At 43.2% G+C, this 1,153,433-nt stretch overlaps 2 protein-coding genes, 1 non-coding gene and 2 pseudogenes across 5 annotated transcripts in view; 1 reads left to right on the forward strand and 4 right to left on the reverse strand.

The window, feature by feature from the left end:
- Window positions 1–63,836: 63,836 nt before the first annotated feature.
- Window positions 63,837–63,954, reverse strand: LOC126093010 (5S ribosomal RNA; annotated as a pseudogene).
- A 52,506-nt stretch (window positions 63,955–116,460) lies between these two features.
- On the forward strand, window positions 116,461–669,921 carry LOC126092091 (uncharacterized). Its single transcript, XM_049907514.1, has 4 exons — window positions 116,461–116,637; window positions 524,768–524,819; window positions 656,726–656,888; window positions 668,576–669,921. Exons 1-4 carry the CDS (start codon window positions 116,583–116,585, stop codon window positions 668,705–668,707), a joined length of 402 nt encoding a protein of 133 aa, XP_049763471.1. The 5' UTR covers window positions 116,461–116,582; the 3' UTR covers window positions 668,708–669,921.
- On the reverse strand, window positions 203,783–203,900 carry LOC126093037 (5S ribosomal RNA; annotated as a pseudogene).
- A 131,120-nt stretch (window positions 669,922–801,041) lies between the features above and the next one.
- LOC126092243 (rhophilin-2) overlaps window positions 801,042–1,153,433 on the reverse strand; it is a 740,337-nt gene continuing 387,945 nt past the window's right edge. The window contains exons 2-14 of one of the 3 annotated variants that reach the window (XM_049907750.1): window positions 1,130,151–1,130,275; window positions 957,752–957,867; window positions 888,004–888,132; window positions 872,849–872,924; window positions 817,394–817,471; window positions 817,149–817,273; window positions 815,734–815,992; window positions 814,466–814,564; window positions 812,977–813,250; window positions 811,811–812,005; window positions 811,444–811,670; window positions 803,730–803,882; window positions 801,042–802,334 (exon numbers count right to left, since the gene is read on the reverse strand). In XM_049907750.1, coding sequence (XP_049763707.1) covers window positions 802,140–802,334; window positions 803,730–803,882; window positions 811,444–811,670; window positions 811,811–812,005; window positions 812,977–813,250; window positions 814,466–814,564; window positions 815,734–815,992; window positions 817,149–817,273; window positions 817,394–817,471; window positions 872,849–872,924; window positions 888,004–888,132; window positions 957,752–957,867; window positions 1,130,151–1,130,228 — 2,004 coding nt within the window. In that variant the 5' untranslated portion in view covers window positions 1,130,229–1,130,275 and the 3' untranslated portion in view covers window positions 801,042–802,139. Of the gene's footprint in view, window positions 802,335–803,729; window positions 803,883–811,443; window positions 811,671–811,810; window positions 812,006–812,976; window positions 813,251–814,465; window positions 814,565–815,733; window positions 815,993–817,148; window positions 817,274–817,393; window positions 817,472–872,848; window positions 872,925–888,003; window positions 888,133–957,751; window positions 957,868–1,085,248; window positions 1,085,471–1,130,150; window positions 1,130,276–1,153,433 lie in introns of those variants that run through there. The other 2 variants (XM_049907751.1, XM_049907752.1) reach the window with 2 other exon arrangements.
- Trnat-agu (transfer RNA threonine (anticodon AGU)) lies at window positions 901,763–901,835 on the reverse strand. Its single transcript has one exon. It is a non-coding gene; the product is annotated as a tRNA-Thr (tRNA).

A 1,153,433-nucleotide genomic window follows, 5' to 3' on the forward strand; every position in this document is an offset into this window, starting at 1 on the left:
TAGATTGTAATTGGTGAGCGGTTCGCTCACTTAGGAGCAAGGTAGTGAGTCAATCGCTCAAGAACAATCTTGCAAACTGACTCCACATGCTGCACTCTATAAAAAAAATCACTGCAACTGAAAAATGCAGCTCATAGAGGGAGGATTATTTATGATGTAGCCAACTTCACCTACTTAATATGGAACTCTAACAGTCACATCACACATCCATACCCAGGGAGCCCCTTCCAAACACCGATTCACACAGACATTCACACTAAATATGGCCCGGGCATGTGAGCCAAATATGGAGCAGTTTATTCTTTACAATCAGAGTTGGAGTGCTCCGCAATTAAATGCCCAAGTTGTTACAACAATTTCAATCATTAAACTAACCTGAACTGAATCACACGTTACTATTTAAGTTAACAATCTCTTTGTGAGCTTTCAGAATCTAATTGCAACCCCCAATTCATTCTGTCTCCCAGCAGCAAGAATAACCTTTACAAAATGTTCCCTGAACTGATGGTCCATTCACAATGACAGTGGTGTTATCTGCTTCAGTTTATGGGGACTTCAGGCACACTGTTTGCATACACACAAAAATAAATACAGAATACAAAAAAACATGGTGTGGAGAACAATACAGTAATTTGTGCGCCCCACTCTATTACTTACATAAGAATTACAATGCAAAACACAAACACATACAAGGTATAACATACATTACAAAAACAGCACTAGAGAAAGAAATTTGAGAAAAAAAGCAAGGTTCATGGGGTGTCAATTTGTGCTTGCACATTGCACAATGCTCATGACTGTGCTGAGAATGAGGTACTAAATCACATTGTTAGAAATATTCGAAGCACTTCACAAATTTGTTAGTTTCTCTGAGGGGGTTGGTATGTTGAGTCATATGCATTGATGCACGTGGTTTCATGTCTTGAGCATCGGAGGGGGGGCTTTTGGGATGGGGCCACAGTACTGACATCACACAGGGCTAAACGTTGGGTGTTGTTGCTACGTTGTTGCAACAGCAATAGGGTGTGCTGGAGCATTTGCAGTACGCTGTTGAGATTGCAGCAAGACCCAAGCATATGATCACAGCAGTACGGTAGGAAGACATAGTGATAGGCTCTCTTCATGTCGATTAAATGTCTCTGAGGTCTACTAGTTGGGATGCATCACTAGTCCAGATCTCTTCTCTCCCTGGACAGTATCTTACGTTTCCCAATATTGAAGTTGGACGAGGGATGATGGCATGTAGAGTGACTCCACAAGTGTGTGAGGTCGCCCATACAGGATCGAACTAGGAGCGACGATTGCTACAACTGCTCTCTAATAGGGAGGAGAAGTTAGAAATGAGACAATTCATTTGTTAGAGTTTGTGGCAAGATACTGCTTTGTGTATGCAGATCGGCCATTGCTAGTGAGTTGTAAAAACCCAAACAGGTGAGTATATAGCGTCCCTTTCTGTCCTGAGGCACATGAGGCAGAGGTTCTGACACCATACGTGATCTTCTTCGTGTACTCACGACAACGTGGTCTGCCGCAGGGAATCCCTCCAAACGGCTGCCGCGTCCGGAGAGCTAGCTGGCTGTTGCGTGTGGGTCGCGTGTCAGTGTCAACGGCCAGCCTCACTTTCGCTTGTGGCCCAGCGAGGATCCCGCCTAATCCCTCAGGTATACGGCCCGGTGACCGTCAGCTTGGAGGACCGGACGCTCCCGCGCCCTTCTCGTTAGGTGGCGCGCTGACGCTCCCCTTCCTGCAGGTAGCCGAAGACCTCTTGTTTTTTCTCTGGCTGGCGTCTGCATTGCCACGATACACGTCATCTGCACAATTCTGACAAAAATCTTATGCCTAACTTTTTCCCATGACCTTCTATGTTATAATAAGTTAACATAATGATACATTGATGGTCTGTCATTTCAGACACTCTTATTTTAATTTTATAGTTATTAATCTATGGCTATCATTATAACAAAGTCTTGGTGTACCTAATCTAGACATGGAAATAATTTATCTTGATATTTGTGTAAAGAACGATCTCACTACTGTACATGATGTGTGACAACTGATGCTATGTATTGGATGAACAACACAATGTGCGGGCCTGCACTAATATTATTATTATTTATATAGATCGACAGTAGACATGCTCAAGAATTAACTACCATTTGCCAACGATCTACATTCTATGTTTTTTGAATAAATTATATTATTTTGCAGGTTGAAGTTTTACTGAGCTATAAAGAACATGCAGCTATTCTACTTTTGCTCACCTGTCGTCCCTCCATCTCGGGTCTGTGGTTTGGTGACCTGAAAAATAGCATCCCAACAGTCGTGCGCCAAACACTTGTGGTAGAAAACCCCCACAATATTAAGGATCTAGGTATTGTTAAATCCTAAAGTTTAACTTTTCCTAGTATATGGTATACTTTTTTTTACCTTATATAATACTCTTACATAATTCCTGTTACGCTGAGATGTCTCGCTGCTCGCCGCTATTGACGACGACAGTGATGTGCGCGCCTACGACACGGCCTCCGAGTTCTCACTACGCCTCACTGAAACTCCAGAGACTGGGTTAGCCATGGCTATACAAGACAAAAATTTATAGTTGCAACTTCGTTTTCTATGTGATGCTATTTTAGCGATCAAGAGGGCATCTTTCCAGAGGCAATGTAATATGACCAAGCCAGGACTGGTTCCTGTTGAGGATTCCGTCGCCCACCGCTCGCCAGCTACACAGTATGTCACGAATATCCAAGTATAAGTCCCTGGTTATTCATCTGTGACAGTCACGAGCAGCACACTAAATCCCCAACCAGCATATTGGCATGGTGGGCATTATGCCGGCATTTCTACCGTCTAGGGCACCATTGGAGTCAAACGCTCACAGGTTCACCCAGGCTTGCAAGGCAACGATGCTGGCGCATCTTTGTAAAAACAATATTGCCCATATTCATCCTCGAAATCACACGATATACCACAATATTGCAGTGCACTGACGCGTGCTTGCAAGCATTGTTATGAACGTCTCGCGAACTGGTTGTGGCCGCTATGGAGCGTATCACGACTTCCCAGAAACGCTTCTAGGAGCACGTTCTTGTATGCGCCCGTTTGTGCGATGTCTCCTCTCTCATCATTATCCCTCAACATGGACAGACAGACAGGAAAGGACAAAAACATTGCTCATGGAATGGTAGTGCCTCCTACTTCATCTACATTGTAAGTCGCGAACATAAACCAAAAAGGATAGCAGCAGTAAATTCTTATGCGAGACAACGCAGCGTGTTAATACTTTAAGAATCTTAATCTATTAAAGCAACGATTGTTGTTCGCCGAAGAAAGGTTCATATATTTGCCTATTCTACTATGTACACCACTTAAACTACTATTATTCCACGAACTTCTTTGTGTGAGAGATATGATGGAGTCCTATGGACTAGCGCCAATCCCTTGTCAGACTCGCCCTCCTCTGACGTGCATTAGGATTTGCAGGTCTAATTTCAGTCTCCTGGTTCTCCTGTTGTCCTTGGTTTCGCTCTCTCCAATTACGGTCGTTTTTCGTTATTCCTCCTGTCCCAGATTCCTTGTCTAGATTGACCCTGTTCCCTGACGTTCTGGTTTCCGTGTCTCTGGTTTCCATAACCTTGAATAGCGTAACCTTGATTTCCGTAAGCCTGGTTTCCTAACTGACCAGTGCGATTATGCAATCTGTTGTCGTCTTCCCTTGCTGGCCCGTGGTATTTGTTATTTTGCGCCTTCTTCCTGTACTTTGCGTCTTGTTTATCAAAGACTACTTCGAGTTCGCGCAAAAGATTCTTGAATGCTTCTATGTCAGATCCACACTTCCCGACAAGTGTCTGCTGATGCCTAACTGGCAATTTGGAAAAGCAAAATTTAATGATTTCTCCGTTGCTATATGGACTATCTAAAAACTGATTCTTCTTGAGTAAATCATCAAGAAATTTGGTGGCGCTCCTATGCCCGGACACTTCCCGTTCAGGACAAAATATTATTTCCTCTTTAATCCTGTCTTGCGTTTACTTTGACCAGTAGGTCCGCAGGAATGCACCAACAAATTCCTGGTAAGTCCGACACGTCGCTGCCACACCCCGCATCTTTTCTGCGGCTTGGCCTTCGATGTGTCCACACATGAATTCTAATTTTGCCTGGGTTGGCCATGACGACGGTTATGAATTTGTAAACTGCATCACCCAGCTCTTCGGATGCATCGACCCCCCATTATCTTTGAACTTCTGGAATTTTAGTATCGACAGGAAGTGATTCTGATCAAAATCCTGTCCGACTTGCACGTGTGTTGTCACTCGTTTCCGATACTTGCACGTCTACTGAGTGTCCTGATCTATCTTGCTGATAACTGTGATGTGCTACCTCTGTATCACAGTGGAAGTTGCACTCCGAATTGACTCTCCTAAGTGGGCTACAATAATTGGAGCTATTACTCGCTGTTTCTGCGTGTGCATTGTTAGTTCTGCACTCTGTCACTGGGCTAGAGCACGGCGAGCTTTTCCTTGGAGTCACAATTCTGTGTACTCCATCATTGGTATCCGAACGCGCAGTGCTCGTGTGCCCGTTTTGCTGTAGTTATGCTATCCGACTCTCTACTTCTTCCATTCGTTTCGTGATGTTCGTAACCGCGATATTACCTTGAGTTTTTAAGAACGCTAGGGATTTTGAGTGGTCTTGTGTCGCGCGTCGCAAGCGCCCAGCGAGTTGAGAAGTTACTTTTGCGATTTTCATTGCCCCTGTTGCTGCCGTTTTGGCTAGGCCTGCTACTTTTTGTGCTACAATTGACATTTGTTTTGCTTCTCCACATTCTTTCTTTATTGTTAGTAATTCCCCACGAATTTCCCCTATATGCGAAATTACTGCCTCAGTGTCCTTCTTACGCTGTTCGTCAGCTTCTTCCTTCTCCTTCTCATTCTGTTTCTCAGCTTCTTCCTTCTCCTTCTGACGTTCTTTCTCATCTTCTTCCTTCTCTTTCTTATGCTGTTTCTCATCTTCTTCTTGTGTTGTTCGTCAGCTTCTTCTTTCATTGATCGTAGGAAGCTCAGTATTGGGTTTATGTCACCTTTTTGATCCTCGTCACACATGGGAGATGTAATTCTGGACACCTGGGCGTTAGAGCTCTGACGTGACCGAGCTGGCCCCTGTCTGCTCTCGTTCTTTTGATTATAAACTTCTGCTACCGTCTCGACCTGTATTCCTGTCTCTGTTTCATCCTCTACCTCACTATGATAATCACGGCCGCGACGTTGCTCTAAGATCGCGTCCAAATCACCTTCCTCATCAATGACCCTGTCGTCCTGTCCTGCTAAAAATGTGCCCATCACATCTCCGAACCTATCCCCGTCAGTAAACTGCCCCTTATCCATTATGCTATCCTCTTTTGTTTTAGCTTCGCTCGATAATAGTCATGCCTTACTTCTCGTGATCATTCATGAAAAATAAATTTATCTAAAATGCACAATAAAAATAATCTACTCCATATATTTTTCCACATAGACATAAAATTTCAACAACGCCGTTCCAGCCCTGTAATTACATGCACAATTTGTTGTGGTACAGAAACCGCACACAAACCCGACTAAGTGTGATGTGCTATGGACACCACATCAAAGAAACACGTAAAACAATGAACAAACAAAAAATATATACGCTGAAGACAAAAACTGTAATCATGCGCCGCTACTTAAAAACTAATCGCGGAACTACAAGAAAAAGAACTTGGGTATTAATTATTAAAAAAAATAGAGAAAAAAATTTGAATGTTCCTACTAAGAATACTGTTTGCTTATCAGTGATTCACAGGAAAGATCCGAGGCTAAGGGTCGCCATTTTATGCGAGGTGCCAGGGCTAGCAGTGTATTTAAATTCTTCTAGAATGTTCATATGTAAATGATGCTCTAAGCCCCCCCCCCCCTATTCTAACTCCGACTTTTGCTGTTGCACATGGATTAAAAAGAAACGCGAACTGACTGTAATCGACCATGCAAGTGGAGTAGAAAAGAGTTTGGCACCTGCAATAATTTCATTTGATAAATAAGTTAAATAAAGGAAAGTTTCATTAACGTTGTGAGAAATGATAGGGGTGCTCTACCGATTAACAGAATGAAAGTTCTGTCCAAAATAACAATATGATTTATTATGACTAAACTCAAAACAGTAAACAAAACACATGAAACATTTACAATACATCAAATTGGCTCAAATTGGATACTCAAGCAAATGCTGTGAAGGTGAAGTTCTCCATAAACTTGATTGTGACATTTATGACGAAGTGGTATGTAGAGCCAATTCCTTGCAACTCAAATCTAAAGAAAAACACACAGCCAACCCAACATTAATTGCTGCTACAGTAGTGAGAACTCAGACAATGAACACCCAAGACAGAACAAAGTTAGATAAGACGAACAGGCGCACTCTCCTGAGCTCTGATTATCACCTAGCAAAAATGCCTGCTTTGCCGGTGCTGCGGACGTACATTACCAAGCTGTCTTCATAACTGCAAGGACACGATCTGGCGTGCCGGAGGCGATGCCTGCTTGCTTCGACGTCCCGTCGTGGTGATGATAATGTCGCGAGTATAGCCCGAAACAAATTATCCTGGGCTGGTTGTTCCAGACTAAAGACTTCCTAGCAATACTAATGAGCCTCTGAGGGAGACAAAGAAGGCTCGCCACACAATCACTGATGGTACAGTGATTGATTTTAACAAGTGAAGTCACACAGTAACTCCAATACAGTCAACTTTAGCCAAAACTGCTCAAGACAGACAACATAGGCCGCTTGTACGCAGAACGTTCAATTGCCAACTGTACTTGGAAAGTTACGTTGAAGACGAAACTTCAGCAACTCCGTCAAACAGTTACAATTAAATAAAAGTATATTAGACAGCCAACAGAATGCAGGCTGTCCAGAGCAGCGAGAGCTCGGTCTTGTAACCTACTCCGACTGAAAGGCGAGGGCTGACTCTCTCAAGAGCATCCGTACAAGCCAAACATAGAACGTTTCTGCCCCCACGACAGTGGCCGTGGTTAAACGTTCCAATCAGCAACTCGAAAACCGGCGGAAAATTCCACTCTATTGCTGAAGCACCACCATTCCACCAATGGAGATTCTTGGCGCCAATTTCTGCACCGATTTTGCTACGTCACGGAGCTATCCCCTGAGCAAGCCAATCACAGTTACGATTTTGCAGAAAACGCGGGAATTTGCCCGCCAAGACTGCCTGGGAACACAAGTCATTCCCACGCCTCACTGGTAGCCCCACCAGAAAAGGTTTTCGCTACGTTTCTGCAAAGTAACCGAATCTCTAGCCCAGCCACTCCTTCAGGCCCCTGCGGGCGTGTCTCCGCAGCTCTTATGACAATATCGGTGTCTGGAAAGCATTCACTCAACTCCCTCACACCTGTCGGCTTAACCCTTTCAGGATTAACAGAGCCCGCCTGTCACTGGACCACCTGGGTGATGAAAGACGCTGCGTGGGAAGTCCGCGTGTGAAGGAATAGCGACTTTTCACTGCATGCAATTAGAGAGGAAGATCGAATTACTCAGACTAAGATAGAAATCTGGGAGGGGGCTCATGCCACGTCTCATATTTCTTTTCTTTTTTAAAGGCCTTCAGCCGTGTGTATTCTTTAAAGCAATTTCTAATAACTTCTGTTCAGGCCTTCAGCCATTCTTGTTTTTGGTGTGGTTTTGGGCCTTCAACCCAGGAGGTACCGCAAGTTTTCTTAACCTATCCTTCAGCTGTATTGTTTTAATTTGATCCTTTTAAAGCAATGTGTAATGAAGTCGTTCTTAGGAAAATAAAAGATTGTGTGTTTGTGTAACTAACAGTAACTCATTACGGCCGCTTTCCACAACCATAACCTAATCCGCTCTATCCTGTAGAAACAGATTACAATGTTCAATGGGATTGCAGTTCCACAGTGTCCTTAGAGAAAGGGGTGAATCGTCTAGGCGACTTCAGCAGTGTTGAATGTTGTCAGGAAGGTCAATCTGTTTCCAAACGCACTTTAACTGTCGTTTTAGACCACGAAATGTATGTAAATAAACGCCGCAAGGCATGAGGTGGTTTCATTGGCACCCTTTATACTACCTCCTGAGGCCTTTTCGTATCGACCCCGTTGTGTGACAAATCCACAGTAGTGTTGGGAGGAATTGTGGTGAAATTTGGTGCCAACGTGCCATCATTAACGCACTTTACATCTGACATGAAAGTCTGAGCTCGGACATTTATTTCCCATTTGTCGACACCCTGCTGTTTGAATGGTTGCGAGCTCGAGGCTGACGTCACACCGTTACAGAAGAAGGTTGTAGGTTCCTTTCAGCCAACTTTCATACTTCTGCGTCGTAACAGGGGAAAATGATAGGCTTCCAGAAAAAGTTATTTAGTTCAAGAGCTCCAGGCGTTTGGATTGGCGTACTCGGGCTGAGCTTTTCAGTGGACCGTGCAATGCCATGACTAATAACAAGATATAATTTTTTTCCCCTTTCTGTTACTACCTTGGACTTCATAGACATATTTCTGATATAAAATATTATTCATTTGGTTATATAGTGTAGAACATGAAGCGTGACTATGTTCACTTTGCTACACTCCTGGAAATGGAAAAAAGAACACATTGACACCGGTGTGTCAGACCCACCATACTTGCTCCGGACACTGCGAGAGGGCTGTACAAGCAACGATCACACGCACGGCACAGCGGACACACCAGGAACCGCGGTGTTGGCCGTCGAATGGCGCTAGCTGCGCAGCATTTGTGCACCGCCGCCGTCAGTGTCAGCCAGTTTGCCGTGGCATACGGAGCTCCATCGCAGTCTTTAACACTGGTAGCATGCCGCGACAGCGTGGACGTGAACCGTATGTGCAGTTGACGGACTTTGAGCGAGGGCGTATAGTGGGCATGCGGGAGGCCGGGTGGACGTACCGCCGAATTGCTCAACACGTGGGGCGTGAGGTCTCCACAGTACATCGATGTTGTCGCCAGTGGTCGGCGGAAGGTGCACGTGCCCGTCGACCTGGGACCGGACCGCAGCGACGCACGGATGCACGCCAAGACCGTAGGATCCTACGCAGTGCCGTAGGGGACCGCACCGCCACTTCCCAGCAAATTAGGGACACTGTTGCTCCTGGGGTATCGGCGAGGACCATTCGCAACCGTCTCCATGAAGCTGGGCTACGGTCCCGCACACCGTTAGGCCGTCTTCCGCTCACGCCCCAACATCGTGCAGCCCGCCTCCAGTGGTGTCGCGACAGGCGTGAATGGAGGGACGAATGGAGACGTGTCGTCTTCAGCGATGAGAGTCGCTTCTGCCTTGGTGCCAATGATGGTCGTATGCGTGTTTGGCGCCGTGCAGGTGAGCGCCACAATCAGGACTGCATACGACCGAGGCACACAGGGTCAACACCCGGCATCATGGTGTGGGGAGCGATCTCCTACACTGGCCGTACACCACTGGTGATCGTCGAGGGGACACTGAATAGTGCACGGTACATCCAAACCGTCATCGAACCCATCGTTCTACCATTCCTAGACCGGCAAGGGAACTTGCTGTTCCAACAGGACAATGCACGTCCGCATGTATCCCGTGCCACCCAACGTGCTCTAGAAGGTGTAAGTCAACTACCCTGGCCAGCAAGATCTCCGGATCTGTCCCCCATTGAGCATGTTTGGGACTGGATGAAGCGTCGTCTCACGCGGTCTGCACGTCCAGCACGAACGCTGGTCCAACTGAGGCGCCAGGTGGAAATGGCATGGCAAGCCGTTCCACAGGATTACATCCAGCATCTCTACGATCGTCTCCATGGGAGAATAGCAGCCTGCATTGCTGCGAAAGGTGGATCTACACTGTACTAGTGCCGACATTGTGCATGCTCTGTTGCCTGTGTCTATGTGCCTGTGGTTCTGTCAGTGTGATCATGTGATGTATCTGACCCCAGGAATGTGTCAATAAAGTTTCCCCTTCCTGGGACAATGAATTCACGGTGTTCTTATTTCAATTTCCAGGAGTGTATTTTCTGTATGAGTTCCTTATGTAAAACATAGATTTTTTCTGATGATCTTTCAAATAGTTTTATTAAATGAAATTGTGTGAAATGGAATGCAATAGGCAGAAGTATTGTAAGAACTGTGGAGCAAGAGAGGTAATCGATAGCTGTCGCGTCGAACAGTGTGGTAGTCAGTCACAGATGGCACGTGAACGTGGAGGTACGAAAGCAAGTAGTGTGTTTAGTAATGGTGTTTGAAATTTGACTTTTTTATGGACATTCTAAACAGACGTTGTATTATGCGAGCGATGTTGGTTTTTGCATAAAGATGCTTGTGGCAGTGATAATGCACTCGTAAACAGACAATGTTGTCGTCGGTTTAGAACTGAACTGCGTTACATGGACTGTGAATTTAATATTCATCATTTTCTTGACTACGATATATGAGGTATGCTAAAACACTAACAGCCAATGTGGAAACTGTGAACTGTGTTGCTACGTAAGTGACTGTTTTCGCGGGAATATTAACAGCAGATGGACTGTCTAATTTTGCAATTGACAAATTATAGGAAATGGAATGTTAATTTAAACACGACATGTGGACTGTGCCAAAATACCGTATGTGAAAGGTGCAGCTGAACTAATACGACCTCAGGTGCTGTATAAACAGTTACGGTATTTTTTTCCAGCCTTCGACAAATGGATGCTATGCAACTTGTTACCGCCGCCACGGAAGCAATATGTAAGGAAAAGAGGATATATTAACGTCAAGGACACGAGAAGCAATATGTAAGGAAAAGAGGATACATTAACGTCAAGGACACGACTGGATCAACTTACAGGATTCATATCAGCAACTTCAAACTGCTTCTATCGCCGTCGCCACATCACACCAACCCAGAACAGGTAAGACTCAAAACCATCCTTCTCTTCGAGAAACTCACAATTGTAACCAATTTAATTTATTTTTGCTTTGTAATAGACTATTTCTTAATGTTTCTTTCCGTAAATAGAACTAGTGTATTGTAAAGATTGTTCTCCTTCAGTGATTGTTGAGCCCACCACTAACAGTAATTATTGCCATCATTTATTTGTTTTTGCTTTTCAGTGTATTTGTTCTAGCCGTTGCATGCGTTGTATGTCTTTTGGAAGGGTGTGCTTCGATGTGTATATACAGTATTTTAGAGAGGAGAATTTGTGTATTGTACTGTGAAAGGTGGCCAGACGTGTAAGTTGAGGCACCAGCCACTGAAGTTATTTTCACCGACGAACTACAAAGAAGTAGCTTACTCGCCATTAGTTCAAGTTAACGTATTAGGAGGAGCTTTGAATCTGACAGCTGTCAAAGTACGCTGTCTTTGTTTACACGTCACTCAACGTCATATTTCCTTTAATTAATGTTTAGATGTAAATTTACCTGGGTTTAACTGTTACTGGTAAGTAAAATTACAGTATACTGTGTCATTATTTATCTAATTAGTTTCTGAATGTTTTACTGGTTTCCACTATCAAAGGATTTTATTATTAGAATTTTAACAGGATTGGGAAACTTCTCATACATAGGCTTGCTTTTCAAGGAGTTTAAGCAATATTAATTTACCTCATCCAGTTTTTCTTTAAACATTTTCTGATTGCAAATTCACCATCATAGTAAATCTCCAGGAACCGTTTTTTTCACAACCGCTGACGTGAATAAGTCAGCATTTACCTCTCGAACCTGCGCTTCCTCTCTTCAGATTCCCCTTGTCAGGTGCATAAGCGCTTGCCACGTCAATTGACAAATCATTAACACTAAAAAAGTGGTTCAAGGAATTTTGCGTGTTTTAAATCCATCCAAACAGTGACCTATAAGAAGTTAAAGGTGTTTTTTTAATATCGAGAGAGCTCTAAGAATACACCTGTTAGTTATGAATACGAGTACAAGTGGAAGAAAGCCACCTCACGGTGTGTAGAGGAGGGTATTTACGGCACCATTCTCTTTTTTTCCAGTTTCCTGTTTCATTCTCGAATGGCAAGTGGGTAGAATGATTGTCGGCAGTGCTCCGAATGACATCTATTTTTTTTTCCGATTTTCCCGATGTGGTTATTTCGCAAGACATATATGGCAGTAAGTAACATGTCCGACGCTTCTCGCAATGTACTCTATCGAAATTTCGACAGTAAACGTGTCCATGATGCACGACGCCTCTGTTATAACATCTGTCACTAGAGATTATCTCCGTAACGCTCCCGCTCCTAGTAAATGATCCTGTGACGAGACGTGCCGCTCTTCGTTGAGTCTTCTTTACCTCTTCTATTAATCCTACATTATGAGGATCTCAAACTGATGAACAATTATTCAGAATCGGTCCAACGAGGGTATTGTAATCCACTTCCTTCGTAGATGAACTATATTGTCTCGAGATTTTCCCAATGAGTCTCAGCCTGGCATCTACTTTCCCAAATATTTGTTTTATGGGTTCATGTCGTTTTCTACGTTTACATCAATGCTCTGCCAACCACCTGATGGTGTGTGGAGGGGAGCACTTCTGGTACCACTAAATGATCCCCCCCTCCCCTGTTCCACTCGCGAGTGGCAGATGGTAAGAAAGACTGTAAGTAACCCTCCGTGTTAGCTCTAATCTCGAATTTTTTTAGAATGGTCTTTCCGCGAGATGTATGTGGGAGGAAGTAATATACTGTCTTAGTCTTCCCAGACGGTCTCGGAATTTCAATAGTAAATCTGTCTGCGATTCCGAACGCCTCTCTTGTAGAGTTTGCCACTGGATTTTGTTGAGAATGTCTGTAACACTCTCGCGCCGAATAAACGACACCGGGACGAAACGCACCTCTCTACGTTAGATCTTCTCTGTCTCTTGAATCCTGCCTGGCAAGAGTCACAGAAAGATGGACATTAGTCAAGCATTCGTCGAATAAGCGCCTTGGTAGCCATTTCTTTCATGGACGAGTTACATTTCCTTAAAATTCTTCCTATGGATCTCGGTCTGTCTTCCGCTTTTCATACTATTTGTTTTATGTGATCATTCCATTTAAGGTCGTTCTCCACTTCTGTATATTTTATGGTATACACTGCTTCCAACAATTTGTCATCAATAGGGAGGCAGTGTATGTCCTGAACTACTTTCATATTATTATTATTATTTTGTGCTAATGATGTACCCCTTCCCTTCCCCTCTCCATCGCCACCTGCACCACTGCCCATCTTTCCTCACCACAGAGCTGAGCCTTGTAATACTCTCAGTGTGAGGTCAGGAGCAGTATCATACTCGCCATTACTTAAATACAGGCTAATAATTACCAATGATTTTCTAATTATTATTGTTAATTCTCAATTACAGGTAATAATTACAAATTTTTCTATGTCAGTACCATTCTATATTGTTGACTGTGGTATGATGATTCTAAAATGCTCTTCTATAATGGTTAAATGTACATGAAATATCGCAGCCGCCAGTTGCTTCCTATTTAAATAAATGTCCTCTAAAATTGGCCATCTGTAATGTGCAGACTAAGTAAATACAACAGACATGGTTTAACTACTCCAAAATGATTAGTAATTTTAAATCAAAATGCATCATATTTCATATCATAATAACTGACAAACTCACTGACAGGATAGAAAAATGTTTCCCCAAAAACTGCATAATATTTTGCATGGATAATAACACAGTCACTCATCCCCATTACGGTCGGAGGAAGGCGATGGCAAACCACCTCCGCTAGGACCTTGCATAGTAGGCGGTGCTGGTCTCCCACATCGTCCCCTACGCTCCTCGGAGTATGGGACCTCATCATCAACATCAATAACGCAGAAAACACTTTGTTAGCTATGTTGTGAGTAAAACACCCAAGAGACACACACACTGCTGGAAAAAAGCGTCATAATAACAGTCTGTTACTAAAATTTTGTAGTAAAACACGTCTGACACACTCTGATATACGGTAGAGAATGTAGGGACGTAGGACAATGAAAATCACTGAATGTATTTCATGGACTGTGCGGCTGATCCCGGCGGAGGTTCGAGTCCTCCCTCGGGCATGTGTGTTTGTCCTTAGGATAATTTAGGTTAAGTAGTGTGTAAGCTTAGGGATTGATGACCTTAGCAGTTAAGTCCCATAAGATTTCACACATTTGAACATTTGAACAGAATGTATTCCAAAGGTTAAAATATGCGTCCCCCAAAAACCGATTTCACATAAATAACAACACAGAACACACTCCTGTTCCCCTTGTTACGAGGTGTGTTTTTTAAGTAACTACCGTTTTGAAATTAAAAAAGACGTGCTAAGATATCTCAATAATTGTATTTTTACATGAAAACCTGTACCTTAGTCTACGCACTGACGCCATTACAGTCTGATTCTTCTTTGTTTACGTTGTGCACTGAGTGTTTAAGATGCCTCCGATAATCGTGAGTCCCGCCGACTGTCAAGTACGGGCTGTTATAAGATTTCTTTGTGCTAAAGGCCTAAAAGCGATCGATATTCATCATGAGATCTGTGCAGTTTTCGGAGAAAACATTATGAGTGATAGAATGGTAAGAAAGTGGGTGAATGCATTTAAAGATGGCCGCACAAACGTGCATGATGAATAACGGAGTGGGCGTCCTTCGGTCATTAATGAAAGTTTGGTGCAGGAAGTGGACAATAAGGTGAGAGAAATCAGACGCTTTACGAATTCTTCCTTTCGGGATGACTTTCCTAATGTTTCTCGTAGTGTTTTGTATGGCATTGTGACCGAGCACTTGAATTAACGAAAATTGTGCGCACGTTGGGTACCGAAAATGTTGACGGACGTGCACAAAACCAAACGTTTGACAGTGCATTGACTCTCCTTGAGCGGTACCACAACGACGGTGATGATTTCTTAAGACAAAGTGTTATGGAAGATGAAACATGGGCGGCCTACGTCACACCAGAATCAAAGCAACAGTCCACGGAAGTTGAGCAAGGGCATCGTTTTGTTGCAAGACCATAACCGTCCGCATGTGGCGAATCAGACCAAAGATCTCATCACATCTTTTCGATGGGAAACTCTAGATCATCCTCCGTACAGCCTCAATTTTGCGCCCAGTGACTACCATCTGTTCCTGCCCTTGAAGAAACACCTGGGCGGTCAGTGTCTTCAAGATGATGACAAAGTCAAAACAATGGTGATGCAGTGGTTAACAAGTCAGGCGGCAGACTTCTATGAGGAGGGTATTAAAAAACTGGTACAACGTTATGACAAGTGCCTCAATATTGAAGGAAGTTATGTAGAAAAGTAGATTAAGGTACAGGCTTTCATGTAAAAATAAAATTATTGAGATATCTTAGCACGTCTTTTTTTAATTTCAGAACGGTGCTTACTTAAAAAACACGCCTCGTATGTTAACCCGACACACACTTTTTGAGAGGAACGTATTTATTTGAGGGTTGGGACTTCCGACACCGCCCACTGTGTTACAGCGCAGTCGCGAGTCAGTGGCATTACAGCTCCTAACATGCGGCCCGTTTGAAGGCTTGCTTCAACGAGTCAGTTTGCAGCTGGCAATGTTTTACTCCGGAGCCGCTCGGCTCCCTACTGCAAAATGATCGCTACCCCATCTACAGTTGTAATTATCTGCAGTAATCCATTACAGGAAATACCACGCAAACGGGCCACTACTACCAACTCCAAGTAGCAAAAACTTAAGAGATTTCATATAAGGTGGTCGACGGAGAATTCAGTCCCTCTCTAAACGTGTTCCGCTCCTATATGCCATCTATTAGTAACTTTTAACCGCCACTCACTGTACTGCTAATCTGTTGTCACAGTGGCCCCTCACTCGGCATACTGCTAGATGGAGAAATTTTAAAAAAATGAACTGCTCTTGCACATTCCTGAGGTGTCTGCTATACCGGTGTTACAAGCCATCCCATTACAGTATACTGTCATTAATAGGTGTGAGGTGTAGTGATTCTGCAAGGATCACTATCTCTAATCGAGTTTTGGCGTTCTGGACGGTTTCCAGATGCCACCTGCCTGTTACTTTCAACTGCTTGTCATTGAGCTACCTATTTTCGTAGTGGTCCACTGTTTGGGGGCATGGTCGTGTGGCAGTGGCTGATCGAACACTGATCAAGATGTTCAAATGTGTGTGAATTCCTAAGGGACCAAGCAGCTGAAGTCATAGGTTCCTAGATTTACACATTACTTAAACTATCTTAAGCTAACTTATGCTAAGAACAACACACACACCCATGCCCGAGGGAGGACTCGAACCTCCGGCAGAAGGGCCACGCAATCCGTGACATGGCGCCCTAGCCGCGCGGCCACTCCGCGCGGCTATCTGATCGTGTCCTGCTTTTGATTCGAAGTTGATTTGCCTATGGACGTTATTCGTTTATAATGGCAGCCATGTTGAAATTGAGCCTTGTGCGCTATGTATGTGATCACACCTTGGTCTCGTGTCTTTCCCAATGATTGCGAACCTATTGCACCTAACTGAGTGGCGCTGCAACAGCACGTAGAAAATGAATTGCATATTACTATTACTGGCCATTATGTCCTGTTTAGGCACCGCGACAGTGTATCAAAAAATTATAAATAACATCAGCTACCAGTCACTTTTTAATGATATTTTATTGACAATGCATACCTTTCTGTTGTCAATAAAATATTATTGAAAAGAGAAACTGGGAGAGAAAATTATTTATGAGAGCTGGGTATTGTTTGACCTCGAGCTGTCTCTGACTAAAAGAATTTCATTTCATGTTCTCTCCTACAGATGAGTAGCACATTTGAACATGGTCGTCATTGTTCATGAAGCCTTGATACTTCTGAGCGTCAATTCCGCTGCAGTTTAGTGATCCAGCTGATTCAGGTCATAAGCTTACAGCAAGGTTAACGGAACTCGAAAATTCTACATCTACATCTACATCCATACTCCGCAAGCCACCTGACGGTGTGTGGCGGAGGGTACCTTCAGTACCTCTATCGGTTCTCCCTTCTATTCCAGTCTCGTATTGTTCGTGGAAAGAAGGATTGTCGGTATGCCTCTGTGTGGGCTCTAATCTCTCTGATTCTATCCTCATGGTCTGTTCGCGAGATATACGTAGGAGGGAGCAATATACTGCTTGACTCTTCGGTGAAGGTATGTTCTCGAAACTTTGACAAAAGCCCGTACCGAGCTGCTGAGCGTCTCTCCTGCAGAGTCTTCCACTGGAGTTTATCTATCATCTCCGTAACGCTTTCACGATTACTAAATGATCCTGTAACGAAGCATGCTGCTCTCTGTTGGATCTTCTCTATATCTTCTATCAACCCTATCTGGTACAGAGCCCACACAGCTGAGCAGTATTCAAGCAGTGGGCGAACAAGCGTACTGTAACCTACTTCCTTTGTTTTCGGATTGCATTTCCTTAGGATTCTTCCAATGACTCTGTCTGACATCAGCTTTACCGACGATCAACATTATATGATCATTCCATTTTAAATCACTCCTAATGCCTACTCCCAGATAATTTATGGTATTAACTGCTTCCAGTTGCTGACCTGCTGTATTGTAGCTAAATGATAAAGGATCTATCTTTCTGTGTATTCGCAGCACATTACACTTGTCTACATTGAGATTCAATTGCCATTCCCTGCACCATGCGTCAATTCGCTGCAGATCCTCCTGCATTTCAGTACAATTTTCCATTGTTACAACCTCTCGATACACCACAGCATCATCTTCAAAAAGCCTCAGTGAACTTCCGATGTCTTCCACCGGGTCATTTATGTATATTGTGAATAGCAACGGTCCTATGACACTCCCCTGCGGCACACCTGAAATCACTCTTACTTCGGAAGACTTCTCTCCATTGAGAATGACATGCTGCGTCCTGTTATCTATGAACTCCTCAATCCAATCACACAATTGGTCTGATAGTCCATATGCTCTTACTTTGTTCATTAAACGACTGTGGGGAACTGTATCGAACGCCTTGCGGAAGTCAAGAAACACAGCATCTATCTCGGAACCCGTGTCTGTCGTTGGCAGCACTGTTAATACGAATGGAATAAGTATAGACCTAGAACGTTAACTCCTACTCATTAATCTAAATATGAGTCTGGCTAAACGTCTGTGACGTGACTCGATACCGCGCTCTCGTTTATACGACAGAAACACTAAGTGGTTGATCCTGATTAGCATCGACGTTAGGAAGGCCTCCATCCTGACAGACACTGACAGTAAAGAGCTTTGCGGCCAAACAAATGGAACTTAACGCACTCACTGTTGAAGATTCCCTATCTGCCGAGCCATGGAGAGCATATTAATGAATTCAGTGCTGTGAAGAGCAACTCCGCAGCGGTGATTTTCTCACTGCCGCCGGCGGTATTTCAGACGAAATGCGTTGCGCAGCTGACAATTCTGATTACACAGAGGACGTGAAACAGCGTCCATGAACTAGGGTCGAAACTACCTCCATACGCTGCCGGAAGTCTGATAGTTCATAAGCCAGGGTCAGAGCTTGATTCAACTGTGCAGACGTCCACAGGTTCGTGTCTCTGATCACACAGAGATCCCATTTCTAGTGACGAACTCAGCACTTGCAAATCTGATTGTGAGACTGTTCACTGACTCCTTCCCAGCAACGTCTCAAAACGCTACCCAGCAAAGTGTGTCATACTGACACCTACCAGAGTGTCCCCTACGCCGCGAAGACCCCAGTTTAGACCAAGCCTCGCCTCGTTAGGTGAAGTCTTCTAGTGGAGAATCACTGATCCCATAACAAATGGAATACGTCCGACTCTGTATGTCATGAAGCTGTCACCCAAATGACTTCAGCTCATACTTTTTGTGGTAGAAACATACAGAACAAATTGTGACCCCCTGCTCCATCTACACTTCAGTTAACCAGATTCGTTTCTGTGTCTTGTGGCAGAAATACGCCTTGAAATCTGGCATGAGGACTTCTGCAGCCATTAATCCGCATCTGCGGCAGGAATTCCTCGTGCTAACAAAGGCTGACCGCACTGCTTATAAGATGCTGTATCTAGAATCCTATGCTTTCAGCATCATTTCGCCACCACCTCCTTAATGAACACAGGCCCTTCGCGAGAAGCCCCTTTCCACTGGCCTGACGACAGGGTGGCGGTCTTAGGCAGTAAACACCGAGACACCTCTTTTCGTCAGTAAAATTGCCCTTCCTGCAACCCTTGTTTCGTGTCGACCATGGCACTACAAAACCCTTCGTTCGCCCTGCTGCCAGAAATTACATTCAAAGCATTCACCTCTACATTAATATTAGTTTGAGGCTACCCGATATCAAGCAATAAATGATAAGTAATTCGCTAATCCCACCTAGAAGCAGCGCGGGATTAGCCGAGCGGTCTTAGGCGCTGCAGTCACGGACTGTGCGGCTGATCCCAACGGAGGTTCGAATCCTCCCTCGGGCATGGGTGTGTGTGTCTGTCCTTAGGATAATTTAGGTTAAGTAGTGTGTAAGCTTACGGACTGATGACCTTAGCAGTTAAGTCCCATAATATTTCACACACATTTTTGAACCCACCTGAAAATGCGATCCATACTACGTGAATGAAGTACGAATCGTTAAAATTATCCATATATGGTGACAAAATCTTGCCACCTTATAAGTGAGTTCACACATTCATTTCCTCATGTCTTTAAGCTAGTCATGTCGTAAATGTATGTTTCCATACTTACCACAGTCTCTGTATCGTTCTTTTCGCTATCGTTGCTGCCTCTTGTTCACGAGGTCCCGGGTTCGATTCCCGGCCGGGTTGGGGGTTTTCTCTCTCCGGGGACAGGGTGCTTGTGTTGTCCTCACCATTTCATCATCGTCATCGTCATCGTCATCGTCATCGTCATCGTCATCATCATCATCATCATCATCATCATCATCATCATCATCATCACTATCATTTGTGACTTTGGCTAGATTGGACTGTGGAAAAAAATTTGGATTGTGTAAAAAGAGTGACTTTGTGCGGGTGCTGATGACCGTGCAGTTGAGCGCCCCACAAACCAAACATCACCATCATGGTACAGCGTAATGCGCAGCGTACTAGTGTGCAACATAGATAGGTGAGCCAGACCCGGATCTGTTTCTCGCGCCGGATGAACGACCGTCAGATTGTGCAGCAGCCGACCTGTGCGTCGCTTTTAGGCGGTTTCCCGCGCTCGTTTAGGCAAATGCTGCGCTATTTATAGCTGACCTCTGTTGATATTTGACTTCACCTTCCAACAAGAAGGTAATGAACTTTATATTTGGTTGCCGTAATATTTCGTGAGGATCAATTATAAACTCGTCGCAACTGAGAAAATGGTTATCTGAATTAAATGTCTCTCACTTAAGCACTGAATTACTAGCAAAGGCTGCACGTAAGAAACACTTTTGCACTCCTACACTGATTCGCTTCCTCTCTTTCTTAAAACACACTGATTTTGTGCTTGTGCCAGAGTTGCTGAGTAGCTTCGGCTTGTCTGGCTGCGTTTGAAACACATATTTCCTGAAAATTAATTTCGACTGCGTAACCTAATAAAAGTATCGTACTTCAGAACAATAAAACTATGTGCAGATTTTGGAAACGGTAGAAACCATGAACTGCTATTAAAGATGAAAATAATTTAACTGTAACACGCGAATCCACACTAGCTTATACTAGTACAATTACAGCGGCCATATTTAACTTTAATTCTTTAGGATAGTGAAAGACTGGAAATTTACGTAAGAAAGTTTAAATAACTCTCTTTTGATTATTATTGTTATTACAATGAGAACAAGAAACTTAAATTCATTAGTATTGAAGTGGTTTATGCGTAATCTCGATCAGAAAAAAGTGCCAATGAACGAACGATTCATTGTCGTAACTAGTTATATATAACATGAAAAATGAAACAAACCAAGACCTCTAGTTGCTCACTGTTTTGTTACTCTTAGCCGAACATTGAACTGTACATAGATCATTTCACTGTAGGCTATATTCATGTTCGTGATATACACGCAGAATTACTTTAAAAAAAAAACGGAACTCTCTCTTGGGACGCTAAGTGGTTCATAAAGAGGCGCAGCGTTGTCCACAATTTCCACCCCAGAAAATACGAAACAGAAACAGTTAAAACACTATGACACACAGAAAAAAATTTATACAATTCACAGACAGGAGCACACTAGATTTCATTCCCTTAGGTCACTGGCGGCTATGTTGAGAGGAATCTTACAGCAAAGATAAAGGAAATAAAGTTGCTAAATCTTGAGTAAGGCGAAATCCGTACTTGGCGAGTTTGACGCTACGAGAAAGAAAAACCAGAAGAATAAAAATTATCTCAAATTGTCCTCTGGCAGGGTTCGTACTTCAGTTTCATCATACTGATCTATAGATCCTGCCTCCGTAGTATCAAAAATAACTTTCAAGTACACTATTTGCTCCACAATGGATAAATATGTAATCAGCCTCAACATCGACAATGCTGGAAGTTGACCCACAAGCCTCTTGAGGCGTGCATACGAACAGGCGCGTTTCCACGGCGGATATTCGATGGGGTGGACGCGCTTAGCGGTTTTAAATTGGGATTCGTTTTATTCCTCCCGCGCCGAATTAACTCAGGTCAGCGAGGCAGTTAATGACTTCACGTTCCCGCATTCTGCTAGCCTGTTGCCGCAGCATCTGGTACTGAACTAGAGCGTACCATGCCGGCAGTGTATCAGAAGACTCCCTTCCCTTAATTAACTATTCCCAGTTTATCAGACACGTGAAATAGAGGTATGCATTCAAAATAAGGGTCAAATTGACCATCGAGATCTGTAGTCTACATCAAGAGTTGACGTAGCTCTTGTATAGTGGGAATATTTTATCAAGCATTGCTATGCGTAGCACTCCACGATACCATTGAGTGTTTAGCATCCCACAGCCTATATCGAAGATACGCTCGATGATGCACGAACAAGCTTTGAGGGATACAAATCGACTGTGAATTATATATTTACTCTGTGAATTCTGCTGGGAAAGAAATATAAATACGATAGTGAAGTACAGTCACCGTTGGTTGGCTTTAAAAATGATGGATTGCAAAACCATGCATTTTTTTACATTTAATGCAGCACAATTTCGTACACCACTGTTCACTGTTATTTGTGTACTTCTGTGTATTGTGTTTTTTAGTGTTGGCAACGTTGCCATTAGTTTTTCTTCGATCTACATTTTCTTTTCTCTCTCTGTAGGTATTTATATGTGTTAGTCTATTGAACTATGTTATTGTATTTATATACTGTGTAAAACTAATGAAGGAATACTAAGGAGTTTTAATTTTTTGTGGCGAGTAGGTGGAGGGATGAGGAGTTCTGCAAAGCTGGTAAAATTAGACCACAATTATCAGTACCTAGCAAAGAAAGAATGCAATGGCGTGCTAGTAGTCAGCATGTTCCGATGTAGGCGAAAACCAAGAAGAAATTACCGTACGTAAAAACCAATAATTTGCTAAAGAACTGTTTTTCTATCTGGAAACAAATAAAATTGTAAATGTTTTTAACAACAGGCCACCGATGATACTTTCTTCAATACAGCGAAACGAGTCTGGTGAGGAACAGCACGCATATTTCTTATTGTTATACGGACGGAACAAAAATGCCCTTTGAACCGTAAAGCAACTATGGGAAATATGTCCACAAAAACGAAGAATTTAGTTATTTTGTTTACATAGTTCTTTTAATAAGACAATAAATGAGAAATTGTACGTCTAACTTAATGGTTCATAGAATCTGTGAGGGAAATTGCTTTGCAAATAGAAACCAGTGAAACAAAATGTTTTGTGCTCATTCATACACCCAACGGTGAAAGGCCAAATTGAAACATTTGAGCAAGTAAACATATTTAAATATCTGCGTTATTTCAGTACAACATATAATGTAAGTAATCAGTTAAAACTGTAATTCAGAACAAATAAAACGTAGCATAAAGTGTAAAATATCTGAAAGATGAAAAACATTTCTAGTAAAATGAAATACGCACCTACAAGCAACATACCCATCCAACTGTAGCATATGTGTGTCAGACTTGGTGTGTGACAAAAGATAATATCCTGAGGATATTTGAGAGGAAACTGATAGAAGAGCAGAGGAGCAGTGACAGAATGACGAATTCGAAAAAAAACGCAAAAGTATTTAAACACACTCTATTTTTGCAATAATGAGATCACAAGAAGGCACATTCATCAAGACTGTCTAGGAACAGCCCCAGAACGAAGACCACCACGACAGCCGACAATGCAATCTTTCAATAATTTGGAAAATGACTTTTTCAAAATTTATAACTGTATAGAATGTTATGAAAACAGGAAAGTCTGAGAAAATACTAACCAGGAAAGAGCTTAAATGATAATCACAAATGTGCTGCTATAAGATCTTCCCAATTCGAATCCCAACAAATGCTATGGTAACAACGAAAATATGAGATGTAGAAACTTTTGAAGTAATTTCCAAGAGCAACGATACTCTCTCTCCAATTTTCGATATTTCTACAGACATCCAAAAGCCAATAATTACAGTAACGCAGAGATAGTTCAGTCAGTCATACTTTCCTGAAGTGACTTGCCAACTTACGATTGTCTGTGAGCGAGAAGATTAGTAATCCAAGCTGCAAGTGACAACAAGTGTGACTGTTTCATTTTTGCATCGGAATGGAATCAAATAACAGCGTCTCACTTAAACGGAACAAATATGAGCTTAATGTTTTCTGGGTAGAATTTAACACTACTCCAGTTTATAGATCCTCGTTGCATAGTTGTCTGTTTTCCATCCAGACGTTCCAACAGCCGCAAATGAAGATTTCAGCTGATCACCTATTCAACTGGGAACACTTCGCAATGCACTGAAGAATTCATTAAACATATTGAGCAATGTTGATTACGATTACAACGAACTCACGCCGATATTACCCTGCATTAAACTAAATAACTCAGTGTGATGGCAACATGTGATGTTCTTTTACGCTCTTCCATCCAAATTTTGGTCTCTTCAAAAAAATTGTGTTTTCTGACTTTCAAATATCCCAACTACACAAGATATTAATTTCATTACACTTTTTAAACATTCAGATAAAATGATGTAGTAAGTCCACATGGACCTACCGACAAATTTCCAAAATCATAGTACATGAGTAACAAATCTTTAATATTAAAAAGGGCAACATTTACTAACATTCTGCAAAATTATATTTATTTGGTCAGGAATCGTCTTTCAGCTTCTCACGTCTTCTTCAGATGTCAACTAAATGTCGCAGACACAGATAAATACGATTTGAGACTTACACAGAGAATATTTGCACAGAAGATACAAAAATGACATGGAGTTTTTACGTTCAAAAACATCTAGGAAAACATATTTTTGCCACATAAAAATAATTAAACAAACTAAAAAAGGGGAAACATACCTGTGTACGTCACACATCATGATTATATGTGTTTGCGACATTCAGTTGTCACCTGAAATTGGCCTGAGAAGCCGAAAGCCGGTTCATGACCAAATAAATATGATTTTGCAGATCATTAGGAAGTAGTTTAGTTTTTAATATTATCATCATGTTCTGTCAATCGTCAACGGAAAGTTCAATTAATATTGGTAACACATTATTTAACTAAACTGCATTGGTGTTCTTTCTTCAGCTCGTCCTGACGAAATGACATTTCCTTTTCTATAAAGTACAGACACATCAAGATCATTGCTTCACCATTTCACTACGACAGGCTTTCTCTTTATCTCTATCACACCAAGCCTTTGCACTAATCGGATATTACCTAAAACGGCAACACAGACATTATAAGTATATGAAGTACTCGGATAATGGATGACAGATGGATCAGTAACGGGTCCAAGTTTGGGTTCTTCTTTGTCACTGCGAAATCCTCTGTTATATGGTGCAGATTTCCTGTAAAAATATTAGTTTTTGAGTCTTAATGAAGTCCGAAAACAGTTCATTAGGTACAAGGCACAAGGCTTACAGTATATACTCCACAATTTCTCTATCTGATCATTTGGACATCTGCAAGTAAAGTAATTGACGTAGTCTCATTTAATATACACTGACCCCCAGTGGGTCTGCATGGAACCCAGTAAAGAAAACCCCACCACAAAAGCTAATATGGTACATTGTTTCACGTACTTTTTCTCTTAAAAGAGACTTGTCACATTTGTCTTTACCACTCCAAATAACGTTTTCCCAGAAGCAAAATAAAAGATGCATTAAAAGTTTTTACATGGATGGAGTAACAACCGTAGAGTGGAATTTTCTTGTAGAAATAGTAAACAGCCAATAAGTTGCAAATTTCAAGGTTTATTAAAACCTCTTTACCATGGTTTCAACGTTTATAAGGCTTGAAATTGCGTTGTGTTTGAGAGTTATACATGTTTTACCGTTTTCTCCCCTCACCACCACCATCTCTCTTCATCCCCTCTTTCCTTTCCTCTCTCTATCCCCATTCCTCTCTCCTTTCAAAACAAATTTTCACAGTTTACTTGTTTAGGTTGTCTCTATTGAATCCATGATAAAGGGGTCTTAATAAACCTACAGATTTGCAACTGATTGGCTGTTTACTATTTCTATAAAAATGTTTCAAGCCAATGTTATCTAGCTATCAGAGGGACACTGACCAGTTGAAGGTTTATGTAAATACAATGTACACCAATTATCTATGGAGAATATAAGCTAGCAGAACAGTAAATGCGATAAAGTTTTATTATGTAGAATAAAGGTACCTGTAGTACTCTTAAAAGATTTGTTTTATATAATAAAGTCAGTCCTTGATTAAAAACTACATCGACTTCACTACTTTTATTGTGGCTGCAGTCAGGTGTAGTGCTACTCAGACATAAGAACCCTCTAGTTAGGTATTTCGTGACAATAAACGACCTGAAACATCATGGCAGATTAAAATCGTGTGCTGGACTGACAATCGAACTCGGAGCTTGGAAGGTAGGAAATGAGGTACTGGCGGAGGTAAAGTTGTGAGGAAGGATCGTGAGTCGTTCTTGGGTAGCTCAGTCGGTGGAGCAATTGCTTTTGAAAGGCAGAGGTCCCGAGTTCGACTCTCGGTTCGACACGCAGTTTTAATCTGCCAGGAAATTTCACTTTAACGCACACTCCGCTACAGAGTCAAAAACTCATTGTGGAAGAATCCGCCTTCCCAACTAATGTTTTTCGCCTTGTTGTGTCGCTTCAGCAAAGGAGAAGTTTCAACCCAACTCAACACAATTGTCGTAGAACTCGCACAGATAAGGCCGCGGAACTTACTTTTCTCGCATAAGCACATAGCAGGAGACTGGCAGTCCTAAAGCCAGTGTAATTCACTTTCTAGCACATCACCAGCTATATTCTTATCATGCACATTTACTGTAAGAACTGCCTGGGAATGATATACACAGTTCTGTCAGCAGGTACAGCAGCAAATCCTCCCCCACCCCCCACCCCTCTCAGACCCTCTTCTGCGATGTTATTTTTACCGATGAATATACCTTCTCTGACAAAGGACAGGTAGTTGGAAAGATCATTTATTATTGGCCCAGCAAAAACTCACGATGGCTTTGATAAGTGGAACATCAGTGTCAAAGGAGCGTTAATGTCTGGAGTAAGATGCTTGATTCTACAATTATTGGCCCTTACTTCATCAATAGTAATCTAAACAGTAAGGCATACACCAACTTTCTCACACGAATGCTTCCCCAAATTATGGATAAAGTATTGTTAGGAAGTAGCTTACGTTGTATCAGCATTGCAGAGGTCCCAAATACACACCGCTAAATTGTCTGGAGAGTGTTGTGGAACCTGTAGAGCGTCTTTAAGCACTAATAAAACATGAGGAGCAACTTAACATTTATTCATATCGATTTTCAGTTCTGTGTCTTCTCACCAGCTTGGGTGACACACCATGCCAGTGACTTGGTGGAAGTCTGCTGACTCCTGTTGTCAGCTCGGCTGACATGTGAGCTCACGTTGTTTTAAATCGTCCTTGGTCACATTCCAGAAGACGACAATGACCCATGAAAACCCATTGGGATGTACTGTGCTGCCAGAAGTTGTGTAGTCAGCTGCTCATGACCCCACTGGACATGTAGGCTCTTGGCACCTCGAAGACCTGCAGTGATGATCAGGTACACAGGCACCGTATGGCCCTCTCACCAGCAGTGATGGTGATGCTAGTGCAGTAAGCACTGCGAGATGTACTGATGCTGGAAGACTCTCAATCTCTCCATCAGCGATCTGGCAGGCAGCTGTCAGTGCAAAGTCCCATGAGTGTCAGGTTGTGGTTACTTGGATACTTCCATCTTGGGAACAGCAAGCAGCATATTCACGAGAAGTTCAGGAACATATGATACGTGGATGTCACCGTAATGATTGAATGTCTCCGTACAAACACACGAACACCTTCGACGCTAAAACCGACTGAATTCAGAGCTGGATAACTGTGATACTTATGGAGGCAGGTGGGAGTCAATAATCATTCCAATGGATTTTTTCCTGTGTGGATGCATAAAAGATGTCTATCGTGTTACCACAACAACGCCATAGAACATGGAGGAACATATCATTCTTGCTTGTAATTCAATTCAGCATGCGACCGAGAAGCTTGGATGAATTATTTTATCCAATGCTTGGACCAGTCCATGGCCATTGCTTTGAATGTTCTACACCTTTTTGTGCCCACAATGGAATACGGTACTACGAAATAGTATTAACCATTGACATTTCTATTTCTCATTGCAGTGAGTGTTGTGTTTACATTGATGGCACTGATGTGAGGAAATCAATTGCCAAATAAAAACACAGTGTGGTATCTAAGGAAGATATACTGCTGTTCATTTCTTTGTAACATTCGAATCCACAAGTAAGATAACCATGCTGGTTAATGTTTCGCTAGTAGCTAAGCAACAGTTGCTTGATACTTTCTTTTTTAATTTTGCTTCTGGACAAAAAGTGACTTGATGTGGTACGGGTAAATGGGATACCCTCTGCCCTAATATGCAACAGCATTACCTACCGTCTTCATACTGTCATTTATCGAAACCCACGTTTAAATTTCTTGAAACGTTCACGAAATAAAACACAGGGATCTAAGTCTTCGGTAACTGACCCTGTACCTTTCCAGGTGGGAGGTGGGTTGTCTGGTAGGGGAACTCTTCGCTGTGTCAAGATAAATGAAAGCTAAAAAAGGGGCCAGTGATGCAGAGCATTTATTATCGGCTATTACTGTGTGAGTTATTTACCGATAGTATTAATGCTCTTATAGGAACACAAGTTTTGACTGTGATCGTGCAATAATGTAAAGGATACTGGGCTAAGTTTCGTTGCCCAAACGATAGGGAGCAGTAGCTGAAATAACAGGAATCGAATAAATGTTATGGCAGTTTTAAAGTAAACTATAATTACGTAAATAAAAATACTAATTCCAGAATAATTAGGAAAAGTGGTACCATGTTATTATAATGTTTATTAAGACGATTAAGTACTGTTTACGACTTGACTTGGTTCCAAAAGATGTTTTGCAGATAGGACACGAAACAGTAGCACAATCTAGCAAATAATCGAAACGTATTTTGACCTGAGCAGTACAGATAAAAGCTTAAATGGTTCTGGCAACAAACTGTCTCTCACTGATATACACTCTCTATCTAAAACATGAAAGCCATAACAAAATTACTTAATAATGGAGTAGCACAACTAATTTGAGTATGAGGAGATTTTACCACTTTGCTACTGAAAAATACTGATGTAGGAATGGTCTATAAACTGTGGTATTAGCTGATATGAGTACTAAATACTTTCGTTCGGAGTGCGTACTGCTTGGCATACGTGAAACATGGGGGCCCTGAATCGATAATGATCTGAAGAAGTTGTAGCCAGTTAATCATTAAAGAATGCAAAGCTATTAAAATGGACATTGCATTTCAAGAACACTTTCACTGTAATAGTGGTCTTATTACTGGCTCAGCATGTAGCATGGGGACCCAGAAACTGTTCCATCTATTGATAGGGGTGAGAATTCAAAAATTCGAGCGTGATACAATACGAATAAAATTTTAAATACAATTACATGAACATTAAAAACTTTACGCATATGTGAAACAGGTATTCATCGTGAAGAATGAAAAGTGGCGTTCTACGGATCGGAGCGTGGAATGTCAGATCCTTTAATCGGGCAGGTAGGTTATAAAATTTAAAAAGGGAAATGGATAGGTTAAAGTTAGATATAGTGCGAATTAGTGACGTTCGGTGGCAGGAGGAACAAGACTTCTGGTCAGATGAATACAGGGTTATAAACACAAAATAAAATAGGGGTAATGCAGCAGTAGGTTTAATAATGAATAGGAAAATAAGAATGCGGGTAAGCTACTACAAACAGCATAGTGAACGTATTATTGTGGCCAAGATAGACACGAAGCCCACGCCTACCACAGTAATACAAGTTTACATGCCAACTAGCTCCGCAGATGACGAAGAGATTGATGAAATGTATGATGAGATAAAAGAAATTATTCAGATAGTGAAGGGTGACGAAAATTTAACAGTCATGGGTGACTGGAACTCTACAGCAGGAAAAGGAAGAGAAGAAAACATAGTAGGTTAATATGGAGTGGGAGTAAGGAATGAAAGAGGAAGCCGCCTGGTAGAATTTTGCACAAAGCATAACTTAATCATAGCTAACACTTGGTTCAAGAATCATAAAAGAAGGTTGTATACATGGAAAAAAACCTGGAGATACAGGAAGGTCTCAGATTATATAATGGTAAGCCAGAGATTCAGGAACCAGGTTTTAAATTGTAAGACATTTTCAGGGGCAGATGTGGACTCTGACCACAATTTATTGGTTATGAACAGTAGCCTAAAACAGAAGGAACTGCAAAAAGGTGGGAATTTGAGGAGATGCGACCTGGACAAACTGAAAGAACCAGAGTTTCTAGAGAGCTTCACGGAGAGCATTAGGGAAATATTGACAAGAATGGGGGAAAGAAATACAGTATAAGAAGGATGGGTAGCTTTGAGAGATGAAATAGTGAAAACAGCAGAGGATCAAGTAGGTAAAAAGACGAATAATAGAAATCCTTGGGTATCGGAAGAGATATTGAATTTAACTGATAAAAGGAGACAATATAAAAATGCAGTAAATGAAGCAAGCAGAAAGGAATACAAACGTTTCAAAAATGAGATCGACAGGAAGTGCAAAATGGCTAAGCAAGGATGGCTAGAGGACAAATGTAACGATGTAGAGAAGCATACCATTAGGGGTAAGATAGATACTGCCTACAGGAAAAGTAAAGAGACCTTTGGAGAAAAGAGAACGACTTCTATGAATATCAAGAGCTCGGATGGAAATTCAGTAATAAGCAAAGAAGGGAAAGCAGAAAGGTAAAAGGAGTACATAGAGGGTCTATACAAGGGCGATGTTCTTGAGGACAGTATTATGAGGCAGGCGAAATACCCTCAGACTTCAAGAAGAATATAATAATTCCAATCCCAAAGAAAGCAGGTGTTGACAGATGTGAAAATTACCGAACTACCAGTTTAATAAGCCACGGCTGCAAAATACTAACACGAATTCTGGGAGAAGCCGACCTCGGGCAAGATCCGTATGGATTCCGCAGAAATGTTGGATCACGTGGGGCAATACTGACTCTACAACGTGTCTTAGAAAATATATTAAGGAAAGGCAAACCTACGTTCCTAACAGTTGTAGACTTTGAGAAAGCTTTTGAAAATGTTGATTGGAATACTCTCTTTCAAATTCTGAATGTGGCAGGGGTAAAATACAGGGAGCGAAAGGCTATTTACAATTTTTACAGAAACCAGATGGCAGTTATAAGAGTCGAGGGGCATGAAAGGGAAGCAGTGGTTGGGAAGGGAGTGAGACAGGGTTGTAGCCTATCCCCGATGTTATTCAATCTGTATATTGAGCAAGCAGTAAAGGAAACAAAAGAAAAATTCGAAGTAGGACTTAAAATTCATGGAGAAGAAATAAAAACTTTCAGGTTCTCCGATGACATTGTAATTCTATCATAGACAGCAAAGGACCTGGAGATCAGCTGAACGGAATGGACAGTGTCTTGAAAGGTGGATATAAGATGAACATCAACAAAAGCAAAACGAGGATAATGGAATGTAGTCAAATTAAGTCGGGTGATGCTGGAGAAATTAGATTAGGAAATGAGACGCTTAAAGTAGTAAATGAGCTTTTGCTATTTGGGGAGCAAAATAACTGATGATGGTCGAAGTGGAGAGGATATAAAATGTAGACTGGCAATGGCAAGGAAAGCGTTTCTGAAGAAGAGAAATTTGTTAACATCCAGTATTGATTTAAGTGTCAGGAAGTACGTAATTTCTGGAAGTATTTGTACGGAGTGTAGCCATGTATGGAAGTGAAACGTGGAAATAGCTTAGACAACAATAGAATAGAAGCTTTCGAAATGTGGTGCTACAGAAGAATGCTGAAGATTAGATGGGTAGACCACATAACTAATGAGGAGGTATTGAACAGAATTGGAGTGAAGAGAAATTTGTGGCAAAACTTGACTAGAAGAAGGGATCGGTTGGTAGGACATATTCTGAGACATCAAGGGTTCACCAGTTTAGTACTGGAGGGCAGCGTGGAGGGTAAAAATCGTAGAGGGAGACCAAGAGATGAATACACTAAGCAGATTCACAAGGATGTAGGTTGCAGTAGGTACTGGGAGAAGAAGAAGCTTGCATAGGATAGAGTAGCATGGAGAGTTGCATCAAACCAGTCTCTGGACTAAAGACCACAACATTCAGTTACGTTTAATACCGAACTAAGATTCAGGCAAGAGTGAAACATAACCAGCGTTCTTTTCTTTGCATTCACACTTTTCAAAACCTTTAACTGCTCATCTTAGCAAATCACGTGGAGTATTTCAGACACAAGACTAATCAAACGTTTAAGAAATTTTCTACTCCACGAAAGTTAACGAGCACTGTTAAAGCAGTAAAGAATCTGCAGCTCAATAATTTAGGACACTCTGATATGATGCATCACTAGGAAAAGGATTCTGTCTAGGTAAAATGACTAAGGAACAAATAAAATGACTAAGGAACAAACCAATGTTATCAACACAAAGTTGAAAACAAAATCCTCTTTGTTTGCATCTGCAGCAAATTACAGGTCTACGTAAATAAATACACAGTAGTTCTGAACTTGTACTTGAGCTGAGGGTGGTAGCTGTCGCGATCGTCTGTGGCTGAAGTAAATGGCATACGCAATAATCGCTCTTGAAGTATAAGTGCTTTGAAAGTTACCTTCTTGGCGCCGGATTCTTATGATTCAGAGTCAACCAACAAATGCCTTAATTACTATCCAATAAACATCCACATCTGAGGCATTATTGCTCATTCTTGCTGCTGTCCATGCCTCCTTTAGCACACGAGATGTGAACAGTGTGAATGCTAACCACTGACTTTCCAAACCACAAAGACTCCTTGTAGTTCTACCACAAAATCCGCCTTTCTTAATCACGCCTATAGTTTTTTTTTTAGTGGAGGGAATTCCATCCACTATTTACATTCGTGGAAACCTACATGCCCTGAGCATGAACCAGTTCTACACATACTATTTTGGCACATAAGTATTTTAACACAACAAAGTTTTGAAAAATACATGCAAAAATCAATGCTTGTTAGTTAACTTGACAGAAAATAAGAGCAATTATTCACATAGAGGTTGAACCAAAGAACATAATGACACAGGTATCACATTAAGCATAAGAAAACGTAGAAGACTGGAAGTGTCGGGTACATTAAAAAAAACTATTTCTTTAATGGGTACTGTTATGTGTCTATCTGTCGTTGGAAAAAGAATGAAGAGAGTATTTTGTTATGTCTTAGTCGGTGTTTCTGATCATAGTGAACACACATGAAAATTAAACCGATATGTATATTAGCTCTCGTAATTGTGGATAGGAACATACTCTCATTAACAGCAGCGTCAGAACCAGCGTCATGAATAATGATTATTAAATCCTAATCTTAATTCAGTTAGAGAATCTTGCAGTAAATCAGCTTTAATTTGTTCTGGCTTGCGGGTTCTTTATTACTGGTTGCTTCCTTATGATTCTGGACATTGAAAATTCACTTCGTATTAAATACTGCCGAAGATAACATTTATAATGAGTACTGCGATGGCTCAATTTTGAGTAAATGCAGACGCTCGACGATCTCTTCTTACCTTAAGGAAGAACTTTGAACTGTCTCAACTGAAAAATGTAATAATACAGAAATAGGATTACGAATTAATCAACGGAGTGATGGTCAGAAATACATTCATTATTACACAAATGACTTTCCTGATAACAAATGGTATATTTGCCAAAACAAGTAATTGGAGTATATAATGTCGATTCAACTTTAGTTAGATTGGCATTAAGCCAAATAAATTGGTCTAAGAAAGGGTAGAAGAAAACGAACTTAAAGCTATACTCGAAAATGATCATATATAGTAACAGACAAGAAGACATGAAAAATTACTGCTTGATTATTCGCCTCACTAAAATTGGATGATCGAACCGTGGACCCGATTCAGCAGCTATTACAATTCCCAACAATTATTCGCAGACCTGAGGAATTCCTCTGAATTTAGACCAGCTTTGGTAAATGCGACAAATCAAGAGACTTGTACTCGTCAAAGCTCTACAGATCTACGATTCTGAAAACATCAGCTTGTGATGTAGGTGATAGTATTTCCCACAAATCTTTCAGTGCCTTTTACGTTGGGTGTTTCTTAACTTCAGATCACGCTTACAAGAAAACGCAACGAAGTTAATGAGAACGACACGTACTACGATGACAGATACACAATTACTCTTAGAACCACGAGAATTCCCTTATTATAAACCACAAATGACAGACCGTTGCCGTATTTATGTTTTTTATATCATCATTTGAACTGCTGTAAAATATATTTATGAGAAATGATTGGCGGCATACGACATTCAAAATGAACATCGCAAGGTACATGAAATAAGTACAGTCGATATCGAAACTCACATTCTGTAAAACCGAACTGGTATTCCATCAGAGTCTGGCGCCTTACACGTTCTCAACCGGTTCACTTGCGTCTCCCATAAATATTTTACCCAGTCCCACTATCTACGGAGGTTTCGATATTCATAAACCATGACCTACTCCGCTTTGTAAAAATAAATGTGTGATACAGTAGCTGAAAGTGAACGGCGAAGCAAATTCGGATGACATTTGATGGCTTCTGACTGGCCGAAACAAACTTGAAAAGAAATTCTTCTGTCGTACTGTGCGCATTTTACGTTGCCAACGAGCGTGGAGTCTTTTGTCAGTCAGGACGAAGCCGTAGACCGTGAGCGGTGAATGCCGCCCGCCCCCACTCCCTGGCGTTTTGTCGTCGGGCAGCAGACGCTATTCATTGGCAGTTTTTGTTCGGCAGAAGCGCAGATACCGCTGAAAAGTCGCAGGAGCCTTTCTGTTCGCGGACCAGTCCCCAATACGTTAGGCACCGACCAAGAACAACAACCACTCCACCCATGTTCCAGTCACGGCCGTCTGGCGTAAATCTCTCCAGCAGATGTCACTGCGACGTCCGATGAGACTCTGAAGTTATGGAAGGTATCCCATTTGCCCTTTTTAAAGAGCAGTGGCTTTTTTACCCGCTTCCTCCCCTGCATACGCATTTGCCACATATATTTCCCGAATATATTTCTAATTTTTCGCCGTTTTACACCATGCGACTTCATACAGGGCGCTATGTCTACCTCCGATATTCAGTCATGTGCGATTATCTTTAGCTCCTAAGCACGCTGAAAACACTATAGGCACGGTGCAGTGTTAATTCTCGCGACCTGGTTGACGCATGACCAACAGAAGTAAGACTACAACTGTGTTCATACTTTTAAAGTATTTCAGATCAGCTAAATACAGAAAAGAAATACCAAGAGGATGTTTTATAACACTTTTACATGCCGACTACTTTCCTCTCAACCCCCACTGCGAAGGACTGCAGTGGTATAAGTGCAACAGCATTCTTAGGTAAATAATGTGCCACGTGCCGGGTGATCAAAAATTCAATATACATTTGAAAACTTAATAAACCACGGAATAATGTAGATAGAGAGGTAAAAATTGACACACATGCTTGGATTGACATAGGGTTTTACTAGAACAAAAAAATCCCATATTGCTAGACACGTGAAAGATCTCTTGCGCGCGTCGTTTGGTGATGATCGTGTGCTCAGCCGTCACTTTCGTCATGCTTGGCCTCCCAGGTCCCCAGACCTCAGTCCGTGCGATTATTGGCTTTGGGGTTACCTGAAGTCGCAAGTGTATCGTGATCGACCGACATCTCTAGGGATGCTGAAAGACAACATCCGACGCCAATGCCCCACCATAGCTCCGGACATGCTTTACAGTGCTGTTCACAACATTATTCCCCGACTACAGCTATTGTTGAGGAATGATGGTGGACATATTGAGCATTTCCTGTAAAGAACATCATCTTTGCTTTCTCTTGCTTTGTTATGCTAATTATTGCTATTCTGATCAGATGAAGCGCCATCTGCTGGACATTTTTTGAACTTTTGCATTTTTTTGGTTCTAATAAAACGCCATGTTATACCAAGCGTGTGTGTCAATTTGTACCTCTCTATCTATATTATTCCGTGATTTATTCAGTTTTCAAATTTATACTGACTTTTTGATCACCCGGTATATACCAAATGTAGCTGAAATTGTTCCAGGCGTTCCTGAGTTTTGCACCTACGTCACCCACAATTCAAGGTAGGTGGTTCTTATCCCCACACTGCTTCTTTCCAGATATCAAGTAATATGTGTCCTAAGTATGGAGGAGTTATAGAACATACGAGGGTCGTTCCGAGGGTAAGTTTCGTCATTGTTTTTCACACGGAAACTTTGTTGCCAAAAAAAAAAAAAACATGGAATCAGGAAGTACACACCTTGCACTATTTTTTGAGATAGTCACCACCGAGATCGAGACATTTGTCATAACGTCAAATCTGGAGCTCTGCGATGCAAGGAACTGTAGCACAGCCTGCTCCACTTCGTCATTTCTATGTAAGTGACGTCCCTAGAGTGTGGCTTTCAATGCTGGGAACAGGTGAAAGTTTGATGGGGTTAGATCGGGGCTGTAGGGCGAGTGACCCAACGTTTCCCATCCGAAGAGGCATCCTGTGTGAGCCTTGCAGTGTGTGACTTTTCGCTGTCGTCCAAGGGCACAACACCATCACTCTAGAGCTCCGGTCCCTTTCATCGAATGACCGACCAGAGTTTGGTGAGAGTGCCACAGCACTGTGCTGCGTTGACGATCCCTTACTGAAGGAAATGACGGAGAATCACACCTTTCACGTTCCAGAACACTGAGCCGTGACACTTTTGTGGAGGTTAACATTTTAAATTTTTACCTCGCTAGTGGAATGGGATGCATCACCATCACAGAGGCAGCCTTGGATTCTGGGGTAAACTGGTGCACCCATGTCTCATCGCACATGATGATTCTAAACAGGAACTCATTTCCCTCCCACACACATCATATCAGGTGATTGAGGCTGATTGCTATTCTTGTGATGTTGTGATCCTATGTCAGGTTTCTCGGCACCCGTCTTACATACACTTTTTGGTAACCCTACACATCATGCAGAATGTAATGGGCCGCGGCATGGCCAATATGCAGAGTGGACGCCACATCTGACAGCACTATGCACCTGTCCTCTAACGCCATATTCTGTACTCTAGCAGTGTTTTCATTTGACGATGTGGAGGGACGCCCACTTCGACCTTCATTCTTCACACTTTACCTTCCTTCTCCGAACATACATCATCAGTGCCCATCATGTGATGAGACATGACATCTTCACTACACAGAGACAACTGACACGCTAGTACCAATCGCCCATTCATGCCAGAAAAGAGCATGCACTTTCATTGGCGACTATATTGTCAGTCCACGTTCCTCTGCCATCTTGATGTGTCCTCGAATAACCCCGGGCTCGCCAGTCTCCTGCTACTCCCTCTTCTTCAGCTCTCAGTGCAAGTGTCATTCCTCCTCCGCTGACGCCCCTTCCATCGTTGAACCATCAACGATTGTGGATTCATATGGCGTTCGTTTGTGTTATCTACTATATCACCTACTCTTTCAACAACAGTGACGAAACTTATTTTCGGAACGTCCGTTGTACATAGAATGATTTTTATGAGTATATATGTAGGTAATATAGTTACAGTTTCAATACGTCTAGACTGTGAATAATGCGCAATTTGGCTTCAAGATATTGTGAGACAGAATGCATAGGAATATCGTACACTTATCCCCAGGCAGCATCCGACCAGGTGCTTGAATAAATAAGCAGTGACCTTGACAGCCAAACACCATAGAGATTTCAAATATAGGTGTCCCACTCAAACCTCCCTGATTTTGAAGACCCAGGGGAAAAAAAGCACAGTAAATACGACAGTGAAAAATGCACCACATTGTAGAGCATCTCAAAGAATTTATTTATTGATCATCAGTACGCCTCTACATGTGAACCATTTGTAGCACGAAGAATATCGAAGCTATATTCAATTTCTTGCCAAGTTCTTTGTAGCATTTCCTCTATTGTTGCAATCGCATTAGTGATACGATGTCGCAACATAGGAATATCGTCTGGTCGTATACACGCAGTCCTTCACGAATCCCCACATGAAGAAATCAAGCGGCGTAATGTCGCGTGAACGTGGTGGCCAGGCAATCGGTCCTCCGCGTCCGATCCAACGATTGGGAAATTTCCAATCCAGAAACTTGCGAACAGCTGTTGACCAATGTGGCGGAGCTCCATCTTGATAAAAAAATGATGTTGGTGGCAAGTCTTGTATCTGAGGGTACACAAACTGCTCCAACATGTCCAGATACACTGGCCCATTCACTGTTTATTCCGCAAAGAAGAATGGTTCAACAATCCTGTCGTGCATTAGCCTGCACCAGACGCTTAGTTTAGGGCTATCACTAACATGTTCAATGACAACGTGCGGATTTTGTGAACCCTAAACCGGACATTGTGCCTATTAACCCTTCCTCATAGATGAAAGGTTGCCTCATCAGAGAATAAACATCTTTCCAGGAAGCTGGCATCCATATCAATACGCTGCAGCATATCCACTGCAAATTGTTATCGGCGTAGTTTGTCGTTTGGCGTCAGATGTTGCAGAACTTGCACTTTGTAAGCACACATACGAAGACGCTGGTGAACTACACAATGCAATGTCGATCGAGGTACATCAAGTTGCCTAGATTATTGACGAATTGACTTACGTGGGCTTCTGATAAACGTTTGTCTGAAGTCCACTGTCTCCGTAACGTGCACCACCAGAATGTTTCAGGACACTTCATGTTGCCAGAAAATTCCTATACCATTTCTTAATTGTTTTCACATCAGGTGGATCACATTCATACACACGACGATAATTTCTTTGCACAGTAATCGGCGATTTTGTTTCTGCAAACCACACTACTGCTTGCGCGCAATGCTATGGAGTCACCATTTCCGCTTCGCACTTCTGACACGGGAATATAAATTCTTTGAGGTGCTCTACAATGTGGTGCATTTTTCATTGTCACATCTACTGTGGTTTTCGCTCCAGGGTCCTAGAAATCAGAGAGGTTTGAGTGGGGCACGCTGTACAAATGCTTCGAAAATGCGGGTCACATGGAATATTTTTTGCTGTCATGTTCCTTACGCTAACATCATGACGCTCATGTACAACTGAATGTTGTGTGTATTGCTTACTAAACTGTACGACCAATATGTAGGGGGTTCCATAACATTAGAGCATAACAGTGGCAGCTTGTGCAAAATTTTGCCAACGTGATACAACGTGCTTTCGGCAGACAAAAATAGTAATTTTAACTTAATTGAATATATTAGTTTTATGCATATAAACGGAACTGTTTCAATTTATTTAGATTTTATATTGATGGTTTAACATTGCGAGGTATAAATAAATTGAAAAAAGAAACTGCATTGGCAGTTGCAGGAAACAAACTCAGGTCCACAAATTCCAGTTTAAACTTTAGACCGTTGACCCACTGTGCAATAATGTCAACATTGTTTTAAAAACTCTTCATACTCTACCTGGCACAAAACGCTACACGCAATTTGAAAGAAAAATACTTTTTCAGGGTTCAGTAATTAGTGGCAAATGATTGACTTCAGATTAAATATTTGTTCAGAACGTGATCTACCCTTCCTAAAACCGCCTTGCCTTGATATCCACATACTTTACTCTCCAGTGTTGTTTATCCTCTGTTTAGTACCATATTGGAAAATATGTTACATACAACTTGGTGCAAAAGATTCCTCTGTTGTTTTCAACATTTTGTTTATTGCCTTTCTTATGTAGTGATTCTATGAAAGTCACCTTCCACTCTCCTGGGAGTTTTTCTGTTTTCCAAGTTCTCTCAAAGATTAATTTTAGCCGATTTTTGGTAAAGACTAATTCAAAAGTTTTGCTGTAATCGAACCTTCTTCACTTTTCTCTTACCTTGTTCAGAATAAACATTTTAATTCCGAGAAGTTCGTAGACAGTGACTTTGTTTTGAAGCTTCTGTACCTTAGTAACATCTTTAAAAAACAATTCATTAACGCATTCCTTCTAGGTAATTAGAGCAACATTCTGTAACTCTCAGACAAAATTTTAATGTTCTGGAACTACTATTACGGAACAATCGTTCGATTACAAAAATATACATTACGTTTTCCCTACTATTCACACTGTTTTAGAAGACAAAATTAGAGTCTGTGTTTATGGATCATGTAACTGAACTTAGTGAGTACTTTCTGAAGTACTTTCCAGAAGATTAACGCTACAAGATTAAATATCCTCTCAGTACAGAACCTCCATCAACGCTAAACGTTGAACAAGGGCAATTTATCGATATTTCTTTAGACTCCACATTGAAATCGAAGTTCGTTTCCTCATCATTATTTCAGTTTTGGAGCTTAGTGAAGAACGAGTACCCGAAACTAGGTAACGAAGCCCTGCGAGCCTTCATACCATTTGCAACACCCTAACGACATGAGGTTGGTTTTTGAGCACTGGCCGTCATCAGCACGAAATACAGGTCACGAATTAGGTGGAGAAGGAGAATGCGAGTCGCAATTTCCAATCTTTTTCCGAGATTTGAAGGATTAATGATGAAGGAACAAGCTCAGCCTTTCAATCGATTTCGTTGCAAGAATAACACATAACAACATTACATGTTGGTTAACATATGTTACAGCAACAGTTAATTAAGAAATAACTACTCTTATTCCTTTCTTTTCGAAATTTAAGTTTATTTACATGACGCTTCAAGTCGGACGTCATGTGCAAAAAGAACCACGGGAGCTTATGTTCAGGTCACATGAGCCGTGGAATCAAAAAGTTTGAAAACCACCTCTCCAGATGCTTCACGTAATACAGGATCTCGAAAATTTGCAAGCACGCTATCAGGGGATAACTACCATCTATCTTGAAGAGACTGCTAAATTATGTTTTCCAAGATTCCCATGACGGTCTGTCGTAAGTCAAACATGCTGCTCTTCTTTGTATACGATCAATATCTCCTGGCATTGATATTTGGCATGAGTGTTATGCCGGACGAAGAAACACTCGTTGGCACTGTGCTGGGTTATTACATTTACTTATAGAGATGGCCGAATGGATAGTACAAAATGCACAAACTATTAGATCATTTTATCGTAACCTGAACAAGATGAAACACTTAACTTTGCAAGAAGCATGTCAACAGGACTGTATATCTTTATTTTTTATTGTCACTGCCCTCTAAGGCATCACTTGATAAAACAGACAATAACAGTGCCTTCTCTCAGTGTACAATTCTCTATAAACTTTGCTTCATAGTTTTGTCTAATACAACTCTCGCTTTGCTGGCTGTAGTGAGATGATGCTGTCGTCTTTGGCGATGATTACTGACTGGGGCTGAGCAGCACTCCGGTCTCACGTAAGTCAGTCTTCAGCAGTAGCAGCGAATGGAAATTCTTGGAGGTGTGTACGCCGACGTCTCTCATCCGTCGATGCATCTAGCAGCTGCTACGCTTACTTTTGGTTCCGTCGTGGGGTACCAACTTCATCATGGTTCCCCGTCCTTCGAATGACAACACAGTGAATCCCGCGCCCTTGACCAGCACTCTGAGATGGGAGGCACAAGTGATTCGTAAGCTGTCGTCTTTGTAGACAGATTGCATTTTCCTGCCAATGAATCGGTGTGTGTAATCTGTCTTACTTACGACTGATTCACAGGACCCGTCTAACGACTTTCCTCATTCTTGACCTCTCCAAGCTTGCCCTCCGACTCTTATGATTTCATCGACTATGGGAAGATAAACCATCTACTTTTTCAAAGAGGCGTGGCGATAACTTGCAAAGCGGTTGCAACGTCCTCGAAAAGATAATCGTCGGGAGTCGGGATACACCACCGCGACCACAGTAAGAGTACAAAAAACAAATCAGTGGAAAAAATCTCGTATCGGAGCACAAAAAAAATGTTAATATATTCCTGTTTCAAAAGGCTCTGCCTCGTTCTACATTACCCAGCATCTTGCAAATGTTACCAAATATTTTACAATTCAACCATATTCGTGCTCTTTTTAATATGCATCTCACCTCTGTCTTACAAGCTCCCCTAGCTGTAACTCGCTCACACCCACTAGGCCACTGCTGTAAGTCATTCGTACCCATCCAGTTTCATTTGGCCATACTCTCTCACTCATTCACTCCAACTCATTGTCACCACCTCTTTGTGTATCTCTAAATATCACTGTCTCCTGTCTCACAGCGACTGCCTCCTTCGTTCTGTCGTACTACTACCGTCTCCTCTGAGTCTCACTGTCTCCCTCTCGCTCTCTCTTACTGTTACGATCTCATTCATTCCTTTCCATTCCAACGATACTGTCTCTTTTCAAGGTCACTACCTCGTTGCCATTGTCACAGACTCTGCCTCTCGTTATCACTGGCTCTCATCCACATGCACTTCCTCCTTCTCCTTATTCCTCTCCCACTGGTATTGTCTCCTTCACCCTTTTCCTAACACAGTCCTGCCACTATCGACTATGTTCCACTGCCACTGCATCCCTCTCTTTCCTTCACACTGCCTTTGTAACTTCGCTCTTTCCATATCACAACCAGTGTCTACTTGTAAGGTTATGTTTAGGTGGTTTCTTATTCTATGACTGAACACAACTGTGTAAGCTGTAATGACATTGTTTAATATGGCAATCTTGTCACGGAAATACACGTTTTTACACACTTTACAATGTGACAATGTTAAGACAGTTGTCAAAATGGCGCGTCTCGGCCTCTGAAAGTGAACTAATACTACACACAACAGTATTAAATTGTAACTCTCAGAAAGTTAAATAACCCTAAACACAACAACATTAAATTTTAACTAGAAGTTTCTTTCCAAAATTCTTCTTATGATTACATTATGATGTTGGCCAGTACTACGATAAATCATCTAATTCCGGTTCAAAGTTCGGTGCTAGTTTTAGGATGACAATCAAGTCTATGGAGGATGGTTAGTTGTGTGACAAGTCGAGCGAAAGATTACCCAAGGTCGCTCGAGTTTACAGTGGACACAAGCTGGTGAACCAACAAGTTTACGCCTCTGCATACGGTATTTAGCTTAGCTGCCATGAGTTGTCACCTGCATGGCTGCTCTTGCCCACCGAAATTCCTATAAAATCTAATTAGACTTTTGCTGAATTTTCCAGCAGAAACTCTGTTTCTCGATATGCGAGAAAACATGAACTCATTCCTAGTCTCAGGCTATGGCGATATACACACGCATGGCTGGAGCAGCGTGCATTTTACAATGCCCTTTCAGTTCTCGCAAGAACAATTAACTAACTGGCTGGTTCGTTTCTCTACAGTTGGAGCTCAACGAAGCTACAGCTAATTTCTAGCTGGAGGTCAGCCACTGTGAATGCAGTGTTCACGTAAATTTCTCCTCTGCGTCGTACAGAACATTATTCTCTCCGTTCTGCACTTGACGCCAGTTCAGAGAAGAGTCCCCAAACATTTCGTTCTCGTCATTCTCGTAGCCGAACTCGCTCCCCACCTGGGTTGTTTCGTTCTACATGCCACGGTTTTTTTCGACCAATCGGAGCATTCCTCTTATTTTATGGAAACACTCTCTACCAATTGCAAGGGTCCTACCATTAAACTGCGTAGAAATATCGGCACTTTACTCCTTCCCAGTGCGTTTCCACCAGTCGGACGTTTTGTGCCTGCTCCAGACGCCTAAAAAGTTACATGTGTCTATCATGTGCGTACCACTTACAGTTCACATGATCGAATGCGTCACTGGTTTTGTTCATATGCCTTTGGCATTCTGAAACACAGTTTTCTAAAGCTTCTGTCTGTCCTCCTTCTGGTGGCCAGTTATTCGCCCTGCAGTATGCGTCACCTGTCCGGTCGCTGACCCTCGCTAGGGGACGCGCCCCCTTAAGGGCTTTCTGTAGTGCCTTCCGGGGTGCGGCCCCTGTGTCTGCCCATGCTGGCTTCCACGCAAACGTTTCCTCTCGCTGCTTGTTTCACCTTCTGCTCATTGTCATTCATTATATAGGAGTGGTGTGTTAATATCATTGTCATCCATTCTGCATTACATACTTACAGGCAAATCTGCTCATTACCGCCGAAGTAAATTAGGTGCCATATTCGCCTTCCAATTCTGATGTATGAACTCTTATGTAAGGTGCGAAATTGACCATTTATTCTGCCACCTTACATACTATCTTCCATTATTTAGAGCTTTACCATCTATTTCTCTCTGTCTCTCTCTTTCTCGGAATAAAAATGAGCGAATATGTTCGCATGCCATAAATTTCTGGTAACATTTTAAATGTGCTGCGGAAGGTAGAATGAGGCACCTGGTACCCCAGTTGACAATTAGTCGTTTAAAACAGGACCATATTTGACTTTTTTGTGCTCTGCTAGTATTTTCCACTGGTTCTATGGGTCAGAAAAATTTTAATAGCGTACTTACGTGGAACTGAAATAACGAAAAACTTATTTCATACTTAGATAGGATTTTACGAGCACAATAATTCTGCGTGTGCTTCATTACTAGAACATGGAATTACCAGTACCCTTGAGATAACGGAGACACATTACAGCATATTTCTTCCTGCTACGTTACTTCGCATCTCACCAGATATTAAGTGCGTGTTCAAGTAGAATAACTCTGAACGGATAAAGATATTTAGAAATTTTTCTAGGTTATTCGAGATCTGGGTCTTAGAAGTATTTCAGCCATTTGCTGTGCATAATCGTCTTGGAATCCGCGGCTCCGTTTTGGTACAAAAAAAACCGTATTTTTCGATTTTTCTCAGGAACCGCCCATGAACTAAATGATGCCTCCAAAGCCCCTTGAGGCGCGGGTAGACCACACATAATGCGAAATGAACCAATCGATTTACTGCATTTACCTAAGTTAGAGGAAGTGTGTAATATTCAAACTTAGACCCTGAAAGCCTACTCCAGGTTAGTTACAGTAAGGCGTTCCTTGTGTTGGATATACAGATGGTTCCTAGCCCAAGGTGTACGCCCCAGAAAAATCCTAGTTTTATGCAAGCAGTAATCGGAGATCGTGATCAGAAATTTAGATTGCAAGGTTGGACTTATGAAGAATGCAAATATGCACATAATGGTGCGCGCATGGCGCGTAATCAACACATCACCAAACCAATCGCTGAAATGCTGTACATACACACAGGCTTTAAATATTATTAATAGACGATATTTGTACCTTTTGTAAGAAATAAAATTTATCCCAGCTTAATTAATGTTAACATTATACCAACATTACGAGCAAGAAAGAGGACTTTCTAACATGATGCAAGACGAAAAAACCACGAGACGTTTCGTACCTAAGTCATTTTGAAAAACTGACCATGCGTGAATAGGACTAGTGCACTGAGGGTTCCGTACAAATTTAATTATGTATATAGACAGTTCATCCATTCGGAGAGAATATTATAATAGTCAGTACTTCTCCAGTCAGGCTGACTGGGTCGCAATGGTAAATCTCAGACACCAGACAAGGAATGACTTTATTACTCATAACACGTTTCGGGATTTATCCATCATCAGATATGCAGGAGTGACTATAGCATTTACATATGACGTTTCGAGTTGTATGTGACGCAGACTAATCTGTGAATGTTTGTTTCACATACATATTGAAACGCAAGATCTAGGTTCAATAATCTCTCCAGGTTATCTGATGATGGATAAATTCCGAAATGCGTCATACGAGCAATATTCATTCTTTGGCTGATATTTGACTTTTCAGGGGAGTGTCGTAGGACCGTTGCTATTTACAATATATATATAAATTACCTTGTGGATAACATCAGAAGTTCACTGAGGCTTTTTGCGGATGATGCTGTAGTATTTTGTAACAATGGAAAATTGTACTGAAATGCAGGAGGATCTGCAACGAATTGACGCATGCTGCAGGGAATGGCAATTGAATCTCAATGTAGACAAGTGTAATGTGCTGCGAATACATGGAAAGAAAGATCCTTTATCATTTAGCTACAATACAGCAGGTCAGCAACTGGAAGCAGTTAATTCCATAAATTATCTGGCAGTACGCATTAGGGGTGATCTTAAATGGAATGACCATATAAAATTAGTTGTCGGTAAAGCAGATGCCAGACTGAGATTCATTGGAAGAATCCTAAGGAATTGCAGTCCGAAAACAAAGGAAGTAGATTACAGTACACTTGTTCGCCCATTGCTTGAATACTGGTCACCGGTGTGGGATCCGTACCAGATAGGGTTGATAGAAGAGATTGAGAAGATCCAACGGAGAGCAGTGCGCTTCGTTACAGGATCATTTAGTAATGGGGAAAGCGTCACGGAGATGATTGATAGACTCCAGTGGAAGACTCTGCAAGAGAGACGCTCAGTAGCCCGGTACGGGCTTTTGTCAAAGTTTCGAGAACATACCTTCACCGAAGAGTCAAGCAGTATATTGCTCCCTCCTACGTATATCTCGCGAAGAGACCATGAGGATAAAATAAGAGAGAGTAGAGCTCACACGGAGGCATACCGACAGTCTTTCTTTCCACGAACAATAAGAGACTGGAATAGAAGGGAGAACCGATAGAGGTACTCAAGGTACGCTCCGCCACACACCGTCAGGTGGCTTGCGGAGTATAGATGAAGATGTAGATCATTGTGACACAGTCAGCCTGAATGCGGAATCGCTGTTTTAATTTCAAATTTGATGTCGGATAATAAATGACAAACTAAATCCAGAATGAGATTTTCACTCTGCAACGGAGTCTGCGCTGATATGAAACTTCCTGGCATATTAAAATTGTGTGCCGGACCGAGACTCGAACTCGGGAGCTTTACAGTTTGACAAAACAATAATTTTTTTCTTGTGATATAGTTACGGATTAATAATTTCAGGATTTTTTTCCTTTACTTTTACTTTCAAACCTTGTGTATAGCTAAATTTCATTACTCTAGGTGAACGGAAAGTTAACTGTAGGTTTTGATGAGTTAGTTTGGGAGTATCAAAATATCTTTTGACTGCATTGTCTTAGAAGCTTCAATGTTTTAGGCCAAGGAACTTCAGTATGCGACATAAATTCCAACTTTATACGTCTGAGTGTTCGTGAGAAAAAGCGTTTTTAACAGTCTGACTGACAGACACAACAGGCAGAAGGACATCTAAATGATCCTATAACGGTTACGTTTTTATCGATTGAGGTACGGAACCTTAAAAATGAAAAACGAAATAACTTAAACGATAACATGCGTTATTAGTAAGGTTACAATTTGGTATCTGATTTCGAGACAGAGAGAATGTACCTGGTCTTGCGTAACATTTGTGGTGATTTATACTCGAATCGACAGACGATAAGTGGGCTGTCTAGCACGTTTGTTCTCGTCTATCCGCTCCGATCGCTGCAGGAAATCAGGCAAAAGGGAAAATGTACGTCACGTGCTTCCCGTACTGACCGAAACCGCACAAAGCACTGCGTGGGACGCTGACGCACCAGCGACCTTGTCAACGGGGATGTACGGCCGGGAGGTGTAGCATGAGTTTGGCCAGCTCTGAGGTATTCTGCAATTCTAGGAAATTGAGAGCGCCTAGCTTTCCTCTTTGCGTACAGCTTATAGCAGTAGCCGAGTTTCCTGCAAGAAAAACACACTGCGGTGTCGCTCTAACACAGTAAAATTCCTGCAGTATTTAGGCGTTCAAAGCAAACTTGCCCTCATGACGTACACTACCACAGGGCAGAGCTCACATAAGACAGCGCAGAAAATTAAAAATTGTTGAATATCATGACGTGATGTCTTGTAACAATACCTTCAGCACCAGTTTAGTTAATAAAGAACTTGCGGAAAAAGATACTAACCTTCAATGAAAATTGTACTTGGGATAATATATCGAAAATAACGGTTGTACTGGAGTAAAATTGTGTAAATATAATGAATATATAAATATATTATATTTATATATTAATATGTATTTCTTTATTATAATATATATTATATATATGTCTATTATATATATATATATATATATATATATATATATATATATATATATATATATATATATATATATATATATATATATATTATAATATATAAATATATTCTGTAAATATAATGAATATTAGTTACTAGTAGAAGTTGTGTGGGCAGACAAAATCATAAACAAATAGAAAGTCATCACCGTGTTCTGCCCACAAAGTTCTGCATCACTGTGTAAAATCCGGTGCAGTTTAGTCGTATTTTCGTACTATTTGTGTGTATGCTCAGTTCTTAATGGCAGGTTTCGTTTCGAAGGATCAAATGCACAAAATATGAACAGAGTTTTGAAAGTACAGGAAAGGCTGTAATAACAATAAGCGAACATAGTAATCAAGCTCATTGTAAGGATCTGTCCACAACATTGGGCATTTTAAGTACACCAAGCAATTATGAACAAAAAAATCTTGATTATTAGTGCACAAATAATGCTGAAACAAGATGAAGGCTAACTTTCAATTTCCAAGAAAGATGGATGTAGGTGATTATACAGAATGCTTATATACGTGCCACCTGTCAGAGTCGTATCTAGACTTATCAGGGGTCCCATATCACGCCAACATCACACACCCCTCACCATTACAGAGCCTATACCAGCTTGAACGATCCCCTGTTGACATGCAGTATCCATGGATTCGAGAGGTTGTCTCCTTACCCGTACACGTCCATCCGCTCGATACAATTTGTAATGAGACTCGTCAGACCAGGTGAGAGAGAACAAGTTACTCTCTCAGCTATTTTTCCCATACGGAAAATTGTTAAAGATCTTGCCAGAGCAGACGTTGATGGAGCCTGGTAGGGCGCTAAAAGCATGAGAGATATTTATGACTCTTAGCTTGTAGAAACGGCTTGTTGGGAGTTGAAAGCAATTGTCGGCAAGCTCATCCCTTAGTAAATCTAACCGGACAAGGGCAGTCAGGGCAGCCGCTCGTAGAGACAGGGCTCCAACAAACAATGCCGTGACACCTGCCGCAGCACCAGCAGAAGCCTTTGCAGGGGCGACGGTCTAAAGGAACGCGTCTACCCAGTGAAGTAATAAACTGGGCATTGTGTGCAGAGCCACGCGTAATACAAATTCACATGTTTTCGTGTTCGCCGATAGCGCAAGTAAGCTAGTGAACCATTTCCCTCGGCCACCTCTGTTGTCTAAGAAAACTCCGTCATCTGAGACACTTTTAAAGATAGAATCTTTATTACACCTCATAGCTGCCTGCCGGAGTGGCCGTGTGGTTCTAGGCGCTACAGTCTGGAACCTAGCGACCGCTACGGTGGTCGCAGGTTCGAATCCTGCCTCGGGCATGGATGTGTGTGATGTCCTTAGGTTAGTTAGGTTTAATTAGTTCTAAGTTCTAGGCGACTGATGACCTGAGAAGTTAAGTCGCATAGTGCTCAGGGCCACTTGAGCCACACCTCATAGCTAGGACTAATAAGCTCCAAGGCACAGGTGATTTAGATGAAGATCTTTGAGATTGTATCTGTTCACTTGTTGCCGTGGGAAACGACATGACTTCAGAGAAAATCATCTCTTCCCCCTCTGCAAAAACTAAAAAAAGCCAGTAATTGGCGGTTTCTCTTTGTCAGAGATGCAGATTTCTTAACTCTTGCTCTGGTTCGACATGAGTTGGTGCTGTCGTGTGGGAGGGGAGATTTAGCGGCTCTAGAGTCTTGTGATTGGCTCAAGATGGGGTGAATGCAGTATAGTTCGTACACTTTGCGGGAAAACGGAATTTTTTTTCCGGAGAGGTGCGAGGCACTGGCGTGCAAGACTGATCTGGTAAAGGATTTCTGTGTTTGATACTTGGGACCTGTCTTGAGACTGACTTCACTTGCGAGTAGTTTGGACTGGGGAGCCTGTGGCGATGTTCTTACTGTACCAACAGTTTGACTTCAAACGTTTTGGACTACCCATTTGCCGAGGGCACACTTATTCGTTTTTAGTTTACCAGTCTTGACGTTTTGTATCCTTGAGCACTCTGTCGTATAAGTGAGCCAAATTGGTTCTTGGCACAACCAGTGAACAGGTGTGTCACACACTGAAATCTACTGTGATTTCAGGGCCCTGGCAGAGAGTAAATTGCGATCAAAGAAATGGTTCAAATGGCTCTGAGCACTATGGGACTTAACTTCTGAGGTCGTCAGTCCCCTATAACTTAGAACTACTTAAACCTAACTAACCTAAGGACATCACACGCATCCATGCCAGAGGCAGGATTCGAACCTGCGACCGTAGCGGTCCGGCGGTTCCAGACTGTAGCGCCTAGAACCGCGCGGCCACCCCGGCCGGCAAATTGCGATCCGTCTGACTGATCGCTAGACTGTGAGATTTTTGCATTTCTGTCGTGGCCGCAATCGATTCACAGGTGCCGCCTCCACGCCTCACCTCCTCCGCAGCACACATTTCGCCAGCTGCAAGTCTCGTTGCCACACGAAGTGAACAGCGTAACGTACTGCCGCTCCGGCATTGTCAAGGCATACAGATCTCAATCGCCACTTGCTCTCAGCTGCACCTATGTAGAGAAACTTCAGTATATTTGATCAATCAAAGTCTGCTCAGCGTCAGATCAATTCAGCTTGCGTTATCTACATTTTAGGGCCAGAGTACTTGACTCACTGATTACCTAGTTAAACTGTATTTTCCAACCAGGATCCACGGAGTGGAGTATTAAATCGTGTGTTAGTTGTTTAGGGTGTTCATTCTACAACTTGTTTAGTATAATTTGTCTTGTTTGGGGAAATAAATGTTGTTAGTATACTAAATTTTGCCAACATGCTCAATCAATTAAATTGTCCAAACAACTTACCTTTCACAGGCAACAAGTTTCCAATCATCAACAGTCCTATGTCGGTGTTGACGAGTGCAGGCGAGGCATAAAGCTTCGTGTCGTGCAGTCATCATGGGTACATGAGTGAGCCTTTGGCTCCGAAAGCCCATAATGATGATGTTTCGTTGAATGGTTCGCATGCTGACACTTTTTGATGGCCCAGCACTGAAACCTGCAGCAATTTGCGGAAGGGTTGCACTTCTATCACACTGAACGATTCTCTTCAGTCGATGTTGGTCCCGTTCTTGCAGGATCTTTTTCCGGCCGCAGCGCTGTCGGAGATTTGATGTTTTACTGGATTCCTGATATTCACGGTACATTAGTGAAATGGTCGTACGGGAAAATCCCACTTCATCGCTACCTCGGAGATGGTACATCCCATCGCTCGTGCGCCGACTATAATACCAAGTTCATACGCACTTAAATCTTAATGCGCAGCACCGATTTTGCCTATTTAAATATGTCCGTATTTGAATACACATACCTATACCAGTTTCTTTGGCGGTTCAGTGTACTTCAATAATTGTCACCCTGTATACGACGTTCAAATGGTTCAAATGGCTCTGAGCACTATGGGACCGAGGACATCAGTCCAATAGAACTTAGAACTACTTAAACCTAACTAACCTAAGAATATCACACACATCCAGGCCCAAGGCAGGATTCGAACCTGCGACCGTAGCAGTCACGCGGTTCTGGACTGAAGTGCGTAGAACCGCTCGTCCACAGCGGCCGTCTGTATATGACGTAACAAGTGTAGTGAGGTGCAGACAATGGATGGTAGAAATATTACACTTTCCGAGAACAATTACACCATCTTAGTAGTTGTACAGTGTGAGGTGTTTTTCTTGTTGTGGGTTGATGTTCAGTGATCGATATATTGCGGGATACCAAGTCTTTACCCGTTCACTGTAATAACAGTTACCTTCTTTTCCGAATTTCCCGGTCGCCGTCTTGTTTCATCTTGATGTTGTGGCCCTGCTATGTAGTCCCACTTATATGACCTCTGACTTCTTTTTCAATTGCAGAGGGCGATTGCTATAAGATAACTTCTACATTTAAACAAGTACTATGAAGTCACAAAACACGGGTTCCGTAATTCTTCTATATTCAAATAAGTTCTCAACTCATAACAACTGATAACTAACAGACATGTTCATACATGATGTTTCATTGCTTGGCCAAAACCATAAATTCGTAACTAACTCGAGATAGCATAGCACAGAATGTATATAGAAACATTCATTACTCTGTAGTGCTCGACCATTGTCGTCAGACCCGTTTCTTCCTTGGAGTCCACAGCGCCACAAAGCATGACTGCAAAGTGCAATTGACCCCTCTCATTTGCACACTTGATTAGCCATAGTATGCAGACGTGTCATCATTACCTTGGTGGTAACAATGGTGAGTGCACACTTCGATTTTATATCTTGTAAATGAAAGTTGTGAAAGTTTGTCGCTATTAACGGGATGGCGCCAGGAAGGACATCCGGTCACGCCATAAATTAACCACGCCTGATCCGTTCATAACCACGCTAACCCTGCTCCCATCCAGGACACATCCGTCGTCGCTTTCTGCGTTACGCCCTCATTTTTCTTTCATGTATCAACACATAAATTCCAACAAACCCGGGTACAGTAGATGCTCTTTACGCTACTACTAATGAAAGTCTCGTTTCTCACTCGCACATCTTCATCGGTCTAATAAACGGAAAGTGAGATGTGTTGCTATGCTTTATAGCCACATGTACCATTACAAGTCTGATTAGTTGCCATGACAGGAGATGAAGGAATTACCCTCAGGCCAGTGCGGCAAATCTCCAATTTTCATTTATTACTCTTTGTTAAAATATAATCCGGATTTCAATGATAATCATAGAACACACCCTTTCAATAGCAAGCAATCATCGACTCAATTCTGATATCATTCTAATAGTCACTTTTAATAACATTAGGATAACGGTATACAGACGAATCTGTTCGTGCACCTTCGGCTCTCCCCAAAAAGCATGCAAAGCGAAGTGATTCTGGTGCCCCGTTCATTTCTGCTCATGAGGGTGTACGCTAAAATTCAACTCGACGTGCTAAACGATACACCCTACGGTAAATACGTAAGTCGCACACCATATGTAACGCTCTTAATAAATTGCGCCTCTGCAAAGAATGCAGACAGAGAGAGTTTAGGGTGTATAATTTGGCCTGTCACTGCATTTTCTACGTATGTAATGCACCAGGATTGTACACTGCCCAGTCACATTGATGTGGCCACCTGTCAAAAACCTGAATAACTACTTTTAGCAGCATGCACCGCCAGAGACGCGCTGAAAGAGGGTCAGGCAGTTATTATGGCCAAGGGAGTACGACGGAGTCATCCTGGTGCTCCATGAACCACACTCGTACAGTGCAAGCAGTGTCACACGTTGGATTGCCCTACTGGTATTTGCCATCATGCTGAAGAAAAACAAACTGCATATAAGGGTGGATGTGATCCTCACGGATAGACGCATACTTGTGAGGTGGAGTAGTTGTTGTAGTAGTGCATACCCCTGAAATGCAAAACTAAGGTCCCCATGGTAGGAAAAAGGAGTGAAAGTTCCTTTTCAATCATGCAAATTCACTAATAAAAGGCTCTGGGCACTATGGGACTTAACATCTGAGGTCATCAGTCCCCTACAACTTGGAACTATTTAAACCTAAGGACATCACACACATCCACGCCCGAGGCAGGATTCGAACCTGCGACCGTAGCGGTTCCAGACTGAAGCGCCTAGAACCGCTCGGCCACACCGGCCGGCTACTAATAAAAAGAAGTGAAACAAGTCGCACAACGGGTAACGTCTTATTAAATCTGAATTGACAGGGAAAGACCCACCTTTAAAAGGTAATAGTCCTGCAAGAAATATACAGGTCAGTTACGACATGACTACATTTTTAATTAATTTAGGTATCTAACAATTGAATGAAAATGCTCGCTTATAAAAGATGCTATTTATTTCCCGTAACGTGGATTCAGCTAGGAAAACCTTCAACAAGATAGTAATGGATGCAAACTATTGTTACGTTTAATTCCGATCTTGACACCAGTTTTAGGAGCACGTGAGGAGCATAACAGATGGTGCTAATGAAAAGTCAACTTGATAAAACAAATACCGTCCACAGATGCAGAGTACATCCTGCAAATCAAACAAAGTGCTGTGATCAATTACCGAAATGACTAACTGTGCCCCCTGAACTATTCCACGGAAAAACATTGCTGGCCAAATCACACCAAATACGAGGGTCGGAACTTAAATAGTGGCAACTATTTATTCATAACCGATACAAAAGAGTTACGTGTTTGAACCTGTTACTGTCCTTCAAAGTAGTCACCAGCGATGTGGGAGGCGTAGTATACCGTTAGCAGAGCCTGTTGTGTTGATGGTGCGAATGGAGCGGTAACTGCCTGTCGGATCTCTGGGACAGTACTGAAGCGAATGCCACGAAGTAGTTCCTTCATCTTCGGAATCAAATCAATGTCACACGGACCTAATTTCGGGGAGTATGGTGGATGGTACAGTACTTCCCAGTCCCATCAAACGAACACAGCAACCACAGCTTGCGCTGTTTGCGCCCGCTTATTGTCGTGCAAAATGATGGGTGGGTTGCGCAGAAAGTGTCGCCGCTTCTTTCGCAAAGTAGGTCGCAGGTGATGCTCCAAAAACGAACAGTAAAGGCCGGTTCCCACTAGGGCTGCCGTGCGTCAAAACCACGCGTCAGTGGCGTGGTTGCCATGGAAACGGCGTCAGCGGCACGGCGCGGCGGGCTCTGCGTCGCGGTTCGACCATGTCGAACCGCTTCCGCTGCCGCGTGACGCGCCCCAGGTGCGCGCCGCCAATCACAGAACGCGCTGAGCGTGACGTCAGGTACGGAACCCCGGGCCACACGAACTTTCGCCAAACCGCTGGCGCGGACGCGGCGGCAGCTATGAAATATTTATCATCCAATTCCAAGGAAACTATTCGGCAGAAAAATTTGATTCTTGGGCATGTTACAGCCTGATATCTTCTCTCGATAAAGGACCGAATTTCTTTTCGTTATTCGTCGTGGTTACTTGCTGTATCGCATTTACGTAAACCATTACACGAAATTTTAATGAGTGTGCAGAGGTAAAAACGCATTGCGTGGACTTTGCGTACAGTTCATTTTAGGTAATACATTATTTCGTATGAAATTTAGTCAACATACCGAAATTGTTTTTAAAGCTGAGAGCAGATCGATAGCTATAACCGTTCTCGAGATATTGAATGACACGTCGGCGGACGGGCTGTGCCGTGAGCGGGCGCGGGTTGCTCGCGACGCGACCGCTACTTCGTCCTGCTCGTCGTAAATCATGTGGTTGTATCAACCGCAAATTTCGTAAACGGTTCAAGAAATCGAAACGTGTTTTTTTGCAAACGATAACTTGTGAAAAGTCATGTATTTCGTCGCATGATAAATATCCTAAATCTGTTTATCTACCGAGATATGAAAGTAACTACAGTTTTTCAGAAGGGATAGATGAATTTTTTTAAACAGCAATTAATAGCATGTGGAATGATAAGTTAAACCGAAACTAATTTCCTGGTATGTCATAAGATGTAATTTACTAAATATCTACAGCTATTGATTATTTCCTTTGGTAAGTAACAAACTTTTTTTTCTTTATGCAGTGTACTTTACTGATTCAAGACGCGTTTCGCCTTTCTCTTTAAGGCATCTTCGGTGGAATCTAGAATGATTCAGTTTTGTTTTGATCTGTGATACTTGCAGATTATAAAACAGTTCAGACCTTTTTTTACGTGAATGACTGATTACTTACAGTGAATCGAGTTTTTGGTGGACATATACGTTTCCCCTCACCTGGTCACATGCTGTAGGTTGAACTAAAACTTAGATTATGGAACATAAGCACATTTTCATGTTCGCTCTTTTTTCTTCTGTCACTAGCAGAAGACGTTTTACCGAAAATTGTGATTTGAAGTCGTAACTACAGTGTGTTCACCTCATGTCCCTTCCTGTCTGATTTGTTTATGTACATGTTGCCAACCTGCAGAATTATATGCTGAAAACTAATGTTTGTTTATTTCTGTTCTCCTTATATCTGTATGTGTGTGGCTAGCCAGTGATAGTTATAGAAAGTTGAAAGTGAATCCAGTAGTTGTCAGGCAGTGGTTGAAAGATTTGGTAATCAGCTGATTTCAGTTTTGGTTTAAATATTTTGTGGAGGAGTGCATGGAAGAGTAAATCCACTGCTTACATTAATAGATAAAATAGTAGAATAGTATTTCAACAGATGATTATTATCAGAATAGTATCACCCAACCCCTTTGTCCTCACTCTTTGACGCCCCATAATACGTCCTGTCAACTAACCCCTACTGTTGTCAAAGTTGTGCCGTAATTTCCTCTTGCTCCTCTATTTAATTCCGTACCTCTTCTTTAGTCACACGATCCTCGTATCTAATGTTCAGCATTCTTATGAATCACCACGTTTTGAAAGCGTCCATTGTCTTCTTGACAGAACTGTTCATCGTCCACGTTTCACTTACATACAAGGCTGCACTCCACACAAATACCTTTGTAAAATAGTATCCAACCATTAGCATTTATATTCGGTGTGAACAAATTTTCTTTTTCAGAACGCTTTTCTTGCTATTGACAGTCTTCAGTAAGGTTTGCGTCTGCACCAGGAAATGCCTTACAATTTAAAATCTGGTTTCGAAAACTGTTCCAAAAAACTGTTTCATGATTCTTAAGCAAGGTGCTGGCGATGATTACATTATGCTCTGTGGGAAATTCTATCAGGTGGCTTCCACTTTCATCCCTTCCACCTAGCCTTTGTGTTCTTACTGTTTTCGTGTACCTGCTACCGTACCACATTTTAAATTTTTGTCTCGCTTAACTATCTGAATAATCTCTCTTGTTGTACATTGATTCAATGTGTTAGGAGATAGTGAACAATCGTGAACGGTAGTCATGAAATCTGTTTATGGTGAAATGAGAAAACATGAATAATGAAATATGTGAAAGAGTACATTGCACAGAAAATGAAAAATTGGTATGTCTTCACCCAACTTCGTCTTTCCTTCATGTAGATGTAAGATATAGTTAATCAAACGCACCGCGCGTTTCAGTGGGTCCTGCCCCGTACCTCAGTGGCTGTCCGTCATTGGCTACCGCTAACGTCTGCCGCTTCCAGATGGGAACGCCAATTCCGCGAGCCGCCGCGTCAACGCGGAAAACGCTTGCCGCTGCCGTTTCCGCACGCCGCGCTGCCGCGCTCTAGTGGGAACCGGCCTTAATACTGTGCATTGACAGTCTGCCCTGGAGGAACATAGTGCGTTAGGATAACACCATTACAGACGTACACGAGAATCCATAACTTTAGACCGCTCCACTCACACCATCAACAGAACAGGCTCTGCTAACGGTATACTGCACCTTCCCCATCGCTGGCAACGGGTTCTACCCAACGCTGGTGACTACTTTGAAGGACAGTAACAGGTGCAAACATGTAACTCTTTTGTATCGGTTGTGAATAAATAGTTGCCACTATTTAAGTTCCAAGCCTCTTAAACTTCCAGTACTCGGCCGCATGCGTGCCGGCTGTGAGCGGCACTTAATTGCGCACGGACGCCATCTTCGCGTGTGCGGCCCGCGTGGCTGACAGCAACACCGTCGTTCGTGGATGCAAGAAGCGGAGCGTCCAAATCCTAACTTCTCTCTAAAGTTTGGGAAATGTTCCAAGTCGTAGACCAATGACGGTAATGATTCAAAGGGCCGTCCAGCATGCACCCACGTTTTGCCAAGATTGCAACCATTGCCCCAATGAAATTTGAAGGTTTCGACAGAGCCTTAACAAGACTGAGACTTTTGTTTATTTTGTGGATCGGGGCACGGACAGAAGCTAACCATCTTCCTAGCCACGTTCCAGAGCAGCCGTTGAAACGCTCTGTCTCGCGGTACCCATGAAAAGTTTCCAGTCACCGCTTTCTTTAAGTAAAGCAGATATTCCTCCATGTAGGCATGCCATCTTCGCACGAGCACTTTCAAGCCACCCGGCGTGCAATTCCCATCACGTTCACGTGGACAGCCCCGAAATGGAGGACAGAGAGATGGTGGGGGCTGCATCGGCCCTGAAGACCACTTATAACCACACATTTATGGTTCAAATGACTCCAAGCACTTAACATCTGCAGTCATCAGTCCCCTAGACTTAGAACTACTTAAACCTAAGGCCATCACACACATCCATGCCCGAGGCAAAATTAGAACCTGCGAACGTGGCAGCAGCGCGGTTCCGGACTGAAGCGCCTAAAACCGCTCGGCCACAGCGGCTGGCTCCACACATTTATGGCTCTGGCGAATTCTTGCGACCCTCCGCCTTATCTTTCTGCTGGCTGTTGTGCCGAATAAACAGAGAAATACAGATTCTCATAAACGGAAGTGAACAGCTGATTCACTTCTTAGCTTGGCCGCAGGCGACACGTGGAATTACAGTATATATGCATTTTGCAAGTAGTAGAACGAATTATGAAAAGAACATCTCAGTTACCCAGTCATTGTGTTAATAGGCCTGGGCAGTAGTATTAGAGCATAAAAATATGAATAAAATATGGAGGGTGGTGGCACATGAATAATTAAGCCATCTTACATTGTGCTGATCTATTCTGCCTTCCAGAAAGACGTTGTCACCTAGAGAATGCCATGAAAACATTCGCCAGACCGTAACGCTCCGCCGGCCGGTGTGGCCGAGCGGTTCTAGGCGCTTCAGTCTGGAACCGCGCGACCGCTACGGTCGCAGGTTCGAATCCTGCCTCGGGCATGGATATGTGTGATGTCCTTAGTTACGTTTAAGTAGTTCTAAGTTCTAGGGGACTCATGACCTCAGATGTTATGTCCCATAGTGCTCGGAGCCATTCCATTCGTAACGCTCCGTCCTCTTGCCTGGACCCTTCCGACTGTTGTTGCAGCGTGGTTACTTTCAGACGTTTCACGCCGTACACACCAACGGCCATCTGTCCAATGGAGCATAAAACGTGATTCATCTAAAAAGTCCACCTGTTGCCACTCAGTGGATGTCTTGCTGCGGTATTCGTCACCAGTGAACGGTTGTCAGCATGAACACATGAACGAGGCGCCTTCTGAAGTCACTCGTTTGCAGTAACGTTCAGTGAATGGTCGTTGAGGAGACGCTGTTGGTGGTGACGCCACCTGCCGTCTGTGAGTGGTTATTGCACGTTGATGACGAACATAGGCTGTGGTCACAATAATGTCACTGGACCTCGTATAACGGCATATCTGAACTGCTTCATGTGTGACTTCGTAGGCGTATGTTTTTCAGTCCCTTATTAACGGTTATGGCTTTATATGCTGAAAGTGTTTTGAAAAGCCATTGGCATAGTAGTCATGTTCGGGTTTTTATTTAAAAGTGCAAGATTTACCCAACTTACTTGAAAATTTCAGTTAGCCTCGACTCAAGAACAATGATACTGTGTCCTGACTGCTATTTTTATGCAGGTATTAGAACATCATTAAAAGACGCCAGATAGGAGCACAGTTTGAGTTTCAGTTGTCTGCACTGATGCTGCACCTCCACTGCAATTGGGGATAGTTATGTGCAATCTTATGTGCAATGTGTGGTAACATAACGGACGGAACCGGCGAACCGCAAGTTGCACTGGACACTGACGTCACGTTCAGTTGTAATTGTTTTGTGTGTTCGGTTAGGCTCGTATCGCTGTACAAACTTGTTCTTCATTTTCTTGTGCCTCTGTTCTGGATCGGCGCAGGGCCAGCGTGGTTATGAACGGACCTGGTGTGGTTAATTTATGGTGTGGCCGAATGTCCTTCCTGGCGCCAATCCGTTAATAGCAACAAACTTTCACAACTTCGACAGTGTCTTCATATACAAGATATAAAACCGAAGTGTGCACTCACCATTGTTAGCACCAAGGTTATGATGACACGTCTGCATACTATGGCTAAACAATACTCTTTGTCGAAATAAAGTGGCACGAAAAATTCTTACTCGAACGACCACATGGGCCACCCTCAAGTGGGGCCACCCCACCGGCCAGCTCCGTCACCCACACGCTCACCAACTGCCGAACGACTGACCCCCCGGCCAAGATGGCCGCTCGCTTACGTAGGCTCATACGTCTATCCCCCCTGGCCATGCAAGTACCAATCTCAACATTTAAGGTTACAAATTTTGATACATACATCCCTCAACAAAAATAACTACACCATCGGAACTGCGCTAAAAAGTACATCTTATTTGCTATGTTACATTAATTTCTAGGATTATTCTATCGCCCGTAAATCAAGTTTTAGTTTTTTCCAAAATTTCATCACTTAGCGCAAATTTGTTTGTTTACATCTGTGATGCAAAGTTTTAACATAGAACTGCATATAGCACTGTTTTTAGATGTAATCTATAGCGATCTACACATTGTGCTGCTCAAAATCTTCATATCTATAATAATTAATTAATTATGGGCGATAAATGTTAATAATAATTTGCAAACAATGAAAAATATTGCAAGTTAAGTATATAGTATAACTTAACTATTTTAAAATATGTGTGATGCCACCTAAAATATTATGTAGTGCCGTTCTTTACGTCATGAACTTTCTATTGAATTTTACAAACAATTTCCCCTATAAACTCTGTTTATACCTCTTTATGAGTTAATTATTTACGAATCTTAACATATGACTACGGCACTCGAACCGCTATGACGAGACGTTTTTAATGAGCGCTCACTCATCTCTGTAAGTTGTTATTTACTATTTTTATTAATTTTTCAGTATTCGTGATATTAAACAATTTTCAGGTTACTGTAACTTTTGCGTCTCGTGACTTAAAGATCGATCTTTCAGAAGGTGCATATTGCTGACCACAATCCACTGACGCATCGCCCTTCACCGTAAGTTACATAGTATTCCGACAATGCGCGAAAAATCAAACAATGCCCAAGCTGCGGGCCACGTGGCCACCCAGCGACGGAGGCCTCCCACCGACACCTTGCAAATATCTCGCGGGCGCGCCACGCGCTTCCGTGGATGGCGCACCATGTCGCTCTCCACAAAGCAATCCTTGCGTACTAGACCTATTCATCTAGTAACGCGGGTTTGTACCGTCACAAGGTAAAAACTGTACACGGGCGGAAATGGTACGAAAATGTCTTATCCGACTTGGTGTCGAAGCAGTGTGTCACAAAAGCGTCCGAAGAACAGATATGAGACTCAGAGCACTTCGGAAGGTGTCAGTAACTATGCTAAGAAATTGATAGACAGTGGCCAAGATCTCGATGCGAACTGCGGACTGAACTATAGGATTATAAATTTTCTTGCCATTTCCTCTGTTATTTCTCAATGCATGAAATGTAAACTGTGCAATGCAGGCATCACGTTGCAAGAACGAAGTCCTCGAAGCTTAGGCTGCAAAACAATTATTGATTGTCCATGCTGCGCAGAAATTGTTATACCAAGTAGTACGTTTATACGCAGCGCATATGAAATCAGCCTTCTAATCGTCCTAGTAATGCGCCTCCTTGGAGTCAAGCTAACACAACTGTAAAGTTTTGTGCGTTCATGGAATTGCAACGACCGATATTTCAACCGTTTTATGATAAACTAGTGGATATGATTTCGATCGAAGCGGCATTAGTGTGGCAGGCCAGTACTGAGATAGCTGAGTAATTGTAAGAGTTTTCCATTTCTTCCCGTCTATAACACATTTCAAAATTTCAAACGCTTTTCCTCGCAATATTATTTTTCAAAACGGCGCACAGCATAACTCCAACAATTTTCAGTTTTTTTATTTGAAAATTTAACCACAAGTTTGATATAAAGCTTCGAAGTGAATCACCTGTGGGATTTCCCATTAGTTAATCGAAACCATATTTATGAACAAATGACTGTCTTTTAGTGGTGGAAATTGGACGTCCTTATTCAAACACCTGACAAGTACACAAGAATCAGTATTTCTAAAATTCCCTGGCTGGTTCACTAGCTACACTCTTGTACAGTACATCATTTTTTTTTCCTTTCTTTCATATTCAAATTAGCACTGGTCATAGTGCGTGCCGCAGAACGCCTAATATTCATCATGCCTCGAGAGAATTGGCAGTGTCGCCATTTTGTAATTTTTTCCTATAAAAATTGTTCGCAATGTTCTTAAATATATGCTCCATAATCAGCCCAAGTGTTATTTCCCTATCACTTTTCCTTCCATCCAAAAAAATTTGTCAAGGAAACGCTGTTTTAGGGCGCTAGAGTGATGTTATCCCTTAAGGTATACTGCATGTGGCAAAATGGCACTAGCCAAAGCCGGCGCTGAGGCAATTGTGGTACACCACGGGCCACAGATGACAGGGGTGAACGACGGCTGCGGAGATGTGTACGGACGAGCAGACAGGCAACTGTTGAGCAACTGACCGCCCACATGAACCAAGTAGCTACGAGCATGACTATTCAGGGAACGCTGCTACGTATAGGTCTCTGCAGCACCCACCCCTGCTGACTGCTGTTCACCGCCGACAAAGGCTGGTGTTAGAACGTCCATACCACAACTGGACGTCCACTAGACTCTTCAGATGAATCACGTTTTATATTGCACCAGACTGATGGCCATTCGCGTGCTCGGCGTGAAGCGTCTGAAGGCAAAGACCCTGCAACAATCGCCGGAAGGATCCAATGCGGAAGAAGGTTCAAATGGTTCAAATGGCTCTGAGCACTATGGGACTTAACATTTGAGGTCATCAGTCCCCTAGAACTTAGAACTACTTAAACCTAACTAACCTAAGGACATCACACACATCCATGCCCGAGGCAGGATTCGAAACTGCGACCATAGCAGTCGCGTGGTACCGAACTGAAGCGCCTAGAACCGCTCGGCCACAGAGGCCGGCACGGAAGGAGGAGTATTATGGTCTGGGGAATGTGTTCATGACATTCCCTGGATGATCTCGTCATTCTGGAAGGCACAATGGATGAAGACGAATATTCATCTATCCTATATGCACGTTTTTCCTCAGTACGATGGCGTCTACCAGCTGAACAACGCAACGTGTCACACAGCTCGCAACATACATGCGTGGTTCCAAGAACACCAGTATGAGTCTACCGTAGTCCCTGGCCACTAAACTCGCAGCGTTTAAACCCAATCGAGAATGTGTGGGAGCACTTCGATCGGGCTGTTCGTGCCATTCGTTCTGAACCGAGAAACTTAGTGCAGCTGGGCACGGCACAGGGGCGTTGTGGCTTCACATCCTTGTCGGTGCCTTCGAGAACGTCACTGACTCTCTTCCTGCACGTCTCGAAGTGGTCAATACTGCAGAAGGTCGTTATTTAGGCGACTGAAAGGTAGTCACATTGATGTGGCTGGACGGTGTAGATGTGGACTCACCAATCGTGTGGGATTTCCTCTGCTTCCACTCCAGCGATTCATAAACCTGTCACACGCAAAGCACTGACGCTGCGATCCGCTTGCATCGTCTGCATATTCCCTGTGTGATGAAAATTTGAAGGGCAGTACCGGCGTTATGATTGTCTTCTGTTTTCTTGCGTTTCAAGCGAGAGATAACAGTGGTTATTACTGTGTAAATCGTTACTATTTATCATTCGGGGCGGAATGCCGCTATGTTGGCTTGAATGCCAAATATCTTTCTACTTTCATACTCTGCAAAACACTGTGAAATGCATGGCGGAGAGTACTTCCAGGTGTACAAGTTACCAGGACTTCCTCCCAAGAATGGCCGTACTGCAATTAGTCTACTTTTGCACAAGATTTGGTACGCAGGACACCAGCAAATGAGAGGCATCATAATTAATTTGGAGAGCTCATCTTCAGTCGTACTAATATTTATTCAGACCAGGACCAGTTTCGAGATATTAAAATTCCATCTTCAGTGGTATGAAACTGTAACAAACAAAGGAGAGGGGGGAAAAAATATAACACAAAATATCTGAAAAAGCCAAAAGAACAGATTGCCGAAAAAAGGCGACTTACTTATTCTATTTGGTAACACCCAACATTTGGTCAGGCTAGTAAGTAGAAGGGCTCTAATCACTGCATGTGGACGGAACTAGAAAAAAAAAGAAAAAAAGGGGAGGTCCCGAGCAGTACATTTTTAGGTCAGTTTGATTATTGGGCTCTTACCTTTTTTCTTAAACTCCTCCCGAACAGGCCATGAAGGCCCAAAGGTACCGACTGGTCGCCGTGTCATCCTCAGCCCACAGGCGTCACTGGATGCGGATATGGAGGAGCATGTGGTCAGCACACCGCTCTCCCGGCCGTATGTCAGATTACGAGACCGGAGCCGCTACTTCTCAAGTAGCTCCTCAGTTTGCCTCACAAGGGCTGAGTGCACCCCGCTTGCGAACAGCGCTCGGCAGACTGGATGGTCACCCATCCAAGTCCTAGCCCAGCCCAGCAGCGCTTAACTTCGGTGATCTGACGGGAACCGGTGTTACCACTGTGGTAAAGCCGTCGGCCACCTTTCTTCTTGAGTGGTTACAAAGTATGCTTTCGTGATTTGAAGCTTAGTGAGAAATATTCTTGGGAGCAGTTTGTGCGATTCACAGTTTACTTGCTTGGTGGCAGTATGATTACTTTTTGACTCGTGAATTTTTCGCGTGCTGATATAGTTGCCAATTTTTTACCTCGACTTCTTCTGATAAGACAGATTTCGTAATGCAGGAAATATACTCGCAATTGCGAATATGGACAACTATCAGCTGTATAATGGAATGAAGACTATGAAAGTTTGCATCGGACCGGGACTCTAGCCCCGAGTTTTGGCTTATGGCAAGCGGTCGCCTTACCAATAGGCTATACATGCAGCACTCATGGTGAGACCCAACTTTCCATATGTCGTCAACCATGAGTCTCCAACCTGTACTCGTACATCCGTTGTGTATATTCCCGTACAGGAAATTTTAATTGGAAGTCGCGTGCCTGGTGTCGGCGGATAAATACGATATTGCAGTGCCTGTGAGCAATGCACTATTTCTTCAGTAAAACACACATTTACGAAGAAGGAATATTGCATAGTTCTTCGAAACAACACAGGCACTACAATATCGTACATTTCAGTAAGGTAAGGATCGTAAAACAGTTATTGTTAGGGAATTTCTAGCTCCGTTTTGTATGGTTTCTTCCTGAGTCGATGGCTACATCTCAAAGTACTCAATTTTCCTAGGGCCAGTCGGGTGGTCGAACACCTGTACCCGAGGAACACAAGATCCTGTAGGATAGGGGAACCTCCATGCAAAATACAAATGGAATAAACTATGAGAAAAAGAAAATTACAACAAGACAACAGAGTAAGGTAAAAATAATGAAATGAGAGTGTGGCACTGGTGGCCGGTAGGCCCCATCCAGGGAAGTTCGGCAGCCGAGTGCAAGCCTTATTTCAGTCGACGCCACATTGGGTGACTTGCGCACCGGTGATGAGGATGAAATGATGAGGAAAACACAAAACCCAGTCCACGAGCGGAGAAAATCTCAACCGAGCGGTCTAAGGCGCTACAGTCATGGACTGTGCGGCTGGTCCCGGCGGAGGTTCGAGTCCTCCCTCGGGCATGGGTGTGTGTGTTTGTCCTTACGATAATTTAGGTTAAGTAGTACGTAAGCTTAGGGACTGATGACCTTAGCACTTAAGTCCCATAAGATTTCACATACATTTGAACTTTTTTTTGGGGGGGGGGGGGGGGGAATCTCCAACCCGGCCGGGAATCGAATCCGGGGCCGCTGCATGGGAGGCAAGCACGTTACCACATTTTTTTTCCATCTCCTTTTGTTCTGTATTGTACGTTGAATTTGTTCGGGGCGGACGTCCGATGACACCCGTTCTGGCTCTTCGTTGATCCACTCACTCAGATTTTTTATACAGGGGGTAGCTAACCCTCTGACGGAACACGCTTAGCTACCGTGCCGTGCGTACTCAGCTAAGCAGGCGGACAGAGTAAAGTAAATAAAGTTGTGCAATAACTCATCCAAAATTTATTGAGTATGCAGCCAACAAATATAGCAATTAACCCGCACAAAGTTTAAAAATTTATGCTGTACTCTTGTATGGTAATGGTTCATATTTGGTCAGGGCATAGTTCCGCGGGTTTAATCTTAGAATTGTTTTCAAGACCTCTAACACAATCAGGCACTTGTTAATAATATCAAAATTAACAACAAATTTGCAACTACTGGCAATTTTATATATAAAATTTGCTGTACTGATTGCAAAATTGCTATCGTCAAACAGGCAGAAATTTCCAAACGTGGTACAAGAGACACATAGTAACGGACAGTAAGTTTGCTTCCGGAATATTAGACGTAGATAAGTAAAACTTAGTCGTTGATGGATGAGCAAGTGTTATATGGGTAATTGTTATACGTTCTGTCCCTCAAAGACTGTGATGACAATTCGTAACCATTGGCGCGGCAGCCGGAAGTTTGTCAGGGACAGGAGAAGCCTCTGAAGCGTGCCGATGGGAGATACTCGCCGTCATGTACTAGGAGAAATGGGATTGCGACCCCGTCCCAGTATGGGTTGTCCTTCACGCAGACACCGGAAGAGTGATATCATCGACTACCGCACGCAAAAGGCTTCATGAAGGCGGTATGTATGCGAGGCGCCAGCAACGTGTCTGCAGCTTACCGCTCGTAGTGGGAAAGGGTTTCCCAGTGGGCAGATAAAGGTCGGAAGTCCAATGAGGATGGATCCACTCGTGCTTTAGTCCCGGTTCTATCTGCTTAGTAGTCTTACATTTTGTTTGACCAGTAAACGCGACCCCGTTTCTTTAAAGAATCGAATTCCCATGTATGAAACAGCTAGTTTCTCACGCATCTGAAAGTTTATGACGCCCTATCTCCCGAACTATGTGTTTAGAACGATAAATTTATGCAGATACATTCACTGGTGTACGTGGGTACTCTGCTCTCAGCGAGAAAAAAATTCATAAAAGTTTGAAATTGTGAGTAAGGTTTGTTGCAAATCACTAAGTACTCTCATTCTCATATTACTGGATGAATAAAGAACGGATATTTTCCCGTTAGGGGCTAGACTGCTTTTTCACCTCTACCCCCCTCCTGTGACAGGTGGGTGGTTGATAGTTAGTTGGCTCTTATCCCACAGTGATTCTTTCGAGACAGTAAGTGATATTGTCCCAAGTTTGGTTGAATCGATCCAATAGTTTAGGAAACATCCGAAAATTTGTGGTAAGGTCTTACGGGACCAAACTGCTGATGTCATCGGTCCCTAAGATTACGCACTACTTAATCTAAACTAACTTACGCTAAGGACAACACACACACACCCATGACCCATGCCCGAGGCAAGACTCGAACATCCGACGGGGGAGTGGATTCGCAATAGACATATATATATATATATATATATATATATATATATATATATATATATATATATATATATATATATATATAATATGTAGGCCATTCGCCCAATTACTCAATAGCCACATGCAGGTAGCTTCATTGGCCATTCGCTGCTGATGCTACAGTGCTTCTGTAAGGTGCCCCTTCCTGCGAAGGCCTTTAGAAGTGTCCGTAAACAACAGCCTGTATGGCAAAAATACTCTCCCTTGAAATCATGCTTGTTGGCTCCGACCACCACCCATTTAAAAGGATTAGGGAAACAACAGCTATCATTTTCAGGCTGACAAGAACAACCTTCCCCCTGCAAGTGGAAACCGGGCATTTCGTCCAGAGCCCAGGACTACCAACCAGGTGAGCCCCAGAAATCATCTGTTACATCAGTGAGTCCATACTGGAGGTGCATAACGGCTAGCTCTTTGTCAGTAAATGTATCCATACTGCTGTATACCGCTGTCAACCTTCAACTTCACACTGCCGAGGGAAAAACGGAGACAGATTTACTGTTGTCAACAACAATCCCGCCGGCCGCGGTGGACGAGCGGTTCTAGGCACTTCAGTCCGGAACCGCGCGACTGCTACTATCCCAGGTTCGAATCCTGCCTGGGGCATGGATGTGGGCTATGTCCTTAGGTTAGTTAGGTTTAAGTAGTTTCTAAGTATAGGGCACTGATGACCTCAGATGTTAAGTCCCATAGTGCTCAGAGCCATTTCAACCATTTTGAACAACAACAAAATAAGACACATAGCGCACACTGTTGACATTTGCGTTATTATGCCGATATTTTCATTGAAATAAAGACAGCTAGATAAATTTTGGTAAAAAATCAAACGAATGCAAGTACCCGGTAACCAAAGTATATAGCTGGAGGATCCTGAGAAAAACCGTGACAGTCCATGTCTTGTGACAAATTCATTTTATCCAGGAGATCTGTGAGATTACCTGCCTGCCTCTGCTTCTTGGGTTTAGATATTTGCCTTGAAGTGACTGTTCTTTAGCACCACCCAGAGAACACGTGTGACTCGTGGTACGTCACGGACGCGAACAGTCTTTGATGTGCAGACACTTTCTATAAATGGGGAAAATCTTCGTCACTGTCATGCGACTGTGGTGGAGAACGACAGACAGTTGTCCATGTTGTATAGAAGTGCCCACAGGGGTCCTAGCGATGATTTCCTCACAGCGACGAGTGATGATGTAAAATACATAGAAGACCTTGATATCCGTATACAGTTGTTGTCATTTGTGTTATTTTATGCTGGAGAGCTGTGCTTAACTGTTGACGTGTAACATTTTTGTAATCTTTGTGTATATATATTGCCGTACGATAAATAAATAAATAAATAGTATCGAGCCACCAGAACCCAGTCCCTTGTACCAAAATACTCGGAAGAATCATTAAAACATCACTGACATTAGTCGGTGGAGTTCTGGTTCCTCCTGTGTAGGATTCTCCACAACAACCGGAGATACGAGGGTCATTCCATAATTCATGGCACCTATGGCACATCGTGTGAACGTGTGGCATCACTGTAACCGCAGAACTGCATTCGAAAGCCAGCGTCAAACATTATCAAACTCAGTCGACAGATTCTGACTGCATTCGACGATGGCTTGGTACCAGTGCCTGAAACATTCAATGTGAGGTTGGCCGTGCTATAACATGGATCTTCCTCCACCCACCCTACTCACCAGATCTCAGTCCATGCAGCTTTGACCTTATTCCACAACTGTAGAAACCGATGCGTGGGAGCCGAACGCATGGCATTTCAGTGACAGGTAGCTTACATTGATGGCAACACCAGTGACATTCAACACCTTCCCTATCGATGACAAAGCTACGTGTATGCAGTGGGGGAATATTTTGAAGCACAGTAGTTGATTTTGATTAATTTTTGTTCCAGTTGTACCCGCGCACAATAAATTTACACAGAGTTCCAATGCGTGTGTTCCATTTCAATCTTTCCCGTAACCTCCTGTACTGGAATTTTGTTTTATGTTGGCATTCAGATACAAACTGCCGTACCAGTTCAATGCACATCGTAGAATTCTCATGTTTGTGTATTATCGCAAGATATATTGCAGTTGCCACGTCTTATGGAATGACCCTCATAGCTGTCTGCACACATCTAGACGACGTCATGTAAAAGAGTCGTCGGTGGAATATTACGTATCAGGCTGAGTACTTTCCACTGATTGACTGTACACCTCGAATCTCAAGGTGTTGCTGACGGTAATCTGATCTGATGAGATGCTATCATATCAAGGAGTTCTCACACTTGGCACGTCGTCGAATTAGATAAGAATAATCTTCATAATGACCCCTCCAGATAATCGTCAGCAGCTCACAATAACAAAATTGTTCTATTTTTTTCATGATATAGTAATGAGTCAGTGAGAGGACTTTCAGTATTAACAGGTAATATAGAACCCCATTCGAGTAATGCTTGCAAAGATGTTTACAGCAAAAAATTTTCAATTAATTCATTTCAATTTTCAGCTTAATTCATTTTAATTACTTTGTTTGGCAAATCAGCACCTTTTCTGTTCAAAACATTCTCGTTATGTAACTTTAAGATTCTACACTACTGACTATTAAAATCGTAACTTCGGAAAGGATAACAAAGAATGAAATTACGAGGGTTATTCGGAAAATAAGGAACGATCGGTCGCGAAATGGAAACCACAGTGAAAATCCGATGAAGTTTTGCACAGGTGTGTTGGGCAATGTGTCTAGTATGCCCGTCGATCGCATTACATCGCTCTTTTTAGTTCTGAGTACACAGGAAGCACATAAAGATACCTGGAACAATAGTGCCTCCCGCCGAGTACGAGGGCCTGGTGAGAAATTTCGCCTGAAGCTATGCAGCCAACAATACATAACTGTCGTGCGTTTTCTTCTTCAAGACAATTCTCAGCCGCATTCTGCAGCCCGTAATTGTCTCCCTCCGATTTTCATCTCTGCTCACATGAACCACTGGCTATGAAGACAACACTTTGGCACAGACACAGAGCTGTAGGCCAGCATAGAGAATTGACGGAAAGCACTGGCGACTACCTTGTATATCGAGGGTATTGCAAAGTTGGTACAACGCTACGACAAACGTCTAATTTCGATCGACGACTATTGAATTAAGTAGCTGGAAGTTGTAGCTAACTGTTGCAAATAAAACAGTTTTGATTTTCATTGTGGTTTCCATTTCGCGACCTACCATTCCTTACTTTCCGAATAGCCTTCGTATGCTTATTGTGCGAATACATTCTACTAGATAGGACACACTGCCCATCAAAAATTTTCGATCCCGTACCGCAACTATGGATTTGTGGTCAAAAAAGGGTTTTCGTTTTGAATTGTCTATCACATGACCGTCTGATAGTAAAGACTAAGAGCTTCTGTGGTGTATTTTACTGATTGTTCGTGCAGAAGGGCGCTAATGAGCATTCACAACAATATTGACGTGTCTATCTAAGACGGTTCCATTCGAACAGGCCTCATTCCTGTGTAGCTATCAGTACGCATTAGTTTACAGAACACTGTGTGCGTCTAGTAACGTGTTTGTTTACCTGATCTGGTTCGTACCATTTTACCTCATAATGGGACAGAAGAAAGAAACTGGAATTCAAAACGTACTGTAATTGTAGTTGCGCACCAGAAAGGCTATTCTAGTTGGACAATAACAGTAGAAGTTGGCGTAGCCTGATCTACAGTGGTGTATACGTTGCAGCGGATCACGAAAACTGGGCACAATCCAAGAATATTGGGATCAGGAAGACCCCTAGTAACATCACAAAAGGAAGATCTGTTCATATGATTATAGATTTAACGTCAGAGGACTCGTACTGCACCTGAAGTTAGCGAGGAAGTAAACAGCATGTGAGAGCTCCAGTCTTTATCTCAACAGAGAAATGAAATGATCGTTCTGCTTTGAACACTGGGTGTATCGACCTAGGGAGTTCCGGCTGCCGAGTTGGTAGTCTTTTCAGTTGACGCCACAATGGGCGACTTGCTTGTCAATGATGATGTTGAAACGATGAGCACACCACAACTCCCAGTCCCCGAGCGCAGAAAATATCCTACCCATTGCGGAAGGGAACGTGGGTCCGCAGCATTGCAGTCAGACGCAGTTCTTCACCGAAGAGTCAAGCAGTATATTGCTCCCTCTTACGTATATCTCGCGAAGAGACCATGAGGATAAAATCAGAGAGATTAGAGCCCACACAGAAGCATACCGACAATCCTTCTTTCCACGAACAATACGAGACTGGAATAGAAGGGAGAACCGATAGAGGTACTCAAGGTACCCTCCGCCACACACCGTCAGGTGGCTTGCGGAGTATCGATGTAGATGTACGAGGGTCAGTCAAAAAGTAATGCCTCCTATTTTTTTTCTACGTTTAATTGTCAGGAAATTTAAATGCAATTACGTAGGTTGAAAACCACAACATTGAGGATCATTTTGTCATTTTTCAATGTAATCTCCGCCCATCTCTACAGTTTTGGTCCATCTTTGAACAAGGGCATGTATCCCAGCACGGTAAAAATCACAGCTCTGCTTCCTAAGCCATTGAGGCACGGATGTTTTGACGGCCTCCTCATCTTCAAAATGAATCCCACGATGAGCTTCTTTTAGTGGCCCGAACAGATGGAAGTCTGATGGTGCCAGGTCAGGGCTGTATGGGGGATGAGGCAAAACTTCCCATCCAATTTTGACAATCTCGTCAGAGGTGTGACGACTGGTGTGTGGTCTTGCATTGTCATGCAAAAGAAGAACATCTGCCATTGATTTTGTTGGGCGAACTCGCTGAAGACGTGCTTTAAGTTTGTTGAGGGTTGTGACGTATTGAACAGAATTTATTGTGCATCCCTGCTCCAAAAAATCAACCAGAATCACACCCTCTGTATCCCAGAAAACTGTTGCCATAACTTTCCCTGCCGATCGCACAGTTTTGAATTTTTTCTTCCTCGGCGAGCTTGTGTGACGCCACTCCATTGACTGCCTCTTTGATTCGGGTTCAAAAAAATGCACCCATGTTTCGTCCCCGGTCACAATTTTTTTCAGAAACTCATCTCCCTCCAAACGGAAGCGCTGCAAGTGTTGGGAGGCTATTGTTTTCCTTGCCTCTTTATTCTGATCGGTTAACATTCTTGGAACCTACCGTGCACAAACTTTTGAGTACCCCAATTGTTTAATAATCGTGATCACACTGCCTTTACTAAGAGAAATAATGCGACACACTTCATCTGCAGTCACCCGACGGTCACCACGAATGATGTCATCAACTTGCTGAATGTTGTGTGGAGTCACTGCACTCACCGGCCTGCCGCTCCGCTTTTCGTCAGTCAACGGTGTTTGCCCTTCAGCTTCCTTACAACGACGAACCCATCGTCTAACAGTGCTGACATCCACTGTCACAACACCATACACCTTCTTCAGTCTTTCATGAATGCGTATGGGCGTTTCACCTTCTGCATTCAAGAATTCAATCACACAACGCTGTCTCAAACGAACATCGATGTCGGCCATCTTACAAACTTCTGCTGTGCTGCCACCTGTTGACACAGAAAGTTACTACTGCAGTGGATTGCAGAAGAAGGTTTGAGGAATGGCGCCAAATTCAAATTTTTCACTTAACTTAATTTCTTTAAGTAGAAAAAAAATGGGAGGCATTACTTTTTGACCGACCCTCGTAGATGTAGATTGGATTGGCCACTCAGCTAACGGGGCGCACGGTCTCGACACTGCAGCGCTTCCTTCGTGCTGGGGGTTTAGAGGGACGCATAGCGACCGAGAAACCTTTATTAGGCAAACAAAATAAGGTGATGCGACTGCGGTGGGCACAGCAACATAAGAACTGCAGCGTGCAGCAATGGCTCACGGTGTTATTCACGGATCAATCTAAGTTTGAAGTATTTGGAAGCTATAGCGGAAATTAGAGGCATATATCACTAGGGGTAAGATAGATACAGCCTACAGGAAAATTTAAAAAAAAAACTTTGGCGAAAAGAGTTCCACTTGCATAAATATCAAGTACTCAGACAGAAACCCAGTTTTAAGCAAAGAAGAGAAAGCAGAAAGATGGAAGGAGTTTATAGAGGGCCAATACAAGGACGATGTACTTGAGGACAATATTATGCAAGTGGGACTAGATGAAGATGAAATGGGAGATACACTGCGTGAAGAGTTGACAGAGCACTGAAAGACCTAAGTCGAAACAAAGCCCCGGGAGCTGACAACATTCCATTAGAACTACTGATAGCCTTGGGAGATCCAGCCCTGACAAAACGCGACCATCTGATGAGCAAGATGTATCAGACAGGCGAAATACCCTCAGACTTCAAGAAGAATATAATAATTCCAATCCCAAAGAAAGGAGATGTTGACAGATGTGAAAAATTACCGAACTATCAGCTTAATAACTCACGCCTGCAAAATACTAACACGAATTCTTTACAGACGAATGTAAAAACTGGTAGAAGCCGACCTCGGGCAAGATCAGTTTAGATTCCGTAGAAATGTTGGAATACGTGAGGCAATACTGACCCTACGACTTATCTTAGATTAAGGAAAGGCAAACATACATTTCTAGCATTTGTAGACTTAGAGAAAGCTTTTGACAATGTTGACTGGAATACTCTCTTTCAAATTCTGAAGGTGGCAGGGGTCAAATACAGGGAGCGAATGACTATTTACAATTTGAGCAGAAACCAGTTGGCAGTTAAGAGTCGAGGGGTATGAAAGGGAAGCAATTTTTGGGTAGGGAGTGAGACCGGGTTGCTGTCTATCCCCGACTGTGTATGGAGCAAGCAGTAAAGGAAACAAAAGAAAAATACGGAGTAGGAATTAAAATCCATGGAGAAGAAATAAAAACTTTGAGGTTTCCCAATGACACTGTAATTCTGTCAGAGACAGCAAAGGACCTGGAAGAGAGCAGTTGAACGCAATGGACAGTGTCTTGAAAGGAAGATATAAGATGAACATCAACAAAAGCAAAACGACGATAATGGAATGTAGTCGAATTAAATCGAGTGATACTGAGGGAATTAGACTAGGAAATGAAACACTTAAAGTAGTAGGTGAGTTTTGCTATTTGGGGAGCAAAGTAACTGATGATGGTCGAAGTAGAGAGGATATAAAATGGAGACTGGCTATGGCAAGGAAAGCGTTTCTGAAGAAGAGAAATTTGTTAACATCGAGTATAGGTTTAAGTGTCAGGAAGTCGTTTATGAAAGTATTTGTATGGAGTGTAGCCATGTATGAAAATGAAACGTGGACGATAAATAGTTTAGACAAAAAGAGAATAGAAGCTTTCCAAATGTGGTGCTGCAGAAGAATGCTGAAGATTAGATGGGTAGATTACGTAAGTAATGAGGTGGTACTGAATAGAAACGCGAAGAAGAGAAATTTGTAGCACAACTTGACTAGAAGAAGGTATCGGTTGGTAGGACGTGTGCTGAGGCGTCAAGGGATCACCAATTTAGGATGGTTGGTTGGTTGGTTTGGGGAAGGAGACCAGACAGCGTGGTCATCGGTCTCATCGGATTAGGAAAGGATTGGGAAGGAAGTCGGCCGTGCCCTTTCAGGGGAACCATCCCGGCATTTGCCTGGAGTGATTTAGGGAAATCACGGAAAACCTAAATCAGGATGGCCGGACGCGGGATTGAACCGTCGTCCTCCCGAATGCGAGTCCAGTGTCTAACCACTGCGCCACCCCGCTCGGTACCCAATTTAGGATTGGAGGGCAGCGTAGAGGGTAAAACTCGTACAGGAAGACATGAATACACTAAGCAGATTCAGATGGATGTAGGTTGCAGTAGGTACTGGGATATGAAGAAGCTTGCACAGAATAGAGTAGCGTGGAGAGCTGCATCAAACCAGTCTCTGGACTGAAGACCACAACAACAAACAACAAGTGAAATGTTCGCTCGTCGACTTTATGGAGAACGTGTGAAGAGTCAATGTGTGACGCCAACGGTTAACGTGATGGAGGGACGGTAATGGTGTGGGGATGTTCTGTGGAAGGTAAAGTCGGTAACCTAGTGAGAATTAATGGAACATTAAAGAAGGAAGAATGTCGTTGTATATTGATCAACAATGTAGTTTCATCTGTCAAGAGGCTTACTGGTCTTTGGTTTGTTCTGCAGCAGGACAGTGCTCCCAAACATGATTCTGTCTTGTGCAGACGGCATGCTAATGGAAAGAAGAATTTTGCTGAACTGAAGAATATCATTTGCCCAAGTCATTCACCGCAAATGGACGTCCACTGAGTGACAATCAGCCTTTTCGGATGAATGATTTATGCTCAACTGAGTAGATGGCCAATGGCGTGTACGGGCGTGAAACGTCTGGAAGCAAATATCCTGCGACAATCGTCGGTCTAGGTCGAAGATCATTCTCTGGATTATCTGATCTTTCTGGAAAGTCCAATGGCTCAACACAAGTATGCATCTATGCTTGTGAAAAGTCAACCCCTACGTGAGGTTTGCTTTTCCTCGGCACTGCGACATTTTCCAGTGGCACAACGCAAAATATCACACAGCTCGCAATGTACGTACATGGTTCCACGAGCACCGAGAATGATTTTACTGTAATTCCCTGGTCACCAAACTCTTCTCGTACAAACCCAATCGAGAATTTGTCGGACCACCTCGTCGGACTGTTCGCGCCTTGAGTCCTGAACCGAGAAACTAGGCGCAGCTGACCACGAGACAGGAGTCGACGTGGCTCCACATCCCTGCCGGTACCTTCCAGAACCTCTCAGACTCTCTTCCTGCAAGTCTAGCGGTTGTCAGTACTGCAGAAGGTGTCGCGGTGGTCAGTACTGCAGTAGGTGGTTGTTTCCGACTTCTGACAAGTAGTCATATTAAGGGGAGGTTTACTATCTTTGGCCCGAAAAAAGCATGTTCTTTGAGGATTATTTTCTCGGGATGTTTTATAGATATCAATGTCAAATTTGGTCAAAATGTTTATTAATATTTCCTCTACAAACTGAAATTTTTTCGACCGGATATGTCTAAGAGCAAAGGCGGAAGTGCCGTCGGAACGAAACAAAATTTCAATGTAGACCTCCACACGCAGTATGTCACAGGTCAGCCGGCTCGTCTGATATCAAAATTGAGTTGACGTTAGCGAAGTATATAAGATTCTTTAGGAGTTATACCTCGCTTAAGTTATTCGGACCATAGGAAACAAAATGGCGGCCATTTGAAAAAAAAATAGTTTTTTCATCGATTTTTCGTCCTCGTCGTCCAAGTAAAAATATTTATAGTTGCTGAATCGGAATAAAAGCGTTACAACTCCTAGACAATTTAGTTAGCTTCGTCGGAAACAAAGAATTATGCCAATCGGTTCAGTAGATTTGAAGTTACCATACCACGCGATAAAAAAAAGTCATTTCGAGAAAAACGCGTTTGAAGTTTTGACTACATATAAATGCAATATTATGCAACGTACGTTCAATCTGCTATTCCGGGTCGATAAACTAGTCCTTCCTCATAGAGGGCGTTCTGGTCGATCTGGGCCAACCTGTGCTGCTCCAGAGCCACTCGTACGGCCGGTGACAAGCGGTTTTCGGCCCGTTGAACCCGGTGGTCGTCCGAATGCTTGGCGAACTGCGTCGAATAGAGTCCAGGGTGAAGTTCATCGTTGTCACGTTCTTCAGAATTGCTGAATACCCTTCGTTGAAGCTGCTCACTGCCAGGAAAGTCGCAATCTCCACAGTCTTCGCGCACCAGAATGCAAATGCTTGGGGACTAACTTCCAAACATGCACATTCAAACTTTCATTTGAATTTTGTGTGTTTCTCCCAAGCACCGATATAATAACTCGTCCTCCGAAAGAAAAAAAACTGGTGCGTGAAAAAGGCCGATTTCAGGCAGGTGCATTTTTTGTTCCACCGCGAATAACAAACATTTCCGTTCCGTATTCGGAAAAACCGTTTCAGGGGTGGATTCTAATCACTTTTATGCATCCAAAAATGCAATTTTTTAAAAAATCTATTTTTTGAAACAAAAGATAGTAAACCTCCCATTAATGTGACTGCACATTGTAAATACAGTACTCACAAGACGTTTTCGACTACAGCATTTCAGATTTGAATAGAATATCTGTACCTAGTTATATGACCATTTTCTACTTTGGAGCAGTTTTCCACATTCCAAACAACGTAACCTTCATATTCCAGCGTAAATTTTGTAATTTCAGAAAAACACTTCAGCACATTCGAAGTGATTCCAAACATTTCAATATGGAATAAGAAAATGTATTAGAAATCTAGTACAGAGCTGTCTAGAGGCGAAAGCCTGGAAATTGTTCCGAGTTACAACACTCTCCCACACTTCCTTACGTCTTAATGAAGGATAATCTTCTACTCGACTTTCGATACAATAAATTCCCAATTCTCTTGACGCAAGTAGAGTGTCTATACTATCAGCATTATCTAACAGAATGGTAGGCGCATACCCTTCCCTCATGAACAACGAGACACTGATTTTCTTCCATGAGTTTCCTGTGTGCCCTGAGCAGTAGCGGCCGGTTTTCTTGTGAAATTACGCTACTGGACACTGTAAATGTCTCACTAAAATTACGCCAATTCCCTTCAAATGAGACCTGGTATGCAGATAAAACGGACTGAAACATGTTTTATAAGATTCTTTCTACCATAACTAGAAAACAATGTCGAGTGCTGAAATGATGGTCAGCTGCGCTGCAGTCAACTTGAAACGACCTCTTAGAAAAAATTATGAATGACTGTGCTGGTAAACTTCTACGTTGGTTGATACAAAGACAGCTGAGTAAAACTGAACGTACTCAGACAGTTCTCTCTTTACTTAGTCTGATCATCACTGAACTGACATACAATATTTTTAGCGCAACGCAATCTGACTTCCAATAATCCCTACAAAAGAATGGCCCTGACTAACATTAACCTATACCTTTCACAAATCACTTACCTCACAAAAATCTTCGTTTCTCGAACTACTGCAATACAGGGAGCGCCAATACTGCCAGCTAAATAAAATATTCTAACTACTGAAGGCACTAACTACTGATAGGCATAGTTAGCAAATGAAAGATTTTGGTAGAGAACAAACAATGTATTTACCTTAATAGTGTTCAAAAGTCATATATATATATATATATATATATATATATATATATATATATATATATATATATATAATCAGTTCATGACATCCAGTCTTACAAATTTCCTTTTTCTGACGGACGCACGTCCAGATCGTCCGCTTATAGTGACCTCCCAAAACTCTAGCATCTCTCTCTCTCCACATCCACCACTGCTGGCGGCTCACCTCCAACTGCCCAACGCTACGCGCTGTACGCATCCAACTGCCCAACACTACAATAGCGAATATTTCAACAATGAGTCCAACCAGCCACAGACTGCACACAGAACAGTCAGTGATTTTCATACAGAACGCTACGTGGCGTTACCAACATAAAAACCTAAACAGCCTACTTACAACCTCAGAGATGAGACGCAGCTGTCTGCTTTCGACTACACACGCTCTGATGTGACGTCGTTGCTTCCGGCGTTACTAGTGTTACATTGCTCACAGCACAAAAAAAAAGAAGAAATAAGTGGTCTAACACACAGACTGGCATTTACCATTTTTATTTTCACAATGTTAAACAATTAATTATAAAATTTAAATATTGTTAAATAGTGCCACATATGTACATAATATCAAAATATTCGATTTACACTGTCCAATCAACTGTGAAATGCCTGCATAATCACCGTTTGCAGTGCACACCGCTACGAGACGTGCAGGAAGGGAGTCGTTGGGGTTCTGGAAGGGACCGACAGCGATGTGAAGCCATGCTGACAGAGTGCCGTGGTCAGGTGCGCTGTTTCTCGGTTGAGGATCTATTGCGCGAACAGCATGATGAAGGGGTCCCACAGACTCTACACTTCGGATGTAGTCTGGGGAGTCTGGCCGTCACGGGAGTACGGTGAATTAATCCTGTGCGATCCACGACCATATACTGCGAGCTGTGTGACGGGCTGCATTGTCCTTTTGGTAGCTGCCTACTGTGCCACAGAAAAAAAGCTGCATGCTGGGTTGCACATGGTCCCCAAGAGTACATTCACACTTACGTTGGCATATTTTGCCTTCTGGAATGAGAAGATCACCGACGGAATGCCACGAAAACATTCCCCATACCTTAATGCTCCCTCTTCCATCCTGGAGCCTCCTACCGATTATTGCGGTGCGTTTGCTTTCAGACGTTTCACTCGTGAGGAGCATAACACGTGATTGTTCCGCAAAGTCCACCTGTGGCCACTCAGGTGACGTCCAGTTGCAGCATTGGTGTTCAAATTCCAGCCCTCGTCGCCGATGAACAACAGTCAGATGGGTGCATGATCGAGGCGTCTGCTGTGGAGGCCCAACGCAGCAACGTTTGCTGAGCAGTCACCATGAGACACTGTTCGCAGCCGTTTAGTTCATTTGGACGGGCCCTTGCTCAACGGCTGCATGTCAGTTCGCCCATACAAATTGTTCACCCGTCATCTGTAGCCCGTTGTGCACCACAGCGGTCCGCAGTTCGTGGTCGTGCGGTAGCGTTCTCGCTTCCCACGCCCGGGTTCCCGGGTTCGATTCCCGGCGGGGTCAGGGATTTTCTCTGCCTCGTGATGGCTGGGTGTTGTGTGATCTCCTTAGGTTAGTTAGGTTTAAGTAGTTCTAAGTTCTAGGGGACTGATGACCATAGATGTTAAGTCCCATAGTGCTCAGAGCCAGAGAGAGCACCACAGCTGTCTCCGCGCCAGTTACGGAAAGCGACATTTTGCCATGCACGCTATACTTTAACCATGGCGTCACGCGAACTGTTTACAGAATTAGGCATTTCGAAAATGTTTACACCCTAGGCCCAAAAGCCACTAATCATCCCCTTTTGGCCTTCAGGTAATCACTCCGTTTCCGCATTATGACAATGACGGCACTGTTTTCGCACACCCCGTCACGCTTCATGTACCCTAATTCGTTGCCATTAATAAATGCCGTAGCAATCCGATTTATTTCAGAAATACTGCGAGGTACAGCCACTACACTGGAAAAGGCGCACTGCTGACACTTAACATACCACCTCCAGGTGACTCTTAGCGACTCCTGGCGATCATGTCAACTAAGCAGAAAAGGAATACATGAAATAACACACGTCTAGATTCCATGCAGAGAAACGTAATTTATTGGCTCCAACTACACAGCACCTAGTCCAGCTCATTTATTAAACACCAACCATCAGACAGTTAATGCGTCCAAATTCTGGTATGTGTCCTCTTCCTACCGATCCCGTGTATGCTCAACAAAGCACAACACTCGCCTACGAAATAGCAAAGTGCCAAATAGAATTCCTTGTCCGCAAACGGGAAAGCGCTTTCGAGTTCTTGTAGGCTTTCCGTACTGGAAAAGTAACTTTATGGAGCACAATGGGTTACAGACTCAGAACTTTGGAGCCGTTTACCACTTTAAAATAACCTACAGCCCAGAGAGGACAGTTGCCTCTTACACTAGCAAAGGTAGCCAGCAAAGTACACGATTATATTAGCTCGAAGCAGTTCAGCAAAATTATTTCAGTATTCAGGTCCTAAAAAAGATGTAGCGTCTTTCATCGCCATTTGTCAGCCGCTTCTGGTCTCCCGGTAGCGTTCTTGCTTCCCGAGCACTGGGTCCCGGGTTCGATTCGCTGTGGGGTCAGGGATTTTCGCCTACCTCGAGATGACTGGGTGTTGTTGTGTCGTCTTCATCATCATCATTCGTCCACATTGCGGTCGAAGGAAGGCAATGGCAAACCACCTCCACTAGGACCTTGCCTAGTACGGCAGTGCGTGTCTCCCGCATCGCTCTCTACGCTCTGTGAAGGAGTATGGGACTTCATCATCATCATCATCATCATCATCATTTGCTGTTCCCAGTAATAGCTCTCACCTGCATAGTTCTGATGAATGGCAAGAGTTGTCAAAAGCTTATTTCCAACAGGCGCTGGAAAAAATAAATACTATTAGGGAAAACTCAGTATCCCGTAAGTCAGCCTATTGGGTCACAAGAATTTGCACTTAGCATTACGGGCTATTCGATTCATCATCACCAGTGCGGACGGAGCCTCCTTCCCCTGTATTCCAGAAACTGCCTCTGGCGTCCGAGGACGAGTCCATGGAGCGGCCAGAAATAATGTATTCAGAGTTTTATGATCTACAGACAAGCCTTTTATATAAGAGCATACCACATGAGTCACGTTGCAGAATAGGCATAAAATGAGGTGACAAAGTCATGGAACAGCGACAAGCACATACACGCATGACGGTAGTATAGTGTACACAAGTTATAAAAGAGCAGTGCATTGGCGGGGCTGTCGTTTGTACTCGGGCGATTCATGTGAAAATGATCCGACGTGATTATGGCCGCACGACGGGAATTAACAGAACGCGAAATGGTAGTCGGAGCTAGACGCATGGAACATCCAATTTCGGCAATCGTAAGGGAATTCAGTATTCCGAGATCAACAGTGTCAAGAGTGTGCCGAGATTACTAAGTTTCAGGCATTACTTCTCACCGTGGACAACGGCCGAGAGCAGAGGCATTTGCGTAGCGTTGTCGGTGCTAAAGGGACAAGCAACACTGCGTGAAGTAACCGCAGAAATTAATGTGGAACGTACAACGAAAGTATCTGTTAGGACAGTGCGGCGAAATTTGGCGTCAATGGGCTATCGCAGCAGACGAACGACGCGAGTGCCTTTGTTAACAGCGGGACATCGCCTGCAGCGACTCTCCTGGCTCGTGACCATAGCGCTTTGACCCTAGACGCCTCCGTAGTCTCGACAGATGAGTCCCGATTTCAGGTGGTGAGAACTGATCACAGTGTTCGAATGTGGCACAAGCTCCACGAAACTATGGACCCAAGTTTTCAACAAGGCACTGTACAAGCTCATAGAGGTTTCATAATGATGAATACTGTGTTTACGTCATTAAGTGGACACCATCTGCAGCCATTCTGGACTTCATGTTCCCAAACAACGATGGAATTTTTTGGCTGACGATGCGCCATATCACAGTCTACAATTGTTGGCGATTGTTTTGAAGAACATTCTGGATAATTCGAAGAATGATCTGGCCACCCAGATCGACAGACACGAATCCCATAGAACATTTGTGGTGTGAGATTGTCCACACTTTGTATCTGCACAGTGAGTGGACTAATGTGTGCAAACATAGCTTACCACTTAGCGAGCAAATGGACAAAACATCTGAACTGTCTTCTCGAGCCCAGGGTATTAAGCAGACATTCTATATAAATATGAACCTGGCCCTGTAAGTCAGCTAATATCATGTGTGGATCATAACAAAAATCATTAGAAATGCTGCTGTCACCTAACTAGAATGCATGAATTATTAAAAGTGAAAGTTTGCGGTCTATTCTAGAAATGTAAAACAGATATTCCCTTTTTTATTCTACATAGAGTTTATCACTGTGCTTTCAGCGGTCAAGTGATACACAACACTCATGTTCAATTACTTTAAGCAATCAACAACAAAATATTTAACTCTTGGGCATATTGAGTTGACTATTATTAAACTCGTTATCTCTACATATGAAAAACATTTTATCACAGGGAATAATTATTAAAAATCTTCATCAGCTCATTTACATCTACGTTGTCATAGCTGGTCAATGCACTGAGTTGGTGGAGAATAAATTTACTTTTTTAACCAATGAAAAAACTCTCATCTACTCAATGTGAGGGTAGGTTAGTATCCTAGCTTTTGATATTCAATGGTCAAAGGGCACTCAAGTTGGAGTGAGCAAAATCTCGACTCAACATTTACTGTTGCCTAATGCGTGATGGTACTTTATCAAGTGGCATCTGCAATGGCATTGTCCCCGTGCTGGATCTGGAATGCTAATTCCCTATTCTGGTCTTAACTGAATTCACTCAGTCTCAACTTTCCTGTGTTCCGTAGAACGTTAATTCTTCCCTTGTCGAAATAATGGCTATTGCACACTCGCTAAGGGATGGAGCGATGTGCCCAATTTCTTTGCCCGCAAAAATTCATGTAGGAAAAATTAACTACCTCTTTGCTATCTGTCACCATGATACATTAAATGTATCGTTCACACTTTACAGGAAGCAAAGCTCTCAACGCCCTTGCTATTTTCCACACACTTTTGGGGTCCACTGCGAGAAGAGAGAGATATCTAGAAATTTTAGTTCTCAAAATGCTTTCATATAATGGGGATCTCTCCACCAAGTTGCGTCTGTGTTGCCCAGTATGGCTTCAGCCAATCGCCATCTCGTTAGAGGTGATTTTTATTTTTACTTCTGGGTTGCAGCCTAGCCCTGTTGAAGTCATCCAGCCATTTACCCTCGGTCTTGGCCGTATTTACGTTAAAAGGAGTAATGTAGTGTTCTGGCCTTATCTCTTTCTGTGCTGAAGCTCACTGTCCTCTTGTTAAGTGGGGTTTTCCGATGCCATTAACCACCTGCTTGGTATGTCTCCAAAATGTGTTTCACTTTAACTTATTTATTCATGCCCCTGTCCATATTGGTAGATATTGCTCAGCTAGTTTTTGGTACATGAGATTATTGAAATTGCCTTTTGTTGATATAATACAATGATTATTTTCTGAAGATCTCATACTGTATCATACTGTCGTTGTGTGTCAGGCTCATGTAAGGTCCATAAAACCTGGACACCGTACAATGGGACATAATCAAGAGGTCAGTTCGTGCACAAACTCCTGCACCGCCAACATTTTCGCAATTATGGATGGCTATAGAGGCAGCATGTCTCAATATTTCTGCAGGGGACTTCCAATGACTTGTTGAGTCCATGCCACGACGATTTGCTGCACTACACCGGGCAAAAGGCAGTCCAACATGATATTAGCAGGTAGTACCCCATGACTTGTCACCTCAGTGTATACCGACCATCCCCCTCCCCCCCCCAAAAATCCGTCAGGGATATTTTCTCTGATGTTTCGGCAGCTATTTGGAATTTCATTATTGCCGCCTGTAGCTGAAGTCAGCCCCAACAAATACTGCTCATCATGTCATTTGTGCATCGCGCAGTGTTGAAGGGAAGAGTCGGTTTGCTTTCCATTTCAAACAAAGTGAGTTTTAAAGCGGAATTTTACATGCTCATTCAATGCAATAGCCATAGATTCCTCTATTGCGATGCTGGTTTATTCCATGTCTATTAGCTGTGATAGTAAAACACGAAGAATAACGAGTACACCAATAGTGACTGAGCAGCGCTGCTTCATGCAGGTAGCAGCCAGCACGTAACAGGATAGTGCTATCGCTGCTGGAGTACAGATTATTCTTCGTGTTTTATTGTCTCTCTTAATCCATATCGACAATAATTAACAGCGCATTAGAGTAATTTGGCATATCACTATCGAATCGGCATGTAAAATTCCGATTCAAAAATCATTTTGTTTCTAAAGGGAAACAAACTGACGCTTTCCTTCTACACTGGGAGATGCATTAAAGACGTGATGAGCAGTATTTGTCTGTGCTGACTCCAGCTACAGATTGCATAAACGAAACTGCAAATATCTATCAAAACGCCAGAGTAAATGCGCCTGACGGTTCATTTTTGTTTAATTTATTGGCTTCGGTACGAGCCCGTACAGCCATCGCAACAGTGGAATGTCAATTATGGCAATACGAACGTAAGGACAGCACAATAACCACTCTCCAATACGAAAAATCTCCGACCCACCCGGGAATCGAATCAGGGTCCTTTCGGTCGGCAATCTGTCTGGTGAACCGCTTTTTTTAAATCCCATTTTGTTTGTTATTGTTCGTTGCAGACGTCCCCTGACACCCGTTGAAGTTCATTGTTGATCCATTCACTCAGTTCTTTTTTATTACAGAGGGCAGCTGATCCTCTGAACGAACACGCTGAGCTACCGTACCAGCTAACGTCTCGGCTACTTACGAGGGACATCCTGTTTGTCACAGACTAGTGTCTTCTCTTGTCTGATGCTTTTCATCTCTCACATTATTACCAGCAGAGTAAGCAACACCATGGGCAATGAGGTAATTATGTGGACTACCAGTACACGCATATTACATGGAAGCACTTGACATGCTGCTGCAAAACGTCACCAATGCATGACACTGAAAACAGCTATGTTAAAGTTGCCTTGCAACTGATGATTATGATGTAACCGCCGAAGTGCGTAATGGACCGAGCGAGGTGGCGCAGTAGTTAGCTCACTGGACTCGCATTCGGGAGGACGACGGTTCAATCCCGTCTCCGGCCATCCTGATTTAGGTTTTCCGTGATTTCCCTAAATCGCTTCAGGCAAATGCCGGGATGGTTCCTTTGAAAGGGCACGGCCGATTTCCTTCCCCATCCTTCCCTCACCCTAGCTTGCGCTCCGTCTCTAATGACCTCGTTGTCGACGGGACGTTAAACACTAATCTCCTCCTCTCCTCCTCCTGCGTAATGGATGAAAAAAACTCTATGACTGAACCTGAGTTACATGGTGGCCTTTCCTATCATATAAAGAGTGGCACAAACTACCTGAAAATCCTCTAGTGTTTATGTGAACTAATTTTTGGACTCATGTAGGCCCTTGTGAAAGATGAGAAACAAATAAATGTTGGTAATGAGTCGGTATTTATTAATATATAATTGCGTTTCGCAATTTTAACTCTCGTCAGAAGGTAGTTATGATGTGCCTTTCATCCACAGCATCAGCATCAGGGTCCATCTGATATCACTGTGGTTGTGGCAAGACCGAATGTTTTTCATAATTAGATTTGGACAGACACACAAAAAATGGTTCAAATGGCTCTGAGCACTATGGGACTCAACTGCTGTGGTCATAAGTCCCCTAGAACTTAGAACTACTTAAACCTGACTAACCTAAGGACATCACACACATCCATGCCCGAGGCAGGATTCGAACCTGCGACCGTAGCGGTCGTGCGGTTCCAGACTGTAGCGCCTTTAACCGCTCGGCCACTCCAGCCGGCCAACAGACACACAACAGCAGTACTTCGGACTTCACTCTTTACGACACTACTAAGCAAGTATTGCATTGTAAAAACATGATCTACCACATGTCATTATTGTATTGCGCTTGTTGTTGAAAATGAGAGTAATCGTCCATAATCCGTGATTTGTCGCTAGCAAAAAGACTTTCTGGGTCGCAGGAATCTCACATTGTTTTCTACGAGAGTAATGTTTTTTGTTCATATTGCTGGAGACACTCGTCTTACTGCGCAGTGGTAATTACGTAAAATTTAGCAAACTAGTAACAACAGATAGCATCTTCTATCAAGCTCGACACCCAACTCAGTATAACAATGCCGTCTACAAACTGACCAACTTACTGGCGCCCAGATCTGCACAATGTGTCTCGACCCTGACCTTTTCTTACATGACCATAAGAAAATACCGAGCAACAATTAATCTCTCATTCGCAATTATTTCCAAGTACCAAATCTGACAACTTATAATCCAGGCAACACCAATAAAACCTGATTCGGAGTTGCTTGATGAAGAATTTGATATACATCATTAATGGGAGCAAATATGAACCTAGAACGCTTCACCAAGAGAGCCGAAGACACACATTAAACCAGCAGACTTTGATTTGCTGCAGTGCTGGTGGAAGACAGCTAAAATGATCCACGTAAACCATGGATACGCTAAGCCTTCCTTTTCAGCTGAAAAAAGCGCACAGTCCATCTTACAGTTGAGGGGACATACCCACGACGATTCAGCACAACGTGCACAAGTGTACCTTCGCGTCACGACGAGAGGGTCAAAGGCCTTCTGGCGCTGAGATCGTCACCGGATGCTGATGATCACGTTGAGACGTTAAATTTAATATTAGAACTGCTCCTCGTTTAAAATATTGTGCAATATGCGTATAATATTTGTGTGCTGTTTCGTATGTTTTTAATAGTAGCATTGTTTAAGACCACATGTTGCGCCGTTTTGTAATTATATAATATTTGAAGTGCATCGGTGAGGCGTACAATATAAAAGCAGTACTGTAAAAAATGAAAAATGAGGCAGAGAGAAAGAGTACCGCACTATTGTTTTGATTTGTGTATAAAAACATAACGGTAAGTTGTTATGCAGTAAATACATAATAAACTTAACGTAATTACTTTTCACTTTGCATTACCATTTGCGTCAGCTGATGGATATCTGTAGATAATACGCAGTTCTTCCGATAAGAAAATGCTTATTGCTAATAAATGTTCTCCCCTCGAAAGGCCCACCTAAGCTCCTCTTGAAAGAGATTTGACTTGCGATTAAACTAGCAAAAAATTTAATGACTCAGCTAGATATAATCTTCGCTAAAAACGCATAAACCCGTTACTAGCAGATTCCATGAGAACATTCACAGTATTTTATTCTGCAGCTGAATAATTTGTTCACACAAGAGACAACCTCATATCGTATTTCATTCGCTGCATTTAGTTGTTGTAAGCGAGTGTTATTTGCAATGCAACGAAAGTCCTGGAAACAACTCAGCAGAAGAAAGGTTGCAATTTGTGAGGCTCCTCTTCGTTGCTCACTTCACTCATAATTACGCCTCTCCTTGTCAATGATGGTTTGTTTCACTATTACGATTCTTTGATGATCAATTAGGTGAAGCTCATTAAGCAAAATAGATAGATGTGTCTGTTAGTTTATTACACCCTTTTGTCGGAAAGGATTATGGAATGATAATAACAAAATCATGCCCCGAGATTCGAATCAACCTACAACTTCGATGAAAGAGTCAGTCTAGGAAAACGCAAGACGCCATTTGTTGCTTTATCATCGCCATATCGACTCGACGCATATTGGGTAATGAATTCGCGAATTACCTAGCTGTGCCAGAGAGAACGCTACTGACAACCTCATCGACTGGCCATTTAGAATTGGTGCCTAGGTAAGCTTTTAAATTGGCGTTTACTATTACGCCAAGAGAATATTTCCCTTTTCAATTCACTATTCACTATTCACTATTAAGTTACTATGATTTAAAAAAAAAAGAAAACCACACGCTACTGGCCAAATTTGGAAAGTGAGCTAGTACTAAATCTGTGATGCAACTACTGTGAGTCAAGTAATACACATACGACAATGCAAACGTGTTGTGACACGAAAGATAAATCAGTGCTGGAATATTGCATGCCAAGCCACAACAAGGTCAGTTCAGTCAAAACAATGACAAAAGGGACTATTTAGAAAACATGAAAAAGTCCTTCCAGATTAATTTCCCGGCGGTTAATTAACTCGCTATTTTTTAATTATATTGATTTCTTCTTAAATTAAAGACTGCAGGTCTTATTTTATATCTCGTTCAATGATCAAAAAACTTACTATTGCAAATAACATTAGTGACCTATTCGTAAACAGTACACCTCTCTCTCCATAACGCACTGGCGTGAAAAACTTGATGAAAGTAACTTTCGCATGACGACACACTGCCAGTCCTCACGTGAAGTTTATCCCGTGGTCGGACAGAAATACGTATAAATGAAAATTTTTGAATTTGTTTCAAACATTTCTTCATTAGAGTAATGTGCAAAATTTCTGGTATTAACGTTTCCCCTTTATATATTACATATTTGTGTGGACAACTGGAATTCGATAGCAGGAAAACGAAGAGAAGGAAAAATTGTAAATGTCTGTGGATTGGGGGAAAGGAATGCCTGGTACAATTATGCACAAAGTGTAGTTTTAAACATCGTCAACACTTGCTTTAAGAATGTCGAAAGAACGTTGTACAGATGGAAGAGACCTGGAGGCACCATAAGATTTCAGATTGATTATACAATGGTAAGAAAGAGGTTTCGGAAACAGATTTTAAATTGTAAGGCATTTCCAGAGGCATATTTGGACTCTGACCACAATTTATTTGTTGTGAACTATAGACTGAAACCAAAGAAATTCCAAAAAGTTAGGAAATTAAGGAGATGTGACCTAGATAAGTTGAAAGAACCAAGTTGTTGCAAGTTTCAGAGGGAACATTGGGCAATAATTGATTAGAACAGGGGATAGGATTACAGTAGAAGACGAATAGTTACTATTGATCGATGAAATAGTGAAGGCAGCTAAGGATCAAGACCTGGCAGAAATCCTTGGTTAATACATGAGATATTGAATTTAATTAATGAAAATAGAAAATATAAAAATGCAGCAAATGAGGCAGGCGAAAGGGAATACAAATGTCTGAAAATGAGATTGACAGGAAGTGCAAAATGGCTAAGTAGGAATGGCTGGAGGACATGTATCACTAAGGGAAAGATAGATATCGCCTACAAGAAAATTAAATAGGCCTCTGGAGAAAAGAGAAGTAGCGGTACCAGTTTCAAGAGCTCAGTTGGCAGCCCAGTCCTAAGTAAATAAGAGAATGATGGAAGATGGAAGGAGTATGTAGAGGGTCTGTACAAGGCAGATGAATTTGCCGGCAATGTTATAGAAATAGAAGAGGATTTAGATGAAAAAGAGCTGGGAGACATGTTACTACGAGAAGAATTTGACAGAGCACCGAAAGACCTGACTCGAAACAAGACGCCGGGAGTAACGACATGCCGTCAGACCTACTGATAGCCTTGTAAGAGCCAGCCATGACAAAAGTCTTCCATCTGATGGGCAAGATGTTAGCAACAGGCGAAATAGCCTCAGAAATCAAGAAGAATACAGTAATTCCAATTCTAAAGAAAGCAGGTGCTTATGGGCGTAAGTATATCTGAACTATCAGTTTAATAAGTCACGGCTGCAAAATACTGACATGAATTCTCAATAGCAAGATTGAAAAACTGGTAGAAGCCGACCTCGAGGGAAATCAGTTTGTATTCCCAAAGAAAGCAGGTGCTTACAGGTATGAATACAATCAAACTATAAGTTTAATAGGTCATAGTTGCAGAACACCGACAGTAATTCTTTACAGAAGAATGGAAAAATCTAGAAGCCGACCTTGGGCAAGACCAGCTTGGATTCTGAAGAAATGTGGGCACACGCGAAGGAATAGTAACTCTACAGCTTGTCTTTGAAAACAGATTAAGGAAAGGCAAAACTACGTTTCTAGCATTTGTAGACTTAGTCAGCATTGGGCAATGTTGACTGGAATACTCTCTTTCAAAATCTGAAGGGGCAGGGGTCAAATACAGGGAGCGACAGCCTATTTACAATTTGTACAAAAACCAGACGACAGTAACAAGGGTGGTGATTCTTCACAAGGAAGCAGTGATTGAGAGGCGAATAAGAACGGGTTGCAGCCTATCCCCAGTGTTATCCAGTCTGTGCATTAATCAAGCAGTAAAGAAAGCCAAAGGAAACATTTGGAAAAGGAATTAAAGTTCAGAGAGAAGATATAAAAATTCTGAGGTTCTGCGATGACATTGTAATTCTGTCAGAGACAGCAAAGGATCTGGAAGAGCAGGATATAAGATGAACATGAACAAAAACAAAACGAGAGTAATGGAATGTAGTCGAATTAAATCAGGTGATGCTGAGGAAAGTAGATTAGAAAATGACACACTTAAAGTAGCATACGAGTTATGCAGTTTGGGCAGAACGATGTGCGAAGTAGACAGGATATAAAATGTACGCTGGAAATGGCAAAATAAACCGTTTCTGAAAGAGAAAAATTTGTTAACATTGAGTATAGATGTAAATGTTAGGAAGTCTTTTGTGGAACTATTTCAGTTGAGCGTAGCCATGTATGAAAGTGAAACATGGACGACAAACAGGTTAGAGAAGAGAAGAATAGAAGCTTTGGAAATATGTTGGTACCGAAGAATGTTGAAGATAAGATGGATATGTTGTTACTGTGGTCTTCTGTCCAGAGATTGGTTTGATGCAGCTCTCCATTCTACTATATCCTGTGCAAGCTTCTTCATCTCTGAGTAATTACTGCAACCTACATCCTTCAGAACCTGCTTTGTCTATTCATCTCTTGGTCTACCTCAACTATTTTTACGCTCCACGATACCCTCCAATACTAAATTGTTGATCCCTTGATGCCTCAGAACGTGTCCTACCAGCTGGTCCCTTCTTTTAATCATATTGTGCTACAATTTCCTCTTATCCCCAATTCTATTCAGTACCTCCTCATTAGTTATGTGTTCTACCCATCTAATCTTCAGCATTCTTCTGTAGCACCACATTTCGAAAGCTTCTATTGCCTTCTAGTCTAAACTATTTATCGTACACCTTTCACTTCCACAAATGGCTACACTCCTTACAAATACTTTCAGAAACTACTTCCTCACACTTAAATATATACTGGATGTTACCAAATTTCTGTTCTTTAGAAACGCTTTCCTTGTCATAGCCAGTCTATATTTTATATCCAATCTACTTCGACCATCACCAGTTATTTTTCTCTCCAAATGGCCAAAGTCATCTTCTACTTTAAGTGTCTCATTTCCTAATATAATCCCCTCAGCATTACCTGACTTCATTCGCCGCGCGGGATTAGCCGAGCGGTCTAGGGCGCTGCAGTCATGGACTGTGCGGCTGGTCCCGGTGGAGGTTCGAGTCCTCCCTCGGGCATGGGTGTGTGTGTTTGTCCTTAGGTAATTTAGGTTAAGTAGTGTGTAAGCTTAGGGACTGATGACCTTAGCAGTTAAGTCCCATAAGATTTCACACACATTTTAACATTTTTGTCTTCATTCGACCATATTCCATTATCCTCGTTTTACTTTTGTTGATGTTCATCTTATACCCTTTCCGTTCAACTGCTCTTCCAGGTCCTTTGCTGTCTCTATCAGAATTACAATGTCATCGGCAAACCTAAAAGTTTTTATTTCTTCTCCATGGATTTTAATTCGTGCTCCATTTTTTTTTCCTTTACTGCTTGCTCAATATACAGATTGAATAACATTGGGGATAGGCTACAACCCTGTCTCACTCCCTTCTCAACCACTGCTTCCCTTTCATGCCCCTTCATTCTTATAACTGTATAAATTGTAAATAGCCTTTTGCTCCCTGTATTTTGTCCCTGCCGCTTTCAGAATTTTAAATAGTGTATTCCAGTCAACATTGTCAAAAGCTTTCTCCAAGTCTACAAATGCTAGAAAAGTAAGTTCGCCTTTCCTTAATCTATCTTCGAAGATAAGTGCTAGGGTCAGTATTGCCTCACGTGTTCCAACATCTATACGGAATCCAAACTGATCTTCCCGAGTTCGGCTTCTACCAGTTTTTCCTTTCGTCTGTAAAGAATTCGTGTTAGTATTTTGCAGCATGACTTATTAAACTGATAGTTCGGTAGTTTTCACATCTGTCAGCACCTGTTTTCTTTGGGATTGGAATTGTTATATTCTTCTTGAAGTCTGAGGGTATTTCGCCTGTCTCATAGATCTTGCTCACCAGATGGTAGAGTTTTGACATGGCTGGTTCCCTCAAGGCTATCAGTAGCTCTAATGGAATGTTGTCTATTCCTGAGGTATTTTTTTTTACTTATATATTTCAGTGTTCTGTCAAATTCTTCACACAGTATCACATCTCCCATTTCATCTTCATCTACGTCCTCTTCCATTTCTATATTTCTCTCAAGTACTTCGCCCTTGTATAGACCCTCTATATACTCCTTTCCATCTTTCAGCTTTCCCATCCTTCCTTAGGACTGGTTTTGCATCTGACCTCTTGATATTCATACAGGTGGTTCGCTTTATTCCAAGGGTCTCTTTAATTTTCCTGTAGGCAGAATCTGTCTTACCCCTAGTAATATAAGCCTCTACCTCATTACATTTGTCCTCTAGCCATTGTTGCTTAGCCATTTTGCACTTCCTGTCACTCTCATTTTTAAGACGTTTGTATTCCTTTTCGCCTGCTTCATTTACTGAAGTTTTATATTTCCTCCTTTATCTATTAAATTCAATATCTCTTCTGTTACTGTAGAATTTCTACTAGCCCTCGTTTTTTTACTTACTTAGTCCTCTGCGACCTTCACTATTTCATTTCTCAAAGCTACCCCTATTCTTCTTCTTTTGTATTTCTTTCCCCTGTTCTTGTCAATCGTTCCCTAATGCTGTCTCTGAAACTCTCTACAACCTCTGGTTCTATCAGTTTATCCAAGTCCCATCTCTCTTAATTCCTACCTTTTTGCAGTTTCTTCAGTGTTAAGCTACTGTTCATAACCAATAAATTTTGGTCAGAGTCCACATCTGCCCCTCGAAATGTCTTACAATTTAAAACCTGGTTCCTAAATCTCTGTCTTACCATTACATAATCTATCTCTCATGTATACAACCCTCTTTCATGATTCTTAAACCAAGTGTTAGCAATTATTAAGTTACGCTCTGCGCAGAATTCTACCAGGCGGCTTCCTCTTTCATTCCTTACCCCCAGTCCATATTCACCTACTACTGTTCCTTCTCTTCCTTTTCCTACTAAGGAATTCCAGTCCCGCATGAATTAAATTTTCGTCTCCCTTTACTACCTGTGTAATTTCCTTTTATCTCATCATACATTTCTTCAATCTCTTTGTCATCTGCGGAGCTAGTTGGCACATAAACTTGTACTATTGTAGTAGACGTAAGCTTCGTGTCTATCTTGGCTACAATAATGCGTTCACTATGCTGTTCGTAGTAACGTACCCGCGTTCCTATTTTTTTATTCATTATTAAACCTACTCCTGTATTACCCCTATTTTATTTTGAATTGTTACTCTGTATTCAACTGGTCAGAAGTCTTGTTCCTCCTGCCACCGAACTCCACAAATTCCCACTATACCTAGCTTGAACTATCCATTTCCCTTTTTAAATTTTCTAACCAACTACCCGATTAAGGGATCTGACATTGCATGCTCTGATATGTAGAACGCCATTTTTCTTTCTCTTGATAACGATGTCCTCCTGAGTAGTCCCCGACCGGAGATCCGAATGGGGGACTATTTTACCTCCGGAATATTTTACCCAAGAGGACGCCATCATCATTTAACCATAGAGTAAAGCTACATGCAAGATGGATATATCACATAACTAACGAGGAAGTACTGAATAGAACTTGGGAGAAAAGAACTTTGTGGCACAACCTGATTAAAAGAAGGGATCGGCTGATAGGATGCAATCTGAGACATCAAAAGATAACTTAAGCAGATTCAGAAGGATTTAAGTTGTAGTAGTTAATCGAAGACGAAGGGGCTTGCACAGGGTAGAGTAGCATAGAGAGCTGCATCGAACCAGTCTTCACACTGAAGACTACAGGAAAAACATTAATATATTATATATATTTAAAAAACTGCGAGTATTCAAATGCAACGGTGTGTCAGAATTTGAAAGCAGTGGTTGAAGAACTTTCGGAGAGTTCTGATTCTGTGCTCACGAATTATTTTATTTATATAGATATATTAAATGTCACGGAACATTTATTTACTTTGCAGATGAAGGACGACATTGTTTGTACTTTTCTTTGAACAGTATGAATGCATAGCTTTCCAGTGTTTTTAACTTATATGATCACTAAGGGAACTCGTGTCGGTGAACTCTAGCATGGTTTCCTTCAACAAGTGATGACGTTCTCGATCGCACATAGTCTTCTACTTGTCAGTATGCCGCTTAGGACACGCATTGTAAATTTTTTGATACAAATGCATGTTGAAGAAAATAAGATCGGCTATATATCAGCTGCAGAATGTTGCGACTGAGTCCCTGACTGAAGTGCAGTGGTTTCGACCGGCGCGACCAAAAACTCTGCGAATGTAATCTGACAGTTGTGTGGCACTTGATTCAAATCAGGGAATCAGAGACGCTCACACACGTAAAGCGTTCAGTTCAGTTTAGAGAGGCTATAAACACTGCGTGCACGTTAACATTGTGTAAAACAAAATGTTATCCATTGTAATAACCATGTTGATGTGAGATTTTCATTATCCTTCATAGAAGGTTTGCTGAGGTTTTCACACCAGGACTCCTGCCCCTCTGCATTTTGAGATCACGTAATTAATGGACGTCACCCAAGTAACGCAGCTCGGTGATGCTTGAACGAGACAGAGAAACAACTGCTACAGTATAATACAGAACGCAACTGAAAAGAATACGCAATAAGACGAACAGAAATTACACTTTTGCTCAAAGACATTAATTACAATGAAGTCATCGAGAGTCATGATAGCCCCCTGCACATGGTTGCCAAAGAGAGAAAGAAAGCCAATGTGTACTCCGTGTGCATGCCGAGTGGAGTCATTCCAGACGTGGAACGGGTCCTTCCGGATGCCATGAAGAGCACAGGCTGTAGACAACTGCAGGCGATGCCTCACGGTGGTACCAATGATGTGTGTCGCTTTGGTTCGGAAGAAATTCTTTGTGGTTTCAAGCGGTTATCTGAAGAGGTGAAGACTATCAGTCATGCTTGCGAGATGAAAGCAGAGCTCACCATTTGCACCGTAGTCGACATAACCGATTGCGGACCTCTGGTGCAGAGCCGAGAGTGGAGTGTCTGAATCAGAACCTCAGACAGCTCTGCGACCGTGTAGGCTGCAGATTCCTCGATTTGTTGCATATGGTGATGGGGTTTCGGGTTCCACTAAATACGCCAAGAGTTCATTACATCCAGGAGGCGACTACAAGGGTAGCAGGGGCTTTGCGGCGTTGACTGGGTGTTTCTTTAGCTCGGGGAAACACGAAAAGGGCTTCAGTCTCAAAGGGTGAAGGTCGAACACATGAAGCAAGTAGATCTAGGAACCGTTGGCATAAAAGTTCTTAACTATCGATGCTCTGTTGGGAAGTTACCAGAGCTCGAAGCTCTAATGGAAAGCACTGATGCCCAAATCGTTATAGGCACTGAAAGCTGTCTGAAGCCAGAGATAAGTTCAGCCGAAATTTTTGAGAATGACCTAGCGATGTTGAGAAAAGATAGCGTAATTACAGTTGGCGGTGACGTATTTGTTGTTGTTAGAAGTAGTTCATCTTACAGTTAGATTGAGGTAGATAGTTCCGATGAGTTAGTATGTGTAGAGGTCATTCCTAGCAGCCGGAATAAAATAATAATTGGATCCTTTTACCGACGTCTCTAGTCAGATGATACAATTGCTGAAAGATTCAAAGAAAACTTGAGACTAATTTCAGACACTTACCCGACTCTATAATTCTAGTTGGTGGTGACTTCAATTTACCCTCAATACGTTGGCGAATATACATGTTTATAATCAGAAGGTACTCGTAAACATCTTCCGACATTATGTTAAACGCTTTCTCTGAAAATTATTTCGATCAATTAGTCCGTGAGCCCACCCGAATAGTAACCGGTTGTGAAAGCACACTTAACCTCTTAGCAACAAATAATCCTTATGTAATAACGAGCATCAGAACGAATACAGTGATTAGTGAACACAGGGTTGTCATAGCGACACTGAATACCGAAACGCCAAAATCTGACAAAAATAAACGAAAAATCTATCCGTTCAAAGAAGCAGAAAAAAATTCGCTTGAAGCCTTTCTGAGGGAAATCTCCACCCCTCCCAAATCGACAACGTAATTGAAGACAAGATTTGGCTTGCTTCAATTCAAAGAAATAGTATCGACAGCAAATGAAAGTTTTATACCAAATAAATTAACAAAAGACGGAGCTGGTGCTCCGTGATACACAAAAATGATCAGAACATTGTTGTAGAAACAACGAAGCAAGCATGTCAAATTTAAACGGAAGCAAAATCCCCAAAATTGGCGATCTTTTGCAGAAGCTCGAAATTTAGTGCAGACTTCAATACGAGACGCTTATAACAGTTTTGACCACGAAACGTTATCTCGAAATCTGGTAGAAAATCCAAAGACGTTCCGGTTGTATGTAAAGCACGCTAGCAACAAGACCCAATCAATGCCCTCTGTGCGTGATTGCAATGGAAATGCTATCGATGACAGTGCTGCTAAAGCAGAGTTACTAAACACATCCTTCCGAAATTCGTTCACCAAAGAAGACGAAATAAATATTCCAGAGTTCTAATCAAGAACAGCTGCTAACATGAATAACTTGGAAGTAGATATCCTGGCAGTAGTGTAGCAACTTGAATAAAAGCATGTCTTCCGATCCGGACTGCATATTAATTAGATTCTTTCCAGAGTATGCTGATGCAATAGTTCAATACTTCACAACCGCTCTCTCGACGAAAGATCCGTGCCTAAAAACTGGAAAGTCACACCAATATTCAAGAAAGACCATAGGAGTAATCCTCTAAATTACAGCTCCATAAGATTAACATTGATATGCAGCAGGACTTTGGAGTATGTATTGTTTTACAACATTATCAGTTACCTCGAAGTGAACGGTCTATTGACACAACTCAACACGGATATAGAAAACATCTTTCTTGAGAAAGACAGCAAGCTCTTTATTGACACGAAGTGCTGAATGCTATCTGCAAAGGGTTTCAAATGTATTCCGTATTTCTACATTTCCAAAAGGCTTTCGACGTGGTACCTCACAAGCGGCTTGTAATCATATTGCGTGCTTGTGGAATATTGTCTCAGTTACGTGACTAGATTCGTGATTTACTATCAGAGAGGTGACAGTTCATAGTAATTCACGGAAAGCGGTCGAGTAAAACAAAAGTATGAGTATTTCTGACGTTCCCCAATGTAGTATTACAGGCCCTCTGCTGGCGCTTATCTATATAATCGATTTAGAGACAACCTGAGCAGCCGCCTTAGGTGTTTGAAGGTGATGTTGTCGTTTATCGTCTAGTAAAGTCGTCAAAAGATCAAAACCAACTGCAGAACGATTAAGATAAGATATCTACATGGCGCGAAAGTTGGCAATTGACCCTGAATAATGAAAAGTGTGATGTCTGCTACATATGTGCTAAAAGAAATCCGTTATACTTCGGTTACACGACAAATCAGTCAAATCTACAGGCCGTAAATTCAAGCAAATACCTAGGAGTTACAATTACAAACAACTTAAATTGGAAAGAACACATAGGAAATATTGTGAGGAAGGCGAACCAACGACTGCGTTTTATTAGCAGAACACTTAAAACATGCAACAGGTCTACTAAAGAGACTGCGTAAACTACGCTTTTTCGTCCTCTTTTCGAGTTCTGCTGCGCGGTGTGGGATTCTTACCATGTAGGATTAAGAGAGTTCATCGAGAAATTTCAAAGAAGGGCAGCACGTCTTGTATTATCAAGAAATAGAGCAGAGAGTATCTCGGACATGTTACAGGATCTGAGATGACATTAAAACAAAGGCGTTTTATGTTGCCGCGTTATCTTCTACGAAATTTGAATCACCAGTTTCTCCTCCAAATGCGAAAATATTTTGTTGACGTCGACCTACATATGGAGAAACGATCATCATCATAAATTAAAGTACGCACAGGGTAGCCGCGCGGTCTGGGGCGCCTTGTCACAGTCCGTCAGGCTCCCTCCGTCGGAGGTTCGAGTCCTTCGCGCTTGGGTGTGTGTTGTCCATAGCGTAAGTGAGATTAAGTAGTAGTATGTAGGTTTAGGGACCGATGACCTAAATAGTTTGGTCCCATAAAACCTAACCACCAATAAATTACGGGAAATCAGTGCTCGCACGGAAAGAAACAGGAGGTTGTTTTTTTCCAAGCGCTGTTCGAGAGTGGAATAATAGAGAATAAATGAGGAGATGGTTCGATGAACCTTCTTCGAGGCACTTACGTGCGATTTACACAGTAGCTATGTACACTACTTGCCATTAAAATTGCTACACCACGAAGATGACGTGCTACAGACGCGAAATTTAACCGACAGGAAGAAGATGCTGTGATATGCATATGATTTGCTTTTCAAAGCATTCACACAAGGTTGGCGCCGGTGGCGACAACTACAACTTGCTAACATCAGGAAAGTTTCCAACAAATTTCTCATACACAAACAGCAGTTGACTGGCGTTGCCTGGTGAAAAGTTGTTGTGATGCCTCGTGTAAGGAGGAAAAATGCGTACCATCACGTTTAAGACTTTGATAAAGGTTGGATTGTAGCCTATCGCGATTGCGGTTTATCGTATCGCGACATTGCTGCTCGCATCGGTCGAGATCCAATGACTGTTAGCAGAATATGGAATCTGTGGGTTCAGGAGTGTAATACGGAACGCCGTGCTGGATCCCAACGGCCTCGTATCACTAGCAGTCGAGATGACAGGCATCTTATCCGCATGGCTGTAACGGATTGTGCAGCCACATCTCGATCCCTCGTCAACAGATGGGGACGTTTGCAAGACAACAACCATCTGCACGAACAGTTCGACGACGTTTGCAGCAGCATGAACTACCACCTCGGAGACCATGGCCGCGGTTACCCTTGACGCTGAATCACAGACAGGAGCGCCTGCGATGGTGTTCTCAGCGACGAACCTGGGTGCATGAATGGCAAAACGCCATTTTTTCGGATGAATCCAGGTTCTGTTTACAGTATCACGATGGTCGCATCCGTGTTTGGCGACATCGTGGTGAACGCACATTGGAAGTGTGTATTCGTCATCGCTGTATTGGCGTATCACCCAGCGTGATAGTATGGGGTGCCATCGGTTACACCTCTCGGTCACCTCTTGTTCGCACCTCGGCACTTTGATCAATGGACGTTACATTTCAGATGTGTTACGTCCCGTGGCTCTGCCCTTCATTTGGTCCCTGCGATTTCAGCAGGATAATGCACGACCGCGTGTTGCAGGTCCTGTACGGGCCTTTCTGGATACAGAAAATGTTCGACTGCTGCCCTGGCCAGCACATTCTCCAGATCTCTCAGCAACTGAAAACGTCTGGTCAATTATGGCTGAGCAACTGGCTCGTCACAATACGCCAGTCACTACTCTTGATGAACTCTGGTGTGTGGTGAAGCTGCATGGGCAGCTGTACCTGTACACGCCATCCAAGCTCTGTTTGACTCAATGCCCAGGCGTATCAAGGCCGTTATTACGGCCAGAGGTGGAGTTGTTCTGGGTACTGATTTCTCAGGATCTATGCACCCAAACTGCGTGAAAATATAATCACATGTTAGTTGTAGTATAATATATTTGTCCAATGAATACCCGTTTGTCATCTGTATTTCTTCTTGGTGTAGCAATTTTAATGGCCAGTAGTGTAGATGCAGAAGTATATTACAAAAGGACGAACAGCGACGGATGCTCTACAACGCGGTCCCATGTTGGCCACAAGTTTGATAGGGACTTCTTGTGGTAGGGCGTTCCATTCCATCACCAGCGCGATTAACACGTGCTGAATGGCCATTGGTGCGTGTGGACAGACATGCTTCAATACGTCTCCCCGGTGCATCGCATAGTTGCTCTACAGGATTTAAGTAGAGGGAACAATGGGCAGGCCAAACAATTCGCCGAATACCCTCTAGTTCCAAGATCTCCTCCACCTGCGCTGTTCGATGCGGTCGCACATTGTCATCCTGAAAATTAATTTAGGGGCCAGAAGTACAACTTAAAAGACGCACAATGGGAAGGAGCATAATGTCACAACAATACTGACAGGTGAATGCGAATGGACCCACATACGAGGTGCGACAATAAGTAATGAGACTTATGTGAAAAAAAATGTGCCTTACCGGTTTAGTCATTTTCAGTGTTGTCTCCTTCAAAGTAGTTCCCTTCTGATTGCACACACTTTTTGCAGCGCTTCTGTCATTGATGGTAACATTTCTGGAACTCATCTTCTGTAATATCCTCCAAGACCCTCGTCACAGCTTTTTGGACATCTTGTGTTGTTTGAAATGGCGTTCCTTGACCGCCGTTCTGACTCTTGCAAATAGGAAAAAGTCGCACCGAGCGATATCTGGTGAATAAGGTGACTGTGGTAGTACTGTGCTTAAAAACTGCTGTACTGACAGAGCAGTATGGGATGGCGCATTTGCACAAATCTTTCTCATCCCAAGATCTTCAGTTATTACTAGACGAACTGTTTCTCGATTGATGTTCAGTTATTCTGCAATCATTTTCACGGACAATCTTCCATCAGATCGTACGAGTTCACGCACCCTGGCCAAGTTGACATCCGTCCGTGAGGTTGATGGTCGTCCACTGCAGTCTTCATCTTCAACATTCGTTCTGCCTTCAATAAACATTTCATGACGACAAAAAACTTGAGCTCTTGACATAGCCTCCTCTCCAAAATACTTCTGAAGCTTATGGTAAGTTATCGTCGCGTTTTCACCCAATTTAACGCAAAAAGAAATGGCATACAGTTGCGCAATATTATGCAGTTCCATTTCCGTGAGGAGAGACACAAACACGTGTTAACTTATTACAGCATAACTCGCGACTGAGCAGATGCATCGATGTGCCGCTTGGACTAGAAGCAGGTAGACTAAGGTCAAAGATATTGTGCCTACAGAAGCTTGCAGGGTTGCCACATCTTGCAAAGAAAAAGAGTCTCATTCCTTTATTGTCGCACCTCATATGCCGAGAGATGGGGACACGAAATACGCCCAGGATCAATGTCCAGGTAGAGATGGGTAACGTTTTATGTGTATAGCTCACTACAACACTTTCATTACGTCACTCAGCGGTTAACGTTGTTGTGGGTCTATTCATGGGCGTATTCGGGTGTGCTTTCATTTTTTATGCGCGAATAGCGCAGGTGAAGAAGCTCTAGGGAGGAGAGGGTATTCTGTGAATGGACTGGACTGTCCATTTTCCCGACTTAAATCCCATCGAGCACTTGTGGGACTCGTTTTGGAGACGTATTGCACCCACTGCCATTCAGCTGTCGCCAGCCACGCAGCTGGGGGAATGCTACACCCTACCACAAGAACTCCTTACCAGTCTTTGGCCAATATGGGTGCGCGTTGCAGAGCATATATCGCCGTCCGTGGTGATCACACATCCTATTAAGATCGACGTCCCTCCTTTTGTAACGTCCAGGTGACCATTAAGGATCTCAATGTCTTCAGTGTAATTACTGTCTTTGAATAAAAGTGTCATTTCTGTTTGTCTCATTGGGTAATTCTTTCAGATACCTTCCATACTATGTTGTAGCAGTTCTTTCCATGTATGGTCCAAGTCTTAATCGAGCTATGTTACTCGGCAGCGTTACATCACGCGAAAGTTGCTTTCATCCTCAAATTTTGCACACCAGTGTAACTGCAGGGTTTCTCATTGACCCAATGACATTTGGTAATGAAAGGCACTAACTAGAAAATTACGAATCCAGTAACATAATTATGTTGTTATTATTTCGATACAAAACTACGAACTGGCCTGCCCTTTCCATGCTTACAAGCTAGTCGAACTCTTGATTTCTGTGGAATCGGATTGTCATCGTCTTCAACAATCCACGGTAATTCTACTAGCCTCTGCCAGACAGCTTCAAATGGCTCTAAGAACTATGGGACTTAACATCTAAGGTCATTAGTCCCCTAGACTTAGAACTACTTAAACCGAACTAACCTAAGGACATCACACCCATCCATGCCCGAGGCAGGATTCGAACCTGCGATCGTAGCAGCTGCGTGGTTCCGGACTGAAGCGCCTAGAACCGCTCGGCCGCAGCTGCCAGACAGCACTTGGCCCATTGCTGCCCAGTGAAATCTAATGCGAAAACAGTCACATTCGACAGTACCCCAGCGCGCCTCATGACCAGCGCTGTGCACTGAGTGTCAGCAGTCCACTTCTTCGAAATCGTCATCGGAAGAGCGTCGGAGTCAATCTTGTCCCGCCTTCTTCTTCCGTTTCCAAAGAGATTTTGAAGACAACCTATTAACAATTTTACGTTACCATTGTATGCCCTGAAAAGTGCTCTAAGATAAATGAAACGAAGCGTCACCAAGGAATTATCGGAATGGGATGGAAATCTGTGGCTGTGATGTGCATGTACAGGCAAATAAATGAGTACAACTTCAAGAAAATTTGAAGATTTATTCAAGAGAAAGTGCTTCATAAATTGAGTAAGTCAATAACGCTTCGGTTCACCCGTGACCCTTACGTAACCAGTTAGTCGGCTTGACATTGACTGACAGAGTTGTTGCATATCTTGCTGAGGGATATCGTACCAAATTCTGTCCAACTGGCTGGTTAGCAGTAAAAATCTCGAGATGGTTGGAGGGCCTTGGCCACAATGCTCCAAATGTTCTCAATTTGGGAGAGATCCTGTGAAATTGCTAGCTAAGGTAGACTGGCAGCCACGAAGAAAAACAGCAGAAACTATCGCCTGCACAGGCAGGCATTAGCTTACTGAAATGTAAGTCCTGGACGGCTTGACAGAACAACAAAACGGGGCGTAGAATATCGTTTCGTATGAGTGCCGCGGATGATTAGGAAAGGGGTCCTGCTAAGAAAGGAAATAGCACCTCGGATCATCACTTCTGGTTGTCAGGCCGTATGGCTGGTGACACTCAAGTTGGTATTCCGGCGCTGTTCAGGTCGTCTCCAGACATGTCTTCGCTGGTCTTCCGGGTTCACTTCGAAGCGGGACCCATCACTGAAGACAATTATACTCCAATGAGATTCCAGGCCGAAAACCTCTCTGGAAACTCCCTGAACCGCTGTGAGATACCAGCCTGACTGTCGCCCATTATACAACCAGGAGTGATGGTCTGCGGTGCCTCTTTTTTTTTTTTTTTTTTTCATAGCAGGACACTTTCGGTTGTCAGCCGCAGCACCCTTAACAGCACAATGGTACTTCTAAGAGATTTCTTTTGTTATTCCTCATGGCAAGCCATCCTACGCTTACATTTCAGAAAGATAATGCCCTCCCACACAGGGCGAGAGTTTCCATTGCCTGTCTTCGTACTTTCCAAGCCCTCCTGTGGCCAGCAAGGTCAACGGATCTCTCCCCAATTTGGATCATTATGGCCAGGGTCCTCCAACCACCTCAAGATTTGAAAATCTAACCCACCAGTTGGACAAAATTTGGCACGGTATCGCTTAGAAGGACATCCAACAGTTCTGTCAATCGATCCCAAGCCGAATAACTGCTTGCATGGTTGGCAAAGGTGTATCGATGTGTCGCTGACTTTCTCCCGAAGCACTTTCTCTTGAAAATCCTGTGGCCATCTGGACGCACTTTCAATAACTTTACTTTTGTCTTGACTACGCTTTTATTTTTCGTCAACCTTACACGTTTCGACTTTCCGTCATTTTCAAAGGCATTGCTATGTTAGTTGTATAAAAACTCTAGATACATTGTATCACATGAACATTCTCGAGACAAGTCTGCCTTTCCCAGCTTTCCTATAAGACTAAAATAAACCTATTTCTTGTATGTTTTAATACCCCTGTACTTCATTCAGTTCTGTCAAAGGGAAGTACACAGTGGACCAAAGAGCACGTCACCGTCAAAAAAAAGAGCCTTATATTCCAGGTCATGCGTCATCCTACCCACTACAAAACAGCAAAAAATCTCAACTTTATATGCATTTCTGGAAATTAACAACCATATAGCTACGATGTCTACCTGACAAACTCGTCATCTGAACACTGCTGCGACTGCTCCTCTTAATTACGACAGAATAACTTTTTTCATTCATTACTTCGTCTCCGTAACTGTGTCACTTGAATAAGCGTTTAGAAAAGAAGAATCAGAAGGCTTTAAAAAAGGTTTTCATTCATCCTAAAGTTATGGACAACATAAATAAATTTAACTGCTTTTGTCAAATCTGTGGAGGAACTGTGTTTTATGGGACTCAAGAGCGGAGTTCGGAATGTAATATATCTAAGAGCTTACGTAAAACTTATGCCACCTCCTTTCAATACCCACATTTTTTTCCTTCGGTTTATAGAGCTCGACTGAATTATATTACAATTCCACGAACAGCGAGCACTGCTGAAAGTTCATGCCCTCCCACACAGGGCGAGAGTTTCCATTGCAGGCAGTTGAAAATATGGTTGTAGAGCACAATTAATAAAGAGCGCCTTTCGTGTTTCTGTTCATTACGTCCTCGTAGAGAGAGGAAGAATAAAGGAGATGAATTTTCTAGACGTAGCCATAGACAAGGTTTTTTAATTACAAGGCAAACCTTAAGGTTACATTCTGAGACGAGTATTAGATATTTTGGAGTAATTTCCGTTCCGTTTCATAAAGTTCTCCAAAACTTGAACACAACTTTGACTCTATATGCCGACTGACCAAAAACGTGAAGCACGGTGAAGGAGAGGAGGAAACGAAATGAAATTTTACGGCCTCAGATGGTATGTGCTGTGATTGCAGTGATTACGAAACCGAGTCAAATTTACAAAACAATTGCCAGTAAGAACCTAGTCATCAGTATACTTTGCCCTCCCTTTATGCTGGGTGTATACACTGACTACGTTGAGAAGGGTGCCATAAAGCCATTTTATCCTCCCCAGATGGCAGCTGACGCACAACTGTTGTAGCTGATAGTTGATACCCTGTATGCTGACACTAGGAAGGAGATAATGTCCGAACTGATCCCAAACTTTTTTTTTATCGGGAAAAGAAAGTATCGATATGCAGAATGACCTTGACGACGCGTATGCCTGCCATTAAGTTCCCATACGGTCGAACATCGGACCACTGTCGCCGCCCAGTGTCCTAAAAATCTGCATACTGCACGATTCGACCAGGCGGCCAATTTGGGCCCACAATGACGCACCTTTCACACTCTGTCAGGTACTAATAACTCTGTCTCACTCCAGAACTAACTGTGATCACTCAACGTCTGGCACTGTTCACGCCCCTTGTATACCCTACCAGGCCTCGTTACACGAACAACGCCAGTGCACACTTTCGGCAATTATACCTATCACAGAGGATTCCAACTCCAAACATTTATATGTCTACTGATTGAGAGTACGTGTGCGCTTTTACATTGACATGTGATAGTGTCTTCTTGCAATCTTTTAGAGTCATAAATCTTTATACATGGATAATATAAATTGTGTATCATTAATTATATTATTCGAATAATAAATTATGATAGGTCATTAATAAAAGTGATAAGGCCAAGTGGAGGACACGTAGAGAACAATAGATGCCTTGTCTCAGGGAAGACATAAACCAGTGGCATTAAAGGACAACTGACCCAGGACTTTGACACAGAAGGACACTGATCCCTGACCTTGCAGAAAATGACAACTTCCAGAGCATCTTGAGATTATATCTTGACCCTTGATTGTGCCTATATGTCCACTGTACATCTACTCATCTACATCTGCATAACCTACATCTCTATTCAACGTTACGCCTGGTGCGAGGGAGGGTACTTTATAAAGCAATTTCACCCAGCTTTCTCCCATATATATATATATGGTGTTACAAAAAGGTACGGCCAAACTTTCAGGAAACATTCCTCACACACAAATAAAGAAAAGATGTTATGTGGACATGTGTCCGGAAACGCTTAATTTCCATGTTAGAGCTCATTTTAGTTTCTTCCACCTACGCTCAATGGAGCACGTTATCATGATTTCATACGGGATACTATACCTGTGCTGCTAGAACATGTGCCTTTACAAGTACGACACAACATGTGGTTCATGCACGATGGAGCTCCTGCACATTTCAGTCGAAGTGTTCGTACGCTTCTCAACAACAGATTCGGTGACCGATGGATTGGTAGAGGCGGACCAATTCCATGGCCTCCACGCTCTCCTCAAACCTCCTGAGTTTCATTTATGGGGGCATTTGAAAGCTCTTGTCTACGCAACCCCGGTACCAAATGTAGAGACTCTTCGTGCTCGTATTGTGGACGGCTGTGGTACAATACGCCATTCTCCAGGGCTGCATCAGCGCGTCAGGGATTCCATGCGACGGAGGGTGGATGCATGTATCCTCGCTAACGGAGGACATTTTGAACATTTCCTGTAACAAAGTGTTTGAAGTCACGCTGGTACGTTCTGTTCCTGTGTGTTTCCATTCCACGATTAATGTGATTTGAAGAGAAGTAATAAAATGAGCTCTAACATGGAAAATAATCGTTTCCGGACACATGTCCACATGACATATTTTCTTTCTTTGTGTGTTAGGAATGTTTCCTGAAAGTTTGCCTGTACCTTTTTGTAACACACGTCAGAGACAGTTTGACTACGACAGCAGAGCATGCTGTCGTAGTTAAAACTGCCTGCGATAAAGGAAACAATACTGCATATTTTTACAGCTTATCGGTCAGAACATTTTCTTTCTCACAGTCAGTTTTAAAGGAAAATCTGTACTTTGTTGTTGAAAAAAATATTTAATATATGTCTATCTGAATGTTTAACAAAGTATCGTTTAATAGTCGAAATAAATCGGTCAAGAGCTTTATAATATTATGGGTAACTACGTTTCAATTTTAAATGTTTCATACATACAGTTGTATACTATGTATATTAAAGAAATATACATCCTATATTCATCCAATCGTTTGTTAAAGTAACGTGTAACAATCTGAAGTAAATCGGTGAAGTACTTTTTGAGATTTTTTATGACAACTTTTCCCCTTTACGTATTACATATGTATATTATAAATATTAAAAACATGTAGCCTTTGTCAGTCTCAATGCTCATTACAGTATCGTGTAAAAACTTGAAGTAAATCGGTTAAGAACTTTTTGAGATTTTAGGTTACAACGTTTTGTCCTTTATACATTACATTTTTTTTAAAAATCGAGTTAAGCCTCTATGGGCTGCGTGGTAACAACCAACGTTACTCTAGTGTCTTGGTCTTGTTCTTGTTCCAGTTTTGACTTCCTGCCAGTATCTTCTGAGCCCACCTAGAAGTGCCTGTTTATTCTCGTCAAACAAGGGCCCTCTCCGTCTTTTGGACGTTGACGCCATTTTAAAACCTTGGTAGTTGTTCACCAATCTTCTAAATTTGTTCCTTTCAGGAATTTCTCTCTCTGAGGTACCAAACTGCCTAAGATCTTTTCACATTCTTCGAACCATCTTGGCCTTGTTTTATTAGATTACTTATTTATTTATATACGCTCTAAGACAAAAAACGACGCACCACGAACGAATTATCCGAATGAGACGGAAATTGGTATATGTGTTGTACATGTACGGACACACAAATGATTACAATTTCAAAAAAATTTAATGATTTATTCAACAGAAAGAGCTTCACAAATTCAGCAAGTCAATAACGCATTCGTCGACCTCTGGCCCTTATGCAGCCAGTTATTCGGCTTGGCAGTGATTGATACAGTTGTTGGATATCCTCCTGGAACATGTCGTGACAGGTTCTGTCCAATTGGCGCGTTTGATCTTCGAAATCCCGAGATGGTTGGAGGGCCCTGTCCTTAATGTTCCAAACGTTCTCAACTGGGGAGAGATCTAGAGCAACCTTGCTGGGCAAGGTACGGTTTGGCAAGCACGAAGACAAGCAGTGGAAACTCTCACCGTGTGCAGGCGTGCATTATCTTGCTGAAATGTAAGCCCAGGATGGCTTACCATGAAGGGAAACAAAACGGAGCGTAGAATATCGTCAAAGACGTGCTGCCACGCAAGGGTTCCGTTGATGATAACCAAACGGGTCCTGCAGTGAAAAGAAATGGCACCTCAGTCCAACACTCCCATTTGTCGTGCCGTATGGGTGGCGACAGTAAGGTTGGTATTCCCCCCATTTCCGGTGCGACTCCAGACATGTGTTTATTGGTGTTCGGGGCTCTTTTCGAAGCGGGTCTCATCATTGAAGACAATTCTACTACAAGGTGTACAACTTTGCTTCCGCCGTCTGCCGATAGGTGGCAACAACGGTAAGTAACGGTCGAAAGAAACAGACGTCAGGCAGTTAAGTTGGACCTCGGTCAACATAACATCATTCAAACATTAGTCAAGTTGTGTCTGCAAAATAAATTGTTCTTGATTGGAAATGTCAGTTTACGAGCCTAATTCTCGTCATTTGCGGGAGGTGTTACAGTTTTGTTTCAATATGAAGAAAACAGCGGCTGAGTCTCATCGAATGCTCTCAAGTGCGTATGGTAAGGACGCTATTAGTGAAAGAACGTGTCGTGGATGGTTTCAACGCTTCAAGAACGGTGATTTTAACGTCGTAGCCCGGCATAGTGGGGGAAGAATGTTCTCGAAGATGCAGTATTGGAGACATTGCTGAGTGAAGACTCGCATCAAACTCAAGAAGAATTGGCATGAATAGTGGGAGTGACACAGCAAGCCATTTCAAAACGTCTCAAGGTTATGGGCATGATTCAGAAAGAAGAAACTTGGGTCCCGTGTGAGCTGAAACCAAGAGACGTTGAATGGTGCTTGTATATTTGTGAACAGTTGCTTCAGAGGCAAAAACGGAAGGAATTTCTGCATCGTATTGTGACCGGGAACGAAAAATTAGTTCATTACGATAACGCTAAACGCAAAAAATCATGGGGATATCCCGGCCATGCTTCCACGTCGCCGGCCAAACCGAATATTCACGGCTTCAAGACTATGCTCTGCATTTGATGGGAGTAGCTCGGTGTTAAAACCAAGTGAAACAATCACGGGTACTTGTTATCGAACGCAATTAATGCGTTTGAGCAGAGCTTTAAAAGACAAACGGCCGCAGTACAGCGAGAGGCACGATAAAGTGATTTTGCACCACGACAACCCTCGACCCCCACGTTGCAAAAGAGGTCAAAACGTACTTGGAAACGTTAAAATGGGAAGTTCTACTCCACCCGCCGTATTCTCCAGACATTGCTCCCTCCGTCTATCACCTGTTTAGATCAATGGTGCATAGCCTGGCTGGCCAACACTTCCGATCTCATGAAGAAGTCACAAATTGGATCGATTCGTGGATCGCTTCAATAGATGAACAATTTTTTCGACGCGGGATTCGTACACTGCCCGAAAGATGGGAGAAAGTAATGGCCAGCGATTGAAAATACTTTGAATGATAAATGTTTAACCAGTTTGTTTCATTAAAGCCTCAAATGTTGGGTGGGGGGGGGGGGGGGGGGAAGACGGAAGCAAAGTTGTACACCGTGTACATTCAGTGTGATTCCAGGCCCATGACGTGTCTCGAGACGTACCAGTCATCTGTGCTGTACCAACCTGACTGTTTGTCTTCACGCTTGTCAAACCCTACCTAGGTAAGCAATGTCGCCGGATCTCTCCCCAACTGAGAACGTTTGGAGCAGTATGGGCAGTGCCCTCCAACCAGATAGGGATTTTGTTGATCTAACGCGCCAATTGGTTAGAATACAGCATAATGTCTTTCATGAGGACATCCAACAACTCTGTCAAACCGCATAACTGCTTGCATAAGGGCCGGATCTGGACAAACACGTTATTGACTTGCTCAGCTTGTGAAGCTCTTTCCCTTGAACAAATCATCCAGTTTTTTCTGAATTCTAATAATTTGTTTGTGTGTACATGTACATAACATCTACCAATTTCCGTCCCATTCGGATTTCAAGGAAACCTTGTGTGAGGTCGCAAAAGGCTAATGATATTCACGGCATTCGACACCCCACATATTATCTACCAATACCAATATTAGCTGCTAATGGCAAGGGGGGGGGGGGGACAGGAGGTATCCAGTGGTGAGGACAGTATGAGGTGTTGCTTAGTCGACGAATAACTCACAACAGTGCTACAGCGCTAGTGGTGTTGATACAAAGCAGAGCAATGGCAGCGGAGCAAAAATTGCATTGTATCTACAACAAGAGTTCCTGAATTTGACGTTTCGTGAGAAAGGAACCTAAGGAATTTTACAAGAGAAAGAAGTGGCAGATGAAATACTCGTATTAGCGTTTCTGCAAGGTGAGTCAGTGGAATGTGTGGTGTCGTATACGCTCGACTGTGCGGATAGTTCCTTTAAAGCCTGTACCGCAAGTAGACTTGTTTATTTACTGTGTTAAATTTACACTTATACAATCACGATTTCGGCTTCAAAGTGCTATTATCAAGTATTTTCTGAAAGCAGGTTAGAAAACAACAGTGAAATACATAACAAGTGATATAACCATATAAGAATCCATATTTGTAATGCTTACTTACAAGTGTTATAAACTGACTAAGATGGCATACTGTCGTATTAAAATACACTATTAGACACATTGTCTAAGAGTCGATATTTCTGGCAGAGCCTACTGGTTTGTTTCATTACTCAGCACAACATCTTGACTGAATGACAGTTGGCTGAGTGTGAAATTGTCTTGGTCAAAGAAATCCCTGTTACAAGCAGGTGACTTTTTTTAGTATTTGGACTCAGTGTCCGATAGGAGCAATTTATTTTCTTTGGTAGTTGTTACATCTTAGCAGTACCTGTTTATCTTAGTATACAATGAAGTTGCCTGCTCATAAACATAAGCGGTAACAAACCTCTGGATAATTTCGCTTCATCCATAAATACAGTAGTCCAGGTAGTCATTGACGTTGTTTCAAGTACATTTTAGTAGGTAAATATACAGTTTTGTACGCGAAATTAACACATGGCCAACTCTAAGTTGTGTAATTTTGCCTCAATTCAGAATTAATACAATACAGTGCAATTACTTATTCTGCTCATTCATTGTGAGGTTTGAAACGATATTTATGATGTATGTATCATCAGGCATGTAAATCCTGTTATATGTGGAAGAACATTACTTAGGAATAAGTGCAAATAACACAGGTATGTGAAACATGTCTTGTACATAAAAGCATTTAAGCAAATAAAAGAAACAAAAGATTTCATGTTAAACAGTACATTTAAATTTAACATAATTTTAATTTAATTATCCTAATATTTGTTAATGGCTGATGAGATACAATTACAAACTTAAGTACACCGTGATATTGATACATGTGGCTGCAATCTTGGTGCTATCAATCTTATTTACATGTTATGGTAGTGACATCTATTTATATGATGTAAAGATGACATAGTAATGTTAACAACTTAATCAGCTACAACATATGAAAACTCGAAGTGGGTTGATTCCTATTTCTTAACAACAACGATAAATGTAACATTATTGATCATAGTTACTTCTTAGAGAGGTAAAAAACAATTGAGAAGGAACACAAGGTCAAGAATACAATGAATCATTCATTGAAGACTGTAGGCATATGGAGTGTAAGTGCAAGGGGGGGGGGGGTGTAGAAGGATGGATGGAGGGGTTATAAAATTACAAATAAAAAAAAGAAGCAGCTATTATAGTGGGGAGGGGACAAAAGGGTAACTAATAAAGGAATAAGAATAAAAATGTGAAGTGAATGACTTTTTCTTTTAATTAAGGTACACCTATGGTAAATGGGCACTTTTAAATGTTAAAGCTAGGACCAAATATAGCATATATGTTAGGGCATTGTATGGGAATGATGTGTCCAAAGTGAAGGTATGGCTTAAGTGTGTATCAGTATATTCTCTGTGTGGATTCATATATCCTAGTATTTTATGTATTAAATAGCTGTGATACTAAAATTCATTCGATAAATTTAATTAAATAAAAGGCTTTATTGAGACTTACTCAGTTTGTCCTTTGGTTAATGGTAGGAGTTCGGGGTGAGGTATGAAGAGGGATATTGGTTCCTCATGAAAGTAGTATGTCTCAGAGGGAGGAAATGGCTACTGAATCAGTAGTTAGCAACAATCCCTGAAGGGGGTGATGGGCATGTTAACAATACATCCAGGGAAGTGCGGGGAGGGGAGGGGGATGCTGAAGAATAGAGGAATTATGCAAAAAATTATTAAATATGATGATAGTGTACATGAGAAGTAGAATGATGACGATACGCGCTTGTCAGGTGAAAGTGATACTGAAACATGTGTCGTGTCATTTTGTTTTTCAACCTTGTCAGACAGGGAGCCACAATTCCTGTCTTCAGTGAAAGGTAGTAAAGGACAATCTTTGTCCAAGGAGCGAGAACTTAACGTAATTATGTACATAGAAGATCATCAACAGCACAGTGCAAAAGCAGTTATGAACAGCTTTCGGATAATTCCGCAGCAATATGACCGTGTAGTGCGTGAGAAAAACTACGGATATTCAAGGGAGGAGAAACCGCACTTCTGAAAACACTGGTGTTTGCGCGTTTCAAGTTTGCTCGATACAATTTACGAGATGTGACCTTCTATGTTATGCACACTAAACTGCACGCAACATAGATTACAGTGATTTCAAGGGAAGCAGTGGATCATTCCATAACTTCAAACAGTGCTACAGAACTGGAAGGTGTAAGATAACGAAATTTCAAACAAAACGTCAACGTGACGATGCACAGCTAACTGTGGAATCGGTCGGAAAATTTGTAAATGAGATAAACAAACTTTTCCCATTGCTCAGTAAGAAATTTGTTTTCAACTCCGACCAGTCGGGATTTATAGAGGAAATGCAAATGAAATGAACCCTGTAAATTAGAGATACTGATGGAGCTGTACTAAGATCAGCTAACATTAATGCCTTAACGCATTCGTATACAATTATGCTGACTATTAATCTGAAAGGTAAATTGGGTTGTACTGCGAGAAGTTGGAGGTACTCTGCCCCCCTACGATTCCTTCTCGTGTGTGGGATCCTGCAAGGACTGTGGGTAATGTTTACGTCAGAGTAAGCAAGCGTGGGCATAAGAGAAGAACAATTGTGGTATGAACACTGTTTTTGGCCAGTAGCTGGTCAAAACAACTTACTTTTGCTTGATTCCTGGTCTGCGTATAAAAATCATACTCCTTTAGAGCAATCTATACTTCCTGGAATGCGCACCACTTGGAAACACTGAACATATTCACCCTCTTGTTTTTTTCCGTGCCTATAAAACATATTACCGCACTATCTGCAGCCAGACACGCCTTAAAGGATAGCCAGTTTCACGATAAGCTCCAAGACAGACTGTTTCGCATTCAGTTGCGTGCCATCACATTGCATCAGTTCTCACATGCAATCTTTAAGGTTGGATACATAGCAGAAAGTCCTGCACATTCTGTAATTCCCAAGGAATTCGCCTTCGGTCTTGAGAATGCGAAACTTTGTGAGCACTGTGGCGCGCCATTTTTCATTCGGTGTTCATTGTGCAAGTTAATGGTTTGTTTTGAAGATTTCTTGGATCTCGACGATGTCCATTTTGTGGAGTGTAATACATACATCCCACACAAGGCTGATCTCTGCGCCTTCCGGACAGTCATTTTCTGTCACCCTGCTAATGCACGTGGTGAGTCACTAGCAACTAATATTTTTCCTGTTATAACTGTTAACATAACACTTTCAGATGAGCCTTGTGAAAGACTGAACTTGTGGCTTCGCACTCAAAGGGTTGCTTGTTAGAGCGTACATTCAAAAATAGGTGTATAAAAACACGCGAGATCAGAATGTAAGGTCGTGTCAAAATGTCAAGTCAGGCGACCAAATGCTTTGAGTTTTGCGAACTCAAAGATACGCAAGGTGAATTATGTAAAGACCAGCGACCCGGCCCGGTTTCGTACAGGTAGCATTAAGTATCTAGGCCAGACGACGTGACTGGCGTAGCGTATTTTATTTGTAGGTCACGAGTAAAATTATTCAGTGAATAACGTTAAGTAAGTGAATGTCATGACTTTCATGTAACTGAGCAACGTAAGCGGGACGCAGCAGGAAAATTGCCTGGAGGTGTAAATATTGTGTGTTCCATATAGAATTAGCGTTTGGAGTGACATCTCAGGGCAATGACGGAAGCACATAGTGATGCAAGTAATATGTTTAAAACCAATGTAAATACTGTATGCGAATCATGAGTGTGTGTGTGGGTGTGGGTGATTCAATATACCGGGAGGTCCATTGATATTGACCGGGCCAAATGTCTCACGGAATAAGCGTCAAACGAAAAAACTACAAAGAACGAAACTTGTCTAACTTAAAGGGGGAAACCAAATGGCGCTATGGTTGGCCCCCAAATGGCGCTGCCATAGGTCAGACGGATACCAACTGCGTTTTTTATAAATAGCATCCCACATTTTTATTACATATTCGTGTAGTACGTAAAGAAATATGAATGTTTTAGTTGGACCACTTTTTTCGCTTTGTGATAGATGGCGCTGTAATAGTCACAAACGTATAAGTACGTTTGTATCACGTAACATTCCCCCAGTGCGGACGGTATTTGCTTCGTGATACATTACCCGTGTTAAAATGGACCGTTTACCAATTGCGGAAAAGGTCGACATCATGTTGATGTATGGCTATTGTGATCAAAATGCCCAACGGGCGTGTGCTATATCTGCTGCTCGGTATCCTGGACGACATCATCCACGTGTCCGGACCGTTCGCCGGTTAGTAACGTTATTTAAGGAAGCAGGAAATGTTCAGCCACATGTGAAAAGTCAATCACGACCTGAACAAATGATGATGCCAAAGTAGGTGTTTCAGCTGCTGTCGCGGCTAATCCGCACATCAGTAGCAGACAAATTGCGCGAGAATCGGGAATCTCAAAAACGTCGGTGTTGAGAATGCTACATCAACTTCGATTGCACCCGTACCATATTTCAATGCACCAGGAATTGCATACCGACGACTTTGAACGTCGTGTACAGTTCTGCCACTGGGCATAAGAGAAATTACGGGACGATGACAGATTTTTTGCACGCGTTCTATTTAGCGACGAAGCGTCATTCAGCAACAACGGTAACGTAAACCGGCGTAATATACATTATTGGGCAACGCAAAATCCACGATGGCTGCGACAAGTGGAACATCAGCGACCTTGGCGGGTTAATGTGTGGTGCGGCATTATGCGAGGAAGGATAATTGGCCCCAATTTTATCGATGGCAATCTAAATGGTGCAAAGTATGCTGATTTCCTACGTAATGTTCTACCGATGTTACTACAAGATGGTTGACTGCATGACCTAGTCTCTTTGCCACTATACCACCACACCAAACACTAATTCCAACGCTTTCCACTGTCTCAGGTAATTGCTCTTCTCTCGAATTATAGCACCTTCTCGCTATGTGGCAACTGCGTCACTGCTTTCGCAATTAAACTCTACTTCATGATAATTCAGACAATTTGTTAAAAATATGTATAAATTATATACAAAAACCTTCCTATATAAGTGAAACCGAATCAAAATCCCTACAGCAGTTCCTGAGATTAGCCTGCACATCCTGAATGACACGAAACTGCGACTTCAGTTTCTATATATTTTGGAGTTCATATAGAGCGTCATCAACAATTATTCTCCAACGCGCCATTCGCAAATGGAAAAAGGGGTGGGGGGGGGGGTGGAGGAAGAGACTAGTATACCAGATGTACCCTCCACCACCACCGTAAAGTGGTTTATGGTGTGTACATGTAGATGTAGTATCAGCTGACAAGGTAGCTAATGAGAAATGGGTTCGATCACTGCACAACCTAGTTCAGAATTACAATTAAACACGCATCTCGGTAATTTCGTAACTATATTTGACCTCAGATAACCCAACATTGCGTTTTGAACGAATTGTTTGTCAACAGCTTAAAGTTCTCGATGCGTCAAGTCCGTAGGCTGTCGGAAATTTTTAGCGTCGAAACACATAGCAGGTATTTCGTCATAGCCAATTTAGCTAATTTGTCCGGAGAATTAATTAATTGGGCGCATCCGCCGCACGCTTTGCGTGTTCTTGAAGATCGTTTATCTCCGTCTAGTTATCCTCCCACACGCTTCACACAGGTGCAATCGCATTCCGTCTCCGAGAACCGTCGGAGACTCTTTCGGCGCACGGTAGCTTCCGCGCGGCGGCCGTACTGCGCATGCGCTGCTGCCGATGACGCGTGAACCCCCCACCACCGCCGCCGACCTGTCGCGACTGACAACGGCCGGGACGCTGTCGCCTCGTCAGTACACGCCCGCCGCTCGTGCAAATCAGACGCCGTGCTGTTCCTTTCCTCAGAAGCTAGCCGCCCGTAGCGACATCGCAACCGTCAGGTCACTCCCGCGCGTCCACACTCAAAGACCCACATCACCCATGGAGCTGGTAGAGTCCTCACAGGGAAACACCGCAGTTACCTCCAGGCTTGTTGGTGAGTACCAACACCTGTCACCTGCACCTTAATCGCCGGTCTTTGACAAGATTGCAGAGTGGATAACAGCTCATTATTCTCGACCCACGTTGATCTCCCATGCATCATTTACTCAGCCTTTCGATCACGTGTTTACTTTACGTTGTCGGCTTGATGGTTGAAAGTGAGACCGGTACAAAAACACAAATAATGTGCATTTTCTTTAATTCAGTGAATGTCTATCTGTGTCTAGATCTGTACAAAGCTCAGAACACAGCAAAAATGTAAATTCACCCAGACATTAACCAGTCTGATATAGAAACAGTCAAAGTTGCAAGATTTACTTTTTTATTTAATTGATGACTATTTTCGGATTGCCTGAACCCCCTTTCAACTCATTCTTCAAGGCGGAAAGTTAAAATTGCAGTTTATCCAATAAACTTTTACAGAAATTACTGAGTGGATGTAAGAAGATAGAGAACGTATAGTACCTGGATATACGTACCAGACAGACATAGCAAAATTTTCGGAAATGGTATGTAACCCTGTCAAGATTATACATACATGTACAACAAAGTCAAGTTTAAATATGAACAGGGACAGAACAAACACATAACTGATAGTCTACTTCCATCGCTGCCAAAAGGAAGCCTCACGCAGGGAGCGCCCTATCTAGAGGTAGGGAATGTCTTCATTACAGAGTTGGAAGAGCTTAACTATTGCAGTTGACTTGTATTTTTATCGTACTGATTGTTTCATCCTTGATGATTGGAAGTTGCAATAAAAACATTCCTTACAACTTGATAGGGCGACCCCTAGGTGAGGTTTCCTTGTGGCAGAGTAGAAAGTAGACTTAGTTATAATATGTTTGTTCTGTCAATGTACACGATTAAACTTGACTTTTTTGTACATGCAAGTATAATCTTGATATGGTTTATATATTTCGGAAAATACTGGTCTGTCTGGCAGGTACGTATATCCTGGCACGATATGTTCTGTATCTTCTTATTGCATCCAGCAATTTTTGTAATAGTTTATTGGATGAATTAGTATTTTAACTTTCCATCTTGCAGGATGATTTGAAAATGTTCAGTTAAATAAAGAAATGAATCTTTCAAGTTTTGCTGTTCTATATTGAACTGGTTAACACAATTTGCTGTTCTGCAATTAAATCACCTTGCCGGAAATCCATGGACATTAACCAATATTTTGTACACCTGAAGCGTCGGAAATTGTTTTATTTATTTATGCATTTATTTCACCTTGCAAGAGCAGGGGCTAAGGCACTCTCTTGCAGCTGACTACACGTCCTTGTGAGTCAACATTACAATTGTGTAGTACGTGAGCATGTTATAACAATAAAAATAAAAATTATATAGTTATAAATGCAAGAAATTTAAGAAATATTGGTCTTACATTGAGCAATTTCCTCACTACGTTCTTGTCGAATGTTATTTGAAATTTGACTGGTAGGACGGTAGTAGGGAAGGTGATTGGTCGACTTCGGTTTACTGGGAGGTTTCTAGGTAAGTGTAGCTCATCTTTACAGGAGACGGCAAATAGTGCACTAGTGTGACCCAACTTCGAGTAGTGATCGAGTGTTTGGAATGTCCACCAGGTCGGATCAAATGAAGTCATCGAAACAATTCAGAGGCAAGCCGCAAGATTTCTTACCGATAGGCTCGATCGGCACTTCAGCATTACGGAGATGCTCCGTAAACCCAAATGGGAACCCTGGAGGAAAGGCGACGTTGTTTTCATGAGTGGAGCAGGAACGGGAATGACTAATAGTGGTACAAGATACCCTCCACCATGCACCACACGGTGGTTAGCGGAGTATGTACGTAGACGTAGAACAGAAAAATGTGCCAGCAGTACAGAAGGAATCAGTGAGGGTAAGTTTACTGATCAAAGGAAGAGTGAGAAACGAATGAGATGGAAGGAAAAAGTACAGGAATTAGATACGTACGAAAGGTGGTAGTTTACAATGTGGCAGAGATATTAATCCGCAGTTGGATGGATAGAAAACAGGTGGGCTATTTTCAGAGGGAAGATAAGCTAATGAGAACAAAGCTTTGTCATCGTAAATGCGGAGTGGTTTTCGATACAACGCAGGTTAGATAGTAATTTGCTCCATAGTCGCATGGATGAAATGGAGAACGAGATGACAAAAGGTTTAGATATGTGAGGACACCAGTAACTAAGAAGTAAAAAGATTGTGTGAAAATCACGTAGCCATCTGTTCGCAACCAGCCTAACTGGGCAGAGGAAGGACTGATGTAATTAGACAACCCAATAATGCACACATTCTTATGCAACCATTACTAGCTAGCTCAAATCGTTTAGCGTTTTCACTGTTTGTTGTTGTTCTTGGGCTACGTGACAGTAGTAAATATTTGGCAGGTCTAAAGATGACTGATTTTTCTTTAATTTGAGACGGAAATATTTTCTAAATTTCTGGATTGCACGCGGGCGAGAGAGAGGTTTCCTGTGCGCTGAAACCTGCTTACAGTTTCCTACTAGGTCTACAACTTTGCTTCCGCCGTTTTTTCTCGAAGTTCGCGGCCTTATTGCGAAAAACTTACAAAAAAATTATGATTCATAGTATTGCGCATCGCTGGCCACAACATTCTCCCATCTTTCGGATAGCATACGAATCTCGTAGTGGAAGAACTGGGCGTCTTTTGTGGGGATCCATGAATCGATTCAACTTTTCACTTGTTCATATGATCGTAAGTGCTGGTCAGCCAGACTCTATGCCACTGACCGAAAAAGGTGGTAGTCAGAGAGAACAACGTATGGAAAATACGGCGGGAGGGATAGGACTTCTCATTTCAACGTTTCCACGTATATTTCGACGGGATTTGCGACATGGGGTCGAGCACTGACCTGCTGCAAAATTACCTTTACGTGTCTACAGGTGTATTGTGGCCGTTTGTGTTTCAGTGCTGGGCTCGAACGCACCAATTTGCTTTCGATAATGATGTCCTGTAACTGTCTTTTTCTGTTTCAATAGCTACGAAAACGTTCTGTCTTCTACCGCCATGCCGGTCTTCGATATCAAAATCACCGTTCTTTAGGCGTTGAAAACATTCTCTGCACGTTCTTCCATTGATAATTCCCTCGCCATTGGTCTTACCCAGCATTTTAAGAGCCACAGCCGCAGATTATTTCACGTTAAAGCAGAAAATTAGAACTTCCCGCAAATGGCGAGGAATGGTTACGTAAGTTGACAAATTTAATCGAGAACAGCCTTATGATGCAATCACCAATCGACTAATATTTTTATGGCACTATGTTTACAGATGCCTAAGCTTATTGTATTACACCTATGACCAACCACCTGAACCGCACTTGCCGCTACTGCCGTTTATTGCAAAGCGGCGGAAGCAAAGTTGTAAACCTAATAAATTTTTAATTTTATTACTAGTTCGCAATCTTTAGGATTGGTAGAGCCAGAAGCTTGTAGCCCAAATACCAGGCGAGCTTAGTGGAGCGTAGTGAGTCTCTATTGGGATATTTGAAAGGTAATTTCCATTCCTGCAAAACAATCTTGCAGCCAATGGAAACTTCCCGAAAACCTTGTTCCGAACCGAGGGATGGTGGCCATTATTGGGTTAATTCCGGGAGAGTACACTGCTCAAAAGTACCCGGACTCCCCTATGCAATGCGGAATTCGCCACTAGGTCTCACGAGAGGCGGACCCGCCAGTGTGAAGGGATTCAGGAGAGAAGCAGTAACGAAAAAATGGTTCAAATGGTTCTGAGCACTATGCGACTTAACTTCTGAGGTCATCAGTCGCCTAGAACTTAGAACTAATTAAACCTAACTAACCTAAGGACATCACACACATCCATGCCCGAGGCAGGATTCGAACCTGCGACCGTAGCGGTCACGCGGTTCCAGACTGAAGCGTCGAAACCGCACGGCCGCACCGGCCGGCGAAGCAGTAACAACGACAGGATGGGTCACTCAGGAGAAATCAGTGACATCGAACGTAAATCTGTCACCGGATGTTACCAGAGCAACAAACCGACCCAGGGGCATTTCCAGCCTTCTTAAGGAGCCCAAGTCTACTGTTGTGACTGTGAGGTGGAAATACGAAGCGACAACCACATCTAAACCAACGCGAGGAAAATCTCGTGCACAGAGGACAGGGCTGGTGAGCACTGTGGAGGATTGATGGAAAAAATTCGCATGAAATCGGCAGTAGGAATAACTCCTCGGTTCAAAAGTCCTGTCAAAAAAATGGCTCTGAGGACTATGGGACTTAACATCTATGGTCATCAGTCCCCTAGAACTTAGAACTACTTAAACCTAACTAACCTAAGGACATCACACAACACCCAGTCATCACGAGGCTCCTGTCAAAAGTTCAGCTAGCATGATGACAGTTGCAATGTATCCCTCAGACTGCATAACAATAAAGGATTCGAGACTGCGCTGTGCATCCGAAAACTAATCGTTCTTGAGGTGAGATACATCGTATAGGCCACGGCGAGAGTGGAATACTGTCATGTAAAAACTTAAATTTATGTCATATTTAAGTAAAACTCCACACTGGACCAGCATATGCTCTTTTACCTTTAATATTGTGTTTTGTGGTTACATTAGGCGCAGATATAGTCGTGGGAGAGAAGACAACTCTGGCGCCGCAGGACCTTGATAATAAGTAGTAAGATGTATTTGACCAAGAACAAACGAACTTCGTATTTAAAGCAATTTTGCCTCCAGGTTCGACTCGAAAAGGTGAAAATACACTGAAACGACAAAAGTCATGGCATAGCGATATGTGCATATGCAGATGGCTAATATCGCGTACCCATGGTATAAGAGGGCCGTACATTGGCGGAGCTCGTAGGTGAAGTTAAGCGCATGGGACATTTCATTTCAGAAATCCTTAGGGAATTCAATACTCTGTGATCCACAGTGTCAAGAGAATACCAAATTTCAGGCATTACCTCTCACCACGGACAACGCTGTGGCCGACGGCCTTCACTTTGAAACCGAGAACAGTGTCGTTTTCGTAGAGTTGTCAGTGCTAAGATACAAGCAACACTGCGTGAAATAACTGGAGAAATCAGTGTGGGACGTACGGTTAACGTATCCGTTAGGACAATGCGGCGAAACCTAGCGTTAGTAGACTGTGGCAGCTGACGATCGACGCGAGTGCCTTTCCTAACAGCGCAACATCGCCTGCACCGCCTTTTCTGGACCCGTGACCGTATCGCTTGGACCCTAGACTAGTGGGAAACACTGTACAGCTCAGCTGAAACCCGATTTCAGTTAGTAAGAGCTGATGGAAGCTTTCGAGTATGGCGGAGACCCAATCAAGTCATGGACCTACAATATAGCAGGTCAGCAACTGGAAGCAGTTAATTCCATAAATTTTCTGGGAGTACGCATTCGGAGTGATTTAAAATTGAACGATCATATAAAGTAGATCGTCGGTAAAACAGATGCCAGACTGAGATTCATTGGAAGAATCCTAAAGAATTGCAGTCCGAAAACAAAGGAAGTAGGTTACAGTACACTTGTTCGCCCATTGCTTGAATACTGGTCACCGGTGTGGGATCCGTACCAGATAGGGTTGATAGAAGAGATAGAGAAGATCCAACGGAGAGCAGCGCGCTTCGTTACAGGATCATTTAGTAATCGCGAAAGCGTTACGGAGATTACAGATAAACTCCAGTGGAAGACTCTGCAGGAGAGACGCTCAGTAGCTCGGTACGAGCTTTTGTTGAAGTTTGGAGAACATACCTTCACCGAGGAGTCAAGCAGTATATTGCTCCCTCCTACGTATATCTCGTGAAGAGACCATGAGGATAAAATCAGAGAGATTAGAGCCCTCACAGAGGTATACCGACAATCCTTCTTTTCATGAACAATACGAGACTGGAATAGAAGGGAGAACCGATAGAGGTACTCAAGGTACCCTCCGCCACATACCGTCAGGTGGCTTGTGAAATATGGATGTAGATGTAGACCTAAGATGTCGACAAGGCACTGTGCAAGCTGGTGGTGGTTTAATAATGGTGTGGACTGCGCTTATATGGCATAAATTCCTCTGGTTCAACTGAACCGATCATTGGCCGTAAATGGTTATGTTCGGCTACTTGGAGACTATTTCCAGCCAAACATGGACTTCATGACAATGCGCCATTTCATCGGGCCACAACTATCCGCAGTTAGTTCGAAAAATATTTTGGACAGTTAGAGCTCACGATTTAGCCGTCCAGAACGCGAGACATAAATGACGCCGAACATTCATCAGACATAATCGAGGGGTCAGTTCGTGCACAAAATCCCGTACCGGTAGCACTTTTCCAGTTATGGACAGCTATGCAGACAGCGTGGGTCAATCTTTCTACAAGGGACTTTCGACGACTCGTTGATTCCGCGCCACGTCGAGTTGCTCCCCTACACTGGGGAAAAGGAGGTCCGACGCGATATCGGGAGCTAACTCGTAACTTTTGCCACCTCAGTGTATGCATATAATGCCGCGCAGATGGCGCGTGACCGACACATCGTCAAACTGATCGCTTCTACCGCACTTAGGTTTCTGAAACATAAAACACATTTTTATCAATGATTAGTAACGATTACGGTATTTTCACAATGAAACAACAAGAAATTCAGACTTAATTATGATCATTATTATTCTAAAATTACATAGTGACAAAAGGCGATCTTACATGTCTCTGCATAAGAGAACAAATGGGTACAGAGAAGGAAACCAAGTGTGTCTCGTTTGTTTCATAATAAATTACTACTTACTTTACGCGATCAGACCCAATGGACCGCGCGCTGCTTTGAGAGATTGCCTCCACTTCAGCCTGTCTTCAGCTCCTTTCTGCCATCCTTCCAGCAGTCCCACTCTCTGAAGCTCTTTGGATACGCAGTCACTCCATCGAGTTCTGGGTCTTCCTACGGGCCTTCTGCCGGTTGGCTTGGTGCTGAGAACACTTTTCGGCCATCGGTTGTCATGCATTCGAGCAACGTGCCCTGCCCACTGAAGTCGTCGTCTCTTCATTATAGCCACGATGTTCGGCTCTTTGTAAATATCATACAACTCTATTGTGACGAATCCTCCAGTTTTCACTCTCATTATCGTAAGCACTCCGTTTTCAGGCCACGAGTGGCCTACCAGGACCATCCGACCGCCGTGTCATCCTCAAGGAGGATGCGGGTAGGAGGGGCGTGGGATCAGCAAACCGCTCTCCCGGTCGTTATGATGGCATTCTTGACCGAAGCCGTTACCATTCGGTCGAGTACCTCATTGGCATCACGAGACTGAGTGCACCCCGAAAAATGGCAACAGCGCATGGCGGCTGGATGGTCACCCATCCAAGCGCCGGCCACGCCCAACGGCGCTTAACTTCAGTAATCTCACGGGAACCGGTGCATCCAGTGCGGCAAGGCCGTTGCCCTCACTATCGTAAACTGGTCCAAAAATCTTCCGAACGACTTTCCTTTCAAATATCATCTGCCTGTTCAGATCTTGCTTGGTTGTACTGCAGGTGCCACATCCATATAGTACTACTGGATGTAGGAAAGTTTTGAAGACGTTTATTTTGAAATGTCTTGACAAACTTCTGGTTTTGAGGAGAGCATTAAGATGATTACCTTCCTGTAGTCTTGCCTGTATTTCCATTTTACTGGATGGTTCATCTCTGAATACTGCGCCCAGATATTTGAACTCCCTGATTTAACCTTCAGGTGTCTGAAGGGTGGAAGTGGTTCTTGAGTTTCAGCATGTCTACGGTGTAAACCATGTATTCCGTCCTGTCACGATTGATTTGAAGTCCAATTTTCCTCGCTGTTGTTTCCAGAATGTCAGCCATTTCCCCTAATTCTCCTTGCGACCCAGATGGTAGCATTATATCATCGGCATATCCTAGGTACTTGATGTTCACATCCCCGGCCTGGACTCCTGTGAGTTCGTCAGATGACATCTCCCGCATTACCCTCCCTAATGCGAGATTCAAAAGATCAGGTGACAGTCCATCGCCCTGCCGTAGCCCAGTTTTTATTTTGAATGCTTCACTCACCTTATTTCCAAGTTTTACCTTTGCTGTAGTATCCATCAGGCAGGCCTTCGTAAGGCTTACTAGTTTCTTGTCGAAACCACGCCTCAGCATACTTTCCAGATGAATGCAGTCATATGCTTTTCTGAAGTCGACAAACAGCACGTGCAGTTCTTGGCCAAACTACCAACTTTATTCTACGATCTGATAGTGGGACAAAGATTTGGTTGATATTAGATCTCCCGTGACGAATTCCTCCTTCATATTCTCCAATAATGGTGTCTGCCAACGGTTGGATTCGATCTATAAGACAGCTTGAGAAGATCTTATAACAAATATTGAGCAGAGCGATACCGCGTAGTTTTCACATGTCATTTATAATAATTGATGTTCGACATTGTTCAATCGTTTTTAACATACATAGGTCAAAGATATACATACTCTCCATCGTTTTTCTTCACTTACTGACAAGATTAGTTTACTATATTTGGCGTAGGAAGTTAAAAATAACGGAATAAAGTGGTCGAACAACTCCTCAAGCCACACATTTCTGTAAGACAATGCTAAGTGGCGCTTGATAGTGGAAGACTGGAAATGAGTGATTAGAACTGATGAGTCACGCAATTCCCTGTGACAAACCTGTGAAAGAGTTTGGGTTTGGCGAATGTCTGGAAACGTTACGTGCACCGTGAGCAGTGCCGACAGTAAAGTATGGTTAGATGATGTTACGGTACGGGCATGTTTTTCGTGTTTACGGTATGGTCCCCTTATTTCGCGTAATAAGACGCTAAATGCAGAAGGACTGGATACAATGTACAACGTTGCGTACGAGGAACAGTTCAGAGACTACAGTTGTTTGTATCAACATGACTATTGACGCTGTCATAAAACAGGATCTGTGGTATACGTACAGTAAAAATTCTTGAAATGGACTGGCCTGCCCAGATTCACAACCTGAACCCAATGGAACACCTTGGGATGAGTTAGAACGTCGACTTCGTTTCAGCCCTCAGCCTCCGACATCACCACCCTCTCTCGTTTTGGCTCTTACGCCATTTGTCCACAAACGTTCAGTCACTTAGCTGAAAGTGTCCCCAGCACACTTCAAACCGTCATAAAGCCGAAGGTTGGACACGGCACATATTAATGTACACAATAGGTGTCCAGCTATATTTAGTCACATAACGTATGTCCCAGACAAAAAATATCCGAACCTAAATATGTGAAAGTATATTTGTTTACTTCTATACAGAGTCAAGTCCATGATTTGCTTGTCACTGTGAGTCGTGCGCAGCTTGGTATTTGTTTTACGCTATGTAATTTCTTTCTTTCTCTTCAGGAGCCAGCAATACAGATGGATTCGTTAGTTTTTGCATATAAAATTTTCTTTCGAAGCTGGAAGACTAACTTATCAACAATTCGTACATTAAACTTCCTGGCAAATTAAAACTGTGTGCCCGACCGACACTCGAACTCGGGACCTTTGCCTTTCGCAGGCGAGTGCTCTACCATCTCAGCTACCGAAGCACGACTCACGCCCGGTACTCACAGCTTTACTTCTGCAGGTACCTCGTCTCCTACCTTCCAAACTTTACAGAAGAAGGAGAGCTTCTGTAAAGTTTGGACGGTAGGAGACGAGGTACTGGCAGAAGTAAAGCTGTGAGTAACGGGCGTGAGTCGTGCTTCGGTAGCTCAGATGGTAGAGCACTTGCCCGCGAAAGGCAAAGGTCCCGAGTTCAAGTCTCGGTCGGGCACACAGTTTTAATCTGCCAGGAAATTTCATATCAGCGCACACTCCGCTGCAGAGTGAAATCTCATTCTGGAAACATCCCCCAGGCTGTGGCTAAGCCATGTCTCCGCAATATCCTTTCTTTCAGGAGTGCTAGTTCTGCAAGGTTCGCAGGAGAGCTTCTGTAAAGTTTGGAAGGTAGGAGACGAGGTACTGGCAGAAATAAAGCTGTGAGTACCGGGCGTGAGTCGTGCTTCGGTAGCTCAGATGGTAGAGCACTTGCCCGCGAAAGGCAAAGGTCCCGAGTTAGAGTCTCGGTCGGGCACACAGTTTTAATCTGCCAGGAAGTTTCATATCAGCGCACACTCCGCTGCAGAGTGAAAATCTCATTCTAATTCGTACATTAATGCGCCGAACCCTTAGGATTTAGCCATAAGACTTGTATACTAACTAAACGAATTGAGGACGCTGGACGCAGGTGCAGTTGTAACGAGGGGAAATTATAGTGGTCAGCATCAAACCAGGAAACTAGTTTGTGTGCACATATGTTTATGGCTGTATGTAGTCCTTCTCAGACGCCCACATCCACCCCCAATCCTAGAAAAGCATCGGCTATACACTCCATACAGAACACTGCCTTCCAGTACCATTGGTTTACATATCGGAAGTTTGTGTAGCACTGCTGCGGAAACATCATACTGAAATTTAGTTTTCTGTTTTCTCAGTTTACTACTGTTGCCGTGCTCTTTCTTCATTTACGAGAACCAGCATAGTGACTTACTTAATAATTTCGTTAGCGAAGTATCGTAAGAATTGTAAGCAATAAGACAAATGGTAACAAAAAAAAGGGCTTTCTCTTCCTGCCGTCTGTGGACCGATTCCCCCAGCTTAACAGGTTATAGGGAGTGCAAACAATGATCTAAATTTTAGATGCGAGGAGTAAAGCGAGAGAGCGGTGGCGTCAAGTGAAGGTGAGTAGAGCCCTAGCGATGCGGACGAAGCTGGCGGACTACTTAAAGGCACTGGTCTCGTATTAGCCAGAAACAGGCGTGGTTCCAGAGGGTTTGGTTTATTCGTGGGGTGCGGCGGCTGGGGAGGGCTTCACTGTTTGTTGCGGGCACTAACTAGCCCAATATTAGAACCTGCCGTCAACCTTCACTTTTAATTTATACAAATGCCTATCATTTTAATAACACAGTGACAAAATATACAAAATGTTGGAGCATAATGATGCCTCGTTCAGGTCCGTGCCTAGGACATTTCTTTAACGTAATGTACAAGAAATAACAGTACACAGAAATATATCATTTGAAACCATTTGAGTGAAAAATTGAAATTTACATCTCGTACAGTCGAATTAACAACTATAGTAGAAACACGCTCTGAGAACTTTGGCAAAGTTGTAATTCAGGCGGTGTAAAATCGAAGTGTGCGCTCACCATTATCAGCATTTCAAGTACCACTACGATTGTGAAAACGTGTCTGCGGAGTTTGGATATGTGAGTGTGTGAGGAACGCTATTTCAGTCGTTTCCGCCTATATTTGTGAATGTCAGACCGTTATTTTTCCTTCCTAGAGAACCTTTCCCATCGTGTTTCTTATTCAACGTTCTGTTTCTAATCTTATAGAGTTCCTCGTCGTTTTCGGGGCCCACAGTGTTCATGCTATCTCCGATCTTTCTTCTTTTGCTACTGCCTTTATCCCGCATTGGCCGCAGGGTCAGAATGGTTAAGTACAGAGTTGGCATGGTTAATTTTTAAGGGTGGCCAGATGCCGTTCCTGCCACCACCCCATACCCCCCAGGACGGAATTAGTGTACCCCAGCTGTCTGCGTCTAGTCTAAATCGTGAAATAGTGTGAATATGCGTCAGATGTCTGCGAGTCTTGTAACTGAGGCGGGACGTGGGGACCAGCCCGATATTCACCTAGTTGAATGTGGAAAACCGCCTAAAAACCACATCCCGGCTGGCCGGCACACCGGCGCGCCTTCCCGAGTCCAGGAAGCAGCGCGTTAGCGCTCTCGGCTCTCGGCTATCCCGGCGGATTGTTCACGCTATCTCCGATAACTGGTTCAAAAAGTTGGAGATTGGTAGAGGAGTGTGTTGTACTTAGTTGTTGTGTTCTTAGGAACACACCACGTTTTTTGGTCGGTGCTTCAAAGTGGCCGATTTTAGGATCATATGAAGGAATGCGCGCTAGTGACCGCCATCAGCATTTTCCGCCACTTTTTACAGGTTTTGTTGTTGTTGTTGTTAGACATGAGGTTGTTTTTCTCGTAGCATCTGTAAATATTTCGTGTTCTACACACTTAAGTGCTGTATAATATGTTAAAGTTGGAAGAAGCAGGTACCGACAAAACCACCAGACAATTAGTCAAACACACCCTCACAGACACAACTTCAATAGTTAAATTTCTAGAAGTTTCTGACCCCTTCAGAATCAACACACGTGTTCGGCAGGGCAATGGGCTCTCACAGATACTTTTCAACCTGGTCTTAGACAAGGTTATGAGAGAGTGGGATAAAGAACTACAAGACAAAAACATCGAAGGAATCCATCTAAGACAAGGAGGGAGAAGATCTGAGGTGACGATACTGCAGTAATTTCTAAGGACAAAACAGATCCAAAGATAATGCTAGAAGCACTTCACGAAATTGCAGCTAAAAGCGGATTAGTATTATCATATGAGAGAACAGAATACATTGAACATGAATACAACAGAAAAAATATCTACTAACACAACATGGACACATCGAAAGAGCTGATAATTTTAAGTATTTGGGATTTTTTTTTAGGTAACACTACAAGTAAGAAAAGATAGAAGAAAATGGAATTAGCATACAAACCCACACAAAACCGATATAATAAAAGATCAGTATCATTCCAAATAAAAATTAAACATTGTGCAACAGCAATTAACCCGAAAGCACTTTACGGATCTGAATGTCTAACACTTAGTACGAGAAGTGAACAAGATCTACACTGAAACAGGGAAACAATAATAAAAAGAAGATTAAAGTTTTACTTTCATATTTACCGAACGAATTACAATAGGCTAACGAAGAAAATTTTTGATTTCATTTCCAAATTAAAAACACTACAGCGTGGCTGGAAGAAACGAAGCCGGCCCCTGTGGTCGAACGGTTCTAGGCGCTTCAGTCCGGAACCACGCGGCTGCTGCAGTCCCAGGTTCGAATCCTGCCTCGGGCATGGATGTGTGTGATGTCCTTAGGTTAGTTAGGTTTAAGTAAGTTCTAGGGGACTGGTGACCTCAGATATTAGGTCCCATAGTGCTTAGAGCCATTTGCGCCATTTTGAAGAAACAACAAACGACTTAAAACTTATCCTCGTAGAAGACACTATACAGTACAAAGGAAGTTTCAGGGTACCGATCAGTATTGCAAACTTTTCTGTACAACAACGGAAATCACGACCTAGGGGGATGGTCTCAAATGAACAGAGGTAGGCCATCAGCCAACGCATGAGTAAGTATTGGAAAGAAAAAGAATGTACCTTTTTGTTAGGTTCTAAGCGGTCTACAGTTAGCCAAATTCTGTAATAAAGAAAAGCTTTCGGAATATATTGTTAGTTCTTTAGGTACGGAAATTTAAGCTAAGTAAAATGCTGCATATATTTGGAAGCATTTGTTTAGCATGTGGACAGTTAAGCCATACGTCTTCAGTGCAGCATCTAGAAAAAGTTTTTTTTATCGTGGAACATGCGATACTTCCAAATTCAAATGGTTCAGATGGCGCTAAGCACTGTGGGACTAAACATCTGAGGTCATCAGTCCCCTAGACTTAGAACTACTTAAACCTAACTAACCTAAGGACATCACACACATCCATGCCCGAGGCAGGATTCGATCCTGCGACCGTAACAGCAGCGTGGTTCCGGATTGAAGGGCCTAGAACCGCTCGGTCACAGCTGCCGGTGATACTTCCAAATGAACTGAGTTCCTTTAATGTCTTAACAATGTTACCTGTCCTGAAAATGGAAATTTGTGTTAGTTGCCAGTAGTTTCTGCTTGAAAATTTACAAGGGCCGTTCAAAAAGTTACCGTTCGAAAGAGATACAGTCTAGAATCTGTATACCTATCAGGCAAAATAAACGTGAACATGGAGGCAATTACGCCACCGACCCACCAGGGTGGAAGATAACCGTTTGCTAACCCACCGTGTCCTGCCACGTGAAGAAGTCTTTAATTGCCTGCTGTACATTATCGTCCGACAAGAATTGTCGGCCCTTTGAAGCCTTTCTTAAGGGATCACACGGAGAGAGATCAGGACTGTATGGTGGGTGCTGGAGTGCCTCCCACTTGAGTTGGCCTAACTTCTGCACTGCGAAATTTGCGATACTGGGATGTGTGTTTTCACGAAGCAGCAGAACCCCTTCTCCACTCTACGATGGATGTCTACCGGTATTTGTCCTTCGGCAGCCAATAAAAGAATAACCGCACGTTGGTCCTGTTTGGACGTGTTTGGTAATTACGTCGCTACAGATCACGTTTCCACATTAACGGAACGCGCCTCGAAAATACACGAATGCCACACTAGTCCCTTGCGTACGTGTCGGTGTCGCGCTATGTTGCGTATTTGCTAGATCGAAGCGTATATGCTAGATAGAAGCCTTGAAACGAAAACTTTTTGATCACCTCTGGTATTTAATCTTTAGCTGGTTTTTACAATAAATCTTCTTAATCTGTTTTCACTTATTGATTGTTGGTGTGTTGTAGAGTATTAACGTAACAGACAGACAACTGAATATAATAATGTCAAGATTTTTCTCGATTGTAACGTTTTTAAATTTCAATCCAATTTTTGTTCCTAGGTACATGACATATCTTCGAACCTGTTTTCACGTTTGGAGAAACCTTAATATTATGGAGCAATTTTTGTAATTTCAGGAAGAGACTGCAATACTTAAAAATTGAAAGCTATCATTTAAAAAAGGAGTGAGAAAATATTTAGACTTCTGTTTCGGGACTGGCTAAAGGCGGAAGTCTGAAAAATGTATAAACACCTATAATACATTTCCACATATGTAAAAATATAGTTAGCACGTCTTGACCTTGAGATACCCCTCGCCTCCTCACCTTCCTTCACCCCCACGCACGCGCGCACATACACACACACACACACACACACACACACACACACATGCGCGCCGACACACACACCTCTGGATCAGCGCGAAGCGAATGAAATCTCGCTTTTCGCTTTCCTGATTTAGTCTTTCCTTGGGTTTTGCAAATATTTCGTCTCCCATTCTTGTTCACCTAGGTTCGGAGGTAGCCTTCACATGTAGCTCTGTAGCTCTGGCAATATTCTGGATCATGTCGAATCACAGATCATAAATTGGTTCGTTATCATGTGGTTACATGCATAGTTACAAGCGGGAGGAATATAAGTTAAGTAGTGTGGTACTCAGCCCAAGTTCCGGATTCATGGCCGTCTCGCTGTACTAACGGAAATGCTGACAATTGAAAAACTTATTAAACTATTGTTAATACGTGCCTAGTTTTGTATTGTATGTTGTATTGTATCGTATGTTCACCAGGGGCCTAGGAACGACGAAGAGGCTCCGTCCCAGCTGCAGCTGCAGTGGTCCACAACCCCAAGACTTCCGCAGTCAACTTCATCCCCCCCTCCCCTGCCGCCACACGCCGAACCACTCTTTCAGGGTTATTGTGCGGTTCGGCCTCCGGCGGAGCCCCTTCCCCACCCCTCCACCCCCACCCCACCTAGGGAACGTCTCACACCAGACGAGTGTAACCCCTATATTTACGTGGTAGAGTAATGGTGGTGTACTCGTACGTGGAGAACTTGTTTGCGAGCAATCGCCGACATAATGTAGCTGAGGTGGAATAAGGGTAACCAGCCTGCATTTGCTGAGGCAGATGGAAAACCGCCTAAAAACTATCCACGGACTGGCCGGCTCACCGGATCTCGACACAAATCCGCCGGGCGGATTCGTGCCGGGCACCAGGCGCTCCTTCCCAATCCGGAAAGCCGTGCGTTAGACCACACGGCTAACCGGGCGCGCAGTGCTTAGTTTAGACGAACCTCCTTTTAGTGAATAAAAAGTATAGTAAAAATTTCCTATTAGTGATGATACATGCTTGTCAGAACAAAACTACAGGTTTCGCAATCTGATGCGTCAGCGCCATTCAGTAACGGAAACCTCGTCATTAAAGCTACAGACAAAGGCCGTCAAAATAGTTAAAGATAAACTTCTGCCGTAGTTGGATGTGCTGCGAAGCAGTCGATCATAACACAGGCTGATACAGTTGCGACAATGAAAGACATCAGGTAACAGAGCTGAAGATATATTCATTTCATGCTGTTCAAGACTCACGAAGTTGTAGCGGTGATCATAGTGAATAAATTCTTTTTGAAAAGAGTCTGCGTTAAACATCATGTTTTGCATACACATATGAGCGAAGTTTCATGATCAGCTTTCGGACATGTCCAAAAGAGCACACACCATTTTTATCTAAGCCACTATGAATCGAGACACAAGGGAATTAAAGACATTAGTTGCTACAGGGCATTGATTTAAATCAGGAAAGTAGAATATTTGTGCCAGGCTGGGATTCGAACCTTGATCTCCTGCTTACCAGGCAGATGCGTTGACCACTATGCTATACGGACACAGTGGTCATCGCAACTGGGCGGACTACCATAGGACGCCCCCCCCCTCCCCCCACTACCACCAGACCCAAATCCTCAACTTATCCACATCTCGCCGATTTCGTTAACATTTCGTGTACATTGGCACTCAAGGGATCATGGGCTGTCCTCACCTGAATTATATATCTGGCATCTGTTCTTTCGGCCAGTAAACAGCTTAATGATCCAAAAACAACACTTATGAGGTTGTGAAGCATGAAGTACAGTACAAATGAGGGCGCAGCAAAAACCAAAAGACGCAGACCTACTGTTTTGGGTAAAGATCTCGTGGAAGAGCTAGTTTTGTACTGCATTGCTATGGAAGCTTCTGTCTTCAAGCTTGTTCGTAATGACTTGCGAAAAACATCCGTGCAACTAGCGCAGAGAAATATAATTGAATACCCTTTCAAAGGCGAAGCTGCCGCGAAAAAGTGAGTTAGCCTTTTTCTTAAACGCCACAAAACCAAACTGTCAGAAGGAAAATGTATAGGAACATTCTGTAGTAGGGCTCTTGGTTCAGCAAGGAAAACACAGAGAAATTCTGTAACCTTACGGAAGAAGTTGTATTATACTTACTTTGAAAGTACAATATGTTTTCCCTACTTTAATGCCTTTTCCAGTTTTGTTCAGTGCTGTTTTGCTTACTTTTAGAAGTCGTCTGGTTTCTGGCAATTATTTTTCAAACACTCTGTGTGTAAGATTTTTTTCATAATTACTTTTAATTATACATTCTAATAGTGAAATGTCAAGTCTGGAACCGGGCGACCGCTGCGGTCGCAGGTTCGAATCGGGCATGGATGTGTGTGATGTCCTTAGGTTCGTTAGGTTTAATTAGTTCTAAGTTCTAGGCGACTGATGACCTCAGAAGTTAAGTCGCATAGTGCTCAGAGCCATTTGAACCATTTGTAAATGGTGCGTAACATTATGAAGTGAACTTTACATGCTTTTAAAGAACAATTTTTTATTTTATTATTTGTTTTTATTTTTTAAAATCACCAACAAAGTTGTGGTCCAGTTTATTTGTAATTTAAGTATGTATGCACAGAAATCACTTTCACCTGTACGTAAAAAGACTAGTCCATTGTCTTATACGTAAGCTGCTTCTGTGGACAACAGAACTAATAAAAATACAACACAACACAATGTAGTAGGTTTTTGTAAAAATTTAAAGGCGAATCACGTAAACGCCGAGCTTGTTACTGGAGGCACAACACGGTCCGCAGTGGACGGGTTCTCGACAGCATGTTTTTACGTCCGGTACACAACTGGCCGGCGTGAGTTATTATCCCGGGCTGCAAATAAACGGACGGAACAGCTAAACGTCCGAGAGCGGTGTAGTGCGTGACGCATTCCACCGTGACTCAGCGGAGTGCAGCGTACCCGTGGCGAAATAAAGCCTGCCGTAGCGGACGGACAGCCGGCGACCTTGTGGTGCGCTGCTTGCGTTGTCTGTGTCCGCTGCCGCGGGTCGTCGCCTCGCCTTCGTGTCGCTCGTGGCCAGGGAAGTCCGCTGCCCAATGCCGAGTACCCAGCGCTCTTCAACTCTCTCACTGAGCCGTTTCTCTTGTCGGGGTTTTTCCATCTTGTCGTTGCCACTGTCCTCTCAGCTGCTGTCTTCTTTACAGACACCTCTACTACAGAGTAATCGCAAAACACCGTCACCTTGCCCACATATTCATAGATGGTCGCATTGTATTAATGCGGGATCGTGGCAGTGGACAACTTTGAGGTACTGTGGCTTTATTATTAACTAGCCGCTTCCCCACAGATTCGCTCACATATGTGTTCGACATATTTATTGAACTCATATCCTCCTGCCCCTTCTCTGTGCCGACCTGTTCCTCTCTAGGTCTGTCCACCTCATCCTCCCACCTCTACTCCTCCTCACTCTCTCTGACTTTTCATCTCCTTCTACCTCTCTTTTTGTCCATTTTGTCCACCATCTATCTGACTGCACCTTTCTCCCTTGTCCATTTTTCCAACTCTGTCTCTCCCTCTTTTGCCTGCCCACTACCTGCCCTCTGTCCATTTCCTCCTCCCCCCTCACTCTGTTCATCCCCTTGTTTATCCACCTCGACTGGTCCCCAGCTGTGCTCATCAACACATATAGCTCCTGTAATACAGTTGAATAGTGCAGATCGATACTACTCTCAAAACACATTCGTCTTGCAGGACAGGCTGCACATCAGGGGCTTGAAAATCTTTTGTTTGCCCCTGACATACAGGCTGTCATGCAAAGCAGACCGATACTGCTACAACACAACATACCTTTTGTGCTGGGCAGCCTACATGCCATGGCCAAGACTGCTGTTTCTTACTGCTGACATGTGGGCTGCCCTGCAAAGCAGGTTGATTTGGCAGCTTGTTATTGTTCCCAAATACCGTTCCTGCTACACAGGGCAGCCTACATATACCAGGTGCTGGAAAACACGTTTCTGCCTGCATCTTCAGTCTTATTGGAGCTAGAAGGTACCCCAAAGTACTGATAGTCTGCTGTTTTTGTGCCATATTTGGTTGAAGTCGATCCAGTGGTTTGGGCAGAGATCCCAGACATACACACATACATATTTATGATTATAGTCTATGTACAATGTGAGATTTTCCTCAACATTACTGGCTTGATGGCAGAAAAAGCACTTTGAACAGCATCCTTTCATTTTTCAACTGTAAAGTGTGGCAGCAACTTTCTGTTTAATGAAACACTATAAGGCATTGTTTAAGATAACAGTTCAGGACTTTGGGATGGCCACTCCACGGGTGCAGGCAAATAGACAGAACCATGTCCAACTCATTTCTCAGGAAATACCTGAATGAGACATTCTTTAAAGTCAATAGCATAATGGATTGCTGCTCCACTCGATGGAACCATACACAGCCAAGCATTCTGTGCTCTTGGAGATGTGAAATAAGCCAGTCATGTAACATGGGAAAATATGTAATGTGATTCACAGCACTGTCAAAGAAATATGGACCTTCCATTCTGCCATGTGGGTTGCAGATATTGCAGCCCATATTTTTTTTCTTATAATGAAAAGATCGTTAGGAATATGGTGTACACCTGTGGACGGTTACAGGCGAGCAGGAGCAATTTCACTCGGCAAGTGGGCCGTCAAGCTGTCTGGCGACTTTTCCCACTGCTTGTGAGTTCGACACACGTATAACGCTCGTAACTTGTAATTGACATCGATGAGGTTAAATCCTCCATTCGTTGTGAGGAGTGGCGTGTCGAACTTCACTTAGAAAATATAGCTTTGGCTTACAAAGTCTCCTATCGGCGACATAACACTTTTTGCTGGTTCTGAGGGCTTCGTCAAGGCTTGTGCAACATAGTTAAATTTAGATATTATACATACGTATACCAGGGTAGTTTTCTGTATCTGGTCGAGTTGCCTCAAACTTGCTTGTACAGACGCTCGTATGCTTGTAAGTAGCATTTCGTAATTAACAGCAATGTTGTGTCGGATGTTGCTTGTAAATTCAATACGTAAACATTTCAGTTTGGGTACTTCCGTTAAATGCCTCTGATTTTGCATGCGTATCCCTTTGCTTACTTCCATGACGCCTGACTTCCTTTTATTTGGCTTGGCACCAGATGCAAGTTCGTGTGTGTGTACAATCTGAAAAGATTGCGCCACTTTATCTTCATCTGTGACCAGGACACCCACATTGTCTGCGTAACAGTTGCGTACTGTTTTCTTGCCATTTATATGCAGTCCTTGCAGTTGAAGCGTGAATGTCGAGATGGGAGTTTCTGTGGCAACTAACTCGCCTTCCTTAGCTGTCCTTTAATCATTATTCTTAATATTTGTTGAGAAATCCGCATGATTAGTGGTAGGAATCCCACCACTTCCATGATTTTGAGAAGATACCGATGGCCTGCTCCATCAAACGCCTTCTCGAAGTGTAATGACACTAATGCACATTTTATGGGGCAGACTTCTGCGGTTGATATCGGGTCCCTATATTCGCATATATACTGGTCGATCTTTCTGTCTTTTCCTACACATGTTTAGTAAGGACCGGTGATGGAGTTCATTACCATTTTCATTTTTTGCTACAACGCTGGCCATGGTCTTGTAATCGATGCTGAGCAATGTGATGTGGCGCAAGTTTTCTGTGTCTTTGTCTACTGGACTGTTATTCTTCAGGAAATTCCGTTTATGAGCACGATGAACATGCAAAGCAACTTACTTTTCATTTGAGGCCATAAAACCTGGTAGAATTCTAACGGGGTGCCATCAGGCCCTGGAGATTCATTTTTAGGACTCCGTGCTATTGCTTCTTTAAGCGCGTCTTCTCTAACTCATCTGTGAGATTTTCCGTTTCCTCTGCACTAATTCTGCCTTGTATGTTCCTACAGAGATCTTGTCACGCGTTGTCGATAGGCATGTCAGACATTAGTTCTGAGATTTATTAATAAACCACGTCCTTTATTTCACTCTGTTTCGTAAAGTTGTTCCATCATTTAACTTAATTTCTCTCAATGTTTTTCTGCACTCTCGCCTGGATTTTAAAACCTGCCGCCTGCAGCTGTTTCAGAGCTAAAATCTTTCCTTCCATTTTATGAACCCATGTATTACTCGTGTGTCCAATGTGTACAAACCTCCGACACAGTTAAAATAAAACTCAATCTTTTCTTCTTTTTGTACCAAAAACTTTTGTGCCGTGAGTATTAAACCAGCGTTTTTCTTACCTTTGGTTTCGCACACTGCAGCTACAAATCTATGGTAGAGTTGTATATCAAAATTCTGTATATTGATAAATGCCGCGCGACATACCTCATCTTGTAGATTTGAGATATTTAGTTTCCAAAAGCCCCTAGCGCTGTTAAGCCTCCTGTTTCCTCAAGTCAATTGTAGCGTTCTGCACAGCATGATCTGAGAAACTAGTGTACCACACTTCAGACTGGAGGGCGTGGTTCTTTGAATCAGCTGGTACATGGATCCTGTCTAGCCTGCTTGCTGAATGACGACACAGTGGGTGCAGTCAGGCTCTGCATCGTGGGCATGTTCCCACGTATTGGTTAACTGCGACATATGGACTATATGCTCCAATTCTACAGATTTATTGAAATTCGGTGTTTGATCTTTTGGAGAGAGAATGTAATTAAAGTCGCTGGATAAGATTGTGTGGTCTTGATAATTATTGAGGAGGGAAACAATCTTTTTTTAAAAAAATTCCGCTCTAGAGCGCCTGCTGTTATTGCCAGACGTTGCGTAAACGTTGATGATCCTAGTGTTGTCAATAGTTGCTGCAATTCCCCTGCTATTTGTCAGTTTTGTTTGTGTGACATTGATTCCTTCTTTCGTGAAAACGACCGTTCCCACTTCTGAATACCGATACCAAGGTAGGTTATGGTGTTCTGCTCATTTATCTTCTCTAATATAATGTCTGTTACTTCGTGTAAGAGCAGTATATCAGCGTTGGCTGTAAGTAGAAGTCTCGCAAGTGTTGTAGATGCTAAGAGAAGCGTAGCTTATTAAGGTTCAGCGTGACTATTTTGAATGCTTGTGCTGCGTTCATCGGACCCTATTCATTATCACTATTAATATTCGCCATACGAAATATTGTCGGGAACACATCCTTTTGCAGATGTCTGTTCTAGCAAAATGGTGTCTATCGTGTTCGGTTGACCTTGATCGTGTTGGTCAGGAATCTGCCGCGTTCCTGCAATTTCAGCCATTTCTTCATATCCGTCCGACCCATCTGCCCCGATTTTGTGTTGGTTGAATTTTTATGTCTCGTTGTCTGCACGTCTAATCTCAAGAAGTACTTTGCCTGTGTCGTAATTGGTTCTCGGCTGCGATCTTTCGTGTGGCAAATGGTCTACTGACGTTGGGCATGATTTACTTCTTTCGGTTTTCATTGAGTCAGATGCTTGCATACTCAAAAGCGAATTTCCGGGTGGCTCCTCATGTAGGCACCCACATGCCTTGCTCATACTGTGGCATCAAGTAGTCAGGCCTGCAAGATGAGTGGTCTGCCAAGCGAGTGGACTCATTCTTATTTATCAAGTAACATGGACTCTAGTACTCACAATTAAGTTACAAGTTGTTCTCCTGTTTAAATATTACGCAACGGGTACGGAAACGCACATCTGACTATTAGTAATTTACACAACTCTGACTGTTCACTATGCACTGGCAATACCACATTTTCTTTCTTATTTAACGGCTTTGATCAACACGTGGCCATCGCACTGAATATGAATGGCGCACACATTATAAATTCTGGGTATCGTGACAACATACTATTCGAAGGAAAAGGCCAACAATCTTTTTCTTTTCACTATCTTATTTATTCCGATAAATTCTATAACCTAAACACACAAATTCTATAACCTACAACAATAACACATGAGAAATTCCGCCCAGTGGGCATGGCTTTACATTGGTGATTCACTATCTTATGGTCTCGTAATTATTTAACGCTACAGTGCACTTTCTGGATAGGATGGTGGATCTTTTTCTATATCTCACACTTCGACTCTCACACCCATCATTACGAAAATTTCCTCCAAACCGAGCGGTACAAAAAGGAACATGCATAACCCACTGCCTCTGAAACTATCTTGTTACTCTCCCATGCCAACCACACATACTTAAATTTCATGAAATACATCACACTGGCAACATACAATACAAAGAATAGTCACAACGTTATAATCACATCACTTTCAGCTTTCCCACTTCAATTAGCATCTATCCCAGTTTCACACGACACTGCCCCACTTCGTAATTTTTCTTTCCTACTATGAACTCTGGAGGATATATGCACGTCTTCCTGTGCAATGCAAGCCAAGTGGCGTTGCTGGATAGACGGCTGACTCACCTTGCTTCTCTCTCAGAGTATTATAGTTTGAATCAAGCGTCACACGGAAACATAACACGCAAAGTAATATTAAGAACATATTCATCACACATGCGAGTCCTCAACTGATACCATGGACGAGTACTTCTCTTTATCCTTTGTCTCATACACAGATTGAGACTCACACAGTACTCACCACGCGGAAGTACTCGTCTCTAATTTCAAGTCCTGCACACGCCATTTCTTAAATATTTCCAACTTATAGTACGCACGCTAGTAATTCAGCTTAACTTAAGCACTCTGAAGTATTTCAAATTATTGCTACACGTGGTTTCATTGTGACCGTTGGTCACTTCCGAAGATTACTACGTCCCCTTAATATTACCTACCTGACATTTAATTCTCCCCACAAAAGTTCCTGAAATAGAGAAATTATTATTCCAAACTACTCTTAAGTATTTCACATGCATACCATGTCTCCACTCTTTTGTCTTTACGGAGCACACCTAAGACAGGTCTTACCAACACTAGATCCAGCGGCAGAGTGCTGAAACATGGCCATTCTTCAGGTCATCTCGCACCTCCGTCGAGGTGGGGGAAGACCATGCTACCCATTGGTCAGCCACATTTCAGGCGCTCAAAGCTCCGGTAAATTTCATCTCTTTGGTTCCACCAAAGGTGGCCAAAGGATCGTCTCAAAGATGATCATATATTCACATTCACTATCTGCGGTTAGCAGACGACCATACATTCATTCATTTCACAGATCTCACCAAACTGGATGTACGGATTTATTTTGTGGGAGTGCACATGTGATGAATTAAATAAATAAATTGTCATTCTTTCCCACACTGGTATCCGGCTTCGCTGTATTAATTGAAATTGAGTTATTTTTACAAGAAATATGTTGTTCTGACAAGAATAATGAAGTATGTCGTACCTATTTTCAATGTCGGGCGGTACTCTACCCTTTCAAGATTGTTGCTAATTTGGTTTGCTTTTTCTTGCAAAGGCGTTGCTGATTCAGAGGCCTTGTGAGCCAGTCTGCCCTTTCTTTCTTGAGGGCTGCCTCTTGAGGAGGTTTCAGCATTTTTCGCTGCCACACTTGATTTTTGTGAACGGTCCTTTCGATTGCGATGTGGAGACTTGGTTTCCTCGTTTTCTGGAGTGTGCCTCGCCTGAAGAACTCTAGTAGATTCTGGGGTTTGTTCCGTCTGATCAGTTATATTAGGTTCTCGTTCTTGGCGCTTCCGACGTATTGTCACTGTCGAGTCGCTGACGCCCGTTATTAATTCAGTGTCGCGCGCATTGTCATGCTGGGTGAATTCAAAAGCATGAGGCGTATGGCTCTGTACAGTGGCTATTGTTGCATAAGTTAAAGGCAGCATTCACATGGTGTGGGTGTCACAGCTTCGCCTGCCGGTAGCTGGGCCACGGTGATGTACACAATGCGAGCGGACATGGTCTGAAGCTGAATGAAATCTTCTCGGTTTTTAAGCCGAGTCATTTCGCATAAAATGCTCAAGTTTTCGAAGGCCATCACCGCCAGGAGTAAAATCAGTGACTGGTTTTACTCCAGGCGACAATGGCGGAGATGGCCTTCGAAAACTCGAACATTTATTCGAATTGCTGCGGCTTGAAAACCGGCCGGCATGGATGTGTGTGATGTCCTTAGGTTAGTTAGGTTTCAGTAGTTCTAAGTTCTAGGGGACTGATGACCTCAGATGTTAAGTCCCATACTGCTCAGGGCCATTTTAATTTCGGATTATTCCTAACCTGTGTGTCTTTCTTTATCTTAGAGTGAAAAACCACTGATTCTCTTAATCTGTGAAGTTTCATTTCGTTTTCTCTTCCCTCTTTGGGTTTTTTCTCAGGCAGTGTAAATAACTCTGCATTTCGTCGTATGAATTTCATTAATGTTACGCATAAGGTACAAGATGTTTGCGTTTATTCCTTCAGTGCTCGTCTCTATTCATGGTCGTAGTTTAGATCATCATTCGGTCGTCACAGAGGCCTCTGTAATGCCACGGAGGCACACGTGCGCGGTGTGTACAGTAAGGAATGCGTTGCGCGCACTGTGCTGCCGGTCTGTTTGTCCACATAAGGATGCCTGCTGTATCATCACGCGCCATCTGGGGGCGCATATGGACGCTGTGCTCCAAACATTCGAGCGCGGATCTCCTTTGATGCAGCAGACGGACGTAAACACTCGCCCTCAGGGCATTCAGCATTGCTCCGTCATGGTCTCCAGTTGATTGTGGAATGGCTTGCAGTGCTCCCTATGACGTAATGGTAACTGCAGAATATGCGTTGTTCACGCATCGATGTAATGGGCGTTTTTTCAAAAAACTGTATCAGATTTTCAAAGACTATATCTTCTACAGCAGTGTTTCCCAACCTTTCTGAGGCCATTACCCCAGAGTACAATCAGATATTATTCCTTCATGAGGGTATTTTTGATCCGTCATTGCAACTACAAAAATGCGTGATTTTTTACCAAACGCGGCTCGCTTTATTGAGGTAAAGCCTCATCAGTGGTCTGTAATTAAGTTATTTACATTTATATTTGCTTTTTAGATCGAAAAACAGTTCGTTAACAAGAGGTTGATTTGTACTTACAGTGATTTTTCGGCTGATTTCTCGCTTACATCGGGAAATGCCGTCTGCTAGCACACGGTTATTTTCCTGTGTTAGAAACTGATAATTTTGGTCTAATTTTTAGATGTTCTGCAGCACTATGCATTTCTCACAATACACGTTTATGTACACCAGTGTATTTTGTTGTTTTTGTACTTCAAGTATGTGTTGCTGTTTGTGTTTTGTAATGTTCCCAACATAACCTTACCATTACTTTGTCTTTGACCTACAACATTTTTTTAAAAATCAGATTATTGTATGTGTGTGTGTTTCTGTGTATTTATGTACTGTGTAAGAGTAGAGAAGGAATAGCGATGGAGAGAATTTTTTTTTATTGGAGGGGGAAACCATGACGAGGGGACATAAATATATAGCAGTGTGAGTTAGAGAAGAAGGTGAGGAGCGAGAAGTGAAAGGGAGGAGGTGTCTATCTTTACTGATTTTTTGATATTCACATCGTTTTCAGTATTGCTTGGTCTATAGTGTTCTTCTTTTAGGTGATCCGCAAATGTTGAATGATTTGTACCGTAGATATTATTTCTTACGCCCTCACCGCCCCGCCATCATCAACATTAGCGCCTAACTGAAGTTTACATTGAGAAAGAATTTTTTTTGAAAACTTCCATTTCTAATGTGACGAAATGTAAATGATATTCAGGTTTTGTAGGTGTTTTACTGATTATGGAGCCGTGAAATAACATGTCAGTGAAACAACTGTTGCTGTGCTTATCTCTAACAACCTTTTTCTTATAGAATGATGAATTAATTCTCAAAGTATCACGAGTGCTACTTACAACTCCTCCTCAGAAATGAACGCTAACTATCTACGTTCAAGTTTGCCTTTTGCAAGACGTGATTCCTCTGCAGCACTAATGTTCCTAGCGTCACTTGCATCTCCCACACCTTGCACCCCATGTAAAATCAATCAAATGAAAATCTCTGCAGTCTGAATTGTTGTTGTGATCTTCAGTCGGAAGACTGGTTTGATGCAGCTCACCATGCTACTCTAACCTGTGCAAGCCTCTTCATCTCCGAATAACTGTTGCAACCTGCATCCTTCTGAATCTGCTTTCTGTATTCATCTCATGGTCTTCATCTACGATATTTACCCCTCCCCCGCCCCCCCCCCCACCCCCCACACACGCATACTTTCCCCGAGTACTAAATTGGTGAACCCTTGATGTCTCAGAATGTGTCCTATTAACTGATCCCTTCTTCTACTTCAGCACTCTAACAAACTCTTCTCGCAGTATCATAACACCCATCTCATTTTCATCTACGTCCTCTTCCAAAGACTATATCTCAGACCTCGCGTTTGTATATGATTCCGTCGGTGGACTGCTTACCTCTGAACTAGTGGAAACTGGAATACATCAGGCTGGCAATGCTTTCTCTCTGACCACAGCCGCTAATGATAATAATAACACAGTGTGGGCCCCACTCTAGTGCAGGAGCCGTTACATAGTTACAGTTATGTTTTGATGTGAATGAGTTCATTTATTTTTGCCAAGATGGGTAGATCACATAACTAATGAGGAAGTATTGAATAGGATTGGGGAGAAGAGAATTTTGTGGCACAACTTGACCAGAAGAAGGGATCGGTTGATAGGACATGTTCTGAGCCATCAAGGGATCACCAATTTAGTATTGGAGGGCAGCGTGGAGGGTAAAAATCGTAGGGGGAGACCAAGAGATGAATACACTAAGCAGATTCAGAAGGATGTAGGTTGCAGTAGGTACTGGGAGATGAAGAAGCTTGCACAGGATAGAGTAGCATGGAGAGCTGCATCAAACCAGTCTCAGGACTGAAGACCACAACAACAACAATTTTTGCCAAGCAATGTCTGGCCTGCTGCGGGAACTACCTGCAACTCCAGGAAGGCACTGACAAGAGATATTTAAGCATATGTGGTCTACAAAGTGGTTATAATTAAATTTTCGCTACTTGGGAGGGCCTCCATGAAAAACAAGTAGTCGTAAATCAATGTAGCTTTGTAGAAACATTCGTAAGGACATGCGGAAAAGAAATAGGGAATAAACCATTAAAAAAACACATTTTAATTTCCACATGAGAAGATAACATTTGTTATTTGCGTACCATGTTCAAGTTCAGGATACAAACGTTACTCAATATGACGACCATCTGCACCACGACAACCTCAAAGCGCACTAGAGACACCATTTCATAATTGCTCGCAGCATTTTTCTAACGGTGGACCATGAAATGTTCAGCTGTCGTAACACAGTTCGAGCACTGCTTGAAGATCGCGCATTGCGTCCAGCATATCAACCATAGCAACAATAACTTCTTCAATAATTTGTGGCGCAATTCCCAAATCACTAGTTAATTAGAACTTACGAACCATGTTCCTCATCCCAAGTGCGAAAAGAGGACCTCTCCGTGGTGCTTTAATGCGTCAACATTCGCGAAGAGCAGCAGCATTGTTGCTGTTGTTTTGATAAAACTACTTAACGAGTAAACCCCTGCTGACCTTGTCCAGACGCGTGCTAACCACCTGCAACTGCAATGCACGCTGATGCTTGTGTTTCAGCACTACGTCGCCGTACCAGCGCCGGCCCCTAAAAGCAAATCATGACACTGACGCTACTCACAATGCAAATCACGCAGCGTACAGTCTGATCATTATTCCTACAAAGCTGGGTGGCCATACGATGAATGTTTTCTTTCTACACTGGCTCAAGTTAGATATGGGAAAGAAACGACCAGTTAAAACCGATACCGGTATTTTAATTCTGAATAACCGGTATTCTTCGGTATGTGTTTGGTCTGTGTTATAAAAAGTACTTTTTATTTTTTACTAATAGCGGAGTGAAAAAACGAAATATCAATTGTCCATAGCAGCAGTGCTAAAATTTTTCGTTTTTAAGTGAACCTTTTTTTTTTAAACAGGAATAATTTTTATTCGTAAAATTTGGTTTGTAATATTGTATTATTATAGAAAATGAGAAAAACAATAAATGATATTTTAACAACAATGCCAACAGAAACGAGCAACAAACATATGGCATAAGAATTGGTACATCTCTGCTGAGACAAACATGTCCCTTTTGCCGTGTGTCATGATAAGGTACACATGTGCGTGCATTGTGCAGGACAAGGCGTTGCTGTCGTCGCCGGGCAATCGTTGTTTTTGCAGAAGAGCACCAAACCTAATATGTAAATTTTCTTTACGAAGTGATTCAACATAGAAGTACAATGCTTCCTTTGCTTTAAAACATTAAAGATTTGTTTCCCATTTCTTCGAATTAATAAAAGTAGAAGGAAATTATAGTAACAGTAATAAATTATAAAACTTAGCAACACAATACCCAATAAAAATAGGAAGTTGGTGATCTGCTGCATGTGCGTACATAATACGGCTTTATCTGCTTGTAGCCCTTGAAAACGGACGAATTAACACGAAAGTCTGAGTTCTTCAATATCAGTTTTCACCCATTACCACTGACTATTCGGAACACCCAAACGGTGGTATGATCCCCGATTACATCATGATTTTTGGGCAGAGTTTCAAAAAGTTTGAATTAGTAGGAAAATTCTGGTGATTTTTTGTAGTATTCGACTACTTTCAATTTTCAGAAAAAAACAGTGAAAGGTGGACAGACTAAGTTCTCTTGTATTTGCCTATTTATTTTAATATTTTGAGTCTATGTGTCTTTAAACTGATAAAAGCAAAATTTATAAATGATAGAACACAGCAATCAGTCGTCCTTTTTTGCAGGTTTTATTTGGCAAATCCAGATTTAGGCTAGTGCCAAGAAATTATCAATGCACTATTTTCTAGTCTCAATGCATGTCAGTTCCCTTCTGTCCGGGCGTCATTCACAGTTCTTTGAATATTCAAAAAACTGTGACTGATGCCAGAATAACAAGGAAATGACATGCACTGTGACTAGAAAATAGTGCATTGATAATTTCTAGGCACTAGCCCAAATGTGGATTTGCCAAATAGGACCTGCAAAAAAGGACGACTGATTGCTGTGTTCTATCACTTATAAATTAAATTACAGTCACTGATTGAATCCACGTACGTAATGGAAGGTAACCTGAGAACCAAGATTTTTCAATCTTCGTTCGGTTTCTTCGTTTGTTACAGAGAACAATAAGAATAAAAAATCGAAAATCGGTTATTTCAGAAACTAGTTATGTTGAGCGGTTTCAACAGTTAAACTAGTGAGGAAAAAACCTATATAACCGAAAACCGGTTGTTTGAGTGATAACTGCCATCCTAGCTCAAGTAGCAAAATTTTGTATATGTCACACTTTTACTATCACAGATGCATGGTATGAAGTATGAAGAATATCTTCCTCACATAGTCAACCCACCACAAGCATACCCTCGTTTCACAAACTGTAACGTCCACCACATCGTGACACACGTTAATGCTGATATTTGAGAAACGTAATAACTGGTAACTTATGTAGTCACTAATCAGTATTATGGCCTAACAAAACAGTGACAACAATGATGATCTTTTGAAAATAATTTAGTCTTGTGACCGAAATACGATTGAACACTTTTGTCTTTCCCCCTCAGAAAATCACATTTTACGTTTCAGCGGGTAATTACATATCCATCTGCATTTACATACATACTCCGCAAGCTACCGTACGGTCCATGGTGGGGAATACGACGTACCACTACGAGTTATACCCTTTCCTGTTCCACACGTAAACAGAGCGAGTGGATAACGACTGTCTAGAAGTCTCCGTACCAGCCCTTATGTTTCTTATCCTTTTTTTGTGGCCGTTATGCGAAATCTACGTTAGCGGCGGTACAGCTATCTTTAGTCGGCGCCTGCCGGGTGGCTGAGCGGTTCTAGGCGCTACAGTCTGGAACCGCGCGACCGCTACGGTCCTGCCTCGAGCATGGATGTGTGTGATGTCCTTAGGTTAGGTTTAAGTAGTTCTAAGTTCTAGGGGACTGATGACCTCAGAAGTTAAGTCCCATAGTTCTCAGAGCCATTTGAACCATTTTTTTTAGGCGGCCTCATATCCCGGTTCTCGAAATTTCCGCAGTAGTGCCTGGCGAAAAGTGAGTCGTCTTCCCCCGAGAGAATCTCATTTGAGTTCACGAAACAGGTCCGCAAAACTCGCGTGCCGATCGAACCTACCGGTAGTAAACCCAGGGGTCCGACTCGAAACTGGTTCGATGTTTTCCTTTAATCGCCGGCCGAAGTGGCCGTGCGGTTAAAGGCGCTGCAGTCTGGAACCGTAAGACCGCTACGGTCGCAGGTTCGAATCCTGCCTTGGGCATGGATGTTTGTGATGTCCTTAGGTTAGTTAGGTTTAACTAGTTCTAAGTTCTAGGGGACTAATGACCTCAGAAGTTGAGTCCCATAGTGCTCAGAGCCATTTGAACCATTTTTTCCTTTAATCCGACGTGGTGCGGATTCCGAACACTCGACAGTACTCAAGAATTAACCGCACTGGCATTCTATGAGCGTTATGTTTTACAGATGAGCTACATCCCCTATAAGACGAAGCCGAGCATTCGCCTTCCCAACAACCCATCTGATGTGCTCATTCCATTCCATATGTTACTCCTATATGCTTAAACGATGCGACTGTGTCAAGCAGCATTATGCTAATATTTTCTACTCATTAGCATTAACCTAAATTTTTGTACGTTTAGAGCGAGCTGGCATTCATCACAGCAACTACGAGGGTCACTCCAAAAGAAATGCATTCTATTTTTTTTAATCCATCTTTTATTCTAAATGTTTGAAAGTTGTACAGTGTGTAGATACATCCTTTAGGAGCAATATTTTCATTTCTCCGCATAATTTCCATCCCTCTCAACTGCCTTACGTGTTGGAGCCACTGTTTGGCTGCGTGCACAAGGGAGTCACCATCTTTCAACCTTGTTCCACGAAGAGAGTCTTTAAGTTTCCCAAAGAGATGATAGTCACATGGAGCCAGGTCAGGACTGTAAGGCGGAGTTTCATTGTTGTCCATCCGAGTTTTGTGATCGTTTCCATGGTTTTTTGACTGCCATGCGGCCGTGCATTGTAGTGCAACAGCAAAACATCCTGTTTCTGCCGATGTGGTCGAACACGACTCAGTAGAGCTTGGAGTTTCTTCAGTGTCGTCACATATGCATCAGAATTTATGGTGGTTCCACTTGGCGTGATGTCCACAAGCAAGAGTCCTTCGGAATCGAAAACATCGTAGTCATAACTTTTCCAGCAGAAGGCGTGGTTTTGAATACTTTTTTCTTGGGTGAATTTGCATGATGCCATTCCATTGATTGCCTCTTCGTCTCTAGCGAAAAATGATGGAGCCTTGTTTCATCACCTGTCACAATTCTTCCAAGAAATTCATCTCCACCATTCTCGTACTGTTCCAAAAGTTCGCTGCATACCGTTTTTCTTGTTTCTTTGTGAGCCACCGTCAACATCCTGGGAACCCACCTGGCACAAACCTTTTTTAACGCCAACACTTTCAGTATTCTGCAAACACTTCCTTGCCCTATCCCAACGTAGCGTGACAATTCGTTCACTGTGATGCGTCCGTCAGCAGTCACCAATTCGTTAACTCTCTGCACATTGTCTGGAGTGTGTGCAGTACGAGGCCTGCCGCTGCGAGGACAACCCTCAATATTGCCGTGCCCGCTTTCATCACGTAACCTGCATGCCCACCGACTAACTGTACTGCGATCGAAAGCAGCATCTCCATACACCTTTTTTAACCTCTTGTGGATGTTTCCCACGGTCTCGTTTTCACAGCACAGGAATTCTATGACAGCACGTTTCGTCTGACAAACGTCAGGTGTAGCAGCCATCTTGAAGACATGCTGTGACGGCGCGACTCACGGAAACAGGTTGAACTAAGTTTGAAAACAAGCGGGAAGGATGTATCTACACACTGTACAACTTTCACACATGCAGAATGAAAACTGTATTTTTACAAAAATAGTGTGCATTTCTTTTGGAGTGACCCTCGTAGAAATTCTGTCTAAGTCACTTTGTATCCCCGTACAGTCACTCAACAACGAAACCTTAATGTACACCACTCATTAGCTAACAGGCGTAACTTGCTGTTCACCCTGTCCGTCAGATCATTTACGTATACAGAGAATAAGAGTACCGCTGACATCCTTTTCTGGTTCGCTACTGACGGCATCTTGGCTGATGATCACTCGCAGTCGAGCACAAGTACTGGGTTCTATTACTTAAAAAGTCTTCGTGCCACTCACATATGTGGGAACGTAATTCGTATGCAAGTACCTTCGTAACCAGTCTGCAGTGGCGCACCGTGTCAAATGCCTTCCGGAAGCCTAGGAATATGGAATCTGCCTGTTGTTATCCATCCTTGATTTGTAGGATACCATCTGAGAAAAAGTCAAGCTGAGTTTCCCACGAGCGATGCTGATTTGCGGGGAGAAGCTTTGCTGACTCAAGGGGATTTATTATATCCGAACTCAGAATGTGTTCAAGAATTCTGCAGCAAATTGATGTTAAGGTTACTGGTCTGTAATTATGCTGGTCCGTTCTGTTATCTTTCTTATACATAGGAGTCTCCTGCGCTTTTCTACAGCATCCAGTCGCTTCGCACTTTGCGTTCTGCGAGAGAATCGCTATCAATGCAAGCTAAATTTGGAAGTTTGTGGTAAGACCTTATGGGACCAAACTGCTGAGGTCATCGGTCCCTAACCTTACACACTGAAACTTCTCTACTTAAAGGTGTGAATCTGTACTTAAATTGCCGAATGACTGATAAGATGAAACTTCTACGTTATTTGATTCTGAAACAGCTGAGTAAAACCAAACGTACTGAGCCTACTTTCTCTTTACTTCTTCTTATCATGTGAACACAGACCCACAATATTCTAGCGCAACACAATCTGACTGCCCAAAAAAAATTACAACCTTACTTCAAATAATTAATACAAAAGAATGGCCCTGAATAAGAAGCAATCCTGACAATAACCTATACATTTCATTAAGCTCTTACCTCACAAAAATCTTCATTACACGAACTGCTGCAATACAGTGAGCGTCAATACTGTCAGCTAAATAAAAGATTCTAACTACTAAAGCCACTAACTACTGATAGGCATGTGGTTAGTAAAGGAAAGAAAGCAAAGGAAGAAATAATGTATTTTTTACCTTAATAATGTGACATCCAGTTCAAACACGAATATAAATCGTCATTGACATCGAGTACAAAGATATATTATCATGAATAATTTTAAGTCTCCAAGTCGAATACTTCCAGATCGTTAGCCTACGGTAACACTTCAGACCTTTACCCTCCATCAATGCTAACTTCTCACATTTAACATCCATCACTGCTGGCTGTTCACTTCCAGCTGCCCAACAGTACTTCCATCACTGCTGGCGACTAACTTCCAACAACGAGTCCAACCAGCCACAGAGTCTCTTACAAAGAAATCGCAGTCAGAGATGCAATGCAAAGCGCTACACAGCGCTGCCAACACAGAAGCAGCCCACTTACAACACTAATCTAAATTAAACTAACTTACGCTAAGTACAATGCAGACACCCATGCCCGAGGGAGGACTCGAACCTCCGACGGGGGGGAGGGGGGCCGCGAGCACCGTGACAAGACGCCTAAGACCGTGCGGCTACTCCGCGCGGCATGCAACCTAAGTGATGGGCCACTACCACAGGCTGCTCTCTGTAAAACCAAACTGGGATTCCACCAACACCTGACGACTTACTCGTTTTCAGCTATTACAATTGCTTCTCTACGCAAGGAACGCCTATTTCTACACTATAAGAATGGCAGCACGAATTGTCACAGATTTGTTTGCCCTCTCCCCCTCTTCCTTTCCCTTCTCCCTCCCCTCCCCCCAAGGAGGACATTACGGAGACGATGAAAAATCTGAACTGCCTGGCTCTTGATGTCAGACGCAAACCATCCCGAGAAATTCTACTTACAAAGTTGTAAGAACCAGCTTTAGGTCAAGACGCTAGGATAAAAACTAATAAACCACAAACCCCCACGTATCGCGCCCCGTATGGAGTACAAGGATAAAAACTAATAAACCACAAACCCCCACGTATCGCGCCCCGTATGGAGTATAGGGAGTTTGTCTCAAAATAATAAAAAAAAAAAATAAAGGCTAACATTCTACCCGCGCCCGATGTATGAATGCTATGGAAAGGAATCCTAATGCGTGGTAGAACGGTAAGCACCCTCTGCCACGCGTTTCATAGTAGTAGTATGCAGAGTGTAGATGTACATGCTGGTGAAGCAGGAGGCCAAAACTTGAATCCTGTTTGTAATCTACATTGGTGTCCAAAACTTAAGAATGGAAGTAGCTTTGCATGATGTGTCACTGGCAAGTCACATGGCTCGATGAAACGTGGACCATTCATAGATATAACTGCTGTAGTGTAGCACGGAAGGTAACTGGACCAAATACCAAATGAGGAGAAGAGAAACGACACACTTACTCAAAGGCAGTAATTACACTGAAGTCAGCATGATGGCACCCTGGACACTACAAAAGGAGGAACATGGTTCCTAATAGGGTGTGTGGCTACCATGGACGAGAGTGCATGGTCTTCAACATGCTCCCATGCTGGCCAGGAGGTTGGTAAAGGCGTTTCATTCCTGAAGCAAAGCCGTTTTCAGTGGCTGGATGGTCGTTAGTGCATGTGACGTCTCCCCAAACCATACAGCACGTACTCGGTGGGAAGTCCGTGGAATTGGGAGGCCAGTGGATCAGCCGAATATACTCTCTTTGCAAAAACTTCTGTATCTGCACTGTTCGATGCGGTCGCGCTTTGTCATCCACAGAAATCAGATTGTGGCCGAATAAACCGCTCAAAATACTTACTTGGGGAACGAGTACAGTTAGCCAATGACGCTGTACTGTGTTCAATGATTTTAGGCCAATATGACCATGCACTATTATACCTCCATACACCACAACACTTGGACCACGAAAACGATCACTTTCGACAATGTTTCTAGGTGCATTACATCTTCCCTGCTTTCGGTATATGAGGGTACATCCAGTATTGTCGAAAGCGAGGGTTTTGGTGGTCCAGGTGTTATGGCGTGGGGAGGCATAATCTTGCACGGACGTACAGACCCCAAAATCTTTGAACACGTTATGCTCACTGGTCAATGTTATTGTCACTCTACTGCTAGCTATGCTACTTGGCAATAAGGCATAATGCGAAAGCTACTTTCGTTCTTAAGTTTAGCACACGAAGATATATCAGAATGAACAAGGCCCTCTGATAAACGGAATTCAGCTCAGTCCAATTACTTTAACACAAAGCTACAATTTTTGATAAGATTCCCACCGTAAAAATAGGGCAAAATTGCTCTAAGGGGCTATGGCCTACGGCACGTTGCAGCTTGTGACCAGATATTCGACGGCGTGGTCCGATTTCAGACGCATCACACATTCTCCCCGTGATCAGTCGTTATATAACGAAAGAGAAATACGACTTTTGCAGTAACATATGATACAGCTTGTAAAACGGTTTTTATACACGTAGGCGCCGGCCGCGGTGGCCGAGCGGTTCTAGGCGCTACAGTCTGGAACCGCGCGACCGCTACGGTCGCAGGTTCGAATCCTGCCTCGGGCATGGATGTGTGTGATGTCCTTAGGTTCGTTAGGTTTAAGTAGTTCTAGGTTCTAGGGGACTGATGGCCTCAGATGTTAAGTCCCATAGTTCTCAGAGCCATTTGAACGATGCACGTGGGACTGCTGAAAAGTAGTGTCTCCTAATTTCGTATCTGAAAACTTTTTAAATAAAACAAGCGTTATTAAAATTCCACGTTTTTATCGTCTATGGCTACATATTTATCACCATAGTCACCCTGATGACTAAAACATGTGAGCTAACGAGAGAAGAGTTTGTTGATACCGTCACGGTAGATTGTTTGATTTTGTTGACGGAACCACAACCTCACCTCTGGCTCCACCGCTTCATCATCAAAGCGAGGTCCTCGAAGGTTGTTTTATGTTTTGGCAACAGATGAAAATCGGATCGAGCCAAGCCGGGACGGTATGGAGGACGATCGGCGACAGTAAACTCAAGGCGTCGGACTGTTGCAGATGTCGCGGCACTCGAGTGAGGTCTGGCATTGTCATCCTCAAATCAAAATGTGTGTGAAATCTTATGGGACTTAACTGCTAAGGTCATCAGTCCCTAAACTTACACACTACTTAACCTAAATTATCCTAATGACAGACACACACACACACACACCCATGTCCGAGGGAGGACTCGAACCTCCGCCGGGACCAGCCGCACAGTCCATGACAGCAGCGCCTTAGACCGATTGTCATCCTGACTAAGTGTGTGCTCCGTGCGTGAACGCTCTCTTCGAATTCGAAACTCGATAACAGCATGCTATTTTCACGCACCGACATATTTGCGTTACACACCGCCATGTTACGAGCTACAATTCGGAGCCCTCTTGCGATAGACGATTGCAAATATATAGACATGAAGTGAAAAGGTGTAGTATGTTAATAATGTTTGTTTTATTTAAAAAGTTTAAAGATTTTTCGCATAAAAAATTAGGACGCATTATTTTTTGGCACGCCCTCGTACATTGGGTCGGCGATTACAGGTTGCGAGTGTTGTGGGTTGGCAAGAGAGCCAACCCGGTACTACTAGAGGAAGCCGAAAGGCACGCGTTTTAGCTCCAGCAGGCTGGCGTGAGGTCTGGAACAGGACAAGGAAATTAGACTTAGAAAAATCTGACGTAGCTGGTGGGATACTTAACTTTAATCCATAAATGGTGAACGTCGCTCGTGACGGTACATGTTTATAATCTCAATAGTAACTGGTAATGGCGCCTTGCTAGGTCGTAGCAAATGACGTAGCTGAAGGCTATGCTAACTATCGTCTCGGCAAATGAGAGCGTATTTTGTGTCAGTGAACCATTGCTAGCAAAGTCGGTTGAACAACTGGGGCGATTGCTAGGAAGTCTCTCTAGACCTGCCGTGTGGCGGCGCTCGGTCTGCAATCACTGATAGCGGCGACACACGGGTCCGACGTATGCTAACGGACCGCGGCCGATTTAAAGGCTACCACCTAGCAAGTGTGGTGTCTGGCGGTGACACCACAGCGAGTGTCGCCGAAAATTGGATGACGCTACATCGTGCAGAGCAAGATGTAGGTAAGACATAACAATTTGAATCAGAACACTACTTCCCATTAATTAAAATTGCTACACTAAGAAGAAATGCAGATGATAAATGGGTATTCATTAGATTATCGTATACTAGAACTAACATGTGATCACATTTTCACGCAATTTGGGTGCATAGATCCTCAGAAATCAGTACCCAGAACAAACACCTCTGGCTGTAATAACGGCCTTGATACGCCTGGACATTGAATCAAACAGAGCTTGGTGAGTACACGTACAGCTGCCCATGCAGCTTCAACACGATACCACAGTTCATCAAGAGTAGTGACTGGCGTATTGTGACGAGCCAGTTGCTCGGCCACCATTGACCAAACGTTTTCAATAGGTTAGAGATCTGGAGAATGTGCTGGCCAGGACAGCAGTCGAACATTTTCTGTATCCATAAAGGCCCGTACAGGACCTGCAACATGCATTATCCTGCTGAAATGTAGGGTTTCGCAGGGATCGAATGAAGGGTAGAGCCACGGGTCGTAACACATCAGAAATGTAACGTCTGCTGTTCAAAGTGCCGTCAATGCGAACAAGAGGTGACCGAGACGTGTAACCAATGGCACTCCATACCATCATGCCGGGTGATACACCAGTACGGCGATGACGAATACACGCTTCCAATGTGCGTTCACCGCGACGTCGCCAAACACGGATTTGACCATTATGATGCTGTAAACGGAACCTGGATTCATCCGAAAAAATGACGTTTTGCCATTCGTGCACCCAGTACGCCATCGCAGGCGCAACTGTCTGTGATGCAGCGTCAAGGGTAACCGCAGCCATGGTCTCCGAGCTGATAGTCCATGCTGCTGCAAACGTCGTCGAACTGTTCGTGCAGATGGTTATTGTCTTGTAAACGTCCCCATCTCTTGACTCAGGGATCGAGACGTGGTTGCACGATCCGTTACAGCAATGCGGATAAGATGCCTGTCATCTCTACTGCTAGTGATACGAGGCCGTTGGGATCCAGCACGGCGTTCCGTATTACACTCCTGAACCCACAGATTCCATATTCTGCTAACAGTCATTGGATCTCGACCGACGCGAGCAGCAATGTCGCGATACGATAAACCGCAATCGCGATAGGGTACAATCCGACCTTTATCAAAGTCGGAAACGTGATGGTACGCATTTCTCCTCCTTACACGAGGCATCACAACAACGTTTCACCAGGCAACGCCGGTAAACTGCTGTTTGTGTATGAGAAATCGGTTGGAAACTTTCCTCGTGTCAGCATGTTGTAGGTGTCGCCTCCGGCGCCAATCTTGTGTGAATGCTCTGAAAAGCTAATCATTTGCATATCACAGCATCTTCTTCCTGTAGGTTAAATTTCGCGTCTGTAGCAACTCATCTTCGTGGTGAAGCAATTTTAATGGCCAGTAGTGTATATTTCTGGATCTATTGGGTGCTCCATCGGAGTTACGTGGGGTCGCGCAGTACGTAAGAGGATTGGGACGCAGAAATAACGTGACCGCTCATGGGGCTCTCGGAACAGGAAACCAGGGTCAGCGGACAGCTGGAGGGCGACCGCCCTGTACCGCGTGACTTCCTTACGTAAGTAAGAGCTGGAAATACCCGGCATCCAGCGCCGACGGTGCAGCCACTAAATTATGCATCCACACTCGGTCCGCACATTTTTCCCTCTGCGGCGGTCGACGTCCTGCCCCGCCGGAAATAAGCCCAGACGTACTGCGGAAGGCGAGTTTCGTAACGCGTCGTCGCCGACAAAAATATAGCCGCTTGGAGCAGAGTCTTCAGGCGGCCAACGATTCCAAGGTCGGATTTGCTGTAGCCATTTCCGTCCCCAACTGTCACTCTACTGGTGAATCGGAAATTGTCATCACGCGATACTCTCTAAGATGCAGGGTGTCCGCATAAAACCAGTCTGGTTTCCGAATGCATTTAAAAACGAAACTAAAATACATTGACACTTCAGTTTGCGGTATCGCGTAAAGCAATCCCGTACAAAAAAATAATACGCCTTTACATGGTCTCCTTTCATAACCTGTAAAAAGTCTAGATGACACTCCATTCCAGTTCATGTGTGCACAAGCATCTCCCGGGTGATGCAGCCTATTGAACCCACATTTCTTCTGTGGAGATTGTCAGTGTCATGTACAGGCGAGATATACACAGTGTCTATCGCACACACCCATAGGAATAAATCCAGAGGTGTTATGTCCAGATATCACGGTGGCCAACTTCCCTATTCCATCACGTCCGACCCATCGCTTTGGTGCTGTTCAGTCTAGGCAGTCACGAGAACTCCAGAGAAGTGGCGCACCATCCCGCTGGAAGGTCATATTTGGCTATAGGGGAAGGAACGAAAGGACAACAAATTACTCAAGCACTTCCAGATACACAGCTCCTCTTTGCTTGAAGAAGAAAAATGATACAACTGTGCCGTATTTCATCATCGCACGCCACACATTCACCTTTCACTGTCTGTGACATGTTCCCGAAAACTGTGGGTGTTTTTCGAACCCTGAACGTACTACGAATGCTGTGCCCATTAACGTTCCTACATGTGTGGAAGCTTTTCGTGATGGATGGGGGTCTACTGTATAAAGGTGTGGTATCAGTTTTGTCGATATTGTCCGACACAACAGACATCACACTGTTGATCGATACAGCGGCCGTAATTAACAACTTTCGGATAAGAAACCGACTCCAGCCGCAATTGGGCATCGAAATAATTCGATGCTGAAAGTTGAAAATTTGTGCCGGACCGAGACTCGAACCCGGATCTCCTGCTTAATGTGAGCAGTTGCTTGAACCTCCGCTGCCATCTGCACACGCTTCCCGTCCGACCCAAATTCTCAGATTGCCACACGCTAATAGCGTCCACTGTCCATTCTCCTACTTGCTCACAGAGAGTCCTGTATTCCCGAAAGTTAAGAATACGGGTCATACGGGAGGCCTGTCCAGGGTCTCTCCTTCGAAAATTGGTGTTTTGCCTCATTCGGTCCAATAATACCAAAATCGTGGCGAAGCAACAAGTCGTATTGCTTCAGCGCTTGCATAATTTTAACTTTGTAAGCGTGCAAGCTAAGTAATTTATGCAGCGTCTTCTGAGCTGTACTGCGAGGGATGTTTATCTCTCGGGATGCTCGCCGAACTGACTCTGGGGATGACCGCCTCACCTGTGGTCGAGTGGGAGGTTGTCACAAGGCTTGGCGCGCAGCGAAAGACTTTCTGGGGGACCGGTCGAAGTGCCTCCCCAGTTCATTTGACTAACAGGCTTTAGGATCGATTGAAGTGTCTCCCCGGTTCGTCTGACAAACACGTTCCGTGACCAATCAAAGTGCCTCCCCAGTTCGTCTGACGAACAGGTTCCGAGTGATATCTGCGAATGGTCGAAATTCTGATCGAGATGCAGTCCCTCTTGCTCTTCCAGAAGAAGCCCTCTCAGATCGCAAGATCCTGGCAGTACGAGGGGGTGGGCTTACTGGTAGTTGGGACATTCAATGTCAGACGCGTAATGGGACCGCTCAAGGAATATGGCTGACAAGGAGAGAGAGAAATCCAGTGTGTACTGTGTGTGCACACCAGGAAGAGTCATTCCAGATGTAGAAGGAGTGATTCTGGGTACCATGAAGATCACAGGGTGCAGACAACTGCAGATGGTGGCTCATGTCGCTACTAACATTGTGTGTCGCTTTGCATCAGAAGAGAATCTCTCTCTGGTTTTGGGCTGCTAGCTGAAGTGGTAATGCCAGTCTTGCTTGTGAGATGTAGTCAGACCTCACCATCTGTAGGATTGTAGGATCGCCGACAGAAACTAAGGGTATGAATCAGAGACTCAGATGGTTCTGCGACCGTGTAGGTTACAGATTTCACGGCTTGCGCAGTAGGGTGGAGGGGTTTTGAGTTCCAGTTAAAAAGTCGGGTATCCACTATAGGAGACAGCTACATGGGTAGTGGGGGATGTTTGGAATTGGCTGTGCGGTTTTTTAGGTTCGACAGTCTCGGGAAAGTGCAGAAAAGACTTGAGTCTCAAAGGGTGCAGGACGAATGGAGGAAGAGGGTAGGAATAGTAGCTACCATTACTGTAAATGCAAGTTGTCGTAGCTGCTTTGGGAAAGAACCAGAGCTTCAACTGCCAATAGCAGGCACTCAAGCACAAATCGTTATCGGTTCTGAAAGCCAGCTAAAGCCGGAGGTAAGTTCAGCCGAAACTTTTACAAAGGACCTAATGGTTTTCAGAAAGGGCAGATTGAATACAATTGGTGGCAGGGTGTTTGTTGCTGTTGGAAGTAATTTATCCTGTAGCGAAATGACGTAGATAGCTTCTGTGAATTACTATACGTAGAGGCTATACTTGACAACCAGAATAATTAATAATTGGTTCCTTTTAGTGACCCTCCGATTCGGATGATTTAGTTGCTGAACAGTTTAAAGAAAACTTGAGTACTATCTCAAACAGATACCCTACTCCTTTAATTATAGTTGGTAGTGACTTCAATCTACCCACGATATGTTGGCTAAAATAGGTATTCAATGCCGGCGGTAGGTATAAAACATCATCGTAAATTGTACTAAATGCTTTCTCCGAAAATTATTTTGACCGTTTATTTCGGGAGCCCACTCGATGTGTAAATGATTGCGAAAACATACTTTACCTCTTAGCAACAAATAATCCTGAGGAAATAGTATCATGGCGGATACAGGAATTAGTGAGCCAGACAACCGCCACGTCTAAATCCACCAAAAGTAAATTTAAAATGTACCTATTTTTAAAAAAGTAGAAAAGAATCCGCTTGACGTCATGCGATGAGACAGCCTCCATTCCTTCAGAACTAAATATGAAAGTTTAGACCAGAGGTGGCTTAAATTCAAAGAAGTACGAGGAATATTCAGAAAATAAGGTCCGATTGGTCATGAAATGGAAACCACTGTGAAAATCATTACGGTTTTATGTGCAACAGGTAGTTACATCTTCCAGATACTTCTCCACATAGTTGTACCAACTTTCTAATACCCTCGTCAGAGAAAGCAGCCGCCTGTGTTTTCCACCAATTCTCTACGTTGGTCTACAGCTCGTTGTCTGTGCCAAAGTGCCAAATTGTTGATTTCATAACCAGCGGTTCATGGGAGCAGAGATGAAACTCAGGACGAGCCAATTATGGGATGTACTATGGGTTACCCACCGAAAACACTGCAAGAGCATACTAATTCGGCAGAGAATTGTCATGAAGAATGAAACGCAAGACAGTTATGTTATGTGAATTCCACGACAACAGTCTAAATCTCTCACCAGGCCCTCATATAGGGCGGGAGGCACTATTTTCTAGGCTTCTTTACGCCCTCGCTGTTCGCTCGGAACTGTAAAGACCGGCGTGGTGCGATAGATTAGCATATTACAGACCCTGCCCAACACAACAGTACAAAACTTCATCAGTTTTTCACTGTCGTTTCCGTTTCTTCCGCAATCGGATGTTGCTTTCCAAATAGAAAAAAAGTGTGTGAAATCTTATGGGACTTAACTGCTAAGGTCATCAGTCCCTAAGCTTACACACTACGTAACCTAAATTACCCTAAGGACAAACACACACACCCATGCCCGCCGAGGGAGGACTCGAACCTCCGCTGGGACCAGCCGCTTTCCAAATAGCCCTCAAATGTATGCTGCATGTTTAATCCTTATTTATTCTGGTATCATTCGAGTTATTGAAGAAAGTACTGTTTCTTTAAAGGAACAATACACTTTTTAGGGATCTGCACCTCAGTCCGTAAAAATGTAAGTTCCGTTGTAATTTGGCAAGAAAATAGTTTCATAACATAAGCAAAAGAAAAATTCTAAAATTACATCACAGGAAAAAATATTTTTGTAATTTTTTTATCCGTCTGTCTGTCCGTCTGTTAAGACCTTTTTTCTCGGGAACGCGTAGTAAATTGAAATTTATGTCACATACTAAGGTCTACGGTCCCTTGGCAGTTTAAAACATTTAAGCTTCTAAGTCTCAGTCAATAAAGTCAAAATATATGGCCATTTATGTCACATATCTTTATAGTCGTAAACTGACTCATTACAGGCGACAGAAGATGATCTATCTACAAACGTCGTGTCTGGTGATCTAGAGGAAAATAAAGCGCCGTCGACCCAGAGGTCGTTGAATCGAATTTTTACCGGCCCACAGATTTTTCATCTTCGTTTTAACCTAGCCTTCACTTCTCAAAGACGTGATGAGTCTCAGAAAAATACGTTTGGCGGATTCCATGTTAAACTGTAGGACCCTTGTAACCAGCTGGACAATTGGACACGCAGGTCACCGACGTAGCGTAGAGAATAGAAAGACTTGCACCAGGCCACTGAGACCCACGAAATAATAATAATAATAATAATGTCTCCATGCTCATCGTCAAATATGTGAAGTCTAGGAATCCTACATACTCGGTTCGCTAGACAAACAGTTCGAACAAATCGTTCAAAATGGTTCAAATGGCTCTGAGCACTATGCGACTTAACATCTGAGGTCATCAGTCCCCTAGAACTTAGAACTACTTAAACCTAACTAACCTAAGGACATCACACAACACCCAGTCATCACGAGGCAGAGAAAATCCCTGACCCCGCTGGGAATCGAATCCGGGAACCAGGGCGCGGGAAGCGAGAACGCTACCGCACGACCACGAGCTGCGGACAAACAAATAGTATTAATGAGTTTTAGTAAATAGTTCAAATGGCTCTAAGCACTAGGGGACTTAACACCTGAGGTCATCAGTCCCTTAGGCTTAGAACTATTTAAACCTAACTAACCTAAGGACATCACACACATCCACGCCCAAGGCAGGATTCGAACCTGCGACCATAGCAGCAGCGCGGTTCCAGACTAAAGCGCCTAGAACCACTCGACTACAGCGGCCGGTGAGTTTTATTACAAAAAAGTGTGTCACAAGCAATTTGTGACACACAAAATAAGCAATCTTCTTCAGTATAAAGAATCTCAAGTCTGTGCTACAGAGAGTGTACAAGTAAAGTAACAAGAGTTGACGCTTCTATCCAAGCTGCTACTCAACTGAGGCGTCGCCAGTCGGTCGCAGCGCATACGTCCTCTTCACGTAGGGGCCGCTGCTGTAGCGTTGTCGTCCTGGAGAGGGGTCGGTCAGCGTGCGATTGGCTGACGTCTTACCACCGCCATATCTTCTCTATCGTTCCCGACTGGCGAGCCGGCGCTTGACTGTACGCCGTGACAATTATTATCTATATACAAAATAAGTTTGTGTGTAACCTCAGAGCGCGAGTCCTACTTCCACTTTTCGATGTTTTTAAGTTGAGGTGCTCTTTGGAGCAGGCGTGTATGTTTACTCAGTGCGCTCGTAAATATAGGGGCTTTCTAGTGGGAAAACTATTTATTAAGGCAATATTGTAGCTTAAATAAGTAAATTCGAATCTATTGTGATCTATATATTGAAGGTGTCGCTTTTACTTGCGTAGTTCTTGTGAAAAGTTAACTGTTCTAATGTGCAAGCGTTGGCGTGTGTGTTTACCCAGTGCGCTCGTAAGTATAGGTGTTTACTCGTGGTAAAACAATTTACTAAGGCAATATTGTAGATTAAATAAGTAAATTAGTATCTATATGATCTATATATTGAAGGTTTCGCTTTTACTTGTGTAGTTTTCGTGAAAAGATGACTGTTCTAAAGTGCAAGCCTTTGGCGTGGGTTTGTTTTCGTTATTGACCGCAGTAAGTTATGTGATTATTCAATAACTTCCGGGTAGTGTCTGTGTAGCTTTATTCTGAAGAGTATCGTACGTGTATAGCTTGCATTCGGTTCGTGTTTTCTGTGTTTCTATACTTCCGAACAGTTAATTTTCCATATTGTACAGTAAAGTCGTTAAGTGGTGTTTCTGTTTCCATTAGAGTATTTATACATAATTCAGTGATAGCGCACTGTTCAAATTTGCCGTTAGAAAATATCAAGCCTCTTCAGTTTCTTACTCGTTTCGTGATTTCCGCCACTATAACCTACGCCAGCAATTAACTTCGCGCTGTTTACATTCTCCTGCTGCTACATTCGCCTGACGTCCAGAAGCTCTCTGCTCATCTCACCGCAAGCTAAGTTACTTTCTGGTAATTATTAATTGGTGTAGAGGAATTGTTTGTAGTGTAATTTGTATTGTTTGTATTTGTGCTGTTTGTTTGTAGTGTAATTTGTATTGTTTAATCTGCCGTCACGTGTCACAAACGTGGATGTTGACGTAGATTAATGAGCACGGGAGTGAAATACCAGGATTGTGGGTTGGTGTTTCTCTGGGGAGATGTAGCGGGGAAGCTGTTATAGTGCCAGATGAGGCTCGCCAATGGGGTTGTAGATTATGTAGCAGTGACAAGAAAATCGTAGAACAGGGAAAAAAGATTTGTGCCCTTCAGGCTGATCTAGAAATGGTGTACTTTGAATTAGACAGGTTGAAGGGGGAAAGAGACAATGGGAGCTGAGAACAGGTAACAAGTCGTAGTCAGTAGGAGAAAACCTTAGAAATCACTTTTCAGATTCCAGTGAACAATCAGTTTAATTTGTTTCCTGAAGTAGAAGAGCCTCAAACAGTTTTTGATCAAAGCAGGGCGCAGCAGACTCGTAGTAACAATTGAAATTCTAGGTCGGGAGTAAAGTCAAGCAGAAAGGAAAGAGTCCTGCTGTAAGGTAGCAGTCACGGAAGAGGTGTAGGTCAGTTGCTACAGGATAGGCTAGGAGTCGAGTTCCAGGTCACAAGCATTGTGAAACCTAGTGCTAAGCTTAGCCAGGTTAGAGAAAACCTAGGGGCCTTGTGCAAAGATTTTGATGGCGAGAACCATGTTCTTATAGTAGGAGGAGCAGGAAACAGCCTGGCTAGCAGTTCAGACTATAGCATTAGGTGTGACCTGGATGTAACAGGTGCGGCAACAGCTCACTCGTGTGGGGTTTGTGGATGTTTTGCAGTTCCATGACCAGCCCTGGGTTAATACGGCTGTCAACCATGTTAACAGAGAGCTGGGAGGGTTACTGTTGGCAGAAACTGAATCTCATATCTGTGCTGTGACTGTTGATGCAATTGGGAGGTGGGGTTACACTAGTCATGGCCTGCACCTGAATAGGAGGGGAAGGATAGATTTTGATCTCCTCGCAGAAAATGCGAGGGGGGCCACATGCACACAAGACAAAATACCTGTGATTACTGGAGTCAGGGGGACACATTTTTTTAGGTTAGAGTCAGGTTACAGGCAGAGAGTATTGAAAGAGATTAAAACAAAAAAATGGTTCAAATGGCTCTGAGCGCTATGGGACTCAACTGCTGTGGTCATAAGTCCCCTAGAACTTAGATCTACTTAAACCTAACTAACCTAAGGACAGCACACAACACCCAGCCATCACGAGGCAGAGAAAATCCCTGACACCGCCGGGAGATTAAAACAGAACAGTGCCATAATGTCTGTGGCAGTATCCAAAGAAATAAAATTTGTGTGTTTCATCAGAAAAATAAGATAGATGAGCTTCTTGTATGCCTAGAAAATGGGGTAAATTCTGAAGGTATAGACGTTTTGTGTCTCTCTGAACACCATGTAACCGCAGGGATGGAGAAGTTAAATTTACGGGATTACAAATTAGCATCTTATTCATGTAGAGTCAACATGGAAAAAGGAGGAGTTGCTACTTATATAAAAACTGGACACAAAGTCAAAAATATTGAAACAAATCGTTTCTGTGTAGATCAGATCCTTGAAGCATGTGCTTGTGAGATGCTACTCCAATATACTTCTATAATAATTGTAAAAATCTACAGATCCCCTCAAGGTAACTTTCAGCTATTTATGAAAAATCTTGAGGCATTATTGAGCTACCTTTCAGACAAAAAGAAGCGGTTAGTGGTTTATGGTAATTTTAATGTAGATTTCGTAAAAGATACGGATAGGAAAAATGAGCTAGAATCTTTGTTTGGTTGTTTCAATCTAGTATCTGTTGTAAATTTTCCAACTCGTGTGCAGCAGGGTAGTAGGTCACTTATTGATAACATTTTCATAGACAGTGCTCAGGCAGAAACAATTAATGTGTACCCAGTTGTTAATGGGCTATCTGATCATGATGCACAGTTAATGGAAATAACACATATTGCACCTTACAGGATTCAGGCAGGTTCATACAAGACAGGGAGGTGTATTAATGCGAAAAGGATACAGAGCTTTAAGAGCAGTCTAGAAGAAGTAGAATGGGATGAAGTATACACAGAAAATGATGCCGAAGCCAAATTCAATTTATTCCACCGTAAATTTGTCTCAGTATTTGAGAGTTGCTTTCCTGAAACGTTATCCATAAAAGCCATTACAAAGTCAAGTAAGACATCGATTACTAAGGGAATTAAGATATCGTGTAAGAGGAAGAGGGAAATATATGGACAGACCAGAATAATTCAGGATCCGACGTTACTTGCTTACTATGAAAGGTACTGTAATATTTTAAGGAAAGTCATTAAGAAGTCGAGATGATTATGTGTTCTGACAGACATTAATAATGCGGATAATAAGATTAAAACTATTTGGAATAATGTCAAACGGGAGACGGGGCAGCCTGACAGTGCACAGCATACCAAAGCAATAAAGCTAAATGATGATGTTGTGAGTGATAATTCACAAGTTTCAAGTATTTTTAACAATCACTTTCTGAATGTAACAGCAAAAATAGGGTTAAAGGGTTCAGCTGAAGAAGTCAAAAAATATGATAAAAGTGTCATTCCCCAGGTCTTTAGGCCTTTAGAAACAGCACCAACATCCTCCACTGAAATGAAGGGAATTATAAATATACTGAAAACAAGAGCTCATGTGGTGTTGATGGAGTCTCTAACAGAATTCTGAAGTGTTGTTCTAATTTAATAAGTGGAATCCTTAGCGATATATGTAACGCTTCGCTGGCACAGGGAATTTTTCCAGACAGATTGAAATACGCAATTGTCAAACCTCTTCATAAGAAAGGGGACAAGAGTGACTGAAATAATTATAGACCAATCTCATTGCTGACTTCATTTTCTAAAATATTCCAAAAAGTTATATATTCAAGAGCAGTCTCACATTTAAGTGAAAATAATTTACTTAGCATGTCACAGTTCGGATTCCGGAAGGGTTACTCGACTAAGAATGCTATCTACACATTTATCCATCAAAAAGTACTAGCTCTAAATAGCAAATTGTCGGCAGTTTGTATTTTTTGTGATTTCTCCAAGGCATTTGACTGTGTGGATCATGTCACACTCTTGGAAAAACTGAGGTTTTATGGAACTGAAGGCTATACTCGTGGTTTGAATCATACTTAATAAACATAAAGTAAAAAGTTGTGCTGAATAGCACAAATAATGTTGGGAGGGTGGTAAATTCTAGTGAATGGGGAGTTATCACAAAGGAAATCCGACAGGGTTCAATTTTAGGTCCTCTGGTGTTTCTTATTCATGTGAATGACCTCCCACTTGACGTTCACCAAGCGGAACTAGTATTTTTTGCAGATGACATGAGTGTTATAATAAACCCCATTACAGAAAAAGCAGCTAAAGATAAGGTTTAAGGATGCCTTTCAAAGAATTATTAAGTCGTTCTCAGAAAGTAGAATCTCCCTTAATTTTGAAAAAACTCACTATATCCAGTTCTGTACACCACATAGAGTCACATCGACAATTGATGTAGCATATGAACAAGGCTCAGTTAACAGGGTCGATTTCTCCAAATTTTTGGGTGTTAACATTGATGACAACTTGAATTGGAAGATGCATATTACTGAGCGTATGAAACAACTAAGTTCAGCTTCTTTCGCTCGTCGTATAATCGCTAGACTTGCTAATAAACAGATCAGCCTCCTAACGTACTTTGCATATTTCCACGCAATAATGTCTTATGAAATAGTTTTCTGGGGTAACTCACCCCTTAGAAGTAAAGTATTGATTGCACAAAAGAGAGCAGTGAGAATAATTAGTGGTGTTCACCCAAGGACGTCACTTAGGCACCTTTTCAGGGATTTAGATATTTTAACTGCGCCATCAGAGTACATATATTCTCTAACGCAATTCGTTACAAATAATCCAACTCAATTCGCGAAGAACAGTGATGTTCATACGTACAACACTATAGGAAAAGAAATGACCTTTCCTGTACGTTACTGAAACTGTCACTTGCTCTAAAAGGAGTACATTATTCAGCAACAAAAATCTTTGATCATTTGCCCAACAACATAGTGTCTGACAGGTACCAGATCAAGTTTTAAATCTAACTTAAAATCATTTCCTTTGGACAACTCCTTCTACTCCCTGGACGAGTTTCTGTTTCAGAAATTGTAAGAAAAATGTATCTCTAAATGTAGTTGCACGTGTAGAACCAAAAATTTCAGTAATATTATAATAAATTCAGTAATATTATTATATATACACTACTGGCCATTAAAATTGCTACACCACGAAGTTGACGTGCTACAGACGCGAAATTTAACCTACAGGTAGAAGATGCTGTGATATGCAAATGATTAGCTTTTCAGAGCATTCACACAAGGTTGGCGCCGGTGGCAACACCTACAACGTGCTGACATGAGGAAAGTTTCCAACCGATTTCTCATACACAAACAGCAGTTGACCGGAGTTACCTGGTGAAACGTTGTTGTGATGCCTCGTGTAAGGAGGAGAAATGCGTACCATCACATTTTCGACTTTGATAAAGATCGGATTGTAGCCTATCGCGATTGCGGTTTATCGTATCGCGACATTGCTGCTCGCGTTGGTCGAGATCCAATGACTGTTAGCAGAATATGGAATCGGTGGGTTCAGGAGGGTAATACGGAACGCCGTGCTGGATCCCAACGGCCTCGTATCACTAGCAGTCCAGATGACAGGCATCTTATCCGCATGGCTGCAGCCACGTCTCGATCCCTGAGTCAAGAGATGGGGACGTTTGCAAGACGACAACCATCTGCACGAACAGTTCGACGACGTTTGCAGAAGCATGGACTATCAGCTCGGAGACCATGGCTGCCGTTACCCTTGACGCTGCATCACAGGAGCGCCTGCGATGGTGTACTCAACGAAGAACCTGGGTGCACGAATGGCAAAAAGTCATTTTTTCGGATGAATCCAGGTTCTGTTTACAGCATCATGATGGTCGGATCCGTGTTTGGCGACATCGCGGTGAACGCACATTGGAAGCGTGTATTCGTCATCGCCATACTGGTGTATCATCTGGCGTGATGGTATGGGGTGCCATTGGTTACACGTCTCGGTCACCCCTTGTTCGCATTGACGGCACTTTGAACAGTGGACGTTACATTTCAGATGTGTTACGACCCGTGGCTGTACCCTTCATTCGATCCCTGCGAAACCCTACATTTCAGCAGGATGATGCACGACCGCATGTTGCTGGCTCTATACGGGCCTTTCTGGATACAGAAAATGCTCGACTGCTGCCCTGGCCAGCACATTATCCAGATCTCTCACCAAATGAAAATGTCTGCTCAATGGTGACCGAGCAACTGGCTCGTCAAAATACGCCTGTCACTACTCTTGATGAACTGTAGTATCGTGTTGAAGCTGCATGGGCAGCTGTACCTGTACATGCCATCCAAGCTCTGTTTGACTCAATGCCCAGGTGTGTCAAGGCCGTTATTACGGCCAGAGGTGGTTGTTCTGGGTACTGATTTCTCAGGATCTATGCAGCCAAATTGCGTGAAAATGTAATCACATTTCAGTTCTAGTATAATATATTTGTCCAATGAATACCCGTTTATCATCTGCATTTCTTCTTGGTGTAGCAGTTTTAATGGCCAGTAGTGTATCTTGTAATCTGACTTATTCCACATCATATCGGTAAAATAATCGTGGAAATGATCTACGGACATAATTAAAACTAAACTAAACCAACTAAAAGTCATAGGACACCTCGTAATATCGTGTCGGACCTCCTTTTGCCTGGCATAGGGCAGGAACTCGACGTGGCATGGACTCAACAAGTTGTTGGGAGTCCCCTGCACAAATACTGAGCCATGTTGCCTCTATTGTCGTCCGTAACTGCGGAAGTGTTGCCGGTGTAGGTTTCACTGCGCGCTCAGAACTGAAGAGAGCGACGTGACGTCATCGGTTGGCAGCCAGAGACACTGCCCATCACATCTGTACAAATCTTTATCGGATTTTCACTGCGGTTTCCCTGGCGCCCCCGATCGGACCTTACTTTCAGAATAGCCCTCGTAGTACCTGACGCTACTGAGAGATTTATAAGGAATAAATTAATAAAACAGTATCGATCACCCATAGTACACCAAAAAAATCAAAAAACTGTTGCAGAAGCAACAAAAACTCATGCCAAATTTAAAACAATATAAAATCTCCAAGCTTGGCGATCGATCTTTTACCGAAGCTCGAAAAAGTGCAGACTTCATTGCGAGATGCTTCTAACAGCTTCCACAACGAAACTGTGTCTCCATACATGACAGTAAATCCAAAGAGATTCTGGTCATATGCAAAATACACCAGCAGCAAAGCATACGCAATAACTCCACTGCGCGATACCAGTGGTAATATTACCAGTGAAGGTGGCAGGGGTAAAATACAGGGCGCGAAAGGCTATTAACAATTTGTACAGAAACCAAATGGCAGTTATAAGAGTCGAGGGCCATGGAAGGGAAGCGGTGATTGGGAAGGGAGTGAGACAGTGTTGTAGCCTATCACCGATGTTATTCAATCTGTATATTGAGCAAGCAGTAACGGAAACAAAAGAAAAATTCGGAGTAGGGATTAAAATCAATGGAGAAGAAATAAAAACTTCGCCGATGACATTGTAATTCTGTCAGAGACAGCAGAGGACTTGGAAGAGCAGTTGAACGGAATGGACAGTGTCATGAAAGGAGGGTATAACATGAACGTCAACAAAAGAAAAACGAGGATAATGGAATGTAGTCGAATTAAGTCGGATGACGCTGCGGGAATTAGATTAGGAAATGAGACACTTAAAGTAGTAAAGGAGTTTTGCTATTTGGGGAGCAAAATAACTGATGATTGTCGAAGTAGAGAGGATATAAAATGTAGACTGGCAATGGCAAGGGAAGCGTTTCTGAAGAAGAGAAATTTGTTAACATCGAGTATAGATTTAAGTGTCAGGAAGTCGTTTCTGAAAGTATTTGTATGGACTGTAGCCATGTATGGAAGTGAAACGTGGACGATAAATAGGTTAGACAAGAAGAGAACAGAAGCTTTCGAAATGTGGTGCTACAGAAGAATGCTGAAGATTGGTGAGAAGAGAAATTTGTGGCACAACTTGACTTGAAGAAGGGATAAGTTGGTAGGGCATATTCTGAGGCATCGAGGGATCACCAATTTAGTATTGGAGGGCAGCGTGAAGGGTAAAAATCGTAGAGGGAGACCAAGAGATGAATACACTAAACAAATTCAGAAGGATGTAGGTAGAAGTAGGTACTGGGAGATGAAGAAGCTTGCAAAGGATAGAGTAGCATGGAGAGCTGCATCAAACCCGTCTCTGGACTGAAGACCACAACAACAACAAGAAGTCACTAAAGCGGAGTTACTAAGTTTTCCGAAATTCATTCACCAAAGAAGACGAAGTAAATACTCCATAGTTGAGAACAAGAGCAACTGTCAAAGTGAGTAACTTACAAACAGATATTCTTGGTGCAGAGAAGCACCTTAAAGCACTCAATACAGGCAAGTCTTCCGGTCCCGGTACCAGATCAATTAGGTGCCTTTCAGCGTATGCTGAAACATTAGCCCCAATCACATACAATCACTCGATTGACGAAAGATCCATACCAAAAGACTGGGAAGTTGTATCGGTCACATCAAGACTCAAGGAATAATCCGACAAATTGCAGACCTATATCACTGACTTCGATTTGCAGTAGGATTTTGGAACATTTGTTTTGTTCGAAAATAATGAATAACAGGAAGATAAAAGTCTATTGACACACAATCAGCACGGATTCAGAAAATATCATTCTCGTGAAACACGACTAGCTCTTAACTCGCACGAAGTAAGGAGATCTCAAATTGACTTCATATTTCCTGGTTTCCAGACGGCTTTTGATTGCGTTCCTCACAAGAGACTTCTATTCAAATTGCGTGCCTATCGCTCCAGTTGTGCGACTTGATTTGTCATTTCCTGTCAGAAAGGTCCCAATACGTAGTAATCAATGGAAAATCATCAAGTAAAACAGAAGTGATATCCGGCGTTACCCGGTCAAGTGTTGTAAACCCTCTGCTGTTCACTACACTTGATCGTTCTCTGCTAGAGCATTGCTGTTAGTTCGCCATGTGTTGTGCATGTGAAAAGTGTCATGAAACAAAACTGTAAACTTAGTGAAATACTGAATTTGAAATAACAAATACGAATCTAATAAAATGACAAATGTAACTATTTAACTGAAACAACGGTGAAGTATGTTATGATTGTTGTGGGACGTGAAGTGCAATTTCTGACTTGAAATGTCGTCAGAAACAAAATACTGTTCTACTCAAAATAAAAATGACTGTTTGAGAATACCTACACCGTTCTCTGTAAATTAATCTGCTGGTTTAGTACAATTCCTGATAATTCTGACTATGAACTATTTCCTGATAAGAATACAAAGGGAGATCTGCTCATAAACAAAAGTAACTTACCTCATGCTCAGCATGTCGTTTTGTGCCTTGTGTTATGATTTTCTCGAAGACAAATAGAAATCAGCAGGTGCAGCAGTTAAAAAATAAATAAACTACTCACTACAAATTTTATTTTATTTATTTATTTATTTATTTTTGTTTGCTTGTCATAAACAGTCTGTGGGTTTACTTGGCATAAGGAGAGGGGTTTTACTTTTAAGAAATTAGTTCTTGAAAAACTGAATTCTGATTATTGTCAAAAAGACTGTACAAAGTAATAAGACCCTAACAATTACAAAATTCTCTGAATACAAAAATTAAAGACATTCCAAACAGTTACGTTATTTGTGACATAATGAAAACAAAGACATTAAATTAACACTAATTCTTATTGTTATTAGTTATCTGAGGAACAAAGATTTTGCCGCGCAGGATTCGCCGAGCGGTCTAGGGCGCTACAGTCATGAACTGTGCGGCTGGTCCCGGCGGAGGTTCGAGTCCTCCCTCCGGCATGGGTGTATATGTTTGTCCTTAGGATAATTTAGGTTAAGTAGTGTGTAAGCTTAGGGACTGATGACCTTAGAAGTCCCGTAAGATTTCACACACATTTGAACATTTGACAAAGATTTTCTTCAGTTAATCTTTCTGACAAACAAACATTTCATTTTTGCGCATGCATTGGTTACTTTTAAGCATTCGCCCAAAAAACCTTCTCCATTAATAGAATCAATAACATAAGTTTACAAACAAGTTTTCACCTCCATAATAAAGTGTTCCAGATAATTTCTCTCAGATTCACAAACATCAAATATTCTCAAAAAATCTCAACTGCTCGCTACTTTCCCTCAAATAAGAATGCCCCAGCAGTGCACAAATGAATGGCGACGAAGTGCACCAGAGAGCACATTCAACACAAAGTCAAGGATCTTATTCACTACTCGCACATTGCGCTCATTCATCTTTGTCCCAGTACAGTACAGGTGAATTATTGACAGTGGCAGAAAACATATGAAAACGTTACACAGTCGTCAACATAAAATAAAAATGCTTTACTCCTCCTCACTTTCTAGTAAAACCCAAAGGCAGTTCTTACCAGGTAAAACACTAAGGTCTTTCCTACTAGATTACTATTTAAGAGCAGAGGCTTTAGACACAAGACAGTGTAAAATCTCTGACTGCAAGTAAGGACGCTCTCTTGAAGTTAAAGGAGTTGCGACCGAGTCAGCCTGTGACGTAGACAGCAGTCTTGTAACCAGCTGGTCCATCTTCCCTGGCAGGTTCACAGAGTCGAATAAAAACACTTACCGAACGGAGAGGTGTCTTATCATACAGGGTATTTCAAAACTCGACTTCAGTCTACTAAACGTGGGCTAGAGAACGCGTACCTGAAGAACTACGAGCACCTCTTCATCTTCGATACTGCAAGGTCTCTGCTTTCCATATTTGAGAAGGAGGTAATACGGACCAAAACAACATAAACATTTCTGGTTAACATGGGCTCTAAAATGCGTACTTTAGGAGCTATGAGCACTTGTTCAAGAGCAGATGTAGGGCAAAATTTTTTTATTGCGTAATTTGTTAAAGTTTCAAATCGAATTCTGGCTGGAAATATGTTTTTAAAAACTTTGTTTGGCCGTCAGAGCCTGCTAGCCCCCATCTTTCTATGCTGTGATCCACACCTTCTCTACGCTAAAAATTTTTTGTGCGTTAATTTTTCGCTCATACAATTGAAGCTAACTGCAGATGAGTCTAGAAGGCTATGAGAAAGATTATATTTGCTTGTTCATTCGTTTACAAAGTGGTTTTTTAATAGTACATGCTAAAAAAATGGTTCAAATGGCTCTGAGCACTATGGGACTTAGCTACTGAGGTCATCAGTCCCCTAGAACTTAGAACTACTTAAACCTAACTAACCTAAGGACATCACACACATCCATGCCCGAGGCAGGATTCGAACCTGCGACCGTAGCGGTCACGCGGTTCCAAACGGACGCGCTTAGAACCGCACGGTCACACCGGCCGGCAGTACATGCTAAAATCTTTTTTCGGATTTTAGTGTTGCATATATCAACCTGTTTTGCTCGAAATGGGTGGGGCCGTAGCAGTGGACGCTTGTTCAAAAAAGTGAAGAAATGTCCAATTTGACGTATAAATGTACAGGAAATTTACATAACAGTGTTACAGATGCTGCTCCTAAGTGTGAACAACAATTTCGAAAAAAGTCACTGAGCTCATCGAAGAATAAAATTAGTGAAGGAATTAATGATGCCGTGTATAGTGCCAAAGACGAGTTTTCCAGTGGATTTAGGTTAACTGACTTAGAAATACTTGTCCATGTAATTAATCTTGCATGTGCATGTGGTAATTGTGGGTCAGAGAGCCTTAGGCTTATACGGACATGTCCTCAATTGTTGTAGAGAATAGGCCTCCATTCAGGTACATTCACGCTGAAGATACTCAAAAACATAGATGAAGCACACCTAGACAAAGCTCAGGCAGCATAAGAAATGGTTCAAATGTCTCTGAGCACTATGGGACTTAACATCTGAGGTCATCAGTCCCCTAGAACTTAGAACTACTTAAACCTAACTAACCTAAGGACATCACACACATCCATGCCCGATGCAGGTTTCGACCCTGCGACCGTAGCGGTAGCGCGGTTCCAGACTGAAGCGCCTAGAACCGCTCGGCCAGAACGGCAGCACAAGAAAAACGCAGAAGTTGGCTAGGGAGAGGAGACAGGGAAAGAGATTACTGCAGGAAGACGAGGAAGAGAATAAAAATTATGGATATGGACAACATTAGTCACGAGAGGTATAGTAATATTGCCAGAAACCGAAATAAAAGTTTTAAATGAGAATTGCCGTAAACTGACTTTTTTCGGCTATATCGAACCTTTTCTGAGGAACTATAAAACCTAATATCCAGCAGTTTGGTACAGTTCTTAAAAACTACTTACTGAATAATCGTGAGCAGCGCTTTTCCGTTATCTTTTCTCTGAGAAAAGTTTTCCTTTAAAATCTGAGAAAAATAGAGCTGTCCCGGACAACATAAAACTGAAAAATTAATTTCCTAGCAACTGTGGACATAAACAAAAATCTGTTTCACAAGTTCTATTAGCCTTTTATGCAGAAATAAACTGTGAAAGTTTGCTTGATTAGCTTATGAGAAAAGATACGTTATAGAAATAATGGTAATTAAAAATTCAAATGTTTGTAAATTATATGTCGATGGGCATTTTCAAATAAAAATTCACTGAATATCAACCATTAAGTTGTACATAATAGTTTTACTATTTTAGGTGTAATATTTTTGGAGATATATAGGTCTGAGTACAAAACTGAATTTTGTCCTATATCTGTCCTTGAATAGAAGAGATGAGTTTCACAATAGCGAAGATATATACGTGCTCATAACTCTTGAGATATCCGTTTTAGAGCCCATGTTTATTCGACATTTTTTTTCTTGTTTTGGACCATTCTACGTCCTCCCAAAATATGGAAAGCCAAGAGCTTTTAGAAAAGAGATTTGTTTCACACTATCGAAGATGTAGTTTTCATGACTCTTACGGTACGCATTTTGGGGCCCATGTTTACTAGATATTTTTTCTTTCCTGTTTTATCAGGAATCCATTCTTGAAGACTTGCCGTCTAGTTTTCAAACATCCCGTATATAATATCGAATGGCACAGAAGATACCATTGTTAAATAATAAAGAAGTCCCAAAATCTTTTAGAAAACATGAAGTTGAATTTAAAAAATATATGCAGAAACCATGCGGTGGACTGGTTACGATTCCAATCACAGTGCACGTTACCATCTACTGCTGCAGAACTGGGTGTATGCCTTTGGTCTTATCGTTCCCTGGAGGTTTCAGTCACCAATATGTCATTAACTGACATTCAATCATAACACACCATGCAAAACGACGCGATTTTTTTTATATATAAATGTTCAGTGCACTAGTAACGAGTACCGAAAAATTTTCATACAATACAAATTGTAATTAGAAAAGCATCAGATCAACAATTGTCGATGGGATCAATCCAAAAATATAAGCAAAGTTCTTGAATAATTATAAGTCGATTGAAACGTATTCGTTATTTTCGAGTAATTCTAGTTACTTCCGCCCTGAATTTTAATGCCACAATTGAACGTTTCCCTTATTTCTTTCATTACTTCTTCGCTGTACAGGCTAAATCGTAGAGGAGAAAGACTGCATTTCTGACTTCCATTCTTTTTAATTCGAGCTCTCCTCTCACGCTCTTCTGTTATTATTGTTCTATCTTGGTACTTGTATACACTACATATTAACCATCTTTACGGATAGCGCGTATCTATTTTTTGCACATTGTGGTTGAGAACTGGAAAGAACGGTAATAGCTGTGGGTTAACTCCTCTCGCCGCATGCGGTATGGCTGTATCTTCCTGCAGTTCGACCGAGCTCGATGAAGCCAACTCCAGTGAGGTCAAATGATAATTGTACCATCTGGTCTATATCGGATTGTGGTTTGATTCTGCATCTGCATTTATACTCGGCAATTTTCGTCCACTGCCCCCAACGAGTTAATGGACTGATCTCGTTTAAGCGGAGGGGTAATGATGGATTATCCGTTTTCGCTTAGAGGACACATTTCCGATATGGGTGCAGCCACAGTGGGCAAAGCAGCTAACAGTGAGATATCGAGTATTGGTTGAGAAACACCGATTTCATTTCCTGCTACATCGTTCTTGTTTCATTACATGTCCTGATTTTCCTAATCTGTTGTCTAGGAATGACATTTTCCGTAGTCTCCTCCTCATGCATTGTTTTTCAGTGAAATATCCCTGTAGTTAGTTAATTAGCCAAGTGTTCCGTAGGTAAAATTCACAATAAACTTTGATGTGGAACGTGTCAGACAAAAAAAATAGAATACGTATTTTTTTTAAAAAAAAGAACGAAGAAAATATTTCTACGGCTGTAATCTGGTTATTTACTGGTTCTTATTTGCATCAGGGACTAATTATTTATAAATTTTCTTTAATTCACGTTTATGGCAACAAATTTTTATGTCATCAGACTACCGGTTTCAGTGTATAATGACCACCTTCAGATCTGCAGCAAAATATGGGAAAAACACAAATAAAACTAACAGACTGACTACGGCTGTTTTAAACTGTAGACAATCTGCTAGTTGTATTGGTGTTTTTCCCACATTTTTTTGCTGCAGATCTGAAGACGGTCATTATAGACCGAAACGGGTAGTCTGATCACATAGAAATACGTGACCGTAGACGTGACGTAAAAGAAATTTATTCTATTTTCGGGTCACTGTTCAATACGCGACCATGTCGCATCTTATGAAACTAATTATTTATATTCAAGAAATGCTCTATGTTACAGCAGTTGTTAGCGAGAAATGTCATTAATCTAAATTTGAAATCACTTCTGCTGCCTCACCGAGCGGGGTGGCGCAGTGGTTAGACACTGGACTCGCATTCGTGAGGACGACGGTTCAATCCCGCGTCCGGCCATCCTGATTTAGGTTTTCCGTGATTTCCCTAAATCGCTCCAGGCAAATGCCGGGATGGTTCCTCTGAAAGGGCACGGCCGACTTCCTTCCCAATCCTTTCCTAATCCGATGAGACTGATGACCACGTAGTCTGGTCTCCTTCCCCAAACCAATCAAATCAAATTTCTGCTGCCTCAGAGATTTTATTTCAAGGAGCTGATGTAAAAGAGTTGTATAGGTGCGTATTTCACCCCCTTTCTGTGCTAAAATACGATCCGTTAGAGGGTAATGCATACCATTTTTCCTTCTACTGCTGTACTCGTAAATATCTCTGTTAGTCTCAAACTCAGATTTGTTGTTGTTAACAAATTTCATGAGTTAATAATTAAATAGATGCCTGCAAGGTACATGTGTGAAGCCCTCAAATAATTCTAATTACTTTCTTTTGTGCAATGAACACTTTTTCTTAAGTGAAGAGTTACCGCAGGATATTATCCCATAAGACATCAGTGAAAGAAAAATAATCAAAATAAATTAACTTACTGACTTCTTCATCCCCAAAGATGACAATTATTCGTATGGCAAAAAATGCCAAATCTAATGGTTTTAGCAGGTCTATTTTTCCATTTTAAGTTTTTTTATCAACATGCATACCTAAAACCTTTACCCTGAAGGCAGAGTCCGCCGCTCGTGGTCTCGCGGTAGCGTTCTCGCTTCCCGAGCACGGGGTCCCGGGTTCGATTCCCGGCGGGGTCAGGGATTTTCACCTGCCTCGAGATGACTGGGTGTTTGTGTTGTCCTCATCATTTCATCATCATCCAGGAAACTGGCGAAATTGGACTGAGCAAAGGTTGGGAAATTGTACGGGCGCTGATAACCACGCAGTTGAGCGCCCCACAAACCAAACATCATCCTCATCATCATCCTGAAGGCAGAAGTTAAAGTGCTGTGCGACTAATTAACCCAACAGCTTGACGTTTACGTAGTTATTGTAAAGATGAACGTTGTCGTGGTAGTACCTGTTAGGTGTTAGCAAATTTTGTGCAAAAATGTTACATGGTGGTTCATCACTTCATCTAAGTCACTGATCAGAAAGATTAGTCATTAGGTTCTCCTTTCGAACTGCCTATTAGTGGAAATGGTTTCCTGTGCCTTCCTTCGATCTTCCAATGACAAATCGAGTGCGTAAATAGTACAATATGATGAGCAGTGTTTGTAACTGCTTTTCCTCATTTCACGGCTAATGCCCGTCAATTAAACAATAGACACCTTGACAGGTGGGTAGAGGAAGTAGATCGTCTCGCCGCAGTCAACGTTATGTAGAGCTAAATCCACTAGACTTTTATTGGTCGGGACACTTGAAGTTCTTGTGTATCTAACCCTCGTAAAAATTTTCTTTCTTTCTATGGGCCTTGTCCAGCGCCAATGTGGGGTGGGCCTTGTTATTACGGATTTGGCAGTGTTAGTTGCAGAGGGTGGCTGGATGCCGTTCCTGCCGCCACCCCAAACCCTGCGGGACGTAAGTAGTGTACCCCAGCTGTCTGCGTGTAGTTCAAAAATGGTTCGAATGGCTCTGAGCACTATGGGACTCAACATCTTAGGTCATAAGTCCCCTAGAACTTAGAACTACTTAAACCTAACTAACCTAAGGACATCACACACACGCATGCCTGAGGCAGGATTCGAACCTGCGACCGTAGCAGTCCTGCGGTTCCGGACTGCAGCGCCAGAACCGCTAGACCACCGCGGCCGGCTCTGCGTGCAGTGTAAGCCATGAAATAGTACGAACGTGTTCAGATGTCTGTGATTCGTGTAACTGAGATATTCACCTAGCGGGAAGTGGAAAACCGCCTATAAACCACTTCCAGGCTGGCCGACATACCGGCTCTCGTCGTTAATCCGCCGGGCGGGATCGATCCGCGTCCGACGCTCCTACCCGAGTCCAGGAAGCAGCGCGTTAGCGCTCTTGGCTACCCTAGCGGGTATCTATCCCTCGTAAAATATGCAGAAAAGCTGCATTACCGCATTGTGGAATACTGCGAAAGCATATGCAATACTCTGTAGATACATCAGCGAGAACGGGATTCAATGCGACGGCAGGTTGATGGGTCTATCAGTGCTCACGGAAGGCATTCTGAACATTTAATGTAAGGAACAGTCTTATGTGACGTGTTGGTTCGTTCTGTTCCTTTGTGTTTCCCATGATAATTGCTCTATAAGAGCTGTAGAAAATGTGGACTTACTGGGAAAGAAGGCATTTCTGGTCCCCTATCCATTTAACACATTTCCTTCTTCTATAGTGTGCTATTCAACATATCCGGAAATTTTAATATTGTGGCCAAACAATTAGCAGCACATACCTCGGTCGCTAGACGCCTCTACTTTTGCCTTTCAACTGTAAATCTGCGACGTGGCGACATTATGTGTGTAACGGTATAAAAGTTGTTGCTTATTTCTTTACGCGGTGTTCCCTGTGTCAGCGAATTTCGAAATGGCTGACTTGAAGGAAAGGTTTATGCTCTTTAAAACTGCATCTGAAACCCGCAGCACGCTAAGGAGGCTTTTGGTGCGCAAGCTTTGAGCCAACCAGGAACACGTGAGTGGTTTAAATGATGTAAAAATGGCCGGGAAGCTATGGAGGACGACAATCATCCGGGACGACCACCATCGTGCACAACTCTGGAAGCTATTGCGGAAGTGTGTGATGTGATTCGCAGCGACAGAAGTCAGGCAATCCACAACGTCTGTGAAACCTACTGATCTGATGGGACTACATTTTCCTGGAGAGATACTGAGTCTCAACCGTATTTCAGATAAGGATAGAAGCTGAAGAAATGAATTAAAAGTAATGCCAAGGCCTTGACGTGAAGCCAGATCTCTTGCTTACTAGGCAGACTTGCTGTTCACTACACAGCTACAAGAGTTACACTAGATCAATACCCTCCATATCTGAAACATCTGTTGACTCCTCAGCCAATTTTTCCCCCTTCTTAACTCATCAATATGGCCGAGGTTCAAATGGCTCTAAGCACTATGGGACTTAACATCTGAGGTCATCAGTCCCCTAGAACTTAGAACTACACTCCTTGAAATTGAAATAAGAACACCGTGAATTCATTGTCCCAGGAAGGGGAAACTTTATTGACACATTCCTGGGGTCAGATACATCACATGATCACACTGACAGAACCACAGGCACATACACACAGGCAACAGGGCATGCACAATGTCGGCACTAGTACAGTGTATATCCACCTTTCGCAGCAATGCAGGCTGCTGTTCTCCCATGGAGACGATCGTAGAGATGCTGGATGTAGTCCTGTGGAACGGCTTGCCATGCCATTTCCACCTGGCGCCTCAGTTGGACCAGCGTTCGTGCTGGACGTGCAGACCGCGTGAGACGACGCTTCATCCAGTCCCAAACATGCTCAATGGGCGACAGATCCGGAGATCTTGCTGGCCAGGGTAGTTGACTTACACCTTCTAGAGCACGTTGGGTGTCACGGGATACATGCGGACGTGCATTGTCCTGTTGGAACAGCATGTTCCCTTGCCGGTCTAGGAATGGTAGAACGATGGGTTCGATGACGGTTTGGATGTACCGTGCACTATTCAGTGTCCCCTCGACGATCACCAGTGGTGTACGGCCAGTGTAGGAGATCGCTCCCCACACCATGATGCCGGGTGTTGGCCCTGTGTGCCTCGGTCGTATGCAGTCCTGATTGTGGCGCTCACCTGCACGGCGCCAAACACGCATACGACCATCATTGGCACCAAGGCAGAAGTGACTCTCATCGCTGAAGACGACACGTCGCCATTCGTCCCTCCATTCATGCCTGTCGCGACACGACTGGAGGCGGGCTGCACGATGTTGGGGCGTGAGCGGAAGACGGCCTAACGGTGTGCGGGACCGCAGCCCAGCTTCATGGAGACGGTTGTGAATGGTCCTCGCCGATACCCCAGGAGCAACAGTGTCCCTAATTTGCTGGGAAGTGGCGGTGCGGTCCCCTACGGCACTGCGTAGGATCCTACGGTCTTGGCGTGCATCCGTGCGTCGCTGCGGTCCGGTCCCAGGTCGACGGGCACGTGCACCTTCCGCCGACCACTGGCGACAACATCGATGTACTGTGGAGACCTCACGCCCCACGTGTTGAGCAATTCGGCGGTACGTCCACCCGGCCTCCCGCATGCCCACTACACGCCCTCGCTCAAAGTCCGTCAACTGCACATACGGTTCACGTCCACGCTGTCGCGGCATGCTACCAGTGTTAAAGACTGCGATGGAGCTCCGTATGCCACGGCAAACTGGCTGACACTGACGGCGGCGGTGCACAAATGCTGCGCAGCTAGCGCCATTCGACGGCCAACACCGCGGTTCCTGGTGTGTCCGCTGTGCCGTGCGTGTGATCATTGCTTGTACAGCCCTCTCGCAGTGTCCGGAGCAAGTATGGTGGGTCTGACACACCGGTGTCAATGTGTTCTTTTTTCCATTTCCAGGAGTGTACTTAAGCCTAACTAACCTAAGGACATTACACACATCCATGCCCGTGGCAGGATTCGAACCTGCGACTGTAGCAGCAGCGCGGTTCCGGACTGAAGCGCCTAGAACCGCTCGGCCACAGCGGCCGACTACTGTGGCCGAGGTTCCCCGATATTAGACTATCACTCCCAAATTTTGTTGCGTTATGGAGGGCACTGGACTAGGACAAAGTGTGCAGTTGTCTGAGCCAGAATGCCAGGGAGATGTAGTGGATAGCGCATCTGTCTAGCAGGCAGGAAACCTGGTTTTAAGTCTCGCCCTTGAATAAAAATTTTAATTCAGTTCTCCAGCTTCTGTTCTTATCGAAGTCCGTGAAATCGTTGAAATTTCAAAAGTCAGCGCATACTACCTGGGATGAATTTAACGTGAGACAACTTGCAACGAAGTTCAGCCTTCGTCTTTTTAACGCCGACCAATGAGACAATGAGGCTCAGTTGTGCGCTGAGCTGCAGATAATAGTCAAAGACGCTCCAGATTTATTGTCCATGGTACAATACTGCCTATCAGTCATGGGTGTACTGTTATCGCCCTGAAACAAAACAACGATCATGGCAGTGACCAACTGCGTTCCAAAAAATCTCATCAAGTTCGCAGCAACATCAAATCACTGCTAATTTTCCGTAAGGAATTCCTGCCACAAGCTCAGACTGTCACGGGCAAGCTGCACTGCGATGTGACTGATGGAAGATGTCGGACACTGCGGCCTGACTGGTGGGTTAGCAGGGATTGTTTGCTGCACGACAGTGCACCTGCTTCCACATCGGTCATTGTGATGGAGTCCCCGACAAAATACAAAATGACAATTACCTCGCACCCGCCCTACTTGCCTGATGTGGTCCCTTGTGATTTCTTCCTCTTTCCGAAAATGAACCCGGACTTCGAAAATGGTTCAAATGGCTCTGAGCACTATGGGACTTAACATCTATGGTCATCAGTCCCCTAGAACTTAGAACTACTTAAACCTAACTAACCTAAGGACAGCACACAACACCCAGCCATCACGAGGCAGAGAAAATCCCTGACCCCGCCGGGAATCGAACCCGGGAACCCGGGCGTGGGAAGCGAGAACGCTATCGCACGACCACGAGATGCGGGCGAACCCGGACTTCAAAGGACGGCGTTTTGACTCCACAGAAGAGATTCGAGCGGAATCGCAACTAATATTGAGTCCGATTCAGCCAGCATACTTCTAGTAGCCTGCCAAAATGGTAAAATCGCTGGAAGCTTTTCATACAAGCCCGAGAGGACTCCGAATCTGACGGTGTACATTAAGATATAAGGTAAGTTTACTGATTTTCACGAGAATATTCTCGGAAATTTTGGGTAGCAGCTCGTATGTGCGAGGAATATGGTCGCCTCCATAGCTAAATGGTCAGCGCATATGTTTGCCATGTGCAGGCCCCATGTTCAATTTCCTGTACTGCCAGATGTTCTTCGTTTGTGGGAGGACTGAAACAGATTACAATATCCTCTTGAGGCGAACAGAGGAGCTACTGGAACGAGAAGTAGCTGCTCCTAGGTCTGTGAAATTGATAACGGTCTGCAGAGCGGTCTACTGACAAACGTCCCTCCACACGGCATCCAGATGCCACCATAGGAAGACACGGCGGTTGGTCGATATCGTGTAGTCTTCTGCGTCATTCCAGGAAATGGTTTCGCCATACACAGAGCGTATCATAATTAATAGAGGTAACGCATATAGTTGCGAGTACACGTTACTATAAGCAAAAAAGTCTGAGTAAACATGGGTTCTAAAGCGCATACCATTGTCAAAATGAGAGCGAGAGGTAGATGAAGGTTTCAGAATTCAGTTGTTCAGCAGTCTAGACGGTTTCAAGTTACCATGTCTGAGTCCACAATATTGTTTTAATTATTCTTTCATTTGGGTCTACTTACAGCCCCTGCTGGACGTTCCTCACTATTACTATCACAACATTTAATTTTAGGGGCGTCTGGCGCTCTCCAAACGTAAATTATCAGCAACAGCTGGCTTCATAAAGCGACTACCGGTGTCGATTGCGTCAGTTAGTACTCCTTATAGCACCTTGGGACATCTATAAAGCCATTTAGATAATATGGGAAATTAGATCGTGTAAGTAATTTTCTGAATACGGTTCACGTTTTTTGTTATTAATTCGCGTGCTAAGATTTTAATTTTTAGGGTTCCGCTCCTCAGTCAGTAGAAAATATACAGAACTTTTTGAGTTTTGTATCTGTGTATCTATAACATCGCTTTGTTGTCTGTCTGTTTGTCTGTCTGTTTGTTCAGAACCCTTTTTCACAAAAACGATTAGACGTGTCACGTTCAAATTTATGTCACATATATGGTTTATAGTCGCTTGGCGATGTAAATATTCTAAGCTTCTGAGTCAATGCAATCATAAGATACAACCATTTATGTCACATATTTTGATACTCGAAAACTCTCATCAAAAAATATCGGGTACTTCTTGTTGATCTAGGATCGTGAAATTTGGCAAGAAGGAAGGTTTTGCACTACAAGCAAAGCGAAAAATCCGAAATAGTTTATTTGTAATTATATCATACGAAACAAATATTTCTTTGGTGATTTGTTATCCGACTTCAGGCTTGAAACTGAAACATCCCTGAAAGTCTTGGAACCCCTGGGACTAATATCTTGCCAGTATCAATGCCAATAAAAGGCAGAAATCATCAATATCCTATATTCCCGGTATGGATAAACTGTCTACATACGTAACAAAGTTTGTGCGGTGACTCATTGCGCGATCCCTACCTGCAGCTGGCCAATTTTTTAGTACTAAGAATTCTAAACTTAGTAGGTCAACAGCACGGCTCTTATAAAAATCTCCTTAACAATTTTTATGCAGAAATACACTGAGTAATTCGTCTGCATGGTACGACTCCAGTTGTACCAGTCTCTCTCTACAATAAAAAGCTAACGGGGGGAAACTGGACTCTTAGTCAGCTTTACCAGCATTTCAACATACCAATACATTTCAATTTGTTTGAATGTTCCTTACAGAATGGATACGTTAAGAGCTATGAACATTTCTACACCTTCAATACTGTTAAACAAATACATTCTACCGCAAGCTCTTTGCTTTCCAAATTTTGGGAGGCGCTGGTACGAACAAAAACAAGAAAAACATGTCCACTATACATGGGCTCTAAAGGGCATACCTTAAGAGCTATGAACACTTGATCAGTAGAAGAGATGTGTTTGACAGTGACAGAGATGAACAGGTGCTCATAGTTCGTAGTAATTGACGGAAAGTCATCGAGTAAAACAGAAGTGATTTCTGGCGTTCCCCAAGGAGGTGTTATAGGCCCTTTGCTGTTCGTTATTTATATAAACGATTTTGGAGACAATCTGAGCAGCCGTCTTCGGTTTTTTTGCAGATGACGCTGTCGTCATCGACTAATAGTCATCAGACGACCAAAACAAACTGCAAAACGATGTAGAAAAGATATCTGAATGGCACGAAAAGTGGCAGTTGACCCTAAATAACGAAAAGTGTGAGGTCATTCACATGAGTGCTGAAAGGAACTCGTTAAACTTCGGTTACATGATAAATCAGTCTAATCTAAAAGCCATAAATTCAACTAAATACCTAGGTATTTCAATTATGAACAACTTAAATTTGAAGGAACACATAGAAAATGTTGTGGGGGAGGCTAACCAAAGACTGCGTTTTATTGGCAGGACACTAAGAAGATGTATCAGACCTACTAAGGAGACTGCCTACGCTACGCTTGTCCGTCCTCTTTTACACTCCTGGAAATGGAAAAAAGAACACATTGACACCGGTGTGTCAGACCCACCATACTTGCTCCGGACACTGCGAGAGGGCTGTACAAGCAATGATCACACGCACGGCACAGCGGACACACCAGGAACCGCGGTGTTGGCCGTCGAATGGCGCTAGCTGCGCAGCATTTGTGCACCGCCGCCGTCAGTGTCAGCCAGTTTGCCGTGGCATACGGAGCTCCATCGCAGTCTTTAACACTGGTAGCATGCCGCGACAGCGTGGACGTGAACCGTATGTGCAGTTGACGGACTTTGAGCGAGGGCGTATAGTGGGAATGCGGGAGGCCGGGTGGACGTACCGCCGAATTGCTCAACACGTGGGGCGTGAGGTCTCCACAGTACATCGATGTTGTCGCCAGTGGTCGGCGGAAGATGCACGTGCCCGTCGACCTGGGACCGGACCGCAGCGACGCACGGATGCACGCCAAGACCGTAGGATCCTACGCAGTGCCGTAGGGGACCGTACCGCCACTTCCCAGCAAATTAGGGACACTGTTGCTCCTGGGGTATCAGCGAGGACCATTCGCAACCGTCTCCATGAAGCTGGGCTACGGTCCCGCACACCGTTAGGCCGTCTTCCGCTCACGCCCCAACATCGTGCAGCCCGCCTCCAGTGGTGTCGCGACAGGCGTGAATGGAGGGACGAATGGAGACGTGTCGTCTTCAGCGATGAGAGTCGCTTCTGCCTTGGTGCCAATGATGGTCATATGCGTGTTTGGCGCCGTGCAGGTGAGCGCCACAATCAGGACTGCATACGACCGAGGCACACAGGGCCAACACCCGGCATCATGGTGTGGGGAGCGATCTCCTACACTGGCCGTACACCACTGGTGATCGTCGAGGGGACACTGAATAGTGCACGGTACATCCAAACCGTCATCGAACCCATCGTTCTACCATTCCTAGACCGGCAAGGGAACTTGCTGTTCCAACAGGACAATGCACGTCCGCATGTATCCCGTGCCACCCAACGTGCTCTAGAAGGTGTAAGTCAACTACCCTGGCCAGCAAGATCTCCGGATCTGTCCCCCATTGAGCATGTTTGGGACTGGATGAAGCGTCGTCTCACGCGGTCTGCACGTCCAGCACGAACGCTGGTCCAACTGAGGCGCCAGGTGGAAATGGCATGGCAAGCCGTTCCACAGGACTACATCCAGCATCTCTACGATCGTCTCCATGGGAGAATAGCAGCCTGCATTGCTGCGAAAGGTGGATATACACTGTACTAGTACCGACATTGTGCATGCTCTGTTGCCTGTGTCTATGTGCCTGTGGTTCTGTCAGTGCGATCATGTGATGTATCTGACCCCAGGAATGTGTCAATAAAGTTTCCCCTTCCTGGGACAATGAATTCACGGTGTTCTTATTTCAATTTCCAGGAGTGTAGAATACTGCTCCGCGGTGTGGGATCCTTACGAGATAGGACTGACGGAATACATCGAAAAAGTTCAAAGAAAGGCAGCACGTTTTTTATTATCGCGAAATATGGGAGATAGTCTCACAGAAATGATACAGGATTTGGGCTGGACATCATTAAAACAAAGGCGTTTCTCGTTGCGACGGAATCTTCTCACGAAATTCCAATCACCAACTTTCTCCTCCGAATGCGAAAATATTTTGTTGACACCGACCTACATAGGGAGAAAGGATCACCAAGATAACATAAGGGAAATCAGGGCTCGTACGGAGAGGATACAGGTGTTCATTCTTTCCGCGCGCTATACGAGATTTGAATAATAGAGAATTGTGATGGCGGTTCAATGAACCCTCTGCCAGCCACTTTAATGTGATTTGCAGAGCTTCCATTTGGATGTAGATGTAGAAGTTACATGTTTTAGAGCCCGTGTTTACTGCGACAGTTTTGCTTCTAGAATCGTTTACTTTCAACTGCGGACTTTACGCTTTGAGTTATGATTTACCCTGTATTTTCGATACCAAGGATTCAGTTCACGGTGGGGTAGCACACACACATAATAATGTAACACCCCTCTTTATTAAACTGTGTCTCAACGTGTTCAGCGTGTAAACACTACAAGCAGATGCTGCTTGTTCAACACAATATTTCTTCCCATCACTGACAACGAATACATCGTCATCTAGTTGTACGTCTGTCACCGTAATGCGACATTTACACTCAACCGTCACCACCGCCTTTGAAACCGTTCATTGTTGTGCTCGGCACGTGTTGGTTCCCGTACAACGCGTTGCGTCTTCGCAGCCTGGTCTTGCTTCACACCAGGCTATTTCGCGACTTCGTAGATTTCGCCACGCGTCTGTCGTCGCTAAAATATGCCTAAGTTTACGTGACAACCCTTCGCCTACATTCGTCTTGTTTACGGTGCTGCGACTTCATATTTAGGTGCTGGAATGAACATTTACCTGTGTAAAAGAAAATCTTCTAAAATATATTCTTCATTTATCATGTCCCAAATTTAACTTGGAAGTATACTGCGTGTCCCTCCTAAGATTCGTCAGGCTCGTTTTCTCTGGCGTTTGGGCAGTTATTTGAAATTTATTTTTTGCTGTGTGCGGCTGGAGTCAGCGCAAACAAATATTGCTCATCGTGTTTTTCATGCGACGCAAATTTTCGACGGAATGATTTTTAAAGCGCAGTTACGTGCCCTCTCGGTAGAGTGCTCCCAAATTAGTCTAGTACGACATTCGTTTCACAGGGACGTTACAACACGAAGTATAGTCAGCACTCCAACAGCGACTGAGAAGCACCCTGGCCTGCGCTGATAACAGCCGTCATGCGTCAGCGCTGCTCAGACGCGGCTGGAGTACACATTATTCTTCTGGTTGTAATGACCGCTCTATCGAGCGTGTACTTAAAATTCCGCTTTAAAAGTCAGTTCCTTAGTAACATCAAACAAGTCGCCACTTTCCGTCGCCACTGGGCTTTGCATGAAAGGTGTAATCAGAAGTATTTTTTGGGGGGGAACTCCAGCCACACATAGCGGAACGAAATTGCAAATATCTTGTGCGTGAAATTCGTTGAAATTTTACATTTTCTGTTGTCTACTCCATAATGTACCGTGGACTTTCCTGAACATTTTGGTATATAATACATTAAAATCAGACAATTGGGAGACCTTCAAATAATATTTTGAGTGTTGATGTGTGACTGTCAAATTTCGCGGCTACACATATACTGCCACAGTCGGGCAGTCATATCTTGGGAAGTACACAGTCTAGAAGGTTGTGAATTGCTATGTTTTGTGCCTACTGCTGCGTCTCAGAAGTTGGCATTACGAATAAACAAATCAGTCCTAGTGTTCATTTCTGTCTGATGACAAGACAATTAAATTTGCTGGAAGACTAACGGGTAAAGTAGTTTATGATGAATTACAGGAATATTATGGAAAGGCAGTTAGAGATAACTGTGACAATTTAGAGAAGGTGAAAAGAGCTATGTGGTGCCCCTTCTTTCATCGAATATCAACCGATGAAACGCCATGTCATGCTTTGTGTTCACCTCCACCAAACGCTTGGTGTAAATATAGGCAAGCTGAATTTTCTGGCACCCTTCATGAATTTTCACATAAACATTCTCTTTCTTTGGCAGTAACGGAGGCAGTTAAACCTATTTACAGAGATTTGGCATATCCGAAGCCACTAAAGAAGTGTTGACATGGGAAGACCCAGAATAATGTGTGGTGCCATGTGCCTAAAAATGCATGCCGTATGACTCCAAAGTTAGAAGTGTATGATGCTGTAATAACTTTTAATGGTGGGAACTATGAAAGAATTAAGGTTTTGGAGAAGTTAGGGGTAAGAATTGGACAGAATACAGCTAAAACACTGCGGGAACTGGATGAGCTTCGTGTACGTGAAGCAGAGTTAGCTGCTCAGCAAATGACAAAAGAAGCAAGAAATAAAAGGAGGAGGCAAGAACTGGGCTGTTGTGACAATGAAGAAGACTCAAACTATAGGCCAGGGCAATTCCAGTCCATAAAAGACGCAGAAATGTAAGTCTGTATAAGAATTTGTAATAAAAAAAGTTTTAAACCTCAATATCTCTTAACTACATTACTTTTTTGCAATATATGACCCGTTTTCTAAAAAGGTACTGATGGTAGAGACATAACATTCAACACATATGGAACTAGAATAATTAAAATATCCGGAGTTGTTTTGTTTTTATGTTAATATATTTACAAAATTTTGTCAAAAATTTTATTATTTGAAAAAAAAGATAACATGCCCCACAATACAAGTTTAGTAATAATTCTAGTTCAGTGTATCTAGAAAGGTGCATTCAATAATTGTGGAAAATTGTAAGTTGGTGTCTTAAAAAGTTTCCAAGATAATGGGTCACAATAGTCGATAATTTAACATTGGCGGCATAGGACACACAATATCCCCTTAAACAATACAAAAATGCGACTGATGGCTCCAATTGAAAAATTACGATAAGAAATCAAATCTCTCTCGTTGTAGCTCTCAAGTCCTGCAAGTGGTGAATCACTTCCTCTTACTATAGCAATTGTTAACCACGAATTACCACTAACAACCTGGTTTGTAGGAAGGACACCCCGTATATACCAAATATGAGAAGTATTTCTGAACGTATTTTCATGAAGTATGTTTAAACCAAATTTCTAAGCACACTGGAATAAAAATTTATCGTCCACAGAAGCCAACGCGCTAAAACTTGTAATATAAGCTCTTGCCTTGATAAGACTTCAGTTCGGCAAGGCATATCTCTTCAGGTATTCAACTCAACTCATTCACTGACGATCAGATCCTGTGGAACTACGAAGCGGTTGCTTCAACCACTGTTACAAATAGTCGCACACATATCCTGTGGTATTAAAATTGCGTGGTTTAGCGGGCCATTCCAGGTCTACATCTAAATCTACATGATTACTCTGCTATTCACAGTAAAGTACCTGGCAGAGGGTTCAATGAACCACCTTCATGCTGTCTCTATACCGTTCCACTCTCGAACGGCACGCGGGAAAAACGAGCACACAAATTTTTCTGTGCGAGCCCTGATTTCTCTTATTTTATCGTGATGATCATTCCTCCCTATGTAGATGTGATACTCCGAGTGCAGTGGACAGTGCACTGGCTTTAAGAGGTTCAAATCCGGGTCCAACCATCTTGATTTCGGTTTTCCGTGTTTTCCCTGAATCGCTGCGGGCTTATGCCGGAATGGTTTCTCTGAAAATGGTACAGCCGATTTCCCTCCCCACCCGTCTCTTATACGAGCTTGTGCTCCGTCTTTCATCACCTAACTGTCGATGTGGCGTTAAAGTCTATTCTTCCTAACTTCCCTCCTCCAGGTGTGATAGAATGCCCGAGTGTTCGGCTAGCAAGGAACGTATATGTGCCGCCCTGTAAACAATGGTGTTGTAGTCCTTTAAGTCGGGACTGTCAGTGGCATACTCTCATGAATATATAGAAAAAAGTCATCACTTTGTCATCGATAATGTTGTATGAACAACTTGGTTCATTTTCACAGAATATGAAAGAGTGCACACAAATCGGGGTGAGAGAAACTTACTGTAAGCCACTGCGTAATATTTCGTCAATCTCAAGTACGCAGTATACACTTTCCCCATAGAAAACATGAAAATAGACTAATAAAAATAACGTAAATTGAAGGAAAAGGTGGTGAAAGGGAAATAATTAATTGTATCAGCTGCGTAGGGACTTTATGTGGAATTAGCGCGACGAGTGAAAGTGCGTGCCACAAAGGGAATCGAACACGGGATCTCTTGCTTCTTGGGCAGTAGCGTTAACCAATGCGCTACGCGGATACAGTGTTTATCTGAAATGTGCAGATTACCTCTGCACGCTCTCTGGCCGACTCACATTCTCTTTTAGCGCCACCTATACACAGCCCCTGTTCATGTCTTCCATGCTCGTTAATTTTAGATTCCCACTAAGGGTCGAATGTAGACGTGCATCCACACTGAAGGTTACGGATTCATTTGCCGGCCGGTGTGGCCGAGCAGTTCTAGGCGCCTCAGTCTGGACCCGCGTGACCGCTACGGTCGCAGGTTCAAATTCAGCTTCGGGCATGGATGTGTGTGATGTCCTTAGGATAGTTAGGTTTAAGTAGTTCTAAGTTCTAGGGGACTGATGACCTTAGATCTTGAGTCCCATAGTGTTCAGAGCCATTTGGCCCACTTGACTGATTCATTGCCATCGAGGCGAATCAATTATATGAATGCATGGTGTCTTTTTTTTTTCAGATATGTCCGAAAGAATGGACACGACGCATTCTTATAAATAAAAAGAAATTATAGTTCTAAATTGATTTCAATGCTTGACAAACCCATTAGTGCAATACGAGTTTACGTCTCCAACGAACTGACACTACACGCCATGACGGAAATATCTTCAGTGGAGGTGCACTCTTACATGAATCAGGTATAGCTGCGAGCAACAAGGTAATAGACGGTGGACTCTAGTGTATGACAAGTTCAGAATCTGGGATGGAACGAAGCGTGCTTGGATACCCTAAACGTTTAAGGCGACTGCTCGTGTAAAGCAGGAAATTCGGATTCGAGTCCTGATCTGGCACAAATTTTTTCTTTTCTAAATTGAATCGAACTCTACAAGATCCTTCCTGTAGAGGAAAATCCGCTGCTGATAATCCTAGCGCTCGTTACGGGTGATAGGGATAGTAGTGGTTGTTATGCAGAATACACATCATCGTACTCTGGCTTACACTGTGTTTATAGGCCACTTGCCTGGAGCTTGAACTGGATTCTTGTCAATATCCTGTAGAACCCAGTCCTCCAGATTTGGTGTACGCACAGTCCGCCACCTCCCTGCACGTTCGCCTATCTGAAAAGACCGATGATTACAGTAACGCACAAAAAGGGCTTCAAATGTTGTGTGATGCGGTTGATGTCTGTGAGGATACTTTTTTCGGTATAGCCGTGCTGCCTCTCTACCGTTTCCAGCTGCTTGGCCGTACAGAAACACCATCTCAGTTTGTTCCTAACATGAATACCGGACCATTCAGCCACTTACAGTACGCTGCGTCAATAACACAGCCTGCAACGCCCAAGGACCACGCGGCACGCGACCAAAAGAACTGTTGTTCGTCAGCGCCATCTACCGTGGCAACAATGCATTTCCGGGCACGTACCCACAGGACCTTTTTTCCTCAATTTCCAGTCACGAATCCGTCCCTGCAGTTTGTCGGTTTTATTAATGTTCTCCCTGTATATGTGGCCACTTTATCGAAAATGGTGCCTCGGCTGGTCCTGGCGGGGGTTCGGAGTCGTCCCTCGGGCATGGGTGTGTGTGTTTGTCCTTAGGATAATTTAGGTTAAGTAGTGTGTAAGCTTAGGGACTGATGACCTTAGCAGTTAAGTCCCATAAGATTTCACACACATCTGAACATTTGAAAAATGGTGTCTATTCACTTCGATGGAACATACACCAAAGAGATACGTAATAATTCCATATAGTACTTATATCAAAATGCCGCATAGCATTGAGGTTCAATTATTTAGTTGGTACGCTGGAGGCTGTATGTTCGAATCCTGTCAGACACACTCTTTTTACCTCTTTATTGAAAAGACTGTGATCATTATTTGTATCCGGTTAATTGATATAAATTTAGACATGTTGAATAATCAGGTCCTCTGAACAACCGGCAGAAGATCTGCTTATACAAATTGTCAACATATCGCCGGAAAAGCCTGAACAATTACACAGTATAAATGTAATTTTGTTTTCGTTTCTAATCCCTTTCCACATCGCTTTAATCATCATATTAACTTTCCTGTTTTCTCATCTTTTTTTATTTGACATTTGTGCTCATGTGATTTTAATTATTTTTGCGTATTTACTTCGATATAATTACTTCTGTTTTGTCATTATATATTTTTGCTCATGTAATTGCAACTGTTATTTCCGTTACTCAATTTTCCAGAATTTCGTTTAATTTATAAAGCCTTCTTTCGTTTAAAGTTTCATTTGTATTATTTTGTCAATGGTACGAGAAAAATTTATGTTTCGGACTTTTATTTGACGTCCAAAGGGTATTATCATTGGATTTTGGGCCAAGGATGAAAGAATTTCCGAAACAGCTAAGTCTGTAAAGTGTTCTAGTGCCGTAGTGGTTAAAGTATGCACTGCAAAGTCAAAAATGAATACACATTTCATGTTTCGTTTTTATCCGATAGATCGGTGTTCTGAAACTTTTAAATATTAAGGCCGATCAATAAAAGCAGTTAAAACCACATGGATATATATTCCAAACGAAAAAGAACAAAATAAAGAAATACAAATTTAGTTAAAAAGTTAATACAAAGCGACATAGGATTAGAAATGGAAAAAGAGTTACATTTAAAGCAATTAACTGATTAAAAACAGAGATCACAGTCGTTTCGATGAAGATATAAAAAATTAGGTAGTATGTAACAGAATTCTAACCAACCACCTTCAGCACAACACTGAAATAATTAATGCCAGAGCGCCGTTTGGAAATTGTTGTTTTCAAGACTGTGGCCCCCAGGTTGAATACACATGCACAGTCCAGTAACCTTAATGTAACCACCGCCTATGTTCAACGTCGAAGTGCCATAACAACCCACAGATGGCAGGTTGGAGCACTAGCACTGGAGGGTGTATAATGCATGCGAGAGGGGGGGGGGGGGTCTGGGACACGGACAACAGTGCTTTCTTGTCGCAATGTCATAATGTGGAAATGGAACGATTTATCTGACGTCCATAAGGGCATTATTACTGGATTTTGGGCCACGGATGAAAGCATTTCCGAAACGGCTAAGTCTGTGAAGTGTTCGAGTGCCGTAGTGGTTATGCACGGCAAAATGGTGCTAGCCAAAACCGGCGCCGAGGCTACTGTGGTGCACCAAGGGGCATAGGTCAGAGGGATTAACGACGGCTGCGGAAATGTTGAGCAACTAACCACATAGATGAACCACGGGGCTACCAACCTCATCTTCTCAACAGCCGCTCAGCGACTGTTGCTGCATATGGGTCTCAGCTGCAGGCACCTGGCTCATACATCCCTGCTGAATTCTAATCATCGGCGATGAAGGCTGGAATTTGCACACCAATACCGCAACTGACCTCCCACTGAGTGGCAATTGGATGAATCACGTTTTATGGTCCAGCAGAGTTATGTCTTGGGAAATGTTTTCATCATTCCATGGGTGACCTCATCATTCTCGAAAGCACAGGTGATCAACAGAAGTAAGTATTGGGACAACGTTCGTATCATTCCACTCTGCATTGTTGCAAGCTGTATCCAACGTGTGACATCGGGTGATGACGCAAGTACTGTTATTCAAGATTGGGGCACACATTTTGTTCGCCATGTGCTCTAGGACACAGCCACTTCACCATACCATTACGTAATCCAAGATCTTCTGCTCTCTCTCTCACACGTTTATAATGGGATGGTGCAGTGGCTGTGTCCTAGAGCACATGCTGAACAAAATGTACGCACCAATCTTGAATAACAATACTTGCGACAGCACCTGACGTCATGGTAGCGGCCTCTGGCGGCGACAAAAGGTACTAAATCAGTTGGGGTCTGGCGAACACACTGGGTACCGCCATCTTGGATTACAATACGTACGTCAGCACCTGACATCATGGGAGCACCCTCTGGTGGTGGTGATGTGTACTAAGCCAGTTGGAGTCCAGACCTCATGGCGAACACATCTGCATGAAATTGTTTAAATAATAGAGACAAATCCTTTTTTCCCATGAATCCTTAGGAGGAGGAAGTTGCGGTCGGGCAACTGATGTTAGCACAAGTGTCTTTTTCTTCCCATAATTTTCTTATATTGATAGCAAAAACCTGAGTGACCTATCTTCCCACCAAAATTGAAACTTGGCACCAGTTCGTAGGAGGAAGTAGTGATCGGGTGACTTAGGTTCATGGAGGTAGCCCAAGTGACCTATCTTCCCGCGATTTTCTTAGGTTAGTAGAGATAACCGTGGTGTGATGCATTATCCTGTTGGAATTTTTAACTTCCCGCCATTTCTCTGGAGGAGGGGGGCGTGGCACTTTCCCGCTAAAATTCAAAATTCCCACCATCTTCAATGACGTCATCGCCGCCATCTTGGATGACGTCGTGTGCTGTTGCCAAGTCTTCACGCCGCCATCTTGGATGGCGTCATCGTCGCCATCTTGCATACATTTGTCAACAATGCAGAGTGGAATGATACTAACATTGTCCCAATTCTGAAGTATGCATCTATCCCTGAAACCACGTCCGTCCCTATATGAAGTTTGGTTTTTTAGGCACGATACCATCTACCAGCAGGGCAATGCAACGTGTCACTCTGATCACAGTGCACGTGTTTGGTTTGAAGAACACCACGATCAGTTTACTGCACTCTCCTAGCCACCAGACTTCAACCCAATTGACGATATGCAGGACCACCTCCATCGGGCTATTCGCGCCGTGGATCCTCAACCGAGAAATCTAGCGCAGCTGGCCAGAGCACTGGAGTCGGCATGGCTGTAAGTTCCAGAGCCTAACTGACGTCTCGCAGTAGCCCGTGCTCCGAAATCTGGTTGTTCAGGCTTTTGACAAGTGGCCACATTAATGTGACCGGACTGTGTTTATTAAGTACTGTCGCAAAACACCACAGCGACTGTTTATAGATTTGAAGGACACTGAATGACAATCAATTATCACTATACATTTAACCATTAACTTTGGTACATAGTTCTGACTAATGATACTAGCTTCCTCCTGGATCTGACCTACGGTGATGCTGCTATCAGACTCGGCTGTCAAACTGCGGGGAGAGCAGCGCTGCGCTGTGACTTATGTACACTTCTATCAGGGGCGGAGTACAGAAGCTCTTGAGGGCGTTCCTTCGTCGATGTCTCTCATTCGTGGCTGCGTCTGCCAGCGACTGTCCTTAGCTTGTGGTTCCGTCGCGAGGTATCGACTTTACTATGGGACCTCACTCTTTGGGCGATGCCAAACTAGCCTTAACCACTGTGTAGGTGGTTTCAAGAAGTCGATTCGCCCTCTCTGGAGACTTCCCCTTGTCAGCAGAGGTTGCTACATCGTGCCACGTATCGTTGTGTCGTCTCTGCCGAGACAAACAAGATTTAATCCGTTTTTATTAACCTCTGTCTTGACTTTCCGATTGACCCTCATGCTTCAAGGTGCAGGGTGACGGAGTACTCGTGGTTAATCGCTTCAAGGCCGTCACGTGATGAGGTTTGGACCGCAGGTGTCGTTGCGAAACCCACCCGGCTGTCGTCGAGGGAATTAAAGCTTGTGGCTTGTAGCGACTGTCAGTTTATACGGTCTGCACACTCGAAGTCTTACGCCGCCCTCTGTCATTTCCAAGCTCTGTGGCTTCCGTTCACGAAACAAGCTGACAGACACCGCTGAATTCACTGTCGTGTTTGGCATACATTGCAATACTCTTATCCGAATGAACCCAGATCCATGATGAACGTTCGCTTGACGTATTCCAGCACGAAGAAGTATTTTCTTACCGTGTTCCAGTTGACAAAATCATGATTACTTTTGCTGAACTAAAGGCTTCTTCGGGGGCGCCAGTATCTATTCCGAAAACAGTGATCATTTGAAGAATGATTTACATCTACTCTTTTTTATATCCTAAATCGAAATCGACGCTCCACGTGGATGTCACTATACCTGTTTTCGGGAAAGAAAGAAGATTTAGTTGATCACCGATGACAATGGTAGCAGGCACGTACATTTGGAACGCCGATGCATGTGAGAATTTGTTGGCGGGGGAGACTATAACGCTATTTCATCCATGGCAATAGTAGTTGAGACAGTCACTTTGTGCTAAATAACTTAGGAAAGTACAGCAGTTCGCTATAGGTTTGCAATTTATTTATGCTTTGACTAGTGTAGAGTTTTGAGTACCGTCTGCTGCGATCTGAATGGTGAAAATGTCCAGAAGCAAACAATTTCTTTCGTCGTCACGTTTTCAGAATCGAATATTAACCTGTAGTTTACAATTAAGTTGTGCTTTCAGAGTAATTATCATAAAAAAGAGAAAAAAAACAACTATCAGCCACTGAGTAATAATGCTTTTATGAAACTTCCAGGAAAATTAAAACTGTGTATCGGACCAAGACTCGAAATCGGGACCTTTGCCTTTCGCGGGCAAGTGCACACAGTTTTCATCTGCCAGGAAGTTTCATATCAGTGCACACTCCACTGCAGAGTGAAAGTTTCATTCTGGAAATAATGCTTTTTATTAAGAACAAATAGCGCCATTACCGGTTTTACGTTCTCTTGAAATGGCTGATCACATTTGTAGCCACACCAGTAATCCCCTCCCCGCGCCTCACATCTTTTAAAAAATCGAAATCCCATGCATAAAAAAGCTTCGAAAGTGCGATTTCTTTAAAAATGAGTTAATATGTTTATGCCAGTTCTTCCCGCATCTCAGTGTTTACGACATCAGATTTCTCATCTATGATATAATTTTACAGGTACATTCATTGGTATATGTGGGTACTGTCTGCAAAATGTGTCCTGAATAGAGTTAATAATGAAGATGTAATACATTAAACCTTCATGGCTGATGATGAAGTTTCTCTGTATGAACAGCGAAAACGTCATTAGCGATAACCATTCCTTCCTTTCATTATTTTGTAGAGTATCAGCGAGAAAAAGTTTGGAAACAGTTAAGATAGTTTCTTGGAAGTCGCTTTCAAATACTGGATGAACAAACTCTTTGTAATTCGTTCGCCGTGAGTTATGCTGAATCAAGATGAACGGTATACACAATTTCTAATTTTAGTGCTTCTCAAACTGTGTTAAAGCCTTAACGTAGTATTATACATTTTAATGAGTAGACTGTGACAGCATTTAAAATTTGTGAATTCGGTCAATAACTCTATGAATTACTCAAATACTCTTTTTTAAAGAAGTTGGTCAAATGTTTTGTGAAATGATTTGTCTAAAAGAAATAAACAGAACAACTGCACGTAACTTTGAGCATCATTCAGAAGAACTTCAAATACTTCTGTAATCTGTTTTACTTCATACTTTTAGACGAATCATTTCACAAAATATTTGACCGATTTTTGTTTAAAATTATTATTTTTTTATTTTCAAATTTTGTTCAGAAAGTGATTTATAGACAACTCATTTGCTTTCCTAGCGTCTTCTCGAAATATTCTGAATTTAGTACTTCATTTTGACAGTTAAATATCACACCAATCTGCCCGCATCTCGTGGTCGTGCGGTAGCGTTCTCGCTTCCCACGCCCGGGTTCCCGGGTTCGATTCCCGGCGGGGTCAGGGATTTTCTCTGCCTCGTGCTGGCTCGGTGTTGTGTGCTGTCCTTAGGTTAGTTAGGTTTAAGTAGTTCTAAGTTCTAGGGGACTGATGACCATAGAAGTTAAGTCCCATAGTGCTCAGAGCCATTTGAGCCATCACACCAATCTAAATTTTTATGTGCATGTAGATTTGTCTTCATAACATCTGCTTTTCTCGAAATTATCTAAATTCGGTACCTGAACCGAAGAAAGTCATTTTAAAAGTCAAATATCACACCAGCGCAATTTTTTCTTCAAAAAATAGCTACGTATTGAAGAGATGAACTTTTTGACGCCTCAACTGCCTTCCTAGCGTCTCCTGTTTCCGAAATACTCTAAATTTCGTTCTTGATTCGAATGAAGCCTTTTTTTGGTTTAAATATGACGTCAATGTTACTTTTTATGCACAAAATAGATAGAACTTAAAGAGATGAACCTTTGAACACTTCAGTTACCTATTCGTTTCCCCAAACTCACTAATTAATTTTCTTAAGCTAAACTAGACCTAAAGCTGGTCAACACTCTTTATTCGGCTATGAAAATTCGGAGCAAAATCCACTCTGTATTTTATAGGAAGTATTGTTGTAGCTCCGTTCAGGCAGTTGTCCAATTGTTTCCTCTCTGTCCAAACACTTGACAAAACAATCAATTATGTGTTGCCCCTGGAAGACATTAGATAAGCCAACCTACAGTTGTGACTGGGTGATATTTCAGCTGTTCAGTAATATAGATTCTCCTACATTCTTATATTACAGAGCGTAAGTTACGGGCTCAGTTCGTAGGGAGTGAGATATCAGGTACCAAATTTCTTCGCGCCAAAATGCCTTAAAGTTGACAAACAAAAAAAATAGCTATGTGCCACTGACGCCGAAACTGCTTCAGATGCTGCTTCGCACACTACTGGTGTCTCGAAGTCGGCGATCATGTACACTGTTAACGTTATCATATGTCAGTTATTCCAATTATAGCAAACAAGTCCTTCTTTGTGTTACAGTTTGAGCAAACTTTTATATATAATAGTAAACTCATTAAATACTGCTCCAACTTTTGTCACTGAGATAGCTGTTAACATACATAAACATAAGTGAAATCGACAGTCGTATTAGCATGGCTTTTTCATTCATTGTATGGCTTTTTTTGTTTCAGGTAAGTCCCAGATGCGTCATGAACTTCACGGTCATACAGTAACACTGGTGCCTTTGGTGAGTCTGCATTTTAATCGACATCAGTGTAATCATTTCACTAAAGGTATTAAAAACTTCGTTTTTAATTATCGTATTAATGGCAACATTCGTATGAATTATAATGACATGTAAAATAATTCTTTGTCTTTTATGTATTCCAAACATACATTTTATAAGATATCTACGAATGTATTGGGTGATATGCAGTGTTATTTTCAGCTGCTACAGTTTTCAGGCAGCAACAGTTTTTCAGGAAACAACAGGTTTATTAGTAAACCTAAGTTAAGAGACCTTATATTCCTAATTTAAGATTATTTGGACCCAGAGGCACGTGTTTAGTTTAACTCATGTCGGGCATTCAAGAAAAACACGAGAATGCACAAAAACAAAGAATTGAAATTTTTAACGAAATTGTGTTGAAATCACACGACAAATGATAATATCTCCATTTACATGTATAATCCGCAAGGCACTGTTCACTCCACAATCTGATCCCCTCCTTCCCTGTTCCATTCGAGAATGGCGCGTAGGAAGAATGATTTTCCCTAAATCTCCGTATTACCTTTTATTTCTCGAATTTATCTCTGTGGTCATTTCGTCAACGTATGTGGGCGGAAGTCATACAATGGCCGCCTCTTTGCAGAACGTACTCTCTCGGAATTTCAGTGATAAACCTCTTCACGATGCACTACGACTCTCTTGCAGCGGCCGGCCGGAGTGGCCGAGCGGTTCTAGGCGCTACAGTCGGAAACCGCGCGACCGCTACAGTCGTAGGTTCGAATCCTGCCTCGGGCATGGATGTGTGTGATGTCCGTAGGTTAGTTAGGTTTCAGTAGTTCTAAGTTCTAGGGGACTGATGACCTCAGAAGCTAAGTCCCATAGTGCTCAGAGCCATTTGAACCATTTCTCTTGCAGCTTCTGCCACTGGAGTTCGTTGAGCAACTCCGTAGCGTTCTCGAGCCGGCCAGACCAGTATCCCTACCCTGAGGGTAATTACCCCCTGAGGGGTAAAATGAAATTTTATGAGGGTAAAAACAAAGGCTTTTGATTGTAATTCAGACATGAAATTAAATTATTTTTAAAAAATCTTTACTGCTATAACAATTTTGTAAGATTTATATAGACTGTCAGTTATCAATAATTTTTTTTTTCATTTACTAGCGTTATGGATATTACACTTTTCTCACGTGTTCCACGACTACAAACATACTTTGTGCTTTATACAGGGTGGTCCATTGATCGTGACCGGGCCAAATATCTCTCGAAATAACCGTCATACGAACAAACTGCAAAGGACGAAACTCCGAAACTCGTCCAGCTTGACGGGAGAAACTAGATGGCGCTATGGTTGGCCCGCTAGATGGCGCTGCCGTAGATCAAACGGATATCAACTGCGTTTTTTAAAATAAGAACCCCCCTTTTTTTATTACATATTCGTGTAGTACGTAAAGAAATATGAATGTTTTAGTTGGAGAACTTTTTTCTCTTTGTCATAGATGGCGCTGTAATAGTCACAAACATATGGCTCACAATTTTAGACGAGCAGTTGATAACAGGTAGGTTTTTTAAATTAAAATACAGAACGTAGGTACGTTTGAACATTTTATTTCGGTTGTTCCAATGTGATACATGTACCTTTGTGAACTTATCATTTCTGTGAACGCATGCTGTTACAGCGTGATTACCTGTAAATACCACATTAATGCAATAAATGCTCAAAATGATGTCCGTCAACCTCAATGCATTTGGCAATACGTGTAACGACATTCCTCTCAACAGCAAGTAGTTCGCCTTCCGTAATGTTCGCACATGCATTGACAATGCGCTGACGCATGTTGTCAGGCGTTGTCGGTGGATCACGATAGCAAATAGATCCGGTGAACGTGCGGGCTATGGTATGGTGTTTCGTCGACCAATCCACCTGTCATGAAATATGCTATTCAATACCGCTTCAACCGCACGCGAGCTATGTGCCGGACATCCATCATGTTGGAAGTACATTGCCATTCTGTCATGCAGTGAAACATCTTGCAGTAACATCGGTAGAACATTACGTAGGAAATCAGCATACATTGCACCATTTAGATTGCCATCGATAAAATGGAGTTCAATTATCCTTCCTCCCATAATGCCGCACCATACATTAACCCGCCAAGGTCGATGATGTTCCACTTGTCGCAGCCATCGTGGATTTTCCGTTGCCCAATAGTGCATATTATGCCGGTTTATGTTACCGCTGCTGGTGAATGACGCTTCGTCGCTACATAGAAGGCGTGAAAAAAAATCTGTCATCGTCCCGTAATTACTCTTGTGCCCAGTGGCAGAACTGTACACGACGTTCAAAGTCGTCGCCATAGAAATATGGTACGGGTGCAATCGATGTTGATGTAGCATTCTCAACACCGACGTTTTTGAGATTTCCGATTCTCGCGCAATTTGTCTGCTACTGATGTGCGGATTAGCCGCGGCAGCAGTTAAAACGCCTACTTGGGCATCATCATTTGTTCATGTCGTGGTTGACGTTTCACATGTGGCACAACACTTCCTGTTCCCTTAAAAAAAATGGCTCTGAGCACTATGGGACTTAACATCTGTGGTCATCAGTCACCTAGAACTTAGAACTACTTAAACCTAACTAACCTAAGGACATCACAGACATCCATGCCCGAGGCAGGATTCGAACCTGCGACCGTAGCGGTCACGCGGTTCCAGACTGAAGCACCTAGAACCGCACGGCCACTCCGGCCGGCCTGTTCCCTTAAATAACGTAACTATCTGGCGAACGGTCCGGACACTTGGATGATGTCGTCCAGGATACCGAGCAGCATACACAGCACACGCCCGTTGGGCATTTTGAACACGATAGCCATACATCAACACCTTTAGACCCTTTCCGCAATTGGTAAATGGTCCATTTTAACACGGGTAAAGTATCACGAAGCAAATACCGTCCGCATTGGCAGAATGTTACGTGATACCACGTACTTGTACGTTTGTGACTATTACAGCGCCATTTATCAAAAAGCGAAAAAAGTGGTCGAACTAAAACATTCATATTTCTTTACGTACTACACGAATATCTAATAAAAATGGGGGTTCCTATTTAAAAAAAAACGCAGTTGATATCCGTTTGACCTATGGCAGCGCCATCTAGAGGGCCAACCATAGCGCTATCTGGTTTCCCCCTTCAAGCTAGACGAGTTTCGTTCTTTGTAGTTTTTTCGTTTGATGGTTATTTCGTGAGATATTTGGCCTGGTCACTATCAATGGACCACCCTGTATAATGTATTGGTCATGGTAAAAGTGAGACATATATTTAACAAATTCTAAAGATCTCATGAAAATATGTTCTCCAAGTTGCAGATAGTCTCTTCCACTCACCAGGAATTGCTTCATTGCTACTGCAAGCTCTTTGCTTTTCACATTTTGAGAGATGGTAGTATGGACCAAAATGTGAAAAACAGTCCAGTAAACGCGGACTGTAAAGCATGTACCTTATGAGCAATGAGCACTGGTTCGTATTTGCTGAAAAAAATGTCTCCTACTGAACAAGCGTCTTTAGTGCTTACGTTATATATTATAGAGGCCACGCGTACTAAACAATTTTTTCTTCTTTTGTTCCATACTGTCTCCTTCCAAAACATGGAAAGCTAGGAACTTGTAGTAGAAGGGTTTTGTTACACAGCATCGAAGATGAAGAAATGCTCATAACTCTTAAGGTACTCATTTCCCCATGTTTAGCAGACGTTTCTGCTTCGAATGATCATTCCTCCTGGGACAACCTGTATAGGGGCTAGTATAATACTATAAACATAGTTATATCACTATTAATTATTAGGAGAGTGGTCAGACACGAAGCATTGGCAGCCTGAAGTCTTCTAATATCTGCCAGTTCACGATTAAGGAATCTAGCAGTCTCCTCAGATGATTTACAAACGATAATAATAGCGCACAAATTTTTAACTTGGTTCATTTTAAAAAGGGGTACAGGAGAAGCAAGTGCCACTAGGAAAAGTAGTAGTCAGGGGAAGTATGTTTGTAACAAATGCCTACCCTCTCTGTTATTAGTTAGCTTTCTTATCTGAGAAGCACACACATTCCGTTATCAGGCCACAAGTGGGCCATCGGGACCATCCGACCGCCGTTTCATCCTCAGTTGAGGATACGGAGAGGAGGGGCATGTGGTCAGCACACCGCTCTCCCGGTGTTTATGATAGTTTTCTTTGAGCGGAGCCATTACTAACCGGTCGACTAGCTCCTCAATTGGCAACAACGCATGGCGGCTTGGATGGTCACCCATCCAAGTGCCGCCCACGCCCGACAGCGCTTAACTTCGGTGATCTTACGGGAACCGGTGTATCCACTGCGGCAAGGTCGTTGCCTTATCTGAGAAGGAAGAGACAATAATAATAGCAATGCAAGAGGAATTGCTTCATCATTCATTGATTCATTCATTCTCTCTCTCTCTCTCTCTCTCTCTCTCTCTCTCTCTCTCTCTCTCGTTCTCTTTCTCCTTCTCTGTACCCAAACACAACACATGACACGTGCAAAATGAATGTGGGTTTCAAGATTTATAGAAGTGGAAGTAGATTGTTGACTATGGTGGCAATGAAAACAAAAACAATTAATTCCAAAGTCCAGGAATGAATAACAAGATCGTTGTTGAAACAAGTAACTGAATGGATTTGGAGCATGATTTGTGATGTGCGCTTGCTGAAAACAACTCAAATATCAAAATGCCTGTTAGACATAAGCATTACCAATTGTCTCATTGACTCATTACTTTGTGACTTAATAAAACACCTACAAAACTAATTATCATTCATCTTTCACTACTTTTAAAATAAAAGTCTTCAAAAAAAGTTCTTTTTCTTCCTGATGAGCCAAACTTAGTGAAGCTGCGGGGAGTGGTGGTAGGGGGAAGGTGGGGAGGGGGGGGCACTAACATCTGGCTGGACTGAGGGGGTAATGATCTAAGAAAGATTGGGAACCACTGGACTAGACGATGCCGAGACGAAACGCGCAGCTCTTCGAGGGATTTTGTCCAATACTTCTATTAATCTAAGCTGGTGAAGTTCCTAGACTAATTAGCAACGCTCTAGAGTCGATCGAGCAAGTGTTTTGTAGGCCACTTCCCTCGCGGATAAATTATATGTGTGTGAAATTTTATGGGACGTAACTGCTAAGGTCATCAGCCCCTAAGCTTACACACTACTTAACCTAAATTGTCCTAAGGACAAACACGCACACCCAAGCCCGAGGGAGGACACGAACCCCCGCCGGGACCAGCCGCACAGCCCATGACTGCAGCGCCTCAGACCGCTCGGCTAATCCCGCGCGACGGATAAATTACATTTCCTCATTTTCACGGTCAACTGCCAGTGCCTGCAGCATTTATCAATCCTCTGCACGTCTTCCTACAGTTCGCCGCCGTCTTCTGGTGTTTCTATCTTCGTTTAATAACTGCACCAAATTCGATGCCCCGCGCGGAGTGGCCGCGCGGATTGAGTCGTGCTGTCACGGACTGCGCGGCCTCTCCCGCCGGAGGTTCGAGTCCTCCCTCGGGCATGGGTGTGTGTGAGTTTTTCTTAGCATAAGTTAGTTTAAGTAGTGTGTAAGTCTAGGGACCGATGACCTAAGCAGTTTGGTCCCTTAGGAATTCACACAAACACAAAAAAAAATTCGATGCTTTGCCCCGTTTCTGAGTTAATTAGCATTGAAATTAGCCAGTCGGCGTGCGCTAATTCAGGCGGCCCGTGAGATACAATTGGTATCTGCTGCTCTTGTAGCGTAGACTATAGTGTACGGGACTGCTCAGCCTTTGCCGGCCGGAGTGGCCGAGCGGTTCTAGGCGCTACAGTCTGGAACCGCGCGACCGCTACGGTCGCAGGTTCGAATCCTGCCTCGGGCATGGATGTGTGTGATGTCATTAGGTTAGTTAGGTTTAAGTAGTTCTAAGTTCTAAGGGACTGATGACCTCAGAAGTTAAGTCCCATAGTGCTCAGAGCCATTTGATTTGAACCAAATTGCACACGAATGGCGGAAGCCTCAATCAAATGTCGCGCCTCGTCGGATGCTTCGAGCAGACTCTTGATACCACTGTGGAAGCGTCTGTTAGGACAGTCATTTACAATGTGGCTCAGTGTCTGAATCTTACTACAGTCACACGTACTGTCAGCGCAAACGCCCAACTTTTGCATGTATTGTGTTTGCACAAAGCTTCTCCCGCACGGCCTCTCTTAGCCTGTACACACCTCCCTACGATTATGAAAGCCTCGGACATTAATACTTGAGTTGTCAATAATTTCATGGTTTCGGGTTTTCGTGCTTTGCCACTAATGTCTTCATTCAGCGTCTCGGTTGAACCTAGTGGTATTCTAGTTCACTTGCTGGTCTTCAGAATTTGAGGTGTTTCCTTGGCAGTGAGAATAAATCGTCGTGAAGAAGGATTGATTCGGTTTTACAAACTCTCTGGCAAACGTTGTAGGAAGCCGTCTTTCGACAGGGATACACTTGCAGATAGACGACGCGCTAAAGGGAAGGAGCTGCTCACTAAATTCCGAAATCCGGTCTTCGCCGAGAATGTAGAGCATATATTATTACTACCAACTTTCAAATCGCGCAATGGGCACCAATCAAGGATAAGGGAAATTAGAGCTCGTACTGAGGCGTTCAGACAGTCGTTTTTCCCTCGTGCGATCCGCGAGTGGAACAGAGTGGGGAAATATGACTTTGGTGCGAATTGTGCCCTCCGCCACACACCGCTTGGTGGCTAGCGGAGTATATATGTAGATTCAGATGTAGATTTAGAGTTGAGGTAGACAGATGTTCGATGATACTGGTAGACATGATATGGGTGTAGACCAAACTATGCCACTAACGATCCTCATAGCTGCATTCAAATTAACGTTTTCTTCATACGAGAGCTGAGGAGCCGAACTCGAGCGCAATATTCTACTCGAAGCGCCCCACGGAGAACTGACGAACACTGACTGAAAAAAATCCAAACGGTCTGTAATAATTAATATCGAGTAATGAAATTTTTCGGAATACGTTTGCCTAGGTAAGATATTAAGAGGTTAACGTTGGAAGATCACAGGCTAATGTAAGCACTAGAAAAGCCATTGCAAATGTGAAACGCTGGTACGTTAATAACCAGTGTAACCGACAGAATGTTGGATGAGGGAATTCAAATTGCGTGCATTAAGCCGTACAGGTGCCGAATGTCAGTTTGGGGGACGGAGTTCCATGCCTGCTGTACTTGGTGGGTCAATACAGAGATGGTTAATGCTGCTTCTCGTCCGATGTTGTCCCATACTTGTTGGATTGGAGGTAGGTGTGCTGATACAGCAGGCCAAGGCAGAATGTCGATAATCTGTAGAGCATGTTGGGTTATAACAGCGGTTGTGGGCGAGCGTTGTCCTGTTGCAAAACACCCCCGGGAACGCTGTTGATTAATAGTAGTTGAACAGGTCGAATCATCAGACTGACGAACAAATTTACAATAAATAAGCGTGCGATATGCACCAGTGTTCTCCTGCTCTCATACGAAATAGCACGCGAGACCATAACTCCAGATGTAGGTCCAGTGTGTCTAAGCCGCAGTGAGGTCGGTTGCAGGTGCTCACATGGCCTCCCTCTAACCAACACATTGTCATCACTGGTATCGAGACGGAACCGGCTTTCATCAGAAAACATAACAGACCTCCACTCCGCCATCCAATGAGCTCTCGCTTGACATAACTGAAGTCGCCAACGGTGGTGGTTTGGGATCAGTGGAATGCATGCTGGAGGCCGTTTGGCTCGGAGCTGTCCCTGAAGTAACCAATTGGGAAAGCTCGTTGTGTCAGTGTGGTGCCAACTGCTGGTCGAATTGCTGCTGCAGACGCAGTACGGTGATCCACATCCATACGCCGAACACGAAATCTTCCATCTCAGTAGCGTCAGTGGCCGTTCGAGTCCGGTCCTTTTGGAACGGTACACTGTCGTGACCACCGTTGATGGCCGTCATATACAGTGACTACATCCCTCCAACGCTTTCTGCAATATCTGAGAAGGAATATTTAGCTTCTCGTAGCCCTATTACACGACCCCGTTCAAACTCAGTTAGCTGTTGATAATGGAGACCGTAGTCTTAAAGGCATTCTTAACCATCACCAACTCACTATGTCCAGTCTCAAATGTAACCGGTGCTCGCGACCGTTACAGCGCGTATTTAAAGAATATCTGATTTTCAGCTTGATAGTGGCACTACTCGCGCCACTCTCGCGTGTCTGGCGCGAACCCTGAGTAGACGTAATCTTTCAGATATAGAAACTCGCCTACCAACATTCGTTTGTCTCACACAGCTTCTTCTTAGTACGTTTTATTCCGTCCATGTACGTATTTGATGCGCATGCACTAGTTATAAGCTTCGTCACCGGGTTCATGCTCCCTGTGCATGTTGTTGTAGTGGTCTTCAGTCCTGAGACTGGTTTGATGCAGCTCTCCATGTTACTCTATACTGTGCTAGCTTCTTCATCTCCCAGTACCTACTGCAGCCTACATCCTTCTGAATCTGCTTAGTGTATTCATCTCTTGGTCTCCCTCTACGATTTTTACCCTCCACGCTGCCTTCCAGTACTAAATTGGTGATCGCTTGATGCCTCGGAACATGTCCTACCAACCGATCCCTTCTTCTAGTCAAGTTGTGCCACAAACTCCTCTCCTCCCCAATTCTGTTCAATACCTCCTCATTAGTTATGTGATCTACCCATCTAATCTTCAGCATCCTTTTGTAGCACCACATTTCAAAAGCTTCTATTCTCTTCTTGTCTAAACTATTTATCGTCCATGTTTCACTTCCATACATGGCTACACTTCAAACAAATACTTTCAGAAACGATTTCCTGACACTTAAATCAATACTCGATGTTAACAAATTTTTCTTCCTCAGAAACGCTTTCCTTGCCATTGCCAGTCTACATTTTATATCCTCTCTACTTCGATCATCATCAGTTATTTTGCTTCCCAAATAGCAAAACTCCTTTACTACTTTAAGTGTCTCATTTCCTAATATTCGTAGAAAAATTATATTGCTCTTAAGCAGCTGCTTAGGGGTGCATGGTGTGGCATTGCGTGACGAAAAAGTACTAATAAGGACGGCAAGTCAAGTTTTATCGCGGTAGCGTGTGTTATTAATTAACATCAGAATTCAGGTGACGGACTTAGAAATCATCTTGCTGTGACATCCTTTACGTACACGGATTGCCCAGAAAGTAATGCACCGCATTTTTTTTTTCTCAGCCGAAAACAATGGTACGAACGCGAAACGTTACGTATGTATTATTTGAAGTCTCCTGTATGAGCGCGCCAAGTTTCCGTCACTTCCGACATATAGCGTAGCTGCAGGACAGTTTCAAAATGGCGTCTGTAGGTGATCTACGTTACAAGCAACGTGCCGTCATTGAATTTCTCACGGCGGAGAAAGAAACTGTAGGGAATATTCACAAACGCTTGTGCAAAGTCTATGGAACATTCCACTGTCGACGGATGTCTGTCTATGTACTGACTTGCAGAAAATCCTAAGAAATTTTGGTCTTATGTCAAAGCGGTAGGCCGGCCGCGGTGGTCTAGCGGTTCTGGCGCTGCAGTCCGGAACCGCGGGACTGCTACGGTCGCAGGTTCGAATCCTGCCTCGGGCATGGGTGTGTGTGATGTCCTTAGGTTAGTTAGGTTTAAGTAGTTCTAAGTTCTAGGGGACTTATGACCTAAGATGTTGAGTCCCATAGTGCTCAGAGCCATTTGAACCATCAAAGCGGTAGGTGGATCAAAACAAAATGTCCAGACACTCTGTGACCAAAATGGTACTGAAACAGAGGATGATAGACTAAAGACCGAAAAACTAAATGTCTTTTTCCATAGCTATTTCACAGAGGAAGACTGCACTGTAGTTCCTTCTATAGATTATCGCACAGGTGACAAAATGGTAGACATAGAAATAGATGACAGAGGGATAGATAAAATCGCTCAAAAGAGGAAAGGCCGCTGGACATGATGGGATACCAGTTCGATTTTACACATCGAAGGAACTTGCTCCCCTTCTTGCAGCGGTGTACCGTAGGTCACTAGAAGAGCGTAGCGTTCCAAAAAATTGGAAAAGGGCACAGGTCATCCCCGTTTCCAAGAAGGGACGTCGAAGATGTGCAGAACTATAGACCTACATCTCTAACGTCGATCAGTTGTAAAATTTTGCAACACGTATTATGTTCGAGTATAATGACTTTTCTGGAGACTAGAAATCTACTCTGCAGGAGTCAACATGGGTTTCGAAAAAGACGATCGTGTGAAACCCAGCTCGGACGATTCGTCCACGAGACTCAGAGGACCATAGACACGGGTTCCCAGGTAGATGCCGTGCTTCTTGACTTCCCCAAGGCGTTTCATACAGTTCCCCACAGTCGTTTAATGAACAAAGTAAGAGCATATGGACTATCAGACCAATTGTGTGATTGAATTGAAGAGCTCCTAGATAACAGAACGCAGCATGTCATTCTCAATGGAGAGAAGTCTTCCGAAGTAAGAGTGACCTCAGGTGTGCCGCAGGGGAGTGTCGTAGGACTGTTCCTATTCACAATATATACAAATGACCTTGTGGATGACATCGGAAGTTCACTGAGGCTATTTGCGGATGATGCTGTAGTATATCGAGAGGTTGTAACAATGGAAAATTGTACTGAAATGCAGGAGGATCTGCAACGAATTGACTCATGGTGCAGGAAATGGCAATTGAATCTCAATGTAGACAAGTGTAATATTTGCGAATACATAGAAAGAAAGATCCTTTATCATTTAGCTACAATATAGCAGGTCAGCAACTGGAAGGAGTTACTTCCATAAATTATACTGGAGTAGGCACTAGGAGTAATTTAAAATGGAATGACCATATAAAATTAATCGTCCGTAAAGCGGATGCCAGACTGAGATTCATTGGAAGAATCCTAAGTAAATGCAGTCTGACAACAAAGGAAGTAGGCTGAATACTGCTCACCGGTGTGCGATCCGTACCAGATAGGGTTGATAGAAGAGAGAGAGAAGATCCAACGGAGAGCAGCGCGCTTCGTTACAGGATCATGTAGTAATCGCGAAAGCGTTACGGAGATGGTAGATAAACTCCAATGGAAGACTCTGCAGGAGAGACGCTCAGTAGCTCGGTACGGGCTTTTGTTGAAGTTTCGAGAACATACCTTCACCGAGGAGTCAAGCAGTATATTGCTCCCTCCTACGTATATCTCGCGAAGAGACCATGAGGATAAAATCAGAGAGATTAGAGCCCACACAGAGACATACCGAAAATCTTTTTTTCCACGAACAATACGAGACTGGAATAGAAGGGAGAACCGATAGAGGTACTCGAGGTACCCTCCGCCACACACCGTCAGGTGGCTTGCAGAGTATGGATGTAGGTGTAGTCGCTGGACACGGAGGGTGAGGTCATCAGAAGGTGGTTCGGCGGAGCTCCACGATTTGGAGCGATCGGGGAGAACATTGACGGCTGTCACACCTGAAATGTTGCAGCGAGATGATGCTGTCATTGGCAAGGACAGATACATTACGACTCGCCAGTTGCCGTTGCATCTTATAACGATATGTTTACGTAATGTGTACACTTAAACATACAGTTATAAATGTCCCCGTTCGTAGTCACTAATTATAACAATATGTTTACTTTTGTGCTGTAACATATAGCTATAATCAGCGGTGGAAACATATTTGCGAACGCCGACCGTGTGCGGCTGTTTCTTGTTTGATCGTCTGATCAGTCGGAAGTTGCATTGCAGAGGAGAGAAAATGCCTATTCAAAATATATATATATATTTTTTTTATAGCTCAACATGAATTTCCGAGGGGACCGTAGTTTATCATGCATTTACCAGTAGAATATGGCGCGGAGAAAATATTTCGCCGCATGCAACTTCCGTCCGAACTCGACGAAAGAATTCGTGACTGTGAACCCTCTATTTGGCAGAAACATAAAGAAAATTAAATAACTTCATGAAGGAGTGAGACATAGATTCTATATTAAATAAATAGTTCATATACCAGTTCCATTTAACTCTGAATTAATGGCAATTAATAGACGAACTTACACTGCAATGAAGGATTTAACATGGATGCCGTTTTGACTGGCACTTCTCGTAATGAGAACAATTCCTTTGACGTTTTCACATACACGTCGCACAATAAATCTACTGCTAGGCACTTTTAGTATTACAGATTTACTTTACACTAAAACAATATTATTTTTAACGATAATAATACGGCGGCAAGACATGCGTGTCCGACACAAGTTACAAGAGACAAGAGAAAAATGAGTAACTGTTCATCGAGAATATCTCGTACATAAACAAAAAAAAGTGTATAAGTGTTCTTCTTCTGTCCGTTTTTCGCGCCGCGGTTTTCAAAGTCAATAACTCACTGCATCTCTGACGGCGCTTCGACAATAAACAAATTACGTCACAGGTCGTTCACCTTTTACATTCTCGCAACATTATTTGCTAACTGTAGCTGTTGCCGAGCGACTGCTCGATAAGTGAATGATTTACAATGATAAGGCAATAACATAATGTTACAATCCGTCAATCAGCAAAGGAAGTGTGGATGCAGCTAACCGTACTCTTGGATATTCAAAAGTGTGTGCACTAACATGGTATACAAGCCCTCGTTTCGCGCTGGGGGAAGGCCATAGAACGGGATGGCGACTACGTGGAAAAATAGGGTGGTCAGATAAAGCACCATTCTTTCGTGTGTGCAATTCTCATGATGTTCAATAAAGAATTGTTGAAGAACAAAAATGCGGTGCATTACTTTCTGGGCAACCCTCGTATCTGGAAGTGTAAGGGAGGTGTTACAACCTGTTGGCTGTCGCGTGAAAAAGTGGCGAGCTTCCCGTGCTTTTCTTGCCTCTGTCACTATTGTATAAACAGTTCTTTGAAAAAGGCTCTTGCCTGGGAGCGTGTGAATCATTTATGCAGCAGCCTTGTATAATGCGCGTTTGGTGTCAGGCGTCCGGAGCAGAATCGATAGCGGGTGGCGGGCTTCCTTCGGCAGCTTTCTGGCGCTCAGGTTGTCCGGGCGCACGTCACACTGTCTGACAGTTCCATTTCCTTTCGTTTCTTCACGTCAACTCCGGTTCCCTCAGACGGAGCTCTAACTGCATCGCAGCCAGAGACAATCGCGAGGCGCTGGCGGTGCCCTGCGCCAGCCACTTCCACTGCACGAGAGCTGTCTTCCTGAACAATAAATACACTACATACTCTGAGGTCAAGTTTGAGGACGTAAGTAAATTTTGCATGACGTCACTGTCAAGTAACATAGCGCGATGAAACGTGGACCACAAATACAGGTTGTTTCCTTAAGAGCGTGCAAAAAAATTTAACAGGACATAGAGGATGCTCCACTGAACAGTTTGAAGTAGGGAACCTGGGCCGGCCGGAGTGGCCGTGCGGTTCTAGGCGCTACAGTCTGAGGCCGCGTGACCGCTACGGTCGCAGGTTCGAATCCTGCCTCGGGCATGGATGTGTGTGATGTCCTTAGGTTAGTTAGGTTTAAGTAGTTCTAAGTTCTAGGGGACTGATGACCACAGCAGTTAAGTCCCATAGTGCTCAGAGCCACTTGAACCATTTTTTTTAGGGAACCTGGGATCGGAAAAGCCAGCATAAGGAGACAATGGGAATAAAACCACGTTACTGTGTAATTTGTTATTTACATCAGTTAATTCTAAATACCATCATTGACACAAAGAATGTACCATTTGTATTGAACCTTTCAAAATGTGCTGAAACTGACGGCCATCAACCTCATCGCAAGTATGATATGGGCGAACCAGGTTCTGACACACCCTGACAGGTACCGCTGGTGTGTTTCGAATCACATCAGAGGCAGTTGCAATTCTGACAACTAATTCCAGCTCCGTATCAACTCGGCTCTCATACACAAGTGACTTTAGATATCCCCATAGGAAATAACCAAGGGCATTCAGGTCAGGTGATCTCGCAAGCCAAACCTTTCTTTCCAATCCAGAATACTGTACTGGCGCTGATCCATCGTATTGTGCTGCACGTCTATGAATAGCACTGAGTAATGAATGTGCCTGTCGTAGATTCACAGCACGTTCTCTCATGGGACAATGTAAGTACGATACAATAGAGCCACCTTATGGACAAGTAAAGCAAACAAAACCTACAAAATGGTTCAAATTGCTCTGAGCACTATGCTACTTAACTTCTCAGGTCATCAGTCGCCTAAAACTTACAAATAATTAACCCTAACTAACCAAAGGACATCACACACATCCATGCCCGAGGCAGGATTCGAACCTGCGACCGTAGCGGTCGCTCGGCTCCAGACTGTAGCGCCTAGAACCGCACGGCCACTCCGGCCGGCAAACAAAACCTGCATCATGACTTCCTGGTAATCAGGCTTGTCCTCCTTGTTTCCTTGCAGGAAATAAAGAAAGCACATTTAAACAAACAACACAGTAAACTTGTACTAATGTTAGTTGTAAATAAGCTGGAAAACAGTATTCTACGCAAAGCGGTAGACAAGTTTACTTTCTACGAAATGAATATCCCTAGCTGCATACAAGCGTTGATATAAGTCAACGGGGACAGTTGAAAATGTGTACCCCGACCGGGACTCGAACTCGGGATCTCCTGCTTACATGGTAGATGCTCTATCTATTTTTTTTCTCTTTTTGTTCGTTATAGTTCGTTGCGTTTGCTCTGGGCGGACGTCACAAGACATCCGTTCAAGCTGATCGTTGATTCCTTGACTCAGTGTTTTTATTACAGAAAGCACGCAGCCCTCTGACCGAACACGCAGAGCTATCGTGCCCGCAGTACATCTTAGCCACCGAGGACACGGATGATAGTGCGACTGCAGGGACTTATCTCTGGCACGCCTTCCGTCAGACCCACATCCACATTCGCAACGTATTGTCCCGCACTACATTCATAGTTCCCCTGCCCATTATACTCATTACTCGCGGCTTTACTGCCGATTCCCGTAAGAGCTCGGGCACTGTTTGTGCTTCCGCACAGAATAAGATGGTCAAATGGCCGGTGAGCCTTTACCATATATATATATATATATATATATATATATATATATATATATATATATATATGAGTCACCTAACGTTACCGCTGGGTATATTTCGTAAACCACATCAAATACTGACGAATCGATTCCACAGACCGAACGTGAGGAGAGGGGCTAGTGTAATTGTTAATACAAACCATAAAAAAATGCACGGAAGTATGTTATTTAACACAAACCTACGTTTTTTTTTAAATGGAACCCCGTTAGTTTTGTTAGCACATCTGAACATATAAACAAATACGTAATCAGTGCCGTTTGTTGCATTCTAAAACGTTAATTACATCTGGAGATATTGTAACCTAAAGTTGACGCTTGAGTACCACTCCTCCGCTGTTCGATCGTGTGTATCGGAGAGCACCGAATTATGTAGGGATCCAAAGGGAACGGTGAGGGACCTTAGGTACAGAAGAGACTGGAACAGCACATTACGTCCACATGCTAACACCTTTTTATTGGTCTTTTTCACTGACGCACATGTACATTACAATGAGGGGTGAGGTTCATGTTCGACGGGCGTTTCATAGGACGTGGAGGACGCATAAATTGGCCAGCCCGTTCTCCTGATCTTACACCTCTGGACTTCTTTCTGTGGGGTACGTTAAAGGAGAATGTGTACCGTGATGTGCCTACAACCCCAGAGGATATGAAACAACGTATTGTGGCAGCCTGCGGCGACATTACACCAGATGTACTACGGCGTGTACGACATTCATTACGCCAGAGATTGCAATTGTGTGCAGCGAATGATGGCCACCACATTGAACATCTATTGCCCTGACATGTCGGGACACACTCTATTCCACTCCGTAATTGAAAACGGAAACCACGTGTGTACGTGTACCTCAAATGGTTCAAATGGCTCTGAGCACTATGGGACTTAACATCTATGGTCATCAGTCCCCTAGAACTTAGAACTACTTAAACCTAACTAACCTAAGGACATCATACACATCCATGCCCGAGGCAGGATTCGAACCTGCGACCGTAGCAGTCGCGCGGCTCCGGACTGAGCGCCTAGAACCGCTAGACCACCGCGGCCGGCTACGTGTACCTCACCCCTCATGGTAATGTACATGTGCGTCAGTGAAAAAGACCAATAAAAAGGTGTTAGCATGTGGACGTAATGTGCTGTTCCAGTCTCTTCTGTACCTAAGGTCCATCACCGTTCCCTTTGGATCCCTACGTAATTCGGTGCTCTCCGATACACACGATCGAACAGCGGAGGAGTGGTACTCAAGCGTCAACTTTAGGTTACAATATCTCCGGTTGTAATTAACGTTTTAGAATGCAACAAACGGCACTGATTACGTATTTGTTTATATGTTCAGATGTGCTAACAAAACTAACGGGGTTCCATTTAAGAAAACGTAGGTTTGTGTTAAAAAACATACTTCCGTGCATTTTTTTATGGTTTGCATTAACCAATTACACTAGCCCCTCTCCTCACGTTCGGTCTGTGGAATCGATTCGTCAGTATTTGATGTGGTTTACGAAATATATCCAGCGGTAACGTTAGGTGACTCACCCTGTATATATATACACCTGGGGTCGGAGAAGGCAGCTTAAAGGAGCTACGAAAGTAAAATTATATATATATATATATATATATATATATATATATATATATATATATATATATATATAAAGATGGTATCTGTTCTTTCGGACTTGTCAGAAAGAACAGATACCATCTTCATATATATAATTTTACTTTCGTAGCTCCTTTAAGCTGTCTTCTCCGACCCCAGGTTCCCTGCCTCAAATTGTTCATTGGAGCATTTTCTATGTCCTGTTGCATTTTTTCACACTCCTATAGAAACACTCTCTAGAAAGAACTGCTACATTATAGTGCAGGATTGAAGTCATCACCATTCATGATGGTCCCCTGGACATTACAGAAGACAGGACATAGTTCTTAATATATTGTGCGATGACCACGAACGGCAGTGCATGCTCTGCAAAGTGCTCCCATACTGGCCACAGGTTTGGTAAGTTCTCTTGGTACGGTATTCTATTCCTCCACTAGCGATTGTGACAACTGTTGGATGCTCTTTGGTGCATATTGACGTGTTGCAACCATCTCCTCAAGACATTCCACGCCTGCTCGATGAGATTTAAGTCTGGGGAACGGGTACGGCAGTCCATTCGCCTAATATCCTCTCGTTCCAAGAGATCGTCCACCCTCGCTGTTCGATGCGGTCACGCGTTGTCATCCATAAGAATGAAGTCATGGCCGAATCCACCCCCGAAAAAACGGAAAAGGCGTACAGTGTCACAATATGTTGACCGGCGAGAGTGCTGTGCTCAAAGATTTAGAGAACTATGTCCTGTTTGTAATGTTCAGGGGACCAACACACCACCTCTGTGTAATTATTGTCTTCCCATAAAAGTATCGTTTCTGTTCGGCTCATTGTGTATTTCTTCCAGTTACCTTCCGTACTATGCTGTAGATATTCTTTCTGTGTACGGTCCAAGTTTCATCAAGCTATATTACTTGGCAGTGACACGTCATGCGAACGTTACTTTTATCCTTCAATTTTGCACACATGTGTAGCTACTTTGATATCCGATAAGGATTTTGATAATGTTAATTGGAATACGAAGCCTACAGCTAATCATAGCTTGGAGACCGGCCATCAAAAGGTTGAAGCGGACGCGGAAGTTGCGTAACGAAAATATTACCACATATGGCGCTGGAGCAAGCACGAGGCCCACGAGAAAGACAGGCCGCGGCGCGTACGTCACGAAGGTAGTGCTGAACTCGCTCGCTCAGCTCAGCAGACAAAATGCGTTTCTAAACCTGTTAGCTCGCAGCTGGGCGTGTACGTACTAACGAGAATTGCATCTCCCACTGGAATCTGCTATCATGAAGTCTTACTGATTAACAGTACTACGCCGGCCGCGGTGGCCGAGCGGTTCTAGGCGCTTCAGTCCGGAAACGCGCGACTAATACGGTCGCAGGTTCGAATCCTGCCTCAGGCATGGATGTGTGTGATGTCCTTTGGTTATTTAGGATTCAGTAGTTCTAAGTTCTAGGGGACTGATGAGCTCAGATGTTAAGTCCCATAGTGCTCAGTCATTTGAACCATTTGAACAGTACTACAGCAGAATTTAATTTAAGATCAATACTCGATATAAATGGTATAACGGCATCTTTACAGTATTTAGTCTCTTATGCTTAAAAGTACTTATTACATGCTGGAAGTGGTGCCTTATGCAGTTGATAATAATTTTAGCATGATTTTATTTTATTGTCCGCCAGTACAGCTGTAACAAATTATAAGTAGGCCCAGGAACTTCCCATCATTGTAGGACTAATAACAGTAAGATTCCGTAATAGCGAATTCCAGTAGAAGATTCAGTTTTCGTTTGTACGGACACGCCTAGTTACGAGTTAACAGGTGTAGAAACGTAGTTTGTCTGCTGATTTGAGCGAGCGAGCGCAGGACCAGTGACGTCGCTAAAGGCAGCGCGAGGCCCACGAGAAAAGACAGCCGTGGCGCGTACGTCACAGCACGTGACACCGCAGATCTGACGAGTGCCAGCAGCCGTCTCTAAACGGGAGCGAGTAACTATTTCAGACGGGTTTAATAGTTCTTGACTGCGTGATTAAATGCATGTAGTTGTGGGCGCACTATGTTGGAGCTGAGAGACTTCAAAAGTAGGCAAATTGTTGGTGCATTTATCATGGGTTCCTCCATAACCAGGAAAGCCATGAAACCTCGATTATGGAGCAATGGAAGAAAGTTAGTTGGTCGGATGACTCTCGGTTACACTGTTTCCAAATTCTGAATGAGTGTATACCTCAATATACCTCAAGAAGCAGGGGTTCAGTGATGATTTGGTCAGCCATATCATGGTATTCCATTGGTCCCATGGCTACTCTGAAAGATCGCTTTAGATAGTAGACGAAAAAGTTAAGACCTTTATGGGAATCTTTTCAATTAAATACTGATTTCCTTTTGTCACTGCACGGAGCCGAGAGATCGCGAAGTGCGGCGGACAAGACAACTATTGTGATGTCACACGTTCTTACAGGGCCCGTATACAGGGTAACAATTTAACAATTATTGAAATATGTGAAATAAAATCGTCATAGCTTCTCAACGGTTTGCATTAGACCGTTCAAACTGCACGGTTGGCCGCAGGACATGATGAGAATTAGTATGCTCGTGCGCACGCGCCTTGTTGCAGTCAGCCGCTTTCATTTGGATGGCCTCGTCAATAAGCAAAATTTCCGCATCTCGAAGACTCAGAATCCGCATTTCGAGGTCGAGAAGTCGCTTCACCCTCAATAGGTGACTGTGTGGTGTGCAATGTCCAGTCACGGAATAATCGGTGCGATATGACTTGATGAGCCGGCCGCGGTGGCGAAGCGTTTCTAGGTGCTTCAGACCGAGCGAGGTGGCGCAGTGGTTAGCACACTGGACTCGCATTCGGGAGGACGACGGTTCAATCCCGCGTCCGGCCATCCTGATTTAGGTTTTCCGTGATTTCCCTAGATCACTTCAGGCAAATGCTGGGATGGTTCCTTTGAAAGGGCACGGCCGATTTCCTTCCCCATCCTTCCCTAACCCGAGCTTGTGCTCCGTCTCTAATGACCTCGTTGTCGACGGGACGTTAAACACTAATCTCCTCCTCCTCCTCCTCCTCTAGGTGCTTCAGTCCGGAACCGCGCGACTGTTATGGTCACAGGTTCGAATGCTGCGTCGGGCATGGATGTGTGTGATGCCCGTAGGTTAGTAAGGTTTAAGTAGTTCTAAGTTCTAGGGGACTGATGACCTCAGATGTCAATTCCCATAGTGCTCAGAGCCATTTGAACCATTCTGAGAATGCACCGATTCTGCGAGCGGCCGCCACTGATTCTCGGAGGCAAGGAATAAATGCACGTTTCAGTGCCGATTCGGCGTTTTTTAATGTGCTGCCTCCACGGTACTGTAACTTTAATGGCTAGCCGAATAATTATTTTCGTTTTAATGACGTCTGCATCGACTAGACGGTATATGCCAGTTGAAAGAGCCGTCAGCTTTATGGGGAGGGCGCGTAGGATTTTGACAATGCGCGACTCATTCGGTTTGTCGGGCGCGATTGTAGGCTGTTTCCGCGGTAACGACCAACCATTCGAAGGAGCCCTGTAGGAGGCGGACGGTGGTCGTAAAGGCGGCGACCGCGCCGGCCGTTGCCTAATTCATAGCGGCGCGTGCGGCCGCCCTTTAGCGGCTCTGCCGAGGCACGAGGCACGAGGTCGCTCGGCGGGTTTGCCGGTCGCGTCGCGCCGCTGCCTTCCATTCCGGGAGAGACGGCTGCGCGGTCGCTTCGCCGTGTCAAGGGGGACTCCTCTGGACGGAGCCGCGCCGAGGTCCCCGGGAGGGACGAGTTCACCACTGGCTGCGACTGCCGAGGTAAGCGAATGCCGGACATTTGCCACGCCGGACATTTGCACCTTCGCCAGGTAGCGATCCCTCAGGTAAGGGACGCCCTTCCCCGTACTACCTCTGTCCGGTTTCAAACCGCCGTCTCCACATCTTACTCGATACAACCAGTATGTAAGGGACCTTCTTCTTCGACATCTTGGCCAAATACAGAGCTTCTTTTCCGAAATCGAAATATTGGTAATTTCCAAGAATGATTGCCTATCGAAGCCGCGGAATCCAAACGATACATATCGAACGTGCGATCGTCAATCGATCATGCGACTCTGGTGGCGGGCGTTGTGATCAATTATTTGTGATCGTCATTTTTATGTGTTTCCCGTCATTCCCTTAGTTTTGCAAAAACAGACATAATGTCTGATGGGATAACAGCAATCAGTGATTTTATAATGTTACTTATAATCCGTCTTGATTGCAAATTTTTTATTCATATGACCGGTTTTTAAAATTTTATGTGTTGCAGCATGTGAAAGTTGCTGGATTTGGACGGGTTACTCCTGTAACTGAAATATCAGATCTGAAGATGGTTCTGAATGAACCGAAACCGGTCATATGAATAAAAAATTTGCAATCAAGACGGATTATAAGTAACATTATTCCCTTAGTTGCTCTAAATCACATACCTCTGTAATTATTTGGGAGTTGCTAGGGAATCCCAGACGATTTGTGTCGTTAGTGAGTGTTCTTGCCATTTCTTGGGCGGATTCTATCACATGGAAAAATCTAATTCCATGTTTATGCAGTATAGAAAATTGTTCGACTTTTTGTCGCAAATATGAAGTACTACCAGAAAAGGAAAGAAGGGACTATGTAGACTGTGGTGGTGCGAAGCGTGTAAAATTTCCTAAGAACAGTTTCTGTGCTGAAATACCGTTTACAATTTCATTGCGGATAGTACTGAAAACGAACGAGTATCAGGAAGAATACATGGTTCGATTCTTCCAAATTATCCATTCAGACCACAGTAATGCAATTTCACATGATGACAACATCGACGACGAGTAAGGTAAGTCGTCTCGTTTGCAATTACAAGTATTTTTGTAACGCACTTCTTTTGTTGATGCTGTAGCGACCACTTTAAACTTACTCATAACGCCCGCCACCAGGGTCGCATGATCGATTTACGGTCGCACGTTCGATATGTATCGTTTGGTCCGCGCGACTTCGATAGGCAATCATTCTTAGAAATTACCGAAATATTTATACCTTTTGGGAAACGAAAGTAATACCGACGATCATGTCAGTATGTAATTAGTTCTGCCAAGTGTAAATTTAGGTCCATCTGTCTGTACGGTAGCTTCCTTTCACGCTTACTGATTGCTACAGAAACAATCTGTCGCCTTGAGAGCAACAAGAAAGGAACGATGTAAAGACAATGCGAATGCACGCTAATCATTTCTTTTTAACACTGCATTTGTGCCTACTTTAATTACTACAACTGCATGCCCAAAAGACAATAAGGAAAGAAGAAATGTCTATGTGAATGTTTGAAAAGAAGAACGACATACTCCATACTAATTTACACTCTAAAAAGCGATATCCCTTGCGGCGAAACATTAGTTATTAAAGTGTAGCGGGACAATGTTTAAAACATGACTGAAAATACGTTCACTAAATAGTGATAAGAACATCTATGATTGACATGTCATCTAGTGTCGACGTACAATTTTAAAATGTTAGAAATAAGGAAATGAAGTAAAACAGAATGCTATGCTTGTAACGTACGTTGTTGTTCTACATTGTTTAGCTCTGGTATTTACAGGGTCACAGAGAAAGCATCCTAGGTTTTGGAGGGAAAAGCCGTAATTGTAATGATCTGCACTACAACAGAAACAAGAAACACAACTTAAGGAAAAATAATGTAATGTGTGTTCCAGCTCACAAGTGACATTGAAGCAGATAGTTCCTGTGACGTAGTATCGGCAGAGGTTATATTGGACAGCCGGAATAAATTAATAACTGCCTCCTTTTACCGTCCCCCGGTCTCAGATGAAACAGTTGCTGAACAGTTCAAAGAAAACTTGAGTCTCATCACAAACAGGTACCCTACTCATACAGTTATAGTTGGCAGTGACTTCAATCTACATTCCGTATGTTGACAAAAATACATTTTCAGACCCTATTGTAGATAGAAAACATCTTCCGTAATTGTTCTAAACGCTTTTTTAAAAATTATTTTGAACAATTAGTTCACGAGGCCATTCAAACTGTAAATGGTTACGAAAACAAAAAATGGTTCAAATGGCTCTGAGCACTATGTGACTTAACGTCTGAGGTCATCAGTCCCCTAGAACTTAGAACTACTTAAACCTAACTAACCTAAGGACGTCACACACATCCATGCCCGAGGCAGGATTCGAACCTGCGACGTAGCGGTCGCGCGGTTCCAGACTGAAGCGCCTAGAACCGCTCGGCCACTTTGGCCGGCTTACGAAAACACACTTGACCTCTTAACCACAAATAATCCTGAGCATCACGACGGATACAGTGATTAGTGAACACACAGTCATATCGAGGCTCAATTCCGTAACAAAGAAATTCACCAAAACTAAACGCGAAATATATCTATTTATAAAAGCAGCTAAAAATTCGGTTGACGTCTTTGTAATAGACAGTCTCCAATCCTTCCAAACTATGAAAGTGAAGACCATATCCGGCATAAGTTCGAAGAAATAGTATCAATAGCACTCAAGAGATTCATACCAAAAATAAATTAATAAGAGACGGAACTGATCCCCCATGGTACACAAAAGACGACAGAAAGCTGCTGGCGGAGCACCGAAAAAGGCAAGTATAATTTAGACGAACGCAAAATCAGCAAGATTGGCCAAGTTTTACTGAGGCTCGAAATTTGGTGCGGATTTCAATGCGAGATGCATTTAATAGCTTCCACAACGAAACTCCCTCTAGAAATGTGGCCGAGAATCCAAAGAGATTCTGGTTCTATGTTAAGTGAACCAGCTGAAAGGCTCAGTAAGCGATGAGGAGGATGAGGGGGAGGGGGAGACAAGGGACCCAACCCTTCGGAGCAGGTAAAAGCGTGGCAAATTTCCTGCGTGGCAAATGTCCGCACACGGAGGTAAGCAGCTGCTCGTGAGCCGCCCTGAGCACGGTGCGGTAACAATACAGGGGTTGCATTCACGGAGTAGGCAGAATATAAGTAACAGTCAAATAAAAACGAGACAACTGGAAAAAAGTAAGTAAAATGATAATTACGAGGGTGAGCCAAATGAAAACCTTAAATATTTTTTAAATATTGTTTATTGTGCAGAAGTGGCACAAAGCTGTATCACTTTTCAACATAATCTCCCCCACGCTCAATACAACTTCTCCAGCTCTTACTGGACCTGACGGGATACCAATTCGATTCTACACAGAGTACGCGAAAGAACTTGCCCCGCTTCTAACAGCCGTGTACCGCAAGTCTCTAGAGGAATGGAAGGTTCCAAGTGATTGGAAAACAGCAGAGGTACTTCCAGTTTTCAGGAAGGGTACTCGAGCAGATGTGCAAAACTATAGACCTATATCTCTGACATCGATCTGTTGTAGGATTTTAGAACATGTTTTTTGCTCGCGTATCATGTCATTTCTGGAAACCCAAAATCTACTCTGTACGAATCAACATGGATTCCGGAAACAGCGATCGTGTGAGACCCAACTCGCTTTATTTGTTCATGAGACCCAGAAAATATTAGATACAGGCTCCCAGGTAGATGCCATTTTCCTTGACTTCCGGAAGGCGTTCGATACAGTTCCGCACTGTCGCCTGATAAGCAAAGTAAGAGCCTACGGAATATCAGACCAGCAGTGTGGCTGGATTGAAGAGTTATTAGCAAACAGAACACAGTATGCTGTTCTCAATGGAGAGACGTCTACAGACGTTATAGTAACCTATGGCGTGCCATAGGGGAGTGTTACAGGACCACTGTTTTCACAATATATATAAATGACCTAGTAGATAGTATCGGAAGTTCCATGCGGTTTTTCGCGGATGATGCTTTAGTATACAGAGAAGTTGCAGCATTAGAAAATTGCAGCGAAATGCAGGAAGATCTGCAGCAGATAGGCACTTGGTGTAGGGAGTGGCAACTGACCCTTAACATAGACAAATGTAGTGTATTGCGAATACATAGAAAGCAGGATCCTTTATTGTATGACTATACGATAGCGGAACAAACACTGGTAGCAGTTACTTCTGTAAAATATCTGGGAGTGTGCGTGCGGAACGATTTGAAGTGGAATGATCATATAAAATTAATTGTTGGTAAGGCGGGTACCAGGTTGAGATTCATTGGGAGAGTCCTTAGAAAATGTAGTCCATCAACAAAGGAGGTGGCTTACAAAACACTCGTTCGACCTATACTTGAGTATTGCTCATCAGTGTGGGATCCGTACCAGGTCAGGTTGACGGAGGAGATAGAAAAGATCCAAAGAAGAGCGGCGCGTTTCGTCACAGGGTTATTTGGTAAGCGTGATAGCGTTACGGAGATGTTTAGCAGACTCAAGTGGCAGACTCAGCAAGAGAGGCGCTCTGCATCGCGGTGTAGCTTGCTCGCCAGGTTTCGAGAGGGTGCGTTTCTGGATGAGGTATCGAATATATTGCTTCCCCCTACTTATACCTCCCGAGGAGATCACGAATGTAAAATTAGAGAGATTCGAGCGCGCACGGAGGCTTTCCGGCAGTCGTTCTTCCCGCGAACCATACGCGCCTGGAACAGGAAAGGGAGGTAATGACAGTGGCACGTAAAGTGCCCTCCGCCACACACCGTTGGATGGCTTTCGGAGTATAAATGCAGATGTAGATGTAATAGTGCATAAATTTCTTTAGAAAAAATTCTTTTGGTAGTCCGCGCAACCACTCATGCACCCGTTGCGTACCTCTTCATCAGAACGGAACTTCTTTCCTCCCATTGCGTCTTTGAGTCGTCCAAACATATGGAAATCACTTGGGGCAAGGTCTGGTGAGCATGGTGGATGAGGAAGACGCTCAAAATGCAAGTCTGTGATTGTTGCAACTGTCGTACGGGCAGTGTGTGGCCTTGCATGTTGCAAAAGGACACCTGCTGGCAGCAATCAACGTCGCTTTGATTTGATTGCAGGCCGCAGATGATTTTTGAGGAGATCTATGTATGATGCACTGGTGACAGTGGTCCCTCTAGGCATGTAATGCTCCAAAATGACGCCTTTTTCGTCCCAAAAGAGAGTCATCATAACATTTCCTGCTGATGGTTCTGTTCTTAACTTGTTTGGTTTTGGTGACGAGGAATGGCGCCATTCCTTCCTCGCTCTCTTTGTTTCCGGTTGGTGGAAGTGAACCCAGGTTTCGTCCCCAGTAACGATTCTTGCAAGGAAGCCATCACCTTCTCGTTCAAAGCACCGAAGCAGTTCTTCACAAGAATCAACACGTCGTTCTTTCATTTCAGGAGTCAGCTGCCGTGGCACCCATCTTGCAGACACTTCGTGAAACTGGAGCACATCATGCACAATTTGGTGCGCTGACCCATGACTAATCTGTAAACATGCTGTAATGTCATTCATTGTCACTCGGCGGTTTTCCTGCACTATGGCTTCAACTACTGCAATGTCCTGCGGAGTCACAACTCGTTGTGCCTGACCTGGACGAGGAGCATCTTCCACCGAAGTCACACCAATTGCGAACTTCCTACTCCATTCGTAGACTTGCTGCTGTGACAAACATGCGTCACCGTGCGGAAACTCCATTCGTCGATGAATTTCAATAGGTTTCACACCTTCACAACGCAAAAACCGAATAACAGGACGCTCTTCTTCCCTGGTGCAAGTCGCAAGTGGGACAGCCATCTTTATATTGATACTGCGACCGTATGTGTGCATCTGCACTCTGCTGCCACCTACAGGCCATTCTGCACGCTGTTTGTAGCACGCTTACCAACTTACAGGATAACGGCCCGAAATTTCTATTTGTTATTACAAATTTAAGGTTTTCATTTGACTCACCCTCCTATTACAAAAGTAGTCGCCGTAAGTGTTGCTCCGGACACTGCGAGAGGGCTGTACAAGCAATGATCACACGCACGGCACAGCGGACACACCAGGAACCGCGGTGTTGGCCGTCGAATGGCGCTAGCTGCGCAGCATTTGTGCACCGCCGCCGTCAGTGTCAGCCAGTTTGCCGTGGCATACGGAGCTCCATCGCAGTCTTTAACACTGCTAGCATGCCGCGACAGCGTGGACGTGAACCGTATGTGCAGTTGACGGACTTTGAGCGAGGGCGTATAGTGGGCATGCGGGAGGCCGGGTGGACGTACCGCCGAATTGCTCAACACGTGGGGCGTGAGGTCTCCACAGTACATCGATGTTGTCGCCAGTGGTCGGCGGAAGGTGCACGTGCCCGTCGACCTGGGACCGGACCGCAGCGACGCACGGATGCACGCCAAGACCGTAGGATCCTACGCAGTGCCGTAGGGGACCGCACCGCCACTTCCCAGCAAATTAGGGACACTGTTGCTCCTGGGGTATCGGCGAGGACCATTCGCAACCGTCTCCATGAAGCTGGGCTACGGTCCCGCACACCGTTAGGCCGTCTTCCGCTCACGCCCCAACATCGTGCAGCCCGCCTCCAGTGGTGTCGCGACAGGCGTGAATGGAGGGACGAATGGAGACGTGTCGTCTTCAGCGATGAGAGTCGCTTCTGCCTTGGTGCCAATGATGGTCGTATGCGTGTTTGGCGCCGTGCAGGTGAGCGCCACAATCAGGACTGCATACGACCGAGGCACACAGGGCCAACACCCGGCATCATGGTGTGGGGAGCGATCTCCTACACTGGCCGTACACCACTGGTGATCGTCGAGGGGACACTGAATAGTGCACGGTACATCCAAACCGTCATCGAACCCATCGTTCTACCATTCCTAGACCGGCAAGGGAACTTGCTGTTCCAACAGGACAATGCACGTCCGCATGTATCCCGTGCCACCCAACGTGCTCTAGAAGGTGTAAGTCAACTACCCTGGCCAGCAAGATCTCCGGATCTGTCCCCCATTGAGCATGTTTGGGACTGGATGAAGCGTCGTCTCACGCGGTCTGCACGTCCAGCACGAACGCTGGTCCAACTGAGGCGCCAGGTGGAAATGGCATGGCAAGCCGTTCCACAGGACTACATCCAGCATCTCTACGATCGTCTCCATGGGAGAATAGCAGCCTGCATTGCTGCGAAAGGTGGATATACACTGTACTAGTGCCGACATTGTGCATGCTCTGTTGCCTGTGGCTATGTCAGTGTGATCATGTGATGTATCTGACCCCAGGAATGTGTCAGTAAAGTTTCCCCTTCCTGGGACAATGAATTCACGGTGTTCTTATTTCAATTTCCAGGAGTGTATATACATACTCAGCGAGCGACCGCATGGTGGTGTGTGGCCCAGGGCACGTTGTACGGCTAATCAGTTCCACTCGCAAATAGAGCGAAAAAAAAATGGCTCTGAGCACTATGGGACTCAACTGCTGTGGTCATAAGTCCCCTAGAACTTAGAACTACTTAAACCTAACTAACCTAAGGACATCACACACATCCATGCCCGAGGCAGGATTCGAACCTGCGATCGTAGCGGTCGTGCGGTTCCAGACTGTAGCGCCTTTAACCGCTTTTTTTTTTTTTTTTTTTTGCATTTTGTTCGTTATTGATCGTTGTGGTTGGTCGTTGCGGACGTCGCAAGACATGCTGTTCAATTTCGGTGGTTGATCCTTCCACTTCGGCTCTCTGACCGAACACGCTGAGCTACCGTGCCGGCGACCGCTCGGCCACTCCGGCCGGCAATAGAGAGGAAGAAAAACGACTATCTATATTCCTCTGTACGAGTTCTAATTTCTGTTACCTTGTGTTAGTGGTCCGTACGCGAAATGTACGTTTGGAGACATTAGGATTGGATTCTTTTTTCCCTGGAAAAGTTTGGCGTATCTATTTCAAATTTGTGTCACATACTAACAGGAGAAAGTCCCCATCGCACTCCCCTCAGATTTAGTGGTAAGAGGGTCCAGTGGACAGCCGGTCAAAACCTAAACACAGATGAAGCACGGTAACAGGAAGAAGGTGTACCGAAATGAGAAAAAAAAGCCCAACCCCACATCGTCTGGATGTGGTTTCACCTTCGTTTCGCCACGTATCGAACACCCCACAAGTCGTGCGCATTCTTCCGTCTGTCAAACTCACACAGACCGCGCGCCTTTCCCATTCTACTCACGGACAGTATGCTCACTGATACTACATATGTCGTGCGTGTGTCTGACTAGCAGTCAATCCCGGTCAGGTGACAATGCTGTCGCCTGGACGGTTTTATATCGATAATAGGTCGGTGGTCATAATGTTCTGGCTGATCCCTATATACCTTCGTACGAAACCCTCAGTGCCGAGTCCGACTCGCATTTGAGGAATTTTTTGGTCTTCAATACGAGAGTGATAGGCGTCATGAAAGGATATAGGTCCTGCTCTGGTAGAGTGAACTGCAGTACACCATTTGGAAAAGTGAAGAAAATAATAGAAGACTGGAGCAATTTTTTGGTCTTTAATACTATGGTTATAAGCGTCATGGAAGGATATAGATCGTGCTCTGGTATAGTGAACTGCAATACACCATTTGGAAAAATGAACAAAATAGTAGTAGACTGGAGAAATAAGGGATTGACTCTCAAATCAATGTAAAAGACAGAGTACATAAATAGAAATCAATGGTAGGAAGAAAGAGGCCAGAACAATACAAGAAGGCTTTTCATATTTATTTAATTTATTTACAGGAAGCGTAATACAAACAATGAAAAGCGGAATGAAAGGAATCAAAATTAATGTGTAAACAAATATATTGGATTCAATTTTCCGATCATGTAGCAGTCTTAGTAGATTCTGAAAAGGACATGAACCATTTGTAGAAAATTTTTTGTGATGCCTTGGACAATCGAAAATTGAAAATGAACGAGAATGAGACCAAAATATCGGTAGCAGATGAATGGAACAGACAAGTAATGGCAAACATAAGGTAGGCCATAAAATGGTAATGCAAGTAAATGAATTTTGTCACTTGGATAGCACAATAAAAGATGGCAACGGAAGTACAATCGATATTAAAAGAAGAATTGCAATCACTAAACAAGCCTTCAAATATGAGAGTAGTTTGTTAGCAAATGCCCGCATCTCGTGGTCGTGCGGTAGCGTTCTCGCTTCCCACGCCCGGGTTCCCGGGTTCGATTCCCGGCGGGGTCAGGGATTTTCTCTGCCTCGTGATGGCTGGGTGTTGTGTGCTGTCCTTAGGTTAGTTAGGTTTAAATAGTTCTAAGTTCTAGGGGACTGATGACCATAGATGTTAAGTCCCATAGTGCTCAGAGCCATTTGAACCACTTTTTTTTGTTAGCAAACAACCTCATTAACATAGAAACCATAAAGAACTTCATCAACAAAATAATGTGGGCATTTTAAGCTACTGTTATGGAGGAAGGACCCTGAGGTAACAGGAAAAGAATCTGAATCAGTGGGAGTGGGGAAGAGTCAGAAAATCATCCTAGACTGAAATAAAATCGAATGAACAAATAGTAAAAGAAATTTAAGATAAAATGATATAGAAAAGAAAAATTAAATTAATTGGTCAGCTAATCCGTCATATCAGCCTCTTTATAAAACATCTTACACGGAAAAATGCTGGGGAAAAAATCGAGAGGCAGTCCCAGAATACCCATATCAGTGTACTGAAGTGCAGTAAGTGCAACCAAATGGTACAGATGGCGAACATCAGAGGTGGCTGGCTAGATCAACAAATGTCTGACGACGATGATGATGACGATGATACGTTCCAGCCATCTTCAAAAGGACATACAATAGGGTGCTACCAAGCTGTCAGTACAAATCGTAAGTGCAAAAAAGCTGGGCTTATGTATGCTATAAAAACATTTAACAAGTCGCGGTTAATGTGTGCTACAAAAACAACTACAACCACCAATTCAAAGACTTCTTGTTTAACGCAGTTATTGTCCCTTGCCATTACCGGCATAGAATTTTTATCGTTAGATGAATGCATTACAGGAAGAATTACTAATCACATGGCGCCTTATCGTGAAATTACGTTAACTAATAAATATTCATAAATGAAATGAAGATAAATATAAATTGGAAATTGTGTAATAGCGCCGGCCGGGGTGGCCGAGCGGTGACCCGTGGAACCGCTACGGTCGCAGGTTCGAATCCTGCCTCGGGCATGGATGTGTGTGATGTCCTTCGGTTAGTTAGGTTTAAGTAGTTCTAAGTTCTAGGGGACTGATGACCTTAGAAGTTAAGTCCCATAGTGCACAGAGCCATTTGAACCATTTTTCTTGTGTAATACCTGTTTAGCACAAGTACTTATAATGAACGTCTCTTGATAGCTCTGAAAGCTAGCATTTTTATTGTTTTCCGCGTAACAGGCTGCAATATTGTTGTGAACGTATCCCAGTTTTATAAACACTATCTCGAAAACACAGGGTGAACGGTGGATCACCATTATCACTTTTACACAAACAATCTCATTTCACATACGCTTCACGTTTTCTTACGTAAGGCGCTACAAAGCAAAAATACGCTTCCTTTACATTAGGCGACGGAGGTAAGTTGAAAGATATGACATTAACATCAGTATTTTAGGCAATAATAGAGCAATAATCGATGAGCAGCAGAAAATAATCAAATTAACGGGAGCTGCAAATTTTGCTCCGGTACACAGGGTGGGACCACTAGAGACCGCTGCCAACTATTTTGCGAAATCTGAACGTGATCGAAGCACAAATATGTGTTTATGCTTTTTCATCCCTCCTTTTTCACGCCCTGCTATGGCGTGATCACCGGACTGTGCAACATTATGATAAGCGTGAATAAAACAGTAACGCGTCCGTCTGGGACCCCAAGTTCGGCAACACCGTAGGTGCCACGCAGGTACTTTAGTTGAGCACGTCACAAATGCACCTGTCCGAAAGTACGACAGATGTTTAGCTCCTTGGCTGCTGTAGCGCATGAGGATTAGACAACCCTTCCGGCAACCGTCAGTTGGTGTCTCCCTGCCTTAAGGCGCTACAGCAGACGTTTCTGACGGGTGCGTATCTAACGTGCTCAACTAAGGTGCGTGCGCTGCAGGGTGCGATTTGCGCTTTTACCAGTGGGGGGGATGTCTTAGGGGGTTAGTAGAATTATATATGTTACTAGCTTGGACTGTGGCGTTACGCATGGTTAAACAGCTATTTATAAATAGATGTTAATGCCGAAACTCACTATTCACGCGTATGGACTATCAGAAAAGCCATCCCTTGTTATATCTTTAAAAGTACCTTATAGGTAAAGCTTATTTACAAAATCATCTACATACAGGTATACAAGGGGAATTCAAAAAGTAGAGGCACATTTGTGAAAAGCTGTACTTATTCTGATGATAGAAAACTGAAGCATATTAATAGTATTAATAGTAAGACCTATTAAAAACTTTCAGTGTTCGGCTCCACAAATTGAAATATTATGTAAAGTTTTACTACAGTGCGTGGGAAATAAACATCCCAGGTTGGGATGCATAAACTAAAACCAGAGGAGGGGATGGTCTGATGCAGAGGGGGGGGGGGGGGGGGGGGGAAATCCCCCCCATCCCCCCCACCCCTGCAAATCGCACACTGGTGCTCTGTACCGAGAGTGTTGCCGAACTAGAGGTCCTAGATGGACTTTTTGCCGCTTTATTAACACACATCATAACGTTGTGCTGCCCCGTGATCACGCCATAGTAGGGCGTGAAAAAGGAGGGTTGAAAGAGCAGAAAAATGTATTTACGCTTTGGATCGCTTTCATATTTCGTAGAATGGTCTTCAACAGTATGTAGTGGTTCCACCTTGTATACCGGAGCAAAAGCTGCAGTCCCAATACTTTACAAAGCGCTCGGATCACTGTCAATGGGGGTTGCAGACCCCTGTTCTTAGAGTAGAATTGAACACCCAGGGGGTGGCAGCAGTGTCAAACGTTGTAAAACAACATGTTCCTGTTGCTTGTAGGATTGCAAACTTTCATTTTCAACGGTGAAAGGTCTGGTAATCAACGGCCTAGTCGAAGGTGTGGTATCACTGACGTCCTTTATGCCATCCCATCAGAAGAGTGGTGGCGTATCTCAAATGTTTTCCTCGGCCACCCATAAGAAAAGGCGTGATTTCAACGCTGGGTGTCGAGGTTATGACCTCTATCGCAGATACGTAAAGAGAAGGGGTGAAATGTGGGAGCTAGCGGTGTGGCCGAGCGGTTCTAGGCGCTTTTGTCTGGAATCGCCCGCACGACCGCTACGGTCGCAGGTTCGAATCCTGCCCCGGACATGGATGTGTGTGATCTCATTAGGTTAGTTAGGTTTAAGTAGTCTAGTGGACTGATGAGCACAGATGTTAAGTCCCATAATGCTCAGAGCCATTTGAACCATTTTTTTTTTTTTTTTTTTTTTTGAAATGTGGGAAAGAGCCGGCGTTCGACCATCCCATCGTGTGACACATGCATGGCGTGGTTGGGCAAAATTGTGGCGAAATGTGGTGCCAATGTGACATCATTAAGCCACCTTATAGCTCACGTGAGCTTCTGAGTTGTGACCATTTTTTTCATATGTCAACACATTGTTGTTTGAAGCGCCGCCGAGCCCGACGGTGACGTCACAGGGCGACACGATTAGCACCATCAAAAGGAAGGTTATACGCATCTTTGAGCCAAATTTCTAACTATGTGTCGGAATGGGAACACGTACAGTGTTTCGAAAAAGTGATTCTTTAATTCTGTTGCGCAGTGTAAATACAAGGGCATGCTTGAAAGCGATACCTACAAATCTTTTACGTGAAAGCTCTTACAGATTTTTAAATAATACAAACTTTTTAATATTCTACATCTTTATCTTCTTGTCTGCATATCTGATGCCCTCTGCCTCTGGAGGGCTCCGAATTGTTGCGTGTACGATAGCGGCGTGTAGCGTAGCCATGTCGACCATGTGAAACAGCGGGCTGTAGTGGCGTTTCGAATTCGAAGAGTTTGTCCAAACATGCACCAACCTCTCCGTTCAGCATGACAGTACTACACCACACACGATCCCTGCGACATCTGCAGCAGTCCGACGCCTTGGGTTCACTGTCATCGATCATCGTCCAAACAGCCCCGACTTGGTCCAATCCGATTTCCATTCACTTCCTTAACTTATAGAGCGCCTTCGATGACCTCATTTCGACAGCGATGAAGCAGTGCAAGCAGAGGTGAGTCTGTGGCTCCGTCAACAAAATCAAACATTGTCCAGTGAAGGTATTAACAAGCGGGTATATCGTTGGGAGAAATGTGCTCGTCACCAGGGTGACTATGTTGAGAAATAAACATTTAGAGTTTAGGAATAAAGAAGTAGAATGTTAATAACGTTTATTTCATTTAAAAAGTTTTGAGTTTTCATATAAAAATTCGGAGACATTACTTTTTTTATCTTCGCAAACAATTATTTTCCATTCTAATGTTCAGCTAGGCACTAATGGTAGTGGGAGGGAGGGGGGTACTAGCTTTCACCTGACTGCATCCACGGTAATGCTCTCAGAAAGGATGAAAACCGCCTTACTACAGAGTGCCAAGCACTACCGACGAAGCACCCTCGGTACCACAATAACTGGTCTCAGGTTTTAAACACATATGGAGCTATAGCTGTTTAACTGTAGTATATAAAATGAAAAGTTAAGTCAGCGATGAAAATGATACAAATTTAATTCAAATACAGGGTGAGTCACCTAACGTTACCGCTGGATATATTTTGTAAACCACATCAAATACTGACGAACCGATTCCACAGACCGAACGTGAGGATAGGGGCTAGTGTAATTGTTTAATACAAACCATACAAAAATGCACGGAAGTATGTTTTTTAACACAAACCTACATTTTTTTAATGGAACCGCGTTAGTTTTGTTAGCACATCTGAACATATAAACAAATTGTAAAATGTTAATTACATCCGGAGATACTGTAACCTAAAGTTGACGCTTGAAACTTCTGACGTTCAGTTGCGTGTTGTAACAAACAGCTGCGCCGGCCGAAGTGGCCGTGCGGTTCTAGGCGCTACAGCCTGGAACCGAGCGACCGCTACGGTCGCAGGTTCGAATCCTGCCTCGGGCATGGATGTGTGTGATGTCCTTAGGTTAGTTAGGTTTAATTAGTTCTAAGTTCTAGGCGACTAATGACCTCAGAAGTTAAGTCGCATAGTGCTCAGAGCCATTTGAACCATTTTTGAACAAACAGCTGCAACATCGCGTTTCTACAGAATGATCTGCCAACGTTGCTCGGAAATGTCCCACTGGAAACGCGTCGACGTATGTGGTATCAGCATGATGGTTCACCTGCACATTCCGCAATTAACACTAGGCTGACCCTTGACAGGATGTTCGACGGGCGTTTCATAGGACGTGGAGGACGCATAAATTGGCCAGCCCGTTCTCCTGAGTTCCTGGACTTCTTTCTGTGGGGTACGTTAAAGGAGAGTGTGTCCCGTGATATGCCTACAACCCCAGAGGATATGAAACAACGTATTGTGGCAGCCTGCGGCGACATTACACCAGATGTACTGCGGCGTGTACGAAATTCACTACGCCAGAGATTGCAATTGTGTGCAGGAAATGATGGCCACCACATTGAACATCTATTGGCCTGACATGCCGGGATACACTCTGTTCCACTCCGTAATTGAAAACGGAAACCACGTGTGTACGTGTACCTCACCCCTCATGGTAATGTACATGTGCGTCAGTGAAAAAGACCAATAAAAAGGTGTTAGCATGTGGACGTAATGTGCTGTTCCAGTCTCTTCTGTACCTAAGGTCCATCACCGTTCCCTTTGGATCCCTACGTAATTCGGTGCTCTCCGATACACACGATCGAACAGCGGAGGAGTGGTACTCAAGCGTCAACTTTAGGTTACAATATCTCCCGATGTAATTAATATTTTACAATGCAACAAACGGCACTGATTACGTGTTTGTTTATATGTTCAGATGTGCTAACAAAACTAACGTGGTTCCATTTTAAAAAAACGTAGGTTTGTGTTAAAAACATACTTCCGTGCATTCTTTTATGGTTTGTATTAACCAGTTACACTAACCCCTCTCCTCACGTTCGGTCTGTGGAATCGATTCGTCAGTATTTGATGTGGTTTACGAAATATATCCAGCGGTAATGTTAGGTGACTCACCCTGTATATGCATCAGAAAGTTTCAGAACATCTACATCTATATCTACATCTACATGGATACTCTTCAAATCACATTTAAGTGCCTGGCAGAGGGTTCATCGAACCACCTTCACAATTCTCTATTATTACAATCTCATATGTGATCGTTTCCCCCTATGTAGGTCGGTGTCAACAAAATATTTTCACATTCCGAGGAGAAAGCTGGTTATTGGAATTTCGTGAGAAGATTCCGTCGCAACGAAAAACGCCTTTGTTTTAATTATGTCCAGCCCAAATCCTGTGTACTCTCCCTCCCTTATTTCACGATAATACAAAACGTGCTGCCCTTCTTTGAACTTTTTTGATGTACTCCGTCAATTCTATCTGGTAATGATCCCACGCCACGCAACAGTAGTCTAAAATAGGACGGACAAGAGTAGTGTAGGCAATCTCCTTAGTAGATCTGTCCTGCCAATAAAACGCAGACTTTGGTTAGCCTTCCCCACAACATTTTCTATGTCGTCCTTCCAATTTAAGTTGTTCGTAATTGTAATACCTTGGTATTTAGTTAAATTTACGGCTTCTAGATAAGACTTATTTATCGTGTAACCGAAGTTAAACGAATTCCTTTTAGCGCTCATGTGGATGAACTCACGATTTTCGTTACTTAGGATCAACTATCAATTTTAACACCATTCGACATTGGGTACTCCGCTGAAGTGCGAAGATATAAATGACGTATAGTGAGTGTAATGATTACGAAACGTCGAATAAATTCCAGTTTTTCACAGCTACAGCGATATGGCCTTTCGGAATCCGTTCGGTGTCATTACTGTCAATAACAACATGCCCGTCATCTCCAGTAACTCTGATGAAGCCTGTGGTCTTCATTCTCCAAATTTCACAAAAGAATCGGAATGCCATACAAAATTCTGTGATTGTAACGCGTGCTAACACACTAGTGATGCATTTTTTTCACTAGAGCTAGTGGCTACTTAAAGCAAACACTCTAAGCCGTGAAGTAATGGCGTGATTCAGATATATTGATAGAAACGTATTTATGACGTCAAACAACTTCAATGACTGATGTGAAATGAAAGGAATATTATGAATGGTAGCTGGTCTTTAGGTCGTTCGTGTTCTTCCTGGCATTATTTGGGTTGCGACCGGTGAGTATTAACGATTTATTCTACTTTTGTTTCGAGACTGAATGGGCACTCTGATTTCACAACGAAATGTTAATACTAGTGAATTTGCTTAGCCTGGTAATCCAGTATTTATTCAATATTTTCATTCTCTACCATGAAGGATGGAGTTCACTGTTAAAAGAGCTGATCCGCCTGAGAGTCAAATGAGTTTCAGCATTTTCCTTATATTAGCCAGGAAGGTGGATAGAAACTACTTTTAATTTAGTCTGAGACAATACATCCCATACAAAAATATGAACGTCTAGTGTATGTGAAAGAGTATTTGTTTATGTGTATGCTCAAAAAAGCCGTTGACGAGTTCGACATGTGGAGTGCCCCTCTGTTGCTGCCGATTGACCTGTTAATGCAGTCCTTTTTTCCCTTTATTGTTCTTTCGCCCTCCTCACACTTATGGGCGTGAGTTGGGCTATGTAGTGGTACAACGAACCCACTCTGCAGCCAAAAGATTTGCGTATACACAAGACGAACATAATAAAACTTTTTTAAATAATAAAAAACTTGATTTTCTTCGCTTTTTAAAAAACAAAACACGAAAAAAGTGACAGGTAAAATAGAAACAATAGAATAATTTAAATCACGCTGTGGAAACAGCGGGCTTAAAGTAAAGAAGCGCTGTAATTTCATTAAAAGTTGGACCTGCTATAAAATTGTACATTGTCGTGTTGGAAGTCAGATCTCGAAGCTGGAGAGATCTACGGAGATTGGGTAAGAGTCCCTAACCGTTCTTTGCACCAACCTGTCGTCTTCTGAAGTTGTGTCCCCAGCGCAGAAGACAGTCGTCAGTCGTGGTATGTTCTTCGGCGGAGGCTGCTGCGCGGTCATCTCAAGCCTGAACCTGTGTTTGTGCTTTTTTTGTGAGATGCCGCTTGCCCAGGTTAGTCTCTGTATATATAGAGGGCAAGATCTGTAATGCTGACAATGATGGTAGGTGACACCTCTCATTAATGTATCCAGTTTGTTTATATTTTAAAATATCACTTTTTACACTGTCTTCTATAGCACTCGACCTAGCTTTCTCAATAGTACGGTAACTTTTGTGACAATTTGCGATACAGAGTACGACATGTCCATCCGAAACAGGATACACGTCCGCCTCTGAAGAACACCCGAAACAGAGTGACTAGTGCAGCTGAAGTATTTCGTCTCCCAGGCGCGCCAAAGCGACCCGAAGGTGTCCGAAGCACTTCGATTGTAATATCATTACTCTTATGTTTCCCAAAACTAGTGAAATTTAATAAACAAAAACGGTAGATTCGTAGGGTATCCATTAGCGACTGTCGTACTGAAAACTGGGGTAAATACAATGAAAAATATATAAATAATTAATAAGAGAAGTTAGGCGTTTGGACACCTAACACCCGAATGTGCCGACCTATCAGAAGTAAGTTCAGTCCAATTGGCGGACTCTCCTACGGGAAAAGTACATACTGTACCATCTGTCGCTTGTACCTCACTCCACCTTTGTACCATAAGCTACTTCGCCTGTATCAAGCTGCATCAAGGCGAGCTTCTAGCAAAATAAAATACTGGCGGCCACAGCCAGTAATATCACACTGCACTTGAAAAAACTTGTAACACACTGGAAGGGTGGACAAGCTGTTTTTAGTATGATAGTAGCGTGTCGGTATAGCTACAGAGGTCTGATGGAGTGTATCAACTGAGAAGTTGTTCGAGTGGATATTGGGGAGACTGGAAGAGGGGAGTGGTAATTTGTAATTTGTGGTAAGTTCCTATGGGAACAAACTGCTGAGGTCATCGGTTCCTGGGTTTACACACTACTTAATCTAACTTAGACTAACTAACGCTAAGGACAACACACACACCCATGACCGAGGGACGACTCGAACCTCCGGTGGGAGGGGCCACGCAATCCGTGACATAGCGCCTCAAACCGCGCGCCCACTCCGCGTGGCAGCTACACTATAAACAAACCCTTACGTTAGTTGATGTTTTTAGACCCAGCTGTTAAATGCTACATGTACATTATTAATCAGGGTCTTTCAGAAGGAGTATACCGGTTTTAAGGCTTTGTAGCATTTGTTACATTAACCTTATAGTTGTTAATAATACTTATACATCGAATGAAAGAGAACTCAAACGGTTTTTCTTATAGCTTTTCAGTGTGAGCACCATTAGACACACGGCACACATCAAGTCGATAGGTCAGTTCTTTCCAAACCTTGATCAGTGCGTCTGGAGTAATTGTAGCACAAACTGCTTCGGATTGACAGAGTACATCGAAAAAGTTCAAAGCACGTTTTGTATTATCGCCAAATAGGGGAGAGAGCGTCACTGAAATGATATAGGATTTGGGGTGGACATCATTAAAACAAAGGCATTTTTCATTACGGCAGAAACTTCTCACGAAATTCTAATCACCAAATTTCTCCTCCGAACGCGAAAATTTTTGTTGACACCGACCTACACAGGGGGAAACGATCACATGTGAGATTTGATTAATAGAGATTTGTGAAAGTAGTTCGATGAATTCTCTGTCAGGCACTTACATTTGATTTGCGGAGTATCCGTGTAGAGGAGATGTAGATGGGCTTCCAACAGTTATCCCTTAAGTTACATTACAAAGAAAACTGTCAAATTTTTGAAGATTTCCTCTTGTGTTCAGGTATCAGCCCTTTAGTAGGTCACGCGATAAACAGCTGATGCATACAGTGGAAAAATAGCTGCCAGGCGAGATACAGCATTCAGGTGAAGGCATTGGGTGTGTCCCCATACTTAATGACACACTATTCGGCGGGGCGAATAACATTCGGCGAGCCATCTGCCGTCCGTCTGAGATACTGCGATAATTAAACCGGCCGCTGGAGCACTCCTGCCCGTGACGTCACCACGGTGGCGGAAGTTTCCAAGCGTTCGGCCCTTAATCAGGCGCACGCCTCGGAGTATCTTATCGGGCGGCACATCTGCGCATGCGCGGAACGCGCGGTGGCAGAGCGTTTTATGAACGGCGCGTCGATAAACGTTCGGATTAAAATACCGCCGGCTGCGATACGCGCGCCAGCCGGTTTGTGTCAACATTCCGCGTCTGACTCATCCCAGCGCGCCCACGCCACGGAAGCGTCCGCTTTCAAAGCAGCCCAAACAGAGAGGCACGCACTGGCCAAAAGGAAAACAACGCCGCCTCATTAAGTTCCCACCTCACGCCTTGCTCTCTTTTTTTTGGGAGACGCCCCAGTGTACAATTAGCACACTTCTTGGAAAGAGTCCTTCCTTCTTTTTTTTTTTTTAATAGGGACGTACAACCAAGTACCTTCCTTTAATTTGGTACAATTAGTGTTTCCCCTCTGTTCTGTCCGATATGTTATGACTAAATAAACATGACAACGAGCAGAAAGACTACTTGCTGTGATGCTATTCCATAGTAACGCCCGCTCGAATTCCGCTAGACTGACAAAAAACGCTACACAGAAGTTCCACTGGGAAGTCATTCTGTTCCCACCTTATTCACATAGTCTTGCGCCCTCAGATTTTCGCCTTCTCCTCTCTTCAGGCAACATTCTTTCCGAATGAATATGCGCTACGGGCATCGGTCAATGTGTTCTTCGCCTCATAACCACGTGATTTCATAAGTTGCGGAATCTGTAATTTTCGCCACCGTTGGCAGACTGTTGTAAATAGTGAAGGAAAGTATGTTATTGTCCACTAAAGTCTCTGGCACGTGTATCTGTCATGTTTATTAAACTTATGGATAAACGCTACGAACATATGCACCAATTAATGGGTTTCCCGAATGTTATTTAGTCTGTACATTAAGCAAAAAGTAAAGGAAACCAAAGAAAAATTTGGATTCGGAATTAAAGTTCAGGCAGCATGAATAAAAACTTTTAATTTTAACTATGACATAATAATTCTGTCGAAGACAGCAAGGACTCGGAACAGCATTTCCAAGGAATGAACAGCGTCTTCAAAGGAGGATGTAAGATGAACATCAACAAAAGCGAAATAAGGATAATGGAGTGTAGTCGAAGTAAATCAGGTGAGGCGGAGGGAACTAAATAAGAAAACGACACGTTTGTGAAGAAGAGAAAATTGTTAACATCGAATGTATATCTAAGTGTTAGGAAGTCTTCAGTGAAGTTATTTGCGTGGAGTATAGCCATACATGGAAATGAAACATAGTTTAGACAAGAAGAGAACAGAAGCTTTTGAAGTGTGATGCTACAGAAGAATACAGAAGATTAGATAAACTACTGAGGAGGTACTCAACAGAACTGAGGAGACAAGAAATTTCTGGCAAGACTTTACTAAAAGAAGGGATCAGTTGATACAACAAATTCTGAGACATCAAAGGATCACCAATTTACTACTGGGGAAGTAAAAATCGTAGACGGAGACCAAGAGATGAATACAGTAAGCAGGTTCATAAGAATGTAGGTTGCAGTAGTTATTTGGAGATAAAGAGGCTTGCACAATGTAGAGTAGCATGGAGAGCCGCATTAACCAGTCCTCGAACAGAAGAACATAATAACAACAATGTATTTACAATCAAGTATGTGTCAAATTAACATATGTACAATCATTTTCATAAAAAGTGTTTTCACTCTTGTGCGTGCAGCCATGCTCACTGCTGTCCAGTGTCGACGAAGGCTGGAATTTCCATGCCAATACCGCGAATGGACGTCCACTGAGTGTCAAGGCCTTTGCAGATGAATCAAGCTTTATGATCCATCTGGCAGACGGCCATTGGTGTATACGGCGTGAATCATCTGAAAGCACACACCCTGCAAATGATATAGTCTGGGGAATGTTTTCATGGCATTCACGGGGTGATTTCCTTATAGTGGGAGGCACAATGAATCAACACAAGTACGCATCTACGCTTTACATGCAGTTTATTGTTCCTCGGCGCAATGGCATCTTCCAGCAGGGCAACAGAATGTGTCACAGAGCTCGCATTGTACCATCGTGGTTCGTAGAGCACCAGGATCAGTGTACCGGCACTCCCCTGGCCACCAGACTCCCCGGATTTAAACTCCATCGAGAATCTATGGGACGACTTCGATAGGGCTTTTTGCGCCATAGATCCCCAACAGAGGGACCTAGCGCAGCTGGTCACGGCATTGGAGTCGGTATCGCTCCGCATCCCTGTCTGTACGTTGTAGAGCATGGGTCTCCAACCTTCTGGTTTACCTAGGCCGCATTAAAAGCAGACTAGTATTTTTGGGCCACAAAAGAAAGAAGGAAAACAAAAAAGAAAAAGAAAGAAAGGGGACGGTCAACGGTATGTAGTTCACATATTTAACTCATTTAAAATTTATGATTCTTTAATCTAAAAAAGCGTAGGCCCCTGGAGTAGACAACATTCCATTAGAACTACTGGTAGTCTTGGGAGAGACAGCCCTGACAAAAACTCTGTCATCTGGTGAGCAAGATCTATGAGACAGGTGAAATACCCTCAGACTTCAAGAAGAATATAATAATTCCAATCCCAAAGAAAGCAGGTGTTGACATATGTGAAAACTACCGAACTATCAGTCTGATAAGTCACTGCTGCAAAATACTAACACGAATTCTTTACAGACGAATGGAAAAAACTGGTAGAAGCCGCACTCGCGGAAGATCAGTTTGGATTCCGTAGAAATGTTGGAGCACGTGAGGCAATACTGACCCAACGACTTGTCTTAGAAGATAGATCAAGCAAAGGCAAACCTACGTTTGTAGCATTTGTAGACTTAGAGAAAGCTTTTGAAAATGTTGACTGGAATACTCTCTCCAAAATTCTGAAGGTGGGAGGGGTCAAATACAAGGAGCGAAAGGCTATTTACAATTTGTACATAAAGCAGATGGCAGTTATAAGAGTCGAGGGACATGAAAGGGAAGCAGTGGTTGGGAAGGGAGTGAGACAGGGTTGTAGTCTATCCCCGATGTTATTCAGTCTGTATACTGAGCAAGCAGTAAAGGAAACAAAAGAAAAATTCGGAGTAGGGATTAAAATTCCATGGAGAAGAAAAAATGGTTCAAATGGCTCTCAGCACTATGGGACTCAACTTATGAGGGCATCAGTCCCCTAGAACAAAACTACTTAAACCTAACTAACCTAAGGACATCACACACATCCATCCCCGAGGCAGGATTCGAACCTGCGACCGTAGCGGTCGCGCGGTTCCAGACTGAAGCGCCTAGAACCGCTCAGCCACCACCGACCGGGGAGTAGAAATAAAAACTTAGAGGTTCGCCAATGACATTGTAATTCTGTCAGAGACAGCAAAGGACCCGGAAGAGCAGTTGAACGGAATGGACAGTGTCTTGAAAGGAGGATAGAAGGTGAACATCAACAAAACCGAAACAGCTATAATGGAATGTAGTCGAATTAAATCGGGTGATGGTGAGGGAATTAGATTAGGAAATGAGATGCTTAAAGTAGTAAATGAGTTTTGCTATTTTGGAACCAAAATAACTGGTGATGGTCGAAGTAGGGAGGATATAAAATGTAGACTGGCTATGGCAAGGAAAGCGTTTCTGAAGAAGAGAACTTTGTTAACATCGAGTATAGATTTAAGTGTCAGAAAGTCTTTTCTGAAAGTATTTGTACGGAGTGTAGCCATGTATGGAAGTGAAACATGGACGATCAATAGTTTAGACAAGAAGAGAATAGAAGCTATCGAAATATGGTGCTACAGAATAATGCTGAAGATTAGATGTGTAGATCACGTAACTAATGAGGAGGTACTGAATAGAATTAGGAAGAAGAGAAATTTGTGGCACAATTTGAGTAGAAGAAGGGATCGGTTGACAGAACATGTTCTGAGGCATCAAGGGATCACCAATTTTGTATTGGAGGGCAGCGTGGAGGATAAAAATCGTAGAGGGAGACCAAGAGATGAATACATTAAGCGGATTCAGAAGGATGTAGGTTGCAGAAGGAACTGGGAGATGATGAAGCTTGCACAGGATAGAGTAGCATGGAGAGCTACATCAAACCATCCTCTGGAATGAAGAGCAGAACAACAACAAGAAGATTCTAAAAAATACAAGATGGAATTAATTTAATATTTTATATATGTTATTGCGTTAACCATTTTATGTATAATTAATTACAAATCATAGAATTAATGTGACGTTTTCTTTGAATTTGGGAAACTGATGTATCAGTATTAGGTTCGTTCGAAATGGTTGCACTTCTCAAGGTGTTCATCTGCGATTTTGGTTCTAGTTTTACTCTTTCTGTGCTTTATTCTTATTCACAAACAAACGTTCTTCCAAACAAAGGTGTCATATATAATGCATGACTATGCAGCTAGGCATATTTGTCTCTGGGCAGGCATGATTTATGAAAAACTCCAACAAAGATACATGATTAAAATTTTCGATGTCAAAGTACAACTGTACGCATTCCATCACAAAACCTTCTGGCAACTCTGTTTCAGTTAACCTTAAGTACTTTACGTAAACAAAGTTTTAGGAGTTTTTTTATTGACTGATTGTGTGATATGTGCTCACTTCTTGAGCTGGGGCTGCACTGATATTTGTTCTGTGCCGCAAGCGGCCCGCAGGTTGAACACCCCTGTCCTAGAGCCTCTCTGACTCTTTCTGTACGTCTCGGAGCGCTCCGCATTGCGAAAGGTAGTAATTCAGCCCTTTGCAGGTGATCGTATTAACATACCAGACACAGAATCGTTCATGTCCCTTCTGTAATCAGTTTAAACGGCTCTCGTGCTTAGGAAAGCACAAGAGAATAGCTAATGTGGCACAGTGCGGCTGGCAGCCATTGCTTAAACCGCTCCGGGGCAGATTCGGGGATGCCCCGCTTTGCAGAGTGGAGCAGGGCAGCCAATTTGCGGGGCGCACGGAGCGCGCGCGCGCAACTGGCCACCTGGGAGTTGCGGCCTTAATTGCCGGCGAACGCAGCCCGGCGTACGAACCTAGGTCCCAGGGCGGCGGCGGCGGCGCACCACAAACAAGCCGATCTGCGTCCGCAGCGCTCAGCACCTCATAACGCATTATAAATGTCATGCTGTTGGTAGCAGGGGAGGCCAGTCTCCGAAGTCCACTGTGTCTGGCGAGATAAACAGAGCGAGGCACCTCGAACTTGCCTCCCTGTTACGAGGCGTGTTTTTTATTTAATTTTATTTTTACATGAAAGCCTGTACTTTAATCGACTTTTCTACATAATTTCCGTCAATATTGAGGCACTTGTCATAACGTTGTACCAGTTTTTGAATACACTCCTCATAGACGTCTGCCGCCTGACTTGTTAACCACTGCATCACCACTGTTTTGACTTCGTCATCGTCTTGAAGACGCTGACCGCCCAGGTGTTTCTTCAAGGGCAGGAACAGATGGTAGTCACTGGGCGCAAGATTGGGGCTGTACGGAGGATGATCTAGAGTTTCCCATCGAAAAGATGTGATGAGATCTTTGGTCTGATTCGCCACATGCGGAATCTTGTCTTGCAGCAAAACGATGCCCCCTTGCTCAACTTCCATGGATTGTTGCTTTGATTCTGGTGTGACGTAAGCCACCCATGTTTCATCGCCCGTAATAACTTGGCTTAAGAAATCATCACCGTCGTTATGGTACCGCTCAAGGAAAGTCAACGCACTGTCTAAACGTTTGGTTTTGTCCACATCCGTCAACATTTTCAGTACCCAACGTGCGCACAATTTTCGGTAATTCAAGTGCTCGGTCACAATGCCATACGAAACACTACGAGAAACATTAGGAACATCATGCAAGTAGGAAATCGTAAAGCGTCTTTTTTGTCTCACCTTATTGTCTACTTTCTGCACCAAACTTTCATTAACGACCGAAGGATGCCCACTCCGTTGTTCATCATGCGCATTTGTGCGGCCTTCTTTAAATGCTCTCACCCACTTTCTTACCTTTCCATCACTCATAAAGTTTTCTGCGTAAACTGCACAGATCTCATGAAGAATAGCGATCGCTTTTAGGCCTTTAGCACGAAGAAATCTTATAACAGCCCATACTTGACAGTTGGCGGGACTCACGATTATCGGAGGCATCTTAAACACTCAGTACACAACGTAAACAAGGAAGAGTCAGACTGTAATGGCGTCAGTGCGTAGATTCCATGTGAAAATAAAATTATTGAGATATCTTACCACGTCTTTTTTTTAAATTTCAAAACAGTACTTACTTAAAATCGCGCCTCGCATTTCGTGAACAGTTCAAGTCACCGAGAAAAGGTTTTTGGCAAATGATTGTTCGCAGATGGGCAAGTTTGTTGAACTATTTTAATCATCTTGCGGTTCTTGATAATCTTTCTTTCTGTGTTTTATGAGGATCATTGTATAGATATTCCGCCTTATGTAAGCCACTCTTTGTTTAGTTTTTCTTTGCCCAAAAACGTTTCAGCGCATTTTGTTGTTCAGTCTGGAAATTATTATGATGTGATAACATTTGACTTAAAACTGAACTATGCTAGCATATAAAGACAAGACGTTGTCCAATACTTTTATCAAATATTCCTTAAAAGGCATCATAGTCGCCGTTGACTGTATAAAATATTTATTGTTACTATTGCAATTCCGGCCTTATGACCATTTTCAAGTAACACTGCAAAAGTTACCTTTTTAGCTAGCTGTGCTGCTGCAGATGTCGTCTTAATTTTGACATTGATATAATTAGGAATTACATCGTTTGTTTTACATTTCTTATTAAATTTTATACACTCTGTAGTCTTCAGTAGTTACATCGTTTGTTTTCTATTTATTATTAAATTTTATACACTCTGTATTCTTCAGCAGTTTAAGACTACAGAGTGTATAAAATTTAATAACAAATGTAAAACAAACGATTTAATTCCTAATTATATCAATGTCAAAATTAAGACGACATCTGCAGCAGCACAGCTAGCTAAAAAGGTAACTTTTGCAGTGTTACTTGAAAATGGCCAAAAGGCCGAAATTGCAATAGTAACAATAAATATTTTATACAGTCAGCGGCGACTATGATGTCTTTTAAGAAATATTACATGACTGTGAATCCCAACCATGAGAAGTTAATCAAATTTATCAAATATCTCGGAAAATTCTTGACTGATTCACTTAAATTTTGTACACGACCCTCTTGTGAACATTCAGATGGACATCTGGTATATATTCTTCAATATAAGGACTGTTTTAACTTGAGACAACTAAATATCTCGAAAACAATGCATCACATGAAAAAAATGTTCTAGGCGAATAGTTAATATTAAAAAAGGAGCATCTATCTGTGCTACAATTGGCCAACTCTTAATTATCCCTCCTAAGTGGGCGTGGTTAACTATGTATTTTAAAATGGGAAACACCTATTTGTATTGCTCATTCGGAACCCACGCCAAAAACTACATACAGCTTACTCAAACCAATGTTTTCCATTTGTGGCTGTCATCGAAAAATATCAAATGTGCCTCTTTTTGCAATTAAGGAGCAACGGATTTGATTCTACATTTCATTTAATATGTGAATGTAAACCTTTTTGTTCTAACGGTTGATATTTATGTTCGAAATTTACTTCAGTGTTGAAAATGTGATTATACAGTACAATATCTTAGCCGTTTCAGTGACTGATTAGAAACTTCGAAAGAGGAAGAACGATGTGAGTGTAATAGTTTTCTGTTTCCACTGGGGTGCTTGATTTCGTTTGTGTCTCTTGGGTCTCACCACTGGCGTGCTTGATCTCTCAGAGTATCCTGGGCAGTTGCGCCTGTCACTATCATTTCACGAGCATTTTACTTTATTATTAGAGATCGGATAATGTGCATCATAAAAACCTTAACATATGCATCCAAATATACATGAATAATGCTTAAAAATGCATGAAAAGTGTCGAAATGTGCGAGATCAAACATTAATAAAACGTAGTAGTTGCTGCGTGCGTTATATCTCGAAGTCGAACCTGTGTACATCGATTACGAGGAAGAGCGCCTGCCAATCGGTACATTTAGAACGCTGATATCATTTTCTGAATACTTTCTGGTAGAGTTTAGTAAGAGGGCCTTTCTGGGGTTATTTTCTAAAAATTTGCAAAATAGGGACGCATACTGTGTTTCAAGAGTAGCTCCTTCTTTGCTACTGTTGTCAGTAACAAGCGGATACGATGCGAGTGAGTCGCAGCAAAACAATCGATATGTACAAGACCAACTTCGAGATATATCGCACGCAGAGGAGCACGCTCAAACACTCCGTAATATTTTATTTAAAGAACAACATACAATCATGAACTTTAATTAATTCTATTGGACCAAAGCATCATTTACAATTTATTTTACGTTTATCTACTATTTTAGACATAAACGACCAAGTACTGTTCCAAAATTTCGGTAGTAAGATTGCGTCTTCCATCACGCAAAACATTTTTGTAAGCAGAAAGGACTGTTCTACATCAACTGAGGAAACCGGGCAGTATTTGAATTTGGGTGCTATGTTGGCACTTATTGTTTCTGGTAAAAGTTCACCTGTCCCATTAATAAAACTATCAATTTGGGACAACGGTTCAAAGACTGGCTTATTGTTTAAAATGTTTTCAAACATTATTTTAAGTTTTCCTAGGAATACCTCCGGCAATGACGAGTTCACTTGAATGACTTTGTTGATTAACTGAATGGATTCATTCAACGCCAAACCTTGAGCTTCAAGCTTTTTAATGCTTCCAGGTATATGGGAAAAACGAGTGTTAATCACGGCAATGTCTTTTTTTAATACCTGAATCATTAAAAGCTTCCTTGCACTGGCAAACTGCCAAAGCCTCTGCACTATCGAAGTCGTTGACTACCCCTCTAATAGCCTCTAAATGTTCATAGTAAAACAACGCAGCTTCGACCCACGTACCCCAACGAGGTACCACTGGTTCGGGAGGTAAAGGCACATTTGATAACTTTTCTTTGTAGATCCTGATGCGAGCAGTAGCCTTCAGAAACACTTTCATTGTGGATGAAATCAGTTTATTTACTTTCACAAATGTGGAACGTACTTCTTCAACAAGGCGGTGTACTCCAAGAGCAAAGCACGTCACATGAATCATATTGGGATAAAATACTCGGAGGGCTTTTCCTGCTTTAATCACATAGGGAGCAGCATCTGAAATAAACACGAACACCTTTTCATCAGCAAAAGATTCTGGACATATTTTTCTAATACTCTCATTCACAAATCTGGCGGCTGTAGAATGATTTACTTTTTCAAGTCTTTGAAGGCCACTAAATAGGAAGATGAAGACTGTTCTTTTAAAATACCAACAATTAAATTTGCAGTGTAACGGCCACAAGTGTCTGTAGTTTCGTCAACTGAAATTCAGACAATGCTGTCTTTGAGTTCACTGCGTATTTCTTGCAGAACATTTATGAAGATTGTTGGTATGTAATTTTTACGCAATGTTGATTCATCTGATGTATTTTGATTGAAGCAATATTTGCGCGGGAGTTGTAATTTTGTGGAGAGGAATATTGGTTGCAATGAATGCTTAACATAGATCCATGTTAAACCGATTTTTTTGCTACCTTTGGACAAATCCCTGCTTCTGCAACTTGCTGTTGTCAGAAGTTGACGTCGTGGTCATTTCTTCTGCATTCTTGCTATATGAAAACTTGTCTTGACATGCTGGTCTACTTGAAACCTTTTTTGCACGAAACGTTTTTCTCACAAACTCGGCAATATAAAACAATTCCGTCATATGTAAATGTTCCAGGATGGTCTGCTATCAACGAAACGAGGTTTTTTTTTCGTGCGGCATGGCGCACATCACGTTACACACTACACGTCGTAAGCACGTTCAACTGTGTACAAGTAAAGCTAAACTGAAGCAATGGACTTGCGACTAAAAGCTTGCGTAGTTTAATTGTATTGTTGCCGACGCGTACGGTATGACAGGGATTGGCTCTGAGCACTATGGGACTTAACTGCTGAGGTGATCAGTCCCCTAGAACTTAGAAGTACTTCAACCTAACTAACCTAAGGACATCACACACATCCATGCCCGAGGCAGGATTCGAACCTGCGACCGTAGCGGTCGCGCAGTTCCAGACTGTAGCGGCTAGAACCGCTCGGCCACCCTGGCCGTCTATGACAGGGATTAACCGAGAGCGGGGCGCAGGAGCATTGGCTCTGTCTGCCTGTTCCTGTTCCTGTTTCTCTTCTGTAATGATTTCGCTAGGCAGTGGCCTCTCGGTTAGTGATTGCACGAAGCTCCACGTCGCGATCAATCTGTGAGACATCAAAACTAGAGCGATCTAGAGACCGCCCGTCAAAATTTTTAAAATATTGTTAACATATAGCGAAAATATGCATAGTCAATAGTTTTTAGCTTAAATATGCAATAACCAGTGAAAAGGAGCCAAATATGCAAACGCATATGCATATAATCCGGTCTCTAGTTATTACAATGGTTGTGGTTTGTAGCCGCGTAGGGCAGGCACGAGAGTTACGGTGATTGGATGGAAACACACAGTCACCCTGAGGTTCGAGGGCGACCACCGAAATCAAGCGTTCCAATCGTTAGGGGACTCACCGTAATCAACTTCGTATGGAACAGAAAACTACGTTAGCATACAAGTAGCTTATTTGCCAGAAATATCAATGTCTAGCCATATCTTTTGCACTGTACAGTCACATTTGCAACACTCAAGCATCATCAGAACATCAGTATCATTAGAACACAAAGATTTACATTTACATCGTTAGTGAAATGTACAGTCAATTCTTAATTACAGAACACTGCACACTTGATATTTGTCGATTACTGAGCCATCTGTCACAAATAGGGAACTGTGGTTGAGTAAACCTTACGTATTTTTTGGCGTAGCAGCCCAATATGCAATAAAGATGGGGTTACCACTTGAATATACGAAGTTGACCCTGGCCACGCAGGTGGTGGTGGTAAGTTCCTATGGGACCAAACTGCTGAGGTCATCGGCCCCCAGGCTTACACACTACTTGACCTATCTTACGCTAAGGACAACACACACACACACACACACACCAATGCCCGAGGGAGGACTCGAACCTCCGATGAGGGGAGCCGCGCGAACCGTGACCAGGCGTCATAGACCGCTCGGGAACACGGTTGTGTTGGGTTGATTTGGGGGGAAGAGACCAAACAGCGAGGTCATCGGTCCCATCGGATTAGGGAAGGATGAGGAAGGAAGTCGGCCGTGCCCTGTCAAAGGAACCATCCCAGCACTTACCTGAAGCAATTTAGGGGAATCACGGAAAACCTAAATCGAGATGGCCGGACGCGGGTTTGAACCGTCGTCCTCCCGAATGCGACTTCAGTGTGCTAATCATTGCGCCACTCGATCGGTCGCTCGGCTACACCGCGCGGCCACGCGGAAGGGGTTGGTTAGGAGGTGCCCAGTTGTGGCACAGACATATGACCTCTTTACTGACATTAACTTTTCATCTAGATCGTTTTCTCGTGCGATGTATCGTTTCCGAGATACTTAGTTGTCAGAAGTTAAAACGAACACATAGTACATAAATATACGGGGTGTTAGGGTTATCTGTACAGGTATTGTGCTAATTGATACCTTAATATATACCGACTTCAGTGTGTCGCTTGTTTTTTGTCTGCGTCTATTAGTCTTCCTAGAAATACATCACTTAACCACTTAATGCCGAATGTCGTGAATTCGCATCATACCGATGTTGTGCTAATAATTGGAAGGGTAACTGAGCGCCAACGCCGATAGGTGCTGATTCTGCATGAAGCTACCAGCTTGTGACAAGCGCTGCATTCTGCTGAGTGTTTCAGGCGCCTCTAAAGCGCCACGAGTTTTGATTTTTATCTTCCATCTAGAAATTTATTCAGGCCTTAAGGGGATAATTTCTGTACGGTCGAAATTGCCCCAGGAAGTGGACCCCTGCCAATATAAACTATCCGTTTTGCAACCATGCGCCAACACTTCAATAAACGGTAATGGCCTGTTTGTGGCACTCGTCCTTGGAGGTAGTAACCAACCTAAAACATACAGGTACTTCACGCAATAGCTACAATTCTTAGCCTGCAAATGAAGTGCGAATAAATACTGATGTGATGTTCTTCAGTACTCCTCACTCATCAACAGAAATATCCGTACTTACACCTCCAACATCCTGTTATGTTAGCAAAAATCTCAGAAAGCTCTTGACCAATTTATTTGAAAATTTTACGCAGTACTCTAATAATCATTCAGAGAGACATCGTCTATATTAAAAAAAAAAACAGTGTGAACGTTATCTGTTAAAATACTGCGAGATAGAAAATGCGGTGCTGTGTAAATGTATAGTTTCGTTTTCTTTCTTGCAGTTCGTTTGAACTACGGTAGCAATGTATTTACACCATTAGACAAATTGTTTCTCCCGTATCTATTACTTCTCTACACGTATGATTTTAAACAAAAATTGTATACACAAAAAGAGGGAAGTTGTATTTATGGCTGATCATCTTATGATTAGAATATTACTATAGAACCAGAATCGTCCAAAACTTTGTAATCCTAACCGTTCACACCTTAAAATTATGTCAAATACTGTAAAGAAGCTAGTGTCCCCAAAAGGTCCAGCATCTGGAGAGGTCTCTGTCATATCTGGTATACCAGTGTTTTCCAAACTTTCTGACACCGTATCCCCTGAGTGTAATAAGATATTACTTAGTACCACGCATTGGCTCCCACGACCGTCAACATTAGCACGTGACTGAACTTCAGAATGGAAAAGAATTTTCTGCGCACATTTTTATTTTTAAAATATCGATAGATAAATGATATTTATTTTTCTGTAGGTCTTTTATTTAACAAAATAGAAATGAGTTATTGAAACGATTTGTACTGCTTATTTCCAACAACCTTTTCTTAAGGAATGTGAAGTAGTTCTCAGTGAACTGCGAATGCTACCTGCCTTCTCAGGAAAGAGCGCTAACTTCGCACATTGAGGTAGACACTTCTTACAAAACATGTTCTCTCTGCACCATTCCTCTCCCTAGCAATACTTGTTTCACCCATACCGTGCAGTCGCATTTAAAATCAACTAGTTTAAAATGTGTGCAATATACTGTTTGCAAACCTCCTCTCAACTGACACATATTGAATGATTTCAGACTGCCAAAGTATTGTGTCTGACTACAACCACTAATAAAGATAATAGTAATACTGCGTGGGCCCTGCAGCAATTTAGTAGCCGTTGTATAGTTACTATTGTGTTGTTCTATCAATTAGTCCGTTTAACTGTTACGAAGTGAATAATGAAGCAATTTTTGTCCTATGCAGAAACTACCTATGAGTTAGAGAATGCATTTTCATGAGTTATTTAATCATTTGTAACGTGTATCTCTAAATGTTACTGTCGTTAATGTATAATACAAAATAAAACTGATTCTCGAAACATTTCATACACCTTAAGAAAGGCACCACAACTTACATCATCCACCCTACATATGGATCATATTAAGTTGAGATGCCATTCTTAATATTTTTACCACCCTGTATATTTGTAGTGGGTGGACTGGATCAAGAATATGTTGTTCATATATTCGTTTCACAAGGTGTAATCTTCATCACATTGTATCATGTGTTTATGCCAGTATTTGAAAACAATTGAAATTATTGGTAACTGTTGTATTCAGGTCTTGCAAAATAGTTATAATAGTAATGATATTTTAAAGATAATTTTGTTTACTGACCAAAACTCAATCTAAATGTCTTGTTTTTACTCCTCATAAAAATTCATTTTACCTGTCAGTGGGAATTTACCGTTATATTTGGAACCGCTGCCATAAACCAACCATCCCAACCGATTTACCCATTCATTTTAAGCGACTTCAACTTCCAGTCAATGTTTCGTTGCAATAACAAGCCGAAGGTACGTGAATGGGGAGATGATGAGGTGGACAGAGAGGCGGAGGGGTGAGGGGGGGGGGGGGAGTGCAGGAAATAGCACAGAGAGGGATAAGAATGAGATGGACAGGAAAGAGGGGGACGGGGAGAAGGTGGAGAAAGAGGGGAGAGGAGGACATGGAGAGAGAGGGGGGAGGATAGGAGATGATGGACAGAGAGAGTTTTGCACAGTTACGTAACTACGACATTCAGATATTTTAAGTTTAAGCTGTGGCGAAAATTGGGCCTAGAACATTAGTTTGGAAAATATATGTTTACACGAGATGGTCAGAAACATTCTGAAAACGCTAGTAAGGCTGTTGCAAGATAGGTTGTGCCGGGCACAATTACTGTCAGTTGTTCTCGTAGTGTAGACGATAGCCCACGACACAATTCAGCCTTTGGCTCGGATTCGATCCTTACAACCGTCGCATGTTCGACTTCTGTATCGCTGTCTTGTTCGGTTTCAGGAATCCAAACGAAGCAAACGTTTGGCGACACCGTCTCTGGTGAGCCGCCTGAATTTGCGCGCTCAACGCTCTGATTGGCTAACTTCAGTAGTAATTAATTCATAAATGGCGCAACGCATTAGGTTTTTTTTCTTCTTCTTCTTCTTCTTCTTAACAGTTACTTCTCGACGCAACCTACCCTGCAACACCCTTACAAGCTTTTCAGACTGTTTCTGACCACCCTGTATAGTATTACACATATCTTGCATGAGGCTGACATGTTATTTTGTGCTGCTAGCTTTATGACTACCACATATTTCTACAGCCCGTCAGTACGAAATAACAAAACGGTTTCTAGTCTTCTGTTTTGTGTTCATTTCAGATCTAAAATCACGCTATTTAGCATATCACTTAAGATTTGTGATTCTGTAGTCTTCTTTCACAGTAAGGTGTAGAAAAATTTCCGCTACCAGTCACAATAAAAGGTTTTTTATTTGTCACACGACCGGTTTCGGGCTTGCGCCCATCCTCAGCTGTTTATACGTTCATATACATGTTTATATTGCTGGAGATCACTGTATAGATACGAAAAAAATTATTTGCTGGTGACTAAACAGATACAAGTGGGACAGTTGTAAGTGGCAAGGCAGCATTTGTCAAAAATATATCTGTAATTATAAAAAGATGAATGCTAAGGATGGGCACAAGCCAGAAACCGGTCGTGTGACAAATAAATAACCTTTTATTGTGACTCGTAGCGGAAATTTTTCTACACCCTATAAAGGAACAGTCACGGAGTTCAACAGCATTCACTATGGATAAAATTCATTCTTTCACAGTATTTTCAGTGTGTTAAGAAAATTTCTCCGTTAACATAAGTTTTGATTGTTACCTACTCATTTTTATTTATTTTGTCACAAATGATGAAGTGTTTGTTATTACCTAGCGTGTTACTGCGGCTGAATGGTGTTCATTTGTTTCGTTGAGTGCCTGTTGAAAGGGTGCCGCGAGAATTTTTTCTACTGGCATTCAGGACATTTTTTGCAGGTTAACAAAGGAAATAACTGTCTTAACGTACCAAAAATAACGGGAAACAAGACTACTGAACCAACCACGTTAAATTACATGCTAAATAAAGCGAATTTAGATCTAAATTGGATGAAAACAGAGAAACAGAAATCGTTTCGTTGTTTGGAATGACGGGCTTTAAAATTCTCAGACTGAACAGTAAAAATAATTCCGCCGATGACGACACAAAAAGGGCTTTAACATGTTTGGGTAAAGGATAATAAACCAACAGTGTTTTGCATATGGTGAAATATCTCTCGAATTTAAATGATTTTATTTGAAGAGGGATGCACAGTTGCCACGAAATTCACAAATGACTCCACGCCACCTTTTACTGTTATTTACACAGTGATGAAACTGTTTTCCAGTTTAGTCTCTACACCGACTGTAACTACGTATTTCAGCGTTACGCGTGATTTAAACGTAGTGAAGTGCTAACATACCACAATAATGCTAGCTGGAACGTTTTAATCATACATACGAGTTTTGCAAGTTAAATACTCGTAGCACGTTTCACGGGCAAAATATACAACGCACCACTATTGCAATATTTGGCATGTCAGAACTGAGATGAGCAAATAGCCTATGAAACTTACCCGAAAATGGCCTAAGCCCGAAATTGTGCTGTAGTGCATAAATAACCTAAAATTGAGGTACAGGCTGCATTGTGTGATTTAAGTTCAAAAAATGGCTCTGAGCACTATGGGACTTAACTTCTGAGGTCATCAGTCCCCTAGAACTTAGATCTACTTAAACCTAACTAATATCACACACATCCATGCCCGTCGCAGGTTTCGAACCTGCGACCGCAGCGGTCGCGCAGTTCCAGACTGTAGCGCCTAGAACCGCTCGGCCATCCTGGCCGGCAAAGTGATTTAAGTATGGGGGCTACTTGAAAAGTAAGATCCCATCAGTCGCGATGTGCAAACCAATGTGAAAATCAAAAACGTTTTATTTGCAACAGTTATCTACACGTTCCAGCTACCTCTCTACATAGCCGCCGCTACGACTTAGCCATCCATCGTAGCGTTGAACGAACTTTTCAACACTTTCGTCATATACGCGGCGCTGGTCTACAGCTCGTTGTCTGTGCCAAAACATTGTCTTCATAGCCAGCGGTTCGTATGAGCAGAGATGAAACTCAGGGAGAGCTCACTGTGTGATCAAACACTTCCCATCGAAAATGCTGCAGGGGCGTCCTCGTTGCCCCTGCAGAGTGCAGCCAAGAATTCTCGTGAAGGAGGAAATGCATGACAGTCATGTAATATGGGTTGCATGACATCAGGGGAAATCTCTCATACTTGGCAGGGGACACTATTTTCTAGGCATCTTTTCGCGCTCACTGTGCGTTCACAAGTGAAAAGAGCAGTGTGGTGCGATCGGCCGGCACTGCTCAACACAACTGTGCAAAGTTTCATCAGGTTTTTACTATGGCTTCCATTTCATGTCCAATCAGACCTTAATTTCCAAATAGCCCTCGTACGTTTCTTGCATGTTTCACCATCTTTATTCTTGTATCGTTCGAATTATGGAAGAAAGTATCGTTTTTAAAAGGAACAGTATGATTTTTAAGGTTCTGTATCTCAGTCCATAAAAATGGAACTTCATGTTGACCTATAATCATGAAATTTGGCAAAAAAAGGGTTTCATAATACAAGCAAAGGTAAAATTCTTAATTTGTAATTATATCACAAGAAAAAAATTGGTCGTTTTTTTATCCATCTGTCTGCCCGTCCATTAAGACCTCTTTTTTTCTCAGGAACAGTAAGGAGTAGTAAGTTGAAATTTATGTCACACACTAAGGTCTGCGGTCCCTTGGCAGCTTAAAACATTTAAGCTTCTAAGTCAATACAGTCAAAAGATACGGCCATTTATGTCACATATTTTGATACTCTCAAACTGTATCATTACACGGTACAGATTATCTCACTACAAATGTCATGTACGATGCTCTAGTGGCAAAGAACGTGCCTGCAGACCAGAGGTGGCTGTATCGGATCTCTGTCCATCCACAGATTTTTCATCTTCGTTTTTAACCTAGCCTGGACCTATCAAAGACCTGATGAGTCGCCAGAAAAAAACATGTGTGGGTGATTCCACATTAAACTGTAGGTCCCCTTTCCCCAGTTGAACAGCTGTGGTAGGTTAATGACACACAAGTCGTCAAAGTAGCGTCCAATAGAAAGGCACCAGGCCATTGAGACCCACAAAATAATAATAATAATTATTATTATTATTATCTACATACAAAAATAAGTTTGTATGGAATCCTTGGAGCGCCTATCCTACTCCCTCTTGTCCAGTGTTTTTACACTGAGGTGACAAAAGCCATGGGATACCTCCTAACATAGTGTCAGACCTGCTTTTGTTCGGCATAGTGCAGAGACTGGACGTGGCATGAAGTCAAAACGTCGCTGAAAGTCCCCTCGATAAATACTGAGCTATGCTGCCTCCGTAGCCGTCCATAATTGTGAAAGTTTGGCCAGTGCGGGATTCTGTGCACTAACTCACTCTCGATTACGTCCAGAAAATGTTCGATGGGATTCTCATGGCCAAATCGTTCGCTCGAATTGTCCAGAATGTTCTTCAAAAACTTCTATCGTTGTCTACAAACTTGAAGTCCAAGAATGGCTGCAAATGCTCTCCAAGTAGCCGAACATAACCACTTCCAGTCAATGATCGGTTGAGCTGGGCCAGAGGACCCAGTCCGTTCCGTGCAAGCACAGCCCCCACCATGATGAAGCCACCACTATCAGCATGGACAGTGCCACGTTGACAACTTGGATCCATAGCTTCGTATGGTCTGTAGCGTCCAACTCGAACCGTACCATCATTTCTTACCAACTGAATTTGGGACTCATCGGACCAGTCCACAGTTATCCCGTCGTCTAGGGTCCAACCAGTAGGGTCACGAGCCCAAGAGAGGCACTATGGGCGATGGTGTGCTGTTGGCAAAGGAACTTGCGTCGTTCGTCCATATTTCTTTGCGCTGTCCTAACAGACACGTTCGTCGTATGTCCCAGCATTGCTTGTCTGTTAGTACTGATAGCTCTATGCGAACGGCGCTGCTCTCTACCGATGGCCCCTTGTGAGAGATAATGCCTGAAATTTGGTATTCTCGGCATACTCTTGACACTGCGGATCTCGGAATACTGCGTTCCTTAACGATTTCCGAAATAGAATGTGCCAGGTGTCTAGCTTCAACTACTGTTACGAGTTTAAAGTCTGTCAATTCCCGTCACGTGACCATAATCACGTTGGAAACCTTTTACACGAATCACCTGAGTACTAACGTGAGCTCCACCAATGTACTGTTCTTTTATACCTTGTCGTATACGATACTACCGCTATCTGTAAATGTGCTTATCACTACCACATGGCTTTTGTCACCTTGATGTGTATACAGGGTGAAAAGTATTTAAACCGACCAACTCTGGGAGGTTGTAGGGGAAATCAAAACAAATATTTTTCCCTAATGTCATTTTTTCCTATGAGGAGTATTTAAACCGGTAGAGGAAGATTTCTCTGGTCGCAAATTAATTAAACCAACAAACACTTTTCGATTTTTTTATGACCAAGAGACAACACATTAACACAACCCAATTTTAGTTCCTCTTCTGATGCAACAGGAGTTGCGTAAACAGGATTGCGCATCTGGCCCCACACAAAAAAGTCCAGAGGGGACATATCTGGGGATCGAGCAGGCCATGGTACAGGACCACCTCTGCCAATCCACGTTTCTGGGAACCGTCGGTCCAGGAATCGACGCACACGACGACCGAAATGTGCCGACGCCCTGTCATGTTGGAACCACATCCGTTGTCTTGTAGGGAGCGGGACGTCTTCCAGCAATTCTGGCAATGCTCTGGCGAGAAAATTGTAATAGTACCTGCCATTTAATGGCCTAGGTAGCAGATACGGCCCAATTAAACAGTCCCCAACAACACCGACCCACACATTAACGAAGAACGGCACTGATTGAAGGATCCCGCTCCACATGCTGCAAGACAACTTCCTCAAATTGCACCGTTCTTACGGTGCGACGGCGTCCCTGTCCAGGTAATCTGCTAAATGTCCCGGTCTCACGCAGACGTTGGTACACAGCAGCAAAGGTTGTATGATGCAGGATATGGCAATTATGATATTGTTGTTGATAAACCCGCTGTGCAGCTCGTCCGTTGTGGTGCGCTATGTAGTACGCACCAACCATATCAGTGTACTCACTCCAGGTGTATCGCTACCTTAGTAAACAGAGACAATGCACTACTACACTGCTGGACAGCAGTTGCCTACAATTGAAGAGCGTAATACACCCTCTAACAACTGAAGATCGTAATACGGCGTCTAACAACTGGAGAGCGTTATAAGGCCTCCACCGGTTTAAATAATCCTCACAGGAAAAAATGACATTAGGGAAAAATATTTGTTTTGATGCCCCCCTACAACCTCCCAGAGTTTGTCGGTTTAAATACTTTTTAACCCTGTATTGTACAGAGTAAAGAAGATGAACTGCTCGACATGTGAAGTGGTCCTAAGATATGAGTGGGACAGTTGAAACTGTTGATTTATATCGTAACTTGCAAGGAAACCAGCATGTGAGGGTACTTCAAGAGTTTCGAGAACTTCGTTATTGCGCGCAAACTTTTGCGGGTGAGTGCGGGAGGTCTCGCAGTGGAAACTTACGCCGCGTATATTTCCGAGGACGCGGCTGGGGCCAGGCGAGGCATCACGTTGAGCGCAGCGTCAGCACACGAGGGCTGACCGCGAGCACTTCTGGCTCATTTCCCGCGGGGAGAAGCGTCGCGTGCGCGCTGGCGGAAGCCTACCTGCGCCCTGGGGCCCGCGGGCCTGCGATTTGGAGCACGCGCAGGTTGGCACCACTGGGAGCGGGAAGTCACCCGGTGCGTCTGCGTCATGCGGGGAATGGAACGGATTTGGGGCGAGCTTCGCGGAGAGTCGTATTTCGCTTTGCGACCCTGCCGTCGTACGCTCTATTCCACGCGTACAAGCAATAACCTCAGGGTGGCGAAAGCAGTTCCTTCATGTATTCCGGAGATGGTCTATCTAGTCCGTGTTTTGATGAAGTCTACGTGGAAGCATGAAGTCTACGCGGAAGCTGATTTTCGCAGTAGTATTCACGCGCCGTGCGGATACAAGTGCGTATCGAATATCGGGCCAGCTTTGTTGCCGAACATAGCAGGTAATTCTTCACGGAGAGAAATATTTAAATGTGAAGGTAACCGCGGACGTACCCAAGGAGGTGTTTTAAGATCATTACTTGTTATAATAAAATTAGAATTAAGTACAAACGAAAGGGACAAGTACAGGGAGATGAAGCAACCAAATAATCCTAATGAATATAGCTCTGAAAAGAGGATTGCCAGGTCTAAAAATAGAAAGTCGAACTCAGCGTAATATTTAGCCGGATATTTTCCCCTAAAACCTGAACTACCCATTTTAAACATAAATAGAGCCAGTTGGGTAGATTCAGTCGTTTATTAATAATACATTATAGTCAGGTTTTTTTCGAGACCACTCTTAAACAGGTTTAAACTAAAAAAATCAATAAACAGCTTTATAATTTGGCAATTATGATAGCAACAAAGTTGCAGTTTTCTTAATTGCTTAGTCTTCTTCCTAAGGTAGGGCTAATGTTATGTTAACATAATTAAAAAGTTCTTCTTTACTTAAAATAAACAATTATCTATTATACTGGGACGGAAAAACAAAAATGTATTCAATAACTTTGCCATTTTCAGTTAGGCTTCTTTAAAACATACGATATAGACGTAAGACGAAGATTGATTAGTATGTATATAGTGTTCTCGAAAACAGTCTGAAAAGCTGGTAAGGGTGTGGATCACTTTTGAAAATCCACGAATGTATACAGAAGTTTCCCAGAATTAGGACTTTGAACACAGAAGCTATTCAGAAATAAGACAGATAAAGCTAGAGAGAAGTGGGGGTCAGCGACACATCAATCGAATGACTGAGAATTACTGTACTGACCTTTTCGGTTTACAACTTGAAGTACAATTGTTAAAGCATGCTGTCTCGCCTCTTATGGACGTCTAATTTACAAGACATTCAGAATTACCTGAAGTACTGAAAGAGACCTTTAGAAGTCGTTTAACAGATTGAAATACCTTGTTATCTTCGTAACAAGGCATTTAGTACTATGCTCTTTATCATATACCGTAGATAAGAATAACTATTACTTGATTTTTGCAAGTGAGTTCAAATGGTTCAAATGGCTCTGAGCACTATGGGACTCAACTGCTGTGGTCATAAGTCCCCTAGAACTTAGAACTACTTAAACCTAACTAACCTAAGGACAGCACACAACACCCAGCCATCACGAGGCAGAGAAAATCCCTGACCCCGCCGGGAATCGAACCCGGGAACCCGGGCGTGGGAAGCGAGAACGCTACCGCACGACCACGAGATGCGGGCAAGTGAGTTCTGTATATTGAGTATATACTGTACTTCATAGGCACACGTTTAGAATAACACACTGGATGTTTCAGTCATTAGCAGACGATGCAGACTAAGCACTTACCTTTACGTCTCATACGGTTTGTGAAAGTCCAATGGCTTTTTTGTAATTATTTATATACAAATTTGCACTGAACTGTATTTCAGATAGCACTGCTGTTCCTCAGCTCGACTTTAGTGCTCTGTCACCTGAGAAACCATGAAAAGTTATCAACTGCAGAGAGTGGTAGTGGAGTAAGTGTATTTGTCTGGGTACTTGCTGAAGTAGGAGCACATTTTTGATGTTTGCTTGTGTGTGTGTGTGTGTGTGAGAGAGAGAGAGAGAGAGAGAGAAATAGAGGGAGAGAGTGAGTGAGTGGCGAATGGCTCTGAGCACTATGGGACTCAACTGCTGAGGTCATTAGTCCCCTAGAACTTAGAACTAGTTAAACCTAACTAACCTAAGGACATCACAAACATCCATGCCCGAGGCAGGATTCGAACCTGCGACCGTAGCGGCCTTGCGGTTCCAGACTGCAGCGCCTTTAACCGCACGGCCACTTCGGCCGGCCAAGAGTGAGTGAGTGTTTATCATTAAGTGTATTTTCGTTTTTTCTTTATGGCCCTCTGTATGATGCGTTTTTTATGGATAGTAAGCATGTTCCATATTCCGTTCTCGGTGCAAAGAATTACCATCTCTATTTTTAATCCAGTGTAGTGGTGGTTTTCCTTTATTTAGATGTTTTGCATATCTCGAATGGGTGCACTCAGTCTGCAGTGCTCTTGTATGCTCTTTGTGCCTAACACTTAAATTACTGAGTCATTCTAATATATTTAGAGTTTCAGCTATTACACTTTATTTCATGTATCGCTGCACTGTTATAGTTATAACTTTTTCTCTTTTTGTTGTAGTTTTTTTTGGATTGTGATGTTCATTTTAAGCCGGCCGCTGTGGCCGAGCGGTTCTAGGCGCTTCAGTCCGGAACCGCGCTGCTGCTACGGTCGCAGGTTCGAATCCTGCCTCGGGCATGGATGCCTGTGTTGTCCTTAGGTTAGTTAGGTTTAAGTAGTTCCAAGTCTAGGGGACTGATGACCTCAGATGTAAAGTCCCATATGCTCAAAGCCATATGAACCATATGTTCATTTTAAAGTTACTCATTTTACTAAGGTTGGAAGCTCCTCTTCTCGTTCTTCCGTGTTTGCGATTTAAAAACTGGGTTGTTGTGGAAATCAGCCTTATGCAAACACAATTACTTTATTTTTATATTTCCCCAGACATGTTTCGACACCAATGTGTCATCTTCACTGGGTTAAATTTTTATTTTCTTAAAATTACATCGCTAATTGAACTGTATTATTATACATCGATTTTAGTGCTCGTTTTCGTCGTTTTATTGACAGCATGTCATCCGCAAAATTTTCCGTCCTGTTTCGTGTCCCTTGGTTGGTGTCTCAATCAGCTACTATTTAGTGCATTGCTTTCACTCATTTCTTCATGTAACATGACACATCTCACTGAGTGTATTGTCAAAAGTGTCTGCTCAAATCACATTTCGCCACATTTTGTGGAAGTGCATGTGAGGTGAAGTAGTGGGCGGAAATTTATGAATAACTGAGTGAAAGCAATACAGTGCACTAAATAGTAGCTGATTGAGACACCAAACAGGCACACGAAACAGGACGGAAAATTTTGCAGATGACATGCTGTCAAAAAAAACGACGAAAACGAGCTCTAAAATCGATGTATAATAATACAGTTCAATTAGCGAAGTAATTTTAAGAAAATAAAAATTTAGCCCAGTGGTGTCGAAACATGTCTGGGGAAATATAAAAATAAACTAATTGTGTTTGCATCAGGCTGATTTCCACAACAACCCAGTTTTTCATTTTAAAGGCTTTTTTAATTCCATGGTTTTTTTATGTTACTGATTTTATGTGTAAGTTAGGTGAAACGTATTTCGTTTAACAAAATAAAATTCAGAAAAAGAGTATTAGTTATTCATATCAACAAGATAAAAACAAGTAACAAAGTGAGGATGGGTGACTGCAAATATTAGCACTATCTTGATCTTTTACTTTCGAGTCCAATTCCTGAGACTTGCCTTCGGTTTGATTGCTTCACGCGTGGTGTCAGGGGACTAGAAACGCACTCGCGAAACGAAGGCGATCTGTTTGTGTTGCAGAAGCGGACAGCTTCGGTTCTTCATTCAGTGGAACGATATCCGAGGAGAGCGTATTTATTGTGCCAGCTCCGTCAGACCTTGAGCCACGGCGGTGCTCCTCATCATGTGTGGCTGGAAATAAACACCGCGAGACAGATGGCGGCGGCCGGAGAAAAGTGATCTGTCAGGGAGACGAGGACCTTCTAGCCTGAGCGTGTAGCAAACACGTCGGTGTCGACAGGCCGGCAAATAATCTTTCACTATAGGCTTGCTGATGAAATATACCAGACACCAACAAACAGTAAACGTCACCGTTTTTTCCCCTATTCGTTAAAAAGTCGAACTCCCACATATAAAACAGCTTCAAACGTCTGATTACAAATGATTTAATGTGTTGAACATTTGAAGTTAAATATGTAAAAACTTTTAAAACTTGAAAAGCTCTAGAAAAGGTTTGAAATTATGTTTAAAGTTTGTCTCGAAGTCGCGAACTGCTCTCTTCATCAAACGCTGTAAAAGTGTACACTGGGCAGTTTGCGCTCCATTTTAAGAATAGCGGGTTTTTCACGATTCTCAATTTTTATGACGTCGTGTCTCCTGTTCTATTCGCTCTACGATGATTTAATCTTGCAGGTATTCTCTACGACAGCAAAAAAGAAAAAAGATGCACCATGAAGGACTTATCGCCGGCCGGTGTGGCCGAGTGGTTCTAGGCGCTTAGTCTGGAACCGCGCGACCGCTACGGTTGCAGGTTCGAATCCTGCCTTGGGCATGGATGTGTGTGATGTCCTTAGGTTAGTTAGGTTTAAGTACTTCTAAATTCTAGGGGACTTGATGACCTCAGATGTTAAGTCCCATAATGCTCAGAGCCATTTGAACCATTCTGAACTCATCCTGACGGGATCGAAAACGGTAGATGTGACGTACGTGTACAGACAAAAAAATTATCACAATTTCAGACAAATTGGATGATTTATTCAAGAGAAAGAACTTCACGAAATGGGCAAGTCCATATCGCGTTGGTCCACCTGTGCCCCTTGCACAAGCAGTTATTGGGATTGGCATTGATTGATAGAAGGGAGAAGGAAGGAAGATTGGGTTTAATGTTCTGTGGACATCGAAGTCAATAGAGACGGAGCACAGACTCGGATTGTGACAAGGACGGGGAAGGAAATCTTCCGTTCCCTTTCAAAGGAACCATCCCGGAATTTGCCTCGAGCGACTTTTTTTTCTCCTAGAGGTTTCATTCTGTGCGATTCGTGGATGCTGTCTGTAAAATGTGTTGGGCATAGAGTTAGTAAAGACCTGATAAATTAAAACATCGTGCTTGATGCTGAATTTTGCTGCATGAACAAAGAAAATGTAGTAAGCGATAAATGTTGGCAGTCGCAAAGTGTTCTCATTTTGAAATACTGTATCAATATACTGTATTGCGAGCTTGTGTGCCGCGAGTTACGATCCCTCAAGTCATATACACAGTTTCCAACTCTAATACTTGGCTTGTTTTGTGAAACCCACAATCTTAACACATACAGTCACGACACTCCTTTTCATCTTTGTAATGCTCTACGACATCAGAGCTCCAAGTGGACAGAAAGCGACACCGATATAGCCGGCCGCTGTGGCCGAGCGATTCTAGGCGCTTCAGTCCGGAACCGCGTTGCTGCTACGGTCGCAGGTTCGAATCCAGCCTCGGGCATGAATGTGTGTGATGTCTTTAGGTTAATTACGTTTAAGTAGTTCAAGGTCTAGGGGACTGATGACCTCTGATGTTAAGTTCCATAGTACTTAGAGCCATTTGAACCATTTGAAGAATACGATATCGGATGAGTGAGAATGTTATCGTTCATATTGTTTTGTAACATAGTTTTTACAATAGCGAGCGTATGTAGTGTCAGAAAAATGGGACAAATTACTCCACGTTTGCCTCTCTTTGGTTTCCTAAGAACCGTGAGAGGTATGAAACGGAGTATCACAGGGAAGTTTATTTACGATGCTCTTCTAGCATACAGATATTTGTCGAGGAATGTCGTTTCCTATTAGAACCAAAAAATGATTGCTGAACAGCAGAAGACATTATCTTTTGTGGAAAGACGTAGTATATCCACTCAACAGCGTGAAGTTTACTTCACTACACTTCCAATCAAATCAGTGAATATAGATAGTAGGGAATTTGCGTGGAATGCAATAGCTACATTACTTAACGTATCAAATAAACCACCACCACTGTAGCTGAAGGGAAAAGCTCACATACGTGATAATAAAACGTCAAAATCAATAAAACAGTTTTTCAACAAAGAGAAACTAATTGCACAACTGGCGCTATATCCTAACCAAAAACGACAAGAATTTTAAACACATTCGCTTTTGAAGCAAAAGTTATTACATTTACGAAAATATTTGTGTATTATATTAAGTCGTGAAAAGGAACCTGTGCCAAGTTTTAGGTTCTACGTACTGATGCGATAAACATAAGAATTTTTTGAGGGTCTCGTAGAAGTTGTAAAAACAAAATTTCGTCAGTTAAAAAAGTTTTGTGGGTGCAGTTTTATATGCAGGAAGGGACGTTTTTCACTGAGGAGAAAGCGAGTGATCTCCGTTCTAGGAAAAACAGGAAAAATTAGTGAGTCGGCAACTGTCCTGTGCGGGTAGCAGGAAGCAGTTTAATACTTGACTTATGAATGGTTCAAATGGCTCTGAGCACTATGGGAGTCAACGTCTGAGGTCATCAGTCGCCTAGAACTTAGAACTACTTAAACCTAACTAACCTAAGGACATCACACACTTCCATGCCCGAGGCAGGATTCCAACCTGCGACCATAGCGGTCGCGCAGCTCCAGACTGAAGCACCTAGAACCGCTCGGCCACAACGGCCGGCTGACTTGTGAATGCTTGACCATTACTAGCATCCTGTATGTGATGCAACCCTGTTATATGTATACATGCCGTGAGATCCAGAGCAGGAGCCCGATCATTCATCTGCAAAACACACACACACAAAACACGTAACATACAGGGTGTTTCAAAAATGACCGGTATATTTGAAACGGCAATAAAAACTAAACGAGCAGCGATAGAAATACACCGTTTGTTGCAATATGCTTGGGACGACAGTACATTTTCAGGCAGACAAACTTTCGAAATTACAGTAGTTACAATTTTCAACAACAGATGGCGCTGCGGTCTGGGAAACTCTATAGTACGATATTTTCCACATATCCACCATGCGTAGCAATAATATGGCGTAGTCTCGGAATGAAATTACCCGAAACCTTTGACAATGTGTCTGGCGGAATGGCTTCACATGCAGATGAGATGTACTGCTTCAGCTGTTCAATTGTTTCTGGATTCTGGCGGTACACCTGGTCTTTCAAGTGTCCCCACAGAAAGAAGTCACAGGGGTTCATGTCTGGCGAATAGGGAGGCCAATCCACGCCGCCTCCTGTATGTTTCGGATAGCCCAAAGCAATCACACGATCATCGAAATATGCATTCACGAAATTAAAGACGTCGGCCGTGCGATGTGGCCGGGCACCATCTTGCATAAACCACGAGGTGTTCGCAGTGTCGTCTAAGGCAGTTTGTACCGCCACAAATTCACGAAGAATGTCCAGATAGCGTGATGCAGTAATCGTTTCGGATCTGAAAAATGGGCCAATGATTCCTTTGGAAGACTGCAACATGGGACTTTTCGGTTCCCCATATGCGCCAGTTCTGTTTACTGACGAAGCCGTCCAGGTAAAAATAAGCTTCGTCAGTAAACCAAATGCTGCCCACATGCATATCGCCGTCATCAATCCTGTGCACTATATCGTTAGCGCATGTCTCTCGTGCAGCAATGGTAGCGGCGCTGAGGGGTTGTCGCGTTTGAATTTTGTATGGATAGAGGTGTAAACTCTGGCGCATGAGACGATACGTGGACGTTGGCGTCATTTGGACCGCAGCTGCAACACGGCGAACGGAAACCCGAGGCCGCTGTAGGATCACCTGCTGCACTAGCTGCGCGTTGCCCTCTGTGGTTGCCGTACGCGGTCGCCCTACCTTTCCAGCACGTTCATCCGTCACGTTCCCAGTCCGTTGAAATTTTTCAACCAGATCCTTTATTGTATCGCTTTTCGGTCCTTTGGTTACATTAAACCTTCGTTGAAAACTTCGTCTTGTTGCAACAACACTGTGTTCTAGGCGGTGCAATTCCAACACCAGAAAAATCCTCTGTTCTAAGGAATAAACCATGTTGTCTACAGCACACTTGCACGTTGCGAACAGCACACGCTTACAGCAGAAAGACGATGTACAGAATGGCGCACCCACAGACTGCGTTGTCTTCTATATCGTTCACATCACTTGCAGCGCCATCTGTTGTTGAAAATTGTAACTACTGTAATTTCGAAAGTTTGTCTGCCTGAAAATGTACTGTTGTCCCAAGCATATTGCAACAAACGGTGTATTTCTATCGCTGCTCGTTTAGTTTTTATTGCCGTTTCAAATATACCGGTCATTTTTGAAACACCCTGTACATACATAACACACATGAATTTTAGCTGGGTCAATGAAAGACATCGTCTCAGAAACCATTTGAAATGGTTCCAATCCCCTGGTTCTGGCCAACCGATTCAGGAGGTTATCGTTCGTTATCAATTAAACGCAGGAATTAGTAAGTCCATCACACATATTCCCTCTGTCCCACACTAGCTCGCCTGGTAGCAGGCTGAAAATAACCGCGACCCTATAATAGGCCGGATCGAAAACAGCCCACCCTACCTCTTGCCGGAAAAGGAGAAGCAAAGGTGCAAGAAAAAAAAGATCAGGTAGTTCGTCTGCAGTAAAACCACGGCATTGACACTTACCTCGATTTTCTGATCCGTGCAAAGTTACAAAGTTGTGGCCTTAGAGTATTTTCGGCCAAACAGCGACGTGTGCGTAAGTACATGAAAAATTTTACAAGGCATTTCGGACATTGTTTTCGGGGAACTGTACAGTGAAGAAGTGTAAATGACTGCAAAAAAATATTTGACATCTTAACAATAAATGAACGTAAAGCAGACATCATGACAGACACACGAATCAGTGACCATAAGGTCGTTGCTGGAAGACTGAGTAACATAACATCCAAATACATTAAAACTAAACCAAAAACACGTCGGTTTAGGAAAGCAGATAAAAATTCGCTTGTCACTTTTCTCAAAGGCAGTGTTCACTCTTTCCTGACCAAATATGTAAGCGTACACCAGGTGTGGTTTAAATTCGAAGACATGGCATTGACGACGTACACCAAATAAATTCAGAAGAGATGGTACTTATCGCCCATGGCACACAAAACACGTCAGAACACTGTTGCAAAGGCAACGAAAAATGCATGCAAAATTTATAAGAATGAAAAATCCTAAAGACTGACGAAGTTCCACAGAAACTCGAAATTTAGCGCCGTCTTCAGTGCGATAAGCTTTTAATTGTTCCCATAAGGAGTCTCTGTCTCGAAATGTGACAGAAAATCCAATGATATTCTGGTCGTATGTAAAGTACACTAGCGCAATCAAAACCATTACTGCGCGATAGCAATGAGAATGTTTCTGATGACATCGCCACTAAAGCACAGTTACTAAATACGCTTTTCCGAAATTCATTCACCAAGGAAGAGGAAGTAAATATTCCAGGATTCGAATCAAGAACTGCCAATATGAGTAACTAGTAACTCGGCATAGCGGAGTAGCTTAAATCAGTTAATAATGATCAGGGCTTCGGTCCAGAATTTATGCCAGTTAGTTCGTTAGTATTCTGACATGATAGCTCCATACTCAGCGATCATAAACAACCGCATGCGCAATGAAAGATCCACACCTAAAGACAGGAAAGTTGCACAAGTGACACCAGTACTCAAGAAAGGAGATAAAAGTAACGCACTGAAATACAGATCTATATCAGTAACGTCGATTTGCGGCAGGATTATGGAAAGTATATTGTGTTCGAACATTGTGAATAACGTCGAAGGTAACGGTCTATTGACACTCAGTCAGCACGAATTCAGAAAATACCAATCCTGTGAGACACAACAGGCTCTTCATTCGCAAGAAGTAATGAGTGCTTTCAACAGAAAATATCAAATTGATTCCATATTTCTAAATTTCCAGATGGCTTCTGATATCTTTCTACACAAGAGACTTCTAATCAAATTAGGTGCCTATGGAGTATCGTCTTAATTGTGCTAGTGGATTCGTGATTTCCTTTCAGAAAGTTCATGGTTCATAATAATTGACTGAAAGTCAACGAGTAAAACAGAATTTATATCGGGCGTTCCCCAAGGACGTGTTATAGGCCTCTGCTGATAGTGACCTACGTAAAAGATTTAGAAGACAGTCTGAGCAGGCGTCTTAGATTGTTTGCAGGTGATGTTGTCATTTACCGTCTTGTAAAGTCATCACATGATTAAAACCAACTGCAAAATTATTTAGACAAGATATCTATATGGTGCGACAAATGGTAAGTGACTTTAAATAGTGAAGAGTGAGAAGTAATCCACATGAGTGCTAAAAGGAACCCGGCAAATTTCGATTTCACAATAAGTGAATCAAATGTAAATGCTATCAATTTAACTATGTTCTTATGGATTACAATTACGAATAACTTAATTTAGCACAGTCACATAGATAGTGTTGTCGGGATAGCGAAACAAAGACTGTGATTTATTGGCAGAACGTTTAGAATATGCAACAGGTCTACTAAAGAAACTGTCTACACTGTGCTTGTCCGTTCTCTTTTGGAGCATTGTTGCGCTCTGTGGGATCGGCATCAGGTAAGCGCTTACGGAGGACGTCTCAAAAGTTCAAAGGAGGACAGCTCGTTGTGCACTGTCGCTGAACAGGGGAGAAAGTATGACGGATATTATACGCGAGTTCAGGTAGCAATCATTAAAATAAAGCCATTTCTTTTTCCGGCAGTATCTTTTCACTAAATTACAATCACCAGCTTCATCCACTGAGTGTCAAAATATCGGGTGGTTAGAATTAAAATGGAGCTCCAACAGAGGTCCAGAGTGGGCCGTAATTGTTGTACGGCAGCGAAACTCGATTTATGCTGGAAAAAAACTTAGTTCCAATTTTGGCCACCAGGTGCAAATCCGGCGCTGCATAACATCTCGTCGACATCTCCGGCTCTCATATTGAAGAAACTGTGTGAATGACAATTAATAGTATCAAAATTACTCCTTTCACATCTGTTTCCCGCCGGAGGTTCGAGTCCTCTCTCGGGCATGGGTGTATGTGTTTGTCCTTAGCATAATTTAGGTTAAGTAGTGTGTAAGCTTAGGGACTGATGACCTTAGCAATTATGTGTGGTGTCACAGCCAGACACCACACTTGCTAGGTGGTAGCTTTTAAATCGGCCGCGGTCCGCTAGTATACGACGGACCCGCGTGTCGCCACTGTCAGGATTGCAGACCGAGCGCCGCCACATGGCAGGTCTAGAGACACGTCCTAGCACTCGCCCCAGTTGTACAGCCGACTTTGCTAGCGAAGCTACACTGACAAATACGCTCTCATTTGCCGAGACGATAGTTAGCATAGCCTTCAGCTACGTCATTTGCTACGACCTAGCAAGGCGCCATTTATCCTTTGCTATGTATCTAATGAAGCATGTACAGTAACGAGAGATGTACAACAATAATGGATTAAAGTTAAGTATTCCAACAACTACGTTCTTTTCTTACTAGACTCAACTACTTTACTGTTCCAGACCTCACGCCAGTCTGCGTGAGCTTAACGCGTGCTTTTCGGCACCCTCGCATAGTGACTTGGCTGTCTTGCCAAGTCACAACATATGTCCCATAAGGTTTCACACACAATTGAACATTTTCATCCGTTTCACCTTTTCTGCCCACATCCCATTCCCAATCCATTCATGTGATAACATTTCTGTACTTTTTTCCTGCATTCACAGCGCCAGATTTGCACCTGGAGGCCAAATAGGAAACAATTTTTTTCCCAGCGTAAATCGGTTCCGCATTAACGGAATTGTGTGGTACGGTCTTATGGGTCCAAACTGCTGAGGTCATCGGTCCTTAAGCTTACACACTACATAACCTAACTGAAACTAACTTACGCTAAGGACGACACACACACACACGCACACATGCCCGAGGGAGGACTCGAACCTCCGACGGGAGTAGCCGCGCGGACCGTGACACGACGCCTAAAACCGCGCGGCTACCCCGCGCGGCCCGCATTAACGCATTAGAATTTCCACCAAGTTTCGCGGCCGTATTTTTAATTATTAGTTCACACTGGACCGATGTGCGTAGCTGCACTTCATCACCATCCGGTCTATTGTTGGCTTCCATCTGTGAGAAATGATCATCGTAATAAAATAAGAGAAATCAGAGCTCGCACGGAAAGATTTCATGTGTATGCTGGACTTCGATTATTCCACAATTACCTCGAGTCGAAACTTTGGAAGGTGAAAATTTGAAAACGAATAAAAGTCTATGTTATCGTTTTTGTAAAAACTTAACAGGCGGCCATTGTACCAAAAGATGAACAGGATGCGCAGAAGTAAGATTTCGGCGCTAGGGCCAGCAGGATGGGGAATGGTAAGTGGTAGGGGCGGTCGCTGACGTCACTGTATCCGCACGCTAGCTCTCTACGCCCCACGTTTGTTTTCATTTCCTCGCGGTTTAGCAGCACCGACCTTCCGCCCAAACCGAAATACATCACAGGTGTAACCGATATTAATAGCTCCCCAATGAGGAAACCAGGGACCGAGAGCTACGACGCATTATGAAGAAAAGGGGGAGGGTGGTTCAAAGGAAGGCTGCTAACTTTGTCCTTGGCGTTAATAATAAATAATGTCGTGTGGCTCTGTGGCCTGGTTCAAGTCTTTCAGTTGGACGCCACTTCGACACATTGCGTGTCTCTAACTCCTAGGCTGATGTTATTGTATTCATCAGTCTAGCAGCTCCAGTCTGTCTTGTGTGCAAGTATCATCTTATTTGCGTGACTACTGCTCTCCACATCCTTTTGATCTTGTTTACTGTATTCAAACCATGCTCTACGTCTACAGTTTTTACCAACCCACACATCCCTCCAATAGGAAAATCACTATTCATTATTGCGACTCAATATGTCCTATAGACCTATCATCATTTTTAACTACACTCCTGGAAATTGAAATAAGAACACCGTGAATTCATTGTCCCAGAAAGGGGAAACTTTATTGACACATTCCTGGGGTCAGATACATCACATGATCACACTGACAGAACCACAGGCACATAGACACAGGCAACAGAGCATGCACAATGTCGGCACTAGTACAGTGCATATCCACCTTTTGCAGCAATGCAGGCTGCTATTCTCCCATGGAGACGATCGTAGAGATGCTGGATGTAGTCCTGTGGAACGGCTTGCCATGCCATTTCCACCTGGCGCCTCAGTTGGACCAGCGTTCGTGCTGGACGTGCAGACCGCGTGAGACGACGCTTCATCCAGTCCCAAACATGCTCAATGGGGGACAGATCCGGAGATCTTGCTGGCCAGGGTAGTTGACTTACACCTTCTAGAGCACGTTGGGTGGCACGGGATGCATGCGGACGTCCATTGTCCTGTTGGAACAGCAAGTTCCCTTGCCGGTCTAGGAATGGTAGAACGATGGGTTCGATGACGGTTTGGATGTACCGTGCACTATTCAGTGTCCCCTCGACGATCACCAGTGGTGTACGGCCAGTGTAGGAGATCGCTCCCCACACCATGATGCCGGGTGTTGGCCCTGTGTGCCTCGGTCGTATGCAGTCCTGATTGTGGCGCTCACCTGCACGGCGCCAAACACGCATACGACCATCATTGGCACCAAGGCAGAAGCGACTCTCATCGCTGAAGACGACACGTCTCCATTCGTCCCTCCATTCACGCCTGTCGCGACACCACTGGAGGCGGGCTGCACGATGTTGGGGCGTGAGCGGAAGACGGCCTAACGGTGTGCGGGACCGTAGCCCAGCTTCATGGAGACGGTTGTGAATGGTCCTCGCCGATACCCCAGGAGCAACAGTGTCCCTAATTTGCTGGGAAGTGGCGGTGCGGTCCCCTACGGCACTGCGTAGGATCCTACGGTCTTGGCGTGCATCCGTGCGTCGCTGCGGTCCGGTCCCAGGTCGACGGGCACGTGCACCTTCCGCCGACCACTGGCGACAACATCGATGTACTGTGGAGACCTCACGCCCCACGTGTTGAGCAATTCGGCGGTACGTCCACCCGGCCTCCCGCATGCCCACTATACGCCCTCGCTCAAAGTCCGTCAACTGCACATACGGTTCACGTCCACGCTGTCGCGGCATGTTACCAGTGTTAAAGACTGCGATGGAGCTCCGTATGCCACGGCAAACTGGCTGACACTGACGGCGGCGGTGCACAAATGCTGCGCAGCTAGCGCCATTCGACGGCCAACACCGCGGTTCCTGGTGTGTCCGCTGTGCCGTGCGTGTGATCATTGCTTGTACAGCCCTCTCGCAGTGTCCGGAGCAAGTATGGTGGGTCTGACACACCGGTGTCAATGTGTACTTTTTCCATTTCCAGGAGTGTATATCGCCCCATAAAGTTCGCCAGTTCGATTCAGAACATCTTCACTAGTTAGTCCACCTCCCCCTTCTGGTATTCAGTACTACTTTAAAAACTGAATTTCCGAATGAAGATTCTTTTGATTGAATCCTGAACTGTTGGTTGTTCAAAATGACAAGACCGGGAGATGCAATGCAAAAATGGAATCAGGCGAGGGCTACGGAAAGTAGCCTTAAGACGTCCTCACACGGGACAAGGCAGCTGACGTTGACGTGGATGGCCGGCCGCTGGTGGCCGAGCGTTTCTAGGCGCTACAGTCCGGAGCCGCGCGACCGCTACGATCGCAGGTTCGAATCCTGCCTCGGGCATGGATGTGTGTGTTGTCCTTAGGTTAGTTAGGTTTAAGTAGTTCTAAGTTCTAGGGGACTTATGACCTTAGCAGTTGAGTCCCATAGTGCTCAGAGCCATTTGACGTGGATGCGGATAGGATATCCGACCAGACTAAACATGACCATCGACACACGGGACAAGATTGTTAACGTGATTTGCTGTCTCGGCGCTCTCGGCTTTATTTGGCTCGCGAACGACACAGTTTATTTACGAAAACGGACGCGAGTAAGATACACTATGTGATCAAAAGTATCCGGACACCCGCAAAAACATACGTTTTCATAATAGGTGCATTGAGCTGCTACCTACTGCCAGGTACTCCATATCAGCGACCTCAGTGGTAATTAGACATCGTGAGAGAGCACAATGGGGCGCCCCGCGGAACTCACGGACTTCGAACGTAATCAGGTGATTGGGCGTCACTTGTGTCATACGTCTGTGCGCGAGATTTCCGCACTCCTAAACATCCCTAGGTCCCATGGTTCCGATGTAATAGTGAAGTGGAAACGTGAAGGGACACGTACAGCATAAAAGCGTACAGGCCGACCTCGTCTATTGACTGACAGCGACCGCCGACAGTTGAAGAGGGTCGTAATGTGTAATAGGCAGACAACTATACAGACCATCACACAGGAAATCCAGACTGCATCAGGATCCACTGCAAGTACTATGACAGTTAAGCGGTATGTGAGAAAACTTGGATTTCATGGTGGAGCGGCTTCTCATAAGCGACACATCACGCTGGTAAATGCCAAACGACGCCTCGCTTGGTGTAAGGACCGTAAACATTCGACGATTGAACAGTGGAAAAACGTTGTGTGGAGTGGCGAATCACGATACAAAATACGGCGATCCGATGGCAGAGTGTGGGAATGGCGAATGCTCGGTGAACGTCATCTACCAGCGAGTGTAGTGTCAACAGTATAATTCTGAGGCGGTGGTGTTAGCGTGTGGTCGTGTTTTTCATAGAGGGTGCTTGTACCCGTTGTTGTTTTGCGTGGCACTGTAACAGCTCAGGCCTACATTGATGTTTTAAGCACCTTCTTGCTTCCCACTGTTGAAGAGCAATTCGCGGATGGCGATTGCATCTTTCAACACGATCGAGCACATGTTCATAATGCACGGCCTGTGGCGGAGTGGTTACACGACTGTAACATCCCTGTAATGGACTGGTCTGCACTGAGTCCTGACCTGAATCCTATAGAACACCTTTGAGATGTTTTGGAACGCCGACTTCGTGCCAGGCCTCACCGACCGACATCGATATCTCTCCTCAGTGCAGCACTCGGTGAAGAATGGGCTGCCATTACCCTTGAAACCTACCATCACCTGATTGAACATATGTCTGCGAGAATGGAAGCTGTCATCAAGGCTAAGTGTGGGCCAACACAAGAGCGGAGAAAATCGCGAAGAAAATTCTGGACTTGTCGATGGCTACATAGTGCTGTGAAGCGATGTGAGATACATACTAGTAGAAGTTATTCGTTAACTCAACTGAATTTTCATGCAGTTTTAGGTTTTAAACTGACTAAGCGAGTAGTTAAGGTGTAGTGCCTAATGTCAGTTTGGGCATGCACAATATCCATATTCTCGATATTGCATTGGCTGCCATCACTCTAAAATAACGTTTCTCATCACATTTAGTAGATGTGAAGATCGAGATTCGTTTTGTAATTTCATTCGATGGGAGAGGAGATTTTTTCGAAGCTGGTCACCATCACTGAAAAACATATTTACCGAAAAGATATGAACTTGGGCCAGTCTATGAAGCCAGAGGTAAGTGTATATGTCTTACAGAAAATGTCATAACAGCAAAAACTTCCACTGTGTAAGTATTGTTTACTCCGACATAAACTGGCAGTCACCTTAAGATTTCTGGAAACATACCAGTCGCTCACCTTTCCAACAACAGTTACAGCAAATGCATTATTTATAATAAATAACGACTTTTGCAGATGATACTTCGATTAAATGAATAAGAAAGAGATAGAATTTTTTAGAAATCAAAAATGTGAAAAAAATAATTTGGAAGGAGGTGGATGCAAACCTACCACCTTTCCCTTCACAACACAAGAGCTCACGACGCTATCAAGTGCGCTTTAGCTTCAGCATAGCATTCTGATCCCCGTGTACAGTACAACCTGTCTAAAGACTGTACCTACAAATATTATTTGATATTTAATATGCAAATTGTACCAAAAAGAGGCGCTTTCGATAGTTCGTCATTTTATCGTAGCACTGAAACGGTATAATTTCGTAGTACACAAGTTATAACACAAAAGACGTTAGTTACAGGAAGGCTTTACCTACCAATATGTAGTTTCCTGTAATTTTATCGTAACAGACCGTAGCTAAAGCGACGCGCTTTCGAGAGAACCCTCATATTTGCTGAAGCACTGATACAGCTTATATCCGTACAACGCACCAACGCACGAAATACGATGTTTAACGCGATACAATATGGCGTCTTCTATGTTCTGCTTGTAGCGTACACTGACGTCGCATTTCATTGGCCACTTTCGTTTCCACGAGGCAAGAATCTGATATACCAGATTCCTTACTTCACGCTCTGAAGTGTAGTGGAAAGTGGAATTCCACGCTGTGACGTCACCAGCTTCTGACCTACGTGCGTTTCCACGTCCCTTGATTGGAGGCCTTTACAGTCACAAATGATGGGATGCGAAGAACCTTTCCAACTGTCCCCTTTCCTCCTGACACCGTATCCTTCAGCTGAAAAATGGCTCGCTACGTCCTTTTGGTCTTCTTCCAGATCACGATACGTTTCGAAAACATGTTTTTATTAATATCTGCACGAGCTCACAAGGATTTCTTTGCGTTATTGGTATATAAGTAATCTTTGAAGGAGAGTCATCGACAGATGTGGAAGTAACTTCGGGTGTGCTCCAGGGATGTCTGTTGGGACCATTACTGTTCACGTTGTGTATTAATGATGTTGCGGACAATATTAATAATAACCTCAGACTTTTTACAGATGATGCAGTTTGTGTGATATAAAGTACTCTCTGAAAGAAGCTGCATAAATGTTGAGTCAGATCTTGATAAGATTTCGCAGTGGTTCAACACTGGCAACTTATTACGAATGTTTTGCAATGTAAAACTGTGCAGTTCACAAAACGAAAAATGTTGTATCCTGTGACTGCAGTATCAGTGAGTCATAGGTGGAGTCGGCCAACTTATAGAAATACCTGGGGGTAAGAATATGCCGGCCGGGGTGGCCGAGCGGTTCTAGGCGCTACAGTCTGGTACCGCGCGACCGCTATGGTCGCAGGTTCGAATCCTGCCTCGGGCATGGATGTGTGTGATGTCCTTAGGTTAGTTAGGTGTAAGTAGTTCTAAGTTCTAGGGGACTGATGACCTTAGAAGTTAAGTCCCATAGTGCTCAGAGCCATTTGAACCATTTTTTTGGTAACACTATGCAGAGTTATGGGATGTAATGGCTACTTGGAGTCAGTTGTGGGTAAAGGAGGTATTGGGCTTCGGTTTATTGGTTGAATACTGAGTAAATGCTATCAATATACAAACGAGATGCTCACAAATCTTTTCTGCGACCCATCCTAGAATACTGAACACTGCCAGATAGGACTAACAGGGGATACTTAATATATACAGAGAAGGGCAGCACAAATGGTCACAGGTTTTTTTGATCGGTGGGTGAGTGTCACAGAGATGCTGAAGGAAATGAACTGGCACACTGTTGAGGATGTAAACTATCCCGAGAAAGACTACTTATGAAGTTTTAAGAACCTGTTTTAACTGATAATCCTAGGAATGTACTACAATTCCCTACATATTGCTCCATTGCTCCCTAGGACGAGATTAGATTAGTTATAGCACTCACGGAGGCATTTAAATAATCATTCTTCCCGCACTCCATACATGAATGGAACAGGGAAAAACCCTAATAACTTGTACAGTAGGACGTACAGTCTGTCATGCACTTCCCAGTGGTTTGTAGAGTATGGATGTAGATGTACTAGATGTAGATAAAGCATCAAACACACTCAAAATTCCTTCAGTATCGGACATGCTAAATTCCAGTACAGTCAGGGGCAACAGATGCGAGAACTTCCACAATGTGGTTTCGGAAAGCTCACCAATCAGAGCGGTGTTTGTTGAGGAGAAAACAAGGTAACAGCAATGGGGTAACATTAATAATTTTATCAGTAGAGAGACAATTTTGTATACAATTTGGTATACGATTAGAGAACGTAGGTGATAAGTTGACACCGAAAGTACGCAACTGCTCTATCCGCATTCTGAGACTAATGTGTAATCAAAAAAAATGTTTGAATGGTGTGACGACTACTATAATTGGGAGAACAAGAGGACAAGCAAGTGGTGGGAAGATACTTGCTACAAGGCTCCAGCAGAACTATAGAATTTCTGCCTTATACAAACCACGATTAATTTTTCTTTTACCCATAAATGTTTCCACACATTATGCACTATCTTCAGTTGTTTTGTTTTCATTATACTGCCTAAAAATTTATTGTGAATTAAAATCCGCTAGAGGTTTCTACTGATTCAACTTAATATCTATTTGAAAACAAACAGATAAATAGCAGTGAAAATTTGACGCTAACTCGATAAGGCAAAACTGATAGAAGCCGACTTCGGGAAAGATCAGTTTGGGTTCCGGAGAGTTGTAGGAAAGCGCGAAGTACACTCCTGGAAATTGAAATAAGAACACCGTGAATTCATTGTCCCAGGAAGGGGAAACTTTATTGACACATTCCTGGGGTCAGATACATCACATGATCACACTGACAGAACCACAGGCACATAGACACAGGCAACAGAGCATGCACAATGTCGGCACTAGTACAGTGTATATCCACCTTTCGCAGCAATGCAGGCTGCTATTCTCCCATGGAGACGATCGTAGAGATGCTGGATGTAGTCCTGTGGAACGGCTTGCCATGCCATTTCCACCTGGCGCCTCAGTTGGACCAGCGTTCGTGCTGGACGTGCAGACCGCGTGAGACGACGCTTCATCCAGTCCCAAACATGCTCAATGGGGGACAGATCCGGAGATCTTGCTGGCCAGGGTAGTTGACTTACACCTTCTAGAGCACGTTGGGTGGCACGGGATACATGTGGACGTGCATTGTCCTGTTGGAACAGCAAGTTCCCTTGCCGGTCTAGGAATGGTAGAACGATGGGTTCGATGACGGTTTGGATGTACCGTGCACTATTCAGTGTCCCCTCGACGATCACCAGTGGTGTACGGCCAGTGTAGGAGATCGCTCCCCACACCATGATGCCGGGTGTTGGCCCTGTGTGCCTCGGTCGTATGCAGTCCTGATTGTGGCGCTCACCTGCACGGCGCCAAACACGCATACGACCATCATTGGCACCAAGGCAGAAGCGACTCTCATCGCTGAAGACGACACGTCTCCATTCGTCCTTCCATTCACGCCTGTCGCGACACCACTGGAGGCGGGCTGCACGATGTTGGGGCGTGAGCGGAAGACGGCCTAACGGTGTGCGGGGCCGTAGCCCAGCTTCATGGAGACGGTTGCGAATGGTCCTCGCCGATACCCCAGGAGCAACAGTGTCCCTAATTTGCTGGGAAGTGGCGGTGCGGTCCCCTACGGCACTGCGGAGGATCCTACGGTCTTGGCGTGCATCCGTGCGTCGCTGCGGTCCGGTCCCAGGTCGACGGGCACGTGCACCTTCCGCCGACCACTGGCGACAACATCGATGTACTGTGGAGACCTCACGCCCCACGTGTTGAGCAATTCGGCGGTACGTCCACCCGGCCTCCCGCATGCCCACTATACGCCCTCCCTCAAAGTCCGTCAACTGCACATACGGTTCACGTCCACGCTGTCGCGGCATGCTACCAGTGTTAAAGACTGCGATGGAGCTCCGTATGCCACGGCAAACTGGCTGACACTGACGGCGGCGGTGCACAAATGCTGCGCAGCTAGCAACATTCGACGGCCAACACCGCGGTTCCTGGTGTGTCCGCTGTGCCGTGCGTGTGATCATTGCTTGTACAGCCCTCTCGCAGTGTCCGGAGCAAGTATGGTGGGTCTGACACACCGGTGTCAATGTGTTCTTTTTTCCATTTCCAGGAGTGTAGTTCTGTCCACACGACTTGACTTAGGTCAAAGTAAGTGAAAACCTACGTTTATAGCATTCGAAGGTTTAAAAAACGTTTTTGACAGTGTTAACTGGAAGACACTTTTTGAAATTCTGAAGATAGCAAGGATAAAATACAGGGAGCGAGATGTTGTTTGGACGTGTTTGGAAACCAAAACTCCGATTACAAGAATCGAAGGACATGAAAAGGACGCAGTGGTTGAGGAGGAAGTGAGACAGGATTGTAAGATCCTCCATTTATTCAATAGATATAATGAAAAGCAATAAAGGAAATCAAGGAGTAATTTGGAAAGGAAATAAAGTCTCAGGCTTCGGCAACTACTGGGTAATTCTCGCAGAGACAGCAAAGGACTTGAATGAGCAGTTGAATGGAATGGATAGTGTCATGAAAAGATACGATAAACACAAAAAAGTGAAGGTAACTTAATTTAGGCAGTTTAAGTCAGACGATGCTGAGGAGATTAGATAAGGGTATGAGACACTAAAAAAGGAAGATTAATCTCTCTATTTGGGCAGGAAATAATTGATGATGGCAATGCCAAGAAAAGCATTTCTCATAAAAAGGATGTTAACATCTAACACAAATTTAAGTGTTCGGAAGTTTTTTCTGAAGGTATTTGTCTGGAGAGCAGTGTTGTAAGGAAGCGTAATGTTGAGGACAAGCAGATCAGAGGAAAAAAAAAAAAACAGCAGCTACGGAAGAATTCTGAAGGTTAGATGCGAAGATAGTTACTAATGAGAAGGCATTGAGCTGAATAGGAGAAAAAAGAAATTAGTGGTACAACGTGACTTAAAGGAAGGGATCTTGTGACAGTACACTTGCTGAGGCATCAAGGAATCGTCAGTTTGCTAAGGGAGGAAATTTTGGCGGTAAAAGTTGAAGAGGGTGACCAAGAGATGAATGCATCAAGAGGTACAAAGGGATGTAGGCTGAAGAGACTTTCACAGGATAGAATAGCGTAGATAGCTCCATCAAAGCAGTCTTTGAACTGAAGACCACAACAACAACATAATATTTTCAGAAACTAATGTGCTATCTTCTCTATATATCACAATTTCCTAAATAATCAGCACGCGTTATTTTCGGTTATGCAGGGTCTTTCAAAGTATGTCGGTGTAATTCTGAAACCCTTGTATGTGTTGTGTCTCACAGTTACTTATGTCGTACTTAAAATTTGCAGTACAAACCGTTTTTTAAAACCAGGATGATTATGGTGTTTTATTACCTGATACGTCCGCCGCTCGTGGTCTCGCGGTAGCGTTCTCGCTTCCCGAGCACGGGGTCCCGGGTTCGATTCGCGGCGCACTCAGGGATTTTCACCTGCCCCAAGATGACTGGGTGTTGTTGTGTCGTCTTCATAATCATCATTCATCCCCATTACGGTCGGAGGAAGGCAATGGCAAACCACCTCCATTATGACCTTGCCTAGTACGGCGGTGCGGGTCTCTCGCATCATATCCCTACGCTTTATCAAGCAGCATGGGACTTCATTTCCATTTCCATTACTTTATACAACGCTTGCAGTTATTTCGTGCTGATAGTGTCACATGAAGCATTCTTTTTATACTTTTGTCATTTGCAGACAACGAAAATTATTGAATTTTTTTCTTTACTTTCGGATTGAAGAATCGTTACTTCGTTAGGCGATTTCGGCGTGGTTCTCAGTTTTAAGTGTTTTTTGTGTTGAAATGGCTTTAAGCCCAATTCATAGAACATCCACAAGTTATGATGTCGCAATAAAGTTTCCGTCAGAATAAAAGACAATTTCGAAAACAGCCTATTAAATACTCAAGTAAAGCAATGTGCGCCTTTACATATGTACTGGCTATTTAGTCAATGTGAAGCTTGAAGCTTGTGAGACGTAAGTAACTTTGTTTATGAAATAGATGTGTACACGAGATATTTAATGCAGACAGACAGTGTAAAAACCAGTTACCACTTTGTAGATGTATTTCAGATGCCTGAAAATGACCCAGTAATCGACATTAGCTGACAGCACGGACAATAAATGTACAGGGTTATTACAAATGATTGAAGCGATTTCACAGCTCTACAATAACTTTATTATTTGAGATATTTTCACAATGCTTTGCACACACATACAAAAACTCAAAAAAGTTTTTTTAGGCATTCACAAATGTTCGATATGTGCCCCTTTAGTGATTCGGCAGACATCAAGCTGATAATCAAGTTCCTCCCACACTCGGCGCAACATGTCCCCATCAATGAGTTCGAAAGCATCATTGATGCGAGCTTGCAGTTCTGGCACGTTTCTTGGTAGAGGAGGTTTAAACACTGAATCTTTCACATAACCCCACAGAAAGAAATCGCATGGGGTTAAGTCGGGAGAGCGTGGAGGCCATGACATGAATTGCTGATCATGATCTCCACCACGACCGATCCATCGGTTTTCCAATCTCCTGTTTAAGAAATGCCAAACATCATGATGGAAGTGCGGTGGAGCACCATTCTGTTGAAAGATGAAGTCGGTGCTGTCGGTCTCCAGTTGTGGCATGAGCCAATTTTCCAGCATTCCAGATACACGTGTCCTGTAACGTTTTTTTCGCAGAAGAAAAAGGGGCCGTAAACTTTAAACCGTGAGATTGCACAAAACACGTTACCTTTTCGTGAATTGCGAATTTGCTGCACGAATGCGTGAGGATTCTGTACCGCCCAGATTCGCACATTGTGTCTGCTCACTTCACCATTAAGAAAAAATGTTGCTTCATCATTGAAAACAAGTTTCGCACTGAACGCATCCTCTTCCATGAGTTGTTGCAACCGCGCCGAAAATTCAAAGCGTTTGACTTTGTCATCGGGTGTCAGGGCTTGTAGCAATTGTAAACGGTAAGGCTTCTGCTTTAGTCTTTTCCGTAAGATTTTCCAAACCGTCGGCTGTGGTACGTTTAGCTCCCTGCTTGCTTTATTCTTCGACTTCCGCGGACTACGCCTGAAACTTGCCCGCACGCGTTCAACCGTTTCTTCGCTCACTGCAGGCCGACCCGATGATTTCCCCTTACAGAGGCATCCAGAAGCTTTAAACTGCGCATACCATCGCCGAATGGAGTTAGCAGTTGGTGGATCTTTGTTGAACTTCGTCCTGAAGTATCGTTGCACTGTTATGACTGACTGATGTGGGTGCATTTCAAGCACGACATACGCTTTCTCGGCTCCTGTCGCCATTTTGTCTCACTGCGCTCTCGAGCGCTCTGGCGGCAGGAACCTGAAGTGCGGCTTCAGCCGAACAAAACTTTGAGTTTTTCTACGTATCTGTAGTGTGTCGTGACCATATGTCAATGAATGGAGCTACAGTGAATTTATGAAATCGCTTCAATCATTTGTAATAGCCCTGTATTTCAGCCTGCTTGGAACATGTTTTCTTTCTTAAAGCATATTGAGGCTGTGGACACCCTCAAGAACAAAACTGTAGAAATGAAACGCATTGTATCTTGGATATGACCGAAATTTTACCCAGTTCTTCTTTGAAAGCACGGAAATTAAGAAGAGCTACAATATCCAAAAGATGTCTCTCTCCAGCAGACATGTTTCTTTTTAGCGAGAGGTCGTGAAGTGCTAAGGATACAGGTTTTATTTTCTTCAGGCGGTAAACGCGACAAGGTTACTACTAGTTCACTATATGACACAAGAGATAGGTGTCCTCTTGCCATCTAATTTAGGAGAGTTCTTTATTGCGTTTTTAATTTTGCTCTAGAGCTGAACGCTACAATAGTTGCTCTGACAATAGAAGTTAAAGCAACAAAGCGTCGAAACAGATGTGCCCCACGAGGGAGGGACGTGATGAAGGGACAGGCGAAGTACACAGAAGCGCTGAGCGAAATTAATCTCAGCAGTCTCCGGTCCCGCGGGAACTCTTTGGCGCCTCTCTGTGGGAAGGAAATGAGAAGCGGAGGTGGCGAGTAGGGACGACTTGCGAAGGCGTCGGCGCTGGCGGCGAGCTGAAATATCAGCGACGGACGCCCACGCTGTGACAACCGCAGACACTTCATTCTACCCTATCTTCCCGTCCCACTCTCTCTGTCTCTCTCTCTCTCAATCTCACTCTATCTCCCTCTCACTCTCTCACTATCTCTCTCTCTCTCTCTCTCTCTCTCTCTCTTTCTGTCACACACACACACACACACATTCTACCCTATCTCACCGTCCCACTCGGTCTCTCTCTCTCTCTCTCTCTCTCTCTCTCTCTCTCTCTCTCTCTCTCACACACACACACACACACACACACACACACACTCTTTCTCTCTCTCTCTCTAACTCATTCTCTCTCTCACTTTCTGTCTCATACATACATACATACACACACACGCACGCACACGCACATACTGTCCAGTCACATTAATGTGAGCACCTGTCAAAATCCTGTGGACCTTTGTGGACCGCTGCCAGACGTGCAGGAAGAGAATCAATGTGGTTCTGGAAGGTACCGACAGGGATGTAAAGCCACAGCCCCACTCTAGGTTTCTCGGTAGAGGATCCACTGCGCTAATAGCCCGATCGATGTGGTACCACATATTCTAGATTGGGTTTATATCAGACTAGTTTTATGGCGAGGAGAGTACGGTAAACTTATCCTGGTGCTCTTCTAACCACGCACGTACACTGCTAGTCATGTAACACATTGCATTGTCCTGTTAGTAAATACAACAATGCCGAGGAGAAAACAAACTGTCTGTGGACATAGTTCCCAAGGATAGATGCATACATCTGTCGATCCTGGTAAAATTAAAATATACACCGCTGGCCATTAAAATTGCTACACAAAGGAGAAATGCAGATGATAAACGGGTATTCATTGGACAAATATATTATACTAGAACTGACATGTGATTACATTTTCACGCAGTTTGGGTGCATAGATCCTGAGAAATCAGTACCCAGAACAACCACCTCTGGCCGTAATAACGGCCTTGATACGTCTTGGCATTGAGTCGAACAGAGCTTGGATGGCGCGTACAAGTACAGCTGCCCATGCAACTTCAACACGATACCACAGTTCATCAAGAGTAGTGACTGGCGTATTGTGACGAGCCAGTTGCTCGGCCACCATTGACCAGACGTTTTCAATTGGTGAGAGATCTGGAGAATGTGCCGGCCAGGGCAGCAATCGAACATTTTCTCTATCCAGAAAGGCCCGTACAGGACCTGCAACATGCGGCGTGCATTATCCTGCTGAAATGTAGGGTTTCGCAGGGATCGAATGAAGGGTAGAGCCACGGGTCGTAACACGTCTGAAATGTAACGTCCACTGTTCAAAGTGCCGTCAATACGAACAAGAGGTGACCGAGACGTGTAACCAGTGGCACCCTATACCATCACGCCGGGTGATACGCCAGTATGACGATGACGAATACACGCTTCCAAAGTGCGTTCACCGCGATGTCGCCAAACACGAATGCTACTATCATGATGCTGTAAACAGAACCTGGATTCATCCGAAAAAATGACGTTTCGCCATTCGTGCAACCAGGTTCGTCGTTGAGTACATCATCGCAGGCGCTCCTGTCTGTGATGCAGCGTCAAGAGTAACCGCAGCCATGGTCTCCGAGCTGATAGTCCATGCTGCTGCAAACCTCGTCGAACTGTTCGTGGAGATGGTGGTTGTCTTGGAAAAGTCCCCATCTGTTGACTCAGGGATCGAGACGTGGCTGCACGATCCGTTACAGCCATGCGGATAAGATGCCTGTCATGTCGACTGCTAGTGATACGAGGCCATTGGGATCCAGCACGGCGTTCCGTATTACCCTCCTGAACCCACCGATTCCATATCCTGCTAACAGTCATTGAATCTCGACCAACGCGAGCAGCAATGTCGCGATACGATAAACCGCAATCGCGATAGTCTACAATCCGAACTTTATCAAAGTGGGAAACGTGATGGTACGCTTTTCTCCTCCTTACACGAGGCATCACTTCACCAGGCAACGCCGGTCGACTGCTGTTTGTGTATGAGAAATCGGTTGGAAACTTTGCTCGTGTCAGCACGTTGTAGGTGTCGCCACCGGCGTCTCACAACAACGTTTCACCAGGCAACGCCGGTCAACTGCTGTCTGTGTATGAGAAATCGGTTGGAAACATTCAAAAAATGGCTCTAAGCACTATGCGACTTAACTTCTGAGGTCATCAGTAGCCTAGAACTTAAAACTAATTAAACCTAACTAAGCTAAGGACATCACACACATCCATGCCCGAGGCAGGATTCGAACCTGCGACCGTAGCAGTCCCGCGGTTCCGGACTGCGCGTCTAGAACCACTAGACCACCGCGGCCGGCGAAACATTCCTGGTGTCAGCACGTTGTAGGTGTCGCCACCGGCGCCAATCTTGAGTGAATGCTCTGAAAAGCTAGTCATTTGCATATCACAGCATCTTCTTCCTGTCCGTTAAATTTCGCGTCTGTAGCACGTCATCTTCGTGGTGCAGCAATTTTAATGGCCAGTAGTGTAGATTTCTGGATGTCCAAACAATCAGAGCAAGTGTTGATATTGAATATACATGTGTTGATCCATTGCGCGTTCCAGTTTGGCGAGATGGCCGAGGGAATGCCATCCGGTCTGAACCCTTATGACGATTGTTGCAGGGTGTTTACGTTCAGACGTTTCACGCGGTACACGCCAAAGGTCATCTGTATGACGGAGCATAAAACGAGATTCGTCTGAAAAGGTCACCTGTCGCCACTCAGTGGACATCCAGTTGCAGTACTAGAGCGCAAATTCCTGCCTTCGTTGACGATGAACAGCAGTATGCAGCAAATTTCGGTGAACGATCGTTGTGGAGACACCGTTGGTAGCCCACTTGGCGGTCAGTTATTCCAAAGTTGCACGTCTGTTCATCCGTCCACAAACATCATTCACCCGTGTCACTTAAGGCCAGCCAGAGTGGCCGAGCGGTTCTAGGCGCTACAGTCTGGAACCGCGCGACCGCTATGGTCGCAGGTTCGAATCCTGCCTCGGGCGTGGATGTGTGTGATGTCCTTAGGTTAGTTAGGTTTAAGTAGTTCTAAGTTCTAGGGGACTGATGACCTCAGCAGTAAAGTCCCATAGTGCTCAGAGCCATTTGAACCATTTTTTGTCACCTAAGGCCCGCGGTGCACCACAGTTGCCTCAGCGCCTGTTTTGGACAGCGCCATTTTGCCATGTACGGTATAATTAAACCATGGCGGCACGCGAAAGGAACAAAACCACCCGAACAGGTCATAGGCCCAACGGTACTGACCGGCCGCCGTGTCATCCTCAGATCATAGACGTCACTGGATGCGGATGTGGAGGGGCGTGTGGTCAGCACACTGCTCTCCCGGCCGTAAGTCAGTTTCCGCGAACGGAGCCGCTCCTTCTCAATCAAGTTTGTCTCACAAGGGATGAGTGCACCCCAGTCTACATACTTAACCGTTTCGGAAATGTTTCCATCCTTGGTCCGAAAGGCCCTTTGGACGTCAGATAAATCGCTCCGTTTCGGCCTTCTGACAATGACTGCACTGTTTTCGGCGTCCACCCGACACATTTTGTATGCCCTCCTCTGCTAGTGCTACCACCTGCCGTTTATGAGTGGTAGTTCCACGTGACGTCGAACGCAGGCGTTGGTCAAATTAATGTGACTGGGCCGTGTATCTACCAGCAGCTTGGGATGGACGATGTTTATCGTTACTAATGTAATACCGTTACTGAATTGTACTTATTAATCAAATAATACTTCTACACTGGATTCTCTGAAATTTGTATAGCAATGAGAAAAATATTCAGTTTTCTTACAATGCTGTTGTCCTTACTGTTAAATTTTCTGTAATTTTAAACAAATGAATACCATTCAATCTATGCTCGGGAACTGAAGTGGGAAACAGTGTGTAAACCGCATTTTTTTTATTTCCACGGGTTAGTTTTTAAATGTTTGTTTGCCCAACGGGTTTTTGTTCAAAAATGGCTCTGAGCACTATCGGACTTAACATCTGTGGTCATCAGTCCCTTAGAACTTAGAACTACTTAAACCTAACTAACCTAATGACATCACACACATCCATGCCCGAGGCAGGATTCGAACCCGCGACCGTATCGGTCACGCGGTTCCAAACTGAAGCGCTTAGAACCGCACGGCCACACCGGCCGGCCGGGTTTTTGTATCTGTTCAAAGGAAAGTGAAAGAATCGGCTATAGGCAAACTTCAATCTGGATCTTTGATATTTCCGAGTCTTTTATGTTGAATCAAGTCCATATAATCTGCTCATTGCATACTGTTCTACAGATTCTTTTTTTAATGTTGTTGGTAATGAGTAAAGTAAGTAAACTGAGAAACGGCTGACTCAGTTGAATGACTGAGAGGGCGGAAAAATTGGCGTAACTGGAGGTTATCGGTCCTTCGTTAATAAGGTAACACGTGACCGTGGGAAGACAATTAAGAATTTTAGTGCCTTGTAGAAAATGAGTCTTCAAAATAATGTCGGACGGCGAAGTGAAAATCTAAACTCAAGGCAGGTTCTATGATCTTGCGATATGCAATTAAAGCTGCTGCAATGACTACTTATCAATGGTATCACCGTATTAAGACGAGCGACTTTATTCATGCTCGCCGGCCGCGGTGGCCGAACGGTTCTAGGAGCTTCAGTCCGGAACCGCGCGACTGCTACGGTCGCAGGTTCGAATCCTGCCTCGGGCATGGATGTGTGAGATGTCCTTCGGTTAGTTAGGTTTAAGTAGTTCTAAGTCTAGGGGACTGATGACCTAAGATGTTAGGTCTCATAGTGCTCAGAGGCAATTGAACCATTTGATTCACGCTCTCCAACAATGTTTGGTGTGAAAACATATAGAAAAACAAATTAGGACAAGGAAATGTTTAAAGTAATAAGTAATTGTCATCTGCATCTCATTAAGTTTAAAATTATCATAAAATACAGGGTGATCAAAAAGTCAGTATAAATTTGAAAACAATCACGGAATAATGTAGATAGAGAGGTCCAAATTGACACACATGCTTGGAATGACATGGGGTTTTATTAGAACCAAAAAGATACAAAAATTAAAAAAATGTCCGACAGATGGCGCTTCATGTGATCAGAATAGTAGTAATTAGCATAACAAAGTAAGACAAAGCAAAGATGATGTCCTGTACAGGAAATGCTCAATATGTCCACCATCATTCCTCAACAATAGCTGTAGTCGAGGAATAATGTTGTGAACAGCACTGCAAAGCTTGTCCGGAGTTACGGTGAGGCATTGGCGTCGGATGTCGTCTTTCAGCATCCCTAGAGATGTCGGTCGATCACGATACACTTGCGACTTCAGGTAACCCCAAAGCCAATAATCACACGGACTGAGGTCTGGGGACCTGGGAGGCCAAGCATGATGAAAGTGGCGGCTGAGCACACGACCATCACCAAACAGCGCGCGCAAGAGATCTTTCACGCGTCTAGCAATATGCGGTGGAGCGCCATCATGCATAAACATCGTACGTTCCAGCTGGTGCTTATCAGCTAGGCTGGGGATGATGCGATTCTGTAACATATCGGCGTACCTCTCACCCGTCACGGTAGCAGTTTTGCTGTCCAGCGCCATCTGTCGGATATTTTTTGAACTTTGTTTTTCTTTTTTTTTTTTTGCTCTAATAAAACCCCACGTCATTCCAAGCATGTGTGTCAATTTTTACCTCTCTATCTACATTATTCCGTGGTTTATTAATATTTCAGATTTATACCTAATTTTTGATCACCCGGTATACAACAAAGAATGATATCACTTTCTCATAACATCTCTCGTTGCGAGCTCCAGAGTGACTGTTTTGAGAAATAAATATGCAGACATGAAGAATAAAGATGCAGAATAACACTTGTTTTATTTAAAAAGCTGTTTTCACATAAAAGTTTCGGACGCATTACTTTTCTGCACACCCTCGTATTTTCTTCACTGACTCTTCGATGTCTGAAGCGAACACATCCTCTCTCACATCTTTTTCAATTCGAGCACCTCGTTCTTGGACTTCAAATCCTATTGTTCCCTCTTGGTTCTTGTACATCCTGCGTATTTGCTTTCTGATGTTAAAGGATAGTTAAAGGCTCTGAGCACTATGGGACTTAACATCTATGGTCATCAGTCCTCTAGAACTTAGAACTACTTAAACCTAACTAACCTAAGGACGGCACACAACACCCAGTCATCACGAGGCAGAGAAAATCCCTGACCGCGCCGGGAATCGAACCCGGGAATCCGGGCGTGGGAAGCGAGAACGCCACCGCACAACCACGATCTGCGGACGCTTTCTGATGATGAGATATTATTACAGCCACTCCCCATGAGTCTGGTACTACCTCTGTCTTGCAGCAATCTCTTGTTTCTGGAAAAACGGAAGTGAGTCTGGGATGGTTTGAGGCAGCGCAGGCGTGCCGCCGCTTGGCCGGTTTCCAGGAAGCCAGCCAGCCCCCCTCTGCCCCCGGCCGCTGATCCGGACTCGACGGCTCGAGGTGAGCCTGCGGGCGCCGGCTGATGGACAGAGCCGGGCAGTTTGTTTACCCGCGCTATCGCCAGCCCTCTCCTCTTGAGTGCGGAGCGTCGGAAACAAGGCGGGCGGGACCGGTTCGTGGCAGCTCGGCGGCCACTCTCGGTGAAGGCCGAGGGGCTTGCATCCGCGGCCGCTATAATTACCTGCTACCCGCTACTCTTGCCAGCGTTAGCCTCTACGATGTGCCAGAGGTTACCACCAGCCATTATACCAAGGCGTGGATCCAAGAGGGAGAGGGGGGATATCGTGCTACCGAAGTCCCTCCCCCCCCCCCCCTTTGAATAAAAAGAAACAAAACTTTGTAAAAGTGTTTACACTCATAAGTCTGAACATTATGACCACTGCCCACCGCGACGCTGGATGATGCGTGGTGGCGTTGCGGACACGTGACAATAACACAAGTATGTAAGGGCAGCAGCCAAGACCAGGGGATCATTCTAGCGTAGATATGGGTTGAAAATGGGGAAATCCATTCAGATAAGCGACTTTAACAAAGGGTACATTATTACACTACTGGCCATTAAAATTGCTACACCAAGAAAAAATGCAGATGATAAACGGGTATTCATTGGACAAATATATTATACTAGAACGGACATGTCATTACATTTTCACGCAATTTGGGTGCATAGATCCTAAGAAATCAGTACCCAGAACAACCACCTCTGGCCGTAATAACGACCTTGATACACCTCGGCATTGAGTCAAACAGAGCTTGGTTGGCGTGTGCAGGTACAGCTGCCCATGCACCTTCAAAACGATACCACAGTTCATCAAGAGTAGTGACTGGCGTATTGAGCCATTTGCTCGGCCACCATTGACCAGACGTTTCCAGTTGGTGAGAGATCTGGAGAATGTGCTGGCCGGGGAAGCAGTCGAACATTTTCTGTATGTAGAAAGGCCCGTACAGGACCTGCAACATGCGGTCGTGCATTATCCTGCTGAAATGTAGGGTTTCGCAGGGATCGAATGAAGGGTAGAGGCACGGGTCGTAACCCATCTGAAATGTAACGTCCACTTTTCAAAGTGCCGTCAGTGCTAACAAGACGTAACTGAGACGTGTAACCAATGACACCCCATACCATCACGCCGGGTGATACGCCAGTATGGCGATGATGAATACACGCTTGCAATGTGCGTTCACCGAGATGACTCCGAATACGGATGCGACCATCATGATACTGTAAACAGAACCTGGATTCATCCGAAAAAATGACGTTTTGCCATTTGTGCACCCAGGTTCGTCGTTGAGTACACTATCGCAGGCGCTCCTGTCTGTGATACAGCGTCAAGGGTAACCGCAGCCATGATCTCCGAGCTGATAGTCCATGCTGCTGCAAACGTCGACGAACTGTTCGTGCAGATGGTTGTTGTCTTGCAAACGTCCCCATCTGTTGATTCAGGGATCGAGACGTAGCTGCACGATCCGTTATAGCCATGCGGGTAAGATGCCTGTCATCTCGACTGCTAGTGATACGACGCCGTCGGGATCCAGAACGGCGTTCAGTATTACCCTCCTGAAGCCACCGATTTCATATTCTGCTAACAGCCATTGGATCTCGACCAACGCGAACAGCAATGTCGCGATACGATAAACCGCAATCGCGATAGGCTACAATCCGACCTTTATCAAAGTCGGAAACGTGATGGTACGCATTTCTACTCCTTACACGAGGCATCACAATAAAGTTTCACCAGGCAACGGTGGTCAACTGCTGTTTGTTTATGAGAAATCGTTTGGAAACTTTCCTCATGTCAGCACGTTGTAGGTGTCGCCACCGGCGCCAACCTTGTGTGAAGCGCTGAAAAGCTAATCATTTGCATATCACAGCATCTTCTTCTTGTCGGTTAGTCCGCAGCTCGTGGTCGTGCGGTAGCGTTCTCGCTTTCCGCGTCCGAGTTCCCGGGTTCGATTCCCGGCGGGGTGAGGGATTTTCTCTGCCTCGTGATGACTGGGTGTTGTGTGCTGTCCTTAGGTTAGTTAGGTTTAAGTAATTCTAAGTTCTAGGGGACTGATGACCATAGATGTTAAGTCCCATAGTGCTCAGAGCCATTTGAACCATTTTTTCCTGTCAGTTAAATTTCGCGTCTATAGCACATCTTAGTGGTGAAGCAATTTTAGTAGCCAGTAGTGTATTACGCAGAGCCTGTGAAGAGTATCTCGAGAACGCCAAAGCTGGTCGAATGTTCACATGCTACTGTCGTGAGCATCTACAGATATAGGTAGAAAGACAGTGAAAGTAGCACTAGGCGCTAAATGGTTGGACGTCCACGACGCATCACACAACTGCTCTGTAAAGTAATATAGATGATACGTGGCATCTCGGCCCAAACAGCACATACTGGTGCACGCACGAGTGTTTCGGAGCACACTGTTCATCGTACGTTGTTCAATACGGAGCTCCGCAGCAGACCACCACCACGTGTTCACATTTTGACCCAACGACATCCTCATTTACGATGGCAGTGGGGACGGGGCATCGGGATTCACCCGACGATCAATAGAAACTGCAGGCTCTTCGGATGAATCACATTTTTGCTACACTAGATAGATGGTCGTCTCTGCAAACGCCATCATCGATGTAAATGGCGGCTCGAAACGTGCAGCGTGCCACGGACGCATGCTGGTGGGAACAGTATTATGTTACGGGAGACATCCTCCTCCGCTTGCATGGGACCTGTGGTAGTAATCAAAGACACTCTGATACATACAAAGCACCTGCATCGCTTCATGCTTGATGTTTTCCCCGACGGCGATGTCATCTTTCAGCAGTATAATTATCTGTGTCTCGGAGCTACAATGGTTTGAGGATCATTTTGGTAAACTCGCTTGATATCTCGGCAACCAAATTCGCCTGATAAAAATCCTATGGAATCTATGTGGGTCGCTATCGGGCATATGCAAATCAGAGGATCGTTATTTATGCGAGTTACATGACCTTTGCGTAAACATCTAATGTCACATGACCCCCACAAACGTACCAACAAACTGGCGGATCCCAGATACCTAGAATCAGTGATGTATTTCGTTCCAAAGACGGACAAACAAGCTATTAAGCAGGTGGTCATAATGTTTTGTCTCATCAGTGTATATTTTCACATACAGGGTGAGTCAAAAAGGACTTTACAGCTTTGGAATGGCATAGATATTTATTGAAATAACTTACAGAATCGGTAAATGTTTCATTTTGTAACAAACAGCCTCCAGTTTGATTCACGTAGTGCATCAGTATCACATTCTGCCACCAGGAGCGCCAGTGTAGTGCACAGTCAAAATGGTTACTTTCACAGGTGTGGAGAATGCTCTCTGTGTGTTCATGAAAACTTTTTAATTCCACTGATCGATGAAAATGACAGCGATGGGATTGTTTACTACCAGCAAGACGGTGCATCACGTCATTTCCTCACGGAAGTTCGAGATTTCCTCAATGCTCGCTTCCCAGGTCGGTTGATTGGCCATGAAGGACCACTCACATGGCCACCCCGCTCCCAGATTTGACACCCCTGGATTTCTTTCTCTGGGGCTTAATTAAAGACCGTGTGAACTTTCCTCCCTTACCAAACAATGTAGCCGATCTGAAAAACTGAATCTACGCTGCCGTTGCTCAACCTACGCCCAATTTGCTGCAACGAGTGTGCGACGAAATTGATTACTGGTGGGGTGTTCGCCGCATCACAAATGGTAGTTATACGGAACCAAAATGACACTTTTCTGTAAAACTAGAGGCCGTTTTCAACAAAATGACACATTTACCGATTCTGTAACGTATCTCAATAAATTTCAATATAATTCCAAAGTTGTAAATTACTTTTTGAATCATCCTCTTTAACAATTTCCACATTTCACACTTAACTTTCGTGGAACAGACTAGCCTTAAATGCTATACCATCATATGATGTATAACGCAACAAAATAATGTGCATACACAAAGAAAAACAGTAATCGAACTTCCTGACAATGCTGCTTGGATGGAGCTCAATCGACCCATGACCAAACCAATTGCTTCCCAACGTCACTAGAAACTGAAACATCAAAAAGGGCTTTACATATTATTAGTAAGGGATAGTGGTGTATTTTCTAATATATAAAAAATAACTCAAGTTAATTACTTCTATAATGAATGATAAAACTACGGAGCGCAAGAAAATGGCCTGCTTACATTGTGCGAGACGTGAGACAAGAGAGTGACAAGAAGGAGGCCAGACTCCATACTTACATCTACAACTATCCTGCGTTTGAAACCAAACACAGACACGTTCAGTACAACGATATGAGTTAGGTGTTGTTGCGGTCATCAGTGTGAAGATTGGTTTCATGTTGCTCTCCATGTTACTATATACTGTACAAGCTTCATCATTTCCAAATAACTACTACAGCTTACATCCTTGTGAATGTGCTTGCCGTATACGTAACCTGGTAAATGACGAACATTTAGAAGGTTTTCTTTAAAAAAAGTACAGATGTGAGTCAGTAATTCTTACCCATAACCTTTTACACATTAAAATCATAGAAACTCTTCTACGGAGTAGAAAGTGTTGTCAAGGAGAAACTTTTTCAGTTTGTTTTCAAATTTTATTTTGATGGCTGTCAGACATCTTATATCCCCGTGTAACAAGCCAAAAATTTTAGTTTCAACATTGTGCAACCTATTTTGCGGAAAGGACAACCTTAATGTGGAGCAATGAATGTCATTTTTTCTTCTGGTATTGTAATTATGTACATCATTGTTCCTTTTGAACTACAGTGGGTTATTTACGACAAACTTCAGCAGGGAATAAATATACCGTGGAGCAGTTGTCAGAAGGACCAATTCCTTAAACGGATCTCTACATGATGATTGTGGGTAAGCACCGCGTAGTATTCTTAATCTACATCTACATCTACATCTATACTCCGCGAGCCACCTTACGGTGTGTGGCGGAGGGTACTTATTGTACCACTATCTGATCCCCCCTTCCCTGTTCCATTCACGAATTGTGCGTGGGAAGAACGACTGCTTGTAAGTCTCTGTATTTGCTCTAATTTCTCGGATCTTTTCGTTGTGATCATTACGCGAGATATATGTGGGCGGTAGTAATATGTTGCCCATCTCTTCCCGGAATGTGCTCTCTCGTAATTTCGATAATAAACCTCTCCGTATTGCGTAACGCCTTTCTTGAAGTGTCTGCCACTGGAGCTTGTTCAGCATCTCCGTAACGCTCTCGCGCTGACTAAATGTCCCCATGACGAATCGCGCTGCATTTCGCTGGATCATGTCTATCTCTTCTATTAATCCAACCTGGTAAGGGTCCCATACTGATGAGCAATACTCAAGAATCGGACGAACAAGCGTTTTGTAAGCTACTTCTTTCGTCGATGAGTCACATTTTCTTAGAATTCTTCCTATGAATCTCAACCTGGCGCCTGCTTTTCCCACTATTTGTTTTATGTGATCATTCCACTTCAGATCGCTCCGGATAGTAACTCCTAAGTATTTTACGGTCGTTACCGCTTCCAATGATTTACCACCTATGGCATAATCGTACTGGAATGGATTTCTGCCCCTATGTATGCGCATTATATTACATTTATCTACGTTTAGGGAAAGCTGCCAGCTGTCGCACCATGCATTAATCCTCTGCAGGTCTTCCTGGAGTACGTACGAGTCTTCTGATGTTGCTACTTTCTTGTAGACAACCGTGTCATCTGCAAATAGCCTCACGGAGCTACCGATGTTGTCAACTAAGTCATTTATGTATATTGTAAACAATAAAGGTCCTATCACGCTTCCTTGCGGTACTCCCGAAATTACCTTTACATCTGCAGATTTTGAACCGTTAAGAATGACATGTTGTGTTCTTTCTTCTAGGAAATCCTGAATCCAATCACAAACCTGGTCCGATATTCCGTAAGCTCGTATTTTTTTCACTAAACGTAAGTGCGGAACCGTATCAAATGCCTTCCTGAAGTCCAGGAATACGGCATCAATCTGCTCGCCAGTGTCTACGGCACTGTGAATTTCTTGGGCAAATAGGGCGAGCTGAGTTTCACATGGTCTCTGTTTGCGGAATCCATGTTGGTTATGATGAAGGAGATTTGTATTATCTAAGAACGTCATAATACGAGAACACAAAACATGTTCCATTATTCTACAACAGATTGACGTAAGCGAAATAGGCCTATAATTATTCGCATCTGATTTATGACCCTTCTTGAAAATGGGAACGACCTGCGCTTTCTTCCAGTCGCTAGGTACTTTACGTTCTTCCAGCGATCTACGATAAATTGCTGATAGAAAGGGGGCATGTTCTTTAGCATAATCACTGTAGAATCTTAAGGGTATCTCGTCTGGTCCGGATGCTTTTCCGCTACTAAGTGATAGCAGTTGTTTTTCAATTCCGATATCGTTTATTTCAATATTTTCCATTTTGGCGTCCGTGCGACGGCTGAAGTCAGGGACCGTGTTACGATTTTCCGCAGTGAAACAGTTTCGGAACACTGAATTCAGTATTTCTGCCTTTCTTCGGTCGTCCTCTGTTTCGGTGCCATCGTGGTCAACGAGTGACTGAATAGGGGATTTAGATCCGCTTACCGATTTTACATATGACCAAAACTTTTTAGGGTTCTTGTTTAGATTGTTTGCCAATGTTTTATGTTCGAATTCGTTGAATGCTTCTCTCATTGCTCTCTTTACGCTCTTTTTCGCTTCGTTCAGCTTTTCCTTATCAGCTATGATTCGACTACTCTTGAACCTATGATGAAGCTTTCTTTGTTTCCGTAGTACCTTTCGTACATGATTGTTATACCACGGTGGATCTTTCCCCTCGCTTTGGACCTTAGTCGGTACGAACTTATCTAAGGCGTACTGGACGATGTTTCTGAATTTTTTCCATTTTTGTTCCACATCCTCTTCCTCAGAAATGAAAGTTTGATGGTGGTCACTCAGATATTCTGCGATTTGTGCCCTATCACTCTTGTTAAGCAAATATATTTTCCTTCCTTTCTTGGCATTTCTTATTACACTTGTAGTCATTGATGCAACCACTGACTTATGATCACTGATACCCTCTTCTACATTCACGGAGTCGAAAAGTTCCGGTCTATTTGTTGCTATGAGGTCTAAAACGTTAGCTTCACGAGTTGGTTCTCTATCTGCTCGAAGTAATTCTCGGACAAGGCAGTCAGGATAATGTCACAAGAGTCTCTGTCCCTGGCTCCAGTTCTGATTGTGTGACTGTCCCATTCTATACCTGGTAGATTGAAGTCTCCCCCTATTACAATAGTATGATCACGTTTTTGAGCAGTGGAGACTTTATTCCTTAAAGATGAGTTTCCCCATTGCATTATTGTATATGATGTAATTGAATGAAAACATGCAAAATATTTTGTCTCTCATCAGCGCTGCCATTGACTCTGATTGCAAATGTGGCTGAACTAAGTTGTTTCAGGTCTACCAAAATGTGCTTCTTGCAGTTTAAATTGCCATCGATATGGAAACCCACAAATTTTGTAGTTTCCACCCTATTTATTATTTCGTCATCACGTGTTATATTTGTCATTGATATAGTACCCATAGACGTGCAGATCTAGATATGTTGCGTCTTTTTAAAACTGAGAGTGAGACTATTCGTAGAAAACTAGTTAATGATACTTTTAAGAACACTGTTTACCATTTCTTCTGTTTTTGTATGTACGCTTGGACTGATTAAAATACTAACATCATCTGGAAAAAGAACTAATTCTGCTTGTTGTATATTAGAAGGAATATAGTTTACATATATGAAGATCAATAGTGTACTCAAGATTGAGCCTCGAGAACTTCATACATGATTTCTCCCTAGTCAGAAAAACGTCCCCGGACTTCAAATGGTTCAAATGGCTCTAAGCATTATGGGACGTAACATCTGAGGTCATCTGTCCCCTAGACTTAGAACTACTTAAATCTAACTAACCTAAGGACATCACACACATAGATGCCCGAGGCAGGATTCGAACCTGCGACCGTAGCAGCAGCGCGGTTCCGGACTGAAGCGCCTAGAACCGCTCGTCCTTGGCGGCCGCGTCCCCGGACTATATTGACTGAGTTACTTAGTACGACTTTCTGCATTATTTTGGTTAGATACGACGTTTTCCATAGGTTGGCTATACCATTAACCCCAAAAATTTCAGTTTATCTAGAAGAATACTGTGATTCGCAGAGTCAAATGCCTTAGATGTGTAGCAGAAAATGTGAACCAGCGCTAATTTGCTGTTTATCCCCTGTCGTCTTGCACAAAACTGACATCATAAAGTACACTACCGTATTGAATAAAATAGCAAGTGGAACAAGAGAAAAAATGGTTCAAATGGCTCTGAGCACTATGGGACTTAACTTCTGAAGTCATCAGTCCCCTAGAACTTAGAACTACTTAAACCTAACTAACCTCAGGACATCACACACATCCATGCCCGAGGCAGGATTCGAACCTGCGACCGTAGCGGTCGCGCAGTTCCAGACTGTAGCGCCTAGAACCGCCCGGCCACTCCGTCAGGCCAACAAGAGAAAGAGGTAAGCCGAACGTATGTGGTACGTCTTTTCAGGTACAGCGGCCAGCATCACAGGAACAACATCCCGCACGTCCTCGATGGGATTTAAGTCGAGAGAACGTCATCCAAAGAAACAGCTCGGGCAGAATGTAACCCCCAGGCGTGCGGGGTAGCCGAGCGGTCTAGGGCACCTTGCCGCTGTCGGCGCGGCTCCCCCCGTCGGAGGTTCAAGTCCTCCCTCGGGCATGGGTGTGTGTGTGTTGTCCTTAGCGTAAGTTAGTTTAAGTTAGATTAAGTAGTGAGTAGGCCGGCCGCTGTGGCCAAGCGGTTCTAGGCGCATCTGTCGGGAACCGCGCTAATGCTACGGTCCCAGGTTCGAATCCTGCCTCGGGCATTGATGTGTGCCATGTCCTTAGGTTAGGTAGGTTTAAGTAGTTCTAAGTTCTAGGGGACTGATGACCACATATGTTAAGTCCCATAGTGCTCAGAGCCATTTGAACCATTTTTTAACCAGATATGCTCAGTAATGTTCATGTCTGGAGAGTTTGGTGGCCAGTGGATGTGTTTAAACTGAGAAGACTGTTTTGGAGTCATTCTGTAGCAATTCAGGACCTGTGGGGTGTCACGTTGTCCTGTCGGAATTGCCCAAGTCCGTCGGAAATCACAATGGACATGAATAGATGGAGTTGAACCGACACGATGCTTACGTACGTGTCACCTGCCAGAGTCGTATCTAGACGTGTCACGGGTCCCATATCACTCCAACTGCACACGCCGCACACCATTACAGAGCCTCCACCAGCTTCAACAGTCCCCTGCTGACACGCAGGGTACATGGATTCATGAGGTTGTCCCCATACCGGTACACGTCCATCCGCTCGATAAAATGTGAAACGAGACTCGTCCTACCAGGTAACGTGTTTCCGGTCATCAACAGTCCAATGTCGGTGTTGACGGGCCCAGGCGAGGCATAATGCTTTGCGTCGTGCAGTCATCAAGGGTACACGAGTAGGCCTTCCGGCTCCGAAAGTCAATATCGATTATGTTTCGTTGTTGATGGCCCTGCATTGAAATCTGTGGAAGGGTTGCACTTCTGTCACACTGAACGATTCTCTTCAGTCGTCGTTGGTCCCGTTCTTGCAGTATCTTTTTCCGGCCGTAACGGTGTCGGAGATTTGATGTTTTACCAGATTCCTGATATTCACGGAACACTCGTGAAATGATCGTACGGGAAAATCGGCACTTCATCTCTACCTTGGAGATGCTGTGTCCTATCGCTCGTGCGCCGACTATGACATCACGTTGAAACTCACTTAAATCTTGATAAGCCGCCATTGTGCCAGCAGTAACCGATCTAAGAACTGCGTCAGACACTTATTGTCTTATACAGGCGATCCAGACCGCAGTGCCGTATTGTGTATTTGAATACGCATACCTTTACCAGTTTCTTTTGCGCTTCAGTGTATATTGCAGCATTTCTGGTCCCGCTTTGTTTCTTGGCAGTTACATATAATGCGAAAGATACTTTCGTCCTACAGTTTTGCACAACAGTGTGTAGTGCATCATAAAGAAGCTGCTGTTACTAAGGATGGAGGGTATCGTTTTCATTGCATAATTTTAGTTCATTCATGTAATTTTTAAGCTACCAATAGGGGATAGCAGCTCTTTGATATAGGTAATTGTGGAGGCAACAGCTTTTTCTAAAGGAGGTGATTTCCTGCTAATTTAGTAGTTTACATTTAGCTCGCGTAGTATGAATTGTATGAAGCAATATATTAACAGTTTATCGTTTGCAGATCAAATTTATGAGAGCTGCATTTCTGTTGTTAACGTATGGCTTAACTCGTTTCACAACCGTGATGGCAGTGCTCCTCCTTGACGGGATACAAAAAACGCGACGAATGAGTAAATATTGCAAAACAGACGTTTTTCCTTACAAGTTATTCTTTTCCTGTCGTAAAATTTATGTTCATCGGGAAGCTTTGATATGAGTCAATACTACGTAGCAGACAAACAGGAATGTTCAGACTCGAAATAAACAGTCGCCTACGATTGGTGACTCACGGAGCTGTGTTGCAACGTCGAACGTAATCACAGATATGCTGTTTACGGTGTACACACGTCAAGTCGCCCGTATTTTCCGTTGAAGATAACAAACGTCTTCAGCTGTTTGCTGGTACCAATCTAAACTGATAGCGCGATGTGTTGGTAAACTAAATTTTAATTGCATGCCATAACCACGGTATAATTGATAATATAGCACCGTGTGTCTCAAAATAGCGATCATAAAGGGAGTATAATGATACAGGAACTGTTGCTATGGAACAGACTGGACGTTTTAAGCAAATAGACTGGCGCTTGTGTGCACACACGATCCAATGATGATGTTCATCTTAAAGTAAATTGTTTTTTCGGATAACTATGATCGAGAGCACAGTACCTTCACTGAGTGACCCCTTGCCGATTAATAAGGACGCTATGGAGGGCTGCTGTAAAATTACATCTACATCTACATGGATATTATGCAAATCACATTTAAGTGACTGGCAGAGGGTTCGTCCAAGCACCTGCACTATTGTCTATTACTCCAGCCTCGTATAGCGTGCGGAAAAAAAAACACCCACATTTTTCCGTGCGAGCTCTGATTTCTCTTATTTTGCAATGGTGATCGTTTCTCCTTATGTAATTCGGCGACAACAAAATATTTTCGCATTCGGAGGAGAAAGTTGGTGATTGAAATTTCGGGAGAAGAATGCGCCGCGACGAAAAACGCCTTTGTTTTAATGATGTCCACCCAAATCCTGTATCGTTTCAATGACACTCTCTCTCGTAATTCGCGATAATACAAAACATGCTACCCTTCTTTGAACTTTTTCGATGTACTCCGTCAGTTCTTTCTCGTAGGGATCACACAGCGCGCAGCAGTATTGTAAAAAGTGGACAGACAAGCGTAGTGTAGGCAGTCTCCTTTGTAGATCTGTTACATTTTCTAAGTGTCCTACCAATAAAACACATTTTCCATGTGTTCTTTCCTATATAAGTTGTTCGTAATAGTAATTCCTATGTATTTAGCTGAATATACGACCTTTAGATTAGACTGATTTATCGTGTAACCGAAGTTTAACGGATTCGTTTTAGCACTCGCGTGGATGACCTCACAATTTTCATTATTTAGGTTCAGTTGCCAATTTTCGCACCATACAGATATCTTTTATAAATCGTTTGGAACTTTTTTTTTTTTTAGCTTCTGATGACTACTAGTCGATAAACGACAGCGTCATCTGCTAACAATCTAAAACGGCTGCTCAGATTGTCTCCCAAATCGTGTTTATAGATAAGGAACAGTAAAGGGCCTATAACACTACCTTGTGGAACGCCAGAAATCACTTCCGTTTTACTCGATGACTTTCTGTCAATCACTACGAACTGTGACCTCTCTGACAGGAAATCACGAATCCAGTCACATAACTGAGACAATATTCCATAAGCACGCTATTTCACTACAAGCCGCTTGTGTGGTACAGTGTCAAAAGCCTTCCGGAAATCCAAAAATACGGAATGAATTTGAAATCCCTTGTCAATACCACCCTATACTTCGTGCGAGTAAAGCGCTAGTTGTGTTTGACAAGAACGATGATTTCTAAATCCGTGTTGACTGTGTGTCAATAGACCGTTTTCTTCGAGGTAATTCAAATTATTCGAAAACAATATATGTTCCAAAATCCTGTTGCATATCGACGTTAATGATATGGGTCTGTAATTTAATCGATTACTCCAATTACCTTTCTTGAATATTAGTGTGACCTGTGCAATTTTCCAGTCTTTGGATACAGATCTTTCGTCGAGCGAACGGTTGTACATGATTGATAAGTATGGAACTATTATGTCAGCATACTCTGAAAGGAACCTAACTGGAATATAATCTGGACCGGAAGACCCAGAGACAGTAATGTCGTACTTTGCACCTAGGCAAGTAGTATATCTGGACAAGACACTACCGCATTTCTGTGGAAACCTTTACTTGATACGTTCTAAGTGGCGCAGTGGTTAGCACGCTGGACTGGCATTCAGGAAGATGACGGTTGAAACAGTCGTCCGGCCATACAGATTTTCGTTTTCCGTGACTGCCGTAAATCTCTCCAGGCAAATTATCATTGCCGATTTCCTTCCCCATCTTTGGCAAAATCCGAGCTTGTGCTCCATCTCTAATAATCTCGATGTCGACGGGAAGTTAAACCGAATCTCCCTACCTTCCTTCCTTTACTTGATTATGATGTTGGCTATTCTTACTGAAATGTCTCATATGATACTTAACAAGAGATGTGTAACATCCGTAATTCTTTAAATAATTCAGTGATATCATTAAACCATCATTTATTTCTAATGTAGCGTTTAACTAAGTATCTGTAATATTCACTTGATGTCTCCCTTTTTTTCCAGGTAAGTCAGTGAAGTGCTCTGGCAGAGTTTCATCGTGACCCTGAACCTGATGCCATCAGTTTCGGTTTCTGCACAACAAAATCACTGCGTCCCTTCTATTCTGCCTTGCGTCCGCAGTACGGTACTGAATTCCTGTTTGAGCCACAGGTAAGAAGTGTTGAATCCTGTTCTACCCATTCCTCTCAGCCAAATTTAAACATACATTTGGAAGAGGCATTGATGACAACTTGTTCTGCTGATGCGATATGGTTATGTTTCCAACAAGAAATAAGCATTGCACGCTGCAATTCGTCATTTCTCTGGATGTTGTTTGTTATAGCTCACTAAGCAGGTAATCTTAAGCCATCCTCCTTCTCGTATCCTGCTACATAGAAAACACAATGAAACGAGGTGCAGTACTTGGAGCTTCAGATGATCTCCTTGAAAATCATTCGAGACGAACTATTTCATTGTCGACTGTATCTCTCAAAGTCATTTTTTAAAAGTTTTTTTTAAATAACTTCTTTTTCGGAATAGAGTCTTATTGAATTCTTTAAATGACGTTATTGTGTGCACCGACTGCGCTATACTTTCCTAAGTACCATTTCCGCCATAAAGCCTTTTCGAAGTGTCACTCAAATACATCAGCAAATGTAAAAAATAAAATGCCTCTATGCGACTGTAAACATTCTGAGACCTTGTCAACACTACCACAAACTGTGGACATCATTAATATTTTCCATTTAACCCAGAAAGCCTATAAAGCAAGCTTCACTTTGTGCATCCGCAATTGTACCAGAAAGAGAATCGATCAAACCGGTAATATATACTGTTCAGCAATCATGACGTTCAAACCTACCACTACTGCAGAAGGCGAGGCACATTCAAAGATAACTCTATGGAGAAATTATCGAACTGAAAATTTGTTCCTGTTCGGACTAAAACTAAATTTTGCTGCTCCATTCAGATGTAAAACCCTGTTTTATGAAAAATAGTTTCAGCTGAGTCACGTCATCGCCAGTGGGTTTCCAAATTCTAAATATCATAAAAAATACACAGTGAAAAAATTGATGTATGACGTTTTTCTTTATTATAAGAGAAATGACACGCATAAGAAAGAAAGGTATTGAAATATCCAAGCATTTAAATTCTACTATTTTAAGAAACATAGCCAACATCTAATTTTTTATGTAGTTTTATTTAAGGTAATGCGCTTTTCGGGTATTCGTCCATCTTCAGTTAGCGTAATACATATTATTATCTCCAATCAGTACATCGTTAAAACATCGACAAAAAACTGGATGCTGCAGCTGCCTTTCTACTTTGCTTGTTACTGTTATGATTTGCGCGGTTACAGATGTGGCAAAACACTTTTCTGCTTCTGTTTTGCACAACATAGGGGATACTGGGCTATTTTTGGCAATACAGGAGTGGAAAAGTGTTTGTGGCACATCTACAAAGGCGAAAATCGGAATAAGAACAAGCAGGGCAGAAAGGCGGGTGCTGCATCCAATTTGCTGTCGACATTTTAATGCTAACTGAAGATGGGTGAAATTCCCAAACGCGTATTGCCTTAAGTACAAAAAATTGGCCATGTGCGAGTGAATCTCGCGCACTGAAGGCTTCGTACAAACTTAATTACGTATACGGACATTTCATCCATCGCAGGAATCGAGAACGACGCCAATCTTTTCCTGTTATCGACGATCTCATGAATTCCAAGACTTTTGAGAATGTGTTAACATTAATTTTGAAGTAGGACAACACATCACGAAAGAAATACTTTTTTCATGTGTATGTAATTTCAAATTAACAAGTTTCTTATTTTTTTCCTTTAGTTGCACTGTGAAACCTTGCTTCTTTCCAAATTTTAGGATTCTAGACCAACAGGAAGTACCTTGTGCTTTTGATTAGTGAGTCAGCTCGTATCAACGTATGACATAAATGATCGTATCTTTTGATTGCATTGACTTAGTATGTGACATAAATTTTGATAAGGGGATACACTGGTGTCTCATAAAACGCTCGTCAAGGACTAAATAGAAGGACTGGACCTTGGGAGAGGCGGAACTTTATTCACCTTTTATTGCATGCGAGGTTTTATTCGAGTAAACGATTAATTCAAATAACAATAATAATGAAAATTTTTGCCAAATAAGTGATTACCAGATATCTAAATAGGCACAAGTTTGCCCTTGAGACAATTCTGATACAGATACCATCAGTAAAAGCAACAAAGTAGGATTAAATAACAATTCTCTGAACAGTTTGTCTTTACAGTAATTACCAGTTACACACCAGATGACAGCAGCCGATTAACGATAATGCAACTTTCATAGGATTATTGTACCATGATTAACAGTAATATGATATGAGTCAATCGTTACAGATCAAACCGCAACATTAATGCAAATTTCGGGGGATTAAAGTAATACGATTACAATAAAATGTTTTCAGTGTTAAGGATTCGAGGATTAGACTGAAGACAAACTTAACATTGACAAAGTTGTCTGACAGACAATTAATGACAGGCTTGGCAAATGCATACATAACTAAGTAAATAAAATAAGCACCTTTAAACATTCAAGTCCTTCATCTGAAACACAACTTAGCTAATGCCTGAAAAGGACAGGCAATAATTACATACACAGAAATTATTTTTACATTTGTGAACCTTGGACCAATACACGACACTTATATTATAAATACACACATCAAAAAAAGTTTTGCATCACCTCAGTTCCGAGAGTTCCGGAACCTGTACAGAAAATTTGAATAGAGATCAACATAAACATCATTTCCGCCCTTCATGAAAACAACACATTACACGTTGTACCACCATACATCGAGACCATCAGAAGTGATGGTCCAGATTGCTGTACACACTGGTACCTCTAATACCCAGTAGCACGTCCTCTTGCATTGATGCATGCCTGTATTCGTCGTGGCATACTGTCTACAAGTTCATCAAGGCCCTGTTGGTATAGATTGCCCTACTCATCAATGGCGATTCGGCGTAGATCGCTCAGAGTTGCTGGTGGGTCACGTTGTCCATAAACAGCCCTTTTCAAGCTATCCCAGGCATGTTAGATAGTTTCACGTCTGAAGAACATGCTGACCACTCCAGTCGAGCGATGTCGTTATCCTGAAGGAAGTCATTCACAAGATGAGCATGATGGGCGCGCGTATTCTCGTCCATTAAGACGAATGCCTCGCCAATATGCTGCCGATATGGTTGCACTATCGGTCGGAGGATGCCAATCACGTATCGTACAGCCGTTACGGCGCCTTTCATGACCACCAGCGGTGTACGCCAGCCCCACATAATGACACCCCAAAACAGCAGGGAACCTCCACCTTGCTGCACTCGCTGGACAGTGGGTCTAAGGCGTTCAGCCTGACCGGGTTGCGTCCAAACACGTCTCCGACGATTGCTTGGATGAAGGCATATGCGACACTCATCGGTGAACGGGATGGCAAACCTGAGCGATCCATTCGGCATGTTGTTGGGCCCATCTGCACCACGCTGCATGCTGTCGTGGTTGCAAAGATGGGCCTCGCCATGGACGTCAGGAGTGAAGTTGCCCATCATGCAGCCTATTGCGCACAGTCTGAGTCGTAACACGGCGTCCTGTGGCTGCACGAAAAGCATTATTCAACATGGTGGCGTTGCTGTCAGGTTTCCTCCGAGCCATAATCCGTAGATAGTGGTCATCCACTGCAGTAGCAGCCTTTGGGCGTTCTAAGCAAGGCATGTCATCGACAGTCCCAGTCTCTCTGTATCCCCTCCGCGTCCGAACAACATCGCTTTGGTTCACTCCGAGACGCCTGGACACTTCCCTTGTTGAGAGCCCTTCCTGGCACAAAGTAACGATGCGGACGCGATCAAACCGCAGTATTGACCACCTAGTCATGTTTGAACTAGAGACAACACGAGCCGTGTGCCTCCTTCCTGGTGGAATAACTGGTACTGATCGGCTGTCGGACCCCCTCCGTCTAATAGGCGCTGCTCATGCATGGTTGTTTACATCTTTGGGCGGGTTTATTGACATCTCTAAACAGTCAAATGGACTGTGTCTGTGATACAATATCCACAGTCAACATCTATCTTCAGGAGTTCTGGGAACCAGAGTGATGCAAAACTTCTTTTGATGTGTCTATATCTGAGCTACAGGCGCCAACCAGGTAGAAACACCAACGCCGTACACAACAGGCAGGATGGACAAGGCCATTTGTCCTACTCGACCACATGTTGTTTGCCCGACCAATAGTGGGAGGTATACAAGTATAAGGCCGATTTTGTCTCACATATACTCCCTCAAACAATATTAACTTCAGAACAGGGACTGTCACACGATGTACCTCGAGCATTAACAGAACGTTGGGCTCTATTAAATAAGAAAGACACACAAGGGCCAGAAGGCGGCCGTCAAACCCACGACCCAGGCTCAGAGGTTCAACGAATCGTAAGAAATTATGATAACGAACATGCTGCAACTTAAACTCCTTAAACAAATAATCCCACCCTAACGAACCTATGGCAATACAACTAGAACAATATTAGATAAAACAAAATCAAAATAGCACCAAAACACGTTAAACAAATTGTCACTGCATCCAAGTAGTAACCGAATCACACTCAAACCCTAGGTATTTAAAAACAAGCAATTCAAATCACTCTAACATAAAACTATTTGAAGGAAGGGCGTAAAATGATAAGGTAGCCTTACAATAATTACACGTCCTTGATTGACACAAACATTCAAGACTCCGCAGCAAGATGTGGCGGAATGACCGTGCATTGGTGCATTGATGTGTTCAGTGGTACACAGTGCTTTGTGAAACAGGCTGAACACTAAGATTAAGAGATAATACACAGTATTCTTCGAGGTTTAAATGGTAAACCACAATATCGAAGCCATCAGACGCCAACACGAATTACAACAATCAGAAAGGCACAACAAGTTGTTGTGTTGGCAGAAGAGTCAACACCGTGTTACTAGTGGGGGCCGATATGCACGCGTTTTAGCTCACGCAGGCTGGCGTGAGGAGGGAAGGTCTCTGCTGACGTGAGGTCTGGAAGATGACAAGGAATTAGAATTCAGAAAGCGGACGTAATTAGTTTGATACTTAACTTTAATCCATTAATGATGAACGTCGCTCTTGACGGTACATGAGTCACAATATTATCTGTTCAGAAGACATAGTAACTGAATATGGCGCCTTGCTAGGTCGTAGCAAATGACGTAGCTGAAGACTACGCTAAACTTTCGTCTCTGCAAATGAGAGCTTATGTAGGCAGTGAACCATTGCTAGCAAAGTCGGCTGTGCAACTGGGGCGAGTGCTAGGGAGTCTCTCGACTAGACCTGCCGTGTGGCGGCGCTCGTTCTGCAATCACTGATAGTGGCGACACGCGGGTCCGCCGTATATTAACGGACCGCGGCCGATTTAAAGGCTACCACCTAGCAAGTGTGGTGTCTGGCGGTGACACCACACAAGTTTCATAGGGGTGAACCACAATATAAATTGGGCACAAATTTTCGTGATTGAATATCAGCCAGAACTCTGTCTCGGGTTCATTACACTTGCAACATGGACTAATGACGCAAATACAACGGTATCACGAAGGTAGTTCACGAGTCAGGACTGCAACATCATGTATCGGGTAAATGACCACCAAACTTGATCGCTATGCATTCCATCCCAAAAAGCGCCCAGTATAGCCAGCACCAACCTGAATGGACGATTCCATCGCGACAGTATTCGCCGCCAAGGTTGCCTCTCTCGTGCGGGCCACCTCGCGACCGCATCACGAGCGCCGAAAGGAGGAGAATCAATAGGACGAAAGCCGGCACGGCTCAAATTTCAACTTGATTCTTGTACCCATGCCTGAGAAATTGGGTTTTTAACAATCGGACAGACCGACAGACATCAAAGTGATCCTATAAGGGCTTTGCCTTTACCAACGGAATTACGGATTCCTAAAAATTACATAAAAATGTGGCCAGTTGCTGTATTTTTTAAAATAATATAATCTACAACCATGAAACTCATCAACAGTAAAAAAGTTAAATTATTATTTACATTGTAAATAGGTTTATTTTCAATTAACATGTACATCTTCAATTTATTGAAATACCAGAACATACTTACGAGGCATAACTTCAGCGAAACCATTTTGGGGAGACAATGTTTTGCACCAGGGTACAGTGTCGGAAGTTCCATGCGGCTTTTCGCGGATGATGCTGTAGTATACAGAGAAGTTGCAGCATTAGAAAATTGTAGCGAAATGCAGGAAGATCTGTAGCGGATAGGCACTTGGTGCAGGGAGTGCCAACTGACCCTTAACATAGACAAATGTAATGTATTGCGAATACATAGAAAGAAGGATCCTTTATTGTATGACTATATGATAGCGAAACAAACATTGGTAGCAGTTACTTCTGTAAAATATCTGGGAGTACGCGTGCGGAAGGATTTGAAGTGGAGTGATCATATAAAATTAATTGTTGGTAAGGCGGGTACCAGGTTGAGATTCATTGGGAGAGTCCTTAGAAAATGTAGTCCATCAACAAAGGAGGTGGCCTACAAAACACTCGTTCGACCTATACTTGAGTATTGCTCATCGGTGTGGGATCCGTACCAGAGCGGGTTGACAGAGGATATAGAGAAGATCCAAAGAACAGCGGCGCGTTTCGTCACAGGGTTATTTAGTAACCGTGATAGCGTTATGGAGATGTTTAGCAAACTCAAGTGGCAGACTCTGCAAGAGAGGCGCTCTGCATCGCGGTGTAGCTTGCTCGCCAGGTTTCGAGAGGGTGCGTTTCTGGATGAGGTATCGAATATATTGCTTCCCCCTACTTATACCTCCAGAGGAGATCACGAATGTAAAATTAGAGATATTTGAGCGCGCACAGAGGCTTTCCGGCAGTCGTTCTTCCCGCGAACCGTACGCGCCTGGATCAGGAAAGGGAGGTAATGACAGTGGCACGTAAAGTGCCCTCCGCCACACACCGTTGGGTGGCTTGCGGAGTATAAACATAGATGTAGATGTAGGTTAAAAACACTCCTTCACTCTTTCTTCACGCACAGACCAGTCGAGATAACAACTGAAGAAACGTACAACGAGTTTCAAATTTTCAAAGCTAGATTGTGATCACCAGCGACACGAAATAAACGTCCAATGAGAAGAAAAGGAAACGAGACAATTCCGAAGTACTCTCGGCCATCTTGTTCACTGTGCATCAACTTATTCTTTGCACCAACTTGCAGGCGATCGGTGTAGCGGATAATTTATTTCTCGGAAAAACTTGGATGACGCAAGTAAAATCTTTAGACAAGAAAACAATTGCAAAACAGATTACAGGAAGTTATTCACGGGTTTTTGAGTGGACCACTGTGCAAAGATTGCGGAGAGGGGAAACGAGTTGAGGTCGGACAGCGAAACACGGGCGCGCTCACTCTCTCTCTCTCTCTCTCTCTCTCTCTGTCTCTGTCTCTGTCTCTATGAACAAGCGTATCTCAGACGTGACACGTGACTCAGACGGTGCCACCATTGTTTCTATTTCCACCGCGGCGGCAGAGAGTCCCTGTGTGGACGAAAACGGGCTCAAGGTGCACAGAGGTTTTTTAATTAAAAAGAAAGACCGGCCCTCGCGACTGGCGAAGCGGTCGCTGCTTGGCGAAACACCGCGCGTCTTCCCAAGTGTGTTTCTTATACCTGCTACTCGGCGCTGCTCGTGCTGTTGGTGAGACGTTAAATACTGCTTCTGGCTGGCGCGCGCCCAGGCTACTGCGGCGTCACGCGGCACAATTAGACAGCACGATCTTCCCTTCTCCGCCCCATCACCCTCCCCTACCCCCCCCCCCCAACCGCCACACTCAAGCCACCGGTGTCCGATGATCTGCCAAATGTCGTCCCAATTAGACGGACGACTTGCCGTTGCGCAACAGCAAGAGTAAACAATGTGTTCTTCCGAGGGGGTGAGGGCAGACCAGCTACCACTCTGACCACACTTTTCCCACGTATGCCTTTTAACCTTTAACCATTCTCTACTGCAATTAACTAATGTAACGTTTTGTTGTGGAGTGTTTGTGTATCCCCGTTTTTAATTTCATATTGGCAAATTAAAAAACAATACTTTTTGTTCCAAATATTGGTGAAAACATTATTATTGAAGCTAGACAACATACATCAAGTACGGAAAGTTTCGATTTCTTCATAGTAGTTTATTTTCTTAAAGTTCTGAAAAGTTATGTAATTTTCAGTCATAATGATCACATTGTCGCAAATAAGGCAAATAATAAGTACACTTATATTGTCCAAACTTCAGTTGTAATGTATAGTTACCTTACATTTTATATGTGGAGAACACAGTGCTAAATTAACGTCTTCTTCTTTCCTGATATCCTTTCACCCATCTGAATAATGTCCTCTGGGCACAAAAGTTTACTGCTTGTACGACAACGATGTTTACTTTTCCTGTCGGTGGATCTAGGATATTGCATGCAACTCCTTAGTGATGATATTTTCCTAGGAGCAGTTTCGCTGAAATCGTTGTTACATTTCCTTTTCAGCGTCAGTCGAAAATTTATATGAAAATTCCTACATCACAATTCTTCTCAAATGTTGAAAAGTATTTACTGAACATATGCTTGTGAATCATAACTAATCAACTCATAGACAGTATATAACACAAGTTATATTACATTCAACTTACCATACTTGAGAAAACATTGAGACGCCTTTACTGTGTTGGGGAGATAGGTCGATAAATTCTGGTAGACATCCATCAGAGAACGAAGAATATGTGTGAGGCAGCAGGCAGCAAGTCTGTCGAAAACCACTGTTGTGGAATGGTGCCCCAAGTTACGTGCTGGTCGCTGCTGCATCATGATAACACACCTCTCTGTATCGCAAGTATCATAATGCAGAAGTTTCGTCAACTCAAGTGGGAGACATTCGAGCACCCAGTTACGGATTTTTCACACAGAATGACACAGTGTTTTACCAAATGGATATCTTCAACTTTGTGCATCGGTGGGATCTTCTCCTTCTTATTATTATTATTATTGCTCTTCTTCCTTTCTTCCTAGGTGGAAGCCTGTTTCTTCCTGGCTACCCTGAGTGCGGTTGTCAATCCAGCTTTTCCTTGGATGGCCAATATTTCTTTTGCCATCATGTAATTTATCTTTTATACTTTTCACTATCTTCTGTTCATCCATCCTGTCTGTGTGTTCGTTCCATTCATGCTTCCTCTTATATACCAGTCCACTTTACATCCTTTTTTAATGCTTTCAATTTTCTCTCTGTCTTGCAGTGTCTTCCCTGTAATCCTTCACAGAATTTTCATTACCTGTTGAATAATTTTTCCATCCATCTCCAGTTTGCATGTAATTGGTTTCACAGATGCAGCCACACATTTGATTTTTTGAGTGGATATGACCGTATTTACGTTTTTGGCTACCACTTTAAATATACATAAAAACTTCTGCAGATTATCTTCACTGACTGCCAGCAGCCTCAATGCTCGCATCAATTTTTCCTTGTTGGCAAACCTGTTCTGGACCGTACAGCATTCAAACAAAAACTTTTTGACTGCCCCTTATACTTCCCTTACCACGTGAAGGGTGCACAATGCTAGCAGGAGACATTCAGTATCAGTGGACAAGGGTCACAATTTTTGCCTCATGTCCAGCGAGTGCTCCCCGGTCATTGTCAAGTGCTAACTGATTGCTGTGTGGTCCCTGAGCTCATTCTTACATAGCGATGGTGTTGCTAAGGCGTCGCTGTTGCTTAGTACACCGCTGTATCAGGAAATGTTTTGATCCCTCGTCTGCTTTACTCCTTTTAAACCTCGTGATGGCCGTTTCATTGCCATACTGAATTGCAAACAGTCGTCTTCATTCATAGTGACAGTTGACAGTCCACTGTCGACCTTATAGCAGCAACATACAATATTCCTGTCTTTACCATGTCCCTTGGACTGTCAAATATCCAAGTGATGTTAAATAGAAGTTTGTTCAAAAAGTAATAGCACATTTGTATATTCATTTGGTGCATTAGTCCAATGTGTGCGATTTTTTCTGTTGGTAAACATGTCTGGAAAATACTTGTACAGTATTAGTTATATCAGTTATATTGTCTGCTCCCATATGTCAAAAAGATTAAATGTGTTTTAACAGTATCAGAGGATATAGTGGCCGATGTGCAGTGATTAGTTTTCGTCCAAAGCACTGGGCGAGTTCACTCGTTTCTTCGGACATGGAGGACAACATCGCTTGCCTACTGTTGACTGGTCAGTGGCGCACTGGGATGACAGAGTCGAGGTGAACGCCAAGCAGTCTTTCTCAAACCTTTTTACAGAAACTATCTTGCCAAAAGCTTCATTTTTGCGTTACTTGTAGCTTAATATGTCAGCTTCATCATGACGTGCCCATCATTTCGTTAATGGTCATAGTTATTGCAAGACTTTCATTTAGTAAGACACTGGGCGAAATCCGAAAACGTTTGCAGTGAAAAATAGTTTTCGGTATGATTTTGCATTTGATATATATTACATAATATACTGCTGCATATGAAATAAGTAAACACACTGAAGTTTTCCTTAGACTAGGGATGAGGTCTCTGTCTGTCACCAATCTCGAGAAAATTGATCTCATGTAGCACACTCAATGGCAGCTGAATGCACCAGAGATAAAACCAAAATGAAGTATCCACAATATTCCTCATATTTCATAAACAGTTTGAGATATCGAAACGCTGGTACAGGTGTACAACATTTAATGGGGAATATTTTGAAGCGGATAATATTTATGTAGACGAATAAACAAAATTCTTTCCGAAAAAAAAATTTCAATTTTTTAACAGACTTCGTATGAGTGATTTTGTACAGAAGAGGACAAAAAGAAATTCTAAACGCACTATAACAACACAGTAGCTCACACATCGCTGAAAATTCGACAATTATGAAAAACGCACCTGGTAACAGGAACTATTTTCCGAAACGCGTCGCGCAGAAAACAGAGAAAAAATATCGTGATTGGCAGCAGCAACACTTATTTTATAAGAAAAACAAACCATTGTTCTTACAGTCACTGGTTTTCAAAAATCATTGCATAATTGATCGCATCATCTCCTCACACCTGAGCTACGTTTATATGAATGAAAAGCTTACACTGTCTGTGGCCAGTGCATTATTCTGGGACAAAATAAACCATAAGAACTGACGTGACTGAACAAAAATTTAGGTCATGTTCAAAGTAATATTATTTGTGTTTGAAAATAATTAATATATGTGCATTACTCAGAAAATTGAGTACTAAATACGTAAAAAATATGAAAGCATTCCTACGGAAATGTTGAGGTATAGGTTGCTGCCAAATGTAGTCCCAGTGCTACATGGAAAAAATTGTATCGCTGCAATGTTGTGATGAAACAAACAATTACTTACTCGAGAGCGCAAGTTATTGAAGCATATTACAGCGTATTCTAAGCACATTAAGAGTCCAAAATTACTGTAAACAAACAGACATTACCTTTATTTCACGAAGACATGCTGACACATCTTCAAGCAGATGCTGCCATCTGCAACATACAGAAACAAAAGCAAGTGACGCACTGAAAGCACAGCCACGCAGACTTCAGTTTATCCCCAGAGCCAGAAAAAAATGCAAGTCGGATATAGCATATACGCTAGATAAGGGCTGAGGAGGAGAAAATAACCGTAACTCCTCTAGCAGTGCGCTGTTGCGGGCGTGCTCCTTCTTCCCGAGAGCTTACTGTCGGAATGCTCTTTCGCAATCCGCACAGCTCAAGACCAGCCTCATCTCTCTCTCTCTCTCTCTCTCTCTCTCTCTCTTCGTCGTCTCCGCCAGTCCGGCAGAATTCTGTGATTTGTCAGTCCGAGATGAGAAACGCGATGTGCCGGATTCTTGGCTGTGCTGTCCAGACGCGGATCTTCCACGTGCGCCGTTGCAGTACTCTGCGATGATATACCGCCGACCTCTTCAGCGCAGGCTGCGTCGACGTCGCCGTCGTCTCGGCTACGTCAGAGCCGAAGCCCGGACGATGCTCCGAGAGCTACCCACATTCTCAGCCAAAGTATCTGGCATGGAAAAATTCTACGTGTTCTCCCGTCCATATTATCTGGAGCCTGACAGATTTCTGATTTAATAACGTGGTATAGCTCGAGAACCGCGCTGCTTTAAACGAACTTCTTTGGAAACAGATAGTCAGATGTTTTCCTTGCATGAAATAGTTCACGATGTACGTATGTGATAAAAATGGAATGGTGTAAGGGAAATACTAGGACTGGGCAAATGATACTCGCGTTCGAACGGGCTCGAGATTTCCCGATGCGTTGCAGCGTTCCATACGTTATCGAGTTTGTTCGAACAGTCACGTGATATTTCACTTGCGCGCCGCGAGTGCAAAGGATACGCAAGAAACCACGAACTAGTCACAACAATAAGCTATAGCTCTACATAAAATTTGACAATTTCGTGAAAACTGGAGGAAATAGCATTAAATCGTACCCCTGCACAAAATCCTGTTTTTTTAATATAAATTTACTATGTGAGGTCACATACAGTACCGATATGAGAGGATAAGAAAATATTTATGCTGTTTTTTTAAGCAAAAGTAACATACAAATACGAAAATGTCCTCCGAAAAATAATACTTTACTGATCCGAGTATATCATTTTATTTGTTTATGAGACGCGGTAACGATTTATCAAGCTGGTAGCAATAAGCAATTCAGTCCCCATTCGCATATTAGATGAACAGATAGAAACCTTACCAGATTGTAATCAATTTGAAAACAAGACGGCAGCATTCTGATGAAACAATCAAGATATTTAATCAAGAATTAGATGCCGAACAAACAAAATGTATCGTAATAAAGTGACTGTAATTTTTCTCACGAGGATGTATTGCAGCGGTAAGACCCTTCTTTGAGGTATTACCGTCAGACCTCACTAGATCACAGAAAGAGCGAAAGCTGGAGACTTGTACAGAATCATGGTTGCAATTTTTAATTTATTGCTAGCCGTTCTTATGCATGACCTACACCTTATAATAAGTTCCAGTTCATGTTTCACACTTACTTATGTTGTTAAAATCTACAGCACGTTAAAAACGCTGTCACGTCGTTGTGTCAGAATCAACAGAGACTATTCGAGTGCAGAGCGGCCAAAAGATCTAACAGAACCCGACATTTCCCAGAATGGGTCGTAAACGGTTCGAACAGTTAGTCATGTTCAAACACAGCACTAGGAAATACAGTGTGGGCCTAAAGTTGAAACGTCCCTTTAGAAAAATTAGTGAATTACTGTGCTGATAAAACACTTACATGATTTGATTTTCAAACAACTGAGCAGAACTGAACGTACTCACACATTTATCTCTTTACTTATTCTGATCAACACTAAACTCACTGCGAATCAGAAGATTCCAGGTCCGTATCTTGGCAGGGTCGCAATATGAAACGTCCCCTCAGAAAAATTAGTGAATTACTGTGCTGATAAACCTCTTACGTTATTTGATTTTCAAGCAGCTGAGCAGAACTGAACGTACTCAGACATTTCTCTCTTTACTTACTCTGATCAACACTAAACTGACACACAATATTTTTAGCGCAATGCAATCTGACTTTCAATAATCCCTACAAAAGAATGGCCCTGATTAACAATAACCTATACCTTTCATGAATCACTTACCTCACAAAAATCTTCGTTACTCGAACTACTCCAATACAGCGAGCGCCAGTACTGCCAGCTAAATAAAAGATTCTAACTACCACAAGGTATTTACCTTAATAATATTCAAAAGTTATATATATATATATATATATATATATATATATATATATATATATATATATGTGTGTGTGTGTGTGTGTGTGTGTGTGTGTGTGTGTGTGCATGTGTATATATCAGTTCATGATATACAGTATTACAAATTTACTCTTTCTCGTGGACACATGTCCAGATTGTCCGCTCTCAAAATTCTGCCATCTCTCTCCCCACATCCACCACTGCTGGCGGCTCACCTCCAACTGTGCAACGCTACGCACTGTTCACATCCAAGTGCCCAACACTAGAATAGCAAATATTCCAACAATGCAAACCAGCCACAGACTGCACACAGCACAGTCAGTGATTTTCATACAGAGTGCAGCGTGGCGTTACCAACATAAAAACCTAAACAGCCTACTTATGTAAGAGCTCTATGTGGCGTTACCAACATAAAAACCAAAACAGCCTACTTCCAAAGTTTTTGTATAATTATCAATATTTGTTTTACAAAAACTATAGACAAATTTGTGGTTTGTTACAAATGAAAGAATAAATCATGAAGTTTGTTTGTGCAGGTAGAAGCTGAGTAGAGAGCACTACAATTGCTGTTGTAAAATGGCGTAATGCTAGGAGGAGGCGCAGTGTGTTCTGTGGCATAACGAGACAAAGCGACCAGTCACTGTGCAGCGAAATTTTCGAAATACGAAAGAGCAGGAGTATTCGCGCGTGGTACATAAAGTGTATTTGATCTTCCGCGAATAGGGCGACCTTCGGCCGGTGAACAAAGTGTCGGTGGTTGTAAGGTGTCCGGCAAATCCAACACCTTCCATGAAAACCCTGACATGATAAGCAAATCCGGTAGTATGTCACATAGCTCCGAATAAATCGTGACATTAAATTAACCAAAGTAATACGAGTAACGAGTGAGCAAATGGAATACCACAGACTAACACAAGAATGCCTAAATGCATGTCATACCTTCCCACCGTGAGACAGACGCAGTTCCGAGGGGAGAAACGAGAACAGAAGCCGAGAGCAGAACCGTGTTAAGCTGGAAGGCCCTGCGATAAGGGACGGACACCCACGTCGCCAGCTAACCGCTAGGACCACCCCCCAGCCTATGTTAAAAGCTAGAGCACTCCAGAAGAACAGTATAGACCTTACGATAACACAAAAAGGGCCACACCAGCCGCAAGCTTTAGCGTGAGACTTTTTCGCGTCTCTGTTACGTTGCAAACGTTAAAAACATTGCCCCACCACGAAAAGTATAACGTTTCTCATTGGATAGACAGAATTTTTGTTGGCGGAGCTTAAGGTTAACATTGAGACCCTGATTGGTCAGATGAAAACACAGCCAGATAGTTTTTTTTAAACCAACTTCGGTAAATTGTAGTAAGGAGAAGTTAGAACAGGGTTAGTTCCGAGACGGCGAGCTGTATGGAGCTGCGCCGGACGTCGCCCCCTGACGAACACCAACAAGGTAATAAACGCACGCGATGCCGCATTTTTGAGCGCGTAAGGCTTCACTCAGAACTCCAGAAGTCTCATCTGTTACATCCCTTTTTTACGTAATACTAGTGTCGATCGTCAATTGAAGCTCATGGTATTCACATTTGCTACGTAAGTTAAAATCTGAAACGCGATGATTTTTCTGTTATATAATTATTGAGAAGCCACATCAACCACTGTAATTTACGACAAGTTAGATAAGTAATTAAAGATAATTGAGGGTCACTGTAGACCATTTTGATAGTTTTCTCTTTTGTGAAACTTAATTTAAACCTAGATTATAGATGTGATATGGCATAGGTCATCCTTCGATCCATTGTAGAACCTGGAAACCCATTCAGGGAATATTCGTTCACATTTTTGTTGAACACAGTTGGTTTCTATCATCCCGTATTACAACATTTTCTTTTATCAATAGCGCAATTTATAAACAATGTTTTGTGAGTATAATAAAATTTCCAAAGGTAAACTTAACTGCTTTTTCGACGTTATTTTACCAGTTAACTAAAAATAGGAAAGCCTTGAACCCCTTCCACTAAATTTAGTTAGTATTAAGATTCTTTTACAGGGAGCGCAGTGGAGCTGACGCTGAAATCATTAAGTATTTGGTTATATCATCGCTAGTCTCACTGAACTCTTCTGAACTCTACATGTCATGTGTGGTCTGGCGTCTCCTTACCAGCAACAGGTCCCAGGTTCAAACTAGTCAATTCCCTAAAAAACACGCTCAGAGCGTCGTAGCGCGAAAGTGGTAGGGAGACACGGCTTAGAACAACAGACACCACACAGAATGTTAGAAGGTGTGTAACAGGTGTTCTTACGAAGTCCTTTCGAATCCACTCGACACGCACCTCGTGAATCAGGGATTCTTAGGAACACAGTGTGAAGAATCCTACACGAAAGATTGCACCTACCTGCATATAAGATTCAGATAAGATACGTTTTACAACCAGATGGCAGAACCAGTCGAGTAGCTTTTGCGACTGACATATTGAAACGAATGGACACCATCAATGAGCATCTTGAACGAATTTCTTTTTCAGACGCGGCTGCTTTCCATGTATCAACGAAAGTTAATAGGCACAGGATGAGGACAGGGGGTTCGTAAAGTCCATATGTTGCCTCAGATCAGATTCCATTAAAATTAACGTGTGATCCGGTTTAATGCACGATAAAGTCATAGGCCCTTTCATTTTTGTCTAAAAATCAATAAGAGCTAAAATCTATCTGGATATTCTAGAACAGTTTGAGGAACCGCAACTGACAGACTTGCAGCCTGATGTGATTTTCCAACAAGATGGTTTACCACCGCATTGGAGATTGCGTATTAGAAATTTTCTTAATGAAACCTTTCCTGACAGGTGGATTGCCTGGCCTGAAAATCACCAGATACAGTACCTTTAAATTTGTTTTTGTGATGTTATGTAAAGGACAAGGATTACGCTGGACAAGTACCTGATCTGTATCCATCAAGAACAAGGATAACAGATGCTGTTACGGTCTTACTTAAGGATTGTTGTCTAACCTATAGCCTGAAGTCTAATATCGATTCGACGATCTTAGAACAACAAACGGCGGACTTCTTGAAGTTAACTGACCTCGTAAAAAGAAATTGGTGATTTATTTTTTTCATTTCTCAGAAACCTCAGATCCGTAAGTTGTATAGTTTTGTAAAATAAATATTGATAATTGTACATAGACTTTAGGTTCGCGCCGTACATTTTAAATAGCAGTAAAACGTATTTCCCCAGGACTGAACACTTCTAGTAAATCCTAGGCCGCGACTTTTTAAGAGAATCGAACTCCCATGTATAAAGTAGCTTCAAATGTCTGACTACTTGAGAAAAGAGTTAATCTGTTAAATATTTGACGTTAAGCATGTAATACCTTTTAGCAAGGGTTTGAAGTTATATTTAAAGTTTGGTGGAAGTCACTAAGTGCTCTCATTCTCAAATACTGAATAACCTGCACGCAGTGAGTCGTTATGCCTCAGAACATATGCACTGTTCTAACTTTAATACTCGACTTATTGCGTTAAACCCTTAAAGTAAGAATGTAGCTCTGAATGAGTAGATTTTGATAGCATGTTAAATTCGGTCAGTAGTTATGTGAAATAGTGAAACCGAAATTTTTGTTGCCCCTAGGAGCCACTGGAGAGGCTACCTGCAAGTGAAACCTGTTGTCCATGTGACCTTTTTAGCCATTTAGTAATACAGCTGTATAAACATGGCTTTGTATTTAATAGGATTTAAGCAGATTTTGTTTTCTAAGAGGATGAAACTGCTTTGTAGAGAAATGGGAAGGTTTTGTGAGGTCACATTCTCCAACAGTGGCAACAAAACATGCAGCAGAATTGGGGTAATTAGAGATTAACAAACCTTTGTGGCTAGCAACGATATTCGTATGTGGAATAATTAGTTTTGACTATCATATGATTACTGATTCTATGCATGTTATGAAGGCGATCGAGAGGCACTAAATGCTAAATAATGCTGACCCCTCCCCCCCCCTCGTCACCCCCCCCCCTCCCACGGTATTGAGGTCCTGTCCATAATTTTATAATCTGCCTGCGGACCACATGGCTCCACACTCAGCGTGCCATATTGAAGCAGTGTTCATGAGTGTCGAAGCCTCAGGCGTTTAGGGAAGGCTGAACCTTGTACTCAAGTGTATAGCCGCTCAAGTGACACTGAAAATTCTGCTGACATCCTAGCGTCGTTTGACGGAAACTGTCTCTGCCAGCCGGCCGCTGTGACCGAGCGGTTCAAGGCGTTACAGCCTGGAACTGCGCGACCGCTACGGTCGCAGGTTCGAATCCTGCCTCGGGCATGGATGTGTGTTCTGTCCTTAGGTTAGTTAGGTTTAATTAGTTCTAAGTTCTAAGGGACCAATGACCTCAGCAGTTAAGTCCCATAGTGCTCAGAGCCATTTGAACCATTTGTCTATGCCAACCCTCATTTCCTCGTTTATTTCAGCTTTTATTGTGTATAATTTTCCGCTGCTGACCGAATGAATATTGCCACTCTAATAATCCGTTCGACTTGAACAGCTCAAGCACTCTTCACCACCCATTTCAGAGATACAACACTAGTTAAGTGAGCTACTTATATCTGTATGTTTCTACAATTATCATATACGTGGCTTTGTAACCTCCTCACCTGCCCTTAATTTCTGTCATAATTAGAATGGGAAGACGAATGGTAGACTTCGTTTTATGCGGTATCGGTCGCTATCCGGTCGGCCGCACTTTAAAACACGCGCTCCGCCAGTCACATCGCCGTGTTTCCCACATCCGCCACCGCGGCATGCTGGCGCTGCCACGAACGCTTACACCGCTGTGAACGCTATACAAACATCTCCTCGCCGGAGCTCCAGCGGTGGGTGTACGTAACTTCAAACATCGATGCACACAGCCCATTTTGTGCGTTCTGATCTCATTCTCTGAACGATCTGCGAAACTGGATCACTGCTACCGTGCACTCATTTGCAGACTTTCATAGCGATCAGGACCCGTCATCCACAGTATAATCACTGTATTGAAGACCGACCGAATTGTCAAAGTTTGTATCTGCATATATTTCAACATTCAAATCAGGCGTTAACAACTAGCGCTGCAACTGCAGTAGTAAGTGGGTATGTTGAGCGCAGTTGCAGATGCTTTAATGATTTTCTTCCTTTTCTTATAAACAGTTATTTCTTATAAACAGCTAGGCTGCACCCACAAGTCACTTAATTACTAAAACTTTTTATAAACGGATGCAAGCAATAAAAAATAAATTTGTTTTAAAATTTTCAACTAAAATTCTATGCTGTGAATCATATGTCAAATTCCTTTTACTATACATTACCACATACATAAGTGTATCTTTCGGAATTTTATCATTAAAATTTGCACACAACTTCATTGTAGTTTTCTGTGTAGCTAACACATTCATTCTTCTACACATATTTATAACATAGACAGGATAATTTTCAATAAATCTGAATGGACTCGCATTAACATCACCATTCAATTGTGTAGTTCTCTTAAAATCTAAGAAAGCATCATAAGCTTTTAAATAAATATTTGGCCGATCTGTATTCCACATTTCTTGAGGAAAAAATCTCGTTTCTGCCGTTTTTAATATAGAGATTCCGTAATTTAACATGATCGAATAAGGAAGAGTCAACTAACTGATTATTTTTCCTTTTTGTCTGGAAAATAACAAAGATGAAATAAGGCATATCAAATTCTGCAGAGTTATAGAAATTTGTAATATCTAACTCAAAATTTCTTTTTTCGTCTAATCCAGCAATCTCTACAGTCTGTGACTCAAAGAAAGATATGGGGATTTTTGGATTTTTAAGTCTATCTTGTTCTAATTCAAGAGAATATTCCGGTTCAAATTTAACAACAGGAACACGAATTTCCATTGATTCTACCTCAATTTTTCCCTCTTTTGGAAGTGTAGTTACATCTTCAACTCCAGCTAGGTTACGATCTGATCAACGAAAAATAGAATCTCCAGCACTCGATGACCATGTAAAAATAACTGTTAAATATCCTTCTCACATTGTTTCTTTATAATCTTTAAAAAGTCCACCAAATAATTCTAATGGATAAAGTACTTCATTTTTCTTACTTTTTGTCTCTCCATTATTAAGAATATGACCTTCCATGGTTAACTCATTGGCTATAGTCGAAGTCAGTCAAATAAGAGCTGATGAAGAAATAAATGGAAATTCCATTCTAGACAAAATATTGTTACCTTTCTTTATGGTGATAACATTGAACAGTTTTTCTACATAATTATCGATTAATTTTTTATTGGATTTTCCATCATACGTTGGATCATCTGTACCATCAGTTCCAATATTACTGAAATTCATGTACAATAGAGCGTAATTTGGATGAACCCAATCATCTTCAATATTTATATTAATCTCCGTGTTCTTGTTGGGGAGATTCAAATTATTTTTAGTCTTTTCATTCACAGCGAATGAATAAAACTGATAACTTTCGACTTTGTTCCTGATTCATTTAAGAATAAAAAATATTAAGAAATTTCTAAAATGACTGTTACACAAGCACAATTAAAGTCAATTAAAGTATCATTTTCATCCGTACAGTAATTCCTAAGTCTTGAATTGGAATATTTACAGGATAATTCAGTTCATGAATTATTCGGCTACCAAATTCTGCATTAGACTTGAATGAGGCAATAATATTAGTTTCTCTATGAAAATTATCAGTATGCTTCACAAACACTCCATCAGCAAGATTGAAATTTATATTGATTAATTCAAAAGGAATTATTTTAGGAACACCTTTAGCTGCAACTTTCTCTTTAGCTTGAACAACTTGATTACTAAAACCAAGTAAACTTCCAATACTATCTTCTATATCCATATACAATTTTACATCACTTTCAATAACAATTCTGTTTAAAATTTCATCTGCTTTAATGTGAATTCTTGGTTTCTTCGAATGAATAAATTTTTCTAAATTTTTCAAACTGTGCTGACCTACAGGAATTTATGTTGTTTCTCCATGACAATCAAGTTTATTATTTTCGATGTAATATTTGGAGTTAGGGAAGTTGAAAAAAAAGTAATGAAACACTACTAAAACTGTCCTGTATTGGAACAGTTAACAGTTTTCTCAAAACAGATGATTTATCACTTAATTGAAGTAATCTACTCATTTACTATTAAAATTTTTTGTTAATAAATGAGCAAAACTGATTGGGAACGAAAAGTATGAAATCCAGAAAAGAAGTCGAAAAACAAACTTGGGAATCTTTTACCAAATTCTATAAGATGTGCAATAATTGGACCAAGTGGATGTGGAAAAACAACATTAATGATTGATAATTATATTTTACCTCCAGAATGGCTGAACTGGAACAAAATTAATCATTTGTGTGTTTATTCAAAATGTTTAGATCAGCCAAAATATCAAGAATTTATAAAAAGATATGAAAAAACTGAAGCCAAGCATAATGAAAAAATAGCTACATTCATTGGAAATAATGAAGAAATTGTCCTATTAGGTCAATGCCTAGATAATTCAGTTGTTGTATTTGATGACTTCATACTAGAAAATCAACATGTTGTTGGAGATTAAGTTACTAGAGGCAGACACAAAAGTATAGATTGTTTTTACTTAGCTCAAACTTATTCAAAAATACTAAAACAGTTAATTAGAGACATTTTAAATTTTTAAAATATATTTACACAAGATGATACAAATTTAAATCATATTTACCTTGAGTTTGTTGGTGGAGATTTAAAGTTTGATAATTTTAAAGAATTGTGTAGTAAATGTTGGAATGATGACTGGATTTTTCACAATAGATATGTCTAGAAAACCAAATGAAGGTAAGTTTAGAAGTAAAATACAACATTTCATAACAACATAGATACTTTTATTAATGTTTTTTATTCTTAAAGAAATGTTTACAAAATACGATACAGAAATCGTAAAAAAAAGCTAGACAGAACAGGAGAGTAAAAGAACAGTTAAAAGAAGAATTTAAAAAATGGAAAAAACAACCAAGAACAGAGTATGAAAAATTTAAAAAAGGAGATCAACCAGTTATCGATGCCATTGAACAAGTGAAACAGGGAATTGAAGGATTAGGTGACAATGTTCTGAAAGCTATTGAAGAAAATAGAGAATTTAACGATGGTCCAGCAATCAAAATAGATTACACATTAAGCGAATCAGAAATAACAAAGTTGTTAGAAAATTATGATGAAGAAAGAAAACTGTTAAAAGACAAACCATCATCAGAAAATGTTAAAAAATAAACATAAGTGAAAGAATGTTAGAATACATCAATCATAGTCAAGATAAAGTTTTTGGATTAAAGCCCGATGGCATATTTAAATTTTTTGGTAGATTACCTGTAAAATTTGAAGGTGATAAACTAACAATTGGTAATAGAACATATGAAGAAACTGATGGATTAATGAATCTTTTAACTAAAACACAATTAACTATGGATGATATGAACACACAATTCACAAGTTCTGATCTGTAAAATTATGCAGATATATTGATTGAATCAGGAGCATTATATTCTGACAATAATCCAAATAAAATAAAATCAAGTAGAGGTAATAAATATAAATATTTGATAAAAGAGATTGTTGAACTTTATCTTTCCAAAAAAATTACATCAGATTTAGATACAAGTTTAGACAAAAAAACTGGCGAAGGCTTAGTTAAAGAATATATAGAAAAACCAATTGAATATGTGTGGATGAATGATGTTAGACAATTAATTGATAGATTAGCAGTAATTCATAGTGAAGAAGTAGCTGCAAATAAAAAATATCACAATGAAAAAATTGGAATAATGCAAATGTTGAGACAAATAAATTTAGTGATTTTGTTGTCAACAATCCAAAAGGAATTCCATACTTAATTAGAATTTTGAATATTCTTCCTCATACATTTTGGAAGAGCGAAAAATATGGTAAAGGATTAGTCAATTGGGTTTTAAATAATGTCCCAATGCCTGAGATTCACCTATCAGGATTTAATCACTGTGGACCATTCACTTAAGTTGAAGAACGACTAGCAAGAGGAGATAAAGGTATAAATCCATTAGATGAAGCTTGTAAACAACATGACATTGCTTATCGTGATCATAGAGATTTAGAAAAAAGACATGAAGCTGATAAAGGATTTCAGTTAGTTGCAAAAGAAAGAATGCATGCAAGTGATGCTTCTTTAGGTGAATAAGTTGCAGCAACAGCAGTTAGAGAAATAATGTGTGGAACACGAAAATTAGGAATGGGTTTAGGAATGGATGACAATGGATGGGGAGTATAAAAATATTAATCTTTATTAAATTTTTTAATCTATATAATTGAACAGATTTACAATTGATTATACTTTGCTACCCACCCAGGGAACGTCTCACACCAGACGAGTGTAACCCCTATGTTTGTGTGATAGAGTAATGGTGGTGTTCGTGTACGTGGAGAACTTGTTTGCCCAGCAATCGCCGACATAGTGTTGCTGAGATGGAAAAAGGGAAACCAGCCCACATTCACCGAGGCAGATGGAAAACCACCTAACAACCATCCACAGACTGGCCTGCTCACCGGACCTCGACACAAGTCCTCCGGGCGGATTCATGCCGGGGACCAGGCGCTCCTTCCCACACCGGAAGGCCGTGCGTTAGATCACTCGGCTATCCGGGCGTGCTTCTATACATTAGGTTTATATTGAATTGCAGCCTTTAAAAATTCGGCTTCATGCAATGTCGTGTGAAATTTATTTAGTGCAAGCCGAGCTCTGTGACTAAGATAACTATTTGATGCTTAATCGCACCTTGTGCAGCATTGGCAGTAGTCTTTGGTTAGTGCTGCGTATAAAGAGAGTGTATTTCATTAGCATCATTGTGTGTGTGTGTGTGTGTGTGTGTGTGTGTGTGTGTGTGTGTGTGTGTTGTTTGTGGCCGCCCGGGATTAGCCGAGCGGTCTAGGGCGCTGCAGTCATGGACTGTGCGGCTGGTCCCGGCGGAGGTTCGAGTCCTTCCTTGGGCATGGGTGTGTGTCTTTGTCGTTAGGATAATTTAGGTTAAGTAGTGTGTAAGCTTAGGGACTGACGACCGTAGCAGTTAAGTCCCATAAGATTTCACACACATTTGAACTTTTTTTTGTTATTGTTTCTGGTGTGGTTGTCATGTGTGATAAATCATGAAATAAGAGTGCCAGGCCCATGATACGCGATCCAAACACATCAAGAAAGAATGGTGAACAAGGAACTGAAAGTGGACTGACCAGCTGTTGTGTCAGTTTGGCAACAGTGAACGGTTCGAATGAGACGTTGAGCGCTCTGATTGAAAGACACCAGCTCCAGCGCCTTAAGTGTCTACTATCAAGTAGTTTCAATCGGACTATAGTCATGTATAGCGGCAGGTCATAGGCAAAGTTCCGCTCTATCGCTCCTCTGGAGATTTGCCCGCTTCAGCCGCCTTCTGTTGCGTCTGTTGACCTTGGGCTCCCGGAAACCCACATCCGGCAAGCGCTAACTTCTACCTGCTACCGCGTCAGCTGTTTTCGACCGGCCCTCTCTGACGCCCCATTTGACCTCCGCCGTCGACGCGAGCCACGAGCGCAGTCCACTTCCGCGCGGCCATCGCCGCTGTTTACAGCAGACCTGACGCGCGGCCTCCGCGCAGATGGATCTGTTGTGTTGCGCGCTGCGCAGTAATTAAGAGGTGCGCCTTGCCCGCCCTGCGGCATCCCCCACTCGTGCGCCGTTATGGAAACAATGGACGCGCGGTTCCCGGAATAGCGTGTGGGCAAGGTTACCGGCAGCTTCTGCTAAACACCTGTCCCGGCGGCCACGAGTTCGTACTTAGCAGTCAGGTCGGGGCGGCGACTGACGAAGGCGGTGCGGGTCCGTGTGGAATGCGCACAAAGTAACTCGGCCTCTAACTGCGCAGTAGCGTGACAGGGGAGGGGAAAACACTAGTAGTGGGGGCTCCTCTCAGTGGAAACAATAACACTTTTCCACACAGTAAAACCATGTCAGTACTATTACGCACCACTTATTTAAAGTATTCCAACGTAGTTAAAACGTGTTATCTGTCTTCGTTTCTGCAGAGCTGCACCGAGTCACAAGGTGCAATTCAAGGATTTCCATTTTCAGAGATCTACGGTTGTCGCTGAGGCTGGTTTTGTACCTGGAAAAGCACCTCTCCACATCACAGGACGTCACAGGAGCGTTCTGAAGGTGCTGGGGTCATTGCAGGTCGGCTTTGGTTCACTGTCCTCAGATACTGTGCCGTTCTCAGAAGGAATGTCGCTAATTTTGCACACTGTAGAATATTCAGGATTCAAGGATTGGAGAACATTTTCCAGTTTGCAATTTGTTGTCCACTTTGTCAGCCACATTACTACGAGCTAGACTCAATTCACTGTGTACATGTTGCACAACATCCGCGGCGTCACACAGTTGACTGCCAGCAGCTTCCTGTCTTTTCGATACCATTGAAGAGGTGGCGATACCAACTGTCTAGACAAGGTATCCATAAAGACCTCTTTTATAGTTTTGATACCATTTCATTCATCGTTATGAAGCTCACAAAAGACTGTTTATTTTGGTGTAGTTGGTGCAGTAATATTCAGCAGCATTGAGCCAAATATTCCATCAGGTACGAGGACGCTGAGCTGGGAGAGGCAGTTCCTTGAATTGTTCCTTGAATTTACTTATTAGCCTTTACATAGATTTTCTTGCCACAGGAAACTAATTTGTCCACATCAGAATAATATGATCGCACCTCTTCTGCAACTCAGTGTAACGCATGTGCAAGACAAATGACGTACACCATACTAGGGTAGTGAACCTGAAGTTCCTTGGCTGCTTTAGCCATGTATGAAGCACCATCTGTTACAGGCAGCAAAACGTTATATCTGTTCACACCATGCAGCCACAGTAGCTTCAGAGAGTTGTCAAACAAAATCACAATTGTCGAGTTGTTTACTCTCTCGAGAGCTTCACGCTGTAAGAGGAACATTTCTCCAGAACACCAGAACTTTTAGAACAACAACATTTTCTCACCCACATCGGTAGTTTCATCTATGGACACCCAGACACTTTAGTCAGAAACAGTAATTCGTATTTTGCTGAGCACCTTCTCGTAGCATACAGATAAACAATTCTTTCTCAATGTAGACTCACCTGTAACTGGATGTCTTATACTTCTGCAAGAACTGTCTGAAACGTGAATTATTTGCTCCTCCAATGAGATGTTGCAAGACACCATGATCTGAAACAAGTCCATGGAAAGTGATCGCACATTTGACGATAGTCCTGTCTGCTCAAATAACAGCGTTTTTCTCCATCTCCTCAGGCAGCTGCTGTATTTTGCGGTATTACAGTGTTGTTACACATTAAAGCGCCTTTCTGCACTATTTTAACTTCACGTAGTTTACAAAATAATGTTTGCCCGTCAGTGCTGGAGAACTTCTCTCCAAAATTGCGAAAAAAAACCTTGCAGCTCCAAGCTTTGGAGCACTTCAAAAAAAAAAATGGCTCTGAGCACTATGGGACTTAACATCTATGGTCATCAGTCCCCTAGAACTTAGAACTACTTAAACCTAACTAACCTAAGGACAGCACACAACACCCAGCCATCACGAGGCAGAGAAAATCCCTGACCCCGCCGGGAATCGAACCCGGGAACCCGGGCGTGGGAAGCGAGAACGCTACCGCACGACCACGAGATGCGGGCTGGAGCACTTCACTTTTGACATGTTGAACTAGAACTTCGTATTCGAACTGAATAGTGTGATCACGTGAGCGATGTTTGTTACTTGGGAAGACGCCTTTGTTGGCTTTCAGAGCCTTTCGTAGATCCCATATAACAATGCCTCACGTCAGTGAGTAGACTAATGTGTTACGCCGCTTGTCTACTATAGTGCTGATAAAAAAAGCTTCGTAGAAATTGTTGTGTTTGTTCGTGACAATATCACCTAAAACATTGCCATACGAGCAACATTTTCAGGTTTTTGTAGTTGTGTCCTTACACATGTGACAAATATATGCATTTTTGACAAACGTTTGCCGAAATATGACCTATTATGGCAAAAGTGGACGAAATATGACCTAAGGTGTTGATATGACTTTTTATCCTCAATAAAAATACATTTTTAACAGTACAATACCTGGATTCGTGCATAAAGTATTGTAAAACTTTCACTAAAGTTAAGGAAATAAACATGACTCACTATTAAAATCCGGGTTTTACTGATAGCCTATCGTGGGGCACTTACGTCTCAGTAGAAATGTGCGCACTGCCAAAACCATGGTTCGATAACCTGGTTTACTACATCAGTGACGTAGTAAATAGTACGATTACCGGTAGTACTCGTAGCATTGGTAGGAAAAAGAAACATAAATGAGAACTGGAAACAACAATTTCTCTTTGTTTTTCGGTTTCTTTTTTTCACATTATTGGAATCACACATAATTCAGTGTTAGTCCATTGTGAATTTCATATCCTTACGGAATACAAATTTCATTTTCTAAATAATAAAACTATTGCGCTTTTATGTATTTTTAAGTAACAGACAGGAAATTAACAATGTCGAACAAAAATGTCCCATAGGTTACACGGCCCTTTATATATCTTCACTCGGTTTCTAGACAGTTTCCCGCTTCGAGTTTTTAAGGGAACTTAGTAAGACACTGCCTGCATACGTAAAGAAAGCGATCGTTATGAGGTAACGCCCGATAGGCAGCAAAAGAAAAAACAATAGACGCATAAAGCGGATATGATCCTAACTGACAAAAGCTACTAGGAAAACTGCAACATTTGGGCGTTGAACACGAGACATCTCCGAATGGGACAGCTCTTCCAGTGACACAAAGTTTACAATAATTCAATAAAGCTATAGCATTAAGAATCAGAGCCCGATAAGAATACATTCTACCAAGTTTGCTTTTTAATCTTCATCCGTCAGACAGGTCGCGAAATTTAAAAAAACTCGCGTGCACGATTCAGCTATCCCTTGCACAGCATTGTATGAACATCGTCTTTGAGCAGACTAACACCAGTAATTTGCAATCATGGAAGAGTCTCTCAATGAAAGGAACAGGAGTATCTAGAAGTCTACTATTTTCATTCGAGCAGCAGAATGATAAAATTAAACTGGGGTATAATTTATTTTTAGAAAATACGCAAGATCATTGTGTCTCAATAAGTATTAATTTCAGAGCGAGAGAAGTTGTAGAAACATAAATCAAAATAACAGAGCCACAATTTCAACCAACTTCCTGCCGTCCCTGCCATTAATTTAACATATAGCCAGCGTTGGCAATCTCAGTTATTATACCCTGACGTCTGTTGGCGATTTATAACTATCGCTCGAAGCAAAGTCATTTATCACTTCATCGTTGCTAGAGCATCACGTTAAAACGTTTTTAACTTCCTATGTAATTCACGATCTTCATTAATCATCGTATTGGAACTTCTCATATTGTTCGAGTTTGTTAGTGTAATATTACGAACCCCATGTCGCAGATGCGTTTAAAGGGAATGTACAACTTCCAAAATTTTGTCATCACGTTCATCTGCGAACAAACTTTCTCCCATTTGTCTGATAGTTTTTGAAGTAATTGGTACTAGATGCAAGCTCGGTGCTGTAAATGCATGACACAAATTTGAATGGAACAAATCACCTCCACTGACGAATTAACTTAGCGGGACTGGATGACGTTTTCAAATGCTCTATAATTCAGCAAATGGGATATATCGATAGGGTATCCTGCTAGATTGATGCATACAGATAATAGGTATCTGTATCCACTGAAAATGTTCATTGTACATTTTTTACATCTTCCGAAATGCCGTTTTCCACTACGTTATGATTATTTGAAAATGTTATCTGCCCGTAATTAGTCATCGAATTAATAAAACGTGAAAATTTGTAACTTTGTACTGGTTTTTCGTTATACTGATTAACAGAAGTTGCTGACCCAAGCTACTCCAGCGTGCTGGCAGTTCGTAAGCACGTAAAGGGTTTCTACACACAGCAATGTAATTAGTATCAGCTATGCGCAGCCTCTTTCCTGATGTAGTTGCAGGGAGACGACTGAAATTTTGCCGTTGGCTAGTTACATAATACTGTTTGCTGATGAAGTCATATTCACTAGAGACAGTATAAGTAACACTCACAATGGTTATCTGACGAAAACAACATGACTTTTGGAATATTCATTTTCAGGAGGACTTCTCTGTAAATTCGTGGTGTGGCATGATAGATAATCAATTGAGTGGCCATGTTGTGTTACTATCTTGTCTCACATTCCTAGACTTTCTTGAAAACGAGCTTCAGGCATTATTGGAAGAAATTCCTTTAGCAAGTTAATTCAAAGACGGATATGTTCTTCACAATCACGAGACCCCTGCACATTCCAGTCGTCAGATGATGCATCTGAACCTAACATGCTGTGTAGGATGAATCTGTAGAAATGATCACTTTTATTGACGACCAACGTCCCTTACTCTTTTCGATTAGTGCCTCTGTCGATGGTTGAAGTGTACAAAGACAAAGTGAAGACAAGGGATGAACTTCTCGTTTGGATTATGAATAGCGCTTAACATGGAGGTTTTATGCAACCTACAGTACCTTCAAATACTGTACACTTGCTATGCGAAGACTATTAGTCCTACATAAAAAAGAACAGTACCTTTATATAGGAAATTCAATGTAGTTAAATTTTGTACTGGGATACGTTTTCGCTAGAGGCTATAGATTTCGAATTATTCAAGAAAATCATACAAAACTTACCTTCAAACGCTTTTTTCTTGAAGAACTCGAAAATGGCGAATATGTACCCCATTACAAAATCTAACTACTGAAGCTATTTGGTTCCCAAGACCTTTTGAAGTTTCAGACATCTATGATGTATATATGCAGACCAAAGTGATGAATGAAAATTTGTACCAAGGCTGGGATTCGAACCTGCGTCCCTGCTCACTAGACAGATGTACTAAACACTACGCCACCCTGGCACAATGGCGTAGCATAACTCCACGTCCTATCTTAGCATTCCTCCCTCCTCAGTCCAAATTCCCTTTCATGCCTCAGCCCACTTGGTGTTACCCCTAAACTGCAACAGCATAACAGAGGCTCTCCAGCTGAATTGGAACAGCACCTCAGCATCAAACATGTGGGATCTTACATGAAACCAAGGCATAGGTGCTGTAACCGAAACTATTTGGTTTCAGAGATCTTTTCAAGTCTCATATGTCTATGTTGAATATATGCAGCCTGAAGCGATGAATGAAAATTTGTACCAAGGCCAGGATTCAAGCTTGGATCAGCTGCTCACTAGACAGGTGTGTTAACTACTACACCACTTCGTCACAGTGGTTTAGCACAATTGCACAGGCTACCCCAGCATGCCACTGTGCCAGAGTGACATAATGGGTAGTGCATCTGCCAAGGGCGCACGAGACCTGGGTTTGAATCTTAGCCTTGGTAGAAATTTTCACTCGTCACTTCTGCTGGGTGTATACAATTTAACTGCATAAAATTTACTGCAAAAAGGTACTGTGAATTTTTATTTCTTTCTGTAGGGCTGATACATTGCATGTAGCGAGTGAGAGAATAACAAAATCTCGTACTGGCTTTTGAAGGCGTCGCAGGTTGCATAAAACACGTTGGTATGGGAAGCTGAATCATCGTGTATAACAACGCCAAGACGACCTCAAAGCGCTACTCGTGCTGTGGCAAGAGAATTCAAAAACGCATTGAAATCAGAGGCTGAACTTTTATCTTAATCACTTGCTTTTGTTTAAACCGTGTTTGAGTATATGTTTCCCTGCCTTACATTCTGGCAGCTGTATTCTGTAACGAACAAAAATTGGACCCATGTTATAAGGCCGTTTTGTTCGAATTAGTTTGTGCTGCCACTTCCCAATTTATATACCATTCCTCCTGACACGTTCAATATATTCACATTCTGAGAATTGTAATATACGAGGCGTGTTTTTTAAGTAAGTACCGTTTTGAGATTTAAAAAAAGACTTGCTAAGATATTTCAATAATCTACTTTTCTACATAATTTCCGTCAATACTGAGCACTTGTCATAACGTTGTGCCAGTTTTTTAATACCCTCCTAATAGAAGTCTGCCGCCTGACTTGGTAACCTCTGCATCACCACTGTTTTGACTTCGTCATCGTTTTGAAGTCGCTGACCGCCCAGATGTTTCTTCAAGTGCAAGGAACAAATGGTAGTCACTGGGCACAAGATCGGGGCTGTACGGAGGATGATCTAGAGTTTCCCATCGAAAAGATGTGATGAGATATTTGGTCTGATTCGCCACATGCCGACGGCCACTGTCTTGCAGCAAAACGATGCCCTTTCTCAAATTCCATGGACTGTTGCTTTGATTCTGGTGTGACGTAGGCCACCCATGTTTCATCGCCCGTAACAATTTGGCTTAAGAAATCATCACCGTCTTTGCGGTTCCGCTCAAGGAAAGTCAATGCACTGTCTAAACGTTTGGTTTTGTACACATCCGTCAACGTTTTCGGTACCCAACGTGCGCACATTTTTCGGTAATTCAAGTGCTCGGTCACAGTCCCATAAAAAAACACTATGGGAAACATTAAGAAAGTCATCACGCAAGGAGGCAATCGTAAAGTGTCTGTTTTCTCTCACCTTATTGTCCACTTCCTGCACCAAACTTTCATTAACGACCGAAGGACGCTCACACCGTTGTTCATCATGCACATTTGTGCGGCCATCTTCAAATGCTCTCACGCACTTTCTTACCATTCCATTAGTCATAATGTTTTCTCCGTAAACTGCACAGATCGCACGATGAATATCGGTCGCTTTTAGGTCTTTATCACTAAGAAATCTTGTAACAGCCCGTAATTCACAATCGACAGGACTCAGGATTATAGGAGGCATCTTAAACACACGATACACAATGTAAACAAGGAAGACAGATTGTAATGGCGTCAGTAAGTGGATTCAGGTACAGGCTTTCATGAAAAATAAAATTATTTAGATATCTTAGCACGTCTTTTTTTAATTTTAAAACGGTGCTTACCTAAAAAAAAAAACACGCCTCGTAAATGAGAAATGAAGTTTCTGGAATCTATTACCGGCTTGGAATTGAAGTTTATTACCTGCAATTAATAGTTTGGTCCACTAATAGTGCATAGTACGAAGAATTTAACGCGCGACGGAGTAAGTGGCTAGTGGCTGGCCTGTTGCTTTCCATGCTTTGCTTTCTCAGAGCCACTCAGCCTGCTGGTGTTTCTCTCCGGCCCAAACTGTGTACTGTGGGCGCGTCTAACCATAAATCAGGGAACGAGGGCCTCTTCAGACGAGGAGGCCAGACCGGCAAACACTCGCCTGGCCGCTTCGCTCCTCCCGCCCCACAAGGGCCCGCAGATACGTCGCTGTGCGGCGCTTCAATATTGGGAGCACCATAACGCCGAATGTTTACAGTTATATCCTCTACTCGTTTGGCGCGTTCATACAAAACACATAATGTGCGCTACTGCGATCGGGTAAGAACGGCGAAATTTCGCTCATCTATGGGATTTTTTTGTAAATCTTCGTACTGACCGGCTTGGACTGCATAACTACTCCAATCCCTCTTCTTGCCTTGTAGTCGTTTCCTTCTTTTCCAGTACTTCCCTATCTTCTACCCATGTTGTCTTATCCTTTTTTTCTGTCCATGTTGTTCCCGATTACTTGTTTCTTCTGCTTTGAAATACTTCCAAATTTATATTTTCATCTTAAAATAGTCTCTATCGGTTGTTTTCGATTCGTTGATGTTGTTTCATTCTAATTATTCCCTTATTTCTGTAATCCATGCTATTGTCGATTTCTTCGCCCAGAAACACAGGAATATTTGACTGTTCTCATTCTTTCAGTAGAGATGTCAAAAAAAGATTATTCTTCTAGCCATTACTTCTGATACTTTCTCTATATTTTTACAAATCTCCTCATTACTTCTCGTTTCTCTGTAATCTGTAGTTTGTATTGCAGGCACTATTTTTCTAGTAATGCATATTTCAGATACCTCTATTCTGTCCAGCTCATAGTTTACTGTCAGGTATTCACATCCATATAAACATTCTGGTAATACCACAGTGGTACATGTTCTTCTTTTGTTTTTCTAGATATGCATTTCTTCTTGTAAATATTCTTTGTCGAGCCATATGTTCCCTCCATTTTCTTAAATCTTACATCTACTGCAAATTTACCTAGTCCATTCTGTTGTATAGTTTCTCCAAGATATTGTAAATTTACTTCCTCCCTCTATTTTACCTATCTGTGTTTGTATGAATTTTGATGCGTTTTTCTATATTTGTTATGAATTTTGTTTTTGACTGCAATTTTGAGACTAGTTCTAATCTGTTATTTATTCCAGAAGATTTATTTCAATAACTGTGTTGTCCAGATTTCTTGAAAGTGTTGTAAAATCGTCTGCAAAAACCAGGCAGTTAAAATTAATTCAGTTTGTCTTCCTTGCTACAATTATTGGTTCAATTTTGCGATTGTTTAGCTCCAAATTCAAGATACTTACTATTTTTTCTAAAACACACGTAAAGAGCAAAACAGTAAAACACCCACTTGGATAAGACTACTTTTTATTTCAAAAGGCTGAGATACTTATCCCACAAATTAACTTTAGATATTGTATTTGTTACAGTTTCGTGGATTATGTTTCTAACTTTGCTTTAACGCCAAATTCTCTATTGATGTGCTCTATCATTTCTCTGTCTACCAAATCAAATGCTTTCTTGAAATCAATAAATGATACTATTATGGGTTTGTTAAGATAATTTTATCATTACTCATAAAATTTTATTCTTAAAATTATAGAATATCTTTCCAAACTTCCATCCATGTATTGACAAATGAGCACTCTGGTAATATATGACTCGTATGATTAATTTTTATGACACCACATATATTCTAATTTTTGCATTCTGTTATTTTACCTGAAATGGCAGGAAAATATTGCTGCTGGTGTGGTTAAATAACGCAAAATTTTCTGCTTTTCCAATTTCTTTTACAATTCAATATTGTTTCAGAGTGGTAAGTGATTCACATTAGGCTTAATCCAAAGGTAGAACATAGAAATAACGCATTAAGTATAGTGTTGAACAACCTCAAGGAAATCTTCAGCAGTTTGTGTAAATATATATCATGTAGATATTATGTGGGCTGTTCCATTCATATAATTCTGAATAGACCCTATAGACTTCATGCAATATTTGCAACTGTACCACCCCTCTCTATCTTTTACAAACTCATCACACACAAAAAGAACTTCTTGTTTCAAATCATCATCCATATCATCTGGTTCATTCAAGTTTCCACATTTAAGTTATATGTTTTCTCTTCCTTCTTTGAAGCTTCTCATTTCTTTCTGCTCTTTACATTTTATTTGGTCTTCAGTTTCTCTCCTTTAATTTTCAACACCTCTTCATATGTTGGCAAACATGCTGTAATTTACATAATTATCTACTCACAAGGGAACATTCCCTGATGCAAATAAACCATCTTGATTATACTTGCAGGGATGTGTAAGGACCAGAATAAATCAAAATGCTTTTTTCGTTTTCGGCTGATTTCACTTTTAAGTGGTAAAAGATACCCTGAAAGGTAATTTTGATTTTTTGGTTTAGATGGAACGTCTTCAGATTCATGAAATATAAAAATAAGTTTCACATAGAAACTGAAAAGAGATTAACTTCCTCAAAAACTGTATAATCAACTTTTGCGATATTTTGAAAGTTTGTAAAATAGCCTACCGCCATTAATTATTTTGCAAATGGAAAACTTTTGTTACAATGTAACTTAAAGAAGCTTTTATGCCACATCCATCTGTGTGTAACAAAGTTGGTTTCTTTCTGAGATCATTTTTGGAAAATAAGGTGTGCGTAATCTGCTGTCAGAGTGTTTTCAACATAACTAATATTTAAATGTTCATTATTATTCGAATTATATGTTTTACTTATTTTTGCAATATATTTTAAAGTGTGATTTTGCATTTTAAATTCATATTTTGCTATTTTTGGTTACCATTTCACATATGTGTATTTTGTTAATGAAAATAATAAGTAATTCATTATTATGTTACAACATCATTACAGTAATGAAATCTGTAAAGAAATATTTTTAACATAAAATGAATGAAATATCTTCACATAACTCATAACAGACAGCACAATATACAACAAAATTCAGAACAATCTCAGATAGTGATGGGTGATCCTCTAAACAGCTCAAGTCATATTTCAGTACACTGGAAATCCTCAGTGAAGAGAATTGATTATATATCCATAATTATGAACTAGTGATTGCAGATTGATTAGAGTGTTTCTAAAAGGCAAACTGACATCATAGTCATTCAGCAGAAATAGATCTAAAAATTTTCTCATAAAGTTTTCCTAACATGCAAGCTGTCTATCTACATGTGCATGATGTAAAACAAATATTATATATTAAGCATTTGTTTACAAATTGTTACTATGTAATGATTTTGTATCGTAATAAAGAGTTACTTATTATTTCCAATTAATAAAATATATGTATATGAAATGGTAAACTAAAAAAAACAACAAAGAAAACATGAATTTAACACATGAAATAATAATTTAAAACATGATGCAAAAATATATTAAATAAATAATGAGAATAATTATGACAATATAGATATTTTAATTAGACATGCTGAAAATACACCAAAAGCACACTTTGCACAACTTATTTTCCGAAAATGACATTTCAGACACTGGTTTTATGACACATGAATGGATGTGGTGCGAAAACTTCTGTAATATATGTAGTAACAAACGTTTTCCATTTGCAAAATGAGTTAATGGTGCTAAGGTATTTTTCAAAATTTCAGATTGTTACAAAAGTTGATTACACAGTGTTCAAGAACGTTAGTTCTTCTGATTTTATATAAAACACATTTTTTATATTTCATGTTTTGGGTGACGATACGCCCTCTAAACCTAATATGCGATATTACCTTTCAGGTTGTGTTTCAGCACTTAGTAGTGAAACTTGAAAAAAGGGAAAATTACAAGTTGCTTTATTTTGCTCGCTGTAGATATCCACCAAGTTTCATCAAGACTGATTATTTACACCTGAGAATGTTCCCTTGTCAGACATGTTTTCTGATAAACACTTTGTGCAATACTTTTTCTCGCCAAATTTTGTGAGATGGAAAGTCTTACCGCAGTAAGGCTGAGCGCTTTCCCCACAGAGACCCTTACCGAGTAGAAGAGCAGGAATGGCTGAAAAAAAGAAAGTAGGGAAGACATTACGCAAACGGCACAAAGAGCGGAGCGGCCCGGACCCACGGCGCACGCGGCAGCGGCTATGTGGACACAGAGGGCCCGCTTTGTCCGCCAGCCGGTGGCACTTTTTGTTCTGCCCGTAAGACAAACGGCAGAGAGCACCTGTTGCTGCCGCCCTGTGCCAAGCCGGGCCGCCACAGGAATGCTGACCCTTCGCATCCGATTAAACTGTGCCCCTGCGACCGCTTACCCTGAAGTATCGTAGCAAAATGGCACGGCTGGGCATTAAAACTGAAACACCAGAAAGGATAGCAAACGAGGTGAATGCAATTACTGGAATAATACCCAACTGGCCATTAAAATCGCTACACTACGAAGATGTGCTACAGACGCGAAATTTAACCGACAGGGAGGAGATGCTGTGATATGTATGTAAATGATTAGCTTTTCAAAGCATTCACACAAGGTTGGCGCCTGTGGCGACACCTACAACATGCTGACATGAGGAAAGTTTCCAACCGATTTCTCATAGACAAGCAGCAGTTGACTGGCGTTGCCTGGTGAAACGTTGTTGTGATGCCTCGTGTAAGGAGGAGAAATGCGTACCATCACATTTTCGACTTTGATAAAGATCGGATTGTAGCCTATCGTAATTGCGGTTTATCGTATCGCGACATTGCTGCTCGCGTTAGTCGAGATCCAATGTTAGCAGAATATGGAATCTGTGGGTTCAGGAGGGTAATTGGGAACGCCGTGCTGGATCCCAACGGCCTCGTATCACTAGCAGTCCAGATGACAGGCATCTTATCCGCATGGCTGCAGCCACGTCTCGATCCATGAGTCAACAGATGGGGACGTTTGCAAGACGACAACCATCTGCACGAACAGTTCGAAGACGTTTGCAGCAGCATGGAATATCAGCTCGGAGACCATGGCTGCGGTTACCCTTGACGCTGCATCACAGACGGGAACGCCTGCGGTGGTGTACTCAACGACGAACTTGGGTGCACGAATGGCCAAACATTTTTTCGGATGAATCCAGGTTCTGTTTACAGCATCATGATGGTCGCATCCGTGTTAGGCGACATCGCGGTGAACGCACATTGGAAGCGTGTATTCGTCATCGCCATACTGGCGTATCACCAGGCGTGATGGTATGGGGTGGCATTGGTTACACGTCTCGATCACCTCTTGTTCGCATCGACGGCACTTTGAACAGTGGACGTTACATTTCAGATGTGTTACAACCAGTGGCTCTACCCTCCATTCGATCTCTAAAAAACCCTACATTTTAGCAGGATAATGCACGACGGCATGTTGCAGGTCCTGTACGGGCCTTTCTGGATACAGAAAATGTTCGACTGCTGCCCTGGCCAGCACATTCTCCAGATCTCTCACGCCGTCCAAGCGCTGTTTGACTCAATGTCCAGGCGTATCAAGGCCGTTATTATGGTCAGAGGTGGTTGTTCTGGGTACTGATTTCTCAGGATCTATGCACCCAAATTGCGTGAAAATGTAATCACATTTCAGTTCTAGTATAATATATTTTTCCAATGAATACCCTTTTATCATCCGCATTTCACCTTGGTGTAGCAATTTTAATGGCCAGTAGCGTACAAAACAAACTCCGTCCAACAGGCTTCTGAAGGCCCAAACGTAGCGACCGACCGCCGTGTCACCCTGAACGATAGGCTTTACTGGATGCAGATATGGAGGGACATGTGGTCCGCACATCGATTTCCCCACCACTGCCAGTTTTCGTGGCCGCACCCACTACTTCTCAATCACGTAGCTCCTCAATCGGCCTCACCAGTGCTGAGTGCACGCTGTTTCCCGGCAGATCTCGGTAGACTGGACAGTCACTTACCCAAGTGCTAATCTATCTCGACAGCGCTTAACTTCGGTTATATTATGTAAACCAGCATTACCACTGCGGCGAGCCTGTTGGCACTGGAACAGTACATGATTAAATTTGTAAGACCAGCACGAATTGTGACACTGATAGTGGCAGTTGTTGTTGAGAATGTTCCACGTGGTAGTCTGGATTACCCTGTGCTGGTGGGCCACTTGCCAAGTGCTGATACCGGTGTCAGGGCCAAAGATCTTTTATCTCCACCTTAAAGTGGGTACATCTTTTTAGGCATTTGTCCATATTGTTTCATAACTTCCCAGGGATCAATCCTATAGTTTATCCTCTTTTAGCAAAGCCACCCTACATACATAATGTAGATGGTATTACTCTACCTCCAATATGCAGTTACACTGACAGTAATCATCTCCTTATTAAAGCACATACAACACTTCATGTCAATTTGAAGTCTGTTACATGTTGGCATCACTTTAATGGTGCAGCCTATAAAACAGTTTCACTTCTGTCCAGAATCTATTCACTCTCATCCCGTAACAGCGAGAGTCGTCAACTGAGGTACGCAGACTATGCACACATAGGCTCCGATATCGTTCAGCTCATTACTTCTCTCTTAAAAAAATCAAATGGCTCTGAGCCCCATGGGACTTAACATCTGAGGTCATCAGTCCTCTAGAACTTAGAACTACTTAAACCTAACTAACCTAAGGACATCACACACATCCATGCCCGAGTCAGGATTCGAACCTGCGACTGTAGCGGTCGCGCGGTTCCAGACTGAAGCGCCTAGAACCGCTCGACCACACCGGCCTGCACTTCTCTCTTCATCGACCATTTATCTTAACACTCGTACATTAGATTCCATATAAGTGTGTGTCTCAGTGGGAATATAATTTCAAAACTTAATTACATGGCTCCTGTTCTGCCCCTGTCCCTAGAAATGCCTTTCAAAGCATTTGTATTGTAGGAGGAATGCTGACCCTTTGCATTTGATTAAACTGTGTCCCTGGTGAGCGCTTAGCTTGCAGTATCTTAGTGCAATTATTGGAATTATCCAAACAGGCCTCAGAAGGCCCAAGGCACCAACCAATCACTGACATCTTTAGCCGATAGTTGTCACTGGATGCAGATATGGAGGTGCACGTGGTCAGTACACTGCCCTCCTGGCTGTTGTCAGCTTTTGTGACCAGAGCCACAACTTCTTAATCAAGTAGCTCCTCAGCTGTCCTCACAGTAGCTGAGTGCACTCTGCTGGCCAACAGTGCTCAGCAGAGTTGGACAGTTACTCGTCCAAGTACTAGCCAAGACTGACAGCGCTTGACTTTGCCGAACTGATGGGAACCAGTGTCACCAATGCAGCAACGCCTTTGCTATTGGAATATGATTGAATTTGGGTGAATGCAAGTTGCGAAATTTAGTACACCTATGGCAGCAACAACGCCTCTAACGGGGCTGGGCATTGAGCCGAACTGAGTTAGGATGACAGGTATACATACGTCATTCCGTGTTACGCCAGAGTTCGTCGACTGTGCTAGCTGGCGAGTAGTAGCAATGCTAATGCTGTTCCAATCTCTCAGCAACCCAAGGCCTGATGTTTCCATTGGGTGTTGAATTTGGAGAGTTCACTGCCCAGGGAAACTCTCGAACACACTCTGTATCGATGTATTCCAGGACACTGGGGGCAACATGCAGTCTTATGAGGTGCATTCAAGTTCTAAGGCCTCCGATTTTTTTTCTCCGGACTGGAAAGAGAGAGAAACATGCGCATTGTTTTAAAATGAGGCCGCGTTCATTGTCAATACGTCCCAGAAATGGCAGCACCGTACGGCACATGGAATTTTACCGCCAGCGGCGAGAATGAGAACTGTTTTAAATACTTAAAATGGCGACGTTTTCCTTACTTGAACAGCGTGCAATCATTCGTTTTCTGAATTTGCGTGGTGTGAAACCAATTGAAATTCATCTACAGTTGAAGGAGTGGTGATGGAGTTATGGATGTGTCGAAAGTGCGTTCGTGGATGCGACAGTTTAATGAAGGCAGAACGTCGTGTGACAACAAACCGAAACAACCTCGGGCTCACACAAGCCGGTCTGACGACATGATCGAGAAAGTGGAGAGAATTGTTTTGGGGGATCGCCGAACGACTGTTGAACAGATCGCCTCCAGAGTTGGCATTTCTGTGGGTTCTGTGCACACAATCCTGTATGTCGACCTGAAAATGTGAAAAGTGTCATCCAGGTGGTGCCACGAATGCTGACAGACGACCACATGGCTGCCCGTGTGGCATGTTGCCAAGCAATGTTGACGTGCTACGACAGCATGAATGGGACTTTCTTTTCGTCGGTTGTGAGAATGGATGAGACGTGGATGCCATTTTTCAATCCAGAAACAAAGCGCCAGTCAGCTCAATGGAAGCACACAGATTCACCGCCACGAAAAAAATTTCGGGTAACCGCCAGTGCTGAAAAAATGATGGTGTCCATGTTCTGGGATAGCGAGGGCGTAATCCTTACCCATTGCGTTGCAAAGGGCACTACGGTAACAGGTGCATCCTACGAAAATGTTTTGAAGAACAAATTCCTTCCTGCACTGCAACAAAAACGTCCGGGAAGGGCTGTGCGTGTGCTGTTTCACCAAGACAACGCACCCGCACATCGAGCTAACGTTACGCAACAGTTTCTTCATGATAACAACTTTGAAGTGATTCCTCATGCTCCCTACTCACCTGACCTGGCTCCTAGGGACTTTTTGCTTTTTCCAACAATGAAAGACACTCTCCGTGGCCGCACATTCACCAGCCGTGCTGTTATTGCCTCAGCGATTTTCCAGTGGTCAAAACAGACTCCTAAAGAAGCCTTCGCCGCTGCCATGGAATCATGGCGTCAGCGTTGTGAAAAATGTGTACGTCTGCAGGGCGATTACGTCGAGAAGTAACGCCAGTTTCATCGATTTCGGGTGAGTAGTTAATTAGACAAAGAATCGGAGGCCTTAGAACTTGAATGCACCTCGTACATTATGTTGTTGAAAGATAATACCACAAAAACCTCAGACATAGGGGTTGGCTAAAGACTAAAACACTGGATGTGTGAACCATTGGTGACACTGTTGTACAACCAGTGAAACTTCACACCGTCATGCCAAATGCAGGGACCGCATGCTGATGGCGAATGCAATCTGCCAATGTTCTTCCCTCCCCCGTCCCCCAAAGCCTCCACACATGGATATGTCCATTGTGATGCTGTACACACAACTAGGACTAGTTTGGAAATACGACATGTTACCACTCCTATTTCGATTGTTGTCGTTGGCCACATCACTCTTGGCGCACCTGTTTCTGCTGTCGCATCAAGGGAAGCCACACCAATGGTCAGTGTGCTGCTCATCCGTGGTGCTCCAGAAATTGTTACACAGTCCCTGTGCATACTAGTCTTTCTGCAAACAAGCCGTGCGGTTCTAGGCGCTACAGTCTACAGCCGAGCGACCGCTACGGTCGCAGGTTCGAATCCTGCCTCGGGTGTGGATGTCTGTGATGTGCTTAGGTTAGTTAGGTTTAATTAGTTCTTAGTTCTAGGCGACTGATGACCTCAGAAGTTAAGTCGCATAGTGCTCAGAGCCATTTGAACCAGCCATTTTTGCAAACAAGCCCACTGCTTGACTCAAGGTACATAACTTGTAAACACATCACATAATTTATTGAATGTTTTCAACATGATCATAACTGCACTATGAAGTGGCCTACACCTTTCATAGACTCTCTTTTCGGCGTCCATACATCCACACTTCGATACCTGATCTGGTGCCCAGGGCAAAATAAACTTGAATAGCTCGCTTTGCCACACATACTAAGCTATTTCAAACCATACTATTCATAGTAGCTATAATTATTAGTCCGAAAATGAAGTAAATACTGACGTACTCTTGTTCAGTATACTGGCGTCAGTCATCAGTAGAAATACACTCCTGGAAATGGAAAAAAGAACACATTGACACCGGTGTGTCAGACCCACCATACTTGCTCCGGACACTGCGAGAGGGCTGTACAAGCAATGATCACACGCACGGCACAGCGGACACACCAGGAACCGCGGTGTTGGCCGTCGAATGGCGCTAGCTTCGCAGCATTTGTGCACCGCCGCCGTCAGTGTCAGCCAGTTTGCCGTGGCATACGGAGCTACATCGCAGTCTTTAACACTGGTAGCATGCCGCGACAGCGTGGACGTGAACCGTATTTGCAGTTGACGGACTTTGAGCGAGGGCGTATAGTGGGCATGCGGGAGGCCGGGTGGACGTACTGCCGAATTGCTCAACACGTGGGGCGTGAGGTCTCCACAGTACATCGATGTTGTCGCCAGTGGTCGGCGGAAGGTGCACGTGCCCGTCGACCTGGGACCGGACCACAGCGACGCACGGATGCACGCCAAGACCGTAGGATCCTACGCAGTGCCGTAGGGTACCGCACCGCCACTTCCCAGCAAATTAGGGACACTGTTGCTCCTGGGGTATCGGCGAGGACCATTCGCAACCGTCTCCATGAAGCTGGGCTACGGTCCCGCACACCGTTAGGCCGTCTTCCGCTCACGCCCCAACATCGTGCAGCCCGCCTCCAGTGGTGTCGCGACAGGCGTGAATGGAGGGACGAATGGAGACGTGTCGTCTTCAGCGATGAGAGTCGCTTCTGCCTTGGTGCCAATGATGGTCGTATGCGTGTTTGGCGCCGTGCAGGTGAGCGCCACAATCAGGACTGCATACGACCGAGGCACACAGGGCCAACACCCGTCTCCGTGAAGCTGGGCTACGGTCCCGCACACCGTTAGGCCGTCTTCCGCTCACGCCCCAACATCGTGCAGCCCGCCTCCAGTGGTGTCGCGACAGGCGTGAATGGAGGGACGAATGGAGACGTGTCGTCTTCAGCGATGAGAGTCGCTTCTGCCTTGGTGCCAATGATGGTCGTATGCGTGTTTGGCGCCGTTCAGGTGAGCGCCACAATCAGGACTGCATACGACCGAGGCACACAGGGCCAACACCCGGCATCATGGTGTGGGGAGCGATCTCCTACACTGGCCGTACACCACTGGTGATCGTCGAGGGGACACTGAATAGTGCACGGTACATCCAAACCGTCATCGAACCCATCGTTCTACCATTCCTAGACCGGCAAGGGAACTTGCTGTTCCAACAGGACAATGCACGTCCGCATGTATCCCGTGCCACCCAACGTGCTCTAGAACGTGTAAGTCAACTACCCTGGCCAGCAAGATCTCCGGATCTGTCCCCCATTGAGCATGTTTGGAACTGGATGAAGCATCGTCTCACGCGGTCTGCACGTCCAGCACGAACGCTGGTCCAACTGAGGCGCCAGGTGGAAATGGCATGGCAAGCCGTTCCACAGGACTACATCCAGCATCTCTACGATCGTCTCCATGGGAGAATAGCAGCCTGCATTGCTGCGAAAGGTGGATATACACTGTACTAGTGCCGACATTGTACATGCTCTGTTGCCTGTGTCTATGTGCCTGTGGTTCTGTCAGTGTGATCATGTGATGTATCTGACCCCAGGAATGTGTCAATAAAGTTTCCCCTTCCCGGGACAATGAATTCACGGTGTTCTTATTTCAATTTCCAGGAGTGTATCTACACTTACACACCCAACACCCGGTGTATCCTCCTCAGTGCAAATCAGGTGAGACAGTTGAAGTCCTGCACTCCATTGATAATGTCGTTCCTGATTCCATATTTGCATGACATAAGTAGCAATATCGTGGAATGATAAATCATAGTCTTGATGGGCCATGAGCCTGCTGCTATCGACAAGCACTAGTAGACGTTGCTGCTTCTTACATGAACCATCACTCAAATACAAATTAAAATGAGGAGCCCAATGCATGAGCGTTCATTATGCAAGAGGCTTTTGGTAAATGGAGAAAAACAGCAGAAAACGATCCCTACCTGATAAGGAACAAAAAAAGATCATATGCACATACAGCTGGAAATGCTTTCCAAACGAGTTACAAGCGAGCTGAAGGTGTAGGTAAAAGATCTTACAGACAGTACATGGTTTAATTATTGAAAGCACTCGTGCAAACACATCAGGCAAGTACGAATGTTCTGTCCATACTAGTGTTGCACCACTGGACTCAAGAGGGCACTAAGCTGGGGCACCGCAATACTATTCATACTACCAAAGCAATTTTTTTCAGCAGGGGAAGGTAGGATCACCTGGCAGAAATGCAAATATGCCTTGTCTGTGAAGCATTGTGGAAACGTCACTGAGGTGGTCTCCAATTATCCCCACCCACACACGGATGCTGACCTGATGCTGATGGATCGCTGTCACAATATCGAGGGGATTCTTCAAAGAGCACTGGTGTGTGTGTTGTGAAGGTTGAGGACAGAGAACCCTTCTAAATGTAGACTGATCTGTGATCAGGATGGATTACAGAAATCCCAGTACTGTGGAGGTCTCTTCAACGAATCAACGGCTAAACCATCACTGTGGAGGCAGGTTGTAGGTAATAAGGCCTGAATGCATTCTGAATGATATGGATAGGAGCAGCCGTCATGGAGAATGTTTCACGTCGAATTCTGGCTTACCTCATGCTGCCACACCAAGGTCACAGTCAAAGATCTTTTATCTCCAGCTTCAAGGGCGTGTGCCTCCCTTGCATCGCATTTCCGGCCATATGATCTTTTTTATCCTCTCAAAGATTCTTCCCTACTATTGGCCCCAGTTAGTAAAATCACCCTATATACAAAGTGTAGATGATGTTGCCACTGCCTAAATGTGTGATTGCACTGACATGGTAATCATTTGCCTCTCGAAGTACATGTCAGTCTGAAGTTTGTTGCATGCTGCCTTCGTGGTGTTACATTTTAAAGGTTCAGCCTATAAATCAGCTTCACTTCTGCCCAGATTTTACTCACTTTTCGTCCCATAACTGCGAGAGATGCTGACTAATATATGTAGACTACACATACATAGGCTGTGATATTCCGTTCTTTATTGCAGTATCTGTCCCGCCGCAACGCGGGGTCGGCCGGGTTCCTATTGATTTGGCAGTGTTAGTTGCGGAGGATGGCTGGATGCCCTTCCTGGCGCCACCCCGAACGCCCTGGGATGGAATTAGTGCACCCCATTCTCTGCGTCTAATGCAAGCCATGGAATAGTGCGAACGTCTTCAAATGTCCACGAGTCGTGAAACTGAGGCGGAACGTGGGGACCAGCTATGTATTCACCTAGCGGGATGTGGAAAACCGCCTAAAAACCACATCGAGGACGGCCAGCATACAGGTCCTCCTCGTCCGGCGCCCCTACCCAAGTCCAGGAAGCAGCGCATTAATGCTCTCGGCTAGCCTGGCGGGTACATAGTCTCTGATATCGTTCAGCACATTATTTCTCTCTTCATCCTCCATTTCTTTTTACATTCGTATTTTTATTTCTATATACTGTATGTCTGTGGTTCAATGGGAATAGAATTTCTAAAATTAATTTAATGACGTAAGTTTTGCACCTATACCCAACAATGACGATAGCATGGGCGTGCTGGAAAGCAATGCCTCCAAATTTTTTATTCTGTATCGGCTGAGGTATTACACGTTATGCATGTAACCCGGTCGACTTTTGTGTTTCGCTGACACAAGTTGCAACCGTCTGCCGCTAGAGGGCTCCGAATTGTAGCGTGTAACAGGGTAGTGTGTAAGGTAACTATGTTACAGCGCGAGAAACAACGTGCTGTAATCCAGTTTGTAACAGCAGAAAACGTGCCGCCCATTGAAATCCATAGAAGAATAAAAGCTATGTACGGTGACGATTGTGTCGACATCAGTAATGTGCGACATCTTCAGCAATCCGACGCCTTGTGTTCATTGTCATCGAGCGTCCTTCATACAGTCCCTACTTGGCCCCATCCGAGTTTCATCTGTCTCCAGGACTTAAAGAACACCTACGAGGATTTCTCTTTAATAGTAATGAAGTGTTACAGACAGAGAGGAGATTGCAGCTCCTTCAACAAGGTCAAACATTCTCCAGTAACAGTATCAACAAACTGGTCTTTCGTTAGGAGGGTGACTATGTTAACAAATAAATATGTGGACATGAAACTAAGGATGCAAAATTTTGATAAAATTTGTTTTATTTAAAAAGCTTTAAGAGCTTTAAGATACAAAATTCAGAGACTTTACTTTTCAGTATGCCCTTGTACGATGCTTCGAGAGAAAAGAACAAACATTCACACTCAAATATGGTACACCAACGCTTGCAACGGCCAGTAAGGACCGATGACCAATACTCAAGACATCTACATCTACACCTCTCCTCCGCAAGCCACCTTACGGTGCGTGGCGGAGGGTATTTCTAGTACGACTGACTTCTATCCCGTTCCCTTTTCCATGTCCACAGCTAGTGTTGCTGCCTCTGGATCACGGGGTCCCGGGTTCGATTCTCGGCCGGGTTGGGGATTTTCCCTGCCCGGGGACTGTGTGTTTATGTTTTCCTCATCATTTCATCATAATTCGTGATTGTAGCTAGATTGGACTGCCTAAAAAATTGGAGTGTGAAAGAAATTGAGCCTTTGTACGGGCGCTATGACCGTGTAGTTGAGCGCCCCACCAACCAAGCATCATCGCCCCTTTTCCATTCGCAAATGGTGCCATACAAATTTTCAGTAAACGACCGTTTTAGTTTATCTCATTTTCTCGTTGTGTCCATTTCTAGGGACAATTGTGGGAGGCTGAATTTGTTACCTGATTCTACTCGGAATGTACTTTTTCACTATTTGAACCGAAAACCTCACCGTGTTGCACAACACCGCTCTTGTAACGTGTGTCAGTGGTGTTTGTTGAGCGTCTCGGCAATGCTCCGCACGTACTAAGCGATAACATGAGTCGCTTTTCGTTGGACCTACTCAATCTTTTCCACTACACCAACCTGGTAAGTCTCCCAGACAGAAGAGCAGTACACAAGAATTACTAAAATATGTGTTATGTAAGTCACCTCGTTTTTGAATTAATTACATTTCCCTAAATCTACACTTCCTACCAATTCTTTTATATGCCATTTCACCCTCAGGCGCTTCGGATATCTAACCCCGGTATTTTACAGTAGTTGATTCTTCCAGTGATCACCTGCCATTTATTTACCTTGAATGTTAACTGCACCTGCACCACTCATCCGGCCGGCCAGTGTGGCCGAGCGGCTCTAGGCGCTTCAGTCTGGAACCGCACGACCGCTACGGTCGTAGGTTCGAATCCTGCCTCGGGCATGGATGTGTGTGATGTCCTTAGGTTAGTTAGGTTTAAGTAGTTCTAAGTTCTAAGGGACTGATGACCTCAGCTGTTAAGTCCCATAGTGCTCAGAGCCATTTCAACTTTTTGAACCAATCACCCATCCTCTGCACGTCCCCCTGAATTTCGCTACAGGCTTCTAGAGTTGTAATTTTCGTATAGAGAACAGCATCGTCTGCGAACAGAGGCGTGGCGTTGTCGGCGCTGTTTCGAGCCACCTCCATGTTAACAAATGAAACAATATGCGCAGAGATGGCGTGGCGGCGACACGTCCATTCGTCGTCCACACCACGTCCGTTTGAAGTCACAAGTGGCGCTCCGAAGAGACTCATGGAGGAGACGTCCAAGAGACGTGCTGTTGTTTTCATTCAGTGGTCCAGTGCTGCGTAGCACGATGTGAGGGATCAATATACACTCCTGGAAATTGAAATAAGAACACCGTGAATTCATTGTCCCAGGAAGAGGAAACTTTATTTTCACATTCCTGGGGTCAGATACATCACATGATCACACTGACAGAACCACAGGCACATAGACACAGGCAACAGAGCATGTACAATGTCGGCACTAGTACAGTGTATATCCACCTTTCGCAGCAATGCAGGCTGCTATTCTCCCATGGAGACGATCGTAGAGATGCTGGATGTAGTCCTGTGGAACGGCTTGCCATGCCATTTCCACCTGGCGCCTCAGTTGGACCAGCGTTCGTGCTGGACGTGCAGACCGCGTGAGACGACGCTTCATCCAGTCCCAAACATGCTCAATGGGGGACAGATCCGGAGATCTTGCTGGCCACGGTAGTTGACTTACACCTTCTAGAGCACGTTGGGTGGCACGGGATACATGCGGACGTGCATTGTCCTGTTGGAACAGCAAGTTCCCTTGCCGGTCTAGGAATGGTAGAACGATGGGTTCGATGACGGTTTGGATGTACCGTGCACTATTCAGTGTCCCCTCGACGAACACCAGTGGTGTACAGCCAGTGTAGGAGATCGCTCCCCACACCATGATGCCGGGTGTTGGCCCTGTGTGCCTCGGTCGTATGCAGTCCTGATTGTGGCGCTCACCTGCACGGCGCCAAACACGCATACGACCATCATTGGCACCAAGGCAGAAGCGACTCTCATCGCTGAAGACGACACGTCTCCATTCGTCCCTCCATTCACGCCTGTCGCGACACCACTGGAGGCGGGCTGCACGATGTTGGGGCGTGAGCGGAAGACGGCCTAACGGTGTGCGGGACCGTAGCCCAGCTTCATGGAGACGGTTGCGAATGGTCCTCGCCGATACCCCAGGAGCAACAGTGTCCCTAATTTGCTGGGAAGTGGCGGTGCGGTCCCCTACGGCACTGCGTAGGATCCTACGGTCTTGGCGTGCATCCGTGCGTCGCTGTGGTCCGGTCCCAAGTCGACGGGCACGTGCACCTTCCGCCGACCACTGGCGACAACATCGATGTACTGTGGAGACCTCACGCCCCACGTGTTGAGCAATTCGGCGGTACGTCCACCCTGCCTCCCGCGTACCCGCTATATGCCCTCGCTCAGAGTCCGTCAACTGCACATACGGTTCACGTCCACGCTGTCGCGGCATGCTACCAGTGTTAAAGACTGCGATGGAGCTCCGTATGCCACGGCAAACTGGCTGACACTGACGGCGGCGGTGCACAAATGCTGCGCAGCTAGCGCCATTCGACGGCCAACACCGCGGTTCCTGGTGTGTCCGCTGTGCCGTGCGTGTGATCATTGCTTGTACAGCCCTCTCGCAGTGTCAGGAGCAAGTATGGTGGGTCTGACACACCGGTGTCAATGTGTTCTTTTTTCCATTTCCAGGAGTGTATATTTCTACACCGGGTGATTATAATGAAACTGTGGCTGTTGCGAGTGTTGCAGCGCGGGATGTAAACATCGCACTGAACCATCATAGGTATGTTCATAAATCTGTGTACTCGTGGAATGTTCTGAAAAAAGTGGTTGTTCCGCTTTCTGCCACCAGGCGAAAATATGTCGCTGTAAGCAGTCAGAATGTCAAATGTTTCCTGATTTTGCGTCAGTATGCTGCTTGTCACTTGGCGACGCGTAGTTATTTCATTTTTGAAGTGACTGTTGGTGTAAAGGGCTAAGAAGGTTGAAGTTTTCCGCACGAAACGCAGTGGCTATTGAGAATGAAGACCGTACACTAGTGATAAAGTTGTTTTATCAGAAAGGCATCAATAGCAGCGCTGCCTTGCGGGAATATCGCCGACAGAATGGGCCAGGTTTCAACAAACGGGCTGAAGAATATGGTCAATAAATTCAAAGAAACCAGTCAGCTGTAGCAGGGAGAGAGAAGCGGCACATTCGTATGGCAGTTGTTGATGGGGTTGCTGTAGCTATAGCCGACCGTACAGCACATGCCTCAAATTGTGCGCATTAGCTGGAACTGTGTGACGGGAATTGTCTCTCCCCTGGGCAACATTTCAAAAGATTTGGCGGCGCATTTTACGGTGGTATTCTTACAAGATACACAATGTGCACTAAATGAAGCCCCAAGATAGGATACAATGCCGTGACTTTGCCCTTCATCTTTTGGGTCCGCATGTAAATGGATGGTTGACCGGGGAATCTTCTTTGGACAGACGAGACACATTTTACTCTGCACGATGCCGTGAATGCACATAACTACTCCGACGCATGTTGTGCAGGAACATCCATTTCAGCTTATGTAACTGTGTGGTGTGATTTCGCAAGCTCCTTAATATTCAGTCCGTTTTTCTTCGAAGAGGTGACACCTGAGCGAGCTTGTTAGGTGGACAGTAATATCTGCACTTTATAAGGACCTCCTTGTGCAACACGATTCCAGTTTTGGAAGAACGTAACTGTGCCAACATCACCATCACCATTTCCATGAAAGATGGCGATACACTACATGTCGCTTGCCAGGTGAAAAATTTGCTTCGAGGAATCTTCGCTAACGACAGCATCATCTCTAGGCAATTTTAACATCTGTGGCCTTCCAGATACCCCAGTCTAAATCCATGTGACTTCTGGTTGTGGGGATATGTGAAAGATCGTCTCTATCAGGGATGTATCTGGGCTTCCTCTGATCTGAAGGATGGTATAGGAGCACATATCACTCTGATTACACCAGATAAGCGGCGAGCTACTGTCGACCATGCTGTGTTATCGATACAGTATGTCGCTGAGTCAGGAGACCATACTGGACATACATTGTAACTTGAGACCATGTCCTAATAAACATACCAGAACCACCGTTATCACGTGTTTGATCGTTCCTCCCCTTTCCCAGCACCCACACCACGTTCTGACTGTTTGTAGCGCAGAATTTTCATCTCGTGGCAGAAAGTGGAACTATTAATTTTTTCAGCATATTCTATGAGCACACCAATTAATGATCAACCATGTTTCAGTGTCCTGCGATGTACACAGCTCGCATTGCAACACTTGTAACACAGTCAATTTAATTATAACCATCCAACATATAAACTATTAAGATATACTAACCAGGAGTGGTAAAAGAGATTTGCTATTTGGGGAGCAAAATAACTGATGATGGTCGAAGTAGAGAGGATATAAAATGTAGACTGGCAATGGCAAGGAAAGCGTTTCTAAAGAAGAGAAATTTGTTATCATCGAGTATAGATTTAAGTGTCAGGAAGTCGTCTCTGAAAGTATTTGTTTAGAGTGTAGCCATGCATGGAAGTGAAACGTGGACGATAATTAGTTTGGACAAGAAGAGAATAGACGCTTTCGAAATGTGGTGCTACACAAGAATGCTGAAGATTAAATGGGTAGATCACATAACTAATGAGGAGGTATTGAATAGAATTGGGGTGAAGAGGAGTTTGTGGCATAACTTGGCTAGAAGAAGGAATCGGTTGGTAGGACATGTTCTGAGGCATCAAGCGATCACTAATGTAGTATTGGAGGGCAGCGTGGAGGGTAAAAATCGTAGAGGGAGACCAAGACATGAATACACTCAACAGATTCAGAAGGATGTAGGTTGCAGCAGGTACTGGGAGATGAAGAAGCTTGCGCAGCATAAAGTAGCATGGAGAGCTGCATCAAACCAGTCTCAGGACTGAAGACCACACAACAAAACCAGGAGTGCTTACTACTACCTACATCACTGAATTATTAGCCTGATTTTCAGGAAGAAAAAAAGTAATTAGTGTCTCTAAGTGGAGAAAGGTGTTTTAGAAGGATATCAGTAAGTTTAATTTTGCTGAATGTGCCCCAAACTGACAAATGACTGGATCATAGGCAACATATATAAAATATGCGTGCCGGAGAGTTCATAGATCCTACTGCCTCTCAGGCACATAACCAATACAGAAGGAAACTAAGCGTTGACAGGGAGTGTAAGCGAGGCTAAAGTTTTTCCCCATGACGTGACCTAAACATCCCTAACATTTGATGCAATGACTTTTAATCAGTAATATATACTGCCGAAGAAAATGTTAGTATACCTGGCAAAACAACGTCGATTTTGATCCAATGACGACTTATGCCACTTGGGGAAGAGTGGATATACTGATAATGGTTTCAACGTCGTCTACCAACAGACAGCGTAGTGGCATAGCTACCAGAGCGCCATCTGTTTCTATCCTTTAATAGGGGATTCTCAGAGCCAGGAGGCTCAGTGTATTGCAAACGCGTGAAGCCAGCAGGCAACCATGCCACAGAGACATACTCGAACTTCCTACAACCAACTGAGCGAGTTTGAAAGGGGTCACATTGTCACATTGTGACCTTCCCACTGACTGGATGGCCCTTTCGGAGAATTGCCATACAAGTTGGACGTGCTGCGTCAGCTATGCTACGTTGCTGCTATTAGTGGTCATGTGAACATTCTCATACCCGTAGCCGAAGTTCTGGATGTCAACGCAGCACAGACGCACACCAGGATCGTCGTATTGTAAGATCAGCAGTGGCAGATCGTACAGCTACCACGGCACCTGTAAAAGGATTTGTGATCCTAGATGTTTCAACGTGAACTGTTGCGAAATGGTTATTAGCACACACCTCTAGCCCGTATTCCACTCACCCCCAGCACCAACGTGCACGGTTCGACTGGTGCCGTCAGTGGATCAGTTAGATGATGGAATGGACGCCACGGTCTTCAGCGATGAAAGCTGATTCTGTCTGCACGCAAGTAATGGTCGATTGCATGTACGGTGTAGACCCAGTAAGTGCTGGCTCATGGAGTGCCTTCTTCTAAGACACACTGTTCCCAACTCAGACTTTGTGGTCTGGCGTGTGTGATAGGCTTCAACTTTCGTTCGCCTTTGGTGTTTCTAGAGGGAACACTAACCAGCGCTCAGTACGTGCAGAATACTGTTAGACCTATTTTTTTGCCGTTCTCGCAACAGGAAAAGTAATTTGTTGTTCGAACAGGACAGTGCCCCCAAACACACAATGCCCACGAAACTCAAGGTATTCTTCAAGATGTGCAGCAGCTTTCCTGGACAGTATAATCTCCAAACTTGTCTCCAATGTAGCACATGTGAGATATGGTGGGATGAGAAAAGACTAGTATGACCAGTCAAACAATAGCTCATACAAAACTAAGGGAGCAGGTCGAGCAGGCATGGTGTAACATATCCCAGCACAGTATTCGCCATCTATAAGCTCGACTTGATGCCAGAATCAGCGCCTATATTGCTGCCCATGGGATCTACACCATGTACTTATATGGGTGTTTCAGCATGTATCGACACATGGTACCTCAGAACCGTTTATTCTTTTTATCTGCAAATGTAATTATTTCATGTACTCGATATGTACTGTTGCAACAATAAATCTTGAGTGAATTGGAAACCTTTAAAAGGGTGTAGTAATTTTTTTCTGGTAGTATATCAGTCTGCCTCTTATGTTCAAAAAATGTGTGTGAAATCTTATGGGACTTAACTGCTAAGGTCATCAGTCCCTAAGCTTACACACTACTTAACCTAAATTATCCTAAGAACAAACATACACACCCATGCCCGAGGGAGGACTCGAACCTCCGCCGGGACCAGCCGCACAGTCCATGACTGCAGCGTGCCTCTTATGGATCAACTTCACAATTGTACGCACTGCAGTACTTAATTTTCACCTTACAACCTCCGGTGTCCCACAAAACATAGCTTTCTTAAGAGCCATCTGATCCTGGGAGTTGGTAATTTTTTCAGTGGCATCAGTACAGCAAGATAGTGCCCTCAACTTTAGCGGTACGATCACTGCTCTTGAATGCTTCAGTCACAAGTCAAGGAGTAGGAAGTGACCTCAGCGCCATCGCTTTCGTATTCGTCACAGTCGTGTAACTACTACGGGGACGAAGGCAGCAAGCCAGTGTAGCAGTGACGTAAGAGCTGCGCATTGACTCCTGTTGTATGCAACCCTCAACACTTGACTCGCACTCGTTCCCTGTCCGACAGCTAGCAAGCGAGCGGCGGGCAGACAACTGCGACGCCTGCCTTGTGGCAGGTCTCGGTGGGAGCGGCTGCGTGGCTGGAGACGAGCAGCGACTGATCGATAGCTCCCCTTGTCCCGGCCTCTCAGCCCCTCAGCCGCCACAATCCTATCGCGGGGAGCTTGTCACAGCCCTGCCAGCGGCGTCGCAAATTACCGCCGCCTCGGCGAAGCCGGGTTTTATCAGCGTGCCGGAGGGGGCCGAGTTGGCCGCGTAAAGACCACAAGTCCAGATATCTACGCAAGATGTAATGGTCCAGATATGTACGATTTTTTAATTCCCCATTGCAATACTGATTTCAAATACAAGCTAGGAAAATATTAATTTCATATTGATTCTGAGTGATGTCAGAAGGGCTACAAGGGGGAAGATGTCTTTTATTAATAATTTTTCGAAAAATTCGTTTCATGTAATTGACAAAGAATGTTCTGAGCCACCACCCAGATCTGAGTTCCAGGGAATGCTGTACACTGAGCCGGCCAGTGTGGTCGTGCGGTTCTACGCACTTCAGTCTGGAACTGCGTGACCGCTACGGTCGCAGGTTCGAATCCTGCCTCGGGCATGGATGTGTGTGATGTCCTTAGGTTAGTTAGGTTTAAGTAGTTCTAAGTTCTAGGAGACTTTTGTCCTCACATGTTAAGTCCCATAGTGCTCAGAGCCATTTGAACCAATGCTGTACACTGAGAACTGTACGTCTCCAGTGGAGGCATGGAACAGTGTACTGAGTCCATCATCCGCCATTCTATGGCAGGAACCAGAAAGTAATGAAATGATTTAGTCAGTCTTTGCGTGGTATCAATTTTGGACTGATGTTTTTAAAGTTAGGCTGAGATGGGTATATTGCAGTTAACTTACACATTTTAAAGGACCTTAGGAAATGTAGCTCTGTGAGGTGCAATCCTTATAATATATGAGGGAGGTTCTGTATTGATTAACTTTTTTTTCCCCGCCATTCATGGTGCAACATTTAACTCGTCACTGCAACTGCAAGTATGCAGTACGTTGGGCTAACTGTAGATAGCAAGACAGTCACTAGAGTTGGGGTTGGGTTGGCTTATTTTGGTGGAGGAGACCAAACTGCGAGGTCATTAGTCTCATCGAATTAGGGAAAGCTGGGAAAGGAATTCGGCCGTGCCCTTTTCAAAGGAACCATCCCGGCATTTGCCTGAAGAGATGTAGGGAAATCACGGAAAACCTAAATCAGGATGGCTGGACACGGGATTGAACATCCCGAATGCGAGTCCAGTATGCTAACCACTGCGCCACCTCGCTCGGTACCGTTACTAGAAGTGAAATCCCTACACACTACAGCCCATATTCCCAACAACTGTCAATACATGGAGTGTGACCATCAAGGACGGCGCTGGACGATGTGGTATAAACAATGTACATTCTAACAGGGGATTAATGGCAGTGTGCTGAGTGTGTGCATTGTCACGAAAAATGCTCCTGCAACACAACAACGCTTGTCCCAATACGAGCCGGACACCATCGCTGAAATGGGCTTCCAGTTACTGCCACAGCAACTCTATCCTCCTGACCTGGCACTATCTGATTATCATCTTTTCCGGGATATACACAAATCTCCGCGTATACACCATTTCAGAGACTTGCGGGAACTGCGTGCAGCTATCATACAGTGGCTGCGACAGACTCTAGAAACGTGGTTCGAGTGGACACTACAGAAGTTGAAGAGGCCACGTCAGGAGAATCCGGTGCTTGTGACAATAGCTGGAACCGCTTTTCAGCGATGGCAACCGTAGTTTTCGAACTCGTATGGGGACGAGCGTTGTTTTGCAAGATGGTTCAAATGGCTCTGATCACTATGGGACTTAACTGCTGAGGTCATTAGTCCCCCAGAACTTAGAACTACTTAAACCTAACTAACCTAATGACAACACACACATCCATACCCGAGGCAGGATTCGAACCTGCGACCGTAGCGGTCGCGCGGCTCCAGACTGTAGCGCCTAGAACCGCTCGGCCACTTCGGCCGGCGTTTTGCCAGAGTACTTTCCTTGACGATGAACACTCTCCACACACTGCCACCAATCGTCTGAGGATATCCGCAGTGTTTACACCCTCCCTCCACAGAAACCTCGTAGTCCAGCGCTGTCCCCGATGCTCACACTCATGTGCTCACGCAGCGGCAGCTGTCGGGAAAATCGCCTGTACTGTGCAGGGATTACGCTTCCATTTTATTCTCAGCAGTCCGTCGCTTCGTTTACGAAGTGAACGCAACTGAAAATATTCTAATTTTGTTTCCAGTAATTTAGTGCAGCGTGCAGTTTGTTTATTAACTGCTGCTTGAAGCTGATACAAACTTTCGCTCATAGTTCTCTCATTTAGTACTCTGTGGTTGTTGTCGGCGCACAGAGCGGCGGAACATTTTTGAAAGCTGACATGTGCAAATTCTGACATCCCAGTTATGATTTCTGTACTGATAAATCGATTTTCAGGAAAGGTATCACTCCACCGGGCTGTGTTTTAAAACCTTACTACTAAGCAGCTGTGTGTAGATGTGTTTTGTAGCTATGCATCACAAGATTTGCCTTCTTCTTGCTACTGATTAGACGCGGCGCTTTAATAGCGTGTTAGTACTACAATTCTCGCAACTGCTATCATTACGAACACTTTACATTTTAGATCGTGGACATTTACGGCTGTGTTATGCATAATTATACATGGTACGCAATTTTTGAATAACAAGACGAGGACCATGTATGCACATCTGTTGTAGGTAATTACCATGTTTGCGTAAACAGTACGTCCAGTGTAGCTATATGGCTTTTATATTGTAAGTTTCTTTTCATCATGAGGTGCTGTTATGTTTTTAGGTGCACTTGAAAGTGGGCCATGCACAAAACTAGTAGCGCGCACATTTTTAAAACTCATCCCGAAACGATTTCTTTCTTCAAAATTATCGAGGCTGTGGTGCCTACCCGGAAGAAAATAAATTATTTTTTCCAGAGTATTTTTATTTTAAGCCCCTTGCAAACTACAGTAAATCAAATTGCATGATCTTTAGAGATAGCTATTCCATCTTCAGTCTTTTTTAGAAAGGGAGGGGCTACAAAGGTTGTGCCACTACTATAACAGAACATAGATGGAATTTTTGTTCGCGTCTAATAATGGCAAAGAACTCAAAGAACTCAATACGTCGTTCTTAATAGAAAACAATCGATAGATGTAAGGGTAATTTCAGAATTAGCCTACTCCAAGGGAGAGCGTGAGGGCCATTGCTGTCTACAACACACTGATCTATTACAAAGAGTAAAGGCCCTGTCAAACTCCACTGTGGAACCCCTGAGGCCCGCATCTCGTGGTCGTGCGGTAGCGTTCTCGCTTCCCACGCCCGGGTTCCCGGGTTCGATTCCCGGCGGGGTTAGGGATTTTCTCTGCCTCGTGATGGCTGGGTGTTGTGTGCTGTCCTTAGGTTAGTTAGGTTTAAGTAGTTCTAAGTTCTAGGGGACTGATGACCATAGATGTTAAGTCCCATAGTGCTCAGAGCCATTTTTTTTGAACCCCTGAAATTACCATTACACCCGTCGATTTTTTGAATTAACAACGACGTGTTCGGTTCTTCACCATTGATAGCCATCCGTAACTCTGCAGGAGACACCAAATGTCTTGGAAGAGCAGCCGAATGAGGTGGATAGCGTCTTCAAATACGATTATAAGATGAACTTCAATAAAAATAAAACAATAGTAATGGTAAGGGACTGTATGGAGGATGCGCAAGGCCCGAAACAACCTTGGCAACATGTAGGTCCGCCCACATGTTGCCAAGCTTGTTTCACTCCTTGCCCATTCTCCATACAGTCCCCATCTCTCTCCATGCGATTTCCATATTTTTGGATCCCTAAAGGAAGACATTCGAGGCAGTCTATTTGCTTCGCACGAATAAGTGCTCACCTAGATACAGTAATGGTCCTCTAGGCAACCGCAAATATTTCTCCATGGAGGTATTGATGATCTTGTCTCACAGTGGAGTAAATTATTAAAAGGTATGGCGATTACCTTCGAAATAACAAACATTTAACTTACTTTTTAGGGTTCCGTACGTCAATCGGTAAAAACGGAATCCTTTTAGGATCACTTTGTTGTTCATCTGTCTATCCGACTGTTAGATCCCTTTTTCTCACCAAAGGGCAGAAGTATCGAATTGAAACTTATGTCACGTAGTTGTGTCAACGGTCCCCTGGTGGTGAAAAAAATTTAAGATTCTACATCAAGGCAATCAGAAGGTACGGCCATCTGTTAAGATTCCTTTTTCTCAAGATTAGCTAGAGATATCAAGTTGAAATCTATATCAAATATTATGGTCTACGGTTCCTTGGCGGTGTCAATAATTTAAGCTTTTAAGTCAAAGCAATCAAAAGATAAGGCCACTTATGTAAAATATTTTGATACTCGTAAACTCACTTGTCAAAACCTATAGGGTACTTTCCGTTGACGTAGAATCAAGAACTTTGGCAAGAAGCAAGATTTCCTAGTACGAGCACAGGGAAAAGTCCTAAAATTGTTGAATTGTAATAATGTCACCAAAAAATCTATTACAGATTTACACTGCATTCGTAAATGTCAAAAAAATCTCAGGATTTTGGTTTAGTTGTCAGTAACAGGTAGAGTGATTCAGGCGAAGTGTTTGTGTATGAAAAAATAAACGAAGTCCCGTGCTTCTTGACAGAGCGGGAGACCCGCACCGGCCGTACTAGGCAAGGTCCTAATGGGGGTGATTTGCCGTTGACTTCCTACGACCGTAATGGGGATGTATGATGATAATGAAGACAACACAACAACACCCAGTCATCTCGGGGCTGGTGAAAGTCCCTGACCCCGGCGGGAATCGAACCCGGTGCTCGGAAAGCGAGAACGCTACCGCGAGACCACCAGTGGCGGACGTGTTAGTGTATGTAATTTACAAATCTTCCATGCTGAATAGCTGAGTTACGATGAAACGAAGTCTCCTGCAGCTGTGAAAATGATGTCTTTGCCGGCTAGCGGTGTCAGGGGTAAGGAAATTGACGCAGGATTGCACATCCATTGCTTGGGATGGGTTTCTAGTACCCATAAAATATACACTGAAGCGTTCCAAAGAACAATTCGACTTTTCCTTAACGGCAGTAGGCCTATGGGCAGCTGTACCGTTTCCATCTCTGAAAACTTCCGTCAAATCTTTCAAGTAATCTCAACAGAGACAATATTTGACGGAGTCAGCGCATTTCCAATTAACAGTGATGATGATGAGGTCCCATACTCCGAGGAGCGTAGGGGACAATGCAGGAGACCCGCACTGCCGTACTAGGCAAGCGGAGGTGGTTTGCCATTGCCTTCCTCCGACCGTAATGGGGATGAATAATGATGACACAGACGACACAGCAACACCCAGTCATCTCGAGGCAGGAAAAATCCCTGACCCCGCCGCGAATCGAACCCGGGACCCCGTGCGCGGGAAGCGAGAACGCTACCGCAAGACCACGAGCTGCGGACCAATTAACAGCAAGCGTAGGATATTAGTCCAACTCCAGAATTAATAAAGTAAATGAAGAACTACAATAGCAAATGTGAAATAATACCAAGGATTTTAACTCTTAACTTAAAATTAACACGTTCTCCAAAGTGTGAGAATTCCCAGGGCCAGTATCGTGTCAGTATCGATATCGATAACAAGCAAAAATCGTCCAGATTCTCGAAATGGCTCTGAGCACCATGGGACTTAACATCTGTGGTATCAGTCCCCTAGAACTTAGAAGTACTTAAACCTAACTAACCTAAGGACATCACACACATCCATGCCCGAGGCAGGATCCGAACCTGCGACCGTGGCGGTCACGCGGTTCCAGACTGAAGCGTCTAGAACCGCACGGCCACGTCGGCCGGCTGTAATTATTGGTAACTTTTGGAACCAGCATTACAGTTTTATGAAATAGTGTTAATTATTATCATCTAATAAATATAATCCACGATTTTGCGGGCCTCTGTTGTTAAGAAGTTCGATGCTTTCCCGAAGGAACAAAGCATCGAACTTCTTAACAACACAGCAACCGAAACAAAGTATTTATACTCTGATACCAGGCAGCGATTTTGAATTAAAATGTCCCACCCGCCTGTACAGGAATTACATAATGTGCACGGTGCATGAACGATGACATACGGCTCTGCCTGTGGATCGTAAACGGACAGCCAATGTGGTTAAGACGACAGCTCGCTTAAAACGGGAAATCTGGGTTCTATTGCCGGTCCGGCATAGATTTTCACTGTCGTCATTCCATTATACAGCTGATGGTTGTCCGTATTCGCAACTGCGAATAAATTTCGTGTATAAAAATATTTTATTTTCATGATTGAAATAGCTGAACCCTTATCTCACAAAATTACATTTTTACCACTTAGGCTTAGGGGGTAATTACACCTAGCTTGACAACAGCTATTGGTGCCGAATGCTTTCCTTGCCTTGTCGGCATTATGAAGATTAAGGGCTAGATGCTACGTTACTCGGTGTAGACGACTGACCTGTAGGATTCATAAGTTGAAATGAGGCGAGCAGGAAAGACAAACACAGAAGTTAGTTGCGCGGGCACCTCAGTTTGCCAGGAATTTTTCTCCGAGTGGCAATCTTTTCACAAAGCTTCACTTCTTTTCGTTTTCTTTTTTATGGAAATACACTCAGGCCAACGCCCGCTTATTTGCAAGTCATCGCTGAGGCCAAGTCACTTTGCATTTGAAGGAGGATTCTGCGAAAGGCCTGGTGCACCACAAGATGTTTTCTTTCGATTTAGTTCGCGTCTCTCACCTCGGCAACTAATTGTCGCCGGTTAGTAACTGTTCTTCCTGTGTCGTAGCAACGCGCTGAACGTGTGGAGTTAAATCTTTTGTTTGCGATGATTGCCTATAAGTAGGGACTGATGATCTCAGAAGTTAAGTCCCATAGTGCTCACAGCCATTGTCTAAAAGTTGAAATTAGTGGCAGACAGTGATGCACTCTCTCCACTACCTTCGGTCCACCCCCATAGCTGAATGTGCAGCGTGACGGACTGGCGTCATAAGGGGCCCGGGTTCGATTCCCGGGTGGGTCGGGATTGTTTTTCTCTGCTCAGGGATTGGGTGTTCTGTTGTCTTCACCATCATTTCATCCCCATCCAGCGCGCAGGTCGCCCAATGTGGCGTCGAATGTAATAAGACCTACTCCAAGACGGCCGAACCTGACCCGTAAAGGGACCTCCCGGCCAATGACGCCAAACTCTCATTTACATTTCCACAATTTTCAATTGTGACAAACTAAAATCAGAGCTTAAAGCGGACGAGCCAATGAAATTAGGAAGAACCAACATTCCGTCGTTTGACCATTGCACATACACTCATTTGCAGGACATAATAACAGGCATCCCTGGCCTGCTTCCATTTATCGCGAATCTCTCATCCAGCGCAAAGTCCCAAGCGACTGGAAAAAAGTGCAGGTAAAAATGGTTCAAATGGCTCTAAGCACTATGGGACTTAACATCTGAGGTCATCAGTCCCTAGACTTAGAATTGCTTAAACCTAACTGACCTAAGGTCGAGCGGTTCTAGGCGCTTCAGTCTGGAACCGCGCGACCGCGACTGTCGCAGGTTCGAATCCTGCCTCGGGCATGAATGTGTGTGCTGTCCTTAGGTTAGTTAGGTCTAAGAAGTTCTAGGGGACTGATGACCTCATATGTTAAGTCCCACAGTGCTCAGGGCCATTTGAACTAACCTAAGGACATCACACACATCCATGCCGAAGCAGGATTCGAACCTGCGACCTTAGCAGCACCGCGGTTCCGGACTGAAGAGCCTAGAACCGCTCTGTCACAGCGGCTGGCAAAGTGCAGGTAACTCCTGCACATAAGAACGATAATAGAACGGACCCGAAAAATTAGAGACCAATGTCCTTGACATCGGTTTGCTGTGGACTTCTCGAATATAACCAGTTTCCTTGAGACGAAAAAGCTTCTGACCACGAATCAGCACAGTTTTAGAAAATATTACTAGTGCGAACCAAGCTTGCAGTTTGCTCATATCATATCCTGCAAACTATGCATGAAGGGCAGCAAGCACATTCAGTATTCCTCGATTTCCAGAAGGCATTTTGCAAGGTTTGGGTCTGAGCACTATGGGACTTTGGAAGGTAGGAGACGAGGTACTGGCAGAAGTAAACCTGTGAGGACGGGATGTCAGTCGTGCTTATGTAGCTCTGTTGGTAGAGCGCTTGCCCGCGAAAGGCAAAGGTCCCGATTTCGAGTCTCGGTCCGGCACACTGTTTTAATCTGCCAGGAAGTTTCATAGGTAAAGTTTGCGATGGACTTGTTCATCTAAATGTGTAACAATGTACTGTAAGAGAACAGTTTGTTAATCTGTGCGTCAAGTGGTAGTTTTTTAGTCAATGACAGTTGTAATTTATCCAGCAAAAAAGTGGTTCAAATGACTCTGAGCACTATGGGACTTAACATCTGAGGTAATCAGTCCCCTAGAACTTAGAACTACTTAAACCTAACTAACCTAAGGCCATCACACACATCCATGCCCGAGACAGGATTCGAACCTGCGACCGTAGCAGTCGCACGGTTCCAGACTGAAGCGCCTAGAACCGCTCGGCCACTGTGGCCGGCTATTTCGCAAGGTGCCCCACTGCACGCTGTTAACGTAGGTATGAGCGTGCAGAATAAGTTCCCAAATTTGTGTGTGACTCGAGGATATCTTAAGTAACAGAACCCAGTGTGTTGTCCTCGACGGCGAGTGTTCATCAGAGATAAGGGTACCGGTAGGAATGACCCAGGGAAGTGCGATGGGGTCTGCTTTTATTCTCTGTACACATAAATGATCTGGCGGACAAGGTGAACAGATGTCAGCTGCTGTTTGCCGATGATTCCGTGGTGTACGGGTTGGTATCGTCGTTGAGTGACTGTAGGAGGGTACAAGTTGACTTAAACACAATTTTTAGTTGGTATGATGAATGGCAGCTAGCTCTAAATGTAGAAAAATGTAAATTAACGCAGATGAGTAGGAAAAACCAATCCATAATGTTCAAATACAGCATTAAAAGTGTGTTGTTTGAGCCAGTCACGTTGCAAAGCGATGTGAAGTGGAACGAGCATATGGGGATTGTGATAGGGAAGGCGATTGGTCGAATTCAGTTTATTGGAAGAATTTTAGAAAAGTGTGGTTCATCCGTAAAGGGGAACGCGTATAGGAGACTAGTGTGTCCCATTCTTGAGTACTGTTTGAGCGTTTGGGATCCGCACCAGGTCGGGTTACAGGAAGACATCGAAGCAATTCAAAGGCTGAGTGCTAGATTTGTTACCGGTACGTTCGAACGACACGAAAGTATTGCGGAAATGCTTTGAGAATTCAAATGGGAATCCCTTGACCAAAGGCGACGTTGTCTTCGAAGACCACTGCTGAGAAACTTTAGAGAACCGGCATTTGAAGCTTACTGCAGAGCGATTCTACTGCCATTTTGCGTAAGGACCACGAAGATAAGACAAATTAGGGCTCGTACAGACGCATATACACTACTGGCCATTAAAACTGCTACACCAAGTAGAAATGCAGATCATAAACGGGTATTCATTGGACAAATATATCATACTAGAACTGACATGTGATTACATTTTCACTCAATTTGGATGCATAGATCCTGAGAAATCAGTACCCAGAACAACCATGTCTGGCAGTAATAACGACCTTGATACACCTGGGAATTGAGTCAAACAGAGCTTGGATGGCGTGTACAGGTACAGCTGCCCATGCAGCTTCAACACGATACCACAGTTCATCAAGAGTAGTGACTGGCGTATTGTGACGAGCCAGTTGCTGGGCCGCCATAGACCAGACGTTTGCTGAGAGATCTGGAGAATGTGCTGGTCAGGGCAGCAGTCGAACATCTTCTGTATCCAGAAAGGCCCATACAGGACCTGCAACATGCGGTCGTGCATTATCCTGCTGAAATGTAGGGTTTCGCAGAGATCGAATGGAGGGTAGAGCCACGGGTCGTAACACATCTGAAATGTAACATCCACTGTTCAAAGTGCCGTCAATGAGAACAAGAGGTGACCGAGACGTGTAACCAATGGCACCCCCTACCATCACGCCAGGTGATACGCCAGTATGGCGATGACGAATACACGCTTCCAATGTGCGTTCACCGCGATGTCGCCTAACACGGATGCGACCATAATGATGCTGTAAACAGAATCTGGATTCATCCGAAAAAATAACGTTTTGCCATTCGTGCACCCAGGTTCGTCATTGAGTACACCATCGCAGGCGCTCCTGTCTGTGATGCAGTGTCAAGAGTAACCGCAGCCATGGTCTCCGAGCTGATAGTCCATGCTGCTGCAAACGTCGTCGAACTGTTCGTGCACATGGTTGTTGACTTGCAAACGTCCCCATCTGTTGACTCAGGGATCGAGACGTGGCTGCACGATCCGTTACAGCCATGCGGATAAGATGCCTGTCATCTCGACTGTTAGTGATACGAGGCCGTTGGTATCCAGCACGGTGTTCCGTATTACCCTCCTGAACCCACCGATTCCATATTCTGCTAACAGTCATTGGATTTCACCAACGCGAGCAGCAATGTCGCGATACGATAAACCGCAATCGCGATAGGCTACAATCCGACCTTTATCAAAGTCTGAAACGTGATGGTACGCATTTGTCCTCGTTGCATGAGGCATCACAACAACGTTTCACCAAGCAACGCCGGTCAACTGCTATTTGTGTATGAGAAATCGTTTGGAAACTTTCCTCATGTCAGCACGTTGTAGGTGTCGCCACCGGCGCCAACATTTTGTGACTGCTCTGAAAAGCTCATCATTTGGGTATCACAGCATCTTCTTCCTGTCGGTTAAATTTCGCGTCTGTAGCACGTCGTCGTTTTTCCCATACTCTGTTTGCTAGTGGAATAGTAAAGGGAATGACTGGTAATAGTAGAGGGTACCCTCCGCCAAACACTGTGAGGTGGTTTGTGGAGTATGTATGGTGATGCAGATGTAGAATCATTAATAGAATAGACTGCTTAGTTTTTGCAGACGACCTGGCGACTCTGTTTCAGGATATTGAAACAGCACAAAAACAAATAGTTCTTAAAGGAACAGCAGAAAGAGTAGGTTTCCAGTATCATTTGAACAAAAATCCTTCTAGAAAAATCCTGGAACTCTAAAAACAAATTACGGGAAAACCGTGAGGGTTTTTATTTTCAAGTATTAAAGCGAAACTATTCAGGAAACTAATCTGGGAAATATTGGTTACGAAATTCTTTGTCACAAAATGTCCAAAAGACATCTCTAACAAATAAAAGACATCTCAGAATATGTCAGACTGAGATACTACAACATAGTCATCAAACCAGAGTTTCTTTGTTGGCCCAGATACTCATTTTAAACAGAAAGGTGTTAATGAAATACAGAAGAGAATATGGAAAGGAGCCAGGAAAATTTTAGATCCTGCTGGAGCAGGAGCATACAGGCTAAGGGCAGATTAGGGAAGTAAAATGTATACTAACATTTACTCGAATGTGAAGGAAAAGCGGGGTAAAACTCTATGTATGCATTAAAATAATGGAGCCAACTAGGTCAACAAGACAGGTTGTGGAATTCTATGAAACCTGTAGTGAAGCTGATATTGAAACAATAAAATGGATTATTGCAGTAAAAGGAGTCCTGAAAGAATCAGGTATAACACAAATTGGTGTGCCAGACACTAAAAAATTGAAGCAGGAAGTTCACGACTGGGCAAAAAAAGCCAAGAAGCTTGCAACAATTTTGTCTGGCGATCGTAACAGAACCCATTCTTAGAGAATGAAAGTGATGTGGGCACAAAGAAAATCTCTGAAAACGTTTCTTGTTGTACATCATGGGGTCCAGTAGATCCCAAACATTAATAATAATAACAAAAATGTTATTTTCAACCGCCCTTCACTGGAGAGCATCATCCCTGTGTTTTAAATCAGACAGCAGGTAAATATTTTGCTTTTAAATTATATGCAAAAGTATGAAGATGAATCGAAATTCTTGTGTTTTAGCGGGGAGAAAAGAAAATTACAGTAGCAGCAAACGATTTTATACGAACAGTGTGCATTAGGCTTAATAGTAGCAAACTGAAGTTTGTAGCCTAAATTCCCTAACCGTCCAACACTAAAACCTGAATGCTTACCACTGGGTAACAAACAACAAGAAATTAAGCCGTATTACTTGGGTCCCACAAAGAGATACGAAAGTTTCGATATGTACATCTACATCTGCACGATTACTCTGCAATTCACAATTAAGTGACTGGCAGAGGGTTCATAGAATTAGCTTCAAGCTATTTCTCTACCGCTGCCCTGTCGAACAGTGAGCGGGAAAAGCCAACACTTAAATCAGTCTGTGCGAGCACCGGTTTCTCTTACTTCATTATGATGATCATTTCTCCCTATGAAGGTGGGCGCCAACAAAAATTTTCACATTCGGAAGAGATATTTGGCGATTGAAATTTCTTGAGAAGATCCTGCTGCAACGAAAAACGCCTTTGTATTAATGACTGCCATTCCAATTCGCGTATCACATCCGTGGCACTCGCTACCCTATTTCGCGATAATACAAAACGAGCTGCTCTTATTCGAACTTTTTGGATGTCCTCCGTCAGTCCTATATGATATGGGTCTAACACGGAGCAACAACACTCCAGAAGAGGAAGGCAAAGGGTAGTGGATCTGTTGCCTTTTCCAACTGTACTGCTAATAAATCGCAGTCTCTCGTTCGCTTTCCCCACAACATTATCTATGTGATCATTCCAATTTCAGTTGTTCGCAGCTGTAGTCCCCAAGTAAGTGAATTCACAGCCTTTAGATTTGTATGATTTATTTGTAATATTATTCTTTTTCCCTTTTTCTCACTTACGCATGTACCTGAATGTCATTCGTGCTCTGCAGCAAAGCACACGACCTAACTCCAGTTTAGTCTAGTCCTCGTCACCTTTCCACACCTTCAACAACCTCACCACATCGCACGAGATACTGTCCATTTCTTCTACCAACTCATTCTCTGATATCAGAATTCTGTTGCTTTCGATTCCCATAAAAAAGGATTGGAAGTGGTTGGATTATTTGAAACAGATGGCTACAGATATCTTAAAATTATATACCTTACACTTGATATAATTTTGCATTGGACGGTTAATCTGTCCCTTTACTCATACAGCTTGCTACATATTTTTAGTAAGTGATTCCCGTTTGAGTTCTACTGAAACACGCAATATACAATAAAGAGAATTTCGAAATTTTCTTATAGCGTTTCCTGGTGCCTACATTATTTTCATTTTTTCAGAGTGGGTTATTTTCCTATCCCCGGACCAAATGGTTCCAGTATTTCTGGTTTTTTTTGGCCTGCCTAATTGTCCAGCTGTAAATTTTCTACCTACAGTACTTTCTCTTTTTTATTTCGTATCTATTATCACTGCTTCTTTCAGGTCTTTTTTTGCTGCCGTCCATTTTAATGTCTCAGTTTTAGTTTTACTCGGAATTTTTATAGAAATCATCATTGTGTCTAGTTGATCCACCTGGGTTCCATTTTTTAATGTACCAATAAAATTTTGGCTTACTTTATTTCGTATCCGAATAGATGGTGATGTACTTTTGGATTCCCTTATTTGCTCTTAGACTTTTGCTGTTATTATTATTATTTTACCATTATTACTGCTGCGAAAATGACAACTCATTTAGACAAGATTTTTTGCTTGCTGTATGACTTACACTGCACCACGCTTGCCTGTATGTTTAATTATGACAATTTGCAAACGTTTATACTCTAAGACGAATTCGAATGATGCACTACGAAGGAATTATCCGAATGTGATGGATCTCGGTAGATGTGATGTGCAAGTGGCGTTTGAAAAGTCCGTGCAAAAATAAAAACTACTTACATGTTTGTGGTAAAGCTTTTTTATTTTTCGACGTAGTCTCCTTTTAGACTTATACACTTCGTCCAACGCTATTCTAATTTGTTGATTCCGTCCGAATAATAGGAATTGTCCAAGACTGCAAAAAAGCTATTAGTTGCTGCAATCACCTCCTCGTTTGAATAAAATCTTTGTCCCGCCAGCCATTTCATCAAATTGGGGGACAAATAGTAGTTCGAGGGAGCCAAGTCTGGAGAACAGGGGGGATGTGAAACGAGTTGGAATCCAATTTCCATTAATTTTGCGATCACAACCGCTGAGGTGTGTGCTGGTGCATTGTCGTGATGGAAAAGGACTTTTTTTTCGGTCAAATCGCCGGCGTTTTTCTTTCAGCTCGGTTTTCAAACTGTCCAATAACGATGAATAATATGCACCTGTAATAGTTTTACCCTTTTCCAGATAGTCGATGAGGATTATCCCTTGCGAATCGCAAAAGACAGTCGTCATAACCTTTCTGGCCGAAGAAATGGTCTTCGCCTTTTTTGATGCAGATTCTCCCTTGGTAACCCATTGTTTAGATTCTTCTTTGGCCTCAGGAATATAGCAATGTATCTATGTTTCATCCACAGTGACGAAACGACGTTTAAAGTCCTGCAGATTCTTACTGAACAGCTGCAAACCATCCTTGCAACACTTCACAGGATTCCGTCTCTGGTCAAGCGTAAGCAATCGCGGAACCCATCTTGCGGATAGCTTTCTCATGTCCAAATGCTTATGCGAAACATTATGTACCTGTTCGTTCGAGATGCCCACAACACCAGCAATGTCACGCACCTTAACTCCTCTGTCATCCATCACCATATCCTGGATTTTATCAATAATCTAGAGTCGTAGCCTCCACAGGGCGTCCAGAACGTTCAGCATCACTTGTGTCCATAAGACCACTCCGAAAATTTTGAAACCACTTATAAACTGTTCTAATCGAAGGTGCAGAGGCTCAGTAATGTTTATCAAGCTTCTCTATAGTCCCTTGAGGCGTTTTGCCTTTCATAAAGTAATGTTTAATCACCACACGAAATTCTTTTTCGTCCATTTTTTGACAATCACTCTACTTCCTTGATTCACACGAATGCCAAACACAAATACACTCCTGGAAATTGAAATAAGAACACCGTGAATTCATTGTCCCAGGAAGGGGAAACTTCATTGACACATTCCTGGGGTCAGATACATCACATGATCACACTGACAGAACCACAGGCACATAGACACAGGCAACAGAGCATGCACAATGTCGGCACTAGTACAGTGTATATCCACCTTTCGCAGCAATGCAGGCTGCTGTTCTCCCATGGAGACGATCGTAGAGATGCTGGATGTAGTCCTGTGGAACGGCTTGCCATGCCATTTCCACCTGGCGCCTCAGTTGGACCAGCGTTCGTGCTGGACGTGCAGACCGCGTGAGACGACGCTTCATCCAGTCCCAAACATGCTCAATGGGGGACAGATCCGGAGATCTTGCTGGCCAGGGTAGTTGACTTACACCTTCTAGAGCACGTTGGGTGACACGGGATACATGCGGACGTGCATTGTCCTGTTGGAACAGCAAGTTCCCTTGCCGGTCTAGGAATGGTAGAACGATGGGTTTGATGACGGTTTGGATGTACCGTGCACTATTCAGTGTCCCCTCGACGATCACCAGTGGTGTACGGCCAGTGTAGGAGATCGCTCTCCACACCATGATGCCGGGTGTTGGCCCTGTGTGCCTCGGTCGTATGCAGTCCTGATTGTGGCGCTCACCTGCACGGCGCCAAACACGCATACGACCATCATTGGCACCAAGGCAGAAGCGACTCTCATCACTGAAGACGACACGTCTCCATTCGTCCCTCCATTCACGCCTGTCGCGACACCACTGGAGGCGGGCTGCACGATGTTGGGGCGTGAGCGGAAGACGGCCTAACGGTGTGCGGGACCGTAGCCCAGCTTCATGCAGACGGTTGCGAATGGTCCTCGTCGATACCCCAGGAGCAACAGTGTCCCTAATTCGCTGGGAAGTGGCGGTGCGGTCCCCTACGGTACTGCGTAAGATCCTACGGTCTTGGCGTGCATCCGTGCGTCGCTGCGGTCCGGTCCCAGGTCGACGGGCACGTGCACCTTCCGCCGACCACTGGCGACAACATCGATGTACTGTGGAGACCTCACGCCCCACGTGTTGAGCAATTCGGCGGTACGTCCACCCGGCCTCCCGCATGCCCACTATACGCCCTCGCTCAAAGTCCGTCAACTGCACATACGGTTCACGTCCACGCTGTCGCGGCATGCTACCAGTGTTAAAGACTGCGATGGAGCTCCGTATGCCACGGCAAACTGGCTGACACTGACGGCGGCGGTGCACAAATGCTGCGCAGCTAGCGCCATTCGACGGCCAACACCGCGGTTCCTGGTGTGTCCGCTGTGCCGTGCGTGTGATCATTGCTTGTACAGCCCTCTCGCAGTGTCCGGAGCAAGTATGGTGGGTCTGACACACCGGTGTCGATGTGTTCTTTTTTCCATTTCCAGGAGTGTAGATAGACCAATATGGCTGAAACTTGGTTGCGTTCTTTCCAAAGATGCTATCAACTAAACATGACCTTGATACGAGCCGGTGGTACCATGTCTCGGACTTTGCACTGACCTTTCAAACGCCCCTCGTACATGTACAGACGAAGAAATGATTACAATTTCAGAAAAAGCGTATGAGTCAAGAGAAAGAGCTCGACGAAGTCAATAACGCATTGGTCCCCATCTAGCCCTTATGTAAGCAGTTATTCGGCTTGGTATCGATGTATAGAGTTGCTGGGTGTCCTCCGTAGGGATATCGTGCCACATGCTGTCCAGCTGGAGGGTTAGATCGTCAAAATCCTGAGATGGTTGGAGGGCCCTGCCCACAACGCTCCAGACTTTATCTTTTGGGTAGAGATCCGACGACATCGGTATGCTGTAAGGGTACTGCGGATGACAACGAAAGGGGTCTGTACTATATCACTCCTGGTTGCCGGGCTGTGTCGTGGGCGGTAGGTTGGTATCCCACCGCTGTCTGCGGCGTCTCAAGACACGCCTTCGGCCTGGAATCTCATTCACTGGAGTAGAACAGTCTTCGGTGATGAGTCCCGCTTCGAATTTAGCCGCTATGAGCAGTGAAGAGCTGTCTGGAAACGCCCCAGACAGAGGAGGGATACCATTCTGACTGTCGCCTGCCATTCGGCAAGACAACCAAGAGTGATGGTCAGGAGTACCATTTCATTTCATAGCAGGATCCCTTTGGTTGTCATCCGCGGCACTCTTACCATACAGCGATACGTCGACGATATACTACGCCCCATTTAGTTGCCTTTCATAGCAAGCCATCCTGGGCTTACATTTCAGCAAGATAATTCCCGCACGGACACGACGACAGTTTGTGCTTCTTGTCCTCGTGCTTGCCAAACCCTACCTTGGCCAGCGAGGTCGTCGAATCTCTCCCCAATTGAGAACGTTTGGGGCATTCTCGCCAGGGCTCTCGAACTAGCTCGGGATTTTGAATGTTTAACTCGCTGTTTGGATAGTATGTGGCACGATATCCCTCAGGAGGACATCCAGAAACTCTATGCATCATTGCCAAGCGAATAACTGCTTGCATAAGAGCTAGATGTGGACCAACATCGTCAAGCTCTTTCTCGTGACTAAATCATCCACTTTTTCTGAAATTGTAATCATTTCTTCGTCTATGCATGTACGTCACGTCTACCGATTTCCGTCCTATTCGGATAACTCCTTCCCCTCCCGCCCCCCCCCCCCCCTTACAGCGTATTTCTAAATAGTGACAGCGAGATTCACAGCATAATGATCAAGCGTATATAGCTACACTCTTGTCGTTATGGTTTTAGCCCACTGAAGTTTGTTTCAACATTGTATTCCCCCTTCTTCAACACATTGAAGGTGAGTACCCTGTGGGACTCCCATCTTCCAAGGTGACGACAGCTGTGTCAGTCCTGGTCTAACAAACACACTAGGACCCTATCGCACCTAGAGTGACCCGCTAAATTACCCGACCTTAATTCAACTTCAGCTGAATATGGCGTATCTGAAGTACCTTTACTGTTCGCCGAGACTATAGACTAGCAGGCAATTTATGTTCACACATTCTTTTCCCTCATGGCTGACACTAGAACACTGCACGCTTAATGTGTGTGTGTGTGTGTGTGTGTGTGTGTGTGTGTGTGTGTGTGTGTTGTTTGTCTGTGTAGGTGGGTGCGAGGGAGAGGGTGGGTAGTGGGGCGATGTTGGTTAGTGAGGAGAGGGTGGAAGGGGAGGTTAAGGAGCGTTGTTTGTCTGACCCCTGATCGATCGGCTTGCGAATGCATTAGGATCTGTTACTACGCTCAGGCATTGTGTAACGAGGCAACATGGTTTCTGAGTGGACGTTAAGTTGTAATAAGCACTTGTACACAGATCAGAGAATCCGTTCACAAGATGTTCAGCCTGCGATTGGCAGTTACATCCGTACAACGCACGTACCGTGAGGGGCATCATGTTTATTCTGTCTACACATAAACAAATACACTCCCGCTAGACTTCCAATGTTTTTTGCCTGGGACATATTGTCCCAAAATTAAATTACAACAAGTTTTCATACCTCGTTACTGACCAAGGTTTGCTGGAGTTTTCCTTGTGTGTAAGAAAAGTAACAAAACCACATGTCCTTTCTTAAACATTCCCAATTGGGACTCACTCAGGCCAGCCAACATCTCGTTGGGCCTGGTGGTCTGACCGACGGCCGTGCCTGGGAGCCGAGAGGTCGTGGTATCCAGTCCTGCTCGAAACACAGAACTTTTCCATTTGCCTTCGGTTTAGCCTTGATCTCACAACGACGTAAGCAGTCTTCAGGAACGACACGTGGTTTGGATTCCAAGTTAAATTGTAGGACCCGTTTTGCAACTTGGATAACTGGAGTGGTTTATGGATACGAAAGTCGCCGTAGTGGAGTCCAGTTGAAAGACTTGCACCTGGCGAATGACCCGCACGAAATTATTATTATTACTATTATTATAAACGCTCCAGGCAAAGCTTCGCAATTCCTAAATGTGTATGGGAATTGGATACAGTCCTAATCTCCTTCTGCTGCTACGGTCGCAGGTTCGAATCCTGCCTCTGGCATTGATGTGTGTGATGTCCTTAGGTTAGTTAGGTTTAAGTAGTTCTAAGTTCTAGGGGACTGATGACCTCAGAAGTTTAGTCCCATAGTGCTCAGAGCCATTTGAACCTAATCTCCTTCTCCCCCTCTCTCTCTGTTCGTCACCCCCTCTACCCCCCCCCCCTCTCCCTCTGTCCATCTTGTCCTTTCCCTCTATATATCCATTTTTCCCCCCTCTCTGTCCAGTTCCTCTTCCCCCTCTCCCTGACCTTGAGCCCTATGTATTACTATCGAAAATTCAAATTCCTTAGTAGTATCTTACTCATAAGCCGATAACTTTTAAATACAAATTTCCTCTTTTCTGTGAAAACCGACTGCGAAGAAGAAAACAATATAGTTCATTGTTGTGCGCACATTTCCGCAGCAGAGCACAGTACAGCATTTTCTCTCTCGCAATCTCTTTAACGACTATACATATTCAGTCCAAAGACTGGTTTGATGCAGTTCTCCATGCAGCTTCTTTATCTCTGAGTAACTGCTGCAACTTACATCCCTCTGAATCTACTTACTATATTCATCTCTTGGTCTCCCTCTATCATACCTACCCCCATACCTCCCTCAAGTGGTAAATTGGTGATCCCTTGATGGCTCATAATGTGTCGTACCAACCGATCCCTTCTTTTAGTTAGGTTGTACCACAAGGTTTTCTTCTCCCCAATTTTATTCAGTACCTCGTCGTTAGTTACGTGATCTACCCATCTAATCTTCGGCATTCTTCTGTGGGACCACATTTCAAAAGCTTATATTCTCTTCTTGCCTAAACTGTTTATTGTCTATGTTTCACTTCCACACATGGCTACACTCCATACAAATACTTTCAGAAGGAACTTCCTGATACTAAATCTATACTCCATGTTAACAAATTTCTCTTCTTCAGTAACGCTTTTCTTGCCATTGCCAGTCTACATTTTATATCCTCCCTACTTCGACCATCACCAGTTATTTTGCTTCCAAAAAAGCAAAATCCATCTTCTACTTTAAATCTCTCATTTCCTAATCTTAATTCCCTCAGCATCACCTCATTTAATTCGACTACATTCCATTAACCTCGTTTTGCTTTTGTTGACGTTCATCTTACACCCTCCTTTCAAGACATTGTCCACTCCGTTCAACTGCTCTTCCAAGTCCTTTGCAATCTCAGACAGAATTACAATGTCATTGACAAACTTCAAAGTTTTTTATTTCTTCTCTCTGGACTTTAATTCCTGCTTCAAATTTTTCTTTTGTTTCCTTTACTCCTTGCTCAATATACAGATTGAATAACATCGGGGAGAGGCTACCATACTGTCTCACTCCCTTCTCAACCACTGCTACCCTTTCGTGATCCTCAACTCTTATAACTGCCATCTAGTTTCTGTACAAATTGTAAATAGCCTTTCACTCACACTATTTTCCCCTGCCACCCTTAGAATTTCAAAGAGAGTATTCCAGTCAACATCATCAAAAGCTTTCTCTAAGTCTACAATTGCTGTAAACGTAGGTTTGCCATTCCTTAATCTATCTTCTATGAGAAGTCGTCGAGTCAGTATTGCCTCGGGTGTACCTAAATTTCTCCAGAATCCAAACTGATCATCTCTAAGGTCCCTTCTACCAGTTTTTCCACTCTTCTGTAAAGGATTCGCCTTAGTATCTTGCAGCGTGACTTATTAAAGCTGATAGTTTGGTAATTTTCACATCTGTCTGCAACTGCTTTCTTTGGAGAATATATACAGGGTGGTCCATTGATCGCGACCGGGCCAAATATCCCACGAAATAAGCGTCAAAAGAAAAAACTACGAAGAACGAAACTTGTCTAACTTGAAGGGGGAAACCATATGGCGCTATGGTTGGCCAGCTAGATGGCGCTGCCATAGGTCAAACGGACATCAACTGCGTTTTTTAAAATAGGAACCCCCATTTTTATTAGATATTCGTGTAATACGTAAAAAAATATGAATGTGTTAGTTGGACCACTTTTTTCGCTTTGTGTAGATGGCGCTGTAATAGTCACAAACATATGGCTCACAATTTTAGACGAACAGTTGGTAACAGGTAGGTTTTTTAAATTAAAATACAGAACGTAGGTACGTTTGAGCATTTTATTTCGCTTGTTCCAATGTGATACATGTACCTTTGTGAACTTATCATTTCTGAGAACGCATGCTGTTATAGCGTGATTACCTGTAAATACCACATTAATGCAATAAATGCTCAATGCATTTGGCAATACGTGTAACGACATTCCTCTCAACAGCGAGTAGTTCGCCTTCCGTAATGTTCGCACATGCATTGACAACGCGCTGACGCATGTTGTCAGGCGTTGTCGTGTGATCACGATAGCAAATATCCTTCAACTTTCCTCACAGAAAGGAATCCGGGGACGTCAGATCCGGTGAACGTGCGGGCCATGGTATGGTGCTTCGACGACCAATCCACCTGCTATTCAGTACCGCTTCAACCGCACGCGTGCTATGTAACGGACATCCATCATGTAGGAACTACATCACCATTCTGTCATGCAGTGAAACATCTTGTAGTAACATCGGTACAACATTACGTAGGAAATCAGCATACATTGCACCATTTAGATTGCCATCGATAAAAGGGGGCCAATTTCGTTCCTCCCATAATGCCGCACCATACCTTAACCCGCCAAGGTTCCACTTGTCGCAGCCATCGTGGATTTTCCGTTGCCCAATAGTGCATATTATTCCGGTTTACGTTACCGCTGTTGGTGAATGTATGGAAGGGTATGGAAGGGCACGTAGTCAGCACACCGCTGTCCAAGCCTTTGTCAGTTTCCGTGACCAGATCCACTGCTTCACTGTCAAGTAGCTCCACAGTTGGCCTTACAAGGCCTCGTGCAGCCCGCTTGGCAACAGCGTTTGGCATACCGGGATGGTCACCTATCCAAGTGCTAGCCAAGCCCAACAGCGCTTAACTTCGGTGATTTGACGGCAACCGGTGTTAGCACTGCGCCAAGGCCGTTGGCAATTACCGATAACAGAGCCTCAAAATATATTTTGCGCTGTCCGTTTCAACAGATGCAATTTAGTTACAATTGCATGTAAGAACATTTCTTCCACGAGAGGACACATTGAAAATATTTGAAAGGAAATGCAAACTTTGATCCTAAACGTAATTCTGAAAAGTACACAAGGTTGAACGTGGATGTATATAAAAGATGTAGTAATAACTTCTATGTAAGTAAATATTTACCCCAAATTTCTATCTTCAGTCACGTAGACGACATAGTCTTCTTAAAACGACTGAATCTTTATGAAACACCCTTTGGTTTGTTTTTCTACCTAGGTGAAACATATATTTCTTCCTCTTCTTTTTCTTTTACTTTTCCTACACTTCATGGATTAGGCATTGAGCCTGTTTCCATCTTCACAAACAGTATGTCCATCTCTTCTTAGATCTTCCGATATTTTCTTCTTTCTGCCGGTTTATAAGCTGAGACTAGTTTGGGAGTACTGTCTATCCTTCATTCATGTTAGTACCATGTACTGTGGTATTTGGTTTTTCTGCTTTCAGTAGCTCCACTTTAAGTTCTTGCCGCACTGCTTCGTTTTCTTTATGTGGTCTGTTCTTGGATAGGCTTTTGTACTTCCTAGAAATTTCATATATGCACAACGTATTTTACATAATATTCTGTTTCTAGGTGCCCAGCATTCACTGCCATCAAGGATTGATGGGAGAACCATAATTTCATGAAATACTCCTCTCGTTTCTTGTCTGGTCTTATTTTTAAATACATTATGAATGGCGCCACATTCATTCGGTGTATAAAAAAGCACTTTACGACTTTGAGAATTCGTACAAACTTATTCATACGACCTACAGAGAGTCTTCAAGTCATCTTGAAGGAAAATAGGTCATGTTTTGACTGTTTGACAAGGCGTCCGAGATTTCCTAAATGTCCGCTTACCACTTAAGGCTACGGATCGTGGTGTGCCAAGTGCACGGTCCCACGATCATTGAACCTGACATCTCTTGACTTTTTCTTTTGGGGAATCAGCAAAGATATCTTGTTTGTTCCACCCTTCTATCAGAGCTCAAAGCTAGAAGCTGCCTCACAATTGAAGAAGTCACGCCAGACATACCACAGCGTGCTCGGCAAGAAATCGACTTCAAACGGAATGTGTACCATACAACCAGTGGAAGTCGCTTTCAATCTATTTAGTTATCTGGTAAGAATACTTGATTTATTTCGCTACAAAATGACACAAACGCCATGCCTCTACGTTAAATGAATAAATAAATACGAGTTTTCAAAGTTGTAAAGTTGTTTTTTATACACCCTGTATTTCCATATCTAGCCAATCATATATTGCAGTCTAAGCCAATTTCACATCTCAAATAAGAGAAGGTCGACTCTTTTTTTCAAAATGACATTACATCCACAATGATTCTCGATCGGACCGGATCTTTGAACCGGAAAACTTTTACTTTACTCTCGGTTTTAGAAATCTCAACATCGTAATGTTTACGAGGATAATTCGGGTAGTTCATTGCACGTTGTAAGCTGACTTCCTTCTCTCGGAGTAATGAAACATTGTCTTAATAAAAAAGATTAAACATGATGTCTTTTAATATTTTGATACGTTTGTGTATGTGTTACTTCTCATTTTGGGTAATACCATTAATATAAAGGGCAGTCAAATGAAAACTAGACAATTGGAAAAAAGTAAGTAAAGTATCGATTATTTCAAAAGTAATCGTCTTACCCGGTAATACATTTACCCCACTGTGAGGTAAGACGGCTATGCCTTCATAGTAAAATGTTTGCGATTACCCAAGGAACCATAAAAAATTGTACCCAGGTGTGCATCTCTTCGTCCCACGGAAATCGACGACCACGAATGTCGTTATTCAGGGTTCCAAAAATATGGAAATTGCATGGAGAGAGCTGGGGACTTTATGGAGAATGTGTAAAGGATTCCCAGCCCACGTGTTGCCAAACTTGTTTCGACTAAACTGCAAAACTTTCGCTGGGGAACCCTTACATATCCTTCTTACAGTCGCGAACTCTCCCCAAGCGATTTCCAAGTTTTTGGAGCCGTAAAGAACATCAGTGGCCGTCAGTTTGCTTCGGAAGAAGAAGTGCACGTCTGGATACAATCGTCATCCTGTAGGCATCGGCGAACATCTTTCCATGAAGGCATTGACCGTATTATCTCACAGTGAGATAAATTCATTAACGATTATGGCGATTATTTTTGAAATAATAAACAATTTTCTCACTTTTACAATATGTCTCGTTTTCATTTGACTGCCCCTTAAATAAATATTAAAAAGAGTGGGTGATATTGGGCACTGTTCTGGTGCTCCATTATTTAATACAATTTCTTCAATTTTCGTTTTACGTGTATGGCAATTTTTTATATTCTTTGTATAGGCTTCTTAGGGCCTTTGTTAATTTTCTCTCAATTATCCATTGATTTCCATTATACAGTAGTACAAATTTTATTTGTATTCACATTGTCAAATGCTGTCTAAACGCTTTGTGTGTTTGTAGGTTATGTTGTTGTTGTTGTGGTCTTCAATCCAGAGACTGGTTTGATGCAGCTCTCCATGCTACTCTATCCTGTGCAAGCTTCTTCATCTCCCAGTACCTATTGCAACCTACATCCTTCTGAATCGGTTTAGTGTATTCATCTCTTGGTCTCCCTCTACGATTTTTACCCTCCACGCTGCCCTCCAATACTAAATTGGTGATCCCTTGATGCCTCAGAATATGCCCTATCAACCAATCCCTTCTGATAGTCAAGTTGTGCCACAAATTTCTCTTCTCTCCAATTCTATTCAATACCTCCTCATTAGTTATGTGATCTACTCATCTAATCTTCAGCATTCTTCTGTAGCACCACATTTCGAAAGCTTCTATTATCTTCTTGTCTAAACTATTTATCGTCCACGTTCCACTTCCATACAAATACTTTCAGAAACGACTTCCTGACACTTAAATCTATACTCGATGTTAACAAATTTCTCTTCTTCAGAAACGCTTTCCTTGCCATTGCCAGTCTACATTTTATGTCCTCTCTACTTCGACCATCAACAGTTATTTTGCTCCCCAAATAGCAAAACTCATTTACCACTTTAAGCGTCTCATTTCCTAATCTAATTCCCGCGGCATCACCCTATTTAATTCGACTACATTCCATTATCCTCGTTTTGCTTTTGTTGATGGTCATCTTATATCCTCCTTTGAACACACCGTCCATTCCATTCAGCTGCTCTTCCAGGTCCTTTGCTGTCTCTGACAGAATTAGAATGTCAATCTCACAGTGGGATAAATGCATTAACAGTTATGGCAATTATTTTCGAAATAATAAACAATTTACTCACTTTTACCATATGTCTCGTTTTCAGTTGACTAGGTTATATTCTCGTCTTTTTTCTTTTACTGCAGAGTAAATACACTGCCTGTGAGTGATCTTCTTGAGTAAGAGCCCCTTTCTCTCTCTCTCTCTCTCTCTCTGTCTCTCTCTCTCTCTCTCTCTCTCTCTCTCTCTCCCTCGTTCTCTGTCTCTCCTCTCTCTCTCTCCCTCTCCCTCCCTCTCTCTCTCTCTCTCTCTCTCTCTCTCTCTCTTTCTGTCTGTCTGTCTGTCTCTCTCGGTGTGTGTGTGTGTGTGTGTGTGTGTATACCTCTCCCTCTCTCTCTCTCTCTTGGTGTGTGTGTGTGTGTGTGTGTGTGTGTGTGTGTGTGTGTGAGGGGGTGTTTTCGCTATTTTAATCAGTGGGTGCAGCCGATCCGGTAGATCTATTCACGAAACGTGCTGTGAAGTTACCAAGTTCGTCGCAACTACTTTTCCATTAGCACTATGTTAACGAAGCGGCCGCTCTTGGATGCCAAACATTTCGGAACGTCACGGCACTCCATAGCGACAGGTGCCAACTACCTAATACCTTCCCACAGCGGGCATGGGCATCAGTGGTGGTACGGAGAAAGCGACAGCCCAATGAACTCTGAAAAAAGAACCACATGCGTTAAACACTCAACACGGCAGTTAGCAAAAAACTGAAAACTTTCAATGGTTCACGATGCTTCAGGTTACAGAGGAATAGAAAATGAGGATAGCGATTACAAACGTCTATAATTATTCAGCGCATAGCGATACATTGATAAGAGTGTTATAAGCACAGTGAAATAAAGTTCAGAATTTTGGATCGTTGTGCAAGTGCAGTGAGTCGGACACAGGTACATGCGCGGTGACGCGTAACTGAGAAATTTCATGTTTTAAGTAAAAATGACGGGTCCCCAACAGAAGGCATTCTGCTTGTTAGTGTTTAACTGTTGTCTGTTGTCGTTGTGTCATCACAGTAGAGAGAAAATTTCTAGAGATACATTTAAGCACCTCCATATGCCAACAACACTCGCAGAAGGCATTGGCAGTTTGAGGAAACAGGAGGTTAGTTAGAATGAAAAGGTACCGATCGGACACGCATATCTGCAAAAAAAAAAGAAAAATAAATAAATAAAAATAAAAATAAAAATAAACATTGAAGAAATTCGCCTTTCGTTCGAATGTGGTGCACGGAATTCGACGTACATAGCCAAAAGGGAGCTCAAATACCACAAACGTTTGTCGTATTCTCAAAATGAAGTTGAACATTAAATCGAACGTAATGTCAGTTTTTTTTCCAGATATGCGTGTCCGATCGGTACCTTTTCATTCTAACTATCCTGTTTCCGCAAACTGCCAATGTCTTCTGCGACTGTTGTTGACATATGTAGGTGTTTGAATGTATCTCTAGAAATTTTCTCTCTACTGTGATGACACAACGACAACTAACAAACAGAATGCCTTCTGTTCGGAAAGCCAAAGAGGAAGAAATATTCGTTGTATGTCTCATTCTCAGTGATGAGGCAGCCTTCCATTTAAGTGGTAATGTTATCCGCCCCAACAGTCGAACGTGGTGTTTAGACGAATTTGGTTTTAACTGAACATCGGCGTGACTCACCTGAACTTAATGTATTCTGTGCTATTATAATTAAATTTGGGATGCAGTTCATGATTTTATAACTTAAAAATAATAAAAAAAATAAATTTGGTGTATTATCCAACCAGCAGAAGGAATAAATAGGAACAGTAGTGTTAATCTTATCATTATTTTCTGTTTATTAGTTTTTGGGGTAAATATGGAATGTGAATATCTGTTTTGGCTCCAGGCGAATAAGAACCACAATTTTTATCTGGTTGAAAACAATTTTATTCAATAAGAACACTAAAAATATTGCATGAATTGTGGTCTTTTACTCTGTTTTTGTTTTAAAAAAAAAGATTATTATATCTCGAATAATATTATTGTAACATTAAATTAATGAACTTGGTTTATTTGTTAATACATTAAGTCACTGAGGTCATGTTTAAAAGTTTAGTATTTGAATCTACAAGTCGTACCCCAGCGGTAACGAAGGACTTTCAAACAACGTCTCCGTGACAAAACAATGTCTCTTTGCCTGTTAAAATAAACGGGTTTAAACGGCCTTATTTTTTAAACAATACATCAACGTAACTTTTGCTTTCTAAATAACAAATTTTACATGCATATAATACAAATGACTGCTTTTTTTCATATACTTTAATTATTGTATAATCTCCCGTGTTGAAATCAGTGACGGGTGGTTCTTCATTTTCGTCAAATTCTTCTTCTTCTTGTGAAGAAACACTGATGATTACTGTTTCTACTCGTATTCACCCAATAATTTCCGGAAACACAACCCTAATTTTCAGATAGCAGAAAAATAAGTCAGACTGAAGTAAGTATACTGAACTTTTGGTTAATGACACGCGGATTGCAAATTTGCTTACCATATACTTAAACTGGGATAACATAATTTAGACTAGTCCTTACAAAGACAGTTCGAAGCGAGCAAATTCAACACCAGATCCGATGTTTGTCATAGAGTGTACAAAACATCAACTAACGGTGTCGCCCACTTTGAAACTCACAAGTTCCCTGTTAGACTGTCTCACTACCGACCTCGACAAGCAAACCTTTGATTAACATTCCAATTTGTCTTCAGTCACAACAGCATAGAACTTTTCTGGAAGTTTTGTTCTATTTTCCCTCATTGTTTCCATTCACCTTTTTTTATGGTGCTACTGAATAACCAAGGAATATCATATAAGCACACAATTTAATATATTCTATGAAATAAATATACTTGTATAAAAAGACTATTTTCGTTGTTTATACTGTTTCGTCAAGTAAAATAAGTTTATCTTAGCAATAAGAATTTGGAATGCAAACACCTGTATGTGGAAGTGTTAACTGATGATTGTGCTGTGGCTATTTCTGTGCTCTATGTGCCAGACAAATAAATCACCAACACCAACGAAATTACACTACTGGCCAATAAAATTGCTACACCAAGACGAAATGCAGATGATAAACGGGTATTCATTGGATAAATATATTATACTAGAACTGACATGTGATTACATTTTCACGTGATTTGGGTGCATAGATCCTGAGAAATCAGGACCCAGAACAACCAATTCTGGCCGTAATAACGGCCTTGATATGCCTGGGCATTGAGTCAAACAGAGCTTGGATGGCGTGTACACGTACAGCTGCCCATGCAGCTTCAACACGATGCCACAGTTCATCAAGAGTAGTGACTGGCGTATTGTGATGAGCCAGTTGCTCGGCCATCATTGACCAGACGTTTTCAATTGGTGAGAGGTCTGAAGAATGTGCTGCCAAGGGCGGCAGTCGAATATTTTCTGTATCCAAAACGGCCCGTACAGGACCTGCAACATGCGGTCGTGCATTATCCTGCTGAAATGTAGGGTTTCGCAGAGGTCGAATGAAAGATAGAGCCACGGGTCGTAACACATCTGAATTGTAACGTCCACTGTTCAAAGTGCAGATAATGCGAACAAGAGGTGACCGAGACGTGTAGCCAATGGCACCCCATACCATCACGTCGGGTGATACGCCAGTATGGCGATGACGAATACACGCTTCCAATGTGCGTTTACCTCGATGTCACCAAACACGGATGCGACCACCATGATGCTGTAAACAGAACCTGGATTCATCTGAAAAAATGACGTTTTGCCATTCGTGCGCCCAGGTTCGTCGTTGAGTACACCATCGCAGGCGCTCCTGTCTGTGATGCAGCGTCAACGGTAACCGCAGCCATGGTCTCCGAGCTGATAGTCCATGCTGCTGCAAACGTCGTCGAACTGTTCGTGCAGATGGTTGTTGTCTTGCAAACGTCCCCATCTGTTGACTCAGGGATCGAGACGTGGTTGCACGATCCGTTCCATCCATGCGGATAAGATGCCTGTCATCTCGACTGCTAGTGATACGAGGCCGTTGGGATCCAGCACGGTGTTCCGTATTACCCTCCTGAACCCACCGATTCCATATTCTGCTAACAGTCATTGGATCTCGACCAACGCGAGCAGCAATGTCGCGATACGATAAACCGCAATCGCGATAGGCTACAATCCGACCTTTATCAAAGTCGGAAACGTAATGGTACGTATTTCTCCTCCTTATACGAGGCATCACAACAACGTTTCACCAGGCAACGCCGGTCAACTGCTGTTTGTGTGTGAGAAACGGGTTGGAAACTTTCCTCATGTCAGCACGTTGCAGGTGTCGCCACCGGTGCCAACCTTGTGTGAATGCTCTGAAAAGCTAATCATTTGCATATCACAGCATCTTCTTCCTGTCGGTTAAATTTCACGTCTGTAGCACGTCATCTTCGTGGTGTAGCAATTTTAATGGCCAGTAGTGTATATAAATACACAACTTACTTCAGCCGTGCTCTCGCGGGATGTGAAAATGCTCTTGGGCGTGGAGATGCTGGCGTAACAGCGTGGAATTTCACGTTCCACTACGTCGCGGAGCGTGAACTGAAGGACCTGGCTTGTTAAAATTTTGTCTCGTGGAGAGAAACGGGGCCAATCAGATGCGATATCGTTTTACGTCACAAGCAGAAAGTAGCAGCCGCCATATCGTGTGGCGTTAAACATGGTATTTGGTCGGTTTTCTTTCTCATAGAGTACATGGTACGGATATAAGCTGTTTCAAAGCACCAACAAATGGAGGATATCTCGAAAACGCGTCGTTTTAGCTGCGATTTGTTGTAATAAAATGACAGGAAACAACATATCGCAGCGTAACGGCTTCCTTTTAGTGTTATAACTTGTGTGCTACGGAAGTGTACATTTTCAGTGCTATGGCACAATGATGATGTATCAAAAGGTCTTCTTTTTTCTACCATTTGCATATTAAATATCAAATAATGATATTTGTAGACACAGTTTGTAGACAATGATTATCATACAAGGGGACCTTCAGCTATGTCGAAACTGTTTTATTTTATTTTATTTTTCACGCCTAGTTCCACAGGACCAAATTGAGGAGCAAATCTACAAGGTCATGGAACGCGTCAGTACATGAAATTACAACATGAAAGTAATAATAGATAAAATAAAATGTTTATGAAAACAAAAAAAGGCAAACCATAAGTTTATGTAAAGGCAATCAACAATATAACACAGGTATCAGCTTAATTTTTAAAGGAACTCCTAGACAGGATAGAAGGAGTGACCTATGAGGAAACTTTTCAGTTTCGATTTGAGAGGACGTGGATTACTGCTAAGATCTCTGAAATCTTTTGGTAGATTATTGACAATGGATGCTGCAATATACTGCACAGCTTTCTGCACAAGAGTCAAGGAAGTGCGATCCAGAAGCAGATTAGATTTCTGCCTAGTATTAAGTGAGTGAAAGCTGCTAATTCTTGGGAATAATCTGATACTGTTAACAAGAAACGACAGTAAAGAATATATGTAATGGGAGGCCAATGTCAGAATATCCAGAGTAATGAACAGGGGTCGACAAAAGGTTCGCGAACTTACACCACTTATTGTCCGAACCGTCTGTTTCTGAGCGAAAAATATCCTTTGAGAATGGGAAGAGTTACCCCAAAACATAATAGCATACGTCATAATCGAATGAAAATAAGCAAAATAGACTACTTTTCGTGTCGAGCTCACTTACTTCAGATACCGTTCGAATAGTAAAAACGGCGGCATTAAGTCAAGTCATTGAACATGATCCTGGACGTGGGTTTCGCACGACAGTTTACTATCTACCTGAAAATTTGGAAATTTGAACTATTCAATTTCAGTAATCATACGCTCATTCTGTGGAATTAAAACGTCCGGTTTTGTTGAATTGTGTGTTAGAAACTGTAATAACAGAGTCTTAGTATGATTTAGCGTTAGTTTATTTTCTTCAAGCCATGAACTAACGTCATGAACTGAACTATTTGAAACAGTGCCAATGCTACACACCATCTATACAGGGTGAGTCACCTAACATTACCGCTGGATATATTTCGTAGCCGGCCGAAGTGGCCCTGCGGTTAAAGGCGCTACAGCCTGGAACCGCAAGACCGCTACTGTCGCAGGTTCGAATCCTGCCTCGGGCATGGATGTTTGTGATGTCCTTAGGTTAGTTAGGTTTAACTAGTTCTAAGTTCTAGGGGACTAATGACCTTAGCAGTTGAGTCCCATAGTGCTCAGAACCATTTGAACCATTTATATTTCGTAAGCTACATCAAATATTGACGAATCGATTCCACAGACCGAACGTGAGGAGAGGGGCTAGTCTAATTGGTTAATACAAACCGTAAAAAAATGCACGGAAGTATGTTTTTTAACACAAACCTACGTTTTTTTAAATGGAACCCCGTTAGTTTTGTCAGCACATCTGAACATATAAAAAAATACGTAATCAGTGCCGTTTGTTGCACTGTAAAATGTTAACTACATCCGGAGATATTGCAACCTAAAGTTGACGCTTGAGTACCACTCCTCCGCTGTTCGATTGTGTGTACCGGAGAGCACCGAATTACGTAGGGATCCAAAGGGAACGGTGATGGACCTTAAGTACAGACTGGAACAGCACATTACGTCCACATGCTAACACCTTTTTATTGGTCTTTTTCACTGACGCACATGTACATTACAATGAGGGGTGAGGTACACGTACACACATGGTTTCCGTTTTCAATTACGGAGTGGAATAGAGTGTGTCCCGACATGTCAGGCCAATAGATGTTCAGTGTGGTGGCACATAATTGCAATCTCTGGCGTTATGAATGTCGTACACGCCGCAGTACATGTAGTGTAATGTCGCCGCAGACTGCCACAATACGTTGTTTCATATCCTCTGGGGTTGTAGGCACATCACGGTACACATTCTCCTTTAACGTACCCCACAGAAAGAAGTCCAGAGGTGTAAGATCGGGAGAACGGGCTGGCCAATTTATGCGTCCTCCATGTCCTATGAAACGCCCGTCGAACATCCTGTCAAGGGTCAGCCTAGTGTTAATTGCGGTATGTGCAGCTGCACCATCATGTTGATACCACATACGTCGACGCGTTTCCAGTGGGACATTTTCGAGCAACGTTGGCAGATCATTCTGTAGAAACGCGATGTATGTTGCAGCTGTTTGGGCCCCTGCAATGAAGTAAGGACCAGTGAGGTGGTCGCCAATGATTCCGCACCATACATTTACAGTCCACGGTCGCTGTCGCTCTACCTGTCTGAGCCAGCAAGGATTGTCCACGGACCAGTAATGCATGTTCCGTAGATTCACTGGCCCGTGGTTGTGAAACCCGCTTCATCGGTAAACAGGTAGAACTGCAACGCTTTCTCTGTTAATGCCCATTGACAGAATTGCACTCGATGATTAAAGTCATCACCGTGTAATTGCTGATGTAGCGACACATGAAACGGGTGAAAGCGGTGACGATGCAGTATGCGCATGACACTACTTTGACTCAGTCCACCGGCTCTCGCAATGTCCCGTGTACTCATGTGTGGGTTCATGGCAACAGCAGCTAACACACCAACTGCACCCGCTTCTCCTGTGACGGCCTGTTACGGACCCGTTTGCGTGCTACGACCATACCTGTTGCATACAGTTGGCGGTAGATGTTTTGCAATGTGCAGCACGTTGGATGCTCTCTGTCCGGGTACCGTTCTGCATACACCCTGCAGGCTTCAGCTGCGTGTCGTCGACACTCGCCATAGATGAGTATCATCTCCGCCTTTTCAGAGTTCGAATACACCATGATCACAGTTCCTACAACACTACACTGTCACAGACGTCTGGTAACACGGTGTACTACAGTTGGTCTGCGTGCGGAGACGAATGCAGAATAACAATAGCAGCAAGCGCTACATGCGGACACCGCGACAGCTAGACCAAACCACAACACTGCACTACAGCCACACTCGTAAACACGGTCGTCATCGTAAACATGTCCCTGCAGATGCTGCTCGCCGACCGTGGCCCGTGTTTGTTACAACAAAAAAATTGTTCAAATGGCTCTGAGCACTATGGGACTTAACAGCTATGGTCATCAGTCGCCTAGAACTTAGAACTACTTAAACCTAACTAACCTAAGGACATCACACAACACCCAGTTGGTACAACACGCAACTGAACGTCGGAGGTTTCGAGCGTCAACTTTAGGTTACAATATCTCCGGGTGTAATTAACATTTTGCAATGCAACAAACGGCACTGATTACTTATTTGTTTATATGTTCACATGTGCTAACAAAACTAACGTGGTTCCATTTAAAAAAACGTAGGTTTGTGTTAAAAAACATACTTCCGTGCATTTTTGTATGGTTGTATTAAACAATTACACTAGCCCCTCTCCTCACGTTCGGTCTGTGGAATCGGTTCGTCAGTATTTGATGTGGTTTACGAAATATATCCAGCGGTAACGTTAGGTGACTCACCCTGTATAAATAAGGAGTGGCCCCAGCACTCATCCCTGAGCACCCACATTTTACCGAGTCCCGCTCAGACCCCACATAACAGGCAGTCTCAACACTGTGAATAATGATCTTACGCTGTCTGTTGTTAAAGTAAGACGTGAACCAACTGTGAGCTACTCCCCGTAGAGCAATTGATAGCAGGTTCACATCTGCTTCCTTCCATATAATTATTTTCACAGTTTGTTTTCTGGAAGATTCTGGGTGTTTCTTACTTATTTAATGGAAGTATTATTCTAAAATTCGATGTTATTTATTATAAATGATGTATTTGCTGCAATTCTTATTCCAAAGGCCAACGTCTGAAATGTGTCTCCAGTGGCCTCAAATCGTAATGTGGTTGCCAGTCTGTCAGAAAGCAAACACAAGTTACACACACTACATTTTGTTTTCATGCTGCATTGTGACTACTAGGGCCTCTCATCCTAGTTATTTATGCAAGCCGTAGTGCTACACACAGACCTCTTAGCCAGTACCCATGGCCACCACCACGCAGCAAAATGCTGCTACGCAGTTGAGGCCACGGGCACTGTTCCTCATACAGCTCCACGTGGAGGAGGCGCTGCGTGGAGTTCTTTTGTCTGCACTATGGTGTTATCTTTTATTTACTTACACCAAATACTTATTCTCTAAAAAAACTACAGGAATTTGGAAGTAGGAAATTATAAACTTACGGTATAATTTGAGAATAGAATAAAAGGAAACAGGAAAGAGTAGACATCCAAACCCCTTCACCAACACCACCTGGAGAAGGGGACTTGATATTGAAGGTCAAGTCCAGCGTGCACATAAGGTGCTACCTACGAGGCGTGTTTTTTTTAAGTAAGTACCGTTTTGAAATTAAAAAAAAGATGTGCTAAGATATCTCAATTATTTTGTTTTTACATGAAAGCCTGTACCTCAATCTACGCACTGACGCCATTACAGTCTGATTCTTCCTTGTTTACGTTGTGTGCTGAGTGTTTAAGATGCCTCCGATAATCGTGATCCCGCCGACTGTCAAGTACAGGCTCTTATAGGATTTCTTAGTGCTTAAGGCCTAAAAATGATCGATATTCATCGTGAGATCGGTGCAGTTTGCGGAGAAAACATTGAGTGATGGAATGGTAAGAAAGTGGGAGACAGCATTTGCAGATGGCTGCACAAACGTGCAAGATCAACAACGGAGTGGGCGTCCTTCGGTCGTTAATGAAAGTTTGGTGCAGGAAGTGGACAATAAGGTGAGAGAAAACAGACGCTTTACGATTTCCTCCATGCGGGATGACTTTCCTAATGTTTCTCGTAGTGTTTTGTATGGCATTGTGACCGAGCACTTGAATTACCGAAAATTGTGCGCACGTTTGGTACCGAAAATGTTGACGCATGTGCACAAAACCAAACTTTCAGACAGTGCATTGACTTTCCTTGAGCGGCACCACAACGACGGTGATGATTTCTTAAGCCAAACTGTTACAGGCGATAAAACATGGGTGGCCTACGTCACACCAGAATCAATGCAACAGTCCATGGAAGTTGAGCAAGGGCATCGTTTTGCTGCAAGATAATGCCCGTCCGCATGTGGCGAATCGGACCAAAGATCTCATCACATCTTTTCGATGGGAAACTCTAGATCATCCTCCGTACAGCCCGATCTTGCGCCCAGTGACTACCATCTGTTCCTGCACTTGAAGAAACACCTGGGCGGTCAGCGTCTACAAGACGATGCAATGGTTAACAAGTCAGGCGGCAGACTTCTATGAGGAAGGTATTCAAAAACTGCTACAACGTTATGACAAGTGCCTCAATTTTTTTAATTTCAAAACGGTACTTATTTAAAAAAACAGGCCTCGTATTTTAGTATTATCCAGATGAACTTCCTTCTTCAGGAAAACTCGATTTTTTAAGTCCATTTAGATCTAATCTATGTCGGTGTTGTTTGTTAGAGTGCTGTGTGAGTTGATGTTTGTTAGGTTACATAATAACTACTACCACTAGATGAGTCTGTAAACAAATTATACACGGCTTTAGAATAATATTCTGCCTCAATGTAATCTAATTAAGTTATACAGTGTTCCTGCATAGCTAAAGGAGAAATAACAAGCCCACACTAACCTGTTATTAATCTTGTAAAGATATTTTTGTAGACTAAAAGTAGATTTTTTTTAGTAGTGGACCCATTTATTTTGTATAATTGCCTAATATGCATAATCTGTTTCTGTTGTGTATTTAAACTGTTTGATTTTGCTTGTTTACTTTATATTAAATTTATGTTGTTCTTATCGTTGTGGTCTTCAGTCCAGAGACTGATTCATTGCAGCTCTCCATGCTACTCTATCCTGTGCGAGCTTCATCTCCCAGAACATACTGCAACCTACATCCTTCTGAATCTGCTTAGTGTATTCACCTGTTGGTCTCCCTCTAAGATTTTTACCCTCCAAGCAGCCCTCCAATACTAAATTGGTGATACTCCGATGCTAGAGAACGAGTCCTCCCAACCGATCGTTTCTTCTAGTCAAGTTGTGACACAAATTTCTCTTCTCACCAATTCATTAGTTATGTGGCCTACCCATCTAATCTTCAGTATTCTTCTGTAGCACTAGCACCACATTTCGAAAGCTTCTATTCTCTTCTTGCCTAAACTATTTCTCGTTCTATGTTTATTTTCCATACATGGGTACACTCCACAGAAATACTTTCAAAAACGATTTCCTGACATTTAAATCTATACTCGATGTTAACAAATTTCTCTTCTTCAGAAACGCTTTCCTCGCTATTGCCAGTCTGCATTTTATATCTCTCTACTTCGACCATCATCAGTTACTTTGCTCCCCAAATAGCAAAACTCATCTACTACTTTAAGTGTCTTATTTCCTCATCTAATTCCCCCAACATCACCCGATTTAATTCGGATACATTGTATTATCCTCGTTTTGCTTTTGTTGATGTTCATGTTATATCCTCATGTAGCATCTTATATATATGAGTGTAATAATTAAATTTATATTGCACTCATATTATTACACTTACAATGATGTGTTCGTTTATGTAACTACTTAATAATGTTGGGCATAGGTTTAATGTGGATTCTAGAACAATATCTCTCCATGGACTGTTTTAAATACTACTTTTAATTAGATTGATTCATAATAAGATATAAATTGCTATCTTTGATTAATGTTCACGCGAGTAGTTGTGCACGTTTCACGTGTTTTATGTTTTATATATATATATATTGTGTGTGTAGGTTATGTCAGCGTTGTCACTGTCATTCGTACGATACCTCAGCACTGAAGCTACTCGAGATATCTATGTCATCCTGTCTTCATCTTCTGCGCCTTCTGTATTGATGAGTCTCTTTGTGTATGCTACGTTCTGCTTTCGAGATGTTGTTGGCGATTGCGGTCAACTATGTTCCTGTATCTGGATTTCTCAGTGCGTCGTATAGTGTTCTTTCCATTACGTGTTCTACGTTATTACGTGAGTGCCTGTATCTAAAACACTTCAAAAGGAAGTGTTCTGGGGAACCCATTTCCCTGCATGTGCCGCGATTGCTTTTTGGAAGCTACATGCGCTCCAAGTACTTGGGATAAGGGCCAAGTTACACAGTGGAAGTCGTTGCTTCTATAAAACTTTCTGTAAAATATGTATATCTATCTCTGGACTTATGGAGTGGCTCATGTTTATATATTGCCGACAAATTTTCTGTGATGGTGAGCAGCTTCGAGAAAAATCTCCTCTTCCATTCGAATGAAATTACGAAACGAATCTCGATCTTGAAACGTATTTGATGAAATATGTTATTTCAGATAGACTATGCGACACCGAGAATATGGATATTATAAAGCACAAACTGACATTAGAGACTCTATCTTAATAACTACCATCAATTTAAAATCGAAAATGGAATGCAATTGCAATTGAGTTAACGAATAACTTCTACTGATGTGCATCTCAGATCGTTGTACAGTATTATGCACTGTTCTTCTACCAGCAGTTCGCTTTTCAAGTCACTGACGAGTCGAGAATCATCTTCACAATAATTTTCTCCGCTCTTCGTCGACAATCGCTAGCAGAGTTAACACAATTATTTTATGCTTGTGCATTTTCGTGAAGAAACTGAGAATTTTGTGAACCAAACAAAACCTGACAACGGCCGCTGGAAAGCGCTGAGAGCGCAAATCACGTTAATCAGCTGGTTCCGTGTGCCGACGGTGCTATCTTTCGTGAGTTCGAATATCCTCTCCGCGTCCACGCCAGTGTTAGCTGCGTCGTCTCGTGGGAGGACGGCTTTAAGGCCACATTGAAATAAAGTAATCTTTCTGTAGAGGACTTAATTTAGGTGCGTAGCCTCACTGGTACACCCAGCAAATGAACCTCGCCATATTTTAGATTAATGCAATAGTAATGCACCTGATGATGTCAGTATGTCGCCGAAACGCGCCCAGCTAATAAATATCAGTGAAAAGTACGAATCAGTATACATTATTCCATGAATTTATAGAACAGTCGCTGAGTCAACCAGTTCCATAGAGCATGGACAAGTTTTCTCGGGATTTTATTTCTCGCTATTCGAGGAAGGGCAACTGAGCTGTCTCGGCAGCTGGTGACGCAAGGTGAGCAGCAGCCGAGCGCTCGGCTGCCTCGCCGCTGGCACACTTCTGGCTGGGCCGGTCCCAGTGGACACGCGATGAGCGCCCCATTTCGCCGCAAATTACCCGAAGCGGCTAAGCCACTGACGCTAGCGCAGCTGCCGGGTCCGTGCCCGCACACTTCTTTCGCTCTGGCTTCCGTCCATCCCCGTCCGACTCGTACTGAGATCTAAGACAAAGATCGCTATGTAGCAGAGGTAGGCTAAAAAGTTTCCGATATCAATTACCGTCGTTAATTCATTTGTCGCTAACGGTTATTTTTAATGGTTATAAACATATGCCATAATACCAGAGTGAGATTTTCACTCTGCAGCGGAGTGTGCGCTGATCTGAAACTTCCTGGCAGATTAAAACTGTGTGCCGGACCGAGACTCGAACTCAGGACCTTCCCCCAGGCTGTGGCTAAGCCATGTCTCCGCAATATCCTTTCTTTCAGGAGTGCTAGTTCTGCAAGGTTCGCAGGAGAGCTTCTGTAAAGTTTGGAACGTAGGAGATGAGATACTGGCAGAAGTAAAGCTGTGAGGACGGGACGTGAGTCGTGCTTGGGTAGCTCAGTTGATAGAGCACTTGCCCGCGAAAGGCAAAGGTCCCGAGTTCGAGTTTTCATCTGCCAGGAAGTTTCAGCTGCCATAATAAGTTACTTATACCATAAAGTGCACCAACAGTGTCTCTTTGCAACTGGTATGAGTTATTGCGGATGTAGTGTACTAGTACAGTTGTTAGTAACTGGCAGCAATGTCTCCTGAACTGGACTATACTGTCCAGCTGAGCTAACTATATACCCGATTTTGTATCCCGCCTGGAAGGCGGCGCGTAGGTCTGCTCCTGTAAACTGGAGGGTAGGCCGAATGTAGGAAGCGAGTAGGAGGATGATCATCATCAGTTATCTGCTATATTAGCAGGTCCTTTGCCTCTCCATTTTCTGCGATCCATTGCTTCCTTCTTAGGCTGCTGTATGTTGTACCGTCCATCATGTCATCCAGTATCTGGAATCTCTTCCTTCCTCGCTTCCTTTTCCCTTCTACTTAACCTTCTAAAACTGTTTTTATCAGTCCGTCATTCTTTCTTAATATATGCCCAATCCAATTTCTTTTTCTTCTCTTATTACATCTAGTAACTGTCTTTTCTCTCCCACTCTTCTCAGTGCCTCTTCATTTTTTACTCTGTCCAACCAACTTATTCTTTCCATCTTCCGCCATGTCCAGATCTCAAAAGCCTCCAGCCTTTCTCTGTCTTTTTTCCTCATAGTCCATGTTTCAGCGCCATATAGAAGAACACTCCATACAAGACATTTTATGAGTCTCTTTCTGAGTTCTCTGTCCAGACCGCTGCAGAAAATTCTCCTTTTCTTATAAAACGCCTCTTTTGCCATTGCTATCCTTGTTTTAATTTCTGTGGTGCACTTCCAGTCGGTGTCTATCCTGCTTCCAAGATACTTAAAATTTTGCACCTGTTCTAGTGTTTCTCCATTCAGCACAATTTTTATTTCCTTATTTCCTTCTATTGCCAATACTTTTGTTTTATTTGTGATAATTTTCATTCCATATTTTTTTCCGTTAGTTGCAATGGTGTCCACCAAATTCTTTTTCCACTGTGGCTAGAAGGACCATGTCATCAACAAATCTCAAGCATCCTACTCTTCTTCCTCCAATTTTTACTCCTTTGTCATCTAAAGAGCATTGGTCAATCATATTTTCCAAGTATAGGTTGAAAAGAGTAGGTGATAAACAGCATCCTTGTTTTACTCCTTTCCCTAGTCTGATCCAGTTTGTACTTTCTCCTCTCACTTTAACTAAAACTTTTTGATTAAGGTATAATGAGTTTATAAGTCTTCTGGTTTTCCAGTCCACTCTCTTTTCCCTCACAATAGTCGCCAGCTTGTCCAAAACCACATTGTCAAATGACTTTTCTAAATCGATGAAGCACATATATAGGTCTCTTCCTTTTTCAATAAACCTTTCTCCCAAGATTCGTAGGAGCCCTATTGCATCTCTGGTGCCCGTATTCCGTCTAAAGCCAAACTGCCCCTCGCCGATATTCTCCTCTATTACTTTTTCAAGTCTTTTATTAATTATTCTTAACATCACTTTGGCTGCATGTGAAATGAGGCTGATTGTCCTGTGCTCGCTGCATTTCTTGTTTTTTCGGTAATGGAATCATTACTGTTGTCAAAAAGTCCTCAGGCCATACACCACTCTCATATATTTTATTACATAACCTCAATATTTCTCTTATTCCATTGTGGTTCAAGCATTTTAGTATTTCTCCCGGTATTGTATCTGTACCTACTGCTTTGCCATTTCTCATTGCGGCAATGGCAGACTTTACTTCTTCCATTATGATGGTCGGTCCTTTCTCTTCATCACTTACACTGTTGTGTGATTCAAGTTCCAGAGTTTCTGGTTGCTATTTGTGTCATATAGCGCTTTTATATATTCTTCCCATCTCTGGAGGACATCGTCACGATCTTTGTACACTACCTCTTCGTCTTTACTCAAAATTTCCATAGTAGCACTTCCTGCTCTGTTTTGTTCCCATGTCATAGTCTTTACTCTGTTGTATAGTAAGTCGTATCTTCCCTTCCTCTCCAGTTCTTCAATTTCATCACAAGGAGTAGGAGTAGGAGCAGTTGACGTAAAATTCTGGGTACTGCAATTAAAGTAAAAGTGGTTTTACTATATCTCAACATACTAATATATAGGGGAATACATAAGTTTGTACTGAGGAGCACGTAGGTGCGAAGCCGGATGTATCAAAGCTACACTCCTCGCCATTAAAATTGCTACACCACGAAGATGACGTGCTACAGACGCGAAATTTAGCCGACAGCAAGAAGATGCTGTGATATGCAAATGATTAGCTTTTCAGAGCAGTCACACAAGGTTGGCGCCGTTGGCGACACCTACAACGTGCTGACATGAGGAAAGTTTCCAACCGATTTCTCATACAAAAACAGCAGTTGACCGGCGTTGCATGGTGAAACGTTGTTGTGATGCCTCGTGTAAGGAGGAGAAATGCGTACCATCACGTTTAAGACTTTGAGATTGCAGTCTATCGTATCGCGACATTGCTGCTCGCGTTGGTCGAGATCCCATGACTGTTAGCAGAATATGGAATTGGTGGGTTCAGGGGGGTAATACGGAACGCCGTGCTGGATCCCAACGGCATCGTATCACTAGCAGTCGAGATGACAGGCATCTTATCCGCACGGCTGTAACGGATCGTGCAGCCACGTCTCGATCCCTGAGTCAACAGATGGGGACGTTTGCAAGACAACAACCATCTGCACGAACAGTTCGACGATGTTTGCAACAGCATGGACTATCAGCTCGGAGACAATGGCTGCGGTTACCCTTGACGCTGCATCACAGACAGGAGCGCCTGCGATGGTGTACTCAACGACGAACCTGGGTGCACGAATGGCAAAACGTCATTTTTTCGGATGAATCCAGGTTCTGTTTACAGCATTACGATGGTCGCAACCGTGTTTGACGACATCGCGGTGAACGCACATCGGAAGCGTGTATTCGTCATCCCCATACTGGCGTATCACTGGCGTGATGGTATGGGGTGCCATTGGTTACACGTGTCCGCCGCTCGTGGTCTCGCGGTAGCGTTCTCGCTTCCCGAGCACGGGGTCCCGGGTTCTATTCCCGGCGGGGTCAGGGATTTTCACCTGCCTCGAGATGACTGGGTGTTTGTGTTGTCCTCATCATTTCATCATCATCCAGGAAAGTGGCGAAATTGGACTGAGCAAAGATTGGGTAATTGTCCGGGCGCTGATAACCACGCAGTTGAGCGCCCCACAAACCAAACATCATCATCATTGGTTACACGTCTGTCACCTCTTGTTCGCATTGACGGCACTTTGAACAGTGGACGTTACATTTTAGATGTGTTACGACCCGTGGCCCTACCCTCCATTCGATACCTACGAAACCCTACATTTCAGCAGGATAATGCACGACCGCATGTTGCAAGTCCTATACGGGTCTTTCTGGATTCAGAAAATGTTCGACTACTGCCCTCGCCAGCACATTCTCCAGGTCTCTCACCAAATGAAAACGTCTGGTCAATTGTGGCCGAGCAACTGTATCGTCACAATACGCCAGTCACCACTCTCGATGAATTGTGGTATCGTGTTGAAGCTGCATGGGCAGCTGTACCTGTACACGCCATCCAAGCTCTGTTTGACCCAGGCATATCAAGGCCGTTATTACGGCCAGAGGTGGTGGTTGTGGGTGATGATTACTCAGGATCTATGCACCCAAATCGCGTGAAAATGTAATCACATGTCAGTTCTAGTATAATATATTTGCCCAATGAACATCCGTTTATCATCTGCATTTCTTCCTGGTGTAGCAATTTTTAATGGCCAGTAGTGTAACACAGGAAAAATCTGTATTGGCTCGCCAACTATGAAACTGAAACAATGTTAGTTGGTCGTCTGCTCGTGAACAAATGGGCGGAATCCGGAGCGGCGCACATAAAGCACGCTGTGGTCGGCGTTGATCGTTCTCTCTCGTAGTGCCTACCTACGAGAGCGCACCTACGTTGTGGCATCGTAGCTATCGATACCACACCCGATCCAGTCACGTTAATGTGGTCACCGCCTATGTTCGACGTCAACGTGCAATAACCACTCACAGATGGCAGGTGGTAGCACTAGCAGCGGAGGGTACATAAAGCGTGGCTGGGGGACACGAATAAATGGTGCAGTCGTTGTCATAATGCGGAAACGGAGCGATTTATTTGACGTTCAAAAGGGTGTGATCATTTCCTTTCGGGCCAAGTATGAGCCAGTTCCAAAACGGCCAAGTTTCTACACTGTTCGCGTGCCTCTGTGGTTAAAGGTCACAGTGTATGACAAAATGACGCTATCCAAATCCGGCGCCGAGGCAACTATGATTCAAATGGCTCTGAGCACTATGGGACTTAACATCTGAGGTCATCAGTCCCCTGGAATTTAGAACTACTTAAACCTAACTAACCTAAGGACATCACACACATCCACGCCCGAGGCAGGATTCCTACCTGCGACCGTAGCTGTCGCGCGGTTCTAGACTGAAGCGTCTAGAACCGCTTGGCCACACCAACCGGCAACTACGGGCCATGGATGACAGGAGTGAACTACGGATGTGGAGATTTGTACAGGTGAACAGACGTACAACTGTTGAGCAAATGTGCACTCAGATGAACCAATGGGCTACGAACAGTGTCTCCTCAACGACCGTTAAGCATATGTGCCTCCGCAGCAGCCGCCTAGTCCATTCATCCATGCGAGAGAAGGCTCGAATTTGCACGCCGACATCGCAACTGGACGTCCACTGAGTGGGGCCAGATGGCCTTTTCAGATGAATCACGTTTTATGCCTCATTAGACAGATGACCATTTACGGATCCGGCTTGCAACGTCTGAAAGCAAGCAATCTGCATGTCCGCACCCGGTAGCTGAGTGGTCAGCGCGACAGAATGTCAATTCTAAGGATTTTTAACATGTTGCAGCCCTGTCAGCAACTGTGATAAATTAATAAGTCAAAAATCCGCCTCAGTTGAGAAATGTTACTGGTCTTTACCCAGGTTTCAGCAAGAGCAATCTAGCCTTCTTCAGAAGCATAAAATAAACTAATACATGCCAGAATAAGGCACGGTCGACATAAAAAGCTAAGTATCGTGATAATACGTAAGTAACGTAGCTTGACATGGTACCATGGTACTTTAGCTTTCTATGTTGACCGGGCCTTATTCTGGCATGTATTAGTTTATTTTATGCTTCTGAAGAAGGCTAGATTACTCTAGCTGAAACCTGGGTAAAGACCAGTAACATTTCGCAACTGAGGCCGATTTTTGTCATATCGATCCTAAGAGCCCGGGTTCGATTCCCGGCTGTGTCGAAGATTTTCTCCGTTCAGGGACTGAGTGTCGTGTTGTTCTAATCATAATCATTTCATCCCCACCGACGCGCAAGCCGCCGAAGTGCCGTCAAATTGAAAGACTTGCACCCGGCGGACGGTCTACCCGACGGGAGGCCCTAGTCACACGACATTTTACCTGCAATAATCGTCGGAAGGGTACAGTTAATAGGAGGGAGCATTATTGTATGGGGAAGGTTTTCATGGCATTCCCTGGGTGATCTTGTCATTCTGAGAGGCACAGTGGATCAACACAAGTATGCTTCTGTCCTTGGCGACCATTTCATGCATGCAATTTGTTTTTTCTTCGGCGCGATGGCCTCTACCAGCAGGTCAATGCAACGTGTCACGCAGCTTCCGATGTACGTGCATCAGGATGAGTTTACCATACTCCCCTGCCAGCCAAATTCCCCGTCTTTAAACCCAGTCGAGAATCAGTGAGACCACCTCGATCGGGCCGTTCACGCCATGGGTCCCCTTCCTAGAAACTTATCTCTTCTAGACGCACCACTGAAGTCGGCATGGTTCGACATTCCTATCGGTACGCTGGAGAACCTCACTGCACGTCTCGCAGTAGTCTGTGCTGAAAAAGGTGGTTATTCAGGCTTTTGACAGATGGTCACATTAATGTGACGATCGCGTAGTTCTACATTTGGCTGATGCTGGGTTTCTTAATCTCGGTACATCGTTCGCAGGAAAAGTGAACGACATGTATCTTTGAAGCGTCTTCGATGAACAAAACGGGAATGTATTTCAGTTATCTAGTATTCGTCACCAGTACCCCCTAGTATTTCTGTATCTATGGAGTTAACCAGTTATTCCATCACTTACTTCGATGGAAGTACGAATATTATAAGGTCACTGTGATTTATCAATGATAGAGCGAGACCAAATTAGAAGTACATCCATCGGCAAATAAATGGCTCGCAATATTAGTAGTTTCTCACCAGTTATTTACACGGTAGTACAAGCGTCATATGGTCGATGTGTTCATTATTCTTGGTAAGACAGACCGAGACCATAAGGCAGGTAGTGAAGTGCGACAAAGGAATATGACCACAGACATAATAAAGTATGTCTGTATGCCATACGCACATTGCCAAAAGGATGACGTTCAGTACTGGCAGTTGTTGAAATAACTGTCTCACACTGATAACCGGTTAATTCTTTAAGTGCAAACACTCAATAATCGGTTGTTTATTCCAGTTAACTTATTTTTTGCCGCCTCTGCTACATAGGCCAAAACGAACGAGACTCGCTGTCGAACGGGTCCGAGAATGGGCACAGAGTGCTGCTCAAACAATCACGTCATTTTTGATTCGTGACTGCAAGCGATGAGAGATAAAATTTCGAGTTAACCACAACAGCAAATTTTACCTCTGCTCGTAATTTCGCAGTTTCATGAAGTACAGAAAAATATAGCATTAAATCCCACTATTGCACAAACTCCTGTTGTATTTGAATAAATATGCAATACGAGTTCTCATACGGTATGTATATTGATGTGCCATGACATTAAGACCATCTGCTCGATCACACTTCGAAATCAATACAGTACCGATACTGTGTGGCCTGGGTGCGACAACTCTCTGGAGAGTTTCCTGACATTTGTGACACCAGATGGCTACTCACAGGTACGCAATTCCCATAAGCCGACCGCGGTGGCAGAGCGGTTCTAGCCGCTTCAGGCCGGAACCGCGCGACTGCTACGGTAGCAGGTTCGAATCCTGCCTCGAGCATGGATGTGTTTTATGTCCTTAGGTTAGTTAGGTTTAAGTCGTTCTAAGTTCTAGAGGACTGATGACCTCAGATGTTAAGTCCCATAGTGCTCAGAGCCAGTTCCCGTAAATTACGATACGGTGGTTTCTTGGGCCCGGAGATGGTGCCCAATACAGGCCTAGATGCTGATGTGGCCGTTTATGCTAATGTGCTACAACACACTGTAAATATCGCACTAAAATTGTCATTTCGCTAGAAATCGCACTAAAATTATGCCATATTTCTTCGAATGTGAGCCTGAAATCGCACTAAAATTACGCCTTTCTGTTCGAACACATGCTGGTATGCAAATAAAACGGAGGGAAACATATTTTGTAGCGCTCTCTCCGCGATACCTAGGAATCCATGTCGAGTGCTGAAACAATGGTCAGCCACACAAAGATCAACCCAGAGAAGGGACACTACTGTTTGTTGTCGACTGTGCATGCTCTGATCCAGCGTCGTCCCTTCCGACACTAAGAGTGCTACGTTGCTACAGCACCAGTCTATATTTTTATTTGAAACTGTATGTAGGGTACTGAGCAAGCTTCAGGTATGAGGCGTTTTTGAGGATTTGTTGTCGTAACGATATCATGACTGAGTGGTCTAAAGCATAAACTGGCAGTTCATTGAGTCTGACTCGACGGCCGCTGTTACCAACTCTTTTTTCGTTTTATGTTATTCCTACTAATGTTAAACTATTAATTATAAAACCAAAATGTATTTAAACAGTTTAATTTATACATGTAAAATTAATATATTCAGTTTAGTTATGATTATTACCAGTGTAAGTCAAAAGGCTATAGAGCACCACATTGTAGCACCTTGGTATAATTCTGCACGAGCCGACACTGCCCAGATTTGTACCACTGGATTCATATCAGGCGAATTTGGTGGCCAAGACAAAAAACGTGAATTATCTATTATACTCCTCAAACCACTGGGCAGTTATGTCATTGCTGTCATGGTTCAAAAATGGTTCAAATGGCTCTGAGCACTATGGGACTCAACTGCGGTGGTCATAAGTCCCCTAGAACTTAGAACTACTTAAACCTAACTAACCTAAGGACATCACACACATCCATGCCTGAGGCAGGATCCGAACCTGCGACAGTAGCGGTCGTGCGATTCCAGACTGTAACGCCTTTAACCGCTCGGCCACTCCGGCCGCCTGCTGTCATGGAAGACATCAAGCATGATGTGTGAAGGTGTTCTGCAATAATGTTCACATTTCCACAGCTGTCATGGTGCATTACTATCCAATGTCTGATCAAAGCCCAAGTGAATGTCCCTCGTGGCAAAGCACTGGCCCCACCACCCTGCGTCTGTGGCAGCCTTTAGCCTGGACGACGGCGCATCTGGACATGATCGTCGACATCATGTAAGAAGTGTAGGGGTCGCCCACTTCCAGGCTCGAAACCCCTATTTTTTCGTCAGGACAGAGGCTAAGGAACCTCTGTGGCGTTGTCAAACGTTGGCTAGTCTGCTACGCATGAGGACGTAACTGCGTTGTGTGTGTGTGTGTGTGTGTTAGGGTCACACACTGTCCTGAGAGTACTGAGTCCCCCCCAGGTCACTGTCTGTGTTGTCCCCTGAAATGGACGATGACGTCGGATGTTGTGATGTCGTGTTCAATGCTGATCCTGGCCCGTTGGTTCGGTAGGCTACCTGAACTGAACGATGTTGAAATTTGAAAGCAATTGGTGCCCTGAACTGGAACGGTGTTGGTAGACTCACGGATTAACCTATGAATGGCTGCTTCAGCACTGGATGCTGGTTCATAGTCATCCATGGTTATGAATCATTAACTGCTTCATCAAACCCCTGATAGGTTTCGTTGTGTCCTGTCTGGTGCTTCTTACATAATGTTATAAGAATAACGGAGGCAAGTTGGTCTGCACTTGTGTTACACTTTTCCGCAGAGCTCACTGGCACTCAAGCACAGGAGTATTGATGTCGCAATCTTCATGACCGACTAACCACGACGAAATGTTTACGCCTAGCAGCTGGCTCATGTTGGTGCTTCCCTGTGCATTCCTGTGTGCACCCAAAAAAGTGCTCTTTCACAAGATAATTAACCATTCCGCACATCAGCTATAAGAGTGGCGAAAGTGCATGAACTGGGCTCTGTATTGATTCCTCAGCCATCCCATTCACCAGAGTTAGCCCCAAGTGACTTTCTCGTGTTCCGTAACTAGAAACATTGGTTTGCTGGGTAGAAATTCTCATCAAATGAGGAGCTGATAGTCCAAGTCAGCGAGTATTTTGCAGAGTTTGACAGAATCTATGTCTCCAGTGGGATGAAAAAGCTGGAGGATCGCTGGACCAAGTTATATCTCTGAAATGAGAGTATGTCGAGAAGTAAGGTGAGTTGTTTATTAAACAAACGTTTTTTTTACCATACATTCGAGTGCTATTGTCGTGAGCATCTATGGAGACTTGATGATCGATAAGTGAATGCACAAGTATTTGAGAGAAGTATGTCGAGAAGCCAGGGACTTGGAAAAATTCTCCCTCTCTCGGCCCTTACCGTGTTGATATGTGTAAGAGAAGAAACGTGATCTATCCGACTAGCCACACATTTACGTTGACCCGCTGTCCAATCTCGATAACACCACGCCCACTGCATCCATAATTGACGTTATCATTTGATCAACATGGGAACACTTCGAGATCATCTGCTGCGTTCTCCGAACGGTATGCACCTGAACACGTGTGGCTGCACCAGCACTGTGCCCTGTTGTCATATCTGCCACAGATCACTTTCTATCCCGCTTTACTGAGTGGGCAAGCATCCTACGTACACTTTCTCTGACGAGGCGTCGACGTCCAACACTTTGTCACATACTTGTGGTATCCATCAACAACTTTCCAGACATGCTCACGATAGCAGCACTCGAATGTCTGGTAAAAAAAAAAAAACGTTTGTTTAATAAACAACTCACCTTACTTCTCGACATACTCTCCTTTCAGAGATATAACTAGGTCCAGCGATTCTCCAGCTTTTTCATCCCACTGGAGACACAGATTCTGTCAAACTCTGCAAAATACTCGCTGACTTGGACTATCAGCTCCTCATTTGATGAGAATTTCTACCCAGCAAACCAATGTTTCTAGTTACGGAACAGGAGAAAGTCACTTGGGGCTAACTCTTGTGAATGGGATGGCTGAGGAATCAATACAGAGCCCAGTTCATGCAGTTTCGCCACTCTTATAGCTGATGTGCGGAATGGTGTATTATCTTGTGAAAAAGCACTTTTTGGATGCCAACCTTGGTCTTCTTTAGCCAATGCATGTTTTAAAAGATCCAACAATGAAGATTAATAAGATCCAGTTATGTTTCTGCCTTTTTCCAAGTAATCTACGGGGGTTATTCCCTGGGAATCCCAAAAAAGCACTGGCCATCACCTTTTCAGCTGACAAAATGTTCTTTGCCTTCTTCAGGTGCATTTCTATGGGCCTTTGCCCACTGTTTTGACTGTCGTTTCGACTCTGGTGTGTAATGATGGACCCAGGTTTCAACAATAGTCACAAATCGGTGCAAATGTCTTGCAGAATGCGCTTAAACATCGCCAGACATTGTGGTGAAATGTCGTGCCTGATTCGCTTTTGGTCGACTGTGTGCAATCGCGGCAGCCACGTCGCACACTGCTTGTTCATAGCCAGTTCACTGTGCAGGGTATTATGCACTAGCTCAGTAGAGAGGCCTACTGTCTCAGTAATCTCACGAACTTTTGTTCGGCGGTCTTGCATTACCGTATCATGGATTTTGACAATGGGTTCCTTTATGGTAACCTTAACTGGACGGGCGGAGTTCATTATTTCAAAAGTAAATGGTCTTCAGTGAGGCTGCAGAGTCCAGTTCTGTTTTGATTTGTGAGTCCAACCGTTCAAGTGAAAATGTTCCATAACTGCACAAAATTCGGTTTTCTCCATTTTCAGTCGCAGTCGACACACTGACCAATTTACACGGCTGTCAACAATGAACTGTACACTATAAATTGTTGAGAATCTTTATACGACCCTTGGACTAATTAAGCTTACCAACCATGGAGGCGCACCAAAAGTATTCCATTCTTTACCAGACTTTTCAAACCACCTTCGTAGCACACGAACAATCGACCAGCTTCCTTCCCTTGTGCCGGGCTATAACAATCCGCCCTTTGTCGTACTCGCTTGTGGCAGTGGATTTTACGACTTATGGCCCGTATCATCTCTATATAGATTCTCCATTCTTCTCTGCTCGCCTTATTTAAGAGTGCCCGCAATGCTATCAGGAGGCATTCAACTCGTGGATGGCAGTGGTAACATTTTTTTTTATCATCAGCCTTTTCGTGTTCGTGTACAGTGACGTTTGCTCTTGTTAAACAGATATGAAATGACGAAAAGTTTCGAAAACTTGCGTTTAAAATTCAAATATTCGTGGCGTTGAGTTAGTTGGACCATGTCAAGGAGGCGACGTCCAGAGACAGGAACTGAGCAAAGGTAACAAGCACAGAATGAAGAATTCTCCGCTGCGAAGCAGCAGACAAAGCACAGACGTCAAAGGATGGACGCCTGTGTAAAGAGAAACGCTTATCGAGAAATATGGGAGAGAGTGTCACAGAAATGATACAGGATTTGAGCTGGAAATCATTAAAGAAAGGCGTTTTTCGTTGCGACGGAATCTTCTCACGAAACTCCAATCACCAAGTTTCTCCTCCGAATGCCAAAATATTTTGTCGACACCGACCTACATAGGGAGGAACGTTCACCACGATAAAATAATGGAAATCAGAGCTCGTACGGAAAGATATAGGTGTTCATTCTTTCCGCGCGCTATACGAGATTTGAATAACAGAAAATTGTGAAGGTGGTTCGATGAACCAAATGATTCAAATGGCTCTGAGCACTATGGGACTTAACATCTATGGTCATCAGTCCCCTAGAACTTAGAACTACTTAAACCTAACTAACCTAAGGACATCACACAACACCCAGTCATCACGAGGCAGAGAAAATCCCTGACCCCGCCGGGAATCGAACCCGGGAACCCGGGCGTGGGAAGCGAGAACGCTACCGCACGATGAACCCTCTGCCACGCACTTGAATGTGACTTGCACAGTATCCATGTAGATGTAGATGTAGAACGTTTCTGATCTCGCATCAGCACGCGTATGCTTTCTAACTTCAATGCTTGCTCCCCAGTAGAGATATACAACGGATAACATAGTCGAGCCATTCTTATGTGAGTTTGCTATTCTGCAGCAAACATCGATGAATATTGAAAGCAATCCGTAATTAGCAGAGAGTTGTTCTTTAAGCTTTCGGCCAATAAACGCCACGTATTTTGGTTACGTATTACACAAGTGTTAAAAATCTTAAGGCTGAGTAGATACTTTTCTTGCAAATCACTTGAGATTTCTGTCACAATGGAGAGCAAACACTATTTTGGTACTGGAGATAAACGCTCATCCAGGTTTTTTTTATGTCTGTGACGCGCTTTGGGTAGTGGGTAGTGAATCCGTTTAATTCTACATCTACAGCGACGTTTATATGATCACTCTACAGTTCACAGTTAAATGTTTGGCAGAGCGTTCATAGAACCATTCCTCGACCACAAATTTACTGAGGCTTTGGTGACCAGTTGTTGACCTATTGCCTGCTAGCTTCTGCCTCGGGTTCTTCGCCCTCCGTTTGTTTGACCATAAGAATCTATAAATATTTTTGATCGTTCCGTCCTCGATAAGCACGTGGGGTAACGAACACTTAAATCTTTCATTAAGCGCTCAGATTCTGGTTATTTTATTACGATGGACATTTCTTCGTCAACAAAATGATTTATCATTCGAAGGAGAAAACTGGTGATTGAATTTTCGTGAAATGATTTTCACGCAATGAAAAACGCCTCTGTCCTAATGACTGTCACTCCAACTCTTGTATCATATCCATGATACTCCCTCCCCCTTCCGCGATAATACACTCCTGGAAATGGAAAAAAGAACACATTGACACCGGTGTGTCAGACCCACCATACTTGCTCCGGACACTGTGAGAGGGCTGTACAAGCAATGATCACACGCACGGCACAGCGGACACACCAGGAACCGCGTTGTTGGCCGTCGAATGGCGCTAGCTGCACAGCATTTGTGCACCGCCGCCGTCAGTGTCAGCCAGTTTGCCGTGGCATACGGAGCTCCATCGCAGTCTTTAACACTGGTAGCATGCCGCGACAGCGTGGACGTGAACCATATGTGCAGTTGACGGACTTTGAGCGAGGGCGTATAGTGGGCATGCGGGAGGCCGGGTGGACGTACCGCCGAATTGCTCAACACGTGGGGCGTGAGGTCTCCACAGTACATCGATGTTGTCGCCAGTGGTCGGCGGAAGGTGCACGTGCCCGTCGACCTGGGACCGGACCGCAGCGACGCACGGATGTACGCCAAGACCGTAGGATCCTACGCAGTGCCGTAGGGGACCGCACCGCCGCTTCCCAGCAAATTAGGGACACTGTTGCTCCTGGGGTATCGGCGAGGACCATTCGCAACCGTCTCCATGAAGCTGGGCTACGGTCCCGCACACCGTTAGGCCGTCTTCCGCTCACGCCCCAACATCGTGCAGCCCGCCTCCAGTGGTGTCGCGACAGGCGTGAATGGAGGGACGAATGGAGACGTGTCGTCTTCAGCGATAAGAGTCGCTTCTGCCTTGGTGCCAATGATGGTCGTATGCGTGTTTGGCGCCGTGCAGGTGAGCGCCACAATCAGGACTGCATACGACCGAGGCACACAGGGCCAACACCCGGCATCATGGTGTGGGGAGCGATCTCCTACACTGGCCGTACACCACTGGTGATCGTCGAGGGGACACTGAATAGTGCTCTGTTGCCTGTGTCTATGTGCCTGTGGTTCTGTCAGTGTGATCATGTGATGTATCTGACCCCAGGAATGTGTCAATAAAGTTTCCCCTTCCTGGGACAATGAATTCACGGTGTTCTTATTTCAATTTCCAGGAGTGTACAAAACAAGCTGCCCTTCCTCCGTCAATCCCATCTGGTAAGGAGTCCAAACTGAACACAATACTTCACAAGACTAAGGAACAGCATTTGGTAGTGTAGGCAGACTCGCTAGTAGATTTATTGCATCTTATAAATCAGTAAGTCAATAAAATTAAGTCTTTTGTTCGCATCCCACACAATATTTTCTGTTTGATGGGTCCAATTTAAGTTGTTTATAGCTTTAATCCTTAGATATTTAGTTGAGTTTACAACCTATAAATTTTTGTTATCCGTCGTGTAACAGAAATTCAACGGAACTTTTTTTAGTACTCATGTGGAGGACTCAAACTCTTTATCGTTTTGGCTCAATTACCATTTTCGTGCCATGCAAATGCCTTGCCTAAATCATTCTGCATCTCGTTTTGATCTTCTGATGACTTTACTACACGGTAACAACAACATTATCCGCAAATAATCTATGACAGATTGCCTCCTAAGAACAGCAGCGGGACTACAATCCCAAATATCGTTTTCACTAGATGGCCTGCTGTCAATTAATATAAACTGTCACCTTTTTTGAGGAAATGACGAACCCAGTTCAGAAATGAGTCGATACCCTATGAACATGCAATTTGATTAGAAGGCGCTTATGAGGAACAGAGCCAAAAGCCTTCAGGAAATCTAGAACTATGAAATCATCTTGAGATCTACTGTTGCTCTCACTTATTACTGCGGGTGTATAAATAGAATTAACGACGATCGTAAGAATACGTGCCGACATCGTGATTTGCAATATTTTAGTTGTTCCATGTTTCATTTGTAAACAATCCTAAGACATAAAACTACTGCAGGCTCAAAAAGTAGTGTCCCATCATGGAAGGCATTAAACTCGATTGGATACTGAATGCAGGGAGAGTAATTCTTTGTCATAACTGCTGAACAACGATACAACAATTAAACAATCATTTGATTTTCCTGAAAATGTTCGCAACGTACGCGAATAAACGTTAAGGATATACGTGAAATACCACGAAGTAAGATTAACTTCATATTACTGTTCACACTCTAAGCAAATTCTACTTACACATTCATAAACTCACTCATTCACTCAATAAAAAATTTTTCTCTGTCAGTTCCGTACACAGCCACAGATATTTACACATTGTTTGCGAATAAAATTAATTTTATAACTATGGTTTGTTTTACCGTGTTTAAATGATAAAATCAGTCGCATAAGCTGAAAGTAATGGATTCTGAAATGCCTAATGGTGAAGTACCAGTTTTACTATACAGAAGTAGCCGTTTAAGCATGAAACACATTTATTGTTTCTAGTTTGGACGTTAATTGCAGGACTCTGAAGATTACTATTAGCTTAAATATTTTACTGTATTTTCGTATGCTATTAAATCTCCTAGCGGTTGTCAATGCTTTTCACGACATGTTGGATATGACCATAAACCTTTATACTCGCCGTGTTTGCTTACTGCATATTTTTAGGTGGCATCGGCGATTATTTTATGATCTTGAAACAGATAACACTATTTTATGGCAATTCAGTTCTGTCTATTATGCAAACAACTGTTCCTTTCAATGCAGGAATGTATTTCACCTGCAGCGAAACTAAGATATCTAACGAGTGTAAGGAAGCTCCTACTTTACGTTTACGTCCCAAATGTGCTATATTAACTCCTTGTACTTCATTATTCAGAATATCGATATGTAGCTGAATATTTTTAAATACGACATGCATTACGATTCAATATTAGTGCACTTCTGGTTTGCTGAACAACGACTATTTCATAATATTGTTGTCATTGGGAAGCAGTACTTACAAACTGCATCAGAGTTGCTTAATTTTTTTTCTCATGGTCTATAAGAATAATTGTAGATGACCATTGGCATCAGTGTCTTTGCCAGGTCGGTTTCCATATTTCAAATCGAAACACGTTTTGCACATTTTTTTGGCATTTATTTTCTTCCATAATGACGTCTTGACAGTCACGTCTTTAGAATAAACTTTGTAATCAACAATTGTTTTACAAGAACCCTTAACCTCTAAAATACTGAATTCACGTTTACAATTCATAACAGGTGACAAACTGTTTCAACCTCTGAAATGCAAGATAACATTTGACGACCAGTTGCCGCACTCTGCGTCTTTATACAGTTTACTACGAGCGCCAGAAACTTCTCGAAAGGTGTGCGTTCCTAATTACAATACTTTTCAATTAAGACCTCAGTTGTAAACAAAAACATCAGTTTCTAAATGTCTTTCTTTAATTATGTAAGTATCAAATTCAACAACTATAAAATCTGAATATTCATAACTTGAATATCGTTGTCGTCCAACTGGATTCTATAATTGTAATGTTTCAATACAAATGTTATTGTTATTTAAATAAATTAGATGTCTGAGATAGAATTTTTTAAATTTCGTTTGTGTATATTATGATTTTTCCAAAGTTTTTCAGCTAACAATATCTTTTTCACAGGAAGCAATTTTCGTATTTTATTCAGGTAATAAATATTTACTTTTTAAATTTAAATGTTTACACCTACTCAATTAGCCCGCCGCATATATAACAGATCGTTTAAGAGAGAATTAGAGTATAAAACAGTTAAACAAAGTTTTCTCTTTGGCTTTAAAAAGCAATTCAGTTTTAAATTTACGATGAGACAATGAATCTTTTATTGGAAAGTGTTACATATTATGCAAAACAGAATTCCCAAAGTAAATGCTTCTGCTAAATTCGAAGCATAAAAGTTCAAATGATAAACATATCGGATACTGAACTTAACGCCTAGTGTCGAACACCTTCAAAAATGGTTCAAATGGCTCTGAGCACTATGCGACTTAACTTCTGAGGTCATCAGTCGCCTAGAACTTAGAACTAATTAAAACTAACTAACCTAAGGACATCACACACATCCATGCCCGAGACAGGATTCTAACCTGTGACCGTAGCGATCTCTCGGCTCCAGACTGCAGCGCCTAGAATCGCACGGCCACTCCGGCCGGCTCGAATACCTTCATTAAGAGCGTTTTGCCTACTTTCCCGGTGCATTACACCACGGAACCTAACAGTCTGAAAATTGATAATCACAACTGATTTACCTATTCTTCATTCCAATAATTGCCACATGAAACTTCGTTTCCATTTTATAGTGGGTAGCGTGCTGCCTCTGGATCACAGGGTCCTGGCTCGATTCCCGGCCGGGTTGGAGATTTTCTCGGGATTGGATGTTTGTGTTGTCCTCATCATTTCTTCATCACCATCCTCATCATCATTCGTCACAGTGGCTAGATTGGATGGTGTAAAAATTGGACTGTGTCAAAACTGGGACTTTGTACGGGCGCTGATGACCGCGCAGTTTTAGACCGAACCAAACATCATCCATTTTATAGAAGTGAATAAAAGTATGGCACAAAGGTGTTGAAACGTGTTTAGACATTAAAAAGAACAGTTATTTTATAATAGGCGGACCTATGATCTGTAAACATGGCTGCAGCTAAACCTTCATAGCCAAACGTTGATATTGGCTAAGACTACGCAGGTTTCCGTGGCAGTTCCTCCCGTAACGTCTGATTTGCGAATAGCACCCCACTCTTTCCCATCAGGATGTAATTTCTCGGCTCGTTCTGTTGAGAAATTCTAGGAAACAGAGTTTGCTTTACGAGCCTAACGGCAGTGGCAGGTGCAAAAACAGAAACTCAGAACGCCAGAAGTAGCGCTGCAGACAGCGAGAAACGAAAGCGGCCTCGCTGGGGAACGGGGAACGGGACGTGGAGGAAGGAAATGTCACCGGTAGGGGGAACCGCGCTAAATCTTGTGATGACAGCTGCTGCGGTGAGTGGCGGCCGGGTGCTTTGCCGGCGCGTGTGCGGTGCTGATAGCGCGAGCTCGGTGTGTCTGCGCCGGCTCGTGTGAAGAGCTAATTTGTAGCAGTTCCGCCGCAGTTCGTGGAAGGTGACAGGCACTCCCCAGCGCGGGGGACGAACAGCTGTCGCATGTACCTCTCTAACTTCTGAAATACGAGTTGCATTTATAGGAACAAAGTGGGGAAGTCGGAGAGGTAATAAGTACGCTAAGAGTTGTGGATAGGTGTTCAACTTTGTAGGTGAGAAAATCGAACGAACATTTTCTTAGATTTGTAAAACGGTAAGTATTTTGTTTCATATGTTCACATTCACACTCACATTCCTTCTTTTTGACAGCTTTTTATTGGGTTGCTTTCTTGTCTTAGTCTGTTTGTTCAGTACAAATTTTGCTATTGATTTTAAACTAAATCTCCGATGAGTTCGAGAGTTGAAACTTTCATCACAGCTCAGAACTGGATGACAATGCAATATTAACTAACTTTCGTGTCTGGTGTATGGCGGAGGATACTTTGTGTACTACTGCTATTTCCCACTTTTCCTGTTTCTCTTGCAAATGTTTCGTGGTAAGAACGGTTGCTACTAAGTCCCCGTCCGAGCTCGATTCTTTCTAATTTTTACCTTCGAGGTCTTTTTGTGCGACAATCATAGGAGGACACGATGTATTTGTTGACTCAGGCATGACAAATAATCCTGAAATTTGGAACTTTCTGGCAGATTAAAACTGCGTTCCGGACCGAGACTCGAAGTCGAGACCTTTGCCTTTCGCGAGCAAGTGCTCTACCACTGGCAGAAGTAAAGGTGTGAGGAGAGGGCGTGAGTCGTGATTGGGTAGCTCAGTGGTAGATCACTTGCTAGCGAAAGGCAAAGGTCCCGACTTCGAGTCTCGGTCCGGCACAGTGTTTTAATCTGCCAGGAAATTTCATATCAGCGCACACTCCGCTGCAGAGTGAAAATCTCATTCTGGAATCCTGAAATGTCCCTGCTGTAATGTCATCGAAATGTTTGAAACCGACTGAAATATTTGACACACACGAGACTTAAATCCAGAGATCAATTATTCAAATAAAATCTTTTTAAAGTATAAGGTTTTTAAAACGTACTAATAATAAAAAATAATTTTTCGTAGCCCCAGACAGATTCCTAACCCTAAACAAACAGTTCTGAAAATTGGTGCTTGTGAATTTGTAATAGCTATGAAAATATTTATAAAATTTGAAACGAAAACGTGGGCGCATGCAGTGCATAATTGATGCATGGATAGTTCATCTCCTTATTATTATCCGTTGCATGCATTCCATGTTTCTCGTTTTAAATTCTACAAATATTGTCATAGCTAATAAGAATTCACAAGCATAAATTTTCTGGAGTACCTGTATGGAGTTAGAAATTTGTATGGGGCTAGGATAAATTATTTTATACGTTTTGTTCGTTTGAAACACGTGATGTATTAAAAAGATTTTTATTCATGTAATTATTTTTCATCCTGTTTATCGCAAAGGTCTGCGTTTCAGTGAAACAGGTTTGTTTCGAAAGCAACATTTATTTCAACTTACAAATGACGTCGTTTGAAATCTGATTCACTATTTCGCAATAGTTCCGATTTTTCGTACCGTTGCATCTGACCCATAAGTTTCTGTTTCTTGTGAGGCATATTGACAACATCAACTGCTGACCGTTTCGGAAAAAAGGACTGTCGCTATCAAATGTGCGATGCTCCACTGTTTTGTACCATGTGACTCCAGAGAGCACGTTGAATGTGTATGTGGTGCTCAGTCGTGCGATGCTGACAAGAGTTAATGTCTAGCCGCATTCCTCGTTCTCGCGACCTGTTTGACGCACTGAACAACACAAGTAATAAACATTGCGCTTCGTCATTTAAAAATATACACAAGAAATAAATATGAACGGGTGACTTTTGAACATTTTTATGGTCATCCATTCTTATTATCACTCCCATCCCAAGCGACAATAGGGGTATCTTACCGCACAGTTTTTTACAATAAGTAAAGAGACATGTATACACCGAATTTGGGTGAAATTGCTCCGGGCGTTCCTGAGTAGTTATGATTTTATGTCGCTTCTTTCCACCAACTCTCTCATCCGCCTCGACAGCTGTGTGGTCAGCGTGACGGAATGTCCCGCTAAGGGGCCCGGGTTCAATTCCCGGATGAGTCGGAGATTTTCTCCTCTCAGGGCCTGGGTGTTGTGTTGTCACCATCATCTCATCCCTATCGCCGCGCAAGTCACCCAAGTGGCGCCAACTCAAAAGATTTGCACTAGGCGACCGATCTACCCGACGGGAGGCCCTAGCCACACGACCTTTCATTTCACCCCCTCTTTCAGCCATAATCTTTTTTTTTTAGGTAGAAAGTGATACGTCTGCCAAGTATGCGTTGACAAGTCACTGTCGTTATACCCAAATTCCTCCTCCCGCTTCCCACCTCTGACAGTGAAACCCTAAATCTAGACACACCGAAAACCATGGAGTTGGTGCTAATAGTGACCGTTATCGAATATTTTTGCATGTCACTTATTCACGATCCTGCTGCTGCCAACATACATTTCGCGTGGGGACCACGAAGATAAGATTCGAGAAATTAGGGTTCATACTGTGGTGTCACCGCCAGACACCACACTTGCTAGGTGGTAGCTTTAAATCGACCGCGGTCCATTAGTACATGTTGGACCCGCGTGTCGCCACTGTCAGTAATCGCAGACCTAGCGCCACCACATGGCAGGTCTAGAAAGGCGGACTAGCACTCGCCCCAGTTGTACGACGACTTTGCTAGCGACTACACTGACGAAGCCTTTCTCTCATTTGCCGAGAGACAGTTAGAATAGCCTTCAGCTAAGTCCATGGCTACGACCTAGGAAGACGCCATTAGCCTTACAGTGCTTGTAATTAAAGTCTTATTTGTATAGTCACGAGCGATGTACCACAAGGATGAATTAAAGTTAAGTATAAAAGAAGCTACGTACTTTTCTTTAGTGCATTCATAACTTATCCTGTTCCAGACTTCACGCCAGTCGGCGTGTGTGTACGCGTGCTTTCGGTTACCCGTCACTGTGGACTGGCTGTCTTGTCAGGCCACTACACATACGGAGGCATCTATATAGTCGTTCTTCCCTCGCTCTATCTGCGAGTGGACCAGGAAAGGAAACGACCAGTAGTGGTACAGCGTACCCTCTGGGAAACGACCAGTGGTAGTACAGCGTACCCTCTGGGAAACGACCAGTGGTAGTACAGCGTACCCTCTGCCACCCACCGTGCGGTGGCTAGCAAGTATGTACGTAGATGTAGATGCAGAACAGTGGTAGGGCTATATTAACCCCACACTATATTTACACAAGATGTTAATACAAAGAATGAGTCATGTTTACAGGGTAGTCCATTGATCGTGACCGGGCCAAATATCTCACGAAATAACCGTCAAACGAAAAAACTACAAAGCTACGAAACTTGTCTAGCTTGAAGAGGGAAACCAGATGGCGCTATGGTTGTCCCGCTAGATGGCGCTATCATAGGTCAAACGGATGTCAACTGCGTTTTTTAAAAAATAGGAACACCCGTTTTTTATTACGTATTCATGTAGTACGTAAAGAAATGTGTGTTTAGGTGGACCACTTTTTTCGCTTTGTGATAGATGGCGCTGTAATAGTCACAATCATATGGCTCCCAATTTTAGACGAACAGTTGGTAACAGGTAGGTTTTTTAAATTAAAATACAGAACGTAGGTAAGTTTGAACATTTTATTTCGGTTGTTCCAATGTGATACATGTGCCTTTGTGAACTTATCATTTCTGAGAACGCATGCTGTTACAGCGTGATTACCTGTAAATACCACATTAATGCAATAAATGCTCAAAATGATGTCTGTCAACCTCAATGCATTTGGCAATACGTGTAACGACATTCCTCTTAAAAGTGAGTAGTTCACCTTCCGTAATGTTCGCACATGCATTGACAATGCGCTGACGCATGTTGTCAGGCGTTGTCGGTGGATCACGATGGCAAATATCCTTCAACTTTCCCCACAGAAAGAAATCCGGTGAACGTGCGGCCCATGGTATGGTGCTTCGACGACCAATCCACCTGTCATGAAATATGCTATTCAATACCGCTTCAACCGCACGCGAGCTATGTGCCGGACATCCATCACGTTGGAAGCACATCGCCATTCTGTCATGCAGTGAAACATCTTGTAGTAACATCGGTACAACATTACGCAGGAAATCAGCATACATTGCACCATTTAGATTGCCATCGATAAAATGAGAGCCAATTATTCTTCCTCCCATAATGTCGCACCATACATTACCCCGCCAAGGTCGCTGATGTTCCACTTGTCGCAGCCATCGTGGATTTTCCGTTGCCCAATAGTGTATATTATGCCGGCTTACGTTACCGCTGTTGGTGAATGACGTTTCGTCGCTAAATAGAACGCGTGCTAAAAATCAGTCGTCGTCCCGTTACTTCTCTTGTGCCCAGTGGCAGAACTGTACACGGCGTTCGAAGTCGTCGCCATGCAATTCCTGGTGCATAGAAATATGGTACGGGTGCAATCGATGTCGATGTAGCATTCTCAACACCGACGTTTCTGAGATTCCGGATTCTCGCGCAATTTGTCTGCTACTGATGTGCGGATTAGCCGCGACAGCAGCTAAAACACCTACTTGGGCACCATCATTTGTTGCAGATCGTGGTTGACGTTTCACATGTGGCTGAACTCTTTCTGTTTCCTTAAATAACGTAACTATCCGGCGGACGGTCCGGACACTTGGATGATGTCGTCCAGGATACCGAGCGGCATACAAAGCATACGCCCGTTGGGAATTTTGAGCACAATAGCCATACATCAACACTATATCGACCTTTTCCGCAATTGGTATACGGTCCACTTTAACACGGGTAATGTATCACGAGGCAAATACCGTCCGCACCAGCGGAATGTTACGTGATGCCACGTACTTATACGTTTGTGACTATTACAGCGCCATCTATCACAAAGCGAAAAAAGTGGTCCAACTAAAACATTCGCATTTCTTTACGTACTGCACGAATATGTAATAAAAATGGGGGTTCCTATTTAAGAAAACGCAGTTGATATCCGTTTGACCTATGGCAGCGCCATCTAGCGGGCCAACCATAGCACCATCTGGTTTACACCTTCAAGCTAGACGAGTTTCGTTCTTTTGTAGTTTTTTCGTTTGACGCTTATTTCGTGAGATATTTAGCCCGACCACGATCAATGGACCACCCTGTATACAAGTTTGATTGGAATTCCTACAGACGTTCTTGAATTTGTGTGTTCCCCATTTTCACCACATAGTGCTTCTTTACAGACAGTTAGTGACATGTGTACGACGTTTGTTTGACATCGATCCAATGTTTGAGGAGGATATGTGGAAGGATGGTACGTACATGGTCTCCACAGTGTCTCATGAAGTGAGGGCACGCCACACTGTCGATAGCACTCCTTCTGCCGAATGGGGCCCCCTTGGTGCTATTTGAGAGGAGCAGATTATGTGCCGGCACCGGGTTTCACCAACACCGACTCAAAGGAAGGCCTCGGCGCTTGTTGCTGACGTCACGTCACCTAGGCACCGCGAACGCCAGGTCTGTTGCAGGCAGAAACGCCTGGGCGTGTTTATAACTATAAATCTCTTATTTTTGGACAAAATGTTTGGTATTGTTTTGGATTCTGCAGTTTTATTTAGATGAAATACACTCCTGGAAATTGAAATAAGAACACCGTGAATTCATTGTCCCAGGAAGGGGAAACTTTATTGACACATTCCTGGGGTCAGATACATCACATGATCACACTGACAGAACCACAGGCACATAGACACAGGCAACAGAGCATGCACAATGTCGGCACTAGTACAGTGTATATCCACCTTTCGCAGCAATGCAGGCTGCTATTCTCCCATGGAGACGATCGTAGAGATGCTGGATGTAGTCCTGTGGAACGGCTTGCCATGCCATTTCCACATGGCGCCTCAGTTGGACCAGCGTTCGTGCTGGACGTGCAAACCGCGTGAGACGACGCTTCATCCAGTCCCAAACATGCTCAATGGGGGACAGATCCGGAGATCGTGCTGGCCAGGGTAGTTGACTTACACCTTCTAGAGCACGTTGGGTGGCACGGGATACATGCGGACGTGCATTGTCCTGTTGGAACAGCAAGTTCCCTTGCCGGTCTAGGAATGGTAGAACGATGGGTTCGATGACGGTTTGGATGTACCGTGCACTATTCAGTGTCCCCTCGACGATCACCAGTGGTGTACGGCCAGTGTAGGAGATCGCTCGCCACACCATGATGCCGGGTGTTGGCCCTGTGTGCCTCGGTCGTATGCAGTCCTGATTGTGGCGCTCACCTGCACGGCGCCAAACACGCATACGACCATCATTGGCACCAAGGCAGAAGCGACTCTCATCGCTGAAGACGACACGTCTCCATTCGTCCCTCCATTCACGCCTGTCGCGACACCACTGGAGGCGGGCTGCACGATGTTGGGGCGTGAGCGGAAGACGGCCTAACGGTGTGCGGGACCGTAGCCCAGCTTCATGGAGACGGTTGCGAATGGTCCTCGCCGATATCCCAGGAGCAACAGTGTCCCTAATTTGCTGGGAAGTGGCGGTGCGGTCCCCTACGGCACTGCGTAGGATCCTACGGTCTTGGCGTGCATCCGTGCGTCGCTGCGGTCCGGTCCCAGGTCGACGGGCACGTGCACCTTCCGCCGACCACTGGCGACAACAGCGATGTACTGTGGAGACCTCACGCCCCACGTGTTGAGCAATTCGGCGGTACGTCCACCCGGCCTTCCGCATGCCCACTATACGCCCTCGCTCAAAGTCCGTCAACTGCACATACGGTTCACGTCCACGCTGTCGCGGCATGCTACCAGTGTTAAAGACTGCGATGGAGCTCCGTATGTCACGGCAAACTGGCTGACACTGACGGCGGCGGTGCACAAATGCTGCGCAGCTAGCGCCATTCGACGGCCAACACCGCGGTTCCTGGTGTGTCCGCTGTGCCGTGCGTGTGATCATTGCTTGTACAGCCCTCTCGCAATGTCCGGAGCAAGTATGGTGGGTCTGACACACCGGTGTCAATGTGTTCTTTTTTCCATTTCCAGGAGTGTATTTTCTTACTATCGTAAAGCTACAAATGAAGATCATAGTTCTGTATTACTGAATCCTGTCGTAACAAACGTAGATCAATATGAGAAGATGCTTTGCCCCATTTCAAGCTTCGGAAATTTTACATTCAATTAACTATATTTACTTGATCCATTTTGTCATCGAAACTTACCCCAACCCCCTTACAATTAACTCGTTTCTTTTATTTATTTATTTATTTATTTATTTTCGTTTGACATCGTCACTGGAAATGTGAACCAATTTACATGTGTAAATGTCCAACTTTGCCAGTCATTAGATTACAGTCATTTTCAGCGAAAGGAATTCTAAACAGGAAACAAAATAGCTTCATACATCGAAAATACTGCTGAGCTTGAACTTTTTTAAACATGCACATTAGAAAAGATAAATATTCCCCTCTTGCAACTGAAAGGAGAAATTTTATAAGATAAAAAAATTTTATTTGATAAAACAAGTATCTCTGTTTTGCCTCTTCTTCTGTCCCCCACCCCTCCCCCAACGTGTACAATCGCAAGATATTTCATTAACATTCAGTGCTCCACACCCCATAGTCAACCAAGATACCTAAAGAAGAGCACCAATATGTTCACAGTTTCTTGTAAAAGCAACCCAGTACAAACGTAACTTCCTCAGATATACAAATAAGGTAAAGAAGCACGAATTCTGTTCCTGCTGGACCATGAAGTTGTTTTTGTATGTCAGTCCTTAAAAAGGTGGAAATTTAAGTTCAGGAGTACACTATTTGTTAAGAAGTGTAATGAATTGCACAATTAATTGTTTGCAGAAATCTCTCAGAACAATGTGTGTTGGTCAACTACCGCCAATAGTTTCACATTTTCCTGTGCCAGAGAGGGAGACACCACCATTATGAGTATGCCTGCAACAGACTTGGCGTTCGCCGTGTCTAGGTGACGTGACGTCACCAACAAGCGCCGAGGCCTTCCTTTGAGTCGGTGTTGGTTTCACCCTCTCCCTTCTCTCATTAACTGCGACAAGAACACGGCGCTACACTGCACACAGTACAAAGTAACCTACACTTAACAGCTACACTTACACACACGGCTCTCATACTTCCCTATGGAAAGCTTCCTGCTGGCACGAAAGATAGGAAAATCTTTCCAATTAGACGGTTCAACCTGTCACTCGGTATCTCCCAGCCATTCATTCCATATGACTTTACGTTACTGACTTTTGTAAATATGTAGATTGAGACATTTTGGATAGAGACCCATTTTCAAGTGCGCTTGAGATCAAAAGCATCGTGTGCGATTGATGGCTGGGAAACCTTGATGGATTGTTCTGTACGATAATACTTGAGAGAGAGGGGGAACCTGACTCCGGCGCATAGCCTGCTCCTTTCGAATACTGCCGATCAGCAGCAGAGCTTGACCTCCCCAGCCGACGGATGGATTACCATCAGCAATGTCAAACGTCCGAGACACAACACAACGTTTGGAATTTAACCCAGATCATAGGCACAAAATCCAGTATGTATCAAGATATATAGAGTTAAGGCTCACCGGCCATTTGACCACCTTCTTATATGTGGATGCACAAACAATACTCGAACTCTTGGCCGGTGAGCCTTAACTATATACAGGGTGGTCCATTGATCGTGACCGGGCCAAATATCTCAGGAAATAAGCGGCAAACAAAAACACTACAAAGAACGAAACTTGTCTAGCTTGAAGGAGGAAACTAGATGGCGCTATGGTTGGCCCGCTAGATGGCACTGCCATAAGTCAAACGGATATCAACTGCGTTTTTTTAAATAGGAACCTCCATTTTTTATTACATATTCGTGTAGTACGTAAAGAAATATGGATGTTTTAGTTGGGGCCCGCATCTCGTGGTCGTGCGGTAGCGTTCTCGCTTCCCACGCCCGGGTCCCCGGGTTCGATTCCCGGCGGGGTCAGGGATTTTCTCTGCCTCGTGATGGCTGGGTGTTGTGTGCTATCCTTAGGTTAGTTAGGTTTAAGTAGTTCTAAGTTCTAGGGGACTGATGACCATAGATGTTAAGTCCCATAGTGCTCAGAGCCATTTGAACCATTTTTTTTAGTTGGGCCTCTTTTTTCGCTTTGTGGTAGATGGCGCTGTAATAATCACAAACATATGACTCACAATTTTAGACAAACAGTTGCTAACAGGTAGGTTTTTTAAATTGAAATACAGAACGTAGGTACGTTTGAACATTTTATTTCGCTTGTCCCAATGTGATAATGTTATTCAATACCGCTTCAACCGCACGCGAGCTATGTGCCGGACATCCATCATGTTGGAAATACATCGCTATTCTGTCATGCAGTGAAACATCTTGTAGTAACATCGGTACAACATTACGTAGGAAATCAGCATACGTTGCACCATTTAGATTGCCATCGATAAAATGGGGGACAATTATCCTTCCTTCCATAAAGCCGCACCATACATGAACTCACCAAGGTCGCTGATGTTCCACTTGTCGCAGCCATCGTGGATTTTCCGTTGCCCAATAGTGCATATTATGCCGGCTTACGTTACCGCTGTTGGTGAATGACGCTTCGTCGCTAAATAGAACGAGTGCTAAAAGTCATCGTCCCGTTATTCCTCTTGTGCCCAGCGTCAGAACTGTACACGACGTTCAAAATCGTCGCCATGCAATTCCTGGTGCATAGAAATATGGTACGGGTGCAATCGATGTTGATGTAGCATTCTCAACACCGACGTTTCTGAGATTCCCAATTCTCGCGCAATTTGTCTGCTACTGATGTGCGGATTACCCGCGACAGCAGCAAAACACCTACTTGGGCATCATCATTTATTGCAGGTCGTGGTTTCACATGGGGCTGAACATTTCCTGCTTCCTTAAATAACGTAACTACGCGGCGAACGTTGTATATATAAGGCTCACCGGCCATTTGACCACTTCTTCTATGAGGATGCACAAACAATGCCCGAACTCTTGATAAGTACACTCCTGGAAATTGAAATAAGAACACCGTGAATTCATTGTCCCAGGAAGGGGAAACTTTATTGACACATTCCTGGGGTCAGATACATCACATGATCACACTGACAGAACCACAGGCACATAGACACAGGCAACAGAGCATGCACAATGTCGGCACTAGTACAGTGTATATCCACCTTTCGCAGCAATGCAGGCTGCTATTCTCCCATGGAGACGATCGTAGAGATGCTGGATGTAGTCCTGTGGAACGGCTTGCCATGCCATTTCCACCTGGCGCCTCAGTTGGACCAGCGTTCGTGCTGGACGTGCAGACCGCATGAGACGACGCTTCATCCAGTCCCAAACATGCTCAATGGGGGACAGATCCGGAGATCTTGCTGGCCAGGGTAGTTGACTTACACCTTCTAGAGCACGTTGGGTGGCACGGGATACATGCGGACGTGCATTGTCCTGCTGGAACAGCAAGTTCCCTTGCCGGTCTAGGAATGGTAGAATGATGGGTTCGATGACGGTTTGGATGTACCGTGCACTATTCAGTGTCCCCTCGACGATCACCAGTGGTGTACGGCCAGTGTAGGAGATCGCTCCCCACACCATGATGCCGGGTGTTGGCCCTGTGTGCCTCGGTCGTATGCAGTCCTGATTGTGGCGCTCACCTGCACGGCGCCAAACACGCATACGACCATCATTGGCACCAAGGCAGAAGCGACTCTCATCGCTGAAGACGACACGTCTCCATTCGTCCCTCCATTCACGCCTGTCGCGACACCACTGGAGGCGGGCTGCACGATGTTGGAGCGTGAGCGGAAGACGGCCTAACGGTGTGCGGGACCGTAGCCCAGCTTCATGGAGACGGTTGCGAATGGTCCTCGCCGATACCCCAGGAGCAACAGTGTCCCTAATTTGCTGGGAAGTGGCGGTGCGGTCCCCTACGGCACTGCGTAGGATCCTACGGTCTTGGCGTGCATCCGTGCGTCGCTGCGGTCCGGTCCCAGGTCGACGGGCACGTGCACCTTCCGCCGACCACTGGCGACAACATCGATGTACTGTGGAGACCTCACGCCCCACGTGTTGAGCAATTCGGCGGTACGTCCACCCGGCCTCCCGCATGCCAACTATACGCCCTCGCTCAAAGTCCGTCAACTGCACATACGGTTCACGTCCACGCTGTCGCGGCATGCTACCAGTGTTAAAGACTGCGATGGAGCTCCGTATGCCACGGCAAACTGGCTGACACTGACGGCGGCGGTGCACAAATGCTGCGCAGCTAGCGCCATTCGACGGCCAACATCGCGGTTCCTGGTGTGTCCGCTGTGCCGTGCGTGTGATCATTGCTTGTACAGCCCTCTCGCAGTGTCCGGAGCAAGTATGGTGGGTCTGACACACCGGTGTCAATGTGTTCTTTTTTCCATTTCCAGGAGTGTATAATGGGCAGGGGCACTATGAATGTAGTGTGGGACGATAAGTTGGGAATGTGGCTCTCTCACGGGAGGCGTGCCAGAGATAAGACCCTGCAGTCGCACTATCCTCTGTGTCCTCGGCGGCTCAGATGGACAGAGCGTCTGCCATGTAAGCAGGAGATCCTGAGTTAGAGTCCCGGTTGGGGCACACATTTTCAACTGTCCCCGTTGACTTATATCAACGCCTGTATGCAGCTAGGGGTATTAATTTCATTGTAACAAAATCCAGTGATTACGAACTTTACACCAACACCTCTCCTCTCTTATCAGACCAAGATTGGCAGTGAAACCGTCTTCCAGTGTCAGGAGAGCAATCGGCCACCTTGTAATAAAGCGCCAGCACATAGACGCGTGTTAACGATCTCGGCTGCGTGGGCGGGTTTACTTGAGTGTTGTAAACTACGAATACATCTCGTATGACATCTACACGTGACACCTACATCTACATCAGTTCTCCGGAAGCCTTCTCACGGAGGGAACTTCTGGTACCACTAACTGTTCCCCCTCCCCTGTTCCACTGTAGAATGGCGCATGGGAATAACGATTCTCTGTAAGTCTCTGTATTAGTTCTAAATTCTCGAATTTTCTCGTCGTCGTCATTTCGCGACATGTTTGTGGTAGGAAGTAATATATTTTCTGTCTCTTCCCGAAAAATACTCCCTCGAAATTTCAAAAGTGAACTTCTCCATGATCCAAAACCCGTCTCTGTAGCGTCTATCACAGGAGTTTGTCGAGCATCTCCGCAACGCTCTCGTGCCAGCTAAACGATCCTGTGACGAAATACGCTGCTCTGCGTTAGACTTTCTCTACCTCTTCTATCAGCCCTACCTGATAAGGATCCCAGATTGATGAACAGTACTCAAGAATCGGTCGACAAGCGCCTTGCAGACTACTTCTATCGGGGATGTGTTACGTTTTCTTAAGAAGACTTACGGTCATTGTGGATAGTTACCCAAGATATTTTACGGTGGATTCTGTTCCCAGCAATTTGTCATCAATAGTGCACTTGTGCAGTAATGAATTTCTTTTCCTATGTATGTAAAATATGTTGTATTTAGTGACGTTCTTGGTTAGCTGTCACAGCGTTTTCCATTTATCACCCCTCTATAGGTCATTCTCGAAATCTTTACGTCGTTCTTACAGAAAACCGCAGTTAATCGAGGCAATTAACACTATTAATTAGTCAATACCGTTCCATGTTGCTAACCTCATTGTCTAATATTCGATTCTGTGGTTCACTGGATAAACATGGGGCATCTATAAGAGCAAAAGACTAGAACAATCATACAGTTCCAGTTAGGTTTGCCTATCTTGTGGCTTTTACAAACAAGAAAAATTTCATCTCACTATTTCATATAATTATTGACGGAATTTAAAAATTCATTTTAAAGGTTTCATGCAATAATTGAAGTATTACACATGGAAACTTTGTTTGTATCTCTCGAGACAGAATAGCTCACAGCGCGCAAATTACCCAGAGTATATTCATCCAGTTCAAATGCGTGTGAATTCCTAAGGGACCAAACTGCTGAGGTCATCAGTCCCTAGACTTACACACTACTTAAACTAACTTACGCTAAGAACAACACGCACACCCATGCTCGAGGGAGGACTCGAACCTCCGGCGGGAGGGGCCGCGCAGTTCGTGACATGGCGCCTCTAACCGTGCGGCCACTTCGCGCGGCATATAGAGAATGAGAACATTTGGCGACTTCCAACATACTTCAAACATAATTTCGAAACTTTTCCTTGATGACACCCCGACAGAATAACGAAAGGGAATGTGTTTACCGCTTTCTATGTTTTCGATGTTCACGTAAGAAAACTTTCGCATTAGGCTTGAGATTTATTACTCTTCACTAGTAATTGTATTCACAAAATATTTTGCATACGGTATCCACGTATACCAGTGAATGTACCTGCAAAATTAAAACGTTGTACGACACTTAGTTCGGAGAATAAGACATCTTAAACACTGAGATCCATGAAAAACCATTTTTTCTTGAGATGGAGTGCAAATGTTCGGTTCTTTAAAGATTCGGGAATTGATGGATCAGTTGCTACCGCAATAAACATTGCACAGTCGAGGCACTTTCCCGAGTTAGTCCAGACTTAATGACTCCAAAAGAACGTCAGTTTTTTTTTTAATTTGCCCAACAATTCGTTGTTCACTACATCTATGTATACACAACCGTTTGGCGATTTTCTCCCATTACCTTCGATGACCTATTACTCTATTACAGAACTAACGTACCTGTTTTAAACACCTCTGTTTTCCTAAACAAAGTGTCTGGTTTGTCGCTGTTTTGTCGAAAATTGACATTTTGAAGAGTGCGGATGCAGTACTATAAAGTTTATAATTGATACAGCAATGAGCCAATGGTATGATTGCAGAAGCTTTTTTTTTTTGAAACCATGACCAGTATCGAATTTCTTACAAATCCATCATCATTGGTTGTTACATGCTTGGCTGATTTGTTGCTGAGGCCTCGTTTTGTATTCGTTATTGCATTGCTGTATTCCGGTAGATATAACATTTTTTTTCACTATTTGGTAAAATTTACTAGAGATTTACTTCTTTTAACGTCTGTCGAAACATTTATGAAATGATTTTAAATTTATTAAAACGTGAAGCGATTCGTAGGATTTGTCGACGTGGAGAAAGCGTTCGACAACGTGAAATGGTGCAAGATGTTCGAAATCCTGAGAAAAACAGAGGAAGCAGTAGAGAAATTGGGCTGATGTACAATATGTACAAGAACCAAGAGGGAAAAGTAACAGTGCCAAACCATGAACGAAATCCTCGAATTAAAAAGAGTCTAAGATAGGGATATAACCCTCCTGCCCTATTGTCCAATCTACACATCGAAGAAGCAATGACGAAGACAAAAGAAAGGTTCAAGAGTGGGATTGAAATTCGTGGTGAAAGGATATCAATGATAGGACTGGCTGATGATATTACTATTCATTGAAATGAGGAAGAATTACAGGAGCTGTGGAATGAAATGAACAGTCTAATGAGTACACAGTATGGGCTGAGAGTAAATCGAAGAAAGATGAAAGTAAATGAGAAGTACCAGAAACGAGGACAGAGAGACTCTAAACTTGGTGATCACGAAGTAGATGAAGTTAAGGAATCTTGCTACCTAGGCAGCAAAATAATCCATGACGGACGGAGCAAGAAGGAAATAATAAGCAGAATAGCATTGGCGAAAAGGGCATCCCTGGCCAAGAGAAGTCTGCTAGTATCAAACATAGGCCTTAATTTGAGGAAGAAATTACTGAGAATGGACGTTTGGGGCACAGCATTGTATAGTAGTGAAACTTGGACTGTGAGAAAACCAGAACCAAAACATCTGACATGAGGTGGTACAGAAGAGTGTCGAAAATTAGGTGGACTGAAAAGGTAAGGAACAAGGAAGTATACTACAGAATCGGCGAGGATAGTGATATGTGGACAATAATGACAAAAAGAAGGGACAGAATGATAGGACATGCGTTAAGGCATCGGAGAATGACCTCAATGATAGTAGTGGGAGCTGTAGGTAGAAAGTGTAGAGGAAGACAGAGACTGGAATGCGTCCTGCAAAATAATTGAGGATGCAGATTGCAAGTGCTACTCTGAGATGAAACTATTGGCACAGGAGAGGAATTCGTGGCGGGCCGTGTCAAACTAAAAAAAAAAAGAAAATAGAAGTGAAATACGCGCAGCTCTGAGTAGCGCTTTCCGTGTGGTGTACCAGCTCGTTTCTGGGCGTGCGACAACCACGTTTGGCATGCTTCGCCGTGAAAAGCTAGTCGAGTGTGAGAACGCCACTTAGAGTCTCTCTTCGCCTGAATGAAACGACCCGGCCCGTGCTTTTGTTTTCTAAACACGCTAGAGAACGTCAAGCCTCGTCGGCGCGTAACGTCTGCAGCAGATGTTTCCGCCGACTGTCCACTCTGCTAGACACGCCAGGGCGCTCGTGTAACGTAAGATCTCCGGCGACTACGCTTTACCACGGAGCGCCTCGGCGCTGTCGGCAGTCGCATTCCAGCGGCGCGTGTATAAATACACGGAACGCGTCCAGCGGTCTCTAGTGGCGGGCGCATTCCGCTATGGGGGGCGCTCCACGCAGCAGCCAGCGGAGCAGTCTTGCCCCACCCGCACTACACCGACATACGCCCCCACCGCTGCGCTGCTCAGGGGCCGGATTCCTGACGAGAGGGAGCTGAGAGTGAGCGTGGCTAAAGAGAGATGGAGCCCCTCCAGGCCCGCACCAACGTGGTGACCAAACCAAAAGTTCTGCTGTCACCTCCGTCAACATGTTAGTTGTAACACCCCACCCGTCACTTATCTGGTTTTGGTGTGTGTTCACCCCAGGTAATTGACTAACAGATCAACAGAGAGTGCAAAACTGCCGCAATGTCGGATAACGCAAAGAAAGTAATAAGGCTCTGTGACTCCTGATTGAACTGCGGTGGCAGTGTTGACATTAATTGGTTCAGAATTGATCCCTTTTAATTAAAAAGGGATGCACATTGATGTTATATTCAGCTATTGAATACCAGATGCAAATGTTGAACATAAAATTAATTAAGAAAGTGACTTAGGATTTCAACTACTTGATTGAAAACAGATGCAGTTGATTAGCACAGATTTATTTTTAACTCACAACCTTCAATCATCACATTACATGACTCTCCTAATAGGCAGTGGTAATAAATTGCGTTTGCGTGGAGTAAAGCGCGATAAATCAAAAGTAGTTCCTATCGACTGACCCAGGCGTAATGCGAAGTGCGAGAAGAATTCTACAATACACGTCCCATGAAACCCTCGTGGAAACTTTGCCGACGTGATCCAACAAATTAATCAGTGGCCGGAGCGGGCGCAATATCACCGAATACTGCGTGGCGGAGCGGCGTCGTTGTGCGGACGTCGGCCGACCTCGTGGTGCTGCAAGGCTGTACTCGCCTATTCACTCCTAGCTATCTTGCTCAGTGCATAGCTGAACCAAAACTTCCTATCTCCAAGCTCAATTATTCCATTTGCTAGGTCCTAAACTGCAGAGATGCTCACTCTTTCCCAGGCAAGCTGATTAAAGAACGCCACGTCCGCACTCTAGGCAAGTTGGGAACAGAAGGCCTTACAGAGACTTCTCACAGTCCGCTCTTCGCCTCAGTTTCCCCTCCAGCAAAATCACTTACGCCAATTGCAGCGCAAGTAGCGTTAATTATGCTTCGCTTCCCAGTGCCAACCAATGCCTGCTCTGGGAAGTGAACAAATTCCCACAAAATTTCCCTTCCTCTCAACTTCTGCTATTTAGCTCCTCCCAGGCCACCCATCAAGGTTAGCGTCTGCACAAACACCAAGTTTTCCGGAATTCTGACTCCCAGGAGAGTACTTCAAATCCCTTGGTCCTACGTTCCTATCGGAGGCCGGCGTATTTTATTCTGTTGCTCTTCACCTGATTTACTTCAGACTCTGCGGACCGTGAATTCAGCGTGAAGTTGCTATAGTCACGAACACGCATATTTTGACCTCTGTTGACCGCTCCACAGCAGCTTTGCGCGGCTTTGTCGCATGTTTCACAGAAAACGGGACGACGGACATTTATCAACAGGCGTACAAGTTCTCCGTCTGCTTCCTGGTACCCCAGCATGGGGTCAACCACCCCTCGTCATCGTCACTCATCTTAAGGCAGCTGGAGGCCGCGCCCCGTTACCGCTTTCTCAAGAGTTTGAGCCGCCCTAAGCTGCCTATTGTCACTTCCCTTTGCCGCTCCCCCGCCGGCCACGGTCACTCGAATACTTCCCTGCGATAAACTAGCCTCCAGTAAATCGACACATTTCCACAGAGTTTTCATGTCATGTGAATTACTTTAAAACCATCACCCAACATTAATTATTCCAATACGTCCATACTATACCCTCTACAAGATGCATTGTGCCTTGTCAGTCATTTTTGTTCAGCCCTACTGTTTGCTTAGCGTGAGTTACGTGAGCTTTAATAACTTCATGTAAGGGGCATAGTTCTTGCCATCTTACATAGTTATCTAATAGGTAGGTGGATTACAGGATGCTGGGCTGTGATGTTATCCGTGCGTCTGGGTAAGACTACGCATTAACACGGTCCATCAGCTGATAGGTTGTGGACGAAACGAGAATGAGGGTAGCAATTTGAAGAGCAGAGGGAAAAAAGTGCCGAGGCTCGTGCCGTGGGAAAAAAACCTCTGCGACAGTGGGATGGGTAGTAAGAGCAGTAGTGGCTTACTAGCTGCGATAGTTCATGCAAGGTTGGGTTTGTTAGTATGAGTACCATGCATCATTACCGTGGCAGGCGATGGTGATGTATCCGAGTTTGCTGCATCCGCTGCATTCGTGGAACAATCAGGATCGTAATAGATTAGTGGGGTGTGTGGAGCTTGTCTCCATGTAGTGTATGGTGCGGCTTCCCTGCGTGGTGCCAGTTATTCGGCAAGTGTGTTCCAACTGGATGTCCAGTAATGGTGGCTGTTTAACAGGGCCTCACCTGTACCGTTGTGTTTGCGTGAACTTGGCCACAGATGTTAGGTCCTTACACGTATGTCTTTTGGTCTTTTGTGTTTCCATCTGTGGTTGTGGTCGTAGTTCCCCAGATTCAGAATAAACGGGTTCTGCGAATGTCTGGAGTTTCTGTACAGTCTTGTGGTGAGTTTGTGGATTACCTCCATGAGAGTCTCAAAGACCACACGCTCTCCCTCCCGTCCACTCCCCCCACCCCCCTTACGAGCTCCGTACCAGCTTGGCAGTGCAGCGAGGACTGTGTGTCAAAAGCCAGACTAACAGTACAACATTTATTAAAAGTTAACTTTAATTACACGTCTCTGAATTTTAAATGCAAGAGGACAAATTAAGAAAAAAGAAAAAAACAGGAACTTAAAATCTTTCGCAAGAATCATTAATCCGAATTTATAAAACATAACAGTAAAAATCGTTCACAAGAACAAATTTACACGACAATAAGTCCTTGTGAAATTTCTAAATTCTTACGACACTGTGGCAAGGGCACATTTTTCTCCATTGAATCTTAGGCTAACCATTTCAACAGTAATGCATAAATATTAAACAATAAATTTTTAAGAGACCATTTACACACCTTGAATGCAAGTAAGTATTCAAAACTTATGATACAATCAGATGCAGTTACAATGTTTTAAACTATTATAAAACATAAGTTGAGCCCAACTAAGGTACAAATGAAATGTCACAGTTTCAGAAATTTTACTGGTCCCATACAGAAATGCCGTGTGGCTAGGGCCTCCCGTCGGGTAGACCGTTCGCCTGGGGCAAGTCTTCCCAGTTGACGTCACGTTGGCGACTTGCGTGTCGATGGGGATGAAATGATGATGATAAGGACACTTTTTTTCCTTTCTTTCACTTGCCGCCCTGATTTTACAACCCACCACCTAATTGCTTAAGGTGGGTCTTTATTGACCACCTAGCCTCTGCGATCGGTATGTGGGCGCTGATATGGCTGAACCTCCCCACCAGTTCCCGCATCCGATCGTACCGTTGCCCGTGTCCCGCCACGTGGAGGCGGGTCATAGTTGATCGTGTTTTGTTTTTGTCTCTTTTATTTTGTTTTCTTTTACTTGGTTATCTTTGTTTGCTATTTATCTTTCTTTTCTTTTCTTTATGGCAGCTTTCCCAAACCGTCTAACAAAAATTTACATCAAGTTTAAATTTTGAAAAAGAAATACAAAAATATAGTTTAGAATGCAGAAGAGGAAAGAAGATAGTAGAGGAAGAAGTTCATAGTCCCTCCACCCTGGGGAACTGAGGATGAAAGCCTTGGAATTAGTCTTCAAGCCATTGATCCTCAGTCTCCAATACTTTGCTTACCTTTAACTAAGAAGATCTATGCTAATCTATAATTTCTATGCTAATTACTAAAGCTGTTACTAAGATAAGGACAACACAACACCCAGTCCCTGAGCGGAGAAAATCTCCGATACAGCCGGGGAATCGAACCCCGGCCGTTAGGTATGACATTCTGTCGCACTGACCACTCAGCTACCAGGGGTGGACTTGAGTTTGTGTACATAGACCAAAGTGGAGAGTTAAAATCTGTACCAAGGCCGAGAATAGAACCCTGGTCTCCTGCTTACTAGGTATAAAATACAAGTTCCGACCAAGTAAGGTACAAATGAAATGCCACAGTTTCAGAGACTTTACTTTAGAAATATGATTTTATGTATGTAGACTGAAGTGGCCAGTGAAAATTTGTACCAAGGCCAGGAATCTAACCCAGGTTTCCTGCTTACTAGGCAGGTACGTTAGCCACTAAGTAACCTTGGCACAGCAGTTCACACACCTGCGCGGATTACCTTGGTGCGTCTCCCTCCTCGATCCAAATTCTCACTGTCGCCACCCTTACACACCCTTACATACGAACAGAATTGCCAAGGTTCTCCATGTTCTGGAATAGCACCTCAGCCTCGGACGTAAATGGGAGATCTAGCCTTCTAGATCTCCCATTACCTGCAACCCAGGAGCGGGTAATTATACAAATGTCACAGTTTCAGAGACTTTGCTGGTCTCATATACACTCCTGGAAATTGAAATAAGAACACCGTGAATTCATTGTCCCAGGAAGGGGAAACTTTATTGACACATTCCTGGGGTCAGATACATCACATGATCACACTGACAGAACCACAGGCACATAGACACAGGCAACAGAGCATGCACAATGTCGGCACTAGTACAGTGTATATCCACCTTTCGCAGCAATGCAGGCTGCTATTCTCCCATGGAGACGATCGTAGAGATGCTGGATGTAGTCCTGTGGAACGGCTTGCCATGCCATTTCCACCTGGCGCCTCAGTTGGACCAGCGTTCGTGCTGGACGTGCAGACCGCGTGAGACGACGCTTCATCCAGTCCCAAACATGCTCAATGGGGGACAGATCCGGAGATCTTGCTGGCCAGGGTAGTTGACTTACACCTTCTAGAGCACGTTGGGTGGCACGGGATACATGCGGACGTGCATTGTCCTGTTGGAACAGCAAGTTCCCTTGCCGGTCTAGGAATGGTAGAACGATGGGTTCGATGACGGTTTGGATGTATCGTACACTATTCAGTGTCCCCTCGACGATCACCAGTGGTGTACGGCCAGTGTAGGAAATCGCTCCCCACACCATGATGCCGGGTGTTGGCCCTGTGTGCCTCGGTCGTATGCAGTCCTGATTGTGGCGCTCACCTGCACGGCGCCAAACACGCATACGACCATCATTGGCACCAAGGCAGAGGCGACTCTCATCGCTGAAGACGACACGTCTCCATTCGTCCCTCCATTCACGCCTGTCGCGACACCACTGGAGGCGGGCTGCACGATGTTGGGGCGTGAGCGGAAGACGGCCTAACGGTGTGCGGGACCGTAGCCCAGCTTCATGGAGACGGTTGCGAATGGTCCTCGCCGATACCCCAGGAGCAACAGTGTCTCTAATTTGCTGGGAAGTGGCGGTGCGGTCCCCTACGGCACTGCGTAGGATCCTACGGTCTTGGCTTTCATCCGTGCGTCGCTGCGGTCCGGTCCCAGGTCGACGGGCACGTGCACCTTCCGCCGACCACTGGCGACAACATCGATGTACTGTGGAGACCTCACGCCCCACGTGTTGAGCAATTCGGCGGTACGTCCACCCGGCCTCCCGCATGCCCACTATACGCCCTCGCTCAAAGTCCGTCAACTGCACATACGGTTCACGTCCACGCTGTCGCGGCATGCTACCAGTGTTAAAGACTGCGATGGAGCTCCGTATGCCACGGCAAACTGGCTGACACTGACGGCGGCGGTGCACAAATGCTGCGCAGCTAGCGCCATTCGACGGCCAACACCGCGGTTCCTGGTGTGTCCGCTGTGCCGTGCGTGTGATCATTGCTTGTACAGCCCTCTCGCAGTGTCCGGAGCAAGTATGGTGGGTCTGACACACCGGTGTCAATGTGTTCTTTTTTCCATTTCCAGGAGTGTAGATGTAATTTTTTTATATGGGCTCAAGCACCGAGATTACAAGAGCTGCCTAGGAAGCACGAGACCCGAGTTCGACTCCCGACCTTAGTACAAATTTTCACTCGCCGCTTCAGTCTGTATTCATAAGACCAAGTAACATAGTTTCCAACAACCGAATCTCGGTCAATACAATCAAGCGGCTCAAGTCCACTGCGTCCGCAGCTCGTGGTCTCGCGGTCGCGTTCTCGCTTCCCGAGCACGGGGTCCCGGGTTCGATTCCCGGCGGGGTCAGGGATATCCGGGGTCAGGGATATTCACCTGCCTCCAGATGACTGGGTGTTTGTGGTGTCCTTATCATTTCATCTTCATTCATGAATGTGGCGAGATTGGACTGAGCAAAGGTTGGGAATTTGTACGCCCCACAAAGCAAATATCATCATCATCATCTAGTCAACTGCGGGCCCAGTATTGCTAACAGCCGTGCCTCCCTAGTCGGTGCGAGCTGACATCGGAGAGATCATTTCAAAGCCAAACATTTACTGCACCTCGAATGCCCATCCAACACCTTATAAGACAGATATTTCTTTACACAGTCTGGAAAGAACAGTAATTAACACTTGGAAATCAAAAGGCTTTCACACTTAGAGTCAATAGTTTGTGCGTTTCTAATACACCAGTAACTTAAGCTTTATTGACACAGCAGAATTACTGGATGTAGAAGTGTTAATGTTGACGTACCATCCTTACATCGCTGGCTATTGCTCCTGTAAAGAAGCTGAATTCACAACTAAAGACATCGCGACATGCACATTAAGCCACCAATGCAGGTAAGCACTGACACACTCCCAAGCTTGAACTAATGTTATTCGCTGCCCTCACCAGCCAGCACTTCTCGTATACTGTGAGATCACTTTGTTGCCTTACCGGCCTCCACGACTCGACTTCACACTGCCTGTGCACGCCCTCCCGATGGTGCCACCATCGCGTGCCAAGGAGAGGATAATTCACAGATATATACGATATTACAATACCTGTGTTATCCCAAATTACGATGCAATACTCTGATGGGCTGGAGCCAGGACTCCCGTTGTGCCGCGGGAAACTGTTCTTCCCGCCTTGCGCGCCTAGAATACTCAGGTCTGCCAGAAATCGTAGGCAACGAGTCACAGCCCTACATTTAAATGGTGTATGTCCCATTTGCGACAAATTATTATTGAAATATTCGAAACAGGCAACGCGAGTAGGCCGTTATATGGACAGGTAGTTCTTCGAGTCGCAGCTATAGATACAAATATGGCATTACATTTACGTATCTATGCGAATCTACACAACCATTTGTAAAAAGGAAAACACCAAGTCCGAGAGATGTGATCATAATGAAATTTATTTCATGGACTAGGGACATGATTACGCAAATGACTAGCAATACAGACGTGTACATGTACAGTGACTGCGGATATTTTGTACAGAGTAGCACCACCACGTGCTGCAGTCAGAGTCTCTAGACGTCTTGGCATGGAATCAAAGAGTGCCTGCATATGCTGGTGGGGAATTCTGCCCCAAGCGGTTTGTAGGCGCTTACGCAAAGCATCAACGGCGGTTGCAGGAGGACCTGAACGAACAAGTTACTGACCCACCATACCCCAGACATATTCGACGGGTGACATGTCAGGCGAACCGATAGTTGAATATTGCTATAAATGGTTCAAATGGCTCTGAGCACTGTGGGACTGACCATCTGAGGTCATCAGTCCCCTAGAACTTAGAACTACTTAAACCGAACTAACCTAAGGACATCACACACATCCATGCCCGAGGCAGGATTCGAACCTGCGACCGTAGCGGTTGCGTGGTTCCGGTCTGTAGCTCCTAGAACCGCTCAGCTACTCCGGCCGGCAATATTGCTATAACTTTGACTTTTGTGTGTCAACATTTTTATATTTCCAATGTTGGAAACGATATGTTCTACAACAATATGTTCTGTAACCAAGTATCTTCTCTAAAAATGAACACACAAATAATAAAAAATATAATTATGTTGGCGAAAGGGAGGAGAGATTGATTCCTCGTAACATTGTTCCCAAGGATCTTACAGTCCACAACGTATTTCAAAAAGGGACTATACCTTTCGCTCCTGGGCAAGTAGAACGACTGAAAAAAAACTTAGGCAAGTCTGTGAAAACTTTTATTAGATGATGATGATGATGATGATGATGATGATGATGATGATGATGATGATCGCTTTGTCACAGTGGCTGTTTCTGAAAACTTTTTCTTTGCTTAGTACGGCATTCAGTACCAGATGGACAACAGCTGTAGATTCTTCAGATAATTCTGACATATCGTTTCTTACGTAGCGCTCAAATAACTTGGCGTGATGTTCACTTTATGTTTTTCTCTTTTTTCCAGGTAAGTCATTGAAGTGCACTGGGAAACTTTCATCGTGACCTAGAATTTGATGGCATCAGTTCCGGTTTCTGCACAGCAAAACCACTGCGATTATTCCTGATGATTCTGTCTGGTGTCGGAAGTGACGTAGTAATTCTTGGTTGAGCCACAGGTAAGAAGACCTGAATACTACTCTACTCATTCGTTTCAGCCAATTTCAGACGTATCTTTGGAAGTGACACTGACGAGAGTTTTTACTGCTAAGACTACCAGAAATATGCACTTGCTTATTACGGTTGGTCATTCCTTTATATCAGACAAATTTTTCAATTTTGCCGACCGCTGTTTCTGGGCGTCCACTTCCACTGAGGTGACGAAAGCCATGGGAAATCGATATGCACATATACAGATGGCGGTAGCACCGCATATACGAGATATAACGAGGCATTGGACTGGTGGAGCTGTCATTTGAACTCAGGTGATTCATGTGAAAAGGTTTCCAACGGGATTATATCCGCACGACATGAATTAACAGACTCTGAAAGCGGAATGGTAGTTGGAGATTCATAGGACATTCCATTACGGTAATCATTAGGGAATTCAATATTCCGACACCCACAGTGTCAAGATTGTGCCGAGAACACCACATTTTAGACATTACCTCTCACCGCGACCTCAAGAAGAATATGATAATTCCAATCCCAAAGAAAGCAGTGGTGACAGATGTGAAAATTACCGAACTATCAGTTTAATAAGCCACGGCGGCAAAATACTAACACGAATTTTTTACAGAGGAATGGAAAAACTGGTAGAAACCGACCTCGGGGAAGATCAGTTTGGATTCCGTAGAAATGTTAGAACACGTGAGGCAATACGGACCCTACGAACTTATCTTAGAAAATAGATTAAGGAGAGGTAAACCTACGTTTCTAGCATTTGTAGACTTAGAGAAAGCTTTTGACAATGTTGACTGGAATACTCTCTTTCAAAGTCTGAAGGTGGCAGGGGTAAAATACAGGGAGCGAAAGGCTATTTACAATTTGTACAGAAACCAGATGGCAGTTATAAGAGTCGAGGGGCACGAAAGGACAGCAGTTGTTGGGAAGGGAGTGGGACAGGGTTGTAGCCTGTCCCCGATGTTATTCAATCTGTATATTGAGCAAGCAGTAAAGGAAACAAATGAAAAATTCGGAGTAGGAATTAAAATCCATGGACAAGAAATTAAAACTTTGAGGTTCGCCGATGACATTGTAATTGTGTCAGAGACAGCAAAGCAGCTGGAAGAGCAGCTGAACGGAATGGACAGTGTCTTGAAAGGAGGATGTAAGATGAACACCGACAAAAGCAAAACGAGGATAATGGAATGTAGTCGAATTAAATCGGGTGACGCTGAAGGTATTATATTAGGAAATGAGACGCTTAAAGTAGTAAAGGAGTTTTGCTATTTGGGGAGCAAAATAACTGATGATGGTCGAAGTAGAGAGGATATAAAATGTAGACTGGCAATGGCAAGGAAAGCGTTTGTGAAGAAGAGAAATTTGTTAACATCGAGTATAGATTTAAGTGTCAGAAAGTCGTTTCTGAAAGTATTTGTATGGAGTGTAGCCATGTATGGAAGTGAAACGTGGACGATAAATAGTTTAGACAAAAAGAGAATAGAAGCTTTCGAAATGTGGTGCTACAGAAGGATGCTGAAGATTAGATGCGTAGATCACTTAACTAATGAGGAGGTATTGAATAGAAATGGGGAGAAGTGAAATTTGTGGCACAACTTGACTAGAAGAAGGGAACAGTTGGTAGGACATATTCTGAGACATCAATGGATCACCAATTTAGTATTGGAGGCCAGTGCGGAGAGTAAAAATCGTAGAGGGAGACCAAGAAATGAATACACTCAACAGATTCAGATGGATGTAGGTTCTGGGAGATGAAGAAGCTTGCACAGGATATAGTAGCATGGAGAGCTGCATCAAACCAGTCTCTGGAGTGAAGACCACGACAACAACAACCTCTCACTGCAGACAACGCAGTGGCCGAAGGCCTTCACATAACGACCGAGAGCAGCGGCGTTTGCGTAGAATTGTCAGTACTATCAGACAGCCGACAATGGGTGAAATAACCGAAGAAATTAATATGGGACGTACTACGAACGTATCCGCTAGGACAGCAGGGCCAAATTTGGCATTACTGGGCTATGGCAGCTGACGGCCTTTGCTAACAGTACGACATCGAATGCAGCGCCCCGCCTGGGCTCGTGATCATATCGGTTGAACCCTGACCGTGACCTGGTCAGATGAGTCCCAATTTCAGTTGGTAAGAGCTGATGATAGGGTTCGAGTGTGGCTCAGACCACTGAATTCATTGACTCAGGTTGTCTACTAAGCAGTGTGCAAGTTGGTGGTGACTCCATAACGGTGTGGGCTGTGTTTACTTGGAATGGTCCTGGTCCTCTGGTCCAACTGAACCGATCATTGGCGGGAAATAGTCATGTTCGGCTGCATGGCGACCATTTGCAGCGATTCATGGACTTCATGTTCCCAAACTACGATGGCATTTTTATGTATGACAATGCGCCATGTCACCGGACCACAATTGTTCGCGATGGGTTTGACGAACATTCCCGACAGTTCGTGCTGATGATCTGGCCATCCAGATCGCCCAATATGAATCCCATCGAACATTTATGCGACATAATCGAGAGGTCAGTTGGTGCACAACCTCCTGCACCGGCAGCACTTTCGCAATTATGGACGGCTATAGAGGCAGTACGGCTCCGTATTTATGCAGGGGTCTTCCAACTACTTGTTGAGTCGATGCCACGTCGAGCTGCTGCAGTACGCCAGGATAAAGGAGGTCCGCCACGATCTCAGGAGGTATCCCATGACTTTTGTCGCCTCTGTGTACAATTCGCCAACCCGGTAAGCTGGACAAATTTCGCAGTTTCGCCAACCGCTGTTTCTGCGGGTACACTTCGCATGTAATCTTAAATCCATCTCTTGATCTTCTCGTACTACGTTGATGTTGTCTTCAGATCGAGAAGTGATTGATGCAACTTTCTTTATGCTAGTGGAATCTTTGCAAGCCTCTTTCCTTCTTCATTCCCGCTGCATCCTACATGCATTCGAAACAGCTAACCATAGCCAAACCTTGGTCTTCTTCAACAATTTTTACCTCTAGCATTTCCATCAATCACCAAACTATTCGCTGATGTCTCATAATGTGTCCTGCCAACCGATCCCTTTTTTATTCGAGTTGTGCCATAATTTTTTTTTCCTCAAATATCTTCAGTACCTCCATATTAGTTACTCGATCAATCCATTTAATCTTCAGTATTCTTCTATAGCACCACCTTTCTAAATATTGTATGTCTGAATCACTTATCTTCCATTTTTCACATCTGCACGAGGCTACGCCTCGGACCAACACCTTCAGAAAAGACGTCCCAACATTCAAAATTATGTTAGGCTCGCGAACCAGGCCATGCTTCTGAATTGCTACATATGTATGGGAATTCGATATACGTCCTAATCTGAGGGATCCCTGGAAATTGTGTCGGGACCCAAATTTCGTCATCTCGTTGTAGCTTCGCCCACTTTGAAGGTACGGGATTCGGAAATATAATAAATCATACAGAGTGTATGACAAATGTACAGCACAAATAGCAGGACATATTCCTCACACGTAGACAAAGAAATTATGTTATATGAACATGGGTAGGGAAACGCTTTATTTCCATGTTACAACTCATTTTATCCAACTCATTATTCATGGGAAACAACACACGAACGGAACGCACCAGCATACCCCATGCAACTCCTTCTCACAACAGATGTTTAATATGCCCTCCGTGGTCATTGATACAGGCATCAAACTTGCCTCGCAGTGAACCTTGGATGCGCGGATGTATCCTTGGAATACTGCATATGGTTTCGCAGCCTTCCATACTACGGACACGGAGACCGTACATAAGAGCTTTCAAGTGCCCCTACAAATAAAAGTCCAATGGACTTGGGTCTGGAGAATGTGGAGGTCAGGCATTTCGTCTATCTCTACTTATCCATATGTTACCGAAATTGTTATTTAGAATCCGACAGCCGGCCGCAGTGGCCGGCGGTTAAAGGCGCTGCAGTCTGGAACCGCAAGACCGCTACGGTCGCAGGTTCGAATCCTGCCTCGGGCATGGATGTTTGTGATGTCCTTAGGTTTAAGTATTTCTAAGTTCTAGGGGACTAATGACCTCAGCAGTTGAGTCCCATAGTGCTCAGAGCCATTTGAAAGAATCCGACAGACATCAGCTCTAAAATGAGGAGGTGCTCCATCGTGCAAGATGCACATGTTTTGTCGCACAGCGAAAGGCACATCTGCTAACAGATAAGGTACAAAATTCTCTATGAAATTAGAATAACTTCGTAGGTCGAGCCTGGATGGAAGAAAGTGAAGCCTTACCGAACGGTCACCAACAATGCCGCCCCAAACACTGACAGAAAATCTTAGATGATGACTTGTTCAACAGTCGCGCGAGGATTGACGTCTGCCCATACATAACGAGTGTGAAAATTTACAATCTGATCTCGTTGAAACGACGCATCATCTTGTGACCAGCATCTTTACACTAAAATTAGGGTTGGCACTTTGTTGAATAAACTATTCGCAGAAGAGTACCCGTGCAGGAAAATCAGCTGCTGTTAGTGCATGCATGCACACGCTGTAAGTGGTACGTACACAACTGGTCCTCGGGTAACATTCGCCAGACAGTCATGTGGTCAACATTCAGTGCTGCAGCCGCTTGTCTTGTACTGACACAAGGGTCATCGCCAGTGCACGAAAAATTGAAATGACTCGTGTTTCGTAAGACGACGATCAATGGTTTCAAACACTTTCCTGTAGGGACACCTTCGTCCTGGAAATCTCTCCCGGTACAGCCATTGTCGTCAGCTAATACGTACATCAAATAAGCATTTATCGTATCTGCAACTCACGCACGAGCCAAGTCTGTGATTAACTCCACGTAGTAACCTGCATACTTGCTGATGTGTTGGCAAATGTGCCAACACCTTGTAGATAGAGGAGGCCGAAATGCACGCTATCTAACGCAGACGGGCGTGAAGTCTGGAACAGGATACTTTATGAAGGCACTAAAGAAAAGTACGTAGCTTCTTTAATACTTAACTTTACTTCATCCTTGTGATATATCGTTCTTGATCATACAAGTGAAATTCTCAGATATGGTTAATGGCGCCTTGCTAGGTCGTAGTCATGGACTTAGCTGAAGGCTATTCTAACTGTCTCTCGGCAAATGAGAGAAAGGCTTCGTCAGTGTAGTCGCTAGCAAAGTCGTCGTACAACTGGGGCGAGTGCTAGTCCGCCTCTCTAGACCTGCCGTGTGGTGGCGCTCGGTCTGCGATTACTGACAGTGGCGACACGGGGGTCCGACATGTACTAATGGACCGCGGCCGATTTAAAGCTACCACCTAGCAAGTGTGGTTTCTGGCGGTGACACCACACTTGCAACGGCTGTACTCATCGCTGGAACAGTGGATGTATGGCGCATGACAGCAGGGACACGTAAAACAAATCAATGACGGTGCACAACGTAACCTGACGTCACCAAGAGTGCATGGCTCTAACGTTCTGTTCTTGCTTGTTTCCTAGGCTCAATGAGTTGGAGAAAATGAGTTGTAACATAAAAACAAAGTGTTTCCAGACTCATGTTCATAAAACATCTTCGTCTACATGTGAGGATTCTGTTCTACAATTTGTGCCGTACTTTTTTGTTCAAAATGGTTCAAATGGGTCTGAGCACTATGGGACTTAACATCTGAGGTCATTAGTCCCCTAGAACTTAGAACTACTTAAACCTAACTAACCTAAGGACATCACACACATCCATGCCCGAGGCAGGATTCGAACCTGCGACCGTAGCAGTCGCGCGGTTCCGGGCTGAAGCGCCTAGAACCGCTCGGCCACCTCGGCCGGCACTTTTTTGTTACACCTTGTATAGAATATAATGAAAAAGACTCCTTTTGTTTTTGTTCTTGGTTTTTATTGTTTTAAGGGTTTTCTTAAATCTTCTGCAGAAAATAAAATTAAAGACTTTCAGAATATACAAAAATTTTATTTTTTTACACATTGTGTGGTAAGAATATCAACTACCAGTTCGTGAAAGGTCAGCCCACATACAACTGACCATGCGAAAAAATTTTCTTTGTGTTTAAATGGCCTCAAAAAATGGTTCAAATGAGTCTGAGAACTATGGGACATAACTTCTGAGGTCATCAGTCCCCTAGAACTTGTAACTTCTTGAACCTAACTAACCTTAGGACATCACACACATCCATGCCCGAGGCAGGATTCGAACCTGCGACCGTACCTTAAATGACCTCTATAGTAGTTGAAACCACCTATAAGGAAATGTGCGTATGTGGTCAGAAACAGTCTGAAAAGCTGGGAAGGGTCTTTCAGGCTAAGATGTGTAGAGACAAACTCGATACGTTGCGCCGTTTCCGAGTTAATTAGTTTTGAAGCGGCGTCTGCAAATTCAAGCCAGAGACGGTCTAGACAAACATGTTGTTCGTTTGGTTTCCTAAAACCGAACAAGAGAGCGATACAAAAATCGGGCATGCGACGATAGTAAGGATCGAATCCGAGCCAAAGTTGGAGCTGTCCCTTGCGCTATCATGTACGCTACAAGAACAACTGACAATAATTGTATCTGGCCGCTTGAGTTTCCGCTCGCTAAGGCGTGGTAGGCTAATTTCAGTGCCAAGTTCGCCTGCTTAGCTGAGTGGTAACGTGTTTGTCTCACATGCAGCGGGCCCGTTTTCGATTCCCGGCTGAGTTGGATATTTTCTCCGCTCGTGTGGACTAGGTGTTGTGTTGTCCTCATCCTCATTGCATCCTATCACCGGCGCGCAATTCGCCAAGTGTGGCGTCGACGGAAATAAGACTTGCACTCGGCGACCGAACTTACGCGGATGGGGCCTACTATGCCAAATCCTAATTCATTTTTTTTCAATTCCACTTAACTCGGAAACGACGCAACGTATCGAACGATGTGTACAATTATTGTTTAAAACTATAGTCTATTCCAAACATAGTTTTAGTTTTTGGGATACTTCGTGATAAGAGTTAGTGAAAGTGTTCATACAACTGACCATGATAAAAACACTCAAACACTCTGGTGGTATATCAATTCCGGCGTATTTGTATGTCCGACAGCGAGTCATCCTTGTTGGTACTGCAAACTGAACCTTGACTCGCTTAAACCGTGTGGTGATTCAGTTGCGACCATTGGAATACGGAATATGAGAGAGACCTCACCAGCTGCTGGATATGTGAGGATAGTAGCTTCAGTGATATTAATTGCTGCAGTTATAATGTGGAAATTGGTAGCGTTCTAAAGATGTGGACGGTTCAAATTGCGTAGCACTCTAATCATTTGTCGATAAGCCGGCACTACAACTTTCATAATATACAGGTTTTCGGTTAAAACTGACTGCGAGGAAGAAAACAAATCAGCACATTGTTGCGTATACAATCTTTGTTTAAAGCTGTATATACGGAGAAGCGAAGATTAGATGGATAGATCACATAACTAATGAGGAGGTATTGAATAGAATTGAGGAGAAGAGGAGTTTGTGCCAAAACTTGACAAGAAGAAGGGACCGGTTGGTAGGACATGTTCTGAGGCATCAAGGGATCGCAAATTTAGCATTGGAGGGCAGCGTGGAGGGTACAAATCGTAGAGGGAGACCAAGAGATGAATACATTAAGCAGATTGAGAAGGATGTAGGTTGCGGTAAGTACTGGGAGATGAAGAAGCTTGCACAGGATAGAGTAGCATGGAGAGGTGCATCAAACCAGTCTCAGTACTGAAGATCACAAACACAACATACGGAGAAGCAAGATATGGGGGAGAAACAATTTCTCTAATGATTTTAATGCCTTGCTGTCGTAGTTAAAACCGACTGCAAGGAAGAAAACGAAACATCACATGTCCACAGCACAGCATTTTTTCTCGCCATTCATTGTTTATTTTGCTACCCAAACAAAACTGATAAACTGTCTTGAGTGTCTCATTTCCTAATCTAATTTTCTCTGTATCCAGTTCGTTCCATTGCCGTGATATACTTTTGTTAGCATTCGTTTTACAACCTCTATCCAAGACTGCATTCATCAACATCTACGTGGATACCCTGCATATCACATTTAAGTGCCTGGTACAGGGTTCATCGAACCTCTAATATTGTAATCTCGTATAGTTCTCGGAATAAATGAACACTTATATCTTTCTTCGGGAGCTCTAATTTCCTTTCTTTTATTTTGTTGATCGTTTCTCCCGATGTAGGTCGGCTCAAGAAAATATTTTCGCATTCGGAGGATAGAGTTGGTGTTTGAAATTTCGCGAGAAGATTCCGCGGCAGCGAAAATCGTCTTTGTTTTAATGATGTCCATCCAAAATCCTGTATTATTTCAGTGACTCTCTCTCCCCTATTTCAAGATGATACAAAACGTGCTGCCCTTCTTTGAACTTTTTCGATGTACTCCGTCAGTCCTATCTCTAAGGATCCCACGCCGCGCAGCAGTATTCTAAAAGAGGACGAACAAGCGACATGATAAAGAGCAGCGTTTCCGCCACACAAAAACACGCACACACTGATTTCTTCCTCTCCAAGAACACCATCTTCCAAAATACACTACTGACCATTAAAATTGCTACGCCACGAAGATGACGTGGTACAGACGCGAAATTTAACCTACAGGAAGGAGATGCTGTGACGCAAATGATTAGCTTTTCAGAGCATTCACACAAGCTTGGCGCCGGTGGCGACACCTACAACGTGCTGACATGAGGAAAGTTTGTGTCTTTAGTAGATCTGATACGTTTTCCAAGTGTCCTGCCAAAAAAAAAAACGCAGCCTTTAGTTAGCCTTCCCCTCATCATTTTCTATGTGTTCTTGCCAGTTTAAGTTGTTCTTAATTGTAATTCCTAGGTATTTAGTTGAACATACAGCCTTTAGATTTGATTGATTTATCGTGTAACCGAAGTTCAACGGATTTGTTTTAGCACTCATATTTATTCCATTATACTGATGTTCGAAGTTCTATGGCCTTTCTGGCAGAGTTGCAATATCGTTGACAAACCTTAAAGTTTTTATTTCTTCTCGCTGAACTTTAATTCGCTTTCAAAATTTGTTCTTGGCTTCCTTTACCGCTTGTTTACTGCAAAGACTGGGTAACATCTGCGATACACTACAGCCACTTCTCACTTCCTACTCAACCATTGCTTCCCTTGCATGTCCTTCGACTCTTACAACTGTAGTTTGGTGTCTGTACAAGTAGTTGTTGTTGTTGTCGTGGTCTTCAGTCCTGAGACTGGTTTGATGCAGCTCTCCATGCTGCTCTACCCTGTGCAAGCTTCTTCATCTCCCAGTACTTACTGCAATCTACATCCCTCTGAATCTGGTTAGTGTATTCATCTCTTGGTCTCCCTCTACGATTTTTACCCTCCACGCTGCCCTCCAATGCTAAATTTGTGATCCCCTGATGCCTCAGAACATGTCCTACCAACCGATCCCTTCTTCTAGTCAAGTTATGCCACAAACTCCTCTTCTCCCCAATTCTATTCAATACCTCCTCATTAGTTATGTGATCTACCCATCTAATCTTCAGCATTCTTCTGCAACACCACATTTCGAAAGCTTCTATTCTCTTCTTGTTCAAACTATTTATCGTCCATGTTTCACTTCCATACATGGCTACACTCCATACAAATACTTTCAGAAACGACTTCCTAACACTTAAATCCCTACTCGATGTTAACAAATTTCTCTTCTTCAGAAACGCTTTCCTTGCCATTGCCAGTCTACATTTTATATCCTCTCTACTTCGACACATCATCACTTATTTTGCTCCCCAAATAGCAAAACTCATTTAAGTTACGAACTATCTATCTATCTATCTATCTATATCCGAATCCCGCTCCAGCTACTGCCGGGTCTGGGTGCTGACGAGTCCTCTCCATTTGGCTCGGTCCTCCCACCACTTTTCTTCCTCCACTTGCTGCCAGGTCACACCTCTCCTTTCAACAGATATTCTCACTCCCATTTTCCACCGTGTTCTTGGGCGCCCTCTAGGTCGTTTCCCATCCATCTTTAGTTCTTCCATAATTTTGGGGAGTCTCTGCCCATGCATCCTCTTAACATGCCCATACCATCTTAATCTCTTTCTTTCAATTTCTTCTCTCATACTTTCTTGTTTGAGGTCCTTTCTAATCTCTACATTCCTTACTCTGTCCATTCTTGTTTTTCCCTTTACTGCTCTGAGAAATTTCATTTCCCCTGCTTGCAGTCTGCTCCAGTCCCTTTCTTTCATTGTCCATGTTTCTCCACCATAGGTGACAATAGGGAAGTAATAATTCTTATACATCAGGAGTTTTGCTCTTTCTGGAACTTCATTATTCCAAATCAGATGTTTTATTGTTTGGTAGAAATTGCCTCCCTTCTGTAACCTCCTATTAATTTCGTTAGTTATTCTTCCATCCCTAGATATTTCACTCCCTAAATAAGTGAAACTTTCTACCACTTTGAGGGGTTCTCCATTCAAGGTAATATTTCCATTGATTCCTTTCTCTCTTCCAAATACCATTACTTGACTCTTATCTTTATTTATTCTTAATCCATACCTTTTCATTATTTCCTTCCACGCATCAAGCTGTAACTGTACATCTACCTCTTTATCACCCCATATTACCATATCATCTGCAAAAATCATCTTTTTGTCTTTTTCTTTTACTATATCTTTAACTGCCCTATTCATTCCCTCCATCACAACATTGAAAAGCGCAGGAGATAGAATACTTCCTTGCTTAAGTCCTTGTCTTATTTCGAAGTATTCAGAGTTCCCCAGTGGTGTCCTAATTCTACAATTGTGGCCTCTGTACATTGTCTTTATAACATTAATGTATCCATCTTCTATATCTATCTTCTTCAGTTCTTCCCAGAGTCTTTCCCTGTCAACTGAGTCATATGCCTTTTCTATGTCAATAAAAACCATTATCACCCTTTTGTTATACTCCCAACTTTTTTCCATCAGTTGACGGATAGAAAAGTTACGAACTAGATAATTCAAAACGGCCGGATGAGGTTTCGAACCGCTTACCATCTGTGCTAGAGGCCAGTGTCTTAACCAGTGCGCCACCTCGCAGGAAGTGGTGAAGCAAACGTGGTGTGTGGAAAAGCCGCCGTTGTTCTTCCACAGATCGATTATCGATGACGTCACTGGAGGTCAGACTGGAGCGCCCGCGGCGTGTGCCAGCTGTTTGTCAACGCCCCCACCGATGCCCCCTTCTCTCACTAATCCGCCCCCCCTCTCCGTCCAATCCCTTCGCTCCCCCCCTCCTCCTCCCGCCCACGCCGGCTATGCTACGCCTCCGGGCGTCTGGATTCCTCGCTGGCCTATTATTACAGCGCAAGAGTGGACTCGGCGCACGCAGGGTCGAGAACGATAGCGGACGAGTGGAGGCAGACGTAACACGGCATCTATTTCAGAAGCGGCGCCGAGGGAGCGCCTCGGACAGATTTCGATCTTTTCCCTGAGAGTTCAAACGGCGGTGTCAGTGATGCGCGCCCATAAACCTGTAGCTGGAGAGAGATACGGTGACGGTCTGCGATAATTCGCCCTCGTAGCTTGGGACTCGGGCCAACTGGTAAGTTCAGCACATCGTAAAGAATACGCCCAGTGTTTAACGAGACAGAAACACACTACTGCTGTCGACGGCAGAGGGGATCTCTGAACAGGTCGTACAGGAGTTGCTTATTTACACAGGGTGTCCGCATTAAACATTTGATAACATAAAATGTAATAACTTGAGACGTAATTGAGAGAGTTATTGGCGGTTTGCTTCTACACCTATGATAACTCAAAATGTTTTCTGTTTCCTTGCGGCAGTTGGTACCGCGCGCGCTTGCGCATAACGGCTTTGTTCATGTAAATGCACGTCAGAAGCCATATGCACTCCACGGCAGAAGGTGTTCCGCGTGCACTCTCTCGCAGAGCTAAAGTCGCTGGTACGACGTCGAATTCGGAGTGAGTATTGACAGCGACCAACTGACGCTGACCCCACTTAGGCAACAATCGAGAAAAATGAGAAACGGCTTTGGAAAACTGAGAGTTTACATTCCATGTCGGGCAGTTCCAGAGACTACGGTTGAAAGTACGTCTTTCCTGTGGAGCCCTCGTAAGTCAATCCGACAAACAAGTTGGCGGTTACAGCTACCTACACTACTGGCCATTAAAATCGCTACACCAAGAAGAAATGCAGATGATTCATTGGACAAATATATTATACTAGAACTGGCATGTGATTACATTTTCAAGCAATTTGGGTGCATAGAACCTGAGAAATAAGTACCCAGAACAACCACCTCTGGCCGTAATAACGGCCTCGATATGCCTGGGCATTGAGTCAAACAGAGCTTGGATAGCGTGTACAGGTACAACTGCCCATGCAGCTTCAACACGATACCACAGTTCATCAAGAGTAGTGCTGGCCTATTGTGACGAGCCAGTTGCTCGGCCACCATTGACCAGACGTTTTCAGTTGGTGAGAGAGCTGGAGAATGTGCTGGCCAGTGCAGCAGTCGAACATTTTCTGTATCCAGAAAGGTCCGTACAGGACCAGCAACATGCGGTCGTGCATTATCCTGCTGAAATGAAGGGTTTCGCAGGGATGGAATGAAGGGTAGAGCCACAGGTCGTAACACATCTGAAATGTAACGTCCACTGTTCAAAGTGCCGTCATGCGAACAAGACCAAGAGGTGACTAGACGTGTAACCAATGGCACACCATACCATCACGCCGGGTGATACGCCAGTATGGCGATGACGAATACACGCTTCCAATGTGCGTTCACCGCGATGTCGCCAAACACGGATGCGACCATCATGATGCTGTAAACAGAACCTGGATTCATCCGAAAAAATTATGTTTTGCCATTCGTGCACCCAGGTTCGTCGTTGAGTACACCATCCCGTCTGTGATGCAGCGTATAGGGTAACCGCAGCCATGGTCTCAGAGCTGATAGTCCATGATGCTGCAAACGTCGTCGAACTGTTCGTGCAGATGGTTGTTGTCTTGCAAATGTCCCCATCTGTTGACTCAGGGATCGAGACGTGGCTGCACGATCCGTTACAGCCATGCGGATAAGATGCCTGTCATCCCGACTGCTAGTGATACGAGGCCGTTGGGATCCAGCACGGCGTTCCATATTACCCTCCTGAACCAACCGATTCCATATTTTGCTAACAGTCATTGGATCTCGACCAACGCGAGCACCAATATAGCGATACGACTAACCGCAATCGCGATAGGTTACAATCCGACCTTTATCAAAGTCGGAAACGTGATGGTACGTATTTCTCCACCATACACGAGGCATCACAACAACGTTTCACCAGGCAACGCCGGTCAACTGCGGTTTGTGTATGCGAAATCGGTTGGAAACTTTCTTCATGTCAGCACGTTGTCAGTGTCGCCACCGGCGCCAACCTTATGTGAATGCTCTGAAAAACTAATCATTTGCATATCACAGCATCTTCTTCCTGTCGGTTAAATTTGGCGCCTGTAGCACGTCATCTTCGTGGTGTAGAAATTTTAATGGTTAGTAGTGTAGTTCGAGAGCACATGATATCGTCCATGAAGATGGCACCTGCAATGTGCAGCTCAGTCATAAGATCAAGTCTGAGGACAGGCTGCGACGGAAGACGTTCGCAGAGACAATTCTGGCAAAAATGGATGAAAACGAGGCATTCCTCGATGTCGTCTGTTTCTCGGACGAGGCTACGTTCCAGGATAACGGCACGGTAAAACCGCACAGCTGCCGCATATGGGGAGTCACACCCGTCCCAGCACGTAGTGACAAAGTTTGAACGTGACTCCCCGAAAGTGTAATTGTGGTTTGGACTGTTGACGTACAGGGTTATAGGCCCATTCTTCTTTGCAGAGACTACGGTTAATGCAACAAGGGACGCAGATATGTTGGAGCTGTATGCTGTGCCACAACTCCATCATGATGTGATCTTTATCAAGATATTGCAACATGTCATTTTGCGAACATTTTGAGGGATTTCTAGGATCATCGGTTCCCAGATTGCTGAATAGTGAGAGGAAGTCCATTGGTTGCTTGGCCCCCTAGAAGCCCAGGCATTAGGCCGCATTCTTTTTCTTTTAGATTCATCAAAATCAAGTACATCAGACACCAGTTCGCGGTCGACCATGCCTGCGCCACTGCACTCCGGCAGCTATCGCAAATGTTACGCCTGCAATACTGGAAATCATTTGGAAAGAAGTGGAATGCGGATTAGATATCTGTCATGTCACTATTGGTGCGCATGTCGATGTGTATTATGCGTTTTGAGTTACGAAAATGGTTCAAATGGCTCTAATCATTATGGGACTTAACATCTGAGGTCATCAATCCCCTAGACTTAGATCTACTCAAACCTAACTAACTTAAGGACATCACACACATCCATGTCAGGGGCAGGATTCGAACCTGCGACCGTAGCAGCAGCGCGATTCTGGACTGAAGCGCCTAAACCCGCTCGGCCACAGCGGCCGGCTGTTTTACGAAACTTGTTAAAGCATACCATTAATAAATGTTATCAGGTTTTACATTATTATATGTTTAACCCAAAAACCCTGTGTTCGAGCCTTCAAAAAGCTCTTTCATTGCACAACATAGGAAAATTTTTAGCGTCACTCACATTTTCGGAATGGATTACATTTTATTCGGGTTACAACAGTCCAAATTCTAAACATTATCTAGAAATACGGTTGAGAGAGTGGAAAGGGACAGGGATTAGCACCTCGTCGACGACGGCGACATTACATCAACAAGTGCAATCGAAATGATGCGGCGAATACAGAGAAATGAAACATGAGATAGGCCATGAGGTATCATGTCAGCAAATACATTCTCAGGAGCTCTACAGGAAGTTTTCACATCGCTGGACCAGAGAAAGGAACGCCTCCATCCTGATCCAGGTTCAACTCCCGGTGCTGCTAGCGACCTTTCTTTGGTAGGAGGACTGGGACGGACTGCATGTAGCCTAGTGATGCCAACTGAGGAGAACTTGAGAGAGAAGTAGCGGTTTCAAGGTGTGGAAAACTGACAGTGGCCAGAGCTGGCACCATGCCCCCCCCCCAACCGTACAGCATCCAAATGACGCAGTTTGGCAAAGGATGACACGGCGGCCCCTCGGCATCTCGCAGTCCTCTAGGCCTAATCGCGGAATAAATAGCGAAAAGGAAAGAATACGTATTAATGCAACATACACTAACTATATTCATTTTCCTGCCGATTTGGTACTCTTTTTCACTGGTGTAGACGAAGTTCAACAATAAATGGGGCAACTCCGCGGAATAAAGTAGGGAAATGGACCTAAAAATCAGTTACAGTAAAACTAATAAAGTGTATAAATGACATATAGGGAGTAAATAGTACCAGTTAACAATGAGGTCGTAGAAACTATGGATGCATTGTAGTATTAAAGGCAGTCGAAGGTAATGACTGGAAGGGCAAGAAAAGAAACAGACAAAAGAAAGGAAAAATGACATGGAGTCTTTAACCAACTAAGCTCGCGATGTGTCTCAAGTGGAAGATTTACACTCAGTAAGTACTACCAGCCAGTTTTGACCAACATGAGTCAGAGTTTCGACGCAAAAGCCATTCATTAACTCAGCGAGGAATGAGGAGATTCGTATTGGGAATTACTGAAAGAGCCACAAGAACAAAATGTTTGTGATGGAATATGCTGGGATAGAAGTCGTTGTAAACTACATCTACACTATATAATCAAAAGTATCCGGACACCTGCTATTAGACGTCAATGTAGGGTGTGTCCACTACTCGTCTTTATGACGGCATTGCCGGTCGCTGTAACCCGAGCGGTTCTAGGCGCTTCAGTCCGGAACCGCGCTGCTGCTGCTACGGTCGCAGGTTAGAATCCTGCCTCGGGAATGGATGTGTGTGATGTCCTTAGGTTAGTTACGTTTAAGTAGTTCTAAGTCTAGGGGACTGATGACCGTAGATGTTAAGTCCCATAGTACTCAGAGCCATTTGAACCATTTTTCATGACTGCATTAACTCGGCTCTGGACATTTTCAAGTAAGTGTCGGAAAGTTTGAGGACGAATGTCAGCCCATTATTTCCCAAGAGCCGGAACCAGAGAATATATTGATGTTGGAGGAAGTCGATATTCTGATTCATCCCAAATGTGTTCAGTTGGTTCATTGTAATTTTGATGCAATCGTTGTTTATGAACTTTTCGCAATACAAGTAAATAGTTATGTAAAATGATTCATACTCATCTGCATTTAGCGTTTTCTTAAACACTCTAAGGGGACCTCACACTAATACCGAAAAATACCCTCGTACCATAACAACACCTCCACTGTACTTCATGTTGAGACAACACATGATGACAGTTAACGTTCTACATTTACAGCTACATCTACATCAATACTCCGCAAGTGACTTGACGGTGTGTGGCGGAGAGTACTTCTGGCACCACTAATTGATCCTCCCTTCCCTGTTCCACTCGCGAATGGCACGTGGGAAGAATGATTGTTGGTAAGCCTCTGTATCAGTTCTAGTTTCTCGAATTTTCTCGTCATGTTCATTTCGCGAGATGTACACGTATGTGGGAGGAAGTAACGTGTTGTCCGACTCTTCTCGGAAAACAGTCTCTCGAAATTTCGGTAGTAAATCTCTCTGTGATGTACAACTCTCTTGTAATGTCTACCAATGAAGTCTCGCGCCGGCCAAACGATCCCGTGACGAAACGCGCCGCTTTTCTTTGGATCTTATCTGTCTCTCCTATCAGTACTACCTAGCAAGGGTCCCACATTGATGAACAATAGTCAAGAATAGGTCGAACAAGCGCCTTGTGAGCAACTTCTTTCATGGATGAGATACATTTCCTTAGTATTCTTCCCACGAATCTGTCTGGCAACTGCTTTTCCTACTATTCGTTTTAAGTGGTCATTCCACTAACGTCGCTGTGGATATTTACCCCTAGAAATTTTACGGCAGATACTGTTTCCAGCAATTTGTAATCAACATTACAGTTGCGCAGCAATGGATGTCATTTCCTAGGTATACGTAATATGTTATATTTAATGAGGTTCCGTGACATCTGCCAGAGTTTGCACCATTCACCAACCATGTGTAGATAATTCTGTAAATCTATACCATTTTCTGGTATGGCTACTTCCTTATAGACGACTGCATTATCTGTGAACAATCAAAGAACTTGCGACAGTTCCCGTTAGACCATTTATGTATCTAAGGAGCAACGGTCTCGTTACACTTCCTTGGAGTACTTCACATCTGTCTATTTTGTTCCATTAAAAGCGACGTGCTGAGTTCTGTCTGCAAGGAAGTCTCGAATCTAGTCGAAAGTCTAGTTCAGTACTCGGTGAACTTGGCTTTTTTTTTCACTAAACGGCGGTGCCCGAAGGTGTCAATTGCCTTCCTGAAGGAACACAGCATCAACCTGAAGACTGTTGTCTACAGTGCTACGCATGTCATAGAGGAACACAGCGAGGTGAGATTCGCAGTATCTCTGTTTGCGGAGTCGATGTTATACCTACAGGGTAGATTTTCGTCTTCCAAAAGTGTCATAATTCTTGAGCATAAGATATGTTCCGTAATTCTACATCAGCTGACGTCAGTCCATTTGTCCTAGCACACTTCATGTAAACTGGAATGACCTGCACTTTTCTCCACTCGCTAGGTATCCTTCATTCTTCCCACAAGCTAACGTTCTTCAGGTATTCGCCAAAACAAACTTGTCGCCCGATTTTCGCATGGCATAGAGTGCTTTAGAAGGGCTGAAGCGGGCCTGATGGATTTGTTACTAGGGCGACATCGAGCAAGTAGGCTACGTTCGAAGTCACTGACCGACACATTTCTGCTATTACTGCTTCTATACTGACAACACAGACTTTTTTTTCATGCCTTGTCGCTTCTTTAGCGATCTCCAGTTCTCAGTGACATGGTATAGTTTACTTTTCACCACTTTATCTCACCTGGGAAGGACTTGTAAAGGCCACAGATCCAGGCCCGTGAGTCTTTCCTCCAAGGGTTGTTTCTTTATGTGTAGTGTCTCATTTCTAATTTCCTATTCAACTAATGCCCTGGGGCCTCTGTACCGATGCCAGGATTCTGCTCTGGTGGTATCTACTTCTCGGATGTGACGTATGATATGTCGTCGTTGGTGCAGTTTCTCACGAAATTTTTTGAACCTGAGTTTGGTTATTCCTGCGACAGGTTTCATATTGAGCTCTTCATGCACCGTCTGGATTCGCGTTTGTCGTGAGGCTCTAAGTATCCACCGAAGGACAAAATTTTTTAATACGTGGATGCGTTGTATTTGTATCTTGCTATGTCCTCCCATAAAGGATGTTTGATAGTAAATTTGCGTTGTAGAGCCTAACTTTTGTTAAGATGTTGAGCTCGCTGCAGTGGAGTAGTGGTATCAATTCCCCAGCGCCGCGCGGGATTAGCCGAGCGGTCTCAGGCGCTGCAGTCATGGACGGTGCGGCTGATCCCGGCGGAGGTTCGAGTCCTCCCTCGGGCATGGGTCTGTGTGTTTGTCCTTAGGATAATTTCGGTTAAGTAGTGGGTAAGCTTAGGGACTGATGACGTTAGCAGTTAAGTCCCATAAGATTTCACACACATTTGAACATTTTCTGAATTCCCCAGCCATGTCAGGGGCCGATCCATTGTGACTCCCAAATACTTGACAGTTGAGCTCCATGTTGCCTCCTGGCCCTGGACAGTACGGTTTCTGTCTAATTGTGTACGCTTTCTGCTGAAGTATATTGTCGTTGTTTTGGCCGGGTTAGTTTTAATCTTGTTAAGTCTGCAAGGCTCTGTGATGACGTTTGACAATGCAGTACTTCCTGCCTCTTTTTATGGTGGCAGGTCCCCCCGTCGTGACATCTAGCGATCAGTTCCGCATTACGTGAGGTTATCTAATCACTTTTAGTCAGATAGTGTATGTATTGTGAATAGTAATGGTTCAATAATACTTCCTTGAGGCAACAAGCAGGGCATCCGGCTGTCCTCTACCAGTAACATTTTCAAATCCGTAAATTAACGTTTCGATCCCATGAAAATACGAGCTAAAGACCAGGAAAAAAGAGAAAGATGTATATATAATTGAAGCATTTGTATGTCATACTGGGTGCAATTAAAATACAATTAATCATTTGACGCCAGGGAACCTGAATGAAATCTAAGGCAGCATTAATCTATGACTTATAGATGGTCGGCTGACCGATACTGTTTGTTTGGAAATGTGTATTCATGACACAGGATTTCGACTGAATGCGTAATCGAATGATATCTCGCGGTCAATGAAAAGTTTCCGACAAGACGTAGACTGCGCAACATTGCTCCCGCTGACTCTACTTTCCCCAATCAAAGACACTTGCGATGAACTGGATCAAAGGACTTTGATTTCCGCCCCCCCCCCTCCAACATCTGCAGCTGGGTAGTATCCGGTAAGAGAATCTGAGTCTGGTGGACACTGATCTGAATCTCGAAGTGAGCAATTGAACAAGACTGTATTCCGGGAAGACGTACCCGCGTCCCCACTGTGGAGAGTTGGGTCCGGACGGCGTTATTTTCTGATGTCTTCGAGTGGTCGCCGTTCTTATACTGTATTACCGAAAGGGTATCCTCCGTTTGGTTGTATTCGGTTTTAAATTATTTACTAATAAAATACAGCGCTGTCACACTGTAAAAAATGCTTTGCGTCATTCCGGTGCGGAAGGTCCTGGATTCGATTCGTGGTACCTCCTCAGATTTACTTTGTACGGTGTTGAATAAAGAAGCAGCAGCAGCAATAACGGCTGGAGAGATTGTCAACAAGCCGAGCACCTGTCCCACGTCCGTAGTTCAATCTTCGTAGTGGCTTGTAGGCAGCGCTCAGCGATTCTGAATAGGCATAAGACCTAATCCGTCACTGATTTTACAACGAAAAGTTTTTGATGAATCTACAAAACAGTTTTTGATGAAGACGACGATGATGATGATGATGATGATGAGGAGGAGGAGGAGGAGGAGGAGGAGGAGGAGGTACAGGAGGAGGAGATTATTTCACTTCTCATAATTTCCCATTATTGAACAGAGCTACACTGACGGGAACAAAATCGCAGCACCAAAAAACTGTTAATGTGGCCCTAATGAGTTTCGGGAATAAATTTTTCTAAGTAACATGTCTAAATGATTAATATTGCAAATCACAAGTTAATGTAAGCGCCATTGCAAATGTGAAATGCTGATACTTTAATAACTGGTGTAACCGCCAGAATATTGAATGCAATTATGAAAACGTGCATGCATTGTGTTGTACAGGGCTAGGATTTCAGTCCGTGGGATGGAGTTCCACAGCCGTTGCACTTGATCAGTCAATACGTGGACAGTTTGTGCTGTGCGTGGATGACGCTGGAGTTGTCATCCGATGATGTCCCATACGTGCTCGATTAGAGACAGATCTGGTGATCAAGAAGGTCAAGGCAACATGTCGACACTATGTAGAGCATGTTGGGTTACAAAAACGGTATGTGGGCGAGCATTATCCTGTTGGAAAAAACCTCCTAGAATGCTGTTCACGAATGGCAGCACAACAGGTCGAATCACTAGACTGACGTAGATACGAGGGCAGTTCAATAAGTAATGCAACACATTTTTTTTTCTGAAACAGGGGTTGTTTTATTCAGCATTGAAATACACCAGGTTATTCCCCAATCTTTTAGCTACACAATACTATTTTTCAACGTAATCTCCATTCAATGCTACGGCCTTACGCCACCTTGAAATGAGGACCTGTATGCCTGCACCGTACCATTCCACTGGTCGATGTCGGAGCCAACGTCGTACTGCATCAATAACTTCATCATCCGCGTAGTGCCTCCCACGGATTGCGTCCTTCATTGGGCCAAACATATGGAAATCCGACGGTGCGAGATCGGGGCTGTAGGGTGCATGAGGAAGAACAGTCCACTGAAGTTTTGTGAGCTCCTCTCGGGTGCGAAGACTTGTGTGAGGTCTTGCGTTGTCATGAAGAAGGAGAAGTTCGTTCAGATTTTTGTGCCTACGAACACGCTGAAGTCGTTTCTTCAATTTCTGAAGAGTAGCACAATACACTTCAGAGTTGATCGTTTGACCATGGGGAAGGACATCGAACAGAATAACCCCTTCAGCGTCCCAGAAGACTGTAACCGTGACTTTACCGGCTGAGGGTATGGCTTTAAACTTTTTCTTGGTAGGGGAGTGGGTGTGGCGCCACTCCATTGATTGCCGTTTTGTTTCAGGTTCGAAGTGATGAACCCATGTTTCATCGCCTGTAACAATCTTTGACAAGAAATTGTCACCCTCAGCCACATGACGAGCAAGCAATTCCGCACAGATGGTTCTCCTTTGCTCTTTATGGTGTTCGGTTAGACAACGAGAGACCCAGCGGGAACAAACCTTTGAATATTCCAACTGGTGAACAATTGTGACAGCACTACCAACGGAGATGTCGAGTTGAGCACTGAGTTGTTTGACGGTGATCCGTCGATCATCTTGAACGAGTGTGTTCGCACGCTCCGCCATTGCAGGAGTCACAGCTGTGCACGGCCGGCCCGCACGCGGGAGATCAGACAGTCTTGCTTGACCTTGCGGCGATGATGACACACGCTTTGCCCAACGACTCACCGTGCTTTTGTCCACTGCCACATCACCGTAGACATTCTGCAAGCGCCTATGAATATCTGAGATGCCCTGGTTTTCCGCCAAAAGAAACTCGATCACTGCCCGTTGTTTGCAACGCACATCCGTTACAGACGCCATTTTAACAGCTCCGTACAGCGCTGCCACCTGTCGGAAGTCAATGAAACTATACGAGACGAAGCGGGAATGTTTGAAAATATTCCACAAGAAATTTACGGTATTTTCAACCATAATTGGCCGGGAAAAAAAAGTGTTGCATTACTTATTGAACTGCCCTCGTATTTGCAGTTAGGGTGCGTGGAATAACCACGAGGGTGCTCCTGCTATGGTACGAAATCGCGCTTCAGACCATAACTTCTGGTGTATGTCCAGTGTGTCTGGCACGCAGACAAGTTGGTTACAGGCCGTCAGTTTGCCTCTTTCTAGCCACACACGGCCAGCACTGACGCCGAGGCAGGACGCCCTTTGATCAGAAAACACTGCAGACCTCCACGTTGCTCTCCATTGAGCTCCCGCTTGACACCACTGAAGTCGCAAATGGCGGTGGATTCGGGTCATTGGAATGCAGGACGTGTGGCTTTGTTTGAAACCGTTGGTTGTGTCACTGTGGTGCCAACTCCTGCTCAAATTGCTGCTGCAGTTGCAGCATGATGCGCCAGAGCCATATGCCGAACACCACGGTGGTCCCTGTCGGCAGTGCCACGTGGCCGTCTGGAGCCCGGTCTTCTTGCAACCGTACGTTCTCGTGACCGCCGCTGCCAGCAATCGTGTGCAGTGGCTTCATTTCTGCCGAGTTTTTCTGCATTACGGCAGAAGGAACATACAGTTTCTCAAGGCCTCGTTCAAACTCAGTGAGGTGTTGATAATTACGTCTTTGTCGCCTTGAGGGGGGTAGGACGTCAAACTGGCCGACTTGGAGCGGGAGAGGCACCACAGGAGATTTTAATTTCCAGTGCCTATACTTTTACAAATAAATTCATAAAACTTTGTCAGCATGACCAGGAAGGATTCAGGATTCATACTCATAGCAGTGGAAGTTCAAAAACGTAACAAAATAATTTTTTTTACGTGTGAAATTTCATCATTTTTTCACTTACTATTGGCTGCATTTGTTGCTATAGGTACATTTTTCTTCACAAGTAAGAGAGATTCTTTGATGAATTTTGCACACCATACAAACCATACTTGCAGGTGTATGAAACTCTTGAATTTTCCAAATCTGTTAAAAACTATGGTAAAAATACAGATAATTAACTACAAAATTTGATTTCTTTCTAAACGTAAAGCATAAAACGTAACAGCTCATTCATTTTTTCATAAGTGAAATAGATACTAGAGTTTCAGACACCTGTAAGTATGGTTTGTATGCTATGCAAAATTTATCGAACAATCTCTCTTACTTATGAAGAAAAGTGTACCTATAGCAACAAATGCAGCCAATAGTAAGTGAAAAAATGATGAAATTTCACATGTAAAAAAAATTATTTTGTTATGTTTTTGAACTTCCACTGCTATGAGTGTGAATCCTGAATCCTTCCTGGTCATACTGACAAAGTTTTATGAATTTATTTGTAAAAGTATAGGCACTGGAAATTAAAATGTCCTGTGGTGGTTCTCCTGCTCCAAGTCGGCCCGTTTGACGTCCTACCCCCCTTAAAGGCATTCTTGTCTAACATCAGCTCACGATGTCCAACCTGATTTCAATTCTTATAGTAGCGGCACTAGCGCCGCTCGTATGGGAATGGCGCGAAATTTCAATAGGCATTATCTTCCAGACGTAGAAACATGGCTATCAACTGTCGTTTATTTCGCACAAGTCCTTCTTGGTGTTGTGATTTTTTTCCCAACAGTGTATATCGAACTTGTACATCCACCCTCATGGCGGAGAAGGAGCTAAAAATGTCGATTGCCCGAGATGGTCCTCTCTTTTGGCAGCCTGTAAAGGGGAGCTGTAGAAAGCTTGAACAGCTGCGAGACGCCACGCGCCGCGGAGTCAAGAGGGCGCTGGAGTGCGGCGGCTGGATTCCAGCGTCGCCTGGAGACCAGAATAGGCGCCACGGATTCTCGGCGGCGCCGGCCTGGCGGCAGAGGTGGGCCACGCCGCTTATGAGGAACGTCGAAGCACGCACGTCGCGGGCACCGCCTCTTCTGGGACTCCCACTGTCGCCTGAAGCATTCCACTGAAAGCCCTTTACAGAATACAGTCAACAATGTTTTCGTCAATCGCGCAGGTTCCATAAACTCTCTCGGTACGCATCGAGAGTTAACGTAAAAATTGATGAAAACAATTATTCCTTTCAGTCACTTTTATTTTCGTTCACCATGCGTTTGCAAGCCTTACACCCTCTTCTCAGGTGGATTAATGCGTTGCGTTACAAGTTCATTTGCTGTATATTGCCAGTTGTCAGTTTGCTACAAATAAGGTATGATTCCTACATCTACATCTACGTGATTACTCTACTATTCACAATAAGGTGCCTGACAGAGGGTTCAACGAACTACCTTCAAGCTGTCTCTCTACCGTTCCACTCTCGAACGGCACGCGGGAAAAACGAGCACTTAAATTTTTCTGTGCGAGCCCTGATATCTCTTGTTGCTACATATATTTACTGCATATGAAGATGACGATCCCTATAATGCGCATTCACAAATTCATACTACTTCCGTTCGAAATTTATACCACAGCAACTGATCGGTGCGAGTCGCACGCACCCGTGGGGTCTCACTACTGTAAGACAAAAAATAAAACATTCCCCCGCTCATATCCTCTGACTCCGCAGTCACAGCCCAACTTACTCCCCTGCCCCTGTGGTAAGTGGCCAAATTTACTTAGTACACAGCAGAATTCATAAATGTCAGTTAAAATTAAGCACGTCTCAAAATTTTACTGTCTATATTTTTGTTTGTGAATATGCAGGAAACCTATATTCTTAACAAGCTCTTAACGTTTACTCACGTTGTTTTATTAGCTGTTACTTGCCAGATGCATATTATTATAAGGCACAATCAAATGGAAACGAGACAGATGAAAAAAAGTAAGTAAACTCAAAAGTAACCGCCATAACTACGAGACAGTGGCCACAAAATATGTGGTACAAAGTTTTGGTCTACTGCAACATAACATGGGGTAATACAGTCTTGCTGTGGATCGCGAGTGGAAATGACAGGCAGTGGTACAAAGAACACTTCGGCATGCACCAAACGGTGGTTTGCGAAGTATGTATGTGGATGCAGACGTAGATGTAGATTCTGAGGCCGTTCCTAACTCGTCTAGTTGCGCTAAAAACGATACTCCAACACCCCCCTCCCCTGCCCCCTCCCTCCACCAGCCGAGTCCGCGGAACGAGCCGCAGCTTATGCGACGAGAGGATCTTGTCTGCCTCCACGCCACTGGTTACCGAGCAGCGCCGGACACAGCACTGTGTCGTGAAACACACTATATTTTGGAAAGAAGATTTATAACTCCGTGCTAAAGCTAGACTACGAGTTCTTTGGTCATGTTAATGAGTAACGCGATTGATTTAGTAGTTCCGTCGAAGCCCGCTTGTACTGTTGGCAGTGTAGCTCCCTCTGAGGAGCTGTCTAGCGGCAGACACGTCAGAGTCCAGCTGGTGTCAGAGCCCGCTGCCAGAGGGGCTGCAGGCGGGGGGGCTCGCATGTGCGACCAGGGCGGGGGCCGCCGTGACCAGATTGCCGTAGCTAAAAGCTCCGCCCGTAAAGAGAACGACGGCCGCTCGTAACGGCGCGGGGCGGAGGGTGCTTCTGGGGCGATGACCGCAGGCCCGGCGCCACGCCGCCGGGATCGCTTAAGTCCTGCTCCACATTACGCCGGCGCGAGCGAAGAGCGAATACGGACCGATTTTCAGGAGCGTCTCCCATGCGTCGTTTACATTTCAGAGAGGAAGCACTGACATTGCAACAGAGTTTATTGATCCTAAAGACATATTAACTTTCCTCACGTCTTTGCCACAGGATTGCTGGATAAATTGCCGGCCGGGGTGGCCGAGCGGTTCTAGGCGCTACAGTCTGGAACCGGGCGACCGCTACGGTCGCAGGTTCGAATCTTGCCTCGGGCATCGATGTGTGTGATGTCCTTAGGTTAGTTAGGTTTAAGTAGTTATAAGTTCAAGGGGAGTGATGACCTCAGATGTTAAGTCCCATAGTGTTCAGAGTCATTTGAACCATTTTTTTGCTGGATAAATTACAACTGTCATTGACTAACAAACTACCACTTGACGCACAGATTAACAAACTGTTCTCTTGCAGTACATTGTTACACATTTAGATGAACAAGTCCATCACAAACTTTACCTATGAAACTTCCTGGCAGATTAAAACAGCGTGCCGGACCGAGACTCGAAATCGGGACCTTTGCCTTTCGCGGGCAAGCGCTCTACCAACTGAGCTACCCAAGCACGACTCACACCCCGTCCTCACAGGTTTACTTCTGCCAGTACCACGTCTCCTACGTTCCAAACTTTACAGAAGCTCTCCTGCGAACCTTGCAGAACTAGCATTCCTGAAAGAAAGGATACTGCGGACACATGGCTTAGCCACAGCCTAGGGGATGTTTCCAGAACGAGATTTTCACTCTGCAGCGGAGTGTGCGCTGATATGAAACTTTCTGGCAGATTAAAACTGTGTGCCGAACTGAGACTCGAAAACAGGACCTTTGCCTTTCGCGGGCAAGTGCTCTACCAACTGAGCTACCCAAGCACGACTCACACCCCGTCCTCACAGCTTTACTTCTGCCAGTACCTCGTCTCCCACGTTCCAAACTTTACAGAAGCTCTCCTGCGAACCTTGCAGAATTAGCACTCCTGAAAGAAAGGATATTGCAGAGACATGGCCGAGTTCGAGTCGCGGTCTGGCACACAGTTTTAATCTGCCATATCAGCGCACACTCCGCTGCAGAGTGAAAATCTCATCCTGGAAACATCCCCTAGGCTGTGACTAAGCCATGTTTCCCGCAATATCCTTTCTTTCAGGAGTGCTAGTTCTGCAAGGTTCGCAGGAGAGCTTCTGTAAAGTTAGGAATGTAGGAGATGAGGTAGTGGCAGAAGTAAAGCTGTTAGGACGGGACGTGAGTCATGCTTGGGTAGCTCAGTCGGTAGAAGACTTGCCCGCGAAAGGCAAAGGTCCCGAGTTCGAGTCTCGGTCCGGCACACAGTTTTAATCTGCCAGGAAGTTTCATATCAGCGCACACTCCGCTGCAGAGTGAAAATCTCATTCTGGAAACTTTACCTATCACGCTGGTCCTATACTATGATGGGGACCTATTCAGGCGAGGTCTCGAACTTTGCACAGCTCTTGCTGGATCGACACCATATTGACGTCAGCGTGACAGCACTACTATGCTGAGAGGGAAAGCGTGGTGTTCAGGGGCGCCTCACATTTACTGTAGCGGATTGCGGCGAGCCCTCTGCAGTATTTGTGGTATCGATTCGCTTTAACAACATTGATATGGCAAACCAATCTCTATACGATACCACAGGGACCACCGTGAAGAGCGCGACTTCAGTTCAATTATCGTCTGTAAGAGTCATTCCTATTTATCTGAATGCGAATTTCTTTCAGTTACATTCTATACTACGCTGTAGTAGTTCACAGTGTATGATCCAAGCTTCATCGAACTCTGTTACTTGGTTGTTGGTTGTTTTGGGGGAAGGAGACCAGACAGCGAGGTCATCGGTCTCATCGGATTAGGGAAGGGCGGGGAAGGAAGTCGGTCGTGCCCTTTGAAAGGAATCATCCCGGCATTTGCCTGGAGCGATTTAGAGAAATCACGGAAAACCTAAATCAGGATGGCCGGACGCGGGATTGAACCGTCGTCCTCCCGAATGCGAGTCCAGTGTCTAACCTGTTACTTGGTAATGACACATCATGCGAAAATTTCTCTCGTCCTTAAGTTTTGTACACCAGTGTATAAGCAAAAAATGATCCAGATCATTAAGAGCCGGTCACTGTGACCGAGCGGTTCTAGGCGTTTCAGTCCGGAACCGCGCTGCTGCTACGGTCGCAGGTTCGAATCCTGCCTCGGGCATGGATGTGTGTGATGTCATTAGGTTACTTAGGTTTAATTAGTTCTATGTCTAGGGGACTGATGGCCTCAGATATTAAGTGCCACAGTGCTTAGAGCCAGATCATTAAGAAAACTACCCTGTGTAAGAAACACTAGTGCGCCATAATCTTTGGGCAATCCATTGCTTTATCTCTGTTGGCTATAATATGTCAAAATACCTTCGTAACTGCTTCGTTTTTGTTCGTTTGCTGTTTTCAGCGTGAACTGCGCATCGTGTGGCTGTTGTTTCAAGTGTGTGATTTTTTGCATAAGTGGGCTACAAGAAAAACTTAAGTAGAAGTTATTTTCCAAATTCACTATTAACTCTAATAAATATCGTTCATTAATTACACAACTGCGCGCTTTTATATATCAGAATAAAGGCAACCGAACAAAACTGGAAATTTGTGGTAAGGTCTTATGGCACCAAACTGCTAATGTCATCGGTCCCTAGGCTTACGCACTACTTTATCTAACTTAAACTAACTTGCGCTATGGACAACACAAACACCCATGCCCGAGGGAGAGCTAGAACCTCCGACGAGGGGAGCCACCCGGACCGTGACAAGACGTCTCAAACCGCTCGGCACAACGGAACAACTCAGCATCTCACATATCTAAACTATCACGAACAAATGACACAATACGCGAAAAACACACCTGAAAATGGCAATCATTTCCCGAAACGCATATAGCAAAAAATAAATAAAATTAAAATCGATACAGCTACAAGATAAAATTCAACTTTTAAAGAAACCCATTGATCAACTTTTAATATTTTTAAATCGCTTTTATATAATTTTAAATCTCCCTGACTGAAGAGCGAATATGTTACTGCTGACAGCTTATTCCCCGCCTTCCTAACTGGAGCGGGATGAAGCAACAGAAAACAAAAACAAAAAAAAATCCATTTGTCACCTCTTAGCAGTTACCTGAAGAGGTCACTAACTCTCCCTGTCAAACACTCGTCCAGAATACCGGAGAAGAATTTAAAGTACACAAATTGTTTTCTATGTTTTGTGATGGAGTTACGATAAGTTTTGTTCTGTAGAAATATGTATCAAAAACCAACGAATGAGAATTACGAACTAAGACCGAGCAGATGCGAACCTCAGACCTGTGCCCAGAGTGTCTCGAGCGCATTATGACTTTGTGCGTTCGCACTGTTTCCGCGCCACGACAGGCTGTTGTTCGACCCGAACCGGAGCTGACAGAGAGTCGACCTATTCTCTTTACGATCCCATAAACGTTTGTGGGTCAGTAACCTCTATGAAGAGCAGCCAACACAGTGACACCGAATCCTTCAGAGGCAAACTCCACAGTAATGGGATAAGTTCACGGGAATTCGCCACATACCGTTAGCGAAGAGGCGTGTCAACAAATGCTGCGGAAAACTACAAGCGTCTCGTTAAAACCCAAACAGCTCACATTCTCTTCGCGGGTACCGAGTCTCGGTCTAGAGAACTCACAGGAAACAACACGCTGCACTGTAAAAGCACATCCTTTCAGTACATTGCCGGCCGCTGTGGCCGAGTGGTTCTAGGACCTTCAGTCCGAAACCCCGCTGCTCCTGCTACGGTCACAGGTTCGAATCCTGCCTCGGGCATGGATGTGTGTGATGTCCGTAGGTTAGTTAGGCTTAAGTAGTTCTAAGTCTAGGGGACTGATGACCTCAACTTAGTGTATTCATCTATTCAATACCTCCTCATTACTTGTGTGATCTACTCATCTAATCTTCAGCATTCTTCTGTAGCACCACGTTTCGAAAGCTTCTACTCTCTTCTTCCCTAAACTATTTATCGCCTACGTTTCACTTCCATACATGGCTACACTCCATACAAATACTTTCAGAAACGACTTCCTGACACTGAAATCTATACTCGATGTAAACAAATTTCTCTTCTTCAGAAACGCTTTCCTTGCCATCGTCAGTCTACATTTTATATCCTCTCTACTTCGAACATCATCAGTTACTTTGCTCCCCAAATAGCAAAACTCCTTTACTATTTTAAGCGTCTCATTTCCTAATCTAATGCCCGCAGCATCACCCGATTTAATTCGACTACATTCCATTATCCTCGTTTTGCTTTTGTTGATGTTCATCTTATATCCTCCTTTCAGGACACTGTCCATTCCGTTCACCTGCTCTTCCAGGTCCTTTGCTGTCTATGACAGAATTACAATGTCATCGGTGAACCTCAAAGTTTTTATTTCTTCTCCATGGATTTTAATTCCTACTCCAAATTTTTCTTTTGTTTCCTTTACTGCTTGCTAAATATACAGATTGAATAACATCGGGGATAGGCTACAACCCTGTCTCACTCTCTTCCCAAACACTGTTTCCCCTTCATGCCCCTCGACTCTTATATCTGCCATCTGGTTTCTGTACAAATTGTAAACAGCCTTTCGCTCCCTGTATTTTACCCCTGCCACCTTCAGAATTTGAAAGAGAGTATTCCAGTCAACATTGTCAAAAGCTTTCTCCAAGTCTACAAATGCTAGAAACGTAGGTTTGCCTTTCCTTAATCTATTTTCTAAGATAAGTTCAAAATGATTCAAATGGCTCTGAGCACTATGGGACTCAACATCTTAGGTCATAAGTCCCCTAGAACTTAGAACTATTTAAACCTAACTAACCTAAGGACATCACACACACCAATGCCCAAGGCAGGATTCGAACCTGCGACCGTAGCAGTCCCGCGGTTCCGGACTGCAGCGCCAGTACCGCTACACCACCGCGGCCGGCTAAGATAAGTCGTAGGGTCCATATTGCCTCACGTGTTCCAACATTTCTACGGGATCCAAACTGATCTTCCCCGAGGTCGGTTTCTACCAGTTTTTCCATTCGTCTGTAAAGAATTCGTCTTAGTATTTTGCAGTCGTGGCTTATTAAACTGATAGTTCGGTAATTTTCACATCTGTCAATACCTGCTTTCTTTGGGATTGGAATTATTATATTTTTCTTGAAGTCTGAGGGTATTTCGCCTGTCTCATACATCTTGCTCACTAGATGGTAGAGTTTTGTTAGGCCTGGCTCTCCCAAGGTTGTCAGTAGTTCTAATGGAATGTTGTCTACTCCCTGGGCCTTGTTTCGACTTACGTCTTTCAGTGCTCTGTAAACTCTTCACGCAGTATCGTATCTTCTATTTCATCTTCATCTACATTCTCTTCCATTTCTATAATATTGTCCTGAAGAACATCGCCCTTGTATAGACCCTCTATATACTCTTTCCATCTTTCTGCTTTCCCTTCTTTGCTTATAGCTGGGTTTCCATCTGAGCTCTTGATATTCATACAAGTAGTTCTCTTTTTTCCAAAGGTCTGTTTAATTTTTCTGGAGGCAGTATCTATCTTACCCCTAGTGATATACGCCTCTACATCCTTAAATTTGTCCTCTAGCCATCCATGCTTAGCCATTTTGCACTTTCTGTCGATCTCATATTTGAGACGTTAGTATTCCTTTTTGCCTGCTTCATTTACTGCATTTATATATTTTATCCTATTTGTGACAACTAAAGATTTCGAAAAGGACGCAACATACGAACCAAATGTCTACGTGAGAAGTTAACATTAGTAAAGGGGACATTTATCCGTGTTGCAGCTGTCCACCTCCTGACCACCCCTCCTGCTTGCGTGGAGTCAACTTTGTATTTTGAAATGCCCCCCCCCCCTAATTTTTATTGCGTTATCGGATTCTACGCCAAAAACTGGGCACGTTTTACTCTAACCATTGTTTTCCATTCTTGCCAAATGGCGCTGTAACTACTATCAAAGGTGGCAATGGTGCCTTTTATGTCTTTATGCTCGTCGTCGAATATGAGGAATCCTACGTACTCGGTTCGTTAGACAAACAATTCAACCAAATCGTATTAATAAGTTTTATTACAAAATGAAAAGAGACAATACTTAACTTTGCGTTTACGCAGATGTGTCGCAAGCAAATGGCGACATATGAAAGAATCAAGTTTCTTCAGTATAGACAATCCTAACGCCGTCGGCACACGGACCGTGCTGTCGAACGTTAACGTCGAGCGTGCCAAGTTCAACGTGCTGCTGAACGCTCAGGAACGATGCAACTTGTGCATACGGTACGCGGGACCCAATGTGGTATAGGCGATCGCAACGCACTCGAGCGGCAGTTGAGGGATGTTTCTAGTTCGTAAATCACACTGTTTACTCGACGGGCCCGCGTAAAATTCCCACGTTAAATCTATTAAAACGCTCATTTCCTCCATCGTCCACGAAAAGGAAAGTACCATGTCCAGTCAATATGGGCGCTAATGACCTCAGCAGTTGAGTGCCCTTAAACCGAACAAAAAAAAAAAAGGCTTCTAAAAGTTCCATTACAAACAGCGATACAAATGTGGAATACTTCTCCGCATAACATAAACATTATTTAATCATTCCCACATTTTACTAAATCCCCAAGGTCAGTCTTACTTGATCACTGTTCCTAACCAGTAGAAGAATCTTTGCAACATGTGAATTACGAAGCGTAAAAGAAATAGGAGCAAAATATCTTTATACAAGTAGCGCAAGCTTTGTAGTAGATTAAGACAATCGAACAAAGTCACCGCCCAAAAAAAAAAGGTGAACTTATATTTACATAACATCAAATAGTATATCATATACTTATATTAACCTAATAATAAAGTAATAAAGTATCAGAACCTAATAAAAACGCGAATGTTAGGAAAAAAATCAGAAGTGTCAAGACGCAAACCATCGCCCCGATATACAACTCGTTACAAGACGGTGATTCTATTCATTACGCTTTTTTCCCTTTTTTTCATTTTGTTCGTTGTGTTTGATCGTTGCGGACGTCACATGTCATCCGTTCAAGTTCCTTTTGTTGGTCCTTCCACTTAGTTTTTTATTACAGAGGCCAACCGGCTCTCTGACCGAACACGCTGAGCTACCATGCCGGCTTTACGCTAAGCCACCAACACACCCCTTTCTTCTAATGATAGTATGTACTCCTTGCTGGGAACCTTAATCGTAGATATGTTTTTAATTGAAATTTAATTATAACAAATTGTACCAAGAACAATGCGTTTTGGGTGGATCTTCAGTGTGCCGCTGCCTTAAAATAGACTACTCTCACAATACGCAAGTTACAATAATTCTTTTGACACGAATATGATGTTTCTCATTATTTTATTGGAACGAATCACACAGTTAACAACGGGTTTTCCAGTGATTCTCAATTTGCTGGTGCTCAGAAACGACATATATACATATAGGCTTGAAATGAATGCCAATATGGCACCTCACAATTCTGTACTGAAGAGAGACGGCGTGCGCGTGACGTAGGTGGCGTTGTGCCATCTCATTGGTCAACGCTCAGACGCACGCTCAGAATACCTGACATGCCAGATATTGCTCTGCACGTTCGGAAAGACTCCCGAATGTGCTATTCCACGCTATGACGCCAGAAACTCGACACGCTCAACGCTCAACGTTCGGATGCACGGTCCGTGTGCCGACGGCTTAAGTCGCTGCTATACAAGTGGCTAATCTTGAAGCTACTATTCAACTGGGCCGCGAATAGTCGGACGCGGCCGCGATGTCCTCTTCACATATGGGGCGCTGATGTGGCGTTGTCGTCCTGGAGAGGGGACGGTCAGCGTGCGATTGGCTGACGTCTTACCACAACCATCTCTTCTTTATCGTTCCCGACTGGCATGCCGACGCTTGACTTTACGCCGTAACAGTGCCTGTTTTTTAAATTGAGACCGACGTATTTATTTGTATATATCATTTACAAATGTAAATGTAAATTTGTGTGTACTAACGGTCGACACTGATGTTTAAACTTTACTTAAGTGCTTCAAATTTTATTGTATAGTACAATGTGGTTAGCCGTTTCAGTGCCTGGTTAGAAACTACGTTTATCGTGATTCAGGAACAACGACGTGGATGTAAGAGTTTTCTGTTCCAATCGGAATACTTGATTTCGGTGAGTCCCCTTGCCTCTCGCCGATAGGGTGCTTGATTTCGGTGAGTATCCATGGCAGAGCCCCTATCGCTGTCACTTGACGGACGTCTTACCTTATTACAATAGTTGTCCGCCCCCGGTAGCTGAGTGGTCAAGGCTGCACTTCACGTAGCAAGAGGAGAATATTCAACAGGAAGTAATCAGAGAAGATCATAAATATAAACCAGTTAAGCCTATATGTATATATCACTTTGTTTCGAGGGAAGCATACGACACAGTGATGAAACTGATATCTACCCTTTATTTTGTTTCTTTCTTTCATTCCTTCTTTTCACAGGGAGACACATTTATGTTATTTATGTGTAAAATCAAGCAGCAGAAGCCTACTTTCATTCATTACCTTTCTGAAGAAGAGAATTTTACTTATCAGCAATAATGAGTTTGCTTCTTTCCATTTTTCCAAGCACGGCGAAAGAAAGTTGTAGATGCAGTTACGTTTCCATAACAATTATGTGAATGCCTTCTCAATAGCATAATGGAATTTACATTTATTTTTATTCAAGCCATGCTGCAAACAAAGGCAGCAGAAGGGGCATACTTAGATTGTCGGTCAGAAGAAGCGCGTTTCCACATCATCAAGTTACATTCTGTCTTTAAAGGCGGAGAAGCCGGGCCGAGAAGGCAAAAATTGGTTAGCGGGTTGAAGGGGAGGAAGGAGACCCAAAAAAAAAATTGAAAAAAAAAATGTGGTAACCTGCTGACCTGTGAAAAAGCGTCTGATATGGTTCGTAGTTCCAGTGTCACTGAGTGTAGCGTTTTTTTTTTTCAGAAAGAAAAGTGGTCAGCGTGACAGAATGTCAATCCTAAGGGCCCGGGTTCGATTCCCGGCTGGGTCGTAGATTTTTCTCCGCTCAGGGACTGGGTGTTGTGTTGTCCTAATCATCATCATTTCATCCCCATCGACGAGCAAGTCGCCGCAGTGGCGTCAAATCGAAAGACTTGCACCAGGCGAACGGTCTACCCGACGGGAGGCCCTAGTCACACGGCATTTTTATTTATTACAATAGTTGTGGTTTGTATTCCGTCGGTAGCAGCATAGCTGCCTGCGCGAGGGGTCTGGCAGTTGGATGGGAACAAACACCGAAATCAGTCGCAGTGATGGCGTGATTCGAGGGCAGCCACCGAAACCAAGTATTCCGATGGTTTGGAGGCTCACTACAGTCATCGCCGTAGGGAACAGAAAACTATGTTACCGTACAAGTAGCTCACTTCACAGAAATGTCACACTACAGTCGCATTTGAAACACTCAAGCAACGTTTGAACATCAGTATGAATCATCAGAAAGCATAGGTTTGGATTCGGATCTTAAATGAAAAATAGAGTAAAATGGGTCGGTTCTTAATTTCAAAAACAGGCACACTTGCTATTTGTCGATTACAGCGCAATCTACCACGAATAGAAAACAGTAGTACGGGTAAAGTGTACGTATTTTTTGGCGTGGAGTCCGAATATGCAATAACAATGTGAGGTTCTCGTTTGAAAATACGAAGTTGACACCGCCCTCACAGGAGGGGTGGTTAGGAGGGGGCCAGTTGTAACACAGACAGATGTCAGGTTACCTTGCACTGCTGTTGCTGTTGCACTCAGCGACTGTTATATTGACTTATAAATTATAGATTGCAGCGATCAGTCGTCCTTTTTAAATTTTATTGTGCAGATCTAGATTTCGGCTAGAAGTTAGCTACTCTCAATCCACTATTATTTTCGCTCAATGCGTCTTATTTCCTGTTGGTCAGGCTTCATCCACTGTTCCTATGGTACTCAAAGAACTGTGGATGAAGCCCGACCAACAGGGAATTACATTCATTGAACTAAAATAATAGTGCATTGAGAATGGCTAGCTTCTAGCCGAAATCTAGATCTTCTCAACAAAATTTAAAAAGGACGACTGATCGCTGCAATCTGTAATTTACAGACAGATGTGCCCTTTCCTAATATTAACTTCTCACGGAGAACAGGTTTTTCCTACGATACGGCGTTTTCGAGATATTCAGATGTCTCAATTTAAATACAAATGTAATGTATTGCGAATACATAGAAAGAAGGATCCTTTATTGTATGATTATATGATAGCGGAACAAACACTGGTAGCAGTTACTTGTGTAAAATATCTGGGAGTATGCGTGCGGAACGATTTGAAGTGGAATGAGCATATAAAATTAATTGTTGGTAAGGCGGGTACCAGGTTGAGATACATTGGGAGAGTCCTTAGAAAATGTAGCCCATCAACAAAGGACGTGGCTTACAAAACACTCGTTCGACCTATACTTGAGTATTGCTCATCAGTGTGGGATCCGTACCAGATCGGGTTGACGGAAGAGATAGAGAAGATCCAAAGAAGAGCGGCGCGTTTCGTCACAGGGTTATTTGGTAACCGTGATAGCGTTACGGAGATGTTTAGCAAACTCAAGTGGCAGACTCAGCAAGAGAGGCGCTCTGCATCGCGGTGTAGCTTGCTCGCCAGGTTTCGAGAGTGTGCGTTTCTGGATGAGGTATCGAATATATTGCTTCCCCCTACTTATACCTCCCGAGGAGACCACGAATGTAAAATTAGAGAGATTCGAGCGCGCACGGAGGCTTTCAGACAGTCGTTCTTCCCGCGAACCATACGCGACTGGAACAGAAAAGGGAGGTAATGACAGTGGCACGTAAAGTGCCCTCCGTCACACACCGTTGGGTGGCTTGCGGAGTATAAATGTAGATGTAGATGTAAAACAAAGACTCTGAATATGGTCAATATTTCAGCGTGTAATGCAGCAGTTATGCAACTGGCTCGTTACGCTGTGTTCTACAGGGCACGAGTGTGGCGGGAATTTCGCAGTAGCGTTGCCACCTCTCGGAGAGGGCGGCTATTTCGGAAGCGCCGGCCACTTCTGGTAGCTGCAGTGGGCGCGATTCCAGCGCACAGCACGGATCGTATTAACAGGGGCAGAACGTGACGTGTGACGCGTGACGCTCTTTGTGCGCTGCGTCTGAGCGCGGCCGATTAATTTCCGACCGTGAGGACCAGTCGCCCGCCGGCTGCGGGCTGCCCTGGCGCCAGCTTTGCCAGTAACCCCCCCCCCCCCCACCTCCCACATTACTACCACGTACGTGGTTTATGTGCCCACAAACAGACGCCAGCTATAACGTGTCGGCGGCTGCTACCAGACGTCCCGTTTGCGGTGACGGCGCGTTAAGCGGTACTCTTGTAACGTTACCAACTGTGCACACGTCAGCGGAGAGTTTCATAGCCTATAAAATGCATTCCCGTGGCGAATCTAAAGGAATTTGTATGGTCTAGGGATTTCTAAAGAGACAGACTCTCCGGGTCTTTATACACGATGAGACTAAGACAAACCAACACAGATATACACGGTCTAGTTACACTAATGTGATCGCCGCCTGTGTTCCACGTAAAAGTGCAGTAACCGCTCGCAGACGGCAGATGGCAGCACTGGCAATGCAGGGTATATAACCTGTTCAAAAAAAAAAGTGTCGAATACTTTGAGAGGTGGTAGCACCAACCGAAACAGAAAAATAACTCCAATAAACATGGGTCCGAACATGGCGACCATTCATGGCAATGCACCCCTCTGCCTTCCGGCGTAAGGAATAACGTGCCCTTCGAAGTATACCCGGTTGCTGTTGTACCTGCTGGCACGCATTGAAGAAGCGACCCTGTAGTGTCTGCACATCGTTGATTGACATGGCGTAGGCCAATTTCTTCAAGTGTCCCCATAACCAAAACTCTAGGGCAGGGGCGGGTAGGAATCCTGCACATGTGCGGTGCACTTGCACGCGTGCAGTTAACAGGTGTTCCGCGTGCACACAGGGGCAAGCTGGCCACCCGCTTATCTCCCATCCCCACCATACCTTCTGTCCGCTCCTTCCTCTGTAATGCGTTTTGTTTCCTAGCTTGCTTTATTGAGTGAATGAATAAGGTTAGTAAGAGTGCTTGAAAGAAATCATGGTTTGAAAGAGTACCTATTTCCTACGATACGTTTTATTTAGTTATCACAGGTGGAGTTTACAATACGTTTAATATCTGGAACAAAATTTCTACATACAGACAAACACAAACAGTTACGTAAATTTTCATCACTGATGTTTGCTCTTAACCGAGACTTATTAATTCAGCAAATGGTTTTCCAGCTCTCGCTATATTAAGCGCAGTCTTATAACTTGCATGTACCATTGGGCTATTATTGTTGTCGTCCTGAAAACTTGAAAACAGTGCTCCATAAAATGTTAAATCAGTTAGATGAGAGACATGACGAGAGAAAGTCGCAGATATCTCGTGACAACAGCAACTACGACAAATTCAAATGGCTCTGAGCACTATGGGACTTAACTGCTGTGGTCATCAGTCCCCTAGAACTTAGAACTACTTAAACCTAACTAACCTAAGGACATCACACACATCCATGCCCGAGGCAGGATTCGAACCTGCGACCATAGCGGTCGCGCGGTTCCAGACTGTAGTGCCTAGAACCGCTCGGCCACTCCGGCCGGCCATCTACGACAGATTCATCTGGTATCGTCAGATCGCTCTTCTTAAGCTCAGTCAATTCCCCATCCGCTCAGAATCCGACAATAAACTGTACTCGTCCTTGTGAATTTATTACAATGGCCTTCAATACTAAACTTCCGTTGACCAGCGAGAATACTGTCACATATTAAACATTTCGAATTTTCCCGTTTTTGCACAAAGAAAAAATGATTCTCCCATTACATTTTAAAAGATAGCAAATCTCCACTTCTCCGTTTCTTGAAATACAACGTTCACTACATAGTGCTCGCTTCGCATCAACGTCCGCAGCTTAGCCTGGCACTACACTACCTCAACCTGCCGGCTGTCGCCACAGCCCCGGTCGACGCCTGCAAGCGAGCAGCACACGTGCAGCGCTGTGCGCTCATGAGCCGCGTGCAACGATTGCCCGCCCCTGCTCTAGGGTATTGAGGTCTGAAATACGAGCAATCCAAGATGGCCGCGCGGGATTAGCCGAGCGGTCTCAGGAGCTGCAGTGATGGACTGTGCGGCTTATCCCGGCGGAGGTTCGAGTTCTCCCTCGAGTATGGGTGTGTGTGTGTGTTTGTCCTTAGGATAATCTAGGTTAAGTAGTGTGTAAGCTTACGGATTGATGATCTGAGAAGTTAAGACCCATAAGATTTTTAAAAAATCCAATATGTGCCCCACCCCACTCTCCGACTAATCCAGCGGCCCTGAAATGTCAGGGTCAGATGTTCGCGCACATTGTAACGAAAGTGTGCTGGTGCACCATCAGGCATGGACCACATCTGTATTCGTTGCTAAAATGGCACAGCCTCCAGATAGGTAGGAAATACGTTAATGAGAAAGTCCATATAGTGCGCCTCAGTTAGAGTGTGGTAGCAGGTATGGTCCTATTAATCTATCGCCAAGTACGCCTGCCCATATGTTGATCGAGAATCGGTGTATCGGTGTTGATGCCCTCTTTCCTGAATTGCTTGGGAATTTACATCTGCCCATGCGCGCTGGTTATGCAAATTCACAACACCATCTCTTGTAAATCCTGCCTCATCGGTAAATAAAATCTTAGATTTGAACAGTGCATATGAAGAAATTTTGGAAAACATGTTCAGTAACTCTGCTGTAGCGGCGTTGTCATCATTAACATTACCATTGCTATCGCACATTGAAGGTATAGATTGAGTCTAGCCGCTGGTGTGCTTCACATACGACCAGAATTTATTTGGTTTTTCTGGCACATTTCAAGACAGAGTTTCATTGTGGAAACTATTGAAAGCTTTTCGAACTCAAGATCCCGATAAATTTCGATCTTCTGTAAAACTTCCTCAGTGTTGGGTTCTTTTAAATTTTGCATACTTTTTTCTTTGGGTCTGAATCAGTCTTCTGACCTGTTTTATGTACCAATGGGGACAAGAACCATCCGTCATTTAAGTACATCCAGTAGTAGTAGGAGGAATATACGATTAAATCTGTCTTTGATTTGGGGCTATACAGGGTGTGAAATGTAGCACAGAGCTGCTACCTCTGGCAATAACAGAGGCTCTAACGCTGTTGAGCATCCAGTCGAATTGAGCTTGGACGACAGTTATAGCTATCTCAATCCATTCTATTTCAACTTTGGGCCAGAGCTCATTTACCTTACTGGCTTGGTGATAGAGCTAGAGAACGTGATGGCCAGGGCAACACTCGAAAGCCCTCTCTATCAAGTCAAATCAGGACAGCATGAACGACATGCAGTCGTGCGCTATTTTGTTGAAATACAGCGCCACGGATACCTCGAGGATAGGACTGAACCATGGGCCTTAACACGTCAGGAAAGTAATGCCCACTGTGCAAATTACCGGCTATCCTTCCAGTGGTAATCGTGTTTCGTAAGGAATGACACCTCACGCCGTCACACCACGTGCTGTTCCCATATAACAATAATGAACGCAATCTGGAGAAGTTCATTCTCCTCGGACCTCCACACACGGATTCGTCCATCGTGAGTCTGCAGGCAGGACTAGGACTTACTTGAAAAGTCGGCGTGGTACAGTCGTATGCAAATTAATTGGGACAAGTTTATATTTTATTAGCAATTGAAGTTGGTTAGCTGTAACCAATTTCATCCACTCAGCTGTTGGACTCTTGGTAGAATATTGTTGCGTTGACTATGAACAACAATTGTATGTCCTCTCCAGTTCAGCTGAGTGCTTGTATGTTTAACAACAGCCAGTGCTATTTCCGACAGAAGAACTTTGTGTTTGTATTAAAATGGACATTTTACCTAAGAAGCGGGCATAAATAGTTCCTCTTCATGAACATGCATGTATAACTATAATAGACATTGCCTTTGTTGTTGGTATGTGAAAATCTAGTGTTTCAAAACTTATTAGGGAATATAGTAATACTGCCTCATTGTCTCCAAAGAGAAAAAGCAGATGTGGGTGAAAACGAAAAATCGCCTCTAGAACTGACAAAACTCTTCTCAGAAAAAGTAGAATTCATCCTCACAAGACAAGTAAGGACCTTCAGAGAGGTTGAAACTGACTATTCAACGGTACGGCGTAGGCTTCTTGATTGTGCGAAGAAGGCACGAAAGTCAATAAATATGCAGCCGTTGACGCATTTCCTGAAGAAAACAACAGTAATATTTGAACTAGGAGAACTGTAGTCACGCAGGTTCGAATCCTGCCTCGGGCATGGATGTGTGTGATGTCCTTAGCTTAGTTAGGTTTAAGTAGTTCTAAGTTCTAGGAGACTGATGACATCCGAAGTTAAGTCACATAGTGCTCAGAGCCATTTGAACCATTTTTGAGAACTGTAGTCAACAAAACTCATTTTCTTTAAACTGTTTACAAAAACAAAATAAAAAAGGTATCTCTCGGCATTGACTATCGTTTCGTACGCAACACCATTGCCGGGATTACTTGTTGCAAAGTTAACTGTAACACGTTCTGTGCAGTAGAGGAAGAAATGACAACATCGTCAACTGGCCTTTCTATTTTGAAACTGATAAACACGGCTAGTCTTCCACATGAAGAATGGCGTGGAATACATCTGCCATGTTCTTTCCTCTTTTGAATGCATTGATATTTTTTCCAGTCCTCTGTTTCAGAAATAGAATTTTTAACTCCTATTTGAGATGGATGAGTATGAGACACTACTGTGTTTAAAATCTTACACGCCTGCTTTCACAACAACGTTGCGGCAGCATTTTAAAATCAAAGAACTCAGTTGTAGACATTGTAATTGCATGGAATGGGTTCATAACTTTAGCTGATTCAACAATCTTTTGTAATCTTGCGGAGCCAGGGTCTTACATTTCTTCGTTTATCTCTCCCTCTTTCTAGTCTCTTAGTCGATTCCGAATCTCAGTGATCCCATGAACCAAAGGAAGCCAACTTTTCTGTCCTGCACTTTCTTCCGTAGGCTTTCCAGGTTGGAACACATTACGTCTGTGACGCCAACGGTCCATCTCATCTCTTGATGTCACCATCTTCTACTTCCTTCGATCTTCCACAGCATTAGTGGTTTTTTTTTCTTTTTTCAGTGAAACATGTCTCCTCGTGAGTGCAAAGTATGTCAGCTTTTGTTTTAGTATCAAACCTTCCAGGCAGCACTCTGGTTTTATTCGCTGTAATATTGACCTGTTCGTTCTTTTTGCAGTCCATGGGACTACAAGAACTTCCGTCCAACACCACAGTTCAAAGTTTTCGCCTTTCTAATGGATCATGTCCCACGTCCATACACCACAACTGGAAACACCATAGCCCTTACAATACGGATCTTCGTTGCTTAAGTTACATCTCTACTCCTTAAAACCTTGTCAAGGTTTGACATTGCGTTTCCTGATTTCGTGGCTGCAGTCACTATCAGCAGAAAACTGGGAACCGAGATAACTGAGCGTAGACACTATCTCCATTTTTTTCCTCCTATATGCCATGAAATGGTAGGTCTAGTTGCCATAATTTTCGTTTTCTTAACATTCAGCCTAAGACAACCTTTTTCACTTTCTTCTTGACCTTCAGCAAGAGAGTCTTTAACTCTTCTTCATTTTCTGCCAACAGTGTAGTATCACCAACGTATCTAAGGTTGTTTATGTTTATCCCAGTTATTTTAATTCCGGTTTCTTCGTCATATAGCCCGGCATTCCTCATAACGTGCTCTGCATACAATTTGAATAAATAAGGTGACAATATGCAGACTTTCCGTACTCCTTTCTGAATCTTGATTCATTCTGTTGTTCCATACATAGTCCTCACCGTGGTTTCTTGGTCAGAGTATCAACTCCGTACGAGATGAATGTGGTGATCTGATACTCCCATATTTTTGAGTACCTCCCATAATTTATTGTGATCGACACAGTCAAAGGCTTTGGCATAATCAATAAAGCAGAGATACACGTCTTTCTGGAAGTCTCTTGCCAAATCCAACGAATGTTGGCAATTTGATCTCTGGTTCCTCTTTCTTTATTAAAACCAGCTTTTTCTTCCCGTAGTTCTCGCTCTAGATACTGGCGAGGTCTACGTTTGTAAGATTTTTAGCATGACTTTGCTAGCATATGAATAAGTGCTACTTTTCGGTGATCTGAGCATTCTTTAGAAATTCCCTTCTATGGGATCGGTATCAATACTGATCTTTCCCAGTGTTCTGGCCACTGTAGCGTGCTCCATATTTTCTGACATATCAAATGCAGCATTTTCAATGCATTCCTTCCAATGATTTTGAACAGTTCTCTTGGAATTCCATCACGTCCATTGTTTTGTTTTTAGCCAGGTTTTTGATAGTCCATTTGACTTCTCTCCAAAATATCTGGCTCTAGTTCTAAAATAACATTAACTTCATCTTCGTAAGCATCGTCAGTATGCAGTTCTTTCTTATATAGATCTCCTACGTATTTTGTCCACCTTTCCTTAACGTCCTCTGCTTCTGTTAGATCTTTCCGGTTTCTGTCTTTTATCATTCCAATTTTCGCCTGGAATTTTCCTATGATCTCTCTAATGTTCTTGTAAAGATCCCTTGTCTTCCCCATTCTGTTATTATTATCCTCAACTTATTTGCACTGTTCGTTTTAGAATACATGTTTATTTCTTCTAGCTAATTTCTGGAGCTCTGTATTTAATTTAAACATTAATGATCAATCCCCTTTGATTTTTGCTTTCCTTCGTTCTTCTGCAACTTCGTTTATCTACAACTGCAGAACACCTGTCGGAACTCCACAAATTGTGCCCACTCACCAAAAACTTGTGTGCTATGTCTTCAAACCATCTGTGGCTAAATGAAGGAGACACTGACGCATGACACTTGGAACGCCACTGGAAAGCACTGCTCGGCACAAAGACCACGCGCCATCTAGTAACGAGTGCTTGAAACACTATCTCCACGACAGGACTCTAGGAACAAGTCTAGGGACATGGAACAGAGTACAGAGAATACAACATCACTGAAAACGCGATTTTTATTAGATCTACAACTTTGCTTCCGCCGTTTTCTCTCGAAGTTCGAAGCTTTATTATGAAAAATTTACAAAACATCTACGATTCAGAGTATTAGTCATCGTTGGCCACTACCTTCCTTCATCTGTCGGGCGACATACGAATCCCGCGCCGGAAGAAGTGGGCGTCTTTTGAGGAGATCTGTGAATCGATCCAATTTTGCAGTTGTTCGTATGGCCGGAAGTGCTGGTCAGCCAGGCCGTGTGCCATTGATCGAAAAAGGTGGAAGTCACAGGGAGCAATTTCTGGAGAATACGGCGGGTCGGGCAGGACTTCCCATTTCAAAGTTTCCAAGTACGGTTTGACGGATTTTGCGACATAGGGTCGAGCATTGTCATGCTGGAAAATCGCCTTTTCATGTCTGTCGCTGTATTGTGGCCCTTTGTCTTTCAGTAGTTATCTCAAACGCATCAAATGCTTTCGGATAACGACGTCCTGTGGTTGTCTCCATCGGTTTCAGTAGCTTCGAAAACCTTCTCAAAAAATGGTTCAAACGGCTCTGAGCACCATGGGACTTAACTGCTGTGGTCATCAGTCCCCTAGAACTTAGAACTACTTAAACCTAACTAACCTAAGGACATCACACACACCCATGCCCGAGGCAGGATTCGAACCTGCGACCGTAGCCGTCGCGCGGTTCCAGACTGTAACGCCTAGAACCGCTCGGGCACTGCGGCTGGCGAAAACCTTCTCTCTTCCACCGTTATGCCGGTCTTCGACGTCAATGTCACCGCTCTTGAGCGTTGAAACCATTCTCTGCACGTTCTTTCGCAATAGGTGCCTCACCATAGCCGCAGATTTCTTCATGCTAAGGCAGAAAATTAAAACTTCCCGCAAATGACGAGAATTGGGCTCATAAGTTGGCATATTCAATCTAGAATAGCTTTATGATGCAATCACAAATCGACTAATGTTTTGACGGCGTTACGTTTACAAATGGCTAAGCTTACTGTATGACATTTAACGACCAGCCACCTACATACACCACCTGAAGCCGCTCCTGTCATCTGTTGCAAACGGCGGAGGCAAAGTTGTAGACCCAATGAAAAAAAATTCGTTTATATCGTTTTCCATTTCCTTTCTTCGACTGATTACACGTGACTTTGTGGTACACGTGGCGGCGGCAGTGACAGCTAAACTTCCGTAATGCATTGGGCCTTTTAGTGTCAGCTTCGTCCCGCAGGCGTCAAGACGCTTGCTGTGAGAAACCGCAGACAGCAGGTCTTTGCGCTGCCGGCAGCCTGTCAGCGGGCCTCGTCCACCTGACGAAACACGGCCTCAGGACCTCAAGCGATACAAGCCCAGTTACGATTAAAAGTGGCCGGCAGAACCGGTTTGTGTCCCCGAACGGGGATACCGGGTCAGTTGCCAACTGCCTGGCTGTATGGCGGTGAAAGTCGTACCCACGCATTCTCATTGTCTGGTGCTTTGTGCAGCGCGTAAAATGGTTCACCGCTCTTCGTGACTCAGTTGCACCGCCGTAAAATTCCGGCACTCTGATGGTTAAGCGCCAGGTAGTTACTGTTATGTACGATGTGGAGAGAGAATGGATGGAGTCGACCTTGGCCCTACACCGTGAGGGTAATACGATGCCAGCAGAAAGCGAAAGTTACAACAGCTGCTCACGTTGCGGTGAGAATGTAAATGCGTTTGCCACTACCTGAGAAGTCGTGACAGAAATATCCTTTCCCTGCTGTGAAGTGTTGCCTGTATGCTTCACTACCATTATTGTTAAACTGGGCATCTTATATTCCTAAACGGCGGTGGTCAGCTGGTCACAGCCGCAGGCTGCATATTTAATGGCTTGTAGGGCCAACAAAAATTTGATTTCCAGTACTTCATGCAATTACTGAACGAATTTAAAAATTTAAAGTGCTGTCATAAACTACTCAGGAAGAGGTATAGTCTTTCGTTAAAGGTTTAACACACCAAGTCAAGTATTAAAGTTAGAAACTGTGTATATGGCTTGAGGCGTAATTATCCAGACTGTACTGATCCGGTATTTGAAAATCTGTGGTGCTCACCCACGATCATTTAACAGTGATCTGTTAAGGAGTTGGTCAATCTGACTACTGCTTCACAGTATACAGGGTGTTTCAGAAATTACGTTTCAAAAATTTGCAGACAGGTTCCTTACACCAAAACAAGAAAAAAAGTCCCATAAACATGGGCTCTAAAATGCGTACCTTAAGAGCCGTGAGCACTTGTTCATCCTCGATACTGTGAACCACATCTCTTCTACCACAAGCTCTTTGGTCTCCATATTTTACGTGGAGGTAGTATGGACCAAAACAAGAAAAAAAGACCAGTAAACACAGACTCTCACATGTTTACGTTAAGACTTATGAGCACTTGTTCATCTTCGCTACACTGAAACACATCTCTTATACAGAACTCATAGCTCCTAACGCATGCGTTTTAAAGCCCATTTTTATTGGACATTTCTTCTGCTTTTGGCCCATAGTACCTCGTCCAAAAATATGGAAAGCAAAGAGGTTGCGGTAGAAGAGATGATGCTCACAATATCGAGGATGAACAAGTGTTCATGGCTCTTAAGGAATGCATTTTAGGACCCATGTTTACTGGACATTTTTATCTTGTTAAGGTGTGAAGAACCTGTACTCAAATTTTTTGACGACACTCTCATATACTCTCTATTTATACCCTTATGCAATCTTTTGTAAATAGTGTACTGCAGATCGAAAGAAACAATGATGTACTTAACTACAATACCAGAAGGAAAAATAACATTCATTATTCCTCATTAAGGTTTCCATTAGCACAAAAAGAGGTGCACAATGCTGCAACTAAAATTTTTTTATCACCTAAGCAGTGGCATAAAATGTCTGACAGACAGCAGAGTAAAATTTAAAAACAAACTAAAAAAAATTCTCCTTGACAACTTGTTCTGTTCCATAGAAGAACTTCAATTATTGTAATGTGTGAAAAGTGGTGGGTGGGAATTACTAATTCACGTATTACACCCTTACGTTCTAAATAATAAGAATGATAAATAATAATAGTAGTAGTACTAGTTGTTGTAGTAATAAAAACAAAATGACATAAAGGTTCAGCATGTAGCCATATTTGTCAATTAATTTACGATGTGAATATAACATAACCCGTCCCACATCATTAAAATTATTGTGCATATGATCCATGGAACATGAAAACAACTGCCGGCCGTTGTGGTCGAGGGGTTCTAGGCGCTTCAGTCCGGAACCGCGCTGCTGCTACGGTCGCAGGTTCGAATCCTGCCTCGGGCATGGATGTGTGTGATGTCCTTAGGTTAGTTAGGTTTAAGTAGCTCTAAGTCTAGGGGACTGATGACCTCAGATGTTAAGTCCCATAGTGCTCACAGCCATTTGAACCATTTTTTGAAAACAACTGAGAGCATTTAGCGACTTCCAACAAACTTGATACGTGCTTTCAAATTGTTTCGATGCTTTTTCTCAAACAAAATAATGAAAGGAGAAAAGTTTATCAGTTATTACATCATCATGCATGACTTTTTCATTTATTTCGTCTTTACTACTAACCCTATCCGCAACACATCATGCAGAAGGTATCCACATCTACGACTTTATGTACTTGAAAAATTATATCGTTGTGCAACATATATTTCATGAGATATGTTCTCTTGAAGTTTTTCTCGCTGTTTATACATGGAAGTTCGATTTTTTAAAGAAACGTACTGGTTGGTAGCCACTGTAGATTAGAACACAAAAATATTTAACAACCCATCACCCTCTGCTGTAAGTACGGAAAAATGTGGAAAATAATGATAGTAATCAAACAAACGACGGATCGACAGGATATATAATTTTGAGTGGAAATGTCTACTGCCTCTACAAGTCAGATGATTAAAATCTTGATCATGCTAACTTCGATAAACTGTACATTTGTAACATTTAGTTTTCTGGCCGTACCTGTGTGCTGGTCCTGTGTACTATTGTGGTCGCAAAGATCAGCTTTCGACTGAAGTTGGAATGAGATTTTTATTCATTCTCAAGCTGATGATAAGGTAGTCCCTTCCCAATCCTCCTAAATGGAGGGTGGTCAGACCGACTGGGCTGATTTCAAGGGCGAGTAATTTTCCGGTGACGTTCGGTTTTTTCCAACTCTCACTGCAGAGAAACTTCTAAAAGTTGTCGCGGGAGTCTGCACTTTACAGAAGCGGGAACGGGAAATGGCCAATGAAAACGCTAACATTTTGCTCCTAATTCTGACTGTCTCTAAGACCTAGAAGTTAAATAATGTAGCGAAACGGTTGGGAGCTTTAGAAATCGAGTAGACGGCAGGCAGACCTCGTGGGGTGGTGGAAGTCGAGTGCCCTCCAGGGTAGAGGCATTGTTTTTATATTGTATTTCAGAAGTCAGGACGGGTTCATAGTGTATTTCAAAAGTCGAGAGAGTACCGTAGTGTATTTCAAAGTCAAGAGAGTGCTGCAGTGTATTTCAGAAAGCGGGAAGTGTCTTACTGTATTTCAGAAAGCGGGAGATGTTTATCGTGTATTTTAGAAGGTGGGAGAGGGTCGTAGTGTATTTTAGAAGTCGGGAGAGTGTCGCAGTGTGTTTAAAAAGTCGATCGAGGATTGCTGTACATTTTACAAATTGGGAGAGGGTCATAGTGTATTTCGGAAGGTGGAAGAGGACGATCCTTCGTGATCATCTGAGTTATTTCTTGGAGTGCGGAAAACTGAGAGATTCTGGGAGTTGGTGACTTACAGAGGCGTGGATTTAGGGATTCCAGTTTTCTATGGGGGTGTTGCATTTAAATGAGTGTTCTTTAAGAAATCAGGCTGGCGAGGAGGGGTTGGGGGGAGGTACTTGTTTAGCTCGCTTCAGCGGTCAAAAGGTCATCAGACAAATTAGTTATTCACTTAAAGGAGAACACTGGCCGGCCGCTGTGACAGAGCAGTTCTAGGCGCTTCACTCCGCAACCAAGTGATTGCTACGGTCACAGGTTCGAATCCTGCCTCGGGCATGAATGTGTGTGATGTCCTTAGGTTAGTTAGGTTTAAGTAGTTCTAAGTTCTAGGGGACTGATGGCCTCAGATGTTAAGTCCCGTAGTGCTCAGAGCCCTTTGATTTGGAGAACATTGATCCGTTTGGAACCTTGTAGCTAGTGTAGAACTGGTACGAGTTGAATCTTCACTTGATGATGTAAGTCATAACAGTACAGTAGTGTGTGTGTGTGTGTGTGTGTGTGTGTGTGTGTGTGTGTGTGTGTGTGAGTGAGCACAGCAGTAAGATGGTTCAACGTGTAGACACGAGACACTATCGGAAAGGAGCTATTGCGCTTTGACGTATCTGTGACTACATCGAAAATGACGCTGCTAGATTTGTTCGTATATCAGTGCAGACTGTCCATCATGTCTGGAAGGAACAGTGAATGGCTCGCAGTCATGTAAGCGTGAAGGTAGTGGCCATAGACAACTGCTCACTGACAGGGACCGTAGGCCAGTGCCACGACTAGTCAATGACTGCGGTCAGTGTGAAAGTCGGCAGGAACTGCAGCTGTCAGTGGATGCAGTTCCATCTCAAAAAGTTCCCGAGCAAACACCTTCATCTACATCTATACTCCGCTAGTCACGTTTCAGTGAGTGGCGGAGGGTACTTTGTGTACCACTGTCACTTACCCCCTTTCCTGTTACAGTCGCCGACCGGTATGGCCGTGCGGTTCGAGGCGCTTCAGTCTGAAACCGCGTGACCGCTACGGTCGCAAGTTCGAATCCTGTCTCGGGCATGGATGTGTGTGATGTCCTTAGGTTAGTTAGGTTTAATTAGTTCTAAGTTTTAGGGGACTGATGACCACAGGTGTTAAGTCCCATAGTGCTCAGAGCCATTTGAACCATTTTGAACCTGTTACAGTCATGTATAGTTCGCGGAAGAACAACTGCCAATAAGACTACATGTGGGTTAGAATCTCTCCATGATGCTTACCGTCAAGGTCTGTTCAAGAGAGCAAGCAACATATTTGTTGACTCTTTTTTAGAAATGTACGCTCTCGGAACTTTAATAATAAACCATACCGTGACGCAGAACGCCTCTCTTGCAGCGTCTGCCACTTGAATTCGTTGATCATCTCTGTGACGTTGCGTGGTTACTAAATGAACCTCTAACGAAACGCTCCTCTCCTCTTTGGCTATCACTATTTCCTCTATCAGTCCTATTTGGTACGGATCCCATACTGACGAGCAGTATTCAAATACTGGTCGAACAAATGTTTTGTAAGCTACTTCCTTTATTGATGGGCTAGATTTTCTGAGGATTTTTTCAATGAATCTCAGCCTGGCATCTGCCTTACCCGCAATTAATTTTATGTGAGCATTCTTCTTCAAATCGCTCCGTATGCATACTCCAAGATTTTTATGGAAGTAGCTGCTTCCAGTGAGTGTTCTGCTATTTAGTATTCATATAATTATGGGTCTTTCAGCTTATGTATTCACAATACGTTACATTTGTTTATGTTGCGGGTCAATTGCTCCCTGCACCAAGCGTCAATCCTTTGCACCTCTTCCTGCATTCCGCTACAATTTTCTAGTTTTGCGACTTCCCTGTATACAAGAGCATCATCAGCGTAAGCCTGATCGAGATTCCGACGTCGCGCGAGAAGTCCTCGTACCTCTCTAATCCTTCTTGAGTATCAAATATTGTTACGCAGGTCGGTAGCTATGTCACTTATTATCAGTAGTTGGAATCAGGTTTACATGTGTTCGAAATCGCAGTCGCGTTTTAAATTGTTGCCGTGGCAGATGTGAGCGTTCATAGTTACTCTACTGAGGAGCGCTTAGTTACAAGTGCGTGGGAGTACGAACAACAACACACAGGATAGTCAAGGAGACAGGTCATGGGAGCATTCCCAGAAAAGCAACGCTTCTGGACTGGGAAAGTCGTGCTTTTCCTATTGGCAGTGCCAAAGAAAACCCGCGGAATGGAGGGAGGAAGTCACGAGAAGAGACACCTGCCGGAGTCTCCGCATCGAGTGAATAATCTCCTGTTAAGTGGACACTTAAACACGCTTTGAAACACTGTATGCCGAGGACACCAATGCGAGATCACATAAAAGAATACCTTAAACTCAGACCTTTTCGACCGTCGTTGAGTTACCGGATGCAGACCGGAATGAGCATGTTTTAGCACGCATTACTTTAACTCAATTTCCAAAAGCAGTAAACCGTGCCAAGGTTGTGTTTTCAGATGAATGTGCCATTTATCTTCTGCCAGGCACAGGGCTTACTCTTACGTTATAAATAAGAGAAGAGAGTCAATTACAAGAATGAGAAATGTTCATTAGGTCAGCTCTATTAAAAATCAGGAGAGACAGTCAGAAACGAATATGTAAGAAGAGACCTGCTGGTGACCTTGATTATAGAGGTAAGAATGAGTGCTGCGAGATTGAAGTGGTTAGGTCATGTGAAGCGAATGCACTCGACTCGAACTCCTCGTCTGTATTTGGAGATGGATATACCAGGAAAAAGACCGATTGTGCAGCCTAGGAATAGATGGTCTGACCAGGCTAAGGAAGACCTCAAGAGGGGAGGAGTAACGTGGGATGCTGTGGAGAGCGAAAAGCTATACCAGGACAGGAATCAGTAGAGGCATGTTGTTCACAAAGTTAGTGCCCGGCTGGATGGAAGGAAATCCTGATGATGATGATTTTCTGTGAGTTACTGTTTATTTGGCTCAACTAAAGTTACATCCTTCCCGCCCAGCGATGTAAGATTCATCTCCGTTATTTGATGAACAAGAAGAGAGGAATTGGCGGTGTGAAGTTTAAGATCACTGGACTGAAGTACAGTGTCCTCGGATTTTGCGAATCCTAAGTGTCATCAACGGAGTGCTTCTGCCACTATTGACAGTAAAATGGCCTTAAACTCAGCGACCACTTTGTAGCTACTGGAGCGATGTAAGCCGTGTCGGTTTCGAGATTGCCGGTGGAATAGAAACTAGTTTGTCCCTCCTAGAGGCGCGTGTGAGGACGAAGTGAATGAGTAGCCAACCTTTAAAATACGTCTAATTTGGCTGTAAAGTTTAACTGAACAGATATCACAAAAGCTCAAGCATGTCGAGACAGTCTGAAACACGTAGACGCAGAGAACGATAATTTGTATCGAAGTAAACAGTAAGAGTGCCTGCTGAAAAGTGCTTTCTATGTGAAAACTCTAAAAGACTTTTTAACTAAAACAAAAATTATCAATCTTCTACATCTCTATTTTTCGCATCTACATTTTTATTTCTCAGTGTAGTCACCCTGGTGACGAACACATATCTCCCAAACAGATAACACGGCACAACGCGACTGTAATTTGTAAAGCGAATTTCAGTTCCCGTTGACAGTTTCTCTGACACAGTTGCTCGAACTTACTATTGACTTGAATGTGCAACTCATTTCATAGCTATAAGAATTAGCAGTTGCCTTTGCAGTATCGCTAAGAGTTAACATTACCGATAAAACTGATCTAATTTTGTGTTTTCTTCATATATGCTAGATAATAGCATTCATCTTTGCACGTGTTCCAGCGTGTCACAGTAATGTATAATCAAAGTAATGTTATCAACCTTGCAAAGATGAAATATGATGAATGTGGTATGCAGATGAAACCATGTACTTCCCCTGAACATCTACATATGTGTTATTTATTAGTTAATTTCCAGGAAATTCATTCTCATGATGGCGACATTTTGTTAGAAATTAATGGAAAATTTAGAAGAAACAGGAACTGCAGGTGATTCCGTGAATTGTGGTCTGAACGGTGATCGTTGTGCTAATTAAACTCCAGAACTATAACACAATATTTCCCTAGGCCGAAGAAAACATGTACAATAATACTTTTCGGTGTCAAAAAGCAGACTATAAATTTTTGATTAGACAAAGGAGGGAGAAAACTCCAATTAAGCAGTGTACAATGCCAATTCTGTTTCGTAAAATCTGAACGTGAATTGTATAAATGGAACAAAGATTTACATGAAGGCCGAAATACACGCTAAAATTAAAAGCGCAAGATAGTGAAAAAAACTGCTCGTAAGTTTTAGAACTGCTCGTGAGAGTCAACGCATTGTTACCGAGGGAGAGCTGATTGACTGGGCCCTCTGAACTGCAAGTGAGATCAACATTGCTGATTTCCAGGTTTCTTCAACCTAGTTAAACAGATTCAGGAACTTATACGGAAAAGGAAGGTGCAAAATTACGGATTTTACTTCAATTAAAGAAGTAGTAATACAGAAAAATTCGTAGCTGACGTAAAGACAAAGTTTCTTGTTAACCCCTAAAATTCTGTGTATAAAGCCAGCTACTCACATTTCGTGCAAGAACTGTGTGTAAATCGTGCTGTATCATTTCGAGCGAAAGAAAGACAAAGTCGCTTGTGCATTTGATGAATGCTATGACATTCGTATATAACAATGCCAGTGGTAGGTATCAGTGGATTACTGTTTCTACAGCTTTACACAAGTCTTTCAGCAACCTCAAAGCAAATTAGGACCAAAATTTAAAAAAAGATTTGTTTGGTTGGAAAAATATTGTAATCGATGTAGCAAAAACTGAAGAAATGGAAGACAATAATTTTCAGCATTACAGCAAAAAAATCTTCTTACCAATTATTTTCTTGTTGTATGGGTCAACAAGTTCTATAATTTTTTAAAGGATTTCATCTCGCTTTCAAAATCTTATGCTTGAAAATGCTAGATTCTGAAATTGTGGTCAATAAAATTCTAACAGCTGAAAGCAAGATGAAATCCTTTAAAAAAATCTCCTTTCCAGTTGCAGCAAATAATTCATTGCTTTGGTTCGACTCTTCGCCTGGACATAACTTCTGCCTTTAGGAGAACGACGAAAAAATTCAGCATCTCAATAAAGACATTTTTCAACACTAAAGTGCATTTTTCAGAAAATTGTCAGACAACACAATTTCTGATAATTTTTTTTTTCGTCACAGATTTATCAGTGGAATGGTTTTATTAAGTTTCAGTCGCTTGTGCATTGTCAGCTTGCACCACCAGGTTTTAAGAATTAGACCTCGTGTGACTGGTATGCACAACAACGGCCACAACCATTTGTTTCTCCATCTCTCTAAATAAAACTAGTAATTACTGTAACGTGCCTAAATGCATAATTTTTTTCTTTGTGAGATGTGCCAAGTGTAAAGAATATGTATGTTTTCGTCATCAAAAGACGACTACTGGAAATAATCATGGAACTGTTTCATTTTTAGTAAAATATACCTTACTCAAACATTATCATAAGAGCTGTGCTACAGAAATTATTATAAAGTATTTTATGTCAACATATTAAAGTTCCAATCCATGGAATTCCTCTGTAACGTAAAATCATACACTAACTTGATTTCCTCTACTTAGTAGTCACTTGTGTAACAGTTATATCTGCAGAAGTTTAGCTAGCGTTATGAACTGCATATTATTCAAAAAATTATTGCTTTTACTTTGTCGTGGTTGGATCTTCTCATTCGTCGATTTTCATGTCAAACATGAAGGGTTGTACAAACCGCTGTTACAAGCGGTTCTTCGTGCGGCAAAAATGGATAACTTCAACATTTTTTAAAATACTTGTAGAGGACCATAGCAGTTAAAATTTTGACAGTGCATTTCTTTCGGCGTATTCTTCCTGTATGAAAAATTTCAGGTTTGGACTTGTTCCTTACAAATAAGACAAGACGAAAAACAAAATAGATTCTCAGGAATATGTGGCTGGTTCATCACTTATAAGAAACCACAAATATGCCAGCCACCCTGATTACGGGTTAAAAACATCACTCCAAAATTTTTGGGGAACAAGTCGAACAGTGCAAAAAACTTAAAACAGACCTGCCACGTTCGTTTCATTATCATTTAAGGTATGTCAAATCGGGTGACAAATGAGCTGCTAACCTTTCGTCGGAATACAATGTCGCGCACTGTGATGTTCACGCCACAAGCAGCACACATGGGACGAACCTCTCGTCTGAGCAACAAGCCACCGTCATAGGGCTGTGTCCCATGCAAAGACGGGTCTGCGTGGATGGAAGATGGTACACCACGGCCGCGTTGTGGATTTCACTAGACGCAGTTTATTGTCTGTCACTTCCAGCCGTTCTTCTTAATATCGACGCATGACCCTGTACCTCAACTGCGAGTCGATCAAGTGCAAAGTTAGTATACACTGGACACAAACGTTTATGAATGTTCACCACGGTTTCTTTTTCGCAAACAAGAAATCAGTTACAGAACGTTGCTTCTAACTAGTGCTTTGCGTAGACGCAATGTTTATGGTTCACTAAGGCTTTGTTATCTGTCTAAATTCTTCGAAACTTAGCGACGTGCAGAAGAAATATCAAACATGAACCCACTAAAAGGACTTTTCCTATATATGTTAACGTTCCTACAAAATTTGGGCTATTGTTTTGGAATGATCTTTGTATGATTCTTGTCGTAACGCTTGGTTTGGTAAGAACCTCTCATGGAATCTATCCATGTTAACTGTTTTCCCTCTGACCTGTTGGGCTCGAAATACCCCGCTAGTTGATGATTCGGCTTGAAGCCGATGACGCTGCAAACGATTCGACCCTTCTTTTTGCTCAAATATCTTCTGAACGTTGATAGTACAATGTTTTGATTGTGTAATGATAGCGCAGGATTAAGAGATTCTCCCATATTATTATAAACACAGTCTGAATAATAATAGTTATTATTAAGAAATGAAAATATGACTTTTTGCGCCCAGACCAGATTGCAGTCCCTCCGTACTTTATAATAGTAGCCAATGAAGAAACAAGTCAAGTCATCTGGCGCAGTTTCACACGATAGCCAAACTGTATAGTAGCATCTGTTGTTCCCTCACTCCTGCTTGTGACGTCCTGCATCAGCTACAGTATCTTCGCTCAACGGAGATGTGATACTCGAGAATAAAGAGCCAGAAGTGCTACAGTCTACGTGTATCAAGACTGTATTGTTCCATGACACCAAAAATTCATCACTGATGGAAGTGCAACAACTATGGCATTGTCCAATCCAATTGTAAACAACCCTTTCTAAAGCTGATTTATTACCAAAAAGCTGAACGAAGCGTTTCGTAGAATCTTTTACGGATTAGGCCATTACGAATATCACAAAAAATCATCCTACTCTCACTATAAACAAACCACTTGGCAAATATTTGAGATGTCATTGCTTTAACAGTAATATATGCGAAATTTCAGAACAATAGGGATGTCACGTTTCAGTAGAGGCATCTAACGGACAGTTGTCCTCCCACGGGACATGAAAACGCAGGTGGACAAGGAGGTGGTGTCGTCACAGCGACGTATTCCACGTTCCAGTACAATGCGGAGCGTGAAATGAAGAATCTGCCATGTCAGATATTTGCCTCGTGGAGAGGTAAGTGGCCAGTAAGATGCGACATCGTTTTACGTACAAGCACAATTTAAATGAACCGCCATGTTGAATAGAGTTAAACAGTACACTTGGAGGTTTTTTTTTTTGTCATAGAGCACCTTATGTGAACATAAACTGTTTCAAACCATCAGCAAACTGAGGATCTTTCAAAAACGCGTCATTTTAGCTACGATTTGTTATAATAAAATGACAAGAAACTACTTATCGCTAGATAAAGACTTCCTGTATTTGATGTTATTACTGTTATAACTCGTGTGCTATGAAAGTATACAGTCTCGGCTTCAGCACAATAGTGTTTTATCAATAACGCGCCATTTTGATAAAATTTCTCATAGATGAAAATCAAATAATGACATTTATAGATACAGTGCATACTGTATACGGAGGCCTGACCGCCATGTAGAAGTCGCAGTTAAGCTGATGTGAAGCCAAAGGTAGCAACTTCGCACCCGCCTCCTTCCCACTTTTTATAACCTTTTGTTTTCTAAAATGTTCTAGGTCTTTCTTATTACTTTTACAGAAGTATTAACTACAGTACTCAATACTGTTCATTATAAATAATGTCTTTCTTGCAATTGTTATTGCAAAGACCAATGACTGGCATATTACCGCAGTGCCCATAAATCGAAACGTAACTGCCAGTCTATGTCAAAAAGTAAACGCAAGTTACACACTACGCTTTTAGTATTATGGAACTGTGTGTGAAATACATATACATATACATATCACTTAGTTTTATGTACTGTCTCATGTTTGTATCTTGTCATAAAAGATCTTTTTAAGCGATGGTAATAAACTTTCATTGAAATGAAATTGCAAGAAGAATCCTTATCTTGAAATCTATGTGATGAAGTACTTTACTTCAGACTTATCTTGAAATTTACGTGATGAAGTACTTTACTTCAGACTTACAACAGTCAATTCAACATAGAAAATATGGATACTATGCTTTTTTTCGCTTTATTGTTATTTCATCCCCCTTCGCCCCATGTGAAAGGATGTGGGAGGGGGGGTTGGATGATAGCGGTACAATCAACCAGCTCTTCACCCAGTAGACCTTATTCTCTAACTTATATGCTAAACACAAAACGAGGAGAAATATTTATCATGAATTTAAAATTGTATTAAAAGGTGATGTTGATGGGAGAATGTAAGAAATAATGCTATCTTCATGACCAGTTTTAAAATAGTGATAAAATGTGGACAGGCAGCTCAGTTAAAAACACTCGTGTTTGAAAAACACTGAATACGACAGAAGAGACACAACATTAAAAACGGAGTACAGTACACTTTCACTAAAACTGGAAAAGGATCTGCCATGGGATAGCAGACTCTTGATGGAAAGAGAGGTAGCTATGTAGGGAGGTAGGAGAATGGTGGTGACGAGGAGTGAGATCTGATAACAGGAGGTGATGAGACAGGGGTGTCTGAGGGGGATAAAGAGAAAGGGAGAGCTGGTATTAGATCTATATGTGAAAGGAAAAGCAAGGGGCGACAGGAAAGGGGAAAAGGAGGAGGTGTGGAATGGGGAGCGGACGAAGAGTGTGCCCTTGGAGAAGGGGTTGGATAGGGTGAGGTGGATTAAGAGTTGGTAGGAATGGTATATATCGGGTCAGAGTTCGTAGTCAGGGGGAGTGAGCCGGTTGAAATTTCTTTGGGAGAGGACATGGAGGGTGTGCAGGTGGAGGTTTGGTGGGATGTGTAGGTAGAGGCGCGGTAGCGCACGAGGACTGGAAAGGAGAGGGGGGACAATAGGATTATTGAAGTCGAGTTTGCGGATAGTGCGGGTTACTCGGAGATGTGCAGTGTGAGTGGGGAGAGGTGGGTATTTGATGAGTTGGTAAAGGATCCTTGTGAGGGAAGGTAAGCAGATGCGGAAAGCGAGGCAGATAGTATGGCATTCAACGATCTGGAGAAACTTACAGAACTTGGGTAGACCATGCATGCGCAAGACACTATACCTGTATTTAATTTAAAGCGGAAAATGAGATGGAGGTTCAGTTGAGTTAACGGATAACTTCTGTTGGTATGTATGTCAGGTCGATGTACAGCATCATTGGTTTTTCAAGCCATCGACGAGTCAAGACTGCTCTTGGCAAATTCCTACACTTTTCTACGACTGTCGCTACCAAAGTTAAGGCAACTACACTGGTGTCCAAAATTAAAGTAAGAAACTGCTATTTCCTCGTCCCGTGTTCCACTCAGGGTATTATCATACAAGCGTCAACAGATGTCCGTACGATCGTGTTCTGTACAGAAGATGGCACTCGGGAAACGGACAAAGACGCCAACGACGACATCAGGGCACCTATCAAACGGGGTGGTGCTTGCGGGTTTCTCCCATGTCCACAATCACTGTGTACACAGTCACAGATGGTGCAGCAAGACACAGAGAAGATGCCTGCCAGACTCTCTGTGGTTCAAATGGCTCTAAGCACTATGGGACTTAACATCTGAGGTCATCAGTCCCCTAGACTTAGAACTACTTAAACCAAACTAACCTAAGGAAATCACACACATCCATGCCCGAGACAAGATTCGAACCTGCGACCGTAGCAGCAGTACGGTTCCGGGCTGAAGCGCCTGCGGTCGGCAGACTCTCTGTGGTGGAGGGCCTAGGGGGAATGGAAGCAGGACAGTCTAAAACTCATGTGGCCCGATGGCTTAATGTGAATCGTTGTGTTGTTTCTCGGGTGTCGCGACAGTTTGTAGAGACCCAGACTGTATCCCAAAGATCAGGGCAGGGCCGATCACGTGTGACACAGAAAGAGGGGACTGTTATTTGGCTGTAAAGGCAGGACAGTACCCCCCTTAGTGCTGCACAGCAACTGGCATCTGACTGCTGCACAGCAACTGGCATCTGACCTCGCGCCATTCACTGGAGGCGTTGTAGCGAGGCAAACGTTGTACAGAAGGCTTCAGCAGACTGGGTTTCATTGTCGGAGACCTGCTGTATGTCTACCTCTGACGCGTCTTCACAGAATGAAACGTCTACAGTGGAGAAAAGACAGTTACTAGATGTAATAAAGAGAAGAAAAAGAAATTGGATTGGGCATATATTAAGAAAGAATGACGGACTGATAAAAACAGTTTTAGAAGGTTATGTAGAAGGGAAAAGGAAGCGAGGAAGGAAGAGATTCCAGATACTGGATGACATGATGGACAGTACAACATACAGCAGCCTTAAGAAGGAAGCAATGGATCGCAGAAAATGGAGAGGCAAAGGACCTGCTAATATAGCAGATAACTGATGATGATGACAGTGGAGTCGTCAACATGCCACCTGGACAGTCGAACAGTGGGCCAATGTTCTTTCGCGGATGAGTCCCGATTTCGTCTGGGGAGTAATTCTCGAGCGATTCGCATCTGGAGGGAACGTGGAACACGATTTCAGGATCCAAACGTTATGGAAAGAAACCAGTATCAAGGAGGATGTTTAATGGTGTAGGCAGGGATTGTGCTGGCCACTCGAACACCTCTTCTTGAAATTGTATAGGTGAATTGGCAAGGTTTAACTGCTGTCAGGTATGTGACGAGATCTTGGGACATCATGTGCAGTTGCAGTGAGGTGCTGTGGCCCGCAGCCGGCCTGGGTGGCCGAGCGGTTCTGGGCGCTACAGTCTGAAACCGCGCGACCGCTACGGTCGCAGGTTCCAATCCTGCCTCGGGCATGGATGTGTGTGATGTTCTTAGGTTAGTTAGGTTTAAGTAGTTCTAAGCCCTAGGGGACTGACGACCACAGATGTTAAGTCCCATAGTGCTCAGAGCCATTTGAACCATTTTTTGCTGTGGCACAGACTTTGTATTGATGGACGATAATGCTCTACCTCATAGACCTGTCACGGTCGCCAATATAAGCTCCTGTCTCCTTGGAGATTATATGGGTTAATTATTTATTTTTATGTTACAATCCTCTTGTTGTAGTTGACCGTGTATATCGAGACTTCGTTCGTTGTTAAATGCAATGGCGTGGTACTAACTGATGGAGACACATTAAGAACTGGTAAAATTTAATTTATTTCCTTTATCTCACTGCACAAACATAAACACACTATTATTCAGACTGTGTGCCACTACTATTGAACACAGCGATAAATCCTTCGCTACGCAACCGCCTTTGGCTCACGCAGCCTTCACCTTCCACAGCGTCTCAACAACTGCCTCTGCTTGCGACTCTCTGCGCCACTGGGCATTGTCGCCCTCCAAAGAACAACCACTTACAGATACTACACACCAGTACCCTCACAAGCATAGGTGGTCGATGTTTTCTTGCGGAGAGAAGATACTGCACAGATGACGTGGCGTGCACGCTCTTCCGATCTGAATGCCGTAGAACGAGTTGGGCTGCACTAGGGGGACAGTTTACAACCACAAACGTCTCTCTCAGACTTGCGAGCAGCTCTGCAGGAAGAATGGGCGTTACTGAGTCAGCACGAGATAGATTACATCATTCACAGCATACCCCGTTGTTGTCAGACCTGTGTTGCTGCCATAGCTGGTTACACCCTATAGTGAGGACATTAACCAGTTGTCCGAATGTGTTTACGTTATGTATTCTTTACAGTGTTTCTACTTTATTATCGCCTGTTTATACTGTTTTGTGGTAAAATACGAGCAACCTTAAAAAAATTACCGTTTGTTGCTTTAATTTTGGACACCATTGTATTCGACGCGCGTTTATCTCCGTAAAGGAACTGTGCGATTTATGAGCCAGATGCCGCAGTCTGCCGATGGAGAGCGCTGATGTTGCAAATTACGATGCGGGGCACATTCCGTGAAATGAAATAGGTCGTTTCAGAGTCTGCAGCAACCACAACAGACGCCACGCCTGGCGTGCTTCGGTATGAGAAACACGTCCTGTGTGCGGACGGATATACACTCCTGGAAATTGAAATAAGAACACCGTGAATTCATTGTCCCAGGAAGGGGAAACTTTATTGACACATTCCTGGGGTCAGATACATCACATGATCACACTGACAGAACCACAGGCACATAGACACAGGCAACAGAGCATGCACAATGTCGGCACTAGTACAGTGTATATCCACCTTTCGCAGCAATGCAGGCTGCTATTCTCCCATGGAGACGATCGTAGAGATGCTGGATGTAGTCCTGTGGAACGGCTTGCCATGCCATTTCCACCTGGCGCCTCAGTTGGACCAGCGTTCGTGCTGGACGTGCAGACCGCGTGAGACGACGCTTCATCCAGTCCCAAACATGCTCAATGGGGGACAGATCCGGAGATCTTGCTGACCAGGGTAGTTGACTTACACCTTCTAGAGCACGTTGGGTGGCACGGGATACATGCGGACGTGCATTGTCCTGTTGGAACAGCAAGTTCCCTTGCCGGTCTAGGAATGGTAGAACGATGGGTTCGATGACGGTTTGGATGTACCGTGCACTATTCAGTGTCCCCTCGACGATCACCAGTGGTGTACGGCCAGTGTAGGAGATCGCTCCCCACACCATTATGCCGGGTGTTGGCCCTGTGTGCCTCGGTCGTATGCAGTCCTGATTGTGGCGCTCACCTGCACGGCGCCAAACACGCATACGACCATCATTGGCACCAAGGCAGAAGCGACTCTCATCGCTGAAGACGACACGTCTCCATTCGTCCCTCCATTCACGCCTGTCGCGACACCACTGGAGGCGGGCTGCACGATGTTGGGGCGTGAGCGGAAGACGGCCTAACGGTGTGCGGGACCGTAGCCCAGCTTCATGGAGACGGTTGCGAATGGTCCTCGCCGATACCCCAGGAGCAACAGTGTCCCTAATTTGCTGGGAAGTGGCGGTGCGGTCCCCTACGGCACTGCGTAGGATCCTACGGTCTTGGCGTGCATCGGTGCGTCGCTGCGGTCCGGTCCCAGGTCGACGGGCACGTGCACCTTCCGCCGACCACTGGCGACAACATCGATGTACTGTGGAGACCTCACGCCCCACGTGTTGAGCAATTCGGCGGTACGTCCACCCGGCCTCCCGCATGCCCACTATACGCCCTCGCTCAAAGTCCGTCAACTGCACATACGGTTCACGTCCACGCTGTCGCGGCATGCTACCAGTGTTAAAGACTGCGATGGAGCTCCGTATGCCACGCCAAACTGGCTGACACTGACGGCGGCGGTGCACAAATGCTGCGCAGCTAGCGCCATTCGACGGCCAACACCGCGGTTCCTGGTGTGTCCGCTGTGCCGTGCGTGTGAGCATTGCTTGTACAGCCCTCTCGCAGTGTCCGGAGCAAGTATGGTGGGTCTGACACACCGGTGTCAATGTGTTCTTTTTTCCATTTCCAGGAGTGTAGATTGTAAAATCGTAAAGGGCGGACGTCGTACCGGCGAGCTGCGGCCCTAGCCGCCCGAGGTTAGGAATCGTCGTCGTCGAGCGACGCCATTAAGGACGGTGCTCTGACGGCGCCCCGCTGCGATTTCTGCCGAGTCGTTTCCCTGGCTGCGGAAGCGGCCGGGAATCGGATTTTACGCGGCGGAGATTGCGTCACCGGCCGCGGTGCCGGCGCCGGCGTAAAATTAGACGCGCAGGCAACCCGACGCCGTGGAGCGTGGGCGGCGGGCGCCCCGTCTGCTGGGCACTGCCTGTCCGCGCTGACTCAGCCGGCGGCGCCACCACAACAAGGCCGGCACGGCGCTCTGCCCCGTGCGGCGAGCCCCGATCCGATACGGCAGAAGCCACGCGCATCGGTGGAGATTAAAATTCTGACAACCACGCTGATAAGTAGGAACGGGAAAGAATCGTTTCATTCTATCGTCAAATTCAGTGTTATTTTGCCACATTCGTTGTTACTTTTGCCAATATCGGCGTTAATTTTTTCCAAAATTGGTGTTAGTTTTGGGCAGCGCGGGATTAGCCGAGCGGTCTGAGGCGTTGCAGTCATGGACTGTGAGGCTGGTCCCGGTGGAGGTTCGGGTCCTCCCTCGAGCATGGGTGTGTGTGTTTGTCCTTAGGATAATTTAGGTTAAGTAGTGTGTAAGCTTAGGGACTGATGACCTTGGAAGTTACGTCCCATACGATTTCGCACACATTTGAACATTTTTTTCCAAAGATCCTCAATTTGCTGATGGTTTGAAACAGTTTATATTCACATTACGTGCTCTGTGAGAAAGAAAACCCTCCAGATGCACTGTTTAACTCAATTCAACATGGCGGCTCACGTAAGTTCTGCTTGTACGTAAAACGATGTCATATCATATTGGCCACTTTCCTCTCCACGAGGCAAATATCTGACATGGCAGATTCTTCATTTCACGCTCCGTATTGTACTGGAACGTGGAATACGTCGCTGTGACGTCACCACCTCCTTGTCCACCTGCGTTTTCATGTCGCGTGGGAGGACAATTGTCCGTTAGATGCCTCTACTGAAACGTGACATTCCTATTGTTCTGAAATTTCGCATATTACTGTTAAAGCAAAGACGTCTCAAATATTAGCCAAGCGGTTTGTTTATAGTGAGAGTACGATGATTTTTTGTAATATTCGTAATGGCCTAATCCGTAAACGATTCTACGAATCGCTTCGTTCAGCTTTTTGGTAATAAATCAGCTTTAGAAAGGGCTGTTTACAATTGGATTGGACAGTGCCATAGTTGTTGCACTTCCATCAGTGGTGAATTTATGGTGTCATGGAACAATACAATCTTGATACACAGAGACTGTAGCACTTCTGGCTCTTCATTCTCGGGTATCACATCTCCGTTGAGCGAAGATACTGTAGCTGATGCAGGACGTCACAAGCAGGAGTGAGGGAACAACAGATGCCAGCATACAGTTTGGCTATCGTGTGAAACCGCGCCAGACGACTTGACTTGTTTCTTCATTGGCTACTATTATAAAGTACGGAGGGACTGCCATCTGGTCTGGGCGCAAAAAGTCATATTTTCATTTCTTAATAATAACTATTATTATTCAGACTGTGTTTATAATAATATGGGAGAATCTCTTAATCCTGCGCTATCATTACACAATCAAAACATTGTACTATCAGCGTCCAAAAAATATTTTAGTAAAAAGAAGTGCCAAATCGTTTGCAGCGCCATCGGCTTCAAACCGAATGATCAATTAGCGGAATCTTTCTAGCCCAACAGGTCAGCTGTTAGTGGAGAGGGCAAACAGCCAACAAGGATAGATTTCTTGAGAGGTTCCCCGCAAGTCGAACGCTTCTTACCAAACCAGGCGTTACGACAAGAATCATTCGAAGTTCGTACCATAAACAATATCCCAAATTTTGTAGGAACGTTAATACATATCGGAAAAGCCCTTTTTTGTTAGTTCTTGCCATATTCTTTGATATTTTTTATAAATTAGTTAATTCTTTTGCCGAATTCGATCTTATTTATTTGCCTAATTCGGTGTATTTTCCTGCCAAATTCGGTATCTCTTTTGTCAGATTTGGTATAATTTTCTACTGAAGTCGGCGCTGTTTTTTGGCATATACAGTGTAATATTTTTTGCCAATTTTGGTGTTTTTTTTAATATCCACTGTCACTTCTCGCTAAATTTGGTGTTATTTACTGCTAGATTCGGTGTTATTTTTTGCCAGACTGTTATATTTTACGAAATTCAGTTTTATTCCTTTGCCAAATACTGAGTTATTCCTTCGCCAAATTTGCTGTTACCTTTTGGATAAATTCGCTGTTTCTTGCCCAATTTAGTGTTATTTTTTCACTTTTCTGCTAAATTTGTTAGTATTTTTTTCAATCTCGGTAGTATTTTTTTCCCATGCTGAGTTTTTTTCGTGCCAAATTCGTTGCTATTTTTTGTGCTAACTTCGGAATTATTTTTGTGCCAAATTCGGTATCATTTCATTAACCAAATTCTGTGTTACTTTTTGCTAAACTCTGTGTTCCTTTATTACGAAATTCAGAGTTACTTTTTGCCAAGTTAGGTGTTTTTTTCCCAAATTCAATGTTGTTTGTTTTCCTTATTCAGTGTATTTTTTTCTATTTTCGGTACTACGTTTGTCGTCACGTGAAAGTTCATTACGCGGAAAATGAGCAGTCAGTTTAAGATTATACGGAAACTTCACCCTTGATGAGATTTGAAGTCAAAAGAGAAATTTTTTTCACATTTAAGAACTGTCAGTTACGAATATTACCAAATAGCTGTCCTAATATTTGTAAACAGCCGTCCTAAGATTTATAATATTTTTATATTTAATAATTACAAATTTCGCGATATTTCGTAAAAATTAGCCGTGCGGGGTAGCCGCATGGTCTAAGGGGGTGATGTAATGGTCCGCGCGGTTGCCCCCATCGGAGGTTCGAGTCCTCCCTCGGGGATGGGTGTGGGTGTTGTCCATAGTTAGTTTAAGTTATATTAAGTAGTGTGTAAAGTTAGAGACCGATGACCTAAGAAGATTGATCCCATAAGATCTTACCACAAATTTACAAAATTCTCGTAAAAATGACCAATATCGCGTTTTTTCGCTAAGTAGTTGAGAGGATTCTTCCGGTCTCAGTCTGGCACCTGCCTTTCTTGCGCTTTATTTTATGTGGACGTTCCACTTTATATCGTTCCGTACATTTATGCCTGTATATTTTATGGAAGTAACTACTTACAATGATTGTTCTGCAATAGTGTAATCAATCAGTTATGGATCTTTCTGTCTATGTGTACGCAATATTTTACATTTGTTTACGCTGAGAGTCAATTGCCACTCCCTGTCCACACTTGTGGTGTTCCGAATGGCAGAATGGTCCTTTCGGAAAACTGCCACACAAGTTGGACGTGCTGCGTCAACTGCGCAACGATGCTGGTATCAGTGGTCACGTGAAAATTCGCACATCCGTTGACGAGATCCACGCAACACAGACGCCCTCCCCAATGGTTCAAATGGCTCTTAGCACTATGGGACTATGGCCGAGAGGTTCTAGGCGCTTCAGTCCAGAACCGCGCGCCTGGTACGGCAGCAGGTCCGAATCCTGCCTCGGGCATGGATGTGTGTGATGTCCTTAGGTTAGTTAGGTTTAAGTAGTTCTAAGTCTAGGGGACTGATGACCTCAGATGTTAAGTCCCATAGTGCTTAGAGCCATTTGAACCATTTTTTTGTAATAATTTCATAAACTCCACATGCAATGCTGAAACAATAAATCTTAAGTGAATTGGAAACTTCTAAAAGGGTGTACTAATATTTTTCCGGCAGTGTATAATGATTGCCGTGCCGCCTCGGTTGTTTTGTGGTAACTGTTTAAGTTCTTCGCTCGTCGTGACTTGGTGTTTACTTTCGCGACACCGGGAAGCCACGAAATCAGAAGCATCATCTCAACTGAAAATGTAATCATTCGAAAAACTGTAATCAGTGGATATATCAAAGAATTAGTACGATTTCAATAGATGTGACGACTACCGCTTCTGTCTTCGTGGCTTCTCGCTATCGCGGAAATAAACGCCAAGTCACGACAAGCGAGGAACATAAACAGCTACTAATAAACAACTGAGACGGCACAACAACAACAATATTTTGGTTTCTCCTCTTCGTCAGTACCTATTTTCAGTATTTACCCAATGACGACGGTCTACCAACGACTGCTGGAAGATTTTCACCCAGTAAAAGACAAAAAAATAAATACAGTAAAGCGCCTTCGCGTGCGGTACTTGCGGGCACTGTCCTATATCCTCCCACGTCTCAAATATTATTTATCTTTAGGTATCTTTCACTCATTCAATTTTAACCTGTGGCTACACGTATAGTTAAGTATCGACAGTCATGCAGGGCAGCTAATTAAGCTAGCCTCAAAATACTATACTTGCCTCGGACAACTTTTCGTTGCTGTATCATTATTGTTCGCGCTATGGGCAAAGGTTGACGAAATACCGACAAAAATGGATATCCCATCTGTTACGAAAACACAAATCAAGATTAGCACTATATTTTTCGCAATATACTCCGCAAGGTAAAAGTTGCATTGGAAGTCCTGCAAAACGACGGACGGACCAGGTATAGCTGCAACAGGCTGAGGGAAAGCCTAATGCATGACGGAAGAAGAGGAAGAATAGGTATTCAGTTGAATTTACGGCCTTTAGATTTGACTGATTTATCGTGTAACCGAAGATTAACGTATTCCTTTTAACACTCATGTGGATGACCTCACACTTTTCGTTATTCAGGGTCAATTGCCAATTTTCGCACCAATCAGATATTTTTTCTAAATCGTTTTGCAATTTGTTTCGATCTTCTGATGAGTTTATTAGTCGATAAACGACAACATCATTTGCAAACAACCTTCGACGGCTGCTGATATTGCCTCCCAAATCATTTACTTAGATAAGGAACAGCAAAGGGCCTATAACAACACTACCTTGGGGAACGCCAGGAATACCTTCCGTTTTACTCGACGACTTTTCGTCAATTACTACGAACTGTGACGTATCCGACAGCAAATCATTAATCCAGTCACATAACCGAGACGATATTCCATCAACACGCAATTTCATTACAACCAGTTTGTGTGGTACAGAGTCAAAAGCCTTCCGGAAATCCAGAAATACGGAATCAATCTGAAAGCCCTTGTCAACAGCACAGGCTGTTTCCGACCACGCTGTATACCCGCCATTGACATCCAACCGTGGCTTCTGGGTGCATCGTGTTTTGCCGGCCGCAGTGGCCGAGCGGTTCTAGGCGCTACAGTCTGGAACCGCGCGACCGCTACGGTCGCAGGTTCGGATCCTGCCTCGGGCATGGATGTGTGTGATGTCCTTAGGTTAGTTAGGTTTAAGTAGTTCCAAGTTCTAGGGGAGTGATGACCTCAGCAGTTAAGTCCCACAGTGCTCAGAGCCTTTTATTTTATTTATTTATTTATTTTATTTTATTTTATTTTATTTTATTTTTTTTTTTTTTGCATCGTGTTTTTGCTCAGGCAATGTATTTGCTCACAGCTTAGTGAGGAGAAAACCTATAAGGCTTCGACATAAAGATGATGACAAGGGTGGTGAACCAACAAGTCTTTCGCAAATTATCACGTCCTGTTTTTCATCCATCCTTAATCACTAATAGGGTCAAGTCATACACCATAATGAATAATAATGCCAAACACCGGCTGAAGGTACCAGTTTTTTTATGTACTCGTGAAAAAAGTGCCTTTTATCTTTTAAGATACATCCACAGGAATTCATCAGTGTTGTAATATACACACCATATCTAACTTAACACCTTCTAAATGTTTTCATAATTTCTTTTATGTGTTTTAAGCCTCACCAGCTGAAGAGCGAAAGTAAGTATTACCGCTGACGACCAGCTCCGCCTGTGTGGAAGCGAACTGAACGAAGAAACAACCAAGAAAGAAAAGTTCTATAATGAAATTACCTTCTCGCTCTGAAACTGAGTTTTCACTGAAGTAGGTCCAACGTCTTTAAAGTATATAGCTCAAACTGCCGCTCCTTTCGCGTCTGGAGTATGCACCACCAAGTTCATGGTATCCGGCTTGACGGCGGCATCGCGTGTATGCACCGTAGCCCCGTGTTTCTGGCACGTCTCTTCGGCGCCCATCGCTCCACCGGATATTCGCAGCGCAGTAATGCACTCGTTGCAACTTCCATAACTTTGGCCCTTCGTTCTTTGTTCCGTCAAACTACGTGACACCTCCCCCCACCCCCACCCCCACCTTACTCAGGCAACAGACTCAAGCCGTCTACTTCAAGGAACTATCGGTGGATCCTGTCGGTTCACATTCTTTTTTCTGTTATTCCGCTTCACAATTCTCATGCGCTCCTTAACGTGCATTCTTTGACAGACCTTATATTTTTTCGTATATGTCAGATAATGATTTCATCGGCAAAAATATTACCAGAATTTTTTATTGTGTTTTTACAATCTCGGGTCACACTAATGGTGTCATGACCATTGTCGACTTGTAGAAAATTATCATATTTAAAAAGAAACAGTGCTAATAAAACAAAGCGAAATTGAATTAAAAATGTTAATCGCTGCCGATCTTGTGGGATGTTAGGGCAGATAAGTACAAAGACCAAAATATTATGAGTTTCTGCTCACAAAATGCAGCCACGTTCCAATTAATGCAAAGTTATGAATATAAATACACACTACGATGACAAAAATCGTGGGATACCTCCGAGTATCACGTCGGACCTCGCTCTGCCCGGCGAAATTAGCAACTCGACGTGGCATGGTCTCAACAAGTCGTTGTAATTCCCTTGCAGGAATATGCAGCCGTGCTGCCTGTCTAGCATCCATAATTGTGAAAGAGCTTCCAATGCAGGATTTTGTCCACGAACTGACCTCTAGATTACGTCCCATAAATGTTCGATGGAATTCATCTGGAGCAAACTGCGTGAGCGGTTCATTCTTTCGTATTCTCCAGAATGTTGTCCAAGCCAGTCTCGAACAGCTGTGTCTCGGCGACGTGAAATCGTTGTTTGGGAAATAAAGTGCATGAATGACTGCAAATTGCCTCCAAGTAGCCGAACATAATCATTTCCTTTCAATGATCGGTTCAGTTGGTCAAGAGGACCTAGCCCACTCTATGTAAACACAGCCCACACCACTATGGAGCCACCACCAGGTTCCTCACTGTCTTGTCGACAACCTGGGTCCAAGGCTTCGTGGATCTCCGCCACACTCGAACCCTACCATCAACTCTTACCACCTGAAATCGGGACTTGGCCACGGTTTTCCAGTCGTCTAGGGTCCAACCGATACGGTCACGAGCCCAGGAGAGGCGCCGCAAGCTACGTGATGCTGTTAGCAAGGGCACTCGCGTCGGTCGTCTGCTGACATAGCCCATGAACGCCAGATTTCGCCGCACTGTCTAAACAGATCCGTTCGTCGTACATCTCACATTGCTGTCTGCGGTCATTCCACGCAGTGCTGCTTGTCTGTTAGCACTGACAGCTCAGCGCACACGGCGCTGCTGTCGGTCGTTCAGTGAAGGTCGTCGGCCACTGCGTTGTTCTTGGTCAGAGGCAGTGCCTGAAATTTGGTGTTCTCGGCACACTCTTGACTCTATGGATCACGAAATATTGAGTTTCTTAACGATTTCCGAAATGGAATGTCCCCTGCGTCTAGCTCCAAATACCATACCACGTTGAATTTTGTTAATTCCCGTCGTGCGACCACAAACACGTCGGAAACATTTTGACATAAATCACGTAAGTACAAATGACAGCTCCGCGAATGCACTGCCCTTTTATTCCTGTATATGTGAGTATCTTTATCGCATGTCTTCCGTCACCTCAGTGTCTACAGGGTGATGAGGAAGAGTGTGAAAAGCGTTAAGCGTGCTTCAGGGTAGGCTGCTTGGAGAAAAAATCCTTAAGGAAAAAATTCGATTCGTTTTGCAGTTTCCGAGTTAATAGCATTAAACAAATCAGGCGGTTGCGCGCGCAATTTCAATCGGCCCTCCAGAGGCGATGTCGCCATTCGTGTCCTCCGTTTGGTTTCCTAAAACCGAAGAAGAGAGCGACACAAAAATTGCACGTGAGGTGGCAATGCGGCTCGAAATCTCGCCAAAGTCAGAATAATCTCCTCCATAATCATCTACGCCATGAGAGCATGTATCTGGCGAGGCACTTGAATTTCAGCGGGCAACGGCCTGATTGGCTTAGTTCAGTGCTAATTAACTCAGAAACGGCGCTACGTATCGAATTTTATTCTCAACAATTATTTCTCAACGCATCCTACCCTGCATTATCCTTAAAAGCTTTGCATACTGTTTCTCAGCACCCTACATACCTCTGCGACGTTTTCGTCATGTAATTCTGTCATACGTTTCAAAATTTCAACCTTTTGTGGCGTTTACTATTTCAGTGCGCTTCATTCTTGGAAAACTCATTGAATACACACCGCCCTATGTTTTATAGCGGTGAACGTGCTCAAAATTTATAAGGGATAGACAAATGAAAATGGGGCAGTTGGAAAAAAAATAAGTAAACTATTTATTGCTTCAAAATTCTTGCTAAAATGAATACACTGCAGTCCTACGTATGCCCACGGTAAGTGTCACACGGTTGGTCTTCTGTCGATGGTCTTCAGTCATGTTACACACAGATTTGATGTTTCTTGCGACAAAAAGTGGTTTTGACCAACCTTCGTGAAATTCATATCTGATGGAGGCACGGCCAAGACGTCATTCAGCAAACCTCTTGCAAACAGTCTTCCCTTGAGATGAACTATTGCCAAAAGCTGAGCGAAGAGATTCGAAGTATTGTTGTTGATGCAGGCAATAACGAAGGTCGTAAAAATTCAGCTAACGGAAACATTCATAAGACGCTCGCACTTTGCCACAACACTGTTTGTGTTTTGGTCATTTTGCAATTCGTTTTGCTCATCTGATGACTTTACAAGACGGTAAATGACAGCATCATCTGCAAACAATCTAAGACGGCTACTGCTATTGTCTCCTATGTCGTTAATATAGATCAGGAACACTTCCTTGGGGAACGCCGGATATTATTTCTGTTTTACTGGATGACTTTCCTTCTATTACTACGAACTGTGACCTTTCTGACAGGAAATCACGAATCCAGTCTCACAACTGAGGCGATACTCCATAGGCACGCAGTTTGGTTAGAAGACGCTTGTGAGGAACAGTATCGAAAGCCTTCTGGGAAGCTAAAAATATGGAATCAATTTGACATCCCCTGTCGATAGCACTTATTACTTCATGAATATAAAGAGCTAGTTGTGTTTCACCAGAACGATATTTTCTGAAATCGCGCTGACTGTGTGTCAATAAATCGTTTTCTTCGAGGTACTTCATAATGTTCGAATACTCCATGTGTTCCAGAACCCTACTACAAATCGACGTTAGTGATATAGGCCTGTAATTCAGCGGATTACTCCTACTTCCCTTTTTGGGTATTGGTGTGACTTGAGCAATTTTCCAGTCTTTAGGTACGGATCCTTCTGTGAGCGAGTGGTTGTATATAATTGCTAAATATGGAGCTATTTTATCAGCGTACTCTGAGAGGAACCTCACTGGTATACAGTCTGGACCGGAGGCCTTGCCTTTATTAAGTGATTTAAGCTGCTTCGTTACTCCGAGGATATCTACTTCTATGTTTCTCATCCAAGCAGTTGTTCTTGATTGGAATTCAGGAATATTTACTTCGTCTTCTTTGGTGAAGGAGTTTCGGAAAACAGTGTTTAATAACTCTGCTTTATTGGCACAGTGACACTGTGACTTCACCGTTGTTATCGCACAATGAAGGTATTGATGGCGTGTTGCCACTGATGTGCTTTATGTATGACCAGAATCTCTTTGGGTTTTCTGCCAGATTTCGAGACAGAATTTCGTTGTGGAAATTATTAAAATCATCTCGCATTGAAGTACGCGCCATATTTCGAACTTCTGTAAAACTATGCCAATCTTGGGGATTTTCCGTTCTTTTAAATTTGGCGTGCTTTTTTCGTTGCTTCTGCAACAATGATCTGACCCGTTTTTTTGTATCATGGGGGATCAGTACCATCACTTATTAATTTATGTGGTATATATCTGTCAATTGCTGTCGATACTGTCTCAACTTTTCTACACTTACATGATCAGATCGGAAGGAGTAAAGACTGTCTCTTAAAAAGGCGTTAAGAGCATTTTATCAGCTTTTTAAACAGATATACTTCGCGTTTCTTTTTGATGGTTGTAGGTGTTCAGCCTAGAAGCAACTACCTTGTGTTCGCTAATCCCTGTATTTGTCACAATACTCACTATTTGTACAGGATTATTTGTTGCTAAAAGGTCAAGTATGCTTTCGCGACCATTTACGCTTCGAGTGGGCTCATGAACTAACTGTGCAAAATAATTTTCTGAGAAAGCATTCATTACAATTTCGGACGACGTTTTATGCCTTCCGCCGGCTTTAAGTGTATAACTTTTCCAGCATATCGAGGTTAGATTGAAGTCACCACCAACTATAATTGTATGAGCGGGGTACTTGTTTGAAATGAGACCCAAATTTTCTTTGAACTGTTCAGCAACTATATCTTCTGAGTCGACGGGGGGGTGGGGGGTCGATAAAACTATCCAATTAATAGTTTAGTCCGATTGCCAGGCATAACATCTACCCATACTATTTCACACGATGGCAAGCTATGATGTCCGTTGCATGGCAACAGGTACATGTAAAACAAAACAAAACCCGTCACGAAGAGTGCGTTTTCTCCATGATTCCAACGTTCTGTTCTCGTATGTTTTCCAAGAGTAATGAGTTGGAAAGAATGAATTGTAACATGGAAACAAGTGTTTTGCAGACCCATGTTCATGTAATTTCTTCGTCTAGGTGTGAGGAATGTGTACTGCAGTTCGTGCAGTAAATTTTTGTTACAACCTGTATAAAGCGTAATTTTTGTTCGATATAGTTACTTAAAATAAACAACATTTATAGCAAAATTGAAATTTTCAGTGCTTAATTCAAGTTTTCTTCGAAAACTGTTGATTTGTAACGTGAAACAGAGGAACGTTTTACTAAAAATGAAAAAGTAAAGACGTCAGATTTATCGTACAGCGCTAGAAAAGCAATTTCCTCAAAAACAGGACAAATTTTAAAAAAATCGGAGTCAAATATAGCTTCAATACTTCGTCGAGCTTATATAAAACGTATTTCTGTTATTGATAAACAGCTCTCCTACTGATCAATAATAACAGAAATCTCTTGCCTCTGTTCATAATAAAAAATGCTCTATTGCGTACAAAATAAAACCGATATAAATGTTAGTCCATTATACTTCAAATGGTTCTGAGCACTATGGGGCTTAACATCTGAGGTCATCAATCCCCTAGACTTAGAACTACTTAAACCTAACTAACCTAAGGACATCACACATATCCATGCCCGAGGCAGGATTCGAACCTGCGACCGAAGCAGCAGCACGATTCGGGACTGAAGCGCCTAGAACCGCTCGGCCACCTCGGTCGGCTGATGTGCGGTTCTAATTATGTGCAAAAACAAACAACCAAACAAATAAAAAATAAAGAGTAGTCGTCGGCTCCCAGTTCCTATCTCGTACGTACATTTATGTTTTGTTTCCCTACCAATGCTACCAGTACTACCGGTAATCCTAACATTTACTACGTCATTTATTTTGTGTACCAAAAACACTGAACCGTAGTTTTAGTAGACCGAAACTGTAGTGTCACCGCCAGACACCACACTTGCTAGGTGGTAGCCTTTAAATCGGCCGCGGTCCGCTAGTATACGTCGGACCCGCGTGTCGCCACTGTCAGTGATTGCAGACCGAGCGCCGCCACACGGCAGGTCTAAAGAGACGTCCTAGCACTCGCCCCAGTTGTACAGCCGACTTTGCTAGCGAAGCTACACTGACAAATACGCTCTCATTTGCCGAGACGATAGTTAGCATAGCCTTCAGCTACGTCATTTGCTACGACCTAGCAAGGCGCCGTGACCAGTTTATATTGAGATTATATAATGTATCAACAAGAGCGATGTTCTCCAATTATGGATTAAAGTTAAGTATTACATCAACTCCGTACTTTATTTATTAGACTCAACTCCTTTAATCTGTTCCAGACCTCACGCCAGTCTGCGTGAGCTTAAACGCGTGCTATTCGGCTACAAGTCATAGTGGATTGGCTGTCGGGTCAATCCACTACAAAAACTCTAATTACTAGTTATGTTTTACTATTGAAGCAATCACAGAATAAAACCAGTTTTTCACATTTTAAAAATTTTATTAACATTCAAAATAAACAGGGTTTTCCATCAAACTATCGCGATTCTGAAAGTGTTCCGTCAGAGTAAAAGTGTGGGGATCCCTGGCGCAGGCTTGACCACAGGCAGCCTTTGTCGGCGCGTTCCTCCGGGGTCTAGGCCGGGTGCAGGCAGAGCGCAGCATTGCGACCTCCGGTGACGACAGCGGGGACGGCAGTGAGTCAGAGAGAAAGCCCGCCCTTGGCCCAGCTGCGACCTGTCCAGGCGGCGGGAAGACAGCCGTAGCCGCGGGCCGTGGTTGCTGGCATGCAGGCGGGAACACGATCCACCGGCATCAAAGCGCTGCGCCGCCATTAACCAGCAGAGTAACGATGTCGTAAAAAGTGATGGCCGGCATTATTTTACGGAGACTGCGCTTGTTATATAAGCGCGGATCTCTCTGCTCTCGGTAAGAAGGATGATAAAACATTTCTAGATTTCACGTTTATCCCAGTAGATTTCCGAATTCAGCTTCTGAAAACCATACATACCTAATGATCAAAAAGTCAGTATAAATTTGAAAACTTAATAAACCACGGAATAATGGAGATAAACAGCTAAAAACTGACACACATGCTTGGAATGACATGGGGTTTTATTAGAACAAAAAAAACTAAGTTCACAAAATGTCCGCCAGATGGCTCTGGACAGCAAAACGTCAGTTACTGCGAAAGACAATCGTGTATAAAAGGAGCTGTAATGAGAGAGAGAATCAGATGCGCCAGCAGTCGCAGCATGTTGACGTTACCTGAAAAGGCGCTTTTAGTGAAGCTGTATTATAAGAGTGGGGAATGTGCTAGTTCAGTGTACGATCCTATCGCCATAGGAAGGGGATTCGAACGGGTAAAGGTCCGTTGGCAAATGCAGCTGTGGCGACAATGATTTCGAAGTTCGAAGCCACGGGTTGTTTAGACGATAGACGCCATAGTGGCCGACCGAGCACAATGCGTAATGCTGCTGAGACAGTTCAGGAAGAAATGGAGACTGTAGCGGGTTTGTCTATGCACGGGGAAATCAGGGCTCGCGCAGTCGCACGTCGCACCGGCATTCCATACACTACTGTTTGGTTGGCAGTTAGGCGTACCCTCCGATGCTATACGTACAAAATCCATCGGCATCGTGAACTGTTACCTGGCGATTTAGTGAAGCGGAGGGCATATGCGGCGTGGGCGTTTCAAAAGATGGTGGAAGATGACGACTGGTTGAGTAACGTGTTGTGGACCAACGAAGCTCATTTCACGCTCCTAGGGTCTGTCAACGCCCACAACTGCAGAATTTGGGCTACCGAAAATCCTAGAACTGTCGTGGAAACTCCATTGCACGACGAGAAAGTCACGGTATGGGTTCGATTTACCGCATCTACCGTTATCGGGCCTTTTTTCTTCGAGGAAATGCGTGATTCTGGTTTCGTAACTGCTACTGTGACGGGTGAGAGGTACGCCGATATGTTACAGAATCGCATCATCCCCAGCCTAGCTGATAAACACCTGCTGGAACGTACGATGTTTATGTAGGATGGCGCTCCACCCCATATTGCTAGACGCGTGAAAGATCTCTTGCGCGCGTCGTTTGGTGATGATCGTGTGCTCAGCCGCCACTTTCGTCATGCTTGGCCTCCCAGGTCACCAGACCTCAGTCAGTGCGATTATTGGCTTTGGGGTTACCTGAAGTCGCAAGTGTATCGTGACCGACCGACATCTCTAGGGATGCTGAAAGACAACATTCGACGCCAATGCCTCACCATAACTCCGGACATGCTTTACAGTGCTGTTCACAACATTATTCCTCGACTACAGCTATTGTTGAGGAATGATGGTGGACATATTGAGCATTTCCTGTAAAGAACATCATCCTTCCAGAATGAGATTTTCACTCTGCAGTGGAGTGTGCGCTGATATGAAATTTCCTGGCAGATCAAAACTGTGTGCCCGACCGAGACTCGAACTCGGGACCTTTGCCTTTCGCGGGCAAGTCCTCTACCATTTGAGGTATCGAAGCACGACTCACGCCCGGTCCTCACAGCTTTACTTCTGCCAGTATCTCGTCTCCAACCTTCCAAACTTTACAGAAGCTCTCCTGCGAACCTTACAGAACTAGCACTCCTGAAAGAAAGGATACTGCGGAGACATGGCTTAGCCACAGCCTGGGGGATGTCCCGAGTTCGAGTCTCGGTCGGGCACACAGTTTTGATCTGCCAGGAAGTTTCATATCAGCGCACACTCCGCTGCAGAGTGAAAATCTCATTCTGGAAACATCCCCCAGGCTGTGGCTATGCCATTTCTCCGCAGTATCCTTTCTTTCAGGAGTGCTAGTTCTTTAAGGTTCGCAGGAGAGCTTCTGTAAAGTTTGGAAGGTAGGAGACGAGATACTGGCAGAAGTAAAGCTGTGAGGACCGGGCGTGAGTCGTGCTTCAGTAGCTCAGATGGTAGAGCACTTGCCCGCGAAAGGCAAAGGTCCCGAGTTCGAGTCTCGGTCGGCATACAGTTTTGATCTGCCAGGAAGTTTCTTTAACATCATCTTTGCTTTGTCTTACTTTGTTATGCTAATTATTGCTATTCTGATCAGATGAAGCGCCATCTGTCAGACATTTTTTGAACTTTTGTATTTTTTTGGTTCTAATAAAACCCCATGTCATTCCAAGCATGTGTGTCAATTTGTACCTCTCTATCTACATTATTCCGTGATTTATTCAGTTTTCAAATTTATACTGACTTTTTGATCACCCGGTATTATAAAAACAGATGTATGTATCTATATATGAATATATGTTCCACATCTTCTCCTACAAAACTAGACCGATCTCACCCAAACTTGATACATTACTGTGTGGAAAGAATCGCTGTGAGGATAAGAACCACCTACCTAAAACAGGGTGTCGGGGGTGAAAAAACAGTGTAAGCCATAACGCGCGACTCCCCATACTTTATTCATCCATTATTTGTGAATGAGAGCACTTAGTGACTTGCCACAAACTTTACTCGTACCTTCAAAGCCTCAGAAAACTTATTATTGCTGACAACTCCAAAAAATGATGAGTGGAACAAAGTTGATCGAATACTACTTTTCCTTCGTTCATGTAGTAAAACTGCCGCGTGAAGCATGAGGTTTCAGTTTCATACTCCTTTGTTACTAACTGTACTCGCAACATATTTTCCATAAAGTATTCTCATATACCACTGAATGCACTAGCAAAGTTATATCATTGTACGACTCATAATTCAGGAGATACGACGTCATCAACACTGAGATCCGTGAAAAACTGACGCATAATGCAAGATGTTTAAATCTTTTACTCCTTTGGTACTAACTTCATTGCTACTAACACATTTAGCATACAGCAGCCATGTACACGTACCTGCAAAATTATATATTACGACACATATTTTAGGACATATGACGTGAACTACTAAGATGCGTGAAAAACTGCCGCATCATCCATGACGTTATAATTTGTTACTTCTTTACTACTAAATCTATTCACAACAAATTTCGCAGACAGTAGCCACGTACACCACTGAATGTGCCTGTAAAATTATATAGTTGTATGAAACGTACATACATCAAAAAATGTTTTGCATCACCCTTGTTCCCAGAACTCCTGAAGATAGACTTTGACTGTGGATATTGTATCACAGACACAGTCCCTTTGACTGTTCACAGATGTCACTAAACCCGCCCAAAGATGTAAACAGTTACACATGAGCAGCGCCTATTAAGACGGAGGGGGTCCGACAGCCGATCAGTTCCAGTCATTCCACCAGGAAGGAGGTACAGGGCTCTTGTTGTCCGTAGTTAAACCATGCCTAACGGTCAATACCGCGGTTAGATCGCGCCCGCAATGTTACTTTGTGCCAGGAAGGGCTCTCAACAAGGGGTGTCCAGGCGTCTCGGAGTGAACCAGAGCGACATTGTTCGGACATGGAGGAGATACAGAGAGACAGGAACTGTCGATGACATGCCTCGCTCAGGCCGCCCAAGGGCTACTACTACAGTGGATGACCACGACTTACGGATTATGTCTCGGAGGGACCTTGACAGCAAAGCCACCATGTTGAATAATGCTTTTCGTGCAGCCACAGGAAGTCGTGTTAAGACTCAAACTGTGCGCAATAGGCTGCATGATGGGCAACTTCACTCCCGACGTCCATGGCGACTTCCATCTTCGCAACCACGACACCGTGCAGCGCGATACGGAAGGGACCAACAGCATGCCGAATGGACAGCTCAGGATTAGCATCACGTTCTCTTCACCGATCAGTGTCGCATATGCCTTCAACCAAGCAATCGTCGGAGGCGTGTTTGGACGCAAACCTGTCAGGCTGAATGCCCTAGACACGCTGTCCAACGAGTGCAGCAAGGTGAGGTTCCCTGCTGTATCGCGGTGGCATTGTGTGGGGCCGACGTACGCCGCTGGTGGTCATGGAATGCACCGTAACGTCTGTGCGATACGTGAACGCTATCCTTCGACCGATAGTGCAACCTTATCGGCAGCATATTGGCGAGGCATTCGTCTTCATGGACGACGATTTGCGCCCCCATCGTGCACATCTTGTGAATGACTTCCTTCAGGATAACGACAGCTGGACTAGTGTCCAGCATGTTCTCCAGACATGAACCCCATCGAACGTGCCTGGGATAGAGAGAAAACGGCTGTTTAAGGACGACGTGACCCACCAACCACTCTGAGGGATCTACGCCGAATCGACGTTGAGGAGTGGGACAATCTTGACCAACAGTGCTTTGATGAACTTGTGGATAGTATGCATCAATGCAAGAAGACGTGCTACAGGGTATTAGAGGTACCAGTATGCACAGCAATGTGGACCACTACATTGTGGTCTCGCTGTATGATGGTACAACATGGAATGTGTGGATTTCATGAGCAATAAAAGGGGCGGAAATGATGTTTATGTTGAACTCTGTTCCAATTTTCTGTACAGCTTCCGGAGCTCTTGAAACCGAGATGTGTGTAGTTCATGAGATAAGACGTTATAAACATGAGATTCGTGAAAACAAAACTGCAGGGCGAAATTCACTAGAATTACCCGCGAAATAAGTATACAAACACGCGAGAAATAAATTAAATATATGTAAATACATTTGGCATGTGCGCATGCGGCGAAAGCCACGGGTAAAACGCTCATCCCAAACCCCTGGAACGATTTTAACCGAATTTTACTATAGATATTAATTACGATCTGAAAAGAAATTATGTGGGGGTAAGAAACACTAACTTCCTATTGGGATGACGGGTGATATCGTGGAAAGAGAAGGGGGGGGGAGGAAATGGACAGACAAAGTAGGGGAAGGAGGGATGGACAGGGAGAGGGGAAGGAGGAGCGTACAGAGTGAGGGGAGGAGCAAACGGACGGACAGAGGGGAGAGGAGGACATGAACAGAGAAAGGTGGAGGAAGAGAGGGGGAAGAAGAGATGGACAGGGAGAGGAGAAGGTGGAAATGGACACAGAAAGGGAAGAGGAAGAGATGTCCAGCGAGAGGTGGAAGGAGGAGAAGGATAATAGAAGACTGGAATAAATACATAACCGGGTAAGCGTGGTATTCAGCTAGTGCGAAGAATAAAATGTGATTTTCTCTCAAAGAATTTTCAACTGGTAAAGCCCAGTGATTCCGCCAGAGACGGCAAAGAATTGTGGAAATCATATGGGAGGAATGTGTATTGTGTTAAAAAGTTGTTATAGGATGAGAATCAACAAATGTAAAACAAGGGTAATGGAGTGTAGTCGAAATAACTCAGATGGTACTGGAGGAAACTAAATTAGGGAATCAAACGCTGAAGTAGTAGATGGTTTTTGATATTGCGGGGCAAAATAAGTGATGGCCACAGAAGTAAAGAGGATATAAAATTTCGACTGGTAAAGTAAGAAAATGTGTAAAGTTTTCGTTTCTAAAGGTACGAAGGAACTTCAAAAAGTAAATTTCTAAGTTAACCAAGTATTGACCTATTTGAGAAATATACAGGGGACGCCATTACACATTTTCCCGTTATTTCTGGACTGATTATATGAGATTTCTTTTTATGACCCTGTGTATTTCCACTGTGAAAAAATAGCATTTCAGCCAATATGTATTCGAGGTGGAAGTTTTGAAGTGTAACCTACTTGCGTCACTAGAGAATGAAAATGATTGTGTGTGAAGGCAAATTCCATGCAGCTTTTGCACGCAGCGCTGATGTAATCTACGTGCAGACCGGGGGTACATGGGCAGCACACAGGATGCTGTTTCCGTGTGACGTCATTGACCGGAAAGCCGACCGATGCGCCGCCTAATGATGCGACGTGTCCCGTAACGAGCACTGCTGCCTGCTCCTGATGTTGCAGCTGACGTTGGGGCCGAAACGCTCCGGGCCGTTCGTTTGTTGTCGGACGGATGGTGTGCCTCCAGGCCTGCGCACGGAAATGCGGCAGTACGTCCAGACCGGCTTCCTACTAGCTGGAATCAAACGGCTGGAATTTTGTCGTTCTGCCTCACAGCAAAGCAGTGCAGATACACCTTCCTTTCTCTTATACGTAGCAAGGTACATAGACTCACTGCCGTCAAGTTAACGTTTTCCGTTCTCTTTCGCCTGAATTTTTTTCTTTACTTTGTTTTTGAAGTATTACGTCATTAGTTATAAGTTAAAGACGGGTTAATATATAGTTTTATAGTAAAAAAAAATTCAAATGGCTCTGAGAACTATGGGACTTAACTTCTGAGGTCATCAGTCCCCTAGAACTTAGAACTACTTAAACCTAACTAACCTAAGGACACCACACACATCCATGCCCGAGGCAGGATTCGAACCTGCGACCGCAGCGGTCGCGCAGTTCCAGACTGTAGCGCCTAGAACCACTCGGCCACTCCGGCCGGCTATAGTAAAAAATCGAAATGAATTTTTTCACATTTTTCGATAAAGATGGCGGGAAAATTTGTTACAAACAAATATTCATACATATTATAAAAATGAGTGTGTGTGTGTGTGTGTGTGTGTGTGTGTGTGTGTGTGTGTGTGTGTGTTCCTCATGTCCTCCTAAGCCACTGGACCGATTTGAACCAAATTTGGTACACACATACCATACTGTCAGGCAACAACCACTGTCGGCGTAATAACTACTTAGCCGGCCTCTGTGACCGAGCGGTTCTAGACGCTTCAGTGAGGAACCGCGTTGCTACTACGGTCGCAGGTACGAATCCTGCATCGGGCATGGATTTTTGTGATGTCCTTAGGTTAGTTAGGTTTAACTAGTTCTAAGTCTAGGGGACTGATGATCTCAGATGTTAAGTCCAATAGTGCTTAGAGCCATTTGAACCACTTTTTAATAACCACTTACTTGTCATAGTTCAGGATACATGACGTCAGAAACAATGAAATGCGTGAAACACTGCCACATCATGCATGACGTTTAAATTTATTATTTCTGTGCTACTACTAAAGCACAAACGGCTTTAGGCGAAAACGAAACCCGTCTAAAGACCTATGAAGAGACGATCCCATAGAGACGATTACAAAGTTACTTTGGACACACGCGAAAAAGCTGTACTTACACATTCCTACATTATGGACTGTGAAACTGTTCATAATTTCAAAGATGTTTTCACGAATACATGGAAGTGAAATTGTTTCAATATTACAGTAGAAACACAGTTCACTTTCTTCGTTTCTCATAGAAAATAGGCAGAATGAGTACTCGGGCAAGCTGGGTTTCTTAGCTAGTACCTTATATACACTCCTGGAAATGGAAAAAAGAACACATTGACACCGGTGTGTCAGACCCACCATACTTGCTCCGGACACTGCGAGAGAGCTGTGCAAGCAATGATCACACGCACGGCACAGCGGACACACCAGGAACCGCGGTGTTGGCCGTCGAATGGCGCTAGCTGCGCAGCATTTGTGCACCGCCGCCGTCAGTGTCAGCCAGTTTGCCGTGGCATACGGAGCTCCATCGCAGTCTTTAACACTGGTAGCATGCCGCGACAGCGTGGACGTGAACCGTATGTGCAGTTGACGGACTTTGAGCGAGGGCGTATAGTGGGCATGCGGGAGGCCGGGTGGACGTACCGCCGAATTGCTCAACACGTGGGGCGTGAGGTCTCCACAGTACATCGATGTTGTCGCCAGTGGTCGGCGGAAGGTGTACGTGCCCGTCGACCTGGGACCGGACCGCAGCGACGCACGGATGCACGCCAAGACCGTAGGATCCTACGCAGTGCCGTAGGGGACCGCACCGCCACTTCCCAGCAAATTAGGGACACTGTTGCTCCTGGGGTATCGGCGAGGACCATTCGCAACCGTCTCCATGAAGCTGGGCTACGGTCCCGCACACCGTTAGGCCGTCTTCCGCTCACGCCCCAACATCGTGCAGCCCGCCTCCAGTGGTGTCGCGACAGGCGTGAATGGAGGGACGAATGGAGACGTGTCGTCTTCAGCGATGAGAGTCGCTTCTGCCTTGGTGCCAATGATGGTCGTATGCGTGTTTGGCGCCGTGCAGGTGAGCGCCACAATCAGGACTGCATACGACCGAGGCACACAGGGCCAACACCCGGCATCATGGTGTGGGGAGCGATCTCCTACACTGGCCGTACACCACTGGTGATCGTCGAGGGGACACTGAATAGTGCACGGTACATCCAAACCGTCATCGAACCCATCGTTCTACCATTCCTAGACCGGCAAGGGAACTTGCTGTTCCAACAGAACAATGCACGTCCGCATGTATCCCGTGCCACCCAACGTGCTCTAGAAGGTGTAAGTCAACTACCCTGGCCAGCAAGATCTCCGGATCTGTCCCCCATTGAGCATGTTTGGGTCTGGATGAAGCGTCGTCTCACGCAGTCTGCACGTCCAGCACGAACGCTGGTCCAACTGAGGCGCCAGGTGGAAATGGCATGGCAAGCCGTTCCACAGGACTACATCCAGCATCTCTACGATCGTCTCCATGGGAGAATAGCAGCCTGCATTGCTGCGAAAGGTGGATATACACTGTACTAGTGCTGACATTGTGCATGCTCTGTTGCCTGTGTCTATGTGCCTGTGGTTCTGTCAGTATGATCATGTGATGTATCTGACCCCAGGAATGTGTCAATAAAGTTTCCCCTTCCTGGGACAATGAATTCACGGTGTTCTTATTTCAATTTCCAGGAGTGTAGTTTGAAATATATCATATTCAATTTTGACGTTGAAATAACAGTGGGCCCAACATATTCTCAACATTCTTCTCTGGATGTACGAAGTAAATAACGTTTAGTTTCCAGATTGAATATTTTATCTTTGATTCTCTGCATACTTCTCTGGATTCACAATGTGAAATGCTTTCAGTTGAGCGTGCAAACAAATCACTCAATGTAGTTTTATCGGAAAGGTGCCCTAAAACAAGATTGTGTATATATTATTGTGTTGGATGCAGTTTCCGCTTTCAGTGCTGGTCATATACCTTGCAAATTAGTGTGGAAGCAGAATTTTATATTATGTTATTTTACGCTATGAGTGTCGTGACCAGACGAAACTACAGTCGCCATTCATAACTGAGAGTTCTTTGACTTCTCAGGGAGAATGTTCTCAAACTAGAACACATGAAATATTAGCTCACTTTATTACATAAATGAATAAAAGGTTTACTGACCTTTGGCACAGTTCTTTGCCAATTGACTGCTTGATAATTTAGAACTGTCATTGATTATGAAAGCACCACTTAATGCAGAAATCAACAAGCTTTTCTCGTTCGAAAAAACTTATGATGCAACATTTACGAAAGTACATTTAATCAGAAACTTAAGCAGTCACTGTCCTACACGATGATGCTGACTGCTTCAGCTGAGGTAAAAAAAAATAAATAAATAAAAAGAAAACTGGGCAGAGCTCTTGCATGCTCGAAACTTAGTTGACCTCAGCGCGAGGGCGCCGCTACGCTGAGAGTGCCCCCCATTGGTTGCTGCGGATTGCAGCGAGCTGTCGTTAATGTCTGTGGCGTGGTTTCACGTTGCCGACTTTGGTTTGGCAGCGCGACCTCTGGACGATGCCACAATGAGAATAAAGGAAATTGTGAATATAACTGTGTGGAGAGCAGGGAAAGAAGTAGAAGGGACGAGAAAAAGGATAAGCAGTAAAGAACTGTGTATATGGCACGTTTCAGAATTTATGATAAAAAATGTGAATTTTGTCTGCTCTTCTTTAAATGTTTTTACCCACAACTTACGTTTACTCTTATGTATCGTAACTTTCCTAAATCACACTCATCGGGATTGAATGAAACTTTGAGATTAACTTCTTATCACTCCTGGAATCATTCAACAAACCAGTTTTTCAATATTTTATACCACTAATGAAACAAAAAAATTTAAAACTGAAATTTACAATTTTTAAAATTGTTTCTAAAATCATAAATAAATTCCATTAGAGTTTGTCCTAGGTATTTTTCCAAATCACAAGTTTCACCCTTCTTCTATTAATACTTTGTCGTATAATACTTTGTCGTAAACGGTACCTTCAGTAATACAACTACAGCAGTGAGACCGGTAAACTTGTAGGGACTGTAAGTAGGTAACTTTGCAATATTTTCCACTGAAGTATTATTATTGCGGGTAGTATTACGTTTATAATACTTCACCAAATGTTAAAGGAAATGGTAAGAAAGCTTACGGGAAATTGAATTTTAAGTATTCCGAATAATTACATTCATAATTAGGTTAACGTCACTTAAATGAAAAAGAAAACTATAAAATTCCAACTGCCTTAAATACCGTTTACAAAACATATAAAAAATAATAAATGAGAAGCTTTAATATATTTCAGACAAATGAACTTGATCGTTGGGATGGTTTGGTACGAGTATATGCTATTCGAGATTGAGCGGTGTCTCTAATAACCTCATCGTCGACAAGACTTGACCTTAATCTTCCTTCCTTCTCTACTTAGTGGCCTCCTTCTTGATTGAATGTTAAACTCTAATTTTCGGTCCTTTTTAGCTGTAAAGTTCGGTCGTATACTTAAAATGTTCTTTTGGTATAAAATCGAGGTTACAAAAAGAGCATAAGTTCAGTTTGGACTTCGTAACAGCATTCCATTATGTGCGTATATTGAGAAACCGTAAGAGGTCTGTTGCAAAATGTGAAACGCCACTGCAGGAGAAAACGGAATATACCGTAGACAATAACATATTTAATACTGTTCGTCATGTCTCTCTACATGTATTTCCAATACAAGACTTCCCTAATTCTTAAATTGTCTTTGTTTTTGTTTCAGGAGGAGAAACAAATGAGCCAGTCTTTAGGCTGAATCTTCCAGCAGGATTCAGGTAAGAGACAAAAAGTTCACTTCTCTGCACTTTCTTAGCCTGATCATATCCAGTTCCAAAGAACAAAACGGAAATAACCTGCAGTCATGAGTTATTTCTTTCTTGAGAAACGAAAGATCGGCTATTCACGGCAGCGATTGCAATGATGTTTGAGCAGATTTGACAAGTTCACAGAGCGAACCGAAACTTGGTACTGCGTCCGCACAACAACGTGGACATGGTACTTTTATTCACATTTCATGAATGTAGAAGGAGAGAGTATTTTCATTTTACGGATACTCTCTTCTTGCCTTGTAAAATATCATGAACCTACTGACAACGTGTGGCAAGATCTGAAATCACATGGGAGCAAACGTGCGCACTGCATTTTTTGATACGCACTATGAATAACATTCCCTTGTCCTTACTGTTCATTCGCATATCTATCATTAATAATTAGAGAGTGATTAACGTAGTAGTAGCAAAGAGTAAGGCATTAATGCATTATTAAACTCTGTGGGGCAATGTTGGCGCAACATTGTTTTAGTAGGTCACTAGCCAGTTCACTGGAAAATATAAGAATTATGATATGGAGCAAGAACCTCTACCTGTTGCCTTGTAAACATATATACGAGGCTTTCCGGCGAGTCTTTGTATACAAAACGGGTGCACGTGATGATATGATGGAGTTATGTCACTTTGCTTACCATTGTTCTCAGCGTCATTGCATAATAGAAAGATAAGCAGATGAAGTCACATCGTACAGTATAAACGGTGTGTAAATCAAATGAGAATGTATAACAGCAAGTACGCGTTAAGTTCAAACGAAAGTACAGGGAACGGTTGTTTTTGTCTACGTATCAACCTAAAGGTCCAAGCACAGATTTGAATCTTCCTCGAACCTACTCCATGACTGCAGACGATGAAGACGGATTTCATTTTATCCAAAAGCGAGATATTTTACCGCTGACAGCCGACACCTTCCCCTTGTGCGATGGGATGAAACTGCAATGAATAAAAAGTGATTTTTGTCTCAAACTGAGACGTCTACCTCAGGATTTTCATAGACACTCCGGAAGCCAGCTTACGCTGCGTGCCGGAGAGTACCCTGTACCACTAGTAGTCGTTTCCCTCTCGTGCTCCACTCGCAAACAGAGCCAGGAAGAAATGTCTCTCTATATGCCTCCGTATGAGCCCTGTTTTCTCGTATATTACACTCCTGGAAATGGAAAAAAGAACACATTGACACCGGTGTGTCAGACCCACCATACTTGCTCCGGACACTGCGAGAGGGCTGTACAAGCAATGATCACACGCACGGCACAGCGGACACACCAGGAACCGCGGTGTTGGCCGTCAAATGGCGCTAGCTGCGCAGCATTTGTGCACCGCCGCCGTCAGTGTCAGCCAGTTTGCCGTGGCATACGGAGCTCCATCGCAGTCTTTAACACTGGTAGCATGCCGCGACAGCGTGGACGTGAACCGTATGTGCAGTTGACGGACTTTGAGCGAGGGCGTATAGTGGGCATGCGGCCGTCTTCCGCTCACGCCCCAACATCGTGCAGCCCGCCTCCAGTGGTGTCGCGACAGGCGTGAATAGAGGGACGAATGGAGACGTGTCGTCTTCAGCGATGAGAGTCGCTTCTGCCTTGGTGCCAATGATGGTCGTATGCGTGTTTGGCGCCGTGCAGGTGAGCGCCACAGTCAGGACTGCATACGACCGAGGCACACAGGGCCAACACCCGGCATCATGGTGTGGGGAGCGATCTCCTACACTGGCCGTACACCACTGGTGATCGTCGAGGGGACACTGAATAGTGCACGGTACATCCAAACCGTCATCGAACCCATCGTTCTACCATTCCTAGACCGGCAAGGGAACTTGCTGTTCCAACAGGACAATGCACGTCCGCATGTGTCCCGTGCCACCCAACGTGCTCTAGAAGGTGTAAGTCAACTACCCTGGCCAGCAAGATCTCCGGATCTGTCCCCCATTGAGCATGTTTGGGACTGGATGAAGCGTCGTCTCACGCGGTCTGCACGTCCAGCACGAACGCTAGTCCAACTGAGGCGCCAGGTGGAAATGGCATGGCAAGCCGTTCTACAGGACTACATCCAGCATCTCTACGATCGTCTCCATGGGAGAATAGCAGCCTGCATTGCTGCGAAAGGTGGATATACACTGTACTAGTGCCGACATTGTGCATGCTCTGTTGCCTGTGTCTATGTGCCTGTGGTTCTGTCAGTGTGATCATGTGATGTATCTGACCCCAGGAATGTGTCAATAAAGTTTCCCCTTCCTGGGACAATGAATTCACGGTGTTCTTATTTAAATTTCCAGGAGTGTATCTCCATCGTCCTTACGCGTGATCTATGCTTGCGGCAGTAGAATCGTTCGGCAGTCAGCTTCAAATTCCGGTTTTCTAAATTACCTCTACAGCGTTTCTCGAAAAGAACGTCGCTTTCTCTCCAGCGATTCTCATTTGATTTCCCGAAGCATATACGTAACACTTACGTTTTGTTCGAATCTACCGGTAACAAATCTAGCAGCCCGCCTCTGAGTTGCTTCGATGTCTTCCTTTAATCCCACCAGGTACGGATCGCAAACGCTCGAGCAGTACGGAAGAATAGATCGCACCGGCGTCCTATATGTGGTCTCCTTTACAGGTGAACCACTCCGTCCTAAAATTCTCGCAATAAAGTGAAGGCGACCAATCTCCTTCCCTACCGCAGTTCTCATACGCTCGTTCCGTTTCAGATCGCTTTGCAGCATTACGCCCAGACATTTAAACGACCTGACTGTGTCATGCAAGACGCTGGTAATACTGTAACCGAATATTACAGCTTTTTTCCTTCTACTTATCCACATCAACTTACATTTTTCCAGATTAATAGCTAGCTGCCATTCAGCACACGAGCTAGAAATTTTGCCCTTCTCCTTTGTCTCTGAATGATACTGTTGAGATCACGGAAGAAACAGTGTATATGCCACGAAATCATTCAGTACTGTTTATTCACGCTTTAACACTTCTTATAATGATATCTGGCATCTTACATGATCCCATTCTTGTTCTGACTAGTCTAATCTACAACCGTCACACCACTTGTGGCACATCTTGTCTGTTGTTAGTCTGTGAAGTGCCACTCACTGAGACACAGGGACAACGGTGATCAAGTTATAACAAGTTCATTGAAAACGGAATGCGTCTGCTTAGACGGTAAGAACAAAAGACACCAAATACAGAATCCACTAGCTACTGGTACAGAGTCTTGACAGAGCTGCTATCTGAAGCCGCTTGACTGTTTCTAGTGTGTAGTAAGACCACTAGGAGTTTCGTAGGAAAATACACTTGGAAGGAAATAATCCATGTCCCGAGAATGCCGTCTTGATTAGCCCCAACACAGGCACGGAAAAGTCTATCATTAACAGTGTGTACTTCCACAGAGGAAACAACGATGAAAGCTGAAGGCAGTGGCGTCGGTCCTTACGATGGGCTTCGGGAGCGTTCTGAGATGATGATATGAGTAGCACCCGCGTGGAGGCCAGGAGAGGCTTTGAAAACCGGAAGAACCGGCTGCTGTAGTCCCTGCACCGGACTTTATAGCTGCCGGCGGCAAAATACCCGTTAAACCATTTTTTGTCACGCGCTGTGTGGACGCGAATGGATGCCTCGGAAGTAGCGACCTCTGCCAGCACTCGTACCGCCGGCTTTTGTCCAGTCGAGAAAGCGACGCGGAGAGCTAGCGATCCTCAGGCGTGCAGGGGCAATGTAGACTGCCCGCGTGCCGGGAGTGCACGAGGGGTTGCAGCTACCCTTTGCGTAAATCCCCGATACAACAATCTGGAGTTAATTTTTCAATATTTTCATTTCCACGCAATTACTACACCAAACACATTCTGTAATTCACTAAATTTAAAGTATTTCTCTGCATTCAACGTTTTATATTTAATGTAAAACACATTTTCAATTTAATATAACTGTAACACGTTCCTACTTGTCCTGAAATGACATACGTTTCTACACCACTGGCCATTAAAATTGCTACACCACGAAGATGACGTACTACAGACGCGAAATTTAACCGACGGGAAGAAGATGTTGCGATATGCAAATGATTAGCTTTTCAGAACATTCACAGAAGGTTGGCGCCGGTGACGACACCTACAACGTGCTGACATGAGAAAAGTTTCCAACCGATTTCTCATACACAAACAGCAGTTGACCTACGTTGCCTGGTGAAACGTTGTTGTGATGCCTCGTTTAAGGACGAGAAATGCGTACCATCACGTTTCCGACTTTGATAAAGGTCGATTTCTAGCCTATCGCGATTCCGGTTTATCGTACCGCGACATTGCTGCTTGCGTTGGTCGCGATCCAATGACTGTTAGCAGAATATGGAATCGGTGGGTTCAGGAGGATAATACGGAACGCCGTGCTGGATCCCAACGGCCTCGTATCACTAGCAGTCGAAATGACAGGCATCTTATCCGCGTGGCTGTAACGGATCGTGCAGCCACTTCTCGATCCCTGAGTCAACAGATGGAGACGTTTTCAAGACAACAACCGTCTGCACGAATAGTTCGACGACGTTTGCAGCAGTATGGACTATCAGCTCGGAGACCGTGGCTGCGGTTACCCTTGACGCTGTATCACAGATAGGAGCGCCTTCGATGGTGTACTTAACGACCAACCTGGGTCCACGAATGGCAAAACGTCATTTATTGCTGATGAATCCAGGTTCTGTTTACAGCACCATGATGGTCGCATCCGTGTTTGGCGACATAGCGGTTAACGCACATTGGAAGTGTGTGTTCGTCATCGCCATACTGGCGTATCACCCAGCGTGATGGTATGGGGTGCCATTGGTTACACGTCTCGGTCACCTCTTGTTCGCATTGACGGTACTTTGAACAGCGGACATTACATTTCAGATGTGTTACGACCCGTGGCTCTACCCTTCATTCGATCCCTGCGAAACCCTACATTTCAGCAGGATAATGCACGACCGCATGTTGCAGGTCCTGTACGGCCCTTTCTGGATACAGGAAATGTTCGACTGCTGCCCTTGCCAGCACATTCTCCAGATCTCTGACCAATTGAAAACGTCTGGTCAATGGTGACCGAGCAACTGGCTCGTCACAATACGCCAGTCACTACTCTTGATGAACTGTGGTATTGTGTTGAAACTGCGTGGGAGACTGTACCTGTACACGCCATCCAAGCTCTGTTTGACTCAATGCCCAGGCGTATCAAGGCCGTTATTACGGCCAGAGGTGGTTGTTCTGCATACTGATTTCTCAGGATCTATGCACTCAAATTCCGTGAAAATGTAATCACATGTCAGTTCTAGTATACCATATTTGTCCAATGATTACCCGTTTATCATCTGCATTCCTTCTTGGTGTACTAATTTTAATGGCCAGTAGTGTAATATATCACTATATCGCATAAGCTCTTACACTAATGTAATTGTTAACCACTCTTATATCTGCTTTCATACGCTAGAAGCAAGTAAAAACCTACTTCCTCTGCTAATTTGTTCCATTGCCCAAAGAAAATCTATAACAATGAAAACCAACGTGTGTGTTTGACTGTTGTGTGAATGTGTGTGTGTGTGTGTGTGTGTGTGTGTGTGTGTGTGTGTGTGTGTGCGTGCGTGTGTGTGTAGTTAAAACAAATGTTCCAAGCAGACATTCTGCAAGTTTCAAAATGGCTCTGAGCACTATGGGACTTAACATCTGTGGTCATCAGTCCCCTAGAACTTAGAACTACTTAAACCTAACTAACGTAAGGACATCACACACATCCATGCCCGAGGCAGGATTCGAACCTGCGACCGTAGCGGTCGCGCGGTTCCAGACTGTAGCGCCTAGAACCGCTCGGCCGCTCCGGCCGGCCTGCAAGTTTCATTCTAACATACATCTGCAGCGCACCATCTTTATTCACATTTTTCTAAGAGTGAATTGTTGTTTATCCTAAAGCAACTCACCTACAAACCAATAGAACTTGTGTTTTGATGAATTGCATGAATTCGTAACTCGTAATAGTACCTTGTGGCTGTACACCATCAAAAGCTTCAGTAATTTGGTTTACATAGCCTGTGTTTTCCGCCATCTGTACCCTTTCGGAGCCAAATTCGTTATTCTTGAATGCTATAGCAGATGTTTTACGAACCTGACACTTATTCTAGTAACGCGAGGACTGGGATGTTTCCTCTAAAGAATAGGCCACCTTCCCCACAATTTTAGCTTTTCTCCGTCTCTAAAGGTTTCGTCGACGACGGAATGGTAACTCTAACATTCCTTCTTCTGGTGAAGGTCTCCCATAAACTTCTTTCGGCACATTATCGTTCTGGAGCTAAGAGCAACGATTAAACCTCGAGAGAGTGATCCATGTTGCTGTTCTTGGTGTTGTTGTTGTTGTAGTGTTCAGTTCGATGATTCGTTTGATGGAACTGTCCACGCTAGCCTGTCATGTGCAAGTCTCTTCGTCTCTACATAACGACTGCAACCTACAGCCCTGAAAGACGCACGCTTCGCAGTTGTTACGCGTGACTGCGGTGCTTCGAGCGATTTCGCAAGAAGTGTTTGCCGACAGTTTCCAACAATTCTAAAATCCGATATCAGAAGCGTGTTGTAGCCAATGATGGTTACTTTGAAGGCCAGTGAAAGTATTTTATTTGTAACTCTTGTTTACTTTATTTTCTGAGACCATGTTACCACCTTTTTGTCGGTGTCTTTTAAACAGGCATATATTCGTCTTATTTGTGTTCCGGCAGCAACATTTTTCGGCTGGTACAATACCTCTTGAACAGTTAAGATGGGAAATGTCTGATTTTTACATATTGTCAACACAAATTGCGTCTGTGTCACCATCCTGGTCTTCACTCATTTCATGTAGTTTTGAATAAAACTTCTTAGCCCTGCACCTGTGTACCGTTAGTTCTGCTGTGACACTACGATTGACGTTGTCGGTTAAACGAGGGTCTCTTAATTTTCCGCTTAAATCATTTACATTGGTTGCAAACGTCAACTTGTGGGCGTCCAAAAGAAAAACTAAAATTGTCTTTTAAATATACATAGCAAAAATTAAGCTTTGCTTTACCTTTCATGTCAGGGTGTTTGGTTAAAAGCATATTATACATTTTTGAATTGTTTAACATAGCTGTCAGATATTTTTTTTTTTTTGGATTGCCCGCGTGATGTCTTTCGTTTACTTCAAAATGAGATATATGTTCATGTACAAGAACACGCATTTGCAATAGCATTCCCATTGCAGTCCTTGTTTCTAATGTCGACAGGTGTTTTAACTGCTTTATTAACCAGCCTTCCAATCCGATCCTGAGGTGCTCCATGGATTTGTTAAAAACAGTTTTGTAAACTGTAGTAAGGACTGCACTGATTTCACTATTGGACTGACATGACTTATTGCTTTTATCTGAGAGTGAAGTTTCGTTTGCAACAGGATCAATATGACTTTCGCCTTTGTTTCCTCTAATTTTACGCTGTACTTCCTCTACTTCTATTGAAGTCTACAAATATGTATCTTGTCCGTTTTTAGTAATTAACCATAAAAATGATTCCAAGTCTTATTTATTGTTTCGTCATGAATAGATAAACTGCATTTACGTGGACATTGGCCCATAATTTCATCAGGAAGAGATCTCGTTGCCAGTATTTTACTTTAGTGCTTCTTGTATCTTTGACCGTCGACTCTTGCATTTCGTATAACATTTCGTTTGTAATTGTCTTCGTTAATAATACTATGCTTCCTTTTTGTTTGAGGCTCATCTTCACAGCTAGTAATAGACACTGTAAACAAACTGTGAAATGGTGCAAATTTAGAACTACACTAGCTATTCAGACAGCATTGGTGAAACGTGCACTCAACAACTCAATTTTCATTTCTGAGAAATGTCGATAAAAGACACAGCTAGTGCAACTGGGGAAACAAGAACAAAGAATGTCGTCAACAGTGCAGTGTTAATAGCAGGCGTCAAACTTTACTGCAAAAAAATACGCTGTATGGCAGGGATGCTCAACCCGTCGATCGCGATCGACATGACTCTAAGGGGCGACCTTCCAAAACGTTTGTCCGAAATCTGTTCAAATTAGCTGTTTCTGTACAGTATCAGTTTGTTGACAGTAAGTGTTTCGCACGTTATTTGTAGTCTGTCAACACTGTCTTCGGCTCTTTCGTCTCCATCTTCATTTCATCCCCTTTAACGCTTGCGTCAAGCAACATCCTTACCCCACCCATGAAGAAAGTACTACTAGCGAACTGAAACTCGGCACGTTGTGAGTGGGGGTTACGGTGAGCGGGAATAGCGCTCAGGATTTGCTGCGAGATGAGGTGTGACGTGCGGTGCAGGAGGGAGAAAGCTCAGCCTCCAGTAGGCAACACAAACCTCTGTTTTCGAGCTTCCGTAAAACAACAATGTGCATGACGACGTGGTCAGTTAAATACTTCGTGTTATCGGAACTCAGATTGCTGTTCGTTTCGACAAGTCAAACAACCGCCTCATCACTCGTTTTGGAAATAATTGCGATCAAAATACCGCAATAATACACACAACAGACGCAGATAAACTAAGACTCTCGTCAAACTTTCTTCAACAGTTATGATAGTGTATATCTTAATTTTTTCCACATGTGAATATCTTGAAAACTCAGTTGTATTTTGTATTCATTTTCTGTAATTAAAATGGTTAGTTTTGGCTGTGGTGGTGTTTTGTGTTTAAACCTGCATGAATTCTTATGTCAGTAGATACCTAAATGGACTACATTGCGTGTAATAGATCTAAAGCCTCAGAAGATTTCGCACTTCATCTATAAAGCATGTTTGCAGTATGAGTTCTCGATTTCATAAGAACACCATTATGTGAAAAAATGTAATTTGACGCGTTTCTGAAAGAAACGATTCAAATTCAATAAACGTAGCCTTTCTCAGGGCCGTTTCCACCACAAGGCAAGACTAGTCGGCCGCCTAGGGCCCCAAAATTTTAGAGGCGGTGCAAAAAATTATTTTCAAAAAACGCCGAATTGACTTCAAAAACATACAGAACATTTGTAGAATGAAGGCTTTCACGACCGGGTGACATGGCTTCCTCAGAGGAAGTCCAGCGCAGTCCTGGACGAAACATAAGGAGCAGAAAAGTTGTTGGACCACGACCTCACATCCCGGAAAGTATATCAACAGCCATACAGAACATTTATTTAATAAGTCTTATTTTGACTATAGTGGATGCTGAAAAAGATGAGATTTATTCCTCACTCTAAAAAGTATTTCAGTTAGAGTAGAAAAGAAATAATACCACCATTATCCAAATGACCTAGTTTGATGCTTCGGCATGTCTCCCATCAGTATAGCATAAATTCTACATTCAAGGAAAAAAATTTATTCACGCCAGAAACTAGTTCGACGCCTTTACTAGGCCATTCTCATGTAATTAAATTAAAGTAATTGATGCCAATTTTGGTTGCACTGATATATCCAGTTGAGTTATAGTTTAGAGTGTTCAGCACATTTTTCCTACTTCAATTTTTTGAGAAATTTCAAAAATCGAGGTCAAGAAAAACGAAGTGGAGGATATTTGTTGTCCTCAATCAATTTGAAAGGAATTGAGGGCAAATCATGAGAATTGAGGACTGTCGCCAGAAAATTTGGACGTCTGGTCACCTTAATTTAATGATTAAAAGTATAATAGTGAACCTTTATTGTTGTGCCTTTCGTGGTGGTGGAGGACCGAGAAGGGGAATATCAAGGAGACCGATGGTAGTAAGAAAGATGGAGCGTCATTTTTCAAATCTCGCCTGGGGCGGCAAAACACCCAGCAACGGCCCTGGCCAGTCGTTACTCTGTCTTCCGAAATAAGTCGTAGGATCAGCATTGTCTCGTGCGTTCGTACATTTCTCCGGGATCGCGTCCCTGTTCTAGGACAGAGGGCAGAGACACAGTCGTGTCTGAGACGCTGTAACGCGATCTCTAGAGTTCGCAACTGCAGTGTAAGTGGCGCCGGACCGCCGCCTGAGAGTTTCCGACGCCGGTGCCCTAGTTTGCGCCCGGAAACTGAGCACCTGTCGCACCTTTCCCCTACTGTCTGTCTGGACCCCATGCCACCCCCCCTCCCCCTCCCCCAAGCTCAGGGCAACGCCCCTCGGCGTTCAGCCGCCACAGCCTGACGCGGAATTTCAATTAGGGTCGACCTCTGCCGGCGCATATTCACGAGCCGGGCCGGCAGGGTTACAAATGCCGGCAAAAATTTTACCGCCGGCGACTCTGTGATTAGCCGGAGAGTTGGCTACACACTAAAACTGTCGTTAAAACCGGGACAGCGACGAGTCATGTTTATGCAGGAAGCGCGCTAGTGTCAACAAGTGCAAGAAGGCAGTGTTTCCAGCAACAAAGACGTTTAACATATTATATTGTGAATCCTAGAGGTGGTCTGCCAGCTGGCTAACCGCTGAGTAATTCGGCGTTTCGAGTTGTTACTGCAAACTATAATTTGCAACACAAGCATTTTTTATTAACGCTATATTATTGCCCTACTGGAATAGTGACACGGTAATTTAATTTTGTGACTAGGTGAGATACGTATGTACTGCAAGTCAAAATTACCGTATGTTCTGCTATTTATTATTAATCCCCACATAACACGAGGGCAGTAGTTGCACTGAAGTGCAACACGAACATGTTTAATAATAACCTATTTACTGACAAATTATCATAAGAACATAAAACAGTTAAAAGTAACTGAGGTCGGACACTACTTCTAGTCTTGAATGAACTGTGACAGAAGCCCGAACAACAGGGAACTAACGTACTAGCCGCCCGCTGTGGCCGAGCGATTCTAGGTGCTTCAGTCCGGAACCGCGCGACCGCTAGGTCGCAGGTTCGAATCCTGCCTCGGGCATGGATGTGTGTGAGGTCCTTAGGTTAGTTAGGTTTAAGTAGTTCCACGTTCTAGGGGACTGATGACCTCAGATCCCATAGTGCTCAAAGCCATTTGAACTATTTTGACCTAGCGTACTAGGACATATACTGAAGCTATGAAATGTGCGTTGATAATGGCTAGGCACTAGCCGAAATCTATATTTGCTTTAATAAAGCCTGAAAGGAAAGGACGACTGATTGCTGTCCTCCATCATTTTGAAAACACTATTTAAAATTGTTATTTTATGAACACAATAACGAGATGGTGTGGATATGCTGATTAAAATTAATCGTTATGTGATCTTAAAAAGAAAAGCAGCCATCAGTCCGAAGATTATTTTGAACACTACAGTGCTGTTATAGGCATGGTCCTGTTGGAAGTGGTATGCCTTTGCCTTCCTCCGACTTTCGAACTGACTTACCCAGCCAGTTTTAGAGGGACCTACTGTTTCACGTGGAGCCGGTGCTTATTTTCATTATTTTTCAGTACAGAAATAATCCATTCCTACAGAGATATAGCGGTATGAGTGCGTGATAGCTTCTGGGTAAGTCTAACTTACTGGAATCTTTCAGCTGGAAATCGCAACACAGCTCGCCCGGAGAAAGTGCACGAACGTCTTATTGCCGTCTTTCGGACTGTGAGAAGGATCGAATCATCGGCTTGAGGGAGAGGGGATCATCATACCGACAAATCCCACAGAAGGTTGACATCAGTGCAGTGAATGCAGAACATCTGGTGACGAGATGGACTCGAGACAACTGTATGGCAAGAACAGTGAGCGGACAAGGTCATGGGACTTTTCAGCTGGTGGGACAACAATATGATGGGCTTGTTCGAATGGCTTTGACGCACAGACGGATGTCACTGCTAAAATCGAAGCAGGGGTTACAGTTAGAGTGTCACCACTAATCGTTGGAGACAGATGACTGGAACCTAGCTGAGGATCGGGAGTTGCCATTTGTCGTTTACTGCTGACTCTATCACACACAACAAAGACTTGTTTGGTGTGGAGCCAGAGTTAAGTAGGACATTGAGTGGCGTTCTATGGTGTTCACCGATCTGTCCCGCTTTTATCTGTGGAGGTCAGATCGACACCAACGTAACAGCAGGCGATCTCTTGGATGGTAACAGGATACAGCGATTTTTATAACGGGTAATTCTGCAACTCCTGGAATCTTGGTGTGGGAGCTATTAAATGTGCCAAGGGTCCTGATTGAGTAATTTTTGCAGGGATGCTGAATGCTTACTAGTATGCGGCAAGAATGGTAAGCACTGTTGCCATACCGTACACGAAAAGTAGACGTGGGTTATTTCAGCAGGATAATGCAAGATCCCACATTGCCGCTCTCTCCACAAACACCACGAGGAATGTACGGGTCGCTGACTCGTCTATTAAATCCTCTGATTTGTTGCCAATAGGACATACCTGAGATGCTATTTGAAGATGGCTATCATACCAATTTCCAGCTGACAATCTTCAGGGACTGATACAGCTTGTATGTCAGGCATGATAAGAAAGCACTCAGAATGATACTGGAAGCTGTTTGCTTGCCAGGACCAATCCAATAGTGCATCAGTACCTGTGGGGGTTGAACACACAAATGTTGATCATGGATATTAGTTCAGAATGGAACGAAAGTTTAATCATTTAATACTCACTATCTGATGAACATCTTCACAAAATTCCGTAAATATCAGACCGGTGCTTCATGATGTAACAGATTCCACTGCCGTCAATGTCATTTTTGGTCAAATATTTTAGCGCAGCAAAGAATAATAGATATTTCACCGAATTCTCGTAGCCAAATGAAGACTGTGAAATGGACGAATGGAGTAAAAATTGACCAACGTGAGCTCTAGTTTATCGAAAGAAATTTAATTGCTTAATAGTAATCAGGTCAATTAAAAGAAACTTAATTAGTGATCTGTTTCACGAAATATGAAATATTTCACGGACAGCTGCTGTTGCTTTAAATAAAGTGTGATAAAGTTCTCCTCTTCAAGGCCTAGCTATATTGCGCATAAAAAGTTGCATTTGTGTAAAGATTATGCAATTCCTTCTTTCATGTTTGAAAAATCACATAAATATCAAACTGAGACATATATTGAAATTACTGTGTTTTCTCTTGATCTACTGTATACAGGGTGAGTCACCTAACATTACCGCTGGATATATTTCGTAAACCACATCAAATACTGACGAATCGATTCCACAGACCGAACGTGAGGAGAGGGGCTAGTCTAATTGGTTAATACAAACCATAAAAAAATGCACGGAAGTATGTTTTTTAACACAAACCTACGTTTTTTTAAATGGAACCCCGTTAGTTTTGTTAGCACATCTGAACATATAAACAAATACGTAATCAGTGCCGTTTGTTGCGTTGTAAAATGTTAATTACATCCGGAGATATTGTAACCTAAAGTTGACGCTTGAGTACCACTCCTCCGCTGTTCGATCTTGTGTATCGGAGAGCACCGAATTACGTAGGGATCCAAAGGGAACGGTGATGGACCTTAGGTACAGAAGAGACTGGAACAGCACATTCCGTCCACATGCTAACACCTTTTTATTGGTCTGTTTCACTGACGCACATGTACATTACCATGAGGGGTGAGGTACAGGTACACACGTGATTTAAGTTTTCAATTACGGAGTGGAATAGAGTGTGTCCCGACATGTCAGGCCAATAGATGTTCAATGTGGTGGCCATCATTTGCTGCACACAATTGCAATCTCTGGCGTAATGAATGTCGTACACGCCGCAGTACATCTGGAGTAATGTCGCCGCAGGCTGCCACAATACGTTGTTTCATATCCTCTGGGGTTGTAGGCACATCACGGTACACATTCTCCTTTAACGTACCCCACAGAAAGAAGTCCAGAGGTGTAAGATCAGGAGAACGGGTTGGCCAATTTATGCGTCCTCCACGTCCTCTGAAACGCCCGTCGAACATCCTGTCAAGGGTCAGCCTAGTGTTAATTGCGGAATGTGCAGGTGCACCATCATGCTGATACCGTATACGTCGACGCGTTTCCAGTGGGACATTTTCGAGCAACGTTGGCAGATCATTCTGTAGAAACGCGATGTATGTTGCAGCTCCAGAATGAGATTTTCACTCTGCAGCGGAGTGTGCGCTGATATGAAACTTCCTGGCAGATTAAAACTGTGTGCCCGACCGAGACTCGAACTCGGGACCTTCGCCTTTCGCGGGCAAGTGCTCTACCAACTGAGCTACCGAATCACGACTCACGCCCGGTACTCACAGCTTTACTTCTGCCAGTACCTCGTCTCCTACCTTCCAAACTTTACAGAAGCTCTCCTGCAGCTGTGAGTACCGGAAGTTTCATATCAGCGCACACTCCGCTGCAGAGTGAAAATCTCATTCTGGAAACATCCCCCAGGCTGTGGCTAAGCCATGTCTCCGCAATATCCTTTCTTTCAGGAGTGCTAGTTCTGCAAGGTTCGCAGGAGAGCTTCTGTAAAGTCTGGAAGGTAGGAGACGAGGTACTGGCAGAAGTAAAGCTGTGAGTACCGGGCGTGAGTCGTGCTTCGGTAGCTCAGTTATGTTGCAGCTGTTTGGGTCCCTGCAATGACGTGAGGACCAATGAGGTGGTCGCCAATGACTCCGCACCATACATTTACAGTCCACGGTCGCTGTCGCTCTACCTGTCTGAGCCAGCGAGGATTGTCCACGTAGATTCCGTAGATTCACTGCCCCGTGGTTGTGAAACCCGATTCATCGGTAAACAGGTAGAACTGCAACGCATTCTCTGTTAATGCCCATTGACAGAATTGCACTTGATGATTAAAGTCATCACCATGTAATTGCTGATGTAGCGACACATGAAACGGGTGAAAGCGGTGACGATGCAGTATGCGCATGACTACTTTGACTCAGTCCACCGGCTCTCGCAATGTCCCGTGTACTCATGTGTGGGTTCATGGCAACAGCAACTAACACACCAACTGCACCCGCTTCTCCTGTGACGGGCCTGTTACGGACCCGTTTGCGTGCTACGACCATACCTGTCGCATACAGTTGGCGGTAGATGTTTTGCAATGTGCGGCACGTTAGATGCTCTCTGTCCGGGTACCGTTCTGCATACACCCTGCAGGCTTCAGCTGCATTTCGTCGACACTCGCCATAGATGAGTATCATCTCCGCCTTTTCAGAGTTCGAATACACCATGGTCACAGTTCCTACAACACTACACTATCACAGACGTCTGGTAACATGGTGTACTACAGTTGGTCTGCGTGCGGAGACGAATGCAGAATAGCAAGCGCTACACGCGGACACTGCGACAGCTAGACCAAACCACAACAGTGCACTACAGCCACACTCGTAAACACGGTCGTCATCGTAAACATGTCCCTGCAGATACTGCTCGCCGACCGTGGCCCGTGTTTGTTACAACACGCAACTAAACGTCGGAGGTTTCAAGCGTCAACTTTAGGTTACAATATCTCCGGATGTAATTAACATTTTACAACGCAACAAACGGCACTGATTACGTATTTGTTTATATGTTCATACGTGCTAACAAAACTAATGTGGTTCCATTTAAGAAACGTAGTTTTCTGTTAAAAAACATGCATTTTTGTATAGTTTGTATTAAACAATTACACTAGCCCCTCTCCTCACGTTCGGTCTGTGGAATCGGTTCGTCAGTATTTGACGTGGTTTACGAAATATATCCAGCGGTAACGTTAGGTGACTCACCCTGTATACTCTTTACAATAATACACTCTCAAGACAAAAAATGAAACACGTCGAAAGAATTATCCCAATCGGACGGAAATTGGTAAATGTGATATACATGTACAGACAGACAAACGACTACAATCTCAGAAAAATTGTATGACTTGTTCAAGAGAAAGAGCTTCACAAATTGAGCAAATCAATAGCGGAACGGCCGGACTGCTACGGTCCCAGGTTCGAATCCTGCCTCGGGCATGGATGTGTGTGATGTCCTTAGGTTAGTTAGGTTTAAGTAGTTCTAAGTATAGGGGACTGATGACTTCAGATGTTATGTCCCATAGTGCTTAGAGCCAACCATAGTGCTCAGGGCCATTTGCACCATTTGAAATCAGTAGCCCGTTGGTCGACCTCTGGCCCTTACGCAATTCGGCTTGGCATTGAATAATAGTTGTTGGATGTCCTCCTGAGGGATATCGTGCCAAATTGTGTCCAATTGGCGCACTAAATCGTCAAAATCTGGTGATGGTTGAAGGGCCATGTCCATAATGCTCCAGTCGTTCCTTTCAGATTACGCTGATACAATAGCTCCCTACTTAGCAATCATATACAACCGCTCGCTCACCGTACCTACGCAGGTCGCACCAGTGTTTAAGAAGGGTAGTAGGAGTAATCCATCGAACTACAGACCTATATCATTGACGTCGGTTTGCAGTAGGGTTTTGGAGGATATACTGTATTCAAACATTACGAATCACCTCGAAGGGAACGATCTATTGATACGTAATCAGCATGGTTTCAGAAAACATCGTTCTTGTGCAACGCAGCTAGCTCTTTGTTCGCACGAAGTAATGGCCGCTATGGACAGGCGATCTCAAGTTGATTCCGTATTTCTAGATTTCCGGAAAGCCTTTGATACGGTTCCTCACAAGCGACTTCTAATCAAGCTGCGGGCCTACGGGGTATCGTCTCAGTTGTGCGACTGGATCCGTGATTTCCTGTCAGGAAGGTCGCAGTTCGTAGTAAAAGACGGAAAATCATCGAGTAAAACTGAAGTGATATCAGGTGTTCCCCAGGGAAGCGTACTGGGACCTCTGCTGTTCCTGATCTATATAAATGACCTGGGTGACAATCTGAGCAGTTCTCTTAGGTTGTTCGCAGATGATGCTGTAATTTACCGTCTAGTAAGGTCATCCGAAGACCAGTATCAGTTGCAAAGAGATTTAGAAAAGATTGCTGTATGGTGTGGCAGGTGGCAGTTGACGCTAAATAACGAAAAGTGTGAGGTGATCCACATGAGTTCCAAAAGAAATCCGTTGGAATTCGATTACTCGATAAATAGTACAATTCTCAAGGCTGTCAATTCAACTAAGTACCTGGGTGTAAAAATTACGAACAACTTCAGTTGGAAAGACCACATAGATAATATTGTGGGGAAGGCGAGCCAAAGGTTGCGTTTCATTGGCAGGACACTTAGAACATGCAACAAGTCCACTAAAGAGACAGTTTACACTACACTCGTTCGTCCTCTGTTAGAATATTGCTGCGCTGTGTGGGATCCTTACCAGGTGGGATTGACGGAGGACATCGAAAGGGTGCAAAAAAGGGCAGCTCGTTTTGTATTATCACGTAACAGGGGAGAGAGTGTAGCAGATATGATACGCCAGTTGGGATGGAAGTCATTAAAGCAAAGACGTTTTTCGTCGCGGCAAGATCTATTTACGAAATTTCAGTCACCAACTTTCTCTTCCGAATGCGAAAATATTTTGTTGAGCCCAACCTACATAGGTAGGTATGATCATCAAAATAAAATAAGATAAATCAGAGCTCGAACAGAAAGGTTTAGGTGTTCGTTTTTCCCGCGCGCTGTTCGGGAGTGGAATGGTAGGGAGATAGTATGATTGTGGTTCGATGAACCCTCTGCCAAGCACTTAAATGTGAATTGCAGAGTAATCATGTAGATGTAGATGTAGATCTGGTGACTTTGTTGGCCAAGCAGGGTTTGGCAAGCATGAAGACATGCAGCGAAAACCATCGTAGTCTGCGGGTGGGCATTATCTTGCTGAAATGTACGCTCAGGGTGGCAACAAAACGGGGTGTAGAATATCGTCGAACAACCACTGTGCTGTAAGTGTTTCGCGAATGACAATGAAAGAGGTCCTACTGTGAAAAAAAAATGGCGCCCCAGGCCTTCACTCACCGTTGTGGGGCCGTACGGAGGGCGATGTTCAGGCTGACATACGACCGCTGTCTGGAGCGTCTCCAGACACTTCTTGTCCGGCCATCGGGGCTCAGTTCGAAGCGGGACTCATCACTGAAGACATTTCTACTCCAGTCGGTGAGATTTCAGGCCGAATGTGCCCGTCACCACTGAATACGGGCTTGTTGGTATACAGAGGTCAGTGGCAGTCGGTGCAAAAAAAAAATGGCTCTGAGCACTATGGGACTTAACATCTGTGGTCATCAGTCCCCTAGAACTTAGAACTACTGAAAGCTAACTGACCTAAGGACATCACACACATCCATGCCCGAGGCAGGATTCGAACCTGCGACCGTAGCAGTCCCGCGGTTCCGGACTGCAGCTTCTAGAACCGCACGGCCACCGCGGCCGGCTCAGTCGGTGCAAGGGCCGTCGTGAGCATATCAGTTGTGTTCCGCCTATTAATAGTCACTGTGGCCACTGAAGCACCAGTTGCACGTTGGATCGATGATACTGATGGCTTTGGAGCTCCGAGTGCCTCACTGATGACTGCTTGGTCCTCACCTTTTGTCGTCTCTCTGGGTCGACTGCTTGGTTGTTGACGCTGTGTTCGGCGATGGTTCACCCATTGATGCCGACATCGTCGAATTGTGGTATCACTTCTATTAAGATGTCGATCAATTCGCCATTACTCCAAACGGTTTCGTTGAGCAAAAAAAAAAAAAAAAAAAAAAAAAAAGCCCTCTTCCAAATCTCGACATCTGCGTATATTGTTCACACGCCTGTCTGCAGAGTCACTGTCCAACTGTGTACAGGGAACGAAATTCACGTTGGCTTTACGCCGTGTTATCGACATTTCATCTGTTTACTATCTTTGCCAGTGCGAGATGAAACAGTCCTGCGGCGTCACACATTCATCCATCAGCCGCCAAAGTTTACAATTTTGCATTTTCCGATGACATCCGTATGAACACCGTTTTTTTCCCAATTTCCATAACACCTTCGTGGTGTGTCTTTCTTTTTTTTTCTTATAGTGTATAATACGAGGGTTATTCGGAAAGTAAGGAACGATCGGTCGCGAAATGGAAATCACAGTGCAAATAAGATGAAGTTTTGCACAGGTGTGTTGGGCAGTGTCTCTAGTATGCCCATCGATCGCGTTACGTCGTTCTTTTTAGTTCTGAGTACACGGGGAGCACATAAAGATACCTAGAACAATAGTGTCTCCCGCCAACTACGAGGGCTTGGTGAGAAACTTAGCCTGAAGCTTTGCATCCCACATTACATAACTATCGTGCGTATTCTTCTTCAAGAGAATTCTCAGCCGCATTCTTCAGGGGCAATGAAGATGTTCCTGCTACGTTTTCAGTTGTAAATGTTTGATTACCCACAGTACAGCCCGTAATTGTCTCCCTCTGAGTTTCATCTCTCACATGAACCGCTGTCTATGAAGACAACATTTTGGCACAGACAACGAGCTGTAGGCCGGCGTAGAGAATTGGCGGAAAGCACTGGCGGCTGCCTTCTATAACGAGGGTATTGGAAAGTTGGTACAACGCTACGACAAACGTCTAAGTCGGATCGGCGACTATGGAGATAAGGAGCTGGAAGTTGTGGATAACTGCTGCAAATAAAACAGTTTTGATTTTCACTGTGGTTTCCATTTCGCGACCTATCGTTCCTTACTTTCCGAATAGCCCTCGTACTTGCTGATATTTGAACATATTATTTTTCGTCCTTTCTGAATGAAACTGTAAAATAAAAAGCATTTTGAAAAAAAACGATAAAATTCTTTTGAAAAGATTTGATTACATGTAAGAAACAAAACATATTAGAGAAACATTTGGCTCATCTCATTTGCTGCACATTATTTCGAGCATCATTCAAAGACGCGTCTAACGCGTCTCTGATCTATTTTATTTCTGACTTTGAGACAAATTATTTCACAAAACATCTGAACGATTTCTTTTTCAAAATGTACAGTATGTTTCGTTTTATTCTCTTTGAAAAGCGATACGCGCTGTTCTATTTCTCCGACCTTCCAGGAATGGCTTGTCGTGACAGCTGAAGCACGGCAGGGAGAAAAGGGCTAACTCGTGCTGACTACGCCGCTGGATTTCCCGTGGGACAGCATGCGAACCGAACGCATATTTCCGGAACCCTTTCTGACCGGGACACTGACGGAAGTGCGATAGACATGAAAGGCTGCATTACCACGCCAGAGGGCTTATTAGCCGTCAAAAGGGCTGCAACTGTTCCTGAAATGCGCAGCCTTTGAAGAAGCGACGCAAAGCACTAAATGTCCCCTCTAAAATCTCCACCGCCGCACAAAGCGAATACACAATGAAGTCCCCGCACGAAAGCAATTGCCGCGCACATCACAGGAGAGGACGCTTTAAGGCGAGCCACAGCGTGAAAATTTGTAACGCTAATGAACGTCAACTCGGTAAAGATCTGACCACTGAAATAAATAGAATGAAGAGAGCCATTTATTCCATAAAACGTTCCAAGCCGCACCTGCAGCTCCTAAAGAATTTGAACAGAGCAGTGAAATGCGTCTTCATGAAAAAAACAGCGGGAAGTCTATCTCTCTAAAGCGGCCTTTAAAGCTGCAGTCGGCTATAAGTAATTTTCGAAATTTTTTATTCTCTATTTACGAGAGGCGTTCAATAAGTAATGGAACACATTCCTTTGGTTGGCGAATTTCGATTGAGAAATGCGTAATCCGTTGCGGGACATCGTGGATCATTCCTGCGTCAGTCCCTATAGTTTCATGAACTTTCGATAAGTTGGGATGCTATAAGTAGCCTTCAAAGTGGGGTCTGTAATGGAAATGCGTTCCAAGCACTGGCAGAAAACCAGTGCATCGCAGAAATTCATAGGCGCTTGCAGATTGGCTACCGAGATCTACCAGTGAACAAAAGCACGGTGAGTTGTTGGGTGAGGCGTCTGTCATCATTACAACGAGGTCGCGCAAACCTGTCTAATTCCCCGCCCCCTCCCGGCCGCACACAGCTGTCATTCCTGCACTGAAAGAGCGGACATTCTGATTCGAAGCGAGCGACGGATCACAAACACCTCTCTCCTCAACTGGACATCTCTGTTAGTGCTGACGCACTTTTCCACCTCTTGGGTTACTCAAATGTGTGTGCCCGGTGGGTTCAAAAAAGTGGTTCAAATGGCTCTGAGCACTATGCGACTTAACTTCTGAGGTCATGAGTCGCCTAGAACTTAGAACTAATTAAAGCTAACTAACCTAAGGACATCACACACATCCATGCCCGAGGCAGGATTTGAACCCGGTGGGTTCCTCGCCATCTAACACAACATCATTAAGAGCAACGAAGGAATGTCTGCGCGAAATTGCTTGCGCATTCCGATTCTGGTCATGAAAATTTTTTGTCGAACATAGTCACAAGTTCTGAACCATGGATTCGTCACTTCGAAGCGGAAACACAATGGCAATCCATAGAGTGGCTCCACACCACCTCTCCTCCAAAGAAAAACTTTAAAGGCGCATCCTCCACAGGCAAAGTCGTGATGAAGATCTTTTGAGACTCTGAAGGAGTAACAACTGTTTGGTTCCTCCCTCGTGGTGCAACGATGAACTCTAAAGTGTATTATGAAACTGAAGAAACGACCTCAGCGTGTTCGTCCCCACAAAAATGCAAACGAACTTCTCTCTCTCCGTGATAACGCAAGGCCTCACACAAAACTGCACACCCGAGAGGCACTCACAGAACTTCGTTGGACTGCTTTTCCTCAGCTACCCCACAGCTCCGATGTCGCACCTCTCGACTTCCGTCCGTTTGGCTCAATGAAAGATGCACTCCGCAGGAAGCAGGACATGGAGGATCGGGAGGTTATTGGTGCAGCGAGATGTTGGCTCCGACGTCGACCAATAGAGTGGTATCTTGCGGACATACAGACCTTCCAAGTAACGTTATATGAAGATGCTATCTGTTCTTTTCAGGCAAACGGCCCTTGTTGGGAACAAGGAATGCCAGGCGTAGGTCGTCCGGGTAATTTCGGATATGGTCCCAGCTGGCATAAAAAGCTCCAACGCAGACATTAGCTGTAAACAATAACCTTTATTCAGAACGTCACAGTACCTTTTCTTTTACAAAAAGTCATATAAACTCTATTTCTAACAACATATTTTACGTATTTAACTTCACTCTGAGCATTGTCCGTTTTCTCAGGTTCATCACCAGCAATTTGTAGTCCAATACAAAACGGGTTGATGCCTTGAAAAAAACGGTTCTTGGCTTTACATTGTGTTTCCAAATCAGTCCGTGATTTTACCATGTCTATATCAGCACTGGTTTCTGGTTTAGAATACGTTACAAACTTAAACCTATTCCTACGACTATATGGAACACCAGCTGAGCGCTCCGGATTAAGATCAAATGAACCAATTTTATTAGTACATGCTACACGAACTTTTTCAAGAGCACCCTGATCCTCAAATATTTTTTTGTTAGCCCTTTCGTCCAACGTCAAACGTTCTGTTCTGACATTAATTCTATAAACATACGTAACTACTTTATTAATTATTACGCCCGAGGCGTTGGATACGCCGACGGACGAATCTGAGTAGACCTTATTTTGGTCGTATGTTTAGGTGGCGCACCGAATTTACGCAAACAGATGGTGTACGATTTGAGTATGGTAAAATGGATATTAGTGAAAAACATTACGAAAAGGCAAAGAACTTTGCAAAATTGCAGCATTATGATATAACTGATGAATTTAAGTTTTTTTCTAATAAATATGCCTCAGTAATAATTAATAAAGTAGTTACGTATGTTTATAGAATTAATGTCAGAATAGAATGTTTGACGTTGGACGAAAGGGCTAACAAAAAAATATTTGAGGATCAGGGTCCTCTTGAAAAAGTTCGTGTAGCATGTACCAATAAAATTAGTTCATTTGATCTTAATCCGGAGCGCGCAGCTGGTGTTCCATGGCGTAAATATAGTCGTAGGTATAGGTTTAAGTTTGTAACGTATTCTAAACCAGAAACCAGTGCTGATATAGACAAGGTAAAACCATGGACTGATTTGGAAACACAATATAAAGCTAAGAATCGTTATTTTTTTCAAGGAATCAACCCGTTTTATATTGGACTACAAATTGCTGGTGATGAACCTGAGAAAACGGACAATGTTCAGAGTGAAGTTAAATACGTGACATATGTTGTTAGAAATAGAGTTTATATGACTTTTTGTAAAAGAAAAGGTAATGTGACGTTCTGAATAAAGGTAATTGTTTACAGCTAATGTCTGCGTTGGAGTTTTTTTTATGCCAACTGGGACCATATCCGAAATTACCCGGACGACCTACGCCTGGCATTCCTTGTTCCCAACAATCAACAAAGGATTGACGAATTAGCTATTACATTTTATGGCAACAAAATAAATTATTCTGCAGCTGTTATTGTCTTAGAAGAATTGTGGTATTATAAGCCAAACCTTGATGATTTAATTCGTCAGTTTAAGGAAGCATATAGAGAATTTGTATTTATGCCTAACGGTATACGGTGTGCTAATAGGTACTTTGATTTTAGACAGGGCCGATATAGGCCTTTGTGGTATAATTATTAGAACCTCAATAAGAGAACCTCACAAGTCATACCTCAGACATGTCCAAAAAGAACAGATACCATCGGTGACGGTGCAGCTCTCTAGAATGGAATGATAATTAAATCAAGACCTTAAGCTGCCGACAGTCGTTGATATACATCAACGGGGACTGTTGAAAATGTGTGCACCGAGCGGGACTCGAACCCGGGATCTCTAGTGAACGAAGACCAGCGTATTACAATCGAGGTGATCGTGGGAACAACATTAGTAAAGGATAATTTTTCAATAACTTGCACGAATTTTTGAACATGACAAAGTTTGCCACCGACTGGATTCCACGACCGTCTGCACCCAGATACTCAAGGAGTGCGCCTAAGTGTAGCAATGGCTGTGTCCGACCAATCAAGAGCACCGCTGTATCTGGTGGTCAGTGGAGACCAGAAACGGAATGAGTACGACTCGAACGCTGAGGGTTGCATACATTGGAAGTCAAGGCGCCGCTGTGTTATAACGGTTTCCTCCTTTCCCGCCATAGTTTCGCGCGTATGCCACGTCTGAGAACTGTGGCGCAGCGGTCGCTTCCTACTCGTCGACTCGTTCTCCCCTAATGTAACGTGCAGGACTTCAAATGACTGACTGGTGGCATCAGATGGCCCCTAACAAAGCCGAATACAGATTAAATATTAAAATAAATTTACAACAGCCTTCCTAAAAGTTTCGTACATATACAGACGTGTAAACATATACGGGGTGATTCTTCTTAACGTTTAAAAACCCCCGGAGCGACGCAGATGATGTCGAGACAAGCAATTTAATAAAAGACACATGGCATCGCATGCGTCGTGAAATGGATGAGAAATGTTGAACATGTGACGTCACCCAGATGACGTATTTCGCCGACAAGCAGCGGTTGGGCTTTAGCTTGAAGGGATGATGGACTGAAAAGCAGAAGTTACAAAATTCTTGCTCTCACTGCCCACAGTAAAATCTGTTATTCTTTTCTTCTTTTCTTTTTCTTACCATTTGTTCCTTCTTTTTCTGTTTAAAAATTATTCGGTAAAGGAAACTTAGGTAACTTACTGGTAACAATGCAAATCGGGGGCTTATACGCATTTACTTGTGACGCAATACAGTAGGTTTCTGTTGTGCTGAACTTTACGATAAACCGGCAAAGACCACGGGATCGGTAAACGAAACAATAAATCTTACTTCAATGTAAACACATAATTGTGTAAAGCGGTCCAAAAAAAGTACTCTCTGCCAGACGCAAGATGCGAACCGTGAGCCCCACGCGCGAAAATCGCGCCCCTGAACTCAGAATCACATCTACGCGAATACTTGGGCTGGGATGATGTGCGACAGACTGATAGGCTCAACCGCTCAACGTGTGGCGAGGTATGTCATCTGGTGACGTCACCTGTTCAACAGTCCGCCCCGATAGCTGAATGCCCCGAGCACGGGGTCCCGGGTTCGATTCCCGGCGGGGTCAGGGATTTTCACCTGCCTCGAGATGACTGGGTGTTTGTGTTGTCCTCATCATTTCATCATCATCCAGGAAAGTGGCGAAATTGGACTGAGCAAAGACTGGGTAATTGTACGGGCGCTGATAACCACGCAGTTGAGCGCCCCACAAACCAAACATCATCATCATCAGTCTATCAAACAACAAAAATTTTTATCCGTCGATTTCGCGAGTGCCTTTGATCGCGTTCGACACCCATTCCTCCTCATGGTGGCGACACGTATGGGGTTCCCATTGCTTTTTGTCGATGCCATTCGCCGGTTACTACTTCCCGCGGTCTCGATGGTACAAGTCAATGGGAGGCTTGTAGGACCGATTCCTATACGCCGCTCTGTGCGTCAAGGATGCCCTATGTCTACTTTACTATATGCCATTGCACTTGAGCCCCTCATCACTGGACTTACCTCTAGACTGCAGGGCCTCACTTTGCGTGACCACACCTTTCACTGTAGGGCTTTTGCGGACGATCTCCTCTTTCTCACCTGCTCCTCCACGGAACTCAATGACGCCATCCAATGGATCCACCAGTATGGACGTCTTTCTGGTAGCATTCTTAATGTCCGTAAATCGACTATGATGCACATTGGGCGCGGCCTCCCGGCTATGGTGCCGACCCCACTCCCAGTCAGTGCCACCCTTCGTTACTTGGGTATCGAATTTACGAGCTCCACACGCCGCGCAGTGGCCCTGGCTTACCAGCGGCTTTTGCAGTCGATTCGGCACCATGTCCGCGGTCAAGTGCACCGTAACTTAAACCAACTGCAACGTGTGTCCTATGTCAACATGTATGTCGCCCCTAAACTGGTACACGTCGCCCAGATCCTCCCAATGCCGTTACTCCTTGGCCGCCGCATCCAGTCAGCCTTTGGATATTTCGTATCAGCAGGGGCACTTTTCAAAGTCCGCTACAACACTCTAACACTGCCTCCTGCAAAAGGTGGCCTCGGACTCATCAACGTGCTGGCACGATCTTCTGCACCCTTTGTCCACTCTCTGTTGCGGCACTGGCAGGGACCGGTCCCGACCTTAACACGCAGTCTCTTAGATATCCTCCGACCAGCTTCTCTCGATCCACCGATCAATGTGGCACCTATTTCTCCATTATTGTACCACGTCGCCAATTGTTTCATAGAACTCAGCTACGTTCGGGCCGATCTTCCAGTCACCCGTCCTCCCCGTACAAAAGATTACTATCGTTTGTTTATGCTGTCCAACCCTTGCGACCCCATGGTGCTACAGCATCCTGACATTAACTGGCGCACGGTTTGGGGGTGTGTGCATGCACCCTTTTTACCGTCGTCTGTGTCTGCACTCTGGTATGTTTTAGTCTATGGAAAATTCCCGACTAATAGTCGACTTTATCGCATAGGACTGGCCACCTCCCCACTCTGCCCTGACTGTCAGCTCGAAGACACCGACGAGCACCGTCTTACGTGCCCCCTGAAACAAAACGTATGGCTCCTCATCCAAAGAATCGTGGGCTTTTACCTCCGTGCCCCGCCAACGACGGTAACCCCGGATTTCCTGTTGTTGCCCCAGACATTTCACTACCCTCTTGCTAAGCACCATACCCTAATCTGGTTTCGAGGACAGGCTTTAGAATATCTCTTTCAGAGTGGTCCGCATACAGTCCTTGACTTCTGGTACAAAGTTGTGACCGCGCATAGCACCCTCACCCGAAAACCATCTTACCGACAAACTTTTGCCGGTTATCTCCGCAGCGTCTTCCTTGACCCCCCTCAAAGTTGGGGTGTACCATGCCTACCTGTCACATGATGCAACACCCTTATCCACGTTCTCATGCATCGACCAAAAACAAACACAATAAAAAAAAAAAAAGGAAGAAGACAGAATATGTTATATTTTGTTGTATTTAATGTTATTCTTTTTTAATATTTTTTTGTTTAACTAACAGTCATTTGTATGTTTTTTAAATGGTACTTTGAAGAAATCTTGCTTAGTGAATATATATGTACTTTTATTTTGTTCAATACAAATTTTAAACAAAAACAAAAAAAAAAGGAAAACAGGATATGTTCTATTTTGTTGTATTTCATGTTATTCTAATAATTTGTTTACCTAACACTCATTTGTATATGTTTAACTGGTATATATATATGTCACCTCCGTTTGTAAAAAAAAAAAAAAAAAAAAAAAAAGGTAGGCAGGACGCCCTGGTTCCAGTCCCAGATTTCGAATAAAAAAAAAAAAAATGGTCAGCGTGACGGACTGCCGTCCTAATGGGCCCCGGGTTCGATTCCCGGCTGGGTCAGGGATTTTCTCCGCTAAGGGACTGGGTGTTGTGTTGTCTTCATCATCATTTTATCCCCATCCTGCGCACAGGTCGCCCAATGCGGCGTCGAATGTAATAAGACCTGCAACTAGGCGGCCAGACCTGCCCCGTAAGGAGCCTCAGGGCCAATGACGCCAAACGCTCATTTCCAGTTACCTGTTCAACATATTTTGTCATCTACTTTTGGGGTATTTCCCGACATTTACGAGAATATGTGTCTGATATTAAATTACTTGTCTCAGAGTAATCTATATTGAGATAAGAATGAGTCTGTATACAAATACATACATACAACAAAGTGTGGTCAGAAGCAGTCTGAAAAGCTTGTAACGGTGTTGCAGGGTAGGCTGTGCAAACAAATAATTGTTAAGAAAAACATTTGATACGCTGTGGCGTTTCCTTGTTAATTAGCACTGAAGTTAGCCAATCAGGCCGTTACGCCCTCAGATTCAAGCGACCTGCCACATACCATATGTCTCAGGCTTTGTCTCGGGTTCGATCCACACCACCGTCCAATGACCAATTTTTGTATCGCTGTCTTATTCTGTCCTAGGAAATCAAACGAAGAATACGTTTGGCTACACCGTCTCTGGTGGGTCGCTTGAATTCGCGCGAAACGGTGCTAATTAAGGGGGTGGACCAGGGTGACGCTCGATTTTGGAACCGATCTTCATGATTTTTTCAATAAAATACAAAACTGACTTTAGACCTTTGTTGTTTACCCTTAAGATTGTATGGTGTACATTTTTAAGTAAAATAATTGCACCCAGAGGACACCACACGCCCACCAAGCGAGGTGGCGCAGTGGCTAGCACACTGGACTCGCATTCGGGAGGACGACGGTTCAATCCCGCGTCCGGCCATCCTGATTTAGGTTTTCCGTGATTTCCCTAAATCGCTCCAGGCAAATGCCGGGATGGTTCCTTTCAAAGGGCACGGCCGACTTCCTTCCCCGTCCTTCCCTAATCAGATGAGACCGATGACCTCGCTGTTTGGTCTCTTCCCCCAAACAACCCAACCCAAACCACACGCCATCGACGAAAGGCCTTCGCAGAGTGCGAGGGCGGTCGGTGGAACCTAGGAACGCCATAATTTTCAGTCTAGAATAAAATTTCAAAGAGTAATGATACTAATGGTATTGCCTAAAGCAGCACGTAGGGATATTTAAAAAATGATTTTTAACAAAATGGCGGCACTCTGGAATAAAAGTCAATTTTTCGACATAAAAGTCGTGATAAAAACATGCACCAAAAATCTAAATTAAAATATATAGCAAAAATCCGACGTATTACACTAGAAAAAACACCGACTCACAAGTTACAAAAAGATATAATATAATTGTATGTATATGTCATGAGTTACAGTTCCCGCCAACTTGAAAAATGTTGTTGAGACAAAAAAAAACAAGCTTTTTAAGTTTCAACTTGTGTTTTCAGTATTGAAACTGAACAAACCTTTAACCGGCAATGCTAACACCGTACAGTCGACCTCTTTTTCGCCGATATCTAAACAATCTCATTTTGACGCAATTTTATCAATTAACTGGCTTGCACTTACCAATCGAAACGTTTTTTGCACGGCTGGAATCAGTTTTCAAACCTGTTTTATCCGTATAAATAATTTCGTCATTTTCAAGCGGTCACGTTTTACTTCCTATGATAAAGAAGCGAAATTACAAGTTAGGAATCTGCGAGACGAGCACATGCCTTCAGACTGTTTACCATAAACGAATCTTCTTACGAAGAGAAATCTGTAGAGCATGGCATTTCAGCTGATACTGACCGAAACTAAAAGGGATCGTAACTCCTTCGGTTATTATAGTTGGGGTTGGGTTGTTTTTGGGGGGAGGAGACCAGACAGCGATGTCATCGGTCTCATCGGATTAGGGAAGGAAGTCGGCCGTGCCCTTTCAAAGGAACCATACCGGCATTTGCCTGGAGCGATTTAGGGAAATCACGAAAAACCTAAATCAGCATGGCCAGACGCGGGATTGAACCGTCGTCCTCCCGAATGCGATTATTATAGTATTACATAGGCTGCGTTCAAGCACTCGTATGAGCCAGACTCCCACGCATTAAATAGCGGTTTGAGTATAGTTTAACATTTACGGCACACTTTACATCAATGTATCTTAAAAATAGACCCTATAAGGAACATTGTAAGCAGATAAAAAAAATTAGGATCAAAAACAAATTTATATCCTTTTCTAACCCCTTAGCCTTAACTCGGAAACGGCACTACGTATCGAATTTTATTCTCAACAGTTATTTCTCAGCACAACCTACCCTGCAACACCCTTACTAGCTTCTCAGGCTCTCTCTGACCATCTTGTATATACACGCATATACACAGACGTATACATACCCACATATTATAATATTACTGCTTAAAAGAAGAAATTGACGTTTTTAAAGCTGGTAATATTAAACTCGTTGTTATTGAACTAGTGTGTGTAGTGTCTCTGTATCTCTGTGAAGGACAATACCCCTGTGTTGTTAGTGAGGAGGCAGTATCAATGGAATGGGTTGCTCAAGAGAACTCAGTGACATCGAACGTGGACTAGAGACTGGATGTCACCTGAGTAACGAGTCCATCAGGGACATTTCAACCCTTGCAAAGCTGCCCATGTCGAGTGTTGGTGAAGTGATTGTGAAGTAGCAATCCGAGTGAACTGCTACAGCTAAAACCAGCACCAGGCAGTCCTCATCTTCTGAAGGTCAGGAATCAATCACGTTTTCAGCAGCCCAGGTAGCACAACGAGGATGCCCACGGAGTTAAAAATGATAGGCTACAAGGGTCAAACAGCCCCTCATAACACACGCATTTCTATAGTCAACACTAAGCGACGCACGAGGTGGTATAAAGAGCGAGGCCACTGGATGGCTGACTGAAAACGAGTGATCTGGAGTCATGAATTACGCTATCGGCTGTGGAAATCCGATGAAGGTGTTTGGGTTTAGTAAATGCATGATGAACGCTACCTGCCATCGTGTGTAGTGGCAAGAGTGAAACACGGAGGAGATAGTGACACGGCATGGGGGTGTTTTTTTGTGGTTAGGGTGTGGTCCCCTTATTGAGCTGAATTCGGGAGAACATGAACACTTTTACAGCATTGTGTGCTACGTATAGCAGATGTAAATTTCGGAGACGTTGATTATTGTATCGGCAAATAAAGCACTCTGTCATTAAGGGTGGACGTTGATGAAATTGACCAAAAATGTCAATTTTCGATTTATTTTTTATTTGTTAGTACAACTCATGGACAATGAGTTCCCAAAGTTTCAATGTTGAAATCGCATCCGAAGTGCCTGAAAATTAATTAAGAGTGTGACGCGGCCTCCCTGCCACGAAATTCACTCATATGGAAATGATGCCCTAAAAACATATTTGCATCTGCTACAGTTGTCAGAATTCCAGCTTATGATGCAGTCATTGTATTTAATGATGGGAAAGACGGGAGGATGAAGGTATTAGAAAGAATGGGTTTCAAGATAGGAAATTTTACTCACGACATCCTGAGATAAATACATTTACCGCGCGCCTGTGCAGCTGAGAAGTGAGTTGAAGACCTGGTAAAGGAAATAAGACAGACAAGAAACCAGAAGAGAAGCCTTGTAGGAGAAGACGACCCAGAGTTCAAATGTGGTGCCTTCTGAAGAAGTGGCATAAGGAAAAAAGTTAGGTTGAACTTTAAACTGCGTTTCCTGAAAAGTTTGTTTTTGAAAGTTTATGTACCTTTTCCTCAGATTATATGAATGCTAGAATTATGAAATTTTGTACACATATTTCTGTAAACCTCATAAACGTTGTCTCAAGGGAAAATTTTGAAATTCAGATTGCAAACTGCGATATGGGGCAAAGTGATTGGAATTTTCAAAAAAAAATGCTCAAATGTGTGTGAAATCTTACAGGACTTAACTGCTAAGGTCATCAGTCCCTAAGCTTACACACTACTTAAACTAAATTATGCTAAGGACAAACACACCCATGCCCGAGGGAGTACTCGAACCTCCGCCGGGACCAGCCGCATAGTCCATAACTGCAGCGCCTTACACCGCTCGGCTAATCCCGCGCATCTGGGAATTTTGTACATGCGGAATTATAATTAGAAAATTATGAAAATTCTCCTATTTGACCTATTCCTGCCAGCCGGAGTGGCCGAGCGGTTCTAGGCGCTACAGTCTGGAACCGCGCGACCGCTGCGGTCGCAGGTTCGAATCCTGCCCCGGGCATGGATGTGTGTGATGTCCTTAGGTTAGTTAGGTTTAAGTAGCTCTACGTTCTAGGGGACTGATGACCTCAGAAGTTAAGTCCCATAGTGCTCAGAGCCATTTGAACCATTTTGAACCTATTCCAAAAACCTCATGAGAGAAGCTTACAACATATAGAGAGATAAACAGAGACATTTTCGTGGAAATCTGATGAATACTTTCAGAGAAAAAGGAACATTATTTTCTGAAAATAAAACTTCAAATTTCATTTAAAAAAGTTGAATATGTATGATCAAAGGATTTTATATGTAAATGTTTAACTTCCATGTAACGTGTGGAACAAAATTTCATTGCCATATCTCCAAAACTGTGGCTGCATTTCAGAAATAGTGTGTGGTTTTCATCAACGTTCCCGCTTAAGCAGCATCTGTGAGGCAACGTGTTGTGGACAACAAATTCCTGAAATGGACCAGCATGCCCAGAGCTTCGACCTGAACCCAATGGAACACTTTTGGGATGAGTTATAATTTTGTTGCATACCCGAGTGTCCAACATCAGCACCTTCTCTTGTTTCGCCTGTTGAGGAAGAATGGGCTGCAATTCCTCCATAGCCATTCCGACAAAGAATGGTTCAAATTGCTCTGAGCACTATGGGACTTAACATCTGAGGTCATCAGTCCCCTAGAACTTAGAACTACTTAAACCTAACTAACCTAAGGACAACACACACATCCATGCCATAGGCAGGATTCGAACCTGCGACCGTAGTGGTCACGCGGTTCCAGACTGAAGCGCCTAGAACCGCTCGGCCACTCCGGCCGGCCCATTCCGACACTTCATTGAAAGTGTTCCCAGTATAATTCAAATCGTCAAACAGGCGACAAGTGGATGCATTCCATATTAAGCTTCACTAATAGGTGTCCCGATACTTTTGATCAAATAGTGTATTTGCATGCTGCTTTTTACACCCTGCTAAACGTTCATCATTTTACATCGACATTTTGCTGTCAGTTATTATCGACCGTCGACGTTCAGACACCGTACCCTGCCGTAACTATTCTAGTTGTTTATCAGATTCGGCCAGCTCCAGAGACTGTGTCCTCGCCCGGTGTTGTTCTGTAGTGCAGGCAGCGCCCCGCCCTGGAGAGGCGACGCCAAGGGCACGGTGTCCGCATCGACCCCCGTTTATGTAACCGAGCATTGCGAGTGACGTCTGGCCCGAGAGATTGATTCGTGCGGCTGAGCGCTCTGTAATTTGCTTCCCCGGAATGGCCTCATCACTTATGGAGGGCGACCTTCAGCACGAGCTGTCACAGTCAGTATTTCTGTCACTTCTATTGAAAACAATATGAGATCTTTTGTGTCTCCAGCGGCGACTGCGTTTCCTAAAGGTCATTAGTCCCCTGCGTTTATATTCGTGTTCTGTCTTAAATAATTTCGCGGCGTAGTCCATATCTGGAGACGCCCTATTAATTCGGTTACTACGACCACGTCGTATGCTTACGTGGCTTTAGGCTTAGTTGGTGATTTAGCTGTTCTATGTATTATACACGTATACCAATATCGGAAAACCCGCCTCCGCAGCCGAGGTCGCTAACGCATACCAGTGCTGTAGCGCCCAACTCGGAGTTAAACCGGTTCGACTCCTGGGAGTAGATAAAATTTTCACTCGCAGTGTCTAGCTGAGAGGGGAGGAGAGGTGACGGCGTAAAGTTTCTGATTACCAGCCTTTGCCCCAAATTCCTGGATTAAATATCAAACCCCTTCGTAATGTCTCATGAAGCGAGGGCCTGTGAAACAACTCGTGCAAAATAGATACGTATTTCAAAGTTTTACTGACCTTCAAAGTAGTCACTAGCATTGTGTATAACCCGTTGCCAGTGATGTGGAAGTCGTAGGATACTCTTAGCAGTGCCAACTGTCTTGACACTTCGAGCGGCGCGTTCTATTGCCCGACAAATTTGTAGCAGTTCTGAAGCGAATACCGTAAAGTGTTTCCTTCAGTTTAGAAATCGAGTTGAACTCACGAGGGCTTAAATCAGCGGAGTGCAGTAGGTGGTAGAGCACTTAGCAGCCCCTTCATCAGTCAAACACTTCAGTAACAGAATGAGATTTTCACTCTGCAGCGGAGTGTGCGCTGATATGAAACTTCCTGGCAGATTAAAACTGTGTGCCGGACCGAGACTCGAACTCGGGACCTTTGCCTTTCGCGGGCAAGTGCTCTACTATCTGAGCCACCCAAGCACGACACACGCCCCGTCCTCACAGCTTTACTTCTGTCAGTATCTCGTCTCCTACCTTCCAAACTTTGCAGAAGCTCTCCTGCGAACCTTACAGAACTAGCACTCCTGAAAGAAAGGATATTGCAGAGACATGGCTTAGCCACACCCTGGGGAATGTTTCCAGAATGAGAATCAGCACTTGCCCGCGAAAGGCAAAGGTCCCGACTTCGAGTCTCGGTCCGGCACACAGTTTTAATCTGCCAGGAAGTTTCATATCAGTAACAGCTTGCACTGTACGTGCTTGAGCATTTCCCAGCAAAATGATGGTCAGGCGCTGCAGAAAGTGTCACCACTTCTGTCTCTAAGATGGTCGTAGGTTGTTTTCCAAAAATAAACAGCGTAGAGACAAAAGTGATGACACCATCATTTTGCAGGACAATGCTCAAGCACGTACAGTGCAATCTGTTACTGATTTGTTTGACTGTTGGGGCTGCTACGTACTGTACCACCTACTGCACTCCCCTGACTTAAGCCCTTGTGAGTTCAACTCGATTTCTAAACTGAAGGAAACACTTCACGGCATTCGCTTCAGAACTGCTACAAATTCGTTGGGCAATAGACCGCGCCGCTCGAACTGTCAACATAACTCGCAGTGTTAAGAGTATCCTACGACTTCCACATCGCTGGCAACGGATTGTACACAATGCTGGTATTTATTTTGAAAGTCAGTAAAACTTCTAAACAAGTGTCTATTTTGTACGAGATGTAAATAAATAGTTGCCACTATTAAAGTTCCAGCCCTCGTACATAGACATCTACAAGGAGACTCCGCAAGCCAGCATACGGTGCGTGGCGAAAGCTACCATGTACCACTACCAGTCATTTCCTTACCTGTTCCACTCACAAATAGAGAGAGAGCTAAACGACCGTCTATATGCCTCCGTATGAGCGCTAATTTCTCGTATCTTCGTAGTCCTTACATGCAAAGTATGTTGGTGGCAGCTTCATATGCCGGTTCTCTAAAGTTTCTAAATAGTGTTTCTCGAAAAGAACTTCGCCTTCCCTCTAGTGATTCCCATTTAAGTTCTCGAAGCGTATCCGTAACACTTGTTGTTCGAACCTACCGGTAACAAATCTAGCAGCCCGTCTCTGAACTGGTTCGATGTCTCCCTTGAATCCGACCTGGTACGGATCCCAGACACTCGAGCAAGACTCAAGAACAGGTCGCACCAGCGACCTATATGCAGTCTCCTTTACAGGTGTACCACTCTTTCCTAAAATTCTCCCAATAACCTCAAGTCAACTATTCTCCTTCCCTACTACAGTTCTCACATACCCGCTCAGTTTCATATTGCTTTGCAACGTTACGCCCAGATACTTAAACGACTTGACTGTGACGAACAGTACACTAGTAATACTGTATCCGCACATTACAGGTTTGTTCTTCTTACTCATCCGCAACGTTACTCCCAGATATTTAAGCGACTTGACTGTGTCAAGCTGGATACTACATTGAAGAGCCAAAGAAACTGGTACACCTGCGTAGTATCGTATACGGCCTTCGCGAGAACGCAAAAGCGCCTCAACACGACGTGGCAATCACTCGACTAATGTCTGAAGTAGTACTGGAAGGAATTGACACCATGAATCCTGCAGGGCTGTCCACAAATCCGTAAGAGTACGACGGGGTGGACATCTCTTCTGAACAGCACTTTGCAAGGCATTCCAGATATGCTCAAAAAGTTCACGCCTGGGGAATTTGGCAGCCATCGCAAGTGTCTAAACTCAGAAGATTGTTCCTGGAGCCACTCTGTGCCAATTCTGGACGTATGGGGTGTCGCATTGTCTTGCTGGAATTGCCCAAGTCCGTCCGAACGCACGATGAACATGAATGAAAGCAGGTGATTAGACAGGATGCTTATGTACGTGTCACTTGTCACAGTCGTATGTAGACGTATCAGGGATCCCATATCACTCCAACTGGACACGTCCACACCATTACATAGCCTCCACCAGTCTTAACAGTCCCCTGCTGACATGCAGGGTCCATGGATTCCTGAGGTTGTCTCCATACCCGTACACGTCCATCCGCTGGATACAATTTGAAACGTGGTCCTACCAGGCAACATGTTTCCAGTCCTCAACAGTCCAATGTCCGTTTTGACGGACCAAGGTGAGGCGTCAAGGTCGGCCCGTGTGGCCGAGAGGTTCTAGGCGCTTCTGTCTGGAACCGCGTCACCGCTACGGTCGCAGCTTCGAATCCTGCCTCGGGCATGGATGTTTGTGATGTCCTTAGATAGTTAGCTTTAAGTAGTTCCAAGTTCTAGGGGACTGATGACCTTAGATGTTAAGTCCCATAGTGCTCAGAGCCATTTCAACCATTTGAGGCGTAAAGCTTTGTGTCGTGCAGTCATCCGAAAGGCCAAATCAATGATGTTTTGTTGAATGGTTCACACACTGACACGTGTTGATGGCCCAGAATTGAAATCTGCAGCAGTTTCGGAAGAGTTGCAGTTCTGTCATGTTGAACGATTCTCTTCTGTCGTCGTTGGTCCCGTTCTTGCAGGATCTTTTCCCAGCCGCGGCGATGCCGGAGATTTGATGTTTTACCGGATTCCTGATATTCACGGTACACTCGTGAAATGGTCGTACGGGAAAATCCCCACTTCACCGCTACCTCGGAGATGCTGAGTCCCATCGTTAGTGCGCCGACTATAACACAACATTCAAACTCCCTTAAATCTTGTTAACCTGCCATTGTAGCAGCAATAACCGATCTAACAACTGTGCCAAGCACTTGTTGTCGTATGTAGGCGTTGCTGACCGCAGCGCCGTATTCTGCCTCTTTATGTATCCTTATATTTGAGTACGCATGCCTATATCAGTTTCTTTGACGCTTGAACGTGGTAATACTGTATCCGAACATTACAGGTTTGTTCACCCTACTCATCCGCATTAACTTACGTTTTTCCGTCCGTTGGATGGTGTCTTTAAGCTCGTCTTTCCCCTTGGTGTTACCCGAAAGGAGCAGGCTATGTGCTTGCACCATATTTCACTCCTTCCCTTGCATTCATCTCTAACAACACAAACACAGCATTACAGTATACACAAATGTTACATATTTTTAAGATGTTTTGTGAGATCGCTTTCTTGTCTGTTTGTTGGGTACAAATTTTGCTGTTGATTTTGAACTAACATCCCGATGAGCTAGTGACTTGAACTTTCAACACAGCACAGAATCTGATGACAATGCGACATTAACTCCTTTTCTTGTCTGGTGTGTGGCGGACGGCACTTTGTTTACCACTACAATTTCCCTATGATTTACAGACTTGAATCCCTTCAATATAGCTCAGAACTGGATGACAATGCAATATTAACCCGCTTTCGTGTCCGGTAAAGGTTCGTAGTGTACTTTGTGTACTACTACTGTTTCCCTCTTTTCCTGTTCCACTGGCGAATGTTACGTCGTAAGCACGGTTGCAGGTTAAGTCCTCGCGTGAGCATGATTCTGTCTAATTTCTACCTGCGAGGTCTTTTTGTTAGATAGTCATAGGAGGACGCAATGAAATGGAGGACGCAAGTGAAGAGAAACTGAAATAATATTGACACTTACCACATGTCTCTGTTGTAATCTCATTGCAGTGTTTAAAATCGATTGAAAAATTTGACACAAAAGACTAAAAAGTAGAAAGTAATTTTTTAAATAAGACTTTAAGATAAAACGTTTTTAAAACGGACTTAAAATTTTAATATACGAGGGCTGTTCAGAAAGTAAGCTCCGATTGATCGCGAAATGGAAACGACTATGATAATCCGATAAAGCTTTGCACAGATGTGTTGGGCAGTGTCTCTAGTATGACCCTAGATAGCATCACGTCACTCCTCTCATTTCTGAGCTCACAGTCATCGCGTAAAGTTGTCTAGAGAATAGTGTCTCCCGCCAAGTACGAGGACCTGGTGAGAAATTTCGCCTGAAGCTATACAGCCAACATTACATAACTGTCGTGCAGTTTCTTCTACAAGGCAATATTCTCAGCCGCATTCTGAAGGGGCAATGAAGATGCTCCTGCATCGTTTTCAATTGGAAATGTTTGACTACCCACAATACAGCCCGTAATTGACTCCCCCTGCGTTTCATTTCTGCTCACATGAACCGCTGGCTATGAATACAACATTTTGGCACAGAAAACGAGCTGTAGGCCAGCGTACAGAATTGGCGGAAAGCACTGGCGGCTGTCTTTTATGATGAGGGTATTGGAAAGTTGGTACAACGCTACGACAAATGTCTTAGTCAGAACGGCAACTACGTAGAGAAGTAGCTGGATGGTGTAGCTAACTGTTAAAAATAAAACATTTCTAATTTTCATTGTGGTTCCCATTTCGCGATCAATCGGAGCTTACTTTCTGAACAGCCCTCGTAATTTCTCCTTGCCCCGTACAGATTCTTAACCAAATACAGACAGTTCTTAAAGTCTGCGCTTGTGAATTTTTAATAGTTATGAAAATACTTGTAGAATTTAAAACGAAACACGTGGTGTGCATACAATAAATAATTAATTCATGAATAGTTCACCTCATTGCTATTATCTCTTACGTGCGTCCCATGTTTTTTCGTTTTAAATTCTACAAGTATTTTCATAGGTATTAAAAATTCACGAGCACATATTTTCAGGATTATCTGTAATGGGTTAGGAATCTGTATGGGGCTCGGAGAAATTATTTTATACCTTTTAAAAACGTGTTATATTAAAAACTTTTTATTTTTATTTTAGCTACGTTATCTGCCATATGGATAAAAATTTTGTTGATAAGTTGTAGGAAGTAGTTTCCTTGTATCACTGTCACTGCTTGTAGCTTAGCATTGTCTTCATGAAAAACTACGTGGAAAATTTTTCAGAACACATATGCGTCTTTTTCGATCTTACATCATAGACTAGTACATTAGGTACGCTGAACATAGGAAAGGAAAAAATAGTTACTGTAATATTCACAAGTAACAATGTAACAAGGACTGAATTAGCACACAAATTGTTTTCGAACTTTCTACATCTACATTTCCTGTACGTTTTCTTTCGCATTAGAAAACAGAATATTAGAAAAACAAAACCATGGAGTCAGTGTCAACTTCTACACATTCTTTGAAACTGTGGAGGTACTAAGGACAAAACACGGGGAGAGGAAGGCTATTTTGAATTAGTACAAGTGCCAGACTGCAGATTTAAAAGTCAGAGGACATGAAAGGGAAGCGGCATTAAGAATGACGTGAGACAGGGTTGTAACCTATCCTCCATCTTATTCATTCTGTACACTGACCATGCAGGAAAGGAAATCAAGGAGAAATTTGGAAAGAGAGAAGTAGCAAATACTTTGAGGTTTGTCGACGACATTTTCATTCTGTCGGAGACAGCAAAATGCTGGGAAGAGCAGTTGAACGACATGGATAGTCTCTTGAACTAGTATAAAGGAACATAATCGAATTAAATCAATATATTCTGTGGGAATTAGATTAGGAAATGAGACGCTAAGATACTAGATGTGTTTTGCTATATGGGCAGCAAAATAACTGATTATGGCCGAAGTAGAGAGGATATTAATCATAGTCATTATTTGTGTCCTAATAATCGATTTTTCGAATAATTGTTATGTTGTGCCTCATTTTTAAGTCTATACAGAATTCCTCCAAAATTATTTTTTATGATAAAAGTAAAGCAATGACATCACATGTATACTACTCTATTCGTATCTAACAATAGTCGAATCTATGAAAGTACACCAATGTTCAAACACACTTGTTACGTTGTCTGGGTCTTAGTTGACACACATAACACAAGACATTTCCGCGCTACTTAAGAGCCACTACGTTAGATCGCTGATGTTGGTAGCAGTCGTAAATTGGACATTGTTTACACAAAATATTCCGAATTGTGCTGACGTTACACGATGAATGTTAGGGGTCAGATATTAAAACGCATTTCAAACACAAAAAGAGGAATTTGATATATATACAGGGTGGTCCATTGATAGTGACCGGGCCAAATATCTCACGAAATAAGCATCAAACGAAAAAACTATAAAGAACGAAACTCCTCTAGCTTGAAGGGGGAAACCAGATGGCGCTATGATTGGCCCGTTAGATGGCGCTGCCATAGGTCAAACAGATATCAACTAGTTTTTTTTAAATAGGAACCCCCATTTTTATTACATATTTGTATAGTACGTAAAGAAATATGAATGTTTTAGTTGGACCACATTTTTCGCTTTGTGATAGATGGCGCTGTGATACAAACGTATAAGTACGTAGTATAACGTAAAATTCCGCCAGTGCGGACGGTATTTGTTTCGTGATACATTACCCGTGTAAAATGGACCGTTTACCAATTACGGAAAATGTCGATATCGTGTTGATGTATGGCTATTGTGACCAAAATGCCCCACGAGCGTGTGCTATGTATGCTGCTCGGTATCCTGGACGACATCATCCAAGTGTCCGGACCGTTCGCCGGATAGTTACGTTATTTAAGGAAACAGGAAGTGTTCACCCACATGTGAAACTTCAACAACGACCTGCAACAAATGATGATGCCCAAGTAGGTGTTTTAGCTGCTGTCGCAGCTAATCCGCACATCAGTACCACACAAATTGCGCGAGAATCGGAAATCTCAAAAACGTCGGTGTTGAGAATGCTACATCAACATCGATTGCACCCGTACCATACTTCTATGCACCAGGAATTGAATGGCGACGACTTTGAACGTCGTGTACAGTTTTGCCTCTGGTCACAAGAGAAATTACGGGATGATGACAGATTTTTTGCACGCGTTCTATTTAGCGACGAAGCTTCATTCACCAACAGCGGTAACGTAAACCGGTATAATATGCACTATTGGGCAACGGAAAATCCACGATGGCTGCGACAAGTGGAACATCAGCAATCTTGGCGGGTTAACGTATGGTGCGGTATTACGGGAGGAAGGATAATTGGCCCCCGTTTTACCGATGGCAAATTAAATGATGCAATGTATGCTGATTTCCTACGTAATGTTCTACCGATGTTACTACAAGATGTTTCACTGCATGACAGAATAGCGATGTACTTCCAACATGATGTATGTCCGGGACATAGCTCGCGTGCGGTTGAAGCGGTATTGAATAGCATATTTCATGACAGGTCGATTGGTCGTCGAAGCACCATACCATGGCCCGCACGTTCACCGGACCTGACGTCCCCGGTTTTCTTTCTGTGGGGAAAGTTGAAGGATATTTGCTATCGTGATCCACCGACAACACCTGACAACATGCGTCAGCTCATTGTCAATGCATGTGCGAACATTACGGAAGGCGAGCTACTCGCTGTTGAGAGGAATGTCGTTACACGTATTGCCAAATGCATTGAGGTTGACGGACATCATTTTGAACATTTATTGCATTAATGTGGTATTTACAGGTAATCACGCTGTAATAGCATGCGTTCTCAGAAATGATAAGTTCACAAAGGTACATGTGTCACATTGGAACAACCGAAATAAAATGTTCAAACGTACCTACGTTGTGTATTTTAGTTTAAAAAACCTACCTGTTACCAATTGTTCGTCTAAAATTGTGAGCCATATGTTTGTGACTATTACAGTGCCATCTGTCACAAAGCGAAAAATGTGGTCCAACTAAAAGATTCATATTTCTTAACGTACTACACGAATATGTAATAAAAAGTGGAGGTTCCTATTTAACAAAACGCAGTTGATATCCGTTTGACCTATGGCAGTGCCATCTAGTGGGCGAACCATAGCACCATCTGGATCCCCTATTTAAGCTAGACAAGTTTCGTTCTCTGTAGTTTTTTCGTTTTTTTGTGTGTGTGTGTGTGTGTGTGTGTGTGTGTGTGTGTGTGTGTGTGTGTGTGTGTGTGTGTGTGTGCTTGTGTGTTCCACATCTCCTCCTAAGCCACTGGACTGATTTCAGCTAAACGTGGTACACATATCCGTTACTGTCCGACAACAGTCGCTGTCAGGGTAAGATCCGCCTATTTATTTTAGCCCAGGAGATAATATAACGTCGTCGACAATGAGATGCGTGAAAAACTTCCGCAACATGCGTGACGTTTAAATTTGTTACTTCTATTCTGTTAACTCTATTCGCAATTAATTTCGCGGACAGTACCCATATACGTCGCTAAATGTTCCTAGAAAATTATATCATGGTACCACACATAGTTCAAGAGATATGAGGTCATAAACACTGAGTTACATGAAAACTAGCGCATTGTGCATGACGTTTAAATTTATTACTTCCTTACCTGTAACTCCGTTCGCAACGCATTTTGCATACAGTATCCGCATACAACAGTGGACCCACCTACACAAATATATCATTGTACGACACACAGTTCAAGATATAAACGTCATAAACTGAGATACGAGAAAAAAATGCCGCATGATACATGAAGCTTTAATACATTATTTCTTTACTACTGGGACACTCTTACTGTTGCGTCAACTTACCTGATACCTAGCAGTGCTTTCGACAACGTTGAACTGTGAAGTGCGAACAGCTGTAGGCGAAAACGACAGCCTTCTATAGAGCTACGAAGAAGCGTTGCCATAGAGATGTTTTAAAATTTGCGTTGTAGGTACACGAGACAGCGTGCAGAAATTGTTCGAGATATTAAGCTGTAAACACAGTCCATTTTTGTTTTCGTTTCTTATAGAAATTTGGAAAATAAATACCCAGTGAACGTCAGGTTTGTCAGATATTGGAATAATTTAAGTACGAAAAAAATGGTTCAAATGGCTCAGAGCACTATGGGACTTAACATCGAAGGTCGTCGTTCTCCTAGAACTTAGAACTACTTAAACCTAACTAACCTAAGGACATTACACACATCCATTTCCGAGGCAGGATTCGAACCTGCGACCGTAGCAGACTGAAGCGCCTAGAACCGCTCGGCCGTTTCAAAGTACGAATGTGGAATGTTGTAGTGCTTGAAAGTGAAACGTGGACGATAAAAAGTTCAGACAAGAAGAGAACAGAAGCTTATGAGATGTCGTGCTACAGAAGAATGTTGAAAATTAGAGCAGTGGTTCCCAGCCTTTTAATAGACGATTTGCCCCGAGTGCAATAACATATTAGGTACTACACGCCCGCCCCCCTCCACCTTATCACCAGATTTAGCGCGTAACTAAACTGTAGAAAGAAAAAGAATTTTCGTTGAGCACTTTCATTTCTAAAATGACAAAAGATTAATTATAGTTGGCTTTTGCGTTTTATTAAGCCACCGAGTAATGAGTCATGAAACGAGTGGTACTACTTGTGTCAAAAAAGCACTTTTGTATTTGAGTGTATCTCAGTCACTACAGATCATAAACCATCTTCCAAATCATGCAGTTCCGTGTTTGTATTTGAACTGCTATCATAGTCAAATCTCTACTTTCACATCTAAAAATCGGGAATGCCACATTTCTTTTCCGTGTGTGTGTGTATGTGTGTGTGTGTGTGTGTGTGCAATGACTGGTGAAGCAATTCGGGGTGCATCGCGACTGCTACTACAACTCCTTCTTGGATAAGAAAGCTGTCAACCACAGTGAGGGTAGACACCTGATACAAAACATGCTTCCTCTGCACTGCCCCTCTCCCTAGCGGCAACTGCTGTACCTACAGCCCCATATCAAATCAACCAAGTTAAATTGTGAGCACTGTAATGTTTGTAAGTCACTTGATTGTTGGTCTCTTTACTTCTGCACTGGCAGAAACTGAATGACCTCAGGGTGTTAATGCTTTGTATCTGGCCACTATAATAATAATAATAATAATAATAATAATAATAATAATGCTGTGTACAGCATTATAGTAGCTCTTATTTAGTTACTGTTGTGTCATGCTTTCAATTAATTCATTCATCTGTTTCAAAGTGAATAATGAAAAAATTTATGGCCGTTTGCATGAAACATTTACAAATTGGAGAAGACATTTTCATCATATACCTAGCATTTGTTATGTATAGGCATCTGTGTCTCGTTTTGCACAAAGTATGTGTGTACTTCCTGCAGTATGTGAGGAGCCTGTAACGTCCATCGCATAGTGTCACGCATTAATGCTACGAACTGACAAAAAGCAATTATTGATAACTTATATAATCAATATTATCTTTTTAAAAATATGCTTCCACGACTGAAACAAAATCAAACCCTTTTCGTTTCTACCTCTCAGAAAATTTGATTTTACCCTTCAAGGGGTAATTAGCCCCAGGTTGGGAACCACTGGATTAGAGGGTTCTGTTGAGTTGAAAAATGGTTCAAATAGCTCTGAGCACAATGCGACTTAATTTCTGAGGTCATCAGTCACCTAGAACTTAGAAATATTTAAACCTAACTAACCTAAGGACATCACACACATCCATGCCCGAGGCAGGATTCGAACCTGCGACCGTAGCGATCGCTCGGTTCCAGACTGTAGCGCCTAGAACCGCACGGCCACTCCGGCCGGCGGTTCTGTTAAGTAACTAGTGAGGAGGTACTGAACCGAAATGGCGCTACTTGACTGAAATAACGCATCGGTTGAGAGGACACGTCCTGAGACATCAAGAAATCGTCAATTTGGTGACAGAGGGAAGTATGGGAGGTAAAAATTTTAGAGGGAGGCAAAGGGGTGAATACAGCATGCACTCACGTGTGTAGTAGCTATTCGTAGGCGAAGAGGATTGCACGGGACAGACTGGCGTGGAGGTCAGCATCAAACCCGTCGTTAGACTGAAGACCACAAAAACTGTTTTTCGGGAGGACGAGAGATTGGGGCGAATGGCCAGTTTTGGCTGTTTTGCCAGGGGCGCTGGACCAACTTGGTACGATTCAGCCAGTGCGACGGGATAACCGCTACCTGTATAATCTGTTCAGGATTGCTTTAGCACTGACAGTTACGACCGTAGTAGTGGAGGGGAGCCCACGCGGGAAGCAAGGCCCGCATTCCGGCAAGCCCACGATACCCACAGCCGCAACAAACTCCCGACATTGCTAAACCTTCACCACCACAGCACTTCCCTCTTGCTCTGTGTTTGGGTTTAGGCAGCTTGCTGTCCTGTGTGATCGCTGTATCCTGTGATTCCGTTTGTTGTTTTTATTGTGGTCTGAATTATTATTTTATTTGTTGTTGCAGTTATTTGTTGTGTACCACCGAACAATGTCAGAAAGAAGTTCGTCGATCGTCATTCTCTTCGCCAGGGAATTGCTATACGAGGTCAGTTCGAGAGAAATAGTTCGAGCGTTGCTCGCTTACTTTGAGACTGAAAAACATAATAGTGGCCCGCTGTTCTCCGTTAATAATATAAGCGACAGAAATGCTGCAGCTCTGAATATAAACGAAAACACTAGTGTGAAGACTGGCAAGGAAATGTTCGAGAAATTAAACTGGTAAACGCCGAAAGTTCTAGCTCTTCGGGAGAAAATGTTCTGCGGGTAATCGATCACCACTATAGATTCGTTTGTTGAGTATGCGGTTCGTCTTCATGTTTACGATTATTATCGCTTGCAAAAAGAAAAAGCCAACACTCAGCAACTTATTGGCAGCCTTAGGCCTTAAGAATCATGACTTTTTCATAGCAGTCGCTCACCGTTTTGTACGACCTAGGATATTACTATGGACATTTCTGTGGCCGTAAGCTGTTGATGGAAAGCGAGAAAGTAGCAGACGGCAATGCTAATTTTTAAGGCAGATTCGTGGCATGAAAGGAACAATAGCAATGCCTTCTGGCTAGGGGGGCAGACTTACTGTTTTTCATGCAGGCTAGGTTTTCTCTCGAACGCTGGCTGCTTTTTAAGTCAAAGGAGACAGGAGATTAACTAAAATTACGAACCACCTTACACTTACAAAGTGGTTCTTAGAATAGCTAATTCAAAATCTGGAAAAACTGTCAACTATAGTTCAAGATAACGCTCCTTTGCCAGTCAGTTGTTGACACGTCAGAGACAAAGGAAAGCCTATTGGCTTCTTTAAGATACGTTTCGACAATAAACACGCATTAGTTTCTTATTTTTTATGTTAGAAATAAGTACGTGAATGAGAAAAATTAATAGAAAGATAATTATAAACCTAGCGATCCATTTCTCGCAAAAATCAAACGTGGGACCGCAACCCTTCAATTGACGCGCAAGCATTATGCTTCATGCTTAAGAGTTGACATTCATGAAACTGACCGAAAATGCCAATTTTCAATTTATTTTTTACTAATCAGTATAACTCATCGACAATAAGTTCCCAAAGTTTAAATGATGAAATCGCATCCGAGGGGTCTGAAAAATAATTTAATGTGTGACGCAATCTTCGTGCCACCCCCACTTTTTGAAGCAAGACTTCAATGCCAGATTGCAGGACAACGATACCGTGGATTACTTTTGAGGAAATCTGCACGGGGTACATCTAGAAGGTCGTGATATATACCCTTTGGTTTATCGATCATCTGTGGTATGTTCTGTATCTCAGAAACAACAACAAACCAGTTGCTTTGTTTATGAAGAAGCAATCCCCTCGCACCACATTTTCATGTGCTACAATTGTCAAAATTGAAACTCATCATGCAGCTCTCGCATTTAATAACGAGAACGTTGGGAGGATTACGCAGGACTGGCCTTAAGATACGAATTTTTACTCAAGACATCTTGAGGAAAATAGATTGACAGCGCCTCTCGGCAGCTGAAAAGTCAGTTGAATACATAGTAAGGAAAAGAAGGCAGAAGACAAAAACCCAGAAGCTAAGCCTCGAGGGGATAGAGGACCCTGAGAACGAATCTGGGTCCATCTGAGGACGTAAGAAAAAGCGTTAGGCTGAAACTTAAATTGGATTTCCTAAAAAAAAATTAAAGTTTATGTATATTTTTTTCAGACTCTCTGAAAGTTAGACTTGTGAAATTGTGTGCACTTTTTTCCATAAACACAATTAATATTGTCTGAGGAGTAAATTTTGAAATTCAGAGTGTAAGTTGAGATATGGGACAAAGTACTTAGAATTTTGCATGAATTTTAGATTATACTTACAGAATTATAATTAAAATTTTCCTGTGTAGTATATTCACAAAATCTCCTGAGAGAAGCTTACTATACGCAAAGAGATTAATCGGAGAAAATTTCGTAGAAATCTCGTGACTAGTTTTTGAGAAAAAGGTACAAAATTTTTAAAAATGGTTCAAATGGCTCTAAGCACTGTAGGACTTAAATTCTGAGGTCATCAGTGCCCTAGAACTTAGAACTGCTTAAACATAACTAACCTAAGGACATCACACACATCCATGCCCGAGGCAGGATTCGAACCTGCGACCGTAGTGGTCGCGCGGTTCCAGACTGTAGCGCCTAGAACCGCTCGGCCACTCCGGCCGGCACAAAATTTTTACGTTCCATACTAAAGTTAAATATATATAATCCAAGGAACTTAAACGTAGTAATTTTATGTAAAGCATGGTACCTTCCAAATTGATGCATCTTTTAAATAGTTTGTGTTTTCCATAAACGTCCTCTCTTAACTGAAATTATGTCGTGTTAAAAAAAACTCTGACAGGGTTCCAGTTTGGGGTGTACGAAAATTTGATGTATTCTTCAGGTCTCATTCGCTTAATGTGTCCATCTAATTCCAGTAACAAAGGAGTTTCCCGAATGTCGACAGCTCAGTAGCGTCGTCACAATATGCATTTTCGTAAATTGTCCGTAAACCGTCTTAATAACTTGTTGCCACTAATAATACTAGGGCAGCTCATCCAGAACACATTGATGCTAATTCCATACGTTTACACAGAATAGTTTGCGAGTTTGTGCGAGCTGAATGAAATGTAAGATAACGAGAGACTTCCGTGTGGGAAGTGGCAACTCTGCCCCGCGCTTCCCAAGTGCTCCTGCCGAACTGACAATCCTAAAGTGATTGTGAACAGACTATAGTTATGTGATTTTTGCAAACACTACGCACACACACACACACACACACACACACACACACACACACACACACACTTTTTGCACACTACGTGCTTCGACTACGACTGTGAGGTTCTCGTGATGTATATGAGACACGAGTAAGCAAGACGAGGCGAGCGTGGTAGCTCACATATGGTAATCTCGGCGTGGGTCGGCGAGTTGAGGCCAGAGCACGCCCTAACCTGGGAGCCGCTCGGACGTCACGCTGACGCACTCCCAATTGCGGAGTTCAGCGGACAAGTGGCACAATTGGGCCCGCCGAGGCCCTCGTCCCACCGGCGCTATCGACTCGGAAAAAGCAAATCGAGTTCCCCAGTGGGCTACGAGGTGGGAGGAGGGGAGGGGGGGGGGGTGCGCCACGGCAAATCTAATCCCCTGGCGCAGGCCGAGGGCCCGGGACACACCAGACCGCACCCACACTCGTGCCGGCTGCGGCGACGCTGCCACGGGCGAGCTTTTGTCGGTAACATCACGAGCGAGGCAAACGATCTTCGAGGTTGATAGAGACCTCCTAACATGAAACAAGCAAGAATACTGGGCGTACAGCCGATTCTTGCTACAGAACGTGCTGAAAAGTATCCGTGCGAATTCATTATATGAAAACTCTTATAGCTTTTTAAATGAAACGAGCTTACACTCAAGTGACAAAAGTAATGGAATACGTCCTAATATTGTGTCTGATCGCCTTTCACTTGGTGTAGTGCTAACTCGCCCTGGCATGGGCACAATAAGTCGATGTAAGTCCCCCGCAGAAATATTGAGCCATATTGCCTCCACAGACGTCCATAATTGCGAAATAATTGCCGGTGTAGGTTTTTGTACACCAACTGATCTTCCGATTATGACCCATAAATAGCCGGCCACTGTGGCCCAGCGGTTCTAGGCGCTTCAGTCCGGAACCGTGCTGCTGCTACGGTCGCAGGTTCCAATCCTGCCTCGGGAATGGACGTGTGTGATGTCCTTAGGTTAGTTAGGTTTAAGTAGTTCTAAGTCTAGGGGACTGATGACCTCAGATGTTAAGTCCCATAGTGCTTAGAGCCATTTGAACCATTTTGACCCATAAATGCTCGACGGGATTCACGTTGGCCGATCTGGACGGTCAAATCATTCTCTCGAACAGTCCAGAATGTTCTTCAAACCAGTCGTGAACAATTGTGGTGCAGTGACATAGCGCATTGTCATCCATAAAAATTCCATCGTTGTTTGGGAACATGAAGTCCATGAATGGCTGCAATGGTTTCTAAGTAGCCCAACTAACCATTTCCAATCTATGATCAGTTCAGTTGGAGCAGAGGGCCAAGTCCATTCCGTGTAAATACAGGCCTCACCATTAAAGATCCATCACCAGCTTGCCCTGTACCTTCTTGCCTTCTTGACAACTTGGGTCAATGGCTTCGTGAGATTTCCGCCACTCTCGAATCCTACCATCAGCTCTTAGCAACTGAAATCGGGACTCACTTGACCAGGTCAGGGTTTTCCAGTCGTCTAGGATCCAACCGATATAGTCAAGAGCCAAGGAGAGGTTCAAAAAATGGTTCAAATGGCTCTGTGCACTATGAGACTTACCTACTGTGGTCATCAGTCCCCTAGAACTTAGAACTACTTAGACCTAACTAACCTAAGGACTTCATACACATCCATGCCCGAGGCAGGATTCGAACCTGCGACCGTAGCGGTCAAGGAGAGGCGCTCGAGACAACGTCGTGCTGTTAGCAAAGGCACTCGCGTCGGTTGTCTGCTGCCATAGCCCATTAATATTATATTTCGCTGCGCTGTCCTAACGGATACGTTCGTCGTGCGTCGCACACTGATTTCTGCTATTATTTCACTCAGTGTTGCTTGTCTCTTAGCACTGACAACTCTACACAAACGACGATGCTCTCGGTCGTTAAGTGAAGATCATCAGCCATTGCGTTGTCTGTGGTGAGAGGTAATGCCTAAAATTTAGTATTCTCGACGCGCTCTTGACACACTGGGTCCCGGAATACTGAATTCCCTAACGATTTCCGAAGGACAATGTCCCAATCGTCTAGCTCCGAGTTGAAACTCTGTTACTTTCAGTGGTGCGGCCATAATCAAGTCGGAAACCATTTCATATGAATCACCTGAGTACAAATGTCCGCTATGTCGATGCACTGCCTTCTTATATCTTGTGTACGCGGTACTACCGCCAGCTGTATATATGGATACCGCTATCACATGACTTCTGTCACCTCAGTTTATTAACATTCTACACCTTTATTCCTCATGTCTACATATTTATTTCCAACATAGTCACCCTGGCAATGAACACAGTTCTCCCAACGAGACACCAATTTGTTGATACCGTCACTGTAGATTGTTTGACTTTATTGATGGAGCTACAACCTCACCTCTACTTGCACTGCTTCATGATTATCGAAGCGAAGTCCTCCAAAGTGTTCTTTAACTTTTGGAAACAGATCCTTTAACTTTTGAAAACAAATGGAAATCGGATGGGGCCAAGTAGGAACTGCACGGAGAATCATCGATTATACAGGGTGTTACAAACAGGTACGGCCAAACTTTCAGGAAACATTCCTCACACACAAATAAAGAAAAGATGTTATGTGGACATGTGTCCGGAAACGCTTAATTTCCATGTTCGAGCTCATTTTAGTTTCCTCAGTATGTACCGCCAGTTGGCCCAATTGAAGGAAGGTAATGTTGACTTCGGTGCTTGTGTTGACATGCGACTCATTGCTCTACAGTACTAGCATCAAGCACATCAGTACGTAGCATCAACAGGTTAGTGTTCATCACGAACGTTGTTTTGCAGTCAGTGCAATGTTTACAAATTCGGAGTTGGCAGATGCCCATTTGATGTATGGATTAGCACGGGGCAATAGCCGTGGCGCGGTACGTTTGTATCGAGACAGATTTCCAGAACGAAGGTGTCCCGACGGGAAGACGTTCGAAGCAATTGATCGGCGTCTTAGCGAGCACGGAACATTCCAGCCTATGACTCGCGACTGGGGAAGACCTAGAACGACGAGGACACCTGCAATGGACGAGGCAATTCTTCGTGCAGTTGACGATAACCCTAATGTCAGTGTCAGAGAAGTTGCTGCTGTACAAGGTAACGTTGACCACGTAACTGTATGGAGAGTGCTACGGGAGAACCAATTGTTTCAGTACCATGTACAGCATGTGCAGGCACTATCAGCAGCTGATTGGCCTCCACGGGTACACTTCTGCGAATGGTTCATCCAACAATGTGTCAATCCTCATTTCAGTGCAAATGTTCTCTTTACGGATGAGGCTTCATTCCAACGTGATCAAATTGTAAATTTTCACAATCAACATGTATGGGCTGACGAGAATCCGCACGCAATTGTGCAATCACGTCACCAACACAGATTTACTGTGAACGTTTGGGCAGGCATTGTTGGTGATGTCTTGATTGGGCCCCATGTTCTTCCACCTACACTCAATGGAGCACGTTATCATGATTTCATACGGGGTACTCTACCTGTGCTGCTAGAACATGTGGCTTTACAAGTACGACCAACATGTGATTCATGCACGATGGAGCTCCTGCACATTTCAGTCGAAGTGTTCGTACGCTTCTCAACAACAGATTCGGTGACCGACGGATTGGTAGAGGCGGACCAATTTCATTGCCTCCACGCTCTCCTGACCTCAACCCTCTTGACTTTCATTTATGGGGGCATTTGAAAGCTCTTGTCTACGCAACCCCGGTACCACATGTAGAGACTCTTCGTGCTCGTATTGTGGACGGCTGTGATACAATACGCCATTCTCCAGGGCTGCATCAGCGCATCAGGGATTCCGAGCGACGGAGGGTGGATGCATGTATCCTCGCTAACGGAGGACATTTTGAACATTTCCTGTAACAAAGTGTTTGAAGTCACGCTGGTACGTTCTGTTGCTGTGTGTTTCCATTCCATGATTAATGTGATTTGAAGAGAAGTAATAAAATGAGCTCTAACATGGAAAGTAAGCGTTTCCGGACACATGTCCACATAACATATTTTCTTTCTTTGTGAGTGAGGCGTCAGATTGTTGCGCATGTCGCAGCGCTTGTATGTGGTCAGGTATTGTCATGCCGAAGGAGAGGGACTTGAATCTTTTCCGGGATTAGAAACTTAGTTAAAACATGCTGTTTCTGACGCACCGACTTACGAGGGCTAGTCAAATGAAAGCCGAACACCCGTCATTCAAAAGTAATCACAACATGCCTTAAGACATTTATCCCACTGGGAGACGAGACTATCAGTTCCCCTTGCATAGAAGGCGGTCAAATGTTCAAATGTGTGTGAATCCTAAGGGACCAAACTGCAGTGGTCATCGGCCCCTTGACTACTTCAACTAACTTAAACAAACTTACGCTAAGAACAACACATACATCCATGCCCGAGGGAGGATTCGAACCTCCGGCGGGAGTGGCCGTGCAATCCGCGACATGGCGCCTCAAGCAGCGCGGCCACTCAGTGCGGCTAGAAAGCGGTCGGCCGTTGTCATGGCCACAACCCCGCGCACTCTTGCACTTCCTCGTGCGGCTAATGTCGACGTCCGCACGTATCTTTCTTCTGGTCGCCAAAGATGAGAAAATTACACGGTAAAAGATCTGGGATGTACCGACAATGTTTCAGTGTTCCCAACAAAATCACTGAAGCGCAGTTTTCATCCGATTGGCGGAGTGGTGTGGGCATTAATGTGCAATACGATGATTCCGTCTGACAGCATTTCTGGGCGTTTTGACACTATAGCGTGTCGCAGTTTCTGCAGAATAGCGCTGCGCATCGATTGTGGCTCCACGCTCGAAGAACTCTGCGAGCACAGGAAGCACCCTGTTGCACGGTAATGCCCGACCCCGCACCGCGTTCTACGAAACAGGAACTGTCTCGTCTCTCAGCGAGATAAGTGTCATAGCGCGTACAGTGATTACGTTTGAATGGAACCATTCCATGGTCTCGTTGTGGTGGGTGTTCGGTTTTCATCTGACTGCCCGTTACACACCGCCATGTTACACGCTACAATTCAGAGCTCTCTGGAGGTAGAACCGGCAGTGTCGACTGACAAGGGGAAGGCCTCAGACACGGACAACCGATTCGGCTCAAATTTCACAGGTTTCTTGTGTACAGCCTAAAACGAAGGAATCTAAGATATTTTCGGTCAACAACCCCGCGTTTTTGAGAAAATCACCCATAAAGGTAATGACGAGGAATCGACTCAAAATTGGCGGGATCGATAGATAATTGTAAATAGAGCATTTTTCACCATCGAGTGTGGGACCCGAAAACGTATATTTTTCCAGAAATCGAGGTAAGAAACTTTTACAACTGTCCCTTCTGTACCCACATGGTAAACGATTTTCGCCGCCAGCACCGATAGCCCAACGGCCAAGGTAACTGCCTGAGAATCGGAGAATCCGGGTTCGAATCTCGAAGAAACTGTATTCATTTACAAAACGTATTTCATTCGGCGCTTTAACGACGGAAAAATCACTACATGTATCCGCGAGGTTCGCGGCAGCCTGATGACGGAAAACAACTCTTTCCGACTGACTCCTTTAAGGCTCATGCTGGACACCTTCACTCTTCCGGGTTCACAACTACAATATGACGAAGAGGCAACCGGGACAACATAACTCTCCCCGCGTGCATTCTGTCCCGTACCTCGTTGTAAACAAGCGTCTCGCGGTTGGCTATCTGTGGTCCCTCGTAAGGAATTCGCAGCACTCTTACTTGGAGTTGTTTTCATGTGACAAGGCTTGAAAGTTTCATACTTTACTAACTCACGGTGTTTGGGAAATTAGTTTGCCTACCTTATTATTATCATCATTCCTTATTGATTTACTTACCTTATTAACTCTCCTATCCCTATCAATTGAGATATGGAAAAGTACAAACGAAAGTAATGACATCCGCTAGGTTTCTTCGAGATTCATACCCGGGTTTTCCGATTCCCAGCCACTTACCTCGTCCGTTGCGCTATCGGTGCTGTCGCCGAAAAGCGTGTGCCATGTGGGTACAGAAGAGGCAGTTGTAAAAGGTTCTTTCCTCGATTTCTGGAAAAGTTTGCGTTTGCGGACCACATACCTGATGATGAAAATTTACAATTATGAATCGATCCCTCCAATTTTGAGACGACTGCTCGTCATAACCCTTAGGGGTAATTTTCTCAAAATTGTGGGGCTGTTGACCCAAAATATCTTAGATTCCTTTGTTTTAGGTTGTATACAAGTGACCTGCCAATTTTGAGCCAAATCGGTTGGCCGTGTCTGAGGCCTTCCCCTTGTGAGTAATATGCATGACGTGTAACTCATCGATCGACATTCTGAACAGATAAAGAACTCGGAGGCATTATTTTTCAGCACGCATTCGTAATTCGAACCTCGAAACATCGAATTTCCCAAAAAACCAAACTATACTCCGTACGTCGAGAGAAGAGCTCTGACAGCTGTCAGCGCAGTTGCCAGTATTCTACACGGGCGGTCAGCGAACCAGCGGAGGGGGAGCGTAGTGACAGACCTTCCCGTCCCACCCTTCGGTCCGCTGTAACACTCGACTCCTTCAGAACCTAACAATGCCGCGTCACTCACTGCAACATTCCTGTAGGCGAAGCACTCTGCTGACCGATGCGTTCCTTGATGGAATATTGTTTTTAGATGCGCTAGCAGTGTTTGTCACTTTACACAAACACACACACACATTTTCTTTAATGATTTTGCAGCCATGTGGCTGAAATAATTTTTATTTTATTGTTGTACGGTTCAGATTTCGGTGTCTTTCATACCAGTCTCATATCTTGTTGTGGTCTTCAGTCCTGAGACTGGTTTGATGCAGCTCTCCATGCTACTCTATCCTGTGCAAGCTTCTTCATCTCCCGGTACTTACTGCAACCTACATCCTTCTGAATCTGTTTGGTGTATTCATCTCTTGGTCTCCCTCTACGATTTCTACCCTCCACGCTGCCCTTAAATGCTAAATTTGTGATCCCTTGATGCCTCAGAACATGTCCTACCAACCGGTCCCTTCTTCTTGTCAAGTTGTGCCACAAACTCCTCCCCAATTCTATTCAATACCTCCTCATTAGTTATGTGAGCTACCCATCTAATCTTCAGCATTCTTCTGTAGCACCACATTTCGAAAGCTTCTATTCTCTTCTCGTCTAAACTATTTATCGTCTATGTTTCACTTCCATACATGTCTACACTCCTTACAAATACTTTCAGAAATGACTTCCTGACACTTAAATCTATACTCGATGTTAACAAATTTCTCTTTTTCAGAAACGCTTTCCTTGCCATTGCCACTCTACATTTTATATCCTCTCTACTTCGACCATCATCAGTTATTTTGCTCCCCAAATAGCAAAACTCCTTTACTACTTTAAGTGTCTCATTTCCAAATCTAATTCCCTCAGCATCACCCGACTTAATTTGACTGCATTCCATTATCCTCGTTTTGCTTTTGTTGATGTTCATGTTATATCCTCCTTTCAAGATACTGTCCATTCCGTTCAACTGCTCTTCCAAGTCTTTTGCTGTCTCTGACGGAATTATAATGTCATCGGCGAACCTCAAATTTTTTATTTCTTCTTCTTAGATTTTAATACCTACTCCGAATTTTTCTTTTGTTTCCTGCACTGCTTGCTCAATATACTGATTGAATAACATCGGGGAGAGGCTACAACCCTGTCTCACTCCCTTCCCAACCACTGCTTCCCTTTCATGCCCCTCGACTCTTATAACTACCATCTGGTTTCTGTACAAATTGTAAATAGCCTTTCGCTCCCTGTATTTTACCCCAGCCTCCTTTAGAATTTGAAAGAGAGTATTCCAGTCAACATTGTCAAAAGCTTTCTCTAAGTCTACAAATGCTAGAAATGTAGGTCTGCCTTTTCTTAATCTTTCTTCTAAGATAAGTCGTAAGGTCAGTATTGCCTCACGTGTTCCAACATTTCTACGGAATCCAAACTGATCTTCCCCGAGGTCGGCTTCTACCAGTTTTTCCATTCGTCTGTAAAGAATTCGCGTTAGTATTTTGCAGCTGTGACTTATTAAACTGATAGTTCGGTAATTTTCACATCTGTCAACACCTGCTTTCTTCGGGATTGGAATTATTATATTCTTCTTGAAGTCTGAGGGTATTTCACCTGTCTCATACATGTTGCTCACCAGATGGTAGAGTTTTGTCAGGACTGGCTCCCCCAAGGCCGTCAGTAGTTCCAATGGAATGTTGTCTACTCCGGGGGCCTTGTTTCGACTCAGGTCTTTCAGTGCTCTGTCAAACTCTTCACGCAGTATCGTATCTCCTATTACATCTTCATCTACATCCTCTTCCATTTTCATAATATTGTCCTCAAGTACATCGTCCTTTTATAGACCCTCTATATACTCCTTCCACCTTTCTGCTTTCCCTTCTTTGCTTAGAACTGGGTTTCCATCTGAGCTCTTTATATTCATACAAGTGGCTCTCTTTTCTCCAAAGTCTCTTTAATTTTTCTGTAGGCAGTATCTATCTTACCTCTAGTGAGATAAGCCTCCACATCCTTACATTTGTCCTCCAGCCATCCCTGCTTCCTGTCGATCTCATTTTTGAGACTTTTGTATTCCTTTTTGCCTGCTTCATTTACTGAATTTTTATATTTTCTCCTTTCATCAATTAAATTAAATATTTCTTCTGTTGCCCAAGGATTTCAACTAGCACTCGTCTTTTTACCTACTTGATCCTCTACTGCCTTCACTATTTCATCCCTCAGAACTACCCATTCTTCTTCTACTGTATTTCTTTCCCCCATTCCTGGCAATTGTTCTCTTATACTCTCCCTGAAACTCTGTACAACCTCTGGTTTAGTTAGTTTATCCAGGTCCCATCTCCTTAAATTCCCACCTTTTTGCAGTTCCTTCAATTTTAATCTACAGTTCATAACCAATAGATTGTGGTCAGAGTCCACATCTGCCCCTGGAAATGTCTTACAATTTAAAACCTGGTTCCTAAATCTCTGTCTTACCATTACATAATCTATCTGATACCTGTCAGTATCTCCAGGATTCTTCCATGTATACAACATTCTTTTATCCTTCTCATATCTTATGACATATAAATAAATTACTGCACTTGAAAGTGGCCGAACTCTGGATCATATAACAATAAAATAAAAATTACCGTCAAACGGCGGTAACATCATTTAAAAAATTACCATGACTATGGTTCCAGCCAAAATAAAAATTACACACAATCAGATTTTCAATATTAAGAAGGTAAAGCAAATTGCACTAATATTACTTGTAAAATATCGAATAAGGACGTCTCATCTATTTTCTGCGGGAGAACGGAAACCCCAAGACCATCGTCATCTGATTGGTCATCTCTCGTCACGACCACATATCCTTCGGTATCTTCGCTGCTGCTGTCCTCATCATCTAATAAACAAGTTACAATATTGTGAACGGATTCTTCTCTTACACCTTCTATGTTTGTCCTTCTAATCTCTTACCTCGAAGTAAACGGTTGAAACGTCCCCTTAGAACTAATTATACATGACTGTGCTTAAACTGACACACAATATTTTTAGCGTAACGCAATCTGACTTTCAATAATCCCTACAAAACAATGGCCCTGACTAACATTAACCTGTACCTTTCACAAATCACTTACCTCACAAAACTCTTCGTTACTCGAACTACTACAATACAGCGAGCGCCACTATTGCCAGCTAAATAAAAGATTCAAACTACAGAAGGCACTAACTACTGATAGGCATAGTTAGCAATTGAAAGATGTTAATAGAGAACAAACAATGTATTTACCTTAATAGTCATCAAAAGTCATAATATATACAGCAGCTCATGACATCCATTTTTACAAATTTCAAAACTCCACCATCTCTCTCCCCACATCCACCACTGCTGGTGGCTCACCTCCAACTGCCCAATGCTACGCGCTGTTTACATCCATCTGCCGCTGCCCAACACTACAGTGGCAGACAACAATGCAAACTAGCCACAGACCGCACACAGCACAGCCAGTGATTTTCGTACAGAGCGCTACGTAACGTTGCCAATAAGAAAACATAAACAGCCTACTTACACTGTCTATTGACACACAGTCAACATGGGTTTAGAAAACATCGTCCTTGTGAAACACAACTATATGTTTATTCGCATGAAGAGTTAAGCGCTATTGACAAGGGATTTCAAATCGATTCCGTATTTCTGGATTTCCAGAAGGCTTCTGACACTGTACCACACAAGCGGCTTATAGTGAAATTGAGTGCTTATGGTATATCGCCTCAGTTATGTGACTGGATTTGTGACTTCCTGTCAGAGAGATCACAGTTCGTAGTAATTGACGGAAAGTCATCGAGCAAAACAGAAGTGATTTTTGGCATTCCCGTAGGTAGTGTTAGAGGCCCTTTGCTGTTCCTTATCTATATAAACGATTTGGGAGACAATCTGAGCAGCCGTCTTAGGTTCTTTTCAGATGACGCTGTCGTTTATCGACTAATAACGTCATCAGAAGAGCAAAATAAAATGCAAAACGATTTAGAAACGATATCTGAATGCTGCGAAAATTGTCAGTTGACCCTAAAAAACGAAAAGTATGATGTCATCCACATGAGTGCTAAAAGGAATCCGTTAAACTTCGGTTACACAATAAATCAGTCAAATATAAAGGCCGTAAATTCAACTAAATACCTAGGAATTACAATTACGAACAACTTAAATTGGAAGGAACGCAAAGAAACCGTTGTGGGGAGGACTAACCAAAGACTGCGTTTTATTGGCAGGACACTTAGAAAATGTAACAGATCTACTAATGACACTGCTACACTATGCTTGTCTGTCCTCTTTTAGAATAATGTTGCGCATTGTGGGATCCTTACCAGATAGGACTGACGGAGTACATCGAAAAAGTTCAAAGAAGGGCCGCACGTTTTGAATTATTCGAGAAATATGGGAGACAGTGTCACTGCAATGATAGAGGATTTGGGCTGGACATCATTAAAAGAAAGGCGTTTTTAGTTGCAACGGAGTCTTCTCACGAAATTCCAATCACCAACTTTCTCCTCCGAATGCGAAAATATTTTGTTGACACCTACCTACACAGGTAGGAACGATCACCACGATAAAATAAGGGAAAGATACAGGTGTTCGTTCTTTCCGCGCGCTCGACGAGATTGGAATAATAGAGAATTGCGAAGGTGGTTCGATGAACCCTCTGGCAGGCACTTAAATATGACTTGCAGACTATCCATGAAGATATAGATGTGGTTCACGACGTTCTTCCAGTTTTCTAGCGTTATTCGTGTGGCAGCCTCATTTACCAGCCTCTCTGTGTCTAGCAACGTAAAGGTGTTGTCTCACTCCGCAACATCTGCTTTTATTTATGCCCAGATGAGTTCAATTGCGTTGTAATGGCTATCGTACGGTGGAAGACGTATAACGTTGTCGCCGAGGTTCTCTGCTAATGTATCAATCGCATAAAGCGTCTTCTGTAACTTCTATCGTTTCACTAATTCCAGAAGTTCCGCTTTCCACTTACTCTGTTCAGAGCGTATTTTATCATCTTTAACCAGCTGACTATTTCGTGTCTCCGTGCAGCAGCCGTTGGTGTTTTATTTGATTGTACTGAATGGTACGGCGCATTGTCCACTACAAAAACACTACCAGAACTGACGTTTGGTAGCAAACGAGTAACGAATCAGTCTTTGATTGTATTTGCATTCATCTCCTCGTGGTAGTCGACTTTTTTTTATTATCATAGCACCAGGCACAAAACCGTTCACAGATCCAGAACGAACTGTATGTAACTAGTCGTCCTCTCTTACCACTTGGTACATTCATAGTTCCTTGGCGCATGTCGTCTGTCCATGCGACGGAACGTGCATGACGCACGTTGACCCATGTTTCGTCAATCCATATTACATTTTCCGGATTCACTGCTAACATTTCGCGCAGGAAACGACATCTCCATGCTACAATGTCTCCGCGTTCCACTAACACCTTTCGTCCTGAGAACTTTTTCCAACGGAAGCCATTTAAAAAAAAAAAACTATGGAGAGACGTGTCGTTCTGCCTGTGAACAAATCACTGTCCGACAGTGATACCATCATCTCTTTAAGTGCCGGATACTCCTTCCTGCTGTAGTAGGCGCATATGTGTTGCCTGATAGCACTTTCGTCAAAGTTGTCTGTTTCAGTCACATGACACGATCTCTTCCTTGACTTTCCAGGCGTCACAATAACAGGGCTCGTAGATAAATTGGCAGCCTCTTTATCATTTGTGACTCTCTTCACTGTCACTGTAGAGATGTTCAATGATTTTGCCACTCTGTCAACCACTTTCCTCATTGATATCAAAGGCCCACCGTTGTCTGTTTCGCTTTCAAAGTAAACACGCAATCTGTATATAAATTCGCGTGCTTGGGATATCAGCGTAGCTCCTTTCGGCCTTTCCCAAAAGCCCTCTCCTCTGCACTAATGCCCCAAGGCTGCGTCAATTGTCAGAGCTCTTCTCTCGCCGTATGGAGTATGGTCTTCTGGTGTCTTAAAAAAATCTCGATAAATCGAAGAGAAACTGTTTTTTTTTTAGGATACTCCATAAATCGAAGCGATTATCATGTACATTACTGACTAACCTTACAATTAATTATTTCAATTTTTGTATCTTATTTTATAGTCTGTTGAGTGTTAGCTTACTTGATGACGGTAAGAAGGCCGGCTGTCTCCTAGTATTCACTGTATGATGTCGGCGCAAGTCGGAGTATTTTGTGGTAACAGTGTTCTATTTACGACTGCTACTAACATCAGCGATGAAACATAGTAGTCTTTCAGTAGCATGGCAAAGTCCTGTGTTACAGCCGCGCTGGATTAGCCGAGCGGTCTTAGGCGCTGCAGTCATGGACGGTGCGGCTGGTCCCGGCGGAGGTTCGAGTCCTCCCTCGGGCGTAGGTGTGTGTGTTTGTTCTCAGGATATTTTAGGTTAAGTAGTGTGTAAGCTTGGGGACTGATGACCTTAGCAGTTAAGTGCCATAAGATTTCACACACTTTTTTTTTCCTGTGTTACATAAGTCAATTCACAATTAAACAGCAAGTATATTTGAATAGGAACGTCTCTAAAATGTGCTTTCACAGATGCTGTTATTGTTAGTTACGAAAGATAAATGTACGTGTGACAGCATCGCTGTAGTTTTAGTAGGACAAATTTTTTATTATAAAAATAGTTTTAAGCTAGTGCTTTATAGACCTAAAAATAAAGCGTAATATAACAATCTAATAATTAATATACTATCAATCGATATGTGGAACAGCTTAAATTAAATAATTGAAAAGGCAGTTAATCCATTCTAACTCATAGACGCCCGTCCCTATGAAATAGTCGATAATTCGGATTTGTTTGCCAGTTGTTCGGATAATTGTTCCGCTGTAAATCTCTCCGTGGCACCCTGTTGATCTCTCAGTTATGCATTACTCTTACCACAGGATATAATACAATTATAAACATGACTCAAAGTAGTATTAATGTTTGACTTTTCGCAGGAAGGAAGCGAGCTACTGAGCCCGTGGAACGTCGAGTGAAACAACGGAATAGGAAGTAGCGAAAGTTTTGAGGATTCTGTCATCCACGTTGCCGAAAGTACAAGTTTCCTAATCGCTGGCGCCAGTACGACGCTAACAGCGAGCAGGCACGGTCGTTTGCTGTTTATTTGTGCGATTTTAAAATGTGCGTTAAAATTAATGATCCTGCCAGATGTGGGGCCCATAGTGTTTTTGAACGTAAAAAAAGTCCACCGTATCGACATTTACAGATAGGTAAATGAAATTTATGGAAACTTGATGAATGAAGCTTCAGTTCGAAAACGATGCATCATGTTTAATGGCGAACGAAAAAATATTCATGATGAAATTCACTATGAACGAATATTCACGGCCGGCCGCGGTGGTCTCGCGGTTCTAGGCGCTCAGTCCGGAACCGCGTGACTGCTACGGTCGCAGGTTCGAATCCTGCCTCGGGCATCGATGTGTGTGATGTCCTTAGGTTAGTTAGGTTTAAGTAGTTCTAAGTTCTAGGGGACTGATGACCATAGATGTTAAGTCCCATAGTGCTCAGAGCCATTTGAACCTTTTTTTTTTTTTTTTTTTGAATGTTCACGATGAAGGACGATGAGGTTCTCACTGAAGAACTCGAATGGAGGACCGAGGAAAAAGTTCAACACTATAGACATTTCACTATTAATGCATTGAGCTTCCGCTTTCCTGAAATTTCATGATCCGTTCTTGAATAGTTTCTTAGAGGTGATTTGGCCTATAGACAAGTGTGTGTGGCAGAATTTTGACCGAAAACCACAGGAGACAGCGAATGGGAATTATACTGACGTTCTCCACTCGGTACGTCAAGGATGACTTGGATTTTTTGAATCACATTGTTACTGGTGACGAGACCTGATTTCACATAAAAGTCCAGAAGCAAAACGCCACTGAATCGAATGCATCATTGTCAATCCCTAACAAAAAGGTTAAGGCGACAGTGTTTTGGGGTCAAAAGGGCATCCTGCTCATCGACTTTGTGCCTAGAGGAGAGAGCATAAGCGCAGCAGCCTAGCGTCAGACGCTTCACCGACTACGCTGCGCCGTTCAAAACAAACGGTGTGGGTCGCTGATAAGACGCATTGTGCTGTATATCGATAACGCTCGCTCGCACTCTGCAGCGTCGCCGAAGGATTTGCTTCGGTCATGTAAGTGGGATGTTTTAGAACCGAAAGAGGATGTTAGTAACTGCTTCAGCAAATAAGCGGCAACAGTGTCTACAAGGCATAGGAAAGCTTGTGGAGCGCTGCAACAAATATTTAAATTTGAATGGCGACTACGTAGAGAAATGGCTAAGATAATATAAATACAGTAAAAAAAAAAGACGCACCACGAAGAAATTCTCCGAATGGGACGGACGATTACAATTTCAGAGAAACTGGATGATTTATTCACGAGAAAGAGCTTCACAGATTGAACAAGTCAGTAACACATTGGTCCACCTGTGGTTCAAAAATGGTTCAAATGTCTCTAAGCACTATGGGACTTAAAATCTGTGGTCATCAGTCCCCTAGAACTTAGAACTACTTAAACCTAACTAACCTAAGGACATCACACACATCCATGCCCAAGGCAGGATTCGAACCTGCGACCGTAGCGGTCACGCGGTTCCGGAGTGAAGCGCCTAGAACCGCGTTGCCACACCGGGCGGCCTGTCCACCTGTGGTCCTTATGCAAGGAGTTATTCACCTTGCCGTTTCTTTACAAGAGTCTTTGGATGTTCTCCTAAGATCGTCAAAGCCGTCCACTGTGGCCGAGCTGTTCTAGGCTCTTCAGTCCGGTAGCGCGCTGCTGTTACGATCGCAGGTACGAATCCTGCCACGGGCAGGGATGTATGTGAAGTCCTTAGGTTAGTTAGGTTTTAGTAGCTCTAAGTCTAGGGGACTGATGACCTCAGATGTTAAGGTCCATAATGCTCAGAACCATTCGAACCATAGGAAGATCGTCAAAATCCCGAGCTGGTTGGAGGGCTGTTCTCATAATACTCTAAACGTTCTGAATTAGGGAGAGATCTGCCAATCTTGCTGGACAAGATAAGGTTTGGCAAGACCCTCCATGAGCGCGAGCTGGCATTATCTTGCTGAAATATAAGCCCGGGATGGCTTGCCACCAAGGGCAACAAAACGGGACATAGAATATCGGCGACGTACCGCTGTTCTGCAAGAATGCCACAGATGACAACCAAAGGGGTCCTGCCATGAAAACAAATGGCACTCCAGACCAACACACCTGGGTGTGGACCGTACGGCGGGCGAAAGTCAGGTTAGTATCTCATCGCTCTCCGGGACGTCTCCAGACACCTTTCCGGATTGGAGTCTCATTCACTGGAATAAAATTGTCTTCAGTTATGAATGCCACTTCGAACTGAACCCCGATTACCATGCGATAGACGGATCGCTGCGATTTTGCCAAACACGTCGAATCTATGAAGCGATCGGTCGCTCATGCAACGGATCGCTGCGGTCCGTCGCTCGTGTGTGGGGACTTAAAGACATTGGGAAACCAGTATTTCTTAATGGTCAAGCCGAACAAAAGCACCTAAAATCATTTCGTTCAACTTCTGGTAATTCATCACCTTCACAAAATACTGTTTACAATTCGGTTGTAGAATTTCGTCGTGGACGTACTTCCGTCAGCGATGAATTTCGTGAGGGTCGACAAAAATAGAAAGTTGTAAAAAAAATCGATGCTATGCGTAATTTGATTCTAGAGGAACGTCATGTGAATTGTAGTGAAACATAGATGTTGGCAGGAATACACTCTTTGAAACCCTGAAGGTGGCAGTGGTAAAACAATACAGGGAGCGGAAGGTTATACACAACTCTTATCGAAAACACATAGCAGAAACAAGGGGCATGAGAGGGAAGCAGTAGTTGACTGGGGAAAGAGACGTGCTATTAGCCTACCCCTGATGCTATTCAATCTGTACACTGATCGAGCATTAAAAGCAACCAAGGAGAAATTTGGGGAAGGAATTAAAGTTCATGGAACAGACATAAAAGTTTTGACGTTTTCCGACGGCACTGTAATTGTGCCACAAACGGTAAAGAACATGAAGAGCAGTCGAACGGAATGGATAGCATGCTAAAAGAGGTTATAAGGTCACCATCAACAAAAGCAAAACAAGGGTAATGGAATGTAATCGAATTAATTCAGACGATGCTGAGGGAATCAGCTTCAGTGAAGAGACATTAAAAGTAGTAGAATAGTTTTGCTGTTTGGGCAACAGGATAACTGATGATGGCCGAAGTAAAACGGATATAAAATGCAGACTGGCAATAAAAGAAAGACAATGCCGATAAAAAGGAATTCGTTAATATCGAATATAAATTTTACTGTTATGAAATTAGGTTCCTTTCAGAGCATGTTGATGTATTACCCCCGTACTTAACAATCATATACAACCATTCACTCGACGAACGATCCGTACCCAAAGACTGGAAAGTTGCACAGGTCACACCAATATTCAAGAAAGGTAGTAAGAGAAATCCACTTAATTACAGGCCCATATCATTAACGTCGATATGCATCAGGATTTTGGAACATATATTGTGTTCGAACATTATGAATTACCTCGAAGAAAATGGTCAACATGGATTTGGAAAACATCGTTCTTGTGACGCACTACTACCCCTTTATTCGCATGAAGTGTTAAGTGCTATTGACAAGGGATTCCGTATTTCTGGATTTCCAGAAGGCTTTTGACACTGTACCACGCAAATGGCTTGTAGTGAAATTGCGTGCTTATGGAATATCGTCTCAGTTACGTGACGGGATTTGTGATTTCCTGTCAGAGAGATCACAGTTTGTGGTAATTGACGGAAAGTCATCGAGCAAAAACAGAAGTGATTTCTGTCGTTCCCCAAGGTACTGTCATAGGCCCTCTGCTGTTCCTTGTCTGTATAAATGATTTGGGAGACAATCTGAGCAGCCGTCTTAGGTTGTTTGCAGATGATGCTGACGTTTATCGACTAATAAAGTCATCAGAAGATAAAAAACAAATTACAAAACGATTTAGAAAAGATATCTCAATGGTGCAAAAATTGGCAGTTGACCCTAAATAATGAAAAGTATGAGGTCATTCAAATGAGTGCTAAAAGGAATCGGTTAAACTTCGGTTACACGATAAATCAGTCAAATCTAAAGGCCGTAAATGCAACTACATACTTAGGAATTAGAATTACGATCAACTTAAGTTGGAAGGAACACATAGAAAATGTTGTGGGGAAGGCTAACCAAAGAATGCGTTTTGTTCAAATGGTTCTGAGCACTATGGGACTTAACTTCTTAGGTCATCAGTCCCCTAGGACTTAGAACTACTTAAACCTAACTAACCTAAGGACAGCACGCACATCCATGCCCGACGCAGGAGTCGAACCTGCGACCGTAGCGGTCGCGTGGTTCCCGACTGTACCGCCTAGAACAGCTCGGCCACTCCGGCCGGCAATGCGTTTTGTTGGCAGGGTTCTTAGAAAATGTAACAGATCTACTAGGGAGACTGCCCACACTACGCTTGTCTCTCCTCTTTTAGAATAATGTTTCGCGGTGTGGGGCCCTTACCAGATAGGACTGACGGAGTACATCGAAAAAGTTGAAAGAAGGGCAGCAAATTTTGTACTATCGCGAAATATGGGAGAGTGCGTCACTGAAATGATACAGGATTTGGGCTGGACGTCATTAAAAGAAAGGCGTGTTTCGTTTCAGTGGAAGCTTCTCACGAAATTCCAATCACCAACTTTCTCCTCCAAAAGCGAAAATATTTTATTGACAACGATCTATATAGGGAGAAACGATCACCACGATAAAATAAGGGAAATCAGAGCTCGTATGAAAACATACAGGTGTTCGTTCTTTCCGCTTGCTATACAAGATTGGATTAATAGAGAATTGCGAAAGTCGTTCGATGAACCCTCTGCCAGGCACTTAAACGTGATTTGCAGAGTATCTGATGGTATTTAACTCGAGTGCAGCCTTGCTCGTGGACAATAAGCAGTCCAGACAAGAAGAGAAGCTTTTGAAGTGTGGTATTGTAAAAGAAGGCTCAAGATTAGATGGGTAGATAGCCGTAACTAATGAGCAGGCACTGAATAGAAATAGGGTGCAAAAAAATTTGTGGCAGAACTTGACTAAAGAAATGGATCGATTGAAGGCACGCATTCAGAGTCATCAAAGAATCGTCAGTTTGGTATTAAAGAGAAGTTTGAGTGTGGAGTGGGGGGTTATTGTAGAGGGAAACCTAGGAATGAACACAGTAAGCATGTTAAAATGGATTTAAGTTGCAATAGTTATTCGGAGATGAAAAGGCATGCACAGGGTACAGTAGCATGGACAGCTGCATCAAATCAGTCTTTCGGAATAACGAAGACTGCAGTACTTTCTATTTTGCATATACATTTACCTGTGGAACAGATCTCTTCCCAATGGGCTCTGTAGAATTTCAACGAAGTTAAAAAACAAGCTCGTTCAGGTTACTGATATAATAAACTGCTCAAAAAATTCTTGCGAAAAAGAAAAATACGTATACAATTTGGTGACAGGAGACGAAGGTTGGGTATATTTCTATGAGCCGTAAACTGAGCATCGATGAACTGTTAGAGTGTTCCGAAAAGAACTGAAACCTACAAGTGTGTTTAGTCCGCGAAAACTGGTTGCTTTTCTCGTTCCACTGGACGTGTCGCGACCACCGCTTTAGAGGGCCGACGAGCAGTTAACGACTGACGATATACAGCGCAATTCATTTGACCACATGGCCTTAGCGGCCATTTCAATTTACTACCTCTTTACTATTAAATCTATTCGCAACACATTTTAGAGACTACCCATATATACCACTGCATTTACCTGCAAAGTTATGCCATTGTCCGACATAGTTCCGGAAATACATCACAAACAGTTGAGCCGCGTGAAAACTAGCTTTTCTTAAGACGGGGCGCGAACTATCCTTACTACACTCGCACAGTGAATAATCGGAAACTAATAAAAGAAGCATAATTAGGGTTTTATGTCTTGAACCATAAAGGTTTTACGTGCGTAACGTCAAATACACTCTAAGAAAAAAAGACGCACCAGGAAGGAATTATCCGAATGGGACAGTGATGTATATGTACAGTGATGTATATGTACAGTGATGTATATGACAGATAAATAAATGATTACAATTCAGAAAAACTGTGTGATTCATTCAGGAGAAAGAGCTTCGTAAATTGAGTGAGTCAGTAATGGGTTGGTCCACCTCTGGACCTTATGCAGGTAATTATTCGGCTCTGCGTTAATTGATAAAGTTGCTGGAAATCCTCCTGAGCGGTATCGTGCCAAATTCTGTCCAACAGTCGCTTTAGATCGTCCAAATCCTGAGATGGTTGGAGGGCCCTGCCCATAATGTTCCAAACGTTCTGAGTTGGGGAGACGTCCGGCGACCTTGCTTGCCAGGGCAGGGTTTGGCATGCATGAAGACAACACATAGAAACTCTCTGTTTGTGCACGTGGACAGTGTCTCGCTGATATGGATGGCCTGCCATGAATGGCAACAAAATGGGGCGTCGAATATCGTCGACGTACCGCTGTGCTGTAAGGCTGCCGCGGATGACAACCAAAGGGGTCCTGGTAAGAAACGCAGTGGAGTATAATTGTCCTCAGTGATAGGTCCCGATAACCAGCGAAGACGTGGCTGGAGATGGCCCAGAAAGCAGTGGGATACACACCTGACTGCCATCCGCCATATAGCCCGACAACCGGGAGTGATGGTTTGGGATGCAATTTTATTTCACAGCGGGAGCCGTTTGGTTCTCATCGGCGGCACTCTTACAACACAGCGGTACGTCGACGATATTCTACGCCCCGTTTCGTTACCATTCGTGGCAAGCCATTCTGAGCTTACATTTCAGCAAGATAATGCCCGCCCGCGCAGAGCGAGAGTTTCTACTGCTTTTCTTCGTGCTTGCCGAAGGACGCCGGGTCTCTTTGTAATAGAAAACCTTTGGAACACACATTCCTTCAACCATCTCGGGATTTCGCCTATCTAACCCGCCGGCTAAAGAGAATATGCCAGGATATTTTTCCGGAGGACATCCAACAATCCTGTCAATCAAGGCCAAGCTGAACAATTCCTTGCATAAGGCCCAAAGGTGGTTCAACGCGTTACTGATAAGCTCAGTTTGTGATGATATTTCTCTTGAATAAATCATCCAATTTTTCTGAAATTGTAATCATTTGTTTGTCTGTACATGTACAGTCGTGGACAAAACGAGCGAGACCCCTTGCCTTTTCGTTATGCTGATCCGCACAGCTTTAAAGTCTGCTACACAGCATAACAAGCAAGGCGACGAAGTGCTGCCAACGTACTATGCACAGGCGTGAAATTGACAAACTATCTGAACATTTTTAGGCTGTTTTCAATAATTTGTAAGACTATATTAATGCTGATTAGTGTGTTAAATACAATACGTAAATATAAGACAGAACTGAAAGAAGAAACGCTAATTGGTATGAACTGTACCAAAAAAAAAAAAAAATGAATTTCAACTTATCGAAATAACATAACTGTTTTAGTAAGACAAAGAACCCCCCCCCCCCAGATCGTTACGAATTAGCAAAATATTATCCGCATTCGGCCGCGAAACGGTCTTTGTCAACGTTCAGACCAGTCATACTGGATTACCGTTGCTGACCTACCATGAAAGTGTGCAAATTTAGCAATGCGTGAAGATTTATAACGAAATTCAATTAAAAATCATTCAGTGCCACACTTAAGTCAATTCCATTATTGACAGAAGCGGAAAAACTAGGCAGTAACACGTATGAAATTCTACAAGACTGTGATATTGACATCCACAGGGCGCCAGTACAGAATAAAGGTAACGATAAAACGTATTGGGGGCGCGACAATTTCTTAAAATTGCTTTACTGATATTCTACCTGCCTCCATCGAGATTAGTACCAAAAACAAACCAAACCTTCCTTTCACTGCGCTAGCAGACAACCCAGGCAAACAGCCCTCTATTATTAACCCAGACATGAATAAGCCGGCAATTTCGCAATGAAAATGGCAAAATGATCTGCAGTTTCTGTTGCATAGAGCTTTCTGGACTCAAAAGCATAAATTTTCTTCCTTTATGTCACCGCTTATGTGACAATCATTCGGGATGTTTATCGAAATAACAAAATACTGTTATTAGAGAGTAAATTTAGTAGGATAATTCTGTACCACCCCAGGAAATAAACGACTACACAGCTGCCAAACGTATTCTACACTGTTTCGAATTCTCCACTAGACTCGCCACAGCCAGAAAACGTTCATTAGCCGAAGTGTTTCTTAAGCTAGCTAGCAATGGGAGTGTTCGCACTTCTAAAACGCGGTGGCATTAATACTGGGATGTGAATTACCACGTGTATAGGCAAATGGATTCTATTTGCATTCCTGTAAACGTGATTTGGATCGAAAGCGTTACTACGATTAATATGCTGATGTATCGACTGCAACTAGAACATTTCGAATAAAGAGTAGCGGGTGTTATTTATGCGGCCCTCATCTTCAGTAGCTGTCGTAGCTGTTTTCGTTGTTAGGATTTCGTCACCTAAACCGGTAAAAACGGAACCCTACTGGTCTCACTTTCTTGACCGTCTATCGGTCTACCCAACCCTTAAAACCCGTTTACCTCCAGAGCGGGTGGACATAATAAGCGGAAATGTATCGCACTTCTTGCGGTAACCGGTCCCTTGGTGATGTAAGAAAGTGAACTTCTATGTCAACGCAATCTAAAGATACGGCCGTTTACGTAAAGAAAATTTACGCGAAAGGTCAAAAAATGGCTTCAAGAACTATGCGACCACACTGCTTAGGTCATCAGCCTCTAGACCTAAAACTACTTAAACCTAGCTAGCCTGAGGACATCACAGACGTCTATGCCCGAGGTAGGATTCCAACCTGCGACTGAAGCAGCCGTGCGGTTCATGACTGAAGCGCTTGGAACCGCTCGGCCACCGCACACGGCGAAACCCTATTCACCTCACGTGTAATGATAATATATACTGTCTAGTGAGGATAAACTGTATTCGGCAGCAACTCAGATCGTTTGATCACGGAACTTTTACGAAGCTACATTCAAACTTTGTTCGAAGTCGTCTGCAATATCCATTTATAAACACCCTAGGAACGTCGTATGCGATATCCACTTCTGAAACGCTGGCAGATACTGCAGTACCATAACAAGTAGGTAAGAATTTATTGTTATTGGTCCATGCATGACACTTTATTTCAATATCAATTTAATGCGCCTAGGTGTTCGTATATGGCTGAAACTAATGAACAAAAAGTAAATAAACAGCAAACAACTTCGATGTTCAAATCAAATGAAAGTCACATGTCGCAATTACAACATAATTTCGTTGTTACATCTACATGACTACATCAACAGGATTTCTTTGCAATCCAGACTTACGTGCCTGGCAGAAGGTTCGGACTATTTCTCTACCGTCCCACTCATTAACAGTGTGCGGGAAAAAGGACCACTTAAGTCTTTTCTTGCGAGCCTTGAATTACAATATTACTATGGTTTCTTCGTGTGTAAGTTCCCGAGGAAATAACGTTTTAGCCTTCAGAACAGATGTTGGTGAATGAAATTTCGTGAAAAGATATCGCGGCAACGAGAAACGCTTTTGTTTTCATGAGTGTTACCCCAACTCGATTATCAAATCTGGGACCCTCTCTCCCCTACTTCGTGACATTACAAATCGTGCTACCGTTCTTTGGACTTTTTGCGTGCACAGTCAATCACGTGTGTCAAGGATATTATAGCAGTGGACGGACAAACGTAGTGTAGGCAGTGTTTTCAGTTGTCCTGTTGCGTATTCTTAGTGTGCGGCCAATAAAACGCAAGTCATTCGTTTGCCTTCCCCACAAAAGTATGTTTTCGATCGTTCCAGTTTAAGTTTTACTGGGTACTGAGATGAACTGACAGTGCTTCGATTTGTGTTTTGTCATGTAACTGAAAGTTAATTATTGTTATTGGACGCAGCTTTCGTGTCTAATGTATTCCTCATTCAACAGAGTACACTCCTCGTACACCACACATAACTGTTTCAAAGTATTAAATTGTTACCGATGTTACCAAGTTGTAGTGGTCATCTTAACTTGCCGTTTTGAAACAAAGGAAAATATTATAGCGAAATGTGGCAACTAAGAAGCGGAGTATCCAAATAAACAAACATTTCCGGTTTAAGTAGTTGCAGTAGGTCTACTACACAGTAACGTAAATTAGGAGCAAAGTCCATTAGTAGATCGTAATCAGGAAAACCAGCCCTCATAATGCAAAGTGCCACTACAAGAAAGACAGTTTCCAAACATGTCAATGAATAGTCGAGGAAAGTGGACGCATTCTGTCTACTGAATCCCAACGCACGCCACTTACGAGGGGACACGCCAAGTGTCATACCCCGATCTTGCTGAAACTTCGCTCAGTGAGAGAGGGGACGAAATAAGCGAACACGTGTCTCGGCTTATCTGCTTACACTCTACCGCTTCTGAGAAAACGACGGTCAAAGTTTTCAATGCGCTGTTGCTGTAGTGTAGATACCTCTTAGCGGGTAAGGATTCAACTGAAGCGGTGGCTCTGCGGCTACCATAGCGACTTCGGAACTTTGCGCTGCGATTACGAAACCCGGTTTTTCCTTTTTCTCCCCCCCCCCCCTCACTCTCTGAAGTATCTACGGATGTTTATTCCAATTTATGTTGAAACACTGTTGTCGTTATTCGTCAGTTAATTTACTGTGTAAAGAAATAAGTTAAAAAGGGAACACATAGTGCGTAATGGGGCGGTCACTCTGTTGTAGAAATAATTCAGAAGCCAAGATCGCTTAAATACTGTTTACTGGATAACCGGTTTCAACGCACTAAAGGTGACATCATCGGATCTGAATGTAGATCAACATTTATAAACCATTTGGATATAACGATACATGAGGCAGACCAGATGATTTTAGATCAGCTTGTCTCATTCGTTTATTATTTTTTTTAATTCATTAATTACATATTAAGTTAATTGGCGAATAAAGACAACATTATTTCAACATTAATTAGAAAAAACATTCGTAGATAATTCTGATAGAGAGGCAGGAAAAAATAATATAAAAAAAGCCAATACGGTTTCGAACACGGGAATCAAAGTTAAGAAGGAACGACGGTAGCTACTGAGCCATCGCTTCAATTGCGTTCTCGCCTGCAGAAGGTATCTACACTATAGCAACAGCGCGTTGATAACTTTGACCGTCGTTTTCTCGGAAACGGTCGAGTGTCTGCAGATAAGTCGAAACACATGTTCGCTTATTTTGTCCTCTCCTTCACTGAGCAAAGTTTCCGGACAATCAGCCTATGACACCTGGCGAGTTCCCCTCGTTAGTCGAGTCGCTTCTTACGCCCGGCGAGAATCACGTATGCCTCAGAGTAAACTGCGCCACTTGGAAACACGGCGAGCGGGTATAAACACGTTTTCCTTCTTATAAGGCAACCTTCTACAGCTAAAATGCACGAAGTGTTCTTCAGGTTGCCTCAGATATTTCAGAAATGTTTCTTGCGTTAGGCCTGCGGCATATGCAAAACGTAAACATTTCATTTCATGTAATATTTATCAGGATAAGACATGACAAGAGTGGACCAGTCCCTTCTGAGAAAAATTACAGATTCTAAGTTGCTCCACTATGTAATGACACGGTACGGGCTTGCGATCTCTCGTTTATGCCATCGATTTCCGTGTTACACATACTTAGCCACTGCGTTGTGGCTGCTGCTTGGAGGAGGCAGTTGTTTCCTGCTAGCGCTGTTTCCGCAGCAGATATTAACCGCGATGAACCATTCAGTCAACGCTAAATGGCCCATCTGGCTGAGGGTGACAAGGGCGCTATAATAGCACTCCATGCAGAGGGATCTTCAAATGGCTATATATCAAGAACTATGGGTCTTCACAAGTCGACGGTAGCCAGGTGGATCAGATGAAAGCAAGAGGGTGGTATCCTGAATGGAAGGCCTCATGGCCGTCGCCTCAAAACAACAGCAGCTCAGGATCAGCAGATACGCCGTTTCAGTGAGAACCACCCATTTGTCAACGCACGACAAATTCAGGAGACTTTGGGTCTCAATGTTAGCAGTAAGACCATCACTCGTCGTCTAAGGGAAGGTGGACTGAGAGCAAAAAGCGCTGCTGTGAAAGAGACATTCACTGTTTCCCACAGAGATGCTCGCCTTGCTTTTGCTGCTGAAAATGTCGACAAACCTCTCCAGTTTTGGAGTGATTTTCACGGACGAAAAAGATTTTTCTACGGCATCAACCGGAAAAGTACTTGTTTACCGGCCTAAAGGTGCTAGGTATAATGGAAAATATATTTACAGTTGCCGAAGGAGTAGCGGGGAGTCGGTAACGGTATGGGCATGGATATCGGCCGAAGGGTGTGGGCTCCTGTGGGAAGTGGAAGGAAGATTCGATGCGCGCAATTACATATCAATTCTGGAGACAGCAAGATTTGTCGATGATCAGATCATGTTCCAACAAGATCGCTCGCCTATTCATATGGCACGTGTGCTTAAGAGGTGGTTCGACGACCATAGTAATATTACTGTAATGGAATGGCCACCTAAAGGAGCTGACATGAATCCCAATGAGAATATTTGGGCAGAAATGGTCAGAGTAATACGAGACAAGGAGCAGTCACCGTCGACTCGCCGACAGCTTTCTGATGTGGTTCATGACGCTTGAAATGAGTTACTTGAATCTCCTAGCTATGTGGCTCGAGTTGTGGGCTCAATGCCCAACAGACTTCGAGCTGTTGTGGAAGCCGAAGGAGGCTTTACGCGATACTAAGCAGCATCAGCAGAGGTGTTTTTTTTTTTTCAGCCCTTCACCAATCAGCTGCAATAGCTGTTTCAAGTCCCCCCTTTTTTTTTTTTTTTTTACTGACGTATATTTTATATAATTTCAAGGAAACGCAGTAAGAGGAATGTGGACAAACAAATTAATTCACAGCAAGATATGTAATATTTAATTTGATAAGAGAAGAAATACTCACCTTATATACGAGGTGCATTCAAGTTCTAAGGCCTCCGATTTTTTTTCTCCGGACTGGAAAGAGATAGAAACATGCGCATTGTTTTAAAATGAGGCCGTGTTCATTGTCAATACGTCCCAGAGATGGCAGCACCGTACGGCAGATGGAATTTTACCGCCAGCGGCTAGAATGAGAACTGTTTTAAATACTTAAAATGGCGACGTTTTCCTTACTTGAACAGCGTGCAATCATTCGTTTTCTGAATTTGCGTGGTGTGAAACCAATTGAAACTCATCGACAGTTGAAGGAGACATGTGGTGATGGTGTTATGGATGTGTCGAAAGTGCATTCCTGGGTGTGACAGTTTAATGAAGGCAGAACATCGTGTGACAACAAACCGAAACAACCTCGGGCTCGCACAAGCCGGTCTGACGACATGATTGTTTTGGGGGATCGCCGAATGACTGTTGAACAGATCGCCTCTGCAGTTGCCATTTCTGTGGGTTCTGTGCACAAAATCCTGCATGACGACCTGAAAATGCGAAAAGTGTCATCCAGGTGGGTGCCATGAATGCTGACGGACGACCACACGGCTGCCCGTGTGGCATGTTGCCAAGCAATGTTGACGCGCAACGACAGCATGAATGGGGCTTTCTTTTCGTCGGTTGTGACAATGGATGAGATGTGGATGTCATTTTTCAATCCAGAAACAAAGCGCCAGTCAGCTCAATGGAAGCACACAGATTCACCGCGACCAAAAAAATTTCGGGTAACCGCCAGTGCTGAAAAAAATGATGGTGTCAATGTTGTGGGACAGCGAGGGCGTAATCCTTACCCATTGCGTTCCAAAGGGCACTACGGTAACAGGTTCATCCTATGAAAATGTTTTGAAGAACAAATTCCTTCCTGCACTGCAACAAAAACGTCCAGGAAGGGCTGTGCGTGTGCTGTTTCACCAAGACAACGCACCCGCACATCGAGCTAACGTGACACAACAGTTTCTTCGTGATAACAACTTTCAAGTGATTCCTCATGCTCCCTACTCACCTGACCTGGCTCCTAGTGACTTTTGGCTTTTTCCAACAATGAAAGACACTCTCCGTGGCCGCACATTCACCAGCCGTGCTGCTATTGCCTCAGCGATTTTCCAGTGGTCAAAACAGACTCCTAAAGAAGCCTTCGCCGCTGCCATGGAATCATGGCGTCAGCGTTGTGAAAAATGTGTACGTCTGCAGGGCGATTACGTCGAGAAGTAACGCCAGTTTCATCGATTTCGGGTGAGTAGTTAATTAGGAAAAAAATCGGAGGCCTTAGAACTTGAATGCACCTCGTATTCATGCAGTCTCTAAACAATACATGACACACGTGTATATGCAAGAAGGGTACAAAAAAATTCAGCCCAAATTAAAAATATTGAGTAGAAGCTCGCCGATGAAGGCGTAATTGGAGAACAAAGGTTGGGCAAAAAGGAGAGGTAAGGAGGCCCGAAAAAGCAGAGAAAAATCAAATACCCAATAGACTTTCAGTCGTTGTCGCAGCAGAGGGCGGTTGGTATATGCGATTCGGAGCAACAGTAGAAGAATAGTTCTATTTACTGATTTTTGAGGCTTTATTTTGTGACGGCTAAACAGTGCTGCATCATGAGACCCACTATTTGTCCACATGTGGCTAAACATCAGAGGTGTAAAAATTTTGAAAGGTGCCGAAGTTCTCTAGAAGAGTAACGTGTTTTAGACAAGAAGATGATTTTTAGTTCATTTCATTTTAGCCATTCACACCATGCTTTGACATTCTAATCTTTGATTTCATTTTATTATTATGTATCTTTTCTTCAGTGAAAGTCAACGGTAGTAAGTTTAAAGATATGAAGAATAACTGGAAGTTTTTAATTTGTGGAATAGCGTATTTAACAGTTAATATTTTCAACAAATCTGTAGTTAAAGGACATATTAAGAAGCAGGTCAAAAATGGGATTGTGGAAAGATCAGGTTGGTCTCTAAAGGGTAACGACGGTAAAGTAGCAAATACGAAACTATGGGTAACATCTATTGTTGATGGTGAGGAGCCATAATCGATATGCCACTATTCTGTAGTTGTATTTCTGAAGTTTATTGTCAAACCGATACTCTGTTTTACGTAAAGAATATAACCTTCAAAATTTATTTAGCAGCGCAGAATATTAAATCATAGTTTATAGATCAGGAACCTAATCCAACTGCCTTTAATTTTATTCTCACGGATGGCATTGAGACAGTAAATAACAAGAGAAATAACAAGACTCTCAGAATCAATACAGAGAATTCAAGTGTCCAGTGGATTCAAAAGTTTGCTATAATAGCGACTACACGACCGCTACGGTCGCAGGTTCGAATCCTGCCTAGGGCATGGTTGTGTGTGATGTCCTTAGGTTAGTTAGGTTTAAGTAGTTCTAAGTTCTAGGGGACTGATGACCTAAGATGTTAAGTCCCATAGTGCTCAGAGCCATTTGAACCATTTTTATAATAGCGAATAATTCCTTTTACTGACACCTTCATGCCTACGTTTTCTGTCAGACAATGTTTGAAACTAGGACTAGCATAAATAAAAAATTAAACTACTCACTCGACGGAAGACTTAAACCAAGGACCTCTCGTTGCGCAGCTGCTCAAGCTAACCACGCGACCACGGCGCTCCCGAGCTCACAATATCCTTGACATTGCTTATCTTGCGCATGGACTGCTCAGTTTGTATATTTTGCTTATTTTTTTCATAGTTCCACACAACTTCTTCCTGTTTTCTCCATTGATCTGTGTTCAGTTTTTCAAGGCCTATCCACTGTGCCAATTTATAAATAAATCTGAGGAGGGTGCGATGTGGAGGTTCCCTTGTTAGCTATGAAACAACTGTAGCAAAACGGAGCATCCTCGTTATGCGTGTGATGGATAAGACGACTAATTCGCAACATAAATGTCAATGTAAGCATCAATTTCTATTGGAACGTGCTTCCTGGACCAAATAACATACATTTCCTACGTCTTCAATGCGAATCATGTAGCAAATGTAATTTAAAGGACATAAAAAGGTCGAGTGAATTTACTAACATAATTATGAAATTTGTCCAAAGGTCGCTTGCTTTTGTAGATCCACGTGGCAATGGCCTTGTTACCTCTGCCCACATATTCTCTATCTGGTTGATGTTTGGTGATCGTGGAACAAACGGCAACAGCTTTATCTTCTCCTGGCCCTGAAACCAATCTTGCACTGCTCTGCTATGATGGATGGGGCTCTGCTCCTGTAAAAAAACTGTTATCTCGTTAGTTCATATATTTATATTTAAATTACGTATTTGTAATAAGCACATTGGATTATTATTTTCCACAGCGTCTAAGAACTGAGGCCCTGTCATAGATAACTGATCTATATTCAACAGTCCGATTAAAAATGTGGTTTACCCAGTCTATCATACGATGAGAGTCGTAGTCGGATATCCACATTAAGACTGCCTGGCTGAATCCGATTAGAACGATCTGGTATCGAAATGAAATTATAGAAATCGGATAATTTGAACGTCTGTATTGCAACATTGCTGCGCACATAAATTCCTATGATGGAGTAACAGGTAGCAACTGTCTAAGAAAAAGTGAGAAATATGTCTACTAGCATCAATGTAACGTAATTATAACCCACATTTATGTGATGGAAATACTGAATCGAACAATACACATCTATGTCAGTGGTGGGAAGATACACCATATCGGATTTGTTGATGACATAATGACAATAATAATAATAATAGTAATAATAACAATCGCGTGTGGCGGATAGGGGAAACCCTCCCCCATATGGGTGGATCCGAGGAAATCAAATACTAGGGGTGAACCAAATACTAACACAATCCTGAACGGCTTCTAAATCCGTTGAACCCAAATTCCAAACACGTCTGAGTGAAAATCACCGCTACTCTGGTCACCGTCTGTTAGCTCAATGAGCTTGGCTGAAAATATTTGCTTTCAAAGGCTTCAACACCCTCTGGTTCTGTCCAGTCCTGGTATCACCCAGGCCAAACCAATGAAACACAAGCAAACATGAACTATGCAAGCAAAGTCAACTTTACCCCAGATGGTACACAACCCGGCTGTCGACAGGCGGCAGTTGGATTTTCGGATTCTGCGGAGTCCAGGTTAGCACGGCAGAGAATATCGAAGATCGGTGGTAAATTTCCTTACTACCAAAAAACATGCATTTAAAAGAAAACATCGATACATTGATCCAAACACGAAAACTAAATAATCTCACAAAAGAAATCGACCGACAAAAAATTCTCATCCTTGTTCTTCAAGAACCACGACTAACTGACAATGAAACCTTGCATTAGGGAAACCATTGCATCTTCAAGAGCAAAATACAACAAAAGGTAGCGAAAGGCGTACCAATCTTCGGCATTGCATTTCTCGAACACAGATCTATCATCAACTCTGTCAAAGAAATCACACTCATCAACAATCAAAAGGTTCAAATGGCTCTGAGCACTATGGGACTTAACAGCGGAGGTCATCAGTCCCCTAGAGCTTAGAACTACTTAAACCTAACTAACCTAAGGACATCACACACATCCATGTCCGAGGCTGGATTCGAACCTGCGACCGCAGCAGTCGCGCGGTTCCGGACTGAAGCGCCTAGAACCGTTCGGCCACCGAGGCCGGCCCTTGATCAAGCGACTTATGACTATGCTCATTCAGAGCCCCAGTAAAAAATATACACACATCAATGCACGTGTCCCCACCAACATCGAAAATAAGAAAAACACCGAAAATGTCGAAAAATTCTGGAACGCACTCGAGAATACTATGAGCAAAATTCACCAAGACGACGTGAAAATACTAATGGGAGACTTCAACTCTCTATTTGGGACAGAAAAAATCTGTAGAAAAATCATTGGTACAAATTCACCACAGCGAAACGCTAAGCTGCTTTCGTTCGCCTTTCGAGACTCGCTGAAAGGCAGATTTTAAATTCTTTTGTAGCACAGCTACAAGCTGACAGATAAAAACTCAACAAGGGAATCGTAAGACAACGCTCGAGCAAAATTCGTCTTGCTACTTTCAGTAACCCTTAGTGTCAGAGCGAAAACCTTACGGTACTGCCAAATTCATAATGCCACTTTCGTTTTCTGCCGACATATTTTTTGTTGTTGTGAATACATAATTTTATCTATGAAACGTCACATTTTCATAATACTTACAAATGGAACAGGAAATGAACTAAATACAGATCTTTTCGAAGTCAAAAGTCGGTAATATTCTACTAATTCGTGTTAAAATAGGCTCAATCGTCTCACAGACACTTAATGCTTTATTAAGATAGACTGCCGTCGTGATGTTTCTGTAGTAAGCTGAATTTAATTTGTATTAGAACAGTGAATATTTTAATTGCATTTCCATTAGTTTCTCTAAACGCAACAGTAATTATCAAAGAGAAATTAATCAGCAGCAGAATTTTCTTTCACGATATCTAAAACGATCTGACAATGCTAAAGTTGTTTACAAATTCTACGCCTGTAGAAACCTACTAGCTCTAACGATGTCATTAAACCAGAGTAGTTTTAAGAGTATTTCCGCCTAGAAATGAATCGATCAAGAGCGGGAAAGGTAAAATTTTACAAATATATGACGAGAGGGACAAGTGCTTGAGAGAGGACTTCCCTATCAATACAAGTGCCTGAGAGACGACTTTCCTATCAATCTCCTGGATAGTTTTGTTTCTCAAATCAACATAGTGCGTTATCATGCAGTAGAACAGATGATGCTATTTTTTTTCTCGATTTTCTTACACTGCGACCGAAAGGTGTCTCAGTTGTTGGCAACAAATTCCAGCTGTGTAGCACACACCCTGGGGGCAGAATTCGTAGCCCAAAACACACTTTTGGATTTATCAGATGTAAAATATTATGTTCACTCTACTCTTTCCTCTAGTTTAAGTCTTTTGGTGGGGCTCAGCCTTTCATTTCTTCTTAGGAAGTTAACGATAAAGACATCATAACACGTCACTAGTAACAGTACTGCATAGGAATGCTCGATGAGTGACCTGATGACGTTCAATAACAGTAGTCGAGACTTCCTTAATGTGGAAAATCATTCATGCCAGAACGCTCTTTGTTGAAACACGAATATCTTTTTCTGGCGTATTTTTCCCTAAAGCACTCGCTCCAAACACAGTTCAAATCTTTCTAGCTGCCTCCTCTGCATTCACCCCTCTGTTATACCGAAAGTAAACGTTGTGTTGCAGATGTTACACCTTTTTCCACTTGCGACTCAATTTTACAATGATTAATTGTAGTTCATGATTTTCAAGTATGCAAAATCCAATGCTTAACTGCAAGATGATAACTAGAACTTCAAATTCGAAAATGACAGTTGATACATACACTGAGAGCGTGGCGCCATTTTCACATGGGCGGCGCCGGATTTCAGGCGGGAGGTGGCGTCTGGCCGGTGGCCGGTAGCCGCTGCAGCGCGAGGCAACGCTCCAGCAGAAGCTGTTATGATCGCGACGCAGCCACGAGCTGTCCTGCGGAGTTGTTTCTGGAATACTTGTTATTGCTGGTGGGTAGAATGTTAAGGAAATTATCTTCGATGCTCAATCAGACTCATAACTTCAGACCGAAATGTGGTTAAAAAATAAATTTAAAAAAAAGCAGTTGGACGCGAACAGGCGACCATAAGTTTAGAATGCACGAAGATTACCACTACTTTTTTTTTTTTAATCTCACCTTGTTCGCTTTTGTTCGTTGCGTCTGTTCGGGGCGGACGTCGTAAGACATCCGTTTAAGTTCGTTGATGGTCGATTAACTGAGTTTTTTTATTACAGAGGGCGCGTAACCCTCTGACCGAACACGCTGAGCTACCGTACCGGCAACCACTAGACCACAGGCTGACACAATCCGAGTACATCTCGGAAATAGACAACACTTCCTCCTAACACTTCCGCATCTAACAGTGTTGCCAGATTGTGCAGATGGCCGGACTTAGAGTTGTCAGGTGCGGTCAGTTTTATTGGCCACGTTAAGTGAACGACTCGGACTTAGTCTCTGTGACGGCCGGCCGGCGGTCAGTTTTTATGTCTAAGACTGTACGCCAATGTGTTTCATTCACATATCTGTGTGGCGCTAAAGTGTGCTTATGGATAATGCGTATGTTCAGATTGCGATTCTAACATCATAAATAAAGAGAGGGAAATGAATTAGGCGTTTTTCGTCTTCCGTAACATCAAATATATTTTAGTTATTCTATCTTAAATGAACTGCGCAGAAAATCATTCACCAGAAGTAAATAACTTGTTAGCAACATCAGATGATATTAACAGCTTGCCGGCGTGAGTTAGCCGTGCTTTCAACGGCGTCATATCGCGGATCGCACGGCTGCTTGCGCCGTCAGTTCGAATCCTTCCCCGGGCATGGATGTGTGTTAGGTTAGGTTGGTTTAGGTAGTTCTAGGTCTAGGGGCTGATGACATAAGCAGTTTGGTCGCATAGTTCTTGGAGCCATTTTTTGACCTTTCGCGTAAATTTTCCTTACAGATGATGATGATGATGATGTTTGGTTTATGGGGCGCTCAACTGCGTGGTTATCAGCGCCCGTACAATTACCCAATCTTTGCTCAGTCCAATTTCGCCACTTTCCTAGATGATGATGAAATGATGAGGACAACACAAACACCCAGTCATCTCGAGGCAGGTGAAAATCCCCGACCCCGCCGGGAATCGAACCCGGGACCCCGTGCTCGGGAAGCGAGAACGCTACCGCGAGTTCCTTACATAAACGGCCGTATCTTTAAATTGCGTTGTCATAGAAGCTCACTTTTTTACACCACCAAGGGACCGGTTACCGCAAGAAGTGCGATACATTTCCGCTTATTATGTCTACCCGTTCTGGAGGTAAACGGGTTTTAAGGGTTGGGTAGACCGTAGACGGTCAAGAAAGTGAGACTAGTAGGGTTCCGTTTTTACCGGTTTAGGTGACGAAATCTTAATAACGAAAACAGCTACGACAACTACTGAAGATGAGGGCCGCATAAATAACACCCCCTACTCTTTATTCGAAATGTTCTAGTTGCAGTCGATACATCAGCATATTAATCGTAGCTACGCTTTCGATCCAAATCACCTTTACAGAAATGCAAATAGAATCCATTTGCCTATACACGTGGTAATTCACATCCCAGTATTAATGCCACCGCGTTTTAGAAGTGCGAACACTCCCATTGCTAGCTAGCTTAAGAAACACTTCGGCTAATGAACGTTTTCTGGCTATGGCGAGTCTAGTGGAGCATTCGAAACAGTGTAGAATACGTTTGGCAGCTATGTAGCCGTTTATTTCCTGGGATGGTGCAGAATTATCCTACTAAATTTACTCTCTAATAACAGTATTTTGTTATTTCGATAAACATCCAGAATGATTGTCACATAAGCGGTGACATAAAGGACGAAAATTCATGTTTTTGAGTCCAGAAAGCTCTATGCAACAGAAACTGAAGATCATTTTGCCATTTTCATTGCGAAATTGCCAGCTTATTCGTGTCTGGGTTAATAATAGAGGGCTGTTTGCCTAGGTTGTCTGCTAGCGTAGTGAAAGGAAGATCTGGTTTGTTTTCGATTCTAATCTCGATGGAGGCAGGTAGAATATCAGTAAAGCAATTTTAGGAAATTCTCGCGCCGCCAATACGTTTTTTCGTTACCTTTATTCTGTACTGGCGCCCTGTGGATGTCAATATGACACTCTTGTAGAATTTCATACATGTTACTGCCTACTTTTTCAGCTTCTGTCAATAATGGAAATGACTTAAGTGTGGCACTGAATGATTTTTAACTGAATTTCGCTATGAATTTTCACGCATTGTTAAATTCGCACACTTTCATGGTAGGTCAGCAACGGTAATCCAGTATGACTGGTCTGAACGCTGACACAGACCGTTTCGCGACTGAATGCTGATAATATTTTGCTAATTCGTAACTGTCTGGGGTTCTTTGTCTTATTAAAACAGTTATGTTATCTCGATAAATTGAAATTCATTTTTTTTTTTGTACAGTTCATACCAATTAGCGTTTCTTCTTTCAGTTCTGTCTTATATTTACGTGTTGTGTTTAACACACTAATCAGCATTAATATAGTCTTACAAATTATTGAAAACAGCCTAAAAAAGTTCAAATTAGTTTGTCAATTTCACGCCTGTGCATAGTATGTTGGTAGCACTTCGTCGCCTTGCCTGTTATGCTGTGTAGCAGACTTTAAAGCCGTGCGGTTCAGCATAACGAATAGGCGAGGGGTCTCGCTCGTTTTGTCCACGACTGTACATCACATTCTCGGACTTCCGTCTACTCAAATAATTCAATCGTGGTGCGTCACTCTTTATTTTCTTCTCTTTTTTTGCAGTTTATGTGCAGTGGTGGTGGGGATTACTGGTGTTCCCAGACTTAATTAGAACGCATGCGAAAATATATCATACAATAAAGGCTTTCACGACCGGATGTTTCAGCTGCCGAGAATTCTTCCGGGTTGTATGGCCGTTGTCCATGGAACTCTTCCATCCCTGACGTTTCGTCCAAAGCTACGTTGGACATCTTCGGAGGTGCTCCTGGTTGTGCTGAGTCTTGCCGACTGACGAGACGGACGTCGGAGAACGGCCTAAATACCGTGGCAAGTGGGCGTGGTCTGGATTTCACGTGATAGCAGAGATAAACCTTGTCAAGGATAAAATGTAACTATCGATCATAGTACATCAGAGTTAAAAAATACTCATCGATTCTGTAGCGCCACTGTCTATATCGCTGAGTTTCGTAGCTTCTTCTTTTCTGTTAAAATTATCCCCATGTTTATGTATTTCGATGGCTTCTCTAGACAGCCGTGGATAATAGTTCGTCATTGTACATAAAACTTCAGTTTCCGAAAATTTCACTACGTGATCACCCGACTGCAGAGCATGTTCCGCCACGGCTGACTTGTCTGTTTTCCCTAGTCGGTAAAGACTTTTATGTTCCTTCAACCGTGTATTCACACTTCTCTTTGTAGCTTCAATGTAGACCCTACCACATGTACACGGAATCTTGTATACACCAGACAAGCCAGCTTTGGACGAAACGTCAGGGCTAGAAAAGTTCCATGGACCACAGCTATACAACCCGGAAGAATTATCGGCAGCAAAAATATACCATTTTAAAAGGCGAAATTTTTAGAAACTATAGAAAGATTGGTAACAAAAAACATTTGTCATCCGCTGTTTTTGTAAAAATTTAAAAGACAACCCTCGAACTATCAATTCTGACAAGGGAACCTCCCCATCGCACCCCCCTCAGATTTAGTTATAAGTTGGCACAGTGGATAGGTCTTGAAAAACTGAACACAGTTATATCGAGAAAACAGGAAGAAGTTGTGTGAAACTATGAAAAAAAAGCAAAATATACAAACTGAGTTGTCCGTGTGCAAGATAGGCAACATCAAGGAAAGTGTGAGCTCAGGAACGCCGTGGTCCCGTGGTTAGCGTGAGCAGCTGTGAAACAAGATTTCCTGGGTTCCCTTGAGTGAAGAGTTTAATTTTCTATTTTCAGATAATTATTATCTGTCACCAGTGTTGTATAGAATATATCAGACGTGTTTTTCTGTTGAGGAATCGGTTGACCTATGACCTTGCGATGAAATTTTTTCGGTTCCCATTGGAGAGGCACGTCCTTTCGTTTACTAATCGCACCGTTTTGCGATGAGGTCGCAAAACACAGACACTAAACTTATTACAGTGCACAGAGACGTCAATGAACGAACGGACAGATCATAACTTTGAGAAAATAAATTTTTCACTCGAGGGAAGATTTGAACCAAGGACCTCTCGTTTCGCAGCTGCTCACGCTGACCACGGGACCACGGAACGTCTGAGCTCACACTTTCCTTGATGTTTCCTATTTTTCACACGGACTACTCACTTTGTATATTTTGCTTATTTTTTTCATAGTTCACGCAACTTCTTCCTGTTTTCTCGATTGATTTGTGTTCAGTTTTTCAAGGCCTATCCACTGTGGCAACTTATAACTAAATCTGAGAGGGTGCGATGGGGAGGTTCCCTTGTGAGCCTTGCTTTTCAGTTCACTAATTGCATACGGGAGAAACATTGCTGGTAATCCTCCATATCCCTCTGATATTACCAACATCGTCATTTCTTGAGAAGAAGTAATAACACGTTCCTGGACTGTTCTTGGAGCTTTCGCTCTGGGAAGTTTGATAGTAATCTTCTCCGTGACGCACGAAGCCTCTGCCGCAGTGCCTGCCGCCGGAATTGGATGAGCGTGCGTGTGACGCTGTTGCGCCCACGCAGTGGACCAGGGACAGAGCTTGCTGCACAGCAGTGGAATTTCTCGGTTCACTATGTTAATCGTTGCGGGTAATATTTCCATACTCTGTCGAACGAGATTTCTCTGTTCTTCCCCGATTCCTTCAAAAAGGTCGACGAGTGAGTAACAAAGCATGGTGACAGTTTCTTGCCACTAAGGTATTTTTTGTTCTAGTCAAAGACGCATACTTCTCTGTGAGTTAATTTCTTCATCTGTTCTGCAGCATCTTCAAGTATAAATATGACTCTTCTTCCTCACACTGCGACGTGTTCTATACAGAAAGTTGGCGGCTGTCTGCTGTATACTAGCTCTGAACGTGCTCCGACTATATATAGAGTCCTTAGAAAATGTAGTCCATCAACAAAGGAGGTGGCTTACAAAACACTCGTTCGACCTATACTTGAGTATTGCTCATCAGTGTGGGATCCGTACCAGATCGGGTTGACGGAGGAGATAGAGAAGATCCAAAGAAGAGCGGCGCGTTTCGTCACAGGGTTATTTGGTAAGCGTGAAAGCGTTACGCAGATGTTCAGCAACCTCAAGTGGCATATTCTGCAAGAGAGGCGCTCTGCATCGCGGTGTAGCTTGCTGTTCAGGTTTCGAGAGGGTGCGTTTGTGGATGAGGTATCGAATATATTGCTTCCCCCACTTATACCTCCCGAGGAGATCACGAATGTAAAATTAGAGAGAGTCGAGCGGGCACGGAGGCTTTCCGGCAGTCTTTCTTCCCGCGAACCATACGCAAGTGGAACAGGAAAGGGAAGTAATGACAGAGGCACGTAAAGTGCCCTCCGCCACACACCGTTGGGTGGCTTGCGGAGTATAAATGTAGATGTAGATGAACATAGAAAATTGTTGACGGAACACTTAGAAGATGGAACAGATCTAGTGCCTACACTACGCTTATCCGTCCTTTTCTGGAGTATTGCTGCGCGGTATGGGATCCTTGCCAGACAGGACTGACGGAGGACACAGGAAAAGATCAAAGACGGGCAGCTGCTTTTGTAATCTCGCGAAATACAGAAGCGAGTGTCACGGACATCATATGTGAGTTAAGGTGAGAATCATTAAAACAAAGGTGTTTTCGTAGCGGAGAGATTTTTTCGCGAACTATGAAGCACCAGCTTTCTGTTTCGAATGCAAAAATGATTTGTTGACGTCTGTCTATGTAGGGAGAAATATCCATCATAGTAAAACAATAGAAATCAGAGCTCGCATGGAAAGATTTAGATGTTCCTTTTTCCGACATGACATTCGAGACTGGAACGGAAGAGAAATAATGTGAAAGTGGTTCTACGAACACTGTGCCAGGTACTTAAGTGTGAATTGCGGCGTAGTCATGTAGATGTAGATGGACAAAAATTCATTGTAGTTGAAGAATATAGTCGGAGCACGTTCAGAGCTAGTATACAGCAGACAGCCGCCAACTTTCTGTACAGAACACGTCGCAGTGTGGGGAAGAAGAGTCATATTTATACTTGAAGATGCTTGAAGATGCTTGAAGATGCTGCTGAACATCTGCGTAACGCTTTCACGCTTACCAAATAACCCTGTGACGAAACGCGCCGCTCTTCTTTGGATCTTCTCTATCTCCTCCGTCAACCCGATCTGGTACGGATCCCACACTGATGAGCAATACTCAAGTATAGGTCGAACGAGTGTTTTGTAAGCCACCTCCTTTGTTGATGGACTACATTTTCTAAGGACTCTCCCAATGAATCTCAACCTGGCACCCGCCTTACCAACAATTAATTTTATATGATCATTCCACTTCAGATCGTTCCGCACGCATACTCCCAGATATTTTACAGAAGTAACTGCTACCAGTGTTTGTTCCGCTATCACATAATCATACAATAAAGGATCCTTCTTTCTATGTATTCGCAATACATTACATTTGTCTATGTTAAGGGTCAGTTGCCACTCCCTGCACCAAGTGCCTATCCGCTGCAGATCTTCCTGCATTTCGCTGCAATTTTCTAATGCTCCAATTTCTCTATATGGTTCCACTGTAAGTTACTCGCAGTGGACAACACTTAAATTTGCGTGACCTACCGCGTAAGCGAAATTTAACGGATTCCTTTCGGACTCATGTGTAGGGCTTCAAACCTGTTATTGTTTAGAGCCCTACCATGCAATTCGGTTTGATCTTCTGATGACTTATTAGAGGTAAACGAAAGCATTATCTTCAAACACTTAGCAAGGTGGCGCGGTGGTTAGCACACTGGACTCGCATTCGAGGGGACGACGGTTCAAAATCGCGTTCAGCCATCCTGATTTAGGTTTTCCGTGAATCCCATAAATCGCTTCAGGCAAATGTCGGGATGGTTCCTTTGAAAAGGTGGCACGGCTGCCTTCCTTCCCCCTCCTTTCGTAATCCGACTGGACCGATGACCTCGCTGTTTGGTCCTCTCCACCCAAATCAGCCAGCCAACCAACCAACCAGTCTAAGAGGGGTGCTCAGACTATGTTTACATAGATTCCTTGCGGAACGCTAAGTATCGCTTTTGTTTCGCTCGATAACTTTCCGTCAGTTACTACGAACTATGACCTTTCTGACAGAAAATCACGACGAATCCGGCTACACAACTGATACGGTACTCCACAGGCACGCAGTTTTATTAAAACCGCTTGTTAGGAAGGGTATCGAAAGCCTTTCGGAAATCAATTTCAGGCTCCCTGTCGACGCACTCATTACTTCGTGCGAATAAGGAGCTAGTTGTGTTTCACAAGAACGAAATTCCCGTCCGTGCTGACAAGTTCCCGCAAAGAATTTCATCTCTTCTTTAATTATTTTACATTTTTTTGTCCTTCTAAACTTTAGAGTTTTATTTCAGATGCGTATTCCATCTCACTTACTGTAACAATTTCCTGGACATCAATACCTTTAAAGAATAAAACATGTCGGAGAAAGACAATGAACACGAAACTTTTAACCGCTTTCTTCAGTTGGATATTACTTGATTTTTCTCTTTGTTGCTCTCTGACACAGACAGGAAGAAAGGAACAACGACTGCCTTCCTATTGGTCTGCGTCACACGGCAGAGTTAAAAGTATTCCCCACTATTATTGTTCTCTTATCCTGCAAGTTTTTAGTAGACGTGCCTATCTGTGTTGTTCCGTTTCAGCGAACTATACAGGAGGGGACGAATACGTGACAAATCAGCGTTTTGTTTCGTGACGAAAGTACATTCTTCTACATCGTTGTGTTGACAGCTGCACGTTTCAACAAATGTTTACAGTACACACACGAGCTCCAACGTTGTATCATTCTTTTCCGAAACAAAGACAAAAAAAAAAATGAATGTAAGTTTCTCGAAGACGAGGAAGTTCTGCCACAGTGCGTCGAAGACATGACAATGTGAAGATGGTATCTATTGTTTCGGACAAGTCCGAAAGAACAGATACCATCTTCATATAGATAAGGCTAACGGCCAATGATCTTCTTCGGTACGGTTGCACTCACATTGCCCGAACTCTTACGAGAATCGGTAGATTGATTGCAGCAAGTAACGAGTACAGTGGGCAGCGGCACTACAAATGTAGTGTATGGACAGTAAGTTGGGAATGTGGGTCTCACGGGGAGCGTGGCAGAGATAAGTCCCTGCAGTCGCACTATCCTCTGTGTCCTTGGCGGCTCAGACGGATAGAGCGTCTGCCATGTAAGCACACATTTTCAACTGTCCCCGTTGATATTTATCAACACCTATAAGCGGCTACAGGTCTTGATTTCATTGTAATTTCACGTGACAATACGTCTCACCTTGTGGCTATTCGGGAAAGCGAGACAGCAGGTTTCAGAGTGTGATAAAGATTCTGATGAGGTTCCATCCGTACTTGTCGAGCTTTTACTTAAACCTGCTACCTAATACTAACAATGGACAAGCTAAGTGACAGAAGAAAACAGTTGCATCGGAAGAGCCATGTAGAGTGGCAAAAAACCCTATTTAATTGTACCTCTGTTTCGATGATAAATTTATGGATGCCTTTGTTATGTACGCTATTATTTTCATTTTGTAAGTTGTTAGCCCGCATCTCGTGGTCGTGCGGTAGCGTTCTCGCTTCCCACGCCCGGGTTCCCGGGTTCGATTCCCGGCGGGGTCAGGGATTTTTCTCTGCCTCGTGATGGCTGGGTGTTATGTGCTGTCCTTAGGTTGGTTAGGTTTAAGTAGTTCTAAGTTCTAGGGGACTGATGACCATAGCAGTTAAGTCCCATAGTGCTCAGAGCCATTTGAACCATTTTTTGTAAGTTGTTAGGTAGTTTGGCAGAAGGACTTCATGACACACACAGTCGCGTGGTGCTGAAAGTTTTGTTGGGTCTGTATCTTCATGCTGGAAGTTACAGAGCTTCTTATTTACCATTAATGGCTACAGTGTCTGTGTTTGATGCAGTAACTGCATTTATTACAACACAATGTCCTTCAGACACGCATGCACCCACAGACATTGTCTTTGACGATTTTCTGCTATGGAAATCATGACATGGTTGGCGTCTGGTGAATATTTATTAGCGTCAGCTATGCTATAGAAATCATGACATGGTTGGCGTCTGGTGAATATTTATTAGCGTCAGCTATGCTATGGAAATCATGACATGGTTGGCGTCTGGTGAATATTTATTAGCGTCAGCTATGCTATGGAAATCATGACATGGTTGGCGTCTGGTGAATATTTATTAGCGTCAGCTACTTGTGACAAATGAAAATTTGTGCCGATCCGTGACTCGAACCCGGATTTCCCGCTTGCCATGAGAGATCGCCTTAATCGCTTCAGGTAGATAGCACGCATCTTAAAGGGGACGCCCACATGAAACAAATAATAGAAAAATCAGATTCCAGGCTGAAATTCACGAGAGGAATCTTAGGGAAATATAGTTCATTCACGAAAGAATTGGCTTACAGAATACTCGTTCGATTCATTTTTTACTACTTTTCGTCAGTCTTGGACCATTAAGAAGTGGCATTGTTACAATAGAGAGAGAAGATCCAAAGAAGAGCGGTGCGTTTCGTCACGGGAACATGTGGTCCGCGCGAAAGCGTCACGGAGGTGCTCAGCAGACTCCAAGAGTGGCTGTATGTGTGACGGAGGCGCTTAGCGTCGAAATTTCGAAAACGTTGTTTGAAAGAAGAGCCGAGTAACGTATTTCTTTTTCCCATCTGTTCAGCTGCACTAATCGGGACCGATCGACCGCCGTGTCATCTTCAGCCCGTGGCGTCATTTGGATGTGATATGGAGAGCCGGGCCAATGGATCAGGATACCGCTCTCCCGGTGGTTGTCGGCTTTTGCAGACCTTCAAGTTGTTACTTACCATACAAGTAGTTCGTCAGCTGGCAGCGCGGACCTTTGTGGGTCTCGTTCCAGTCCCCTCACTAAGGAAAAATCCCTGGCAGTACCGAGAACTGAATCCAAGTCCTCAGCATGTCATTAATCTACGCTGACCGCTCACAAGGGAACAATAGAAGATCTTGATGAAACTTAGCGGATATGTAGAGGGGTCAAAATAATGCAATACGAATTTTTTCGTTTTTGCTCACTTTGACTTTGCAGGGTTATGACACACCCCAAAACGTAATTTGGCATATTAGGTTTCGAGGGAATATCTTTGAAATCGTGTTTCATAACAAAAATTGGAGAGTAATTAACATTCTTGAAAACTGAACAATCAACTTTTGTAATAATTTGGAATTTTGCAAGATACCTCATCACCATTACTAATTTTTAAAAATAGTAGCTTTTATTACAGTATAAATTAAAGAAGCTTTCACACCACATGTACCCATGTGTAATAGAACTGGTTTCTGAAATACCATTTTTGAAAAAAAAATAACTTTTCTTAAAATACACTCCTGGAAACTGAAATAAGAACACCGTGAATTCATTGTCCCAGGAAGGGGAAACTTTATTGACACATTCCTGGGGTCAGATACATCACATGATCACACTGACAGAACCACAGGCACATAGACACAGGCAACAGAGCATGCACAATGTCGGCACTAGTACAGTGTATATCCACCTTTCGCAGCAATGCAGGCTGCTATTCTCCCATGGAGACGATCGTAGAGATGCTGGATGTAGTCCTGTGGAACGGCTTGCCATGCCATTTCCACCTGGCGCCTCAGTTGGACCAGCGTTCGTACTGGACGTGCAGACCGCGTGAGACGACGCTTCATCCAGTCCCAAACACGCTCAATGGGGGACAGATCCGGAGATCTTGCTGGCCAGGGTAGTTGACTTACACCTTCTAGAGCACGTTGGGTGGCACGGGATACATGCGGACGTGCATTGTCCTGTTGGCACAGCAAGTTCCATTGCCGGTCTAGGAATGGTAGAACGATGGGTTCGATGACGGTTTGGATGTACCGTGCACTATTCAGTGTCCCCTCGACGATCACCAGTGGTGTACGGCCAGTGTAGGAGATGGCTCCCCACACCATGATGCCGGGTGTTGGCCCTGTGTGCCTCGGTCGTATGCAGTCCTGATTGTGGCGCTCACCTGCACGGCGCCAAACACGCATACGACCATCATTGGCACCAAGGCAGAAGCGACTCTCATCGCTGAAGACTACACGTCTCCATTCGTACCTCCATTCACGCCTGTCGCGACACCACTGGAGGCGGGCTGCACGATGTTGGGGCGTGAGCGGAAGACGGCCTAACGGTGTGCGGGACCGTAGCCCAGCTTCATGGAGACGGTTGCGAATGGTCCTCGCCGATACCCCAGGAGCAACAGTGTCCCTAATTTGCTGGGAAGTGGCGGTGCGGTCCCCTACGGCACTGCGTAGGATCCTACGGTCTTGGCGTGCATCCGTGCGTCGCTGCGGTCCGGTCCCAGGTCGACGGGCACGTGCACCTTCCGCCGACCACTGGCGACAACATCGATGTACTGTGGAGACCTCACGCCCCACGTGTTGAGCAATTCGGCGGTACGTCCACCCGGCCTCCCGCATGCCCACTATACGCCCTCGCTCAAAGTCCGTCAACTGCACATACGGTTCACGTCCACGCTGTCGCGGCATGCTACCAGTGTTAAAGACTGCGATGGAGCTACGTATGCCACGGCAAACTGGCTGACACTGACGGCGGCGGTGCACAAATGCTGCGCAGCTAGCGCCATTCGACGGCCAACACCGCGGTTCCTGGTGTGTCCGCTGTGCCGTGCGTGTGATCATTGCTTGTACAGCCCTCTCGCAGTGTCCGGAGCAAGTATGGTGGGTCTGACACACCGGTGTCAATGTGTTCTTTTTTCCATTTCCAGGAGTGTATAAATTAAAGAAGCTTTCGCACCACATGTGATGACTGGGTGTTGTCTGATGTCCTTAGCTTCGTTAGGTTTAAGTAGTTCTAAGTTCTGGGGGACTGATGACCAAAGATGTTAAGTCCCATAGTGCTCAGAGCCATTTGAACACCACATGTACCCATGTGTAATAGAACTGGTTTCTGAAATACCGTTTTTGGAAAAAAATAACTTTTATTACAAAATAAATTAAAATAAATTAAATAACATGTGCCCATCTGTAATCGAACTACTTCCTGAAATACCATTTTTGGAAAACAAGTTGTACACGTTGTGTTGTCAGAGAATTTTCAGCATCCTAATTGCAGTATCTAAACGTTCATTATTATTTAATTATTTGCTATATTTAGTTTTGTTTTATGTTTTAAATTGTTATTTTACGTTTTAAATTTAATTTTTTTATCGTTCCACTTACGTGTATTTTGTCAATTGAAAAAATAAATAACTGATTATTATGGTACCGAATCGTTATACTAATCTCTAAAGAAATGCTTAAAACACATCTTTTGTATACCGTGCGTATAAAATGGACCAATTTTTTCACGTAATGCCCACGATGGGCAATACCATATAAAACAACATTCAGTTGGAGTCCCGAATTGTTGCGAGCGATCCTCTAAACTTCCTGAGTTGTATCACGCATATTTCATGACATTATTTTGACCCCTCTGGATACCCGCCAAGTTCCATTAAGATCGTTTATTAACAACTGAGAATGTTCCCTTGTTAGCTACGGAGGTGGACACTGCCTATAAACGTCTCTCAAAATGACCACAAGGAGAAAACCAGAGAAATTAGAGCTAATGCGGAGCTCTGTCGACAATCATTCTTCCCGCGTCCAATTCGCGAATGGAAGAAGGGAGGGGTAATGGAAATGAGCGTTTGGCGTCATTGGGCGGGGGGCCCCTTACGGGGCAGGTCCGGCCGCCTTGGTGCAGGTCTTATTACATTCGACGTCGCATTGGGCGACCTGCGCGCCGTACGGGGTTGAACACAACGGAACACCCAGTCCCTGAGTGGAGAAAATCCGCGACCCAGTCGGGAATCGAACCCGGGCCCGTAGGACGGCAATCCGTCATGCTGACCACTCAGCTATCGGGGCGAACAGGGAGGGGTAAAATACAGTGGTAGCACACGTACCTCCGATACCCACCGCAAGGTGGCTTCCGGGTATAACAGCAGATATAGACATGTAAAAGATTCTCTTTACCCTCCATGCTAGCTGTATTTACACCGGTTTGGACAGCAACGTGGGAACCCCGCGAGAAATGCATGCTTCAACATAAATGAGGGTGCTAGCCAAGCCAAAACGCCGGGCGTTGAATTTCATCACGAATGGCACCTGTGCAATGTCCTCAATACGTTGCAAGTGTCAGCCGTCGTCAGACCTGTGTTCTGTACAGCTATGAGTGCATTATGTCTGAGCTAAGTGAATTCGGACGTATGAAAACTTTTGGTGTTCGTACTGCATACAAGGTCTGTTCATAAAATTCCGGAACTTTGTCCACAAAATTTTTCTGTGCTTCCCTTATTGTGCGTGGTCTCTTTCGAAATACTCTCCTCCACAATTTATACACTGCTCCCAGCGTTGTTTCCATTTCCAGAAGCAGTCTTCAGATGGTTCAAATGGCTCTGAGCACTATGGGACTTGACTTCTGAGGTCATCAGTCCCCTAGAACTTAGAACTACTTAAACCTAACTAACCTAAGGACATTACACACATCCATGCCCGAGGCAGCGGTCGCGCGGTTCCAGACTGTAGCGCCTAGAACCGCTCGGCCGCCCCGGCCGGCGAAGCAGTCTTGGTAGGTCTTTTGCTGGATATTTCTTTATCTCTACAATCTTTGCATATCTTCGTCTTTTCGACGGGGTTTTCAACCTTGTACATAAAAAATTGTCCGCAGGGGGCAGGTCTGGAGAGTATGAAGGATGAGGCAGCAAAGTGGTTTCGTTTTTTGTGCAATAGTCACGCACCAACTGGGATGGATATGGCCTTGACTCATGAGCCGTGGGACGAAGTTGGCGGCAACACGATGCATTCCAAGATGTTTTGTCAGAATTTCATGACATGGTCCAAGCGAAATGTTACATTCTTCTCCAATCTCTCGGCACAGTCAGTCTTCGATTGGCACGCACAATTTCGTTGACGTTCCTGACATGAGCGTCGTCGGTAGACGACGAAGGGCCTTCTGAATTTAAATTCCGTCCCGCCATTTTTAAACCGTATCAACCACTCGTAACATCGAGTACGGCTTAAGCATAATCACTGTAGGCTTCCTGCATCATTTGGTGTGTCTGTGTAAAGGAGGTGTAAGGCTGACGCGTTACTCCTCTAGCTCTGCCATCTCGAAATTCGCAAAATGTGCGACACAACCTTCTACTCGATACAGTACTAAACAATAACTAAAAGACATACAACATTGAAACTTCCGGCAGTTAACAGATTGAAGAAAGCCGTGTGCAAGGATGCCAATCGCATTTCGCTCCAACACAAAACTGGCGCGAAATTACGAATTTTCCAGAATGTTTTGAACAGACTTCGTACAAGAAAAGTGGAAAAACATCATCTGCTGAGTCACATTGCAGGTGAATGTGTGTGTTGAGTGTTCGTGAGAGAGAGAAGTGAGACGGAAAAATAACAGGACGACAGCTGCAAAATTCACTGCAGAAGTGAATGTCGCACTCGCGAATCCTAATACCAGAAACAACACGAATGGAGTTCCATAAGCAAGGTTTCACACTGTTTCCAAGCTCTGTGTTTACATCCCAGTAGTGAAACATGATTTGAGCAGCCACATCGTGGTATCCCACGGTCTCAAGGTCCTCTGCATTCTCATATTACGGCTATGGATTATGTGATCACTTTGTCTGGTCAGATCCATTCCATGGCACAATGTTTGTTCCTTGAAGTGATGCTGAGTTTTAAGTCGATACGGCTCCTGTCACACAGGTCGCTTCCAACGGGTCTGATTTGGGGGTCTGATCTGGGGCCGGCGCTTCAGTATGGAGCCGCGCGACCGCTACGGTGGCAGGTTCGAATGCTACCTCGGGCATGGATGTGTGTGATGTCCTTAGGTTAGTTAGGTTTAAGTAGTTCTAAGTTCTGGGGGATTGATGACCTCAGATGTTAAGTCCCATAGTGCTCAGAGCCATTTGAATCATTTTCTGATTTGGAAGCACGAGGAGAAATTGCATATCTTCCGACCACCACAGTCAGCAGACCAGATCTCAATACTGATGAACCTTCGTGGTCTACTTTGGAGAGAAGTGTGTGTGATCGTTATCCACCTCCATCATCATTACCTGAACGTCCACTAGTGTGGCCGGCAGAATAGTGTAATACAGGGTGGCGCAGGGGAACGGGAACGGGAAATTTTGCTCGTTACAGTTGGTAGCACTGTAGCGCCGGCAGATGTTCGAAACATTGCACAATTGATGTGATCGCATTGCCATTTAGTAATCATGGAGAATTGGACTGGTGCGGAACGTGCAGTAGCTGTGAGAGCGTTTTACAAAAATGGTGATAGTGCGACTGCCGCGCAGAGAACATTTCGACAGCATTACCAGCTTGGACGTCATTGACGTGTCCCATCTGCGCATGCGATTACAACGTGGGTGCGTAATTTTGAAGAAACAGGATCTGCCTTGAAAAAGAAACCTCCAGGTGGCATTCCAACGGTACGTACCCCAGAGAACATTGCAGCTGCTAGAGCTGCAATCGAGAGAAGTCCTCGCCGCTCCGTTCGACAGCTTGCATCTTCGCTAGGGATTAAGCGACGAAGCTTACAAAGAATACTGCACGAATTAGACTTCCATTCCTATAAGTTGCAGATTGTGTAACACTTACATGAACGAGACCCAGCGTCACGTATGGAGTTTAGTAACCAGATATTGGCTAAAATCAACGAGGACGCGAATTTCCTTGGTAACTTATGGATATCAGACGAAGCTCATTTCCACCTGAACAGATTCGTGAACAAACAGAATTTTCGTTATTGGGCACAGGACAATCCTTATGAGTTTCACCAGCGACCACTACATAGCGCCACGGTCACAATGTGGTGTGCTGTATCATGTCATGGTGTTATCAGCCCTTATTTTTTTGAACTCGAGGATGGTAGTGCAGTGACAGTAACATCCGCTCAATATGTTGAAATGCTTCAAACATTCTTTACACCGAGACTGTACGAGCTTAATCTTAACGTCGAAAACATGTGGCTTCAGCAGGACGGAGCCACGTCACACACTGCTCGACAATCGATGGCAATAGTTCGTCAATTGCTTGGAAGACGCATTATTTCACGTAACGGTGACATTGCATGGCCTGCGAGATCCCCTGATCTTAGTGTGTGCGACTTCTTCCTGTGGGGATATCTTAAAGGCAAGGTGTACCGTACACGTCCTGCAGCAATCCATGAACTGAAAGAGAACATTGAAAACGAAATCACTGCCATTCCCCAAGATTTGCTACACCGCGCATTCCAGAGGTTTCATAACAGGCTGTTAGAGTGTGAACGCCGAATGGGAGCACATCTTTCCGATGTCATCTTTAAAAAGTAAAGAGACACTTTTGGACATTTTGATTGTAAAGACATACTGAATAATGGCATACTAAATACATTCACTTACGTTAATAAATTACTAGTTTTATGAATTTATTCACGGAAATAACGTTATTTCGAAATTTCCCGTTTCCCTGCGCCACCCTGTATTACATTGAAAACCATACAGGACCTTTATTTATCCACTCCGAGACAACTGGAAGCTGTTTTTGATTGCCAACTGCTTTCCCACACCATATTAGGCACGGTTATCTGTTGTATTTTTGTTTTTCCATTTTTTTGTCCATCCTCTGTAGAAAATAAGCTGCTGTATCTGGCTGCCTTCCACATCACAGTTTTACTGCCATTCAGATCGTCCTGACCATGACAGTAAATATTCAGTCACAACGCAGAATGACAGTCCGTGCCTTTTGCATTGTTCTTAGGTTCGCTGCTTCCACCATCAGCAAGAAGGACTTTTCATTCTTCTATGCTGTTACTATCGTCATCTTCGTTCACCACTAAAGTCTTTGGTCCCCTTCATACGTAACTGTAGACAGGAGACGTTATAGTGTACTGTTACCCATCACCTTGACTTTTTTTTTTCCTACGAGGTGTTAATCCTCCCCTTCCTGCTTCTGCAACCGGGCTTGGAACCAGCTACGGCGGACTAGCTGGACAAATAGAAAAGCCAATAAAGATGTTCTGAAAGAGATCAGCGATTAGACAAGCCTGATAATTTATATTAAAAAAAAAAACACTCACTTTTCCGAGCGTTATTTAGACACATAGAGGTTTTAATAGAAATACGATAAGGGATAATTTTGGAAAACAAAACAAATGGGAATCCAAGAAAGAAAATAATCGAAAGTCTGTTAGGACAGAAAGTGGCAAAAATTATCAAGTAATGAAAAGGATAGCGTAAAATGGTTATAGCGTCAAGGCACAGTGCAAATGGTTCATACGGCTCTAAGCAGTATGGGACTTAACATCTGAGGTCATCAGTCCCCTAGAACTTAGCACTACTTAAACCTAACTAACCTAAGCACATCACACACATCCATACCCGAGGCAGGATTCGAACCTGCGACCGTAGCAGCCTCGTAGTTCCGGATTGAAGCGCCTAGAACCGCTCGAACACAAGGCACCGTCTTTGGAAGAAGATGATGATAAGAAATTTCTATTTTTACTTCACTTTAGTCCCTATCTCGAATAATAAACATGCATACTTAATTTCACTGTCCAGTCACGTTAATGTGACCACCGCCTGTATTCGACATCAACGTGCGTAACCACTCAGAGACAGCAGGAGACAGCACTTACAGTGGCTGATATATAAAGCACTTCCGGGGGACCGCGAAAAACAGTCCCATCGTTGTCGTAATTTGGAAACGGAGCGATTTATCTAACGTACGAGAGGATACAATCCTTGGCTTTCGGGCCAAAGGTGCAAGCTTTTCCGAAAAGACTGCCATAGGTGGAAGCTTTTCCGAAAAGGGCTAAGTCTGTAAACTACACTACTGGCCATTAAAATTGCTACCCCAAGAAGAAATGCAGCTGATAAAAGCGTATTCATTGGACAAAAATATTATACTAGAACTGACATGTGATTACATTTTCACGCAATTTCGGTCCATAGATCCTGAGAAATCAGTACCCAGAACAACCACCTCTAGCCGTAATAACGGCCTTGATACGCCTGGGCATTGAGCCAAACAGAGCTTGGATGGCGTGTACAGGTACAGCTGCCCATGCAGCTTCAACACGATACCACTGTTCGTCAAGAGTAGTGACTGGCGTATTGTGACGAGCCAGTTGCTCGGCCACCATTGACCAGACGTTTTCACTTGGTGAGAGATCTGGAGAATGTGCTGGCCAGGGTAGCAGTCGAACATTTTCTGTATCCAGAAAGACCCGTACAGGACCTGCAACATGCGGTCGTGCATTATCCTGCTTAAATGTAGGGCTTCGCAGGGATCGAATGAAGGGTAGAGCCACGGGTCGTAACACATCCGAAATCTAACGTCCACTGTAAGTGCCGTCTATGCGAACAAGGTTCAAATGGCTCTGAGCACTATGGGACTTAACTGCTGAGGTCATCAGTCCTCTAGAACTTAGAACTACTTAAACCTAACTAACCTAAGGACAGCACACACATCCATGCCGGAGGCAGGATTCGAACCTGCGACCGTAGCGGGCGCGCGATTCCAGACTGTAGCGCCTAGAACCGCTCGGCCACTCCGGCCGGCTGCGAACAAGAGGTGATCGAGACGTGTAACCAATGCCACCCCATACCATCATGCCGGGTGATACGCCAGTATGGCGATGACGAATACACGCTTCCAATGTGCGTTCACCGCGATGTCGCCAAACACGGATGCGACCATCATGATGCTGTAAACAGAACCTGGATTCATCCGAAAAATATGACGTTTTGCCATTCGTGCACCCAGGTTCGACGTTGAGTACACCATCGCAGGCGCTCCTGTCTGTGATGCAGCGTCAATGGCAACCGCAGCCATGATCTCCGACCTCATAGTTCATGCTGCTGCAAACGTCGTCGAACTGTTCGTGCAGATGGTTGTTGTCTTGCAAACGTCCACATCTGTTGACTCAGGGATCGAGACCTGGCTGCACGATCCGTTACAGCCATGCGGATAAGATGCCTGTCATCTCTACTACTAGTGATACGAGACCGTTGGGATCCAGCACGGCGTTCCGTATTACCCTCCTAAACCCACCGATTCCATATTCTGCTAACAGTCATTGGATCTCGACCAACGCGAGCAGCAATGTCGCGATACGATAAACCACAATCGCGATAGGCTACAAACCGACCTTTGTCAAAGTCGGAAACGTGATGGAACGCATTCCTCCTCCTTACACGAGGCATCACAACAATGTTTCACCAGGCAACGCCGGTCAACTGCTGTTTGTGTATGAGAAATCGGTTGGAAACAATCCTCGTGTCAGCACGTTGCAGGAGTCGCCACCGGCGCCAGCCTTGTGTGAATGCTCTGAAAAGCTAATCATTTGCATATCACAGCATCTTCTTCATGCCGGCCGTGGTGGTCTAGCGGTTCTAGGCGCTCAGTCCGGAGCCGCGCGACTGCTGCGGTCGCAGGTTCGAATCCTGCCTCGGGCATGGATGTGTGTGTTGTCCTTAGGTTAGTTAGGTTTAAGTAGTTCTAAGTTCTAGGGGAATGATGACCATAGATGTTAAGTCCCATAGTCCTCAGAGCCATTTGAACCTTTCATCTTCTTCATGTCGGTTAAATTTCGCGTCTGTCGCACGTCATCTTCGAGATGTAGCAATTTTAATGGCCAGTAATGTGTTCGTGTGCTGTCGTGGTTAAAGTAGCCTACACCGTGCTTGGTAAAATGGCGCTTTCCGAACACGGCGCTGAAGGAATTGTGGTGCACCATGGGCCATTGATTACAGGGGTGAACGACGGCTGCGGAGTTGTTTACGAGACAGAGACCTGCAACTGCGGAGCAGCTGACGGAGCAGATGAACCAAGAGGATACCAACAGTGTCTGCTCAACGACCGTTCAGCGAACGCTGCTGTGTATTGGCCTCTGCGTCAGGCACCTGCTTCATGCATCCAAGCTGACTGCTGTTCATTGGCGATGACGGCTGGGATTTGCAACACAATACTGCAACTGGACGTCCACTGAGTGGCGACAGGTGCCCTTTACTGATGAATGGCATTTTATGGTCCATCGGACAGATGGCCGTTGGCGTGTATGGTCCTGCAACAATCGTCTTAAGGGTACAGGCCAGAGGAGCTGAATTACCGCCTGGGGAATGTTTTCGTGGTATTCCCAAGATGATCTTATCATTGTGGAAGGCACAACGGATCAACACAAGTATGCGTTCATCCTTGGGGACCCATCTAACCTTCAAAATTTTTCTGTAACATTCTTCTATAGCTTCAACTCCTTTCTTGTCTAAACTACTTAGCGTCCATGTGTCACTTCGAAACATGGCTACACTCCATACTAATACCTTCAGAAAAGACTTCTTAACACTTGAATCTACATTCGATGTCAACAAATTTCTCTTCTTCAGTGATGCATTTCTTGCCATTGCCAACCTACATTTTATATCCTCTTTCTTTCGGCACTGTTTTTTTTTTTTTTTTTTTGCGTATACCTAATTTATTTTCATTTTGTTCGAGCGAATGCAGATAACTCCCAATTTTGGGGTTGCAAATAAATAAAATATTCGCTAAACTAAGAACAATCGGTTGTAAAATCCTCTTTTTCCTTTAACAGATTCGTGCTGAATCATTGAATCACAGGTTATTTAAAATTCAGCTATAGATAATGGCTGATCTCTATTAGTTTGCATTAATACGATACAAACCTGAATTCAATGCTATGACGATCAGATAAGTACTAAAGGTTTTTACATGCATTACACAGTTTAATTACAATAGACACCATCTCGTTTCCTATGGGGAGCGTTCACCTGAGCTTCCGTGAAACCCATGGCAGTAATTGAAGACAGCATGGTAGCTGTGGACCACCAGCATCTCTTCATACTCTTGATATCTTCTCCGACAGCGGTCACATCTTCCAGCAGGATAATTCATCGTGACACAATGCCAGAATTGTGCAACAGTGGTTTGATGGGCGTGTTAGTGAACTCACTTTGATGTCTTCGTCACCAAAGCCACCTAATTTGAAGGCGACTGAGCACTTCTGCGACGCTGTGGGACGCCAGCTCGGCACCTTCAAACCATCGCACCGTAATTTATGAGAACTGGTGACAATATGCTTTGACATCTGGTGCCACATACCTCACGAAAAGCGACTAGAAAAAATCGTTTTATTTTATGTCCAAATTGGGTGTTATTTTTTGCCAAACTTGTTGTTATAGTTTACCATATGCAGTGTTAGTTTTTGCGAACGTTAGTTGCTATTCTTGCCACATCAGTTTTTTTACAAATATGATATTATTCTTGTCAAATTCAGTGTCATCTTTTTGCCAATTATGATGTTATTTTTTGCCAAGTTAATTATTAATTTTTGGCAGATTCGATGTGTTTTTCGCCAAATGCTTGTTCTTGTAAAATTTGGTGTTGCTTTTGTCAAATTTGGTGTTGAGATATGCTCAGTTTGATTCTGTTCTTGCCAGATTGGGAGCTGTCTTTGGCAAAGTCGGAGCTGTTTTTACCAAATTCGGTGGCTTTTGTCACATTCTGTGTTGGTTTTTTTGCTAAATTTCGTTGTTTTTTCAAATTCCGCTGTTGTTGCCAAATTCATCGTTTTTTGCGAATTAAGTATTATTTTTTGCCAAATACTGTGTTATTTATCAACATATTCGGCGTTATTTTCCAAATGTGGTGATGTTTTCTTGCCAAATTCTTAGGCCTTTTTTCGGTTAATTCGTCTTTTTTTTGACAAATTCGGTGCTATTTCTTTTGCAAATACGTTTTCCTTTTTTCAAGTTCCTTGATTGTTGCCATTCTTCGGTCTTCCTTTTGCCATATTCGCAGTTGTATTTGCCAAATTAAACGTTCTTTTTCCAAATTCGGAGCTGTTTTTTTGGCCAAATTCGTTGCTGTTTGTTGACAAATTTGGTGCTATTTACGTCGTAACATCATTTTAGGATTACAGCCTCCGTGAGACTCAGCCTTTAGGCGATGAGAGGTTAAAATGTAGTTTCAGTATTCAGTAACTGTCAGCTACGAATATTAAAAAACTGCCATTCTCAGATTTATAATATTTTTATCGGGAAAATTACATATTTCGCGGTATCTTGTAAACAAACGCTGATTTCATGTTATTTCGCTAAAAACCGCTATTTTAGTGTTGTTTTTCGTGTAATCTTTTTCGTGAAAGTCTCCTGTCTCTATTCATGAAAACTACCAACTACTTGTCGAAGCCGTGGCGTACAGCATTTCAAAGATGGACCAACACACTTTAATGAGCACGTATCAGTAATATTTTGTCTCAGTTGCTGTGGTGGAACCCAATAAAATCCATCATAAAAAATAAAAAAAAGTGCTAAACTATTCGGACGTAAGACGGTAAGAGCATTCTCCAGGCAAGGTTCAGCCCCAATCAGGCAGGCAGTTTTAATACGCCAGGAAGTTTCAAAACGGCGCACACACCGCTAGAGTGTGAGTGACTTACTGCGAAAACATACTCCCCCACCTTCTGGATCGGTCTGAGAGAACACGCACCAGCCTACGGGCCCTGTTCGTAGCCAACTTGAGAGTTTCAGAGCGCGGCAGTTGGGCGCGGGGCTCGTTCGCTATTGGCTGCGGTTCCGGCGGAGTTGGCGGAGTAACGCGCGGTTGCACACGCCCGCCCGGCTCGCCGTCCTTCGTTAGTCACGCCCGGTCGAAACCGCAGCCAGCCGATGCCTGTTGCTATCGATAGTCGCAGCGGCGGCAGGCGCTCGGGGAAGTCCCGCGCGCCGCCGCCGGCAGGTGGCGCTATACGTAGGGGCGTTCCGATATCAGATCCGATACGATATCTGGTATCGATACCAATATAGAAAATATTATCAGCTCCTCGATAATATCGGAAGCAAAGTATCAGACCGACAGTATCGTTAGGTACTTTTTATGTCAAAATTCAAGGCTCTTCTTTAAAAGAAATGGATTTGGGTAGAATACATGGCAAAAAATAGAAATTATGCAATTTTTTCATTAACGAACTTCAATATCAGATACAAGCGTGAGCGGTACAGGACAAATACACTAACCAGTCACCTTAGTGTGGGCACCAGTCAAAAATCTGAATAATCACCTTTTGCAGTGCAGACTGGTGCGAGACATGCAGGAATAGAGTTGTTTAGGTTCTGGAAGATACCAGCAGGGATGTGGAGCCATGCTGACTCCAGTACTGTGGTCAGCTGCAGTATGTTTCTCGATTGGGGAGCCGTGGGAAACAGCCTGATCGAAGTGGTCCCACACGTTTACTATTGGAATTAACTCCAGAGAGTTTGATGGCCACAGGTGCGCGTTTTACTCCCTCTGTTGCCATTCAAAACACGCACATACACTGCGAGCTGTGTGACACGCTACTTTGTCCTGCTGGTAGATGCTATTGTGCCAAGGAAAATCTAGTTCCTCAATGATAGATGCGCGCCTGTGTGGCTTTAATGTAAAGACATCTGTTTTTACCCTCCTTTTTCTGATACTCTGTAGAAGGCATTAACTTTTCAGCTGTTTAAAGTTACGCCAAATTCTCTTTGAGGTGACTGTGGTATAACATCCCATTTCTGGCATTCGTTGGTAGTGGGCTTTCTCCTTAAGCCCACTACCAACGAATGCCAGGCGATGATATACTGGTCTCTTTGAAATTCATTGAAGTTGTTTGTTGTTGAAGGTTATTATGATGTCTTAAGGATCAGCCACTTTCCCATGATAGTAAGTGTTTTTCAGCAGCTGGTGGTAATAAATAAACTTGATAGGGAGCAGCACCTTCCACAGAAGTGTCGTTACTGGGAGCAGGGACTGGCCTTTGAAAGCGCGTGCATTCTGCTCCTAAGGCTGACTGGATTAATGGTTTAAACGTTAATTTCATGGAGCTGCTTGGGGCTCCCGACATTGTGGTGTCAGCCTACCGTTCTCCTGGGTGTAGGAGGCAAGTTGTTCTCCCTCTGAGGTGGAGGTGTTACTTAAAATCATTTAACGCTTCTGAAGTCGTGAGTAGTGACCGTAAGTCATAAACAAAGTTATTTTGCCAGTGCAGAAAGTGCTTCAAAATGCGTGACTGTATTTTCCATGTATGTGAATTTTATCCATTTATTGCTGAAGTTATCAATCTCGTTGTATTGTTACCTAATAACGGATTGCGATCTATGCAATTTTTCTGAAAAATTTACATCACACGCTTGTAATACAACTGGTGTGTAGCTAGATGATATGGTGATTCATGTGTATTATTACTGCATGAATCTTACGCATTTGTAATCGACAATTGTTGTAGAGTTATTTAATTACACCGTTTTAATGTATGTTTGGTCATATAAGAAGTGTCTATTATTGTTTACAACTCTGTAAATGTTAATTTTTACTTTTTTTGGGGTCATTTTAGTTTTGCGTGATCCACTCTGACTGCAAAATGAAATGTTAGTGAAAGAGCCTGAGACATGCTGTATTGATATTTGTCCACTGATTGCCATAAACTTCACGCCAAAAGTGTGTCAGGCTGTGTTTTCTGCGCTTGAAATGACCGTTTCCGGAGCATGCCAGTTATTTGATCTGCTGTACTTTCAAGATGGCGTTGAGTTCTGGTTGAGTGTGTTACTCCTCGCGTGGGATATTTTGTGGGGGAAACGAAAGCATAAACTCACAGCTATTCATTCTTAGTTGTAAATTATATAAACCCACAATTATATATGCTAATAATATAATATATTGATACTTGATGCTGACAAACAAAATGAAAAGTAATAATCTACAACTCAAAAAGAATAATTGTGGGTTTAGATTTCCATTTATTCGTTACCCCACAAAATATCACACGCAAGAGCAGGACTCATCGTCATCTCGAAGGTACAGCAGAGCACATAATTTGCATGCTCCAGAAACTATAATTTCAAATGTAGAAGTCGCATCCTGACACGCTTATACACATACAGATGGTGATTCAGCCGCCCCAACCTGCGGATTTTATGCATCCCACAATCCCTTCAAATACCGCGAGCAAGATTTTCACATTTTCTTCCTCGCTACGAGCAAACTATTAGTTCAACACAAGAAATCAATACGACTTTTTCGTAGGAAATTTAATGTAGTTAAATATTGTGTAGTGGGATGGATTTTCACCAGAGGTCGTAGTTTCCGAATTATTCAAGGAAAACATGGGAAAATGACCTTTAAACTTGTTTTTATTCAATAACTCGAAAACCGTGGCCTCTGGTGAAAACGTATCCCAGTAGAAAATTGGTGGAATTCCCGAATGGTTTCTAAGCAAAATACGATTCTGTATGCTACATGCTCTTCGCCGCTATTACACTGTATTAGTACATTAAAAACACTATTGCTTAACCATTCGTTAACATTTAGGTAGACATACATGTGCCATCCGCTACAGTGGCTACACCTGTTCAAATTAACAGTGTCAGGAGAGGGTCACGACAATGTGGGTGACGCAGGTGAAGATGGCAGTCTACTCCGGTGTAAGAGAGGCGTTCAATCAGTAATACAACACATTTTTTCTCACCCAATTTCGGTTGAAAAAATGTGGGATTTGCTGTGCGAAATGTGGAATACTCTTGCTTCAGCCGCTATAGTTTCAAGAACTTTCGATGGTAGCGACGCTATTCGGGCCTTCAAAACGGTGGCTGTAACGGAGGTGGCTTCCAAGCAGACAGCTGTCACTGAGTTCCTTTTGGCGGAAAAGCAGAGCATCGCATGTACTGACAGGCGTTTCCAAAACGTGTGCTGAGATCTGGCAGTTAACAAAAGCACTGTGAGTCGTTGACCGAGGCGTCGCGCAGAGCTGTTCGATTTCCCACGTGCCGGCTAGCTGCAAACATCTGTGACACCTGCAATGCTGGAACGTGTGGACACTCTCACTCCAGGTGACCGACGGACCACAGTCAAACACCTCGCTGCTCAACGGGACGTCTCTGTTTGTAGTGCTGACACAGTCGTCCATTAGTTGGGGCATCCAAATGTGTGCCCATTGCTTTCCTCGTCATTAAGAATAACGAAGGACCATGTGTGTGGAATTCCTTGAGCGTTACGAGGCTGATCGTGACAATTTTTTGTCGAACATCGTCACAGCCGATGAAACTTGGATTCATTACTTCGAACCAGAAACAAAACGGCAATCCATAGAGTGGCGCCACACCACCTCTCCTCCGAAGAAAAAGTTCAAAGCCGCACCATCAACTGCACCTCAAAGATAGGGCGACGATCTGCTGGGATTCTGAAGGGGTTATTCTGTCTGACGTCCTCCTTCACGGTGCAACGATCAGTTCTGAAGTCTATTATACTACCCTTAGCAAACCGAAGAAACGACTTAGGCATGTTGGTTGCCACAAAAAATGTAAATGAACTTCTCCTCCTCCATGCAACGCACTACTCTGCAAAGCAGACAGGAGCTCACAGAACTTCATTGCATTGTTCTTCCTCGTCCACGCTACAGCCCGGGATCTCGCACCTTCCCACTTCCATCTGTCTGGCCCCAAGGAGAACACAGTCCGCAGGAGCAGTACGTGGATGATGGTTCAAATGGCTCTAAGCATTATGGGACTTAACATCTGAGGTCATCAGTCCCCTAGACTTAGAACCACTTAAACCTAACTAACCTAAGGACATCACACACATCCATGCCCGAGGCAGCATTCGAACCTGCGACCGTAGCAGCAGCGCGGTTCCAGATTGAAGCGCCTAGAACCGCTCGGCCACAGTACGTGCATGACGGGGAGGTTATTGGTGCAGCAAGACGTTGGCTCCGACCAATAGACTGGGCCCATTCGGGCGTACAGACCCTCCCAATAAGGCGGGGTAAGCAGGTCTCATTGAACGGAGATTATGTTAAAAAACAGGGGAATCCTAAATAGAGCCTCCCTGCTCTAAGAAGAAAGTATTGCATTACTTACTGAAGCGCCCCTCGTATTGAGTCTGCTTCACATAGTGCTTGGATAATTGCTTTGTAGCTGGCATCATTCACGAAACGGTCCCTTTCGCTTTCAATGACATTTTCACTCTTCGCGTTGTGTGCTCTGGCCCTGTTGTGTGGATTTTCCTGTCTTGTGCAGAAGTATCCTTTGTAAAAGGTGTACAACTTTACTTCCGCCGTTTGCCGATAGGTGGTGAAAGCGGTAAGTAGCGGTCGAAGGAAACAGATCGCAGACGTCAGGCAGTTAGCTTGGACCTCGGTCAACATAACCTCATTCAAACATCAGTCGATTTGTGTCTGCATCATAGAGTTCTTCTTGATTGAAAATGTCAGTTTACGAGCCTAATTCTCGTCATCTGCAGGAGGTGTTACTGTTTTGTTTCAATATAAGAAAACAGCGGCTGAGTCTCATCGAATGCTCTCAAATACGTATTGTAAGAACGCTATTAGTGACAGAACGTGTCATGAGTGGTTTCAACGCTTCAAGTACGGTGATTTTAACGTCGTAGACCGGCACAGTGGTGGAAGAGAGAATATTTTCGAAGATGCAGAATTGGAGGCATTGCTGAGTGAAGACTCGCGTCAAACTCAAGAAGAATTGGCACGATTAGTGGCAGTGACACGGCAAGCCATTTCAAAACGTCTCAAGGCTATGAGCATGATTCAGAAAGAAGGAACTTGGGTCCCGTGTGAGCTGAAACCAAGAGACGTTGAACGGCGTTTGTGTGTTTGTGAACAGTTGCTTCAGAGACAAAAACGGAAGGGATTTCTGCATCGCATTGTGACCGGGAACGAAAAATAGGTTCATTACGATAACCCTAAACGCAAAAAATCATGGGGATATCCCTACCATGCTTCCACGTCGACGGCCAAACCGAATATTCACGGCTCCAAGATCATGCTCTGCATTTGGTGGGACCAGCTCGGTGTCGTGTACTATGAGGTGTTAACACCAAGTGAAGCAATCACAGGTGCTCGTTATCGGACGCAGATATTGCTTTTAAGCAGAGCTTTAAAAGACAAACGGCCGCAATTCAGCGAGAGGCACGATAAAGTGATTTTGCAGCAGGACAACGCTCGACCCCACGTTGCAAAACGTTCTTGAAAACGTTAAAATGGGAAGTCCTACCCCACCCGCCGTATTCTCCAGACATTGCTCCCTCTGACTATCACCTGTTTAGATCAATGCCGCATGGCCTGGCTGACCAACACTTCAGACCTCATGAAGAAGTCACAGATTGGATAGATTCGTGGATCGCTTCAAAGGATGAACAATTTTTTCGGCCCAGGATTCGTACACTGCCCGAAAGATGGGAGAAAGTAGTGGCCAGCGATGGAAAATACTTTGAATTATACATGTGTAACCAATTTGTTTCATTAAAGCTTAAAATTTTGGGGAAAAATGGTGGAAGCAAAGTTGTACACCTTGCACAATTGTGAGGAAATGGTGTCTGCCATTCTCTTCACACTCTCTCGCAACTCTCGGTCTTGAACAGTTTGATCGGCTTATTTCTGTTATCTCTGGTCTGCATACGTTGTTCAGTGGACATTGGAATAAAATGTTTTGTGAGGAACATATCATTTTGCAGTCGCTTCTGCCTGTCCGCGTTGGATTGCGTATAAGGACCATGCCCAGTTAGGTGAACCAATAAGCCAGCTGAGGCTAACTCGAAATGGTTCTGCAAGGTCGCGGCCTATTCTTTGCCAACATATGATGTTGCAGCACCCACAACGGCCGTGAGGTTCACACTGTCAAGTTCCACTCTTCCTTCCGATGACTGACAATAGCAACTGAAAAATTGAGAATTCCTAATCCCGACTTCAGTTCTCTGCTTTTTTGGTACAGTGTTAATATTTAACCAAAATGATGTTCTAACAGTATACAAAGAGAGAAAAAAGTGTTAACAACGTAGAAGACGATGAAATAATACATTATAAAATAATATATCGCAGACTGCTCTATGAACAGCGCACACGAAATTAAATTTCTCACAGCTAATAAAAAGCTGAATTTTTAATATGTCAGCTTTCCATATAACTGTGTGTGACAGGAATTTCTGTGTTACGGGCTGGAGAAAAAAATCCTGAAGTTGAAGCTGATTTTTGCGTCGGAAAGCGATGCTACTCCACCACCACCAGTTTTCAGGGACAACGAGCCTAACAAAACACGATACCTCCGAGGACAGCGCTGTTTCGAAAATTTAGTCTGTTTTAAGTATTTGCCGCTGTAAAGTACTTCTTTTATTATTCTGCTCTTTCTGCGTGATCCAAAGCACTATTGCATCTCATTGAAAAAGTACAAACATGTTGTTTTATGCCCGCGAAACTTCCAATGTCAGACGTACGCCGTGCACTGCTAATTGCTCAAAACAGCAGGTATGACAAGTGATTCAGGGAACTGCAGAAATCTATACTCGACGATTTTACGTCGTTTCATTGCTAACCGCTCTATGTGGAAGACATGTTTTGTTGTGCTCCGCAATTTACGATATTTTAACAAGATACAGTGACGCTTCAGAGTTCATCTTTGGCAAACTAGTGTAGAGGGCGTCGCAAAACCAAACTAAATGTTCATTTCATTACAATTCCTTATTAAACATTATCATGAATGTCCCATAATCATTATTATTATTCGTTTCCATAGGAACATACTTTGTTGTAGTGATACGAGTGTGTGATGGAAAGTTAAGCGACTCCTAGATGGTCAATATTATTTTTCAGTAATATTTTGCGATATTAGTGATGTTGTCCCTAGATTGCTCAGTCAAAATGGATCATACTGCGCAGTATTTACTCTGGCTCGGTTTGTTGGAAGATCAAAACGCTCCCGTTGTGGTAACTGCTCTACTTTGTAACAAGCCGAAACAAAAGAACGTGATGTAAAATTGGCGCAAGTTTCAAAAATGGTTCAAATGGCTCTGAGCACTATGGGACTTAACATCTGAGGTCATCAGTCCGCTAGAGCTTAGAACTACTTAAACCTAACTAACCTAAGGACATCATACACATCCATGCCCGAGGCAGGATTCGAACCTGCGACCGTAGCGGTCGCGCGGTTCCAGACTTTAGCGCCTAGAACTGCTCGGCCACATCGGCCGACTGGTGCAAGTTTCAGTCACGAAAACTTGTTAAAAGAATTGACGTTTAACGAAAAAAAGGTTACCTTAACTTTTTACTCGTTAATGGTCCAACAACTGATACATTACTGGAAAAGTCGTCACCATGATCAAAAAACAAAACAGTACAATGAGACGCAATCCCACCAAGTTAGCGCTTATTTATTACGCTACGATAACTTGCTACTTTTGAAATTTACAAGTATCTGAGACACAGTTGTGGAAATGTGTCATGAAATACCACATCCACTAAAGTATTACGCAGGGTGTATCATAATTAATGGCATGAACGCGTACAATTGAAAGTCCACGAAACCAACTATTTGCGACTTTGTGGTTACAAGCTACCACAGACGTAATTCTGTGTAAACACTGCATGCCGTTCCATCGTGTGGTCTTTGTGTACATTTTCGAGACGTGGAGTGGTAAAATGGATACGTCAGTACAGTACACTATGAGAGTGCCACTCACGTCAGTTGTTTGTGGACGTCAGCTCTGTTGTACGATGGTTGGTGGTAACCTGGAACATGACAGTAACTAGAAGTATGAGGATAGACATTTCATTTATGCTAGGGCTAATGGTAATGCACGGGAGACTGCACGCTTGTGCTAAGAAACATGCCTTGCCCGAAGGCACACCGAGAGTTGAACGTTTACAAGGGTGCATCAGCGTCTCCGAGAAACTGGGGACTTAGCACATGTTGCGGCAGTGGGTAGGTCTACACGAATTACACCTGTGCTTGAAGATTTGCTACTGGAAGCAATCGGACACTCCTAGGAATCTCGACAAGTAGACTTGCCACGCAAATTCCTGGAATGAGCCACAGTAGTGTTTGGAGAATAATGCACCACAATGCAATGTACCTGTACCACCTCCAATGAGTTCAGTGTCTTAGTGAGGCCAAGAGCAAATCTGGCGCTGTGCAGTATCCCGTTGACGTCTCTGGTGCTCATATTGAACAATCTAGTCGTTAATAACAAAATCAACATTATGCCTTTCTCACTTGTTTGACTTTTTCTGCCGACATCCAGTTCCAAACCCATTACATTTAAGTACATTTCTATACGTCGTTCTTGCATTCACAGCGCCAGATTTGCATCTGGTGGCCAAAATAGGAACTAATGTTTTTCCAGTGTTAATCAGTTCCGCAATAAAGTATTGGAATAACTGCTAAGTTTCGCTGCCATACGATAATTATAGCCCACACTGAACCTCTGTGAATAGCTACACTTTCATTGTAACCACCAGCATTTGTGCCATCACACGCCTTTCAATGTTTTAGAGAGACGCCAAACTACAGTTCAGTGTGAATTGATGTTGTGATAGCTCGTATAGACGTACAGTAATTTTATTTCTGTGAATGCCGTCCAAATGTTGGTTGGCAACAGTAAGAAAACATGTCCGACGTCTCTTGTTCCTGTGAAATTATTGTTTACTATCTTTACGAAATAAATATTGTGCTATGAAGACATGGTTTGACTTGTGTGTGTTTCTATGGGAAACAGGAAAACCTCATAGCACAATTGAGCTGTGAGGCCAGAAACCAGGAATTGATTGCAACCAGTCTAATTCATCACACGACATTGGTGAAATCTACAAGTGGCGTCACTGAGTGGAGGCTCTGTCTACAGTGTTTTATCGATCCCAAGCATAGAAAACTTCGCAACTGTAATTCACAGAAATAAAAGTGCTGCAGGTCTAGACGACCTACCACAACATCAGTTCACCCTGACCTGTCATTTGCCGTCTCTATAAGATTTACGTGGTGATTCTGTAATGATGTTACAAGCTTTCAGGGATGTATCGTTGTGATATCGTTGAAAGTGGAATACTTGTACCAGTACTGTTATTGCTAACATTGTAAGGTAGGTAACTTTCAGAGGTGGTAGTACGGAGCAAAACAGAAAAAAAAGGTACAATAATACGGGCGCTAAAATGCATACCTGAAGAGCTACTGGTACTTAGTTCAACAGATGAGATGAGTTTCACAGTAGCAAAGGTGAACAGGTGCTCGCAGCTGTTAAAGTAGGCATTTTAGAGCCCATATTTACTGGATATTGTTTCCTTGTTTTGGGGCATACTGTTTCCTCTAAAAATATAGAAACCAAAGAGCTTGCAACAGAAGACATGTGTCTCACGGTATCGGAGATGACCAAGTGCTCAGAGCGCTTACAGCATGCATTTAAAGCCTATGTTTACTAGGATTTTTTTTTCTTGTTTTGGTGCATATTAGCACTTTTGAAACTTCCATACCACACAATTTCAGCAACAATAATACCAGTACATGTATTCCATAATCAGAGGTATAAGAACTATCAGAGTCTCTTAGCTCGTATTGACATATTTACTCTTCTCCATCTCTGACAGTTCGTAACATCATCATGGAATCATCCTGTATTTATGTACATCCGTCTCCCTAACAGTTTAATGGATCTGAAGTCACAGCATGAAAGTATAAATCTGAACTTAAAACAGAATTAAGGCGTCGGAATACTAACGCTATTTTCATTTTTACTAACATTAGCTTAAAAGAGCTTTCCTTTTGCATATTGAAGTTGTCTAAATGTATATTAATGACGGTACCAATCATACTTGAACCCACCATTACCTCCACAGCGCTGTATGCAAGATTAGAAAAATAAAACATTTCTGTTAAATTTAAAATGTCACTTAGCTTTCATGTTCCGATGTTTTCTGAAAGTTAGATTCTAAAATGGTGAGTTGACATGTGCAAAAATATTAAAGCTTCTACTAAAATATAAAAATGGTGTGGAGATAGTCCATATAGTAGCAGTGGGAAAAGAAAACCCACCACAGGTGCACAACTGAACGAAAGACATAGGTACAGTTACACACACACACTCAAAACTCACGCGGATGTATTTGCTCATGACATGTTGTGTAAATGATAAAAAGGAATAAAAACAACTCATTTTCACAAGTAATGTAATTGTAGGTGAGCTATCGAAACAAATTAAAAAATTTGCCCGGGGCTGGTAGGATTCGCGCTCTGAAGGTTCAGCACAAACTTAATTATGTACATAGGCAGTTCATTCATCCTCGCAATACAGAAACTCGGCGATTTTTGCACGTTCTCGACATTGATGCTGGCAAGATATCGTCCCGAGAATTCCTAGGCTTTCAAAAATATTTTAATTATGAAGTGGGATAACAAATGACAAATGGAATATAATTTCAGTCTGATATAAATACAAATTAACAATCTTATGATTTTTTTCCATTTCTTGTACTGTGACAAATTGCTTCTCGTCAGATTTCACGATTCAAAGTCAACGGGAGGTGCCCTATAGGCTTTAATGAGTGAATCAGCGAGTGTCAAAATATGTTATAGAAATGGTTGTATCTTTTGACTGCATTGACTCAGAACCTTAACTGTTTTAATACCACAAAGGGACCTTATAAATCTAAATATGTCACATAAATTTCAACTCGGTAATTCTATCCGTTCATTAGAAAAATGGGTCTTAACAGACGGACAGACATACAGGGAGACAGTAGGATAACAAATGATAAAAAAAATTTTTTTTTGGACGTGATCTCTTCTTCTTTTAGTGTTCAACCCTGAGGCTGGTTTGCAACAGAGCCCCTTTCCTCTCTATTGTCTGCATTCCTCTTCATTTTCCACGTACGTGTTACATCCAAGACCATTCATGATCTGTTGCATGTATGATATCTTTGGTCGCCCCCGCCGATTCCTTCCCTCAATAGCTCCTTCTGCTATTGCTCCAATTATGTTGTTGTGTCTTAGGATGTGCCCTACAAGTTCGTCTCTTCTTGTTTCGCTATGCCTCCACTGAGATCTGGTTTCCTGTGCTCTTCTAAGCACCTCTTTATTTGTTACTCTGTCTCTCCAGCTGATCTTCATCATCCTTCTACAACACCACATCTCCAGGGCCTCTAGCTGTCTTTTTTCTTCTCTTCCCATTGTCGAGGTTCACATCCGTATAGGGCCACACTCCAGACGAAAGCTTTCGTCATACGTTTCCTTATTTTCAGACATGTTCTTGCTCGTGAGTAAATTCCTCCTCAGATTAAATGCAATTTTGATCTGTTGTATTCTGCTCACAATATTTTTCCGACTTCTATATTTCTCCGACTTCTACCATCCCCTGAGTGCATTATAATTACAAATTAACAATTTTCGGATTTTTTTCCATGGCTCGTATTGTAAAACCTCTCTTCCTCCCGAAGGAAGGACCCTATAGGTTTTCAAGAGTGAGTTCGCAAGCGTCAAAATATGCGATATAAATGGATGTATATTTTCACTGCGACGATTAGAAGTTGTACGCAATCAAGGGACCATAGACCTTAGCACAAGATGTAATTTGAACTTGATACGCCTCCCAGTTCCTGGGAAAAAGGCGTCTTAAACAGACGGACAGACAGGCATACAGATAGATAAAATAAGACAAAAATATTTTATCCTGTTATGTTTGTTGTTGTTGTTGTTGTTGTTGTTGTGGTCTTCAGTCCAGAGACAAGTTTGATGCAGCTCTCCATGCTACTCTATCCTGTGCAAGCTTTTTCATCTCCCAGTGCCTACTGCAACCTACATTCTTCTGAATCTCTTTAGTATATTCATCTCTTGGCCTCCCTCTACGATTTTTACCCTCCACGCTGCCCTCCAATACTAAATTTGTGATCCCTTGATGCCTCAGAATATGCACTACAGCCGATTCCTTCTTCTAGTCAAGTTGTGCCACAAATTTCTCTTCTCTCAAATTCTATTCAATACCTCCTCATTAGTTATGTGATCTACCCATCTAATCTTCAGCATTCTTCTGTAGCACCACATTTCGAAAGCTTCTATTCTCTTCTTGTCCAAACTATTTATCGTCCATGTTTCACTTCCATACATGGCTACACTCCAAACAAATACTTTCAGAAACGACTTCCTGACACTTAAAACTATACTCGGTGTTAACAAATTTCTTCAGAAACGCTTTCCTTACTATTGCCAGTCTACATTTTACATCCTCTCTACTTCGACCATCATCAGTTATTTTGCTCCCCAAATAGCAAAACTCATTTACTACTTTAAGCGTCTCATTTCGTAATCTAATTCCCACAGCATCACCCGATTTAATTCGACTACATTCCATTATCCTCGTTTTGCTTTTGTTGATGTTCATCTAATATCCTCCTTTCAAGACACTGTCCACTCCTTTCGGCTGCTCTTCCAGGTCCTTTGCTGTCTCTGACAGAATTACAATGTCATCGGCGCACCTCAAAGTTTTTATTTCTTCTCCATGGATTTTAATTCCTACTCCGAATTTTTCTTTGAAGTTTTTGTTTCTATCCATGGATTTTAATTCCTACTCCGAATTTTTTTTGTTTCCTTTACTGCTTGCTCAATACAAAGACTGAATAACTTCGGGGTAGGCTACAACCCTGTCTCACTCCCATCCGAACCACTGCTTCCCTTTCATGTTCCTCGACTCTTATAACTGCCATCTGGTTTCTGTACAAATTGTAAATAGGCTTTCGCTCCCTGCATTTTACCCCTGCCACCTTCAGAATTTGAAAGAGAGTATTCCAGTATTCCCTGGAATATAATTACAAATTAACCATTTTCTGATTTTTATCTTTACTTGTTCTGTGAAACTTCTTTCCAGTTCATGACTCTAGGTCAATAGAGAAGTAACCTAGAGGTTTTGATGGGTGAGAATGCGAGTATCAAAATATTTGACGTAAACGGCCGTATGTTCTGATTACATTGACTGAGAGGCTTCAATGTTTTGCACTTCCAAGGTCAGCTTGATACGTCGACCCGTTCCCGAGAAAATGTGTTCTAACAGACAGACGCACAACGAAGTGATTCTATAAGTATTCCGTTTCTATCGACTGAGGTACAAACCCTAAAACTGCACATGTTATTGTTTTTAGGCTTCAAATAGAAAAGCAACCACGAACTTTGTACGGTATTTTAGAGTAATAAATCGAGACTCGTGAAAGGAGGCATATAGGCATCAAAATATGTCCACGTAAATAGAAAAAAATACAACATGTTTCGCATGAGGTGGAGTTTTATAAGAAATGCTGTTGACATGTTGCTGGGGAACAGGACCCGCAGACTGCCCTCCCCTCTATGGATCTGAGCATGATCCAAGTACTGGGTGGTTCTAATTAAAGTGCAGCCCAATGTGGGCTACAATTATCGTATGGCAACGAAACGTGGTAGATATCCTAATGCGTTACTGTGAAGTCGATTTATGTTGAAAAAAAAATTAGTTCCAGTTTTGGCCACCAGGTGCAAATCTGACGCCGTAGATCCAAGAAATACGTATAGAAATGTTTCCATCTGTGATGCATCAGGAACGGGACGTGGGCAGAAAAGGACAAACAAGTGAGAAATAGACAATTTTGATTTTATCAGTAACTGCTGCTTACACAATTTGTTCAATATGAGCACTGGATATGGCGACTAGATGCTGTAAAGCGCTAGATTTGCACCTGTTGGCCAAAATTGGACTAATTTCTTTCCATCATAAATCAGTTCCGCACTAGCGCATTAGCATATCTGCCAAGTTTCGTTGTCATACGGTAATTATGTCCCGCACTGGATCTCCGAGAGCAGCTGCAGTTTAATTCACATGGTTCAAATGGCTCTAAACACTACGGGACTTTGAGGTCATCAGTCCCCTAGACTTAGAACTATTTAAACCTAACTAACCTAAGGACATCACATACATCCATGCCCGAGGCAAGGTTCGAACCTATGACCGTAGCAACAGCGCGGTTCGGGACTGAAGCGCCTAGAACCGCTCCGTCACAGCGGCCGGCGCACTTTAATTATAACTACACGGTATATACTAAAATTGTGCGGAAACTGCGGAAAATCAGTGGGCCATTGGATGCACGCATGTCATGTCTGAACATCGACGTCAAATTTGATCGGATCTCAGTCGAGAGCTACAAACGATTGACCTTTCCCTCCTCATCGATTCCGAGTCGGTGACTTCTGGAAACGTTCGCCCTCCCGTCGCTGCGGCGAGAAATTTCCCCTCGGTGTCGGATGGAAGGGACAGCGCATTGTGGCGCAAAGGAGCTTATCGGTTGTCGGCGGGCAGACTGCAGACTCCAGGCGGCACTGCAAGGCGTCTCCAGCCGGTCGGTCGCACAGCCGGGCCGGCGTTGGCTTATACCTGTCGTCGGCGTAGAGATTACGCCTCCCCTAATTAAAGACAGCCCCGCGCCTGCCCCGACTACCTCTCCGTTCGCTGGGATTCGCGAAGCCCTGTAGCGCCATCCACAACCGCTGCAGTCCTAATAAGCTAATGTCACCCCCAGTTTGCCGAGACTGAATAGCTGTGCCGGGATCCGTAGCACCGTATTAACCCGCCCGACCCCATGACGTACAAGGCAGGCGATGCTAAACCTTAGCAGTACTTCGCCACACTCGGTCCCTGAATCTGTAGACTCACTCGTCGTAAAGTGTAATTCAGGACCGACCAGGGTTTAGTTCTAGAGGGGCAATGGAGGGGGCGGGGGAGAAGGGGGGGGGAGAGGTCACCACTTGTTATTTTCTCCTTATCCTCCCTCCTAATACCCCTCCCTACCAAAAAAACATAACTTACCGTGACCCTCACTTTTAGAATACAACAATGCCTACGAATTTAATTACGCTACTGGCCATTAAAATTGCTACACCAAGAAGAAATGCAGCTGATAAACGGGTATTCATTGAACAGATATTTTATACTATAAATGACATGTGATTACATTTTCACTCAATTTGGGTGTATAGATCCTGAGAAATCAGTACCCAGAACAACCACCTCTGGCCGTAATAACGGCCTTGATACGCCTGGGCATTGAGCCAAACAGAGCTTGTATGGCGTGTACAGGTACAGCTGCCCATGCAGCTTCAACACGATACCACAGTTCATCGAGAGTAGTGACTGGCGTATTGTGACGAGCCAGTTGCTCGGTCACCATTGACCAGACGTTTTCGCTTGGTGAGAGATCTGGAGAATGTGCTGGCCAGGGCAGCAGTCGAACATTTTCTGTATCCAGAAAGGCCCGTACGGGACCTGCAACATGCGGTCGTGCATTATCCTTGCTTAAATATAGGGTTTCGCAGGGGACGAATGAAGGGTAGAGCCACGGGTCGTGACACATCTGAAATGTAACGTCCACTGTTCAAAGTGCCTCAATGCGAACAACAGGTGAGAGAGACGTGTAACCAATGACACTCCATACCATCACACTGCGTGATACGCCAGTATGGCGATGACGAATACACGCTTCCAATGTGCGTTCACCGCGATGTCGCCAAACACGGATGCGACCATCATGATGCTGTAAACAGAACCTGGATTCATCCGAAAAAAATGACTTTTTTCCATTTGAGCACCCAGGTTCGTTGTTGAGTACACCAGCGCAGGCGCACCTGTCTGTGATGCAGCGTCAAGGGTAACCGCAGCCATGGTCTCCGAGCTGATACTCCATGCTGCTGCAAACGTCGTCGAACTGTTCGTGCAGATGGTTGTCTTGCAAACGTCCCTATATGTTGACACAGGTATCGAGACGTGGCTGCACGATCTGTTACAGCCATGCGGATAAGATGCCTGTCATCTCGAAGCTAGTGATACGAGGCCGTTGGGATCCAGCACGGCGTTCCGTATCACCGTCCTGAGCCCACCGTTTCCATATTCTGCTAACAGTCATTGGATCTCGACCAACGCGAGCAGCAATGTCGCGATGCGATAAACCGCAATCGCGATAGGCTAGAGTCCGACCTTTACCAAAGTTGGAAACGTGATGGTACGCATTTCTCCTCCTTACACGAGGTATCACAACAACGTTTCACCAGGCAACGCCGGTCAACTGCTGTTTGTGTTTGAGAAATCGGTTGTAAACTTTCCTCATGTCAGCATGTTGTAGGTGTCGCCACCGGCGCCAACCTTATGTGAATGCTCTGAAAAGCTAATCATTTCCATATCAGAGCATCTTGTTCCTTTCGGTTAAATTACGCGTCTGTAGTACGCCATCTTCGTGGTTTAGCAATTTTAATGGCCATTAGTGTATCATCTTGAAGAGTTTCTTAGTTTCAGGCTGGGTTTGTTTGGAACACAATCCTCGCCATCTAGTCCTGTTTTCCCACCATCTTTCTTTGTTCACTCTGGTCAAGTACTCCCCTCTTTTTCAACACATTCCTCCATACCTTTCAGCTGTGTATCCCTCGATCTACCTGTTGGTCGTTTCCTTCGCATCTCCATTTCATGTATCTTCTTGGAAATCCTCTTGTTTTCAATTCTCTTTAAGTGACCATACCATCTTAACCTGCTCTGCAAGGATTCTTCTTTCAGTTTTTCTCTTATCCAATTTCTCCTTGTTACTCTTATCCCACTTGCGAGGACCTCCATTTAGTATGTCTGTAACCTGCTTTTACGTCTCTTTTCGTAATTACCCACGTTTCAGATGCATGGATCTATACTGGAATGCAGTAACTTCTATATAATACTTTTCTGCTTTTTGTGGGCCGCCGTTGTTCCAAACCAGATTCCAATACTTCGCCTGTCTGCCACGTTCACAGAACTCTTTCTCATTTCTTACATTTTCCTCTATCCAAGTTCCCAAGTACTTGGCACTTTTCACCTTCTTCAGTCAGAATGTAATAATTATAATAATTACTATTATTATTATGATTATTATTTTCTTCTCAGAAGAACCAACTAAGCATCACGTGTCAACTTTAATTCCTTATTCGTTGTTCCCTTCTTTTCTTCCAGCACTCTTTCATCTGTTCACTATGTTTTTTTCCTTTTGTCTTCTAACCACTTCATACCAGTTTGTTTCACTCTTCTACCTTGGAATCTTTCCGTATTCAGCACTTTATCCCTAAACACTTGTATCAGTTGTTTCTTCGGCTTTATTTTTTTCTAAATCCAATTTTAACTTCATGAATCCAGCTTCTTGTTGACTTCTTATGCCACAAATATTTGTACATTTACTTGATAAATCTACTGGCTTGTATTCGGGTAAATGTCCAAAAAATGCTGACCTTCATTTTCGCGTTACTTCTAATATGTTTTATCTGTTTCGATAAATTTCATCATTGATACGTAACTTCCAACCTCCATAGTTTTTAGTGCCGTAATATTGTTCTAATGATACTCTTTTCTAGTTTTTTCTAATTTATCTAAATTATAGCTTAACGCTAGACATTCACTTGCATATTGACATTCTGAATTCACTCCTGCACTGCAATTCCTTATTTTTTCATTTTTTGACAGGCATTTTTTTGTTATGAAAGTCTTTGATTATACCATATGTACCTTTACCTCTGTATGAGCTATTTCCAAATCATTTTCTTATGTTATCTGCCCCAGTTATTCAAATTTTTTAACGTTTCAATTTGACCAATATCTGCTTTCATAAATGTCGGCGCATTTTTAATTTTTGTAAAAAAAATCTGGTTTTATCTGCAGAAAATTCTTAAGCCGGTCCTACTGGCTATTTCTTCTAAAAGATTAACTTGTGTTACTGCAGATGTTGCACTTTCAGAAAGTATAGCAATGTCATTTGCAAGTGCGAGACAGTTTGTTCCTATACTTCTGTTTATTCTGCAAATTCCTACATTCATTCAGTTTTTCATTCCAGATCCTCAGTATTTTCTCTAGGACAAAATTAAAAAGAATTAGTGACGGGCCATCACCTTGCCGAACGCCTGTGTTTAATTAGAACGACTGAAATATTTCTCCCATAAATTTTACTTTAGATACGGTGTCTGTAAATGTTTCATGAATTAGATTTGCGAAGTTGTGCTTTACGTCAAATTCTGGTATTATTTTAACCACAGTTAAGGCCTTTTTCAAATCAACTGACATTAATACACTACATTTTCAATTCAATAATCTGTGACAAATGAATGACTTAAGATTAAATATTTGTTCAGGACATCATCCGCCCTCCTTAAAACCACCGTCACATTCACCTACAAGAGTCTCCGGCGTTGTGTCTACCCTATATGCTAAAATACTGGAAAATATTTTATGTACAACTGGTAGGAAACAAATTCCTCTGTAGTTGTTAATGTTTTGTTTATTGCCTTTCTTATGTAGTGGATGTATCAAAGCTACCTTTCACTCTCCTGGGATTTTTTACAGTTTCCCTCGAAGATTAGGTCATTTTTTTATTTTTAGTAGAGACTATTTCGAAAGTTCCGCTGTAATACAGTCTTCTCCACTAGCTTTACTAATTTTATAAGGTTCTAATTACTTCTTCGATTTCGTTGATAGTCAGAGGTAAATATCCTTCTAGATTTTCATGCGTGTTTGAGAAGCTTCCTCCTTCGCCACGGACCCTTACGACGATCGAAAGGTCAGCTGCCCGATGGAGCACAAAACGTGATTCATCTGAAAAGGCCTGCTGAAGCCATTCTCTCGACGTTCAGTTGCTGTATTGGTGTACAAATCCCAGCCTTCGTCGCCGCAAACAGCAGTCGACATGAACCAGACGCCTGCTCCACAATTATTCGCCCTTACACATATCCACAGCTGATGTTCACCCCTGTCATCTATGACCCGTGTTGCACCACAGTTGCCTCAGAACTGGTTTTGGATAAAGTCCTTTTGTCATGCTCGGTACACTTTAACCGCGGCAGCACGCGACCAGTTAAAAAAAAAATTGTTCAAATGTGTGTGAAATCTTATGGGACTTAACTGCTAAGGTCATCAGCCCCTAATCTTACACACTACTTAACCTAAAATATCCTAGGGACAAACACACACACCCATGCCCGAGGGAGGACTCGAACTTCCGCCGGGACCAGCCGCACAGTCCACGACTGCAGCGCCTAAGACCGCTCGGCTAATCCCGCGCGGCGCGAAATGTTCATAGACTACGCTGTTTTGGAAATGTTTCGACCCTTGGCCAAAAAGCCAATGATCATGCCCTTTAGCACAAGAGATAAATCGCTCTGCTTCGGCACTGCAACAAGGAGTGCACTGTTTTCCACGTCCTCCGACATGCTTTGTATACCTCCCACTGCTACGCTGCTATCTACCGTCTGTGAGTAGCTATTTCGCGTAGACGTCGAACATAGGTGGTGGTCACATTAATATGACAGGACCGTGTGTATAAATCATTCCTCCCTCTTTTGGCAATCTATGCTATCGTGACTATGACTGACGCTCTGTTAAAAGTCCTAGTTCTCCGTCAATAGCGACTGCTAAATCATAAGCTAGCCTTCAGAGTACTGTACTTCAGAAGGTTGGGAACAGGTTGAATGTGATGAACATCCCGGTAGATCTGTGAGTTCAACAACTGAACCAAACGTTGAAAAAATTAATGAAGCTGTGCGGATCGATTGTCGTCTGAGCATTCGGATGATCGCAGACATGGTGAACGAGAACAAAGGGACAGTAAGACAAATTCAGCATGATGGATTAAACATGACAAAAGTTTGTGCAAAACTGGCTCCGAAAAACGTCTGTCAGGAACAAAAACGCCATCGGAAGAACGTAAGTTCTCATCATATTCATTTGCTCTGATGTCATGGAACGACGAAACGAAGAACCAGACTTGTTCAACAGTGTATTCACATGTGATGAAAGAAGAATATTCAAGTACGATCCAGAAACAGAACTTCAATCGATGCACTAGAAGACTCCCACAACGGCAAGAATAAAAAATTACGACTAAGCAAGTCAAAACTGAAGGAAACGCTGATCGTTTTCTTCGATATCTGGGGTGTTACCATGACTGAATAGGCGCCTGAGGATTCAACCGTTAAACAAAAACACTACAGAGAAGTACTAATTAAGCTGAGGAAAAGAATAAGGAAGAAAAGACCAGATTTGTGGAAGAATGACCGCCAGGCCGCAGTGTGTATCTGTGAAAGTTTCTAGCGGTCAAGCGTATTCCTGTACGCGATCATCCTCTGTATTAATCACATCTGGCTCCTTGTGACTTTTATCAGTTCACAAAAGTGGAGCCGACCGCTGTGACCGAGCGGTTCTAGGAGCTTCAGTCTGGAACCGCGCTGCTGCTACGGTCGCAGGTTCGAATACTGCCTCGGGCATGGATGTGTGTGATGTCCTTAGATTAGTTAGGTTTAAGTAGTTCTAGGGGACTGATGACCTCAGATGTTAAGTCCCATAGTCGTTGGAGCCATTTGAACCATTTTGAACGAAAGTGGAAAGTGCATCGAAGGGAACATATTTTCTGTCTGTTGAAAAGATAAAAACAAAAACGGCAGATTTGTTGAAGATGATGACAAAGGATGGCCTACAGCGTTGTTTTGAGCAAGTTAGTTTGTAACTTTGTTAGCGATGAATGACGTTTTATCGTTATTTACTTGTCACACCTCACTTTCGAGCCACGTAAGTTCCCTCGCTAATTTATTCTTCAACAGCTGGATGAAAAATTTGAAAATTAGTGTTCTTGACAGTAAAAATGCCTTTACTAAAGCGTGGTTTGGTAAGGGTTCACGAATTCCACGAAGCAAATACCCTCCACCCTTGGATCTGCGTCAAGTTTAATTCAAGGCTACAGAACGATCGAGTTTCACGCTGGGAGACACAGAACGGAAGTCAAACCTTCCGCATTGTTTTTCAAATGGCCGCATTCACGCAGACTGTCATCGCAACCAGTGTCCGCCCATGGTAGTTGAGTGGTCAGCGAGACGGAATGTTGCCGGCACGGTAGCTCAGCGTGTTCGGTCAGAGGGTTAGCTGACCTCTGTAATAAAAAAACTGAGTTAATCGATCAACAACTAACTTACAACGGATGTCTTAAGACGTCCGCCCCGAGCAGTTGCAACGAACGAAAGTGAACCAAATGAGATTATTAAAAAAAAAAAAAAAAAAAAAAAAAAAGAGAGAATGTCATTCCTCACGGCCGGGGTTCGATTCCCGGCTGGGTCGGAGATTTTTCCGCTCAGTGACTGGGTGTTGTGTTGTCCGTATCATCATCTTTTTCATCCCCATCGACACGCAAGACGCCGAAGTGGCGTCAACTCGATAGACTTGCACCAGGCGAACGGTCTACCCGACGGGAGGCCCTCGCCACACGGCATTTCCATTTCCATCTGAACCAGCCGTCAGCTCCAAGGGATCTCGGAAAGAAAACTTTAGACTTTAAGAGAGAGGAGTTTTGGGAGGCAGGGGGGTCTGGCTTCGTCTGCTAACATCAGAAATTAACTTGGTGTCATTCGTGCGATAGTATTTTATTTTGTGCTTGTGTCTTCTTTGAGTGAACATAATTTTCTAGACGAAGTCAGTAGGTTATAGGCTGAAGGTTATGGGTAATATCATTACCGAAAAGAAGCGATCTGTTTAAACGTGTTATTTGCGTATAAATACTAGATGAGTCATTCTACGTATTTTTCACAAAAAAAACTATCTGATCAAAAGTAACCAGACTAGCCAGTAGCAAATGCACCAGGGATATGTCAGTTCTTTTAAAGACGCCTTGGTCGACTGTTGGGGGACGTAATTGTGAAGTGGAAAGGCGGAGGAATAACCAAAGCTAAACCAGGACCAGGGAAACCTCATGAACTGACGCACGGGACCCCCGAGCATTGCGAAGGCTGGGTCTGAAAATCGGATGAAATCAGCGGGAGGAATGAGTCGTGAGTTTCCAGGTGCTACCAGCAGTCCAGTTAGCACAATTACTGCACTTAGGTGCCTAAAAAGAATGGCACAATGGTTGAGCAGCTCTTAGTAAGCCACACATTTCTATATTCAAGCTAAGCGATACTTTGGGAAGTGCAAAGAGTGACAGCACTGGACAGTGGATGTCTGGAGACGGGTGTGCCCTGTGGAAATCCAGTGGAAGGGTTTAGGTCTGGAGGTCTGGCGATTGCCTGGAGAACGTTACCTGCTATGGCGAGTGGTGCCAGCCCTGAGACAAGAGCAGATAGTGTCACACCATGCGGGTGTTTCCTGTGGTTAAGGTGTATCTCCTTATTGTGCTTAAAAAACCTAAATACGGAAGGATAAGAAAAACTTTACAGCATTGTGAAGTGTGCAGAGCAATGGTTCGAAGACGATGACATTGTATCAAGTCATGAAGCCGCGATTTATGGGTCATTACATTCCTGAAATAGACTGGTCTGCTCGCATTCCCAACCAGAACCCTACGGAACACATCTGAGTTGACTTACAATGTCGACTTCGGTCCAAACCCCAGCATCTATTAACGTTCTCTCGTTCCGGCTGTTGACCGAGAATGGGCTGCCGTTCCTCCATGGACATCTCACTAAAAGTGTCCCCACCAGAGTTTTAGCCGTCGTAAAGTCGAAAGGTGGACACATCTCATATTAATGCCCATTAATACACTGGTGTCCATTCCTGAAATAGACTGGTCTGCTCGCAATACCAACCTGAACCCTACAGAACGTATCTGGGTTGACTTAGAACGTTGAGTTCGGTCCAGACCCCAGCATCTAATAACGTTCTCTCGTTCCGGCTCTTGACCGAGAATGGGCTGCCATTCCTCCACGGACATCTCACTAAAAGTGTCCCCACCAGAGTTCAAGCCGTCATAAAGTCGAAGGGTGGATACATTTCATATTAATGCCCATTAATACACTGGTGTTCGAAATTAAAGCAACAAACCATTATTTCCCCATCCTGTGTCTAATTCACGATGTAATCATACAAACTGTCAACCAGACGTCCGTATGATCTTGTTCTGCATGGAAGATGGCATTCCATACAATGGACAACGGTGCCAGCGATGACGTCAGGGGCCGGTAGGGGTGGCCGAGCGGCTCTAGGCGATTCAGTCCGGAACCGCGCGACTGCTACAGTCGCAGGTTCGAATCCTGCCTCGGGCATGGATGTGTGTGATGTCCTTAGGTTAGTTAGGTTTAAGTAGTTCTAAGTTCTAGGGGACTGATGACCTAAGAAGTTAAGTCCCACAGTGCTAAGAGCCATTTGAACCATTTTTTGATGACGTCAGGGCACCTATGAAACGAGTTAGTGTTTGATGGCTAGTCCCACATGCGCATTCACTGCGTACACAGTCACAGACGGTGAATTAGGGCACATAGAAGATGCCTACCAGGCTCTCTGTGGTGGAAGGCCGTAGAAAGAAAGGAAGCAGGAAAGTCGCAAACTGATTTGGTCCGATGGCTTAATGTGAATCGTCCTGTTCTTTTTCGGATGTGGCGACAGTTGATAGAGATCGAAACTGTATCCCAAAGACCAGGGCAGGACCGACCGCGTGTGACCTCAGAAGAGAGGACCGTCATTCGACAGTAGCGCCTTAGTATTGCATGGCAACATTGAACCAGTGAAAGACAGTGGCTGTGGGAAGAGACAAATCCTCAGATGCCCGATGTGTTTGCTTGAAGCTCAGGTTGAAATTGTAATAATCATTTTTATATAAGTGTTGTCCAGTTTCAGAATATCGCAGCGTCCACTGGACGTGTTGTATCGAGGCAAACGGTGTGCAGAAGTCTTCGGCAGAGTGGTCTTCATTGTCGGAGACCTGTTGTATGTCTACCTCTGAAGCGTCATCACAGAAGGGGACGTCTAGATTGGAATCATCAACATGTCAACTGGGCGACCGAACAGTGAGCCAATGTTGTTGTCTCAGACGAGTCCCTATTTGGTCTGGAGAGTGATTCTCGACGGATTCGCATGTGGAGGGAACGTGAAATACGGGACCCAAACATTGTGGAAAGAGACCTATATCGAGGAGGATCCCTAATGCTGAGGACAGGGATTATGTTTACCACTCGAACCCCTATTCGTGAAATTGTACGAGCGAATTGGCAAGTTTTAACTGCTGTCAGGTATCGTGGCGAGGTCTTGGGACCTCATTTGCGGTTGTTGCGAGGTGCCGTGGGCCCAGACTTCGTATTGTTGGCCGATAGTGCTCGACCTTATAAAGCACGGGTGGTTGATGTTTTCTTGGAAATGGAAGGTATTGTACGCAAGGCTTGCTCGCTCTTCTGATTCCAGTCCCATAGAGAATGGCCGGGATGCACTAGAGAGCTGGCTTGCATCACGTCAGCCGGCCCGTGTGGCCGAGCGGTTCTAGGCGCTACAGTCTGGAACCGCGCGGCCGCTACGGTCGCAGGTTCGAATCCTGCCTCGGGCATGGATCTGTGTGATGCCCTTAGGTTTAAGTAGTTTTAAGTCTAGGGGACTGATGACCTCAGCTGTTAAGTACCATACTGCTCAGAGCCTTTTTTTTTTTTTTTTTTTTTTTTTTTTTTTTTTTTTTTTTTTTTTTTTTTTAAATCCACCAACCACTCTCCAAGACTACGAGCAGCTCTGCAGGAAGAATTTGCGTTATTGCCTCAACATGAAACGCATTATATCATTCACAGCATTCCCCATGTTGTCAGTTTTGTATTGTTGCCAGAGGGGGTCACACCCCACACTGAGCACATTAACCGGTGTGCAAATCCGTTAAGTTGGAAAAATCGAAGAATATGTTTGTCTACCGTTATGCATGTTACAGTTGTTGCTTTGCATTGTTTCTACTTTACTGCCACCTGTTTATACTGTTTTGTTGCAAAATAAAAGCAACCTTGCAAAATTTGAGTTTGTTTCTTTAATTTTGGACACCAGTGTAGATGCCCGGGTGATCTTGATAATACAGATGTAGAGCGTCACTGAAACGAACGTAAGATTGCTGGAAGGCTGTCTTAATGTCAGAACCGACTAAAAATTCGAGAAATGCTTCAAAGCGCTGCACAACGAAAGATGTATGTACATGTAAAGCGTAGTTTCTAGATGAAAACATGCATCTCAGTATGGGCAGAATACACATACTATTTCTGCGTCTTTTCTATCACGTTTTCCGGTCTTGAAAGTTTCGCATTTGTTTCCCTGCCATCGGCGAACGATGTGCCTGACGCAATCCAATTACGCGGCAGCCAACCGCAAAGCGTTCTGCCGGCTGACCGCAGAACGGAAATCCCCCCTAAGCAACGCCGGCTTTCCGCTGCCTGTCAATATCAAGCGCGTGGGCTTGTTTGTCGCAGATTTCCACAGCTGCCGATTTACTGCCCAAAAGTAATAAGTGTCGCAATTGCTGCGTCATGTATCTCTGCCGTTCATTTCACATTAGGGACGTCGACTGACTTTATTTTTCTGTGTCGTGCACGAGGTGCAGTTCACTGGAATAAAGAGTGGGCCCTACATTCTGTCACGGAATGCTTTGTCGTATTATCCTATAGAATTATTTCCAGTAGAACTAACGTTAATTTTCCAGTGCATCTAGCTACGAGAGGAGACAGGTTACTAATGAACATACGGAAAAATTTCGAATTAAATTATAAATCCGCACCACGTTGTATTAAAGGGAGACATCGAAGCAATTGACATTTCGCTTAATGCCCGAAAAGACAAGATAAGAGAAACTCGAGCACATACGGAGGCATGTAGATAGTCGTTTTTTCCCTCGCTCCATTTGCGAGTGGAACAGGAAGCAGAATGACTAGTAGTGGTACAAGAAAGAAACCCTCCACCATGCAACGTATGTTGGCTTACGCAGCACCATGAAACTTCTTCATTTAAAGTTCTGCTTATATTGCCCAGTGAAACTGACTATACGAACCTACTGTCTCTTTGCTATTTTATTATTTCAACACTGACCTACAGAATTTGCCCTGACAAACAGAACTCATACTTTTCCTATTCATTGTTGTTGTTGTTGTGGTCTTCAGTCCTGAGACTGCTTTGATGCAGCTCCCCATGCTACTCTATCCTGTGCAAGCTTCTTCATCTCCCAGTACCTACTGCAACCTACATCCTTCTGAATCTGCTTGGTATACTCATCTCTTGGTCTCCCTCTACGATTTTCACCCTCCACACTGCCCTCCAGTACTAAATTGGTGATCCCTTGATTCTTCAGAACATGTTCTACCAACCGATCCCTTCTTCTACTGATGTTGTGCCACAAACTCCTCTTCTCCCCAATTCTATTCAATACCTCCTCATTAGTTATGTGATCTACCCATCTAATCTTCAGCATTCTTCTGTAGCACCACATTTCGAAAGCTTCTATTCTCTTCTTGTCCAAACTATTTATCGTCCATGTTTCACTTCCATACATAGCTACACTCCATATAAATACTTTCACAAACGACTTCCTGACACTTAAATCTATACTCGATGTTAACAAATTTCTCTTCTTCAGAAACGCTTTCCTTGTCATTGCCAGTCTATATTTTATATCCTCTCTACTTCAACCATCATCAGTTATTTTGCTCCCCAAATAGCAAAACTCCTTTACTACTTTAAGTGTCTCATTTCCTAATCTAATACCGTCAACATCACCCGACTTAATTCGACTACATTCCATTATCCTCATTTTGCTTTTGTTGATGTTCATCTTATATCCTCCCTTCAAGACACTATCCATTCCGTTCAACTGCTCTTCCAAGTCCTTTGCTGTCTCTGACAGAATTACAATGTCATCGGCGAACCTCAAAGTTTTTATTTCTTCTCAATGGATTTTAGTACCTACTCCGAACTTTTCTTTTGTTCCCTTTACTGCTTGTTCAATATACATATTGAATAGCATCGGGGAAAGGCTACAACCCTGTCTCAGTCCCCAACCACTGCTTCCCTTTCATGTCCATCGACTCTCATAACTGCCATTTGGTTTCTATACAAATTGTAAATAGCCTTTCGCTGCCTGTATTTTACCCCTGTCACCTTCAGAATTTGAAAGAGAGTATTCCAGTCAACATTGTCAAAAGATTTCTCTAAGTCTACAAATGTTAGAAACGTAGGTTTGCCTTTCCTTAATCTAGCTTCTAAGATAAGTCGTAGGGTCAGTATTGCCTCACGTGTTCCAACATTTCTACGGAATCCAAACTGATCTTCCCCGAGGTCGGCTTCTACCAGTTTTTCCATTCGTCTGTAAAGAATTCGCGTTAGTATTTTGCAACCGTGACTTATTAAACTGATAGTTCGGTAAATTACTTATGAAGATAAACGTTTATATGACAAAATACTGTAATTGTAACTGACGATGTCGTTGGGTTAACTTCTGAACGCGTAATGGTGCTGTGCTGCGGAGCTCCATTTTCGGCACTGTGCCGTGAACGGCGTGCTACGGAACATTTGCCAGTGCACCAGCATTACGCTATTAGGGCAGAGACGCCACAGATCGGCATCCACCCTACTTTAGAGAGCAGCCAAGCCTCCGAACCCTACGTTCTGTGAGCCGGCCGGAGTGGCCGAGCGGTTCAAGGCGCTTCAGTCTGGAACCGCGCGACCGCAGGTTCGAATCCTGCCTCGGGCATGGATGTATGTAATGTCCTTAGGTAATGTAGTTCTAAGTTGTAGGGGACTGATGACCTCCACTGTTAAGTCCCATAGTGCTCAGAGCCATTTGAACCTACGTTCTGTGGAGAATTGTGGACGTCCAACCATTTAGCGTCTAGTGGTAGTTTCACTGTCCTATCTCTCTCCGTAGATGCTCACGACAGTAGCACGTGAACATTCGACCAGCTTCGCCGTTTTCGAGATACTCTTTCACAAGCTCTGCGTAATAGTGATCTGCCCTTTGTTAAAGTAGCTTATCTCAGTAAACTTCACCATTTGCAGCCCACGCCATTTGTTATCAAGCCACGTGCCTGCAACGCTAACAAGCGGCATCCAACGTCGCGGTGGGCACTTGATAATGTTTTTAGCTTATCAGTGTATACAGCGCATTGATTTCCGTGGCTGTTCAGATATCTCGTGCGAACAGGTCTCGTTACATTTTATGTGTTTGCGCCCCCACCCCTCCTTTCCTGGTGGGAGGCAGTGTAATGCACCGACTGTGACACGGCCGGCGTTGTGTGTTGCAGCGTCGTGGTGGACGACGTGGACACGGGCAGCCACGAGCAGCTGCAGCTGGAGGCCGAGGAGCGGCTGGAGCCGCAGCCGCAGCCGCGCGCCAAGACGCCCGAGGGCGAGGACGCCCCCGCACCGGAGGAGCAGCCGCCAGACGCCCGCATCCGCCAGATACAGGTACCTACCTACCAGCCTCCTGCCTGCCCCTTGCAGGCGAGTTCCGCCTTATGCAAGGCACCGTTTTTACACTGCTGGCCATTAAACTTGCTACACCACGAAGATGACGTGCTACAGGCGCGAAATTTAACCGACAAGAAGAAGATGCTGTGATATGCAAATGATTAGATTTTCAGAGCATTCACACAAGGTTGGCACCGGTGCCGACACCTACAACGTGCTGACATGAGGAAAGTTTCCAACCTATTTCTCATATACAAACAGTAGTTGACCGGCGTTGCCTGGTGAAACGCTGTTGTGATGCCTTGCGTAAAGAGCAGAAATGCGTACCATCACGATTGCGGTTTATCGTATCGCGACATTGCTGCTCGCGTTGGTCGAGATCCAATAACTGTTAGCAGAATATGGAATCGGTGGGTTCAGGAGGGTAATACAGAACCCCGTGCTGGATCCCAACGGCCTCGTATCACTAGCAGTCGACATGACAGGCATCTTATCCGCATGGCTTTAACGGATCGTGCAGCCGCGTCTCGATCCCCAAATCAACAGATGGGAACGGTTGCAAGACAACAACCATCTGCACGAACAGTTCGACGACGTTTCCAGCAGCATGGAATATCAGCTCGGAGACCATGGCTGCGGTTACCCTTGACGCTGCATCACAGACAGGTGCGCCTGCGATGGTGTACTCAACGACGAACCTGGGTGCACGAATGGCAAAACGTCATTTTTCCGGATGAATCCAGGTTCTGTTTACAGCATCATGATGGTCGCATCCGTGTTTGGCGACATCGCGGTGAACGCACATTGGAAGCGTGTATTCGTCATCGCCATACTGGCGTATCACCCGGTGTGGTGGTACGGGGTGCCATTGGTTACACGTCTCGGTCACCTCTTGTTCGCATTGACGGAACTTTGAACGATGGACGTTACATTTCAGATGTGTTACGACCCGTGGCTCTACCCTTCATTCGATTCCTGCGAAACCCTCCATTTCAGCAGGATAATGCACGACCGCATGTTGCAGGTCCTGTACGGGCCATTCTGGATACAGAAAGTGTTCGACTGCTGCCCTGGCCAGCTCATTCTCCAGATTTCTCACTAACTGAAAACGTCTGGTCAATGGTGGCCGAGCAACTGGCTCGTCACAACACGCCAGTCACTACTCTTGAACTGAGGTATCGTGTTGAAGCTGCATGGGCAGCTGTACCTGTACACGCCATCCAAGCTCTGTTTGACTCAATGCCGAGGCGTATCAAGACCGTTATTACGGCCAGAGGTGGTTGTTCTGGGTACTGATTGATCAGGATCTATGCACCCAAATTGCGTGAAAATGTATTCACATGTCAGTTCTAGTATAATATATTTTTCCAATGAAAACCCGTTTATCATCTGCATTTCTTCTTGGTTTAGCAATTTTAATGGCCAGTTGTGTAGTTTCGTTATTACCTAAACGTGTTTCAGCGCTTCATGTGCTTTCTTCAGTGGCATTTTCGTTTATTTTCTTTGTGAAAAATTATTGTTACGTGTTAACCTCTCGTGTAGGTTCGTATTAATTCTCCGTTCAAGAGTATTTACATTTACAAAAGGACAAATAATTATGTGTCAAATATTAGACATTAGCTTACATACCGATTTCGCCTCCATAGCTCAGTGGTCAGAATGTATGATAGCTTTGTGGAGGCCCTGCGTACGAGTTCCGATACTGCCAAGGGTTATTACGTGCTGAGAGGAATGGAAAAGCTTGCACTCAGCCTCATGATACCGTTTGAGAAGAGACTTGACCGGGTGGTAGCGCTCCAAGTGCAAGAAGCTGACATCTACCGGAAGAGCTGTGTGCTGAGCCAACGCATAGTAACGCCACTGGAAGTGGATGACACGGCAGTCGGTCGGTCCCTATTGGCCCATTAAGGCCAGCATGCGGAGCTTTACATTGCTTTGTTACATACGATATTTCCTGGAGACATATGACAGTGAATTAAGGCCTTACAGACTGTCGGAAAAAAATAGTACCCCTGGAAAGACGATTCAATTTCGATCTGACGACGGTGTATAACACCTGGAGGATAGTAGATGTACTAATAATGGTTTCAGCGTCGTCCGTCAACATACACCGTAATTGCATTGCTATCAGAGCGCCACCTGTGTCTAGTCTTTAATAGGGAATGTTCACAGCCAAAATGCTCACTGTGGTGCAAACTTATGACTCAACCAGACAACCTCACCATTGCAGTGCCTGATTTCGGTGAGTTGCCTTGCCTCTCACCGTGGAGGTGATTGATAGTGGGGAGTCGCCTTGCCTTTTACCATTGAGGTTCTTGATTTCCGTGAGTCCCCTATCATTGAGGTACCTGATTTCGATGAGTGCCCTTGCTTCTTACCATTATGATGCTTGATTTCAGTGAGTCCTCTTGCCTCTCACTATTGAAGTGCTTGATTTCAGTGAGTTCCATTGCCTCTCTCCATTCACGTGCTTGATTCCAGTGCATCCCCATACCTCTCACCATTAAGGTCCTTGATTTTAGTGAGTTTTCTCACCTGTCGCCATTGAGGTGTTTGATCCTGGTGAGTTCTCTTGCCTCTCACCATTGAGATGCTTCATTTTGGCGAGTCCCCTTGCCTCTCACCACTAAGATGCTTGATTTCAGTTAGTCGCCCTGCCTCTCGCCACTGAGGTGCTTCGTTTCGGCGAGTCTCCTTGCCTCTCACCAATAAGGCGCTTGATTTCAGTTAGTTCCTTGCATCTTACCATTGAGGTGCCTGATTTTGGCGAGTCCACTTCCGTCTCACCATTAAGCTGCCTGATTACAATGAGTCCGCTTGCCTCTCACGATTTAGGTGCTTGATTTCGGTGCATCCCCATGCCTCTCACCACTGAGGTGGTTCATTTTGGTGAATACCCAAGGCAGATGCACCCATCGCTATCACTTCATGGACATTTTGCTTCATGGCAGTGGTTGTGGTCTGTATTCGGATGTTAGCCATATAGCGGCCAGCGCAAGAGTTACAGTGGTTGGAGAGAAACCCAAATTGATGGCGGGATTCGAGAGTGGCCATCGAGCATTCCGATGTTTTGGGAACTTTCATAATCAACCCCACAGAGAGCACAAAATTGCATCACCATATAAATACCTTATTTGCCAGTAATGTCGAAGTCTAGCCATATTATTTATATTGTACAATCACATTCACAACCCTCAAGTAACTTTTGAACTTCAGTATCAACCGTTAGAATACTAAGGTTTACATTTACATTGTAAATGAAATGTAGAACCAAACGTGTTAGGTCTTACCTTCTACCACGACTGGGAAACAATGGTTAAAGTAAACTGTATATATTTTTTGGGTTAAAATAAGAAGTTGACCCACCCACCTAGGAGGAGTGATTAGAAAGAGGCTAGCTGTAGCGCTGACAGATGTCCCCTTTCCTAACATTATCTTTTCACTCAGAACTTTTTTTTTGTGCAATGCTTCGTTTTCGAGATATTTTGTTGCCTCACGTTAAAACAAATAAGTTTCGTGGCTTCTTCTTTTCTGTAAAACTGTCCCTATATTTGTTTATTTCCTTGGCATCTCTACGTAACTGTGTTTAATAGTTCGTTATTGGAAATAAAATTTTGATTTCAGAAAACTTTACTTCATGGTTTCATGACTGACGAAAATGCTCAGCTGCAACTGATTTTTCTATTTTCTCCAGTCGACAAAGACTTTTGCGTTCCTTCAGTCGTACGTGTACGCTTGTAGTTCCAATGCAGACCTCACCAAATATAGAGTACGCACAAAAAATTTGGGCCGTATCTGCACAGACGGTGTGGTAGAGGAGGGGACAACAGCAGTGGTGGAATATCCGCTGAGAGCATCTCCGCCCGGCAGCGTAGGTGCAGTTCAACAGCTGAAGCCAAGTCGCAAGCAGAACTTTTAAAGCTACAGCTAGCGACTCTGCAAAGGGTCGTATTGTCAGGTTATGCCAGTATGACCAATAATTCGACAAATCAGTAGTCTCTAACTTGAGGAACGCATAATAAAATCAGCGTACTAGCGACTGAGACAGATGAAGCGCACAGCACAGCAAGCGACATCGAACTTCGGCAGTCACCCCTTCAGAACAAAGTGGTGAACTCGCCCAGCGCCGAGAAGGAGAATGGCTTCTCCGCATAAGCCAAGTTTACTTTGTGTGAGCTCTGCATGGAATTTTACGTACCACACATGCTGACAGCTTTATATATCTCAGAGCTTGACATATTTTCTTTCAAAGCGCAAAATCTATTACCTCACGCCCTTTTCACAGAATTTATGTTGCTCTCCGACATATGGCCCATCGCTCTGCAAGACTCAGCAAACTTCTGAAGACTTCCGACGTAGCTCTGTCTGAAACATCACAAACAAGAACGTTTCATATACTACAACCGGTAAAAGTCAATGGCAATTCAGACAACTGCTCGCGAAAACCTTCATTGTATGAAGAGAATAATTCAGGTTTCGTTTTTTGTTTCCGCGTATCGCCGACCTACACATGAATAATCCGCAAGCCAGATAATCCGTACCTGGATAATTGTGAGTCTGTCGTAGTATTTTTCGAATTCTATGGTTTTTTGTGCATTTTTACGCTTTTGAAGGCTCAGTATGAATCCACTCCCTTCCCAATTAAGTATTATTTTCAGGAATTTTGAAACAGACGTACGAAAAATAATGCTTTTTTGATTTTAATGTTCGAAAAATTCTTTACATTTAATTACACCTTTCTAGCAAATAGAATGCTAATCTGGTGTGTTTTATAGTCGTGGGTAAGGGTGATGCTCTAAATAAAATATTCCTTAAAAATCTGAGCTTTCTGTTATCGACGATCTGCTTAGGAAAGTGATTGTTATCCACAGGTAGCTGAAACTAATGATATTGACTGTAATTTTCAGTTTTATTTCTTTCATATCTTGATAGGTCCTCACACACTTTTTAAGGCAGCAAGTAATCACATTATAAAAATTTTCACAATCTTTTACCAGACAGCACTGAAATTTTACCGAATGGTGCAATAGGAACGAAACCAAACTTACAAGACAATGCACTATGTTTTCACGTACATTTACAGAAACAAGAAACACTGTTGTCTATGAATTGCTTGCAAATAAATCTGAAGCTGGACTGAGCTCTTATGGGGCGCATTTGGTGATACTAATAACGGTATTATGCCCTCCAGGGTATTCTGAAAACCTCCATTGCCATATTAAATATTATCCAACCAACCGGTTTACCTATTAGTGAAAGAGTAGACAAAATTATACTTTCCGTATGTAGAAACATCTATGAACAGGAATTGTTACAAAAGATATGGTAAATAAACATGATTTTTTTCAAGTAAGTGATTTCTCATCAAGATTCTTTTTTGTGAAGCAAAGAACATTTTCGTTAACAAAAATTAAGTGTTTAGACAATGAATAATAAATTATAGTAGGAATCACCTAAACATAATTTCATGGTTTGTAAGATATGTCCTACACTTAGAACAAGTTAAATGAGTTACTTTGTTTTCTAAGGGCATTTGCGTTGAAAGTTATGTTCCCACTCATATTTGTCAGTTTCAGAGTGAAACTGATTGGACGACCAACTCTCTGGAATATGACAAATTTAAATTCCAAGATTAGCCAAAATTTGGCATTGAAATAAATTCAATGTTGGCAAACGAAAATTTGTCCTAGACTGGGACTCCCACCCAGATATCCCTCTTTGCATGAGTGGTCGCTTTAACTGCTTCGAATATCAGAGCATGCTTCGCGTCCAGCCCAAGTTCCCAAGTTGTCGCACACTACATAAGTAGCAACCCATGTCCATTATCCTCATTCTTACAGCCTCATGCTGATTCCCACAAGATGTCGGACATAGAGAGCATCTGCACAGAATGATCATTAATTGCTGCCAAGGTGCATACATTTATAGGTGTGGTATCTGTTATTTTGGACATGGTTGAAAGAACAAACAGACATCATTTGTTTTTGATCCTGCAGCTGTATACACACAGTGATTTATCAGCCAGTACCGCTGGGCTTTATGCAACCTGCAGTGCCTACAAATACTGTGTGCAACGTTTTCATATTCTCTCACTTCTGCACGCAAACTGTTAGTCCTACAGAAACCATAAACAGGGCCTTTTTGTAGGAAATTTAACGTAGTTAAATTCTATATACAGACATGTTTTCACTAGAGATCGTAGTTTCCGAATTATTCGAGAAAAATGTACAAAAGTGATCCTCAAATGCTATTTTATTGAGTAACTCATAAATTGTGGTCTCCAGCAAAAACATTTTGCAGTGCAAAATTTAAGTATTTTAAATTTCCTACAGAAAGGTGCTTTTTATTTTTTTGTAGGACTAACAGTTTGGGTATTGTGAGCAAGAAAATATGAAAATATTGCATGTTGTTTTTGAAGGCATTGCGGGTTGCATGAAACGTATCGGTGGGGCAGCTGAATCATGCTGTTACGTGACGAAACTGAAATTCCGACTTAGCCTGCAATATGGCATTCAAGTAAACAAAGATTCTAATTTATATTTCCCACATTATGCGAGTGGTCACCTTAATCACTCCAGCTGACTAGGAACACTTCACGTCCAACCCAAATTCCCAACCTGTCGGATATTATCCTCACTGCTCGCAGCCTAACGCTGATTCTCACAATAGGGAGGACAAAGAGTGCATCTGCACTAAATGAAAATTATTTGTCGTCAAGATGCATTATTTATATTTCAGACACGTCCAATGAAACAGAAGCCACACATATAAGAAGAACTCTAGAGTATTATGTTTATGAGCTGCGGCGTACGAAACTGTTCTGATTAACGGCCAACAAATAAGAAATAGGTTATTGCTGAGAGGGCTCCAATGCACCGAGTGATTGCCATGTATCGTGTATTTCAAAACTAAAGTCGTGTCAAAACATCAAAACGAAAAGTGGTATCGAACGGTTCATTTTGTCTAACTAGCCCATATATTGATTCTTTCCAAGTTCCATCCATTCTCTTTATCGCAAAATTTTGTATGTGGTTGCACGTTCAGAGACTGTGAACAGCTACAAGAAAAACAGCCCTCGGTCACTATTTTTAACGAATTAACCGGGTTTCAATACTGCTAGGAGTGTCTTCCGCAGAATTTACATCAAAGAATGGTCTATATTCTATAACATGTGTAACCTCCCCCTCACTTATCGACCCTAATGACAGTGAAAAATTAAACTGCGTGTACCTAATGGAAATTTGGGAAAAGCAATCGTCACCGAAGTTAATCTGTCCGTAAACAGGGAGGAAAGGGTTACATCTAAATGAAAGGAAAAATGCAAATGAAGCTGGTGGAAATTAATTTTGAAAAGGGGTAAAGTTAATAAAGGAAGTAAATGTGCGGTCGTTACGTTAACAAATAACTAGTGGTAATTAGATATTTGAGATTTGGGGAAAATTACCGTCGCCAGTCCTATGGACAACTACTATAATAACTGAAAAAGAAAGGTTATTGCACATATAATTAGCACTAAAAGCGTGGCAACTGAAGGTTGACACGTGTTGTGTGAAAACTGAAAGTTTGTCGGAAGTAATAAATTTCGCTACACTCTGACTTAATTTAGCAAAAGAATTAATAAAACCGGAAAATTGAAAGTTAATTTAGTGACTGAAATTAATAATGAGATTTGTTTCTGAAGCACTACGAAATTCAGTAAAATAAGGTTAGTCTTGGGCTACCACAACAATCATCTCAAAAGCTACTTGAATTTACGCAATTTAGAAATAAGAGATTTAACTTTGAACTTGAATTAAATGATTCTGAACAATTAACAATAGTAAAATTTAGTATGTACCAAGCTGAGCTGCAGTCACAGGTAAGCTAAAATATGGTAACAAAACTCGCACTCTTAATTTGTGCTTGTGTAATCTAATTATTGTAGCCAGCTATGAATATTTTAACTGAACTTTGAAATTAAAGAAGTGAAATGGAATGATATTACTTTAATGCTGGCGTTTGAATTTCAACGACACTCGGGTTCATTCCGGAAAAGGAAGGCACGCTGCTTGGTAATGCAATTGGGACAATGAGCAACAAAGGTTCATGCTAAGTTGCTGTATTTTTGTGATGCAACAGTTTTAAAAGCTGAGGTCTGCCATACAGTTCTAAAGCTTTACGTGCTTCCAGTCTTCCTCGTTGGTTGATTGAAGGTTTGAAGCCGTCGGTCGAGGAGGTGGCGACAGTCACTCATTGTCGGCCGTCGCTGTTGCAGAAGCTGGATGTTGGCGCGCCTTCTTCTCGACACGGTCTCCAGCCGAAACGGGCTCTTGATGTGTGCCAGCTAACGCTTCCCGTCCGCGACACCATGTCAGAAACTAACATAGCAAGTCGAGCGCAATTACATGCTGCCAAACCCTGAAAGCGCGGCAACTCGCGGGAGCGTCACACCACACACCTGCTCTACTGCGCTACTGCAGCCAGACTCTCGCTGCCCGTGCTCCACGCGGCCGAGTTCACACTACCAAAGATCCTAAACACTTTGGTTCTCCACACAACCTATCGATGTATTCGTTCGATAGCATACTTTTCCCTAGGCAAGACCCAGCGTAAAAATACAAATAATATTTACAAAACAACCAATTATACATCGACATAAATGCATATATATATATATATATATATATATATATATATATATATATATATATATATATAGTAAAACAATTACAATATATAAAGACACAGAAATGTCTATCTTGAGGTAACAAAACAAGGAAAAAAAATTATAGTACAATAGATGGAAATAGGAGGATATGCATTTCCGGCGTTACACATGGTCACAGAATTTTGACTAAAAACGTATGACAGAGTGAATCGTGAAGACTGGCAGTACTTATATGTTATTTACACAATAATAAATATGCCAAAAAGGCATTAGTCACAAAGATATTTAAGATAAAGAAAACTGTGATGGCGAAAGGGCTGCTCGTTACTTGCGTGGTGCAGGTTGCACAACGGACTGAGGTGCCCGCATTAACAAATGCGGCCAGGTGAACATGGCACTGCAACGTGCTCGCCATCTAGTAGCCGTAGATTCTTTTACTATGTAGGACACACAGGACGCGCCTTTACTACCAGATATAAAGAACACCTGCTAAGAAAAAATTGCACTAGCTCCCAAAATTCGTCTTTTGCCGACCATCTTCTAATTACAGGTCGTTCACCTAAAGCCATCTGCGATAACATTTTGCACACTGAAAAGAAAGGGCGTAGACTAGATATTCTAGAAGAATTAGACATTTTCAAGCATTTTGCTCGAAAGGATAGCCTCATCCTTAACGAACAGCTACAGCTACGTAACAAAAAATTTTTCAACGGTATAAAACCGTTACTCAATATCTGACTTCGGGTCTGCTAGTGCAGGTTGCCGAAATGTTCTTTTCTTAGAAGGTAGTCCTATGTTTTTCAATTATCAAATTTTTCTTGGCTGCATTTCACGTCAATATTGCTTTCTACAAGTTCTCATTCAGTCCTTTCTACATTTTCATAATGATGTTCTCATGTTTTGTCTTACTGTTATAAGCTTCGATGTAGACAAAATGTTATGTTGTATGCTGCTATCACACAACCATTGCTTTCCATTATGTACCAAATACTGTTTATTCATAATCATTTCTGCCTATATTGCAATGTGATGTAGCCTAATTGTATCTACGGCTACTAGATGGCGCGCTCGTTACAGTGCCATGTTCACCTGACCGCATTTGTCAACGCGGGCACCTCAGTCCGTTGTGCAACCTGCACCACGCAAGTAACGAGCAGCCCTTTCGCCATCACAGTTTTCTTTATCTTAAATATCTATGTGACTAATACCTTTTTGGCATATTTATTATGTATAAATGACATATAAGTACTGCCAGTCTTTACGATTCACTCTATCATACGTTTTTAGTCATAATTCGGTGACCATGTTATGGAATATAGACCATTCTTTGATTTATATTCTGAGGAAGACACTCCTAGCAGTGTTGAAACCCGGTTAATTCGTTAAAAATAGTGACAGAGGGCTGTTTTTATTTCAATTGTAACTATTCACGGTCTCTGAACGTGCAGCCATGTACAAAATTTTGCGATAAAGAGAAGGGGTAGCCCTTGGAAAGAATCAAGATATTGACTAGTTTGACAGAATGAACCGTTCGATACCACTTTCCGTTTTGATGTTTTGACACGATTTTAGTTTTGAAATACACGATACATGGATACTCATTTCTGAGCAATCACTCGGTGCATTGGAGCCCTCTCAACAATAACATATTTCTTATTTGTTGGTAGTTAATCAGAACAGTTTCGTAAGTCGCAACTCATAAACATAATACTCTAGAGTTCTTTTTATATATGTGGCTTCTGTTTTATTGAACATGGACGAAATATAAATAATGCGCCTTGACGGCAATTAATTGTCATTTAGTACAGATGCACTCTTTGTCCTCCATATTGTGAGAATCAGCGTTAGGCTGCGAGCAATGAGGGTAATATCCGAGAAGAAGGGAATTAGGGTTGGACGTGAAGTGTTCTTAGACAGCTGAAGTGTTTCAGGTGACCACTCGCATAATGTGGGAAATATAAATTAGAACCTTTGTTTACTTGAATGCCATATTGCAGGCTAAGTCGGAATTTCAATTTCGTCACGTATAAAGCGTGATTCAGGTGCCCCCACCGATACGTTTCATGCAACCCGCAATGCCTTCAAAAACAACATGCAAGATTTTCATATTTTCTTGCTCACAATACCCAAAGTGTTAGTCCCACAAAAAAAGTAATAAAATAAAAAGCACCTTTTAGTAGGAAATTTAAAATAGTTAAATTTTGCACTGCAAAGTGTTTTCGCTGGAGACTGCAGTTTATGAGTTACTCAATAAAATAGCATTTGAAGATCACTTTTGTACGTTTTTCTCGAATAATTCGGAAACTACGGTCTCTATTGAAAACATGTCTCAATATAGAATTTAACTACGTTGAATTTCCTACAAAAAGGCCCTGTTTATAATTATATTTATACTCTGTCATACATTTTTAGTCATAATTCTGTGACCATGTTATAGAATATAGACCATTCTTTGATTTAAATTCTGAGGAAGACAGTCCTAGCAGTGTTGAAACCCGGTTAATTCGTTAAAAATAGTGACCTAGGGCTGTTTTTCTTTTAATTGTACCTTCTCTTTATATTTCTGAGCCCAATTTTCACAGTTCATTTTTACATGGAATAGAACCAAACTGGAAGGGGGAGGGTGGAAAAGCACTAAAAAAGCGCTCCGTCTTCAGGCCACAAGCGGCCCATAGGGACCATCCGACCGCCATGTCATCCTCAGTTGAGGATGTGGATAGGAGGGACATGTGGTCAACACACAGCTCTCCCGGTCGTTACGATTTTTTTCTTTGACCGGAGCCGCTACTATTCGGTCGATTAGCTCCTCAACTGGCATCACGAGGCTGAGTGCACCCCGAAAACTGGCAACAGCGCATGGCGGCCGGATGGTCACCCATCCAAGTGCCGGCCACGCCCGACAGCGCTTAACTTCGGTGATCTCACGGCAACCTGTGTGTCCACTGCGGCAAGGCCGTTGCCCCGGAAGGGTGGAAGCTCTGTAAAAATTGTGAGAATTTAAAAAAGCTAAGCTGAAAGTGGCGTGTTGATGTTGCAGGTGGAAGCTGAGAGCCGCAAGAGCGAGTTCGCACGGCTCCTGGAGGAGCACGCGCAGGTGGTGATGCAGCTGAAGCAGATGGAGAGCGACGAGGCGGTGTTGGCGCCCCCCGCCACCACCACCAGCGCCTAGGCGCCACCGAGGCACCGGCCACAGCCGCCACAGGCCTACGACGGCGATCCGTCATTTCTCTCGCACCGTCATTCCTCCTCTACCTAACCCTCCCCTATGTCCTCTTCCTCAGGGACGTGAACGAACCAGCTGTCGCACCACAGGGCCCAATTTTCTTCGTCCCCTTTCTCTGTAAATTTAGTACTTGTCTTAGAGCACTAACGTTTCACTGTTGTTGTCATTCAGTCTGTGTTTCTTGTGAGATAACGCTAAATTTACATTTCGAATAAGATTAATAATAAACTTTGTGCAAAGGCCACATCCGAGCCCAGTTCCATCTCAAGCTCTCTGAGTCCACTCGCTAACTACCCTGCATTGCCCATTTACTTATTTCCCAGTCTTGTAACTAAAGTGTAGTTACCCACAGAGGTCCAGTGTAAGCTTAATCATTGTACGGCAGTCTGGTAGATATTCTAACATGCTGATGCGGAGTCGATTTACGCTGAAAAATTAGTTCCAGTTTTGTCCACCAGGTGCAAATCTGGCGCCATGAATGCAAGAAAGACGTATAAAAATCTTTTCACATGTAATGGATTAGAAATGGGACACGGGCAGAAAAGGTGAAACAAGAGAGAAAGGCTATAATATAATAAAATTATAGAATAGATGATAATAAAATGTTGAAATGCGTGACTTTTTAAAATGTATTGAATTAATGATACTAATTTTTCGGCATGAATGACAAGCACAACAAGCTGAGCTATGCCTGGAAATGAGTTCGTATTAGTTCATATTATTTTACAGGGCGAAGTAGTTTCTTTCTCCGTTGTAGATTTGTGCTTACCATTATTTATAATGCCACGTTTGGTCGCCGTGTTCACCTATGAAGTCTTGACCGTGTTTCCATTAAGCTTATCGGATCTTCGTAATTTTCCAAAGTACACAGGTGGGCTTCAGTTCTTGTAATTATCGTACTATTTGAAATAACAACTCACACGACCTTTCTGTTAATAAAACAATACTGTACTTTTCTAAACGGTGCACATATGAAATGAATACTCCTCACTTATTCATAGTGACCCCAAAATGGCGGTCTACAATTACTCGCTAAAAATGGCGTGCTTCTCACTCGTTAACTAGCTGAACGCGAATCCTCCCTTCCTCATACTGGTATAAGAAAAACTCCTCTCTTTTTTAACAACTGAAAACCAAAAATACCTGACGCTAGGCATAGGGCTACCGTTTCATATTTTCTCTTTGCCTTTAAAGAAGACGAAAACATAAAAGAAATGCAAAAGGTTTATCACACAGCCACTTACACAATTTGTTCAATATGAACACCAGAGACATTAACGAATGTTGTACAGCGCCAGATTTGCACTTGGTGACTAAAACAGGAAGTATTTTTTTTTACAGCGTAAATCAGTTCCGCATTAACGTATGAGCGTATCTGGCAAGTTTTCCTGCCGTACGATAATTACAGTTCACACTGTACCTCCATGAGCAGCTCCATTTCAGTCATAACCGCCAGATACTATCTAGAAATAGTTTTGACTGAAATTGCTGCAGGCATTCCAGAGCTATACTCGAACGTACACATATACATCTAATTTTATAGACAGAGCGAGTCATAAATGAAGCAAAATATTTCGCTTACAGTGCCACATATTCAGTTACAAACGCAAAAGTTTTGTCCTCCAATTCCCCCGCAACCAGATTTAATAAAATCGAGAAGTGAGTGTTCCTGTGCGCCAGGAAGAAAGAACAACTGGACTGCAAAATTTGCCCTCGTTGTTGACAGTATTTTTCCTACAGCTGTTGCTCGCTTTTTCTCCTTTTAGCTCCAACTCCGCGTGGCATAAGGCTGTACGCACTTCTCACTGTCGGTAACATGTGGTCCACAAGTTCTTACACGATTACTCGCGCTCTACAATGAAATGAGTTTTTCCCATATCTTCCCAATGCCATGTTGTAAATTCTGGACTTTAGTGTGTTGTGTCAAACATCTGTGGTAGAATGATATATCCGAAGTTTAACACTCTTCAGTGTCTCATTAAATAGTTTACTTATTCCATTATTTTGTGAACAGCAAGTCTGTAAGGGGAAAAAATGATAATGATTCTTAACTTGGGTGCAGTCTTCGGAATAATTTTCTTCCTTTCCGACTCATGCTGTACATAGATTCATTGACAACACCTTTCTAAGCACTGCTCCTTATTTACCAATTAGTAAAACCTATTTCTTAGCCGTAGGAAACAAAAAATGATAGAGCATAAATCTTAGCTTTTCAGTTGAATCATGAATATTGTCTACATTTGGCATCCAGTGACCATGCTAGAATGGATGCTCTGTCCTCTCTTTCCATCGATCATTCATTTAATATCTCCTGTAAGTTTCAAAATTCGGGGTCATCAGCGCATGGTACTCCCTCCACATCCAGCTTACGTACTGGAAGCATACACAGTGGATGTCATAGAGAGCATGATGTTATTGGGCTTCGATGTCGCTTTTCAAGCCATTATATTTCATTGATGGATGTTGCCATGACAACTGAATAAGGTTGAAATACGTCTTTCCTGTCACAAACCATTACTGCGTTGCTTAAATAATCATTGTTTAAAAATTGTATTTACTTCACAGAGAGACTAAAGTTGGTCTGTTGATACTGATAAAGACTTAGTGACCACAGATCACACAATGAGCTACAAGTATGTGTTTTAAAACACCAGCCGACTGGTTATCGGACCATTCTTTCTACCTTATTCAGTATGTAAACCATGGTCGTGAATACTAAATAGTAAACGGTAATCTGATCCAATGACCGTACCAGACCGTTGGTATTGTATTAGCTATACACAGTGTACCAAATCTCTGTCGTTGCGCTCATGTCTCCCCCTTATTATGTCGGTTTTCATGCTTTATCTTCCACCCTTCTCCATTAGATTTAGATGTCTCCTTTCCATTCCTATTGAATGATGCCAGTGTGCAGATAGCGTCAACAGTGCCATCTGGCGGCTCTAACTTTAAATATGAAGCATTATAGGAAATAAGACCATTACTGATCAGAATATTCATGCCCACCAAAAAATAAATAGTTTCTCATAGGTTAACGTCAAACTTATGATAATTAGCGACCGAGATACAGGAGGGAAAAGAGATAATGCATAAAACACGTCATTATTGGCTGCTAGATGGTATTAGTGACAACTATCGCAAGATATTTGCCAGAGGATGTGCTATTGTTTCATGTGCCACTAAAGGCAGGAAACGGAGTCGAGAAAGGAATGCTGTTATACATCCATCAAAATTACTTTTAAGAATTCTTGGAGAAGAATGAAAGTATGTGCTTTTTACAATCTTGATATTTTTGACATAAACCGATCTTCTGGAGCTATAAAATATATTTCAGATCTTAATATCACTAACGGTAGCACGTCGCTTCTGCTTGCCCACTGTTTATTTCATTTGGGTACCGTCTCTGACGCCAAACACATAAAAAGAGGGAAAGCGAAAGAATGCTATTTTCTACATTATGATATAACGTTTCAAACAATTTTCTAAATTATTCGTGTGCTAAATAACTAAAGTCTCAAAATTACGTTCTTACAAAATATGAAATTCCAGTTCGTTACACCCCCTAAATTTTTCGACCACTTGTCTTCAGTCAGCATGTACACGAACATCCTTGCATCGATCAAAATCTGATATTTTCGACATTAAAGATATTGCGAAAGAGGAAAAAGTATTTTTAATACGAGAATAAGCAGGGGAGTCTATTTATTGTCGTTATCCCAGTCAAGTCATGCATTGTTCCGCTTCAAAAATTTTACGAGCCAGTTTGAAAACATGTTGAAAAAACACAGAAAATTGTACATTAAGGTACTACAACATAGTTGATAAATATTTGTGTTGTTGCATGTTACAAATATGTAGTCTGGTTCAATTAAGAAATATGAAACTAGCGTGAAAGAAAAGGAGTGGGACGATTTGACAATACTTTATATGAATTAATGTAATTATTGTGGATAGAGGATTGTTATAATTTACGTATCATGAGTAGTAATTAGGATTTAGATAATAATACATTTTTGTATCAATATGTGTACAAAACTGAAAATAAATTTTGTTAACTACTCTCTGTTTTACATCACATCTCTCATGTTTCCTTGTGTAAACAGTCAAGCTTCTGGGATCAGAATATTAGTTGTGTTGTATTGGTTATGAACAACACTGTCAGCACAGTCTTGAGTTTCGTTCCAAAAACATCTCAACATAAGCCAAAGAAAACTAACAATTCAACTAAGCTCCCTATTTTTTCTGCTTCCACGTAAATTTGTACCATGTTAAATTCGCCTTATCATATTTAAAATAAAGATACATACTCTTTAACTTCTAACTTGCGTGCGGCACACAATCAAATTTATGAAAATAAGCAGTTAGCATGTCAAAAGGTCGCTGATTCATCTTACGTTGCATTCTACTATCTAGTTTCAAATACAGCTATTCAGGTGCTCACTCTTTGGACTGAACTATTTGTGCTACAACCTAATAGTGATGCAACTATTTATGTTCAAAGCAGTAAGTACGAGACCTGCAGAATTATACTAAATTCCAGTATGGAAGTGAGTAGAAGCTTTTACTAATTACTAAGTTACATATAATTTTATTTTAAATTTTTAAGCTATTTGTACACCTAAGCGTAGACCCATTAGTGTTTATAATTTTGATGTTGTGTTCTTAAAATCAATCAGTCAATTACTCCATTCATGGCAACACATTCATTCACTCATCAAAAAGCCACTATTTATATATTTATTCATCGTATAGCAACATACAGGGTGTTACAAAAAGGTACGGCCAAACTTTCAGGAAACATTCCTCACACACAAATAAAGAAAAGACGTTATGTGGACATGTGTCTGGAAACGCTTAATTTCCATGTTAGAGCTCATTTTAGTTTCGTCAGTATGTACTGTACTTCCTCGATTCACCGCCAGTTGGCCTAATTGAAGGAGGGTAATGTTGATTTCGGTGCTTGTGTTGACATGCGACTCATTGCTCTACAGTACTAGCATCAAGCACATCAGTACGTAGCATCAACAGGTTGGTGTTCATCACGAACGTGGTTTTGCAGTCAGTGCAATGTTTACAAATGCGGAGTTGGCAGATGCCCATTTGATGTATGGATTAGCACGGGGCAATAGCCGTGGCGCGGTACGTTTGTATCGAGACAGATTTCCAGAACGAAGGTGTCCCGACAGGAAGACGTTCGAAGCAATTGATCGGCGTCTTAGGGAGCACGGAACATTCCAGCCTATGACTCGCGACTGGGGAAGACCTAGAACGACGAGGACACCTGCAATGGACGAGGCAATTCTTCGCGCAGTTGACGATAACCCTAATGTCAGCGTCAGAGAAGTTGCTGCTGTACAAGGTAACGTTGACCACGTCACTGTATGGAGAATGCTACGGGAGAACCAGTTGTTTCCGTACCATGTACAGCGTGTGCAGGCACTATCATCAGCATATTGGCCTCCACGGGTACACTTCTGCGAATGGTTCATCCAACAATGTATCAATCTCATTTCAGTGCAAATGTTCTCTTTACGGATGAGGCTTCATTCCAACGTGATCAAATCGTAAATTTTCACAATCAACATGTGTGGGCTGACGAGAATCCGCACGCAATTGTGCAATCACGTCATCAGCACAGATTTTCTGTGACCGTTTGGGCAGGCATTGTTGGTGATGTCTTGATTGGGCCCCATGTTCTTCCACCTACGCTCAATGGAGCACGTCATTATGATTTCATACGGGATACTCTACCTGTGCTGCTAGAACATGTGCCTTTACAAGTACGACACAACATGTGGTTCACGCACGATGAAGCTCCTGCACATTTCAGTCGAAGTGTTCGTACGCTTCTCAACAACAGATCCGGTGACCGATGGATTGGTAGAGGCGCACCAATTCCATGGCCTCCACGCTCTCCTGACCTCATCCCTCTTGACTTTCATTTATGGGGGCATTTGAAAGCTCTTGTCTACGCAACCCCGGTACCAAATGTAGAGACTCTTCGTGCTCGTATTGTGGACGGCTGTGATACAATACGCCATTCTCCAGGGCTGCATCAGCGCATCAGGGATTCCATGCGACGGAGGGTGGATGCATGTATCCTCGCTAACGGAGGACATTTTGAACATTTCCTGTAACAAAGTGTTTGAAGTCACGCTGGTACGTTCTGTTGCTGTGTGTTTCCATTCCATGATTAATGTGATTTGAAGAGAAGTAATAAAATGAGCTCTAACATGGAAAGTAAGCGTTTCCGGACACATGTCCACATAACATATTTTCTTTCTTTGTGAGTGAGGAATGTTTCCTGAAAGTTTGGCCGTACCTTTTTGTAACACCCTGTATATACAAAGATTATAAAGGCACTGCATGTCAAAATTTAAACACAGGTCTCCAGCATAAAATAACATAAGCGACAACAGTTATATACAGATGTCACGGTCTCTTACGTATTTTATCACACCATTCGTCGCTATCAGGAAATCTTCGAAAGGACCCCTGTAGGCACGTATGGGACATCTTGATGCAACATGGGCAACTGTCTGTCGTTCTGCTCCACGGTCACAAGACGGTGATGAAGATTTGCTGCATTTAAAAGTCATTAATTCATTGTTCACAACACTACCATCTATTCACAGTAAAATTTTACACCAATTCAAAAAAAAATGTTATCTGCTAGACATTCCCCTTTTTTTCTTCAAATAACTGAGCATTAGTTTTTCCAGCAGCAAAAGCTACTTTTCGACTATATAAATTGGCTGTTGTACAAATAATAAATCACCTGTATTTAGAAAACTAATGAAACATTTGTTTGGTCGGTTTGTGTGACGATAACATTCACGGTTCAATGAGACTGGCTGCGATATGTAAACTGGCTGTGATACTGACAATAACTTATGGCAACTTTTGGCACACGTTAAATTTTCTGTAAAGAGGGAGACGAATACAGTTAGCAAGGCGTTATTTCTTTGGAGAAGTCTAACTAAATATCTTTTCACTGACAAAGTAAACACGAGAAGCGTTAAATGTTAAAGTGCTGTGCAGTGTTCTCTCGAGCATCTTAACACACTCACGAGCAACTGCATCAGATACAGGAGCTGCATTGCAAAAAGGGCACTCTTGTGTCCACAGTGAATTGAATTTATTCGGTGTGTCCAGTTACTATAAACTAATTTAAATTAGTTTCCATCTGACGTTTAAGGTCCGAAGTTACGTCGTCGCAGCCACCGGAAGGCACTGTTCTCTCCGGAGATGATAAAATCACTCTAAAATCTCTGTTTCCTTCAAATATTACTTAAAATATCTTAGATTCATGTGTGGTACAGGTCTCTGTAGTGTCTCTAAACTTATCAAAAATCTGTTCTTAAATTTTATTCTTGGTCAAGAAAGTTTTTTTTTTTTTTTTCAAAGGGATGAAATTTTTACTAGCCTGGGAATTCAAACACATCACGCCATAATAGGAGACGAGGTACTGGCAGAAGTAATGCTGTGAGGAGGGGGCGGGAGTCGTGCTTGGGTAGCTCAGTTGGTAGAGCACTTGCCTGCGAAAGGCAAAGGTCCCGAGGTCGAGTCTCGGTCCGGAGAACAGTTTTAATCTGCCGGGAAGTTTCACATCACGCAATATCTCGAAAACTAACAAACTCATTGAACTTTTCTCTTATTATTTAAAAATACCTTGTTGGCAACATATCTTCCCCAAGTTTCGTACACATTGCACCTGCTGTGTAAAAAACGTCATTTTTTAGGGTTCCATGTCACAGTCGGTAAAAACGGAGCGGTTACAGGATGACTTTGTTGTCCGTCGCCTGTCTGTCCGACTGTTAACACCCCTTTTTCTCAGTAAAGGATGGACGTACTAAGTTAAGTTTTATGCCACATACTAAGGTTTAGCTTTCGTTGGCGGAGTAAAACACCACATTCAAAAGATACATCCACTTATTTCCCGTATTTTGATGCTCGCAAATTCACTCATAAAAGCATATGGGGTACTTCCCGTTGGTCTATAATTACGGAACTTGGCAAAAAGTAAGGTTTCATAGTGCAAGTAAAGGACAAAAATAAGAAAATTGTTAATTTATGATTACGTGACATGAAAAAATATTTCTTTCGTCATTGGTACCTGAGTTCAAAATTAAAATTAAATCATTCCGAAAGTGACCAATATCTTGCCAGTATCAATATAAATAATAGGCAAAAATCGTAGGGATTCTGTATTTCCGGCATGGACGAAGTCTCTGTACACATAATCAAGTTGAAACATCCCCTTAGAACAATTATATAAGACTGTGCTTAAACTGACATACAATATTTTTAGCGCAACGCAGTCTGACTTTCAAAAATCCCTACAAAAGAATGGCCCTGATTAACATTAACCTATACCTTTCACAAATCTTACCTCAAAAAATCTTCGTTACTCGAACTACTGCAATACGGCGAGCGCCACTACTGCCAGCTAAATAAAAGATTCAAACTACTGAAGGCACTAACTACTGATAGGCATAGTTAGCAAATGAAAGATTTTAATAGGGAACAAACACTGTATTTACCTTAATAGTCATAATATATATAGCAGTTCATGACATCCATTCATACAAATGTACTGTTTCTGATGGACACACTTCCAGATTATCCATTCTCAAAAATCCGCCATCTCACTTCCCCACATCCACCACTGCTGGCGGCTCGCCTCCAACTGCGCAACGCTACGCGCTGTGCACATCCAGCTGCCGCTGCCCAACACTACAATGGCAGAAAACAATGCAAACTAGCCACAGACTGCACACAGCACAGCCAGTGATTCTCATACAGAGAGCTCTACGTGGCGGCGGCGTTACCAATATAACAACCTAAACAGCCTACTTACATAGCCCCCATGCTCCCCACAAAAAATTTTACAAATTGTTTTGGGCACTAGGCAATACATATTTGTTAAAATTTTTCATAATCGTAATTACAATAACAAAGAAACCAAATGCACACACTTATTGATACAATGTTGGTCAAAAGCTAAAATTTTCTCACAGTCCATAATGATAGTCCTGATCATTCATCATAATAGTAATTACAGTTTTTTTTTCACAAAGTCTCATTAGTAAAAGAAATTGCACACAGAAGTAGTGGATTTCCATGCAGTCTTGAAGAAGTAGTGTTGTCCTTCCAACGGAAAGACAGTGCTGACTCTTGACATGCAGACAGGTAATGGGCCACAACAGAGCAAACCCACCACAGAGTCAGTCGAAGTTGATGAATATTGGTAGGTAGGTCATCACAGAGTAGACCCACTGCAGTCCTGGTAGAGATTATGGTATTGGTGGGCCACCAGAGGTGAAGACCCACTGCAGTCCTTGTAGAAATAATGGTATTGGTGGGTCATCAAAGACGCAGACCCACTGTAGTCCTTGTAGAGATGGCCAGCAGGCATCTGTTGTGACTGTGCAGGTGCACAGTCACCATTGAAGAGTCTTGCGGATAATATAGCAAGTCCATAAACACTACTTGTGCACTCACAAACTTTTTGGAATTGTCCTTAGAATCAGCAATGCTGTTATCCAGTCCCTTGCTGAATTATCAACACACGTGCAAACACTAACAGTCCCTGTTTCTCACATATTGTCCATATACTATGACTAACAGAAACGTGTGCAGTGAAATGTAACTTACAAGTCACTTAATTTGATGAACTGGTGTCAATTACAATTTTATAACATAAGAATACAATAACAAAGGTACAAAATACATCATTAAAAACATAATAATACAGATAACATTTGTAGTAATACAGGCTTTACAAAAAATAGAAATAAACATATACATCAGTGTTACAGGAATTATGAGATGAGTACATAAATAAAAGATCAGAATAACTTTTGAAACATCAACTTTACACATGAGCATTAAAATAAAACGGAATAAATAATGTCTAAGCATATTTACAAGGTAAATAACATATTATTAATGCCAATTATATTTGAGGATAACAGTATTCCTCATCATAGTGAATGTAGCTTAGTATTAGAAGAAGAAAAAATTCTATGAAACTACACAGAGACAGGAAGAAAACAAATACACAAGGGTACACAAACACATAGTGGGATAACACAAAAGGAAAGGACAGGGTTTGTTTTCAGTGTAACATTTGGTACTGCAGTCCAACCCAAAACATCATTCCATAGATCTTTCGTCTGATTTCAACCTTTGCTTCCACCAAAAAAAATCCTATCCAAGCATGCTTTCTGTATTTTTCTCGTATAACCTCTCAGTGCATTTCTTCAAATTCATCGCAACTCATTCTCTTATAGGCTACCCCCTCTTAAGCTAACTTAAATCTACTGAGCTCAGATGCTAAACTAAGGGACGAGGCAATGCAGCAGCACAAAACAATTAACACAAACAGCAATGACAAAAAAAATGGAAAATTGCAAAGCAAGCTACAGTAAATCTAAATTACCAAGCAATGCAACATTACAACTAATATGAGCCAATGTGCAGCAACAAGAAAAATAAATCAGTAGTAAAACTAGCTTAACAGAGTAATACAAAGTGAAATTTGGTAGCACTATGCCTGGCAAACAGCAGCAGCAAATGCAATAACTTATATCTAAACATGAGAAAGCTCAAGCAGAAAAAATATTACATTAAAGACAACAATGCAGACAAGGGAAATGTATATTCACATCTTAATGTCTATGTAATTCAAGTGGTGCACCACAAATTATTCTACAAAAGAAATTACCAATTACTTGAAAAGAAAATTCTGTATGCAATTCCTGTGAAATGTTTTGTGCTCCTTCGTTTTTTTAAGTACATCCTACAGTTATTTTTACTGGATCTGTAGGCATAAAATATTTATATTACTACATCTATTAAATTTTATTTTAACCAATGCTGCTGCAGCTAGAAACTTGATATTAAACAAAACGAGTAAATAAATACATAAAGCAAGCCATATGGCATTTTTCTCAACTAGCAAGACAATAGCCGTGAAATGTTTCTCATCGTTTCATTAGGCATTTTAGTAAATATCATAAATTAAGAGCTCCACAGTATAATCATATGTTTTCAAGTTTGAGCGTGTCGTATTTGCGATGCTTTCTACAAAGGAATGTCAATAGTGAGGATAATGGCCTCCCTTTTTTTTCTGCCTGTGCCTCTGAAAAGGCACACACTAATGGCTTTTTTCTCCAGGTGTCTGACACATCTGGGTGCCCAAGACGCATTACGTGCAGGTGGTCACTTAACTTTCTTACGGAAATATTTACGACAGCAGTTTCCGCTACAATGACAGTCTTATATAAAAATATTTCACAGGTCAAGAATTTGCGTTACAAATCTGTAGAAACAAAATCCTATTGATATAACAGTGTCCAAAAAATTTTCGTCGGCATTGTGATACATTCACGCATTTACATACATTTCATAACACTTAAAGTACGATTCTTGGTTTCCAACAACCTTTTTCACAAATCAGCATCCCTAACCACTACTCATTATTCCTTACCTTATTACACATATACATATTCGTCGACACTTTTTCAATATTTCATCACAACAGATATGTAGCATAATTAAATAACTCATATAGCATCTACTTATTGATCATAAACATACCGCAACAGCATAATACCCATAGTCATCGTAATAATAACATCATAACAACTCAGTCAACTCTCAAAATCGTCGTAGCTTCCTCCAATAATTTCAAAACCTAAATAAACTTCTCTGCTCATGTCAAAAGTGTCATCTACCTCAAACTTACTTTAAAAATCATGATCCCATACCAAATACATCATTCAAAGCTCTCATAGTACCACAATGGTTCCGAAAAAATATGAAAAGTTCACACAGTACAGACAAATACAATTTCATAAGTGTGAAGTTATCCAACGGTGTAATTGCGTAAACATCTGTCACTGCCATAATAAAAAAGTTTGTGTCTCTCAGTTAAATGATCAGATAGCTGTGTAATTATGTGTTAAAGAAATATGGTACCGATGTGTAAAGTTGTATAAGCAAATACCATATTAGCTAGGGCTCCTTGTGGTTGCCAAACACATGATACACAAAGTAAGCATGTACCCCCCTGAGGATCAATGTAATTATACCCTCAGGTGTTACAGATTACAACAATGGAATGAAATGTATTACGGAAAACCTTTGTATCATTGTACTTCAAATATCTTTAAAAATAAATGATTTAAGTACAAAATTAATCACTCAAATACGTGTCCTGTAGCGCTAAATGTGCGTCTTGCTGTAAGATAATCTCTGTGGAAGTGTCGTAGTTATTGTCCTCCGAAAGCTAAGTTCTGCAGAAGCCAATGTACTTACCTCATGATAAACAAAAGTGAAATGCTTTGCATATAGATATCCTAGTTATTACACTTATTGTTGTGAAGAAAGTACTGTGCTGTAACGTATTGTTGTGCTACGAAAGAGGCTATCTCATTGTAGCTATACCACAAAAGTTACTACTAAAACATTTTTTACTTTCCAGAATAATTCAGAAAAACTGTGCAGATATAAAACAGAAACACCACAAATGCAACATTGTTAATTGTCACTCATTAGTAGTGTCATGATAAAATCGTGTAGCTGTCACATAAACTAACCACTGTGTCATCTGGTATCCCACAGAAAGTACTTTAAATCCAGAATGTATTTTCAAGTAAACCAAAATCTTGCATTAAAATCTCATTAGCAGTACTGGTAAATGTTCTAAGTATGTGATCCTTATAGTCGTTATGTAATCGTGCAACCAACAAGCAAGAATGTACACACACAATTACACTGTGTCGTCTGTTCACAATAACAATGCATTCGTAATTTCTGTTTAAATAAGTTCTCTTGGTTCTTGACTGGATATTTAACTTCAAATATTGTTGCATGTTAACAGAGTCTAAGTCTGACAAAGCATACTAGCAATGTAAAGTGAAAAGTTATATGGCAAAGACGAAGTTAAAAAGCAGATTATCTTTCAATAAAGGGTTTTACATGTGAAATGTGGCGTAAACCTTTACTCTTCCTAGTACGCAGAGTTTCAACTTCAACGCAATTATCATGTGGTATACGTCGGTAAAGAATACTGGAATTTTTTCTCCAGGTTAGCGTCTATGTTATTTTTCCGTGAGCCAGTGGGCGCACGTGGCTGTCTGCGGTGTGAGTCATTGTCTGTTTCTTTGTTGGCGCGTGTCGTTACTGGGATTTGGAGACCTAACTTCTACAAATTCACTTTGTCGAGAGGGCTCTGCTCTGTTTGAATACCGCCAGTTCTGATGCAATTCAGGTCTGTCTTTACGATCATGTTGTCTGTTGTCATGTCGGTAGATTCCATAGTTTCTTTCTTGTCGGTCACGTGGTGGAGAATTTCTCCCTGATTCGTAACTGCGCGCTGGACCGTTGCGTCTAAAGTTATTCTGTCTCCCTTGATAATATTTATTTTGGTTCCCATATTGCCTGTTTCTCTTATTGTCTCTGTGATAGTCATTACTGCGGAGAGGTGACCTTTCCCTGTAATTATTACTACTCTGCCAACGGTTGTCATAAGGGTGGTGTCTGTTTTGGTTATGATTTGTGTTGTGAGAATAGCCTTGTCGTGTCCAGTTATTATTTCTTTCATCGCGGAATTGCGACGGATTTGACCTGTAATTGTTGTGTTCCTGTTTTCGCGTTCCGCGATTGTCAGTGTCAATTTCTAATTCTTGTAAGAGTCCTTGAAAAGCTTCAATGTCGTCTTTGCAACGTCCTGCCAAAATAATATGTCGTAAATGTTCAGGTAATTTGATTAAGCAAATGCGGATGAGTTCTGAGGGGCTGTATGGGTTTGACAGGTACTGATTCATGTGCAACATGTCTTCAAAATATTTCACAAGACTGGAAAATTCAGATTGTTCGAAATGTTTCATCATTATGATGTTATGTTTTACTCGGTCTTGTGTAGCTTGAGACCAATATGCTGAGAGAAAGGCATGATAAAATTCTCCTTCACTGTGACAATCGTGAATGACCGATCGCATTCTTACAGCTGGTTCATTCTCTAAGTAGCCACACATAAATTCTAATCTGTGTTGTAACGACCAGTTGGGAGGAAAACAATGAGAGAATTGATGGAGCCATGCTTGTGGATGAATGTCGTTGCCAGAATTCTTAAATGTTTTGAATTTACGTGTAGTAATGAACAGCTTATAGTCAAAATCATCATGTCGGCGAGTCACATGTCGGTCATTGTTACGTCGTTTCGGCAGTTCCATCTCAAAATTCGGTGCGCCTTGCCAATTTCTTTCATAATTTCCGAAGTGTCCTGTGTTATTATTTTGTAGCTTTTCCATATTTCTAAGTTCCTCTTCCCATGTTGGAGCGCGAGTGTCCTCTGAAATATGAAATTTTTGTATTACTTGTGCCAACTGATCTTGTATTTCCCGGATTTCTCTTTTGTATTGCGTATTAATTTGATTCTGATTTTGTTTGAATTTCCTAATTTGTTCGCACTCTTCTGTGTCATTAAAGACTACTGGTTTTGTGTCATTCAGATTATCATCTACCTTCGTAGATAAATTATTTAGCTGATCCGAAAGTTCAACTACTTTCTCTGATAATGAACTAATTTCCTCCATGTGTCTTTCTACTGTGTCCTTTAAGTTTTCCTGAGTTTTTGCAAGTTGCGTAACCGAATCGGTAGATGCAACTGAGTCAATTTTAGCTTGCAAGGTCTCATGATTTTCATGAACAATAATTTGCAGTTCTTTTATGGCTGCTTTGTGATTCTGTAATGCATTTTCATGCCGCGAAAAAATAGGTTGAAAATGCTCACAAATTTGTGTTTTTACGTCGTTACAGACTTTTTGACATTTCGATTCGATTTTATGTAACTCAGTAGTTAAATCTTCACATGTTTGTTCAAGCGTGGTGTGAAGATTTTGTTCCATTGCGTCTAACTGTTGCTGTGTTTGTCTCTGGTGTTGTTCCATTGTGTCTAACTTTTGAAGCTTTTGCTGTGATTGTCTCTGATTTTGTTCCATTTGTTGCATTAATTGCAATAATAATGTATTAGTGTCTGGAATCTGTTTCTAATGCAATAATAATGTATTAGTGTCTGGAATCTGTTTCTCTATGCTTTTTGGCAGTGCGTTTGCACCGGCAGCATTCACATTTTGACAAGCAGAAAATGTGTCTTGACTCATTTGAGAAAAAGGTGAGGACCCAAAACCTAAGTCTACAGTATTTGCAATATTGTGTTCTGTCATTTCGGATTCCTGAGGCGAGCTGTTGCTGACCAATCGATCGATAATGCTTCCCTGTTCACTACCTGTTTGACGGTCTACACCATTATTTGCCGCGCGCTCCATTTCCCTATGCACAATTACCAAATTACTACTTCGAATGTCTGTTAATTCACTACACAGTGGTGCTGATAAGCTACGCTCGTCGTCACTATTATTTCTCAGTTTACTTTGGAGCCTAGTGTGACGTTTTTCACACGCCATTATTGTTACAATATTTCAAACAATAACACAGAAAAGCACAATTTGAAGAGCAAAAATAAGAGAACACATTAACATAGCACTGAAAATAATATCTAGTTAATTGCAAGCGCAGCTGCGAAATACTTGGTGCAAATCTACATGCATGCCACAACTGTTTTACTGTACAACAATGAAAGACTGCAACTACAAAGGAGATTCTCTCTACAATTACATGCTAGCAATAAACAATAGCTACACTAATTACACAAACTACAACAAAAAAATCAGAAGATTCCAGTGAGGTATCCTGGCAGGGTCGCCATATGAAACATCCCCTTAGAACAATTATATAAGACTGTGCTTAAACTGACATACAATATTTTTAGCGCAACGCAATCTAACTTTCAAAAATCCCTACAAAAGAATGGCCCTGATTAACATTAACCTATACCTTTCACAAATCACTTACCTCACAAAAATCTTCGTTACTTGAACTACTGCAATACGGCGAGTGCCACTACTTCCAGCTAAATAAAAGATTCAAACTACTGAAGGCACTAACTACTGATAGGCATAGTTAGCAAATGAAAGATTTTAATAGAGAACAAACACTGTATTTACCTTAATAGTCATAATATATATAGCAGTTCATGACATCCATTCGTACAAATGTACTGTTTCTGATGAACACACTTCCAGATTATCCATTCTCAAAAATCCGCCATCTCACTTCCCCACATCCACCACTGCTGGCGGCTACGCGCTGTTCACATCCAGCTGCCGCTCCCCAACACTACAATGGCAGACAATAATGCAAACTAGCCACAGACTGCACACATCACAGCCAGTGATTTTCATAAAGAGGGCGCTACGTGGCGGCGGCGTTACCAATATAAGAACCTAAACAGCCTACTTACAAAGTTTGTACGACACTCTCCGTGTGCCAGTCGTACTCGCACCTGGCCAATACTTTTTTAATGTCCCCTGCATAAATCGAAATAAAAACGGAACGATATACACTACTGGCCATTAAAATTGCTACACCAAGAAGATGACGTGCTACAGACGCGAAATTTAACCGATAGGAAGAAGACGCCGTGATATGCAAATGATTATCTTTTCAGACCATTCACACGAGGTTGGCGCCGGTGGCGACACCTACAACGTGCTGACATGAGGGAAGTTTCCTGCCGATTTCTCATACACAAACAGCAGTTGACCGGCGTTGCCTGGTGAAACGTTGTTGTGATGTCTCGTGTAAGGAGGAGAAATGCGTACCATCACGTTTCCGACTTTGATATAGGTCGGATTGTAGCCTATCGCGATTGCGGTTTATCGTATCACGACATTGCTGCTCGCGTTGGTCGAGATCCAATGACTGTTAGCAGAATACGGAATCGGTGGGTTCAGGAGGGTAATACGGAACGCCGTGCTGGATCGCAACGGCCTCGTATCACTAGCAGTCGAGATGACAGGCATCTTATCCGTAAGGCTGCAACGAATCGTGCAGCCACGTCTCGATGCCTGAGTCAACAGATGGGGACGTTTGCAAGACAACAACCATCTGCACGAACAGTTCGACGACGTTTGCAGCAGCATGGACTATCAGCTCGGAGACCACGGCTGCGGTTACCCTTGGCGCTGCATCACAGACAGGAGCGCCTGCGATGGTGTACTCAATGACGAACCTCGGTGCACGAACGGCAAAACGTCATTTTTTCGGATGAATCCAGGTTCTCTTTACAGCGCCATGATGGTTATATCCGTGTTTGGCGACATCGCGGTGAACGCTCATTGGAAGCGTATATTCGTCATCGCCATACTGGCGTATCACCCGGCGTGATGGTATGGGGTGCCACTGGTTACACGTCTCGGTCGCCTCTTGTTCGCATTGACGGCACTTTGAACAATGGACGTTACATTTCAGATGTGTTACGACCCGTGGCTCTACCCTTCATTCAGTCCCTGCGAAACCCTACACTTCAGCAGTATAATGCACGACCGCATGTTGCAGGTCGTGAACGGGCCTTTCTGGATACAGAAAATGTTCGACTGCTGCCCTGGCCAGCACATTCTCCAGATCTCTCACCAATTGAAAACGTCTGGTCAATGGTGGCCGAGCAACTGGCTCGTCACAATACGCCAGTCACTACTCTTGACGAACTGTGGTATCGTACCTGTACTGTGGTATCGTACTGTACCTGTACACGCCATCCAAGCTCTGTTTGACTCAATGCCCAGGCGTATCATGGCCGTTATTACGGCCAGAGGTGGTTGTTCTGGGTACTGATGTCTCAGGATCTATGCACCCAAATTTCGTGAAAATGTAATCACATGTCAGTTCTAGTATAATATATTTGTCCAATGAATACCCGTTTATCATCTGCATTTCTTCTTGGTGTAGCAATTTTAATGGTCAGTAGTGTAGAATTTGCTTGTTGTCCATGTGTGTATACGCGACTGTTAATAACCTTTTTCTCAGGAACATGCAAACGTATCAAGTTGAAAATAGTCATATGCTTTAGGTCGATGGTCCCTTGGCGCTGTAAAACATTTAAGTACGTACGTCAACGCAGTCGTAAGATACGGCAATTTCTGTCAATATTTTGCCACTCGTATTTCACTCTTCAAAACCCAAAGGATACTTCCCGTTGACAGAGAATCATGAAATTTGGCAAGAAGCAAGGGTTTACGATAAAAGTAAAGCAAAAATTCCGAAAATTGTTAATTTGTAATTATACCACACGAAAAGAAATTTTTGTTGTGTTATCCGACTGTCTATCCGTGTTTTAAGATCCATTTTCTCAAGAACGGATAATGTATCAAGTTGAAATTTAAAGTTTCTAAGTGATTGCAAGCAAAAAATACGGCTATTTATGTCACATTCTTTGATATCTTGCCAGTATCGAGATAGGCAATACGCAAAAATCGTCTAGATTCTTGATTCTCGGGATGAATGAACTGTCTACACACAGGGTATATCAAAAAAGAATCATCCGATTTGGCACGTCTATAATTCTGAAACTAATGAACATATAGAATGAATTTTGTTTTTTGATGAACGGGAAGCTCAATAACTTATTTTTTTCATGCATTTTCATAGGTGTTCAATATGCCTCCCTTGCGATCCACAGTATACATCAATGCGGTATTGAAATTCTTCTCGCACTTCAGCGAGCATGTTTTGAGTTGCAGCTTCCACGGCTGCTCTTATGCGATGTCTCAGTTCATTCATTGTTGTTGGTAATGGAGGCACATAAACGGGATCTTTTATAAACCCTCACAAGAAGTAATCACATACAGTGAGGTCTGGTGACCTTGGAGGCCAGTAATGTAAGGCTGAAGCTATGGCGGATGCGTTCGGCCTCTGTGCCAGACAGTCGGGGACAGCGCGGCGACTTGCCTCTACACAAACAACCTGTTTCTCGGAATTGTTCATGCCATCGTCTAATGCTCTGTACTGTAGGGAGATCCGCAGCATACCTAGTACAAAAGTCACTCTGAACAGTTATTAGTGACCCGCACTGCGCAAAACGTAGAACACAAACCGCTTTCTGTTGTCCCGACACCATTTTTACTAGAACTAAAGTAGCCGCACACTGCTGCTACCTAGCGGGAACCATGTAAAACTCGAGAGTTTGATCTTTCCAACAGTACGTTGATCGCGCACATATTTCACTTAACATAATAATTATGATTTTTTAAAAATCGGATGATTCTTTTTGATGCATCCTGTACATTATTAAGTGTATAGGGAATCCTCGGTGCGCGACTCCTACTCGCAGTTATCCCTTTCTTTCCCAATTTTGTCAACATTTAACACGTAAAAAGTACGAAATTTAAAGTTCTGAAATTCAGGTCTGATATAGATCTTTTTAATGTCACTAAACATGTCAAAAATAGTTCTTAATTTGAATTAAGGCTTGGGCTTCAACATGCCGAGGATTTAACTTCCAGTGAAGTTTCCTGCTTGAGAACTGGCAGGCTCAGTGCTTTGCACAGCGAAAGTGACAACACAGATGAAGCCGAAATCATGGCTCCCACTGGTGTACTGCTGATGGGAACAGCTCATTCCAATAGCTGTCAAATGTCATCTAGTTGAAATAGTATTGCAGTTTCAGTATTTTTGCTTATTGATATATTTATGATGACAAGCTGTTTTACATTATGTTCATAACGACACAAGTACTTTAAAAAGGTTGCATTTAATATGGGACTGAACTAAAAAAAATATTATGAAATGTTTTTAAGAATCAAGGAATAGGCACATAATGTCAGAAATCAGCAATTCTGACAACAACGTAAAGGCTGTATGGAACGTAGTGAAAGGAGGAACAGGAAAATCGGCCACAGATCAGAATAACATCAATATTGAATTGGATGGAAGAGCTACAGATGATGAGTCACAAGTAGCAAACACGTAATTTAATAATCATTTCTTAGATATTAGTATAGTAAAGTTCAAGAGAAAAATCACAGCAATTTTTTGAAAAAGCAACTCGCATGAAATTCAGTCATATGAGCGTACCTGCAACTTCTCCTTCTGAAATTATGAAAATTATGTCTTCTCCCAAAAATAAAAGCTCATCTGTTTTTGATAGTGTTTCCAATAGAGTACTAAAAATTTGTTCCCGAATTATAAGCCAAATCTTGTCTGAAATATGTAATGCATTACTAGCTCAGGACGCTTTTACAGAAACTGAAATGCAGCATTGTCAAACCCCTCAACAAGAAAGGTGAAAGGTAAAATGTTAGTAACTGTCAACCTGCTTCACTGCTGGCATTATTTTAAGGAAATTTTGAGAAGGTGATGTATTCCAGAACAACTGGGAGAAATCACAGTTTGGATTTCAAAAAGTTGTTTTACTGAGAATACCATTTACATGTTCACCACCAGATTTCACAAGCAAATAAAGTAGTGCCGGTTGTTTTTTTTCGATCTATCTAACGCATTTTACTGTGTGAATCACAGTATTATCCTAGACAAATTGAAATTTAATGGGATTGGTGGTATAGCCAACCAATGGATAATGTCATATCTAACCAAAAGAAAGCAGAAAGTTGTAGTTAATAGTTCAAACAATGTAGTCCGTGGATGTAATTTTGACTGGGGAGAAGTTACGTATTGTGTTCCCCTTGGCTCAGTCTTATGTCCGCTGTTGTTCCTCATACACATAAACGATCTTTCGTCTAATGTACAATGAGTAGAATTAGTTCTTTTTGAAAATGGCACTAGTATTGTAATCAATCCTAGCGTATATACATGAACAGAAGAAATGGTAAACAAAGTTCTTAAAAGTATCAGTGACTTGTTATTGTCAATGATCTCATCCTAAAATTTTAAAAAGACACAACATATTCATTTCTACGCATCTAGGGGGACTACAATAATGATAAGTGCAACACATGGTGAGGAAATAATAAATAGGGTGGAAACTTTAAAATTCTTAGGTGCCCATATTAATGAGGACTTAAATTGGGAAAAGCACATTCTTGAACTCCTAAAACATCTTAGATAAGTCACATATGCACTTATAACCATTGAAAATCTTGGGGAGAGACAAATCAGTAAGTGTCGACGTATCTTGAATAATTTCATTCAGTTATGTCATATAGAATAATGTTCTGCGGAAACTCATCTTTAAAGAAGAAAATCTGCATTGCTCAGAAACATGTTGCAAGAGTAATATGTGGTGCTCCCCGTGATCATTGTGTCTGCACCAGTTTAAGGAGTTGGGCATTCTGACTACTGCTTCACAGTACGATTATTTCCTCATGAAGTTTGTTGTAAGTAATCCACTGCAGTTCAAAAGGCAGTTCTAAGCATAATTACAATACCAGAAGGAAAAATGACATTCAGTACTCCACGTTAAGGTTGTCTTTAACTCAAAAGGGCGTGCACGACGCTGCAACAAAAATTTTTGATCACTTACTCGGTGATATAAACTAGCAAACTATAAACTAACTGACACTTAACAGATAACTACACTCCTGGAAATGGAAAAAAGAACACATTGACACCGGTGTGTCAGACCCACCATACTTGCTCCGGACACTGCGAGAGGGCTGTACAAGCAATGATCACACGCACGGCATAGCGGACACACCAGGAACCGCGGTGTTGGCCGTCGAATGGCGCTAGCTGCGCAGCATTTGTGCACCGCCGCCGTCAGTGTCAGCCAGTTTGCCGTGGCATACGGAGCTCCATCGCAGTCTTTAACACTGGTAGCATGCCGCGACAGCGTGGATGTGAACCGTATGTGCAGCTGACGGACTTTGAGCGAGGGCGTATAGTGGGCATGCGGGAGGCCGGGTGGACATACCGCCGAATTGCTCAACACGTGGGGCGTGAGGTCTCCACAGTACATCGATGTTGTCGCCAGTGGTCGGCGGAAGGTGCACGTGCCCGTCGACCTGGGACCGGACCGCAGTGACGCACGGATGCACGCCAAGACCGTAGGATCCTACGTAGTGCCGTAGGGGACCGCACTGCCACTTCCCAGCAAATTAGGGACACTGTTGCTCCTGGGGTATCGGCGAGGACCATTCGCAACCGTCTCCATGAAGCTGGGCTACGGTCCCGCACACCGTTAGGCCGTCTTCCGCTCACGCCCCAACATCGTGCAGCCCGCCTCCAGTGGTGTCGCGACAGGCGTGAATGGAGGGACGAATGGAGACGTGTCGTCTTCAGCGATGAGAGTCGCTTCTGCCTTGGTGCCAATGATGGTCGTATGCGTGTTTGGCGCCGTGCAGGTGAGCGCCACAATCAGGACTGCATACGACCGAGGCACACAGGGCCAACACCCGGCATCATGGTGTGGGGAGCGATCTCCTACACTGGCCGTACACCACTGGTGATCGTCGAGGGGACACTGAATAGTGCACGGTACATCCAAACCGTCATCGAACGCATCGTTCTACCATTCCTAGACCGGCAAGGGAACTTGCTGTTCCAACAGGACAATGCACGTCCGCATGTATCCCGTGCCACCCAACGTGCTCTAGAAGGTGTAAGTCAACTACCCTGGCCAGCAAGATCTCCGGATCTGTCCCCCATTGAGCATGTTTGGGACTGGATGAAGCGTCGTCTCACGCGGTCTGCACGTCCAGCACGAACGCTGGTCCAACTGAGGCGCCAGGTGGAAATGGCATGGCAAGCCGTTCCACAGGACTACATCCAGCATCTCTACGATCGTCTCCATGGGAGAATAGCAGCCTGCATTGCTGCGAAAGGTGGATATACACTGTACTAGTGCCGACATTGTGCATGCTCTGTTGCCTGTGTCTATGTGCCTGTGGTTCTGTCAGTGTGATCATGTGATGTATCTGACCCCAGGAATGTGTCAATAAAGTTTCCCCTTCCTGGGACAATGAATTCACGGTGTTCTTATTTCAATTTCCAGGAGTGTATAATAACAATAGTGGAAAACGTTAGTAGCTATACAAGAAAAAGCGCAGTTGATATTATTATATGAGAAGTATATCCACAAAGGCAGATTACACTCACGGAGATATCACAAAAACTAGCCGAAGTTTTAGATCCTTAAGCTGGAAAAGGACGAAGGGGGAACGTGTCTTTTGGACTACATTTTTTGTGACGAAGCGATATTCATTTGCTCCGTTATTCAGTAGCCCGTACATTGAAAAAGCAATAAAGGAAACCACGGAGAAATCTGCAAAGTTCATCGAGAAGAAATAAAAACTTTGAAGTTTGCCAATGACACTGTAGTACTGCAGAGATGGCAGATGACTTGGAAGAGCAGTTGCGCGGAATGGATAACGCCTTGAAAAGAGGTTATAGGATTAATTTGAGTAGAAACTGAGACACTAAATGTAGTAGATGAGTTTTGTTCTTTGGGCAGCAAATTAACTGATAAAATAGAGACTGGCAGTAGCAAAAAAGCAATTTGTAGAAAAGAGGAATTTGTTAACATCTAATGTGAATTTAAATGTTAGGAGTTCTATGATGAAGATTTTTGTCTGCAGTGTAGCCTCGTACGGCAGTGAAACGTGAACGGTAAAGTCCAGAAAAGAAGAGAACAGAAGCTTTAGAAATATGGTGCCATAGAAGAATACTCCAAATTGGGTGCGTAGTTCGAATAACTAGTGAGGTGGTACTGAATCCAATTCGGAAAAAAATGAAGCGATTGGTTGATAGGACACTTCCTGAGGCAGTAAGAAATTGTCGCTTTGGTAATAGGGGTAGTGTGGGGGGGGGGGAGGGGGTAAAAATTATAAATGGAGATTAAAGCATGAATATAGGCAGAAGGTTCACATGGATGTAGGTTTCAGCAGTTATTCACAGACGAAAAGACTGGCAATGGATAGACTAGGATGGAGAGGTGCATCAAAACAGTCTTCAAGTTGGAAACCTCAACTACAGCTAGAAAGACGTGCCAAATGCGTTGAACAATGTCGAGACACGGTATGATAAAGAGGTAATACTGCAGGACTAATTTACATGATTTCATGGCCATATACGAGGGTAGTTGGATAAGTCTGGTAATAAAAAAAAAGTTTATTTCTCCACTTACTATCCTTTGGGGGACATACACTTCGTCCAGCGACCCTCCAGCTTTTTCATCCCATCGAAAAAATAGGTTCTGTCAAACTCTGCAAAATACTCGTTGACTGCAACTAGTACTTCCTCATTTGATGAAAATTTATTCCTAGAAAGCCAAAATTTCGAGTTAGGGAACAGAAAGATGTGACTTTGGACTAAATCTGATGAGTAGGGTGGAAAAGGAATCAGTTCAAAGCGCACTTCATGCCCTTTCGTCATTGTTAGCGCTGATGCGTGGTATGGTGTATTGTCTTGGTGAAAGTGCACCTTTTTGCGTGACTACATTGGTCATTTTTCAACCAACGCAAGTGTCAAACCATCTGATAATGATGTATAAGTCGATCCAGTTGTGGTTCTGCTCTTTTCCAAGTAATCTATGAGAATTATTCCTCCCCAAAAAAACAGTGGCCGTCACCGTAATAGCTGAAAAAATGGTTTTCGCGTTCTTCGGTGCACTTCCACCAGCCTTTGTCCATTGTTTTGATTGTCATTTGGACTCTGGTTGTAAGGTATCAGGCAAATCCAACACCTTCCATGAAAACCCTGACATGATAAGCATATCCTGTAGTATGTCACATAGCTCCGAATAAATCGTGACATTAAATTAACCAAAGTAATACGAGTAACGAGTGAGCAAATGGAATACCACAGACTAACACAAGAATGCCTAAATGCATGTCATACCTTCCCACCGTGAGACAGACGCAGTTCCGAGGGGAGAAACGAGAACAGAAGCCGAGAGCAGAACCGTGTTAAGCTAGAAGGCCCTACGATAAGGGACGGACACCCACGTCGCCAGCTAACCACCAGGACCACCCACCAGCCCATGTTAAAAGCTAGAGCCCTCCAGAAGAACAGTATAGATCTTACGATAACACTAAAAGGGCCACACCAGCTGCAAGTTTTAGCGTGAGACTTTTTAGCGTCTCTGTTACGTTGCAAACTTTAAAAACATTGCCCCACCACGAAAAGTATAACGTTTCTCATTGGATAGACAGAATTTTTGTAGGCGGAGCTTAAGGTTAACATTGAGACCCTGATTGGTCAGATGAAAACACAGCCAGATAGTTTTTTTTTTAAACCAACTTCAGTGAATTGTAGTAAGGAGAAGTTAGAAAAGAGTTAGTTCCGAGACGGCGAGCTGTATGGAGCTGCGTCGCCCGCCGCCCTCTGACGCTGCATAACCAACGACAAGGTAATGAACGCACGCGATGCCGAATTTTTGAGTGCATAAGGCTTCACTCAGAACTGCAGAAGTCTCATCTGTTACACCCCCTTTTTGCGTAATACTAGTGTCGATCGTCAATTAAAGCTCATGGTATTCACATTTGCTACGTAAGTTAAAATCTGAAACGCGATGATTTTTCTGTTATACAATTATTGAGAAGCCACATCAGCCACTGTAATTTACGACAAGTTAAATAAGTAATTAAAGATAATTGGGGGTCACTGTAGACCATTTTGATAGTTTTCTCTTTTGTGAAACTTAATTTAAACCTAGATTATAGACGTGATATGGCATAGGTCATCCTTCGATCCATTATAGAACTTGGAAACCCATTCAGGGAATATTCGTTCACATTTTTGTTGAACGCAGTTTGTTTTTATCATCCTGTATTAAAAAATTTCCTTTTATCAATAGTGCAATTTATAAACAATGTTTTGTGAGTAGAATAAAATTTCCAATGGTAAACTTAACTGCGTTTTCGACGTTATTTTACCAGCTAACTAAAAATAGGAAAGCCTTGAACCCCTTCCACTAAATTTAGTTAGTATTAAGATTCTTTTACAGGGAGTGCAGTGGAGCTGACGCTGAAATCATTAAGTATTTGGTTATATCATCGCTAGTCTCACTGAACACTTCTGAACTCTACGTGTCATGTGTGGTCTGGCGTCTCCTTACCAGCAACAGGTCCCAGGTTCAAACTAGTCAATTCCCTAAAAAACACGCTCAGAGCGTCGTTGCGCGAAAGTGGTAGGGAGACACGACATAGAACAACAGACACCACGCAGAATGTAACTAGGGACACAGGTTTCATCAACAGTGACAAATCGGCGCAGACAGTCTTGTGGGTTGTGATTAAAGATCGCCAGACATATGTGCTGAAATGTTATTCCGAGCCGGCCATTGTGACCGAGCGGTTCTAGGCGCTTCAGTCCGGAACAGCGCTGATGCTGCGGTCGCAGGTTCGAATCCCGCCTCGGGCATGGACATGTGTGATGTCCTTAGGTTAGTTAGGTTTAAGTAGTTCTAAGTTCTAGGGGACTGATGACCTCAACTGTTAAGTCCCATAGTGCTCAGAGCCATTTGAACCATTTTGTGTTATGCCGGATGCGCTTTTGGTCCACTGTTAGTAATCGCGGCTCCCACCTTGCAGACAGCTTCTTTTTAGCCAGTTCTCTGTGCCGGATACTATGCAGTCGCTCAGTTGAGATTCCTACACTATCAGCAGTCTCATGAATTTTTAGGCAGTGGTCTTGCATTACTGTATCATGGATGTTGTCTCCTTTGTGGTGGCCTTATTTGGATGGCCGGAGTGTGCTTCGCCTTCGTTGCTTGTCCGACCACGTGTAAACTCATTAATCCAAAAGTAAATGGTCTTCAGTGATGGTGCATAGTTCTTCTGTTTTGATTCGTGTGACAGTACAACAATTCAAATGAAAATGGTTAATAACAGCACGAAACTCAGTTTTCTCAATTTTCAGCCACAGACGATACATTGACCAATTCAGACATTTGTCAACAATGTTGTTGAAATTCCTTATACGATCCTTGGAATAATCAAGCTTATCAACTAGGAAGGCGCAACGAAAACGTTCCATTCTTTCATGGAAATTTACCAGACTTACCAAACTATCCTCGTATATATGAGACAAGTGCTAGGTAAATTCGATAGAATGGGAGTGTGCTACCAGTCAGTCCGATGAATGTATACACATTTCGAGCACTTTTCACGTGCCGATAAGATTTATAGGTGTCAGAAGATCATTAACATCTCCAAGCCATATGACAAATGACTATAAAAAAAATGGTTCAAATGGCTCTGAGCACTATGGGACTTAACTTCCGAGGTCATCAGCACCCTAGAACTTAGAACTACTTAAACCTAACTAACCTAAGGACATCACACACATCCATGCCCGAGGCAAGATTCGAACCTGCGACCGTAACGGTCGCGCGGTTCCAGACTGTAGCGCCTAGAACCGCTGGGCCACTCGGGCCGGCAAATGACTATAAACATTAACAAACAGCCACATGCACAGCCGTGAACGTTAAGGCACCCATTTTCGGGACAGGAAGATATACCGAACCCACTCAGCCTGGATGTGGTTTTCAGGTTGTTTCCCACATCCCACTATGTGAATACCGGGCGCGTAACAACGCAAACATTTAGAAAACTCCCACATTTGCACATAGAATTTACTCTAGAGGTAAATAGGAGACTGGCCTCCTTAGATGTGTAGTCTCCTTAAGCTTATAATCAGCAGTAGCACATCTACAAGCCATTATCTTTAATTTGAAGCAGTCACAACAGAAAGGCTACTGCAGCTCCCTTGATGTAAGGAATAGTTATGTGTGATTAGGATTTTAGTTCCCCAGATGTGTGTGACTAGTATTTTACTTTCCTAAGACTCTCAATGAGGAACCTGAATATTGGAATATCGAACAGGTCATAATGGAAGGAACCCTCCAATGTATACAGGCACTGTAAAGAACTTTAAAGAAACAGGGGCTCCTCCGTAATAGGTATAAAACAAAGTGTAGGACTATAGATACAGAGGTGCTCACTGGACCGGGTTGGCTCGCAAGAGAGCAATGCGTGAAGCCTTCAATGATTACCGTAGCAGAATATTGTCAAATGATCTTTCACAAAACCCAAAATAATGCTGGTCGTATGTAAAGGCTGTTAGTAGCACCAGAGTTAGTGTCCAGTCACTCGCAAATGAGAAAGGAACTGAAATTAAGGGTAGCAAAGCAAAAGCTGAAATGCAAAACTCTGCTTTCAAATATTCCTTTACAAATGAAAACCCAGGAGAACCGCCCCAGTTCAACCCTTACACCACCGAAAACATGAGTTAAGTAAGTTTTAGTTTCAGTGATGTTGAGAAACAGTTGAAATGGTTAAAACTGAACATTGCTCCAGAACGCGATGGGATCCCTAGCACATTCCATTCTGAATTTGCAGCTAAGCTATCTTCTCTTTTAACTATAATGTAACGTAGAGCCCTCGAACAGAAAACCGTGCCCAGTAGTTTAAAGAAAGTACAGGTAACGCCATCTTAAAAATAGAAAAGTAGAAGTGATCCACAAAACTGCCGTCCAGTATCCTTGACATTGATTTGTTGTGGAATCTTAGAACATATAGTGAGATATCTTGAGCAGAATGGACTACCTAAATGCTGACCAGCATGGATTCCGAAAACATCGATCATGCGAAACCCAACTCAACCTTTTCTCACATGACATACTGAAAGCTTTGGATTAGGACAATCATGTAGATGCAGTATTTCTTGATTTCGGAAAAAGCATTTGACTCAATACCACATCTACGCTTATTGCCAAAAGTACGATCATATGGGGTATCAAGCGAAATTTGTGACTGGTTTCAGGATCTTTTGGTTGGGAGGACGCAGCATATTATCTTGGATAAAAGGCCATCGCCAGCTACAGGGTGTGTCCCAGTAAAGTCTGTTGGGAACCTTGCTCTGCATGTCCTTGCGGACAGTATTAATAGCAGTCTCGCAACTGTTGCGGATGGTTGAGTTATCCGTAATGAAGTACTGTTTAAAAGAAGCTGTGTAAATATTGTCAGATATTGATAAGATTTCAAAGTCATGCTAAGACTGCTAACTTGCTTTAAATGTTCAGAAATTTAAAACTGTGCACATCACAAAACGAAAAAATGTAGTGTCCTATGACTACAATATCAATGAGTCACAGATGGAACAGGCCAACTCATATACTTCGTAAGAATGTGAAATGGAATGATCACATACACTATGTGATCAAAAGTATCGGGACACCTGGCTGGAAATAACTTACAAGTTCGTGGCGCCCTCCATCGGTAATGCTGGAATTCAATGTGGCATTGGCCCGCCCTTGGCCTTGATGACAGCTTCCACTCTCGCAGTCACATGTTCAAGCAGGAGCTGGAAGGTTTCTTGGGGAATGGTAACCCATTCTTCACGGAGTGCTGCACTGAGGAGAGGTACCGATTTCGGTCGGTGAGGCCTGGCACGAAGTTGGCGTTCCAAAACATCCCAGAGGTGTTCTATATGATTCAGCTGGGGACTGTGCACGCCAGTCCATTACAGGGATGTTATTGTCGTGTAACTTCTCCGCCACAGGCCGTGCATTATGAACAGGTGCTCGATCGTGTTGCATGATGCAATCGCCATCCCCGAATTGCTCTTCAACAGCGGGAAGCAAGAAGTTGCTTAAAACATCAATGTAGGCCTCTGCTGTGATAGAGCCACACGAAACAACAAGAGGTGCAAGCCCTCTCCATGAAAAACATGACCACACCATAACACCACCGCCTCCACAATTTACTGTTGGCACTACACAAGCTGGCAGATAACGTTCACCGGGCATTCGCCATACCCACACCCTGCTATCGGATCGCCACATTGTGTACCGCGATTCGTCACTCCACACATTTTTCCACCGTTCAATCGTCCGATGTTGACGCTCCATACACCAAGCGAGGCGTCGTTTGTCATTTACCGGCGAGATGTGTGACTTACGTGAACAGCCTCTCGACCATGAAATCCAAGTTTTCTCAACTACCGCCTAACTGTCATAATACTTGCAGAGGATCCTGATGCAGACTGGAATTCCTGTGTGATGGTCTGGATACATGTCTGTCTATTACACATTACGACCCTCTTCAACTGCCGGCGGTCCCTGTCAGTCAACAGACGAGGTCGGCCTATACGCTTTTGTGCTATATGTGTCCCTTCACGTTTCCACTTCATTGTCACATCGGAAATAGTGGACTCAGGGATGTGTAGGAGAGTGGAAATCTCACGTACAGACGTATGACACAAGTGACACCCAATCACCTGACCATGTTCGAAGTCCGTGAGTTCCGCGGAGCTCCCCATTCTGCTCTCTCACGATGTCTAACGATTACTGAGGTCGCTGATATGGAGTACCTGGCAGTAGTTGGCACCATAATGCACCTAATATGAAAGACGTCTGGTTTTGGGGGTGCCCGGATACTTTTGATCACATAGTGTAGGTGCAGTTGTGGGTAAAGCAGTGATAGACTTCGATTTATTGATAGAATACTGGCGAAATGCAATCAGCCTACAAAGGAGACTGCTTATAAATCACTCGTTCAACCAATCCTAGAGTATGGCTCAAGTGTGTGGGACCCATACCAAGAAGGACAAACAGAGGATAATGAACGTACACAGAGATGGGCAGCATGAATGGTTACAGGTTTGTCTGATCCAAGGGAGAGTGTCACTGAGATGTTGAAAAACCGAACTGATAGACCCTTTAAGATAGACGTGAACTATCCCGAGGAGTCTACTTTTCCTTTTAGTCAACAGTCTTCTAACTGGTTTGATGCGGCCTGCCAAGAATGCTCGATTTATTCCAATCTCTATCTTCCCTATAACTTTTACCCTCTACAGTTTCCTCTACTACCATAGAAATTATCCACTATCATCATGTCCCATCCCTTCTTCTTGTCAGTATTTTCTGTATATTCCGTATCTTGCCGATACTGATGAGAACATCTCATTACTTACCTCACCAGTACACCTAATTTTTAACATTCTTCTGTAGCACCACATCTCAAATGCTTCAGTTCTCTTCTGATCAGGTTTTTCCACAGTTCACGATTCACTACCATACGGTGCTGTACTCCAAACGTACATCCTCGGAAATTTCTTCCTCAAATTAAAGGGCTATGTTTAAAACTAGCAAAGTTCTCTTGGCCGGGAATGCCCTTTTTGCTAATGCTAGTCTGCTTTTTTTATGAGTACATCCGTCTTGCTCCGTCCATCATGGGTTATTTTGCTGCCTAGGTAGCAGAATTCCTTAACTTCGTCTACTTCGTGAGCCCCAATTTAGATGTTAAGTTTCTCACTGTTATCATGTATGCTATTTCTCATTACTTTATTCGATTTATTCTTAATGAATATTCTGTACTCATTCGATTGTTCGTTGCATTCAACAGATCCTGTAATTCTTCTTCACTTTCACTCACGATAGCAATGTCAGCAGTAAATCGCATCATTGATATCCTTTCACCTTGAATTTTAATTTCACTCCTAAACCTTTCTTTTATATCCGTTATTGCTTCTTCGATGTAAAGATTGAACAGTAGGAGTGAAAGACTACACCCCTGTCTTACACCCTTTTTAATCCGAGCACTTTGTTCTTGGTCTCCCACTTTTATTGTTCCCTGTTGTTTCTTGTACATATTGTACATCACCCGTCTTTCCCTATAGCTCACGCCTATCTTTCCCAGAATTTCGAACGACTTCCACTATGTGACTGTCGAACGCCTTTTCCAGGTCGACAAATCCTGTGCATGTGTATTGATTTTTCTTCAGTCTTGCTTCCATCATCAAACACAATATCAGAACTGTCTCTCTAGCGCCTTTACCATTCCTCAAGCCAGACTCATTTCCATCTAAAACAGCCTCAATTTTTTTTCCCTTCTTCCATATATTATTCTTGCCAGCAACCTAGATGAATGAGATCTTAAACTGATTGTGCGATAATTCTCGTACTTGTCGGGTCTTGCTATCTTCGGAACTGTGTGGATTACGCTTTTCCGAAAGGCTGAGGGTATATCACCAGTCTCATAAATTCTACACACCAACACGAATAGTCGTTTTGTTGCCGATTCCACCAATTATTTCAGAAATTCCAATAGAATGTTATCTATCCCTTCTGCCTTATTTGAACTTAACTCTTCCAAAGCTCTTCTAAATTCTGATTCTAATACTGGATTCCCTACCTCTTCCCTGTCGCCTCCTGTTTCTTCCTCTATCACGTCATCATCACATAAGTCCTCCCCCTCATACAGACCTTCAATGTACTCTTTCCATCCATCCGCTCTCTCCTCTGCATTTCACAGAGAGGTTCCCATTGCACTCTTAATGTTACCACCCTTGCTTTTAATTTCACCGAATGTTGTTTTGACTTTTCAACATGGTGAGTCAATCCTCCCGACGATCATTCCTTTTCGATTACTTCACACTTCTCCTGCAGCCGTTTCGCCTTAGCTTCCCTGCACTTCCTATTTATTTCATTTCAAAATGACTTGTATTTCTGTATCCCTGAATTTCTCTGAACATTCTTATATTTCCTTCTCTCATCGATCAATTGAAGCATTTCTTCTGTTACCCGTTCTTCCTTCACAGTTATTAATAGTAGTATAAAACCGTTCTCCGTGAAATTTTGATACCAAATTGATATGCAAATTAATTAAATTGATCAATTAATGAGCCCACCCACCCCCGCCCCTGACCAAACCCACCACCGCCCCCGCCTAGATGACGTCACGTGTTTTTCTCAGCTGCACGTGAAACCAGCACCCTCCTCCCCCTCCCCCCTCCACACCCTTCCCCCCACAACCTATTCTATTGGTGGGAATTTCGAATTTTGGTCCCAGAGCTGTGCTGACATCCCAGCCCACCCAACCCCCCAACCTGGTAATTGACGGGAAATTAAAACTGGCGGTGCCCTTTCAAATGGCCAGCTGTTCCGCCGACCGCCTCATGGTGTGGGCAGGCCACTGTCCACCCTTTGCTGCCACCATCGGGTCGCCGCCCTAACACGGCGGTCCTAGAAAACACAGAAGGGAAATAAAGTAGCGTAACTCCACCCATCCGGAGAATGGTCCAGATCAGCACTTGGTTTTCCACCACCTGGCCACCGCCTTAAGGCGACGCTACTATGCCAACGCAGTAGAGTGTATAGTCAACTAAATAATAATGGGAGATAAAAGGATGGTCACCTCAAGTGCAACTTGTTCATCTAAAATATAGCGACACAGACACCACCCCCCCCCCCCCTCCCCGACTCCGCCCGGACTGAGAGCTGCTGTGTCTGGCGACCACCACTGTACACACCCCCTTACCCACAGTTCACCATTTGGTGATGGAGAACACTTGTATTTGATGTCAACGCATCTCTAATCAAGCGTCTATTAAAAAATCAAAACACATTTGCGACCATAATAAATGACCTCTTTCCACGAAAATAGGTAAAGTCCATTTTCTTTTAGTTTTGTGAGCAAAATTGGTATAGTTTTTACGTTCTACTGCAGTCGCATCTCACAATTTCGTGACGTCCAGGGAAGTGTACCGCCACCGATCACATATGATCAGCAGACACATACCCATCCTGCGTAAAATCAGAGGAAAAAACTTCGACTATTTTGACGCAAGAACTACCGATCACCGCAGAATGTCCTCGTTATTTCGAAGCCATCATCGGAGTAAAGAAAAAGCGAGAATTACAAACTCCAAAGAAAAAAATCTATATTAAGCAAATCTTTCCTGCTTGTTGAACAAATTACACGACCTGAGAGCATCTCTCGCGTTCAGTGTCTGTAAATAAACTATAATGCACATGTGTATTACAAAAATTTCAAACAATCTTTCACGCCATTGGCACAGATGTCGGAAAAAAAACACATTCATTTTACATTTGACAACAAGAAGCTATTATTCAAGAGAATATAGGTGTTCCGTACACTGCGACAGAGCCCTTTTACCAGTGCGATGCTGTATCATACTAGCCTTTACGAAACAAATCGTGAGAGCCTCTATCGTCCTATGTTGGTGGGAGATTGAAATTTCGTAAAAAAATATCGCCAAAATAGAAAGATAGAAAGATAGAAAAATTGAAAACAGAAAGAAACACTTCTCAAGATTCATTCTGCAGTGCCCTAGCCATCTCTTCCTCCCGCCATGCAGCACGTCGTTGATATCTGTTAGATAGGCTCATTAATTAAATTCCTCATGAGAGTCACTTTGCATGGCGAATACTGTTTTTTCAGCAGTCGGTTTACATTCACCAGCTAGGACAACTGAGAACCCATGGAGATAACACTACGTTCCTTTCAAGGTACACTATTGAGAAATGACATTTGAAGCTAACCACAGAGGATTCTACATTCCACAACATACATTTCGCATAAGAACTGCGCTATTAAAACACGATCATAACGCCTATGTTACCGTCACCCTGCATAAAAGGCGCTCTTGAGTCTACAGGCACACACACGAGTCGCTGATAGTGTTACGCTTTCAGGTAGAAATGCTGTCTGATGTCTGGAATCAAGTCTATCCATTCTACCACGTACGCAAGTTGTATCTTTTAGAGACGTCTTTTAATGGTTACAGCCACTGGTGAATCATATTCGTGCCACACTCGTATCTCGAAACGATTAACCTTTTTTTCGCACCTATCTGATAAGCATACCATACACCAAAACCTCTAGTGCTGATTTTAGACAGTCCCTCTGCATCTTGTAACTGCTCTTAAGTCTCTGCCCTGCCATCCCTGCAGCTTAATCCACGCGAGTGTCCCAGTTTAAGTCTGACCTGTACGGAAGATGGAGAGCGCTATATCTAAGACCTTCTGCATCCTGTGGGGAAACAAGACGAACTGAGTTAATGCACAGGAGCACGTTTTGACCACTTGGTGGAAATGGGAACATGGTGGCATAGCTCCACCAACCGTATACAGTGTGTAAGGCCAGCGCCAAACGAAGCTTTCTCCCGCAACATGAAGTAGTAGAACAGATCGTATGAGCAGTTATGGTGTTGTTTCTTGTTGGGAAAATTAGGAAGACTACTCATCATGCATGGCATGGACGAAGAACAAAGATTTTGCGACACATATCCGAACTACATACAGGTTTTCCGAATGAGAACTGTGTCTCTCAGAGTGCATTCATGTCTATCACCGAAACATATGTGGCGATCCTGTTAAATATTCAAGTATTTATCCATTGGAGCACATGATTCGAGATCAAAGTCGCTCCAACAGACCGGTGTAAAGTTTCATCACTTGTACTGTGCGATGACCATATCCGACAGACTATAAATCACGTGGGAGAGTTCCTGTATTGCTCCTTCATAAGCAGTTTAATACATTGTTTTTTTCGGTTGTAACACACTCAATCAGTGTACACCGCCATACACTTTGTTTTTCCTACCATGACCTAGAGACCATTGTCAGCTGCTGCTAAACTGACATTAACACGTTTTGATCCTCTGGCTCTCACAGATAACTCAACGTCACATGGTATAAACTATACAGCTATCACACCACAAGCTGGTAGAAATAAAAAAACAGATGCAATGTTTCTCATTGACAAAAATGTGGAAAACATCGCAATACAGGGAAATTGGAAGGGTTTGCGGTATTGTAGAGCGCTTCCAACAACTATTGAAAGGTGATTACCCATACAGTTAATCTCATCTTCCCATCGAAAGGGTATCAGATGTCTCGGTGCTCTGTTTAGAAAAGCATTGTTCCTTTATTTTGCAGTCATGTACATGGTTATTGTTCCGGTGTTGACCATCGCTCGAATCTGCTGTTCACAACATGTGTGAGGTAGCACAAATAAGAAGAGGTACTGTTGTCTTATTGATGAAAAAAATAAAAAAGTAAAAAAATAAGTCATATGTAGGGTATCGCAGCATATGGAAATAGGACTAGTCTGTAGCAATGAGGAACACATTCAAACAACTGTATTATGGTGATGACCTATACATTTAATCCCATGTTGCACAGTAACAAGTAGCAGTTGTCCAGTGTTCTGTCAAGGTTCCCTCCATCTCAACGGAGTGGTGTCAGTAAATCATTATGCGGTATTTAACAGCACACCCAGTGGACAGTCAGGACTGGAAAGATGCCATTGTTATGGGGCGACGCACAGTAATACACACCGCAGTTGACAGCGAGATACATTTTAGCAATTTTACCCAGAAGTCGGAGAGAGCAATATCCACCAAATTCTGCAACCTGTGTAAAAACAGAGTGAGCTGAGTTAATGCTACAGGAGCGTGTTTTGACCACTCGGTGGAAGTGGGGACATGTTGTCGTAGCTCAGCCACCAGTGCACAATGTGTAAGGTCAGTGTCAAATGAAGCCAGCTCCTGCAACACGACGACAGTATGAACAGTTACCGTGGTTTTTCTTGCTGGTAAAATCGAGCATAAGCGGCGATCCTATTAAATATACAGGTATTTATCCATTGGAGCAGGTGGCCAGTGATCGACGTCGCTTATATGTCAGACTGGTATAAAGTTTCATCGCATATACTGCAAGAGAACTTTCTCCCACATGTTATCAGTCGTAGGAGAAGGATCCTGTTTAGTTGTTTGATATACCGCTTTTTCTGCTGTAACACGCTTTGTACACTGCCATACATTTTTTTCTGCCACGACTTCAACATCTGTGTCAGACTCTAAACTGACATTAACACATTTGTTCCATTGTCCCCCCCCCCCCCCCCAGTAAACTAGACAGCGTGTGACGTAAATCACATCATATGGTAATCAACAGTGTACCTGGACTGTTGGGATGGAAAAGACACCATCGATGCCGTGTTTCTTGACTTCCGCAAGGCGTTCGATACAGTTCCCCACAGTCGTTTATTGAACAAAGTAAGAGCATATGGACTATCAGACCAATTGTGTGATTGGATTGAGGAGTTCCTAGATAACAGGACGCAGCATGTTATTCTCAATGGAGAGAAGTCTTCCGAAGTAAGAGTAATTTCAGGTGTGCCGCAGGGGAGTGTCATAGGACCGTTGCTATTCACAATATACATAAATGACCTGGTGGATGACATCGGAAGTTCACTGAGGCTTTTTGCAGATGATGCTGTGGTGTATTGAGAGGTTGTAACAATGGAAAATTGTACTGAAATGCAGGAGGACCTGCAGCGAATTGACGCATGGTGCAGGGAATGGCAACTGAATCTCAATGTAGACAAGTGTTATGTGCTGCGAATACACAGAAAGATAGATCCTTTATCATTTAGCTACAAAATAGCAGGTCAGCAACTGGAAGCAGTTAATACCATAAATTATCTGGGAGTACGCATTAGGAGTGATTTAAAATGGAATGATCATATGATGTTGATTGTCGGTAAAGCAGATGCCAGACTGAGATTCATTGGAAGAATCCTAAGGAAATGCAATCCGAAAACAAAGGAAGTAGGTTACAGTACGCTTGTTCGCCCACTGCTTGAATACTGCTCAGCAGTGTGGGATCCGTACCAGATAGGGTTGATACAAGACATAGAGAAGATCCAACGGAGAGCAGCGCGCTTCGTTACAGGATCATTTAGTAATCACGAAAGCGTTACGGAGATGATAGATAAACTCCAGTGGAAGACTCTGCAGGAGAGACGCTCGGTAGCTCGGTACGGGCTTTTGTCAAAGTTTCGAGAACATACCTTCACCGAAGAGTCAAGCAGTATATTGCTCCCTCCTACGTATATCTCGCGAAGAGACCATGAGGATAAAATCAGAGAGATTAGAGCCCACACAGAGGCATACCGACAATCCTTCTTTCCACGAACAATACGAGACTGGAATAGAAGGGAGAACCGATAGAGGTACTGAAGGTACCCTCCGCCACACACCGTCAGGCGGCTTGCGGAGTATGGATGTAGATGTAGATGTAGATGTACTGTAATAATAAGCATCATAGTTGATAGTGCGATCAATTTTAGCAATTTTATCGTAATTTCAACACCGACCAATGACGCAGCAGTAAGTGTACCAATTTCTGTATCATTGATAAACAGCCTCTCCACTACTTAGCGAATACCATCACGTATGTAAGTCGTAGACTGTGCAGTATATTCATTCATTGTTAATTCTCGAACATATACACCAAAATATACCAGACAGCGACCTACATACCTCTAGCATCTTCCATCATAGTGCGTAACTTACGATCTTTCTCTATGTGGATGGGAATCGCAGTATATTCTCGCTTTCTTAGGATAAAGTTAAAGACCGAAAAATCTCCTCACACTGTCTTTGACCAGTGCCTCCTGCAACTGGCCAGAAGCAGACCGCTACATTCCACGTTTCGTGTAGGAACAGTGCAAACCAAGGCTGTTGTCCTGCTCCCATTCAAGAGCACAAGATTTTCCAGATACGCGAATGTCGAGGAGGTTAGCACCCCTTATCGGTGTACAGTAGATATGAAACTTATGTGATGATATAGCAGACGGTTAAGATCAAGCAAAGGGTGACTTTTATGCATGATGGAGCTCCAGACGGACGGAGTTGGCTGCGTTTTACGTAAATCAACTGCGCTAGCAATTTTAAAGTATTGTTCTAGTGTCTGGGGTCATTACCAAGATGGTATTGGTAAGAGAGAACAGAAACACTTGCACTGCTAAGGCTACAATGTTCTGCACTTAAAACACGCTCTAATGTTAGATCGTTGCGGTTTCTGACCTATTAGACGTATGGAATGCAACATTGTAAGAAATATATTTCCAGCTCTTGAGATACATTCTCCTTGCAGGATTCTCTACGATAAACTATGGCGATAAAATGCAAAATGAAAAACTACTTCCTTAAAACACCGATTCCTTGTGTTACACGTACGATATAGCTTTCCAGAGGTGTATAGCCCCACTATTCACATTCAGAAATTATACTATGCTCACATCAGTCTTATATAAAATGATCGTCAGTAATGAGGAATGCCTCTTACAAAGAAAGGGACAAATGCAAAGCAGCGATGTTTGACATGTGAAATTACACTTCATTCCGCCACTAACTCCGTAAACAGGACATCTGTCGTACAGATGTATACGTGGGGATTGTAATACCTCACATACACCTGTCGCTAACTTAGAATCACCGCAGTTATGAAACTGAACGCTCGATTTTATGCCCAAGATGCGGCAGGGGGAGGAGGTGCCTCACATAAATCTTGGTTCGTCTAGAGGAGTGTGTGGAAACAGAATGGGAGTCCTCTGATGACCGAGAGGTTTGCTGTTAACGATCGCAAGTATACAGTGCTCTAAGTCATACACACAACACGCAGTTGTTTGCGAGTCGAACGCAGGTTATGCCACTAGAGATGGGTCGTTCGGGAACTAACGGGTCCAAAGGAACGGTTCATCAAGATGAACGGAATGAACGATGAACGAACTCTAGGGAACGGTCTTTCATAGTTCACTACGGTCACGGCTTTCCAATTATAGTTCCCGGGAACGGGAAACGGTCGGTCTCGTTCCCGCAACGGCATTTCGGCCGGTCTCGTTCCAGCCTCGGTCCCATTCCCATCTGTCTCGGTCTCCTCGGCCGCACTCGTCCTTCTTCGCGTGGCCACTCGTCGCAGTTCCACTGCCGACTGCTCATATTTAGTTCAGTATAGAGTTGTTCGTTTCTTCCCCTGCGCACGCCAATTCTAGATCTATTTCAAACTTTTTTTGAACTCTGAACTTCTGGTTCTTTTCGTATTCTATTCAGCGTCCATGACAGGTAATTAAAGTGTATTTTATAATTACCTACATTACATAAAATGTGGGAATTTAAGAAGATGGGTCCTGGATAAACTGACTAAACCAGAGGTTGTACAGAGTTTCAGGGAGAGCATAAGGAAACAATTGGCACCAATGGGAGAAATAAATACAGTAGAAGAAGAATGGGTAGCTCAGAGGGATGAAGTAGTGAAGGCAACAGAGGATCAAGTAGGTAAAAATTCGAGGGCTAGTAAAAATCCTTGGGTAACAGAAGAAATATTGAATTTAATTGATTAAAGGAGAAAATATAAAAATGCAGTAAATAAAACAGGCAAAAAGGAATACAAACGTCTCAAAAATGAGATCGACAGGAAGTGCAAAATGGCTAAGCAGGGATGGCTAGAGGACAAATGTAAGGATATAGAGGCTTATCTCACTAGGGGTAAGATAGATACTGCCTACAGGAAAATTAAAGAGACCTTTGGAGAAAAGAGAACCACTTGTATGAATATCAAGAGCTCAGATGGAAACCCAGTTCTAAGCAAAGAAGGGAAAGCAGAAACGTGGAAGGAGTATATAGAGGGTCTATACAAGGGCGATGTACTTCAGGACAATATTATGGAAATGGAAGAGGATGAAGATGAAGATGAAATGGGAGATATGATACCGCGTGAAGAGTTTGACAGAGCATTGAAAGACCAGAGTCGAAACAAGGCCCCGCCGGTAGACAACATTCCATTAGAACTACTGACAGCCTTGGGAGAGCCAGTCCTGACAGAACTCTACCATCTGGTGAGCAAGATGTATGAGACAGGTGAAATACCCTCAGACTTCAAGAAGAATATAATATTTCCAATCCCAAAGAAAGCAAGTGTTGACAGATGTGAAAATTACCGAACTATCAGTTTAATAAGCCACGGCTGCAAAATACTAACGCGAATTCTGTACAGACGAATGGAAAAACTATTAGAAGCCGACCTCGGGGAAGATCAGTTTGGATTCCGTAGAAATATTGGAACGCGTGAGGCAATACTGACCCTACGACTTATCTTAGAAAATAGATTAAGGAAAGGCAAACCTACTTTTCTAGCATTTGTAGACTTAGAGAAAGCTTTTGACAATGTTGACTGGAATACTCTCTTTCAAATTCTGAAGGTGGCAGGGGTAAAATACAGGGAGCGAAAAGCTATTTACAATTTGTACAGAAACCAGATGGCAGTTATAAGAGTCGAGGCGTATGAAAAGGAAGCAGTGGTTGGGAAGGGAGTGAGACAGGGTTGTAGCCTCTCCCCGATGTTATTCAGTCTCTATATTGAGGAAGCAGTGAAGGTAACAAAAGAAAAATTCGGAGTAGGTATTAAAGTCCATGGAGAAGAAATAAAAACTTTGAGGTTCGCCGATGACATTGTAATTCTGTCAGGGACAGCAAAGGACTTGGAAGAGCAGTTGAACGGAATGGATAGTGTCTTGAAAGAAGGATATGAGATGAACATCAACAAAAGCAAAACGACGATAATGGAATGTAGTCGAATTAAGTCGGGTGATGCTCAGGGAATTAGATTAGGAAATGAGACACTTAAAGTAGTAAAGGAGTTTTGCTATTTGGGGAGCAAAATGACTGATGATGGTCGAAGTAGAGAGGATATAAAATGTAGACTGGCAATGGCAAGGAAAGTATTTCTGAAGAAGAGAAATTTGTTAACATGGGGTATAGGTTTAAGCGTCAGGAAGTCGTTTCTGAAAGTATTTGTATGGAGTGTAGCCATGTATGGAAGTGAAACATGGACGATAAATAGTTTGGACAAGAAGAGAATAAAAGCTTTCTAAATGTGGTGCTACAGAAGAATGCTGAAAATTAGATGGGTAGATCACATAACTAATGAGGAAGTATTGAATAGGATTGGGGAGAAGAGAAGTTTGTGGCACAACTTGACTAGAAGAAGGGATCGGTGGGTAGGACATGTTGTGAGGCATCAAGGGATAACCAGTTTAGTGCTGGAGGGCAGTGTGGAGGGTAAAAATCGTAGAGGGAGACCAAGAGATGAATACACTAAGCAGATTCAGAAGGATGTAGGTTGCGGTAGGTACTGGGAGATGAAGAAGCTTGCACAGGTTAGAGTAGCATGGAGAGCTGCATCAAACCAGTGTCAGGACTGAAGACCACAAAAACAACAACATAAAATTACGTGGTATGTAATACACACATCTTTTCAGGTAACAAAACGGAATATCAGCTTACTTCACTATTCCGATAAACAGCAGAAGGAATGCTTGTAAAAAGGCAAGATTTTTTGTTATTACACATGCAAAGGAAGTCGGCACGGCACACACGAGTGGCCATTTTTCGTCTTTTTTGATCCAAGTTAAAAGAGCGTGTTCATTGTTATGGAGGGCAGACCGACTTACAACCGAATGAATCGAATATCTGGTGTCACACTTTGTAAAGAGAATATGATAACTGTTACAATATTAATTCAGTGGTATGGGGTGGCGCACGAGAAATCGGGCCCGAGTACTAGACTGCTCATTGTCGCCTATCAATCGTCATCTATTATTTCGAAGTTGTTTGCATTAGTTTATTTTTTATTTCTTCATTGCCTGATTATTACATGTTTATCTATTCTGCTCGTAGCATTCAACAAATCCTGCGTAATTGGCGAGCAGTCTGTACTCGAGGCCTGTTTTTCGTGGCCAACTTACATTGTTTCACTGCGATCAGCTACATAACGCTACAGTTGGCTAAATGAGAGATTTTGCAGAATCATGAAAATTACAAGTGTTTGGGAAATCTGTTACTCTGTACCCCAGGGCGGAGGCAAGTGCCCCCTCTTGGCACCTTCCATCTTCAGTCACCTGTGCTACTAATTTTCCATTTCTCATAAGAACCGTATACCAAGCACAAATGAACGGTGAACGAATAAAAATGAACGGTTCCCAAAAAAGAGCGATCACCACTGAATTAGTTCCCAAGAATGAACGAGTTTGCCCATCTCTACATGTCACACAGCTGATGCTTTCCGACAAAACAACGGAAAAAAATAGTCAAATGACCTACAGCGACGTGTCCCTCTCTCTCTAGAATGCATCATCAGTCTACCATTAAATCTGCCTCGTTACAACTCCATCTCACCCTATCACTCCATCCACTCTTTGCCATCCTTTAAAGCATATACAAGTAAGCTTAGAGGTGGGTGATCTCTTTTTTCCAGGAAAGCATCAAAAACAGCAATCAACTCGCGCGCGTCGCTATTACCTCAATAGGCATACAGTAGAATGTTGTCTCGACGAAAAATAAAAGATTGTATCCCCGGTTCTCGGTGCTTCCATTCCGCCGTTTTCCCGCATTCCTCTTGCTCTTGTGTACTCGTTCCCATGTACAATAATTGTTCTGCACCAATCCGAAGACATGAGAGTACTCCCTCAATATCCCCGCATTTCGGCGTATTTTCCCTCAATTTATTAATATTTTTCGCAATTTCATCGATTTGTTTTATGTAACTTTGTGACGGTTTGCCTTCTTTATTTCTTCGTTGGTGTCCTCGGTGTCGACGTGCTGCATTGCTACATGGCTGGAAAATGGGGTTTGTACTTCAGACACTGAATACTGTAAATACTGTAGCTGACACGTGCACAGTTGCGTTTCACAGGACTTCAGTTTCATCGTTCACAACCCCCCAATAATACACAGTTATATGACCAGTGCGCTATAGTTTAACTTTCGATAAACCTCCACATACTGCTACCATACATTACTTTTGAATATCTACGAGCAGTAAAAACCTGACCACAAAGTTTGCAGCTCTTGAAGAATATAGAAAGGGGCGTATGGAGCAGACACTGTCACTGTTTTAACACACAGCCTAATTGTGTAACACTTATTTCACAATTAAGTTGAAGCTTTGTTGTTGTTCTAACAGGCACAGGTTTCTCTTCTTAAACTCGGCTGTGGACTGACTGACTCGGGACGAAAAATCAGGCTCATATATATCCTCACAATAATAAGTGCTGAAGCTACACATTGTTCGAAGTTTAATTTACAGAAATTACAATTAAAACTTAACTCATTAAATTAACTGAATACATATAAAATTGATTCTTTTTAACAGGTTATTCTACTACAAGGGTTAATCCGAATTATTTGTTTAAGCCATGAAATAAACAAATAGCATTATGGAAACAATACTTTTGACAAAACTGTCAATTACTTTGGAAATAATAAAGGGCTGGCTTTGCTAACATGTTTTCAAATAGAGCCAAATAAATACTTCATGAATGCTAGTGTTTCGTCTTCCAAACGTTTATAACTGTTATAGAATTTATGTTCGTTTATACATCAACAACAGAATTGAAGTTACAAAGCAATTACTGGTTTCACCCTATAACAAATGATACTAAGTAGGCACAGTCAAAATATATTAGAAATTCAAGTAAGCTCAAAATTAGATCTGCTGTTATATTCTTTAAAACTGAGGGCCAACCTTCCTCTTCTATGAAAATGCAGATTATACTTGCATATGTTAATGGTAATTAGTTCAAAAATGAGAAAATGAATTTTAAGGAGGCAAATGGCAAAACAAGAGGGGAAGTAAAAATATCCCATCTTGCTTTGTCACATCACCCCCTCGTTGGATTGAGCAGATAGATATTTCAAAGATTTAACTGGGCAATTCACTGACAACAAGTGACGTCAGAAATTTGGTTTAAAAGCTACACACACAAAATATTACATGAGAAACCTTTCAAAAACTACAGTACTTATGTTTTTTTTCTAATTTATACTTATATGAGCTAGCCATAAGAAAATCTCCATCTAAAATATATACATATAGTGAATTGTACAATGACACGAAAGATTCACAAGTTATACTTCTAACAAAATTTGTGCATCTTCATCATAAGTGCTCTCCTTTGTGGTTAAACAGAGATTACATTTAACAATACATATCATTTTATACAAGACTTGGCTTGCTTAACAAAAAATTAATCCTCGTGGTTAGCAAAAACGTTAAATTATACTGCACATTGCAGTTCACTTTTATTTTCTTTTTTTTTTATAGAAAATTACACTTGCTCAATGTTTAGTATTTTTCACAAACACTTTCACACTTTTAATGAGTTTTTACTCACTTTCTCACCAAGTTGCCCTCACCTTCTACAGGTCCAAGTGGCAGTTAGTAAGGAAATGCACATTGCTATCAGTTCCCTTGTAGGTGGTTCTCCTCCGCCACAGTACATGAAAAAATTAGCAAAAAATACCCTACTTTAGTACACTTACTTTTACTTCTAACTTACGTCTAAGGAAAAAATGTTTAACACTAATGGAAAATAACAGTAATTACATCATAAATAAATAAACTACATAGTTCTAATAACATTACAATAATTAGCGCTAGAATTGACTGTAGTACAAAAGGTGTGGACTAGTAAAAATCTACAGTACAAAACATAACTCTAAGTCAGCACAGCCCTGGGACAAATAAATTCCCGCCAAAATTCGAAATTCTCGGCAATAATGTAGGGGGAGGGGGAGGAGGGGTGAGAGAGAGGACGGGATGCGGCACACGTGCAGCTGAGGAAAACACGTGACGTCATCTGTGGGCGGGGGTGGGTGTGGTCAGGGGCGGGGGTGGGCGGGGGGCTGATTAATTGATCAATTTAATTAATTTGCATATCAATTTGATACCAAAATTGCAGCGAAACCAGCTTTATACTACCACTGTTATCTTCCTTGGACCTGTGTTTTTCTTTCCTACGTCTGTTATTGCCCTTTTTACAGCTGGCCATTCCTGTTCAACTGTACTGCCTACTGAACTGTTCATTGCCACAGTTCCTCTAGCGTCAGACAACTTCAAGTATATCTCTTCATTTCTTAGCACTTCTGTGTCCCACTTCTTTGCACACTGGTTATTCCTGACTAGTCTCTATAATTGCAGCCTACTCTTCATCACTACTAAATTGTGATCTGAGTTTATATCTGCTCCTGCGTACGCCTCACAATTCTGATTTAGGAATCTCTTCCTGACCATGATGTAATCTAGCTGGAATCTTCCCGAATCTCCCGGACTTTGCTAAGTAAACCTGCTCCTCTTGTGATTCTTGAACAAAATGATCGCTATTACTAGATAAAATTTACTGCAGGACTCAATCTTTCTCCTTTCTCATTCCTACTGCCAAAGCCATATTCCCCCATAACCCGTTCTTTTTCTCCTTCCCCTACAACCCCATTCCATTCTACTAGATTTTCATCTCTCTTTACGTACTGAATTGCCCATTCAGAATCCTCAATATACTACCTCTCCCTCTTCATCCTCTGCTTGCAACATCGGTACCATACTTGAACTACTGTTGTCAGTATTGCTTTGCTGTCGATTCTGATCCGAGCAACCATATCACTCAACTGTTCACAGTCACTCCCTCTCTGCCATATGTTTCTGCAGAACGAATCCTACTCCTGTTAAATCCTTTTCTGCTTTTGTGATATTACCCTATTCTCATCTGACCAGAGAGACTTGCCTTCTTTCCATTTCACTTCACTGATTCTCACTATATCTAGACTGAGCCTTAGTATTTCAGATTTTTGCAGCTTCCCTACCGCGCCCAATCTTATGACATGCCACACCTCGACTCGTAGAACATTACCCTGTCGCTGGTTATTCACTCTTTTTCTCGTGGTCACCTCCCTTTTGGCAGTTCCCTTCCGGAGATCGGATTGGAGAAATATTCCGGACTCTTTTGCCAACGTAAGGCACATCATGACATTTTTTTCCCAAAAGAAACCACATGTCCTGTGGATACGCATTATTTGTCTTCAATGCAAAGGTTTCCATTTCATTCTGCATCCTGTTGCCGTTGATCATTGCTGATTCTTCCGCCGTTTATGGGCAGCTTCCCACCCAAAGGGCTAGACAGTGCCGAACCCTGTCTGCCCTTTAGCCCTCTTTGACAAGGTCGTTGGCCGAAGAAGGCTGACTTCTTACGCCGGAGGTCTTCGGCCGCCATTGCTGATGAATTTTATTCAAAATTTAAGCAGTGGCGTGTATCGAACCAGGACATTTCGATTACTAGTTAAAGACGCTACCCCTAGATCGCAAAGATTCAAGATCGTCTTTAAATGACGATTCTAGAAATTAACTTCAACCTCCTACATGGCGCTCACACAGGGTCGCAGCGCCGGCAGTGGTGGCCGAGCGGTTCTAGGCGCTACAGTCTGGAACCGCGTGACTGCTACGGTCGCAGGTTCGAATCCTGCCTCGGGCATGGATGTGTGTGATGTCCTTAGGTTAGTTAGGTTTAAGTAGTTCTAAGTTCTAGGGGACTGATGACCTCAGCAGTAGTCTCATATTGCTCAGAGCCATTTGAACCATTTGAACACAGGGTCGTGAGTATGTTCTTGTTGTTGTCGTCTTCAGTCCAGAGACTGGTTTGATGCAGCTCTCCGTGCTACTCTATCCTGTGCAAGCATCTTCATCTCCCATTACTTACAGCAACCTACATCCTTCTGAACTTGTTTAGCGTATTCATCTCTTGGTATCCCTCTACGATATTTACCCTCCACACTGCCCTCCAATACTAAATTGGTGATCCCTTGACTCCTTAGAACATGTCCGACCAACCGATCCCTTCTTCTAATCACGTTGTGCCACAAACTAGTCTCTACCCACCCAATCTTCAGCATTCTTCTGTAGCACCACATTTCGAAAGCTTCTATTCTATTCTTGTCTAAAATATTTATCGTCCTGACACTTAAATCTATACTCGATGTTAACGAATTTCTCTTCTTCAGAAACGCTTTCCTCGCCATTGCCAGTCTACATTTTATATCCTCTCTACTTCGACCATCAACAGTTATTTTACTCCCCAAATAGCAAAACTTATCTACCACTTTAAGTGTCCCATTTCCTAATCTAATTCCTCAGCATCACCTGATTTAATTTGACTACATGCCATTATCCTCGTTTTGCTTTTGTTGATATTCATCATATATCCTCCTTTCAAGACACTGTCCGTTCCGTTCAACTGCACTTCCAGTTCCTTTGCTGTCTCTGCCAGAATTACAATGTCATCGGCGAACCTCAAAGTTTTTATTTCTTCTCCATGGATTTTAATTCTCGCTCAAAATTTTTCTTTTGTTTTCTTTAGTGCTTGCTCAATATACAGATTGAATGACATCGGGGATAAGCTACAACCCTGTCTCACTCCCTTCCAAACCACTACTTCCCTTTCATGTCCCTCGTCTCTTATAACTGCCACCTGGTTTCTGTACAAATTGTAAATTGCCTTTCTCTCCCTGTATTTTACCCCTGTCACCTTCATAATTTGAAAGAGAGTATTCCAGTCAACATTGTCAAAAGCTTTCTCTAAGTCTACAAATGCTAGAAATGTAGGTTTGCCATTCTTTAATCCATCTCCTAAGATAAGTCGCAGGGTCAGTATTGCCTCACGTGTTCCAACATTGCTATGTAATCCAAACTGATCTTCCGTGAGGTCGGCTTCTACTAGTTTTTTCATTCGTCTGTAAAGAATTCGTGTAAGTATTTTGCAGCCATGACTTATTAAACTGATAGTTCGGTAATTTTCACACCTGTAAACACCTGTTTTCTTTGGTGTTGGAATTATTATATTCTTCTTGATGTCTGAGTGTTTTTCGCCTGTCTCGTACATCTTGCACACCAGATGGAAGAGTTTTGTGAGCCTTGGCTCTCCCAAGGCTGTCAGTAGTTCTAATGGAATGTTGTCTACTTCCGGTGCCTTGTTTCGACTCAGGTCTTTCAGTGCTCTGTCAAACTCTTCACGCAGTATGATATCTCCTATTTCATCTTCATCTACATCTTCTTCCATTTCCATAATATTACCCTCAAGTGCATCGTCCTTGTATAGACCCTCTATATACTCCTTCCACGTTTCTGCTTTCCCTTCTTTGCTTAGTACTGGGATTCCATCTGAGCTCCTGATATTGATACAAGTGGTTCTCTTTTCTCCAAAGGCCTATTTAATTTTCCTATAGGCAGTATCTGTCTTACCTCTTGCGATATATGCCTCTACATCCTTAAATTTGTCCTCTAGCCATCCCTGATTAGCCATTTTGCACTTCCTGTCGATATCATTTTTAGACCGTTGGATTCCTTTTTGCCTGCTTCATTTACTGCATTTTTACTTTTTCTCCTTTCATCAATTAAATTCAATATTTCTTCTGTTACCCAAGGATTTCTACTAGCCCTCGTCTTTTTACCTACTTGATCCTCTGCTACCTTCACTATTTCATCTCTCAAAGTTACCTATTCTTCTTCTACTGTATTTCTTTCCTCCATTCTTGTCAATTGTTCACTAATTCTCTCTGAAACTCTCTACACTCTCTGGTCTTTCAGTTTATCCGGGTCCCAACTCCTTAAATTCCCACCTTTTTGGACTTTCTTCAGTTTTAATCTATACTTCATAACCAATAGATCGTGGTCAGAGTCCACATCTGCCCCTGGAAATGTTTTACAATTTAAAACCTGGTTCCTAAATCTCTGTCTTATCATTATATAATCTATCTGAAACCTTCCAGTGTCTCCAGGCCCCTTCCATGTATACAGCCTTCTTTCATGATTCCTGAACCAAGTGTTAGCTATGATTAAGTTATGCTCCGTGCAAAATTCTACCAGGTGGCTTCCTCTTTCTTTCCTTATCCCCATTCCATATTCACCTACTACGTTTCCTTCTCTTTCTTTTCCTAGTATCGAATTCCAGTCACCCATGGCTGTTAAATTTTCGTCTCCCTTCACTATCTGAATAATTTATTTTATCTCATCATACATTTCATCAATCTCTTCGTCATCTGCGGAGATAGTTGGCATATAAACATTGTACAACCGTGGTAGGCGTGGGGTCCATGTCTATCTAGGCTACAACAATGCGTTCACTATGCTGTTCGTAGTAGCTTACCCGCACTCCTATTTTCTTTGTTCATTATTAAACCTACTCCTGCATTAACCCCTATTTGATTTTGTGTTTATAACCCTGTACTCACCTGACCAGAAGTCTTGTTCCTCCAGCCACCGAACTTCACTAATTCCCACTACGTCTAACTTTAACCTATCCATTTCCCTTTTCAAATTTTCTAACCAACCTGCCCGATTAAGGGATCTGAAATTCCACGCTCCGATCCGTAGAACGCCAGTTTTCTTTTTCCTGATAACGACGTCCTCTTGAGTAGTCCCCGCCCGGAGATCCGAAAGGGGGACTATTTTACCTCTGGAATATTTTCCTCAAGAGGACATCATCCCCATTTAAGCATACAATAAAGCTGTGTGCCCTTGGGAAAAATTACGGATGTAGTTTCCCCTTGCTTTCAGCTGTTCGCAGTATCAGCACAGCAGTGCCGTTTTGGTTAATGTTACAAGCCCAGATCAGTCAATCATCCAGACCGTTGCCCTTGCAACTACTGAGAAGACTGCTGCCCCTCAACACCGTTGTGGTTGCACCTACGGTTCGGCTATCTGTATCGCTGAGGCACGCAAGCCGTCCCCCCCTTCCCCCCCCCTCCCCAATGGCTAGGGGGGGGGGAGGGTCGTGTGGATAAGATTAGATTAAATATTAAATAAAGAACGCACTCATTCTTCCCGCACTCCATACGCTAATGGCATGGGAAGAAATCCTAATAACTGGTACAATGGAACATACGCTCTGCCGTGCACTTCACAGTGGTTTGCAGAGTATAGATGAACGAAGATTAAGTAAGTACGGAATAATGTCGTTCTGAAAAATGTTTCGAAGTGTTAATAATAATTAATTCGCAGCACGGCGTAGTCATAGGCTACGGGCGGCTATAGTGGCCAGGGCAGGTAAAGTAGCCACTTGCTTTTATTCCCTTCGAGAGTGCTGCACCCTAGTGGAGAATACTTAAAACTATTCAAAGAGACTTCTTTGGTATTACCAGCGTGTTTCATGGAGATAGACGGGCGCACTCGTCTGCAGTGACATATTTTGTGTTCTCTCTACATCTGCTGGAAAGTAAGTAATCAGTTCACTTGCTTATATTTACAATGTATGTACTGCGACATTTAATTGCAATAGTGCTGGTAAAACGTTATATTTTAATGTTGGGAACTATATATTTATTATGTATTTGGTAGTTACGTATTGTCGTTTCAGACAACAATCAGCGTAATTTCGTCCAGTCGGGCGAAGTGGCCAGTTGTCTGGCAGGGCAAAGCCACTTTGCCCGAACATACTCTCAATAACTTGCTTGCGCCATCTGTTTTAAAACAACCGATTGATAATAAGAAAATAGTCTGTCTGAAAATAATAGGTATACTAAAGCATTGATATATTAACCGATTTTTGAAACGTATATTCTATTATTACAGGAATTTGCTAAGATGCCGTCAAATTATTTGAGAAAATCACTGCAACAATCGTGGGATTCCCAGGCTATGCAACAGGCACTGGAAGCTGCAAGAAAAGAAAAGATGCCCTTTGCAACAGCAGCCAAACAGTTCAATGTTCCAAGAAACACACTTAAACGAAGATTCCAGAAGAACAACCGTGATGCTATTGAAAATAAGAAGGAAACGTTAGATGTGTTTTCAACGAAAAGAAAGAAGAAGAACTCGTTAGCCTTATTTTTGACATGGAACGAAGATATTATGGGATACCAGTAACTTATCTGCGACACTTGGCGTTTCAACTTGCTGAGCGGAATAATCTACCACGCCCATTTAACAAAGAAAAAAAGATGGCAGGCAAGGACTGGGTGGCACAGTTTCGGAAAAGACAACCAAACATAAGCCTTAGGAAACCAGAATCCACTTCAATGGCCAGGGCACAGGGCTTTAATAAAGCTAATGAGCGAAGATTTATCAACGTTCTCCAGGAAGCGCAAGAAAAACACTTTACCCAGCTCATAGAATCTACAATTCTGACGAAACTGGTCTAACGACAGTTCAGTCTAAAAGTTTCAAAGTTTTCTCTTGTAAAGGCACAAGCCAGCTTGGTGCTATTACGTCAGCGGAAAAAGCTTTGCTTTCAACAGGAGCCATACGCATGTCTGCAGGGGGACACTTATTCCATCCTTCCTGATATTTCCCAGACAAAGAATGAAAGTTGAGCTTCAAGATCGTGCTCTTCCAGGAACCGCATTTGCCTACCATCACATTGGATGGATGCAGATGGATATTTTCATCAAATGGTTTGATCATTTCTTGAATTACACAAAACCTACGGCTGACGATCCAGTCCTACTTATTCTGGATGGACACGCCACCCACAAAAAAAATATGGACTTCCTAGAAAAGCCAGAGAAAATCGTACAACCGTAGTGTGTTTGCCACCATATTTTAGCCACAAATTACAACCTCTAGATGTATCATTTATGGCACCTTTCAAAACATTCTATGCCAGAGCTTGTGAAAAGTTTCTCCGAAACAACCAAGGAAGGGTAATAACACAATTCCAAATCAGTAAGCTTCTTGGAGAGGCATTTCTGCTGGCAGCAGTACCGTCTGCAATGGATTTCGTAAATGCGGGATTGTCCCTTTGGACCTGTCTATATTTTCAGATGCCGATTTCGTTGCTGCAGAGGTGTGCATATCGGACATAGGCATAACCTTCGGAGAAAACTTAAATGATAATAGAAAGGACACAGTAAATGAGACAAATAAAGGGACTGAAGGTGTTAAAGATGCAGTTAATAGGCCTATGCAAATTGAAGAAGATGAATTTGATGTTGTAGCAGCAAATAGCGAAGAAGCAGTTTATATTCCTAGTAATGAAAATGAAGCTGTCCTGGAAGGAGAAATGAGTGGCAATAACAATAATAAGGGCACTTTCATGGCTGACGCAAATGAGAAGGTAATACAGTCAACACCTTTTGCAGTAAGCCCAAAAGATATTATAGGCCTACCTTTACCAAAATTAAAATTAGGCCAGCAGCAACAACAAAGAAAGAAAGGGCAAAGAAGGGGTCAGGCAACGATGATAACCTCTAGCCCTTACAAAACCAAGCTGTTAGAAGATAAGGCGAAGAAGAAAAAGCAGATCAAGATAAGAAGAACAAACCCTGTAGAAAAAGAAGAAATTACTAACACGTCTGAACCAGCTGTTGAAATAAAAAGGCCAAATAACAAAGCAAAGTGCAAATAGGAAAGCTAGCAGTAAAGTGTAAAAAGCAGCTTTTTGGAGAATACAATGAAGATGAATACAGCGAGGAAGATAAGGACACTGAATGTTTTTATTGTAATGAGGCTTTCTCTAAATCTAAAGACAGTGAAGGTTGGATAAGATGCTGTGATTGCAAGCTGTGGGCTCATGAAAAATGTGCCGGATGTGATGAAGATGACGACGTGTTCGTGTGGATATTGTAGAGATAAGTGACTTATGACCCTAATTTGACTTTGATCTCATGACAAATGATGCAGTGTAACTTGGAAAGTAAAATTATTAACGTTTTGTGTAATTTGGTAAATTGCTAATAAGTTTTAATATTTTTCTCAAATTTAAATAAATTTCATCGTGTAACTGTGTAGGCTACGTTCTTCATTTCGTAATCCCTTTCTATTCACAGTGTCCTAAACTTATCCACCTGTGGCCTCTTTGCCCTGCCTACTGAGCAAAGTGGACATTTTGCAGACATTCATTTAAGCCCACTTCTCTACTACAGAACAAAGCATTGAGTAATAATACAATTTTTTATGGTTCTAGAATGTACATAGCTTAATAAGATACATTGTACATGCTTATATGTCAAATAAGGTAAATGAAACAAAACGTTTTTCTTAGAGTGGCCAGTTTACCCAGCTTTCCCCTTCATTCGAAATTTTTTGGGCCATTTTCACTTTGATGCACTAGGAAGCCAGTTTTCAATGCTTCTGCTGCTTCAGCGTGACTTAGTAAAACAGAGATGCTGCAAAACTATAAAATCCAGTACCACCCTGCAGTACAAAACTTAGCAACAATAAGAGACATCTGAGCTGCTTCTTGCAAACAAGGTAATCACCCTTGTATTCACCTTTTCGAAGTTTTAAGTGAAGTTTATTCCTGACGTCGGATGCATACTGTTAAGGTGCCTATAAAACGTGTGTACAATGTTTCACGCTGTGTTGACAACAAAAATTCTCTTCTCCGTATTTGAATGCTCACTCTCTAGATATTCCAACCACAGCCTAATACATACAGTCACCAGACTCTCTGGTGCGAAATTGTTACTGTTAGACAGATGGTGCGACACTAGCGCTCCAAGCGGCGAGAGAGCAGTCGCATGTGTCGTAAGGATAATGTTTGTTTTTATTATTTTATACTTATTTAATACAATAACTGTTATACTTTTGCGTTCCATACTTTAGTAAATTACTAAGAGCCATGAATTGTCTTGAAATACATTTAGAAACAGCTGGATCACATTGAGTCAATGATATAAGCTGCTACTTGTTCACAAAGAAAAAAATTTAATACGTGTATATTTGCAGCTTATTCCATTGAAAGCAAGAGAATATAAACACATATTACATGCATGAGAAGCATATCTTCCTGTTGTTCTCTGTTTCTATTATTTCGATAGGCACTTTCCTTGACTCTTAAACATTTTTATGGAGTCTAATTATTCGCCCATTCTTACACTTCACTTGGTTTTCTAATACACGAATATTTTAGTGAGTGTAATCAATTTTGCTTCAAAAGTGAATGTGTTGAAGATTCTTCAAATGGTTCAAGTGGCTCTGAGCAATATGGGACTTAATACCTGAGATCATCAGTTCCCTAGAACTTATAACTACTTAAACCTAACTAACCTAAGGACATCACACACATCCATGCCCGAGGCAGGATCGAACCTGCGACCATAGCGGTCGCGCGGTTCCAGACTGATGCACCTAGAATCGCTTTTTTTTTATAAAAACATTTATTAAAAAAACAATGTTACACATTCCAAAAACATACTAAGTTCATGTACTAACCATATACACATATTTTACATGAAGTGATTTAAACAAGAACAGTTTGATCATTTCAATTATGCTGATGTTAAAGACAGACAACAGAAGATTGTGTTACTGACTAAATTACCAGAGATAATTAAGTTAAACATCAAGAAAAGTTTTTTTTAAGACATTCAAACTTCAACATAAAGAAATAAAATCTGCACTTTGAATTACATGTGCTCTAATCTTTACATAAGCATAAATAGCTCTTTATGAAGGATATCAGCAAGTTGGTGGGATAATTTTAAATATAAAACAATTTAATAATCATATTAGACGATTTCTGAAATACTTGAGAATGGCGGAAAGGAGACATTACAAAGTTGACTAGCCTTCCAACTACACTTTCTGGACATTAATTTAATGTTAAGTATCTGAAGTGATCAGACAAATATATAGTAAGTCTTTCACTACAAAACTGACTTACACATCACAGTGGAAAAATGAACAGGGCAATGTGCCAGCCATTGAATATTACATTATATCAGATAGACTCCTATCGTTTTAACCAATCGATAAGGGCATGTCCATAAAAACAGTCAATTTCCAGATTTCTAATATAAACCAACAATGCAGCTTTAATTTTTTGTGTTTTGACACTATTAGACATACACTCTGAATGTCACGTAAGTTCTGTACATTAGCTTATAAATTTCAGAAACTACTCTCTGAAGTAGAAAAAGCACACACCAAAAATATACAGTAAATTTTTAAATAATATCCTTAAGGTAACTACAATACAGCACTTTCAACCCAGTCTTCTTTTTTATATTAAGCAATGCCCATTCTTTCAAATACAATTTTTAGCATATTACCGAACTTTTTCTTGTGATTCCAATACCTTCTAATTTTGTGGAATTCACACAGCATGTGTACTTTGAACTCTACGGTGCTGTCAGATCCTAATTTGTTAAGGATGTAATTAACAAAATTTCCCAGCAACTAGTACATAGCATTATTTTCTGCTTCTGTGTAACAATTGCAGCGATATATACTCATTGGATGTTCTTGTAATCAGAGCTATTTGCTCCCAGATCCACTTCCAGCTATTCATGTGACCACTGCAAGTATATCTATGAATTATTGTGTCAACTAGTTGGCATTGTTGACATAAATTTGTTTCACAGAGTTCGATTGCGTGCAGTCTTTCATTGGAGCAAATATGTTGTTAACTGTCTTGTACCATGACTTTTTTATATTAGACGTGAGCACATTAGAACTAATGTTTTTCCAAATCTCAGTCCACTCAATGTTTTGAAACTGTCGTCCTATTTTGTTCCTTCCCTCGCTTTTCTTTCGTTCCTGCATTATGGCTCTTGATGTTAAGTGTCGTGATTGCCTGAGTTCGACACTTACATAACTAAACTCAACATAGAAAATCCTCACATGCTCTAAACGACTGTTGATATTCTACAAGTCAATCAGGAGAAGCAGACTTCGAGGTTTAATGATCTCGAAAAGTTGGCTGGTTATGCTTTCTCACGAGTCTCTTATTAAATTAACTTGCCTTTTGATAAATAGTGTAGAGGCCTTATCCGTTATATCAGTTAATCCTAGTCCACAATTTTTAGGATCTAAAGTGGCTACTTTAGAAGGTACTCCGAACACTTCACCTCTCCACAACAAGTTGGTGATTTTGGACATTACTCTCCTCGCTATCATTTTCGCTATTGGAAACAGCTGGGCAGTATAATAAGCTTCAGCAAGGAAGCATGAGTTGATATACTTTGTTCTTTGAACTTGGTTCATAAATCGAGTTAAATTATCTATAATGGCTCCTTGCACTTTATTTGCTGCAAATTTCCAATTTAAAGCCGTCATTTTCATGGGGCATGCTGTCAGGGTGATCCCAAGTGTTTTATGTTGTCGGACTAATTTTGCCCACTCGACGCTGATATTATCAAAACATCTGAGATTTAACATCTTACTTTTTTCGTTTGCATTGGCTCCAGATGCTCTACAGTACGAATCAATCACTGTTGCTAGCGTGGTTACCTCGTCATTATTCCCTAGAATGACCCCTATATCGTCAGCATAAGCTCTTATAACTGTTTTATTTCTTGATAATGTTAAGTCTTTTAATGTAGCATGGACTTGTCAGATGAAAGGTTCCAGCGAAATGGCGAAGAGCGACATTGACAGAGGACTTCCTTAAGGAACACCTCGTTGTATTTGCATCGGCCTGGATTGTTGACAATTCACCGCTATTTTAGCATTTATTCCAGTCGCTATGTTCTTAATCAAAAGTATGACCCTATCGTTGAAACCTATTTTCTTCAATGTCTGTAGAAGATATTCATGATTTACTACATCGAACGCTTTATAAAAATGTAAAAAAAATATAGCACACTTTATGTTTGTTACAGAAGTTATTGCAATAATATCCCTGAATTCTGTCAAATTTTGAAAAATGGTTCTGTCTTGCGCGCAGTTCTGATGTTGACTAATAATTTTATCTGTAAGGTATGAAATTCTCTTGTTTACTATTCTAGCTATTAATTTATAATCAGAATTCAGCAGTGAAATTGGACGAAAATTATTTAAATCTTTGTTTTCATTATTTTTTGGCTCCACAACAATTTTACTCTCCTTAAACTCAGCCGGAATCATTTTACCCTGAATAACCTCATTTACAATGTCTGCTATTTTCGCACCTACTATTGGCCAGTAACGGATGTAAAACTCTGCTGGAAGACCATCCAGTCCTGGGGATTTATTTGGTGGTGAGGCGCACATAGTCTCATACACGTCTTCTTTGCTGACAACCTCGAGAAAATTTTCGTTGTCATCTACTGTCAGCTGTGGGACTAGGATGTCAACGAATTCTTCCAAGGAAGCATCACTACTTTGATGTACAGAATATAGCTCGCAATAATAGCGATAAATCTCGTCCATGATACCTTGCTGAGTTCTGAGGACTGTACCGTGTTTTGTTCGAATTTCATCAATAAAAGTCCTTCTCCCTTTTTTCGTATGCTTCACTAAATGATATAGGGAAGTAGTTTCATCTTCTGACACCGAATTTGCCTTCGATTTTATTTTCAACCCTTCCATTTGACTTCTCTTGACATTAAGTAACTTGGCTTTGACTTTTTTTATGTCTGCTATCCGAAGTGAGGAACCTGCTGAGACTTGATCATATAGATTTCTCAAAACGGAATAGTAATACTCTATACTGCATTTCATTTCTCTTGCGCTCTGGGCACTGTATTGAATAAGAACCTTCCTCAACTTTGGCTATGCCATTTTAACCCACCAGTCGATAGCAGTGGTATATCTACTACGAGCACGCAGGTATATTGCCCATGTTTCTTTAATCAGGTCTTCTAAATCATGATTTACTAACAAGGAAATGTTCAAATTCCACTGATTCTTGAATCGGCGAACCGGCCGTCTTGTTAGATTTATGCAAGCTAAGACACTTGAATGGTCTGAAAAGTACTTAGGAATGGTTTCAACTTTTGTCACGAAGTTTCAAGATTTTTAGAAATATATAACCTATCAATGTTACTAAGTGATGTTACCGTAGCGTAAGTGAACTCAACAATGGAGGGGTATTTGCTTTTCCATATATCCTTTAATTCTAAACCAGTAACTAGTTGTTTTAGTTGACATGAGAAATTAAAATTAGGTAACTGATCTTTTCGACTTAAAACACAATTAAAATCACTTCTAAGTAATAACTGTCTTGGAGTTTTCCTTATCACGTATATCAGGTCATCTTTGAAGAAACGTGCCCTGTCAGCTCGGTGAGAACTTCTTTAAGGGGCGTACAAGATGATGGTAGTCACACCATACGAGGGTCACTCCAAAAGAAATGCACACTATTTTTTGAAAATCCATCTTTTATTCTATATGTTTGAAAGTTTTACAGTGTATAGACACATCCTTTAGGAACAATATTTTCATTTCTCCACATAATTTCCATCTCTCTCAATTGCCTTACGCCATCTTGGAACCAGCGCCTGTATACCCGCACGGTAAAATTCTGGACCAACCTATTGGAGCCACTGTTTGGCAGCGTGCACAAGGGAGTCATCATCTTCAAACCTTGTTCCACGAAGAGACTCTTTCAGTTTCCCAAAGAGATGATAGTCACATGGAGCCAGGTCAGGACTGTAAGGTGGGTGTTTTAGTGTTGTCCATCCGAGTTTTGTAATCGCTTCCATGGTTTTTTGACTGACATGTGGCCGTGCATTGTCGTGCAACAGCAAAACATCCTGCTTTTGCCGATGTGGTCGAACACGACTCAGTCGAGCTTGAAGTTTCTTCAGTGTCGTCACATATGCATCAGAATTTATGGTGGCTCCACTTGGCATGATGTCCACAAGCAAGAGTCTTTCGGAATCGAAAAACACTGTAGCCATAACTTTTCCAGCAGAAGGTGTGGTTTGAAATTTTGTTTTCTTGGGTGAATTTGCATGGTGCCACTCCATTGATTGCCTCTTCGTCTCTGGTGAAAAATGATGGAGCCATATTCCATCAACTATCACAATTCTTCCAAGAAATTCATCTCCACCATTCTTGTACTGTTCCAAAAGTTAGCTGCATACCGTTTTTCTTGTTTCTTTATGTGCCACTGTCAACATCCTGGGAACTCATCTGGCACAAACCTTTTTTTAACGCCAACACTTTCAGTATTCTGCAAACACTTCCTACCCCTATCCCAACGTAGCGTGACAATTCTTTCACTGTGATGCGTCTGTCAGCAGTCACCAATTCGTTAACTCTCTGCACATTGTCTGGAGTGTGTGCAGTACGAGGCCTGCTGCTGCGAGGACAATCCTCAATATTGCCGTGCCCGCTTTTATCGCGTAACCTGCTTGCCCACAGACTAATTGTACTGCGATCGATAGCAGCATATCCATACACCTTTTTCAACCTCTTGTGGATGTTCCCCACTGTATCGTTTTCACAGCACAGGAATTTTACGACAGCACGTTGCTTGTAACGAACGTCAAGTGTAGCAGCGATCTTGAAGACATGCTGTGACGGCGCCACTCACGAGAACAGGTTTAACTAAGTTTGAAAACAAGCGGGAAGGATGTATCTACACACTAAAAGTTTCACACATTCAGAATGAAAATTGAATTTTTACAAAAATAGTGTGCATTTCTTTTGGAGTGACCCTCGTAGATATTTAGTACTATTCCCCTTCCGGATTCCAGTCGTTCCACCTCGCTTACTGTAATCCCTTCCCTCACCAAAACAGCTGTTCCAACACTTCTTTCGGGAGACACATTTATGTAACGGACAAAATCGGAAATTACTAAATCCGAAATTAGAACTTCTTGTAACAGAGCAATATCAGACGCGGATTCGTACAAAAATTCCTCAAGGGCTGAAAATTTCAAACCGGACGTAATTTTATTTATGTTTATAGTGGTGACAGAATAAGATTGTGACATTGTGCTGTCACTATGTACTTGTTTTGATGAACTAATTTAGTTTCCTGTGGTTCAGGGTTCAGTGAAGTTGTAACAATTTTATCGTAAGGCTGAACATGGAATAACACTTCAGTCAGTTTATTAGTTACTGTCCCGTTTTTTTCTACTTCTGATGTTTTCTCTTGTACCACAAGCAGACTGATTTCCTGGTGACCTTTCTGACTTTTCCTCCAGAGATTCGTGTAGGATCGTTTCGGACCGAACATTCTTTGGGCGTGGGTCGCCCCTACCGGATTTTCCTTTCCCTTGGTTTCGAGCTACATTCTCATTTGGTTGCGTCGATATTTTACTTCGCGGCTTACTTGGAGCAGCAGCAGACGCTTTCCCAATTTCGGTTGCCGGCGCCTGCCCTGAGGTGTTGACCATGATTTCAGTTTGGCCACCACTTGCTCGTTCTTTATTAATTTGACTTACTTCCTGATCGAGGGAAACAAATGGAGACTGCAGTCTTGCAACCTCTCCCTGAATATGTTTATTAACAGGTAGTTGCTGCTCTTTGCAGTCGGCTACTGCACCTGTTGTTTCTTGCAAATTAATGCTAATTACACCCCCTTCATTTTCTGGTACTGTAAGTGTATTATCTTTCTGTTCATCAGTTTCCATTCGCATTTCGCCTTCCGGTTCCTCTGCCTCCTCATCGCACTGTTTTTGCTTGCGAAGTGAGGGAGTGGGACAGGACAGCTCGTCCTCTGAACAACTATCAGTTGTCTCCAGAGGTCGTTTTTTCGGTTGCATTTCAGTTTCACGAGTAGTGGTAACAGGGTTTCCCTTTGTTGTTAACGGGGGAAATTGACTGTTATCGTGAAGGCAGACATCAGCATGGCCCGCTGCGTTAACATCCTCAACCAGTTGATCCGGGCTATTCTTTGGTAACAGATCATTTAAGGTTAGCTTCTGGCGCTGTATCAAACTGCTTTTAAGAACAACAGTTCGCCGCGGACATTCCTGTATGAAGTGGCAGGTTTCGTTAATATATGACATGTAGCTTCCTGACCTGTATAAACAATTTGTGCCTTATACCCACAAACAGTTATGTCAGACGGAATATTCGTCTTAACGTCCATCTCTACACAGCGGACCCCGTTGAAACACAGCAGTTTCAAGCGAGGCGACCATCTTTAATTTGTAATTGGTTTAACGTACCCGTAGTTTGAAAGAGCTTCTTTAATCTTATCATTTTCAATTTCAATGGGAAGATTCAAGACACGAACGGTTTTGTAATGAATGTCCGCTCTATAGATGGAAATCTTACTTTTATAACCATTTCTATGCACAAAATCTACTTCATAGTCCCACTTTCGTAACACTTTATCAACAGTCGCCGCACTGATTAACCTGACAAAAACACAGTATTTTTCCTGATCCAGTTGCCAGGTATGGACGGTTTCAGAATTGAGACCAATTACCTGTGTAATCCAGTCACCTATTTCCAGAGATGTCGGCTGAACAGGAAGGGATTCCTTGTCAAGCGCAAATACAAGAGTGTTTTTCCTGAGGTTTGTAGCCATGGTTAATCCAGCGACGCAATTTCGGTTAAACAACAGAAATTCCAATTAGCAGCAGCAAGACCAGAAAGAGCGATCAGATCACAAGGAATAGGAACGAAAACGGAGATTAACCGATGGACAGCACTCGGCGAAGCACAAGTACAGCGATGTAAACACGGAAGTGCAGCGCAGCAGTTAACAGCTGCCACTCGCTAACGCGGCTAAAACGGAACTGCTCGGCCACATCGGCCGGCTGAAGATTCTTGATGTTTGTGGCTCAGATTTAGCAACAATAATGTGGAACTTGTTTCTTCCGTGTTGGAAAACAGTTTTATTGCTTCTGATGACTTATTATCACGGCTGTGTGGTTTTCCCTTAAGCTACAGTTGTAGTGGCTTATTTGGGACGTTAAATAACGTAGGTATTACAGTCCATACTGGTCTCCTACATTCCATACTCACTGATTTGGCTGAAAGTGTAGCGAACAAAACTCTGCTTTGTTTGGTAAATATATGACGTCTTTCTACAAAAAGTCGGGTCTTCTGGTATTTACTAATAATTTTTTGTTATTAAAGGAAAACGACATTGCTCAGCAAATGTCCGTACATTACAAGAGTACCATAAAAACTGACGTCTAATGTACCGTTTCGTGCCCCCAGGGTGCTTACTGAACTGAATAACAATAAATGTGGTGTCATTTTTAGTTATTGTCGATTTTTGTGACACTGCACACGCTCCCTACTGTAAAAACTAAGTTACAAATCAATATAAACGTTAATATTCGCACTCATCCGATATCGCATTCAGAAGGGTCGCTTTCTGGCCGCTTGGGGCGCTGCTGTCGCTATGGGTAACAAAAACGAAAGGGACTGTCGCGACTGTTGTGTTAAGTCTGTGAATTTCCTACTCTGTTAAATTATTCTCCGGTATTAGCTCAAAAAACAAATGAACTGACATTTCCCTGACTAACTGACAAAGATCGATTCTAACAAGCGACGAACGTAGCAATAAAGTACAACGTTAGTCTGTTCTCGTTCGCGATGGGAGCTGGAAAAGCATGGAACCCAATATGGTTTTTGTTTTGGTTGATCATTTTCGTGTGCCTTTCCTTCGAAATAGCATTCATTGCGGCCGTTTTTTACATCTTTTTCTATGTGCTTACGGCATGTTGTGATTGCATAAAGGTATGTACCTTACATAATACAGTTACTTGTTTAACGAGCGCTGAAAAACAAACTGATGTCATTGAAATTTGTCTTTTGCTTGCTGCACGTTGCAGAATTCTATTTGTAATAAGCTGTGTCTTAAAACTAACAGTTTCAGAGGCAGGATACATGTAATCGGAACCAACCACTTTGACTACCGAGTAGTCCAATCTTGATCTGAATTAATTCGGTTGTAGGACTTTCGTAATGTTACGCTGAAGTGGCATCTCCCATTCGTACTAAAATCGTTCTTAAAATATCTGTGTAATTTCCGTTTTTTCATCGTTGTTTATTTTTCTTCATTCCTATTCTTTCGTCTAGCATGCAAACTCAACACATTCACCTTTTGTACACTCGAAATTACATGTACCTGTAACGATGACACTCTATCCAAGATAATATGCTGCGTCCACACTACCAAGAAATCCTTAGTACAGTCCAAAATTGGTTGTAAATAATGCTAAGGAACGATTTGGTTGATTTTAGAAATTACACACGGAAGTTTCAATGAAATCTGATAAATAAGGTACTTCAGGTACCTCCATTGTGATTTCTTTATTCATAAAAGTGATTCTTTTCAAATATTTCTAGAGTAACGACATATTTTATAATCGTAAATTCTACCCGTAATTTTATTTTTAAAACATCGTCAATGGTTACTTAACACGGTTTACTTGTAAACGGTGCACTTAACATCAATTATTGACTTTCTACTGTTTACCTGCTGGCAGAGTTAAGAAAGCATTATTGTGAAACTCTCAACACACAAATTTAAAGGTCCGCTTGTTTCAGTTTATGATACTAAGATTTGTGTTTCTAGTTTTTGAAATAATGAAGTACAACAACATCAAAAAATTAATCTATGGTTCAGCACATTGTTAAAGATGTAACATTTCTGTCATCATAGTGTCACGTAAATTCACGTAAACCGTGGTAATGGACAGAACATTCTTTACTTTCTTTAAGAGTTATTCACATTTACCTGATCAGCAACAACTTTTGAAGCGCATTTGCGTTCAGGAACATATTCAGGATCTTTATCTGAGCCGCAGCTATTCACATCATCCCCACATTTGTACAAATCGTCCCTGACAATCATTTTTCTCTCACGACCATGGCACACGTTACAAATACTAGCAGCCATGTTATTTGGCACTCACCACTGTCTACATGCTCATATCCTGACAAAAGTTGCTAATGTGAGATTCTGAGACTAGACATAGAGCTGTCATTTCTCGGTGCATCGTGGAGCTACCCACTAATATGAATAAAGCACATCATTTATCATGTTTCATATGCAGTAACTCTGTTTGTCATAGAGTATTCATTACCATTTCTTACAGCAGTGGTCTTCATTTTTGTTTGACACCCGCTATAATCGTTCTTTTTTTTTAACAAGTGCTTTTCAGAAGTCTACTTGATAACCTTGTTTCGTCGTTCTGAGGCTGTCGTGGGAGAGAATCGTCAGTGGATTTCGCGTGATCTGTATTTCCAGATCCACGCTAGTTGCCATGGAGAAGGTCACGTTGTCCAAGATACCGCTTTACTTTTGAGCTTACAGTATTTAGAATACTACAACAGATGGCTGTCAATGACACTGGGCAATATAGTTTTGTTGATTTCTGTTACCCTTCTTGTACGAGGCATGTTTAAAAAGTAAGTGTACTACATTTTTTATTTAAAAAAAGGCGTATTTGAAAAAGAATTACAGGATATTGTTGACACACTTGTTGACTATTTTTCCAAATAATCGCCATTCCTTTCAATGCATGTGGTGAGCCGAGGAACAAGCTTCTTTATGCCCTCCTCAAAGAACTCTCGTTCCAGATCCTTCCCCGCTTCAGAACTTCTTTCTGCAGCTACTCGTGGGTTGAACTTTTAATTTCACTCATGTGTGCCTTCAAAAAGGCAAAAGGCGATAATCTGAAGGCGTCAAGTCAGGGGAATTCGGGAGGTGATTAAAAACATCTCAATCTAGTGATTCCAAGACCGCCTTGGAGGCTGAGGTTGTATGAGGATGGACTTTGTGCAACAAGCACAGCGCCCATCATTATGTTCTGAATGTTTCTTTTGAACTTTTTAAGGGTCTCACTACATCGTTGTGTACTGATGGTCTCTCCCGGATGCAGAAATTCGACCACAATAATGCCCTTTTAGTCCCGAAACACTGAGACCACGATTGTTTCACTCGAAATTGTGGTTTTGAATTTTCTGGCAGATGGGGAATTGGTGTGATGCCACTGTGACGACTGTCTTTTTGTCTCCGGCATGTAATGAGCCTGTCACGTTTCATCTCCAGTCACAATAGAGCTCAAAAAATCCTCATCTTCCATCTCAAGTTGCTCAAGAACTCGCGGGTGCTGTTGACCCGATTTTTTCCGTGCTGCTCTGTCAGTTATTCTGAGATCCATCTTGCCCACAGTTTCCGGTATCCCAGCTTTTCTGTGAGTGTCTCGTGTAAGAGAGTTCTGGAGAGTTGTAGAAACGTCGTAGAAATTTCATTCACTGTTAATCGGCGGTCTTTCTTTATAGTTTCTTCTATGTTTTGCACTAATTTCAGTCAAAATGGAAGGTCTTCGACTCCTCTGTTCGTCATGAATATTTGTTCTGCCTCCGCTGAACTCCCTACACCATTTAAACAGACTCGTTCTGTTCAGAACACCTTGGCTGTAAACCGGTTTATCGCAAAAGATTTAGGTAGTTGTTATTGGTTTCGCGAGTAGGAAACACGTGGCTCGCACTTGGCGGTATTTCTTACCGATTTCTTTCACGCAACTGGACACTACAACTTGAGTTTACGTACTCGCGTGTTACTGTGATGTTCGCTCTGGTCACAGTACACTTTCTTACCGAACATGCCTCGTACATGGGCGTAACGTATGTAGTCTTCCAACAACTGGGCACAGCGTTAAGTCAGCAGCAAATTCTGTAAAGAAACTTGAGTGTTTTTAGCACAAACGTAATTCACTGGGGCAACCGTGGATGAGGGACACCAGGAGCTGAAAAAAAGCTTAAAAAAAGAAACAAAAACTAAAAGCTGCGGAAAAATTAAAATGAAAACATTACTAAAATCGATCAGTCAGGTGAAGTCTTTCCTGATATTAAAATAATGAAAGTTGGTCTTGGAAATCATTCTGACGACTAGCCTACAACAAATAATTGCATAGCCGTCCGGTATAATGAGTTAACGGAGTACAATTTATTCGTGAAAAACTCACACTGAGAAGACGACTAAAAACAACAGAGAAGTAACAAAAACTAGGAGATTCTATAGTCTTACGGCAAAGATAAAAAACAACACATGACTAAAAAAAACTCTCGCGCACTTTTGATCTCACTTTGCACTAGACATGAAAAATATCACTGCCACACAGCCCCCCCCTTAAAGTGCGGAGCCCCAGGGATATCTTGATACTTGAATTTTATTCGACGTCCAGCTCTGGTGTGCGTCGGATGTCTCGGGGGCGGTGACGTTGTTGTTTGTGGTGGTGATTCACCTGTCTCAGACGATGTACTGAGCGGTGTTTGGGTATGCTCTGCGTCCATCAGGTGTTGATGCACAGGCGTGGTGTCAGAGGTCGGAGAGGGTAAAACCCATGCTGGCTTGACACGTTCAATCGATACCTTTGTCGGAACACCATTGTACATTATGTCCACGGTATGCTTATTTCTACTCAGCACCTGAAATGGGCCCGTATATGGTGGTTGTAAAGGCGATTTGACTGAGTCTGTTCGCAACATTACGTGAGAGCAATTGTACAAGTCTTTGTGTACAAACACGTTACGGTTACCATGGCGAGAAGGTGGCGGGCAACGTATATTTGTGCAGTGACGTTTTAGCTGCTGCACCCAGTGTGTGAGGCCCTCTGATCCAGGTAATAAGGTTGGTACTAAATAATCTGCAGGAATCCGTAGCGGCTCGCCGTAAACCATCTCGGCAACTGATGCTGTGTTCGGAGTGTATGGACGCGTGAACGAAAGCAGACGTTACACACAAGGTTAAAGAAAGAAATGATATAATATGTACCTGAATTTAGAATGTTTTAAATTTATTACTATGTTCGATGAAGATACTCCTTGCACACAATTCTGAGAGCTAAGGATCTCAGCGATCCGTCGAATGGGCGACCGATTGCTTCGTAGATCGCATGTGTGAGGGAAAATCTCAGGAGCCGGTCGCTGTTCGCACGGAAATCCCAGGCGATCTGACGGCTGGCATCCGATTCGTGCACATAGTGTGGTCGCGACTCTTTTCTCTATTTATTAAGCATGGTTGTGAAGTTTTGTTTCGTTTCGCATTGAACATATTGAGTAATAACTTTACTTTAGAATTTATGGGTATCTAGGGACCACGAACTGGTTCAAATGGCTCTGAGCACTATGGGACTTAACTTCTGAGGTCATCAGTCCCCTAGAACTTAAAACTACTTAAACCTAACTAACCTAAGGACATCACACACATACATACCCGAGGCAGGATTCGAACCTGCGACCGTAGCGGTCGCGCGGTTCCAGACTGTAGCGCGTAGAACCGCTCGGCCAGACAGGCCGGCGACCACGAACTACTCTGCTTTCACTGAACTCCCTACACCATGTAAACACACATCGCACCCCCCTCAGATTTTGTGGTATGAGGACTCAGTGGACAGCCCTACAAAAACCGAACACAAATCAAGCATGAAAACAGGAAGAAGGTATACTGAACTGTGAAAAAAGACGCAAAATAGAAACAGTGAACGGTCCTAGCTGAACTAGTCCAACTTTGAGCAAAGGCGAGATGCGGCGGCGTCGTGACAATGTAGTCACGCTATTGGACAGTATTGAAAACTCCCTCGTGCCTTCATATGTCTTTGTGTTGCGTAACGTCCGTTTGCTACAAAGAGGTGTAAGGAAGGGGAACCGCAAACCTTTGATGACAAGGCGACAAGTCAACCGAATCCTCCGCCGGAAAACAAGTCTGGTCTGTTATATACGGCATTAGTGACAGTACGTGAGTCATATGGTTGGACCTAATTTGTACGCCTGGTGAGTGAACGCCTGCTTGCCCGATTTAGGTGTTCGTATGAATGTGAATATGATCACTCCCAAGGAAATGATGAAAACATAATAGCTTCTCACATAAGTTGCAACAAATGAACGCAACAGATCCACAATGACACACAGTTTCTCTGCGCTCCGTCAAACATGTTTTTAACGTTTTTGAAGTTGCGTACCGTTTCGGAAGTTTTGACTCTTGAATTCCTTTGTTTTAACATAATTCACACCCGTTTATTTGTTGTTTTCATTTCTGTGAGACGTCTTATGTGGAATCTCGCCTGCTCTCACTATTCATCATACTTACTTGCGACGGTAAAGTATTATTACCACATGACTTATATTTTATAGCCAATTTATATTATGACAACTGCCAAGACTACAGAAAGAGAGCATTTCAATGACAGTTCATAAACGGACAATTCATAAAGTTGTGAAAAAAATAAAAATGAACTGCACGAGGGGTTACAACCAGACTCGCGCGCTTAGTACTCCAACACCGTGACCACTTAACCACGACACCATGGCTATTACTCTGAACCCAATGTTGCACAGTTTCCATTTGGCTTCTTTTTTCATAGTTCAGTTCACTTTCTTCCTGTTTTCATGCTTGATTTGTATTCAGTTTGTGACGGGCTATCTACTGGTCTACTGGGCCATCTTACCATTAAAACTGTGTGTGTGGGGGGGGGGGGGGGGGGGTGTGCCATCATGGGGAGGTTCCTTTGTGAGAAGTCATGTGGAAACCGGGGTTGCTTTTTATATCAAGGAGTATTACAAAACACACCCTCCGATTTTGTAGTGACTGATATTTTGAAACATGTGTCATAGAAGTAGAAATGGTGGCAACTTCATAGTAATAACCACGATAAAATGGGCTCCATCTCACGATTTTGAGTTATTTATGAAATAATTAAATAATTATTAAAGTTTTTAACTGCTAAATAGAATGACATCCGTACTTGCTGTAATGTTAAGAGAATATTGTAATTTAAATGCTCAGAGCAAATCTGTTATATGGCTGTACTCAAGTCTGTCGTTTCAGATAACCTCCTTCATACAATTTATAACAAGAGTTACAGTAATCAGTAGTGCTGTTATTCGCAACTTTCTATAGACACATCGAATTAATCGTATTAATACTATGCAGTTCAACTGTAGGATTAATGAATAAAAAAGGAATTGAAGACTAATAAAAGTGAAACGAATTGTATTGCTACGCTGGAAAGTTGTACACAACAGATTTGGCGTCTGTGAAAAATGTAAAATATTCTTTAAAATAATCTACCATTCCCAAGAAAAGCGTTTAAAACAAGTATAATAAATTATAATCCTCGTTTATTTTAAATTCGTGTTTTGCAGAATTCATGGAGATAAGGGAAATTAACTGCAGCTCTTGTGAAACACAGCAATTCATTTTCCATAGCAGAACTTGTCGACACGATGACGCTCATAATACTGATTGAAATTGCTGCGCAAATCGCTCGCAAATGGCGTGTCGAGGCGAGCGACCAATCGAACACGATATCGCATGCGACGCATCGCTGCGATCCGTCGCTCGTGTGTGAGGCTCTACACATAGGCTTTCGATTTCTATCGAAACAACCGCTCCCGCCAATCACTGCTCCAAGAGTCTCATCAGTGTGATCGATTAATATCTGTTGCGTTACGTAAGGCTGTCCACAATGGCGTAAGAGTCCGTGTACAAATGATACTACTACAAATTACTTATTTCCAAAATAAAACGCAGCCTTAAACAATGACAACTATAGTGTGAGGCATGCGCACGGTGTCATTTGACCGCCAGAAATGGGAGCGATAAGAACCAACTTATTAGCAGCTCGAATTCCAGCGACCTCTAGAGATTCACTACAAGGGAGACGCAAAGCTAAGAAAATGGGGGCGTTCTGTACTGGAGTTGAGGATACTAACTGCACTGGTAGGACAGACGCTCACCCACGTTATTGAATCATGCATATGCAGAAACAATAGTTTCAAATCTTATTTTATTTCGTTTATAAGATACCTATGATTTAAAGGAAAATTAGTTTTCTACGAAAGATACAGTTTAATGTTTGAAATTGTTCTATAATCACTAGAAATTCTTATAGAAACGTATTATTTCTTATGATATTTGCACGGAAAATGTGTTTTTTTAAAACACTACAGTGACACACTTGACTTGTTGAACATTGGTCTATACGAGCGAAGACAGAGATCACATGGCACGAAAACTTTGTAGGAGAATCTGTAATTTGTAACATTCCGATCGTCATGTAATTACAAAATTTGTAAAATTCATACTCCTTCAACATAAACTGCCTCAGACAAACTTGATCAACAGTCTGGATGACTGGATGCAAAATGAAATTATAACTGCAGTGTCGAAGATCTCCATATTCATTAATTACAAGGTGAGTCAAGAGGAAAGCTACATCCTTTGATGCTTTGACGGGTGACAGTATTAGCGATTCTAAACAAAAAACTTCATATGGACATACGCCCTGTTCCGAATGGTTTCCGTGATAGAACACATTTAATATCACTTTTCTACGATTTTCTTGAATAACTCGAAAACCGCACCCTCAACCGAAAACGTGTCGCAGTACAAAATTAAATTACATCAAATTTCTTGCAAAAAAGGTCATATTCGTTTTTTCTCTGGCACTAATAGCTTGCACGAAAAGAGCGCGAGAATATTAAAAATCTCGCGTGATGCGCGTGCGCAGTAGCTTAGCTAGTTTTTGTAGGGCAATTTGAGGTAGTTTCCCGACTTGATAGTCCACAAGTATCCTGTATCAAATTGTTCTTTTCAACTTCCTCTAAACTACTGTGGTACGTTATAAACAATGACAATATTTGAGTAATATAGAAAATAAATATTTATGTACGTTATACATGATCTGTATGGAAAACTATTCGAAACAGGACATATATCCATTCGAAGTATTTTATTCAGGATCGCTATCACCCGTCAAAGTATGCAGCTTTCCTCCTGACTATCCGCATAAAGGTGCAGTCGATTTGACGTTTGTGTTTTGGGTGCCACGGATTGGCAGAGACCAGATATTCATTGAAGGCTTACCTTCTGACCGCTATGGCTGCTCCGTGGTCTTTCTGCATTTCACGGTTTTCTTGAGCTTAAGCTGACTGGGGGCAGATACATAACATGTTGCTCGCCCGTTACCTCGGCAACGGCGTGAGTCGCTGCAGAAACTCCTGTATTGTTGAGAACTGCGGCACGTCGCAAAATGTTGTTTACTCTACGACAATATGCGAAAAATAATCCCTCACAGTTAGACCTGATTTTTGTCACCGTGACAAAATGTTTCCGTCGCTGCCACGTTATGTCATAAAAGTAGTAAGCGCTTACGAAGGATAACACTAAACTTTTTTAGAAATCCAAGTGTCGTTTGTCAGCACCGATTTTGAAGAGACGGTCATTATTAGCGAACTCATGAGACGTAAAATAAAATATCATAAAAGATAGTAGTGCGTAAACTCACTCTGACGGGTTAACAAGAGGAAAGTTTTACACAATGTTTCATAACCTGCGACAACATCAAAAGAATTTTTTTCAATATTTTCGAATGAGTGTTGAAAGTTTTGAAGAATTTATTCGCATTTTACCCGTATTAACATTCAAAAATATGAATATGAGATTGTCTGTCTCAGCTGAACAGTAGTTACCGAGCGATGTGGGGCAGTGGTTAGCACACTGGACTCGCACTCGGGTGGACAAAGGTTCAAACCCGCGTCCAGCCATCCTAATTAAGGTTTTCGTGATTTCCCTAAATCGCTTAAGACAAATGCCGGGATGGGTCCTTCAAAGGGCACGGCCGATTTCCTTCTCGATCCCTCCCTAATCCGAGCTTGTGCTCCGTCTCTAGTGACCTCGTTATCGACCGGACGTTAAACAGTAATCTCCTCCTCTTCCTCTTGAACGGAAGTTTTCCCAAGCATTTGAAAATATTATTCGACTGATTTCTTCCCATTCTTTAATTTTCATGTTTATGTCCAAATAATACGAGGGTCACTCCAAAAGAAATGCACACTATTTTTTTTTAAAATCCATCTTTTATTCTACATGTTTGAAAGACTTACAGTGTGTAGATACATCCTTTAGGAACAGTATTTTCATTTCTCCACATAATTTCCATCACCCTCAACTGCCGTAGCCATCTTGGGACCGCCTGTATACCCGCATGGTAAAATTCTGGGCCAATCTGTTGGAGCCACTGTTTGGCAGCATGCACAAGGGAGCCATCATCTTCAAACCTTGTTCCACGAAGAGCGTCTTTCAGTTTCCCAAAGAGAGGATAGTCACATGGAGTCAGGTCAGGACTGTAAGGCGGGTGTTTCAGTGTTGTCCATCCGAGTTTTGTGATCGCTTCCATGTTTTCTTTGACTGACATGTGGCCGTGCATTGTCATGCAACAGCAAAACATCCTGCTTTTGCCGATGTGGTCGAACACGACTCAGTCGAGCTTGAAGTTTCTTCAGTGTCGTCACATATGCATCAGAATTTATGATGGTTCCACTTGGCATGATGTACACAAGCAAGAATCCATCGAAATCGAAAAACACCGTAGCCCTAACTTTTCCAGTAGAAGGTGTGGTTTTGAATTTTTATTTCTTGGGTGAATTTGCATGATGCCACGCCATTGATTGCCTCTTCGTCTCTGGTGAAAAATGATGGGGCCATGTTTCATCACCTGTCACAATTCTTCCAAGAAATTCATCTCCACCATTCTCGTACTGTTCCAAAAGTTCGCTGCATACCGTTTTTCTTGTTTCTTTGTGAGTCACTGTTCTACATCCTGGGAACCCACCTGGCACAAACCTTTTTTACGCCAACACTTTCAGTATTCTGCAAACACTTCCTTCCCCTATCCCAACATAGCGTGACGATTCGGTCACTGTGATGTGCCTGTCAGCAGTCACCAATTCGGTAACTCTCTGCACATTGTCTAGAGTGTGTGCAGTAACCTGCTTGCCCACCGACTAACTGTACTGCTATCGACAGCAGCATCTCCATACACCTTTTTCAACCTTTTGTGGATGTTTCCCCTCTGTCTCGTTTTCAGAGCACAGGAATTCCATGACAGCATGTTGCTTCTGACGAACGTCAAGTGTAGCAGCCATCTTGAAGACATGCTGTGACGGCGCTACTTACGGGAACAGGTTGAACTAAGTTTGAAAACAAGTGGGACGGATGTATCTGCACACTGTAAAACTTTCACACATGCAGAATGAAAACTCTATTTTTACAAAAATAGTGTGCATTTCTTTTGGAGTGACCCTTGTACTTCAAATTGTGTCGAAATCGCTGGTCTTTCTTTCACTTCTATTAGTAATAATAATTTCATGTGCCTCGCTGGTCTGGTACACATGGACGCCACTTCTGCGGCGACTTGCGTGCTCCTAATATACCTCAGTTTTCCAGTCGAAGAATGGGGATCTGCAGTTTAACGTAGAAACAGAACCATGTGTCCTTTCTGGAGACTCCTCACATTGTTGAGAGGTGACAGCTAGATTAAAACGCAGACTGAAAAATCCAGGGTCCGTCGGGACAGAATAGCGTCATCAATATTATCTTCGTGCACAGTCACGTTGTGCGGAGACGTTGATGACGTATTTGGGTGTCACCGCGTCGACAATCGCAAATCAAATATGGAGCAGAGAATGCACGGAGAGTGGCAGTTTGACACCTGTGCGCTCGCGGCTATCAAAACCTAGCGGCGCAGGTAGTTTTTACGCGTAGTTCGCGTGTCGGCTGACAGAAGTGTCACCCTGCTGTCATGTTGTAACATGCGGCCGCCGACGTGTATGTCCACAGCGTGACGAAACAGACACGATGACAAAAATTACCTGTACGCGCTAACCCCGTAAGGTAACTACCAAACGATAATAGCAGGGGTGTAACTAGGCTGGAACAACCGAGGCAATGCCTCCAGCACAAAGTGCCTCTGAAAAAAAATAGGAAACAACGAGGTGAAATTTAAATAGTAAGGAAAACAGGAAAATTTGGAAAAATCAAGGAGTCAAGAGATGTCTTTCAAAGATGAAAGATTGTTTTCGAAATCATTCTGACGAGAAGATGTGCAAATCGCATACCTTCTTTACCACTCAAAGGTCATTCTGTATTAGGATACGAACATCATTTAGATGTAAGCAACTGTTTCGACCAACATTACGACGGAGGATTGTTATGACTAGGCGTATACAGTTACGTGAAAAAAAGAATCAAGTCACAAACCCTTAAACGTTCTGAAGCAGCTAATATATTAATCACGAAACAGTCCTGTACGCCGAACATCTACGTATTGTTTTGGCCACAACACGCTACAGTGGTCTGATTTAAAAATTTAGTCTGTGAGCACCTCCAAGCTAATGCTAATGGTATAAAATTCAAAGCGTTGGGCTAGCGGGTAAAAATCCTTAAGGCCTTGCAGTCTGAGAGTATGAACGTTGAAGCTGGATATGACTTTTAAGAGTGGTGCTGTCAAAAAGAAAGATGAGAGATTAGGGCTTAAAATCCCGTCGATGACGAGGTCATTAGAGGCAGAGCGCAAACTCGGTTAGGTGAAAGATAGATAAGGAAATCCTTCTAAAATGAATCTTTCTGGCTTATGCCTGAAGTTTTCCTGAAGTATGCCTGAAGCGATTTGTGAGTAAATGATCCAAAACCTATATTTTGATAGGCTGAGGGGGTTCGAATTGCCGTCCTCCCGAATGCGAGTCTAGTGTCTTACCACTGCGACTTATCTACGTCTACATCTACATTCACGTCTACACTCTGCAAACTACTGTGAAGTGCATGGCCGAGGGTGCGTCCCATTGCACCAGTTATTCTGGTTTCTTCTCATTCCGTTCATGTGTGGAGCGCGGGAAGAACGATCGTTTCAGTGCCACTGTGCTTGGTATAGTTAATCTAATCAGAGCGATACGTAAGCGGTTGTAGTACACTCTTAATGTCATCATTTAAAGCCGGTTCTTGAAACTTTCTAAGTAGGCTTTCTCGGTGTAGTTTGCGTCTATCTTCAACAGTCTGCCAGTTCAGTTCAGTTTCTTCAGCATCTCTGTGACACTCTCCGACGGATCAAGCAAACCTATGATTTTCGTGCTGCCCTTCTCTGCATAATGTTCAATATCCCCCGCTAGTCCCACTCTGTATGGGTTCCACACACTTGAGCAGTTAATCTAATCAGAGCGATACGTAAGCGGTTGTAGTACACTCTTAATGTCATCATTTAAAGCCGGTTCTTGAAACTTTCTAAGTAGGCTTTCTCGGTGTAGTTTGCGTCTATCTTCAACAGTCTGCCAGTTCAGTTCAGTTTCTTCAGCATCTCTGTGACACTCTCCGACGGATCAAGCAAACCTATGATTTTCGTGCTGCCCTTCTCTGCATAATGTTCAATATCCCCCGCTAGTCCCACTCTGTATGGGTTCCACACACTTGAGCAGTATTCTAGGATGGATTTCACGAGTGATTTCTGAGCAATATCCTTTGTAGATTCATCGTATTTCCCTAATATTCTACCAATAAACCGAAGTCTAGCACCTGCTTTATTCATGACTGAGGATTTGTGATCATTCCATTTCATATCACTACAAAGAGTTCAAAAATGGTTCAAATGGCTCTGAACACTATGGGACTTAACATCTGAGGTAATCAGTCCCCTAGAACTTAGAACTACTTAAACCTAACTAACCTAAGGACGATACACACATCCATGCCCGAGGCAGGATTCGAACCTACAAAGAGTTACACCCCGGTATTTGTATGAGTTGGCCGATTCAAACTGTGACTCTATGATATTATAATCATAGACTATAACGTTTTTTTCGTTTCATGAAGTGCACAGTTTTACATTTCTGAACATTTAAAGCAAGTAGCCAATCTGCGCACCACTCTGAAATCTTATCAAGAAAGATCTGAGTGAATATTTATGCAAATTTTTTCAGACAGTGCTTCATTGTAGATAACTGCATCACCTGCAAAAAGTCTCAGGTTACTACTAATATTGTTCGCAAGGTCATCAACATACAACATGGACAGCAAGGGTCCCAACACACATCCCTGCCGCACTCCCGAAGTTAGTTCTACATCTAACGATAACTCTCCGTCCAAGATAACAAGCTGCATTCTCCCTACCAAAAAATCCTGAATCCAGCCACAAATTTCAGTTTTAGTATGTCATGTGAGAAAAGTTTGAGTTGGGTTTCGCATGATCGATGTTCTCAGAATCCATGCCATTTGGCATAGAGAAGATACTTCATTATGTTTGAGCTCGGCTTCTCTAAGAAACAGCTAGCATCAAAGGATCACGCTTTAAAGTGCTTCACGAAACATTCGGCATCTGTGAAAGATGGACCATTGAGTGTAAATTGCCTAACAAACGAAGGGGAAGCAGTAGAGTAGCACTTCAATGAGCTTTGCGATAAAGAGAGGCGGACGGAGCCTGTAACTGGGCTTAAGTAATACGTTGTCACCCAATGATTTACAACAATTATTCGCAATAAATACCTAATTTTGAGGAATGAAATTACAGATGCATACGAGCAATATAACAGCTTTTCATATCTACCGAGCGAGGTGGCGCAGCTAAGCACTGGACTCGCATTCGGGAGGACGCGACTAAGTCCACGTCCAGCCATCCAGATTTAGGGTTTCCATTATTCCCCTGAATCGCTCCAGGCAAATGCCGTGATGATTCCTTTGAAATGTTACGGCCGATCGTCCTTGAAACAATTCGAACTTGTGCTCTATCTGTAATGAGCTCAGTGTCGACGGGAAAGTAAACCCAAATCTTCGTCCTTCTTTTTCCCATATATACCTCCTGCGACGAAAATCGTAGAAAGGTGGTACAGATACTTAAGCATATAAGTTGCATTTTCTCCTTACATTTCTCCTCTTCTTCCATTACAAATAATGTTAATAAAAACTTTATTTGAAGTCTTCCTGCTGTATCCAAGAGCACCCACGTCTGTCGCAAAAGCTGACCGTTGCTTTCCAAAGCTAAAAATGGTTTTGAAAAATACTTTATACAATGAATCAGGCATGATTATCCAGTCTGAGGACAAAGGTAACACAAAAGGTCGCAAGCTTGTTTGATTGGTGAGATAGGAACACTGCACCGAACTTCACTTAGCAGTTTTATTTTTACATGAAAGCCTGTACTTTAATCTACTTTTCTACATAATTCCTATAAATATTCGCTGCGTTTACGTTTGTTTCTGAGTATCTGAAATTCCTCCTCCGACGGAGAATCACACCGACTGTGAAATACGCGCTGTGACTGCATTTTCTTAGTGCTACAAGGCGTGAAAGTGGCTGAAATTCATCGTCAGATCAGTGCAAAGATTATGTTTAAGATGGTATAGTAAGATCGTGGGCGATTGTATGGTACAGAAATGGGTGAAAGTTTTTAAACATACCGTACGAATGTGCACAGGGCCGGTTTAAGGCACCGCGAAACAACCCGCTGCTAGGGGTACAACACTGAGAAGGGCGTCGAGGGAGTCCAAGTTGTACGGTCCGTATCACTATTAACAGCGAAAACTAACAAGTGAAAGTGTATGAGGGAAAAGTAGAGAGGAGGGGGTGCCAAATGGTAAGTCACTTGGGTTGAAAAATGTTCTGGAACCGGTCCTGAATATGCATGATGAAGAGTGAAGTCATTACTGACGATTTGGTGCAGAAAGGTGATGAAAAGCCAAGAGATTTGTGTAATGAGTTTCCTCAAATGTCAAGAAGTGTGCTTTATGCAATTGTTGCCTGATCAGGCGGCAGGATTCTACGAGGGTGATATTCAAAAGCTGATAGTCCGATACGATAAGGGCCTTAATACTGGTCAGCATCATGTAGGAAAATACATTAAAGTACTGGCTTTCATTCAAAAATTAAATTGCTAAGAAAAGTCTACTTGTTTTATTTTATTTCAAAACGATACAGTACTCACTAAAAAAAACACCTCGTAAGTCTCTCCCTGTGCTGGAAGCATATGGAAGTTTGGATCTGCCAGGGAAGTGTGCTCGGATAGCTGAAGCAGTTAAACCGATTGCTTGCATAAAGTGGGAAATCCAGATTTGGTCCCAGTCTGGAACAAATTTGCATTTGTTTCCAGTAAATTCTAGAGCTGTGGCGGTACCATATTTATAAATTTGCAAATCCGTTTCATGATTCAAATGGCTATAAATCGTTAGCACCATTGACACTAACATCTATATCACTCATCTTTGCAATGGTGTGAAGAGCAAACTGGAGCAGTAGTTCTGTACTTTCCTTAGTAAAGGAACATTTGAAAACGGAGTTCATCATTTTTATTTCTATTTTGCTACCATAGGCATCCACATTTGGGGGGGGGGGGTGAGAGGGATGACTTCCCCTTTCCTTGAACCTGGGCATAGGTTTTGGTTTTTTAATTGTTACAAAATTCTCACAGCTCTACAATACTTAGATTTAATAATGCTTAGTGTTATGGGCAACACAGTGACTTTAGCAGCCATTGTATGTCTCCTCTCTCCCCCTCTCTTTTCTTTTACCACAGGTAATTTTAGCAAATCCTTGGTACACCAGAAGTTTACAAAACTGTGTTGAAATGTTGTCTTCAATCTTTCCTCTCAACTACTCCAGTGACAGACTTATCGAGCTCTGGAAAGGGATGAGTTCAACATCCTGGATTCCTAAGGGGATAACTATAAATCATTTGAGACACAATACGTTTTATGTAATTCTTCTCAGATTTAGTTCTTGGAGAATGACACGATTTTGAACTAACTGACTTAGTTACAACAAAAATGGCAATTTTAGAGTCTTGCTCCTTGTTGTGAAAATTTCTTCTGTGGTCACCCATGTTTACTACCCTCAGTTTTGGTTCTTGCATCATCTGTTAGCATCTGAATACTAATTATGGTGCCACTGACAGCCTTTACATGTGATCCACATTTCTTTTGGTTTTATGAATATCTTTTGATAAGATTCTGCTATGGTGATCATTGAAGACATCACACATTGCCTATTTGACAGCCAAACACGTTTCTTTCAAAATCTCTCTATCAATAACCTTATGCTTTGTTTCACATCTTTTATGCAGTAGTCTATCTGCCTTTAGAAATTTTTTGGCAGTGTCTGTATACCATGATGGGTTCCTCATATTATAAACTGTTTTACTAGCTACATATCTATCCAGTGCATGGCCAATTATTCTTCTAAATTGAGACATAGTTTCTTTATGTACTCCTGCACAGAGGTAAATGTTTTGAGTTCGTCTTTGAGGTATGGCATGAATTCTGCTTTTTTAGCTTAATGAAAATATAAGTCTTCCTACTTGCTCTAGCTCTTGTCTGTACATAAATAATCATTGCTGTTACAACTGCTGCATTGTTGTTCACACCAGTTACAGTATCAATACTCTCAAATTTCTCAGGTTTATTTGTTGCCACTAGGTGCAATATATTTCCACCACGAGTGGCTTTCCAGGCTATCTGATGTAGTTTTCTGAGAAGGCATTGAGTAATGTTTCTCAGGATGTCTCCTCACTCTCTCTAAACTTTCCACTTGCATTTGGGAATGAGTCTCACAACTAACAGAAAGATCCAGTAACAAGTTGACACTCACCATTTATACTGTTTGTTGTCCAAACAATATCATATAAATTTTTTGGTCTGCTGTGATAAATACACCATCTCCGTTTCCCATTAGACTATCCTTTCAATATTTACTTAGAGTTACTCCAAAGATCTCACTGCTGTCATTTTGAACCAGCTTTCTGTGCCTGACACTATATGTGGCGTAGAGCGCCATAAATATCGATATTTGTGCAGTGTGTAAGTGTGCTATCTTTGAGGAGAGGACTTTGGGAGGAAGTTGGCCGCTAACGGCAGTTAGCCTCTGGAATTGTATCTGTGTCGAAACGAAGTGCTAATAAATCTGTATCTGAGAGAATCCTAGTTGTTTACCTACAACTATATCCTATTCCCTCATATGTGAACTACACTGCTGTTTAAGACTGGATCAAACTGTGGTACTTTGTTTGAGAATACACTCCTGGAAATGGAAAAAAGAACGCATTGACACCGGTGTGTCAGACCCACCATACTTGCTCCGGACACTGCGAGAGGGCTGTACAAGCAATGATCACACGCACAGCACAGCGGACACACCAGGAACCGCGGTGTTGGCCATCGAATGGCGCTAGCTGCGCAGCATTTGTGCACCGCCGCCGTCAGTGTCAGCCAGTTTGCCGTGTCATACGGAGCTCCATTGCAGTCTTTAACACTGGTAGCATGCCGCGACAGCGTGGACATGAACCGTATGTGCAGTTGACGAACTTTGAGCGAGGGCGTATAGTGGGCATGCGGGAGGCCGGGTGGACGTACCGCCGAATTGCTCAACACGTGGGGCGTGAGGTCTCCACAGTACATCGATGTTGTCGCCAGTGGTCGGCGGAAGGTGCACGTGCCCGTCGACCTGGGACCGGACCGCAGCGACGCACGGATGCACGCCAAGACCGTAGGATCCTACGCAGTGCCGTAGGGGACCGCACCGCCACTTCCCAGCAAATTAGGGACACTGTTGCTCCTGGGGTATCGGCGAGGACCATTCGCAACCGTCTCCATGAAGCTGGGGTACGGTCCCGCACACCGTTAGGCCGTCTTCCGCTCACGCCCCAACATCGTGCAGCCCGCCTCCAGTGGTGTCGCGACAGGCGTGAATGGAGGGACGAATGGAGACGTGTCGTCTTCAGCGATGAGAGTCGCTTCTGCCTTGGTGCCAATGATGGTCATATGCGTGTTTGGCGCCGTGCAGGTGAGCGCCACAATCAGGACTGCATATGACCGAGGCACACAGGGCCAACACCCGGCATCATGGTGTGGGGAGCGATCTCCTACACTGGCCGTACACCACTGGTGATCGTCGAGGGGACACTGAATAGTGCACGGTACATCCAAACCGTCATCGAACCCATCGTTCTACCATTCCTAGACCGGCAAGGGAACTTGCTGTTCCAACAGGACAATGCACGTCCGCATGTATCCCGTGCCACCCAACGTGCTCTAGAAGGTGTAAGTCAGCTACCCTGGCCAGCAAGATCTCCGGATCTGTCCCCCATTGAGCACGTTTGGGACTGGATGAAGCGTCGTCTCACGCGGTCTGCACGTCCAGCACGAACGCTGGTCCAACTGAGGCACCAGGTGGAAATGGCATGGCAAGCCGTTCCACAGGACTACACATCCAGCATCTCTACGATCGTCTTCATGGGAGAATAGCAGCCTGCATTGCTGCGAAAGGTGGATATACACTGTACTAGTGCCGACATTGTGCATGCTCTGTTGCCTGTGTCTGTGTGCCTGTGGTTCTGTCAGTGTGATCATGTGATGTATCTGACCCCAGGAATGTGTCAATAAAGTTTCCCCTTCCTGGGACAATGAATTCACGGTGTTCTTATTTCAATTTCCAGGAGTGTAGTTCAGTGGTTGATTACTGATTTCATATTAAGTTAACCAAAAAAGTATAACAATTAAAATTCCTGGTTGAAATAATATGTAAAATCAAGGAAAGGCATCCACTTACCTATAGCTGACTGGCATGTGGCACATAGATGAAAAGCAAGAGCTCAGAAGCTAGTGGAAATACTGTATTTTATTGAGTGTTTCTATGTGCTGCGCATCATTCAGCTATATGTGCATAGCTGCCTTTGCTTTATTTTACATATTATCCCAATCAAATGACCATATTTTTTTACCCTCATCTCAAATTTTGGTGACATGTTTATTTGTCTTTCTTAGAGAGATAGATAACCATACCTAATTGTAGCATTTTAAAGTTTAGAAGTTTTGAAATTTTTAACTGTGTCATGGGGCAAAATAACACTTGCTAACATTATGAAAAAAATCACAGTTATTTCATGTTTCATTCATGTGAAATCTGGTGACTATACAGTCTACTGCATAAAGAATTCATACAAAATTACCTAATATCTTTAAGTGACCTGACCAAGCAAAAAAAGGGGGGGGGGGAGGGGGGAGCTCAGTTTTACATTTAATAGCATGCAAATGTAATGTGATGATAATTCCAAAGCATGGGTTATTATCACATGTGACAATAATATTAGTGGAGTTTTGTTTCTGTGAGGTATTTTTCATGCTATATTGGACATTTCAGGTCAGTTTTTTATTTGGTCATCTCACAATATGTTTACTGTTTACTGTTAAAATACTGTACCTGTACATTTTTTTTAGGTTTTCCAATTATTTCAGTGGTGTTATCTTTTTTTAATAAATAATACTTGGTTTAAAAACTGAGGAGCTAATGGTAAACATTCCTTTTACAAAATTTATAAAAACAACAGTAAGATTAAGGTATGTGGAAATTATAACATTAATTTCTTCCAAATAACAATCATAAGCAGCTGGAAACATTATTGTCCATTTTCAACTTACTCCACAGGATCTCATTCTCAACAAGAGTAGATTGGCCCAGCAAGACCACTATTGATAACACGGACCAACAAAAAATTTTGTTTTGAAAAACTTATTTCACTTTGATAGCTGGTCTTTATAGTTTTTTATGAGCTGAATCCAAATCAAGCCTTAGTTTTTTTGTATCACCCATAGTTTTTGAGCAATATGCTATACAGTAAATGCGGAAATTAATGAAATGCTTTGTTATAACACAAGCATGGTTTGTATTCACAGTAAGCTACTTAAAACAATGATATGTGTTAATAGAGGTTTCACTTGTGAGCTGGAATTGGTTTGTATTTTCATTCTCTTTTTTCTTTGAAGCTTCTTGTGTAGCTTTTACTATAATGAGTCACTTGCTGAAATTCTCGGTGAAGTGACCAACAGTAGTATCCCATCATGTTGGTATTCCAGTGGCCTCCATATTGTCTGGGAAGTAATCAAGGTGACTGTTCAAAAAGTGAACTTTCAGCTCATTAAACATCCTAAAGTTTTAAACTTCTTTAACATTGTAGCTATAATAGAAACACATTCTGGGTCTTTTTCATGTCTTAAGAACTTTATAACGAGTTACGTGAATGATACCCATGCTTCTTTCTCATTTAAGGTCATTGTGGATTCAGAGTTAACATCAAACATCAATTTTCTAATGTCAGGTTCGACAAAGACGCCTTCTTTTAGTTCAGCTTCTGAAAGGTGTGGAAACTTTTGGTAGAGATACTTAAAACATGGTCCATCTCTAGGCAAAGCCCTTAGAAACTGTTTCATTAGGCCTATCTTTATATGTAGAGGTGGTAGGAGTAAATTTTTTTTTTTTTTTTTTTTTTTTTTTTATTCGGAGGGTTTTTGCGTAGAATTTTCTTCTCAGCAGGTTTTAGAGACTCCCTTTCAGGCCAGTTGTTTCTGCACCAGAGTTGATCCCTAGCCCTACTGTCCCATTCACACAAGAAACATGGAAATTTGGTAAAGCCACCTTGCTGACTAAGGAGCATGCATGTTACTTTTAGATTGCCACATATCTTCCAACCATAAACAGAATAGCCTGTTTTATTTAGCACTATTTCTAGGTTTTCATGGTTTTCTTTCATATGTACAGAATGTACGGCAGGTAAAGATGCATATATGTTATCATTGTATAATAAAATAGCCTTTAAACTAGTTTTGGATGAATCAATAAACAGCCTCCAGTATTCCTTTTTGTATTCAATATCAAACTCATTCACCAGATCTGGAATGACTGATCAGAGCACTAAATCACCTTCTTGTGGAAAAACTTGGAAATTTGCTTCGCTCTCTCTATACATGTATATGCTGGTTCCAACTGCCAATAAGTTCTTTTCTTTTAATCTAGAGCCACGCTATTCAGCTTTTTCTTTTGTTAAGCCCAGGTCCCTAACCAAATCGTTAAGCTCGGTCTGAGTAAACAATTTGGGTTCTAGACTTTCTGTATTACAGTGGAATTCATCATTATTTGGTTCATCTAAATCAGATTGTACATCAGAAAATACTTCCGTTGGAACAGAATTTAAATCGTATGGTGGTTCAGGAACCGGCAAATCTACACCATGCCCTAAGGTCAGATGGTGGACAAAAGGTTAGGTTAGTTTATTACCTTCTTCTTTTTCGAATTATGACCCGTAATATCAACACTGCAAAAGTACAATCATCGGAATGATTTCTTACCTCCCTCCATGTCATAGGAACAGCAAACCTAAAGGCTTTTTGTCCTTTTTAGACCATTTTCTCAGATCCCATACCTTATGCAGTGCCCAAGATTTATCTTGATCATCAAGCTTATATCCAAAGTATGACAGATAAACCTTTTTCACAAAGCCTGTAATGTTTCTTTGGTGTTTTTAATCACAAATTCACCACAAATATAACAAAAACTGTCAGCAAAGTTTTTACAACCATGATTAGACATTGAACTGAGCACATGTACAGGAAACAGGAAAGTGAGGTTAGGTTGACAGTAAACACGAAAATAGAATCGCCTTTTTTTGCCAGCAAATGTTTTTCAGCAGTGCTACCAACATCATCTACATTCATTACACCTTTTAAAATTATTTTAACAAAACTGTAAATTCTTTAAAAAATCGCTTAATTTAATAAATTTAACTGTAAAATATGAAGAAATGGTGGGAGATACAGTTTTTTAAGTATCATATTTGGATTTCCCACCCTAAAAAACATAAGAATAAGGTATTTCCGCCAAAAAGTTTTTCCGTTGTTGGCCTGTGTAATCTGTTACTTGACCCAACTTGTTACAGGGAAGAAAAAACACAAGCTGTAGTAAATTGTCTGTCCGACTGTGATGGTCAAATAATAACCTTAAAACTACATAGTCACATCCAAGTCAAAAGTGTGCAAATAATAAATACTGATTCTTCTAGTTTGCTTGGAAGTGTTGTACAAAAGGAACAATGGGACGAAGTTTACCAGGCAGACAAAGCTGATGAAAAATGCAATTGATTCTTCATTTTACTACTTAAACAATTGGAAGCCTGAATACACTTCTGCTTATGTCATAAAGATTAAAAAAGTGTACTTTTATTTATTCTTTTTTTTAAGCATTCATATAAATTTATACCAGTAAATTGCAGGGAGTAGATACAATAGTTCCTATATGATGTATAAAATACTCATGTCAACAACTGTCTGTGCAACATTGTATTCTTTGACTTGACATCTCCTATTTTATTAGTACATTCCTGCAATGTACAGGACCAAATATAAAATCAAATCAAATCAAATGCAATGGAACAGATAAAATGCAATTGATTGAATAATTTTCTCATCTTTCTGATTCCAAAAGTGCCTACAGGACTTTTTAGCAAATGAACCCAGTTGGCAAAGAGATACAAGACACTAACAGGTGCATCCACAAGTGGGGAAGGTGGATCAAAAGGGGGCACTTCCCCCCCCCCCCCCCCCCCCCCCACCAGAATCTGAAATGCTAAGTTTTTATTCACATACTGAGTGGACGACTGTTAATTCTCTAGTATATGATAATTTTTTTGTGTCACCTATAAAATTTTGTTCTTCTGGCTTGAGATATCTCTAAACTGATCATCTCATTTACATAAAAAATAATAATTTTATGATCTTACACTCCCCTCCCCCCTCTGTCCCCCAAGAAAAATTTCTGCAAATGCCCACAGATACCCACCACATACTGTGATGATGAGGGAAAGAAGTTTCATTACACTGAATACTGTACCATGTGCAAATCCGAAGAAATGATCAAGCTGATATGGCAGCAAACGTTGACTGCAATTAAAATAATGTTCTACCCAGCGCTGCCCCTTTTACTGCTATTACCTTACTGTTGGAAAGGAGAATATGTGTCAGTAGGAGAATGAATAGCTGGAGGTATAAAGTAACAAATTAAGGCTAGTGAAGTCAACAGTTTTGTTATAGAAACGTTATCCCAGCCACACTGGATGTAGCAGTTAATAGGGATATGAAATGGCACAATCACATAGGCTCAGTCAAAGGTAAAGCAAATGTCCCACTTCATTTCATTGGTAGATACTAGGGAAATGCATTCAGTCTCCAAAGGAGATAGCTTACAAATTACTCATGTAGTATGTCCTGGAATATTGTTCAAGTGTTGTGGACCCATACCAAATAGGACTAACAGGGGAGATTGAATGTATACAAAGAAGGGCAGTATGAACTGACACATGGTAGAGTGTCATGGAGATGCTGAAGAAACTGTACTGGCAGACACTTGATGACAGACACAAACTAGCCAGAGAAATCCAACGTACAAAGTTTCAAGTACCAACTTTAAGTGAGGAATCTAGAAATATACTACAACTGCCTAAGTATTACTCTTGTAGAGATCCTGAAGATAAGATGAGATTAATTTTACAGAATGTACAGAGGCATTTAAGTAATCATTCCTCATGCACTCCATATGTGAATGAATAGGAAGGATCCCTAATAACTACTAAAAAAAAAAAAAGGAAGTACCCACTGCCATTCACTTCACAGTGGTTTGCAGACTATGGATAGAGATGTAGAAAGAAATGGCTTTAGCATTACTGAGAATAGGAGAGTGTCATCTTACACATAGGACCTCCTCAGGTGGGAGGACCCACAAGTGTGAAACGCTTTAGGCATACCAGTGTTGGTGCACCCCATTTTACTTCATTTTGTTTTATATTCTGCCAAGAATGCAGCAGTTTTAAATGATACAAGTGGGGGAAAGGTTTTGAGGTTTTGTGTGTGGCCCCAACCTTCCAACACTTACCTGGATTACTATTAGTCAATGATCAAAACAGTCTGAATTATCTGAATCGTTTTTCCACAATTTTGTTTGCATGTTCATTTCTCGTTTAATCTGCATGAGCATAAATTGTAACTGATACTTTTATTTAAGATATTTTATGCACAGGTCTCTCAAGGTCAGTTCACACAAGACCTTACAGAATGGACTGTCAAAACATACTACAATTCATTTCAAATTTCAACTTTCACATGGATTATCAATGGAATGGGGCATCAACATCAAGGATACTTGGGAAGAAACATCTGATGTTGTCCTTGTTGGGGAGGGGGGGCGGAGGATTGGGGGAGGCGGACGAAACTGACATTTTAAATAACATCGGAAGTCAACTTATTCTCACCATGCTCTCTCAAATTATAGCAGTGGACATCGTGCTTTTAGCTCTACTTAATCTTCATTTTAAAACTTGCTTTTGTGACACTTTGAAAAGGTTCCATGAGAACTTGTATATTTTTGCAATGGTTTTTTTTTTTTTCAAAGGACGTTGACAGATACTTGTATGTAAACGTCAAATATTATTTATGTTTTACAATACCTGGACAAAGAAAAATCCAGTACAGTGCATAAATAAGAATAGAGGAAACCATTTTCATTAAATAACAGTTTTTAACATTGAAAAAGTCAGATCTATTGAACGAAAGCCGGCCGCTGTGGCCGAGCGGTTCTAGGAGCTTCAGTCCGGAACCGCAGGACTGCTATGGCTGCAGGTTCGAATCCTTCCTCGAGCAAGGATGTTTGTGATATCCTTAGGTTAGTTAGGTTTAAGTAGTTCTACGTTCTAAGGGACTGATGATCTCAGATGTTAAGTCCCATAGTGCTCAAAGCCATTTGATTTTTTTTTATTGAACGAGCAAAATACAGTTGTTTTCAACGTTATTTAGTACTTACAAAGGAAAGAAAACACAATGGATAAGGTAGAGGTGCTATATGTGTTGCCATCCAAATATTGTTTGGTTCAGTGTACCTATTTGCCTGAGCAAATGTCAATGTTCTGACATATTTGTATGATATCTTTTTTTATTCTTTCACTTCTTGGCAGTGTGAAAAATTTACCATATAGGCTGTGTGAAGAACATCTGTTATAAATTTTGTTACAGCAATTAATAAATTTCTGGGAAATTGGGTTCTATATTGCCTGGAGAACAGAATCATTCACCACTTCATTGTAAGATCAAGGTTTTATTATACAACACACTAATGCAAGAGACATAAGCAACATGAGAATAAGATACAGCCCGGTGGTGTGTAACTATCGATGGGCACCACAGAGCCCCTGCCCTCACCACCCTCAGCCCCCAGCAGTAGGGGGGTATGGTGAAGGACAAGAAGCACTGTCAGTGCAGTGGATGGCAGGAAAAGGCAGTGACCGCATGACCAGTCATGTTGGGGCTGGCCATGGGGGAAGACATGACTGGACCATTTCTCATTGAGTGTGATGGCGATTCGATGCTGAAGGCCAAGGCAACATAGTCCTGTAGCCAGCACAGTGGATATAAGGGATGCCCCACAAGGAAAAGTGGAATAATTTGGCCACACGCCATAGAGGACAGGCACAGCATGAGGGGTATGATGACTGTAAGGTGGCCATTGGCGTCAATCCGAGCCAAAATGCTCTCATCGTCAGTATCTGGTGGAAGATGATAGGAACAGAGGAGTATGACGTGGTTGGGTCATTGAGTGAGCACGGGGGTGGGGGCTGGCTGCGGAGGTGGCCACATACAGCACACAGAGTGTGCCATCACATAATTAGAGGGAGAGGTATGATAATACATCAACGTGAAAGGTTTACACATTGGATAGAGGGATGACAATGTTGAAGAAGGCACCAGGGGAGAAGGTGCTTTACATGCAGAGCTCATATCTGTGGGCACACTTGGAAGTAGCGTCTGGTGAAGCTCTGGACTGGGACATCTGGAAGAAAGAGCTTTAAGGTGTGACATGTCACATGCAATACTCAAATCTGAGGGCATACTTGGTGATTTGCAAGGCTGAGACATTCAGAGGAGGAGGCACTAGAAACACGGTTGTCTCGATCTGAGATGAGATGGGGATGTTGTTGACTGTCCAAGCCAGTTTGACTGTGTAGAGTGACACAGTTTGGCACTTGCCATTCAAGTAAATGTCCATCGTATTGTCTATACGACGAAGTACTCTACACAGTCCCGAGTAAGAGGGCTGCAAAGCTGCCTGAACTGAGTCATCAAGAAGCGTAACAAAACTGCACTGGTCAAGTTCATTGTAGAGGAACACATGATGTATATAATGAATGTGTGTAGCGGGGGTGCATATGTGAGCAATGTAAGAGTGGACATATTCAGCTAGTGTTGGGAGCTCGGACAGAGGACGGAGAGCAGTGTCCTCGACAAACTCAACTGGTAGTACAAGAGGTTCACTATACAGGCGTTCGCCAGTGAGTAGTTGAGAATGTCACTGAAAGCAGAATGTACACCGAGTAACAGCCAAGGTAGTGCTTCAGACCAGGAACCATCATGAAACATCAGGGCTGCTTTCAAAGTGTAGTGCCAAGGCTCAACCTACCCATTGCCCTGAGGGTGATATGCTGTTGTGTGGAATTTGTTGGCACTGCCCAAGACACACAGCTTTGAAAAATGAAGGGACTCAAATTGGCTACTCTGGACAGTCATCATGGAAGAGCTGCAGTCGAAGAAGACAACTTGTGTTTGACAAAAGTTCACCCAACTGAGTCAGCAGAAATGTCAGAGGCACTGTTTCCACCCATCTGCTGGTGTGGTCGATCATGGAGAGAATGTGTCTGAAACCATCAAAAGGGGAAGTGGGCCTATGAGGTTGAGATGTACATGACATAACCAACCTTAGAGATCTCAAAATGTCCCAGAGGAGGATGGGAATGTTAGCCAACAAAGCATGCATGAGCCTTAGCACAACAGTCACTTTTCTTTCCTGGCCAAACAAAACGTTTGGTCACAAGGTGCAAGCTCATGCATGGCCAAAAAAACTGTGTTCTGTAGAGATGTGAGGATTGGAGTTTGAGGTATAACTCTACATGTGGTGCATAAAAGCACCAACGAAGAACAATGAGGGTGCACCGTTGTACAGGCAAAGAGGCAAAAGTATCATGTAACCAGTTTTGGGCATTGGTGCCTTGTGAGCTACTTCATTTAAGTCAAATGGGGAGGAAATAGCACGCGCATATGACATATAGTCAGCCACAATATTGTCCAATCCTTTAATGTAGCAGACATCCCTGGTGTATTGGCAGATAAGATTCATGTGCCAAAAATGGCGTGCGTGAAGGTCAGCCACAGGATTGCAGAGCACATCTGCAAGTGGTCAGTGATTGGTGAAAACTGTGACCTTTCACTTTTCTATGTCCTCATAGAAGTAATGGACAGCCTAGTAGATCACCAACAATTCTCTCTCAAAAGCTAACCATTTTCATTGTAAGGAAGATTTAAAAAAAAAAAAAAATAAAAAAAAAACGAAGCATAGTGGCTGTGAGGTGTCACCAACACACCAACACATTGTAGAAAAACAGAGCCAATGAAAGACTTGCGTGTGTCTGTAGTGATGGAGATGAGAATGTCAGCTATTGGATGGATGAGAGTGATGACATTTGTAAGAGCTGTCTTGAGGTCATTCAACGTTCACGTCATACCTTCAAACCGTTGCATTCCATGTGTGCCAGAGGTGTTTTTGCCCACCAGGGCATCTGTCAGGGGGGGCGGGGGTGGGGGGGGGGGGGGACGACTGAAGAGAAGCAGAGTGAGGAATATGATGTCCATAAAAGTTCACATGCCAAGAAATCGTCTGAGGTCACAACAGGTTTTGGGTTGGGTAGAAGCACTTCATTAATTAAAGCTATGCAGGTGGATGCGGACAGACTCCTTTGGGAGTGATGGTGTGGTTGTGGAACACTAAGGTGGAACACTAAGGTGGAACACTAAGGTGTCGAAGTTGTGACTTGTTGTAGTTGATCTCTATGCTGTCGTCCAAAAGAATTTTGAACACCTGACATAAGTGCTGCTCATACTCTTTGGCAGAGACATAAAAGATGAGGATATCATTTAGGTTAGTTACAGCAAAAAGTATGGAAAACAGTCCACACTCAATAAAAAGTTGCCACAGTTGGACAGTGTTCTTCAGACTATGCAGCATACAGTAATAATCAAACAAGCCAAACAGTGTGATGATGGCAAGTTCTGGAATATCATCCTTGTGGATCAGTATCTGGTGGTAAGTTTTTTGACAGTCAATAATACTAAAGCACTACACACTGTGAAGGTGCTGTGCAAAGACCTGAATGTGAGGGAGTCAGTAGTTGTCCATAACAGTATGTGCATTGATTGAGCTTGCAATAGTCTCTGCACAGTACCATTTTTTTAGGAACCAGGTGGAAGGGCGAAGACCAGTTTCTATTAGATTGAAGCAAGATATCTGCATCTAAGAGTTCTTGCACGGTGCAAACAAAGGGGTCACACAGTAAGACAACTAGCTTTATAATGGAAGGGAGGACCTTCCATTGTGGATAACCTATGGCAGGTACCATTAGATATTGCATCAGTGGAGGTCTTTGTGGTACTAGCTACCAATGGATGCCATGTTGTGTGGTGGTGGCATGAAATGTTGTACTCACCATGGAGGCAGTGTCCCACTCAGGTCATGTACGTGTGCCGACTTGCACTGTGACTGGACTTGACAATGCTGTGTTGGTAACTGCACAGATGAACACAGCTGTGAAATGCAGGTGATGCCTAGAGTGAAAGACAGCAATGGAACACTCACAGAAAACTGATCCATACATAAAAAATAAATGTGTGAGGCGGCAAAATTGGAATTATGACTTTGAGAAATCAAGTCCTATACTCACTAGAGAATAGAATGATTCACCACTTGATTGTAAGATTGAGGTTTTACTACATGATTCGTTAATGCAAGAGACATAAACAACATTACATGAGAATAAGATGGAGCTGACTAGGATCCAGTCAAAGAGCTTTGACAAAAGCTCCAGAGCTTGTCAGTGGTGTAACTGTCGATAATCACCACAAATTATTTCATTGCTAGTTCCTTAACTCTGATACTATATTCCAACTTTTCATAACATGGATGTTTTCTCATAACCTCACTCTTATGGCTCACTTATGGGGCAGACAAAGTTTTGTTGATGTTCAGTCTATTGTGAAAACACAACCATTTGATGGTGATGTGGCCTTCCACTCCCTTGATGCTCAGTGTAAATCAGCCTTAAATCAACATTTGCTTGCTCTCACAGTGACTTGTAATTTACTCCTTTTTTATTAATGGTTAGCCAACTGCATGCACCTGGGAAAATCTATAACATTTTTTCAACTAATTCCCAATTTGTATAATAGTTTATGGCATAATTATACAATAGTGCTATTAAAGAATGAGGAAGGGTGCTTGAACAGGCACACAACCAAGCATGCTTCTTTCTGCAGTTTTAAAATTTTGGTAAGCAACTGTTGTCTGTGTTGTCATTGCCAGACAGTCTTTTAAATCTCTAATACGGGATTGTATTCATGGTCCATTGACTAAAGAATGTTCATTATGACCAAAGACTATTTGTCTGACTACTTGCATGCATTCATACTCTGCATAGGCACATATTACCATGCTGTGGAGCATTCTGAATCTAACATCATTATCAATTCATGGAAAAATTCAGCTAGAATACTGTAGAATATGCAAGCAAACAGGCACTTGGTGGGACATTAAAAAGTGCTCTTTCTTTGATGCAGCACACCAGAAAATATAGTTCAAGTGAAATATAGGCTTCAGAAAAGTCTTTGCTAGAGGGAATTGAATCTAATAGTGTCAAAACATTACCTTTTTTTCTATTATGGTTAAGTTAATCATTCCAACTAACCTGTGGATATCCATTCTTGTCAGCAGTTTCAAAACCAAGTCATATCCAGAAATTTTGATCAGCAGTTTTCTCTTTTCTTCCAATAAGGCTTAGTTCAGTCTGTCCAGACATGTGAAATAACAGAACACATGCCATTACACAACAGAAAATCCTCATAAGTACATTTAACAGCCACTGTAGAATTTTAAAATTGATTCCTGCTGTGCTATGTCCAGTTTCCAAATCATAATACAATTACTTCACAAGACTGTCAATGCTGAGCAGTATAACCAGAACCTGTTTAATCCACATATACATTAACTAACAGACGATGAATGATTATATGGATAATTTGAGCTGTACAGAGGACCAGCAGACATTACAGATGCCGCACAAATATTGAGGTGTTCAGGGAGAAGAGGAGGGAGCAGTCAGTAGCTTTTTATCTGCACGGCAAGCTGAAGGGCCAGATGTACTCATGTAATTCCCACATACTAGGAGAGGAAGAACAGAACATTGAGAATATTGTAATTCTTCATGCTTTCCCGACAATCTGTTGACATCTTGGATATTTAGGAATCCAGCTAAAATCGGGCTGGATTCCTGAATATCCAAGATGTAATTGAAAATGTTGCTGCTGCCATCCTTCGAATTGCTTATACAGTCTCCCATGTTTCTGAATAAATTTCACGTAAGCCTGAGACTGCATAAGTTGATACAAACAGGATCACTAGTCCTTAAATATGCTTCCTTGCATATTAGAGTTCGTATGAACGTTAGTATGTTTGTTATATGATCTCATTCTGTAAAGGTAAAATTTAGTATGCAGATGTGGTGGTTTGCACAGGTGACCGCAAGGTGGGGAAAGGGAGGGGCATGTGCCTCCCTATCTGTAATCTGGAGTACACAGTTTTTGTTCATATGTGAGTGAATAACCACCAGTTCTCTGGAATATGTTAAATATTTTGTTTCACACACAAAATTTAGTTCTTTTGGCATGACCTGTCAAGAAACGGATTAACTCATTTACATACAAAATGGCAATTTTAGAGTCTTACCCTCCCCTGAATAAATTCCTGCAGACACCAATTTGCGGTTTGTAAGCCACTTTGAAAAAGTCCCATATAATACAACCAATTAACATGTCACAGACAACCTTCACTATCTTGTTATCCCAAATACAGAATCATGAAAGCACTATAAGTGTACAAGAATTTATAAAATTCATATTCTTATTGTTACAAATATACTGTATCCAACAAGAAAGATTGTGATAAATTTGTTTTGACTTAAAGTTAATTAATTCTGGAGGTATCAGATAATACAAAAATTCATGTATGTGTCAAAACTGAAATCTTACAACCAGCAACTAGATTTCTGTGTCAGTTTTTGTTAAAATCTCAAGCTTTCAATGATTTCCAGCATCATCTTCATCAAAAGCAAGTGAATGTCTTGGCAGCTGCTGTGATAGACTTATGCAGCCCATAGACAGCTACTGATCAGTCAGAGATTACATTACGCTGTCATCAATGGTGTCAGTCTCTTTGTTGGTAGTACCATCACTCCTGTAGGAAAATTTATCTGTTTCTTTTCAATGTTGAGAGCTTGCTTCCATGCACCATTAGGATTATATCTGCTGCCCCCACTGAAGTTGGTTTCACACATTCTTATTCCTACAGTCTCTTCGATAGTGGAATCCCAGTAGGTAGAAGGATGGGACAAAACTTTTGTTTCGCCAAACAGTATTTTGTGTTTATTTGTGAGGCTATGCTCAGCAACTGCTGATTTCTCAAGTTCCTGACTTTTAATATGCCACTGATGCTACGCACAGCAGTCAGAAACAAGTCATATGGGCTGAGTGATGTAGTTGCTTCCAACATACAGGGGATGTTATTGATCCCATGGACCCTAAGGCCAAGACTGTTCTTAAGCATATGCATAATTTCCTTTATCTTCAAAGGAGGTTTGAAAATAGATCTTATTTTTTGTCTTCCAAAGACTCTGCTTGGTTTGCTAAAATGTAGCACCACAGAAAGTAATGAGCACACTTAGTGGCTTACCTCATGATTGTTCAATATTTTCATTCAACAGTTGTGGCACTGTTACATGTGCAAGCCCATCCACCATGGCAAGGTCCTACTTGAATGGGAAGAATTGGTTTATAATTGTCCTGAAGCCAAAAACTACATAAAAAGCAACAATTACATCATTTCTTAATTTTTCTGAGTCCAAAAACTGCATAAAAAGCACCAGTGAAATAAGTTTTGTCATGATACTGGTGCAAGACATTTTCAAAGTGCTGTCCACCATTCTCTGCCACAAGTTGAAATCAAGAAACGAGTGTCTCAGAGGTTGTGTTCAGAATGTATTGCACAACCTATGCCTTCAGTTTGGCTATGTTTGGAATCAGAGCAGTGAATGAGGCCTCTTTCAGATAACCCCACAGCCAGTAAGTAACATAGATTAAGATCAGGTGATCTGGACAGCCAGGTTGCAGGTAAATAGCCGCTGATAATTGTAGCATTTGCAAAATATCTCTGCAACAGCTGCTTTACTGGCTGTGCAATGTGTGGAGTGTCATCTTGCATGAAAATGATCGTACCCAAACAACCGGAATGACATTGGCACACAGAAGACTCTCATTCCTTTTATCAATGATGGTACAGGTAACAGAAACCACAGGACTCATCCCCTTGAAGAAATATGGCCTTACAATAAATGATGCTGTCAACCCACATCACACAGTTACTTTTGCAGAATGAAGCAGTGGCAGTGTATGCATGAGTGAATTTTCTTTTGCTAGTATTCTGCAGTTCTGCATATTGACATGTCGTTGAAGATGAAAATGGGCTTTGTATGTCCACAGAATGTTCCATGGCTGTTCGCTGTACACTTTCATGCAAGCAAGATATTCTAGAGCAAATGTTTGCCTTACTGGCAGGTCAGCATGAAGCAGCTCCTGAATATGGGTAATTTGGTGTGGATAGCAATGAAGGATGTTTTTTAGAATTTTATGCACTGTGCTCACAGACATGTCCAAAGTCCAGGCAGTTCCCCAAGCACTGAATGTTTGCACACCACAAGTCAACCCATCGTGCAATACTGTGTTCAAATCTTCTACTGACACCAGATCAAGTGCTTTCTTGCACTTCAAAAGAAGCTCTCTTTCTGAATTTCATAACCTTTTCTCCAGATCCTTGCAGACATTGGACCATCACCCTTTTTGATAGCACTGGGTGTCCAGAATTTCTGCAGAGCTACTGGCACACAGTCACTGTTCTTGTACAAGAGCTTTATCAGCAGCATGTGATCTTGCACAGCCTTGCTGAGTGTCTCAGATGCAATCTGGGGAACAGCCATATATCCCACATCTTTTATTTTGGATATCTGCCTCTTCAGTGCCATAAAGTGGTAAAATATTCTTTTTTGTCGTAACTTTTGCCCCTTCTTTGGTAATATTCCATTCATATTTAGCATCATTCTGAACAGTGGTTCTTTTTTTCCAGTGTTTTGAAACTGTAACTTTAATTATAATCACCCGGTACATCAGTCGGCCCATCTGTAGTGTTTCCAACCACTTTGCAGAATATCACATTAAAAATTGAGACCTTGAAAAGTCAGCAGTTCCTGAACATAGGCTCACAAATAAACACAAAATATTGTTTGATGAAACAAAAGTTTTGTCCCAGGCTTCTACATGTTGGAATTCTGTTATTAAAAAGGCAGTATAAATCAGAAGGTGTGAGACTGACTTCAAACTGGAACAGTGGATATAATCTTAATGGTGAGAAAAAGCAAACTCTTGCCACTGGGAAGTACCAGAGAAATTCACCATATTGTTTACACTCCTTTTGAAGTGCTGGCACAATCAGCACAGTTGTTAACACCATTTATGGAAACATAATGTAATTGCTGAAGAAGCTGTCCAAGGGTAATATAAGGTCACCAATGTAGCAGCCAAGACCTTCACCTGCTCCTCATGAAGGTGATAGTAGTAATCATCAAAAGCTCAAGGTTTCACAAAGAACTGATATCACAAGAATTCTGGAAATATTTTACATAAGAGGAGGTACTGAGCGTATTCAAAGGAGGACAGCACAAATGGTCTCAGGTTTGTTTGATCCACAGCAGACCATCATGGAAATGCTGAAAATCCTGAACTGTCTGACACTTAAATATGGGTCAGTCCATGTCAGATAAACCAATTTTGGATACTTTCTGAGCCATGACATCCCAAATTTCTCTCATTTTTCTAATATTAGGCAGAAACTGCAAATTCCAACAGTATTCAAGTTGCAAGTTTTTTGCTGTCAGGTTTCAAAATATGTAAAATTGTCTGACGTTACAAACATTTTGAGGAGTAAGTTGGAGTGTAACTTCAAAATTATTTAAGCTATATAAATGACTCTAGTATCATTTTAATGTTCTTGGAGAGCACTGTCAGTGGATATGCAACATAACACTATTGTGAAATTAATTTTGCAAAAGTAATTCTTTTGAAAGATCTGAAAAACATCCCTTTTATTTCTTCCCAGAAAAATATATGTCTCTCACATATTTCTTTTTTCCTGTGATAAAATGTGAAGTTGAACCATACTGCTTTTTAGTCATTAGTCTTCTGACTGGTGTGTTACAGCCCATCATGAATTCCTCTCTCTTGTCAACCTCTCGATCTCAGAGTAGCTATTGCACAATGTGTCCCCAGTAGTTTCTTGAATGTATTCCAATCTCTGTTTTTCCTTACATTCCAAAGGAATGTTATCTATCCCTATTGTCTCATTTTACTGCAGGTCATCCAAAGCTTATTAAACTATGACTCTAATACTGGATCCAATGATATAAGGGTTATTGGGTCCCCTATATATTCCATATTGACTCCCATTTCTCTCCCAGTTATGTTGTCAGACAAATTCTCCCCATTGCAGACACCTTCAACATAGCCTACCCTTTCCACCTACCCACTCTTTCCTCTGTGCATAACAGTGGAATTCACACTGCACTATTAATGTTGATGTCCTTTCTTTTTTTTTTTAATTTCACTAATGTTGTTTTGACTTTTCTATATACTGAAACAGGTCTTCCAATGACCATTCCATTTTTGATTTCTTCACATTTTTTCTGCAGCCATTTTGCCTGACTTCCTTCAGTTCAGCTGTTTATTTCAGTCCTAAGTAACTCATATTTTTGCATTCCTGAGTTTCCCTGAACACTTTTGTTCTTACATCTTTCATTGATCAATTGAAGTAATTTTTCTGTTACCCAGGGCAGCTTCATAGTTACTTCCTTGTATTTATATTTGTCCATCTTCTTTAATTGCCCTTTTTAGATATGTCAATTCCTTTTCAACTGAACTACCTACTCTGGTATTCATTGTTGTGGTATTTATAGCCTCTGAGAACTTCAAATGTATCTCATCTTTCCTTGGTATTTCTTTGTTCATTGATTCTTCCACACAATTCTCTTAAACTTTAACCTACAAATCTATATCTGCTCCTGGGTACAACCCAATAATTGATATCAGAATCTCTTTCTGTCCTTGATGTAATCTAGCTGGAATCTTTCCTTATATCCAGATTTTTTCCAAGTATAGCTCCTTCTCTTCTAATTTTTAAACAGTCTATTCACTATTACCAGCTGAAATTTATTGCACAACTCAATTAGTCTTTCTCCTCTCTCACATCTACTACAAGCCCATATTTTCCTGAAACACTTTCTTCTAGTCCTCCCCCTACTACCACACTCATATCCCTCATAATTATTAGATTATCATCTCCTTTTACTCATTCAGTTACCCATTCAGATACTCCTATATACTGGTGTGCAAAACTTATGGATGAAAGTAACTTTCACATAGTATGTCACTGCCAAGCAATATAGCTCAAAGAAACTTGGACCAAACACAGGAAGAACTGCTGCGGTATAGTACAGAAGGTAACTGAAAGAAATAAGCAATGAGATGGCAGTAATGTTCTTAATAGTGTGACTGATTATGTTAGCTGGCAATACGTGCTCTGCAACGTGCTCCCATGCTGGCTACAAGGCTGGTAAAGAGTTCTTGTGGTAGCGCATTCCATTCCTGACATGGTGGACAACTGCTGAATGTACAGTCATATGGCAAGAGGTGGAAACACATAATGCACACAGGAAAATTGTTGAATCTGATCATTTTGGTCGTCCAGGTGTTATGATATGGGGAGGCATAATGTTGCATGACCTCCAAATCATTAATAATAATAATAATGGCGTGTGACGGGGGCCTCCCATTGGGTAGACCGCCTGCCTGGTGCAAGTCTTTCGATTTGATGCCACTTCGGTGACTTGCGCGACAATGAGGATGAAATGATGATGATTAGGACAACACAATACCCAGTCCCTGAGCAGAGAAAATCTCCAACTCAGCCGGGAATCGAACCCGGGCCCTGAGGATTGACAGTTTGTCGCGCTGACCACTCAGCTACTGGGGGTGGACTCCAAATCATTGAACATGGTACACTCAGTGGTCAACATTATTATAACATTGCACACTTTCCCCATGAACTCATTAATTTTTATGAATGACAATTTCAGATCAAATCAAACAACAGTGATGAAGGAGCTCTTGGAACAAGAGAATATTCAGCAGATGGACTGGTCTGGCCATTCCCCTGACTCAAATCAGATCAAGCATGTGTTGGATGCTGTGGGAGACATAATGCAACATGACCACATGCCCCAAAGGCCATCCAGCAGTTGTCAACTGGTGTTGCTGGAGGAAAGGAATGTCCACCACAAGAACTCCTTAACGACATTGTGGCCAGCAGGGAAGTATGTTGCAGAGCATGTACTGCTGTCCTTGGTGATCACACAGCCTGTTGAGAACCATGCCCCACCTTTTGTAATGTCCAGGGGATCATCATGAGTCACCAAGACTTCAGTATAATTATTGTCTTTGAATAAAAGTGTCATTTCTGTTTGTCTTATTGTGTGTTACCCTCATTTATCTTCTGCACCATACCGTAGCAGTTCTTTCTATGCATGGTCCAAGTTTCGTCTAGCTACGTTACTTGGCATTGACACACTGTATGAAACTACCTTTCCTCCTCAAGTTTTTCACACCAATGTACTCTCTCTTTCTCTTCATCTTCTTCATGTGATGCCAGTAAGTGTACCTCAGCTACTGTTGTTAGCATTGGTATGCTGTCAATTATGATGAGAATGACCCTATCACACACTTGTTTGCAGTAACTCACTCTCTGCCCTACTTTCCTAATCATAATGAGTCCTCCTTGCATTATACCACTTTGTGCAGCTGTTGACATGGCTGCATATTTGTCTGGCCAAAAGCCCTTATCTTCTTTACATTTCACTTCACTGACCCACACTGTATCTAGAATTAATCTTTGCATTTCCCTTTTCAGATTTTCTAACTTCTCTACCATGTTCAAACTTCTGGCAGTCCATGCTCCAAATCATAGTATTTTAAGCTTATTATTCAGTTTATTCTTGGTGATTCATATAACAAAGAATAGTCAAACAATTGCAAATTATATGATTTATAGTATTTTTTATTTTACCAGTGTGCGATTTGCAGGGGGGGGGGGGATTTCCCCCACCCCCTCTGCATCAGACCATCCCCTCCTCTGGCTTTAGTTTATGCATCCCAACCTGGGATGTTTATTTCCCACGCACTGGAGTAAAACTTTACATATAATTTAAATTTGTAGAGCCGAACAGTGAAAGTGTTTAATACAGTCTTACTATTAATACTATTAATATGTTTGCTTATTATTTTGAAAAAGTGTTATGTAGTAGTTAAGCATTTCAAAACATTTAGAACTAAATCATCATTCTCATGTTGTCATTGTTGCTTTCCTCTAAGGTGCGTCATCCGTTTACTTGCGAGCTTGAGAGGGAAGTAATGTGGCTGTCATACCGCAGCAGTCGTACTGCAGAGTTGGGTGAGCTGGGGGCTGAAATTCTCACCCCGGGCCCTGACACAGGGTGGTGACGGGCCCGGAACCTGTGCGAACATTTACCGTTAGGCCACCTTTTGGCAACGGCATGGCGCGGACTAACGCGCCTGGGACGAAAGCACACATTACTAAATAACGCACCATCATCTGCTTCTAGTCCCTAGGATACTATTTCATGGACCTTCTTTACATACTCTTCTCTTCCACCATCATTTTCTTTTCCTTTGGTTTTCATTTCCGTTGTTAGCTGCATGTGTAAGTACCATGTAGTCCGCTGCTGCGATACTTTATCATCCTTTATACTGCAAGACCGACACACGTGTGGCACAAATTCTGTTGCTTAGGTATAAATTAACCTGCCACATGCAACACACGTGGCAAGATGTTGCCTGTTGTAGCATGCTACAAGATGACGCACGCCACATTTCCGTAGCATGCCACAATGTTGCAAGACGTCGCCCCAGTGTAAACAAGGCTTTAGAGCCAAGTCTGTATTGTATGGTGGATGTGATGTGTTGCGTACAAAACTATAACTTACAATCAGATTCAAACGTCGTGGAGAACTGTGAAGACGTGTCATCCTGCTGAAAGATAACGCTCGCCCACATTCTGCCAAACGGACAGCCGACGCAATAAAGGAGATGAGATTCGAGGTGCTGGAACATCTACCATACAGTATAGACCTGGCCTCAAGTGATTTTCACATGTTTGGACCCTTAACGGAAGCACTACAGGGAAGAAAATTTGAAAGTGATGAAGACGTCATCGCTGCGGTGCAAAATTGGTTACAGATGCAACCACAAAATGTATTTTCTGATGAAATAAAAAAAAACCCTCGTAAAACATCGGGAAAACTGCATTGAAGTCCAGGGAGGTTACGTAGAAAAACAACGCATGTTTCAGTTTTCTGTCATCAGAATATGTGCAGCTTTTCACAAATGTGCCTTTACTTTTTGAATTCCCGTCATATACCTGTATGTAGAAGAATTTTGTAAATAAGCTTTACCTATAATGTACTTTTAAAGATATAACAAGGGATGGCTTTTCTGATAATGCATACGCGTGAATAGTGTGTTTTGGCATTAACATCTATTTATAAATAACTGTTTAACCATGGGTAACGCCACGGTCCAAGCTAGTAACATATGTAATTATACTAACCCCCTAAGACATCCCCCCCACTGGTAAAAGCACAAATCGCACACTGTATTTTACTATTACATGAGTGTTATTTCATTGCATGTTCATTGTAGGATAGATATTATTAACCTCTCAAATGTGAGTTAATTCATTTGGGTTCTTACTGGAAACACTAAATTAGTCATGACTGAAGCTACTTTTGAAATTAGTCAATATCATATTCTGTTTTGAGTTCATGTTTGGTCTTTGAAATGAGGCAAACCAGTTTCTTGCTTACACAAAATAATTTACAACAGCTGCATCTTCTCATTATCTATGACATTGCTGAAAATTACTCTTTTGGGCTTTGAGATGAAATTCAGTCCTACTAATGGACCATCAGCCAAGTCAAACTGCATCCTTTTCTTGTGTATTAAGAATAATACTGAATGCAGACAGCTCAATTGTAACTTCATGTCTGACTACTTAGAACAAGACACAGTGGCATAAAAAAGATATTCTACTTTTCTGATGGCAGCGCTGAGCAATATAAAAACAGGAAAAACATTCTCAAATTATTCCTTCAAATGCTGGTTACAGTATTATTGAAGAATGACATTATTTTGCCACAGCTTGCAACAGATTTGTTGGCACTGTCAAGACTTGCTGCTAAAGCAAAAGGCATTTGTATGATTTTGCTCAAGAAACCATTCCCAACATCCATTTTGAATCATGTACAACAGCAAAATGAAATATGGTTATTGCCTGCATTCGGTAACCTGAAAGTTGCCCAAGAGACTAGTGCTACCTTTTCTTATTTCAGTGTCTTAATTTCAGATTACAATTAAGCCATACTCCTCAAATGGTACATCATGTTTTCAAACCTTAGCTCTACAGTATACTTCCTCAGAAGAATTGAGCACACTGAAGCTGGACTGCTTACAAACTTCTTAAGCAGCAGTGCCAATTCTCAAAGTTCATATCAGCTTGCTTGCATTTTTGAAAAGCACCATCAGTGTATGAAATTCAGAGTTAGTGTTCCTCTTCCTCTGCTTCATTTTTCATCCTTATCTAAACTCTAAAAGAAAAACTTGGACATGCTACCTACCTGATTGCATTCCATAATTGGTTAAGCCCAAGATGCATTGTTCAAGTGATTGCTTTGCATGTCTTTATATTGTTCAGTATTATTCTCTGTCAATAAAAGACTGATTAAACCCCTTATAACAAAAATACAGACAATACTCATTAAAGCCATTCTCAAGTTGTTAATTCCATTTCAGGCAACTTTAATTACTTAAATATCTTGTAAAGTTTACACTATATGATTAATAAACATGTATTGTTATTCAATTTCTTCTAAGCCCAACATTCAGCTTGGCTTTTGAAGGAAATTGCTGTTCTCGCAGTGTCCTTCATTTTGTATGTTGTAAGCCAGTTGCTTCTCCATCTTGAAATTTAAATCATTGTTTTTAGTCACAAATATAAAAAATATAACTCCTTACAAAAAAACAAAAGAGATGAGTCTGAGATATTTTGAAAATATATATTATTTTAGTTTGCAGTAAAATCAAGCAGATGTTATAGCATTACTATGTTACTTGCCAGACAAAGCTTAAACCAAGACCTTCATAAAGACATTAGTTTTAACTTTCTAGCACCAATAGGTTTGTAGCTACAGACATTTTATTTTCATGGCACTTGCAGAAAAATAAGCAACTCTTATTTCTTCAAATTTGAGAAACAATTATATATACACTGAAACAGTATACTTTGTTTTTACTTTTCATGTACTTGGGTACATACAATAAAAAAAAAAAATAATATGCATGAGGTTCGAACATTGAATTAAACAGATACACTGTGACTGAATAGACACAAACTATTCTACAAAGCTTACTTACATACTTTCAAGAACCAGTATCAAGTGAGGAATCTAGGAGCACACTAAAGCCTCTCATTTATTGCTCCCACAGAGACAGGATTAGATTAATTACAGTGCACATGAAGTAATTTAAGTAATCGTTCTTCCTTCACTCCATACATGAATAGAAAAAGAAAAAACTTTAACACATTGGGTAGTGGGAAACATGATCTGCCTTGTTTTTCACAGTGGTTGTAGATATAAATACATATGTTTCCATAAATATTCAATTGTGCTTATAACCCACAAGCAGACCAAATCAGTATAACACTTGAGAGATATATTATTAACTTTATCCTCTCTTTTTCAGCCGCTCACAGACTTCCTGTTGAAATGTGTGCAGTTCCCACAGTACTGTGCTGGTGCAATGCTGAGTGCTAAGTCTCCTTGTTAATGTAAGTGCAGTGTGTGGTTAGAACAAAGCTCTATGGATGTAGTCAACTAAGAAAATGAATATAATGAACTGAATGTCACTGAGAAGAAAATATAGTGTAACATATATTTTAATAGCAATCATCAAAGTAATAATTTGTTGTTAATATTCTCTTACATTCTTATGTTTCTAGACGGATTTATTTATGTTTTAGTAATCTCTGAAAAGGATTACATTCCTGTTTGTGATCGAGGCAGTTACCAATAAACATTTAAATATTCACAGTAACAATGAGATTTTTCTAGTCTATTTATCAGCACATAACAAAGGAAAAATAAAAATTGAAATCTTGTTTTAAAGACAGCAAGCTCCCTATTATCTGGGTGCATATTATCCAGTTTGCAGTTTATGTATGCATAGTTTGGTGATTTTTGAGAAATGAAAATTGAAGTCTGAAATATCCTGTTAAACTTAGAACAACCATTTCATTTAGAATATAAATTTATGCTTGTGAAGTAGTAGATGGCAAAAACAACCATGAATGGTTAAATAACACTGCCTAAGAAACAGGTGGTATGGATATAGTAAACAAAGAGTGTTTGGTAGGGGAAGGGAGTGAAGATGAGACAACTGAGGAACCTGTTATTCATGCATGCTGATGACTTCAAATGCTTTACTCTGTTGTTAGAGTATGCAAGACCAATGTTTTGACTCTCCAGAAAATGCAAATCGGCTTCAGGAAAAAAGTGAATAAAAACAGAGATTCAAATGATTATATCTCAAAAGTGAACTTAAAGTGAGTGATATGAAACACAGCGTATTTCAAGTATAATTTTGTGAATAAATTGTTTCCTGCAAATGATATGTAAGTAATGCAGTGGGCTTTCAATAAGAAATAGTTTGTGGCCTTTGAGTTTCCATGATATCAGAGCACTCACGTCAAGCATATGCTTGCAACAGCCACTCACCTAAGGCAAAACACTTAACAGTAACAATTCAGTTTATGTGCTGCACTTTTGACAGCCTTAGATTACTTCATTGCTGGAACCTCCTGCCAAAAGCAGAATCTCAGGTGTTGGCTGATTTGATGTGACAGTAACGACATAAAGAAAGTCCCTTCTCAAGTAGTGAAGTAGCAGTTATATTATTAAGGAGGCCAAATGCCTAAAGAAAATCAGTCACTTCTTGGAAGAATGAATAAACATCAATATTACAGTGTAAAATAATCAATTTTTGGCAGTATAGTGCAATTGGATAGATAAAGAAATCTGCTCACCAAGCGGGGCAGGAGAACACATACATAAGAATCCTTCTCATCCCACCCAGTAAGTTTCCCCTGACCCGGACTTCTGAGTAACTTTTCCAAACTCTGCCCCTTTTCATAAACCTCTCCACTCCTTTTCCTTCACCCCTCTTCCTTTCCCTCCAACCCTTCTGCCAGAGGAATAACTGGGTTTCCTGCCAGTTGTTTGCATTGTTGCTGCACAGTAGTTTGACATTGTGGCATGCTGTCTTCTTCAGGTGCTTCCCGAGACTGGTCATTGGCTGGATCAGGTCCAGCATTTATGCCTGGTTGGTGCTAAGTGCTCCATGCCATGGGTGGCTGTGGTTTTCTTCTGTTGCTACTGGTGCTCTAACTGCCATCCCCACCCAGCTTAGCCATCCTCTGGGTGTCATGCTTGCTATCTGGTGCTCCATTTATGGTCTGCACCATGTCAGGCACTCTGTCCACGATCTGCAACCACCAGGAGCAACTCTAGTTATCCTCTCTTGTCACTGGTGTCCTGATTGCCCAAAGTTGAGGCATTGTTGGGCTATGAAAGCCAGTTATTCACAACATACCATGCCAATGTCAGATGTCATACATTGGCTAGGTGACCAGGATGGTGGACATCATGTGTAATGAACATGAGAGGTATACCAGACAGACAGCCAATCAAATCAGCAGTAGCAGAGCACTGTTGAAAACTCAGTCACTCAATGAACTACAGTGACTCCAAGATTGTGACATAGGCCCTGAGATACTGGGACAGCATGATTAAGGAATCTGTTGACATTAAAGTCATGGATAATCTCATCAACCATGACACTAGATACCAGCTCAGCACTGCATGGAATCCAGCACTTGAGCTTCTGAAAACACAATGGAGGCAACATCGAGGTTGCGCAGGAAATATAAATGGGAGTTGAGATGAGAAAATAGCCCTTGGACAGAGCACCAGTCATTACAGACCAGAGGTGGCATGGCGCCAGACGGGCTCAAGGCTAGATAATATCACTAACTACTAAATACACAACACACTACGCAAGTCAAAGTTCAAATCCTGATGGGACAGTCCAAACTTAAAGTTTTGTACACTTGGACACATTTTGAGTTAAAGTCCCAGAAGGACAATTCAGTTTCAAAGTTCTGTTATGATGAAACACAGTTAAGTCCAGAGGTAGAAGAAAAGAGAAGAAATCTTGCAAGTCCACTAGCTGATCTCTGATATAAAACGCAGCATTATCGTTGTGGTAGATCCAAAGTGAGTTCCTGATTGATGGAATGTGACTGCTTTCATTGCCTGTCTCAGGAAGCCCACTCAGAGTGAACTGTTGATTGTGCCTTGAGTGCTGGCCTAAATGCAGCCTGGGTGCCAGGATACCACAGGCACTACTTTATCACATGGTCCACAGAAGAGAATAGGTTCTTGGTGCCACCAGTCTCTATTGGCACCTGGAATGGCATCTGGTGGCTGAGAAGATCATGGCTGAATTGAATCTACCTGCTGGAAGGCTGGCCTCAATGAGTTATGTGACCACTTTCCTCAGATGTATTGCTGGTTGCTGGCCAGTGAGGTGCAAGGCCTACCAACAGCATTCTGCTGACAACTATGCCTGACTGTGTCCAGACTTTTGCCACACTGTGCCTGCCATCTGTCAAACCTGGGCACATTTGTTGCACACTTTAGTTATCTCATGCTTTGTCTTAAATTATTGTTACCATATCAAGCACACAGTTTTTCAGCTGCCAATAGAATGAGGTATGGGTAGTTTAGAAGCAAGTTCCATACCAAGTTTAGACTGCTGTGGGTAGAGGAGAGATACAAGAGAGCAAACTCTCTTTCCTAAAATAGTGCTGTCACTATGTCTGTGTTTCATGCTTCATAAGGAAAAAGCTATTGATAGTGATAGTTCCCTCCTAAGAAACAGTTATATGTACCACTCACAAAGGCTGAAAACCTCTTTCATCATTCATTTAACCCTAAAGTCAGCACAACACAGTATTCACAATGGCTACAGCAACACTATTGCCCACAATACTGTTTAATTGCCAAGATTGGCAGATAGATATTAGCAGTTCAAAATCTTCCAACTTTAGTGATTCAGAGAAAGAGTAATAAGTGCCTACAAAAAAGTAATTTATTGGGAGGGGAGGCAGTTAACTTGCCATTACAACCTAAACCTAGTTTATTTATTTTATAGCAGAAAGTGGCGGGTATCATGAGGTTTGCCAGTTTTTCACCAAATTAAAAGAGAAGAAATAATTTGCACTTTTTAAGAATAAGACAATAAAGTAACAAATTCGAGGACTATAACGGCAGGAAAGGATGAGAGGGAAGTTATGAAAATTCTCTAGCCTGGGTTTGTCTATCTTGATCATTAATCTTAAATCCCTTTTTATGTAATTTTTATAAGTTCTTTATTAACTATGTGAAGGAACAATGCATCCAGAATCTTGTTTCATCTTGATTTGTTTCGAATGGCTACAATATGGTAAAGAGGTATTTTCTCTGGATTTATTTGGTTGCATTTCACTTCAAACTACTTTTTCTGTGTAAACTATCCATCCATGCAAGACTATATAGAAAGGAAAATGCACTTAAAAACTATAAAGTTATGACACACAGTTGCTTACTTCCAAGAGACAACATTTTTAGTACTATTAGCTATTCTATCTTTCAGAGCTATTAGTCCCTTCCCTGGGGGAAAATGTTGGAGAAGTGCACGCCAAGACTCCAGGATGAGAAGACCCTGCTATAGTGAGGACTAGGTCACAAGATCTTTGTTATGCTTATTTTCATAATAATGAGAAGTAAGGTAGCAGCATTCTGTACACAATCATCCTATTTTTATAACTTCAAAATGATCTTTTTCAGGCAAAAGTGATTGGTGTGTACGTAAGATAATTTTATGTGAATGTTCACAGCTGAAAATTACATGAATTGTGAATGTTTGGAGTAATGATTTTAACAATGAACCAGATAAGTACCTTTTCCCCTTCTACTTTCACAGATCCATTGATGTGCAGATTAGTATAATTTCCCACAGTAATTTTCTCATTAAACTTTGCACATTTTACAACAAAATATGCTGCCCATCAATGCACAGATCATAAAAGAAACTTGTTGCAAACAAAGCATAATCTATGACCTGGTCAGAAGCGTTGGCTCAACTTTCTTCAGAGGACAGAATGTAATGAAGAGGTGAAACTCTCTTGCCCAGAGTATCACAAAATAAAACACTCAAAGGACAAAACAAGTAGAATCATTTTATTATTCATTCACAGGCTGTGTTCCATTAATCCTGTCATGAGGGAAACCCTTCAGCTATGTGGAATGAGTAAATTTGTACTTTAACTGGCAAAAACAGCCACCAAAAAAGAAAAATTAGTCTCACACAGGACTGCCAAGTGTCTCAGTTTCCAGGATGGCAGTTTGGCAGTTTATCTCAGATTTCAGAGAAAATATTCTCATACCATCTATTTTTTTCTCGAGAGTCTTATGTGGATTTATATTTCAACTCCAGATGTCAAGTTAAAAACTGAAAGTTTTTTATCACATCTGACTTACTCCAATAACAAGCATTACTGTTTGGTAACATTGCTGAGTTTCTGTTATTGTCCCTTACATCAGTTCAGTTTAAACTTTGCAGCAATGTGATTCTCTGTTTCTCTTTCTGAGTCACATCACAGTTAATTTGTTATTAAAGTTTTATTTTTTTATTTTACATGTCTCATTCCATAGGACCAAATTGAGGAGTAAATCTCAAAGGTCATGCAATGCATCAGTACATGAAATTACGACATAAAAGTAATAACAGATAAAATAAAATGTTTATGCACCCAAGAAAAGAATAGCTAGATAAAATAAAATGTTTATGCCCCAAGAAAAGAACAGCCATAAGTTTAAGTAAATGCAACCAACAATATATCAGTAATCATCTTAATTTTTCAAGGAACTCCTCAGTAGAATAGAAGGAGTGACCCATGAGGAAATTCTTCAGTTTCGATTTGAAAGCATGTCGATTACTGCTAAGATTTTTGAACTCTTGTGGTAGCAGTATACTGCACACCTTTCTGCAGAAGAGCCAAGGAAGTGCGATCCAAAATGCAGACTGGATTTCTGCCAAGTATTAACTGAGTGAAAGCTGCTATTCTTGGGAATAAGCTGATATTGTTAACAAGAAATGACAGTAAAGAATATATATTCTACTGTAAAAGTGAGATGACCTACAATTAACTGGTGAAACTGAAGGCTTACTATCATGGTGTGGTAAAAGTCCAAAATTTCTTATTGTATGCATAGATTTCGAACTTTTTCCAATACACATTGGTAAATCTTAGGATGTACCCATACCACCTGGTAAAACTGTATTCATTTAAAAAATTAGCTTAGCAATTTACTGAAATAGTTTTTATTTATTGTAAATTTATGTATTTTAAACATTCTTGCATTCCAATGTGATTATAATGAGCAATATTCCATATTAGTGAAAAATGTTGTAAAAGATGTTACCTTGAGAATGTTAATTTTTGATACAACAAGGTTGACTATTGTGGCATTTCGAATTACGTAATATGGAACACAATTTACACAAGCATTTTCTTAGTTGTACACTTTTGTAATTAATTGCACTTTTTGAACACTTATTCTCCAAGAAAAGATTGTTTGGCAACCACTTCCCATAGACTATTTTTTTCTCTTGCTACTTCTCTGATGTAGATAAAATTTTCCTTGCACAATGTAAATTGTTTCTTAGTGTACAATGACTTTGGTTTACCAGCTTTGGTGCCATATTGATAAAATTCATCATCCTGAATATTTATCACTACTGCTTTTATAGATTTTGCATCAGTTTTTGCCCTGTCTACTTCCGGGACTTTCTCACAATCTGTCCAACTGAAGGTTTTGGAATTTTTTTACATTTGGCTGCTCTCATTTTCTTTTCCTGCAATTGAAGACCTTCTTTGGCAGCTTCTTGGATCCCTTTCACTTCATTAACCCTATGACACCTAAGGGGAGGGTTCGTTAAACCCACAATTTTTTTATGTCCCCTGCTTTTGCCCAAGTAACTTTCATACTGCATATTCCCTTTGAGTTATTGTTTGTTGGCTATTTTATGAAACGTTAGTGTCAATATGTTTTATAGAAAATTCCTGCTTTGAAAGAAAAAATAAGTAAACTTATTATGGGTCTAACAACCCCCACTCCCCCCCTTAGGCTTCCATGCTATAGAAAATTTCCCTTAGTAGGATTTCGTATTTCTCATCCCTACAACAATGCAAGTTAGTTTCTTGTTGATTGGTATTCTTTATATTCACAGCAATCGGTTTACATTCAGAGGAAGTGATTGTTGATGTCAGTCAACTGTTATTTATCTTGTAAACTTGCAGTGAGTTGGTGCAGCTCCCTACCGTTCACACCCAGACTTAGAAATGACTAAAAGAATACGTGACTCGTCTTTAGAAAGAGTTCTGAATGAAATTTTATGTGAACATTCTGACTTGGGGAGTGAAAGTGAAGATGAGAATGGTGTTATGGAGTATGATTCAGATCGGGAAAGTAATGTGGATGTTAGAGAAGATGAAGATAGCGCAGCTTCAGGCAGTGATCATCAGTATGTTATTGTGGCCAAGTCTGGAAGAAGGTAACCACACAGCCTAGAATTCCTCGGAGATCTGTTGCTAATGTAGTAAGAGAGCAGGCAGGAGTAACTCCAGCTGGTGTTTGCCATTCACCTGGAGAAGCCTTGAAGTTACTTCTTACACCTGACATCATGGATGTTATAGTAAAACATTCAAATTAAGAGGCAGTTAGGCGAAATGTTACTTTGACTAATGAGAAAGAATTGTATGCCTTTATAGGAATCCTGATAATTATGGGGGCAAATAAGGACAATTCTGTCAGTGTACACGATCTTTGGTCAGACCTAATGGGTCGGCCAGTTTACAAGGGTATTATGGCAAGAGAACCTTTCAAGGAACTTATTGCAATCGTAAGGTTTGATGACAAAAGTACCCGCCAGCTAAGAAGGGAAGCAGACAAGCTCACAGCAATCCATGATGTTTTCAACAAAATGAATGATAGGTTTCCACTACTGTATAAACTAGTGGTCCACCTCACCATTGATGAGATGCTCAGCTTGTTTAGAGGGCGCTGCCCCTTCAAAGTATTTATGAAGGATAAACCAGGCAAGTATGGCATCCTTATATGCATGGTGTCAGATGCAGTTGACAGATACGTCTTGAATATGGAACCCTATGCAGGTAATTTTCAGAATTTGTCTAAAGAAGAATGGGGTTCAGCAGCTGTCATCAAACGTCTGGTAGCACCTGTGAAAAATACTGGTCGAAATATTACTACGGACCAATACTACACATCGGTGGATTTTGCAGAAGAGTTATACCAAGACTACAAAGTTACTATAGTAGGAACTCTCCAGTCAAACAGGAAGCAAATTCCAGACATAATGAAGAACACATTAAATCGAGAGCTATATTCATCAATGTTCTTGTTCACAGACCCATCAACAGGCAGGCCTCCAGTAACTTTGGTGTCCTACTTAGCAAAAACGAAACCAAATAAAAACTTACTGATGTTGGCAACAATGCACCAAGATAAAGGCACTGTTGGAGGAGAGAAGAATAAAACCAAGGTAAATGCATATTATAATTCCACTAAAGGTGGAATTGATACCATTGATCAAATGGTGCATATGTACACCTGCAAGTGGGGAACAAAGAGATGGCCTCTATCTGTATTTTACTCTCTCATCAACATTTGTGCTATTAATGCAACCACCATATTCATTCAGCAACATCCAAGATGAAATGAAAAGAAACACAACAAACGGAAACTTTATCTTCTGCAAGTTGGGATGGAACTAGTGAAATTGCAGGTAGAAAAAAGAAGTGTCAATGCAAGAGGGTTATCTAACCAAATTGTTCAATCATTGGAGACTAGTCTACAAAAGAAAATCAAAGAAGTGACAACAGAAGCATGTCAGCCTCCTGCAGGGAAAGGTCGGTACCACATTTGTGTAAGAGAAGCTAAAATAAAGAAGCAGAAGTACAACAATCTAAGTAAACCAAAACAATATTGTGGACAGTGTCATAAACATGTGTGTAACACACATTCAGAAAAAATTGTGAGATGTGTCTCTTGCCTTGAAGTTGAGAACTCAGAGTAATCTATTGTATGTGAACACATCTGTATCTTGTATTGTAATATGTCAATTTTTTATTCATTCAATCCAATATTTATAACAAATAACAACATTTATGAACTAATGCCTTAGTTAGAACGCATAAACCATTCTGAAAGTTGTAATTTTTCATCAGTAAACTAATTTAATGCCTGTGGGCTAGCCGAACCCCCCCCCCCTACCCCTACCCCCTTAGGCATCCAAGTTAGAAAAAAAAGCTTGGGCGTCCTAGGGCTAATGCTGTTGGACATTGTCAGCACCTTGATACAACGATCAGCTGGTGCTGGTGTCTCGTTGTTAACTGTCATCAAATCCTGTGTCTCTGGTGCTTCCTCACCTGCTGCAGCCGCACTTTCTACCTCTGTTCCTCCTGTTCCAGTACTTGATTTACTGGCATCAATTCCTTGGCTGTCATATTCAATTCCCTGTGAGTCAGTGGAAGTGGTGTTTAACATTGTTTCCAAGTCTCCTTCAGTGTTTATATTTTTCATTAAATCACGTGGAACAACTGAGGTCGCAGAGCCCATTTTCATTGGGACCCCAAACATGGCTTCATATGGAGAACATCTAATCTTTTCATGATAAGCCCTATTTTTCATTGCTTGCACAAACCTCAGCCCTTCAGACCATTTTGAAGTTTCATTTGTTTCTATCCAAGTTGATAACATATTTTTGATATCTTGATTTGCTCTTTCAACTGATCCCTGAGACTGACTGTGTCTTGGCTTCTCGTGGTCTATCTTTATATCACTCCACAACCCACATAAACTTTGAATGACTTGGTTGCAAAATTCTCTACCATTATCAGAATAAAGGATACTTGGGGCACCAAAGGTGGTAAAAATATCCAAAAGATGATATGCTACTTCTTCAGCCCTTTTTGAAGTTAGTGCACGGAGGATAATAAATTTTGTCAAATGATCTTGGTATACAAATATAAACTCTGACTGAAACTTCCTGGCAGATTAAAACTGTGTGTCCAACCGAGACTCGAACTCGGGACCTCTGTAAACTTTGACTTATTGTTTGTGTTTGCCTGCATGTTGATTAAGTCAATTTGGCATCATGAATTCATTTCACTGTGCATGATAAGTTTAACTACAACACCCCTTTTCATGCTTTTTGCTTTTACTGATATGGTTCACATAATCTCAAATAAGTAATGACTGATTCAACAGTCACACTCTTGTACTTACGATTCAGTTCCATAACCATCCGTGTTCAGCCGCCATGGCCTATAGCAATGTGGGTCTCATGTAGTACATTAAACAGTTCATCAAAACAAATGTAATAATGAATTTCTTGTTTTTCAACAGACACTAGTGCTATGAATTTCTCTTCACCTCCAGTGTTGAGAACATAAAATCGCTTCAAACGTCTGTAGTGAACAGATTTTTTATTGGAAACAATTTTTGCATTTTTCACTTCACTTAACAGAACATTATATTGCTCGGCAGTTACATAAAAGCTGTTGTCCTTCTTCTCATTCACTGCTTCACTTAAAAGTTAATGAAATCTGTTATGCATAACATCACTCATTCTGACGCAAAGCTACAGATAATGGTACGCAAGATGCTTGAGACTGACTGAAACTATGCAACGGTGAGCAGACTGAGAACTCATAACTGCCAACAAAGAAACTTATCTGAACACAAAATTAGTAACAATGAAACTCGTCCAACCCTGCATGACAGAGGCAGGAGTCTCCAATCCAGCTTTTACCGGTTTGCATTGGTAAATCCAAGATTTACCAATTTTTCTTGGTAAAAGTTCGAAATATATGTATCTAATGAGAAATTTTAGAGTTTTACCACACTGTGATGGTAAATCTTAGGTTTCACCAGTTAACTCTAGGATTTATCATCTTACTATCACAGTAACATATATACTGAGAGCACAATGTCAGAATACCCAGACTATGTGAACAGGGATCAACAAGAGGTTTGCGAACTTGCAGCATTTGTTGCCCGAACTGTCAATTTCTGAGTCAAAAATATCCTTAGAGAATGGGGAGAGTTACCCCAAAATATAATACTATATGGCAAAAGCGAATGAAAATAAGCAAAGTAGACTAATTTTCATGTCAAATGATCACTTACTTTATATACCATTTGAATAGTAAAAATGGCAGAATTAAGTCTTTGAACAAGATCCTGAATGTGGGCTTTCCACGACAGTTTACTATCTATCTGAACACCTAGAAATCTGAACTCTTAAGCTTCACTAATCTTATGCCCATTCTGTGATCATTTCAAGTGAACTCAAGATGCCAAAGAGGAAGTGTTCATTCCAAGAAAAACATTCAGAAGAATAGTTCTTCATCAAACAAGGCAGAAGTGACTATGAAGTAGAGTTTGTAAGTGTTATGCTTCCATTGTAGATGAGGGAAGAGCAGATATTAAAGATCATTCAGCTAGTGTAATGCGTAAATCAATCACATACTCTTCAAGCACTTAAAAAAATGGAGGGACAGTTATTTTGTTTTATATTCATTCAACAGGGCAAATTAGTAACAGTTGCAGCAATAGCAATGTACTATCACACTGTTAAACATCATAAGTATTTGAAATCAGTGGACTGTATTTCTAGGCTAAGCTCCAGAGTTTTTAATGATTCCAAAGCAGCAAGCAATGTGCTTTTGGGCAGAACAAAGTGTGAAATCAGTGTTGACACCTGGCATTGTCAAACAAATATGCCATGATCTTTCAAAAGCCCATTATTTTGGTATAGCTATAGGCACTAGTAATCACAAAACCAAGAAAATATTCCTATTAATCATTCAGTATTTTACATCAAAAATTGTTGTTGAAGTGAAATTATGTAAATTATGTCCCTGCTAAATAAAGCTGCCTTGTAATAATAATGTTTTTCTGACTTAGAGGAAATCAAAATTGGTAAAAGTAAGTGGGTAGCATTTTGTTCTGACAGTACCAATACTAATTTTGGAGGAGTACAATGAACTGGTACAAACAATGTGTTTGTGGAATTGAAAAGTGAAGTAAATAAAAGTGTTGTGGGAGCTGGATTCCCTGTACACATATTACATAATGCTGCCACAAGCAAACCTCACACACACGTGATCGCCATCTCCAGTAGCGGTGTCTGGTCCAAGCTGCCAGAGACACCTGCCATGTATGTGTGAGGTGTGCTTGCTTGTGGGAATGAATGTGTATGGTTTTCTCTCTTTCTTTCTCATTGTGTCTGTGTGCACCTCAGTGTGTCATTTTTACAGTGAGTAGCAATCTATCACTTTCCCTATATTGCCGATATTCCAACTTTGACTTTCCACTGTTTAATATTTCTTATCAGATACATCCTGACTTTGCCAGGATATAGACCACTGATAATGGTCTGCATAAAACTACAGAAATACTTTGTTCAGTGGTGGCTCGTGACCAAAGAAGATGGTGGTGCACTTTACTCAAGAAGGAAAACATCAACAAAAGACAGAAAATCAGTACACTGCTCAATGTTTTTGTAATGCATGATATAAACAAACCGTTCACTCATGTCACTCCTGCATCTACTCATAATAAAAGCAAAAGGTGTACACAGAAAAAAGTATTACTTTTGCAAAATAAAAGGAATTAAAATCAACTGCAGCTCTATGTTCTCAAAAAGTGGTAGGCATGCCTTACTAACCTTTTTCAGCAGGACTGATGTTAATGGCGTTCGATTATATCTCTGAATTTGGATGTGGTGGTGATCACTTGTACAGGAACTCTATTCTTCTTTCCTTCATATTTGTGAATCTTTCAATCACTCTTTGATTGAAGTCTGCAATTCCTAAAACGAGGTCTCGTTCAGTAGAGAGCATCACAAGTGCTGATAGTCTTTCTTGGTCCATAGTATTCCGCAAGAAGGTTTTGATGCATTTCAGCATAGAAAAACAACGTTCTGCTTTTGATGTGGTCATTGTAATTGCAATTATTGCTTTCAGGAGCTTCACAGATTCGCTCAGTGTATCACAAAGATTATTGTCTGTTATGTAATCCAGAAAGCTCAAAGCTCCACACATGCTTTTGAACTCCTCTCTTCCATAAATAACAGAGTTCTGTTCGAAGTTTCTTTGCTTCCAAAAAAGAGTAGCATTCAATAGCAGCTCGGAAATAAGTTTCTGGAAGACTGGAAGAGTAAGTAGCGAATTTCTCTGGTAGAAAGAGAGAGGCTGCTACTAGGTATCCAGTGAACTTGAATCTTTCTTTTCCCTCGTAACTTATGACATCACATACTTCTTTTGCCTCCTGCAGTAGATCACACATCGCTGCGCCATCTTCAGTTCTCCCTCTTTTCTGGTACTCGTGTAAACCTGTTGAATTTTCAGTTACTCCTTCCCTAATGTTCGCAATTTCACGCTCAAAAGCTGTCAGCTGATTTTGTGTGTAAGTTGGGTCAATATGCCTTTTTTTGTAGCTGGTTATACAAAAATCCACATGTATCATGATTTTATGAAAAAATGAAAGCCAAAAAGTGAACTTTTCATCCTCCAAAATTGTTACTAAGCCACAGGCTTGCAAGATCGTATTCTCATTTCACAGTTTTTCCCCCCGGCTCATATTATTCATGCACGTGATAATGTGGACAATTCCCCAAATGACTATCTGTTCGATGATGGACATTGCCAAAGACTGGGCATCATGCTTTTCTGGTGCTATGAAGTCCCAAAATATTTCAACTGGTTTTCCATTAATGATGTACCTATATACTATAACCTATACTGGAAAACGGTATTGATGCTCCTTGACTGAAAATTTCAACAAGTAGGCACTGAACGTGGCAGTCGTTTTCATACTGTTTCGTCGAGAACCGCTGTTCTTTGAGGAGATGCTGAAAAGAAGCTGGAAAGTCCCTGAAGTTTAGTGAAGAATATTCACACATTTTTATTAATGGGAGCGGCTTTAAGCATAATGAGATTCAACTGGTGGAAATATCAATGAATGTATGAAGCGTTGGGAAACTATTCCTTAACAAGAGCCTGCAACCCACGTGACGAACCACTCATGGCTGCTGCACCATCATATGTTTGTGCTATTAGCTTATGTGGACAATTCCCCAAATGACTATCTGTTCGATGATGGACATTGCCAAAGACTGGGCATCATGCTTTTCTGGTGCTATGAAGTCCCAAAATATTTCAACTGGTTTTCCATTAATGATGTACCTATATACTATAACCATCTGGAAAACACAGGCTACGTCACTGCTTTCGTCAGCTATTATGGCCAAAAACTCAGCACCCTTAATTTCTTTTCTAATTTCCTCTTGGCAGACTTGAAGCATGCACCGGAGTAGTTCATTCTGGATGGTTTTTGAGGTTCCTTTGAAATCTGTAGCTTTCTCTAAATGCGATTTTAATACCAAGTCTAATTTTACACTAAAATTAATCAAGGAACGAAAAACACCAGGTTTGGAAGATGATTCAGTCTCATCATGTCCTCTAAGGGCAAGTTCCAATGCACCACAGAAACTAATACAGTTAATAATTAGATTCAATATGTATCTATTATTGGTAACTTTTTGGTTGTGTAATGCCACAGACCTTCTGTACCCACTGTCTAATTGGGTAGCTGTATTTACATTGCCTAGACTTGATATATTCAAAACGTTATTTACATGGACTGAAGAAATTTCATGTTCCCTAATTTTGTCATGGAGCTGTTGAATGTCACAGACTCCATGTTTAGACCATGAAAGATCTCCTCCAAATAATAAACAAGGAAAACAAAATAAGGCATTTTTCATGTCACAACCACACAGACATTCATGCTTGTTGTAAAATTCAGAGTTAAATTTCGTATTGAATTGGCAAATTTTTGTTTTAATGGTCTGCAAAATTATTAAAGCAGGAGTCGGCCTACCTAGCCTCTTGATTTCTAATTTTTCTTCAAACTTCCGTGAACTGAAGGGTTCAGAGAGCAATGAAATTACCTGATTCATTATTTCACATATTCACTTGTCACCTGAGCCTCAAAATTCACTGTAGCACATACTAAAATAACTAACACAATGCACAGGAAATAGTTAGTTCACTCGCAGCTACACCTGAACTGGTAAGGTGGTGCGAAAATCTCACTTTGTTTGAAGATCTGATAGTTCCATTTCCCTTCAGAAGAGTTCAGGCCCTCTTCCTGCGGCTGGCAGGGTGGCCCAGGTGAGGTGTTTATACACACATGGCCCGCATACAAGTACAGTGATGCCAAGCGTTGCTCCCGCACCCCCTCTGAGACACCTAAGTCTGCGTTTGCAGCCACAGTGCAACCCATTGTCGCCGTCGGCACATTCCGTCCAACTTCGCTGCGTTGGGTGTTTGGAGCCCGGGCATTTCAAAAAGAGATAAATGGTGCGCTGCTTCTCCACTAGAATAGAACGCTCAGAAGGCAAACACAGTTGAACAAAATTATTCCTTTGGGGTAGTGCAAACCTGCAGACCTATACAGGAGCCACCCCTGACTTTGTTTAAAGTAAAACAGCAGCTGAGTTGAGGAGGAGGAGCACTGGCCTTTCGTGAAGTAGTTGTTTTTCTCTTAGATATGTAAAGCAAGATAGAAGTAATTATGATAATTATCACTTTGGTTAGATTAGTGGCACTCAGGACTTTTTGTTAGTAGGCTTGACAGAAGTAAAGAGCAGTGTTTGCTTCTGCCTCTTAATATAGAATCCGACTCATTAAGCATCCCTGAAATCTCTCCATCATGATGGGATTTACAAAAAAATGTGTGTAAATGAATTAATCATTTTGTTCATTCTGAACAAATAAAAAATGATTTTATAGGTGTTAGATGGCCATGGCTGTGGCTTGTGGAACTGTACATTTGGCTGTCTGTGTGATTGTGAGTGAATGTGTGCAGATTTATTACAATGAGCAAGAGCCTGAAAGCTAGTGTGAACACTATTTTTGCTACACGTGTCTATGTTTCACACACCTGTACAGGTTAAATTCCGTGCAGGAGTTTCCATTGTTAGTATGAAATGTAGATTTCTTTTTTCTAAAAACATGTTAAATTCAGGAGAATGATAAATAGTGGTTTATTCAAAGTATGCTCCATCGTTTGTTATACATTTTCCCCTTCTTTTGAGCAATTTGTGAATGTCATGCCATTTCCCCTTTTGTTGCAAAGCACTCATTGAGCCATTGTTCACATTTCTGTATGAACCAAGGCACTGCCCACCAAGTGCATGACCCATCGATGTAAACAAGTGGTACCTGGAAAGAGCCACATCTAGTGAGTAAGGTGCATGGTATAGAAATTCCCAGCTGAGTACTTCCAACTATCACAAAGGAGTATTGTCACGAAGAAAATGACTGCGTGTTGCCTCTTTTTGGTATTGTGGCCTTTTTTCAAGCAGCAAACAGTTCAGTTTGGTCAATTGTTGTTGGTAACATTTAGTATTAACCGTTAACCCCAGGTTTTAATAGCTCATAATAGACCATGCCTCTCTGGTCCCACCAAACACAGAGAATCATCTCTCTGCCAAAGCAGTTCATCCTCTGTAACTATATGATGCAAAAATGACTTTCTTTTGTACCGAGTGAGCAAAATGTCTCGTGTTTTTGCACTTTTCCATTTGCCTGTTGTTCAACTAATGTGGTACCCATCTACCGGTCTCGTCAACCTTTCCCATCTCTTGTAGCGAATTGGAAACAGCTAGTTGAGCAACCCCCAATTGCTTGGCAAGTTGTTTATGTGTTTGTGAATCATCTTTGTTCAACAATGCTTCCAATTCCTCGCATTTGTAATCTTTTGGCAGATTTCCGCATTCCTTGTCTGCAAGAATGCAGTCACCATTTTTCAAATGCCACAAGCATTGTTCCCAAATATCTTGTGACGGAGCATGTTCCCCACAAACTTCTCGAAGTAATCGGTATGATCCAGCAGCAGTTTTCTTCAAACAAAAACAAAAAAATTGATGCTGTCCATCAATGCTCTGAAATCTGCATTCCATACTTGTACATCTGGTATACTAAAACCTGTTACATATCATTTCCATAGAGATCGTAAGGACAAATTGAGACTAAATGAGGGCCGACCTCACAAATGTCAAAAGCTGCAAAATTTGAAAAAATGAATTTAAGGGAGGACATCAAACAGAATAATCTCTTCAGGGTCGCAGAAGAGTGTTGCCACGTCTTTACTGGCTGAGGGTGCAGGTTTCAACTTTTTCTTCCAAGGATAGGTGGTGAGGAGGCACTCTGTGGACTGCCACTTTATTTTTGGTTTGATATGATGAACTTATTTTTCATCACATGGGAGGATGTCTGATAAAAAATTTTCATGATCAGCCTCATGACATATAAGCAATTATGTACAGACAGTCCTTTGTTGCTCTTTATGGTCTTCTGTGAGATGGTGAGGAAAACAGTGGCCCCCCCAACCAGTAGACAAGTGTGTCAACACTGCCAACAGAGACATCCAGTTGTGCAGCAGAGTGTTTGATTGCAATCCATTGATCACCTTGGATGAGAGAGTCTGCTTGTTCCAACATTTCAGCAGGCAGCTGTGTATGGCCATCCAGCATGCAGGAGATTGACAGATTTGTGCCACCTTGTAGCAATGATGACAGACACCTTGCCCAGTGACTCAATGTGCTTTTGTTCACCATCAGGTGTCTAGATATTCTGCAAGTGCCTACCTAATATGCGATGCTCTGGCTTTCCACAAAAAGAAAATCGATGACAGCTCTCTGCTTGGAATACACCCCTGTTGCAGACACCATTTTGAGAGCTATTTATAGCAGCAGCATCTATCGGAACTTCGTGTAGCTATAGAGCTGTAGTGGGAATATTCCACAGTATTCCACAGCAAATTCTTCATTTTTCAATGGAAATTGGCAGAGAAAAAAAAGTGTGTTGTTTTACTTATTGAATGCCTCTCATACAAAACCTCATGTGTACAACTACTGCTTGTGGTAGACATTTATTATTAGTTTTCCAACAAAGTAGCTCAATACTGTTCTTTCCAGTCAGGGGGCACAGTTACATGCCCCGATAGAGTACTTCATACCATTAATAATGAACTGCAAAAAATTGAAACCATTACCTTACCAACAAACTATCGTGGTGTTGCGAGCAACTATGGTACCTGTGTGGTTCTGGGAAAGTGTTGAAATGTGTACAAGTTCAATACCAAATCTAACAGTTTAATAAAATAGAAACTACCATTCAAAATGTCTGAAGCCAGAGTTCTTATTTATATTTAAAAAAAAATAAAAAAAATGAATGTAGCACCATTTGCAAAGTTGAAACACCATACTTCTCCTCTTTGATCATCGATGAAGAGAGTAAAACAACATACACAGACAGAAAAATATCACAACACAAAAAAGTAATTAATACAGAGTAATGAAATTCTGGGATACATTTGTCTAGTTAACATATGTAAGTGATTAACATTACAAGGTTACATGTTAATGTAAGTACGAGATATGCCATTCCAATTGTGAAATGCTAGTACATTAATAACTAATGTAACCGCCAGAATGTTGAATGCAGGCATGCAAATGTGCATTCGTTGTGTTATACAGGTTCTGGATGTTAGTTTGTGTGGTGGAGTTCTATGCTTGCTGCACCTGGTCGGTCAATACAGGGCAATTAATGCTGTTTGTGGATGATGCTGGAGTTGTCCAATGATGGCCCATATGCACTCAATTGTAGAAGATCTGGTGATCAATCAGGCCCAGGCAACATGTCAACACACTGTAGAACATGTTGGGTTATGACAGCAGTATGTGGGCTAGTGCTGGAAAATTCCGCCTGGAATGCTGTTCATGAATGACAGCACAACAGATCAAATCATCAGATCGACATACAAATTTGCAATGAGGGTGTGTGTGATAACCATGAGAGTGCTCCTGGTGTCACATGAAGTCACATCCCAAACCATAACTCCAAATGTAGGTCCAGTGTGCCTAGCCCACAGCCAGATTGGTTGCAAGCCCTCAACTGGCTTCCTAAGGAACACACAGCCATCACTGGCACCAAGACAGAACCAGCTTCCATCAGAAAACACAACAGTCCACTGCCCTGCCCTCCAGTGAACTCTTGTTTGACAACACTGAAGTTGCAAATGGCACTGGTTTGGGGTCAGTGGGGGGTATCTGACAAGGAGCTGTCTTTGAGGCATCTGATTTGTAACAGTTAGTTGTGTCACTGTGGTGCCAACTGCTGCTCAAGTTGCTGCTGCGGGTGCAGTACAATGTGTCAGAGCCATACATCAAACATGATGACCTTCCCTCTCAGTAGTGCCACGTGGCCGTCCAAAGCCCGATCTTCTTGCGAGCATACGTTCTCGGTGTCTCCGCTGTCAGCAGTCGTGTACAGTGGCTACGTTCCTGCCAAGTCTTTCTGCATTATTGCAGGAGGAGCATCCAGCTTCTCATACCCCTATTGCACAATGTCATTGAAACACACTTAAGTGCTGATAAAGGCATCTTCATCACCTTGATTAACATCAATTCACCATGTCCAATCTCAAAGATAACTAAAGCTCATGACTATTACAGCATGTGTTTAAAGCAAACCTGATTTGCATCCTCATAGTGCTGCTATTGGTATCACTCTTATGTGACTGGCAGGAAATTTTAATAGATACTATTTTTCAGATGTAGAAACATGCCTACCAGCTTCAGTTCATGTTGCACAACTGGTAATTAGTGTTGTAATTTATTTTCTGCCAGTATGTATAGTTTCAAATGACATTGCTCAGTCCGCTATAATAAAACCCAGAAACCATGTGGGTATAAAAAAACTGGTGATGCAAAGAAACTAAGAGATTTTTTGATACATAATCAGAAGAAGCCTGAGAGTTCTATGGGAAGGTCCTTGAGTGTTTCGATGAATGTGACAATGAAAATAATGAAATACATCATCTCAATGTAACAGTTTATTAAATTATTGTTTGTTCAATAGGTTAATATAAAAGAGATTATTACTGTTACAAAATAAGTAATCTGTAGACATTCTTGCAAGTTTTGTATTTGCATCTGCAATCTCATAGAAATTTGTTTCAATCGGTGTATTATGAACATAGAGTTCATTTGTAGAATATAATTTTGAAAGACATCAGCAATGTATGCTGTTCAAGTAATTCAATAAAATCTGTTTCCTGAAAATGTTATTTTTTGTAGGTGTTGACTTCTGTGAAAACAGTTCTCAATTACAGTGTGCACAGAGGCATTTAAGCAATCAGTCTTCCTGTGCTCCATAAGAAAATGGAACAGGAAGAAGCCTAATGAGTGGTACAATGGGAAGTACCCTCTGCTGAGCACTTCACTGTGGCCTGGAGAGTGTAGATGTAGATTTCCAAGGAGACAGACTGGATGAGGCTACTTGTATGAAGTAGATTGATAATAAGTGGAGGTGGCACCAGCACATGGATAAACTAAAGAAGGAGCTCAGTTCTGCCTGCTTAGAAATCTCTCGCACTGTGTGAATCTGCAGATAGGATTGCTAACGCACTTTATGCACTTTTCATACTTTCATTCAGTATTGTCCTATGACATACTCTACTGGGTAATACAACTAAAGCCAAAAAAGTATTTATTCTACCAACATGTGTAATAAGAATATTGTGTAACACTGACAACCAAACACAAAACATTTTACAGAAGCCTCGAGAGCCCTAGGTATTCTTACACTTACTTGTCAACACACACACTGTCTAATGGGATTTATGGTTGATCAATAAATTTAGAATGAAGTTTGAAATTCATAACAATAATATAAGAAGAAAAATAATTTTCATGTACAAGGGTGTGGTGAAAAGTAATGTCTCCAATTTTTTTGTGAAAACTCAAAGCTTTTAAAATAAAATAAACATTATTAACATTTTACATTTTTATTCTGCAAGTGTACATATCTGCAGCCTTCTGTCACTACAGTGCTCCGAACTGTAACATGTAACATGGTGGTGAATAACGTAACTATGCCATTACAAGAGAAACAGTGTGCTGTAATCAAGTTTTGAATTCAAAGAGGTTCTCTACATATGGAGCATTCCTCTCTTTCAGCATGACAATGCTAGACCTCACGAGTGCAGTGACATCTGCAGAAGTCTGACACCTTAGGTTCACTGTCATCGATCATCCTCCATATAGACCCAACTTGGCCCCATTTCATTTTCATCTGTTCCTAAGCCTTAAAAAACACCTTCCAGGACTTCACTTTGATACAGATGGAGCGTGCAAGCAGAGGTGAGGTTGTGGCTCTGTCAATAAAGTTAATCATTCTACAGTGACAGTGTCAACAGACAGGCTTCTCGTCGAGATAAATGTGTTCGTCACCATGGCGATTACGTTCAGAAAAAAATATGTAGACATGAAGACTAGAAATGCAGGATGTTAACAACATTTGTTTTATTTAAAAAGCTTTAAAACTTTCACATAAAACATTTGGAGGCATTACTTTTCAACACACCCTCATAAATTATGTATGCCCCTTAACGGTTTAGAATGGAGTTTTAAAGTCTGGTCCAAAAGTCTATTATAGATTGCTGGTATGCATCAGCCAGAAAATTTAAAAGGCCTAAATATTCAAAAACAAAGTAAAAGGATGCTTCATTAGCCACTCTTACAATTTATTAGAATATTTTGGCTCAAGGATGTACATTCCACATGACTAATACTTGTATGCGATAGAACTTGGCTTTGCCAGCGAATGGACAGTTGATAGAAAGCTATTCCACCATAAAAATCTTTTACCAACTATTCACTGATTTAAAGAATTTAATTGATGATAAAATCATCTTCAAGCACAAACTGAAATCATACCTGCTTGACAACCCCTCCTATACCATAGAAGAATTTGTGAATATACACAATCCTGTCACATAAATGTGACCACCACACCTATTTTTGATGTCGGTGAGCAGTAACCACTTACAGATGGCAAGTGGTAGCACTAGCAGTGGAGGGTATATAATGCATGTCAGGAGGATGCAGTAAAAGCACAGTTGTTGCCTTAACACGGAAAAGGAGCAATTTATCTGATGTCCAAAAGGGCATGATCATTGTCATTTGGGCCAGTGGTGGAAGCATTTCCAAAACAGCTAAGTTTGTAAAAGTGTCAGTGGCTGTCATGCTATGGTTAAAGTACACCACGCATGGCAAAATGGCACTATCCGAAACTGGTGCCAAGGCAGTTGTGGTGCACCAGGGGCCATAGATCAAATGGGTGAACAACGGCTGTGGATATGTGTTCTGGTGAATAGACATGCAACCACTGAGTAACTAATAACCTAGGTGAACCAAGGGGCTACCAACAATGTCTCCTCAATGAAGATCCAGCAAATGTTGCTGCATATTGGCCTCCATGGCAGATGCCTGGTTCATGCAACCATGCTGACTGCTATCCATCAGTGATGAAAACTGGAATATGCTTGGCAGTACCGCAACTGGGTGTCCACTGAGTGATGAGGGGTGGCCTTTTCAGATGAATCATGTTTTATGCGCCATTGGACAGATGGCTATTTGCATGTATGGCATGAAATGTCTAAAACCAAACACACTGCAACAATCATCAGAAGGATCCAGGTGACAGGTTGTATTATGGTGAGGGAATGTTTTTGTGGCATTCATGAGTGGTCTTGTGATTCTGGAAGGCACAGTGGATCAACACAAGTATCCATCCATCCTTTGGAATCATGTCCCTCCCTACATGCAGTCTGATTTTACTTGGCACGATAGCATCTACCAGCAGTGCATTTGTTTGGTTTGTAGAACACCAGGATAAGTTTGTTATTCTCCCCTGTCCACACATTCCTTGGATTTAAACCTAATCAAGTATCTGTGGACCACCTCGATTAGGTTGTTCATGTCATGGATCCTCAACCGAGAAAACTAGTGCAGCTGCACCTGGCCACGGCACTGGGGTCAGTACTTTCCAGAACCTCATTTACTCTCTGTCTGCACATTCTGCAGTGGTCCATACTGCAAAAGCTGTTTATTATAGCTTTTGACAGGTGGTCACATTAATGTGAGTGGAGACATTTATATGTATACTGCCTTAAAAAATAAGTGAAGCACCTGGAAGGAGAGGAGAAAATGAAATGAAACTTCATTGGGTGAAAGAGTATGTAAAGTTATGGCAGTGGTTTCAAAATCAAATCCAATTTACAATGAACTTGGTAGTATGTACCCACTTATCAGTATGATGTTGCACTCCCTCTGCCCTGGATGCATGCCCTGTTTTGGCTGGGAAATGTGTCGAGAACATCATATCCTTTCCTGAGGTAAAGTGGCCTACTAATGCTCCAACTGGTTCTTGATATTATGAATACTGGCACTGGAATGGAGTTGATATCCTGATATCTGTCCTACTGGGTGCAGATATGGGTATCTTGCCATGGGAATGCTTCAGCGTCACGAAGACAGTGTGGACGAACATTGTCCTGCTGAAAAGTGGCACCATGATGCTGTCGCATGAGATGTAATACATGAGGATGCAGGATGTCTGTGATGTCTACATCCACATCTACATCTATACCCTGCAAATCTCGGTGAGGTGCATAGCAGAGGGTATGTCCCATTGTAACAGTTATTAGGGTTTCTTCCTGTTCCATTCACGTATTGTGCATGTGAAGAATGATTGATTGAATGCCTCCGTGCATGCAATAATTATTCTAATCTTATCCTCATGAGCCCTATGTGAGCAATACACAGGGGGTTGTAATATATTCTTAGAGTTATCAGTTAAAGCCAATTCTTCAAAGACTTTCTTGGGATAGTTTACGTCTACCTTCAAGGGTCTTCCAGTTCAGTTACCTTCAGTGTCTCTGTGACACTCTACCAAAGATGAAACAAACCTGTGACAATTCATGCTGCCCTGCTCTGTATACATTCAATATCCCCCACTAGTCCTGTCTGGTACAGGTCCACACACAAATTGATTGCACTTCCTCAGTATTCTACCAATAAACTGAAGTCTACCACCTGCTTTACCCACATCTGAAACTATGTAATCATTCCATCTAACATCCCTACAAATTGTTACACCCAGGTATCTGTATGAGCTGGCCAATTCCAACAGTGATTCATTGATGTTACAGGCACAAGAAACCTTTCTTTCCATTTTGTGAAGTGCACAATTTTACATTTCTGAACATTTAAAGCACACTGCCAATCTTTGTACCACTTTGAAATCTTATCAAGATCTGAATGAATATTTATGCAGCTTCTTTCAGCTTGTGTTTCATTATAGTTAACTGCATCACCTGCAAAAAGCCTGATTTTACTATTAATATTGCCTGCAAGGTCATTAATTTACAATGTGAATGGCAAGGGTGCCAACACATTTCACGGGGGCATACCTTAAGTAACTTCTTCATCTAACGACAACTCTCCATCCAACATAACATGCTGTGTCCTTCCTGCTAAAAAGTCCTCAATCCAGTCACAAATATCATTTGATACCCCATGTGATCGTATGACAATAAGTGTAGGTATGGTAATGAGTCAAATGCTTTTCAGAAATCAAGAAATACAGCATCTACCCAATTGCCTTGATCCAAAGCTTTCAGTATGTCATGAGAGAAAAGTGCGAGTTGGGTTTCAAATGACTGATGTTTTCAAAATCCATGTTGGTTGGCATTGAGGAGGTCATTCTGTCCCATTGTGCTATCAAAGTTCCCTCAATCACTATCAGCCGGAACCTGTAGTTCTACCCAGTGTCTCTGTCTTTCTTAACTCATTGCCTGATTACAAAGGTAACTCACTGGGACAATACCTATTCATCACAGGATTTTTGTGCTTCAGTAGAAATTCCATCATATGCAATTTTGTCATATGATGACATGTTGGAGACCGTGGCTGTTTTTGAAGACAAATGTTGATGGTGTTAGGACAGCAACCAGCCACAAATTTACTTCGAGTCCTTTATTCAAAGGAAACTGTTACCGGTTTCGAATCGTGATTCATCATCAGACGGTTTACATGCTTTCTTTCTGACAATTAATCTATAAAAACACACCAAATGTCAGAAAGAAAGCATGTAAACCGTCTGATGATGAATTGCAATGATTCGAAATCGGTAACGGTTTCCTTTGAATAAAGGAACTCAAAGTAAATTTGTGGCTGGTTGCTGTCCTAACACCATCAACAATTCCATCATAGCCAGGTGGTCATTTTTTCAGCAACATAACGATTATTATGATCTCTCTAGCAGATTAGTTACCAAAACTGATGTTTGGTTGTGTAGTATGCAATGCCTACCTAAGTTAAGCTAGTGGATCCACTTTTGATACAACATTTGCTCTCCCAGTGTTTTCAGATATTAGGAAGAATGCATTTTTGGCTTCACCTACAGCCTTGCCCCATGAAACCTTTTCCCTGAAAAAGCAAGGTTCCTAATCATGTACCAATTAGACTCACAATTTAAATCAAGCAGGAATATTCACAATAATGTATATACTGTTGCACAGTAAAAAATTCATTTTGGAAGCTTTACTGTGCATGTAGCCTTTGAGAAATACTGTTATTAAAATATACTCTTGTTCTGATTATATTTTAATCACTGCAAACTAGTGTAACTGGCAGAAAAATTTGTCTCTATTCTATTGTTTCTTCTTTTTGAAAAACTGTATGAATCTGTAATGGTGGTTTATTTGCTTGTCCCCATTCTCAAAAAACAACATAATAAAATTACTGAAAATCAGTAATTATTTGTGTTATCTTGTGATCATTTTTATAGACTGCATTCTTAAAACAGATGTTTGTCTATTGCACCTCACTGCACTGTGTTTGTATTTAGAGATTTTTTTCCTCCTGCACTTTTTTTCCACAGTTACACAAAATCCCAACCCTGTGTCCATACCAAGGACCGAGTGGATCACACCACAAATGTCATTTACTATGGTCATCTTCTAACCAAGCTAGAAGAAAAGCTAAACCTTTGTGGAACAAGGAATGTCAGTTAGCAGTTAAAAATAGGTGAACTGCATTACTTAGGTTCAGGAACAAGCACAATGGAGCCAATCTCTATAGCCTTTCGGAAGGCAAGGGCTAAAACTTGATGAATCATCAGGGGGAGAAAACAGAGATCAGGGGGAGAAAACAGAGATCATGGAGAGAGTTTTTAACATCTGTAAGCTGCTTCACACCAGCAACAAAGGTATGGGAATCAATTGAGAAGATATCAGGAAATAAAAGTTCATGCACTTGTGTTTTGACCTTCATCTATTACATAAATCAGTTCTGCCAACATAGGGAGCACATGGAGAAAAACACAGAATAAGCTTCTTGTCTAATAACTCAGGGCAAAATAACTGCCCCTTCTCTATGTGGGAACTACAGTCTGCACTAACTGCTGTGTGTGACACTGTTCCATGGCCAAAGAGAATTCAATACAGCAGGCTATGACACCTAAACATGGAGGCACAAAAAGTCCTCCCACAACTCTTCAACAAAATATGGTGTGAAGGCTATTGTTTGGATTCATGGCAGAAGGTGATGCTTACTGATGTTTAAAAACTCCCACAGCAATGTAAATGATGCTGAACAAGTAATTCAATGACACACATGGGGTCACAAATGTTGGGAAATACCCCAAAAATGGATAGCAAATGCTGAACACATGACGTAACCGGATGACAAACCTCACCGCACGTGCAGCAAATGGGCTTGTCGATATTACCCTCAATGGTAGGGGGCAGTGCAACACATTACTCTGTTATGCTATTCTGTTTTCAAAAACTTTTTTGTAAATGTGATCCATCATAAACGTAGAAGTTACAAAATTATTGATTGTCCTCAACCCATTTCGGAAACTTATACTTATTTACTTGCAATACAGTAGGTTCTTGTTATACTGTACTTTGTAAATTAACCTGCAGTGACCGTGAGACAGTAAATAAAACATCTTACCTCAATGGAAACACACAATTGTTTAACACCGTGCAAAAAGACACTGTCTGCCAGATCAAAGACTCGAACCCAGAGGCCCATGCACTAAAGTTGTGCTTGTAGGTTTGGAGCCACACCGACGTGAATACTTGACTTGAGTCGGGATGATCAGGTGTGACAGACTGATAGGCTCCACTGCTGCACGTGCAGTGAGGTATGTCATCTTGTGACGTCATGTTCAACAGTTGTCACCCACCTTTGGGGTATTTCCCAACACTTGTGACCCCATGTGTCTTATATTAAATTACCTGTCTCACCATGATCTATATTGCTTTGGAATTTTTTATGCATTAATAAGAATCATACTGTATATGATATGTGAAAGGTAACACAATTAAAGAAAAAAGATTTGCATGAAGTTTTATACTATACTCTGTGATTGTGAATTTCCAAAAATTCGTATGTACACTATTTGTTCTTACTACATTGTCAGTATCTCAGTGCTATGCAAGTTAATTGCTGAATGGTGTTTGCCTCTGTGTCTGCAAATCAAAGAGTCCAGGTGCAAAGCAGTTCCGGGTACCTTATCTGATTGCAGGTATAAGGGATTTCGCAAATCATGAGTGGCATACATGCTCATGAACACTAGAGTTCACTGTGGTCCCTTGGTGCTAAAGCGGCATAAATGGTGTGACTTTGGGCTAACAGTGTACTTCACAATTTGTTGCCAACCTTGAAAATCAACAGTGCTGTTGAGCTGTAGCTGGTCTAGTGCCGTTATTGAATCTCTTGTTTTTTTTTAATGCCATGTTTTAGGTGCTCTGGGAGAAAAACTTTATGTTAGAATTAAAGAATCTAGTAGAAATGTATACTATTGTCGAGTATTTGTCCATTTTTAAAGTCAGATCAATTGCATTCAGATTCAGGCAAACTGCAGTTTAAAAGTGGCAGGTGTTCATAAGCAAGGTACGCAGGATACATTGCAATGGTTGCCAGCATGACAAAATTTGCTGCCCGTTTGCCCTTACCCTCCCCACACTCAGCCATGTTGGTGCCACTGCAACCCTTCCCACCTTCTGAAATTGTCCAATTAAATCTGGATGTGACCTCAACTACCAAAGCTTCATCTGTGAATGTAACAGTGTCTCTATATGGAGCTATTATACAATGTAAGAAACTCAACCTCAGAAACCAAAGCTAAAAAAAAAAAAAAAAAAAAAACAAAAAAAAAACAAAAAAAAAAAAAAAAAAAAAACACTCACCTTCTAGTCAGGTAAATACAATAAGCCCAGCTCCTGTAGCAATGGGGAACTAGCTTCAAGTGACCAATAAACAATGAAATTAATAACATTTACTGAAAGTCACACTGTCAAGGATAAAGATCAGAGAATGAAGGTATTTTGCACTTTGCTGTCAGTTAAAAATAATAGGTGTAGAAGCAATTGTCTGGAGGGAGGATGTGTGTTGGGTGGAGTAGGTGAAGAAGAATGAAGTGAGAAGCAGCAAAGAAACAAGTTTAACAATGTGGCACCAACTTAATTACCCCTAATAAGCACTTCCTTCACTTCACAAGGTGCCATAGAGCTTGTGGCTTAATTCAGACAGTTATAACTGAACATGCATTCCACTGAGTGAACACACGCGCACTACCATAGCACTTGAAAATGAGAATAAAATCTGTGAAAACGAGCTGTACCAACCAGAGGTGGTGGGGGGTGGGCAGAGCATGTCAGATGAACTGTGGGGTGAGGGAGAGAGGGAAGGAAGGGGGGGGGAGAGGAGAGGGAGAGGTACGGGCAGGAGAGGGGGTGGGGGGGAGAGTGGCAGGAGTTTCAAACTGAAAATATTCTATTTCTCATAACAAGCTTTTGAAAAGAATTAATTTATAATGAATGAAATTAATGCAAGGAAGGTTAGTTATATTTTGTTGATAGAACTCTCAAATGAGATGAGCAATTACACAGTTAGGGAACAGAACATGCTGTGGAGTATATTTAAAAAGAAAGAAGGAAACTTGACATGGCAGTCATCTGATGTGATTTAGAGAAACCACAAGAAACCTAAATCTGGATGACAGGATTGTGATTTTAACCCTGTGTTTTCCTTATACTGTCCGAAATCTTCACCATCAGAATGTGCAGCACAGAAAAACAGAACAGTTGTATCTGGTTGAAAAAAGTTACACTTACCAACAGGCCATCAAGGAGCTGTACTTAATATAATGATAATGTTATCGTGTCCTTTCTTCAGAAGCACTTATTATGTCAAAAAGGAAAAAAGGATACTTTGGAATGATTAATTAGGATAGTTCACACTGTATTGTGATGTTACAAAGAAAACATACATTTAATACATCTGTAAATATGTATTTACCATTAACAGAGGTAATAAAACATCTTCAAATTTGAAACTTTTGTACTGATACATAGTAAATAAAACTGATATTGACATGTCAACAGATATCTGCCACTAAATGTTTGGATTTTTTATAATAGATTTCTGTCAACAATAAAACTAATTAATAAAAGTTTTAAATTACATTTCAGATAGCAGTACAAGTAAGAATTTTAAAACTACATGAAAAATATATGTATACAACAGAGTATAAAGTGGGAGAATTTATTTTTACACTTGGCACAGCAGTGCTTTCCTTTCTACATGTAAATCCATACAACTTCAGTCTTCTTCTTGCAATGTACAGAACATCGAATTATATGACATCATTACAACAGTATTGCAACATGCAACTCGATAAAATCTCAACAACTTGAAATTATTGTTTATAGTACAGTCCATCAGCTATATTCACAACTGTAACGTCTTTGTATTCACAGACTTTTGCGTCAGTTGTCTTATATACAACATTAAATTGCAGCAACACTGTTTCAACTACAATATGCCTGGGTCCTAATAGTCTGTACATGCACAATATATTCTTGTATTTGAGTTTCACTGTTCAGTGTTTCTACTCACACTGAAATGAAAAAAGTATTTATCAATTAAATATTTATAAGATACAAATATCTTAAGTCAATGATAAACAACACAATGATTTTCATTTAGAATATCTTAACTCAAAACGGTAACTTTGGGAAGTTGCACCACCTACGCAAGGTTGCATATTTGAGAGTGCATTACACTAATTTGGGAAGGTTTACACTAACTGAGTAAGCAATTTAAATCACAATACCTGCATGGTTACAAGAGTTTCAACATGTGCACTTCCCAAAACAAAACAGAAATAGTCCACACACACTTTCTCAGGATGCAGAAAAAGGGATGAAACACAAAACCAGTTTGTTTAACTAATGAAAAAATAGGCACTGTGACATTCCTTCTCTTTTGTAAATGGATTACAGAATTGAAAAGAAGCAAATTGAACATGTGTCTATGTCCATATTTAAGATCTTGATTTTGCTTTACTCGCTTCCCTACAACATTTATCAGATCATCTTGAAATTGTAATTAAATTCATCTGAGAATAACATTGGCTTCATAACCCTGCTCCTTTGAGTCTCTGTGACCTGAAGCTCTCTTGAAAGGATTCCACGTGAGTTTTTTATGAGAGTGTCCAGCGACAGTTCCTGCAGGACTAGGTTGCCCACTAGATACGCCAGAACTTGAGCTGCTATTTGATACTGAGCCTTTTGGTCCACCCTTTGGCTGCTGCAATCAGAAAGCAAATACCAGAATGTCTCATATCATAATGTTAACATTTCTTCAGAGAGTCTACAGAGATAAACATGAGCAATCCACAATTGTAAATTATTGACATTTAAATGATCCTCTTCCAGTGTCAGATGCATATAATATATGGGCAGAGATACCACCTGAGGAGAAAGTTACAAATACGCAAAAACATTATCAATCACAGGAAACGCAGAAAAACTTTTACGCACAAAGTGATGACACAGCAGTGTAAAATGTCTTCCAACATCATATGAGAAATGGCTGCCTTGATTGTAGCAAGTCTGCGGGGAGCATGAGGTCCTCTAAAACATCAACTATGGCAGAGAAATACCAAGAGACGCAAAAACGACCACACTGGTCATAACAATATACTGCTGAAAAAGCCTGTTTCAAGCTATTGTTAGTAATCAAACTCAATTCACCAAAGTATTCAGCAATGTATCATGATCTAATCTAGCCAACAATATTCAGGCATGGGATGCAAAAACTTTGTTCCTGTAGCTAATTAAGTATCCTTAAATTATATCTCACACAGACTAGTGTGCGCGCACGCACGCACACACACAGAACTAGAGTGACTAAATTTGCCTTCATTGGGGTATGTAGAGGGCAAGTAACAAATATTACCTCGAATATGACTCCATGTGAAAATGAACTATTTCTGAGATATATAAATACACGTGTAACATATTGTATTTCTCTTCTTTACATTTGCAGGGAAAAAAGAACGCCCTCATTACAGTAATTACCAAATCACAGTGTTGCTCAATGAGAAGACAACAGTGAGTATAACAGAGGTGGATATGAAAATTAAAATCAGAAACCATGACATCGTTTATATGTTAATTTCTGGTGGTCTGCTATAAACCATTCGACTGAGCACAACACCAGCAACTTTTATATCCTCCCTATCAGTTGTGTAACTGTATAATGCTACTGATGAGCCAAGCACTATGTAGAATTAGTTTGCATTGTTGATAATTGAGATGGGCTAGAGAAGACCACCACCACCACCACCACCACCACCCACCACCACCACCACCACCACCACCACCACTAGCAGTAGTAATAAAATCAATAAACAGCTACATAGTCGCCAAGTGTAACAAATATACCCAGTCTCACACTGGGTAACTCCAAGAGACATTGTCGAAAGTTATGAAATTTATTCAATGACACTGTCATGAGGTCTGGTGATCAGAAATGTCATGCCATCACTGGTAAGTCCTTCCAAGTCAAAACTAGTGATGAGAATGTTTTTACAACTCACTATCGTAGGTCAAACATTTACAATCAATCAACAACACAAAGCATATACAAAGGAGAGAAGTGTCTGACTGGGCGACATTTTTATTATTAATTATATTATACCTTTAAGTAATTTCTGTCCATTGGTGTGACTAGCTTGAGGCTCAAAGTATCACCAGCCTGCTTTATGAGTTTTACCACTTCTTCATGCGGGGACCATTTAACATCCCGATCAGCAATTGCCACAATGAAGTCCCCTTCCTTCATTCCACCAAACTGCAAATCAAATAGAAGGTAAGCTTAAATTATGCAGGTAATCATAAGTGTCAAAGCATAGCACACAAGATGGTTTAACAATTTTTCGGCCATTGTGTATAACATTGATTCACAAATCTTTACCTACAAGCTAAAACATCCAAGCAATGCAAATCTACCTACAATTATGAGCAGCATTTTCTTTGGTGTATTACATACTAATAATGTTATCATATAAGCTACATTAAAATTCTTATAAATATAGTTTTGGTTAATGTGTAACACTGACTTAAAAGAAGCAACTGAGCGACTGCCTAACCTGATGTACAATAATATCCATCATTCTTTTCAGCAGTTAAGACTTTACATTTGCATGCTGATAATTTGAGTATCATCCTCAGATTTCAGTTAAAGAACATAAGATCTGTTATGTATAAGAGTATCTTACATGAAGACATTTCAAATGGAGCTTCTGGATACTTAGCAATACTACAGCCAGTACATGCATTACACCATATGTCACATCATACAAAGACGAACCTTTTTCATTCTTTGAAGTGAAGACATTGTACACTCTATGGAATTCAAAGTAAACAACATGCTATAAACAGAGGAATACACTGCACCTCTGAAACAATAAATAGTGGAACACAATATCTAATATTTATGATAAACTGCTGGTGAAATATCAAGAACTAGAAATTAGGTGTATTATACTAGAATGAGATATCAAAAAGTAGAAATGCCAGAGCAGCAGGGTGGTAATAAATACTATCCAGATATGGGGAAGATCTTGGACTGTGTGCCTGAGGGAAGTGTCCTAAGGCTACAGTGTGTTAACTGTAAGACGGCAGAGTTGTGAGGGGAGCGCGGGGAGAGGAGGAAGCAAGCATTGGCTGGCGAGGGGAGAGGAGCCATTGGGGAGGGAGGGGGGGGGGGGGGACAAAGCACGCCTACCAGTTGCAGTGCTGGCACTACAAATTGCGCGTCATGCTTACACGAAAGCAGACGAAAGGCTTGGAAGTAAAACTCGCTTGAAATGTTGTTCCTAAACAAAACTGAAATCGTTATATATATATATATATATAGAGAAAGATGATGAGACTTACCAAACAAAAGCGCTGGCAGGTCGATAGACACACAAACAAACACAAACATACACACAAAATTCAAGCTTTCGCAACAAACTGTTGCCTCATCAGGAAAGAGGGAAGGAGAGGGAAAGACGAAAGGATGTGGGTTTTAAGGGAGAGGGTAAGGAGTCATTCCAGTCCCGGGAGCGGAAAGACTTACCTTATGGGGAAAAAAGGACGGGTATACACTCGCACACACACACATATCCATCCACACATATACAGACACAAGCAGACATATTTAAAGACAAAGAGTTTGGCCAAACTCTTTGTCTTTAAATATGTCTGCTTGTGTCTGTATATGTGTGGATGGATGTGTGTGCGTGTGCGTGTGCGTGTGCGTGTGCGTGTGCGTGTGCGTGTGTGTGCGCGCGCGCGCGCGCGAGCGAGTGTATACCCGTCCTTTTTTCCCCCTAAGGTAAGTCTTTCCGCTCCCGGGACTGGAATGACTCCTTACCCTCTCCCTTAAAACCCACATCCTTTCGTCTTTCCCTCTCCTTCCCTCTTTCCTGATGAGGCAACAGTTTGTTGCGAAAGCTTGAATTTTGTGTGTATGTTTGTGTGTCTGTCGACCTGCCAGCACTTTCATTTGGTAAGTCACATCATCTTTGTTTTTTTGATATATATATATAGTAGGAAGCACGTCGACCGCAGTGTCATTTAGGGTAGTGAGTCAGACATGGGGAAGATATAAGGCGGGTGGAATATGCAATGACAGGGGGCATTGCAGGGCGGGCGCCGGCTTCTTGCGCTGCGGCGCGCCGGTGCCGGCGGCGGCCTGGCTGGGCTGCTGGTGCCTCCACATATATATATATATATATATATATTTAAAAACAAAGATGATGTGACTTACCAAACGAAAGTGCTGGCAGGTCGACAGACACACAAACAAACACAAACATACACACAAAATCCAAGCTTTCGCAACCAACGGTTGCCTCGTCAGGAAAGAGGGAAGGAGAAGGAAAGACAAAAGGATATGGGTTTTAAGGGAGAGGGTAAGGAGTCATTCCAATCCCGTGTCTGCTTGTGTCTGTGTATGTGTGGATGGATATGTGTGTGTGTGCGAGTGTATACCTGTCCTTTTTTCCCCCTAAGGTAAGTCTTTCCGCTCCCGGGATTGGAATGACTCCTTACCCTCTCCCTTAAAACCCATATCCTTTTGTCTTTCCTTCTCCTTCCCTCTTTCCTGACGAGGCAACCGTTGGTTGCGAAAGCTTGGATTTTGTGTGTATGTTTGTGTTTGTTTGTGTGTCTGTCGACCTGCCAGCACTTTCGTTTGGTAAGTCACATCATCTTTGTTTTTAAATATATTTTTCCTTCGTGGAATGTTTCCTTCTATTATAACCGTATATATATATATATATATATATATATATATATATATATATATATATATATATATATATATATATATAAAGAAAGAAAGATGATGAGACTTACCAAACAAGGTCTACTGTACGCTCACAAACCATTCATCCGATTGCAATGAAACTTTGGTGAGTTGTTCTCCAAATGCCCGAAAAGAGTAATGGACAATGTTTCAACAGTTAGGTCACTATAGCATGCGTAGCGCAATTGGTTAGGTAAAGGCTTGTCCTGCACCGGATCTGGGTTCGATTCCCACTGCTTGCAATTTTTTTTCATTTTATTTCATTCCCCGCAATGTTAAACTATGGATTATAAAATTTAAAGATACTTTAACAGGTCATGAAGTATAACTTAACTGTCAATCTCTATGTATAAAAATGAATGTATGTATGTCTGCCCTCTGTGCGTTCCCAAACCATTCATCCGATTGCGATGAAATTTTGGTGATTTGTTCTCAGTATGCCCACAAAGGTTCCTAGCCGAAAAAAAAGAGAAATAAGACACATTCTTGAGGAGATATGACGTCATAAACAATGAGATGCCACCGCGGGAAAATACCCAGATTTACGCATCCACTATTTGAGAATTAGAGCACTTAGAGACTAGCAACAAACGTTACATACAATTTCAAACCTTTACGAACATTTTTCTCGCTTACACCCCCCACAAAATAATGAAAGGAAAAAAAGGTTGTCGAAACTACATTTTCTCAGTACATACCGTAACTCTGCCGCAGTAGGCATGACATTTTAATGTATTATTTCATTACTATTAACTCTAACCGCAACATATTTTGCATACAGTATCCACATATATCAGTAAATGCGCCAGCAAATTTATGTCTCTTTACGACATATAATTCAGGAGATATGACGTGGTAAACATCGAGATGCGTGAAAAAGTGCCGCGTCAGGCATGACGTTTTGTTCTATTATTTCTTCACTACTAACACTATTCGCAAACGTGTTAAAAAAAAAAAGTATATAAAACCACAGGCGTATTCGTAAAAAAAAAAAAAAACCCTGAGATGGGCCAGCAACTGCCTCTTCACTCATTTTGATAATGTTTGGCACAACTGCACAATAAAAACTCGCAGAATAGTACAGCGCAAAACAATAACGAAGCAGACGACAATGGCTACCTTGTACAACACAGTCAGCTGCGTAACGTTGGCAGCAGTCGAAACTGCGTGCCTACCGAAGCCTCCCAACGTTTACCGACTTCTACCGATTCAGGACTAGGGAGAGGTCTGCGATCTAAAAGTTTACACACTGTACTGTTCTTGGTATATATTAATGACCTTACTGATGAAATCCAACAGAAATCCATACTATTTGCAGATGACACAAATATTGTAATTAAGGGGGTGGATCTAGAAGCATCTACAAATGCAGCTGAAGGAAGTGTATGACGTATGACATTAGACTAGATTACTGGTTTAGAAGTAATATGCCAATATTGATTTTTTTTTAAATCCATTACCCACACATCATGAGCTTTAAAAACAACTTACCAAAATAACAGTGACATAGTGATAAAAATAAAGGAGAACAAACTTGAGCAAGTACCTTGTGTAAAGTTTCTGGATCTCTATCCTGAGGGTAGGTTAACATGGACAGAGCAAATAACAGCATTACCAGTAAATTAACCTACCACTATGGAAGCTAGTCAATATTATTAGCATTATTAAGTCTTCAAGATGTTTTACTTTATGTTATTTGTATCTATAATGTCAACACAATTTTGGTAAACAACATATGTATGTATATAAATTTAAACGTAACGGAATTAGTCATGTACTGTGAAGAAATACTGCATATGCTGTAAAATATCATATATGATTACGCCGTAGTCTGCACTATATATGCATGGAATTGTAGAATACACTATGTTGTGGTTGTTTTGGGGGAAGAGACCAAACTACGAGGTCATCGGTCAGAATACACTATGTAATTGTCATTATACAATCAGTAAGTCAAGGCCTATATGTAATGATGTAAGATATCAGTTGAAATACATCAAATAGCTGAACAAACAAATGAATCAACAAAATACTTTCTCTTTTGAGTATATTAAGCAGGAAAGTGTTTAGTGAGAGAAACATAAGAAAAGAGTAGCAGCTGTTTAGTAAATTTGTCCCTCAACTCTGGCACAATATTATTGCTATGTAATTGATCTGCACTGTGAATTTAATGTGATTAAAACATGTAAAATCACTGATTTACTTGGATAGCTTGTTGTAGGAAGAGACCAATGGCATGGCAACACATGATTGACAATCCTTCTCACCTCCAAAGGCACAATGGCACTCACTACTTTACAGCAAATATTGTGCTGGATACTACATCAGATTTTTAAACTCCATATGCTTCTTATTAATAAAGAATAAAGAACTGTTTTATTACTTGTGTTTTCAAACTCATGGTTATCAACCAGCTCCCAAAACACACAGGACTAATTTGCATTTACTTATACAGTTTTGAATACAGTATATTTGATCTGTGGCCTTAGTGAAAGGGAATTTTTCAATTCTTATTTCAGTCTCCCAGGAAAGTATCATTTGGATATAAAATTAATTTCAAGATCAAATCACTTTGAAACCTCCCACTTCACAGCATGCAAAAAATGAGGAAAGGTTGCTGTCATCAGTCCCTGTTGTAATTATGATATCACATACCATTTTCGTTCAACTATAGGAGTCACTGTCATAAACTGGTACATTCCCTATTAGGAGGGTTGACTGTGCTGCTCCATGGACAAGCTGCATTGTCACCTTAGAAGACATCTTAGAAGAGAACCTGACAACGAATACCCAAAATAATGCCCATACCATTGGCTCATGTAGAGCACACAGGTCTCTGCTGTGTGCATAGTGTGAAGCAGGAGATTTGAAAGTGACCGACTTATTTTATTTTACATTCACTTTATCTGCTGAGTCCCCTTTACAACATTTAGAAGCCAGTAATATGAATTGTGAGAAACTCTTTGTACTAATTATTGATACCTTGACAGTATGTAAATTCCTTTCTCTGTAAGGACAAATAGTAAATGTCACTAAGGAATAACAGAAGACACACAAAATTAGGACACACATTAAATAGATTTTCTGAGTTTGACTTAACATAAACAACACAGAGTGCCAATTTAAAAATACAATAGTAATCACATCCATTCTAAGTATTTTCCACATCCCTGATCATTACAATTCAAAGCACATTTATTGTACTACTATTATTTGTAAGAATCTGCACTGTATAAATAATTGACTGAATCAATTTTTTTCTCAACAAAATATATACTCTATAAAGCACTGTACAGCAAAGAGCAGAAGGTACACATCATCATCATCATCATCATGCATTCCCATATGAAGTGAGAGAAAGAGACTCGTTTCTTATTCTCACTGTCCCTATGGAAGGTACATGATTGAGGCAGCAGAATTTTTCCTGCACTACTTGGCATTCTAGTTCGCTTAATTTACGCAGCAGGATTTTTTGAGAGGAGTGTTACCTTTCTTCTAATAATTTCCTTTTAAATTCCCTGTATATCTCTATTACAGATCCCTAGGGGCTGTGGTAACCTGGTATGATCCTAGCAGTATATCTCTGAATTTATTTAGTATCTGTTGTCAGGTCAAGTTGATAAGGACTCCCAGACCCAGGGCAGTACAGAAGAACTGGTCATTCTAGTATCCTGCATGCAGGTTTCCTTTACAGATGCATTGCATATTCCCAGAACATGGACAACAAGTATGTCTTCCATTTCCCTTTCCTACTGCAGGTGTCACATGACTATCTCACTTTATGTTGTTTCATAGTGTTATCCCAGATATTTAACTGATTAGAGGGGTGCCGTACATTTACCACTAATCTTGTTGTTTCATACTATTCATTTCTTTCCCTTCATTATATTTAATAAAAAAGTGAAAGTTCTCTTCAAGACACACTGCAATTCATCATCATCACCCAGCAGTAATCATTCCTGTAGACAACAGCATATGATCAGTGAACAGTCTGATACCACCACCAATCTAATCACATAAATACTTTACGTATATTGAGAACAATGCCAGTCTTGGCATGTTATTCCTGGTGTTACTTTTGTTTCTTTTGAACATTTTCATTCTAGTTCTATTGGACATTAACTCTTCTTCAAATGCTAATGTGGAAAACTGACTCTACATATACACCTCCATCACTATTTCGAAGATACTGCATTTGAAAAAAGTGAGTTTTGTTTCACACAAAGATTTTTATTGAACCCATGCTGATTCTTTGAGAGACGCTTCTGTTACTCTAAAAACAACAGTGTTCGAGCTTAGAATAAACTTGTAAATCCTTCAAGCGATGGACATCAGGGACATTGGTTTGTAACTATTTACATTCATCCTCTTGTGCATTTCATGATCAGGAAAGATGTGCAGTTATGTCCAGTCACACAAGACTTTTTACCACAGTAGGGTTCTTCTTTCTATATGCATCAGACTACATACTACTATTTTGTCCACTGCACATTTGTGGTTCCATTTTAATTACTGCTACATTAAAAATTCAGTGCTGTGATCTCACATTATCTTGAGTGCTTACAGATTCTGACTCAGGGATTGGAGGAAGTAAGTTTTGCCTCGCACACAGAAACTGCAAGAAGACGACTGAAAATTAAAAAAATGGTATGGGGGAAACTCTACCTTCCTCAGTGCAGTCACTAAGTGACTGCTTTGTGCTTCACATCAACCAGCTACAAAAGTAGTGATAGTTATCTTGCCTTTCCAAAGAGGAGTTATAATTACTGCCTACAACGGACTACCTCATAATTAATTTCACCACCAAGAAACACGTAATGTAACATAGCATTTATAATAGCCGTAACAATGCTGTTTTACGCAAACTGAGGTCTTCATCAAAAGTGAACCGACAATATGTTGTTCTGCAGTTTCTTATTAACAATCCTTAAAACTACTGAAATATACTTTAATTTCTATAAACTGGAGAAACTGGAACCATCTCGTTCTTTTGTAACAGTACGGAATGAACATTCGGCATAGCAATAAGTTTGAAGATTTAATGACAATCACTTACATCAGCTAGACTGCCTTGGTCAACACCAGCTATTATGACTGGTCCATCACCTCTGACACTGAAGCCAAAACCTTCACCACCAAGCCTCTGCAACTGAACAGAACGTGGTGCTGTCCAGTGATGTTTGGCAGAGAAAATGGCAACAGGACCCAAACCACGGAACAGGTCTTCCACTCGGTGTTGCGAGAAGTCTGGAGGTGTCAAGGATAGTTGGAACTTTGTAGATGCTAGAACCAGAAAGTAGTGTTACAACAAAGTTAATTTCGCCATCACCAAAATTTTGTTTGGTCAAGACATAATATGAGACATAATAATTACGATTACTCTGCGCACAGAAAAACACTAACATACAAAGTCAATAACTTACGCAGAATGTGAGGTGGTTCTAGAAGCTCCCGGAAATCATCTTCTTCTTCAGCAGTAGTGTACGCTTCAAGTGCATTCTGGTGACTTATTTTTAGAACAACTGAAAGGGCTGCCTTTCCACGTAGCTCTCGGCACATACGGAACAACCTCTGACTCTCCTCATGAAGAAGTAATGCCTCACGCAAATGAGCTCGACCTGTAAAAATATCAGTGGGTTGTACAGTTTTCAGCTTATAAAAATGTTGAAACTGTTTGCAAATTTTATGATAATATTATCTAGCTTCAAACATGAGAAAAATCAATGACTTATATTCCTTAACAGGAAGAAAAATTAGACAGTAAGTACGACATACAAAGAGGCATTTAAGTAATCATTCTTTTACATCCCATACATGAATGGAACACAAAGCAGCCCACACAAGTGGTACAATGGGAACTACCTTCTGCCAGACACTTCAAAGTTATCTGCAGAATATGCATGTATATGTAACTTGCTTATCTCATTATTCTAAGCTCCATTTCTGCAAAAGGGGCAAAGCATAAGTAATAGTGGCAAATAGAAGCAGCACTGTGTAACTCAATACTGAAGGTGTTTCTGCAGTATTTCTGAGTGTCAAATTTAATTTACTTCAAAACTTACTAAAATCATGCAGCTGTTCAACTATGATGAAATAAAAAGTGTTAAATCACATGACCACTGGCAAGTTGAAAAGCTTTAATGGAAGACGTAATTTTGTTAAGACTATATAATTTGGAAAGTTTAACTGAGAGGAATGTTAAAGAAACAGAGAGCCTGAATGGCTACCTACCAATTGCTTTCAGGGTGTGAAATACCTAATCTTGCTGACAGAAATGCTTAAGGTAAAAAACAGTTATCCTAGGTTCAGAACTAGGTATTTCACCTCCTGAAGGTGAATATTGGTCAGCCATTTCTCTGCTGATTTTTACATAATCATTTGAAGGCGAAAACTATGTCAGGAACAAACAGTTCAGAACACTATTTAGTTTATCAAATGGTAAAACCAAACATTCCAAACAGTACAACAAAAACCAGGATAAAAGTTATGTTTCACAAAATACAAAACTTGATCCTCTTTGATGAACCCAATATTTCTGCCAAATACTATCGAAACAATAACAATAGCTGGATTATAAAATAGTCTTTACCAAGTAGTTTTCTTTCTGCATCATCCTGTGGAAGTCTTATGTCTAGTTGTGTCCTCGTGTCACCTTCTGCATGCAAAAACTGGAGAGTCTCGCGTGTGCGAGCACCTATGGAGTCAAGTTTCTCACTCAGGACGCCTTTTGCTGCATGAAAATGTGATAGAGCACAATAGTGTTCTCTTTTCACAAGAATTAGAGAGACCCAGGAGTACGGAACATAGTCCTTAACAGGTGGACACGATATCAGCGAGTGGACTTTGCCATAGACATCGGACACCTGAAATGACAAAAATCTAGTATTAATAGTAGACCACGTACAATGGAGAAATGAATCTGACTGAAAAGCTGTGTATGTTGTTGGAAGTAGTACGGCAAATTTGATACAAACAGAAACTGAATCAAGAAATACTATTAACAATAAATAATATAAAAACAAAAATTTACAAACAATTAAACTCTGAGCACAATCATGGTACACATTACTTCAACTGTATCATGTTTACAAAGATGTGATAATCAGGTGCAGATCCATAGCTCAATTCTTTAATGTCTCACAGTTTGATTTACGGCCATTTTCAAAATAAGTTTTATTATTGGCATGTTTGCTGAGGGGGGAGGGGGGGGGGGGGGGGAACACCTACTCCACAGTTTTCTGATTGTTGTTCTTTAGTAGGCTACTTTCACTGCAGATCATGCATGTCAATGGTAACAGCCACCACCTCCACACCTCCAACTCCTAATACCACTTACCATTATTCCCATCTGAATGTATTACCAGTGCCTAGGACTTTAATAGTACCAATAACAACAAAATATATTAATATAATACTAGCAAATTACTAATTTGCTTATGTCAGTGCTTAGTAAATTGCTATAACATAACTTGAAATAAACTGCATTTCCGAGAAATATATCATTTGGAAACTATCCATCTCAAAATCTGAGAAATATTTGTGTCAATGCAACTGATTGAGATCTCTTAAAGCAACAAACTTTCACAACTCTGAAAATGTCCTAAATTACATGATATAACAAGGATAACTGGTGGAATGCTTTTTGTTTCCATCAACTCCATATTTCTGTCATGTTTTTTCTTCATTAGTACAATACTCTGCTTTTCTATTTTGCTTATTCAAGTTTCTTGGAAGGAAGACCCTGTTACATTTGTTATAGACAACACATATTGTTAGTCTGAACAGACGCATTCAGCTGGCTGGAATGTTTTCTGTAACTGGTCAGGCTGTAATCCCACACACACGGACTAATTCCCAGCAAATAATTAGAATGTATATTTCCTTTGCATTTTGAAGACTGTTAGTTTTCATGTTATTCTTCATAAGTTTACTATAAAGGTTGGAAATTTATACATGTAAAAATATAAATTGTTCTTTGAAGGGGGTCATGACTATCCTTGGATCCACACCTGGTGATAACTTTGTACAAGATAACATGTCACAGATAAAACATGTTTCTAGGTAGGCTTTAAACTTACCTGTGCTGCTTCTTGGGAGAGGTCAAGGCAAACATCTATATCTCTACGATCTCTTGACTGGAGCTCAAGCTTCTCAAATAAGCATTCACGAGCCTGAGCCTGCAAATTAATTACATTATACAAATATATATCACATTACTTTATAATTTTTACAAAATATTTCAATACTATAAATGCATTCATAAAGTGCACACTGATCCATTAGCAGCAAGAATACTTTCCTTGCATATTGCACAACAGCAATGAAATAAGGTACTATTAGGGTATTTCCTTATCTTAAATGCAAAATGAACTGTATTATATTCAGTAGACTACGTGATTTTGTTTGGTACATCAGTTTTCTACATAAAAACTAAAGCTCCACACTGTAAAGTCTTGCAATTTTAGTACTAAATATGCAATACAAAAATAAGCTGTTCACACGTTTCTGCATTTCTACATGCACACTTCAAAATATATTTACAAGAGGAATTTTCACTTTGGAATGTGCATTGATTTGAAACTTGCTGGTATATTAAAACCGTATTCCAGACTGGGACTCAGTTTTCATCTGCCAGGAAGTTTCAAATTACTATTCAGAAATCAGACAAATGTTATGTCTCCTCATCAGCTATTTCATTTCCACTTCTCGATAAAGTCTTCCTCTACTCTTCTCCATAAATTACAGCAATCAGTAATATGCAATTATGTTGCCCTTGCAGATCTTCCAGTGTCATTGAGTGGCTATGTGCCCTATCACCCTCTATTTCATTTTCACTGCACCCATAACTGTGTCTTCCACTTGACAGTTCCCAGCATCCACCCTTAACTTTGAAAACTTACATTGCGTTACTTCTGGAATGTCAGAATTTTCATCCTCAACATCTAAATTTCCGATTGATCTACAGAAGTAGACAAATGTTTAAAGAAATCTTCAATATGCTTGTACAATTTCTCACAGTTGTTGGTTCCTGGGTCATTTGTCACCCAACTGATAAAATATGATCTATATGCTATATAATTTCTGTTCTGTTTTGTTCCTGTTGTTCTTGTTTGCAATTGTTTCTATGACAAAATTTCTATTGAATCTTCTTATAGCTTTGGAAAGATACTGTAAATTCTAGGAGTTCAAGATTAAACATATTTGCCTGACTGTATTTCTACGTATTATATTACGGTCACTATTGGTTGGTAATCAGTCAGCAGTTTTCCTCTTAACTTCATACTTCAGTTTAGATATACCGAAAATAGACTAAGGTAGTGTTCATACAGTACACATATCAACTTACCAGCATGAGTTGTACCAACATATCAAGCATTTCAGGACCCAAATCCATGCTGGGAGCATTAGTAAAATTCTCATGGATGTAGCGGAATGTACCAGCTGCCCTCAAAAAGCTGTCAACGGCACTGTCTAAGCCTTTGGATGTGAGCCTGTCCTGCTTGGCACCTATCTGTGTATATATAGCCCCAATGTTGAACAGTACACATGCCTTCTCGAATGCCACCGTCCTCTGGCAGCTGGGCACTCCCGTCAAGGAATCGTACCTGAAGTGAACATATTAGAAGTTACATTTAAATTATAGTACATGTGTGTTTATACAGAGAATTCATGTAATTAACTTACTGCATAATCAACCACAAACATCCACAACTGCTTGTCTAATATAAAATATATAAACATAAGCTTCAGAAAAATTGTATCACCAATGAGTGAAGGTTAATATTCATGCTCTCCAAAGGGGAGTGCCAAATGTGAATGCTGCCTCAACAGTTGAGGTGAAACATAATTAGCCTTGAAACTGTTCACTTTGATGTCACAGCAATGTCTGACTAGAAACTATAATTTTGAGCATTTAGAAGGATAAAACTCCACTCTAAAATTTTGAAAAGATGCTATGGAAGTTCCCAAATGTGCAACAGTTTACAGTGCTTATCATGCGAGTAAACCAATGCAAATGTTCCTGTGGTTTACATCATTAAAAACAAAGAAGAGTACTCAAAGAATAAACTGAACACTGGCTGTCTTCTGTAGCTCTCAAAAAGATAATAATGTGGAAAAAAATCTAGTCAAACAACTATTCATTGGACAAAAATAATTATTGCATAAATCACTGCTTTTAGTGACACCACTCTAGCTTAGGAATATTAATAAAATACTGTATCGAAGATGAGTAATGGAATGAGTTAAAGGTAACAACTCACTTTGGAGTAAAGGCATTCAATGATATGTAGCCATGTAAACAAGAACTGGGATATGATATTTCATTCTGCAGACCCCACAAATATAACAGAACATAAAATATAAATTGTAGCTATGCGTATTTTCTAATCTGTGTTACAAATAATACGAAGTTCACTACTGAATGAAAAATTGTATACCATTTCTTGTTTTTGTGGCTGTCTAATACTTACACCGTTTAGCATGAGGACAGAAATGTTGGGTTCTGAAGACTCAAATTTAATGTTTATTTTATATTGCTGTCAGATAGATATTCATCCACCCTTTTCTTTCCTCATATATAGCACTCTTTATCCACCTCTATTGGCATTAGTGGTTTATACGGCAATAATTTAACATTCTTGCTTACAATGGCTGCACCTTTTATTATTTTTAGTAGTTAATGTAACAGAAATTTGTAAAATAAGGCTTACTTCTCTAAATACAAGTATATTACATTTCAATATAAAAGGGAAACTATACCATTCGAAGTATATACCCAGACTTCTGTCTGGTGGGAAGAATCGCCTCTCCACGAAGTACAGCTGATTGTAATACTGGAATAAAAGAGCTACACCAGAGCTGTCACGGAGAGGTGTCCGCATTGCCTGCGGGAAAATAACTGTCGTTTTATTCCCAACTTAAAATTTATTAAAAAAAGAAAAAATTCAAAATTGTAACATAAACGTAAATTCGTCAGAGATATAATAACGGAAAGTCATACACACCTGTCTAATGTCCATAAATTCTGCAATGGCATCTTCATATTGACAACCATCTTCACTATAATGTTCCAAGATGAAGTCCTGTAACATAGTTTAAAAGAAAAATACTCAAGGTAGTACTCTGAAAGAAAGTTTTTGTACATTGCATTGTTTCGGTAAAAATATGTGATTTACATTAAAAATTGCAGTATAGTACCAACTCTATGAAACAGATAAGAACAATGAGTAAGAAGAGAAGGCAGTAATGATTTATTTATTTGATTCATTTTCAAGTGGTGATAAGAACTGAAGTAGATATTCCTACTCAGCTGTGTCAGTTTGCAGTAAGAACTCTTAAGCATTTAAATCGTGCACAAAAGAAAACTAAAGACAAATATTTTGCAAGTCCAGTAGAAGGTAATTCATAAGCATCTTTGCGGTATCAGACAATGACTGTGCAAAAACTACATAACAGAGGGAAATGCAACTCATCCCAACAGACACAGAATTTTTTCCAAGTTTCGATTCATAATACTTGCTGTGGTGTAGTTTCAATGGAGGGGAGACGTGTCACAACATGTAGAAAAGAGAAACATATTTCCAAATGTGAGCTGCTGTCCTGCCTTCCCAGGCAGTTTGTGTCAGAGACTTCAGTGAATTGCACACATGTGTATTTCCTATGTATATTCTAATTTTCACACACATCTTCTGAAACCCTGCAGGTACTTATGAACAATCCAGAATTTATACATATGTTTGAAAATACCTTCTGCTTAGGTTATTGAGAATATTTGAAGTCTGGGCAACTTTGTCATATATAGCATGGTTTGAGACCGTGGCCATGATATAAAATAAATTGTTGATTGTGTACGGCAACCAGCCACAAATTGGATTTGGGTTACTTTATTCAAAAAAGTATTGTCACCAGTTTTGAATTTTTTACAGTTCATGATCAGACAGTTTTTTCATGCTTTCATCAATACAGATTACACATTGGTTTCCTGTGAGCTGGATAAACAATAATTTACCAACTAAAAATGTGCAACCAAAATGGTTTTATGTTGGAACCAACTTATGTGAAATATCCATCTGGCACATTTGTGTTAGCACTTTTCTTGCAATGAAACATATTCTCAAGAACGTTTGTAATTTCAGTCACAAACACTGCACTGCATTGTAAACCACTTTTGTTCAGCCACAAAATGAATTTGCAATGTGCACCACATGTTTTGATTTATAGTATAAAAAACAATTTTTTTTACTGAAAGGCAACTCACAACAAGAAATTAATGTATAATCTGTATTGATGAAAGCATTAAAAAACCATTTGATGACAAACTGTAAAAAATTCAAAACCGGTGATGGTACTTTTTGAATAAAGTAACTTAAAACCAATTTGTGGCTGGTTGCTGTACACTATCAATTTATTTTTAAGTCATATAAGGTGAAGTAAAAAAACTTCCAATGAACATTGCATCAAATTAAACCATTAATCTAGTGACAGGAATGCCGTGTACCTCATTTATCTGTAAATCACGTAAACTCTATCATTCAGGGTCGCAATCTGGGCATATGTTGCACCTGCTGTATCATCAGGGACCATTGGTAACTGTCTGCTTGCATCAGGACTAATATCACATGAGCCTCTGGTCAGGGTATCACTGACACCATGACACCAACAAACATTGCTTCTCTAGTGTTGTGAAAGAGTTGAGTGGAGCAAGGAATGGTGCTCTGTTGTCTTCGGTGATTAGAGTATGTTCTGTCTACATGTGCATAGACATGGCCCAGTGAGCTGCCTATTCCAGGATGGATTCACTCACCACACACAGGTCCCATGCCACACTTCATGGTGTGTGTGTGTGTGTGGGGGGGGGGGGGGGGGGCGGCAATCAGTTACAACTCTCAGTCACATTTGGTACTTCTGCAGGGTGAAGTAACCAGTGCTCACTACGTTGTACAAATAGTTATCCCCCTGCTACTGCCATTTCTTCGACAGGAAGGCGATGTGCTCTTTCAGCAGGACAATGCACTTCAAGACATAGCTGCTGTAACACAAGGTGCTCTTAGTGGCATTCTGTCCTGACTTACAAGTTCAGCATGTTTCTCGTCAAATGAACAGCTATGGGGCATGATGAAGTGGGAACTTACTCTATCTCCAGTACTGAGTTGCAACAGAAGATGCCAAGATGATTGAGCCAACCTATTGCAGGATGCCATGCATGCGCGAATACACGCATGCGTTGCTGCAAGGTGAGAGGACACTGTGTACTGATGCGACTGTTTGGACGCCGTTTAATGCGACGTATGTTCCTTTCGTCTGAATTTGTTATCATGTACTCCTACCCATCACCTCACTTGTCAGTAAAATGAACTTGTCCTTGAGGGTGTCGCATTTTTTTCCCCAACAGTGCACTCAAGTGTATACACATATATTTTCAAGAGTATATAAGCACTGATGTTTCAAAATGTTTGTGTGACTCTCTTCCTACACTTTCAGTTCCTAGGAGTGCAGAGAATTTACCATACGACATTAGTCAAAGACGTCCATTACGAATTATGCTTTTGAAGTTAGTAAACTACCACCATTACTAATTCCTTATTGTTGTTAATGTTTTAATATTTTCGCAAGAGAATAACCTCACATTCACCATTCAGGTGCCATACTCCTCATCAAGACTGCACTCATACTCTTAACAAACGAGTCTCACCACAGCAATAAAACGATAGGGGCGTTTAAATTGACTCACTCGGTACGAGTAGTCGACTGAAGCAAAGTCGCTCGTGTGAAAGGGGTTTAAGAAGAAATTGTTTAGCAAAAACTCAATACTACAATTCCATTTTATGTTTGCCCTGAGAACATAAACAGCTTCCTCCTGAAGCCACGACGCTGCCGTCAAGACCGAGCACACACTTTCCGTGAGCGAGCTAGATGGAGGATGGGCCGCGTGTGCCATAGCGAATTGTATTCCAACCGCGTCTGCTTCACCTGCCAAGAGAAGTGTTACGCAAGATGGTTCATCGGCTTTCACAGGTCGCTGGCCAGTTGGCCCCAACTTTTCTCTCTGCTGCGCAACTCGTCGCTGCTACGTTGTGGTTATAACAGCCAGAACGCCGACATTTATCGGGAACAAACTCTCGGACAGCGAATGTGGCTAGCATTAAAGCACGACGGCAACTGTGACATAATCTTTCCGTAATGGGTTCGAGTTTCATCATATTTTTTTCTAATATTTCGCCACACATTTGTGCCGCTAAAACGAATCATTATTCTTCGGAAAGGAATAATAATAATAATAATAATAATAATAGGGTTACATCCATGGCGGGATTTAATCTACGTACAGTATAAGAAATAGTGGTGAAATTAAACCTTATTTATTGCCACATTAGTGCTTGTATCGCATTGAAGTCAAACCAAACTTTTATCCGTTTTGAATAACGTACGCTGCATTTGCGATACGTGCATGAATGTATCCATAAATAAATGTTCATTTCATGAAAATTCCTTATTAAACGTAGATTGCATCTCGCCACGGATGTAGCACAACGATTATTGCTATTATTGTTCGTTTTCGAAGAAACACGCTTCGTCGTAGAGATAAAAGTGGTTGATGGATGACTCGGGGAAAAAAATGACAAAGCTCTGAAGTACAGGCCGCTTCTAATCTACCACCTTAGCCGGTTTCGCTAGCTCCGTTACTATACAGCTGATGCTATCGCTCTATTCAACACTCGTAAAACTTCGAACCTCAATTTGCCGAAGAGCCTTCATACTAGATGAGCATTAATTGTTATATTAGTGTACGTACGAAATACGAACAAGATCAGTGAACTGTAAGTCTGTCGTTCCCTTGTAAGTCAGCAAAAGAAATTTCACTGATTTATGGAACATACGCTCCGTTGTTTAGTCATATTCTCAAGTTACATATTTTCAAAGCTCTATCAGTGTATAGTCATGTCAGCGATAGAGCGCTATTTGTTGTCTTAAGAGAGAGGAAAGATAAAACAGCACACAGCAGAATTTTTAAAGAATAGTGTAAAAATGAGGTACCTGAAAAATATGAAGTTCGTCACCATCGCGCGACAATTTCTTGCTCAGTCAATATGATCCGAATTTGCATCGCGAAACTACAGCAAAGTCGTCACATTCAGCAAAATAACCTTGGAATGCTATGTGGTGAGCAGTCCGAGGATAGAATAGTTCTAAGCAAGGAGACCCGGGCTCAAGTACCGGCCGTAGCACAAATTTTACTTCATTTCTTCAATTTCCATGAAATAATGAGATGAGAATCAACTGTCTCGAGGAAAATTTAATTGTAAATCAATAATTCTCAATCACTTTCCGTCCTCGAAAACCGAGGTGGCGCATTCGAGTGCCACATTCGAGAACGTCGTCTTACTTCTCTCGTTGCGGATCGGACTAACGTCGGTAGCGCTAAACACTGCCTATTTTATATGTGCATTAATACAACCCCATAAAATGTTGCTACGAATTGTTCTTCGAATCTTCAAAAACGATTATGAAAATTCAAGCGAATACAACATATTGAGGAGAGTGAAATCACCATTTCTGTGGAGGCTATATGGATTCGTAGCAAATAATACCATGTGAGTTGCTTCCCTACATTTTGTGACCAGTTACGGTAATATAACAATTTTCTCTAGATTGTTTCAAAACGGCGATCCCACCGCTCGAAACTGCTCCTCGTAATAAAGAATGACCTGATAAATTTAAAGAAAGCTATACAAATTATGAGGTTGATGTAAAACTTTTTAAGCTGTTTAGCAACTAACAACACCGTACACACGAATAGTTCGCGGGTATAGAGCTCATATCCACCCCGAACACTGCATCAAGTCAATGTTCAGTATATGGTGAACATTTCTTATTCGTCACTCCAGTTTTAATGGATCGAGTCTTTCTTCGTACTGTACCAATGTGGATTACTTCCTCTACCTGGGAAGCATACTGTCATCTAACTGCTCATCTGGAAAAGATGTGGAGAATAGATTACGTGCTGCCCATGTAGCATTTGGACGTCTTACAAAGCGTGTCTTCCTGAGTAAAGACCTAACACTGTACACCAAACTGATGGTGTACAAAGCTGTAGTCATTTCCACCCTGTTATATGGTTGCGAAACCTGGACGTTATATCACTGTGATCTGAAGAAACTAGAACGCTTCAACCAACAGAAGCTAAGATATGTCATGAACCTGAAATGGGATGACTTCATATCCAACACGGCTGTTCTTGAGAAAGCAAAAATATATAGCATGGAAACTCTTATCATTGGGCATCAACTCTGATGGGTCGGACATGTCCAGCGAATGAAAAATGACAGACTTCCACGCCAAATGCTGTACAGCGAAGTGAGCACAGGTAAAAGGCAACGAGGTGCCCCTCTCAAACGTTATAAGGATCAGTACAAGAAAAATCTGAAAAACTTGAACATCGATCCGAGTAACTGGTCCACAATAGCAGAAGACCGAAGTCGCTGGCGCTCAGTTACCTCAAATGCTCTTCAAAACTTTGAGCTGGAACGTCGAAGAATGGAGAATGACGAACGCCGGAGACGTAAACTCCTCCAGGCTCAGCCACGTCCTCCACCTTCCATCAGCTGTAATGTCTGTGGCCGCCTGTTCCACGCTAGGATTGGATTGCTAAGCCATCAACGACACTTCCACGCGTGAACCGTGACAAAGGAAATCTCAGGAGAAAAACGAAAACTCGGATTCGAGTATCAGCCGACGACGACGACCAATGTGGGTCGATAGGTACAGTAGAAGAGTATTTATCGTGGCCAACGGCCTTGTCGCAATGGTAATACCGCTTCTCGTCAGATCACTGTAGTTAAGCGCTGTCGAACTTCGTTAGTATTTGGATGGGTAACCGTCTGGCTATACCGTGCGCTGTTGGCAAGCGGAGTGCACTCAGTCCTTGTGAGGTCAACTGAAGAGCTACTTGAATTAGAAATAGCGGCTCTGGCCACGAAAACTGACAACGGCACGAAAGCAGTGTGCTGACCACATGCCCCTCCATATTCGCATACAGTGATGCCTATCGTCTGAGGATGACACGGCGGTCGGTCGGTACCATTGGGCCTTTCGAGGCCTGTTCGAACAGATTACTTACCATAAGACACAAAATTTACCTAGTAGCAAGTCACGTGGTGGAAATGGTCTTTCGTTCTACGATTCCTATCCCTTGAGCAGTTCGCAGCACTCTCACACCAACTAATGTAGCTCGTACATGACCCCAACAGCATTCCTCTGAATTCCTACCGTGATTTTACGCCAGACCAGGCCACTGATGGAGGTGTGAAAGTCCACAGCTCTAACAGATGTGGGCGCAGGGATAAAATAACTTGTATTTAGGACCGCATGTTAAACGTCGACAGTAGTCGTTCGGCTAGAAAGATTCTGTGTTGGTGATACGGTGTTTAATGTGCCTCGGGCACGGTAGGGACCGTAAAATGAATGAGCGCTAGGAATGTGTGAGTGTTTGGGCCGCGGAGAACCGGTCCCGGGGATTTGAGGGCAGTGGAGGCTGTCCCACATCCCGCGGGAGATCCTGCCCGAATGTCAGTGCCCTCTCCGACGCAACGCCGCCACCAGCTCCACACCGGCTAATTGCGTAAGCCTGCAGCAGATATTGGATGAAGCGCGAAACCATAGCGAAGTCACTACATTCGGCGAAAGAACCAAGACACGCAATCTCGTGGGCAATCAGACTGATGATTTTACCGTGAGAAGACCGATACTCCACTTCGAAAGCAACAGTATGATGACATACCGCCAGAGGAAAGCCCAGTTTCTTCTGCTGTTTAACTTTCTCGATAAATGACACAAAAAAATTTACTTTCCTAGAAAATGGCGGTATTCATAACACTAGAACTTTTAGGTGCTCACTGAAAAGCCAAAGAAACTGGTACACCTGTCTAACATCGTGTAGGGCTCCTGCGAGCACGCTGAAGTGTCGCAACACGACGTGGCATGGACTCGACTAATATCTGAAGTAGTGCCGGAGGGAATTGACATGATGAATCCTGCTGGGCTGCCCATAAATCCGTAAGAGCACGAGGCTGTGGAAATCTTTTCTGAACAGCACGTTGCAATGCATCCCAGATATGTTCAATAACGTTCATGTTTGGGGAGTTTGGTGGCCAGAGGAAGTGTTTAAACTCACAAGAGTGTTCCTATAGCTACACTCTACCAATTCTGGAGGTGCGAGGTGTCGCATTGTCCTGCTGAAATTGCCCAAGTTCGTCGGAATTCACAATGAACAGGTGATCAGACAGGATGCTTAAGTACGTGTCACCTGTCAGAGTCGTATCTAGACTATCAGGGCTCCATCTCACTCCAACTCTTAACGCTCCACACAATTACAGAGCCTCCATGAGCTTGAACTGTCCCCTGTTGACATTCAGGGTCCACGGTTTCATGAGGTGGTCTCCATACCCGTACACGTCCTTCCGCTCGATACAACTTGAAACGAGACTCGTCCGACCAGGCAACATGTTTCCAGTCATTAACAGTCCAATGTCGGTGTTGACGGGCCCAGGCGACGCGTAAAGCTTTGTGTAATGCAGTCAGTAAGGGTACACGAGTGGACCTCCGGCTCCGAAAGCCCATATCGGTGCCGTTTCGTTGAATGGTTCGCATGATGACACTTGTAGATGGCCCAGCACGGAAATCTGCGGCAATTAGCGGAAGGGTTGCACTTCTATCATCTTGAACGATTCTCTTCAGCCGTCGTTCGTCCCGTTCTTGCAGGATCTTTTTCCAGCCGCAGTGATGTCGGAGATTTGATGTTTTACTGGATTCCTGATATTCACGGTACATTCGTGAAATGGTCGTACGGGAAAATCGCCACTTCATCGCTACCTCGGAGATGCTATGTCCCATCGCTCGTGGGACGACTAAAACTCCACGTTCAAATTCACTTAAATCTTGATAGCAGCAATAAACGATCTAACAACAGCGCCATACACTTGTTTTATATACGCGTTGCGGACCGCAACGCCGCGTTCTGCCTGTTTACATATCTCTGTATTTGAATACGCATGCCTATACAGGTTTCTTTGGCGCTTCAGTGTACATTCGATAGAACGTCTGCATTAACGCCACCTAACGGTCACGGCTTATTTTGCTAAGGCAGCTTACGTAACGAAACAATGCACCAGTCCATGATACTCTTGTACACCGGAATGTTTAACGAGATACTGTGCATCCATGTCCTGTGAAGGGGGTAGACCAGGGTAGAAATTTTTGAGCCTAATATTTTTTGTTTAAAATGTTTCTTAGAGTATTTTCTTTGAGATTCGTATTCATGAAATGTGCATCCGAGCGTTCGTATGCAACCGATATAGTACAGTAATAGTCATGGACGGGACACTTCCTATCAGTTTCGGGCAGTATCACAGGAGACTTTAGTATCAACTGAAATACTATTCTCGACAAGATTTCCCTTCGTAACAATTCCTTGACGGTAAACGGTCTGAAGGCATGGGGTTGTCTCTAGTCTGCCTAACTTGTCATTTCGCTTGTTCCTCATACGAAGCAAAACATAACTGCTTGAAAATGACAAAAATATCAATATGGATGGAAAAGGTTCGATAAGCGATCACAATCGTGGCGAAAATGCTTACATTCGTACGCGTGCCAGCTATTCTATTTGTTTTCGACGAAATGAAAGTGTACTGTGATGTACGGTGCTGGCATTGTGGATTAAAGGTTTGAATATTGAAAAATAAGTTTGAACTTTAAATGATTGGTTTTTCAAAACAACATTTTTCAAGTTGGCCAGAGCTGGAATTCATGAAATATACATGCAGGTACACTATACCTTTTTGTAACTTTTGAATCTGATTTTCTTCAACTGTAGTACGTAGTATTTTTGTTATATTTTAGTTTCTATTTTTGGGGCACGTTTTCACGACTTTTTTTAGCGAAGAAAGCGACTTATTTCAGAGTGCCGTCGTTTTATCAAAAATCATTCTTTAAAAATGTTCCTACGTTCTACGTTAGACAATATAATCAGTTGCAAACTAGTTTTTGAAATTTTGTTGCAGGTTAAAAATTGTGGCGTTCAGAGCCCCCCCCCCCCCCCCCCCCACCAACCGCCCTTGCACTCCACGCAGGCCTTTCGTCCATGTGTAGTGTCCTCTGGGTGCAAATTCACGTATTATAGTCTTAACAGAGCACTGGTCGCGTGGATTACATATACGATCCACATGTGAAAATTTTAAAAAAAGTTGTATCGTGACAATACTTAAGAGCCCCTCTGTGCTTTAAGATGGATTGTTATGGACTCTCCCTACGAGCGCCGGTTACATGTGGTTGTGTTACAGGGGCTCGTCAAAGTCTGCCACCTACCATTGTAATCCGTGGGACCTATTACGTAAGTATTTTCGAAAGAGTTTTTTCGTTAGTACATTTTTACACTTTGTTGGAATACGTTTGAAAACATTTATTATTGATTATGGATCAGAGGCAAGGAACTAATTCTAGCGTGGCTGAAGTTCGAACGAAAAATATGATGTTCTGGAAGAGCAGGACCATCTGTCTGATTCTTAACGAGAGGGAGGCCGGTACATGATCTCCACAGGAACCGGATATAACAAATTACTAGAACCGTAGAAAGAATTGTGTAGATCAAGTTGGTAAGATGTGTGCATGCTGTATGTCGTATACAGAAATTCAAGAAGATGGCCTCTTACTGTGCGTTATGATTTGCTGAACCTTAGCGCCCTCAATGCGCTTTGCATTTCTACAGCGAACCAAAATTGCATTGCTGATCGACGTCGAAATTTTCTTATTAACATGTCTGTCTCGCCTGAAACCTCTAGCTCACCGAAGATTAGAAAAAGCAATGTTGCCATGAAGTCTGTCCGTCAAAATAAAAGACTTTCTTGCCCTTCCTGTGGTGGAAAGTCAGCCATCAACTTTGGGAACGACACAGAGGAGTTCTGTGGGTCGCTGCTACGTTTGCGAAAGATCAAGAAATAGAAGTAAAAAAAAGTATAATACCCGTAATAAATTCATTTGGTCCTATCATTCCAAGATCCTCAGTTCCGAAAGCCACGTAAGATTCGTATTTATACGAGTATGTATTTCTTCAAACTAAGTCAAAGCCAAGGACGTCACCTTGGTTAAAATTGTGGCTTCTTATTAAAAGTTTGTTGCGTTTTCAAATACGACGTAATTGTTTACTTTTTGTTGATAGTTTTTAATTAACATTACTATGGGCAACACATCAAACACGCAACGAAAAAAATTTCAGAATTCAGTGGCCTATTGTTTAGTTGAGAAAATAGCTTACATACGACGACCATGCCACCACTTACGTTTCTTTTCAGAGCGCGACCACTGCAGGGTTAAGGGTGTACAGTTAGTTTTGTAATTTGATTGTTATTTTTATTGAAAATAAAATCACGAATATCGGTTGCAAATTCGAGCGTCAGCCTGGTCTACGCCTTAATACTGCATGCCTCGATTTTACATGTACACTAATATGCAAAAACCTAACGCCGAAAGTAACTTTCGCATGAAGTGCCACTGCGAAGTAAGATAGCTCGATGTCCCTTCGCCGAATACGTTCTCGTTCCAAGAGGTCTTCTTCCTACGCTGTTTGATGCGGCCGCGCATTATCGTCCATCGAAATTAAGTCAGTACAGAATGCACCCCTGAAAAAATGCGCATGGGTAAGGGGCAGTGACACAATCACATTGACCAGTGAGTGTATCGCATTCATTTGGTGGCCAGTACGCCCAAGCAACATTATGCCTTCGCACATCGTCGTAAGGCCTGCACCACCAGGCCGATCATGTTCGACTGTGTAGCACATACCCTCATATGGTGAGAGCTGGAACACGTAGTAGATCCAGGAACTTCGTCGGACATGATCGTTTTGGTGGTTCAGGTGTAATGTTGTGGGGAGGCATAATGGCAGCACTGAGCCACAAGTCGTTGAACAGGGTACACTTACGTGCCAACGATCTTATGACATTCTACTCGTTTCCCGCGTGCGTCTTTTCAGCGGCGCATTCGGCCATGATTTAATTTTTATGAGGATGCGGATGATGATGACAAGACACTACAGCCTGTGGCGTCCACAGAACCGGACTCTCGATCCGCACCAGCATCGGTAGCTGCCTGCTACCGTCTGATGACAATACAGACTCTGTGAAGGGCCTGTTTGAAGGCGGCCTGAGTTTTCCTACCTCCCTTCACCGTACGGTTAAGTGGCGACACGCTCACTACCGAAGAGGCCGCACCGCGTCGTCCAACAGCGCCTTTCACCTCTCGCAGTTCGAGATGGACTCTTATTGAGCTCGCCATTCACTTGCGCAACCACTAACAAATGGCAAAGCATTGCAACAGCAGTGGCGACTATGCATAGTCGCTTCAAGCAGCGCTCAAATACATTTTACTCATTTCCCGTCGGCCAATTAGCTTTTTTTTGCATTTAGAGCACATATACGCATCAGCACCTTATTACATATGGGACACATCTTCTGTTAGAAGAGGGAGAGCACTTTTTAGCTGACAGCAGATCAGTATTCAGACACAGACTCCGGTAAGTCCCCTTCCCGGACCCCTGTTGACATAAAAAAAGGGGAAATGAACTGCTGTTTTATTAGTATTGATTCGCAAAAGAGCAGCTGAACTTCAAGTATCGCAGTCAACAACGCAACTTTTAAGAAATCCGTGTAAATGCGAGTAGGACTCGCGCACCGGGGTTTCCTTCCGAACGTAATTATGCGTACAGATAGTTTACCCGTCCTGGGAATCGACCATCTGTACAAGTTTTGCCTGTTATGGGTACTGGAAAGAAGTAAGTCCCGGGAATTCCAAGACTGTCGAGAATGACCAAAAATTATTTTTCGTATAATATGCTTAGAAATTAACAATTTTGGGGTCTTCTCCTTTGCTTGTACTGTGAAACATTGCTTCTTGCCTAATTTCATGATTCTAGATCAACGGTAAAATACTCTGTAGCTTTTGTTGAGAGATATGTAACGGTATGTTGATAATTTTAATTTTGGACCATCTAATTACAACTGAACGAAACAATTTTCGTGCCAAACACATTTCGCCATCTGAGCTCAGATGGTAGAGCACTTGCCCGCGAAAGGCAAAGGTCCCGAGTTCGAGTCTCGGTCCGGCATACAGATTTAATCTGCCAGGAAGTTTCATATCACCACACACTCCGCTGCAGAAAATCTCATTATGGAATGTATATATAGGTTATAAACAGTTCTGGTGATTGGCTTTTCTATGGCGCAGCAGTATTTTAATTTCTTCGTAAAGGTTCCGTGGATGATGTACATACCGTAATATTAGACGCAACTGAGGGCGACAAGACTACAAAGTTGAAGAGGTTTGCTGAGTGAGGTGACATAAATGGCCGTATATTTTCATTGCATTGACTTAGAAGCTCCTAAATTGTTACACCATCATGGGAGGTAGACTTTAGTATGTGACATGCATTTTATCTCGTTAAGTCCCGAGGAAATGGCTTTTTAACAGGACAGACAACAGAGACTAACAACAAAGTGACCCTACAGGCTTAAGGGTTCCATTCCTACAAACTGATGTATGGAACTCTCAAAAGATTTAAAAACTGATATGATTTATGCCAATGTTTGCGAGTGCAAGAATTGCAAATGAACCCGCCTTACGTTACGATATGGGCCAGGATGTCATCGCGATATTCTGTTCGGACCACAATATTTGAAAGGTACGTGAAAGGAAATGATTATTGGGACATGTTGCAAACGTCGTTAACAGTTCAGCTCGAAAACGACGGAATCATGGGTCACGTGTGGTTACAGCAGCACGGAGCTCCAGCACAACTTTGCTATTCACATGCGTGAGTTTTTTTTTTATTTAGACGGTTCTGAAATTGCGCGCTGTTGAGTAACACCTCCAGCCCCACTGACATGGCCTTATCACGCCGTACAACTCATCACGAGGAATAATCAAGTATAGTCTAGCTCAACATCGGTACAAGACTAACGAGGAATTGCGAAAAAGTGTGGAGCACGTCATTCGAAATGTATCTTCACTAGACGTCCACGAGGACATGGAGATTCATAGATCTCTGCATAAGGCACGATAACAGACATGCAGATTCACTGGGTGCATAGGCGTTCGATACAGTTCCGCACTGTCGCCTGATAAACAAAGTAAGAGCCTACGGAATATCAGACCAGCTGTGTGGCTGGATTGAAGAGTTTTTAGCAAACAGAACACAGCATGTTGTTATCAACGGAGAGACGTCTACAGACATTAAAGTAACCTCTGGCGTGCCACAGGGGAGTGTTATGGGACCATTGCTTTTCACAATATATATAAATGACCTAGTAGATAGTGTCGGAAGTTCCATGCGGCTTTTCGCGGATGATGCTGTAGTATACAGAGAAGTTGCAGCATTAGAAAATTGTAGCGAAATGCAGGAAGATCTGCAGCGGATAGGCACTTGGTGCAGGGAGTGGCAACTGACCCTTAACATAGACAAATGTAATGTATTGCGAATACATAGAAAGAAGGATCCTTTATTGTATGATTATATATAGCGGAACAAACACTGGTAGCAGTTACTTCTGTAAAATATCTGGGAGTATGCGTGCGGAACGATTTGAAGTGGAATGATCATATAAAATTAATTGTTGGTAAGGCGGGTACCACGTTGAGATTCATTGGGAGAGTCCTTAGAAAATGTAGTCCATCAACAAAGGAGGTGGCTTACAAAACACTCGTTCGACCTATACTTGAGTATTGCTCATCAGTGTGGGATCCGTACCAGATCGGGTTGACGGAGGAGATAGAGAAGATCCAAAGGAGAGCGGCGCGTTTCGTCACAGGGTTATTTGGTAACCGTGATAGCGTTACGGAGATGTTTAACAAACTCAAGTGGCAGACTCTGCAAGAGAGGCGCTCTGCATCGCGGTGTAGCTTGCTCGCCAGGTTTCGAGAGGGTGCGTTTCTGGATGAGGTATCGAATATATTGCTTCCCCCTACTTATACCTCCCGAGGAGATCACGAATGTAAAATTAGAGAGATTAGAGCGCGCACAGAGGCTTTCAGACAGTCGTTCTTCCCGCGAACCATACGCGACTGGAACAGGAAAGGGAGATAATAACAGTGGCACGTAAAGTGCCCTCCGCCACACACCGTTGGGTGGCTTGCGGAGTATAAATGTAGATGTAGTAGATGTAGATCAGCCATATTATTATGCCCACCGACGTAATAGCTGGTATATCCACCTTTGGCGTTAATGAGATGATGTGCTACTGAGAGTAATGTGATGCATGGAATGGTACCTGATTTGAATAACAAGAATTCCTTTCTATCGACTTACTTGGCAGACCCTACATTCCTCCTCCAACAAACAGGGATATTGTGCGAAAAGGATCGCGCATCGAAGTACATCGTCAGAAAAAATGTCTCTCTGCACAGCAGATTTGACTGGAAGTGGGCCAGACATCACGAAGGTGACAGATTAAATTTGCGATCTTAGTCTGGCTTTAACGGCGTACTAACCTTGAACAGCTTAGGAAGCAGTCGAAAACGACGCAGTAGGAAGGAAACCAGTTCCATCAAACGCGAGTGTAGGTTACAACCGCCACGCTACATATATCACGGTTAAACGGAATCCGACAGCAAAAATTGGCACAGCTGGCCGCATGAGCGGACAAACGAGAATACTGACCCCGCGAATTCACGCCATATGTTATCACGCGAGTTACCTCTATCGTATAAATTGTGAACAGATCTGATATTGCGACACTCTAGTCGCAAAGCCAGTCTGTGGCGACCTTATCTTATGCCTGCTTTCTGAACGCACGTGGTCCACAAATCAAGTTTCTTCAACCTGTAACCTACGAGGGCGTGAACACTTCCGATATTAAAGGCGTTCTTCTCCCGTATGACGATTTAGTGGCTCCTTACAGAACCATTCACAAAACCTATCCATCACCAGCGTCGAACTTTCGTTTTTGTGCTTCCGTTAATGGACCCACACACTTGTCAATAAGCTCTCTTTCAAAGTCGCTGGTATCTGCTATTTTCCTTCATCAAACACGCAAAAGCGAATAATGAACTGGACAAGGTTCTGTAGCCAACACAACACCTCGCCTTGCGCATGCGCAAAGCCTGTCCCCCCACCCCGCCACCCCTCTTCACGCGGCTACTATGGACACTACTATTCTGCCGCTGCTTTTACTTTTAGGAGTGTGCCAACTTCGCTCATTATTTTGTTATGTATTATTAAAAATGATCAGCGCGAAATTTATTCCTCTGCGTTCTCGCTCCGATTGCAGGAACACAGGTACCACATTAATTAACGACGAGTTTCTATGAACTGTCATTTCATTCACTACTCCTAACACTTTCGTACGACAGACGATTTTGGGGACAGCATACCAAATTTCAGGTATTACTTCTCACCACAGACAACGCAGTGGCCGACAGCCTTCACGTACGGTTAGGTTTACTATCTTTTGGTTAAAAAATCGATTTTTTAAAAATTGCAGTTTTGGGTCCATAAACATGTTTAGAATCCACCCCTGAAAAAGTTTTTCGAATACGGAACGGGAATGTTTGTTACTCGCGGTTGATCAAAAAATGCAACTGCCTGAAATCGGCCTTTTTCACACACCAGTTTTTTTCCTTCGGAGGACGAGTTATTGTACAGGTGCTTGGGAGGAAACACACAAAATTCAAATGGACGTTTGAACGCGTGTGTTTGGAAGTTAGCCCCCAAGCATTTGCATTGTGGTGCGAAGACTGTGGAGATTGCGACTTTCCTGGTAGTGAGCAGCTTCAACGAAGGATATTCAGCAATTCTGAAGACCATACAACGATGGACGTCACCCTGGGACTATTCGGCGTAGTTCGCCAAGCATTCGGACGACCACCGGATTCAAGCGGCCGAAAACCGGTTGTCACCGACCGTACGAGCGGCTCTGGAGCAGCGCAGGATGGCCCAGATCGAGCAGAAGGCCCTTTGTGAGGAAGACGAAGGACTACTTTATGGACCCGGAATAGCAGACTGAACGTAAGTTGCATAATATTGCATAGATATGTAGTCAAAACTTCAAACGCGTTTTTCTCGAAATGACTTTTTATCGCGCGATATGGTAACTTCAAATGTACTGAGCCGATTGGCATGATTCTTTGTTTCCGACGAAGCTAACTAAATTGTCTAGGAATCGTACCACTTTTATCCCAATCCATGAACTATAAATGTTTTTACTTGGCCAACGAAGTCGAAAAATCGATGAAAAGACCCTATTTTTTTCAAATGGCCGCTGTTTTGTTTACTACAGTGCAAACGACTTAAGCTAGGTACAACTCCTAAAGAATCTTATATACTTCGCTAACGACAAAAATTCTGATTTCAGACGAGCCGGCTGACCTGTGACATACCGCGCGTGGAGATCTACTTCGAAATTTTGTTTCGTTCCGACGGAACTTCCGCCTTTGCTCTTCGACATTTCCGGTGAAAAAATTCCAATTTGTAGAGGAACATTTTGTCCAAATTTGACATTGATATCTATAACACATCCCGAGAGAAAAATATTCTCAAAGAACATGCATTTTTCGGGCCAAAGATAGCAAACCTCCCCTTAACGACAGAGAGCAGCGGCGCTGCGTATCGTCAGTGCTGACAGACATGCAACACTGCATGAAATAATTGCAGAGATCAGTGTGGGCCGTACTATGAACGTATCGGTTAGGACAGTGCGGAGAAATCTGGAGTTAATGGGATAGGCAGCAGACGACCGACCCGAGTGCCTTTGCTAAACAGCACGACGTCCCCTGCAGCGCCTCTCCTGGGCTCGCGACCATATCGGTTGTACCCTACACGACTGGAAAACCGTGGCCACGCCAGATCAGTCCCTGTTTCAGTTGTAAGAGCTGATGATAGGGTTCGACTGCGGAACTGACACCACGAAGCCATGGATCCAAGTTGTCGACAAGGCACTGTGCAAGCTGGTGGTGGTTCGATATTGGTGTGGGCTGGGTTTATATTGAATGGATCGGTTCCTCTGGACTAACTGAACCGATCCCTGATTACGTGCGGCTAGTTTGAGACCACTTGCAGCCATTCATGGACTTCATCTTCCCAAACAGGACCACAATGGTTCGTTATTAGTCCAAAGAACGTTCTGGACAGTTCGAGCCATAAAAAGCTTAACAACCAATGAAATTCAGTTTAAGAGAAGCCTAAAGGATTTACTGGTGGCCAACTCCTACTCCATTGATGAATTTCTTAGTAAAACGAACTGATTTGTATATAAGTACAACATAACTTCTGCACAATTTCAGTGCAGTAATGTGTTCATTGAAAATATGTATGTGTGTGTGTGCGCGTGTGCGTGTGTGTGTGCGCGTGTGCGTGTGTGTGTGCGCGTGTGTGTGCGCGTGTGCGTGCGTGTGCGTGTGCGTGTGCGTGTGCGTGTGCGTGTGCGTGTGTGCGTAAGTATAATCTAACTTCTGCACCATTTCAGTGCAGTAATGTGTTCATTGTAAATAAGTATTACAGTAGTTGTATTACATGTTTATTACCTTATAAATACATAAAAAACTTTTATTTTAAATTCAGTGCATTATTATTTGTAAAATGACTTAGTATTCATTAAAAAAATGACGATCATTCCACTTGGGACCTGTGGAATGGTACATTAGCTTACTTGTTTTAGCTGTAAATATTTGTCGTGTATTGTTGTTTTTCCGACATGTTCCACATCCTGGAGGACCACCTCACTACGGATCAATTGGAATGAAAGTAAATCTAATCTAATTTGGCCACAAATATTCATGGGACATACTCGAGGGGTCAATTCGTGGACCAAATCCTGCGCCGACAACCCTTAAGCTTTTATGTACGATTACAGAGGTAGCATGGCTCAAAATTTCTGCAAGGGGCTTCCAACGGCTTCTTGAATCCAAGCTATGTCGAGTTGATGCAATACACAGGGCAAAAGAAGGTCAGACATGATATTAGGTGGTGTTCCCTGACTTTTTTCACCTCAGTGTACAGGCCTAAAGATGCAGTATCACAGCTCACTCCCATGAACCAAGTTACTTTTTACAGGCTTACAAACCGATCACTACTTTAAAAGGCGGTATCATATAGACACTTTCTGTGTTCAGTCACTGCATACAACAATGTATTCATTACAAATTAGCTGATTTTTCTGAGGAGAGGCGTAGTCTTCATGTCAAAAGACACAGGTTCCTGCGCAATCTTCAGAGAGTCTGCTTGTGTCAGTAACTGTATTCTTGCTTTTTTCCTTCTTTTTCACGACAAGGCGCAACGTTCTTACTTTCAAGGCATTGTGACGGGGGAGATATTTGGAACCTATGACATCGTCCTGTAGCACTCAAAACGGGTAGGATACTTACTAGTTTTTTTCTAAATATATGAACTACTTCTACTGTTTTATTATTTAGCGTAGCATGAACTTGTGCGATTGCTTGAAATCAGAATACTCCCGAAGTGTGACAGCTATTCATTTGTATTTTTAGTTATTATCCGCCTAAAATACAAGAGACCACCACCAACAGTGGTAACTTCGTACTTCAGCGAGAAAAAAGCGCACATGCAAGATATCGGTCCCAGCACCCGATCCCGCGCGAAAATTTGGGTAATAATTGTGACAGTACACAGCTATGACGCTCTGAATGTACAGCTTTTAAACATTCGCGCGCACTGGTGGTCTGATCTGCGCCCCACTGCAGACGCGGGTGGGAACACCACTCCCTTGGTAGTCACGTGGAAATCACGTCACAATTCACGTTAGGAGTAGTGTTATCGTATCAACGATAAGATAGGAGGTTCAAATCTTTAATATTTTACCATCTTACACTGTAATACGCCTTTTTAAATACGCCTTTAGCTCAGGTATGAAGGGACTTTCTCGCCACCCTGTAGAAAGACTACTGAAGTCGAGCAGCTACCAAGCTGAAACGGTTGACAATAGTCCTTTGGTGAAGGCTTCGGAATCGAGTCCGACGACCCCTTTATTGTCCCTATCTACTAGCGGGGGCCGAACGCTGATCGAGAGGTCGCGACAAGGATCTGCACGGCTGGCGGTATCGCACGGCGCCATCGCAGTTCCGAGAAGGGCAGCGCCCTCTATACAGACGCGGCCAGAAGCTGCGCTCGCTCCCCACAGCGGGGCCACCTGTCGGTGGCAACATTAATCAACGTGGCGGCGCCATTCTGGACGTGATTAGGGAGCGCCATGTAGGGCAGGGCGGCTCGTCTCGACACGAGCGGCCAATGAAAAGCGCTTCCCTGCAACAGGCACGCGGGAGCTCGACTCGAATCGGTCGTTAATCGTTTCCTCCAGGGATTACCACCACTCGCCGGATCTTTCCCCCAAGGTCGCCGCCGTCGTACGTCTGCGTTTACAGATTATCAAAATATGCGCACACCTGTGCCTCGAAGCTCAAGTTCTGGGCGAGTTGGCAACACTAGTCATTCGCACGTTGAGGCAATCGTGCGGTTGTAGTGTGGGAAATTAATCTATATTCCGCAGTACGCTAGGGAGCAATCAGTGTGTTTCGAGAGGAATAGTAAACACCGAGTGTTGCAGAAGTCGTTCCCTCATTACAAGCATTCATATGCCATGAACACACTAATGTGACAGAAGTCACGGGACAGCGTGTAACGCCGGAAATGCATATCCTCCTATTTCCATCTATTGTACTATTATTTTTTTCCTTGTTTTGTTACCTCAAGATATGACATTTCTGTCTCTTTATATATTGTAATTGTTTTACTGTGTGTATACATATATTTATGCACTTGTGTCGATGTATAATTGGTTGTTTTGTAAATATTATTTGTATTTTTACGCTGGGTCTTGCCTAGGGAAAACTGCTATCGAACGATTACATCGATAGGTCGTGTGAAGAATCAATGTGTGTAGGATCTATGATAGTGTTAACTCTGCCGCGTGGAGCGCGGGCTGAGCAGAAGGAGTGTGGCGGGAGTAGCGAGTGGAGCAGGTGTGTTGTGTGACGCTCCCGCGAGTTGCCGCGCTTTCGGGGTTTGGCAGCATGTAATTGCGATCGACTTGCGATGATAGTTTCTGACATGGTGTCGCGGACGGGAAACATTAACTAGCGCACATCAAGAGCCCGTTTCGTCTGGTGACCGTGTCGAGAAGAAGGCGCGCCAACATCCAGCTTCTGCAACAGCGACGGCCGACAATGAGTGACTGTCGCCACCTCCTCGACCGACGGCTTCAAACCTTCAATCAACCGACGAGGAAGACTGGACGCACGTAAAGTTTTAGAACTGTATGGCAGACCTCAGCTTTTCAAACTGTTACATTTTGGTCAATATAATTACAGCAACTTAGCATGAACGTTTGTTGCTCATTGTCCCAATTGCATTACCAAGCAGAGTCCCTTCCTTTTCCGAAATGAACCCGAGTGTCGCTGAAATTCAAACGCCAGCATTAAAGTAATATGGCTAACTCGTTTTCACTGCTTTAATTTCAAAATTCGGTTAAAGTATTTATAGCTGGCTACACTATTTAGATTACACAAGCACAAATTAAGAGTGCGAGTTTTGTTACCATATTTTAGCTTACCTGTGACTGCAGCTCAGCTTGGTACGTACTAAATTTTACTATTGTTAATTGTTCAGAATCATTTAATTCAAGTTCAAAGTTAAATCTCTTATTTCTAAATTGCGTAGATTCAAGTAGTTTTTGAAATGATTGTTGAGATAGTCCAAGACTAACCGTATTTTACTGAATTTCGATGTGCTTCAGAAAGAAAGCTCACTATTAACTTCAGTCACTAAATTAACTTTCGATTTTCCGGTTTTATTAATTCTTTTGCTAAATTAAGTCAGGGTGTAGCGAAATTTATTACTTCTGACAAACTTTCAGTTTTCACACTACACGTGTCAACCTTCAGTTGGCACGCTTCTAGTGCTAATTATATGTGTAATAACCTTTCTTTTTCAGTTACTATAGTAATTGTCCTTAGGACTGGCGACCGTGATTTCCCCCAAATCTCAAATACCTAATTACCGCTAGTTAATTGTTAACGTAACGGCTGCACATTTACTTTATTAACTCTACCCCTTTTCAAAATTAATTTCCACCAGTTTCATTAGCACATTTCCTTTCATTTAGATGTAACCCTTTCCTCCCTCTTTACCGACAGGTTAACTTCGGTGACGATTGCGTTTCCAAAACTCCCATTAGGTACACGCGGTTTCATTTTTCACTGTCACCAAGGTCGGTAAGTGAGGCGGAGGTTACAAGCGATATGCAAATATACGAGTGTCACTCCAAAAGAAACGCACACTATTTTTGTAAAAAATACAGTTTTCATTCTGCATGTGTGAAAGTTTTACAGTGTGTAGATACATCCTTCCCGCTTGTTTTCAAACTTAGTTCAACCTGTTCCCGTGAGTGGCACCGTCACAGCATGTCTTAGATGGCTGCTACATTTCACGTTCGTCAGAAGCAACGTGCTGTCATAGAATTCCTGTGCTGTGAAAACGAGACAGTGGGAAACATCCACGAGAGGTTGAAAAAGGTATATGGAGATGCTGCTGTCATTCGCAGTACAGTTAGTCGGTGGGCAAGCAGGTTACGTGATGAAAGCGGGCACGGCAATATTGAGGATTGTCCTCGCAGCGGCAGGCCTCGTACTGCACACACTCCAGACAATGTGCAGAGAGTTAAGGAATTGGTGACTGCTAACACACGCATCACAGTGAATGAATTGTCACGCTACGTTGGGATAGGGGAAGGAAGTGTTTGCAGAATACTGAAAGTGTTGGCGTTAAAAAAGGTTTGTGCCACGTGGGTTGCCAGGATGTTGACAGTGGCTCACAAAGAAAGAAGGAAACCGGTATACAGTGAACTTTTGGAACAGTACGAGAATTGTGGAGATGAATTTCTTGGAAGAATTGTGACAGGTGATGAAACATGGCTCCATCATTTTTCACCACAGACGAAGAAGCAATCAATGGAGTGGCATCATGCAAATTCACCCAAGAAAAATAAATTCAAAACCACACCTTCTGCTGGAAAAGTTAGGGCTACGGTGTTTTTCTATTCCGAAGGACTTTCTTGCTTGTGGACATCATGCCTAGTGAAACCACCATAAATTCTGATGCTTATGTGACGACACTGAAGAAACTTCAAGCTCGAGTGAGTCTTGTTCGACCACATCGGCAAAAGCAGGATGTTTTGCTGTTGCACGTCAATGCACGGCCACATGTCAGTCAAAAAACCGTGGAAGTGATCACAAAACTCGGATGGACAAAACTGAAACATCCGCCTTACAGTCCTGACCTGGCTCCATGTGACTATCATCTCTTTGGTAAACTGAAGGACTCTCTTCGTGGAACAAGGTTGGAAGTTGATGACTCCCTTGTGCACGCTGCCAAACAGTGACTCCAACAGGTTGGTCGAGAATTTTACCGTGCTGGTATACAGGCGCTGGTTTCAAGATGGCGTACGGCAGTTGAGAGGGATGGAAATTATGTGGGGAAATGAAAATATTGTTGCTAAAGGATGTATCTACACACTGTAAAACTTTCAAACATGTATAATAAAAGATGGAGTTTTAAAAAAAATAGTGTGCATCTCTTTTGGAGCGACCCTCGTACAGACTGCGATAGTATCGCGTACACGAGATATGAAAGGGTAGTGCATTGGCGGAGCTGTCATTTGTACTCCGGTGATTCGCCGGCCGCGGTGGTCTAGCGGTTCTAGGCGCGCAGTCCGGAACCGCGCGACTGCTACGGTCGCAGGTTCGAATCCTGCCTCGGGCATGGATGTGTGTGATGTCCTTTGGTTAGTTACGTTTAAGTAGTTCTAAGTTCTAGGGGACTGATGACCTCAGATGTTAGGTCCCATAGTGCTCAGAGCCATTTTGAACTCCGGTGATTCAAGTGAAAAGGTTTCCGAGGTGATTATGGTTGCACGGCAGGAATGAACAGTCTTTGAACGCGGAATGACAGATGGAGGCAAATGTACGAGACATTCCATTTCGGAAATCGTTAGGGAATTCAATATTCCGAGATCCACAGTGTCAAGACTGCCAAGAATATTAACGGCCTTCACTTAACGAGCGACAGCAGCGGGAGTTTGCTTAGAGTCGTCAGTGCTAACATACAAGCAACACTGCGTGAAATGACCACACAAATCAACGTGGGACGTACGATGAACGTCTCTGTGAGGGCAGTGCGCCAAAATCTGGCGTCAATGGATTATGACAGCAGACCAACAGCACGACATCGCCTGCAGCGCCTCTCCTCGGCTCGTGACCATATACGAGGGCAGTTCAATAAGTAATGCAACACATTTTTTTTCTCGGCCAATTTTGGTTGAAAAAACCGGAAATTTCTTGTGGAATATTTTCAAACATTCCCGCTCGTCTCGTATAGTTTCATTGACTTCCGACAGGTGGCAGCGCTGTACGGAGCTGTTAAAATGGCGTCTGTAACGGATGTGCGTTGCAAACAAGGGGCAGTGATCGAGTTTCTTTTGGCGGAAAACCAGGGCATCTCAGATATGCATAGGCGCTTGCAGAATGTCTACGGTGATCTGGCAGTGGACAAAAGCACGGTGAGTCGTTGGGCAAAGCGTGTGTCATCATCGCCGCAAGGTCAAGCAAGACTGTCTGATCTCCCGCGTGCGGGCCGGCCGTGCACAGCTGTGACTCCTGCAACGGCGGAGCGTGCGAACACACTCGTTCGAGATGATCGACGGATCACCATCAAACAACTCAGTGCTCGACTTGACATCTCTGTTGGTAGTGCTGTCACAATTGTTCACCAGTTGGGATATTCAAAGGTTTGTTCCCGCTGGGTCCCTCGTTGTCTAACCGAACACCATAAAGAGCAAAGGAGAACCATCTGTGCGGAACTGCTTGCTCGTCATGTGGCTGAGGGTGACAATTTCTTGTCAAAGATTGTTACAGGCGATGAAACATGGGTTCATCACTTCGAACCTGAAACAAAACGGCAATCAATGGAGTGGCGCCACACCCACTCCCCTACCAAGAAAAAGTTTAAAGCCATCCCCTCAGACAGTAAAGTCACGGTTACAGTCTTCTGGGACGCTGAAGGGGTTATTCTGTTCGATGTCCTTCCCCATGGTCAAACGATCAACTCTGAAGTGTATTGTGCTACTCTTCAGAAATTGAATAAACGACTTCAGCGTGTTCGTAGGCACAATAATCTGAACGAACTTCTCCTCCTTCATGACAACGCAAGACCTCACACAAGTCTTCGCACCCGAGAGGAGCTCACAAAACTTCAGTGGACTGTTCTTCCTCATGCACCCTACAGCCCCGATCTCGCACCGTCGGATTTCCATATGATTGGCCCAATGAAGGACGCAATCCGTGGGAGGCACTACGCGGATGATGAAGAAGTTATTGATGCAGTACGACGTTGGCTCCGACATTGACCAGTGGAATGGTACCGTGCAGGCATACAGGCCCTCATTTCAAGGTGGCGTAAGGCCGTAGCATTGAATGGAGATTACGTTGAAAAATAGTGTTGTGTAGCTAAAAGATTGGGGAATAACTTGGTGTATTTCAATGCTGAATAAAACAACCCCTGTTTCAGAAAAAAAGATGTGTTGCATTACTTATTGGACTGCCCTCGTAGGTTGGACCCTAGACGACTGGAAAACCATGGTCTGGTCGGATGTCGCGATTTCGGTTGGTAAGAGTTGATGGTAGGATCCGAGTGTGGCGGTTGCATAATGGTGCTCCTTGTGTTCACATAGAATGGACTAGATCTTCTGGTCTTGAACCGATCATTGACTGGAAATGGTTTCGTTTGGCTACTTTAAGCCCATTTGCGGCCATTCATAGATGCGCCACGTTAAGGGGTCAAAGTTGTTAGCAACTGGTTTGAAGAACGTTTGGGACAATTCGAGCTACTGATTTGGCCAGCGAATGATTTGGCTACCCAGATCTCCCGACATGAATCCCATCGAACATTTGTGGAACGTAATCGAGACTTGTTGAGTACAAAGCACAGTGTTGCTGCACTGCGCCTGCCAGGAGTAAACTGAGACTGATGCCTGCAAAATGCAAAGACCCAAGCCGGATTAAAGTACTGCAGCAAGGAAGTTGCGTTGATTTTGTTGTTCTTATTCTTAATTTATCTTTAGTTATACGGAGTACGCAACTTCTGACAGGTACAAGAATTCACAATCTCTCTTTGCCTACAACAATAAAGCCTAGTTTTTCCTGAAACCAAGAACGACCCGTTTTCTCAAGCTCATTACCCACCGAGACAGACATTAAATTTATTTTTAAATATAAGTATCGCATTTTTTGTGTAAGAGCATCAGGCATGTATTACAGAAATTCAGTGATACAACTCTTATGGGACTAACATGCAACTGTGGAGTAAATATATGTTTGACCTGCTGTTGCAGCAGTCTCAATGGCGTACAGCCCGGAAATTTACACAACTCTGCACGCGCTTCCAAGGCGAGCAGTACGTGATGTTTGCACTGCTCCTGATGAACAGTCGTCTAAACTACTGGGCGGCTTGCCATTCAGACGGTGACAACGCCACAAAATTTTCTATACTCACTGTATTTTACTTTCACACCTACTTGAATTTATCTGTTACGTATCTATCATTCTAGAAAAAAGAAACGTAACATAGATCCGTTTAAAAAGTGAAGTTTATGGCTGTACCGAAACGAATAATAAAGTTTTGGAAACTATCTTTGTTTCACGAACCTCTGGTCGACATGTATGTCTTTGAAAGAGATCAGTTACTACAGGTTGGACCTGTTCTGTGCCCAGATCAAAGCCGACAAGGCTTGTGCTCTTTATACAGCAGAATACACCAAAACTCAAGTCGATGCTACCTGTTATGAAACCCAAACTACTGCAGTCGCTCTTCGATGAGATGCTATTAAAGACGTCCCGGGCAATGAGAAACCGAACTGATTGCAAATGCGCAAGTTACACACCCTAGTACGCAGTTTTCATCTCTCTGGAGGTTTGATAACAGCGTACAATCTGCTCTGCCCTGTGACAATACCGCAACGTTATTTAAACATGGCAGCTACAACCTTTTAAGTCTCACACACAAGACGATGATGGAACAACATCTGCTTCTCAAGTCTATTCTCACTATCGCTGCCTCCCAACAACACGACTGTCGTCACCAATTAGTGAAAAAGAAAAATTGGTGAAGAAGATGAGGAATGAGGAAGATGAGGATGGAGAAGAAAGAAGGGTGGAAGAAGATAGTAAAGAAGGCGTCAGAGGAGGGAGATTGAGGAGGGAGACTAACAAACGAAGAGATTGTAACGTCGCGAGTAAATACGCAATAGCATTTATTGCACTACTTTGCAGTACGGCTCGTAGCTTTGGAGGCGTTGGCGGTGATAGAAACAGCCGCTTGTATCTTAGCGTGACTCATTCGCACCTGTCGCTACCCTAGTCGTGGAAAGCAGTACCTGTGTCAATTCGAGTGAAGGATATTCAAGCCTGTAAGAATCTAAATGAATTATATTAATTATTCAATTTAGTTAAAAGTCAATATACTGCCCTTTGTTATTGAAAAGAAGATTGTGTAAAAATCTCAGCTTTCTAGCCGGCACACTTTCAGAGTTAAGGAAAATTACCTAAAACACCCCAAACCGACACTTGAAAGATTAAAGTCAGTTAGGATTCATAACAGTTTGTGTCTTAGTATCATTTGGAATCATTACTGAAGTTCACAAGATGGCAGAAGAATTTATTTAGATTTTCGTAATTAAAAAACGTTAACTACTTTTCATTTTTCGTAATATAAAATTCAGAAAAGATTATTATTTAGTTAGTGTGCTGTCGTATGAGTAAATGAGATTGAAAGAGAGCGTGTACGTTGGACATACGTAAAGTTTAAATAGTATATGATGTACAGCATTACGTAACTGTGTCATGGGAAAGCAGTGCTTTCCCCACCTTGCTGATGACGTATGTTCAAGGGTACTTACTTTTTTAAGAAGGCAGCCAGAATAGTCGTTTGTAGAGTAACAGTTTTCGAAGGTTATTTCAAGGTTAGTTTTCATATGGTTTTCTTACGCATTTTATTAATATTTGCATTATGAAGTGACGTAAATGCATCTGTCAATAATGATTGGCGTAGGACAGTTTTAGCGCGGAAATGATCTCTAAGGACTGTTTTGACTGGCTGGTCATTTGGACCAATCAATCAGAGTTAAGAATTTCCCGCGCATTGGAAGTAGTTACAGGCCCTGGAAGGAAAGGCATTAGGCAATCGCTAGTCAGCTATCGGACGTGCAGGTCATGTTGAATACTTCCGTCTTTATTATGTGTAAAATGAAGAAATAATTGGCTTTTCGCGTCCAGATTGTGTGGCCGTAATAGCAGTTGCATTTACGGACAGTTTTGTGAAGTTTGGAAGTTTCTGGATTGTTTTGTTGGAAAGAGAACCGCCTGTGAACTTTCGGCCTTTGTAAAATTCCGCGTGGCATGTTTTATATTCGTCTATGGAATATATGGCGAGCAATTTCTTTATTAGATATCCACTGAAAAGGGACCGAATGTGAAACTCGTATACTGTAGCAGAGTAATGACTGTAAATCGCGTGATAATTCGGGTTGGACTAAGTACATTCCTGGCTGCCTTGTGTGTGTACTGGGTTGTCTGTGAGCTGAGGGCAGTGATATTATTCGTTAATTAAATACGGGCTGATGGCAAGTTTTATTTTGAACCTAAAGAAATAAAAGAACTTGTTGCAGAATTTTGACATTTTTATAAAGAGATGAAGCAATCGTCGTCCACGCGAAAATTGTTATATTACTGGACAGTTTGCTACCAAAGTTTACGCGGACTTTGCAGACGTAAGTATTGACGGTGTTTTTCTTCAACGCTGCTTTTAATGCCGTCTGAACAGTATCTACGTATGCAAAGAAACGGGCTGGTGATCAGACGCCGTACTGAGGTAGGTGGAACTTGTGTAGTGTACAGTACGACGAGAGAGAGAGTGATTAAACAACTACGCCACAATCCTAACCCGCCCCGCCGCAAGATGAGAGGGAGGAGAAAGAATAGGAAGCCTAAGTAACACTCAGCACGGATTCGAAAGTTTACTGAATCAGAAATAATTCGCCCAGCCAAAGTTCCCTTACAGTGTTAAGTAGCTAGGCACAATAACAATGCAAACGTCTGTACTGTGTGTCGCTCCCACACAGAGGCGGTGGGAAGTTCCTGCTTCTCACGCAGAATACTCGCGTCTCACGATACAACAGCCGCAGCTGCAACACGAAATGCTGACCGCGACCGGCTTCGTGCAACACTGAACTTGAGACGCACACGGCCTTCTGCGTAGTGGTACCAGCGTTCGACACACAGGGCTGCCACGTCAAGCAGAGCCAACTGCCGCAGCAGACGACCAGAAATCACTTCTATTCACTGTACCTTATGCCATTCTACAAAAAATGAGGTTCTCTGTGGAATCGTCGGGGAAAGGAGTATGTGGGGAAGCACTGACAACCAGAAGGAACAGAATGATACGGCAGTAATAGTTTCCGTGGTAGTTGTGGGGAACCTAAGAGGTTAATAACTGTAGAGGGAATAGAGATGGTTCTAAATTTAAAACATAACTTTGGGTGTTAGATGCATATACTACTGTCAAATAACGGCGATGGTTCAAGAGAGGAAGTTGTGATGGGCTGTATCAAACCAATCAGAAATCTGAAGAACGTTTATTTCTTTAAACCATGACCTTTCCAACATCTCCTGCCCATCTTCAGAAGTTTTACATTCAGTTTTGGTAGTTCGTGTAGATAATGCACATCTCTGTTGCAGTACATGGTAAACTAACGCCTTACTACACAAGTTCTGATGCGGGAGGGTTTTTTTATGGTTTTAGGGCGCAGAACTGCTACGGGCATTAGCACCCGGTCTGTGATTTAGGAATAGGTAAAAAAAAAGAACTGGAAACCGGCGGTATTGGGAGCGAAACTCAAAAAAGTGGGGAAACTAAAAAACAGAAGGAAAGCTTAAAGAACCACTATAGAAGGAGGGGGGGGATGTTTGTCCCCAAAAAGAGCTTCAAATGACTGACGTCATCTCACCGAGACTAATAAACTCGAGAACGCGATCGGCTGAGCGCGTGTCATCTGCTAAAATGGAAGATATATCAGGCGACAACTGTAGACGGGCGCGTAACGGAGTAAAATAGGGGCACTGAAGTAAAAGGTGTCTCATCGTCCACAGTTGAGAGCAGTGGGGACAAAGCAGGGGAGGATCGCCACTTAAAAGATGTCTATGACTAAAAAGACAGTGCCCTATCCGGAATCTAGTTAAAATTACCTCCTCCCGACGAAGAGTTCGGGAGGAAGAGGTCCAAGCACAGGGAAGAGCTTTCACGTCCCGCAATTTATTATTGGGAAGTGTAGACCAATGTGCGTGCCATAAAAGAGCAACACGACGACATAAAACACTGCGCAGATCGGCGAAGGGAACCATGCGAACAGCAGGCTGAAGAAGAGAGAGACTGCAGCCTTGGCCGCTATATCGGCCGCCTCGGATGCGGGAGTGTAGGATAATTTGGGGAGGACTTTCCCATTAGTTGGCGTATTCCCGCAATAACTGCTTCAAATTGGCTTTCGTGGTAAGTAAACATTGCGATCAGCACCTTTGAAGAGCGCCAAAATGGCGTAAAGCAACTCAGGAGCACACCAGCATTTAAAAGGATGGGCGTTCCAAAGCGATAAAAGCTGAACAACAGATTGACGTTAAGTCAAAAATTACGTGAATGCATGCGCACCCAGTGTGCGAAAATTACTTGCTGCCACAATGCCAGATGGGATAAAATGAAAAATGTTATGGACGTAAGTGCTTACAAGTAAAAGGGAAAAATCCAGTTTGCTACACACAAAATAAATGTAAATTAGTGGACGACATACGTAAATTCGTGAGGTGGTCAAAATAAAACAACAGATGTGTTACCATGATCCTGTTTTCGGAAAAGGCACTTGTTGGTTGGTTGATCTGGGGAGCGGACCAGACAGCGAGGTCATCGGTCCCATTGGATTAAGGAAGAATGGGGAAGGAAGTTGGCCGTGCGCTTTCAAAGGAACCATACCGGCATTTGCTGAAGCGATTTAGGGTAATCTCGGAAAACGTAAATCTGGATGGCCGGATGCGGGTTTGAACCGTCGTCCTCCCGTACACAGACCGGTATGCCAACCATTGCGCCATCAAGCTTCGTGCACTTGTTAAAAGCTAAGCGATGTACTTGGGTCGTATGTAATTACCAGCAGCAGAATAAATGCGACAGATAAAATTTTAATGACTGGTTACTGTGTTAAATGTTTGACTTAAGTAAAGGATATAAACATGAGTGGAGTACTTGAGCCATGTTCTAAAATAACATTTATATTCTGTACAGAAGCATTAAAATGCTTTTAATACAGGTTGCTTCACGTACGACGTAAGCGTTGAGTTCGGCACAGGACGAGAATCAATACGGCTGAGGATAGCTCCAAACCGCACAGACGCTACAGGTCGTTCTTTGGACTTCGGCAGGTGGCGTAGCGGTTTCAGCCCAACCAGCAGAGAAGGGATCGACCTTCGAAAAAAGTCCTAAAATATCATTGCACCATTTGGAACTGCAGACTGTCGTCAGTAGCTTCTGCACTCAAAGCTGTGCACAAAATGAAAACCAAAACTTTACAAAATAACGGCAGTGCATCGACTGACTAATTCGGATGCCGTTGCTTGACAATACTACAGCAGCTGGCTTCTGCAGGCTACACATGATGGATAAGTTGATAGTGAAATAATCTTTTTTCTGATGTAGCACGGCGGCATTTATCGGCGTATTTGAAATCGCAGAACAATGAGACTGGAGTTCTGAAAATCCTCATCAACTGTGTTGCTACACACTAGTGAAATCAAGGACACAGTAAAACTTCTGCTCACACACACCTTTATTCTCACGCGTCCATTTTACAGTTACCGTTGAAATATATCCGCTGCAGAGGGCAGCACAATGTACAGACTTAACAGAACACCAACAGATGGCGTAGGAGTCTTCATTCCCCGACATCCTCCCCACCCTGGTCCATCTCGAGGGGGATGACCAGCTGGACCGGTCGACAGATCTTCATACGATCTGGCTGGCGGAGGATGATGCACCGTATTTTACTGTCTCTGCCATGCCGCACTTCTTCTACCACAGCCCTCTTCCACAAGTGCCGTGGTTTGCTGTCTTCTTGGAGCAGAACAACCTCTCCAATTCTCGGTTTCCTTTGCGAAGGGTATCCCTTCACCTCATGATATTGTCTTAGCAGCAGGAGGTATTCTGTCTTCCACCTGCGCCAAATGTCGTCATTGACCTTTTGTCTGAGTTGGAACTCCTTTGCAAGGTCCTTTCTAGTTGCTGGCTCTGGCCCACATGGAATTGTTACTAATTTCCCACCATTTAGAAAGTGAGCTGGCGTCAATGAAGTGTCGCTCTCTCCTTGAGTGATGGGTCGTGAGTTTATTGCGGCTTCTATGCTGATCAAGGTGGTGTTTAAGCTCTCTTCATCCACCTGGGAGCGACCAAGAACTTTCCTCAGGCAGCGCTTGACTGAGCCTATCATGCGTTCCCACCAGCCTCCCCCTCGCAGCTTGTTTTGTAAGGAGCGAAGACGCGCTTCAGCAGTTGTGCGGTTGCAGGAGAGAGGCATATCCTTCTTTTGAGGCAGAGATACAACTCTGCGGCCATATTCCACACAGTATGATTCTCGGAATTCCTGATAAATGGGGTGGTCCATGGGTTTTAATGCTCGCTCTTGATGTCCTGTTATCCCGATTGTCTCCAGGTCCCAAAATCGGCGCACTGACTCATCAGATATATCACTGCAGCTGCCCTGAATAAAGTTGACAGTTGCTCTGTTGATGGTGGTGCTAGATCTGTTTCCACTGAGAACATATCCAAAGATTGTTGGGAGAAGAACCAATGATGGTGATACCTTGATTGGTTGTTCCAAAGTCACGATTCTCCAGTAATAATCAGCTCCAATCCGGATCTCAATAGGTAGATCTTCACTGTCTCCTTTAGGATCTGCGAGTGGTGTACCACCCCTCAAGGCCATATCTCCTACATCTTGTGGCACTGTTGGTTGCTGTGAAAAATTATTTGTGCTTTCAAAGGCTGTTATTGATATGTGGGAATTAGTGGAGCACCCCATCATGTTAAACTGCACCTTCTTCCTTGAGAGTGATGAACTGTAACTGGATTCGAAAGTAGTTATCTCGAGAGTAGTGCTTCCAATGACACTTAGTTGGAGAGATTCGATCAGTGAATGGTGAATGAAACTCGATTGACTCCCTGTGTCCAGGATGGCACGTGTCTGTTTGCTCTTACCAGTGGGTCCTGTGATACTCACACGAGCAGTCTGCAGGTATGTGAAGTTAGAAGTCATAGTTTCAATTTTATTTACTGTTGTGGTATGGCTACTACAGATAGAAATGTGATGCTCCCCCTTACATTTCGCACAAGACGCTTTTCCCCGTTTGAAACACTGATTTCTGTTGTGGCCACGTCTCAGGCATAGAAAGCAACGGTTCATTGTCTTGAGGGCGTCGATTCTTGCCTGCAAGCTTGCAATCTTTTGGCAGTCTTGGCCCCAGTGCCCTCTTTCGCCGTAATACACACAGAAGGGCTCTGAATTCAGTTGTTTCTTCTTGTCCCTCTTCGTTTTAATCTTTACATGGAAGGCAGATGCTGTTGGTATGTAATTTTCGCGTAGTACAGTATCTCCACGAATTTTGCGTGTGTTGATAGCTCCCTCCACCTCTTCATTTAAGAACTCCATAAGGTGGGTGAGGTTCCCATCTTCAATCTTTTGCCTTCGGGCATGAACAAGCCAATTTTTGCAAGTTTCTTCAGGAAAAGCTCGAAGAAGTTTGGGTGCAAGCACTCTCCCATAAGAGTCCACATTTTCTCCTAGTGCTCGTAGTGCTTCGATGCGCTTATGGAACTCAATGTAGGTGGAATTGAGAGCCTCTGGACTGCCTGAAGTCGAAGTGTTAAGATTCTCCAAGAAATCCAGGTGACTTTGGATAATTCTGTTCTTATCCCCATATTTGGATTTCAAAATTTGCTTAGTCTGCTCATATGTATCAGCTGTAACAGCAATGCCATCGACCAAGTCCTTAGGTTCCCCATCAAGGTAACCACGGAGGAATACATGCTTGTTCATTGTTGACACCATCGGATTCTCGTCTATGGAAGCTGTGAATTGCTCCCAAAATCGAGGCCAAGCTTTTATGTCCCCTGAAAATGGGTGCAGTTTGATAGTAGGCAATTTTATGTCCATACAGACGTGTTGTTGAGCCGCTGACGTCGCGTTTCCGTCTCCTGAGCGCGCTCCTCCTAGAAGGCCTTTCGCCTTTCGGAGGGCCCGTTTGCATTTATCAGTATATTCCTCACAAGCTTCCGTGTCGGCTTCGTATTCAGAGTCATCCAGCAAGTCCTGTATTGTATCGTTGAGTCGGGTCAACTCTTCTACTGTTTCCTGAAGGCGTTCCTGGAAGTGTTCTACTTCTTCTGCAGCTGTAGAACCATCGAAGGCGTTTATTTGGCTGACGAAACGCGTCGCATTCGATCGCAAGGTCGTCCGCTTCCGGCGCAGCCTCCCCAAGTTCGTAGCTACTGCTTCTGCCATGGTGAGTTGGTGGTTTTGCTTTCTGCCGCGAGAGTGCGTTCAAGGTCAAGACACCCCGTCAGTTGGATGCTATCGCTAAGGGATGGCGCTGTCCTGGAGTGTGAACCGTTAGCAGCCCCCTAGTGGTGTTTGTAGTTCTCAACAGATGACGCGACCGTGCAATTTTCAACTTCCGCGACCTTTAGTAGTGGTCGCTGTTGCTAACAGATGGCGCTGCAGTCTACCAATACTTTAGCAAGTCCCACTTGTGCTTTGCAAATAATACGCCAACTGCCCTCTATTGCTCTGCCACCAACAAACATGAATCAAGGACACAGTAAAACTTCTGCTCACACACACCTTTATTCTCACACGTCCATTTTACAGTTATAGTTGAAATATATCCGCTGCAGAGGGCAGCACAATGTACAGACTTAACAGAACACCAACAGATGGCGTAGGAGTCTTCATTCCCCGACAAACTGCATTGAAAGCCACGGTATGATGTGAAAACTAGAGAATGGTGTGCAACACTTTTACCTGAGAACAAATGACTAACGAATAGACCAACTATTATTTCATGCAGGGTGGCGCAAGAGCACACATCGTCAATGCATGTACGATAATGTTCAAATGTGTGTGAAATCTTATGGGACTTAACTGTTAAGGTCATCAGTCCCTAAGCTTACACACTACTTAACCTAACTTATCCTACGGACAAATACACACACTCATGCCCGAGGGAGAACTCCAACCTCCGCCGGGATCAGCCCCACAGTCTAAGATAGTGTTTTGATGATAGGGCTTTGATGATAAAATTACCTTTATTAGCTCTCTGAAAAAGGTTGCACTATATCGTTCACATATGTATCAGAAGTTATGATTTCGTGGACCCCAGTCTGAAGTGTTAAACAGAGGAATGATTTTCTCAGACTTCTAAAGAAGGACGCTCACAAAAAGTCCAGTTAGGCTAAAACCCATACGCCACTCACCACTCACCACAGTGTGAATAAAAATCCGCGGCGATTTGTGTGTCGTTTCCGCGCGTGCCGAAAACGTCGTTTGCGCCGTACGTGAAACACACTATTACGTTCGCAGCACCTGTCCTACATTGAGAACTATGAGAGATTGAAACATGCCTGTGCAACGTGTGGTGTTTACTGTAACGAGAACAGATCATTACACAAAACAAGTACTTCCTGGAGGCGAACGAGTCATCTAAGAGAGGGTAAAAGAAACATTACGACGAGTAAAGGAACAAGAGAAAGAAAATGAAGAGGGCTATTCGTTTCACACTTTTCTACTCTGGCTATCACCTGCATCAGCTGTCCTAAGCGTTATTTACAGTTATACCGATAGGTGGCGTCATGGAGACAAATTATGTTGCCTACGCCGTTATCACGATAATCTCGCGCTTCGGCCAGTATTCTGTTTCCTGGAAATCCGGTCGCGAGCTTTGCAGCCACAGCCGAGGGCAATGTGTGTCGCCTGACCAGGGTCAGAGGTGGCCGAGGGCCGTAGGTCAGCTGTTGACCTTGAATGACGCGCCGTCGCATCCCCGATCCACTCTGTGGAGGGCCGCGCATATTGTCACCTGCGGAATGTCACAAGGCGCAGGCGAAATTTAAGGCGCCGTAAATTATGCACCCCCTCCCTCCCCCCTCTAAACACACACACACACACACACACACACACACACACACACACACAATGTAGGATTAGCAACGCAGAAGCGTTCTCAAGAATATTCGTGCAAAAGCAACTTCATATAGCAAGGCAGGTGTGCGGGTGAGGCGCGACTTAAATGTCCCGCATCTGCACGCCAGCGCATTTAGACGTACGCTACGCCATCATGGCGAATTCCTGCTGGACGGAGCACTTTATAACTCAGTTCATAAATACACGCAAAGGGCAATTGTGCTTGTGGGAAGTGGACTCGTCCGTGAACATAACCTAAGACCACTGTTCCAATGACCATGACACCAGGCTTCACGGGCTCTCCTGTGACCAAGGGTCAAGAGATGCACCTTGCAGGTCTCCGGGCGAATAAACCATGTCTGTCCAGTCGCCTGTAGACTGTGTGTCTGGGGACAATTGTTCCAGTGGCTGCGGTAAGGTCCCGAGCAAGGCTACCTGCAGTACTCCGTGGCCGTCTGCGGGCACTGATGGTGAGATATCGGTCTTCTTGGGGTGTTGTACACTGTGGACGTCTCGTACTGTAGCGCCTGGACACGTTTCCTGTCTGCTGGAATCGTTGCCATAATCTTGAGATCACACTTTGTGGCACACGGAGGGCCTGTGCTACGACCTGCTGTATTTGTCCAGCCTCCAGTCGCCGTAGTATTCAACCCCTCGGAACGTCGTCAGTGTTCCTTGAGCCATTTTCAACACACAGTCACCATAAGCACGTCTGAAAACGTCTGCACACTTACTCGCTGCACCGTACTCTGACATGCACTAACACACCTCTGCGTATGTGGACTGCTGCCAGCGCCACCGTGCGATGGCCGGAGGTCAAAAGCACCGCATGGTCATACCCCGAGGTTATTTAAACCCGCAAACCGCCCACCAGAGCTTTGTTTAACCATGTATCAGCATTATCCTTAACTTATGAGCATGAGTGTAAGATGGCGGACGTCGGCTTAAAATTTGGCGTAATAACAATTCCCTTCTTATGTCATATCCATGGTTTCAGCAGTCCGTGTGAAACAATGGCGCCGCGAACTGTGTGGCAGTGGCTCGACTGTGCCTGCCAGCGACTGCTGCATTGCAGCGAACCCGCCGACTGCCGCGAATCAGCAGTCCTAAGGAACTGCGACATTGCACTCATGTTCGCAACGCATTGAGCCACCATGCATGCAGCCGATCTGAACGTGGAATTTCTTCAATGGAGAAAGGAAGAAATAACCTGAAATCTGGGACTCGTTTTGCAAGGAGTGTCATGATAGGATTAAGAACAGAGCCGCACGGTTCTAAGTGTGTGAGTGAAAGGTTGTGTGTGAGGGTTTCGCTACCAAACCGCTTCGGGAGCAAAATCATACAGATCACTGTTACACTACTTTGTGTTTGTATTCTAGTGGTTTTTGATCGAATGTGGCCACTCAAAACTTAACAGCGTAAGCAGCAAATGCTTACCTCCATAGCGAGAGCCCTTTAAGCCGACTGAACAAGTCCTCAGTTAATTAAAACAGTTCAAAATAAATTCTGTCCACTACTTCAATGCAATTAATACTTTATTGTATTGCAGCCACCAATTATAATCATACAAATTAAATAGTCAGTGTTCACTACGATTGTCAGCAGTCAGATTTAGAAACATTTGTCTTGCCATGGTACTTTACCAACATTGTAAATAAACTAATCAGGGCAAATATTACATCTACTGTTAAGTGAACTCCTTCCTTGACTTGGTGGGATTTCCTTGTCCGGATTACACAGCCTCGGTACACGTAAAATATATCTCAGACTGCAAAGCTGTGAAGGTCACAGGAATATTTGATAATCCTATCAGTAAATGTCAACTGAACATTGATAGATCTGTGAAATTTTCTCCATTTTTCTCAGAATTTCAAATGCGAAAGCCACATATCTCAGGGCACGACTTATACGGTATCCGAAGGGAGGAAAGTTCCGGTGTACGGTTTCTTGCCCAGTTCAGATTAAACTGTACTGAAAGACTCAGGCATAGTCTTTGCTTCTTATGGATGATAGGAGTTTCTCTGTTTACTCAAGAAACTACTGTGCACTCACTCGAAAGTAAAGATTCCCTTTTCATCTTCTCTTAAATCAGGGCTTAACAACTGGCCGGTTTCGAGCGCGAGTACTCGCGTCTGCTCAGGCACGTGCTCGCGAGCAGGTGCAAGGTCGCGGAGTAGGGAGGGAGGGGAAATGCGCGCGCACGTTTGAATGTGATCTCGCGTTCTTAGCAGATTTAACTAGCCATCTGAATGCTTTGAACATTTTACTACAAGGTAAAGATCTGCTGATTACTCATTTCATAGATCGAATACGAGCTTTTAAAATGAAATTGACACTTTGGTTGAGTCAGCTGGAAACAGGAAACCTAGCTCATTTTCCTAAATAACCATCCATGCAAGATGTTCACAAAGGCTGTGAACGTTATTCACATAGTTTAGTTGATCAGCGCTTTCAAGATCTGACAGCACTAGACAGTGATTTTGATCTGTTCTCTCCATTTTCAGCGAATATTTAAGAGATTCGTCCTGAGCTGCAGCAAGAAATTATTGATCTGCAGTGTGACAGAGAATACAGAGACAAATTTCAGAACAAGAAAAACATTTTGGAATTCTACAGACACTTCCCTCAGGATAGATTTCCTCGTTTGCACAAACTGGCGGCTACAATAATATCAATGTTCGGTTCCACGTATATTTGTGAACAACTGTTCTCTGCAATGAAATGTAACAAGACGCGCTTGAGAAACGCATTGTCTGATCGAAATTTAAACTGCACACTGCGCCTAAAATGCACAAGAACAATTACTCCGAACATAGACGCAATTGTAAAGGGCAAAAAGTACAAGATAACCGAGAATCCCATACTTCAGTGACACCTTTTATTGTCTAACAGTTCACAAATTAATGCGAATGTAGACGCATACACTAAACTAATAAAATTATGTGGCACGTGTACATTCTCCTTTATTTGTTTCATTTGTCGCAGTAATAATTCGTGAGTGACATCCCTGCAGGTGGCCGCGGATTTACATTGACTGGCGGCAGCTGTTGTGTGCCCCACGTGACTCTCCCCACTCTCCGCTCTGGTCCAGTAGTGGGGGTAGCGTGCTCGCGCTGCTCCGTGCTCGCGCCCTGCTGCTCACAGCTTGCTCCGCGAGCACGTATGTTGTGAAGCCCCGTCTTAAATCTACATAGAGCGACACGAACACTCGTTTCAGCGGCCGTGAACTAACCAGTGGAAGGGTCCAAAACCTGCTGTTGAGTTTCTGAATGTATTCATAAACAAAATATGCGGACACTGCCGGGTTTCTTCTGCCTATGTCTATATTGGTTAGCTTCCAGTCTAGTGCCGCTGCGCGATTATCGCATGTGTGCACTGAAACGATTTCTGCGAGCACGCGGGGTTATGGCTCGTCTGCATCGAGCCACAGAGTTCACGCACGCGTGCAGATCCGCCACACTCAGACCCCTATTTTAAACCGCACGTGTGAGGGTCCCCTAATGTCGCAGCAGGCATGTCAGATTTGAGGTGGCGTTCACTGTGGCCAGGTGAAGGGGGCCGCGACATTCCCAGCTGGCGTCGCCGTCAGTGACGGACCGGCCGCTGGAGGAGTGGAGGAGTTCACTGACCCAGAACGGGGCGGCCGTTCGCTACTCGAAAGCGCACTCACGGGGGCGAGTGGAAAGTGTGGTCGGAAGAGCCTCTCCCCACATACCGAACACACTTCCCCCTGTACTGCGAGTTCTTTCACGCATTCAGCAAATGTGATAAATGCCTCTGGAAAGCGACGCTGAAGACAGAAAGCGATGCTGAAGACAGACAGTCCTCTTCTGCACTTCCCAACCAACACCAATTGCTTTACAAAGTATTTTACCCTTTCGTAGTTCCATAATATTTTCGAAAATTAGTGGAATAATTCTCCAGTGACCCTTACATGGTCAACAAAATCGCTCAACATTTCAGGTCGTCCAATACGGACTTAATTCTATTTCAAAAACTTCAGAAATACATTTCAGAATATGAGAAACATTGTGTTGTCTGTGGGCAACCTTGTCAGTAGCTATTGTGCATCGTTGAAGTACAGTTTGTCGACTTATTCGTGTTCGCTATTGTGGTTATCTACTAAAATAAGTTCAAAACAAGAACACCAATCACACACTGAGATGACATGGAGTGTCACGGAATTCTTTCTAATATCGTGTCCGACCTCCTTTTGCGCGGCACAGAGCAGCAATTAAACGTGGCATACTTAACAACTTCTTAAAGACTCCTGCAGAAATATTGGGCCATGCTGCCTCTACAGCTGTCCATAGTTGCGAAAGTGTTGCTCGTGCAGAATTCTCTGCGCAAACATACCTCTCGATTACGTTCGATGGGATTCCTGTCGGGCAATATGGATAGCAAAACCATTCGCTCCAATGTCCAGAATGTTCTTCAAATGTATCGCGAACAATTGTGGCCTGGTGACTTGTCATCCACAAACATTCCATCGTTGTTTGGGAAGATGGAGTCCTTGAATGGCTACAAATGGTCTCCCAGTAGCCGAACATAACCATTTCCAGTCAGAGATCGGTTTAGTTGGACCAGAGGAACCAGTCCATTCCATGTGAACACAGCCCACACCATTATGGATCCACCATCAACTTGGTCCACGGCATCGTGTGGTTTGCGCCACACACTAATGCTAACATCAGTTCTTACCAACCGAAATGGGGACTCACCCGACCAGGCAACGGTTTCCGGTCGTCTAAGGTCCAACCGATACGGCCACGAGCGCAGAAGATGCGCTGCAGGGGACGTCGTCTTGTTAGCAAACGCACTCGCGTCAATGGTCTGCTGCTATAGCCCATTAACGCCAAATTTCGCCGTATTGTCCGAACAGATACGTTTGTCGTACTGTCCACATTGACGTCTGCAGTTATTTCGTGCAATGCTGATTGTCTACTAGCACTGATAACTCTCCGCAAACGCTGCTGCTCTCTGTCGTTAAGTTACGGACGTCGGCTACGGCGTTGTCCGTGTTGAGAGGTAGAGCCTGAAATTTGGCGTTCTCGGCACACTCTTGGACACTGTGGATCTCGGAATATTGAAACTTCCGAAATGGGATGCCCCATGCGTCTAAGTCCAACTACCATTCAGCGTTCGAAGTCTTAATTCCCTTCGTGCGGTTAAAATCACATAGGAAACCTTTTCACGTAAATCACCTGAGTACAATTGACAGCTCCGTCGCTGCACTGCCCTTTTATACCTTGTGTAAGCGGTACTACCGTCATCTGTATATGATCGTATCGCTATCCCATGGCTTCTCTCGCCTAAGTGTACTAGAGAGCATCGTAATGAAAATACATTGTTGACATTATGGTTATTAGGGCAGATGAATAAAAACTATCGGTAAAATTTAGGATTACTCTTGTGTTATGAGTATTTTACGAACTACAACCATCACCTTTTTGTTTTCAGTTAGTGGTACCTATTTGAATGTTTAGTCAGTAATCGTTACAACATCGACAGAAAATCTAATACTGGAGCTGCCCTGTGAGGAGTACAAATTTTGTTTAGCTACTACTACGATATACAGGGCTATTACAAATGATTCAAGCGATTTCATAAATTCACTGTAGCTCCATTCATTGACATATGGTCACGACACACTACAGATACGTAGAAAAACTCGAAGTTTTGTTCGGCTGAAGCCACACTTCAGGTTTCTGCCGCCAGAGTGCTCGAGAGCGCAGTGAGACAAAATGGCGACAGGAGCCGAGAAAGCGTATGTCGTGTTTCAAATGCACTCACATCAGTCAGTCATAACAGTGCAACGACACTTCAGGACGAAGTTCAACAAAGATCCACCAACTGCTAACTCCATTCGGCGATGGTATGCGCAGTTTAAAGCTTCTGGATGCCTCTGTAAGGGGAAATCAACGGGTCGGCCTGCAGTGAGCGAAGAAACGGTTGAACGCGTGCGGACAAGTTTCACGCGTAGCCCGCGGAAGTCGACGAATAAAGCAAGCAGAGAGCTAAACGTACCACAGCCGAAGGTTTGGAAAATCTTACGGAAAAGGCTAAAGCAGAAGCCTTACCGTTTACAATTGCTACAAGCCCTGACACCCGATGACAAAGTCAAACGCTTTGAATTTTCGGCGCGGTTGCAACAGCTCTTGGATAGGATGCGTTCAGTGCGAAACTTTTTTTCAGTGATGAAGCAACATTTTTTCTTAATGGTGAAGCGAACAGACACAATGTGCGAATCTGGGCGGTAGAGAATCCTCACGCATTCGTGCAGCAAATTCGGAATTCACCAAAAGTTAACGTGTTTTGTGCAATCTCAAGGTTGAAAGTTTACGGCCCCTTTTTCTTCTGCGAAAAACACGTTACAGGACACGTGTACCTGGACATGCTGGAAAATTGGCTCATGCCACAACTAGAGACCGACAGCGCCGACTTCATCTCTCAACATGATGGTGCTCCACCGCACTTCCATCATGATGTTCGGCATTTCTTAAACAGGAGATTGGAAAACCGATGGATCGGTCGTGGTGGAGATCATGATCAGCAATTCATGCCATGGCCTCCACGCTCTCCCCATGCGATTTCTTTTTGTGGGGTTATGTGAAAGATTCAGTGTTTAAACCTCCTCTACCAAGAAACGTGCCAGAACTGCGAGCTCGCATCAACGATGCTTTCGAACTCATTGATGGGGACATGCTGCGCCGAGTGTGGGAGGAACTTTATTATCGGCTTGATGTCTGCCGAATCACTAAAGGGGCACATATCGAACATTTGTGAATGCCTAAAAAAAACTGTTTTTGTATGTGTGTGCAAAGCATTGTGAAAATATCTCAAATAATAAAGTTATTGTAGAGCTGTGAAATCGCTTCAATCATTTGTAATAACCCTGTATAGCTGTTTACCTTTACTTACTTTCTCCTCTGAATGTTTTTGTTCCGATTTCCGCGCTTATAAATGAGGTACAAACACTTTTCTACTTCTATCTTGAGCTGTTCTTGTGGAACTCTAGTTAATCCGCGTAGCAGTGCGTCACGTAATTTGTCTCTAACGTCGAGCATCGTTAAGCGTGCGGGTTTTCGCGCGGCACCATGATAATTCCGACGTACGTACGAAACAAACGTGTAGTAGTATGGGGAAGAATCTTTACTTATAATAAGATACATTGTCTCTAACACCACTAATGTAGATCTACCGCGAACTGGTTGTTAGGTAATTCATGTTCTTACAGTTACCATTTGAAAATGGCACTGTAAGCCGAAATTGCGATCTTGGTGACTTAAATAAGTTGAGTAACATCACACATGAAAAATGCTGTGCTTTCTAAAAAATTACGTATCTTCCAATCGCTGTGGAATGTTATCAAGATATGGGGATAGCATTCCGAGTATCATTAAGACCCTGGACTGCTGCCTTGTAAATATTAATACCACATGCGCTGTGACTACACTGAGGTAATTTGTGAATCACGTCTTCTGGCAACCCCGCCCCCTGGACTAAGGCCCTCCGCACGCGGTGCGACTCAAAAGCAACTCGTTGCCGACGTGAGTTGATTACAGGCTGGCAGCGAATCGCTTCCTGTGTAGTTATAAATAGAGCGCCGCAGACGTCGCGACTGCAGAGTGACTCCCCAGTCAATCGCTTGCAACGCGGTGCCAACCAGTTGCCAGCGACTCGGTGTCCGCGTTGCCAAGCGGTCTGATCTGCGTCGTGTCCACGAACACAACTGCATTTTGGTTTACTGTGAGGATGAACGAGCAGGATCTGGACATCAGCTTTGCACGGGAGGTCGAGAAACATCCCATTTTGTAGAACTACAAGCTCCCAGACTACTACAGGATAGATTTGACAGAGAAAGCAGGTTATGAAAAGGGTACTGTACATCTACTGTTTAAAGTAGAATTACCGATATGTCAATGCAAGCAAATTTACAAAAAGTTGTAAATCATACCGATAGTATTGTTTTCTGCGAGTAGCAGCCTCTGTAATTCTCTAAAATTACACACGAAGTGGAAATGAACTCTGAAGAGCCACAAATCTCCGATCTTGTAAATACAGGGTTACAATTAATGAACTATAAGAAAAAAAAAGTAAATCAATTACAAACTACGGCGTGCACACACTTTATTCAACATGTAAACATCACTACAGATTTTCGGATTTAGATGACCACTTGTTGGATACGCTTACCGTCATTGGCGATGATGTGACGCAGACGAATAGCGAACTTCTGCATGACCCGCTGAAATGTCGGAACATCGATGCTATCGATGACCCACTGAATGGCTGTTTTCACCTCAGGGATGGTTTTAGGTAACTGCTGTATACTTTGTCTTTAATACAGTCCCACAAAAATGAGTCGCATGTGTTCAAATCCGGAGAACATGGCGGCCAATCTAAGTCCATGCCACTAGTCTCTGGGTACCCCAGAACCTGAATGCGCTCCCCAAAGTGCTCCTCCAAGACAGTCAATCTCCTGCTTCGATGGGATCGAGCTCTGTCTTGCATGAACCACATCTTATCGAAATCAGGGTCACTTTGGATAATGGGGATCAAATCATCTTCCAAAATCTTCACGTACCGTTTGGTAGTCACCGTGCCATTAAAGAATATAGAACCGATTATCCCGTGACTGGACTTTGCACACCACACAGTCACCCGTTGAGGGTGAAGAGACTTTTCGATTGCGAAATGCGGATTCTCAGTCCCCCAAATCCATCCAAATGAAAGTTGGCCTCAGCGCTAAACCATACCCCGTATGGGCACACTAATTCCCATCATGCAGCTTGGCCAATCGTGCAGTTTGAACATCCTAACGGAAAGCGTACAGAAGTTCTGGCGATTTTATTTCATATAGGTCAATAATTGACACCCTGTATTAATACAGTGGTGTTCTCATACGAATGATTTACGAGCAGCCGACCGGAGTGGCAGAGCGGCTCTAGGCGCTTCAGTCGAACCGCGCGACCGCTACGGTCGCAGGTTCGAATCCTGCCTCGGGCATAGATGTGCGTGATGTCCTTAGGTTAGTTAGGTTTAAGTAGTTCTAAGTTCTAGGGTACTGATGACCTCAGATGTTAAGTCCCATAGTGCTCAGAGCCATTTGAATCATTTTGATTTACGAGCACAAACCACCATCACCACATTTCCGTGTATATACATCTAAATATACTAGCGTTTCCAAAGTAAGAGTAACGATGTGTTACGGGGTAAAAATAAACAGCGCCGAATCACTGCACCACTGTTCAGTCCATTAAAAACTATTAAATTCGAACGTGTCTGTTACAGCTCGTTGGCTGCTACATACAGCCTGCAGTTTACATTTCTTTGGATACGCGAATGAATTCAAAATGTTATTCGTCTTCTTATTCGTGTGCAATAATAATAATAGAGAACTACATCGTCGTCTGAGCTTTAATCTGTGCTCGACACGCCTAGTGTAACCGAAAGATCTTGGGGCGCGACACGCTCGCTCACGGCAAGTGCAGTTTCTCATTTCAGAATTTCTCCGTTTGCGGAACTGCGTTGCCAGCAACAAGTTGGCGATGTAGATATCCCACATGTTGCGTTCCTTTTCAGTGGCGCCTTGTGCGGACTGCCTCCGCTATCTTCCTACAGCGATAGCGCCGCGTCCATTTTCAGCTGCGGACCACTGTCGTTCGTGCTCGCTAAGTGGGGCGATCGTTCCACGCGGCCTGCTACTGCCATCGCGCCTGGGAAAACCCGACAAGGACCCCGCTCCTTTGAATTCTTTTTGCCTTACAACTGTCGGCTGAAGAAAAAAAAAATTATGTGGAACAGGCAGGAAGCAGAGCGCTCAACCCAACACGGATAGCAAAACAAGTTGCTGCCATGCCCATCTGGCATCGCGTCTCTATTGGTACCCATACTTATTGCACAGGGTGTTTCCGTGGGAGAGTGCAAAAATGTAGCAGAACATAGGGAATGCTCCACTGGGCAATTTTAAGGAGATATGAAAGTAAACTTGTCTACCATTTTGTCAATTACCGATTTCCCGCTTATTTACAACTAACCTGCATACGTGTTTACACGTGCTGTGCTGCTTATTTACATGTACATTCTTTATTTCCTGCAAGGAAACTAGGAGGACGAGCCTGGTTACCAGGACGTCATGATGCAGGTTTTGTTTACTTTGCTTGTCCACAAGGTGCCTGTTGTATCGTATTTACGTTGTCCCGTGACCAAAAAAAATGTTCAAATGTGTGGGAAATCTTATGGGACTTAACTGCTAAGGTCATCAGTCCCTAAGCTTACACGCTACTTAACCTAAATTATCCTAAGGACACACACACACACACACACACACACACACACACACACACACACACACACATGCCCGAGGGAGGACTCGAACCTCCGCCGTGATCAGCCGCACTGCCATGACCGGAGCGCCTCAGACCGCTCGGCTAATCCCGCGCGGCTGTCCCGTGACAGAATGTGCTTTGAATCAACGACAGATCCGTTAATTACTGTGTGCTATTCGGAAACGTACAGCACAATACCATGGAGCAGTACCGGTACAGTACTTCCTCGTCCTGGATTGGAACGTGAGGTATGGCCTGCGAGGTCACCTGACCTGAAATCTCTTGATTAATTTCCATAGGGATATCCAACGTCACCTGTTTATGTGACCCTAGAAGTACGAAGATGGAATTAGTTGCCAGAATTCTAGCTGTCTACGATGTAATTCGAACACACCAGTGATATTTGTCAGGGTGCATCAGAATCTTGTTCGGCGATGTTATGCTTGCATTGAGGTTGATGGGCGTCAGTTTCAGCACATTTTGTAAGATACAGTACATATGGAACGTTCATTGCGTCAATGATTTTGTCTGCAGTTAACTAATGTAACTAAAAAGTACACAGCGATGTAATTTCATTCCTATTATCTCCTTAAGCGGGATTCTCCGACCCCAGGTTCACTACCTGGAAGTTTTCAGTGGAGCGTCCATATGTCCTGTACATTTTTGCACGCTCTTACGGAAACACCTTGTATAGCGCAAATAGAAGGGTGTTTCAGTGTTATCCTTTCCTGTTACATCCGAGACTGAAGCAAGTAAAGGAGTCAACCAAAAGCTTCAAAATTATACATTCGCCATTTGGCTGTGATTTTATTTATTTTGTCCACTGTTGAAAACTTCTCGCCGGCCGGTGTGGCCGTGCGGTTCTAGGCGCTTCGGTCTGGATCCGCGTGACCGCTACGGTCGCAGGTTCGAATCCTGCCTCGAGCATTGATGTGTGTGATGTCCTTAGGTTAGTTAGGTTTAAGTAGTTCTAAGTTCTAGGGGACTGATGACCACAGATGTTAAGTCCCATAGTGCTCAGAGCCATTTGAACCATTTTTTTTGAAAACTTCTCCAAAGCCGTAATTGCTAGAAGTGGCTGTCACGAAATCAGAAACGTAACACACGCTCCCTGCAGCCCGGCGGCGCAAAGCGCTTTGATGCGCCCGCCTTATAGCTTTGTTGCCGCATGTATGCTGTTAACAGTGCATTAGGTCTGCGCGAGTTGAATGTTGTGTGTTTCCCTGCTATACCGTGTGTTCATTTGTGGTTTCAGTCTTCTGGGGAACGGTGCATTGACGTAGGTGTGATGGTGAGCGAAATGCAGCAGCAAGAGCTCTCGTGTAGTGTTACTGCGCTTGGTGTGCATGAAGGGCGAAAAGAAATTCGAAAATCTAAAATTGCCCTCTCGAACGTACTTAGGATTTTTTTTTCATATGGCCAACAGTGAAGAAACTAGGAACAATACAAATTTTGCGTAGGTTTGTAAAATGACAACAAATCTCGTGGTATTTCCGAAGAGACTGTTTTCCATAGTGACAGTACACTGACATCGGCAGGATTTCTGGATATGACCACGTGTTTTGACTCTCCGAGAAATTGATATAAATGAAAACCGAAATTGCGGAATTCGGAGATTCTGACAAAAAGTTATTGCGTACAACTGTACTTCGATATTACGAGAGAGGAGAGTATTCCACAGTTATTAAAATATAGAGTCGTCTCCGTAAAAATATTAGTTATTCTGGCTCAGAGAGCTCTGATTTTTGTCTTCCCCGCTAACTTCGATTTTGATTCAGAAAGTATGTTCATTGTTAAACTGAACTCGCAGTTACTTTAGCCTGTGACCTTGCAAAGTTTATCAAACGGTTCAAATGGCTCTAAGCACTATGTGCAGCTGAAGTCGTCCCCTAGACTTAGAACTACTTAAACCTAACTAACCTCAGGACATCACACACATCCATACCCAAGGCAGGATTCGAACCTGCGGCCGAAGCAGGCGCGCGGTTCCGGACTGAAGCGCCTAGAACCGCTCGGCCGCAACGGCCGGCCGCAATGTTTATCACTGAAATGTTATGTTGCCTAGACAAATGTATTCCAGAAATCTCAGTACTCTACATGCATTATTTTTTGGTGCTGCGATATTTTTTTCCGTCAGTGTATTTTGTTTTACTTTTGACTTCCAGTACAGCGTTCATGGCAAATCTCTGTGTGCAGTTACTGGGTAAGTAGACATTGCTGACGACAGACAGCCGTCCGAAATTACTTCGAAATAATTTCGCTAAATGCGAATAACTTTGCTTCAGCTGTGTATAGATGTAATACCTACTGGTGACATACGAAAATTTGTGCCGGACCGGGAATCGAATCCGGACTGCCCGCTTATTGCGAGCGGTAGCCTTAACCATTAGCATATCCGTGCACATCTCCTGGATTGGTCCAATCTTCCCCATGTGTCACTATCTACATTCCTATAACCATAGGCTGGCGCGGGAAGAGAGAGTATAGCTGCGAGCAGTTAATGATGAATATAGGAGACTATGTTGGCCTTTTTCGCAAACGTGTAGTTCACCATAGTCAACAGCAACGCACTAAAAATGGAATATATGTGCAGCTTGCAATCTGTACTGCAGTGAATGATTTACTACTGTAAGGAAGTACAGTATGAACAAAGACAACAAGCACAACGGCAGATACAAAATTCTCTGGGTACATCACAAACTCAGCTGAATGGTATGTAAACAAACCTGTAGTGGGCATGGTACATCTGGTGTTCGATGAATGACGTACGAAGTACCCTAGTCAATGACTCCGAAAATGCGGGAGATCTGAACGTGTGTTGCGGTATTTCGCGTGTACCGGGAAAACGGCTTGCTTCCGATATCCCCTATTCGTGGGAAAATACCCTAACCTAAAAATCTAATTGCGGACAGGTCACGCCTTTAAGATGCATCCTATGAATTTAATGTGTCCAACTTCTAATGGATAACGGTATTTTTAGGCCCTAGGCATCGATACTAAAGTGGGGGACTTACACAATAATGTGAAGGTGTCTGGCAAAAATAGTCTTTCATTTAAACACTCTACTTTATTCAGTAAAACATACATGACCAAAACTCATAAAAGAGAGACTATCAAACAGTTCACTAATGCTCTCGTATGAAATTCTAACTAGCGATTACATAGATAGCAGTATCACTCGTCTGCATGGGAAATTACACCCTGTTAACTCGAAAATGAGCTCTAAAACAAATTTCAATCCTCGCTATTTCCGGACGAAAAACAGTGACTAAAAGCTTGGTCACTGATTGAAAGGTTCTTACGTTCAATACAAATACGTTGAACTTGAGACAAGTAAGGAACAAGAATGACCTATCTCGTCGATGCTGCTATGAATTTTCACCGTAATTTAGCTGCCGTGCGCCATGATGAACGCCGTTGTCGTGGAGGCGCTCTCGAGAAGGCGACAGCACGTTGCTATAATTGAAACACCATTCCCTGAATGACTCTGAAGTCGCTGTAGTCAGCAGCACCACCAAGTCTGAGCGCGAAATCGATGCGCTCTATACACCATATCAACACGAAATGGATGCCGTCTCCAATTCATCTCGACCCTGAGTCGATGCCGCACCCCAAGTCCTGTATTTTTGGCTCTCTCTCTTAAGCCCTGCTCTCCTTTTTCCGCAACACAATGGTTGGTCGATTTGGGGGAGGTGACCAAACACTGAGGTCAACGGTTCCAGCGGGATGGGGGAAGGAAATCGTCCGTGCCCTTTCAAAGGAACAGTCTCGGCATTTGCCTGAAAAGATTTAGGGAAATCACGGAAAATCTAAATCGGGATGGCTGGACGTGGATATGAACTGTCGTCCTCCCGAATGAGAGTCCAGTGTACTAACCACTGCGCCACCCCGCTAGGTGCCAAACAGCGCCAGTAGCCTATAGCGAAAATACAAAACTCTGCAGCCCAATAGCGCGGTTACCCTCCAGCACAGAGAATCCCGCGGAAGTTTCTTCTACTACTAAAAAAACGTCCGCTCCAGAGCGGACGACCAATGGCTATCTACAAAGGTGGTCTGCAAAACATGATGATATGACGCTCTGAGCTACTGCTCACGCCCCTCTCTGCCGCCACCCCCCCCCCCCCCCCCCCCGGCAGACACTAGGCTGGGCGAGATTTTAAATCCGGACAGTCATTTGCTACTCCCTGGGACGGCTCAGCAGTTCTAGTTCCACGAAGTCCACCTGAACCTCCGGTCTCTGCATGCAGCAAGTGCCGTTTTCCACAGTTCGTCCCATCTCAACTCCAACGCATCGTACTTTCTAACGCGCGCAAAAACATTTATAACACAGCGAGATCATTACCATGTTAAAGAAGGAAAATGAGGCTACGTAGAACACAGTGATACCGGTCACTGGGGCCAAAAAATGGTTGAAATGGCTCTGAGCACTATGGGACTCAACATCTGAGGAGGTCATCAGTCCCCTAGAACTTAGAACTACTTAAACCTAACTAACCTAAGGACATCACACACATCCATGCCCGAGGCAGGATTCGAACCCGCGACCGTAGCGGTCGCGTGGTTCCAGACTGTAGCGCCTAGAACCGCTCTGCCATCCCGACCGGCCACTGAGGTCAAAGAGCTTCAATAAAAACACTCTCAATATAATCCTCACCGTTATCATCCTCTAATTACACATTCAATCCTAAAATAAATGAAAAAGACGTGGAAAATTTCCCGCCGCATTACCTTCGGCAAACGAGTACCTATACCGACCTTAACCGTCTTGGTATCCATTGCAAGTCCTCAGCGATTATAAAGGGAATTTAGTTACACACGGTATGTCGCTTTTTACGCAATTCTACAAATTCCGTCATTCAATGTCGAAGTTTAAAAAATGTATTTTTTTGCATCGATTACTAACGGACGCGGTGTTTAGATGTTGTTGTTGAAATCTGTGGTACCCTGTATCGATACCACACCACAGACATCGCAACTAATTGCAAGTTTCCCCTCAGATGTCAATAGCGGTCGCACGGGCTTTGGCGGACCCACGCCTCCAGCGTCTCCGTACTACGAGGACGGCCGGCGGCAGCCAGGCAACGGACTGACACTTGGAGCTTCTTCAGTAACAGACGCAGACGCCGCCTAGTCCCTGCTCCAACCCCATAGTCCACGCTTAATACAGAGATCTTCATCCTTATTGACATTGATAGCTGGACTTTATTTCTTGCTGCAATCTTCTATTAAGTAAATCTTTTGCAAACTGTGTTAATTTGTTCCCTCATCACTTCTGCTCCTTTCCAGCTTTCCTACGACGTCATTGCGACACCTCTCCTTACAGTTGTGTGCGAAGTCGTATACAAGGAAAATCAATGATTTGCCAACGTTGCACATCCCTAGTTAGGCTGTGATGGGATGGGATCGAGCGGGAATCAGAGATAGTCAGCTCTATCTAGCCTGGACGATGCCACCGTGGGTCGCCCTTCCGCCGCAGAGCAGCAGTCGGGTCGACAGCAGACAAAGCGCTGGCGACCCTGCCAGGGCAGCCGCGGGCCGATGCTGGCGGGCATTGTCCGCAGATCACGTACCGAGCGGGACCGGGCTGCGCTCGTAATTGGCGAGCGGCCGGCGCGGCGAAGCTCGCGCGGTAATCACAGTATTTAAACGTTATTAAAGCTAAGAGGGCGCTTTTTCTTTTGCGGGCCGTCGCAAATTAACATCTTAAATTGAATTCCTGCGCCAGTAATCCCGGTGAACCGGATGGTCTCGGCGCGCGCTCGCAGCGAGGCCTTGCGCTCGACCTTCCCGCCGCCCCATTCGCCTCTCCGCAACTTTACGACGCGGCGGCCGGCGACCGCTCGTAAAGGTGGGGGGCAGCCGCAGCTATTGTTCCGCCAATATCTCGTCTGGCCGTTCAGGGGCAACTGCGCGTATAAACACGCGCGTCAGAGGCGAGCTGACCCGAGGTCACCGTTCGGTGAGCAGCTCGTACGGAGCCTTGAAGAATCTTGCCGAGATATATCGCCAAAATAAGTGGCTTTCGTGATGTCCCAATAAATACAGAGTGGGACAGGGAAGCATCACTAACTCCGAAAGTTAATGAAGAAAATAAACATGGTGAAGCAAAATTATATTTTGACACACAAGGGTGGCCGTGCGGTTCTGGGCGCTACAGTCTGTTAGGTTAGGTAGGTTTAAGTAGTTCTAGGGGACTGATGACCTTAGATGTTAAGTCCCATAGTGATCAGAGCCATTTGAACCTTGTTCTGCCAAACCATATTTACAACTTGAAGTGACACTAACGGGAACTTTCACTGATGCCACTTCATTAGAGGCCATCCCCAGCTTTCCAACGCCTCCCCTTCCTTCACAACTGTATCTTGAAAGTGGGGATACTTTCCTGCACCAGCATCTACAAATGTCCGCTCCGTAGCTGCATGGTCAGCATACACGGTGGATGCGAAGTCGTTCGCTAGTTTTAAATGTTGAGAAGTTTTGTGACTACTCAAATGAACGTTGCTATGTTTTATTACGGATTCCTTCAGAAAACCTTGACATCCGTAGCATTTTCTTTAAGTGAACGACGAGGTAGCACGGAAGTTGACTTTACGAGAGTGCGCACACGTCGCTTCACGTTTTTAAGTGTGAAGATCTGAAGCCCTTGATCAGCGATGATGGTCGAGTGTACGTGGCGCTTTGCCTCACTTGATGCTAAAACTATTAGGAACTGTCACACCAAGTTGAGAATTCGTTCAGATGTGGATAAATTTCGAAGAGAATGACCTTCGGTGGTGCAATCTCCAGAAAACGTAGAGGCAGTGAGGGTCATCTTCACTTGCAGTCCTGATGAATCAACAAGAGGCAGCTCGTGAGAGGGGAATCACACGGTACCTGTTGTGCTAACGAAGGACCTGATCTGGAAACCCTATTATGTTCAGAAATTACAGGTGGTGTTTCAGATTGTGGAAGTCGGCAATCGGCGCAACTGCCATTACTGGCCAGACACAAATCCAGGAACGACAACTGAAAAATCACAGAGCCAACCAAAACTGATAGCCTAGTGCGGTGTGACTGGGAAACTTCTCATTTGTCCATTCATATTGCGAGACGCCATGTCAGCGACCGGCATGGCCAGATGCTCAATGAATACGTGTGACCACTGATACCACAAGGGAAAAATGTTGCAAATATCCTCTTTCGCCAGGACGGAGCACCACCTCACTTTGCCTGCATCGTTCGTGACTGGCTGGACAAACACTTTTCAAGTCATTGGCTAGGAACGGTCTCCAAGAAGTTCCGACCTCACCCCTTGTGACTTCCTCTTGTAGGGTTGGGCCAAAGAAGAGATGTACCGAACGAACTCACGCAGTCTCGACGAATAAGAGGAGAGATAATCACAGCTGTCCTCGAAAATGTACCTGCGACTTTACTGCAGGAATCAATTGCTATTCCGACACGTTTGCGCTGTTTCGTCGCCAACGCAGAAGCATATGCGTAATTGTAGTATACGAGGAGCATTCAAGTTCTAAGGCCTCCGATTTTTTTTTCTCCGGACTGGAAAGAGATAGAAACATGCGCATTGTTTTAAAATGAGGCCGCGATCACTGTCAATACGTCCCAGAGATGGCAGCACCGTACGGCAGATGGAATTTTACCGCCAGCGGCGAGAATGAGAACTGTTTTAAATACTTAAAATGGCGACGTTTTCCTTACTTGAACAGCGTGCAATCATTCGTTTTCTGAATTTGCGTGGTGTGAAATCAACTGAAATTCATCGACAGTTGAAGGAGACATGTGGTGATGGAGTTACAGATGTGTCGAAAGTGCGTTCGTGGGTGCGACAGTTTAATGAAGGCAGAACATCGTGTGACAACAAACCGAAACAACCTCTGGCTCGCACAAGCCAGTCTGACGACACGTTCGAGAAAGTGGAGAGAATTGTTTTGGGGGATCGCCGAATGACTGTTGAACAGATCGCCTCCAGAGTTGGCATTTCTGTGGGTTCCGGGCACACAATCCTGCATGACGACCTGAAAATGCGAAAAGTGTCATGCAGGTGGCTGCCTTGAATGCTGACGGACGACCACACGGCTGCCCGTGTGGCATGTTGCCAAGCAATGTTGACGCGCAACGACAACAGGAATGGGACTTTCTTTTCGTCGGTTGTGACAATGGATGAGACGTGGAAACCATTTTTCAATCCAGAAACAAAGCGCCAGTCAGCTCAATGGAAGCACACAGATTCACCGCCACCAAAAAAATTTCGGGTAACCGCCAGTGCTGAAAAAATGATGGTGTCCATGTTCTGGGACAGCGAGGGCGCAATCCTTACACATTGCGTTCCAAAGGAAACTACGGTAACAGGTGCATCCTACGAAAATGTTTTGGAGAACAAATTCCTTCCTTGACTGCAACAAAAACGTCCGGGAAGGGCTGCGCGTGTGCTGTTTCACCAAGACAACGCACCCGCACATCGAGCTAACGTTACGCAACAGTTTCTCCGTGATAACAACTTTGAAGTGATTCCTCATGCTCCCTACTCACCTGACCTGGCTCCTAGTGACTTTTGGCTTTTTCCAACAATGAAAGACACTCTCCGTAGCCGCACATTCACCAGCCGTGCTGCTATTGCCTCAGCGATTTTCCAGTGGTCAAAACAGACTCCCAAAGAAGCCTTCGCCGCTGCCATGGAATCATGGCGTCAGCGTTGTGAAAAATGTGTACGTTTGCTGGGCGATTACGTCGACAAGTAACGCCAGTTTCATCGATTTCGGGTGAATAGTTAATTAGAAAAAAATCGGAGGCCTTAGAACTTGAATGCACCTCGTAGTACACACATTCTCATGGTCCTGAGAACCGACAACAACTTCTTCCGTGTGTAAAAATTCATTAGTAAATAATTTATGGATCTTTAAAACTATGGAGCGACTTCTCACACAGTCTGTAGATGGCTGCCATGCCAAGGACCAGAGATCGATTCCCAGTATTGCAAAGTGTTTTTCCTTTGTGAGAGGACTCATACTGTGTGCACTCGGCCTCGTGATGCGAACTGAGGAGATACTTAACCTAACAGCAGCGCCTTCACGGTCTGGGGAGTCTGCAAAACGGCCGGGAGAGCCGTGTGCTTACAACATACGACACCGCAAAGCAGGGAAGACAGGGCGGCCGGTCGACGTCCCTTAGGTCTTCAAGGCCTGGACGAACAGCTCGCTTTCAGTGAGTAGAACTGTCTGTTTGTAAATGTAGTATCCATAGCAGATGATTATGTCGATTTGTTGGTTTTGGGTTCACGACAACGAGTTCTTTAGCGCTAGTATTTAAATTTTATGAAATACGTGTAGATAAAAGTATCGGATTAATTAAACACCAATATGAGTCTTTGTTCTATCTGTCTATCTCTCGATATAGACTGTTCAGTCACATTAATTTAACTATGTGTCAAAAGCGGGGTCTGCTGCGAGAGTCACATTCCAAATCTCTCTGCAGCATCTCATACTGTGACGGTTTGAGAAACTGTTCATGATGACCTGCGATTCGCGACGAGTTTTGTCGGCATATGAACGTTGAAGGAACTCAACAAAGTATCACCGTCGGGGGAAGGCGGGGGCGGTGTAGCAGAAAAATACTAAAATTTCAAGAATCCACCTACCTTTACTGTTATTTCTACGAACACACAACTCAGACCGAGATAAGAATTCGGTTTTTCGACCCACAAGGCTACCTTTTAGAGAAAACTGATGCTAGAACCTCATAATTACTGGCGGTAAGAACCACTTACCTTGAACGGATCTCTGAAGTCTATTTCTTTGGTCTCTTTCAGGCCCAATGGGATCATGGGCATAACAGGTTCCAAGCTGAAAAACAAGAAACAATGCAGTTACGAAAAACCCTTTACTGTCAAACAATTCTCATTGAAAAGAGCAAGTATCTAAAACTGATCCGTAACTGTTGAAGGCAATAAGTCTTTAACTGTCTTTGTAATGCACTCTAAAAATTTAATGTGAATTTTGGTAATACTCCATTCTTTAGAACCTTTAATTTTCATTATAATTATAATCTATGGTAAGAATGTGATGATCGCTTGCTTAGAATTTGAAGTCGTTCTAATTCCAGCGTTGCGTACTACACTCTCGTTTTTATAGCCATGGAGCTATTAATATAAAGGAGATAAGTGAGAGAGGGACATATTAGGTAAATAAATGGATATGGAGGGACAGACTCCGCGTCAAGAGGAAGCGTTATAGCTTCTCCATGGAAAAGTAAAATAGCAAGTGAAAAATGGCTTCCGGATGCAATTTCGCGAAAGAACTGTTCACAATTTACATCTTCATCACAGCTTTTAATAAGTTCCACACGGAGCAAGATAAGACATTGTGATTTAGGATTTCTTCAGTACCAGTACCCCTGAAGTACGTCTGGTGAGTGTGGAAAAAGTTCTTTCAAAGAGATCATAGCTGATTTTCGACTCAAATCTCATCAACTGAACTTTCGCTTCACTTCCAACAACGTAGTGGGTGATGACCTTAATATTCTAGCCGTTTGCCCGGAAACTACAAATGAGCTAACAGCTGAAAACAAATAATTCACATTCACTCTGTCACTGCTGTGGTTCCGCCGAGTAGTCCGAAGCGTTGCTCTGCCGTATTTGTGTGTGTGTGTGTGTGTGTGTGTGTGTGTGTGTGTGTGTGTGTGTGTGTGTGTGTGTTTCGACTATTAAAATAGCCTTTATTTACTCTGCTTCCTCGGGATTATGTAACTCAGCCATAATTAGTGTTCATTGGCGACACTGAGTTCACATGAATTTCATCCAATCCCGTTTAATTTTAGATTGTTTTCACTATATTCTACGTCTCGTCACACTGATCACTTCTGTTGCCTAAAAAAACACCCATAAATCTCTTTCGTTTGAAACTTTCAGTGACAGTTTCGCCAGAAACTTGGCATAGGAAACGTTACCATTCAAAACAGCCTCTAGTCGTCTCTGAATGGGTAAATACATGTCTTGTGGTTCTAAAGGGGATCTTAGATCATTCTTCCTCCAAAATAGTGGCACGTCCAGGTAACAATGATGGAGGTGGATAGAATACCACATACACTTCTCTCCATTGAAGACCATGAAAGATCAACACTTCTGAGATCTGGTGGCTGTGGCGAACAGTGGATATATGAAGACAGTAACTGCTCTCGAAAGAACAGATACCATTGATGACCGTGCAGCTTCTCTATAATAAATGATAAAGTGTTGATATACCTCGATGGGGACAGCTGAAACTGTGTGCCCCGACCGGGACTCGAACCCAGGATCTCCTGCTTACATGGTAGACGCCCATCGAGGTATATCAGCAACACCTGTCGACAGCTGAGTGTTTCAATTAATTATCATGTGAACAGTGGATAAGCGATAATTTATCCTCATATTCACAAAACCAATCCTGGAAGATTGGAACTGTGTGTACAGGTATCCTGTTGTCTTTGAACACAGCATCACCACTGGGAAACAAACGCTGTACTATAGGATTGACTTGATCAGCCAAAAGGGTCACCTTATTCTTGGCAGTAATGCTACCTTGCGTAGATAACCATGGGGACACCACGATGTGGCTGTCCAAATCGTCACAGAACCACCACAAATTTCACTCTTGGGACGTTAACTAGCCAGACGTTGTAAACAGTGTGAAAGAAGGCTCATCCCACCATGTATGTTCCTTCCGTTGCTCCAGAGTCCAGTTTTTATGGCTTCGTCACCAAGTTTCCCTGTTAGGTTAATTGCATCACTGATGAGTGGTTTTAGAAATCCAGCTCGCTATTACTTCCTTACTTCCTTGTGGAGCTCCCTTGTGTTTTGATAATAAAAGGGTTCGCGAGAGCGACATTCAGCCTTCCAGTGACTTTTGCAGCTGTGTTCCCTTATTATTCGTCGCAATCCTCTTCAATGACTATCATTCACCATCACTCAATATACGCTTTCGCCTGCCCTTGAGACTTCGAAGATAATGTTTTTCCGCCTTCTCGGTATGCAATGTAAGTCTTCCGTATGGTGCCTCTTTAAATACCAAGTACTTCGGCTCCCTTTGTTGCAGGAGCACCCAATATACGAGCACCAACAATCTATCCACGTTCGAATCCATTTAGTTCCAATATAATGTACTCACAACTACACCGGACGCTGACCACGACTGACAACTGCAACGTACTAAGGACACTGCACAGCTGCCTTTCGTGGTCAAACACAACAGGGCAACCATTAGGCTTGGCTAGTACCTGAATTTATGTTCAAGCACACTGTTCTCGCAGTATTCACACATTTTCGTGCAAACCCTACGTCATCAATTCGCCAAACTGTTCCGTCCTAGTAACTTTTCTTTCATTTTCATTATGCGTCTCAGATCTGCCCTGAAGCCATTTTTGTCTCTGCCAAGTAGTCACAAATCACATGTCGAAATTTGTTAAACTAACAATGTTAACTAATTCAGGACTTCACGGAATAAAGTAACCTAACTTTTCTTGGATAAGACAGGAGGGAGTAAATAGCAATTACGAAAGGTTCAATGAACACACTGCCAGGGTGAACAGCAGTGTAGTCATGTAGATGTAGCAAAGCTATGCCAACGCAGCAAATAGATAAAAAGAGACTATACACGTCTGAAAACGAGACACCGAAAGTTTCAAAGCAGGAATGGCTAGAATAGAAATGAAAAACAGTAGGAGCATGCGTGACCCTGGGTAAGACCCAGGATTAAAAAGACCTTTCGAGAAAAGACACGCATTTGGATTTTTTATTAAGAGCTCAGACGGCAAAGCCGTACTAAGCGAAGAAGGGAAGGCTGAAAGAAACAGAGCTTGCATAAGGGAAACGAACTTAAAGACAATATAATAGAAAGAAAACAGGAAGTACATGCAGGTGAGAGCGGAGATTTAGCACTGTGAGAGGAATTTGACAGAGCTCTGAAGCACGTAAGTCGAGACAAGTCCCTCAGAGAAGACGACTTTCCGTCATAATTTTTGTACGTCTTTGGGACATCCAATCATTCCACCTGTTGTGCAAGTTATACGAGACAGCTCAGCTCACAGCTCAAGAAGAATATAATAATTCCAATTACAATGAAATCAAGTCTGACATGTGACTATTAAAGAACTATCACTTTAATGACTCGTGGAAAAACTGGTAGCAGCCAGCCGGGGGAAAGATCAGTTTGGGTTACAGAGCAACCTACGAACGCGCGAGATAAGACTGGCTCTACAAGTTATTTCGTAAGGTTGAAGAGAGTCAAACGACGTTCATAGCATTTACAGATTTAGAAAAAGTTTTTGACAATGCTGAATGGAATATACACTTTTAAATTCTTAATACCGCAGAGGTACAACACAGGGAGCGGAAATTTCTCTATACCTTGTACAGAAATCAGAATGAAGTTTTTAAAATTTGAGGACACGAAACGGAAACGATAGTTGAAATGAAGTAAGTTACCACTTCCATATGTGAATCTGTACGCTGAACAAGCAGAAAGAAAACAAAGGATGACTCTGGAGAGAGGATTGTTCAGGGAGAAGATACAAAAACTTGGGGTTTGGCGATGACATAATTTTGTGAGGGACAGCAAAGGACTTGGAAGAGCAACTGGACGGAATGAATCTGTCTTGGACAGAGTTTAAGAGAACAAAAGTGTATGTACTCGAATTGCATCAGGTAATGCTGATATAATTGTATTAGGAAATGAGACACTGAAAATAATGAATGAGTTTTGCTCTTTACTCAGCAAAATAACTGACGATGGCCGAAATAGAGAGGATATAAAATGTAGACTGCCAACAGCAAGAAAAGGTTTCTTAAGAAGAGAAATTTTTTACACCTAATTTAAATTTAGGCGTTAAAAAGCCTTTTCTGAAGGTATGTCTCTGGAGTGTAGCCTTTTATGGAAGTGAAAGGTGAACGGTAAGCAGTTCAGACAAGCCGAGAATATAAGTTTTTGAAACGTGGTGTTACAAGGCAATGCTGAATATTATAAGTAGACATATGGATTTAATAACTAATTTTGAGGTTATTGAACCGAAATGTGGAAAAGAAAATTTGACGCAACTTGACTACATCAATATGGTTACACTGCAATTCACACTTAAGTGGCTGGTAGAGGGTTCATCGAACCATTTTCATACTACTACTCTACCATTTCACTCTTGAATGGCGTGTGGGAAAAAGAAACACCTAGATCTTTCCGTTCGAGCTTTGATTTCTCTTATTTTAATATTATGATCATTTCTCCCTACGTAGGTGGGTGTCAACAAAATATTTACGCATTCGGAAGAGAACGGTGGTTATAAAAAATTTCGTAAATGGGTCTCGCAAAGAAAACGGCCTTTGTTTCAGGGATAACACGAGATGAGCTGCCCTTCTTTGCACTTTTTCGATGTCCTCCGTCAACAGTACCTGGTAAGGAACCCACACCGCGCAGCAATATTCCAGCTGAGGACGGACAAGTGTAATATAGGCTGTCTCTTTAGTGGGTTTGTCGCATCTTCTAAGTGTTCTGCCAACAAAGCGTAGTATTTGTTTCGCCTTCCCCCACAATATTATCTATGTGGTCTTAACAATTTAAGTTGCTCGCAATTTTAATTCCTAGGTATTTAGTCGAATTGACAGCCCTTAGATTTGTGCGATTTATCGTATATCCGAAATTTATCGGATTTCTTTTAGTACCCATGTGGATGACCTCGCACTTTTCTTTGTTCAGTGCTAATTGCCACTTTTCTTACCACACAGACATTCTCTATAGATCATTTTGTAATTAGAATTGACCGTCTGATGATTTTATTAGACGGTAAATTACAGCGTCATCTGCAAATAATGTAAGGGAGCTGCTCAGATTATCACCAGATTATTACTAAAAGAATGGTTAGTCGATACACCACATCCTGATGCATCAACAAATTGTCAGTTTGCTAACTGAAGGAAACGTGTGGGCTAAAAATAGTCAGCGTACCGGGCCATATTGGAACATGCCCTTTAGCGTATCCTATCCTAAAAAAATTACAACTGAAGTGCTGACACTGCGAAGAGGAATTGAACGAGAAGTAGTAGCTGCGCAAAAGCGTGAAACAGGAAAAAATATAAAAATGATTGGGGTGTTATCTTTATAGTCAGTCAGACGAGCAAAACAAAGTCTGCCACTGGATCTCGTCTGCCTACAACATTCATGGTATTCTCCCGTTCGTCGCGGTCGGTGATGCCAACTTCGTAATGCCTTTCAGCCAGTGAAAGGGCGTACGTCAATGATCAATTGCTTTGCAAGAAATTACTTTCCTTTTAATCGCGGTGGTCGTCAACTAAATGCACACTGACAGTTCGCGAAGCGCTAAGTGCTAATCCATTACACCACACAAACGTGACGCAATGTAATAGACGTATCCGGTGTATTTGCCGTTTATTGCGAGCCACAATCTAGCACGTTCTTCGCTGCGAAACACGTTCTCTCCTAGCAAAACAGCAAGTCGGCAAGTATCTGAATGACAAGGTAATGTCGCGGGATAATCGCAGTAATTCGATGCCGCGGAAGGGCAAGTTATGGACTCGTACTAACATGAGTTTGATTTCAATATTTTTATGATTTCTACAACGGTCATCAAAGGCCACGATAAATAACAGTTGCACATTATTGGAAGCACTGTTTGGAGCTAAAAAATTTCTGAACTCTTTCTCTGGCAGCCTGTCTTCTTCCTGTTAAGTTTATTTGGTCTTCTGTCAAGTACCTTGTTTTGTTAGCCTCTTCTCATCCACCCAGAACAGATATCTGTAAATTTTCTTTCTTCCTTTTCTAGCCGACTCGATTAATCTTTCACTTTCCTGGTACAGTTTCCCATTTTCCTCGTACTCTATACTGTCCACCTATGACCTCTGGACTCATTATCTTGCAGATGATCTCACTCTAGAACTTCTCGCCTTCTCTTAGATGCGACATAGCTGTCTTTCGGAAGCAATCACTAGTACATGAATACCGTTTTATCACCGTGTTGCAGTGTCTAAATATTGCTCGCCTTAAAGAAGAATTTTTTCTTGCGCAAAGCATTGTCCCGCAAAAAGCATGGCCCATCTTCTCTCGTCCGATGTTGTTGGCATCTTTTCAGCTGTACCATTTCACAGAGATACTAAAAGCTGTCATCTTTTTGTGTACATCCACTCGCAGTCTTCAGTTTCTGAGACGCTCCTTTCTTCTTCTTCTTCTTCTTCTTCTTCTTCTTCTTCTGCCGACTAGGGCTTTTAGTGCTCGCAATTTTAGGATATTCACGTGGTCTGTAGCCGTGTTAGTATTTCTAGACAGAATCGAAAGATCGTCATCGAATGCAAAGCAGTTCATTTCGATACAGCTTTTTTCTGTCCAGCTCTTTTGCCCATTTGTGGTGGAGGCGGGGAGAGGGGAAGTGGATGATCTCCAAAATATAGTTGACGCGAATCGCAGACGCACGTCAATCTGTCTTATCTATGTTTAAGCGCCAAACTCCTCTGAGAGCTTCTCTTTTTACCTTCGGAAGGAGATTGACAATTTCCGTCCTTTTGCCTCTTTAGCAAATAAAATGAAAATTTATGATACTTATGTATTATACTTGGATAACAGAAGAGAAATTGAATTTAATTTAATTTATGAAAGGAGATAATACAAAAATGCAGTAAATGGAGCAGGCAAAAAGGAATACAAACGTCTCAAAAATGAGATCGACAGGAAATGCAAAATGGTTAAGCAGGGGTGGCTACAGGGCAAATGTAAGATGTAGATGCATCTATCACTAGCGGGTAAGATAGATACTGCCTATAGTAAAATTAGAAAGACCTTTGGAGAAAAGAGAACCACCTGTATGAATATCAAGAGCTCAGATGGAAAACGAGTTCTAAGCAAAGAAGGGAAAGCAGAGAGGTGGAAGGAGTACATGGAGGGCGACGTACTGGAGGGAAATATTATGAAAATGGAAGAGGACGGAGATTAAGATGAAATGGGAGATATGATATTGCATGACGAGATTTGACAGAGCACTGAAAGACCTGAGTCGAAAGAACGTCCCGGGAGTAGACAACAATCCATTAGAACTACTGATAGCCTTGGTAGAGTTTTGTCAGGGCGGGCTCTCCCATCTGGTGAGCAAGATGTATGAGACAGGCGAAATACCCTCAGACTTCAAGAAGAATATAATAATTCCAATCCCACAGAAAGCAGATGTTGACAGGTGTGAAAATTACCGAGCTATCAGTTTAATAAGTCACGGCTGCAAAATACTAACACGAATTCTTTACAGACGAATGGAAAGACTGATAGCGACGAATCTCGGGGAGGATCAGTTTGGATTCCGTAGAAAGGTTGGAACACATGAGGCAATACTGACTCTACGACTTATCTTAGACGATAGATTAAGGAAAGGCCAAACTACGTTTCTGGCATTTGTAAACTTAGAGAAAGCGTTTGACAATGTTGACTGGAATATTCTCTTTCAAATTCTGAAGGTGGCAGGGGTCAAATAAAGGGAGTGAAAGGCTATTTACAATTTGAATAGAAACCAGACGGCAGTTATAAGAGTCGAGAGCCATGAAAGGGAAGCAGCGGTTGGGAAGAGAGTAATACAGGGTTGTAACCTATACCCGATGTTATCCAATCTGTATATTGAGCAAGCAGTAAAGGAAACAAAAGAAAAATTTGGAGCAAGAATTAAAATTCATGGAGAAGAAATAAAAACTTTGAGGTTCGCCGATGACTTGTAATTCTGTCAGAGACAGCAAAGTAACTGGAAGAGCAGTTGAACGGAATGGACAGTGTCTTGAAATGAGGATGTAAGGTGAACATCAACAAAAGCAAAACGAGGATAATGGAATGCAGTCGAATTAAATCGGGTGAGGCTGAGAGTATTAGATTAGGAAATGATATGCTTAAAGTAGTAAATGAGTTTTGCTATTTGGGGAGCAAAATAAGTGATGATGGTCGAAGTAGAGGATATAAAATGTAGACTGGCAATGGCAAGCAAAGCGTTCCTGAAGAAGAGAAATTTGTTAACATCGAGTATAGATTTAAGTGACAGGAAGTCTTTTCTGAAAGTATTTGTATGGAACATAGGCATGTATGGAAGTGAAACTTAGACGATAAATAGTTTAGACAAAAAGAGAATAGAAGCTTTCGAAATGAGGTGCTACAGAAGAATGCTGGAGATTAGATGGATGGATCACGTAATTAATGAAGAGGTACTGAATAAAATTGGGAGAAGAGGAATTTGTGGCACAACTTGACTAGAAGTAGGGGTCTATCGATAGGACATGTTCTGAGGCATCAAGGGACCACCAATTTAGTATTGGAGGTCAGCGTGGAGGGTAAAAATCGTAGAGGGAGACCAAGAGATGAATACACTAAGCAGATTCAGAAGGATGTAGGGTGCGGTAGGTACTTTGAGATGATGAAGTTTGCACAGGATAGGGTAGCATGTAGAGCTGGATCAAACAAGTCTCTGGACTGAAGACCCCAGTAACAAGTTGAGACAGCTGACAGCTCCCACACAATGAGGAAAGGAAAAAAAGTTTATCGCTTATTATATTTTCGCTGTTCATGCAGTGAAACTTTGGCCTAAGATATGAGGGCTTAATTTATTACTTCTCTACTACGAACTCTATTCGCGGTGTAGTTTGTTGACAGTATCCAGGTATACCACTGAATGTACCCGCAAAATTATGTCACTGTATGACATACAGCTCTGGAGGTAATAACTCGTAAACATTTACATGCACGAAAAAACTAGCTTCTGCTTAACACGGCACGCAGCAAAATATAGCGAACTCACTCAGTGCAGAGCGTATGTCACATTAGTTGCGTGAGAAAAATGGAAATTGTGACACTCAAGGCGGATATCTGCTACTGGTTAGCACTCTGGACTCGCACTGTGGAGGGCGACGGGTAAAATTCGCGCCCGGTCATCCAGATTTGGGTTTTCCCGGATTTACTTAAATCGCTACAGAAAAATGCCGGGATGGTTTCTTCGAAAGAGCATATCGATTTCCTTACTCATTCTCGACACAATCCCCGCTTGCGCTCCGACTCTGCGGAAATCTACAGCGATGGGACATTAAAACCTGATCTTCCTGTCTTCTTTCCCCCGGGTCTCTGCATTTTGATGGGAACGAGAGAAAGGTAATTCCATTTCCGTAACTATGGGGCTGTGAGAAGGCCAAAGTGCCTGTTGCATCCTTTTTCATGGTGATATTGAATCTATCGCGGAAGAGCTCTTACGGAATTTGAAAGGAAAGATGAGGGAAGAAATCGGAAGTTACCGGTCCGGGCGGCGCGCATTGATGATGTTATTGTTAAGGATGATGATTATTCCGCGCTGTCGTCGTCTTCAGATCGGGAACTGGTTGATGCAGCTCTCCATGCTAGTCCATCTATCGTTAGTTTCTTCATCACTGGTTAATTACTGCAACCAAAATCCATTTTAACTTAACTGCTTATTATAGTCAAACCACTAGTTCTTCTCTTGAAGCATCCCTCTATTACCAAACTGAAGATTCCTTCATGCTTCAGAATGCGTCGTATCAACCGATGGCTTCTTTTAGTCAAGTTGCGCCACAAATTACTTTTCCCTCCAATTCCATTAAACATTAGTTATTCCATCTACGTGTCTTATCTTTAGCATTCTTCTGTACTACTGTATTTGAACACTGTAAGACAAATATTTCTGCCTTGCTTCTCTTGAGACAGCTGACAGCTCCCACACAATGAGGAAAGGAAAAAAAGTTTATCGCTTATTATATTTTCGTTGTTCATGCAGTGAAACTTTGGCCTAAGATATGAGGGCTTAATTTATTACTTCTCTACTACGAACTCTATTCGCGGTGTAGTTTGTTGACAGTATCCAGGTATACCACTGAATGTACCCGCAAAATTATGTCACTGTATGACATACAGCTCTGGAGGTAATAACTCGTAAACATTTACATGCACGAAAAAACTAGCTTCTGCTTAACACGGCAAGCAGCAAAATATAAAGATCAGGAATGATGTTTTAATTTATTATTTCTGTAATAATATCTCTATCGCAAAACACTCTGCAGACATTATGTACGTGCATCACTAAATTTATCTGCAGAATTATGTCGCTCTACGACACATAGTTCAGGAGACATGAGATCATAAACATTTAGATGTGCGAAAAACTTGCTTTTGCTTAAAATGGAGCGCAAATTACCTAGACTATATTCATCCAGAGATTCGTAATGGGAGAGCTTAGAGGCTTCCAGTTTCAAACCTTTTTCTAAACTTTTCCTCGCTTACATGCGTAACGTCGAACACTTCAAACATTAAGTCATACGTACAGTAATCGGACGTCTGAAGCTGTTTTATACACGGGAATTCGATTCTTTACAGAAACAGAGGTTTACCTGTCACGGCGTAATCGGCAAACCTCTAAGTATTTAATTCTTCCTTTTGAAATATAGCTGCGCGGGATTAGCCGAGCGGTCTAGGGCGCTGCAGTCCTGGACTGTGCGGCTGGTCCCGGCGGAGGTTCGAGTCCTCCATCGGGCATGGGTGTCTGTGTTTGTCCTTAGGATAATTTAGGTTAAGTAGTGTGTAAGCTTAGGGACTGATGACCTTAGCAATTAAGTCCCATAAGATTTCACACACTTTTTTTTATTTGAAATTTAACTCCCTTCCGATATTTCTCATTTGTTTCCTTTCTTGCGTGCTCCATGTACAGGTTGATAAACACCGGGGAGAAACTACATCACTGCCTCGCACCCTTTTGTTCCATGTCATTCGATCTTAAATCTGCGTTCTGGTTTCTGTCCGAGCGGTACATGATCTTCCACTCCCTGTATTTTATCCCTGTCACCTTCAGAATTTCAGAAAGTGTATTACAGTCAACTCTGCCAAAGCTCTCTCTAAACCTACATACAATTTGTTTCGGTATTTTGCGAACCTGGCTTATTAAAAGTGATAGTTCCGTAATAATCATTCCCGTCAGCGCCTGCTTTGCGTCACTTACAGTTCATACAAAGTGTCAAAGCCAGAATCGTCGTTACTCAGAAATGACAGGAACGCTCAGACGAAGCAAGAAACTTCATATGAACATATTCTGCCGTATTCTGAATGGTTTCAGAGACAGAACACATCTGATGTTCTTTTTTTTTAAGTTTTTTGAATAACTCTGAAACCTCGGTCTCTAGCGAAAGCATGTCACAGTACAGAATTGAACTACACTGAATTTCCTACAAAAGGGTGCTGATCATATTTTCTCTACGAGTAACAGTCTGCGCGAAGACAGCCATAGAATAATATGAATCTCGCGCGATGTGCAAGCATTGTAGCTTAGGTCGTTTTTGTAAGCCAGTTTCCGTTCCTGTCAATCCCGGCATACTGACCATTTCTCCGGGGACACCCTGACAATAATGACTAATCATGAGCACTTCAGCTTTCAATAGCGACATATGCAGTTATACTTAAGTTAACAAGTTGAGTAATAATGCAGACTGTTTTCTCGACGTCGTCATGAATCATGCTGTCTGTTCTGTTCAGATAGCAATTCCGAAGCGATCGTGATATCTCCTATCAGTTCGTTTGTATTTCTTCATTCGGAAGAGGTGTTAGAACCCCCATACTGCTACACACACAATTAGTAAACTTATTATTTGTAATGAACACCTATAATTATATAAATAACATATTAATCTTTGGGAACAGTGCGCACCTGTTATTAAAATACTGGCACACTCCCAAAGTCTCTGGACTCCAACAATAAAATAAATATTACCTCACATCACACACAGTAGCTTTTTTCCTTCAAGAACTGTGATACACCCAGAATTTGTATAATAATACATTTGTGAAGGAAGACAGCATGTCACTAAACTAGTTTTCTTTATCTTTATGGATATGACAACGGTGCGTTCAAGCTTGGAAGCGTGAGCACTGTAGTTTACATCGAAAGCGCAAGGATGTTTATTTTTAATTACCACGAATTTAGTGTATTTCGAAATATTTGTATAAATAAAAATGTAAATGTTCGTTCACACAAAATCATAAATCGGCGAAAGTTTTTCACAGATTGCCTGCAAGGTTGCACCCGAATACGAGCATGTTTTACATGCCAGTTTTTTAAATACATATAATATGTAAATAAATATATAATACATGAAGGGGAAACATTATTACCAAGAATCTCTAAAAGTTCTTTACTGCCTTCTTCTACACAGTAATCTAATGAAAATTGGGATGGAAATAATCTATATAATTTTTAATGCATATAATATATATAAATATATAGTACATAACATCGAAGCCATAAAGAAAACAGTTTAGTTGTGGTTATGGCTTATGATTTGAAGACTACTACAGTATTGAATTTGCAGTAACAGTAAACAAGATCAGAGAGAGGGGGGAAGAGGAGATGGGCAGAGTGATGGGAGGAGATCAGAAAGCGGAAAGGAGGAAATGGACAGATAGGGGGAGAAGAACATAAAAGGGGGGGGAGGAGGAGGAGGAGGAGGAGGAGGAGGAGGAGGAGGAGGAGGACAAAGAAAGAGCAGAGAAAGATCAGGACGTATAATCAATTCCCATACATACTAGAAACGTGTGCTTTCTCTTTTCTTTCTTTTCCATTTAACCAGACACCCAAAACAACGCGTGGCCGGCATCAGCTAGTATTACAAAAATCTTGAAAATCTGACCCCTCGAGTCCACATGTCCGCAGGTATCTATACCGAATGGTAAATATCAGTGCCCGAACCGAGTGGTAAATAACAGTGCCAGATTTCGTTACAGGATGTATTACTGATCAAAACTAGAAGCAGTTCTATACTCGCATGTCTGGGAATAAATACTATTTAAGACAGGGGCCATTCTGTCGTACAATAGCCGTGGTAACACTACACATGAGGTGCTCGGTGTGGTTACCACACTATTACACATCCTTCAGCCGCCCTCAAAGAGTCACCAACTCGTGCGAACACACATTCCTTTAACGTGTGCACATTATTTGTGACTGAAACCCAGATTACAGTCGTGTGAACGAGGAGGCTACAGTTCTTGACCTAGGTTAATTTTCCGAAATAGAGTGAGTTGTCATTCGTACAGAAACTGACTTATTAATTTTTACCATAAAGGGCACGGCCCTTTAAGTCTAATCATCCCCCAATTCAGGCCTTAACGTATACTGAAGTGAATATGATGCATGGCTTTCGTGATCGCTGGAGGAATTGCATCTGTCCACGCAGCTAATAAGAATAACATCAGAAAGCTAACGGCCAATAATTAAACTTACCGTCCAACCCTCTCTACAGTTTTTTCCGGCAATACGAGGGTGGTTTGGTACGGCTGGTAAAAAAGCAAGATGAAAGTTTGTTTTGTAAACAGTTCCCCTTACTTCTCGACAGTCTCCTTTGAGAGATATGCATTAGGTCCAGCGATCCTCCAGCTTTTTCATCCTACTGGAAAAATAGTTTCTCTCACACTGCAAAATACTCTTTGACTGCAACTATCACTTCCTTATTTGATGAAAATTTCTTCCCAGCAAACTGAAGTTTCAAATTAGGTGAAGTCACTTCGTGCTACGTCTAATGAACACGGTGGTGATAAATTCGAAGCCCTGTTCATGCTCTCTCTGTTGTTATAGCTGATATGTGGGACGCTCATTATCCTGGTGAAACGGGGCTTTTTAGCGAGCCAACTTTGGTCTTTTTGTAGCCAACTCAGGTTTCAAATGGCTCTGAGCACTATGGGACTCAACTGCTGTGGTCATCAGTCCCCTAGAACTTAGAACTACTTAAACCTAACTAACCTAAGGACATCACACACATTCATGCCCGAGGCAGGATTCGAACCTGCCACCGTAGCAGTCGCGCGGCTCCGGACTGAGCGCCTAGAACCGCGAGACCACCGCGGCCGGCAACTCAGGTTTCAAACAATCCACTGACAAAATGGACTTTCCCTTCTTCCATGCACTTTCACCAGCCTTTGTCCATTGCTTTGACTGCCGTTTTGATTCTGGTATGAACTGATGGAGCCAAGTTTCATCAACAGTCACAAATTGGCGCAAAAAGTCTTGTGGATTTCGACTGAACCTTGCCAGATAGTGTTTTGAAATGTTATGCCGGATGCGCTTTTGGTCAACTGGACAATTGCAGCACCCATCTCGACACAGTCTCTTCGCAGCCAATTCTCTGCGCAGGATATTATGCACTCGCTCAGATGAGATGCCTAAAGTCTCAGCAATCTCACGAATTTTTATGCGGCTGTGCTCCATTACCATATCATGGATCTTGGCAGTGGTTTCCTTTGTGGCGACCTCAATCGGACGACCGGAGTGTGTTTTGTTCACGGTGCTTGTGCGACAATGTTCACATTCGTGATCTCCAGCCACCATCTCCAGTGATGGTACAGAATCAGCGCCGGCCGCTGTGGTCGAGCTGTTCTAGGCGCTTCAGTCAGGAGGTGCGCGGCTGCTATGTGTGTGATGTCCTTAGGTTAGTTAGTTAGGTTTAAGTAATTCTAAGTTTACGAGACTGATGATCTCGGATGTTAAGTCCCATAGTGCTTAGAGCCATTTGAACCATTTTTTAACGGAATCAGTGTGAACTTCATGTAATTATGTTTTGATTTGTTGGGCAGTCCAACCGTTCAAATGAAAATGTTTAATAACAGCATGAAAATCTGTGTTCTTCATTTTCAATCGCAAGAGATAGACTCATCAATTCAGATGGCTGTCAATAATTAACTGTAAGCTGCACATTGTTGTAATGCTTTATACTATCCTTGGAATAATCAAGTTTACCAATCATGAAAGTGCAACAAAAATGTTCCATTCTTTCACGGAAATTTAGAAGATATCGAACTGAAGGCCAAGTGAACGACATTAGGGTCCTATCTCAAGATTATCGTCCTACCAATATATGGGAAAAAAACATGTACAAGCATTTACCTGTCATTCTGGTAGATCTCCACAGAGCTGTTGAGTTCCGCCAGTTGCTCCTTGAGCAGCTGCAGATTCGAGTTGACGAAGCTCAGTTCGAGGGCTACCGTCTCCCTGAGCTTGCGGTTCGTTGTGGCCCTGTAAAAGAAAGGGTAACTGTTTCATTCATCTGTACGGATAATATGAGTCATATACAATGTTTAATCTCATTTTGCCACTTTGGTTTCTTTAGAAAAGTAAGTATGCTAATAAAATTACAAATCATGATAAACTTGTCCGTGAAGAAAAATTACTGTTACAATGGACGAAACAAACACAAAAAATACTAGTATATTATAAGTAAACCAAAAATCGACTTCAGAATATCCTTGCGAAAGCTATACAGTGTATCCCAGGAGAATTGTTCGGTATTGAAGGATACGATAGGAACGGTCTGGGGAAAAAATCCAGTATACATGGCATACCTCGAGAGAATGAGCATTTTTTCCATCTTTGCAACTGCGAAACATCTCTTCTACTGAAGAAGTGCCCACAGTTCTTAAGGTATGTATTATTACAGTTTTATTTTGAAGGTACTGGTGTAACTGTCACGATACGAATTTAATCTACAAAAATTTTTTTTCACAGCATATAACTGTGTGAGTCATCATAGTATCGAAGTTCTTGTACACTTTCGACGACAACAGGTTTTAATACCAACGAGATATTCAACATATATATCTGGGACACCAGAGAGACAGAGGCAGACGAAGGAGAGATGAGGTGATAGGGAAGTGGAGGAAGGGAAGTGGAGGAAGGGAAGTGGAGGAAGGGAAGTGGAGGAAGGGAAGTGGAGGAAGGGAAGTGGAGGAAGGGAAGTGGAGGAAGGGAAGTGGAGGAAGGGAAGTGGAGGAAGGGAAGTGGAGGAAGGGAAGTGGAGGAAGGGAAGTGGAGGAAGGGAAGTGGAGGAAGGGAAGTGGAGGAAAGGAGGAGGAGAATAAAGGAGTCAATGGAAGAAGGGGAGGATATAAGGAAGGGGAGGACAGGAAGGAAAGAGGAGAAGAGAGGAGAGCTCAGGAAGAGGGGAGAGGTGGAAAAGGGGAGGACTACAAAAAAGTGGAAATGGGCATATGCCATCGTTGGTCGGGAGGCCCCATCCAGGGAAGTTCGGTCGCCAAGTGCAAGTCTTATTTCAGTCGACGCCACACTGCGCGACTTGCACGCAGGTGATCAGGATGAAATGACGATGAGGACAACAGAATACCCAGTCCCCGAGCGGAGAAAACCTCCAACCCGACCGGGAATCGAACCCGGGCCCGCTTGCTTGGGAGGCGAGCACTTTACCACCCAGCTAAGCATGCGGACGGGAAGGACTACAATTTTGTTATAACGCCTGATCTGGCAAATTCCTGCGTCGTACAGAGAGACCAATGGAGGGAAGCCTTAGGATCAGACTGATGGCTAAATTTCATGAACTCTTAGAATGTTTCTACTGATAACGAATCTTAGGAATAAAACAGCATTCATGGCGGCAAAAGTATGACCTAGGACACTTGTGACGTGAAACACGAAGACAACAGACAGATAAACTTCGGTAAAAACTGCTTGTCGCCTGGCGAACCACACTGGCAGATATACAACGGCGCCTCTACCGTCGCAGTTTTTCTCTGTGAACCGGCTCGCCGACGGCTTACAAGGCTTCTAATTGCAACGACACGCTCCGCCCTCTGGCCCTCGTAATTCTCTGCACGGAGCCTGGTGAGAAACGCTTCTTGTAGGTCTCCGTGTAGATACCAAAGGCGCCGCGCTCAAACTGGAGCTCGTTTGGCCGGCTTATCAGCACACTAAGTCCAGCCACAAGAACCCTTCCCCACAGCAAGAAGATTGCAGATAATGTTACAAAGTAACAACTCTGTCGCGACTGCGCGTTTCAGACTCCTTACTACTAAAGAAGCGATAACACTTTTAAAACAATTCTTTCACTTCGTCCTCCTTCACTACAATTAAAACATAACGGAAAGAAGATATCGTTAGCAGACACTGGGTGCAAAGTCAAAGAATACAGGGTGATGCAGAATTTGAGACTCCACAGTAGAATCATGTCTGATCCTGTCCTGTGCGCCTTGAGCTGCTTGCTAGCTTTAAAAGCATAATCTTACCAGCACTCAAAGCCATTTACAATAAACATTATTCATCACCTTTCCTCATTACACTGGCAAAAAACGTTTCCTTCAATTTAAGAGTCAAATGTCACTAATTTTGGGTTAAAAAAAGAATATGACAAAGTAGAAATTTTCTTAGCTCTAGTTTTTGTGATTCACAATAGTTGGAAATATTTTATTTTAGCGGATTAAGAGAAACGGTACATTTTACTTAAATGTGTCAACAACAATAAATGTCCAGTTGAATTTTTTAAAATGAGGATGACATTCGAAGAGTTCTAAATTCATGGAAAAACCCCTGGCATGTGCTTGGGTTCGAACAGAACCTTCTGCCGGCTTCATGAACTTTCCTCAAAAGTTTGTTCCGGAGCATCCCTATCGAGAGACTAGCAGCAATCTACATGCACTGCTTCCTTCCATTGGCCCTGATATCTCTGTTCCACTATAGCAGTTTCCTGATGGAAAGCTTCCTCGTGTTTATCACTGACAGCTCCACAACAAGGAGGGAAAAAGTCTACGGTGGAAGAATAACATCTTTTGCGTCCACGAGAGGCTCAGAATGACATTTTCCTTGCTAGGGTCAAGATTTCTTGCAGTACAGTATGTTTGAATAGAAAATCACATATCTCTACTGTCCCAGATACATAAAATGCATAAGTAGCTAGTGTAGCACAGTTGCATTCCTAAGAGAAGAGCCATGACTTTTAGATCGCCACGTATTTTCCGTTTGTGTTCACTATATTTCACTGAGTCAAGGAGGGCTTTCATATTTGCCTAAGTCACCTTCACATGAACTGCATGACCGACAGGAACAGAGGGAATACGATCGCCATTGTGAAGCAGTACTGCTTTCAAACCTCGCTCGGAGGAAGTTAGTTTAAATTCAAAAGTTTCACCAAGCCATTAACAACGTAGCAAAATAAGGACACATTCCTCTGACGTTGTCTGTAATGTGAGATCCTGACATAGTGGAGAAGTTCCATTGCTGTCCTTTGACATACCAAGATCTCCAGTGAGATCGATGAATTCCGACTGACTCAGTCGGTGTAATTTATTATATTTTTCTCAAAATCAAGGTCATGGAATGTGTAAAGCTACTTGGGTTATTCTTTCACACTGCCTTCATCTTCTATTTCTAGCTCAAAGTTTGGAGGTGAAGTGAGAACTGGTAAAGTGTCAATGTGGAATAGGTCGAATAGCAGATAGAAGATTCGAGAAATTAGCTGTTGTTATTTCTTCCATTGATAATCTTACCTTTATAGGTGGAGTCAAGCAGAAATAGTAGTCATCCACATGACTTGTAGGCTCTCGCCAAACAACAGCTACAGCAAAATCTACACACTTTTTATTGCCCAGTCATTCTCGTAGGACAACAGCACGAGAGTCGAAACATATATGAGGAACTCTTAACTTACCCTGGTCCCTTACTTTCATGCCTAAATAATACCAAAAGGCACTCTTCACAAGACCTGTCAGATTCAGTTTCTGTGATGAAAATTTTATTTCACCAGAAACGCAACAAAAGTTAATCATTGAATTTAATCATTTTCGTGGCATTTTAATAAAGCTTACACCTTAGAAGACTCAACATACCAGAAATTCTGCACTAATTACAACACACGATATTAAACTTACACTCACAGCAAAAAAAAGTATGTTTATAACCAAACAATTTAAGAACATTGTTTTGTCAGTTGAAAAGTGTGTACCACTTTCAAAAATAAAAGTTCCCTCAAACAGAAAATGCAGGCTCTAAAAAATGACTTGTTACTTTATCGCCGAAACAAGAACTAATGGTCATTTTATGGTTATTTATGATTTTAGTAGGTGGAAATAATTAAGAATCAGTTATTTTTGAGCTCAAAACATTTTCATCCTTGACCAGTGTTGTGGTTGAACTGCCGCCATTTTCGGCAGTGGTGATTTGGTGAATGAATGTTCCGGTTGCTAGTTTTGTTCTGGGTCCTAGTTATATGTCCAGCAGTTGTCCATCGTGATTAGGTGGACAAGTAAGTCATCAGGACTGGCGTGATACAGCCGCAACATTTCCGCTATTGCTGACTGTTCTACATAATATTTTATTACCAGATCATTGCGATCGCTGCTGTTTCCAATGCTATTAAAAAGATACTTTTGAAATTATAATCCGTTTTCCCCATCTCCATCGTCTGCATTTCACTGCCCTTTATATTTTAGTGACAGAGGAAACAGACGCGTGAAAACTCTCATACGACTATATAAAAGAAAGAAAATAATATAGGAAAAGCGACTGTTTGAATTTTTTACATAATAATGTGGTAAGTGAATAGGTGTGATTTTTGTTTTCGACCCACATTTCATTCTAATGAGCGTGCGTATTTTAATTTTTCTGGATCACTGACTTAATTTCACATGAAATGAATGTAAGGAGTATTTCTTAACGCGTAAGGCTGCTACACATTAAAATGTAAAAAGTCATTCTGAGGGTGGCTGTGTGTGATGTACAAAAGCCGTTAAGGAATTAAAAAAATAACTCGACGCAGCGATGCTCCGCTTCAAATGTGTTATGACTATACGGAAACACTATTATCTGGCCATAACTGTAGATGCTTTGACTGATCTGGGATATGGCTCATCTGAACTACAACGTATGAAATATTAGTTCACTTTTTTTAAATAAATGATTAAGAGACTTACTTGACACACTCCATAGGTTGGTTGATTTGGGGGAGGGGACCAAACAGCGAAGTCATCGATCTCATCGGAACAGGGAAGGAAGTCGACCGTACCCTTTCAAAGGAACCATCCCGGCATTTGCTTGAAGCGATTTAGGGAAATCACGGAGAACCTAAATCAGAATGCCCAGCCGCGGGTTTGAACCGTTGTGCTCCCGAATGCGAGTCCAGTACGCTAACCACTGCGCCACTTCGCTCGGTTTTGGCATAGGAGTGCGTGATAATTTATAACTGTCATTGACTAGTAAAGCATCACTTGATGCACTAATTAACGGAAGTCTTGAAGTACAATGTTCAACATTTACAAAAGTACATGTCCATCTGAGAACTGAGTAACACGTTAATCCTACTCGATGATGTTGATCGCTTCAGCTGACGCCATGAACCGCAGTTGAGGGACTTCCGTGCGAAGGTTCCCTTGAGCCGCGAGTGAGTGAGAGAGAGAGAGAGAGAGAGAGAGAGAGAGAGAGAGAGAGGGGGGGGGGGAGAGGGAGAGAGGGGCGGGCGCATGTCTTCTCAAGCCTCTCCCAACCTTCGTTCGAGACATCGCCAATGGATGGCTGGATATCTAGCTGCGTTGCCGTCTTTGGTGCGGCATCGCTATCTTTGGACGACACCACAAAACACAGAAACGGAATAACTGCACAACACTCCACTTTATGAATGAGATGTGTCCTTTCGTTCGACAACTCTAGTGGCGTGCTTTGGTACTTTGGCGCGTGGGTTTCAACATGTATGACGACATACATCTCAGTAAATTAGCTTACCACGCCTATTTTCATTCTCTGCTTTCTGATGGCATCATATTCTGAAGTAACTCATCATTGAGTAAAAGAGTGTTCATTGCACAAAAGCGTGTAATCAGAATAATTGCTGGAGCTTATCGAAGATCATCCTGCAGACACTTATTTGAAGAGCTAGGGATCTTCACTGTAGCCTCACAATATATATATATTCACTTATGAAATTTGTTATTAACAATCCGAACGAATTAAAAAGTAATAGTGTACATGGCTACACCACTAGGAGAAACGATGATCTTCACTACTCAAGGTTAAATCCAACTCTGGCTCAGAAGGGGGTAAATTATGCTGCCACAAAAGTCTTTGGTCACTTACCTAATAGCATCAAAAGTCTGACAGCCATATAACATTTAAAATGAAATTAAAACAATTTCTGAATGGCAACTTCTCCTACTGATTGGATGAATTTTTGGATATAGTAAGTGGGTAATTCACCCCCCCCCCCACACACACACACACAGAGAAATTTAAAAATTTTAAGTATCATTTAATATTTTGTGTAATGTAATGTCTTGAATAGACACCTTTTATATACCGGGTGATCAAAAAGTCGGTATAAATTTGAAAACTTGATAAACCACGGAATAATGTAGATAGAGGGGTAAAAATTGGCACACATGCTTGGAATGACATGGGGTTTTATTAGAACAAAAAAACAAAAAAAAACAAAAAAACACACAGTATTGCTAGACGCGTGAAAGATCTCTTGCGCGCGTCGTTTGGTGATGATCGTGTGCTCAGCCGCCACTTTCGTCATGCTTGGCCTCCCAGGTCCCCAGACCTCAGTCCGTGCGATTATTGGCTTTGGGGTTACCTGAAGTCGCAAGTGTATCGTGATCGACCGACATCTCTAGGGATGCTGAAAGACAACATCCGACGCCAATGCCTCACCATAACTCCGGACATGCTTTACAGTGCTGTTCACAACATTATTCCTCGACTACAGCTATTGTTGAGGAATGATGGTGGACTATTGAGCATCTTCTGTAAAGAACATCATCTTCGCTTTATCTTACTTTGTTATGCCAATTATTGCTATTCTGATGAGATGAAGCACCATTTGTCGGAAATTTTTTGAACTTTCGTATTTTTTGGTTCTAATAAAACCCCATGTCATTCCAAGCATGTGTGTCAATTTGCACCTCTCTATATACATTATTCCGTGATTTATTCAGTTATCAAATTTATACTGACTTTTTGATCACTCGGCACCTGACACGTTCCACATTACGAAGTGAGGTATTCATGATCTAGGGAACAAGTACTAATCTAATCGCAGACATGTAGCTGCAAAGAATCGAAACAATAATGTGACTTCGTTTTTTCAAGGTGATAAAGTTTATGACTGCCCCTCACAAAAAAGTGCTGAACACGCGCCTCGTTCCTCGGAGGAAATCACTTTACATTGAACTCGAGACACGTGTGCGCACAGGAGGAGAATGAAATCGGATGCGAGCGCCGGCGATGAACCGGATAGCAGCGGCCGCGAGTGGGACGACACGGCGCGCGGACGAGCCGGCGATTAACATCAGAGCGGGCCGCCAATTGATTTAGACTCCGGCGGCGGAGCGACTGGAACTGCTGCTGCCGCCACTCGCCCTGCTCCCTTTGCCCGCCGCTGCGAGTAATCAGGTCTCATCTGTCACGCTCAACGCTCGCCCCCCGACTGCGGTTCACCGCAGGTGCTGCCGGCTACCTGACGGTTACCTAGCATGGCTAAGATCGTAACGCAGGAGATGGCTTCGCAGGGAGGCGGCGTTACGGGAAAGTGATTTAGAACATGACGAATATTCGTCATGCGTTATGCGATACCGTCCGAAGTCGAAATGACGAAGGTCTTTAACCCTTTCACTACCATTGTACGAGGGTCACTCCAAAAGAAATTCACACTATTTTTGTAAAAATACAGTTTTCATTCTGCATGTATGGAAGTTTTACAGTGTGTAGATACATCCTTCCCGCTTGCTTTCAAACTTAGTTCAACCTGTTGCCGTGAGTGGCGCCGTCACAGCGTGTCTTCAAGATGGCTCCTACATTTTACGTTCGTCAGAAGCAACGTGCTGTCATAGAATTCCTGTGCTGTGAAAACGAGACAGTGGGAAACCTCCACAAGAGGTTGAAAAAGGTGTATGAAGATGCTGCTGTCGATCACAGTACAGTTAGTCGGTGGGTAAGCAGGTTACGTGATGAAAAGCGGGTACGGCAATATTGAGGATTTTCCTCGCAGTGGCAGGCCTCTTACTGCACACACTCCAGACAATGTGCAGAGAGTTAACGAATTGGTGGCTGCTGACAGACGCATTACAGTGAACGAATTGTCACGCTACGTTGGGATAGGGGAAGGACGTGTTCGCAGAATATTGAAAGTGTTGACAGTGGCTCACAAAGAAACAAGAAAAACGGTATGCAGCGAATTTTTTTAACAGTACGAGAATGGCGGAAATGAATTTCTTGGAAGAATTGTGACAGGTGATGAAACACGGCTCTGTCATTTTTCACCAGAGACGAAGAGGCAATCAATGTAGTGGCATCATGCAAATTCACCCAAGAAGAAAAAAAATTCAAAACCACACCTTCTGCTGGAAAAGTTATGGCTACGGTGTTTTTTGATTCTGAAGAACTCTTGCTTGTGGGCATCGTGTCAAGTGGAACCACCATAAATTCTGATGCATATGTGACGACACTGAAGAAACTTCAAGGCCGACTGAGTCGTGTTCGACCACATCGGCAAAAGCAGGATGTTTTGCTGTTGCACGACAATGCACGGCCACACGTCAGTCAAAAAACCATGGAAGCGATCAGATAACTCTGATGGACAACACTGAAACACCCGCCTTACAGGCCTGACCTGAATCTCTTTGGTAAATTGAATGACTCTCTTCGTGGAACACGGTTTGAAGATGATGGTTCCCTTGTGCACGCTGCCAAACAGTGGCTCCAACAGGTTGGTCCAGAATTTTACCGTGCGGGTATACAGGTGCTGGTTCCAAGATGGCGTAAGGCAGTTGAGAGGGATGGAAATTATGTGGAGAAATGAAAATATTGTTCCTAAAGGATGTATCTACATACTGTAAAACTTTCAAACATGTAGAATAAAAGACGGATTTTAAAAAATAGTGTCCATTTCTTTTAGAGTGACTCTCTTAACACGTGTGTTGCACGATGGGTTGTCAGGTAATCAGTGGCAATTTGATGCATACTGTTGCTACATGCTCTGAAGTGACAAATGATGTTGATACTTTGCCGGATCTCCTTTCGCCCAGAGTAGTGGCATGGACTCGTCAAGTCGATGGAAATCCCCTGATGAAACATTGAGCGAAGCTGCCTCTGTAGCCGTCTGTAATTGCGGAACTTTTGCCGGTGCAGGATTTTGGGCACGAAGTGGCCTCTTCTTTATGTCCCATACATTTTCGATGGGGTTCAAGTCGGGGGATCTGGATGGCCAAATCATCCGCTCCAACTGTCAGTATGTTCTTCAAACCAATCGCCAAAAATTGTCTCCAGGTGACATGGCGCACTGTCATCCATAAAAATACCATCGTTATCTGGAAACAAATAGCGGAACATAGCCATTTCCAGTCTATGATGGGTTCAGTTCGACCAGACGACCCAGTTGATTCCACGTAAACACAACCATTACAGAGATACCAAGAGATTGCGAAGTGCCCTGTTGACAACTTGAGTCAATGGCTTCGTACATTCTGCGCCACACCCTAACCCTACCAACACCTCTTACCAACTCATATAGAAACTCACTTCACCGGGACACGGTTTTCCAGCCAATGTGGTCTCGAGGTCAGGAAAGACGCTGCAGGCGATGTCGTGCTGTCATCGAAAAGCACTACCGTCATAACCCCTAAACGCCATTTTACGCCGCACTGTCCTAACGGATACGGTCATCGTACATCCAACATTGATTTCTGCGGTTATTTCACGCAGTGTTGCTGGTCTGATCTACGCAAACGCCGCTGCTCTGTTGTTAAGCGAAAGCAGTCCGCCAATGCATTTCCGTGGTGGGAGGTAAAGCCTGAAATTTGGAATTCTCGGCATCATTTTGACACTGCAGATCTCGGAATATTAAATTACCTAACGATTTCCGAAATGGAATGTCTCATACCTCTGGTTTCAGCTACGATTCCGCGTGCAAAGTGTGTTAATTCTGGTCGTGCAGCTATGACCAAGTCGGAAAGCTTTTCACTTGAATCACCTAAGTACAAATGACAGCTCCGCCAAAGCACTGCTCTTCTACACCTTGTGTACGTGATTCTACCGCATATCGCTGTCCCACGAGTTTTGTCACCTCACCTCAGTGTCAGCCCCACTGGTTAAGGGAAGTCTGCTAACAGTTTGCAGAACTTGTATTACAGCCTCCACTTGCAGGTTATGCTGTCTTCAGCTGTCCCTGTCAAACTTCTGCTCTGATCCGATCCGCACGGTCGCACTGAATTACCCTTCGCAACAGAACTGAAGGATCACTTTTTCAAAATCCCATTGCAACGTGTAAATTTGATATCTGGGTCAAAGTTGCCTACAGCCTTCTCCTGTCTTACTGCAAAATCGTAGCGCCCTGTAAAAAGTTCAAATGGCTCTGAACACTATGGGACTTAACTGCTGTGGTCATGAGTCCCCTAGAACTTAGAACTACCTAAACGTAACTAACCTAAGGACGTCACACACATCCATGCCCATTCGAACCTGCTACCGTAGCGGTCGCGCGGTTCCAGACTGTAGCGCCTAGAACCGCTCGGCCACTTCGGCCGGCCTGCAACGTCACCCTCGGGTTTGGGAACCCTACAAAAAGCAAGGTGTCCATACACGCGAAAAAAAAAAAGAAAAAGAAAGAAAGAAAGACCACAGCTCGCATTAACGATGATACATTGGCACCAAATTTTACTGCAATTCTACGGTATGGCACTGTGGATGTGTCACACGTGGAGAAGGTCACCACGACGTGCCCCCCACCCCCAACTTCATCCCTTCTTTTCACGCCTCAGCGATGTAGGTCAGATCCGCGACGCCCAGCGCTGAAATTACGCGTTTTTCTTATGGGTGGCCGAGGAAACCATTTCAGACACACCGCCGTTCAGAGTCGAGACGAAAAGCCCTCAGGAGATGGCATAAACGGCCTGAAGGAAACCATCCCTTCCCTTGGGGTGTCGCCTCCCACACATTTCGCGGTCGAAAATCTCAGTTTGCAGTGGCACGAGAAACAGAGCGACGTTCTTGACAACTTTCAGCACTGTTACCACGCCGAGGGCGATTTAACCCTATTCGAAGGACATCGTGGGGTTGGAATTCCACTGTGAGCTGACCGCTTTGGAGTGTAGTGTGACTGTAATGTTTGCTCTGGTATACAGCGTGAACCAGCAGGGACCGTTCAAAACCATTCAACGGAATTTTAACGTGATCCGAAGCAGCAAAGGGTGTTTGTGCTTCCTCACACCTCCTGCTTCACGCCCCCATGTGGCGTGATCACGGGGGCGGAGAGTGGGCGGGGTGCAAATTCGAGCGGTCCGCCATATACAATGGTGTCAGTTGTTCTCACAGCATAGGTGATACCAAGCGAGACTGCTCATCCTTTGAATCGAATTCGATCCTTACTTCGTCCCATGTACAATTTTCGTATCTCTCTCGTAGTGGGCCACTTGAATTTGCGGGCGTAACGACCTAACAGGCTAACTTCAACGTTAATTAATTCTGAAACGGCGCAACGTAAGGAATTAACAATTATTTTGACCATTTCCCAGCACAACCTACCCTATAACACACAAGCTTTTCAGCCGGCCGCGGTGGCCGTGCGGTTCTAGGCGCTCCAGTCCGGAGCCGCGCTGCTGCTACGGTCGCGGGTTCGAATCCTGCTTCGGGCATGGGTGTGTGTGATGTCCTTAGGTTAGTTAGGTTTAAGTAGTTCTAAGTTCTAGGGGACTGATGACCACAGCAGTTGAGTCCCATAGTGCTCAGAGCCATTTGAAACATTTTTTGAACACAAGCTTTTCAGGCTGTTTCCATATCTCCTCTTGCACCACAGGACGGACTTAAAACAAAATTTGGTAAATGTAATACCCAGTGTCTGGAAAGAGGTACTGTGAAGGTAGTTCCCATGGGAACGGGGCCGAATAAGGTTGTTAACAGACGAAACCCACGTTATCCTATACGATTGGTGTGATATGTAGATAGAGGAGGAATAAGTTTTTGATGTATACATGTGGATTGGGAGTGAGCAGAGAAAGGGGTTGGTGGATCGGTAGTGAGCAGAGAAAGGGGTTGGGGAATCGGGAGTGAGCAGAGAAAGAGGGGGGGCGGGGGATCGGGAGTGAGCAGAGAAAGGGGAGAAGGAGATGGTGGAAGGAGGGCGGAGGAGGGGGGAGAGGGGAGAGGGGAGAGAGAGAGAGAGAGAGAGAGAGAGAGAGAGAGAGAGAGAGAGAGAGAGAGAGAGAGAGAGAGATGATGATGAAATGTGTGCACTGTATCTGCCATTCACATGGCTAAGACCGCCAGTAGAGGGCTAGTAAATAAATAAAAATTGAACAAATTACTATGTTTTTAGAATCCATGTTATCTTCCACGTCAATGTAGGTAAATGATGCTTTAAGTTAAGCTGTGGAATGAGAATTAGCTGTAGTCATCCTGATTAGCTTAGAGTAACTCGATAATGCACAGGAAGACAACAGTTCAACCTACCCGAAGAACACGATATTTAAAATTTCTGCGAGTTTCGGCAGCAAGTGGAATCCCTACGCCGCGTCCTGTGGGCGTGCGAATACGCGCCGCGCCTCCGCGCTTGCGTGTGCGTGTGCACGGCTGCCGCGGCGCCAGACACGCACCGGGTTCAAGGGCCGTGCCCACTGCCCAGGGCGTGGGTGGCCAGCGGTCACTGTCCGCCCGCAACGCGCACTGTCAAATGCCCACCGTCCGCGGACGGCGATTTCTGCGACAATGGCTCGAGTTGAAGGCAATTCTAGCCGACTGCAAGGGATATGAGGAATCTCTCTTCCGCAGGGTTCGTCTGTATTACTAAACAGTAACGCTTCTGCAGCTGCAGGATGCCTGTCTGACAGCTTCCAGGGGCAACAAAACTTTGATTTTCAATTATTCATGTACTTACTGGCCAAGTGTAAAAATTTAAAGTACCTCATTACCAGGTGTAACTTTACAGAAACGGCTGAACACAATAGGCTGAGTATTACGAGGACGTGCTGAGAACTATTGAATCCAAGTTTTCTATGTGAAAACACTTACAGCTTCTTAAATAAAGCAAACGTTATTAACATTTTACAGCTTTATTTTTCATCTCTACGTATTTATTTTGCAACACCATCATCCTGGCGACGAACACGTTTCTCGCAACGAGAGACCAGTTTGCTGATACCGCCACTGTAGAATGTTTGACGATGAGCAAGTTCACCTCTGCTTGCACTGCTTCATGACTATCAGAGTGAAGTTCTTGAAGGTGTTCTTTAAACTTTGGAAACATGAAAATCTGATGGGACCACGCAGGGACTGTATGGCGCACGATCGATGACAGTGAATGGGACTGTTACAGTTGTCGCAGCAGACGTCTGCGGTCTGGGATTGCCATACAGAAGGAGACTGTGCGATGTGTGGACGAACTCTTCCAAACCGAAGCTCGATATATATATTTAAAAAAAAGGGGGGGGGGGGTTCAAATTGTTCTAAGCACAATGGAACTTAACATCTGAGGTCATCAGTCCCCTAGAGCTCAGAACTACTTAAACCTAACTAACCTGAGGATATCACACACATTCTTGTCCGAGGCAGGATTCGAACCTGCGACCGTATCGGCCGCGCGGTTCCAGACTGAAGCGCCTACAACCGCTCGGCCACCTCGGCCGACAAGCTTGATTACAGCACGCACCGACGTAGTTACGTCACACACCGCCATTGTTACACGCTACAATTCGGAGCCCTCTAGCGGCAGATCTGCAAATACTTGGGACGTGAAGAATAAAGTTTTAGAATGTTAATGACGTTCGTTTTATTTAAAAAGCTTTGATAGGTTTCACATAATTTCGGAGACTTTACTTTTCAAGACAAACGAATGGAAGGCATTTAGCTGCGTAGTGGGCACTGATGTAAGTCAATGAAAATTTGTGCCGTATCGGGATTCGAACCCGGATCTCCTGCTTACTAGGCAGATGCTCTGACCACTGAGCCATTCGGACACAGTGGTCATCGCAACTGCACGGATTTTCCTGACACGTCTACCGTCAGACCCAATTTCTCAAATTATCCACACACTACTGCCATAGAGTCCCCGCCCCTTACCCTCATTATTCGCCGACATGTCCGAAATAACACACATTATCTTGGACAAAAACTAGCCTTTCAGAAAAAGGTAAATAGTTTTCAATTTCAGTACGGCTTTTACTGTACATTGCCAATTGAAATTTCATGACTTTGCTTTTAGAACTTACTTCTGTTATCATCAAGCCCTCTTCACAGTGGGTGTTAGCTGTGGCCAATTTGTTAAAGTTCACACAGCTCCGTGCGCTCATCGCTGACGTATACGTTGACTGGCTGTCATTTAATGATCATATCTCCACAGCGTTGCCTCTCCGATCTAGGGTGCTTTGGAAAGTTTCACCTCGTTCGACGTTCCCTACCCTACTCTGGCCTTACTATGGAGTAGTTACTGACCACCCTGTGTACGTCATTACTACAGGTGGTGGTGGTGGTTAGTGTTTAACGTCCCGTCGACAACGAGGTCATTAGAGACGGAGCGCAAGCTCGGGTTAGGGAAGGATTGGGAAGGAAATCGGCCGTGCCCTTTCAAAGGAACCATCCCGGCATTTGCCTGAAACTATTTAGGGAAATCACGGAAAACCTAAATCAGGATGGCTGGAGACGGGATTGAACCGTCGTCCTCCCGAATGCGAGTCCAGTGTGCTAACCACTGCGCCACCTCGCTCGGTGTCATTACTACAGGGCTTATTTCCACGGGATGATTATATGACACTTTTACAATTTTTTTCCGTAAGTAACATCAAACTAATGCGCATGTTCGCTGTCTGTATCGAACACGCTGGCCAGGAGCAATAGCACCTTGCGTGTTTCACAGAAACACATCTTATATGTGTAGGCACAACACTAGAACCCATTCTCGTCCTGTGGAACTGACAACAGACGTCTCGGAGCGATGGGTTCTTTCCACCGTGCTTTATTCATGTTATTTATTCATGTTATTTATTTATTCATGGAAACATTCTAATGTAAGTGCGCGATCACTATTTATATTTAAATGTATTTTTCGTCTATTTCCCAAAATAAATGTATTACTTTCACTCATGATGTTTTTCAACTTGGTGGTGTCTTACACAAACCTTCGAACTCTTAACGCGCACACTTCGGAGCAAAATTAGTAATAGGGTACTACCGGTACATCAATAAGAAAAACATCAGGCTATTAAGAAAAGCGCAATACTGTGCATGTTCTACAGTGTTAATTTATTTTGGTAACCGATTTTCGGCTTAGAAGCTGCCATCAGACTTAAACTATCATCGTCAAACTATGTGCACTATTTGTTATCAACATTGACAAAGATATTACACATCACGTGTGCGGTATGAACACAGAGTAAATGTCGTCTTTGTCAGCGCAGTGGTAATCCAATTAAGAATGTTTAAGTTAAGCAGTAAATGAATACCAACTGAACAAACTAGAAAAAACTTTAACACTAAATTCAAAAACACAGTGTGTTTTAACAATTTAAATTAAATTAAATATTCTAAAAATACCATTATCACGTGATAACAGTACAGAAGAACTGTCTGAAAATGTATTGCATAATGTCAGTCATACAGAAACAGAATAAATAATAGAATTTAAAAGGTAACAACAGAATATAAAAGGTGTACAAGAAATAAGGATAAAATAGATTTTTGGAACTTTGTGGTATGTTCCTATAGGAGCAAACTGCAGAGGTCATCGATCCCTGGACTTACACATCACTTGGTCTAACTTAAACCAACTTACGCTAAGGACAACACACAAGGCGTCTCAGACAGCGCGGCCGATAAAATAGATAAATACAAGATAAATAGATGGGCAGAATGGAATAGACAGTGTGGGAAGTATTGGAAAGCCGTCAAGGTTATGTGAAGTTCGGAAGAGGGGAAGCACTGAAATCACGACTTAGGGACAGGTCTTTGTTGATTTCCAGGGCTTCCGACAGATTAAGTTTTTGGCCTTTGCCATATGCAGGATATGGTACTGTGACTAGTAGCCGTGGCTTTCACTCAGTACATTCTCAGTAACTGTGGAGTTGTAATTCCGCAACTTCCAGCTGCGTTCATATTCAGCCAGCCTAGTTGCTACGTCTCTCATTTAACCAAACAAACTTAGCTTCTCTCTACATGCAGTGGACAGTCTGTCTGTCATATTATGAGACAGCGGATATACTAACAACATTAACGACACACGACACTGGCGGCACATTTCGTCAGACGTTGGCGTTCTGGTGAAATAAGGTTGTTTACCACGGTTAATTACGCTAGTAATATATAGTTCTCATGGTATTCGTCCGGGATGCAGAACTACAAGGATCGCACTCAGGTGTTTAGCATGCTGTACGCTGAAACAGCGCTGAATAGCGCCAGCCTGGTTGACAGCGGGAACGTCAGCCTTTCTAGTAACAACATGAAACGCGTGAGCAACGTACGTAAAAGGGAATTTAATACTGGGCAGTTAGAAAACGTTAAAAGGGAAAGAGGCTGGGATGCTGGTTCCAAGCAGATACCAAGAAAAGTTAGATCAGCTTCAAACAGAGGTGAGTCGAATATCGCTACATGCGAGTACTGTATGCCTTGTAAAGAATACGGCCTATTTGTACAGGCAGACATGTATGCCACCAACTCTAAGACAAACGTAATAAGAAATTGTAATAAAAGAGGCCTCAATAAACCCTCAGTTTTTCTGCTCGTTGATGACTAATGGCGTGCTTCCGGGTAATTCTGCCGTGTTGTTTTCTGTTTCAGGCGCAATATTTCACTGCCTAGGCAGCGAGCGCCACTAAGAGCGAAAGTCTCGGCACTTTAATGCGACGGCTGGGTCGTTTATTGAAATATAGGGCATAAAATGCAAACAACGTCTCGGTAGAACACCTGGAAGCACGCCATTAGGTATCAATGAAGCTATAGCTTTATGGTTAATAATTACGCATAATATCGCGTGAACTACTTTAGCGAATGGAAACTAACAAACAACTTACATCCGCTTCAAAACTTTGTAGAAATATGAAACTTCCTGGCAGATTAGAACTGTGTGCCGGACCGAGACTCGAACTCGAGACCTTTGCCTTTCGCGGGCAAGTGCTCTACCATTTGAGCTACCCAAGCACGAGTCACGCCCCGTTCTCACAGCTTTACTTCTGCCAGTACCTCGTCTCCTACCTTCCAAACTTTACAGAAGCTCTCCTGCGCTGTGATGACGGGGCGTGAGTCGTGCTTGGGTAGCTCAGTTGGTAGAGCACTTGCCCGCGAAAGCAAAGGTCCCGAGTTCGAGTCTCGGTCCGGCACACAGTTTTAATCTACCAGTAAGTTTCATATCAGCGCACACTCCGCTGCAGAGTGAAAATCTCACTGTTGTAGAAATAGAATTTTATTCCTAAGTTCAGTACATAAGATTGTAATCCAGGAACTGCTTTAAAAGTCCTTGTAAAATAAACTGCAGACTGCTGTTCTATGACACTGCCAGTTTCACAGCGTTAGAGTTGCATCTTCAAGCACAATGAACAGCACACGAGGGAATCCTAAAAAAATATTAAACAACTAGAATGGTAATAATCTAGGGAGAAGACTACACAATGTGATACAGCCTATGATACGTAACCGACAAAAGCAAATTTAAATACAGAAGTCCATTTACTTATTTTCAAGGGGTGGCCGAGCGGTTCTAGGCGCTTCAGTTGGGAACCGCACGACCGCTACGGTAGCAGGTTCGAATCCTGCCTCGGGCATGGATGTGTGTGATGTCCTTAGGTTAGTTAGGTTTAAGTAGTTCTAAGTTCTAGGGGACTTATGACCACAGCAATTAAGTCCCATAGCGCTCCGAGCCAACTTATTTTCAATCATATACACCAAAAGTTGAGCGCATTTCAAGTCCCCATCATTCCTAGTTAGGATGTAATAATTCGTCAGAACAGTGACGAAAGTCGAAAGGTAACACAGGCGGAATAAAGAATACGGCCATAGAAGGAAGCCAACTCTAAAAAAACAACACTGTTAAATCACAAAAAGTACAGCTTATCGGTGAAAGCGAAATTAAATCGCTACAGTGATAACAGACGCAGCGAAAAGCATCAAAAAGGGGTCGTAGAGTAAGATTAGAGTAGATAAAGGAACGGTGAAAGGTTCTTCACAGGTTCATAAAATGTGTATTAGTGTGGGTGTACAAGTCTGGAAGCGCGGTATGCACAGGGTAGGACCTCGACCATGGGACAGGTGCGCGAAACGTGTGCAGTGGATGACGGGGCTGAGACGCGTGCCTAGCCGACGCAGCGGATGCGTTACGCACGTGCGAGCTCGTCACCCCGGACATCGCCCCGCACTATACTGCGTACTGTGTGTGCGTGTGCGTGTGTGTGTGTGTGTGTGTGTGTGTGTGTGTGTGTGTGTCGGCTCTGTTCACGCCTCGGCACCACGCCCGGGGCCGTGAGTGGAATGTGACGAGTGTCGCTGCGCGCCGATACGCAATGGACGCCAGGGGCTATTCTGCTGGCCGTTGGTGTGCTGCGGTCGCACATCAAGTCCACTGTCCAACTGTTTCGATTTGTTGGAAGACTATAGTCCCTGCAACCACAAATGTTTTTAAGAACCGATCTTCCATTCATAAGAATCCATTTTTCTTCGCTTTACCACCATATCGTCGTTTCTAAATGGCTCTGAGCACTATGGGACTTAACATCGGAGGTTAGAACTACTTAAACCTACCTAACCTAAGGACATCACACACATCCATGCCCGAGGCAGGATTCGTCGTTTCTAAATGATCTGTTGAAGCGTATCACATAAAAAGACGATTCATTATTTTATTTCATTTTTTGTACTTTTACGAAGAATCATCTATCTGTAAGAAACATTCATATTACGAATTGTGTATGTTGAGGTACGTTTACACTGGGATACATGTATCGCGACATGTATGAGCGACATGTCAATTTGACATGTCGCGATACATCACCTCACACAAAAATTCACGGAACTTGTATGCGGACCCTCGAGCTCATACATGTCGCGTATACATTTTGTATATCGCTTTTTGGCCATATACGCGACATGTATGAGCGACATTTGAACTCACGCATGCGCAGTACTATCATTTCCTGTCGTCTTGTCGCCTGCCGCTTATTTTGACGATTAGCGCATGCGTAGTACCAGGCTCTTTGGCGGCTGTTTGAGTTTTGGAGGTGCCGACTATCGTTTCGACGTTAATGTATCTGCATGGAACATGAAAAAGTGCCATATGCAACGTTATTCTTCGTGTTTGCGAGGCCATTGTGCAAGTTTTATTCCAAGAAGTGAAGGTAAAAGTTTTATATATATCAGAGTATGTAATACATTCTATAATTTTTTCATGCATCTGGCACGTATATCAATTTTTTGCTATTATTCCGGCGGCCTCGCGTGATAATGTTGACAACGGATGCCGACAATCGTGTGTGAGACGTTGGCACTAGCAATCGCGCGACAATGCAAATGTTTTGCAATGAAATCTTCGTTTCAAGAGGAATCCCCAGTGGCCAAAAAACGGAGTGTTACTGCCAACTGATCCTCTGGTGGAATCGCTTCCCGAAAGTTTGTGTTGGTTTTGGACACAAGAGGAGCCACAAGTGATAAGCCGCGGAAATCCTCCATACTCATCCTAACATAATTTCTAAAATATGCGCCATCCTTTAGCGTTAATTGGCGAGAAACTCTCTCTGCCACCATCTACGCTTCCTCCGCCTTTTCTTCCTATCATCTTCCAAAAGAGCAAGTGTACCAGCACATAAAAATGTGAAATCTTGCAAATCGTCGTCGAAAGCTATCGCACAGTGATACATATCAACCAGTGTAAACGCACGCTCATACACGTATGAGGTTGATACTTGTCAACTCATACAAGTCGCGATACATGCCGCAAAGTCGCATATACATGTATCTCATACATGTGCCGATACAAATGGCAGTGTAAACGCACCTTAATATCATTCGCTGAAGAACCGACGTTAACTGTAACTCACAAACATTATCCATAAGGCGTAATAAGTAACCTCTGTATCGTAGCGATTTGTTATTATTATTATTAGAAACAAACAATGTATTTAGAAGCTGAGACTTCTTCTACTCCCTTTTTGTTGTATCGCTCGACGGATTAGGAACTACCTATTGTCATTCGTTTGACATCTGATTTATCGAATAGTAGTAATTTTATTCATTACTAGTGATGTTTGCAGTTATTGGACAAACCTTTTGCTACCACCAGACTGATTTTATTTGATTATCTTACATTTTTCAGGTAGATGTATCATGAAATTGTGCCCACATTTTTTGAAGGCAAAACGACCGATTATTTACGGCGTCATGTCGTTCAAGTATATTATTCTCCTCAAGCCGTACCTGCAGATCTACTCTTACGAAGTCCGAATTAATATTCAGTACCATTTTTCACGTGGAAGTCAGTACAGTATTTTCAGGGTGGATTAGGAGGAAAGTTACATGCTTTGAGGGTAGACAGTATTAGTGATTCTAATCAAAGAACTTCACATGGCTGTATGACCTATTCCGAATGGTTTCCTACACAGTACACATTTAATGTACATTGTTGCTTATTCTCTATGTTACTCAGACACTGCCATCGCTTACAACGTACCACAGTAGTGTGGAGCAGGGGTACCCAAAACTGTACCTCTGGAGGAACACTCTGAACATCTGATAAAAATAAAAACACCTACAGCCGTCCTTACGATTTTAATTTATTTTGTCGCTACCAGTTTCAACGCTTCATTGCGTCATCTTCAGGCTGTCTTTGATGCGGAACAGGTTGATATGATCCCCACGCATAACCAGTTGGCAATTGATGGTTGAAGTGCTGACATTTCTGCGTATCCAGTAATGCTGGCAACTGATGGGTTATGCGTGGGGTTCATATCAACCTGTACCGCATCAAAGACAGCCTGAAGATGATGGAATGAAGCGTTGAAACTGGTAGCGACAAAATAAATTAAAATCACAAGGAAGGCTATAGGTGTTTTTATTTTTTACCACGGTAGTAAATGGCCGTCGTCCCAGAGACCTCCTGCTACAAGGATGGACATACAAAAGCTTTAAACATCTTGTTGCTCTAATCGAACACATTATTTAGTTAAAAGGTTATTTTTTTTAAAAAATGGAATTTTTATTCAGTTACTACTTCAATTTTAAATAATAATTATAAAGGATAAATCATAATAAAAATTATTAAAAGTAGCAAGTATCGTCGAAAGTCGAAAAATAAAACGCCATCTTATGGGTTTTCCGCGGAGCACTTATTCACTCCCCGCCGAACACCACTGTTCCGCAGAACACAGTTTTTCAAACCCTGGTGTAGACGAAGAATTTGATGCAGGACACCTATGTTCTATTAAGTCAGGAAACTACCTCAAATTAACCGACAAAACTGCCTAAGCTACAGCGCACATGCGTCGGGCGAGATTTTCAGTATTGTAGCAAAAATTGTGTTTTATTCAGTTGCTGTTAGATGGTCCATAAGTAAAAATTATCAGTATAATATTACACGCAACTGAGGAAGACAGGACTAGAAAAGTTGAAGATGCGAATAGCAGCTTTTTTGAAGGAAACTTAGTTTAGTTTAATTTTGTACTGCACCACGTTTTCATTGGGGTGTGCTGTTTTCGAGTTACTCAAGAAAAACGTACAAAAGTGGTATTTAATGTGTTCTATCTCCGAAACCATTCGGAATAGGGCTTATGAGTACGTCCATATGAAGTTTTCTTGTTCAGAATCACTAACACTATCACCCTCAAAACATGTACCTTTCCTCCTGAATCACATTGCATATTGTAACGAAGAGGTACTTGTCTCTATGAATGACTATTTTGTTGGCTTATTTAAGGACACGCTAAGTATCCCGAAAAATTCACTGCATCGCTACATATAAGCAAATTATTTATATTACACAACTGTTCCCGTCCCACCATTACTATCAAACACTAGAAGAGTGTAATCTGTGTAACTTACGCCCCGTTTCAAGAGAATAATAGGGCAAAATTTGTTTGGCTGTGTTACAAAAATGGGAAAAGAAAAACTGCGACCATGTGAAGGACGATGTGAATCAGAACTTCCAAGGCTGAAGTAAATTAGTATCGCAATAAAAGCCACGACATACATGCCGTAGCCGGCCGGAGTGGACGAGCGGTTCTAGGCGCTAGAGGCTGGAACCGCGAGACCGCTACGGTCGCAGGTTCGAATCCTGCCTCGGGCATGGATGTGCGTGATGTCCTTAGGTTAGTTAGGTTTAAGTACACTAGTGGCCATTAAAATTGCTACACCAAGAAGAAATGCAGATGATAAACGGGTATTTATTGGACAAATATATTATGCTAGAACTCATGTGATTACATTTTCACGCAGTTTGGGTACATAGATCCGCATAAATCACTACCCAGAACAACCACCTCTGGCCGTAATAACGGCCTTGATACGCCTGGGCATTGAGTCAGACAGAGCTTGGATGGCGTGTACACGTACAGCTGCCCATGCAGCTTCAACACGATACCACAGTACATCAAGAGTAGTGACTGGCGTATTGTGACGAGCCAATTGTTCGGCCACCATTGACCAGACGCTTTCAATTGGAGATAGATCTGGAGAACGTGCTGGCCAGGGCAGCAGTCGAACATTTTCTGTATCCAGAAAGGCCAGTACGGGACCTGCAACATGCAGTCGTGTATTATCCTGCTGAAATATAGGGTTTCGCAGGGATCGAATGAAGGGTAGAGCCACGGGTCATAACACATCTGAAATGTAGCGCCCACTATTCAAAGTGCCGTCAATGCGAACAAGAGGTGACCGAGACGTCTAACCAATGACACCTCATACCATCACGCCAGGTGATACGCCAGTATGGCGATGACGAATACACGCTTCCAATGTGCGTTCACCGCGATGTCGCCAAACACGGATACGACCATAATGATGCTGTAACCAGAACCTTGATTCATCGGAAAAAATGAAGTTTTGCCATTTGTGCACCCTGGTTAGTCGTTGAGTACACCATCGCAGGCGCTCCTGTCTGTGATGCAGCGTCAAGGTTAACCGCAGCCACGGTCTCCGAGCTGATAGTCCATGCTGCTGCAAACGTCGTCGAACTGTTCGTGCAGATGGTTGTCTTGCAAACGTCCCCATCTGTTGACTCAGGGATCGCGACGTGGCTGCACGATCCGTTACAGCCATGCGGATAAGATGCCTGTCATCTCGACTGCTAGTGATACGAGGCCTTTGGGATCCAGCACGGCGTTCCGTATTACTCTCCTGAACCCACAGATTCAATATTCTGCTAACAGTCATTGAATCTCGACCAACGCGAGCAGCAATGTCGTGATACGATAAACCGCAATCGCGATAGGCTTTATCAAAGTCGGAAACGTGATGGTACGCATTTCTCCTCTTTCCACGAGGCATCACAACAACGTTTCACCAGGCAACGCCGGTCAACTGCTGTTTGTTTATGAGAAATCGTTGGAAACATTCCTCACGTCAGCTCGTTGTAGTTGTCGCCACCGGCGCCTATCTAGTGCGAATGCTCTGAAAAGCTAATCATTTACATATCCCAGCATCATCTTCGTGTCGGTTAAATATCGCGTCTGTAGCACGTCATCTTCGTGGTGTAGCAATTTTAATGGCCAGTAGTGTAGTTCTAAGTTCAAGGGGACTGATGACCTCAGAAGTCTGACGAATAACAGTCCATCGATAAACAGCTTATCTGCTCCCGCCCTTTAGGTCACACCTTTCAGCATCTCACGGCAAAGACCAGTAGCTTCGACACGCGCGGACAAACACATCCATGTGTCGGGTCAGCGCGCCGAGAGAAACTGCACCTCAGGCGGCGCTAATGAGACGCGAGTTATCGCTTATTAGAGACAGCGCGGGTTTCGCCGGCGAGTAACGGACAGAACTAGCGACAGGTTCCCGCTGCCCGAAGACAGGATGCGAGTAGCGGTGAGTGAGCACACACACACACACACACACACACACACACACACACACACACACACACACACACACGTCAGGCCTCGGGGTGACGGGCGTCGCTTCCTGGTACGGTCCGCAGAAGCCGCGCGCCATGCTAAATGCACGTCCCGCGTCTGCAACTGTCGTAGCGGGACCCCGGCAACCGGCAACATTTTTAAAAAAATTCATCCTCATTACTACCTGTCAGCATTCAGATTTTCCCGCAACTGCAGGAATTCTCGACACCTCTAGTGAGGCCAATTACCTGAGCAGCTACTATCTTGAACGTGTTTTATTGTGTTATACTCTCGTCGATAAATTGACTTCCTAAGGAGTTATCGATGCTACCAGTCAGTGGCTTATTCTCACTCGGAAACAGTTATATCAAACAGGAAGAAATAACTTTTCTTAATTAGGAAGAAAAAACTAAATGAATTTCCACACGGCTTCGTGAAGTATCCCGTGAACTTGCAAACTATCTGTTTTACAGTCATTCCAATCTCCTGATGATACACGAAACGACCAATTAAAATGCAAACGTCAAAAAAGTAATTATTTTCTTCCAGTAAAGTCTGTACCATGCGGTCTGTGGCGGAGGAAACTCAGCGCACCACTACGATTTTCCCCACTTCCCATTCCATTCGCGGATGGTCAGAGTAAATAAAAATAATCGGTACCACTCTGCTTGGGCCTGAATACCTGTAAGTTTGGTTTCGTCATCATTAAGCGATACAAAAAAGTTGAAGGAAGATAACGTGTTTCTTGACATGCAATTTTGTAAGTAAGGTCCTCTGTGATGCACAACGTATTTCTTGTAGCGTGTGCCATTGTCGTTCGTGGAATATTCCTGTGTTACATTCGCGCTAACTGAAACCTGTGACGAACAGTCCAGCGCTTCTTTATTTTCTCTTTTTTCCAACTGAGTCTTATCTTTATAAACGCGTCCGATATACAGATTAGCAGATACACATCTAAGAATCACAACAGGAACAACATTGCACGGGTAGCTGTAAGTGTCTATGGCTTCACGCCTTTTTTTGTAACAATTATAGAAATACACATACCTTGAAACTTCCTTGAATGATTGAAACTGTGTCGAAGCGGAGGACGCGCCGAGTCGTATTCGCATAGGTCAGTTGGCAGAGCAACTGCCCATGAAAGGCAAAGATCCTGTGTTTGAGTCCTGGACCAGAACACAATTTTAAGATTACGAACTTTTTTATCAGCACACACTCTGCAGAACAGTGAAAATTCGTTCTGGATATAGACTCCTTCCCGTACATCAGTTTGTCTATTATTGAAAACTGCATCAAAATCCGTACTATAATACCTGATACAAGCCTTCATATGCAGACTGAGGAAAACCGTGTGAGATTCCATAATATGTATATTATAACAGTACAAATGTCTCAATGTCATACGTACGAAAAATTGAGGTGCCAGCTGTATTATCGTGTGACGTACGAAACATTGGTTTAAGCAGTTTCTTAATATCTACCGATACTAAACGTGGGACAAGGAAAACTATTGTAATAATTCATTTCATTAATTGTTATTCTGTGGTATGTGTAGGGGCACTGTAACAGAATGAGAAGTGTCTACAGCTTTATGGAAGTAATTGAAGTGAATTCTTCGAGTTAATCAAGCTTATCGTGGCAGATCGCATTGCTAACATATGATTGCCTATGAAAGCTCTTTAATTTCGAAATTTCTGGACTCAACTGTCTCAAACCAATATCTCTCTTTATTTACGCCCTCTTTCCATTAATGTCGTCCTGTATGTATACTAACAAATATGCAATGCTGTTCCTTTTAGTATCTTGTAAGCTAAATAATTTTGCTTTACAATTGTGGTGGGGTGTTTTCCTAGTTTTTCACGTTTTAACGGATTAACGAAGACTCCAAATTTTTGAAACAGATTTTGCACCTCAATTCACTATTACCCAGTTAATCAAAACATGCTAAGTTTCACTGTTCGTTCAAATGGCTCTGAGCACTATGGGACTTAACATCTATGGTCATCAGTCCCCTAGAACTTAGAACTACTTAAACCTAACTAACCTAAGGACAGCACATAACAGCCAGTCATCACGAGGCAGTAGTTCTCACGCTTTAACTGTTTTGAACAATACAAAACCAGGCAAGTAGCTCGAATCATGAAAACAAGGGAATTACAAGTGAACAAACTGAGAACGAAACAGCGCAGCACCGAGTCAAAAAAAAAAAGCGCAGCACCGAGTCAAAAAAAAAAAGCGCAGCACCGAGTCAAAAAAAAAAAAAGCGCAGCACCGAGTCAAAAAAAAAAAAAGCACAGCACCGAGTCAAAAAAAAAAAAAGCACAGCACCGAGTCAAAAAAAAAGCACAGCACCGAGTCAAAAAAAAAGCACAGCACCGAGTCAAAAAAAAAGCACAGCACCGAGTCAAAAAAAAAGCACAGCACCGAGTCAAAAAAAAAGCACAGCACCGAGTCAAAAAAAAAGCACAGCACCGAGTCAAAAAAAAAAGCACAGCACCGAGTCAAAAAAAAAAGCACAGCACCGAGTCAAAAAAAAAAGCACAGCACCGAGTCAAAAAAAAAAGCACAGCACCGAGTCAAAAAAAAAAAGCACAGCACCGAGTCAAAAAAAAAAAGCACAGCACCGAGTCAAAAAAAAAAAGCACAGCACCGAGTCAAAAAAAAAAGCACAGCACCGAGTCAAAAAAAAAAGCACAGCACCGAGTCAAAAAAAAAAGCACAGCACCGAGTCAAAAAAAAAAGCACAGCACCGAGTCAAAAAAAAAAGCACAGCACCGAGTCAAAAAAAAAAGCACAGCACCGAGTCAAAAAAAAAAGCACAGCACCGAGTCAAAAAAAAAAGCACAGCACCGAGTCAAAAAAAAAGCACAGCACCGAGTCAAAAAAAAAGCACAGCACCGAGTCAAAAAAAAAGCACAGCACCGAGTCAAAAAAAAAGCACAGCACCGAGTCAAAAAAAAAGCACAGCACCGAGTCAAAAAAAAGCACAGCACCGAGTCAAAAAAAAAGCACAGCACCGAGTCAAAAAAAAGCACAGCACCGAGTCAAAAAAAAAGCACAGCACCGAGTCAAAAAAAAAGCACAGCACCGAGTCAAAAAAAAAGCACAGCACCGAGTCAAAAAAAAAGCACAGCACCGAGTCAAAAAAAAAGCACAGCACCGAGTCAAAAAAAAAGCACAGCACCGAGTCAAAAAAAAAGCACAGCACCGAGTCAAAAAAAAAGCACAGCACGGAGTCAAAAAAAAAGCACAGCACGGAGTGGAGTCAAAAAATATCGGCAGTGATAGTACAGTGTCTCCGACTTCTATGTTTACAAAAAGTGGTGGTTCGGGAACACCTAACAACAAGCAAATAAGGATCTTTTTCTATAAGCATTAATGTTTTTATGGTGCTAAAGGCTAACACAGGTAACAGTGCAAGTAAGAGGAATGAAGCAGTAAAACGAGAAATGCATCTCACATAATTATCTGTAGGGAGACAGTTTACGGAGCTATAGAGTATCTCAGTCGTTCAAGTAAACCGGAAAAAGAATTTAAATAGCGTGTGTTGCTGGTAGTGGGCTCCTGTCAGGCAGGTTTTTGAAGAGGTCACTGTCAGCTGCATAAACGCGACTGAACAGCATTCCGGAGTAGGATAGCTGCAAGTGTGCCAGGAGCGGCTATATCTGCCGTTCAGCAGACTGAGAACGCACTCCCCGGAACGCTGGAACGGCCGTCGCCAATAAAACTTGGAACGAGAATCTGCAGGCACGCGCCTCGGTTGTCGGCGGGCCGCGCGTTCCGCCTCGGTGGCAGACCATCACCATCGCTGGGGCGCAAAAAGTGCGCACGTGCCTACCGCTCAAGTTCCCCGCGATCGGGCGGGGCAGATTGCCTGACGGTGGAGAGAGGGGGGGGGGGAAGAAGTTTCGTCTCGCCTCGGGCCCATTACACTACCAAGTAGCTGGCAGGCGTCAGTGCTGTGCTTGGGCACAAATCTAACTACCAGTTTACGTCTCGAGATTTGGATGGCCGCACCATTTAGCGAAAGCTGGTAGAACTCTCTCCATGATGTGTCGTACCATTATTGATATATCATGGGCTTTAAACATAAAATTACCGTTAAACATGCACTGCAGTATCTTAAAAGAGTGCCGGTCGAAGTGGCCGTGCGGTTAAAGGCGCTGCAGTCTGGAACCGCAAGACCGCTACGGTCGCAGGTTCGAATCCTGCCTCGGGCATGGATGTTTGTGATGTCCTTAGGTTAGTTAGGTTTAACTAGTTCTAAGTTCTAGGGGACTAATGACCTCAGCAGTTGAGTCCCATAGTGCTCAGAGCCATTTGAACCAACCTTAAAAGAGTGCAGGCCACATGTAAACACTGCCAATAATAAATAATCACAATCACGATTCGATCTATTTCTGGACCTTCACGTCGTGTCTAGTGACTGTCTGCTCAACGTGTCTTGCCAATGTTATTTATTCTTGTTATAACGATTTATTATGGGTCATTGCATTTATTAGGCATTCAATGCTAAATTGAAGTTCTTCCTTCTTTAATTTGAATGCTAACATCTTGTTCAAAAGCTGGTTAAAAACAGGTAACTGTTTTTACACATTATTCTAACATGTGAACAGAAATCTAAAGGTTATTTTGAAACTCACTTGGTAAATTATTATAGTATATAACCTGTACTACTATATAAAGACAAGTCGTCGTTTTACTTTGTTTCCAAAATCTCGAAAAATACTTGACGATTTACCTCAAATTTTTACACAAGACTTCTAATGAGCATTCGAAGGGACACAGGATATACATCTGTATTTGTAACACATATGTGTAATATATAAAGCGACAAGTTGTTACCAAGAATTTGGAAGAGTTCATCAGCCTGTTGATTTCAAATTTTTACGCGATATACTAATAAACTTTTTGACCGACATTGGTTGTATTTGCAATTCAGGAAAAATACGTAGTTTTTTCAAATGGTTCAAATGGCTCTAGAGCCGCTCGGCCACATCGGCCGGCCAACATGGGATGGGCGCGCAGTGAGGGAGGGAGGGAGGGAGGGAGGGACAGTATAGGATGTACATCCAACACATACATAGCATTTGCGGAGCAGTGCCGGGTTCGCTGGTAGCCACATAAAACATAGTATCAGTTTGAGTCGATCAGTGTTTTTGATAGACGATACTTTCGTCTTTGACTGCTAGTTTTAAGTAAAAACAGGATGAACCAGAAGCGCAAGTTTCAGAAGCTGCTCAGACTCCTGAATATTTTGGTATAAGGAACTCAAGGTCTCCGGCGGTTTGTTACAGAATAATTAACTTTTTATTGATTTATTAATGAAAATGCGCACAATGCAAAACTGAGCTACATTATTCTAGCCCTAGTTTTATTATTGGCATTCGTGTTTTTCCGCAGTTTTTCAATGATATCTTTCACTGTCTTCACGCATCTTTTCTGTGTTCACTCGGCTGGTGGAATCTCTTGTTTGGCCATAATGTAAAGGAAACTATGTATGGCGTATCGTGTTACTTTATGGCAGAGTTCGTACTTTTCATATTTCACTTCTTGCGGCGTTATGACGTACGCTGAGTAAAATTGTTTTAGAAGGATTTTTTTTTTCATACGACTATTTGGCGTGCGCTTTCGTGGGCCTTTGTGTTCGTCAGGAGCAACTGCAACCCGCTGTCTTCTATGAGGAAGGTTTCTTTCGTTATGACCTGAAAGATGCTGCCTGCCCGACGCTCACGATTCGTTTCATAGAAAGTGATTTGAGGTTCTTTGGTGTTAAGAGATCGTTGACCTTTAGTTTGTCCCAGATTAGATCGATACCGTAAGTTGCTACTGGTGCTATGTCCGTTTTGAATAGTGTCACTGCCGCTTCCACGGAGAAATAACGTAATTACGATTTATTCGGTTTTGCAGCCTACTTACCATCACCAGACGCTAAAAACAAGGTCTTGTCGATGTAGCCATCCTTCTCAGTCCTTCGCCACCTTCAGCATTTGGTAGTAGTTGCTGTAGTTCATTTCCCTCATAACACTGTTTTACTCATTATTTTCCCCAGGGTTCTTCCTTCTAAGATATCTTTCTTACAAAGTAAAAATCGAATTAGGTGCCCAAACAATTTCATTCTTCTCCGCATTCTGCACAACGCACAAGGTCCTGCTCACATGTTGTACGTCATGCATCGAATGACTGAGAAACTGAGTAAGCTTGAAACGTAAATATATAGACGCCGTTGAGTAAGGTTGTTACTTTGTTGCGAGAGCTTAAGGCAACGGTAATATCAATAGACGTCGGTTTGACAGTGAAAGGCGGAGTACCCGACTAGACTTGATCGCTGTGTGATGTTGTTCTATTAACATTCTGCACTTATAAGAATACGCGACACAGAAACGAGGTCAAGGTAAGAGAGAGTGTGAAAGTTCTTGCCAATGATGTGTTCTTTCGATCAGCGCGCTGCAATTACTTCCAAGGACGAAGCAAAAAGACGGAACGCCCAGTTCAGAACCCGAGCACAGGCTTTCATCGGAGAAAGTGAAATGCGACAACCCGTCGTACAAAGTTAAAGAAAGGAAGCGAGCAATAAATTTGTATTTTGGCAAATAAAAACTATTTCAGAAGAAGGTATACTGAAGTTTTGAGTCGCGTCATCTAGGTCATTAGAGACTGGGAACAAGATCGGTACTTTTCTTTAACGAAACCTTATAGGCGTTTGGGTATGTGCTTTACGAGTACTACGGAAAAACTGCATTTGGGTAGGTAAGTGAATACACGAGTCTTTCTTCCCCTACGCACGTTGTGTTCTCACTCCGACAAAAGGTTTGATGCAGCTGTCAACGCAACTCTATCCTGCGCAAACTCATTATCTACGAATAACTACTGTAACCGATGTCCACTTCGAACTGCTTACTGTATTCGTCTCTTTGTATCTTCCTACAGTTTTTACCATTTCACATTTCGCTCCAACACAAAATTAATGATTCCTATCAACTGATCCCTTCTTTTGGTTAAGTTGTGACAAAAATTTCTTTTTTCCCCAGTTCCGATCAGTACTTCCTCGTTAGTTAGGCGGTCTACCCATCGAATATTCAGCACTCTTCAGCAGCACCACATTTCAAAAGCTTCTATTCTCTTCTTGTAGAGTACTACACCCCACACAAATACCTCCAGAAAAACAGTTTCTAACCTTCAGATTTCTATTAGATGTAAACAAATTCCTCTTTTTCACAAATTCTTTTCCTGCTATTTCCAGTGTGTATTTTCGATCCTCTCCGGTCACCATCAGTTATTCTGTTGCTCATATAGCATGAACTCCTCTACCACTTTACGTGTCATATTTCCTGATCTAGTTCCCTCAGTGTAGGCTCATTTAATTCGAGAACATTCCATTAACCGTTTTATACGTTTGTTGATGTTCATCTCAAAACCTCGTTTCAGGGCACCATACATTCCATTCAACTTCCGTTCAAAATTCTTTGCTCTCTGACAGAATTAGTGTCCCTTGGCGAACTCAGTATTTTTAGTTTCACCGCGTGGACTCAGAAAACAGATCCGTACTGCCATTCGCGTGATCGATCTCTTCCGACTATAATGTAAGTGATGAGCGCGCAATTTTTGTTTTTCTGCATCGAAAATTAAATCCAACGCCTCTCGGATCAATTTAAATTCAATTACGAACCACGATGTCTGCGGGCACCTTCTGCATTGAGACCTCGCCACGGTGCAGCAAGAACGGTGGTGATTTCGCAGAACGGGCGACTTCTCTCCCTCCAGCTCACGGCGCCAGCAACAATGGGGTTCTATCTCCCAGATTCCACGGGCGCAACGCGCCCAGAAGCTTCTCGGCGTATCTTCTTTGTTGCGAGCGTGCAGGACAAAGACGCAGAGTTGGATGCACCGAGTTTTTCTTTCCGTTCGGTTCCAGGCCGGACCTTAAATAATTCAGGAGCGCTGGGCGTCGTTTTTTGGGGAGACGGATTCCTGCGCATGCCAGTGAGGGCCGTGCGGCGAATGCGGAAAGCCGCGACGTCTCAGCACAAAAATACGACGTGTGGCCAAAAAGCACCCCCAACCGGAACAGAGCCAAGTATGCTAGGCCCTGCTCTCTGAATCCGCCACAGATGACGACTGAAGTAATCACCTTGCGCTTTTACACTTCTCACACAACTGAAAGTACTGAATTTTAATTACAGTCGCACATCCCATGCGGCAACTACGAAAAACTTTTCGATAAAATTGATTAAACTTTGTTGTGGAAGAAGAGACAGTAAGCAGAATCCCCAGAATGACAACAAAACTAAGATCTGACAAAACTGAAATAAACGTAAGTAACCAATAACACTCCCCCACCTCCGTCCCCTAATTACCCGATTCTTTGAGGAATCGAATCAATGTATTTTTAGGGAATATTTATAACGTCATATCTCCTGAACCACGTATCGTACGACGATATACGTTTCCAGCTACATTCAGCGGCACATGTGGATACGGCCTGCAAAATATGCTGACAAGAGAGCGTCTAATGAAGAAATAATAAACTGAAGTGTCTTGAGTGATGCTGAAGTTTTACTGCATGAACAGAGTGCGCGCGCTTGTGTGTGTGTGTGTGTGTGTGTGTGTGTGTGTGTGTGTGAGAGAGAGAGAGAGAGAGAGAGAGAGAGAGAGAGAGTATGAATACCATAGTTTTTAAGGCTGGGTCACACGAGGCGACCTTTGTCGCTGCTACTTTAATACCAGCGAGTAATCGCTTCATGTTACAACGCAGTCGCTGCTACCGACTCGACATGCAGCTATGAAAAACGAGAGGCGACTGGAACTGAGCATGTTCAATTCTAGTAACCGCGTGTGGCGTCATGTGACCCAGTCGCTCTACTGCTGCCATTACTAGTCGCTCCCTTGTTTAAGACGCGCTTTGTTCATTGGTTAAATGTCTGTCAGCGTGATGAAGAACCAGGAAGGAAATGTGTGCAAGTGGTCAGGCAGCGACACGTTGAAATGTTTGGATGTTTATCGGAAATATGAACGGCTGTGGGACACAAAAAACACTAAGTACATGAAGAAGAAAGCGTGGCAAAATAGTTGTAGAATAAACGAAATTAGATTGAAAGTTCCCTCTGAGGAACATCCGAGGGAAAAAAAATGTAGGTTGCAAACACATTAAAGTGAAGTACCCTTGAAAAGTGGCAACGGAGCTGAAAACGCGTATAATCTCAAGTTACTTGGCAGAATGAGATTTTCACTCTGCAGCGGAGTGTACTCTGTTATGAAACTTCCCTGGCAGATTAAAACTGTGCGTCAGAAAGAGACTCGAACTCGGGACCTCTGTCTTTCGCGGCCAAGTGCTCTGCTATCTGAGCTACCCAACTACGACTCACGCCCCGTCCTCACAGCTTTACTTTCAAGTTACTTTGGTTCAACGAAGCGGATTCAGCGCAAGATGAAGGAATCAGTCGTTTCAGAACTATACGAATTTAATTGTTTACTAGACTTTTTTTTTTTTGCTTCGAATGATGGTTACTCCCATATTTCAGAACACTGACCACTCCTCTTGACCACTCTGTACATATATTATTAAACGGCTCAGACGGTCGTACGGAGCCAATTTCAGGTTGCTTATCTAACAGCGATTAGGCGTCAATATATTGATTTCCATTCCAACATTTCATTTAATTACTGGCTGAATTTAAAATGTTGTCATAGTCTACTAATTAAGAGGTTTAATCTTACGTTATGGGCAGAACCGAAGTCCAGCATTAATTTTAGAATCTGTATGTACACTCTGAGGCGGTGTAACTGGCAGCGCGGGAATTACCCAGACAATACTCATCCAGTATTTGGAACGAGAGCACTTTGCGACTTTCAACAAATTTTGTACATAATTTTAAACCTTTTGCGTCACGCCAATTCTTTTACACGCACGCACGCACACACGCACACACACCACATCGAATGGAAATTTGTCTGGATCTCTGGGTCAGTATGATGTTTTAGGGGGCAATTTTTTGAACACCATCGTCACCCGAGAGTCTGCCTCCACAGCTGAGCGGCCTATGGTGCTGACTGCAATGCGAAGGTCAAGAGTTCGATTCCAGCTATTGACAGGAATTTTTCCTTGGTGGGAGGGGGATGCACTCAGTCTCTTGAGGCCTGAGGACCTGCTCGACTGATTAACAGTGATTACAAGCTTAAGAAACACGACAACGACCAGAGGAGCAGTGTGCCGACCACATGCCCTTCCATAACGCATCCGATGACATCACTGATAAAGGATGACATGGTGGTCGGTCGGGTCAGATTGTCCTGTTTACGGCCAAAACGTGGACCTCTCCTTTACTTTTATAACCACGAGAAATAAGACGTGGTTGCTACTGCTGGCACGAATCCAAACGACATTTCAAAGAGTGACGACGTTCGTAGTCTCCGACAATGAAGAAGTTCAAGACACATACTTCTGTAGGGGGAAGTGACGTGCACACTTGTATGCGTGTGGGCGGGGTCTTTTGGATGTCTTTGAGCCTGAAGCAAATGCCAATTCAGAACACTCCAAATCAACACTAACTACACTGGAAGTCGTAATTTTCAGTCAGGCCAGAGAAGAAGACAAACTGCCGCTGGCAACACGATAACGCCGGACACCGTAACAGCTTTGCAACCACGGAATTCAATGTCAGATTTGCATGGAGTCTCATCCCAAAGTCCTGATTTAGCACCTTCAGACTTCCATCTCTCTGGGATTATTAAAAATGGGCTACATATCTTTATGTCATCAGAGCTGTAAGACGGTGTCTTAACTTCAGCTGATTCAGGATTTTACGAAAGGGCATGCAGGATCTTCCTCGTCGGATGCGGAAGTGCATAACTAACTGTGGTATCTATGTGGAAAAAATGGTCGTAAGTAACTTAAATCATGGTCTTCTTAAATGTGTTACTGCGAGTTCTGTGTCTTTTGTATAAACGGTAGGCATCTCTCTTGGAATGATCTTCGTATATGGGTGTAATAGAATATACAGGGTGGTCGGAAATTCCCGTTACAGACCTCTAGAACTTGTAGATGGGAGTCAGTACATCGTATTTTGAGTAGGAACCCATGTCCGGAAACGTCATCCAACGTGACTACAAAGCGTCAAAGTTACAGGCGCTGGCGTCTGTGAATGTACGTATACATGGGGTGGTTCCGTGATGATGTTACAGACTTTCTAGGATGATGGAGAACGATAAATGTATTAATTTGAAGTAAGGATCCCTGTACCGGAAACGAACGTGTCGAAAGTTATAAACGAAAACCGTTCTGATACCTCTTACAGTTTGATACCTGTACCAGTTCTTGTGTTGTGAAGATTGTAGGGTTGGTAACTTAGTGGTGGTAGTGTGAACAAAAACGAGAAAAAATGTCCAATAACGTGGGCTCTAAATTGCATACCTGAGGAGCTATGACCATTCGTTCATCTTCGCTAATGTGAAGCACATCATCTCTACTGAGTAAGTGTTCATAGCTGTTAAGGTCCGCACTTTAGAGCCCACGTTTATTGGAGTTTGTCGTTTTTGTCCACACCACCACCACTGAAAGTTACCAGCCCTACACTCTTCGCAAGACAAGAACCGGTACATGTATTCAACTGTCAGAGGTATCATAATGGTTTTCGTTTATAACTTTCGACTCGTTCGTTTCCGGTACAGGGATCCTTAGTTCAAGTTAATAAATTCATCGTTCTCCACCATCCTAGGAAGTCTGTAACATCAACACGGAACCACCCCGTGTATACGTACATTCGCAGACGCCCGCGCCTGTAACTTTGACGCTCTGTAATCTCGTTGGATGACTTTTCCGGACATGGGTTCCTATTCAAAATACGATGTACTCAGTCCCCTCTACAAGTCCTGGAAGTCTGTAACGGGAATTTCCGACCACCCTGTATTTCACCTAAAGAAACTGGAAGGGAGGTTACGTTGCGTCGGGAGAACGCTGACAGCCATACTTGTCTCGCTCTATTCACGACTGTGTGAAGAATTGAAGCGAACCGTTTACTGCTTGCTGTGCCATGACTTTCTGCATGTAGTAATATACACTATCCAATCACACTAACGTGACCACCTGTCAGAAGCCTAAATAACCATCGTTTGCATCGTGAAGCACTGCGACACGAGCAGGAAGAGTGTCGAGGAGTTTCTGGAAGGTACCGACATGGATGTGGAGCCATGCCGACACCAATGCCGTTGCCAGCTGCGCTAGGTTTCTTGGTTGAGGATCCGTGGCGCGTACAGTCCAGTCGATGTGGTTACACAGATTCCCGACTGGGTTTAAATCCAGGGAGTTTGGTGGCCAAAGAATTACGATAAACTAATGTTGGTGCTGTTCGAATCAAGCACGAGGAAAGAACCAACTGCCTTTAGCTGTGGACATGGTCCCCAAGGATAGTGCATGCTAGATTTGATGCATTGTGCCTTTCAGAATGACGATATCACCCAGAGAATGTCACCAAAACATTCCACACACTATAACGCATGCAGGGTGTTTGCTTTCAGACGTTTCACGCCGTACACGCCAACGACCATTTGTCCAATCGAGCAAAAACAAGATTCATTGGAAAAGGCCACCTGGTACCACTCGCGCAGTAGACGTCCACTTGTGGAACTGGCGTGCACATTCCAGCCTTCGTCACCGATGAACAGCTCTCAGCATGGAATACTAATTCGCAGCAACGCTCGCTGAACAGTAGTTGAGGAGACACTTTTGGTAGCCCCTCGGTTCATCTGGGCGGTTAGTTCCTCAACAGTTCCTCTTGTATTCGCCCGTACCCATCTGCACAGCCGTCGTTCATCCCTTTCACCTATAGGTCGTGGTGCACCACAGTTCTCTCGGCGCCGGTTTTGGATGGCGCCATTTTCCCACGCACGGTAGATTGGATGGTAGGCGAACAGTTTACGAACTCAGAGGTTTCGGAAATGCCATCGCCCTTGGCCCGAAAGACAATGATCATGCCCTTTTGGACGTCAGTTAAAAATGAAATGAAGTGGTCATATGACATTGATGGCCGGGAGCATGACCTGGGAAAGTGCGGCCGCCGCGTTGCAGGTCGTAAATCCCTCAGTTTCCGCATTACGAGGACGAGTGCACTGGACTGCATCTGGACGGTAGCGCTGCCTGTCCTATCATGGTGCTTGAGGGTGCAGAGCCAGTCCTTCGTCCTGATCCTGGCACGCGCCCTTCACTCAGCATCGTGAGTGGTACGGCTGCCGCGCATCCACCCAGCACTCGCCTCGCCCGGCCAGTTTCTCCAGACCGCACATTAAGGCCGCACTTTCTGCCGCCGCCAGACGCTCACGTCGTCAGGTCTGCAGCTGCCGCCGACATAGGCGCCGCTGCGCTCGGGGAAGACTGCACAAACGGAACTGTATCTCCAGGGGGGTGGAGGGGGGGGTGAGGGGTGTTACTACTATAGTTCACTGGGTATCAAATGCAAATATTTGGCAGAAGCGCTGCGAATTTTATTTGTTTGTTTGTTTAATCTAATGGGACTTAACTGCTAAGGTCATCAGTCCCTAAGCTTACATACTACGAGGTGCATTCAAGTTCTAAGGCCTCAGATTTTTTTTCTAATTAACTACTCACCCGAAATCGATGAAACTGGCGTTACTTCTCGACGTAATCGCCCTGCAGACGTACACAACGCTGACGCCATGATTCCATGGCAGCGGCGAAGGCTTCTTTAGGAGTCTGTTTTGACCACTGGAAAATCGCTGAGGCAATAGCAGCACGGCTGGTGAATGTGCGGCCACGGAGAGTATCTTTCATTGTTGGAAAAAGCCAAAAGTCACTAGGAGCCAGGTCAGGTGAGTAGGGAGCATGAGGAATCACTTCAAAGTTGTTATCACGAAGAAACTGTTGCGTAACGTTAGCTCGATGTGCGGGTGCGTTGTCTTGGTGAAACAGCACACGCGCAGCCCTTCCCGGACGTTTTTGTTGCAGTGCGGGAAGGAATTTGTTCTTCAAAACATTTTCGTAGGATGCACCTGTTACCGTAGTGCCCTTTGGAACGCAATGGGTAAGGATTACGCCCTCGCTGTCCCAGAACATGGACACCATCATTTTTTCAGCACTGGCGGTTACCCGAAATTTTTTTGGTGGTGGTGAATCTGTGCGCTTCCATTGAGCTGACTGGCGCTTTGTTTCTGGATTGAAAAATGGCATCCACGTCTCATCCATTGTCACAACCGACTAAAAGAAAGCCCCATGCATGCTGTCGTTGCGCGTCAACATTGCTTGGCAACGTGCAACACGGGCAGCTGTGTGGTCGTCCGTCAGCATTCGTGGCACCCACCTGGATGACACTTTTCGCATTTTCAGGTCGTCATGTAGGACTGTGTGCACAGAACCCACAGAAATGCCAACTCTAGAGGCGATCTGTTCAACAGTCATTCGGCGATCCCCCAAAACAATTCTCTCCACTTTCTCGATCATGTCGTCAGACCGGCTTGTGCGAGCCCGAGGTTGTTTCGGTTTGTTGTCACACGATGTTCTGCCTTCATTAAACTGTCGCACCCACGAACGCACTTTCGACACATCCGTAACTCCATCACCACATGTCTCCTTCAACTGTCGATGAATTTCAATTGGTTTCACAGCACGCAAATTCAGAAAACGAACGATTGCACGCTGTTCAAGTAAGGAAAACGTCGCCATTTTAAGTATTTAAAACAGTTCTCATTCTCGCCGCTGGCGGTAAAATTCCATCTGCCGTACGGTGCTGCCATCTCTGGGACGTATTGACAATGAACGCGGCCTCATTTTAAAACAATGCGCATGTTTCTATCTCTTTCCAGTCCGGAGAAAAAAAAACTTGAATGCACCTCGTACTTAACCTGAATTATCCTATGGACACACACACACACACACACACACACACGTGGGAGGACTCGAACCTCCGCCGGGACCAAACACAGTCCATGACTGCAGCGCCTTAGACCGCGCTTTCCCCAACCATCTGTTTCTGATAACATTTGCTGATTTTTCAAAGGTTTAGAACGGTGTACAGAGTTTAACCCCTTGCACTGTTTGCTTGACAAGTCCGACTCGTGGGAACAAATGCGGGCCAGACGTAAACATCACGAGTCATATTCGTGGGAACGAAAGTCTGACCAAACATTTCCTTTTTTGTGTCGGATATGGCTAAATTCGATACGTATATTATAAAAACAATAGGCCTACACGGTCAAAGACTAGAAACATGTCGATTACCGAGAAAATGTAACACAGGTAATGTTAAAAAATATAGAACTGCAAGACTTCAAAAAGCGTTGGAAACAACCACTGGCTGAAACAGCTCTATAACTAAGCGAAATATTGGGCCCCATTTCCTGAAACATATCAGACGCCTGAAATAAAAAACCAACTAAGATCTGCAAACTTCGCATGAAACACTACGTACAAAGCGAAAAGACGTGGGAATGTACGGGGTGTAAAGTGGCGTTACAGCTACTACTATGCCACGCAGGACTCCTAAATTTTCAGCTGTAGGTGTTTTCCTATTACAAGGAGAGAATTTCTTCTTGTAACTGCATTTTGATGCTAATTTCTACATTTACCCGTTGTCTTATTACACTACTCCTGAGAAAGTCAAACCTAAATACGCCCGCGAATATTATAATTTCTATTTAAGTATTGTTTATATTTAAAGTATTGTTTGAAGTATTGTTTGAAGTATTGTATTACAAAAAAATATAAATAAGGAACAAGAATTAAAGTAGTGTTAACGTCTACAAAAGCAGTATGACGTGAAACACGTGCAGCTATGTACCAGGTACCCGCACGTCGGTTTGTATTGCGGTTGTCTCGTGCAACACGCTGGCCCGTTTTGCACGCGCCGTCTCCAGTCGCTTGGTAACGGATTTCGTCGAACCAAATGTCGGCAGCTCGTGGTCTACTAGGGGATAGCGTTGCTGCCTCTGGATCACAGGGTCCCGGGTTGCGGAATTTCTCTGCCCGGGGACTGGGTGTTTGTATCATCATCATCATCATCATCATCATCATCATCGAAACAAATGGTACAGCAAGGGGTTAAGTATGTACATCATCCTGATGGAGCTTACTATACCACGCAAGTTAATTAATCTGCGGAGGTGTGTAACAAAAGACAAAGTGAAATAGCAGGGGGAGCTGTCCAATGAATTCAGCATCAGTATAGTGTGAGACTAGGTGACGTCATTTCACCATTGCTTTTTAATTTGGCCCTGGAGCAAGTAATTCTGGAAATCAAAGGAAAAGGCAAAGGGGTGAGTTACAGATTGTGGACTAATACGGAGAAAACAGTAATGTTGTAAGTATCCAGAGAAGTCACTAATAACGCCCCATTACAGGCAGCAATATGGAACACAACGATAAATATCTTGAGAGCTGGTTCAAGAAACATAATTTGAAAGAAGTTAATTGTCAATAAGCCTAAAACTTCTTCCAGTATAAATAAGATGATTCCATCAAAAAATTATCAATTAAGCCCAAAAATAAAGCCCTTAATACAATGATAGAACCAGTGTTGTTACTTGTATATGGTACAGCAACCTTAAGTAGTACAAATAAAAATGAAGAGAACTTCTTGTACTTTAATCGAGTAACTGTAAGAAAGGTCTCTGGATCAATACGCAAAGAAAACGTCTGGAAATGTGGAAAGAACCAAGAACTGTACGACCTGACGAAACTACCTAACGTCGTGCAGAAAATGAAATCGCCGAGAACAAGCTTGGCAGGGCACATTGCTAGGGGGTCATACACTAAAGCCTCTACAGAAACCCTAATGACACGGTTTGTTGAAGTATTCGAGCTTTTCTTGTGTAAAGAGATCGTTCAAATTTCGCAGCCTAAATTGCTTGCACCCACCTCGTTCAGACACCCTGCAATACACTTCAACAGAATGTCAATCCTAAGGGTCCGGGTTCGATTCCCAGATGAGTCGGAGATTTTCTTCGCTCAGGGACTGGGTGTTGTGTTGTCCTAATCGTCGTCATTTCATCCCCATCGACGCGCAAGTCAAATCGAAAGACTTGCACCCGGCGAACAGTCTACCCGACCGGAGGCCCTAGTCACACGACAATTACCTCATTAACGCTGAATTTTTTCAATCAACTCTGCAGCAACCTTTTGTACCTAAGCTCTTTTCACGTTCGACATGATAATGCTCTACTTCATACGATCGACATATGAAGACCGTCAAACAAAACCAAGAGAGTGGATTTGAATAGCAGCCCTAAAAGTTATTATACAGGCCATTTGAGAAACTTTGGACTGAGTTATACTGCCGATCAATGGGAAAAAAGGGCCATGTGAAAACCACAGTTAAACTACCGACTGAATAGGAAGCAATGCAGGATTGTCTCTCATACACATTATAAATCAAAATCCCCTGCCGCGTTTTTCTGTGAGTGAAGGTTAATTTCAGGAACTACTGCGAGGATTTTGACACGGTTTCCACCAACAGAGAGACTGATTAACGAGAAAGGTTTGTGTACATAATTTGTTACCATGCCAGCCAAGTCGTCCGGCCCGTTACCCCATGAGAAGCCAGATAGGGTAGCTAGTGTGTACTAATTCAGTTTTAGATCTTCCTGGAAGGTAAGAGTGACATACAGGCAGCTAGTATATCTACTGAACACTAGGAGAGGCGATGGACTGGTAAAGACAAAGACAAGGTCCAACGTAAAAATCTCCCACTTAGGTTTACATGGTTTCCCAGTATAACTTGAAGAGTACCTTCTCTATCATACTATAAAATAAACGATTTTTACTATTTCTTTGGAAAACTAATGAAGCAATCAATGTAAATCTTTTTGTATATTATGTACTGATTCTTGGACAATTCTTTCTGATTGTTTAAAGAAAACTGGTAATCATTAAGCCCCCATCCGATGAGTTAAAGTTACTCTTTCCAAAATAAGATGTGTCCATGACGGAAGTCCTGCAGTCTGCGAATCACATCTGAAGGGGGAAAAAAAAAACCAATAAAATGGTGGACGTTCGAAACAAAGAAGTAGTTTTGTATTGTGTTAATCAGGGTTTTTGCAATAATTAATGAATAAAAATTAAAATAAAAAATTAACCTACTACTGGCTGCGGGCATGCCTGAGGAATAACATGCATAGTTAAAATTATGGTGAAGGGATTTAAATAAACCTTCCATTTTGCAATTTATCGGCTGTTTGTTTTTTCTTCACGAAGATTTATCCTGCTAATGCTGCTTCAGCCATGTTCAAGATTTTAATTTATTCATTACTTATTGTAAAAAACTTGATCAAAAACACACGACAAAACTACTACTTTGTTTCAAAGCGTGCTTTTTTTTCAAATTTGATAAAACTTTGCAATTACTCCGTGCGCTCTATCGTATAGATTAAGAAATCTTTTTGTTTCAGATAATAGCTGTGGAAATGAATTATTTATGGAGTGTCAGACTATCAAGACTCGAAAAGGAAACTGATGACAAACTGAAGACTCTAATCAAGGCAAATGAAACACTGATATACCGAACTGAAAGACAATCTCTTATGTGGCATGGACATCTCTTGAGAATGCCAGATCATAGATGGCCAAATAAAGTTTTTGAATGGAAACCACCTGGCCAGACCTAAACGCTGGAGACCACGACATTCTTGGAATGACCACATCAACGGAATAATGGAGTGTCACGGGATATGCAAATGGGGGGCACTGAATAGGTACGCTTGGCGTAAGATTATAGGAGTACAACACAACGTTGTTATTAATTGATCCCTGTATTAATTCTGTAATAATAATAATGTTTGAAGGCTGCAAGGCTTCCATCATGGACACACCTCATTTTGGACAGAAATTTTAACTCATCGGATAGGGAGCTTAATGATGACAATTTCTTTACAAAATCAGGAAGTATTGTCCGATAATCAATAAAAAATCTGCAAACAGACTGACATTGATTGCTTCATTAGTTTTTGAAAAAATTAAATCTTAAAAATAGCTTGTTTTATAGGCTGACTAAGGAGGATGATTGTTAAGATCAATGTTTGGATGGTTCCAACAAGAGGATATAACAGATTTTCTTCTCCATTCCATATCTAATTATATCAGAAGCAGGGAAGGTGAGTGGCTGAGTGGGCAAGTTCTAGGAAAGTGTGGTAAGTGGGCCAATGTTTGCAGTTTAGGCTGTCTCATCTACGCCAGCCGGTAGGTCCACAAGATGCTGCTACTTTTCGCACGCGCTTATAGATGAATTGCTTGCGGCCAACTGGATCAGTACGACAGAGTAACGGAAATGCTAAGTGGGCTTCCACAGAAATCGTTGGGGAGTATTGAACGGGCTTTTCGAGAAACGCTTATGAAATTTACAGAACCAGCATTTGTGTCAGACTACATAATGTTTCTACTTCCTGTAACGTCCATCCCGCGTAATGAGAAAGTAAAGAAGACTAGGGCTCATACAGAGGCCCAGCGATAATAATTTCTTACTCGCTCCATTTTTGAGTGGAATGGGAAAGGTGATGCAATGACTTAGTATCCTCCACTCTGCACTGTACTTTGTATATGAGAAACCCCTTAGACCCTAGGTAACAAGGTAGATTGTACATTAGTGTACTTACATATTAAAACCACATATCCAGCGGTTCTGCATGAGAATAAGGGTGCCTGAGCTGTAGATCTATGCGTTTCCACGTCCTTCTTGATATCTTCGTCTTCCTCCCTTCTCTGGTAGAACTAACGCTTCACATTCACACAATAAAAGCTCCAGATAACCCGTTTATTTCAACAATCCCATCATTAATACCGTTGGACAGTAGCGCAGAACCACGTGGAAGCCTCATGGCGATAGCCAAAAATGGCAGAGACAAAGCTTCCTTTTAAAGGCTGACGAGTGGAGGCAGCTGGGCAGCGTATCGGCGCGAATGGTCAGAAGCGCGGAATTCCAGACGGCGCCCTCCCGCAGCTGCGCACGGTCCGGACGGGGGTCCTGGCAGGGTCGCCATAACTCAGCGGTCCGCAGATGCCGGCGCCAGATAGCGTGCACACCGCACGGGGGAGATCTCCTGCATACCTCCTCCGCAACAACAGCGGTCAACACTCCCATCCCAACAATAGCTTCCCAACAAGGCGATCCTTTTCACAAAGGATATTGCCGAGACATCAAGTGCTGTTTCTGGATGCATGATCTGAGCTATGAAAAAAGTGGGGGGAAGGGGAAGCAGAATTCGTACTTTCTGACATGAATGGTGACACAGTTTTGATATTTTACGACAAATTGTTGTGGGCGTACTTGTCACAGGTCAGCACGCTCGGATCCAAGGGGTGGAGGGGTGGGAGGGGGTGGGGGTGGGGAGGAGGGGAGCAATGTTTATAAACGAAACATTCATGGGATATTACGTACTAAATTTCCACTGAGCAACGCCTGCTAGGTATCGATATAAGTTTGTGTAACTACAATTTTAATCATACTACAACTATTGTATTTTGTGTGTGTGCATTATCTGTTTCAAATCCATCATGACTGACGACGAAGTGTTGCAGCCGGCTATAGGTGTCGCTGCGTCACAGGTATTGGGCGTTATCGCTGTCCGACCGGCGGCCAGCGAGTTCCTACATTATCCTATTTCTCTGATTAAATGTGAAAAAAATGAAGTGTAAAAACGTTATTAGGCTGTAATATCTGAGCTACAGATAAGATAATTAAAAAGTTGTTCTCAGAAAAAAAATCTTCGTCCTATGATTAGTAGCGACTGGAAATGGTTATGAAGAGAAGGAATGTAGACATATGAAGCTCTGAGCAGATATAATACAAAAAATTACGATTTAGTTTCAAAATGCTTCGAGAGTTAACTCTCAGAAGGCGGACAGAAAGTCTGAAGTTCTAAGCTAAGATTCTCATACTAACATGTAACAATACATACGAATATTCTTAGGCGCGAGTTAGTACGAGCGCGAAGTATAAAACAATACCTTTGACTACCAAATTTTCCTATTGTGAAACGTATGTAAATAACTCGTTACATCGTTTTGGAGAGTCTGGTCATTAACGGTTTTGGTGACTTCTTAGAGGAATAATGGTTCAACGCCAGTGACTATGAGAGGATTTCGTACGTGTTAAGTACTAACACACATAGCTACGAAATCGGTGATCACAGTTTACCTGTTGCTACTTTGATGAGACTTCAGTACAAGATACTGCAGACAGGCTTCCGATTTCCTAAATTCTACTAAATATTCGCAGCTAAGTAGTACAGAAGAACTTTGAGGAGTAATAATAACTATATACGGAGAAATGTGTTCCTGCGTTTGTGACATACATCGTCATCGCTGGCTGTGGGATATAAATAGGTTTTCAAGTGACTTTGAGGACTGTTAGGGCAGGCGTATACTTTACTTTACGCCTAAAACGGTGCGCTAGAGTGATTGATTGGATTGGCAAGATCCACGTCACTGAAAGTTAATTTACATGTTGACGGAACCATAGAAATTTAAAGGAGAGACTAATCGATTATAAATGACTTTTTTCAATAAATTCGCAATTACAACCCACGAGTTCTAAAACGCATTTTACGTAAAGTACTTTTTATTATTGCTTTTGGGTGCCAAAAAGGAACTGCAGCCCACTAATTTGTGGAAGATGCGATTACGAAGCGGAGGAGGACTGCCTTTTGGCATTGAGAGCACGGATTCACGTGTTATACGATCACTTGCGGCTGGCAACAACACAGTCTTAACACTATCGAACTAAGGAATCATTACAAGTGCTTATCCACTAGGCAAATTTCTTGCTAGGAGTAACGAACCAGAGACTGTATCTGAAAGTGAGAATATGCCTCCCCCCCCACTAAAAAAAATATAAAAAAATCCTTTTTCTCAGCTACCCTTCTGAGAATTAAGCAGCATGAAAACAGAGTCTACAAAATGGTAAGGAATTCTAGATAATTGAAGACCCCCATGTGTTTTTCTGTCAGTATGTGAAAGATAATCTACGGAACTACTTTTCACTTTCTTGGCTACGCGGAGAAGACGACGAACTTTCCGGACTCTCTGTAGGCGGAAGCGATCGAAACAGAACAGGTAACCCCCACATTTAATGTCAACAGAGCCACACTCTGCAGACGTGTGTTTATTATCCTGGATAAAAGTGAAATAATGGTAATGACGAAAGCACACTACGATTTTATATTGTGTAAACACTGACGTACTTAAAATGTTGAGAATTTGTTGCTATTACAGTTCTGAAATCAATTGCAAGAGACAGGCAGTTCTGAAATTTTGAAACACAGTATTTTCTTGAAATGGAATTTCTTGGAAGTTACGCTGAAGCGAAATACTAAGCACTGACGTAAACAAATAATTATTATATTAAAACATTTTGTTATTGTTATTAAAACAGAACCCATCTGTGGCACGTTAAAAGGGTGATGACCAAAATTTAAGTACCGTTGGGGAGGAGGAGAGGGCCGTGTCAAACTGTGAAGCTCCCAACCCCACCAACAGAACACTGGGTCCGCGCCTGCTAGTCAAGTGTCCATTATATGGTCCCTCTTTATTGAAACTGATGCTGAATTTATAGGCCTGTCTGTATGGCGTGGCAGTCTGTGTGACGCAGTGGCTTGTGCGAATAATTTTCGTTCTGGAGGTGTGTGTGTGTGTGTGTGTGTGTGTGTGTGTAAGATTGGTCAGCTGGCCCCCGCTGGATACGCCTAAGGTATCTACTACCTGCGATGTCTAACCCATCATATCGAGGATAACTAACACTACAGCTTCATTCGCATATATATTTCTCATACCACCGGGAAGGTTATACGAACTGTTCAGTAACATAATGAGCATTGCATTGGTAGGTAGCTCTAATTGCAGAAGCGGTGCCATGGGGGGTGGGTGTGGGGGGGGGCGAGGAAGGAGAAGCCGTAGGGTGGGAGGGAGAGGGGGGATTTGGGGCAAGGTTTCTCGAAAAGCCACTACTTTCTCAACTCACAAGACTGCTGACAAAATTACCATGTAATATTCCAATTACAGCTTGATGTAAAAAAGAGACAAGTACATGGTGTTTCAAGAAAATGATTTGATTTTAACAATGACTGATTACCGAATAAACCCGTCATCTTTTCTTTTAATATTTCTCTCTCTTGGGTATCTCTGACGACACAATAACACTTTTCGACCAAGGAGTGCACTTCAGTTACGGCACATTGGAATTAACACACAGAATTGTAGAGTGGCATTCGTCATCCCCGCTTACGTCGTTTCGAACAGTGAAAGCTACAGGCAGGGTAGTTCAGTAAGAATTTCATCACTTGTTAGGCGTCAAATCGTAGATCTAGATCCGTGTTATTCTCTAACAACATAGCCGGTCTCAAACCTCGGTCCGACCTCATCAGTACATTCAGATAATGATTAAAGATTGCATATTAGCAACTGTTTAATTTCGTCATGTTCCCGATCCTCTTAACCACCACATGGAAAGAGTGAAAGGAGTCACGTTTGCGAGCTAATGAGATCGGATCCTCTTGGTAATCTCAACCCTTTCACTCACTGTACTCCAGTTTATCGACAGGTTTGCGCAGAGAGGCAAGAAAATTACGATCGCAGTCGCTCTCACACAGAAACAGGCCATTTGCCCGCACGCTCTGATGTGGTCAACCACAAGAAAACTGAATAAACAGTATCCATAAATTTAAACTCTCAAACATCCTTTTTCATGCCTCGTCCCTTCACCTTTTTTGTTATCCGGTTACAACGCATCTTTGGTCTACATGAAACTCTTTTCTTTCCTTTGGACGCATATAGCGAACGTTCTTCATAACCACACCTTCTTTAGTTGTTTTGCTGCACTAAATGTGTGTGTTAGCATTTGCGGCCGATTCCGTTGTCAATGATTAAGCGACCCGTCATCCTCTGCAGTATCCGAAAAATTTTGACAAGGCCATCATTTAACTTCTTTACGACACCTTGTGCACGGAAACACGTAGTCAAAAATGGTTCAAATGGCTCTGAGCACTATGGGACTCAACATCTGAGGTCCCCTAGAACTTAGAACTACTTAAACCTAACTAACCTAAGGACATCACACACACCCATGCCCGAGGCAGGATTCGAACCTGCGCCGTAGCAGACCCACGGTTCCGGACTGCGGCGCCAGAACCGCTAGACCACCGCGGCCGGCAACACGTAGTCCGAAGTACTCTACTCGGGTAAGGAAATCTCTTCTCAACCCTAAAGTTGGTTTGATAGCTGCAGCGTTTTATTAAGGAGAGTCACGTTCGAGGTAGTATGATGTTGCCTTCCTCCGATCTTTAAAGTTCGTTACAGACAGGCCTACAGTTTAGCGAAGACTCGCAACCACGGTACAACTTAGCATTTTTCACATTAAGAAATTACTGCCTGAGATAAAAGACGTGTGGCTGATTCAGAAAATTCTAGATTCGCACTCTGGACGTTTGGATTTGTAGTATGGCATTTCCTCATCAAGCCACAGCTTGGACGTATTTCACAATGATACATTTTTTATTTTCTTCTTCTGCGATGAACAATAGGTAATCACAATTCCCACCCCCATATTTGAACAATTTTGAAAGGAATGCTCTCAAATTTCATTCAGACAGCTTGTATATCTTAACACCTTACGAAGTAAGGAGTACAGCGAAAAAAGTGCCATATTACATCAGCCACTGTTTGTTTTTAAGAAATGAATATTTATGCAACAGCGTGTAAGGGGTCCTAGGCCCTTACTATAAGTTTGCACTCGGCACAGGTCGATAGGGCAAACAATCGATTGTGTCGTGTTGCGAGAGCGAGTGTGAAGTTGAGTGAGTCCCATGTTGCGGGCCGAGCTGTGTGGAGGCCTGTTGCTGTACTGCAAGGCTTTATCGACAAAGGGAGTGGCCATCGCCGCGGTTTAACCCCCTTGTGCTAGAATAATACCGGGAAAGTGAAGAAGTATAATTACGAGAGTGACAAGTGACATTTCTAGTGCCGATATTTTGGTTTCGCGTCTACCGCGCCGGCATCATTTTGGATTGCAGTGTTGGATTGCAGTGATGGACTAGCGTGCGACTATAATAAATAACAAAGGAGCCTGTGCTGAGATTAGCCCTAATTAGATATGTATGACGAAGGCAGTGGCTGTCTCCTCCTCTTTGTGTTTTTGAGACGAATATAGGTTCACAATTAGTGAAACTGTGTTGGTGTTGTTCTTGTTACCAGACATTTCATTTCATTACTACAGCATTTGAGAAGGACAAACTGGAAAGTAACAACTCCGTAGCAGTCAATTCCGATTGCCAGCCCCATTAGGTACACGGTCACATTAATAATATTTATTGGGCTGCTATTTGATCAGATCAGGTCGGGTCGAAAATAAAACGGAGGTGTTACAAGCGGCGCCTTAGGAAAACAAAAGTGTGCACGCTCTGTTCTCCCTCCATAGCATGGCACGGTACTTTAGCTGTAGCACATATTCCCGAAGAAGACAATTCATCCAATCAGACGAGCAGGCTGTCGACCACACAAACCAACGCCACTGCTGACCAAGAGTGGCACGACCGCGGAATTTATGATTTACAAAAGGTCACGAGTGACTCACATGAGGAATACGAGTAGGAGGGTGCATCACGATAATTCGGAGCACCCCAGCAACCCTCTACACCAGAAATAAGGGTGTCTTTCGCAATATCCATCCTGATATTAAAATCTGAGAAAGCCATTTAGACAAACATTCCGACCCACGTTTAGGTTCCCTACGAAGCCAGTTTTACATGCAGCATCACATTTTGTCAGTAGTTAGTCGTTCTTATTTACAATCTATTGTCAACGAACAGCACAACGGAGAGAAATGAAAAGCTGCGAGCGACAGAAAACCTTACGCTCATTGTGTTTCAAAGTCTGCATCAGACATAAGTCACCTCGTGGGGAACAACTTCTGTCAGAGGCAAAATCTTCGCTCAAGTTCCCGGCGACTCTATGCGTCCTTTTAATATTCGCCGACCCTGGGACGACGAGATTTCTCCCAACTACACTCCTGGAAATTGAAATAAGAACACCGTGAATTCATTGTCCCAGGAAGGGGAAACTTTATTGACACATTCCTGGGGTCAGATACATCACATGATCACACTGACAGAACCACAGGCACATAGACACAGGCAACAGAGCATGCACAATGTCGGCACTAATACAGTGTATATCCACCTTTCGCAGCAATGCAGGCTGCTATTCTCCCATGGAGACGATCGTAGAGATGCTGGATGTAGTCCTGTGGAACGGCTTGCCATGCCATTTCCACCTGGCGCCTCATTTGGACCAGCGTTCGTGCTGGACGTGCAGACCGCGTGAGACGACGCTTCATCCAGTCACAAACATGCTCAATGGGGGACAGATCCGGAGATCTTGCTGGCCAGGGTAGTTGACTTACACCTTCTAGAGCACGTTGGGTGGCACGGGATACATGCGGACGTGCATTGTCCTGTTGGAACAGCAAGTTCCCTTGCCGGTCTAGGAATGGTAGAACGATGGGTTCGATGACGGTTTGGATGTACCGTGCACTATTCAGTGTCCCCTCGACGATCACCAGTGGTGTACGGCCAGTGTAGGAGATCGCTCCCCACACCATGATGCCGGGTGTTGGCCCTGTGTGCCTCGGTCGTATGCAGTCCTGATTGTGGCGCTCACCTGCACGGCGCCAAACACGCATACGACCATCATTGGCACCAAGGCAGAAGCGACTCTCATCGCTGAAGACGACACGTCTCCATTCGTCCCTCCATTCACGCCTGTCGCGACACCACTGGAGGCGGGCTGCACGATGTTGGGGCGTGAGCGGAAGACGGCCTAACGGTGTGCGGGACCGTAGCCCAGCTTCATGGAGACGGTTGCGAATGGTCCTCGCCGATACCCCAGGAGCAACAGTGTCCCTAATTTGCTGGGAAGTGGCGGTGCGGTCCCCTACGGCACTGCGTAGGATCCTACGGTCTTGGCGTGCATCCGTGCGTCGCTGCGGTCCGGTCCCAGGTCGACGGGCACGTGCACCTTCCGCCGACCACTGGCGACAACATCGATGTACTGTGGAGACCTCACGCCCCACGTGTTGAGCAATTCGGCGGTACGTCCACCCGGCCTCCCGCATGCCCACTATACGCCCTCGCTCAAAGTCCGTCAACTGCACATACGGTTCACGTCCACGCTGTCGCGGCATGCTACCAGTGTTAAAGACTGCGATGGAGCTCCGTATGCCACGGCAAACTGGCTGACACTGACGGCGGCGGTGCACAAATGCTGCGCAGCTAGCGCCATTCGACGGCCAACACCGCGGTTCCTGGTGTGTCCGCTGTGCCGTGCGTGTGATCATTGCTTGTACAGCCCTCTCGCAGTGTCCGGAGCAAGTATGGTGGGTCTGACACACCGGTGTCAATGTGTTCTTTTTTCCATTTCCAGGAGTGTAGATGAGTGGTGTCTACATACTACCTATCTCGACAAAGTGATAGCGAGTGTTTTGCGTACAGTACGTTTGAATCTGCAAAATATGGATAAAATTAAAAAGGATTTGTTTGCGCTGACTCCGGCTTCACAATGCAAAAACGCAACTGCCAATATGTACCGAAACACTAGAGAAAATGCGCCTGACTACCCATAAGACAGACATTTTATTGACGAGGAAACAGTAAATTATTAGCAGATTTTCGCTGTTATGGTCGTCTGGTGCCTCCGGCAAGTCACGTTGTGGTTGAGCCACCGTCGATGGTATCTGCACGTTAGGTGCTTGTCCGGTCGGCGGCGTACCGACGCCTTTCGGCGGCCGAGACGCCAGCGGCACTATTTTACGGCGCGGAAAGAACCGCCGCGACACGGATCGACCGCACCGCGTGTCCAATGTCTGCAGATCAATGCGCGTGCCGAATGAAACGACCCCGACGTGACGGAAGCTCCTCACGGAACACGACGAACGTGCTGATCCACTTCAGATGGCTTCCTGTGCACACTAATGGTGACAAGATATTCCCCCCCCCCCCCCCAAAGGGTAACAGTTTTGCCATTCGGATTTTTTCCATTTCCTTTTGGACAGTACAGTAATTTCGTATTTATAAACACTTTCGACTGATTACTTTTATCCTATGGTAAATAGTCTCACCGCATACCCTAGAACATCTCATGATGGTCACATGCAACACCTGACCATACAGCGAACTGACCAGCAGCTTAATACCGTGTTAGTCCTCCTTTGGGAAGCATTACAGTCGCGATCCTGCTTGGCATACCTTCGACAACTCCCTGACAGCTTTTCGGAGGTATGTGTAACCACTGGTCCACGCACACGTCACGTAATTCACGGAAATTACGTGCCACAGTTTCGTGGACGCGGGAGGTCCCCCAATGGCGACACTGGTATGTTCCACCGGTTTCATATCAGCCCAATTTGGTGGCCAAGACTTCAACACTGGTTCACTCTCATTCTCCTCAAACAACTGTAGCACGATTCTGCACTCGGGACACCGGCAGCTATCCTGCTGGAACATGCCAATGTGGGAGACATTAAGCATGAAGAGTTGCAGGTACGCCACTATCATGTTCGGGTAGTCCGTAGCAGAAAAAATGGTTCAAATGGCTCTGAGCACTATGGGACTTAACATCTGAGGTCATCAGTCCCCTAGAACTTAGAACTACTTAAACCTAACTAACCTAAGGACGCCACACACATCCATGCCCGAGGCAGGATTCGAACCTGCGACCGTAGCGGTCGCGCGGTTCTAGACTGAAGCGCCTAGAACCGCTCGGCCACATCGTCCGGCTCCGTAGCAGACATGGTGTCTTTGATTGCTACCGAAAGTCACACGGCAGCCTGGGTGAACGACACACATAACACACTACTGCCCCCAGTGGCCTGCGACCGTGGCGTGATGCATGGTTCGAGCATCTACTCGCTGAATGACAGCGTATCTGTTCACGATGATCGACCTACTGTAACAAGAAATGTGATTCATCCCACGTGGCAATTCTTTTTTATTATGGTTTTAGGGCGCAGAGCACCTATGGTCATAAGCGACCATCTTGGGGCTTAGTGAAGGGTAAAAATCAGGAATTTAAATCAGCTGCTATGGGAGCGAAATTCAAGAAGAAGGGAAACTAAAAACGTAAGGAAATCTGAGGAAAATGCTATTGAAGGGGGGTTGTTTTCCCCGAAAAGAGGTTCAAATGACCGATGTCGTCTCACTAACACTTATAAACTCAAGGACGCGATCGGCTGAGCGCGCGTCATCTGCTAAAAGGGAAGATATATCAGGCGACAGCTGTAAACGGGCGCGTAGAGGATTAAAATAGGGGCACTGAAGTAAAAGGTGTCTCACCGTCCACGACTGAGAGCAGTGGGGACAAAGAGGGGGAGGATCGCCATTTAAAAGATATCGATGGCTAAAAAGACAGTCCCCAGTCTAGTTAAAATTATCTCCTCCCGACGACGAGGCTGGGAGGAAGAGGTCCAAGCACAGGGAACAGGTTTTATGTCCCGTAATTTATTACCCTGAAGTGCATACCAATGTGTGTGCCATAAAAGAGCAACACGACGACATAAAACGCTCTGTAGATCGGCAAAGGGAACCATGCTAAGAGAGACTGCAGCCTTTGCCGCTATATCGGGCTACCTCGTTTCAGCGTATACCAAAATGCCCTGGGACCCGGAGGAATGCCACAGATATGCGCCCCGAATCCGGTCTATCAGAGGGTGGACCGGATAAAGAGCTTGGAGGTTGGGAAGAGAGCTGAATGAATCCGAGCATATAATATACTGGATACGCTGATGGCGACGGATGTATTGGACAGTCTTGAGAACAGAGTAAGCTCCGCAGTAAAAACTGAACACTGGTCGGGAAGCCGAAATCTTATAGGGGTGTCATCAATAATACTGGCGCTCCCGATACCAAAGGTGGTCTTTGAGACATCAGGGTAAATAAATGTTGCATCCTTCATTTGTGCGCATAGAGTATCAAATGCATGATGATAAACTAGATGGGGGGTGGGGGTGGTACTATCCTTGGCAAGTTGACAGAGGTCACGGGAAAGGCAGGTTCGGGGCGAAGCCAAGGCGGTGTCGTAACCCCCACCCCCCATTCGTCAAGGAAGTTTTAGGGAATTGGAAGGAAAGTGAATGTAGCAGTTGACGGAAGCGGACTCCCGGTGGCAGTAGAGAGGAAGGACTGCCTGCATTCCCTAAATCGAAGGAGTCGTCCTATTTCGATGCTCCCGTGCCCATTGCAATCTCAGTTGGCGATGTAGTCGGTTCAGCATGGGAACACGTAGAGGTCCTTTGCAGCTGAGCCCCACTTGCAGTAATGTGCGCTGAATGGTGTTCTACGAAACACTGGTACCTGCACGAACAACTGTGTCGTCGTGATCCTGATTTGCAGAACAAGCAAGCCTCCGACCTCCACTTCCTGTGACGAGACGAGGCATTACAACACCTTGTCGCCCATCCGTCGTTTCATCGTTCTCCAACCACTTTCTACAGGGTGTTACAAAAAGGTACGGCCAAACTTTCAGGAAACATTCCTCCCACACAAATAAAGAAAAGATGTTATGTGGACATGTGTCCGGAAACGCTTAATTTCCAAGTTAGAGCTCATTTTAGTTTCTTCCACCTACGCTCAATGGAGCACGTTATCATGATTTCATACGGGATACTCTACCTGTGCTGCTAGAACATGTGCCTTTACAAGTACGACACAACATGTGGTTCATGCACGATGGAGTTCCTACACATTTCAGTCGAAGTGTTCGTACGCTTCTCAACAAAAGATTCGGTGACCGATGGATTGGTAGAGGCGGACCAATTCCATGGCCTCTACGCTCTCCTGACCTCAACCCTCTTTACTTTCACTTATGGGGGCATTTGAAAGCTCTTGTCTACGCAACCCCGGTACCAAATGTAGAGACTCTTCGTGCTCGTATTGTGGACGGCTGTGATACAATGCGCCATTCTCCAGGGCTGCATCAGCGCATCAGGGATTCCATGCGACGGAGGGTGGATGCATGTATCCTCGCTAACGGAGGACATTTTGAACATTTCGTGTAACAAAGTGTTTGAAGTCACGCTGGTACGTTCTGTTGCTGTGTATTTCCATTCCATGATTAATGTGATTTGAAGAGAAGTAATAAAATGAGCTCTAACATAGAAAGTAAGCGTTTCCGGACACATGTCCACATAACATATTTTCTTTCTTTGTGTGTGAGGAATGTTTCCTGAAAGTTTGGCCGTACCTTTTTGTAACACCCTGTATACACGCTTACTACAACAGAACGCCGAACTGCCGCCATGCTTTGCCGTCTCCGAGACGCTCGTTCCCATGTACCTCGTCATTAACAATCTGCCCTATGTAGAAATCACTTGTCTCAGTTAAGTTTGACATTACTACATCTAATACGTACTACGGAAGCCATCTTACGGTGTGCGGCGGAGGGTGCACTGTACCACTATTAGTCATTTCCTTTCCTGTTCCACTCTATAGAGAGGGGGGAAAACGACTGTCTATATGCCTCCGTACGAGACCTAAGTTCTCTTAACTTCGTGGTCCTTAGGCAGTCAGCCGCAAATGCCATTTCTCTAAATTTTCTCAATAGTGTTCCTAGATAAGAACGTCGCCTTCCCTACAAGGTTTCCCATTCGAGTTCCCGAAGCAGCTCCGTAGCACTTGAGGTTGTTCGAATCTATCGGTCAGAAAACTAGCAGCGCGCCTCGAATTGCTTCGAGGTCTTCCTTTAATCCTGCCTGGTGCGGACCATAAGCACTTGAGCCATATTCAAGACTGGGTCGTACTGATGTCCGATATGCGGTCTTCTTTGCGGCCTGTAACATTCCACATTCGTGTGTGTTCCGTTTACGTAGTTCTTTTACCGCATCACGTGCCCGCAACGCCACGCAGCGTTCTGTGGGTGGCCGTTAAGGGCATCAACGAATCTTACCACTGATATCCTTCCACCCTCAATTTTAATCCCATTCCTTTCCTCCATTTAATGTAGTTAAATTTGTACTGGGATACTTTTCGCTAGAGGTCGTAATTTTCGAATTATTCAAGTACAAAAATGACCTTGAAATGCACCTCCACTCCCACATTCAGCCCCCACCGACCTGGACATTGTTCGTGGCACTCCCCCCTACCACTGTACAAAAATTGCCGAATGCAGGAATTATTTCCCACAGTCGACTTTTTAGCTCTTCATTGTCCGGCTTAGTCGAGCACTTACAGAGTGTAAAATTGACGTTTGCGTAAATTTTACCTAACAGTTTTGTGAATTTCAACAGCGTAAAGTGAACCTAACTGCGAAACTACTGTGCTGATCAGGGTTACTTTGGATCAAACTGTCAACGTAAATAGTTTTAGCGTAACATTTATGAAACTCGTTAGTCTTTCATTGCCCTCATGGGCGCTTTTAAATTAATAATGTTACCGAAATAGCTGACTATGTTGGTGGCGTAATAGCTCAAAGCAGGTAGAATGTCGGGAATAGTTCGTGCAGTCTGGATTTTATTTTATTTTATTTTATTTTTTTTAACAGTGGTAGGAGGCCGTGCCATCAAAAACATGCAAGAAATCCTGATTGGTGAGGGATGAGAGTGGGGATGGAGGTGCGTTTGAAAGTCACTTTCGAACGTTTCTCCTGAGTAACTCGAAAATCGTGGCCTCCAGCGAAAAAGTATTCTACTGCAAAATGTAATTATATTAAATTTCCTACCGAATTTTTTGTTCGTTTTTCAGTACGATTAATAGTTTGGGCGCAGCGAGCGAGAGAATATGAACATTTCGTGCGTCGTTTTTGAAGGCCAGATATAACATTCCGCGTTGCAAAGAATGACATTGATAGGAGTAGCTGAATGATACTGTAAAGATCTGTGAAACCAGCTTATGAAGGGAAAGTCAGAGCTTATGAAGGGAATAACACTATTCCTAAAACAATTTCTTCTGCCTGTCGGCTTTCGATTTGGTCATTTAATTTGATAGAGTAGCGGACTTCTGCGGCGACTCTTTAAATCTTCCTGCGGCTGGCAGAATAGTGAACCCGGAGCTACGAGCATCAGATAATGTGCACGTCGTTCACTGACCACACGTACAAGAATGCCGTGGAGGGGATAGCGAAACAAGGAACAGAGCGGCCGATCCGATTAACGGCGGAGTTCCGGACTTTACGACAAGCTGCAGTGCCGTGATGGCGGCCCGCTTCTCGGAAGGCGGGCGGACAGCCCGTTTGAGGCAGGGATCTTTTCGTGAGGCACGACTCCCCTAACGGCGCCGCTTCCCGCCGCAAATTCTACTCCGAATCGGTTTACAGCGGCAGCAGGGCGTTCACTTCGCATACGGGTACCGGTACGTTACCAAATGGGCGCTTGGCAACGACCGGCGACAAGCGGCACTATCATGTGGCCACGACCGATGTCTAACTGCGGGTAAACTTACCAGCTCTTCCGTAAGCTCGCTGTGCTCAAGATAGACTGGTTTCATGTTTTACAAGCCCGTCACCTACGGACATTACTGGGCTGTCCGCCCACGGTAGCTGAGTGGTGCCGGCACGGTATCTCAGCGTGTTCAGCCAGAGAGGCACTGGCCCTCCGTAATAAAGAACAGAGGAAAGGAACCAACGATCAACTTGAGCGTATGTCCTATGACGTCCGCCCAGACCAAACGCGACGAACGTTACGAAAAAAGGTGGTGAGCGCGACAGAATGTCTATCCTAAGGGCCCGGGTTCGATTCCCGGCTGGGTGAGAGATTTTCTCCACTCAGGGACTCGATGTTGTGTTGTCCTAATCATCATCATTTCACACCCATCGACGCGCAACTCGCCGAACTGGCGTCAAATCGGAAGACTTGCACCCGGCGAACGGTCTACCCGACGGGAGGCCATAGTCACACGACTTTACATTACCGGGCTCTAAATCTTCACATAAATTTACTTGTGTTTTACAAGATACACTAGTTGACAAACCCGGCATGGCTGGAGTATTCATTTTGTCAAATTTCTACTAAAAACGAAAACGTAAAATGAACTGGGGTAAGTATCGGAAGAAAAATTCATTTCCATGTATTCCTGAAAACAGCTTTCAAATTATGAAACAGTCGTACAAAAAAACATGCATAACGTACAAATGTTGAGTACTGTACCCAAATACTGACAAACGCGATTCCGGACGGTTTCCGCACGCTCGGCGCAGCTGCTTAGTGTGTTTGCAAGGCGATTTTGTGAACGTCTTTGGCTCTAAATGGTTCAAATGGCTCTGAGCACTATGGGACTTGACATCTGAAGTCATCAGTCCCCTAGAACTTAGAACTACTTAAACCTAACTAACCTAAGGACACACACACACACACACACACACACACACACACACACACACACACACACACACACATCCATGCCCGAGGCAGGATTCGAACCTGCGACCGTAGCGATCGAGCGCTTCCACACTGAAGCGCCTAGAACCGCGCACACGCGCACACACACACACACACACACACACACACACACACACACACACACACACATCCATGCCCGAGGCAGGATTCGAACCTGCGACCGTAGCGATCGAGCGCTTCCATACTGAAGCGCCTAGAACCGCTCGGCTAAAACGGCCGGCCGAAGTTGACTCGACCGTCGGAGTATCTCAGAAGTAAGGAATAATTGTACAGAACTTCATGCATGATGTGGCATTTTCTGAGACTTTTCATTGTTTATGCAGTCCAATCTCTTGAATGATGACAGGTAGGTGGTTATTACGACCACATCTACCTGGCAGATGTGTGCACGAAGTTCGGTTGAAAATGATCCAGTGGTTTAAGAGATGTGGAAAAACCTCGTGCGACCTACCGCGCGCGCGCACGCACGCACATTTTAAGAAGTATGGATTTATCAGTGGTTTTTCTACTCCGCACTTGTTTATTACAATGGGAACTTTTGTGTCAAGCTACAGTAAAATGATGAATTCTTACAACCTCGAAGTCCAAAGTTATTTCCTGCTGTACTATGGTCACTTAGCCTAGCCGCACTAATCTCGCCTGGTTTCCATCCACAGCACGAGGTGACGAGCCTATGGTTGCCAGGTGTCCAGCTTTTTACAGTCGTGTTCAGCCAAATACACATAAATCCGGTCTGTCCGGGTTTGTTAGGTTTTATAGCGATGAAGCAGACATCGTAAATTAAGGCCCATTCCAAGCTAATGACGCCCGCGCGAAGAATAAATATAAGAAGAAATAAGGAGATTATGCTCCCCCCCATGAACCATAGACCTTGCCGTTGGTGGGGAGGCTTGCGTGCCTCAGCGATACAGATAGCCGTACCGTAGGTACAACCACAACGGAGGGGTATCTGTTGAGAGGCCAGACAAACGTGTGGTTCCTGAAGAGGGGCAGCAGCCTTTTCAGTAGTTGCAAGGGCAACAGTCTGGATGATTGACTGATCTGGCCTTGTAACAATAACCAAATCGGCCTTGCTGTGCTGGTACTGCGAACAGCTGAAAGCAAGGGGAAACTACGGCCGTAATTTTTCCCGAGGGCATGCAGCTTTACTGTATGGTTAAATGATGATGGCATCCTCTTGGGTAAAATATTCCGGAGGTAAAATAGTCCCCCATTCGGATCTCCGGGCGGGGACTACTCAAGAGGATGTCGGTATCAGTCTTCTACCCTAAGGAGATTATGATGTAAAGACAAGTTCACCGAACAAAAACTTAATCACCCTAGTGCGTACGCACAGGTGAATCGTTAAGCCTTTAAAGATGGCGCAGCGATCGAGTCATGTACTGAAATGCGCGCCTTCTGCCTCTACTTGAGCATACCCAGTAGTGACCAGTGAGACGTTTGTACGTAAACATGTGTAAATATAAGGAAGTGGCAGAGTGACACTAAGGACCCACGGCGCTTGGCCGTGGCCATGGCCTTACGGCAACACACGTGGCCAAGAAACACGTCATCCGAATTGTGTGCGGAAAAAGATCCTGACAGAGGGACCGGGGACGTGTTTCATTGCTTGTGAATTAAAATCGCTTCCAAACCCGACAGCCATTGGTGCAGGCAGTGAATGAAGGCCCATCCCCACCTGTCAGGAGAAAATATTGCAACGAAAACTGGGCACATCGAACATTTGGAGTGTCATCTCGCAGGAGGCCACTGCTCACACAGGCACCTAGAGCAGCGCTGTTTCAATGGGCCAGAAATCATCAAATGGCGACAGCAGCTGACTGATGGAACGCGATGTGGTCTGAGGAGTCAGATTTTTGCCTATATTCAAGTGACGCACGTCGCAGAGTGCACCGAAATCCAAATGAAGCATTTCATCCTGCATGTGTGCGAGGTTAGGTTCAATCCGGAGGTGGGTCTGTGACGTTTCGAGGGTGTTTTTCGTATCATGAAGTGGGGCCACTCAAAGAGGTGCCCACTATTGTGAACCAGCAGGTTTATTTAAACATTCTGAACGATCAGGTACCGCCTCTCAGTCACCAGCTGTGTGGTGTCACCGCCAGACACAACACTTGCTAGGTGGTAGCTTTAAATCGGCCGCGGTCCATTAGTACATGTCGGACCCGCGTGTCGCCACTGTCAGTAATTGCAGTCCGAGCGCCACCACACGGCAGGTCTAGAGAGACGTACGAGCACTCGCCCCAGTTGTACGACGACTTTGCTAGCGACTACACTGACGAAGCCTTTCTCTCATTTGCCGAGAGACAGTTAGAATAGCCTTCAGCTAAGTCCATGACTACGACCTAGCAAGGCGCCATTAACCCTATCTGGAGAGAGTCTAATTTGTATCGTCAATAGCGATGTACCACAATGATGGAATAAAAGTTAAGTATAACCTAAGCTGCATACTTTTCTCCATAGCATTCACAACTTGTCCTGTTCCAGACTTCACGCCGGTCGGCGTGAGTTGACGCGTGCCCTTTCGGTAACCTCACCCTGTGTCTAGACTGTCTTGTCTATACACAACAAGCTGAATGATGATTGTACTGTTGCTACACCTATTTTTGAATGAAACAACAAAGTTCAGCGGGCTGGAAGAATATGTGACTGGTTTTATGAACACTCCCCCACCCTATTACCCTATTTGGTGGAATTGCGTGATACATCCTCAGCGAGTGGCTTGACCTGAATGCGATGCACCTGCACAGTCTTTCTGACCCACTTCCTAAACGAATCCAAGTGGTTATCAAGTCCAGGGGATGAATTACAGGGTAATAAATTATTTTATAATAATTTCTCCACGTCTTTTTGTGTCCGGTGAGCTTATACAGGGAATTCGGAAATTCCAGTTACAAACTTCTAGGACTTCTTGTGAGGAGTGAGTACATAATATTTTGAATACGTACCGTTTCCGTTCTACGATTATTTCATTTCAGAGGTTTAACTCACTTCTGCTTGAGGAACTGAATTAGGCGTAGTGCAGTACGAATGTTAAGTAACAATCCGAAAGGAAGCAGAACGAAACCTCCATTTATCACTTAAGCACATTTGTTTGTATTAACATCACGTGTTTAAATTATTCCAAAACAAAAAGGAACCCAGCATAATGTTTGTACAGAACAGTACTGATGAATCATAAATAGTTCAAATGGCTCCAAGCACTATGGGACTTAACATCTGAGGTCATCAGTCCCCTAGACTTAGAACTACTTTAACCTAACTAACTTAAGGACATCACACACATCTATGCCCGAGGCAGGATTCGAACCTGCGACCGTAGCAGCCGCGTGGTTCCGGACTGACGCGGCTAGAACCACTCGACTGATTAATTGTAACAGCGGCTCGATGTGCGTAATAGATAAGTGGACGTTCCTTTCTAATTGTTACCTAATAATTGTACTATAATTACGTAATAATTGTACTGCGTAATGCCTAATTCAACTCCTCCGGACATGGGTTCCTATTCAAAATAGTACGTACTCAATCCGGTCTACAAGACCTAGAAGTTTGTACCGGTAATTTCTTAACACCCTGTATACCTATAGCAACCAATGCTATTCTTTTGTCTGTGTCCTATGTTAGATTCGCTCTGCATACGAAGAAAATCAAACTGTCACAACCACGCTTCGTGTAGAGTGAGCGACGCCAGTAGGATGTGCCGATTAGCCGACATCAGGCAAGTTTTTTCAACAGGAAATTGCTTCAATAATCAAAATCATCTCCTGAGGGAGGAAAAAATATTGTGTACCTTCTCAGAAAAAAAATTAAGTTCTTACTGACATTGTTACGGTGCCCACATCTTCAAAATTCAAACATTCTACGTCTACATGACTACTCCACGATTCGCACGTCAGTACCTAGCAGAAAGTTCGGACTATTTTTCTACTGTTCCACTTCCGAACAGCGCGCAGTGAAAACGAACACACAAATTTTGAATGACTGCCACCCTAACTCGTTTATCATATCCGTGACACACTGTCCTCTCGTGACAGCACAAAACCAGCTGCCGTTGTTTGAATTTTCTGGATGTCCTCCGTGTCATTCGTATCTGGTAAGGCAGTAATACTCCAGAAGAGGGCGGACAAGCGTACTGTAAGCGCACTCTAGTAAGACTGTTGTATCTTCCAACGGTTGTGGAAAAAAAAAATGCTGTCTTTGATCATCCTTCCCCACAACATGCCATCGTTCCAGTTTAAGCTGTTCGTAATTGTAATCTCCGGGTATTTAACTGAATTGACAGTCTTTATATTTGTGAGAATTATTGTATCACCGAAATTTGACGTATTCCTCCTAGTACTAATTTGGATGAGGGATCGAACGGTGAGAGCTTAAATTCCTCGTTGAAGCAGCAGTCAATCTGGAGTGAGAGACATCACCCAGAAATCCATGAACTGTAGTGTATGGGTGACGAAATCGATGACCTCTAAGCATTGTTTATGATAGCAATGAGAAGTAATTGAGTGACAGGTAGTAGTATATGTTTCAGGTACCTACGCGGTTCACTGAGCAAAAGATGGCTCCATCAGAGTTTATCTGCGGTGAGAGGAAGTTCCGTAACTAACTACACTCTCCAGTCACATTAATGTGACCACATATCAAAATCCAGAGTACACCTTCTGCAGTGTCCGCGGGTCGGAGATTTTCTCCGCTCAGGGATTGGGTGTAGTGTTGTCCTAATCATCATCATTTCATCTCCATCGACGCGCAAGTCGCCGAAGTGGCGTCAAATCGAAAGACTTGCACCCGCTGAACGGTCTACCCGACGGAAGACCCTAGTCACACGACACTTACTTACCTTCTGCAGTGCGGACCGCTGCAAGAGGTGCAGGAAGAGTCAGTGACGTTCTGGAAGGTTACGACACGGATGTGGACCTATGCTGACTCCAGTGCTGTGCCCAGCTGCACTTGGTTTCTCAATTGTGGCTCCATGACGCGAACAGCCCGGTCGAGATGGTCCCACAGATTCTCGACTGGGTGTAAACGCGGGGAGTTCGGTGGCCAGGGGAGTAGGGTAAAGTCAACCCGGTGCTCTTCGAAGCACACTGCGAGCTCTGTAAAACGTTGCACTGTCCTGATGGTAGATGTCATCATGCCGAGGGAAAACAAACTGCGTGTAGGGATGAACATTGTCCCTAAGGATGGATGCACGTACGTGTTGATCCACTGTGGCTTCCAGAATGACGATATAACCAAGGAAATGTCACGAAAACATTCCCTGACTATAATGCGCTCTCCTGCGGCGTGGATCTTTCCAACGATTGTTGCAGGGTGTTTGCTTTTACACGTAACAAACTGTATAGGCCAGCAGCCATCTGTCCGATGGAGCATAAACTGTGATTCATCTGAGGCCACCCTTCGCCACTATGTGGACGTCCGTTTGCGGTGTTGCTAAGCAAATTCCAGCCTTCGTCGCTGATGAACAGCCTTCAGTATGAGTGGACGAACCAGGCGTCCGCTGCGGAGGCCGATACGCAGCAACGTTCGCTGAACGATCGTTGGGGAGGCACTGGCGGTAGCCCCTCGGTTCATGTCGGCGGTCAGTTGCTCAACAGTTTGACGTCTATTCGCCCGGAAATTCCCCGCAGCCGTCGTTCGCCCCCGTCATCTAGGGCCCGGTGTGCACTGTAGTTGCCTCGGCGAGGCTTTTGGACTGTACCATTTTTGCCTCGCATGATATACCCCAAACACGGCGACATAGTAAGAGTTTGCAAACTGAGCCGTTTCGGAAACGCTTCCACCCTTGACGCGAAGCTAATGATCATGGCCTTTTGTACGTCAGATAAATCGCTCCGTTTCTGCATTACAAGTACTGGAATGTTTTCCGCATCTCCCGAAAACGTTTCATGCACCCTCAACTGCTAATGCTGGTAATTGCACGTCGACGTCGAACATATGTGGGAGTCATTTTAATGTCACTGCATCGTGCAGTCTGGCCGGCGTTGTTGGAAGTGACAGTTGTTGATATACCCGCATGGAAACTAATATCTGCTCTCACACAGACTTCAGTGTGCATTCGCGTGCAAAGATTTTGCGACGCCTGTGTCCACAATTCACGGATTCTACTTGTATTATTCTTTTTACGCAGCCAAGTTTCAACAATAGCTTGCGTCACGAGTACTTTACGCTCATTTCGTTACTACCTTCTTTTTCTCCCCTTTTAGCGAAACCCATAGCGGCACCACGCTGAGAACGGCGTGGCATCTGCGGGTTCTTTTATGCAAATTACCCAGAGGTGCGAGTATTAGGCGCTCTCTGAATGCTAAACAGGCTAAAAACAGCACTCGGTTCCCACCGCGCCACAAACAGGGACGGGACGTTGCCGAAAATAAGAAAAGTAAGCGGAACAAATGAACGGCCACAGACGTTTTAAAGTACACCTGTGAATACAGCCACAAGGGAACAAGTTTGACTGCGGGGGGCCTGCTTTAACGTCTGCAGCGGTTGGTTTTTATTGTTATTACTCAGGTACAATGAATTTTGTGGTATGAGTTACGTTCGTGACAAAATAGTGTCACCATATTGCATAAATATGTTTATTTGTGCAAGACCTGGATTGTCATCGAGCCGCAATTTCTGTTGCATGGTAACACACAGCCGTGATCATGTATTTGACATTCCTTCGTGCTTTTACCGAAACTTACTGCACCACACTTGTGGCGTCATCAGTGGACAATTGCTTATTTTGGAAACACAGATGCAGAAATGTGATTTTTAGACTTTTTAGTAAAAATACACCATCCCTCAATGATGATGATAGTTAATTTTTACCCAGATTTGTTAGCCTAATTCTGATTGCCTAACATTATAATGTGAATGCTAGGATGATACGTCTCATCGGGTCACGACCGTTCCCACTTAAATTTTTCTGTAACCGAGCTAGCGTTGTGTCTATGGATTCCTGACCGAACTGCATCATGATATGCCCTGTGAATAATGTGGAATGACGATAAACGTGAAGAAGACTAGGACAACTATTTTTTATAAGGCAATGAAGGAACATAAAACTGAAAATTCTGATGAGTCAGTCGAGCAAGCTGATTACTAACTTCAGGTAACTATGATGCAAAATCATCACTTACATGACATACAATCAAGAAACAATAGTAAGTAAGAAATAAAAATAGCTCTTACAAAATAAATGTTTTACAGAAATAGTAGTATTTTCTGTAGATCTTTGAGTAAACAATCATGGAAAGTTTCCAGAATGAGATTTTCACTCTGCAGCGGAGTGTGCGCTGATATGAAACTTCCTGGCAGATTAAAACTGTGTGCCCGACCGAGACTCGAACTCGGGATCTTTGCCTTTCGCGGGCAAGTGCTCTACCATCTGAGCTACCGAAGCACGACTCACGCCCGGTACTCACAGCTTTACTTCTGCCAGTACCTCGTCTCCTATCTTCCAAAAAGGTACTGGCAGAAGTAAAGCTGTGAGTACCGGGCGTGAGTCGTGCTTCGGTAGCTCAGATGGTAGAGCACTTGCCCGCGAAAGGCAAAGGTCCCGAGTTCGAGTCTCGGTCGGGCGCACAGTTTTAATCTGCCAGAAGTTTCAATTATGGAAAGTATTTGTGACATTTTAGTATGTAGTTTTGCCCTAAATGGTGTCAAAGTAACAGACACGGCAATGCTTGGAGGATACTGAGACGTGGATGTAAAGAAGAATGGAGAGTATGCCCAGATAAGGTAAGAAATGTGGCTCTGTTACAAAGAGTGAACAAGGGAAGACAAACATTGGAAACATTTAAGAGGAGGAAAATAAATTGGCTAGAACAATGGATGAGAAGGGAATGTGTTATGAGGGATTCAGTAGAAGGAATTATGTATGGGATGAAGACCAAAGCACGAAGAAGAAGAAGAGCGAAGGATGAAGAAGAAACTAATTAATTCACACCACCAGGATAAATGCATCACTCACAGCTACAAAAAGTATGGCAGAAAAACGGTAGTCCTACAGAAAGCTGAACTTGCAGTGATGGACTTCCCTAATGGTCAGAAACCACCACCACCACCACCACCACCACCACCACAACGAACGACAACAATTATTTGCACCAAGACAGCACTGTCCACAACCCTGAGCACCACAGTGCTTAACTGGGTAATGTCCTACTGGAGGCAACACGCATTTCTTTCTTATGGCCTTTGAACTGTCCTACCACGCCGTAGCCTGCACGCCTGTGCAGTGGCGCTCGAATTTTGAGGTCAGCCGGATCATATCCTAGTGGTGGAATATTTTCACTGCCACTATTTGGTCGGTAAGGGGACAAGAAGTGATGGTGTGAAGTTGTTGGTCACCAATCTTTGCGCCAACGTCCTGGATTAAATTCCAAACCACTCAGAAGTGACGGCATGTCACACTGTCGGTAGTGACTCGTCAGTCCGATGGTCACGTTGAGCTCCTTGGTGCCGTTCGAGAGGCTAAGCGCCGGCACCAGGTTTCATCTTCTCCTTTCCCTTCATCCATCACACAAATATCTGGAAAGGTGAACTATGACGAAGTTACTACCAAATGCGTCCAAATAGGACCAATGTGCTGTTATTCTTTTGTAGGCTGCCGAATGAGAAACAACGGTACACATTCATCGGGGAATGAAGTATGTGGGCAGTATTCTGTCGAAAACCATCACTGCGAAATGCAGGTCTATAGTAGAAACCAATGTGAGAAGCAAACTAACCCCACATTCAGTAAGTATATCGAATATTAACCACTGCGGCCGTAGTTCTTTTACATTCCCGTTCCAATCATGGACAGTGCTGACTGAGAATTACACCCAACCACCACATAAAGGTTAACGAAATGCAATGAAGAATGTAGCCAGGTGATATTCACAAAGGTCTTTCCTGGTGACGGTGGTAGACCAACTGGGTAACTACGAGAAGCGTTATAATATATCACGTTGATTGGAAAATATGTGATCACTTGAATCTAGTCTACGAACAGTCTTGAGAAGCACTCCATTGTCAAGAAAGGACTCAACTGGTCGCGCATTGGGCTAAAAGAAAAAGCTGATGGAGTGATCAGCACTAGGTGATCGGTCTCCCCAAAGTTTCGGGCGCCACCGCGAGTTGAGCGAAATAGCCCCGATCACGAGTAAGTTATTTAGTAAATAACAGCGTTTGGGAAATAATTAAGAGTGGGGGGCTTCCTTTTGAGGAAGATCCAATCTCGGCGCAGGGCCGCGCGTCCACACCAAATAAGCCGAGCTGCGCGGTTGTTGCGCCGGTCCGGCGCGGCGCGGCGCGCTTCGCAGGAGAAAATTGCCCCAATTAAGGGGCGACATTATGTGCGAAAATAATACCGTGGCCAACCCAATCAGCGGCCAGGGGACCTCCCGGACTGCAACCACCCTTACACAGTCGGCACACGGACCGTGCATTTGACGTCAACGTTGTGCGTACCGAGTTTCGAACGTCATAGTGTGAAAAAAAGCACATTGGGGAGCCTTTAAGAACGTGCAGAGCAATATCTAGCCTGTCAAATATTCTGAACGTGAGTCTCAATGTAGACCAATGAGATGGAAGGACGCCGTCTACGCCACATAACACCATCTCTCTTCAAACGTTTACGAGAGATCCTCAGTGTTCTTGTGCTCTGAAATAGCATATATTCCTAGGATAAAAATTATAATATAAAACCCACCAAAATGAGCTTCAACTGAAAACGACGAAGTCCAGTATGGCGTCTCCCAAGTTCTGCTTGTGACGTAGCGAACGTCCTTTGCCTGTTATTAGTCTAACGTTTAGCAGCACGTTGCCAAAACATCGCAGAACGTATTGTTTAATTCACAAGCAGCAATGCCTCCTGAACGTGAAACTGGTAAAGTGGTGAAAGTGATGACAAGAAACTGTTACAGCTCCACGTAAACGTCACCTAGCTCGCTCCGTTTGAAGACGACTTTGCTCTTCTCCCACGCCCTCCTCCGTGTCTGTAGAGAGAAAAAAAAAATGCTTTACCAGTACGAAAGCATTGTTTCGCAGCGATATATGACTGAATAAAATCTTCACGGCCTTCTAGCTGAGTCAGTGGTTGTACGTCCAAGAACTTTCGGCCGAGTACTTTACTACCAGTGTCAAGCCGTAACTGACCTGCTGTGTGGTTGCCGCTGTCGTCCTTACAGTACTCACACATGCTGTGACGTCACCGATGCTTAGTCCATCGTCGTGTAAGGCAATGTTTCCCAACAAGTTTGGACCGCTGAACATCAGAGTCGAGGTTGTTCTGTCCTGGTGTTCCACACTTGGTTTCATCCAAATCTGTCCCCATTTTTTATTTCCTGTCGTCAGACGCGGATTCTTGAGCTCTTTAACCTGGAGGAACTCATTTTCGAATAACTTAAATCGTTAAAAACATGTTACTGGAAACGTACAATACGTCTTAAGATCCACAGCGTCTGACATAAATCTTGTTGATTCTCGTCGTCATAGTACGGTTAACAGTTCACAGTAAGCGTTTTAGTAGAAAATTCAAAAATCAAGTTATGTTTCTTTTTGCATTACGTATATATTTTATCAAAATGTATCATTGTAGTAATTACACTAATGTTAAGTAGAAAACTCCAAAAATTAGTACACATCCCCCTTACAGGGTTATTGTCAAAAGCGAAATTTTACATGGACATCAACTTTTTTTTTGTTTCTTCAAAAAATATCTTTGTTGACTGCGATAGAAGTTGATAAATCCTGGTGAATACTTTAATGATTAAAACTGATGAAGTTGTTTTAATCTCAGCACTTCATTAAATCGGAAATTCCATAGATAAATGTTGTGTAATTAAATTAAATTTAATTCCTGCGTTATAGAAGACCCAGTGATAAAACGGTGAACAACAGGATGTAAATGTTTCAAGTTCGAATACTCGACCTTTCAGGTTTTTTTTGTGCCATTCACCACTTTTTTCGCATCTAGAAACGTTTGTTAATGTGAAATATGGCGGGCTGCACCGCGGAATCCATGTTAACCCTTTCACTACCAATTTTTTTTCCCGAGTGAAAGACGATATACGGTTACTTTAATTAATTCCTTAGTCAGAAATAACAATATGAAAAAAGCATTCCCGGCCTTTCCGTCTTCCAACATGGGGAGGGATTGTTCAAAGTTCTGAGGTAGGCACGCTCATACCAGCTGCAATAAGATAATGTCCCGTAAATCACTGTGGTGTTCAACAACCTTAGTGTTGATGACAGCTTTCATTTACATGTGTACGAAGATAGTTCTAAATCAATACGTTTACGGGTTATCACAAAATTTCGCTGGTTGGGCCCAAACCACTTGTTCGGCCTAGGCTCTACGGAGCCTAAATATGCTGGTGCATACGTTGGCGCACCAGCCCACCTTACTTTCGCGATTCCTAGTCCGGCAACTAACGTTCCAACCTTGTTCTTTTCCCAGTTACTGGCAGTGGCTTATGAGTGACTGCTTTTGTACTCCGCTGTTCCAGGAGGGGTACTCACTTGAAGAGGTTCTCCGCGCCGGCTCGCAGACGCAGCTCCTTGTTGATCTCCTGGTTGAGCTTGGAGCGCTTGCTCTGGAGCTTGCCTCTGCAAGTAGCGACCCGCGGGTCGGAACCCTGAAACACACAACGAGCCGGTCGTTAGCGGTTTGTGACTCGAAGAACAGTGGCGACGGCACCGCAGCACTTGCAGGTGACCGTAACCAAAAGGTACACAATCACAATGTCTATTCAAGGTACACGGTCATTATACATTTTTAGTTGGCACGTTCCAAACCAGTACGGCAAAACACGGCCTGCAAGCTACCGGGTGGTTATGACTTAGGTGCAGTTCTTCATGGGTTCTAACTACCGTATGACAGCGAAGACTTGTAGATATGCTAAATGCGTTGATATGGAACCGATTTACACTGGAAAAGTAGTTTCAATTTGAGCCACCTGGCACCGTACAGCATCTCGTCGACGTTTCCTATCTTCAAATTTAACTAACTGTGAAAGCAGCAATAAACAATAAAATCAGTATTACACCTTTCTTACTTGTCCGACCTTTTCTGTCCACGTCCCGTTCCTAATCCACAATGGAAACATTTCTACATATCTTTCTTGCATTTACAGCGCCAGATTTGGTCTTGTTGGTCATAATTGGAACAAATTTTTTTCCAGCATAAATCGGTTCCGCATTAACGCATTAGTGCATCTACCAATTTCCGGTGCCATACGATAATTACAGCCCCTACTGCACCTCTGTGAGTAGCTGCAATGTAATTAGTCACCCGATAAATGTTCTGCTAATTCCTTAGGAGACACGAAGTTACACAAGAAAGTTAAACAAGGTGCCTGATTACACACACACACACACACACACACACACACACACACACACCCTTTGACGATGACGAAGTAATTCTTCAGGACACAGAAAATGTTATCTTATCACCTAAATCAAAAATATGAAACAATTTCAGAACATTTCAGTGAAAAATCTAATACAAACAATAATGGCCTATGTCAGTTTGAACACTGACGGTGTTGCGAAATGGAATAGGAGGGGACCAGCTACTTTACATGGTTTTAACAGTCACCTTTCTAACCCATCGTTGCAAGATATGCCATTTAGTATCTTTTAGGTTTCCTACAAAAAAATCATCTGACGATTTTATCCCGAAACACGTCACGGGATAACAATTAAAACTTGCATTGGCGACCAAAACAAGTTTATCACCATTTAATTTGTATAGCTGTAAGATGCCCTTGAAAGCCATAAAGGACCTTCATTTATACGTTCCGAGAGGACTGGAAGATGTTTCTAATGCCAACTGATTTCCTACCCATATTAGGGATGGTAGTGTTTGTTTCTTGTTTTTCCAAGTTTTATCCACTCCATGTAGACGCTTTATGCGCTCTGTAACAATCCATACAGAAATGACAGATTGACATAATTACGAAGAACAATGTTCTGAGACAATAGTTAATGTAGGGCGTGCTGTTTGAAAAAATAGGCAATTGTTTTGAGACGGAGCTACAAAAAGGAGGGCATTGTGATGACATGCCAATCGGAATAGTTCTGAAGGGAAATTCATAAATGATACGCAAAATTTCCGTATCAGTCACGTCTAACTAAAGGACCAAACCTTCAGATAGGTAAGGAACAGGGGGAATTGCAAATCGGGACATTTCTGCAATCATCGGCAACGGCAACAGTCATTGAGTCTACACGGTACTCAGGGAGAATTACGCTTACAGCGTGCGAAATGCGATGCGCGTTTGTAATGGCAGGAAGTTTCAAGGAAAAAAACAGCAGCGACCTAAGCGCGTACAACAATGCGAGCCAACCTCGAGAATACAAAAATATGCATTTTACATGAAGCGTCGCTGCGCGGAATAATAGCCAGACGAAAGGGCCTCGGATGGAGACCGTAGTTAACCTTGGTAGGCCTCCCCGTCTTGTCACGGTTGCTCAGGATCAACGGCGATGAGAAACCGGTAAACCAGGCACTTCGTGGGAAATGAATATTAATCATGAGACCGTAGACACGGCAGGTCCCTTGACATCATTCCTAGTAGGGGGCAACACTCATTATTTGCAAGAAGATTGTAGGGCGGCATACACGGTCGAGACTACTAAGAAGTTGACCCATTTCATTAAATAGCTTAACCGCTCCATAGACTCAACTGCACTAATGAAGGAAGGACGGACGCTAAGCGCTTAACGTCTCGTTCACGACATGTTTGTTACAAACAGAACATAGCTTGGATTTGGGTATAAAGGAGCTGAGAATCGACCGAGTCCTTCTGAAATACATCAGCCCAAGATGAGCCTCAGCCTTAAGCGACCGATATTGTGTACGTAGAGACGTGTCGTTGGTAGCTCCAACGTTGGCGCTCGTAATGGGGCATCCTAGGTCAGGGGTCCACTACACACAGGAAACAGATACACGGGTAGCAGGGTGCTGTGTAGAGGGAACTGGGTGTTTTTTTACGTTACAGAATCGAGGGAAACTACAGAACGGGCGTCAGTCTAAAAGGGTGTAGGACACACACAGAAAAGAAGACCTAGAAACAATCGGTATTTTAATTGTAAATTGTCATTGCTGTGTTGGGAAAGAACCAGAGCTCCAAGCGCTAACAGAAAGCGCTGAAGCTCAAATTTTTATATGGTTCAAATGGCTCTGAGCACTATGGGACTTAACATCTGAGGTCATCAGTCCCCTACAACTTAGAACTACTTAAACCTAACTAACCTAAGGACAACACACACATCCATGCCCGAGGCAGGATTCGAACCTGCGACCGTAGCGGTCGCGTGGTTCCAGACTGATGCGCCTAGAACCGCTCAGCCACTCCGGCCGGCCAAATTTTTATAAATACGGCAAGTTGGCTGTAGCCGGAAATACTTTCAGACGAAATTTTTACGAAGGACGAAACCGTGTCCATAAAGGAAAGATTAAACACAGTGGGTGGTGGAGTGTTTACTGTTGTCACATGTAGTTTACCCTGTAATAAAGTCTAAGTAGATAGTTCCTGTGAGTAAGGGTGGAGATAGTACTTGACAACCTGAATATATTAATAATTGCTTCCTTTTACCGACACCTCACCCCTCCCCCGCCGACTCAGGTGACAGTTGCTGAACAGTTCACAGATAATTTTAGTCTCATTTCAAATAGGTACCCCGCTCATACAGTTGTAGTTTGTGATGAGTTCAACCTACTCTCGATATGTTGGCGAAAATACATGTCCGAGGTAGACATAAAACTCATCCAAAATCGTTCCAAATGCGTTCTCAGACTATTTTGAACACTTAGCTCAGGAGCCCACTCTAAATGTAAACGGTTGCGAAAACAATTTGACCTCTTAGCAATAAATAATCCTCAGTAAATAGGGAACATCATGGTCGATACAGGGATTAGTGACAAGTTCGTTGTAGGGAGACTTAATACCGTAACACCCAAACCCACCAAAAGTAAACGCAAAATATATCTATTTAAAAAGCATACAAAAGTTAGTTGCAAGCCTTCCCAAGAGACAGTTTCCACGCCTTGCATTGTGAATATGTAATCAGAGAGCACATCTGGTTTAACTTCAAAGAAATAATGTCAACGGCAATTGAGACACACCAACCACATAAATTAAAAGAGATGGTACCGATTCCCCCTCCGCCACACACCATCAGGTGGCTTGCGGAGTATGGATGTAGATGTAGAACATGATGGTTTAGCAATGGGAAGTAGCTTAGGTGGTATGTTGGCTGACATTTACATCAACCATATAGAACACAAATTCTTCTCAACCAACCAGCACATCTCAAACAAAATAATCTACTAGAGAAGATATAATCTTGCTTTTTGATGGTACAAGCAATGAAATAGATACATTAGCAGCAGATCTAAGCACAATGCACAAAAATGTTAATTTCACAGTTGAAAATGAAACTAATAAAAGCATTAACTTTCTTGGCCTGAAAATTTGCAATAGTAACAAGAAACATCAATTTAGTATTTACAGAAAACCTACCACCACAGATGTCAGTATTGACAACTCATCTTGCCACCCCCGCTAACAAAAAACGGCATATTTCAGAACGATGCTACACCGAATTAAAAAAGTACCAATGAGTGACACAGACCAACAAAATGAAACCAATATAATTAAAACAGTTGCTCATAATAATGGATATAAACCCATAATAATAGAAAAACTCCACAACAAAATACAGACAAAAACCACAGAGCCACTTCACAGCAGTCACTTCAAAGCCAAATCAGTGGGCCACAGAAGCCAAACCTAAATATGCTGCTCTCCCATACATAGGCCCACTTTCATACCAAACAGCAAACTTATTTAAAAAGAAAAAATATCACAATCAGCTTCTCCACAAACAATAAATTACAGCAAAAAGTAATCCATGATGTAAATACCTCCAAGAGTCCCTACCGTAAATCTGGAATATACAAACTCAAACACTCCGAGGTGTGTCAGATTCCTAGCTAAGACTCAACTAAGATTCTGCTCCTGAAATTAAATGTAAACATTTTCGTAACATCCTTGCGTAAAGAGCCACAGACTAGAACGTTAAACAGTTAACAAAATACTGGAAGACGTGGTATAATAAGGTCCATTCCGGGAAGCAACCGTCATGAAACAGTGTTTTGTATCGACAGTATGGGCACTTTTACTGGTGTAATTCCAAAACATGTTCGGAACGAGGCGAGCGCAGCCTCTTCCTGATGCGGCGGTTATGTACCTTGCTGGCTGGCAAGTTGCAGTGTCGCTGGTAAGTGGTCGGAAGTCGCTGCAGGAGGGGGTCTGTGGTTTCCGGGCTAGAGAAAGCTGACGCCACCAGCGTTGCGTCAGTCGTTCGGAAAAGCAGATTATCTGCTGCGCGGAACCAGCATTAACACCCATTAAGGATCGCCGTGAAACACCGGAATAGGATCAGGTGACCGCGGAAAGAAGGCAGGCGCTAGAAAGTGACACCTGAGTAGCAGCCCAACGCAGTTACGTAATGAACGTTTGCGCGTGTGCGTGTGCGTGTGCGAGAGAGAGAGAGAGAGAGAGAGAGAGAGAGAGAGAGAGAGAGAGGGAGGGAGGGAGAGAAGTGGAAATAAGCATGGTTCCGTCAAGCACCGATAGTGTGACTCCAATTTTTTCTGTTCGTTTATTACGCCCAAAATGTAATATACAGGGCTATTACAAATGATTGAAGCGATTTCATAAATTCACTGTAGCTCCATTCACTGACATATGGTCACGACACACTACAGATACGTAGAAAAACTCATAAAGTTTTGTTCGGCTGAAGCCGCACTTCAGGTTTCTGCCGCCAGAGCGCTCGAGAGCGCAGTGAGACAAAATGGCGACAAGAGCCGAGAAAGCGTATGTCGTGCTTGAAATGCACTCACATCAGTCAGTCATAACAGTGCAACGACACTTCAGGACGAAGTTCAACAAAGATCCACCAACTGCTAACTCCATTCGGCGATGTTATGCGCAGTTTAAAGCTTCTGGATGCCTCTGTAAGGGAAAATCAACGGGTCGGCCTGCAGTGAGTGAAGAAACGGTTGAATGCGCGAGGGCAAGTTTCACGCATAGTGATGTGAAAGATTCAGTGTTTAAACCTCCTCTACCAAGAAATGTGCCAGAACTGCGAGCTCGCATCAACAGTGCTTTCAAACTCATTGATGGGGACATGCTGCACCGAGTGTGGGAGGAACTTGATTATTGGCTTGATGTCTGCCGAATCACTAAAGGGGCACATATCGGGCATTTGTGAATGACTAAAAAAACTTTGAGTTTTTGTATGTGTGTGCAAAGCATTGTGAAAATATCTCAAATAATACAGTTATTGTAGAGCTGTGAAATCGCTTCAATCATTTGTAATAACCCTGTATATGGTGTGAAGGGTGCAAGTGCAGATGTTTGTGTATGTCGTACCCTAATATGTACACAGGTCAGTGCGAGGATAGTTATTTTCTCTGTATCTAACGTCTTCCCACAAACATTTCACACAATTTACTACCTGATGTCTGTGGTGCAGCTACGACCGTACAGAAAACAAGGGAAGCCACGACGTTGGGATCACAGATTTACCTCAGACTTTGTACACCTTTAGTAGGCCAAACAACGTAATGTGCAAGCGATAAGGTACTCCACTCTGGCATTTCCGAGAAAATCGCAGGAGAAGTTTTACGCGTGTATTGTGTCTGAAGTATCTGTGCGTATGTGCCGGACCTTAGAGTTCGTGGTGTTCAAGAGGTTAGCGTTCGAGCTTCGTAAGACGAACATGAATGCGATGGTTCGATTCATGCTCAACCTTAATTTTAATCTACATTTTTCTTCGCCACTCGTCATATCATTTAATTTATATAACATTTGAGAGACAATATGATTTAAAAAAAAGCTACGTGTATTTGCATGAAGTTTTAGGTAATTTCATGTTACTCGACTACTTACTATTTTAATTAAACTTAATTATTAGAACAAACATATTTATAACGATAGACAAGTAAATAAAGAACCGCATAGACTTTTCCTGATAATGTATACCTGTCGTGATTTGCGAAATCCTTTATACATGCAATCTGGTAAGGTACCCACAATTATTTTGGAATTTTGCACCTCGAAGCTTCGAGCTGCAGAGGTCCCATTTGGCAGTTAACCTGCTTAGCGGTGAGACGTCGCTAACTGTAGCAAGAACGAATAGTGTACGTGAAAATTTTTCGAACAACACATAATTTACACTTGTACTACAAAAATGAAGTTTTAAGTGGGAATCGAACCGTCACCTCATACACGTTCGCCTTACGAAGCTCAACCGCTAGCCACTGTGTTTTCTTCCTCTCTGCTGTTGGTCGGAACGGACGTCATATGACGCCTGTTCTAGTTGATTGTTGAATATTTCACTCAGTTTTTTTATTATTATTACGGAGGACAGCTAGCACTCTGTGAACTCAAAACAGAAAGTTGTGTAGTAGGTGAATAGGCAGGGCATCAGGTCGTCGTGCGAAAGGTCCCAAGTTCGAAAATCACTGACGGTGACTTTTTTGTAACAGTTCACACGCGAAATTGTTATACGGGAGAACATTTTTCTGACATGTAAAAGGACGTTTCGGAGTTTGTAACAATGTTCTTCTGGCAGCCTACTTTCGTTTCGTTAGTTAAAAGTATCAAACCGATAGTGTACATTTCTGTAGATAACACTACATCTATCTATACAATTGTTCTCTATAGGTTTGCTGCTTTCAACTAACGAAGCGAGAGAAGACTGCCAGAAGAAAATCACTACAAACTCCGAAATGTCCTTTTACATGTCAGAAATGTTCTCCCATGTAACAATTTCACGTGTAAACTGTAACAAAAAAAAAAAACGTCATCACTGGGTATCGAACTTTATACCTCTCGCTCGACTATCTGACGCTCTACCATCTAATCTACCAGATGTGTGTATATTATCAACAGTCAGATAAGCTTTTCCTATACTCTGTATTTCTGGAGTTACTTTTAATTACCATTTACACGTGTTCTACTGGACGACAGCACACAGCGCGAACTGAATCGGTGTTTCGGTTGATACTCTATCGGCACACATCATTTGGTACCGATCAGACTGACATCTGGAGTTTTGGGTGTTAGTTGCACACGATGGTTGTTTTCGGAACCCTTTTTGATTCCAACAATCACTGAAGTGACAAAAGTCATTGGAAAGCGACAAGCACATTATACACAAAACGGTAGTATAGCGCCGCGCGGGATTAGCCCGACGGTCTAGAGCGCTGCAGTCAAGGACTGTGCCGCTGGTCCCGGCGGAGGTTGGAGTCCTTCCTCGGGCATGGGTGTGTGTGTGTGTGTGTGTGTGTGTGTGTGTGTGTGTGTGTGTGTCCTTAGGATAATTTAGATTAAGTAGTGTGTAAGATTAGGGACTGATGACCTTAGCAGTTAAGTCGCATAAGATTTCACACACATTTGAACATTTTGGTAGTATAGCGTGCACGAGGTATAAAAGGGTAATGCAATGACGGAGCTGTCATTTGTACTCAGGCAATTCATTTGAAAAGGTTTCCGACGTGATTATGGTCGCACGACGAGAATTAACAGACTTTGAACTCGGAATAGTTGTTGGAGCTAGACGCATGAGACATTCCTTTACGGAAATCGTTACGGGACCCAATATTCCGAGTCCGCAGCTCGTGGTCGTGCGGTAGCGTTCTCGCTCCCCACGCCCGCGTTTCCGGGTTCGATTCCCGGCGGGGTCAGGGATTTTCTCTGCCTCGTGATGACTGGGTGTTGTGTAATGTCCTTAGGTCAGTTAGGTTTAAGTAGTTCTAAGTTCTAGGGGACTGATGACCATAGATGTTAAGTCCCATAGTGCTCAGAGCCATTTGAACCATTTTGAACCCAATATTCCGAGTCCCAGAGTGCCAGGAATAACAAAAACTTCAAGCATTCTCCATTACGGTGAGGGCTATGTTTACATGGAATGGACCAGTCCAACTGAAGCGATCACTGACTGGAAATGGTAATGTTCGGTCACTTCGAGACCATTTGCAGTCATTCATGGACTTCGTGTTCCCGAACAATGAGGCCATTTCATTGGGGGCCACAACTGTTCGCGATTGGTTTGAAGAACATTCTGGACATTGCGAGCGAACGATTTGGCCATCCAGATCGCCCGACAAGAAGCCCAGCGAACATTTATGGGACATAATTGACAGGTCAGTTCGCGTACAAAATCCTGCGCCATCAATACTTCCGCAATTATGGACGGCTGTAGAGGCAGCATTGCTCAATGTTTCTGCAAGGAACCCGCAACGAGTTGTTAAGTCGAGGCCACCTCGAGTTGCTGTTCTACGCTGGGCAGGTGGTGGTTCGACACGATATTGGGAGGTATCCCACGAACCTCAGTGTATGTCACAGATCGCCCGACAGGAAGAGCAACGGCGTCCCAGAGTCGTCCGGTAGCCAGCTATAGCTGCGGCTGAGAGTGCGAGGAAAGCGGATACCGGAAGAACGCCGCCTTGTGGCGTCCCGGAAGCAAAGTAACGGAGCGACCGGCAGAGGCACTTTGCCGCTTCCGGGCTGCCCAAACGTCTGCACTCTACCAGAGGCGCCTGCCTTGCTCTCAACTCCAGTGCTACGACGCTATTTATGGGTCCATGACTCACCAGAGGACCGTCACACCTGTTAATAACAGATTGTGATGAGTCTTAGAGTTGCTCTCCACCGAAGCAATCGTTCGGTGGTTTTGTTTCTGAAAGTATTTATGTGGAGTGTAGCCATGTATGGAAGTGAAACGTGGACGATACACAGTTTGGACAAGAAGAGAATAGATGCTTTCGAAATGTGGTGCTACAGAAGAATGCTGAAGATTAGATGGGTAGATCACATAATTAATGAGGAGGTATTGTATAGAATTGGAGAGAAGAGAAATTTGTGACACGACTTGACTACGAGAAGGGAGCGGTTGGTAGGGCATATTCTGAGGCATCAAGGGATCACCAATTTAGTACTGGAGGGCAGCGTGGAGGGTAAAAATCGTAGAGGGAGACCTAGAGATCAATACACTAAGCAGATTCAGAAGGATGTAGGTTGCAGGAGGTACTGGGAGATGAAGCTTGCACAGGATAGAGTAGCATGGAGAGCTGCATCAAACCAGTCTCTGGAGTGAAGATCGCAACAACGTCATACAAACGACGTAGTAAATTGTAGAATTACCGGTAGTATTGCTAGTATTGGTAGGGACAGAAATATAAAAGGATGTTAAGAGAGAAACTGGGAAATGATGTCTTCTCTTTGTTTTTGCCTGTATGCTTGCTTGTTTGATTTGCACACAATGAGAACCATATATCGTTCCGTTTTAGTCCGTTGCTATCTTATATTCATATACAGTATAAATTGCATTTCATACCCAATAAAAATTAGTTGATCGGGTAACTTCTGCGCCCCCCCCCCCCCCCCCACACACACACACACACACACACACACACACGAAATAATGATCAATAAAACACGTTGTTTGCCATGACCAAACGCAAGAGTTTCCTGTTATTATTGATAAATGCGAAAGCCGTTTATGAATGACATGTTTTCTTCTGTTTTATAAAAGTTCCACGAAATATTGAAGTGATTTTTCTTACGTTTCTCTTTTGCATTTTTATTTATTTCACTTATTTGTTGAGCTTGCTGCTTCATAAATCTGTACGGTTTCCTTTATTTTTGCTGTGACATCCCCCTGGTTCACGTTACAAATAAACAATTTTCGAATAAAACCCGAATTAAACACTGAAAATTTGAATTTTGCTGCCGACCGCCGTGGTCGAGCGGTTCTTGGCGCTTCAGTCCGGAAACACGCGGCTGCTTCGTGAATGGACGTGTGTGATGTTCTTAGGTTAGTTTGTAAGTACTTCTGAGTTTAGGAGACTGATGACCTCAGATGTTAAGTCCCATAGTACTTAGAGCAATCTGAGCCATTTATTTTTTTGAATTTTTCTATAAATACTTTGTTTTGAAGTAACAGACAGGTGGGTAACTATGCAAAACAAAAATTTTTTCCGAGATTACCCAACCCTTTACATATTCTCATTCAATTTATAGACGGCTCACCACTTTCGGTTTTTAGGGGAGTCTAGAAAGACAATGGTAACATATGTAAGGAAAGCGATCGTTCTAGGTAACGCCCGATAGGTATGCAACACAATGTACAGATAACGCGGGTACGATCTTAACTGTTCAAAGCTACTAGGAAAACTATCGTAAACTACGCTGACGTACGACAGCCTGCCGCAACCTACGGTAGTTTAACAACTCTAGTCTCAGGTATGCTGCAGAGGTGCCTGTCCTGAGAACCTGGCTAGCAGCTTTTCATGCGACGACCCCTAGCTTCTAGACGATCGATGTCCAAGTTTTGTGCGTACCTCCTATGCCCATAACGTCCGTCATGTTTCGATCAAGCGAGCATAGTGCAGCGGCTAAGGTTCTTAGCTACCGATCTGGTAAGGGATCACATCCTCCTAGTGAGTTTCTTGTTTTCAATTTCGTCGTACAGAATATCACTGAACAGTGTTTGTCTTACAAAATTATAGAAAATTTTCATTTGCTCCGTAGTAAATTAACAAATCTACCATACGAGCAAACTTTCTTCAAACTTGTATTAAGTTTATTAAAGAATACCCCACAGAACCATCTTATTCGCTATCGCTTGTATGTTTTCCCCTGGTAGAACAGAATTTCTGATAATATTTGTTGTAGAAGCAACTGAAACACTAATTCATGGGACACCACGCACATTTAAAGAAAGCTACTGCACTGCAGACAAACAGACCTTTCAGAAGCGATACTGGTAACCACAGTTTGTTTAAATTCAAGAAGATTGTTCCTCTTTATCACATTGCATGCGATTCACGCGTGGTTTGCAATCCTGTGAAAGAAGGTGCACTGAATTGATGTAGACTAGACGAACGTATTTTTATGAACTCTTCGCTCGAAGCGATTTCTCACCCTTTAGAAAGTCAGCAACATTTTGAATTTTTTTGTGAAAATTTTAACCTGCCTATAATAATGAATATTACAGGATTGGCAAAATGGAGTAGATATGGGTGGGGTAATTTAACGATGGAGGCGCATGCTTCTCTTTTATATAAAAAGGTCGGATAGTGAAGTGTCTGGTCTACTCTCCAAATGAATCGGTAATGGAGGGGGGGGGGGGAAGGGGGGGGGCGAAGGATGGGATTTGAACAGATACCGACAAACGCAGCCGTGAACATTAGCAACTGAACTACATTCAAGTTCAAATGGCTCTGAGCAATCAGTCCCCTAGAACTTAGAACTACTTAAACCTAACTAACCTAAGGACATTACACACATCCATGCCCGAGGCCGGATTCGAACCTGCGACCGTAGCAGTCGCGCGGTTCCGGACTGAAGCGCCTACAACCGCTCAGCCACCGCGGCCGGCTACACTCAAGTGATCGAAACAGAACTAACGTTACGAATGTAGAGGTATGCGTAGAGCTTCAACATAGATTTTCTTGGAAACTTTTCGATGATGTAGCAGCTACATTAAGACAACAACTTCCAAACAACAACAACAACAACAACAACACATACGACCTATTAAGACACGAAGAGACTTTCGAAACACTGAACAACTTTGCAAATGAGGTGTCACGAAAAGTTCTGACTGCATACCTGAGGGGCTTTCGCGACTAGAAACAACCACTGTATGTGTCCTAGTACCCTAATCCTGACCGCCTGTGCGTGGACAGGTCGACTTTCAGTTGGAATCCGCCACGTGCAGGACTAGGGGGACCGGGGTGCACCTATTCTTGACTAAGACAGCACCGGATTTGACGTAGGTTAGTACAGTAGTTAGTAGCATTAGAAGTAGATACTAAATTAGGAACCTGCAGCGACAAGCAATTCTGGCCTGCCCGGTGTCAGGGGCACGCTCATCGGGATTAGCTCGATGAGCACGGCCTTGAAGTAGGTTTATATCTAGGCTGACACACCTGTAACGCTGCAGGCAGTTAGGAATTAACAAGTAGGTAGGAAAATTAACATCTAGGTAATAGCGTATAGATTAACAATTGTAATCTGCCTATTAACATGTACTTTGTCACACTGTCTGTAGCTCATAAATAAATATTTTAACATTGTAATAACAATAATAGCTGCCGATAACATATAATATTGTATTAACATTAGGACCCACTAATCACTAAGGTGGTGGGTTAATCCGTATAACTATTACAGATGTTATTGAAATAAAGATTTATTTAAAAAAAAAAACTAGTGGCCGTTGCATGAAAAACCGCTAGCCAGATACTCAGGTCCACTTTACAACATACCTAAGACACAATGAAATCTGTCTGATGGTCCTCCTGTCAACATCACACACTGCTTACTACCAGCCGCATTTCACTTGCAAAGCCGTACTTGCGTGTAGGCAAATAGTGCCATCTTTTGGTCGTTTGTGAAAACTGGCGTCCAGCCCTGTCCAGTATGCGGAACTGGACTACTGCAGTTCCTCTGCGTGGCGTACGGGGAAGGGCGGCCAGCGAACAGTGCGAGGTGTCGACTTTCGCCATCGGAGGTGGGCTGCAGGGCGGACTGGTTTTCGCTTTCAGGTAAGGCCGGCCGTTGGGCGTGGGTCGCCGGCTGCGTGGGCAGATGTGCAGTATACGGCATGCGTCGGCATTCCGCAGGCCGGCCTGTTTACGTTCTAGGTCACTGTCAACACGCCCCGCGGCTTTGGCGGCTACACTCCTGGGGTCACGTTCTTCGTGCGTCCAAACCAAATAATACGCTTATGTTTACACATGTCTCTACTACAGACGATCGAACTCAATTACGACAAAGTGCGCCAGTTCTCCTTATGATACGAAAATTGACTTAAGTGTTAGCAAACGCACACTACAAGGCGCTATCTTGATGTGACATTACTATTTATACACTTAAGAGCCAAAGAAACTGATACAGTTGCCTTATGTCGTGTAGGGCCTCCGCGAGCACGCAGAAGTGCCGCAACACTACGTGGCGCGGACTCTACTAATGTCTGTAATAGCGCTGGAGGGAACTGACACCATGAATCCTGCAGGGCTGTAAGGGTACGAGAGGGTCAAGATCTCTTCTGAACATCGTGTTGCAAGGCATTCCAAATATGCTCAACGATGTTCATGTCTGGGGAATTTGGTGGCCAGCCGAACTCAGAAGTGTTCCGGAACCACTCTGTGGGAATTCTGGACCTGTGGGGTGTGGTATTGTCCTACTGGAATTGCCGAAGTCCGTCGGAATGTACAATGGACATGGATGCATGTGGTCAGACAAGAGGTCATCTTTCAGTAGTATAATTGTCCGTGTCTCGAAACCAAAACCGTGCTATAGTTGTTTCATGAGATTTATAGTGAACGCACGATGTTTCTGCGACCAAATCCGCCTGATGTAAATCCTATGGTACCCATATGGATCGCCATAGGGCGCAATCACCGCGTACACAGATCAGCGGCCCGTTACTTACGGGAATTACACGACCTAATGCCACAAACCTCCACAAACCTACCGACGAACTGTCGGATCGCTGATATGCACAATCAGTGATGTATCTCCATCCAAAGACGGGTAAACAAGCTATTAAGAGGGAGATCATAATGTTTTGGCTCATTATCAGTGTATTACTTCCTCCCACATACATCTCACGGAATGACCAAGAGAAGAAAATTCCAGAAATTAGAGCTAATGCAGAGGCTCAGCAACATCATTCTTACCACGTGCCATTCGCGATTGGATGTAAGATGGGTGAATAGTAAGTGGTACCTTAAGTACCCTCCGCCAAGCAGTGTTGTGGCTTTCAGAGTATGATTTAAATGTAGACGTTTCTTGTTACATCAGGTTGTCGGGATACGTCAAGTTCGCGAACGGGTGTTCGAACATGGTGGTAGGCTATGGGGACGTTCACCTGGGCCTGCATGTGAAGTGTAATGATAAACGACAGCTGAGCGGCAGTTGTGGACAACGTGGACATTCGTGGATTACCTACACTCCTTCATGCTTTATGTCTGCTGCAGCGGCGACGGCATCTTCCAGTAGGATAACTGTCAGTGTGATAACGCCCAAAAACGTGCTACGGTAATTTAACGAACACGATAGTCTTTTCCACCGAACTCCCCTGACCTGTATCCCATGATACACTTTTAGGACACAATCGGAAGCCCGCCCCGTGCCAACGAACCACATGATCGTAATTTACGCAAATGCGTGACACGTACGTATACATGTGCTACAACGTAACAGTGACATTCAGTAAAGAATGGCGCCATATATTTTTTCTTCCGTTAAGTGCCAGCTTGCGACATTTATTCGCGCGCCGTTGGGATACGTAATCTAACCGCCAGTCACTGCAAATATCACAGCGACAGTTCTGTCACTTGAGTGTTCGTAGCCTGAGAGAGAACGTGTTTCATAATTGGCTCGAAACATCGTCATAGTTGGTTTCCGTGAACAGTGTTATGCCATACGGTTTTGTGTTCTCTTGAAGAAAAATGCTGGTGAAACTTACGACAACCTGAAGAGGGCTTATGATGATCTGCAATATCTCGTTGAGCATATTTCTGTTGGCATCACGCTTTCAAAAATGGCAGGGAAAATGAACGATGGATATCGCGACTACTGCAACCTCGTATCAGTGTATGCCACTATTAAAACCAATATGTTGAGAACGAGGTCAATGCTTGTGGCGAAACATGGGTGAACTGTTATGACCCACAGATGAAGCGCAGCAGCACAGAATAGGTGCAATATGGTCAGCACCAAAGCAAAAGGCAAGAGCGCAGAAGTCAGCTTGAGATTGTAATAAGTATCTAAAAACGAAACTCCGTCCGACCAGATCTCGAAAAGCCCAACAGTACCGCCCAACCGCCGTGTCATCCTTAGCCCACAGCGTCACTGGATGCAGACATGCAGGGGCATGTTGTCGGCACATCGTTTTCCCGGCCGTTGTCAGTTCACGTGACCAGAGTCGCTACTTCTCAGTCAAATAGCTGCACAATTAGCTTCCCAAGGGCTGAGTGCACGCCGCCTGCCCGTGTTACAACTGCGGCAAAACCGTTGGCTTATAAAGGATAACATCCCCCAAAAAACGAAGGAAAATGGAAGGTTCATAGCGGCAACGCCCAGCCTAATTTGCTAATGGTGTCATCGAATTCCTGGCACAAAAACGCGTCTCCACGGTACCCCTTTAGGCTCACAGCCCTGAACTGAATCCGTATGACTTTTTTCTTAACCCAATGGCAAAAAATGAGCTTAGGAGACGTCAGTTCGACGACACAAGTGCCGACAAAGCTTGAGAGGCGACCCTGAAGATGGCTTCCTGTACGTCTTCCACGAATGGCAAAAGAGGTGGAACAAGAGCAACGAGTTGTAGGAAGTATTTTGAGGGTGTGGCTTTGTATAATACTCTGTTGTACGAACTTGACTGCCAGTCTTCAATGAATACCCTTCTTACTTCTAAAAATATTCCAACAATTTGTCGTATCCGTGCCCCGCAGAATAGCTACTATACTGCATTCCAATGGTGGAATAGCACGCTATTAAGTAGGCGGTCGTAACGTTTCGGCTCATCAGTGCATGCAACTCCACATACTGATATGGAAACAGCGGCGGCTTGGTCTGGGGGCCACAGCAGACGGCCATGACGCATAGGGAACGCTCCCGTCTTGCGTACGGACCGTAATGGCATTCCATTGGTGAGAGCTTGACGCTGCTGAGACTGCTGGCATCGTTACATGCCTGGGAGGCTCCACTTCCCGGTCATACCTGTTGTACGATCTCCCAAGGACATAGCTGCTAAGGGAGTCATAAGAAGCGCCACGCTGTTCGGTTGCGTGACCATCCGGGTGTACAAAGGAATCTCTGACCTTGAATGAAACATACCTACGTGGGTGGGTTGGTAAGTCTGGTAAAAAGCACAAAAATGTTTGTTTCGTAAACAACTCATCTTTTGACACAACCTCCTCTGAGGGATGTACACTAGGTCCACCGAACCTCAAGCTTTTTCAACCCATCGGAAAAATAGATTCTGTCAAACTCTGAAAAATACTCGTTGACTGCAACTACACTTCCCCATTTGATGAAAACTTCTTCCCAGCAAGCCAATATTTCAACTTATGGAACAGGAAATGTCACTAGTGCCCAAGTCTGCTGGATTAGGTGGATGAGAAACCAATTCAAAGTCCAATTCATCCACTTTCGCCATTGTCAGAGCTAATGTGTGGGATATTCATTATCCTGGTGAAAAAGAACTTTTTTGCGTGACAATTTTAGATCTTTTGAAACATGGGTTGGCTAAAAAAAAGAAGCATAATAGGGTCTAGTTATGATTCTGCATTTTTTTCAAGTAATCTATAGGATTATTCCTTAGGAATCCCACACAAACAGAGCTCATTACCTTTCTACCTGACAAAATGGTATTGGCTCCTTTGGCGCACTTTCAGCAGCCACTATCTATTGTTTTGGCTCTTAATGTATCCATCTTTACACACCAATCACAAATCGGCGTAAAAAGTCATGTAGGATGCGATTAAACATGGTCAGACAGTGCTAAAATGTTGTTCCAGATGCGCTTTTTGATGACTGAGCAATCGCGGCACCCACCTTCCATACAGCTTTTTAATAGCCAGTTTTCCATGCTGGATATTATGCACTCAGTTGAGATGCCTACAGTCTCAGCGGTATCACGAATCTTCATTTGGGGGTTTTGCAATACCATATCATGGACACTGTCAACGACTTTCTTTGTGGTGACCTCAACTGGATGGCAGGAGCACGCTGCTTCTTCGGTGATTTTCCGACTAAGTTTACATTCATTAATCCAAAAGTAAATGGTCTCCAATAATGCTGCAGAGTCCGCGTGAACTTCGTCCAATTTTGTTTTCATTTGTACGGCAGTCAAACCCTTCAAATGAAAATGTTTAACAACAGCGCGAAACTCAGTTTTCTCCATTTTCAGTGACAGCCGACACAAGCTGTACGTTGACGAAATTCTTTATACGAGCCTTGGAATAATCAAGCTTACCAACCATGAAAACGCAAGCAAAATATTGTTTTGCTTCATGGAAATTCATCAGACCAAGCAAATCACCCTCTCATTTCTTTGCAACAACGAAATCTGAAAATGACCCGATCTAGTCCCAGCGGCTAACAAATGACCATTATTGCGGTATGACCAGTTCCTTGTTACCAAAAGCCTGCGTTGAACCCTGGACTTTTTTCTTTAGAAGTGGTGACCTAAGGCACCGTAGATTATGGTTCACAGTCAACAGAGCCAAAAAAAAAAGAAAAGTCTGGTGGGTACGCTGGGTACTTCTGTCGTAGCGGTGAAATGTGTCGGCAGTAACTTTCTGCCTCTCCCTTATACCAACAATACCAACAAAAACATGACAGTATTCACCTACTTAGCATAACTATACGCGAATTCCATCTGGTGAAGCAGAACGATCCATGCAGTCATTCACGTCGCGTGTTCATACGTGTTGCAATGGGACACAAATTCACACTGAGGAACAAATAAGCTTAACTCTGATGTAAATATGTGTACACCGCGCGAACTATCTTGAGGCCTTTAGAGGGACTGCAAGAAGTGGAGGAAGGAAATACCGTTACTCACGCGGTGCAGTCGCGAGGATAATGGAATTTAATCATCAAGAAGCGTTTAACTTTTTTTTTATTTCCTCTTTCAGTTTATTTTAACCTCTCAGCTATTTTTACTGACGTCAAATTTGCATGAATACAAATTCGACATCAGTATCTGTAGCCGAAGGGGAAAAGAAAAGGGGGAAGACGACGAATATATATATATATATATATATATATATATATATATATATATATATATATATATATATAAGAATATTTTTCCTCGATGAAATCTTTAACTGAGGAAATCCCCACTGTATCATCATCACTGAAGCTACAAGTAATGGGATTCGCGCTATCAATAATAGGAAGCCAAGTAGCTTTTTCAGACTGGGGACTGACGACGTTCATAACAAAACGGCGCTATCCAAAACCGGCGCCCGAGGCAACTGTGGCGCACCACGGCCCAATATGACAAGAGCGAACGAAGGCTGCGGAGAAGTATACGGACCAACAGAAGTGCTGCTGCTGAATAACTGACCGCCCAGATGAACCATGGAGCTACCACTAGTGTCTTCTGAACGACTGTTGAGCGACCGTTCCTGGGTGTGGGTAGCCTCAGCAGACGCTTGGTTCACGCGCCCATGCTGACTGCTGTTCACCGGCGACGAAGGCAGGAATTTTCATGCCGGTACCGCAACTAAACATCCACTGAGTGGCGACTGGTGGCCTTTTCAGATGAATCACGTATTATGCTCCAGCCACAGGATGGCCGCTGGCGAGTACGACAGGAAATGTCTGGAACCGAACACCTGCAACAACCGTCAGTAGGGCCCACGCCGGACGGGAGAGAGTTACGGCTTGGTGGATGTATTCGTGGCATTCCATGGATGATCTCGTTATTTTGGAAGGCACAATGGATCAACACGAGTATGCGTGTATCCTTAGGGACCATGTTCGCCCCTACGGTCCGTTTGTTTTTCCTCAGCGCAATTGCATCTACCAGCAAGACAAACCAACGTATCACACACGTCACAGTATATGTATGTGGTTCGAAGAACATCAGGATGAATTTACCGTAATCCCCTGGCCACCCAATTCCCAGAATTAAAACCCAATCGGGAGTCTGCGGGCCCACTTCGATCCGACTGTTCGCGCCATGGATCCTCAACTGATAAACCTAACACACTTGGACACGCCACGATGTCACTTGGCTTCCTGTCCCTAGGGGTATCTTCCAGAACCTTACTGACTCGCTTCCTGTACGTTTCGCAGCGGTCCGAGCTCCAAAACGTTGTTATTCAGTCTTTTTACAGATAGTAACTATGCGAATTGACAGTGTATTGCGAACATACACTACTGGCATTAAAATTGCTACACCACGAAGGTGACGTGCTACAGACGCGAAATTTAACATACGGAAGAAGATGCTGTGATATGCAAATGATTAGCTTTTCAGAGCATTCACACAAGATTGGCGCCGGGGGCGACACCTACAACATGCTGACACGAGGAAAGTTTCCAACCGATTTCTCATACACAAACAGCAGTTGACCGGCGTTGCCTGGTGAAACGTTCTTGTGATGCCTCGTGTAAGGAGGAGAAATGCGTACCATCACGTTTCCGACTTTGATAAAGGTCGGATTGTACCCTATCGCGATTGCGGTCTATCATATCGCGACATTGCCGCTCGCGTCGGTCGAGATCCAATGACTGTTAGCAGAATATGGAATCTGTGGGTTCAGGAGTGTAATACGGAACGCCGTGCTGGATCCCAATGGCCTCGAATCACTAGCAGTCGAGATGACAGGCATCTTATCCACATGGCTGTAACGGATCGTGCAGCCACGTCTCGATCCCTGAGTCAACAGATGGGGACGTTTGCAAGACAACAACCATCTTCACGAACAGTTCGACGACATTTGCAGCAGCATGTACTATCAGCTCGGAGACCGTAGCTGCGGTTACCGTTGACGCTTCATCACAGACAAGAGCGCCTCCGATGGTGTACTCAACGACGTAACTGGGCGCACGAATGGCAAAACGTCATTTTTTCGGACGAATCCAGGTTCTGTTTACAGCATCCGTGCTTGGCGACATCGCGGTGAACGCACATTGGAAGCGTGTATTCGTCATCGCCATACTGGCGTATCACCCGGCGTGATGGTATGGGGTGCCATTGGTTACACGTGTCGCTCACCTCTTGTTCGCATTGACGGCACTTTGCACAGTGGACGTTACATTTCAGATGTGTTACGACCCGTAGCTCTACCCTTCATTCGATCCCTGCGAAACCCTACATTTCAGCAGGATAACGCACGACCGCATTTAGCAGGTCCTGTACGGGCCTTTCTGCAGCCAAATTGCTTGGAAATGTAATCACGTGTCAGCTCTAGTATAATATATTTTTGCAATGAATACCCGTTTATCATCTGCATTTCTTCGTGGTGCAGCAAATTTAATGGCCAGTATTGTATGTTTCAACAACGTGATGTGCTCCGATTTTCGCAACTAACCTTGTGATCAGTTAACATCCGCTTCTTTCTTGTTGTTATGAGCATAATGTCGCATTTACGCATTTTATGAGAGATGCCATTTATTGCACCGTGTGCAAATTTTGTCGTATTCGTACAGCACTTCCTGGCGACCCTCCGAGGACGATACTTTTCCGCAGAGAACAGCAAAAGATTGATTGGAGGACGATGTATGGCGCGCTGTGTGCGGCCTTCAACTGGCGAGCGTCGTTAACTCTGTCCGCCGACAGGCAAACAGCACGGCTGTGGGAGAAGTACTCGGCGGCCGGAGGCAGAGGAAGAGCCGGCGGACCGCGGCGGGACCTAGTTCAGTTCACGTAACGGTGCGCACCGACGGGTTCTCTCCTCTCCATTCCAGTCCACTGCCGGACACTGCGCGATGCGCCGCGCTCTCAGTGGCTCCGCGACATGGCGGCGTCGTCCGTCTCTCCTCGTTAGCACTCCCAAGGACCTAGCCAGGGATCACGGCTCGGTCCGGAAAAGGGGGTGAGGAGCGTTTAATGTTGCACTTTGTTCCTCCTCACCCGCCCCCTCCCCTTTTACTCCAGTTTTCAACACACTGACGGAAAAGAATCTAAACACCAGGAAAAAATTGTGCGACATAAATTGAAGTTTGTAGGCTGCTTCTGTATTGTATCTGAAAGATGTGTATTCAAACTTCGCGACACTCTGATAGTAGCGCAGTTATGAGGATGAAAAACATGTTTGCTACAAATACACGCTTCAACAGTTGTGACCGTTAGTTAGCTGCGAAACTGGATGCGTTGAGTTGATGTTAGTGAAGAATGACTAAGGCGACAAAGACGCCATTATCAACTCTTCACTGAGTCTGAACGATCATGAAGATGATTGGATTGTGGGGCGCTCAACTGCGCGTTTATCAGCACCCGTACAAATTCCCAACCGTTTCTCAGTCCAATCTTCCACTTGCATGAATGATGATGAAATGATGAGGCCAACTCAAACACCCAGTCATCTCGAGGCAGGTGAAAATCCCTGACCCCGCCCGGAATCGAACCCGGGACCCCGTGCTCGGGAAGCGAGAACGCAATCGCGAGGCCACGAGCTGCGGACGAATTTGAACGAGGTTGCGCAGTAGGGCTACCAGAAGCTGGATATTCCTTCTGCGATGCTGCAGAGAGACTTGGCAGGAAGAAAGGAAGATTGGCTTTAATGTCCCGTAAGCTCGTATTGTGTCAGAGATGGGGAAGGAAATCGACCGTGCCCTTCCGAAGGAACCATCCCGACATTTGCCTGGAGCTATTTAGCGAGATCACGGAAAACCTAAATCAGAATGGCCGAACCCGGATTTGAACCGTCGTCCTCCCGAATGCGAACCCAGTGTGCTAACCACTGCGCCGCCTCACTCGGTGATACTTGGCAGAAATGTAGCCACTACACATGAATGATGGCAGTAGTGATCCCGAGAATGTACGTTCGCAAGAAAACCGGCTCCGAACGGCCTCGTGGCACTACCGACAGGGAAAAACATCGGGTTCGGCGTATGGCTTTGGCGCATCGTAACTGCATCCACTGCAACAATTTAAGCTGCAGTTGTCACCACAGTGACAAAACAGACTGTTACATACCAATTACTTCAAGGACAGCGCCGTGCTATAAGTCCTGTAGCATGCATTCCACTGACCCCAACCCACCGACATTTGCAGCTTCAGTGGTGTCAAGCAAGAGTTTGTTGGAGGGCAGAGTGGAGGTCTGTTGTGTTTTCTGATGAAAGCTCGATCTCCCCGGGTGCCAGTGATGGCCGTGTGTTGGTTAGGAGGAGGCTAGTTGAGGATCTGCAACCGAGCTGTGTGTGTGTGTGTGTGTGTGTGTGTGTGTGTGTGTGTGTGTGTGTGTGTGTGTGTAAGATATATATATGAGAGAGAGAGAGAGAGAGACTGGACCGCATCTGCCGTTACGGTCTGAGATATGATTTTGTGTCGTAGCAGGAGCACTCTACTGGTTATTTCACGCACCCTGACTGCAGTTTTGTAAGTCAGTCTAGTGAACCGACCTGTTGTGCTGCCATTCATGAACAGCATTCCAGGGAGTGTTTTCCAACAGGATAACGCTTGCCCATATACTGCTGTTGTAACCGAATATGCTCTACAGAGTGTAGACATGCTGCTCGATCACCAGATCTACCTCCAGTGGAGCACGTATGCGATATCATTGGATGATCTGCATCATCTACAAACAGTATTAACCGTCGCTGTATTGAGAGACTAAGTGTATCAGGAACTCCACCCCGCAAATTGACACCCGGCACCCGTACAACACAATGCGTGCATGCATGCATGCATGCGGTTACACTCGTCATTGAAGTACCGGCATTTTCTGTTTGCAATGGATTATCTCGCACGTACATTAACTTATCTTGCACTGTCAATCACATATGTTCTCGATATTTCGTTACTCTAGATGAATTATTTTTTGTGGTAGCGATGTTTTCCGTCAATGTATTGCTAACCATAACAAGCACTATATAGCGGAAGTCTCTCGTAAGAGTCGTCAGGCGCACTTCCTCTTATGTTTAGGATTACTGCTAGAGACTTTCATGCGACGGGCAATGTAGACGGAAAGCGTCGTTTCGTTTCCCATTACAAACTAAATGAGTTTTAAAGTGAAATTTTACTTGTCCATTCGATAGAACGCTCCCGAATTAGTCTAGTTCGGTATTCTTTTTAGCGATACGTATTAACACGAACAGTAAAACAGGAAGATCAATCAGTACTCCAGTAGCGATTAAGCAGCACTACTGCATGGCGGTAGCAATCAGCGAGGGCCAAGCAGTGCTGTCGCTGATAAAATACTCATAATTCTTCTTGTTTTACGCACTAGACTAATCTGGGACCCCTCTATCGAGTGAGCATGTAAAATTAACTTTAAATTCATTTACTTTGTAATGGGAAACAAACCGACGCTTTCCTTCGAGGCTGGGCGTTTCATGAATGGCTTCGTTAACAGTATTTGTTTGCGCCGAGTCCAGCTACACACCGCAAAAACGAAATTGCAACTATCTGCCGAAACATCAAATAAAATGCGCCTGAAAGCTTTTAGGAGACACACTGTTCATAAAAGGAAATGTCCTGACTGATTCACTATCGCCTAGCCCAAACCGTTGAAGACAGAAACCTGAAATTTGTGTACGGTGTTGGTCTCCTACTGCAGCCATCGCTTAAGAAAGAACTTTTCGAAATTCACTAAGGGATTGAAATAGGGGATGAAATTTTTTTTTTATAATATGTCGCTATCAACGCAATTTTGAAGCTAGAACTACGGCAAGTGGTATTTAGTTTTCCATCAGAAGTAAAAAAAAAAAATCTTTCAGCTTTCTTGGAAATTCGGCCCCTAAGATGCTGAAATAGTTATGCTAGCTCTTTTGGAAAATAAATTATTGAAGAATTACAAAGCATTTCTATGGCTACAAGTAATGAAAATGGTATTTTACTTCTCGGTTAGAAATAAATGCGTGTCAGGGGAGTGAAAGTTGCCATTGAAAAATCACCCAAGAACTCAGAAGGCAAGATTAAGAAAAACCTATGGCTCCAGCTACCACAATCGCTTTTTGATCATAAGTACATTCGGAAAAGACCATGCTTCTATGGCCTTAATTAACGTGTCAAGTTTAGAAGGTGTTGCAATTTGTGTGCTAAATCACACGCACCACACATTACCACGACAAATCTACTACGTCAGAATTACTTAGAAACAATAACAGCTCTTTAATTTTTGAGTAGGCGTAACGTATGTTAAAAGTTATTACTGTTGTGATTACTACGCAAACGCGAGCGAAACAGCTGGTGCAAAAATCGAAGTAGTCCCATACTCAGGGCAAATGCACGAATCTTGCGTCGCCGTACTAGGCGACATTAGCCGGTCTGCTGTGAAGTGTCAAGTGTGTTAGTATCGTATGGATGACTGATGAGAGCTAGTACAGTGTAGAGTTGGATTTGTACTGTTATGGATGAAGAGAAGGGAGAGAATGAAACACGGTGCCGGTACATAATCTGCTCGGGCCACGGACGGATCACCAGGAACAGTGTCACAGACCCTCACTTTATGAGACACTGAGGATGAGTTTGGAATTCAATCCGGGACATTAGTGCAAAAAGACTGGTGGTCAGGAACGTAACGCAACCACCTCTCTTCTCCTTGCGGGTCAAATACAGACAGTGAAAAATTTCTAGCACCAGGATTCGAAAAGGCGTTATCCGAGTCCAGCATCAGCGCACAAGCCTGCACTACCGGTTATAGCTACCGATGCAGTAATAAAACATGTGAAACTTATTTTTGGTATGACTCGTCTTCATCTTTTTGGCTTGAACTTAAAACTGTTCAGCTATTTTTGTTAATGTATGATCACAGCTCAAGGAATGAATTTTGAGGGAGTAGAACAAAACCTCGAACACGCTCTAAGCACCACGTCACAATGGTACTAGGAAGATTTTCTTAAAGACCGAAGTCAGCGCTTTCTATCTTCGCTCGAAACAAAAAAACCAATGCTGAATGTGACCTGGAATGGCACCATTGTGGAACATGCAGAGAAACGAACTAACCTAGCAGTTGCAGTGGACCAGTCACTGACGTACAATCGTCACTGAGGGAAGATCCGTAACAAAGTCACAACGAGAAATAACAGACTGAGAGAATTCGATAAGACACCTGGCGAGTTAGACCGTAGTTGCTGAGAACCACAGCCCAGCCCTGCGTATCTCCACGGGAAACTACGTTTGCTGGTGTGGACCAGATCTTTACATGCCTAGAAAGGTTATCTAAAGCTTAAATGAAACCTGCCAACTAATAACTGGTTGCAAGAAACTCGCGCCGCTCGATAAGCTATAAAAAGCGACCTGATTTACAGATTCCAACTCCCAAGCAACCGGTCCGTGATTACATTGAGGAGCTTAAGCATACCTTCGATGAATGTTATTCCGTATTTCATGCTGCACCTAGAAGACTCAACATGATAACCTGCAATAAAGCACTTACTGAGCCTCCCAATGACGTCTCTCCACTACAAGAGGCGCCCAGAGGCGAGAACTTGAGATGGACGACTTTGATGAGCCTGAACCATGGCAGAACGGGCATAGCACCAGTGGGAGGGAGAGATGGGGGGGGGGGGAGACTTTTGAAAGGGGGCGACCCAAAAGTTTCGGTTCTAAAGGCGTACAGTCCAGAATCGGTAGGCCAATCAAGCAAAACCTGAGCACTGAGACACCAGGATGTAGATGCCCGTTTGGTAAAACACCGTGAGCATTCTCGAATCGATGTCAACCAGTGTATTCCTTTGGCAGCCAAGAAAAGAGTAACAGCATGCTGGTTCTGTTTGGATGCATTTAATAAGAACGTCGCCATAGTTCACGTTTCCGCTTTCACTGCATGCACGTCGGAGAGACTTTAACGCCATAATCCACTACCGACATGTCTGATGTTTATATACCCTCATCAGAGTCGATTTATGTTGCTTATAGGCTACAGCAGTGCCCTCAATCGGAAACTTTCTGATCGTCCATTATAGATTTACGTGACGACTGATGTGATTGCGTTGAGTATCAAGATAGGGAAGATCTTCTGACGTGTCATAACTGTCGCAGTAAATGTACCCCTCGATGAGTGAAGGCAGGGATGCAAGGGAATATTTGACTAGCCCAGGTTTGAGCTGAAATTCGACTTCTGAACACAAAAAAGTAAATAATCGATAACTCATTAAGATGTGTTATTGATGGTATTTAATTCACACGATCGATTTCAAAATTATCTTATTTTCGAACGTGCTAGTGGCAGTCCATTTCATGTGGAAGACTGAAACATTTAAAGTGATCCAAAAAGTGACCACATCGATCGTCAGTAGTAATTCTGCAAGTATAAAATATGCCACTTATAGTGTGCATGGAACAGGAAGACCAAACATACATCGTTGTTCATCACATTAGTTTAGCATAATTTACGACATAACGCAATCAAAGAAATATAAGTTTCGAAACGCATTCGCTCAAAAATTTTAGCATTGCAAGCGTAATGCAACTGATTTAACTCTGCGATGCAGTTGTTCACTGCAGGGGGCAGCTGTTAATGGTCGATAATTTGGCGTTTTCGATCAGTCCAGATGCAGCAAACGCGCCTTCCACATATTGCTTACTGGTGCTGCGCCTTGCTTGCATTTGCGGACTCAGGACTGACTGAAAACGTCGAAGAAGCGACCATTAACAGGTGTCTACTGCAGTGGGCATATGCATCACAGGGTTAGGAACAGCAAAAAACTCAACTTCGATACCGTTTTTATAACATACACGACATGAAACTGAAGTGTGCAATCACCATTATGAATGTTTCACTGAACACAAAGATTACAAACACAGATCTGCAGACTCCATCTGTGCCGTCCTGAAAATAGGGGCAATGCTGTTTCTTTCAGTCGTTTCCGTCTACGGTTTGTGAAGACTTTATTTATTCATTATAATTTTATTGATTAGTGGAAGATCGTTCCCATTCTGTCTTGCCTAACTCGACTTCCTATGGTTTGCCAGTTCTACTAGTACACTCACAAAGCATTACGCGTTTGTTCTTGGCAGCATACATGCTCAGCTTATGGATAAATGCCTTTTCGTGGCTGCAACGTTTTCTCTAGCCTCTGAGTAAGGCTACAAGCCCATTCATTGGGTAATTCTTCCGGCAAGTCATTGAAAAATCGATGTGAAGAGTATATACAGTTTCACAATCAGGTTCTAAGCAAACCTCGAAAACAGGCTGTAGGAAGTACCGGTAATTCTTCCGGCAAGTCATTGAAAAATCGATGTGAAGAGTATATACAGTTTCACAATCAGGTTCTAAGCAAACCTCGAAAACAGGCTGTAGGAAGTACCACGAGCGTTCGTACAGAGTAGGACGCCATAAGGTTTGGTTTGGTTTTGTTTTAGGGCGCAAGAAATAACTGGGGTCATAAGCGCCCAAGCCAAAACTATAGAACACGAAGACAAAGAGGAGTTAAAAAGACAGCTAACAACAGGCACGTGAAAAAAAGGCTACTACAAAAGACATATACAGAAACGGAGGTCAAAAACTAAAAATTAAATGGCCGTCGCCATATCGCTGTGCTAGGTAAAAAGTGGAATGCAGTTGACAGCACGCGCGTCATTTGCTAAAACGGCCGAAAACTCAGACGGCAAGCCCAAGCGGGAACGTAAACGGTTAAAAAATGGGCATTCCATCAGGAAGTGGCGGACAGTTAAAACTTGGGTGCAATGTGGACGAAGTGGTGGGGTATCGCCACTTATCAAATGGCGATGGCTAAAAAGGCAGTGCACAATACGCAGCCTAGTTAAAATGACCTCCTCCCGGCGGAAGGGCAGAGAGGAGGTCGTCCAAGCCGCTGGGAGAGGCTTCATAATCCTGAGGAGCAGAGAAACACCACCTCCTTACAGACGGCAACAGAGAGATCACCGGAGGGAACAGAGTGACTCGCGGACTGAGGTACGAGGACTGCAGCAGCCTCGTTTCCTGACAGACATGACCAGGAACTCACGGAAGAATCACACTGGTTCCACCAAGAGCGAGCATGTGACAGTTTTCCTGGACCCGCTGCATTAAGGGATGGGCGGTGTACAGCGCACAGACTTTGAAGGGCGCTGAGTGAGTCTGAGCAGAGGACAAAATTGAAAAGGCTGTGTCGCCGTATTACTCCGTGGCCTGATAGATAGCGAAAAGCTCAGCTGTAAATACTGAGCAGTTTGCCGGAAGCCGATAACGAAAGACACTGGTGCAATGACGAAGTCACACCGGATCCCACGGTCAGTCCGAGAGCCATCTGTGTAAACAAAGGTACTATCGCGAAGTTCCATGCGAAGGTCGTGGAACTAAAGGTGATAGACCGAGGCTGGAGTAGGTTCTTAGAAAGCGAATGAAGGCCTAAGTTAACACGGGCCGCTTCACAGGACACCATAAGGAAACCAGCCAAAAATACGGGGTGAGCACAAAGTCTTGCCCTGATTATAACAATTTATTACAGAATAACCGTTTGACATAGTTTACATTTGCTGCCGTTACATAGGTTAGTGTTACTAGTCTTTTTTCAAGACCACTTACGTTAGTAAACCGCAACGTGTGCTCCCTTGGTAGCCTAGAGAATGTCGAGGCGGTATTCCAGTTGCCGCCACGTGTTTGTTAACATGTGGTCTGTCACATTACCCTACCCTTCAGTTGATCAACGTCAGCAACTGGTGTGATGAAGATTCTGTCCTTGATATAGCCCCAGAACAAAAGTCAAGGGGCGTAATGTCTGGAGAAGGGAGTAATGTCCGGATCAGTGGATAGGAAGGAACATTCCAACACCCTGGCCACCCCGCTCTCCAGACATTACGCCCCTTGACTCTTATCTGGCGCTATATCAAGGACACAGTCTTCGTCACACCAGTTGCTGACGTCGACGAACTGAAGGCTACGATACAAGCTGCTGTAGGTACTATGACAGAACACATGTTACGAAACACCTGGCGGGAACTTGAATACCGCCTCGACATTCTCCAGGCTACCAAGGAAGTACACGTTGAGGTTTACTAACGTAAAGTGGTCTTAAATAAACTAGCAGCACTAACCTATGGAACGGCATGAAAATGTAACTTATTATGTCAAACGGTTATTCTGTTATGAATTTTGATAATCAGGGCAAGCCTTTGTGCTCACCCTGTACATCATGACACCCACAACAAATACCTGCAAAGGAAAAAGGAGGGGAGGTAAATATCACAATACACTAAGTGCTCTCTTCCAGACACTTCACAGTCGCTTACAAAGTATGGATGTAAATTTAGGTGTAATAATGTGTGATCCACATGTGGAAGGTGAACATCACACTGACCTCAGTTGAGCTCACTTGGTGGTTGCAGCAAAGTAAATCTGCGATCCTAACATCTGGCACACTACCCAGCCTCAGTTGCAGGTTGCCTGTCTCACAGCTTCCACTGGCCACAAAAACATTACTTTCTGTATCTACAGTTATCTGTTCTATATATCTATTTTATAGATACACAGGATGTGCCTTCCAAGAATCTTCAAGCGCATTTTCTATGGTGTACCAGCAGATATTTGCGATTCCGGTTTTGCAGGTGTGTAGCCTGAGTCCGCCCAATAATTTGTGCTCATCACGGTTTCATGTGGCGCCGAGTGTCGAAGGGAAGCGTCGGTTTGTTTCCCATTACATACGAAATGATTTTTAAGCAGTATTTTACATGCCCCTTAAATAGAGCCGTCCAAGGCCAGTCTAGTGCAATATTTATTTTATCGATATGTATTAACAGGGACAGTAAAACAAAAAGAATAGCCACTACTCCAGCAACAACAGCACTGCCCTGCCCTGCGCTGACGGCTACCACCAAGCGTGCAGTGCTACTAAAATGCTGCTGGATTTCTGTTTATTCTTCAGGTTTTAATGTCCTTATTAATGCACGTCGATGAAACAAATATTGGACTAGGCTAATTTGGGAGCGCTATATCAAATGAACACGTGAAATTCCAATTTAAAATAAAATATTGTTTGTAACAGGGAACAAAGCGATGCTTTCCATTGACGCTGGGTGTTACATGAAAAATATGATGAGCATTATTTGTTTGGGCAGACTCCAGGTATACACTGCAAATGTGAAATTGCAGACTCGTCCTCCTCAAAAACAACTCTATCAATTTCAACCGAATTTCGTACAGAAACACCAGGCCTCACAAGTATAAGCAATGTGGGGTTTGTAGCTCCCCTAGCTCGAACAGAAGTCGAGATACAGGCAAAAACATGTTTTCTCCAGTCCCTGGCGTATAGGCTGCACTGCATGGTAGTCATGTTTAGCGAGATCAGTATAGGCCTGATTGATCCACCTGCTTTGCACGACAGCCTACATGTCAGGGGCACGAAACGGTTTTCTAGGGCCTGACATGTATGCTGCCCTCCTTACAGGTGTGTTGTGGTAATAGCACAGCAGCAAGCCAAAAATTTCGTCAGCAGCTTTTGTGCCAAAGAACATGCCATGTGGCCAAATACCTCAGATACATTTTATGGTCTCTCTGGAAGCGCTTCGGTAAAACAGCAGAGAATCAGGCAGCTGCCAGTGTGAAATACATCTGATGTAGGGGTACGTGAGCATTGGCGGCGCAAGAGGTTGATTCGTATGATTATTGACGGAATGTAAAATTTTGTCACATAGTCAACTCACTAACAAGTTAAATCTAACGTTAAGGATTTAACACAGTAAGTCAAATAGTTAAGTTGAACACTGTGGGTTTGAAGGCAGCGTAGCTCACGGCAGGCAAATTACCCACACTACATTCATGCAATATTTGAAAATGAGAACACTAAAAGACTTGCAACAAACTTATAAATAATTTCAAAATTTTTTTGAACTTTTTCTCGCTAGTATTCTACATAAAATAATAAAAGGAAAAAGTTTTAATAGACGTTTGCTGTTCATGCTGTAGATTTCACCATTAATCTTGACGTTTTAATTTATTATTTATTTAGTATGTAGTAACGGTATTTGTTACTCATCTTGCAGCCAGTACGCACATACACCACGGAAGATATCTGCAAAGTTATGTATCATTGTATGACACAGAATTTAGAAGAATAATTAGGTTTTCAGAAGTAGTGCCAGATTTAGTTCTCGCTTTACAACTAGTGGATGGTCGACTAATCAGGAACTACTGGAAAGAAGACAGTTACGAGTTTTGCGCATGCAACCATGAAGCTTTTACGCGGTTGACGTCAAATATTTAACACATTAACTCATTTGTAGAGATATCGTAGGTCTTAGCAGTTTTATACACGGAAGTTAGATTCGGCAAGAACTGCAGGGTCGAGGGCTACCGGTTCTAGAGAAAACGAAAGCTGCACGGCCTGCTCGCGCAGCATGAAAACGCAGAGCGGCTTTCGGCTACGTTCCATACTGAAGTGCCCTTCGCACAGACATCTGACACCGCAACAGCAGGGTAGCTGCTGAGGGCTTCGCAGTCTGGTGAGCTAACCAGAGTGTGTCTGCAAACAGCAGGGGCTGGACCACTCTGCTAGCTCGCAGACAGCCGGCCGTTCCGCTCCAGAGGGACGCTTTCCCTAACGTCTGGAGGGCACCTGTTGCATAGCTCCCAGCAAGGCCTTCGTTGCAATACTCCACATTCGACGTGCTGCCAAGGAGATCCCGATATCCCTTTGATTATGCTAACAAGGAAAGCGAATACCTAACGGGATTTTTCCTTTTGGTTTTCTACATTTCGTTACACAACTGTATTGAGAAAAATGCTGCTGTAGTAGGAAACGCTTCGGTAGCATGTTCAAGAAATCGATGTTCAGATTTTTACGAGCTTGCCGAATACCATACGAGAGCCGTCAAGCCACGGTGTTAGTGTAATCAGCAAAGACGGCAGACTACGACGGCGCTCAGTAAATAATTTAACACTTTTTTCCTAAAATCAAAATCGATCTTTCCAGGATTGAAATACACCGTATTATTCCCCACTCTTTCGGCTACAAAACTCTGTTATTCAACGCAATCTCCGTCCAATGCGACGGCCTTACGCCACCTTATTAATAGGGCCTGTATGGTACTACTCTACTGGTCGACCTCTGACCCAAAGTCTTGCTGTATCCATTTACTGCTTCCCGCAGAGGGCGTTCTTCATTTGGTCAAACAGACGGTCCTTCGTTGCTCTCGATGGTCCTGCGTTAGGCGGCGAGAAACGCAGCAGACACACAACTAAATATCCCAATTGGTAGATGTGTGTGATTCGTCGATCAACTCGAATGAGAGTGTCAGCTGCAGATCGGACGAGTTTGTGCGACCTTCTTGCGATGATGACAGACGCCTCGCCCTATGACTCACCACACTTTTGTTCACTGCCAAGTCTCCGTAGATATTCTGCAAGTGCCTGTGAACTTAAGCGAAACTCTGGTTTTCCACCAGAAGAAAATTAAAGACAGCTCTCTGCTTGAAACGCATCTCAGTTACAGACGCTGTTTTGAAAGCTACGTGTAGTACCGATATATCCGAACTTAACGAAGCTATAGGCGCTGAAGCTGGAATATTCCACGATGTTCCACAATAAATTCGACATTTTTTCAACCGAAATTGGCGAGAAAAAAGTGTTGCACGCTTGTAGGACGCCCCTCGTACAAGTTTTCGTTTACTGCGGTCGAGGGTCGCCAATTCCACAAAATTATCAATATAGAAATGTCAGATAATATCAGCAGCACTATCAGGCTGGACACAGACGGGTTCGTTGTCAACAGGAAAGTATCGTCGTTGGGCGACTGTAAATAATGCCAGGAAGACTGACTACATTTCCATTTGGTGTAATGACTGTCAGCTCTCTTAAAAAGTGGACAACATAATGCGTACCAGAAAAAGAAAGAACCCCGAAATACCCGACTGCAAGACTGCTAGCGGGATTCTTGAGCAAATCGCATCGTGCCAGAATGAGATTTTCACTCTGCAGCGGAGTGTGCGCTGGTATGAAACTTCCTGGCAGATTAAAACTGTGTGCCCGACCGAGACTCGAACTTCGGGACCTTTGCCTTTCGCGGGCAAGTGCTCTACCAACTGAGCTACCGAAGCACGACTCACGCCCGGTACTCACAGTTGGTAGAGCACTTGCCCGCGAAAGGCAAAGGTCCCGAAGTTCGAGTCTCGGTCGGGCACACAGTTTTAATCTGCCAGGAAGTTTCACATCAGCGCACACTCCGCTGCAGAGTGAAAATCTCATTCTGGAAACATCCCCCAGGCTGTGGTTAAGCCATGTCTCCGCAATATCCTTTCTTTCAGGAGTGCTAGTTCTGCAAGGTTCGCAGGAGAGCTTCTGTAAAGTTTGGAAGGTAGGAGACGAGGTACTGGCAGAAGTAAAGCTGTGAGTACCGGGCGTGAGTCGTGCTTCGGTAGCTCAGTTGGTAGAGCACTTGCCCGCGAAAGGCAAAGGTCCCGAAGTTCGAGTCTCGGTCGGGCACACAGTTTTAATCTGCCAGGAAGTTTCATATCAGCGCACACTCCGCTGCAGAGTGAAAATCTCATTCTGGAAACATCCCCCAGGCTGTGGTTAAGCCATGTCTCCGCAATATCCTTTCTTTCAGGAGTGCTAGTTCTGCAAGGTTCGCAGGAGAGCTTCTGTAAAGTTTGGAAGGTAGGAGACGAGGTACTGGCAGAAGTAAAGCTGTGAGTACCGGGCGTGAGTCGTGCTTCGGTAGCTCAGTTGGTAGAGCACTTGCCCGCGAAAGGCAAAGGTCCCGAAGTTCGAGTCTCGGTCGGGCACACAGTTTTAATCTGCCAGGAAGTTTCAAATCGCATCGTATTTTGGAGCGCTAGTAAGAAGCTGAATGAGATTTTCACTCTGCAGCGGAGTGTGCGCTGATATGAAACTTTCTGGCAGATTAAAAGTATGTGCCGGACCAAGACTCTAACTGGGGACCTTTGCCTTTCTTCAGGAGTGCTAGTTCTGCAAGGTTCGCAGAGCTTCTGTTAAGTTTGGAAGGTAGGAGACGAGGTACTGACAGAAGTAAAACTATGAGGTAGGGGCGTGAGTCGTGCTTGGGTAACTCAGTGGTACAGCACTTGACCGCGAAAGGCAAAGGTCCCGAGTTCGAGTCTCGGTCCGTCACACAGTTTTAATCTGATAGTAAGAAGCTGTTAGAAACGGGACGACCACACGAAATCAATATAAACGAAGGTGTCAAAGTCTCACATTTGTTGGGCGTATTCTGGCAAGGTTCAGCGCATCTGTAAAGGATACAGCAGACAAGACGCTGGTGCCATCAGTTCTACATTACAGTTCCATACAACAGATATTACTGAGTTCAGAGATGCGCAGCTAGGGTCGAAACGGGTCCGAATAGCTCAAACGAAAGGGTAACAGGAATACTAGGGAAACTTAAATGAGAATCCTTGGCTCAAGGACGACATGGTTCTCGCGAATTCTGTCGAGAAAATCTGTGCCCTGTATTGGAAGACGACTGTACGGCCATCGTGCTATTTTATATAACGCGTAAGAACCATGCATTTAGACAGTCATTTAAGGCTCTTCAGTTTACAATCTCATCAAGAAACACTAAGGAGTGCGAATATTTCTAACAACATTCGAAAACATATTACTCATCTAGACTAGAGCACCGACAAACAATGAATGTAATCTTTAAGAGTATAGTGGCACTTTAATTAAAAAGTAAAAAGTTCAACACTAAAATATAAAGTGAATAAACCAGGAAGAACGTTAAACTAAACGCGAAATTTTTTTTAAAATTATTATGTAGGCACTGGTTTTCGAGTTTAGTAGTCATGTTTTTCCTGGTTTGCTTCCTTTATATTTATTTACTGTCAACTGTTTACCTTTTTAAGTGTATTGTCACTGCACCGTTAAAGGTAACATTCACTGTGTATTAGTGCCTCAGAGAAGGTATAGATCGACCACAATATTATTGTTATTGGAGGCGCTTCAGTCGGCTTATTAGCTTTTATCGTGATATCGTTGCAGGGGCAACAGTCTGGGTGATTGACTGATCTGGCCTTGCAACACCAACCAAAACACGGCCTTGCTGTGCTGGTACTGCGAACGGCTGAAAGCAAGGGGAAACTACAGCCGTAATTTTTCCCGAGGGCATGCAGCTTTACTGTATGGTTAAATGATGATGGCGTCCTCTTGGGTAAAATATTCCGGAGGTAAAATAGCCCCCCATTCGGATCTCCGGGCGGGGACTACTCAGGAGGACGTCGTTATCAGGAGAAAGGAAACTGGCGTTCTACGGATCGGAGCGTGGAATGTCAGCTCCCTTAATCGGGCAGGTAGGTTAGAAAATTTAAAAAGGGAAATGGATAGGTTAAAGTTAGATATAGTGGGAATTAGTGAAGTTCGGTGGCAGGAGGAACAAGACTTTTGGTCAGGTGAATACAGGGTTATAAATACAAAATCAAATAGGGGTAATGCAGTAGTAGGTTTAATAATTAATTAAAAAAATTGTAGTGCGGGTAAGCTACTACCAACAACATAGTGAACGCATTATTGTGGCCAAGATAGACACGAAGCCCATGCCTACTACAGTAGTACAAGTTTATATGCCAACTAGCTCTGCAGATGAAGAAATTGATGAAATGTATGATGAGATAAAAGAAATTATTCAGGTAATCAAGGGAGACGAAATGGTCAGAAGCGCCTCCCCTGGGCTCTGACCACGTCGGTTGGACCATACACGACTGGAAAACTGTGGCCTCATCACAGGAGTCTCGATTTCAGTTGGTAACAGCTGATGGGAGGGTTCGAAGATGGAGCAGACCCCACGAAGCCACGGCACCAAGTTGTCAATAAGGCACTGTGCAAGCTGGTAGTGTCTGCGAAATGGTGTGGTCTGTTTACATGGAATGGACTGGGTCCTCTGGCCCAGCTGAACCGATCATTGACTGGAAATGGTCATGTTCGGCCTTTGGGACCCATCTGAAGCCATTCATGGACTTCACGTTCCCAAACAACTAAGGAATTGTCACCGGACTACAATTGTTGTGATTGGTTTGAATAACATTCTAGACAAATTGAGTGAATGATTTTACCACATGTCGCCCGATACGAATCCCACAGAGCATGTACGGGACAGTCAGTCCGTGCAGAAAAACCTGCACCAGAAACACTTCCGTAATTATGGACGGGTATTGAAAATGGCTTGGTTCAAGTGGCTCTGAGCACTATGGGACAACATCTGAGGTCATCAGTCCCTTAGGCTTAGAACTCCTTAAACCTAACTAACCTAAGGACATCACACACAACCATGCCCGAGGCAGGATCCCAACCTGCGACCGTAGTGGTCGCGCGGTTCCAGACTGAAGCGCCTAGAACCGCTTGGCCACACTGGCCGGCGGATACTGAAGCCGCATGGCTCATTATCAGTGCACGGGACTTCCAACGACTTGCTGAGTCATTGCCACGTCGCGTTGCTGCGCTATGCATGGTAAAAGTAAATTCGACAAGAAATTAGAAGGAATCCTGTGACTTTTGTCACTTAAGTGTATAGCGGACTACCTGAATCTATTATGTCCCCCGACGACGATATCATCTTCCAGCAGAGAAACTTTCTGTGCAAGAAGGCCAGAATGGTGGTACAGTGCTTCGGATAGCGTGATAGTAACTAGAACTGAAGTTTTGGTCACCTAATACGCCTGATCTGAACCCGATGGAACTCATCTGGAACGCTATCGGACGTCGGCTCCGCGCCCAGAAACCGCCAGTTCGTTATTCACGGTATCTGCGTGACCAGTGCCACTTCTCAAACCTATGGAGAACTTGACTGCCGTGCAGAACCGCTGCTGTATTGCTTTCTGACCGTGGGCCAGCACGCTTATCGTTACTATACACTTACAGTGGATGCAGATGTAAGCAAGCACTGATGGCGTGCAGCGGAAGTAGTGTGACGTCCGCGGCGTGAGAGAGTGCCCGATGGCGAGGAGGCGGGCGCAGTGTGGCGTGGCCGGCTGCGGTGGCATGGAGTGGGGTGCGGTGCGGGGCGGCATCTGCATAACGGGAAGACGCGGCGCTCTGTGGCCAAGGACGCAGCAGGGCGCCGTCTAACGGGACGCCGTGACGCAACGGGGGAAGCCACCAGCGGCCGGGACCGACGCGGCCCACAGCCCAGGGAACGGAGCCGGTGGCGCCCGCTCACGCCGACGCCTCTCACTCCCTACTTCTCTATCTTGACAGTTCGCGCATCGTCAGGACCACTACACTGTCCGCTCACAATGTGACCACCACTCTAGTCAACGTAACTACCTTCCCCAACACGGACTGCTGGGAGGGCCCCAACACGGACTGCTGGGAGGGAGGAAGGGAGGGAGGGAGGGAGGGAGGGAGGCGACAGCGATGTGGAGCCATGTTAACTCAGTGCTGTGCCCAGCTGCGCTAGGTCTCTCGCTTCATAACTGGAACAGACCGACCAAGATGGTCCCACAGATTCTCGATTGAGTTTAAATTCGAGGAGTTTGGTGGCCAGGGGAGTACGGTAAAGCCATCCTGGTGCTCTTCCAACCATGCACGTACACTGCGAGCTGTGACACGTTGCATTGTCCAGCTAGTAGATGCCATCGAGCCATGGAGAAAACAACTGCACGCCCGGGGTGGACATTGCCCCCAGGGGTAGATGCATATGAGGGGCGTTTGAAAAGTCCGTGCAAAAATAAAAACTACCTGCGTGCTTGGTGTAAACCTTTTTTATTTTTCTAATTAGTCTCCTTTTAGACTTATACACTTCGTCCAACGCTGTTCTAATTTGTTGATGCCTTCCGAATAATAGGAATTGTGCAAGTCTGCAAAATAGCTATTAGTTGCTGCAATCACCACCACGTTTGGATAAAATCTCTATCCTACCAGCCGTTTCTTCAAATTGGGGAACAAATAGTAGTCCGAGGGAGCCAAGTCTGGAGAACAGGGAGGGGATGTGAAACGAGTTGGAATCCTATTTCCATTAATTTTGCGACCACAACTGCTGAGGCGCGTGCTGGTGCATTGTCGTGATGAAAAAGTACTTAATTGCGGTCCAATCGCGGCCGTTTTTCTTGCAGCTCGGTTTTCAAACGGTCCAATAACGATACATAACATTCACCTGTAATAGTTTTACCCTTTTCCAGATAGTCGATGAGGATTATCCCTTGCGAATCCCAAAACACAGTCGCCCTAACCTTTCCGGCCGAAGGAGTAGTCTTCGCCTTTTTTGGTGCAGATTCTCCCTTGGTAACCCATTGTTTAGATTGTTGTTTGGTCTCAGGAGTATAGTAATGTATCCATGTTTCATCCACAGTGACGAAACGTCGCTTGAAGTTCTGCGGCTTCTTCCTGAGCAGCTGCAAACAATCCTTGCAAGACTTCACACGATTCTGTTTTTAGTCAAGGGTGATCAATCGCGGAACCAATCTTGCGGATAGCTTTCTCATGTCCAAATGTTTATGCAAAATATTATACCCGTTCATTCGAGATTCCCACAGCACTAGCAATCACACGCACCTTAACTCTGCTGTCATCCATCGCCATATCACGGATTTTATCAATGATTTCTAGAGTCGTAACCTCGACAGGGAATCCAGAACGTTCAGCATCGCTTGTGTCCATATGGCCACTCCGGAAATTTTGAAACCACTTATAAACTGTTCTAATCGAAGGTGCCGAGACACCGTAATGTTTATCAAGCTTCTCTTCCGTCTCTGAGGCGTTTTGCGTTTCATAAAGTAATGTTTAACCACCACACGAAATTATTTTTCGTCCTTTTTTTGACAATCACCCGATTTCCTTGATTCACACGAATTCCAAACACAAAGAAATAGACCAATATGGCTGAAACTTGGTGTGCATTCTTTCCAAAGATGCTACTAACTAAACATGACCTCGATCGTGCCGGTGGCACCATCTCTCGGATTTTGCACGGACTTTTCAAACGCAGCTCGTACTTGTTAATTGATTGTGCCTTCCAGAATGACGAGATCACTTAATGAATGCACGAAAACATTTTCCAGACCATAACGTTCCCTCTTGCTTACACAGCGTTTACTCCAGACTTTTGCTAGCCGTACACGCCAACGGCACTCTGTCCTATGTCATCTGAAGTGAGAACCTGTCGCCACTCAGTGGACTTCCAGTTGCGGTAGAGGCGTGCGAATTCCAGTTTTTGTCGCCGACGAACAGCAATCATCATGGTTAGTATAGCCAAGCACATGCTGCAGAGGCCCATATGCAGCAGCGTTCGCTGAGAAGAGACTGTTGGTAGCCTCTTGGATTATCTGGGCGGTCAGTTGCTGAACAACTGCACGTATATTCCCCCGTACACGTATCCTCAACCGTCGTTAACCGCTACACTTTATAGACCGTGGTGCGCCACTGTTGCCTGTGCGCCGGTTTTGGATACAGACATTCTGCCATGCTTCAATCACGGCAGCTCGTGAACGGTTCGCAAAGCTTGCCTTTTCGGAATTTCTTTCACCCTTGTCTGGAAAGCCAATGATGATGCCTTTTTGGACTTCAGTAAATCGTTCCGTTTCCGCGTTACGATAACGACTGCACTGTTTTCCACATCCCCCGACACGCTTTATATACCATCCACTGCTAGTGCCGGCAACTGCCATCTGTCAGTGGTTTTTGTTCCTTGATATCGAACATCGGCGGTGGTCACATTAATGTGACTGGACCGTGTATGTGAAGAGCTGGGCTGTAAGTAATGGTAAGGTTGTTTTACGAAACTGCGCAGTATACTTTCAATAAAATCTCCTAAATAAAATAGTTGAAGCACATCCATTGTGATTCTTTTTATTCAAATAAATCGTTGTTTTCCAATATTATTACAGTAACAATATGTTTGTAAAATCTTAAATTTTACTCTTTCTTCTTTGTTCAAGAAAATAAGTCAATGGGTACTTAACACAGTTTACTTACAGACTGCGTGCACTTAGTATCAGCTACCGTTGACTTACCACTATTCACTTACTGGGCGAGTTAACGATACATTGGTCACCTGTCACAAATACATGTTAAAAAGAACTGAACTGTTTCAATTTATGGTTCTGAGATTTGCATTACCACATTCCAAAGTGATAAAGTACATATAAAAACCTCGAAGTGATTATGAAATTGAAGATATATCCTAACATTTCTGCCCCTGGACGTGGTAAAGGAGACAACATTGTTTACTTGCTTAAATTTAAGGTCAGTTGAAAAAGTTTCCGTTTGATGGCGCTGCTGCAGCGTACATGCAATGTAGTGCGACTCCAATGGGGGTATACAAGCACCGACCTGTGTCTTCCAACGAGTGCACGATAAATGCGGTAACGTGACTTATGGCGAAGTTATTACGAAATGCGCCCTAACGGGATCACCGTGCTGTTATTCTCTACTTGGGTGCCGAAGGACAAACACCGCTAGATATCCATCGGAGAATTAATAACGTGTACGGGGTAGCACTGTCGAAAATCACCATTCGGGGTGGTGCTGTTGCTCTGCTTCATAACACACGTCCCCATAGCACAAATGTCGTAATGCGGAAGTCCCGCCAACTCTGGGATACACTGGAGCAGTCGCCTTACAGGCCAGCTGATCTCTTCCTCCCTCCCCCCCCCCCCCCCCCCCAGCGATTTCAAGCCTTTGGTCCTTTGAAAAATTCGTTGAAGGATGATGGATCCCTGTCGGGCGAGGAATTCCAGCAGGCAATCCCTCCATCAGAGAAGGAAGAATGTGTACAGGGCAGCATGTCTGTCGAAAACCAACGTTGTGGAATAGTGCGCAAAGCTTCACGATAATACACGCCCCCGTATTGCAAATCTCGTAACGCAGAAGGTTACGCCAACTCAAGTGGGATACGCCGCAGCACCAGCCTTGTAAGACCTTATCTCTCCCCATGCGATGATCACCCCCTTCGATCCCTTAACAAAGCCCTTGAAGGGTCGACGATTCTTGCCAGATGAGGGTGTGCAGCAGACAGTTACGGACTTCTTGACGCAGCAGAACACGGTGTTTCACCGAACGGGTATATTCAACCTGGCGCGTCGGTGGAATGGTTGACCCTCAGTGCTCTTTGCGATTTTGTCTGATTGGCATACCGATTCCGGACTGGACGGTCTTAGAACGGGGACTTTACGATCGCCCCTTATACAAAGGTATGAAACATCTACGCTGTTGCTAGTATGAGAAACACTCATAAGAGAAAGCACAGTTAAATATGTCTACCATCCGATGGCCATATTATGAAAATGGACAAATTGAAATTGGAAGTAATACACTTTGGGATCCTCGGCTCTCATGGGTGCGATGATTTGATATGGGGGGGGAGGGGGGGGGGAAGAGACTAGTTTCACTGCTGATGAAGATTACCAGTGTTCCACGACACAGCAGAAGGAGAAGGAGAACAATGTCTAGCCGCCCATAGTCTCCAGAGGTACTATGAACGTTCTCGCTGGGGGAGCCAATGGACCGACAGGGACGACAGGTTTTGTTGTTAAGCTGCCTCGCCCTGTATCGTTCCAACACGATACAAAACAGGCATGGAGAATAGGAATAGCCTAGTGCATCTGTACGTTATGGGCCTAGCGGGAGAGCGCCCGCAAGTTTCACCTGGAGCAGCGGTCGCCGCCCTCTCCCCCCGCGGCGCCGGTGAACGGAGCACTTTTCTGGAAGGCCGGCCAAGCAGCTGCCTCGTCGGCGCGCAGCGCCTCGCTCCAGACGCCTCAGCTCCAGGGGACCGGTCTCCAGACAACGTCCGGCAATAAAGGAAACGTGCCAGCGTCCACAAAGGCGGCAGTCCGCGCCCGGAAGCTCGTCTGCAAGCACTAACGGCTGCAGCGTCGGGCCGACCGATTCCTCGTCTCGAGGGGTACCCCGTAATTCCAAGAAGCGGCAGCAGTCGAGAGCTTTGTTTGCTGGTGACGCTATTGTACGCGGAAGAGCGTCGTCGTCGACCTGGTGTGACTTTAGGGAGAACCAGGCTGTCTTCCACAACATTTCTGCCTGGTGCGGTGATTCAAATGGTTCAAATGGCTCTGAGCACTATGGGACTTAACTTCTAAGGTCATCAGTCCCCTAGAACTTAGAACTTCTTAAAACTAACTAACCTAAGGACATCAGACACATCCATGCCCGAGGCAGGATTCGAACCTGCGACCGTAGCGGCCGCGCGGTTCCAGACTGTAGCGCCTTTAACCGCTTGGCCACCACGGCCGGCTGGTGCGGTAAATGGCGGTTTGAATTAACTTTGCTTAGGTATGTATTACAAACCATCTGAAACAGACGCACGATTAAGGTAGCAGGCTGCCTTCCTAACGGTGTCCAGAGACGAAAAAAATTCGTTTTCAGTATTTCTTATAATTACTGATCGAATTTAAAAATATAAAATCCTATCATAATCTACTCAGTTAAGATGTATAATCTCGCATTACAGGTTTAACACAAGGAGCTAACTATCAAAGTCAGGAACCGTGTAACTGAGTGCGCGCAAATTAGCAAACTATATCCAACGCGCATTTGAGAATGAGAACACCAAGCACTTGGAACCAACTTTACACGTAAAACTTTTTCGAAATTTCCTCTAACATACACTACTACGCCCCCCCCCCCCCCCACACACACACACATATATAGGCACGCGCGCGCAAAATAACGCAACGAAGCAGGTTTATCGCTTACTACACTTTCGTTCTTCATACAGTAAATCGCAGTGTTACCTTCGCCTCTAACTCGCAGCGTATGGATGTCCATGTAGAGAACTCTTACTCTGAACTGCAGTAATTACTGCAATGACAACGACTTTAGGACTGTCTCTGCCTCAGGCATGAACGAATGCTCGGGGTAATACTTAAACTACTGCTGTTAGCGTTATAATTAAGCTTCATAATACAATCGTTATTATTTAATTAAACAGTAAAACGAAAACTTTAGTGTGTGAAAAAAAATCTGACCCGGTATAACCTGTTAAGGACAAAAGTTGTAAGTTTTCTTTGTGTGTCACACACACTCACAGGAGGTTGTGTTGGCCAAAACTAAATTCCCGTAATAACACATCAGGAAACCAATGTCTGTTGAGATATGCGACGCTAAAAACCCGCAGTTCACAGCCTGTATTTTATTTGAAGTTGTGCAGGATTGACAAGAGATGGCATAGTAAATTACCACAAAACACACACACACACACACACACACACACACACACACACACACACACACAGATGTGGGCGGATGCAAATCTTCGAGCAACTGTGGAGGTGAGGTATTTCGAGCCCTTCATTGTCAATGTATGGAAACGACTTGCTTGCGACAGATTCATAGTACTATGAACTTTATCGAACAGATTAACAGGAGCTGTTCTGCGCGATGAACTAACAGCACTGTAGGAGAACGTTGCTCTTGCCGAAAGGCGACATGACTGTGGTTTATGCAGCCCGGAGACAACCTGATCGCATTGTTTCATGGACGGCGACTTGGTCAACGTGGTCCGGTAACACGACTTCCCCGTTCACCGGACCTGAATCCGTTCGCTTTCTGGCTATGAGGAAATTTGAAGGCATTGGTGCATGCTCAGTCTACTGGCAATGTGCCGACGATAAAGCAGCACGTGACCAATGCACGTGACGCAATCCGAATATTGCCAGGTGTATACGAAATAGTACGTGATTCACTGCGAAAAAAGGGCTGAAGGATGGGTGGGTCAGATGCGTGGTAGCAACACCCAGCACTTTTTTAGTACCTTTTCTACGTAACAAACAGGAGTGAATAATAGGGCAGATTGTCCATGTGTCAGCAGGTATTGTTCCAGGACACCCGAGAGGAACTGGATTATCTCTCACAGGAATACGTGACACTTCCTTTGAGCACCCTGCATATATTCAACGGAAGATTCAACGGAAGTTCAGCATCGTCTCCATCTACATACAGGGTGACAATTATTGAACTATATAAAAAAATCTTAAGTTAGTTACAAACTACGACGTGCACTCACTTTATTCAACATGTAAACGTCACTTTATTCAACATTTAGGTTATGACATGTTCCGTATGCCTGGCATCATTGGCGATGACGTGGCGCAGACGAATAAGCGAAATTCTGCTTGACCCGCTGAAGTGTCGGAACATCGATGCTGCCGATGACCTCCCGAACTGTTGTTTCCAACTCAGCAATGGCTGTGAGAGGTTATCGCTCTACCCCTTGTCTTTAATATAGCCCCACGAAAATGAGTCGCATGTGTTTACGATTCCGAGAATATGGCGGCCAATCGAGGTCTACGCAAGTGGCCTCTGGGTACCTCAGAACCAGAGTGCGGTATCCAAAAATGCTCCTCCAGGACATCAAACACACTCCTGCTTAGAAGGGGTCGAGCTCCGTCTTGCATGTACCACATCTTGTCGAAATCAGGTTCACTTTGGATAATGGGGATGAAATCATCTGCCAAAACCTTCACGTACCGTTCGGTAGTCGCCGTCCTATCAAGGAATATCGCACGGATTATTCCGTGACTTTACATTGCACACCACAGCGTCACCCATTGAGGATGGAGAGACTTCTCGATCACGATATGAGGATTCTCAATGTCCTAATCGCGCCAATTTTGTTTACTGACGAACACATCCAAATGAAAGTGGGCTTCTTCGCTGAACCAAATAAACTGATAGAAAATAATTGCCATCATTCCCCGCGGCCAACTTGCAGTTTGAACGTACTAACGCAAACCGTTCAGCAGTTATGACTATTTCATACAGTTCAGTAATTGTCGCACTATACACATTCCGCGAGCCACCGTACGGCGCGGGGGAAGGTGGTGGGGTGTGTGATACCCTGTATCACTACTTGTCATTTGCTTCTCTGTTCCAATCTCAAATACAGCGAGGGAAAAACGACTGCTTACGACTCTTTACGAGCCCTGATTCCTCTACTCTTATCTTCAGGGTCCTTACGCGAAATGTACGTTGGCGGCTGTCGAACACCGTTCTGCAGTCAGCCTCAAATGCCGGTTCTCTAAATTTTCTGATAAGTGTTCCTCGAAAAGAACGCCACTTTCCCCTCCAGCGATTCCAATTTGAGTTCCCGAAGTATCTCCGTGATACTTGGGTGTTGTCCTATCTGTCAACTGGAGGTAGGAGAAATAGTAAACGGTCTAGCAAGACAGCCTCTCTAACCACGCGCACTCGGCCGGTTCTCCACAGCACAAGTGTGAAAGTAACAGGTGGGCGGCACCTAGAGTCCTTGACCCGACCACTCCCCTAGCTGCTCACCTTTCAAAGTACTGCTGGCCAACATTCCCGGGTGTCAGGGGGAGTGACGACACTGCCCGAGGGACGAGACACCCACCGGGAGAGAATAGCCGTCTGCAGTGAAAGGATGCACTCACACTCCTCGCCACTGCACACGCCCTGCGGGACAACGCATTCGATAGGCGCAGGTGAAAGCCGGCCGGCTGGGCAGTGCGCCAGCAACACGGCCGGCTGGCAACGACTGCGTCTTCCGCCTATAAACAAGTCCGCGTCAATCCTCACGAGACGACGATAATGAAGATTGGGGGGGGGAGAAGAAATTTTCGACTCTGTGGGGAAAATACATTAGCAGTAAATATCCGCGCCACTCTCAAACCAATAGCCAAAAGGGATACTTTCACTTTCACTGGCAACACACTTTCTGATCTGAGCTACCCGAGAGCTCTTAACAGACTGGCTCAAAATGTCAGCATATGGCGCTTTTTTGTCTTTTCTTTTTGAGACTACTCGAAATTTTAAGAAAGCTTCTAGCTAGTAATGCACAGGCCTCTGCAGCATGAGTTCAAATGGTTCAAAAGGCTCTGAGCACAATGGGACTCAACTGCTGTGGTCATAAGTCCCCTAGAACTTAGAACTACTTAAACCTAACTAACCTAAGGACATCACACACATCCATGCCCGAGGCAGGATTCGAACCTGCGACCGTAGCGGTCGTGCGGTTCCAGACTGTAGCGCCTTTAACCGCTCGGCCACTCCGGCCGGCTGCAGCATGAGTACAAAGTTTGCAGAGTTATTAAAAAAGACTGACCCTTTTAATTAAATTTTCCTTCATGATATAAACACTGCGTAACACAATTAAAGGAACTCTTTTTCGAAAACCCTTAACTTTCCATCACTAAGATGCAGAAGTTTGAAATTAGTCTCAAAGGTGCCTACAACATTCTTTTGTAATGGTGCAAAAGTGGGACGTCTTGCGTTGTCACCTCAGGCACGACGATGCTCCCAACAGTAAGATGTCAGTACACTGGAGGAAAAAACCCACAGCTTATTAAAACTTCTTGTGACGTGTAAGGTGGGTCAATAATCTCACAATGGCACCAAATTTCGCCACAATTCTGCTCACGCCACCCTGGGCGTACCACACGATGGTAAAGTCGTGGTAGTTCCTCTTACCCACATTTCACTCCTCCTTTTGACGCCTCTGCTATGGAAATCAGAAACGTGAAGCCCAGCTGAGGAAAACATTTCAGACACACCGCCCTCATAATCGACACGAAAAAGTCTCGAGCGTGACGTAAATGGCGTCAATGCAACACTACCACTTTCCCTGGGACGTTTATTCCCACATATTTCGTGGTCGAAAAAGACAGTTCCCATAGCTATGAGCAACAGGAAAATGTTTCAGACCATGACAGCCTCATTGAAATTTATCGCACCCCTCTAGAATGCAACACGATGGTAATTTTTTCTCTCGTGTGTATATATATATATATATATATATTGGAACCACTAGGAACTGCTGCTTCGAATAACGTTCAAATTTCGTTGACTGGTTTTGAACAAAGGATGCCTACGCATTTTCAGCCCTCATGTTTCGCTCCCTCCTGGCATGATCATGAGGAAGGGGTGAGGAAGTCCGACATTTACACGTGCGTGAATAAAACAGCGAAGTGTGTCTAAGACCCTGCAGTTCGGAACACCACGGGTTGCACCGGCCCATCTTTATTGATAATTTTAAAAATACATCTTTACCGAGATAAGTAATTCTTGGGGTCTGCAGGCGGGTAATCCCTTAACGCCCCTCCGATTCCAGATGCCTGCCAATTAAATGCTTCAGAGCCAAAAAACAGGCTTCAGTGATAGCTTGAGTCACAAGCACCACTGGTGACAAGCAGTCGCTTCACATCCGGTGACCTGCAGGATTAAAACAGCGCTCACAATTATCGAAACCCCAATCGGCAATCACTGTCAGTCATCGCAAATACTAAATGGTGGCAATACGCAAAAGGAGATACTAGCTCCTTCCACCAAACGGAACTCATTGAATCAAAAATTTCGACAAAATTTCAGTGGGCCCAAATCGAAACAGTACACCTACTTCTCCATTAGCAGACCTAGAGGTAGGCCTCAGCAACTGACTGAAATGTCGAGTTTATTTCAATTTTTACGCTTCGTTTACAGAACTACATCCATAAAAAAGGAAGGAGTGGCTGAGAATATACATTGAAATATTACTTCTGGAAAAAACCTACCTTCGTTTTCGAAGCATTCGAGGGGGAATGGGAGAAGTTTCGATGAAGATAGGAGTATATCGGCCGTAGAGATCGATTTAATTAAATTGTTTTGTTGATGGAATCATCCTGGTGTTAAGTGATTTAGGGAAACGACACGAAATGAAAACTCTCAGGTGGCACAGAACCCCCCCCCCCTCAAATACATGTTGACTGTTTGTAAACAGTCATAAAACTGAATGAACAGAGTAGGTAAATCATCGAATCGATTATTTTACCATGTCCGTAATTAATTACGCAAGGACTTAAAAAATAGTACGTCCGTGTGCCTCCAACATGTGAAACCATTCTTTCAGTCAATTAAACGGCGGACTAATGTATAAACAGAGTCGCTGTCACACTTTGCATTTTATTCCCACACTCAAACTATTCTCATACATAAAAGTCAGATCACAGACAGTAAAGGTACTAGATACACTACTGACCTGATCTTTGATTGCTTGAGATATCTAACACTCTCCCAAAAAAAAAAAAAAAAAAAAAAAAAAAAAAAGAAGGGAAAGATGTGAGAAAAGTGCAAGTGGGGGAAAATGAGGGCAAATCGGGAAATAAAGGGCACATCGATCGGGAAACAAAGGGCACATCGGGAAATAAGACGATCAAATGAAAGGGAAAATAAGACTATCAAAGAAAGACGCCATTAGGATTTGTGAGTGGAAATACGCATCAAATCTGGGGAACAGACGATTCAACAAACTGAGAATGACGAAAGGAGTGCCCTTTGCAACATGGTGAATGAATTTTTTGCGTTGGGGAAGAAGTGCTAAAAATCGGTTACATTCTGAGGGCACACCTACTGAATGACTGATACAATAAAGGTAGATGTCGAACGTGTGTTGCAAAGCAAGAGGCGAGTCCAATCGCGGCACGCTAGAGAAGAGTTCGTGGAGGTCACAGCAAGAGAAATCTCGTTGGAGGACGCACCGAAACAGTCGTCGAGAGTTACGCCCGCTGGTTGTCTTGATTGCTGCCAGGCCCTCTGATGTAACCAGAAGGCCACGTGGCTCTCATGATGCTTTGAAGGTGAACTGCTGATGGGAATATATACTATCAAGTCATCCTCCTTAATGCTTCCATGGCCTTAATATAAAACTGGTTTATTTTTTGGGTGGGGGAAAGGAGTGGGGGAGAAATCCTTATCGTCAAAGAATTCCTTCACCAACTGCGACTTGGTCGCGTATACAAACAGTGATCCAATACTGTCAAATGTTATTTATTCCAGTCTTTGATCACAATATCAATCGTTTAGACGATGACCGGTTTCAGTCCGTAATGACCATCCTCATATCTTTTTTACACCATGTCCTAAAGCGATAAGGCCATAATGGCATAAGCCTTATCGCTTTAGGACATGGTGTAAAAAAGATATGAGGATGGTCTCATCGTCTAAATGATTGATATTGTGATCAAAGACTGGAATAAAAAACTTTTGAAAGAATTCCTTGACGCCGCAATTTCTTTCCATCCGATTATTACGGATCCTTTGTTAGAACATCTGTGAAAAATTGTTTTCGTAACAGTGAACGAAAGATAGTGATAACATGCCTGCAGTTAAAGTTGCCCTTATACAATTGAATGTAGTTCGAAATAGTTCGATGCAAGTAAAACATTAAATTTTCTGAGCAAATGATAACATACCATGCCCAGTGGCAAATGAAATTTTTTGCACTTTTCCTTGACTCAATGTATAGATAGCAATGCCATTTCAGACGCTGGACTTGATCCAAGAGAGAAGAATTGGTGCCAGACGATTGTGTAGCTGAAAATAGTGTAACAGATCGGGAGATGAGTGTAAACATATCTTTCTTTCTTCCTTTGTTTAAAATTTCTGTCACAACTACGTGTACTTTCTAAAGATGACTAGTTTTGAAATGCTTGGGGAAGCAAAATCTCACCGACATAGTCGGGTAGCATAACACAGTGTTAAATATGATTCAAATGGTTCTAAGCACTATGGGGCTCAACATCTGAGGCCATCAGTCCCCTAGACTTAGAACTACTTAAACCTAACTAACCTAAGGACATCACACACGTACATGCCCGAGGCAGGATTCGAACTTGTGATTGTAGCAGCGGTTCCGGAAGAATCGTCTAGAACCGCTCGGCCACAGCGGCCGGCTTAACACAGTCTTACAACGGATATGATGGTACATGACTGCACGTACTACGAAGTGGTACAGATCAAGCCAAATTAAGGGCTACCTTTGGAACTAGTCACCAGTATAAAATACAAGCGATTGTGGTAGAAACTTTAAATAAAGAATTATCACATCCAAATTGCTCATTCTTTACCAGTGAAATGTTGGAACTACATAAATATTTATTAGAGGGGGGTGATGAAATTGCCGTTCGAGGGCGTTGCTGCAGCGTACGTGCAAAGCAGAGCGATTCCGATGCGAGTATATAAGCACCGACATGTAGTCAAGACAATAGTCTCTCTGACGTGCGTGCAGTAAATGCGGAAAGGTGAACTATGGCGACGTTATTATTAAATGCGCCCAGACAGAACCAACGTGCTGTTATTCTTTTCTTGGCTGCCGAAGGACAAACACCAGTAGAAATCGATCGGAAAATGGGTAATGTGTATGACGCACCACATCTGTCGACAACTACCATCTGGGGAGCGGTGTTGAATAACGATAACCCACGTCCCCATATCGGAAATGTAATGCGGAAGAGAGACACACTGGAGCAGCCGCCTTATAGCCCTGATCTCTCCCCATGCCATTTGTTGGGCAAGGACGTACAGCAGGCAACTGGGGCTGCTTCACGCACCAGGACAAAGCGTTTTACCAAACGGTTATTTTCAACCTGGTGCGTCGGTGGAACAATTGCCGCAATTCTCACGGCGATTTCGCCTGATTGCCGTACAGATCCTGGCCTTTACGGCTTTCGAATGGAAACTATAGTGCGCAAAATGCTGGTCAGAAACTTCTTAAAAAATAACTACGTAAGTGGGTCAATCACGTCGTTGTGGTGCAAATTCAAGTGGCCCGCCACAGACGGTGTCGCTAAAAGTCTTCTCCGTTGGTTTCATAAAACCGAACGAGAGAGCGATACAAAAATCGGACATTGGACACTTGTAAGGACCGAACCCGAACCAAGGCTGAGCACTCTCGTCAGCTGCCATTTACGCAGTGAAACAATTGACATTAATTGTATCTGGCGGGCTGCTTGAATCCATGCGGACAACTACTTTATTGGCTAATTTTAATGGTAATTAACTCGGAAGACTGTGCAAGGCGTTGGATTTTTTCCTGAACAATTATTTCTCGGTACTACCTGCTCCTCAACACCCTTACAAGCTTTTCAGATTCTTTACGACTACGCTGTATATGAAGAAAAGCAGCACAGGCACGCAGAACAGAACCCCCCCTTCCTTCTAATCAACCAACATTTTCATTGGCCCCAGTCAGATTCAAACCTCTTTCCTGTTTGAGACCGCAGTTCGTGGTCTAGTAGCTAACGTTGCTACCTCTGGATCACGGGGTCCCGGGTTCGATTCCCGGCCGGGTTGGGGGATTTTCTCTGCCCGGGGCTGGGTGTTATCATCATCATCATCATCATCATCATCATCATCATCATCATCATCGTCGTCGTTCGTAACGGTGGCAATATTGGACTGCACAAGAATTGGGACTTTGTACGGGCGCTGATGACCACGCAGTTCAGCGCCCCACAAACCAAACATCATCCCTGTTTGAGAACACTGGAAGATAACCTTGTGCATCATACTTTCTAGCTATGAAGTAAACCGTTTTTGAGCTTTTCCCCTAAACCCATAATGGTCCAACTTATGCGAAAGTATTGTATGGCGCACAGCAGTGGTAATCATCCTAGTCCCTAAGAGCCGCTATTAGGCCTCCAGCTTTCATTGCGGGCGGTAGATGGTGAGAGTTAAAAAAAATCCACTGTTCCACTGTCTTTTCATACCCTTTTTATCGAAGTATTGTTAAATAATAATAATAATAATAATAATAATAATAATAATAACAACACTGATGTGATAAGTCATGGGATAGCTCCTAATATAGTGTCTGCTCGACGTGGAAAGCAAAGGCACTCACGTCTTATCTGCTTCCATAGCTTTCTGAAGCCAAATTTCACCGCACTGTCCCAAGGGGTACGTTCGTCGTACGTCCCATATTGATTTCTGTAGTTATTTCCCGCTGTATTTCTTGTCTGTTGACATTGACAACTCTACGCAAACGCCGTTGCTCTGAGTCAGCCACTGCGTTTCCATGGCGAGATGTAATGCCTGAACTTTGGTATCCTCGGCTCACTATTGACACTGTGGACCTCAGGATATTGCATGTTCTCTAACGATTTCCGAAATAGAGTGTACCGTTAGTCTAGCTCCAACTACCATTGCGCGTTCAGAGTCTGTTAATTCACGTCGTACGGTGACAATCACGTCGGAAACCTTTTCACACGAATCACCGGAATACAAATAACAGCTCTGCCAAAGCAGTGCCATTTTATACCTTGTGTACGCGATACTACTGCTGTCTGTATGTGCATATCGTTACCCCGTGACCTTTGTCACCTCTGTGTATATTGCTTTCTCGAAAACATTGTACAAACGAACAGTGGAGTTCGCTGCCCAAAAGTGTTGCTAAGCAGCTACAGTGAAAGATCGAGAGCCTCACAGTGAACATGAAATGATAACCGCAACAAAAAATTTAAGTCATGGTTTACCCACTTAACTGTCGCTCTGGAAGCGTATCAGACGCCTGGCACAGTTTTCAGTGACGGCGCAGTTTCCGGGAAATCTAAGCTCACGGCCGCAGGCGTCCCGTGCACGGGCAGAAGGTGCTAATGGCTTCCGCCTCGGCCGCCATTACGTAAAACAAAACACCGGCGATGCTGTGGCCCAGCCTTTAGCTAGACGGCCGGCGGCTGCCGCCTCGGTGTGGCGTCGCGTGGCGTGGCGTGCTGTGGCGCTTTCTACAGCCCAGAGAAATCTCTCCGGCCTCCCGCCGGCGCATGCGCAAGGCCGCTGTTAACTAGCAAGCTAGTCCGCCCCGATACAGATGCACGGGAAATATCTTAACACGTAAGCTCGAGCAGCTTCATATGCAAAACAGGTCGCAGAACGGCCGTTATTTTCTGAGATAGGGACGCGAAAGGGCGCGTGCGTGAATCATTAGTGATGTAGTTGTTTCGACAGATTCTTTGAATGAAAAAACAGCGCGCACGACTTCGACGACAGGAGATTGGTATCAATCCAACCAGCGGACGGAATTCGAAATTCGTGGGGGGGGGGGGAGGAGGAGGAGGAGGAGGAGGATGAGGATGACGGGGGAAGGGGGGGGAAGAAGAGACGCTCGAGTTTTAGTGTGTCCTGAACGCGTCTTCGGATATTGTTAGCAATCTTCCTGTTAGGCTTCTGTATAGTGACAACCGATTTATTTACGTTCAAAAGGTTAAGACTTGTGAACTTTTTAAAATTAAGAAAGAAATAAGGCCTCATTTATGTAGCGTTACAGAAACCGCTAAATGTTCTGCGATCCCTCATCAAAAATATTTTTTTGAATATTCCTAAAATAAAACTTCCTGGCAGATTAGAACTGTATGCTGGACCGAGACTAACTCGGGACCTTTGACTTTCGCGGGCAAGTGCTCTACCGTAAGTGTTGATGGACGAAAGGCAAAGGTCTCGAGTTCGGGTCTCGATCCAGTACACGGTTTTAATCTGCCAGGAAGTTTCATATCGGCGCACACTCCGCTGCAGAGTGAAAATTTCATTCGGGATTTAAAAAATATTTTGTGTGTTTGTCGATATCATCACCTAAATTTAAAACACTACTGACCACCCTGTGGTCAAACATTGCGAAGTTACTCGTAACTGGTTGTCGGTTGGTTTAGTTTGTCGTATTTTGTTTTTCTATTCTTTCTCGTAAATAATTCTTGTGATTTGTGGGAGTACCAGACCACTGCAATTGTTGAAATTGAAGGTAATTCATTATTAATTAGCTGCAACCAGTTGCTTTTACTGGCGATCATTCTTCTATGATGACATTTCAAGACGCTTGGCACTCGATCTTCAGGCGTTTACTTTTATCTACATGTTTCTTTACTAACGGTGTTGCAAAATTTTGCAATGGGATTTTTTAATACAACTGTTCTAAAACTTGTTAAGTGAAGATACCATGTTAACAACATGGAAATAAATATACACATCTGAAGGTGGGGTGAACATTAAATGAATGTACTCTGAAATACGTGAGTTTTGAGACATAATTTGTTGGCGTAGCGCTTCGGGAAAGAGACGCTTTCATATTGGTGCGTTGCCCCATTTACATAACGGGTTCTATAGTTTTGACTTTATGAGCTAGGAGCGCTGCTGTCGCGTTACGTGACGACCCGGTCCGCAAGTATATGTGAAGCAGGGCCGCGGGTCACCACAGGCTCATATAAATGTCACTTCGTCGCGGCAGCGATTTAAGCCCGTCTTTGGTCACGCGGTCGGTTATATGAAGGCACCTTACTGAAGAAAATGGCTCTGAGCACTATGGGACTTAACTTCTAAGGTCATCAGTCCCCTGGAGTTAGAACTACTTAAACCTAACTAACCTAAGGACATCACACACATCCATGCCCGAGACAGGATTCGAACCTGCGACCGAAACGGTCGCGCGGTTCCAGACTGTAGCGCCTAGAACCGCTCGGCCACTCCGACAGGCCCTTACTGAAGAATCCCTCAGAAAGAAGCGCCGGATTCGAATGAAGTGATATTTTTGTCGGTTGACCACATTGTTTTTTTATCATTTACCTTTACCTAAACATTCTGGTTGTTGCCTCAGTAAGAATTTCTCGCAGTTCATGATTACGCGTCTAACCATGGAGCAGTTTACTAATGCGCAACATGTGCTAATAATGTAATCATTTCATCAAAGGGGAGGAGCCGGCCGTTGAGGCCAAGCGGTTCTGGGCGCTTGTCCGGAACCGCGCTGCTGCTACGGTCGCAGGTTCGAATCCTGCCTCAGGCATGGATGTGTGTGATATCTTTAGGTTGGTTAGGTTTAGTTCTAGGGGACTGATGACCTCAGATGTTAAGTCCCATAGGGGTCAAAGCCATTTGAACCATTTTGAAAGCGGAGGAAGATTTGCAGCAATTGTAAGACATCTTCGCGCGATTCTAGGGCACGATGAACCACGTAATGAATCAACGGTTCTAAGACTTCAGCGGAATGAGTGCAACAGCGAACATTAGGTATTCTGGGCGCCCTAATTCTGGCCGATCCGTGCAAAACACTGCGGTGGATCGAGAGATTATGGCTTTAGTCTAGCGAAGTCTGTTCTTCGCCGTTACCAAGAATTGGGCACACGATATTGTGTAGTATAAGGGAACCTCCGATGCGATCTCCAGTACCACCTCCATTGCATTCAGTTAACGCAGCAGCTAAAAGCTGCCCATCATGAGGAAAGGTGAGATTTTGTTGACTTGTTTATCTTGCGTGACGAGGGGGATTTGTGAATAAACAGAACTGCGGTATTTGGGAATCAAAAATCCTTGCATCGTTCAAAGGAAGGAAATGCGCCCAGATGAGTCAAAACAAGCTGTGACAGCAACGCACGGTATCGGTTTCCATTAACTAAGAAATTTTTTGAGGCCCTCATTTCAGTGGAATGGACGTCCAAGACTTCTGGTTTCAGAAGGTTGGTGCCAGTGTCACAGGTCCTGTGGTGGTGGTGATCGGGAAAGAAGGCCATATAAACGACAATGTCCAGGCAGTCTTCTCGGCAAGCTGAAGGAGCACGCGGCCCACGGGGTGGACATCTTGAGTTACAGGATTACTAGAACGTCACGACAGTCTCAAACTGATGTGGAGTGTAGAATTCAGTAAAAGTTCTTTGGCCTGCCATAATACTGTCCTCTCGTACTATTATTACTACTGCTGGTAACAACAACAACAACGATACAGTTCTACCGCAACCGTCCTGCTGAGAAATCCTATTCTTCAGAGCTGCTCCCTGTGAGTCACTGTATCCGGAAAAAGAGGTTGGCTTATAGAGAGCGGATGAGCCGGTCGTTCTAACCACTCCTGTTCAAGCAATGGCGGCGTGCCTGGTTAGCAAGAAAGGAGCGCGTCTGGGGCAGAGCGGTAGAAGTGTGTGTGGCAACGACCGGCCGCCGCCAGCGTGGCTGTTACAACCTCCGGCCGCGCGGTGTACTAACAAACCGCTGGCGAAACGCACAGGCCGCAGCCAGGGGATTCTCACACAGCTTTCAAAACTACTCAACTGTCACTTCACTCGCGTGGACGCTGGGGGGTATTCATACACGAGACCAGCATACACCGAAAGGTATCGGACAGCGCTGGCTGCGATGTTGTACACTACTGGCCATTAAAATTGCTACACCAAGAAGAAATGTAGATGATAAACGGGTACGGACACACATACTATACTAGAACTCACATTTGATTACATTTTCACGCAATTTGGGTGCATAGATCTAGAGAAATCACTACCCAGAACAACCACCTCTGGCCGCAATAACGGCCTTGATACGCCTGGGCATTGAGTCAAACAGAGATTGGATGGCGTGTACAGGTGTGCCCATGCAGCTTCAACACGATAACACAGTTCATCAAGAGTAGTGACTGGCGTATGGTGACGAGCCAGTTGCTCGGCCACCATTGACCAGACGTTTTCAATTGGTGAGAAATCTGGAGAATGTGCTGGCCAGGGCAGCAGTCGAACATTTTCTGTATCCAGAAAGGTCCGTACAGGACCTGCAACATGCGGTCGTGCATTGCCCTGCTGAAATGTAGGGTTTCGCAGGGATCGAATGAAGGGTAGAGCCACGGGTCGTAACATATCTGAAATGTAACGTCCACTGTTCAAAGTGCCGTCAATGCGAACAAGAGGTGACCGAGACGTGTAACCAATGGTACCCCATACCATCACGCCAGGTGATACGCCAGTATGGCGATGACGAATACACGCTTCCAATGTGCGTTCACCGCGATGTCGCCAAACACGGATGCGACTATCATAAGTGCCTGGCAGAGGGTTCATCCAACCACTTTCACAATTCTCTATTATTCCAATCTCGTATAGCGCGCGGAAAGAATGAACACATATATCTTTCCGTACGAGCTCTGATTTCCCTTATTTTATCGTGGTGATCGTTCCTCCCTATGTAGCTCGGTGTCAACAAATTATTTTCGTATTCGGAGGAGAAAGTTGGTGATTGGAATTTTATGAGAAGATTTCGTCGCAACGAAAAACGCCTTTCTTTTAATGATGTCCACCCCTAAGCTTGTATCATTTCTGTGACACTCTCTCCCATATTTCGCAGTAACACTAAACTTGCTGCCCTTCTTTGAACTTTTTCGATGTACTCCGTCAGTCCTATCTGGTAAGGATCCCACATCGCGCAGCAGTATTCTAAAAGAGGACGGACACGCGTAGTGTAGGCAGTCTCCTTAGGTGGTCTGTTACATTTTCAAAGTGTCCTGCCAATAAAACGCTGTCTTTGGTTAGCCTTCCCCACAATAATTTCTGTGTGTTCCTTCCAATTTAAGTTCATAATTGTAATACCTAGGTATTTAGTTGAATTTACGGCTTTTAGATTTGACCGAGTTCCTTTTAGCACTCACGTGAATCACCTCACGCTTTTCGTTATTTAGGGTCAACTGCCAATTTTCGCACCATTCAGGTATCTTTTCTCAATCGTTTTGCAGTTTGTTTTGATCTTCTGATGACTTTATTAGTCGATAAACGACAGTGCCATCTGCAAACAACCGAAGACGGCTGCTCAGATTGTTTCCCAAATCGTTTATATAGATAAGGAACAGCAAAGGGCCTATAACACTATCTTGGGGAACGCCAGAAATCACTTCTGTTCTACTCGATGACTTTCCGTCAATTACTACGAATTGTGACCTCCCTGACAGAAAATCACAAATCCAGTCACATAACTTATACGATATTCCATAATCACGCAATTTCACTACGAGCCGCTTGTGTGGTACAGTGTCAAAAGCCTTCCGGAAATCCAGAAATACGGAATAGATCTTGTCAATAGCACTCAACACGTCATGGGAATATAGAGCTAGTTGTGTTTCACAAGAATGATGTTTTGTAAACCCATGTTGACTGTGTGTCAATAGGCAGTTTTCTTCGAGGTAATTCATAATGTTCTAACACAATATATGTTCTAAAATCCTGCTACACATCGCCGTTCACGATATGGGTCTGTAATTTAGTGGATTACTCCTACTACCTTTATTGAATATTGGTGTGACCTGTGCAACTTTCCAGTCTTTGGGTACGGATCTTTCGTCGAGCGAACGGTTGTATATGATTGTTACGCATGGAGCTAATGCATCAGCATACTCCGGAAGGAACCCAATTAGTATACAGTCTGGACCAGAAGACTTGCTTTTATCGAGTGATTAAAGTTCCTTCAATACTCCGATGGTATTTACTTCTACGTTACTCATGTTGGCAGCTGTTTTCGATTCGAATTCTGGAATATTTACTTCGTCTTCTTTTGTGAAGGCATTTCGGAAGGCTGTGTTCAGTAACTCTGCTTTAGCAGCACTGTCTTCGATAGTATCTCCATTACTATCGCGCAGAGAAGGCACTGATTGTTTCTTGCGGCTAACATACTTCACATATCACCAGAATCTCTTTGGATTTTCTGCCAGGTTTCGAAACAAAGTTTCTATGTGGAAACTGTTATAAGCATCTCGCATTGAAGTCCGCGCTAAATTTCGAGCTTCTGTAAAAGATCGTCAATCTCGGGGATTTTGCGTCTGTTTAAATTTGCAGAGGTTGCTGATATGGATGACAGGGTGTACTGTCAAGCTGATACATACAATCATCGTCTCCTAATTGTTCCTCTACTGTTCTTATGCTTGCGTATTAAGCCTTTTTTACAAGCGCATTAGGGGACCACACCCTAATCATAATCACCTGCATACAGGAACACCGTATCCTCTGTTGATTCACTGTTGGCACTACACACGATGACAGGTAAAGTTCGCCAAACACAAACCCTTCCACAGATCAGAGGGTGTAACGTGATCCATTACCCCGAATCACTTGTTTCGAGTCATCCTATATCCAGTGGCATCTCCCTTTACTCCGCCTCAAGCTTCGCTCTGCACTGTCTACATAAATGCGTGGCTTATGACTAGCTGCTCGACCACTGTACGCTATTCTTTGTAACCCCTTACGCTACTTTGGAACCCACGACTGATTCCTTCCGCTGACATGCGATTTTTACAACCACCACCGCAATGCTCGACGATCCCCGTTCGTCAGTGCTTGAGCTCTGGCTGTTCTTGATTTAGTGTGGTTGTTCCTTCGTGTCTCCACAATCCTATCACCAACGATCGACTTGAGGTAGCTTTAGAAGGGATGAAATATCCATCCACGGACTAGACTACGTTCTAAATGACTGACCTCTCCCTGCCCGATCCATTTTGTCGTTATTGCTTCTCCACTGACAACACATTTTGTAGTGGCGGGTCCGCATCTCTTTACGTCTCGTGATCCGTTCCCAATTACATAAAGGTGTCTGGGCAGTGAATGATTTAAATCGTTACGTTGCTTTTACGAGAAACTGGTCGTCTATCTGCGGAACTATTGGTTGCGTTAAAAGACACACTTTTACGGATAATCAAAGTATCACTGATTATTTCAGCAAAACCGAGGACTCTGACCGTGCGTCAGTGTTTTTGCGGCGACGTCTCGGGTCGTCGCGGTGGATAAGCACTCCGCCAACGGGACTACTCCCGCAGCATTGACCGGGCCGCTGCGAAAGCTGGCGACGCGAAGGCGGAGGCAGGAACAGGAGAAGAAAGACGGAGAAGAAAAAAAAAGAGAGGGATAACAGGGCACAAAAAGAGCGACACAGACTCGCGGGCCTTCTGTTGCGGTGGCGGGCGACATGGAGGGACGGGGCTATCGTTATTCAGGATCGAGATTGGTTTCGGAGCGGTGGGGCCGCGACTTCTGAGGGTCCATCAAGCGCCTACTTTGTTCTATTTTGGCAGTACTCTCCCCCCCCCCCTCCCGCCAACACACACACACACACACACACACACACACACACACACACACACACACACACACACAGGTACTGTTGCTACCAAGTTACGATGATGTCACTGACACCCAAATCCCAATTTTCTCTGTCCCATTTGACGGTACAACACTCTCGGGCTGGTTGTGCTGTGTGTTATGTGACATTCAAGCTGCACCCAGCAAGTAGTCCGGTCAACTTCCGAAACTGCCCGTGTACGGTAGCACAGACATTGTTTTCATGGTTGTGTAAATGAAGCAGTTGGAAAACCATAACCTTTAAATATAAGATTTAATAGTAGGTCTTTATTGTCTTTTCAATAACACATTTTATCCGCCAATGGGCTTTTCGAAACTCTGCTTCAATTGGCGATGGAACCTTGGTTTTTAGGTCAAACCGACGGAAATGCGCATCTGTAACAGGTGATATTGCGCTTTTAATTTACCCGTGTCGAAATGAAGTAAACAAATAATGGACCTACACTTTAAAATGGCGCTTTCACAGTTGCAGATCTGCCAATCACAGTTACACATGTGCTGATGTTCTGAAAATGGCGCCTAGCGTGAAGGTGGCAATACTGATGCTGCGAGACAGTTCAGTTTATCTCACCAGTGGTGTAATTTTTTATTGGAAGGCCAAGTAAATATTACACAAAATATTTGTTCGTTATTACTAAGTTTCGACACACCAGTAGACACACCAGTAGACACACCAGTAGACACACCAGTAGACACACCAGTAGACACACCAGTAGACACACCAGTAGACACACCAGTAGACACACCAGTAGACACACCAGTAGACACACCAGTAGACACACCAGTAGACACACCAGTAGACACACCAGTAGACACACCAGTAGACACACCAGTAGACACACCAGTAGACACACCAGTAGACACACCAGTAGACACACCAGTAGACACACCAGTAGACACACCAGTAGACACACCAGTAGACACACCAGTAGACACACCAGTAGACACACCAGTAGACACACCAGTAGACACACCAGTAGACACACCAGTAGACACACCAGTAGACACACCAGTAGACACACCAGTAGACACACCAGTAGACACACCAGTAGACACACCAGTAGACACATGAAGCCCTGGACCTCCAACCCTGGACAACAACCGACCACAAGTTGTAAGTGCAGCACATCCACGGGAATGGAGAACTCGGGATCCTACATTACTTACGAACCTGGCAGTGCCTCTCAATTGCTTAGTATGTATGAGAATTGGATGTACGTCCTAGTCTCTTTCTCTCCTCCTCCTCGTCGTCTCCTGGGTAAATCAGCTGGGATCATTGGTATATGGGGTATGAGACAGACATCACTAGCGGCTGGATCTGCGAGGATAGTAGTTTCAATCACAATATTTCGCGTACAGTTTTAATCGATTCAGATTCGACAGTAGTATTCTAATCTTAAGCAGATAAGCCATAAACACTACTTTCTTTTCTTCTGTTAAACCGACTGCGAGGAAGATAACGAAACTACTCGTATCACAACACAGCACAGCACAGCACATTTCTTTCTTGCAGTTGGTGTTGACAGAGTTCACAGTCAACATTTCACTCCATGCAGTAAAAGAACATTTTAATTTTGAGCTGGGAGAATGCCATCATCAAAGGACGTTTTACTAGAAATAAATTAATATGGTTCCACTCCCCCGATTCCGACCACGGTTTTCGGGAGGTTTCCTTTGGTTGCAAGGCGTATGTCGTATCCCAATTACGATGCCCCATTTGCAACACTACTGGCTTTTCTGGTAACTGGTTGAAAAGAACGGCGACTCACAGCATAATGGGAGAAGTCTCTCGCCCTTGAACCAGTATAGCAGGGCCCTAACACAACCCAATTAGGAGGATTACATACACCGATTCATCGTCTCCAGGCTGGAGAAAAACCTCGTCCTTTGACACCGGCCCTGACGTCCACGAAAGTGAACAGAACGAGCACACAGGCGCGGCCATGAGTTATTCGCACACGGTTACATCGGAACACGGCACTGCGCAGCTATGGTGCAGCCGGGATTTTTAGGGAAGCGGAGTTTCTTGGACGGCGTGGTTGGCGCCTGCCTGGCCCACATGGGCTCCGCCACGCTGCTGCACGAGTTCAGGCGAATGAAAACGCCGAACCGCGCCGCAGCGGGGTGGTTCTCCGCGTGAACTACGTCCACCAGCCGTGGAAACGGGGCTCTCAGTCACGAAGGTGTAATTTAATTAACTCTTCTCTCCGGCAGCAGCAGTTTCGTTCCGTCAGAAGAAAAGGTGATACGAGTAAAGTACACTTCTTTAGTATGATCAGTCTTGGTTCGAACTGACAGCGGCACCTTTCAACGCTGCGCAGGTATCCAGAAGGCTGGATACGGAGTACTGTCTTATTATTGACGACACATCCTTAGAACACTGGTTTGATCTTACGAATCGGGTGCTCGTGTTCAGTTTGCGTTTTTGCCGTTATGTGCACAAGGGCTGAACGTCATTTATGTACCTGCGTAATTTTTTAAGCGATAGCGTCACACTTCAACAATTAATATGGGAGTTATTCCATCATTTGCGACAGCATGTAATCTTATTAGGAACAGACAAATTTCGCATTATTTAAAGTAGCTTCAGAGGTCAGTGTAACAATTGTGTTTTATTTACAGATGTTGAGTGACATTAACATTTCTCGTGTTTCAAATTACTCTTATATTACGTTTTTATTAAGTTTTTGGGTCCTATTTCTATACGTTCTTCTATACAAAGCAATTTGAGCCTAAGTACTACGTATTGCATGCGGGCCACGTTTTTCATTAAAAATATTACAAATATTGTCACAGCTATTAAAAGTTCAGAAGCACAAATTTTCTTGACTATGTGGAGATAGGAATCTGTATGAGACTAGGTGAAATTAAATTTTTTAGTCCGATTTAAAAACGTGTCAGATTAAAAATTTACATTTATTTAAATAATTATATTCTGATTTTTAGTCCGTGTGTGTGAAATTTCAATGGATTTTTTTTAAATTTTGGTGAGGTTCCGTATATGCAAGGTGTGTCTCTTGAGAGTAATCAGGCGCATTTCCTCAGGTGTTTCAGACATACCTGCAATTTCAGTTTTGCAAAGTCTTGCTGGAGTCAGCCAAAACAAATTTTATATGACGCCCAGCGTCGACAGAAATAGTCGGGTTGGTTTCCGTTACAAATAAAATGATTTTTAACTCGGAATTTAGGGTATCTTCAGACAGGGCGGTCCCAAATTAGTCTAGGGCGATATTCGTTTTATCGACTTGTATTAACAGGAACAGTGAAACAGGAAGTATGATCAGGACTCCAACAGCGACAGCACTGCCCTGGCCCATTCTGACTGCACAGCCACGCAGCAGCGCTGCTCAGTCGCTACTGCAGTACTTTTACGCATATCGGTAACACGAATATCGCACTATACTTTGGGATCGCTCTGTCGTAGGGGCACATAACATTCCGCTTTAAAAATCATTTTGTTTGTAATGAGGTACAAACCGACGGTTTGCATCAACGCTTAGTGCCGCATGCAAAACGTGGTGAAAAGTGTTTGTTTGGGCTGACTCCAGTTACACGTTGCAAAAACTAAATTGCATGTATCTGCTAACACACCAGAGAAAACGCCTGACATCTCGGCTGCCCTATAGAACAAGCGTGTTGTGATAGTAGTATCAAACTTTTTCACCCTCACCCCAACCCTACCGTACATGACAAAACGCGAGTTAATATAGCATTGCCGTCCAGTTCTGAGCTGTGTTTAAAATATCAGGACTCCAGGTCATCAGGTAGTTAGTCTAAAATCAACTACAAAATTTGTACTCAACGGACGGAAGAACAATTAATAAAACGTGTTAAAAATGATATATATATATATATATATATATATAAATATATATAAGTAGAATACAACTAAAATCTAGCTGTGGGACTTTTTGTAAAACAAACATTTAATCAGTTAAGGACCAGATCGTGCATGTTCACTGACTGGCTGGAGTCAATCTGCAAGTAAGCATAACAACACAGCTTGAGACACTTTAAAGTGATTGTCTCGGACGTCGGTATATTGAGCGTAAAGATGGAATCAGTAACTCTGCTTAAAACTCAAAAGGACAACATTAATCAATTACTGCGAGAAAACCTGACCTACTTACAAGGGAACCTCCCCATCGCACCCCCCTCAGATTTAGTTATAAGTTAGCACGGTGGATAGGCCTTGAAAAACTGAACACAGATCAATCGAGAAAACAGGAAGAAGTTGTGTGGAACTATGAAAAAAATAAGCAAAATATACAAACTGAGTAGTCCATGCGAAAGATAGGCAACATCAAGGACAATGTGAGCTCAGGAGCGCCGTGGTCCCGTGGTTAGCGTGAGCAGCTGCGGAATGAGAGGTCCTTGGTTCAAGTCTTCCCTCAAGTGAAGAGTTTACTTACTTTATATTCGCAAAGTTATAATCTGTCCGTTCGTTCATTGACGTCTCTGTTCACTGTGATAAGTTTAGTGTGTGTTTTGCGACCGCACCGCAAAACCGTGCGATTAGTAGACGAAAGGACGTGCCCCTCCAATGGGAACCGAAAACATTTGATCGCAAGGTCATAGGTCAACCGATTCCTCCGCAGGAAAACACGTCTGGTATATTCTATACGACACTGGTGACGGCATGTGCGTCACATGGCAGGAATATGTTGTCGACCCACGTAACTTGTACACTTGGCGAATTGGTAAGAAGATTCTTCTACCTTGCCCGATTTAGGTTTTCTTGTGGATGTGATAATCACTCCCAAAAAGTGATGAAAACATACGAGTTTGTCGCATAAACTGCAACAAATGAATCCAAAAGTCTCACAGTCGCACACTTTTCCCTGTGCTCCGTCAAAACATATGTTTTTAATGTTTTCAAGTTTTTCCGTGTGTAGACCGTCAAATCCTGCCTATGTCCAAGCAAATCTGAACATGTCCTCGAATTTTGGAGAGCGAAGTTGATTGTGTGTGAGTGCCTGAACTTTGATAATTGTCTGAAAATAAAAAATTAAACTATTCACTCGAGGGAAGACTTGAATCAAGGACCTCTCGTTCCGCAGCTGCTCACGCTAACCGCGGGACCACGGCGCTCCTGAGCTCACACTATCCTTGTTGTTGCCTATTTTGCGCATGGACTACTCAGTCTGTATATTTTGCTTATTTTTTTCATAGTTCCACACAACTACTTCCTGTTTTCTCGATTGATCTGTGTTCAGTTTTTCAAGGCCTATCCACTGTGCCAACTTTCAACTGAATCTGAGGGGGGGTGCGATGGGGAAGTTCCCTTGTTAGTGGTTTCCCTGACCGTACATTAGAACGTTATCCGCCAAAAATCTATACTTCGATTTTCTGTCAAGTTTTATGTTTTCCCATAAGAACGCCTCAATTTGTCTCTCTAGGGAGGTACTGTATCCGAAGATAGCCGCAACTCCACAAGAAACAGCGCACGTGCCTGCAGCGCTAGGGTTTAACACGATGGCGTCACGTGATACATGGCAATCGAGCCGTTGATCTCGCGCCTCTGTATTCATTTGGCGTCTACCCCCCCCCCCCCAGCCCGTCTACTTGGTCGGCCGCTACGAGAGCTGGCACACATTTCGGGCGCGCGGGAAAGTGTTCGGGATGCACCGCACTGCCGCCAGCATTCCTGCTACGAGGCGCCCGCCAGGCCAGCTGCATGGAATAGCCAAGCACTCCTCGCCCGAGCCGATTGAGTGCGGCGAAACTGCCGGTCCGAAAGCGAAAGCACAGCTAGCCGCCAGAGGCCGAACCCGCGACAAGCCACAAGGCATCGCTGGGTCGTTGGATTGCGACGTCCGTGGGCGAAAACCGTGCTAGGAAAGTCCGGCAGAAAACGGACGTCTTTCCAAATATGTTTACAGCGAACGGATGACAGGAATTTTACTGCCGCTTTCTTGTCCATCAGGTCCGTGTTGCAGAGTGTTTGTTGCGCGGCAAGAATGTGGAAATGTTGAAAAGCTTGTTGTGCAGCGGAGTTGGCGGAGTAGTTATCATTCATGCGACATGCACTAATAGATAAAGGGATCCTTCAAAACCCGGCCGGGGCGGCCGAGCGGTTCTAGGCGCTACAGTCTGGAAGCGCGCGACCGCTACGGTCGCAGGTTCGAATCCTGCCTCGGGCGTGGATGTGTGTGATGTCCTTAGGTTGGTTAGGTTTAAGTAGTTCTAAGTTCTAGGGTACTGATGACCTCAGAAGTAAAGTCCCATAATGCTCAGAGCCATTTGAACCATTTTGATCCTTCAAACTTCACCGTGCACTGAAATCTTCCATTCACCAAAAGTGAAATGAACAAGAAAATTTTAGCTGACAACCTAGCAGCATGGCCATCGTCACAGCAGATCCACACAGATGGTTGCAGGAAGTGCATTCATAGACGGCAAGTCTAATCGAGGAGGTAAATTCAAGCTCCAGGAAGTTGCGTCCGTACTCACCGCAGAAGTCGTAGAGGCTTTAGAGGCACTTAAATACGCGAAATAAGTGCAAGAAGAAACAATCATAATTTTATCAGCCTCATGCTCAGCATTGAGGCTGTTAAAATGCTACAATACCAAAAATTAACTAGTTCATCGGATTACAGAAGCAGTGCTAGAGCTTTCCCGCGTAAATAAAACGACCATGTTTGAGTGAAAGCGCACAGCGGAATAAAGGAAAATGAAAATGTCAATACTCTGTCCAAGGAAGCCGTACACACTGATTCAGTGAAGTGTGATAAAGTGCAACTCGACGATATTTCTCATACCGTAAGGATTGTAATCGGGGCCCGATGGAATGGAAACCTCCAACGGTCTTAACGAAATTGAAGCATACACTAGGCCGCAATGGTGCCTAATCTCACATCACGTCCTTGGTACCAAATCTGGAGATAACAGCAGAAACTTTATATTGACAGTGACACGACTTCGCTTCAGTCTCGGGAGATTCCGACGTCTCTATCGTCTCAACAAGGTCACATGTTCATGTGAATGCGGCAGAGAGGAAGATAGTCACATTTTCTTCGGCTGCCACAGAAGGTTTCAAAGAACTAAGAAACTATTGCAGCATCTGATGACCTATATAAATGCCTTGCTTACAAACATTAAAAACCTTTTAGCATCAAAAGATACAAAAGTGTCAAAGCTATGTAATTTTATAGCAGGGAGTCATAAGAATGTAAGAATAATTTTTTTTTTACTTTATAATGTTCAATACGTTACATAGTTACTTACTTAGATAGTTTACTTACTTTTAGCTAAAAGGGCCTAACAGGTAACTGTTTTTATGGTCTGAGGCTGACCGCCTGGGTGGTACCCGAAACCCATTATATATATATATATATATATATATATATATATATATATATATATATATATATATATATATATATATATATATATATAATAAGTCTTTCATACCTTAAATTATCACATCTACATTGTCGATATGAGTTTCTTGAGTAACACTTTTGTCCACATTCTTTCCTCTCAAGATCTTTGAGAAAATCTCACCTGCTCTGTTGGCTCCTCGTACATTGAGCTGCCATATTCGGAGGCTTGTCCAATATTACTTTTCTTGTGATTCTGAAAATAGGCATTTTGACGTAAATTACATGTGTAGTCTTTGTCTACGTGACTGCCGCTTACGATACAGTGTTTGGAAACTTCTTTTACTGCTGAAGCGCACAGAAGTGGCAGGTGATTACGACTATATACCGTATACATTCTGTATCTTCCTTCCACCTTCGTAAGTAGGCACGGTAGCGCTTACAACTGACACCTTGTCCATTCTCTTCTGGGGTATTGCCGACCGGTGTACAACCCGTACGACGTAGAACTTACGGGGAAGAAGATCACTGAAGGACACCTCTAAATCAGGAAGAGTGTGTAACGGATATGATACGCGAATTGGGATTTTAATCATTAAACCGAAGACTTTTATAGCTGAATCGTGATCTTTTCACGAAAGTGAAATCACCAGTTTTTCCCTCCTATTTTGATGTTACTCTCGGAATCTCCACCCTTCGAGGATGTTGCATTATAATCTTTCTGTCACTGCATATTTTGTTTAGCTTATACGACGTCCCAATCTCAAACTTAACTAATTACAATTTGGAACAAACGTTGCCCGGATTGCTGAACTATTTCAATCCTTCCGGTGGACCTTGGTATTAAATGCTTCTGCAACTCTTGCGACTCGAATTCGCCCAGAAATGCAACTAAATGGAATTCCAGAGAGGAAACGTCCCTCTTCTCAGCCTGACGGAACAACAATGCGTGTATCCTCTTAAGTTGCCGACAGGAGTCGGCTGCTAACCTTCAAGCTAGCTTAGCCTCTTTCCACCGCGGCCTGCCTTAATTGGAAGCGGAGGTAATTCACACCGACAGATGTGCCGCAGTCGCACAGGAAACTGTACTCATATTCTATAAACACTGACTTCACATCGCCGTAGCGTCATGTTAATTCAAGTTTCCCCAAAATCAAATATCGCGAATGCAAATTATGTAGATTGTTGACGGTATTGTCACCGTTACTGCATTGATTTCGTAAAACGGTTACAAAATCAACCTCCTCCTGCCCCTAATCGTGATTTTATGCATGACGCATTTCGAACTCTTTCACATCATTGTTTGTAACAGAAGACCGCTGGTACTATTAAGTGTACATAGGCTTATTGGAAGTGGTATACAGTGCTGTAATTGAACTTTTTTTTTAATCTAAGAAAAAAGAAACTGACGCGTAAACATATCCACAGCACATTTTCACAAAATTTAGAGTATATGAATATGAAGATGTTACATTTTTGTAACATCGATGTTGTTATACACACCATCTAATCGGGAGCATCTGGACAATTGTTAGTGGACATTAATATGGAGTTTGTCCACCCTTCGCCTTTATGATGGCTTGCAATGATGTGTCTAAATGTGTGTTGAGGAATGGTAGCGCATTATTCCCCAGCAACCGAAACCAGGGACGATAATGATGTTGGATGCTCAGGGCTGGAGCGAAGTCTACGCTCTAAATCATCCCTAACGTGTTCCATCAGGTTCACGTCGGGACTCTGGGCAGGTTATATCATTTCTAGAACGGTACTGTTCACAAATCATTGCCCAAAAGATAGTGATTTACGACAGGGTGCAGTGTCATAATAATAATAATAATAATAATAATAATAATAATAATAATACACACAGGAAGTAGCCTCCGAACTGTTCGCCTACTGTACACAGTGCAGAATACTGTAAAATGTCGTCATGTTCTTCCGCATTTAGCGTTTTCTGAAGCGGAATAAGAGTACCTCACCTTAACCACGAAATACCCCCCATGGCGTAACTGCAACATGCTCCTCCGTACTTCGCTCGTGACCCTACGCACAATGGCACGTAACATTCTCTCGAGCGGTTGTAGGCGCGTCAGTCCGGTACCGCGCGACCGCTACGGTCGCAGGTTCGAATCCTGCCTCGGGCATGGATGTGTGTGATGCCCTTAGGTTAGTTAGGTTTAAGTAGTACTAAGTTCTAGGGGACTGATGACCTCAGATGTTAAGTCCCATAGTGCTCAGATCCATTTGAACCATTCTCCAGACATTCGGCAAACCCACACCTTCTCCAACGGATCGTCGCACGGTGTAGCGTGATTTATCACTCCAAATTATTCGTTTCGTGTCACCCTCTGTCCAGTGGCGTCGCTTAGTACTGGCTACGGAAATATGTTGCTTACGAGCAGCTGTTCCACCATGTACCCATGCCTGTTTGAGTCCCTACGCACGAACATTATGCTGGCTGGACTATTGGTAGCACTTTTTTGGAACTCACGAGTGACGCCTTCCGGTGATTTCATGAGATTTTTTAGAACCACCCTCCGCAAAACTCTACAGTCTCTGTCCGTTAGTACATGAGGTCTGCGTAGGGTCGCCACCCGTCACGACATATCGGGATCGTCACCGTTATGAACCTTCTTGTCCCGACAACCCGACAAGATGAGCTTGGCTGATGTACTGAAGTAACGCCATCTATTAGCGCAACATTTGCAGCCTTAGTCTTATTTATATCAACACGTTTATGTTGAAAAGGTCGTCCCACAGATGGCGTTACATGTTGCACCTTCTAGAACCAGCGCCATCATTCGATAAAATACCAGACTACTACTACTACTACTACTACTACTACTACTACTACTACAGTAGCACAGGGCCGGAACTATTTATGCAGCGCCACGCGGAAGAATCGGGACTGTGGAATCAGAGTGCCAGTGTAACTACATGCTGATTTTCATAGAGTTTTATAAACATGTAGAACGGAAAAAAGACTTGCTGAAAAAAGTAAAATCTTCCGAAAACTATGGTGTACCAACCACTTCTGCCGCAATAAGTTCCACGTAATCGTGTTCTAAATAAAAAGCAATAATATAAATTTTTACTTCATTTCCACACCCCCGTATCACAGAGTCCCGACGAGGTCCCAGCTAGATTTGGGAACCCTAGGTCTACATGATCTTAGTTTACCTGTGGTAGTTCCTTTGCGCATCCACTTCACGATCACCTCAACAACAGTCGAATTAGGCAGCTTTACAATGACTGAGATTTCCCTGATGGTTTTGTTACTCAGGTGAGATCCAACGACAAATCCACGTTCGATATTGCTGAGCTCTCTTCATCGACCCATTCTGCCGCTGTTATTGCTCTCTACTGACAACGAAGTACTCCCCACGTCTTATATTGGCGGGTCCGCCTTTCGTGACATCTAGCTGTCAGTTCTGTATTACATAGAACTATCCACATACTTCTGATCAGATAGGTTATGGAGTCTTGTTATATGACTTTTCCAGAAGTTTACATCATGCTATCTTAGCTGAGTCCAGTGGTAGTGGATAAGTACATTGACTTCGTTCTGAGGAGTCCCTTGTGTGTTTCTTACTGTATGTTAAGTCTTCAGTCTGTGACTATATATCCTTTGCGGCGCGACAGCTGACTCTCTGCCAAGATTGCAAGCAAGAGCTCGTCCACGAATGAAGTAGATTAGGCGCTTGGTCGACCATTCTTGAGTACTGATCGGTATGGGAGTCCGCCCCGATAGCTGAATGGTCAGCGTGACGGACTGCCGTCCAAAGGGGCCCTGGTTCGATTCCTGGCTGGGTCGGGGATTTTCTCCACTCAGGGACTGGGTATTGTGTTGTGTTCATCATCATTTCATCTCCATCCGCCGCGCAGGTCACACAGTGTGGCGTCGAATGTAGTAAGACCTACCCAAGGCAGCCGGACCTGTCCAGTAAGGGGCCTCCCGGCCAATTTCCAACAGTATGGGATTCTTACCAGGTAAGACTGATGTAAAAGAGAGAGAGAGAGAGAATTAAATTTAAAGCGGTGTGTGTGGTCACGGGATAGTTTAGACGACACGACAGCGTTACCGAGATGCTCAACAAACTGTACTGGCAGACGTTGCAAGAGATGCGTTATGCATCACGGAGAGGTTTACTATTGAAATTTCGGGAGAGCACTTTTGGGATGAGTCGAACTACTTATTACGTTCACCCACATACATCTCACGTAATGACTACCACGACGAGAAAATTGGAGAAATTAGAGCCAATACAGAGGCTTGCAGACAACAATTCTTCCCACGCGCCTTTCGCGAGTGGAACATGGTAGCGAGGGTGGGGGGAATCAGTTCACACAATTAGGTGGCTTGCGGAGTATGATTCAGGTGTAGATGCGGGTAACAATGTGCTACTGTTTGTATTGTAGTGCAGCATTCAATCTTAGTTACTTGGTCCGCCATAATAATCTGTAACTTATTTTTTTAGGTCCTCTTGTAGTCAATCCCAACAGGGTGCGATTTGTGCTTTTACCAGTGGGGGGGGGGGGGGGGGGAATGTCTTAGGGGGTTAGTAGAATTATATATGTTACTAGCTTGGACCGTGGTGTTACGCATGGTTAAACAGCTATTTATAAATAGATGTTAATGCCGAAACTCACTATTCACGCGTATGCACTATTAGAAAAGCCATCCCTTGTTACATCTTTAAAAGTACATTATAGGTAAAGCTTATTTACAAAATCATCTACATACAGGTATACGAGAGGAATTCAAACAGTAGAGGCACATTTGTGAAAAGCTGTACTTATTCTGATGTTAGAAAACTGAAACTTATTAATAGTAAGACTTACTAAAAACTTTCAGTGTTCGGCTCCACAAATTTAAATTATATGTAGAGTTTTACTCCAGTGCGTGGGAAATAAACATCCCAGGTTGGGATGCATAAACTAAAGCCAGAGGAGGGGATGGTATGATGCAGAGGGGGGGGGGGGAAATCCCCCCCATCCTCCCCTGCAAATCGCACACTGAATCCCACAGAGCTATTCCAATAGCGCAAATACTTCCGGCATTAGAAGAGAGTCCCGTATGTTGCAGAAGAATAATTTAGTGATTAATTTCTGTGGGCTAATAGTCTCAAACAAGAATTATTTCCACACACATAAAAACTTCAGAAATTTTGAATCAGACCTGTAGTTTGAAGAAAAATATGATACAAGGAGGCCTATTCATGGAGTATTTTGCTTGCGTTTGTTTGGTAGTTTGAGAAAAATTCAGTTTACGTCATTCTGAAGTCCTACTCTTCATATGTAATGGCTCGTGCAGCTTCTACCATTACAATTCGTAGTACTTTCACTTACCGCCGAGGCTTTGGAAATCTGAGCGAACGAAACTTGTATGTATCAACTCACCTGCAACAAAAAGAGAGAAAAAATACCATTAGTTCATTTAGCATCAGTTGACAGAAGGCAAAGTTAAGTAGGCTGATCACACAAAATAGGAAACAGGCGTTGGAGTGAATCACTAAAATGGGAGGAACATGATCAGTGCTACTTCACGTGCGGAAGCAGCAACAGGATGTGGGCGTAGCCGACCATAAAAACGCTGTATAAAACATGAAGAAAAAAAGGAAACTATGTCCTTCTCTCGCACTGAATAATTTGGAACAGACGTTTCCCAAATTGCAAAAGTATTCTACTGTTTCCGGCTGATGTTGGTACAAAATACCTCTAACTCTTTCAACACGATTTCTCCCAGCAACGCAACTAAATGGAATGCCACTGAGGAAACTTCGTGATGGAACAACAATGCGTAAATCCTCTCAGTGGCAGTCTGCCAACAGCGGCCTCCGTAGATTACAAGCAGGGTTGCCACCCGTCACGATTTTGTATGGATCGTCCCTACTTCTCTACTATCGTCTTGTGCCCATCAGTATGACGGGGCACCCTGAAGTCCTTAGTTTAATAGTTATACTTTGTGTATCATATTGCGTGATTTATTATTTCATAATCTTAAGCTTATCATCTTAATGTTGTTAGTCACAGGCAATGTGTGTTAAAGAGACAAGAGAGCAACAGAACAATGGGTCTGTCATTTGTTTCGCCGCCTCGTTTTCATAACTGTTGAAGAGGCAGTTTTATTTATGAGGTGACCGATTGAAGGATTACTGACATGTTCCGTATGTCCGCTGTTCCTTAAGAGCAAAACATTAACATTACGGTGGTCTGAGGTATTTCAAAGTCCGATTCACATTTAAAATGTCAGCAGATTACGTGGAAATACAAATAGCAGTGACACTGAGTGTAGTGATAATAATGACAATCCGAATGAACCCCACGAAAAAATGTAAAAGGAATGTGCTCATTTAGTAACTAATAATTAGAGAATAAACAGTTCAGAAGTTGTTTAGGTAAAGGTGGTGATAAAGGAAAGGCAAACTGTACAGTGTGCTCTGCATCCTTCAACAAAATTGAGGGTTAAGGGTTGAGGCAGTATTTATCAAGGGAGAAACAACCACTTCCAAAAGTAAAATCATAGCGAATTTTTTAGTGCAAAACATTCTTCTGTTGACGATGAAGTTTCAGCTAGCGAATTGCCACTTGTATATCACGGAGTTACGCATAACCACCGTTATGTTTCTACTGGTTGTGGTACAGGTATTAAGCTAGGAGGTACAATTTTCGACGACTGGGTGTCCAAAACACTGTGGGCGCAGAAAATGGGAGATGCTGATGCAAAATGTGTTAGCTCCGCTTTCGACAGAAATCGCAGAAAATGAAATAGAAGGTGGCAAATGTTTCTCCGTTCCGACAAATGCTTCGAATAAATACAATTTTAAGTGCTTTCCTATGTCGATGAAATAGTCTTAGAGTGTGTCTTGGATGAGAGAGAGATTACTCAGCTACTACGAAGATGATAATGGAACACATGATCGTGAAGTATTCAAATCCAAGTTTTAAGGTTTCCTTGTGCCATACTAGTCTGTACAGAAGTTCCTCGCCGTTGTTGAGAACTTCGTAGTAAGTTATTCATTCGTACCCCATTTTTTATTGTTTTAAGAATTTTATACTTTAGTTATTAATTTTTTCTGATTAGGATTCTGAAACTAAGTACTGACTCGTTTCATGACTATGTAGCTTCGGCTTGCATGGTCCCACGGAAACTGATTTTCGATACTTTTCCACGGAGCTTGAGAAATACTAGATAAGAAACTTTTAAAATTTGTTGCTGTATGGACAACTCAATTTTCATCGGCTTTGCAAATGTTCTAATGTTCTAATGTTCAGGAAAGAAAGATTTCGTTCAACTGTCCATACGGTCGTTAAGGGTTTGAAAATCCTCGTAAAAATAAAAAAAATAAAAACGTAAGTATCTCCGAATGAATACCGTTGGAACGATAACTGATACAAAGAGAGACTTCAAATAAAAATTCTATCATGTTTTATGTACGGGGCACCCAGATTCGTCGAACCACATTCGTCGCAAAACACTTTCTCGAAACGCTACGGTCGCAGGTTCGAATCCGGCCTCGGGCATGGATGTGTGTGATGTCCTTAGGTTAGTTAGGTTTTAGTAGTTCTAAGTTCTAGGGGACTTATGACCACAGCAGTTGAGTCCCATAGTGTTCAGAGACAACTTTCTCGAAATCCCTTGTACTTGGTGCGCAAAATCAAAGAGCGTTCAGACTTTTTTTCGCTCAAACAATTCTGCACTTCCTCATTACTGTGTAGCTTTACAATAACGTTACAAGCAATTTCAAATATAAAATAATCAAATCTGAAATGTTACAACTCGAAAAAATACGGCAAATGTAAAAAGAAAAGAAACATAAAACAAGATTGTTGTTGTTGTGGTCTTCAGTCCTGAGACTGGTTTGATGCAGCTCTCCATGCTACTCTATCCTGTGCAAGCTTCTTCATCTCCCAGTACCTACTGCAACCTACATCCTTCTGAATCTGCTTAGTGTATTGATCTCTTGGTCTCCCTCTACGATTTTTACCCTCCACGCAGCCCTCCAATGCTAAATTTGTGATCCCTCGATGCCTCAGAACATGTCCTACCAACCGATCCCTTCTTCTAGTCAAGTTGTGCCACAAACTTCTCTTCTCCCCAATCCTATTCAATACCTCCTCATTAGTTACGTGATCTACCCACCTTATCTTCAGCATTCTTCTGTAGCACCACATTTCGAAAGCTTCTATTCTCTTCTTGTCCAAACTAGTTATCGTCCATGTCTCACTTCCATACATGGCTACACTCCATACAAATACTTTCAGAAACGACTTCCTGACACCTAAATCTATATTCGATGTTAACAAATTTCTCTTCTTGAGAAACGCTTTCCTTGCCATTGCCAGTCTACATTTTATATCCTCTCTACTTCGACCATCATCGGTTATTTTACTCCCTAAATAGCAAAACTCCTTTACTACTTTAAGTGTCTCATTTCCTAATCTAATTCCCTCAGCATCACCCGACTTAATTTGACTACATTCCATTACCCTCGTTTTGCTTTCATTGATGTTCATCTTATATCCTCCTTTCAAGACACTGTCCATTCCGTTCAACTGCTCTTCCAAGTCCTTTGCTGTCTCTGACAGAATTACAATGTCATCGGCGAACCTCAAAGTTTTTACTTCTTCTCCATGAATTTTAATACCTACTCCGAATTTTTCTTTTGTTTCCTTTACAGCTTGCTCAATATACAGATTGAATAACATCGGGGAGAGGCTACAACCCTGTCTCACTCCTTTCCCAACCACTGCTTCCCTTTCATGTCCCTCGACTCTTGTAACTGCCACCTGGTTTCTGTACAAATTGTAAATAGCCTTTCGCTCCCTGTATTTTACCCCTGCCACCTTCAGAATTTGAAAGAGAGTATTCCAGTCAACATTGTCAAAAGCTTTCTCTAAGTCTACAAATGCTAGAAACGTAGGTTTGTCTTTTCTTAATCTTTCTTCCAAGATAAGTCGTAAGGTCAGTATTGCCTCACGTGTTCCAACATTTCTACGGAATCCAAACTGATCTTCCCCGAGGTCGGCTTCTACCAGTTTTTCCATTCGTCTGTAAAGAATTCGCGTTAGTATTTTGCAGCTGTGACTTATTAAACTGATAGTTCGGTAACTTTCACATCTGTCAACACCTGCTTTCTTTGGGATTGGAATTATTATATTCTTCTTCAAGTCTGAGGGTATTTCGCCTGTCTCATACATCGTGCTCACCAGATGGTAGAGTTTTGTCATGACTGGCTCTCCTGAGGCCATCAGTAGTTCTAATGGAATGTTGTCTACTCCCGGGGCCTTGTTTTGACTCAGGTCTTTCAGTGCTCTGTCAAACTCTTCACGCAGTATCTTATCTCCCATTTCATCTTCATCTACATTCTCTTCCATTTCCATAATATTGTCCTCAAGGACATCGCCCTTGTACAAACCCTCTATATACTCCTTCCACTTTTCTGCTTTCCCTTCTTTGCTTAGAACTGGGTTGCCATCTGAGCTCTTGATATTCATACAAGTGGTTCTCTTCTCTCCAAAGGTCTCTTTAATTTTCCTGTAGGCAGTATCTATCTTACCCCTAGTGAGACAAGCCTCTACATCCTTACATTTGTCCTCTAGCCATCCCTGCTTAGCCATTTTGCATTTCCTGTCGATTTCATTTTTGAGACGTTTGTATTCCTTTTTGCCTGCTTCATTTACTGCATTTTTATATTTTCTCCTTTCATCAATTAAATTCAATATTTCTTCTGTTACCCAAGGATTTCTATTAGCCCGCGTCTTTTTACCTACTTGATCGTCTGCTGCCTTCACCACTCCATCCCTCAGAGCTACCCATTCTTCTTCTACTGTATTTCTTTCCCCCATTCCTGTCAATTGTTCCCTAATGCTCTCCCTGAAACACTCTACCACCTCTGGTTCTTTCAGTTTGTCCAAGTCCCATCTCCTTAAATTCCCACCTTTTTGCAGTTTCTTCAGTTTCAATCTGCAGTTCATAACCAATAGATTGTGGTCAGAATCTACATCTGCCCCAGGAAATGTCTTACAATTTAATACCTGGTTCCTAAATCTCTGTCTTACCATTATATAATCTATCTGAAACCTGTCATTATCTCCAGGCTTCTTCCATGTATACAGCCTCCTTTCATGATTCTTGAACCAAGTGTTAGCTATGATTAACTTATGCTCTGTGCAAAATTCTACAAGGCGGCTTCCTCTTTCATTCCTTCCCCCCAATCCGTATTCACCTACTATGTTTCCTTCTCTCCCTTTTCCTACTGACGAATTCCAGTCACCCATCACTATTAAATTTTCGTCTCCCTTCACTACCTGAATAATTTCTTTTATCTCGTCATACATTTCATCTATTTCTTCATCATCTGCAGAGCTAGTTGGCATATAAACTTGTACTACTGTAGTAGGCATGGGCTTTGTGTCTTTGTCAAGATTAAAAGATAAAAATACAAAATATATAAAACATATGTAGAAAATACATGTAGGTTATATTTATCTTACAAATATTTATTAAACAACCCAAAATGACAATTGGCACTGAAGAGAGCACATATCGGGAACACATACAGCGATATGGATGGAATACTTCACTATGACAATTTGTCGAAATAAGGAAAGATAGTGGGGAGGGGGGAGTGGGAGATCTCTCAGAAGAAAAAAAGCTACTTCGCTCCGCCAGGTCTGGGAGCACAGTTTTAACGTACATTAAATACCATAAAACTTTCATCTGAATTTTTTTTTGTGTGTTACCGTTTCAACGGTATTCATTCATATATATTAAACTCCAATTTTTTTTGAAGGGATGTTTCAGCCCCCTAACAGTCGTACCGGCAGGTATAAAAAAACCTTCTCTTAATTGTGCTCTGCACTATGGCATATTCGAGGCCGATCAACATTGAAGTGTATCCTTTCGGTAGGTTTACTTCTGAGTACTACATGTGGCTGAAAATGAGCGGTAGCTTCTCTGGTGAGAGAGTTGGTGGTGCGGCGTAGTCTTTGTTTTGCAAGCGACTCGTTTTCTCGGCACGGCGCCTCCGTATTAGGCGAACCTCAAAGTGTTACGGGCGATCCAAACGAGAGAATGGAGGGCGCCGCCGGCATTGAAGGCGCCTCCTCGTACGTGACGCCGGCACTTCCGCTGCTCGGTGCGCCCGCCACGCCGCACGTGGACAACGACACTACTACAGCTGTGGCAGCTTCCACCTCTCACCTTCTCTGGGGACGAAATAAAGCAAATGCCACCAGGCTGTTGTTTTTGTAGGAAAGTAACAGGTACAGGCGCTGAATTTATGGTGTAATAAATGTAAAAAAATGCCGTCACGTCCAATTTACACTGAGGTGACGGAAGTCATGGGATAGCGATATGCACGTATACAGATTGCGGCAGTATCGCGCACACAGGGTCTAAAAGGGTGGTGCATTAGCGGAACTGTCATTTGTACTCAGATCCGTGTGAAAAGGTTTCCGACGTGATTATGGCAACACGATAGGAATTAAGGGGCTCCGGAAAGGCTCAAAATCGTGAAAAATTCAATTTTTACTTTTTTGCGTTTTCTGAATCTGCTGACTATTACCTTTTAATAGATGTCTAATTTATTCAATTCCGAAGACTACAACTATTTTTAAATTTTTTTTGAAATTTATCAGGTACATTTTAGTGATGTGAGATAAAGTATGTGTTGTGGCTAACCTGTAATGGTTCAATATATATCGCTGGTGTGATTGTCGATTGTTTCATGTTTATTTACTCTGTCGTTATCTCGAAAATATTCGTAATTAATTCTGTTTCTTGAGTCTCTGTTTTGTTGAAGTATAATAATGAGTAGAAGTAAAGTTGCTGTTGCGACTTTCAATGATGGAAACATTGTAAGGTGCAAGGTATTTAGAAATATGGGAATGAAGATAGGTTCTAACATGGTACGAGCGATGCTTGCTTTAGACAAGGAACGCCTTCGGGCTGCAGACAGGGCTGTAAAGAGTCTAGAAATACAAGCAAGAGTAAACAGGAGGAGGAACAAGAGGAAGCTGGAGGAGGAGTTTGCAGAGGATGAAGATAATCCATCCTATTGACCTGGAATGCACTAAAAAGTTAATCCAATCTTTGTCGCTCGATTCCCAAAACTTTTATTTTCTCATACTAATTACATGTTTTCTAAGGATCTTCCAAACATATTTGTTTCAAACTTTCAGTAAATGTTACACAGTACCTTCTGCATAATTTAACAAAGCCTTTTTCCCAAAAACTATATATTTTTGAATATATAAATAAAAAATTGCAAAAAAATGTTGTGAATTTTCATTACAATTGAAAAAAATCATCTTTAATAACTGAACTAAAATTTTGTAAAATCCCTGTCTTAAGTTGTAGCCCATATTCCAATAAATAATCTGTAAAAAGTTCAACTTCCTACCTCAAATACTTTGTGAGGAAAGATGTAATTTATAAGCGTTATTTTAACATTGCAAGTATAGGGCGTTCCGGAGCGCCTTAACAGACTTTGAACGCGGTATGGTAGATGGAGCTAGACGCATGGAACATTCCACTTCGGAAATTTTTAGGGAATCCAGCATTCTGAGATCCACAGTGTCGAAGAGAGTGCAGACAGTACAAAATTTCACGCAATACCTTTCATCACGGACAACGCAGTCGCAGAAGGCCTTCACTTAACAACCGAGAGCAGAGGCGTTTGCGTAGTGTTGTTAGTCCTAACAGACAAGCAGCAACGCGTGAAGTAACTGTAGAAATTAATGATGGATGTACGAAGAATGTATTCGTCAGGGCAGTACGGCGAAATTTGACGATAACAGGCTATGGTAGCAGACGACGGAAGCGACTTCCTTTGTCAACAGCACGTCACCGCCCGCAGCGATTCTCTTGGCTCGTGACCAGATCGGTTGGACCCAAGACGACTGGAAAGTCGTCATCTTGTCAGGTAAATCCCAATTTCAGTTAGTAAGAACTGATAGCAGGGTTCGAGTGTGGTGCAGATCCTACGAAGCCATGGACGCAAGTTGTCAACAAGGCACTGTGCAAGCTGATGGTGGATTCATAATGGTGTGGGCTGTGTTTACATGGAAACATGCAATGGACTGGGTCCTTTGGTCCAGCTGAACCTATGATTGACTGGAAATGGCTCTGTTCGGCTACTTCGCGACCATTCGCAACCATTCGTGGACTTCGTGTTCCCCAACAACGATGGAATTTTTATGGATGAGAAAGCGCCATGTCATCGTGCCACAGTTGTTCGCGATTGGTTTGATGAACGTTATGAAAAATTCGATCACGAGATTTGATCACCCAGATCGCCGATGTTAGTCCTATCGAACATTTAGGTACCCAACCGAAAAAGTTAGTTCGTGTAAAACGTCTTGCACCGACAATACTATCGCAATTCTTGATGGCTTTAGAGACATTCTGGCTCAATATTTCCGCAGGCGACTTCCAACAATTTGTTTAATGTATGCCACGTAGAGCTGCTGGGCTACGCCGGACAAAGGAGTTCCGACACGATGTTGGGGCCATCACGTAACGTTCGTCACCTCAGTGAGTTTTACAGGCAACCGGTTTCGGTGCTGTAATATCTTATTATCAGGCCCTCTATTCTAGAAGTGCCTAAATTTTTCCAATGACTTTGGAGGTCATGTTTCTCACTGCATTTTACACATCAAAAAAAGTTTTGCATCACGTCGGTTCAGAGTATTCCGCAACTTTTACTGAAAATTGGAAGAGAGATCAACATAAACATCATTTCCGCCCATTTTATTGCTCATGAAAACCACACACGGCATGTTTTACCACCATACAGCGAGACCTTCAGAGGTAGTTGTCCAGATTTCTGTACACACCGGTACCTCTAATACCCAGTAGCACGTCTCCTTGCATTGATACATGCCTGTATTCGTCGTAACATACTTCCCACAAGTTCATCAAGGCACTGTTGGTCCCGACTGTCCCACTCCTCAAAGGCGATTCGGCGTAGATCCCTCAGAGTGGTTGGTGGGTCACGTCGTCCATACATAAACCGCACTTTTCATTTTATCCCAGGCATGTTCGATAAGGTTCATGTCTGGAAAACATGCTGGCCACTCTAGTCGAGCGATGTCGTTATCCTTAAGTGAGTCATTCACAAGATGCGCAAGATGGGAGGGCGCGAATTGTCGTCCATGAAGACGAATGCCTCGCCAATATGCTGCCGATATGGTTGTACTATAGGTCTGAGGATGGCATTCACGTATCGTACAGCCGTTACGGCGCCTTCCATGACCACCAGCGAGGTACTTCGGCCCCACGTAATGCCACCCCAAAACAGCAGGGAACCTCCACCTTGCTGCACTCGCCGTAAAGTGTGTCTAAGGCATTCAGCCTGATTGGCTTGCCTCCAAACAAGACTCCGACGATTGTCTGGCTTAAGGCACATGGGACCTTTATCGGTGAAAAGAACTGACGCCAATCCTGAGCGGTCCATTCGGCATGTTTTTGGGCCCATCTGTACCGCCCGCATGGTATCGTGGCTTGCGAAGATGGACGTCGACATGGACGTCGGGGGTGAAGTTGCGCAGGATGCAGCCTATTCCGCACACTTTACTCGTAGCACGACGTCCTGTGACTGCACGAAAACCATTATTCAACGTGGTGGCTTTGCTGTCAGGGTTCCTCCGAGCCAAAATCCGTAAGTAGCGGTCATCCACTGCAGTAGTAGACATTTGGCGGCCTGAGCATGTCATTGACAGTTCCTGTCTCTCTGCATCTCCTCCATGTCCGAACAACATCGCTTTGGTTCACTCCGAGACGCCTGGACACCCCTTGAGAGCCCTTCCTGGCACACAGTAACAATGCGGACGCGATCGAGAAATGAGAAATGTGTGTGAAATCTTATGGGACTTACCTGCTAAGGTCATCAGCCCCTAAGCTTACACACTACTTAACCTAAATTATTCTAAGGACAACACACACACACCCACGCCCGAGGGAGGACTCGAACGTCCGCCGGGATCAGCCGTATTGTCCATGACTGCAGCGCCTGAGACCGCTCGGCTAATCCCGCGCGGCGGATGCGATCGAACCGCGGTTTTTACCGTCTAAGCATAGTTGAACTACAGGGAATACGAGCCGTGTACCTCCTTCCTGATTGACTGGAACTGATCCCCCGTCGGACCACCTCCGTCTAATAGGCGCTGTTCATGCATGGTTGTTTCCATCTTTCGGTGGGGTTAGTGACCTCTCTGAACAGTCAAAGGGACTGTGTCTGTGATGCAATATCCACAGACAACGTCTGGCCTCAGGAGTTCGAGGAACCGGGGTGATGCAAAACATTTTTTGTGTATGTACGAACCAGTCTTCGCACCATCTTATGTACGGACGACTTTAGGGCACGGAACAGCTAAAACACTCAAATTATGTTCTAATGAGCATTATTTCCCGAAACGTGTCGTGCAGAAACTAAAGGAAAACCATGACTGGCAGCAGCAACATATTTTATGAGAAAACCAACGGAAACTGTGCTTCTAGCCTTGCTCGTTGTTTGTGTTGTTGTTTCCCTCAGGGCAGAGGACTTGCCACGAAGGCGGCGTGGGAGGTGCGGCTGCACCGCGGTGGTCCGCGTCGGTTTTTGCAGCGGCCGGCGCCGTGAAATGCGTTCCCATTGTGTGGCGGCCCGACGCCGGCACAGTCGCGGTTGCCTCATGTCGCCCGCCGCTAGCGCAACCTGCAGACAGCCGCAACCCCGCCACTGGGTCGCAGCTAAGCTGCGAGTACCACCGTACTACTGTACGGGGTGACGCAGGGGGCGTACACAGTATTCAGGGATGTGACAGCAACACAATCATTCCAAGCAAAGGAAACTTTATACGGGCAATACCCTATTCCGAATGGTATTCGAGACAAAACTCGTTTAATGAACATTGTTATTTTCTATATTATTTAAGGCGTTATCAGGTTTATTCTTACACAACAGTTAGTGAACATCACAAGTTTTCCACACGTAATGTTCATGAGACACGTTTTCGTGCTAGTCTACTGAACATGGGCTTTAAAAGGCACTTCTTTATCTTCGATACTATGAAACATGTCTCTTTTACTGCAAGATCTTGGATTTCCATCTTTTGTGAAGTGGTAGTATCACGGAGGTATATTAACTGGAGTTGGCTTACACTGTACATTGCTTTGAAGCCAGTACCGCCATGTTAATATTACCTGAACATTAGCAAGCTACTGATTAAAATTATTTTTAATTTGTTGGGTCCACACAACAGTTTTTTAAATAGTAAACATTAAAGTTCCTTCGTGAATAGCACACTGTCAGCAAGGCACTGTCTGCTATTAAAAGCATACTTGACACAGTAATACGACGCATTTGGCCTCGTTAATTTATTATTCTATTTGTTACACCTTTTAAATAACCAAGAAGCGAAATATGCGTTGCGAAAAGGGTACTTTCGTAACCCAGCATTGTCCGTAATAGGGAATGGCGAATCTGACGTTCCGTCCATGTCCTCTTTCCAAAAATGCTGGGGAAGTATTTTGCTATACCTGGACAGTTTGCAGTACTTCCTTCTCAAGGCGTTTTACAGGATAACTATTCGAGTTGTACTGATACGAAACCAAGTCAAATTAGACAGATAACACCACTACTATGAAAGTAACCAGCGCTACTCAAATTCACGTATATAAATCAAAATATCACTTGATAGAGTGCACTTACCAGTGAAATGTGATTCCTTTACACTTAAAACTAACAGGAAGGACTTTTACATGATGTAAATGATGCAAGGTAACGTTTTTTATCAAAACACTTCCACCAGTAGCTTCTTGCTCCACTTTGTACTTGGCTATGTTCCATGGCAGGATCACCCCCCCCCCCCCTCCTTGATGATGGTCATTGTAGGCGGAAATTAGTTACTTGTTATGTAACTAGTAATCCGTAACTACAGCGAAGAAAAGACGAATGGTTTCCTGGATCACTGTGAATGTTGCCGCTACTGCTTACAGCCATCTTCTGTTATTTATTGTTAATCATGGAATGCTTTGTATTTAGAGGTTTATCTACATGTACTTAAACGGATAGTTCAAATCTACAGACACTGTAATCAAGAGCGTCCGTATGTATTGCAGGGGAGGGGGAGGAGCAAAATTGGGATTATGAGGTATTTTTAATATTTTGGAGGACGAATGGCGACATAAGTAACAACAAAAAAAGTTTCAGTTCCGACACTGCTACAAACCTGTGTAATACTTTTAAATCGTTTTCCTGTGAGAACAACACGTGCTACTGTATTTTTTTCTTTGCCTGAGAGCTTGGGGGGGGGGGGGGGGCGCTGTCCTTCCGTTGCGAACCAGGTAAGATATCCCAAGCTTTAAGGTGGATCCTGGTGACCTACTTCGGAACATTCTCCCTACCCCCTCCGCCTCATTTCGGCGGCATATACTCAGTCCCTGCCTTGTCGGAGAAAGCCAGAGCGTTGATTTCTAAGCAAACAATGTCATGGTCTTACGTGAGGCTTGCCGTAGAAAGCGTCACGTACGAATACCGCAGTGGAAGGTGTAAGGGCTGATTGTTTGGAAAGCCTGCAATTTATGTCTCTAGTGTCTCTGAAAATTGCTTCGCAACTTCTGGGTATGTCACCTGCGGAAGAGGTTTCGCTAATGCGTACTGTTGTAAGTGAAAATGACGTCGACTGTTCACTTACAAACAGTGAAAATAGAATTTGGACACACACAGTATTAACTACTACATTTGGTTTGATACAATCATGTGGTTAACTTTTTCGTACTTTGCCCCAAAAACGAACAATGCCTTATTGCCGATGGCCATGTTCATTAGCACAATAATATCTTCCTGTGGAAAGCTTCAGTCGCCAAATAATCCCAGTCCCTCAGTACTTGCTACACCGGCTGTGCGTTCGCTTAGCTGGAAGCAGTGGGACTAATATTTATGAACATCCACTTGGCTGATCATGCGGTTTACGAGCACACTTTTTCTTCCTGTCGAATTCCTGTACAGAACGGGTTCGACGTAGGTTCCATTACGTGAGGTCGGGAAAGAATCATGCAAGTATAAATTCATCAACAGAAGACCGATTAGAAACGGGAATTACTTGGATGTGACACAAAAAGTTTGAGCTCCAAAAACTCCGCAACCATTATTAATCGTACGTTCCATCGCTCTTAGAAGAATGCTACGTATAGTACTCCTGAGATCGTTCTGGCGTATGGAACTCGCGTTACGAGCACCTCTACCTGGATGTGTCTCGCGTTTATTTTACAGACCTCTCTAGTCATTCACTCCAGGATTGACGTATTTGCCGCAGCCGATTCACTGTCTTCGAAGAATGGTACTGATCATCAACCTGTCACTACACAGCTAGAATGTCCTCGGCTCCACTTTCTTTTTAAGAAATACGATGGTAATAGGTGGAAATAAGCGAAACGTTTTTAAGACTTTCGTGTTTAGTTGAAGACAAACTCTGAAAATGAGTCCGTGATCGTATTTTTGGCACTTTATTTTACAGGTCCGTCTTTATCACACAATTTTTTTTTTTACTATGTACCTTCATGTTTAGTCTGACGTTGATACTACATCAGAATATTTTATGATCTGAAGATGGCAGTAGCCGAAACCGGTCATAGTGAAATGTACAAAATTATGTGTAAGACGGACACGTAGAATAAAGTACTTTCGTCTTCGAGACTAGTAACGACTCTAAGCGCAGTAGTTCCCAAACTTCACTGTCTCTCAATTTCATCAAACGTAGCCCAAGTGACTTTCATTACAGCTTTCTTCAAAATGTGCGCCCAAAACCTGGAAACGTCATGTTCCACTCTCTGACTTCACTGAACCGCCACATTTATCGTTTTTGTTGTTCCACTGTTGTACTGATTACAACACACTACGTACTTTTCAGGTATTAAAGCTGCTGAGTCCGTTTGTTACTAGTTTTTGAATAATTGTCTGATGAATATTATTAACAGTTCATATGTCTTCTTCCGTCTTACTAGTTTTATTATCATCTACGATCAAGGACGTAGACATTTTAAGCTATGCGTCTGATGAAGTTACGACTGATTATCGTAACTTTTAAGCAATAACGCGGCATTCGCATGGACAGAGTTACCTCTTGACTCAGTCGCAATGTCGTCATACAACTTTGCTGATACAATAGGCTGAACAGTGCAATGGACTGTCAATATGTGCACTTACAAGTAAGTACGTGAGCCCGAACGCCAAGAACTGCACGCGTCACCTACTACGAATATAAATCGCTCCTAACATAAAAACAGTGTCATGACACATTCGTATACCGCGTCTACAAACGAGACACACTTGGATGACGAACTTTTCAAAGGCAAAGAGAGGAACTTTCGTAACGCGAAGGAACAAAATAACGGTATAGTACGATCAAAAACACATGTAATTCAGCGTACTCACTTACTGCAGTATTTTCCCCCGCTTACAATAATGACGCTGTCTGAATAACAAACTTTTTCTACTGCCCTGACAGTGTCGCAGGACCTATTCAGTCTTCACTGTGAAAGGTGAGGGACTTCAATGAAGTGGTCAAAGCGAAGTGGGAAAGAACAACTTGCATATCTGACACAAGCCATTTTTTCCACATTCAACGTTACTTCTGCATTAAAGCAGTCAAACGCCACACTAATTAGATTTTCAAACGATGATGATAGTATGACGCTGTCATAACGCGCCTTTTCCCTAGCATACTGTGTCACAGTCTTGATTCTATAGTACAGAGTGAAATCTGGTAACGAAATGAAGATCGTGTAATTTAACTTGCGGTTTTTCACTTTGTATTCTTACAAAATCAACGATCCTCCTTTTGTAGAGCTTCTGTTGCCTAAAGAAGTACAGCTCAAGACGTTGGCAAAATTAAGTCGTCCTATTAAGTAGACATTTAATTTCTTCGCGTTGCCGAAGTTCCTGTCTTAGACCTTGAATCACTCAAATGTGTCTCGTGATAAGACACGAAGTTTTGCATGTCAATGGCTCATACCGCCGTTTACGGAATGAGCGATTTATGTTCTTGTAAATTTTCCTGCGGTTCTGAGCGTTCAGGGTCACGCACTACCCTTATTAGTAACGAACAGAAACACGTATAAGATAATGGATGCTTGTAAAAGTTATAGGTACTTATGTTTGTGTACGTATACAACTTATATGCAATGAATATGTTATATAATGTCTTCACGCGTCTATATTTTTAACTATTTCGTTTAGATGTTGCAACTGAAAGTTACGTAACTGACGCCAATAAACTTAATTTGATGCAATGGTATCCGTGAGTATCTGCAATATACAGTGGTTCAGAAGTATTTTGACACGTACACTATTTCTTATGAATTTTTATTCATATCCAAGTGACAGATTTTCGCTTGACTGAAACTGGTTGTGCGTAAGTAAACACACATTGTATCAGCTTTTCGTGGTTTCGTGACGCCGTTCTTTAAATGAATGGATTATCCGACAACAGCATATTAACAAATCTTCCATGAGCATGAACGACAGCAAAATACTGTACATAAACCAAGTCTGAGCGCTTTGATACCGGTTAAAACGACAGCCGTGGTAAATTTCTGGCAGGGACTGTGCGCACAGAACAGGTTCCAGCACAGCACACCATGTCCCTCGGTCCCGCCTCCGCACACACTCGTGTCTGCTAATGATGCGTCTCTCCGCGTTTTGGGCTTTGGCGCCGGCAATTGTAATGGGCGGAGCTCTTTTGGCGCGTGGGTTCTCAAGCTGTTGGCGGAGCCCCGGCCAAACACAGCCAGAGCAGACGGGCGCTGTTTGCCGTCTGTTTAGCGGAACCCACGCCAGGCGTTTCCTGGTTCGTTCTCCTCAGGCCGCAGTTATCGCAGATACTGAGGCCTGAAGGTCGAAAACGTTAACTATTCTGCGAATATTAAGAGTCGGTCTCTCGAGGTACGTTTACACGAGCCACAAAAACTGCAAATTGCCGATAATAAGCGTACATACGCCAGCATGTCCACCAACATTGGCCACAAGAATTGCAAGCACATGCGTCACAAACGTTACTGGCCACTGCTGTCAACATTGTTTACGGCAAAATACTAGATGCCTTCAGTAAGCAACGCAACGTATCTTTCTGAAGGCAGGTTTGTTTTATTCAGGATTCCAATACACCACTCTTCTGGCTCGAAGACCCTATTCTTCCGCTCACTGCGACAGCTTTACGCTACCTTACTGGAGGGCCTCTATGCCCGCATGCTACCACTCTATTGGCCGATGTCTGAACCAACATCTTGCTACATCAAAATAATCTCCCCATCATCCACATACTGCTTTCACTGAACCAAACAGATGGAAGTCGGAAGGTGCGAGATCTGGGAAGTAGGGTGCATGAGGAAGAGCAGTCCAACGAAATTTTGTGGGTTCCTCTCGGGTGCGCTGACGTGTTGCGATGATGACAGTCGCCTCGCCGAACAGCTCACCGTGCTTTTGTTCACTGCCAGGTCTCCGGAGTATCACAGATATTCATAGGCGCTTGGAGAATGTCAACTGTTTTCTACCAAAACAAACTCAATAGCCGCTCTCTCCTTGAAACCCGCCATTTTGAAGGCTACGTATCGGGCCGCCACCGATCGGGTATCCATGGAACTACAGGGACTGAAGAGGAAGTATTCCACGATGTCCCGCAACGAATTCCACATTTTTTCAACCGAAATTCGCCGAGGATGAAGTATTGCATACTTACCGAACACACCCGTCGTGTTACCGAGCCACAAGTGTTTACACGGGACCATGCAACTTCCACAGAAAGGCCGAACGCGAGCTAAAGGAAATTAGTGCTGCCCTCCTGCTTCTAAATCACATCTTATACATCAATAATATAACTGTGCAACTGTCTTGTCTGTCAGTTTCCCTGATCATACTTCTCCTAAAGTTTAGTATTTATCTTCCTTCCACCACGGCGGGTTAAGCTGGTAGATATATAAATATATATCGTATGTAACCTGTTCTTATACGAGCCTGTTTCCTTAAATATTAGCGACTGGCAACTGGCTAAATTTTAAATTGCACAACATCTGCTGAGTTCCTTGCGCAGGTCTTTCTAGTAGTCTTATTAACACGTCTCAGCACGTGAACATTCATTTTTAAAGATAAGTGTTTCTGCTGTAGTTTTTTATGTAAGTTGTTCTATCATGTTATGTAACTGGATCTTAGCTTGGCACTGGTGTTGAAGTGTCATTAAGTGACCCTTTATTGGTAACTGTATTCATTATATGATTTTGAGGGAAATCCTATACGGGAGTTTGAATTTCTGAAGTCTGTCAGAAATTGTGTTTTCTTAACAAGGAAAACAAAGCGAGTATTAGTGCCCGGCAACGTTAAGTTTGTAACTGACCTTTTAACAAGTGCTTCTCTAACGAACTAAAATAGTTTATGAGGGTATTTTAGTGAAGAATGTTAAGTGTGGCCATCTTAATGTACTAATTGGTTTGAAGGAGTTTGATGAAGTGGCTAAGTAAAGTAATTGATAATTGCTATGCGTAAGGTTTCTATAAATGCGTAGCACATTAAGTTTTCTTTTATATCTTTCTCTTAAGGGACTGTTTGAGTACTGAGTACGTTGGGTTTCTAACCTTATTTGCAAAGCTTTATCTAGTGGCTCGTCCACAATTCTGTAATTGTTAAATTCCTTAAAAGGCGTAATGTCAATAAACTATCTTAATTATAAATTGTGACTACCAACCATGATTCCATCCCGCTTCCTCTTTTATGGTATTTAAGATGTGGGTAAGTGTGGTACGAAAAGGGGTCCCACGTACCACACTTGTGCGTCGATGATGATGATATGACGAGGAGTACAACACACGCACCCCATCCAGAGCGGAGAAAATCCACGACTTGGTCGGGAATAGAACCAGAGACCCCCTGGGAGGGACTCAGACGTGCTAACCACAAGACGACGAGCTGCTGGGACAAGGAATAGAGGCAGAACATGAGAAACTGGGCTTTCTGGGTGTGCTCTTTTTTTTAAGTAGGCGGAACGCTTTAGAAAAATTAACTTTTGAAAGGATGCTAAATACATACTGTTTCCAGAATTTTACCAGAACATCGAAAAACAATTTCGAGTATGTGTTACAAGCAGTTGTTCGAGAACTGCTAAAACAGATACAAATATATGAGAGGTGTACGTCAGTCACAACCCGACTGACAGGTACCCTTCGCCTTTTAGCTGCTGGTGATTCGTACAGAAGTTTCATGTTCCTCTCTTAAGTGCACTGTAGATCAATAAGGCTCTTGGTGCCAGAAGTATGCAATGCTGTTGTAGGACTGAACGATTTCACTGAGGTTAAGTTTGGAACAAGAACATAATTTTTATTTCTATGTTATTTTTGTTAACCGGCACACGGAAACTGATCTCTACCTAAAGACGGAAAAGTTGCACATATCACACCACTACCTATTCCGAATATTAATAATTACCTCAAAGAAAATGATTTTCCAACAGCCAACAGGGATTCAGAAAACGTTGTTCTTGTGAAACACGACTAGCTGTTTAGTCTAACTCATTAATGATGTGTAACTGATTCCATATTTTTATATTCCCAGGACACCGTTCCTCAAAAGTGACGCCTACTCATATTGTGTCCCTACGGAGTATCGTCTCAGTTGTGTAAATTCGCAGTTCGTAATAATCGACGGAAAGCAGAGTAAAACGAAAGTAATACCTGGCGTTATGTGGAGTGGTGTTACAGGTCTCTGCTGTTCCTTATCTACATAAACGATTTACGTGACAATCTGAGCAGTCTTCTTAGACATTTTGGAGATGTGCTGTCATTTTCCGTCATGTAGAATCATTAGATGATAAAACTAAATGCAAAATGATTTAGACAAGGTATCTGGAGAGAAAAACGGCTATTGATTCTAAATAATAAAGAGTGAAGTCATCCACATCAGTACTAAAAGGAATTCGCCAAATTTAGGTTACGTGATAAATCAATCAAATCTAAAGGCTTTGAATTCAACTAAATACTTGAGGGATTACAGTTACGAATAACTTAAATTTGAACCATTTGCTGGAAGAACACTTGGACAATGCAACAGGTATACTAGAGAGAGTACCCTACACCACTCTACGTTTGTCCGTCCTCTTCTGGCGTATTGCTGCGCGGTGTGGGATCCACTTCAGATAGGAGTGACGCAGTGCATCGAAAAAATTCTAAGGAGGGCAGCTCCTTTTGTATTATCGCGAAACAGGGGAGTATGCGCCACGGTATGACACCCGAATTAGGATGGCACTCAACTGTGAACTGAAGCCTAATCTTTTAGATGTAGATGTATATTTGGACTTCGGGTTTACATTACCAACTCCTGCCTCAAGCACGTTACGGGGCAGTATGCAAGTCATGCCATCAAATACAAATATCGAGGAGGAACCACCAGCGCTTTCGTTCTTCCTACGTAACTTTATTTGCCTTGCATTTGCATGGGTTCCAAGCCTTATAATTTTTTGTTTGTTTGTTTAATCAAGCGTGATTCCGAGCGCATCGGTAACAGTTTGCTAACTCCCTATTTTCAGACTGAGATCTTTGTTCACATTACTTTCAACGTCCCAGGGTTCTGGTCGTAGATGACTCGCATTTACGAAATTCATACATCTCCCGTTGGTCCACTTCACCAGTGCTGTACATAGAAAACTGAACAACAAATAGCTAACTAAACAGGTGGCTGTAAGTACGTGTGCAAACTTCCAAAAAAGGGAAATGATACTGTTTTCGCAGAGACACGGGACTGTGGAACTGTCGGCGAGGAAACTACGAAACAAATGTGAGAGCGACAGGGAAGTGTTTACAGAAAATGACAGAGGCAGATACGGCTTTGCAATACGAAATATCCTCCACCCTTAGTGGGAAACACCGGCAACCGCTCGGCAATTCTTCGGAAATTACATGCCTGTAACAACAATACCGCCCGGTCATACGGAAAAATTTCGGTGTACCGCAGCCACATATTGCCATAAAATGTACCCTGTGGAAACGCATCTTCACAGTCTGATCACTTAAGGAAGAGGCCCGAAGTATCTAGTACTATGCCTTACCTGTGATTAAGAACCTCCTCACTGTCTTTCAACTTATCTTCAACACTCAGTCTTTCACTGTTGAAAGTTGGTGACCCATCACACAATCCTCTTAACAGTGTCCATTATTTTCTAGCTGTTTTGCATCTCGGAGTAGCTGGACCCATGTTTGCTACGTCGTCTGCTTTATCTGATCCATCCATCGTCTCTGTGGTCTTCCCTTCAATCTTATTCCTTCCACTTTGCCTTGGATGATTATCGTTTCTAATTTATTCTCCCTGTCTTCAAATTATGAGACGAAAAAACAGCAGGATTCGCTACAAACAAAGACTGGACAATCTCTACACCTTCGAGTTCCTGCACGAATGATTTGTTGGTTCGTTTGTCAATCCATATTTTCAGCGGCCTCCTGTATCTCCATACTCAAATGCATCAATTCCTTCTAACGGATATGTACCCGCAAAGGTGACGGCGCTCGTTTTTCTTATCGAGTATGAATGAGTTATTTTGGATGTTACAATCTTCCCTAACTGCCCCTATATTGGCACTTGTAAATTCTGAGCATTTTCGTTTACATCCGGGGGAGTATTCCAGCCGCCTTAGACCCTAATGTGGATCAGTTTTGTAACCGTCTTGCATTTTTAATAACTTTCATTAAGCAATGTGAGAAGCATGTCTGAGTTCTGTTCAGTGAAGTATTGGTTTGGCCGTTAAGCCCTGCCGTTTTAATTTAAGTGAAAATTTTTCATCAAAAATAAAATGTTTTGGCAGTGCTTTTTTATGCTGTTATGTTCTGTACAAAACAGTATTTATTAAATAAAAAAAATTTTAATACCTAGACTGCAATTTTCTTATTACAATTAAAGTTCCATAACTAGCTTCGATTGCTATATGTAACCATCTTCACATCGTTCAAAATATGAAAAGGAGGTGATTAAGCACTGGAAAGGACCGTTAGCTGTAGTCAGGGAACAACACGCATTTGCAAGTACCAAAACAGTAACAGTACGTAGTTGATAACGTTACCATGAGCAAGCCAGGTCGTAGACCTTAATTTCCCAGGTTGACGGTCGTATAGGAAATTGTCCAGTTGCAAGAGTAGAAGCCGGATCAAAAGCTCAATAGTTGCGACAGTGTAACAGGTGTTACCGTGAGAGTAGTATATGCAACCGTTCCAAAGGCTGTCAGCTGTTTCGTGGCCTGGCTTACACTAGAATGATCCTACGCGGTTTCTATCGCAGTGATCTGTACAAACTGAAGGATAATATGGGCGCCACCATTCTGACAAGGCACGTAAGAACGATCGCCATCTCTCTCTCCCTTGACGATATCACGCTTCACAAAGTAGTGTGTTTAGTTCTTCTATGAAGGTTATTCCTGTTCATCTCAGGTCATTGAAAAAAATGGACTGTGAAGTCGACACAGAAGAACAATTTCGACACCTTCTGCTTTTTAAGTTTAACCGAGCTGCTCCACAGATTTGTGAAGTGTGTGGTGTAGAAAGTATCTCTCCTAGGACGACATAAAATTGGTTTAAGTGATTCAAAGACGACAATTTCGACATCAAAGACGTGATTCGCCATGAATTGCTCGTTCGGAGCCAAAAAGTGAATGCTGAACTTTACAGCCAACAAATGCAACAATTCACCAACGCTGTCCAACAAGAACGACCTGGTCGCCGACATGACTTTCTTGCGCAACACGAAAACGCCCTCAAATCGCCACGGAAGCCATTCAAACCTCTGGCTGCTAAGTGCTGCCCCGTCCTCCGTGTTCCCCCGACTAGGCGCCTCCGATTTTTTATCTGTTCCGATCGCTTTCGAATGCAATGCGTAGTGTTTTTCTCAATAATGACGTGGAATTGAAAGCTGGGCTGCTTCAACTGGAAAGCAGGTGATTTCGACCGTCGACGCACTATAGATTAATTTTTGGCTCATCATTTCTTGCTATTTTGAGGAAACCTGCACTTTTTGGTGTCTCCTGAGGGTCGTTAGGAGCATTTTCTCTGGTGTTTCAGCAGCTGTTCCAGTTTCGTGGCCGGCCGGGGTGGCCGTGCGGTTCTAGGCGCTACAGTCTCGAACCGCAGGACCGCTACGGTCACAGGTTCGAATCCTGCCTCGGGCATGGATGTGTGTGATATCCTTAGGTTACTTAGGCTTAAGTAGTTCTAAGTTCTAGGGGACTGATGACCTCGAAAGTTAAGTCTCTTAGTGCTCAGAGCCATTTTTGAACCAGTTTCGTTGCATTGTGTAGCTGAAGTCAGTCCAAACAAATAGTGCTCCCCATCGAGTCTTTCGTCTTTCGACGGAAACCGTCGCTTCGTTTCCCGTTACAGACAAAATGATTTTTAATGCGTAATTTTGCGTACCCATTCGATAGAGCGAGCCCAGATTAGTCTAGTACCATATCTGCTTTATCGATGTCTATTTACAGGGGCAATAAAACTCTAGCCGAGTTAGCACTGTCCTGGCCCGCGTTGACTGCTACCGCCAAGCATATAGAGCTGCTGAGTCGCTGTCGGATACCTGTTTATTCTTCCTGTTTTACTGCCCCTGTTAATACATATCGACAGAGAGAATATCGGACTAGGCGAATTAGGGAGTGCTTTATCGAATGGGGGCGTAAAATTCCGATTTAAAGATAATTTTGTTTATAATGTTAAACCGAAGCCTTTTGTTGACACTGGGCGTCTCATGAATAACGTGATGAGCAGTAACTATTTATGCTGCCTCCAGACCCAATGCAGAAACGAAATTGCAAATATCTGCCGAAACGAAATTGCAAATATCTGCCGAAACGAAATTGCAAATATCTGCCGAAACGAAATTGCAAATATCTGCCGAAACGAAATTGCAAATATCTGCCGAAACAACAGAAAAAATGCGCATGACGCCTCTAACAAGATTTAACATTTTTTAAATGTTAAGGATAATAAGTTGCCGTCTCTTCATCTAAGAATAGATGATGAATGCAGCTAGCCGCTAACTGTGTGTAATGTCTTGTCTGTATAGACGTGTATCTGTTGCCTTTAAGATCCCTTCACCTTCACACACAAATCTATACAGTAAAGTAAGGGGCTCCCATTTCTTGGCTGATCCGTGATATGACAGGCGAAAAGTTAGACTAATGGAGGATTATTAGTATTATCTCTATTTTCATTCTCTCTCTCTCCTTTATCTATGTACAGTTTTTAATATAATATTTCATTAAGTGAAATCAGCCAAATAGAATCTTTGGTGGAGTCCTTCCTCTTGGTAATCAGCGGCTGGCTTGCTGTAAGAGATCTTTACATTTATTATTACTGTTAAACACTGCATTCAGTCGGGAGAATCAATCGTGTGGACGATTTGTTCCTTTTACGAAAGATTGCGAATTCCAGATGTGTACGAAGCCTTTTTGGACGATTTAACACAGACTCAGTGACTGCAGGCTCTCTTCGACACAGCTGAAACATCCCCACTAATTACAGGGCCAACGTGATCATCAAACGATTCAGAAAAAAACTCATTCGTTCATTCACTCCAGAACAAAAAGAGTCACAAACCTTATTTATGAAGGAAATTGTGTATTCAATCCATCTCCATTACATGTCCAGATCTCCGGTGATTCCACGTCTTAATTATTTTCCGTTTACACTCTCTTTCTCTTCAAACAAACCGCTAGCGGCACAAAAGTTAATTGGCTCGCTTTAGCGAGAAGAAAAGCAGAATATTTATCTCTCAGAAACACGTCAATCCCTCAACAGATACTCCAGAAGCTGTCCTAGTTACCACTCTAACAACCATGGAGAATGCATATATGCATGTCTGTTATTTCAAAGAATAAACGCACTAGAAAATACTTTGGCGTCGTCGAGCTGTCGCCGCATATGTTACGAGAAAATCAGATCAGATACTTTTCCAAAGTGAATGAATGTGGATGGCTTGATTGACAATGATTAATTGGTGCGTGGTAGAGGGTATTTTCTGTGGGGACATTACAAAGAGGCAGCCCGTTTGAACACACACAACTTAGGGGCCAGCCTAATATACATCCCACGCCGCTTTATATTTCGTCATACTACCTGAGGTGGGATAGAACTGACCTCTTGAGGTCTGCAAACCTACCCCGAAAGGACAGCTGTGGAAAGGTGTGGAAGTTTACTGGTGAATTCGAGTTAGAAAAAATGTGATTCCACTTTTCCGTATTGGTACACACGCACATGACAAACGGACGAAAAAGGTGAGGGGAGGGAGAGAGAGAGAGGTATTGCTTTGAACGAGAGATGTATTCCTTAGAACGGCAGCACCACTGGAGTGGAGAGAGAGAGAGGCAGGGTGGTACGCCTCCTGGAGATTTTCCTCTGGCTGGAAAGCGTGACGTAGCGCGGCCTCTCCATCGCGCCACGGCTCCACAGCTTCCAGGACCAGCACCGCACAGTCGCTCCATTCGCACAGCTTCCGCCTTTTTTCGCCACAAATCCTAAAGCGTTATGGTCCCTGAGGGTCATCACACGGTACGACAAACACGTCACACTTGATCACTCTCTTCCTACTTTCATCCATTTTCTACACTGCACTGTGAACAACGAAACGCATTTCCCTTACACCACCAGCGCCCCGTTTCAGTCCTCTAGCGTGCATTTGCATTTATGAAGCGCGAGTCATACCGTACTGTTAATGATCCGAGCACATTGCACCGTGGTTATGACACTGGACTCGCATTCGGGAGGACGTCAGTTGAAATGCCCGTCCAGCTATCCTGATATAGGTTTCCCATATTTTCCCTACATGGCATGGCTCCTTTGAAAGACACGACCGATTTCTTTCCCTAATCTCAACTTGTTCTCCGTACCTAACGGCGTAACACCACTGCGGATGATACGTAACGGTTGTTCTAAACCTTTAGCGTCGCGATTATAAATATAGTACAGGATTCTAAACTGAATCATTTGAGGTAAAAAACAAATAGTCAGGTACCAATATTCAGTTTTGTTATTAATATCATGAACTTTTGCCAATTTTTATTGCTTTATATACATTCTGTCGGTAGCAATTGCTGAAAGTAAACTGTAAAACTGAAAAACTGAAAATTGGCTGCAGTTTTTACACAAAAAGTGGTATGCTGACAGTTTTTCTCTGAATATCCTTTCGGAAATGTAGTTTCTGGAAACATGTAAGAATTGTCCAATTATATTGTTGTAAATTTATTTAATTTGATTTTGTTGTTAAATTAGAAAAAAAGTATTTTGGACAATTGCCCCGTCTGTAAAACACTGAAAAATTAGGAAGTGATCTACAAATAATGAAGTTTCATCACACAAAAAGAAAATGAGAAATAAATGGCACAGGTGAATATATATCTCCTGGAGATAAATACAATTACTACTCAAGAGACATTAGTATCGTAAGTACACGTAACAATATCCGAATTGAAAAATATTTGTAATATATAAAAATTACACATAAAATATAGGGCAACTTTTACATTACATGACATACGATCACTTTCTTACCTCTGCCATAACCAAATTAACTCCATGTAAAAACACATTATCTTTATAATATTTAAACATTTTGTCGAAAGCCACTATTCTCAGCACTGCACAAAATGCTGGTGCTGCAATCTGCATTCAAGTTGATTCGGAACTATACATGTGACGAGACACTTACATGCTTAGATAATATTTTTTTGTTGTGAACCACTTTTCTTCCACTTACTTTGAGGAGTCTTTGCTCAGAGAGTAAGTACGGCCTGTTCCTGTGGTGATATCAGCTTCGCACATAATTATTATAACGGAGCTCGTCTATGAAAGCCTGAATTCCTGATTCACGTAAACTTCCACGACCCAAAATTTCAAGGATTTGCGTGACAATGGGTGTCATTTCTTAAAATTTCTGGATGATTTGATGTGGAATGACCCCTGCGGCTTCGCTCCCGCATGCTCTTCTCTCTCTCTCTCTCTCTCTCTCTCTCTCTCTCTCTCTCTCTCTCTCCCTCCCCAAACACTTTTCACACTGATTTTATCTATATGTGTAGCGAATTTCACCAAGCATTTTCATCAGACTCCTGAAGAGAAGCAATGTTTCCTTGTTAAGAAGTGCACTAACGTTCGAGAAAAATTGTTTAACTTTTTAGACATGAAAATGGAAAGAAATGCCAAGACGTCGTTCGAGCATACTTTTTACATGACACCTTTTCTCTTTCCCGCCCCCATCCCGCCCTTAGGTGTAGTAGCTGTTTCTTACTCCCACATAATTTTTATGCGAATGAAGAGCCATGTACAGGATGGTTATAATTAAACTTTCGGTACGTGAGCCAGTGTTGACGGGAAACTGTTCGCCGTATGGGCACCCAACTTCATTGGAATGATGTTCAGGCAGTGCTCTGCACGATTTGTGTTGTTAGCACTGTTAGTGTGGTAACTTGCCGTTAGGCGTCGATACTGGTACGGCGACGTAGGGCTGAAACACTATCATCAATGTGTATTACGGTTGCCAACAGTCAATACGGGTCTGGACAAAGTGAGCGGGGCTTCACTTTTAAAGCTTCTCTTCCCGAGTATCCACGCATTGAAAGTAATACGGGGAGGGCATCTTTTCGCACCGGAGTTGAACATGATTCGGAAGTTCGAAGTATCAGGCGATTTGGGAATTGCTCCTGGGAGAGGCCGACAGCCAATTGGGCCACGGAATACTGAAGACGGTACTGCTGAAAATACTAGACGCAGTGAGAGATCTTGAAGCAGTGCACGAGGTGTGTCACGACAGTTCAACATTCCATGGCCCACAGTTCTGAAAGTGCTGCGAACAGTAATGAAACGGTATCTCTAGAGCGGTTCCAGGCTGCCGTGGATGCAAATCGTCGTCACATTGAGCATCATATTTGTAACCTGGAAAGTAAATCTGGCAGGCAGGTAACAAACATTACATTCCCATGTGCAAATAAAAATGTGTTTCTTTCTATGTTCATTCGTTATTTCTCTTCCGCATGTCCTTACAATTGGTTCCACGAAATTTAACTGCTCTACGATCATTCATGTGGGCCCTTTAAAGTAACCGAAGTTTAATCAGAATCACACTGTATATAATAAAAACGGTTGAAATTGCAGGTGTCCCTGAATTAGGATTTTACGTCACTCCTGTTCAACCCTACCCTCAGTCATGTGTGTGCTACGGCGTGTTTTTCTACCACAGCACTTTTTCTCCTCCTACAGCCCTGTTCGGAAGAAAATACTTCAGGCATAACAGAAATATGGCAATGTTTTCTGTCCTCACCCCCCGCCCCTAAAAAAAAAAAAAAAAAAAAAAAAAAAAAAAAAAAAAAAGCGAGAGGAAACGTCATCGAAACCGTCACAAATGAGCCTAGCGACCGTGGAAACTACGGATTCGATATCAATATAGGTGGTTATCGAACATTTTTACTCGTTATGAGTTCACACCAAACACGAGCCCTAGGGAGGTATTACTCCTACAGTATTTTTACACAATGAGTCATGTACATACAAATTTTGGATTAAATTGCTTCAGACGATCCTGATTTATGCTTCTAGGTCACATCCTTCTCACACCCATCCCTGTGGGAAGTAGGTGGTTCTTAACCCACACCATGCTTTTTTCGAAATGGTAAGTGGTGTGTGTACTAAATTTCTTTGAAATGGTTCTAATGGTTTACAAGATGTGGAACATACATAGCAATGTATATACATACAATTTTATAAATATAAAAATTTGACTTACACATTGCAGTAATGTTAGCTCTACCATGGACAACAGTAGAAATGCAGGAACACACGAGGACTTGTAAGATCAGAAATGTGGCTACGAGATGTACATCAAAGAAAGTTAACCTATGGTTAATGGAGTATAGCGGAACTGTATCAGGTGGTGATGAGGATATTAGATTACTATATGGTGCAGTCAAAGTGGCAAAATAAATGACTATGGCAGATACAAGGAGGAACTAGAAAGCAGACACGCAATGGAAGGAAACGTTTTTCTGAAAGATAGGAAAAGTTATCTAATATAAACTACAAAAAAGCCCTTCTGGAAATAGAGTATAGCCTTATTTGGAAGTGAACGATAAACGGAAGGGACAAGAAAAGAAATGTGGTCCTACACCTGCTGAAGATTAGATGGGCACACTGGGCAGCTATTGAAGAAATACTTTATCGAATTAGAGGGGAAAGAAATCTATGGAACACCTTGGCGAATTGAATTTGTATGTTGGATACGATACGCCCTGAGCCATCAAGAATAGTCAATTTGGTAACTGAGGTAATTAAATGTCTCTTGACATGCTCTGCGGAAATTCCGTATGTTTTCTACATTGACGCACTTAGCGCAGTAATTGTGATCTTTGTCGCATACGACCAATAGTCATGTAATATATATAATTGTGATCTTGTATAAAGTCTTCGTACTAGACGGACTCCATGTATAATATAATGATCTGTATAATAGAACACACTCGTTCTGATGCTCGTTACGAAAGATATTATGTAATTTTAATCTGTAATGAATGTATTACGTAATTTCTACTTTCATTCGAGTACACCATAAAAACTTCCTTGAATCCTATAACTACTAATCAGTTATTTACGAAACACAGAATTCTCAGCACTTAACTAAATATCTTTGTACTATATTAAAGTAGGTATTGCTTATTATTTTGTCCGCTGATAATTTTAGTTGTGAACTTTTAGTGTTCGTAATACATAGCGGCATAGTAACAACCTGAACTTTGAGTTTTAGTCCGATAGTCATGGTCTTAGTATTACAGTCTACAGGGATTCCTAATAAATTGCTTCTAGCACTAGACAGAACGGAGGCGGAGCATTGCGCTTACACGTTCCATTCATAAAACAAGCAGGGGCTTACTTCAGTATGTGTGGGCGGTAAAAATTGTACAGCGAGAAGAAAGCTTGACGAAATAAGTGGATTCTAATGGACGTTCGCAGCATGTCCTCCCCAGTGGGAACCACATGTGAGGAGCCGTTTATTCCCCCAATAAGAGTTTACTACCACATTAACATTCAGAGTCCGCTCGAGGGAACAGTGCCTTTCGAAATGTGCACGCGCAGCATAGCACCAACTGCTCGCATGTCTCTGGCAAGCGGCCGCAGCCTATATAACGTGACGAGCCGTTCGTCCGTGGAAAGCGGATAGCGGATAGCGCATGCAGAGTGCATCATCGGCGTGCGTGTAGAAAAAGTGCGCTTTCTGCGCGTGCGTGCTCAGCTAACAGCGACACAAGAGTCGGGCTTTCCTTGCGCATGCGCTTGAGCCCTCGTGCCATATGACAATGCCAGATCGCCTTTCGCGGACACCAGCAGTGTGCTGAGACATTTCCTGCGCCCCGTTACCCTCAAAGTCCACGCTGACAAGTTTGCGGAACTGACAGCAACACAATTGCCCCTTACTCCGCATTCGGTGCCAGATGTGGTGTTAACTTGCCAATGTCGATCGGCACCGCACGTGTATCAATGCGCTAGTCATCATCATTTCTCGGAGTGCAATGACCCGACAAAAGCAACGTGACAAGGGCAGCAGTACCCTCTCCGTTTTCATGTTAATTTGCGAGCGTCTGAAATTATGAATCCATTACTACAATGAATTGCACTTTCTAATTGGCGTGTATGACTTACACTCCCAAAATCTTGTATTTTTATTTTGCAATAAAATGGTATTTGCTACCTGTACGTGTCAATTTTTTGGGTAGGTGTTTACTCGCTGTAATGCAGTTGTTGAGCCACCCAGTCAAAACATTCAGGTTTGGCAGGAGTTCCAAATGCCTAGACACACCTTCGTTTGTTTTCAGACTATTTTATGGAGGCCTGTGCCTATGCAAAATGTGTTGCTTAAGGAAGTATACGTTTCTCAAAGGAAACAGCCTTCTGTCTTTAATATATTTCGACGTTTTCGATACACTGTATTCAAACAACCGAAAGATTAGTATTTATTTAAAAATCGTGATTCCATATATACGATGTCACCTTACATTCACAAATAAATGGCTGGCATTAGCGGTCAATGTTTGAGAGTCTTTTTTCGAGCACTGAAGTAAACAGCACACAACTGCTAACATAAAATTCAAATTTTATTTTTGACGTTTTATTTTCGTCACTTTTTTTCTGTCAGAATAAAACGCATTTCATGAATAGGACGATTAGGAACTGCCACGTACGAATTATGACAGAAGGCTGATTTTCTTTCGTTTATATTTTACTAATGTGAATTAACCAAGACTCCGACAACAGCTGCCAAAAATAAAATGAAATGAAATTTTTATTTGTAGTTGCAATTTGCGTCATTGCTGCGTTACCAGTTGAATTTTGCCACCTCAACTATCTTTAATTGCCCACAACACTCAGACACACAGTAAACGCCCGGTCCACTTCGCTAAAAGGAAGATGACCAACGTCACCTGGTTACTTCAGTACGACGCACGATCGCTCATCGATGTTTGAATTCGAAGACACAATATTGGTTTCAACACAAAAATTTTGGATTGAATGTAAGATACACATGCATATAATTTTTTTACTATTACATATCGTTTCATCATACTTAATATGCCGTACCACTGAATGTATGTGGTGGACAGAGAATCGAACTTTAATTCCCCACTTTTGGTGCGAGGAGTAACCTTACAAATTAGTCTGGTTTTGAGGTATGTTGAGAGAGACTATCATTGTCACTAGTGATTTTATCTACTATTTCCTAACACTGTTGCCGTAGTGATGGCCAGGGGTATGTGACAGTATTACCGAGGGAATGGGTTTTCGATGGAAGACTATGAAATACTGTGCCACTAGGGATTATAAATGAAATAAATTAAACGCAATGAAATTTCATCCCATTCACCCATTCAGTTAATCAGTGTAGATGTAATGACATGAATACACAAATCAAAGTCCTCTCATCTATACCCCGCAAGCCACCGTACGCTGTCCGGCGAACGGTACTTCTGGTACCACTGCTTTGCTCTCTTCGTCCCCTTTATGCTGCTACATCTGAAAGCGGCGCGTGAGGAAGACGGCTGTCGATAAACCTCCGAGTGAGCCCTAATTTTTTATGATTTTCACGTCGAGGTCATTTAGTGGGACGTATGTGAGATGAAGTAATACACTGTCCATTCACACTTATGTGAGGACCTGTCAAAAACTTTAATAACCACCTTTTGTAGTGCACACCTCTGCGAAACCTGCAGGGAGAGAGTCAGAGAGGTTCTCGTTGGTTGGTTGGTTGGTTGATTGATTTATTTGGGGGAGGGGACCAAACTGCGAGGTCATCGGTCCCACCGGATTAGGGAAGGATGGTAAAATGCATGCTTTGACAGCTATGAGCTATTGTTCATCTTCGCTACTGTGAATCCCATCTCTCCTACCGATCACGTTATCAGCCTTTAAGGAGTGCATTTTAGAGTCATTGTTTACGAGACTTTTTTCTTGTTTTAGTGTAAGAAACCTCTCCTCATAGTCTGTAGAGGAAATTTAGATACGTCCTGGACAGTATTGCAGCTTTAGTTATAGTATTATTAGACGTACGTTGAACATCGTCTTCCCAGTTGAATCTGTATTCTTCAGTTATAGTTGTAATGAGTTCTACATCTAGTTCATGTCTAAAACTGGTATTCAAAAATGGTTCAAATGGCTCTGAGCACAAAGGGGCTTAACATCTGAGGTCATCAGTCCCCTAGAACTTAGAACTACTTAAACCTAACTAACCTAAGGACATCACACACATCCATGCCCGAGGCAGGATTCGAACCTGCGACCGTAGCAGTCGCGTGGATCCGGACTGAAGCGCCTAGAACCACTCGGCCACCGCGGCCGGTAATATCGGTGTTTCTTTTACGGTCCAGTGATGAATATTACGCTACAAATCGGAGGAACTTCATCTCTAATGAATCGATTTCTCATAATTTATCTGACGTTAAGGGCCAACATTCGCTACCGTATAACAGCAACGGCAAGTTTAATTAGGTTTCTTTCCGAACGTTGTATGGTTCCACAGAAATGTCTGAATCTAGCCCATTTGTCCCATCATCATCGTCAATTTGGGAAATTTAACACACGCACTAGATATTTAAACTCATTCACCCGTTCAATTATTCGTCCGTCTATTACAGTTTGGCTCTTACGGCGTCCAATTATTGAAATGCCATCGCTTTTGTTTAAAGCAATTCACCACTTCTGAAGACGTCATTTACTGTAATCAACGTTTTATGAATGGTATCGTCAATAAATACATTAAGAACGATGGGCATAGTGTGCAGCCTTATCTAATTGATTAATATCAGCAGATTTTGTCCCTTCATTACAGTAAGGTTTCTTTCACAGAATCTCTGACGATTGGCCGAGTGGTGGTGTCGTGTCGTCTCGTCACAACGTTTCCGTGAATTTCGTATCTATCATCTTCAGGCCAATTAACTTATTTTATTATTTATGTATAGGGGCTGAAGCCCTAATCAAACGTGCTGAACTCTAATTCTTTTCGCCGAACGACAGTGTGGAACTGCATCGAATGTCTTCCTGAAATCATGGAAAACGTCTTCGACCTGGGTGTTTTTATCCCGAGTGCTATCATTCAGTGGTCGTATTCTTATGTACCCCTTGGGAAAAACCTCAGGTGTTAGCGCTGATAAGCCACAGATGGAAACGAAATATGAAGCTTAATTGTTAAGGCGGCTGCACGCGATAAGCAGGAAATCTTGATTCGTTTATCGAAGTGGGACAAATTGTCAGCTGTTTGCCCACATCCATTACACTGCAAGTTTAACTGAACCAACGATTAGCACTGTTATTTAATGTTGTTACTTTCATGCCTCACTTTATCAACTCATTTCATACTTTACATTATGATCTGAATGGGGATACGCTTTAACACGGATGTTTAACAACCGGAAAGTGGGGCGAGTATAGTGCGACGTGTGTCGTCCGTATGCACGCACTGAGCGACCGGCGCTTGCGCGCTTTCCACAGAAGGCGGGAAGCCGGCTAGAATAATTATGGCGGCCGCCATTGGCCCCGATCACGCATGCACGCTTGGCTGCATTCCATCCGGCGACCTGGCATTCCATAGGCTCAGGGGAGCGATCGTCGCTGCACGCGGCGCTCCACAAATACGACGCTGTAGCTGTACGACTAGAAATTATTGTAAACCATAATAATAACCACGTCACAAACAAATTAAAGACATTAGATGACAGTAGGCACTGATTTACATCAATGGGGCAAGTTCAAAATTTGCGTCGGGATTCGAACCCGCGTCTCCTGCTTAGTAGGCACATACACTGACTACTATGCCATCATGTCAGCAGTCGCCACAACTGCACGGACTATTCTAGCACGTCTCCCATCCACTTAAATTCTCAAGTCGTACCAGAGACAAATGATTTAGTGCCTCTGCTGATTAACGTAATTACTTGCGGCATCTCGCAGATTCCGGTAACAGCAGGGGCACTACGTCAGAAGTGTGTGGTCTAAGTTGATAATTTGGGTCTGACAGGGGGCGTGCTAGGGTAGTGACCACTGTGTCCAGATGGCATAGTGGTCAGCTCATGTCCACAGCAAGCAGGAGACTTTGGTTCGGATCACCATATTGTACAATTTTCAACTTTTCTCATTGATATGAATCAATGCCCTCTATCAACTAACATCTTCAATTCGTTTGATATTTTGACTCATAGTGGCTGCAGTATCAGAATGGTATCTGTTCTTCCGGGTGTATCCCTCGGGAAGAACAGACACCACATACATGTAAATAACTACAAGCAACAGGAATAGCTACTTGATTGCCAAGCAAGGATGTGAGACTATGAGTAGGAAAATGAGGAATCTCTTTAACGGGAAAGGCTTCTCAAAATCGCTGTGGAAATAAGTTCCGATATAGATGTTATGAATGCACGTACTGTTCGGCTGTCCAGTGTGAAATGCTACCGGTAGAAAAAACGGAAAGGACGCCACGTAGTTGTAATTTAACTCAACGAGAAAAACCTTTTTTTAAACCTAAATATGTTTAACTGCGAACACTTAATTGTCATACAAAATGTTCTACAATTTGCCTTACACAAATTAAAAACCCATCGTATTTATTGAAGACAACTATTTAGTATCATAAGAATTTATTTTACTAATATTAAGTTTTAATTTTCTTTGCAATATAAGAAACAGTTAAGCAATATTCAACTTCCAGAAAAAAATCATTGACTTGATGTAGAATCTTTATGACTAAAATACAATTTAATGTTTATTGAAAGCAAGCAATAATTTTAAGATCTTCACTAATTTCTCAGCTCTTTTCTCACCTAAATTATTTCTTAATTTTGACGAAACAAGAGTGCAGGTGGAGAAGATCCTCTCAACGGACGCAGTGCTAGCAGAGCAAGGAAGGAAGCTTTTCATAAAAGTAATAAATCTTATTGGTACTTTTCCTTTTTTATGTTTTTTCAGCTCTATGATCTCCCAGCTTTTGTTTGTATAGAACTGGGTTAAAAGTGCATCATAAAACATAGTGGCAAGAAAATAATCAGAACCGGCACTCCAAAAAGACGTAACACCAGCAGTTCACTATTGATGCATCTCTATGAGCCATTTTACTGTATTTCTTCTTGTTCAGAAGTTAATCCTCTCGTTCTCAATCTTGGATCTAACATATCAGCAAACGGTTCTAATGTTTTTCGTTGTTTATTACCTTCTTATAGCGTTCCATTTCAGAACTTTCTTGAAGGGCGACAGTTTGTGAAATATCTGTGCTGTCTGCTTGAAGGAATGCCACGACCCTACAAATTTCTAGCAGTTGTCGGAGATAATGAGTGTCGTCTCTACAAAATATAACATTATCCAAGACTTTGCTAATGGTAGCAAGGATTTCTTCAGCGTGCTCTGTTAAAATTTCTTAATTTCTGAACTTAAGTTTCTATACTGACTGGCTATATACGTCACTTCATACTTTGTATAAATACTTCATTATTTTTTGATATTTCTGATGATGGGCAGAGAACGAAACGCATCAATATATTACTTCTGAACAGCAAGAATGAGGAACTATTTTAGCGAACTATTCAGCAGTGAATAGAGATTCAAGACTACACGTGATGTAAGAAGCTCCACGCACTCGGCGAACCCAAACCCTTCAGTCGGAATGCCACTAAGTATAGCGTGATTCATCGCTTCAAATCACTCGTTTCCACTCATCCAGTGTCCACAGCGTCGCTATTTATCTACTTCAAGCGTCCCTTTACACTGACCATCATCTTTTAAAGTGCCGACGTACAGTGATTATGCTAGCTAGGCTTCCGGTAGCTGTTTAGAACTCAGGAAAGATTCCTTCCGCTAATGTCAGGCGATTTTTTTTTACAGCCACCCTTCGCAATTCTCGACGGTCCGTATCAGTCAGTACATGAGGTGTGTCGGGTCAAGGTTTATCAGTCTTTCCTTTCCGTTTCCACTTGACATTCACACTACCGAAAGTCGACTTGGGCATCTTCAGAAGGGGTGAAATGTTCCTGATCGACTTTATTATTCAGGTGACATTAAGTGACTAGTTGACTTATGAAGTCACAGAGAGCTAATTGACCGCTTCTGCTGTTACTGTTTCTCCAGTGACAACACAGTATTCCCTGACTCCTTTTATACTGAAGGGCTTATCTTGACATGGGACCCTTACCAGCTGTTTAAATTAAATTGCTGACGCTCATACAGTTCCTCAGTGTAGCAATTAAGATACTACGCATTTATGGACACAGTGAATAGTACTATTTCAATGTGGAGAATAAAATATTCATCTTTTTTAATCCACTTGTGGCAGTCGTCTTTAAGGTGAATCTGGGGTACGTCGGTAGTTTTAACAACGAATGAGAAAACTAGGAATTTAATCATTTTCAGCATTTATTGATATACATATATTAAAACAGTCGCAACAGTATCCCTTACTTCCACCATTTCACATCACTTTTTTTTAAATTACTACAAAAGCTTTCTAAATACAACTGCTTAACAAAGAGCATATAACCGTATAACCGGATATTAAATATGTTAATTAATTTGATACCATTGTTCTTGTACGTTCTACAACAATGTACTTTATGAAACTTCCTGGCAGATTAAAACTGTGTGCCGGACCGAGACTCGAACTCGGGACCCTTTCCGTCCGAAGGCAAGTGCTCTACCAACTGAGCTACTTAAGCATGGTTATAGGCGCAGGACGCGGAGCGCAGGATGTTTTTGCCAGTCTGCGACGGCTCACCTGAAGATGATTGGCAGGTACCCAGTTGAAATATCGTGCGAGGTTCAAAATGGTTCAAATTGCTCTGAGCACTATGGGACTCAACATCTTAGGTCATAAGTCCCCTAGAACTTAGAACTACTTTAACCTAACTAACCTAAGGACAGCGCCAGAACCGCTAGACCACCGCGGCCGGCTATCGTGCGAGGTACTGAACGACGACCGGCTGCAAGCCCCAAATTTGTTTGAACAGTCAATTCGCCGGGAAAATTTTAAAATTCACATCAGACGTTGAACTGTTGCGCAGTTGACCGCCCAGATGAAGCAAGGGACTACCGACAGCGTCTGCTTAACGACCTTTCAGCGAAGGTTGCTTCGCATAGGCCGCATCAGCAGGCGCCTGGTTGATGCACCCATGCTGACGGCTGTTCACCGGCGACGAAGGCGCTGGAATTTGCACGCCATTATCGCAGCTGGACGTCCACTGAGTAGCGACAGGTGACCTCCATAGGTCAGATGGCCGTTGGCGTGTACGGCGTGAAACGTCTGAAAGCAAAGGGTCCAGGCCGCAGGAGGGAGCGTTGTTGTTGTTGTTGTTGTTGTTGTTGTTGTGGTCTTCAGTCCTGAGACTGGTTTGATGCAGCTCTCCATGCTACTCTATCCTGTGCAAGTTTCTTCATCTCCCAGTACCTACTGCAACCTACATCCTTCTGAATCTGCTTAGTGTATTCATCTCTTGGTCTCCCCCTACGATTTTTACCCTCCACGCTGCCCTCCAATACTAAATTGGTGATCCCTTGATGCCACAGAACATGTCCTACCAACCGATCCCTTCTTCTGCTCAAGTTGTGCCACAAACTTCTCTTCTCCCCAATCCTATTCAATACTTCCTCATTAGTTATATGATCTACCCATCTAATCTTCAGCATTCTCCTGTAGCACCACATTTCGAAAGCTTCTATTCTCTTCTTGTCCAAACTATTTACCGTCCATGTTTCACTTCCATACAAGGCTACACTCCATACAAATACTTTCAGAAATGACTTCCTGACACTTAAATCTATGCTCTATGTTAACAAATTCCTCTTCTTCAGAAACGCTTTCCTTCCCATTGCCAGTCTACATTTTATATCCTCTCTACTTCGACCATCATCAGTTATTTTGCTCCCCAAAGAACAAAACTCCTTTACTACTTTAAGTGTTTCATTTCCTAATCTAATACCCTCAACATCACCTGACTTAATTCGACTACATTCCATTATCCGCGTTTTGCTTTTGTTGATGTTCATCTTATATTCTCCTTTCAAGACACTGTCCATTCCGTTCAACTGCTCTTCCAAGTCCTTTGCTGTCTCTGACAGAATTACAATGTCATCGGCGAACCTCAAAGTTTTTACTTCTTCTCCATGAATTTTAATACCTACTCCGAATTTTTCTTTTGTTTCCTTTACTGCTTGCTCAATATACAGATTGAATAACATCGGGGAGAGGCTACAACCCTGTCTCACTCCCTTCCCAACCGCTGCTTCCCTTTCATGGCCCTAGACTCTTGTAACTGCCATCTGGTTTCTGTACAAATTGTAAATAGCCTTTCGCTCCCTGTATTTTACCCCTGCCACCTTTAGAATTTGAAAGAGAGTATTCCAGAGTATTCCAGTCAGGGAGCGTTATGTTCTAGGAAATATTTTCGTGGCATTAGCTGGGTGATCTGGTCGCTCTAGAAGGCACATCAATAGAAGTGTGATTTTTTCTTTGGGTTTCATGTCCACCCCTACATGCAGTTTGCTTTTCCTCGATACGAAGGCATCTGCAAGCAGAAAAAAAGCAATGTGTGATATAGCTCGCAGTGTACGTCCGTGGTTCTAACGGCACCAGAATGAGTTTACCGTACGCCCGTGGTTACCAAAACTTCCGGATTTAAACAGAATCCAGAATCTGCGGGACCATGTCGATCGGGCCGTTCGCGTCATGGAACCGAGCAACTTAGCGCAACTGCCCACGGCATTGCAGTCGGCATGTCTCCACATCCCTACCGCTGCCCCCTCACAATCTCCTTGACACTCTTCCTGCACGTCCAGGCTGCAAACGGTGGTTACTCAGCTTCTTCACAGGTGGTCATATGAATGTGACAGGACCGTGTACCTGGACACCCGTATGTAACGCGGAATTGACCATTGGCAATTAGGAGAGGTTGTAACAGATCATAATGGGGGGAAACTGATTTAATGACTCGTACGGTACCAGTTTTAAACCACGTATTGAATTAGGTACACTACACACGAAGTTTAATTTCGAATTACGGAAATTTCTGGTTGATTTACGAAGTTCATCCGAAGATAGCAGCTGTGGCCGAGCGGTTCTAGGCGCTTCAGTCCGGACCTGCGCTGCGCTGCACTGTTCGACGTCTATTCGCCCGCATGTATCTCCGTAGCCGTCGTTCACCCCCGGCATCTACACCCCTGGAAATGGAAAAAAGAACACATTGACACCGGTGTGTCAGACCCACCATACTTGCTCCGGACACTGCGAGAGGGCTGTACAAGCAATGATCACGCGCACGGCACAGCGGACACACCAGGAACCGCGGTGTTGGCCGTCGAATGGCGCTAGCTGCGCAGCATTTGTGCACCGCCGCCGTCAGTGTCAGCCAGTTTGCCGTGGCATACGGAGCTCCATCGCAGTCTTTAACACTGGTAGCATGCCGCGACAGCGTGGATGTGAACCGTATGTGCAGTTGACGGACTTTGAGCGAGGGCGTATAGTGGGCATGCGGGAGGCCGGGTGGACGTACCGCCGAATTGCTCAACACGTGGGGCGTGAGGTCTCCACAGTACATCGATGTTGTCGCCAGTGGTCGGCGGAAGGTGCACGTGCCCGTCGACCTGGGACCGGACCGCAGCGACGCACGGATGCACGCCAAGACCGTAGGATCCTACGCAGTGCCGTAGGGGACCGCACCGCCACTTCCCAGCAAATTAGGGACACTGTTGCTCCTGGGGTATCGGCGAGGACCATTCGCAACCGTCTCCATGAAGCTGGGCTACGGTCCCGCACACCGTTAGGCCGTCTTCCGCTCACGCCCCAACATCGTGCAGCCCGCCTCCAGTGGTGTCGCGACAGGCGCGAATGGAGGGACGAATGGAGACGTGTCTTCAGCGATGAGAGTCGCTTCTGCCTTGGTGCCAATGATGGTCGTATGCGTGTTTGGCGCCGTGCAGGTGAGCGCCACAATCAGGACTGCATACGACCGAGGCACACAGGGCCAACACCCGGCATCATGGTGTGGGGAGCGATCTCCTACACTGGCCGTACACCACTGGTGATCGTCGAGGGGACACTGAATACTGCACGGTATATCCAAACCGTCATCGAACCCATCGTTCTACCATTCCTAGACCGGCAAGGGAACTTGCAGTTCCAACAGGACAATGCACGTCCGCATGTATCCCGTGCCACCCAACGTGCTCTAGAAGGTGTAAGTCAACTACCCTGACCAGCAAGATCTCCGGATCTGTCCCCCATTGAGCATGTTTGGGACTGGATGAAGCGTCGTCTCACGCGGTCTGCACGTCCAGCACGAACGCTGGTCCAACTGAGGCGCCAGGTGGAAATGGCATGGCAAGCCGTTCCACAGGACTACATCCAGCATCTCTACGATCGTCTCCATGGGAGAATTGCAGCCTGCATTGCTGCGAAAGGGGGATATACACTGTACTAGTGCCGACATTGTGCATGCTCTGTTGCCTGTGTCTATGTGCCTGTGGTTCTGTCAGTGTGATCATGTGATGTATCTGACCCCAGGAATGTGTCAATAAAGTTTCCCCTTCCTGGGACAATGAATTCACGGTGTTCGTATTTCAATTTGCAGGAGTGTATGTCCCGTGGTGCACCACAGTTGCCTCGGTGCCATTTTTCCATGCACCGTCTATTTCAGCCACGGCAGTACGCGAACAGTTTACAAATTTAGCCGTTTCCGAGAGACATACATCCTCGAATCGAGAGCCAATGATCATGCCCTTTTGCACGTCATATAAATCGTCCCTTTTGCGCAATACGACAACGACTGCATTGTTTTTCGCGTGTCTCAATCCCGCTTCCTAAGCCCTCCGATTCCAGTGTTGCCACTTCTCCTATGTGAGTGGTTATTCCACGTTTACGTCTAATATAAGCGGTGGTCATATTAATGTGAGTGGACAGTGCACTTTCAATCGGGTAGTTAACTACAAACCAGGAGGTTTCACGATACCAGTGGACATCAAAAACGGTTCCACTTATGAAAAAGATTGAGAGATGCTGCTACAGACCATAGTAAGTTGGCCAGCGCTCTGCCGCTGGCCGCACACCTCTGCGTTCCAGGCTACGCACCGCGGCTCGGCTGCACAGCGCCGGCTTAATGAAGAGGACTGCTGCCAGAAGTGGCTCAGCGGGGAAAAAAGTCGGCCTGCCGGCGTGCACTAGTTGCTCTTCTGCGGCCTTGCCCTTCCTCGGGCGCTTTCTACCCGAGGACACCGGAAGGCGGCCCTCGCCGACACTCGTTAACGCACTCCCTCAGGCCTCTGCTGTCACTTTCCCGACCAGCTCTCTGTCCGTCCCGTGCATCTTTAATTCGTCGAAGTCTCAGAATTACGCAAAAAAAAAAAAAAAAAAAAAAAAAAAGGCGCCACCTTGCGGCGTTTATCATGTTCCCTGGTGCTGCTGTGCTTCACCGTAATTGACACCAGGTGGACGTACGAAGCGTTAACATTGGACAGACGGTCGCCTTTAGTAATACTTGTGAGCTGGACTTACTAGTCAGTTCGAACTTGACTTCTTGCAGCGCCCAGTAACTCTTTTCTACACCTACATCTACATTTACACTCTGCAAGCCACCCAACAGTGTGCAGCGGAGGGCACTTTACGTGCCACTGCCATTACCTCCCTTTCCTGTTCCAGTCGCGTATGGTTCGCGGGAATAACGACTGCTGGAAAGCCTCCGTGCGCGCTCTAATCTCTCTAATTTTACATTCGTGATCTACTCGGGAGGTATAAATAGGGGTAAGCAATATATTCGATACCTCATCCAGAAACGCACCCTCTCGAAACCTGGACAGCAAGCTACACCGCGATGCACAGCGGGTCTCTTGCAGAGTCTGCCACTTGAGTTTGCTAAACATCTCCGTGACGCTATCACGCTTACCAAATAACCCTGTGACGAAACGCGCCGCTGTTCTTTGCATCTTCTCTATCTCCTCTGTCAACCGGACCTGGTACGGATCGCACACTGATGAGCAATACTCAAGTATAGGTCGAACGAGTGTTTTGCAAGCCACTTCCTTTGTTGATGGGCTACATTTTCTAAGGACTCTCCCAATGAATCTCAACCTGGCACTCGCCTTAGCAACAATCAATTTTATATGATCATTCCACTTCAAATCGTTCCACACGCATACTGCCAGATATTTTACAGAAGTAACTGCTATCAGTGTTTGTTCCCCTATCATATAATCATAGAATAAAGGATCCTTCTTTCTATGTATTCGCAATACCTTATATTTGTCTATGTTAAGGGTCAGTTGTCACTCCCTGCACCAAGTGCCTATCCGCTGCAGATCTTCCTGCATTTCGCTGCAATTTTCTAATGCTGCAACTTCTCTGTACACTACAGCATCACCCGCGAAAAGCCGCATGGAACTTCCGACACTATCTACTAGGTCATTTATCTAAATTGTGAAAAGCAGTGGTCCCGTAACACTCCCCTGACGCCAGAGGGTACTTTAACGTCTGTAGACGTCTCTCCATTGAGAACAACATGCTGTGTTCTGTTTGCTAAAAGCTCTTCAATCCAGCAACACAGCTGGTCTGATATTCCGTAGGCTCTTACTTTATCAGGCAACAGTGCGGAAATGTATAGAACGCCTTCCGGAAGTCAAGGAAAATGGCATCTACCACGGAGCCTGTATGTAATATTTTCTGGGTCTCATGAACAAATAAAGCGAGTTGGGTCTCTCACGATCGCCTATATAAAGTTTTCGTTATTTCGTTCACGCGGCTTTTCTTCATACTTTGGAGAGCCACACGGCGTGCCATGGCCTTTCCCACGGAAATGTTTTGGGACACCACAACCTGTTTCTTCGGGAGGCAGCATCATAAAGTTGATAGTGAGTGCCGCCCGGAGCTACGTGCGAATGGCAGCAACAGTTTACGGAATTGGTCGCGATAATCGGCATATCCGAGAAAAAGTTCCAGTCCGGCTATGTTCGTAACACGACACATGTTGATCTTTCTGCTTCACAATTTCTGCTTGAATTACAACTGGTATCACTTCAGATACTTTCACTCATTCGATGTCCATCAATTGCGTTTCAGTGGGCAGATTTTACTGAAATGGATTTAGATCAGGTTGTTAACACACAGACAACGCATTTGTGATCGAAACATTGTAGAAAGACCCAAGGAATTTAATAAGAAACCCATATGGCCTTTATCGACCTCGAGAAAGCTTTTGACTGTGAGAGCCGCGATAGCTTATGGAAGATTACATTGAGGTAACAGAAGTCATGCGACACCTCATAACAGAGTAGGACCACCAACGGACAGGCGTAGTCTGGCAGCTCAGCGTTGCATGGCCTCAACACGTCGTCAGAAGTCCCCTGTCTAAACACTGAACCACGCTGCCCTTTTAGTCGCCTAAAACTGCTGAAGTGTTGCCAGCGTAGGATTTTGTGCATGAACTGACCTCTCATGTCCCATAAATGTTCGATGGGATTCATGTCGGGCGATCTGAGTGGCCAAACCATTCGCTCGCCTTGTCCAGAACGTTCTTCAGATTTATCTCTAACAATTGTGGCCTGGTGACATGGCGCACAGTCATCCACAAAAATTACATTGTTGTTTGGGAAGATGGAGTCTATGAATTGCTGCAAATGGTCTCCAAGTAGCCGAATATACCCATTTCCAGTCAATGATCGGTCCAGTTCGATCAGAGGACCCAGTCCATTCCACGTAAACACAGCGCACACCATTATGGAGCCATCACCAGCTTGCATAGTGCCTTGTTGACAACCTAAGTCCCTGGGTTCGTGGGAACAGAGCCACACACTAACCCTGCCATCAGCTCTCACCAACTGAAATCGAGATTCCTCTGACCAGACCACGGCTTTCCAGTCGTATAGGAACGAACCGATATGGTCACGAGCCCACGAGAGGCGCTGTCGTGCTTTTAGCAAAGACACTAGCACCGGTCGCCTGCTGCCATAGCCCAGTAACGCCAGATTTCGCCGCACTGTCCTAAAGGATAAGTTAGACGTACATCCCACATTGGTTTCTGCGGTTATTTCACGCAGTGTTGCTTGTCTTAGCACCGACAACTCTACGTAAACGCCGCTGCCCTCTGTCATTGAGTGGTGGCCACTGCGTTGTCCGTGATGGGAGGTAATGCCAGAAATCCGCGGCATGCTCTTGACATTGTGGATCTCTGAATACTGAATTCCCTAACGATTTCCGAAATGGGATGTCCCATGCGTCAAGGTTCGAGTAGCATTCCGCGTTCGAAGTCTCTTAATTCCCAGGGTACGGCCAAAATCACGTCGGATACCTTTGCACATGAATCGCCTAAGTACAGCTCGGACAACAAACTATTCTTTCATACTTTGTGTACGCGGTATTGTTGCCACCTGTATATGTGCATATCGCCATCCCAAGATTTTTGTGTCCTGTGTACGTCTTAATGTGGATATCCTGATCACCTACCAGAGGCAGTGAGTCTTTACAGAAATACACTCAGTGTAATAAGCACAGGCAAAAAATCACTGAGAAGAAATAATTATAATCCCAGTTGTAAGACAGGAATGTGGACTATCACCTACCCTTTTTATTATTTACATTGACTTCATTCTTCGTAAATGGAAAAGTAAACAAAGGAGTTAACAAATCGAATGAGCAATTCTTGAATGTGCTTCTGTCTGCAGATGATATAGTTATTATACAAAAGACTGAAGCTTGTCTCCGAAGATCAGTTTACCAGCCGAACCAAACATACATTGAACACAGTTCTAAAATTTCTAGTAACAGAACGGAAACAATGGCATTCCGAGAAAAATCCCCAGTCATATCACAAGTTGTTTTGGACTATTCAGTTTTAGAACAAGCGTCTCAAATGTTTTATTTAGACTGTGTTACAATTTATTGATTTTAAGCTCTTAGACTGAAAATAAAATACGCAAATTCCAAGCTCTCTGTGATACCATTAGCAGAACATTGCGCCATTAAGTAGAAAGAGAGACCACCATGAAATTCTATGAAGTGATGGCAGTTCCTGTGTTGTCCTACGGAAACGAACAGCAGAAATTATGTTCCCACGAAAGAAAAGCATCTGCACAAGTAGGGACGTTCCATTGAATATACGTCTTACATTTTTATACTTGACTATGTAAGACGGTCAATTCTTCCAGAGGTAACCTAAAATTTGTCTGAAAAGTTCGCGTATCACTTGTTCTGAACAGTATGTTGTGTACGCATATTGAAGATCCGTATTTACATAAAACAGCTATGTATCCAGCGTATATGAATGTGCGCCATCGTGCTTACACGTAAATAAAAGCTTCTGTGTCATCCTTGATACATAACCCAGAATTTCAGGATTTATTCTTCGAAACACTTTCTGATCGTTAGTGCCAACATTTTTCATTAGTCTTGTGGTGACTTAAAGGCCCTTGCAACTTTGCAATTCCCTCTAACGAATTGTCTGGAAAGGTAAGGTCCGAATTATATGGTGGCCATTTCCTAGGGCTGGAAGCGTTGATGAACCACGCCCAATTAAGAGGTGTCCAAATTATTAGTCAAGAAACTCACCATCTGACTAGCAAATTATGCTAGTGCTCCGTGCTGCTGAAGCCACAAGTGATTACACTGTCTTCGAGCTGAGATGATGTACGTTTGCAACATGGTTCGAATAGCTCTGAGCACTATGGGACTTTAACGTCCGAGGTCATCAGTCCCCTAGACTACTACTTAAACCTGCGACCGTAGCAATCGCGCGGTTGCGGACTGAAATGCCTAGAACCGCTCGGCCACTGCGGCCGGCTTTGCAACATGTTTAAATAAAAATTTGTATTGTTGTAACCTTAAAAAAAAATTTTGCCCGAATAGGTATCGTGATAACATCGCGGCCCATGTAACAACATCAGCGGAGTTCCTTTCAAATTCTTGCACACAACTCTGATTTTTCCTTAGACCAGGAAACCACTTTTCTACTACGTGAAATGCGGTATGTTGCACTTTCAGCAGAAAGTAACACTCCTTATCGAGACACAGCGTTTGGAAATAGTGGTGCCGAAGCATGGCAGGCTGGAACTCCCTGTTCCATGTCGTTTTTAGCTAGTGCATTCACTAACATAGTTGTATATCCCATTTTCACGACTCTTTACAGTTTAGTGCCTCAAATGGTAAAAACTAAACCCTTACAGGATCACTTTTTGTTGCCTGTGCGTGTTTGTACGTCTGATAAGATCCCTTCTTACAAGTGCGAAATTATAAAAAACATTTTAAGCTTGAATTAGGACATTCTGGAAAAATCTTTGAATGCTTGAAACCGATATCTCGCCACAACCTACATCGATAACAGGCAGAAAACTTCTCTATTTCCTGGATGGATGAACTATTTATATAAATAAGTTTTTACGGAACTCTCAGAGCGCGAGTACTATTCGTAGTTGGCCAATTTTTTGATGTGGCCACACACTGTTGACTGCGGTAGCTCAAGTTCCGTTGCTCTTCTCTTAACAGATTTCTAGTCAAGAGGGGTCGAATTTCCCCGACATCCTGTACACTGAAACAAACGAAATTATAAAGGAAAGGGCGCCAATTAGTTTGTGTTATGAGCCGAGAAACACCTTCGTTCTGGTGGGACGTCGTGAACAATTTTCTACCTCCAAGTACCACATGGCTGATTACAGCCATTTCCTTTAAGTCATCAGGGGACGGAAGACCGAGTACGAAACTGTTGGGATCACCGCGGACGGCTGCGATTTTAGCCAGATGATAACATTCTGTGAGTGAAGTTGTACGAGAAAGCCAGCAGTAAAACCGCCCCAACAACACGGTTTCTGGCACCGCCCATCGTGGCGATAAAGATAGTGATGGTGTTAACTGATTCTTTGCGGCCGTCATTACCTGCTAGAAGCAGAGCGTGTCTTGAGTTCCACTGGCCTTGGCGGGAACAGAAAGCAGTTCAGACCAAGTACATGGATATTATGAATGACTGAAGCGATTTCACCCTTTTGCCGTAGCTGTGTTATTTGACACGTTGTCTTACGTCATTGCACACAGGTGTACCCAAAAAGTTTTTTGGTATGTTAGAAGGGCTTCATATGGGCCCCCCTATTGATTTTGGAGATATGAACTCCTTGATCAAGTTCTTACCACGTTCGGTGCATCATCATGACCGTATCAGTCTGTTCAAAGGTACTGTTGATGCGAATTTGCAGTTCTGGTAGGTCTGGAGACGTAACCACTGCATCTTTCAAATAACTCCACACAAAAAATCGAGTAGAGTTAGGTGGGGAGAGACGGGCCATGAAATGAATTGCTGATCATCAACCCCACCATTCGTTTTCGCTGTTTCCCGTTGAATTAACGATCATCATGACGGAAGTAAGGTGAAGCACTATCATGTTGGAAAATGAAATCCACATAGTCAGCCTCCAGTCGTGGCATGAGTCAATTTTCCACCATGTCTAGATACACGTGTCGTGTAACGGTCTTTTCGCAAAATAAAAAGTGACCGTAAACTTCAAACCGCAAGACCACGAAGAACACAACTTTCGATGAATATCGAATGTGCTGCACGACAGTGTGGGGATTCTCTGTCCACCAGATTCGCACACTGTCTCTGTTCATCATGCCAGTCACAAGAAATATTGCTTCACCACTGAAAGTGAGTCAGTATCAAGTGGATACAACCGATATGGAACGAATTCAGAAACGCGCTAGTAGTATGGTAAGTTGTTGCAGTAGCTCGTAAAAAGCAAATGCTTGGGAACTTTAACGGAAATCCTTGGAAGAAAGACAATTTAATTCTCCCGAAACACTGTTGGGTAAAATTGGAGAACTTGTATTCAAAGAGGACTGTGAGACAATCATGCTAACGCATATCTCGCGTAGGGATCGTGAGTGGAAGTAACTTGAGATATAAGGGCACTTGCAGAGGCATGAAGACAGAAAATCCACAATATTAGTACTACGTAACCTTGGGGATGGATTGTACAGTGGCTTGCGGGGAATATACATGTAAAAGCGTCTTGGCGTATTTGGGAATTTCTGAGTAAGGCGGTGTGCGATGTAGGCTAAATCGTCTTTCTTGTCATGTCTGGAACTGAATTTTGTTGGACATTTCTGTCACACACTCATGCTGACGAAACAAACACGAGACCAGTCGTGTGCCTTTCTTTGAATTTTCTCCAACACGGAACAAAAATGTTGTAAGTAAGTACCAAAAAAATACGTATATGCCTGGCCTGTGAGTACAGCTTGTATTGCTATCTACAATAACTGCCAAATTCTTCAATATTTTTTTCTGGCTGTGTGGGGTCACGTCGTCATGTTGTTCTACAGACCAACATTTCAGATACTGCTCCAACACGTTGACGTGGTCCGCATACCCAGAAGAGTTTATTGAAGGTGGCAGACCACGGAAGCGTACTTTAGAATGTCGTCGTCTTCAGTCCGTGAATTGGTTTCGTGCTTCTCTCGACCTAGTCTACCTTTTTACAACTCTTGATTTCTGCGTAACTACTGCATAGTACTTCGCTTCTGACCTTGCTTATGACATTTAATGTTTATTATTCCTCTGCAATACCCCTCTTCCATTATTCTCTCCACAACCTAATTAACTATTCCCTGACGCACCACGACATGTATTAACTTATTTTAGCTCTGCCATTAGTTTTTCGCTCCCAATCACATTCAGTATTTCTCAATTATCTAATCTACCCACCTTACCTTCAGCACTCTCCCGTGGCCCTACGATAAAAAGCTTCTTTCATGTACTGTTTCTCACTCATGTTTCACTTGCGTGTAAGGCTACGCTCCGAACACTTTTCTAATGAAAATGAAGACTTCCTGACATTAAAATTTATGTTCGATTTTAATACGCTCATCTTCCCATATAACTTGCTAAACTGTTACATTCTGAACAATAAAGTTTATTTCAGTGGATTTATTGTGTAAATAATTGCTTAATGGCTAAACCGCTGACTACAGAGTATTGATTTTCAATAGCGATATAAAGAATTAACAAGCAACAGTACACACGGGGACATGGAACAACTGTTTCTTTTTAGCTTTTATAGGGCTATTGAAAATGAACAGCTATCTGAAACCGGTTCAGCCATTACAAAATTTACGTGAATATTTGACTGGAATAAGCTTTATTGTTAGAAGAAATGTGCTAATTGCTACTCTCTGCCAATAAAATATCCACATTTACCAAGTTATGTCCTTTGTTGTAGCACCTAGTAGATGTTTTGTTTATATTTGCGTCATATTCTCTCAAAGCGATTTCCCCGTTACTCCAAACGAACGTGACTTCCGGTAGAAATGAAGGAAGTTTTGAGTTTAATGCGTGGGCCTAGTCGTCCAGGTCGTTAGCTAATGGAGCGTTAGCTCACTTCGGAGACGGACGAAAGAAAGAAATCAACTGCAAACTTTTTAAAAAACTATACGGCAGCTAATATAAAGCTATTTAGGTACAAAAGGAAACGACAGGGTGTGGCTCTGCACACCGCTTGCTCTGTCGTTTTAGTCCTCTCTCCACCTAATGTGACGCTGTAGAAGTGTTTAGAAGTAGTTCTAGGGAGCGGCATGAAACTAAACTATCACGTAAGATCAGTATTAGGGAAGGCGCATGGAAGGTTTGTTGGAAGGGTTCTGGGAGAACGCAATGCACCTGTGAAAAAAAAAAAAAAACAAGAAGCATACAAGCCCCTGATGCGATCAATACTACATATTGTTCCAGAGCTTGGCGTCCTTATCAAGCAGGTATGACAACAGGATGCGTACGAATTCAAAGATGCGCTACTCTAATCGTAAAAGGTAGGTATACGAGGGGCGTTTGAAAAGTCCGTGAAAAAATAAAAACTACTTGCGTGTTTGGGGTAAACCCTTTTTATTTTTCGACATAGTCTCCTTTTAGACTTACACAATTCGTCCAACGCTGTTCTAATTTGTTGATCCTTCTGAATAATAGGAATTGTCCAAGTCTGCAAAATATCTATTAGTTGCTGCAATCACCTCCTCGTGTGAATAAAATCTTTGTCCCGCCAGCCATTTCTTCAAAGTGGGGAACAAACAGTAGTCCGAGGCAGCCACGTCTGGAGAATAGGGGGGATGTAATACGAGTTGGAATCTTATTTCCATTCCTTCTGCGTCCACAACTGCTGAGGTGTGTGCTGGTGCATTGTCGTGATGGAAAAGGGCTTTTTTGCGGTCCAATCGCCGGCGTTTTTCCTTGCAGCTCTGTTTTCAAACGGTCCAATAACGATGAAAAATATGCACCTGTAAACGTTTTACCCTTTTCCAGATAGTCGATGAGGATTATCCGTGGCGAATCCCAAAAGACAGTCGCCATAATCTTTCCGGCCGAAGAAATGGTCTTCGTCTTTTTTCGTGCACATTCTCCCTTGGTAACCCATTGTTTAGATTGCTGTTTGGTCTCAGGAGTGTAGTAATGTATCCATGTTTCATCCACAGTGACGAAACGACGCTTGTAGTCTTGCGGATTCTTCCTGAACAGCTGCAAACCATCCTTGCAACACTTCACACGATTCCGTTTTTGATCAAGCGTGAGCAAACGCGGAACCCATCTTGCGGATAGCTTTCTCATGTCCAAATGTTTATGTAAAATATTATGCACCCGTTCATTCGAGATGCCTACCGAACTAGCAATCTCATGCAACTCAACTCTTCCGTCAGCCATCACCATATCATAGATTTTATCAATGATTTCTGGAGTCGTAACCTCCACAAGGCGTCCAGAACTTTCAGCATCACTTGTGCCCATATCGCCACTCCGAAAATTTTGAAACCACTTATAAACTGTTCTAATCGAAGGTGCAGAGTCACCGTAATGTTTATCAAGCTTCTCTTTAGCCTCCTGAGGCGTTTTGCCCTTCATAAAGTAATGTTTAATTTTTTTCGTCTATGTTTTGACAATCATTCGACTTCCTTGATTCACACGAATGCCAAACACAAAGAAATAGACCAATATGGCTGAAACTTGGTGAGCGTTCGATCCAAAGATGCTACTAACTGAACATGACGTCGATTCGCGGTGGTGGTGCCACCTCTGTAACTTCGCACGGACTTCTCAAACGTCCCTCGTATCTCTTATGAAAGCGTAACGGAAGTGTTCGGTAACTTACATGGGAAGCCTTGGAAGGAAGAAAAGGTAGTTATCGCGAAAACTTGTTAAATAAATTTAGATAAGCCATACTGTAACACTGTACGACAATATTTTTGCCACCATCTTATGTCTTGATGCTAAGAGAGAGGAGATGCCCAGAGGTATATAGGGTGTTACAAAAAGGTACGGCAAAACTTTCAGGAAACATTCCTCACACACGAAGAAAGAAAATATGTTATGTGGACATGTGTCTGGAAACGCTTACTTTCCATGTTAGAGCTCATTTTATTACTTCTCCTCAAATCACATTAATCACGGCATGGAAACACACAGCAACAGAACGTACCAGCGTGACTTCGAACACTTTGTTACAGGAAATGTTCAAAATGTCCTCCGTTAGCGAGGATACATGCATCCACCCTCCGTCTCATGGAATCCCTGATGCGCTGATGCAGCCCTGGAGAATTGCGTATTGTATCACAGCCGCCCACAATATGAGCACGAAGAGTCTCTGCATTTGGTACTGGGGTTGCGTAGACAAGAGCTTTCAAATGCCCCCATAAATGAAAGTCAACATTACCTTCCTTCAATTGGGCAAACTGGCGGTGAATCGAGGAAGTACAGTGCATACTGACGAAACTAAAATGAGCTCCAACATGGAAATTAAGCGTTTCCGGACACATGTTCACATAACATCTTTTCTTTATTTGTGTGTGAGGAATGTTTCCTGAAAGTTTGTCTGTACCTTTTTGTAACACCCTGTATTACTTGGCGTTTTAATATTATACCGTGTCCCAGCTATCTTGTCCACCCAAAATATCTCTGGAACAATAACAGCTATTGGAAAACGAGTTTCACCGGTATCAATGTAGGGCTGGGGCCCATGAATGTACATATTTGGAAACATTCTAAAACGAAAGCATATGTGTTTTTAACACAAACTTACGTTTTTTTAAATGGACCTCCTATATTTTTTCTTCAGCAATCCATAGCATGACAAAGCACATACACAATGGCGTTGATTGCATCGCAATATTCCCATTACATCCAGAGATATTAAGACGCGAAGTTGACGCTTGAAACACCAGACATGCGCTGCTAGCGCACGTCCTGAGGCTCAGGCGTGAACCCCATGCTGCCCGTAATCGCGATGTGATTGACATGTGTAATCACACTTCCATACTTATCAAGAGGTTCGAAACGAATAATACGGTCTGCTGCCATCCTGCTGCGATTACGGGCAGCATGGGGTTCACGCCTGAGCCTCAAGACGTGCACTAGCAGCGCATGCTGGGTGTTTCAAGCGTCAAGAAGGCGTCTTAATATCTCGGGATGTAATGGGAATATTGCGCTGCAATCAACGCCATTGTGTATGTGCTTTATCATGCTATGGACTGCTGAAGAAAAAATATAGGAGGTCCATTTATAAAACATAAGTTTGTGTTAAAAAAACACATATGCTTTCGTTTTAGGATGTTTCCAAATATGTACATTCATGGGCCTCAGCCCTACATTGATGCCGGTGAAAGTCGTTTTCCAATAGCTGTTATTGTTCCAGAGATATTTTGGGTGGACAAGATAGCTGGGACACCCTGTGTAACGGGGAGCGATCAAACGTTTCTTTTCGAAGGCAGTATAGTATGTCAAACAGGCTAAATCGTCATGAGCACTGAGACATTCATCCCACCGACGGACCAGGTTGTGCCGCGTGAAGAAGTCCGTAACTGCCTGCTGCATGTTCTCGTCCGACAGGAATCTGTGATCCTTCTTGGCCTTTTTTAAGGGACCGAAGGCGTGATAGTCGCATACGGAGAGATCAGGACTATAGGGCGGGTGCTCCGTGTCTCCCATCTCAGTTGGCTTAACTGTCGCGTTACGACATTTGCGATAAGGGGACGTGCGTTATCACGAAGCAGCACGGAACTAGGCAAACGGTGGTTTTCCACAGACATGCTGGCCCACACGAATTCTTCGTTCCCCGACGGATGTCTACCGGTGTTCGACCTTCGGCAGCCAAGAAAAGAATAACAGCATGTTGGTTCCGTTTGCACGCAACTGGCAATAACGTCTCCATAGTTCACGTTTCCGTATTTACCGCACGCACGTCAGAAAGACACGAATGCCACATTAATCCCTTACCTATATGTCGGTGCTTCTACACCGAAACCTGTTATGGAAACAAGGGAAGATTACATACGTAACGGCCCATGGAAGGAAAAAAAAGTCACATTCATTCAATAAATATTTGGCTGTGGAGCCCTCCGTGAAGAATATTTGATAGAAATTATTGCAGTTTTACCGACATATGCTGATACGTCACTTTCTTTGTAACCTGGTCTCTCACACCCATACACCTAGGGATGCAAATTTACTGGGACCGTCACCAATCAACGTTAGTGACCTCGGAAACTACGGATTTGGTACTAATATCGGTCGTTATCAACTATTTTTTACATGTAACAGGCTTGTAGATGTTTATTACTCCCACAGCAATCTTATAAAAATAAGAAGTCACTCATATGGAAAATATGGTTCTAGAGTTACGCTGCCACATCACCCCCTTTTCACCTCCAGCCCCGTTCCTAGGGGGATGCTGGTCGTTCTTACTCCATCAGAAGCTTCGCGGGCGTGTAAATCACTCATCACAGCTTTACCGTAATCATATAAATGGTATAGGGACGCACGGAATACGTACAAACATTTTTCTGGTATTAGATGACAATGGCCGCGGAAGCCTGCGTTCGCTTGTTGTTGTTGTTGTTGTTGTTGTTGTTGTTGTTGTTGTTGCTCCTGCTGAAGGACCACGTAGTTCCTGTGGAACAGTGGTGGGTACATTTAGAGAACCAGTGTTCGAAGAAAACTGCGCAACTGCTGACATGTATCTCACGTAGGGTTATGAGAATAAGATACGGGCGATTAGGGCACAAAGAGTCCTTTTCTCGTTCCGTATCCGAAAGTCGATGACGAAACTTACTGGTTGATTAAAACTGTGAGCTGGACCGAGATTCCAACCAGAAACCTTTGCCTCTAGCCAGGAAATGCTCTGAAGTGTAGCTATAAAGCTGTAAGGGTACAACTCAGGAAGCGCCTTAACAGCTTTACATCCGCCAGTACCTCTGACAGGGCATTTGTGTCTTAGTTACGTACTGGACCCCCTTTCCATTTGTCGTAGTTTATGCACCATGTATGTGAAGAATACGCATCAAAATACTCATCGCAGATCTGTCTGTAAAGTAATGCTTGTTTCTGATTTTACACTGCAGTTTTAGTTTTTATGACAAAACGTTCTCTATTGGTGACAAAATGCTTCAAATATGACGTGAATCTTAATATTAGGCTGCACTACAGGTCAGTCTGTTACCACAATCCTTACCTGGCATTTATATTCATTGACATCGCTAACTCGCCTAAATTACCACCTTACAACCTATTCTAGACCTCGGGCTACGCTACAGACCGGTCACCACAATCAAGATTTCCGGGTGGTGGTGTGTGTGTGTGTGTGTGTGTGTGTGTGTGTGTGTGTGTGTGTGTGTGTGTGTGGTGTGTGTGTGTGGTGTGTGTGTGGTGTGTGTGTGTGTGTGTGTGTGTGTGTGTGTGTGTGTGTGTGTGTGTGTGGTGTGTGTGTGTGCGTGCGTGTGTGTGGGGGGGGGGGGGGGAGTGCAGTGGTGGTGTCAAATCACATACTATTCGAGCATTGGTAAAAAAACCAACCCTTATTCACCACATATCGCTCCGTGCGACTCTTTTCTACTGCCAAGAGTCAAAACGGCGGGCAAATGGTTCAAATGGCTCTGAGCACTATGGGACTTAAAATCTGAGGTCACCAGTTCCCTAGAACTTACAACTACTTAAACCTAACTAACCTGAGGACATCACATACACCCAAGCCCGAGGCAGGATTCGAACCTGCGACCGTAGCGGTCGCGCAGTTCCAGACTGAAGCGCCTAGAACCGCTCGACCACACCAGCCGGCCGAGCATTTGTACACGAAAGGCAGAGGTACCGGGTTGGGGACCCAGTCTGGGAGCAGTTTTAGATAACCAGGTAGTTGATACATTGCCTTTTGTTTGTGTCTCGAGTTTTTCGGCCAACGTTTGTTTCACGACTTTTTCGACGATTCACCACCACGAGTGGTGGCCACTGTCAAAACTTCATCGTCCACTGCTGGTGGCAACAGCTTGTGACAATGAAACTTCCTGGCCGATTAAAACTGTGTGCCGGACCGAGACTCGAACTCGGGACCTTAGCCTTTGGCGGGCACGTGCTCTGCCGACAGAGCCACCCAAGCACTACTCACGCCCCGTCCTCACAGCTTTACTTCTGCCAGTACCTCGTCTCCTACCTTCCAAACTTTACAGAAGCTCTCCTGCGAACCTTGCAGAACTAGCACTCCTGAAAGAAATGATAGAGTACTTGCCCGCGAAAGGCAAAGGTTACCGAGTTCGAATCTCGTTCCGGCACACAGTTGTAATCTGCCAGGCAGTTTCATATCAGCGCACACTCGACTGCAGAGTGAAAATCTCATTCTGTAAAGCTTTGACAATGCTAGCCATTCATGCTGGTGGAACGTCGGATAAACAAACATCGACCGAGAAAACCGAAACAGGTGCAAACAGGCTATCTGTGAACAAGTGGCTACCAAAGTATTAACGGTTTTGAACCAGGAAGTTACCAATCAGCGCACCCTGTACTGCAGATTTTGGAAAACAGCTAATACTGGTGTGATTTAGCCTATGCCACACACCTGCGCAGTACACATGTAGAGTTTGAACACTGGGACATTGTCGCTCACCTTGTGGCTGGCCCGGTTCTGCGCCCGTAGCACCGCCGCCTGCGCCATGCCGCAACAATGGAGCCAATGTCACCCCCTGTGGTCAGCCGGCAGAGGTCACACGCATCACAGACACAATAAACACGCGAGACGCCTGGGTTCTCCGACTGTCAGGGCAGACGACGCAGGAGAGACACGAACCGTGGACCGCTGCGCTCGAGGAGTGTGGGACGCGCTGGTCGGCCGCCTGGGCGCACAGTGGCGGGGCTCCGGCGCTCGCTTCGGAGGGCGCGCGCCGCCGACGCCAGCGCCTCTGCCGGTGGTCGCCGGAGTCTCCGCGAGGGAAAGGAGGCGCGATCGGAACGCCGGAGACGGGCGCTTCAAAACAACGGGCCAAGCATCAGGGGCAACTTTCTACAGCCTCACAGGCCACGCCGGCAGTCTCGTCTGTTCGAGGACGATCCGCAGCAGGTGCGGCCGGCGGCTGCCAACGCCCGCTGTGCAGCCGGCGGCTGCTACGCCTACTTTGACAACAGACAATACCGTATCCACGTGAGGACGTAAATCTGCTAAAATAATTCACTACATGGTAGTCTGTGATATCTAGCCGCGTTATTTGCATAAAACGATCCGGATAATCGCAAAAATTCAAGCATGACAGCCTCACGTTTAGGAACTCGGAAAAATATCTGGAATGCTTGATATCTAATACTTTCATGTCGATCGGTATACTTTTTTACTCGGTATTTTTAAACTGATACATTTACTCACATCAGTATTTTACGAAGGAGAAACCAAAAATGAGAATTTCTCTGTGTTTGGTAGACCACTGGTTCCGACTCTCCCGCTAGATGCCTTCACTAGACTATAATTTGCCCTTGAGACATTGTTGCGTAAAACATTATTGGGGCCAGTGTGAATGTTTTTGTCAGCGCTGTTTCACGAGTCTTTTTCTGTAGTGGACATTAAACAACAACTTACTACGTTATGTTAGTGAAATCAGCAGCAGAGGATGTCGCAATGCTCGGACGCTTAAGGGGTGGAAGCTCTGAGCCAAGAAAGAGTTTACGAGAGGCTTTTTCATTTTAGAAGTGGTAAAATGGCAACTGAAGGCGAATCACGACCGGAACGCTCCTCGATTTCCATAACGAACGGAAATATTTAAAAAATTCGTATTGCGAAAATGTTTGATCATTTCGAGGACCGGTCGTGATTCGTGCTTGGGTTGCTTAGTCGATAGAACAATTGCCCGCGGAAGGGAAAGACCCCGAGTTCGAATCTCAGTCTGGCACATAGCTGTAATCGCCCAGGACGTTTCATTTTTGATCGTCTTAAAGTCGATGAGATGGTGAAAATGGCTGAAATATTCAGGAATTCATACCAACGAATTTGGACTGAAGATGTCATGTGTTTCAGCAAAATTCGTTCCGCGCGTGCCTTCTGACGACCCGAAAACCAACAGTTTGCACGTGTTCCCGGACTTGAAAGAATAACTAGAAAATGATCCGGATTTTGACGTAAAAGTCATCACGGGCGACGAATCGTGGTGTTATAAATAAGACCCAGGAACCTTGCAACAGTCCAGCCAGTGGAAGACGCAGTCACTAGAACCACAGAAATCAAAACACGTGAGATCCCATATGAAGACAGTGCTTTATTTTTTTCCCCACGTCAAGAGGATCGTTCATTACTTAACGAACATTACTATCTTGAAGTGCTAAAACGATCATGTGAAGCAGTGAAGAAGAAAAAAAAGAAAGAAAAAAAAAGACAGGAGAACGACCCGCATTGTGGCAATCAGGAGATTAGCTTTTTCACCACAATTCCCCTGCGCACACTGCGTTGAGTGTCATGAAGTGTTTGGCCAAAGACCGAATCACAACGATTTCTCACTCATTGTACTCACCGGACCTCGTCCCTTGTGATTTCTTTTTAATGCTAAGAATGAAAGGAAACCTAAAAGGGAATCGTGTTCAAGACGTAGAAGTGAAAAATTAATCACTGGAGGCACTAGACAGCGTAACTTCAGACGAGTTCATAAACTGTTTCTACCAACGGAGAAAAACGTAAGGATAAGTGTATTACGTCAGAAGGATACTATTATGAAGGTGTTTAAGCTTTGAAAATGTTCCGTCAAACACACGATTTTGTAAAACATTTCTCGGCATTTCCGGGTCCTCCCTCGTATACGAGGTATCCTGGTAGCGAGTTATTAAATTTCTCTGATATACCTACAATTTATATCGTATGACTCATCCCAGCGCTATCAACAATTCAATGCGGAAGCACCAAAACGCTAACATGGAAGAGTTGACGAAGAAAACTGCTTACCCGCAATTTAATAAGGATTAGTCTCATCAAGTCATCTATTTGTGTATTCGAATACACCACATTTGTCTTATAGTATTTAACTTCTTGTCTTTGGCTAAATTCAAACATACAATACGGAATAACGCAAAAGACGCTCTTGTGGGTTAACACTTTCTTCTGCCGACCCTGTCAAATGAACGAGCCGTTGCGTGCGACCGAACTGCTGAGTTTACGAAAAAATCTGCGACGCTTCACCAACCTTGCGCAACGTTTCGTTCGGCTTTCCGTTCACTGGGAATCCCCTTGTTTTTACGATTCAACTCGCATATTTTGCTTTTTAATTGTTTAACTTAGTTTGTGCGAAATAATTGCCGAATCAAAAACTACTACTTAAGAGTATGTTGACATACTGAATAATCATGAAGTGTGAGACGAAATCTTTTCAGAAATTAGAAGCCTACAGCTTTTTTGTGGATAATGCTGTAATTTCATGTTTCAAGTCCCAAATTTTTTGAAAATTGTAGTCTGCAATGAAGATAAAAACATTGATTTAACGCTGTATTATTATACTTCAAAATCGTCTCTCTCTCTCTCTCTCTCTCTCTCTCTCTCTCTCTCTCTCTCTCTCTCTCTCTCTCGCCGTCGTTTTAATGACCAAAAAATGACGGAGATTGAACGCACTGTTCACAAGCTATCTGGCTATTTCTGGTGAGCGTTGTCGCATCCACTGTGGCACAGCCTAAGAGAATGGAAGCCGCACAAATACTAGGGCGCCTATTCCACGGAGACTTTCAATAGTACAATGGATTGCCCCTAAAAACATAGTGCTATATATACGTATTGTTATATCTTTACCAGCTTGTTATATGATGGCTTTCACACGGTAAAGGTGCACTGTAACTTGTTATCGAAGCAGTGTATTTTTCCCCCAATAACGTGAGGAATAACAGCCAGCATTATGTATCGTTAAGACATCGTCGTTATACATGTGTTTTCATCAGCGAATTTATGGAATAACATGCTGGCTTTATGGCATGAACACAAAACGCCAATAAGTAAATAAATAAACAAACCGATTTGAAATCACGAGATTTATACGTAAGTCACAACGTTGTAGACATTATGTTCCAAGAGACACACGCAAATGTGCTCTATTTGAGCTCATGACGTCCAAGGAGTAGTAGCCACACGATACTGCTCCTGTTCTTGATTACAGAAGTGGTTCCATTCAGTTTCTTCTTTCCTTTTACGTTTAGAAGTTTTCACCATAAAACGAGCTACCGATGCCAGTGTAGCGGCAGGCAGCAGTGGATGGACTAACAGAAGACCAACGTGCGAATGTACGTTGATAGAAGACATCGCTGATCATAATGTATACAGTAGACTCAGCCTCCGAACAGCTAACGACATGAATGTAATCATAATTAAAAACTGTAACCAATTACAAAACTAAAACTCAGGGAAAGTGCCAGTGATCATAAAAACTACGTCACCCACGATAGTTAACGAATATGCATTTACTTTAATTCAAAAATACAACAATAGCTATCTTAGGGCAGTAGAGAGGTGACAATCCAAGATATCGGCCGTCGGAAGTAATATAGTCCAGTTAGGGTCTTCACAAGTAGTGAAATTATTCAACCGTGGATAGTCCGTCGTGTAACATACGCGGAAGTATGAACTTAGGTGAAGCATACTGTATGTTATTTTAGTGATGTAATGGAGCCTTTCCGTATACTAGTGATTGTTCGTCGATACTGAACTTTCTCCACCACTAGACACAAGATTGTGCAACAGGTTCTGTTTTAAGTACGGCAGAACACCCACTCTTCGACGAAAGTTATTCTCTTATACTGTTTGGAAGTCGCAACAGGTCACAGAACTACGAGATGCCGCACGATAGGTCACAAGGAACACCGCAACGCTTCGACTTCAGCGGAACTTATCGACAGCAACACGAAATCATTTATACTGTCCCGGAGAATAAGTAAAGCATTGTCACCGGCGGACACCGTGTAATCTTTCTTGGTAGGTAGAATGAACTTTAGATATGGCAGGAAATGAACAGGGACTGAGTAATACTGGTAACGTTATGTCTTCCAGAATGGGAACTAACCCGTGTCCTCTGTACCGTCAGAATATTCTATAGGTGTTCCTATTGTCTTTAGATCAGTGCTCCTCAAACTATAGCCCGCGGTTCTCAGATTTTATAACACTATGCTTCTAGCAACTAACAGCCGAATCCAAAAATGTCGATTGCAGTTGAAATGCTTCGTAAGAGTATACTTTTCTCCATCCGTAACAAAAATACTTACGGAGGCAGTAATATCTCAAGACGTACTTAATTTTAGTTGAAGGTAGTACATTCGATTGTAAACTAAGTGAAGTTTGCCGCTTACGTCGGAGGCACAATGGTATCGAGCGCGGCCACTGTGGGGTTACGAAAAGTGAAAGGGGGGGGGGGGGGGGGTTCAAATGGCTCTAAGTACTATCGGACTTAACATCTGAGGTCATCAGTCCCCTGGACTTAGAACTACTTACACCTAACTAACCTAAGGGCAGCACGCACATCCATCCCCGAGGCAGGATTCGAACCTGCGACCGTAGCAGCAGCGCGGTTCCGGACTGATGCGCCTAGAACCGCTCGGTAACAACGGCCGGCAGTGAAAGTGGGAATATTTTACTGTCTGTCTTCCAATGCTGACAACTCACGAGCGTGAGCAATTAGCCCGTCCTCCTGCTATGGTATAAATACCACACGGAAGTAACATAGATTCGTGAATGCGCACTGCAGTGTCTGTCATCTTCAAATATGGTACATGTTTATACCAAGTAATATGAACTCAATTTAAGACTGTTTTAATACAATGCAGTGAATAAAAGAAAAATGACATTCGGGACATTTTAGTGAACGTTTGTGATAGTGTCTCATACTGCAATAGCTTATTAATTGATATATAACATCCTCATTTATGTAGGTTGCAAATTGATAGTATTCTAAGCGAAGTTAAGGTAAAGTCTCCAGGACGGGAAAAGTGCCCATTGCATACTTCTTGCCCTCAACGGCGCTGCTGCCTGCCAAGAATTGGTAGACCACTGTCCGATCCACGAAAGATAGTGCTTCGCGCATGTCGAGACATGGACGGGGATGGCATTGTTTACGATTCCAAGCGACAGTTGCGGGACGTGCATGCGCCTGCTTTCCATTTGAAAGAAGCGTATATCCTTCACATTATGTCTCTCCCTTACTTATGCAGAATTTATCACTTACCATCACCATCAGCGGTAACAACTCGCAACAAATGAAATATAAATTCACTAAACAACTTGCTACGCTCACGTTTAATGCTCGCATTAACTGCGGCATTCAGAGCACTACTAAACGCTCATTGGCTGAGTAGGCGTGACTTTGCTGCGCCGAACAAGCCTAAACTCGACCGCCATCGTTTGAGAGTCCAACTACAGTTCTAATATGTATCGTCATTGTTGTCAGTGAGACAAAGGGAAAACTTGTTTCGCAATTTTTTTTAGTAAACTTTACTGTTTTCGTGACGTCTGGTGTAAGGTAACTCACATTAATCTTGTTGCCTCACTTGTACGGAACTGGCTGGGAATTCCTAACCGCCACTAGCGTGACTTACAGCAGCGAGGAGTAACGGGTTTGGGCCTCCAACATACGAGTCGGACGTCAGCCCAGTGGATTCCAATCCAGTGATATCATCGCTGAAAGAGGAACTTTGTTGATAAGCAATAAGTAATTGTGAGGAGAAGACTGACCTCGACCTAATTTTATGTATCATAGCTACGGTAGAGCGTGTATGGCATTCGCAGTACACGCAACTACTGCGGAAAACCGGCAAGACAACTGGATTCTCCACACACTAAACGAGTTCCTCTCGGTTCGCGCGCCAGCACACACGGACGGACTGACAGACTTTTTTTTAAAAACTCATTACTTTTTCCCTTCATTCATTATACAACGGGTTGATTGAAAGTCAGGTTTTAGAATACGGAGCCTATCTTTCATAACCAAAGTATCTGAAATCCAATATTTATGATATGGCGACATGTAGTGATAAATAAAGCGTATCGTTGATTACTGTACATTAAGAACGAGAGAGAGAGAGAGAGAGAGAGAGAGAGAGAGAGAGAGAGAGTGTGTGTGTGTGTGTGTGTGTGTGTGTGTGTGTGTGTGTGTGAATAACGTTCAACATTTTCTCTCTTACTGCATTATTGCATTTCACTGCAGCCACATTTACTGTTCAGTACAAAATACTCGTATCATTCACAGTACCCGTACTGTAAACCTGTAGTGTTAGCAATTAGAAACGCGCCATATGTTAACGACTACTGTGACGATATTTATGAAAGGTAATCGCAAACTGCGAATACAGTGTTACATCGGCTGTATGGTTTACTATAAACACATCAAAGTTTGTGCCAGTCAGGGACCCGAACTCGAATATCCCGTTTTCGCGAGTACTCTCTTCAACCACTTCAGCTGTCCGCGCAAGCCTACCGAACCGATCCCAACTTCCGTACGCCACAGTGTCCACGTCCCTTACAGCTCGCAAAATGGCAGTGTAATTCCGGGATAGGAGGAGAGAATGATTCTCTTATCAGTATCCTTCTTTGGCATGGAATACAGTTAGCGCAGTTCGATGCGAATGTCTTACACTGCTAAAAAGATCCACAGCCGTATTAAATTATGGAATGTATTCGCAAAAACTGCGAATACGAGATTACATCAACGATACAGCCAAGCATTCACGACATGCGGGAAATCTGGGTTCGAGTCCCGGACCGGTACAGACATAGCAAACCACACAGCTGATGTGATATCGTGATCGCAATCTGCGAATACATTTCATAATTTAACACAGCTTTACGATCGTCAGCAGTTTCTTGTTTCAGGCACGCATGTATATCTGATAAGACATTTGCATCGAACTATTCGTTTTCAAATAAACACACTGAAGTAACTGTACTGAGAGAATGTCTGGCATAGGAAGCACTGTGTTCAGTTTTTAAAAAATCACAGGAAAACAGATTTATGTATGAAATCTGTGGCCCTAAATTACAAAGAGAAGCAAATTTATATACCTATTGTCAATACATGCAGAGGAATAGCTAGTTAGGAAAGCCCACAGGAAGCTTAAAACACGAAATACGACGGCGATATTAACACCGATATTGACAAATGCGTGACCAGTATGTAGGTTAAATAAAATTTGTTGCGAACCTTTGTCAAAAGCAAAAACACACACAGAATTTGTACTGGGACAACGGTCAATATTGACCCGGTAATAAGTTAATATAGTTCCAATTCCGACCAAGGTATTTCAACGATTCCTGTAGCTATCAGGTGAATGTCAAAACTGGAAATCCCCTGCCAGTTATCACCAATTGGGATTTCCTATGCCCTATCTGCTCGCAAGAAAAAAGTGAAGTATGTTCTACAGCAACCTGCTCAACACTCTGGATTAGGGAACAGCTTATACCTTTATACAACAAGAATGTAAGATCATACAATCTTTTCGGAGTGACGATCGCCAGCCTTGATGCATAAAATAGTCTCGTCTGTAGTCATGAAAGGACATACGGCACGTTCGTCTCAGAAACCGATTAGTATCTTACTTGCTGCAACGCAATTTCAAAGATGTGTGTTAACCGGCGCTGAGTCGCCAACTATTCCACATTCCGCAAGCCATCTTACAGTTGGTGGCGTCTCTCTCTCTCTCTCTCTCTCTCTCTCTCTCTCTCTCTCTCCGCTCCCTCCCCACTCGCGAATTGCGCGTGCGAAGAATGATTGCCAGTAAACCTCATTCAACTGTATTTCTTCTTATAAAATGAGATACATCTACATCTACATCCATACTCCGCAAACCACCTGACGGTGTGTGGCGGAGAGTACCTTGAGTACCTCTATCCGTTCTCCCTTCTATTTCAGTCTCGTATTGTTCGTGGAAAGAAGGATTGTCGGTATGCCTCTGTGTGGGCTCTAATCTCTCTGATTTTATCCTCATGGTCTCTTCGGGAGATATACGTAGGAGGGAGCAATATGCCGCTTGACTCCTCGGTGAAGGTATGTTCTCGAAACTTTAACAAAAGCCCGTACCGAGCTACTGAGCGTCTCTCCTGCAGAGTCTTCCACTGGAGTTTATCTATCATCTCCGTAACGCTTTCGCGATTACTAAATGATCCTGTAACGAAGCGCGCTGCTCTCCGTTGGATCTTCTCTATCTCTTCTATCAACCCTATCTGGTACGGATCCCACACTGCTGAGCAGTATTCAAGCAGTGGGCGAACAAGCGTACTGTAACCCACTTCCTTTGTTTTCGGATTGCATTTCCTTAGGATTCTTCCAATGAATCTCAGTCAGGCATCTGCTTTACCGACGATCAACATTATATGCTTATTCCATTTTAAATCACTGCTAATGCGTACTCCCAGATAATTTATGGTATTAACTGCTTCCAGTTGCTGACCTATTTTGTAGCTAAATGATAAAGGATCTATCTTTCTGTGTATTCGCAGCACATTACACTTGTCTACATTGAGATTCAATTGCCATTCCCTGCACCATGCGTCAATTCGCTGCAGATCCTCCTGCATTTCAGTACAATTTTCCATTGTTACAACCTCTCGATACACCACAGCATCATCTGCAAAAAGCCTCTGTGAACTTCCGATGTCATCCACCAGGTCATTTATGTATATTGTGAATAGCAACAGTCCTATGACACTCCCCTGCGGCACACCTGAAATCACTCTTACTTCGGAAGACTGAGAATGACATGCTGTGTCCTGTTGTCTAGGAACTCCTCAATCCAATCACACAATTGGTCTGATAGTCCATATGCTCTTACTTTGTTCATTAAACGACTGTGGGGAACTGTATCGAACGCCTTGCGGAAGTCAAGAAACACGGCATCTACCTGTGAACCCGTGTCTATGGTCCCCTGAGTCTCGTGGACGAATAGCGCGAGCTGAGTTTCACATGACACGTAAGAGCGAGGATGTAACCGGTGCCTGACTCTTCCAGTAAAGCACTTCGCGGAATACTAAACCTCTCCGTGAGGTACAACGCGTCTCTTGTAGGGTGTTGAGCCCTTCCGTAATGCTCTCGCACCCATTGAACGATCCCCCGTGACAAAAGGCGTCGGGTCTCGTGTCTGTTTGCTATTAATCTAACCTGGTAAGGGTCGCAGAGTGATTAGCAATGCTGAAGAATGAGTCAAAAAATTGTCCTATGATCGGTTTCTTAAGGCCATTTCAATGAATCTCAGTCTGGCATTTGCTTTTCTTATAACTGTTTTTATGTGGTCATTTCACTTCAGTCGATTCTAGAGAAGCATTTTGGAGTATAAACCAGCATCTCTGTAGAATAATCTAAGCCTTTATGAAATTGCTGACCATCTCATTGATGAAGCTTCCTGGAAGATTTAAACCGTGTGCCAGACTTGAGAATCCAACTCGGGACCTTTGCCTTTCGCGGTGAAGTGCTCTGCCAACTGAGCTACCCGAGCACGACTCAAAACCCGTCCTCACCGCTTTACTTCCTCCAGTACCTCGTCTCCTACCTTCCGAACTTCACAAAGTTGTCCTGCGAACCTTGCAAGGCAGAGTACTCTCCCGTGAAAGGCAAAGGTCCCGACTTCGACTCTCGGTCCAGCACACAGGTTTTGTCTGCCAGGAAGCTTCGTATCAGCGCACACTCCACTGCAGAGTGAGAATTTCATTCTCGAAACATCTCATTTCACGAATGTTTTCAGGAACATGTATCTGGATTTCAGATGCTGTATAAGAACAGAAAATGGCTGAAGCTCTTCCTTTAGTATTCTGACAGGCATCAGGCAAGCATGCATTTTTTTAACTATTAGTTTTAGTGTTAGTCGTTGATTTCGTAATGACGTAAACTATGGGCAACTGGCAACGTGGGTATACGTTTGAATGGTAAATCTATGCCTACCGATCTGGCTGCCGCTGGTGACGTTCTTCTGGTAGAAACACCAAAAAGTTCACAACTAAAGACTATCAAGCTGGATAGAATGGCGAGTTCTGTAGGGCTAAAGTAAATACTGATATTACAAAAACAATGTGCACAAAAGTGGAACTGTATCTACTTGAATTATAATGCAACCAGAGACACTAAAGACGCTGACCTATTTTCATATCTCTGTAGCCTAATCTGTAATACCAGGGACGCATATGCAGACATCACCATCTGAACTCTGAAAGCTCCCGCAGTTTTACAACGAATGTGATCCAAACCCCAATTAGAGTCTATAAGTATGTCCATAATGCTTCTACTGTGTCCGTCTATTATCCTACCCATGGCCACATATGCACCTGAGACCATAAAAAAAAGTGTCACAAAAATAAGCGCACAAGCTCAATTCTGGTCACTAACGATATCTGAAGCGAAATTTGAACATCAACTAAAGCGGACACGCTTCAAATGATCAAGTGCTGAGAACAAATGGTCTATACGCGCAGCCGGTAAAAAATTGTTGCTGAAAGGAAACTGAAGCTTGCAAGGCAAGTTCTACACATGAAAGATAGAGGAATGCCTGAAGCAGCACTCGTGAAAATCAACGGATATATACAGAAGAGTAAGAGCTTGGAACATCTGGAAATGAACTTTTGCGATGGATCCTCAATGCGTGGACATGAACTGGGAGGAAACAGAAAATCTGACAGATGATCGAGTTCGTTGGAGAAAACTTGTTGCCCTATACGCCACCTAGAAACGGAGACATCTCTCAAATTCCACTTTATGTCGCTCTGGATGGTTACTCTTCGTATTTTACGGTAGTTGCGGTTTGTAGTGCTTTTTTTATGAGCATAACGTTGCTCAGGGTCGACTGATATTGCCTGTGCCAATCTTAGATTCTCTGCATGTCTTCCTCAATTTATTATACTCTTCTGGCATTGCTACCTTCTCATAAACAATAGCATCATCTGTGAACAGCCTTATATAGCATTTGACGTTGTCCGCTAGATCATTTGTATTTAATGCAAACATTAACAGTCCAATTACAATTCCTTGGCGTGCTCCTGAAGATACATTTACGCCTGTTCCGTGAAGAGCAACGTGCTGCGTCCTCTTTGCTGTGAAATTCTGAATCCAGTCCAAAGTCTGACCCCACACTCTGTGAGCTCTTGCTGTGTTCACTAAACGAAGAATGCCTTCCTGAAGTCAAGGAACACGGAATCAACCTGCGCACCGATAACTATATCTTTGAGGACCTCATGGCCGAACAGAGCGAACTATGTTTTGCAACATCTCTATCTGTGAAATCCATATTGACGGCTACAGTTGAAGATTGCATCTCTTCTTGAACGCGAGATGGTGTGGATCCAACGTGATAGTGCCCCAGTTGGATGGTGCTCTTAATTTCCGTGAACAACTGGGTGGTGAACGCTCGTCGATGCTTTGGGAGCGAATGTTGAGTCCCAAGGCCAGTGCGATGAGGACCTAACTGGTAAGATCTTAGTTGTCTACATCGTTGCACAGCATGTGCTAATTGCAGATGATACAGTCATGTATAATACAGCACTAGGAGAATAAAGCTATAAGAACTTCCAGTCAGATACTGATTAGATTTAGTAGTGTGTAAATTATCAACTTGCTTTAAATGTTCAGAAAAGTAAAACTGTGCATTCACAAAACGTGGCAATCTACTAAGTAAACTATGCCAACAACAGCAATGAGTCACACAACTAGAATCAGTCAGTCGATATAGGTACAGTTACATTAGACGTGGACTCATCGAATCCGACAATCTAATAGACCAATGACTGAAACACACTGCAGTAAAACTGAAGTTAAATAAAGCTTCCTCCCGTGCTGAAGTCTGGAAAATCTTATCTTATTCAAAATCTATTCTTGCCAACGAAAGTTCGAATCAGAGTCAACGCGAGGCGTGGGTATGACTGCGCCGTGCCTGTGTGCCGCAAACCGCAGCGTAGCCCCTTGCAGGTCAGGCAACACTCCTTACAGCCTAGCATGGTGGGTCACATACTTTGCAGGCGCTGGCGCTTCAACTAAGTTTCACTTCGGAACTGCACCAAACAATAAACTACAAAGGCTTACTGTTACCCTCTAATTCATTTGCTCATCAATAACGGATTGCTTTAACAACGATCTTACAGTTTTGGTGGAGTCTGTGCGAACTGTCGTCGCTTTACCGAAAGTAAGCCAATTCAATTCATACATAATTTGCTTTTGAAGCCCCAAATGTAGCCAGGTTTCCAGACAAAAGTTATTCTATTTCGGGCCAATCTATTATGCGAACAACGTGTAAAATGTAAATAGAAACAGCTGTTCGTCTAGTAAGCTAACCTGAAATCCAGTATTTTAAGCAAACTGATGTTGCCTCCATAACAACAGCGTGAATCATTAGAGCAGAAACATATTTCAGAATATTTGCTTGATGAATTATGTAGTCAAGATGGGTGTGGCCCCACACTTTTCAAGTGTATAGTTCATATCGTAACCTTCTACGGAAAGTAGTGACAAACTATTAAGAATCATTTTTTATCGAAATTGTGAATATTAAGTGGAAAGGAAATCGTTACAAAACTTTCGGTTTTGTTGGAAACTATAAATTCTACAGGTTGGAATGTGGTCAAGTTTAATGAGCACGAGAGAAAATCAACAGGCGGCACAAGGACAGTACGGGATCGTTTCATATGTCATAGTACATAGTTTTAACTTACGACAGTAGTATCTCGTGAGTATTACGCATGCATCAATCTCTCTGCTAATTTCATCGTCATAATGTTAATGTTGTCAAACTTATCGATAAACATCTTAAAGAGATGAAAACCGTTCCTAAGGGACATGTGTATTATTACGTTGAGATAAGTGTTGATTCTTGTAGCTTTCACTAAACGTAATGGAGTCGTGCTAGTGCAAATAATTTTATCATTCTGAGCTCCGCAGCTGATTGTTGTTAATAAGAAACCATAACAGCTGTATTGATAAACATTAAGTTACAGCTAGTTTCGTTCGAAAGAGCATAATCGGCTTAACTACCAACACTCCTACGGGATCCCGAGAGTTGTGTGATTATCATGACGTAAGTAGTTCAGTTACCTTAAGTAACGTGAAAGAAATTCTGGAGCACGCCGACCATATAAACATACGTGAACTGCTTCGCAAAAGTACGGCGAGTAGTGAGAGCAGGCAACTTGGCATGTTGTGTACACTAGATTGTAGTCTAGTGTACACAGCATGCCACGCGTTCGACGAAGTGTTTACACGATCGTCACGTTCGAGAATTTGGCATTAATGTTACGGAAGTTAACTATACTTCCTAATTCATGATACTGCCAAAACTCTGGGGATTTCTTATGAAGAGTGTTGGCATTGTTATCTGATTACGATTATTCGAACGGAACCGGTCGTCCCGCAATGAAAGTGGAACAATACAGCTGAGGTCGTTTCTTATCTATATTATCTTATCGAAATATATCAATGTCCGTAACAACACCATAACTATTACAAAAAGTTGATTGGTATGTAGCGTCAGTTCACGTTAAATCGCGTAGAATTTTTTCAAGCTGTGACGAATATCTTGAGCTTCAGTAAACAAGAGTAACTTCCTAGTCTGAATTATAGAGCAGTGGGAGTAACATTTTTCCTTCATTAGCTCTTTTTTTAAATGAGACAGTAAAGTACTTCTGGAATAGACAGTGAGTTCCCACCAGCGGCATCGGTAAGAGTTCTCTCCCTTCGACCCCTACGTACCGGGCTAGTAGTGGGTCATTTAGTTCCACGAGTCGACGCGCGGTGCGCCTGTGTTTTCGACCGGTGGCGCTACGTGCGGAAGCCTCACTAAGCTGAGTGTTCTTGGACTTCTGGTACTGCACAAACCACCGTACTTAGAACTCTGCGCAGATATGAAACATTGTTAGCTGCGCCACATGCCTATGTTCCTCATCCGCAGCAACAAGTCTGTTTTCCCGCATCAGAGTATCTTTAACCCGTTCCATTCACTGCAACTCTGGAGGTGGGCTTGGGCTTATCCTGCATTTTCGTCTGCAGAAGTCTGATCACGCAGTTCGTTCGACAGACTGAGAACGTAGACGCTGATAATGATCGCAATTTAATACGACATAGCCAGATTTATTTTTGATACGTCCAATTTTTGTCTTAATCACTGAAATGGATTTTCTGCAAAATATCTTCTCAACAATGGGAAGTCAAATTATGTAGCATTACATGGTTTAGTCCCATTCGGTAATTCGTTTATAAACGTAGATTAAGTCACTATTATATTAAATCACGTTGACGTGCTACACTTCTCGATGCAACAAGCCTTGCGTTGTGCACTTGTACACATATTTGTCAGTAAAGTTTATAGCATCAACTGAGTGCAACCAAAGTGCGGTTGTAGCGGCTCCTTGCCCCACTGCCTGACTAAATTAACTAGAATTATGAAGTATGGAACGTTCCTGCAGTAACGTAAGAGCACAAACTGTTCTTTGCGAAATGTCGCATGTAGAACGCCACACTGACCAATTCGCAGTGAAAAGGTCTAGTAAGTTGCCTTCTTCCCTGGCTGGGCAGAAAGAAACGTTGCTTACCTCGTGCATTCTGTAGTTGTCTTGATGTCGCCACTGGTTTTCTTCCCCGCCAGCCGAAAATCCTAACATGTGAGCAATTAACAGTGAATAACGGAATGGCCAATGAGAGTATATCGATGCCACTACAACCAAAGTCTCAAAATAAAGCTATTCCCCCGGATTTTCATTGCTCTCAATCTCAAAATCAGGAGAATGTGTTGTGCTAAAAAATCGCTTGGGAGTCAATCTGAAAGCAATGTGTTCAGCAAAGATCGCAGATTCTGACCACCACTTATTGAGCCCATGAAGTTCACAGAAACATGTCCTCACAATTTTGATGGCAACATAATGAAAGATCAAACAAGTATCTCCAGACTCTTTTCATATCTGTACGAGGACGTGCGTTTCCAGAAGCCGGATAATACTTTCACTTAATCTGAATAAAACGACGTATCCACTCGCAGTTAAGTATAGCGTGTCGACGTAAAAATTAAGTTTCAGACTGAGCTAGATTGACTGTTTCGCGCCTGCGTGCTTCAGGGCGCTTGCGATGTTCAGTCCGACAATGATTTTTATTGTTAGATGAAGCCGCCAGTGTGGCTAATGTCATCAGCCTAGTTGGAACGCTGCACTGACATTCAAACAGTAAGTATAAGTAATAATAGTTGAAGGCCTGGCGCCAGATCAAGTAGGTATTGCAATTCTCTCTCTCTCGCTCTCTCTCTCTCTCTCTCTCTCTCTCTCTCTCTCTCTCTCTCTCTCTATCTATCTATCTGCTCCAGCACCACAGTGCTCACTAATTCACAATTCTGCGAATTCTTGTATACTGTATTATAGATCATGCTAAGCTGTCCCTAGACTATCAGTAATATTGTGCAATATACCGACGTGCAAACATGGCGGATGCAGACCTGGGTGTTATTTGGCTCTTGGGCTGGCTTTCGCTCACGTAAGAAAAAAAAAAAAAGGAAGCTTAGATGGATGAAGGAGTGGTAGAAGACGGCAGGATGATTGGCGCATAACAATTTACGAAGTGACTTGAGAACAAGCAAGCCAAATGACTTTCCCGACTTTCTTAGGGCGGATGCTCATTCATTTGAGTACGGTACATTTGTAAGTAATATTTATTTATTTATTTGGATCCAATTTTAAGAATTAGCACAGAAATCCTCAGTACACTGCTCAATAATATTGTTCAATAATACTGCGCTACTTTCCTGCAAGCAGAAAAAAAAAACGCGAATTAAAATCTGGTTCAAGGAGTGTCAAAAATTCCTCACGAAAACTTGTTAAGAGAAATTCAGTTGAAAGAAAAACTAAGTTTCGATGGTCCAATAATTGATAAAACACCGGAAATGGCGGTCCGTACAAAGAGCACACTTCCTGCAATCTGTAGTACATATCTTTTATTCATTTCAAAATTCTTAGACTTCTAGAAGTGATTTCCCGTGATTCCGCTGAACCTCTCCTTTAGCCGAATGTAACACTACCTGGCTGATCGCATTGAAACAATACGATTGCCTTAGCCATTGCGGTGTAACTTATGTTTGTTGCTTTTAAGTACTATCTATTCCACTTGTAACAAATAATTAGCGGATAATCATGAATTACCTGTGACCTAGTAAGCTTTTTGCGTCACCTACAAAATTCATTTATTGTAGGAAGACACATATCGACAATCGCCTACTTATTTAAAAAAAAAAAGCGATTTTAGAATCTAACACTAGTCATATATACATATCCTGTAATCTGACTCGTTCCGAATCATTTCGATAACAGAACCGCTCAAATTATCTATGCAACATGTGACTCACTCCACTCGAAACTCTGTAAACATTGGAAAACTGAATTATGGTGTAATCTCAGATATGCTGCGACACAGTCATCTCGCGTCTGTTCATTAGCGCCCGTTAAAAAGTTTATTACATCGCGACGACCCAACCTGTTCACTACATACCCGACTGTAACACACTGCTCAGGTATCTTGTCTGCCCTCCTGCCATACGCCCAAACACTCTGTAGTCGTACACGGCACCGCTTCGAGTGGAAAACCCCTTTCCGTTACTTTTGACCACGTTAAACGAGACACACTGCTTTTAAGATACGTTCAGAATTCTTTCGTACGTAACAATCAGTGCCTCAGAGGAGAACGAATAAACCCTTGTGCGAGGTGCGTGCCAGTCCTTATTTCCGCGTCGTCTTCAGCATGCGTGCCAATGCGAGGTGTCCGGCGGACGTTTACGGACGTGCGTGGTCCCGTTTCAGGGCGTCGATGTTTGGCGCATTGTCCTGCGCGAACAATGCCAGTTCCGACACGCACGACAAAGGACGCGTAAACAAACGGACGGACGACCTCGGCTGGCAAAGGCTGCCTGCGACCTCCGTGCGCTCCTGCTGCCCGCCGCTCAGCGCAACGTAGTCGCTTGCAGCCCCTTTCTACGCCTGCTACCCGCAAGCTGCCGTACAGTGTCTGCCAAAGGGTCAATTGTGTAACAGGGTCAGCCAGATTCCCTATTTCATTCTCTGACTATAAACGGCAACCAAGGCTGCCGGCATTCCTCCGTACCGCCCAGATATTTTCTTATTTTGGCATCGCGATCATTTCGCGAAATTTGGAAGATGCATATCTGGAGGAGGATGGCGTAGCAGAAAGGAAGACGACGATGGCGTAGCAGATAGGAAGACGGGTGTTAGTACGAGGGCCAGTTACAAAATAATGCCTTTTTTTTCCTCCACTGTTAACAGCCACTCGCTTAGTCGCCCATAGCCTTCTGAAGCTTATTTCTTTTTCTCGCTAGAATCATCTTCAATATTTAACACACCTTGCTCTTGTACTTACGAAGTGTAGAATTGAGATTTGCGTAAATTTTACCTCAAAACAGTTAAATTTTACAACGTATAATTCGCAACGAAATATTCTTGATTCTCAGGTCTTCTTACAACTGTTCTTTTAAGGAGTAAGTTTTGATCGAATTACAAACATAAGTACATTCTTCGGAATTTCATTCATTACGATCACAGAAGAGTTTAAAATTACTAACATTAACGAAATAAAAAATTACCGTGTGGTGCACATGTCCGCTCCACAGGACAGATGTTGATGTCCTTTCTGCGGCATTTTCAGTCAGTCCATTCCAGTGGACATTCCCTACTGGTGTTGTGCCCAGCGTGCATTTGTAGCCTCAGGACTGACGGAAAACGCCGAAGAAACAGCTGTCCACTGGCGTGGATATGTGCACCACAGTGTTAAACATTCTGAGCAATTTCAGTCGGTAGTACGAGGGCGGAGGATATTCGATAAATCGTGCAACGCGCATGTAGTGTAGCTGAAGTGGCCTCTGTAGGATTAATGAGGAATATGAGGTTGTTTCCCAACTTGACAGGCCACAAATATATCAAATTAATCGTCTTGACTTTCCCTTTATCACTGTAGTACACTGTATCCAATTATCGTTTACACCCCATAAAGAATCAGAAGAGCTGTCAGCATGGCACAGTTGACTCCACGTGGACTTATCCACCCCACCTGCGACAAGTGCTCAGCTGTGACAGTGCCCAATTTCACACTGCTTGGCGAGTACAGCAGCGGCTATCCACGCACTACAGGCTGTGTCGCCTGCCCCATTTGACACTGGCTGACTAGTACAGCAGCGGCCTATCCACTCACAACAGGCTCTCCTGCTCAGGGCTAGAGCGCCTAAGCGGAAACTGCTAGAGACGCCGCAAACACAACGCAGTGCCCTGACAGGGAGCGAGCAAACACACTTCACCGATACTCAGCAGGCAATAAAATTCGCCACGAGGCGGCAGGCCCCCAAACAAGTGAGTCGGCTCCACTGTAATCGCTGGAATGCTCGAGCCCGTCGTTAGCCGCGCTGGAAAACAATCTGCCGCAGCCGCCGCCACGCCTTGGGCCGGCTCCGCCGCCTCCCCAGCAAATGAGGGGTTCTCCGGCGCCTAAGTATATGCCGCGCAGCGCCAACATGACAGATGCCCGTCGCCAGAATCCGATCCGAAAACAAAACAAAAAACAAAAAAAATGACGCGGCGACAACGCACTCAGGAGAGGACGAGGCACACCAATTTTTCTAACAGTGTGTGTGTAATGGGGAGGAGCGCCACTACAATTTTACTCTCGTGAAAGCGAATGGTTCCCGTGGATTGGGTTTATTCTGTTGACGCAGTCGTTGGACGTGGTTTTCGTTTGTTTGTTTGCGTGCTTTCCTACTTGCCGCAACCTCTTGGGCCATCGACGTTCCGAGAAACATGATAGCCTGCGGTCAGGCAGAGACTGCAAACCCGATCACGAAGCGCAGGTAACTCGCAGCGCCTACAGGCGCGGACTGCCGATGACAGACAGCATGGGAAGCGAACGCCTCGTTCATTCAACGCGGGTACGACGCACGTGTGGGGCGTTTCACGAGCCATCACAGCAAGAGAAATGGAAGAACGAGTGACAACAGTATCCACCAACTGACGCACGTGTGGGGCGTTTCACGAGCCATCACAGCAAGAGAAATGGAAGAACGAGTGACAACAGTATCCACCAACTGAGGAGTGAGCAGGCGAGTCATCTGCGTCAGGAGGAGCATCTACAGGCCGATACGCAGTGCGGCTTTTGGTCAGTGGGTTGTCAGTGTACATCAATGTCTGGACAGTATTTTACGCTAAACCAGCAGATCGGTAAAATTAAAGGGAGAGCCGTCAGAAAATTTTGAAATAAAATCACCAGGAAGACGAGCAGATGGCTTGTCAGCCCTACTTTTTAGCTGTGCGTTTCAGAAAGTGGATAAAGAATGAAAGGTCATAAATACTAAGGGTAAACAACTGGGAAAAAGCCTAAGCTTGATCACTGTAGAGCGTCGTCAATTTATAAATGACAGGCTACTTATTATAGACTAATTTGAAAGTGGACAAGAAAAAATCACAGAACAGCAGCGTCAAACTCGGAAGTTTGATAACCAATATGATTTGCAAAAACACAGTTCATGACGAATATCAGTCATGCATTTCAAAAGCTTAAAATAAATAACATCCCTGTATCAACAGCAGGCTCTTTTAAAGATCTACGAGAATGAATAGTGAACAACAAGAAGGAAATGACAGTAACAGAAACTAGAGTAGGTAAATTGGAGAGGGCTTTAAATAAAAAGAAATATATATATTAAAAATCTGTTCTGTAACACAGAACTGAAACAATGGACAGACCAGAAATAAGCAGTGGAAACGCAAAGTAAACAAGAAAGGGTAACACGAAACACTAGTAAAAGCTGAAACAAGCATCCTAAGAAAAATAATAGGCTCCAAAACCAGCAATGAATCAGAATACGTACAGAATTGTGTATTAAGATTGACGGGATGAGAAAAAGTACATTAAAAATATATGGACCCATATTCAGGATGAATAACAACAGAGCGTATCAACTCTTTGACTTACCAAACGATCACAAATCAAAATTCACAGATCAGGGAGAAGTAGGAAGAGACATCGAAAATGTAGGAGTCGATATGGACATAAAGACAGCTTTTAGGGGACAGTAAAGAAATTAAGAACTGGAAGGAAGTGAACTCAAGAATAGAACGAATAAGATTTTTGAAGAATTGAAGTGTGGGCTCAAAGGAAACAACTGAGAATAATGAAGAAGAAACAATTTTTATTTATTATACTCTGTAAGAGTTTATGAAATTGAAAAAAAAAATGCTGTAAGACAGATTAGTGACTAACGTAGCTAACTCAACAAACACACACAAACAATCTATGTAATCACAGCACGCGCCACTGAATTAGTAGATGTGAAATTGATTCCTAGTTATCCTGTGCGGCAGCTGTCCCGATCTTCCTGGATATGTCACTTTTCCCAGCACGCCATTTCTTCCATCACATGTGCTGCTCGCTCTTCACACTCTTGGGGCGCCCAGCAGTTTGAGTGCATCAGACTGTGTGGCTCAACAGGTAAGCAGCAGACTACGAATTCGAAGATTCGGGGTTATCTTTGGATTTTTTTTTCTCTGCTACTTATCGCTTCTTTCGCCACCTGCACTGATTTGTGTACAGAGGAAATACCAAGAATCACCGTGTTTTAGAGCTGACAAAATTTAGTTGCCTCTGTAGCCTTCAAAGATCGAGTAAAGGTTAAGCCATACCTCCCCTCCACTAGAATCGTACCTAACAAAACAATGCGGTGTTCATATCAACCTTCAGGTTGAGGGCGGGTTTACTTACAGCTAAACACACGCCGAACAGGTCTAGGAGAATGTGAATCATTTTATACAACGAACAGGGTCCGTAAGTCAGGTGAAGAATACGAAGATTGCACGGTTTGTCTTGCCTCAGATGGCCGATTGCGGGCAGTAGATGACGAATGTAATGCAAACAATATAAGCTACAGTCACTAGTACGTAACTGTAAAATCTGCTGCGTTCCACGAAATCCGATCAAACTTTATGTCCAGAATTTTGCTGTATGTTTAATGTGCGTGCCATTTCGTGCAGACGGATAATCAATGCAGTTTCCATTTGTCGGGAGTATTCCCACTGTTGCACAAGCCCTTCACTAACGCTCCTAATGCTTAGGCATTGCGGTAGGATTCTTGATAAACATCCAAGCAGTGGCAGACCACAAACATGCGATGTTCAGTAGTAATTAATGTACAGTGTTCGTAGTTTTACAGAGCGTGTGTAGTTTAAAATTAGTAAAAGAGATGACGCGAGTAAATTATCCAAGTTCATGAAGATAACACAGATTAATATTATGTAGAAAATATTGCTTCACCAGTTCATAGTCGTCAAGATCTGCACCTGTGTCTGATGCGTCATGAGAGCAAGTGAGCTATTTGGCCTAACAAAATTAATTCTAAGAATACCACAGTACTAGCACAAACTTCCTCAGTGGCCGCTCTCTCAGAGTGATACACATCTGGAGAAGACGACTGCTGTTGCTCGTAGTACATAACACTTTACACAAAAAAGGAAGTAAGTGTGATAAGATAAGCTGCAAGAGTTCGAATTAGAGAAGTGAGCTTGAACCTTATCACAGAAACCTTCCCAACATTCTCCGTATGTGATATGGGGAAACGGGAAAAACCTGACGCTTCATAGCAGTACGAGAATTTTAACGTAGTTACTCCCTTAATGTGAATGCAGCAACTGTGTCATTATGCCTCCTCCCTTTATTTTACACGGATAAATCCATGAACACTAGCTAAACTGACAAAATAAGAAAATATAGTATAAATATACTGTAAGTAAACGAAAATCTACGACTGAAAGGAGATGAAGAGCCAATAGAAATGTAGTATGAGAGGAAGGCTTCGCAAGAAAATGTAGCACAAAAATTGTAGATGACCACTACAGCCTAAGATGGAGAAAGATTTGTACCAGGCCACATTGATCCCATCAATCAGAACACAAAAATTCTATTTCCGAAAAGACAGCCGCCACATGTGTGACCAAGACGACGACGGCGAATGATGGCTTCACTGCCGATGTATTCCACGACTGAAATACCTCGAGTAATGAGGAAAATGGGCAGGTGGTAAGTGGATAAGTTAAGAATTTGGATCTGACGGGAGGCTTTCTAGTGTAGTCCGTACCGTTACGATGACCACTATGTACGGATGGCGTAGGGGTCAGCGAATCTGCCTACTGAACAGGAGACCCGGGTTCGAACCCCAGTCGCCACTAATTTTCAGCTTCCCCATTTATTTAAATCAATACCCAATGGCAGCTAACACATTTAATTCCTTTGTCTCGAGAAAATCTTAAGTTGCACCAAATGGTTTCCGAGGGTTACAAGAGATTTCGACACGAAAAGTGAAGAGGTATTTTTTCCTACCAGTGAGTCACATTTTGGAGAAATTTCATTTGTATCTATGATCCACTGTAGGCAACCTCCGCTTATGAAATATTAACAACAAACACAGCCGTAGAACGAGTGACGAAATGCTTATTGATAAAGATGTCTATCGAAGGAATTTTGAACTAGAATGTAGCCTCATTTACAATATAATGAATTCCCACAGCCAGGTAAAGAGACCCTCTAGAAAAAACGAAAATCTTACACTGGTTTTCCTCTGCCACGGCATGTAAGATATTGTCGTTTTTACGTACACCACATTTCGCTCTTATCTCCTCCTCGAGGTTAACGTTACTCGCGGTCGTAAAATCTTAAGTCAGCCACGGTGACTTCATCCTTGTGGAACGTTTCATTACCTAATGCAGTTCACGGTTAAGACGTTGTTCCTCTGTTAGCAGGCATGTATGATGTTAGCTACTGGAGTCGTGTGTGTGTGTGTGTGTGTGTGTGTGTGTGTGTGTGTGTGTGTGTGTGTGTGTCGCTGATGCCCAGCGGCACCTAGCCGATATACTGCGAACGGCTGACGAGAATACGCCGTAGAACTTCTGTTGGGGTAGGTCCTGTGTATCTGCAACACTGTGTAGGTGGACGCCCTAAGTGGGACGGAGTGTAACCTGCTAAGGTACACGCACATCCAGTTGATTACAGTGGAGACCAAGGTAGCGTTGGAATCCACTGCCTGTACAATACGAGCGCTATGGGTCTGGCGTTATGCTACTGGTGCACTAATTCTGTTGACTGAGTATCAGATCCGGATTATGTTGGTGTAGGACTAATCTTTTTTATCTTCCGCTGATTTCCTGTTGGTTTCGCCGTCCAGCGACAGATAGCAGCAGCAGCGGGAGCAGCAGCAGCGGGAGCAGCAGCAGCGGGAGCAGCAGCAGCAGGGGGAGTGTACCAGAAAGGCGTATGAAACAAATGTGCCATTGCATTGCTCGTTGCTGAACAAATTGCGTCTATTAAAATCCATTGACGCTTGCTAAATGTGTATGGCGACGACACACTAGATGTGAGAAACGTGGGGCGGTGGATAGTCTGCTTCAGCAGTGATAGAAAGGATGCGCACGTTAAGCCACGCGCTAGTCTAACTTGCTCAGCTGACATTCCTCATAACGGACAATGTCTCGATCGGCACACTCGTGATAATCGGGTGATTACGACCAAGGAATTGGTCGTACAACTGAATGTCGGCTGTAATACCTTAGACAAGATTGTGTCACGCCATCTTGGTTGCGAAATAGGCAGAATGATACCTGAGAAGCAAAGGAGGAGGAGAGAGAGAGAGAGAGAGAGAGAGAGAGAGAGAGAGAGAGAGAGAGAGAGAATAGAAATTTGTTGGGACCTGATTGACCAATACGAGACTGTGGAACTGTAGAGCTGACAATTTTCTGGATATCATCGACCGGGACAAGAGGTGATATCACAGTCAGCCGGAATCTAAAAGACAGCCTATGGAATGGTGACATGCGTATTCTCTTACAAAGAATTTTAAGACACAATCATCCGTAGGCTAACTAATGAATATAGTCTCCTTAGATACGCAGGTTGTACTTTTCCACACCTTGCAGCCTAAATTAACTGTGAATTCGGAACGCTACAAGGCAACACTGACTAGGCTGAAGCAAGAAATTTCCGGAGTCAGCCCAGGGAGAAAGACAAACTTCCACTTGCAAGAAGGAAAATGCCAGGCCTTACAACAGTTTTGCGACCATACACCTCACTCCCAAATTTTCCTTGACTGTCCTATCACATTCACCGTACAGTCTTGGTTTTACACCTTTAGACTTCCATGTTTTTGGGCGTTTGAAAAATAACGTATGTGGCCAACATTTTTTCAGACCCGGGCCCAGCGAGATATACAGGCCCTGCAACGAACTTGTGACGTCACACTAGTAGGCTTGTCCGCCACACTTCGGGAATGCTCAGCTCCATACAGGGCTCAAGGGAGATCAATATTTAATTGAAAAGGTACCCTTTAAAGGTCTTAATTTTGACTTGTGCTATCGAGAACTTCCTTGCATTTAAATGCGCAGTTAAGAATTATTAAACTCGTATGAAAGTTTCTCGCTGACCGCTGGAGACGGCTGCTGGCAGTCTGAAGACCTGCAGTCACGTGTTGTGACGCAAGCGCCACGGCCTGTCTTTTTCGTGAGCCTCGTCCACACCCAGATACTGTCATTACAGCTTCGACATAGCAGATAGTCACAGATGGTTCAATTGTTTACGAACGTGGCATGCAGGCTCTTGTTTATTGTTGGTGAAAGTGCACAACGAATGGTGGTGACTGAGGATAAGTAACAGTACGTAGCTGAAATCTTACTATATGCAACTGTATTGTTACGCTTCCTTGATCTTTTCTTATTTTCATGAAATTACGGATACGATATGACAAACACTGCATCGATGAAAGGCGATAACTGAATGACGATCAGAGATATTGAACCATCTGATGTCCTCCACTAGGCAAAAGAAGCGACACGTCCTTAGATATGTAAATGTAGGAACATCTGGCGAAGTGCCCACAATATACTTTAAATGCTCAAAGACAACTTCGTGTATTTCCCCTATCACCCACCCAATTCCGTAATACATTTCTTCCCACTTCTCTTACTGTCTGCCCCCCCCCCCCCCAACTGATCTACTTTTTTCCTCATGTATTTTAAGTTAATATTTACAAGAATTTTTTACATTGACAAATAGTCTGCTGTTTAATAACAAGTAAATTTCATCTGCAATCAGATGTTTTCCATCATTTTTAAGGCGAATCCATGTACCTGCAAGAAAATCCTCACCTATAAATTTCGATTTAGCTGCAGCATAATTTTAACCTCTAATTTAACTTGTGCGCCTCCTTGCTATCGCCTTCCGTAATGATTTCATGCCTATACGAAATATTTTCTATCATTTCGTTGTTACACTAACAATTATATATTTCCCCCGTGGAGTTTTTGCAACAAACCTTTTCGGTGAAAAGTTTTTGTCGAGACTGTTCATCATCATGTTATGTTCTTGGACGACGACAGTCTGTTGCCGTCTCATCATGGCCTTGCGAACAGTGCAACATCATATAAAAATTACTGATGAATACTGACTACTTGTGTTCTTATTTATGTGCCTTAAAATGTTTTCGTTTCAGTGGGGGAATCTGAAGATTTAACGAAAGAATATTTAATGTCGAGTTCCTTTATCTTCGCCGAGACCGTACAGTGCACTAAGATCCCTTTAGCCCGCCCGGTTAGCCGAGCGCTCTAAAGCACAGTTTTGCGGAGTGGGAAGGAGCGCCTGGTCCCCAGCACGAATCCGCCGGGCGGACTTGGTCGAGGTCCGGTGAGCCGGTCAGTCTGTGGATGGTTTTTAGGCGGTTTTCCATCTGCCTCGGCGAATGCGGGCTGGTTCCCCTTATTCCGCCTCAGCTACACTATGTCGGCGATTGCTGCGCAAACAAGTTATCCACGTACGCGTACACCACCATTACTCTACCACGCAAACATACGGGTTACACTCGTCTGGTGTGAGACGTTCCCTGGCGGATCCACCAGGGCCCGAACTGCACTATAACCATGGGTTCGGTGTGGGGCGGCGGAGAGGTGGAGTGGACTGCGGTGGTCGTCGTGGGGTTGTGGACCACTGCGGCTGCGGCGGGGACGGAGCCTATCCGTCGTTTCTAGGTCCCTGGTTGACATACAATACAAGATCCCTTTAGCTCTACTCATATACATGAAGTGACCGGTAACGATCCACTGAGGACAATGATCTACGGGTCACAAACCACTGAACAGATATACTTAGACAATATTAAGGATATTCAGCACAGTTGTCAATCGTGTGGCTATTGCCACATGTTTCGGAACATTATCATCCCATTATCAAGTGCTTAAATAGGTTTTCTGAGCCATTAGGCCTCGTTACAACTCTAACAAGCTGCACACGTGCACCGTAAACTCAAACTATAAAACACGAAACATCACAGGTCGGCGCACCCATCGTTCCCGAGGTACAGTTTTTACCTGAAAATGGGATAATAATGTCCCGAAACATATTGTGGCAATCACGCGATTGTCAGCTGGGCTGAATATCCTCAATATTGCTTGCGTAACAGTTGTATGATGGCTACACGTCAGTTGTATCTAAACAAAGCTTGACTGTTTGTGATTACAGTTCTTCCTTTCTCGGAGATGCATTGGAATAAAAAAAGGAGATGGTCCTGGATCACGGGACAGATAGTGATTCTGCAAAAGGAATAATGAATGATAGGAGCAGGTAGGAACGACGTACCTCGTGAGTCGAAACGTGTTCAGTAGTTAAAATACAAAAATTTAGTGATGTCGCCTGCAAATGCGATCGCTGTGAAGTCTGTGCCCGGACTCCGCGGTGATCTCGAGCCAGCAGCCAGGTAGAGCGGGAGACGGAAATAGCCGCCCGGAAGCTGTCTTTATCCTCAGCTTCAAAGCTACGCGTCCCACTGACGCAACACAGACCTGCATTCCTGCCACTTTGGTTCTGTTATGCACTCCCGAAATCTGATCCTCCTATGCCTGCAGTTTCTTCCACATGAGATCCGGGACAGCAAATATTAGAAGCGTCCTGTGTAACTTCAGCGCCATTTTCTCACACCGAATTGCGGCACGTAATCATTTAAAATAGCTTCAATTCACTGACCGGAATTGACACTTTTAAATCATGAACAGTTTCACTGAATGTTACCGAAGTGATACCGCAGTATTTCTACTGCCTTTGGAGATGTTAAACAACTTTTATCCATAAGTTAGGTCTGTAGCACAGAGAAAAGCCACTGCTGCAGATGTAGAATGTTATGAGCACATTATGGATACCCGATCTGTATCTAACGTTACTTCGATTGTTCGGGTGGTTCTAGGCGCTACAGTCTGGAACCGGGCATTGGTGTGTGTGTGTGTGTGTGTGTGTGTGTGTGTGTGTGTGTGTGTGTGTGTGTGTGTGTGTGTGTGTGTGTGATGTCCTTAGGTTAGTTAGGTTTAAGTAGTTCCAAGTTCTAGGGGACTGATGACCTCAGATGTCAAGTCCCATAGTGCTCAGAGCCATTTGAACCATTTGTTCAGATGGAGACCGCAACACAGCATGCCCAGAGGAAGTGCGCATTACAGCGTTCTTTCTACGAACAATACGAGACTGGAATAGAAGGGAGAACCGATAGAGGTACTCAAGGTACCGTCAGGTGCCTTCCGAAGTATGGATGTAGATGAAGTAAAACTATGGGGGCACGTTATGAGCCGCGCTTGGTAGCTCAGTCTGTAGGCCACTCGACCGAGAAAGATAAAGCTTCCACAATCGCAACCACTCCTGCACGCAGTTTTAATGCGCCAGGATGTTTCACAGTACTATCTTGAACTGGGCGTCTTCATTATAATAAATCCAAAAAGCTGTTAATACCGCGTTCCATTATCTGTCTCATCCACATTGTGAACGTTTCTGTATTTATCTTAGTGAGTAGTTGTTTCTAAATTTTTACGCCATGACGAGCTTCGTTCCTTTCTTTGCAGGCAGAATTAGAAACATGTATTTACGAAAATAAATGCAAGGTTATTAACGTGCAGATCAAGAACAGCATCAGGTGTTTTAACTGATTGGCTTTATTTTATTGCTTATGCACAGTTAAAGTATTTATCCGCGGCGATCAAAAAGTTTCCGATCGAAGCCGTGAAGTCCAGATTCGGTAAGCCAATCAGGCGAAATCGCCGTGAGCACTTAAGTAATCGACCCAGTGACGGACCATGTTGAACACACCGTTTGGTAAAACACTTTGTGCTGCTGCCTGCACAAGTGCATAACCGCCCGCTGCTAATCCTCATCTGAAAACAAGAACCGTCGATCCTTCAAGGTCGAAGGCGTGGTAATTGCGTGGGGAGAGATCTGTACTATATGCCTCGTGTACATTCTTCTTTCCCCGATGGATGTCTACCGATGTTTGTCCTTCGGCAGCCAAGGAAACAACAACAGCGCTTTGGCCCTGTTTGTATCTACATCTACATCTATACTCCGCAAGCCATCCAACGATGTGTGGCGGAGTGCACCTTACGTGCCACTGTCATTAACTCCCTTCCTTGTTCGAGTCGCGTATGGTTCATGGTTCGCGGGAAGAACGACTGCCGGAAAGCCTCCGTGCGCGCTCTATCTCTCTAATTTCACATTCGTGATCTCCTCGGGAGGTATAAGTAGGGGGAAGCAATATATCTGATACCTCATCCAGAAACGCACCCTCGCGAAATCTGGACAGCAAGCTACACCGCGATGCAGAACGCCTCTCTTGCAGAGTCTGCCACTTGAGTTTGCTAAACATCTCCGTAACGCTATCACGCTTACCAAATAACCCTGTGACGAAACGCGCCGCTCTTCTTTGGATCTTCTCTATCTCCTCTGTCAACCCGACCTGGTACGGATCCTACACTGATGATCGATACTCTAGTATAGGTCGAATGAGTGTTTTGTAAGCCACCTCCTTTGTTGATTGACTACATTTTCAAGCGCTTTGGCAATAACGTCGGCATAGTTCGTGTTGCTGCATTCATCGCACACACCTCGGAAAAATACGAATGCCACACTAATCCGTTTCCTACATGTCGGTGTTAATATACCAGCACCCAAGTCGCGCTACGTTGCATATAAGATGCAGCAACGCTCCTTATTGCACTATGTTAATACAGTAGGTGAAAACAACCGACTGGGACAGCGAATTCGCCCTCATCTTGTTTACGTGATTCCCTTTGAGTAAGTCTCACAAATTCTTTTGTTTATGCACTTACTATTTTCCTTTGAAGCAGCCTCCATATTAAATTAATACATCGAGACGCTTAACATGCTAAATAAGAACTTATCTATGCATACACTCACTCAAATAGTGTCATCACACGTCGTAGTAAAACTTCAGTTCCCCAATTTGGATACGCTAAATAACTTGCAAAAACATCTTTCGCCAAATAGCCGCAATGAAGAAGGAAATCTGAAAACAGTTTACGTCTTACCTCGTATTTACGTTTCTAACGTCTTCATCTGGCAATCTTTAAAAGTTGGCTCACGTAAGGTGATCCATAAACCAACAACGTATACGCTATCAAACTTTATGCACTCTGCTGCTGCAGCGCTGAAAATAAAGCAACGCTATTAGCCCCAAAAAAGTGCGCGCGCCGTCTAAACGAACACACTTAGCCATTTGATGGAGTTCCGATTAACTCCCACGTGTATATCAAACAGCACTTTAGGACTTTCAGAAAGCAATACTAAAGAGAAGGAAGACCACTTCAGTGATTCTGCGTGCGGCTTCGGAGCTGAGGTAATTCTGTAAAAAGTTGCAAGAGGTGATGTGAATACTTTTATATGTAACAATTAAACCAGTCGTAACATTATTTCGGAAGAGCTCACGACCAAATACGTACGGCGAAGTCGAATTCTTACGACGGACGCTGAAGCGGTTTATTGGGCAGTATAAACACATTCGTTTCACGGACCTCATTTCGGTATCCATCGTATCTGCTTTAAGTTCAATTCGCGAGAGATCGGACCGTCAAGTAAATGCAGAATAAATTTACCGTAATGTCTTCATCATTTCGTATCCTGAACTCCATACACCCGTGGTACTCCTCCGTATAAACAGATAGCGCGAGATGGACGATTATTGATCTGACGACTATGGATTAAAAAGTTGGTTACAGGTTTTCGTAAGTATGTCTTCTACCGTATGCGTCCCGAAGGGTTTCCTGGGATATTTCTTCGTATTACAACGTTAGAGTTTAGTTTTACTTTTGCGAAAACAGGTTGTGCCGACGGACTGATCTGTAGCTAGCTCAGTAATCGTTTCGAAAACGTCGTGGAATGTTTTCGTAATATCCAGATTCCCGATGTTGTCCTTACGCAGGAAAGGACGACTTTCGTTTGAATTTACAGAATATTCTGTTTTATAAGACAACATACTGCACACCGCATTCCATTACCCTTCTACGTAATTTCACACACACCCCATCATCACGACGTTCATCGAACACTATTTTGTCATTGGTGCCACCATCGTATCTAGTTATCGGTCTCCTAATTCGTGTTGTTCATTTACCATCTTTCACCAAGTAAACAGCTGCCAACAGCAACACGCAACGCAGAAGTCGGCGATCCCTTCAGTGCACTTTTATTAAAGCGTCTTAGTTATCGGTCTAACTCTACACACATCTACACATCAATGAAAATAAAAGACATCAATACACATGATACAGCAGCAGCAGTTCAGTTCACTGTCATACCATGTTGGCGAAAAATTCGGATACAATCAAACTTCCACCTTTAAAACACAACTCTGGAACTATGTGCACGGAACTCGGTTGTGGCCCTTTCCTAAGAGTCAGACCGGAATTTGCAGTTAAGCGATCACAGGAAACTCCCGAGAAACTTTTATAAGGCGGACCAGACTGATCTGAAGCCCCACTGACCCAGGACCGTAACTACAGCGCCGTCTCGTTTACTTCATACCCTACTAGACACTGGTTCCCGACGACCATTTTATTTATTTTTATTTTTTTTCGGAATTAATAGCACTGACATGTAGTGATCCTCAAGTTTCGGAAGCGCCACGTGTCACCGGGATTGGGAACCTTCGTAACTGGACCTGATTCGAGCTGCTGGAACACAAGGGCGGCCAAGGAGACATATCGTATGAATCGCAAGCCGCGTACTAGTTTTCTTGTGGTTTTCCCCTCGCCTGATCCCTGAAATCAAGCCATCTCGTCTGCCACCAGGCCGGTCCAGAGACGTGATCCGCATAACCGCAGCGCGTTTCGTCATCTCTGATACCTGCTACGGAAAGAGGGCTTTTCCAAAGACAGGCTAGCCTCGTCGTTTCCAGAAACTTAGTGTGTTCGTCCCCGCCCGTCACAGTACATCTGTCTCTCTTTACATCCACAGTTTCATCTGTGATCCACAAGCCCCCTTACGATGTGTGGGGAAGGGTACCGCTGGTATCTCTAACGTTTTCCCCGTTCTCTGTGCCAGGAAGGAAACTATAGATAAACTTCCGTATAAGCTAAAATGAGTGTGTTTTCGTTATGGTCACTTCGGGAAATACCTGTGGGAGGAAGTAATATCTTTTCCAACACTTCCTGGAAGGTACGTTCTCGGAATTTCAACAGCAACCTTTTCCGTCATACACAACGCATCTCTTGTAGTATCTGCCATCTTTTTGTAAAATCGATCTGGGATTCCATCCGGACCTGGTTGTTCATTTCCTTTCAAATCTTCCAATTGTTTCTTTACGCCAGGTATGCTTGTTACTATGTCGTCCACACGGGAGATTCGAATGAGCACCGACGTATCATTCTACCGGGTGATCAAAAAGTCAGTATAAATCTGAAAACTGAATAAATCACGGAATAATGTAGATAGAGGGGTACAAATTGAGACATGCTCGGAATGACATGGGGTTTTATTAGAACCAAAAAAAGAAGTTCAAAAATGTCCGACAGATGGCGCTTCATCTTATCAGAATAGCAATAGTTAGCATAACGAAGTAAGACAAAGCAAAGATGATGTTCCATACAGGAAATGCTCAATATGTCCACCATCGTTCCTCAACAATAGCTGTAGTCGAGGAATAATGTTGTGAACAGCACTGTAAAGCATGTCCGGAGTTATGGTGAGGCATTGGCGTCGGATGTTGTCTTTCAGCATCCCTAGAGATGTCGGTCGATCACGATCACTTGCGACTTCAGATAACCCCAAAGCCAAAAATCGCACAGACTGAGGTCTGGGGACCTGGGAGGCCAAGCATGACGAAAGTGGCGGCTGAGCACACGATCATCACCAAACGACGCGCGCAAGAGATCTTTCACGCGTCTAGCAATATGGGGTGGAGCGCCATCCTGCATAAACATCGTACGTTCCAGCCAGGCTTGGGACGATGAGATTCTGTAACATATCGGCGTACGTCTCACCCGTCACGGTAGCAGTTACTGACGTTTTGCTGCCCAGCGCCATCTGTCGGACATTTTGTGAACTTTGATTTTTCTTGGTTCTAATAAAACCCCATATCATTCCAAGCATGTGTATCAATTTTTACGTCTATCTACATTATTTCGTGGTGTATTATGTTTTCAAATTTTTACTGACTTTTTGATCACCCCGTATATTGTGTCACGCGGTAAATTATCGGGCCAAGCGATAGTAAGAAATTCACAGATGTTCCTGTGGACATGGGCTGTCCCCAAACTAAGTATTTTAGACTGTTCGGATTTTAATAAAGTAATTTTTTTGTGTGTTGTAGTACTTGTTCGATCTCCGCTAGAAGTAAACCTAGACTTGCCAGAAACCACTACAGTACAGACGCAAATGCGTCAAATGTGCGGCACTGCAACAACAACACTATGACACGAAAATTTCAGATTTTATTTAGTATTGTGTACGGTTTCAATAACTATGAACAGTGTGCCTAGAAGCTTCAACCGGTGTGCTGAGGTGAGAGGCACGTCTGCGCATGATACCTAGCGCCTATTCTGGTAACCGCAGTTACATCTGTGCAGAGATCTTGAGACGAGTTGCACCCAGTGCAGTGCCAAGACCTTGCAGTCTTCGCACACACTAGCTTCTCCTACTTTATGACCCACTTCTCTCCTGCTCTATTCTACAAGCGTGCATGAACTGCCCCGTGTGCTTCCACCTGTACTGCATCTTGATGGGCTGCAGGCTAGCAGCTGACTCCTGCATCTGACTTGTGGCCCGAGTTTATCCCCTGGTCGCCTCTGTACCGCAGTCAGCCTCCGTGTGTGGGTTCAGAGCACAGGGAACTCCACTCTTAACAGATCGTGCGCTGTTGGGCAGTCTGTAAGAACTGCCTTTCGTATTCTGGTCACGAAAGATCTTACCACCTACGACGTACCTCACACTTAAGTTAGGACTGACATTCCTATTTATACAGTACATACTTTCGAAGGCTGCTGCTTACGTCCTCGACGACACGTGACTAATCGCTTAAGGCAAATATCGGGATGGTTCCTTTGAATGAGGCGAGGAATTTCCACGCTGAGCTCTGCATCAGTTTACTACGCCGCAATAAACGGAACGTTAAAAACCATTGTCCTTCCCCCCCCCCCCTCCTCCTCCTTGTCCCGCCCCCCCCCCCTAATGCTCCCTCCCTTCTACAAGCTGGAATGTGCTGCTCCAAACGTGTTCAGGTTTTTATGAACTGAAGTGTCTCAGATACCTTTAGGTAACAAATGCGTCACGGAAGTTGGAAGGCACAAGCACAAACATATAGTAATTAAGAGATGTTCTAACGATGATGTATTTAGTACATTGTCGGCCTTTGTGTCGAACCATTCAACGGGTCTCCGTTGTTATCAACGGAGAGACGTCTACAGACAAAGTAACCTCTGGCGTGCCACAGGGGAGTGTTATGGGACCATTGCTTTTCACAATATATATAAATGACCTAGTAGATAGTGTCAGAAGTTCCATGCGGCTTTTCGCGGATGATGCTGTAGTATACAGAGAAGTTGCAGCATTAGAAAATTGTAGCGAAATGCAGGAAGATCTGCAGCGGATAGGCACTTGGTGCAGGGAGTGGCAACTGACCCTTAACATAGACAAATGTAATGTATTGCGAATACATAGAAAGAAGGATCCTTTATTGTATGATTATATGATAGCGGAACAAACACTGGTAGCAGTTACTTCTGTAAAATATCTGGGAGTATGCGTGCGGAACGATTTGAAGTGGAATGATCATATAAAATTAATTGTTGGTAAGGCGGGTGCCAGGTTGAGATTCATTGGGAGAGTCCTTAGAAAATGTAGTCCATCAACAAAGGAGGGGGCTTACAAAACACTCGTTCGACCCATACTTGAGTATTGCTCATGAGTGTGGGATCCGTACCAGGTCGGGTTGACCGAGGAGATAGAGAAGATCCAAAGAAGAGCGGCGCGTTTCGTCACGGGGTTGTTTGGTAACCGTGATAGCGTTACGGAGATGTTTAACAAACTCAAGTGGCAGACTCTGCAAGAGAGGCGCTCTGCATTGCGGTGTAGCTTGCTCGCCAGGTTTCGAGAGGGTGCGTTTCTGGATGAGGTATCGAATATATTGCTTCCCCCTACTTATACCTCCCGAGGAGATCACGAATGTAAAATTAGAGAGATTAGAGCGCGCACAGAGGCTTTCAGACAGTCGTTCTTCCCGCGAACCATACGCGACTGGAACAGGAAAGGGAGGTAATGACAGTGGCACGTAAAGTGCCCTCCGCCAAACACCGTTGGGTGGCTTGCGGAGTATAAATGTAGATGTAGATGTAGATGTCTCACTGCCGTGCGGAGAACTTTGGTTCGGACAATGGTACCGCAATGAATGTAACGTGCCAGGACTGGAATGGGATCCACCTGAATCAATATTACTAAGCGACACAGGGTTACCTGGTTTCAGTTGCATGTTTAGTATCTACCGGTTTGCATGGGCAACAAAAATTTGATTTTCACTACAAATAATTACTGACCGAAATTAGAAATTTAAATTGCGCCTGTAATTACTCATTAGGAGATACATCCTCGTGTCGAAATCTTAACACAATAACATACGTATTAACCCACCACTAGTCAATGTTCCAAAATCTTGAAAAAATACTTGTTTTTAATGAATTCTTCTACCGGATTGCATACATGTTTGAAATTTTTCAATTAAACTGAACCCAAAAATTTAAGTCAGTAGTAGGTCTCACTTTCACCTATTTCGTATTCACTGTTCCCACTTTCAGAGCCGTCCTTACCCATCAATCCCTTTTAAAAAGTAGTTTGAAAGTAAAAGCGAACAACAATGAACGAAATTTGCATTTTAAAATTTTTTGTGATGGATATACAGTCGACAGTACACGCAATATAAACTGCGTTGGTACTGCAAATATTGTGCTAAAAGATATTCTCAGTTTCTGGACCCTACACATCAGTACATTTTTAGAAAGTATGTTAATGCAAGTCAAGAACGATTAATGAACCACCCCCTTGGTAACACACTTTCTGGAAGTTGCCTTGGTACTTAAAGGGCCAAAGTTAGGAACTGTGCGCGCGTGCGTGTACGTTGAGCAGCGTAACTCGCAGCGCTCAAATTACCCATATTATACTAATCCGGTATTGACAAAAAGAGCACTTATCGCGAAAAAGTTTCGAAAATTTACGCGTGGGGTTTCTTGACACCCGCAAATACACCCCCCTCCTCCACAAAATCAATTTTCACTGTTCATGCAGCAAAAATTTAGCATCAGGCATGATGTTTCAATTTATTACCTCTTTACTACTGACTACTTTCAACACATTTTACACTTTTGACATATACGAGAGCGTTTGAAAAGTCCGTGCGAAAATAAAAACTACTTACGTGTTTGGGATGAACCTTTATTTTTCTACATAGTCTGCTTTCAGACTTACACACTTCGTCCAACGCTGTTCTAATTTGTTGATCCCTTCCGAATAATAGGAATTGTCCAAGTCTGCAAAATAGCTATTAGTTGCTGCAATCACCACCTCGTTTGAATAAAATCTTTACCCCACCAGCCATTTCTTCAAATTGGGGAACAAATAGTAGTGCGAGGGAGCCAAGTCTGGAGAATAGGGGGGATGTGAAACAAGTTGGAATCCTTTTTCCATTAATTTTGCGACCACAACCGCTGAGGTGTGCGCTGGTGCATTGTCGTGATGGAAAAGCACTTTTTTGCGGTCCAATCGCCGCCGTTTTTCTTACAACTCGGTTTTCAAACGGTCCAATAACGATGATAGTCGATGAGGATTATCCCTTGCGAATCCCGAAAGAAAGTCGCCATAACTTTTCCGGCCGAAGGAATGGTCTTCCGACTTCTTTTGGTGTACATTCTCCCTTGGTAACCCATTGATTAGCTTGTTATTTGGTCTCAGGAGTATATTAATGTAGCCATGTTTCATCCACAGAGACGGAACGACGCTTTAAGTCCTGCAGATTCTTCCTGAACAGCATTTTGGTCAAGCGTGAGCAATCGCGGAACCCATCTTGCCGATAGCTTTCTGATGTCCAAATGTTTATGCAAAATATTATGTACCCGTTCATTCGAGATGCCTACCGAACTAGCAATCTCATGCAACTCAACTCTTCTGTCAGCCACCACCATATCATAGATTTTATCAATGATTTCTGGAGTCGTAACCTCCACAAGGCGTCCAGAATTTTCAGCATCACTTGTGCCCATATAGCCACTCCGAAAATTTTGAAACCACTTATAAACTGTTCCAATCGAAGGTGCAGGGTCGCCGTAATGTTTATCGAGCTCCTCTCTAATCTCCTGAGGCGTTTTGAATTTCATAAAGTAATGTTTAATCACCACACGAAATTCTTTTTCGTCCATTTTTTGACAATCACTCGACTTCCTTGACTCACACGAATGCCAAACACAAAGAAATAGACAAATATGACTGAAACTTGGTGCGCATTCTTTCCAAAGATGCTACTAACTAAACATGACCTAGATACGCGCCGGTGGTGCCATCTCTCGGACTTTGCACGGACCTTTCAAACGCCCCTCGTACCAATGAACGGATCTGTAAAATTACTTTATTGTAGACACATAGTTCACGAGGTATGATGTCAAATTTGCTTGACATCAAATATTAACACATTAACTCATTTGTAAAGTAATCAGACGTTTGTAGCTGTTCTGCACATGACAGGTCGATTGTTTAGAAAAATGGGGGGCGGGGGGGTGTTTGTTTACTGGCGAGGACCCGTTTGAATGGTAAGCAGCAGCAACGGTTTTACAAAGTCTACATTAGCCCCTTCAGCCCGTAGTGGTTTCTGCCTCAAACCATCATTTTATTAATTTTTTAGTACAACGCCTCTCGCATGAAACCGCCGACGCTTTTGCTAACAAAGACTCCAAGCGGTACAATGACATATTTCTACGAATGCAGCGCAGGGCAGGGCAGCGGACGCTTACAGCGTTCGAAACAACAGTTGTCGCTTGAAGTAAATACAGGGTGTTACAAAAAGGTACGGCCAAACTTTCAGGAAACATTCCTCACACACAAATGAAGAAAAGATGTTAGGTGGACATGCGTCCGGAAACGCTTAAATTCCATGTTAGAGCTCATTTTAGTTTCATCAGTATGTACTGTAGTTCCTCGATTCACCGCCAGTTGGCCCAATTGAAGGAAGGTAATGTTGACTTTCATTTATGGGGGCATTTGAAAGCTCTTGTCTACGCAACCCCGGTACCAAATGTAGAGACTCTTCGTGCTCGTATTGTGGACGGCTGTGATACAATACGCCATTCTCTAGGGCTGCATCAGCGCGTCAGGGATTCCATGCGACGGAGGGTGGATGCATGTATCCTCGCTAACGGAGGACATTTTGAACATTTCCTATAACAAATTGTTTCAAGTCACGGTGGTACGTTCTGTTGCTGTGTGTTTCCATTCCATGATTAATGTGATTTGAAGAGAAGTAATAAAGTGAGCTCCAACATGGAAAGTAAGCGTTTCCGGACACATGTCCACATAACATATTTTCTTTCTTTGTGTGTGTGAGGAATGTTTCCTGAAAGTTGGGCCGTACCTTTTTGTAACACCCTATATATCTGAAGTAGCTGTGACTACAGCTTTTGCGGGTGGTTTCGACAGTTCACGACGATGTTGGTGAAAGTGAAGATGAGCCTGCCATGCTAAACTCACAAGTAAGATGGTTTACATCGTATAAATTAACAGCTGCGCATAACCTTTCGAAAGAGGTCGGACTAAATGTCGCTGCTAGCTGCGATCTCCCGTGGAAGTGTTTTTTGAGTTTGTTTCCACAGGATACGACATGTACTAGATAAGAGTTTGTCACAGTGGTTCCAAATGGAAAACTATCTGCATAAAACATTCGGTCGTTTATTTTTGACAATTTTTTGGTGTATTCGTTGCTTACGATGACGATAAAAGTTAAATTTGTCAAATTTTAAAATCATTCTTTTTTCACATTTTTTGGGCGGCAGGATGGAACAATGGCCGCCAAGCCAACTTCTTGCAGGACGTAGTCTAGTGCTTACCCGGTGTATTAACTCCTCGGATTAACTATCTCCTTCGCCTAAACGCTAAAGCGGCTCTCAAAGAGAGTCTTAACGCATTGCGCGGAAGCAGTCCGGGGTTTAAAAGCCTCATCGCTGTAATGTGCGATCCTCTGCCTCCTTGCCGAAGTGTTTGCATCGTTCTCAACGGAGCGTTGCCCAGCGGGTGTGGGACGTAGCCTTCCTGCAGGAGACGCAAGTAATGCAATACGGAAAAACCAACAACATCTCAAGCGAATGCCCTAGCCACTCCCTGCTGAGGTACATTATCTGTACCTGTCTTTCTATAGAAGAATGAGGCACAGCCTACTGACCGTATTTGTAACGGCGACAATGTACACAAGAACTTTCTCTCACTATTTTGGCGTAATTGATTGTAAATAAATATACAGGTAACTTTCCACAGCGTTAGACATTTACAGGCTGGTCTACGTACAGATTTCATGTTAGTTATTACCTGCAACCTCCATTTTAACAAAAGCTAGTTTTCCCACGTGTCTGTTTATAACGTTATACCTACAAAGCTGCGTAAAAGCCTATACAAAAATTCTGGAAGTACTTTCAATTATTTATTGCACAAGAACATTGTACAGACGTTCTACATATTGCATTTTGAAGAGAAACCCTGAAAGTTGTTTTTACAAACATTCGATATGTGAACCATGAGTGACCCGGTAGACGTCAATACGGTAATCGAATGTACGTACGAACGTATGGAATCTGTACAATGTTTGGTTCTTGTGTAATAAATAATTTAAAGTATTCCCGGACTTTGTGTGTGTGTGGGGGGGGGGGGGGTGTACACAGCGAGAAAAGGTTTGAAATTAGAAATTACGTGTAAAAAGTCTGTTTAAGTCGCTACGGGCTCTCATTCTCAAATAGGAAAATGAGCATGTCTGGATAATTTTCGCGCCATGAGTTACGCTGTCTCAAGAAGTAGCGCGTGGTTATAATTAAAGTGCAGCTCCTCACGGACGTCCAGTATGGCCTGTAATTACCGTATGACAGTGAAACTAGGTAGATCTGCTAATGGGGTTAATGTGGAACCGATTTATGCTGCAAAAATTAATTCCAATTTCGGCCACCATGTGCAATTATGGCGGTGTGACTACAAGAGACGTATAGAAATGTTTCCGTATGTTCAAAAATGGCTCTGAGCACTATGGGACTTAACATCTGAGGTTATCAGTCCCCTAGAACTTAGAACTACTTAAACCTAACTAACCTAAGGACATCACACACATCTATGACCGAGGCAGGATTCGAACCTGCGACCGTAGCGGTCGCGTCGTTCCAGACTGAAGCGCCTAGAACCACTCGGCAACCAACGGCCGGCTGTTTGCGTATGTGATGGATTAGATATGGAATGTGGCCAGGAAAGGCCAAACAAATGAGAAAGGCATAAAGCTGATTTTATCATTAACCCTAGCTTACACAATTTGTTGCTGTATCCGTAGAACGACGTGATGGGCAGTTGCTCGCAGCAATTGCTGTGGAAACTACGCAGTGTGTTCCTGTATTCTGACTTTCAGATCAAGTAGAGACCCAATGTGTCCCTAGGAAATCCGTTCTTTTAGAGATCCCCAGGTATCTTCCTGGACGTAACCCTTTCGCTGGGCGAGTGGCATGAGTTGTTGCCCAATCTTGTGTGGAAACAGTGGTTTCCACACAATTGCGTTCTTTCAACGCAGATTTCACTTACTGTACAAGGAGGTCTCGATGACGTGCAAACACCACCGTACACCTGACAAGTCCTCTGGGTGTATTCTCTTCAAAGAAGAACGGCCCGGGAATTAAGGTGCTTGTGAATCCGCGACAACAGACACATACGGGGAGTGAACTGGTTCTTCGTGCACAATACGCGGTTCAACAGCACCCCAAATTCGGCAGTTCTGTGTATTCACTGCACCCTATAGTGTAAAATGTGCCTCGTCACTCCATTGAACACTGCCCGGTCACTTGTCAACTTCGATCCGTGTCAGAAACCAAAGAGCAAAGAGCAAAGTCAGAACGTCGCTGTGTATCAGGGATTTCATTTGCTGCACCGTCTGGATCCTGTACTGGTACCAATGTAAAATAGACCGCACGACTTTCCATACTGTTGACCATGAAACGGGCGATTCTCGTGATACTGGACCAGCATCAGCGCTACACGGGAAACCTGCTGCATGGTCGGTCAGAGCAGCAGCAACCTCGTCAATAACCTCCACCAGGAGAGGGAGCTTTCCTCTTTCAGGTGCCACACCAAGCTCCCATTTTTTTTTTTGGCAATTTCATTATCTTTAAGTCATTTAATGACACCGGGCCTCTCCTCGGACCTTTCAACCGGCGATACTGTATGAATGCGTTACTGTAATACCTCCAGTTCACATAGAACAGTTTCTATAACAGAGCACGGTCTCTCTTCTCAATAGCCATACTGTTCGCTCTACGGCTTCTCACATGACAGCGCGGAATCATACCGTCATACACAGTTTGCAGAGCCAGATTTACCCATGGTGGTCACAGATGGAACTAATCTGTTTTCCACCGCAAATCTGTTCCGCATTAACGCATTAGCATTTCTACCGAGTTTCGCTGGGATGCTGTGATTGCAGCCCACTCTCAATATCCCTGAGTAGTGGCATTTGAATTATAATCATAGAGTACAGAACGTGCATTACGTCAGAAATGAAATTTGACACCTCAGACCAACTGGCGTCTTAGACGAGGCGATCTCCGCCGAAGAAGTAGAGCTCTAACAGCATGTAAAGGACGACCGAGATCGTACTGGCCGCGCCGTGTTGATCGTAGCAGCAGTTCCTCAGCGGCCGCTTCGCTTAACTCGTTCCGCCGACTGTCGATGAGCCGGCGTCGTCATAAATACAGCTCCGGCAGCGCCGCTAAGAGACTCGGCAATTGCAAGCTCGGAATACAAACACGGAAAAACTGGACTGCGGGCCGGCGAAGACTAGTTCCACTTACCGTGTTTGTCGCTGCGGCTCTAACTCCCATGCAAATGAGCGCTGCGGAAGGAAGAGGTGAAATGTGGCGCCGCAGGTTCGTTCGAGAGGGGTGCGGCCTCGACTTAACAGGCGGCGGCGCGGAAGGCCAGTGTTTCGAATCCCGTCCTGCAACCGCCCCGATCATCGGCTGCCGAACGTCTGGGAGTGGTCGCTCGTGGCTGAAGCCTTCTCTGCGTGAAATATTCCGTTCTACATCGAAATCTACGTAAATACTCCACAATACTGCACACTGCATAGCGGAGGGTACTTCGAACAACAGTACAGATTTTGCGTGCTATTCGATTTGCGACGGAACAATCACACTATATTTCTTTCTAAGCGCACTAACGTCCTTTTTCTCACGATCCTTGAAAGAGATTTACATTGATGCCAGCGTTAAGTGTTGCACAGTCATCTTCGTATCCAATTTCTCTAAATTTAATCGAGTTTTTAGAAAACTAAACTGTCTTTAATTTATGGATGTCCATCTTACTGCATGGACGAGGGACTTCAGCTGATATATATGACGAAAGTACCACTAGCGTTGTCTTTGTGGGGATGTTAGGTACAGTGATAGCATTGGAGACAATACGAAGTCGAGTATAGACTCCTGATGAAAGGTAGCCAACGTGTGCTACTAACAAGGCTTCCACAGTAAATGCTCCAAGGAAATAAAATATTCTTTTGGCAATGGTGGGGCCTGAGGAAAGCGGTGGCGGTAATGTGCCGCCGAAACTGCTCGTGTGATAGAATAAAGACGTTCTTGAGATACAGCTGAGGTGGTACTTTGTCATATAAACAGTCTTTCTTCAGAAGATACTCATTTACCTTCCCCGAGCATACCTGCTACTCTTTCCTACGGTCCCTACGGACCTATTACAATAAATACCATCAATAAATAAACCAATAGGAGAATTTTCATCTCCCGTTTACTCCAGAGGCAACCGGCTTGGACATTCCATTATGCCATCATTAGTATGTCCACGGTAACATAATAGCTGAGCTTATATTGCCAGACAAAATATCATGGAAAAACGAACCCGTGTCCACACCAGCGTATATAACACGGCTGTGCATTCAAACAATACGACCAGCGTATAGCTGTGCTATATACGCTGGTGCGGATACTGATTCTTTTCTGCATGCTATTTTGTCTCGCAATGTAAGCTCAGCCATTATGTTACCGTGGAGAGTCTAATGACGGCATAATGGAATGTTCAAGCCGGTTGCCTCTGGAATAAAAAGGAGATATAAATATAGCTGTTGGCTTATTTGGTTATTAAGTTACGACCCTAGCATCTCTTCTCTGAATTTGTCTTACGTCTGCTGTCAGACTAGGTTTTTGGATACACGAAATTATCGTTCAGGGCACCTCTGTCGTTCAAAAAAACCAGTCATAATGCTATTACTCAGCAGGTTACACCTATTATTAACGTCCCTAAATTCACATTTATCGCAATTGAATATTAATGAATTATATTTTTCATTTACATAAACATAAATGCAGTATCGTCACTGTTGTTCCACATCTTTCTTTCGTGCTTTTACATCGGATTTAACGGTATTTCTCAATCTTCATATTAAACGCAGGATTTTGTCTTGTTCATAATCTATCAACACCCAGCACAGTCTTTGTTTATTTGGTCACTCATTTCTCAAAATGCTCTCTTTCCTTGGAGATCAGACGGTGCGATGAAACGATTTTATGGCCAACATTAACTAGAAGAAGGGACGGGATGACGAGATGTGTTAAGATACCAAGAAATAATTTCCGCGCTATTAGAGGAAGACGACGAGGGAAAAATTGCAGGAAAAGATAATAGCGCATGAATCTACTGTTATATTCCAAAATCTGAAAAGGAAAGTGAGTGAGTGACAGCGAACGCTTAAAATAGCACAGCAACTTGCTTAGAATATAGGTCAGTAATATAAAAACAATGGTAAAAGCGATCGGCATGCGAAACTGTGCGTCTTAGCATGTGAGACATTTGAATGGTCACCCATACTAAGTCTGCGAGAGGTTATTTTGGTAGCAAGAAGAAACAAAACTCATCGGTAGTATTTGGTAGAAAATCTCTCTTCCCTTCACCCCTTTGACTCCAAATAATACGAAAAAATTTTCCATGAAATTTATTTTACCATCATAGCAAGAAACGAATATAACATGAAAGTGGCAAACAGGAAACAATCGCTTGTTTTCAGATGGTTGTTTCACTCTGGAATCACTAGGACACGCATTTTTCAGCCACCGATCATTTCGTGCGATATACTTTTAAGCAACTTCCCGTTTTTCCTACACAAAATCGTACGTCTCTGCACTTCCATAAACTCATTAAGCCTAAAACGGATTATAGTGCTAAAAACAACCAAAAACGGGCCTAATCACAGGCAAAAATGAGCCTTAAGTTCAATAAATTTTGTATCACAACTGCATAGTGACAGAATTGTTTCATTTCAATAATACTCAGACAAGTAGCAGTACGAACTAAAAATTTACGTTAACGTAAGTTAGATTACTTACTTTCACTGTCAACGAACTCAATATGGCCACTGAAAAAAAAAAAAAAATATATCACCACCACCACATATATCAGTCTCCTACAATCACGTAGCATAGTCTCCGCGACGACCGTTCTTTGAACGGGAAGCTGTTAAACGAATGTAGTGCCTTGGAGTAGTCACTTAAGTACCTCAGTGTGCTGCTAAAAGTCGCAGTCTTGCAGTAGCATAGGTAGTTTCATGCTAAGGGCACTGGTACATAAAAAAAATTAAAATGGTGGTTTCAGGCAGGAACTACTGGGGCTCAAAGGGTTAAATAACTAGCTTTACACAGCAGCTGTAGTGACCAATGTTTTTAGGCAAGACAGTTGGAGTATAAAGCTGCTCGGGGATACTATCTTCGTTTTTCCTCGTTTTCCTGTACGTCACAACTGCACATGCTCCCATCTAGACCGACGGCCACGGCGGTACCGGATGACTGATCAACAAATTGTATTTCTAAAACTAAGAAAAAAACCTTTTCATGCCTACCTGCAATGAGATCAAACGCCGTACTTTTGGACTGGTTGCCACTGAGCTATCGAGTCACATGAAAGAGAAGAAGCTGGGAGAGAGCTGCTTTGGGGGAGGGTACTCACCCCGGTCCTCTTGCGAGCGTCGGCGCCGGCTGGAAGCGCGGCGGGGTGGCTGGAGCGCTGCTGGACCCACTTGAGCATGGCGGCATCGCGGGGCGGCGGGGGCGACCTCACTGCTGGCGGCGCATCTGCGGCGCGACACCACACTCAGCCACAGGCACAAACAACTAACCGCACTCGCCTGCAGACCGAGTCACCAACAGCTCCAAGCATAGGCAAACACCACCACTACCCATTTGCTTTCCGGGGTTGATCTCTCGCACAAATTTTAAACCAACAGCCTCAGTTGCAGGGCTCACCTAGATTTGCCTAGGTTTCAGTCGGGATAACCCAACCTTGGTAGGACATGTTCAGAGGCATCAAGGGATCACCAATTTAGTACTGGAGGGCAGCGTGGAGGGTAAAAATCGTAGAGGGAGACCAGGAGATGAATACACTAACCAGATTCAGAAGGATGTAGGTTTCAGTAGTTACTGGGAGATGATGAAGCTTGCACAGGATAGAGTAGCATGGAGAGCTGCATCAAACCAGTCTCAGGATTGAAGACCACAACAACAAGAACAACAACAACAACAACATCAACAACAACAACAACAACCCAACCTTGTTCAGAATAAAAGTAACTACCGTTTGTCCATAGTGGACATCGTCAAGCTAAAATTACAAATCCATTAATTATCGTTCAGACTGCAAAAACTTATCTGAAACTGCCTCGGCCCCACTTCGCGACCGCGATGCGGTAGTTACGAGTGCTGTACTGGAACTGACCGTAGCGTCGTGAGGCCCGCCTAGGCGGACACACTACCTTGCGCCTGCGCAGAAACTGTGTGATGGGTACTTGTTGAGACAAGACGCGAACGTAACTAGTCAACAGGATGTTAATGCGTTGTAACCATAGCTAAGCAAATGCTTAACATTTACGTCTCAAAAGAAAAAACAAAAAGACGTAGTCATAATAATGACATTGCTGGCTTTATATTATCCTTCCCACGCCTTAGTTCTTTAATGTGATTAAACTTCGTGCTTAAGCACAAAATTTTCCTAGACAGGCCACACGTTGTAAGCACGTGAGGTCTTCCTATGACCAACGAATACTTCATAGATTTTAAGACAGTCTATCTTAGTACGTTCTGCACAGGATAACACATACGCCCTTTTCCTCAGCTGTACCTTTCTTTTATTTCACTTCACTAGTAAATTCAAGGTCGGGAGTTAGGTTCACGTCTTGTCCCAACAAGTACCCATACACAGCTTCCGCGCAGGCGCAAGGTAGTGTGACCGCCTAGGCGGGCCTCATGACGCTACGGTCAGTTCCAGTACAGCACTTTTGGCTGCAGCATCGCGGTGGCGAAGTGGGGCCGAGGCAGTTTTAGATAAGTTTTTACAGTCTGACGATAATTTATGGATTTGTAATTTTAGCTTGACGGTGTCCACTATGGACAAACGGTAGTTACTTTTATTCTGAAGAAGGTTGGGTTATCCCGACTGAAACCTAGGTAAATCTAGGTAATCCCTGCAACGGAGGCTGTGGGTTTAAAATTAAAATTAATTTTATTTATTCTCTTACAGTTTCGGTACTGGCAACCATCTTCACAGGAGATGCACATCAACTGATCGAAAATGCATCTCTCTCATATACGGCTACAAATGGTATCTGAGAATCTTTGTTTGGAGCACAGCGTTATATGGTAGAGAAAGATGGGCTGTGGGAAAACCAGAACAGAAAAGAATCGAAGCATTTGAGGTGGCGTGTTGCAGAAGAATTTTGAAAGTTAGGTGGACTGATAAGGTAAGGAATGAGGTGGTTCTCTGGAGGATCGTCGAGGGAAAGAATATACGGAAAACACTGACAAGAGGTAGAGATAGGATGACACGGGATCTGTTAAGACATCAGGAAATAACTTCTTCCGGGAGCTGCAGAAGATAAACTGTAGAGGAAGGCAGAGATTGGGATACATCCAGCAGGTAATGGAGGACGAACGTTGCAAGCGCTACTCTTGAGATTATGAGCTTGGCCCAGCAGAGGAATTAGTGGCGGGCGCATCAAACCAGTCGGAAGACTGATGCTAAAAAATAATTCAATTTGTCTGCCTGCATATCCTCCACAGACCTCCGTTTCATTTTCGTTGCGGTCAGAATTACAGTCTTCATTCTAGTTTGTTCCCTGATCATTTGTTTGTTTTTGTATCTCTCTTCATGATTCTCAATATGCACCTCACCACTGCTCGCTCAGACCCCTCACTTTCTGAATCATTTTCGCAGTGAAAGTTCATGACAGACTGGCATAAAGTTCAAATAGTAATACACCCCTGTTATCAAATCATCTCTTCCGCCTAGTTCTTCGAACAGCGCCTATGTTCTGTGCAAGAGGCAGTGTGACTCGATTTGCAGGTGAGAGGAGGCAGAAACGAGAATTATCGATAAAGAAGACAGCTTCTTTCTGCGCACATGAGGAAGATAACTAAGCAATTGGGTTTCTGCGTAGGGAGCGTCACTTCCTTGAAGAATGGAGATAACCGTGCTCTGCCTCCATATTCTCATATTTCACAAATAATGCTTGCGAGTTATCAACTTCACTGTTCTATATTTTGTCATACGTCTAGCTGATGAACACGTGCTTTGAGCATGATGTGCGTTTTATGCCTTACATCCATCTACTGACGTTACCAGAATGGACGTAGTCAAAGTATTATCAACTCGTTAAAATAAAATTATTTAATTAGTTCGTAGGCACACGTCTACATTCCTGGCATACTTATTCCACACTACGGTACCGTAGCCAACCGCTAGTGCAGCCGAAAGATAATGGCCTTGCTCGTCTCTACTACTTCAATTTTGTTTAGGCTCCTGTAGCGGAACGTTACGGTATTGTGGCGAAGGGATTTCGGTGCGTACCGGAACTATAGACGTGTACCTCTGAAACTAAAATTAATTGCCTACTTATTCTCAAGTAACATTTAAAACTTTATTACTACCTATTGTAACTGTCTTATACATCAGGAGAATCGGTATGTTACTGCTTTTCATGGTCATTGTCCTCGTAAGTAGCAGTTATTTCTGAGCAGCCAACACCTCAACTTGAGGTAAGAAATACTGTTACGTTCTGCCTGTAGCTGCCAGACTTAACAGAGGGTGGGTGGAGCACGCCAGTGAAATTTTTCAGACTTAGTAATTATTTTGAAGAGGTGATGGTCCTCAGTTCCTGTATGTATAACACTACCATGTCATCATCTTGAGCTGCGGGTAAAATTCTTTATCTACGCAACCATTTGCAGTCGACGGACCATCATCAGTGATGTTCCTAACAGTATTCACACTTCCGTGTTAGGCGAAATAAAAAACATGTTCAAATGTGTGTGAATTTCTAAGGGACCAAACTGCTAAGGTCATCGGTCCCTAGACTTACACACTACTTGAACTGATGCTAAGAACAACACACACATCCATTCCCCGGGAGGACTCTCAACATCCGGCGGCAGGGGTAGGCGAAACAAACTGATGATCATCGTGACTGTCGCCACCGTCGTCGTGATCATTATATATATATATATATCATCATCAGCAAATGAAAAAAAAACATGAATTAGGCGCATCATAACATATTACATCTTCGATGTATAAATGCCGTACACTACCCAGCACTTTGGTGTTTTTTGTTTTTTTTTATGTACGAGGGGCGTTCAGTAAGTAATGGAAAATTTTTTTCTAAAAGTAGGTTGGTTTTATACAGCGTTCCAGTACACCGTATTATACCCCATTCTTTTGGCTACAAAACCCTGATTTTCCCTCTAGCCGGCGCCGTGCAGCTCGGCGAGCGCCGCTCCAGATTCTGCCCAGTTGATCAAGGGAAGACGACCAAGCAACGTAACTTTTACTTCATAGGAGGGTAGCTATGACAGACTTGGCCTTTGTCACTTCAATGATAGTGTGTCCAACTAGTAGTAACTGTCAGCTTTGATACATTAACGGCTTCGCACCTACGCGCTCATCTGTACGCAAAGTTAAGTAATACTATTATTTGTATATGTTCATACACCAGTAAAAGAGCTTTAACCTATACGCAGTACCGAAGTACTTCACATTTTCCTCCTCTTACTCGCGCCCTTCACTCTCTGCCTATTTCGCAGAAGCAGTTACAGGAGCAGACCCACTCACCGCCTTCCAGGCGGGATACAAAACGCACAACAGATTGAAGACAGAATATGCGAGATCCGGGCTGTAGGGTGGATGAGAACCAACAGTAAGTTTTGTGAGCTGCTCTCGAGTGCGTACACTTGTGTGAGACCTTGTGTTGACAATGACATTGACATTTTTGTGGCAACGACCACGTTGAAGTCATTTCTCCAATTTCCTCTCTGTAGCACAATACATTTCTGAGTTGATCGTTGCACCATCAATGAGGATATCTAACAGAATAGCCCCTTCTGACTCCCGGAGGACTCCCGAGATTTTACCGGTTGAGGGTGTAGCTTTCAACTTTTTCTACAGAGGGTGGATGGTGTGGCGCCATTTCAGGGACTACCGTTTCGTTTCTGGTTCGAAGTGATGAACCCGTATTTCATTGACTGTAACGGTATTCGACGAAAAATTGTCACGATCGGCCTCGTAACGAGCAAGTAATTCCGCACAGACGTTCCTTCGTTGCTCTTTATCGTCTTCTGTTAGACGGCGACGAACCCTGCGGCACGCACCTTTCGAACTCCGCAGCTGGTAGACCCTTGTGTCAGCACTACCAACAGAGACGTCCAGTTATGCAGCGAGGTGTTTGTGATCCGTCGGTCACCTCGAATGAGTGTGTCCGCACGTTCCAACACAGCTGTGTGTTGATGATGATGTTTGGTTTGTGGGGCGCTCAACTGCGTGGTTATCAGCGCCCGTACAGCTGTGTGTGGCCGGTCGGCCGACACGTGGGAGATCGGACAGGTCGGCGCGACCTTGTTGCAATGATGACAGACTCTCGTCCAACGACTCATCCTGCTTTTGGTCACTGCCAGGTCTCCGTAGACATTCTGGAAGCGCCTATTAATATCTGCGATGCTCTAGTTTTCCCCCGAAAGAAACTGACAGTTCTTTGCTTGGAACACATCTACGTTCCACACGCCAATCTGAAGGTACGTATAGCGCCGTCAACAATTGGAACCTTATGTAACCAGTGGGTCTGAAGTGGGAATATTCCACGATTCCACAACAAATTCCGCATTTTTTCAGTCTAACTGGCCGAGAAAGAAAATGTGTTGCATACGTACTGAACGCCCTCGTAATTTATATTACAACATAACAATGACTCATGCATGGATTTTTCCATTTGATGATAATGATTTTATATTTCGCCTAACATGAAGCTCCACAGCTTTTTTTTTATAAACGTGATGATGGTCAGGCGACTGAATCTGGTTGTAAAAAAATCAGTGTTTTATGAGTGCTCAAAGCATCGTATCATCAGAACATGGGGTGATTTATTCATTATTTTCTTTTTGCCGAATTTAGCCTTGGAAGATGTTTTAGATCCTTATAGGTGTTACGTACATTACCACTGCACCGAAACACTTGCTGGTCTTACTACATTAAGATGCGCAGTTTCTTCTTAGAACGAATGACGTATACGGAACAGTGAAGTAGATATATTTAAAAAAATACAAACATACAAATGCGCGCGCACCACACACACACACACACACACACACACACACACACACACACACACACACACACACACAGAGAGAGAGAGAGAGAGAGAGAGAGAGAGAGAGAGAAAGTGTATTATCAGAGAGAGGAGGAAGGGGGAAGAAGGGCTTTAAGAGAAAATGCGTCAACGCCCGGCGCACCAAATAGAATTCAACCTGAACAACAAGGCAAACTGTCAAAACAATTTGAGAGGATGACGGGAGCAATAGCAAAGTCCTGCAGAGACAAATATTTCGTGGCTACAGCGAGAAAGCATACGAAATCAGTTCTTCGGTATACAGCTTTCATGGCCTAGAGGGAGTCTGTTAAACGGCGTCTTTGTTCTCTCCGGAATCTTAACGAGAAGTTTTGCTTCAGGAGTGCCGGGACACACCTATTACAGGAACAAAGGACAGAATGTGAGTTGAAAACCTCTGCAAGGCACAAAGCACAGCAGGAGAAAATAAAGCACCTTCCACTATGAATCAAATAGCTGAGCATGGAACGACATACCACAGCCTTGTCTACATTGACGAAAGAAACCGCCTGAAGACGAAAGGCTGCTAAGAAGATTTTGTTTCTGAGAAAGTACAAGCGTGAAACTTCATTAGTCATTTCAAAGACGGTCAGAGTAATATCCTAAGAAGACTGTGGAGCTATCGAGTGTGCTGCGAGAGGGCTTCTCGATGAATCTGAGCTAGGTGAAGAGGCTATCAACGACGCATATTCAATATAAACTTCAAATGGAATATGGTCATTTTCAGTAGACTTTATTCGTTTTGAATACAGTGGGTGCTAATTTGAATGACTGTAAGCTAAACGAACACAGTATGTGATTGATACCTAAGAGCCGGCCGGAGTGGCCGTGCGGTTCTAGGCGCTACAATCTGGAACCGAGCGACCGCTACGGTCGCAGGTTCGAATCCTGCCTCGGTTATGGATGTGTGTGATGTCCTTAGGTTAGTTAGGTTTAATTAGTTGTAAGTTCTAGGCGACTGATGACCTAAGAAGTTAAGTCGCATAGTGCTCAGAGCCATTTGAACCATTTTGATACCTAAGAGAGATCTTCAGATGTACAAGTAACTTCGTGTGTACCGCAAGGATGTGTTTTACGAAGATTACTTTTCAATACACATATATGTAAGGTAACTTTGGTAAATGACAAACTATAGGAAGTAATTTCCGAGAGGATAATGAACACAATAGTTCATTTGGGCATGCGACTGGAAATTCATCCCAACGGATGTACGCACTTGTAGGTGGAGAGAACAGTACATTAAAATGGATCATAAAACAGTCTCGCCCGCAAAAACATTTATTTCGATGGTAATAGTATATGTATAGACATCCTCAGACCCTCACACCATGATGGTAGGCAGAGGGGGTGAATGTCCCGTTCCATTCATTGTTACCGCCTACCATCATGGTATGAGGATCTGAGGATGGTCGAACACTCACGGAAGCCGATTCCATTTAAATAAATGATTTTGCGGTCCAGCCTGTTTTTCCTGTGATTCCTTCTTAAGTACTTTTAGTCAGACCGCTGTCTCTCCACGAGAAATGTTCCCATAAAGTACCAGAGATAAATGCAATTAATGCCAGCTTACAAAAGGAGTGACCTAACCGGCTTGCAGAGGAGGCAGGGCCGAGGCGGGAAAACCGCAGCCCCAACCACCCATATCGAAAGTAGTAGATACGTTATTTATCTGAGTTAAAACCACCTTCTCGGAGGAAACTAGGCATCAGTTCAACCTTCTGTACGTCGTCCGCCAATATTAGAGGCAAACAGTCCTGAAATCATACTTAGCGTGGACAGCCAGGAGGATGGCCCTTCCGGAACTCACTTATTCTCGTTGGGATACCTGAATAACGATCCTTAGGAAGCCCCCCGTTTAAGAAAGAAATTTAACAATGCGTTGCAGTTCCTCAAGAAATGTCGTAACATGTGTTTCGCCCTCAAACCATACCTGAGGTATTAGAGACCCCCCACCCTTCTAGTATGTGCGTAATCCACTCATATGAATGTGACCAACGCCTATATTCGACGTCAACGTCCAACAATCACTCTCTGACGGCAGGTGGCAGCACTAGCTGTGTTGGGTACATAAGGAGTATCGGAGGGACGTGGAACAGTGCAGACGCTGGAACGGAGATATTTATCTGACGTCCGAAAGGTCACTGTCACTGGTTTTCGGGCCAAGGGTGGATGCATTTCCGTAACAGCTAGATCTGTAAACTGTTCTCGTGCCGCAGTGTTTATAGTATACCGTTTATAGATAATGGCAATATACAAAACTGGTGCCTACGAAACTGTGGAGCACAAGGGCCACAGATGACAAGGATGAACGACGGCTGCACAGATACGTATGGGAGAGCAGACATGCAACTGCTGAGCATGAGTGTGCCCAGATGAACCAAGGGGGGTTGTCAACAGTCTCCTCAACGGCCGTTCAGTGAGTTGGTGCGTAAGGGCCACCGCCTAGTTCATGCGCCCATGCTGACTGTTTTTCATCGGCGACGAAGGATGGAATTCGTACAACAATGCCGCAACTGGGCGTACTCTGAATGGTGGCAAGTGGCCTTTTCAGATAGATCACGTTTCATGCTCCACCGGACAAATATCCTAGGCGTGTGCGGCCCCGCAACAATTGTCGGAAGCATCCAGGTCGGAGTAGGGAGTGTTATCCTGGGGACTGTTTTCGTGGCATTCCCTGGGTGATTCTGCAAGACACAATGGATCAACACTCGTATGCATGTATCCTTAGGGACCATATCCACACCCAAATGAAGTCAGTTTTACCTCTCAACTATGGCATCTACCGGCAGGGCAACGCAACGTCACTTGACACTCACCGAGCGAGGTGGCACAGTGGATAGCACACTGGACTCGCATGCGGGAGGGCGACGATGCAATCCAGTGTCCGGCCATCCTGATTTCCCTTAATCACTCCAGGCAAATGCCGGGATGGGTCCTTTTAAAGGGCACGACTGACTTATTTCCCCGTCCTTCCCCAATCCGACGAGACCGATGACCTCGCTGTTTGGTCTCCTCCCCCAAACAACCCCCCCCCCCCCAACCCAACGTGACACACAGCTTGCATAGTACGTGCGTGGTTCGAAGACGACCAGGGTGTGTGTACCATGCTCTCCTACCCACCAGATTTTCCGAATTTTAACCCAGTCGCTCATCTTCGCTGGCGCTACGGATCCTCAACCGAGGAACTTAGCGCAGCTGGCGCCGGCACTGCAGTCTGCACGGCTCCACATTCCTGTCGGTACCTTCCAGAACCTCACGACACTCTTCTTGCACGTTTGCGCTGCGGAAGACTGTAAATTCACGCTTTCGACAGATGGTCACAATGTGACTGGAATGCGCATAATTAATTCTGTTGTATTACAAAAAAAAACAACATGCTTTTTTCGCATCCTTATTTGCTGAATTTTTAATATGGGGTACTTCGGCACCGCGGATAGGGTTAATGTAATACTGGGATGGACAGTATTTGAGGGTTAAGCACATGTGTCGTCGTATCCAACCATACGCCTCGCATAATTTACTTTCAACATCTTCTGAAACTATAGAGCTGTGTTACTTTTTGAAAGCCCCAAACCCGTTCTTTCCGCGTGTTACAGATGAAGCGGGAGCTACCTGGCGGTACAGCTCAACCCTGGACTCTCGCCAGCAATGAGTCAGGCACCTCGCCAGAGATACGGCCTCATCGTGGTCCCTAGTCCGGCCGTAAAGATAAAGCACGAATAAGCGACGAGCGCGGCGAGAAATTAAAACCGCCACATTTTTCACGTGCGGCGTAACTGGAGTTCCTGGCGACAGTTTTAGTGGCCACGCGTCCATTAGAGGCACCATTAGGTTTCGACGGCGTACGAATTACGCCGCGGGCCTCGTGGAGATCAGCGAGAGTCCGATCTGCGTGCAACTTAGGCTTCGCAAATCAGCAGGCCACTCCATAGAGTTGCCTTGTGGTCAGCAGTCACAGCACAGAAGGATTCAGGTAGTATTTCAGTGACGGCACAGTAAGTTGTTCTGATTGCACGCAGGAGAGACAGTTTTAAGTACTGGAGAGGCCTGACCATAGATTGGTCCACAGAGCTCATGAGCTGATCGCCAACAATAAGTACAGATCTCTGTTACACAGTAATTTAGGCTCTTAATTTACGGAGAAAATTAATTTTGTACTCTTGATGATAGGTACCGAGCCTACAAAGCGACAAACGGAATTAACAGTGGAATACAAAGTTACATGGTCGACTACGAGATGTATGATACTGATGATCTGTACGAATCCAATGAGATGGTGTCACCAAACGATACTATCTGTTAGTGGATCGTTTACAGTTTATGTATGACAAGATATTAAGAGTGGGTACCGCAGTTATTAGCCCTAACGTTGGTTTTAACACCACAGTGCTGCACTGTGCGTCGTGCCATTGGGGAGGGAGGGAGGGGGGGTGAGTGAGAGGGGGGTGTGGTTTGTCGTTGCCTTCCTCCGACCTTTGAACTGATTGACCATGGCAGTTACAAGGATACCTACAGTTCGACGTGGACTCTGAACCAGGGTGTAGCTCTCGATTCGTTCACGTAACAAAATTACCAGAGATGAAAAAAGGTGATAACTAACAGATGCAAAACCTAAAACTTGCTCTGGATGGAAGCCCAGAACTTTAGGTCCGTGTATTACGAAAGATTTTGAACTATCAGCTGCATGTTCTGACAACTTTATTGATTCAAATTTCTCTGAACTATACTTCGTCTCTAAATCAATCGGTACCAGACGATTTCGTATGGCTAGCTGCCAGACACACTGTACAGGCCGCGTCTGGCGTAAGGGCGGTCTGTGTTACGGATGGGAGAGGGGTGGGTTGTGAGAGCCTGAAAAAGAGGCCGGTTTGAAACGAAAACGGAGAATTAAAATAAGCTCATGATACATTGTGCAACCTGCGGAGTACACGAGGGCTCGTCCGGGATGGGCTGTTAAGGCGTCCGCCGGTTTGGCTGTTAGGAAAATACGGAAATAGGAAGGAGAGATAAAAAATGATTCAAGTCTGGACTAGCTGGTGGCCTCTCGGAGAGAGCAGAGCTGGGAAGAAACCAGGAGCGAAACCAGTAGAGCGAAACGACAGTGTTCTGCTCCCCAGGATGCGGCCGGTAACTACCACAAGGGAAATTCCCCATTGCAGCCCCCTCAGATTTAGTGGTAAAATGGTCCAGTGGATAGAGAGAGATCAAACATTAAAACAGGAAGGTGGTGTACAGAACTGTTAAAAAAAGCAAAATAGAAACAGTGAACGGTCCAGGCTTAGCAAGTGCAACACTGAGCGTGAATCACGAGCCGCATCGTCGCGGTCAGTCACAGACACTGCAAAGCGCACGAGCCGTGTTCAAAATTATCTCCTTCCATTTATTTTTATTTTATGCACTGTCCGTCCGATCATTGAAATGTTTGCTCTCTTTCTGTAGTCTTAGCCGTTGTCATATACTACTATCGAATATGAGTCAAGTGGTAAGAATACGTTACCGTCGCAAGTAAACGTGATAAATAGCGAGAGCACGCGAGGTACCACACAAACGTCTCACAGAAATGAAAACAATAAATAAACGGGCGTGACAATGTCACAACAAAGGAATTCGCGAGTCAAAACTTCCAAAACGGAACGAAACTTCAAAAACGTTAAGAACATGTTTTGACAGAGCATAGGCTGCGTTCATTTGTTGCAGCTTGAGTGAGAGACAATTTTGATTTCATCATGTCCTTGAGTGTTATCACATTCACGCGAACACCTGTATCGGGAAAGGACGCATATCTCACTCACTCACCAGACGTACAAATTAGATGCGTCGCCAAGTGGTTCTTATCATATGACACACGTACTGTCATTAATGCCGCGTATGACACACCAGACGTTTTCCAGTGGAGGATTCGGTTGACTTGTCGCTACGTCATCAAAGGTTTGCGGTTCCTAATTCGAAAGCCACTTCCTTTCGGCTAATAAAGTAGTTGTGCAGAATCAACTGCCATAGGTCTCCTCCGCACACCTCGCTGTTGCAAACGGACGTCACACCATGACACAGACACAAATTTGAATAAAGCGCACAGCGGAAAAAAATGGCACAAGGGAGGTCCGAACACGGCTCGCCGGCTTGGCAATCCAACATCGTGACCACTTAACGATCGTGCTCTCGCAGCCTGCTTTATACATTGCACTTCTTGTCCTTAGACCGTTCACTGTTCCTATTTTGCTTTTTTTTCACAGACCAGTACACCTCCTCCCTGTTTCCATGCTTGATCTGTGTTCAGTTTCTGACGGGCTAGCCATTGGTCCCTCTTACCACTGAATCTGAAGGGGAGTGCGATATAGAGCTTCCCTTCTTGTGCCTCCCATTGTGAGGCAGGTGGCGTGGGCAGCTTCAGTGGGCTGAAAGCGTACCCTGTCAACGGCTTTTACCAGAACGGATAGCTTCTGATCTGAAGGGACATGCCTGTTGGCCACGCAGGCTCTGCAAGAACTAATGCTGTGTTCCAAGTCTGTAGCTCAGGTGCAGCTACATGTATGATGGAAAATTTTTAAGTCTCATAAATTAGCAACAACACTGATTAGGCACAATGTACAATATACTTAATGGTTGAAAACACACACGAACCGACGGGATGCTCTTTATTTGGTGACACAATCCATCGTTACAAACAAGGCGAACCTCACATCCAACGTGTCGCTACTGCTTGTGAGTGGTACTTTTTCGCTTTGTTAGATACACATGAAAAATGCGCCCCAAAAAATACTAACTCTTGTAATTTTATCCTCTGATCTGGCACTCTGTTTTTCTTCATAATAAGATAAATTTAAATTCACAACGTCAACTTCAGCAATGAACAATGGAAAATTTTAATTAAGCGTGACGTATGAAGACCATCTCTGCAACAAGAGAATGTGATCCTACACACTTTTATTCTATGCGTAAGCAGTGGACGACCATTGTGACTCCAAATACAGTACCTAGGGCGGAAGATGTTTTGTGCTATATCTACTGTCTTGGAGACCTGTGTGCGTATTCCTTCCTGACTGAAGAGTACACCTAAGAGAAGAATGAAACTTTAAGCTGTTCTGTTAAAAAATGCGCTAAGATCACCACGATCACTCGGGGGTGGGGGTTGGGGGGGGATGGATGGATATTTTAAAAGCTATATACCGTGGAAACCTTGATATAGTGTGCAGATGCATACTGACGAGTTTGTGGGGAGGGAGGGGGGGGGGAGGGGGAGGGGGAGAGAGAGAGAGAGAGAGAGAGAGAGAGAGAGAGAGAGAGAGAGAGAGAGAGAGAGAGACGGAAACTGCCTCACGGAGCTTCCCATGTTATCCAATAAGAGTCTTACACCTTGTGTTTAACAATTCCTAGGGGTTATGGAAGGGAGTTAGTAAATAAAAGTTCTGATAAGGAGCCCATGTCCAGAAATGAAGTGTTGATTAAAAAATCAGTATGAAGATCTGATTACATTCAAATTTCCCGCTTCACGGTACGCACGTAGCGGAGACAATGAGCTGTGACTTGTGTGCTGTAGGTGAACGTGACATGGACAATGTTTCGAGCGTTGTCTTCTACGCGACGAACGATCCCCTGTTCAAAGTCTATAGTGCAGCGCGCCCGTGGGACCCGAGGTCAACTCTCCTAGTTTCCAATGTATCAGTTTCTCACAGCCGTTGCTGTGGTCCAACAAAGGTGTTGCGCGATATCGTAATTCTAACAGGGACTGAAGACGGCGTCCTCTTCTCAGCTTGTGTGCGAACCGTGAAGTGGGAGATTTAAAAGTCTTAAACCTTTTTTTTACATTTTCGGACATGGGTTCCTTACCGAAATATCTACCGAGGCTCCTCACCAAACCCTAGAAGCATGTAACAGGAATTTTGAATCACAGAGTAAATTTTAACCGAACAGTCAAACTCAGCGTGTTTTTGTTTTTGTTACTTTAAGGGGGGTAGGACGTCAAACGGGCCGACTTGGAGCAGGAGAGGCACCACAGGAATTTCCACTGTCTATATTTTCACAAATAAATTCATAAAACTTTGTCAGCATGACCAGGAAGGATTCAGAATTCACACTCATAGCGGTGGAAGTTCGAAAACATAACGAAGTAATTTTTTTTACATGTGAAATTTCATCATTTTTTCCACTTACTAATGGCAGCATTTGTTGCTATAGGTACACTTTTCTTCATAAGTGAGAGATGGTTCGATGAATTTTGCACAGCATACAAACCATACTTAAAGGTGAATGAAACTGTAGAATTTTCCAAATCTATTGAACACTGTGGTAAAGATATGGTAATTAACTACAAAATTTGTGTTTTTCCTAAACATGAAGTTTAAAATACAACAGATCATTCGTTTTTTCATAAATTAAATAAATTCTGGAGTTTCATACACCAGGAGGTATGTATGGTATGTATGCTGTGCAAAATTCATTGAAGAATCTCTCTAACTTATGAAGAAAAGTGTACGTACAGCAACAAATTCAGCCATTAGTAAGTGAAAAAATGATGAAATTACACATAAAAAAATTATTTTGTTATGTTTTCAAACTTCCACTGCAATGAGTGTGAATCTTGAATGCTTCCTGGTGATGCTGGCGAAGTTTCATGAAATTATTAATAGAAGTATAGACACTGGAAATTAAAATGTTCTCTGATGCCTCTCCTGCCTCAAGTCGGCCCGTTTGACGTCGTACTCCCCTTAAGTCGGAAGACTAGCTTGCTACAGTTGTCCCCACTAGTCAATCCTGTTCAAGCCTACTGTAACCTATATGTATCTGAACCAGCTTACTGCATTCAAGCCTTTGCCTCATTTCACAAATTCTAGGTCTTACCTTATATTACTGTTGATTAATTACAAACCAACGGATTTTGACAAAGAGCGTCAATAGCCGAGGTTCAAGTTTTGATTATTCGCCAAGACAGTGAAGGCGACGGCTTCGGCATCAGCGCCGTGATAAAACGCTCCCTGGCGGGCGGCGGTTGTGATTGATGGGGCGCTATCCCTCCTCGAGACAAGGCAAGTGCGAGGAACAACGCGGGGCCAAGTTAGTGGCTCGCGGGTCAGCCGCCCGCTGGCGGCGCTCAGGAGAAATTACCGACAACGCTCCCAACGCGGCATCCATCACAGGCGCGGGCAGAGAAGAATGGCCCGGCACTTACACACTCGCCTCGCACGTGTAGCGCGTAGCGCCAGATCGACAAATGAAGCGCAGCAGTGCAGTCCGAGCAACACGCTCCCAAGTCGAGGAACGACCAGCGTCATGTTCACAACAAACTGCGATCATCTATTTCGCAGGCTATGGCGACTACCCTCGATAAAAACTGAAAATGTAGCACCACAGGGCTCTTCGCCGCGATTCAGAACTAACTCTTATTAAACGTAACTGTGAAAACGGATGTTATTTTGGAAAGGAACGTGTAAGCACCAATCGAACTCAGTCCCATACCTAGGGTACGAGCGTAGGAGGCAGATGCGTGAATTCCACGTTACTTTCAAAGTGGAGGTCGTCTCTTGTGGCCTTTTGTTACGAAGTGTGTATCTGCATCGTGAGGATGACTGGAAAGTACTGAGTGCTCGTCAGATGTCAGGTTGTGTTGCGAAACTGAGCTAGCTCTGTAGGTCCATAACACACGAAGCGCCGTACACAAAGGCGTCTAGATTGATGCTGTGTTCCTTGACTTCCTAGACTGGGCTGCCAAGAGTGATATTCTTACCATCTAGGATGGACTGACTGGACCATTTATTTGAACCAGCACACCACATTTGAAGACTAAAGAAGCAAGATTCATTGCATAGACCAGAAGCATAAAAATTTAACACCATCGTCTTCGTATCCTTCCAGCTACCCAGACAGTGTGTTTATGAACATTTGCCTCCATTTTGCACTGTCTCTATATACTTCTTGCCTTGATACTGTTTCCCAGTTTTCTCCTCTAGGCTTCAGAGCTTCCTTAATCTAATCCAGCCAACTTTTTCTTTGTCATCCCAACAGTCTTTACCCCTGCACGTTTCTATCGAAGTATTGTTTTGCAGGCAGTTATCTTTGATCCTATTCCTATGTCCAAACAATTCGAGCGATACAGAGTTCCGTCTCCTAATCATTCACAGATCCACTTGCATAGTAAAAAATGTAGAGGAATGTAAAGTTGATAATTAGAAATTAACCCGATATGTGTATACCTCCATCTGTTGCTGAACGATCAGACTAAATTTGATCATTCATCCCTTTTACAAAATGTTTTAACTTCTACATATGCGTGAACATGTAAACAATTTGGACCCTTGATAGGTAATCGCAGGATGATGAGATCCCATACTCCGAGGAGCGTAGGAAACGATGCGGGAGACCCGCACCGCCGACTAGGCAAAGTCCTGAATGAGATTTTCACTCTGCAGCGGAGTGTGCGCTGATATGAAACTTCCTGGCAGATTAAAACTGTGTGCCCGACCGAGACTCGAACTCGAGACCTTTGCCTTTCGCGGGCAAGTGCTCTACCATCTGAGCTACCGAAGCACGACTCACGCCCGGTCCTCACAGCTAGAGCACTTGCCCGCAAAAGGCAAAGGTCCCGAGTTCGAGTCTCGGTCGGGCACACAGTTTTAATCTGCCAGGAAGTTTCGAGGCAAAGTCCTGGTTTGCCATTGCCTTCCTCCGACCGTAATGGGGAAGAATGATAATGATACCACCACCACCCAGTCATCTCGAGGCAGGGAAAATCCCCGACCTCGCCAGGAATCGAACCCGGGACCCCGTGCGCGGGAAGAGAGAACGCTACCGCAAGACCACGAACGGTAATCGCAGGACGACGACCTCTATTCCAGTGCACAATTAGTAATAGATGAAATTGTTTAATTAAAATAGGCAACAGATTCTGTAGTGGAATATAGGCTTACAAAACGAAACATAGGTCACACGAAAATAAAGTATAATGAATAAAGCCAGAACTGTTTACTTTACTTTATGCAAACACTAAGACACAAAAGTATACATTTCACTACTTTAAAAGGAATGAGCGCACTGAGAACGGGTTCTCTTACCCATGGTAACAGACGAAGTCACTCCCCACAAACACGTCAACGTCACAGCTTGTTTCCCCTAGAACCACTGACGTTGGCGTTCCGTACGGTCCCGTCCACGATCTGTGTGAATCCGCCGTTCGAAACGCTTCATGGATGGTTTGGACATTCCGTTCTACAACTTTTACCCTCCATCTTCATGCATTTCACAGTGAACAACCACACGGTGTAGGATTGGTCGGCAGCTACAATTCTAATTGCCATTCCACCAAGAAGAGCACTATGAGGCCATGCACCAGACGCCCAGCACAACATGCTAAACGACCTTCGATAACAGTAATTTCGTCCGCCCTCGGCCAACGCTGCTACTGACGCGTGTTAGCAAAGACATTACTGCATCGATTACTTCCAGCCAACGGATTAATGGTCATGATCATCTGTTTATTACAATAAATAGCTGTTAGCCACAGCTACGAGTCATGTTGAGTAAGTCTGCTACGGTTCGCGCAATAACATCAGCTGCCGTTACGTGTCTGCCTGTTCGGATACGCGTAGCTCGTGATGTGCGCCCCACTCTACGCCCTTCTAACTTGTCCCAACGTACGATACGTCGCCATGTGCCAAGTAATACCTACAAAGAGACATAGGGAGAGGCACGTAGCTATAATCATGCTTCTGAAGTAGCTATGCATTATACAACTTGCACATTATCCAACAAGAAGTGTGAAAGTATAAGCATTGTACTGATTACTTTAATCGTATCGTAGCATGTACCAACGAATAAAAGCATTTTCACCAATATGGTGAAGTTCAAAAGTCAGAGAGTAAACAGCTTTTTCAAAGGGTAATTTTTTTCCCTAATCCGCGTATATTTTTCAAAAGCATCTTTCACTACATACTTTCTAAATGACCCTATGTTGTTCCCCAGGGTTCAAACTGTCTCCATACCAAACTTCATCGAAAAGAGTTCGGCGGGTTAGTCGTGAAAACACAGAAGTGTTACCTTCGGGCTTATAATATCAGTATGGGTAAAACTTTCTTTTCATGATCTGATTTTGATGAAGTAAAGGCTGCTAAAGCTATGCTCAAGTAAACTTCGAAAACACCACGAGATTAATATTTAACGACCCGTCGACAACGAGGTCATTAGAGACAGAGCACAAGCTCAGATTAAGGAATGAGGGAGAAGGAAAACGGCCCTTCGAAGGAACCACCCTGACATTTGCCCTACGCAGTATAGGGAAATCACGAAGAAACCACGGAATGTCGCCTTGCAGTTTTGGAGAAGCGTCTTCAGACAGATAGACACGACTGTTTCACAAATTTATTACTGGTGTAGCCGAAGGCCATGGTGACAGGTAGGAGTATTTCTTCTTTAATTAAGGACTGCTAAGCACAAGAAAAGGCTTGATTAAGTTATCGGTGGAATAATTTATAATTAATGTCTTCCCAAGAAGAGTAAATAAAGTTAGGTTTGTCAGTATACAACCCAGTGTCTAAAGTGGCTCACTCCAGACACCTATAAACAGCCCCAGTGAAACCTGAGGGCATCCAGTAACGAACCAAGAATAAAAAGACTACGTAACTTGTGGCTTCGGCAGTAGCAGCGTAGTGCAGATAGTATTTCATCGGCACGCGGCCCCAGGCAACGCACAGTACTACTAAAGGAGAGGGGGTCGGGTTCAGCGCACCCGTGTCGCTTAATGAATTATGTGAGGAGATAATTCGCGGAGATAGCAAGGCTGCCGATCGGGGCTGACCTCGGCTGTGGGTAGTCTGCACGCCGCTAATCGCTAATTACCTCAGCCCACCGCGAACACACGCACCACGACGACGATCCACTCTTGAATATGGATAACCTCTCCCCGTTGTCCGTTGCTGCTTCAGCTTTCTGCGTCGAACCACCCTTGCGATAGTCCGTACGGCGACAGAAGATGCTTGAAACTCTCAGTGGCCTTCGCTTACCGCGCCGAATCACCAACGTGATTTTCGGCCAAGATTCTATGACAGTCTCCGCGTTGCTGCAGCTGTACGCACGGGGGTGAATTTCGTACAGAGACCTCGGTTCGTCACCAGACCACTTGAAGTGGCGTTAAGTTTAACAGTCCATCGTCTCGTTTTCTTATTGGAGAATCTCAAGTCGGCTACATTTGTTCCGGTTTCGTTCAAAATAGAAGCTAGTTTGATAGTATTGTGTTCCTTATCACGACTTTGTACACTACTGGCCATTAAAATTGCTACACCACGAAGATGACGTGCTACAGACGCGAAATTTAACCGACGGGAGGAAGATGATGTGATATGCAACTGATTAGCTTTTCAGAGCATTCACACAAGGTTGGCGCTGGTAGCGACACCTACAACGTGCTGACATGAGGAAAGTTTCCAACCGATTTCTCCTACACGAACAGCATTTGACCGGCGTTGACTGGTGAAACGTTGTTGTGATGCCTCGTGTAAGGAGGAGAAATGGATACCATCACGTTTCCGACATTGATAAAGGTTCGATTGTAGCCTATCGCGATTGCGGTTTATCGTATCGGGACATTGCTGCTCGCGTTGGTCAAGATCCAATGACTGTTAGCAGAATATGGAATCGGTGGGTTCAGGAGGGTAATACGGAACGCCGTGCTGGATCCCAACGGCCTCGCATCACTAGCAGTCGAGATGACAGGCATCTTATCCGCATGGCAGTAACGGATCATGCAGCCACGTCTCGATCCCTGAGTCAACAGATGGGGACGTTTGCAAGACAACAACCATTTCCACGAAGAATTCGACGATGTTTGCAGCAGCATGGACTATCAGCTCGGAGACCATGGCTGCGGTTACCCTTGACGCAGCATCACAGACAGGAACGCCTGCGATGGTGTACTCAACGACGAACCTGGGTGCAGGAATGGCAAAACGTCATTTTTTCGGATGAATCCAGGTTCTGTTTACAGCATCATGATGGTCGCATCCATTCTTGGCGACATCGCGGTGAACGCACATTCAAAGCGTGTATTCGTCATCGCCATACTGGCCAATCACCCGGCGCGATGGTATGGGGTGCCATGGGTTACACGTCTCGGTCACCTCTTGTTCGCATTGATGGCACTTTGAACAGTGGACGTTACATTTCGGATGTGTTACGACCCGTTGCTCGACCCTTCATCCGATCCCTGCGAAACCCACATTTCAGCAGGATAATGCACGACCGCATGTTGCAGGTCCTGTGCGGGCCTTTCTGGCTACAGAAAATGTTCGATTGCTGCCCTGGCCAGCACATTCTCCAGATCTCTCACTAACTGAAAACGTCTGGTCAGTGGTGGCCGTGCGACTGGCTCGTCACAATACGCCAGTCACTACTCTTGATGAACTGTGGTATCGTGTGGAAGCTGCATGTTCAGCTGTCCCTGTACACGCCATCCAAGCTGTGTTTGACTCAGTGCCCAGGCGTACCAAGGCCGTTATTACGGCCAGAGGTGGTTGTTCTGGGTACTCATTTCTCAGGATGTATGCACCCAAATTGCGTGAAAATGTAATCACATGTCAGTTCTAGTATAATATATTTGTCCAAGGAATACCCGTTTATCATCTACATTTCTTCTTGGTGTAGCAATTTTAATGGCCAGTAGTGAATGTACACTGCACGCTTGTAATTGCATTGTATGTTTTGGCGCTGAAGACAGCGCAGTTGAGCGCCCCATAAACCATACCATATAAAACAGGAGCTGGTTTCGTCACATGATGTGTGTGTGAACTGCTAAATTTAAATGCATTTCAAGTTATATTGCCTTTATTCTACGTTATTTTTGTTTGCATCAGTTTTCTGTACATTATCGCATTTAATGTAGAAAATGTTAGGAGATTTTGAGAGAATTAGTATTTAACTACACCCTGTCACGTAATGAGAGTGCAATCCTGCTCCGTGTGGTGCTGCTTCTTGCCATGCATTTCACTGTTATCTGTGGGCATTTTAGTGTCTCATTCCACCCGTCAACTTTCGCCAATGGCGTGAAGTATAACGTCACGAGTTCACGCTGCGAAGGATGTGAGCGGCCTATGTGGGGGTACGTTCCAACATCACTCACTAGCCAAACGTGTCAGTGCTGCAGATACGTAAAATAGTAAAAGTAAAATTTTTCAGATTAAATAAGCTCCTTGGTTCATTTCTTTGACCGGAGTTAGGTTATACACTCCTGGAAATGGAAAAAAGAACACATTGACACCGGTGTGTCAGACCCACCATACTTGCTCCGGACACTGCGAGAGGGCTGTACAAGCAACGATCACACGCACGGCACAGCGGACACACCAGGAACCGCGGTGTTGGCCGTCGAATGGCGCTAGCTGCGCAGCATTTGTGCACCGCCGCCGTCAGTGTCAGCCAGTTTGCCGTGGCATACGGAGCTCCATCGCAGTCTTTAACACTGGTAGCATGCCGCGACAGCGTGGACGTGAACCGTATCTGCAGTTGACGGACTTTGAGCGAGGGCGTATAGTGGGCATGCGGGAGGCCGGGTGGACGTACCGCCGAATTGCTCAACACGTGGGGCGTGAGGTCTCCACAGTACATCGATGTTGTCGCCAGTGGTCGGCGGAAGGTGCACGTGCCCGTCGACCTGGGACCGGACCGCAGCGACGCACGGATGCACGCCAAGACCGTAGGATCCTACGCAGTGCCGTAGGGGACCGCACCGCCACTTCCCAGCAAATTAGGGACACTGTTGCTCCTGGGGTATCGGCGAGGACCATTCGCAACCGTCTCCATGAAGCTGGGCTACGGTCCCGCACACCGTTAGGCCGTCTTCCGCTCACGCCCCAACATCGTGCAGCCCGCCTCCAGTGGTGTCGCGACAGGCGTGAATGGAGGGACGAATGGAGACTGTCGTCTTCAGCGATGAGAGTCGCTTCTGCCTTGGTGCCAATGATGGTCGTATGCGTGTTTGGCGCCGTGCAGGTGAGCGCCACAATCAGGACTGCATACGACCGAGGCACACAGGGCCAACACCCGGCATCATGGTGTGGGGAGCGATCTCCTACACTGGTCGTACACCACTGGTGATCGTCGAGGGGACACTGAATAGTGCACGGTACATCCAAACCGTCATCGAACCCATCGTTCTACCATTCCTAGACCGGCAAGGGAACTTGCTGTTCCAACAGGACAATGCACGTCCGCATGTATCCCGTGCCACCCAACGTGCTCTAGAAGGTGTAAGTCAACTACTCTGGCCAGCAATATCTCCGGATCTGTCCCCCATTGAGCATGTTTGGGACTGGATGAAGCGTCGTCTCACGCGGTCTGCACGTCCAGCACGAACGCTGGTCCAACTGAGGCGCCAGGTGGAAATGGCATGGCAAGCCGTTCCACAGGACTACATCCAGCATCTCTACGATCGTCTCCATGGGAGAATAGCAGCCTGCATTGCTGCGAAAGGTGGATATACACTGTACTAGTGCCGACATTGTGCATGCTCTGTTGCCTGTGTCTATGTGCCTGTGGTTCTGTCAGTGTGATCATGTGATGTATCTGACCCCAGGAATGTGTCAATAAAGTTTCCCCTTCCTGGGACAATGAATTCACGGTGTTCTTATTTCAATTTCCAGGAGTGTATATCCGCATTGTGACACGATGTTCTTAGAACGAAGTGCGAACTCTGCACACAGCACTGATTGTTTAATGCTACTTTTAGGTGTTACTCGCGACTTCTTGCTGTGACGAATATCGTAGCTACATACTGTAAAGTTATTGTGAATACTGCTACTTAATCATTTTTAACATACGTGTGATTTCTTGCCCACCAGTAGTGCCTAGTGATATAGTGAGAATCGTGATAGCGCACTTCGATTTTATTTTTTTGTAAATTATAACATTGTCAAAGTGGTGCGAATTTGCTGCTCTTCTAGTTTCTGAGTCAACTGTGTAACACATGTAATTCTCAAATTTCCAGAATGCCTTTCAAACGCTATGTTCCTCAGAATTACAATTTCTTTGACATTATGGTAAAGCGATGCATTGAGCACTGGCACTAACAAATTATTTTTGTATTAAAAGTAAATATAGTGTTTTAATACAAAAGTTGTTGTCATCTGTTGTACGCTAAAAGCTAGTTAACGTGGCGGTATCTGCAGCCACAGATGCTGGGATACATTCTAATACTTGATGAAACAGACTTAACGTTTCACTGCCTAAAGAAAGTCACTTTCATGATTTTAAACATTGAGCAGATTAATTATTGCTAGTACAAACGAGCGGAGCGTAATACTCCTGAACTTTTCACGTCAGATACCTTTTGACTTGTTACAGATATCCGTAACTTGTCTTCACTCAATGAAACTAAGACAAGCAAGTAAGCATCCGCAACTTCATTAATCGAGATAAAGGCATCAGTTCCCTTTTGAATGGAACTGTAGTAGTCTCTTCGCGTGATTAGTACATTTGTCTAAGGCAAATCTAGTGAAATAACGCTTTCGTAGATCTGCCAAGAAATTGAATAATAATACATTGAATATGGAGATATTTGTGCACCTTTTATGCTTGTTCAATAGCCTGGCGCCCGAAAATGTACGCCA

The sequence above is a fragment of the Schistocerca cancellata genome, chromosome 7 (genome assembly GCF_023864275.1).
Source record: "Schistocerca cancellata isolate TAMUIC-IGC-003103 chromosome 7, iqSchCanc2.1, whole genome shotgun sequence".
NCBI classification, from domain to species: Eukaryota; Metazoa; Arthropoda; class Insecta; order Orthoptera; family Acrididae; genus Schistocerca; species Schistocerca cancellata.

Excerpts from the sequence above, each read along its gene's own strand:
- LOC126092091 (XM_049907514.1), top strand. The coding sequence starts at position 116,583 with ATGGAGCTGGTAGAGTCCTCACAGGGAAACACCGCAGTTACCTCCAGG. Across the intron at positions 116,638-524,767 it reads AGTTACCTCCAGGCTTGTTG|GAGGAGAAACAAATGAGCCA; the intron begins GTGAGTACCAAC and ends TTTTTGTTTCAG. Across the intron at positions 524,820-656,725 it reads AATCTTCCAGCAGGATTCAG|CGTCGTGGTGGACGACGTGG; the intron begins GTAAGAGACAAA and ends TGTGTGTTGCAG.